General features: G+C 38.9%; 5 protein-coding genes and 2 pseudogenes across 19 annotated transcripts; 3 read left to right on the forward strand and 4 right to left on the reverse strand.

Moving 5' to 3' along the window:
- Nucleotides 1-70,139: 70,139 nt before the first annotated feature.
- LOC130889376 (40S ribosomal protein S2-like) lies at nucleotides 70,140-70,955 on the forward strand (annotated as a pseudogene).
- A 56,448-nt stretch (nucleotides 70,956-127,403) lies between these two features.
- Cth (cystathionine gamma-lyase) lies at nucleotides 127,404-155,946 on the reverse strand. The gene is made up of 12 exons (XM_057793665.1): nucleotides 155,739-155,946; nucleotides 152,396-152,477; nucleotides 151,729-151,824; nucleotides 149,982-150,091; nucleotides 146,993-147,124; nucleotides 146,053-146,110; nucleotides 145,287-145,364; nucleotides 143,337-143,489; nucleotides 141,879-142,000; nucleotides 139,862-139,914; nucleotides 136,330-136,468; nucleotides 127,404-127,951 (listed from the first exon to the last, which is right to left on the reverse strand). The coding sequence occupies exons 1-12, from the start codon at nucleotides 155,901-155,903 to the stop codon at nucleotides 127,943-127,945; spliced, it is 1,197 nt and encodes a 398-aa protein (XP_057649648.1). The 5' UTR covers nucleotides 155,904-155,946; the 3' UTR covers nucleotides 127,404-127,942.
- A 7,906-nt stretch (nucleotides 155,947-163,852) lies between these two features.
- On the forward strand, nucleotides 163,853-212,598 carry Ankrd13c (ankyrin repeat domain 13C). Its single transcript, XM_057793620.1, has 13 exons — nucleotides 163,853-164,792; nucleotides 174,635-174,676; nucleotides 179,758-179,862; nucleotides 184,413-184,498; nucleotides 185,737-185,782; nucleotides 188,014-188,080; nucleotides 191,806-191,950; nucleotides 197,943-198,074; nucleotides 200,858-201,019; nucleotides 204,982-205,061; nucleotides 206,928-207,026; nucleotides 209,409-209,509; nucleotides 210,488-212,598. Exons 1-13 carry the CDS (start codon nucleotides 164,351-164,353, stop codon nucleotides 210,616-210,618), a joined length of 1,638 nt encoding a protein of 545 aa, XP_057649603.1. The 5' UTR covers nucleotides 163,853-164,350; the 3' UTR covers nucleotides 210,619-212,598.
- Nucleotides 212,599-214,804: 2,206 nt separating this feature from the next.
- Srsf11 (serine and arginine rich splicing factor 11) lies at nucleotides 214,805-243,831 on the reverse strand. Of its 6 annotated transcripts, none has more exons than XM_057793717.1 (14): nucleotides 243,739-243,831; nucleotides 234,975-235,063; nucleotides 234,426-234,623; nucleotides 230,008-230,141; nucleotides 226,186-226,295; nucleotides 225,361-225,453; nucleotides 224,780-224,829; nucleotides 223,299-223,426; nucleotides 221,789-221,870; nucleotides 220,220-220,351; nucleotides 218,448-218,537; nucleotides 217,584-217,679; nucleotides 217,130-217,268; nucleotides 214,805-217,025 (listed from the first exon to the last, which is right to left on the reverse strand). In XM_057793717.1, the coding sequence occupies exons 3-14, from the start codon at nucleotides 234,605-234,607 to the stop codon at nucleotides 216,834-216,836; spliced, it is 1,428 nt and encodes a 475-aa protein (XP_057649700.1). In that variant the 5' UTR covers nucleotides 234,608-234,623; nucleotides 234,975-235,063; nucleotides 243,739-243,831; the 3' UTR covers nucleotides 214,805-216,833. The 6 variants fall into 6 exon arrangements, with proteins under 6 accessions (XP_057649700.1, XP_057649698.1, XP_057649699.1 ...); XM_057793715.1 differs by having other exon boundaries at nucleotides 214,806-217,028; XM_057793720.1 differs by lacking the exons at nucleotides 234,426-234,623; nucleotides 234,975-235,063; nucleotides 243,739-243,831 and adding exons at nucleotides 226,589-227,501; nucleotides 227,966-228,027 and having other exon boundaries at nucleotides 214,807-217,028; nucleotides 230,008-230,138.
- Nucleotides 243,832-243,923: 92 nt separating this feature from the next.
- On the forward strand, nucleotides 243,924-288,433 carry Lrrc40 (leucine rich repeat containing 40). 2 transcript variants are annotated; one of them, XM_057793713.1, is made up of 15 exons: nucleotides 243,924-244,102; nucleotides 247,585-247,766; nucleotides 248,885-248,958; nucleotides 251,610-251,739; nucleotides 255,518-255,641; nucleotides 258,247-258,389; nucleotides 259,593-259,765; nucleotides 261,526-261,613; nucleotides 261,731-261,776; nucleotides 263,060-263,171; nucleotides 265,321-265,428; nucleotides 268,404-268,514; nucleotides 269,772-269,849; nucleotides 270,539-270,724; nucleotides 272,512-288,433. In XM_057793713.1, exons 1-15 carry the CDS (start codon nucleotides 243,952-243,954, stop codon nucleotides 272,615-272,617), a joined length of 1,812 nt encoding a protein of 603 aa, XP_057649696.1. In that variant the 5' UTR covers nucleotides 243,924-243,951; the 3' UTR covers nucleotides 272,618-288,433. The 2 variants fall into 2 exon arrangements, with proteins under 2 accessions (XP_057649696.1, XP_057649697.1); XM_057793714.1 differs by lacking the exon at nucleotides 268,404-268,514.
- Nucleotides 288,434-288,574: 141 nt separating this feature from the next.
- Nucleotides 288,575-689,867, reverse strand: Lrrc7 (leucine rich repeat containing 7). Of its 9 annotated transcripts, none has more exons than XM_057793712.1 (27): nucleotides 689,206-689,867; nucleotides 609,857-609,954; nucleotides 522,016-522,218; nucleotides 500,848-500,965; nucleotides 486,059-486,137; nucleotides 474,753-474,842; nucleotides 471,629-471,685; nucleotides 422,360-422,423; nucleotides 399,983-400,057; nucleotides 394,614-394,758; nucleotides 389,638-389,710; nucleotides 380,049-380,178; nucleotides 378,335-378,450; nucleotides 374,519-374,588; nucleotides 372,930-373,029; nucleotides 370,424-370,548; nucleotides 368,251-368,499; nucleotides 363,542-363,742; nucleotides 356,282-356,393; nucleotides 355,899-356,079; nucleotides 352,363-354,043; nucleotides 348,833-348,973; nucleotides 340,030-340,149; nucleotides 329,314-329,535; nucleotides 320,776-320,868; nucleotides 303,773-303,847; nucleotides 288,575-290,215 (listed from the first exon to the last, which is right to left on the reverse strand). In XM_057793712.1, coding segments are annotated over exons 1-27 (4,728 nt in total). In that variant the 5' UTR covers nucleotides 689,208-689,867; the 3' UTR covers nucleotides 288,575-290,107. The 9 variants fall into 9 exon arrangements, with proteins under 9 accessions (XP_057649695.1, XP_057649689.1, XP_057649692.1 ...); XM_057793706.1 differs by lacking the exon at nucleotides 348,833-348,973 and adding an exon at nucleotides 569,611-569,686 and having other exon boundaries at nucleotides 689,206-689,220; XM_057793709.1 differs by lacking the exon at nucleotides 348,833-348,973 and having other exon boundaries at nucleotides 303,773-303,830.
- LOC130889787 (GDP-L-fucose synthase-like) lies at nucleotides 411,770-412,727 on the reverse strand (annotated as a pseudogene).
- Nucleotides 689,868-1,132,339: the final 442,472 nt, after the last annotated feature.

A 1,132,339-nucleotide genomic window follows, 5' to 3' on the forward strand; every position in this document is an offset into this window, starting at 1 on the left:
CTTTTCATTTGTTTGTTTTTCAAGACAGCGTTTCTCTGCAAACGGGCCTAGCTGTCCTGGAACTCACCCTGTAGACCAGGCTGGCCTCCAACTCACAGAGATCTGCCTGCCTCTGTCTCCTGAGTGTTGAGATTAGAAACATGAGACACCACTTCCCGGGTGAAAACTGTCTTGTTTTTTTTTGTTTTTTTTTTTAAGTATGTCATAAAATCCTGAACCAATCCTGGAAGGGAAGAAGAAAGATAGAAAAGGAAGCACAATCTGAACTAAATCTGGAATCAGTTGATACTAGCCCACTCTATCAATAGCAATCTCTCTTTCAATAAACACTGCAGTCATAATGACTCTGAAGTTAGAGGATGGTGGGGGAAGGATTTACATGGAGCTTCTACACTGCATTAGGAACTCTTAGGTAAACATAAAAACACTCTGAAATAAAGGGATGAAAAAATAAGAAATGAAGTCATTAGAGACTTTTACGAGTAGAGTCATGACAAACCCTGCCCAAAGGACAGTGGATAGGGTGAGGTGAGCCTGGGGAGATGCCTGGGGCTCCTCTTCTAACCTCCTCACGTGAGCTGGACAACAATGCTCTTCATAGCAGACAGAAAAGAGCTGAGACTAGCATCTCAGTGAAGCTGCATCAGAGTTTAGTGAATTTCACATGAAACAAGCACTTTAGTTACCCGGCTTCACTGGCTACCACAGACTTCTTACATTTCTGCCAATTCCAGACTACAGACACATTACTGTTCCTTTGCTATACACACCTGCTCTGCTCTGCATTACAGCTTAACTCAATATTTGTATATGAGACAGAACGATCAAGTAACAACCTCTCAAGAGGTAATAACAACAGAAAAATATGGCCCTTAGCTTTGAAATCAGAATGAACTAGATTTAAATACCAGATATGTCCTTTTCCAGAAAGCTTCTTAAAAGCAAAGTATTTTTTAAACAATATCTTTTATTTTACATGCCAACCCCAGTTCCTCCTCCCTCCTCTCCTAACCCCCATGCCACCCCATCCACTCCTCAGAGAGGGTGAGGCCTCCCATGGGGAGTCAACAAAATCTGTCACATCACACTGAGGCAGGGCCAAGGCCCTCTGCCCTGTATCTAGGCTGAGCAAGGTGTCCCTCCATAGGGAATCAGCTCTAGAAAGCCGGTCAGAAAGCAAAGTATTTCTTATCAGTTTTCTTATACCTAAAGTTGTGATGATGGAGACTTTATTTCTTTTCTTCTTTTTGAGACAAAACACCTTGTAAGAATAGCTTAAGGAACTGTTTGTCTCATAGTTTGAAGGTTGGTTACGTGATGATTCCCCTCTGTGTGCTGTGAATACCATTGGTTAATAAAGAAGCTTCTTTGGACCAATGACAGCGCAGAATAGGGCAAAGCAGGAATTCTAAGCAAATAGAGGAGGAAAGGAGGCAGAGTCAGGAAGAAGCCATGTAGCTGCTGCAGGAAACAGACACCGGAAGCCAGATGGAATATTACCTGTAGGCCACAACCACATGGGAAAACACAGATGAATAGAAATGAGTTAATTTAAGGTATAAGAGCTAGATAGAAATATATATATGCTAATAGGACAAGCAGTATTTTTTTTACATCTCCATGATGCACAAATATATTATTTTTATTATTGGATTAATTAGATGCTATACTGTTGAAATGGGGCTTTTGAAATTGGTGACATGGTGTGGGAGGTCCTTCTGTCTCTGTTGCTTTTATTGGTTAATGAATAAAGAACTGCTTTGAGCCTATGGCAGGGAAGAACAGAACTAGGTGGGGAAAGCTAGGCTGTAAGATGGGAGAAAGAAGGGTGGAGTCAGAGACAAGCCATGGAGCCACTGGAGACCAGATGGGAGAATTTTAGCTGGTAAGCCACAGCCACATGACAATACACAGATTAATAGAAATGGTTTAAATTAATACAAGAGTTAGTCAATAAGAAGCTAGAGCTAATGGGTCAAGCAGTGATTTAATTAATAGAGTTTCTGTATGATTATTTTGAGTCTAAGCTAGCCGGGTGCTGAGAACCAACAGAAGACCTCCCTTCAACAGTGATGTAAAATAATACTCAGCATGATAGGTTAAAGTACTAACAATCTCCATAAAAACACGGATAACATGATTTAGACCTCTTTGTCTAGTCGGATTCTGGCAATGTGCAGACAGCTGTTGTGAATTAGCATCTCAAGATGCTACAGACACTGTAAACTCGTCTGGGGATTAATTGTTGTATTAGTCAGCATTATCTGCAGTGGCAGAACTTATACAATGGCTCTGCCTATATTGAAAGGGGATTTATTAGAATGACCTACAAGGTGCCATCCAGCTAAATCAGCAATGGCTGGTTACAAACAGGAAGTCTAAGAATCCAGCACTTGTTCAGTCTGTGAGGTGAGGTTGGATGTCTTATCTGGTCTTCAGTATACAATGGAGTTCCAAAGAAGTAGTCTCCAATGCCAATGAAGGAACTGTCTTGTTAGCAAAGCATGGGCAAGCAGAGCAAAGCTTTGTCCAGGTCCTTTAAAGGCTTCCAGTGGAAGGCGTGGCACAGATTAGAGTTTTGGTAGCTTTTTCCAGCATAAACAATGCCAAGCAGTGTTTTAATTAATAGTTTCTGTGTGGTTATTTTGGGTCTGGGCAGCCGGAAATGAACGAGCAGTCTCGGACAACAGTTACATTCTAGCCACGGTCAAGAAGCAGAGAGATATAAATGTCTCTGCCTGGGGCCATGGGATGACACTGCCCACCTTGAGGGTGGCTGTCTCATCTCGATTAACCTGATTTAGGAACTCCCTGACAGACACTCTCTCTGTCTCCTAGGTGATTCCAGATCCTGCCAAGTTGATAATCAATATTAACCATCACGGAGCTGGTGTCCATGGTAGCTTTGAGATTTCAGTGACACCACAGAGGTAAATCAGTCCCTGTGGAGAAGTAGTATCTCACAATATGGCTCATACATCCTTTGAGAAATTTCAGAGTTTGGCAGCAGCCGAGTTTCAAGTATGACCATAGACGGAGAGGGCAGAACACCGTCCCTAAATACAAGCACACAGTTGAAAGGGCTTTGCTGAACGATGTGCACTGTACAGGGCTGGGTTGTAGTCATAGCTGTTGTCCAGAAACTTTCCTCCAGTGTGTTTCCACTCCCATCCCTCTGTCGGTAGAAGCAATGCTCACTGCAACCCTGGGGTTCTTATGAACGCAACTGCTTCTATGTTAACCACACACAGTCATTATCAGTGGGAATGAACTGGGCAGGGGTGCCCCCAATCTTTAAGATCCCTACTGAGACAGAGCAATTAAACAGGACAATGAAAATGGTGTCGTCAAGGGGTACCGGCTGTTGCCATCCAAAGCTCGAATCCCAACAACAGAGGGACTGAGAGATCCTCTGGGAAAACCGCTCACGGTGGTGAGAGCTGTACTAAATACAAGGGCTCTTAGCAAAAGGCTCCGAAAGCTCATAAAACCAATTAATGGTGTAATGATGTTTGGCTCTGTTAATTACCGTCATAATGTAATGTAATTAAACCCAGTGGCAGGAGAACAACGGTACCAAGATGTGGACAATTAAGTTAACCACAACATATGTAAGCTATATTTGTGTACCACATAAATCTGAGAGGAAGGATCCCCTTAATCAAATCAAGCCTTTCTCTTGTACTTGTGCATAACAGCCCTTTGAAGACCAGGTCTTGGCATCTCTGTTTCCAACTTTACTGGAACGAATAAGTATGAACGAATGCTGAGAGGGGCTTAGACAGTCACTGCCAGGCTTTCGTACAGAATGATGTCATAATTTTCACTCCTGCATCTTCAGCACCGAGTACAAGTGCTTCATACATGCAGGTGTGAAGCAGGTGTGCACGGCGGCAGAGATGAAGCAATGGTGTTTTTTTAACCTTTCAAAGAAAACTCCCTTCTAGTTCCAACTATGAAAGCTTTATTATATACCCTTTATAGACTGCCATAGTGTTGGGGGTTCTTCTCCCATAGCTGCTGCAGTTCTGAGACCCTGATTTCACTAGTACATCCCTTGTTGATTGGGCAGCACATTTTCAAATACCGTAGAATTTATGTTGCAAATGTTTTAATGCATTTCCATGTTGGTCAGAAAGTTGGTCTATCCTTTCTCTAAATATAATTATAGTTTTTCTGACTGTCGCTTTTAAGTTCATTTAGCCAGTTTTTATTTTTTGGTGGAGAAATTAAATTTTCTACATTTAATTACTGATACATGATTATTCATATGTGAGGGGCTTTTGCTTTTTGAGAGTTTTTTTTGTTTTGTTTTGTTTTTTTTGGTGTTTTTCGAGAGAGAGTTTCTCTGTGTAGCCCTGGCTGTCCTGAAACTTGCTCTGTGTTGTAGTGCTTTCTTGTCGGGACCACCAGTTCACAAGTAAGACACAAGAGATTTATTATTAATTATTAAAGCTTGGCCTTTATCTTAATCTTGTCTTAATTGGCTCCTATAACTTAAACTAATCCATTTATATTAATCTACATTCTGTCATCCGTCCTGCACTTCCCATCCTTGTTCCCTCTGACTGGTGTCCTCTGTGTGCCTAGATTCCTCCTCCTCCTCCTTTCTTTCCCCAGAAGTCCCGCCTCTCCTCTCCTGCCTAGCTATTGGCCATTCAATTTTTTATTACACCAATCACAGCAACACATCTTCACACAGTGTGCAAATATCCCACAACAGCTCTGTAGAGCAGGCTGGCCTCAAACTCGGAGGTCTACCTGCCTTTTTCTCCTAAGTGTTGCCATTAAAGACACGCACTTCCACTGCCCAACAATAGGTGAGGTTTTTATGTCTGATATTCTGCTGCTTCTTTCCTGAGTTTTATATTTTTATTGTTCCCTTAATTCTCTCTTCCCTGCTTTTGTGCTATGTAGACACTTTCTACAGTAGCATTTTAATTCCACTGTTTCTCCATCACATGAGCTGAAATCTGAGAAAATAAACTGGGAATGGAGAGAATGGGATGAGTGCCAAGCACCGTCTCTGCTTGCTGATGTGACCCCCACCTCACATTTACCCTCATGAATGCTTTCACCACCATCACAGATTGCTTCATCAAGCTATGAGCCAAAGCGAACCCTTCTCCCTCAAAGAAGGTATTACATACAATGAAAAAACACATTCAATTCATTTTCTGCTTTCAAATAGTATGTTTATATAGATACTTTTATCGTTTGATACTTTCATGCACGTATAGACTGTACCTTGATCAAGCCCAGCCCACTCTGTCCCCTTCTGTCCCTCCCCTATTCCCACCACTACTTCTTCCCAATTTCATGTGCTCTTTGTTTTAAACCACTGAGTCCACAGAGCTCTGCTGGTCTGTGGAGACCACAGAACTACTGGTGTCATTCTTAGGTGCCTATGTGTCTGAGTTAGGGCTCCTATTGCTGTGAAGAGATACCATGCATGACCACAGCAGCTCTTATAAAGGAAAACATTTAACTGGGTGGCTTATGGTTTCAGAGGTTTAGTCCATTATCATCATGGCAGGTCATGGCAGCACAAAGGCAGACATGGTTCTACAGAGGTAGCTGAGAGTGGAGGAGGAGCTACATCTTGACCCTGTAGGCAACAGGAAGTGATCTGAGATACTGGGCAGGGCTTGAGCACATATAAGATCTCAAAGCCTACATCCACAGTGGTTACACACTTCCTCTAACAATGTCATACCTACTCCAAGAAAGCCATACTTACCTATATGCCACTCCCTATGAGCTTATGGGGCCAATTACATTCAAACTACCACACCAGGTCTCCCACTGGCTGGAACTCATCAAATAGGCTAGGCTGGCTGGTCAAATTTGACTTTTTTAGTATGGGTCTGGGGGATCTAACTTGGGTCCTTGCAAGTACTTCACTGATTGAGCTATCTTTCCCACACATATATTTATTTTATATCCTTGAAATTAAAATCTTGAAAGTTATTTTCAATAATCTCTGATCAACTAAGAATGGTGATACAGTCTAACATTCAGACAAATGAAAATAGGGAGATCCAGCCTGGATAAGACCTAAGAGGGCTCTAAGAAGTGAGCTGTAAACTTCACAGACTAAAGAAATTTGTCCAAAGAATCATTAAAATTTACAAAGCCATTATAAAGTCGTAACAATAAGTCTTCCATTAACCCAGCCTAAGATGTTACACATGTGATACTGGGAGACACCTCTGTTCTTCATGTGAACCTAATGGCCTAATATAGAAGAGACTCTTCTCGTGGCACTAAAGATTCCTTGATCTCCTAGAGTCTAATCTGACTTATACATCCTGTCATGTGTCATTACATGATTTAATATGTGGGGTTTTTTTCCCCTGTGAAAGGAAACAGTTCAGGGAAGGAATGCACTGGATAGCACTGATCAGGCTCACAGGAGTGGAGCTGAGAAAATGGGTTGTTTTGGTCAGAGGACTTGATACCGTTAAGATGTAAGTCGTCAATGAGGATACAGTCAAATTTTTGCTTTGTGTTCTGTCTAGTCAGAAGCAGAGGAAGCAAGATGAGAATTCCCTACTGAAAAAAGGTACCAAGCCACATATCTAAATATAGATAAGAATTATGGGTTAATGTAAGTTGTAAGAGCTAGTTAGTAATAATTCTGGGCAATAGGCCAAACAGTTTATAATTAGCATAAGCTTCTGTGTGTTTATTTGGAACTGGACGGCTGTGGGACCAGGTGGAAGAGAAACTTTTGTCTAATAACATGGTATTTATTGGATATTGCTTAATCTCTTCTTGGCCTAGAACTTCTTCTAGAAGCAAAGCAATAACATCACCATACAAGCTGCGATCCCCACTTACAAACACCTGTAACACACTACCTGCATTCTTCTAGAACTTCCTACTACCCCGACCCAATCGCAGCCCCGCCTCTCTACCTGATCAGTTTCTGGGTTAATGTCTGTGTTAGCACAAACACCAATTTCTCAGCACAGGTTCCTAGGACTAACACTCCACTTTTCTGTTTTGCGTATTAGCAGATAACCAGATGGTTCTCTCTCGTCCTGCCACTTCCTACTGCATTATAAGCAGCACCTGAGGAACCATCGCTGTCTTGCCTACAGTTATTTCCAGCCTCTAGAATTCCGTCAGTGGTGTGCCATACATACATGCAGTGGGCCTGCGGCTAGAATGGCACCATATCAAGATAGTAAGCCCAGAATGACATGAGCAGCGATAAAAGGGAAGGGAGGACTCTTTCCCACCTTGTGGTGTGACTTAACACCATTCATATTATTTCTGCCTTCCCAACTTTTTCTATTTCCTGTAACCTCTCTTTGAGAATGTTAAGAGAAATAAACAAACTCAAATAAAGCCTTACAAAATCCTGGACACATTGTGGCCAGCACTGTTCAAAGTGTGGGCTCATACTAACTTGTTTAGTTAGGTCTGCAACTCTCTGGGAGAGGGACTACTGATATCTCTGTTTGCAAAAACAGAAAAGACATTGGAGCATTGAGCATTAAGTTATTCACCAAATGTCCATGGGTGGAATCTGCTGAGCCTCATGCTAACTTCAAAGAACAATATCAAAATGTTTCTAGTAATAGACTCTTTGCTAGGGTTGGGAAGAGTGTGGAAGACAGTTGTCTACAACTAGCACCCACAACTTCTCCTTGCCCCACATCATCAATAAGAAATACTTAGTTTTCCTGTATGCTCCATCTCCTTTGCATCTAGAAGGGCTTCTGTGAACCAATGATATAAGCAAGGCAGACAGCACGCCTGCTGGAGCAAGCATACCTTTCAAGTGAGAATATGTATCAGGGAAATGGACAGGAGGAAGTGAGTGACAGCCACAGCTTCAGGGGAAAGAAAAGAATGCTTACTAGAGCCAGGAGCATGTGGCAGGCATTCTGCAAAGGCAGGAGAACAACCGTGAGAGTTGGAGCTGCGAAATGCCCAGGGTTTCCAGGCATGGCTAATGGCCTGCTATTGATTCCACTGGACTTGGCAACTTTAAAGAGAAGCTGTGGAATCACAGCCAGGCAGGTTATGAGGATGTTCCACAATGTTTTATATGTGTTTCTCAAATTTGCACATCCAAAGAATCACAGGATTTGCCAACAATATACATTCTCAGGTCTCTTCTCTGAACTAAGTGTTGGTCCCAGGTGTCTGCATTTAATGTAATGTAGCAGCAGACAAGGAAAGAGAAACTTTAGCAACAAAATTCAATTTTAATTTATCTAATTACTAGATATGATGTCCTCAAGCAAAATACAGACTCATTTCATCTTTAAAGTATAGGAAATAACCTCATCTCTGCAGGGCTGTACTTTGCAGACAAGAAGACAGAGAAGCTCCTGACACACAGAAGGTAGGTAGTATGTGAAGCCCACTGATGCTCATGTTCCTTAGTGCAGATTCCTGAACTGGGGTCCTGACTTCCCTGCTGTCATTACCCCTTTTTGCCTTGGAATCACTGAGAACAGAGCAGTGGAGGCTGTAGGCATAGGAAGCAGAGGAGGGTGCGGGCAGAGGGTGGCATCAACAAAAAAACCGAGTGAGAAAAGCCAGATGCAGGAAGATGAATGCTGTGTGATGTCACTCGTCTGGGGAGTCTAAACATGCCACCTTCAGAGCAGTAGAGTGGAGTTGGCTGGTGGTTATCAAGGACTGGGAAGGGGGTGGGGAGACTTGATCACAGCCATGAACTTTCACAGACAAGACTAGTTAGTCACAGAGATCTGATTATGGAGTCGTGAATAGTTAGTACTGGTGTATGGTTGATTTGTTTATTGTTGCTGTGGTTAAGACATGAGCTTTTGAGTCCTCAACACACACACACACAGAGAGAGAGAGAGAGAGAGAGAGAGAGAGAGAGAGAGAGAGAGAGAGAGAGAGAGAGAGGAGGGAGAGCAAAAGAGAGAAGGAGAGGGGAAGGGTGAGCAAAGGTAGTAATGGATGCACTAATTTGTGATAAACAGTGCATATGTCAATCAAACCTAAGCAGTTTCACATAAAGTAACTAAACCCTGGAGAGTTAGTGCCTGTGTCAATCATGGAGGAGGACACCTGCAGTCTCATCACTTAGGAGGTGCAGGCAGGAGAATCAGGGCTCTAAAGTCAACCTAAGTAACATGGAACCTTGCCTCAAACAACAAAAACGACTTACATGTGCTCTAAGAACAACGTTGGAGGAGGAGGGGCAAACAGGAAGGCTTGTACTCTTGTACCCAGTCAGGCTAATGGTAATGACTCTAAAGCCAGCTTAGAAAGGGACAGGAGGCAGAGGAGGGAGGGCAGAGATCCGGCCTCAGCTCTGACTAATGACCAGTCTTCTCTTGGTCATCTCAACAATGCTAAGAGGGAATGGCTGGTGTGAGACTACTAGACCTCTGGTGAGTGAGCCAGAGTCACTTCCTATTGGTTCTTTCTGCTGGACTTTGCACCCTCACTTCCCATCTCTACTTCCTTACCAAGTTGTCCCATGAACCCTTTTTTGGGAATCTTGTTGGAGTTCTGCTTCAGCACAGTGAAACTAAAGGGTATCAGAGAAGACTGTCTCCTTCATCTTCATAGAAACAGCACTCGAGAAACAATGTCAGCTGCAAAGAGATGGTCACGAAGCCTCTCCATCAACTGCACTGACAAACTCCCCTTTATGCCTTGGCCATGGTGAGCTTGACTGACCTACAACTAGGAGACACATTCATCAGAGAGATGCAAAGTGGCTCCTTTCTTTATTCCATCCAAGAATACCTCATGTGGGTAAGCGGGGCAGCCTGTGAAGCCCCAACAGAGGAGAATCCCTGTTTCCATGACACTCACTGTGCCCTCAGTTCCTTGGGCCCAGTGTTTCGTCTGTGAATCAAGTGTTTTTCATTAGAGTCACTCAGCTGCCAAACTTTCCACTGAACAATCAGACAGAAATTCAATCTATCCAAACAATTTCTGTAACATGCATCACATCTATGTTATAATAGGAAAAGAAGGCCTGGAGAGACGGCTCCGGTGCTAAAAACAAGATCTTGCAAAGGACACAGACTGGGTTCCCAGCACCTTCATCAAGGGGCTCACAAGTGCCTGTAACTCCAGTTCCAGAAGATCCAACATACTCTTCTGGTCTCTGCAGCACACAAATTTACTCATGCATGATGGAGGTGGGTCTTGTATCTTATCTGTTGCTTTCATTGGTCAACTAATAAAGAAAATTTCTTGGCCTGATAGGACAAAAAATTAGGTAGGCGGAGTAGACAGAACAGAATGCTGGGAGAAAGAAGCTGAGTCAGGCAGTCGCCATGATTCTCCCACTCCAGACAGACGCAGGTTAAGATCTTTCCTGGTAAGCCAGCTCGTGGTGCTACACAGAATATTAGAAATGGGTTAGATCAATATGTAAGAGCTAGCCAATAAGAGGTTATAACTAATGGGCCAGGCAGTGTTTAAAAAAATACAGTTTTCGTGTAGTTATTTCAGGTGTAAAGGTAGCCGTGCAGGCGGCCGGGTGCCAGGAACTTAGCCCACTGCTCCTATTACTACACATGCATACACACAAAGAAACAAATCTTTGAGTGGGGAAGGAAAAGAAAAAGGGCAGAACTCGAGTGTCCAATCAGACTGAAACCCATCTATACTTCTTCCTTGTCTACAGTTCAGCAGACCCTGTCACGTGGCACTGTCTGCAATCTGTAGCCACTTCTTCCTAAATCACCTCTGGGATCCAATCACAGAGAGCCCTTCCAGCAATGTGAATGGCAGGCTCTTCCTTGGGCCTGAGCCTGGTTCCTTCTCTTTCTCCTTACACCCACACCCTGACAGTCTCAGTCTTCTTGAGTTATTGATGATTCAAGTTTCAGACTTATCCAATACTGTACTTTTCCCCAGAAGCCCTCTTTGATGTCCTGTCTCCTTCCAAATTTAGACCAGTGCTTCCTCCTATGTGTCCTCTGTGTCCCTTTCTTTCCTCTTTCAGTGCACAATGCAGATAAGTGTGTTTATTTTAAATAAGACCACATAAATGTGTGTGTGCGTATGAGAGATGATGATGATGCCTTTTTAAAAACTGGTGTAGTTGGTGCCAAATATGAACCACAGATGGTCTCATTAGGATAAGTGTGTTGGTAGGGAATGTGTGCATATAATATACAGTCTCCACTCCACCCCTGTGTCTGTCAGAGTGTCTACCACAGCTACAATTCAGCATGGGAACAGCAACCAAAGAGCCCTTGTGGTTTAACATCTGGATCTGGAATCCTTTAGTCATGTTACTTGTCTTTCTCCCATAACAGGATATTCAAGCTTTCTTAGAAAACAGATGTCTGAGATAAGTTTCCCAGTACAGAGAGACAGGTTGATCACTCAGTGTCTTTATTGTTATATTAAATTACGAATTAGTGTCCAGGGACAGCTAACTCTAAAGACTGCTCTTAAAAATAATTAAATTTCCAAACTTGTCTAATTTAATAGTCAGATAGATAGATTAGGGGACAGACTTTGAATTATAGAACAAAGGATAAGACCACACAAGAAAGTTCTGGAACCATGAGGAGCATAGCAGAGCAAATAGCACCTGAACAACATTAGCTTGACTTAGAATTTCTTAACTTCATAAGGGCCCAAAGGTTATATGCAATCAGTAGGAAGTGTACTTTGGAATTTAAATGTTGATTTGTTTTTCCAGAGCCAACGGTAAAAAGGGCAGCCCTTTCTCGGTGCTGGGCAATGGCAGAGCGCCATGGCTCTCCATCAGTCAGAGACTGTGAGGGTAAACAGCCCGCCAGAACTCTTGGTGGACCCTGTTGTTAGACCAATGTTCAGCAGGTTGGGCGCACCACATTTCAACTTATGTGGGTGTGTAGGATGTAACCCCACTGCAAGCTATGGAGGGCACATTAAATATTAACTCATGCTGCTTCCTATGCAGGAGAAAGACTAGTTCGTATCCCAAAAGGCAGCACTCGGGCAGGACAATTGAAGAGCAGCATTTACAGGAAGAAGACTTCCTTTAGGCACACAGCAGTCAGTACTAGAAAGCGCTAGTTCAAGGATCTTTGGTCATCCATTGTAGAGAGATGCTTACCCATCTTTTGGCACAGTTTTTTAAGTTGCCAAGTTTTACCCTAATAGGATGATTATTCTGGGTGTTAAGACCTTAGCTGCAGATTAATCAACTCCTGAAAGGAGAGCATGATTTGCGTGTCATCTGTGTTCTTGCCCAGCATCAGAGTGATGGAAACATGCATTTCCTTGAGAGTAGCCTCGCTGAAGGGTGTTCCTCAACACTGTCTTCTGAGAGCTCACCACTGCCAACTGAAGATCCCAGTAAGAGAGGAAGCTGTGGGGTCACAATGACTTTCCAGCCAATGGCAAATGCCTTTAGGATCTTAACTACCACCTTCCTGCTGGAAATGATGTCTCTACCAGTGTTCCTGAACCGCTCCCCTGGCAAGCTTCCTTCTAGGCGCAGAAGCCCTGCAGTTAGTGGAAGCTGCTGTCCTGGTTGGTGTAGGCAGCACTCACACTGTGAAAGTCACCTTCAGTCTTTCCTACTTAGACATTAGCTAGATGCCCATATGTGGAGATAGTGCCCAAAGTTTGACCTCAAAGTTAACTCAAACTGGTCCATCCCTACAGAGAGTCAGCTGGCCATCTACCGAGAGGAGAATGGGATGGATCTCTTTGTTTCCACATAGAATGTCCATCTGGCCACATGCTTCTTTGTTTTTAATATCCTGGCGGTATACCCTATCAGAAACACTAGAGAACGTGACCTTTCTCCTAGACTATTTGCTCTCCGTCTCATCCTTTGTCTTGTGGGTTTAACATCCTTCTTCCGTCTTCCTAATTTTCTGCTCTCCATTCCTTCCTCTCTTGTGTCAGGATCTAGACTAAGGTTGTCTAAGCTCAGTCATTAATACCCTGCTTTTATAAACCTGACCAGCTGTATCAGATAAATAAGCATTTGGTTGTAAATAAATACATATTTTATGATATTTTTGTCCTGAGAAACAATAAAAATGAGCTACTTTTATATTTCTGTAATGTACTTTAAAAACTATAACCATCAAATTTTAAATTTGGATGTAACAAATCATTCCTTGGAAAACTGACTGACCTTGCTGGATTTTAACACTTTCAAATCAGAAACATCCAGGAAAACCTAAATTAAAATCCCCTTGTCTAAGTCTCAATCAAGACCAATCAAATCAAAAAGAGAACAGCTGAGAATAATGATATAGCTAAAAGACAAAATTCACCATGCAGAAACTCTTTATTCTAGACTGAAAATTTCTGTATAGACAAAATCATAAAGGAATAAAAAGCTACTTTTTTAATCAATTCTATTTTTTCCCCTTCCACCAGAGAATTATGAACTAGAATTCAATTTCTACCCTCGTCAACAATTCTAATAAAAGGATCGGCTTACAGGGGCTGAAGAAATGCTCTTCCAGAAAACCCAAGTTCAGCTCCCGGTACCTATATAGTCCTCACAACTACCGGTAACTTCAGTTCCAGGGGGTCTGGCATTCTCCTTTGGCCTCCAAGACTGCCAGGTACTAAGATGGTGCATTTACACACATACAAACAAAACACATACAGATAAAATAAAATAAATCTAATTCTTGTTTAATTAAAAAAGATTTGAATATGGGATGTCTTACAGGAGCTTGTGTTTATAGTCTTGGATCACAGTGCTATCTCTAAGGCTGTGAAGCTTTTAAGAGATAGGCATTCGCTGGAAATAAGTGAATAGGCTACTGGACTCCATGCCAGCCAGCACTCAATCCAGTTTCTCAATCCCCTGCACCACACTCCTACTGCTGTGGTCTGAAACACCCCACCCTGCCTTCTCCACCATGATGAACTGAAACCCCTCAGATACTGAGCCAAAATAGACCCTGCATTGTTTCTTTCTCCCGGGCATTTTGGTCATGGCAGAACAGTAACTAGCACAGACTATGAAATGGAATTTACAATTAGACACTTTGACTTTTTTTTCTGAAACCCCCATTAAGAGTATTAATGTCAGGGTCTACATGCTCCACAGATCTCAGTCAGGATGACACTGGTGATCTTCAGAGACTCCCGTGTGATCTGCCTGATGAGTTGATCATCTCTTGATGGATATTTGCCTCTTTCCTTTGATCTGAGGGGGGTTGGATTTGCACTTCACCAGCACATGGACTCCTCTCCACAAAGCCTGGCATAAATGGCCCCAAATCTTCATAAATGAGTAACTAACAGAAGGATGGATATATGTGAGACCCTCCTCCACCAACAACCTACATTTTGCATGAGATGAACTCTAATTCTCTGACCTTCATGAGCTAATAACTGCCGGGTGCTAACAACATGTGTTAACAGTAAAAGCTACTGAGGCATAACAAGTGCTCCACTGTGTTGTTCCTGATGGATGCGACTGTTGTCCTCAGGTTTAAATCACAGTCAGTTCCTGTCGCATGCTGCAGACAGACCCAAGCTCTGGGTTTTCTTGTCTTGAGGTTGTCAAATTGACATAAAACTAGCCAAAGGGAAGCGTCTAAGAAGGACCCACTGACCGCAAAAGACACACACCTGGCCCTAGCAGCTGCTGGAACCTATTTGTTTATGGCCTCTTCTCATTTTCATGGGCTCAGAGAGAAGGCTGTTTTATTCCCTATTGTTGTGATGTTCATTTTCCTTTTTTGTTTTGCTTTGTTTTTGTTCCTCTCAGTATTTTCTACCACTGTAGACCAGGACAGTGGTGAGTGGTAACCATGGCATAGCTTGAATGCTATCCTATCTGAAAATTCCTCCACCAAACAAATTATCCCATTATTGAAGTTCTCAAAACATGGGCAGAAAACAAACAAAACAAAAACATGGACAGAATATAGCCAAGTTCTTTGTCAAGCCTAACATGAAGAGCCCCTACCCAGTTTTTGGTAAAGTCTTTATTCCCTTCTGAAACCTCATAAGCTAAGCCTCGTCTGCTATCTGTGGATTATCTGTTGTTGCTGCTGTTTGTTTTTTAAGAGCCCTAGCCTTCCAAATCCCCAGACAGTGGCCTAGGCTGTCTTTTCAGTCTTCTGGGGCTTCTCTGGTTTGCAGCTCCAAACTTTTCCACTTTTCTCATGCAGACCAGCTCCAAGGGCCTGTGCACCACACGGTCAGGTTTACCACATCAAGGGTCTCATTTCTCAACGAGGTGTGTGTGTTCTGTACTTCTCCCATAGCTGTGATAAGACACTTGACAGAAAGCAGTTTAAAGCGGGCGGGGTTTGTTTGGCATTAGTCAAGTCTTTCACTGTGGGGAAGGCAGGCTGCTGTGGTGAGGAACACCTAGTCACCTGGGCCTGCAGAAAGGAAGCAGAGAGAGAGAGAGAGACACAGAGACAGACAGACAGACAGACAGACAGACAGACAGACAGACAGACGGGGGTCTGCTTGCCTTTTATTTTTATTCAGTGTGGGATTCCACTCCATGGGATGGTGCTTCTTTATTTAGAATGGCTCTTCCCTCTTCAGCTGAACCTCAAAACCCCTCATAGGCACTTAGAAGTATGTTTACCACCACAATTGTAATCCTTGCACACTACTCTGTACCGGGTAAGGACTGAGGGATGCTGGGGGGGACCTGGCAGCCAGGTCCGCTTTGATGTGTTAAACAGGCACTTTGGTCATTTGAAACCTAACATTCCTTAGACAGTTTTTGTAGAATTTCCCTCTCACAAGAATCCTCCTTGTTCCTCTAAACTGTCCAAGCAGAAAGATATTTGCTCGGATGGAGCAAATGTATGACCTTGGCTTGCTGAAGTCTCCCAGCCCTGGGGACAATTCCGGGGATATAGTATCTTGATGGCCTCTGCCTGGACCTCATTATGGGGGAATTCCAGTCTCTCAGTCCCTAGTGGGCTGTGTCAGACCCAGTCCTCTGCCTCAATACTGCTGGAGGACTTGGCTGCTGTTGTGGGGTCCTCACCAGTCTCCAGCCAGAGCCACACCACCAGACACCTTGCCAGTGACTGGTTCTCTGGGAAAGCAGCCTCCTACCCACCCCCCACAGCTCTGCAGCCTGCATACTCATGGCAAAAAAGCTCCTCTCTCTAGGCAAATACCCCTAAATGATGTGCTTCCTTGTTTGCCCCCCAACCCCCACCTCTCTCAGGGGACCTAGCACACATCCCCCTGCTGGATCCAAACCATCCCGGCAATTCCTTCCACATCCACAGGACCTTCATGGCCTGAGGTTCTGGTGCTGCAGCTAGGCATCCCTGCACCTCAGGTCTTTCTACCACCATCATTCCCCTGGGGCAGAGAGCACTCACTTCCTTGGCCTCTTATGTCTTGAGACAAACTTACAAGCTTAGATTAAATTGCAAAGGTGCACATCTTCCTCGCTGTTTTATTTAACTTACTAATCTACTCTAAGGTAATACTCTTCATGCCTTTCCCTCCCCTATTCCACTCTCATTGTATTTAACTCAGCAGTGTTGGCTCAGACCCTTTGTTTGTCTCCTGGTCTCATGAATCTTGATGGAGAAGCAGGTTTCGTGGTTATTACATTGTTAATGGCACTGTTGTCTTCTCAGTCCCTTCTGAGCACTGACCTGTAACCTCTCACACATTAAAACACTAGTGTTTATTCCCTGCAGGGAAAGTACAGTTCCTACGTCTAGAACAAAGGATACATTGCTCGGGTTTCTTTTTTAAACTAGACAGTGTGGCAGTGGTCGTGAGGGCCAGATTTAAAGAAGAAAGCAGTTTTCTGAACACTAAAACTTTCTTTTGATAACTGGGAGCTAAAATGTGTAAGAACAACTGATTGAGTCAGATGAGAAACAGTCTATGGAGCTGGGAAGTCCTAGCTCCCATGCAAAAATAATAATAGAACATCCAGGAGAAAGAGAGGAAGGCCATCGAGCAGAACACCAGGCTGAAACCCTGTGAGGGGTCCCTGAAGATCTAGGCCTCAGCTCACAGGCTGCAGGGTTAGGGTTGGGCTGGGACCCAGGAGGAGGACGACAGATGCACAGTTGAAAGCACAGTTGACCAAAGCAAGAAAACAGACACTGACAATGCTATATTGCTAAGTTTGGAAGGTCCAGCCGTCACCAGAGATTCCCAAACATCCCTCCTTCTGAGCATGTGGCTTCCTGAAATAAAGCACAGCCATTACCTTGGCCAGCAAACCGCGAGCCAGGTTCCTAAAGGCTATCACTGCCTCCTGTCAGATCTGCCAGAAGTCAGATCCCAAGACCAAATACCGTAGCTTCCCTTTTCCTACTCACCAGGCCAGGGGCTCCCTTCTGGGAACTGACTGGCAGCTGGATTTTACTCATATGCCCGCAGTCAAAAGAATTAAATATCTCCTGGTTTTGGTGGACACAATGTCTGGGTGGGTTGAAGCCTTCCCCACTACTACTAACAAGAGAGCCCAGACAGTCTCTGATGTTCTTTTCTGAGAAATCATCCCCAGGGAAATAACAGAAAGGGTGATTGTTTTCACTTGTGCTTTGAATAGAAGCACGGAAGATACGAGCCTCCATGTTCCTCCCTGCTATGTGAGTGTAAAGAGACAACATAGAAAATGGTAGGCACAGCAGCGATACTTAGCTTCCATTTTCCACTGCTCTATTTTATTTCTCAATTTGTCTTCATCAGAAAGACTGAAAATAACTGGCCTGGGAGTAAATAAAAGCCGTGACTTCAGTTATAGACATGTGGGCAATGAGATGCCCAAGAATACACGTTAAGAGTGTAGGTCTCAAAGAATGGATGAGGAAAACGTGGTACATTTACACAATGGAATACTACAGAGCAGGAAAATATAATGACATCTTGAAATTTGTAGGCAAATGTATGGATCTAGAAAACATAGATGGTATGAACACATTTAGTACTGAGCTGCAGTCCCTGGTAGTGCACACCAGGTATCCAGATGATAGATCAGTAGGCCTCTTGTCATCCCAGGATTAGGAGTCCTTCTTCTTATGGAGTCCACGTGGGGGTGTTTCAGCCTTCCTTGATTCTGTATGTTTGAAATGTTTCCAGATCTGTTTTTCCTGATGCAATTTCAATACACTTGTGTGCTCCTACACTACCAGCTTACTTTAATAAGTTCATAGATGATACTTTCATGACTAAGTCATTTATCAGTCTGTACCTCATGGGTGGTGCTTGTGACCCATGACAGCATCCTGCCTCTGCATCAGCACTCGAACAGGAGTCAAATGCTGCCTATAAATGGAGTCGCTCGGGAACAGGCACAGCGGGAGCTACTTTCACACAAGCAGAACACAGCCTGAGCTCAACAAGAGGGGCTGAGGGGTCCCAGTAAATGTGACTGTCATGTTAGATAGGTCTGATACAAGAAATTTCTGACAAGCCAGGCTCTTCCCGTCCTCCAGAGTTTGCAGACACTTACTTGCCTAGAATACTCTGTCCATGATTGTCTCTGACTCTCATCTCTGTTTCTTCTGTGTGTATGTTTCTCTCCCTCTCTGCGTCTCTGTGTGTATCCATCTCTTCGTGTGTCTCTTTCCTCTCTTTCTGTCTCTCTCTCCTCCACCCCCTCTGTCTCTCTCTTCACTTTTCCAGCTCTTAGTTTAAACAGCCCTCCCTCAGAAAGACTTTCCATGCCAACACTAGTCTAAAATTCTCAGACATCCTGAAACCTTTTTTTTTTCTAAAACAATGTCTCTCTAAATAGCCCTAAATGGTCTGAAACTCACAGAGATCCTCCTGCCTCTGCCTCTTGGGTGCTGGGATTAATGCATTCATGACCAGCACCATCCCAAACGTTTTGTTTGTTTGTTTGTCTGTTTGTTTGTTTTGAGACAGAGTTTCTCTGTGTAGCCCTGGCTGTCCTGGAACTTAGTGTAGACCAGGTTGGTCTTGAACTCAGACATCCGTCTGCCTTTGCCTCCCAAGTGTTGGGATCGAAGGCGTGTGTCACCACTGCCCAGCCCATCCTGATCTTCTAAAGCTGGTGTTTACCACAGTTCACAGCTCCACATTCATTACTGCACAGGTCTTTATGGACTGTGTCCTCCTGACTTGGAAAACGGTCTCTGCAACTCAGCAAACATAGAGCACATAGCAGAGGCTGGGGAAAGGGCTTTATGTGGGTTGTGGAAACAAAGCTGTATTTCATGTCCAGCACTTCTTTCCTAGGAGGTGAGCTCTGCTTCCTAAAACCATGCTACCTCAGTCTTTGGGACTCGTAGATCCTCTCTAGAAAACTGTGTGAAGGTTCAGGAGGTGAATGATGTAAAGTTAGGTGACATCTCAAAGCCCCGCCCTTCGTGGGGCCAGACGTGGATCAGGGTCACATTTGACCTTTCTTCAAGTGATGCCCACAAGCTTAAACTCCTCTCCTACCAAGATCTGTCTTTCTACTCCTTCATCTCCCTCCTCTCCACAGGACCCTTCATCATTTCTTTCTCCCTCCAAAGTTCAACAATATACCAACAGAGCAGCAGGAACAAAAGCACAACTTCAGACTCACACAGACCTGTGCACAAGTTCAAACTCAGGCAAGAAAAACCTGCATGAGCTAGGATAAGCTCCCTAAGACCGGACAGCCTGTGCTCACACACATATAATGTGGGTGTACGGTGGATGGTTTGGGTGTACGGTGGATGGAGACACTATCTACGTGTAAAACAAGTATCTTGAATCATCCCTTAGCACAGGAAGCCTGTGCTCACACACATAATGTAGATGTACGGTGGATAGAGACACTATCTATGTGTAAAACAAGTATCTTGTATCATCCCCAATGCACGTTTGTACTTGGAACCTGTTGGTTTCTGTTACTGTTAGTCATATCACATGTGAGCACATTTCTGCCCAGTCTGTTTGCGGAGTACGGGAACATCCACCAAGAAAGGTCTAAGTAGGAGCCTATTGTGATTAGGAATGTATCCCAAGCTTGTCTTTCCTACCCTGAAACAAGAAAATCAAATCAACTCCCAGAGGAGGACTTGCTACAAGCTTCCCAAGGCTTTGGAGGTTGCAACAAAGACAAGAAAATCAATCTTGAACTCCATCTTTTAATTCTTTTTCATGGTTGTTGCTCTCAGATAGAGAATGCAATTAAAAATTAATGTCCGATTAGTTCACTTTCCTCAAAATGAACATTGGTCAGATTCTATCTGAGGGGTCTGTAACATCTCTTCTGTAATTATTTTTAAATATATTAGCAGGGATCTGGGTATTGTAGAACCAAGGGAGTGTTTCTGGGAGACAGGAGTTCTGGGTTCTGGCTCTGGTTCTGTGATTTACTGTGTGAAAGTCAAGTCTTCTGGTAGGAAACCATCATCTCTACAAAATGGACCTGTTGCAAATGCACAGGGTTGTCTAGGGCTGACAAGAGTCATGCATATTAAAGCAAAAATTACAATCAACTTTGTGATTACTACTCATGCTCCTGGAAAATATGACTGGCATAAACCACACAGGAATCAGATCACTGGGACTTGACACAAATACCACATTGTGCTTATTTCTGTGAGGATATAGAGGGGTAACAGGTTCACTCTGTAATAAAAGGGATTTTATTTTTTACTTTTAAATGACAAAGGAAAGATAGAAACAGCTGGGCCCACTTTTGAGTGTTAAACAACTAGAAAATTATAGCTCTAATGATTCATGATGATTGGAAACCGAGCCACAGGGCATGCACTTGCCACGCCTGCAAACAAGATCCCATCACGTCAGTCTAGCTTGTGGCTGTCCCTAGTGTTTCTCCTCAATGCCTTCACTGATGTCTTGGGATATTAACACCTACAAAACACCTGAGTGCTGCAGACACTCATTCAGCCTTTATCAGCAGCTGTTGGTTGTGAGCTCTGGCACTTTCATGGGGCATCTGGATTTTAGTTGGTGGCATAATAAGCTAAATAGCTATAGTTTGAATCTACCCTAACAGCCTAAGTACTGGAACGATTGCAGCTATTCAAGTGCAGTGTTCATGGGAGACTAACACTGCTAAAGTAAGGCATGACTACAGCCAGGACCCACGTCACGGTGCAGTGGGTTCACAGCCCTATTAAACTCGATCCTTCTGCCATTCCTGCTTAGGACAAACCATATTCTTTCCTTTGTCTCAGATCATGAAACTGACAACATTTACATCCGGATCAATGCTAGAGAAAGTAAAAATTCTCCTCAAAGAAGACAAAAGCCTTCTGATCATTTTGCTTGAGGGAAACAAAGTGAGAAGGGATCATCTGAGGGGCCGGATGCATCGAGAGCGCCCCACTGTGCAAGCTCAGGTTCTACTTCAGATGCTAACGTGTCTAAAGATTTCTTAAAATCAAAATAACATTGGAACAAGGAAAGCGCCCGTGAAAAAGGGCTCAGTGCCTCTTGAGGTGTTTTTCTTTTCATTCTAAAGAATTCATTTAAATTAATCTTTATAGATACATGCAAACACATCAGAAATATTTAAACCTGATTGAATATGTCTGTCCTTTCAAGTATTCACCACTGCTTCACAGTTAAAGTCCTTTATTCTGGTTTTGTGAGATATTCAGACAGTGTCCCCACGCTCCTCAGCTCTAACCTTCTTTGAAGTCAACGTTTTTATATTCTACATGTGAGTGAGAGCACGTAATGTTATCTTTCTGTGTCTGGTTTATTTTACTTAATGTGACCGTCCACAATCCTCACACTTGGTAGAATCCCTGTCTTTGTTTGGGTGTAGAATCCAAGGTATATCTGCACACATTCTCTATCTAGTCACAAGGTATATCTGCACACATTCTCTATCTAGTCACAAGGTATATCTGCACACATTCTCTATCTAGTCACAAGGTATATCTGTACACATTCTCTATGTAGTCATGTGGTATATCTGCACACAGTCTCTATGTAGTCCATGGTATATCTGCACACATTCTCTATGTAGTCACATGGTATAGCTGCACACATTCTCTATGTAGTCACATGGTATATCTGCACACATTCTCTATGTAGTCCATGGTATATCTGCACACATTCTCTATGTAGTCACACGGTGTAGCTGCACACATTCTCTATGTAGTCCACGGTATAGACTGCACACAGTCTCTATGTAGTCACACGGTATATCTGCACACATTCTCTATGTAGTCACATGGTATATCTGCACACATTCTCTATGTAGTCCATGGTATAGCTGCACACATTCTCTACGTAGTCCACGGTATAGACTGCACACAGTCTCTATGTAGTCACACGGTATATCTGCACACATTCTCTATGTAGTCACATGGTATATCTGCACACATTCTCTATGTAGTCCATGGTATAGCTGCACACAGTCTCTATGTAGTCACATGGTATAGCTGCACACATTCTCTATGTAGTCACCCATCCTCTGCTCTCCCATTGTCTCTTTTCTATGTTAACTGAAGTGGAATTGTACCACTTCCCCTTCCCTGCCTTCATCCCTCCCAGCTACTCTCCCGTGGACCCCGACCCCACTCTCAAGCTATAGTCTCTCTTTCCTTAATCATTACTGTCACATACAAGCATATCTATATGTGAATACACAAAATATATAAATATAACCAGATAAGTCCATTTTTTTGGCAGTGTGTAATGGTTTCAAGGCTGACCACTCTGCACTGAACAGCCTGGGAGAAACTAAAGTTTGTATATAATAAACAAAGGGGTATAAATGTCTCGACACAGTGAATTCATTTTCTTCAGACTTATACCCAGAAGTGAGGTTGCTTTGTCATTTTTATCTTTTTTATGAACCTCTGGTACTTTCCATAATGTCTGAACCACTTTCCACCCCATCACACCCCCCCGCCAGCACGATCTCCTATCCCTCTGACAATCGCCATTCTGATTTCCATTTCTCTGATAACCAGAGATCCTCAGCTTTGTTTTCAGATGCCCGCTGCTCACATGAGTGTTTACTTTTGAGAAACGTCTCTTCAGATCTCCTGCCTGTTCTCCATCAGACTATTGCCACTGCTGTGGCTGCTACAGACACTGAGTTCTTAGTGTTCCTACAGATGCTAGACACAGCCCTCAGCAGAAGCAGGTGCTGCAAACCCTTCCCTACTTCTTCAGGGTTGTCTGTTCATCCTGCTGGTTCCCAGACTGAGGATGACACGTGATTTGATCAAAGTTATTTTTTTTTCTATTTTAATCTTTGCTTCCTGTGGTCTGAGGGTCCTGTCCAAAAACTTGCAAATGTTCTGATGTGCTTCTGCGCTCTTTCAGGAAGCAGCATTTCAAAGTTTAGGGGCATATTTAAGGCCTGCCATGTCTCTCAGCCAAACGATGTGCTTGGTTCTGTAAAAAGCTCATAGTTTAACAGTGTAAGGTTAATGGGCACCACGAGGGCGGGTGCTTCAAGAGTCCTAAGAGCAAATGCTCCTTTTATGAACCCAGTGGGTGATCTATTTTTCTGAGAAGAGGCTACTCATTTAATGAGAACAAATTGATTTTTCACATAAAATTTAGGAGGCTCTGAAATAAACAGGACATTTTTTTCCCACTTCATCTTCCTGAACAAGGATTTCCTGTAATAATAAAGTCAAGTAGAGGCAAAGCTTGGAAATAAAATCAGGTTCATGCAAATAGAATGTGTCTGACTGCAGATGGGGTCAAGAGTAGAAACAGATCAAATGTAAAAGAAAATTTGGGGCTAAATTTTGAGAGTTCTCACATGCCATTTTGAAGAATCTGAAATGGGGGAAGTATGAAGATTCAAGTTTGTTCCAATGCCAAAGGCTTTTCAGAGAGATAGGAACTGAGACATAGAGGGAGGTAGAAATAAAACTAGACATACACATTAGAGATCAACTAACCATGGGGATAGAGATGGACATGGGGACAGAGACAGACACGGGGACAGAGACGGACATGGAGTCAGAGACGGACATGGGGACAAAGACAGACAGAAATGGGGACAGAGACAGTCATGGGGACAGAGACAGTCATGGGGACAGAGACAGTCAGGGAGACAGAGACAGAGAGAGGGGGAGAGGGAAAGGAAAAGGGAAAGAAAGGATGAAAGATGGAAGAGGGAAGGAGAAAGGAAAAGGCAAAGGAAAGAGAAATGTTTAATTCTTGTAGCAATAAGGTCAGTTATCTACCATATTCCAAACGAAACCAAGGCTCTATGAATCAATATTTAAAAGCAATCCTCACCCAATGTCTCTTAAACAAAGGAGTCAGGTTCTAGTTGCAGTAACTAGCTGCTCCATCACCATCCTCACCTACTCGACAGGGTTTTAATGGCTACAACATGTTAGACTTCGTGTCAGATAGTGGATGTGCACTAATTAGCGAGGAAGAGTCTGCAGCTATTTTAGTGCTTATATCCTAGTGAGAAAAGGGAATAAATGGAAATATGTCCACTTAACAAGACTTCTCTGGGTATAAGTAGGTATCTAGATTGAGGCACAGATGGCATTTCAAAGCAGCATTTTAGTGAGTGCAGAGGCAGGAAGCCTCTAGAACAGGAAGGACAGTCAGTGTCCTTTATCACCTCAGTACCTGACCACAGGAGCATCATCAGAGGTGGCGGTCCTCTGTAGGTATCTAGTCACGTATCTCCGTCTCTCATTCACCATCTCTGCTTTTCAGGTTGTGCACAGAAGAAGGGGCTTTTCTGATCTGATTGCCAGTTGACTCCATTGCTGAAATCTCTTCTGGCTGTAAACAGGAATAGAGCAGAAATCTGTGTCTGAGCAGACATTGCCTAAGAATGCTTCCCAAAGTGGCACAGCCTGGTACCCCGGGTCATTTTCTCTGCAGCACACATCTCATGGCTTGGGTGTCCATCTGCAACTCTGCAGTGCCACAGTTTCTAAGTCACCTCTCTTAGGGTACAAACATTCTATTCTGTTCTCACTCGGAGAGAGAATGGTTACCGATAGTGCATGTGACTCCTTGGAAGACATTCATCACACTGCCTTACACTGTTACTTTCATTATTTACATATCACAACTAAGAAAATAGAAGAGAAAGCATGGGTATCCCTCTGGAACATCTCTGTGCCAACAAGTAGGACCACTTCTCTCTTTCCAGCCCTCCAGTATCCCTGCTGCCCCAATGCTATCATTTCACCTCAGCCCCTCCCTAGCCTGTGCCTCTTCTTTCCTTCTCAAGGCTGTAGGGAAAGAAATGGAGCCATTCTTGAATGCCTTCTTACGCTGTCTTCTCTGTGGAATGAAATGTTCGGGATTCTTCCATCGTTTTTATGAAGACAACAATATATAACAGCATCCATGCCCCCACCACAAATCAGATGCTGTTGCTGTAACATGGATAGTAAACAGGCTGGATGGATGATGCCTACAGACTTCAAAGTAAACAAGGTCTTCTTCTTCCACCTTTATTGTTATCCTGCACTAGTCTCATTTGCAAAGACCCAATCAGGAGAGAATATTCGGCAATCAGAGAGAGCACCATGGTGTATGTCTCTCTACACAAAAAAAGTTTTGGGAAAGCTTTAAAATTTATTGTCCAGTTCCTTCAGAGAGAGGTCTTCAAAGAAGAAATTCACTCCTGTGCAGAACACTTTTCTGTGACATCTCAACCTGATCTCACTCTCTACCTACAGCCTGGTCAACGCGCGGTCGACCAAACACCCTAAAGTAGGGGCTTTCCACAGCTTGCTGTGCTGCTGCAACAGAGATACAGAGCAACCAGGAATACTTCCCAGACTTTGTTTTCAAAGGAACAATGTTATTTCACTGATATACTAAACAAATTTTAAGAATACCCACAGTACCTTGTAAAAGGTTTACAGTAGAAGTTTTACAGTTTGTTAAAATAACTAAGGTGTTACACAGCTTCAGCCTATGCATCTATTTTCCTTGTGCATATTGGTATAGCTAAGCTCCTCTTCACTTCTGACCTAGCAATCAAAAGTGTGGTTCCTTACCACCTGTCCTCCAGTAAACAATGGAAATTTTCAACTCAAGCCATCATTTCCTGGGGTACACCTTCTCCACTGCTGCCCTCTGAAGCTGTACATAGGATAGCTGGATGAATCCGTGCTGAACCTGACTGGGACCTGTGGCTCCGAAGCCAACTGTGGACATCCCTCAGGAGTCAGCCTCTCCTTTAGCTCAGGAAACCTTCACCATGACTTAGCCCACAGGGATGGCACTAAGGAAAAGACATCTGCATGGGGAAAGCTGACCTCTTCATGCTGCCAACACACTGACATTCAGAGCCACCACACCCTTCTTTTACTGAATAATATTTCTCTGCTTGAAATGAACTCAATTGTTCATGGATCAGAGAAGGCTAATTGAAATAATTTCATTTTTCCACCTAAAGTTTGAGGACAAGCATCAGGGATGTGGAGGGGACAGGTCCGTGCTCTGCAAGTTGGTAGCACCTCACTCAAGATAGAAAATGACCTGTCTCTCTTTCCCTTTATTTTCAGAAATAAGAGAAGTGAGACATAAAGACTTTTCTAAGATTAATTCTGGTCTCATGACATCACACTTTCTGATTTATGCATATATGACTGTGCTACTCACTGTTCGGTTGCTGGGAAAGCACCAGGACCAAGGCAGCTTTTATAGAATAAATCATCTAACTGGGGGCTTGTTTACAGTTTCAGGGGTGAGTCCATTATCATCATGATGGGGGCACTGCTGGAGAAGTAGCTGAGAACTGTGTCCTAATCCACAGGCAGCAGGGAGAAGAGCAAGACTGCAGTTAGCTCAGGTGTTTGACACCTCAAAGTCCACCCCCAATGACACACTTCCTCTAACAAGGCCACACCTCCTGACCCTTCTCTTTCAAACAGTTCCACTCCTTGGTAAACCTATGGGGACCATTCTTACCGCATACTCCTCCAAAGAAAAATAATTATTAAGATGTTTCCTCTTCTATTTCTGATACATATCCAAGGTCAAAGCAATAACAAAAGGCCCAAGTTTTATCCATAAGAAGCCCCAGTGAGGAATCTTTTGACAACATATTTAATACAACACTAAATAGAAACTTTCTCCTGGAAGGGTGCTATGAACGATCACCATGAAAAGCAGGACCCCAACACTTTCCCACTCAATTTCAACTTGTCACAGTTCATCCACTAACTCTATCTTTCTCTTCATACCCAATTAACTTTGAACCTTAATTTTATCCTCACCTTACTTTTTAGAATTGACCTTAGCACTATCTTCCCAGGTTTAACCTTGCTACTCCTTATACATGGATTTTATCTACATTTTACTCGGGTGAACTTTTTCTGTTGTCTTGGTTACACACACCTCCAACTTCATAAGGTCCAAATGTTCTCTTTTGTATGACCAGTCTTCTGACTATGATCCCAGATCCTTGGGTGATGACACAAGAGTACCAGAATCCCAAGTCCCTCTTGAGCTATATACCAAGTACAAGAATAGCCTGGGTGAGTCAGGGATATCCTTTCTCAAACTCAGAGTTCAAAAGGGCTGATGATACCGCTCAATGACTCAGTACTTGTCTAGCATGTTCAAGGCCCTTGGCTAAATCTTCAGAAAACACAAACTTACAAATGTACACACTCATCATCTCTTTGGTTTATAGTACAATTTGATTCTGTCTGTGATACTAGCAAATTTCATAAAAGGAAAATAAAGATTTTAAGAGGAGGTGAATGAAGTCAAGCATTCACATTTTACACACAGTGCACATACACACAGAAAAAAAGTTCCACACAAAAAAATAAATAAACTCATAAATATTTTTAAAAGAATGATAGTGAAAAGAAATATCAAATAAAAATTTATTTTTATGGCTCAGTGGGTGGACACTGTGCACATTAGGGAATCCCAGGTAAAGGTACAAGGGGAGTGCAGACGCCACAAAGTTTTGACCTTGGCATGTGTATGCTCTCTCTCTCTCTCTCTCTCTCTCTCTCTCTCTCTCTCTCTCTCTCTCACACACACACACACACACACATAGTAGAAGTAATTGACATGTATGCCTTGAGCAGCCAAAGCAGCAATCACAGGTGAGAGTGGGGCTGGTTAAGCAATCACAGACAGCACGGGCGTCCCTGTTTCCACGGCAGCCCCTCTAATCCACATCTGAGGGGAAGGTTCTCAGCACCTCCTCTCACTGCTGTAAGATGTGGGAGATTGACAGGGTGACTTTAGCTGTGGTTACAACCTCAGTTTTCTACCCATGACTCTTATTCCTCAACAAAGGGTAGTTCTTACCTAAAATTCACAACCGAAGATTCTAGAGACTTTTCTCAGATATCATTTTCCATCACTAACTGTTAGAACATATTTTACCAAAATGCTGATCTTAATTCAAATTCCAGGCCTGATCCCTACTATGTGGTAGAGGGACATTTCTTTATCTACAAAACAACAATAATACTCTCAGATATGTTGTGAGATTAAACCATGAGAAATATGTGCATACTATCAAAGGAACTGGCATTCAGTGTGGATGAAATATATACAACATTCCTTCCCCTCAGAAACCAAGTTCACTGTGGTGCTATGGATGAACTCTACACTGGACTCAGTAACACCCGGACACCACGCTTCCTCAAGGGGCCATAATGAACACTTCACCCTCACCGCAGCTGATCACTCTGAGATGTGAAAGGATCCAGAACCGAAATGCATCATAGTTTCCAGCAAACATTCTAGAAGGCTCCACTTAAATAGAAACGTTTGTGCCTTTCTTGTTTATTAAATCACAGCACAGCTTTTATCTGCCCTGTACAGGGCCAGGGTGGAAAGTTTGGCAATCACATCAGAATGGCTCAAGGGTGTGTTTCCTGGATGTCCAGCTCATCCTCCATGGGTTTAACTTACTTGAGATGAAAGCTTATTACAAAGATCTATGTTTCCCCACTGGGAAGCCAAAGAAGGCTGTTTGTCTACACTAACCAGACCACAGTATGGCTCCTCTGGAATCAGACCGACCGACTAAGTGGGATTGTTGAAGGGAAGATTAATCCCAATTAACACAATTTTTCCATAAAAGCTACAAGGCACAAAAAGAGGCAAAACAAACAAACAATCAAAACCCCACAATTCACTCTGAAGACAAACGAATCAATGCAAGAAGATTCAGAGATAGCCCAGATGGTGTCTTTATTAAAGAAGGTTTAAAATAACTGCAAGTCACGTGTCACCAAGCACAGGAAGTGGACAGCGTGCCTGAGCAGGTGGGGAGTTTCAGAAGAGAAATGTAAAAGATAAAAAAAGAGTTCAATAAAATGCTAAAGAAATAAATCACAGTAGCAGAGATGAGAAGACTAGACAGGGCCAAAAGCAGAACTCTAGAGAAATATTGGAAGAGAAAAACAGTGTTCCTGGATGTTGAGCAGTGAGACCCCAGATCCTGAATTTCTTGTAATCCCCTGATCTGAGTGCCTACAGCTGCTCTGAGCACGCGATCTTCAGGAGTTCCTGATGGCAGGAGAGTGGTTTCTGGTGGGTTTGGCTTGGGGCATGGCTATCTCTATATAATCTGCCCCTGAACACAATAATGGGAGCATTCTTGGGGAATTCAAGGATGACCCATGCCACTGTCTCTCTGTGTCTGTCTATTTTAACCTCCAGCCCCCTTGCCCGAAGCATGCGAACTGGGTGCCAGCGCACAAGAGCACCAACACGGGGGCGCAGTGCGCGGCACCTGGAAGCTCAGAGAAGCTGAGATAGAAAAGTAAAATAAATCAGGAAAAAATTAATTTACTTACAGCTCCGTATGCAAATAAAGAGAAGTGCATTGCTGAAGAGAAAGAACAGTGATTTCCAGAGATAGAGGGGCTTGGGGAAGAGGGATAAGGAAGAGGCTCATCAACAGTTCAGTGCTGCAGGGAAGAGAAAAGAATTCTGGTATCCTACTGTATGGTGGGTATGCACATAACCAGCACTGGTAATAACATACCTCAAGATGCTGGAAAGATTTTGAACAATGTCACCATACAATATCTCATGCTTAATGTAATAGATAGACTAATTGCCCAGAGTCAAATATTAAACAATGTAGAGAAAATATGACATTATATCTTATAAACTTTATTACGTACTAATCAAGAAGAAAAGGAATATAGCAGTCATCCTGGCAGAGATTTCACACGACAGAAAAAAAATACAATGACATTTTCACAGTGCTCAAAAAAAAGCTGTCAGCCCTCCACATAATTAAATCACTATTTAAAAGTAAGGAAATAATGAAAGCCTTTTACAGAGATAGAAAAACTAGGAAACTTAATTAGCAGCAGGTCAGAACTGCAAGAAATGTTAAAGTAAATTCTCCAAGGTAAGGAAATGTGATACCAGAAAGAAAAAGTGGGTTCCAGAAAATGTTTAGCATAATAGAAAGTATTACCTTTCCTTATTTTCTATTTCAAAATATCACTGATATGAAAGTAACTATAACCAAAGCATTGTGGGTCCAGAACACACGTAAACTTAGAGTGTGTGCCAACAGCGGCACACAACACACACCAGAGAAGGTGAGTTGGTTGTCTTAGTTTGCTGTACTGCATGTAAACTGGGAAAAATCACACTTGAAGTGAGATGTTTAATTAAACTAATCCTATTATAAACACAAAGGCATCTTGCAAATTAAAAATGAGTCCCAGTAATAAAAGGCCAATAGCAGAAATATAATGTAATTATAAAATATTCAGTTGAGGAACTAGAGATATGGCTCAGTTTTTCGAGTTTTGCCTAACATGCGCGAAGCCCTTGGTTGAATCCCTAATACCACTCACTTCAGGCAGGCATGATAGCATATGCCTATACTTAGGCAGTGAGGACAGAAAAACCAGAAGTTCAAGACCAACACAACACAGTCATTCTGAAGCCTGGGCTACATGGCACGGGGTGTTGATCCTACTTCAGGTTCTGGCTTTGTGGGAGCCTAGACAGTTTGGATGTTCAACTTCCTAGATCTGGATGGAGGGGGGAGGACCTTGGACTTTCCACAGGGCAGGGAACCCTGACTGCTCCTGGGACTGGAGAGGGAGGAGAAGAGGAGTGGGGGGAGGTGAAGAGGGGAGGGAGGAGGGGGAGGGAAATGGGAGGTGGGGAGGAGGCGGAAAATTTTTTTTTCAATAAAAAAAAAAAAGAAAAAGAAAAAGAAAAAAAGCAATGACTGGATGCAAGCCCTAAAAGAAGAAGAAAAAAAAAAAAAGACCCAGTCTTAAAAAAAATAAATACATAAGGAAAGAATAAAAAATTGAATAAACAAATAAGTTAAAATATAAATATGAAACTGAGGGGACAAAAACAAAATGCAAAAATATTTAACAAGATAGTGGATATTAGTCAAGTTTTAAGAATACAAGCATGGTTGTGCATGGTAGCATATGCCTTTAATTCCAGCCCTTGGGAGGCAGAGGTAGAGCCAGGAGGATCTCTCTGAGTTCAAGGTCAGTCAGATCTATACAGAGAGCTCCAGAGCAGCCAGAACTACATAGACAAACAAACAAAAGATATAAGCATATGTGTAAGTAGCTATGTGTTCTAAATACAAAATTTAAAACCACCAGACATTGTCAGATTATATTAATAATTATACCACAGAGACACTTGCTCATCCACATACATTGCTTCCTACTCAACCAGAGAAAGCCTAGAAGTCTATCAGCAGATGAATGGACAGTGGAAACGTGTGACATTTACACAATGAAGCATTACTCATCTGTTTACAAATGAAATATTCAGGTAAATGGATGGAGTCAGAAAAAAATTATTCCGAGCGAGGTAACTTAGACCCCAAAAGAAAAATATGATATGTATTTGCTTCTTTGTAGATGTTAGCTTTTAAACTTTTGGTAGACATGCAACTATTTGAATAATCACAGAGATTAATCATATAGCAAGGGACTGGGGTGAGGCAGCCCCTAAAATAGAGGAAATAGAATTTAAAGTTATAGAGAAACAGGGAGTGAGAACTGGAATGGGAGGATCAAATGGAGAGGAGGAGGGAAGAGAGAGTGTGGGAAGGAATACAGGGAGGGTCAGCTAAGGGTCATCTGAGGGGTCACACAGAAACCTACCACAGTAGAAGCTTCTTAACAAATAAACAGAAATGCAAGAAATCTAAATGCAATCACAAAATAATGGAGAGGCAAAGGCCAACTAGACATCTCTTGACACCTCCAATGCTAGAAATAGGTTACATCTAATCAAGCTGTTGGCCAAAGGGGCCCTATGAAAACCTCCAAACAACTCAGACTATTTCCAAGGCCATTGATTGTTCTCCATAAACTGATAGTAAGGACCTATTGCAGAAAATAACACTTACATATCTCACTAAAGACAAGGGAAGTCAAGCTGGTGCCTATCTAGAACCTTCATCCTTACTGACTAGTGTTCACAGTACTTGAAGGTACTCTGCATGTTACCACAGGAGAAAGATAAACACCAACCCAGTTCCGAACCCTGCAGTCTACAATGGTGACCTGCCTAAACGATATGCAGATGCAATAGTGGCACAAATGTTGTAGGAGGAACCAATGGACTCTTGCTGGGGAAAGAAATCATACTCAAGGGCAGACTCCATGTCCAGCACTAAAAATCAAACTCCAAAAGAACTCTACTGTATTTTTGAGATTTTTTTTTTTTGGTCTCATAATTCTTTGTCTTGGCATTTTTCACCTTACTGGTCTTTTGCTTATACACTATGGTTTCTGATTTTGTGTTTTTATGAATTTTCTGTGTGTGCCTATGTCTTTCTGTGTTCATGTGCTTCTCGTGCTTTTTCTTTGTTTGTGCTTTTATTTTCTCTGTTTTATTCTATTCTTGTTTGTTTATTTTATTTGATTGGTTTTATTCCAGAGAGAGAGAGAGAGAGAGAAGTCATGAAGTTGGATGGGTAGGAAGGTAGGGAGGATCTGGGAGGCTTCACCAACATGACTGACCAAACATGAGTTGAACAGGAGGATAACAGATATGCCAAAGTAGGCAAGGGAAAGAACACAAGGCTTTAACCCTACACAAAGAACTTAAGGCAACTAAGGACTGTTGGGAGTGGGAGAAAGCACAGAGAAGAGCACTCTGATCCAAACTATTGGTTATCTAATACCAAATCGTCAGTCCTGAAAACGTACATACAAGTAACATTAGACAGAGTGAGCAGGGTGTACATAGGAATATATATGCATATACATATATGCATTTAATAACAATTCATAAAAAGAAGCCATAAATTTGAAAGAGAGCAAGGTGGGGTACATTGGAAGGTTTAGGTAGAGGAAAAGGAAAGGGAAAATGATGTAATTATAATCTCAAAAAGAAAAAAAAATTACTTCCAAATACAAAGACTTTGAGGGAAAATAAAATATACTAAGAAATGCAGCATGCACAATCTAACAAAAAACTAGAATTACTATATTAGTACCTGGTCAATGCAGTTCAGAACATAAAAATGTTACTAAAGAGGACAAGGACACCACAGTTACGGAAGTGACAACCCCAAACATACAAGTCCCTGAGAGAAAGCTACAAACACACAAAGCAAAACCAGAGAAATGAAAGGAAAGGCAGACAAATCTGCACTTGGGGTTGGCAACTTCAGCACTTGTCTCTAAATAATTTATAAATCCAGAAGATGGAAAAATCAGAAAGGCAATGACACACCGGATGACACAGAAAATCAGCTTGACCTGATCGCTAGTTATAGAACTGCCGTCCCAAGTCACAGAAGACACAGTTCACATCCACACAGGATGTTCAGCATCACAGGTCATATTTAGAAAATAAATCAAACCATATCAACACAGCTATTTAAATCACACAGATATCACTTTGATCATAACAGAATTAACCTAGAAATTAATAACACAAAGATGTCTGGAGCACTCCCAAATTCTTAAAAATTAAAGCACACTATTTATAAATAAGTTATGTGCCAAAGAAGAATTCACAAATGAGACTAGAGGATATTTTAAATGAATAATAGCAAAAAAATCATAATGAATGTTTGTGGTATGTGGGTAGCATAGGGCTTAGAGATCCCTAGTAGCACTAAGTTCACATATTAAAACTTTGAAGGGGCAATATTCAGTCATATACACTGTTACTCAAAAAATGAGACAAAGAATAAGTATACATTGAAATAAAAGTAGAGGAAGTAAAATAATGAGTTGAAAATAAAAATGATATAGTAAGTATTCACAACGAGGAATGAAGTGGATACAGGACTGCATGGCTGAGGCCCAGAATGCCTCCCACAGGCTCCCGTCTTCAGTGCTTGGTTCCCGTTCTAGGTGGAGCTATTTTAAGAACTGTGGATCCTCTAGGAGGTGGAGCCATGATGGCTGAAGTAGGTCACAGATGTGGGGCTTTGAAGGTTATTTCTGCCCCTGAATTAGGTGCAGGCCCCAGTCATCTGAACATCATCATGCCTCACCCACTCCCATGGGCTGGAACCCTCAGAAACTGTGGATCAGAATGAACCTCTGCTCCATTATTTCTGTTGGGTATTTTTGTCACAGTGATACAGAAGTAACTAATATAATATCAAATCTGATTCACACACACAAAAAAAAAATATAAAGCACAAATCATGCTGGCATTCATGGCCTTTTTCCACTTAATCTGCTTTAAATCACGTTTTGTTCCATGAACCCCAATATCCTTAACCAAAACAGAACTAGGTATAAGACACTACCTGCTCCAGAGGGTGGAGCCCTACAGGAAAATAACAGTCATGTAATAGGTTAATATTGTTTCACTTAAAACAATAGTCAGCTTTACTTAAAACACACGTATAAGTATACTCAAGTCATTTTTACTACACTTTGACTCGGTGGTGTAAGGCAATGGGCTACAGATGGAACCTGCCAAGGTCATTGAGGGTTCACTTCCATCGGCACTGAGTTTGTCCTTTCTCAAATCTGTATCTCATATGGGAGCTGAAATATAAGAAGGCATTTTCTTTCATGAATTCCATGTTAAATTATCATATGAAAAGCAGGTACTTCTTTGATTTAGAGAAATGCAAGCAGAGTCACTCTGCTGTACTACAAGAAGACGGTCAGTGACGTGAAGAGAGGGGTCTAGTGCTGGGAGAAGGCAAAGGGATTCCACTACAATCTGTAGTCGCTGCTATCAGAGGGGTCTCAGTCTGACACCTAAACGCTGTTTATGCTTCTTCAGTCTGAAGGTCCCAGAGAAATTAAGACACTGGGGTGTTTCATATACATAAACACAACTTGAGTGTGAAAAGCTGTTTAAAGAACTCATGGGCAAAAGTTTACATGAAGACATCAGACAGGAAGGTAACTTATGTCCTCTAAATGTGACCTCAGGACTTTTAACAACATTCTAACGTAAGTACAACAGCTAACGCTTATTAAATCTTTCCTTTTGCCAGGTACTCTAATATCAATACTCCTTTAGGTAGACAGTAGTATTTCATCGTGAGTTATCAGTCTGAGAGACCTAGGCATAGTTACACCCAAGATCCTACATCGCACGCTTGCACCCATTTTATGCGCCTCCAGACTTCTGCCAACCTCTTCAGATACGCGAAGAAAACTGATGGGTCATAGCCACAGGTGTTACAATTTTGATTGATATAAATCTTGGTTTAGCCAAGACTTCAGAAAGTTCTAACCAGGAGAAAAATACCAAAATAAACTATTTAAAAGGAAGAAGGTCTTATGTTGACTCTGAAGTTCACTTAAAAAAATATTCAGCGAGTCTGGTAGCACGGAGAGGGTCACCACATATAGGAGGAAAGAAAGGGGCAGAGGCATGCAGGTGAGTTCTCTTCTTTTTCCTCTTTTCCTCTGAATTTCCATCCCAGGAATAGCACTGTGAATATTCAGGGTGAGTTTTCCAGATTCAAGCTAATTATATCTGCAAACACATCACAGATACACCCAAAGGCTTGCCTCACAGTTTCCTGGGAAATCCTAAATTCATTTAAGTTGAAAATGAATTTCAATCGTCACACCTGTACCTGGAGCTGCAAAGGCTTGAAACCTATAAATGCCAATGTGTGGAAACAGAAAAGAAGGAAAGCAAGGAACAAAGATCACTCTTTCTAGTTAAACAACTAGAGAATGGCCTTCCAGGAATGAGGGAATATTTTTTAGAATCATAAATATTCCATTGCAGCAAGAAATAGCACAGGAAGTCTGGGAACCTTTCACACCCCCTGTGCACAAGCATTTCTTGGGCTCCTGGGGAGTCTAGTGGTGGAGCCTCTGTTTGAAGAAAGATTTTAAAAAGAAAAGGCTATTTCTAGTTTTCAAATCACTTATCTCAAATCACAGATCTCTAATGAATGGGGGGAAAAAGACAGTCTTTAGATTCCAGTACCATGATGACTGAGAAGGAATTGTCTGACAATGGTTTAGAGCATTGATAACCATGTCTGTGTCCAATTATAAGCCTATTGAAAGCAAACAGGAGTATAGAAAGTTCCAATAGAGAGAAAAACAGCAAAATGGAATCTTGGATCTGAAAAAAAATGTGGAGTTCTGAGTTACCTACCCATAGGGGAAATGAACTGAGAAGCTGTCACTGGGAATATTGTCATTGTGTGAACGCTATGGGGACACTTAGACAAAAATGGTTATGATGTCAGTAGTTGCTGTGATGTCACGGACCACTGTCCTCTGCTTGGTCTGTCACTGGGTGGACATGATTCTACAGCACATGACCGTGACTGAAATGGATTTGGAGGGCACGTGGTGTAATGGAGGCATGACAAGACAAAACAGTATATGAATGCATGGGTATGGTTTAAAAATACTTGTGAAGCAATCACCAAGATTTGAGTCAACCCAAACATTCATCAAATGATGAACACATCAAGCATGGTGTTTAAACACACTGGAATATGATTACGCCATAAGACAGAGGAACATCCAGAGGGAAATCATGATGACAAATGAAACAAGCCAGAAACAGAAACACAAGTATCACATGATCTCACCCACATGTAAACTCTATGGGACGAGCTTGATTGATGGGTGCCAAGCTGTAGTTAGAGATGAGCAGATAACTCTGGAATTCTGTTGCACAGAAGTGAACGTAAGTGATATTTATGTACTGTGTCTCAAAAATCTAGACTTTCCAGTGTTTAGCCATAGGAAATTATTTACATTTGAAGGAGACAGCCATGTCTAGCTTGATTTAACCATGACCTAGTTATGACATATCAAAATAAGTCAGTGGTACCTCCATTGAAATCATAATTTTGTTCTTATGTGTTAAAAATAATTTTTGTTTTCAGGTTTGGGGTTTTTTGTTTTGTTTGTTTGGGGTTTTTTGTTTGTTTTCATTTTATTGAAATAGGGTTTCTCTGTATAACAGTCCTGGAACTCACTTTGCAGGTCAGGATGCCTTTAAATTCACAGAGATCCACTTGCCTTTGCCTCCTGATTGCTGGGATCAGAGGTGTGCACCACCACCACCTAACCATTAAAAATGGTTTTAACTTGGGAAAGAAACTGGGGTATTGTAAATACTGAGTTTATGTTTTACTTGTGCATGTGAGGGGAACTTGTTAACTCTCTGGGGTGCTCAGGCCACTCCAGCTCTGTGACAGGACAGCTGGTTCCGGCCTGAATTGTCTAGACGCCTATTCTTATTGATAAAGAACTTCATTCGGTTAAAGGCTTCACTTTACAAAGAGTCTCAGCCCAAACCACTGCTCTGGGAAACTGAGGTGGACTTCACACCACATCCCAGCACTGCCGGAGCCCTCTGGCTCTCAGATCTCAAGTTCTTCCTAAGGCCCCTTCCCTTCCTCATAGCCTGTGCTGGGTCTATGTTGTCTCAATTCCTTTGACCAGTCAGTGCATGTATCAGCCTGGCCAGCATTCTGCTCACACATCCTGGCCCGCCCTGCCTCTGCTCTTTTGCACGAGCCAACTCCTCCTCGCAGATGCATTTCAAACCCACTGGTGTCTGGGGGTGCAGCTGAGCACACTGCTGTCAGATGATTTATTTACATCCTAAGTCCCCAATATCTAGCACACAGGCATTGGTTTTGTCTGGACTTGCACTGAAACAAGAGTAAATAAACAAACACTGAGACTGACAAGACGTGAGGACTAGATAAAGATGCGAGGCCTGGAAGCAGAAGGAGAAGAGGGCGATACTCAGAATGTGGTCTCTGGAGCCAGCCTGTCTGCGTTTGAATTCCAGCTAACCACTTGCCACTTGGATAAGTGGATGAACATTTCTGAGTCTCTGAGGGTCATGTGCACACTGGGGTGACATCAACTGCTGCTTCACAGGGTTATTGCAGAACGAAGGAGCTGGTAGCAGGAATGCGAAGAACAAAGTGTAGGATGTTAGTTACCATCGTTGGGAAGGTCCAGATGCCAGTGCGTGTGAGAAGAGGCCCTAATGGAAGTCCCAACCAAGAGCAACCTGGACTGGGCTAAAGTTGGATTAAGTCTGTGAGCAGGGTAATTAATCAAGTTTGGAGTTGGTGTAGGGTTGCCATGAGGGTGGACCAGTTAGAAGCTAAACCTATCACGAGTCACACAGTAGAAATGGGAACGGGAACAAGGGATCTGTGCACAGCACACACACAGAGTATCTCCTGCAGAGTCACGGCCTTCTCTGGTGGCTAACCAGACCCAAGTCGCAGACAGTCCTCACAGATTTTTCCAATGTGAGGTGAGCCTTTAAGGCATACTTCCTGGCTTTCAGGCAGCGATGGTGGTAACTAAGCAGATGTCAGCCAACGTGGAGAAGCTAGATCTCCACACAGCAGAAGTGACCACCCTGCAGTAGCTTTTAGTTCAGCCAAAACATGTAACAGCAAAGGTCAGTATTGTTTTTGGAATAGCAAGAAAAGTACTAAAATCTAAGTCCCTATCCAGCCATTAATCAAGAGCTAATGATAACACTGCTGCTGCATCTGAAGTTCAGGCAGCTTCTGTATAAACCACAGAGTTTCCCTGATGCACAGCACTTTATTGGTTACATCATGTTCAAAACTAGTAAAGAGCACCAAAAAAAAGAATGGCAAAATAACCAGAAAGACAGTTTTACACACACACACATAAATAGATAGATAGATAGATAGATAGATAGATAGATAGATAGATAGATAGATAAGAAAGAATCTATCTAAATGAAATTGGGGATCATTTTTAGAGTTTTGCCTTCCATCATATTTTTCTCCTTACTGAGACAGAGGCAACTTCAGGAAGAAATAGTTCACTTTGGTCCACAGTTCCAGGGAGGTAGGCTATGCATCCTGTAGGCAGGAGCTTACGGTGGCTGGTCACACTGCATCTAAAGTCAGGAACCAGCAGGAGACAGAAGCTCTGTTCAGTCGGCATTCTTCTTTCTCCATGAACTATACGGTGGGTCTTCTCACCTCAGCCTACCTGACCGAGAGGCTGCTCTAGAGCATCCCTCGGGGTGGCTAGAAGCCTGGCTCCTGGTGATTCCAGGTCCTGTCAAGGTGACAGTCACCCTCAGCTGTTTTCACCAAATTTCCTAGTTTACAATCCTTTTAGGAAACCTGTGACATGCTATATTTAATTGCTGAAAGTGTACTTGCTAAGAATAAGAACTAAATTTTCTGGTGCTAGAATCAAAAAACATTTCTTACATACAACTTTTATTGTTCGCTAAGCTGTGTGATCAAACTGCTTTCTAAATATCTATGTTTATAGCTTAGACTAGCAATTGCTCTCATGGCCAGAAAAGCTTCTTTCCACCATGTGCAACAGTTCAGACAGAGACTTTGACTGCCCACCCCTAAGTAGAGTATCAACATCATCCCCGCCAAGGCTCAAGGAATACACAGAAGAGGAGGGAGAAATATTGTATGACCTAGAGGATGGGAAACACTCTGAAATGTTGTCTTCTGGGTATGACATGGCTGATGTAATCATGAATACTCAACAGCTATGGCCACCTACACAAAACCTGCAACACAAAATAACGCATGGGAAGGCTAGTTAAGTCAACAAGGGCTAGTTAAACAGGTAGGAGTTGGGGAGATAGAAGAGGGTACTGGGATGCATGTTCTCACGACCTATTGCATATACATGTATAAAACTTACAAAATTAAATCTACAAGAAGTTTTCCAGACTTCATTTTCATAATGTGGCTTTCCAAATAGCACAGATCCAGGCTAGTGCACTCTCTGATTTAATATTTGGTGTTTGATGAATTTCAGCAAATTTAAGGACATTTTTCATGACAATTAAAAAAAAAGATGTTTGCTTAAGGAGTTAAATATGGGCCTGGAGAAACGGATCAGTGGTTAAGAAGAGCCAGGTTAGATTTTCAACAATTTCATAGCAACCTGCAACTGGCTGAAACTGCAGTTTTAGGGGATCTGATCCTTGCATGTACGAATGTGCACCATGTATATGTCTGGTGCCCCCATGGAGGACATAAGAGGGCACCAGATTCTCAGACACAGGAGTTACAGAAGGTTACTACCAGGTAGGTGCTGGGGATTCAAACCCAGGTCCTCTGGAAGAGTAACTAGTGCTCTTAACCACTGAGCCATCTCGCCATTCCCCCAAAATAATTTTCAATGGAACTAAATATCAGTTGTTTGCAAGCTGGTTAGTGCCCACAGCCAGTTGGGCTTAGAACTTTCTCTCCTCACAGGCTCCCTGAGCCCCACACTTCACAGTGTTTTCATCTCTCTGCCCAAACTTCCAGTCTTTCCAGGATAAATTCTCCTAATTTCATCATTATGTTGGTATCCTGGCACTCAGGAACAATGAAATCAGTACTTCTTAATTAATAAATATATAATGAATTAGTCACCATGGGAACAAGAAAATGCATAAAATTCAAATGACCCTACAAGTTATTAGAGAGAAAAGATATGTAAAGCTAAGTAACCACCCAAGAGTTGCTGCACCACAAGAGGAGGAAGCTTCCAGGGGAAGAGCCACCCCCACCTTGCACCACCAGTCTGACAATTACGGAGTAGGAAAAGGCAGGTCAGTGTGTTGGCTCAGAGTCAGATACAGCCAGATGTACCACATACCACGTGATGCTACCTAGCATTCCCCTACTGTGTGCAGTAAGTCAGGCTACAGTCAGAGGACAGCACACCCATTGTGAAATAACTGACAATATTCCATGTGTCACTCAGTGCAACGGGGGAGTTTTTTCTCCTAAGTCACAAGTTCTACGTCCTTGGGCAAAGCTCTAGGAAACATGAAGTCAGAGGCAAGCAAACATACGTAGAAAAATGGTGGTCGGGGTGAAGCTATTGCTGGCTGGTGGATGTGCTTATTGGAGTGGATCCTGATTGGTTGTTAGAAAGGAAAGGCTTTTCCTGACCAGTTGGTTCTCAAAACATCTCACTCAGCAACTGTTCAAGTAACTGGACTTAAACCCAGTTCAACTGATCAGCTGTTGTCAGGGCTGCAGAACGATTCGTCTTCCCCAATGTTAGTGGAACATTTAACCGTCCCACATTTCAGGTCCTTTGTAAACATCACAGGCTTTTCATGGGATTTAAAGTGATAATCTTCACGAAGAGTTTACATTGTGTTCACCACATTTCACTAAGTAGTTAGCAAAAGCTGCGTGCATGCATTTAAGACACACTTGAAGCATTCTCCCTGTAGGGGTGGGCAGGACTCCAATGACTCTTGAAACACTGTCATCTTCTTCATATCAAAAAACTGAGTTTAAAATATTTTTGTATTATCTAAGATTCTGTTTTCTTCAGCTCTTCCTTAGCTCTCTCTGGTCTCTGACAGCAGGAGATAAATAAAGTGGATATGACCACAGTGCACAGACACGAAGGACGATGTGGACTAGATCTGCCTCCAGCCCTTCCCTCTCAACTTGTTATAGGGAGGTCCACATTTTCCCCTTGTGACTTGGTAAGCTGTTGACAGAGGTTTCTGTACCACCTGGTCCCACAGCCGTTCAGTTCCAAAGAAACACACAGAGGTCTACATTAATCATAACCTGGTTTGCCTATTAGCTCAGGCTTCTAGTTAACCCTTATATCCTTAATTAACCCATAATTCTTGTTTGTGTTAGCCACATGGCTTGGTACCTTTTATCAGTGAGGCATTCTAATTTTGCTTCCTCTGGGTGATGACTGTACACTGAGCCTTTCCTCTCCCTAGAATTCTCCTGTTCTGGTTGCCCCGCCTATACTTCCTGCTTCTACTGGCCGATCAGCATTTTATTAAACCAGTACAAGTGACAAATCTTTACAGGGTACAAGACCTGTACAAGTACCTGTTCCTGTACAAGACCACAGCAATAAGCTGATCATATCCCCTTTCCACTGGTAATGATCTTATGCTTATGAATTGCTTTGACCAACAGGCCTATAGTGCAAGCAATGACTGGTTTTGACTCAGTTTCAGAGGATTCAATCCATAGAGGCTTGGGCCAAGTGTTTAGGCAGATCATCATGGTGGTGGTAGTAAGAGTGTGCGGCAAAGGAGATCACTAATCTTATGGCAGACAGACAGGAACAAGCTCCAGTGACACACTCCCACTAATGAAACTCCACCTCCAAAATTTTCCATAATTTCCCAAAATAGCACCGCCAGCTGGAACCAAGCATTCGAGACAGGAGCCTCTGTGGAAGACATTTTCAAACCACAATAGGTACTGCAAGCTATTATGAACTTGTGTCTGCCTCCAGGTGTGTGTGTGTGTGTGTGTGTGTGTGTGTGCGCGCGCGCGCGTGCGTGAGAGAGAGAGAGAGAGAGAGAGAGAGAGAGAGAGAGAGAGAGACTTTATGTTTTGATGTAATGGAAAGAGATGAATACTATCCAAAGGTGAGATGAATTCATTATCTATAGCTGGCTGATATTCCATCTTGTGAGAATATAACCCTGAATTGTACTAATATAGAATTAAATGAAGTATCACTTCCTTAGACTCACTGCAATAAAGACAAAGGAAGTGGAAAACTCCAAGAATCAAGAAAGCCAATCTGGGCTTTCTCTACTCTACTGGGCAATCAACAATATTAAAATAAGAAGGGCAAGAATTCATTCAGTAAGTCCAATGACACCCTCAAACTCATCTTGCTAAATTTAATCTCACAGTTGCCAGCGAGATGTAGTGTTAACTAGGAGAAAGAACCAGGCATCTAAACTAACACTTAACCTGGCAAGCATCGTGAAGAAAGTGCCCTGAAATATGGCCAACTCACTTTCAATTATCCTGGCCCAGGCATCTCTGCCTGATATCACTGTGGCCTAACTGCTCTCAAATCCAGAACAGCCTGGTTACCCACTTGTAAGATGCACCTCATGGGTCTTCTTGAGTGGACTGCTGACTTTCTTGCTCTTTCCCTTACATTGAAAAGGCACCTACCTGGCCCTGTGCCTGGGAGAAGGAGCCTCTGTTTGCCCACATGGAAAACAGCAAGGAAGTCCCGGGCTGCTGAGAATGCCCATCTCCTGTCTGCAGCCCGAGACATAAGGCAGGCTGTGCTCTAAACATATACATATTTTTGTGTATTTTTTTCTTTCAATCACACTCTATCATTTCTTTTGCAGCCTGTACAAAAAATATCTATGAAATTTCCACACAATCATAGAGACTATGGGTTGAAACATTGTAATGGAAAATGGCTTTTGTACACGGTTCCATTTGTGGCAGAGAATTATTCAAAATCAGGGAAAGAAAATGAAGTAAAATGCAAAGATATTAGAAGCGAGTGTTTCTGAAAGTATTTGTCAAGCATCAAGAACAGCATTTACTGGGCAGAGGGGGCTTCATGGTTGTTCTGCCAACAGCCATTTCCAAGGTATATATGCACTGCCTTGGTGTTCTCCTTAGAGTAAGGCTTCATGTGAGAAGTTACCATTTTAGTATTTTTTATGTTCTATGAATACAAACAAATACCATTTTTATCTGTTTTGTATCTTATAACTTGTTTTAAAACTAACCCGTATCTTTGGTTTTGGTCGGGGCAGGGTCACAGCAATCCTGGGCTTAAAGCAGTCACAGTTTGTCAGTCTATTATAAACTCACTCTGTCATTTTGATGGGAACAAGAGGCTTCTCAAAATCTCAGGGAGACTCCACAGCCCATAGATGCTTTGACACAAATTAAGGGGTGCAAACTACAGACAACATTTCCTTCCTGATTTACTTCCATCATGTTGATTCATTTAAAAGAAGGGTGTTCTTTTTCACTCCAAATACCTGAGCCCAAGTCTCAAAAAAGGAATGCACTCACCCAGTACACAACCTAGATGCATTTCAGGATTCCAGTATTTAAAAACAAACAAACAAACAAACAAAAAAACCCATCTGGAAGGCAAGAAGGAATTGGAGCCAAGAATGTTCTAGTAGAATAAGCCATTTAGATTGTTTCTTCAAGCAAATTCTGTCTCGGATTTATACAATTACCAAGCAAATGAGCATTGCAGTGGGGCAGTGCCCAGTGACAACCCACCACCATTTCTGAAAGCCACTGGTTTATTTACACACTACACAGAGTCTAGTGATGAGGACACCCTAACCCAAACGCCTCCATCACTGACCAGCTCTGCTGACGTGAACAAGGATCTTACTCTCTGCAACAGTTTCTCACTCTCTGTAATGAGGATACCCACAATAAATACAAAGGCAGTGGGCACATCTGACACTTGCTTGGCTGCTTCACAAAGAATAAGTATAATTCATTCGTTCCTTCATTTATTCATGTTTTCAACAAACACCAGGGCTAAGAACATAGAATAATGAGGATAATGTGTGTTTTCATAAGCTTGAAGTCTAGCAGTAATGTAAACAATCAACAAAATAAACAAATATAAAATAATGTGTGTGTTTAATAGTCGGTGGGGGGGAGAATAAGGTGAGAAGAATTACATGGGCATAAGGGTGACCAGGGATGTTTTAACTGGACGTTGACGGAAAGATTCATTCTAAAAATGCTGGTTTCATAAGTCATTATGACTCCAATTTTCTTACCTAACTTGGTCATAGATATAAGTTTAGGCTGGGCACTGAGGCTGATGTCTGTAGTCCCAGTACTTAGGAACCTGAGGCACTGAGTGAGGCCACCTGGTCTACCTACTGAGTTCAAAGTCAGTCGGGAAGCTACCTAGTGAAACAACAATGCTAGAAAGAATCTATTAGATCAAGAATTGTACTTATTAAGACAAAGAGGATGGTACATGTCTGGGTGGTGGTGGCACATGCCTTTAATCCCACACTTGGGTGGCAGACCTAGAAGAATCTTTGAATTCGAGGTCAATCTGGTCTACAGTATGAGTTCCAGGATGGCCAGAGCTACACAGAGAAGCCCTGTCTTGAAAAACAAAACAAAACAAAAGATGATGGCACATACTTGTGAGCCCAGCTATACAACAAATCACTGTTTCAAAAAGAAATCTAAAAATTCACTATGAGTTGTGCTTGTTAGATGTTTGCCCCAGTGTTAGTAATAGCAGTCAAGTGTAAGCTATTAATAATTAATGAACAATAATGAATGGTTTACACTGTGGAAAAGAGGGATCATATTCTAAGGTCTCTGGGAGGACATCTCCCAGAGTACCAACACTTTAGAGAAACCACAAAACATAAAAGGATGAGATTGTGCAAGTGACACACAGCTGACTGAGCTCCAGGAACAGGAACACGGTGTGGTGCCTGCTCCCAGGTGACACACAGCTGCCTGAGCTCCAGGAACAGGAACACGGTGTGGTGCCTGCTCCCAGGTGACACACAGCTGCCTGAGCTTCAGGAACAGGAACACGGTGTGATGCCTGCTCCCAGGTGACATACAGCTGCCTGAGCTCCAGGAACACGGTATGGTGCCTGCTCCCAGGTGACACACAGCTGCCTGAGCTTCAGGAACAGGAACACGGTGTGATGCCTGCTCCCAGGTAACACACTGCTGCCTGAGCTCCAGGAACACGGTGTGGCGTCTGCTCCCAGGTGACACATAGCTACCTGAGCTCCAGGAACATCGTGTGGTGCCTACTCCCAGGTGACACACAGCTGCCTGAGCTCCAGGAACACGGTGTGGTGCCTGCTCCCAGGTCTTCCTCACTATTGGCTTCTGCTTTCGGAATCTTCTTTACTCCTTGGCCCTCTGTGATGAGCAGCAGGCTGCAAAGACCGGACCCCAGAGACTAGGTCACTAATGAGGGAAGGGGACAGCAGATGCAGAGTGGTCCAGTCCAAGCTGCTTGGTAACTTTTGGTGGGGAAAGAAGAGAGAGACCACATCACCAGACAGCCCTGTTACAGGTTAAGTGAAAAGCACTGGCATTTCAGTCACGTATTTGTTTCCAGTCAGGATTAAGAGTTCCGATAACGAATAAGGCATTGATTGGATTCACTCTTTATCTCTTGGTGCCATGATGATGTAACTGTTTGGAGATCGCAATCTCATTTTAAATGAAGTTTTTCGGTCCTGTCTCACTGAGAATGGCACCACGGCTACTGGCGCAGCAAAGCTAGACTTTCCTTGTAAGCAGAAACAGAAGTGCAATGTAGGAAAAGAAATGGCACCTGTAGCATTTTGGATAAGTCTAGAGATAATTTAGATTAGGAGCAAACACTTGGTGTGGTATGGAGTCCCACACGTAACCTAGTTACTGTGTTCAACACTTTCCCATCATCTCCCCAGTGTTCCTATCTGGCTTGGTGCTTAGTTAATATTGAGTACTTCTGTTTAGAACGTGAGCATTTTTAAATTGATCATTGTTAATGAGAAAAATGGGGTGAGCAAAATTGGTTGCATTAAGATTAAAATGCTTGCAGGACATGGTAGCACACATCTTTAATCCTAGCACTTGGGAGGCAGAAGCAGGTGGATCTCTGTGAATTCAAGTACAGCCTGGACTACATAGTGATTTCCAGGACTACAAAGAAAGACCGTCTTGAACAAACAAATGTTTAAATGCTTCAGAGATGTCAGAATCCTCTCTCCGACTTTATAACGAATATCGTGTGTGTGTGTGTGTGTGTGTGTGTGTGTGTGTGTGTAGGTCGAGGTGAGGTGCTTTCCACCAAGCCTCCACTGGGGTCCATGTCAGAGAATAACATGGAAGAGGAGGGAATCCTCAAAGTCGTCCTTGGATCTCCATACTCATGCACCTAATGTCCCTCCTAACACAAATAAAGTTCAGCCATGTTCACAGCAGCATTATTTGTCATAACCAGAACCTGGAAACAACCTAGATGCCCCTCAGCTGAAGAATGGATAAGGAAAATGTGGTACATTTACACAGTGGAGTACTACACAGCAGAAAAAACAATGACATCATGAAATCTGCACACAAATGGATGGAACTAGAAAAACCCGATCTGAGTGAGATAACCCAGACCCAGAAAAATGAGCATGGTATGTACCCACTCATAGGTAATTTACAGCTCTCACACTCAAGAACCAGTGTGTACACTTCCTGAAGACGTTGTATTGGACTTCCGCCCCTGGTTCCATAGTCAAAGAAATGAACCCTGCCAGTTGTTGGTGGAAAGGGCGATCCCCAGATGGAGCCTGAGATGGGAACATGGCCCAGCCAATACCCTGAATACAGCCTGTAACACCTGTGAGGCCTGTTACGGGGCATCTGGACTTACAACCCATAGACACCAAGATAATAAAAGTCTGCTCAAAGCTACTGAGAAAGGAACAGATGCCACCAGACATCAGCAGCTAGTACCGTCTCCCTGCCTCCTTATGTCCTTCGACTACGTGTTCTGGTGCTTTGTTTCAGAAGCCTGCATGTCTGTAACTCAGGTCTCTCACGTGCTTCACGAATTCCCATTCAGCTAGCATTCTGGGTTAAACTGTTTTGCTTTGTTTTGTTTTAATTTCAGTTCTGCAGGTGGGAGGTTATAAACATTTCTGAACACTTCATCTGGTTTCTTTCCCTGTTCCAGTCAGCCATTTTCTATATTCTATGGCTTGCACTTTATGCTTTCATGCTTGGTTTTTCCCTTTGGAAAAATCAGGTCTTCAACAGTTTCAGCTTTCCCTTGCTCGCTGAGCTGTGGACACACAGATACTTTACCTGTTCCACACACCCCACATTGGGCCTTTTCATCTCCTGTCTCCTCTGCCAAAGCAGCACTTCCCCTCAGTCAGCCCCACAAAATCTCTGCTCGGCCAAAGCCTCCCCGCGGCTCTGACCTGACTGAACCTCATCTTCCTGCATCTGCTTTTCCTGTTCCTTGTCTGATTCCCTCCCAAGCACCATGGTGTGTCACAACATCAAACATAACATGAATTTACTCATTTGTTTTATTCCGTCTTAGATTTAAAAGGAATGCTCCGACAGAAGGAGGAGTGCTGGGAATGATGTCAGTCTGATTCCCTGACACATTTCAGTCCTTAGAAACCTAGAACATGGAGATGTTTAATAAACATTAGTGAGTTAGTCTGTTCTTTCATTCTGAGTATACAACAAGTGACGGTGATGTTTTTAAAGTTGTGTTTGACTTGCTTTAAATGCTCTTCTCCCCGTCCACTAAGGACAGATTGTATCTGTGATCCGCTTTCCAAAATGGGATCCTGCTATATCCAATCTTTCCATGGTCCTGCGACAGTTGTTAGAGGATTCCTCGAATCAGAACCTTTGCTTCCATGCCCTATGAACTCAGGTGAGTCCCTTGTACTGCACGAAATGAATGATCTGTGTCTGCCTCCACCCACTGCTCAAGTCACACTTCCCTGAAACTCACAGATAACCTTGCACAGAACGGAAGAGACCAGCTACAGATCACAGCCAGAGCAACTGTTCCAAAGATGTAAGAAACTAGATCTTACAGCTCGTCTAAAATCTAGTTTCTATGAGATCTCCCTCCACCTTTTGAGTAGAAGCAATGGCCCCGTGGCAGGGAGGTACTGTTTCTGTCCCATCCTAGCCTCTCACCATTACCCTCACCACCCCAGACAGCTTCTCTAGCCCGGCTGTGCTAACCACCAACACTCTCACCTTTCACCTGCTTCTCCACCTGGAAACTTCTTCTTCCGGGTGACGTCGGGATTCACCTTGTGACCTTCTCTTTGAACAAATATGACTAGCATCACACAAACGCTCTAACTTGTACCACAGCCGCCCAGCCCTCCCCACATGCTGCACTGCTTCCTTTCCTGCAGCAGGCTTTGGAGTTTACATTGGTACCCATCATCGCTGGTCCTCTCCTCTCATAGTCGAACATGATCCACAGAGGTGGATGGCTGTGTGCTTTGTGAAAAACTACACTTGTGAGACCCCTGCCTATATATTATGTGTTAGTAAATCAAGTTAAAGGTACAGGTTAAAGACACAGCATTTCCACAGCTTTTTAGCAGTCACATGAATCCTGTATACCACACTGCCTTCAAAGGTTCCGCACTGCTGCCTTTTCACATAAAGGTTCATACATAATTCCAGGCTTATTGAATTCATCATTGCTTGCTTTCCAAACCTGAGAGAGTTCCACCGCTGGACCAAGAATACCCAACACCAACCAGTCATCACTCAGTACACAAAACCACACATTCCTTAAAAAATGTAACTTGATGAGATGACCACAGTCAGTGTTAGAATATTTAACTGCTATCCTAACAGAAATTTGACCTTAAAAACTCCAAAAGAATCAAGTTGTGATATATTTGGAAGTGTTTGTGTATGTGTACATGCGCGGATGGATGCGCATTTGCACACATACATATATATAATATGTATATACATGTGTGTATTATATGTATACATACATATATGCACATGTGTACACGACTATGCATATGTATACTTATATGGCATATGTATACATATACAACATGTATACACATGTGTCATATGTATACATACATGTATGCAAATGTGCGCACGAGTATACATATGTAAACTTATATACATACTTATATAGCATATGTATACAGGTATTTTAGAAAAACAGTTTCACTAAGTTGCACTGAGTGAATTAAATGTGCTCTTTCTGGAATTACAGACCAGCACCATTTTTTGTACCATGTTCTCTTCTGATTTTTCTAAATGTATACACATATATAATAATTTACCTAAAGAAACTTTTAAATAAACATGCTTTAAAAGGAAGAATTGCTTCAAGTCTGTCCCGTCTTTCCCCCACCCCCCTTGCTGCACACTGTCTACAACCCTGAAGGATCCTGAGGCTCCTTTCAGGGGGCTGAAGAGAACTGAACCACCTTGCAAAAGTCTCCTCATTTCAGAGTACTACCCGAGAGAGAAAAAGAAGGCAGGACAAGTGCAGTGGCCCACACAGCTCTCCTGGGGGAAGTCTCAAGAAATACACGCCTTCTCCCGATCTCACAGAATCGAGTGAGCTACAGTAAACATCCCACCATCTTCCTCTCTGAAACAGCCTCCAACAACACTAAGAGGCTCCAAGATCTCAGCCAGGATTTGGAATTATCAGACGGTAACTAGGAAAAATAGTTGCTACTTCAAACATAGAGAGAGCAAACTAAAGTCCAAGGAAGATGAAGAACTGAGAAACTACGGACGGTACAACCCCAGGGGCAGAGTCAAACTTGGGACTTTATTGTAAAACTTTATTACTTTGGCTGCCAAGTTGTCTGAACATGAAAGCCCAGGATTCATTGAGAGACCTTCTTGGTAACGAACACTTACAGAATGGGGATAGCCAATATGGTGTAAAGTTTAGAATTCAGGTCACATGTAATGTGCAGTCTTGACAGATGGTGAACTAAGAAAGAGTCCTACGGTTGACACCTTGCCACACAGATCAGGTCCCAAAGTCAAATCATTTCCTTTACAAAGATGGTTCTGCTGACTACTGAGTAGCAATGGCTTCAATTCATTCCCTAAAAGTTGGCAGAATTGTTCAAGTGAGCCCATGAAAACCTTTCATGGGACCCTACTCTCTTGTATGATAAAGTCTGTCTGGCTTAGCCCAGGGCTGTTGATTCTGTTCTCCAAATGTAGCCTCTCCTCTCCCAAGACCTGGGCTATGATAACTTGTAACCAGCGAAGTGCTGACAGCCTCATCCACCCAGTTAGTGGCCATGGGGAGGGAATATATCTCCCCCTTCATTGTACAGGATGGACTGGAGAAGCGCAGAAATGAAATCTCTCTCTAAATATCCCCAGAAAGCTTCTCTTGGGTCTCATCCTCCAAAAGCAAATCTCAAGCACACTCTTGAACTCGTTACAGGGAAAGAGGACAATGTCAAGCACAGTCAGCAGAGACCAGCTGGCACTGTATTATGTAAGGTTCACAGTGTCCCCATTAGAGCCACGTGGCTGCTGGGGAGGCCATCAAAAGCATGTTCCTGAAGAACTCTCAGCCCATCACTTGCATTGTAGGGAAGGGCAGTACTGTCAAGTCTTCCCACATTCTGCCTCTATTAGTAGCCAGTTGTAGCCACTGAAAAGGCTACTGGGTGCCAAGGGGACAGAGAATAGAGTGAGAGCTCAAAATACGCAGCTCCCACTGGTTTTATCCACCACTTTCCATGGTTAGCAAAGGCAAAGCCATTATTATCCATGTTTTGCTGACAGGTTTACATTGCACAGAGTTCAAAATCACAACACAGTTAGTCGTGGGTCAGAGATTCAATGCTATCTGTCTGTCCACGAAGCTCTTATGTCATAACACAGTCCAGCCAGGCTGAGACATAAATCACATAGTCACAGAAGTCACCGAGAAGATGAGCTGCTGACCCTGGAAATCCCAAGATCTGACTAAGTGAGGCCCCAGGGCCCTGTTAGAAGCAAGGAAACAAGGCTCCAGGAGCAAAGTGAGCTTCACTGCACGGAGAAGCAATTGCATGCACCCAGTTTCTGGTCCCCAGGGAGCTTATTAGAGAGCCTTAGGGTTCAAGACTGCCTCTGCTTCCTCTCCAACTTGAGTCCTACGTTTTATCATTCTTCTGGACAGAAGAGAAACAAATAAATGCATGCTACTCAGGGCAGTGTGGTTAGTCAAGGGATCTGAGCAACAGTCCATGGGGGAGGTTTTACCAAACGCCTTTGAGGCAGTCTGTGGCTTCTACGGCAGCTTTTGGAGAGCAGATGTGCTGTCTGTGCTCCCATTCAGAGGCTGCAGGTCTTCTTTTCCATATTCCAAACCACTTCTTTTCAAAGATCCTATTTGAGTCTGTTTCACAGGTTCCAGGAGACTGCTCAGTGGGTAAAGGTGTATTTTACAGAGGCTGACAACCTGAGTGTGATCCCTGGATCACAAAGCAGAAAGTATTCCTCTGACCTCCATGGGTAACAAAAGCACCCATGCGCACACACATACAAGGGAGAGAGAGAGCTAGAGAGAGAGAAAATATATGGGGGAGAGGCATGATATTTTTATAAAAAAGAATGGCATAGCACATTTGTGTAGTCAGTCTAAATGATGTGTCATTGTGAAAGACAAAAGGTTAAACAAAGTTCTGCAAGCTGAGTAATGGTCTCATATCTTAAGCCCTGGTTCTTGTTACTATAACAAAAGATACTTTGAAGCTGTTGTTAATTTAAGGATCTTGCAGGATAAAAGAATCTAGGCTTATCCCAGAGACCTGTAAAAGGTAACCACTGGTGATGGAAGGGAGGCTAGATCGCAGAAGCAAAGCTGGTGGTAAAGAAGGAGTGACCAGAGTGATGTGCTCTGATGGAAACAGGAGCCCCAGCCTGGGAACGCAGCCCCAAGAATCTCTGCCCGAGCATTGCTGAGGAAAGAACAGGCAGTTTCCCAGGAAAAGAGAACTCAAATCACTTGCTCAGGGCCGTGTGTACTGGCATTAGTTTGACCCTATATCTCACTACTATAAATAAAACAGAAGGGGTGATGTGCTGAAATCTTGCTTGATGGCTCCTCAGTCAACACTCATTACATTCTGTGGTCTGTGTGTTTCTTCCTCACTTTCTCATAGTCATTCTTGGTTCAGCTCTCCTGAGAGCCTGTCTCCACCAACAACACCCCATTACGTTCACACACTGAAGAGCAGAGGAACGAAAGGACAGAAACACCACATGGTCTATGACTCTGAAGCCACAGCCTCATGTCCCTTTAACTATGACTGATCTGAACTCCACAGAACTAGGAAATGTGATATTTTGGCTGGGCATGTTGGTTCTACAATCATTATTGGGTGTGACTGCAAAGCAAAGAGCAGAAGCAGCATCTAGTAGAAACTCAAGAAGGAAATGGAAAACGTGCTTCAATAGTATGTTAGTCACCAATATCAGCCAGCTACAACCCTGAGACCTACAATGGCCTGCCTGCAAGATATACTGGTACAGTAGTGGCATATATGTTCTAAGAGTAACCAGCCACCTTTTCACTGTATTTATATAGAACCCACATGTGACATGGCTAAAATATCTAAGAAACTGAGAGTGGATAGGTATGGGCCTAGGGGGAAACCAAATACTACTATTTTTGTGGTGAAGAAATAGAGTTATGACTCCTAGTAACATTTGTGACACCCACAGGCAAGTGCTTTGTTCAGCCCTCATCAGGTAAGTTTCTTCTTGTAGTAGATTAACTAACACAGAGACCCATAAGCGAACAATATATGAAGAGAATCTGAGACTTTGGGGTACTCAGTTCTAAACTGGGTTTCTTCATCAAAATCCTCCCCTCAAAGCTCAGGGATCTATGCAAGAGAGCAGGAAGAAATATTGTAAGAGCCAGAGGTGATGGGTGACACCAAGGAAATGGTGTCTTCTAGACACAACAGAACTGATGGACAACAGAATGTGAATTCACAGAGGCTACAGTAGCATACACAAGGCCTACACAAGTTCCAGCCAGAGCCCCAGACCTGAGAAGGGGAAGAGGATACAGGATCCCATCTCTATTTGATACCCACTGGCACAGGGAACATCGGTTTTCTCCAATACATTCTTACTGGATACATTAACGTTAACCAACAGAGAACAAAATTCGTGTTTTGTCTCTGAATTTTATGAACTTTATGAATTTTATGTTTCATTTTGTTTAGGTTTAGACTGTTTCTTGTTGTTTTATTGGTCTTTTGATTGCTTTGATTTTCACTTTTATGCTTTTGTGAGGTTTGGGGTTTGGTTTTGAGAAAGAGAAAGAACATCAAGTTGGGTGCATAGGGCATTGGGGAAAGGAAAAATATGTCCAAAATTTAATTTAAGGGAAGAAATTATATAAAAAGTTGGAGCTCCTGTCTTCAAAAGCAGAGTCTCATTCCTCTCACCTCTAATTTCTCCATACTTCTGTGTTAGCAGTTCACGGTACAATAGTGTCAGACTGTGAGACCAGGCTGGGGAATGGGTCCACCTTCTCTCTGTTCTCTGTCTGGCTATGTCCCTGGGTCAGTCCCTCTATGACGTGGTCTCGTTTTCTGTGTCTCTGTCTCTGTGACCGGGACTCTGTGTCCTCTCTACCTCTATGTCTCCTACCACTTGTTCAGGGGATGGATCAGCAGCCATGCCATAACAACACTGACAAAAACTACAGAGATTCATTGACTTGGAACTGAGGCCTGATAATAGCCAGGTGAGTCTCCTTCTTGAACAAAATTTCCCACCTAACCTAGGCTTCAGGTGGCGGCAGCCTCTGCCTACTCCTACAGCAATCTTATGAAAAGTTCTGAGCTCCTCCACCCGCTGCAATTACGCCACATATCTACTGCAAGGACAGCGTGAGGCCACCAGGATTTGTTGTCTCAGTTTGATAGATTTGGAATGATCAAGGTACCAAAAGGCATATCTACAGGAAGGAAGAAGTCTTACACTTAGCCTATTCTTCTAAGTGTCAGATATTTATTGTGTACCCCTATGACTGTATATTGTCTGAATTAATAAGGATATATTCTATTGGGTAATATGCAGGCAGTCTAATATGTAAGGCCTCATGAGGGAAAGGAAAGTCACACCAAGTCAGAGTCGTAAGTGACAACGGTGAACCCACTAGCTGTCTCAGCAGAAAGCTCACAGGAGTATCATGTTAACTGTCCTAATGGTGTCCACCCTGCTGTGGTTGCCACCACTGACCTCCGAGCCCTCCCCTTTTACAGGCAAGACAGCTGCGGATCTCTGCTAACAGCTGCTGTGGCTCTAGCTGACTCTTGTCCGTGAGTGTAATGGCCTGGAGGACACAGCATTGCAGCTTACTCGTCTGAGGATGATGAGTAAGACCAGAGTTCCTAGACAGGAAGGCTGGATCTGACAGGGAGGGGGAACCAAGCCTTGCTGACTGAGAGAAGGCACATTTAAGGACAGTTTCCAAATACCTCCACAAGTTTAACGCAGGCTAGTAAAGTGCAGGATGTCCTATGAGACTGCTTGTTCGTTTCCCGGTCACCCAGACCCAAAAAAATCACGCAGAAATTGTATTAATTACAACACTGTTCGGCCTATTAGCTCAGGCTTCTTATTAACTAACTCTTACATCTTAAATTAACCCATTTCTATTCATCTGTGTATTGCCACATGATTGTGGCCTACCGGTAAGGTTCCATGGTGGTGTCCTTCTCCTTCGAGTTCTACATGGCATCTCTGCCTCTGCCTTCTCTCTCTCTCTCTCTCTCTCTCTCTCTCTCTCTCTCTCTCTCTCTCTCTCTCTCTGTTCTGATTTCCCACCTGGTTTTACTCTGCTAAGCCAATGGCTAAAACAACTTTATTCATTAACCAAGAAAAGTATATACAGAAGGACATCAGGATGTTGCAGGGAAAACAAATGCATTTTTGAGTTGTGTTCTGTACTGGGAGCTTTCATTGAGGCTTGGGTCCTCAGGACTTTATCAGCCACTCTGGAATATTCTATCTGAACACTTGGCAATATACAGTATTTTGACTTCAGCCTGCTTAGGCTCCTTGATCCAGAGACACTCTGTCCATCAGTGTGTTCTCCTGCCGTTCTCAGGCGCAGGGTTTGAGTCGACATTCCAGGCTACGGGACTCCCATTTGATCTCTGGTCTCCTTTCTTCTTTCAGCATTTACCACAAACTCAGCTCACAGACAACTCTGACTTTTAGAGTGCTGACAAAGAGGAAACACAACATCAAAGCTGTCTCCACCATAACTAGCAGCCTTCCACACCTCTCCATCTTGCTAATATACGCTCTGACTGTACCCTTTCTTTTCCTGAAATGTTCACTACCTAATGTGAGTTCACATCTGTGTGCTTCTGAAAGCCTTTCATCCCATCGTCCATGCAACTTCATCTCATGGGAAAGCTGTGAGCTTTATCTGAAAATATTCACAACAGCCTGACCCCCTAGTAGGCATATTTCATTTCCTAAACATGCTAAAGTCACAAGAAGTAAACCCTTGCTTTTCATAAAGATAGTAAGCTCTGATAAATGAAACAATGACACATGTGGATGTTCATTCCCCCAAGACCAGTCAGTCATTGATCCAAATTGTACCTCCACGTCTCAGTCAATAAGTAACCATGGCAACAGCACCACAGTGATTCCACACACACTACAAGTTGGCAGTATTGCCTGTAGTTCTCACTGTCTCCCTTAAATTACTAATGAACAAAGCTTAGTTCATTCACGTTCACTTGATCTGTACATAATACACTGAGTATTCTCACCTTCAGATGGATCATCCCAAATGTTCATAAACCCATATGGTAGATGCTGTCTCTAACATTCATTATGGTAAGTTAATTGTGTTCTTCGAAAATATATCCCCAATTTGAGCAATTTCCAGCTTTTATGGTTTTCTCTGAAAGCACAGTGGGTGTGATGAGTGGCCAAGAACTTGAAAGCAAACTCTGCAGGATCCACGTGTTACTGCAGCCACTAATACCGAAGGCATACAAGATCGCTCACTACTGTTCCGGGTGAGTGATGAAGAATTCATAAACTGACAGATAAAACTTGGGCAATGTTTGGAACATATTTACACTAAAACTATTACTTGCTATTGATCTAAAATTTAAGTAGACATATTTTATGTTATTGCTATATCTGGCATCTCAGGGTCAATACATATTGGGAGCCTTTCCATGTAATGGACCCTTAGAATACAGTTATGATCCAAACACAGTAAGGCCATGTCTCAGAGACAACATGTTTTACCTAGGGAACTTCATTTCTGGTAAGTGATACATCAGGTAGAGATGTGTAACATGAACAAACTGAAGTAAGCTGTACAAACCGGACAGCTGTATTTCATAACGTAGATGTTATATACCTCCCGTCCACACAACAGAGCAGCCACCAGAACATAGCAGAGGAAGGACTATCCCAGTCAATTTCAACAGGATGTGTAACAGCCCTAAAGAATTATAATCTGGGAGTCCCATGGGAGCTGGGGGAAGAAAAATAACTCAGTGAGCAATGTTAGTAAATGAGGTTGGAGGTCAGGAGCTGGACTACACAGATGTTTGTGAGTGATAGTAAAACACTGAGTACAGTTACACATGAAGCCGGGGGGGGGGGGGGGAGGTCAGGGAAGGCAGACAGGTGCACAGTGGACAATCGTAGTAGAGGTGGCGATTGGGCTATAATAAGTGAGAAATGCTGAGCTGCAGGACATCGATCGTTAATTGATTGAGTCTGAGGTGCCAATGGATAAGAGAAGTGAGAAATTATTTTAAGACTTTTGAGCAACTCAGTGAATTAAATGTTATTTGTTATGGTGGGGAACAGAATTGGAGGAGGCTGAGAGATCAGAAATTCACATTTAGATATTTTGCGTGAGGTATCTGTGAGACAGACATCAGATTAGACCTCAGAAGTATAAGTGGAGTAGGGCTGCTGTTAAAATCCTGAGATGAGATCATATAGAGAATGAATACAGACAGAAAGAAAGAGATTTGGAATTAAGTCCTGAGTCTTCCAAAACTTAACAGTCTTGAAGAGTGAAATTACACCAACCTCCAGGCTCCTTGTGAACCACATCCCAACTTCTCTGCCCAGCCAGACCCTGCACACCCTGCACCAGAGCCAGACTGGCCAACCGATGGAGCTGGAAAAGATCATATTAAGTGACAACAACAAAACCCTCAACAACAGGCACAAGAAGCCCCTGTTGAGTTGTTGGTCAGGTTTCTCCAAGAGTCACTCAAAATGTTACAGACAGTTCTAACAGTCTTGGTCACTACCCAGAGGTAGAAGGTAAGTGTGTAAGTCCCTATTCCTGAAGACACTGGGTACTCTAGACACAAGACCCAGGGGGCCTGAGCTGACCTGAAAGCCTTCTCCCTGGGGACTAGCTTTCATCATGCAAGCTTCCAAGAGAGGGAAGCAAACAATAGTCATAGCCAGCTATGATGATTCTAAATTACAACAACAGCCAGAATGGCATAACCCTAGGGGTGCAATGGTGGCATTCATTACTTGGTAGTAGCCAACAGATCACTAATCGAACTTAAGACCTACTCAACAAGAGTTAAATTATTCCAGGTTCTGGAAACCTAGCCAATTATCCAGGACTAGTGAAGTTATGGATCCTGGAGCACAGCCTACAACTTCCACCTTATTAAAACAGCATAATTCCTCCTGGAGGAAGAGCTTCAGTGGTCAGGCGGCAGCATCCTCCCCACCCCTTCCAACCACACCCCCACGACAATATCAGTGACCCCTGGAGCCACAGGCCCCACCTGCAGCTGGAGGAAGAGGTGACTTCTTGAGCCTCTGGCTGGACAGTCCTGCTCTCTAGGCCTACCCCCTGGGGGCACATACCGTGCCCCTCCCCCACCTACCACAGCCCCAGTGACCAGGGAACAGCATTCTCCCTGCCCCCATAGCCATATCCCCCACCCCATCAGCAACCACTAGAGCCACAGGCACTACCTGCACCTGGAGGAAGAGCAACCACTGGAGCCAAGGGCCCCACCTACATGGATTGAAGGAAGAGAGACCCCCAGAGGCACTGACTCCACCTGGACTGACTGGAGAAAGAGATGGGTAGATGGCAGTGTAAGAACACATTCAATAAAATAAAGAGCAATATGGTAGCACCAGAAACTAGTGATTTTACAACAGCAAGACCTGAACATCCCAATGCAGGTGAAGCAGACAAAAACAACCTTAAAAATAACTTTATGAAGATGATAGAGGTCCTTAAAGAAAAAATAATAAATTCCCTTAGGGAAATAGAAGAAAAGACAAGTAAAAAAATTGGAATAAATCAATAAATCCCTTAAAGAAAGCCAAGAAAGGGCTGGAGAGATAGGCTCAGAGGTTAAGAGTGCTGACTGTTCTTTCAGTTCTGAGTTCAATTCCCAGCAACCATATGGTGGCTCACAACCATCTGTAATGAGATCTGGTGCCCTCTTCTGGCCTGCAGCATACATGTAGGGAAAACTGTATACATAATTAATAAATAAATCTTTAAAAAAAAAGAAAGAAAGAAAGCCAAGAAAAAAACAATCAAACAGGTGAAGGAAACAGGGAAACAGTTCAAGACTTAAAAATTAAAACAAAGGCAATAAAGAAAACACAAACTAAGGGAATTCTGGAAATGGAAAATCTGGGTAAACAAAAAAAAGAACTGCAGATGAAAATATAACCAACAGAATACAAGAGATAGAAGAGAGAATCTCATAGAAGATATGATAAAGGAAATAGACTCATTGGTCAAAGAAAATGCTAAATCCAATAAATTCCTAACATAAAACATCCAGGAAACCATGAAAAGATCAAATCTAAGAAAAATACGGGTAGAAAAAGGAGAAGAACTCCAGCTCAAAGGCACAGAAAATGTATTCAACAAACTCGTAAAAGAAAATTTTCCCAACCTAAAAAAGGATATGCCTATGAAGGTACAAAAAGCTTACAGAACACAAAATAGACTTGACCAAAAAAAAAAGGCCCCTTGCCATATAAATAATAATCAAAACACTAAACATACAGAATAAAGAAAGACTATTAAAAGCTGCAAAGGAAAAAGGTGAAGCAACATATAAAGGCAGACCCATCAAAATTACACTTGACTTCTCAATGGAAACTCTGAAAGCCAGAAAGTCATGAACAAACATTCTGCAGACACTAGGAGACCATGATGCCAGCCCAGACTAAAATACCCAGCAAAGATTTTAATCACAATAGATGGATAAAACAATACAGTCCATGACAAAATCAGATTTAAACAAATGCCTACCCACAAATCCAGCCCTACAGAAAGTACTAGAAGGAAAACTCCAACCCAAGAAGTGAGCTGCAACCAAGAAAACACTAGCAATAGATTATACCAGCAAACCCCAAAGAAGGGAAACACACAAATACTACCACAACCAACAACAAAACCATAAGTAACATGAAGCAATAATCACTGATAATTAATATATCTTAATATCAATGGGCTCAATTTGCCTCTAAAAAGACACAGGCTAACAGAATGTGTATGAAAACAGAATCCATCCTTCTGTTCATACAAGAAACACACTTCAACCTCAAAGACAGACATTACCTCAGAGAAAAGGGTTGGGAAAAGATTTTCCAATCAGGGCTGGAGAGATGGCTCAGTGGTTAAGAGCACTGTCTGCTTTTCCAGAGGTCCTGGGTTCATTTCCCAGCAACCACATGGTGGCTCCAAAGCTTCTGTAAAGAGATCTGGCGCCCTCCTCTGGCGTGTGGGTATAAATGGAGGCAGAAAGTTGTATACATAATAAATAAATCTTTAAAAAAAAAAAATATTTTCCAATCAAATGGACCTAAGAAATAAACTGCTGTAGCTATCCTAATATCTAACAAAACAGACTTCAAACTAAAATTAATCAAAAGAGATGGAGAAGAACATTTCATATTCATCACAGTAAAAGTAAAGAATTAAGTCTCAATTCTGAACATCTATGCCCCAAATTCAAGGGTACCCATATTTGTAAAACAAACATTACTAAAGCTTAAATCACACATCAAATCCCACACACTAATAGTGGGAGACTTCAACAACCCACTCTTACCACTGGACAAGTCTGCCAGACAGAAACTTAACAGAGAAATAAGGGAACAAACAGACGTTATGACTCAAATGAACTTAACAGACATCTATACAACATTATACCCAAACACAAAAGAATATACATTCTTCTCAGCACCCCATGGAACCTTCTCTAAAATTGACAACATACTCAGTAACAAAGCAAACTTCCACAGATACAAAAAAAAAAAAAATGGAATAACCCCCTGGATCTTATCATATCACTATGGCTTACAGTTAGGGTTCAACAACAATACTAATTGCAAAAAGCCTACAAACTCATGAAAACTGAAAAATGATCAACTGAATCAACACTAGGTCAAGGAAGAAAGAAAGAAATTAAAGACTGCCCAAAATTCAATGAAAATGAAATCACAACGTGCCCAAACTTATGGAACACAAAGAAAGCAGTGCTAAGAGGAAAGTTCATAGCATTAAGTTCCTACATAAAGAAAGTGGAGAAATCTCACACCAGCAACTTAACAGCACACCTGAAAGCTCTAGAATGGAAAGAAGCAGACTCACGCAAGAGGAGTAGATGACAGGAAATAAATTGAGGACCGAAATCAATAAAATAGAAACAAAGAGAACAATACAAAGAACCAATTAAACAAAGAGTTGGTTCTTCAGGAAAATCAACAAGATAGACAACCCCTTATCAAAACTAACTAAAAGGCAGACAGAGAATATCCAAATCCAAATCCAAATCAATATAATGAAAGGGGGGCATAAAAACAGACACTGAGGAAATCCAGAGAATCACCAGGTCATACTTGGAAAGCCTGTACTCTACAATATTGGAAAATCAAAAAAAAAAAGGACTATTTTCTGGATAGGTACCATATTCCAAAATTAAATCAAGACCAGATGAGCAATTTAAATAGACCTATAACTCCTAAGGAAATATAAGTAGCCATCAAAAGTCTCCCAAACAAAAAATTCCCCAGGACCAGATGGTTTCAGTGCAGAATTCTTCCAGAACTTCAAAAAAGAGCTAATACCAATACTCCTTAAATTGTTTCACACAATAAAAACAGAAATAACATTGCCAAACTATTTTTATGAGGGTACAGTCATCCTTATACCCGAACCACATAAAGAGGCAACTAAGAAAGAATTAAGACCAATCTCCCTCATGAACAATGATGCAAAAGTACTCAGTAAAATACTGGCAAACCAAATCCAAAAACACATTTAAAAAAAAGCATTCACCATGATCAAGTTGGCTTCAACCCTGAGATGCAGGGACAGTTCAACATAAGAACATCTTTCAATGTAATCCACCATATAAACAAACTGAAAGAAAAAAAAAACATAGGATCATCTCATTAGATGCTGAAAAAGCCTTCAACAAAATACAACACCCCTTCATGATAAAGGTTTTGGAGAGAGCAGGGATGCAAGAAACACACCTAAATATAATAAAAGCAATCTACAGCAAGCTGACAGCCAACATCAAACTAAATGGAGAGAAACTCAAAGTGAATCCACTAAAGTCAGGAAAAAGACAAGGTTGTCCATTCTTTCCATGTGTATTCAATATAGTACTTGAAGTTCTAGCTAGAGGGATAAGACAACAAAAGAAGACCAAGAGGATATAAATTAGAAAGGAAGAAGTCAAACTTTCGCTATTTGCAGATGATATGATAGTATACATCGGTGACCCCAAAATTCTACCAGAGAACTCCAGCAGCAGTTAAACAGGAATGTGACAAAATACAAGATTAACACACAAAAAAATCAATATCCCTCCTATATACAAATGATAAACCCGCTGAGAGGGAAATCAGAGAAACATCACCTTTACCACAGCCATAAATAACATAAAATATCTTGGGGCAACTCTAATCAAACAAGTGGCAAAGACCTAGAAGAGAATAACTTTAAGTCTTTGAGGAATGGAATTAAAGAAGATACCTGAAAATGGGAAGATCTCCCATGTTCTTGAATAGGCAGGATCAACATAGTAAAAATGGCTATTTCACCAAAAGCGATCTACAAATTCAATTCAATCTCCATCAAAATTCCAACACAATACTTCACAGATCCCCAAAAAAATACTCATCAATATTCCAACACAATACTTCACAGATCCCCAAAAATACTCATCTTTATATGGAAAAACAAAAAACCCAGCATAGCCAAAACAATCCTGTAAAATAAAGGAACTTCCGGAGGCATTACCATCCCTGACTTCAGGCTCTGCTACAGAGCTGTAGTAATGAAAACAGATTCCTCTGAATGAATAAAGGGAAATCTGTAGTGTAGATAGAGCAGGAAATTTATAGAATGAATGCAACTTGGTATAGTGTAAAAGCATTTCTTCTTGTGTGTGGTGTGGAAAATTACTAAGGTGAAATATTAAGAGAACATTTGCCCACTTGAAGGCTGCACCCAGCAACCTTGGTAATGAAGTAATCTTGCCACACAAGAAGGACCCCCACCCTTCTGTGGCCACTCTATACTGATAACCTAGGACATCTGGCTATCAGAAGGCTCAAACAAGAGGCAGTTTCAAACTGGCATAAAAAGAGGGCAGAAGCAGGGCAGTTATCTCACTTCTTATGATGGCCTGGGCTTGCCAAGCCTCGTAGAGAGAGATCCTCCAAGCCTGCCTCCCGAAAAGCAGAAATATTTAACACCTTGCCTAAACATTTAATGCTCTGTCTCCTGAGTACAAAGCTTCATCTCCTGAAAGCACACATTTAACGCCTTGCAACCTGAATGCAAAGCCTCATTTCCTGAGAGTGAACATTGAAGGTCTGTCTCCTGAGAACAGACAAGACACTCTGCCTTCCCAAGTGCAGACAGAACTCTCTGCCTTCCCAAGCACAGGCAGAATGCTTTGACTTCCAAGACCAGGCCACAGACTACATGGTCAAGAATTGATCCAGAACCTGATACCAGCCTGAGAGCAGAACGTCGAAACCTTATCTCTCAAGCACAGACTACAGGGTCAACAGTTGAGCCTCACTGTCCAGCCCCCCAGTGCTGTCAGGCATCCAGCCTGAAGAATACCAGGTCATATGATGCTATTTAATGCGTACACGAAATATTAAGAGAAGAGCATAGATGTGTTAATACATATGTTTAGTATATGAAATGTTAAGAGATATCTTATAGATAAGTGATAAGTTGTATTAAGGTTAAGAAGTGTTTTATAGGTAATGGATAAGTTGTATTAAGTGTAAGAAGTGTTTTATAGGTAATGGATAAGTTGTATTAAGGTTAAGAAGTGTTTTATAGATAAATGATAAATTAGATTAAGATTATGAATTGGTTTTATGTATTAGGATTAGTACGATTAATAATTGTGATATTGAGCTGCCTGTGTGTTGCCCATTATCAATCCCCCACGCCTATTAAGATTGTAAACCCCATTGATGCATTGGATATTGAGGTTGCTAGTAAAGAGTCATTATAAAGACAATTCTCTTGCTTGGTTTGGTTACTCATCGCTCTCTGGGGAGAAGTGCACAGGATCCTCATAGTCATACTCGCAAAAGAACCTGGAGCTGAAGCCCCTCAGCTTGTAACAAGAATCCATCCTTCTGCTGCATACAAGAAACACACTTCAACCGCAAAGACAGACATCGCCTCAGAGAAAAGGGTTGGGAAAACATTTTCCAATCAAATGGACCTTAAAAACAAGCTGTTGTAGCTATCCTAATAACTAACAAAATAGACTTCAAACTAAAATTAACCAAAAGAGACAAAGAAGGACATTTCATATTAGTCACAGGAAAAAAATCACCAAGAGGAAATCTCAATACTGAACATCTATGTACCAAATACAAGGGCACGCTCATATGTAAAAGAAACACTTCTAAAGCCTAAATCACACATTAAACCCCACACACTAATAGTGAGAGACTTCAACAACCCACTCTTACCACTGGACAGGTCTGTCAGACAGAAAATTAACAGAGAAATAAGGGAACTAACAGATGTTATGACTCAAATGGACTTAACAGACATGTATAGAACATTCCATCCAAACATAAAAGAATATACCTTCTTCTCAGCATCTCATGGAACCTTCTCAAAAACTGACACATACTAGGTAACAAAGCAAATCTCAACAGATAAAAAAAAATTGGAATGTATCTTATCAGATCACCCACCATGGTTTAAAATTAGAATTCAACAGAAACATTTATTTCAGAAAGCCCACAAACACATGGAAACTAACCAACACTCACCTGAATCATCAATGGGTCAAAAAAGAAATAAAGGAAGAAATTAAAGACTTCCTAAAATTCAATGAAAATGACCATACCACATACCTAGATTTATGGGGCACAATGAAAGCAGTGTTAAGAGGAAAGCTCATAGCACTAAATGCCTACATTTAAAAAAAAACAACTGGCAAAATCCCACATGAATGAATTAACAGAATATTTGAAAACTCTTGAACAAAAAGAAGCAAACTCACCCAGGAGAACTAGATATCATATTGAAATAACCATATTGAAAGCTGAAATCAACAAAATAGAAACTAAGAAAACAATACAAAGAATCAATGAGTCAAAGAGTTGGTTCTTCTAGAAAAACAACAAAATAGACAAGCCCTTATCCAAACTAACCAAAATGCAAGACAGAGAGAGAATATCCAATTTAACAAAACCAGAAATGAAAAGGGAGACATAAACAACAGGCACAGGAAATACAGAGAATCATTAGGTCATATCTCGAAAACCGGTACTCCACAAAATTGGAAAACTTAACAGAAATGGACAACTTTCTGGATAAATACCACTTTCCAAAATTAAATCAAGACAGATAAACAAATTAAATAGACTTATAACTGCTAAAGAAATAGAAACAGTCATCAAAAGTCTCCCAACCAAAAAAAGCCCAGGACCAGATGGTTTCAGCTCAGAATTCTACAAGATTTTCAAATAAGAACTAATACCAATACTCCTCAAGTTGTCCCACACAATAGAAACAGAAGGAACATTGCCAAACTCTTTTTACAAGGCTACAATTACCCTGATACCCAAATAGACCAATCTCACTCATGAACATTATTGTAAAAATACTCAGTGAAATACTGACTGGCAAATCGAATCCAAGAACACATCAAAAAAGTCATCCACAATGATCAAGTCAGCTTCATCCCAGAGATGCAGGGATGGTTCAACATATGAAAATCTGTCAACGTAATCCACCATATAAATAAACTGAAAAAAAAAATTGATCATCTCACTAGATGCTGAAAAAGGCTTCGACAAAATACAACACCCCTTCATGATAAAGGTCTTGGAGAGAGCAGGGATACAAGGAACATACCTAAACATAATAAAGGTAATATACAGCAAGCCAATAGCCAAAATCAAACTAAATGAAGAGAAAGTCAAAGTGATCCCAATGAAATCAGGAACAAGACAAGGTTGTCCAGTCTTTCCATATGTATTCAATATAGTCCTTGAGGTCCTAGCTAGAACAATAAGACACCAAAAGGAGATCAAGGGGATACAAATTGAAAACAAAGTCAAACTCTCACTGTTTGCTGATGATAGGCTAGTTTACATTAAGTGACCCCAGGATACAATAGAGGAAATAAATAGACTTATTGATCAAAGAAAACAGCAAATCCAACAAATTCTTTACACCTTAGAATGGCTAAGATCAAAAACACCAATGATAGCTTCTGCTGGAGAGGATGTGGAGTATGGAAACACTCCTCCATTACTGTTTTGAGTGCAAACTTATACAGCCAACTTTGGAAATCAGTATGTCAGTTTCTCAGAAAACCGGGAATCAATCTACCTCAAGACCCAGCAATACCACCCTTGGGCATATACCCAAAGGATGAACAATGATACCACAAGGGCATTTGCTCAATTATGTTCATAGCAGCATTATTTGCAATAGCCAGAACCTGGAAACAATCTAGAATGGGTAAATAAAATATGCTATATTTATTCAGCAGCAGAAAATAATAACATCTTGAAATTTGCCGGCCAAATGGATGGAACTAAAGAAAATCATCCTGAGTGAGGTAACCCAGACCTAGAAAGACAAACATGGTAGGTACCCACTCATAAGTGGAAAATAGACATAAAACAAAAAATAACCAGGCTACAATCCACAACTTTAGAAAAGCTGGGTAAAAAGGAAGACCCTAAGAGGGACATGCATGGAGGACTCCAGGAAGAGAAATAGTTAAGATCTCCTGGGTAAACCTGGGGGAAGTACAAGGGTGGGGATGAGAGACGAAAATGGCCGAGTTGTGAGAGGGACAGAGAGGAAGAGCAATGAAAGAGATATTGTGAAAGGGGGAGGGGGACCTGGTGCTAAGGGAATTCCCAGGAATCCACAAAATGATTCCAGTTAAGATTCCTAGCAATGGTAAGAGGGTGCCTTAACTGGCCTTCCCCTACAATCAGATTAGTGACTACCCTAATTGTCATCATAGAACCTATATCCAGTAACTGATGGAAGCAGATTCAGTGACAGACAGCCAAACTCTGGGCTGAACTCGTGGAGTTCAGTTGAAGAGAGGAAGGAGGGATCATATGAGCAAGGGATGGGGTTGGGGGGTCAAGATCATGATAGAGAAAACCACAAAGACAGCTGACTCGAGATAGTGGGAGCCCATGGACTCTGAATTGGGAAACCTACATGGGACCTAACTAGGTTCTCTGAATGTGGGTAACAGTTATGTGGCTTGATCTGTTGGAGAGGAGCTGGCAGTGGAACCAGAACTTATCCTGGGTGCATGAACTGGCTTTTTGGAGCCCATTTCCTATGGTGAGATACCTTGCTCACCCTTGATATAGGGAGAGGGGTTTAGTCTTATCTCAACTTAGTAAGCCAGACTTTATTGACTCTTAAAGGGAGGCCTTATTCCCTCTGAGGAGTAGATGGTGGTGAGATGGGGGGAAGGAAGGAGAAGGGGAGGGAGAGGGAACTGGGGTTGGTATGTAAAATGAAAAAAAAACTAATAAAAAACAGCATAATTTCTAACTACATTATAAAGATTTATCCTTATACCCACAGATAAGTGTAGTTCTCACCACACATCAAGGAAATTTCTCTTTGCAACTGATGGAGACCATTATAGAAAACCACAACTGATCAAAATGCAGAGAACAAATGGCCGGATAGTGTCTAGCCCTTACTGATACAGCCACAACACAATCCCCGCACCTAAGGCTCAGGGGCTGTCACAGAAGAAGGAACAGAAAGATTGTAGCAACTAAAGAACAGGAGGTTTATGGTGAGATTACATCTTCTAGAAATGTCAGAGAAGCTATTCCCAGGAAGCCTCATTAACATGGCTGCCCAAACAAGACCTGAACAAGGACGACACCAATAGACATGCTAACATGGAGTGGGGAAATCTCAGGAGGTCTCAAACTTAGACACAGAACTACAGGCAACCAAGGAATGTCAAGAATGGGAGAATAGTCTTTCCCCAGAAAAGAGTATTCCAATTGATTACCTAATACCAAGTGGTCAGTCCTAAGAACATACACATATAAGTAGTATTATACAGACTAAACAGGTTGCATTTATATATTTAGGTGTATGTGAAGGGTTGGAGAACGGAGAAAAATTATGTAATTATATTTTAATTTCAAAATTATAAAAATTAAGATGCAAGATTATGCAGCAAAGAAACCAATTCTAGTGTCAACCACGGGCTCATTTGGGACATCTCCAAAGTCAAGCACCGAATTAAGTAAGAAAAAGAAACTCCCTCAAGTACTCTTGAAATGAGAACTGAACATTGACATCAACTTGGGTAACATGAAGCTCTTTGGTCATCTTAACAAGAGTCATTAAGCAAAATGGCTCCCAGAGAGACTGGGAGACAAGGAGTGCATAGACTCCATAAATAACGTCTTCAAGATTTCCATAAAAGGATGGCCCCTGAGATCTTAGTTGGAAGGAATAAGTGGCACTGTGGGATGGCATCTTATGCAAGTTTACAAACGCTGTGTGTTTATGCAAGGGGAAAACTCATTACATGGAAATGGCAGTCGGTAAGTCAGTAGCACGCATATTACAGGCAAGGGGGCCTGAACCCAGAACCCAAATGAAGGGCTAAGAAAAGGTACAGAGGGAAAAGGTAGCAAGTTCATGGATTTTGTGTCTGGGAGATCAGGAGATTGTTTGGATCAGAAACCATGTCTCCTACTGTGGACCTAAAGGGAAAGACAAACAGTTTAGGATAAGAAAACTCTATGTTGGAGACGAACTGAGTAGGAAAAGATACTGGGAACCACATGTCAATGTTTTCCCACATCCTTAACTTCACTAAGTCTCTCAATCTGTGCCTAGTGAACAGACTAAAATACCTGAAGATGAACTCCACCTGATCCCGTTTCTGACAAAAAGTGGGTAAGTATTGATCTTGTTCACAAATGCACCACTATGCTGAGCACTGTCCCAATCACGGTGAGGGTCAACAGATGAAGACACCTGAATCTACAGCTTTCGTCACACATAATCTCACCACAAACATTCTCCTCCTCACTTCATCCGAGCAGTTTGTAGCTCCCTCCCAGTTTGTGTTTTTAAAGACATGTGGCTGTTTTTAAGAGTTTCTTTTGGCTCACACCCATCTATTTTTAATTAGCAAAGCATTGTTTTGAAGTGTCTAATGGAGAGTTTGAAAGCTTAAGAGCTTTATGAACTAAGAAGAACATCTTGCCAAAATCAAAATCAACCCAAAAGAATGAAAGTTTGGGTTGACTTCAAAACTTTATGCTTCCAAGAAAAAGAATGTGCAAAATTTGAAGTTCTAGCTTTTCACATTTTGACATTAAACATGTAAAGATTCTAGGTCAGGACTGAATTAATAGCATGAAAATTTGGAGCTGAATCCAACTGCAAAATGCACTAAGGGATTTTTAAGCCAGATCTCACTGAATGGTCTGCCTAGCAACCATATTTTTCACTTCAATTTGTTTATTTATTCATACAAATTCTGGTTTTCCTCAGTCTCAAGCTATTTCTAAAGAGGTCACAGAAATGGATGGCTTTGTGTGTCTCTCGAGAGAATAGAAAATCTGCTATTCTTCAACCAATGTAGGATATTAATATTATTTTTCTCATAAAATAGATAAACAGAAAGATTGTGGTTTGGGAAACAAACACAGAAGTGCAAATAAAAACAAGGAAGCCCCCTGCCTACTAAAAAGGTGCTGGGAGGGGGGCGTTCTGTGGGTTTTTCACATATTTTATGGTTTTCTTAAAATAAATTGTTGGTTTTTTGGTTTTTTTGGTTTTTTTGTTTTGTTTTGTTTTGTTTTTGCTTTTTTGTTTTTCGAGACAGGGTTTCTCTGTAGCAATGGAGCCTGTCCTGGAACTAGCTTTTATAGACCAGGCTGGCCTTTAATACCAGCACTCGGGAGGCAGAGGCAGGCGGATTTCTTAAAATAAATTTTAACAGCTTCTTCTGGAAAACAACAAATGGCAGATGAGATGACGCCGGTGCAGCTGGAGGGTCAGGAGGACTCGGGGCCCAGGATTGGGAGTCTGTGGTAGCTTCCACAGAGGATGCAGGATTCGGAGGATGGAGGATTCGAGGTAGTGGTTGAGGCCGCAGAGCTCGCGGAGGTAAAGCCAAAGACAAGGAGTGGAGTCCCGTCACAAAGCCGGGCCTCCTGATTAAGAATATGAAGATCAAGTCTCTACCTGTTCTCCCTGACCACTAAGGAACCCAAGATTATTGATTTTTTTTTTCCCTGGGAGCATCCCCAAAGGATGAGGCTCTAAAGATCACGCCAGGGCAGAAGCAGACTAGGGCAGCCAGGCAGACCAAGTTCAAGGCTGTTGTCGCCATTGGGAACTACAATGGTCATGTTGCTCTCCGTGTTAAGTGCTCCAAGGAGGTAGCCACTGCCATCCGAGGGGCTAGCATCTTCGCCAAGCTTTTCATTGTCCCTGTGCGGAGAGGCTACTGGGGGAACAAGATTGGCAAGCCCCACACTGTCCGTGCAGAGTGACAGGCGGCTGTGGCTGTGTTGGTCTCATCCCTGCCCCCAGAGGCACTGGCATAGTCTCCGCTCCTGTGCCCAAGAAGCTGCTGATGATGGCTGGCATTGATGACTGCTACACATCAGCCAGGGGCTGCACTGCCACCCTGGGCAACTTGGCCAAGGCCACCTTTGATGCCATCTCTAAGACCTACAGCTACCTGACCCCTGGAAAGAGACTGTGTTCACCAAGTCTCCTTATCAGGAATTCGTTGAGCATCTTGTGAAAACCCACACCAGAGTCTCTGTTCAGAGGACCTAGGCTCCAGCTGTGGCCACCACATAAAAAAATTAACAAATGACGTTATGGGATGAAAATCTACAAGCAATATTATGAATTTGGAAATATATAATTAGCTACTTCAAAAATGCAATAAATTACTATATTGAAAAAATACAGATTTTATAACATTAACTTATTGGTAGTTACATTTTTTAAATTTAATACACAACAGAATTCACCCTCCTTGATGCAAACTCTGAATATATATGTGAGGAAATATACAGTTTTGTGGCTACACTACCATCAAGATAGAAAATAGGTCCATCACCTCGGAGGTGCAACTTCATGGCCAACCAAGTCCCAGTTCTGGAAACCACCAGTCTGACCTTTGTACACACAAGTGGCTTCATTCAGAAAGTCATGTGATCAGGCGTACACACCACAGGGTCTTGTGTGTTCAGCTTTTCACTTGATATAAAGCATCTGAGATTCTTCCATATTGTGACAAGCATCAGTCAGGGATTTTCCTTTTATTACTGAGGAGTTTTTGTATAGATGTAACTATTGATTTTCCATTGATTGGTTGAGTTGTTTGCATTTCTTAGTGATCCTAAACAAAACTGCTTTAAGCAATTCCATCCAGGTTTTTGTGTTAGTCTAATTGGTTCCTTTTAGTCAATCAATACATTCATTCATTCATCCACCCATCCACCCATCCATCCATCATCCATCCATATTATTGGTCTTTTGAGACATGTAGCTTCCTACTTAGGCCTCCCAAGTGCTGAGACTATGGGGCTGTGTCACCATATCCTGACAGTAAATACTTTTAGTACCTGTCACTCAGGCCATACCTACGCTTTGGTTGTTACCATCCTTATATACATTTAAGTCATCCTTATATAAATGTAAGCACAGACTTCTCACATTCATTTTATTCAGAAAATAAAATCCCCAATGCACATAAAGTTTGCAGTACTTAGTTAATTGTAAATTTCATAGATATCAAATATATACTCGAACATAATATTAATTGTGAACTCTTCAATGTGAGGGTCTACTGTATTTTAATGGTGATTCTAACTCTAATTCTCAGAACTTAATTTAATGGTTCTTCTGATTCTAGGAAACCACGTCACATTAGAAAGACATAAATATTCAGATTTCAAGTTCTAATAACAATTCAAAATGTTATTAATTAAAATCAGTATTAATTTTCTATATCTTTCTGTTTCTAGAAATAGGATTGGGATTTGTACTGGCTCCATGGTGTTTTCAGGCTTACTGAAAGGACATAATCTAAACAGCCATCTATGGTGCAAGACTGAGCAGTAGGAATGGAGTTCAAATCAGAACCTGAGGGAGCTAGCTGTGTGGTGAGGTAAGGGGGCAATGTATTGTCCTTGAAGAAGAGATGGAAATTGCCTCTGAAGTTTCAGCTCATGAGAAGGCAATTTAGATAAGTCCTTTGCGCTGTCCTTTTTCCTGCCTTCCTGCAGCCATAATGAATCACAATGCTCAGGAGTCTCTTTGGATACAGGCAGAGCACAGCATTCGGTGTCTTCTCCACTGACAAGACCCATATGATTGATTACACAATACCACTATTAAATTTAGAGACCATTTACAGAGGACAAAACACTAATGAGTCATGCCCAAGTAAAGTCATGTGACTCCATCTGCACAGCAGACTAATGAAAGTCAAATGTCACCAACCTCACTGCTCATTGAATCTCTCTGTAAAACTAGGGGGACTGCACTTCTAAAATCTTCCCCACGCCTTACCATACTACATATGAGGGAAAAAATGCCCAAGTCTGTTGTAGGGAGGCCGCTTGTTCATTTCTGGCTGCTCAGCCCCGAAATAACCACACAGAAACCATATTATTTGCAATACTGTTTGGCCAATAGCTTAAGCATACTGCTAGCTAGTTCTTATATTCTAAACTAACCCATCTCCATTAATCTATGCATCACCATGAGGTCGTGGTCTACCAGCAAAATTTCAGCAGGCTGCTGCAGAGGCGTCTGTCCCTGGCAGCTGCGTGGCTTCTCCTGACTCCACCTTCTTTCAGCATTCAGTTCAGTTTTTCCTGCCTATCTAAGTTCCACCTTGCTATAGGCCAAAGCAGTTTCTTTATTCATTAACCAATAAAAGCAACACATAGACAGAAGGACCTCCCACACCACGCGTCCAGTTGAAAAATGCTCCTACATGAAGCACACAAGCAAAAGCACAGCCTCACTGTTTCCACTGCCCTGTTCCCTGCCCAGCATTCTCCCTTCCCAAAGACACACACCACAAATGTGCACAAGGTCACCAATGAAATGTTTATTTGTAACCTGAGAATATTTGGTCGCTGAGACACTGGAAAGGAACCAAACAGAAATTGTGGAAATGAAAGAATTAATCCATCAAGTAAAAATACATCAGAAAGCATCATCAACAAGCAAGACCAAGAGAAAGAGCAAATTCCAGAAATGGAGGGGAAAGTTGAGAGAAAAGTACATTAAGATGTTATAAAGAAAAACAATTTTACAACATGAACAAAACTTATAACAACTCTGGGAAATATCCAAGAGATCAAACTTAAAAATCAATGGAGTTGAAGAAGGAATGAGAACAAAATGGAAGTTATAGATAAGCTATTCAATGAAATTATAGAAGAAACTTTCCAACCCATGTAAAGGCAACGGACCTCCAAACACAAGGGACACTCAGAACCCAAAAGACAGGACTAGAGAAGAATATTGCAGTCCAAACTTCAGAGCTGCTGTATAACTAACTTCCCAGAGCAATCTACTGAGTTTTGGTTCACCGTTCATCTCTTTAACACCCTGTTGTGCGTGATACATGCGGTGATACATAGCTGTAATGTCAGCACTTGGGAGCCTGAGGCAGAAGGGTTGACAGTTTGAGGTCAGCATGGCATATATATACATATGTGTGTGTGCATGTGTGTGTATCAAAAAGACAAAAAAAGAATAATCTTTTTTTAAAAAAGTATTGAAATTCTTGATCCTTCTATTTAAAAATGCACAAAATGTTAGCAGATTCCCCTCAACTTCTCTCTGTGCCATGGTGTGAAGAGTCTGATTGGGCATAGTGGGACGTAACTTCTTAAATAAACATGGGACGGCTTTTAAGGGTTGCTTATCAGTTCCCTAAGCACAATGTGCAGTAAACATTTCTTTACAACCTGTGTACTCCATCTTCCTCAGATATGGTCTAGAGTTATCACAGGTACGTGACTCTGCTCTTTCATCTGAAATCCTTTGCAACTTTCACATTTCTGTAATAATTCTTGGATTCCCTTGTGCATTTGCAGACTCTCTCTTCTAAGGTTATTTTACAAATTTTCATCTTTGTTTGAAACTATTATTTTAGGAAGAAATTCAAGGTATCCTGAAATATGCTCAAGAAACATTTCCGAATTGTTTTAGCCCTTCTTTCAGCCTTTTTTTTCACAGTGTTCTTGAGGAACAGAATGCCCTGACATTAAACCTAAGTTGTCTCTTTCACCTGAGGGGAATCCAGTCAGTATGGTAATTATTATATTTCAAACCATGCATTACAAAGATTCTGGTTATATATCCCTATACAAATTAAATTTATATGTCCTATTCTTAAGCTTCCTAAGTGAGCAAAGGTATATCTTTGAATTATTTCCTGAAAATATTGAAAAATATTCTAAGACATGAATGGAAAAATACCTACAAAACTGCAATTAAAGACTAAAGCTAAAGGAGGTGCTAGAGGTCACCAAACACCCCATTTTACAATAAGGAAACTGGGGCCTAAGAAATCATAAAGACTTGTCTGAGGTGAATCCCGGGGGAGGCTGTGAAACACAGGACTGTTGAGGTTCCTGATGCACTGGCACTGGGCTTCACCTGCTCCGGTAACATGAGCGCAGAAGAGTCCACAGTGACGCTGATCAAGTGCCCCTCAGTCAGGCTACTTCCTACCCAGTGCCTCCTGCTGAGGAATTTTAGTTTTAGACGTGTTACACTTGCTCATTCTGTGGAATGTTTGTTTATTGATGCACAGATAGGCTGCATCTGTTTAACTCTGTAAAGCTGTGCTACCTTGACTGCCTAAAACATCTGATTGGTCTAACAAAGAGTTGAACGACCAATAGATAGGCAGGAGTGAGAAATAGAGGCAGCTGACAGGCAGAAAGAATAAACAGGACGAGAAATCTAAGGAAGAGAGTGAAGAGTGAGCTAGAAAAGGAGGAGGAGAGGAGGACACCAGGGGCCACCCAGCCATACAACCAACCACGGTAGGAAGGGAAGAGGGATAGATAGGATAAAGAAAGGTAAAAATTCCAGCCACCCAGCCATACAACCAACCACGGTAGAAAGGGAAGAGGGATAGATAGGATAAAGAAAGGTAAAAATCCCAGCCACCCAGCCATACAACCAACCATGGTAGGAAGGGAAGAGGGATAGATAGGCTAAAGAAAGGTTAAAAAGCCCAGAAGCAAAACGTAGTAAAAGAGAAATGGGATAATTTAAGTGAGAAAAGCTGGCTAAAAACAAGCCAAGATTTGTGCTGTTTTAAAATGCTAAAAAAAAAAAAAACAAGCCAAGATAAGGCAGGCATTCATAAGAATAAGTCTCTGTGTATTTGGGAGCTGGGTAGTGGGCCCCCAAAGAGTAAGAATAAAACACTACAGCCTCCAGCCACTTAGGCTACTTTCCGAAGAGGATGGGGAACCAGAGTCCGTTTTCCCACTGAGTCTTCCCACATTCCTTTTTATCATTAACACATATTAGTTGCACTTATCAACTAAGATATCTATTGTCATCCTTTTTAAAGCTCTTAACTATTACTGGAAACTATAAAATAAAATAGAAATAAACATATGCACTCATTGGAGAGAGCTGTTGTTTTTTCTCTCCAAGTAGCCTATAAAATCCCAGGTTTCCTAAGTGAGTAAAAACTAAAAACAAAGATGAGAGATTTACAAAACGATTACACATTCTTGTTGGTTTACGCTGCATCCATTAGCTGTTAGTTTATCTTTTCGATCGTGACCCGGTGAAGAGTTGTGTGATGTTTTCCTTATTCCCTAAATCTCCCGCTGCAATTTGGTTGCGCAGCCTCTGCAGACTTAGTCGTGGGGAGAGCTTGGAAAAGGTGTTTGATGGAAAGTTGGTTTACTGGAACACACAGGGTTTTCATCCAACACAATCAGCTGCCCAGTATGGAGAGCAGCAGGCCCCTGATGTGGCCCAGGCCTGCCTTTATTAGGCTGCTGTTACACACCACGTATGAAGAAGTAATGGCCTCGTCTAATGGCAACAGCGCATGAACACAGAGCTGCTGTGAGTCCCGATTAAGTCTCAATCCAAAGGCTGCACTCCTACTTCTATCAGATATCATAAAATTTCATAGCAACTTTAATGTATGTAATCTAATGCCCTAGAGTAACTTCCCTAAACCATTTCGGGAATACTTCCTAACTACCATCTTATCACCTTTTCTTAGGACACACAAAACAGTTGACTCCATCCACGCATGACCTCGGGCAGCGTCCATTAAACATTTAGTTACTGGAGGAGATTGAAATTTCCTGCCTGGCATCTGACTGTGGCAAAAAAAAAAAAAAAAAAAAAAAAAAAATCCCTGACAAGTCATTAAGCATCAGATTGACCAGAGAACACAGTCAGACCTTTGGTAGGGGATAAGTACCATTAGGTGGACAACAAGGACTCCGTGTTAGCAAGGCAGAGCCAGGACCTGCCTAGTTAACATAAGCCTGGCTCTTGAGCCTTGGTATAGCTCTTGTCCCGGGATGGTTTTCACCATTTGCTGTATAACATTTAAAAGAAAAAAAAAGCCTCACTTCCTTGTGTAGCAGCAGGAGTTGTGACCCAAGCACCCACGCACAGAGTCAAATCCTGACCCTCCAGAGACACACGACGTCGGGTAATGGGCAAGTGACCACTACAGGAGGATCAGCATTCTGGACTTCACCTGTGCAGGAAACCTTAAGTTTGAACTGTTGAAATTATTTTATCAAATGAAGTTATACATACACACATTATATTTGTATGTGTATTTTAGACATTAACTTTTTCAAATAAACTGCAAATTGTTTATAACTTTGGCTCTTTTATTTTTCATTTTAAATTACTTAGAAGGACCAGTAGGATGACCTAGATAGACTCCCATAAGCAAGGTAATCTCTGAAGACAAAAGATAAGGTTTGCCAAGGCACTGGACTTGTTCTGTTTCTTCTAAATGTTCCATCTAAGCCAGTGCTAAGTACAGGAAGAAATAGTTCTATGTTTGTGGAAAATGAAAGTGGGGAGAGGCTGGAGAGATGGCTTAGTAGTTAGGAGTGCATACTGCTCTTCTAGCACCAACATCTGGGTGGCTGACAACCACCAGCTCGTGGGAGTTCAACTGGGAAAGGAATATAGAATCAGAAAATGAATGAAACCTTGGAAAATGCTCTCTGCTTCTCTCAATCTCTCTCTCTCTCTCTCTCTCTCTCTCTCTCTCTCTCTGTGTGTGTGTGTACGCGCACGCGCGTGTGCATGCACACACATGGAGTTGTATGATATGAACAGCATGTATGGGGAAGGAGGACTGAGTCCAGGTCTTTCTAGCACTGTTTGCAGGGAATCCTGGCAGCCTGTAATTCCCTCAGGTGACTGGCCGTCAGCAATCCTCAGAGAGATGATCAAGAGGTCAGTTTTGACAGAAAATACTAAATTTTTGGATTGTCCATATTACTTCCCATTCCTGACAACTGTTCCTTTTTAAAGGCCAACTCTAAAAGGTCATGGAGTGGAAATACATGGCCAGAAAAGGCCACAGCGGGGCTTTTTCCATAAATGCTGCAAATTAGTGCTTCAGGGTCCCACTGAGAAAGACCTTTTAACTTTCTCTGTTGCTGACATCAGGATAATAACTGTGGGAAGAGTGCAGAAGCAGATCCTGTTTTCAAAAAGAAAATTGGAGCTTCAGGGAGAAGAGGAAGGATCTTCTTATGTTTTCCCACAGCTGATGGACAATTGCACTAGGAAATGCAGCCCAGCAAGGCAAATTCTCAGATTAGCTAAGGAACGAAGTGTGTTCTCCCCAAACCATAGCTCCTTTTCTATGTTCCCCTTTCTGGAGCCTTCAGATAGGTCTTCCAAAAGAAAGGGGTTTTACATTTTTAGTAAATATGTTTAATATGTTTAATTCTATTCAAATCTCACTTTTACACAGCAGAAACTACACTATTTTAAAATACTAACAGATTACAATCTGCTGTCTGAAAAATACTGGTCTAGGACAGGAGCAATAGGGGACAGAATAAAAGAGCAGACAGGCACCAAGTGACACTGGATCATTCCTGGTCTCTTCAAAGTGACATACTGTGAGGTGACACCAGGACCCACGAGTATCCCCCGACTTAGTCCTCTTGCTAAGGCATGAATCATAAGAAGCAAAGACAACACCACCACACCATTGTTCCCAACCAACGACAGTATTCTCCAGAGCAGCTTGCGACTGAGAGCAGAGACCTGAGGAGCTGGCATGGGGAAGGGGCAGTTCAGGAGATGGACGAGTGTGACCTTAGGCAGCAGTGGGAGATGTCAAGATGGAGGGAGAAGAGTCCTGGGAATGATGGTGCCCTAAGAATTTCACAGCAGGGAGGAGATTTTGATTGCACAGCAGCCATCCTCACCTCATCAGTAACGAGTTCAATGTGTGGGGGTGGAGAGCACAGCTGACAGTGGGGGCTCGCGGAGATGGGGGTGAGGCTGGTCTTGGAGTTATGAGCAAAGGTGTCAGGGAAGCCTCTCCAGGTGACTGGGTGGTTCTGAGAGCTCACTGGAGAGTCACAAGCAAAGGAACACAGGGGCAAAGTGGCCGCCAGAGTAGCAGCTACTCCCCAGGCTAACTGGGATCAAAATGGAAGAAGCAGACCATTGGATCCAGCGACTACGTGAAACGGGAGTGAAAAAGATCACGAATCTGGGGTCAGTACCACACCTGCAACAGACCTTGGTATCAACCCGGAAACGGGTAGAAGTGGGGATTAAGAGACCCTGAAAGCCAAATGTACTTGGGTAATGAGGTCTATGCGGGGTAAACATGGATACGGACCCACAGTAAGAAGGGAACAGGAATGGACAAGAGAGTAGGAGAACTGGGAGGTCTGTAGTGCCGCCAGTGTCGCAAGCGGCATCCCAGAGTCACATTTAACAGACCTTCAGATCAGTCTTCCAAGAGAACGGAAGTTTACATTTTTGGTAAATACATTTAATACATTTACTTCTATTCAAATCTCAGTTTTACACAACAGAGACTATTTTAAATACTCACTAACAGATCACAATCTGCTACCTGAAAAAAAACTGGTCTATGACAAGTGTGATAGAAGACAAAATAAAAAAAAATAAGGAAATTGTGGACCCCATGCCCAGCATATTGAAGTGACCTTGCTCAATGTGATATAAGTTTCCATGAAGCATAATAGAAATAGGGGTTAGAAAAAATAAATGGTCAGATATAAAACTTTATAATACTTTCTATGAAAAGATATCTATAATAGATGAATGAATAAATTAATGAGCACTATCCTTAATCTACTTTGAATCTCTTGAAAGCAGGCATCAGTAAATACATTAAAATTAATGAATTAATTAATCTGATATCTATTCATTGAACAAATACTAGAGAGCTTTTTTTAGGAACAGAACATAATTTCTAGTGAGCTGGAAGAAATGACTGAGTGGGTCAAGTGCTTGTCACACAGTGTGATGACCTGAGTTCAGAGCCCCGGCACCCATATGAGGCGAGGGGCAGTGGCAACCATTTGTAACTCTAGTGCGTCTGCGGCTGGGTGGGAAACAGAGGCAGGAGAATCCCCAGAAGCTCACAAGCCACCTAGCCTGGAGTGCAAGCAGTAATACAAGAGACCTTGTCTCAAACAAAGTGAAAAGCAAGAATCAACACCTTAGGTTGTCCTCTGACCTCCACATGTGCCCTGTGGCACTTACATGCCCACTCACACACACACACACAAACATACACGTGTACACACAAATAATAATATAATTTCTACTGTACTCTGGACATGTGTAAATACATAAACAAATGTAGAGTCACGACTTCTAATAAGAGCATTAGTGTGCTATGGTAGAATGCGAATGTGCAGTGATGGGCGGAGGGAAAATTAGTGAACGTTTTATCTTCCCCGACCTTTGCCTTGTCCCAGCTATGACTGATACCTAACTTCACTGGCCCAACAGCTTTTCCATTTCTGATCATTCCTGTTTTGTCCAAATGTCAACACTGTTGTGAATTTCCTCTTCGAGTGAAATTAAGGACACTCTCCCCTTTCTGACTTGAACTCCCCCTTGCCGGTACACTAATGGCAACTCTTGACTCCCCACAAGGAGCAGTGTCGTCTGCAGTCTCCAGAGCACAAAAAAATGAGGTCAGCCATCATGACCCATGCCGACATCTACGGCTACATTTGCTTCACATTCCAGCCAAATCACTTAGCATCACTCTCTTGTTTTCATTCATAAACCCTACTGAGAGTCACTGGCTGTAAAACACAGGAATAAAGAGATGACTACACACTGCCATCCCTTCAATGCCCTTGTATGCTAATGGAGGAAGACAGAGTCCTGACAACACGTGCTGTGGGAAACTTAATGATGAAGGTTAAGACAAGATAAGGACACCAGAGAAATAGTGGACAGTCTTCTAACAAACAGCCTTCCACAACCTCTGCAACACATGTCATCTTTTGACAATTATTCATACACACACACACTGACCCTCTAACAGCCTGCCCAACCTCTGAGACACACACCATCTTTTTATAATTATTCACACTTTAAGACAGACACACATTGTCAGGCAGTGGTGGTGTACACCTTTAATCACAGCACTTGGGAGGCAGAAACAGGTGGATCTCTGTGAGTTCAAGGCCAGCCTGATCTATAGAGTTCCAGGACAGCCAAAGATACATAGAGAAACCCTGTCTCAAAAAGAAAAAGAAAAAAGACACACACATAAACACACACACACACACAAGGAACATTGCATTGAGAAAAGCAATCTTTTATTTCCTACGAGTATTTATTTTTTATAGTTTGAGTTACACAAATAGGAACTTTCTCTTTCAAAAATAAACTGCTGGGCTGGAGAGATGGCTCAGCGGTTAGGAGCATTGCCTGCTCTTCCAAAGGTCCTGAGTTCAATTCCCAGCAACCACATGGTGGCTCACAACCATCTGTAATGAAGTCTGCTGCCCTCTTCTGGCCTGCACACAGACAGAATATTGCATACATAATAAATAAATAAATAAATATTTAAAAATAAATAAATAAATAAACTGCTGATTATACTGAATGTGCTTTTTAAGTCACCTGACTCCCTCAGTCCCCTCCATGTGAGCCCAGATAGCCTCCCTGGTAGGAGGAGCTCCTGGCTCTTTGAAATGATTCTGTGCGCAGGGCATGTCAGAGAAACAATGGGAGGAACTGTAGCAGGGAGCATTAAAACTCAAGATCCTCGGCCTCAGCTGCTTCTACCAAGCACATTTGAAATATTCCAAAGTCATGACCCACTACTAAATTAAAACATAAATGCACGAGAAATGCATACAGTTATGGTGTCAATCAAAAAGAATACTAGCTATAATAAATGATTTTTAGAAAGAATTACGAGTAAAAGTGTTGCCAAAGAAAGAGTCATGGAGTTTTTAAACATCTTATTTCAGTGTGCGTCCCTGGTTGAAACCACTAATGGAAACAGATCATTTTAACCTTACTTTTTTGGAATTTTTCCCAGAGGTGATTCTACTCACCTGATTTGATTAATCACCAAATCAGAAGAGGAGTCTTGCTCATTTCACTCACCAGCCTTCACCACCTCACTGACAAACCATCTGACTGCCATATGTTTGAGCTCTGTAATGTATACGCCCCCACGCCTGCCGCCCACCATCTGACTGCCTTTCGTTTGAGCTCTGTAATGTATACGCCCCCACGCCTGCCACCCAACACTGTGGTACAGCCATCAACAAGGCAGTACTAGTTGAGCATCGACTTTGTTACATGCTAGAGTGGCATATTATTTGTGTTTTAATAAATAAAGCGAAGCTTGCCTGGAGATCAGAGGGCAAAGCAGCCATATTAATCAGCCATACAGGCCAGGCAGTGGTGGCACACACCTTTAATCCCAAATCACAGGAGTCAGAGGCAGATGGATCTCTGTGAGTTCAAGGCTACCTTGAACCTGAATCTTTCTAAAAGAGAAACCGAGCTCACACAAAAGTGATCCCAGCATTTGGGATCACATGCCTTTAATCCAAGACTAGGGAGGTGGGACAGGAGCAATATGACTGGGCGGAGAAAGGACAATAAAGGGGAAGAGAGAGGAGCTCAATGGAGTGTGGAGTTTGAGGATTCGTAGAGACAAGATCTCACCCTTTCAGTCTGAAGATTTGGTAGAGGTAAAAGGTCTCTCTAGTGGTTGGCTGCTTTGCTTTTCTTATCTTCATGTTGAATCCCAATATCTGTCTCTGGGTTTTTACTATTCATGCTACAACATGAATAATAAAGGACTCCCAGTCATTGAAAAACAAAAGGTTAACTGGATAGAGAGTGGGAAGTATATATGGGGATGTGTGAATACCAGGACAGGAAGTCAAGGAGACAGGTACAAGTAAAGGGACCAATATCTCAGGCTTCCCTTGGAAATGATGCCTACGAAGAGCATGGTAAAGTAAACACGAATTATCAACTGTCAGCTTTTTAAGCATTTACCAGAAGTAGCCACAGATGAAGCTGAATCTCAGACTTCCTGCCATGAGCTAACATACCTTGGCAAAACCTTACCAATGTCTAGGAAAAACAAGAATGATGAAGGCAGCCCCAGGAAGGCTGCTTTAAGGTGGGTCTATTGAGGTAGATTCTGGACGGTACCAACTGATGACAACAAATGGTGACACTACAGAGGGCGAGTCTGACCAGTCCAGACGGTGAACATTAAGACAACCCAAAATATAACTAGATCTTTCAACATCCAAGTGAGACTGTGCACAATAACAATGAGACTAAGGGCCTGATTAAATATCTGCAAAACCCAAAAAGATATAAATACTAAAACCTAATTATACTTTTAATTTTCATTCTAAAGGCAGAGCTAAGGAAGAAAATGGTAGAAGAAGAACAGAAAAACCATTTATCTGATGAAATATGTGAAATGCAGACTGAAGAATTAGCTGGAAATTCTCAGATACTGAAAGAACCTGGTAAAAGTTACCAATTTTAATTTTGTATTGAAAAATCATGATCATACCAGTCTAGTTTGTTTTTGAAAGATACTATTTATTCCTAAAAAATAGAAGGCTACTATTGGAAAAGGGGCAATCTGTCAATTAATCCAGCTGCTTGATTCTTTGCAAATTATATTAAATTATGTTTTCTATTTATAAAATTTTTAATTTTAATAAAGTACTAGATGCAAAAAAATACTAAAACCTAAATATAAAAATGTCTGATTACTTGAACATTTATCTTGAATAATATACCTTATAAAACCATAAATTACATTAGATATACTACTTTCTCCAACCTCAGATTTTACTGTGATTTTAATTATATTCTAATTCTTTGAACATTTCCTAAATTTAGGTAATTACTGAGCACCATAGACACTTTTAGGACACAATAATTTTCCAGAAATACTACCTGTATTGATCAAGGCTTTTTGGTGAAGTAAAATGAATGGGAGATTTTATAAATATATGATGATTAATAGGTAGGTAGGTAAATAGATAGACGATAGATGAGTGGATAGATAGATAATAGATGAATGGATAGATAGGTAGATAGGTAAATACATGATAAATGATAGATTATAGATAGAAGGATGAATATAAAGATGATCAATGACAGACACTGATCGACAGATAATTGATAGCTAGTAGACATATAGAAAGAGATGATGATGGTGATGATGATGAAAATGATAGATAATAAATAGATAATAAATAAAAAGATAGATGAGAGATGAATAGATAGAAGCATGAGAGCCGACAGATGATAGGTAACATAGACGGTAAGTAGACAAGTAGGTAGATAGGTGATAGATGAGAAATAAACGTATAAATGATTAATGGGGTATAAATAATAGACAGATAATAGAGAAATGTATATGTCATACCAAGGATCCCTGTCCCTGCCTCCTAATGGTTTAAGTCCACCCATGCAGCCTCTTTGAGCTGAACATTCAACACACTTCACACCTGTACCCTCTTCTCCCCAATTTACTGCCATGTTACCACTCACAGAAGCAGTAAGAGCTCCACAATTCTGTGAGCACTAACCAACTGATTCTCTTTTTTTTCTTTTTTCTTTTTCTTTTCTTTTTTTTTTTTTTTGAATTTTTGAGACAGGGTTTCTCCGTAGCTTTTTGGTTCCTGTCCTGGAACTAGCTCTTGTAGACCAGGCTGGTCTCGAACTCACAGAGATCCGCCTGCCTCTGCCTCCCGAGTGCTGGGATTAAAGGCATGCGCCACCTCCGCCCGGCCCAACTGATTCTTATACCCGGTTTACTGCCGAGTTATCACTCACAGAAGCAGTAACTATGTGATTCTTACGCGCATATGGAAAAGTAAACAACCCAAGATACATAACTCTGTTCAGTGAGAACAAAGGTGGAAGAATGGAACTGCTTAACCAGTCAACTTCAAGACTTACTAAAAGCTACAGCAAACAGGGCAGTGTGTTACTGGAAAACGAATAAGCAAACAGACCAATAGAACACCACAGAAAGGCCAGAAATACATTCATAAATATGGTTACCTTCAGCAAAGGGAGAACACCAACAATGAGGGTGAAAATAGTATCTTCAACAATGATGCTAGAATAACTAGACGTCCACATGCAAGTAAGAATAAAATTCATCACATGCCTCCTACCATTCACAAAAATGACTTCTGTGGGTTTTTTTTTTTTTTTTGCGTCTTTCTTAAGATTTATCTCAAAGTTAATATTACAGTTTCCTGTTTAAAGAATATCCCAGCCTCAGTCAAAAGGACTCAATGTAGAGTCTGCATCAGGGTGACTTTAGCAGCTAACACAAATAAAGAATAAAGAAGTTAGGCAGATGGAAGTTGAGGGGTGTTTGACGGTGTCTGGAGATAAAGATCAAGTCATCTGGTGACCATCAGGGTTCCTACCTTAGGAAGATTCTCTATTACCTTTAATTTCTCTGCTTCCTTGGACATCAGCTTCATAGTTATTAGTGCTCAATAAAAACTAGCATTTATTATACACTTTGCACTTGACATGGAGCATGCCAGCCACACCCGTCACCTGTCTTGAGGGCCACCAGCAGGACTCTGCCTCAGAAAGGGCCCATGCAGCAAGCGTTTTCTCATACTTAACTCTGCTAGGCAGGAGTTTCGTGAGAAATCGCACCTTGACATCTTAGCTGATTTGTGTGTGCCCTCAGATTCGTTGCCCTCTGAAACCCAACCATAAGACGAATCATAGTAATTACCTCTTAACTGTCGGTTTAGCTTTGCTTCAGTCAGTGGTCACATGGTAGTCAGTTTTACATATCATGCTGCTCAGATTGGTATTTTTGAATTTAACAGGATCACTTTGCTTTGTTAAATTTCTCTAGTCCATGAACTGTGCTGGGGATTACAGGAGACAGAAAGCAAAACCAAGTTCCGACACATGCCCTGAAACTCAAGTGAACATGGTACAAACAATAACGTGTTTGTGTATGCCACGGCACTGGGAAAATTCTTAAGCAGAATTTTTAGCTTTATTGAGGAGACATTTCAGAGCGAGAGGGAGAGAGGAACTGATGTGCTTTTTCTTCACAGGATATTTGATGAGCAACTGACAACAGCTGAAGCAAGCAGCCAGATAAGAGCCCCAATAACTGTAAACGAACATTACAGCTACAGGTAAACTGCCCACAGAAGTTCTGCTGAGAGCCATATACAACAGGCAGGATCAAAGGAAACTCAACAGAAAGCATGTCACTATAGACGCAGCCCTGGGACCAAACTCACAAGATCGAAAACTGGAGTAATGGCATTACCCTTCTATATATGAAAGGCATCCTCTTGCTAAAAATTACTTAAAATTGCACACGTCATTCTGTACTCTTTCTACTTTTTATTCCCACAAGGTGCTGGAGAGAGCTATTGCTACAGGCCACTTTGCACAAATGGTTATCCAGAAGCTGTCGGCACGGCTCCACCAAAGATATGCAAAGCACGTACTAACGCTAGGCAGCAAAGAGCCACTGAAGCACAGGAGTGACTTTGTTAAAAGGATGAGCACAGCCTAGACGTGAGGTTATGCTGGCCATGGGGCACATAAAAGCCATCTCCACCAGACCTTCCAAACACGCGACATTTCTCAAACTTTCACTATTCCCTCCCTTCAGTGATCACCATCACTGACACAGCTTTGCTGTTTCTGTGTTATTCACTGTTGTCCTGAATCCAAAAGCAATGTGTGGGACAGAGTGGAGAAAAGATGTTCACTGAAGGTAGCTGCAATATCATGACAAACTAAGTGCCCTGATGCAGGTCTGGTGATCTGTGATGCTCTTGCCAACCTTGTTGGAGTAGCTATGGCCTTATTGGAAGAAGTGTGTCACTGTGGAGGCAAGCTTTGAGATCTCATATATGCTCAAGCCACACCCAATGTCTCAGGCCACTTCCTGTTGCCTGTGGGACAAAGAGGCAAAACTTTCAGCTCCATCTCCAGCAGCATATCTGCATGAACGCTAACATGTCCAACCGTGATGATAATGAACTAAACCTCTGAAAATGTAAACCACCCCAATTAAATGTTTTTCTTTTATAAGAGTTGCCATGGTCATGGTGTCTCTTCACAGCAATAGAAACCCTAACTAAGACACCTAAGACACACACCCTTTTTTTTTTCAAAACAATTCCAAGTTCTTATTGTGATTCCCATTAAGCAACTGGAAAACACTCAGTCTTCAAAAGTTAACTTCCCTGAAAATACACAAAGAATGATACAAAAATTAGATGCCTGCCCACAGTCCCATCAGCTCATCCTCTTGTGTACGCACAGGACAATGCGTACACAACCAGCTTATTCCACACAAGGGCCTATAGCAAAGAGAAATGGTGGACGGCAAACAAAAACCACTAAATAACATTGCAATAAAAGCCTCATGAATATGCATAAGCCATTTAGAAATGCTGGCTTAGCACAGGAACGGCTGTGCATTATCTGCTGTCATCCCATTAGTGATGAGCTGTTTACTCTTTGATCTCCACAAGGAAACTAATGTGAGTCTCCAGCAAATCCCCATGAACACCACTCAGAAATCCAGTCCTGAAAAAGATCAGTTTCGGGATAGACTGTCTTCCAAACAGTTATGCTATAGTCATGCTTATTTTATAGCTGATATTATTTTTCCAGTAGGTTATGAAAGGGAGAAGTTTCTATGTTTTTATTGAACAATCTCAATATGCTTTTAAGCACTGGTGAAGGTTAATGTCTAAACAGAGTATCTTCTGGCTTATTGGCTATTTCAGCTGCTGCAAACAAGAAAGATTTCTGGGCTTCCTTCAGGAACAAAAATGATAAAGTACGTCAAGAACTGTGGTTCAAAGAGATGTTCAAAGGAAACACTGAGAACAACATCCAGGAGTTGGGTCCATTCTTCTGCAACTTTGAAGTTTCATTTGGGGAAACTAATAAGAAAGACCAGGGGCAGCAAGAGAAATGAGAATCTGGGAGTTGGTATTTGTGATCTACCTCAATCAATTCAGTTTAGAACGGTAGCTAACATTTGCCAAAAGATAATCTAAAATCTTTATTCGGAGTGACAAGATACTTACAGCAGGTAGGTCGTTTTGTGTTACATTTGCTAGTGGTGCAGAAAAGGGAGTTATTTCATTGTATATTAATAAAACCTCAAGGTTTCCCCTCATAAAATATGCCTGAAAGTAAACCTAGTTAGGCAGTAGGAAACTTCAATGTCGTCAGCTCTCACAGCACCTCCGATATATCAATGATCAGAAGGAATAAAATGCTCAATTCCTTGGCTTTTAATTGTTTTTGGAAATCTCTTCCTTGAGGGCATTCCACTTGCTTTTGTGCTTCTACCACATTCATTTCTCAGTTTCTGGAGGAACTACAAAGTTGCACCAGATATGATTACCAGCATGCTAGATTATCAAAAGTTAAGGCCCCTCAAGTTTTATTCTATCTTCCTCTCCCAGAAGCTTATTAGTAAAATAATTCAAAAATAGTGGGGGGCTCGAGAGATGGCTCAGAGGCTAAGAGCACTGCTGTTCTTCCAAGGGTCCTGAGTTCAACTCCCAGTAACCACATGGTGGTTCACAACCATCTATAATGAGATCTGGTGCCCTCTTCTGGCCTGCAGGCAGACATGCAGGCAGAACACTATATACATAACAAAGAAATACTTTTAAAAAAAATAGTGGACCTTGAAACCAGCAATTTCATGAACACCAGAATTATGTCACTAACAGAAAGCCTTGGAGGGAAATTATTGCATCCAGCTGTAATCTACCACATCTAATCTCCAAGGCCCCAGCTTTCCCCTCACAGGTGGACAAGGAGAAGCCTTCCTTTCAGTGAGGCATTGCCTCCAAACAAAGTCTCCAGAAGCCTCTGTCAGGATTTCAGTCTCCACATGTCACGAAGGCTTTCAACTGATCTGGGAAATTTTCCTATGCACTTTCATCATCCTGAAATGTGTTACATATACATTCTGGGTCGGCTAAAATCTAAACTATTATTCCAAATTAATAATCACCTAATGAGGACAATTACCAAAAATTAGTTCAGTAACTCATCCCTCACCTACTCATGATTTTGTTCAAATGTCACACTTTTCCAATAAGGCTCCCTGGTGACACAATTTAAAAACAGAACCACTCAGCACACACAATATCTCCCTGTATTTTCCCCCATGGCATTTGTCACATTCTAAGAGCATACTGTCCATTTTTCCCTCTTCTCCGTCTGTGTCACTGAACTGCAACACGACTCTGCCTGTTCACTGTTAAAATTCAAACCCAGAACAGGGTTTGTAACATATCAGATGTCTGGTAGATATCGGCTTTGTCAAATAATAAGTGAAAAAAGATCGACTTTCCACCCAGAAAGCTTGGTAGAAAAGGATAGGTTCTCGAGACCGCATAGGTTCTCGGTCAGCTTAACCACAGAAGCCCAGATGAACTGGCATGCTTCTCAGGTCATTCCAAACAAACCCCAACAGGAAGCAATCCAGATACCAGCAATGCTGGGCCAATAATACCAGAGAACTGCTTCTTGAGATGAGGAGAGATGGCAGGCTAGCCACAGCCTTCTCGGCACTGTATCTACTGAACATCAAGGAATCCCTACCCAGAATTTGACAAAGGATCCCAGTTTATAATGTGTAGTCCTTCTTTCTCAAAGAAAAAAAAATATGTCAGGAATTTTCCTAGTGAGCAGTCAATGTAAATTCTTTGGATAACTTTACCATGAGGTTAATGTGTTAAAACTGCTGATCTTATGGAGCTCTGAAAGAAATAAAAGAGGAGTATGAAGATGAGTGGACTTAAAACGACCTCCTTTGCGTGAGCAATCTCCCAGGGCCTGTTTAAGGTCATTGGTAAAATCAATAAATTAGTATAAGACTTTGGTCTTCACCAACATTTAAATCATAATGGATTAGTTAGATCTAATGATTAGTTTGTGTTGCTGCTTTTAGAAACTTGAAGGTGATTTAATTCAAACCATTTACTCAGAATTGAAAGATTTCAGGAGAGTATAGAGTTTAAACAACAAAGATTAAATACATAAAACCAAATAACATAGAAGCATTGCAACCTCAAGAAGGAAAACTGGAATTTATAAAACATATTTAAAATCTCCATTCATGTATTCATTCAAGGAGTATTTATGTAGTTCTTTCATGTTCTATGTCCTGGCCATGGTAGGTAAGTCACCTGCTTCTTAAAAAATAATCTCAACAGATAATCTTAACTAGTGGTCAAGTTAAAAACCCCATAGGTAAGTGCCAGCCAATCCAAAAGCATAAGAAAATAAATTAGAAGGTAATTTTAAATGAAATTGATTTAAAGCAAAGTAACTCAAATTATTAGTGCAAAAGTGCTATATAGAATAAGACTAAAATCAGTGCATATCTCCCACAAGCACAATAATATCATTCCTTGTGAGTCATTACGAACATTTCTTAGCCTGTAGCTCTGTCATCAGTTCAAACTTTCTTCACCATATGTGAAGTGGCATTTCGAGAGGAGGGGTCAGCACGGAAAGCAGCATGGAAGTCTCAGACCTTTCTGGCCCTTCTCCTCCCTACCTACACCCTGATCTATTCTGCACACACCCTATGGGAGCAGGGGGCAGAATCTACGATTTTCAGCTCTGGACTACACTCAGTTCACTGCTAATTACTGTTACAAACTGGCTGTGAACCATGGGACTTAATACCTTGGCTTCCTAGTATGTAAAGTAGGATGACATCTGGCCAGCTATTATCTATGTTTACATGAAGAAAAATGACCTAAGGTACGTGGTAATCACCCATGAATTACTATAGGAGCAATGTAAGTCCAGCGCCCATGTTGTCCTTACCAACAGTCAACGGTGCAAGCAAGCGGAATGTTGTTAATGAAGTGTCACCAAATATAAATAGAATCTCAATCATTTTACCTAATTATGGTGAATTTGAACAAAACAAATTTTCAGTTGGCATTGTTTCAAGACCTCTAGAAATTACGAATTATTTAGAGCAGTGTTACTCAACTTGTAGGTCATGACCCTTTTGAGGGTCAAACAACCCTTTCACGGGGATTTCATATTAGATATCCTGCATATCAGGTATTCACATTACAATTCATAACTAGCAAATTTGCAGTTATGAAGTAGCAACAAAATAATTTTATGGTTGGGGGTCATCACAACATGAAGAACTGTATTAATAAAGGTTCACAGCCTTAGGAAGGTTAAGAACCACCAATTTAATTATCTTTAGAAAAATGCTTCATGGGTGGAAATAAAGCTCAGGGGCAGAACACTTGCCTAGCGTGAATGAGGCCCTAGGTTCATTCCCAGCACTTAAAAAACTCTGTTCATACACTACATTTTGTTTGCTATTAGAGCTAACACAGAGTAGACAACCTGACCCATCCCCGTTCTATTCCATGTAACCTCTCCTTTGATACAACACTGAATTTACATATGTGCAAAGCATGTCCATTTGCTTCTCAAGATCAGTGCATGCAATCTGTGCATCGTGGTTTATAATTTGGTATCCACTTGGGGCTGGAGGGATGGCTCAGTGTTCTGGTCTTCCTGAGTTTGACTCCCTGAACCCTTATCAGAAGGTTCACAAGCAGCTCCAGGGGAAACTGATGCCTCTGTGGGTACCTGCACTCACAGACGGGCACATACAGACAGTTAAAAAACATAAAAATATATTTTAGATGATTTGGTATATCTTTTAAAAGTGCGTTTTGAGTCCCAACTAGTGGTGTGAGGCCAACTCACTCTACAACGCTTGTAGCATCTGAGGCAGGGAAACTCTTACCCTTCAACAGCCCGCCATCATCTGAGGATGGGAATCCGCCAAGATTTCCGCTCAAACTCCTGGTGGCATCTGAGACAGGGCGCCACCTCCGCGTCCGGCATCATGGATGGTGAACCTGCCCAGCAACTGCAGCCATCTGAGGTAGAAGCGCACCGAGATGCGCAACAACTTCCGGTTGCTGGAAGGAATAACAAGACTTCCGGGTCAGCGGTCAGCGCCTGAGGTTTCGGCCCCAAATCGCTATCCCTGTAGGGATTGCAGGGAGACTTCATGCCCAGCTCCTCCATCTCCATCTGAGGTAGGGTCAATATCTAGATTTCCAGCCCATCGGAAGGGAGCCTTTGGAGATTTATTGCCTAGCTCTGCCTGTGCTTCGGAAGGTGTCATACTTAGGTATGTGGGTCATACTTACGTTTCCCATCACGACCTCGGTTGTGCTGGAACTCACTCTATAGACCAGGCTGGCCTCAAACTCAGGGATCCCCCTGCCTCTGCATCCTGAGTGATGGAATTAAAGGTGTGTGCCACCACGCCCAGCTAAAATAAACCTTAAATAAAATGAATTTAAAATGCCTCGTCTGCTTTAGTGAAATGCAGACAAAAGCCAGAATAAGTTCTTCCTTCTTTAAGCAGTTCTTGTCCAGTTGTGACGTCACAGTCGCAATGAGACAAGTCACTACTGCCTCTGTGTAATTGAAGTAAATTTGTGAGAAAGAAACACCAGTGTCGATTGTGAACTGTGGACATCATCTTAATAAATGTGCTCACCTGAAGCAACATTCACAGAGACCAGTTATAACCTGCAGAGTAGAACTTCTGGACTCTGATTATCTACCCACCAGGCAAGGGAAAACCCAAGTTCAGCTCTTCCCAAAGCCCTTCATTCTGAGATTACAGTGAACGGATAAAAAGAGGGCGAAGCATAAACAAATGATGTTCTCTACAAATCAGAGATGATTTTCTCAGTTTAAAACAAAGGTAACTGGGGGCTGGAGAGATGGCTCAGCGGTTAAGAGCATTGCCTGCTCTTCCAAAGGTCCTGAGTTCAATTCCCAGCAACCACATGGTGGCTCACAACCATCTGTAATGGGGTCTGGTGCCCTCTGCTGGCCTACAGGCACACACACAGACAGAATATTGCATACATAATAAATAAATAAATAAATAAATAAATAAATAAATAAATAAATATTTAAAAAAAGAAAAACAACAAAAAATTTAAAAAATAAAATAAAACAAAGGTAACTGTCAAACAAAAACCCGTGATCTTGAATGTAATGCATTCCAGAAACTTCTACAAGACAACTTCATAGTGCAAGCCATTTAGACTCATCTCTGACAAAGAACACATAAATACAGCCTGTAATCTCTCTTCTTTATGAGCCTTCAAGATGTTTCTCCAAGTAAGTGCACTCCCTTGCTCTGATCCAACCTCCCCAGCTCTTTCCCAATTGCACATTTCTCAGGCTTAGCATCATGACATCTTGGTAACCAAACTCACAATAGAGAGAAATAAAAGTTTTTTTTTTTTTTTTACTTCTCTAAATATTTTTTCTTTATTATTATTTTATGGGTGTTTTGCCTGTATGTATATCTTTGCATCATGTACTTGCAGTACCCTTGCAGGCTAGAAAAGGGTGTCAAATCCCCATGACCGGCGTTAAAACTGATTGTGAACTTCCATGTGGGTGTTTGGAATTGAACCCAAGTCCTCTGGAAGAGAAGTCAGTGCTCTTAACAGCTAAGCCATCTCTCCAACTTGAAATAAAAGTTTTTAAAAAGATTTATATTCGTTGCTTTGTAATTTCATTTCAACTGGAGTTGTACTGACAACCATGCATAGAAGCCAAGTGAAATATACTTAGCCATGTCTTGACTCTTGCTTTGGGGTTCAAAAAAAATGAAAAGATTGTGTCCTTCCTCACTTATTATGACTTTCCATCCCAAATAAAAGCAAGAGTTCATGTGCATTGAAAGTTATGTTAGAGAGTATTTATTTATTTATTTTTGGTTTTTCGAGACAGGGTTTCTCTGTGGTTTTTTTTGGAGCCTGCCCTGGAACTAGCTCTGTAGACCAGGCTGGTCTCGAACTCACAGAGATCCGCCTGCCTCTGCCTCCCAAGTGCTGGGATTAAAGGCGTGCGCCACCACCGCCCGGCTAGAGAGTTATTTATGACCAAGACTCGGCACTTACTAAGGTGGCAGAGGCAGATGGATCTCTTGAGTTCAAGGCCAGTTTGGGCAACATATCAGGATCAAGGCCAGCCAGGGCTACCTAGTGAGATCCTGTTTTTAAAAAGAAAAATACAAAAGCAACAACAGCAACAATGAATTATCATCTATATCTTCATATCCACTTCTACCACAAAATGTTAATGAGCCAAGAAGGAATGTCAGTCCCATAGTGAAAGCGATGTTTATTTGGGGTGTGGGAGTTCAAAGACTGGATTGAGAACCAAACTCCTCCATATAATGTACAGCCACATAACCTTAGGCTAAATTCTTAATTTCTGAGTCTTAGGTTCTCTATATTAAAAATACTGTTGTGAGCCAGGCAGTGGTGGCGCACGCCTTTAATCCCAGCACTTGGGAGGCAGAGGCAGGCGGATCTCTGTGAGTTCGAGACCAGCCTGGTCTACAAGAGCTAGTTCCATCCAGTACAGGCTCCAAAACCACAGAGAAACCCTGTCTCGAAAAACCAAAAAAAAAAATAAAAATAAAAATACTGTTGTGCAATTAAATGAAATACGTGAAGCTTCTGACAGAGAATTGCTGATAAATTTTTCCTGCAGTGTCCATTAAAGAGTGTTGAGGTTTTTTGTCTTAACCCAACCATACTAGATGTTTTTTCTTCTGACATAGCAAAGATGGAGGCACAAAGTCTGGGGATGCAGAGCATGAGATGTTTAGCTAAGAGCTAAGAAGTTTGCATGCTTAAGACCACAAGATGGCTTCTCTACTTCCAGACATTTTTGGTTTCCATTTCCTGAGGTCTATTTTTCTCTATCCCTTTATTCTTCATCAGTGTCTTTCCTTTTAAAGCTGGTTCTTTTTAGACAGCCTACAATTGAATCTTGTTGGGTTTTTTCATCTATTCAAAGCCATCAGTCATTTCTTAACTGATGTATCTAGAAGGTTGGTGTTTAAGGCAATTACTGATGTAGTTAGATTATGTACTTGTCAATCTTCATTGCCAACTTGGCTGTATTTGGAATCAACTAGAAGGCATACCTCTAAGTGGTATACCCTACATGGTACCCATGTGAGTACTTTTAGAGAGGTTTAACTGAGGAGAGAAGATACATCTTGAAGGTGAGTTGAACTATCATAGTGTCTGGGGTTCCAGATGGAATAAAAGGGAGGAAAGAAGGAAGTGAGCTGGGCACCAGCGTTCTCCTCCCTCCCCTTTCTGGCTACATACACTATAACCAACTGTCTCCTCAAGCTCTCACCGCTATGGCTTTCCTATCAAGACTCACCATATTCCCTTGAACTGGGAGCCAAAAAAAAAAAAAAAAAAATTTCTTTAAATTGTTTTTGCCAGGTTTTTGTTTTGTTTTGTTTTGTTTTTTTTGGTTTTTTTTTTTTTGCAGCCATGAGCTGTAAAAATCTGTAGTTAATACAGATTGCTATCTCCAGTATCTCTGTTATACTTTCTGTCATTGTGCTGGGTACTGCAGGTTTTGTTGTTTCTGTGATGGTTGTGTTCTTGTTTTGTACTGTTTTTGCTTCTCTTGCTAAATGAACATTTTATATGATTCTCTTTTTCTCCCTGGTTACTATATTGACTATACTTTTTAAGAATTTTTTTTACAACTGTTCTCCTTTAATCTTTAGGATACATTTACAGCTGGTCTGCACCCTTTTTCAAATAGTTCAAGTGACTTATAACATCTTAGCTCTTCCTTATGTCCCTTCCAACACTGTCATCCATGTTCATATTTATAAACTATAATTTCTGAGCAAACTATTGAATTACTCATTTCATCATCATCTGCTTGGTCAACTAAGAATAAGAAATTTGGAGATTGAAGAAATGGCTTGGTGCTTAAGAACTCTGACTGCTCTTTCAGAGGCCTTGAATTTAATTCCCACCAACCACATGGTGGCTCACAATATCTACAGTGGGATCCAATGACCTCTTCTGGCATGTAGATGTACATGTAGATAAAGCACTCATACATAAACAAATGAATCTTTTTTTAAAAAATTAAAACAAAAATTTTAAACTAAAAAAGAAATTTTCAAAATTATGCTATCTTCATTTATTCTCTAATACTTTTGTTTAATTATATCCAAGTTCCTTATCTAAATAATGTGCTGCTGATGGTTTTATTTTACCATTTCTTACAAAACAGATCTAATGTCCACAATTTCTCCCAGTTTGTCTGACAATGTCTTTTATTTCTCCTTTGATTTTTAAAGGGTAATTTCACTGCCTCCATCTCACCCTCAACACTTTATTTCTTTCAACTCCTTGTTTCTATAGTTTCTAAAGAGTGGGGCAACTAACTCCTTCTCTTATGAGGGAGTTTGGAGCTATTTATTTATTTAGTTATAGTTCTTGTTGTTTTTCTTGTCTGACTTTGTTCAAGATGTTTTCTATCTTTGGTTTTCAGAGTCTTCTTTTTCCATTTGGATTTGAGATGCCTCAAAGGAGATATTTTTGGTATTTTTCCTGTTTCCTGTTCTCTGAGCTTCCTAGATCTATGGTAAGTGCTTATATTTAACTTTGAAAAATTCTCAGTTCTTCTTTCTTCAGATCCTTGCCAGTATCTTTCTCCTTCTTATAGAAGCGTATCTCTGCTTGGTGCCAGTTCATGCACATCACAGGTGTTAATGTTTTTACGTATCGAGGCAGACAAGTCTAGCGCTATCGTTTTCCCGACAGTGCATACTCTCTTCACATCACAGCTGTAATTGCCATAGGATTTTTGTCATTGTTATTCTAGCAGATATGCTGATCTAAAACTAAATCTTTGATGTGACTACTGTAGTTGTTTTGGAGGCACCAAGCTCAGTGAGATTAGCATTGTTTAGCTAATTAGCATGTCTGTAACCCAACAACAAATGTTCCGCAGCCCAAGAGAAAGGAAGAAACTCTGACTGTCGAGAGTTACTTAAGTCTTTTGTAAGGCCATAGCTGCCAGAGGTTGTGATTCCTCTCCACTGAAACTCTTCTGGAAAGAGTTTATCATTCTGAATGGTATTTAGACCATTAATGATTCATGAGAGGTGGTCAAGATACCTATGATGATTTTGGAAAAAGCTGCCTTCAAATCGGATGCGTGTCCTGGGGGTTTCCAAACTTCAGTGGAGCAAACAGCTGCAGAGGTGGTGGAAATAAGAGTGAGAACAGGACATGAAGCCTGGAGTTGACACTGAGTTGCCGGCATCTCATGATAAAGATAAGCAGTAGCAGTCAATAAAGCTTCTTTAAGATTTAGTATTTTATTTTTAATTACATGTATGTGTCTATGTGGGTATTTTGCTCATGAGTATAGGTGCCTGCAGAGACCAAAAGAGGGCATCAGATACCCTGGAGCTGGTGTGATAGGAGATTGTGAGCCTTTTGACATGGGGACTGAAAAACGAACAGTCCTCTACCAAGGCATCATAAGGCTTTAACAATGAGGCCATCCCTCCAGCCCCCACACATGTATCCATCCTGAGTCATAGGTGCTCCCCAAGCGTTTGTCACGTGACTGAGTCAAATCCAGCCTTTCCATTGCTGATGCTGTTGAAATATCCATTGTGACTCTTGGCTTTTGTATCATCAGTCACTCATGATTTCAGTAGGCAAAATCACTTTTCTGGTTATATTTCCTTCACACAGGGAAACATACAGCCAGGTGGTGGTGGCAGACGCCTTACATGTCATCACTTAGGAGGCAGACACAGCAGATCTCCAAGTTTGATGCCAACTTGGTCTGCAAAGTGAGTTCCAGGCCAAGAGGTCTACTCAGAGAAGTGCTGTCTAAAAAAAGATAAATAAAATAGAAAAAACAACATAAATGTTCAATAAATATTTACTAACTAAACATAATTTCTAGACTTGCCCACTTCTTTTTGACAAAGATCAGCAAAACCAATTTTACCCTACTATGACTTAAATACTTGGCCTTGAAGACAAAAGGCCAACGCAAAGAGAGCAAAGCTAAGTCTAATAGGAAAAAAAAAAGCATATGCATTTTGAGTTGAAAAAGAACAAAACATTACTATTCTACAGTCAAATTTTAACACAATTTTCCTTAACTACAAAGCATAGATGAGGAGACAGAGCCTATCTGATTTAGCATCTAAAATGATTGCCTTAAATTAGGCCACAACATAATCTGACTGAAAAATTCTCTTCATTACTCATTTTACAGCATCTGAGAGCAACCTGTTTTGAGCAACTTGGACAAGGAAATTAGACCTTCGCGGAGGATAAAAATAGTAGTAACTACTCAGTAAAATACAGGCTTTTCTCTCGCCTTTGTTAGTGCTTCAAATAAAAAGTCTATGCAAACAGTTCACAAGTAACTAATAAAACAGGAGGCACCGTCCTGAATAGGGACAGAGTCGACTATGAAAGAGTAGACACAGCTGCAGAATATTAAACCAAAACTAAACAAAGCCTGAACCCTGAAATTTTGAGAGAGACATACAACCCACCAGATCTCATGTGTGTTTGAAGCAAGTCCCTCACTCACCCTAGGTAGGGACTCTGGTTTTCCCACACATGCTGTCTACTCTGTTGTGGTATATTAACTATGTAAAGGCATGCTACATTTGTTTAGGCTGCATTTGTTTGACTAGATAAAGTTGTGCTACATTTGTCTTTGCTATATTTGGTTAATGATGTAACAATGTGTTGCTGTTTTACCTTGCCTGCCTAGAAGACCTGATTGGTCTTATAAAAAGCTGAATGGCCAATAGCTAGGCAGAGGAGGGATAGGCATGAGGGATGGGCAGAGAGAATAAGGTGGGAGGATGAATCTAGACGAGAAGGGAGAGACCGAGGGAGAAAGAGAGAGAGATGCTTGGTGCCAGCCAGCCAGTCACACAGAGTAGGACATACAGAATGAAAGAAAGGTAAAAAGTCCTGAGGCAAAATATAGATGAAGAGAAACAGGCTAATTTAAGTTATGATAACAGGTAGTAAGACAAGCATAGGCAGAGCATTCATAACTAATAATAAGTCTCCATGTCGTGATTTGATAGCTGGTCAGCAGCCTAAAGAAAGCCTGCTACACTACTCCACTTTCCTGTGAAAAGTGTGAAGTTATTTCTGTCTTGAGTATGCACTTGTGTTTAATTTTGCCTCAGATATTTCTGCTTTGAAGGCTGTGGGAGTGACCCCATGGTACGGTGCTGGCCTTGCATGCGTGAGGTCCTGGGTTTGATCTCTAGCACCACACAAACAAGAAAACTGCTTCACATGTATAACAGGATTATCATGCTTTAGAACACATGTTAGGAAATGTATTATTATGTGAATTTTTTTTTTATTTTTTATTTTCAAGACAGGGTTTCTCTGTAGCTTTTGTTCCTGTCCTGGAACTAGCTCTTGTAGACCAGGCTGGCCTCGAACTCACAGAGATCCGCCTGCCTCTGCCTCCTGAGTGCTAGGATTAAAGGCGTGCGCCACCACTGCCCGGTTTATTATGTGAATTTTAAAAGATAATATTTTCTTATTTCTCAGAATATAAACAGGCAGTGAAAGCTAAAGAAAGTATGACATCTATACATTGTGATAATATAGCAGACTACACATTCTGAGGAGTGTAAATACATTTCTCCCCCTTTCTTCTCTGGCAGAATTCAGGAGACAGAATTTCACATATAAAAAAAATTGTATGTGCCTAAGATCTTAATAAGTAACCAGATTTTAGGGTTTCAGAGATAACTCAGTCACCTTATAAGCGTGAGAACCTGAGTTTAACCCCTAGGACCCACCTAAAAATCTAGGCTGAAGAGATGTCAGCAGTTAAGAGCACTGGATGCTCTTCCAGGGGATCCCAGTCCAATTCGAAGCACGTGGTGGGTCATGGCCGTCTGTAGCTCCAGTCCCAGAAGATCTGACACCCTCTTTGATCTCTAAGAGTACTATATGTGCATGGTGCAATTCATAAATCCAAGCAGAACACCCACACATGTTAAATTAATTTAAAAAATAGGCATGGTGGTGCCTATTTACTTTTTATAATTAATCTTATTTTTTTACATGACTGTCACGCCACCTCCTGTGGAGTTTGTGTGATCTCTTACGTAGGCTGTGGCACAAGCTTCAAGGGAGAGGGCCCGCAGAGGAGGTGTGTGTGTGTGCTGTGCTTCCTGCATTGGAGCCCTTGCACTTTTGGCATTACCTGCTTTTGTTCTAGGGAATAGAGTCTGGTTTCTTCTGGAAGGGAAGACAGTATGTTTAAGTTTCCAGAGTCTACTGATGAGACATTGACATACACAGGAGTATTGATGCTAATGGGGAAGATGGGTTAACATTCAAGGGAAAAAGGTTTCCAGGTTTAGTCTGGTACTTAGTAAGTAAAGAACAAAAGGCAAACTTAATTAAGCAATTTAAACAGATTCAACAAAATGGGATAAGGATAGAAGAGAGAGATAAATACCTATAACTTCTTGAGATTGGTTTTGGGAAAGGTTTGAAAAGGAGTTAGAAATGTGGAAAAAGAGGAGGAAAAAAGAAGTTTTTCTGCATAGATTGCAGAAATATAAAAAGACTGTAGACAGTGTGACTGTTAACCACAATTGCTTGCCCTTAGCTCAAAATGCCATGACTCATAGCCTAGATAAAGATTTATATCAAAACTAATGCCAAGCCATGTCTAGCATGACCAACCACAGACTCACACCAGGGACATCTGTCTGATGAAATTCTATTCTCATGTATCTGATATAATGATTCTAAGAATAATCTGTACCACATGAAAAAACAATACATGCTGTTAATCAATCTTTTCTGTATAAAGGATGAGCCTCGTGCCTAGCAAAGATGCATTCAGGTGCAATTCCTTAGAGTCTTGTGTGTCTGTCATTCGCCTAGCCCACCTGTCCTGAGACCCTGTCCCATTGGTCCCAGTGCCCAGGCTGAGCTGCTGCATCCCACATAACAATCCCAGTTCCCCCTCCCTCCTCTCTTCCTACTCCCCCCCTCTCTCCACCCCACTCCCCATCTGCTCCCCAGAGAGGGTAAGGCCTCCCTGGAAAGTCAACTAAGTCTATGCCATCACCTCATTGAGGCAGGACCCAGGCCCTCCCCACCCCCCAGGGGGCACCCACTTCTAATTGCAGCACCATGGAGGTAGAGACTGGAATCCCTGGGGCTTATGGGCCAGCCTAGTCTGCTTAGTGAGTTCCAGGCAGGCAGCACCCGAGAAACTACACCCGATGTTGACCCCTGGCCCCCACACACATGTCCACGTGTGTACCTGAATACATACACACAAAATAAATTTCTAAAATTCTGATTTTTGCTTTCATTGATTTCTGCTATTTCTATTTTCTATTTTATTCTTTTTTTCCTGTCCTCAACCTTTCTTTCATCAATTTTATCAGCTCTTTGAGTTGGCACATAGCCCAATTATCTTCAAATTGACCTATGCTCATTTTCTCGGCAATTTTGATGAGTAGGGCTTCCATTATCATCCAGCTCTAAAGAGGTTGTTGTCTCCATGGTGATCGCCTCTGGACACTTACGTAACCGTTTTTTTCTTAATTTACAGCTGCATGGAGTCTTTCCAAATGATTTCTGCTTTGATTTTTTGTTTTATGTTCTACATTTGGATGATTCATTTTAGCCTTCATTGACTTCTTTGAGACCAAATACCTGGCCAGTGTTTATGTTTCCCGTACCCTTGAAAAGAATACATGTTTTCTTACTTGGAATGCAGATCAAGGCATTTGTATCATTCAGAAGCATTTCATTATTCCTTGGTCTATCAAGTATGTTTATGAACTTACCAAATTTTTTTTATTTATTTATTAAAGATTGAACTTACCAAATTTATCTAATTGGGAGAGTTTTTTTTTTTTATTGTTTTTCTTGAGCTATACATTTTTCTCGTCTTTTCTCCCTTTCTCCCCTCCAGTTTGATATTTTTTATATTTTAAAACAGCATTGGGTACATGAGAGCCCATCATTTCCTTTCCTATTAAAATATGTAGAAAAGCTGTGGACAATGGCCAAAGTATCATCAAGAAAAAGAGAAAGGTCTGGGCAGTGATGACACAAGCCTTTAATCCCAGCACTTGGGAGACTGAGGCAGATGGATCTCTGTGAGTTCTAGACCAGCCTGGACTGTTGTACAGAGAAACCCTATCTAAAAAGTGTGTGTGTGTGTGTGAGAGAGAGAGAGAGGAGAGAGAGAGAGAGAGAGAGAGAGAGAGAGAGAGAGAGAGAGAGAGAGAGAGAAGTAAGAAAAAGCACCATCTATTCGATAAGCAGGTACAAAAATGGCAGCTGGCCTTACAGTAACCACGCCTGCCACTCATATATAGGGATAATCGCAGACTCCAAGTGGGAAGTGGCTGCTTACAAGAATCACATGAACATCTAAATGATTGTTTCCATACATCTCTCTTAGTGTGCTTTATACTTTCTACAATGTACACTAAATGTGCTGTCAGTTAAAAAATCACTAGTCATAAAAGTACAAAACCTTTGTGATTCTCTATTTCATTAAAGGTTTTTGTTTGTTTGTTTTCTTGAGTATTTACTACGTCAAAACTTTAAGTGTTTCAGTGAGTATTTAGGCAGTCGTGGTGGCACACCTTTGTCTCAACACTTAGGAGACAGGGGCAGGTTGACTTCTGTGAGCTCCAGGCCAGGTGGTCTACCTAGCATGAGAACTCTAACTCAGGGGAAGAAATGCAAACAGTATGTTAAGGACCAATTACAGCACAAAATAAAACGTCACTTTGATGAAGACTTAATATTAGAAAAAGTGGAACTGGGCATTATAACACAGGCCAGCTATAGGAGGCTGAGGCAGTGGGATTCCAAGTTTAAAACCTAAAGACTGTAAAAAGAAAGAAGAGAAAAACAGTAAAGGCCCAAGCAAGTAAATTTAAAATAAAAAGAAATACTGAATACAAAAGCAATCTGTTACATAAACCTCCTTTACCAGTCTATCTTTTTAACCAAATCTGCCTACTTTTACAGAAAATTACTTTATTAGAAGGCTTTGTTTAAGATCAGATTTCGAGAAGTCTGATAAACAAGAATGAGGCTGGTTTTTCAGGAATAATACTCAAAACTGCACAGCAAATGTGGCTCGTCCTGAAAGCATCGCTACCGGATGCAGCCATCAAGTCCTAAGGACAGTCGTTCTGGAACCAGTGAGTATCAGCCCCCCCCCCACCCCTACCCCCCCACCCCTCACCCCCACCCCCACCCCGGTCCTCATCAGAATTCTGAGTGGCAGCTGCAGAGAGGCGGAGAATCTTGCATCCTGTCTTCTCCATCACTGGCTGGATCATAGCATTAAAAACGTGCCTCCACTTTGGGAACTGACTAATGAGCCCTGGATTTGCCTGAAAGACGTCATATGGAAAATGTATCAATTAACCGTGCACAGTACGCTGACTTCCAACGCTACAGTAAGATCAAGGACATTGGTTGTCTTTCTCTCCTGGAATAGAATTTGTCGAATGTAGTAGACGCCGTTTACTTTTTTAATAACTCAGTTATGGAAATCAGTGCTGAATTTTGAGTGTCTCTCATCCAATGCTCATTAATCCACTCATATCAAGAAGAGCTTCCTGTTGTTGAAAACTTCTGAGAGTAGAATTCCAAGAGAACAAAGAAGAGTCTCAGTATGTCCTGGCAGGGAAGGCATATCAGAGCAGCCCAGTTGACAGGGAAAGGAATGTGGGAGACTCTCCACACTACCGTGGACCCAGAAGCAGAGTACACAGCCAGAACCCTCAAAGCCACTCACTTATAGCAGCTAGACCCCCACCTACTATCGGCTCAAAATCTCCTGGAAATGGCTCCACCGTAGAGGAGTCATGAGCTATGAGAGACATTTCAGATTCAGTACTCACGTTTCTTGCTTACTTGTTTGTTTTGTGGTTGGTACTGATAAGCAAATCCGAGGCATCACCCTTGCTAGGTAACAATTTCTGAGCAGTGTCCTCAGACCCTATTTATTTCCATATTAATATGGAAATATTAATGGCTCTTATGAGCCAAGGTGGGAGATAGAATAAAAATCTCAGGAGACTGTCGACTAAATAGTCCAAGTAATAATGTAGCACAATTAAGTCATAGAATTTCAAAGGAAAATTTTCCTTCATTCGCCAGGGAGAGAAAAGAAGCACAGGAAGAAGGAGACACATTAAGTCAGCCTTGTACATCTGAAGATTATTCAGTACCAAACAAGGATAAAGCACGTGTCTAAGGGAAGGAAACTTAATATCCACAGTCTCAAGGAAATGTAACTTAGAAATTCATATGCTTATCACTTCCTTTTCATGTATTAAGGTATCAAATAACTTTGCACGGCTCTCTTAGGTGACTGGGGCCTTGAATTGGCCCACCTTAAACATCTATCCCATCAAGACCTGCCGGAGCTCATTAAGGGACTGGTCCTGTGGGACAATTCCTGCTGGATCTCCAAGACTTGGAGAGTAGAATTGGAATGCATGATGTGAAACTCCCAATCAATATAGAATCTAAATTAAGCCAGGCGGTGGTGGCACACGCCTTTAATCCCAGCACTTGGGAGGCAGAGACGAGTGGATCTCTGTAAGTCGAGGCCAACCTGGTCTACAAGAGCTAGTTCCAGGACAGGCTCCAAAGCAACAGAGAAACCCTGTCTTGAAAAACAAAACAAAACAAAAAATCTAAATTAAAATTTTTTTAGAATATTAGTAGATAACTGTTACAGGAATTTTGTCTTAAGTTGTAGTCTGACATTCAACGGAGTCAGTCGTGGGTTTAAGAGGCAGGGTCCTCATTCAGCTGACTGGAATGGATCATGTTCCCTGGCTGACTCCAGACAAGAAAAGGAAGAGGCAGGACCAGGAGGTAGAGTGGTCCTTTCTAGTCAGGAAGAGTGGTGTCATGGCCACTTGCAGTTGTCTCGGGTCTTTATCTTTAATATTTATTCCTGAGTTTTATTTTACAATAAATAGCAAAAGAAACTACTATAGATAACCTTCAAATGTGGAGGACATTGAGAATAAAGTATCTCACTTTTTCTGAACCAAACAAGGAAAAGAGGAAGGAAGACAGACAAACAAATAAGAAATATTCGATACTAAAATGTAATCAACCAAGAGATAAATCAAAACAAAAGTACTCTTATATAGAGAAATAATAAGAAAATGGGGAATAATGAGATTCATGGTTGGAAAGCAGAAATAAATTGCTTCAGTATTATCTACTTTTTTTCCTTTAAAATTATGGGATGGAGCCGGGCGGTGGTGGCGCACGCCTTTAATCCCAGCACTCGGGAGGCAGAGGCAGGCGGATCTCTGTGAGTTCGAGACCAGCCTGGTCTACAAGAGCTAGTTCCAGGACAGGCTCCAAAACCACAGAGAAACCCTGTCTCGAAAAACCAAAAAAAAAAAAAAAAAAAAAAAATTATGGGATGGAGAGATTGCTCAGTAGTTAAGAGCACTGGCTGTTCTTGCATAGTACCTGGTTTCAGTCCCCAGCATCCACAGGGTGGCTTACAACCATCAACTCCAAGGCCAGAAGATCTGATGGCTTCTGACCTGTGTAGGCACCAGGCATGGCACACATACACACATATGGATAAAACACTCATACACATAAATTGAAACAAAAACAATAATTATGTAAACTCAGGCTGGGAGTGATGGCGCACGCCTTTGATCCCAGCATTCAGGAGGCATAGGCAAGTGGACCTCTGAGTTAGAGGCCAGCCTGGTCTACAGAGTGAGTTCCAGAACAGCCAGGGCTACACAAAGACCTCTCGAGACAACAACAACAATGACAATAATAATAATAAATTATGTGACTTAAATGTTAAAATTTTTGATTGAATGCAATCTTACAAAAACAGAGGAGCAGTGGATTGGAGGGTGGGTCTAGGAAGAGTGGAGGGAGGGGGAGGCTGAGGTCAGGATATATGAAAGAAGAAAAGATTAAAAGAAAAATAAAAAGAGGGCTGGAGAGATGGCTCAGTGGTTAAGAGCATTGCCTGCTCTTCCAAAGGTCCTGAGTTCAATTCCCAGCAACCACATGGTAGCTCACAACCGTCTATAATGAGGTCTGGTGCCCTCTTCTGGCCTGCAGGCATACACACAGACAGAACATTGTATACATAATAAATAAATATTTTTAAAAAAAAAAAAGGAAAAAAGAAAAATAAAAAGAAATCTCTTGGTGTGTGTGTGTGTGTCTGTGTGTGTTTAAAAATTCAAACCACTTACTTCTGACTATCCTGTATCTAATCAATAAGAAATGTTAGAAATAAGTTGATGTCCCCTTTTAAGAGAAAGCTGAGTTTAGTGATACATACCTTTAATCCCAGGACTCCCTAAGTTTGAGGCCAGTCTGGTCTACATAATGAGTTCCAGAACAGCCAGGGCTAGGTAGAGAGAGATTCCAAAAATGAAAGAGAGAGAGAAAGCAAAGGTCTCTATAAACACCATATCCCAACAAAATACTTTCCACATTAAAAGAAAAAAAGGAGCACACATTTCCCATCTTGACTGACTCTAGGAAATGCTACAAACTCAAGCATATACTTTACTGTCTGAAAGTAAAGCTAATCTAGAAATTACTGTATGATCTATATAATTAGAAACATTTTTATTTAAAAAAAGGGAGCCCCAACCATCTTCACACATCTCACCCAGTATCTACATTACTATGATTTCATCATTCCATCCCTGCTATCAACATGACCTCATTCTTCCAGAAAATTCTTACCCAGGAATATAAAAACTGAAAATAAGTTTTCTGTTCATTTCAAGGATCTCACGAAAGACCATCAACTCTTAAAAAGAAAAAGAAGAAAATACAAATACTAGTTCACCTCACAACACTTGGCATCCCTCACCTCAAAAATCTGCAGACATAAAACTATCACAGCATACCCTGTCAATTAAGTGCCTGTTTAAAGGAGTCAATGTAACTCTGCTTCAAAGCACTCGCAAACACCCTGGCTCTGTGTTCTTCCATTAAGAAGCTAAGACGCTGCCAACAATGGACTCTCCTGACCATCATACGCATAATTCAACTTTGTCTTATCATTATTTTGGGAAAACTTCTGAAGGATCTAGCCTTCAAGAGTCATGACAAGAAACAAGAAAACATCATAAATCTAGAAAATGCAGGGCTGGAGAGATGGTTCAGCGGTTAAGAGCATTTGTCGCTCTTGCAGAGGACCTGGGTTCAATTCTCAGAACTCCATTTCCAGGGGATTTTATACCCTTTTCTGACCTGTACAGGCACTAACCACACACCTGGTGCACATAAATACATACTGGCAATACACTCGCACATAAAATGGATTAATTTAATTTATTTTTTTAAAAAAGAAAACCCAAACACAGCTCTAGTCAGAATCAAAGAGGAGGAAGCATGTGTTGGGCAATTGTACAGGCAGATAAAACAGAAGATCAAGGCTCCTTAAGGGATGTCCAAGGTGGGGCTGGAAAATCGGATCCTAGTAACAACTGTTACATTCTTGAAGAACTGATGAAGGAGGACACTTTTGTCTTCTATATTAAGCAGTTATTTGTCAAAGTAAACAGTATGAACTGTGTACTTCTGAATTATATGAGGAGCTTAATAGAATACACCTTCCTGGCTCCATCCTCAGCCAGAATCTCTGAGAAGAGGTCTAGAAACTGGTGTGTTCACAAGTTATCCCTTAATAAGCCTTTAAAGCAATATTAGAGCATCACTGATCACAGACTCTGATAATTGTATTAAAGTTGCCCTTTTCAACATCTGGAGCCTTGACTAATTAAAATATCTGAGGACCAGATGAAGTGCATAGTGGTAAGTTAATTCAATAAACCAAAATCTAAAACTCTTCCTTTATCTAAGTTCTCTTCTGAACTCCAGATTACTATACCTCCAATCCAGCTACCACAGAACACATATATTGATTGTCTAGACAGGGGCAATATCAGGAATCCAAAACCACCAAACTCTCAGTTATGACTCATGTCGCCCAGCGTTCAGTCGTGTGTATTCTTTGTAGCAGACGGAACAAGCTTGTCTTATGCACAGCTGTAACTCCAGTCTCAGCAAAGTGCTAGGATGTGGTGGCCATTAGATAATGTTCACTAAATTCATTCATGAAATAATGAAAAATTCAAACACAGTGATTTCAGTTTCCTTGGAATCAACAGTGATATAGCTTTCCTAGCAGTAGCTGGTCATATTAAGTTGTCTTCAAAGCCTCGCTCTTTGTGGAAATAAAACTATCAGCATCAAGGATCAACTCACGGAGACAGAACTAGAGCAATGGAAGGGGTTCAAGTTGGGCTGGGGATGTGGCCCAGTAGGCAGCACACTCACTCCCTAACAGGCACAATGCCCCAAGTCCTACCTCCAGTGCCACACAAACTGGGAAGGCTGGAATCACACAGGAATGTTTAAGTCCAAATCACACAGCTCTTGTCTTACGACTCTAGCAAGTTGAGGTCACTATGACCACAGTATCCTTAAACTGGAGCTTGGTGGTAACCATGGACTGGAGGGGGCAGTGGCAAAACCTAGGCAACAACCTGTTTTTATACAACCATGGGACTAAGAATGATTTACACACTTTTGAAGTGTTCCAAAGGACAAGAATAGAGGAAGAAGATGAGGGGGGAGCTGCAAATCTGTCATTACAGGACTTTTCACAGAACAGTTTGCTGACCTCAGTCAGGATAAGAGAGAGGCTGAAGAGCTGGCCTGGAAGCTCACAGAGGAAGTGGAGGTGCTAACACAAAGGAAATTGCTTTCTATTGGTTCAATCAGCAATTGGGTGCCAAGTGGCAGAGGATGTTGTTTCTCCCCTGAAAGCAGTTGTGAATTTCAAACATTAAGTGAAGTTTGTGGTAATTGATTCAGCCTGATTCTCCAAACTCTTCCTGGCTTGTGAAAAAGCCAAAGATTTCAAGTGAGTCAGACTGTGGTGAGAAGCATCATCTCTCATCAGTGCCTGAGGGTAGCAACTACGTAATCAATAAATACAGAATATTGGCTAGATTATACCTGCCTACCACAGCCTCTCACAGGAGCTTTTAGGGTGTCCTCAGACATGGGCAAACCAGGTCTCTCCATCCTGTAAAGAAGATAAAGGACTGAGTAGACAGCTTCTAAATGATCCAAAGAGCCAGGCCTGGTAGTACATAACCCATCATCCTAGTCATTCAAGAGGCTGAGGGAAGAGAAGCACAGCTTCAAGTCCTGTCTGGACTACACAGTCAGTTCAGGGCCAGCTAGGGCAATTGAGAAACTCTGAGTCAAAGGGGAAAAAAGGTAAAAAAGAATACCAGGGTTGTAGAATAGTGTTAAAGCATTTGTCTTTCATGAAGAAAACTCTAGATTAAAACCCCAACACTAAAAAGAAATTCAGCAAACAAATAATGCTGTCTATCCCAAGCTTTCCAGAACTAGGTGAGAAACAAAATATTAACTAATTCTACCTCCTTTGGCTACAACCCACTTCATTTTTAATTAATTATTCTAGACAGAATCTTCTGATGTAGTTCTGGTTGTCTTGGAACTCACTATGTAGACCAGACTGGCCTCAAACTCAGAGATCTAGCTGTCTCTGCCTTCCAAGTGCTGAGATTAAAGGTGTGCACCACCATGCCAGGCTTTAACTAAAACCTTAATCCTATAATTGTAAAACCAAGTCCATGCTTTGCTGACTATAGGGAGAAGGACACATGGGATTCTAGCAGCAATTGGAAAATGGTCATGTTTTCCTGGACTGTTAGTTACATTACAACCAGCTGCAGAGACCTCATGAACTGTAACATAACCAAAGAACCTGCACGTGAAATATATGTTCCCGTGGCAGGGAGGCCTCAGGGTAGCACCTCAGAGGGAGCAGAGTGGAAACCCAGAATTTAAAGATATAAGAACAGGACTTTGATAGTTTGGCTTTCAATATGCATTCGGATCCATTTGCACAGAAAACAGACTTTAGTTGCTAGGAACAAAATATGTGAGCTTCTTCCAAAGGAAGGAAAGGAATACATGCTTTTCTGGAGTGTTACAAAATGTCCCGAAAGCCGTAGAACGCATCCTCATGTTTACTTTGCTACCTGTGTAGTGACGCCCAACCTTCCTCCCACACCATTCCCCTGACCCTACCTAGTCCCGTTAGGTCCTAGCCCACAGCAAGGCCTGGAGAGGCTGGGTGCATAAGGCAGAAGGAAGCGCTGGAGGAGCTTCCTTCATAGTTCTAATATTATTTAAGAATTGAGCATGATTTTTAAAGGGAGAACAGAAGTCACATGTGTTAGTGCTTCCCAACAGCATCCATCCTGGGACCTCCTTTGTTCAAAAGGCTCCCCGTATCCTGACCTCTGCTGTGGTTCCCCTTTCACTGGGTGATACTTTTATTGCTGTCATCTTCATTGACATCGAGGATGTCTCATCATCCTCGAGGGAAGACTGACAAAGCCACAGCCCCTCCATTTAAACAGTCCATGTCTGAACTCAGCTAAGGTTTGTGAGTGAACAAGTCAGCTGAAGGACACTGCTTATCATATACTGGCTTGATTTCAACTCTCTTGATTAGGTACGCTCCTAACACATAAATGTCGTCCCGCTCCCTTCACCACCATTGCACCACGACTGCTTTAGGACAAGGATTTAAATAAATAGTGAACACACCATTACTGTATGTTCCCTAAGGTGTGTGCCCCACCATGGAGGACAGCAATGGCATTTCACTAAGCGCATAGTTCTTCCTCTGGTTGGCATCTGGGGGCAAAGCAGACGGCATGCTCCTCCACACGGCTTTGGCAAGCCACTTTCACCCTAAGCTCATCTCACAAGAACTACTTCCAAAGTTCCCTGTGACTTGTGACTCAGCACTCGTCATCAAATATTGCAGAGATTTCAGGACACTTTAAAATTGATTTGGCAATTGATTATTTTCCCTGTTGCTCCTTGGAGAAGCTCTAGATAGCCTTCCTCCTCACTCTATTTATTTTGGTTTCTAAACATTTTATATAAAATTGAAATAAGCCACGGAGACCAATCTTTGAGGCAATTTAAATGAATTAGAATTTATAAGAATTTTTCTTCTTCGGGCTCTAGGGAAAAATAAGGGCACACTTTGCTCTTAGAATCTGATTCATACTCTCTTTGTAAAGAAGCAACAGGGAGTATAATATGCAGACTCATTATTTCAGCTTCCATAAGAGGCCGAACACATTGGGGAGGATGACTCACACAGCAAGGGATGAGATGGGAGGGCCTGGAGACCCAAGACACGAGGTTGAAAATGAGGACGCGAATCTGGGAGTGACGTGACATCCTTGTTGGAAAAATGACTCAAGCTTTCCCAGGGATGGGGCCAATGTGCCCTTACACCAACAAGGATGGCTCAAAGCCACTGTTTTCCATAGCCTTGTCAATAGTCTCACAGGTATCTGAAACATTGTAAAATTGTCCTTTTCTGAGACTGTCCCAAATCTCCTCAGGCCTCAGCTGTCACCAGTCAGTCAGGCCACTATTGCAGCAGTGGGCACACCTCACCTGGTGGGCTGTGATTGTAGGAGAAGATAAATTCTTCATTTAGATTAGCATTTTAATACTACATGCAGAATAAATGTAATTTTATGAATAGAAACCATTTGTTTCAAAAGACAGAATTGTGAGGAGGGAAAAAACGAAACCGTCTTTACCTTGTCTGACCTAAAGGGGAAAAGTCTCACTTAATTATAGAACCAAATCCCACATATCATTACAAATTATGGTTTTCAAACAATAGGAAAATCAGATTATAAAATTCCATTAAAGAAATAGCATTAGAAGGATAAGTGAGCCAGGAGGGGGTGCTGCACATCTTTAATCCCAGCACTCGGGAGGCAGAGGCAGGCAGATCTCTGAGTTCGAGGCCAACCTGGTCTACAAATCCAGTTCCAGGACAGCTAGAGCTGTAACACTAAGAAATCCTGTCTTGAAAAACCAAAAAGAGAAAGAAAGAGAGAGAGAGGGAGGGGGTAAATGAACTGACTTCATTAGAGCACAGATCCACTGCCTTAAATTTAAAATACATCATATTAAAATTTTTTTTATATTAAATGAAATATGAACACAGATTTTTAAATGCCACAAGGTAAGATTCGAGTGATGGCGGAAGTTTATACTATGATCTAACTGAAAGAAGAAAGAAAATAGAGCAGTTGAGAGCCAGAAATTGTCTGTGTCGATGTCAATCAACCCTCTGCTCCTCATTCCCTGGACTTGCGGGGCAGGCGAGTCAGCTCCACAGAGATTTCTCACTAGAACCTTAAAGAGAGCTCAAAAGGGAGGAGGGAAATACAAATTTTATTGCCGTTCTCAAGCAGTCAGATTTAAAGATGTGTCTCCACTAGATTTTGGCTTGTTTTTCAGCTTTGCTTTAGTGGATGGGAAAAAATTCTCACCTTGGGGACCAGAAAGCAAAGCCATACTATAACCCCCCCTCCAGCTTCCTCCCCTCACCCACCTCCTTCAGAGACTCCGCCTCCTAGAAGTCTCACCGGCTTCCAAACAGCACCACCAGATGGGGACCAAGTGTTAGACACACGAGTCTGTGTGGAGACATTTCACATTCAAACCACAGCAATGTAAATGAAGAAACCGAGAATGTAATACAAATGCCTAGTAAAGAAACCAGAAACCAGATTACGGCAGCAGAAGAGAAATTGAAAATGCATTCGTGGGGAGCGTAACAGATAAAACTGAGGGATTCTAAAGGATTCGATGTGGGGGAAGAAGAAAGTTACAGGTCCAGGACTTTAAACCTTGAGTCTTCAGAGAATAAGGCAATCATTAGCAACACAGCACAGTGCTGGATTTCAAAGAGTTTGGCGCCTTCACGTCCTACACACAAGCAAGTGACATTCTTGGAGGATGTAGATGTGTCCCAGAATCAGAGACAAGCCAGGACAGAGGTCAACCAGAAGTCACAGCAATAAACACAGGAGAGAAGGAATTCAAGTCAGTTCCAGGCACACTTTCATCTACTTCATCTCCCTGGAAATTCTACTTGTAAAGAATCAGTATTGTTCTGGAGATGTAACTAGTTGGTGGAATGCTTGCTTAGTGTGCGCAAACCCTTGGCTTCCATCCCCAGCAAGGTATAAACTGGGGAGGAGTGGAAATCTATAATCCCAGCATTCAGGAGGTAGAGGCAGAAGGATCAGGAGTTCAAGGTCACTCTTAGACGTGTGGCAAGTCTGAGTGAGATACACAAGACCTTGTCAAAAACAAAAATGAAAGAAAAAAATAACCTAAAACAAAACAACAGACAGACAATAATGCTAACTCCGTCCCCCTCAGATACCACAGAAACACAATAAGACATAAGGACAGCAAGTCCTATCAACCCAAGTCTAGTAGTGAAAACCAGCTGTAATCATTGTTACAAAACAGATCACGTGGCAGCAATTCTTAAAGGAAAAGGCGTTTGCAGTATACACTAATTTAGCAAGAAAACAAACAAAACCAACAAAAAATCAGAAGTAGGTATCAATAGAATCAAGAGGTGAGGGAGAGACAGTGGAAGTATCAGTGTTAACAAATAAAACAGAACAACAGACATCATAGAAGCAAAGGATAAAGAGAGCACAGGAAGAGGCATCTGGGTACACAGGGATCCGCATGCCTTAGGAATGGGGAGAATGGGGCACTCACTCCCCTAGAACACCTACTATGGACTGAGTGTTTGTATCCTCAAGTTTCACCTGTTTGAACCTCAGTGTGAAGGTATTTGAAGATGGCGGTCTTGGAGAGGTACCTGGGTTTTAAGGGCAGAACCTCATGATGAAATCCATGCATTTAGCCAGGCGGTGGTGGCACACGCCTTTAATCCCAGCACTTGGGAGGCAGAGGCAGGCGGATCTCTGTGAGTTCGAGACCAGCCTGGTCGACAAGAGCTAGTTCCAGGACAGGCTCCAAAACCACAGAGAAACCCTGTCTCGAAAAACCAGAAAAAAAAAAAAGAAAAAAAAAAAAGAAAGAAAGAAAAAAAAGAAGAAATCCATGCATTTATAAGAAAAACCAGCTCCTGCCTCCTTTTTGTGTGGCTTGTGGCTGTCAAGAAAGGAGCTACTGTCACCCTGGATCTTCCCAGGTACCACACCACACCTTGCCAGGACGTCTCTGCTGGTTTGCCACAGCCAGAGGTTAGGAACTTAGGAGTGTTCCCATCTGCAAGAGCCCAGCTGAGAGCTGTCTACGTAAGCAGGGGCTACCAGGACACAGCCTCTGCCTCCTGAGCACAGCTTCAGTGTGACTAGCCAGCTTCCTGCTCCCGCAGCCATGTCTTCCCCACCATAATGCATTCATAAAACCTTTCTGTATTGTTTTTGTCAGGGCATTTCATCACGGCCACAGAAGAGCCACCTAGCACTCGGTTTTCTCATCACTGAAGCAGATACCATTTTAAATGTTCAGAAATGTCATTTGTACAATAATTATCCAGTATAATCAGCTGTGATGCTGTATAAATCCTATTCGCTTTCCAAAATTTCTGCATCCTTACCCAGCCTTCTCAAAAGAGCCGTCCTGCTATATGGTATGCTTGGAATTCCACGCCTGCTGATTAGTGCTTAGATACTGGCATATTATCTATGTTACCTGGAAATTTAATTACAGCCCACCTCATAAGTCACACCCCAGCTTGTTCTGCTGCGGTCTTGTGTCCGGCTCTAAACTTAGCCAAAGCAGGAGAAATCTATGCAGGCATCCAACAGTTTTACCGCATCACGACGAGAAGCCCTGTGGGTTACAAGCAAGGAAATAACAAGTGAGAGTTGCCTCTTAGAAGACTGCCCGAGTCCAGAGGGAAGACATCTGGAGAGTGTCTTTTTATTTTAAACATCAGACTAGCTATGAGAGGAAGGAAGAACCTCAGGGCAGGAAGGCCTAGGAAGACAAAGAGCAAAAGGTCTGATTTAGGGAGGCAACTGTGTAGATGGAGAGAAATGACAGGAAATTTTATAGAGGAAGAATCAACAGATTGCCATGGTTAATTTAACACATCCTGGGGGAAGGGAAATGAACGTAAGCTAATAAGTTCCCCATCCTCAGACAAGTGTTTCTGACCTTGTCAACCTGCTTCTCTACTTCTTGATTACGAGAACTGTCTCAAACATCTTGGTACCCACAGATACATATCCAAAGCCCATTAGTGCCTAAATAAGGCTGCCACGTTACCTTAATAGACACCTGGAACCCAAGATGTCTGTTTTTGCCATTCCCCTAACCCTAACCATAACCCTAACCCTATCCCTAACATGAGCAAACTGCAGAAAGGAGGCCAGGTAGATGGCTCTGTCAGCAAAGTGACTGACTTGTAAGGACAGGGACCTGGGTCTTTTGGGACCCATGTGTAAAAGATTCAGGCTTGGTGGTGCACAGTTGTAATCCCAGCCCTGAGGAGGCAGAAACTGACAAATCCCACCTTGGTCCAAATGAGAACCTGTCTCAAAAACAAAGGTCGGGCTGAAGCATCAGCTCAGTGGTTAAGAGCTCTTGCTGCTCTTGCAAAGGACCCGGGTTCAGTTCCCAGCACCCGTATGGTGGCTCACACCCCTCTATAACTCCAGTTTCAGTGGAACAGTGCTTTCTTCCGACTTCTGAGAATACCAGGCATGCATGTTGTATACACATGTACATGCAGGCTAAACAACAATACTAATAAAATAAAATAAAATAAAATAAATAAATCTAAAAAGAAACCACAAGGCTGAGGGATGACAACTGAGATCGAGCTCTGGCCTCCCTGTGTAAGATCACACACACCAGCACTTGCACACATGTGCCTCTGCATACACATAAACATACACAAAAAAAATTGAAGAAATGCCTGGAAACTAGAAAACCAATTCATTCACCATATTAGAAGTTGACAAACTGACTTAATCTTTCTGTGAAAATCAATAATCATTAGAATTGTTTTAGATACGTGTTAACTAAGCATATCTAATTCATTACTGTTTCAGATTGGTTTCTTTTTTGTGTATGTGTGATTCCTCTGGGCAGTGCTGGAGGAGACCAGATAGGGCGTCAGATTCTCTGGTACTGGAATTATAAACAGTTGGGAACCACAGGTCCGCTGGAAGAGCAGCCAGCGCTCTTCACCACTGAGAGGACTCTGCAGTACCAACTTGTTTCTGTTGTTGTTGCTCCAAATTGTGTGTGGAAAGTGCTTGTGCGTGGAGGTGCATGCTTGCCACACTGCATTTGTGGAGGTCAGCGGCAACTTGTGGGATAAGCTTCCTTTTTCCACCATAGGATCCGGGGATCAAATTCAGGTTGTCAGGCTCACATGGCAAGTGCTTTTATCTGCCAGCTAAACCATCTTGACAGACCAATATATCTAGTTTGATCCAAACATAGATTAAATAGTTTAAGACCTGTAGCAATAGTTCTTTGGGAGGTAGGGAGAGATGGGGCTTCATGCAGCCAAGGATAAACTTGTCCCTATCCTCTTGCTTCTACCTACCAAGTGCTGGGATTATAAAGATGCACTCCCTTCTAACAATGCACCCTAAACTGTAGAGCACTCAGAATCACCCAGAGTGTTTTCAAAATCACAGGCTGTGGAGTTTTTTACTCCATCGGTTACTTTTGAAGCCACTGCCTTTGAACAATATTTCCAAAGTTTCAGCTGATCGTAAATATCCCCGAGTGCTCTTGGAAAATGTGGAGTCCCTGGTCTTACCTCTGATCTCCTGAGTGGGGCTCTAGCCTCCTCTTCAGGGGAGGTGTGGAGGCTTCTGAATACCTTCATGTTTCACAGTGTATAGTCAGCCAGGATTGGTAAGTATTGCCTCTAAGCAATCCTAAGGTATAGGTGCCATAGTTTTTCTGTTTTACAAAGGGACAGAGGCTTATCCGACCTTGGTTCTAGTAAGTGTAGTTAGCCTTTCCCCTGTATGGTTTGCGCCGCATTCCATATTAAATATGAAATGTGTCTGGTATTTGTGCTTAGCATCTTGGCAGCAAAGACATCAGAGGCACTGCCTTAGGCTCTGTAGAAGCTGCAGATAGACACCCCGAACAGCAAACAGGCTGCTTCTCAGATTCATCCTTCCTCCCTTCCATCTACTTGTGAGAGCATATTCTCATGGTTCTTCGCTAGAAAATAAAAACCGTGAGGAAAAAAAAGCACACTTCACACACTCAAAACGAATTCCATCTGCCCCTTCATTCAAAATGCAAGTTGAAAGCAATTTGCCCTCAAACGTCTCATGATGACAATATTACGCAGTTCCTCATAAAACAATTTCTGGCACATATTTTTTTCCCACATATTTACTAAAGCCTGCATGCCTGGATGAATGAGTGAATGAATGAATGAATGAATGATGAATGAGATGTACTCCTGAATGTCTTCTGCTTAGCTCTGTCTTTGCCTCCACGCTGTTCTCTCTCTCCTTTCAGGGTTGCTCCTGTCTGGAAAGCTATCGAGGTTCTCAAAACACATTTCCTCAACTCACAGCCTCAACTTCACCTGGGAAACTGACCCACATGCGAAGATTGGCCTTCGTTCCAAGCCGAGCCCGAGTCCCTTCACGGTGATGATAATGGACACAGGCTTTGGGGACCAGTGTTAGACTGACCCTGGCAGGCTTTTCTTTGGGAAGATCTGGGTCTGGTGCCCAGAGGGCAGATCCGCAGCTGCTAAGGTGCTGGCTAACCCGGCCGTCTGCTATGATGACCAGGCACAGCCGCTGTTAGACCACTGCTTTGGTTTCACGATACTGCTTTCCACAAACTCCCATCACCTGAAGCCACATCTCCGTTAGTGCTGTCTGGACGAACCTGACAACGTAGAAGGAAATTACAAGGACTTTTGTATGATTCTCGCCGTTCGAGTAACTCAGCGCAAAACTAAAGGCGTGTGACGCGCAAGAGCTTACAAAACAGCCCGTCACTTCCAGCTGTTGACTCAATGGCCACTAGGTGTCGCCCTCTGCTCTTTGATGTGGCTTTCCTAAGGTTGGTGGAGTGGAGTTTGTCTTCCTGTGAAACCGGACAAGCATGTTCTGAAGAAGAGATTGAGTTTTGAGAACTAGCTCAACTTGTTTGGCTCTTTTTTTTTACTTAGCAAAGAGCCAGGTTGAGTCATCATTGCTATTCACTATGTCAGAAGTTACATCCATTTTTATTTTGTCCTAAGGGAAGTCTGACAATTCTAGAATCAAGCCCAATTGTCTGTGAATAAGGTTCCAGTAGCTAACTACCACTCAAAGGACATTTGACTCTTCGCCGTAAAGTCCAATAGAATGAACTAAACTTAGCAAGGTTCTTGAAAATAAACACCTAAAGGTCTCCACGGAGAAGCAATGATAATCATGCAAGCTTTGTCTTATAGAAATGTTGTTTTCACAGATTAGTATTTCCTTGATCATCAGATAACCTTTTCCTATCGAGAAAGATTTTCTAAAGATTTGCCTTCAAAATGTCTTGTGTGTCTAACTTGTCCTTGCCCTTGGCGAGCCAGGTCCTGCATCACCACTCAGACAAAGCCTCAGAAACCCTTGTTCCCCTCTTCACTCGCTGAGTTAGGAGATCCCCGGCCTCTGTATTCACAGTGACCTTCCTGTAAGCTAGGAGAGGACTGTGCCAGTCATTTCTCTGGGTGAGGACTTCAGCATCAGATGGAAGAGATGCAGGTACAGTCAAGAAACAGCCAGCACGAACGCTCCATGACTGGGGAAGCTTTTTGTTACAGACTTGAGAGCGAGAACAGCCAGAGGCATATGGCAGAGTCCAGAACCAGGAGAAAAGGTAGATGGGCATTGCCAGGCCTAGGGAAGCAGGAGAGCAGGGGAGAATCATGGAGATCGCAATGTAGTAAGAGATAGAGAATAGAGCAGTAAGAGAGAATACAAGGATAAGGGAGACAAAGAGTGGAAATAGCAGAGATTCGCGGGTTATAAAGAGGATGAGCAGCTGTGGGGAGGTGACTAGCCTAGGAGCTCTGAAATGTTGTGGTCCTGGGGGAGCCTGAAGGCTAGCATAAACTTTGATATGCAGCCACAGAGTTTATGTCAATGAAGCCATATGTCCCTTCTGCCAGAGGTAAAGGAAACGACTCCTTTTGGCAGATGGGAACCAGTTTCACGAGCTCCTGAGTGAATGCTGGCTTTTCTTGAATCACCAGATATCCTCTTATATATACTTCTGCACACCATAGACTGACTGGAACACAGCAACAGATGTGCAATGAGCACTTTCTGAACAAAGAGTTTGGTCTTGTTTGTTTTCTCATTTTAAGTCAAAACAAATCAAAGTGTTTGTATCAGTCAGAGTTCTCTAAAGGAGCAGACCTGAGAGAATGAATATACATTAGAGAGGCTCACAGGGTATGGTCCAGGTCACCCAACAATGGCTGTCTCCCAAAAGAAAGGCCAGGAATGCAGTTGTTCAGTCCAAGAGACTCCATGTCTCAGCAGCCTGGATCTAGTGCTGAAGTCTTATGACTCCGGAACCCTGAAGAAGCAGACTCTAATCCTAGCCAAGGAACGCCTCAGCAGCAGGGTAGGGGAACTTTCCAAAGCACAGTGACGGCAAGCAAGCAGAAAGCAAAGTTCTTCTTTTTTCCACGTCCTTTGGTGTGGGCTGCCATCAGAAGATGTGGCCCAGAATTAAGACAAGTCTTCCCACCTCAAAGAATCCAGTCAAGAAAACCCCTCAGTGTCCAGCTGCTTGGGTTTTACTTCACTCCAGATGTGGTCAACCTAGATTAACCACTGCATTATTTTAAGAAAAAATAATAAGAAACAGCTAAGAACACTTGTTGCTCTTTCAGAGGACCTGGGTTTGAATCCCAGCACCCACATGGTGGCTCAAATCCATCTGTAACTCCAGGCCTGACACCCTCTTCTGTGCCCCACAAACACTGAACATACATGGTATACATATATGCAGGCAAAATACCCATACACATAAAATGAAAATAAATAAAATTTAACAACAATAATAAAAGTTTTTTCCACTAAAAATTCTAGACTCAAGCAGGGCGATGGTGGCGCACGCCTTTAATCCCAGAACTTGGGAGGCAGAGGCAGGCGGATCTCTGGGAGTTCAAGGTCAGCCTGGTCTACAAGAGCTAATTCCGGGACAGGCACCAAAGCTACAGAGAAACCCTGTCTCGAAAAACCAAAAAAAAAAAAAAAAAAAAAAAGATACTGGGGGTGCCACTACAATGAGCAAGTACAAGGTGTGGTGGAGAAAGACAAGTGGAATGGCTTGTGTACTATGAAGAGAAGCAGAACTGGAGTTGCGGGGGTGGCGAGGAACAGCCTGTGCTGCCACCTGAGGCCATCGAGATAACCTGGCCCATGTTGCCACCCAGGGCCATGTCTGGGTCCTGGCCTTGCAGCAACGGCAGTCTGAGTCGACGTCTGTGGCCCATGAGACCACCAAAGGCCATGGGGATTTCCCTGATCTGGGCTACAGCTTGGGGCCCTGTCCAAGGACAGCAGAGCTGGGAGCTGCAGAGCTGGCCCCGCCCCTCACGGGCTGAGGTCACTCTGGAATATTGGTCCTGTCCCTCACCTGGGCAGTGGGGGAGAAAGCTGGCCCTGAGGGCTTGAGAGCAGGAGAGCTGGACCCGCACCAGTCCATAGCACCATAGGAAAGCTGGCCCTGGTGGTGGGGCGTGGGTGAGCCAGCTCCAAGGGTGTGAGCTCCGAGAGCTGGTCCCACCCCTTGATGGCCTTGCACTCAGGAGAGCGGCCCGTACCTGGGCAATGCAGCAGAGCTGGATGTGGTGGCATGGGTAGGGGAGAACCAGTCTTGCCCTTTGCCAGCATAGGAGATCCAGCTCTGCGTCTCACACAGGCAAAGCAGGAGAGCTGGCCCTGAAGGCACTGGGTGTAGGAGAGTAGTCGGCCTGACCAACCCAGCCACCATCCCAGGCCCAGATCCAAGGCTCCCTCCAAGAACTGCTGAAGCTTGCGAAAGGGCTCCCTCTGGAGAAGCAAACCTGCAGGGTCTCCATGACACCGGGCAGCAACAGGATATCCGCGAGGAGGTTTGGTGAGATTCCAGTATCGATAGTGTATGACTCATTGCAATGAACGTTTGCAAGTAAAGCTGTTTAGGCAAAAGGGTATATAGCGTGACACGCCATGACACACTGCCACTTCCATGGCAAGATATTTGTTTCGTTTTTAATTTTTATTTTTTGTTTCCTTTGTGGGGGAGGTTGCAAGGATGAAGGGCAGATATCGAGGGACCGGGAGATGAGTGGGATTGAGGTGCATGATATGAAATTCACAAAGAATCAATAAAAAGTTAAAAATAAATAAATAAAATGAAATTCTGGATTCCACGATTCTGCTTTCATTATGTTCATTTATTCCTTTATTTTGTGTGTGTGTAAGGTATACATGTGGCGGTCAGAAGTTAATTTGCTCCTACTGTGTATAGATCCTGGGGCTTCCACCCTGGCTGTCAGGCGCATTAGAAAAATTCCTGTCTCTATGAAGATAGAGACAGAGACCCTCATCAGAGGAATGAACTGAGCTCCCAAGGTCCAGTTGAAAGGCAGAAGGAGGGAGAAGATGAGCAAAGAAGTCAGGGCCGCGAGGGGTTGGTCCACCAACTGAGACAGTGTGCCTGTTCTAATGGGAGCTCACCAAATCCAGCTGAACCGGGTCTGAATGAGCATGTGATCAAACCGGACTCTCTGATTGTGGATGACAATGGGGGCTGACTGAGAAGCCATTGATAAAGGCACTGGGACCTGTTTTTACGGCATGTTCTGGCTTTTTGGGACCCTAGTCTATATGGATGCACAGCTCCCTAGGCCTGGATGTAGGGGGAGGGTCTTGGACTTCCCACAGGGCAGGGTTCCCTGCCCTCTCTCAAGCAGGGTGGGAGAGGGAGGAGGGGTATGGGGGAGCAGGAGGGAATTGGGAGGAGGGAAGGAAGTGTAAATAATTGAATGGAAAAAGAAAAAAGAAATAAAAATTTGTTTACCTGCAGTCTGGAGTCCAGCTCCATCCTTCTTGAAGCTTTGACTGTGAATCTTCATCTTTAACAGCTGAGCTATCGCTCCAGCCCATGATTATAATAATACTCTTAATTGCCAGTTAATGGACTCCCATTAATAAAAACCATGGGGATAGAAGGTCGACTCTGGCTAGCACCTTAGAGTCCAAGGAAAAAGAAGACCCACAAATTCTGGGCTCAAGAGATTCTCCCATTGCCTTAGACGTCTGCCCATGCCCTTAGAGACCCTCCAAATACTTTTCTGTCTTGCTTTGGGGTTATGAACGTGGCTTTTGCATAAACAGAACAAGTGACCCATGAATGTGGTTTTACAACTTGGGAAAATGTGGAGCCTCAATGTTTTCTATATTATTAACAAATATCAATATTCATTTAAATGAAAATAATGCTGAAAAGGTTCTGGGTTTTCAAGTTAATGCCAATCATTTAATTTTATTTTTTTCTTAACATAGAAACAAGTCTTTTAACAGAGGTTTTGGAGAAGAAAATACCCTGTACTTAAGTGAGAATAGGAAGAGCAGCAAAACTGGGCCCTGGAGGGGCTGGAGGCATGACTCAGAGGCTAGAATCACCTGCTGTTCTTGCAAAGGACCCAGGTTCGATTCCCAGCACCCAGGTGTGACTCACAGCCATCTGTTGCTCCAGCCCAAGGGTATCTGACATCCCTTCTGACAGTCTTAGACATGGTGTACAGACATAGATGCAGGAAGACAACTCACTTCACAATAAGACAAATTAAATAAATATGGTTTTAAAATGCTAAGAAATGTGAATAACTGTGTTTATTTGTTGTTTACCTGAAGAGTCTGGCACGGTGCTGCCTAGGTTGCACGGGTATCCTTCTAGAGTTCGTGTGCTGGAAACTTAAGCCCCAAATTCATACATATTGGATGACTATCTTAGTGAATTTTTTTTTTAGGGGGGGGGTTCGAGACAGGGTTTCTCTGTGTGGTTTTGGAGCCTGTCCTGGAACTAGCTCTTGTAGACCAGGCTGGTCTCGAACTCACAGAGATCCGCCTGCCTCTGCCTCCCAAGTGCTGGGATTAGAGGCGTGCGCCACCACTGCCCGGCTCTTAGTGAACTTATGAAAAGAAGGATTAGTATGTTCGCGAAGCTTGCTCTGATTCTCTGTCGGGTGCCGTCCACCATATTCTGATGCAGGAAAAGGGCCTTTATCTGATGTCAGTCCCGTGCTCTTGAACTTCCTTCAAAAACATGTACTAAGGGGGCTGGAGAGATGGCTCAGAGGTTAAGAGCACTGCCTGCTCTTCCAAAGGTCCTGAGTTCAATTCCCAGCAACCACATGGTGGCTCACAACCATCTGTAATGAGGTCTGGTGCCCTCTTCTGGCCTGCAGGCATACACACAGACAGAATATTGTATACATAATAAATAAATTTAAAAAAAAAAAAAATTTAAAAAAAAAAAAAACATGTACTAAGAAAGTCTCTATGCTTTGTAAAGTACCCAGACTGTAGTACAGAGTTATAGGAACAGGAAACAGACTAAGGTGGACACCAAACCAATTTGGCTGAGTTAACAGGTTTACAGTTACCAGCAATCATTTGGCCAACCTTTTTGTATGTGCGACCAGCGTAAATGGTTGTCCATCTAGTGGACAAAGACATGTACTTGATTCCCTTCATCTGGTAGAGATGCTGGGGTGGTCAGATCTGTGGTGGGAAGGTAGGAAGCTGGTGTGGGTGGACAAATCGGCTCCATTTAAAAATCTGGGAGTGGAATTTCTAACTCCACAGATGCAAACACCTTTCTATTAAAACAACAACTTTCCAGGAAAAGATTTTCCCTGGAGTTGATTTGTGAAAGGCTGCCCATAGCCTGGAAGTTTCTTTTGGACTGTGCTGCTCTAGAGGTTTGACCGGGTGCAAACTGGAGCGGTTTTCTCTTTGTAAAATTGGTGATAATCATTTCTATTTCTTAAGGGTGGCTGTGGGAGGAGATTCACCACGCCTGTGCTAGAGAAGCATGACAGCCTGTGGTGGGCATGGCTGGGATCACAGCCATTTCCTGTTTCCCATGCTGCCTCTTAGGGTGAGCAAAGGGAAGGCTCATGGGGGGGTGGCGCACGTGAACAGAAGCCTTGGGTTTGCTGAGCTCCTGACAAGTGACTCCTTAAATAACAGGAGAAGTGAGTCTTCTCTTCCCAGCAGTCGATCAACAGAGACTATACCACCTTCCAGCATGCTGGCAAGGAGCCTAGGTGCAAACGCCAAAGAGGACCTGATCACTGGAAAGGGTGCTGGGAAAGCACAGCAAAGAGAAACTCCTTGAGGCAGGGATAAGTTTGGTATGTGTAGTGAATTAAAAACATCCCGTGTTGGCCAGTAAATAATGAGACACTGGGAGTAAGATGAGCTGCAATGCAAGGCTGGGCCCATGTGAGCCAGAGCTCAACATTCTTTGTCAGTCACTGTACCCCTAAGTGACCCCTGTGAGGGGAGGGAGGGGTTTCGATTTGGTTTTTGTTTTGCTGTTGTTGCATTTGGGTTTCTTTTAGTTTGTTGTTTTGTTTGTCAGGTTTTCTGTTTGTTGTTGTTGGGTTTTTGTTTTGTTTTTTTTTGAGACAGACCCTATGGAGTCATGGCTGTCCCAGAATTCACTAAGTAGAACAGGCTGGCCTTGAACTCACAGATATAGGCCTTCCTCTCCCACTGAGTGCAGGGATTAAAGGCGTGGGCCACCACTGTAGGACCAGACTTTGGAGTTTTGCTGATGGGTTGAATGGGAGGGTGAAGTTGGGTATTACATACGTGTGTCCCTCCTCACAGGTCATGACCTTATTATACAACAGTTGTTGGCACCCACCTATGCCCTTCCTTAGGTTTTGCAACTGGGTTCGCACCATGGTGAACTACGCCCATGGACATTCTTCCTTATCATAAATCCCACAGTATCAAAAGGTCAGGGACACCATGCCCATTGCATTGTACAATGCTCCGCCCATCACATATGGTAACATACAAATGTGTTTGCTTTAGACTTGAACAAGTTACGCCTTACCGAATGTGGGTGCGCCACTGATTTTTATTTTTTAGGGAAATACATAAAGAAATGGATATTTTTGCAATGAATAACTTTCAGCATGTTAAAGGATGAACTGTTTTTTTTTAAGTGACCAGATATCTAAGTATAAAGAGATATTATTAATAATTCCATGTGGGTTGTGGGTGAAAAATGCCAAGGGAGTGTAAAGCGGAGCCAAAAGGAAGACAAGACAGGACCCAGTGTTCTTACTCAGTCTTATGCATATAAAAAGTTGTAAAAGCAGCTCAAACTGTCTGTTGGCCTAGAACCAAGTCCAGCTTTCTGCCTGTGCAGTGACTTCTGGACAACTGGACAATTACACAGACAAGAAGCAGAATTAAGTTGGGGCCATGGGACATTTGCGGTCCCAACTCTCCTTCCCTGTGACCGGTTCCCCCAAGCAGTTTGTCTGGGAGGAACCTATGAAGAGTAAAACTGTAAAATAAATAAATCTTATCTGGTTCCAGTCATTGCCTCCTTCCCCTTTGGTGATGTAGGAGTTTGTATCACGGCAGCTCTAAGCTGTGGTGTCCCTTTGATAGGACAGATGTTTGTTACTGACACCTCAGAAAGCCCATACACGGTACTGGGGTCAAGTCCCAGAGCTGACGGCCTGGTGATGGAGCATGTCATTCAGAGTTTCCTGTATTTGAAGCAGGATTGATGGAAAGTCTGCTTCACGGAACTGAGTCAGAAACGTGAAAGTCGGAGACCCAGCCTAAGAATAAACACCTAAGAGAGCGGTGAGCTAGTCAAGAGATCTGACAACCGCTCTCCCTTCAGAGTATGAGAAGAAACAAGCAAAGAAGGAAAAGGTTGAACCGAGTTCAGGCACACACATAGCTAAATTTCACCTCTGAGGAGGTAGCATAGCCTGGAGATCAAAGTGGCCAACTCCTCATAGAATAGGAAAAACTACATACAGATGTGTGTTCCTGAACCCCGGCTTAAAGACTGTCTTCAAAAACTCTCAACCCTCTTCCTTCACTCTGCTCACTTCAGCCAAAGTGGAGCCTGCCCTTTGCCTTAAATAGGATCTCAGTCGCAGCTCTAAAGCTGGGTGTGGCAGTGTCTGCCTGGGATCCCAGCACCAGGGAACTGGAAGCAGGAGGACTGCCGCAGGTTCCATATCAGTCAGGGTAACGGCGGGGAAGGGAGGGCAGGGAGAGTTTAAAAACAGAGCCATTACTTCTGTGTGAACTGCTCTTGAAGGGGGACATGGTTACAGTCACTCAAAGCTATAGATAAAATGTATCTCTAGTGAAGGCAGACTGAGGAATAGCATCCACAGCATGGCTGCGGTGGTTACTTAAGTGTTGACCATGGTTCTCAGTTGTTTGATGGAGACCAAGCTAGATGCTGTTATTAACATAAAGGATATTAACTCCTGCATACAGAGGCCTTCCCCAACTGGTGGACTTTTGACCCAAAATTGGTTTCCTTAAAGAAAAATGATTTTGCCTCAAATCCTCAACACCTAAACTCTGCCTGTTTCCCGTTTGCCGGAATGTGCTGCAGACTTGAAACTCAATCTCTGTGATCCTATGAACCACACAGACACACAGAGGAAATGCACACACACACACCTCTTAGTCTGTGCGACCCCTAACAATCACAATAATAGTCATTTAATTCTCCCAGAAGTTCTGAGACACTGAACACACGATGGCTGGGCCCTACATAAACAGAAGAAGTTGGGTCAATCCGCCAGGAAATCAACCCCATTTATCTGCATTATACAATGCAGGAAGCCATCCCATCAGCTGGACGTGCAGGAAGTCAGACTGCTCTCTCAGAGATCACCCAGAAGGTGAAGAGCTTAGTTATCACTTAGTCCCCAATGCTCAGGACTTGGTCAGTAACTAACGGCTGACCACGTATGCTGGTCACTTAACCACAAAGAAAGCCTGCTTCCGGCGAGAGCCTCTGGCTGCTGCAGCAAAGAGGCCGTGCTGTGCACACCTGATCCACAGCAACTTGTAATATGCCTGATAAGACAGAAAGCTTTTCGCCAAAACCGTTTAAAAATTCTGCTTGCTGGACTCACGGCCTGCTCATGATGTAATGTGCCTAACTATGAAAATTTGCGGTTTGCTTTGTCTTATAGCAGGGTGCATGTAGATTTATTAAGGAAAAATTAGAAAGAACTCCTGTGGAGGGAGAAATACCCCAAATATTCTGGTTTTAAGTACAACTTCCTTTACCTCAATAAACTTACTATTTCAGAGCCGGGCGATGGTGGCGCACGCCTTTAATCCCAGCACTCGGGAAGCAGAGGCAGGCGGATCTCTGTGAGTTCGAGACCAGCCTGGTCTACAGAGCTAGTTCCAGGACAGGAACCAAAGCCACAGAGAAACCCTGTCTCGAAAAAAAACAAAACAAAAAAAACAAACAAAAAAAAACAACAACAAAAAAACTTACTATTTCAGATAAAAATAAGAAAAGTATAAAAAGCACCATACATATGATTTATACTTAATATGCAAATATTAAACTTTAAGAATAAACATTACTCAGTTACATTTATAAAAATAAATAGAGTTTGAGGCCTCTAGAGCAATCACTGGAAATGAAAAAGAATCCAGAAATAGCAAAGCAGTATCAGGGAGGGGTACATTTGATAATTAGGTTTATTTAAGAAAAACAACAAATATCAAGTACAATCTTTAATTACTAGAATTTCACAGTAGGCATTTCAAATATTTGAGTTTTGGCCCATAGTAATTAAATAAAAAACATCACTTTCAATAATTTTTTTCAACAGAATGGAAAAAATCACAATTGATTTAAGATCATTCATTTAATAATTTAACTTCAGAAAACATCAATACTAAATTATGACATTGTAAACATGATTAAAATATATCTTAGGCTACAAAAAAAAAGAAAAAGAAAAAACCAACAACATAATTCGCCAAACAGCCACAATTCTTGCTCCTGGGATACAAATGTAGCAAAATTATCAAAATGATACTAACAGAACCAACCTGTCAGGAGAAGGTAAACAGAAGACAGTTTTTAACAGGGAAGATCCGAGGAAGGTTATAGCCGTAAAAGTCATTAGGTGCCTTAAAATGTTCTCTGGGAAATTCTGCAAATGCTCCTTTATGATCTGTCCAGTTATTTGGAAGATCTGACCCCTTGGATGCAGCTCCTGACGGAAGCACTGGAATGCCAGCTTCAGCTCAAACTTCAAGGGTGCTGTATCAATAACACATAGAAAAAGAATGTCAGCGACCTCCACATTCCTTCCTGAGAGCTCGTTCTGAGGTTCCTGCACATTCACCCATGTCAACTGTCTGCAAGTGACACCTTTAGAGGTGACAGTGAGGCCATTTCTCTTTAATTTTGGTGATGATCAGATTGAAACTGGGGTGGCTCTAGATGGGGTTTGTGTGGGTGGAGGAAGGAGGTGGTGTGAGGAGCCACCCCTGCATACTCCATTACAAGATGGCGCCTGCATTCGGCAGCACCAACTAAAATTTTTATCCCTTGTTTTTTGCCTCTCCCATGGCGTCATATGGGCTGACGAGCTGTAACCAGTCAGAGCGTGACACATCGGAGGCGAGGACTATTAACCTATAAAAGGATTGGGCTTTGGTCCTCTGGGGTCTCCGCTCTGTAAGCTTATGCTCTCCCTCTCAAGACGCATTAAAGCTTTTTGTAGAAGGATCCTGTGTGTGCCGCGTCGTTTTTGCTGGCGAGACGGTTGTGCGGGACAACTGGTGCCGAAACCCGGGAAACCTCAACATCGTCAACACCATCAAAGATCCCTTAAATTCAAGGAGGATTCAAAACTACAGATGGATACACTCAAAGAGGTATGTCCTTTCTGGATTTTGGCTTGGACCTCTCGCTGCCTTAAAAAGATAATGTTAAAGCCATAATAATTGTCCTAAAAATGCTACTATGCTCTGCTTTCACCGTTATGATTGTTAGGTACGTTAAGTCCGACGTAGATAAGCGACAACACTCTGTTACATGCCTCAGTCTCTTATAAATAAAAGAGCCCTACGCGGAGTTTACTTTCATTTTCTTTACACTTGTAAAACGGACGTAGATAAGCCGCGGATGTCTGCTTGTTATCATGGGCTCCTCTCAGTCTATCGTTACAACGCTAAAAACGATGTTAAAACAACAAAACATAAAAGTTACCAATCAAACACTTAAAAATTTTGTCAAAAAAATTAATCGGGTGACTCCCTGATATGTTTGCTCCGGGTCCTTAACTCTTGCCTCATAAAATAAATTAGATAAAAATCTTAATAAAAAACTAACAAAAAAAAAATTAAGACAGGGGACAAGGGCCATTTAAAAACTTATTAAAAACTGTTTAGAGGATAAAGCCTGTCGGGCTGTTATAGCGGAGGGACAAAATGTCCTTAAAAAAGTCCAGAATAACATGTCAAAAACTAAACGTAATAAGAGATTAAACGCGCACAAAAAAAAACCAGTCCCAATTAAAAAAAATGGCCCCCCCGATACGTCTAATGACAAGGGGGTATATACATCGGACCCTAGAGGTCCCTTGCCTGTTGTAAAAAAAAAAAAAAATACTAGTCTATACCCTTTACAAGAGCTTAAAGCTTTAATTGCCAATAGCTCCAATAATTCTAAAAGTTCAAAAAAAAAAACTTAAACCCTAAAAAAAAAGCTAAACTAAAAAAAAAAAAAGCCAAATATAAAAAAAAAGTATCATCCTGATAATCACTTACCAAATAAAAAAAAGCCCCAAAAACAACAGCCTTATACAGCCTCCCCACAAATAGTCCCTTCAACGCCCCCTCCTTATAAAATGCGCCAAAAGTCCTTCTCCTTCCTCCCAAAAAAAATTAAAAAAAAACTACACCTTGCTTATCCTGTTTTTAAAGACACAGAGGGAGGACGGATACATACACCCATAAAATATAATCAACTTAAAAAATTAACAAAGTCGGTCAAAAAATATAGAGTAACAGCCAACTTTACTCTAACACAATTAGACAGGCTGGCCATGGCCGCCATGACCCCAGCTGACTGACAGACGGTAACAAAAACATCGCTTATCAACATGGGCCAATATTTAAAATAAAAAACTCTCTGACATAAAGCTACACAAAAACAAGCCAGGACCAATACTATAACTCTGACTCCAAAACAACAACAATAAACGTTCAACCTCCTAACAGGTCAAAGACGTTTTACAGCTAATCAAACAGATTATCACTAAGATACATATCAACAAATTACTAATATGGCCATTAGGGCCTAAAAAACACTCTCCAAAAAAAAAAAAAAATAAATAATCAGCTCACTAAGATTATTCAAGGGACCCAAGAGCCTTTTTCAAATTTTGTGGCACAAATGACAGAGACAACAGGGCACATCTTTGATGATCCTAAAACAGCCGCGCCTCTTACTAAACAACTTATCTTTAAAAACGCCACTCAAAAATGTCGCGCGGCCATAACCCCAAAAAAAAATAAAAAACTACAAGATTGGCTCAGGATTTGTAAAAAACTTAATGGTCCCCTTACTAATGTAAGATTGGCTGCTGCCATTTTACAGTCTCAAAAACGCCCCCTTAAAGGGCCTGACAAAAAAGTTTACTTTAAATGTAAAAAGCCGGGACATTTTAAAAAGGACTATAAAACATCAAAAAAAAAAAGGGCTCCACCTACCCTCTATACCCGCTGTGGTAAGGGCTACCACAAAGCTGAGCTATGTCGCTCAATAAGGGATATAAAGGACAGAGTTCTCCCTCCTATAAAAACATTTGTAAATAAAAATCCAAAAAACAAGACAGTGGGCCCTCGATCCCAGGGCCCACAAAAATATAAAAACAGGTTTATCAAGACAACAAACAAGGCTCCCCCAAAAACAAAACAAAAATAAACTTATACGCCTCCTCCAACTTCTTACTAATGCCCCAGATGGGGATACAGCCTGTCCCTGTTCAGATGCCTACACCATTACCACAAGAAAGCGTAGGTCTCCTTTTAGGCCAAAAATCGCTCACCCTACAGGGACTAATTGTCCATCCTAATATAATTAATAATCAACATGTCCCTAAAATTCAAGTATTATGTTCCAGTCCTAATGGGGTTTTTTCTATTAGTAAAGGAGATAAAATAGCTCAGCTACTGCTCCTCCCAGGTGATACTCATCAAAAAACAAAAAACAAACAGATGGGATCCTCAGGCCAAGATTCAGCTTACTTAATTGTTAGCCTCCAAAATAGGCCAAAGTTGTCCCTCTGGGTTAATGGTAAGCATTTTAAAGACATTTTGGACACCAAAACAAACAAAAACATAATTTCCTCCCATTGGTGGCCCAAATCTTGGCCAACTACTAAAACGTCACATTCTTTACAAAAACTGGGATATAATACTCACCCAACTATCAACTCCTCGGTCCTTATTTGGAGGACCATAAAAAAACAAAAAAAACGGTTCACCCCATATATACTAGCCTTGCCTGTTAACTTATAAAAACAAAATGTTATACAAGCCATAAAACTTACTTTATCTAATAAATATTCACCACAAACAATCAATATTATAAAAAAAATAAAATACAAAATAAAAAAAAAACTAGGGCGCCTAAGACAAGGACAAACAAAACCTGTGGCGCCTAACCCCAACCAAAAAAGACAGGGCCTGGGTTTTTCCTAGGCGCCACTGGGACAACACAACCCATACCATAAAAAACAAAGACCCCGATGTGGGTTCCCCAATGGCCACTAACCTCTAAAAAATTAAAGACAATAACCAACCTTATTTCTAAACAGCTAGCCTTAAAACACATTAAACCATCAACCTCCCCTTAAAATACCCCAATTTTTGTCATCAAAAAAAAATCAAAAAAATAACCCAGTACCGAGGGTTGCTATTGCTGTAGCACTTTTTACTGTAAATTTTTTAAATTCGGATAAAAATGATCAAACCACAACACAGAGACATTGCTCAGACCCACAGCGGCCTAAGGAATTAGTAAAATGAAAAGATGTGCTGACTAATGAATGGAAAGGCCCGGATCCTATTTTAATAAGATCCAGGGGAGCTGTTTGTGTTTTTCCACAGGATGAAGAAAATCCCTTTTGGGTCCCTGAGAGACTCACCAGAACTGTCTTGGAGCAGGAAAATAAAACCGACCAGCAACATAAAGAAAAAGAACAGGGCGCTTCTTGTGATGCTGTTGATGATTAAGATTCTGGTAATTCAAGGGGAGCCACGTTGGGGAATAATGTCGACATTCCCATTGCCAATGCCGGTAATGTATAATGCACAAGTTTTCCCCCGATTTTTTGACACTAATAAAAAACTGGGACTTGCCTTTCTGCCCAAAGATGAACAAATTCAAAAACTTAAAGAAAACAGGACTATCTCCCTTAAAGAAAACCTTTGCTTCCTGGTGAAAGAACAAAATAATAATGATTCCTGTAACCAATCCTCAGCCTGGCTAAAAGAGGCTAGATGAAAATCTAACAGTAATATTGTAATCAATGCTACAGTCATCTATGGCAGATGGCACAATTGGGCTACGAACAAAAGCTCCCTGGCCTATGTGTTACTTCCATTCAGTATAAAAATTTTACCAGAGCAGCTAATTTGTCTATAAGTCTTTTGCAGTTCATTTTGCAAAACTGGACCGTTAAATTTGAACAGACGCTTCGCGAGTTGAGAGCCGCCATTGTCTAGATCAACTCTACCCGCCTTGATCTGTCCTTCATGGAGGGGCTGTCTTCCTAGATTTCCTCGACTGTTTCTTATTTCAAAGGATGGGTGGGGGTGGGGTTGTTTGGTGTGATTGTTTGCTGCAGAATGGTGTTTCTCCTCTGGCTGGTTTGCAGGCTCAGAACCCAAAACAAAAGAGACAAGGTGGTGATTGCACAGGCTCTTGTCGCCCTAGAACAGGGGGCTCCCACTGACATCTGGCTAACTATGCTCAAGCAATAGGCTATTCGCTGGACAGCTCTTGCACACCCGGAACTTAGGTTCATTGCACAGGGTAGAGTGTCTGGCCTTTCATCCCAAGAGGGGTGTTGAGCAAAGCACATCACACAGAGAGTTGCTGCTATAACACCCTCTCTGAGAGACATGTTGTACTACATAAGGGTTGCCTGCCTTAATCTCCCTTTCCCAAAAAAACGACAGAGGACAGGTCGAGAGCATCTCGGGTCTCGATAAACCTAGGGATGACTTTCGTACAAGTCCTGTATGTTTGCTTGTGGGAAGTATGACCACTGTCTCTACCCTCAATAATCTGGGAAGCCTATTTGCCTTAATATATTAGAAAGGGGGAGATGTGAGGAGCCACCCCTGCATACTCCATTACAAGATGGCGCCTGCATTCGGCAGCACCAACTAAAATTTCCATCCCTTGTTCTCTGCCTCTCCCATGGCGTCATATGGGCTGACGAGCTGCAACCAGTCAGAGCGTGACACGTCGGAGGCGAGGACTATTAACCTATAAAAGGATTGGGCTTTGGTCCTCTGGGGTCTCCGCTCTGTAAGCTTATGCTCTCCCTCTCAAGACGCATTAAAGCTTTTTGTAGAAGGATCCTGTGTGTGCCGCGTCGTTCTTGCTGGCGAGACGGTTGCGCGGGACAACGTGGAGTCAATACTGTGAGAACCCGAGGTGATGGAGATGATACCAAATAAAGCCCAGAAGCCTGAATCATCAAATGTGCCCAATGAAACTGATATTGTGCTAGGAGATACTGGGTGACTTGGGGCCTTTTTTTCCTTAAAGGGGTAAAGAGCAGATGGTAAGTCGACTCTAGACTGAGGTACCAATGGGACATGACAAGTTCACAGATGTTGTCCAGGCGAGTATCAGGCACACACGCCTGAATACAGATCTCTGGGGGGGCCACTCTATAAATACGATGACACCTACCCTCAAGATTAGACACATGCTGGCAAAGAAGCATTTAAAAGAAATGTTCAGCTGGGTGGTGGTGCACACCTTTAATCCCAGCACTTGGGAGGCAGAGGCAGGCGGCCCTCTGAGTCTGAGGCCAACCTGATCTACAGAGCTAGTTCCAGGACAGCCAGAATTACACAGAGAAACCGTGTCTTGAATAACCAAAAGAAAAAAGAAAGAAGAAATGTTCAGCATCCTTGATCACCACGGAAATGTAAATCAAAACTACTTTAAGATTGCATCCTACCCCAGTCAGTATGGCCAATATCAATAAAAACAAACGACAGCTCATGCTGGCAAGGGTGTGTAATAGGGGAAACACTCGTCCACTGCTAGTGGGAATGTAGACTTGCACAGTCACCATGGAAACCGGTGCAGTTGTTCCTCAAAGATGAGAATCAATCTTCATCAAGATCCAGTTATACCACTCTTGTGCATATACCCAAAGATCATTTGTTCAAGCATGTTCATTGCTGCTCTATTAATAATAGCCAGAAACTGGAAACAACCCAGCTATCCCGCAACAGAAGAAGGGATATGAAGAAAATTGTGCATTTACACAATAGAGTATTACTCAGCCATTAAAAAAAATGAAATCATGAAATTCCCAGATAAATCTACGGAACTGGAAAAAATATCATCGGAGTATGGTAACTTAGACCCAGCTATGGTATGTATTCACTTAAGTGTTCATGTTCACTGTGAAGTCACAGACAAGCAGACTACAAACTGTACAAGCAGATATTAGATAGAGTGTAAGGGACTAGAGGAAGGGACAGATCACCTAGGGTCTCTCCTAGGAGGGGCAAACAGGTAGGGGCTGCACTGGGAGGATCAAACAGGCAGAACAAAGCAAGGTAGAGAATATGAGGAGGGACAGGAAAACTAGAGCCATCTGAGGGGCTGTACTGAAACCTAACACAGTAGAAGCTTCCTATAACACACACATATATGAGAGCCATCTGAATAAAATTGCCTAATAACAGGGTAGACAGAGCCCCAGCTGGACATGTCTCATTATCAAATGCAGCTTCTAGCATCGGGAATGAGCTGCATCTAATTGAATATTTTAGGGCCAAATGGGTTCCGGGAGTGCCGGGAGCCATGTGACTTCTTTGGGGGACAAGGCATGAGAACCCCCAAATTGCCAAGGTTATTGGTAGCTCTCTGCAAACTGACGATGAGGTCCTGTCACTGAAGACAACACTCAGACCACTTACTGAATGTGGAGAAGTCCTAGAGCCCTCACCCCACAGACCAGCATTCCCAGTACTGGCAGGTTCTCTGCATGCTACCAAAGGAGAAGGAAACACCAGTCCAGCTACAAATCTTCTGATCTGTGAGAGTGACCCGCTCACAAGATGCGCTGGTGCAACAGTGGTATGAAGTTTGTGGGAGTCACCAACTGATACCTGATTTGTGTAAGGCCCCCTCCGTGAGATGGAACTTAGGCCCTGAGTTGCTTGGGTGGTGAAGAACCTGGGACTAGCAAGGGTGGGGTCCTAGGGGAAAGCAACTACTACTATTTTTGTTTTGTTTTGTTTGTTTGTTTTGTTTTTGTTTTTTTTTTTTGTTTGTTTTGTTTTTTGGTTTTTCGAGACAGGGTTTCTCTGTGGTTTTGGAGCCTGTCCTGGAACTAGCTCTTGTAGACCAGGCTGGTCTCGAACTCACAGAGATCCGCCTGCCTCTGCCTCCCAAGTGCTGGGATTAAAGGCGTGCGCCACCACCGCCCAGCAACTACTACTATTATGATAAAGGAACTTAGCAGTAAAAGACTCCTAGTGACATTCTGCTTACTCATAGGCCAGCATCTTGCTCAGCCATCAAAGAAACCACCTCCTAAGGCAGACAAAAACACACACAGAGATCCACAGGCAGACGATATGCAGGGCGAGAGATCTGAATGGATGCTCAAATCTCCCCTCAGAGCTCAGGGAAACTGGAAAAGCAGGCAGAAAGAGGGTAAGCTGTAGGGAATGGAGGACAGCCAGGAAGCAAGGGCTTTTTAGACACAGCAGGGTGGGCACACACATGAACTCATAGAGACTGTGGTGCCTGCATGGGTGTGCACCAAAGGGGGTCCTAGAGCTGAGAAGAGTGAACACACGCCCCTATCCTTAACCCGGAAACTAACTCCAGTTCATAACCACTTCCTAGTAAAAAAGTAGTCTTCTCCAAGTGCGTCTCATTGGGGAAAAAAACACTCCATTTTTATAGGTCCTTTGTGTTTATATCATGGCTTCCAGTTTGAAGGTCTTATGGGACTCCTGCACATGCAAATATGTGTCTTTATGCATTTCCTATGCCTCTCCCTTGGCTCTCTTTGTACAGTTGGTTGTTTCGTCACATTCCAATTTGTTTCTTTCTATTTATTTATTTTTTCTTACTAATCCTTAAATGCCCATTTGTTTTCTAACAAGAGACAGAAAGGATGTGGATCTGGATAGGAGGAGAGGTGGGGAGGAACGGGAAGGTGTAGAGGGAGGGGAAACTAACCAGAATATATTGTGTGGAAAAATCTATTTTCAATAAAAGAAAAAAAAGAGGGCATATACAGACAGGCATGCACACACATGCATGCACACACGTGCATGCACATGCACACACACATGCACGCACACACATGCACACACACACACATGCACACACACACACATGCACACACAACTCACCGCTGCCTTCAAAGCTTGATCCAGGTCTTCAATAAGGTCCTTTTCATCCTCCAGGCCCACGGAGAGTCGAATCAATGTGTCGCTGATCCCCAGGGTAGCTCTGTCCTTCTCAGGCACAGACGCATGGGTCATGATTGCTCTGGAAGTAAATGTGCACAGATTTCATCATTGGATTGTGGAGGCATAGTTCTAGCTTAAATATTGGCAGTTATTATCAGGTCTCTTTGGGCTGCTATTTTTAAACCTTTATGATTTTTCAAAGGCAAACAGAAAATAAGCAATTATCAAGCTTATCTCTTCTTCTCATGATTTTAAATTAAAACCAGGACTGCTTATGCCATTACTGATAAGTCATAAGAATGGGTTAAAGTTAGCAGTTTAGTATCCAGGAAGAGAGAGACCACGTGCTGGTGGACTCAACCACCTGCCCTAATGAGGCCTTAGCGGAGACCAAATTACTCCTACACTGCTCTTTCCAAGAAATACACTTCTGAGGCAGATCCATGAAACACAGCGCCAGGCCTCTACCACTCAGCAGCAGGCAACAGAAATTCTAGTGCAGAACACATGAAAGAACGGCCTGAAGGATTTTCCAAACCAGAAGCTGATCATCCTCAGCAGGTGTAAAACCAGGCTTCCATTGCACCGTGCACTATGGGGAGAACCTGGAAGAGAGGACGCGTTCTCCCTGTTATAGGATGAGGGAAGCCCTGAGGAAAAGCAGACCAACCTACCCAGGCAAGAAGGTTTTGGGAGTTCAAGGGAGGGTGGATGAGGGCCACACAGGAGAGACTGACACTCAGATCCCATGTGTGTTCTGCTGCCAGTATGCTTCTTCCCCTGTGCTCTGCAATTGAACCAAAAACCTCACACCTGCAGAAAAAGCACTTGAGTTGTCTGGTACACAAACAGGATCTTCTTTTGTTGCTCTAAGGAAGGTTTTTTTTTTAAAAAAATTTTTTATCTATGTGTATATAATCGGTGGTGCCTTTGCATGCTCCTCTCTCCTCCCCAGCACTGATACTACAGGCATGCCCCACCATGCCTAGTGTTTTACATGGGTACTGGAAAGCCAAATTCAAGTCCTCACAGTTGTGTGGCAAGCACTTGAACTTCTGACCCATTGCCTCAGTCACAACCCACACTATTCCTGGTGCAAAGCCTCAAGAATGAAGTTGGCATGTATTCCTGAGTATATCAGCCAAGCTCGCTGGGTGGGTCTCCCTGTCTATAATGTAAGCTGCTGGGGCCATGTGTCTATCAGCCAAGCTCGCTGGGTGGGTCTCCCTGACTGTAAAGTAATCCGCTGGATGCTTCCCTAAAATCCTCTGGCTTGTAGTTGGTTTACGAGGGTATGGAGTACCAGGCAGGGCTTGAATATCTATTCAGATAGCATACCATCAAAGATGCAACACACTGAGAGTACGCAGGTTTACCTGAGCAGTCAGGCTGTCCCTGAAAACCAAGGGCATGGGACATATTTTCTATTCCCCAGGGGATCTAGACAGCTTTTCTGGGATAAAGTCTCCCTTCCAAGGCCGGGTGAGGACAACAGCAGCACAGCACAGTTACTGCTGTGGAGTCAACACAGGGAAGGGCATAGCTTGCTCCTTTGCCTGGGCACCACAGGTTTGGCACCTGAACACCGGCAGATGGCTCGGGCCTGTGGTCCACACCCTCAGGAAGCTGAGGTGTGTGAGTGAGAACCATGAAACAAAGTTGTGTCCGTCTGTAAACAAAAAACTGGAAGGGTGTTGTGGAATATTAATCTAAGGTGTTACATTCATTTATACTGTGGAATATTTGTTTAATGTTGTAAAGAAATCCTGCATCTTTTATGTTGCATTTGTCTAACTCTGTGAAGCTGTGTTATTTCATCTGTCTAAAAAAAAAGATTAGTCTAATAAAGAGTTGAACAGCCAACAACAAGGCTAGAGTGTAAGACTTTAAGACAATGCTGAAGCCATTTTGACAATTCTGAATCCTCTCAGCCTCTGTGCCATAGTGCTTCCCCTCCTCCCCTGGGAACCAAGAACCTAACAGCTACACTCGCACGTACTCAGTTCCTGAACAATTACCCAAATACGTATGCTTTGGTTCAGTCCCCTGGGAAACGGGGTCAAAATGACCTCTTACCTCACCTGATCTGGCAACAGCTCTCCAGTCAATTATTGGTAATAGCCCTTTCGAATAAGCCAATCAGAATAGTCAAAGAACAACCCCCCTTGCTTCTGTGGCCCCTTTAAAAGTAGCCTGTGCCATCTATTCGAGGTCCCTTGGCTTCCCGAATGCTGGGGGACCCTGTCATGACAGAATTAATAAAATCCTCATGCTTTTGCATCGGCTGTGGTGTATGAAGTGGTCTCTGGGGGCAACTCCACCTCGGTGTTTGGACGCTAGAGTCCAACAGGAGAAAGGACAGGCAGGGCTGGCAGGCAGAGAGAATAAATAGGAGAAAGGATAGAGGAAAGGAGAAGGAGGGGAGGACATCAGGGCCCAGCTACCCAACTAGCAATGGAGTAAGACGGGAAGAAAGATATATAGAAGAGAAAAAGGTCATAGCCCAGAGGCAAAGGTAGATGGGATAATTTAAGTTAAGAAAAGCTGGCTAAAATCAAGCCAAGCTAAGGCAGGCATTCATAAGTAACAATGAGTCTCTGTGTATTCATTTGGGAGCAGGGTAGTGGGTCCCCAAAGAGCCAAAGAGTAAGAAGGAAACCAACAAACTACAAAGGAGTCCACGTCTGCAGAGACTGATGGAGTGAACTCCAGTTCCACTCCGTGGAGAGACTGGAATTTGTTTTAGCTTCAGAGGCTAATTGCTTTATCTTGGACTAGTGTTAGCCTTCTGAAAGAGCCATTCCTTGTCCTACTCTTTATCTGAACTAACGTCTTGAGATAATAAATAAAAATATCTTAGGCGCTATTAGCAGAACACTAGCTTCCACCAATCCAAGTGCTAAGAATGTAATCAACCATCGTGGGACTATAAACTAGCTCTCACCCTCTTGTTGCACCCGACTCTCTGAGGCACCCACAATGTATTTTAAACTTGCCATCCCAGCACTCGGGAGGCAGAGGCAGGCGGATCTCTGTGAGTTCGAGACCAGCCTGGTCTACAAGAGCTAGTTCCAGGACAGGCTCCAAAACCACAGAGAAACCTTGTCTCGAAAAACCAAATAAATAAATAAATAAATAAATAAATAAACTTGCCTTGACTTATGACTTTCTTTGTTCTGTAAAACTATATTAAAAAAAAAAACATGAAACTGCTTCATGGAACACGGAATTTGGGTTAACTCTATCTGTGTTCCTTGGTCCACTCTATCTGTGTTCCTGGGTCCTTGTTCTTACTCCATTTAAGAGGAGAACTGTCAACAGAAGAGAGAGGTACTCGGGACAGATGTGGCAGCTCAACATGGGACACAACACACACACACACACAAAAAAAATCAAGATAAAATAATCAACTATTAAAAATAAAGACTAAATAAATGAGATGCAATAATTACCAAGAAAAGAGCATACTTACGGAAGCTCAGCCAGACTCTCGTATCCTCCCAGGCTCTCAGCCAGAATAAACAGCTAGCAAAGAAAACAGGAATTTAGATTGTCCAAAAACATACTGCTAATTCTGAAAATAAATGTCTTTGATGAAACTTCTCTGGCTCAGGAAGGACGAAGAGTGATAGTAACTATAAATAAACCAAGAGTCGGGCAAGATACTAAGAAAGAGTCAGAGTAAAGTCTAAGACAATTAGATGTACTGCCTTACACCTTTAAAACATGAAATGCTGATGGAGTTTGTTGCCTGGGACTGTCACCGTGGTATTCAGAAGAGGCAGGAGGATCTCTGTGAGTCCGGGGCTAGCCCGAGCAACATTGCAACCTTGTCTCAGTGGACTTTACAAAAGCCTGCAGGTTGTAGCCCAGGGGTAGGGAGTTCACCTGGCAAGCACAAGACCCAGAGTCTCATCCCCAGAACTGCAAAATCAATCAGTCGGTCAGTCAATCCTTCAATCAATCAGCAATAAACTGACCAAAGTAGTTTCCTACATCACCCTGGTTTGGATGATAATTACACAACCTGCAAGTAATAGATATTCTGCTTCAGACAGATGAAGGCTATGGTTCCACCCAGGAGGCAGAGATAGAAGGGTAGCACAAGTTCAAGGCCAGCCTGGTCTGTAGAGCCAGAGCTAGGGTTCTAGACTACAGAATGAGTAAGGCCGTCCTAAAAACAAAAACAACAAATATATACACAGCATACTTAAATATGATTTACAATGAGCTCTGAACCCTAAAATGTTTACCTTTAGACCGACCTCTGATGTTTCCTTTTAAACAAATACCTCTGAATGTCTACCATTATCTGCACTAATCCATAGGTAGCACTTCCTTTTTTCAAGACAGGGCCTCTCTGTACAACAGTTCTGGAACTCCCTTTGTAGACCAGGCTCGCCTTGAACTTATACTACCTGCCTGCCTTTGCCTCCAGAAAGCTAGGATTAAAGGCGGTGGCACCACACCCAGTTATGGGGCACCTCTTAACACCCCCTTTAACTGCCACAGAGAAGGGAAACTTCTTAGTCCAAAGGTTGCTTTAGTTTGCATGTGGTCTGTCCTGGGTTCCCTGTGCGATTGGTGATGATGTCCTGCAGAGAAGCATCTCTTGGAGGGTCAGTGGTGCCACTTTGATTCACGATAACTGGATGAGTGGTACCTAAAACTCCTGGACCTGCTCCTGTCTTCTTGCTCACACACGCCCTTTCTATCTTTGTTACGTGGATACCAACAGGTGGCTGGATCCCTTCAGCCTCCAGAACTGTATGCTGAGTGACCGGCCTGGTTTGGGTGAGGTGGGTCCCACCGAAGTTCATGGGTTGGAGTTGAGGTCCTCAGTGTGACATGCTTTTAAGAAGTGAGGCTTGGAGGGAGACTTGAGGCCACGGAGGGGAGAACTAACCAAGATACTGTCAATTACCATCAGAGCAAGCCTGTCCCCAGCTGCCCTTCCTAGCTGGTGATTGCTCTTACTCCTACATGGGATGCCTTCTGACACGAGGCCCTCGGTAGAGGGCACAAGGAAGGGCCAACTAACTCTGACCTTACGCTTTTGACCTCGAACAGCCAATGAAGTAAACCTTTTCTTATAAAGTAGCCTGTCTCTAGCATTTCATCATAGTAATGAAAAACAGGCTAATATATCCAGTCCTGGGTATTATAGCAGCAATAAGGACTAAGATTGTATTACAGTGCCATGAAATTTATTCCCCCCCTTTTTTTTTTTGAGACAGATTCTTATTATGTTGCCTAGCCTCGTCTCAGACTTAAAGAATCACATGATCCTCCTGCCTCAGTGTGCCAGGTAGCTAGAACTGCCTGGCTTAATTTTACTACAAGTCTGAAGTTAATACTATCCTTCAAATCTTAGAGATATAGTTGCACCAGGAGAGCTTTCTTCTGTCTTATGGGAGTGGCCAGCAAGCCCAAAGCTGGGCGTGAGTATAAGCAACAAGGAAATTTCAGGGGATGTATGTTGAGCTCACCTTTAGACTCTTGAGGAAAGTCTCGGCGTGCCGCAGAGCACCCTTGATGTAGAAGCTGACCATCCCCGGGCAGCCTGTGCACTGGCGCTTGGCCAACTCATGCTGAGGGTGAGAGGGTAGCCCTGGAAACACAAAGCACAAAAGCAGTCCCATTCTAGAGAGTTAGCTTCAGGTAAGCCTGACAGCAGGGTTACAGACATCTCTCCCACATCCTCCCATGCCCTGGCCACATCTCCCTTCTCGACTCCATGTGCTCTTTTTTTTTTTTTTTAAATATTTATTTATTATTACACAGTGTTCAGTCTGCATGCCAGAAGAGGGAGCCGGATCACATTATAGATGGTTGTGAGCCACCATATGGTTGCTGGGAATTGAACTCAGGACCTCTGGAAGATCAGCCAGAGCTCTTTTTTTTTTTTTTTTTGTTTTTTCGAGACAGGGTTTCTCTGTGGTTTTGGAGCCTGTCCTGGCACTAGCTCTTGTAGACCAGGCTGGTCTCGAACTCACAGAGATCCACCTGCCTCTGCCTCCCAAGTGCTGGGATTAAAGGCGTGCGCCACCACCGCCCGGCTTCAGCCAGAGCTCTTAACCTCTGAGCCATCTCTCCAGCCCCCTCCATGTGCTCTTTCATTCAGGGCCTCTGCACGTCTGGACTTCCTTGTTAACTGAATCCTTCTGGGACTTCTTCATTAATGTATTTTAGGGACAAGACTGTCTCCATGAGGCCAAATCCATTTATCTGATTAATATTGGATTCATATTCCTAGAGAAAACCCAGGACTAAGAGTTGTTGGATGTCTCTGGAAATACTCAACCGTGAGCGTTTAACAAGTGCCACCCACTCCCTGGGGCATAGATCAGAGCCTTTCCCTCTCCCTGGATCTAAAATGCATCCCAGCAAGCACTGTGGAGATCTGAGCTCAATACATTTCAACTTCAGCTTATCCAATTTCCTTGAAGACAAATCTTAACCACCCTACACTCATGATCCCATAGCACAGGCTCTAAGAACAAGGTTGCAGGAGCCCATGACAGCTTAGCTGGTAACTGGTAGCATAAACAAGGGGTAAGGATGATTCTGCTCATCTTCCTGAAAAGGGGGGTGAACTGAAAAGAGGCTGAGGGGGATCCTGCTACATTAACTTTCGGTGGGAAGAAGTTATGTCCGATTATCGTGTTGAAAAGGCGTTAGCAGGGTCTCATCCGTCAATCAACCAAGAATTATCCTGTGACTGAAGTATACACAGCCTCAGAGCTAAAACCACAGAGGCATCTAGCATGTGAGGCTGTTCTTAGCACCTGCCCTCCACTGCCCCAGCTTATATTGTCTGTCCACTCTCCACCATGCTGATTCCAGAGCCTGACACACAAGGACAATAACCAATGAACAACGTAAAATTACATGAAAACATAAAGTCTTAACTTAGACAGAACTGCTTAGAACTCAGGTTGACATACCAGGATAAATAACCTTCTCTACCCGGGGATTGGACTCCAGGAAAGTAGCCACTGCCATCCCATTCTTGAAGTGCTTCTCCATTCGGACCTGCAGAGTCTTCAGGCCTCGGCAGCAGAGGTAGCAATCGAAGGGGGAAGGAATCGCCCCAATTGCTGGAAGAGAACAAATGTTGGGTTAGCTTGAAGGTACCACGGGACCCAAGAAATCCTCTGCTTCTTATTTTTCAACATAGTGACTCAGAAACATCTAGCTGTAAACTCAATGTTTGTGTTTTAGGGAGAAATCGCTATGTTGAATGGGAAGCATGGAATGAAAACAAAAATGCACTTAGAGAAATGTGTTCTGAAGAGGAGGCATGTCTGTCTTATAACTAGGAAACCAAGATGAGACTTTAGCTGTGAGGAGATAAGACACGTCACGCAGTACGGAGCCGCTGTGAGCAGACTGTCCTGTATGATTCCACGACCCGGCACATCACACAGTGCGAGCCGCTGTGAGCAGACTGTCCTGTATGATTCCACGACCCGGCACATCACACAGTGTGGGCGATCACGTCTTTGAGATGCACCACAGAGAAAATCTGCAGTGTGGTCACGATTGTTGCCGCACAGTCAACTAACACACACCTTATTTCTGTTTTTAAAGGTTTTATTTTAATTCTAAATTATGTGTATATGTGTATGTGTGTGAAGGGGAGGGTGTGCATGAGAATAGTGCCTGCAGAGTGAGTCAGATCCTGGGAGTAATTGCGACAAGTGGTTGTGAACCCTAACATGTGGGTGCTGGGAACTGAACTGAGGTACTCTGCAAGAGCAGCTCCAGCCATCTCATTCCTTCTTATTTATCAAGCACTCAACCAACTCCACCTCCTCACCCCCTTTGATTACTTTAAGAGCAATTTCTAGAAGGGTATTTTAATTTTTAATCATGTCTGTCTCTTATCTTTCAGAGAATAGTGATCACCTGTAGTTGAGACAAACTGAGCAAGCTACCAGGAAAGGAATTTAATGTATAGAGAAGTGTATGTTTAGGGCTCCAGTGTTACTCAAATCCAACCACCATTCCAGATACTTATGGACATGGAAGCCAACACTTCAGGCTTAAAACACCCCACTGAGCCGGGCGGTGGTGGCGCACGCCTTTAATCCCAGCACTTGGGAGGCAGAGGCAGGTGAATCTCTGTGAGTTCGAGACCAGCCTGGTCTACAAGAGCTAGTTCCAAGACAGGCTCCAAAACCACAGAGAAACCCTGTCTCAAAAAACCAAAAAAAAAAACAAACAAAAAACAAAAAAAAAAAACACCCCACCCCACTGAGTCTTAAAAACTCACTCCAGTTTTAACAATTTTGTTAAGCAAAAAACAAAATTCCTTCCTTAAATGATGTCATGAAGTCATAAAATCGTGTTATGCTGTAACTCTATTATTTGTCTGAGACAGGGTCTCTCACTCTGTAGCTCTAACTGGCTTGAACCTCACTGTGTAGACCAGGCTGGCCTGGAACTCAGAGATCTTCCCGCCTATCTGCTTATCTAACGCTGGGTATAACTGTTTTTATAACCTTTTTTCCTTATCTTTTCCTAAATGTCTCACAGTATTCTGTCAAAGTACAAATATCAAGCGTAATCTCTGGTGGCATAATGAGAATCTAGTCTTAGGGGGCTGCAGAGATGGGTCGATGCACAACAATGTTTGCTGTACAAGAATGAGGGCCTCACTTAGGATCCCAGCATCCACATAGAAAGCTGGGCATGGCTATGTAACCCCAGTGCTGTGCTGGACAGAGGTAGAGGATCACTGGTACTTAGCTATGGGTGTGAGTGGTAACCCTGTCTCAAGGACTAAGGTGGAGAGTGCCCTCTTCTAGACTGCACGCACACACACACACACACACACACACACACACACAGACACCGCATAAACAAAGCAACCCAAGCTTCTGACCACTTACAATTCTGCAGGAAACGAAGCCGATTATTGAGCTCGTCAGAATTAACAGACACTAAGCCCATGACAACATCACTGTGACCTAAAACAAAACAAAAATGTCACCGCCAACAACAATTGGTGTCTATTCTTCAATTCATAATTGCCAAACCGTGCCAGGAGGTGGTGGTGCACGCCTTTAATCTCAGCACTTGGGAGGCAGAGGCAGGCGGATCTCTGTGAGTTCGAGACCAGCCTGGTCTACAAGAGCTAGTTCCAGGACAGGCTCCAAGACCACAGAGAAACCCTGTCTCGAAAAACCAAAAAAAAATTGCCAAACCGTGATTTTTCTCTGAAAAAATCCTAAGGGGAAAGTCTTCTCTTTTTTGAACTTTACCCAGTTTTATTGCAGTGACCATACCTAAAGCAGTAAAGTAAAAGGCATATAAAGAGTCAGAGTCTCCAGGCTACCAGCAAAATGAAAGTGTAACCCCTTACAGTAAACCCTATGAGCCATGAATGCAGTTTTGTTTATGAGAAATGAGATTCTGAGTGTGGTAATGTACCCCCCAGTGCCTGGGACATAGGGAGATCTGAAATTCACGGCTAGCCTTGGCAAGGAGTGAGTTCCAGACTAGCCTCAGCTACATTAACATCTTTTTATTTTACTTTTTAACACAATTCACAAATAAATCCTACATAATAGCAGAGGGATCCAACATGCCTAACCCTGGCCACCATCATTTATCCGCGAAGAATAATATTTAAGATGCAGGCTATACTTATCTTACCATTCATGTATTTTGTGGCAGAACACATACAAATATCAGCACCCAGAGCCAAAGGTCGCTGAAAGAAAAAAGAAAAAAAAAACCAGACATTTTTACTTGAAATGAGAAACCATCTGAAGGGCGCTGTTCCATCTGTTGCCTCAGATCCCAGTGGCATCTATCTCGACCCTGCTGTGTGAGAATCTATACATTTTCACTTTTTCTAAGACCTTGAGTCTGCCTGTCCATATCCTTCTACCAAAGAAGCATTCCAAAGAAAAAAAGAAAACAAAATCAAACAAAAATAGACTAGGCTCAGACTCTGAAGGTGCAGCTTCCATGGAAACAGGAGGCAGGCTCAGGCCAAGTCTCCCTACACTTTCCTTTATATGGTCAAAGAGGCAAGGAAGCCAGGTAACCTCTCTTCACTGCTACAAAGGATTTCGTTACTTCTGAGATGCATAGACTCTGAGAATCCATCCACCATGTTCCTGTCCGTAGGGTCTATTCTTATTAATATGGCCTGGTGAATGTGTTAACGCCTATGTTTGGGGTTCACTGTTCCCAACAAAGCTCCAAGGACATAGTAACAGTTTTAAAACTATATTAACTAATTCAAAAACAGATCCAAATCTGATTATTTTTCTAATCAATAATAGTTATATTTTGATATGTAACTATTTTGAGTTTGATAATGATTTTATTATAAAGTAGTCCTTTCTTTTCTTTTTTCTTTTTTGATTTTCGAGACAGGGTTTCTCCGTAGCTTTTTTTGGTTCCTGTCCTGGAACTAGCTCTTCTAGACCAGGCTGGCCTTGAACTCACAGAGATCCGCCTGCCTCTGCCTCCTGAATGCTGGGATTAAAGGCGTGCGCCACCACTGCCTGGCAGTCCTTTCTTTTCTAATTACAGAAAACTATGTAGATTTTTGATCACAGCAAAAAGCCTTCCTTTCATTTACCTGGAAATATGCAGACATGAAAGTGTTATCTACAACCAAAATGATGTCTCCATGCTTGTGGACGATGCGTGCACAGTCTTCAATGTCAGTCATCTTCAAGGTTGGGTTTGTGGGTGTTTCAATCCAAACAAGCTACAGTAATTCAGCAAACAACAGTATGTAAAAATATACCACACATGTATACATCTCACATACCACAACATAGAAGGTTACTACTTCCCATGCTGGAAAGAGATAATGAAGGTGGAATAGTCAGGTTTGAATCCTAGCTAAATTTCTGATGGGCAATTGTTTGTAAATTCCCTTCTGTCTTCCGCAAGTCCTCTTCTGCCTAAAATGGTTGGTAATATTTACCTTAAAAAACAAAGACATGGTGTCTGAAGCTTCTGTTCTCAAAGACAAATAATATAGATTGTTGCTGTGGGACAATGGTCTTGTACCCTGAAAGATTTGTCACTTGTATTGTTTTAGTGAAATGCTGATTGGCCAGTAGCCAGGCGGGGAAACAGGAACAGGAGAATTCTAGGGTCAGTCTGCAATGGTCTCCCAAACACAGTGGAAGCAAGATGAGAAGGCCTCACTGATAAAAGGCACCAAGCCACTTGGCTAACACAGACAAGCATTATGGGCTAATATAAGATGTAAGTGTTAGTTAATAAGAAAGCCTGAGCTATTAGGCCAACCAGTTTATAACTAATGTAGACCTCTGTGTGTTTCTTTGGGACTGAACGACTGCGGGACCAGGTGGGACAGAAACTTCTGTCAACAGATTGTATAAAAATATATCCTTAGCCGGGCGATGGTGGCGCACGCCTTTAATCCCAACACTCGGGAGGCAGAGGCAGGCGGATCTCTGTGAGTTCGAGACCAGCCTGGTCTACAGAGCTAGTTCCAGGACAGGCTCCAAAGCTACAGAGAAACCCTGTCTCGAAAAACCAAAAAAAAAAAAAAAAATTTGACAACAGGGTCTGGAGAGATAGATCAGTAAAGAGCATTTATACATGAGAAGACCCGTGTTTGATTCCCAGCACCTACATGGTGATTCCCAACCATCTGCAATTCCAGTTCTAAAGGATCCATTGCCCTTCACAGGTAGCAGACATATATACATGGTACACATGTGTTCATGGAGACAAAATGCCCATACACATAAAATAAATAAATATAATATATATTACTTCAAAAGCAGAGCCTTATTTCAGAAGAAAACATTTTAATTCAAGAGACTAAAGGGCCAGCAAATAAAATTGTATTGACAAAATTTATCATACTCATGTTCTGCTTTCTTCCCTTAGGAAGTCTCAGACCAACTATTTGAATATGTCCTTTTTTCTCAAGCAATATAAAAGCACATGTTCCTTGAAAGCAAACTTTACTTAGTAAAAGCTGCCCCAGTGCTGATCTAGAAAGAATCCTTTGTGTGAAGGATTTCTACCTTTTAGCATTCACTGCTACATGAGCTGGGGTACAAGTTTAACAATTTTAATCCTTAATAGAGTTAGAAAGGTTCACTCACAAAAGACACTGGCCTTTCACTCCTGCAGAATTTAAATGAGGTCCCCAAATACCACATCTGCTATTCAGTCACAAATACCTTCCATGGCACACAAGCTTCTCAGAGCTGAGATCAAAGTCCCTGGACTGGGGAGGTCTATGTTCTTTGAACGATGCTATGCTTTGGTAGCTTGGTATGTTTGAGAACTATGTACTTTTGAATTTTAATTTTTTACAAAAAATAATGGGTGGAGCTGAGAGATTAAATCCACACTAGCTTCTAATATAATGCACATAAAAAATTTAAACTTATAGTTAGAACACTGATCTGCCCCTAAAGGACAGGTGCCCCTTTAAAAAGCCCATACCTCTCTTGCTGGGTGGTGGCGGCGCACGCCTTTAATCCCAGCACTTGGGAGGCAGAGGCAGGCGGATCTCTGTGAGTTCGAGGCCAGCCTGGTCTACAAGAGCTAGTTCCAGGACAGGCTCCAAAGCTACAGAGAAACCCTGTCTCGAAAAACAAAACAAAACAAAAGTCCACACCTCTCAACAACTCTCTCTGGAACAGTGTTAAGAAGCAGGCTGTGGCCAGACGGTGGTGGCGCACGCCTTTAATCCCAGCACTTGGGAGGCAGAGGCAGGCGGATCTCTGTGAGTTCGAGGCCAGCCTGGTCTACAAGAGCTAGTTCCAGGACAGGCTCCAAAACCACAGAGAAACCCTGTCTCGAAAAACCAAAAAACAAAACAAAACAAAAAAAAAAAAGAAGCAGGCTGTGCTGTGACTAACTGCAGTCCCAAGTTTATGGTATCTGGATCACTCAACCTCTCTGTTGTGTACACAATATTGAACTAAATCAGCTGGTGTGAAACTTCCTAAAAACCCTACCACACTTATAAAAGTCTGATATTTCCTTTGTTCTTGGGATTGATGTGGGGACTGACTTCAAAGAGGCTCCCCTGGCGCCCCCTCCATCCCTCTCCTGGTGGTCATCTATCCCTGTGTGTCTCTATCTGCCTCTATCCATGAAAACACAGGTCCCAAGGGAGAACAAAGGCATCAGATATCCTGGAGCTGAAGTTACAGGCAGTTATGGGCCAACCAATGTAGGTGCTGGGAACCAAACTCAAGTTCCTCCCCTCCAAGAGTTCTTAACCACTGAACCATCTTTCCAAGCCAGCCCACTCCAAGTTTTAAAGGGAAATCTCTCCTTCCTTTTACATCCCTGTAATGAGGTTTTTAATGTATTTACCATTTTCTGTCTAATACTCTTTTCTTCCCACATACCTCAAGAACCAGTTGGAATTCCACCTCAAAATTTGTATGTGCATTCTAGATAATTATGCTTTCAACCCACAGAGACTCTAACCCATGTCAATCTCAGTGTTTCCAACAGCTTCAATAAAATGTCATTTGGATTTAAATTACATCCTCTAGTGAAGGATATAACTAAAACATCATTGGGAAAACAGACAGAATCAAAAGTCAGCTGGTTACCTTGGTTTGTGGTGTAATTGCTGACTCTAGCAATTTGATTTGGGTACAATCCACAAAAGAAACCTTCAGTCCAAATTCAGGTGCCACCCTCCTGAAGTACCTGTTGGTGCCTGAGGCAGAACACAGTCAGATATTAAAGATAACCAGCAGAGAACATGACGTCAGGAAGTGTCCGCTCTCTGCAGACCTGTCCACTCCCAAAACGAAAAGACCCCTCTAAAAAAAATTGCAGCTGAAAGCAAGCTCAGTATAACTAAGTAGCATGGTTCTTTGACATACCCCAGAGTCAAATAAAACATACTTGATACCCACAAGTGGCAAGAAGCAGAACTATTTCCCAACCTTCCATTTCTCTACTCTTCCAACAAGGAGCAGCTTTCTGACAGAGTATCTTCTGCAGAGATCTCTGAACGAACAAGTATGTATGTTTATGTTCAAGACAGGGACTTGGTGCCAGCGGTCCCAACTGATACATCTACAACACAATTCCTGCTCTCGGGGCTCAGGAATCATTACAGAAGGGTGGGGATAGTAAGACTCCGAGGAACAGGAAGCTTGCTGTGAGATTCCTAGAAATGTTGAGAGCATAAACTCATGGAGTCTCATCAGCGTGGCTCCCTAACCAATGCCTGAACAACAGTGAAACCAATGGACACGTTAACACAGGAAGGGGAAAACCAAAGAGGCCTCAGCCTTAGACAAAGAACTACAGACAACTGGAGAATTCTGAGGATGGGAGAAATGGTCTCCCCCAGAGAAGAGCCCCCCCCCCCGGTACCTGGAACCATAAACATACACTTAACATTATCTGGACTGAGCAATTTGTATTTACGTATTTAGGAATATACACATATACACATACATATATACATGCATATATATGTAACAATAAGCAAAGAAAAAGAGACCATGAATTTGAGAGAGTACGGGCGAAGGGTTGTATGTGTACATGAAGGGAGGAAAAGGAAAATGATGTAATTATAATTTTTTAAAAAAGGTATGAAAAAAGACAGAGTCTCCCTGTAGCCCAGTTGACATGAAACTGCTCGCTATACAGTCCAACCTGGCCAACTCATGGCAATTCTGCCTTAGCCTCCTGAATGATAGGATCACAGGCACGAGCAACTGTTAGCAGTTTCTTCATAGCACTCAAGTCTAAAGACATCGCTAAAGAGACGCACAGGTTAAAGACTCTGGCCACCGAGCACGGCAACCCACATGATGAAAGGAGAGGACTGGCTCTTGAGAATTGTTCCGTGATGCTCATTGGTAGCATGTGGCATTACAACATGCCTGGTCCAGAGCGTATATGTTGTGTGTTCAGAACCAAGGCTGTGGTGTGTCTGAAGCTGATCAAGTCCTATATCCTTGTTTCAACCCTTTTTTTATTTTTGGTTTTTCGAGACAGGGTTTCTCTGTGTAGCTTTGGAGCCTTTCCTGGAACTCACTCTGTAGACCAGGCTGGCCTCGAACTCAAGGAGATCCGTCTGCCTCTGCCTCCCGAGTGCTGAGATTGAAGGTGTGTGCCACTACCACCCAGTCCCCTTGATCCAACTCTTAAAACACAATTCTTATCAAATAAGCTCTCATAGGCACTTCTAGAATATGGAATCTGAAACCCACGGAGGTTCCTGCCACACCTTAAAAAGAACACAGTCCCCAAAACTGGCAACGGCGCCCACGTAGTTCAAGGCTCGTTGCTATATTTGTACCAGCTGGCGCACACTGGGCACGAGAGGGCACCTACCTCCATATACTTCATCAATGCAAATGACTTCATCTCCGGCTTTTAACAGATGGGTAATCGTTGTGGTGGCAGCTAGGCCCGAAGCAAAGGCCAAACCTACCGAAACAAAGCAAATTAAAATAGGCTAAAATAAAACAAAACAAAAACCCCAAAATCTTAGCAACAAACTAGTACCACCTGCACGCACCATGGTTTCCCAGGCTGACTGAGCCACTGCTGCTCATGAGAGGTTCTCTACCCATTTCTGTTTTCACACACACACACACACACACACACACACACACACACACACACAATGAAACTTTCTCTCTTCACTATTCTGATCATTCAGCATCATTTATACTGAAAACACAAAGATGGCTTAACCAGAACTCACTCCCAGAAAGAGGTCCTGGGAGTGACTTCCTTTTCTCTGACAGCGTATTATCAAGGGTTTCGATTTGGCAGCCGAGCCATAGTGATGGCCTGAGGTGAAGGGAGCAATACTCTGCCTTGCTGCTCTGTCCCTATTTACTGCTCACCGGTGAGAACACACGTGTATATAAAGCTGGAAAACAAAGACAAAGGATGCGCTGTTTGAGGAAAACGGGAGTTTGGGATGAGACTATCTCTGTTTCCTACTTTCTGTGCTTCTTTGTTCCCTACACCGTAGAAGCGAGTCTCTTACAGTGTTTAGCCCCGTCCAGAGCAGCCACTGCTTTTTCCAAAGAGTTCCTTGTGGGATTTCCAGATCGGCCATATACAAAACCCTAAAAATAAGAAGAGGAGGAGGAAGTATTCATCATCTTAGAGCTCTTATCAGAGCCTGATAAAAACATGGTCACAACCGCAGATCAATCCCACCATAGTGACTTGCTATGACCTAGCCATGGAGTATTTTGACATAAGACGTAAGTGTGTCATTGTTGTGACTATAGATCTGCTCTTTGCGCACTGGATCTGGAACTCCAGTTTCAAAGGATTTGATGCCCTCTTCTGGCCTCCACAGGCAATGTGGTACACAGACATGCAAGCGGACAAAACACCTACACACATGAAATAAAAATGAGCAAGAATAGTGTACCTACACGGGTTAGAAGAATGTGCCTGTCACTTCCTAGCTTAGTACTAGTAGATAAATGCCTTGATATTCTAACAGGCAACGTCTAGTTGCAAAACTGTAAGGATGAAATGGAGTAAGGCATAAATTCCCTGTCTATCCCTTGATGTGTGCTAACCACTAGGTAGGTGGTAGCCCTTAATGTGGGCATGACATTGCAATTATGTCAGCCTCACCCTTCCCTTATAAGGAGGGACATATTAGGAAAAGGAAACTGCATGACTCTAACCTGTGCTTCTCTTCCCAAGATGTAAGTGATGCAGCTTCATTTTAGCACGCAAGAGGGTAAGACGAGTCATTCAGGTGCTCAGGGTTCAGATCTTAACCCCATAAAAATGACCCAAAACAAAAGGAGGAAGCAATTCTCAGTGAACATCCTCCATGAGTTGCTTCATAAAACCTTGTGTCAGGCTTCCTTTATACTTAAGATTCGTCTAATCCCTTTATTTAGCCTGATGACCTACTTGAAGAAAAGCAGAGCCAAATGTTGTAAGACCTGGGGAATGTGACTTAAGAGGCAATCCTATGAGCCAACACGTGCCTGCAATCCCAGCAAAGGCAAAGTCGGATCCGTGAGTTCAAGGCCAGCCTGGGCTACTTAGAGTCAGGCTGTCCTGAACAAGCAAAAACATCCTACACTTTTCTCCCCTTGGCTCGTACAGCACGTCACTACTTACAACCTTGTTTTGGACCCAGAAATTTCTAGTATTAGTAATAATAATTTTAAAAGTTTTCCCCTGTATAGATAAACTGGGCACACAGAGTTCACAGGGCTCCAGCTGTCTGCAACACCTACCACAGTCCCTGGCTGCTAAACTCACCAAACCTCCTCTAAAATTCTTGGTTCCTAGAACAGCCCCAGGCTTCCATAAATATTCATGAGCAGGCAGATGTCTACCATGGGGTAGGAGAGCTAATTTCATCGGCAGATTACCTTGTGCATTCCATGGCTTTTTAAATAGAACTAAAGATTTCTGATAATTCTCAAGGTTGCAATGCTATTATTTTTTGGAGAGTCTGAGCACAGACTGGATTTAACCATACCTGCTTGCTCTCCGAACCATTTAAACATCAATACCATACCCGAATACTCAATTTCTACACACTGTTCCATACAGGCAGCCAACAGGCCTACAGAAGAGACCCCACCACTTGTTTGGAGAGGGTGGTGCATGTGTTTTGAGTGCAAATTACTAGTTAGGAGTATCCTCGCCTGCTACAGTGATGCCCTTGGAACTCTGACTCACAGAACAAGGGCCGTTTGTAAGAACTTTACCTGACTTACAACACACAGAGGTAGTTTCCAGAGCAGTCAAGACCCAGCAATTACTTTACTGACTGTTATCCTCTGAACCTTGGGCGAGTTTTAATACACCAAGAAGGAAGATGCCATGAGATTTGCATCTTACAGGCTTTACTGGTGGCTTGTGTTTGAGTCTGGGTCAGTTTCCTTTTCTATAAAAAGGGTTTAGCACCTACCCTCTCTGACCTAGCTGTTGTAGTCAAATGGAAATAGCAAGACATGAGGACTGCAAACACCAAAGTACTTCTGAGTAATGAGTGTGTACCACAGAGTTTATACCTGCAGCAGCTACTGTGCTGTGTTCTGTCATTATCCCCGTTTACAGGGTCAGCTCAAGGCTGGGGTGGCTTAAATAGCTTCCTCCAGGTAACCTAGCAGAAGAGCTGATGCAAGAATCAAACCCCCTGTACTCATAATCACAGCCTAGATGAGTGGTTCTCAGCTTGGTGTGGTGCACCCCCAACCGTTAAATTATTTTTGTTGCTATTTCATAACTGCAATTTTGCTAATATTATGAACTTCAAAGTAAGTACCTGATATGCAACCCCTGTGAAAGGCTCACTGTGGCCCACATGTTGAGAACCCCTCTCCTGGATGATGAAATGGTTTGAACTATTGCTCAGCACAGCTATAATGCAGCCCCATGCAGCCATGTGCAGAAGAGAGGGGTTCAAGATAAATTAAAGCCTAGCTTCATTGCTCAGGAGCCTCGGTAACCATAGGTTACCATAGTGCTGGTAATCCTATATCTCAGTTATCTCAATCTGAACACTGAGACCTTAGCTCGGGCTAGATTCCTTCTTGTTAACACTGGATGAAACTACATATAACACATAGACTCTAGGTATGCATTTGGTGTGTAAGTATTCAAGAGCTATTAACTGAACACTTATTGGAACTGATCTTAACTCTCTAGGACTTTCATTATTTAGTGTGTGCATTTGAGTGTGAGTGTGTTTAAGTGTGAGTGTGTGGGTGTAGCTCAGAGAACAACTACAGGAGCTGGTTCTCTCCTTCCACCATATGGATTACGGAATTGAACTAAGGTGGTCACATTTGGTGACAAGCACCTTTACCTGCTCTGATAAAACACCATGACCAAAAGCAATCTGGGGAAGAAAGGGTTCATCATGGAAAGCCCTTAGGGCAGGAACCTGGAGGCAAGAGCTGATGGGGACGTGCTGCTTACTGGCTTGTTCACGGGGCTTTCTAATAGAACTCAGGATCACCAGTTTGGGAGTGGAGAGGGGTCCCCAACTCACAATGTGCTGAGCCCTCCCTCGTCAATCACTAATTAAGAAAATGCCCTACTGGTCTGCTTGCTTACAGCCTTATCTTCTGAAGGCACTTTCTCAGTTGATGTTCCCCTCCTCTCAGATGACTATAGCTTGTGTCAAATTGATATAAAACTTGTCAGCACACCTGCTGAGCCCCCTCGCCAGCCCAGGGCCTCCATTTTTCAAAAGAGGACTGGCTACAGGCAGCTTTATTGCTACAGAATTTACCAATTTACAACTCTGATTTTTAACTTAAAATCGCAGAGACCACCCACGAGTCCCGAGTGTTTCCGCAGTCCGCCCAGCCCGCCCGACCCGCCCTGCCACTCACAGAGGACTGGCCCGGCGAGTCCTGCTTGAAAGTGGTGGCCAGCGAGATGGGCAGCACCACGGCGCGTGAATTCCACTGCTCGGGCTCCTGTCCCACGTGGATGGCCTGCGTGGCAAAGTGCTGGAAGCTGGGCAGGAAGCCGCTCGGGGATGCGTTCTTTTGCATGCTGGGGTCTGAGAGAGGAGGACTTTGCTCAGTATGTGATCTCCTGGAGCCTTTCGGAGATTCGCGTTTATATCCAGGGCGGGGCGGGGCCGACGCAGCCAACTAACGCTGGTCCCGAAGCAAAGCCATTGCCCATTGGCCGACACGGAGGTGTTGCCCGGAGTGTCCCTGCCCCGCCTCCCAGTTGCGCAGAGCAGCGCCCACGTAGTGAGCAGACTGGAACAGCACGCTGCAGCAGAGTCCAGATCTAGCACCCTTTGTCCGCAGGGTAGAGACGCAGGTGCGGGCCTCCTCCGGCCACCAGCCACCATGCGGGACCCTGAGTGCTGGAGTCGTGCAGGGATGAACTTCAGTCGTCCGGTCTACTCGGATCCGGGGACCTCTGGAGCTGATTCCCCAGCGACTGCGACCCTACCCTCGCCTAGATCAGGCTTCAAGGCGGAAGTTTTGCTCCCAAAAGACACAGCCTTAACCTAATTTTACACCATGTCAGGGAACTGGGGAGTTTAAGGCGTTTCCGTCTTGGAACTCTAACCTAAAACTCTGAAACACTGTAGAACAAATTTAAAAGGCATTAAGGAACGAACAATATTTTAAAAAGCAAACGGTTTACTCTATGAAGAGCAAACACAGTCGATTTGCTTTTCAAATTAGCTTCAGAGACATCCTCCAGCACCCAGTGTGAGCTACTGGAGGCCAAGTGAAACCGTGCCCACAGGGAAGGGGATTGTCTCTAAAACACAAATGGTTCTTAAAGTCTGCGCCATCTCTACAGCCTTGTGCTACATCTTGATGCGACCGCTCAGAACAGGTGAAGGCAGAAGATCCTGAAACAGTTCAGATTCCGTTTCTAGGTAGAGCTGATAAACCCTGGGTTGCACAAAATGAACGTTTTCTATTTATCTGTGTACACTCTGTTGAGTGTGCAGGTGCAGAGGAACGTGTGGTCAGGGAGAGTTTTCTGGAGTCAGTCACTACCGCCCTGAGGAGGCAAAATCTGCACTGCTTGCTCAGGCTAGCCCGCCCGGGAGCTTCGGCTGACTCTCCTATCTCTACCTCCTACAGTGGGAGTGCTGTGATTACATATGATGTACAGCCCGCAAAGGTGGATGGAAGGGATTGGACAGAGGATCAGGCTGTGCTGCAAGCAGTTACCCACCGAGCCATCTTCCCACCTGATTTTCTCTAGTTTAACTGTCATAGAGAGTTCTTTGAAGAGTGGCCCCTATGCAGACCCTCTAGATAAGCCCTCTGATAAAAGGGGGCTGTGGGTGGCAACACAAGATCTAAATTTCTCTGTTCACTTGATTGTGAATTCCCCTTCCACTCAGGAGTGTCTCTCTCAGGCCTCATCTTACGTGTGTACAAAAGTGAACAGGAGTGACTACATGCCTCTCAGCTAGAATGATGGAAACCATCCTAACAACCCATCCATCCTTCAAGCTCAGAGAGAGCTGTGACAGACTCATGAAGTGGCCAATGAGCAGAAGAGTTGAAGAGACCGGACATGACCGTTCCCAAGACAGCAAAGGAAACTGCAAAACCGTGTGTGGATTCAGGAGTGCACCCTGTGCTGCACTACTTTACACATGCGTATGGTTTGACATCTGAAACAATTGTGGTAGCAGAAACCGTAAGTCTACAGGGGAAAATAAATTCCTTTACATTTCATATGCATAAAGTAAAATTTTATTTTCTTTTGCTCTTTTTTTTTTTTGACAGGGTCTTGCACTAGCCCTTGCAGACCTCAAACTCATGGTAATCCCATGGCATCCAACTAGAAGAACCTTCTCTGAGTGAATGGGAGATGGCCACTTTTCTAAAGGAAAGTCAGCCAGTGTCCTCCGAATGCTGACTTTCCTTTAGAGCAGCTTATGAACAGCATCTTGAAATCAGCAATACTGCTAAGCCATGGAGTCTTCTCGGGAATGAGATACGGGAAGGACACCCGTTCTTTTCTTACTTTGTTTTTGTGGTTGCTGTATGTTGTGAGACAAGGTCTCAAGTTTCTCAAAGCTCGCCCTGTAGCCGAGGATGATGTGGAAGTTGCCCCTCCCACTTTCAATGTGCACCACCCTTAGTCTATGTGGTGCTGGAGACGGAGCCCAAGGCTTCCTGCATGCTAGGCAAGCACTCTTCTGCGCCACATCTCCAGTCCCATCTATATATTTTTTTAAACAGTAGGAAAAGAAAATTTGCATTTAAAAAAGGAAGTGATAAAAAATAGCCATCTTTTGAGACTAAGAAAGTTGAACAACTTAGCCAGCGGCTGATTACGGGGAAGGGAAGTGACTCGTGCATAGCAGCGGTGGAGGGAGAATCCGGAGGAGTTTAAAGTCATCCTCAGGTAACTACCTAAGTTCCAGGCCAGCCTGGGCTACATGAGACCCTGTCTCAAACCAGAAAAGAGAACCCAGGGTAGCACGCGCCTTTAATCCCAGCACTCAGCAGGCAGAGGCAGTAGGATCTCTGGGTGTTTGAAACCACCCTGGTCTGCAGAGTGAGTTCCAGGACAGCCAGGTGGGGAGGAGCCGTTCCACTGCATAGAGAATGCTGGCCTTGAGTCCAGTATCCCTGCCTGGCTTTCCAAGTGCTGGGGTGACAGTACCCTGAACTGGGTACACTGCCAGCCATTTCCTCTCTGAGTGGCAATGCCACCATCCTGGGTTTGGGTCATTCTCTTTTAAATCACCACGCCAGAATCCCTTCATTTCTGCTTGCCATCTTTACAGAGAAAGTGATCCCAGCAGCATCCAAGCTTCCCCAGATCCCTGGGTGCTTTTCTTCTAAGGACAGACAGGTATATGTTCACAGCAGTAATTACATCACGGAAGCCATTGCTAGGGCTCTAGAATTAGTGTGGCTTCCAAAGATGCCTTTGGTGGAAGCCTGGTTCCTTGAATGATGTGCCCTTTAAGAGGCAGGGCTAAAAGGGAGGTAACTGGGTCACTTGGGGAGGAGGGGTGCTGCCCAGAAGAGAAGCAAAGAGACTTTCTTCTTTGTCCCTAGGTCTTGGACTTGCTCTTGGCCTTGATGTGTAATGTTTCTCACACACATGCTGCCCACCTATGCAATGCAGTCTGTTTTTAGCAGACTGGTCCACACCCCTGCTGTGCCCATGAGGTCAATAAGTACCCAGCCTCGGGTATTCCATTACAGCCTTAGAAAACAGACCATCCTAGCTGCCTTATATGGAGACTAGTCTGAGAATTCTGCCAAAACCATTTCCCCAGGAACACAGCCTGAGGGGAGTGTCTGACCTTCACACCCTGTCCTTCTGATCTGTTCTTTGCCAGGAGTTAATGTGTGCTCAGGACTGATCCTTTTTTTGGCTCATTTTGCATGTAGAGTCAGAATAATTTTCCAATTTTTTTGTGTGTGCCTTTTGTGTGGTTTTGTTGTTGCTGCTGTAATGGATCTGCAACAGGCCACGAGGAGAGACAGAAGATGGCCAAAGAAGACAGAAGACAAATGGGCATGCCACAAAACCACGCCTCAAGCCCCCCAAAGGCCGCTGTGGGCAGTGGGTCCCAAGAGCAGTCAGTCCCAGGCAGGGATGGCGCAGTTCCCCTGGTGGCTGCAGCAGGCCACGCCACGCGCTGGTCTGGGCAGGGAGCCAAACTGCAGGTGTGAGACAGAGGATAGGCATGCCATGCAGAGTGGGGTTGGATATTTATTTAGTGGATTATGGAAGGGAAGGGGGAGAAGGAGAAGAGGAGAGAGAGAGAGGGAAAGAGAGAGAGAAACAGAAGGGCAGAAGGGGAGAATGAAGAAAGGCTGCTACCTCTTGGGGGAGAGACGGAAAAGAGAGGGAGCTCAGGCTGGAAGCTGAAGATCAGCTTGCCTCAGTAGACAGGGGTGCAGGGATGGGTATGGCTTGTCTCTTAAAGGGACAGGCCAGATCATTACAGTTGTTTTTATCTTGAAAATACTCTCAAAGTCTGTCAAACAAAGAAAGAAATTCCGTGAGAGCTCTATCCCCAGCACTTTACATATACGTGGGGTGTGCCAAAATGACAGTGCTGAGCTGTCTTCATCTAGGCTCACTCATCCATCACTTACTTGCTTGCTCACCAACAACAATCATTCAGTCCCAAGTACAAACAAGTATGATGGCATGCCCTGAGTCAGGGCCATCACCATGTCCATTCTCCTAGCAGAGAGGGCTTTGAAAAGGAACCCACAGAACCACAGTGGGATCCTGCCATAAGCATCAGGTTCTACCCAGGTGAGGTCATTCTCCTTCACCTCTAATTCTGAGTTCTTCCTGGTCCGTGGTTTCATCTCCTACCCAGATTGTGCTGCACTCCTTCCCTCGCAGATGCCCACATCTGTTCACAGCTCTATGTGTATTATTATCCTCAAATATCCTTCCAAATGTCTCCCCAGCTGTCCTCTAGTTCTCTATATCTTAGTTCAAGCTTCTCTGCTGGTAAAATGTGTCTGAAACCTCTGTCCCCAGACTTGTACGACCTCCATAATGCTTATTGTACTTGCTTGTTTGAATGTGCCTTGCTTGGTTATATGTTCTGGAAAAGAAAAAAGAGGATATAAAGTTTATCTTCATGTCACTCACACCTAGCTCTGACTCCGACACAAGTACACTGATGAATAATATTTCCTAAGTGCCAGGATAAACGTTACGAAACTGAGGAGGTACTATGACTTGGTCTCTGTCCTTGGGAAGGCTGGAAGATAAATAGCAGAAGTGCACTGTGTTTCCCCATTGTTGACTTTTCTGTTTGTTTTTTAAGTGGCCCTGACATTTTACTGAGAAAATATCACCAACTGAACAATGTATGAGAATATTAGAGACTGAAGATACATCAGAGATCTGGCCAAGTTCAGAAAATGACTTTTTGGAACTAAAAATTGGATCACAGAAAGTAACAGATATGGCCAGCATAGTGGTGAATGCCTTTGATCCAAGCACTAAGGAGGCAGAGGTAGGTAGATCTCTGTGACTTTGAGGCCAGCCTGGTCTACAGTGAGGACCAGGTAGAGAGATCATATCACAGAAAACAAACAAACAAACAAAAAGACCAAACCAACAACAACAAAATCAAAAAGAGAAAGACATAGATAATGAAACCGCATAGACTACCCACAGTCAGAAGCCAAGGGAGAGTGGGCACAGCACAGCTGCTCCTGGCTCTGTCCCTTCTAATTGTCACTCACAATACAGAATACTGTTCCTTCCCGTGAATGAGACAGGACAGAAAGGCAAAGAAAACTAAGGGACCTGGGGGAGAGAGAGGAGTCCTCACCCCCAGAGTCTGGCTGAAGTCTCTGTCTCACCAGCTGAGAGTCAAGAACTCCAATAAAGGAAATATTTGCTGTGGCATTTGACTGTACAGAGAAAATACGGCTCTTAGCAGTGGTGTTTTTGTGAGAATGTTGACAGCGCAGAAAAGAATGCTAAAGGCCTGAGTGTATTCTACCAACCATGGCCATTTCCTTTCCCAGCGGCACACCTGAAGTTGTCTTGGGCTTTTACAGTAAGTCCCACATGGTAAAGGCAGGTCCTCACCCGTGTGCAACCTTAAGATAAAATCACCTAATTGTAGTTAACTCAGAATTAAAAACAGCATCCAATTAAATTAAGGGAGAAAAATACTTGTCCAACTACAAACTCTGTACAGCTCAGGAAATTTCTGTATAGTTAAAAAAGCCATTCTGAAGTCATGAAACTTTGCTTAGTATTTTACATTTTTAAAAAAGATTTATTTATTATGTATACAATGTTCTGCCTGAATGTGTGCCTGCAGGCCAGAAGAGGGCATGAGATCTCATTACAGTTGACTGTGAGTCACCATTTGGTTGCTGGGAATTGAACTCAGAAACCCTGGAAGAGCAGCCAGTGCTTTTAACCTCTGAGCCACATCTCCAGCCCCAGTATTTTACATTTTTACTGTCAATCACTTTTTTTTTTTTTTTGAAACAGGGTCTGTAAGTAGTCTAGGCTGACCTTGAGCTCACAGAGGTCCACCCACCTCTACTTCCCAAGTGCTGGGATCAAAGGGCGTGCACCACCACACCCACCTCAATTACATTTTATTCATTTATGTACCACAAATAGTTGTGATAAAGTTGAAACTAGAGAAATGTTAGGTTAAATCCTCTTTGACTTGTGCATGCGTCCTTTTGCCTGCACGCCGTTTTTCCTTATCAGCCAATATTGCCATATCTAGGTCTAATGTTATACTACACCCACACTTCATCTTACCAGACTGTAAACCCATCTAAGGTACCTCCAGAGCCCATTATAATCTCACTTATCACAAGAAGTAAAAAGGGCTTCTGGTGACCTTTTATGTAAAAGGTTAGAGCCACCAAAATGGCATGTGGTGATTGCTAAGACATCTAAGTGGGCGTTTCCTCTAGGAAGCTGACATCCACGTCCTCAGTATGTGTGCTTCTTTCCCTGGGTGCCTCTTCCTATGAACTCCAGCCCTGCCTCATTCTAGCTGCTCCTGAACCTCTTTTCTGCAGCAAAATCAAGGATTGATTATCTATCTCCCAGATGGAGGACCCTCCGAGGGAAGGGAACTTTCCAGGCTGTGGGGGTAGGGATGGGGAGGTAGGGGAATGAGGGGGTGGGGGCTGCAGGGCTGCTTCCAGCTGTGCCTCCTCTGAAGCAAACTTGTAAAATCAGCAGCAAAGAAAACCACTCCATTTAAAGAGTGTCAAGGTAATTTCATCCAATTGAACTTCAGCACTATTGAGTTCCTACCTAGTGCAATGTTCTTTTTTACTAACAGGCCTGAAGCTAGGCCTGGAAGACTGAATCCTGTCTGTGCTGTAAAGCAAGTTCAAGCCCTTTTGGAAAATTTAGTGAGGCCCTGCGTCAAAATAAAAACCAAAGCCGGGTGATGGTGGCGCACACCTTTAATCCCAGCACTTGGGAGGCAGAGGCAGGCGGATCTCTGTGAGTTCGAGACCAGCCTGGTCTACAAGAGCTAGTTCCAGGACAGGCTCCAAAGCCACAGAGAAACCCTGTCTCGAAAAACCAAAAAAAAAAAAAAAAAAAAAAAAAAAAAAAAAAGAATCAATTCCAGGACAATCAACAGAATTTTCTAATAAGGTTGCCCAGAGAGAAGATACTATGTGGAGGTATTTCAACTTAGAAGGTTAAATAGTAGTGAATCAAGCTTAGAACTTGAGATAGGGAGAGCACGGCTCTTATGTGAACTATTTCAGGAGCCACCCTAGGGTTTAAAAGGAAAAGAAGCTAGGCAGTGGTGGCACATGCCTTTAATCCCAGCACTCGAAGGGGGGCAGAGACAGGCCAATCTCCAAGAGTTTGAGGACAGCCTGGTCTATCAGGTCTATCAAATGAGTTCCAGGACAGGCTCCAAAGCTAAAGCTACAGAGAAACCCTGTCTTGAAAACAAACACTCTTGGAAACCCTTTGAAAAATGTAAATTAAGGACTGATGATTGCTAAAATACTTAAATGTGTCCTTTTTTTTTTTTTTTTTTTTTTTTTTTTTTTGGTTTTTCGAGACAGGGTTTCTCTGTGGTCTTGGAGCCTGTCCTGGAACTAGCTCTTGTAGACCAGGCTGGTCTCGAACTCACAGAGATCCGCCTGCCTCTGCCTCCCAAGTGCTGGGATTAAAGGCGTGCGCCACCACCGCCCGGCTCCTTCACATACTTTAACTCTGACGTTTTTTCCAAATACACCCAATTAACAAATGTTTGAAAGTCTTCCCCTCCTGGTTTAATGAACAGCCTTTAAATTCCAAAGTCAGAATTCCTCCAAGATTACCCTTCAAAAACTAAATTTACCTCTCTTTTCCTGTAACCTGGCTATCTTTCCTCCACTACAGCCTTCTACCAGCACAGGTTAGGTACCCAGAGACTCAGCAAATGTTTACTGAGCGTTCAGCGCAGCTCAGTGATGTCACATCCGGCGTGCCCCGGTGTCTTTCCACCTCTTAGGGAGGTTCTTTAACCTGAGGGTTTAAGCCATAGTTTGCAACTGTCGTCAACCTCTTTCTTTGCAGGCCAAAGCCCTGGAGCACCAGGTCAGAGCTCTGAGTCCGGGTCTCTAGCCGCAGGGCCGGGCTCGGGGTGGAACCCTGTGCTAGGGGAGCGGGGCGCCGCCCGGACAAAGGCGCGAGCGCAGGCGGGCCCCGCTAACCCACCGCGGCGTCTTCTCCGGAGCTCTCGCGAGAGGAGACGGGGGAAGATGGCCGCGCCGGGTCTTTCCGTGTGAGGAGGCGGCTTCGGCGGCGCCCGGCGTCGTGTGGCCGCGGCTTTCTCGTCGCGGACGAGGGCCGCCGCCTCCGGGAGATGCGCGTGTGGCGGGTCCGCGGTCGCCCCGGGAGTTCATGCTGCGTGCGAGGGTCGCGGCCGCCTCTCTAATCGCCGGGCGCCGCCGCCGCCGCTGCTCCGGCTCGGCCCGCGGTGAGCCTCCCGGAGCCCGCCCCGCGCGCCGCGGCGGCGATGACCGGGGAGAAGATCCGCTCCCTGCGGAGGGACCACAAGCCCAGCAAAGAGGACGGGGACGTGCTGGAGCCCTGCGAGGAGGAGGCGACGGCCGCTCTCGGCGGCGCCTTCACCGGGGGCCGAAGCGGGGCGGGCGGCGGCGGCAAGGGCGGCAAGGCCTGCCATAAGATTTTCAGCCACCACCACCACCACCACCACCGGCTGCAGCTGAAGGCGCCCGCCGCGCCCAGCCCCGGAGCCCCGACCCCGCTGCAACACAACGCGGTGACCGCCACCTGCCCGACCCCTGCCTGCCTGGGCAGCAACCCCGCGGCTGTGGTCGCTGACGGAGGCAGCTGCCCCTCGCTCTATCCGGTGCACGAGTGCGTCTTCAAGGGGGACGTGAGGAGACTGTCCTCGCTCATCCGCACGCACAATATCGGACAGAAAGATAATCACGGTGAGCTCTGCCGGCCGGCTTTGCCCATTTTCGGTTCCCTGGTGTGTGTGGGGTTGACCGTCAGCCTCGGGATTCTGGGCTCCGGCCAGTGCACAGTGCACCGCAGCGGGGAAAACCCTCGAGTCTTTCAGCTTCATCGTGCCGGGGGTCAGGAGTTTGGGTCTTGTGGGTGCGGCTCAGAAGGAATGTTACCTTCATGTTACCCCCTCCCGAGCTTCTCAGGATAAGTTGCCTTGTCTCGGCGGCAGGCCTTTCGTGTGCCTAAAGTCAGGCTGTCTCACATCCAGGCAGGTCTTCTTGGTTTTCGGCATTGTCTTTACTGCCCCCACTTCCTTCTTGGAGCTTTAAATTTGAACATATATATTGTTGGTCTTAATCACCCATGCAGCTAGGTGTGAATTGTATTTGTCACCGTGTTTTGTGTGTGTGTATGGGGGGGGGGTGTTTGCTTTCAGGATACTTAAAACACTGGTTTTTGAAAGCCATACAGAAATGTGTCTGCGTTTGATTTCCCAAAGCGATTGAAGAGACTTGTCAGTAGCTGTTTTTTTTTTTTTTAATTGCCTTTTTCACACTAGGAATAATGTTTTACCTTGACTGAGGGTAAAGTCAGTACTGTAATTTTCATAATAAAGTCTTGTCTTTACAGCATGCTTGAGAAAGTATAGTTTATTTGATACTGGACGGTAGCTACTTTTGGTCACATCTTGTCAGCTGATTTTTTTCCTTTAAATAACAAGTTTTAAGATTGATTTGCATCCATTTTTGTTTCTCATGGTGCTGGGGATTGTACCTAATTTACAATTAATGTGTAATCGTAAATAGTTGAAACTAATGTGAATAGTAATTATTTTTCAACATTTTATTAACAGGCCATTTTAAACTTGTAATAGTTAGCAAATATTGTTGGCAGCTGTTTTTAACCTAACATGGAAGTTATAAAGCAAGCTGCTCAAAGTGGCATTGCATATTAGTGCAATACCACCTGTGAAATAAGCGCCCTGAATTTGGTTTGTAGGCTTCTTATCTAAAAGTAGAACAAAGATAGAAAATAAGTAAACACATATTCTCTTTCAGTTTTGTAGCTGACCTTGTTTCCTGAGTTCACAGTACTATAGTCATAATGCCACCACCATTAAATACCGAAAAAGTGCTCTGAAGCTGTTTCCAGGTCTTCATTTTTCTACTTTTTATTTAATTCTGTTGTAACAAGCACATCTGACTGCTGCTGAGAATTGTATCCTGACTTAAATAGTTGAGTTGTATTACTAATTTATTGGTTATTTGGAATTTAAATTTGGTGATTTAAATTTGGTCCACCAGTAACTGTGATTTATTGTTGCCTTTAAAATTTACCTTAACGTTGCTTTGAAAGTGTTCACAATGATCTCTTTGAGAGCTAATGCTCTTTAAGGTAAGGGATGAGCGGAATTCCCAGGACTACTGAGGTTGTTAGACTTCCAGTTCTGTGCTTAGCATCTGTAAGAGCTGACTTCTGTTCAGGTATTTAGACATGTATACCCTTACACTCCTGCTCTTTATGTACCACAATTCACTTTTTAAGTGGAATGTGTGTATTTTGTGTAGTTGCCTTTCTGTCACTTCTGATGATTGCCACCAGTGGCTCCTGCCAGTGAAAGTGGCTGTGCAGCCTCCTGCACACTCTCACTAAGGAAGAAGGCCACTGCTGTGCTCCCCTGTGCTCTTCTGTGCACCTTCTGTGGGCCTGTGTGTGGAGATCTGAGGACAGCTTAGAAGATCATGTCTCTCCTTCACTGTGTAGGTCCCAGAATTGAACTTAGGTTGTCTTTACGTACAGAGCCATCTTGCCTGCTACCTGTTCCATTCTTGGAATGCTACTTTTACTCAAGGTGCTTTGTGCCTGTCTTTGCTTCCACAACTCTGGGATTTCAAGCAGTGCCACCACACCCAATTTTCCTAAGGACTCGAACTCAGGTCCTCATGCTTATGTGGCAGGCGTTTTACCAGCTCAGTCCAGCTCTGTGCTTTTACTTTTTTTGTGTGTGTGTTTTTGTTTTTCAAGACAGGGTTTCTCTGTATAGCTTTGGAGTCTGTCCTGGCACTCGTTCTATAGACCAGACTGGCCTGGAACTCACATAGATCTGCCTGCCTCTGCCTCCCGAGTGCTGGGATTAAAGGGGTGCACCACTATTACCTGCTCTGTGTTTTGGTTTTTCGAGACAGGGTTTCTCTGTGGTTTTGGAGCCTGTCCTGGAACTAGCTCTTGTAGACCAGGCTGGACTTGAACTCACAGAGATTCGCCTGCCTCTGCCTCCCGAGTGCTGGGATTAAAGGCGTGCGCCACCAACGCCCGGCTCTGTTTGCTTTGTTTTGCAGTACAGTCCTTTAATGCATATTTCTCATTTAGTATTTACAATAGAAGTTAAAAAGCCCCAGTTTATTTTTTCGATTATTAGGAGTCTTGTATTCTTTATATAGGAGCCTATGGAAAGATCCTGTCACTAGATAGCTCTCAGTTTCTGTAGAATTTTTTTTGCATGTTTTTAAATTTCTTGGTGCGATGGCACAAATAAAAGCACTGGGTTTTCACCCCATGATAGCCCTTTAGTCAGTGCATCTTCTGTAGCCTTTTGTCATATGATGTGCTCTGTGAAAAGTTTAAGATGGTTTTCCTAGAGCCGGAGGCAGAGGCAGGCGGATCTCTGTGAGTTCGAGACCAGCCTGGTCTACAGAGCTAGTTCCAGGACAGGCTCCAAAGCCACAGAGAAACCCTGTCTCGAAAAAAACCAAAAAAAAAAAAAAAAGAAGATGGTTTTCCTAAAACATAGCAAATACTCCATGTTTTAGATAAGTAAATTAAAACTGTAGAAACTTGCTGTTCACGGAACCCTGATCTGTTCCCCTTCCCTGTGAGAACAGTGCAGTGGCTGTGCAGGCAGGGATGGCCTTGCACAGAAATTCCACAGCAGCACAGCCTCACAGTACAAGAACAAAACAGGGCTGAAGAAGTGGCACTGGGACTCAGGTCACTCCAGCACCCATATCTGTCCATTCACAGCCATCTGCAACACCTGAACATACTTGGTATATGTACACATACACGTGCTCATAAATAAAAATTAACAATTAAATATATTTTTAAAAAGACCTAAAGATGAAAAAGATTTGTATTTACTTATTAGAGATAAGGTTGCATTATATATAGCCTTGACTCTTCTGGGACTCGATATGTTGACCAGCTGGCCTCACTCATAAGGAGAGACCCACTGACTGTCTTCTGTCTCCCAAGTCCAAGTGCTGGTATGAAAGGCATGCACCACTATATCTGGCCTATTTTTGTTACTTTAGGTAGGGGCGTATGTGTGTCTGGACTGTCTACATGTGGATATGTGTGTGTGAATGCAGGTAGGTGCCGTTAGAGGCTAGAGGTTATTACAGTTGGGTGTGAGTAGCCTGGTATAGGTATAGGTGCTGGTACCCAAACTTGAGTTCTCTGGAAAAGCAGCAAGTGCTCTTAGCCACTGAACCACCTCTCTAGTCCTAGATAAAAACTTTTAATGGGGATTGGAGAGATGGCTCAGCGGTTAAGAACATGGACTGTTCTTCCGGAGGTCCTGAGTTCAATTCCCAGCAACCACATGGTGGCTCACAACCATCTGTAATGAGATCTGGTGCCCTCTTCTGGGGTGCAGGTATGCACACAGGCAGAACACTGTATACATAAATAAATAAATCTTTTAAAAAAACTTTTTAATGATGCCTTTCTCAAGTAATTTGGTGGTTTTCTCCTTATCCCTTCTTGCATTTATTTGTCTATCTATCAGTCACCTACTGATCCAGTTTTTGAGACAGGTCTCATTATGTAGTCCGAGCTCTGTCCTAACGGTTGAAATTTTCCTGCCTTAGACTCCCATACCCAAATTTGCAATTACTTTTCAAACAATGCTCTACAGTTAAGGTATTTAGTTTTGCTTTTATGATTGACCCTTTGTTTATGTGGAGAGCTTGTTGATGTCTACTCTGTCATTGCTTAAGTTTATTGTTGATTAGCTCCTTAGTTTGGATTAATTTTTAATAATTTTTTTGTTGTATACTGTTTTTTTTTTCTTGATGAGATGTTGGTCAAATACATCTGCTAAATAAGTTCAGAATTTTTGTATTCTGGGCTTAAACATTGCTTTAAAAGTTAAACATGGGCTGGGGAGATGGCTCAGTGGTTAAGAGCACTTGCTGCTCTTATGAAGGTCTAGAGTTTTTTATTTTTATTTTTTTTTTGATTTTTCGAGACAGGGTTTCTCTGTAGCTTTTGGTTCCTGTCCTGGAACTAGCTCTTGTAGACCAGGCTGTCCTCGAACTCACAGACATCCGCCTGCCTCTGCCTCCCGAGTGCTGGGATTAAAGGCATGCGCTACCACCGCCCGGCAGGTCTAGAGTTTTGTTCCCAGCATTTATGTTGGGTAGCTCATAGCTGCCTGCAAGTCTGGCTTTAGGTGATCTGATACCATGTTTTGGCTTCTGTAGGCATGCATACCTGCATGCACACACACAAATAAATAATGTAGAAATTTGAAAAACGAATAGTCTAGACTTTTATATTGAGTGTCAAGATTTTTTTGAGTCATGAGTAGTTTGGACTATTTATCTTTATTATAATAGACATTAAGTGATTTTACTATTCAGTACTTTAGAACTGAAAATGGTACAAATAGATTGAAGATTTGGTTTGGATTACACTTCCTGCTTGTTAAACATGGAGTTTTTTTTTTCTCCCTAAGTTAAGCGGCTCTTCCCAACTGTTAGTAACTTTGATGTGACCAACAGTAGTGAGAGTGCAGGAAGTAGTGTGAAGTGCTCTCCCTAACCTTTCATAGCTATGAGAAGTTGCTGGTAAATTTGAAGATTCAGTGACTCTGCCTTTGATTCTGTTGATTGGTGTGTGACAGGCTGTTTTCTCTGGGTTGTAATAGCTGCCTTGTTCTTGACATTTAGGTAGATTTTTGAGGATTTATTTATTAATTTTTTTTTGATTTTTGAGACAGGGTTTCTCTATAGCTTTTGGTTCCTGTCCTGGAACTAGCTCTTGTAGACCAGGCTGGCCTCGAACTCCCCAGTGCTGGGATTAAAGGCCTGCGCCACCACCGCCCGGCTTAAACTTTTTTTTTTTCCGATTAATTATGCAAGCAGACATCACATTCATACAGAGCACAGAGACATTCAGACACAGTCACACAGACACATTCACACACACACACAGTACAGACTTACCTGGGACTCGAACTGGCGACCTCGGGCTCTGCGGGCTGCACTCCAATCCTCTCAGCCAGCTCTCTGACCGTTGATTTTTGAGGATTTAATTTGTTGGTGTTTAAATACTGCCTCTCAGAACAGTAGAGGGCAAGATTGTTGGACTACTGGATCTGCTAGAGTTTTAGGTGCACAGATCTGCAGCCGTTACTGCAGGCTCTACAGAATTGTATGGAGTTCTAGGAAACCCCTGTACTGTGCTTACATGTGCTCTCCTTATATGTGCTTCTTTTGTTTGCTTTTCAAGGACAGCTGAGAGGGGTCTGCCTTGTTCTACAGTAAGGCGTTTCTGAGAGTAGAAACAGATTTGAAATTGTTCTCTTGGTTCTTAATGGCTTCTGTTTTTTTTTTTAATTGGTTGATTTATTCATTCAACAGATAAACATGGAGCTTCTAATATCTGTGTTTTTGATGCTGGGAGTGCAGAGGTGAACAGACTAACCCAATTCCTGTTCTTGTGGGGTTCCATGCTAGTTGAAGAGCCAGACAGTAGACAAAGCAGTGAATGTGTGGTGTGACTGTTAATGAGTCATGTCGAGTGAGCGTGTATGTGGGGGGCACTAATGAGTTAAGCCGAACAGAGTCTAAAACAGAGTTTCAAGCAGAGATAAGTAAATGTAAAGGTACTGCTATCAGGAACTCAGAGGGAGAACACTGATGAAGTGGGCAGAAAATGGAAATATGGCTGGAGTTTGGAGACTTGAGAGGCAGCCATGCTGTAAGCTTGCTGAGACCCTGTGAAGGCGTCTGCTTGTAGCAACATGGAATGCGATCGGGTGGTTTTCATCAGAGGTCTGACTATGAAGCAGGTGTCTGCAGGCACACGTTCATGGATAGCTGCTACAGTAAATAGCTGTTACTGGAAGTGAGGGGTGGAGGGGATATGGACTTGGGTATGTGTGTACAACTTAGTGCTGTACTAGGTCTGGCTTTTTTTTTTTTTTTTTGCTTTGCTCTATAATTAGGGTGTACAGATCAAAAGTGTCTCATGATAACACAAGTCACCGCTTGCCTTCTGTTCACTGAGCACAAAAGCCCTGCTGAACGAACGCCTGCCTTTTGGGGACTCTTGTTGCCATTCAGGCGCTCTATACAATGTCCTTTGCATGCTGAGGGGAAATGAGGGAAACATATTTCTGAAACTGGCTATGAGGAGAGGAACTACATACCCTTTTCCCACAGAACACTTTTTTTCTTGGGGAAAAAAGACAACGGGTTATAGACAATTTAGACATTTGGCAGATGTTTCTTTTTTTTTTTTTTTTCTTTTTTTTTTTTTGGTTTTTCGAGACAGGGTTTCTCTGTGGTTTTGGAGCCTGTCCTGGAACTAGCTCTTGTAGACCAGGCTGGTCTCGAACTCACAGAGATCCTCCTGCCTCTGCCTCCCAAGTGCTGGGATTAAAGGCGTGCGCTACCACCGCCCGGCTTGGCAGATGTTTCTCTGGTAAATGAATGGGGTGAGCTTGATCCCATTCAGCACAAAATAGTGTTTGCTGCTAATTAAATGAAGAAGAATTAGCCAGGTAGTGGTGCTGGCCCACATCTTAAATCCCAGCACTCTGGAGGCAGAGGCAGGCAGATCTCTGTGAGCTCGAGGCCATCCTGGTCTACAGAGTAAGTTTTAGGACTGCCAAGGCTACACAAAAAAAACTGTTAAAGAACTTAAAAAAACAAAAATAAAAAAAGCTTGTAAATAATAAGTTAAAGTTAGAATTTTGAAAACTTAGCTCAGCCATTTTAAGTTTTCCAGGTTCCTAGTTCTTACAACCACTGCTCTGGTCACGGTCACATAGAACATGCTGTTTGGTACTGTCTATTGGAATGTATCAGTATCTGGACAGCGCTTTTCATGATGCTGTGTATTCTATAATGTCTCCTCAGGTTAGAGTGTAGTATAGGTAGAATACTAGACTTTAGTGTGTTTGAAGCCCCAAGTTTGGTCCTTTGCAACACACACACACCCCATAAAAATTCTACCTACAGTGGACTAGAGAGATGACTCAGCCAGCGGTCAATTTCCAGGAACCTCATGATGATCACAACTATCTATAATGGGAATCCCTGGCTCTCTTCATGTATGCAGGCATACATGCAAATAGAATACTCATGTACATAACATACACAAATAAATGTTGTAAAAAGTGTCTTTTGAAAGAAATAGAAAATAAAAATTCTACCTACAGTACAAAAGAAACCAACGTGTTTTAGTGTAAGAGATCCTGATAGAATTTGGATTTCCCATTGTAAATGCCTTTAACAAATCAGTTTTAGTACAGTGTCGAAGAGTTCCCACAGCTACCCAAAAAAGGCTCTGAAAACTCTTTCTCTTTACAACAATAAGACTTTGTAAAACTATATTTTCTTCTTATACTTCAAAACAGCTTTTATTTTTGATGATGGCAATTCATCCTTTGCTCAGGGGTAGGTAAAAATGTTTTATTCCTAATTAAATGCAGAAATAGATCTTAAAATCTGTTCCATTCTTGTATAGCATTTAGAGAAATTCATATTTTTAATTAAAATATTTTAAGTAAACTGCTCTTGTCATTAGTTTGGACAGTACACTTAGTTTTCTGAAGTCCTAATCTTATTTAGTAGAAGTCCCCCCCATTGGCACAGTATATTCACATAATTATGGAATAAATGAATATAATTTGATACGTATATGCATTCTTCAATGACCGAGTCAGCATAATTAGCATTTCTATCTCTTTAGATGTTTTCATTTTCCATGTCTTTGGAGCCATCAGACTCTGACCTTCAGTTACTCTGAATCATAGCTCTAGTCTGTCATTGCCTTATTGTACCAGACGACACCTCAGTTATGTTTGGTGTCATTGTCTCTCTCTCTCTGTTTCCCTGTGTTCTCCCCTCCCTATTCTCTAGAGACTTCACTCAGTATGTCCTGGAGCATCTACATGTAAGTGAGAGCACCAGGGTTTGTTTCTGCTGTGTTCCTTGCTTTTCTGCTTTCCTCAAGTGTAAAAACAGCAGTGTTTGGCTTGTTGCTCCCAGCTTATCTCCCTTACTTCCACTTCTATCCATGTTTACAGAAAAGAGAGAAAAGCCTTTATGGTAGAGTAGTATTTTCACTGCCCTCTTAAAAGTCCTTTTTTTTTTTTTTTTTTGGTGTACACTTGATTGATGGTATCTTCACTGTTGTAATGCAATAAACACAAGCGTGCAGATGTCTCTTTGACAGAATGATAATATTGAGACCCTATAATACAATTCCTACTGTTGAGGTGACCCCCAACAAAAATAAAGTTATTTTTGTTGCTACTTCATAACAATAATTTTGCTTTTGTTATGAACTGTAATGTGTAGATATCTGTGTTTTCCGATGGTTTTAGGTGAGCCCTGTGAAAGAGGTTGTTTGACTCCCAAAAGGATTGAGAACCACTGCTTTGATATATACTCCAGAGTGAGATTGTTTGATTATATGGTGTTTTAGAGTTTTTATTTTTGATGATTCTGACGTTATAAAATACAGTATACTAAATGCCAGAGTTAAGTAAATTTAGCTATGAGAGGACATTTAAATACAGTGTAATGTGATGGTTTCTAGAAAGTCTAGGCTCTGTCATAGAAACCAAATGCAGATAGCTGGTTAGAGCAGGTCTACTTCAGGGGCAACAAGTGACTCTCTTAGGCTTGCCAGCTCTACAGGCTGTTCTGAGAACAGCCATAAACCATTCACAAGAGATAGTGGCTAGGGTCCAGGAAAGCTTTGCCATTTGCCAACTCTGAGTTGATGATGTTCTGGGTTCCTTGAAATTTTCGTATGAATTTTAATACCAGCTTGTCAGTTCGAGAAATATTACTGGGGATTTTCACAGAGACTGCTTTAACTCGGCCAACTTGAGTAGTATTGGTGGTGTATTAAATTACTTTCATGTTGTGATCAAATACCTTGGAAGCGATTTGAAGGAGAAAGGGTATCCTTTGTGCCCAGGCTGGGGAGAGCATGATAGCAGGGCAGGAGCTGCTACAGCTATGGCAGCAGCAGTCTGTGCTGCTTGCTCACAGTTTGAAGAACCTGGTACAGGAGAATTTCCACATTCAAGGGGCTTTTCCTTTACCACTTTTATTTAGTTCAGGGTCCCTACCTGTGGAATGGTGCTACCTACTTGTTCATGCAGTCTGGAAACCTAAAGATGTATCTGACCTGTGATGGTGGTCCATACCTTTAATCCCAGCACGCCAAGGCCGAGACAGGCAGATAGTGAGTTCAAGGCCAGCCTGGTCTACATAGTAAGTAGATATGTCAATTATTTGCTAAAAGGACAAAGACTGATATGATAAATGTGCAGCAAAAGGAATCTGAAGCCTGTGGGAACATCCCAGAGAGTGAATGCCCTGCTGGTTACTTTTGGGCAGGGCAGGAAAGGTACTCAGAGCTTCACTTTTGCCCCATTCTGAGTTTGTCTTAGAAAACAAACGTGTTATTTCTGCTTAGAGTTTGGTGACAACAATCCTGAAGGAGCTGAACTCACATTTAAATAAAACTCATGTTGTTGTTGTGGATTCTAATTTAATTTTGTTTTCAATTTTAGGAAACACTCCTTTACATCTTGCTGTGATGTTAGGAAATAAAGGTTAGTAAATACTTTTAATGTTTAACTTCACTCACACATCAGTTTTGTCATTAAAAACATTATATTTATTTGTGTGTATGTATGTGATTTCATGCATGCCTCTGTATGTTTATGGAAATCAAAGGGCAACTTGTGGAAGTTGGTTCTCTTCTTCTGTCACGTTGTTCCTGGGGATCAAAGTAAGGTTATCAGGTTTGGTGGCAAGAGTCTTCACCCAGTGAGCCATCTTGATGGCCCCAGGGTTTTGTCATTAAAAATTACTTAACCAAGGGCTAGAGAGATGGCTCAGTAGTTAAGAACACTAGTTGCTCTTGCAGAGGACTTGGTTCAATTCCTATTACCCACATAGTGACATAGTGGTTAACAACCATTTTTTTTTTGTTTGTTTGTTTGTTTTTTTGTTTTTGGTTTTTCGAGACAGGGTTTCTCTGTAGCGTTGGAGCCTGTCCTGGAACTAGCTCTGTAGACCAGGCTGGCCTCGAACTCACAGAGATCCGCCTGCCTCTGCCTCCTGATTGCTGGGATTAAAGGCGCCACCACTGCCCGGCGTTAACAACCATTTTTTTTTGTTTTGTTTTGTTTTGTTTTGTTTTGTTTTTCGAGACAGGGTTTCTCTGTGGTCTTGGAGCCTGTCCTGGAACTAGCTCTTGTAGACCAGGCTGGTCTCGAACTCACAGAGATCCGCCTGCCTCTGCCTCCCAAGTGCTGGGATTAAAGGTGTGCGCCACCACCGCCCGGCTACAACCATTTGTTAACACTGTTTCTTTGAGCCTGTGGGTACCAAGCATGCACATAGTGCACAGACATACATGTAGGCAAAAACATAAAATAAATGAATACATGTTCATAAACTTCATAAAATCTTAGTTTCAGGAAATACTGATAAGTAGCCAGAAGAAAATAGAGTTTCCAGATAAAATCCATTTGAGAAAACTCAAATTGCTAAAACCAGTAGTTTACTCTAGAGCCTTAATGAACCAGCCTGTGCTGTGACTTTGAAGCTGGGGCAAGCATAGGATTGTGGTGAGATGTGTCTCACAGTTATCTGATATTCCCACTTCTTCATTTTGGGACAGACTTAAATAGATAGGACCCACAAACAGTGTTGATATTCTCTTTTGAAAACATTTATGGTTTTTATATTTTATGTGTATGTGTTTTGATTGCATGTACACCTGTGTACCATGTCTGTGCTTGGTGCACTTGGAGGCCAGAAGAGGGTGTCAGATTCCATAGAGCCAGAGTTAAAGGTGGGTCTCCCCACCATGAGCGCTGAGAACTGAATCCAGGTTCTCTGGGAGAGCAGGAAGTGCTCCTAACCATGGAGCCATCACTCTAGTTCCTTAAAAGATACTTTTAGATTAGGCGTTTTAAATTAAAAGTTTTCTTTAGGGCTTGAGAGTTTATAACTCTAGCTTCAAGAGATCTGACATTTTTCTGGCCTCCATGGGTATACACACACAGACACAAAATGTATACACACACACACGAGTAACAAAATACATCTTTTTTTGTGTGTCGGAGAGATGGCTCAGTGCTTAAGAGCACTGACTGCTCGTCAAGAGGACCTACATTCAATTCTCAGCACCCACATGATAGCTCACAGCTGTCTGTAACACTAGGATCCAACACCCTCACACAGACACAAATGCAGGCAAAACACCAAATGAACATAAAAATAAATAAATTACTAATAAAAGACTTTTTTGCTAATGAGTGCAAACACACCGACTCATTTAGAATACAATTGTAAAAGATGAGCAAGAAGCCTCTCTCCATTTCTTTTTCTGGTAGTATTAAAGAATATTAATTCCAGCTAGGTAGTGGTTCTGTATACTTTTAATTCCAGTACTCGGGAGGCAGAGGCAGGTAGATTTCTGTGAGTTCAAGGCCAGCTTGGTCTATAAAGAAGTTCCAGGACAATCAGGGCTACACAGAGGAACCTTGTCTCCCCCCACAAGGAAAAAAACAAAAAACAAACCCATAAAAATTAATTCCATATTTATTATCCAAAGGGTATCCTTTGACCTTTAAGCCTTCTTCATAGTATGACCTCAGCTTGGGTTCACCCAAGTGGAAGTTCTGCCTGCTGTACTTTCCATATTGTGCTTTTCCATGTCAGTTTCTAAGTCCTCTCCCTTGATTGGTGATGCTGTAGGTGTGGCTGCTGTAGACATTCTACTGTAATTAGTAAATAGTCTTGGAGTGACGCTTTGACACCGTGTGAATGCTCATGGAGAGCTTTTCCTCTGTCCAGTACACTGGATGGTGTAACCTGCTTCTCTGGTTGCATCACTTGTTGACTGGCAGTAAGTTAATTTTCTGAAAAGAGCTCACCCCTTACTTCCATGTATTCTGACCATTTCCTTCATTCCTGTCCCTGCTGTAGTGCTCCTCTTTTTTTTTTTAAATATTTATTTATTTGTTTATTATGTATACAGTATTCTTCCTGCAGGTCTCATTACAGATGGTTGTGAGCCACCATGTGGTTGCTGGGAATTGAACTCAGGACCTTTGAAGAGCAGGCAATGCTCTTAACTGCTTTAACTGCTGAGCCATCTCTCCAGCCCTAGTGCTCCTCTTTGAACCGCATAGTTCTCTAGCAGTGTGTGTAGAACTGTGAGTCTTTATAACCCATTATGGAGACTTAGTTTGCTATCAGTGTATTAAAAAAGAATCTTTTTTTTTTTTTCTTTTTGAGACAGTTGTACTATGTAGCCCTGGCTTGCCTGGAATTCATTATGGTAGACCAAGCTGGCCCGAAACTCATAGGCATCCATCTGCCTCTGTGAGAGTATTGGGGTTAAAAGGGCTAGCCACCACATTCTCCAAAATAATCAGTCTTCTATATCACATGTTCTCACATATTTTGAAGAGACTTTCTTCAATGCCTTTGAGAAATGAAATGTCTATATCTTATTCTAATGGAGTTCTCTGCTGTTGTCATTCTTTCTATCACCAAGAATAATGCTGAAGGGGGCTGGAGAGATGGCTCAGTAGTTAAGAGCACTGACTGCTCTTCCAGAGGACCCAGGTTCAATTCCCAGCACCCACATGGCAGCTCATAACTGTCTGAAGATCCAGTTACAGGATCTGACACCTTCACACCAATGCATATAAAATAAAGTTAAATAGACCTTAAAAATATTAAAAAAAAAAAAAAAAGTAAAGCCATTTAGCTCACCCCACCATGTTCTTTCAAAAAGTTGGTACATTTTTAAAAAATGATTTGTCTTCCTCATAGGATAAAAGTTCTGGTAATAAGACTTTATCTTCCTTCACTTCTGTTTTCAGTTTCTAGTAGTTAGGAATGACTGGGGATGCAGCTTGGGGATGGGATGCTTGCCTCCACCACTAAAAAATACCTAAATAGACATATAGTAACTGCTTAGTTAAGTTTTTTTTTTGTTGTTGTTTGTTTGTTTGTTTTTGGTTTTTTGAGACAGGGTTTCTCTGTGGCTTTGGAGCCTATCCTGGAACTAGCTCTGTAGACCAGGCTGGTCTCGAACTCACAGAGATCCGCCTGCTTCTGCCTCCCGAGTGCTGGGATTAAAGGCGTACGCCACCATCGCCCGGCTTTTAGTTAAGTATTTAATGGGTGTGTGTGTGCGCGTGTGTGTCTGCAACCACTAGCAGAGTAATGATCCGTGGGAGATCAGGAGGTAGTTCCGTTCAGCATCTCTCAGCCAGTATTGGTTCAGACTTTGAGAGTCTGACCACAGGTAGCTTATTTTAGACATATACAATTTGGAAAAAAAGTTTCCTGGTAATCATTAATTCAAACCTGTGTGCACAACAGTGCTTAAGATATGACTACATTGAAACTCATTGTAAAGAGGAAGTCAGGCAGTGGTGGCGCACGCCTTTAATCCCAGCACTTGGGAGGCAGAGGCAGGTGGATCTCAGTGAGTTTGAGGCCAGCCTGGTCTACATAGTGAGTTTCAGGACAACCAGAGCTGTTACAAAGAGAAACCCTGTCTTGAAAAACAAACAAACAAATCCAAGTGATATCTTCCATAAAGATAGGTTCCATAAGTAGTCTCGGGGAGGAAATTGCTATAAATTGACCCTTACATACAAAGAGATAAAGGTCTATGGTATCCATTTTTTTTTTTTTTTTTTTTTTTTTTTTTTTGGTTTTTCGAGACAGGGTTTCTCTGTGGTTTTGGAGCCTGTCCTGGAACTAGCTCTTGTAGACCAGGCTGGTCTCGAACTCACAGAGATCCGCCTGCCTCTGCCTCCCGAGTGCTGGGATTAAAGGCGTGCGCCACCACTGCCCGGCTGGTATCCATTTTTTTAAAAGATTGATTTATTATGTATACAGTGTACTGTGTGCATGTATTGCCTGCACCACATAAGAGGACACCAGATCTCATTATAGATAGTTGTGAGCGACCATGTGGTTGCTGAGAATTGAACTCAGTACCTCTGGTAGAGCAGTCAATGCTCTTAACCTCTGAGCCATCTCTTCAGCCCTCAGTGTGCTTTCTTTTGAAAACACTTTTTTTTCTTCCTGAAATAAATAACATTTCATTGACATGACAGGTATGCAACTTCTTCTTTGGATCTTTCTGGGTTTTAGATATTTTCTTGTTTGTTTTTGTTTTGAGACAGGGTTTTACCATGTAGCTTTGGCTGGTCTGGAACTCGATGTACAGACCAGGCTAGCCTTCAGACAACTCTGAGAAGTCCACCTGCCTCTACTTCTGTCTCCCAAGTGCTTAGATTAAAAGCATGCACCACCATGCTCAGTTGAATTGTAGATATTTATATAAAGTAACTCTTGAGGTTCATAGGTTAGCTTGCAGTCTTTGGAAACTCGCTTCAAATATTCTTTGGAGACAGAAAACAGTACTTTATTTTTAGAGAGAATCCAATTTATTTTTAGCTAGGTTGGGTACCTTTGAATCTGGGGAACTGATTATATACATGGGAGTTTATAAATTACTAATTAATTATACATAGAATGGTATTATTTCACAAATGTAGTAATCTGGTTTCTTGAACTTTTGCATAACACTCATATTTAAATATTCTAAAAATTGCGTGTCTGATAATTATTACTAATTTTTATGTTGCAGAATGTGCACATTTACTGTTGGCTCACAACGCTCCCGTAAAGGTGAAAAATGCTCAGGGATGGAGCCCTCTGGCAGAAGCCATCAGCTATGGAGACAGACAGATGAGTAAGCAGTGCTTTAGAAATACTGATTGATGTGCTGAGGTTGTCTGCAAACTCACGCGTGAATTATCCATAACTTGGGAATACTTGAACATTGAGTCATGTGGGAAAGCCTGCTCATGTCCTCCTTGAAGCATTGAGTGGTTGTGGTACTAGGGCTGTTTTTCTTTTTGAAGTCAAGAATCAATTGTCTTTTTTGGCAAATTATTATTGCTGCTTAACCATTGACTTACTAATTGAAATAAAAATTATGGTGCTAACAGCACTCATCTACTTTCAGTGGATGTAGACTTTCCTGAAAGCTAAGAACTGTGCTGTCTCTTAGTTTAGTCTCTGAGCCATTATGTTTCTATTATCTTGGAACTCTTTGAAGGGGCCTCTACGTTTTTCCACACCCGATTAAATTCAGGGCCCGTCTTAATCTGCTCAGACCTAGTCAGGGCTAAAGGGAACTCTTTCCTCTTCTGTGCCTGCTGGATCCCTCGGTCAGAGTGGCCCTGAATTGGCACAGTGACTGTACCCTTCTCATTCATTATATCTGGCTCTTGGGGGATTTCCTGACTGGACAAACTATCTCCATCCCCGGTATAACCTTTTGCGGGGGGGGGGGGCTAAGGAGGGTTGGGGGGGTAATTACCCACCCTGGGTCAGGCTTGATCATCTTCACGTTTATTATTCTACATGGGTGTCTTCTCTGAACTGCTGCTGCTGCTTAGGCATTAAAGCCTTCCCGAAGCTCCTTAGCATACAATTTGGCTATTTTTTTCCTTAGCTACAGTCCAGTTTGGTGAACCAATGAGTTTTATTGTTACTACTTATAGGAATATAGGTGAGGGGTTACTTAAGGAGCAGAAATGACCCAAAAGACAGCTGCATCACCAAAGTCCCCCCACCCCCCAGCTCCCAAAGCTTAGAACTTGGAGCACACAGTCTGCAGGCAATCAGCAGGTTGGAGAGTGTCCTTTCCAGGTGTCTCAGTTGCTCTAAACCTCTTCCAGGCAGCTCAGCTGGTTTCTGTTTCTTCCAGGAGGAGAGTGGCTGGTCAAGAATTGTCTTTGCAGCTTTGCTTGTCTGAGTTGTCTTTTTTTTTTTTAAAAAAAAAAAAGATTTATTCATTTATTATATACACAGTGTTCTGTCTGCATGTATTCCTACAGGCCAGAAGAGGGCACCAGATCTCATTCTCAATGGTTGTGAGCCACTATATGGTTGCTGGTAATTGAACTCAGGACCTCTGGAGGAGCAGCCAGAGTTCTTAACCTCTGAGCCATCTCTCCAGCCTCCATCTGAGAATCTTCTTTGCAGCTTGACTTAGCTAGATATGAGATGAACTCTCAGCTTTTATTACTTACTCTTAGAGTGAATCTGCTCAATTTCAGAGACTTTCTGAAGCTATTCTGAATTGTTTACCTTCCTGCTTAAAAAATTTCCTGCAGGATGGAATGTTTTAATCTTCAAAGAAACTGTTACACAACAACCACCATGCCTGATACCCAGATCACATTTGCAGACTTTAATCTGGATAATTGGAAGCAATTGTCTGGATTTAATCTGGATGACTGGTACTATTATTACTTCATAGTTCATGTGGGAAAATCAATTTAAAACAGCTTTGTAGAAAAATCATGTTTATTGAAGAATTATGTAGCATTTTGTACTTTCAGGCTGCTGTGTGGACTCAGTCTTCTGTGCTAAATTTTAGATTTTTCTGAAAACTTTCTTGGGATTTAGTTGTATGTCATCCACATATTACATATATGAGTTGCCTGAATTGCTTGGACAACTGTGAATGATGAGCCTGTATTTGACTGTAAAATGTAATATGTGATGAGACTTCTATGGAATTTTAACAGCAAAATTGGCACGTGGTATTTTTTTGTTACATATTGACAGTTGTCCTTTGTGAACAAAATCAGAAACCCCTATGAGATGAAGAAACAGGCCTCGTCATAGAATTGTTTCAGGGGACAAGGGTAGAGTGTACATATTAAAGGACTAAGGATGGAGTAGTAGCTTGTCTGAGGACTTTCTTTGATTGTTTTGAAGGGAAACTAGTGAGGACTTTGAGACTTCCAAGGATTTTTTATCAAAGTAAAAATATGTGTAAAGCCACTTTGCATTAAAGAAAAAAGGCATGATTCTTGGTCATCTTGAGCTTGTCATGTGTGACAAGAGCCAGGAAATATTTCTTAATGGAAATCCAATTTCAGGACATCTCTGTATTCAATTTTATATTTCACTGTAACCTATCACATAAATATTTAGCTCTCAATAACCCAGCACATAGAAGGTAGAGGCAGGAGTTTGTGAGTTTCAAGCTAGTTTGTACTTCTTGTCAGGAACGACCTCATGAATAACCCAAACAACAAAATGAAGTGAAAACTCAAATATTTAACTTAATTGAACCAATGGTATTTATTTAGAAATGTCAGTGTGAAGTTGTATTTGTGATGTTGTTTAAGGAAATGGCTTTTAATTATTTAGGCCAGACAGTGGTGGTGAACACCTTTGACCCCAGTACTAGGGAGGCAGAGGCAGTCTACTCAGAGTAACCCCGTCTCAAAAAACCGAAAATAAGTAAATAAATAATTAAACAAACAAAGTCTTCACTTAGTTGTATTATCTTGAAATTTTCTATGGCATAGATGATTACATTTTTTGGGAGAATCAGAAAATTTATTATAAATTATTAGCAAAAGCTTTGTGATTGTCTTTTAAATTTAATTTCTGCTAATTTCGCTATTTTTGTGCTATAGAATAAGAAGTCAGGACTAAGAATGTAGCTCAATTGATAGACTATATAATATTCATGAAGCCCTGAGTTTGAAACTGGGCATTTGAGCACCGGGGAAGTGGAGACATGAGGATCATAACTTAAGGTCATTGTCCATTACATAGTGAGTTCTAGGTTGCCCAGGTCTCCAAAAAACAAAAACAAAAACAAAAAAAAAAAAAAGGGAAAAGAAAAGAAAAAACAAAATTATGTTTACCTGGTGAGCAATGATGGCCTAGGGAGAAAATGAATATAATATTTCATCTTAACCTGTGTCCCAGAGTTCCCAGCTTTTCCTGATGCAGACAGCTATGCCTTGTTGTCCTGTTCTCCGGTTGTCTTTGGTCTCTAGGCTTGTTTATAGTTTGTGTCATGGGATACTGATTTTTATGGTAGTTTTGAGTATTCTCTTGGGCACTGTCAAATTTTCGGCATATCAGAATCTGTGCTGATTTGCCGTCTACCTAGACCTGAGTTTTCTTCATTTAGACTTCATTTATATTTTTTTAAGAGAGGAGGATTTTCTTGTGTGTGACACATTTTCAGAGCGCTCCAGTTGTGTATTCAGCACATTTCTAATTAATTATCTAGTGTTCTTTATATCAACTTTGTGAGATCTTGTTATGGGTGTGTTGTTTTCAGATTTGTTTGTTTGTTTTTGTTCTTTTTTGTTTTTCAAGACAGGGTTTCTCTGTGTAGCTTTGGAGCCTGTCCTGGCACTAGCTCTTGTAGACCAGCCTGGCCTCTAATTTACAGAGATCCACCTGCCTCTGCTTCCCGAATGCTGGGATTAAAGGAGTGTGCCACCACCACCTGACTTGTTTTTAGATTTTTGTCTCTAAAGATTTATTCAGTTAATCCGTCAATAGATGACTAAAAAAGGCAAAGATAAATTGAGACTACTATGTTAGGATTTCTTTCCCACTAGTCAAGTTCTTTTTAAAAGTTTTGTGTTGGGGGCTGGAGAGATATCTCAGCAGGTAAGAGCTCCTGCTGCTCTTTTAGAGGACCTATCCCTTATATAGGGGAGGGGCTGGCTCACAGATGCCTGTTACTCCAGTTCTAGGGGATCCAACACTCTTCTGGACTCCTCTGTGCAAAGACACACACACACACACACTCCTCACATACACATAAATAAGAAAATCTTATAAAAAGTTTCATATTCAAGAGTTTTATTTATTGCTACTCGGATTTTTTAAATTTTACAACTTTTATTTCTTTTTAAAGAAAGAAGAAAGAAAAGGAACGAGGGCCAGCAGGATGACTTAGTGTGTAAAGACACTTGCCACCTAGCAATTGAAGCTTGATAACCTGAGTTCAGCACACAGAACCCACATCAAGGTAGAGGGAGAGAAATGGCTCCACAGAGTTGCCTATGACTTTTGCATACACATTTTATATCCATATGCACCACACATTATCAAGGTGCACTCACATGTTGTATGTTCACACACACACTTCCAGTAGTATATGCAAATTTTTTTTTTTTTAATATTTATTTATTATGTATACAATATTCTGTCTGTGTGTATGTGTGCAGGTCAGAAGAGGGCACCAGACCTCATTACAGATGGTTGTGAGCCACCATGTGGTTGCCGGGAATTGAACTCAGGACCTTTGGAAGAGCAGGCAATGCTCTTAACCACTGAGCCATCTCTCCAGCCCCAGTATATGCAAATTTTAAAAAATTTAAAAAGCAGTGACATTCATTGTAGAAAATTAACAACTATAGAAAAAATAAGGAAAAATACTGATCAGTTGTTTTCTTTAAACTTCAGTCACAGCTCTTCTAAGGAAACTCAAGCAGCAATCCAGGGAGAGCGTTGGAGAAAAACGACCTCGGTTATTAAAAGCCCTAAAAGAGGTAAGCCGGGCTTCTTTGCTGATTCTTTACTTAAACAGTAACTATAAGTGTGGGTTTAAAAAGCATTTAAGATGCGCACGTGTAAGTATGTGTAGATAAGTACAGTACCCAAGGAGGCCAGAGGGCATTGGAACTGGAGTTAACCGGCAGTGGTGAGCTGCTCTACCTGGCTGCTGGGGACTGAACTTGGTCTTTATTTGCAGGAGCAGCAGGTGCTCTTCACCTCTGAGCCTCTCGTCTTTTAAAGTGCAGTTAAAGCCGGGCCGGGCGATGGTGGCGCAGGCCTTTAATCCCAGCACTCAGGAGGCAGAAGCAGGCGGATCTCTGTGAGTTCGAGACCAGCCTGGTCTACAGAGTTAGTTCCAGGACAGGCTCCAAAGCTACAGAAAAACCCTGTCTCGACAAACCAAAAAAAATAAATAAATAAAAAAATAAAAATAAAAAAATAAAGTGCAGTTAAATTCCTCCCCAGTAAAGTAAGGATCAGTTAAATGGTGAAAGTCATTTTTTTTTTTTTTTTTTGGTTTTTTGAGACGGTTTCTCTGTGGCTCTGGAACCTGTCCTGGAACTAGCTCTGTAGACCAGGCTGGTCTCGAACTCACAGAGATCCGCCTGCCTCTGCCTCCCTAGTGCTGGGATTAAAGGCTTGTGCCACCATCGCCTGGCAGTGAAAGTCATTTTTAAATCAAGTAATTGAAATAAAAATCTGGGGTTATAATGTGTGGTTGTGTTATTGGTAGAAGCATTAGAAACATTTTCATTGAACTGGGACGATGTTACTATGTTTAGTAAACTAGGCAAGTGCTCTAGAAGAGGTATGTCGTGGTATCATGGTTGATAGCCCATCCTGAGGCTGCTGCTCTACGAAGGTATTTTGACAGTTTGTTTTTTCTTTTTTTGTCTTTTGTTTGTTTGGTTTTTCCATACAGGGTTTCATTATGTAGCCCTGCTGTCCTGGGAAATTCTCTGTAGATCAGGCTGACCTCACAGAGATCCGCCTGCCTCTGCCTCCAGAGTGCTGGGATTAAAGGTGTGCGTCACTACTGCCTGGCTAGTTTCATTCTTTTCAAACTCTAAACATAAGAAATAGAAGAATAATTTTTCATTTCTCCTCTAGTCTTTAGATCTTAAATGATATCAGGTATTTTTCCGGGGTGTGTGTGTGTGTGTGCAAAATGATAAGTATCAGAGCTTGTAACTAAACTAAAGTATATTTAATAATTTTTCATATTTCTCAGCTAGGTGATTTTTACCTAGAGCTTCACTGGGATTTTCAAAGCTGGGGTAAGAGTGCTATGTTTTGTTATAAAATATGGATTTATAGAAATATTAGCATGACATATTTGATACTTATTTAGAGAAAATGTCCATTGTGTTTAGCATAGTCATTGTAAACCCACGAGTAATATTCCATTTCCTGTTTGAGAAGTAGCTCTCAAAATTCTAGTTTTTAAGATGGAAAATTAACTTAAAATAACTTTTGTATTGCTGGGCCAGGTGGTACACTGGAATTTGCTCTGTTGATAGACCAAGCTGACCTCGAACTCACAGAGATCTGTCTATCGCTGCCTCTTTTGTGCTTGGATTAAAGGCATGCGCCACTACTGCCCAGTTTAATTCTATTTTTATTAAAGATTTAATACTTAATACAGTAAACATATTTTTGCTAGTATCTGAGTTAACATTTGTATTATAAAGTTATTTAAATGGTTAGTGATATTTTTCCCTAAAATAATTATTGAAGCCATGCAGTGACAAAACTGTGAAGTATATTCCATTTTGTATAATTGTATGTAGTTTGGAAGTTAAATAATATATGTTTTATTTGTGTGCTGTATTCATATTCTATAATATATAGTACATTTTGTTATTACTGTCCATAACTAGGTCATTCTAGATCTTACTAAAAACTATTTATAGTGTCATTTTATTTGTGTTTTAATAAATAAAGCCTGCCTAAAGATCAGAGTCCAAAGCTAGCTACACTTGTCAGCCATACCAGCACTAGAGAGAAATATAAGGGGGATGAGACAGGAACTCTCTTTTCAGTCTGAAGATTTCGTACAGGTAAGAAGTCTCTAGTGATTTGGCTGCTTTGCTTCTCTGATCTTGAACCCCAGTGTCTGCCTCTGGGTCTTTATTATTCGTGCTACATCTATTCAGTAGTAGCAGAAAAATAATAGACATTTTACAGTTTGGAGGTCATGGAAGATTGATAACTTAATTTGAAGAGTTACATTCTGATATTGAAACCCTTTAATGCAAGTTACACTTTTACAGTGCATTGGGTGTGCACACTCACTGTAGGTCATCACTCAATGTAGCTGAGAGTCTGTGGAGATGCTCAGCTGGTAAAGTGCCTGCTTTTCAGGCATAGGACCTGAGTTCTATTTCTTTGCTGGATGCAGCAGTGCATGCTTGTTATCCCATGCAGAGGTAGAGGTAGGAGGGTCCAGAGATTTGCCATTCTAGGCAAATTGATGAGCTCCTACTTCACTGAGAGACCCTGTCTCACCATCAACCTTTGACCTTTACATGTGTACACACCTAGGAGGATAGAAGTTGGTGGGCAAATGGTGTGGTTTCTCTTATACAGACTTTGAAATTGAGTCAGTCAGCCTAAGAGCAAGGGTATGTATCTGGGATTCAAACTTAAATTTAGTGGCCTCATTTCAGAGATCTTGTTTAAATGTTACATTTTTGCTATTTTTTCCAAATGATATTTAAGGGATCTAGTAGATAAGACCCATGATCACTTGTTTACAATTGAATAACGTTTAGTGACCTCAGGGTGTGTTTTTCATTTGTATATCACACAGCGGCCTGGAGTGATGGAGTTAGCTACTCTTGGAAGTGGATGGATTAATAAATAACACCTGGAGTTGGGTATTAGGGCGTGAGAGCTGAAGGGTCAGAGAAGCACTGCTCTCAGCCCCTAGACAGACGTTTACCTCTGCCAGAGCTCAGACCCAAGGGCTGATGATCCTGTCCTCAGACTGACTGCACAACTCTTGTCTCCTCCCACCTTATATTCTGTCCACCCAGCCATATCACTCCTGTCTCCACCTCCCTAGTGATGGGATTAAAGGTGTGGGATCCCAAGTGCTGGGATCAATCACTTTTGCGTGAGCTCTGTTTCTCTTTTAGATAGATTCAATCTTGTGTAGCTCAGGGTGGTCTTGAACTCACAGAGATCCCTTTGCCTCTGTTTTCCGAGTGTTGGGATTAAAGGTTTGTGCCACCACTCCCTGTCCTCTAGTAGCTTAGCTCCACATTCTGATCTTCAGGCAAGCTTTATTTGTTAAATCACAAAATAATTACTATAGGACAGGGTTAAGGGCACACCTAGTAAAGTAAATTGACTCCGCAGTTGAGCAATTTCTGAGTGGGAGATACTATCTTAAAGACAATTATCAACATTTGTGAATTAGTAAAATATTTACTCTGCTGTTTTTTTAAAAAAATTGCAAATATCTTAGACTTTACTTTTTAACTTTTTGTTTCTAAAATTGTAGTGCCTTTGCTTTCCCGAATTCTGCCTTCTGATGCCTGTAAAATATACAAGCAAGGTATCAACATCAGGTGAGGTGGTGTGCTTTGTGTTCTGAGTAAAAGAAAGCTAAGTCTGGAGGAAACCTTTTTTGCAGTCATAGTTTGCTTGTCTTTAGTAACTTAACATACTGTAACATATTCAGATACTTTACTCATGTCAGACCTGTTGCAGACTCTAGCACCAGGGAAGGTCATGATGCAGTGCTTCTCTGGTCTTGGGTTTCATTAGGAGTAAGGACACTTCAGGAGGACCTCACCCACACCTTGCCTTTTCCTCTGTGTCTTCCACATCCTTTGTTTCCCTTTTTTCTGTCCATACATCCACCCATTCCCTGCTCCTGTCTTCAGTCTTCTTTCCATTTCAGTCAACATGTTAAGGATGAATTTTTTGTTTGGTTTTTGTTTTTTTTGAGACAGGGTTTCTTTGTGTAGCTCTGACTGTCGTGGGACTAGTTTTGTTCACCAGACTGGCCTCAAAAGAGATCCACCTGCCTCTGCCTCCTGAGGACTGGGGTTAAAGGCGTGTACCACCACCGGTGGCCCAGCTGTTAAGGATGATTTTAATTTTCTTCTGTTCTTTTCCTTTCATAACTATGATTGATAATTAAATTTATGAGAAGTAAATGTATTTTAATAATTGTAAAATTTTACTTTTGTCATTGCTTATATTTTTAGCTTACTAATGTAGCATATTTTTAAATTGTATATTTACAAATTAATATTAATAAATATTTCAATTTGTATATATATACATGGTCATAGATATATGTATGAAGTGTGTATATGTAGGTAGTCTTCTATATCTATCTCCATTTCTCCAGATTATTAATTTAAGTGCTTAGAATTAAAAATGTTTTGAGGTTTTTTTGTTTTTGTTTTTTTTTTTGTTTTTTGGTTTTTTGACAGGGTTTCTTTATAACTTGAGCCTGTTTTAGAACTAGCTCTTGTAGACTAGGCTGGCCTCAAACTCACAGAGATCCGCCTGCCTCTGCCTCCCGAGTGCTGGGATTAAAGGTGTGTGCCACCACCGCCTGACTGAGGGATTTTTATATATATATATATATATATATATATATATATATATATATATATATATATATATACACTTTTCATTTATAGGTGAGAAAGTTCAGAGAAATTGAATAATTTTTAAATATCATTTTATATCTTAGTTGTATTTGATTCTTGTTTATTCAGAAACTATTTTAAAATTTGTTTCACATTTATGTGTGACTATTCTCAGCAAATGATGTGAAGGTGGAATACTTTTCCTGTGTGTGTGAAGTCCTGAACTTGATCACCAACACTGGGGGGTGTGGGGACAAAAATGGGAATGATGGGGTGCACGTTACCAAGGAAACTGTGAAGACGCTGACTTGGGAACTCAGGCTGAGAGTCTGACAGGAGGATTGTGGCAGAAGTCGAAGGGTGAGAGCAAACAATTCACAGGGAAATCCCGGGCATGGGACTTCCTCCAGCCTTAGGCTGAAGAAGTAGTGGCACAGAACATTGCTGAGGCTGGATTGGCAAAGGTTTTCCCCTAGATTATAAGACTTTATTTAAAAAGGGAAATTAACATCTCATTGATGGAGGAAGGTCATTGGTTAATTAAAAAAGAAACTGCTTGGCCCTCATAGGTTAGAACATAGGTGGGTGGAGTAAACAGAACAGAATGCTGGGAGGAAGAGGAAGTGAGCTCAGATGCAGGGCAGCTCCTCTCAGAGACAGACGCAAAGCAGCTCATCGCCAGGGCAGATGCGATGAAGCTCCGACCCAGGATGGACGTAGGCTAGAATCTTCCCGGTAAGCGCACCTTGGGGTGCTACACACATTATTAGAAATGGGCTAGTCCAGGTGCGAGAGTTAGCCGAGAAGAGGCTAGATATAATGGGCCAAGCAGTGTTTAAAAGAATACAGTTTGTGTGTTGTTATTTCGGGGCATAAGCTAGCCAGGCTACCAGGAGCTGGGGCAGCAGGAACACAGCCCGCAGCTCCTACTACATCTCATAAATATTATTTTAATGTTTTAAGATAGTCCTTCTAAGCATTACTCCAGAGGAAGCTGAATTATAAAATATTAACAGAGGAATCTGTAGAATTTATGCTTATCTTGTGTCATCCAAGTAATTGCTGGAAATATGGTCAAAGAGGATTATGTACTTCAGTAGACAAAAGAGAGTGAGCACCGTCACTCTCTTTTAGATTAGTAGCTCTCTCACAATGACTTTCTGGGAGTGGGATGACTCTCTCTTGATAGCTGTGCCAAGGAGTTTCTGAGATTAAAGATTGTTGAGCAGCTGGTAAGTGATCTTGGACTAGTAACATATAATATATAATAATAATATAACATAACATAACATAACATAACATAATATAATACTTGAGTACTTGAAGGGGGTGGTAAACTCTTTAATCCCAGTATTTCCTAAGTAGTGATCTATAGACTGTCAGAGACCGCCTCAGTCAGCCAGACTATATAGCACGTCCAGATACTGATTCTATCAATAACCATGCAGATGTGCAGGTCTACAAACATGTGGTAGAGATTGACTTCTGTCCTAGCTTAATTTCTGTTGCTGTGATAAGAATATCTTGGCTGGGGCTGAATTGATAGCTCAGTGTTTAAGCATATATATATTGCTTTTTCAGAAGACCAAAGAGTTCAAGTCCCAGCACCACATCAGGAGGCTCATAATCACCTGTAACTCTATAGCTCCAGGCGTATCCAGTACCCCTGGTCTCTGAATACCTGCACTCCTATGCACATACCCCTGCACAGACACACACATATAATTTAAAGTAATAGAAATAAATACAACTTTATTAAGAAGAAAAAAATACCCTGACAAAAGCAGCTTAGGAGGGAAAGAATTTATTTTAGCTACAATTGTAGGGAACAGTCCATCATTGCAAGAAAGTCCTAGTGACAGAAGGCTGAAACAGCCACTCGTACCACATCTATAGTCAAGGGCAAAGAGAAATGTATGTGTGCTTAGAAATAAGCTACGCCCTCTGCTCTTAGACAGTTGAGGGCCTAAAACCAGAGAATGGTGCCTCCCAGTTCAGGATGGGTCTTCTCACATCCCTTAAGGCAATCAAGACAGTTCCTCATTGACATTCCTATAGGTCAACCTGATTTAGACAATTCTTCCCAGGTGATTCTAGATTATGTCAGGTTGATAGCTAAAACTGATCCTTAGATTCCAGAAGGCTTTTGGGCTGTGGTAATATTGTTTAAAAAGACAGTGGTTGGCTGAATCTGGGAAGCTCAACAAAAAGGAGTTTTATAGGTAGACATGGTTGGTAAGTGTGAAAGGCAGATTAAGGTTTGCATAGGTGATGAGCTGTAGATTCAGTTATAATCAGAATGGTGTTCTTGTGCCTCCTTGAGTAATATGCTGAGCTAGTGACATGGTCTTGACATGGTCTTGTAGAGGGCTCCCTTTTTGCCATCCCTATGGAGGTACAGCACAGGGAATGAGAAAGCAGTGGTACAGGATGGGGATAGTACTGCCATGGGGACCTTTTTCTTTCTTGCTTGGTTAACTAAATGCTTAGAAAAGGGAAATATGGATAATAGAGTATGTATTCAAATAATATTTTTAATAACATTTTAAATTTAGTTTTTAAGCTATAATTTCTAATTAGGCTATGATATTACCATCTTAGTTTGAGTTTAGGAGGCACAAAACTTACGAAATTATTAATAAAGTTTTATCAAATTTTGTCAGTTTTTACCTGTCCATCTTTTACAGGCTTGACACAACTCTTATAGACTTTACTGACATGAAGTGCCAACGAGGGGATCTAAGCTTCATCTTCAATGGGGATGCTGCACCCTCTGAGTCTTTTGTAGTATTAGACAATGAACAAAAAGTTTATCAGCGAATACATCATGAGGTGAGTATGTATTACTAATATTTCACTAAAGGGTTAAAAGTGTGCATTTAGCAAACCTTTTGTATAATTGCTTTATTTAAAGCATAAAGTGTAATTGATACGGTTAATTCTCAAGGCTATCGTTCCTTCTTGCACCCTTCCTCCTCCTAGACATCTGGTTACACCCTGAGAGTTCAGTTGCTTTCTGGACCTCTGTGACCTTGGTTCAAGTTTTCACTGGCCCCCGTGTTGAACCTGTTTCTGGCCACGTGAGCTGCTGTTGTCACTGACCTATGCACAGCATCAGAACACAAGCCCTGCTTTCCACCTCTTCTCCCGCTGGCCACTCTGTCTACTGTTGTATGTTGAATGACCTCATTTGTTTTCTTCTCTTGCTGTAAGCAAGTCCCGCAGATAGTTTCTGTGTTTCTCTGAGGTGGGAGACTCTTGAGCTCAAGTGCTTCTCGTGCCTCAGCCTCCTGAGTGCGTTGTGCTGATTTTCGAGTTCTTCCCCTTTAGCTTACTTTCTTTTGGACATCCCACATCATGTTGCTGCTTCTTCGCTTACCGTCTTAGATTGGACTTCATAGTCGATGTTGTGTGTGCACTAATGCAATAGTTTCCTAACTCATACCCAGAAATGCAGATTTACAGGAGAAAAGAAGGGAAAAGAAGAAAAGGTATTCTTTGGAGAGGAGTGAAGTGAGTGAGTGAAGTCAGGAACAGGCCACTGGGAAAAAAGTGAGTGAGTGTTAAGGCCTTGGAGCCAGAAGTTACCTCACAATTTGATGCGGTCGGCAACAGAGGGTCACAGATGTTTCAATAAGGTACTGATTTGACCAAATTTTTCCCCCATCACCTACTCCCAGAGTTGCCTTCTCTCCCATTACACATGGAATAACTGCTAGGAGCTGCCAGGTGCTGTGGGTAACTGCAAAAACAGTCACTCTGGGTTACTGACCCTTAATATCAGGGTTATAATCTAAGTGCTTTACAGCTGTTTATGCCACAAGTAACCTGTGCAGACTAGTATCTGTCTGATAGATTAGGAAACCGACGCTCATAGGTAACAAGTGACAACTCCAGTATTACCAGTGTCTGAGATGAGTTAGAGAGACATTGGAGGCAATGAAATTATATGAGAAAATTCTAGTTATTCATTGAGGTGATGATGATACTAGGATTGTGTGGTAAATAAGACAGATGAATTAAGCTACACACTGTATAAAAACAACCACCTAACTCATTTGTTTTCCTCAAAACTGCTTCTTCCTGCTTTCTCTCTTTGGGTGAATGGTATCATTATCTTAAAAACCGAGAAGTTATTTTTGACATCTTTTCTCACACTCCATGATTTCTGATTGGAGAACGTGCCTGCTCATCTCTTTCCTTAATGTCATTATATCAGCATTTATCTTCATCCCACTGTTTCTAGAATTTAGATTTTTAGTATCTCAAGCCTTATATGTAATCTTCCTGGCTCCCTTTCTGTCTGCTTTTAGTTCTACATTGAACTTTGAAAATAAGGTCACGGGCCCTTTTCATTAAGACTATATTACTTGAAGGTGACATTGCTGCGTCTCTGTTGGCTCCCTTCATGTAGCCTTGCCTTCACTCACTCTCTAGACATAACCTAATAGTAAACCTGGGTATCCACGTGTGTCAGGTTATTTAAAGCTTCCTTTTTCGTTTTTGATGTTTCTATTTGCTGGACCTGGAAGGCCCTTTTTGCATCCTTATATCCAAGGGCACCAACTTAGTGTTTATTTTTCTGTGCCAAGTGAGCATTGTATTTATGTTCTTTTTTTGTTTTAATTTAAAAAGTATTTTTATTATTTTATATGTATGGGTGTTTTGCCTGCATGTATGTTTGGGTATCCATATATGTTTCTGGTTCCTTTAGAATCCAGACAAGTGTGTTGGCTGTGAACTTTCTGCCATGCGGGTTCTGGTTATTGAACTTGACTCCTTTGCAAGAGTAGCCAGTGTTGCTATATTTATGCTGTTACTATATCTCAAATCAGGTACCAGCTGTAATTTAGTTGATAGGAGTGTTGGTCAGCAGCTTAGGGCCTTGGGTTTAATCACATAAAACAGTATGATTGTAAAAAAAAAAAAAAAAGAACATGCGAACCACAATCAAAATACAGTTGTGGATCCCAGTCCCAACAGAAACATCTACAAGACCCTCCCTTACAGAAGACTCAGGGATGTTGTGGAAGGAGGAGTGGAAATACAAAAAGTCCCAGAGTTTCAGAGAGTTTGATATAGGACTCTTTCTGCTAGGAATGTCAGAAGATCAAAAAAGTTTTAGCATTCTGAGTGCCTAAAAATGAGCTATACAAAAAGACAATGTCAAGTGATTCCGAAAACACATATACCAGTACCATAGTCCCTGTCTGTTATCTACAATGATAATTTTAAGGTGTTATTTTATTATGTTCTGGCACTAAAATATGTTATTGTTAATTTACAAGTTAATAGTGAAATATTACTTAGAATGTGCTAACAAACCATAAAATCATTACAGCCACATATATCCTGAAAGCTGATTTTCCAGCCATTGGATGAGAAAGCTATGGAATCATTTTTTTTTTTGTTTTGTTTTTTGTTTTTTGTTTTTCGAGACAGGGTTTCTCTGTGGTTTTTGGAGCCTGTCCTGGAACTAGCTCTTGTAGACCAGGCTGGTCTCGAACTCACAGAGATCCGCCTGCCTCTGCCTCCCAAGTGCTGGGATTAAAGGCGTGCGCCATCACCGCCCGGCAAGCTATGGAATCATTAAGGTGACACCTGATCACTAGATTATTATGACACCAATGGACTATTATGAAGTGGGTAGCTAGTCTTTGCCTCTGAAGAGTAAAATTTGTTTCTCTGATCCTTAGTCTATCGCTTTATCTGTTGCTTGCTTAATGAGCAGACTCAGTCCAAATATGCTCCCACGAGCTGTATACTTTGCCTCTCCACACCATAAGTAGTGAAATCATGAAATCATGGACTGAAACTACTGAAATTGTGAGTCAACCCAAAACTTTTCTGCTTGTAAAATATTTCTCTCAGGGATTTTGTTTTAGTTAAGTAAATGTAAAATAAAAAAATCATTTGCTAGAATGTTAGAAATGTATTTTAAAACTATATCAAATAATGCAGTAAAGTTGCAAAGATTCAATTAGGATGCTTTTAAACAGTAAAATGTAATACATTTTATGGACAAATGTAAAAATTCAAACAAACACATGCAATTCCAGCATTTGCTAGTTTGAGGCAGGAAGATCAGGAGTTAAAGCTACTTAGCAAGTTTGAGGCAGCCTGGGCTGTATATTTCTTTAAAATACAAAAAAAGCGCAAAAATCTAAAACTATTTATTATGTCCCACCCCCATCCCCAACCTTTTTTACCTCTCTATTTGGTGAATCTCTCTGAAGGCAATGGGGTTCTTTTAGTTGTATCATCTGGTAGCTAATACAACATTTATACCATAGATTGAAAGACTGTTAGAGAATCTGGGACATATTGGGACTTTTTAGATACACTCTTGATCTGGACAGAACATTACAACCACTTAGTGGGTTGTAAGCCATGCACAGTCTGAGTAAGTGAGTACAGCCATGTTCAGTGCAACTCAATGTAAAACGACTACAGCTGAATTTGTCTTGCCAGCTGCAGACTGCTGATGTAGATAATTTGACCTCTTTGTGTAAGTGGCGTCTGTAGGCAGTTCGACACACAGACGCAGCACTGAAAGAGAAGCAGAAGAGTGAGTGTTAGCTGACATAGGTGTTGTGGTCACCAGAGCAGTGATGCTTAGGTTGTGTGTGTGTTATTCGCTGAAGGTGCGGGGGACTCTTTGAGTATTTGAGTGGTGATGCCCAGGGTTAATATATATGGATGTGTCTGTGTTCATGATTCTGAAGATGCAGGGAAATTTGATTTTGAACAGCAGTTCTTAGAATAGGAATATGGTAGGTCCTCCTGTTTGTAGATTAGTGTGGTGTTTATGTTGTCTGAAATAATGGTGCTAATGTCATGTGAGGGTGTGTGTAGGCAATGTGTAGACATCATGCCATTTTGTGGCAAACACTAGAGCATCTCAGGTTCCGGAATCAAACTCTTGGAGATACTAAGAGAGGAAATCAGTTGTTTTTTGTAATATGCAAACATAAGCAATGATTGCTTATTAAGTGCTTATTGATAGAATATAATTAACAGCAGATCTCCTTCCTTGCTTTACAGATAGATTTCTGTTTTCTAGAGTTGGTTTGAACACAAAAAAAAGGTTTACAGTGTTTGGTACCCAAGATGACCTATTAAAAAGTTTGCAGTGGAATATTTCATGTTCTTCTCAATCTGTTGAACCAAAATATTTCTTTAGAAAACTGTCCAGTATTTGTGTTACCTAGGAATCCACTTTCACTCACTATACATTAGCAGTAATGTCAGGGTTTGTAAGGGTGGTGACGATGGTGTTGGTATAGTTCCAGCTGTTGGTGCTGATTGCTGTGGACTCAGTGACACAGGCACAGTGATACCCAGTTGAATGTGGGCTGTAAGAGTAGAAAATAGCCACCTGCTTGTAGCCATTGCTGCCTTTGGACAGCCTTCATTCCCTGGTCTCTATCTAATAGGAGGTTTTTATGCGAGAGAACCTCTTTGTATATCTCCCTGTTTGCTCCCCAGCTTCCCAGCATGTGGTTTTCTGTCCTAGAAACAAGTGCAGAGATTAGCTGTGTGAGTCTGGTGACCTGAGGTCAGTCCCTAGAACCTATGTGAAGAGAGAAAGAACACACCTGATAGTTCATGACATAGGTTTCCCCCATCATCCACATGCACAGCATGCATTTACAAATGCATAGAAAATGCTTTAAAAGAAAAAAAAAGACAGAGCTTAAGCAAGGCTATTGGTAAGTTTTAGAAGTCATATTTATTGTATTTGGAAAAACCCACTCTTCTCCTTTGTTCTCACCATGTTAACTCTGGCTGGGTACTTGCTATGGAGACCAGGATGGCCTTGAACTTACAGATCTTCCTGCCTCTCAAGTGCTGGGATAAAAGTTGTCCTCCACCACAGCTAGCTCCCTTGTTCTTCTTAGAAATTTTTGAAAAAGAGGCTGGGCAGTGGTGGTTCACAGCTTTTATCACAGCACTCTGGAGGCAGAGGCTGGAGGACCTCTGTGAGCTTGAAGCCAGCCTGGTCTACAGAGCAAGTTCCAGGATAGGCTCCAAAGCTACAGAGAAACCCTGTCTTGGAGGGGGAAAAAAAAGAAAGAAATTAAATATTGAAAAAGACTCAGATAACAGTGATGGGTTTTTTTTTTAAAGATTTATTTGGGGCTGGAGAGATGGCTCATCTGTAATGAGGTCTGGTGCCCTCTTCTGGCTTTCAGACATACACACAGACAGAATATATTGCATACATAATAAATAAATAAATATTGAAAAAAAGATTTGTTATGTATACAGTGTTCTGGTGCCAGCAGGCCAGTAGAGGGCACCAGATCCAGATCTAACTACAGATGGTTGGGAGCTGCCATGTGGTTGCTGGGAATTGAACTCAGGACCTCTGGAAGAGCAGGCAGTGTTCTTAACCCCTGTGCCATCTCACCAGCCCCTGGATTCTTTTATTTATATTACCAATAACTAAAGGCTAATTTATCTGCATATAAAGTAAATAAAACCTCTGTATAGGATTTTTGTCTCAGGTCTTTCTATTTGATTCTTAAAAGTGTTTAAAAAAATTGTGTCACAACCATATAGTTCTATAATGAAAAACAGTGAGTTTATTACTTTTTTATATAATAGTGTGAAAATGCTATATTTCTTTTGCCATAGTTTAAAAGATTCATAATTAGTCATAATTCCTAGTTACTAGAGAAGATATCAGACATGAAATGTAAACATCTAGTTTTAGAATAAATAGCACTTCATGTTATCTAGAAACTATTTTTGTCCTTTGAAATTTGTTACATGTTTGAAGGAAACCCAGATTCTGATATTAACTTTTCCCCCAACCTAGGAGTCCGAGATGGAAACAGAAGAAGAAGTTGATATTTTAATGAGCAGTGATATTTATTCTGCAACTTTATCAACCAAATCGATTTCTTTCACACGTGCCCAAACTGGATGGCTTTTTCGGGAAGATAAAACAGTATGTAAAAATATAGATTTTTTTTTTAAGTTTAAAAAATTGGTATCTAATATCACCAAAATAATGATGAAAATATAGGAGTTATCTTTTAGGCTGATCTTTCCTCTCTTTTGAATTTACAGAAGTAGTTAGAATTCTTAGTTACATAGTTTGCATGTATTTTTGGAAAAGCCCAGAGAGAAAGTATAGTTGATTTGAACTCTGTTGTCTGCTCTCCTCATAAGGGGAGTTTGCACATGTTTCCATTCTTTTTCTAGTGATTTGTGTATAAGAGGCCTATGAAGAGATGCACACTTGAATTTATTTTGCTGGGTCATTTCTTCATCCTTTAGAGCTCCTGTATCTTATGTCTGCCCATATTAAGCTTACATCTCTACAAACTATGGTGAATTTAAATCTCAGTGGAAGTTTCTATACTTCCTGACACATATGACTACCTAAAATCATGCTAAGAATGCTTCACCTGGCATGGCCTGTGTGGAGTGTTGAGCCAGGAGGGTTCAGGTTTGAAACTGACCTGAGTTACAAAATTATGAATGAAATGGATAATGAAACAATTTAATTAATAAATAATTATTTGTGAATTACTAAAATAAATAACTATAAATGTAACAATAAGAGCTGTATCAGGTAAGGGGTGAAGATTTAATGGTCTTTTTTAGATAGTATTTATGAATATAGTAAGTGAATGTTTTTACATTGGAAAAACAAAGCTTATATTCACTTAAAACTGTAACTCAGGAGATAGCAATGAAGGCTGTTGGATAAATGAGATAAGGTATGAGAGAAAAGGGAAGAAAAGGATAGGGTGGCATCTGGGCTTTCTTGCTTTAAGGGATTGATTGGCTTGTGTACTTTTGGGAATTGTCTGAACTGTTATAGCCGACTGGTTGTTGATGGGGAGAGGTGCTACCATCTGGAGTCAGAAATCTATGCCTAAGATATCAAGGTTTTTGTATTGCAGTTTTAAAGAAGAATTGCTTTTTCTTCTAGAATCCTTAGTGTTTTCTGTTAAGGCTCAGGAAACTGGATGAGACCCACACAGTTTATAGAGGGATATCTGTTTTTCCAGAGTCTGTTAATTCAGTGATAATTGTATTAAAAATGCCACCACAGCAGCATGTTGACATCACAAAATAAATACCATATATAAATAGCCTTATATACAAAACCAGAAGTCTCTAGTGACCACTGTCTACAATCCTGGCCCTCCTGCAGACCTTTTTAGCATTTCTCACACATAAATATATATCTGTAAATAATGTGTAGTGTTTTGTTCTGATACTAATACAATGGTGTCTAAGGCTTTGGAACTGGCTGTTTCATGAGTGTGTGGTGGGAGCCTCTACTTCTCACATGAGTGCTGCTTCTGTTAGCAGTTTGCGTGTTACATAGTAAAGTAAGCATACTACAACTTTTTCCTACAGCCTTAGTGTTAGCACATGTTTCTGCCATTTTCTCCATTGTAACTGAATTCATTCATTTCCCTTATGCCTTTGTAGTGTACGGTACAGACAGCAAGAATGATATAGCATGGTACAGCAGTGGCTGGGTCATGAGTAGCACACACTTGACATTTTTGGGATAATTTATATTTGATCAATGCTGCTTCTTTATATGGTCACAAGACCTGTTAATCACCTCCCTGGCATACAGAAGTCTACCCCTGAGCCCTCAAAGCCTATTTGGCAACAGTTGGCACTTAGGACTCCAGGCTGTGGGTCCAGTTATTGCAGTGCATTTGTTGCTTTGAAGTCTTACTTGTCTGTGCTCTGTTCTTCTGGGCAGCATTAGACGGATCACTTCAAGAGAAGATAAAAATTGAAACTGCTGTCCACCTAGTGTTACCACTAAGCAGCCAAAAGCTCTTGAACAGCGGCTAGGTGACCTTCTTAAGTCTTTGACAGGTAAGGAGGGAGTCAGTTTGCCATGGTTCCCATTTTGTAGGTAGAAACGGGTGCAAAATGCTTGGCTTCCTGGTCACTTTTAAGGAGGTACGGAAGCACTGGAGATGCGCTGTACATGTAGTTTTGGAATACCAGGGCACATCAAGGTGGAGTAGTCAATCTGGACACAGGTGGAAATGGGAAGCTGGGTCAAGTAAGTTTATAATAAATATAGTTTTACATGGGTCTGTGTGGGTGTTGGAGGTGCGGGTCAGCGTCGGATTATACTGAGACTTCACTGGAAAGAACTGCCCGCTTTCTTCATGCTGCCTTTTTTGTCATTTGAGTTTTTGCGCCTGCATCTATAATTTAAACATTTAAATGTATTAGTGAGCAAGGCTACTCTTTTTCCCCCCTTTTTTTCAAATCAGTGAGTAGCAGTAACTTGAAGTTTTATTCTGTCAGAGATCAGAGAGGATCTAGTGTGGCATGGACTATAGATTTTAATTCTGCTTTTCTATCTATAAAATGGGAACAGTGTTACCCCTGACCCCTCCTTGTTACTCAGATTTGACTCTTTAGTAAGGTTCTTAGATTGTTTTGTGCTACTTGGGAGTAGGTAGTGAATGAACACCATTCATGCTTCTGTTTAGACTGCCTAATTTGCAGGTTAATTAGCAAATATCTTTTTTACTTTAAATTTCCCTTTGTGTTTGGAAATGAATGATTGTATATTTAACTTCTGAAAATATCTGATGATTTCACATATTAGCAGAATATTTATTTTCATTGACATGGTACATGTTTATGGAGAACTTTATGATCTCAACACTTTTTAGAAACCTGAAATCGATCTTCCTTTAAACTGTCATTTTGGAATATTTGATTTTGTTTTAGGAAAGAGTAGGAAACTTTTTGGCAGACTTTTATCTGGTGAATGGACTTGTTCTAGAATCAAGAAAAAGAAGAGAGCACCTCAGCGAGGAGGACATTTTGCGGAATAAGGCCATCATGGAGAGCCTGAGTAAAGGTGGGAGCCTGACGGAGCAGAACTTCGAGGTGCGCTTCTACTACCTCTGTCTACCTGTGTATCTTTATTGTCTTTGTTGATTATGAATAGACAGTGGGGGGAGACTTTTGGTACTTTTTGAATCTGTACTTTATCTTTGAGTATTCATTAGTTAATAGACTAAAGCCATTTTGTAAGCATGAAACCTGGTGTTAATTCTTATTCCGTATCCTGTTGCCTGCTGCCTTTAAGATCCACCACTTTATAGGTCATCTCTACCCTGTACAGCCTGGGAACTGTGGAGTCGCTTCTGCTTATTGAAACACTGGTGCAGTGAGTGTGGGGTCAGGAAGGATGGGGAAAGGCCAGACGTGTGTCAGATCTTCTGGGACTGGAGTTCTGCTTGATAGGGGTTCTGGGGTCCAAACTCTGGTCCTCTGAAGATCAGCAAGTGCTTCTGATCGCTGAGCTGTCTCTTCTAGATTCTAGGATTTTATTTTCTTCCAGCCATTCCCTCTGTCAGTATCTGCAGATGTTAACTTATCTCTAAACAGGAGAGTAGGGATCCTTGAGAGAGAATGGAATTAGTCCAGTAGATCATGGGCACCTTTTTTAGTGTCTGAATAAAACTGATTGAAAGCACATCTCACACATAGTGACAGTCATCTTCTAGTCTGTGAAGCAGCAGTCCCAGAGCTGTGCATGTGTTTGTAAGCATGCATGTATGTGTGAGTGCTGGAACTGCAGTCAGGAGGCTTGGGTATTTGCTTACCCTAGAGCAAAGTGACCGGATTTCCTTATAATTAGTGTGACAGACTAGATTTAAAAATGGATTTTGTTCTGATGGTGGCTATTGCTACCCCTGTTTAATATTGGGGCTGAATACATGGAACACTATCAAACAGAAGAAATTAATGTGCTGTTTGCCAGTTAGCTCTGATGAGCCAATTGCTGCATAAATGTATGTAAAAAACTATCTGGTGTTAAGTCTACAGACCCGACTGATGCCTGTTCATTCAAATGGAGACAACTTGATTCATGTACGATATCATGAAATGTATTCTATTGTATTTGAATTGCTTAAGGGCTCTTTAAATGACATTTTAAGAAGCTGTAATTTTTCAAATTAGAAATTAAAATATAGTTTACTGGATGTAACTATAGAATAGAGCAGAATAATAAGAATGAAGTACATAGATTTTCAGCTTTAGTCAGAAATTAAAGGAAACCCTTGTGAACTATAGGCTTATTTTGGCTCTGGCATAGTGGAGCAGATGTTGGCTTAGTTTCTGGTGCTGTGAATGTCTGCTGAAGGCAGATCATAGTGGGACAGGAAAAACACAGTTTTGTGGGTTTTCTTTTTCTTTTCTTTCTTTCTTTTCTTTTTTTTTGAAACAGGATCTTCTGTTTCTCCTAAGTAGGAGAAACAGATTTCTCCCCAGATTTCTGATCCTCCTGCTTCATTCAGCTTTGTGGCTGTGCACACCAAACTCAGTTAAGAACCTCTATTCTTGGTGAATATTTAAGTTTAGTTTGTCAATTTCTAATGTATGTGTATGTGAGGCTTTTGGTGATTGTGACATTGAATTTATAGATAAATCCATTACTATATAAAATGCTGCTTGAAGCTTTATGTTTATATGTATGTGTTGCTGGGTCTAGAACTTGGGGCTTCGTGTGTACCACAGCTTTTGGCTACCCCGGCATCAGTACTCTCCCATTATCTGGCTCCTTTGGGGCAGCTCCTGCTTTCTATAGGCTGTCATAAAGGATGGATCTCTTCAAAGCCAGTCTTTTCTTTTGCAGTCACTGCTAGTTTAAAGTAAGGATCTGGCCTCCCCAGGCATTTGTAAAGTCTCTAGCAGTCTGCTAAAACAAGCCACAGTTTACCAGCCCCAGTTCTTAGTGGGACATATCCCTTTGACCGGGGACATACTAATAATATAAACGGGGAGGTGGGGAGGTAGGCCAGGTGGCATGTGCTCTTCGGAGTTGGAGGCAGAGAGAGCAGGAGCTCAAGGTTATCTTGGGTACGCAGTGAACTTGAGGCCAGTTTGGGCTACCCAAGGTCTGTCTTTAAAACAACTCAGAACAAAAATCCTTTCCTTCTTTAACCAAAGTGTAGTGGTGTTACTCTTGACTGTCGTTCACCTTATTTCTCCCTAGCAGTTTTCAGTTTGCACCGCCTCTCCCTAGTTTAGTTACTCTTGCTGGCTCATCCTACAGTGATTGAAAGTCAGGCATTGAAATTTGACCTTAAAGACAGTCAATAGGTAACTCCTTGTGTTGTCTCTCCTTTTGCTGTTTCCTGCCATAGTTGAAATAAATACATCAATTCATATTCTTCACTGTAATTCTCTTTGCTTTAAAAATTATTATAAGCTGGGCAGTGATGGTGCACGCCTTTAATTCCCGCACTTGGGAGGCAGAGGCAAGTGGATCTCTTGAGTTCGAGGCTAGCCTGGTCTACAGAGCAAGTTTTAGGACAGGTAGTGCTACATTGAGGGACCCCTATCTCCAAAAACAAAACCATAAAGGTGGAACCCTCCACAAGTCTGTAGAGCTGCTTTCTGTGGTTTTATTTGACCTGTGATTGGTTTTTTGTTTGTTTGTTTTAAAAGATTTATTTATTTATTTTGTTTACAGTGTTTTGTCTGCATGTATGCCTGCAGGCCAGAATTGGGTACCAGATTTCATTAGAGATGGTTGTGAGCCACCATGTGGTTGCTGGGAATTGAACTCAGGACCTCTGGAAGAACAATCAGTGTTCTTAACCTCTGAGCCATCTCTCCAGCCTGTGTTTTTTGTTTTGTTTTGTTTTTTGAGCTGACATAGTGCTGTGCATTTATAACTCAGGCACTTGGGAGACTATTGCTGAAGGCTCTTGAGCCCAGGAGTTTGGGTTGTGGGAAACCTGCAGGAGAATTCAGCCCTGTACCCCCACCAGTATGAATAGACCTGGTCTTGTATTTTTGTTTTGTCTTTTTCCCTGTTTGGGGACAGTCTCACGTAGTTCAGAATGGCCTTGAGGATGACCTTGGTCCTCATGCTTCCATTTCCCAGACATCTGTGCCTTTCTAGTGACTATGACTCTTAGGTTTTTTCCCTGCTGAATTGCTTGTTGATATATTTTTTTCTGCTACTGCTTTAAATTTTTTGAAGCCAGTATGTGCATATCTGTCTGTGCTTCTGTATCTAGCATAGTTCCTGGAAGAATTTTAGATAACTGAGACAGTGAAGAAGAGGTAGTTACTTGATGCCATTTGGGAAAGCACAAAAACAGCAAAACAGCAAGGAGTTTTATTTAGAGACAGTAATAGAGACTGCAGAGGAGCAGTGGCTTACTTGAGCTAGCGCACTCAGGAGCCACAGATAGTGTTTGCAGCTTTCTTTTAATGAGTCTGTGAAGAGGGTAAATTGGTGGCTAGAGGAGGAGTATGATGGTTTCTGTTTTGATTGACATGCTTGAGTTACCTGTGTATGTCCTTTACGGTGATGCATCTGATCTTAAATGTTTTGCATGTCTAATCATGCATTGGCATCAGATGACAAATAAATTTTTCTCCCAAAAATTTCACTCAGGAGCAGTGGTGGCACACATCTTTAATTCCAGGGCTCAGGAGGCAGAGGCAGGAGGATCTCTGTGAGTTCGAAACCAACCTGGGTCTACAAGAGCTAGTTCCAGGGCAGGCTCCAAAAAAACTAGAGAAACGCTGTCTTGAAAAACAAAAAAATAAAACAAAATAAAAAGCCTCACAAAAGGTCACTCAAAATGACAGTCTGTTTTACTGTTCATTATCCAGCTGAATATGTTGTAGGACATGTGTGAGTGGAGTCATGGGGTTATGAAAGGGTTGCTGGGGAGGAGCCCACTGTATGTATTGTTTGGAGTGGTGCGTGAGGAATTTGGGGTTGCTAAGCTTTCCGCCTCAGTATGTTTTAACTTTACATTTTAAATGTGATATTCTCACTCCACGTTCTACACTCTCCTTTCTCTTTCTCTTATTGGCAGCCGGTAAGAAGACAGTCCCTTACCCCTCCTCCTCAGAACACTATTACGTGGGAAGAATACATATCTGCTGAAAATGGAAAGTAGGTGTCTTTCCCCCTTTGGTTTATGTTTTCTTTGGACCTTAGGAAGAAAATTTATTAAAACAGTCTATTTAGATACAAGAGTTTTGAGAGTATACTATTGATGTATTTTTATCTAAAGCTATTGTTACAACTTTAAGAAATATAAAGTAGGCATGAGAAAAAAATCCCCAAATTTTGTGTGCATTGTGAATCTAGAGCCTTCTTTTTACATCCCTTCTGTCAGCCACACACACCGATAAGCAAGAACCTTGTAGGACTAGTTCTAAGGGAGTGCTGCTTTTCAGCTCCCTTGTCTGGCAGACTGCTCTTAGCCTTGCTGATGCGTTAGCCACCCAGTTTGTTTCCCCCCTGTCACCATTCATTTCATTGACTGCTCAGCATCTTTCCATAAACTCGTGCTTACTCTGTATCACTAACCTGGAGAGGAGTAGGCACAGCAGCCCTCTCCCTTTACTGTGCATCGATTAGAGGAGAGCTGAGTGAATAAAGGTGATTTGGAATGGACAAATGGATGTTTATTTTGGTTCACCTATGTTTCCTTTGGTGGAGAATAAAATAGCCCCCCTTGCACCTACCACTCCCACCCACTCCACTGTGTTCAGGAAGAAGCTGCCTTGTTTTTCCTTACTGAGAGGTGTGCTGTGATCACAGGTTTTCTACATTCTGTTCTAGTGTTAAAGTGTTGGATGGACATAACTTTTTACAGTGTTGGGCATAGTCTTTTTGTGAGTGACCATTGTTTTGCTTAGCCTTTGTTAGATACCCCAGCAGGTCAGAGGAAACCATTGTGTAGTCACTGGCGTGTGCTAGATAGTTCAACAGAACTTTTAAACAGGGCAGGAAAGCCCAGTCGCACAACTCAATGGAATAAGGAAGGAAGGTCTCAAGCCTGTCCACTCTGCTCACTCTGTTAATAGAAGGGGTGTTTGCCACAGTGGAGTCACAGACACCAAAAGAAGGAGCCTTAAATTTATTATAGCTTTAACAGTGCACATGTACACAGTGCACCTGTACACAGCTTTAACAGGGCACATGTACACAGTGCACCTGTACACAGCTTTAACAGGGCACATGTACACAGTGCACATGTACACAGTGCACCTGTACACAGCTTTAACAGGGCACATGTACACAGTGCACATGTACACAGTGCACCTGTACACAGCTTTAACAGGGCACATGTACACAGTGCACTTGTACACAGCTTTAACAGTGCACATGTACACAGTGCACCTGTACACAGCTTTAACAGGGCACATGTACACAGTGCACTTGTACACAGTGCACATGTACACAGCTTTAACAGGGCACATGTACACAGTGCACATATGTACACAGTACACCTGTACACAGCTTTAACAGGGCATATGTACACAGTTCTTTAATCACAGTACTTTTATTGTTGAGTGCTAAGACTAAGTAGATAGTGAAAGAGATTAATTTTTATTTTCATAGTGATTTTTTTGTTCCTAAAAATGTTTATTATTAAAATTGTTTTATTCAGTATGAAATTCCTTGAGTATTAACGTTTGTTTCTTTCTTTTTTTTTTTTTTTTTTTTTTTAAGGGGGGTTTTTCGAGACAGGGTTTCTCTGTGGCTTTGGAGCCTGTCCTGGAACTAGCTCTTGTAGACCAGGCTGCTCTCGAACTCACAGAGATTCACCTGCCTCTGCCTCCCAAGTGCTGGGATTAAAGGCGTGCGCCACCACCGCCCGGCTCATTTCTTATATATATATATATATATCTTGTTTTTAGCATAATAATAATTCTGTAGACAGGGTAAGATAAGTGGAAGATTGGTGAGTATTGATAGAGAGTGATGAGTTCTCTGCAAGGCTCCCTAACAATGTTCTTTCTGTTGCAGGGCTCCACACCTGGGTAGAGAACTGGTGTGCAAAGAGAGCAAGAAAACATTTAAAGCCACTGTAGCCATGAGCCAGGAGTTTCCCCTGGGGATTGAGTCGTAAGTGTGTTGTTAACTACAAAATTTATGACAGGCACCATTATTTGCATCTGAGGTGTTGAAATGTGAAAAAAGCAGACAGCTCTTGGCTCAAGAGTGTGTACACCTGCCCATAAATTTTCTGGTTTACATAAATATCCATGCTTATAAAAACTGAAAGCATAGACATTTGTGGAATAAAAAGGTATTTTCTTCCAGCACATTAGTTAGACTGTTTTTTCAACTATGCTTCTGAATGCAGAGCCTGAGAATAGTCCCGAGTTTTCCACACAAGTTTCTGTGCTTTATGAGCCAGGATGTCTTGGATTTCAACAGTGATCATATTTATGTCAAATCATATATTTGTCTTTCTTCTCCTTTTTCTTGGAATTTATAGTACCAACCTCCTACCACTTACTCTGTTGTTCTTTACTACTACTTCCTTCACTTCTTCCCCTTCCTCCTCCTCTCTACTCTTCCTCCTTTCTTCCTCTCTTCTTCTTTCCGCTCTTTTTGTTTGTTTGTTTGTTTTTGTTTTTGTTTTTCAAGACAGGGTTTCCCAGTAGCTATGGAGCCAGTCTTAGAACTCACCCTCTAGACCAGGCTGGCCTCAAATTCAGAGATCCGCCTGCCTCTGCCTTCCGAGTGCTGGCATTAAAGGCGTGTGCCACCACTGCCCAGATATAATTTTCAACAAAATCTGTTCACACTACCTGCCTTTGTTACCCTGAAGCTTTAGAAGGTCAGATAGAATATTGTACAGAGCCTCTATGTAAGCTAGAGGTCACACATGGGTAGAAGCTGGAGGTGATGTGAGAAGGGAGTCAACAAACATGAAGAGATAGCTCTGGTCCCTGTTAAAGGAATGCAGGTGATTTTATAGTGTGCTTGGAATTAACTCCAGAGAGCCTTAAGACATGAGAAATAGATGTATTAGTGCATGTGATGAGTGTAACCACTGTCCTAGGAGAAAGGAAATCAAGAAATGCTGCATACAGAAAATAGACAAGAATCCATTCTATAACAGAAGAAATGTTATTGCTGTGGAAAAACACGCTGAGAACATAAAATCAGTGTAGCTAGATCGCTCCTGAGATGAAGGACAAGAATGAGATGAAGAAGAGATGGAAAGGCCAAAGGAATACTAAACTGAGCAGAGAACAGCACTATTCACAAAACAAAATCATCAGACACAGTGGACAAGAGTAGATGTGGCTGAAATTAAATTTTGACAGGAGATGAAGTCAGAGCCATGACTGAGTACAGAACTGGATCCACTTACCAGCTTCCAAGAGTGGGGGCTGGTGTTCGAGATGTGATAGACATGTCTCTGTAGGAAAGGGCAGAGTCTGTGAGATAACATTTCATTCCAAGATGGGAAAAAGCCGGTACAGAACAATCCCATGGAAAAATTGTCCCTTTAAATGACAAGGTTTCTTTGCTTTGATGGGACCTCACTCTAGCCCAACCTTCCTGGAACTCCCCTAGTCTCCATGCTTCAGACTCCTGAGTTTTGGGATCATATGAATTTTCACATGTAAGCTACTCTTCCTGGTTCCAGATAAACTTCTGTTTTTGTTTTTGTTTTTTTCTCATGTGATTGAACCTAGTACCTTGCTCATGTTGGACAAATATTCTACCATGACCTCTCTAGCTTAGCTCTCAGTTATTAAGAAACAAATTTAAGAGATTTGGGCAGAGAAAGCATAGCAATCACTCACCCATAGTTTTTGACACAGGAAAGGGTAAATTATGCTCAAGTTCACAATCCCAGCTATTTGGAGACTGAGGCGGGAGGATCAGAACTTCAAGGCCTGCCTGGACAAGTTAGTGAGACTATATATGTCTCAAGAATTTTCAAAAAGTAAAAATATAAAAAAAAAAGTGCTGGGATTAAGCTCAGCAGTAAGTGCTGACCATGTATACACAAGATCCTGGGACCAACTCTCAGCCCCAGAAAAAAAAGTAAGTTAAAGGAAGTAGTGCGATCTATGTGTATCCAGCTGTTGCTTACTTAGGAAAGCAAAGCGGTTAAGGTTTAATGTGTGTTTAACTGTTGTTTACACAGCAAGACACTGGAAGATACGCCCTGTTGGAAGGAAAGTAATAGTAGGTGTTGGAATAGCACAGCCAGAGGCTGGAAGGAGCTGTTGTGTGACTCTGTTGTATAGGACACTGAAGAACTCTGGGATCTAGGCAAAGGGGTTGGTTATGTGATCTCAAATTAACCAGGATTAACCCTACTAACCTAAAAGTGAAGTCAGTCATGAAAATAGAAGAAAACAGATGCATCCCAGAAAGACTGAGGACTTAGTCTGCCTCAGTTTATCTTGTTTGAGCTGTGCAGTTCAGGAACAACCTTAAGGACATAAACCGTGAAAACATTATTCTTTCATTTTTCAGATTATTGAATGTTCTGGAAGTAATAGCACCCTTCAAGCACTTTAACAAGCTTAGAGAATTTGTTCAAATGAAACTTCCTCCAGGCTTTCCTGTAAAATTAGGTAAGACAAAATTTAGGTATAATTTTAGTGTTCTTTATTTTTAATTCAAATTTAGTAGGATATATTTTTAAAGGGCAGTGAATGTACCAGTTGCTTCATTTTTTTTGTTTGTTTGTTTTTTGTTTTTTGGTTTTTTTTTTTTTTTTTTGGTTTTTTTGAGACAGGGTTTCTCTGTGGTTTTGGAGCCTGTCCTGGAACTAGCTCTTGTAGACCAGGCTGGTCTCGAACTCACAGAGATCCGCCTGCCTCTGCCTCCCGAGTGCTAGGATTAAAGGCATGCGCCACCACCGCCCGACCAGTTGCTTCATTTTTATTAAGGTTTTAAAAAATTATTATTTAAGTGTGTTGGTGTTTCTGTTAAAATGTCTGAGAAATAACAATAGCAGATAAAAGTTTTGATTTCTTTGTGATTTAAATGAAATGAAATATAAAGGTCATGGGAGCACCTCCTGCAGGAGAGTGTGTGTGAACATTTAAGTCACTAAAATAAAGAAGCACAGAGATACATAATGAAACAAGGTGCAGACTGCACAGCACCAGTAGGAGAAATTTAAGAAACCTTTGCGGCACACTGGTTCCTATGCAAGTTGCAGGAAACAAACCATTTAGCATTCACGTTGGAAGTCGGGAAGTAGAATTCTGCATCAGTTTACTAAGCTTTCCCAGCAGTTGCCACAGGGTGCCTTTTGCAGCAAGAACTTACTCAGGGAGAATCAAATGAGCAGAGCAGGTGAATATACTCTACAGATTCACTTACCTTTTGGGCCAGAAACTCTTCTATGATTGCTGTGCTCAAGTAATGTCACTTGAAAGAGAAATCAGGGGATGTTTCTCTACGGAAGCCATTGGAGCCCACTGCACAGGCTTGGGTGTTGTGTATTGGGTTCCTCTGGAAATGCAGTTGTGTGCAGGAATGTGGCCTACTCGAGTGGATTGTCTCAGATGGCATCTGACAGTGTCTCACCATTTGTTCTCCAGATATCCCCGTGTTTCCCACGATCACAGCCACTGTGACTTTTCAGGAGTTCCGATGTGATGAATTTGACGGGTCCATCTTTGCCATCCCTGAAGACTACAAGGAAGACCCAAGTCGTTTTCCTGACCTTTAACTGATCCAGAAGAGCAAGAGACGCCAGGTGGCAGGGACATTGCTTCTGTAAGCGGAGGGTCAACACATCAGTGATGTGATGAGAAACGGACCTCTATTAAAATGTCCGAAGCTTCCTGATGTGCCATTCATCTTTTTAAAGTCACTTCTGTCTGTAATAGTTTGACACCCAGTGACCCTGAGACCTTCCTATGTAAAGCAGCTGTGAGTGCTGTGATTTCTTTTTAAAGATTTTTACACTTCCTGTTGAAATATATATGCATATAAATATATCTATAGCTATATCTAAAACACTCCTGGACCATTAATGTAAATTCAGTGTCTTAAGAGATCTGAAACCCTTTGAAATGCATCACCTCTATCCAGGGTGGCATGCATAAATGTTCCTTTAAATTTTGTTTTCATTATTGTGTATAGTTCTGTAATTTGAATGTTCAGTGAACTAGAAGGAAATGAGTTTTCTGAGGTGAACAGAGCAATGGTAGTCATCAGTTGCATTTACAGCCTGCTGCAATACATTCCGAGGAAGTGCTCCCTGCAGGGAATGCGGTGCCCCGCCCCCCAGCACCTCAGTAACAGTTGCATTTACAGCTGCAATGCATCCAGTGGGAGTGCTCCCTGCAGGGAATGCGGTGCCCCCAGCACCCTTGTGCAGCTCATCGTGGTGCTCTTTGTTTTACCTGAATCCCTTTTCAGTGGGAACTGTTTGTTACTGATCTTCTTTTCATAGAACCTCTTTTTTGTTTGTTTGTTTTTGTTTTCCTAACCTTGAGTTTAAAGGTTCTTGTTGTGTTGATAGGTACGGTAACATGCTTACAGCTAGCCCTCTCCTAAGTATCAGCACTTTAAACAAATTCCAAATTTTTAAACTTGCTTTCTAGTAAGTGCACATAAGTCAGATTATTTTTAAAGGAATATTAGTGCATTGGTGTCAATTTTAAAAAATACATATTTTGGACAACTATGTATGTAATGCTTTCAAAATAAGGTAAAAACATTTTATATGCTACAATATATTTGTTATAGGCTAAAAGTCCAGAACATGCAAGATTGAGTTCTTATTTTTTTTTTTAAGTCACAGGAAAATATTTACTGATTTCTGTCTCCAAAGTGTTAAAAATCATGTATTACTCATTTTTGCACTTAAAATTTTTTCATATTTATTACAAGATGTTTTGAAGGTCCAAGAATGAGAATAAATTAGGGAGACTAATGTCTGAGTCATAAGGAATCATGTTGTATTAAAGACTCATCTGAATATTTGTAAATGTGTCCTGATGAAATGTGTCAAGGATGCACCTGTCAGGCTGTTATAGAGTGACCCGTAGTTTACACTTTTACCAAGATTTTAGAGACTTTTATTGAAGAGATGACTTATTTAAAAAAAATCCAAAGCATCAGCTATCAGATATTTATCTCTGTACGGTTACATCTCACATAGTGAAGCCACCTTGCATATGTTGTTTTATTACTTTTTATAAGAAAAATAATCAAGAGTTAAAAATCCAAAGCCCTAACCACTCCAGTAAGATAATTTTAATAACTGGGAAGCCCAGAGCTAGCTTGATGGAATGGAGGGTTGTTGGTCCCTGGCATTTAGATAATGGCTGATCCAGTGACTTAAGTTCTGTTGTCATTTGTAAGGTCTGAGGTTCAGAAAGGCAGTGACCACTGCTGCTTTAGGCTCCCTGGCCCTGTAGACCATGTAGGACAAAACGATAAATTGTAGCTTGAGACTTAGAACTTGTTACCATGTGAATATTTTGCTGGATTACACTGGAGGCAGGACTACTGAAAATCGCTGCACTGGATTGTACTACTGAAAATTGTTGCACTGGATTGTTTTAAGACTTAATTTTTCTCTAACAAATAGTAGATTCAGATTTTCCATTCCAAAATATTTTTTCTCTGATCACAAAGAAAAATGTATCTCTTAAAATGATGGGAAAAAGGAGTTAATAATTAATGCAAATAAACTTTTCACAATATTAGATTTTCATGATGTGCCTTTTAATCCTGTTAATGAAATGATTTAAGGTCAGTATTTTTTTTTTTTACAATCTTACATGCAGATCACTTTTGAAATGTAGATAGGTAAAATTCTGTATTGTAAATTTAAAAAATTTAAGCTAGTAGTAGGGGACCCATTCCTGAAAGGTGTGATACCTCATCATTCAGGTGAAATCTGTAGATATGGTTCCCATCTTCAAGAAACCATTCCTGAGACATGTCCTTAGTAGATATTCTTGGGCAAAGAGCTGCAGTTTTGTGGAACAGAGCCTAGCATAATCCTCAGAGAAGCTGAAGCCCTACAGCAACTGATAGGAGCAGATGCAGAAACCCACAGTCAAACATTAGGCAGAGTTCAGGGAATCTGGGGAGGAAGAAGGATTTTAGGAGCCAGAGGGGGGTCAAGGACACCACAAAATCAGCTAACCAGGGCTCAGGGGATCACAGAGACCGAAGTGACAAGTTAGGGAGCCTGTATGGGTCTGACCTAGGTTCTCTGCATATATGCTGATTTTGTAGCTTGGTTTCTTCTTGTGGGACACACTGTGAGTGGGGGCTATCTCCTGTTTGATTTTGGGACTCCCTCCCACTGGTTGCCTCTCCAGCTTTGATATGACAGTATGGTACTGGTCTTACTGTAACTTGTTTTGTCATATTTGGTTGATACCCAGGGAGCCTGCTCTTTTTCTGAGGGAAAGCAACAGTGGATCTTGGGAAGAGGGGAGCTTGGGGAAAGAGGGCTGCTAGGAGAGGAGGAGGGGAAACTGCAGTAATGTATTAGAGAATTAAAAAAAAAAAGGCTGCAGTTAATAAAAGGCCTGTACAGCAGGTGCCATGGCTGAGTTAAGTCCATGTTGATGGCTGGAAACCTACATGATTATTAGCTAATAGCAAGCAGCTGAATGCCCAACTAAAGTTCCTGAATAAAATTGGGTTCTCAAGTCATGTGTAGTGGTACATGGATGTAGTCCACTCCAGCTATCAGGGAGACTGAGGCAGCAGGATCGAAATGTCAAAGTGGTTAGAGATGCAGCACTCTGGGCTGTGCTTGCCTTGTTTGAGATGCTAGGCTCAACCTCTACTTTCCATTAAGTCTACAGCAGATAGAGATCTGGTTCTGTGGGTCCAGCGAGACTGGTGGAGAGGATCCACTTTGCAGACAACTAATAATCAAAATTTGCCCATAGAATTGGACAGGATCACAAAGAACTAGCAAAATGAAGCTCAGCCAAAATTATGCATGGCCTGGTAAATTCTGAAGCTGAGTGTTTTTAAGATAAACATTCTGCGACAGAAACCTCAGGCAGCATTAGCTGCCTCTTAAAAGTTTCACAGCATGTCTGCAGTCAATTTTTAAATCTAGTTTCAGGTAAAAACAAAAAGCTGCTCCTTTCAGCTTGCGCTGGAACAGTACTTCTAACCCCTTTTGCCATACCCTCAGTGCATGCAAGTCTGTGGGCATTCAGTCAGGTCAGCTATTCCAAGCGTCCAAGTGAGGGACGATGCTGACTGGGAGGTGGGTTCTGGACAGCAATGTGAAGTTCAGGCTTTGTGTACCCATTCTGAGATGTCTTCAGCTCCAAAGTCACAAGTACCAAGATGAGGACATTTTCAGTCTGCTATGTGGGATCCATCCTATTCCAGCAGCCAACCCCTCCTTCCCTACAGATCAACCTGCAGCACCAGGTACAAAACTCAGTCAAGTCAAACCGTTCTCTAAAAACTAAAACTTCTGATTTTCTGATAGCTGCTATACGTATTCTGTGTAATGACAGACACTAATTTGGGAGCATCTTTAAGTATTTAAAATTTGTTTTTTATATCCAGTACTAAAAATTACATTTACCTTCTCATTAGACATAGTCCACTCATCTTCCCAAGGTGTAGCTGCCACCCAAGAGAACTGAACACCTCGAGCCTAGTGGTGCAATCTATGGCACTTATCTGTTACTGATTTTTAAAATGAGTGCCATCCACCAACCCAGGCTTATATTGGTAACGTGATGGCTTCTACAGCCCATGCTTGCCCCCTAGTGCATTAAGGCTTACCATGGGGCCATCATCTTTCACAAATTGCATAGCCTGAAATTTTTGACTTAAAACTAAGCAAAATAAATAAGGACAAATATTTTTCTAACAAAACCACTTTTATTTTTATTGGTTTACCACCAAATACAGAAGAGAACTCAATGTGGTGGCAGTGTCCACTTGGGTCCAACTGTTCGTCAGCTAAGAGGCATGAACTGCCAGAGCAGCAGCACCAACCGAGAAGTGTCCTAAATAAAGCTGCCTTCTGGTGACATCTTAAGTCACTGGCACTAGCTTTAAACTGAAGCTGTAGAAAAGTGAATGTCTGCATTAAGAGGTCACAGGCAACGGAATGAACTTTGGATATTGATTTGCTCTGGGAACTGCCAGTATTTTACTTGTTTCTTCCAGACCGGTGGTCATGCCACCACATGGTCCTTCCTTTTATCAGCTAAAGTTTTAAGCATATGTCAGCTACATTCAGCTTTGTTTTAAAAATGTAGTGGCTATTCAGATCACGAATGGAATTTGATGTATTTGTCACAGACCAAATTCCGGTTCATAAAATCTTTCTTAAAAAGTTACTCAACTACAAACTGTACAAATGCTGCATTTCTATAGAGCATTCAATTTATTTAATAATTTATATTCAAAACTTGAACACTACAAATCCCAGTCTCAATCTCTCTCTCAGCCACCCAACACTAGCCATTATCTAGTTTGGCAATACAATACAAACATTCGATCAACAACTTCCATACTATTTCAGAAAAGGCAAATTTCTGTAATTTCAATGAAAATATAAATTTACTAGGTATAGGTGAGATCATATTTATCCCCAAGACACTTGCACGACCCCAGTCCTACATCCAAAACACAAGCCATAATTTAGAAGGTTTTTGTTGACAATTTTGCGGGCATCTACCCTGAGGTGGTGTACTCCATTTAGCTACTGTGCTTGAACATGCAGAAGGGAAGAAACTGGTCTGAAGACTGATGAAGTAATGCCGTACATTCAACGTGTGAATAAACACAATGCAGTTCTACAGGAGCGTGACTTGTGAGTTTAAGGGTTTTATTATCAAAGTCCTGTAAAACAATTTCAGAAACTGTACATCAACATGGCACAGACGGTAGCCTACTTTTGTTTTTTACTGCACAAAAGTGAAGCTTTTAACTTCTGTAACTAAGAAAACAGTTACCTAGTCTGCATATAACATGGAATCACTGCATAAGATACTACTGCAATCAAAGTAACACAAATTTATTGGTTTTGTACAACTTGAGATCAAATAGTACATTATCAAGATTTGTCATATTTTAAAAGCACATTAAGGTCAATTTCAAATGCACCACCACCTCTTTTTGTTCAAACAGTAAGCTTTAAAACTAAAAAAAGTTGAAAAATGAAAATCAGGACGAGGTCATTTTCTTCTAGTGATGGGCTAGATAAGCAGGTTGTATTCACTGGTAGAGATGTGAAATAAATTATTGGGAACAAAAGTAGCTATGAAAATGTGAACAACTCTAATTCAAAACATCATATTTTACAGCCAGTTTTATTTGAAATTTTTTTTCTGTAATTTAAAGCCTACTTAGCCATCAAAAAAAGGTTAGTGCATATATAACCTTTGAAAGTTAAACAAAGCCACAAAAATTTAGCCACAAGGCTTTTCAAAAGGCTTATCTATCACAAATGCTTGTTTCCAGATGTAACTCTAAGAATGTTAATTTGTCATGTCAACAAGTAAGACCATTAAGTGGGTCCCCATGTTGGAGGGTTTCATGACATTTGGGGTAACATGCAATCAGTGCATTCCCTACATGGCTCTATCACGGCAAGGACTCAAACTCTAGAAATACTCTAAGTGAACGCACTGAGGATCATACGACAGAGACAAATCCATGCCTGCTGGAGATGCATGCAGCTGTTCATTTGTGTTGGAAGCAGCAGTTGCACAGCTGCTTGGTCACGCAAATGGATTATCACCATGGCAGTGCTGGTCACCCAGGTACCACTTTCTAAAAGCTTTTGTTGTAAAGAACTAGAGATCACAATTGGGTGTTCTGCAGCCATTGGTAATGTGCAGCTGTATACACCTAGGTGAGATGAACACACACAGCATTAGGTATCATGAGGAATGATACCGAGGCCCGTCTGCAGCCAGCTTCAGGGGCTCAGTCACTCATATCCATGTCTTCTTCGTGGTGATCATCCCCGTTCACTTTGGACTCTCGCAGGTCAGCCACCCCCTTCTCCACAGAGCACTCCTTGGTTTTAGGGGACATTGCTTCTGTTGGTCTCTTCTCCTCCTTCTTCTCCTTCTCGCTGTCATAGCCCTGCTCCTCTTCATCATAATCCCGTGTCACCTGCTTTGCCAAGGAGAATGGGCAAATAAGCTTCTTCAAAGGAAAAGCACTTCTTAAACTAGTGGCAGCCACCTTAGTGGCAGCACCCTGGCCTGTGTACTTACTTTGATGTCTTTGTCGCTCTCAGACTTCCTTTCCCGCTCCTTCTCCTTGTCTTTGCTCCTCTTCTTTTTACTTGTTGATCGTTCCCTTTCATCTCTGCTTCTTTCTTTGTCCTTATCTTTCTTCTTCTCTTTTTTATGTCTAGAAAGAACAGTTAAAATGTGCCTGTAAGAGCTACTTTGCAGGAACTTCCGGCAGTTTTATTCCTAAGCAGGCAACAGGTCTTAACTCTGGAGCTTAACCAAGCTCAACTGAAAGATCACAAAGAGCCAAATTTGAAATATATGAAATATCAGGCATTGAAAGTAAGAATCTAAGCTGGACCCAAAAGTGCATACTGAAAATCTCTAGAAAATAATGTCTGTAATTCCCCCAAAAGACAAAGTGAATGTAAAAAATCTAATAGTCTAATAACTTCATTTTCCGAATATCACAAATCACAATTGATACCCGTACCTCCGTGGGGATGGTGAACGGGACAGCTTTCTTTTAGGAGACCTGGGCTTTTTAGGAGACCTTGTACCACTCCTGCTTCGCCGCCGACGTCTCTCCCTAGAATCACAAATGTGCAAACTAGGCTTTAAAATTCGCCAGCTCCACTAGAAATTTCTACCGTTCAAGACCTGCCTGCCTCACAATACTGTTTTAGGCCAAAATAATCAACTGTGAGCCACCACCGCCCGGCTGTCTTTTTTTGAGACAGGGTCACATAATACAGTCTAGGTTAGCCTTGAATTTGGCATTCTCCTGTCTTAGCTCCCTGAGAGCTAGGCATGGGTTCTTTAAAAGGCAAAGATAGCCTTTCATCTAGTGCTGTAGTTTTCTGTGCCTCATCAGACCCAGTGCCAAATTCAATGCCACCAAATAGTATTTTCACTTTCTTCTCCAAATCTACTTTTCAGTTTTTGAAAAACATGGCATAGACCTTCTGGGACATTCATATAAGATAAGTCTAAGCATGTCTGAACTACATCTGATTGAATTGAACATTAAGAATATATTTTCTATGAAGATTGCCACACCACTTCCATTTTCAGTGTAATAATTAAATACAGTGACTGCCGTCAAAGAATGAGAGCACTTAAAATGCCGCCCATTCATTTATCATGAAACTACTACATGGGAAGTAAACATTCTTGAGAATAAGACACGAATATTGTAAGCATCACAGCAAAACTATCCTAACAATTCAGTATGCTCCAGTCATCAAAACTTGTCCAAGTCTCGTTTTCTCAATGTTGAGAGGTATTTTGAACATCTGTTGCCTACTGAAAAACACAGCTACCCCCTGCACCCCAGGCCCCAGGGTGCTGCCCTTACCTGCTTGCACTCCGAGAACGTCTGGCTGTACTGTAGCTTTTTGGTGGGGTTTTGGAACGTTTCTTTTCTTTATCTTCTTTCTTTTTGTCTCTAACAAACATAATTTAATAAAGTGTGAAGAAAGACTTATACTTCATTCCATGTAACTGCACTCTTGTGAGACATGGCCTATGTGTGATAAAATAATTTCTCTAAGCCTCATATTTTCTGATAGGTCACCTAGAAATTACCTCCAATAGTAAAGTGGCCTAAATGCTAAGAAAGTATTTAGAATGCTGGCTAGTTTCTTGTGTTTGGTGCAGAATTCAATGGGTTTAATCCCTGTCGGTGGGTCCTTTTCACTTGATTACAAGTTCCTGAGCTCTGTCACAATGTCAGAAAAGAACAAAGCACCACAGCCTGTCAGTCACTCCTTCCTTCAGGGAACACCTGCCCAGGAAACCACCGATCACAGACTAAGCAAAGTTTCTACCCTTTTTGCTACTGCAGACTGAGTTAATCAGTGGCATCCAAATACTTTCCTGCCACAATGGATAGGTAGGTACACAACCACACTCAAGTGCACAGCTCCTTCCCACTCATTTCTATTTAATCCCATAATGTTTGCTCTTCACTTTGTCTCCTTTCTCCTCTGGTTCTTCTGCTCCAGTAGTCATCTTCTCTATCACCAACTCTCCTACTGGGCTGCAGTGTATACTCTCCATTACTCCATACCATACACTCTGTGTGCTATACCACAGTGACCTTCCTTCAGCAACTCATCAATACACCTGAATTTATATAGCTATCACTTAACACTGGTCCTTCCCCTGTGACTATTTCTTTCAATAGAAAGTTCTTAAGGAAAGCAATGCCCAATTCCTTCTCCGTGTATGGAAACAGTTCCTTTCCTATCTGTTAAGGCACATGTTCACCAGCGATAAACGATTGGGGGTGGGGAGCAAAAGGGAACTACTATATCCTTAGTTATTCAAGACTAGACCATTGACTTAAAGAACCCATCTTTGAGTGAAAAGATGTCTTCTCTGATGCATTTACTTATTTTTAAACTTGTATGTATCTGCATGAATTTATGTGCACCAGAAGAGGGTGTTGGATCTACTAAACATGAAGTTATAAGCAGATGTGAGTCACTTGATGTCAGTTCCAGAAACCAAATCCAGGTCATCTCTAAGACTAGTTTTTTTAAAATAAAAAAAAAAAATACATTTTTACAAGTCCTTGATAAATTTTATAGGTCAGATCATGGAAGAAAAGACTTTCTCTAATATGGCTCCATGTTTAGACCATAAATGATCCTTCAGGAATGTTTCCAATCACTGATGATAACATGAAGATAAATGAACAAAGAACTAAGTGTCTGCTTGAAGCTCCGTCCTGAACCCAGACCCACGTCAGTGGCTGAATGGAAAAGAGGAAAGACAAGAGGGTAGATAACAAGGGTAGCTAAAAGAACTTATGACTAGAAAATGTTATAGGGGCTAGAGAGATGGCTTAGCAGTTAGCTTCTCTGGCCTCGGTGGGCACCAAGCATACACATGGTGCAGAGACAAACATGCAGACAAAACACTCATACACATAAACTTTTTAAAATTGTAAAAAAGTCACACCTTTAGCTTGGCAAGAGACAAGAAAACCAAAAACAGTATCATCAAGCCATAGCTTCTTTTCCATTTAGCCCCCTACCCATACCCTTACCTAGGTTGTAACATGGAAAGCACAGCACTGGGGACCTTTGGCTGCTGCGTGTCTGTTTACACAAATATACCTACCTGGCTTTGGACGTGCTCCTTGACCTTCTACCCCTCTCTCTGGAATGAGATCGTCTCCGTCTTGGACTTTTGGATCTCCTTCTACTTCTGGACTTAGAGTGTGATCGCCTCCTTGACCGGCTTCGTGACCGCCTAAAAATGTAAACGAGTAATACATGTGTGTATAGATCTAAAATGCACAAAACACTCACCTAAGAGATGAGTTAAGTATGAAACACTGGAGAAGAATTCCCCTCCCTTCAGCTGCTGTTGCCATTTAGCCCAGCTATCTTCTAGACCTCAGAAATTTTTAATGAATATGCTCACGTCTATGCATGTGCGCAATTGCACTCTATAAGCTGATGCCAGAAGACTTCATAACAAAACCACCCAAGAACCAACAAATATAGGTAACCTAAACTGAATATGTGAAGGATGTTTTCTTGAAGATGAACGAAGCATATTACACCCCTTAAGGAAAACAAATCTGTTGTCAATAATAAAATTTGGCTTCTAAGAAAAAATAAAAAATGTGAAAACTTGATGCTTCTAGGCAAGAGTTTTCTGATTCCTTAGTATTCTGATGAAATCTGAGGTGATATCAAATGCCCTGTCAAAGAACTGGATAGCAGCCAGAAATCATACTAATTTTGGGTAATTAACCAAAGAATAATGATTATAATTACCTGAAAATATTAAAACTATCCTTTTTCTAACTGCGTAGCCATGAACCTGGTTTTAAAATATGTGTGAACAAGGTTGATTATGATAAAAATAAATTGTATGAAATTCTTAAAGAATTAAAAATATGTGAGCTGCACATGGTAATGTGGTCTTTAATTCCAGGACTTGGAAGAAGCAGGTGGATCTTTGAGTTTGAGAATAGTTTGGTCTATATCATGAGTTCCAGGCCATCCAAGGCTAAGTATTGAGACCCTATTTCAAATAACAGCCTGCCCTTGCAAAGGAAAATAACAAAAGTGAACAAAAATATAGTATAAAAATTAGAATACAAAATCCTATTTGTTCGACTAAGCTAAAACTTTAGATTAGTGAAGTATAACAACCCCTTTTCACTATCAGGTGTTTTGGAGGTGGTTAAGTTTTTTTTTTTTTTTTTTTCGCAAAGCTCTGTAAATGAGATGGGTTAGCTATCAGAAATGTGTCTGACAGCTTCAATTTGTCAGATATAACCCACATAAACTAAAGTACACTGCCTTCATTTTCTTAAATTTGGAGGGAGACCTACTCCGTTGCAGAGAACTGTACAAAAGTGCGCAACCAGTGTGCGAGGTGAGAACAGATTTAGCCTTAACTCTTGCTAGGCAGACAGCATACAATTCCAAAGTCAAACACACAACACGTTTCAAGTTGTATGTTCTTTTCATACAAGCATGGCATTTTACTGTTTTCTAGCTTTCCTACCAGTGATAGGTCTTTATTTGCTTTGGTTTTAAGAACCACCTGCTCACCTTATACCTTTCTCCTAATATACTCAAAGCAACTTTCCCTTCTAGGATTCACAGCAGTAATAAACGATTAGACCCATTTTGCATAGGAAGTAGTTCTTAAGGGACAGAAGCTGCTAACCTGTGTCTGGACGACGAAGGGGTCCTCCTCCTTCTTGAGCGTGACCTTGATCTCGAATGTCTTCTCTTCTCTTCCTTCTTGTCTGGATTTAAAAGAAAAGGAAACTGTACCAAGAAGTGCTTAACCAGAGGTATATATATGAGATTCAGGAATGGAACTCCTCAGTCTCTGACTGTCCAGAAGCACATCTACCCACTGATACCCCAGAATTCTTTGTAAGTGACCATTTTATATACAGACTCACCAGGAAGCTTGCTCCAGTGACACGAATTACCTCAGTTTTCAGTAAATTCTATGGTGATTTGTAGTTGCTCGCTAAGATTTCCTCCACTATCTAATCTGAATTGTTCTGGAGGGCCCAAATGATCCCATAAGTCAGTATATGAAAGGCTATCTTTTTTAACTTTTTGATTTTCTGATTTGTTCTTCAGAAGGTTCTACTGCATCCTTTTTCCTTTTGGAATTTGTTCCACAAAAATACGTTCAATTCATGTACGAATATAACCGTTTTCAATCTGACTCAATGAAATGTTCTCATCACACATGCTTGTGTGTGGGCATCTTTAGGGTACCAAGAACAGTCTTTACCTCCTAAGTACTTGTGCCAAAATTCTACTCCAAAGCCATGATTCATTATCCTGTCACTGTACCTCAGTGACAGAATCGGACTGAATTTAGGAAGCTAGCTTTTTTCTGATACATTCCCATTCTTCTACTGGCATTTTCAAATGTGCTCTACCAAACATTTAAGCAAAACTGTCTCAGTCCCAACATACCAAATTTCTTTCTTCAAGACCTTTGGCAACTAAAGCTACTGCTGTTTTCACATGCTCACAGTCAATAAATGAGGCCACCAATTCAGTCAGGTTGTTTCATTCACAGGCTTTACTGTGAATGTCACAAATAAAGCCCTATCATCACAAAATTCATTATAAGTAAATCACAGTCACTTCAGCCTCAGTTATTAACAGCAGCAATTAGATCATAAAAACTTTAAAGAACCCAACTGTACATCTAAGACCCCTATCAATTACTTAACGCCTTATCAGATGATACCCTTAAAGTATCTATCAGTTTATTCTTTATACTTGAAAATTACTTTGTAAATAATAAATAAGAACATTTCCACTTACTAAGGAATAAGAATAAAAAAAAAACTTGAATCAAATATTTAATTGGCAAAATGTGCTTCATGGCCATAGATTCGCATATACGTAACATACACACACTAGGACAATGTATTTAATCAATCTCAGAAAGACAATCTATCAGAGCTAGTTCAGTGGTGGTATACCTGCTTTGAATCCACAAGCCTGCAGGTTCCTTGCCATGTCACATACCCAAAAGAACCTGACTGAAAAACTCTTATACGTGATTTATCTCTCAGATTAAAAACAAATCAAAAAACCCAAGAACATTATTCAACAACTTCTACATTTAGGCCACGACTAGCTTTATGAAGAACCACAATTCAACCAACATTCAAGGAAAATGTGTATGAACATATTACCTGGCTCAATAGCGGCAGAAATCAGGGACTGGGCCTCACGCACCCGCTTCATGGCTTCCTCTATTTCTTTACTAGAGGTGTCTGACTTCAGACTTGGTGAAACAAGACCAGCAGCTACATGATTCAATCTAAAGCAAACAATGAAGAAAGAAATAGTTTAAAATTTACCTTTTAGGTTACAGGTGGAGAGAAACTGAGGCAGTGGCCCATAGTTCACAAAATTGCACATGAAATCCTGACAACAAAGGTTAAAATCTGCCTTTAACTGTTTACACATGCCAATCAAAACAAAAAATCAAAAACCTAAATAAACCCAAAAACCTAGACAACAGTAATCCGTGGGGGAGATTGAGATGTCATTAAGTACAGGCACAAATGGTCCTTGAGATGGCTCAGCAGGCAAAACACTCTTGCTGCCAAGTCTCCTAACTGTGAACCAACTCCTTAAACCTTAACCTTCACACACACTGCACTGTATTATATGCATGCAAAGTACCCAGGACCCAGCCAAACTGATTTTTTTTTTAAAAATTCATTTTTTAAAGAGTGCTGGGTGTGGTGGCGCATTCGTTTAATCCTAGCACCTGAGTGGCTGAGGCAAGAACAATCTGTGAGCTTGAGGCCAGCCAAGGCTATACAATGGGGACAGCAGCAGTGAGGCCACACCAACCACGTCCTTTCCCTGCCACTTTAATGTGGACATGGGATACAGCTTCAATTTAGTTTATGGGGAAAAAGCCCCATTAATGTCACCATCAAATAGCGTGCAAGAGAAACTTAAGAACTAACACGGTAGTGTTAGTCCCCTAATAGGTACTTCCTTCTCGCACCACCCTGAGGGCTTAACCTCTGCTTTAAAAACCAAGTTTTCTCTTTGTGGCACCTCTGTACTTTCCCCATCTGAGTGCACATACTCTGTTAGCAATGAATGCTTAATACTGACAACAGAAAAATGTGGATTTTATTGGACTTTTTGAGTCAGGATCTTACTATGTAGCCCTAACTGGTCTGGAACTTGCCATATAGACCAGGCTAGTCTCTAGCTTACAGAGATCACATGCCTCTGCCCAGTCCCACAAGTGGGGAGATTAAAGACACCCAAAACAGACCCCTTAGTATTGGGACCTATTTCTGGATTTCCTTTCTTCTTTCTACAATGCGATATATAAAAGTGTATTAAGAATGTCCAAGAATGGTTAACTTTCTTCTGTTAACTCTATCTGTTCTACAATGTAACACATGACTTATGTCCTAAGAATAGCCACTCTCTATTAACAGTAACTCTCCTCACTCATTGGTTTAGTGGTATATGCCTGGAATCCCAGCACTTGGGAGGTAAGGATAGGAGTTTGAGACCAGGCTAGTTCACACAATGAATAAATGGCAAGGCGATGTTACATAGTGAGACTTATCTCAACAAGAAACAAAATAAGTATTCAATCATACAGTATTTAATCGAGGAGACAAAGGAGAAAGCTTACTTGGGATCAACAGTACTCATAAGCTTCAACAGCTGGTCTGCAGCAAGAGACTTAAAAGGGAAAAAAAAGTACAATGAGCACACAGAGATAAGTGATTGCTATTTTATTTTCTTAGTGTGTTTTAAAGTTCTAGGACAAACTGATAGCAGTGTAATGTTCGGTGTACGTCCTTAACAGACAGATTCAAGCTAATAATTCTAGCAACAGGTGATGTTTGTGGCTACAACTATGAAAAGGAAGCAGCAAGTTATCAAGAGCAAGACTGAGCAGCTTGGATTTACAGAATCAGCTCTTGATCATTCTAAAGACGTAAGAGGGAAAATAGTTCAAAGAATCAGAAAACAAAATCCAGAACTCCTTATAACAGAACATCTCCAAAAAGTAAGGACTTTGAAACAAAATATTTTTTTAAATGTGTAAAGGATTAAAGATTGATATAATTTAAATTCCTTTCAAACAAGTTAACAGAATAAAATTACTCCAACACAAGCAGCTAACCCTTACTTTGATATGCAAACTGAAGACTAATGAAAGAATCCTCTATGAAAACAAGGTTACAGATGAAAGGTAGAGAGATATACCTGAGAGTTCAAGTTTGTTCCTGGAAGCCCAAGAGCAGCAAGGGCAGGATCAAGAGCTGGAGCTCCCAATGCAGCCAGGGGAACAGCGCCAATCTGCAATGGTCAAGGTTTTCTTATATCAAACTTAGCTTTCTGTACTGGATCAGACAGTATTACAGGTCACATGTGTACTGCTGCAACAGCTCAATGGTATAAAACCATTACTGCTATGGTTCAAATTCTGTCCTATACGATATGACAAACAATATACAAATAACCAAAAATAGCCATGTCCCAGTAAAATATATTATTGACAGAAATAAACGTTGTGATCTGTAGTTTCTCACACCTGTTTATATAATGGCTAGCGTTTCATCTTTTACAAAATATTACCCCTTTGAAAATTTACAAGAAAAATGAACCTTTCAACAGAGCCTTAGTGTATGCCAATTTTAAGTACTCACTATATCTTCAATACACAACACTTGCTAGCTGTTCTGCTCTGTGCTATGGTGATCTCAGCACAAAGACTGTGTTTCTTTGTGTTCTTTTCTGCAGTATTGCTTCTCCCCGGAATGTGTAGTAATCTCCTGATTCACTACTCATCCCTTATTTCATTCACACACACACACACACACACACACACACACACACACACACACACACACACACGATCCTGTCTTCTTCCTGACACAATTTTTATTACAGCACACTTAAACCAACACAAACATGGAATGTCTTACAGGCAGTTTGACATTCCACACACCCACGATAAACTTCACCTACTGCCAATCACTACGTCATACCAAATATGACTGCCCTTCCAGAAGTTAACAGCATAAATACCTGGGTAAGTGGGTTGGGGGTAGGCAGGAGTCCACCACCAGGCAGAAGACCTGCCACTGCATTAGCGGGTGCCAATAGAGACAAAGCCTTAGTCTCATCAGGAATAACTCCTGCAGAGAAACATTCTAGCATGAGAACACACCCTCTTCTAAGACAGAAAACACACAAAAACACCCAGAAAAATGTCTCCCTGATACACCACCTGAGTTTGTTGAAAGTACTTATGTTCGCTAAAATATAAAGTTTGATCTCTATGATTATTTATCATTAATTTATGTCAGAATGAAACTTCAATGTGTGAAAATTTGTTTCCTTTTTCTCTACAATGGTTAAGTTTCTAGAGTAAAAAAAAAATAGCACAATACACACTACTGTTTTGTTAACACTGCCAAGATTTCATCACCTGTACTCGATTTTTAAGTCATGAACCAAACGTAAGCAAGCACAGTCGGTTCTCCAGGGGTGTGCTCTCAACTTTCAAAAGCTGTTTTATGAACAACGACTCGTGTCGGCTGCTTCACTATAAAGCACACAGAAAAATCAAGATACACAAGACAAAAAAAGTTTGATTTAGGGGTTAATAATATGGTACAGTCACTATGATTTTCTTTACACCTACCATACAAATTTTGTAAAAATTAAAAGAAGGAAAGTATGTAAAGGAAATATTACGTTGGAATCAAGAGTAGGGCTTTTGCTGACTCATGACATGACTATGAATGTTTCTGAAGGTCTCTGAATACACAGGGGAAATGTGTGTAGGGAGAGTTTGGGGAAGAGGGGGGAGTGAGGGAGGTAGAGAGAGAGAGAAAGAGAGAGAATAGGTAAAACATGGCACATTCCTTACCTGTACAGTAAAATGCTCTAGGTTCCAATATGTGCCATGCTAACCATATCAAAAAATGTTGCTATGTAGTGTCAGTTCAATATCTCACTTGTCCAAAACTCCTTAAGCCCAAAACCACATGTATGCCTGCTTTTAAAGCCTAATCTGTGTATTCAGATAAAATCTAAAGGTCCTAAGACAATTATGTAGACAATTTAAATTCTATCCAACAGCAAAAGCCCTATACAGATGGATTAATCTGTTAATGTGCCCAAGCCCCCAAAATGAGAGTTCAATAATACAATTAAACTAAATATTTGCAAATACCAGTAGTATTTCTGTAATACATATTAAGAAACTGCATCTCATCATAAAACATACAATATGTACAGGGCACTTAAGAGAAACTGGATAAGCTGCAGAAGAAAACTGTTGGGTGGTATTTTCAGCAGGGCCTGGTATATAGTTCAGGCTGAACCAGGGAAAAGAACTGTAAAACACAACAACAAAAAAGAAAAACCACTGTTAAATAAAGGTAATGGTTCCTTCCACCTACACTGAGAAGTGCCGATAATATAAACAAATGTATACTACACAGCACTGCTATCTTGCTTGTGTCAGAGCTGTCATCAATTTAGATACCGAGAGTTATGGAGGGAAGGGGAGAAGATCATTTGGATATAGGGCATTAATGCATCAATATTAACAAACCTACAAAGATTAAGGGGTAATTTTGCATGCAAAATTATGTCTCAAGAGGATATATTAAGTATCAACATCTTACTCAAATTAGTGCATTTGCAACATTTCTGGCAAACTAAAATCCTCTTGAATTTATTGTGAGACACCTGAGAGAAGATCTGCATCCATTAAAAAAGTCATGCATCTGATCCTCTGATTAAAAAAGGACTAAAAATAAAACTACAATTTAAAAATAGCAATGAGGCCCCTCACCAGTTAATTTTCATGCGTCAAGAGTATTTTTTTTACTGCTGCTTTGATAGAACCATGAAATACTGCATGAATGTGTAGAAATGAAAGAAAAAGAAACAGACAAAAGAAACAAACATTAACCAAGGAACCTAGATGCCCCCAAATCCATTACTACTAAGAGCACCTTCCACATCCAGCTATCTCTACATTTTACTAAGTAAGACTATTCTTACCGTATACTTTTGGTCTATTGCTCTAACACACTGACCAAGAGCCAACACCAAAGTGTTAAGGCTAAAACCAGAGTGAATGGCGACAAAGGGATCGAACACATCAGTTTACTTGTGGAGGTAACATTAATACAGCACATCATACCACAAATTAAAAGCAGCAAAATCAGATTTCTGAACTAAATATTTCTATAGCTCTATATACACTCCCCAAAACTTCACTTTCAAAAACACATCTACAAAAATTACTATGGCTTAAAATATTTAGTCATAAAACCCCAATTATATGACATACGATATTCCATCCCAGGCTCATAACATTTACAGCTAACTGAAGCACTCTGCACATTACTCACATGGCATGACCGTTTCAAGACCTACTGTCTACTTTACTCATCCTGAATTGAGTTCTGTAAGTTCTCTGTTGATTTAAGGTGGTGGTTAAGTCTTATCTTATAAAAAGCACACTGAAATAAAAGGAATTGCTTATCCAAAACATACTAAATCAGCTTCTGTCTTTTCTTTCATAGAAACATTGAACTAGCCTCACATCTCATATATGTTAATACCTTGGAGATAGATATAATGTTACCAAAATAGCATGCCGTAACTCATCTCTGAATATAAGTTCTTTATAAAAGACGAGGCAATTCTCTATGATTAGACATTTCACAACTTTCACAAAGTTATGATGGCAAATCTTCACATTTGTCTTCAATTATCTTAGAAGCATCTAAAAAGCAACAATTACAAGATACTGCTTCCACTGACCAGTTTATTAAATGAAGGGAAAAGCATGTAGATCCTGGACAGTTTATTAAGCTATTATGTTAGAATTCAGTAAGTATATCATGGCAATGATTTTACCAATAGATATATATATATATAGTTACCAAAAGCAAACCAAACAGCAGTTCACTGGGAACAAACTAAGTGTAAAATATGCCTTAGAAAAGTTTTACAAAGTGGCATTAAAATTGTGCTGTCCTGTCACAGCGGCTTTTTTAGATCCAAAAACCTGCTCATTTTTTTTTCTGTCAAATTACTTTAACAGCCTAAAACGTAAAAAGAGAGAAAATGCAGTTAACAAATGGTGACAGCAGGAGAACACTTGGGGGCTCGAGTGCTCGCTGGTTTAGTTAGAGTCTAGAGCCTGCAGCTGCAGAGCACCCACTGTGTCCAGCCATCTGGGAGGTTTGCATGTGCCTTCTCCACTACAAAAGTCACACACACAACAGAGAGAAGAGTTCATTATTTTGAGATATTCTAGAAAATATAACAAGAACAAGAAAATCTGGCATAAAAACAAACACCCAGTGCCCATCTGGCACCTAAACTATAGGAAATCTTAAACTTTTGAAAAACTAAAATTATTGTAACCCTTGGTATACTGGAATTCAGTGTGGGGGTTTTGTTTTAAGTTAGGAGCGAGTGAGAGAATCAAGGAAATAAAACTGACTTAGCTATTGATTTAGAACAAAAGCATCATGCATTTATTTGAAGATTTCTGTGTGAGAATGACATGGTATGATTCTTTACCTTTGGGACTTCTTAACATTAATATATCTCAGAGTTTCAATTAGGAATTCTGTTTTAATAAACTTAAGACCATTTGAAAGATAGCAAAAAGCTAATTACATTATAAAACAGACCTTATTCTCTAAGTTTTAGAGTAAGAAAAAAATCTCCAAGTAAGAATTATGGAGGGCAGTATAACAAGGGTTTCAAATTAATACTCAGAGTCTCACAAGCTAGTGATGCTTACTCTACACCTACACTGTGGCCGATGGCCAGGCAGGGGTGCCCACATAGGTAGTGAAACAAAGCACAAACCTTCAGCATACGGTACGACTATCAAAGCTCTGTCAACGAACACAGTGTTTGTCAGATGCTGTGCCACAACTGCCGAGTCTGGATCATGGAACTTAACAAAGCAGACACGAGAGGAGACTGGCAAAGGCGAGTCACTAAAAGATAAATGAGTAACATTAGAGAAAAATAGTTTTTTGGCTTCAACACAGATATATCACCAAATGGCCAACACTTAGGTAAAAATACATAGATGCACGCTAATTTATTTTAACCAATTAAAAAAAGAACATCCTGATGACCTGATAGAATAAGACACAGTGCAGATATGCTCCTATCATCACCACTTAAATTGTTAATACAGCAGTTTAAAAACCATTTAAGTCACAGACAATGATATACCATATAAGTGACTGTGCACACACATGCTTGAGTTGCTCAGGGCAGGCACTGAGCCACATAGATCCTCATCCTCAGTTTTAATACCAACTATTTTTAAATACATGTAACAGTTTTGGCTTAGGAAGTTTTCATTATAACTTATACCTCAGTGTAAAAATGATTAAGAATTGTTTATTTCACACGTAAAATACCATAGAAAAGTACAACTAAGCAGGCACAATGGCACAAGTTTGTAATCTCTAGCCACCAAAAGGCTGGGACAGAAACTTAAGTTATAGACCTGCTTAGGCTACAATGAAACCTTGTCTCAAAAAACATCAAACCAAACCAAGCGATCCTGATCTGAACAATAAATTGATTCCACATCCTGACTCTACACCTATAGAATATAGAATTCTTAAGCACCTGATCTGAAGTACTTTCAGAGAAAAGAAAAAAAATTAAGTATATACACAGCCCGTTGAACATGTTATATAGTATATAGCATCTCCTCCCCACACTACACTTCAGCAACTCAAGAGCACATTGCTTTCACAGACAAGTAAATGGTAAAGTGCAAGTTATGACAGTGAAAAGATGATAATGCAGAATAGGGCTTTAAAAAAATATTAATAGGGGCTGGGGAGATAGATGGCTCAGCAGTTAAGAGCATTGGCTACTCTTCCAGAAGACCAGGGTTCAATTCCTAGCACCCACATAATAGCTCACAACTATTTGTAACTCAAGTTCCAGTGGATCTAACTCCTTCACATAGATATGCAGACCAAACACCAAAAATAAATTAATAATGAAAAAATATAATGGGTCAAATTCCTACCATAAAATTCTATAAAGGCAAGGGTTGCATCCTAGACGCAGACCACAAGTAACTTGCAGACCATAACAATTTCAATGATAGAACTTGGCTGTGAGAAAACCCTAACCAGGCTACCCAACAGCACCAACATCAATGAAAGCAAGGTATCTGCTGAAGCAGTCTCTTCCTTCTTTAATTCTTTCCGATTCTGTGAATAAGAACTCTGGGTGAAGAACCAAGAAATAAGGCAACTGTATCCACAAGGCTGAAATCTCAATGTTTCCAAAAGGATAAGAGTTTGTTTTTGAGACAAGGTGTTACATAAGTTCAGGCTGGCCTTGGAAGATCTCCTGATTCTTCTGCCTCCATCTTCCGTGCTGAGATTACGAGACTCAATGTACACATTTTAAAAATGTGTCTAAAATTTGAGAAGATTTTCAATCAGAAACAGTGAAAAGAATGCTCTATCACAAACGCTCAGGCACCTGTTTTGTTTTATCCTGTCACTGATTTTTTCATTTTAGACTGTAAATTTTAAAATCTCTTCAAAATGGTGTTTTCTTTTGTTCTTAAAACCCAACAAACCACAACCTTAGGAAATCATAGGCATTCACGTTTCCTAGTCTTCAACACTGGTAACTGTAAAGAAAAGGAAGAAAGAAAGAAGACCAGTCCTTAGAATGGAGAAATGGATGGATAGTTAAGGGCCTTTTCTTTTGTGGAGGACCCAAGTTCAACTCCTGGCATCTACATGGTCACTTACTTTTAAAACAGCCATGATTCCAGTTAACAAGGGATCCAGTGCACTTTTCTAGCCTCCACGGACACCAGCCATATACATGGTATGGACATACATGCAGGCAAAACACTCACATACACAAAATAAATCTTGAAGTCTATAGAAAGTAGTTTTTTTAGAAAATCAGAAAACACTACCTTCACAGTAATTGCTTCCCATTTACCAAGCATATTTTATTTTGTGTAAGGAACACATATAAAAGTGTAAGTATCTTTACCCCAAGGAACAGATAAGAAAAAAAGATTTCCTTGATGTTTCTGTCTGCTGAAAGAATTTTAAAATATCTTCTAAGATGCATACAGAAAATTGTGAATCCTGGTGTTCACCAAGTGCCCACTGAATCAGAATCCCTTTCTCAGGAGGAAATTCATTCATAAGATCCTCCTATTTATGGCCACACAAGTGTAAGAACTTGTGGTTTAGGCCATCACATTAACTTTTTAATTCCACCTTAGAACTATGTCAGCCAAGTTTTGAGCTTATAAAGAAAGCATCTCCGAGGCCCCAAGAACAGTACAGGTAACAAGAGTTAACACTCACTTGAGGATTTTTTACTTCCATATGCCTCTTCCTAACTATAGAAGGAATACACAGTAACTCATTAAATCACATTTTTCTTGAAAGTGAATTTAATTCTTTCATTTATCTTGTTTATAAAATTATTAAAATATTTATGTTTGGTCTGTGAAAGTTTCCAAGGAATGATCTGCTGGCCACAGCCTTCAAGTACAGTGTAAAGTTGACATGCTTCTCTGGGATCCTTGCCTGGATAAAACAACCCACTATGATATTCCTTTAAAACTAAACGTTTTATTGCCCACTTCAAGAATGATATAATGAACACTATGCTTATATAATATATATAATGAACACTAGCACTTGGGATACAAAAGCAGGAGTACCCTTATTTGAGGTCAGCATGGGCTACACTGACACCCCTCTCAAGAAAACTCTTCCCTAATCTGAACTGTTTTAGTAGCTGTATATGGGGCGGAATAACTCAAGGATCTCAGCCTATGAGAGGCAGGAGGGCTGAACTTAGCCTGTGAACTGGTGATAGCTGCTGTGTCACAGTTTTATATAGATTAAAGAGGAAGCTGAGTACACAGTAACCCAGGTCACCTCGAGGAACGAACTCCTGCCACTACTCATCTTATAAGGAAATTACCCATGTCACCACAAAAAGGCCAAACTCAAGTCTATCACACCCTCCTTGAGGAATTGTCCACTAACTAGGTCAGCAACAAGAAATGACCAATATAGTACCTACTGTTCTTTGTTGTCTTTTAAACACAGTATAGAGTAGCTTTGGAGAATAAACAGAGCATTTTGAAGTTTGTGGTAGTAACAGAACTTTCAGTAACCTGAAATCAAACTGAATATATGATTTTCTGCAGCTTTACTAGCAACCATAACGGTGTGGTGTGAGAAAACCAAGGAACAGGGAGCATCTGTATGCTCTCATAAGGAGTTGCCCTGCTGATTTCCAAAGCCAAGATTCTGCTCAACGTAACGGTTGATCCTAAAACTCTATACACTTCACACAAACTGGTAACTGAACCTTGTATATTTTCTCTAAAATTTAAGAACACACCAATGTCAAGCACTAACAGTTATGTGAAAATATTACAAGTAGGAACATGTACTATTTAACACATAGGCCATATGATCAACTTTGGCACAATTAATGATCACACATACAAAAGACTGTGAAGATTCTAATTTCTTATTTAGAATTTATGGGATATCATAAAACCCCAAAATTTGGTTGGGAGCATTTATTAAGAGTAACCACTATTGCTTTCACTAAACTTCATAATTCTTCCTAGAGGGCACGCAATGATTTCAACTATGCACATATATTTCAACTTAACTTTATAATTTCTTTGTTCTTTGCAGTGAACACACTCATTTAATATTATTCTAATAAAAAACAACTTTCAATATAAGACAAAAACCACATAAAACCTAATTCAAATTTCAACATTCTGTAAAACCCCTTCACAGTTAATTATATAAATCTGCCCGTTATTTAAACAACACCTCGAGATTCAGCTACCATGCATTTTTGTCTATCAATAGGGTAATTGATCTGATATTATTCTTCCCTGGCTCAAAAATCACTGAAGAACAATCCTTAATGATTTGTGAATAGCACACAAATATTTACACCAACTGAACAGACCAATTTCATTTCCTTTCTATCAAAGCTGGTGATTAGGTTTTTTTTTTAAGGGGGGGGGGCTTAACCAAAAGATTAAGTGCTCAAAGTAAAATGATGGTGTGTCAACAATGTCAAGAGTAAAAACATTACTGAAACACCACTTAGGCGTTCATGCCTGGCCTCGGCCTGGCGGGGCCGTGCATCTTCCACGCCAGGCTCCACAGGACCGCGCGCTTAGTCTCGCCGGAAGGGCCGCGGGCCCGCAGTCCCCCGGTACTCACTCCGGCGGGAAGAGGCGCAGCTCGTCGATCTTGCCCAGGAAGCCGAAGAGCGTCCGCATCTGCTCGGAGCTAGCACTTGGGGACACGTTGGTCACCTGGATCACCTCGGTGCCTCCGCCTGGCCCGCCGCTGGGGCCCGGGCCCGGGCCCGCCGCGCTGGGGACCACGGCCGTGCTGCTCATGGCGCGGGCTTGCCTCCTGCTCAACACATCAAACACACGACAGTGAGAGCGCGCGGCACCGGCCGCCGGCCGCACACAAACGGCCACCGACCTCGCGCAGCGCCGCCGGCCCACAATGCTACGCGCCCGCCCTCCCGCCCGCGCCTGCGCCCAGAGCCCGGAAGTACGCGGCCAGTTCGTGCTCCCGCAACAGTCCCGGCTGAGCCCACCCAGCTGTGCCACCTCAGAAATGGTTCCTCCGCACTCCACACAGCACCCGAAGCATTTTCAGGCAGAATCCCTTCACCTGGCCATTGAGACCTCCAGTAAAGGCAGTTTAACACACACACGCCCTGGCGCTCTGAACACTCACTGAATTTCAGCTTACCTTTACAAGAGAGTTTTACAGTTCTCCAATATATAACAGTATATGGTCAGCAGTTTGAAATACACCTGCTTTAACACGCGTATTCTTCACTACAAAAACAAAACAAAACAAAAACCCCCGCCTTATTTCTTCAGCTTCATCTGAACTATTCAAGTTCTCCAACATAGACACAAAAATCATTTTCTCTATGCCTTTATATAAGCTACGAAGTTCCTTCATCTCATTTCACTGTCGCCACTTGTACAGCCTTGTCTGCTAGAACAGCACTGCCCTTTTGTTATCGAAATGTATTCCCCCAGACTGCAGGACCTAGCACGAAGTCTGAAACGAAGTTTCTGTCCAGGGAGTATTGAACACCTGAACAGTCACACCAGCCTACTTAATGACTAATAAATTAGTCATTTATACTACAGGGCGCAATAACTTACTTGACTCAAAAGTTCTCAAAGACAAAATAAAATCTCAGACTTCACAAATCTCTACACTTGCAAACAGCTCTTATATAGACAATGCTGTGGCTAGCTTGCTAGGTCCACTCACTGGTTCAGTGACTTAGTTCTTAAGCACAGAAGGGAGGAGCTGATTAACGTGCCTCATCATAGTTAGAAAACACCCTCACCAATGTGCCTTCCAAGATAGTGTTAGGTGGTTTCTAATTGAATCTGAGTTACCACTCACTGCCAATCAAAGACTCTCATAACTCAAGGTTCTTAAATCTCAGGGGCGCACACAATGCACCACACATATCATAACAGTCAATGATACAAGAACAAAGAGCTCAAGAATATCTTGCTTTTCAATGTTACTTAACATCGATTTAGTCGTTGTGGCAGGTATATGGAAATCAAACATTTTTATTACGTTTATTTATTGTATATGTGTGCATCATGGTGCCGAGTTGGTCAAAGGACAACTTGTAGGAGTCAGTTCTCTCCTTCCCTAATCAAACTCGTGTCCATCAGTGTTGCTGAATTATCTCCCTAGTTCCCATTCTACACTTTTGTATATATGCTTGGCATTTTGTAATAAAAATTACATATTTAAACAAAGAAAGAGTTCTGTGATAAAAATAATCACAGAATCTAATTTATGTATAGCTTACTGAACATACTAATAAATGGTGTTTGATACAGAGATTAGCAAAAATAATTTTATTTAAATGAATTATTTTCATATATTTAGCAGTTCCAAAATAAAAGGCGAAAACTTCAGGAAAGATTGGCTTAAATACATTTCATTTTAAAAACCTACCATTTTTCTGGTCAATCAAATAAGTAATTGAATAACTTTAACTATCACTAAAGATCTAAGTCAAGCCGGGCGGTGGTGGTGCACGCCTTTAATCCCAGCACTTGGGAGGCAGAGGCAGGCGGATCTCTGTGAGTTCGAGACCAGCCTGGTCTACAAGAGCTAGTTCCAGGACAGGCTCCAAAACCACAGAGAAACCCTGTCTCGAAAAACAAAAAACAAAACAACAACAAAAAAGATCTAAGTCAAATAGGGAAATGCTTAGCACCGTGAATGACTATCACAGAAATAATATAGCTAAGGGCAGAAGACAAAAATATTAAGACAAACAGTAAGTGTAATCAATCTATGCTAGTTCAAGTGATTTTAAGATTTGCCAAATAAGACAAAAGGGATACAGAATCTGTAAACAGGCAGTAGGTTTCTTTTCTTCACCATTTCCCAAATATCATAAAAGGTATCCCAAACTCAAATTTCTTCAAATAGCATGTATCTGCTTATTCCAGGGATCTTCAAGATGGTAGAAGTATCACAGAAAAGACAGCCAATGCACCCAATCTCCTAAAAATTTTAAGTCTATTAAAAACTCTCTGCAACAAACACAAAAATGTAAGGAACATGTAGTAAGAGAAACTAGAGGCAGAACCTGCTCAGATTTTAGAACACAAAAAGAGCCAGGCATTTGCCTTGTGAGTTTCTCATTTTATAGGTCCTACAGGAATATTCGTCCAGCTTTCTGCATTACATCACTAGTTGTCATCTAAAATGTATGCACCTGAAAACTGCACAATTTAGTCACAAAAATTTACAAAAAATCTCATTCTTTAAATGTGTATGCTTTCATGTTAGGTCACATCCACAGCTATCTAAGAGTACGTGCAGACAGCAGCTGGACACTCCTAACCCTAGAAGATGAAAGTTTCAAGATCTATACACAAAGAGGGTCATCGACCCATCTTTTCAGGTAAATTAGGGAAGACTTTGATTCTGGATGGTTTCCCATACCTCAGGCTGGCCTGAAACTCACTGTGCAACATAAAAAGACCCGCCTCTGCTCCCAAGTGATGAGATTACAGTATACTCTAGGTCATAAGGATCAAAATGCCAGCCCCCAATGCCGGGTTTGTTTGTTCGTTTCTTTTTGAGAGAAGAATACTGGACTGTAGTCCAGGCTGGTCTTGGACTTTGCAAAATTTCCTGCCCAAGTATTCAAAAACCTAAGAGTACAGGCATAAATAACTACACTTTGAAATCAAGTTACATCTGAAGGACAAATATTATCATTCTTACTAATAGTTTATTTCTAATCAAAACTGAGAGGAGGCTTGTGAAATTTTGTCCTAAAATGCAGAACTCAACAGGGTGGTGTGTGTACATGTTTGTGTGTGTGTTCATGTGTGTGTAGGCCATTGGCTGATACTAGATGCCTTTCTCAACTGCTAATTCACCCCTACCTTTAAATTTGACTTGTAAAAAATTTTAATAACAAAGACAATTCGGAAGCTAAGCCACACTAGCCATAATGAGGATACTCATTCTCAAGTGCCTGATTCAGTAACTCATTTCTGCATTATGAGTATGAACACATGGGTATACATGAACGGGTACATATGTGTATACACAGATAACTCTTCTGTGATACCTGGTGTCACCTTATTTTTGAGGTGGAGAATCTTGGAGATAAGTCACCATTAGCACCAGTCAGCCAGCCAACCAGTCCTGCTCCACCAGGACTTTGACTAACACGTAACACAAGTGCTAGGGATCCAAACAGGAGCTTCACTAAATGAGCCATCTCCGTAGTTCCATGGCTTTATTTCTGTGGTGCTAGCAGGGACTAAAACCCCAAATAAACCTAGCACCTTACCTCAAAACTTTTATCCCCACTGTTGTCTGGCAGTCACTTGTTGTAATTTTGGAAAAATTTTAGAAACTAGGAAAGACTAGTCATTAGTCTCAGGATTCTTCTTTGACAAAATCTTTTCATTTTAAAGACATTACCCTGGAGAAATACTGTTTTATCGCTTTCATGGAAAAGTTAATTTATGTAGTATATTTTAGTTTTTATTTCACATTTTAACATGACAATGTAAACTTTTTACTACGAAGATTATGCATTTAATGTTAAAACTTTAAGCTATATGAATACTGCCAAAAGTTGGTAATACTTGTAAGTCATTAAATGACATAAAGATGCCCCTCTTCCCAGTGAGACTGCTGCATGGTAAACAGGGCAGCTTCTGAACAGATTTGGGATGTCCAGTCATCTGACTGACAGCATACTGGTAGACAACTACTAACAAGCAGCTCTGATAGACATGAAGAACATTTCTTAAGAAGGCTTTAGTTGTCTCCCTGTTTCTAGAGCATGGTTAGAGCATGCTCAAATGATCAATGCATGAACACACAAAATACATACTTGAAGCAATCTAAGTAATATGTGTAAATGACATTAGCCACAATCTGCTCAGGCTAAAGCCTAGAGTACTCTGATGACATTATCAAATAAATAGTTTGCTGGAGAGATGAGATGATGGTAACACCTCTGGGAAACAGGAGTTAGGAAAGAAAGACCACAACTCAAGGTGGAAAATGAGCATCTGTATTAATGGTAGAGGGAAAAAGTATTAATTTGAGCGTAGAGAGAAAAACAGGTATTTCTAAAATGATGGACATCAAGGAAGAGTTTATACATTTGCATTGTTTTTAAATGTTCACTAACATGTATCAGTATCTAAGTAAATATAACTGTGAGTTGGTATGTTTGTTTGTGGAGACAGGTTCTTACTCTGCAGTCCAGGCTGACCTAGAGCCCACTATGTAGCCTAGACTAGTCTCAAATTCTGAATGATCCTCCTGTCTAAGTCTCTCAAAACAGAGGTTGTAAGCATGAGTTACAATGCCTGGCTATTGTAATATTATCAACAATGCAGAAAACAAAACAGCTCAAGTAGAAAAGAAATGGTGGGTCACTATGAATTATTATCTATCAAAATACAAAGGTGACTAAAACATCCAGAAATTTGATTAACAAAGCTTAAATTAATACTGACTAGCTGGGATAACCAATGAACTGTCACATTATTTATATCTTTTCCTTTTTCAACTTAAATTGATGCTAGAAACATTTCAGAGAACATATCATGTCTTATTAGAACAGTAAGACTTCTCTGTATTGGAAAATTATAAACATTTACTTGTCTCTTTTGAAAGTACACCAAATTGTAAACTGAATCCAACTCAATAAAAGTGTTTCCAGGGGTGATATGCAGTCTGATTATCAAGAGTGGATCATGGGTAAAATCCCTTTTTCAACATTATAACTCTGTAGTGGTTTGGTATGTATAAAAGACAGTGTCCCAAGTCTACCTCTACATTACTTCATTAATTTAAAGCCACTGTCAAAATTTGTATCACCCATATAACTAATATAAAGACCAAATTTTTAAGTTATATAATTAATATTAATCTTAGGGGGAAAAGTAAGAATACCATACTGTCTGTTAACAGTTGGGAGTAATAATCATTGTGAATAAGAGGAAATGTTTTCAGAATAGCAAATCTCAATACCAGATGGGCTTTACTTAAATGGCATAAGCTATACTGGCTCATCATTACCCAGGCCTTAGCTTCCTTTTTTTTTATGATAAAAATTAACAATATAAATAAAAACATGGCCGGGCGGTGGTGGCGCACGCCTTTAATCCCAGCACTTGGGAGGCAGAGGCAGGCGGATCTCTGTGAGTTCGAGACCAGCCTGGTCTACAAGAGCTAGTTCCAGGACAGGCTCCAAAACCACAGAGAAACCCTGTCTCGAAAAACCAAAAATAAATAAATAAATAAATAAATAAATAAATAAATAAATAAAAACATGCATTTAAGATATTATTTTAAATGTCCTAAGTTCCTCCACTTTTTTCAAGAGAAAAGAACAAACGTAAAAATCCTTTTTACTAAAGGAAATGAAAATGGTATTTTCTAGATGCTAGGGAACTAAAAAGTATTAAAGGTAGAAAAGAGTATTAGACCATATATTGGAATCATGGTGACTGTCTTAGAGCAGTGTGGCTGCTTCACCATTCACAAGCATGGAGAGAAGCAATGAAACACAAACCCAGCAAAAAAAAAAAAAAAATCCCAAACAACACATTTTCCTCATCAAAACCAAGATGGCCACAACTTCAATAACAGTAACAAAATACAAGTCAAAGCTACATTTGAAATTGGGAATAAACACACTAAATATGTTCTGTCTTTAAAGGTAGCAAGGAATGTATTTTATTGACTACTTTTAGAAGTTGGCTGTTATAAAAAGACATCAAAAGTTGAATTGCAAACTGAAAATTTTAAAGAAAATCAAAATGTTCTCTCAGTAACATTTGACATAATAAAATATAAGCAATATTCTAGAACAAAAATGACACTGATTCAAAACAGGCTTCTACAAAAATAAACTGAGAAATGTCTGCAAATCAAGTTCTCTGTGCTTGCTTGAATTTTGCAAGCAAGTGTGTTTGAAAAATCTGCACAAATTTATCTCTTTTTCTCTTACTAGAATTGAAACTACTTATTTCAATAAACCCATCATCAATTGTAGCTTTCATCTTTGAGAAAAGTCTTATATGTAAATTTTCATGAGTGACAAAGTCATCTTAGAAAATGTTTGATTAAGCCAGGCAGTGGTGGCGCATGCCTTTAATCCCAGCACTTGGGAGGCAGAGGCAGGTGAATCTCTGTCAGTTCGAGGCCAGCCTGGTCTACAAGAGCTAGCTCCAGGACAGGCTCCAAAGTTACAGAGAAACCCTGTCTCGAAAAAAAGAAAAATGTTTGATTAAATTGTAATTGTAATGGTAAGAACAGATTACCCTATCTTTATTTGATAATAAGTCTTACTTTCTGTCATGAAATAAAGTAGTACTTTCTGGATGACTTGACTGCTAATGTGTTTTTGGTTTCTTCTGTTAAGATACTAAATAAAATGCATATAAACCATAGCCAAACACCTCCATAACAAAAGGTGGCTGTGTCTACTCTTCAGCTGGATAGAGGACTCCTTCTCACTATTCCATGGAGCTGGGGACAGAACCAAAACCCTTTGCAAGATATGCAAGTGCTCTATCACTGAACTTCAGTCCCAGAAGATTTGGTAACTTTAATAATGTACAATGTCTATTAAAAATATTTTTATTTATGTATATGTATTGTGTATCTGTATAAGTTTATGTGCACCACGTATGTGCTGGTGCTTTCAGGGGCCAGAGTTAAAGGTAATTTTGAGTCGCCTGATGTAGGTGCTGTGAACTGAAACAGGCCCCCTGGAAGAGCAATTAAGTGCTTTTAACCACTGAGCCTTCCATTTGTCCCATATTTTTAAATCTGCAAGCATTTTGATTTATATGCCACCACCAAAAAAGGACAAGGTGTTTAATTTTAAATGCATTAAAGTAATTCAAGACTCATAATTCCCAGAGCTAGTTCTCAAGACTATAGTCATAGATATTTTATAAAGAAGCCCAATTCATGAATTAGTTTCCAGCTTCTATCAATTAACAACAAATAGATAATTTTTGAAATTACAAGAATTTTGGTTAACACGTATTCATTCTTCAATGCTATATAAACATAATACACAAGTATTATGAACTTATACTAGTTAGATCCTTATGTCAGTTCATATCTATTAATATAGAAATATGCTGGGTATGGTGGCACAGTTTTAACCTTAGCACTTGACAGGCAAAGTGTATTTCTTCAAGTTCCAGGCCAGCTAGGGCTACAGAGTGAGATTCTGTAGATTCTAAAACAAAAAATCCAAAATGCATTTGGGTGAAATTGATAGTAATGCAGAATTGCCAGACTACTCCACGGTCCCCGCCCCCTTTGTTTGCTTGTTTGTTTTTCGAGACAGGGTTTCTCTGTGTAGCTTTGGTGCCTATCCTGGCACTAGTTATTGTAGACCAGGCTGGCCTCAAATACACAAGAGATCTGCTTGCCTCTGCCCCCCCCCCACCCCCAGTGTTAGCATTAAAGGCATGGGCTGCCACCACCATCCGGCTGCACATCTGCTTTTCAACTAATACCATCTGTCCTCTGTAGAGTGACAAGAATTAAGGAGACATTTTCTTACATATGCTCTTTACATTTAAAAGACAGAAAAATAAATCAGGGCTGGAGTGATGGCTCAGCGGTTAGGAGCACTTAGTGTTTTTTCAGAGCACCAAAGCTCAATCCCTACACTCACAATCATCCATACTATAGTTTCAAAGGTTCTGATGCCTTGTTAGGACAAAGAGGCAAATACCCACACACATAAAGTAAATAAATAAAAACAATTTCTCTGATCCTAACGTTATGCTCATGGCTATGTTGAAAAATTTTAAACTCTCTGTGCTTAAGAAAACTATAAAGCAAAATTAGACCTCCAAATGTTACAGGCTGTTAAGGGTTAAATTTTTATTGCAGTTTCTACTTCTAAACAAGTCCGTCCCCCCCCCCCCCCCCCCCGCAGGGAACCTCCTGCTTGCACCAGAACAAATTATAACTTTGTATTCTTTGCCTTTGTAAACCCCCGACTGAGGTGGCTGAGCATTGCAATCCCGAGTACCGGGTGTAGACCTGGCACCAGTACCTAAAAGCCTCCTGTTAAAAGTTATTACTAATGGTCAGACTTGTAAATCTCTGAATGACTCCGGACCCATAAAAATTTCCACACCGGCGTGACAGCTTAGCAGGTAAAGTCGTTTAGCACGGACTCGCACAACCTGAGTTCCATCCCACTTGGTAGAAAAAGAACCGACCCCCTCAAGTGGTTCTCTGATCTCCAGAGGTACCATGGGCACGTGAAATCCTATACGCGCGCTCAAACCGCACACTAAAGTTAGAGGAATGTAATATAAAGCAATTTCAGACAAAGAAGTCTGGTGCAGCGCCGGGCATGGAATTCACGGCCTTGCCCACGTTAGGAAAGCACTGTACCCTGGAGCTACATCCCCGACCCCAGGAAGCCAGCGGCTAGGTCTTCTAAGTGAGGAATCAATATCTTCTAATACCGGGGGGAAACTAAACAGGAAATAGCTACTTATTAAGCAAAACTTCATTTTGTATTTCCAGCCAAGACTCAATATTTATACTTCCACTGTCAGGAATTTTTAAAACTTCACTAGACTGCACTCTCCATAAATGAGTGAAAAATGAGGTTCCTAAGCGTGGGCTCAATTGCATAAAGTCAGTCTGTACGCGGGCTCGTCATCCACCGCAGCTTTCCGCTGTCAGGCGGGCACACGTCTTTAAGGTTCAATTCGTGCCACTCGCCGGACGGCGGTTTCGACTCTAAACAACCGACTCGCCGAGCCCAGCACCCTCCAGCCCGGCGCCCGAGGCCGCAGGCCTCACCGCCGCTCGGATTTCGTCGCCGCCACGTTCTGACGCGACGGTGAGCAGCGCAGTCCGCCCCCGACCGCGACGCATGGGCGCCCCTGTCACCCGGAGGGCCCCTCGGCCCGTGAGACCCGCTTACCCGAAAGAAGTTTCTCCGCAGTGCGAGACTGGGGAGGGCAACGGAAGAGCTCGTCGGTCCGACGGCCCCGGGAGCCGGCGGTGACGACATCAGCGCGCGCAGCAATGGGGAGAGGCGGAGCACAGCGAGCCGGAAGGGACGAGGTGGCCCAGCTGCGGCGCTGTGTTCTGACGTCACGGCCGCGCCCGGGGCTGCCCGACAGAGGGTTTGAATATGTCGCGCCAGCTGAGAGCATCAAGGTTTGACCCTCGTGCGGGATTTCACGCGGAGGGCAAGGACAGCGGCCCCTCAGTTCCCCAGGGCCTCCTGAAGGCGGCGAGGAGCAGCGGGCAGCTCAACTTGGCGGGAAGGAACCTCGGGGAAGGTGAGGTAGCGCGTAGACGGCCTCTCCCGAGGCTGGGCGGGCGGGGGCGGGCGGGTCCCCTGGGCGTCCACCCGCGTTGTCTCTTGGAAGAGGTCCTGCTAGGACAGTGGCCATGGCTTGCACGGAGTGTTCCTTGGGATTACCATAGTCGTTTGGGAGTAAATTAGCTATGAGATAGATGATAGGCAGGTACTTTGTTTGACCTTACTTAAACACCCAGAAAGTGGAGTCATTGCTGTGGTAAACTATGGTTCCTATGACATTCGAACTGTTTTATGGCTGGAATGTGGAATATTTTGGAACGTAGGTCTAGGAAAGACTGAATGCTATGGGCAGGGCTTAATGGGCTATTTTTTTTTTTTTTAAATGGGAAGTTGGAGGATACGGATGCAGACAATGGAGATCTGACCCTTGAGGTTTCATAAGGAGACAAGGACTTCGTTATCAGCCATTCGCATTGTGTTTGGGGCAAGAATGTGGCTTTCCTTCTACCCATGTCCTAAGTACCTGAGGGAATTTGAATTGAAGATGAAGTACTACTGATTTGTTTGGCAGAGGCAATTTTGTTTTCCCGAGACAGAGGTTTCTCTGTAGCTTTGGAGCCTGTCCTGGAACTAGCTCTTGTAGACCAGGCTGGCCTCGAGTTCACAGAGATCTGCCTGCCTCTGCCTCCCGAGTGCTGGGATTAAAGGCGTGCCCCATCACCGCCCTGCAAGAGGCAATTTTAGCATGAAGGCATTCAGGCTGGTGCTGAAAGGGCAGTTATATTTGGTAAGAGGGTCAGTATCATTGCAGAGAAGCCCCCTTCGCTGCACTGGGACAGTAATAGGAAAGTGTTTTTCCAGGATCAGCACAGTTTGGCCTGTGCATGGGTCTGTGGGGGGATTGTCTTGACGATGCTAATTGACTTTTTTTTTTTTTTTTTGGTTTTTTGAGACAGGGTTTCTCTGTAGCATTGGTGCCTGTCCCAGAACTAGCTCTTGTAGATCAGACTGGCCTCGAACTCCCAGAGATCCGGCTAATTGACTTTTTAAAAATCTCAGTATCCTTTCTGAATTTTTCTTCCATGTTGCTGACTTTTCCATCCGTATTGTTAATGTTTTCATCTGTTCCACTGACTTTCTTCTCTAAGGCTAGATTGAAATCATCTGCTTGTTTGTATATTTTAATTTATTGATAATGTCCTACCAGAAAATTTGAAAGTTTCATGTGGCATTTTGCCTATTTCAATATCTGTGAAGAGCAGTTGCGTTATTTGAGGGTTCATATTTCCTTGCTTTTTTCGTGCCTTTTTTAAAAATAGCTCTGTGATGAAGTTTGTACATCTGTCGGTTTGGATATGTAGTCTGGAGTTTTGAAGGATGTCTTTATAGTGAAGACTGTTCTTGAAGGCTCAGTCTCCAATACCTCTCATCAAGGAAGAAACAGACTGCTATGACTTCAAAACCATTAAACCATAAAGATATACATGCATTGAAAATCAGTTATTGCTCACTAATATACCATCACTGGTTGTCATAGTTAGGGTTGCTAACGCACGTCCCACCTGGTCCAGTCTCTCAAACGTCATTCACAGTGCCCCCAGTAAGCAGGAAGTAGTCTAGACAACAAAACCAAATTCCCTAAATGATTCTTTATAAATGTTTGTTTACTTTTAAAGGGGGGAATTGCTATAGATAGGAATACTTTGCATTGGTATGGATCTTGGTTTATTGATATAAATTTGACATCGATTTTGTTATATATATTGTTATATATATGTCTGCTCTTGATTAAGGTATTATGTTTGTGCAGCCCATTTAAAAATGTAATGTATAATTAAGGTATAGAGATTAATAGATACTTATTTATAATAGTCAAACTTGCAATCATGTTAGGTTTTCTAGATGTACAGAGATATATTTCAGTTAGATAATCTTCAAACCTTTCAAAGACCTATGGAATATGGCATTTAAAATGTTTTAAGGACTTAGGACTTTTCTTGATAGTGAGACACATCTGCCCCTGGCAGCACCAATCTTCTTCAAGAGGATGATGGGCATTGAAGAGGCTCCTTATGGAGTTTATTAGCCACTTGGGCTCTTGCCTGGACTGCCTGATGTTATGCTGTATGAACTGGACATGCAGGACCCACAGAAAAATGACTGCTGACGGTCCTTCAGGGTTCCTGCTTCATGAAAGAACAAAAAGAGTCTGCTAAACATTCAGCAGGACACAGAAGAAAGTGACTGACAAACTGCCAATCTAGGTGGAACTGTCTTTGAAATTTCTTGCTTAGTGGAAAAGTCTGCCGGATACTATGGGCCTGTGGACTGAAGATGGGTGACTGCCCAGGCAGCGAGATGTCTCTGTCAATTCTAGAATTTTGGAAATTGCTTACAATGCACTTCCTGTTTACTTAGGTAATATTATATCCTTCTTGATTCTTTGATGGAGTTGAAGACTAGATAATTATAGTTTTCCTTAGTTATGATAAAAGATAAAGTAGATATAAATATTGTAACTGTAATTCTTGCTTGATACCTTTTTGTTATATGTAATTTCACTATGTTAAAGTTAAAACCTTTTTTATTTAAACAGAAAAGGGGAAATGGTGTGGGAAGTCCTTCTGTATTTGTGTTGCTTTTATTGGTTAATGAATAAAGCTGCTTTCGGCCAATGGCTTAACAGAGTAAGGCTAGGCAGGAAACTTGTACAGGGATGTAGAGAGCCAGTAGGCCAAGAGAGACACCTGGACGCCAGCGGAACCTTACCAGTACGCCACAACCACATAGTGATGCACAGATTAATAGAAATGGGTTAATTTAAGCTGTAAGAGCTAGCTAGAAATACACTTAAGCTATTGGCCAAACAGTATTGCAATTGCTATAGTTTCTGTGTGTTTATTTTGGGCCTGGGTGGCTGGGAAGCGAATGAGCAGTCTCTGTCTACAGATAATAAACAATTATGTCTGGTAAAATGGAGAGTAGCTGCTAGGGTTGGATACCTTTCATAAGCTGTGCTGGGAAATGGCTCTTCAGGGCTTAGACTGCAGTGCTGACATAGTTGTTGAACCCTGAGTTTATTTTCTTGATTACTCACTTTTTTTTTCACCTATAAAATGGGACTAGTAATAGCACGTGTCTCAGAGTTGTTAGGAGATTTTAGTTTTGTATTTTGTGTTTTCAGTGCTAGTAATCAAACTCTGCCTCATGTCTGTGGCTCAGGCTGCGATTCAACCTCTCAGCTGATCTTTTACTCCATGAACTCTGGTGCTCTGAAACCATTACCCAAATTAAACACTTTCTTTTAGTAAGTTGCCTTTGTCATAGTGTTTTATCACAGCAATAGAAAAGTAACCGATACACGCACTGAGCTGTCCTTTGGGCCCTGGGAATTATTTGGATTCATTTGTAAGCTAAGTATGCAATGAGTGTGTCCGTTAGTATTCATTTCATTTTTATTTTTCTCTTTTCTCTTTGGTATCCTGGTGATGGAGATAGTCCCTCAGTGTGTTTGGAGAATAAATGTGGACATCCCTGAGGAGGCCAATCAGAATCTTTCATTCAGCTCTACTGAACGATGGTGGGACCAGACAGATCTGACCAAACTCATCATCTCCAGCAATAAACTCCAGTCTCTCTCTGATGACCTCCGGCTCTTGCCTGCCCTCACTGTTCTTGATGTAAGTTGACTATAATTATGCTATTTTAGTTGAAAAGACTTAGCTTATGCCAAATGGAAGAGCTAAATTTATGCTTTGCTAAACAGGAAACCTTCCTTGCTGAGCATGTAGAATGCAAGATAAATGACAGTCTGAGTCAGAGGTTGGCTGCATCTTCCAAGCACACAGTCCTGGTGGAGACCCTGGGTTTAAATGAGTCAGTGTGTGCAAATGGAACTGACACCTGGCTGTATTTTTTCTTTGTTACCTTTTATTCTAGTCACTAACACAAGTACAGGACTTGGGGTATCTTACATTCCGGTTTTCTTAACCTCAGACTGAAACTGTTCAACCGAATTTTTTGTGTGTTTAATTGAGTCTGTTTTGTAGTGCAGGTTTTCTTGTCATGGGGTAAGTGAAGTACAAAGGATTTATTTCAGAATCTTTAGGCTCTTAGTGTACTTGGCAATGGCACAGTGTCCCTTCCGTTCATGTGGAAATGATGGATGTAGGTAGTGCCATTCTTGGAGGTGTATTTGTTTTGTCTGTAAAATAACAAACAACAGTCTGTCCTATTCTGAGGTCCTTTGTGCTGTGCAGACAGTATGAGTCTGAGACTATGAAGCTGTTCTCCTGCTCATGTCTGTCTGCCTGCTCTGTGTGTGACCTGAGTAGACCAGCAGAGCCCTGCCTAAATCCTACTAGGGTCAAGTTTGTGTTTGTCTCTTTTCATTTTGGTAATGTTTAAATTCCTAACTTGTTACTTCACAATTCCTGAGTAACAGTTTGGTTACAGTAACAGTTTGTATACTGATACACAGAGATTACTAATCACCCAACACGTAGCCATTGAGTTTGAAGAATGGGTTTAGTGAATAATTTTTTTTTTTTTTTTTTTTTTTTTTTTGGTTTTTCGAGACAGGGTTTCTCTGTGGTTTTGGAGCCTGTCCTGGAACTAGCTCTGTAGACCAGGCTGGTCTCGAACTCACAGAGATCCGCCTGCCTCTGCCTCCCGAGTGCTGGGATTAAAGGCGTGCGCCACCATCGCCCGGCTAGTGAATAATTTTGTTCAGTGTCAAAGCTCAAATATTGCTAATTGTCGGACTAAGAATGTTGACTTTGCCTTGTATTCATTTTAGATACATGATAATCAGCTGACATCGCTCCCTTCAGCTATCAGAGAGCTAGACAATCTTCAGAAACTTAACGTCAGGTAAAGTGTGCACCTGTTTCTAAGATTGCAGTTACAGTGGTCTGAACTTGAAATCCCTTTTCTTCACATAGAAAATCTCCTGGAGCCACAATGTGGCCCAGTGGTAAGCAGGGTTGAACACTTTCCAGACTTTGTATTCTACCTTAGACCAAAGGCAGAACAATAAGACCAGATCTTTGCATCATCTCAGAAACTAGTTATGGAAGAAGAAGAATTTAATGATTCAGTTATGTTTTTTCTCTGTAGAGGAGGCTTGCTGTTTGGCCCAGTGACTGCTATGATCAGAGACTCCTGCCTTAGCTTCACAAGTCTGTGGGGCCATACCCAGCAACTTTATTTGTATATTTGTTTGGTTTTTAGAATTTATTACATCCTGTTTGACTTTACAAGTTAAAAGCCTATTGATTTTTATGTTTTATGTTTAGGAGATGCTGTTGACTCTTGTTTTAGAAAACCATCAGAATCTCAGGTTTTAAATTATCATGACAGCCTAAAAATCTAGGTATTACACACTAGGTTAGAAATGCTAAATATTTCACTAATGGTGAAGAATTTTGTGCTTTTTTTTGTTGTTGTTGGTTTTGGTTTGAGTTTTGGTTTTGTGGTACCTGGTGGAGAACTCAGGACCTCATGTATGCTCGGCCACTAACTAAGCTGCGGCCCTCATGACTTTACAGTTAGTAGTTAAATGTGTCCAAGCACCTTTGGGCTGCGTAAACGTATTTCTGGTACTACGTTGTTAATGTGTATGCGGATAGGCACCCAAGGTGGTAACTAATCTTCTGCTGCCAGTACACTTCCAGATTAAGAAAGTTCCTTTGTCTATCTATGTTATATAGATTCCAGCTCTGATACTCTTTCAGAAGAACAAACAAACTCACTTGTTTATAAAATAACATATAGTTACAGATGTATTGGGCATAATATACTTGAAGGTGGTTTTTGGTGGTACATTAACTAGGAGAAAGACAAGTCCTGTAATAACAGTTTGGTGAAAACTTAATGCACTGCAGCAAGATTGCTGCATTTGAAGCTGCCCTGGAGCCTCTTCCTCCCACGAAGCCAGGCATATGAACCTCAAAGCAGGAAGAAAGGATTGGACAATAAAAGGGTGAGCAAGGAGTAAGGTGGGCTTAGTCCATCTAGGTAAAGTGATGGGTAGGGATGAAGGAATAAAGCAGACAGCTAGACTGACTGCCTTCCCTAACTAGGTCCTGTCAATATCCTGACGTCAGCTCAGCAGCCTTCAGTAGTCAGAAACTTTTGGGTATTCATCTATGTAGTTTCATTTTGGTGTAATATAATTAATACAAAGTTCCTGGTATTTCATTTTCCCCTGTTGTATGTAAGCTAACATAAGAAAATAGGGTAAATTTTATAATTAAATAGTTAAGCTGTGATGCACCTGGAGACTTGTTCATGCATCTCTCTTTTGGTGTTTTTCAAGACAGGGTTTCTGTGTGTAACAGCTATGGCTATCCTGGACTTCCACAGTAGACCAGGTTGGCCTTGAACTTCCAGGGATCCGTCTGTTCTGCCTCTTGAGTACTGGGATTAAAGGCATGCACCACTATGCCCTGTAATCAGTAAAGGTTAACTCCAATTAAAAACAGAGGAAAATGCACTAACTTTTATGCTGAACAAAGGCATTGCTGGCCCCGGGTGGTAGTGGCACACACCTTTAATCCCAGCACTCAGGAGGCTAAGACAGGCGGATCTCTATGAATTTGAAGCCAGCCTGGTCTACAGAGTGACTTCCAGGACAGGCAGCAAAGCTACCGAGAAACCTGTCTCGAAAAACAACAATGAAACAAAAACCAAAGGCACTGCTGAGATTTGAATCCAGGATCTCCTGTTTACTAGACAGGTGCTTTAACTAAGCCACAGTACCAAGGCCTCATTCATCTCTTAATTACCAGGAAGTGTATTGTCCTGCTGCAATGTTTACATCAGCAGGTTGAGTGTCTCTTTAGAAGAGTTCAAATAAAAAGGCCAAGCAAGTATAGAAACAAATTGAGTATTGCCAAACCTACCAGACCTGAAAATAGAAATAACAGCTTTTGTTTTGGATGTGAAATTAAAACCCCACCTCTGTCAGATACAGCTCGAGGGGCTGGAGAGATGGATGGGTCAACAGTTAGAACATTGTATACTCTTCTAGAGATCTGAACAACAGCAGCTCACATCTGTCCACAACTCCAGTTTTGGAGTATCCAACACTCTTCTGGCATCAGTACACGTCAGACACACAGACATGCATCCAGCAGAACACCTAGACACATAAAAATAAATTTATTTTTTTATGGAAAAAAATGTATTTAGTTTTGTTGTAATATGTATGCAAACATTTTTTCACAAACAATATAAAAATTTAAGAGTTCAGTAAGTCCCTTTCACATTGTATTTTAAATAATCAGATTATAAGCAAGCAACCAAAAGTTTACAAATTATTTGTTAACTTCGTTGGTTTAGATTTCTGCTGATGAGTGTATATTTTGGAGATATGGATTTTGATAAACACTTGGACAGATAGCACCATTTGATTTTTATGATGAGTCTATGTGGTTAGTTGACAAAAATGCCTTTAAGTATTTCTTATGTATCTTATATAGTCTACCAAGTCACTCAGCATTTATTTTATTAACCAATAGCCATAACAAACTGAAAATGCTTCCTGAAGAAATTACAAGTTTAAAAAACCTGAAGGCGCTGCACCTCCAACACAATGAGCTGACATGCCTACCTGAAGGCTTTGAGCAACTTTCCAGCTTAGAAGATTTAGTAAGTGGGGATTCTTTGATGTTTGAATGATTTGGGACTGGTGGGAATTTTTACTAGACTGAAGAAATAAATTATGATTCAAATTGTAGGACACAGACAGCTGACTTTGTGAATAGCTTACCAGAAATTATTGCTAAGTTACTAACTGTAAACTTGGTTTTTTTGTTATCAAGTGAATTTTAGATTATAATTCAGAAATAGAGTTTGGAAGAGAAAAAATGGACCTGCCTTCGTTATTCAATCAGAAAATCATAATTACAGTTTCAGAGTATCTAACAATCTTCCAGATACAAGAGTGTAGCTGGAGTTACAGAAAGTGTGAGTCATGTAGGTGATGGGACCCAAACCTGGGCTTCACCATTCAGTGCTCTTAACCCCTCAACAGTCTGCCCAGTCCTATCCCAGAGTCTTTTATACCTTAATAGATAGAGGGGAGCAGTCTTCAAAGTACATCAGTTCTCTTTTCTTGTTCTCTCTATTAATATATTTTACTTTCTGTGCTAGCTGATGGCCCTGCTACCCTGCATATCCCAGTCTCTTCAGTGCTTACTCTACTCCAGTTTTCAGACTGGCACCTTTTCTGGCAAATCTTTCATGCTGCCTGTTTCACCTTCCTCGACTAGAGTCAGCTATAAGTCAGTACAATATTGTTTTAATAATTTTAAGAATAAAACCATAAACAGTTTATATATGACAAGATAAGTCGGTCTGACCCTTAATACAGTGAGAAACCCAGCCTTATATAACAACAGGAAATTTGTCCTAAGTCATGCAGCTGAAAAAGAATGAAATTAAATTTTAAAGATGGTAGTTTGCTTCCAAAGCACATTCCTTTTTTTTTTTTCCTCTATAAATGAGTGAGATTCTACCATAAGGTGTTTCAATAGGAAGGTGTCACGGCCGCCTTGTCCAGCAAGGAAGACGCGCAACACTGGAGCTCTTCTTGCTAAGCAGTTTATTCAGGACCTTTTTACAATTATCTCTCTCTCTCTTTCTCTCTCTCTCTTACTCACTCACTCTCACCCTCTCCCTCTCTCTCTTTCTCTCACTCACTCACTCTCACTCACTCACTCCCACTCTCTTCCTCTCCAGGCAAACCTCTCCCAGCCCTTAAGTAGGCCTGGGCCGCCAACCCCAGATTGCCAGGTGGGCACTACCCATAGGTCCACGCAAATGCAAGCAGCTGACAGTCATTGCGTGATAATAGCATAAGTCAGGCTTTAGCCATAGGGGTTGATTATCGCAGAGAGCACTCGCTTTCAGGATCGCGGAGGGTGGGAGCCAGTACCATCAGGTGTGACTCCACACAGCTCTCTACATTGCCATCAGGTGTGGCTTCACGCAGCTCGCTACAGGAAGGCTCAGTCCTCTGACTGAGAGGCTTCAGCCCATAGTATGTGTTCTCATTATTTTCTACTGATCTCTTGTCCTTGGCATGTTTTAGAAAACTGAGTTATTATTTTAGCCTTAAGTTTTATTTCTTATTAATGGACAAGTTATTTCTGATTGTTTAAGTATTTATTTTGTATGTATACCTTCCTGAAGCATGATTAATAAAAACTCAGAGACAGATATTGGGGTTCAACCTGAAGACCAGAAAAGCAAAGCAGCCAGTCACTGGATCTTACCTTGACCTCAATCCGAAAATGGTGACTATTTTAATACTGTTTAGAAGTTAGAAAATTATTCACTAAAAAATTTGAGTTCTTCACATGGTTTCAGAATTTCTTAGTTAGAAACTCTTCTTTGTCAGTAACTCATTTTGGAATAATTTTGGGATTATGCAAAGACTGTAAAAGTACAGTTAGGAGAGTTCCCGAATGCCCTTCAATCTGACTTCCAATTTTATTTTTTAGAATATTTATTTATTCTTTGAAAATTTTATACATGTATGCCATGTGTCTTGATTATGCCCACCCCAACTTTTCCTTCCCAACCCATCTCATACCCCCACATTTTTTTTTGTTTGGTTTGGTTAGTTTTTCAAGACAGGGTTTCTCTGTGTAGCTGTGGCTGTCGTGGGACTCACTCTGTGGCCAGGGTAGCCTCAAACTCACAGAGATCCATCTGCTTCTGCCTCCTGAGTGCTGGTGTTAAAGGCGTGTGCCACCACTGCCCAATTTAGGCCCTCACATTTTCATTTCCTTTGTGTGTGTGTGTGTTACCTGGTGCATTCTGTTAGTGCTGCCTGTTGGAATGTTGACTTGGCTTGGCTTGCTCGTGTGCAGCTGACCACAGCTGCTGTGAGTTGAGTGGCTATGCCATCCTCCAGCTCTTACATTTCATTCTACCACTTCTTCCCCAGTGCTCCTGCACTTTAGGGGATGTTAGAGATGTCTCTCTCAGGACTGAGCACTCACGTTTCTCAGCACGTTGACTAGCTGTGTTTATAGTAACTGTGGCCCACCTCAAGAAACTTTTGTAGTCAAGATTGAGAACAGCACTTATCTGTGCTTATAAACGTTTAGAAGGCAGTTTAACAGTGTGACCACTTAGCAGTACCACAGTAGTAAGATCCTGTACCTCACTTCCAGCGCCTATGAGCTCTCCAGCCTTGGGCTTTTGACTGTGTTTACAATGCCAGCCTGAATTCTCTTCCGTGGAGCAGGCCTCACATCCAAGCATAAAGCTGTTGTTACCCTCATAACAGTCAAGCCACTACTGTAGGTGCATCTTGCCTAGCAGGTCAGTATTGCAGCATGCACAGTCCAGTATTGAGTAAGAAGCTTGTTGTATCCTTTCTCCCCCAGTGGCTGCACCTTCTGGCATTCTGAGAGCTAGCCAAAGTGGAGGACATTTCCTATTGAATTCAGATTATCTTTGCCCTGCAACCAGTGTATGATGTCTTCAACAATAGGGTCTTACCACTGTCTAGTTACGGTGGACAACTAAAAGCAATGCCAATAGCCTGTATTGCTGTGGGGCTGAGGGGGGATCTTTGAGACCTCCCTGACCAATAACTCATAGGGAGGTAAGCTATGCCTGGCACTGAGACTTTTGTTTAATGACCCATGTCTTCTGGAAGCAATTCTGTCTACCAATGTTAAAATGCCTTTTTCTTTAAATTTTACATAAATATACGCACACACACTCATGCATATATAGTTTTGTTCTTAATTATTTTTATGTGTATGTGTATATGTGCATATAAGTGTGTATACCTGTGGAGGCCAGAAGAGGGCATTAGATCACCTGGTCTTAGAGTTATAGGTAGGTAGAAAGCTGCCTGACATGGGTACTAGGACCCAAACTCAGGTCCTCTCCAAGAGCAGTATGAACTCTTAACCATTAAGCTATCTTTCTGGCCTCTTTAATTGTATTTTTTTTTTACCTAGGTTACACGGTACTGGGTTTTTTGAAAAGGATTTTTCATACATCCTAGGTTTGTGCAGCCCACCCCCACTCTTTCTGCTTCTCCACCCCCTTCGTATCCTTACTTAACTTTTTACCTTCTTTTGTGTCACATGGTCTACTGCAGAGGGCTTGCATAGTGAGGGGAGACTGGGGATTATTAGACACTGTCAGGTACAATTCTTTTGAAATAAGAACTGATTTTAATTCCTGCCCATGACTTTGGTGGATATGTAGTGGACCTGCAGGTGTTGAAGAGGAGCATTTGAATGAATATGGTCTATGAGATGGTGGCTGAAGTTGAAAATACCTATTCTTCTGAAGTTACATCTCATGTTAAAATTCCTTCATAGCTCTGAAATTTCTTTCATGGGTCTATTTACTGCTATTTAGTCACTGATAGATTCATTTCCTCCTCTCTTTAAAGGATCTTTCAAGCAATCGTCTTGCAGCTGTGCCTGCTGGTTTTGCTTTGCTGTCCAGTCTGCTGCGGCTCAATCTTTCCAGTAACCAGTTGAAAAGTTTGCCAGCAGAAATAAGCAGAATGAAAAGTAAATCTCCATATTAAGTACTGTATGAATTCAACGTTAATGCAGCTTTCTTTTAGAAAAATAAGAGGAAAATAGAAAGTAATTTTTTTTTGATTTTTCTCCAGACCATTATATCTAGGGTTTGCTTAAAGAATGTCTACCAAACACATGTAGGCTTAGGACAAAATGAAATGTGACTGTGGAATAGAGGAAAAGTGCACACAGGGCAACTGATGAAGACTCTGATTCATGCTGTCTCCACCTGTGATGTGTGGGGATACAGCTGTAGCTTTTCTGCAGCTTGGGAGTAATAATAAGTGGGAACCCTGTTTTGCTTTAGTGCCCAGAGTGTTAAGCTTTTTTTTAAAAATAATGAAATATCAAAAGTGAGTGCTTTTGTTCGTTGATCATCGTCAATGTATAGTGTTGCAGAGATAACATTAAAGGACACAGGTACACTTTGGTGCCTCTGTATTTGTATTCTTAACTGTCTGAGCTCTTAATTTAGAGTATAAACTTTTTTGTTTAAAGTCAGAAAACAGTATTTCTGGCTTCATGATTGGACTACAGCACCCATTGTAAACTGTTTATATCATAGCTAGTCTTTTGGCTAATAATCTTTAATACTTTTTTCAGGAAAATATAATTAAAAGTTATATAATGAGAAATTGATAAAGATTTTGAGTTATACTATCTCATGTAACTCAGGCTAGCCTCAGACCTGGCCTTGGTTTTCCTGCTTCCACCTCCCTAGTGCTGGGATTACACAGGGCAGTTTCCATGCCCTGCTCCTATTCATATTTTTTAAGTCTCAATTTTATGAAAAATTTTTATGAAAAAAATCACATAAATGTGATTTTTATACAACTGATTATAGATAAGTTTAAATTAAGTTGTATATCTTTGATGTTTTACTGTTCTTTTTAAAGAAATTATTTTGGGCAGGCCTTGACCTAAAGTACTGGAACTTAAGATCCTACTTATCTTTGCCATTTACAAAAATGTCACTACACTGAACTAAGCAGCATGTAACGAGAAGGACAATGTAGTGAGGAGGACAGACGCCCTGTCTCCAGAATCGAATGGAGAAGAAGTATCCAGGAGATGAAGATGCTGGAAGTAAAGTCATTCTTTAAATACAGAGTTTGATCTTATTGTACAGATTAGTTAGATATTAGGGAAGCCATGTTAGAGCTAGGGAAATTTATGAGCCTGTAGGCTGAAGATGGATGCCCCAGTGTTACAAAAGAACTTTGGGTGGCTGTCCAGGCAGTAAGATGTCTCTGTCAAGTCTAGAGGTTTGGAAGTTGCTTCTACTTCCTGTTAACTTAGGTCATATTATATCCTAGGGTCTTTGATGGAGTTGAAGACTAGATAGTTATAATAGTTTTTCTTAGTTAGGATAAAAGATAAATTAGATATAAAACTTTAGACTTCAAAGATAGAATAGATGATAGAGTATTTAATTTGCCAAATGTAAATCCATATACAGAAAGATATCTCGCATCATCAAATGCTCATGACGGAATGCTTGCGTGCAAGCATGAGGTTCTGAGTCTGGATTCCTGGCACACATGTAGATCTCAGTGCAGGAGAAGTGAGGGCCGAGTTCATTTAGAGACCCTTCAAAACATGGGTGTGAAAGAGAAGATACTGAACAGCAACATCTGTTCTTCACATGCACAAGCATTTATATCTGTATGCAAACATATGTATACATGTATGTTTGCACACAGAAAAGATGGTTGAGAAAAGGAAGAGGCAACATGGATAGGTAAAAGAATGGGAAAGAGTATATAGAAATCCAAGGCTTGCATAAAGATACAAATCTGTCTAAGCCACTGCCTGCCATAGGACAGGTTCATCACATTCCCTCATCTGTGGAAGGAGCTGCGGGCTGCGTTCCTGCCACCCAGCTCCCGGCCACCTGGCTAGCTTATGCCCCAAAATAACGACACACAAACTGTATTCTTTTAAACACTGCTTGGCCCATTAGCTCTAGCTTCTTACTGGCTAATTCTTACATCTTGATTACCTATTTCTATTAATGTGTGTAGCACCCCAGGGTGCGCTTACCGGGAAGATTCTAACCTATGTCCATCCTGGGTCGGAGCTTCATCGCATCTGCCCTGGAGAAGAGCGGCATCCCGTCTGAGCTCACTTCCTCTTCCTCCCAGCATTCTGTTCTGTTTACTCCACCTATCCAAATTCTGCCCTATCAGATGGGCCAAGGCAGTTTCTTTATTGACCAATGAAATCCTACATCACTCATCCATCAAATATAGATACATCTTTAGATGCCTTTAATTGCACTCAGCTCTTTTTAAAGACTGTAATTGAGAGCAATGCAGCTTATACCACTCATATACTTAAGAGTAGCTTAGCAGAGAACCTATACTTTTAACTGTATTTCAAAGATGATCTGGACTATTCAATATTGATTTTTAACATTACCATTTATCTTTAATTAAATGTAAAAATCAGTTTTCACTCATTCAATTCAAGGACACATGCATGTTTGATATGTATAAGAACAAGCTCAGAAGTCTTTATTGTGACATGTTTATTAGGTCTGCTAGTTTTCTGTGTTAAAGTATTTTTTATTATCTTTGAATATGTATTGTAGGATTGAAGCATTTGGATTGTGACTCTAATCTCCTGGAGACTGTGCCCCCTGATGTGGGCAGCCTGGAATCACTGGAATTGCTTTATTTGCGGAGGAATAAATTACGTGTTCTTCCTGAATTTCCTTCTTCTAGGCAACTAAAGGTACTATTTAGTTAATACTTACACCATTGTATGTTTCCCAAAAGTTATTTATGAAGTTGAGGTTTTTAAAAAGTAGCTAATCTTTGATCATAAGTAGTCTATAGATTGTATTTTTCTTTGTTGATGTCTTTCAACATTTCAGTCTCCTACTGAGAGTACTGGTAATTTGTTGGTGATGGAAAGAGATTTTCCAGAGTAGGACTTGGTGTGCTTCACGTGGTGAGTAGTTTTGTGTCTAGAGGAGGCCTTGTAGTGAGGTGTGGAGCTCTGCCGTGTGCTGTGCTGTGTGAGGTCCTTGTAGTGAGGTGAGGAGCTCAGTTGTGTGCTGTGTGCTATGTGAGGTCCTTGTAGTGAGGTGAGGAGCTCTGCCATGTGCTGTGTGCTTTGTGAGGCCCTTGTGAGGTGACGAGCTCTGCCGTGTGCTTTGTGAGGCCCTTGGCTGCAGTGGGGGAGGTGTGTGCCTCATTCTTCGTTCTGCCACCTTTCAGGTTTTTCTGATTGCAATGACATTTCCAGAATTAATCTTTTGGCTCTAACATTTGATGTAACATTAATGGTGCCTCCTGCTGGATTTGCTCTGCCTTAGTTCTCTATTGATGTCAGGAAAGTTTCTTTTAAATTGAATCATAATGGTGAATTTCTAAAAGTGCTGGGAAATTCCATTCACTATGGTAAATTTTTATTGGTAGTTTAGATTCTGTTAGGAAGGTGGTGTATGTAATGGTCTCTAGTGATAATTCTGTAGTTTAGATTCTGTTAGGAAGGTGGTGTATGTAATGGTCTCTAGTGATACTTCTGTAGTTTAGATTCTGTTAGGAAGGTGGTGTATGTAATGGTCTCTAGTGATAATTCTGTAGCACTTGTTACTATGGAAACAGTTTTGAATTGGATTCAGTTGTTTTGAAACTAGTTCTTCATCAGTATTGTGTATAGATTTATACATGTAAATATAACTAATAAATTGTTTCTCTGTTCTAGTGTTGTAAAGAATGTTTCTGCCAGGTTGAACAATATTTATTTTAAATTGTCAAAAAGTGTTTTCCTCTTATCGTATTTTCACTTTAAAAGAGGTTATATCTAAATACCATGATAATTACAATGTTGATTTTTCTGTGTTGCAGTGATTTAGAACCAAGGAGTATTCACACTTGTTTTCATTGTGTAGTGTAAGCTGAATGAAATTTCTTATACCTGGTTTCATAGGAATTGCATCTCGGTGAAAACCAGATCGAAATGTTAGGCGCAGAGCATCTTCAGCACCTGCAGGCCATCCTGGTACTGGACCTAAGGGGCAACAAGCTGCGGTCTGTGCCCGAGGAAATGTCCCTGCTGCAGTCTCTGGAAAGGCTTGACTTGAGCAACAACAACATCAGTAGGTATGCGTAAAGATTAAATGGCTAGAAATTAGAAATTCTGCATTGGATTGTGTTTTTGTAAGTCCTTTAAAGTTATGTATTGAGCTCATACTGTATAGAGAGAAAGATTAGTTTTCTTCCTTGACAGCCAAGTACTGGGATTAAAGCATGCACCCACCACATCTGACTTATTTAAGAACTCTTATGGGCTGTTTTGAATCATTTTCGCACATGGCCTCATCTCCAGATAGTTATTATTCATGTTTTGACAGAACAAATATTTCATAGGTATCTATTGAGCTTGGATGATGAACCTAGAATTGAGAGAAACATAAGTGCTTGGGTGACAAAGGGTTTATGATTAGAGAACTTAGGCAGGATCAAGACTAGAGTGAAGTAGGTTAGTTGCCTGGTGCTACACACCTGAGTTTCCAGCAGCTGATCTTTAAATTGGGATGTTTAATTTCATGTGAAAGTTGGTGTGTATGATCCATACATCAGGAGGAAACAACACACACAGAGCTTTGGGAATTTTTAATACGGTACAAGTAGAAAAGTCTTAGAATTTAGGCCAAATAATCAGTTTTAATTAATTCAGAGCCACCAACACATCATGAAGACACTGCCTTTGAGTGCAAGCTAATTAGAGCAGATCGTTGATGGTGGTGAGTGTGGTGCTCTGGAAAGGGGTGTTTGTGGGTGGTAGGCTTTAAAGATGGCCTGTCAGCGCAGTAATATTTGTCACAAAGAAACATTTCTCAGTGCAGTTTGTTGGCAGCTGTGTGATGTGGCTGCAGTGGCCACGGAGAGAAGGGGATGGAAATGGGGGAGATGAACCAGGATGAGCTGTCTTTAGTAGCTGATGGTTGGTTATGTTGGAGTTGGAGAAGAGCACAGTGATACAGAAAGAATGGTGAAAAGTTACTGTTTAGAACAGAATAGCCTTTGGGCTGGAGAGGTGGCTCAGTGCTTTAGATCACTGACTGCTCTTCAGAGGTCCTGAGTTTAATTCCCAGCAACCACATGGTGGCTCACAGCTATCTGTAATGAGACCTGGTGCCCTCTTCTGGTCTGCAGCAGACTTACAGGCAGAACTCTGTATATTATAGTAAATAAATGGAAGGAGGGAGGGAGGGAGGAAGGATTAGTCTGCAGATCTCTCAGCATTATACAGCAAGGCACACAGTAGGTTTTGAGTGGATGATGAAAAGGGCTGTGGTTTCCAGCCATTGGAGCTGTTTGCGCCCTCCAGACTTTGTAACATGGAATTCCTCACTGCTGCTGGAGTTGCTTGCCAGGAGGTAGCCAGCCTTCTTGTGTCTTAAACACCATATCATTTTCCGCTGGGTAGCTGTTTCCTAGGTGAGTTTGGGCTCACTAAAGAAGCAGTGAAGGAAAAACAGTTTGTAAGGTACTACTGAATTAGAATCTTACATAGTAAGAGCCTAGGGTTTGTTCTAGTTTTTGGAGGTGCCCTTGTGTAATTGGGTGAAGTCTGATTTATCACTGGGCTGGGATTGCTCATGGCTGGTTGTTTAGTATCTCAGTGAGCACCGGGCAGATAGAGCAGATGCCCTGTAGCAGCTTTAGTGTGAAGTTGGAAATGTGTCTGGCTGTACCTTTGTGTGTTTAGAACTTGAAGGGAAATATTTTAGGTTTGTTCATGGTTCCTCTTTGAGATTATTACATGGTATGTTGTTGTCATTTGTTACTTTATAGTTATGCCTTTGGTTGCTTTAGACATACATGTAATGCTTCCCTGAAATCAATCTGTTCTGTAGTCTGCCCTGCTCACTGGGAAACCTTCATTTGAAATTCCTGGCACTAGAAGGAAATCCTCTAAGAACCATTCGAAGAGAAATTATAGCTGTAAGTTCTATTAGAATTTAGCACTTTATTTTTAAATTAAAATTGAGGTATACATGTTGATGCACAAACCTTCCAAGTGCACCTTGCTAACGATGAGCCTCTGTCTCCCCCTTTCAGAAAGGAACTCAAGAAGTCCTAAAATACCTGCGAAGCAAGATCAAAGGTACTGCCATTTCCTCCTGTATTTTTCAGAGGATCAGGGTTTAATTCAACTGTGTATAAGTCTAGTCCGGGGGATCTGACACCCTTTTCTTGACTCTGACAGTAATGCATGCAGGTAAAACATGCACACATAAAAAAATAAAAACAATAAAAGTTATAAAGGAATGAATATGACCAAACTCCTAAGGAAGTTCTAAATAACAAAACATTTAATTAATACTACTAATGCTTCACTTGGTCTTTTATTTCTGTTGCTACTATCTTTTGTTCTGTTTTTATGAGTGAAATATTCATATTGTGTTTGCTTGGGGCATAATTATTTAACAATTTTCTCAAAGTAGTTATTTGATTCACAGTCATGTGACTCTGTCATGTGCTTCTGTTGTGCTTCTGCCACTGTAGCTCTTGTTGCCTTTGCTATAGGACCGCTTCCGTTTCTGCTTATTAGTAAGGTAGTTGAATGTGTGAGTATGTTCACATGTCAGGAAAACATCCTAGTGGTTTAATATCCAAAAGCTTCATTATTCAAATTGACAGATTTTAAATGATTGGAAATCATTAGCTTTATTGTATCACAAATGAAAAGATAGGTATATTATTTGGTAGACATTTGAGGGAAACAGTATTTTTCTGATGTTGGCCGGACCCTTCCACTGGGCCATTATTTTGCTGAAGAGAAAGGATTTCTTGTTGATGCTGTAGTTATGAAGATTCTTTCTAAAGAAATAGCTGCCTGGCGGTGCAGGCGCATGCCTTTAATTCCAGCACTGGGAGTTCAAGGACAGCCTGGTCTACCAACTGAGTTCCAGGACTGACAGGACTGTTACACAGAGAAACACTGTCTCGAAAACCAAAAAGAAAGAAAGAAAGAAAATTGCCCGACAGTAGGATGATTTGGGGTGATGTGGGTAGGTAGTATTTGAAGCCATGCTGTAGAACTTTATTTTCTACTAATATGTTCTTAAATGAGGTCTGAGTTGTTGGGAATAAGACATATGACTATTGGGCTGGAGAGATGGCTGCACAGTTAAGAGCACTGGCTGTTCTTCCAGTGGACCTGGCACCAACATGGCAGCTCACACCTGTCTGTAATTCTAGTTCCAGGACTTCTGACACACTCACAGACACACATGTAGTCAAAAACACCAATGAACATAAAATTAAATTATAAAAATAAATATATGACTATGTACCAGTATTATTAATACTATGTAGAGATCATGTATACTCTTATTAAAGATGGCTTTGTAGTAGTAGTATTCACTTTATAACTTTCTTTTCCAGATGATAGTGGGACCAGTCAAAATGATTCTGTTCCTGAGACCGCCATGACACTACCAAGTGAGTCCAGAGTCAATGTCCACGCCATGGTCACACTAAAGCTGCTAGACTATAGGTATGCAGTTTGTCCTAGTTACTGCTCTCCGTCTGAAACAGTGTTTAATTCGGGGCTCACGTTATGTTCATGGTTGCAGAGAGTTAGAGTCTTGGCAGCAAGCAGGCAGGCATAGTGCTGGAGCAGCATGCAGCAGAGGGAGGGAGGACAGACAGACAGACAAAGCAAACTGGAATGATGTGGGCTTTTGAAACCTCCAAGTACACTGCCAGTGACACACCATTCCCAGTAAGTTTACATCTCCTAATCCTTCCACACAGTTCCACCACCTGTGGCCCAAGCATTCAAATATATGGCTTTATAGAGACCATTCTCATTCAGACTATCAGAGTCCATCTGTATAGGAGATGCATTCAGTGCCCATGCTATGGTCACACTGAAGCTACTAAGTACAGATATGTAGCATTGCAAGGCCCATAGGAAACTTTTGAGAAAGAGTCTTTCAAAGAAAGGACAGCTAGTGAGGAGACAGAGTCATGGGAGCAGATTCACCTTTGTAGGTTCCTCGGGAGAATTTAAAAGTGGGTTCCAAAAGGAACTTGAGTTAGAGAGGTAGAGTGGTTGAGTATCTAGGGAGAGGAATTGTGGGAAGGAGGTAGAGTGGCTGAGTATCCGGGGAGAGGCATTGTGGGAAGGAGGTCGAGTGCCTGAGTACTGGGGAGAGGCATTGTGGGAAGGAGGTCGAGTGCCTGAGTACCCGGGGAGAGGAATTGTGGGAAGGAGGTCGTGAGCCACCATGTGGGTGCTGGAAGTCAAACTTGAATTCTCTAGAAAAAACAGCCAAATGTCCTTAAAGACTGAGCCATCTCTCAGCACTCTGTTTTGTGTGGTTTTTATTAAAGGACACTGTTGCCCTCACTGAGAATGAGGTGGGCTTTGGCCTGATGGCAGTGTTCCATCTCTCTGGGTAGTGTCTGGGAGGCGGTGGCTGCTGCATCCTTTCATGTTCTCTCTCTTCCTGCTTAGCCTCCCCTACAAGAGTATTTGACCCAAAACAATGTTAGTTGCAAAAAACTATGAGAGAGATGTGTGGATTAATGTTATCACTTTTATGGTGATATTTTATTACAAGAATATGAGTGACAATTTAGTATTTAATTTCTCAAATTCACTAACTAGTATTTAGAGAAAATTTTATGTTTGAGGGCGAGTCTGTTAAATAAGAACTATCATTTAGTTAATGAAAAGCTTGACTAACAAGCAGTTTGAGAAGTGATTACCTCATGTTTGTGAGTGAAACTGAGGTGATGTCTCATAGTTGCACTGCATTCTGGGAGCACAGTAACACTGAAGCACTGATGGTGTCCGTGTACAGAGTAAGGGAAGCATGAAGTTCCTACATTATGAGGGGTATCCTGCAGAGGTGTGAGTATTCGTTGGGCGCGTCTAGCCAGCCCTTTTGCTCACACTCTTTCTTGTGTGGTGTTAGGGTGGAGAGATGGAGGAGTACAGACTCCAGACCGATAACTATTCTCTACAGAATCTGAGTTCATGTGGCTCCTCACCCATGTGTTGGTAGGAACCCTCTCAGCAGTGAAGAACTCCTTCTCACTATTCTCACTCCACCCTTTAATATGTGAGTTGGAACCCTGTACCTATTCTGTGTTCCTCCAGTCATATGGCATTGTTATATATGTCTACATATGTGTAAGCCGTGGCATAAATATCAAAGGCTGCTTTTCAGATTCTGATCCCAGAGCAAAGGTCATCAGTGTGGTCCCACAGATAGTCAGTTCACGCTTTCTCCTCCTGTGTCTCTGCCACACACTAGAGGAACAAGAAGGTGTTGTGTAGGTGATTACATGACACTGACTTAGTGCAGGGCTGCACTCATTATCTGCAGCCGTCAAAGCTGACAGATCTTACAATTTTTTTTAGAAAAGCTTGGTTTTAAAATCAGATTCAGCTCCAATCATAGGCAGAGAAATGGACCCTGTGTTCTCTAAGTGTCTGAACTTTGAAAGCACATCTGTCTTGTTCATGTGACCGAGCATGAGTGGGGCATTCTGACCTCACAGAGCGTCATCTATAGATACCATAAACATGCATGTTGGTAAAATCTGTAAAGGCCTTTAGAAGTAAGGGAATAGAGATTATATATTTTCTGGACAGTTGAGAATGTTTTATTTTTGAACTGCTTCTTACTTAGTGATAAACAAGCAACCTTGATTCCTGATGACATATTTGATGCCACAAGAAGCAACATCATCACTTCCGTCAACTTCAGTAAGAACCAGCTGTGTGAGATCCCCAAAAGGTAGGATGATGGCCTTATGATGTGCTGTTCAGGTTGGCCTTATTTTTGTAGTTGCATCTTGGAAAGTAGGTGTTAGTTTCCTGAACTGTTTATTGCTGTGTGATGTTTGTGCTCTTAACTCTTTTGGCTTTTTGGGGGTCCCAGCACCCAGCTCCCAAACAAATCACACACAGAGGCCTAATCTTAGTTATGAATGCCTGGCCTTGACTTGGCTTGTTTCTTGCCAGCTTTTTTTTAACTTAAATAAATTATGCTGTCTATCTCCCTTTTGCCTCTGGGTTTTTTCCTTTTCTTACTTCCACTCTTACTCCGTGACTGGCTGGGTGACTGGCCCCTGATGTCCTCCTCTCCTTGTTCTCTTGCTCTTCCTTTTCCTTGTCTCTCCTTCTGCTCATACTCTCTGACTGCCAGCCCCGCCTATCCTTGCTCCTGCCTCGCTATTGGCTGTTCATCTCTTCATTAGGACCATCGGGTGTTTCAGACAAGCAAAGAATCACAGCTTCACAGAGTTAAACAAGTGCAGCATAAACAAAAGCTGCACACCTTAAATTATTCCCCAGCAATTAATGACAGAGGGGCTGCAAACCGTGGTTCCACTGCTCTGAAAGATCCACAGGCTCTTAAAATTCCCTGCTTTATGCTGTAAACTGGGGAATTAGCTGTGAGAATCATTAACTCTAAAATTGCTAGTCTTGTATAATGAAGTATAACAGTGAGACTCATAAGAGACCACCCACTACCAGGCCCACAGCGAGGAATTGTGGTTTCACTTCAAAGCTCAGTACAGCTGTGTGTGCTGTTTCTCTGTTAGCCAGTTTGAGCCGGGTCTGCCCAGACACACGTGTATCTGAGAGCAAATCAGATAGCCTTCTAGCCCATCAATAAAATGAACCAGAAGAGGGACAGGTCTCCTTTTGTAATGGGCTATCTTGCTTCAAGACCTACATCCCAAGAGTTCTCTGTAAATAAGATACATTTTATAGTTTGCCCTTTTAGACATCTGAAAATCTGGGCAGTTCTGTGAAAGCCATTCAGTTTTTTTGATAAATCAGTTGGCCTTTGTGGCATCTCTGTTCCCTTGTGTTTTGTCTTTCTCTGTTTTTCTTTAGGTGTCCATGTGTGTAAACAGAGACTCTTGCTTTTTCATATTCCAACTGCCCAGACCTGAATAATCACACAAAAAGTATATTAATTACAACACTGCTTGGCCAATGACTCAGGCATGTTCCTAGCTAGCTCTTACATCTTAAATTAGCCCACATCTATTAATATATATCTCGCCATGAGACTGGTTTACTGGTAAGGTTCTGGCGTCTTTGTCCTTCAGCAGTTACATGGCATCTGCCTAACTCTGCCTACTTTCTCCCTGCATTCATTTTAGTTTTCCCGCCTACCTATATTATGCCCTGCTATAGGCCAAAGCAACTTCTTTATTAACCAGTGGTAATAAAACATATTCATAGCATACAGAGGGCATCCCACATCACATGTGTGTACTAAGTACATCATACTTAACTGGAGTAAAGGTGGATGCTGGAAGAGATGCTCCTGGCTTCGTTCACTTGCTTAGGCTTCTCTCTGTTTTATTCCACAGTCGTCATCTTCTCTTACCAGGGATGCTTGATTTTAAAAAGCAGCTTAGAAAGCCAGAGAAGACAGCCTTGCTCTAGAGTGCTTCTAATCCACTCTCCCTCTCTTACATAAAATTTATACATTAAATGAATATTCATAAAATACTGGATGAAATGGAAGGATATGGCGTACAGTCTTATCACTGATATAGATGTTATCTTAGTGACATTTGACATTTGCAATTTTATGTGTAATTTGTTTCTCGACTGCTTTATTTACAATATGTATTTCTCTATTTTTCCTTTGTATTTTTAAAGTCTAATTTAGCATGTACTAGGTTACCTACTTATAGCAGTAAATAAAACACTGTTTCTTGAGGCTAAATTTCCAGAAAAATTCCTGTGTTGAGGGATATGACCCTTGACGCATGTCTATCCAATTACTTTTTAAATATTGTCGGTTACACATTGGCGCTCCCTTCCTCCCTGCATCTTCAGCACTAGCTGTGATGGTCTTGTCTTTTCTTTCTTTGCTAATGTGATGGACCAAAAAATGCTGTTATGATTTCATTTTATTTGGCAGATTTTATCAGTCATATAATTAAAATGACCAAAGTTGATTAGGTTTAGTGCAGATGTTTAAGCGTTCTTTTTCAACTTAAGCTGCTTTGGGGTAAAGACTTGTCACACCTAGAAACCGGCTTCAGATCTTGTTTTAATCATGATTGGATTTAATGATAATTTACATAACAATATTATTAGAAAGTGGTATGTCAAATTAAATAAAAATATTATTTTATGTATATGGGTGTTTTGCCTGGAATCGCTTGAATGTCTGGTACTGGTGGAGGACAGAGAGTGTGCTGGATACCCTGAAACTGGAGTTAACAGTTGTGAGCCACCACATGGGTCCTGGTAATCAAAATTGGGTCCTCTGAAAGAGCAGCCAGTATTATTAATAACGAAGCCATCTCTCCAATCCCTAAAAATAGTTTGAGGTGCCTGCATATGAATAGTATGTGTGTTGTCTAAAATACTATATTATTAGTGTCTAGCAATATATTTTATGAATTCAGTTAACTGCTGCAATAAAATATTGTACTATGGTAGCACCCAGGTCTGATTTTTTTTTCTTTTGTGTCTTAATTACATTAAATATATAATCAGTGGATTTTTTAAAAATTAAATTTCACTATGCATTTACTGTCAGATTGACGCATTGGTCAGATCACTGTAAGACTTTTTTGTTTTTGTTTTTAACTTTGAGTTTACACAGCCAGTCTGAAATTTTTGTGAGGAACTGAGATCCTGAAAGTCATGGCAAGGAGAAGGGATGTTGTTCCTTCTCCTATGATTGTTTCACTTTTGAATTAGTACTAACAGTTATAATTGTTTTTGTTTCAGGATTATTGAGCTGAAGGAGATGGTATCAGATGTCAACCTTAGTTTTAACAAGCTTTCCTTTATATCCCAGGAGTTATGCTTGCTTCAGAAATTGACATTTTTAGATTTAAGGTACTTGAAAATACTGTTACTTGACACTTTAAAAGTTATGATTGATTTCTGAGTTTTTGTATCATGTTTTCATTGGTGAGTATGGAACCTGGTCTTTGGTGTTCTAACTATGTTAGGGGAATTATAAAATTAAGCTATTTAGACATTTTAACCAGACTTCCATTGTGTAAATATTTTATAACTTAGATTATGAGATAAAAATATCTAAGATTTTTTTAAACCAGGTGTTGTGGCACTCACTTTATTATGTATACAATGTTCAGTCTGCATTGTGCCTACAACAGGCCAGAAGAGGGCACCACAGATGGTTGTGAGCCACCATGTGGTTGCTGGGAATAGAACTCAGGTCCTCTGGAAAAACATCCAGTGCTCTTAACCTCTGAGCCATCTCTCCAGCCCCCTACCTAAGACATTTTTTAATCAATATTCTTTAAATTCTTGTCTAAGTGAAATAACAGCACATGGAAAATGTCTCTCCTTCGTGTTGTTTATTGCTGAAGTAGATAATGGAGACCAGACCAGCATTCCCTCTGCTGCTCTACGGTGCCTGCTTGCTTCCCACTGGGACGTTAAAGAGACAGAACCAAGCAGAAGAGCCCTGACTGGAGCAGAGCTAGAACCTACCTTACACTCTGTTGGAATCTGAGCAAGCTTGATTTAAACAAAGGCAGGGAGAAGCTGACAACTCATAGAGTGACACCAAGTGTCTCGGGGTTACATAGTGTTTGTCTTTGGGCCTTGACACTGTATCTGTTGTAGACTGTTTCTGTTGCCTGCACTTCTCCTAGTGCTTCCTGCTAGCAGGAATACTTTTAGTTGGCATAAAGTATAGGTGAGGCAGGAGGACCTGCTTGCACCAAGTGTGAGCTTTTTCTGCTCTGGGGCGTCAAGAGTATAAAGCTGATGGAACAGAGGGAAGGGAGGTTCCCCCTGGCTGCTGTCTGGTTTGTTTGTTTGTGTTTGTTTTTGTGGGATTTTTTTTTTTTGTCCCAGACTTGTGTGTGTATGTGTCTCTCTTTGTAACTGTTCTGAAGTCTCTACGAGGAGGATTCAATCTTCTCTCATGTCTGACAGCACAAAGACTGGGCTGTGCAAGCACAGCTTCTGCTGACAGTGTTGTACATAGAAAAGGAAGGATGCAGGAGAATACTCAGATTAATAAGGATTGACAAACACACTTGCATTTTTTATTCCTCCTAGGATTTAAACTTGTAAAATCTGCAAAGTTTAAAACCCATGTTTTGATTTCCAATTTAGGAATAATTTTTTAAGTTCTTTGCCTGAAGAGATGTCATCACTGACAAAACTGCAAACGATCAATCTTTCCTTTAACAGGTAAGAAAGCATCTGGGGCCAGCTGAATAAGAAACCTTTATTTTACCATATCTTACTGGCAGATTTTATTTTCATTTCATTCTACTTGAATGTATTGTTGCTTAGAATTCTCATGATTGACGCTGAGCTGGTTGTGGTTGTTACTCCTTCTACCACTCCAAGAAGTAACTGTGGTTGTTGTAGGGCAAGTGTGGAGAGCTTTTGAGATGCCTGAGGTAAACACTGAAAATCCGACATTAGTCAGGAACACCTGTCTCTGGCATCTGACAGTTTGGTTTGGACAATGAAGCCAGTGTTTGGCAGTCAGTCATCTTTGGAAGAACTCAGAGTGCTTTTGTCTGGAAGCCTCCGGTAAACAAACTAAAAAAAAAAAAAGCACCTCACATTTTACTTAATTAGAGGTGATTAATGATAAATAAAAGTAAATTAAGAAAGAGTACCCTCCTGAGAGCAGCCTTTAGAACCCCAGAGAGCTGTCATATCCGTGAGTGGGGGACTTCGCCTCATTTGTGTTTGATTCTTAAAATCAGTAGTACCTTCTCTGTCTGCTGAATTCATATTCTAAAGTCGGTTTCTTATTTTCTGGAAAAGTTGAATATAGGACTTAAACCACACTTAAGTCATCTGTTTTTGAGAGTGATTTGGCCTTTAGCTCAGTACATGGAGGTGTCCTTTTTATGTCTTAATAGGTTCAAAGTGCTACCTCCAGTTCTGTATCACATCCCCACATTAGAAGCGGTTCTGATCAGCAACAATCAGGTTGGCTCTGTGGACCCTCACAAGATGAAGCTGATGGGAAACCTGAGCACTCTGGACCTTCAAAACAACGACCTCCTGCAGATCCCGCCAGAGCTTGGGAACTGTGTGCAGCTACGGTAACTTCCCTTCTGGGGGGCTTCCAATTGATTTGTTGATTGCATGCTTTTTTTTGTTTTGTTTTGTTTTTTGTTTTTGTTTTCTTGCAGGAAATTGAAACAACAGACTTAATACCTTGTAACAATAATAGTTAACCAAACATCTAATTTTTCTTTTCAATTTCACCAGATAATTTCTGGCTTTTTATAACACCATATATGTATAAATACACTGTTTCTCATAGTATTTTTGTCCCAGTATATGCTTAACATCCAGAACTGCACTGGGGCAAAGGGCGGGAAGAGCTGACCCTCCTTAGCCTTGCTCGGGATTTCTGAGTCAGAGTACAGAGCATCACTCGGAAACGTCGTGTGGTTCCTCTCCTTACTGAGCTGTACTAAAGCCTTGTCTGTCTGAGCAGACAGAAGGGAGTCTGAGATGTCAGCTGAAAGCTGCTTCATTCTGGAAACCAGCTGTGGTTTTGGCTGCTCATTTGTAGTGAGTTGTAAGAAACAAATACAGTTGCTTGTATCTGTAAAACAAGCCTCAGTGTTTGCTGCAGTTATGAACCCCATCAGTGTATACACCTTAATTTACTACTTCCTCGTAAATACACTGCTATAATTTATGACTGAGAGAAACTTCACATGTTTTTCTGTAAGAACATTTGTACCCATGGAAACTAAGCAGCGTTTTAGTACTGCATGTGGAGGTTGTTTAATTTATTTTATTTTATTTTTTGAAACAAAAGAGTCTTGCTATATTGCTCATGCTAGACTTGAGCTCTGTACTTGCCTGCCATAGTTTCCTAAGTGCTGGGTTATAGGTGTGGATTTTCACCCCTGCCTGTGTGGAACAGGAAAGTGTAAGAAAGGATGCCTGATTGCAGTGTGATTGCAGATGCCCTGTCAGTCTTCATGGACTCGGCCCCTTGAGTGGTGTCAGTTTTCTCCAGTTCTGGGCATAGCTGCAAATCCAATAATTTGGGGTTACAGACAAATTTGAAGATATAGAACATATGCACCACGAAAATCAACTGCAATTATTTTCTTTCTAGAAGCTAAGAACTTTATGTTTTTCAAAGAATTTCCAAGTGGCGTGGAAATATCTGAAGAAATGTAGATATACAAAACCTTATAATGCTGTGTGAGCCATTTGGTTTTTGTTTACATAAAAACTTAGGTTAGTAAAGTCTTTTGATTGAAGATGTTTCATTAATTTCATAAACAACATGCCCTTAATCATAAATTGAGTCTTATTTCCAAATGTGTAAGTGAAGTATGTACGTGTTCCTCTGGTCAGGGAGGGAGGGCAGACTTATGTGGATGGCCCTTGGAGTGTAGAGTGAGTCGTGATTCCAGTGTCCTTGGCATGGGTCATTGTCAATTTGCTCGTTCACTTTCTCAAATCTATTTTATTATTTAGCGTGTGGTCATGTAAACTCGAGAGGAGACTAACTGGTAGTTCAAATCACAGTGCCACTATTTAGCTACTGTTTATCCTAAATATGGCTTTGTCTTTCCAGTTCTGTATTGCCCTGCCTTTAAAGTCAGAAATATTAATGATGCCTATACCATAAGTCTGTTAAAATAACGGAGCCTGTGAATGTAAGCTCCGTAACGTGCCTCTCATGTGACAGTCACCCTGTGCTGGTGGGTATTGTAATTCCAGCTGTCCGCATATTTAGTTGGGTTTGTAAGAGACACATAAGTAAAAATACACACTTATAAAATTGCAAATGATAGTTTTATTTCATGAAAAGAGAATCACTAATAGGAATGCTTAATTTTCTTGTTTCTTCCATCAGAACACTACTGCTAGATGGAAATCCCTTCCGAGTTCCTCGAGCAACCATATTGATGAAAGGCACAGCTGCTGTGCTGGAGTATTTGAGAGACCGAATCCCTGCCTGAGTCCAGCGGGCATCCCACCCTGGTGCTCATTCTGGATAGGAATGGCCAGCCTGCAGTGCTGCCGTATCCCAGGTGTCGCTGTGTTCACTCCACTAAATGTGTCGTTTGTGAAGTACTGTGAGCATTTATAATGGTGTTGGCTGCAACACATCTTAAATGTTTTGCCAACTCATCCATTATGACATTGCAAAAACTTTTTATTTCATGAGATTTAATATCATAATGATAAGGCAACCATCATTTTAGATTGGGGTTCCTCCTGGTTTTTTTTTTTATTTTCCATATAATGTGAACTGAACAAGACTGTATTAGCTGTAAGTCAGCAAATTTTACTAAGTATTATTCTTTGGCATTTGAAAGAAAATCAGGCTTTTTATTGCCCAGGAATTTAAACTTTCTGTGTGGTTAGTGTCAATGCATTTTATATATAGGGTTTTTGGTGTTTTTATTTTCTTATTTTTTTAACTTCATATATGTGTATGGGTGTCCTTTATACCAACCTGGTACCTCTTATTCTAGCACCGTGATTCTGAAATCTGCTTACAGCCTGATTAAAGCTAAACTGGCAGTTTTACAGTAATTTTCTAAAAGGGAATTAGTTATAAGCAAGCTTGATTTAATAAAAACCAAATATAAACATTGCTGTTTACACTGAAATTATCAAAAGCAGGTTATGAGCCATCCAGGCTCACCGTATGATTGTGTCAAGAAGCCAGTTGAGTAGTAGCGTGTGTCAGCGGGCGGAGGACGGAGGCAGAGGACTTGCAGGTGATTGAGGCTGTTGATGTTAGGAAAAGTCAGTGCTAACAAAGATACATGCTTCATGTTCATAATAAAAGTTACATTTTTAGATATTAGTACAGTGTTTTTGTTTTAAAAAGAAACACACCTTTTCCATGTCACAGCTCCCTGTCTCAGAATCTGCTTCCATAGTAAACCAGACACCGTGTAATAAGGTGATGTTTTATTATTTATACAATAAAGAGACTTTTATGTTATTCAAAACACTTTTTTAAATACTGAAAAATTTGAGTACAACAGAACCTAAAAATGGCTCTGCCGTACACCGCACAGCGCAGTTATCTGTACAGAGCGCATCTGCAGATGCTTCCAGACTACACCCTACCTACCCTTAACCCAGTGCTAGCGCATAAGACAGCTGGAGAGCACAGACCACACTGCCAAGGGGAAATACAGGTTAGTGGAACTTTGCACATAAAATTAAACAGCTTTCAAGGTTGTTATGGTCTCATATGGCAAAAAACCATGAAGTACATTCACAATCTATGTTAGTAATTAGTGTTTCTTCATTCAGTTTTATTTACATCAATATGTAGTTCAACTAAAAAGTACTGTTAATCATGGTACATTGTTTTTTTTAACACATACAAAAATGACAACTTTTATATATAATTTTAAGCTCAAAATCACAATTATCTCAAAATATTAATTACAATACAGCCATTTCAATTAAACATATCATGGTTTGATTTTTTATATAAAATGGTAAACTTTATTATTAAAGTAAGCAAGTTGTTTTGAATTGGCTAGAGTACACCCAAGTAGAAAATCTAAATGTGATGTGTGAGGTGTTTGCTGCCCCTCCCACCCGGTTTGTATGGAGCCACCTAGGCTAGCAAAGAGACGGAAAAGGCCCCGGTTTATAAGTATTGAGCCTCATTTGCTAAACTGCCTTGGCTTCTTGGTTCTTGGTAAAAGCTCTACGAAGGGAGTGTCCATAGACTGCAGTGAAATGCATGCAATTATATACAGCGTGTAGAATGTCAGTTCACCAACACACATCGACATGTCCACATAGACGGCAAAGGATGGACGGAAGGAGCACTTCACCTGCCACGTGCGTATTGTCAGCTAGAGCAGAGTTTTAGGAATGAGGTCCCACTTTAAGCTCTGACAGGAGGAGCCCTGGTTACTGTGGATGTGTTATCTGGGCGCTGCACTTATGTAGTGAAACCAGATCCCATCAGAGTTTTGGTCTAGAGACCTGAAGCTGTGCCACCACTTAGGAATCTCTCTTATGCCTTTTATGAGAATGAAATATTTAACTGACTTATACGACCTCAGGAATTTGTGTGTGTGCTTGACACATAAAACATTAGAACTAACAGAGTAAAGAAATAGATTTACCTCCCACAAATTACTGAGAGCAAAAGTCATTGATCAAATAATTTTGAAAATGAAAAATAAATGTCATGAATATTTAAAAAGTGTGTTTGTGTAATTCTTTGCAAACCTCTTGGAGCCCCCCCCACTGTCTTCTATCTGTATCACTTTTCTGATGCTTAATATTTCTTTCCTGAAAAGAATGAGACCGCGGTTCATAGTTCTCATACACAGCTGTGTGGGGTGCTCTTGGGTGGTTGTTGGTGGGAAAGAAAATCCTAGTTCTTGTAATAACCTGTAGTGACCAAGTTCATTATCTCTGCCCGTGGCTCCTGCTAGCCCTGGAGAGTGTTCTTTCCTCCAGTGTAAACAGTGTTACATTCTTAAGCCCCACCTTCAATCCCTTCTATCCACTGAGTGCAAGAAGAACTTGATGGCCTCATCCAACAAAAGTGCTGTCTGCCTGTCAGCTACCTCAAACAGACATCACAGTAAGGCTTGCTCTCGAGGAGGGAAGCAAAGGAAATGTCTAATTATCAGAGCAGAACTACGAAATGTTTGTTGTGGTCCATCACACTGTCATCAAAGTAAAACAAGATTTCCTAAGCGTTAAGTAGCACTCAGCAAGCGATCCTACGTAAGCCAGATGTCCTCCCCTTGGTCTAAGACCAGTGAGTGCCCTCTGAGTGGAAAAATGAATATTGAAAATAATACTTATTTCAACAGTACATTTGGGCAAATACGGGAAATTCTTTATCTGCCTGAGAGATTCGTCTTGGTTTTTCCAGAGACTTTCAAAAACAAACAAAATATCTAACACTTCCCGGGGACCTATTCTTTAGTAGTGGAATGGAAAGCTATGGAAAACAATGTGGTTTGTCCATGTGTCAAGTGCTTTCCTTGGTCTAGCTATCAGGCAGTTCAATTGACCTGCCATACCCAGGCATCATTCAACCTCAGACTCCAGCAGTGCAAAACAAACTAGCAAAGAAAAATGTGCGTCTAAGAGACACAAAACCTGAGTTGCAATAAAAGGTTTTAATATAAGAAACTTCTTAATATAGGAAAATAACCTTTGAACAGCCAAAAAATACATTTATACAATATAAGCAGCTAACTTGGTGCTTAAGTGTCTCATAAGACTAAGCAAGAAAGAGATCATTTACATCTGACCATTTTCCTAACTACAGTTGAGATAATTTAATATCTATTTTCATTCCCCTGAATTAATTCATTTTCTTTCTTTTTTTTTTTTTAAAAAAAATCTGCACATATTTGGGTAATTCCTGTTCAGTTTTTGAGAGTGCGCCTGTTGCTTCCTGGGCACTGCAGCAGTAGTTGGGGCTGCCAGAGCCACGGGGAACCTAAAGTTTAAAACATTAGAGCTTGGGGTTGGGGTTTCTGCAGACTCCTCTCCTCTTTCTCCATCTGTACACTCCATTTGCTTCAGTAGATTCAAGGTGCTAGGAATTGAACCTAGGACCTTGCCACCCCAGTCCTTGCAAGATCTTGCTATGTAGCCCAGACTGACCTCAAACTTGTAATGCTTCTGCCTTACCGCCCCCCCCCCCCCGCCATTGCTGGGATCATAGGCGTATTTCACCAAGTTGGATGCATTGCTTGCCTTTTCATACTTGGTAATGAATTGTCTCTGCTGAAGCTCTCCTGTGTGCAGGCAGCTGCCAGGACCATGTCTGCTTTCCAGACCTGAGTCTTTTCAAGAGCTTAAAGCTTGGCCTCTACATTTACTTATTGGGAGGAAATCTGCCTAAATGCCTCTCATTACTTTGTTTACCTGGTTTACGGCTCAGTTCAGGACGTATGTATTTCCTCAAATACACTGAGGGCATTTTTTATAGGAATTGATTGAAAGTTGCTTTTCTGTGCAGCCTTGATGGATGCATTCGTCTTATTGACCCTTGGAAGAGGGAAGCCATAGGAACCCAGAGGTTAAGTCCTTGAAGCTGTGATTGCCTGGGAGGCCTCTGCACAGGAGAGCCTTGCTTGGGGATAGGATGGGAATGGGTAAAGAGATGAGAAAATGTCTTAGCAAGAGCACTCCAGTTTGCTTGTTTATGTGGCACCTACCTCAAAACCATTTTACACTGGGCTGAAAACTAAAAGCAGAGTTCTACCGTCTCTGCCAACAAACTTGTTGCCATGGGAATGAATGCAGGCAAATGAAAGATATGACAAAGAGTGAGGAATTAAATTGAAAAAAAAGGGAGTTGATTTCTGCGTTGCTGTTTAAGTCTCTGGGATTTAAAGAAAGTGTTTCTCATCTGATGACATCAATGAAAATGGCCAGAATGACTTAGCGATTAGTGGTCCCAAGGCAGATGCAGGAAGAAATGAGAAAGTAGCAAGCTTATTTGGTTAAAGGAACTCTGTGAAACCTAGTTCCATCCCTGATAAGTTAGGCTTTTTAGCCCGTGTGGACTGTGTGGGTAAACAGGAACCTGCAAAAGACTCTAACTCAAAGCCCAGGCACACATCTCACAGGATTATTGCACACCTCGTGTTATTGCTTGAAGCAGCCTCCCAAGAATTCAAAATCAAAAGCCAAAGAACAGCAACAAAAGCCATGATTTACAAATCCCTCTCCCCTCCCCCACGGCCAGGTAACCACCATAAGTAACTGAGGACTTTGTTTCTCCCAGAAATAATTATTTCTCTTCACTTGATCAAAGCCTTCCTGAATACCCTGCTCTGGTGTTCTCAGCCTCAAGCCGGACAGGATATTGGAAAGTTGGCAGTGAGGACTCACCGAGCAGTTTCAAACCTGATACAAGGAGGTGGGTATGTGTCTGTGCTCCTGGGAACCAGCCCTCTTGTCCTCCCAGCTAACTGAAGCAGCATCCCGGAAGCATTTCTCTAGAAGCCGTGATTACCAGTGACTTCCTAATCTGTTTGTTAGAGCTCCTCTCTGAAGCCTGCCACAGTGTTCAGAGTCCTTCAGAGAGTTCGGAAATCTTTGAGGGACCTGGACACTCAGGGTGGTTAAACAGGTTGGAGCACGAAGCCTGTTGTATGCAGACTATTTCTTACACTAATACCCAATGAAGATCAGGATTGAATAATCTGATGAGGGACTAAAGGCAGTAGGCAGATCTCTCCTTAGAGCCAAGCATGTCATGGAGTCTTCAGAAGTAGCTATGAAGATGGCACAATTAATACATTGCTGCTTCTATTTCTGCATGTATGGTGTCTAAATTAGTTCATGTCTGGAGGAAGACTAGCCGGCGAGTATTAAACTGAAGAATGACTCGCTTCAAAAGCTTTAACTGACCCTCTTCTGGTAGCTCTCTTTTTGGGCAAACTTGATTTCCTCTGAGAGACCACCTATCTACTGTATGTAGTAATTTTATCACTTCCATTTCGCCGGCAAGCGTTCCATCATATTAGAAACCCTGTCAGATACTAAGTGCTAAAATTCTACTCCACTTTCTTCTGCATGTGTGTTTGCTTGTGTAAGAGTGCATGTGTGTATTCTGGGCATTGTCTGCGCATGTGTGCATGTACCTGTGGAGGTCCAAAGTTATTGTCAGATCTCTTCCTCAGTCACTCTCCACCTTATATACAGGAGCAGGGCCTTCCACTTGAAGCCTGAGCTAGTCTAGGTGGCCAGTTTGCCCTGGGAGCCACTTGTCTTTGCCTTCTGAGCCAAGGGGTAACAGGAGAATTTCATATGTTCTGACGGTCCTGAATAAGGCCCTCAGAGTTGTGTAGTAAACTCCTTACCTACTGAGCCATTTCCCAAGCTCCTCTTCTGTTTTTTGTTTTAAACGTTTGATTTATCTCTCCATTTCTTTGTGTGGCCGTATAGGAGATTCTCTGTTATGTCCTGTATCTTAGTGTAGCAGACGTGACTTGTTGTCATGTAGCAGTAGACTATTTAAAAAAGAACCAGTTTCCTTAGCTAAGGATATGTATTGCTTTTCATTGCCACGAACATTTGGGAATTTGAAGAATTAGGAGTGGACTGACGATGCCTATGCGGCAGGCGTTACCGGCTTTCTACAGTTGGGCTTTCCCTACCTGCCAGTACACCTGTCGGGTCTAGCATGCTCAAAGTGGCACCTGGAAATCAGGAATTAAGTATTTTCAAAATACAATCTCATTTTCTTGTTTTATTTTATTTTATTGAGACAGGGTGTCTCTGGAACTCTCTCTGTAGGCCAGGCTGATGTTCACTCAGAGATCTGCCTGCACAATCTCCTTTTCAAATGCAGCTATGCTGCATGTCTCTGATAAACATTTTCTAATTTAATACACAGATTCACTAAGTCACTACCATCAAGGGTAGCTGTGCTACCCCACCTGAATGCATGATTGTATCTCTGCTAACCCACACCCAGACTAATCCTAAGGGGGGGGGGCACCCTAATTTTAACCTCAAGGAACAAACAAAAACTGGTGTTTTGCTGGAAGTAAAAAAATAAAATCACCCATTCTTTCCATGTGATGCAATGGCTGGAGAGACTTCCCAATGGGAACCTGGGGAGGTACTGCTTCTTAGGAGTTAATGTGGAATTCACCTTGTAGTGACTTAGTGAATCTGTGCGCTAGACTAGAAAATGTTTAGATGCCCTAATACCGCATTCTCTCTGACTTTGATCCCTGAGGGCAACCACACTGAAGGACTGCATCAAAAGGAGCGGCAAGCCGGGCATGATGTGACTCATCTGGATGGTACTGCTTCAACTGTCTCCAGAGACTTGTCCCTTCTGGACAATAAATACAAATAAGAAGTGGGAGCTGGCCTTCCAGAATGTTCCATGCCCGCACTGTGAGTCAACGAAGCTGAAAAGAATCCTTTGTTGCTTTGTCAGCGTGACAGAGACAGCGAGGATATTTTATTCTCCACTCTCCTCACAGTTTCCTCAGACACAGACTTCTTAAGCACCGTCTTCCCATTTGACTGTTTCTTGATGGGAAAGGCTGATACTTATTGTATGTTTGGCTGTTCCTTTGAACATTTGCCTCTATTGGATTTAATCGAAAGGGGAGATAGCTCAGAGGTTAGGAGTGCTGGCTGCTTTTCCAGAGGGCCCAGGTTCAACTCCCAGCAACCACATGGATTTAATTGAAAGGACAACAAGAAAAAGGCTTAAAAACCATTGATAATAATTAAAAAAAAAAAGTATTTCACTGCAGGCTAGAAGCCTGTGCTGAAGATGATGGTACAGAGGATTCTCGAGACAGCCACTTCAGCACTTCTGGAGGGGCTGGGGTGCAGCTCGGGCTGGGGCGTCTGCGTGTTCTGCAGGCACAGAACCCTAGGATGCCCAGGTCGGATGCCCAGAAACCACAGTAAACACGTCCCTGAACTGCATCTCTTCACACAACAGGTTTGGAAGCATTCTCAATAAGTAAGTAAATAAAAGTCTATATCCTGGTATGATTGGACATGTGGGAATGTTTATGAAAATAATTTTGGAAAGGTAAACCAAAGGTCTGCTTCTTATTTATTTATTTATTTATTTATTTATTTATTTATTTATTTTTGATGACTTAAAGTCCTAGATCCCAGAGGCCCAGATTTTGTAGACAAGTGTGGAAAAAAAAAAGAGTCCAGGAGTCCTGACTTGGACAGGGACAGAGGTGTGTGTGTGTCTGTGCGTGCATGCGTGTGTGCGTGTGTGTGTGTGTGTGTAGTTGGAGGGGTTTTGGTCCCACATCTAGCTTGCCTTGGAGCAGAGGTGTGTGTGTGTGTGTGTGTATGTGTGTGTGTAGTTGGAGGGGTTTGGGTCCCACATCTGGCTTGCCTTGTAGCAGAGGTGTGTGTGTGTGTGTGTGTGTGCGTGTGTGTATTTGTTGGAGGGGTTTGGGTCCCACATCTGGCTTGTCCTGGAGCAGAGGTGTGTGTGTGTGTAGTTGGAGGGGTTTGGGTCCCACATCTGGCTTGTCCTGGGAGGCAGGCACAGAGATGTGCAGTTTAAGCAGTGGCATCTGCAGCTGTATAAAGCACCCATGAGGGGAGTGCTTTCTGGAGCCTCTCTTGGTTAGAAGGAATCTTCGAGATTCTAGAGTGCAAAATACTTATTGCCAATTTGAATGATCCCACAGTAAGGCTGAAGAACTGCAAGCATGTGTGGTTGCCAGCTGCTTAAAACAAACAGGAGGGATGCTTTTCCTGTCTTTAGAATTACGCTTTAATGAACACCGATAAAGTAAAGCTGGGCTCACAATCACTCACTCATCTCTCCCAGTAGGCGACAAACTGGGGCAGGGTTGGGGAAGGTCTTGGTGAAGTTTTCCTGCAGCCTCCTCTTCCCACCCTGAGGCTACTCCACAAACCAACCTGGGTAATGTTCCCATCCTACACAGCTAAAAGCACATCCCTGGACCCGTCACACTATAGAGCCCAAGACAGGCGTTCACTTTACGTCAGGGCTGGCAGGGCTAATCATGATCCCTCAGCAACAAGGCGATCATAATCTCAGCACAAGGGGGAATGTGCTGGCGGAGAGACCATTCCAGGAATGAAAGACCGAGATTACTATATGAACAAGTAAAACAACAAAATATATACTTAATGATTTGTACCAAGAACTGAGTGGTGGTCCAGTACCAGATCCACAAGATAGACAAGGCAGCACTGGGGAGAGCACTCGAGCTAACGGGCAGCCTCTCATTCTCCGGTTTAGTTTACAACCAAACTGATTTTTAGGAGCCCACAAGAGTCTTAAAGGAGGGTAATGGTAGAATAGAGAAGAAAGTAAGTTACAAAACCAGATGTTTTCCGAAAGAAGAGAACCTGTGTCTGGCACTCCCGGCTTGCTGGAGGGTCACACTGCTCAAGTCCTGGCTGGCTAATGGGTGCTTTGACTCCTGAGAGGGTCTAAAGCCAACCTGGTGATCCTACCTGAGTTGGTGCCATAAAACCAGCAGCCTTGAGGTCACAGCGAAATAGTCCCCAGCCCCCTAAGGAGGCTGGCCAGACTCTGCTAAGAGCTCACCGCAGGAGCTGGTGACCTTGTGGCCAGAAGAAAGCAGCTCCCTTTGGAGAAAAACACCAGGATTTAATGTTTTAATAAGCTTCAGGGAAGAACATCCTGTCTTCTGTTTACTTTTGCTGGAGAAGGACAAGATTAAGTCTGTAGAGGGGAGTCTGAAGCTCCACCAGGGAGGATTCTGATGGGATCATCAAGGTAGAACCCTAGGCAGAGCAGATTGTGAAGACACAGTTAACTCAGGTATGATTTCTTTCACCAGGAACCAGCCATCAGAGGCCCCGGGACTCTCCATATCTCAGAACCACAGTAGGTCACCAAGGTGGCCAAGATTCTAGTTTTGATTCATGGATATTCTGACTGGGGTGGGTTTACCTAACGAGGCATTTCTTGGAACCCAATTTTCACGATATGAGATGCTTTTAAAAATGCATTCTTTTTGTAATAAACTCTTTATGTTACGCTAATTCTTGTGAAGGTGAAAAGTGAGTTTATAGATATCTGTTGGAAATTCAAGCAGGACCTCGATAAGTTTTCAAAAGAGAGGCCATTCAGGCAAACTTGATTCCTGATGCTTAAGTCTTGCAGAGATAATTTGCAAGGTAAATTATGATGATTTAAAACAAATATATTGACATGTCACTGATAGGAAGTGTGGATAAGATAAGGGAGATTAGCACAAAGTATTTGAAAGACTCATGCAAGCTAGGGAAAAACTATGAAACAGGTGGATGTGTTTACCGACAGTTAAGGAACAGAATCTCAGCACACACTGGTCCAGGGCTGAGAAAGAGAGAGAGAAATCTACACTCTAGGAAGTTGATTCAACCTGAGCGTTTCAGTACAAAAGATACAGAATCCATTGGCATCGTTTAAGCTTAGAACATAATTATAAATAGTCGTTAATGAAGAGTGTGGAAAGGAGTATTACTGCATCAGCGCCGAGACAAGAACCGGCTGTGAAGGCTTCTCCAGACTGGCGTTAAATCTAGGGAGACGCTCTCCACCTACTGGTGACTCTTTGTAACTACAGGCTCCTAAAAAAGTTCTGTGGCCCGGTGTCCAAATGATTGCAAGGATAGCATGTATCTCAGGCTTGAAAACAAGAACTCAAAAACGAGGAGCTTTGGGGGAAAAGCAACACATAATTCTGTACTTCCTCGGTCTTATTGAGAGGCCTCTTCTCTGGGAAAGTCGGGTAATGTGTTAGTTATCCCTCCGGATTCTCACTTGTCTCAGGAGCAGCAGACACTTGAACCTCTCTATGGGACATTTTCCTGTGGTTGTGTGTCTGACCTTAGAAAAGGGCCCTGTTGATTTCTCCTCGGAATTTCTCATGCCATTTTCTTTTATGACATCCTTTACTCTGTTTCTCGTCTTCATAATTGTGAAAATAGCTTAAGCTGACAACCGTCTTAGAAACAACACAGGGCAGAGGGGTCTTTCTATTAAATGAGTCTAAAGTCAGCCTTGACCATGTTCAGCCTTCACAGTCGCTCTCCCAGGGTTCTAGAGCTACGGCCAGGATGGGGTTCGGGGCCTGGTGGTCTCGAAGATGCTTAAAACTACAGCTTTGTGATTCAACACCATCCTTCATGTCCCTGGGATGTTTCTGACAACTAAACACATAACTTTTCCCCAGAAGAAACAAACCCAGGCTAATTAAAAGGATATAAAAAATGTTTTTCCCACTGAACAACAGAGTCACTTAAATGTTTTGGGCAGTGTTGATATCTTTAGAAGATGTAAAAAGAAAATGAAACCAACTGCTGAACAGGGCAAAGGTTCTGAAGACTTTGAGAAGAAATGGTAAGGATGGGGAGAATTTGGCATAGAGGACTTCCCAGCCCCCAAAAGTGGGAATAATGAATCAGCAGAGGAGGCCAAAGGGAAAAGGTTCACCATGTAAGGTTACACTGAGCAGCATCAGTCACCCGTTTAAGTCATGATTTGTTAAGTGTGTCACACTCCGCTTGTGGCGCTAGGAAAGGCTGAGGGATTTACATGTTCTCCTGGGTTACTGTCCAGAGGCCTCTTCAGAACTGCCTGGCCCTGTCTCTCAAAGGAACTTAAGTTTGATAGAAGAGAATTAACACAGACCCAGCTGCCTGGGCTTAGGTGGAGAGAAGTCAACAGCCTGTTGGTACTGACAAAGAGCTTCCTCATCAAGATTACAGAAGGGCTCACGCTCACTGTGCCAAGTAGCAGGACCTTGAAGACCAAACATGATTTTGGTAACTTGGAAAGGAAGCTGAGGGAGGAAGTTTGCCAGTGTGTGCAAAGGCCATGAAGCACAGGGACACTCAGAAGGCGAAGAACCTTAGCCAGTCTGGGTAAGGCAGGGAAGAGAAACAAGTTGTTCCTACAATCAGAGAGACCCCAGATCTCCTGGGAAGGACAAGCAGATGGTTGGTTTGACCTGTAGACACGCACAATCCAACAGCATAGAAGCAGCTGGACCATGGGATGGCCTAAACAGCAGGCCAGGCAGTGATAGTGTTCTTAAATTCACAGGGGAATACATAGATCTGGCCTGGAACTCACTATGTAGACCAGGCTGGCCTTGAGCTCGCAGAGACCCACCTGCCTCTGCCTCCTGCCACACTCAGCTATTCACTGCCTTTCTGAGTCGATAATTATGACACTGGACACTAAAAGTATGTCCTTGAGGCAGTGGACACAGGAAGGACCCGCCCACTCCCGTGTCTGTTAAGGGTTAGCATTCATTGATGCCAGAGCATGGAGCAGGTGCTGGGCCAGACTGAGGGACAGTTGTCCTCATGACAACCCTTGCTTTCTTTCACGCTAACAAACTGACAAAAACATGGCCCTTTCTCCAAATTCCAAGAGATTCTGGGTTCTGTTTCCCTGGTCCAAAAATATTTCCAATATGGCCATGACCAATGTTTCAGAAGTTTCTCTAAGTTCCCAACAAACATTTGAAATGGCCTCCCAGTGGCCCTAGGACCTGGTAGGAGACAGATAGCTCCAACTTAAGTGCTGTCCCAACCCAGGCAGAGTGGATGCCATCCATCCACCATGGGGTGGAGTAAGGGCCGAGACAGAGGTCTCAGCACACTCTCTCATTCCATCTGCAACTTCTCTTTCCTCTCAATTGTGACGTCTTGTGCTGTGTCCCTGGCAGGCCTGATGCATAGTGGTGCCCAACAGATATTTATCATAAAATTTATGATCACTGCACTTTATGTTTTTGTTACAGTCTTCGGTAACATATCTCTAAATGCCTTGACTGTATAATTTATGCTAGGCTTCTGAGATCAGCTGCCCTATTGTGAAGGAAGTATATGTGTTTACTGTTGAAAACAAGACCCTATGTGAGGGATTTTCCTCTAGATGAGAGACATCTGTCTGTCTATCTGGTGTGATATATGATCGTCACTTTATTTTAAAATGGGGGGGGAACCCTACAAAGAATACACTTGTTCAAAGAGGGAGAAAACTTTCAAAGGAAGACAATATTGAATGATACTTTTAAATCTCTCTTCCCTCATTAGTTCATATACAAATGGGTATATACAAATGGTACCAGCTTAAAGGATGAAGCAAAAGCCATTTTTTAATAAAAGAAGGGAAATTATGCTGGATTTGGAAATTCACGTATTGAGGTCTGGCCCATTGCTTCTGCTTTGGTCAGGTCTGTATCAGTCCAGTGTTAGACAGATTCACGGGATTTTATCGTTTTCTACATAAATGCTGCCTGAAATTTCCCAATATTTAACTCTCTACGGTGTCACCCCGAATAAAGTCAAGCTGAAACAAGAGTGTGTATTGAAATTTTATAAGAAAGGTATGTACCCCAGATCTCCTGGGTACTTGCACATGCTGGGGCCAGACCCTGTTGTTTTTAATTTTGCACCCTACTTAGGCAATGTTACAGAATCCACCTGCAGAACCCAGGTGGTGAAGATGGTGCTAAAGTTAAAACCATCAGTTCTTATGTCCTTATCCGCACCCCCCAAAAAAATGACTTCTAGGAAAATCAAGACAATCACATGGTGAGAAAGCAAGGGGACCCAGATTCCTTTATTTTCACTGTTGGTTTTAAAATAAACTCTTAACGTGATCTCTCCCCTTCATTGTTCCAGAACCCTCAAATTCTTTGGGATGGAAGGCAGGAGTTTCTGTCCTCACAGGAGAGTGTTTCTGGATAATTTCCTCACAGTGTTAAAGGTTGGGAAGACTAGGAGGTACCCCAATATGCATACAAGCAGCTTAGAGAAAGTTCCTCAGTATGGCAAAAATCTAACACTTTAGAATAGAGAAGCAAACAGTCAAAATAAACACAGAAGTGAAAACGTGGCTTTGTTAAGGCACTGACACCCTCACACATCTTCGTGCATGAGCTGTTTGCTGCTGTCAGTGGTGTGGCGAACACTGACTCTTCCCCTAGGGGTGGAAATCCTCAGATGATATTCGGGATCTTCTGGCAGCCCTGGAGGCTTACATGTGTTCGCCTCAGTGGGATGGAAACCTACACCTACCTCCTTTAAATAGCATGTGTGGGTCGGGCGTGAATTTATAGGAGGATAACAGTTATGAGAGGAGACCACCTTTGCACACTAGAAGCAGCTAGAAGATGCTAGAAGCATCCCCAGGTGCCCGAGCAGAATCGAAAACGAGGTTGTATCTGCCTTAGTCTTCTACATGGGTGCCGTGGGAAACTCGCTGTGTACTGTGGACTAAAGTGGAGCTAGACAGACATGCAGGAGAGCCAACATCCACACCTTTTGTAACATTTTCTCTGTGTGTTCCACAGTGCATACCCAACTACCCTCAGCCCATATTCTATTTGGGTGACTTAGCATGGCTTCATGCTCCAAGCTAGGGCAGAGTGCCTCTCCTAGGATCGCTAAGGAAAAAAAAGTTGTGTAAGTAATCTTGAATTTTGAAAATTCACCAAAGTTGTGGTTGGTCAAGAAGCTGCATCCGTGAGTAGAAAGCGGATGCATGACTAACTGTTCTTTGAGCATTTGGTTAAGCCACGGAAAGAAACATTTCTGCCACAGGGCTTTTGCTGCCCTTCAATGCTGCTTGTCTTGAACTGAAGGACCCATCGTAACTGATTGGACTTTATTATTATTTCGCTAACTTGTTACTTTTTGCTGTTCTAGCATTCCAGTGAATCTGTGGGTGGTTTGCCATTTCATGGATCAGTCAGACTGAACTCATGAATGGTTTAGATGTCAGTCTGATACCAACATGAATTTTGATCTGATTAGATCATATTCTTGCTCTCCACAAGAACGCATTCATGAGAATAAACATCCTCAATCTTCCTGCCAATGAGAAGCAGAAAATGATGATGGACAACTCAAACACTGTGGAAAGAAGGGCTGAGACGAACACTGTTCCCAGACTTTCACACTGAGGTGTTTACACTTGGTAGGTTTTATGGCTAAAAATTAAACGCTTCTGAGTTTCTCCATCGAATAGTTTGGTAAGTCTGGAAACTTTCCAATTGATATTTGGATATGCAAATCAAAGTCCTTCATCATTTCCTAGCCTCTATCCTCTGTCTCTTTCAAAACCTCGCACACGGTAAGTAGCTCAGCTCCACTTTGCATGCAATCCTCTCTGCAAACAAGTCAGCGTTGATTCACACGCCTGATCTGAGGTGTTCTCTGTGGAGGTAGGGGCACAAGCCAAAGCCCGGACAACATTTACGACAATGCCGAGGGACAGGCACGGGCACACTTCCACAGGCTTCAAGTCAGCATGGCATGCATGCTTGGTGGCATGTGTTGCCTGGCAGGCTGGAATCACCTAATAAAGTGTGCATGCTGGTGATATGTCTTGAAAATTGTCCTTTTAAACGTATTTATCTTGCAAACCCCACAGAGTTTGGCTACTAATTGTCAGTATTTGTTCTTTCTGTCTCTACTGTCTCCACTCTATTCCACATCACCCTTGACCCAGGTCTACAAACAGCTTCCTCAGTAGGAAGATCTAGGACCCACCAAGAGGTAGAGATTTCATGGTGCCACCCGGCACTCACTCCTTTGTGTTGTAGATTTTTCTTTTTCCTTCTTTCCTTCTTAAAGGCACACTCTTAACTTACATTTTTGATGTTAACTTGAACCAGATTCTAGTTTCCGGCAGCAAGTTAGTTGCTCAAAAAATAAAAATAACCCCAGACCAATGAATTACTGGCTCGGTTCACCTTTAAAATCAATAAGAAGCCCCTCCCACAGCCACAAGTGATTAACAATTTCACTGAGTTAACCTAAACCAGAAAATGTCCCTCTGTGTGACCATCTTCCTGTCAGTCGGTAGCCTGGAGTATATCCACATTTTCCCCAAAAGATCCTTTCCCCATTACTGAGCTTCACAGAAGGAAATGTCAAAGCAAGACCCCTGGCAATGTAGTCCATCAAGTAGGGGTCACCATCTCTCAGCTGATGGCCTCAGGAGCACCTGAGGCTCCTACACAAGAAAGTATGTGGGAGCCCTACATCTGGTTGTCTCTTGCCTTCCGGAAGAAGGCTGTGGGTTCCTTCTGGATGTTTCAAGCGGCAGTATTATGTTCTGAGCTTGGCTGGCTTCTCTTGACTAAGACTGAGCCTAGAACATCTGTTGTAGTGATGTGCTCTGAGCTTTTGAAAGAGAAAATTAGGCTTTAAAAGGCGCCTCTCATTAGATGTTCTCAATATATTAAAATGCACTTAAAAACCGCTTCTGTGTAATACGCCAAAAAGGCCAATCTTGAATCAGTAGCTAATTGTCAAAGCCTATAAAACCACGGTATCATGTCATCCTGACATAAATCAGCAACAAAACCAGTGCACCACCTGCTAAATGAAGTTGCATTTGTCTCCACGTGACAAATTCTATGCCAAAAACACCACTGTACTTCTAATAAGTGGCACTCATTTTAATAGATCCTACAAAAATACAATATTTTCAATGTCCCCATAAAACATAAACTTACAAATATTATCCTCAGAGCTCTGGTGACATCCACATGTGATTCTATCGTAAAATTTTATAGAATATTCCAAACACTAGCATATAAGATAAATTTTTTCTATAAAAAAGCGATGTAGGTATATGAGGGAATGTATACAACCAATTATGGAAAGTTGATCTGAAATTTCAAATTAATAATTTAATCAAATTAGTGACTACTATAAAAAGAAGTTACTTAAAGGATTATAAAACATATTTTGAATGTTCACAGGGGAAACACAATGTAAAAGTACATTAGACTCTCTGTTATGATTGCATTCGTATTTACGTTTCTTGAAACTTTTTTTTTGGAGAAAAAAATTTTAATCTATTTCTGTCTGCAAAAAACCCCCAGACATTAAGATTAATGACACCAGTTAGACCACAGCTCTGAGAAATTATATCTGAAGTTTCATATTTCAATACCAAAGTTTTGAAATCACCCACCATAGCTTTCAAACAAGTCTCTCTCTATAATAAATGTCATCAATTCCCAAAATTCATTGAAAATGATTTAAAAGTAGCAAATTAAACAAAGCAGCACACGGAAAAGTTCCACATTTACAGTAAAGGGGTCACGGGGCCGCGGCCTATGGTCAGCGTAACCCCGAGGAAACAGAACGTGAAAACATTAGGATTTCGCTGCCACCTGTCACTCACTTCTGGTTGTAGTGAAGAACCCGGTCCACCGCAGCCTGTGGTCTGTCTCTAAAGTCTGCTTGTGTCCTTTTAATTAGCTAAAGGCATTGAACAGATTTACCTTCTCCGATTATTACTCAGGTCCCAGAGATTAATGATAATTTATGAACTATTTCACTTTGCTATGGGAATTTAGCAAATGGCTGTGGAACCAAATATAAATACTTTATACTTTATGTACAGTTGCTTCCATAAGGCGTAATCATGTAATTTTTATTGAAAAAGATTCAATATAGTAAAGTCTTATTTTAAGATATATTTTCTTTCTCAATCCAAGGTGTTTACGAAAATATCGTTTTTCTATATTCTTTTTTTTTGTATATATGCCAACATATACCTTGTGCTAGAAATACTTTATGGGGATTACAACTCTTTATATACAACTTTTGAGGCAGTATTTCTGATGGAGAGCAGAATTTGTAAAGAGCTTGTGTGTGCTTCCGTGCTCCGAAATGATAGGAAATCCACTTTGAGAAGACAACTTATTTGATTAAAAAACAAAAACAGAAACAAAACCGCACCAATGCACAGCCAGAGGCTGCCGCTGGAACTGATACAGAGCCACGCACGAACGCCGTGTTTATAGGTAACATTTTCCAGGGTGGTCAAGGCTAACGTACAATATTATACACCTGGCACTGATGTTTGCCATTGGTCCAGCAACTGGCAAAATTGATTTCTATGTATAAATTTATTTTTGAACATTAGCTCTGGCCTGACATATCTTCACTATTTATAAAAACATTTAGACCGTGAGCTCACGTTGAATAACTAGGTCTACTGTATTCTGGAAGCTCTTCAGTAGTAAAACAGCTTTTTCGTGTTCCATGTGCACAAAACTGTGTCCATTTGCCTGAAAACACACAAATGAAACAGGTCAGTCAATGCCAACAGTTCTCTCCCTCTGCACCACTGCCATCACAGGACTCAAGGGAGCATAGCACAGTCAGATTGTAAGACTCAGAGGGAAACGGTTTTGACAAGCATTTATCAAATGCCCAGTATTTCCTTGCTTGTGTGCAATCATAATATCCTACTGGGTAAGATCAGTACTCAGACTCGATTCAGTTTCGCCTGCTGTCCCAGTTGTCTGTATTTTGCTGCACTAGGGATGAAGTCAGGTCCCGGTGCAGGCTAGGCAAGGGCTCTGCGGCAGAGCCGCATGCCAGCCCTAGAGTTCCCGTTTGTTTGTACAGGTCCCTAGTTGAGGTGGCACTTAGTTAACGTTACTGACACAAACTCACCAGCATAATTTTTAAAGTTACTTTTATTTTCATTGATGTGTATGTATCTTTGTATCATATGTATGTAGGAAACTAGAGGCCAGAAGAGGGCATTGGATCCCCTGGAAATGGAGTTATAGGTAGTTATGAGCTGGTTATGAGGTGGTTATGATCTACCTGGTATGGTTATTAGGAACTAAGCTCAGGGTTTCTGTAAGAGCAGCAAGGCTCTTAACCACTGAGCCATCTCTCCGGCTCCATGTTAGATACTGTAACCATGCCAAATATGAGTGGACATTTATGGTACTATTTAATCTCATTTGATCCACTGAAAATAGTTGATATATATATATTTTTTGTTTTTTCAAGACAGGGTTTCTCTGTAGCCTTGGGACCTGTCCTGGAACTCACTCTGTAGACCAGGCTGGCCTTGAACTCACAGAGATCTGCCTGCTTCTACTTCACGAGTGCTGGGATTAAACATGTGTGCCACCACAGCCCGGCTGATTTATATATTCTTTAAATTAAAAAAAAACTGTTAGTAAATGCCGTAGTTTTCATTATCTACATGGTTCTTTTTTCTTTTTTTGAGACAGGGTTTCTCTGTGTAGCTTTGGAGCCTGTCTTGGAACTCGCTCCGTAGACCAGGCTGGTCAGATCTGCCTACCACCTCTGCCTTCCAAGTGCTGGGACTAAAGGCCTATGCCACCACTGCCCGGTTACAAATTGGTTTTTAACCTAGTTCAAAAAATCAACATCTTTGGAATGAAACCCAGTGATATTAGTCACCAAAGAAAGCCTGCAGTCTTCTAGGTAAGGGTCATCAGGGCAAGACATCAAAATTCATTTAAAACAAAATTAGCCGGTTGGAATTTCAGAACCCAGCTGGCTACTGGTTGATATTTATGTCACAAAATGTACATTTTCCTCTGTAATGAGGGCTCATGGTCTGTGATTTTCTCTATTTTAAATAACAAACTGTCTTACTAGAATTATTTTTACATAATTTAATGAAGAGGTAGGTCTATATGTCTCCAAAGGACTAGACCTGGATGGAGGAGGGTGGTCCTTGGACTTCCCACAGGGCAGGGAACCCGGATTACTCTTAGGGATGATGAGGGAGGGAGACTTGATGGGGGAGGGGGAGGGAAATGGGAGGTGGTGGTGGGGAGAAGGCAGAAATCTTTAATAAATAAATAATAAAAAAAGGACTAAATTAAAACACAAAATTACTGGAATTTGGAATAAGTTTCTGCCACCCGGTAACTGACAGCTACATAACTACTCCCTTGCAGGATGAGGTGCTCTGCGTTTGGAAAAACAGTTGACTGGTCTGCTTTGCAATGTATAGACACTAGAACCGGGTAACTTTCTGTGTGTGCGCGCGTGTGTTTGTGTGTGTGTTCTATATGTATGCTCGCATGTGTGCACATATATACATGTCTGTATATGTGAGTGTATATGTGTTTGCATATGTGTGTGTGGAGGCCCAGAGGATGCTATCATGTCCTTTCCTCAATGGGTTTTTACCTTCCTTTTGAGACAGGGTCACTCACTGAACCTGATGTTCACCCATTCAGCTAGACCAGCTGGTGAACAAACCTTATGGATCCTCTTGTCTCTGCCTTTCCATTGTTAGGATTACATGATGCTGTGCCTGGCTCTTATCTGGATGCTGAGGATCTGAATTCAGGTCGTTGTGCCTGCACAACAAACACTCTACCTGTTGAGCCGGCTCCCTAGCTGGATTTTTCCAATTGTCAGCGCACTCATACTTAATCTGGGAATGCTTACTCTTTTTTATGTATTTAATATTTTAACTAACCATTCACTTAAAAGTTAAAATGTTTTTCACTGTTTTTATCTCTTTTATTTGCGCAAAAGGTAAATGTTAGTTAGAAAATTACAATTTAATAATGGAACGTTTCTGTAAAGAACCCGATACCCTCCGAAAATTTCCAATGAATTGTCCAACGTTTTTATACTTCCAAGTGTCAGGGTGAAGGAGACCATGAATCATATGTTGTTCACCGTTCTATCCGCTATGTAAGTATTGGTGCTGAAAATCAACAGCGTCGATGCTGAGGGGACAGGTAGTCAGATAAGTAGGTGTGAATCTGAATGATGTGTTCATTGGGAGACCTTCAAAGAGGATTGGTCCCTTCCATGATGACCTTCCTCCCTCACTTCTTTAACTAAAAATGTCTGTTGTGAGTTGACCAACCAGGGCGTTGTGGGAGGCACTGGAGCTAAGAACTACGATAATGAGACTGGGAAGCTGATGGGGAGGGGGCAGAAGCTATGGGGAAGGGTTTCAAAGGGAAGACAGGTAGTTCCACATGTTAAGCATTTATTTTAAACTTAAATGTATCCTTTGAAAATTTCATGTGTGTACTGTGTCTTGAACATATTCAACCCTTTCTCTTCTTATCCCCCTTGCATTTCCTCTGGAACGTGTTCTTTTCCCACTCCCACTGCTGTTGCATGGATTTAGTCAAAACTTTTCTGGAGAGGTAGACAGAGACAAGATAGACAGACAGATAGAGTTGAGACTTAGGTAAATGGAGATAGGGAGGTAGTTAATGGAGACCTAGATACATGGATCCCACTAGAGACTAGCCCTTGCAAGCAGGGATTTACCCCACAGTAATTAGCATTCTACTTTGGCACAGCTGGCTTTGATACAGTTTTTCTGAATGCTGTAAAGATGGTAGCTCTTCTTTTAGTTTTATCAAATGTTATTTTATTAATCTATCTTTGTTTTTAGAGACAGGGTCTATGTAGCCCAGGGAAGTTTTGAACTCATATTCCACCTGCCTACAAATACATGGGATTAGAGGTATACCCCATTATTCCCAGCCTTACAAATTATTTTTTAAATAGTAATCAAGCTATTTATTAAAAAAACTTTCATTCTAAATTTACTACATTTTTTTATTGTAATAAATTTACAATAGATTGTAAACTTGTGGAGGCGAGCTTTCTCTTTCCACCCTGTGAGTCCTGGGATCAAGCGGCAGGTCATCAAGCTTGACAGCAAGCACCTTTACCTGCTCAGCCATCCTAATGCTTGATAGCAAGCACCTTTACCTGCTCAGCCATCCTAATGACTCTGAGCGTTTTCTAGATATGGACCATGCTGCAAGGTCTATTTCCATGGGAGGCAGTGGCAGAGGAGAAGGGACAAACTGGGTGAATGCCCACAAAAGTCAGGAGCTCTGTCTCAGAGAACCATTTTCTCATTTTCAGGACAGAAGAGCCCAAAATAACTTTTGCCATTTCTGTGATCATAAGCATTGGATACCTGCTTTCATCCTGAATAGTTCAGACAGGGACTCGAGGGGTCGTTGAATTTGTGATTTTTATGTTTCGAAAAAGACGAGAAGATCCCTAGTCTACAACCATCAGGGTTGTGGCTGCTTTGTATGTGCATTGGAGAATCTGCAGTTCTAGAGGAAGGCTGATCTAATGGCGGCGTCAACTGCAGAACACAAATTCAATGATGTTTTGAAAGATAAATACAGAGGAAGCATTTACACAAGTGGCATTAGAATATGCCCACAACATAAATGCAAATAATGACAAGGATTGATGCTAACTAAGACAACATTTTAAATGTCACATTTGGTTGCATGTATATATGTTTTACATAAACATTACCAGATTCACATAAAATGTGTGTAGTTTTGAAGAAATTGCAAGTTAATGAAAAGTGAGAAACAAATGAGGTGCTTATTAAATTCCAGTTAAATTAATAGGAGACAATCTTAGAAGTGGTATTCAGACAACATTATGCTTTGAAGATGTGTAATAGGCTTCTAGCAGGAGCTGGTTTGAAAATATGGAAGGCCATTCCAGTGTAGTCTTTATGCTGTTTCCAAAAGATAGTGTGCCTAATTTAGTCTCACATCTCCTGTGCTGCAAAATGCTTTTAATCTTCCCTTATCATGATTCATACACAAAAATCCCCAGTTAATAAAAGTAATATCTGCTGCCCAATCACAATTGAGGATGTAGTGCATTAATTTACTGTAAAACACACATGGTTTCTCATCCCCCTTTTTTTCTTCTGGGCTTCTCCTTAGCTTCCTTCTGGTAAAACCTTTGTTAAATGTGTGTGCGTTATAGATGTTTGTCTGCAGAAACTTTGCAGAGTAAAGGAACTGAAGACTCCAAACCTTCACACTGGTGCTAAAGACAACTGCTACACAGAGCAAGAACAGTGGATCCTCTTACACATTAAAGGGAAATCAGTTTAGAGATTTGACATGTGCTTTTGGTTAATTCAAACACATCATGAGAAGAATACACTTAAAGAGCCAGGGCATACATAGTTGTATATCATTATCTTGAAAATCTGAATGCCTATGACTGTTGGGATAAAGAGAAATGAAAAAGCACAGCCAGCAAACTCCAGCTCTGCAGGCAATCCTTAATGGAGCCCAGCTCTGACAGCCAGGCGTCCTGGGAAGCAGTCCTTCACAGGTCATTACTGTGCTTCATTCTAACTTCCTAGAATTAATTCCCATTTCAGCATTGTCTTGTTTTATTGTTTCATCTTTTCTGTTTATTCTTTTTTTTCCTTCCTTTTCCCCATTCATCCTTTCTGTTTGGAGACACAGTGTGTATAGGCCAGGCTGACCTCGAACTCAACTCTTCTCCCTGTCTCCACCCACTTCGTGTTGGGATTACAGGAATGACCCATGCCTGACCCTGTTTTAGAGTTTTCACTTACTAGAGTATTCTTGTTAAATGTTGGGCTACCTTTAATACGGAATGCTTATATAACCAATATCACATTGCCTCTGGTTGAATATATCATATAACCAATACCATATTGATTGTATATACTATATAATCAATACCATAGTGACTCCAATTGAATACCCTATATAATTAATACCATGGTGATTACAATTGAATACACTATGTAATCAATACCATGGTGACTCCAATTGAATACCTTATATAATTAATACCATGGTGATTACAATTGAATACACTATGTAATCAATACCATGGTGACTCCAATTGGATACACTATACTACATAACCAATACCATGGTGACTCAAATTGAACACACTATATAATCAATACCATGGTGACTCCAGTTGAATACCCTATATAGTCAAGACCATGGTGACTCAAATTGAATACACTATATAAGCAATACCATGGTGACTTCAGTTAAATACACTATATAATCAATACTATAGTGACTCAGATTGAATACACCATATAATCAATACCATGGAGGCTCCAGTTGAATACACCATGGTGACTGAAAAATTATTAAACATTTTCTGCTACAAATCTCAACTACAGACCTTCATTTCTGAGACTGTTCATGGAAAACATCGTTCTTTGTGAGAGAACTTGACATCCTAGCAGCATTTACCGGTATTAAAAATCACAGACTAAAAGAAAAAAAGAATTTCTCTTCTGACTTAAGGATATACACAAGTCTGACGACCGTCACTTCCTCTGACTTTAGAGAGACTTTCTTTCTATCATGCATGCTAAATCTTCAGCAAATGAATGTGTGGATTACTAGACAGCTTCTTAAGAAGCTGAATTCTATTCTTTTACATTTGCCATGGTATCTGAAAATTGACTATTCTGAGGGCATTCTTTGTGGATGGGTTGACTTTTGTTTCATTGCTAATGTCAGACTCAGGTCTGGGAGTGGAGCTAAGTGGCAGAGTGCTGATCTAGCCTGTGTGAGGTCATAGGTTTCACTTCATTCCCATTAACAAATAATGACAGACTGGTGTCCATCGCATTGTTATTATTATTGCTATGGTAATGGGATTTGTCACAAAGCCCTGGGCAGGCTGGGCAAGGGCAGTAGTACCTCTGAACTCTACCCCGGAGCCAGTATCAAACGCTAGATGATAAACCCTCCTGTCTTTCTTCACTTTCTGCTGTGTATCCAGGGCATGCCTAGCTTGTAGAAAAATCAGGAACTTAGGTATATTTCCTATTGTACTATACATATGTTGTTTGACTCAATATTTTTTTACATAATGAGTCCATATTCCAAATAAGGACATAAATCAGTAGAATCAGCCCTGCTCAGTGGAAAGTGCTCAAGCAGGTTATGTAATGTCTACCAATGGCAGGCACTTCCAGCACTGTGTGATTTAAATGACACCATGTACACGCTTAATTAACATTATTTTCACATCAGCTAAGCTCCTAAGCAGCGGCAGAACCCGGTGAACCTGACTGGCTTTCTAAATAAGCAGCCGTATCCGGTTAGATTCTGGCACATAAAACCATGCGTGTTTTAAAAGCAGCTTAGTTATTTTCTCATCAAATTGTCTTCAAATAATATTTATTTCATGCAAAGCATTCTGGGAATATATACAATAATGAAAGGCGTGGCTAGTGGTCCCCCATCAGGGTCTCTGACATTTGTGGTTCTCAACTACCAGCCAGGATAAGCTATACCTAACTAATTAGTTCTTTAAGGACACAGCTCTTCATTTGAACTTGGAAAATATTTTTCACTTTCTGATTTTTATAGTGTTTTAGGGGGATTTTTTTTAAATTCAGAAAAACGAACATGCTCCTACACTTTCTTCATGACTCAGGGTAATGACTGTGAGCCTGCTGATCTGAGAGAAAACTGTTGGCTTTGGTACAGCTTCTTTCTTAGCTCCACATTGTGTGGAGGTGGTCACAGACTGCCTGCTGGGAAGCTCAGGCTTGGTAAACTCTCCTAAGAAGCTTTGTGCATTGTGAAATCCTGAAAACAGGAAGGGCTTAAGGTGGCTTTGCAACTTACTTGACTAAAGAACTCATTTACCAGAGATATTTGAAAAGAACTACCAGAAAGCTAGTGGCTTAATGCAGTTTGACTTCTATATGCCAAACTTCTGAATACTGTTTCTTCTGTTTTTTAAAATGAAAATTCCACTTTCTCCCTGCACAGGAAGCTCTGTTGCTTCTGGCGATGTGCTTAGAGCTCAAGGCTCTCCTCTGGGTGTCCTGGAAGGTTCTGTAAGAGACTCCCAGTGTGAAATAAGCCTCACTGATGCGGGACTCAATGTGGGGCCTTTTCTGTATTAGCTATGGGTTCTTGGAAGCAGTTTAATTTATTTTATCTATTTTACACTTTATTAATGATATCTGGAGGCTCCTGAATAAACAAGCTTTACTTAAGATGATTCTGTTACCTCATCATACCCATGGGTCATTAAAGAGACACAAAACCTCACTCCAACAAGGACAATCTGTCTCTTTAGTGGCTGCCAGTAACATAGATCTGTAAAGCCAGAACTTGTCATCCACAGACATTTTGTCAGACTTCTGCAGAATCCATGGTTACAATCTGCCACTCTGGGCTCTGTATGTTACTATGTCCCATCTAGTTCAGCTTGCCTCCATGTTTGCGCCTTTCAAGTCTGTAGGGAACATTCAGTGCCTTAAGGGTCTCGTTCTCCACAGCTCTAACCAAGGACTCAGGAGTCTCTCTAGCTTCTCCTTCGTTGTACCCCATATCCATTCTGTTGTAAGCTCCTACCCTGCGTCTTTCCCACGGGTGCCCCTCTTCCTACACTCCCTCTGCCCTGGCTCATTCTTTCTCCCTGTGTGAAGCTGGGATGAGCTCTGTCACTGGGGAGAAGATCCTTTTCTCTTCTTCATGCATCTTGAGGTCCCCAAGATCTCCAGTGCCCCTGTCATGCTCTTCACTGACTCAGTGAGGTAGCAAGAGGAGGGCCAGCATCTGAGCTTTTATTTTTTCTTGTGAGTAGCCATCATCTATTCAACCTCCCAAGAAACAGCCTGTTCCTAGTCACTTCATGTTCTTAATGCCGCTTCACCCCCTATGAATATATCACAGAATGAAGCTCTTAGTGTTTCAAGGCACCTGTATACGTTTGTCTTTTTAGTTCCAAGCTCCTTAGATGACATGTGACTTGTCTATCATTTTAATATTGGTGTTACACTTTGGACATGAGGTGATGTGGGATTCCCCTCTGTATGCTGTGAATATCACTGGCTAATAAAGAAACTGTCTTGGGCCTGCACAGGGAATAGAGGTAGGTGGGAAAAACTAAACTGAATGCTGGATGAAGGAGGCAGAGTGAGAGAGAAGCCATGTAGCCCTGCCTGAGCCAGACAGAACTTTACCTGGTAAGCCACAGCCATGTGGCGATACACAGATTACTAGAAATGGGTTAAATTAAAATATAAGAACTAGCTGATAAGAAGTTAGAGCTAATAGACCAAGCAGTGATTTAATTAATGCAGTCTCTTTGTGATTATTTTGGATCAGAGCTGCCGGGCAACTGGGAAACAAATTAACAGCCTCTGTACAACAATGAAGTATTCCCCAAATGCTAGAGGAATGTTGGGAATTCGGTTTATTGGGGACTGGTGGAGGCTAAAAGGTGGGGGTTGGTTGGAAGAAGCCAGGTATTGTCAGAGGTGAGTGTTTTTGACATCTTATACCTTACTTCTTCTTCTCATCTCTTTCAGCTTCCTGTCAGACATATCTTGAGCTGCCCTACTCTACTGTGTGGCCCCCATCATGATGCTTTGTCTTAGAATGTGCCAGAAGCTAAGGGACTTTGGTTAAGAGCCTCTGAAGCTGAAACCAAACACGTCTTTCATCGTTCAGGTGTTCTGTCACAGCAGTGGCTGAGAAGCATCTAACACAAACAACTCAAAAGATGCTAATGAATGGGCCCTAGGGCCAAGTGGTTAGTCGTTACAGAACAAGGACAGTAACAGGTCTGGTGTAGATCAAATTTTAACAGCAACATGAAGCATTAGACATAACCCTAAATACACCTGCAAAGATCCTGAGTGTTTACTGGTAGATATAGTGGTTGACAACTACTCGACAAATTTCCATATGAATTCAATCACAGTTTTAAAGATTAGCACAAGGGCTGGAGAGATGACTCAGTGGTTAAGAGCATTTGTTTCTCTTGTAGAGAACCTGGCTTCAGTTCTCAAACAGTGGCTCATGACCATATCCAACTCTAGTCCCAGGGGATCCAATGCCCTCTTCTGACTTCCACAGGCATCAGACCCGCACATGGTACACATACATACATGGAGGTAAAACACTCATACATAAATAACTAAGTAAATAAATCAGAAAATTAACAAAAAGGAGAGAAATACTTGGTGTATATTATTGTTACCTTAATTATCTTACTTTGGTCTCTTAGAAAGGTAGTCTTGAACCAGAAGTTTGAGGCTAGCCTAGTCTATATGTAGAGTTCCAGAGTAGCCAAGGGAGACAAAATGAGAACTTATCTAGAAAGGAAGGAAGAAAGGAAGGAAAGGAGGGAGGGAGGGAGGAAGGAAGGAAGGAAGGAAGGAAGGAAGGAAGGAAGGAAGGAAGGAAGAAAGGTAGAGAGGGAGAGAGGAAGGAGAGAGAAGAAATATAGACTTGGACCAGGAGTACTATCACTAATTGATTATAGAATGATTAGATGGTATAAGAAACTGCAGTTATCTTCAATAGGGCAACACATCGATAGGATTTATGTTGGAAAAAATAACGAGGTTTAGTAACTGGTAAAAGACAGATGCTATTGTGAATTCTCTATAAGTTATGAACTTTCTCTTCTGCCCAAGTTAGGACTGTGTAAATGGGGATGGGGGCAGAGCAGAGCAGAAAGCACCTGAGTGTTAGGCTGTAGCTGTGAATTCTATTGCTCAGTAGCAAGTGTAATTTTCCCCAATCTACTCATCTTTTCAACAAAGCAACTTCAGCCAGTGGTTATCTCTCTGTGCACAGCTACATTTAGGATTGCAGGGCATGTAATCAATTTGGTTGAATTTTTTTTTCTATGTAGGAAGAACATTACAAAGAAGAAAGAGCAGTGGATGTTAGAACAACAGATCTGCCATTTGGATAATGGTTATAGATCAGGAAATGCACAGGGTTCAATCTAAATTTTTTAAAATGATTCATGTAATTTCAGTCCTTTATCTTTCCTTCTATAAATTATTCCAGGTAAGGCTGCAAAGGGCCAACTCTTTGATCACAGAGTTCCTTCTGTGGTGTTTTAAAGCAGCAAAGCACTGAGTCATCCATTTTTGTGTATCTATACTGGGCAAACAAATGTAAAATAACGAACGGTCAGGCAAATGTGTTTACATGAGCACCCTCCCTTCAAGCACGCATCTTCATGTAACTCAAACCACCTGCTCATCATTTCAAAGCAGGAAAAGGCAGTGGTAGGCAGAGTCATGTAGAGCTAGAAGGTGGCTCGGTCCATAAAGTGCTTATAACAACACAGAAACCTGAGTCTGGATTCCAGGCAACCACAGAGAAGCCAGGATAGCACATGTCTGTAACCGTAGTTCTGATGGAGAAGGGCAAAGACACAAAGATCCCTGGGGCTCACTGGCCGTTCAGTCCAGTCAGCTGGTGACTCAGACTCAATGAGAGATTTCATCTCAAAAACTAGGGTGGAGAAGGGAATACAAAGATGCTTGATGTTGCTCTTTGGCCTTTTGCTCATGACCAACATGTATACAAATATATCACATATATTACATATATATGCATAGGTCACACACATATGTCACACACATGTATCTAACACAGGTTACATACAGGCACATGGGTCACATATGTTACACACATGCACCACACACCACACATATAAAGGTTACACACATACATTGTACACTACGCACATACATATTACAAACATGCACACATGTATTGCACATACTTACACATACATATAAAATAGAGTCACAGGAAAAGGAAACATAGAGCAGGTCTGATACATTATGGCTTGGGAGGCTGGGAGCAGTGTCTCTTTGCTTTGTGTCTCCTTTGTTCTTTGCTGTCAAACCCAGTAACTTCAGTGCTCAGGATGGTTGTTTGTTACACTTTTCTTCTGTTTATTTATGTTTCTCAGGATTTTCATTGTTATTAAGCCTTGTAAATATATTTGTCCAAGTGACAAAATCCAAGTGATCAACTTTGTGATTGACAACAAGTGTTCTCAAGGATTCAAAGGCATTAAAACAAATCAAGACCGTAGCTTACTTTCTCACTTATGACACTGACAACCATCAAAGAATTAGCCTCTTTTTTTTTCTAGAGACTGCAATTGGCCACTTTTGATTTTAGTTACTATGAGCAAAGCTGTAAGGTCTATGTGCTTCCCCCCTTTTCTGACAGTGGACTGTGGAAGGAATTTTAAATGGGAAACGAAATGTCACACCTCTGATGTGGTTGGTGGAGAGGAGAGATTTAGCCATGCTCTTGCCTCTTGCTCACTGACTCATAATTCCTTCCCACTTCTTATTCTAGGAACCCACTCTGTGTACTTGGCAGCTGGGGTGTAAATCTTGGGATTCGAAATGCCACACATTTTTCCTCCTGCCCCGCATACAGCCGTTAGAATTTCACAGGAAAGAACACGTGCTCATCCCATTAGGAGACATGAGCATCTTCTTTTCCACGGAAGGAGGTGGTTCTTCCTTTCTAATCTGAGCAGACGACAAGTCATTTTTCTAACTTGGGCATGGGTAGGGGAAGCCTGTCACCTGGTCTGAAGCTGTAGAAGGTGAATCTACCCATTCTGCCCCTGTCACTTGGTTTGAAGCTATAGAAGGTGAATCTACCCAGTCTGCCCCTGTCACCTGGTCTGAAGCTATAGAAGGTGAATCTACCCAGTCTGCCCGTCACCTCGTCTGAAGCGGTAGAAAGTGAATCTACCCAGTCTGCCCCCGTCACCTGGTCTGAAGCTATAGAAGGTAAATCTACCCAGTCTGCCTGTCACTTGGTCTGAAGTTATAGAAGGTGAATCTACCCAGTCTGCCTGTCAGTTGGTCTGAAGCTGTAGAAGGTGAATCTACCCAGTCTACCCTACTTGCTCAGAGATCGGAAATTAATTGGCTACACCTTTTTTTTCTTCAAATTCTGAGATTCCTTTGAAGTTCAGTGGGGGAAGAGGAGGAGAGCAGGGGACTGGCATGGAGCTGAGAACAAAGTTCTCTTTCCCCCGTGCCTTGTTCTCGGGGTGCCTGAGCCAAGTACTAGCAATTTAAGGCAGTTCCATCATTTATATAATGAAAATTTCTGCTAAATCATTTAATTTTGAGCACACTGGGTCTCCTTAAAGGTCTTTCACATAGTGTGGGAGATAATTAAACACCTCTTATATGGTAGTTAAATTTGGGGAGAAGGAAAAGAGAATCAGATGGATAATTTTAAACCAAGCGCATGTTTAACTGTTGAATTCAGTGTTTCTTTCCTGATGATATGTACAGCTTTAAGTTTGAGGAAGCATTTTTCTACATGACATTTAGAAAGCTTACTTGTGAGCCAGGCGGTGGTGGCACACTCCTTTAATCCCAGCACTTGGGAAGCAGAGGCAGGCGGATCTCTGTGTGTTCGGGACCAGTCTGGTCTACAAGAGTTAGTTCCAGGACAGGCTCCAAAGCTACAGAGAAACCCTGTCCCCAAAACCCCAAAATCAAACCAAACCAAACCAAAAAGCTGAACTTGTGTTCTGGACAGGAGAAAAGAGAGCGACAACCGTGTGTTACAGCCTTCAAACAGAAATACGTTCACACTTGTGAACTCATGTAAACTCCCACAGACGCCCTGCTCGGGCAGTCATGCCTACTTTTAGTTTACAACCATGCAGGCTCATTTGTTTACATGTATGGACACTCCTGTATTACTGTGTAACTCCATTCAATGCAACAACAATGTACAGGGTACTGCCACGTACTGAGAGCTTGTCCGGCGTTCAGTAAAAGGTTTTGGGATTGGGAACTGAGGTGGACACTGAGCTGGACTGTCCTTTTGGGTAAAAGGCTTGCTAGAAGGACTGTTAAGGCCATAGACAGCAGCACGGTGGGGCTCCGAGGAGAGTTCAGGCCCGCATGGTGGAGTGCTGGACCTTTGTCATACAGGTGAGGGATTCTGTTACCCTGGGGCCTGTTTGTAGAATTAGCTATGGGGGTGCAATCTAGGGCAAGAATCTAGAATAAGTTACTTTGGTTCTAGGCACCAAATTGCTTTAGTTTCAGGAATAGTTATGGAAGAGTGTTTACAAAATGGCATGGCCATGAAGGACACTACTCATGGCAGATGGGACTTTAAACCCACTGTGACAAGTAGGTGACATTTATTGTCAGTGTTAGGTTCAAGTCCTCTACCCCACATGCCAGTTTTTGTTTGTCTTACCTGAAGGATCTTATCCCCGGGCTGTAGTAGGTTGGATGCTGGTCCATCAGGCTGAACCCTAGTAACAAAGATACCCTATAAGTCAGAAGTGACATAGGTTAGGAGTTTATCCCCAACAAGTAGGTGCACTTAAATACATTTCCATTCATATAGAAAACAGTAAAAACAGCTTAAAAAAATCACAGTTTACACAAGTAAGCTTTACAAGGGTTATAGTATTTAACTACAACTGCTCTACGTCAAGTCTAAGAAAAACCACATTTAGTATAAAGATTACTCTGTCTTTTATAAAGTACAATTGCAGTTTATATACCAACCTCACAGTCATCGATAGAAATGCCTTTTTGTATAAATTCTGAATTTGCTATAACTACTGGTACAGGCTGTAATCCCAGTAATCAGGAGGCTGAGGCAGGAGAATTGATGATGTGAATTTGAGGCAAGTAGGGCTACATAGTGAGTTGCAAGCAGGCTGGAGTGCAGGGTGAGACCTTGTCTCAGTTGTGAGCAAGCAAACAAACTGATAAAAGATCAGTCAAGCCATCCAACTAAGCAAACAAAGCCCTCAACCAAAGCAAAGACAGCTTTGTCAAATTTAGTTGTAAAATGGAATATTTTGGTGGAAAAGACAGGAGGATGAAACACAGTGCCGGCTTCTCTGATCACAGCGGGCTTCTGCGTTGTGAGGACAAACATAGACCCTGCAGTCATCCCCTCCTCGGTCTGGCAGCTTGCATGTACCATCTACCCAAGGGACTGCTACTGATTTTAGTTAGCACCGTTTGGAAGCCTCCCTCTTTCCTACAGTGCTGTGACAGGCAGAATGACGGTATTGTCCCAAACAAGCCACTATGTCTCTGGTTGCCTCCAGCGACTGCCACTCAGGTGACCCTGATCGCCTCTATTCGGCTTCCCATGCAGCGACAGTTTAATAAGGTTTGCATAAATCCAACCACAGAGGCCAAGTTATACATCCACATCCACAACACTGGAGCTCTCACAGCGCACAGCCTGGCTGCCTGGAGACGTGAAGTTGGCATCTGTGACATGCTTAATATCAGAAGCAGCATCATGACTGCAGGATTCAATCACCGTTCTGTGAATTTGCTGTCAAGCTGCCTTTTATGGTGGCTTGAGCTTTCTAAGGCCTTTATTGCTGTTTCCTAAAGCTTTGCTATTTATTTCCAGTCAATACATTTCATAGACTAAGAAGCTTCCATTGCTGTAGCTCCCTTCTCTCTGTGTGTCCTATTCCCAGCACATGGCCATGTTAGGGAAAGCAGTGATCCATGAGGGTGCCTTGTGACACCAGTTTTGTATTTGTATTATTTGTATTTGTATTTATATTTATTTGTATTTGTATTATTTGTATTTGTGTGCTGTTGCCCTAGGACTGCCTCAGGATCCCAGTGTCTCAGTTCTCCAGGGCTTGGAAAAGACTCTAAATAAATCCAAGCCGATCTGAGCCTCCATGACAGTGGGGTTGATTGGAGATGAAAACAGTGACAACATGTCATCTTTCAATAACTCCCTTTGTTCTGAGACTTGAGAGAGTATTTTGACAGCGGGGACTCATCAGACTTTTGTATTAAAAATTACACGAATAATATTTCTTCTGGTAAAAAATCGTATCTCCTAAGGTTTTGGAATACAGCAAGTCATTCGGTTGGTGCTTTAGCAACTCGGGGGGGGGGGGCGGGGGGGAGAGGGGAATTTGGGCATGTTCAGATCCTGACATGTGAAGGGACATGAAGATATGCTGCAAACTATCAAACAATGCATCAGAAAGTACACCAATATCCCAGCATCTGAAGCTATAGCCACACGTATCTCACCCCAGGAAGCGACCCTTCCCCATCACTCCACATCTCTTCTGTATTGAGCAATGTGTATTTGACTTTTGACTGCAGCTGTAACAAATCCCCACAGATTCAGTGACTGAAAACACTGCCAAGCTGGTCACCTCACAGTGTTGGAGTTCTGACCTGGCTGTCATGGTTCCAGAGCAAAGGCACAGGTAGAACTGTATACTTCGAAGGGTCCTCTTGTTGAGAACTCACTTTCTCATCCTTTCTAGAACAGCTTCTAGGGATGTGCAGACTCTTGGCTGATAGCCTCCTCCTTGCTCCTTTCTTTAAAGACAGCACAGACCATCCCTTCCTCCTACCACAGCCAGGGGGGATTTCCCACCTCCAAGGACCCATATGGATAACCTAGGGTAGTCCTAGCTCAAGGTTCCTAGCCATTATGTATTCAAAGTCCCCTTTGCTATATAACATGCTATGTTAATGGGTTCTGGAAATTAGAGTGTGGTCACATTTGGGGAATCATATTTTCTGTCTGGCATACTGTAGCTATAGCCAACACTGCTCTGGCGTTAGCCTTCTGTGTGTAACGTTTAAAAACTGGCAAGTACATTTTTAGATACATAATGTTTCTTCATTAGTGAAATGTATATGAAATGGCACAAAGAGAGAGATGTCTTAAGTGGGCAGATGCATATAGAACACACGGGACAGTAGAGAATTCCATAGATGATCAATAACTAATACTATAGTTTTTGAAGGTCTTAAGGCTGAGCTACATTTGAACATCTTTTATCCAGCAAAGCCCACTTTGAGAACATTCCTAGATTCGCTGGCCAAAAGTTACTCCTCTCAGCGAGCATATTAAAGTCCAAAATTTGCCATCTTTACTTGAAGCCCACAGGTAAAGGGATTAGCTTCTCTTACATCGGAAAGGTGTGCTAGAAAGTTCTTCTTGCCTCATCTGTGGACTCTTTGTGGTGTCTTATTGTGATAATGGCTTCAATCACTGGCTATTGGCCATAAAGGACCTAAATTCCATCTGGGGAGCTTTCCAGCTCTTGATGACTTCTGGAAGCTCTTTTTATTGTTGTTCCAAGACAGAATTGTCAGCTCTTCATATGCCTGACAGACTCTTCTGTAGTTTATGGCATCTCTGACTACGTTTGACTATATCCCTCACCTAGTGATTTCTCCATGGTTCCTTAGTGACTCAGACGTATGGTTTAACTTGGTACTCCTCCTAGATGCTAAATGATGTCTCAGAGCAGAGCACCATGGGTGCTACAAAATTCTTTCCAAAGATGGAATCCTTGTTCTTTGTAGATATTAACATTTGGATGCATGCGCTATTTACTTAGATCGCAAAGAGTCATGTATCAGAGACCACTATAGATGTTTGACATTGCTAATCCTGTTAGGGCCCGCTGGCTGCTCTACTTGACATGACCTGTTGTCACGTAGTTTTAATTATGTGTGTGTGTGTGTGTGTGTGTGTGTGTCTGAATGCGTATGTTCACATGAGTTCAAGAGTTCTCAGAGGCTTGGAGTATCAGATCTTCCTGGAGCTAGAGTTGCAGGTGATTGTGAGGCACCTGATATGGAAGCTGGGGCCTGAACTTGGGTCCTCTGCAAGCAGTATGTGATCTTAATCACTAAGACATCTTCCCAGCCTCTACATTTCTGTCCCGTATTAAAATTTGTCTATTTGCAAGTTATATGATCTTCACGAAGCATCCATAAACAGGTTTATGAAAGTATTTGCTTTTTACAAACACTTTTGCAAAATGGTTGAGGTGAGATTTCTCAGGGTTAAGATCTGACCTATTCTGGTTATCTAGCCTCTGAATACCATCCAAGGAGTTACCAAGTTAAGTCTGCAAGGCCAGCACTTCACATCCTAACTTTGAGGAGAATGGAACTTTATATGGTTTTCTTAATGATGAGGGTGAATGACTGTGACAATCTCAGCTATTGTCAACGTAGACACAAAAATAGAACTAGCCTTAAGGCCCCTGCAACCTCAATGCGTGAAATATCTCTTTTTAAAATTCCCTAAAGTATTACCTTTAGTTACTACTTGGAAATGGTTTCTAAGAAGGCCATATCACAAGTAAAAATTACATATGTTACAATTCAAAATATTTTATTTTTACATCAAATATTTTAGAATATAGTCTTTCATGTATTCCTGTAAGTATGAAAGTTCAGAGAGGGTTTCCAGAGGGAAAATGACTCATTAAAGAAGCAAACAGGGGGGCTGGAGAGATGGCTCAGAGGTTAAGAGCACTGGCTGCTCTTCCAGAGGTCCTGAGTTCGATTCCCAGCAACCACATGGTGGCTCCCAACCATCTGTACTGAAATCTGGTGCCCTTCTCTGGTGTGCGGGAATACATTGAGGCAGAATGTTGTATACATAATAAATAAATCTTTTTTTTTTTTTTTTTAAAAAAAGAAGCAAACAGAACTGGATGTTTCATAGTGTTGCAGGGGACACTGCTTTCTCTCCAGAGAAGGATTAAGTACTAGCTTCCTCCACGAAGCAGGCTTTACTTATATCAAGGCTTCTAGAAGCAATGTTAGATCACTCTGCAGTACAGTTTCTGTAATGGCTGTAATGGACACTCCAAAAACAAAGACATCGTGATATTATGTGATGATGAACTCTCTTAAAGTTTAATTGTTGTGTCAGGTCTTAGACTTTGAACAATCTGCTGCCTTAGTAACAGAAGAATTTGTGTGGAGCAAGAAAAGATATTTGTTCCACCGCCATTAGAAACTAAGAAGAGAGGAGACCAAGACAGGGGATGGAAAAAACGGAAAGGGAAGAGAAAGAAGGAAGGGCACCAGCAGCTGAATAGTGTGCTTCTTCCCAAACGGTGAAGTTTAATACTCATAAAAGGTGATGGGAACCAGCGTGATGGCTCAGCTGGTGAAGGTGTCTGCCATCAGGTCTACAACCCGAGTTTGATCCCTAGACTCACATGGTAGAAGGAGAGAACCAACTTCTAAAATTGCTCTCTGACCTCCACGTGTGTGCCACAGTGCACACACACTGGTGCAGGTGCACAGACAACACAATAAACAAATAAACGTAATAACAATAAAAGACTGGTGATTAATCTTTGATGTAAAGTTGACTGGAATGAGAATCATTTGGAGACACACCCTAGGCCTATCTGTGAGAGAGTTTCCAGAGAGATTAACTGAGAAAACAAGACTCTAAATGTGGGCAGCACCACTCATAAGCAGGGGTCAGTTCCAGAAAGAATAAAATGAAAATAAAAGAGAAAGAAAGTAGGAAGCTAGCTGAATGCCAGAATTCGTTTCTCATTGCTTTTGGACTAAAGATGCAATATGACCACGAGCCTCATTCTCTCTCTGTCGTACCCTCCTGCCACACAAGACGGGGCTCTCAAACTCTGAGCTAGAACCAGCCCTCTCAGACATAGCATGGCCACTGAGAAAATACCAGGAGAAACTGTTTTCAGCTCAAAATTTTCACTAAGAAATACACAGTGGCAGAAACACCCCTTTGAGCCTCTCAGGTGATTATCTGTGAGACTGCAATGGGATTCCTGGAACAATTGCTAAAATTAAAAACATAATCATAAAACTGCCAAAACCAGGTGCAGTTTTAGCTCTTATATTTCATTTCCCCAAAAGACCACAGTCTAGGGAATATTCTACGAGTCAGTCTGTCATTTCTAAAAGCAGCCTCAGAGAAAAATTGAATAAGTTGCTTATATTGTGGTGCTCTCAAGAAATCAGAAGCATTTATTTTTATTTGTGCACTAAAAGGTTTTTAGAATGAGACAACTCCAAAGACCAGACTGCACGTGTCTCTTCTCCCAGGATAGGACAATAGTAAATTGTAAAATTTTAGTTTGAATCTCTGTCATACATTTTCTAGGTGTCTAAAGTAATTCTCCTTTTTGGTCATCTTTATAATAGTTGCTTCTCTTATTGCTATGACACAATATCTAATAAGAGCTACGTCTGGCCCAGATCTCTGGCTTCTGGGGAGATGGGGTAGGGACGGCACCCACTAGTGTTACTCTTTGAGTCCTACACAGCTAATGTGTGCTATGAAACCTTGGCAGTGGTAGAAATCTGGACTGCTTAGCTTTACACAGGTTACTGATTCTGTCTAAGCCTCTAATGGTTCCCGAAACTACAAAAGACAGGAGATAAATAGTGGTGACTGTGGCTTCTCCTCTAAGCTCTTCCTAAAATAGTGGCGGTGTGTAGGCTCCACCTATCACCCCTGCAGGCTCCCTCAAAGCCCTGTCAATGTGCTATTTTTGGACCGCATGCATCATTTCAAAATCATGAACCGGAAAGTGATGAATTTAGTTAAACTTTCTTTTCACTTAACTTAAATTTTTGGTGGTGAGAAAATGTTTTTCATAAGTTATATAAAAATCAAGTCATGTTTCTTGTAGGTTTAATAATGTTTGAACAGCTTATGCAGTGCTGTGTAGTGAGACCATTCTAGAGATATTTCTTAGAAATGACATTGAAATCAAGAGGTCAAAATGTCTGGCGACAATTATCCCATAGACACTGCAGTTGAGAATCCCTGGTGCACTTGGGTGAAGAGGCTCTCAACAGAATGTTTGAGAGTGCAATTTTCTCTCTTCTTTTTTACTTCTATTCTATATTTGCATGCTGTTTTGGGGACAGGGTCTATTTTATCTGCAGCTGGACTCAAACCTACTACATAGCTGAGGGTGACCTTGAGCTTTTGACCCACCAACCTTTACTTCCCACATTTTGGGGTTCCAGGTGTACACCATCACAACAGATTTAGGCGGTGTTGAAAACAGAGCTCAGGACAAGCTTGCTAGGCAAGTGTTCTACCAACTAATGTTCTAATCACATCTCTAGCTCCACATCCTGTAGTATATGAAATTTGAAAAGCAACTATTTTCACTTACTACATGTACAGTTTTCCTAAAAGTTATAGGTCAGAGAAAAAAGAGGCCTCTGGCTTATACATCTAGGACTGAGAATTTGTCTGAAGGACCACCAGTCAGGTCAGGTACATGTCCTGGCCCTGGTAAGCCAATGGGTGCAGCTCACACCCAACAGAACCCACAGAAGCGTCAGCAAAACTGGTTCTTGGGCCTCTGGTCCTACAGATTGCACTCAGTTATGAGTCTAAGATGGTCACCTGAACCTAACCATCTGACCCAGTGTAATTTATAGATTTGTGTGACTTTCCTGTCATAAGGAGACCATTTCCCAAGTGGTAGCTTCAGTGAGAAATGCCCTGCAGAGGTTCATAGGCTTCAACACTGGTTGCAGGTGTCCCTGTTTGAGTTTAGGAGGTAGAGCCTTGCTGGACAAGGTGAAGGGGAGGGGATGGGAGGCAGCCTTGAGATCTTACAGTCTATCCCCACTTTCTTGTTCACCCTATTTCCTTACCTCCATGCAATGTGACCTGCTGTCTTCCCACGGCACTACCTGCTCTGCCGTGATGGATTACATCCCCTGGAACTGTGAGTCAAAAATAAACCATCCCTTCCTTAAATTGATTGGCCAGGGTATTTTTAGTTACAGGAAAGGAAACCAAAACACAAAGTCTAGGAAACAGGCCTAATTAGCCCTTCTCAGTCGAGCAGTGGATGTCCATAAGTAAAGAAGAAAATTAAAAATTAGATAGGAATTTTTTTCCCCACTTCACCATTTAGCTCAACACCAAAAGGAGTTATTTATTGATATCTTCACTGGTGAAATAACAGTGACAAAGAATTTAGTCTGAGTTTGGTAGAGATTTTAAGTGGGGGACACAGTTTTTTTATATTAGTCTCTATGAACTTGCACATGCATGTGCTTTACTGACATTGTAAAGGTGACGGTATGTAAGTGTATAATTTGGTGTTTTGCATTTATTGTTGCTTAGTTTAATCTTGGATTCATCTTAAACTTATATACAATTTACATATATTTGAAATAAAGAATAACTATATTGGTTGGATGTTGAGTATATTTCTAGGACTTTATGTTGAATTAATGTAAATCATTTCAGGAAAAATGGAAAATGTCATGTTAAAAGTGACGTCCTTAAGATCTTTCCTTCTTTTCCTTTTCTTTTCCCCCTCTCATTTTTTTATGTTTATTAATTTGTTTAGTGTGCATGACTTGTGAATGTACCACAGCGTGTATAGTGCACACGGAAGTCAGAGGACAACTTCTGAGAGCTGGTTTTCTCCTTCTCCCTTGTGGGTTCTGCAGACTGAACTCAGGCCATCAGGCAGAGGCAAGTGTCTTTGACTACTAAGCTAAGCCATCTTGTTGCCTCCCGAGAGCTGTTTGATGAATTGGGGCAAAGCCACAAACAGTGAGAATGTATTTGGTGTTCACTTGGCTCACGTTTGGTTTTATTAAAGTTCACACTTGGCTTTAAGAAAATTCCCAGGGTGTTTGCTCCAGAAGTATGTTCCTTCATATAAATCCTTGGTTTTACAAACTGCTTTTTTCTTTTTTCTTTTTGTTTTTTTTTGGGGGGGGAGAGGGTGGGGTTCAAAAATATATACCCCAACTATGGAGAACTCAAAAACAATGGCAATGGGTTTTTGATCCTACTGCACGTACTGGCTTTGTGGGAGCCTAGGTAGTTTGGATGCTCACCTTACTAGACCTGGATGGAGGTGGGTGGTCCTTGGACTTCCCACAGGGCAGGGAACCCTGATTGCTCTTAGGGCTGACGAGGGAGGGGGACTTGATTGGGGGAGGGGGAGGGAAATGGGAGGCGGTGGCGGGGAGGAGGCAGAAATCTTTAATAAATAAATACATTTAATAAAAAATATATACCTCAATAAAAACAATAAAACAAATAAACAAAAGAATTTTGTTGATAACATCTTGGTAGAGATCTATCCTGACTCCCTTTCCTGACCAGTGGCCTCCCCTGCAGGTTCTACTGGAAGTTCCTGAGGATTAGAAAACCACCCTTGGCCTACAATCTCCCTTCCGGAAAATGTGTGGAAGTTGCACCCTTCTCTCCAGTGATGCCTGCCATTCAGGACAGACTGACTGCTCTGGGGCTATAGTGATGGATCTGCGACAGCCCTCATAAGCAGCCTGTGGGACCAGACTCTACCCACACACTTTCCTTCCCCAACCTCCCTGCTTCCTCAATTCCCTGACAGATTCCACCCAAGTTGACAAAGATCCCCATCTCGGACTCTGACAAACACAGGCTACAAGGTTCAGTATGGCACCCAGACATTGTTTCCCAGTGACTCTTCGGAAGTCAGGATCAGGAGACAAAACACTAACCCCCCCTAGCACAGAACTTCAGGGCAAAATGAAGAAAAACAGAGCATATGAATATCTCATGCTTATCACAAATATTATTTAAATAAAATGTTAAAATTACTGTGTGCAGAGAACTGACTATGATTACTTTCTATTCATTCATTATGTTCTAGTTTTAGTAATAGGGCTTCATAATTGTTCCAAATAGTCTACATTGTTTAATGTCTTTTTAAGTAAAAGGCCTGAACATTATGAGTTTCCTGAACACAGCTGAAAATGGGGTCACTCTATAAAGAGTGTGGTGGAGTCCGCACACCTCCTATGCTCAGGCTCTCTGCAGCCCCCCTTTCTGGGGGTTTTATAAGACATGATTTATGAGTGGCTTTGAAGTGCGTTTGTGTTTTGATAGTAAATATCTGACTTTTTTTAAAGAATAGAAACAAACTTGAAAGTGAGGTCTGTAAATCCTTTGCCGTTCTATTTTTAGGCTGATTTTGTTCCATGCTAGCTAGCCAGTGCGGGGCATCAGGGAGATGTTAATAATGTAAGTGTCGTTGGTAGTACAGCTGGACATAAAAAACCTTGGTGGTGGTGGAGTTTGAGACAGGGTCTTGCTATGTAGCCCAGGCTGGCCTCAAATTCAGTATGTACCGTAAGATGTCTGGACTTGAGCTTGTAAAGACTCCCCTGCCTCAGGATCCTGAGTACTGCAGTTACAGTGTGCACCAGCTAAAATGCTATTTAAAAAATATTTATTTTAAAAAGAATTTTACTTGTAGGGTGCTTTGTCTGAATATGAGAACGTGTCCAACATGCATGCAATGTTTGTGGAGGCCGGAAGAGGGTGCTGGATCCCTGCGACTGAAGCTACAGGTGGCTGTGAGCTGGGAACTAAGCTTGGGTCTATGCAAAAGCAGCCGGTGCTCTTAATTGCTCTTAAAAGACCCTAATATGCTACTTTTTAGCCACCTTTTTTATTTTCACCTGCATGCCTTTGTATGTTTTCCCAAGAACTGAGACTATCGAGTGATGTTGATTGTTTTCCTAAGTCAGAATCAACATATTTTGAATGTTTCAGTGTGTCGATGCCCGCATTTTCCAATAGGTTAACAGGCGTCATTTCCTCTTTAGGAAAGCTCGACAGGAGTCACACCCACAGGAATCCTATTGATCGTAAAGACTAAATTTCTGCCAAGGGCATCAGGGCTTCTAACCCAGTATTGAGACACTGAAGGAAACGGGCAATAATTCACTTTTAATATTTTTTAAATCCTCATGTTTCATTTTACTGTCCTGAAATAACCTCAAGTTGCAATGGGATGAGACGTATCGGGGAGCACTCAGTGTGTTGTAACTAACACATGCTTAGCACTCCTCTTAAAGAATTCGGGTTTACACATGAAATACTGTCCATTTCAACCTCTTTCTAATAAATGCCATCCAAAATTGAGTTAATAAGTGCCAAGAAATCTATCCCTTCCTCTTCATCATTCTTACTGATAGCGTCTTCAAAACCATTCCATAATCACTTCATCTTAAAGTAGAAGTAAAAGCGGGGCAGATATGTAAATTATATAATAAAATGAATTTATGAATACTGACAATAAATCATATCTATCCAGCACTTATACAAAGGGAAGAGAGGAATGTGTTCCGTGTGGATGACTATTTATGTAAGTATAAATCACATGTGATGAAAAGCTCCAGACAAATATATTTGCTGCTTGTGTTTTTCATATCCACGAGGAGACGAGAAACACACGGACTTTGGTTTTTTTCTTTCAGAATTTAAAAGCATACGTTTGTTTACAAATCATCCAATAACATGAGGATAAGAAAAATATTTTTTTGTGTGTGTGTGTGTGTCTCGCCACAGATGTCAAGGTATTGGTGTCCTGGGGCAAAGGTGTCTGAAAAATGTCCAGTTTTGTGCCTACCTTTCTTTTTTTAATATTGACCTTATGAAAACCTTAACTCAATGCAATGCCAGTATCTACACAGAAGAAAAGGCCTTATTGCTTCCAGCAATGGAAGATAGCGTGGAAAGAGCTGGAGCCCGGCTTCAGCTCATCTCGGCATCTAGAAGCAATCATTTGAAAATAACTTGATGACAACCCTGAGACTCTATGACATTTACTTAAAGTTCACTGGTGACTGCTGTATATTTTTCAACATTCCTCCCAGGGCTTGGACTTTTGCCTGTATCAAATTAAAAAAAAACCAGACAAACAAATAAACAAGAATTCATTTCTCCCATCACTTCTGAGGTGACATTCAGATTTCCCAAGGTGGAAAAACGACTGAACTCCATGGTGTTGGCCTAGCTTTGGCATCTGAGGAACTGTGGAGAGTAACTGTGGCTCCCTAGGGGCATGGCTATCTCCTCCTGTAAGCCCCTGTGGGCAGCCTGGGTCTATGACAAAGCTCTCCTGTCAGTCAGTGATCAGATCTCAGTGCATGTTTCCCTGAAAAGACATTAAATTCTAGGCAGTTAGTCCTCTCAGCAAACGGAGCAAGGAATGAGCTAGTCCCTAGATGATGAGCTTTGAATGTTTCATCAGATCTTTCAAAGGACCTTGGGTTGCTTTATGAAGGATTGCAAAGCCTGGCATCGTTTGTCTGTTACTCTGGTGCTTTCTCAGTCTCTAGCGGAACTCACAGTGGGAAATTCCTTGGATTTTGCAACCACGAATCAGTGTGAGTGTTTTAATACAAGCATAGCGAGTTTCTTTCCTTGACAGAGTCGCCACTGCGAGGATACCTCAGAATTCTCAGAATTCACCAGCGGTCCTCCATGCTGTAGGTTCCTGATCACTAAGGATCAGTGGAGGAGGCATGCCGACGTCCACGGGTTTGTTGAAGCAAATGTGAGGATTTTGACTAATTAGGGGATCTATAATACTCTCAATATTAGAAGATGGCACACGTTTCAACGCCATGGGACTTGAGCTCATCACACGCTCTGCCGCTAAGTAGCATCTGCAGTTGGAAGTGTGTTAGGACTTAAAAGGAAAAGATTTGGAGTCAGATCAATTCGGTTTCAGGTTTTGTCTGTCACATTAGCTAAACGACCTTGGTCGTGTTAATGAATCCCTCTGGGACTCAGTAACATGGTGATGACAATTCTACTTGATGCCAAAATGATCACACGAGGTTACACACAAAATAAGCTTCCTATAGTGCCTGGCACATGATTGTTAATAAATAATATTTGTCTTTTACTGTGTTATCATTAGATTTATTGGGTTGAAATCTTTCATCTAAATGGCATCTCGCTACTGTGACAGCAGCGTTTCTCTCTGATGAGAAGCTGGACCACAATTTCTGTCCCCTTAACAGAGAGGGAAGAGGTGGGCATCATAAAAGGCCATTTACACTCTGTGTCCCACCACTTTCTCCTTAAAAATACATAAAGTACTTTTCCAAAGTTTTGTGCTGAGTTGTTTTTTTATATATATACTAAATATTGTTTTGACAGTGTTAGCTGCGGAGTTAATCACATGGATTCCTTTATCCCAAGGGACCACATTTGCTCAGGATCGCCTTGGGTCTTGGAGGGAAGTCAACTTTGCTTCAGATGCTGCTCCAAACACTCCAGTGTATGAAATGGCTTGTCTTGTGAGACTTAATCCCAAGTCCATCTAAAGCCGAGGTGAAGGTCTGGGCTTGTCTGAGGTGATTACTGCTGGAATCGCATACAAGTCAGAACTTAGCTGACAATTTCTGTGCCCTGAGCAGCTTAGTTTCCGTTTGCTCACCTACTCCTGCCTTCTGTTTGGGGACTGCTCCATGCTCCCCCTGCTTCTCACCAGCGTGGACATTCCTTCACACACTTTAGTCTTTGGAACTGACCACAACAGCATCGATAAAACTGAACACAATGAGATAAATTTAGTGCTAACTGTAGCATACAAACTCCTCAGTGCCTTCAAGACTTCAGATGGTCAAAGATTCTCAGCAATCAAGAGTTCAAAGCTCCATGAACAGCAAACTTAGCAACACAGCCTGTATCCAGGAATATAGCTAAAGTATGATTTGTTCACTGAAGGGAGCATGCATTACCATGCAGACTAGAGTATGACATGTCTACTTCAGACTCAGGCAGTATCTGTTGAATTTAAATTGCTACTTAATTTGGTACCTTTCTTCTCCAGCTGGGAATTAGTCCACTCATAAAAAGGTAATTTCTTTTTCAACATGGTAGAAAAGAGTATATTAGTGTGTTTTCATCCTTTCGCTATTAGTTTTCAGAGGTAAGTACAAGTCCCGCCCCCGAGTGTATGTGCATGTTTGAGCATCATGTACATATGAAATGCATATGTGTAGATGTGCACATGGAGGCTAGACTACCTCAGATGTCATTCATTCCTCATGTAGCCCACCATCTTTTGTTGAGATGGGGTCTTTTATGGCCTGCAGCTTCCAAATAAACTATGGCAACCGGCTATAAACTCTGGGTTTCTGTCTGCCTTCCCTTCCCCAGTGCTGGGATTAGAAAAATGTGCTGCTGAACCCAGCAGTCTCTATCAGCATGGAGCATGGGGCTGAGGAAGGGAAACCGGGTGATGCAGACATGGAACTCTCCCCCAGGGAGCAGACTAAATTCCTGTGTAAATTGTCGGCGTCAACATCTTGAGACCATTTGGATGTTGTTAATCAGGAATCCATCACAAATTTAGATTTCCAAGGAAAGTATTACTAACTTGAACAATGTTCTGTAGATTTGAAATTCTGGCTACTCCCATCAGTTCTGCAATAACAGAGATGCACGATTTAGACTGCAAAATGGTTTGAAGTGTAATCAGGCAAAGAAAAGTACTTTCAGGGAAGAATCCTTCAACAGCCACATGAAACAATCCAAACTCTCTATCTGCGACATTTAACCGGAAGAGTTACAAGATCACAGACACAGTTACGTCTCAGTAAAGCCACCCAAACAATAATTAAATGAATGTGTGTAAGAGTTTTGTAGTCACTATGGCAGAAGGGAATGATGCTGAAGGCTACGTTCTGAGGTTTTGCACTTGGAGACAGCAGACACGAAATATTATTCTAACACCCTATTCAGCAATGAGTTCATTCTTAATTTAAAAACATTATCGCCTATCTTCCAAAAGTAGGGTGAGAAATTTTCTGTGCTGAGAGAAAGGAGAGGAGCACATCTCTTGAATGGCAGCCACTCGAAGGATGGTCAGGGAGTCCACTCAGGTAAAGGATAAGAGGCCAAAGGCAAGAAAAGTGGTCAGCCACACAGCTACTGTCAAAGGTGCCAGGAAGTCCCCTGGAGAAAGACTCTGTAATAAATGGTCCTGAGTTAACTGGGCATCACACACAGAACGTGAAGCTAGGCCCATTATCTTTCACTGTGCACAGAAATAAACTGAAAGTGGATCAAAGACCTTAGTGTAAGAACTGAAACTTTGAAACAGTGGGAACACAGCGGAAACTCTTCCGATGGACACAGGTGAGGTCTTTCTGGGTAGGGCTTCAATCGCACAGGAGACGGAACTTAGGAATGACAAGTGATGTCACACGAAATCTAAAGCTTCTTCACAGGAGAGGAAATATCAAGCGAGAGGAGACATTCTTCAAAACAGAGCAAGTCTTTGCCGACACCTCTGACAGAGGTTTAATAGCCACATATACAAAGGCCTGAAAATGAAACATCCCCTCAGCAACAAATCCACCAGGAAAGTCAAGATAGAGATTCCTTTAAAAAACAAAACCCAAGACAGAGCTAGCTCATGACCCAGCTGTATCACACCTGGAACTACATCTAAAGGACTATTAGCACAACACAGAGATATTTGCACACGTATATTCTCCGTGGCATTTTTTCACAGTAACATTGTGAATCAGCCCAGTTGTCCATTGACAGATGATGGACAGATCTCTCCCCACCCCCATAATAGAGATTTATTTATTCAGCTGTAAAGAATAAAATCATCTCATTTTCAGGAAAGTGGATGGAACTGGAGATCACATAATTAAAGGAATAAGAGTCAGAAAGACAAACATGTACACACTTTCTTATAATGTGTATGATACAAAAATTGAAGGGGAGTATTTGGGAAGAACAAGGGAACTAACAGGGTGGGAAGGGGGACCAGGAGAGTGATATCGAAATTCATCTCTTTATATAACTACTATACACCAATAAAGAATTAAAAAGAGAGGATCAAGATGAATAAGATATGAGGGCATGGAGTTTAAATAATGCATCATACATGTATCTGATAATGTGAAATTTTGTTGTTAATTTATGAAATTAAATAAGAGGTTGCCTTAACTAGATCATCAACTACTTTAACTTTATAAGTCAGCATCATATAAAAAATGTCAATACAGGCAGACCAGTGTCTTCAATGTTGTACTCCTGCCTCATGTTCAGACTTTCATGGAGGTAGCTGCTACAGCTTGCTGGTCAAGGCTCTTTCCACTTATAGTGACTGGAAACTGTCTTTTCTGATACACATCACCATGTCAAGAATTCTATTCCAACCTTCTCTACCTTCTCTAGCATGGAGGGAGTATGGTGGCTGAGAAGAAGGTTAGAAAAAAATATGGGATGAAGGTCCTGTTTCAGGCTTTAGAAATAGTCATATAGGAGCAGTCTCTCTGTGTGTGTGTGTGTTTGTTGTGTGTATGTTTCATGTGTGTGGGCCACATTTGTGTACATGTGCCTGTTAGGTTGGTTGACTTTGAGTTTCTTCCTTGATCACCTCACTTTATGTATTAATTCAGGGTCTCACCCTTGAACCAGGAGTTTTCAAATAAAGCTCCTAGTAGCAGTTTGCTCTAGGTTAATTTGTCTCTGCCTCTTGCACTGGGGATTACAGGCTAGCTGTGATGCCTACTGGCTTTTATGTGGGCGCCGGGAATCCAAACTCTGGACTACAGGCTTGCAAGGCTAGTACTTTAACCATTGAGCTACCTCCTCTGTCCCGCATTCAAGTTTTCTTCAGAAGTAGATTTTATTTTCAGAAAGTGTTCTGTGAGCACTTCTGTAATAACAGTGAAATGAAAAGTCTAGACCTGATGTCACTTAAGGCAACTCAGTTCAGTGAGACCAAAGGTAGATCATTTTAATTGTCAATGAATTCATCCACATTGGTTTCAATATAAGACTGTCAAGCACTAATAGTAGTAGGGCAGGCTAGATAGCTCAGGGTAGAAAGGTAGATGGTACGTCCTGGGGTCAAGCTGGCCTGCTGGGAGACAGGGGCCCAAATGGAACTAGGAAGAGTACTCATTTATCCAATGAGATGGGGGTCTGGTTCTTCTGATAATGCAACTTTAATTTTCTTATAAATTTTACTTTCTGTGGTTTTTCATTTCCAGAATTTCTGCTAATGAAACTGTCTGCAAGTCTGGTAGAACAGGATCAGCTGCTGGCTGGTCCGAACATCCAGTCTTGTAGATCAGGGTCAGCTGCTGCTGGCCCGAACACCCAATGAGTCTTGTAGATCAGGGTCAGCTGCTGGCTGGCCCAAACACGCAACCAGCCTGGTAGATCAGGGTCAGCTGCTGGCTGGTCCAAACACCCAGTTAAAGTGGGATCATTTTGTCACTATAAGAAAACATTGTCCAAACAACAAGTGAGCAATTCACAAATAAGTCTTTGGAACATTTCTCTTATCAATTGCTTTGGTAGATTTCTTTACCACACACAACTGTAAAGTCAAAACAAAGAGGCCAAAAATAACTCCATGAAAACCAAGCATGAGAATGGTACCCCAAACCCCTTTCTTCTCAAATAGGCTATTTGTTCCTCCTACTTCATTTCTGGTTCTGGCAAGCACTATGCTGGATTTGTTTTTCCCTGTACAGACGTGTTTTTCTTCCTGACTGGCTTCATCATTAGCTACATCAGCTCAGCGCAACAGTGGAAGGCAGCATTTCGAAACTAAAATTGTCAAGGACTTCACTTACCTTGTCGGAAGGTTTGAAAGGATTTCCTTGCCCACTAATTCCACCGCTGATACTAAATCCAAGCCCAGGGTTCTTTTCTATTCTCACACAGAACTAAGAAAGAAGATATGAAAAGTCAAACCAAGTAGCCATTACAAGTAAATGCTTCAAACAAGGTTGAAAATTTACTCATATTTTTAGTGAGACCGTGTTGATGGGGGTAAACAACATAAACTCCACCAAAGGGGTAACGACTCTCTATGCCTCCATATGTCAGGAGCTACCTTGAGAAACCCAGGCCTCATGAGCACACTGGAGGTGAAGCACTCTCTGCCACTCTAAGCATGTCTAGATTATGTCTAGACCACACACATGTCTAGACTACTTAGGAAAAATACAGACAAGTGAGAGGAAGCAGAGACAGCAATTTAAATATGGAAGACATGGTTGTGTTACGGCTAGTGTTACCGTAGTGGTATGGTTGTTAGGGTTTTTAGTTTGAGGGAAATGGGGGCTGAGTTTTATAGCAGCTGCTGAGGCAGGAGCTGGAAGACTAGAAGATAAACCTCAACAGACACAAGGTTAGAGAGTGTGGTCCACAAGACAGAGACTGGGCAGTCTCAGGGGTGTGGGGAATTTGGTCTAGCATTCTGATAGGCAATCCCAGGAACAAGAGCATCAAATGGAGGGTCTACTGTGTGCTGCAGCTGCAGTGAAATGGAACAAAATGTTTTTTAATGTTGACTGCGAGAGTTTTCACAGACAGGAAGTCAGCAGGATGACCTGAGCAACCTCAGCAGATGAGATCTGGGGTTTTGTACTGAGGGGGGGACGGGGTCCCCAGATGGTGACAGTCTTGGACTAAACGAAGAGAAAAGAGACTCACAAATGTTAGGTACAGAACAAGTACTGGCATCAGGGGAACCCAGTGGCACCAGAGGGCACAGTGAGCTGACTGACAGGTCAAGAAAAAAAAATGATGAAAACCACACTGGCATATGCTTTGTATTTAAATAAACACACAAAGGAAAAGTTCCTAAAAAGATCGACCTGTTGGCTGGTTAAGCAACCTTATGTCTCTGGCCACCACTCATTCAGCCTCTGAACCGGGTTAAATGAGAATGCCCTAAGCACTTTCTATCCTTCTATTTTAAACACACGTCTAGTCTCTCCTGTTAGATGGTTCAAAGAAAACATGAATCACATTTTATACTTAACATGCACTTGAGTTACCAGACTTCGGATGAACTAATCTTCCTTAGTAGCAGCATCCTTAGTGGGCTGTTCTCATTCCTAAAATGCATCTAACTGTCTTTTGGTTCATGTGCAACACAGGAGCAAAACCCCACCCACTATTGTGGTTTCTAATTTCAATCCACCAGCGAATAATTTCTAAATTATGAATAAGTGCAATTGCCAAGAGTACTTTTTCAGTCACTTAAAAAATACACTTAATTACAACTTCTCCTTCAACTGATCTAGACTTGTTAAAACTAGTTTTCACAGGGTAGCCAAAGGTAGTTTATAATAGTCTTTAATTTACATGCCTCGCAGCCTGTGAGTATGAACATAGAATAGCTTGATGCAGCTGGAGGAAATATTGTAGCTTTATTCTATGTAGCACTTTGCCTCTTGGCTTTTATTTATTAATTAGAAAATGACAAGAAAGCATCCCATGTAATTAAAGTCTCTCCTTTTGTCTTTGTTCACAGATGCATGCATTTTCAAATGTCAAATTAAGCAAATTGAGTCAGTCTAAAAAATCTAATAGTATATTTTCTCTCATTTATGGATCCTAGATTTTATATAGACGCATAAGTTGTGTATGTAATATGAAATGAAGGTAGATGAAGAACCTTATAAGGAAGAGGTGCTTAGCCTGTGGGTTGTGACCCCTTTGGGGGGTTCAACCACTCCTTTCATAGGGTCATCTAAGACCATCAGAAAACAAGACATTTACATTATTATTCATAATAGTAGGAAAACTACATTTATGAAGTAGCAACAAAATAACTTTGTGATTGGGGGTCACAACATGAGAAACTGTGTTAAGGGTTGCAGCACTAGGGTGATTGAGAATCACTGATCGAAGGGAAGAAGAGGAGTCATGGCCAGGTGGGTAAAGGGAAAGAGGGGTTAACACTTCAGGTATATTATATGAAAATGCTGTAGTGAAACCCCAGAACTGTGTACAATGAAGTACACGGACACACAAACTCACACATGCACACTCACACATACACATGGATTCACACAATACACACTCACGAATGTACACGTGGGCACACACACATGTATCTATCTGTACAGCATGGATGGTGTGCTTACTGACTTCCCTCAGGTCGCTGCAGAACTGGGAACTATAGGACCAATTTCCTTTATGTAGAAAATTTCCAAGTAGATTCCAGTCAAGGAATTGATTAGATTCAATTTGTATTACTGAAAATCTAGAATATGCTGGAAAGCTAAGGAAAACCAGAGCGGCTGGTGCCAGGTCTGGGAAGAGCTGTCTCAATACATTTTTAACGACAGACACAATAAAGGTGACACTTGCTTCATAAACGTGACAAACAGACTTCACTTGTGATTTCCCAGGATGATCATGTATGTCAGATAGATAGGGGTCTGAGGTCTCCTCAAGACCGTGGGAGGAGAAACTTCTCTTGTGGTGAGGTGTGTCACCTGCCTGCTGAGGCCCAAAGAGGAGAGAGAGAACCTCACAGGCAAGAGAGGCCAAAAGGATCTGGGATGCAATGATTTTGCAAAGGTCCCAAAAGTTAATAAATGACTTATTTAGTGAAAATCAGTATTTCAATTTTCTCTTAAGGGACAGAATGAAATGTCTGTCTAAAGCACAGCTTCAGCTCAGACAACAGTGGGGCTGTGAGACTCAACCTGCCCCCTGCATGCTGCATGGTGCTTGACTGGACACTTCTGGACTGCGTTGATATCACTGTAATTAGAACAGCAAGTCTTAGAGAAATTTGCTTCCAGAGCACAGAAGACTAGGAAAAGACAAGCGTGAAGAGATGCAGTGTCAACAAGAGACAGTTCTTAGAGTCGAGGCAGGTGAGCAATTATCTAGGGCTGAAGGGAGGGAGCATGGATAGTCAATGCTAAGGGTTTCCTTTCAGAGTGAGAAGGTTCTAAAATTATATTACACTGATGGAGACCCAACAATATAAATATTAGTATACAACTTTAAGTACTCCAGTTTGTAGGATGTAAATTATATCTACATTTTAATTAAAAACAGCAAGATCATCATGATTGGAAGACAACTCAGTGAGGCAGAGAAGGCAATGTGACTAGGAGCTAGACCCACAGGGATGTTATACTATTCTGTTATTGTGTGAGCAGGGGCTAGACCCCTGGAGACATGAAACTATCCTGTACAAAACTTATCCAGCCATCAAGGAAACCAATAAATCATTTTGAATTGAGGAGTGGCATGGTATGGCTATCATTCTGAAAAGATAATTCTGGCAGAAGAACAAATCAGAGTGAGGTGCGGAGGAAAGAGAGCATTTAGGAAGTTTCAGAAGTAGTCAGAGTCAGGAGTGTGAGTGGTGAGGAAGGTGTGAAATTTGGGATGTTCCTGATAGAGGTGTTTTGATTGGAGGTGGGTTGAGAGAAAGGAGAACCAGACACTTTTGGTTGTAGAAGAATGATGAGTAGAAGTCCTTGAATGGGATGTGGAAGTCTGGAAACAGAGAGGGATGCAAGAGAAAAATCAGGGGCAGAAAGTTAGCAGTTCTTTCAACCATGATTGTCAAGCACTTGGAAAACTCAGGTGGAGAAAAAAGACAGCTCAGCCAGTGTGTTCAGACAGCTGGAGTGCAGGAGGGAGGGCCAGGGCTGGGGATAGAGAGTTGAGAACCATCCACGACTGAATGCTGTCATTTAGGGGATGGTGTGGATAGAAAGGCTGGATTCTGGGTCACTCCAGTACTTAGCAGCCAGGAGAAGCAGAGGTATAATCATCTTATGATGAAAGGTTGTGAGCTATCCTGGAAAAATGATTTCATGATACAGAGTGCTGAGAGAAGGTGATCTCAGACTTTGCTTTTGCTGCTCTGTTATCAGGTGCTGGAAGTGCATGTGAGACTTCAGGGGAGATTTTTAGCTGTTGGGCTGGCTGAAGAAAGCTGTATCATGTAAAATGACATAAGAAGGAAGGTTTGAAAAGTCTGTTAAACTATGTATGACGCTGCAAAAGCTGCAAGGAAGTACCACCTCATTCTCATAAGAATAGTGGCTATAAACAACAACAAACTAATAAATTGTGGTAGGAATAGAGACGCTCTTGGGCCATGTGTAATATATATAATTTATTACATTACAGAGATCAGAGTGAAGTCTCTGTCCTCTGATTTAGCTGTCCCTGTCCCCTTCTTGCAATATAGCCTAAGGAAGTGCACCCATCACACCAGAGAGAAGCCTGCACATCCATGCTTACCACAGAGTTATGTCTGGATCGACAGACAAATAAAGCAGGAGACTCACAGTTACACACAGTGGAATGTTACTGGACCCTGCAGAATGGAACCATGGCATTTGTAGCAAGGTGGCTAGAACTAGACAACCCCATGCTAAGTGAAATAAGCCAGAGATGAGAAGATGAGCACAGCATGTTTTCTTTCATATCTTGGGACTCTAAAACAATCAACATGAACACGGAACAGTGATTTCTAGAGGTTGGGTATTGGGAGGGTGGAGGGGGATAAAGGAGACCATATTAGGTTAGTGAAGTATGTGTATGAACCCTGCTAATATATACAATTAGTATATGTAACAAAAATACGGGGCAAAACATTTTCAGGACTCTCGTGTAGTTCTCAGTAAGTCCTTGCTTGCTTGCCCTCTGCGAGAAAATAAAAGAAAAATTCAGATTTTTTTTTTTTAGATTAAAAGACACGTGCTTCAAGCCACAACATAGAATACAAAAACTCACAAAAAACAGATCCTGATTCCAGGCTGACTTCTAAGCTGCTGTGTTGTCATAGTCAAGGAGCCTTGTTACTCTTAGCCTTCCTTATTCAATAACATAGATGCTGGTAACCTGGTTCACAGAACCGTGAGTTGAACTGTACCGGTGAATTCCTGAGGGGTTTTGGGGGGTCTTAAAAGCACTGCCCTGAAGTTTTCTCTCTCCTACATTATGTAAACACATTATGCCTTGGATTACAAATGTGCATAAAGAAAGATAAAGGATGCTATTAGTTTATTTAAAAATATTCAATTTGTGTGACTTCTGGATAGTGGTGACATCAGTCCATTGCCCAGCCGGGGCTCTGCTGGTTCACAGAGTACCTCAGCAGTGACTCTCAAGTGTACTGTGTAGACTCAATGAGGAGCTCACAAAATTCTCATTACCCAGGTCACAGGTAGATGAATAAAATAAGTTGACCTGGGAAGGAGGCCAAGGTGTCAGTGTTTGCTGAAGAGCCCCAGACCAGCTTCAAATATGCAGATGAGATTAAGAACACCTGATACACAATATTGTGGTGGGGAAGACAAGAGATAAGAGCAACAAATACTGAGGACGTTTAAATGCTGTGGCATTTCACACAAGCCCAACAATGTCTAGTTCCGGCTTCTTCTCTCTTTTGTAGACAAAGAAGGTTGGGATTGATAACCATTATCTTTTTTCTTTCAAACATTTTAATTTTTAAAAACTTTTATGCCCATTCTTTCTCTTTTCCACTTCTCCCCTCTCAGAGAAGTCCTATGTTTGACTGCATAAAACTCTGTCATTTAACTCTCACACTGCCTTTTAGGGGCACATGTGAATATGTGGGGGGAAACGTGTGTATCCAGGGTGCACATATAAGTTGTACATGCACAGAGTGGCATGGAGTTAGTTAATCTTGTGAGTAGTTCCTTAGGGTTTACTATTCAGGGTCTGCCTGAAGCTCAATGAGGAATCTTAATGAGCCAGTGAGAACTATGGATTCTCTGGAATCTCCCTCCCCAGCTCTGGTATCACAAGGGTGTCTGCAGTGGTCTGAAAGAAAATGGCTCCCAAGGGGAGTAGCACTATTAAGAGGTGTGGCTGTTGGAGTGGGTATGGCCTCGTTGGAGGAAGTGTGTCACGTGGGGGCAAGCTTTGAGGTCTCCTGTGCTCAAGATACTGTCCAGTGTCACAGTCAACTTCCTGTTACTTGCAGGATGTAGAATTCTCAGCGGCTTCTTCAGCACTATGTCTGCCTACATGCCACCATGTCGCACCATGATGACAATGGAGTGACCCTCTGAAACTGCAGGTCACCTCAGTTAAATGTTTTCCTTTATAAGAGTTGCCATTGTTATGGTGTGTCTCCATGGCAATAGAATCACAATTACAATCATGTGTAGAATTTACTTGGGCTCTATCACTAGAACTCAGGTGTTGATACTTCCTCACTCTATACGGACTGAGCCACCTCCTGGTCTTCACCAAAACCATCCAAAAGTTGTTGATAGGTGGTATTGTTTTCATTTTAAAGAAAGAAACAGAACCTTAGAAGGAGTAACTGACTTGGCCAGGGTCACATGGCTCATTATAGTAAAAGAAGAATCTCAGATTCTAAGCCCCTGGCTTGGTGATCTTTTTTGAATGACAGAGCTTCACGAGGAAGAACAGAGGTTATGGAAGGAGAAACAGAGGAGAAGTGGTGTAGAAATAGTCATGTTCAGAGTGAGTCTAGTGGCTGATCAGGTGTGGCACACTCCGCTTGGTAGTGCTTGCCGGTCTTGTGGTTTAGTTACTGCTGCAATGTCAGATTTTTGATGGCATGTCACCTCAGGAGGAGCCGGGAGGAGGTAGGTACTCATGGTGACCAGCCATCTGCATTTCCCAGCACTGCACAGTAAAGGCCAGCAGGATAATATACGGTGAACATGACCAGCAGAGTTCCTAGGACTGTAATGGGGCAGATGACTGTGTTTTGGAACCAGGTCTACTTGTTTAAAGGCTTTGAAGCCATTACTGTCACTGTAGCTCCGACCTTGCCATTTCAATCCAAGACCAAGGCAAAAAGCCAAGAAGTCAAAGGATTGGATTTAAGTCCATTAACAATATTTCTCTGAGCCAGATGGTGGTAGCACATGCCTTTAATCCCAGCACTCGGGAGGCAGAGGCAGACAGATCTCTGTGAATTCAAGGTCATCCTGGTCTACAAGAGCTAGTTCGAGGACAGGCTCCAAAGCTACAGAGAAACCCTGTCTTGAACCCTCCCCCACAACCAACCAACCAACCAACCAACCAACCAAACAAACAAACAAACAAAACACACACAAACAAAACAACAACAACAAAACCCACTACCTCTCTGAAGGCATCAGCTTTATCAAAGCTATGGAACCAAACTGAAAAGCTACTGTAGATTCTTTTTCTGAAGCAATCACAATATTGCAAACTAAGTTCCTGTGGTAATAAGGCCGTGATTTGGGGAGAAAGGCCAAAATGCAAACCAAACCAAACAACAACCCATATAAGTAGTAAGAGGAACAGCTGAATCAGATAACTGGGTGAGGGTAGTTTTTCTTGTGGAGTCAGATATGAACACAGCCTTTGTTAGGACATTATTTAAACCTCATCAACTTTTTAGACTCTCTGAAGAGTCAGTAGCTGTTCATCATTTTCTGACTACAGGAGCCTGCTTGGCTTGTTACACATTAAACCCAACATGTGGCCTGGATTAGGGAAAGTGAAAGAATTTTCTTGAGCTTCTGCGATTCTGAGAATGATTGATACAGGGCAGATGTAACAAAAAGACAATGCTTGAAGCATCTAGGATCCCCATGATAAATGGCTCTGAGCAACATACAGAGAAAAAGCTGGAGAAAGAAGTTAATGTTGGCTGGTGTGCAGAACAGATAGTTGGCTCCCAGGTAAAGCTTTGGATAAGCAACAACAGCATGGAACCTTCACAAACCACATGAGGCGCGAATAATGCCATGGAACTTTGCCTAATAATCCAAACAATCAAGTAAGAAGTATTAGTTGCATTTGTTAGATTTTGTTGTCTCCTCCTCAAGCTTCCATAGGGTGAAATCTTTTGTAGTCTCAAGGAAGGAGAACATTCTGCAGTGGAGAGCAAGTCCTGATTCTAGTCAGGACAGGAGAACAGTACTCATCATTATGATTTTGATATATCACATTAATCAGTGGCTTCCAGAACATTAAAAAAATTTCTCTTCTAATGATTCTTTAGGGTTTTCTATACTCTGATGTATTTAACAATCAGAAAATAGAACTAAAAATGTTTTTTTCTGCAAATGAAGATGGGATAGCAGTTCATCTTTAAGACCCTCTATTTCACTAGGGACCTTAGTCAACATACCCCATCCACAGAGGTTCTTTATCACACTCAAAACTGGTGTTGAATTGGAATGGGCAGTGGGAATGAAGGACAGGACTGGAAAACCATTGTATTTTGCATATAAAAGGGCATTTTACCAGTGTGCATTGTCCCCAACCTCTGGCAGCAACGATCAATTCCTATGAAGAACATTGTGTGTCGAGGACCGCTGGGCAGCGTGGAGTTGTTTTGACCGTTACGAGAGCCCCCTTACCTGCTCAGGATAGCCGTCCATACTCCTCTGCCCTTTCGTTTGTATTAAGCACCGTCCAGGCTGAGGTCCCCGGGAGGCCTGCGATGAAGGGATCTGGATGGGCAACGGTGATTGGAACTGTTGGATGGTCACCTTGTTGATGTTCCCCTCATATGGCTGCTGCTCCCGACTGCGGTGTTGAAGGCTCTGTGACCCCATCAGGGTTTGAATGTGGCTGCCTGCCTGTAGAAAGCAGAATTGTCAGGCCAAGTTCCCCGGTATCCAAGCAGAAAGCACCAGTGCTACCCTATGGGCGAGAGGCCCTGCATGGGCTCCCAGCCCAGGCTGAAAGAAGGTACTCCATGGGAGAGGGGCCCTCACACGGGCTCCCAGCCCAAGATGAAAGAAGGCAGATACCCCATTGTTGAGGGGTGCAGTCATCTGGTGGTTTGCCGAGGACTATTTTATTCCTGATTATAAGGTAACAAAATCCATTCAAAAAACATCTCAAGGAAAAAGAATCCAAACCTTAAAAATAAAGGTTGGTGCTAGCTGATATTTTATACTGAAAAATAACCCCGAGAGATATGTATGCTGTGTAGCGTCAGAGGGACAATAATCCCGCTTCCTAAGGCGAAGCAACGGATTTGCTTAAGTTCTATGGCACAGGTGCACAGTGAACTGGTTCAGGGGAAGATAATAAATGCTTATTAATTTGTTACATTATTAGCTCAAGAGCACTAGAAGTCAATCATGTGATAAGTGCCTGTGAGCATGTGCCATCTGTGGGGCCGGGAAGGGCATTTAGAATGAGCCGTGCACACTCCTTTGTTTTAAAGTTCTTAAAGAGTGTGGAAAATAAAGAAACCCACAGTGAAAACAGAGCATCATCTAGAGGGAAATACTTTGCTGGATTCCAAACAAGAGGTAATTTAAAAGGAAATTACTCTATTAATTGGCAATACGAATACAAAATAAACAACCTTCAGATTATGTTTTAGAAGTTCAATTAGCTGTCTTGGCATTATGAACTATTTTCTAATTTTACGAACATTAAAGATGTTTCAGTCATGGGAAATTAGAGGGAAAGCTGTGGTTGTTTTAGCCTGTACTGGGGCAAGGTATAGTTACCCGCACAAGGGACCACAGTGTGATAACCTCAAAGGTAAATGCCTGCTCCTCAGACTCATCTGTCTTACTGAAAACTTCCGGAAACCTGTCAATTTCCTGCCAATCTAGAAGACTGGAAGTCCTTACGGCAAGTTCAGCTTTTCTCTGCCCTCACGAGTTTTTCCATTCTCTTGTTGGGTAGATGGCAGCTCTGGAAAACCCAGGGTTATTCTGTGTCATCTCCTGAATCGGTTGGCATTGCCAGTTACATATCAGACAGAATGATCTCCTGAGGTCAGAGGAGGCAGGCTGGGAGAATGTGTGTGGCAGTGTGTGCTTGCAACTTCAGCACTGAGGATGTGGAGATGGGCGTCCTGGACTTGCAGGTGAGTACCAGGACAGTAAGAGAGCCTGTCTCAAAACCAAAGGTGAAAGACAGTGTCCTCTGGCATCCACACACATCCACATCCACGGACAAGTGCAGACCTTACATAATGTGTGTGATCACGTGGAGCTACTTAGCAAGGGACCACAAGAGCTGGACAGCAGGGCAGCAGAAATCAGTCTGAGTAATGGAGAGAAAACACACAGAAAAGATGTGAGAAAAGTCTCAAAAACCCGAGGACTGCACAGTGTCCTAGCAATTGTATGATGCCTGGAAAGATGGCAGAAAGAATGTGGAGCTAAAAGGCAACCAGGAGAAATAATGCCCTTGGGTTGGGGAACTGGCTCAGTGACTAAGACCACTTCTCCCTTTGCAGAGGACAGAGTTCCCTTCTCAGCACCAGGTACCCACAAACCCCCTGCTACTCTAGCTCCAGGAGGATCTGACACCCTCTTCTGTTCTCCATGCGCACTGCATACGCACATCATTAAAAATAAAATAAATCTTAAAAAAACAATCCCCCCAAGCCTGGAAATTTGGTAACTGGCAAGACTTCACAGGTTCAGGAAGCAGAGAAAAACAAGGTGCCATGTGCAGATACAGCCTAATTTGATGACTAAACACGAAGGCAAACAAAACCTTCAAAGCTACGGGAGGAAAAGATGACACCTTCTCTACAAAGGAAAAACAATTTGAATGTCAGCAGATGTCTCACCAGAAGCCATGAGTGACAGAAGGAAATTACATAATTTTCAAGTGCTGGGAAGAATTAACTGTCAGCTCCCAACCCTCTAATGGTCCAGGTGCTCTTCAGCAATGGATGGGAAATCAGGACAGTCTCAGATGAGGAAAATGAGAGGCATTTGCTGTCCCAAAAGCGCTCTTTAAATAGTGTCGTAAAGCACCTCAGCAGCAGGAAGGAAAACAGGAAAAGAGAAACCTTGTTGGGTTAAAAAGGAACAAAAAACACTGCCAAAAGATTTGCCGGCTGACAAATAGACTTTCCTTCCCTTAAATTGCCAAACTTTCTTTTATGATCAAAACAAAATTATGACAAAATCTGAGGCATCTGCATGCAGACACACACAAGGCAGATGTGAGAGGAGTGTGCTCCACACAAGGCAGACGAAGGCCTGAAGAGCAGGGAGGTCAGGCCCAGGTGCTTTGCTTCAGCCATGAATTCCCGACACCAGATTTGTAAGCTGTGTGTGTGTGTGTGTGTGTGTGTGCATATACACCTTAGAAGCAGCACTACCAAAGCTACATAGAAGGCCACACTAAAAATATAATTAATAAATTAAACTGAAATTCTAAGAGGTGTTCAAATAATTCGTAGGAAACAGAAAAAAGAACCACAGAAGCAACAAAACCGACAATCAATAGTAAAAAAAAATCAAATGAAATTAAGGTTTTGACGTGCCATTTCTTAACTTATTGCTGTTGTATGTGTATGTGTGGTATGTCTGTGTCTGTGTGGCACATGCGCATGTCAAGGCCAGAGGTCAATGTTTTTCAGTTGCTTTCCACTTTAGTTCTTTGAAGCAGTCTCTTACTGGACCTGAGTTTACTGATTCAGCCGGGCTGAGGAGCAAGATCCAGGGATCTTGTTCTATCTGCCTTCTCTGCACCAGGATTGCAAGCATGCACTGCTGTTTCTAGCTTTTCACCTGGGTTCTGCAGGTTTGAACTCAGATCCTTAGGCTTGTATGTGTGGCAAGGCTTTATGAGCTGACCCGTATCCTCAGTCTCTCAATTCTTAGTTTAAACACAAAGGCAGGAAAAACAGATCTATTAAATTACATTGTGTGAACGTTAATTAAGGGAAAACAAAAGTGACTGTGTGGGACTGAATAAAAAAGATGTCAGAAAGAAAAAAATTTACCAGAGACAGATTGGAACTTTATACTATGAAAGTTTAGTTCATCAAAAAGTTGGGGCAGTCTTATAATATAGTCAGACCACGGAGGGACAGATATGGCAAAAAGATTATTGAACTAGAACTGAACTAGATAATTGTAATATCCATTTATGAATAACTGATAGAAGAACTGGATTGAAAATTATCAAGAATATAAAAATACAGAGGAACCCAACATTACCCTCCACCAACCATTTCATGCTGTGGGATAATGCTCTTGTATACTGTAAAGATTTGTCACTCATATTGGTTTAATAAAATGCTGATTGACCAGTAGCCAGGCAGGAAGTACAGGCAGGGTGACCTGAGTAAGAGAATTCTGGGAAGAGGAAAGGCAGAGACAAAGTCACAAACCAGACAGAAAAGAAACAAGATGAGAAAAGGCACCAAGCCATGTGGTTAAACATAGATAAGAATTATGGATTAATTTAACTTGTAAGAGCTAGTTAGTAATAAGTCTGAGCAATAGGCCAAATAGCTTATACTTAATAAAAAACTCTGTGCTTTTATTTGCAACTGAATGGCTGTGGGACCAGGTAGAACAGAAACTTCTGTCATCAATTTCTAATTGTCATGTTTAGAATTCTCCTCAGTTTACTATAGCAATCTGTCTAGGCCTGGCTTAAACTGAAGTCACCCAGAAGATGGTCTCCAACCAGAATTCACTTAAACTATAGGCCAGTAACAGAAGGATGGAAGGACACTCCCTAAGCTCTGCATAGGTCCAAGCCCATGCCAAGTAAGACAGTCCATCGGATACTGTGCATGAAGATATGATGCACGAAGTTCTGTGGGACACAGCCAAAGGACAGCTAAGACGGACCTGCCAGACAGACATGGACAGCTCCTTTCAGGGGCAGTGGAGAAAGTCAGTGAAGTGAAGAGCTTTAAGACTAAACACTTGGACTGAGGAGATCCATCCAGAGTGAACCTTCATTGGGCGATGGATGGAGATAGAGACTGAGACCCACATCGGAGCACTGGACTGAGCTCCCAAGGTCCAGTTGAAGAGCAGAAGGAGGGAGAAGATGAGCAAGGAAGTCAGGACCACGAGGGGTTGGTCCAGTCATTGAGACAGTGTGCCTGTTCTAATGGGGGCTCACCAAATCCAGCTGGATCAGGATTTGGTGAATGAGCATGTGATCAAACAGGATTCTGTGAATGTAGCTGAGTGAGAAGCCAATGATAATGTCACTGGGATTTGTTTCTACTACATGTACTGGCTTTTTGGGACCTTAGCCTGTTTGGATGCATACCTTCCTAGGCCTGGATGGAAGGGGGAGGGCCTTGGACTTCCCACAGGGCAGGGAACCCTTCCCTTTCTTAGGACTGGAGGGGGCAGGGGAGAGTGAGTGGAGGAGTGGTAGGGAAATGGGAGGAGGGGAGGAAGTGGAAATTTTGAATGATATTATTTATAAAGCAATAAAAATTAAAAAAAGAGCTGGGCATAGGCAAGGGCTTTCTGAAAACAACTCTAGTGGCTCAGAAAATAACACTAACAATATAAAAATGAAATTAGAAGTATTCTACACAACAGAGGAAACAATTAAATCCGTGAAGAGACAGGCTAGAAAAATGAGAAAAAAACCCTATATACATGAGAGAATACCTAGAGCACTTAAAGGACACACACAAGACCTAAGCAACAAGAAATCAAACAACCAAGTCAGTGAAGGGACTCATGAAGGAGCAGACAGCTCTCAGAATAGTAAATGACCAATACACAGGATATTCACCTTCACCACCCTTCAGGAAAATGTGAATCAAAGCTACATTGATAGTCTACCTAGCCCCTGTCAGAATAAGAACCACTGAGAGTAACAACACATGCCAATGAGGGTGAGGACAAAGGGGCCCCAAATACATCCTGGTGGAAATCTCAACTAGTTCAGCCACCATGAAATCAGTATGTGGGTTTTTAAGAGAACTGAAAACAGACCTGTCGTATGATCCAGCTGTACCAAAGAATTCCAAGTGGACATATCACACTTGAGCATCAAAGCTTTCTGCAACCCTATTACAACAGCTAAGCTCATGAACCAACCCAGGCATCCAGTAACAGGGGAATGGGTCAAACAAGATGTGTTTTACATGCAAACAGGATTCTCTTTTCAGTCATGAGGAGCAGACATTCTTTTATGTGAGAAATGTTTTCTCTCATTTTGGTTTCTAGATTTTATACAAATGCATAAAATCATGGATGTCTATATGCCATGAAAGTGGAAACAAAGCTATGTAGAGCCCATGGAGCTCTTGGGAAAGGGAGGGGGCTTGTGAAAGGCATGTGTGGGTCTGCTCAAAAATACATGACCTTATTTAACCTATCATGAAGCACAATGAACATATACCAACAAGGAATTAGGAACACACTGTACGCCAACACAATGCTGGGTTCTAAGCCCTTGTTCCTTAATTCCATATGGTCAAGGCCTTATCCAATGACATCATGAGGATGGCATGAAACTTCCCATCAGGCACTGCAGTGCCTGCTCTACACTGCACATTTTCATGATTATGACAATTCTATGGAACTGTTGTTAAGAAGACTATGTCTTCTCTTAATTTGTACTTGGTGTCCACACTTGTCCTCGCACTTGGGCGCAAGAGTGCCGCCTTAGAGAGCTTGTTGACCTGTCTGCAGTATGAGGGACATTCACAGGTCTTGCTCATCTTGCAGTTAGATGCAGGCGACACGCCACTCTGTCTCCAATGACAGATGGAAGGTGAGGTAAAGGTTTCTCACTTTGGTGCCCCGTACCACAGGGTGGCAGCTGGTTGATATGAGGGCAATCATCTCTGTCTTATTGAATATCTATCAGTACATTGTTCTATGATTAATTGTCAACCTACAGAGCACAGCAATGGAATTGGAAGTTATTAACATAAGGGAGAAACAATAGAGCAGCCATAAGCGTGGGATGTGGCAAAAGTCAGGGTTTGTCGGGTCATTTAAACCCGCAGTGTTTTCCAATGGTGTTGTTACACATTCCCCTGATAGAGAGCTGAGACGGGATAGACATGAGCAACAGTGATAAAAGTTGTGAGCCATTTCTCCATCTTAATGAGAGGGGTAATAACCACATGGCAAGAAACTGAATCATCTGACCCCCGGTTGCGATGCTACCTATGTCTTCTGACTACCCAACTGGCCTTGAGCATTTTTGTGGTGTTGTGTTAATTTTATATTTTTCTTCTAGATTTTTATCAAAGCAATGATAATGTGAACATGATAGATTTATGTCATTTTATGAAGAAGAGTAATCATCTGCTTTATGGGACAAAGATTGATGGGTGAAATGTTTTAACCTGACTCTTTCCATTGCTTTAACCTGACAAGTTTATTTTCCACCACCGACTTGATTGCTATCTAATAGGTAATTTTTAGGTTTGGACTTTTATTAAAGGGATAGTTCAAAGTCAATGGGGGCAAGAAGGAGTCCCTGACTTTTTGGCTACTGTAAGGCTACACTGGCATTGTGAAATAAAGAAATGTTCTCTGTTAAGAATAATTACATACCATGTAAGAACCTAGGGCAATGACTGTCATATTAAAAGCCTGCCATTTGCCTGCAACTTCTGCTTTCGAAGAATTTTTGATTTATGTTTTCACAAGCTCCTATTCACATTACTTTTGTGAATGACTGTAAATGCACAATACAAAGAGTAAGCTTTTAAAATTTTTTACACAATCTAATTAACATTTAAAGCCATCAACAGGGCTATATCACCCTAGTCTTTTGGATTATCAAAATGAGTATTTGAAATGGGTCAGCAAAAAGGGAAATTATTCCTTCTTCAAAACTATCTTTCTGACTCAGTTATTACAATGGAACTGCATTTGTAGAGTCTTATTTTCATAGAATTTTGAGCTTTATATAACTCTTATTTGATAAGCAAGTCAGTCCCTTTCCCTCTCCCTTCCTTCTCTCTCATCTCTTTTACAATCTCCATTTTTCTTCTCTAGGGTCCCTCTATCTCATGTTAATAGCAAAGTAATAAGACATAGTAAACCCAATTAACACATGTATTCTTTTAAAAACGTTCCTTTAACAAGCTGATTGGCCAATAGCTGAGCATGATAAAGTTAGGAAGGAAAACCAAACTGAGAATGATGGTATGAGGAAGGGCAGAGGCAGAGGAGTCGCCAGCCAGATGGACAACGAGTTGGACACACAAAATGCGATAGAGGTGAAAGCCATAAGCCCCAGGGCAGCACAGATGAATAGAAATGGGTTACGGTGCATGAGCTAGTTAATAACAAGCCTGAACTATTGGCCAAGCATTTGTAATTAATATTCAGCCTCTGAGTAAACTTTTGAGAGCGGCTGCAGGACAAGAAAACTCTGCCTACAAGTGTGTGTGTCTCTGTGTGAGCATGTTAACACATGTGCGGGGATCCACAGGCGACCAGAGATATTGGATCTCTCTGGATCTAGAATTACAGTTTCTGGGAACTGAACTTAGGTCATCTGCAAGAGCAGTGAATCCTCTCAACTGCCAATCTGTCTCTCTAGCCCTAGCATGTTCATTCCTATTTCCCCAGCACAGAAAGAGACATTTCTGTATTTTTTTTTAAAGAAAAGATAATATAATAGACTCTTCTAAAAGAGTATATATAATGTGAAAGAGCATAGGAAGTTTTGATGTTGGACTAACTGCAGTTTGCATTATGATATGCTTTAGAGTCTTTGGGACCTAAGAAGTAGAATGAAGTGGTGTGGATGAGATTGGTCTATGTAAGCTGATATATTTGAACACATGATCCCTAGTTAGTGACGTTCTCTGGGAAGGTTTATGATATAAGGTCTTGCTGAAGGGAATTGTTAGTGGAGGTATGTTTGATAGTTAGAAGCCTTATGTCACATGAAGTTAACTCTTTATACTTCCTGCTTGTGGTTGATGATATGGGCCTCTCAGCTTCTTTCTCCAGCTAGCATTTCTGCCTCATTCCATTCCAACTCAACATGATGGATTCTTATCCCTCCAGTCCTGGGAGCCCAAATAAACTCCTTTTTTTTTTTTTTATAAAAAAAAGAGTATATTTAATTTACCTCAATCCTAGTTTGCTTACTGATTACACAAAAGGGTTCTTCACAAGAGACTCCTGACTCTACCTGTCAGGTTTCTACTGAATCTAAGCCTTTTTCTCTATAAACTGTGTTTCCAGCTTTTCTCCTCTGAATAGTCAGAGAGGCTTCTTAGCTTGCCCTTTGGTTCTAATCTCTGTCCTTTGCAGTGTGTTCTCTGAAGAGCTACCAGAGAGCTGTTTAAATAAACATGGGGTCATGTCATTTCCCTTTGAAAATACTTCCTTGTTCCCTTTTCCATATCCTACAAGACACAGCCCACATGATCTGACTTCTGTTTATTTCTTCAGCTTATTGGACACTATGCCCCTGTCCTCGGCTCCCTTTATTTCCCCCAAATGATGTCCTTTCTAGGAATGGTCGCACCTGTAAACCTTCACAATAGGTATCACATTGTGCTGCTCACATGATGGGTGTCACCCAAGACACGGGTGATGTTTGGAGGTAAGAGCTCATCAGTTCTTCTGGAAAAAAAATGTACATCTTTAAAACCGACTAATCTCACAGGGGAGAGGGGTGGAAATCTCCTAGGTTACAACATATGTAAATTATGAAGTGTAGTTACAATGCGATATGACTAGAGCCTCAACAATGTAGCGAAAAAGCCACAGCTGGGTGGAAAGGTCTCCCCCATTGCCCTCCCTGGAAGGATGCATAATTCTAAATACAATGTTTATCATGTCTTCACAAAACAATTTTTTTTTCTCATGAACCAATCTATTCCTGTTTGGGATTATTACCTAAAAACTTTTCTGGTATGTTTTTAGGGCTTATGCCCACTATCATAGCCAAATTTACTCATTGTTTATTTGGTAAAATATTCTTTTATCCAAGCAATAGAATTGACACTTTCCTGCTGACAAACAATTGGATCTGTTCAGTTTTCTGGTAAATGTCACATGACCTTGAATGATACTAAAAGTTTAGTTATGATTTTAGAGACTTGCTTCAGAGTGTACTTGCTCAGCTGCACCGCGTGACTTGTTACCACAGTGGTTGTGCCCTGTGTTCCTACAGGCACAGAAAGAGTGTTGTGTGCGAAACAAGTAGCTCGTGTGTCCCAGAACTCTCTACTCAGCCTGTAGATGAAAACTGGATTGTGCCCATTTCCTTGATTGCTACAAAGGATGTCATGCTTATTTCCTGATTTACCCTCTCAATGCTGCTTGTATTTTGGAATTTAAAAATCAAACTATGTGCCTTTGTTACTGATTGGTAAGAGCTGCAGAGTACAGTGAGGAGCACAGAACCCCACTCCTCGTCCATTGCTCCACACACTGCAGCTTTCCTTTCGCTGTGTTCGGTGACATATTGTAGTCTGACCCACTCACCATGCCCATGAGGTTAAAAGCTTCTTGAGGCCTGTATTCATCTTTGTTTCTCCAGTACCAAGCAAGTGCTTAGCATGTAGTGTGTGCAGCATTGCTCAGTGAATGCTTGCTGGACAAACTTTAACAACTTTAAACATTTTATTGTATTTATTGTACTTATTTATCAATTTATGTGTGTACGTGTATGTACATCTGTGACCATATGTGTACCCTAAACCATGAGTGGAGGTCAAAGGACAACTTATGGAAATTGGCTCTCTCTCTACTCTGTGAGTTCTGGGGATCAAAATCAGGTAGTCAGGCTTGAAGGCAAACACCTTTACATGTTGAGGCATCTCATTGACCCTGCTATGACTTTAAGATGTGGCAATTCAACCTTTTTATGATAAATATAATTTTATGGATGTTGGTTATATGTACTGCTGAAGCCAAGGCTAACTGAAGTGTATGCAACACATCTTTATGTACTTGCACTTCAAAGTGTGTCCTAAGGTACTCTTACAGACGGTGAATCTGCAGGCTATTTACATGCAGCCATTGCTAATTGAGCACACGCTATGCTTATTTCCATTCTTTTTTTTTTTTTTTTTTGGTTTTTCGAGACAGGGTTTCTCTGTGGTTTTGGAGCCTGTCCTGGAACTAGCTCTTGTAGACCAGGCTGGTCTCGAACTCACAGAGATCCGCCTGCCTCTGCCTCCCAAGTGCTGGGATTAAAGGCGTGCGCCACCACCGCCCGGCTATTTCCATTCTTTTCAACGCATTGACAGTTCACCAGAAGCCCCTGAGTGGCAGAATATTTAGCTTGAATTTACCATGAAGTTAGAAATGATGTTAAGACACAAGAATGGACTACATATTATGATGAATGTGTGAGGTTCATGGTTTGTGTCAATTGACATTGATTACCTTTTTAGCAATGGTGTCCGGAGGTACATCCCGCCTCCCAAGTGGGTAAGGATTCCACTGGCCACTAGGAGAGACATCTTCTTGTCCATTGTCTAAAATGTTGCTTTGCTGGGACGGGGTCTATTGCGAAAATGGTATGGCATTCTTTAGTGATGTTTACGATAGTTTTCTGAAAAGAGTCCCTAACAATTATGGTAAAATTAATTTTGTTTGATTATAGAAAACATATATCCTAACTGGAAACACTATTATATTCTATTTACCAAGTAAGAATTCTAAACTGACAGCTATTTTGGAAACAACGAGAAATACAATTAAAATAACCATTTCAGAGTTATTTACTGAATTTTAAAGTTTAGATTCTCTACAGTACCTGAATAGAGATAATCAGAATAAAATTAATCAATGTTTTAAAAATACCCACAACATTTTAAAGCTTGCTTAGCTTGTCTCTTTAGTATGTGCTTACCATTTAGACTATAAACTGAAACCATGCAATCCATAGATTGGAATGTGCAATATTCCAAGCCAAAGCCTAACAAGAATTTTTGAGACTTTGATGTGAATTTTTTAAGGATGTATTTTCCACTAATCCTCTGCAGAATACGCACTGGCAGTTGAAGATGGTTGGCATTGTGCATTATCAACAGACAGCTGTTAGAGCCACAGTCAAGAACGCCATGACTGCTTTGGTTACTAAATTCAGTTATGTATGTATCACTTATATATTAAATTTAAATCCTTCATATGTTTAAGAATATTAAAAATATTCTTGCTTGTGGTTTTTTAGCAAATAGGATATCCTGTCTTTATTAATATTGATGTTAGATATTTTAAGATGATCCAGACTCTAGCTAGATTAACATTAAGCATTCATATACACAGGAAAGGGAGAACCTGTATTTTCTACTGGAGAGGTAACTGGTGGTATAGACAGAGGGTGTGTGTGTACAAAGTCCTGTTCTCTTCTAACCTTCAGTATGCATGAGTTTTGTATGCTTTATTGGGAATCCCTGTGTGAGTCAGAAACTGCCCATGCCAGGCTTGCCCACATTCTGAAGAATCCCTGGTAGCAGAGCCTGGTTAGAGAGGCTGTGCTTGCTGATACCCTGTGTGAGGTGAGTCCTGCTGCCTTTTCTTGATGAGCTGGGCTACTGCTTTCAAATGCATCACAGGCAGCTGCTTGCCAGGCCTCATCTGGCTACACTGAGTAGTCCTATTATGGTCTTTTTAAAAAGCAGCTCAGTAACCACCTTGTCTGTATTCTGACCACATGCACATTTTTAAAGAACTGCCAGGAAATATAGTAAAATTGGGTTTAAGGTGAAACTATCTCTCAATGTGTCTAATAGGGTTAGTATCTCAATGTGTCTAATAGGGTTAGTATCTCAATGTATCTAATAGGGTTAGTATCTCAATGTGCCTAGTAGGGTTATTATCTCAATGTGTCTAATAGGGTTAGTATCTCAATGTGTCTAATAGGGTTAGTATCTCAATGTGTCTAGTAGGGTTATTATCTCAATGTGTCTAAAATGGTTAGTATCTCAGTGTATCATCTAATAAAGTTAGTATCTCAATGTGTCTAATAGAGTTAGTATCTCAATGTGTCTAAAATGGTTAGTATCTCAGTGTATCATCTAATAGAGTTAGTATCTCAATGTGTATAATAGGGTTAGTATCTCAATGTGTCTAATAGGGTTAGTATCTCAATGTGTCTAAAATGGTTAGTATCTCAGTGTATCATCTAATAAGGTTAGTATCTCAATATGTCTAATAGGGTTAGTATCTCAATGTGCTAACATGGTTGGTATCTCAGTGTATCATCTAATAGTATCTCAATGTGTCTAATAGGGTTAGTATCTTAATGTGTGTAATAGAGTTCACAGTGACACTGTCTTACAACCCCGCTAAGGGACACAATGAAAAGTACACAGCTCAAATTTCACTTTTTGCTTTGACTGTGTAAATTCTGTTTCCACAAGCCCATCAGAAGTGAAAAAGAAGAAAAAAACGAGAGTTTTGAATGAAAACTCTCAAATTGAGTGAATATGTGTTTTAAAAAATCAAATGAAGAGTAATACACATGAAAAACATGTTGCTTGGAAGTAGTGAGATGTGTTTCACCTGGATTTCTAGTCTTTACTATTTCTAGACTAGTATTTTTACATGTGTCCACACCCAACCTTTCTAGATATTAAAATATGGCAACAAGAATATAAAGATTAAACAGACAGAAGGAAATCATGCACTCAGGAACCACTGGGTAGTTATTTTCTTTATGGATTTTCAGTATCCATCTCTTTCACTTGGGTCCTCTGCCCTGAGAGTACAACACAACCTGCCATCTGGCTGTCTCTGTGCAAGACACATTCTTGTGAGGTGGACAGAATTCAGCACAGGTTTTCTTTTTCTGTTCAGGTCACTCTCATCTTTATATAAATTTTCTCTTATGCATTTTCTTACCTGCCCAGAAATGAGTAGACCTATTTTGAATAGTCACTGAGAGCTATTCCAAATAGCACAGCTCTTTATGGCCCACAACAAAGGTGTAGCTCCATTCTATCAAAACCCCGACATTGTGACCCTGTGTTTTTCACAAATGTATAACTAATTTGTCTCTTTTTAAAATTAGAATTATCTGCCACACTAATTCCTTCATATACAGGGGACACAGAAGCAGAAACACACAGTATCATCAAAGAGATTCTTTTTCACTGCATAGTAAAATTAATGTACTTCCTGAAAGTAATTTCCCTTCTTAATTTCAAGAATGAGCCATGATTTGATTTTTCTAGGTGAGGAATATAGTCTGGAGAAACAGGAAAATCACGGAAACACTTATTGATGCTGGGTGGTGGTGGGGCCTGAAAACAGATATTTAGTGTGCTCACACTGTTTCTCAAAGTAGGATGTATGTTGTAAGTAAATTTGTCCTCTGGTTGTTAAAATTCTCCAGAAGATAAAAAGGAACAACTGGAAAGCATGATATAAATGGAAGGTCTTGCTGCTACAATGTTTTATTTCTAAGAAAACAAGCTAAACTAGGTGCTCACATCAGTCAGTGCTCTAGAGGTTAGGATGGCTTCTGATGTTCCTCATCTCACATACCAGCCAAGGGAACACACAGCGCACAGGACATTGGCTGCTGGAGTCTCAGGTTTTATTATTAGAGCAGCAGAGGAAATGGCCAGTGTGAGTTAGCAGAAAAGCAAAGATTTCGATAAGGGCTATAGCTTAAGAAAACCTGGCTCCAAAATCTGCTGTGGTTGGTAAACTTAGTGTTGATGATTTTCAAAACTAGGAATGGTGATAAGCGTCAAGCGAAAGAAGCAATTTCTAATCTGGCTGGGACTTCACTATGCATTCCTCTCCATATATCTGAGTATATTTGCATGTATATTTATGTACATGAATGTGTCCACATGGATGTATATTTGTCTAAGTCTATATATGAGTAGTATTAACATGAATAAATGGGTGTAGCTGAACCAGTGGCCTTGATCATCTGCTAGATGAAGGTGTACAGTATGCTTGTGAAATTATATGTAATGCCATCTTGCTGAAGAAAACCTATGAGCGGTGTTGAAATTTGATACCTTGCCAAGTTCTTGTGGCATCTTTGATGAATGCAAGAATCTGTTTTGTGAGGTAATTGGCACATGGCTTGCAAAGGCAATTTTCATAGATTTAAGAAAATGTTGAAGATAATTTGTTCAAGCAGCATGGTGGCATATGTCTATAATTTCAGCAATGAGGAGGGAGGTTGAAGCTAGGGGTTCAAAAATTTGAGACCAGCATAGGCTACGTACTGAGACCTTGTACAAAACAAAACAAAACAAAGCGTCAAAACTGGAGCATACATACAGGTCAGTAAATAAAAATTAACAACAAAACCAGGAAACGCTAGGAAAACAATCTGCCCAAAGTATTTTTTAGTGAAATTATTGGTGCACTAGTGTTTCAGAAAACCTTTTGAGAAGAGATACCTATGACAGAGGCAAATATACTGTGTGAAAATGTTATGGCTATGATTTTTAAAGACTGTGTTAGCCATAACAGAGATGAGACACGATCCATGCTGATTCATTGTTTGCTCATTTTAGCCTCTGTCTGTGAGGATTGTGTGCATTGGCAGGCTGGTGGCTTTTTTCATAGTTAGAATGGTGGATAGCTCTTTCTGGAGGGCTAAAGAGTCAGTAATAAATATAGCAGAATCGATAGGAATTGCAGGCACAAGCTAGCCTGGGGTACAGCATAGATTTTGCTTTTATTTCAGCAGGAAAAACTAACACTGAATAAGCGACTTTTGACTTTAGGGTGAATAGGGGCACAGCAATGATGGTGCCATCTGATCTTGGTCATCTGCATAGGTCCAGTGGAAAAGGACACCTAGAAGTTCAAAAACAGTCAAGGCAAACATTGCCGTTTAAATTTCCCTAATCCAGGAGTTTCTTAGACATGAATCAACTGATTTAATAACTAATGAGACAGGCAGTGAGGACAGTTTCTCCCAGGTAACTTTAAATAATTATTTTATATATGTCATATATATATATATGACTTAGGGCTTCCATCTCTGAAATTACAATTTATATTACTGTCCAATTCTATAAACAACAAGCAAAAGATTCTATGGGGTAAAATTACAGTAATAAACACTAAAAGAAGAGGCAGCCAATATCAATCTAGCTCTGTGGAACCTGCCGTACTTCTACCAGGAGCCATGACCTGGGCATGACTGAGTGGTCAGGAAGGACAGGTGATCTAACAAGGCACAGAGCCATCACTGGCTTTCTCTTAGTCCTGATAACCTGAGTCATTTGTCTCTACACCATGACGTGGTCATGTGCTCTTGGGTCAGTGAAGATACACCATTTATTTCTTTCTTAAAAATTTCCCACATCATCAAATATTAAGGTTATTTGGATAATAATGTGAACAAATGAATTGTATCAACTACTGTGAGTCATGTGTGAAAATGTCAGGTGTTACAAATGGTGAAAGGCTTCACTGAATGCAGAGAGGGCTTACACCGGGTATCACGGTCATGACAGTAAAGTCAAAGCTCACGATACATCAGAGTGGGTTGTTAGCCTCAGACTCCTGTCTCTTTCATTCACCTTCTAATTATGTCCACTTAGGTTTGTGAGTTGCAAGAAAAACCATCCTTCAGGCACCTTGCGGTACTAGTCAGAGTGAGTTTTCAGTATTTCTCAATCTTTGTTTTCTCCCAATAGAAATATTTATCATTGTATCATTAATCTAGGTGATAAAAATAGCAGTTTGAACCGACATTCTCTTATAATGTTGTCCTCTTCCCAGTAACATACCATCTCAAGACAATAGCTGAGCTCATTACAGTAGAACACATCCAGAAAAAGCACATAAACCATTAAAAAATCATAGAAAGTTGATTTGATTGCTTTTTGGAAAGGCAGCAAATAAATGATAAATGAATGAATGAGAAATGAGTGAATAAATGAATGAATAAATAAATAAGTAGGAAATATTGGCATCCTATAATTTAAGCCTAACTTGTATGTCTGGCATTCTAGTTCATAAATACTGTTAGATTTTCAAGTTTAGCAAAAGGTCAACATATTAATGAGTAATCTTAACTTTTTATATTAATTTTGTTGTATTTGGTGGAATTTTAAAAGTATTTTAAAGACGTTCATGAAATTATTATATAAAATAAAATTTCTCGTATACAGAAAAGAATGACTATACTTATTTTTTAATCCATGAAAAATGTACGCTTGATCTGGCATGCAATAAACATGGGTGAGTTAAAAATGTTCCAAATACACAGCAAGATCAACATGTCCCTTCCCCCAGTGACCTTAACTACATACTGTGTGAGCACTTTCAGGTGCCAAGGCTCTTTATCACCATCAGCTGTACCCTTTAATTAGCTTATTATAAATTTGTTTAAGGACAATGTCAGTGCTTTGGAGGGAATAAGAGGGTTCCTTCTTCCTGGTGCTAGTGGCTTCTGAGAAGAAGGCTGCAAGTTGTGATTCAGCCCAAGTGTCCCCTGGGAAGGGCACCATTCCCACAGATGTGTGCTGCACAGTTCTTTATTTTCCCTAAGAAGCTTCATGCTCTCCATCTAGATGCCCGGGAGTTAATTTTGTGCATGTGTATGGAACCATGAGCGAGCAAGAGGAACTCTTAAGAGGGCAGAGAAAGCAGGAAGAGAGGATAATAGAACACCCAAGACGTGGAAGCAGAGGGGACTGTTCTGGGGAGAAGAAGGACAGTGGGGAAGGGGGTCTAGATGAAAGGGCCATAGCAGCAACCATTCCTTTGTATGCTAATCAAAAATATGCAAATAAAGGTTAGTTTTATAGTTTGGCAGAAAGCCTCCCCCACAAGTTCTACAGAGAAGATGAATCTGGCAGAGGGGATGAGAGCTCAGCGTGGAACCAATGGGGTGGAGCGCAGGCTGAACCGCCACAGCCACAGCTTTGGCTGTGCTTCGAATGCTTATAAATTAATATTTTGAACTCGTTACATACCAGGTAGAATAGTTTATGCTTTTCATAGATCTTAAGTTGCCTTTCTCAGAAATGGTTTTTTATCCCCCTTTCCTCCTCTTCCTCCTTCTTCATGCAGGAGATAATATATTGGTAGTAATTGACTTTGAAGTCTTTCAGTGTCTAAATAGTTGGTTTTCAATTTATTGTGCTTCCAAGAGGGACTTCCTTTCCAAAGGGATTTCCTGTTAATCCTGTGTTTGCCCAAGGAAGGATGGTTCTGAGGCCTTCGAATACAGTTCTGCATTATGACTGTTACATGGTATTGTGACTGTGAGAGGTAATTAATCTATTCTCTCGAGCCACTGCACCACAAGATTATTACAACAGGGCAGCTGTCCCTAACTCATGTCTGGAGAGGAGCTGAAACACCAGAAACACAGATTTAAGTGCACTGCTGTTGTTCAGTTACTGCATGAATCCAGATCAGTGTATAGATCAAAAAGTAATTAGGCCCCAACTTAGTCAAAATAGGGTTGTTGTCATTAGATATTTTCAGAGGGTTCCAGAAATAGCTTTCTTCATACCAAGATTCATTTAATTAATTAATTTTTTTTTGTTTTTCTTTGTTTTCTGAGACAGGGTTTCCCTGTGAATCCCTGGTTGTCCTGGAACTCACTATGAAGTCTAGGCTGGCTTTGAACTCAGAGATTCACCTGTTTCTGAATCTTAAGTGGTGTCATTACCTGTGTGCAGCAACACCCCCAGCAGGGTTCCTTAACCTGCTCATAATTTTTATTTTTGAAATCTTCTAATTTTAGTTCCAAAGTCTGGTTTGCATTACCTCCCAAGCTCTCTTGCAGAGGCTCATCCATCCCTGAGTATGGATGGGATAAGAAAGTTTGTTTGGGATGGAAGGAGGATGAGGGTTTTGAACTTCAAGGAGACATGAAAAACAGGTTGTCTTAAAGAGGGTTTCAAGAAAATGGTTGTGCTTATGGCATGCCTAGGTCTAACTTGTGCTGACTTGAATAAATTAACTGCTTACAGCCCTAATTATAAGTTTAGAGACTGTGAGCTGGGCCATGAACATGGACACGATGAGAGTTATTGCTGACATCAGGAAATACCAGCAGAGAAAGTTATCACACACCACTGGCCCCTGGAGACTGAGAACAAATAAGATAATATTTAAATGTTTCCAATTTAGTTAGGCTTTGGTTGCTCCGTGTGTGTGTGTGTGTGTGTGTGTGTGTGTGAAGAGAGAGAGAGAGAGAGACAGACAGACAGACAGACAGACAGACAATATCTGTGGACATAAAAATCTCTAGCTATGTGTGCTATCCACAGCCTGAATTAAATTATATAAAGTTAGGTATAGAGTTAGGAAATGCTACCAGACAGCAACTGTGAAGCATTACAGCATGGGAATTTGTCTTACATTTAATTTTCTTTAGAAAGAAGAAATGTTGGGGGTTGCTGTCATTTTCTTTTCCTATTTTGTGCTTCTTTATCCACAAAGCCTTATGAGGCTAATGACTACATTAACATACAGTCATAACGACACTGTATGAAGATGACTCATTAGTCTCCACTGAGATGCAACCAAGGAAAAGCATTAATCAGTTTAAGCAGGTAAAATGGGCATTCCCCATGTTGACTGAGCAAGACAAATGTTTCGTTAACACTGGGAACTCTTCTTCTCTTTATTATACAGTATTAGTTCCTTGCTAATATGCCTACAATTTTGTTTAAAATATGTGAACTTGTGGCTTTTCTATAACCCAAGAAAAGCAAATTGTCAGAAAAGATGCATCGTATATCTCTCCCTGCTGTGTTCTGTTCCCACATGGAAAGTGGAACAAGAAAGCATTTACAGGGCTAAACATTTAACTTCCATGCTTACTCTGGATATTATGCCTTCTAAGGGACCCACCCAAATCTCAAAACAGTTTTCAGCATTGTTCTCAGAATGTTTTACCAAGGGAGGGCAGGGGTGGTGTCCAAAAAAGCAAATAACAAATGTGTAAACACAACAGAAAGAAAACCATGGAAGAATAGAAAAAATAAGTAGAAAGATGATCCTTAAATCCACCTCAAAAGACATGTACCTGCTCAGTCCAAAAAGCAAGAGTCTGGTCATCCGTCTAGCTACAATAAACACTGAGCAGCTACAGATTCAGGCTCTACATCATCTTCCCTGGTGCGTTCGGACTACGGGGAGTCCGTAACAAGCAGGGCTAGATGCACAGTCTAAATACACCAAGTGAACAGACAGCAAGTGACTTTGGGATGCTGGCACATGTAGGGCGGTCCATACTTACTTTCTGAAGAGGTGGGTCTTGAAGGTCAAATTTAGACTTAGTCTGCAAGTTTAAAGTCATGCTTCTGCCTGCATGCATTGCTGAAATACCTCCATAGGGCAGCATGCCAAGGTTAACTGTGTTGTGTTTGTAAGCAGCGCTCTGAGTAGAGGAGATAACCATGTGACAGGATGTAAACACGGGCTCCACAAACAGATCATTACATGAACACGTCTAAATTCATCACATTGAACTGTAAGCGGGCAAACAGTAACTTTTTATAACATGCGCTCCGTCAGACAAAAGCATACAGTAACAGTGTTAGTTGTGCACATAAATGAGTACCCTCCAGAGCTACAGAAGGACAAGAGCAGAGATACATTGTCTATGCCTGCTCTCATGAAAATGCTAAATCTCTGTATCTGTCTCTTAGACGGCCTGGTGATCCTGACTTGAGACGAGCATTGATCAGTTTGTTAGTTTTGCAAATTGAAACAGTGGGATTTTAATCAGATTCCATAAGCTATAAATCTCATTGTTTCACATTATGAGATCTGCACATATGAAGGACAGATGTTAACTACTAACTCTGCCTGAGCTAATGTGTGGTAACCTTAAGGACAGTTATACTCTGAAGATGGTTAGTGCTATAATGGTATTATTTTTAGTATGCATCAAATATCTGACAACACTCTAGTGATATTTATATTGTGAATATCCTTTGCCAAGAACTAGTAATTCTTCTCTAGAGGGCTTCATTAAAATATTAAATATTTTAAAATGACCCAACATCAAATTTTCAATCTACAGTGGAAACACAATCATTGGCAGTGCTTGCTTCTATAAGTTATTCTCTTATTTAATGCAGGAGACTTCTAAGAACAAATGGCTGGATATCATTTTTTGCTCTGAAAGCACTGTTTACAAAGTAATGATTTTTATCACTAGCATTTTGTGAGCTATGGAGAGAGATCACTGGTGATACACTTGTCTGCCAATTTTACTTGTTAAGGACTAGGGACTAGTTCATTGCCACCATGTCAAAAGTGGAAAAGACTCAACCTTTCCTTCTGGTTCGGAGGTAATTCCTTGATGCCCCATAGAGGATCAGCCATCTCAGACACATGGGCTCTTGTTTTAAATTCTTGGGCACAGTGGAGCCCTATCATAGCATTTGTGATTAAAATAAGGGAGAAAACATATCCCTTTTTCTAGTGTAGTACTTGGAGCTGTCTCTTCAAGGCCAGCACTGAGATCATTTGCCAGCTCCACATTGGGCTGTTAAACCTATAACGTGAACAGAACTGTAGGTACTTGACTTTTATGTGAAATCGCAAATATCTTGTAGCTGCTGGTAACACTGTTTGCTCAGAGTTGAACAGCTTAACTGAGTTTTGGAGGAAAGTACCCCATATCTCTGGTGCCATCTGATGATGGGCAGAGTGTTAATAGAATAGCTCTGTCAAAGCTATCTGACATTGTAATATGTACTCTGGAAGCATGAATTCCGGAAGGATGGCTGGAAGATTTCACAGGACATGCATCTTGAGTGATCACTGAGAAACTCAGCTAAGTGGGGAAGGAAACGTCACTTGGAGTAAACTAGAAGAAAGCTCCTAGGAAACCGTGGCTTGGGGCAGTAGTCTAAAGTAACTCAACTGAGAAACTATTCAATATGCATCAAAATTGCTCTGAAAAGTTAGTGTTAGAACCGGGGAATTACAAACAGAGCTCAGCGGAAAAGGGAAGTGTCATGACAACAATTAAAAAATACAGGTAAATTCACCTTAGCCATCTGGGTCAGGCAGGGCCTTCAGACTTATTCATCCCAACCCTTCCCTAGTCCTGTATGCTCTGTGGCTATTGGAGTCACCTACTTCTTGTCTTGTTCAAAGTGGGTGGAGCACATTTCCACCTTGTCTTTCTATATCCATGCTTTGTTTCTATCCACCATTCTGTCTCGAATCACTAGTCATCACAATACACTCCCTACACCTGTTTGGAACCTTCCTTAGCTAGTTCACATTGCCTTGTTAGATGCAATTGTTGTCAGCATGCAACCAGAGTTCCCAATTGTTTTGTATTATTTACCCTTAAGTATTTTCACCCTTCAAAGCTACCGGTCTACATATAGGATATAATTCAAGGTGAGGCACGTGCTACTTGATTAGGTGTCTCCTGCTGATGCCAGCCATGAAACTCTGATAAAGTTTCCTTCAATGGGATGGGTTGCACCAATTTGAAACATTCTGATTTGCAAGATAGAGACAATTTTCATGCTGAGAAATTAATGCCCATAGCCACATTTGTTAATTCATTCTCTCCCTAGGAAAACTGTTTCCTTGTCATGTAGATACAACCTACAAATTGTTATTTTTAAAAGAATAAACCTGAACACTCAAATTTAATGTTGAAGAAATACATAATATAGTGACCTTGTTTTTATAAAAGCAGAGTCCCAAATAACACTGAACTCATCGAACAAAACATCCTGATGGCATAATCTCACTCAGAACACCTAACTTGAAGACACGAGAGGGAAAGGCCCCATGTTTGCGAGGCAATCTTTAATTCTGAGGTAAGTCTGGGGCACACACAGTCTTTTTAACTAGAGCCACAGGGTCCAGCAAATGATGATGCCTATGGACAAAGGGTCTAGAAAATGAAATATTTGGTTTCTCTTAGAGAGATTCAAGCAGGCAATGGGAACTGATTCTATGCTTTGAACTGTTTTTTTCCTGTTTTTTTTTTTTTTTTTTGATTTTAACTCTCCAATGGTTGCTAACTCCACACAGTATTATGACTCAATTTTTAACTGATTTAGGATTAATTTGGGATTTATTTCCTTGTTTTGCTACATTGTACACACTAATTTGTTACATTTGTAGTCTTCCTTGAGACACCATCTGCATTTGCTGTTTATAGCTTGACTTGAATTGTAGAATTTCTTTCTACATAAAAGCCAATATTTTAAATGTCAAGATTTTCTTAATCAATTAAAGTAGTGTGTAGGAGGGCATTTAATTTCTGCTTATTTTATTTTTCTGTTCCTTGCTGGGAAGATTATTGCTCATTAGAGGTAATAACTTCAGTTGTTCCTTAGCTGTGCACAAATTTTATAAACAAATTAAGCCCGAGTTTAATATAAGTGAGTCCATGTGGAAAGGGTGAAATACTCACTTTTTATAGACTCAATAAAAATAACACTCTTTAGGTTACCAGGGAACAGTTTTGTGTCCTGGGAGAGGCAGCCTTGCTTTCATGGCTAGAAAGACACTGGAGCACCATCCCAGATAATCGAGTCAAATTCTTCCTTACCATATTTAGGCTAGCTTTGATTGGTAATTCACCTGCTGGTTACGACTTCTCAGCATATAAGCATTAAGCAATACCTACAATAAACTATTGCAATCCATCTCCCCCGCTTAATATAAATAAAATCCTGGGAGAATCATTCCTGTAACTCATGCACCACCACATGTGCTTAGAGACGCCAGGAAAGGAAAACCCAAGGCAGAAGGGGAACTCTTACAGAGAAAGGCCAGACATACCCTGTCTAACCTTCTAGCTTCTATATGTCTAAGCAGCTGCTGTCTCCAGTCTGCCGGCATTTTGCCACAGCTCTCCTCTCCCTTCACAGGGGTGGGCCTTGTCTTTATATCACTGTTATCTGACGACTTGTCACCATAGTTACCCAGGTTATAGTCAGATGGTATTTTTTCCAGGAGGGCTGCCATGGTAGGCCTAGCTGAAACTGGCCTGGTTTGGGAGGCTCCGTAACTCTCTGTGCTGTAGCTCCTGGCGGACAGCGGCCTCCTCTGGGTAAGGTTTTTAGCGGGGAAACTTCCCGCCTGCGCTTTCACTTCTTGATACGAAGGATGTTCATCTTCGTACCTGCCGTTCCTCTTGAGGAATTGGGGATCAGTCATCGAAACACTGCTCTGGCCTTCCAGCCCTCCCCTATAGGCTGCTCGGCCATACCTGTCACCAGGGGGCAGCTCATGGGGCTCGCTGACTCTTCTGAACATGGCCATTTCAGTGGAGCTGGCCAGGGAGTCAGCCCTCCTTAGGAAGCCTGCCCTGGGCCCCTGGCTGGCAAACTGAGCGTTCACTATGGCATCCTCATTCACAGACGGCTGGGAAAAGGAGAACATCTGTTCCATGGGTGGGTACCCTCTATAGGCTCTGGGGCTGACCAGATCCTTGGCGATGTTTTTGCTGGGCTGCTGTACATACTCAGAATTGTGTGCGAAAGGGGGCGGAATCCTCTTCTCTGCTTTAACTTCCACCGCTCCTTGTGGATTGAAGCTTTGGTCAAACTGATAGACCTTCTTCGTCATAGATGCTTTTTGTTGGGGTGGTCCTTTACTACTTCCATACATGAGCATCTCGTCATCCAGCATGGGTACCGACTGGCTCCTGGACATACTGGACATGCCATGCTCCGGTCCCAACAACTTGTCTGGCCGCTCATGGCTTCCTAAGTGATCACTCCCAGAGGCATAGTTTTCTAGTGGAATGTTATAAACCTTGTAGGTTCCAATGTCAATCTCATCAATACTCTGAGACTTTTTGAATTTGTTGGACTTTATATCTTTCATGAGTGGGGAGAGCCTCTCCGTGCTTTTGCTCATCGCAATAACACCTTTCGATGAATCTGGGCGGCAGTGGATTTGAGAAAAGACATTACCGAGACTCCTGTTGGGGGTGGGGTCATGGTACTCCCACGGCACTCCTGGAGAAAAGGGACTTGGTGTCTCTGTAGGCTCCTTCATGTGATCTTTTCTTTCAGGTAAGGGGCTGGTAGTCGGGGTTGTTTCTAATTTGGAAGGAAAAGCAGTCCTGTCTTCAAATGGACTGGGGGTTCTGGTCCAGTTCTGCCAGGGGTTGGAAGGAGGCACTTCTGTTTCTGGCGTGTGTCGGTGTATGGACTGCTCCAGTTCCAGGGGAACGCCGACAATCCTTTCCTGCCTGATTAAAGGCCTGCGCCCGTGAGCAGGCATGCTTCTAGCCTTGGCGCTTAAGAGAGGGTTATTGTTGGCGTTCTCGGCGGCAGCTTCCTCTGAGACAAAACCTGTGTTGTCGTAATGGGAGCCATCGGTCCAGTTGTCAGGGAAGGCATCACTCATTGGCAGCCGGTCAGGACGCTGGGGGAGATTCCCTGGAGGAACAGCCTCCCGTTGGCTGAGTAATGGCTTTGCATCCAGAGGCTGTGGGAAAGGTGGTGCAATCCTGTGAACACAAACAGAAGGAGAAAAATGACCGAGAGGAAGAGGTGACCTTCCTGGAGGAAGAATGCCACCAGCCTTTGTGTAGCTCATTTATTCCCAATTGGTTTACGGGTAAAGCACTATTCCAAAAACCCACTTTAACTTGCTCTGACTTTCACATCTTCTGAGTAACCATGGCTTTCTAGCACACTAGGGAACTGACTGCCTAACGTATTCATTGTTTACCATCTTAGGTCCTTCCATAGAATGCAAGCATGGAGAGAGACCAGGATACTTTTTGACTAAATGGTGAATGAATGAAGTAAGTGCACTTTCAGTCATGGTCCTGAAGATGGGCTGGCAAGGGGATTTCTACTACTCATCCCTGGGATTCTGACTCAGAGCACTTCCAAGTTTCCAGTTGAGAGAATTTAGCACATCCCAAAGAGGAAGGGGCAGGGACCTCAGACAGGGCAGACATGCTGCTGCCTACTGAATGAATGGATGGCTCTCTGGGCATTCCCAGCTCTCCCTGTCTCCCTCTGGCTCTCTCTGGCTCTTTATGGCCATCTCTAACCTTCTCTGACCCTCTTTGTCTTTATCTGGCTCTCCCTGATTCTTTCTGACTCTTTCTGGCATTCTCTCTGACACTCTCTAGTTGTCTTTGGCTCTCTCTTACCTTCTGTGACCTTCTCTGACCCTCTCTGATCCTCTCTGACCTTCTCTGGATCTCCCTGGCTCTCTCTGACCCTCTCTGATCCTCTCTGAGCCTCTCTGGCTCTCCCTGACTCTCTCTGATCCTCTCTGACGTTCTCTAACCCTCTTTGACTCTCTCTGGCTCTCCCTGGCTTTCTCTGACTCACTGTGAACTTCTCTGACTCTCTCTGTCTTTCTTTGACCTTCTCTGATGTTCTCTAACCCTCCCTGACTCTTTCTCATTTTCTCTGGCTCTCTCTGGCCTTCTCTGACCCTTTCTCACCTTCTCTTACTCTCCCTTGCTTTCTTTGGAGTTCTATTTTTATTTTATGTGTAAAACATGTATATATATATGTGTGTGTGTGTGTGTGTGTGTGTGTGTGTGTTGTGCTTGCACATATGTCTGTGTACCATGTGAGTGTCTGGTACCTACAGAAGCCAAAAGAAGGCATCAGATCTCCTAAAACTGGAGTTACAGATAGTTGTGAGCCATCATGTTAATGGGAGCTGGGCATCGAACCCAGGTCTTCTGGAAAGGCAGCCAGTGTTCTTAATTTCTTTCTTTCTTTTTTTTTTTTTTTTTTTTTTTATTTTTCGAGACAGGGTTTCTCCGTAGCTTTTTTGGTTCCCGTCCTGGAACTAGCTCTTGTAGACCAGGCTGGCCTCGAACTCACAGAGATCCACCTGCCTCTGCCTCCCGAGTGCTGGGATTAAAGGCGTGCGCCACCATCTCCTGGCCAGTGCTCTTAATTTCTGAGGAGTCTCTCCAGCACACACATTTTAATCTATCACACCAATTTTGCTTTTTGTGTTAGTGGGGATCGAATCCAGGGCCTCGAGCACTTAGCTCCACCAGTGATCTACTTCCACCCAGCCTTTGGATGTGACATGCCTACGTGTTTTATAAACTTGAGATTGCCTCAAAATTTCACTTTCAAGCTTCTGGTTCCTACTGTAACTTCCCATAATCTCCTGTGAGTTGGGCCTGCATGGATGGCAGGCCCTTGAGGGTGGCTTTGATGCCCTTCAAAATCCCAGGTGAGCCCACATGCTTACCTGCATCTTTTGTCTTCTGTGCCACTCACGTGCCAAACACAATTCCAACATTAAGCAGATTCCACTTTGTCAAAGTTGATGAAAATGAGCATTTGGGAACATAGAAGGGGGAATTCTCAACACACCTGTTACCCCACAAAGAGTTATGGACGGCATCTTTAGCGCTTGTCTGCAAGGACCCCACTTTCACGCGGGTGTTTGAGGACCCCGAGGAAGCCTGGGAGGGCGAGTAGTCTGAGTAGGTGCCTGAGGAGACACTGTTATTCAGACAGTGAGTTTTGTCAACTTCAGACTCATCAGTTGATTCTGAAATTCAAAGGGGAAACATATTACAACGCTGCGAACACGGATGGATACAGAAGAAGCATGAAAAGCAGATTCCACATGGATTAATGTCAGAAGCACACATCTGCGAGTACTTATAGACTACGGCATGTCATAATGTATAAGTGGTGATTGATCATGCACATGCATCGGTCACAGTTCCACATCGGCTTCACGATGTTACCTTTTTTGTCCTTCCCTAGCAGAACAAGTTTGGGTGGGTACAGAGGGGTCTCAGCTAATGAAGGGTGAAGTTCCCCAATCCTCATTTCATTAGCTGGATGAACAAAAGAATCCTGAGAGATATAATAATACAGGACAAGGAAAGTAAACATTTAAAGAACGGTTAACCAAGATGGCAATATCTTATTTGGCTCAGACTCAAAGATGCAGCCCTCGAGTTTGGTTCACCATAGGGCATTATGAAAGGAACCCTGTGCATCTCTAATTGAGTGCTAACTATTTTTCTAATTTATGTGAACTCATTTATTCATTAGATGTATTTTTGGATGCTATTTGTATGCCTGGCACTGTGCAAAGAACTGTGGAGGTTCCCCCAAAAAGACACAACATGGTCTTCTGGGAATTCCCAATTTAATTGAGATGAAACAGTGCTCACTTCAGCACAACACTGAATTATCCTACACCCTCCACAGGCAGTGTGGCTCACAGTCAGATACGCTTGGATACATATTCTAGAGGCCAAACTCTTGAGAGTTCCAAGTGAGAAGGCCATTGCAAGCCAGTGGGATTTTGGTCCCACCCCTACACACATTATCTCACTGGTGGCCCAGTAATCCTGCATCCCACTCCTGCTCTCCAGTCCTTTCTGCATCCCAGGTGGCTGTGTTTTCAGCCACTGTGGGTCTGCTGTGCTTCCTTCCAGAGGTTGTTACTGTTCTCCTGCCCATTCCAACCTACTTAATCTACCGTATGTCAAATGCTGAGTGAATTATCAGCAGCGGTATAAGAATACAACTCCATGAAGAATAAAAAATACAAAAGTCCTACAAGTTTTAAAATTTATTTCCCCTCTCTCTCTTAGAATTATTTAATTTTATGTGTTAGTGTGTTGCCTGCATGCATGGAAATGCATGACTTGCGTGCAGTACCAGTGGGTACCAGAAGAGAGCATTAGATTTCCTAGAGCTGGAGTTAACATTATGTGTGTGTTAGGAAATGAACCCGGGGTCCTTTGCAGAAGCAACCAGAGTTTTCAACCACTGAGCCATCCCACCAGTGTAAAAATTCCATGAATGTTAATTTCCAGAATTCAGATAACTCCCAACAAAGCAGATTATCAGGAGAATATTAAGAAGAGCAAGACCTAAGTTCCCATTTTCTATACATAATAGCTGTGTTTTTTAACCTGTTTATGATAATTTGAATTCAAAGAAGAACATTCAGGGGCTTTTGTTTGCTTGCTTGTTAGTAGCTTATTAAGTTGTAGCATTGGACTAACACAAGTAGAAATGTGTTGTTGAATCAGAGAAGGTTATACTTGGAAAAATATCAGGAATTTGGAAAACTTTTCTAGTGTTTGGTTGGAGTAATGAACGGATAGAAACACTCAAAGGGACAGACTTAAGGATTTTGGTATTGCAGAGAAGCATTAGTTTCTTTAATACTTGACTGAAATTTCATCTTTTGAACTTATTTTGGGGTGTATGAAAATATTTGCTTCTCAATGACTATTTGCTTCAGTTGATGAAGACTGAATGACTATTGAGTTAAACACTTTCACTGACCTGGGGCTCACAAAATCACTTAACAAAGACCCAGCATTGGAGTATGGTTCTCTCGAGTTCCCACTGAGCTAGTTCTTCCTCCAGTGTGAGGCTCCCAGTGAGAGTATCAGGGACCTGAAATGAAGGATCCAGTTTGAAGAGGGATCCCGAAGACAAAGGGGTGATGAAGTGCCTGGGTGTGAAGAAAGAAATCTGCATTTCCATGGAATTTCAAAGTTCAGCACAAGAAATGTTCAGTAAAATTTTGAAGTGGCATAATAGAGAATAAAAGCATATATTTATAAGAAGATGCAAACTGGAGAAAGAACAAGAGATGCCAACTTGTCAGTCACATGATATCTCTCCATCCTGTTTCTGCCTCAACACTTACTAATCAGGGCAAGGGGAAGAAATTCTCAGACCTGTGTCTGACATATCTGTCAAATGAAGGTGTTCAGTAAAAGAATTAGTGCTAATTTATGTCCAGCATATGAAGATAAAAGTAACTTATTTGTGTGAAACAAGTGAGAAAGGAGAAATTTTAAGTAATACTTAGTACATGTAGAATTATTTTTTAAGGAACAGCAAAATAAAATATAAGGAGACACAAGAACCAAGTCAGGAAGCTGGATCTGCCCAGAATGTTAATATTACTTCTTTTACCTCATGTTCTAAACATCCGGTACTTAGGATATCTTGCTTATATGTATCAGCTTTTCAAAACTGTGACCAGGGCTCTTCATGATCCAACTAGGGTATAAGTCTCTAACTTTGCTCAGAAATTGAGGAAAGGAAAGTCCTTGAGCCTACTTTCATGGCGGTAAACAGTGGAAGCTGTTAGCAGGCAATCAGTTTTGGTAAGTGGTTCACCAGAAGTTCATCTAAATGTGTCTCCTGTTGAGGAGACAGAAGTAGAGTTGGTGATGGTGGATAAAATGTCCTTTGATTTTTTTTTAAAAAATCCTATTATCTTTCCTTGATTTAAACAAAATCTTGGCTCTTGATAACATGGAGAAAGACAATCCTAAGGTAAAAGTCAAGAAGAATAAAAGCTCATTTTCAAGCCTTTGAGAGTCTAGGAGGAGAGTTAAAAAGGGAGGCAAAGGAGAATTTCAGGGACAGCTGACTGTTTTCCATTATTTGGCAGAAGGTATGACTTCTCTGTAGAGGGAAAGCAGACTGTCTCCTCACGATGAAAAGGATTTGTATCATTTCAACTATCGCAGACACAGTGAACAGGCGTCCAGTTAGAAATACACAGAACACTGAAGAGAACGAGGGAGGAATTGGTGCTTTATTCTCTCGAGGAGGGGTCTGAAATTATCATTTACTCTTGGCTTTTCCTGTACCAAGTGCTGGGTTTAGTGTTACCTGTTGTTATCCTAGTTCATCTCTATAGGGTCTCTTAGCACTTAGATTTTTAGAGGCAAAGATTGTGGCCTGGAACAGCTCCCTTGCTTAGGTCAGCAACAAGGAAGGTCTAAGAGAACAGTTCTTGTCTCCTAGACCCCCCCCCCCATGGTTCCCAGACTATGTTCTGAGGCATCCACAGAGGTCATTGCTAATTCACAGGGATATGATGGGTTGTAGAGAGTGTTTCAGGGAGGCAATGCTTGAGATCAACCAGACAGCTGTGAACTGCTGGATCACTGTTGCACATGGTTTCAACATGTGGTTGCATGTTCTTGGTGTCATTTCTCATGAAGCTGGATTTTGGTAATTGCTATAACCAAAGAGTAAAACTTGAATGCTAGTGTATGGCATCTGAGAGCTGTTGTGTTTGCTATGACTTCCAGTTTTGAGAAAAAGTTGTCAGTGTCTGATGATATTTGGGGTTTGGTTATTTAAAAATAAGAAAATATTTTCTTTTCCAGTCTATGCATTTTATTTTTCCAATGACCTCAAAGTAGGATAAATATATTTACTAATATAGCTACTTCTACTACTTCTGTGGGGATAGTGAATTTTAAGAATTATTTCAGTCTATGGACATTATAACAAAAATTGTTGAGATACAAAGAGCATAAATATGCTAGGAATTTCCTCAATGCACAGGTGAAGACTGACTAGACAAGGCAGCCTACAAAGATAAATCAATTCAACAAATCTCAGAAATTCTCCTGGACACCCATGAACTTCTAATTGGACAGAGGGACAGGCTATAACATTAGATTTAACTATTTATGTGCCTTCTCTGTGGTGGACTCTGGGAATATAGCTGCTCCCAGCTTATGATGTAGTTACATCATAAACACGGCATAAGTCGAAAATATCATTAAGTAAAAATGTTTTTGATATTCTGAACACTCTGCATTTTACAGCCCAGCAGCCCAATACTCTGCAGTAGGTGTGGTATGTATTTGGGATTCTGTAGCTGCTGAAGGGCATGCTACATGTTGCTGAGTATCTGAGTGTATTGTTAGGCCAGAAAAAGGTCACAATTCAAAACCAGAGTATGGTTTTTGCTAAGAGTTGAAAGCTTTGACAGCAGTGCAAAGTTGAAAAATCCCAAATTGAATTATCATCTGTACACACTAGACAAGATAGAAATGGCCCTTATTCTCTGAAACTGTCTGAAGGTAATATATAAAATCATCAAAATGTTCTCATTACATTTCATGCAAGTAAACAGTGACACAGCAGGAAAAACCAGAAGGTTAGACTGGTCAGGGTGACCCTTTGAGATTGGAAGGGTGAGGGCGTGCTAGTCATGTAAAGAGCTGGGTGGGTGGGGTGAGCAAATGAATTTCACAGGGCATTAGGAAGGGAAAAGAAAGAAAGGAATGAGGGAGGGAGGAAGGGAGGGAAGGAAGGAGGGAAGGAAGGATGGAAGGAGGGAAGGAATAAAGGGAGGAAGGAAGGAAAGAAAGAAGGAGGAGCCTTCCTGTCATCAGCTCTATTGGTTCTTATGGCTCTCTGGTTCTGTTCTTTAGCCCATGTGAAGGCTCTAAAAGGTCAGGTGGGGTCCAGCTTTCCTTTCTCACTCACTTTGCTGTTTATGAAAAGCAGTTACCATGTTCTGTTTTGCCGTTTTGAGATAGTAACTCATAGGCTAGCCTTGAACTTCCTGAGTAGCCAAGGATGATCTTGGACCCCTAACCTTCCTGCCTTTACTTTCCAAGTGCACCATCATATTAGGTACTGTGTACTGCCTTGCTCCTGTACTTTCTTCGGTCTTGCTTACCTCAATTCTTCATTACTTTCCTTTGGTTAAGGAGCTTAATTACCTGGCTGATTCTGTCATGAAGCGTGCAATTTTCTACTGCACAGTCAATGCATACAACCAGACATGGTAATATAAGTTTGCAATCTCAGTCCTCAGGAGGCAGAGGCAGCAAGGTCCTGAGTTTGTGGCCAGTTTGGGCTAATCTCAAAATATTGAAACCTGCATCGAAAGACAAAATGAAAAACTATATATGGATGCAAAATATAAAATAAATGCTAAGTTTTCGTAATTAGTAGGATACTTGGTTGTCCACAAACACTGAATAAAATGCCCTTCATTGGACTCTCTTCAAGAGGACGATGATTGCCTGCAGTAGGCTAAAAGGAAAGTAAGATGCAGAGTCTCGATTTCAAAGAAAATATTGAAATCTCCTGTGGAATTTCTTTTCACAGAGATCACATCAGCGGATGGAGAAGCCTAAGAAAGGGATGCGGCAGGTTCACGGTGAACACCGAGTTGGAAGTCAGCTTCCATTGTGGCCTATCTCACTAATGAAGGACCTCAGGCTTTTCTCCCAGCACTAAGAAGCTATTACCAAGGGAACGATTCCATTTGCACTCTTTTTAGGAAAAGCGTTGCCAAGGCAACAAGGAGGCTTGGAACAATGTAAAGCAAGGAGACAATGGCTTTGTAGCAATGTTGACAGAGTTACTGGAAATACAGGTGAAAACGTTCAGGTTGGGGAAACTATTTGGAAAGGATAAGGAGTGAAGACAAAGAAGAAATTATTGCCACAATTTCCAGCCTCAAAGAGCTGGTAGTCAATGTTGTGAAATCTGATTAAGGTTAGGGCAGAAGTGAAAACAAGTTTGGGGAAGAAATGCAAAATTTAATTTTGGATGTATTATTTTTGGTGTGTTCTTTATATGGAGACATTTTTCGGGAGACTTTAGCTTCATTTTATCTACCATGGAGTTATGATTAAATTTGTAACCACAGATATTTTTCTCCCTTTTTACATCTCAAATTCCCAAATTAAGCAATTATAGAATCTTCTTACATTTGTAGTGAATTTACTCACTTTTAGATTTTCATAACCACAATGTAACAAAGGATATTAATATGTGATTCCGTGAAGTTTAAATACAAAGTGTGTGTGTGTGTGTGTGTGTGCACTTGCTAAATATTTCTTCCTCTCCTGTTTGTATTGTTCTAGTGTCTTAGATGGGAATGCGGTAACACGGGGAAAAGGGAGCATAGAGACACTTAGAAGACAAAGAAAAGAAAACTAAGCTAAGATTTACTTCTTCAGGTGCACTGGTGGAGCCTCTAACACTCCAGGTGTTACTCCCTTAGCTATGAAAGTGTACTTCTCTTTCGGGGGGGGGGGGTCTGCAATCTACAACTGCTTTTGCTTTGTTTTGGTTTTACAATAGAGTCTCACTTTGTGTCCTAGGCTGGCCTTCAACTCCCAACCATCTTCCTGTTTCTGCCTCCCAAGTGTCTATGGCTGCTTTTTGCTCAAGGTCTTCTTTCTGTTTGTAATGTGCTCCACTGCTTCTTATTTTAAGGGAATCACGCCATCTTTAATGTATGCTTCAGCCCCAATACAGGACAAGAGATCATGTGATCACTTCACCTGTTTCTCCAGTTTAGATTTGAACCACCTGGGAGCCGGGTACACGTTTTCATCATTTTGTTCCTCTCACAGTGTTTAGCACAGTGCTCCTTATACAGTTAGTGTTCAAACGCCACAAGGAGATTATTTGGAGTGCAGATTTGTAAAAGAGTTTTGTCAGTCTAGATTTTAGAGAATGTGGACCAGACATGCTCACTCCTACTGTGTTTCTAGTGGAGTAAAAGATGCAGCTAATTAGTTGAGGGATTGATGAGATAGTTGAGGTGGCAGAATGTAGTTGAATTCTTTTCAGACCATACAAATCAATAAGGCAGAGTTTGTAGTTTATTCTCAAGCATAGAGAACAAACTTCTCATGGTTGGATTCCACAAGCCTGAGTTTTTATTTTCTTTAATTAAAAAGATTTTTTTTGGCTGAAACTCAGGCACAAAAATATTAAAAAAGAGAGAGAGAGAGAGAGAGAGAGAGAGAGAGAGAGAGAGTGAGTTCCAGAACAGCCGGGACTGTTTCACAGAGAAACCCTGTCTTGAAAAACCAAAAAAAAAAAAAAAAAAAAAACCCAAATCATGGTAAACTTAGGACTTTTACTGTGAAAATGTCCCATTAGTTTCCCCTGCAGACGATCAGATAAGATTTGGGATGGTCACCATTCTCATACATAACATCCTGGCTAGCTGAGGCAGTGGGTGAGCCACTGTATGTATTAATGACATAATAATCATTTTGGCCATGATGGTGGTACATTCTTGATTTACTAGATGTAACCCTCATATCTCAAAAAAGGGTCATTTTTATTTGAGGAAATAATGTGTAATTCACTTACTAAATTGATCGACTCAGTTAGAAGAAACATTATCACCCAGAAGCCTGAAAGTCAAACCACACTGGCAATCACCAATAACCTCCAAATACCTCCACTGTCATCTCCTTTGGGGCCACCGGCCACTTGTGCTCAAACTTTTCTTTCACAGTTTGCTCCGTGTTAGCTGTTGGATTTGAGTTCTCAACTCGCACTCCGTGGCTTGGCTTACCCACCAGATTTTGAACAGATTTTACCATATTCTTTAAATCCTCTGGGTAAGGAGTTGGATAGCGTTTTAGGTTTATTTCAACCTAGAAGTTTATAAAAAGAAATCGAACATAAAAACGACTTCAGAAAGCATGTTCACCAAGCTACTCCATGGTACAAGCTTCACCAAAAACAAATGCAGTACAGTGAGTGTTGGGCTGCCCAGGGAACTGCCCTTGATGTGAGGAGTGGGGCTTGACTCCTGTTTAACCTTGGGGGACTGGCCCGACTCCTTCACACCCTCAGACATCATCAATGATTTCTTTAGATTATACTCTATCTTTTGATGAGAGAAATAGCAGTAGATAAGACTCTTAAGTGACTGCTAATGTCATAAAAATGGAATAACATATTACCAGTTATATTACATCTTAGAAGTTTATTATCTTTGGTATTTAATAATTTTGAAATTTAATAATTTCCATAATGAGAATGCCTTTGGAGTTCAGTGCAGGTATTGGGAGGGAGGAGACCTCAGAACATTTATAAGCAGAGTAAAGCAATAAAAAAGCCAAACAGGTGTTAGCCCAGGTTTATAGCTACCACGCACTGTCAAAAGGGTGCCTGTACTTTTTAAGACTTCAGAAAAATTCTCTGGGGTGGCTTTCACACTTGTGTTTTACACTAATAGGTCATATGCTTCTTCAGTAACAGATTATATAAAGATAAATAAAAAATCACTTCTTAAAAATATGTTTAGGCAAATGTACATGTTTGGGATGCTGTTATCCAGATATTTTTTCATTCATTTGCAGGTGTTAATCTTAACTTTCAAGAACACACTGAAGGGCTCTTCTTAATACTGATTTCTTATATGTAGAATATTCTACCATGAGAGTATTAATTATTACATATTTAAAAGAGACTCAATACGTAGTCATTCATGTTGACTGAATGGAGTCATCAAAAGAGATAGGTGTGCCCAGTTTGACTTGTGCCAATTACTGTGTCATTTTGAATCTGAGTAGAATCAACTTTTTAACATGGAATGGCTTGAGTGGTTGTGGTATGTCTTGTGGAACGCAGGTGTGTGAGGGTGGAGGGTGGGAGCAGAGGAGGTGGAAGAGAATGAGGGAGGAAGGGATGAGAACGGAGGAAGGCAGCCAGGCGGGGGCAGGGACTCCCCATCTGGTCCATGGCATGTAGGAGAGGCTGGAGAGTATGAAGGACTCAAACACTTTTGCTAATCTGCTCATTTAGCAAATTCACCAATGGTGTTACTCTTAGGATTCACTGTGGCTCGTTAACCTAACAAGATAACAGGATTGGATGCTACAATGTATTTTTAAAATTGTTTTTTGACATTAAAAACATACAATTATTTTTCAGTACATATTTGGAATGCAGAGAAACATCAGCTTTTGTGTAACTTGGGTAACTGTAATCTATTTTTTTAATGTTCTCAAATAAATGAGAATAGACCAAATAAATAAAGGTCAATGCCGTAAGAACCCAAGGTAAAATTGGGTTTCATGGGAAAAAGTAAGTTTTTATGGTTTAATACTAATATGTTCCGGGAGGTTGATTTATAGTGTATTCTTCAGTAAACACTGAACAACAACGTCCTCCTAGCCAGAGTACACTGGGATGTACATACGCAGGGATTTGCTCTTTAAACCCACGTTAGAAACATTAGTTCTGAATTATATTTATTATATTTACTTTTAAGCTATGGTGTTGAACCTGTTTAAAGGTATTTACTATCAAGGGACTAAAAGTTAAAAAAAAAACCTATGAATCTACATTTATAAATTGTGAATTGTAGGGTGGACTGTTCATCTGGCCAATTGAAACCATTGTTTTTCTTTTAATAGCTAGTGGTTGATTGTTAAAAAAGAGTCTAAAGTAAGACACTAAATAAAAGTTCTTTGCAGCTCAAATGTCCTCAGCAGTGACATGCTCTCCTGATCTGAGGTAGGGGACATCTGCCCTGTTCTTCTCTAAGTTCTATGCTTCTTCACACTACATGGTTTACGACCACTAAACAGACGTGATGTGGATAAGCGTGCACATTTGGTCACTAAAAGCAACTTGATGTGGTAGTTTTCTTAGTTTGGTTATTCTAGTGTTGTGGAAGTGTTTAACTGTGAAACAGGTGTGTCACAAAGCTTCAACTATTTATCTGACTGTTACATTCAAGGTGATGGATGGTTGCTGTTTAATTATTTATTTATATGGGCCATTTTATATTTTTTTCCCTTAAGACCGCTCTTTGCCAAATTTGGGGATCTTTAGGAATCACTAAACTTGAATTCGTTCCATCCAGAAAATAACCACTTTGCCTCCATTTATTATTCTTCTCACAGAGCTCTGGGCTTGGGTTCGTGAAGTATCAATTCAAGCCGTAGGTCTACCTCTGAGTAGACACTGGCCCCTAGTCTGTTGCTTCTGCTTATGAACAAAGGAAATCTAGTGCCTCTCTCATGTACTTGCATTTTTTCAGAACTAAGGTGGCATAAATGTGAAGTACCTTGAAAATGTATTAAGTCGATACAGAGATCTCAATTTGTAACTCAGGTTGGTCTCATGCTCTCAATCCTCCTGCTTCAGCTTCTTTCTTATTTAAAAGCTCTGAGTCCCTTTGGTAATGTAGACTCTGCCCCACATGTCTAACTCAATGCTGAGTCTTTCTTTCAGGCTGTATAGAGCAGCTCTTACTCAGTGCTTTCCATGTTCCAGGCATGACACTGAATGCTTTATAGCATAATTGATTTATTATTGATTAACCATATAATATGTGATAATGTTTATAACTATTCCTATATGTTTTAATACAAATTACAATGCATATGGAATGATAAATATTACATACTACATAATGTTATCAATTTGGAATTGTATGTTTAACTTTCAGAAAGCAGTTGTGACTTTATGGAGGGTGTGTCTGTGTGGGACTGGTTAACTTTTCTCTCCAGTCATGTTAAAACTTAAGTCTTCTGGATTCTAAGGTTTACATCACACCGCTGTGGTTTAGTTAAGAGGTATTCTCTGGTGTACTATGACTTGTGTAACCTTGTGGAAAAGGTGCTTAGCAAGAAAAATGTGAATTTTATTGTTAAATAATAAGATACTTTCAATTTAAGAAATAAAGCTAAGTAATTCTAATTTATAACCTATTTCAAAGTGAAACTGTGTTTTATAACCCAATTCTATTTTAAGCTCTACCTAGACATACTGATACCCTTCCTTCTTAGTTCCTGCCTTCGGTATTTCAGAAGTGGGCCAGCATGGCCATAAAGAGTTATTTTACTGGTTCAGGGGCATTCATATCTAAAAGCAGTTTCTTTATATGTAAACACCTGAGATAGAAACATACCCATCCTATGATGATATAAAACATAAGTGAATTTCTGACACACAGAGGTGGGAAAATCTACAGAATTCGTTCTGATAATGGTATTAAATTTGTCACTCACTATAAAGTATTTGCTCATGTCACACATTGTATTAGAATGCAAGATTTTTACTAATATATATTAATTCTGTGAGATAAAATGCTTCACAAGACTCTTAATATCTAAATGAAGTACAATAAATGCAAATAGCAGCTTCAAGGCATTGGAGACCCGAAAAGTACAGTAAAGAAAGAATTACTTATAATAGTGTGGGCATTCAGAAATGGTGTCTTGGATTCAGACAGAACTGTTTCTCATATATTATATTATAGGCACATAATATAATATACTTTACATAGCCATTAAATTTGAATTTGATTGTAAATTCCAGTAAGAGAAACAATAGAGTTTTGCAGTGATAATTAGATATCAAATTATTCTAGAAATTAGTGGGGACATTTTACATAAAAGGAAACAGGGCAGTTTTAGTCAGGAAGGTGCATTCTCAGCTTGTCTTATATTGTGGAAAGAATATAAGACATAGAATGAGAATCTAGTCCATTACATGTGGGTGGCAACGTTTATAAAAACACAGTGTTCCTATGTAGTTTTCCTCCTACCATTTCTCCTCTTAGACACCCAGCCCCGAGAAAGGGAATCCCTCTCTGCCGTGACTCCCGAACCCCACTTCTCTTACAGGAATTCATAAAATTTGAATCTTAGATTAAGGGACATTGCTGCTTTTGAACAGAAGTCTCTGTTTGCTCAGAGTCCACTCCCAGCAAATCTCAATTTCAACATCTGTGTTTTCAAGTCAGGTTTTATCCAGTTTCCCCCGAGCTGACTCTGAGAAGCGTGCTTGATCACAGGACAATTTCAATCACTTCCAAAGCCTGGTCAGCATTCTGCTCAACTGGCCGTATCCCCACACGTTAAATTAAAGAGCCAAAGAATAGTAAACAAAAGCAAAGCCCCAACTTCAAAGCCATGCCAGCTACCCCATGAAAAGGCACCTTAAATTGAAGTCCCCGCCCTCTGGCTCAGGCTCCCACCATTTGCCAGTGTCAGTAGAGATAAATTGGATTCAGACACTGGCAGTCCGAAGGCTGCTGTGCGAACAACAGTTCTCACCCCTGGTCATGCAGCACATACCCCATAAAGCATTGTTCCAAGGGAGCCTCTACTGGGCTTCTCCGACCCCAGACACCTAGGCCTACCTGTCTGCCACTTAGAGAGGGAAGAGTGGTGGACTGTGCTGCCACTGGCAAGGGAGCACACATGCTCCTCTCCTGCTGGAGGCCACTTATACAACCCCATGCCAGCTGGGGGTCACTCTGGGGGACGGGCATATCTTGGATCTGCTGATCACACCTGGCCCATGGTGTGCAGCAATCGCCAGACAGTCTGGCAGGTTGGAGAGTAATCCCACGCTGGCCCCTGTCCCAGGGGGCTTGGCAGGAGAGAGCCTGTGGGAGAAGGAATCTCCATTTTCTGGGAGAAACAGGAGCGCTGCAGCAACATGTTTGCTTGATCATTTTCTACCCTTGGGTAGCCTTTTCTTTCATTCTGGGCAATTCATTTAAAACAACGAGTTTTAACTCCATGTAATCAAACAGCGTAACACGAAGCCACGGGTGGCACCCTCCTCACACAGCTCAGCATCCACACTCACTGTACACACTCCAAGCAGGACTTTGTATGCTTTTCCCATTGAAAGCTGATGGCATAGGCCTGTGCTTCCTTTTTAAATTTCAGGTCAATTAAAATTAAAATGGTGCTAACTTTAATGTACATGTAATGAACCAGAAGAGGGTGAACTAGTAAGACCCCAGGGTGTTCCATTCATCATCTCCCACGATGATGTACTTATGGGTGTTTCTCCTCTAATTTGTCTGATAGCCAATAGCATCAGAAACAGCCAAATTAGTCAAGTAGTTGGAGATTTTGGAAAAACATATTGTTTTACCAAAATGCAAAAATGTGAATGTAAATAAATGCAGAGAAAAATCAAACCACGCTAAAGCATATGGAACCCATTATGAGCATAGACATACTAACCACAGAGCACACAAACAGGGTTATTAAATTATTGTTTCCATTTCTATATTTCATGATTTTATAAACACGACTAGGGAGCATATTAAATGTATTTTCTCTTGATCCTTGACTATATATTTTTAAGAGGAAACATGCAGTTATTTTGACAATTCAATGAAATATAAAAATGAATCAAGAGTCCAACACAGAATGCATCACCCATTGGATCTTGATTTAACATAAAATCCCTGAAGAGGGGAACTGAATTGTTTTAAAGGTTTGTATCAAATTTAGCATAATTATTTTCTGAAAATTCACAAGTTTTAAAACATGTCTCTTTGGTCATAAGATAGCAATAGTCAATCATCCACAAATGTTTCTTCAACCAAAAGTTTTAAAAGAAAGTATGTCATTTTGGATTTATGACTCCATTTTGAGTTTTCAGTAATGACACAGTCATCTTGAATAATGGTTTAAAAAGGAACATTTAGAAAACGGGGCAACGTGGGGACAGGGAACACCACACAATCTTGATTTATTAATAAAGTGCATATATAGTTACTTAGGACATTAGTCACTACAAGTGAAAGCTGTTAGTATTCATGATGTTTTTGAAAAATTACACAAATAACATAAAAATCGACGAGAGATTCAAGGTGCCATCATGATATAACATTAAGTGTTAATGAAATCTCAGCTAATTCTAATATTTGAGAATTTAAATAATGGAAAATATATGTTTAAACATGTAACCTTGTTTCTTCACTCAGATTAGTCACAACAAAAGATTTCTTAAAAATGCAGTTAAAATAAAGAAGTTGTTTTGCCTAAAGATCTTCACCTCTGATTGGACACTCACCTGCTGTTAACACCCAAACCTAAAGAAACAGAAGTTCTTTTCAAATACTCCAACCATGTAGAAGACTTAAAGGATGCAATGCCACTGTAATCCGCCAGTCGGCGTGTCTTCCACAAATACGTATATTGGCTGCTATTGTCTGCACGGGGCCTGGCCCAGTGACCAGAAGGATCATTGCAGCGTTACAGACGAATGAAGATTTAGGCGAGGTTCATCACCTAGAGTTTCCCTCACTTTCAGCTTGAATCTCTCTCATGTTGTTATATTGCAGAGTGTGTGTACAAATCAGACTTGCTCAGTCAGAACTGGGACATTCGTCTCAATCTGAATCACACCAATGCTGCCCAAACACTTGCCCTCTAGATAGGGGTATCTTCACGAGACTAGAAAATGACTGTGACCTTCCAGAGAGGTCACTTAGTGGATCCCTTCTCTGTCTGAATAGTAACAGCGGACAGACAGAACAACAAGAGAAACAAAGGCCAAAAGTTCACCTTAACTTTCCCAGCACTTTCGTCATCTTCTTTTTTATCCTCAAATTCAAAGGCAACAGTCATGCGCTGTTGTCTCTGCTCCTCCCACAGGGTGGGGTTGAAGCTGTCGCTGTCTGACTGGAAATCTACGGAGTCCAAAGTATTAATGCTTTTCTTTTCCTTTAGATACACGATGCATTTAATAAAGTTTAATATATTATGCAAAAAGAGACAGCAAGCACCACCAATGAATACAATAAATACATTTAAAAGGGTTGGGAAGAGATACTGAGGAAGAGGAAGGAGAGAGCAGGAAGGACAGGAAAGCAGGACATTCTTCTCGTGTGTCTTATGTCTTCTGTATTTTACTGTTAGTCATGAGGGTTGGGAAGTTTCCTAGCATAGGAATGGGTTCTCTTGGGCCAACAGTAGCAGCCTGGAGATTGGATGAAGCATTTCAGTCTCTCTAATCCTCAGTCACACTGACATCATCTTTGTTATGAAGAAGCTGTCAGTTTTCAGGTTCTGCCCCAGGTCTCTCAGGTACCAGGTCCTACTCCATGTGTGGGTGACTACGGAGCCCGTGTCACATTGAAACAAAGCAAGATACTACACAACAAGTACCCAATAATCTGACATTCTTGTTGGTTCTTTGTGTGCGTGTGACTAGAGTAACCTCATTTTTAAGGTAGCGAATACATGGAGAATTCAGTTTTAACGCTGTGTTTTCAAGTCCCTTAAATGTGCCTCAAATAAGCAGGGAAGATGATTTATAAAATCTCTAATTTACATCAAAATGTTGTCTAATGGCACCTGCTTTGTAACATAATAGTGAAAATTGCGTGAAAGCCCAATAACAGGTGCTTAGCTGAGGCTAACTCCTTTCCCAAAGAATTTTGCTTTGTTGCATATTTCTCTGTCTTACAGGATTCTTAAAATTCATTTATTATTTTCTTTTTCCACAGACAAAAGTTGACTGGCTGGGTTGAAGCTTAAGAATTATTTTTCAGTAATTACACCAAATTTTATGTCCTCAATAGAAAAACAAACAGAAAATTCAAGATAGCAAAGGCAAACGCTTTTGCATCTCAGGTCACCTGACTGCTGACCTCATACCTGGGAACTGACCAGGGGTTTAGGTGACACACTAGATCCCAGGGATGGCTTGTGGATCTGGGTTATTCTTTATCTTTTCTTTACATTATTTTGAAACCCAGGGATGTCATGAAGAAGAGAAAATAAATTCAGGCTAATAGAACAGTCCTTATTTGGTTCTTTATGATACAAAACTGTGGTGGCATTTCTCTTATAAAATCAAAAGATCAATTTATTCAGATGTGAAAATTACTTTTCCAAACAACCTTCCCCTTTTCTATTTCTGCAAGTCAAAACTTTTAATAAAAGTATCTTTACATCTCCTACAGTGATTCATTTACATCTGGAAGTCAAAGACTAAAGCTGTTTATCATCATTACTGTTGAAAATGAGAACACACAAGCAAACAGTTCTCAGACAGGATGGGTTTATCTGTGGCTGCATTAAAGTGGGTTCATTGCCATAGAACCCCCATGATTCTGCATGGCTCCAGAGAACACAAGCCAGATAACCCTGTTTCAAACAGGAAAAGGCAATACTTTTTAAAGCTTTGTGTAATAGTGTGATCCTAGGCCAGAAGGCTTATTGTAACAGGCTTAGGTTTTTACGAAGTGTTTCTAAATCATAACTGTTGACATTGCTTAGGTAATCTCAACGTAAAGACAAAATAATGTAATGGAAAAACTGTCATTATTGTAAGTCAATTCCTATGACTAACTCACATGTAGGGGTCCAAGGTTGTTGTCCTGATCTTTAAAATATGCTCTGTAATATAGGAGCACAAGAGAAGATCCTCTCCAGCCAGTCCTTCTTTAGCTCTGAACTCCTTTTTGCTGCCAATCGCTGGGTACCACATTTGGTGACCAGGTCCCATTCCCTGCAGTCTAACCCTTAAAGAAGAAGTTAACTCTAGAGTGTTTACATTATTCTCACATGAGCTATACTTTTCCTTGCGTGTGTATGTGTGTGTGCCTGTATGTTCATATGTATTTGGGTACATGTGTGTACACGTGCAAGTGGAGCCCAGTGATAAGCATTAGGTCCCCTCTTCATTTGATCTCTACCTTAATTTTTGGAAAAGGCTCTCTCATTTGGAACTAATCTCACCAATTAGGCTAGGCTGACTGAAGAGCAAGCACAAGGCATCCTCCTCTCCTGTCTCTGCTCCCAGCATTGAGATTATGGGGACTGAACTCAGGTTCTCATGTTCGTAAGACAAGCACTTTGCAATCTGAGCTATCTCCGGAAGGAGCCTTGTCTTTGGAATCTTAAAATATTTCAGCACCGAGACTCAAACTCCCAGATGGTGTGCTATGGAGTTTCCTTTTATTGCCTATAAACCAGTTTTTCTGAACAGAAATTAGAATTAAAAACTCCATTTTTTCCCTGCAACATCATTAAAGATTAAAGAGTGAATCTGCCGACAACCTACCTTCGTCACCGCGGGGTTGTTGGGGAAACATGTAGTTGGTCAGTACCCTTTGCTTGGTTTCTGGGTGGGCTTCTGTTTGTAGAGGTATAAGGGCCTTGGACTGGAAGCAATGAGCACCAGTTAGATGAACAAATTAGTCAAGATTTTACACGAGGAAATAGCTAATAGTCTGACCTCTCAGAGATGACTGGATAAGATGACATACCATAGATATTGCTGAGACTCTTTCCAGATTTTAAGATTTTTGCGATGTTTGGTCTTCTTTAGTGTACTCTTTAAAAGCTTATCAAAACATAGTCAACTGAACACTTCAGTTCTAATCTTGAGGAGGTAAGAGAGTATTAAACTGTTCAACTGAATGAGGGTTTAGTGTAGTCTTGGGCATGCATTCCTTCTCCCAGGGTGTGGTCCAGACTGACATGTGGTGCTTGCACTGCTCACATTGAGCAAGGCACAGCCCACATATGAATAAAAGCTGTGCATATATCTGATGTTTATGCTGTATTTTATTGTTCATCACAAATGTGATATCAGAAATACTATCTTTAAAGGCTTTTAGAATAGGTATTATTTTCATAAGAATAGGTAAGTACCATTTACTAATAGGAAATAAACAAGGGTTTCATGAAGCTATCTAGACACATTGCAGCAATTCCCACAGTGTAAGGCTACCATCCCAGTAGCAGAGTCCATGGACTCTGGAAACAACCATCGGTAAGCTTCAATGACAGTCCAATATTTTACCAGCTGATGGAAGCAGGAGCTGTGATTAACTGAAGAAATACAACACTCTTATGCTAACACTCTAAATTTGTAAGTCATTTTTAGTTTGTAATAAAAGTCCCCAAATAACTAGAAATAGGAACTTGGTGCCCAGGGAATGCTGATATATTGAACTGAAGATGCATTGTTTTTATCTGGCCATTTATATTTTGGGGTAATGGTTTCAAAGATTTAGAAATACTAGAAAAATGATTAGTAGTACATTCTGCTGACATGACTCACAGACACCTCTCTGTTTCCTGTTATTTTCCAGTTAATAAAACTATTCATTAACTTGCAACCCCTGATTCCACTACACTCTATTTTCATGAGTATAAAAATATCAAGATAACCACAAAAATACTGAAGATAGCTATCAGTATATCAGCAAAGGTCTTGAATGAAGCTTTAGAATTAAGTTGATCGTAATTAAAAACAGTGAGGGAAAAGGAAGATAGCGGCTGGTAATTCCCTCTTGTGGGAATTGTAGTAATGGCTTTTCTGTTTTTACTTTCAGAGCTATAATTAAGGTGTGCCCTCTAAGGACCTGAGCACCACCAGGAGCTGAAAAGCCAACAAACCATCATCTGTATGTTGGGTCTTTGACAATGAAGTAGGTATGGAACAGAGGTGTTTGAGACCATGGCACTGTTTCACCAACACAGTATGTGTTGGACTTTTGTGCAAAACTCTCCTCCAGGCATAAGGAATAGTTGTCAAGTGTATCTACGGGGACTCAATAATTCAAAGTTTCAGTTACACTTCATCTAAGGAACATGATAACTCAGGGCACTAAAGGTTTTTTTTTTTTTTTTTTTTTTTTTTACCTGATTGTCAGAAAGCCACAATGCTGCAAGCTCTTTGAGTTTGGTGAACGAGAATGGTAAATTCTTCAACCTGCAGAGACAAGAGATGTCTCATAGCATAGACACAGACAGCTAAACTCATTTCTAAGAACATTTAGACAAGCTACTGTGTTGATTCATTGCTCTCTTCAATTCTTTCTCTGGAGGCGCACGCCTTTAATCCCAGCACTTGGGAGGCAGAGGCAGGCGGATCTCTGTGAGTTCGAGACCAGCCTGGTCTACAGAGCTAGTTCCAGGACAGGCTCCAAAACCACAGAGAAACCCTGTCTCGAAAAACCAAAAAAAAAAAAAAAAAAAAAAAAAAAGAATGAAAATCTTCTTTGTTATTCACTAGTGTGCGTGTGTGTGTGTGTGTGTCTGTATGTGCATATGTGCATGTATTTCTGTGCATGTGAGCATGTGGAAGCCAGAGAACAACTTCCGGGTTTTTCCTCTCTCTTTCCACCATGTAGGTCCTGGGTTCAAACACAGATCACCAGGATCGGAGGCAAGTGCCTTTATCTGTTGAGCCATCTCCCAGGCCCAAAACCACTAAAATCTTTCTAATCTTTCAAATGCTTCCCACAGTATTTAGATAAAATAAAAATCCTGTTAGTATCCATGGTCAGGCTCTGCAGTATGCACCCCAATACTAGTGAAATGACTCCTCAGTTCAGAGAACTTATTGCTCCCCTTAGAACATGAGTTCAGTTCACAGTCCTCATCCCAGACAGCTCACAACTATTTATAATCCAACTTCAGTAGATCTTCACAAATTTACACACACACACACACACACACACACAAATAAATGGAAAAAATAAGCCAGGCAGTGGTGGCACACACCTTTAATCCCAGTACTGGCAGAGGTGGAGTTCAAGGCCAGCCAGGTCTACAGGAGCTACTTTCAGGACAGGCTCCAAAGCTACAGAGAAACCCTGTCTTGAAAAACCAAATAAATAAAATAAAAATAAAATCTTAATACCCCTAAAGCTGCTCTCATATCCCAGCATTGATTCTGCTTTTCTCATAGCTGGAGTGCACAATGATGTTCTACCAACTCAGGAGAAATTTCAGCTTGGTCCTCTCTGGAATATTCTTCCTACTCTGCTTCGCTTGATTAAATCCCACAGTTCTTCAGTGCTTAAATTTCTCATAGGAAAGGTTTCTCTGGGTCCCACTAGCTTCCTTCCTTCAGTCTAGTCTCAGAGTGGCTTGCACTTGCCTACACAGACTATTTCACAGCTTTTATATGTGACTACTTTTTTTTGCAGTCATTATTTATTATCTGATATCCTCACAAAACTGTAGTTCCCCAAAGGGCAAGGGCTATGATATCTTACATCTAAATCACTTCATAGTTTCCAAAGTGATGCTGATCTACAGAAATTTCATCTCTTGTACATTGCACAGTAGGCCTTACAAGAAGGAATCTTTAAAAATAGTATTTTGGAGCTATGAAGTTTGGCCTCGGCTGTAGCATTCAATAAAAGTGTGGCTTGCCACCTTTGGAAAGCCAGAGCGACAAATGTGCCAGTCAGTGTTTTCTTGGTGTCATGGAGCCAGTGTGTCATTGGCACATTCTGACTACCTCAGCCACCATCATCCTCTCAGCTTCAGAGACAGCGGCACAAACACAGTGGCATCCTCAGCAGCTTATCCCCGAGTATACCTTCTGACTTGTAATGGAAATTTCTGTAAGTCTTTTGTATATTGGAATGCTGTGAGTCAATTGACAAATGCACTTTTAGAAAGGAAGAGAAAAATGTTACAATAATTAATAAGGACTTAATTTATGTCCAAAAATGATCAGGCATTTTCAAATAATTTAGTAAATGTGAAAAGAGGTTGGCCGCCATTGTAAATGTTAAGGGTGTGTGGTAGAGTTCTTAGGGAGACTATCTAATCTTATGAACGGATGAATATCTGTGAAACATAAGAACACAAAGAAGCAGATATTGACTTATATCATGATTCTTTCTTGGCAGAAACTGAATTACCCACACAAGTTGTTAAAATTCAAGGATACTAGAAATTGTGAAGTAAGGTTTATAGGGTGGGGTAGCATTTTTGATATTATACACGGTTAAATACAAAGCTGTCATTGAGTTCCACATCAGTGAAGCTCGTGTAATATTCATGCCATGTTCATGCATGTCCCTGAGGAGTCATCGTGATGCAGTCCTAACATGCTGTACAGAAAGAAGAAAGTGATGGAGAACAGGGACCGTGTTGCCTCGTACTCCCCCGGTGATTCTGATGGATGAGCAGGGCATTGGCGAAGGCACAACCTTGTAGCTGACAGAGCAAAGCGTCACTGTTCCCAGCTACAATGCCACACTCTGTCAACTGACTTTATCTTAAACACAGAATTGCAACGGTTCACTACTTACGATAGCGCTTCTTGCTTTAAGTCCTGTAAGCAGTTAGTTCTCTGTGGCAGTGTTAACATTGGTCTCAGAGTTCACTATGCATTGTCTACCTCCACCAGCTTGATTCACTGATGGGCTAATTAGCTGGAAATATTAGTTTGGCTATGTTGTTGTTACTGTACTACAGGATGCGTATGATTTTTTCCTCTGATGAGAACTTTAATTTTAAACTTCTGACCTTGTGGGTCACTGATGTCTTATTCATATACTTCCTCAGCATCCACAAATGTGTCTGACCCATGATAAGTGTTGAAGTCTGCTTGATTTGCTAGGTAAAGGTCACCAACATATCAATCCTTCTATTATAGGTCATTCGTGATGTTTGGTAAGCTTGTTTGCCATATAATCATTCAGAATGTTTAGGGAAATAAGTATTTGGGAGAGACTTCTATAGCTTGTCATGAAGATTTTCTTTCTAGGTTGACAAGCACTCAGCCTCACTTAAATAATGAATTCTGTGATGCTTCCCCTGTGGTGTTAGTGAAGCCGTAGGAATTAATCTTTCTATGGTGATTCCTTTGAAGTCAGTAGAAGCCCATTTCTCTATGGAGTTTCCATGATCACACTTCCTAATCTAGCTCATAAGAACATCTTTAAAGATCTCAACAAAGGCCTTCTAGATGTGGCATTCAGGGCCTTGCCTCTTCTGCCAATCTGGTCACCAAACCAGAGGAGGACATGACTGGGTCTCAACACACAAAGCACTGTTGTCACATTGCCACTTTGGTTTATAATTAAAATAATCTCAGACCTTATAATAAAACACTGTATTTCCTTATGTGGAAGCACAGCTTAACTACAAAGACAGTAGTTTCTTTTTAAATTGATATTATTTTCCTAAAGGAAACTGAAAAACAAATGAAAATTTGTGTTTATTATGAAACTTTGGTGAGTATTCTTCATGACTTCCTAAACTCTGGTCTGACCACGCCAGCGCAAGTCTGAGCTACTCACACTGTCATTCATCTCACAGAAGTTACAGGGATGGGGTTTAGGCACTCTGCTCTGCAGACTGTGTCAAGACAGAAGCCCTCGAGTATCTACTCTTCCCATTCCTATGAGGACAGTTGTTTTAATAGACAAGATGAGAAAAAAGACAAATTGTAGTTTCATGTTTGTTTCCAGCCCCCACCAATATAACACACGATAAGAAGAGGGTTCATCCTTTTTTTCCCCTCTTTTTGTCTGTCTTACTCTGCATATGACTAAATATTCATCCCTGCTGCAATTAACCTGTGGCTTTGTATCAGAGCTGACTAGTGATAATCTTACCTGTCACTATATAGATCAGGCTGACCTCTGGGATGAAAGGTGTGCACCACCACGTCTGGCTCCATAACTTACTTTTATTGAATAATTTCCATACCTGTTATCACTCAGATTTAAGACTCGCAGCCTCTGCATCTGCCCAATCTCTTCAGGAAGGGATTCTAGCTTATTGGAGCGCAGAGACATAACGGTGACATTTTTACAGCTGCCGATCTGTAGGTGGCAAAAGGAAGCGCGATTTACAGTGTTGGGCTGTTTACTGTCTACTGTGTGAAACTCTCGAAGAATAAACAAAAGCGTATTTTAGAAAGGAACCACAAAATGCTGTTACTAGCACATTAGTTTCTCTAGTGTACAAAACAATTTAGGCCACAGATTGATGGAGGTGGGTCATCTTTCTACCTGTTGTTTCATTGGTTAAGTAATAAAGAAACTGCCTTGGCCCCTTTAATAGGACAGAAAATTAGGTAGGCGGAGTAGACAGAACAGGATGCTGGGAGAAAGAAGCCGAGTCAGGAGTCGCCATGATTGTCTCACTCCAGACAGACACAGGTTAAGATCTTTCCTGGTAAGCCAGCTCGTGGTACTACACAGAATATTAGAAATGGGTTAGATCAATATGTAAGAGCTAGCCAATAAGAGGCTGGAACTAATGGGCCAGGCAGTGATTAAAAGAATACAGTTTCCGTGTAATTATTTCGGGTAAAGCTAGCCGGGTGGCGGTGGGAAGCAGCCCCGCCGCTCTTATTTCAACAACAGATAAGTTCTTCCCCTCTCTGTCTCTCTGTCTCTGTCTGTCTGTCTCTCTCTCTCTCCTGAGATGGTGTCTCACATTGTAGTGCAGGCTAACCTAAGGCTCTCAATATTAGTCCAGCTGGTCTTGAACTCGCGGTGATCCTCCTGAGCACTGAGGCATTAGGAAGTGTGCCACCACACTCAGCCTAGAGATTCCTTTACCATCTTAATGTCTCTTAACACATGTAATGTAGTGTGTTTACTGACTTCTGCTTTTATAACCTTTCTCTTTACAGTGATTTATGATTTTATATGTGATGATAATGCACATTTCATATTCTTTCACATATTAAGAATAATTATTTAAATAGTGTAAATCTTTAAACACTTGGTAGCACTATTTTCACAAATCATTTATTTTTCTACATGATTACCAATATACTTGGGCTTAAGACAAGAGAGCACACATATTTAACTCTCAACAGTTCCTTAGCAGGCCTGATTTTATGTCACATTACATGGCATTTGCTATTTTTACTAATAATTTTTGACTCTAAAATAATGATATATTTATTATTATTCTATTGTTGTGGAAATTTTTAGTAGAAATCTTTAGACTAGAAATACACTTTACATTTTCTTCTGGACATTAAAAAATAAATCCAGTTTAGAAATAAAATTAAAAGAATTTCTTCGTGTATCCAGAAACTAAAATAATGTTATAAGAAACATTAAGCCTCAGAGACATATTTATAGTAAAATCCATGCTTTTACTTCAGAAGTAGAAATACAATTATCCTAAGTGCTGTGTATAGCAATTCTTAAAAGCAAAATAAATAAATGGTTCAAAATTTCATCCCTTAGCATTGATTAACATATTTTTACTAATCTTTACATGCAAAATTTAGTCGAGCTTACCACTCAAAAAAGCAATTAGCATATATTTATCTAAACAGTAATGCCTACATATTTTCAAAGCTCAACTCATACATCCACTCTGCAATTGCACCTGTTAGGATTTTAATTCGAAACAGAGTCATTGAAAGTTAACTGATAGAAAAGAGCTTGTTTCTCACTTCTCTGGGCAACTCTGGGAGGAAATTCTCATCGACTGCTAGGGTTCGTAGGCTGTGCAGGTAGCCAATGGTGGAGGGAAGAGATTCCAGCTCATTGCAGCTGCAGTCAAATTCTTCTAACAAAGACAAGCTGAGAAGTTAAAACACAGTAGTTTTAGATATTCTAAAAGGTCACATGGTAAAGGAAAAGTTTTGAAAACACGACGTGTCCAAATTCACCAAATATTATTAAACTAGGATGGCACAATACCATGTGAGTCAACCCAGTCAGCAAGTACAGTGAAATGGATCAAACGCCATCACAAGCATGGCTGCATTGGTCATTTATCTGAACCACTTGGGATGACACCAAAGACAGTTTGTTTACAACTTAGATGTTATTGACAGCAGGAGGCTTGGAGTGAGCACCTGTAATTGGAGGGACAGAAGGTGAGGGGGTCAGAGGGCAAGATAGAAAGAGGGGTGAACTGCTCCAGACTTTACTAAGCCCCTTGAGATCAGCCCCCCAATAATAGCCCCCCTTTAACACCTGTATACAGTATCTACCTTTACAACCCATGTTGCAGGTGAGGCTTACAGATACTAAGGAATGTTCCCTTAGCCACACAAAGCAGGAACTCTGGGTTGAAGCAATGACAATACAGCTTGTTTGACTCCGTCATCCCTCCTGTCAGGCAGGACACACCCAGCGTGGAAGTATTTGCCATTCGAATTACACAGTACTATAAAATCTACCAAGTTTTAAATAATGGCGTAGATTTCAGTGCCTCTTGAAATTATGGGCCTTTTCCTGCCCATGATCAGCATTTGAAATGGAATAAGAGGCATTGATTTCAAATGGGCACAGTTTTTCTGTTTATTCCAGTCTATAGCTCTGCAAACTTAGTCATATTAGCTTGTCCTCAGAAAGGCATCGTGGGAATGCACTCCGAAATTATCATGAGGGAACAAGATGATCCCATCACTTTTTGGCATAGGTTGGCGATAAAGAGGGCCTACTCCAGTGTAAGTGAGAGCAATACTGAAGTTGCTGTTAGCACGTAGGGCACTGTTATCAGGAAGGAAGTCCCAAGGGTGAGGAGGTCATCATTGCAGAGGGAAGATGAACTAGTTGGAGCAAGTCCAAGGAATGGCTTCCCCTTTTACACACTAAAACTCACTAGTTTCGGCGTCTCTTACTTCAGTCACTTAGCCAGCAAGGACATGGAGTACAGAGCTGAAACTCATCAGATTTGTGTCCCAGCTCGGTTGTTTACCAGATGCACGACTGTGATTCCAAAGACCACCACAGCCCCAAAGGCAAAGCTGTTTCATTTACCTCCCAAGGCAAAGGGACACACTAAGGAAGACATGAATAAATTGTGCTCTGTGGATGAAACGTTGCAGAAAAGGTAAGCAGTGAGAATGGGTGAGCAAGACGTACACGGCAGGAAATGGCAGTGATAGTACAGTACAGTTAGGAGCCAAGTCCAGAGCTCGGAAGAGAGCTGGTGTCTCGCTGTCAGTGTTATCATGGGCCAAGATCCTAGGACCACGAACCTCACAAGAACCAAAGATTTCTGTCAAGAGCCTGGGATCATATTCTCAGAAAATAGTCATGAAATTATAGTGCCTTTTTTGATATTTTAGAAAAAAAATCAACTGTATATTTAGCTGAGTTAAAAACAGTGTTAAACAATTTAAAAAGTAAACTGACATTTTTCTTTTTTTCTTTCTTATACATGTTCAGAGGTCAGTTTTGAGTGGCAGTAAGGCTTCCGTTGATTTGAGGTTTCTGTTATAAAGCTATTATGCTTCAGTAGACAATGCTAGTCCCTCAACAACACCATTCAAATCTCAGCTACTCGTTTTTTTTTTTAACTGCATAGGGCATCACAGTTTCCTCCACCTAAAAATCACAATGCGAATAAGGATGAGTGTCAGGATCACTCTTGAAGTCCTCCTGTGAATAGCCTTTGTTCTAAGTTCACACACAGACAGCAAAACAAATAGTTCTGTTTGTTCCTTGTCTGCCAGCAGTAGGCAGACACTTGGGAAAAACAATTTGATTGTTAAAACACTACTACTAGGGCTGTGAAGATGGCTCAGTTTGAAAAGTTCTTGTCATTCAAGCATGAGGGTTTGAGTTAAATTCCTGGCAACCACATGAAAAGGTGCATTGTGGGGCACACTGGCAATCCTGGTACTGGGAACACGGGGACAGAAGAACTCCTCAAGTTTGATGCCAACAAGTCTAGCCTAGCTGATGAGCTATAGACAAGTAAGGTGCTCTGTTTCCAAAAACATGGTGCACAGCTTCTGAGGAAAAGACACCCAGAGCTGACCTGGTCTTTGTATGTACATACGTGCTTGCACTACCCCACGACTGTAGTGACACATGCATAACATAATCATCTCCCAAATATGAGTGCAATATAATAGAAACTACTATTGTGTATTGTGTACTGTGGAAATAATGCTGAAACATTTGAAGGGAATGCAAGTAGAACTATAGGAGAAATAAATGACCACAGGATTGTTGATACCAATAGTTAAACCTTAGATGGGCTGTCAGAGGCTCTTCATGAGGACAAAGTAACCCACATCATAGAGGAAGTGACCCAGGAGAAGTGATACTGGTGAAGGATTTCATCTGAGAGGTGCTCTCAGAGATATGTCATGACAATGAGACCACAAAGAATTAAGTTTTAAAAATGGATCCAGACTTCTTAAGAAAGATGGCAATCCACTAAGGCAAAGAAAAGATGTTAGCTCATGTGTAATAAAGTCATTGATCAAATTCTTCCTGGTAGGTTTTTATAAAACAAAATGAAACTTTAATTCTCAGTGCTCTTAATGAACAATGTGCTAAGTAAATATTAGTCTCATTGTTTTCCACTTTCTTAATATTTAATGTCTCGATAGACAGATCTGAAAAATGAGTTTTTGTTGAAAAGTCACACACAGTGTCAAAATGCATCATCACTTTTATGGCCCCAGTTATAATGTGATTTATGGTGAGAAATATGTATTTGATATTCTGATAGTCAGTCAACTCCTGGCACAGAGCTCCTAAAACTCTTGGCATGGCTAAAGCCAAGTGTCTTTTTGAATACTAATATGAAAACTTATGACCGAGGATTCTTGCTTAGCTTCAGAAGAGGTGTGTTCCAGTAAGGTAATGACGTGATTTTAGGGTTAGAATGTCCAGTCACTCCTGACCTCTGGGAAGGGGAAAAAGACTGAAGTTGAGCTGTTCACCAAAGGACAATGACATAATCAATTATGGTTATAAAATAAAGTCTTAATAAAACCCCCAAAGGACAGGTTCATTGAGCTTCCCACTGCTGACTGTATGAAGTTATTGGAAGGAGGTGTGGCAGAGGCACTGGGGTTCTGTGTCCCTTCGAAAACACCTTTCCTTGCAAGCCTTCTCATGTGGCTGGCTGTTCATAAGAGGGAGTATCCATCTGAGTTGTTTAGTTGGTCCATTGTCAGCTTTATAACTGGGTATCAGAGGTGGCGATAGTGCTTAGCCATGTCTGTAAGGTCTAGGTACATATGGAGGAAGAAAAACCCAATAAACCCTTCTGTGGGGAAGAGGGACCCTGAGTTAATTTAGCTTTATTCTTTTAAATGTGTTTCTCTTAGTGTACATTATTTGTATACAATAATGGGTTCATCCTAACATGTGCATATATATACATATATATGCATATATATGCAAAACATATGCTAGTCATACTCACGCCTCTCTGCTTCTCTTTCTCAGATAGTCCCTTTTCTACTTTTACATTTTTTTCTTTCTTAAATCCCAATTCTACATACGAGAGAAAATTTGATTTCCATTATTCTTACTTCAAATAATATAAATAAAATCATTTAATCTTGGCTGGAGATTAAGTCTTTAATCACATCTTTTATATTTCCACTAATCTTACGTAATCTGTGGGGCTTTTACAGACTTCAGTCCGATTAATTTTGTATCATTACCGGAAGAAGCCTAAATTGGCTTTGGTAAGACTGAGGCGGAAGCTGTGTCTTCTAGAAGTGCTGGCCAGCTCCTAGAACTTCCTGCCATTATACAGACAACACACTTCCATTCCACCCAGCTTTCCCACACACCCAGCGGAGATACAAGCTTTGATTTTCTTCGCTCTCTAGGAAGCAAATTGGATCAATTAAAAAGGAAGACTGTGAAAAATTACTTTAGATTGCATGAGAAAATTATCATCAAAATGTAAAATACTACCCTAAACAACTCTTTAGGGGAGAATGGAGAAAATAGCTCTGCTTATCGACAGTTTTTATTTTAAATTCTACATGTTCTAAATGAAGATACTAAAGCATTGTCTGACCAGTCGAAACAGCAGAAACATTCCATGTGTGTGTGAGTAAGCACAATTTCAGTTTAGCCACAGCCCACACACAACAGTTGTAGGTTGCTGTGGCCTGCTGGGGGTTGTGGGGAAGAATGGTTCTATATAGGTATCATGACAGCCTTTGTACTTTAAATTTTAAAAATGCATTTTAAAATCACTAGTGAATTCCATGTGATCACTTTTGTGTTTTTCCTCATCATTGTGAATGAATGTGAGAGCATTTACCATTGGAGCAACGCGTTTAATTTGTGTGTTTCAGATTTCTCTAATACTTTTGACCTGTAATCAAAAGTTACACAGGGCACTGTGTAACCATCATTCAGTGAGTGGCAGATGCTTTTAAGACAGTGGTTCCAAATGATAATGGGTGTGAAGGATTTTTACTGCAAACATGGGAGAGTGGCTCCATTACAGAGTTCTTACCTGACATGTGTGAAGCCACTTGCCTGGTCCTTAGCATACAAAACAAATGAAACAGCAAAGCAAAATAAACAACAAAACAAAGCAGAACCCTTGTTGCTTGGTGCCACCCTAACACACAGTATGGCTCTGCACTGGATAGGTGGTAATGCTGGTGTAGGCAGACCGATTCTGCAGCTAGTCAACAGAACGAAACATATGCAAGCTTGTGCAGCAGACGCCCTTGATAAGAACAATAAACTGACTACTATATAAAGTGTTCATCAGGTTATGCTTTTTATCTGTATGTTGGAGGGTATTCTTTCGACTTCTTCAAAAGTTCACTGCTGCACTTATTCAAGGAAGTGCCTCTATGATGTGCACACAGTGGTAGAACCTGTGTTCCTGTAATCAAATAACTCTTGATTGTTCCATGACTCTGAACAGTTTATGCCCGAGGACTTTACAAAAGCCTGGATGACTGAGGAGATGGCTCAGTGGGTAAAGTGCTTGCTGCTCAAATATGAGCACCTGAATGTGGATCTCTAACATTCATATGAAAGAGCTGAGCGTGGAGGCTTGAATCCTACCAGCAGAGACATAAGACAGCAGGATTCTGGGGTTTTATCCAGCCAGTTCATTCTATTCAGTAAATTCCATCTCAAGGAAAGACTCTGTGTTAAATAAAAAAGTAAACAAACAGACAGGGTGTCTAAGGTACAACACGAAATCATCTTGTGGCTTCCACATGCAGGTGGACATCCAAGCATACATCCTCTCACAAAGTTTCACATACATGCATATACATATACACGAAATCCTGGAAAATACTATATGTCTCATTTATTAACAGTACATTTTAAAGGTTTCAAATGTGTATGTTATAATTTGAATAGTTGTTTTCTTCCAAAACTCATGTACTGATGTCCTGCCCCTCTCAATGTCATGGGATTGAGACATGGAGCCTTAGGGATTTAACGCAACTGGATATAGCCATAAGACTGGAGAGAGAGCATTTTCACACTTCCTTCCATGTGTGGAAAAGTCACATCATCACTATAGCATGGCAGCTGCTAGCAGACCCAGAGAAGAATACTGTGATGATGAAGGCTGCCCTGCTGGGTACAAACTCTACAACCATCAAAATGCATGCCTGCTGTTTCAGCCACATACAGCATCACTACATTTCCAAGTGAAAACAGAGAGTTTTTCTTGTGGATGATAAGGATAGGTCCTCACACTTGGGTGGTGTGGATGGCAGTCACTTTACTGACTGAACCTTTTCTTCAGCCCCTAATTACACCTACATTCAAAGCAAGCACATTTTCCTGAACCAAAGGAAACAAACACCCCCAACAAAACTAAAACCAAAAACTTAGTAGGAGTGATATTGTTTTACTTCCTTTACATTCAGTACTGATTTTCAAGCTAGCTTTTAGAAGAGTTAGTGTAATTTAACACTTTTCTTATTTCTTTCCTGAAACAATAACCATAGAAACATAATAACACTAAAAATCTCTAAAAAATGGGTTACTGTGATGGAATTTTTGACCTTTACCCCTATAAGCCTGCCACCAACCTTTGAATTAAGTGGTCCCATTTATCTTCGAAAAGTATCTTTCACACTTTTAAGAGAGTTACCAGTCTTAACAAAAAGAAAATTAAGTTTGTGATAACCTGACACCCATTTCACTTGCATAATTTTCCCATTTTTCACTTTGTATTTTCACTCTGAATCAAGGCAATTAGTGAAAAGTCGGAACATTAGAGTTCTAAATAGAAAGACACATCCATTACCCACCCTCTCAGCTTGATACTCTCAACCTCTTAACAGCAAGCAAAGACCCATAGAGAACTCTAGAGAAACAGTTTACCAAGAACAAATTGGTGCCATTGTTTTTAGGACCCTTTTGCAATTTTAGAGCTGGAATTAAAAACTGCCTTAATTGAGATTTGTTATACAATTTGTGAGCTGGAATTAAAGCCTAAGATAATCCATGAAGAAAGCCATTATAACCTGTGTGAAATGGGATATAGCAAGCCATGTTTGGCAGCACTTCCATGAAGGTATCCACAGGGAGACAGAACATTTTCTGGTGTATATTTTGGTAAGGAACATATGGGAATCACATGTGGGTTGTGTTTAAACTCAGATCTGGAGCCTTGCTACTCAGGACTAACAGTGAATCAGAAGCTGTGGTGTCACCTGGACATCTGGGAATGGTGCAGAACTCCAAGTTCTCAGGTATTATTGCCAATTGATGAGAGCTTTTCTATTAAACAAGATTTTCAGGTGCGTGTGATGGTTGTTGCGGTTTAAAAGCAAGGATTTAAAAGATGCAAGTAGTCCATTTTAGGAAGATTAGAAGAGATATTCCAGGTAACAAGTGAGAAAGGACCAAGGAGTTAGGACAGTTTGTCTCACTGGAAAAAGGGAAGCCTAGAAAGACGAAGACCAATGGGACTGATGTGTATCAGGTATAATAATCAGGCCAGTGTGTTGTGTTTATGTATTTTATCAAGAGAGTTCTTAGTTTTATAACATTAGCTAGTGGTTTCTCCAGTAATTGGCATAAAATCTACATAGCAACAAAGCCTACAGTTTTTTTCATTCTCTCTCTCTCTCTCTCTCTCTCTCTCTCTCTCTCTCTCTCTCTCTCTCTGTGAACAACAGAGTTTGATTAGAGACCCCTACAGAAGTATGGATGACCAGTCCTCACAGAGGTTGGACAACTTATTAGAAGCTACACCACTGAGGATAATATCTCTCCTTCTTCCAGTCACCACTAACTGCCTATAGACTTTCAGGAAATTGTGGGGCAAAGTCTACATCATTGCCCACAGAGGCATGAAGATGGCATTATGGTTGGATGTGGAATGTTTCTCTAAGCATTGAAGGCTGGGTCTCTTGTGCAGTGTATTAGCAGTAGAGCTCTGGGAAACACCTGGATCAGGAGGGTTCTAAGATTGTAATTTGTCCATGCATAAATCCATTTACAATCTTAGAACCCTCATGATCCTGGGCCTGGTCCTGTTGAACACAGTAGTCTAGATGCCTGCATTGAGTCACTATTTGACCAGTTCATGCTTATCCATGTTTGTAAGTCAAGGGACTTGAGTGATTCTGATGATGACTAAACCCAGAGGCTGACTCTGGTTCAGTTTGTGCAACACTCCCTGTTTTCTGGGAAGGAAGCAGAGAGGTGTAGGCTGCTTAATCCTGCACCTACCAGTATGAAGCAAATCCTCTCGGGATGTGGACTGTCAGCCTAGGATAGGAACTGGTCCAATGTGTGTCTGGAATTAAACTAGACATCAGAATCCAGTTTGTCCCCTAAGGGAACAAGGGACCAATAGAGGCTGAAAACCACATGCATAGACAGGAGTTGCTTCTCAGGGAGACCAAAGCCAGGAGGTGTCTGTCCCTACTGAGAAAGCAGCTCTCCTGTGCCCATGTTTGGCTTATCCAACCTCTTAACTTTGTCTTCAAAGAATCAATATATTAGTTCCCCCCCCCCCAGAAATGTAAACCAAGAGGCAAAAGTACCAATCACAGCCTTTTAGGGATAAATGAATTTGAATTAATTCCCCATGGTTTGACCCAGTGATGAAAGATTAGTGATTGAGAATGTAATTGGGAAATTGGGAGAAGGATTTTGATAACTATAATAATAGTGACAAAATTGCTTTTGTGCAACCTCAAAAAAACCTACATTTTTCTCTGCTGAGGAAAATGGAAGTAAGTGGGTACAGAAACATACTGGATGGTCTGGATATTATGTTAGTGGTTGATACTTTTATTGTTCTCCAAATTAGAATTAGAAATTTAAATTTGTTGAACTTTTCTATTCTTTAGAAGTGGAACTTCCCAGACTTGGCTGTTTCTCCACTTGGCAGAGGACAGATGGGGCGAGAGGAGAGGGCAGGGACAAGTTCAGCATCTATCCAGCAGCGGTGGTGGCTCTGAGGCTAGATCTTACGTTGTTGAAGACTTTAACAGGCAGTTTTCTGCCAGTTAGCCTTAATGGTAATAAACAGCTATTTTTAAAAAACTGAATCTTTTTCTCCTTGCATGTACTGAACTCTGCTAAGAGAAAGGATTATATACACTATCATACAGGGACAAGGTAGCCAGAGTCTGATGGAATGGCTTTACAAGAAGGGTCTAACGTGATTTCAGGCTAAAGATAGCTTGTTTTGATACATCACTTCATACATTATCAATAAAGTCACTTCAGTGAAACACAGAACATTCACAGTTTATAAGTAATTATAAACTAAACGCTATTAGTAATTTACATCCAAATCAGTTAATAAAAACTGTGCAGTATTTTTATCCTTAAGATAATGTTCAGATTTTGTGTTCAAGTTTATTTGTTTTTAATGGTGGTCATGCTTTTCTCTTTGGTGTCTAAAAATAAATCTAGCTTCTATCCATACAAAGCTATTAGAGTGTAATTTCAATATATACATATTGTAAAGACTTGAAAACTTGATTTCCTTTTTATAAGAAATATTTAAGTCAATTTATAGCTGCTACTCAGTAAACTATATCAGATTGATACTCTCTGGAAAATACCATTAACAGTGTAATTGCAGGTCTGGTAATCACTTTGCTTGAGAAAGGGTCATGGTTGACTCTTTCTCATTATGTTTTATAGCAGCAGTGGATTCGCTGTTCAGACAGAAAGTTGTTAAGATGTATACAAACATTAGCTGAATGAAATACAGTCTAGAGGAAGAATTTGCAGCAATTTTGTGATAGAAAACACAGCTCAACCTTTAATTTCTAGTTGCACAAAGGCTGATGGGCTGGTGTGGGCACTTACTTTCCGATTGTATTGGGTAGCATAGTGAGTTGATTGTCATCTACTTTTAGAGTTGTTAGCTTTTTCAGCAGTCCTGAAACAGAGAAGAAGTTTTATTAGTACATCAGAGTAGGAAATGCCATTGAAAGAAATCAGAGGGATCATTCACGATGAATGCATACATGCTTTGATTGGCCATGTTCTGCATATATAACACACAAACAGACACGGGCTAGTTTTAAGCTTTTGTTGTAATAATTAACATGTCATTGGGAGTAAACATCATCAGAGCAGTTAAGTAAACAAACTTAGGGCCCACAACACTTGTCAACTGATGCATGCACATTTCCTTTTCCTGTTTTCCAGGAAATGGACCAGTAGAAACATTCTGAATCAACTGAGTTTTTATATTGAATTAATTCTTAAGCACAGATAACTTATTTTCTTATGATACAGCCTAGAAATAGTTTTACAACAAGAGCGTAACAGTCAAAAAGTGGGAAGTCATGCAACAAAAAGTTTATGATTGTAAGTCATAGAAAATGACCACACTTGAGTTGTGTGCTGAGATTCCAGAAATGGTGAACTTGATCAGTGTTAGACACAAACAATGTTGTGATTTGTAATGCCTCACATTGAGCTGTCCAGGAGTTAACACTTGGCGTGAGAGGTGTATGTGCTTTTGTGTACAGGTACGTGCATGTGTTTGGCTGTGTGTGTGGGGGGTCCAGCGTTGGTATCTGGAGTCTTCTAGGATTGCTCGTACACATTCTTCCTCGGTTGAGGCCAGTTATTTCTATCTTGCATAGAGACAGCTTATTTCACTTATCTGGTTTGCAGGTTTGCCCTGGGATCCCATCTCTGCCTCCTGAGGTTAGAATTGTGGGTCTGGGTGTTTATCCAGGTGTTTGGGATCTTAGGTCTAGTGCTCACTTTTCTAGCAAGTGCTTCAACCACTGCACAATCTCCACAGCCATTCAGATACTTATTTTTCACTGTCTGATCTATGCCCTCCACACTTTTTACAGATTTTTCTCCTTCTATTACCTTCATGTGCAGTCACTACACAGTAATGGGAGAACAGCTGCCTTTGATACAATTATCCCTCATACCCAACCATCAAAAAGCTCATAAATCAATGTGGCTTCAATAGTCAAACCCAAGGACAAAATATTAGTAGTAGGTTAGCTTTTGTTTTATATGGGACCTATGGGTATATGCTGTAGATTACTGTGTTGTCAGAAAATTTATCATGAAAATGTTAAATTCATGACCAAATGTCTTTTGAGAGGTGTCAAATTAAAGAAAATTAAAGTTTTTCTAGGACTTTTTGTTATAGTAATATGAAATTGTGATCCTTTGAAACCATCCTGAAGCTGGTGTGTGTGTGTGTGTGTGGAGCATCCATTGACATTCATGCCTTGTGGACATGGTATCAGGATATGTTCACCCCTTTCAGTACTCTGGTAATTTTTTAAAAGCCAGAGGAAGCCACGTGGAGTCTGAAATAAATCTATGGTTGACTTAGGATTTCAGTACAGTTATGTTTTCTTCAGAAACAGGTGAAGAGAACGGCCCTTGCTGTCAGACTGCTGCAATGAAATTCCTGCATCACAGGAGCGTAATGCATCGACTTGGAAACAATAGCATGTGGAAAGCAGGGCATTCCCACGTATTGGTGCATAATCGTCGTACTGGTCTGAACATCTGCCCCATTCATCTCTGTTCCAGAGGTGTCTGAACCATTTTAGCTTCCCTCGAGCGTGTTTTGCAGCATCCTCTCTGGGATGTCAAAGGACACTGGAGTATGTTTATGTTACAAGCGGGGACATGAGTTACAGTGGGAAGCTCGAAGCCTCCATCAGACTGCTGTGCTCTATCTAGCCCACCAGGGGAGCTGTGGGAGCGTCGAGTCTCTTCACCACTGTACTGGGTCACAAGAGGCTGAGGGTTGGATGACAGATAGCTGAGCCGACACCAGGTCACCACGAGCATTTCCAGAAGATCTAAGGCCTCTGATGTGAAGCAATGTTAAGGAAAACTTGAGGCAGGTTTGGACTCCGGCAAGTGTTGTCTGTGCAGATTGGAGGTGAGGCGCTCACACGAATCTTTACAGCAGAAACAAGCCAAGCCTTTCTGTGCAGTTCGAGTCTGTGGATTTATAGGAACTCACGGAGACCCGGTCACTCTGCTGCTCACGCATTACCCAAGGGTCTAGTCTGGACTGACAGAGAGCCTCAGGAGGACCCTGATAGTGGGCGGAGCACCAGCTTCATGTGGCTCATTCTTCCTCTCCCTCCCTTGTGTTTGCCCTCCCCATATTCTCTATCTTTTTACACACTCTTGGCATTGAAGTATTGACAAAAAGGATGAGGACTATTATTGTCATTGTAGATATTCTTGTATAGATACATAATTAATGTGAATGCATTAAACATTAAAATAGCTCTTTTTAAAGCAGACAATGTTTATGTGGCATTTATACACATTGTTATAGTACTATGAAAGCAAATGACTCTGTCTCCTAAGTTCTCACAGGAACTGCCGCTGACTGAACACTCAGCACCTTGGATTGACTTGTGAGCTCCTCAACATGGGCATGTGGTGGAGGTAACGCTACTCCCACACAGCCATGAACAAATGGAGCACAGAGATGTGATGTAACTTGTTGAAGGTCACACAGCCAGGCGAGAAACTTGAACTCAGGTAACTTGACTGTGGAGCTTCTGTTCCAATCACTAAGTGAACATAGTTTGAAAAGTAAAACACTACTCAGCCTCCTCTAGTGATTTTCCTTGCTACCCAAAGAAGCGTTTTATTAAAACCACCTGGAAGAGGAAGCGAGGCCTTTGACTCTTCTCGGAAACAGTGCAGGGAGGGACCAAGCACAGGCTGGTTGTGGAGTCTGTCTCTCGGTCAGCTGACTCCCAGCAGCAGGACTCGTGTGAAAGAGTGGCGATTTTGTTTTAGTTGTGTTTTATTGTATTAATTCTATGGAAATTCTTCTCTTATTTTTAAAATTCCTGGTGGCCCAATAGATAATCCACATTTTGACAAGAAAGATGAGGGGCCATTTCTCATCCAGTTAGTGTCCATGGTCTTTTTGGGCCCCAGAACAAAGCTCTCATGTCTGTTGGCCAACAGGGGAATGTCCTGAGGAAGGCCTGTCTGTGTCTACACCAGCCCTGGGCAGATACCCAGACATAATTTCCCCTGAAATTCAGTGAGACACAAAGGTCAGGTCAGTGAGTAATTAGTGTCCCCAAGTTCCTTTCATCCTGGGAGAGCCCCTAGGGCCTGAAGGAAGGTATTAGAGCAATGAGACCCATATTTCTGTCTGCTTCTGCTACTACATGCCCAGCTCTGTGTCACTCAAAGGGATGCCTTACTCCAGTGGAGGGTGACTCTATGGGCTGCTTTTTAAGGAAAGATAATTTAACACATAATCCTGCTATACTAAGAATGCCTTGTCTTCTGAAATAACTGGCTCTTTTAAATAAAACAAGCTTATTTAACTACATTTGTTCTTTTGCTGTGATTTATGACACATACTTTCTTTGTTTTCTATCCTATGATTGCTTTAACTTCTTTTCTTTCATCTTGTGTATGGATTTTTTTCAATTTCCGTCCCTCTAGTACTATACAGGTTACACATTTTATCTCTTTATTTAAGTGGATGCATTTTCATTTTTAGCATGCTTATTTAATTTCATTTTCCCGTATACTTGTGAAGTTCTTTATTTGTCAAGTAAATAGTCATTCTTAGCAGGAATAAACCATCTCCTTTATTAAGCAGGACACAGCACAGGCCAGACACCGTCTTAGCACTGAGAAATCAGCTATGGACAAACCTTTGTTGGGGAATCAATGCGTTTTGCCTGCATTTTCAGTGGTGTGAAGTGGTGCCGGGTGTGTGGAGTCACAAACTACCACTCTGTCGTCCTGAGCAGCTGAGTCTTTTTGTAGCTAATGGGCCTCCTCAGTGTTGCAACCCAGCTCTTCCCACATTCATCTGCTCACGAGTTTCATTTAAGGTGACTAACGTTCAGATCGGAGCCCAGTGTGCTGTCTGCACCAGACCCTCCTGGGATGCAGCTGGGAAGTGTGAGAAGCCTAATGAAGCTTCCAGTTACTCCTGATGGCTGGAGAAACATTGTTTGCGATGTATGATAAATAAAAAGTCAGAAAATTTACCAGAAGAGCTTGTGTGAGTTTGCTAAAACCAGCGTGCTCCATCAGCCTGAACAGATGGTTAAAGTAGTAATAAAATACTGGAGGGAGCATGAGAACTACCTTGTTGTAGTCTCTCTTCAATTGGGCTACTTAGTCTGTGACAGTGTTTAGAAGCATCAGCAACTTGCTGAATATATGAAACATCTATTCCAGACAGGTTAAAATCCCCATTTCAAAGTTAACTGAATTAATGATTATTTTCCTAGATGAGACATAATCAGAAATAATATAAAAGTACTCATTATTCAGTCTTTTATAAATCTACCCATAAAAAACATAAGTAAAAGACCTAGTGTGTGATAGACATACTCACATATTTTTTTTTTTCTGGCAAGCGTCTTACAACATATTAAGGATGATGTGTCTTTTAAAAAATAATGTAACTAAGATTCTATTTTATATTTGCACATTTTTGTGTTATTTACCTGTGGTACCAATGTTACAATGTATCCACTGTCACCAAATAACTCTAAATCTACACACTTACTCTTCATGACAACACTGTGCAATTCAGCAGATTTGAAAATTTTAAGATGCACTTACTTAATAGAAACATTTCACTGGAGAGTTGAATTCGATGCTAAAGTTAACAGTTCATTTAAAGGTATCTGCAATACACTGTTTTATGATCTTGCATGGTGAATTTGGTAATTCATTAATGTCAGGCTAGTAGTATATTACCCACATGCATAAATAAGTTATACTGCCCAAACAGAAACTGTACACTTGACATAATTACTCACGATAAAATGTTGCATCCTCACCTATGGAGTCAGGCAGCTGTTGTAACATATTGGAGGATAGTAAGAGGTCTTCAAGGGCTTCACATCCGGAAATATCCATGTCAACCGTTTCTATCCTGTTTTTTGACATATCCAGGTATACCAACATCTTTAACTTCCCTATAGACTTGAAGACAGTGCATAAACTCAGGGTTAGCTGTAGAAACCACAATGTTGTGAAATTAATTTTAAAGCCACCGTGACAATAGGAGGATGTGGAATCACTGACCAAATGTACGCTGACTAGAAAGGACACCGGTGCATCAATTTCAAAACACAGAATCCCTACATTGCCTACACACCCCACACAATAAAAGCACATGTGTACACAAATGGTCACAGATGCGTTATTCTCAGCAGCCAAGTGGCAGCAGCCCAAACCTACCTCAGTGACTGCATGGGTAAGCAAAAGTGGCCTACCCACATAATGGATATTATTTGGCAGTAACAGTGAATGGAGTGTTGAAATAAGCTACAAAATAGATGAACTTTGAAAGGAGCATGTCACAAAAGACCACACATTGTAAGATTACACTCATATGCAGTGTCCAGACACAAAGTAGAAAAGATTGCCAAAAAAGTACTATTGCTTTTAAGGGTGATGGAAATGTTCTAAACTTAGGTTGTGATGATGTTTATAGAGCATTGTGTGTCTGCTAAAAAAAATCTACTGACTTGAAAATGCCTATAAATTATATCTCACTGCTGTGGTGATAGATAAATTCTGAGTGAATGCAGCAGTCAGAGCATAACAGTTCTCAAATTTGCCATGGAGAACTGAACATTGCAGAGTATCCTTAAGGTTCTGATGTCTCGGACAAATTTAAAATTCTAATTTGAACTTGATTCTGCTAATTAGAATGTGGGAGGCAAGGAGGTCTTTGTACTCACAGATAAGGACTAGGGGAACCTGGAATGTTAAACACACTGGTTGTTCCTTCAAAGAAAGGAAACATAAACTGTCATCCACCCAGAAGTCTTGGAGAAGATGTGATTAACAGTCTAGTGACCTTTGTGCTATCTGTGTGGCCAAGACTACCCTGGACCCTCCCCCAGAACCTTATCATAAGCTCGTTTTCCCCCCTAGTCAATCTACAGAACCCATCTTTATGGAAGGTATCACATACACTTTACAAAGAGTTTTGATATAGTCATGTCCGATCTTTATTTAGCTTACTTTGTTCCTCAAGGAGATTTATGTGTGCTTTATTGTATGTATGGAATTGATTACTACCAGGAAAGCTTTCACTAAGTTGTGCTGTCCTTAAATATGTCTAAAATGAACTACTCAGTTCATTTGAACTGAAGTTTGAACCAGCATTGGCTACTTAGTCATATTGAACTGAATTTGACTTTTGAAGATCATTACTATGTTGGCCATAGTGGTCACGGAGATCCCTTCATTAGAGGTTCAACATTCTGCTCATTCACCAACCCTGAGGCTATTGTATGCTACTATCTGTGCTATGTATTACAGACAGCATCATGAGCCAGTCTGGAAAGAAACTTGTATGGATAAAGACAAAGGCATTTTAAAATTTTGAAACCAATTATTGTTGCCAAAACATTTCTGTTGCCTCCATCCTAGGTCTGTGATCACAACTGTTCAACACCATCATAGTTAAAACAAGGTTTTTATCTTTAGGGAGTTTACATTAGTGAAGGCAATACCCAAAGAAACAATTAAAGACAGTCTTGATATGCACAAGAAAATTCATGTGGGAAACACCACAGAAGAAAGGGGGAAGGACAAAGACTATCAAGTAGTTGTCATTTGTCAAGAAAGAGGGAACCAAAGGTATCAAGATGGTTCAGTAAGTAAAGTGCCTGCTGGAGAAGCCTGAGTACCCCAGTTCAATCCCTAGCACCCATGCAGAAAGCCTGGCATGGTGATAAATACTAGCAATCTTAAAGCTAGGGAGGCAGAGGCATGCCTGTGAGCCAGCCTAGTTGAATCAGTAAGCTCTAGGTATAGCAAGAGATGCTGTCTCAAAGCTTAAGATGGAGACTGATTAAGGAGAACACCTAATATTCATCTCAGGGCTCTACATGTGTGTACATATGTATGCACACACTCACAGTAGCACACAAAAAAGGAAAAGAGGGAACCTGCAAGAAAGAACAACTCTCATACTTATGGAGAAGCTTGGAAAAACATGACACATTAATAGATTTAATAAGCGTTACTGAAGTTTGTGTTGCATTCAGGCCTGTGAGGCAGTTGTGAGGAAATCCTCAGCAAAGTTTCCCAAAAATTCTGTGGCTGAGCCCCACAACCCTCAGGTGTCTGAGCAGGGGCTGAGGGACTAGGTCTTTGCCCCCTGCATTTGTGGATAATTGGAAGAAGGTTACCCGGAGTGGGGCTTTGACCTTGAGTGAGGAGGCTTTCATCAGAACAGGGAATCTGAAGAGGCCAGAGAGGCTGCACACAGTGTTTCCAGAAGCTGACGAATAAAGTTCTTTATTCCTGAACGACACGTAAACACACGCTTTCTGTGTGACCTTCCCAGGTTGCTGTGAGAATGAGGGCTGGAGATAAAACTGAATCTGCTTGGATTGGACTAAAGATTCTCCTTTCCTCCACACCCCTCATTAACTCAGGGCCCCATCCTGCATCTTTAGATCCCTGTGAAGCTGTGTGGCAGCAGATCTTAGAGGAGCCGGCCCTCCAGAACAGAGGGAAAGAAAGCAGCACGTGTCTTTCCCTAGCTCAGAAGAATTTCACTTGATAGAATCTGCTACTTTCCTATTGATGTCCCACCCCAAGGATGCATGAGCCATGGTAGCCCTCTCTTTTCCAGACGTAAAGGATCCTGTGTGGTTTTCTGTTGTATGCCCTTCTCTGTCCTTTAACCAGGAGAAGGCTTTCATCCTTGAAGCTGCTCTCCATGCTGCTATTTCCTGCATTGACCTGCATTTGTTGTGTAGTTTCCAAACATTTTGTGGAAGACAAGCAACACTGGGGTATTTAACTTTGAGTCTTTCAAACCTTCTACCAGCACCTTATCCTGCAGTAAAGGTCTTGAGAAGGTCAACCTGGTCCAACACCACTCTAGGTGCGGATGAATCCATGGTGGGGGAATGAGCGACAGATGGGAAGAATGGAAATCACAGATGAGGGGGATGCCAGACTATTTAGAAACAACAGAAGTTCATGCACCACTTGGTTAGAGTTTTCTGCATTAACTTTAGATTGGTAATTGTAAGATGGAGTTTTGTAAGATGGATGAAATACTTGGTTGTTCTGTTTACCTCTCTGAGGTATGAAAAATGAGTGAAAAACAAGAGTCTAGGCTTCTAAAAGTGTATTTTAATATGTTAGGATGCAAGAGCAAAGGAAAAAGTGGATTTGCTTTTTTCCCACATCTTTTCACGGCAAATACGAAGGGTGATTTATTTTTGAGGATGACTGACAGGTAGCACTTCTGACTGCACAGGAGATGAGCAGCCAGTCAAGGTCACATAGAACTGGATAGCAGGCCAAGGTCACATAAGCTGGGAGGAGTGGGGTGTTACACATAGCGCTTTGCAAAATGTCAAATTAAAGCATACTAAATAACGTTATCCATGGACCACAGCTGAGCTACTGGATTAGATGCAGAAGTTTCAAAAGAGGTTGGACAAGATTGTGGTCTCACCATTCACTCATTTGCACATTTGGTGTTTGCACACGTCACCACTGCGGAAAGTGCCATGACTCCAGTTCTCACCTGTGCCTTCTGCAGGTTCCGGAGACTGCACTGTCAGACACACTGTGAGGTCAGGCATCGCTGTACAGAAGCAGCTGCTTTGCCTCACAGGCCCAGGGTTACTGGTTCTGTGATCCTGAGCAGCTCAGAACCTTCTCATAGGGTTTCTCTGAGGACCCGAAGAGTGAATATTTATAAGCCAGCTAGGCAATGCCTGGCCCAGTATATGCAAAGGAAGTAGCTTTGTGGAAATGAATATATTCAAGAAGCTGGTATGAACTTGCATCTAAGTAACATTCTGACTTTTCCATATCTGCTCAGGAGCTAAGAGGCATTTTATCTGCGTTCTCCAGGACTGTACATACGCTGGCCTCTTTCATTCACAGGGATAAGTGCTAAGACAGTTTGTGGATGTCGGAAGCAGTGCTTGTGACTCAGTCCTGTACAGACTGTGGCTTTCTCTCTGTATTTGCCTCCAATAAAATTTACCAAGTAAACAGCAACAGCTGCCAATGAAACATCAGAACAACGGATTATTAAAAAATTACACGAGCCAGGCATGGTGGTGCACACCTTTCACCTCAGGACTCGGGAGGCAGAGGCAGGTGAATCTCTGAGTTTGAGGTCAGCCTTGTCTACAGAGTTAGTTTCAGAACAAAAATAAATAAATAAAATTAACAAATCACTTAAATTCATACATTTTCATTTGTGGAATTACTCTTATGTAAGTCTTCCCAACAGTATAATTGAGGGAGCTGATTGTATGATCTTTGTGATTCTCTGATCACATTAGCAAACAATTTTGTAAGTACAAGATGTACCGACTTCTGTTTATGTCTGTGATGCTGTAGATGCAGCCCTTTCAAATTTAAAAATGTTCTTTCCTCAGTCTTTGCCCAGATATCTCCTTTTGCATGGCCTCGTGTTTGTTCACAGAGAACAAATGTCATGTGCTTGCTCCCTTGAATTAATTTAAAGAAAATTCAAAAGAAGAGTAAAATTTGCTTTGAGGAAATATTGAAACCTCTGGTCTGAATGAAAAAATGATTCCCACCACTTGCCTGGACTCTTAGTCCAGTGAAAACACCAACATGCATGTTGAGGTGGCCAGAAAAGGCAGGTGGTGGGGACTTCAGCAGAAGTCTACCTGCAGAAGGCAACAGGCAAACCTGCTCCAGGAAGGGTCATGGAGCCACCCTACCACAGGAGGAAAACCCGAGTCTGGTCAGCTTGTATTGGATGCTACGCAATCCTTGTGATTTCCAAAGGTATAAAGATTCTACCAGAGAAGAAGCAGAGAAAGCCATTTGCTTTGTAGAAGAGTTCTAACAGCAAGAGGAAAAACAGCTGTACTGTTGCCTGTTAGCATAAGGTTGCTTTTGTAAAACAAAATGTGTTAAAAATTCAACTAAGAACTTATCAGCTTTTTAAACCCAGTGAGAAGAATAAGGGACATCAAGGGAAATCTCAGCTTTTCTGTTTTTGCAGTTCATGATAAACATAGAATATTTAAAACAATTTCATATGAAGCACTTGGTAAATGAAACCTCAAAAAGTGTTAATTTGCTTTCCAACCACTGAGAATGGAGATGTGGGATTAATAATTAAAAACATAACCAACCTGCAGCAGGTCAGAACACACTCATGGCAAAGCTTACGTACCCCAGGCAGCACTTGCAATGCATTGTTATCCATCCATAGCTCCCTTAAATTCTGTATTTGATCCAGAACTTCAGGCTGGGTGAGAGGCAGAGAGAGAGAAGAGACAAACTAAATCAGTTTTCCCTGATCACATTAGATGTCACTTCTTGAATCTTGAGCTTTTGTTTAGGAATTTATTATTAGTCTAAAAATTTGCAAGTTTAATAGACCTCCAAAAAATCCAGTATAGGAATAGGGGACCTAGAATTACCTGGAAATTATCAGAAAAATTTCAAATTTCAAAAATTAAGACCTATTACCCAGGGACATTAACTTATTTCTTTAATATGGTTCTGTTATCTTTTATATTGTTAATTGTTCTTTAATTACTTGGGGAGTTTATTCTTCACATAAGACAAGCTCTTTTCTTTTAACGATTTTAACTTTTATCTATTTTCATGTGTTTGAGTGTTCTGCCTGCATGTATGTGCAGGTATGTGTATGCATGTATGTGCACCTGCATGTCTGTGCACCATATGTATGCAGTACTTGTGGAGCTTAGAAAGCCTGGTACGGGAAATGGAGTTGCAGACAGTTTTGAGACTCAGTGTGGATGATGGCAATTGAATCTGGGTCCTCTAAAGAGCAGTCAGTACTTTTAACTGTTGAGCCATCTCTCCAGCCCAAGTGACATCAGCATTTGGGAGCCAAGGCACTACTCTTTTGTAACACTGTACCTTTATGGTAGCTCTTTGCACACAAACCGTTCTTATTTTGTGTGTCTGTGCACCGCACACATATGCCCACGGGCACACAACATTGAAGAGCTGTGACATGATGGTCAGAGCCTTTTTCTTTCTATCCCTCATTTTTGTCACCTAAGAACCACTGTTTATGAACTGACTTATGAGTCACTTCTCTGTGTAGGTCGGGCTGGTTAGACTTCCCCATCCCCAAGCCCTGTTTGCCCGAGAAACCTAGGTGATGCTGGGTAAATAGATCTACACAGTAGGTATGAAAATTAGGACTTTACTGATAAATAGTTATAAAAAATTATTTTAAAACATTTCTTGGTACACGTATGATTTTAGGACTTAGTAAAGGCTAAAGCAAATGTGCACAATAGCAGAATGCTTATTTTAAAGTAAAGAATTAAGCTTCCAGATATGTGATAATGTAGAATGTACAGCGTCATCAATGTTTTTCAGAATTGATTGGTATTTTGATTTTATAATAATGCTAAGAATGTTGCTTTACACACACCCCTTAGAAAATGGAAGCCATTTTTTTAAATGTTGGAAATTTTATTCCAATCTCCAGCAAGAATTTACTAGATGCAGTTTTACAAATGACTTGGTTTCTTCTGAATGCTCAGACCGCTGGTCCTTAAATTGTTTTTCACTATTTGCCCTTTCAGTTTTGGGGGGAACATCTAAAAATCTGCAACATACAAAGGAAACCTAACTTCAGATTAAGAAACTTTCTTCCACTCTTACTTAAATCTTTTATTTAACAACACACTTGCTTTATTACAAGCCCTTTGGCTCTCACAAGTGGCAAATGTTTTATTCATGAATTTCATAGCCCTCATTTGAAACCCCGATACGCAAAATTGGATGAATGAAATTGCTCAGCACTTGATGAAAAGCCTACTTATGATTCTCTCAGTCGTGATGTACAACATGCCTTGAGATTGTCTAACCTCTTCAGTTAATTTCTTCGGAGACGGAAAGGTCACCTCCATAGGGTCTGAGCCTTTTTCAAGGTTACATTAATTTTATTCTTCTCTGCTTTGTTTCAGAATCAATCCTACTAAAATGCTCATAAAAATTTAGAGCCTTGTTTTAATACATCCATTTGCATTAATATATAGGAAGAAAATGATGTTATGTTTCAGTAATTGTTGAGAGAACAAATAGGTATTCTAGTGACAATTATGAAAGGCGATGCTGAGAAAATGTAATTGATTCATAATTAATTGAAATACTTTAAGCCATAAGCTCTTACGAATATTTTAATGTCTATGAGTTTAATATATCCCAGTTAAATGCTCAGATGAGTCTATTGATGGAATAGGGAAAAGATAACATGATGTGGGGAAGGAGCACCAATATGTGAAATGATAAAAATTAGCATAACAAAGATCTGAAGATGCAGGAATGCTGACCAGTTCTCAAGAAGTAACAGTAGAGGCCCGTGTGGAGTCTTCTGTGCCTAGACCAAGCTCAGAAGCAGTGAACAAAATTGAGAATTTAAGTCTAGAGTGAGCTTGATGTTCAGTGTGAATCCATTCACTCTACAGACAACCCCTCCACACAAGAAGATGCCGTAGCACCTGGGAATAAAATCAGACAAGGGCGGGGCTGGCTTGTGTCTGTTTCTTTGAATGTCCTCATCTGTAGATTCCAGGAGATCATGCGTGAGTGACAGAGTTTGCTTCCTCTGGATGACCAACTGCAAAGATATCTTCAACAAAGTGTAGGTATGCAGCATGTCTGGAGATAGCACTAGAGGACACATGGCTAAGGTGGCCCATGTGGTCTGGAGTGGAGAATGGTTGCCACAGACACTCATCTTTTTTTTTTTTAATTTTCCATGGTGTCTTTTATTTATTTATTTTATTGAGCTATATATTTTTCTCTGATCCCCTCCCTTCTTTGCCCTTCCCCTTCTACTCTCTCCCATGATCCCCATTTACTCAATTTACTCAGGATTTCTTGTCTTTTTCAACTTCCTGTGTAGATTAGATCTATGTAAGTCTCTCTTAGGGTCCTCTTTGTTGTCTAGGTTTTCTGAGGTTGTCAATTATAGGCTGGTTTTTCTTTGATTTATATCTAAAAGTCATTTATGGGTGAGTCCATATTATATTTGTCTTTCTGGGTCTGGGTTACCTCACTCAATATGATGTTTTCTAGATCCATCTGTTTTGCCTGCAAATTTCAAGATGCCATCATTTTCCCCATGGTGTAATACTCCATTCTGTAAATGTACCACGTTTTCTTTATTCATTCTTTGGTTGAGGGACATTTAGATTGTTTTCAGGTTCTGGCTATAACAAACAATGCTGCTATGAACACAATTGAGCACATGTTTTTGTGGTATGACTGAGCATCCTTTGTGTATACACTCAAAAATGGTATTGCTGGGGCTTGAGGTAGGTTGTTACCTAATTTTCCGAGAAATTGCAATACCGATAACCAAAGCAGCTGTACCAGTTTGCACTCCCACCAGCAAAGGGAGTGTTCCATTTACCTCACATTCTCTCCATTATAAACTGTCATCAGTGTTTTAGGTCTTGGCATTCTTACAGTAAGATGGAATCTCAGAGTTTTTTTGATTTGCATTTCTCTGATGGCTAAGGATGTTGAGCATTTCCTTAAGCACCTTTCAGCTATTTTAGATTAATTTGTTGCAAGTTCTCTGTTTAGGTCTGTACCTCATTTTTTTTTATTGGTTATTTGTTCTTTTAATGACCAATTTCTTGAGTTCTTTGTATATTTTGGAGATCAGCCCTCTGTCTGATGTGGGGTTGATCAAGATCTTTTCCCCTTCTGTAGGCTGCCATTTTGTCTTGTTGACGGTGTCCTTTGCATTACATAAGCTTCTCAGTTTCAGGAGGTCCCAATTTTTAGTTGTTGCTTCCAGACACTCATCTTTAAATATAGCAGAAATGTTATAAGAAAGCAGGACTGGTTTCATCTGATTCCACAGGTGGACCAGAAATAATTATCAGAGTCACAGGGACAGAATAAAGTCTGCATCAGTGGATAGGGACTGTTCAGTTAGATGTGTCCAAAGGAAATAATCTAATCCCTTTTCAGATACAGTGACCCCTCTACCAAATAAACATGTAGCTGCCTAGGATAGCATTAATAATAAAATAATCAACAACAAAAGCTAACACTTGTTGGGCACTCATTATAGTAAGACACTTTTAAAAGTTTTTGTTTGTGTTTTTGAGATAGGGCTTCAAAAACACCAGGCTGGCCTCGATACCTGATACTGGCATGTGCCACCATACTCAATTTATGTGATGCTTTGAGGCTTATGCATGTTTGGAAAACTTCATCAACTCAGCATCAACACCAACATCAACACCGTCAAGGTATTTTTCAACAGATTGTTTTCACTAATGCATTTTAAGCAATCTTTGAGGGAGGTGTCATTGCTGGTGGGCAGCAGGAATAACATTGAGGACACTAGCTTTGGGGTGGGCAGAACCCAGCTGTCACTTTCTTGGCTCATATTCTTCATCAGTACTGGTGATGAGAGCAGCCGTACCGTCATGGGGAGAGTTCTGAGAGTTTCTGTTTGCATCAATCCAATTCTATTGTTACAGAAAAATATCCAGGGTTTGGTAATCTATGAAGTAAAGAGATTTACCAAGTTCCCAATTCTGGTGGCTGCAGGCCTCCATATCTTCAGGGTCTCTCTGGCTGTATCACAACATAGAAGAAGCAGAAAGAGAACCAACCACAGGATGAAGGGAGGGAAAGTACAAGCTGGATTCCGCTACAGCAGCTTGTTCTCTTGGGAACCAGCTCATTTCCATCTGAGAACTACATTAATTTCTGTCAAGGGCAAGGCCTTCAGTGACTTAATTATCTCCAGTCAGGCATTGTCTCTGAAAGGTTCAGTCACCCCTCAGCACTGTCACGCTGAGACTAACCTCCTGAAAGATGAGCCTTTGCGGAAAATGGCTTATCCACGTCCAAACCACTTGGTGCTCAGTGTTGGTGAGTTAGCCTTAATCTCCATTTCATAGGGACAGGAGCCTAAAGGGACCAATGAATGTACCCCAAGTTATATAACTAACACGAGGAACGCTAACTTGACCTGAAAGTTATGCGAATTAAGGCGACCATATTTCAGGAGCCGAGAATCATCGTGGGGAAGATGACAGGTGGTTCACATGCACAAGGTGTTCCTTAGGCAGACTTGTCGTAGGGAGAGGTCAGATACCAGAGTTTTGTTTTGAATTCTTTGACAAATTCACTCAGCATTCATTAGGTCCTACTATACCCCAGAATGGAGAAATAACAACACAGAGTAGTCCCCCTGGGAGTTAAGTTCAGGTAGTTCATGTTTCCTAGCTTGGTCACGAAAAGCAATTCTGGTTCCAGACTTTATAGCACCGCCATCCACTTAGACCTCAGATTTGTTGACCTAGCAAGACTCTAAATTTAAGAGTCAAAATCGTGTAAGAAATGTACTCTCCTCACATATTGTGAACTGGTTTTATTTTCTTTCTCTCAAAACTGCAGCCATTTACATCTTCCAGTTTCTCTATTCACTGCAGTTGGAGCTATGCCAATGTCCTCACTCCTGTTTGTAAAGTCTTCCATGACCGAAAGATTACAAATCTTAGATTATATAGAAAATGTCATATCTGACTTGTGCTTACTTCATGTCCTCTCCCTGAATCCTGTAGGCATGAAAAGCCCCATTTCCTGCAGTTTTTATGCCCTACTACTGCCATCTGGTCATCCTGAGCTATTTGTTGGTCCCCGACTGGGCACAGACTTCCTTCCTGCTGTTGATATTCTGGCATGGAGGAAGCCTGGGTCTGAACTCCCTTGTCACTTTTGTTTCCCACTCCCCCAAAGCAGCTTATCTGTGGGAATGCTCTTGAAAACACATCTGAATTGAACAGAGAAGCAACCCATGCTCAAAACTGATAGTTTCTTCAAATTCTTTTTAGTCACTCTCTTAAGATAACACACAGATGGTCATAGCAATGATCGTTATCATTCCTACAGTCTCAGCTGTGAAGACACCGTTTGTTAACCAGCCCTTCTTATAAGCCCGTTTAACTTAGCCCAGCATCCCAGAAGACCCATACAGTGGTTACCAGTGCATCTTATCACCAACTGTCGTTATTCTCTATTGGCCTCTCTTCTTCCTTCCCAAGCATAGATGCATTACGAACAGTTTCTCAGCATATCTATTTAGCAAACTCTTGGCACAGTTTTTTGAGTTTAGCATGGGTTCAACAGGACTTTCTGCCCCCTCTTCACTGTACCAAGATTTGTTGGCAAAAGCTACAATTTGGCTATTGACTTCCCTTTATACTCCTGACAAATGCCTCAAGTGGGGACCGGATGCTCGCTATTCAACAAATGTCCTCCAGGAAATCGTCTCTCGCTCTGAAGATGAAGATTTTTTTTACCCTTGTCCAAAGTGTCATCTCTTTATTCTCCCCGCACCCTCACTACTGCTCCCTGAAGTGGTGACAGCCCAAGCTGACTGACTCTAAGCATCTGAAACTTGAGATTAGTGTCCCATGTGCATTAGCAGATACATTTCAAAGACAATTAGCCAAGACATCTCTCATGCTGCACAGATTTCCTTTTATCTTTATCTGGTGCCAGGCATAGTAGTTCACCCCTCAAATCCTACTACTTTTGCTAAAGGTACAGAGTATGATCTTGACTTAAAAATAAGACAAAACAAAAACAAACAACATCAGAACATAAAAACCCTAACAAAACAATAATAACAAAAAACCCAAACATTGCCCCTCCCCAACAAAATTACATTTTTGTGGCATAAATTGGCCTACATAGGATTGAGCTGGGTGTGTATCTGGTTTGAATTTAGTGCCATGTGTTTATGTGCTTTTAGCAACTTTTCTTATTCTCATTCACTGCATCTAGCCTTCCCAAATTTGTATTCCTTTATCACCTGTCTTTTGGTCTGTTGATCTCTTCTCAACATTTCCTTGTCTCTAGAGATTCCAGTCTTGAGTTCAGCTCCTAGCCAGGTCTCCACCAGGCACCGTCCAGTAATGTAAACCCCCGTTTCATTCATCATTGCCTCTGCTGCTCTTTCTATCCATTCTCTGCCTCCTGTCGTTCTTCATAGGAACATGGCAGAAGTGTTGTGCCTGTTCCATCTCAGCCTCCTGTCCACTCTTAAGCCTGTCCTGACACAGCATGGAAAGAGACTTGTGGAAGTCTCTATCCCCTCCATACTGGAACTGAATCCAGAAGTCATCTGTGTAAGTCAGACTTGGTGCCTACCTGGCAACATCATACAAAAAGAGCACAAGGAATAAAAATGTCAATGTATAAACATAACTTAACGTCACAGCTAATCGATTAAGGAAACTCCAGGGTTGTTCTTTCAAGACAGAAAATTTGTACTTGCCAGGGCAATGTTTGGTTCTAGAACCTTTAGGTAATGTGTAGGTGCTCATTAGTGAAAGATATATTTGGAGCAAGCTATATGGCTTCTGTTATAGACTAGTTTTCTTCATCTCAATGTTTGAAATACTCAGAATATTTAGATATACTTTATAAGCATTTTTATTGCTACACATTCCTAAAAGCTAACCTCCAAAAATATAGAAACTTTTATTTCTTCTGCACCAAAGAACTATTTTTTTCTATTTAGATAGTTCAATAAAGGAAAAATAATCATTTACTTTCTCATTGGTGCGTTAATACACATTCCTCACCCTACCTTATCTGTGAGTTCACACTGTCAGTCACAGCTCTGGAGCAAGGCATGCCTCTCTGAATCCCTGCACTTAACCATGTACCTGTTGCAAAACTACTGGCAGTGACCCCTGAAGGTCACGGAGATGCACAGAGAAAACAAGATACCTATGAACCATGAGACACTGCTGCTCAATGAGCACTTTGCAGCTCAGAATGGGAATTTTTAAAAAGTAAGCAGTCAAGCACACAAGTGCTTGTTCTATGAATCTATATGCATGTTGCCCAATTACTGGAACAGAAAATCTCTGAGGAAATGTGTCACCAATCTACTGATCAGCAAGCATTTCATTGAATGAAAGCAGGAGTAATACATGTGTCTGCATTAACTTTTCTGCCTCTGGGTGCACAGGGTGGACAGACTAATGGAGATAGATATATAATTCAGAGTCAGAGATTGTGGCAAATGTTATAATCATAAGTGCAAAATAAAACACTAAATGAGCTGACTGAATACTATTACTCTATCTGCTGAAGCACTCTGTCATCGCTATTGAAAGCAAAGGATGCCCTCCCCTGCATGTTTTTAACGTGCCTTTCTTTCCACATCACTTTCACATCCTCAGTCTTACTTTCCTCTGTATGAATGCTCTCATGTGGACAACACCAATTAATAACATGTTTTAAAACTTGGTTTTAAACAGGAATTGAATGAACTATTTGCCAGGTGTACTAACATCAACACAGTTCTACATCAGTGCGCCTAAGCCACCCTCATGGTGCTGCACTGACCCTTTTGTGAACCCCCATTTGAGGGCTAATTGGTGCTGTGTGAGTTAGTAAAATTATAATTATTGTCATAATCTACAATGATCAAGATTATACAGCTCAAAAATTACATGCTCAATTGTTTTGATTATAATAATTTTTTCTTGTTTAGTCAAACTTTTGTAGTACAAATGAGCAAAAAGATTTTGGGCTGTAACTTCTACCTATGCCAATCACAAACATATCAGTTTTATTGTGCCAGTTTGCATTTCATCATTAAATATTATATGTTCTTGGCTACATAATTTTTCTGGTATTTATAATTCTAGAACTCTGGAAGAGCTATCCTCACATGTTCTAACCTTATCCAGCTTTTTGCCCTCACTTGTGTCCTGCCTCTACTTCTGTCTAAGGCACTATTACTTTTATTTTATTTTATCTTATTTTATTTTATTATTTTGCTGTGCCAAGTCCCACTCAACCTCCAGATTTCAGTTCAAGATCATTTCTCCAGGGGAGCCTTTGTTCGCTAAAGCAAATTTCATTAGAAAGTTCCAGACACATGTCATGACTAGAGTCCTACAAGTCTGATCATAATTGTTAAAATGTGTTTTCTCCTCCAAATTCTAGGTGAGTGGGACAGCACTATTTCTCTTTCTGCTTTACCTTGTATTCTTAGGGCCTGTGAGAGGAGTCAGAGTGGTCATCTGAACTGCACAAAGTATGAACTTCTACTGAATACCTACATTTTAAACACTGCTCTGCTTGGTGTGAGCATCACCTTGTATTCTTAGGGCTTGCTCAGTGTGGTCGTCTGAACTACACCAAGTATAAACTTCTACTGAACACCTACATTGTAAACACTGCTCTGCTCGGTGTGAACAGTACAACAGGAAGCTTTATCCATTCATCTGACAATTGCTAAATGAAGGAATGGATTAATGAATGAGTGAATGAAAGCTTAATGACTCTGACCTTTGACATCATGTAAGAACAAGTGCTAACTTGGTCTTTGCCTCATGTTGTCCATAAGACTCTGCAAGCAGTCAGTCAGTTGCTAACAACAGCCCACAGATTACCGAGTGCATGGGTGAGTTGATCATAGACATACGGGCTGCTGCTATGTCCTAGTAACAAAGGAATTTATATATGTATATTTAATTATATATTACATATATATTAGTATATGTATGTATATATAATTTATAATCCTTTTTAGTAGCAATCTAGTCTTTTCTTCATCTGTGAGCAGGATGTTATTATCTTTTTCTAAAGTTTTATTTTATTTAGCATGAGCAAGCTAGTAAGAGTCTGCTAAATATGTGAATTCTTATGGATATCATATGAAAAATGTTGCCCATTTTTCTTCTTGTAGCATATACTTTGGTTTATTTTCCCCTTTCATGTGGAGCTGTGAATAGACACTTGGAAAGGTTACTTCTGTATCAGTCTTATATTTTGCTTGTGCCACTGTGGTGGATAAATGCCAAGTCATCTTTGTGGCTCCCATGTTGGTCATAAGTCACATCAAAGATACTTACTTTTTCTTTTATTGCATGAAGATGAAATTAGAGCTTATGCAGTGGGAGGGCCACTAGTCTTATTCCTCTGCCCTACCTCTGGCTCTTATTGAGCTCCTTGTTGACCCTCAGTGTGGGCTCCTCAACCCTTTCCCTTGATTCTGCCAATCTCCTGACCAGCATGCTCTCTCTTCTTTACTCATTGTAAATACAATTCATTTTTCAAGAGCTGCAAAGTTCTGTACTTGGAAGAATGCGTTTGCTTTACTCATAATTCATCCCATGAACACACCAATTCCAAGTAGCCCAGCATTTACTGTGGTCCATGATCAGCCCATATAGTCAGGAAGTGAGATGACCAGGTGGTCATAGGCCCTTTTCTTAAGATGCTTATAGTGGCCTGTCTCTCCAGAATAGTGGCCTGTCTCTCTAAATAAACTTTACTTAAGGGCAAGGGCGTACTTCATACTCTGTAAGTCCCCCAGGATGGAAACAGTGTCTGATTCAAACAAACAAAAGGACAACACCTCGCCTGGGTTTTCTGTGTTCTGCTGACCTCAGCTGGGCAGATGAGAAGACTGCCCCTTGCCACGGCTGACAATCACAGACATTATTAAGCTGAGATCTTCGAGCCTGAAAGTGAATAGAGAGATCCAATCCAGGGTAACCTTATGACAAGCATATGTTTATGTCTTATTAGCTTCAAATATTTTCTTAAATTGTAATTCTGTCTTACTACCGTCATATAAAAATGGGCACTTGGAATGGGGAAGAGCAGCAGCTACCCATAAAGCCAGAGGCGATCTCAGCTGTGACAGCAGATGGGGCCATTACCACAAGGATGAAATGATTTATTCAGAGTTAAGGAACTGGAAGGACCAAGTTAACAGTATGGCTGTTGAAGAGTTTTTTTTTTTTTTTTTTTTTTTGGTTTTTCGAGACAGGGTTTCTCTGTAGCTTTGGAGCCTGTCCTGGAACTCCCTTTGTAGACCAGGCTGGCCTCGAACTCACAGAGATCCGCCTGCCTCTGCCTCCCAAGTGCTGGGATTAAAGGCGTGCGCCACCACCGCCCGGCTTGTTGAAGAGTTTTTGAAGAGAGTTTGGGGAAGTCACGATCCCTCCCTCACTTCTGCCACAAATGCTGTGTGGCAAATAGACTGGAAAAGGGGAGCTATTCCCTGACAACACTTCCTGTGTTTGTCAGAGTCTGATGTGTGACACAGTGGTAAATAAGGAGGGGATCCTGACTCTGTGGAACTTAGACTGTAAAGTTTTGTTAAACCATGTTAGTTATCAGTTATGTTATTTGTGCATTTGTTACTTTGCACGCTTTTCTATAAATTTTGCATAATTTTTATACCTTTATTTGTACACTTGGGCCAACCCTGTTAGTGAGCCCCAGGTAATGTGCAGCTCAGAGCCTTTTCTCGAGTCCTGAATCTGTATTTCAGTTCTCGACTAGCCCTCCCCCTCCCCATGTGTCTCAAAGGTGCTCAAACAGCTTCCAGGACTGTTTATCTCCAGTTCACTTTCCTCTCCTGCTATATTCCTCTACCTTTTATCCAGACCACAGCCAAAGCCACACACTAACGTTCCTACCTCCTCATGTTCTGAAAGCCACCTCTTTCCCTTTTCACTTCGGTATAGAAGCACAATATTTCTTAAACTATGACTTTCACATATTACTGTTTTCTTTTGTATGTTTCTACTGAAATTGTAGTTCTGTTCACAATTTGAGACACCTATAGTAAGTTAGTAGTAAACAGTTATTGATAAGTTTCATATCGGAGTACTTTTTCTTTCATTGCCTTTTATGAAAATCAATTTTATTGGTTTCTACACAAGGGACAGCAGGACCAGTATGGATGCAGAAGTTGGGGTGAAAGCAGACAAGCAAAGTGTTGGTCTGGCCTTTCTCTGAGGATGGACAAACACGGACCCTACTGGACAGCTCCATGGAGCCACCTGGCAGAGAGGCCAGCATGTGGGTTAGGTTGCTGGATGCTAGCCTCAGTTCTTGGTGGGATCTGAGGTGACCACTGACTGGGCATTGCCAGCTGAGCACCTGCTTGTCCCATGCTTTATTTCCGGGTCTGCTCATAGTTGTTGGTGAACCAGGCACAAGTTTTCTTCACAGCTCTCTCGAAAGGGATGAAACAGAAATCAGGCAAGTAGGCCTGAAGCTTGCCATTGTTGGCTATCTTAGACTGTCCATCTGACTTTATTGAATCAAAAGTGACTTCCTCACAGAAGTCCATTGCCTCTACTACAGCCTCGGCTGCCGCTTTGATGGACACTTCATCTTCCTCGCCTACTGAGAAGATAATGGACTCCATTTCACTGTGCTCCCACAGGACCCAGATGAAGAGCCAGGCTAGGTCCACAGAGTAGATGAATTGCCTTCGTGGTTTCCCTGTACCCCACACAGTCAAGGCTGAACCATTACTCTTGGCCAGGTGCACCGTATGGATGAGCTCAGGTAGCAAACGGCCATCTTCGATGTTGATGTTGTCATGAGGCTAGATGACATTGGTAGGGATGACGACAGTGAAGGTACAGCCATGTTGTTTCAAGTGGCCCTGTTCTGTACGTCCATCATCCTCTTGGCACACAAATACCCAAAATTGCTGCTGTGAGGTGGACTGTTGTGGATCATTGTCTCGTCGATTGGATAGGTGGTCTTGTCAGGGAAGATACAGGCGAACAGGTGGGAGGGCACCTGCAAGTGCCCACCTTGAAGGCTGAATGCAGGACATTGTCTTTGATGGGCACATTATTCTTCCAGAAATCCAAGTTGTATTTGATATTCCGGAAAAGGCCCCCTACTGCTGCAGCAAGATGGATAACACAGGTAGGCTGTACCTTCTGGAACAGAGCTTGGGTTTGTGCTGCGTCAGTCAGCTCTGCATCTTTGGAAGAGACAAACACCCATTCCTCCCCAGGTAAGCCAGCCCATCTGCGACCACTTTCTGGATGACTTTGCCCACCAGTCCGGAGCCCTGTCACCAGGATCCCCATGGATCCTGGGGGCTCACCCATTGTGGCTGCACCTGCTCTGGGTTCTAGAGCTGCTTCCTGAGGTCCAGGTGGAAGGGGCAAGACTCTTCCAGGGAATTCTGGGAAATGGACCTAGAGTACTTTTTCATGTGCAGATGGGAACATTAGGGTCTTGGCCTTTGACGGAAGCTGCCATCCATGTTGAATGTTAGGTTGAATGCTTCATGGTATTAAGGGCACTGTTGCCTTGACTGCAATTCTCTCACCACCTTTCTCCCTTTATTCTGCAAAAGGGTGGGTCTCTGGCTCCACCATCACACAGCTTTTCTGGGTGTCTCACATTCTCATTGCTGCGCCTTCCCTAAGGCTTCCTCTCTTCCCTTCTACTTTCTCTGAATTTTTCATGACTTTCCCAGTAGAAGCCAGCTTTCATCTCTCCTATCTTATTTTTCTGTCTTGCTTTCAGTTAGCTGCCCGACTCATTTGCATGCCTCTTAATAGGCTTGGATTTCTAAAAAGCCAAACTGTGTTTAATTAATCTTTGGATCTCTAGTTCTTACATAACATCTGCATAAACAAACATAGGTCAAATGTGTGCTGCATGGGTAAACAGCAAGCTGACTCGAGGCACCAGAGGGATTTGTCTACCATTGCTCCCTAAATCCTGCCCAAAGGACAAAACCAAAACTAAAGGTAAAGAAATGAACTGGGAAAATGCTGCTGCCAGTGAGCAGGAAATGCAAGAGGCTAGAAACGTGGGAGAGAATTTGTAGACATAATAAAGCAAATTTGTCTTAAAAATTTCAGTGCCGGGAGGTGGTGTGCATGCCTTTATCTCAGCACTTGGTGGGCAAATGCAGGTGGATCTCTATAGTGATATTTTATTTATGTGTTGATAAATAAAGCTTGCCTGAATATCAGAAGGCAAAGCTAAACCACTAGAGGCCAGGCAGTGGTGGTACACACTTTTAAACCCAGGATTTGGGAGACAGAGGCAGATGAATCTCTGTGAGTTCAAGGCTACCCTGGGCTATACAAGATCAGTACCGAAACAAATCCAGGTGGTGGTGGTTGACACCTTTAATCTGAGCACTAGAGGGAATATAAAATGAGAGAAGAGAGAGGTTTAGTTTGCTTAGTCTGAGGTCGCCCAGCCTTCGTAGAGGTAAGACTTCTCTAGTGGCTTGGCTGCTTTGCTTTTCTGGTTTTCACATTGAACCCCAATTTCTGTCTCTGGGTTTTTTATTCTTCATGCTACAGATCTCTGTGAATTTGAGGCCAGCCTGGCCTACCGAGTGGGTTCCAGAATAGCTAAGACTACACAGAGAAACCCTGTCTCAAAAAACCAAAACAACAACAACAACAACAACAACAACAACAACAAAAACCATGTCTTTAATCCCAACACTCGGGAGGCAGAGACAGGCAGATCTCTGTGAGTTCAAGGCCAGCCTGGTCTACAAGAACTAGTTTCAGGACAGGCTCCAAAGCGACTGAGAAACCCTGTCTTGAAAAACAAAACAAAACAAAACAAAAAAGCAAAAAACAAAACACCCCCCCTCCCAAAAAAATATCATCTTCCATTTGTGACTTTATAAACCCAAAGGACTCTCTCGGAAAGCAGAGTTATTGATACCCCTAATGAACGCCAAAAATCTGTGGAGATTACTACTTTTGCTGAGAGGGAAAAATTCCCAGTGTCTATTAACACAAAAGGTACATGCCCTTCCTACCTGTCCAGCTCAGCAACAGGAAAGCAATATAGTTATGTGCTGAGGCCTGGTATGATGAGTGAAAGTGAGATATTTTAATGTAACTTCCATTAATTTCTCTTATGCTATGATGGGCTATCCACAGACATTCTGGGGAGCTGTCTGAAAGGAAATCCTAGGGTGGGGGATACCTAGACACAGATTTGGTGGACTGTCTTTGTATGCTCTGCAGTAATTGCTTCAGATGCTTAGTGGGAGTTATTTTATTTACAGTTCAAACTCCTTGGGATCTACAGGCAATATCTTCACAACTGATTTAGAAATTTACCCCTTCTCCTTTCTACCACTCTGACCCCCAGGCATTCTTGTTCTTGTCTAGATATGACAGTAATTTTCTTACTAGCTTCCTTGACTCCACCTTGACAATTTTCTCCCTGAAACACTTTTTGTTCATGTTTAATATAGTAGTCAAGTTGACCACAATAACACTGTATAACATATGTCAAAAGGAAGAAGATTTAATAGAATCCCAGCAAAGCTTTACTGACTCACTTTCCAAAGGTCTGGGTTTCTCATTTGCCCACTCCTGGCTCATTGTCACCTTCTCTTCCCGCTCTACTGTGTCCTCTTGGTCTTGCACCCTTCAGCCTTTCTGTTGTCTTGGAGATGTGCACTCATCTCCAGCATGGGGTATCCTTCCATTACACATCTATACAGCTTCCTCCTTTATTAACTCCAGGGCTTTACTAAAATGTCAAGCAGGAACCTGGAGGCAAGAGCTAATGCAGAGGCCAGGGAGAAATGCTGTTTACTGGTTTGTTCCCCAAGACTTGCTTAAGGGGCTTTCTTATAGTACCCAGGACCACCAGTCCAAAGGTGACATCACGTACAGTGAGCTTGGCCCTCTCACGCCAATAGTCTATCAAGACAATGCACTAAAGTTTTGCCCACAGGCAAATTTAGTGGGGGCATTTTATTAGTTGAGTTTCCCACTTCCAAAAAGGGTCTACCTTGTGTCAAGTTGACACAGAACTAGCCAGCACAGTTGGCCTCTTATCAATTTGACACACAAACTCAATACTAGTCAGCTAGTACCTTTCCCTTTACATTTATCCCCAAGATGGTATGTGAATATTAACAACTCAGTATAAAATATCACAACTTTTAAAAGTCCTAAAGTCTTTAAAAATTCAAACACTTTAAAAGTTCAACCATTTTAAAATACCCAAAGTCTTTGTAAAGTCCCAAAAATCTCTCTAAAATTCTAAAGTCTTACATAAGCATTGGCTTGAGTAAAATAAAAAGTAAACATTTTTTTTTTTTAACTACGCGAATAAAGATCCAGGGGGGCACAGACACAATCATATCAAAGCTAACCTAAAGCCCAACTGTATAAATCTCAGTGTCAGACTTCTGGGACTCACGATCTTCTGGGCTCCAAAGGGCTCTCTACAACACACAAAGCACACCTTGTAGGCTCAGGCCAGCTCCACTCCACACCTGTTGCTGTTCTTGGTGGTAGCCCCACAGTACTGACATTTCCAAAACACCAGGGTCTCCTGCTACAACTGGTCTGGATGTACTTCTACCAACTGCCTCTTTTCAGATCTCTTCAGGGATTCTGACCTTCCACATGGTGCCAAGCTTCAGCTCCTTTCCATGACCCCTTTGATCCTGATCCTTCTACCGCAACCGAGGTTGCACTTTAATTCATGAGCTCTTCCAGATTTTCTCCAGGGACTCTAGCTCTGCCTCATGGTGTCGAGCCTTAGCTGCTCTCCATATCTCTTTCAAGCCTTCAAAATCTATCACTATCTGGGTGATTCTTACACTACCAAGTTTATCTGCCAGCATGAGATATTGCTTCAGATCCTTCTGTACTACAGCTTATCTGTGTGGACCCTGAGGAAATACTCCAGGATTTATTGATCCTCAATGATGCTGGCCTCTTCTTAACCACTTCTAATTTCCCAGTTCCAGCTAACAATCAGCATCAATTGGTTTAGTAAGGCCAAAGTTTTATTTCAGTGGTGTTGGTCTCTTGTTAATCATTGCTGATTCTTCATCCCCAGTGGACTAGAACTACAGAGTTTTGTTTTTGTTTGTTTGTTTTTAAGATAGTTCTTTACTTTAAAACCAAGTATTTAAAGTACTCCAAGAAAAGAAGATAGGCTTGACACGGAACCACAGAATCTTAACTCAAAATACCAGATATATGACCCTAATAAGGTCTTTACTTTCCTCTGGAACTTCACAAACCAGGCCTCCATTGTCTGTTTTCCCTCATTCTTCTTATCTTCTAAGGTCCCCAGAATAGTTCACTGTGCTTTGAGCATTCAATGTCTTTTCTAGTCCAACGTTCTCAGGACATCACAATGGGCAGTTTATCAACTGAGGTTTCCTCTTCCAAAATGACTATCTTACATCAAGTTGATACAGAACTAGCTAGCATAGCAGGAATGGCCAGCTTTGTATTATGAAGTTTCTTACATAACCCATTTGGAAGACTGTCTAATATTGCTCCTGGGGATTGATTCCTCAAAAGACAGCTTGTAATAAAATGCTTTTCAGATAAATGGAAGTGTTTCTTTCACCTTCATTACTGTCTAGCTTGAATCAAACATTTCCTGCTTATTAGGCATAATTCTGATAATTAGAATGGACTAAACTGTTTGCTTTTAATAACCAAATCATTCCAAGTGCCAAGTGGGAACTGGGTATTCTGCTAGACCAGGAAGAACTTTCTGGAGAAAATGTTGTCAAAATCTTAGTCATCAAGGATTTCTATTGTTCTCAGGATAGGACTAAGCTTCTTATTAAGCTATTAGCTTTCTAAGAGGAACTCACCCTTTGGAAATCTGGAGTTTACCACATTTCTTTTTTAGAGGTGGGTCTGTGTTGTTCGTTACCTGCTTTAAATGGGGCATCTTGGAGAGAATGAGAAGTTGGAAAAATAAGGGATTTTCAACTCTTCTTCTCATTATTTCATCATCAACACTTCTTCATGCCGTGGTGATTAAAAAGACAACCACAAAAGTCGTGATGCTCATCAGAGCCACAGCACCTAGGTAGGCACTCCTCCCAACATTCCCAGCTTCAGGTTCTCATTGTTCTCCACCTGCTGCTCCCTGGAGCTACCACTTCTGGATCCTCTCCTCCTTTTTTCACTTCTCTGGGGGCATTATTAGTAACTCTTTATTTTAACTTTTTTTTCTGTGAAACAATTGATACAGTTTGCACCCCTGGCCCTCCTGACTGAGATAGACAAAGATATGCTCGCAATAGCAGCCAAAGTGAGTTTCAGTTCTCAAGTTTTCACGTTAGGTTAATAACTTCTGGCAACGTCTCTGATGTGTATGTGATTCAAAGTCTTGATACTGCTCCACATGCAGTGAAACGGAGGCATTACTAATCAGTATGATTTTAAATACTATGCCTAAAGATAGGAAGGCTTGTTATGTAACGATTCATTCTTATTTTGTTCTTTTAAAGTAATCTTTACTAGGAGAACAATTGGGAAAATTTGATTAGAGGTAGGAAGTGTGTCATAATTACATATGGGGGAAATGAATAGGTGTGTGAATGCCGCTCGCCGCGGGTGTGCATCTACTTTAGGTAATTAAAAATGAGTAAGCCTTGGCAAATTAGGAAAATGTAGAGGTATTTACTGTCATGCTTTTAATAAATTAGTAGTCCAGTCAATTTCAATTAAATGCAGGGACATTAAGAAAAGTACTGAACAGCTTCAAATTTCTCTGAGAATATTTTCATTGTACTCTGCCTGAACACACAGTCTGCCAACCACCGACCTTCTCAGTTATGTGGATCAGGTATCTCCAAAACAAGAATTTTCATCTGTTTTTAAAATGTTCATCTTTAAAATTTTATAAAAGCAAGAGATAAAACCAAACAGAAACAAAATCCATTTGAATCTCAAGATAAAAAACTTCCTCATGAATAGACGGGTGCATTTTGAAAAGAAGCTTCTGAGAGAGGTCACTTATTCTGTCCCCTTGTCTTCTTCCATGTAAGAACACAACAAGGGCATTGAGGAAGAAGAGAGGGTGGACCCCAAGCCAGCTGAATCCTCCAGTACCTACATCTTGGAATGTTTTTACAATTGTGAGAACAGCTTTCCACTGTTGACAAAATATTCAGTCTAAGACATTTTATTTTATCAACACACACACACACACACACACACACACACACACACACACACACACACACACACTTTCCTTATTGTGGTCTGTTTATTTAAGAAGTGGAAAAGTTTTACATCAAAATTTTTTCTATAAACCTACAGCACTAACACATTGAAGGGAAAATTATCTAATTAAATTCAGGGGCATAAATTGTTTAAAAATTGTGGAACAAGGAACCAATTAAGTCACAGACTATTTGAATCGTTACAGAGAAATTCGTGAAGGATCTGTAGAAAACTTCGTACTTTTAATAAGCAGATCTATTAGTTATGTAGAAGTTAAAACTCAATGACCTGTAGACAGAAGTAGGAGACTGTTTTAATTGTTGAAGACTTTTTATGTCTTTTTAAATTGGTTTTATTGAGCTCTACATTTTTCTCTGCTCCCCTCCTTTTCTCTTCCCTCCCCTCCAACCCTCTCCCATGGTCCCCATGGTCCCAATTTACTCAGAAGATGTTGGAAGAAGACATTTGTAACTGCATCCAAAAGATGATGTGCTGAGCAAGAAACTAAACATATGCAGGAACTTTTAAAACAGAAGTCACATGACTTAGGATAATATCAAGATGTCGATGTCAGTCGAATACTGAGCTGTGGAGCCAGGGCTCTGTTGAGCAAATGTCAGCATTTCTTTTTGAGAAACATGATGATGACAGAGTAGATCACTGTCATATCAACGAATAAAACTATCCATCTTGAGCAGTGCTTCTCAGTCTTTCTAATGTTGCAACCCTTTAATACAATTCCTCATGTTGTGGTGACTCCAAACCATCAAATTATTTTCATTGTTACTTCATAAGTATAATTTTGCTACTGTTATGATTCACAATGTAAGTATTTGTTTTTTTCCAATGATATCTGGGGGTTTAGGCCCACAGGTTAAAAATCACTGATCTGGAGTACGATTTATTACACACCATGGAGAGCTTACATTGTAGTAATCATAAATCAAATTTCAATAAGTATAATTTGATAAAAATAAACATATCCTAATGTGGTGGTTCGAATGAAAATGGCCTCTACATGCTCATAGGAAGTGGCACTATTAGGAGGTATGGCTTTGTTGGAGTAGGTGTGTCCTTGTTATAGGAAGTGTGCTGCTGGGGGTGGGCTTTGAGGTTTCAAATGCTCAAGTCAGGCCCAGTGTCTGTTATTGTGAGGTGGCCGCTTATTTTATTCCCGGATGCTCAGCCCTGAAATAACCACACAGATACTGTATTAAATTAAATCACTGCTTGGCCCATTAGCTCTAGCTTCTTATTGGCTAACTCTTATATCTTAATTTAACCCATTTTTAGTAATCTATGTATTGCCACGTAGCTGAGGATTACCAGGTAAAGTTCCATCTGGCTCCAGCGGGGCTACATGGCTTCTCTCTGACTCCTACTCCTTTCTCCCAGCGTTCAGTTTAGTTTCCTGGCCTAGCTCTGTTCCCCTATAGCTCTGCTATAGTCCCAAAGCTGGTCCTTTATTTACCAATGGTAATCACAGCACACAGAGGGAAAATCCCACATCAGTCTGTCTCTCTTCTTGCTGCCTGGAGATCCAGATATAGAACTCTCAGCTACCACCATGTCTGCCTGTGTTTTGCCATGCTTCCTGCCATGCTGATAATAGATTAAACCTCTGAAATGTAAGCAAATCCCAACTAAATGCTTTTCTTTATAAGAGTTGCCATGGTCATGATGTCTTCATGGCAATAGAAACCCTAACTAAGGTACTTAGTCATTTTTGTTGATTTAAATATTTAAATTAAATATATGTATATGTATATGTATATATATATATATATATATATATATATATATATCTCCATGTGAAAAGCTTGCAAAGTCCTTGGTGACTGAAATTCTCTCTCTCTCTTTTTATTTATTTATTTATTTATTTATTTATTTATTTATTTTTATTTTTGAGACAGGGTTTCTCCGTAGCTTCTTGGTTCCTGTCCTGGAACTAGCTCTTGTAGACCAGGCTGGCCTTGAACTCACTGAGATCCGCCTGCTTAAACACATATAAGGAATGCTTACTGCAGATGCTCTTACATGAAAACTTGCCCAAAGCCCATGAAATGGATGGGAGTAATATTCCTATTTTAATGATGAGGGAGAAGCAGTTACAAAGTGAGGTGAGGGCCTCAATTGCTGTTTGTGTCCTTTCTCCCATGGCATCAAGACATGTGTGCTAAAGGCAAGCAGGGCCCTCCTTAAAGCCTCAGTAACTGACTTCAAATCTGTCTGCACATACTCCTAGCTTCACAACTATTTATTAATTACCACCCTCACCAATCCCTGTCTCCACCACCACACATATCTTCCTTAAAAATGACAAGATACATGGCTGGAGAGATAGGTTTGTGGTAAAGGATGCTTATTGCTCTTACAGAGGATCCAAGTTCAGTTCCCAACACCCATGTCAAGTGGCTCACAACTGTCTGTAACTCTAGCTCCAGAGGCTCTGACAGCCTCTTCTGGCACTACCCTTTATAGGAAAAATGCCAGTCTTCTATCGTGACAATAGGGTGATTATCAATTTGATTATAAGGGAAGGCCAGTTCAGGCACCCTCTTCACTATTGTTAGGTGTCTTAGCTGGGGCCATCCTTGTAGATTCCTGGGAGTTTCCTTAGCACCAGATTTCTCCCTAACACATAATGGCTCCCTCAATCAAGATATCTCTTTCCTTTCTCTAGGGAGGTAAATTTTATTTAAGGATAGATTGAGGCTTTCAATCACAGACAGATAAAGCCACGTTTTTGCCATTGAAAAAACAGTCCTAAACAGCAGCATAATAACTTGCTGGATATGATTAAAATAAAACAGCGAATATTCCTCATGTATTCTCTTATATCATTAATGGAATCCCTACCACTCTTGCACAGGAGCACTGACCGAGTGCACCTTTTCCTGGTCTTATATATGCAATATTCTTTAATTCTCACAGAAGCCCTTTAAAATAGCAACCACTATATCCCCCATTTTATAGATCAGGAAAATGGGGTTTAGAGAGATTAAGTCACTTTCCCCAAATCAATCAACAATTGAAGGATTAGAAAAGCTGATTGACTATTCAGAGGCCTTCAGTTAACTATACATTTGGAGACTTGACAGTGTCTAATGAGAAACTTCTGCACACAGTATGCTTGGTCTTCTTACAAAGGATTTTCTGTTTTCTTTCTAATTTGATTTTGTGATTCTGGTCTTTGGGCATACTTTAAGGTAAAAAGCTGGAAAGTGGCTATCAGAACACTGCCAATCTCTCAGGCAGTGAGGCATTAGCATTTCTTCATGGGAAAGACATTTTATTATGGTTGGAAGGGTGCTGACCCTGGGGCTAACTTCTAAACCAACACAGTAATCTTCAAGGTGTGGGCTCTAAACAAACCCTTTTAACCCTTCAGCAGTCACATAACAGTTATGTATCAGTTACCATTTCAGGTTAATACGTAATGTTAAGGTGACCACATGTCAGGTTAGGATTAGCTGAGATGAAGCTTGCAAAATGCTTTATTCCTGCTACCCAGTTGGTACTTAAATTGTCAAAACATACAGCCTGTAATTCTGTTTTTCTGTGATAGGTAACATACAGTTTCCTGTGGTTTATTATATAGTCAAACAATCAACATAACTCCTAGCTTTTATTGTTTTAATGTTTGGCAAACACACTTATGCACTCAAAACTTAAATGCCTGGGTTGTGAAGACACAACAGAAAGAATCCCCTGGAGTCTGTTTGACAAGTTTAAAAAGCCCGTTTGCTTACCAGCTCGCTGAATTCATTATTGCCTAGGTCAAGTCTCTCCAGCTGGGCCAGTTTGTGCATTGACCTGTAACAGATGGAGAAAAGGGCCATTAAGAGATAGCACTTGACACATCACTCTAAAGAAAGACTACCCACAAAGACCTATTTTCCTGACTGTATTACATACAGAATACCACAATATTCCTCAGCAAGAGGTGTACCATAGATGCACAGAGAAGCATGTGAATGGCCACCTGGGTGCAGTTATGGAAGACCATGGTTCACAGCACTGGGTCTCCAATGCAGTGCATTATGGGAGTTCAAGGCTATCTGTTTCATACCTTGGGAATCCCATTAAATATCTATACCAGGAGGAGTAGGGTAGGTCCACTGTCTTATTTTTAAGGATCACGGCAGTGATTTGTTAATCACAAATGGTTGAAGTCAATCTTGGAATCCTACTTCTACCTCTTGCCTTGAGTTTATCATCAGCTTTGTTCTTTCTCACTATTTCAGGAGTTTCTGCTATAGACAGACCATTTTCACTGATTCCTAAATATACTGAGCTGGGGCCACCATAGTGCTGAACTGTTGCAAGACCCTTGGCCAAGACTTTGCTTCAAAGGTATTCTAGAACACTCCTAGTATGTAAGCATTTCTCAAATCACTACTAAGTAAGCATACAACATAACAAGAGATTAGGATTTTTTGAAAAGATTTTTTTATCCTCCCCCAATCTAGAATATGCTCCTTAATTCCTATCTGCATAGAGGCTGTTAAAATTTCAGAAACAACAATCTTAGAAATTTTGGTTTCTTCATCTCAAACTGGATATAGGAACTATTAAATTTTTAGGACTATTAAGTGATAATATATTGCAATCTAGACTCAAACAGTATGAATCTTTTATAGCTACAATTACTGGGGTACTAGTATGTACCGGTTTGGGGTACACTGATGAACAAAACTGACAACAATTCCTTCACCAAAGGACTTTATATCCAGTTGGAGGAGAATGACAGCAAGCAAAACAATGAAATAAGACACAGTAATATGTTAGGGTAAAGTGCTACAGTGAAACCTAGGCAGAGGTAGTGGACAAGAAGGATACTTCTCATAGAGATTTTACTTTCAATAAGGTGATCAAATTCCACTTTATCAGGATGAGATTCGTAATAATGTAAGTACTTAGATTCTCTATTACCTCCCAAGTCATCAAGACGATAAGCATTGCTCACATTACAAGCAGCCCGCAGTCATGAGAGAACAGCTCTTACACAACTGGATGAATCCCATAGAAATGCGTTTGTGTGCTGCTAGATACACAGAGTGGTGCTTCTTCAGCCTGGAGAAGTATGCTTAGAAAGATAAGGCTTAAGTGAGGTTTGATTAGGGTAGATGGTTGGGCTATTTGAAGGTTGAGAGGCATAGCCAGGAGTGAAACATCAAAGAAATAATTCATAAAAATTGAGAAATAGACACATGGAGGACCCCAGGAAGGGGAAATAGTTAAGACCTTCTGAGTAAACTGGGAGTGGGGGTAAAAGAGAGAGGATGGCAGATGGGAACATGAGGGTTTCAAATGGTCAAAGGGACAAAGAAGGAGAGCAATGAAAGAGATATTTTGATAGTGGGAGCTATTATGGGGTTAGGGAGAAACCTGGTGCTGGGAAATTCCCAGGAATCCATAAGAATGACCCCAGCTAAGACTCCTAGCAATAGTGTAGAGGGTACCTGAACTGACCTTCTACTGTAATCAGATTAGTGACTACTCTCTAGTCTAGATTAGTGTCATCATAGAACCTTCATTCAGTAATGATGGAAGCAGATGAAGCAACCCACAGCCAAGCACTGAGCTCAGATCCTAGAGTTCAGTTGAAGAGAGAGAGGAGGGGTCATATGGGCAAGGGAGGTCAAAATCATGAGTGGGAAAACCACAGAGACAGCTGACCTGAGCTAGTGGGATCTCACGGACTCTGGACTGACAGCTGGGGAACCTGCATGGTTACTGGGATTAAAGGTGTGAGTCACCACTGCCTGGTTTGTAAGGCTGATCAGTGCAGCTGTTTTACTCTCTGAACTTCAGACAAGCTTTATTTATTAAAATACAAATCTCGAAAAATCAAAAAAAATACAAATGAAATATCACTACACTTGATTGTTTAACATTGTGGGAACAGTGATGGGACAATTCTAAAGAAAGAATAGGTTGTAAAAATCACCTTAAATATTCTATTGAGTTTGACATGAGACAATTACATTGTGGGAAAAGTGTGTGTGTGTGTTTGTGTGTGTGTATATGTGTGTTTGTGTATGTGCATGTGTGTGTGTTTGTGTGAATTATTTCAGTTCTGGGAGGCCTGGACGAATAAGCAGCTCCTTCCTTGCAACAAAGTCTGCTGTCTACATGGTCTGTGTAGAGATAACTATTTTTCTTCTACTAGAGTAGTTTAAGTTCAACTTCTTTTGTGGGGAGGATACGAGCCTCTATGCTGACTGTTAGCCTTGTCTAATTCTAGTTGTGAGCTACTACTTTTACAATGTTTAATTCAGACTTTCCCTCTACTCCAAGAAACCCTCACTACACATTCTATAGTCTCCCACAATCCCTCTGATATCTTTCCCATGCCCCTTTCCTGGCAAGAGGTATTTTTGTTGAGGCCAGTCCTCAACACATCTGATTAAATTGTTGGCCAAAGGAGCTCCATGGAAACCCCCAAACAACTCAAGCTATTGCCAAGGCTATTGGTTATTCTCCACAAACTAATGGTAAGCCCTATTGCTAAAATTAACACTTATATCTAGCTAGTGCCTAACTAGGGCTTTCACCGCTACTGATAATTGTTCACAGTACTGAAAAACACTCTGCGTATTAACCAAAGGATAAAGGTAAATAAACACAAACACAGCTATAAACCTTGCAATCTACAATGTTAAACAGACTGCTTTATATGCTAGAGCAATAGCAGCACAAACATCCGAGTAACCAACCACTATCTGCTTGGATTCAGGACCCAGTTCATGAGATGGAAACCATCTGGATAACCCCTAATGCTGCTCTCGTGGCCCAGAAATTAAATAAGCCATGGGTCTATGGGGAAACCAAATGCTATTGTTCTACTAAAGAAATTTAACAATAAAAATTATTCCTAATGGCATTTCGTTATACACATAGGTCAGTGTCTTACTCCGTCATTGCCAGAAAAAAATTATTCTTGCAGTAGATGGGAGTAAATGCAGAGACCTATAACTGGACAGTGGACAGAGAATTAAAGACCTTGTCCTAAACAATCAGTCCTAAATGGGGTGTCTTCATCAAAATTCTCTCCTCAGGGTTCAGAGAATTATGAAAAAGAGGAGGTGAGAAGATTGTAACAGTTAGTGGGAATAGAAAACACCAAGGAAACAAGGCCTTATAAATATGGGAAGATTGACACAATATAAACTCACAGAGACTGGTAGCCATCACAGGACTGTATAGATCTATAAAGACAGATGAGGCCCAGGTGCTGAGAGGGGACATGTATAGAAGCCTTTATTCCTAAATCAGAATCTATCTCCAACTGATAAACACTCTTAGGAAGAATTAGGCTTTTCCCAGGGAGTCTCACCAAGAATACAAACCACACTTAAGGGCAGGCTTCATGTTTAACAGTAGATGTTACAACACAATATGAATTCAGTGGTATTTGTGGAGATTTTTTGTATCATAATTCTTTATTTGGGCATTTAAAAAATCTTGCTTGATTTTGCTTACCTATTAGGGTCTTTGATTTTGTGTTTTGTGGGTTTTGTATATGTGGGTGTGTCTCTGAGTGTGTATGTGTCTCATGTGCTTTCTTTCTCCCTCCCTTTTTCCTCTTCTCAGTTTGTCTGTTTTGTTTGTTTTATTCTGCCTTAAAAAACTGACCTGTTTGTTTTCTGTGGAGAAAACAAGAAAAAAAGGCATGGGGTTGGAAGTGTGGGGAGGTTGAGAGGACCTAGGAGGAGATGACAGAGAGAAAACTGATCAGAAAATAATATTTTCATTAACAAAACACCATATTTTTTTGTTATTTCTCAGTTAATATTTAAATTAAACTCCAAAGTAAATAAGTAAAAAAAAAATCCATGTATTTAGTACCTATATGGTGTGGGAAGTCCTTCTGTCTATGTGTTGCTTTTGTTGTTAATGAATAAAACTGTTTTGGCCAGTGGCTTAGCAGAATAGAGCTAAGTGGGAATTCCAAGCAGATAGAGGAGGAAAGTAGTCAGGGAGAAGCTATGCAGCCATCACAGGAAACAGATACCTCTGTTGGAGCCTGCTGGATCTTTGTCTGTAGGCCATGACCTTGTGGTGATGCACAGATTAATGGAAATGGGTTATCTTAGGATATAAAAGCTAGCTAGAAATACACTTATGCTATTGGCCAAACAATGTTGCAGATAATATAGTTTCTGTATTATTATTTTGGGCCTTGGCAGCCAGGAATGAATGAACAGCCTCTGACTACACCTATAAGAATGTCATATATTTTCCTCTTTCTCCCCTCCCTCATTCTTTTATGCTCCTCACACCCTTTCCCTTCATGTGATAGGTGCTAAACTCTAATCATTCTTTCTATTTGTTTCCACATTTCCCTTTTAGACAGATCCATGTGGTAAGTATGACTGACTTATTACACGTAGTAAGTATAAGTGAATAGGACCGATGGCATTTCTAAGGTAGTAGTCCACTGTGAGCTTTCATTCATGTGTTCCAATTACTTTTTTTTTCTGGCAGACAACACACTGGACTGTGGAGCTGCCATAGTTTCTAAGATGGAGATTTCTCAAACCTGGCATTACTGGGACTTTGGGAGGCCTCTTCTCTGACATAGGGGCTATCAAGTGTGGTGTGGGAGTTTTAGCACACCCTACACAGCCACTTCTCTAAAGGGCTCATTTTCTAAATGGGAATGACCTTTAAGTGAGTAACTGCTTCCCAGGGTGATAACTGTGAGGAAAAGGATGTGTATAGATTGCCACAGGAGGTCGGATTCAGTAATTAGGAGTAATGTTAGTAAGCAGTGACATGTCTATTGGGGTTTGAAGTGTTTAATATGTGAATCATACACATTTGAACATCAAAAGAGTACATCTAGAGCACAGATAGAATTCTATTCTTCTGAGTTTGAACCTTGAATAGTAGTGGATGTAATAGGGACATGTCTCTTCAAAGGAGGTAAAAGATTTTGGTCCAAGGTGAAGAAATTCCTGAGGGAATTATGCCAAGTTCACCATCTATTGGCCATTGGCAGAAAAGGTGTCTGGGGGCATTTCTCAGTTGTTGACAACTTGGGTCAGAAGTCTTCCCTCACCAAGTATCAGTAGCACCCAACAGTTGTCATAAGCAAAATATCTCCAGACATAAGCAGACGGTCACCCGCTTTCCCAGTTACTAGGAAAGAGGGAAGCTAATGTCCACGATCTACTTTGCACTTCAGTTTCTCAGCTGCACTATGAGAAGGCAGACATGCTCCTCTATGTCATAGGGTCACTGTAGTGCTTAGAACAGTTGCACATACGTGCAAAAACTCTATAGGTGTCAGCTCAGTTTAAAAGAATGTAAGTCATTATTTCCTCAAGTTTTCTATGGGATTGAAAGACATTGTAGGAGGTTGTGGTTGTTTTTTTATTTTTAGATTTTGGATGGCCAGTATGTTTTGGCAAAGCATATTGGAGGAAGAAAAGAGAGATAGGGTCTCTCCAAAAAACTCTGGCTATCCTGGAACTCACCATATAGAAAGGCTGACCTTGAACTCTCAGAGATCCTTTTTGACTCTCCTCCCAAATGCTGGGATAATAGGCATGTGCCACAATACATGGCTAGAAATACATTTTGTACTGTGGGGATTCTCGGATAAAATACACAAATGCTCATTGTGACTCTCCACTAGATGGAAACAGGCTATTTCTTGCTTACTTGGTATCTCTATAACATGTGTTTAAGAACACATTTTGCTAGAGGTTCTGGTAGTTCATGGTTTATTTCAAACCAAATTCCACCTCAGTCCAAGACTCACAGGCACACAGACTTCAGGAAGGCAGGCTACTGTGTATATTGAAACTTTATTAGTGCACCCCCATTTGTCATATCTTACTGATTCGTCTGACTCTACATCAGGGCCCAGCACCCAGAACAGGTTCTCACCCATGTGATTGTATTGAACATTATTTACTGGTTTGGCTTCCATGATGCCCCCACAAGATGGTCTTGTCTTTCCCTCTGGCACTGTGCTCAGCAACCCTACTAAAGGGAAGCTCTGTCTCAGGAAAGAAGACTAGGTGATGTGTTAGCACTCTACAGAAAATGAGTGATGGAACTGGATGGATTGTTTTCTCTGGTCCCAGCATCAGGCAAGAATCTGAACCCGACTTCTTTCGTTTACTTTGGCTATTGTTTAAACGCCCAATGCTTAATTTTAATGAAAAATAATGTGCTCTGCAGCTCACTATAGTCTATTCCAAGAGTCAGCACACATTTCCTGTGAAGGGCTAGAGAGGCAATGCCGCAGGCTCTGGGGCACATGTGGACTCTGTTTTATTTAGTTTTTAAATTAATTAATTAATTAATTAAAGATTTCTGCCTCCTCCCCCCCACCGCCTCCCATTCCCTCCCCCTCCCCCAATCAGGGTTCCCTGCCCTGTGGGAAGTCTAAGGACCACCCACCTCCATCCAGGTCTATTAAGGTGAGCATCCAAACTGCCTAGGCTCCCACAAAGCCAGTATGTGCAGTAGGATCAAAAACCCATTGCCATTGTTCTTGAGTTTTCAGTTGGACTCTGTTTTAATCTCTTTAATCCACTATTGTAGAGAAAAAAAACTGCCATAGATGACATGTCAATAAAAAGGCAAGGCTGTATTCTAGTAAATATCTATCTATCTATCTATCTATCTATCTATCTATCTATCTATCTATCATCTATCAATCTATCATTATCTATCTATCAATCATCTATCATCTATCTATCTATCTATCTATCTATCTATCTATCATTTATCTATCATCTATCAATCTATCATTATCTATCTATCAATCATCTATCTATCTATCTATCTATCTATCTATCTATCTATCATCTATCTATCTATCTATCTATCTATCTATCTATCTATCTATCTATCTATCTATCATCTATCATTATCTATCTATCTATCTATCTATCTATCTATCTATCTATCTATCTATCTATCAATCAATCATCTATATCTATTCTTATTTTATGTGTATGGGTGGTTGATCTTCATGTGTGTATGTGTATCACATGCATACCTGGGGCCCATGGACGACAGAAGAGGGCATGGGATAATCCTTTGGTACTGGGTTTGCAGGTGGTTTTGAGTTGTCATGTTGGTGTTTGGAATTAAACCTGGGTTCTTTTCAAGAGCCAGGAGTGTTTTTTTTCTACCAGGTAATCTCTCCAGCCCCACAATAAAGCTTTATTTATAAAAACAGGCTTGCCAAAGTTTTCATCACTTGGTGTACCAGTCTTTAAAATCTCACACCTAGTTAATATTACAAATTTGGGCATCAGCCTTAGTCCCTAAGGACAGTGAAGATTTCAAATTCTTCACAAAGGGCAGATAAATGAAGAGCTATGGATTGTTAGGAAGCTTCCTTTGATAATTATATGTGAGTACTTTTGAAATAGTCATTTCTTGCTGTACATGTTAATGTGTCTGTGACACTGGCCCTCAACACCATTCCTTGGCTGTGGTTATTAAAGTCAAGTACATCCCACCATGCTATCCTTTTGTAGCATTTACCCACTTCAAACATTCCAGCTGGCGCAGGATGGAAGACAATGAAATATTTCCATGGTCTGTCACACTGATTGAATAGTGCAATCTATGATTTTCTTTTCATCTCATTCAGATATTTTCTCTGAGCCATATAAAGTTGGCAGGACTGCAGAATGCCCTGGATCCCCAGTGAGTCTTTTGGTTACTGATTTACAGGATTCTGTGAGATTTTGGCATGGGCTTCTGCATTCCAGATTTACTTGTCCTTGAAATGTGTGCACTTTTCCCTATTACTGGCTATTTGTGGCACAATGACAGGGAAACTCAATGTACTGTCATGCTTCTCTATCAGAATTTAGAGAAAGGTTTCCGCACTTCACCTGGGTGTGCACTGAGCTGGGTAGACACATACAATTTACAGGTGCCAGCTTCGCATGATCATGTTTTGCTCTTGGTAATAACTTATGCATTTAAGGAACCCCATATCATAAATGGTTTTGTTTTTCTTGTTATAGCACACATACCAGAATCTAGAAAATCTAGTAATTAACATTCCTTAAGAATGCAACTACTGGGCCAATGAGATAGCTTAGTGGGAGACATGTTTTTGTGCAAGCCTTGCATACCAGATAGCAGGAGAGAATCAGTTCCTACGAGGTGTCTTCTGATTTCTACATGTGTGCATGTATGCTCACACACAAATAAATGAAAATTTGTAATTACTAGTACACCTCATTATGAAGACATAAAACATAATTTTACAAATCTGGAAACAACATAAATTTGGTATCTTATGGTAAATAAAATTTAATTTCCACGATCAAATTTCTTAAAGAAAAAATTGCCTGTATTTTTTGTGTGCATATTTACCCCCCCACCCACACATGTGTGTGTGTTTGTGGTAGACAGAGGTCAAAGTTAGATATTCTCTGCTATTGGTCTCCTCCTTATCTTTTGAGAAAAAGATCTCTTAGGGGACTGGGTATCAACTGAGTTGCTGAACTTTCTGGCCAGGTATCCTTAGGGCTTCTGCTGTTTCTGCATCTCCTACCTCCAGCCAGTGTTATGGTTACAGGTGTACATGACCATGTTTGGCTTCTTAGTTTGGGATACTGGAGGTCTGAACTTAGATTTCCATGCGTGAGTGGCAAGCACTTCGCTCACTGAGCCATCCTCCCAATCCCGAAAGTCTATTTATTATTATAGATCTTGTGTCGGTGGCAGTTATGACTTTCATGTAATACAAATCATCCCAGGTTTCTGTAGATAACCAAAAGTTATCTAATTGTCTTCTGGTATCTTCCAGAAAGAGAATATATGGCAAATTAAATATGCTTTTATTTTTTCAAGGAATATTGGGAAGATCTACTTTTTTTTACCAGTTTGCTAATGCTTATTAATCAAGATATTTCTCTTTGTGGATTTAAAGTATAGCAAACATTTAAAATATATAATTTCCATCAAGTTGTCTTCCATTTTGAGAACCTTTGTATTTTTATTTTCAATATTAAAACTTGACATTTGAGAGTTGACTTTATTATTATTTTTATTGGAAACATTTCTTTCCTGTAATGACTCATCTCAAGTTTAATGAAATATTCTGCTAGACGCATCAAATCCATAGTAAGATGCCCAGGGCCCTTCCACTCTATAGCAGAGTACAGTTGGCAGAAATAGAAAGATTAGATCCTGCAAGTGCACCTTTAGAAGAGCAGCCATCTACAGGTAAATCCTGGATCACTGCTTTATCTCATTAGGCTGAGGACAATCTTGGGTTTTGTTTCTACGTTTTAGTTTTCTGAGGTTAAGAACCTGAACCAATTACTCATTCACCCTGCACACAAGTTTTCCCACTAGCAAATGTAACTCTTGGTACAGAGAAGGCAATCAAGTAAGCTTGCAAGGCCTGCTGGGCATCTGGGCTAAGGGTGCTGTGTAATCAAGAACTTTGGCAATCATCTCCAGAGCCCGGCTTCAGTAATTACATCTTCTGTCATACACTGTAGTGGTCCAATCAAAAGGTTGTGGGCACCATAATAAGCTACAAATATGTCAGTCTTCACTAGGACATGCTGCAGCTTCTGTTATTCTTACGAAGAGATTTGGGTACTACTGGGACAATCTTAGCAGAATTGCTGTTTGGAATGATTGCAGATACCTGGGCAGGAAGCAACAGCCAATTACTTTTACTCATAGACTCCTGTTATATATCCGTGTGTGTGCTTATGTAACCATGCAGAGGCAGGCCAGGATCAATGCTTCATAGAAAACTTGTCCCTTGTATTTGGGTTTCCTTATTTTAAAACTCATACACAATGTATAGACTTGTTATTGATTTCCTGCCCCATAAATAAACAAGATCCAACCCCACAACTAAGATGAGAGAGAATTAGCACTTGAGACACCAGCTGAGGGCTTTGAAAATCCCACAAAGCAGCCACAGAGGTTTCCCTTCTCGCCAGCAAATATGTCCCACGTTACAGATAGAAAGTGACCATTGTATGCATCAGGTTTTCCCACTTGGACAGGAGGAGCTCATGGCCTTGTTTTGGCCCCTGGAACAGGAAGTGAATTCTTCCCCCTTTTAAGAGAAAGAGGAGCACAAATGCTTTCTTCTCTGCTCTATTTTTGTTCAGTCTGTATGAACATGGACCACCTGCAACTGTTCAGCAATATGCAACCAGATGTACCAAGCCCAAAGGAAGAAAGCCAGCCACCCAGAGAGTGATGAAACAGAGAGACAAAAACCACACCCCTGAGCCAAATCAGAGATGGTTTCTTGAAAGTTCATCATGGGAAACAGTATACTCAGTGTTTAAAAGTCTTTTATTCAAAATTCTGTTATTTTAGCTGAGAACATGCTTCCTAACATATGTGCCAACTAAACAAATTGGAACCTTGTGGAGTGTGCCTGGCGGTGGAGCCAGGATGTGAAGCAAACCTCCTCAATGGGGTCAGATGTACTGCACATGAAAGAGAAGAACCTGCTTCCAATGATGAATTTTAATAAATGCTAAAGAAAACTAATAAATGAAAAGGAAAAAATTAACATTTTTATTGTCTAGCAAAAAGTATTCTGATAATAAATACAAATTAAAACATTATGAAGAAAGCTTACCTAAAGCAAAACCAAAGTGGATTACCTACTAATTCAGTATAAAACATGCCCATAGGATCATGGGGGAAAATGTTCCCTAGATAAGAAATTAAAAGTACACACACGTCTTTTAATTTTACACTTATAAGAATGCATTTTGATAAACTGTTCACTTATGTTTCCTTCCCACTTTTGTATTTTCAGTATTCTAGGTTCCCATTTTTAATCATCTCATTTTCATCAAGCGTTCCCCATATTTTTTGTGATTTTTAGTATTTTCTATAACTGCTTTTCAGAAACTGTACCTGCAAGTCTAAATACATAGTTTCTTTACATCATATTACGTTATAGTTTTTGAAATGTAGATGTTAGTGCTCTCAGATATGCATTGTTATACCTTTATATTTATTGCACTGTCAAAGGCAATGAAACCTTTTGCTCATTTGCTTTTCTTTAACATGCAACCGACCCAGATTCTGCTAGGTTTGACTCAGCCTTTCAAACAAAGTATTTTACTGAAGTTCTCCTTTTATTGTCTGGATTCTAAAACTTTTATTATGTTTACAAAACTTTTAATTTTGTTTCCAATGTCAACTTAAGAATGAATTTCATTTAGGCTAATTTCAATTGTCCTTTACTAGGTGATGTGGGATGTCCTGTATATGTGCTGCTTTTATTAGTTGATGAATAAAGCTGTTTTGGCCAATGGCTTAGCAGAGCAAAGCTAGGCGAGGAGTTTAAAACAGAGAGAGAGAGAGAGAGAGAGAGAGAGAGAGAGAGAGAGAGAGAGAGAGGGAGAGAGAAGTTGGGGTTGAGGCGATGCCATGTAGCTGCCCAAGAAGCAAGATGTGAGGTAATAAGTCATGAGTCTCATGGCAAAGTATAAACTATAGAAATGGATTAATTTATAGTTAGAGCTAGTCAGTAAAAAAGACCAAGATACTGGCTAAACTATTGTAACTGATAATAAACCTCAGAGTGGTTATTTCATAAGCGGTTTCAGGACCAAGCAGGTGGAGAGAAATCTGGTCCAGGGGGACCAGTCAGAGAGAGAAAGCTTCCAGCCACAATTAGGTCTAATTTTTCCAGTAGATATAATGTGGCATAAGGATTATCATGCTAAAATATGATTTTATCATGCTAAATATCATGCTAAAATACTACTTTGAAGTTTTGAAATAAAATTTAAGAGGATACCTATCAAGAATAATCAACTACACATTAAAAAGTAATAATAGGTAAGAAATCTTGAACTGAGAAAATTGTAAATGTACTTCATAAGGAAATTGACTTGACTTGAGTTTAACACTAACAACTAAAAGCTGATTCTTATGTAAATTTACATGTGTATAAAGTAAATCTTGCTTTAAAATAGCTACAGAATCTACCACAGCTTCTCCTTGAAAGTTGCATTCTGAAGTGGGATTAAATTGAAGAAAGATTAACTTTGTTCAAGAGAAGAAACATTTGGTAATTGTCAAAGGGAACTAATTCTGATACCTCAGAACTCAGTTTTCACTGTGGACAAAACAAGCTCACTGTCTAAACTCTTTGCCTTCATTCCATATTGATATATCTTGCCACTCACCAAATCCTTTATAAATTAAGCCTTTATTTGTTAACTGAATAACTTTTCACTAGTTAACCAACTCCTTTGTATGCTTAGATGCTAGGCACTGCAATCTAGCTGTGATTCAGCATCATGGAATCCTTATAAAAAGCCCAGTTTATTAATGATGGTTGCTATACGGCCTTAGCAAGTATGGCACAACAAGTCTAGGATAGAAAATCTGGCACATTCCTGTTCTGGATCTTATGTAGGAGAATCAGTAAATTCAGAAATAAAGTGATCATGAAATATATTAATTTATTGTACTGGGGTTCATTCAACCTAGGAGAAGACAGATTGCTAAGGAACTGGTACTCTAGTACCCAACCTAGAGAAGGCTTCTTATGGATTAGATCATACTAAAATGAGAGTCCAGCAGACAGCATTAATATAATTTTCTTAGCTGTTAAAGTATCTGGCATATTCTAGAAATAGCAACATATTTTCTCAGTAAAGTTCTCTGCTGCATGGATATCAAAGGCATTCTCATTTCTTTTCACATTTGTGTCCAAAGAACAGGCATGAGTCATGTTTTCTTGAGGGAACCTGGCTCAATGAATTATTCTCCTGTGTATCCACCGAAGATCATGTTCTCAGGGACAAACCATCAGAGCCCTCACACTGAGAGAGTCACTTGTGTGGGATGGATAGTAGCCATCGGCAAACCAGAATATAAAGTTCCTGTCTCTGCAGGAAAAGGAGGGCTTGCCTCACTGAAACCACACTAGAACACGTTGACTCATCTTCTCTCTCCATAAACATCACCACCACTTTCCCAACAACCAGAAAAATAGAAGTCTGCATGCTGCTATTTCTCTGCCATCTTTCAAACAACCTGTCACAGACCTGATTATTCTGACCCTTTGACTCAGCTGTCTTTGATGGTCTGCAAATGTCTTAGTTTACTCTCTTTAAGTGATAGTTATCTGGCATTTGAGAGAGTTTCATCACGAGATTTGGCTTTCTGATCCTTCCAATATGTCTATCAGTCTCACTGGAATAGTTCCCCAAATAGCTGGATCCTGGATCCTGTAGCTTCTGTCATTAGAAATCATTATACTTTAGGAAAAGTTCCTAATTCATGGACAATGAACTTAAACTACCTGAAAATTTGACCATAGTTTGCTTTCTAGTTTTATGGCCACAACACTCCTGACACATTATCCACAGCCAGAGGAAACAGCAGCAGCATCCCTCGTGTCTGGTTCTCTTATGCACCCATGGTTAGACATATCTAAACTCAAGGTCAAGAAATTAAAGAGTACTCTACACACACCTGGAGGATGCCTACAGAGCCAAGGAGAGTATTGTAACTGTGACTAATCACCTTTTAATGAGAAACTGCTAGGGGAAATATTATATTTGACTTTTTAGAAGAAAATTATATTTTTACCAAACTGCTATTTTATCTAGATTAAAACTATAGTCAAGACAAAATGAAGTCTCTTGACTCATGTGCACTCAGTGTGAAGGCTTTCAAGTAAAGCCAAGAAATAGACTGTGTGCTTTTAAGAATCCCTGGGAAGAAGATTGTGCTTTAATATCAATTAAGAATAATGATGAGGTATAGGAGTTTACCATTGCCTTCTGCTCTGAAATCTATGGCTGCAGATAGTTATGAATGCTGCCATGAGGGCCTGGATGACTAGAAACTCTATTATAGTGACTTCTAACTCCACATGATAAGCCAATAAAACTCATTGGTTCTTATAACACAAAATTCGTAATGTGGAATATTAGTTAGAAGAGACTGCCCCACTGACCTTTGCAACAACTTAAAAATTAGAAAGATTTCACATTTTTTGAACAGTTGGGAAAACCAAGAGAAGAACACTCTGCCAAGGCATAGGAGATAACCTGAAGTTCTCACAAAGTTACAGTCTTACCAGGACATAGCTGAGCTAGAACACAGTAACAGGGAATGTGGAGTTGCATTTCAATTGTATTTTAATAAATAAAGACCGCCTGAAGATCTGAGAGTAAACCAGTCCCACTAGTCAGCCTTATAGACCAGGTTATTATAACACACACTTTTAGTTCCAGTAACCACAATAACATGCACCTTTAATCCCAGTAGCCTCACTAGCTGCCATAGAAATCTGCTGGTACATGACTTTAATCCCAGCCCTAGAGAGGACTATAAAACAGGAGGAAGCATCTCTCAACAGTCTCACTGTGAGATTCTGGGAGGCAGGATGGCCGTTTCAGACTGAGGTCGAGGTAAGAGCCAGTGGCTGACTGTTTTGCTTTTCGGATCTTCATGTTGAACCCCAATTTCTCTCTCTGAGTTTTTATTAATTGTGCTTCATGAGTGGAAATTCAATTAAGTTCCCGAGACTGGAAAGGCCAAGATCAAGATGCCATCATCTTGCAGAGCTTCCTGTTGCATTCTCTAAAAGAGAGGCACCTTGAGTTTCCACAGGGCAGAAGATCCTAAGATCAAGGTAGGAGATGCTGTCTGAAACTTCCTCAGAGTTCTTAATCCTGTCGGGAAAGGGGTGGATCCAATAGTCCAACTTCTGCTTAGTGTTCCACCTTTTCCTCCCACACCATTAACGTCTGAATTACAAAGAGGACTCTGTCATACCCCAGTACCATAGACACATGCACATTTTCCTGCTTCCCGTGGAAGCCTGCTTTGGCTTTACAGTGGCAACATTGAGTGCAGATGCTCCTTGACTTTCCATTCCAACACACATCACAGGCTGAAAATGCTGCCAACTGTGCGCTTCGTAACCCCCACCTTCAGAGTTTCCATGTTTGAAAAATGCAGTATTGTTGCAGAATGATCCTTACATGAGTTCATAGTTGTAAAATTCTTTTAGACAACCATAGCATGTACTATTCACGTTATGGTTATTTTGAGAAATGGATCCTAGAACCAAGTATTAGGTTAAGAAGAACTTTCTGTATTGTATGACCCAGTGAACAAGTTTCAGACAGAGAGAAAAGCAGGCCTTTAACACAGTCAGCTAAAGAAGAACATGTATTCTCCACCTTCTTCATCTGTTGATAGACTTTACAGTTACTCTGTTACATTGGTTATTGAGAATGTATAAATTCTAAGTATGTCCAATTTATTTTATGTCTTCAACAAAACTCTTTGCGATGCAAAGGAGGGTTGCTAATTCTACTGCCAAATATTGTTAAAACCTTTCTGAAATCAATCAATTTTCAGCATGGTTACATTTTTGAAAATACCATAAATCCTTAGAATTTTAATATAATTTGGGTGCGCACCTGCATAATGGTAGTTAAGAGGCAGGCTGTTGGATTTTATCCATTCTTCTTTACCTTGCTAGCCTTGTGACCTTGGGCAAGACGTTCTTTAGTGTCTCGGTTTCCTCTTATGTAAAATGACTGTTACCACAGCCTCTGTCTCAGAGGGGCTGTTCCTGAGAGGACTAAATGAGTTAATCTATGTAAATAGTTTCAAATTCAAATATTAGCAATTCTATTAATTACCAGAGTCAAAAGTCTCCTGCCTAAATTAGGTAAAATCAAACAGGCATTATCTCATGCCAATTCACCTTAATGAGGCCTTTTAAAATCTCTTTCTGACCTGGTGATTGCACTGCATGTCGTCTGGAATAGATGTTTCTCTCACTGACCGATCGGCCCCGACAAAAGAATCTTCCATTGTTTTTATAATTTAGCAGCTTTCTGTTCATCTTTGTTTTTGTAAAAGACGATCCCTGGCCTAGAATATTACTTGCATGAAACCAGGAGTACACTGAGAAGGTTGCTAAGAAGGCTTATTTCACAATGGAGACATTCTTTGTTTAAATATAAACTGTTCAAGGGTCTGGGGAGATGACTCAGCTGGTAACATGCCTGATGTAAATGCTTAGGACCTGAATTCAGATACCCATGTGAAAACCTTGGTGTCATGTTGAGTTTCTGCAACTCCGGGGCTGGTGAAGAGGCATGGTGACTCGGTGGAAACCACGAGATTTAGGTATCAGTGAGAAAACTTGTCTCAAACTATAAGACGAAGAGTGAATGAAGAGGACACTGACACTGATTTCTGGCATTCCCATCCACTGCTTGTTCACGTGCGGATACTGACACTGGTCTCTGGCATTCCCATCCACTGCTTGTTCATGTGCACGTGCAATACTCCACCCTCGTGTATTTATCACAGCTTGATGAAGTGAATAAGGAGAGCAGATGTCTCTTTGAAGTGATGATTTTCTTTCCGCTGGATGTAACACCATCTGTTTTACTTTGTTTTGCGTGTGTGAGCTTTTGCTGTGATGGTAATTCAACTGAGAGTGAGTTACCTTTGCTGACTGCAGAGTGCCAACCATTTTGTCACAATAGTGTTCCACAGGCTGAATAATCATATTCTGAAGGTCTCAGATACAGAATACTTTTGAATCCAAAACTTTCTGAGCCCTTATATGATGTCATAGTGAAAAATTTCACAACTGATCTCATATGACAGGTCACTGTCAAAGCTCAGGCTCACTACTCAGCTTGTCTCAGAGTGGTTATTTGGGAACTGGTAGGTGGGAGAGAAACTTCAGGGAGATGATCTGCTTCAGCCTTGTTGCTTGACTTTGGCTACATTAAAATATGCCTACATGTTCTGTCTACAAAATAATTCTCAAATTAAATCTCGGGGTCACAGAGTAAAGCTCCCAATTAAGAAATGATATGGAATACATTTAAGTACAATGATTTTTCTCCTACATAAACTGAAAATAAAGCACATATTGTTGGATGTTCCTTATATTTCACTTCTAAATTCATTTCCCAGTTCTACTTGCTTTTATTCATCTTTGTTTTTACAGCGCTCACCCTCTTTGGCCTGATTAGAATAACTTGCCTCCCTGTACATGGTATTCACTGCCCACCGTATTCATTACAATACAACTGTTGGAAAGGATATTTAATTTCCCCACACAGTTATTAGTTGTGATCGAAAAGGTTCTAGTGATTTGGTCGATGGTACTTACCAATATTTTTTAATTGTCTGTACGGTGCATCCTTACAGGAAATTCTCACTCTTCTGTACTAAGAATTCTCATTTTCATACCAGTCATCAGGTCTCCCCATCTCCTACACTCCAGCTTCTCCTGCAATATGTGTTCCTGATTTCATGGACACTCAATGCCAACTTCTTCACAAGTTGACGATTTCTCTACTTCATCCAAGTTCTTCGCTGCTGTCTTGCCCTGGCTGCCTTGATCTTAAGTCTTCCATACTTTGAGCAGGCTCAGGGATATTTTTATCATGTCTTCCTTCTTCATTGTTTATAGTCTATTTTGACATGAAATATTTTTATTCTGTTTGTCTAGAAGCATCCCAGCAGGAATCTCAGAAATATTAAAGATATAGAAGGCCAAATACCAAAGATTGAATATTATTTTATTTATATAAAATGTACAAAGCAGGAAATTTAATCGAGCCAAAAAATAGACAAGTGGTTGCCTGGAGACTGAAATTAGAAAGAAGGTAAGAGTGGGAATTGATTGGAAAAATTGGATTCTGGTGATAATTGCTCAATTCTATAACTTTATTGAACAACACTGACTTGTGTAGTTAAAATGGACATATTTTATACTTATAGCATACATGCATCATCAAGACCATTTTAATGAAAACAGCTTCAAACCTCAGTGAACTGATTTTAAAGAAATGAATTGTGGAAGAGTGTATGTTCTTTGGTTCCTTAGCACATAGGTTGCCTATGAATTCTTTCTTCATAAAGCCAATCCCACCACTAACAGGTCTGGTTTAATTTTTTCTAACGAATATGTTTTCATTGTAATCACACTGTTGTCTACAAAGCAATGTTTAACATTTCAGTATAAAACTGGGAACTCTTCCTGGCTGTGAAAGTTATTCCTTCCTCACTCATCCTATTTTGGGGAGGGGCATATTATCGTAGCCCTTCCCTGAAGCTCAGGGATCTGTGTGGAAGATAGGGTATAATGATTATAGAAGCCAGAGGTTGTGGGTGACTTCAAAGAAACAATGTTTTTCAGACAGATCAAGGCAGAAGCATACATGAACTCACAGCGATGATGACAGCATGCATAAGATTTTTATGTGCTCAAGGCAGACAAGATCTTAGCATGGAGAAGGAGAGTGGGCATGAAATACCACTTCTAGCTGGGTAGTCATTTCATTTTGCTGCTGTTGGGAGCTATCTCTCTTTAGTGACATGACACTTTGATAATTGGATAGATGCCAGGGTATGACCTACATCCAGGAGTAGAGCCTGGTCAACACAAACTGAGAGGAGAGAGAGATAGAGATAGATAGATAGATAGATATAGATATAGATAGATAGATAGATAGATAGATGATAGATAGATAGATGAGACAGAGAGACAGAAAGATGAGAGAGTTAGAGACACAAAGAGGCAGATAGAGGAACAGAAGGAGGAGGAGACAGAGAGAGAGAGACAGAAAGAGAGAGAGAGAGAGAGAGAGAGAGAGAGAGAGAGAGAGAGAGAGAAAGTTGGGAAGTTAAATGGGTTGGGGAGGAGGATGTGGGAGAAAATGAAGTGGGATAAATATGAAAATACATTGTATGAAATTCTTAAAGAAATTAGTAAAAACATTGTTTATAAAGAAGTTTAAGTTTCAGATATGTTTATATACTACACCACATAACAAAATAGAACATGTATGGTGTGAGTGTGTGTATGCAGGAATTTCTGGGTTGGTAGATGACCTTACCTTAATGTGACTTTGAACTATTAGGCAGTTTCTACATCACCAGGTTGTTCTCTTTCCGTGCATCCAGCTTTTATGTATCTGTATCCGCCCCAGCAGGTTTTGCTATGTAGTCTTGGCTTCCCTATAATTCACTATGTGGCCCAGGCTGGCCTCAACTTGTGGCAATCCTCCTATATAGTAGGATTATACCTATGTGCCATGACATCAGGCACGCATTTTCCTATCATGCCAATAAACACACTGTCAATCTTTAGCTAACTTACCCTAATGGCTAATGCCAGAAATAGGAATTATATTAAATTAAACAAGTCATATGTGTATCTTCTTCACATTTTCTTTTTTAGCAATTCTATTGTAGAAAAATCATAAATATCTGTTGAGAAAATTTAAATCTCCAACACTTGCATCCCCCTCCCTGATCAAGCATAAAGGAGAGGGACAACCCAAAGGAAGGAGGGATGAAAATCCATATGGAAGCCTAATAGTTCACAAATGAACTTAAGAAGAATGTAATTGAAGGATAGAAACACAGGTGAAAGGAATGGGGGTACCAAGAGTTGAAGGATTAATCAGGGATGTGGTAGAGGGCTGGTGAGATAGCTCAATGGTTAAGGTCACTGACTGTTCTTCCAGAGGACCTGGGTTCAATTCCCAGCATCCACATGACAGATGACAACTGTCTGTAACTCCAGGATCTGAAACCTTTACACAGACAGACATGCAGGTGAATAATGAATGTCTATTAGTACATTTTGTTCTCTTGCCATTTTATCTAGTTTTTAAAACCAAATATTGTCATTAAAATAAACACATTTAGTGTTTTGTTCAGTTAGTATGTGTGATAGAAATTTAGATAGACACAAACAGATTGAGGATTGTTGACACTTGTTGAGACACTCACAGCGACACATACAAGGGCAGTACAAACAAGGGCCAGAAGTTATTCCGTGACATTAGCTTGAGCCCTGGCTCAGGCACTCCTCCAGGTCAGTTTTAAACCATCTTGGCTTTGACAACAGCTATCTGAGTCACCAATTTCTGGTTTCTAATCTTTCAGTGGTTATGTGTTCCCATGAAACCAGAGGGCAGCCTGGCTTACTACAGTGAGGACATGTCCACAAAATAATTATCCCACCATCTGGACACTTCTGTCAACTGCAGTCACAGCTTTATTTGATTTTTAATCTTTGAGAATGGGAAATTCAGTGTCTTTCTTGGGACATCATGGAAACAAAAGAGTGATCTGTAAAGCACTTTCATGCCCAGTGGTCTACATTATCTATAAAGTAAGTTTAAGGAAGCTGAATGTTGGTGATATTTGAAGGGCATTGAAAATTCATAAGAACACGTTGCATAACCACACCAAGATCATATGATTTATATTAAAGAAGTGAGACAGAGTGATGGCTTGGGTTCTAAGAATAGCACATGATATTCAGAACATTGTTTTTGAGAGATATGCACAATTTTGTGAAAAAGGCAGGCGTCAGCACACCCAATTGAAAATAATGCTGTACACATTGAAGGACTTTACAAACACATTCATAAGTATTCATAGACAAAGCTATACATAATTTTAACAAAGGAATCAAAATCCATTTTTATGTGCATACGAGGTTTATACAAATGGCTTTGCATTCTAGAACACATTCTTATTTTGTGTAATTCCCATAGTTGAATGCACAAGACGAGCCCAGAACATCCAGAAAGATTCATTTTGGTCCTATAGCGTAGGTTTTTAATAAAGTGCCAGATTTTGCTGTTTCCTAGACAGTAAAATGAAATAGAACCAATATATAGGACAAGCTTTTAAAATTCAATGCATTTCATTTGTAACAGAAAGACCCTTCCAATGGTATTTGGTCAAGCAATGTCCCTGAAAAAATGGCTACAAATTCTTTGTTTTTCTTTCTTCCCAAGGGAATGAACTGAAATGTGCTCTACTGAAGACCCTTGTTTGCTGAATAGCATACTTGTGAAAGCTTCAATAACAAACATGTCCTACTTCTATGTTTATATAGGAAACAGGAATTATGGGATAATTCCCACTTGGGACTCTGTCATTGTGCAAAATAAGCTCACAATGGAACATCAGGCAGAAGACCTGGGCACATTCAGTCTCTGAAGAAATTGATGGACGAGAGAAACCCTCTTATTTATGATATTTAGACAGCTTTCAAATGATAGCTTAATTGATTTAAGAACAACCAACAGCAGCCTGTACAACACACTGGAAAATAAAGTATGGTGTTTGTGGGTTCCTGCAACTGATAAAATTTAATAGCCACCACAAGTTATGGCAATAGAATACACTGGGATAAAAATTAATTTCTCTATTAGTCAGGAATACCATCGTTAAATCTTAACAAAGACCAAACATTGTGTATAGAGAGGCAGTAAGAAGGTCGCCCCTGTTGGTAGGTAGCACAGCACAAATGTTTGGTTTCATAACAGGGTTTGGGAGAACTACCTCTCCAAAGTCTACTGGTGCTGAAGCTCCTGCTGCTGCCGCCTCCTCCTCTGCTGTAGGTGCCACTGTACAGTCTCAGGCGACTGGGCAAGGGGAACACACAGGATCTTCAGATGCTAAGATGAGAAAAATCAATTTCAATGCCCAAAAGACAGAACTTCTGAGGCAGAAGGTGACTATTGTAACTACCAATTGGTCTACATGACTGGGAGGCAGAATGCTGACTTGTTTAATGTGATTGCATTCAAACAGGACTTCAGGAAGGTATTGTATAGAAGAACAAGTCTAGGATTGGGAAAAAATGTCAGTCATCAAACTTAGGGAAATGGATGATGGAATGCATGTGTGCTTCCTTCCCTGAAGGAGGAGAATGCCAGACTTTCCTGGGTGATCAGAGTAATGTCACATTCTCTAGAACAAACATTGTGTTTATACTTCTGAGAATATCTGTGCTCCTTTAAACAAGCTGTTCTGTAACTTAAGCAATGGTGATACATGCTGATTAAACCATCCCAGAGCCATTGATATTTCATCAAGTGTGCCACTGGGAAGTCTCTGAAAAGATTCTCATGCACTTGTCCTGTCCTGCAAACCTCTCCTCTCGTACATCCCCATCATTGCAGAACAATCAGTTCAGTCTTAAAGTGCTTTAGAAAAGGTTTTATGTTCAAAAGACCAAAGATACCAGAGGTAGAAATATATGGATGCATAAGAAAGCATTTCACTACATTAAAATAATTTTTGACCAGGCAGTAGTGGTGCGTGCCTTTAATTCTAGCATTTGGGAGGCAGAGGCAGGCAGGTCTCTGTGAGTTCAAGGCCAGCCTGGTCTACACAGCGAATTCAAGGACAGGTGCCAAAGCTATACAGAGAAACTCTGTCTAGAAAAACTAATAATAATAATAATGATAATAACAACAATAACAACACAATAATAATAATTTTTGACTTATGGGCCTGGTAGTACTTGTAAGTCTGAGGCAAATTTAAAGCCAGTCTGAAGTATACACTGATACTTAGTTCTAAAAGCAAACAAACAAACAAACAAAAACAAATCAAATTTCTGATTCTAAGACTATATTGGCTTTGGAACAAGAAATTCTTTACTAACAAACATTTACATAAGAAAATTTTGGTGGTTTCTTTATGTTTTGATGAAATATAGACACTGTGTCTTGAAAAAATTTTTAGACTTGAATGTAATATGTAAGTATATTAAAACAAAATCATTGACTATCTCTAGAACCCACAGTGCATCATGACTGTTTAGACGCAAAGAAACCCTCTTCAAAACCTGGCATTTTCACACAGACACTTGTACTGGATCTATCACATTTCGGATATGGTAGAGTGACAAATGAGCATGAATTATGACAGAATTATGACTGAGCAGAACTCGTCACAGAAGCCATTCTAAGTCAGTCAGTCAAGTTATTTCCTCTACACTTTACTCCCAGGAGACAACAAATCCAAGATTTCAGTGAACGGCTTATACATTGTTTTGTTCACAATTTTTGATGTGCTGTATTTTATTTGTAGTAAGTGTTGCACTTTTATTAATGCAAATAAATTTAAAAAGTAGGTATGCTCAAACAACAAACCACAAAGCAAATTATGAGCCCTCAGATAAACACAATTCTGGTTCTACAAAATATTAGATCATGGTCACATACCTTAAGCTCTATTAGAAGTTTCTCTTTACAGTAAAAGGACTTTTGTGATTTCAATGAAATAATAAAAATTTAACACTTATTTAGAGTATTTTGCATACAACTAAAATTAGTGCGCATTAATCTTCAAGTATTTTAACATTAGATGGCAAGAAGAAACTCCAGATCTACACGATTATTACACAATAGAACTTGGCAATGTTTTAAAAGTTAAAACATATTGGGATAGCACACTGATGCAATCAATTTCTTGTTGGTGTGTTTAACAGGCAATGTGCATTCATCATGTGTATGTTTTGTATTCCGATTTTTGTTAGAAATTTGATTTTATTTCTTTGTTTTTAGACTTAATAAGCCATCATTTAAAAGAAATGTTTATTTGCAGGTTAATACGGAGATGTGTGTGTATTGATTCACACTTATTTTGTCATATAAAGATAAAAGGTCATGTGCAAAATATTATAGAAAAATGATTTCCTAGATTTGAAATATATAACTGCACTTAAAAATTCTTTAAAAAATTAAAATATAATTCCATCATCTCCCTCCTTTCCTTTTTTCCCTCCAACCCTTCCCATATACCCACTTTGCTAACTCTCAAATTCATGGGTTTTATTTCTTTAGTAGTTGTTACACACATACACACACACACACATGCATACACAAACATGCTTGCATTCACATTCTTAAAAACATAAATACAACATGCTTGGTTCCTATAATGCTTTGCATGCATATGATTTTAGGACTTATCACTTAGTATTACGTAACATACCAGGGACTCTTCCCTGGGAACAACCACTTTTCCCACTCTCAGTATTTCCCAGTTTCCTGTAATTCTTTGACTAGCATTGAGGGCACATGAGCCTTTCTCCTTCCAGAGATGCAGCATGAATAATAAAAATTCAAAGACAGATATTGGGGTTCAAGATGAAGATCAGAAAAGCAAAGTGGCCACCCACTGGCTCTTACCTCTGCCTCAAACCAAAATGGGTGACCCGTCCTCCACAAATCCTCAGACTGAGACTGAGACCTGCCTCTTCCTGTTTTATATTCCTCTCTAGTACTGGGATCAAAGCCCGCAGAGATCCGTCCACGTCCACCACTGCCTCCTGAGTGCTGGGATTAAAGGCATGTGCTACCCCCTCCTGGCTCTATGGCTAACTAGTGTGACTGCTGTGATTAAAGGTGTGTTCTATCATGGCCTGGCCTGTATGGTTGACTAGTGTGACTTCTTTGCACTTTGATCTTCAGGCAAACTTTATTTATTAAAACACAAACAATAAATCACTATGCATATTATATGAACATTGGTGCCCTCATTGTTCAGGTCTTATTTAGGTAGCTGTGTTGTTGAGACTTCATGTGTGTAGCTTCTCTAACATTATTGGGAGATGAATTCCCACAGCAAACTCATTATTCCTCACTCTTATCAATCCTTATTTTCCCCTTCTACAATGATCTATGAACCTTATTTGCAGGAGTTGTGTTATGGATGTTGATTCATCTGCTTAGGCCAGCAGCATTTTATTCTTGACATACATCACATTAAAAGTTTTTACAACCTATAATCTTATTAGATGCATGAAATTAGTAAAACTCAATGAACTGTGAGTATACTTTTATTATAAAATGGAGTCCTTTGCCATGTAGTCTTTAGCTAAAAGCAAGAAAATGTAAAAAAAAAAAAAAAGTAGGCTAAAAAAATGTAAGGGGATGATTTAAGTAAATGCAATTGTGCTCAGGTAAATCAAGCTTTGAAATGCTTTTATTACAGAATACACATAACAACATTTTAAATAGTGTATATACCTGTTAAGGTATTACAAAGTGAGATCAATAAATAACCATGAGGTTGTTTATGAAAAGCCTGCAAGTGTCTCCAGAACAGAGTGAATAAGACAGGTGGTAAGGGAAGGGACAGAGTGAGAAAACCTGTGGAATGCAAGAAGGAATTCCTTATTCCTTTAATCATCATTCACTAAACAATGAAAGGAGTGAATTCCAGGCATAGCATCCTGCCGAGGAGGGAGCTGCCTTCCTTACATGCTTGTCTCTAAACTCCACTCTTTTGGTTTAATGCCGAGGAAGGATTTCTTCCTTTAATACAGGAGCAGTCTCTACTTGTGTCCCTATCACAGCCCTGCTCACCTCCTGCAAGAAAGACCTTGTCTTGAAGTTTCCTTGCATTTCTTCTCATTGTCAGCATCTAGACTGGCTCCAGACTTCCAGGCTCCCTGCAATCTACATCCTGCTGCTTCCCACAGCTTAGGCACCAGTCAATGTTTATTTCTTGCTCACTGACCAACTCTTATGGAGCAAGCACTGTATACAATATCAGTGCCCTCAATGATAGAGAGTGATGGATAGCAAGAGTGGTTTTCTGAAAGCAACCATTTATCCCTTTTCTTGGTCTTTTTGTTTGTTGTTGTTGTTGTTGTGTTTTGGGGACAGAGTTGTGATAAATAGCCTATGCTGTCTTTGAACTCACTATATCATCCAGGCTGGCCTCAAACACATGGCAATCTACTTATCTGAGTGGTGAGATTAGAGGTGTATGCCACATACATGATGTCTTAGTTAGGATTTCTATTGCTGTGAAGAGACACCATGACCATGGCAAATCTTATAAAGGAAAACATTTATTGTGGTGGCTCACCTACAGTTCTGCAGTTTAGACCATTATCTTTAAGGTGGGGAGCAAAGCTGCTTGTAGGCAGACATGATGCTAGAGAAGGAGCTGAGAGGTCTTACATCTTGACTCCCAGGCAACAGGAAGTCATCTGAGACACTGGACAGTATCTTGAGCATATGTGAGACCTCAAAGTCTGCCTCCACAGTTACACACTTCTTCCAACAAGCCATATCTACTTCAACAAAGCCACATCTCCTAATAGTACCAATCCTTTTGGGGGACATTTTCTTTCAAACCACAACACATGACCTATTTCAGTTTACAAACCTTTCTCTTTTCAACCCACAGAGCTCTACTTTGATCTACTTTTTTTTTTTTTTTTGATGTGGAAGAAATTCTAGGTTGGGCCCCACATCTGGTCTTCTTGGGCCAACCTTAGGCAAGGCGTATGACAAGGATACATGGATGTTTTTCTTAACCTCTTGTGATGCTAAAATTGCAGCACACTTCAGGCCAGTCAATACCTGTGTCCAGCAAACAAAAGCCAGGGGCATCGCTGTGAGGTGCCAGTATCCACAAATCATTATAACTCCTTCCCCAGCCAACACCTCAGTCTTTTCCATTGGGAGCTCTTGTTTTCAATATTGATTAATTCATTTCCTTTGAACTGCTGATTCTATCTGTCTTCTGCAATGCAGTACAGTTTCTCTCAGGGAGTTTTCTTTGCTTGTCTCTTAAGTGTTGGTTGTATCAATTTTATTTCTTAAATATTTCAGAAGTCAGTTCTTTTCTCTCCACTTCAGTTATCACTGATTTATACAGTAAACTGACTTTTGCCTGGCTTGCCATAATAACCTGTCAACTTAGCTCTTTTTTTAAATTCATACTCTGCATGCTCATCAAAAAGAATACAGTCCTTCTATGTGGACTGAGTTGCATCTCCTAAAACTGATACCTTAATTTAAACATCTTATTTCTAGCGCCCACAAAATGTGGTTGATTTTAAAGAAGTCATTTATTTAAAATAAAATTATCAAGGTGAACATTAATGTAGTATGGTGGTTATGCTTGAAAAACTAGAAGATTAGGGCATACCTACATGAAGAAAGACTACACATTTGCACAGGGAAAGCAAGGTTCTCTGCAAAATCAGAAAAGTGGATGTAGAAAAACCAGTCTTGCTGGCACGTCTAGAGTCATCAGACTGGATCCATTCAGCTGCATCTGCCTCTTGGGCATTGCAACAAAGCTTAACATGTTTAAGTTAATGTCTTCCTTTCTTTGCATCTCTCCTACCTGCAAATACTATTTACAGTGCTTACAGAATAATTCACTAAAGGCTTGGTTCATCAGTATAGAAAAGAATCTCCCCTTCTTTTATTTTCCCTCTCTTCAATCTTGCATGATTCCAATATAGTTAGTCACCAAAATATCTGAGTCTTCTTCTTAAGTGTGTCTTATGTCTAATCTACTTCACTGCAATCGATATGAATTGCTTCTTATGATTTCTTGTCACCCAGAAACTATACACCTATCTTTAGAGTCCTCAACTCCTTCTCTTTCAAATTTGCTTTGAAATTTGAATTTGTAACATTTGTTCATTGCTCAACTAGGTGCTCTGCAGTAAATCTTGGCTCCTCCAAAATTAAGGTTCTTTCTGAGACTGAGATATGTACTAGATGTTGTATTAATAAAGTGTCTCGATACCTATGCTGATAAATTATTCTTTATATGTGCAAAGTTAGATACAGAAGACAAAAGAACAAAGAATTTGGAACAGAATTTTCATCACAACTGAAATAAAAAGTTTTTGAAAAATTCTCATACCGGTGTTCCAAAGAGTATGGAAAAGTGACATGTGATTCTTATTGGGGCCTTAATATATAAACTTTTCAGGGATTAGTCAATTAATAGCTATTGGCAAAGACAATAAACACATTGTTAAAAGCATTATTGTTCTAAAAAAGCATTATTGTTCTTTGAATAAGTCCTGGAATCTGAACTATTCATCATTAAGGGAACTTAATGACACCTTAACAGCAGGCAGCAATTACCAAAGGATCGCGGATGCACAGTTGACATTCTATGCTAAACAATTAATTTCAAAGCCAATTGAAAGAAACTTTGCTTTAAATCACAGCATCATGAAGTCTGGTTATTGTTAGGGTTTGATTATAGTTCTAAGAATTTTCTGGTATTTTCATTTCCTGGGTCTGCTGGTAATAACTGTATCATCTTAAGACAAATGTTTCAGGAGTGGAATGTGATAAACAACCGTGGATCAGAGGGTCCATGTTTGAAAGGCCTGCCTGGCATTAGAACTTATTTGATTTTTTTAATACAGTGTTTTGTGTAAAGGCTTCACCTTTCCATCATGGAGCTGTTGCGGTGCAACACCAGAGAGCATCCTTTTCCCTCCAGTATTATTCTGAAGCATTTGACTTCACTGTCTCCTTTTCTTTGGCTTGGAAACCCTGGCTTCTTGGGGAACCATAGCTTCTAGAAGGTATCTGTGGTATTGGTTGGGAGAAAGTAAGGTAGGCTGAGATTATTTTTCTCATCTCCAGCACCCTGTTCTTTTACTTCTTTTCAGATTTACCAATGGGGAGAAAATAAGCAAATACAATCTGGCCAGAAGAAGGCCTTGAGTGACCCTTCCACCCTTATACCACAGTGGTAGAAATAACAACACAGCTGAAGCTATAGCTCTCTCTTGAGTTTGTCTCCAGTTTCATCTTTCTTCTTTCCAAGTAGAGAATGACAGTTTTAGAGAATGTGTGTCAATCAACTGTTGATAGTTAGATGGATACCTTCAGACATTAATTTTCAAATTCTTCATCTACCGAAGGCTTCTTTACAATCTGGTAATAATAACATCCAGACCATCTTCCCTCCCCATTACCACTAGTGAGTCTAATGTTGTCCTGGTCACAGTTGATATCCAGGTCAACTCTGAGATAACTGGTATGGTATTGGTAGCACTGCCTTTCTGTGTTATCTTTACACAGGGAGTTATCTTCAGTGGCTGGCTTATTCTGATACTCTTCAGGATCTTTGCTCCCTGCCTGGATCAATCTTGTACCTATGAGTGTTGATACTTTTCCAACAACAATCCTTAACTTTTGCTTCCAACAGTTAGACTTCATGGAGCCTTTTGCCTGGAATTCAGTAGGTATTTAATGAGTATTTGCAGAACTCTGGGTACATATTCTATAGCTGGGCAGCTGAAGTCCTTTTTAACATCAAGACTAAAGTGTAAAACCCTGCACTATTACTCTATGCACCTTTTTGTTGGTTCCCCGGGGCCATTGGAGGTGGGTTGAAAGTGGTTCCTCTCAGCTACAGTGTCCTTAGGTAGAATGACTAGATTCATTTTATTTTCACACTTTTGTTAAATATTAAGTCTGTCTTTCATAGTTAATGACACAAACAATATTTTAATTGCAAATTGATGCTGACATTTGGTCAAGGGCCAATTAACCTTTCTGCCCATTCTCTCCTTTACCTCTCTAACAAGCCAGCATTCCTAGAACAGCAAAAGTCACAGCAAGTCCTAGCCTTCATTAGAACTTAATGGTTGCCATAACACTTGAGTTTTCTTAGCACACAAAGTAACATTTGTTCTTTTTGCACCCCTTGCACAGTGAGGAGAAGCCCCTAAGCACACCTGTTCTTCTCTTATTAAAGCCTCTCACTAATCACTAAGGGGTTGCTGACACATCTTGTGTTGAGTAGATTTCAACAGTGATAGAAACCTTGCAAAGTGTCTTTTGTGTGATGATAATTTCCATATTTCCTTGACTGCTATGGATAACTACTGCTTTTAACATCAATAGCAGAATTTATGGCTCAAATTTCTGAGTATTGGGAAGATTTAAATTATGCTTCTAGCTGCATGTTCTTACTAATATATTTTTGTACCCTTCTTTTATTATTAAATTTTAAAATGGTACTGGGGATTAAAACCAGGGCTTCTTACATGCTTAGTAAACATTCTACTACTACATCATGTATTTGTCCAACCCTTCAAGTGCATTCTTAATGGTATACATTTGAAGCTCTATTATTGAATATCACTGCATAGTTTTAATTTTTCTAGAAAATTCTATCTATTCAACTACCCTATCATAGACTTTATATACAGGCCACCATTTTAGGCAATAAAGATGAGAATGGGAAACATTTTTCCAAAAGAAACTCTAGGCTTTCAAGGGAAATAATAATCAAGACAATGAATGAGTAGAGCAAAGGTGATATGTCAATATCTGTATCATCTATGTCTATCTATGTCTATGTAATCTGTGAGGCTTTTTTGTTAGCTTGAGAGGCTTGAAAGAGGCTTTCTAGTACCACTTATCTCTAGAGTCATGGGTAATAAGTGAAAGAGTAGGGAAAGCTGTATCGGGCTGAGATAACATGTATACAAAAGTCTAGGAATAAGCGTATAACTTATGGGTTAAATATAGTCTGTAGGAAAGGTGAAGGGTGGTGAGGAGGAGGAAAAGATGGACTTTTTTTCTGAATTTATTAAAAAGTAAAGACATTAAGGGTTTCTTTTTTAATTAAAGATTTTGATGTCAGAAGTGACACTGGATTTGTGGATTTGTATTGTAGCCTTGGATGCAGAGCAGCTGTTAATGAGAACAGAGGGCAGGAAGTGTGTGATCCTGACGATAAACTGAAGTAAAGCACAGGCAATGAACACTTAGAAAAGGAAAAATAAGATACACCACACATGGTTGTGATTTGACATTTAGTTGTGTAGTTGTTAGGAGTTTATTAGGTAGTTACCTCTACATATTAGCTTCATGAGGTGAAAGATAGGATTTGTTTTTATCCATACTTGTTTTTCCTGCACTGATTCAGTGTCTGCTATGGAAGTGCCCATTAAGAAGTTGCTGAGTGAGCCAGGTGGTGGTGGCACACACCTTTAATTCCAGCACTTGGTAGGCAGAGGCAGATGGATCTCTGTGAGCTTGAGGCCAGCCTGGTTTACAAGAGCTAGTTCCAGGACAGGCTTCAGAGCTGCAGAGAAACACTGTTTCAAAAAACGAAAGAAAGAAAGAAAGAAAGAAAGAAAGAAAGAGAAAGAAAGGAAGGAAGGAAGGAAGGAAGGAAGGAAGAAAGGACTTGACAGTCACATTCTGTATCCAATAGGCTGGGCACTGGGCAGTCTATCATGCAGTGAGTACATAGGTGAACAGGCTGGAGAAGATTCTGGTTCTCACAGAGAAATCTGAGAAACTCATCTGTGCTAACAGAAATTGTAATTGTGGGCTTAGAAAATTCCAGTCATAAGTGTAGCTACTTTATATTACAAGGACCACCAAAGACCTTTTGGGGTAAGTGGCATTTGATTTGAGAGTTGAATGATAAAAAGGAGTCAGAGAGTTCCAGACAGAAGGAAATGAATAAGCGAGTTAGACAGATTTAACGGAGCCTGTTGACTGACTAATGTGGGAGTAAGAAATAGGACTGAGATGATTCACAGGTTCTAGAAAATGTTATTTCTATTAGTTGAGCTTGGAAATGCCAGACAAAGTGCAGACAGTGATGTAGAGGATGAGCCCTACTGTCCCACTTTGACTTCAGTGCACCTGCGATGTGTTGAACTTAAGACGGAGATGCTCCAAGATGTGTCCACTAAAGATATAAGGGCATGGGCCCTGAGTGAAGGGTGGCCACAATGCCATTAACTTTTTTTTTTTTTTTTTTTTGGTTTTTCAAGACAGGGTTTCTCTGTAGCTTTGGTGCCTGTCCTGGAACTAGCTCTTGTAGACCAGGCTGGCCTCGAACTCCCAGATATCCACCTACCTCTGCCTCCCGAGTGCTGGGATTAAAGGCATGTGCCACCACCGCCCAGCTGCTATTAACTCTTAACCTGCAAATTTCCCATTGATTACACTTGCTGAACACTGTCCTGCTTCTATCCTTTGTACTCTTACTCCTTCTCAAATTCAGGACCTCTTCTTGTACACGCACACACATGTGTGTGCACACATACAGAGATGAGTTCATTTGCTGTTTCTTATATTTATATGTGCTGACCACTTATTGGATTACCTATCGGGGGGGGGTTGCTCCCTTGAAGAAGATGGAGTCTTTCTTTTTCAGTAACCATTAATTGTCTATAGCTCTTCATGTAGAGGTGTGGCCTTGAGAGATTTTCCCTACCCACACTGGCATATCCACTGCTGATGTCACTGTTCTTGTCTTGTTTAGTTGATTGTATTGCTGAGATTTCAAGGTTGCAGCTCTATGTTGTAGATCGAGGATACTACCTCACAGAAGATATCATGGTTCTCTTACTTTTATAGTATTTCTGACCTCTCTTGTCAGGCATTATTCTCAGGGTCTCTCTCTCTCTCTCTCTCTCTCTCTCTCTCTCTCTCTCTCTCTCTCTCACACACACACACACACACACACACTTACTAACCATGATATGTCACTGGTCTAGAACTTACTGTGTTGGCTTGACTCAATTCTAAGACATTCATTTCTGCTTCCTCAATGCTGAGATTATAGGAGCTCACTGTCATTCTCAGCATTTTTTAATGCAGGCTCGAGAGACTGAACTAGCCTTCCTGCTTGTAAGGAGAGCTAATAAGCTCTCATTGGTAAGCTAGATCCACAACTCTAAGTAAATACTTTTCAATACTGTCTTGGATCACATACTGCTTCCTTTACGTCCAGATGAGGTCAATGATTTGATTTCTTTACTAGATAATTTTTTTGTGGTTGATTTTGAAGACACTGTGCTAACTAGTGACAATCCAATGGTCTCCATGTGTACTGACATACTGGAGACTATCCTGCTAGATACACAGCAAATGCAGGTTACAATGGAATGTTGTTTCAGTAGAGATGGCTCCACAAGGAATGAGAACTCAGAGAGTTGCCCTACCTGTCAGATACTCTTCAAAAGGTGCCAGAAAGCTAGGCTTTAGCAAGTGATGCTCTCAAGTGCTGATAGACATGCACTTAATTTGCTGATAGATGTACACACTTGATTGTGAACTCCAGACACACCGTGATCACAGCCTCACCACACACAGACATGGAGACAAACAATCATAGCAAAAGAATCTGGTCTGGGAGCCAGCCTAAGTTCCCTATTAACCTTTGGACATGGCTATTGTAGCTGGAACCATCCACTGCCAGCAGGTTCCTCTTATAACCCAGTGCTCCACTTCCTGAGCGACAGCTTGGATTTGGTAGTTTATCTCCCCGAGTGCATTATGCTTATTGTGTTGGCCGCACTTTTTCTGTCTGATTTTCACTTCCAGATTTCTGTAAGCTGGACCTTTGCAACCATTTTTTTTTTTTTGTGTGTGTGTGTGTGTGCCCAGAGTATTTCAAAATGCAAATTGAGTATATTGTGTTTTAGGAGTCAAAGTTCCCCAGAAACTCTTAGTGATTATTGGATCACTTGTGGTTTGCTAAGCAGGCATTTGACACAAGGGCCATGCTACCTTGTGCTCACGGACTGATTTGAACATTTGAACATCTACTTATGCCGTACATCTAAAGAGCATCACAGAAAATTTCCAACATTGCTAAGGATGTGAATTCAATAGTGGATTATAACAAATCTCATATTTATGATTACACTTAAAATACATCAATGCCAGTCTTCCAAACTTTCTATGATTTGATGCTTTGTATATTTGTAAAATTAAAATATGTATGACTTCTGTAAATTTGTGTGATTGTGTCACATCTGTATTTTCCAGTAGCTATAAATAATTCAAATATCATGTGTTAATATTTCACCTGCCTGTCAATCTCAACTGACCTGAGGACATAAACCAGCACATTTCTCCCACATTTTCTCTGCAGTTGTTTAATTGTGTGCAAAATACATACGAATACAGGAAGCTTTTTAGTTGTTAGTCCATAAAAGTATATTATCCTATATCTTATATGTTTTTGAATGTCCCTTCTCTCCCTCAACTTTTAGATGTGGATTGTAACGTCTCTGCATTATTATTGTTGATCCTTAATTCTGATAATGGATTTTTCTTTGTCTTATTTACTTGGTAAGAAATATGCCTGGTACCTGTTTTCACCATGTCCTAGTCAGTCTAATCACATTTTATATCAAGTGAATACCTAGCTGTGACAACTGTGTTTTCTAAATAGTTCACACATTCTCACTGACTTAAATGACCAACACTGTCACGTTTTAATTTCTTTTTTTTAATATTATTTATTATGTATACAATATTCTGTCTGTATGACTGAAGGCCAGAAGAGGGCGCCAGACCTCTTTACAGATGGTTGTGAGCCACCATGTGGTTGCTGGGAATTGAACTCAGGACCTTTGGAAGAGCAGGCAATGCTCTTAACCACTGAGCCATCTCTCCAGCCCCAAGTTTTAATTTCTTACAAACACTGAGATCTACTTTGGACTTCCTAGGCCTTTACTGAGTTACCGTTTAGTTTAGAACAGTATTTATTTGTCAGGAAGTCTGAGTACTGTCTTCTGATGTATGTTAAGGTAAGTCTTCTATCATTAATATTACTTGTTAATTCATAGCTGACATATATCATTTTTCTCATTTGAACACAGATTGTCTCGTTCAATTAAAAGCTTTAGGAACCTTCAGGGGAGTTTAATTAAACTGATATTGAACTTCATAATTAGAAATACCACTTGATATATTAAATCTTACGACAGAAATACTGTTTTTTCATTATTTTCATATCTTATTTGCTTATCAACAATAATTTATTTCATAAATTTTGTACCTCTTCTGTGAAATTTATTCCTTTGTATTATTTAGCTTTTGTTGCTCTAAGGAATGCAATATTTATTTCAATTTTTTTACCAATGATTTTTTGCTAGAAGATAAATAAAAATTATTGATGTTCTTATGTTTATATTATCTCTAATTACCTTGCAAAATTGTTCTTATTCTGAGGTTGAAGAGATGGATCAGTGTAGGACCAGGGTTCGATTCCCAGCACCTACGTGAAGGCTCACAAGTGCTTTTAATTCTACTTTCAGGGACCCAACACCCTCTCCTGTTCTCCAAAAGCATGCACATGGTGCATACACACACACACACACATACACACACACAGAGTCATACATAAAATAACTTGAAAAATAATTGCTATTCATTTTATTTGTGTATTAACTCTCAGATTTGCCAGGGCATAACACGATTGTATGTTAGCAAGGACACAACCCTTACTTATTTTCATTTGGAGTCACAAGGCAGGAAGAGCCTTTTTGGTTCCTCTCCTATGTATGAGAGTTGGAAAATACTGAGGCTGTGGCTGAGACTCAGGAATGAGCACCTGGTTGATGTGGACAAAGCCTGGGTTTAAGCCTCAGCTGTGCAAAAGAAGGTAAATAGGGAAGTAAGGTAAAGAAGGGAGAAGAGAGCTGTGTGACACCGGGAAACTTGCTCAATCCCTTTAACTTTTACTTTCTTCATTATAGAATGGGCATTGATAGCACACCTACTATGTGTACCACACATTTTAACATACAGTCTGGTGACACTCTGTGAGGTGAGCATGTTGATAAAATGTACCCAGAGTTTGTGCAATGATAAGATGAAAAGTCTGCACAAACCCTGAGAGAGAAAGAACACTGCAAACTACGACAGCTGAATATGCAGAAAAGTGAGCTTTAAATGGGGTGTCTATTATCTAGAGCTAAATTTAAAGCTTAAAAAAATTAAGATGGAACACGTAAAATTACTACTAAGAAATTAGTAGTCACACTTCGTCGTAACACTGACGAAGAAAGACGGAAGACAACAGTTAAGTTTAGAACAACCGCTGGACTAGAGAACCCAGCACATCAGCAGACTGTGATAGAAATGGACACACTCAGTATAGATTCTCACATCACTTAGTGCAAGTTAACTTTTTAATAAATAAAGATTAATATCCCTCCAAGTAATTATATGTTATTAAATATGAATTAATTTGAATAAGTTCTCTGGGCTGGAACACTATTATTGCTTTCAATTTAGCAAAAGTGATCTTATCCTATTTATCAGTTTGAAGAAACTGTTTTATGCTAGTTTGAATTTCTTATACCTGTACCAACTTTGCAAACTTTAAACAAATTTGTTACTGTTAGAGAGAGTTTAGCGCTTCAGTTTTTACATTTAACCAGGAAAAAGCTTTTCCCAACGTGATTATTTTATGGTTACTTACCAAAAGAAAGAGATTTAAAAATATTAGAATCCATTAACTGTAATTCTATCACAAAAAATAAAAGAGAATAAAAATTCTTGATTCTGATCATAACAAAAGCTAGTACTAACACAGGAGGATAGAAGATTCAAACTGGTGTCTATGGACAGCACATTAGATCAGAACATCATAATTGAATATGTTATGAGTATATATGTATATACACACACGGATAGTGTTGCTATAATAACAAGTTAGAGGAAATGTAAAATTTTAGAACCCAAATACATATTTGCTGTAAACTAAAATCTTCATTCTGGTTGCAAGAAACTTCCAAAACTTTCCATCCTAATATACATATTAACATAACCCTTGCCTGCACAGATGACTGATACATTCACAGCAGAAACATGGACTATTATGGGCTGTAGATGATGGACCAGGCATCTACCACTGTTAAAGGGACAGCTGAGGAGGACTTCTTTTCAATTTAAACAGTGGTGTTTATTCTTGATCCGTTACCTGAGACGGGCGGTGGTGGCGCACGCCTTTAATCCCAGCACTTGGGAGGCAGAGGCAGGCGGATCTCTGTGAGTTCGAGACCAGCCTGGTCTACAAGAGCTAGTTCCAGGACAGGCTCCAAAACCACAGAGAAACCCTGTCTCGAAAAACCAAAAAAAAAAAAAAAAAAAAAAAAAAAAAAGAATACGTACATGATGGCATGGGTGGGGGAGAGATGCTCCCCACCCCTTTATGCCTGAGGCAGTGGGAGAGCTGTTCCTGCCCCCCACCAGCTGCAGCACTCAGGGAGAGCAGGTCCTGCATCTCACCTGGGCAGCACAATAGAGCCAAATCTGTTGTCTGAGGTGTGGGCGAGCCAGTCCCCAAGTTGTGGGGAGAGCTGACCCCACTACTCCTCTGTCATGCGGCAGTGTGGCTGGGTGAAAGATACCTCCTTACCCTCCACCCCTCACTGCCTGTCACAGATGAGGGAGTCGACTGTTCTCCTTACCAACTGTAGAACTCAGGAAAGCTAACCCTCCTCTTTGCCTCAATAGCATAGTAGAGCTGACTCTGTTGGCAGAGGTGCAGGTGAGTTGGCCTGAAGGTCTTCCATGTGGTAGTGAGGGAAAGAGAAAGACACCATTCCCCTTGCCCCTGCCACCTGTGGTGGGTGAGGGAGCTGTCCTTGTCTCTTACCAGCTGCAGCACTCAGGAGAGTGGCCCCTACCTATTTCCTGGGCAGCACGGTAGAGCTGGCTCAGAAGGTGTAGGTATGAATGAGCCATCCCTGAGGGTCTGAAAGCAGGAGAACTGGCCCTGCTCCTTGCTCACTGCTGCAAGGGATGAACTAGCCAGGAAAATGCCGAGATCTCATCCTGATAGTGAAGACAAGGGACAGTTGGGAGGCTGATCAACCCTGCAACTACCCATGCCCAGAACCAGGGTTACGAATTGGCCCACCCCACTACCCACCCTTTCTATGATCTGTTGGAGCATGTCAAGGGACTGTTTCTGCAGGCCTAAAGCTACAGGATCACAGGACAACAATAGTTACCCAATGGGGCCCAGCATTGATAGTGTAGCAGAAACCAGATCTTCAAGTTGAAACCCAATATCTATCTCTGGGTTTTATTAATCATGCTACAAGAAACTTATCAGGTAGAACATCAGCAAACTGGCTTTTACAGTTTCAGATACATCCTGAACCTTCATCTGCTTTATCAGGCCAACAGAAGAGCATTCAGACTATGAATGACTTAAAGGACCTGCAACATTCCCACCAAAATGACGTTAACAAGTTACAGAAACTTAATGCAAAAGGTTTCATCGCAATATATAGCTGCATTTTGGGTTTTCTGATTCAAAGGGATGCTACAGAATAATGCTTTTGTACCCTGTAAAGATTTGTCACTTGTATTAGTCTTCATGGAGGATACATTTATACCATCCCCTCATTTATATTGTATCCAATTCTTTTTCTTTTCCATGCTTCTATTCTTACAGTCGCTTGAATGTTCTCCTGCGTCATTAATTCTTTCTGTTGGACCATTCCCACTAGGTTACAAGGATACTGTAATCCAATAGTTTCCCTGAGACTCTGTTCCTGTCCAGTTGCTTACACCTCACTGTTAGGTCTTGTAGTTAAGCCTGAAGGAATTCCTTGTACATGCCTTCTGCTAATCTGTACTTTGCAACCTCTCTAGTGAGTGGCACACACTGCGCTCCTGAAACAACTCCCATTGGGCTCCTATTGATGACCCATATTTCTGAGGCTGATCTGCAGTTTTCTGTTCCCATCTTCTCATTTTACGTGACTTCTCAGCAGTGATGGGTACAATTGATCCCTCTTGCTTGTATTTCTGGATGTCTGCTGTGCCCTCTATCCTCCCTCATTTTTTTTTAACTCTTTGACTCCCCAGTCTTAGGATATTTTATAGACTCTTCTCTAATGCTTCAAGCATATATGTGTTCCCAGTTCTGTGCTGGGTCTCATTTTTGTCTACTTATACTCCCTCCACTGACAGCTTCAATGAGCACCATGAAAGGTCACTTATGTGCTGATGGCTCTCGGATTTGCATTTCTTCCTCCCCAAGCAGACAATGTTTGTAACTGCCTACGCTTGAACACCTTACCAGCACCACAAAGCCCTGCTTCTTTCCACCTGCTCCTCTTCTTATTTTCTCCATATCCAGAAACTGTCCCTGCAGGGTTCCAAACCTGAGCTTCAGGACGTTCCCTAGTTTCTGTTTTTCCTTCTCACCCCAATTCTGTCTGTCAAATGTCCTCTGACTCCACAACTCCAATTGTCCATGCTTATCGTCTCCAGAGCCACCCTCTTCCAGTTTTGCACTTCTCCACAGAGCAGCTGGCTTATCTTTGTAGATCTTACATCCAGCCACAGCTTTTTCTCGCTGAAAGCCTCAGTGGCTTGTTATGAAGAGAATGCACCCTAATTCTCAAACACAGTTCACAAAATTGTAATTTTGTTCCACTCATTGCTTCCTCCATTCCTATACCTCCTATACATGCAAAATACGGTAGCTTACTCTTCAGACACATCAAACTTATCTTGTATAAACTTGAGAGTTTCACACTTGCTGGTCTCCTTGACTTCTTTCTTCTCTAGATCCCTTTTCTCACATTCTCACCTCAAAACACAAACTACCTTTTCTAGACAGGACTCTTAGGAGCAGTTTATCCAAAGCTATAGATACTCAAACCCCCAAATATTCCTAATTTCTTCAGGGTATCTGTATAAGTCTCAGTTGTTCATATTTTGTTGTCTGGTTCCCTCCACCACAGTATAAAGTCACTGAAGTGCAGATAATCCATTTCTACTGTTCTCTATTGCCCCCCTTCCACCTAGAAGTAAATTTAACTCTTGTTAGGTACTTGAGCAATTACAGCAATTTTTAAAAGACTAGCATATTATATAAAGCGAGAGTTTGCTAGGATTCATGTAGAGGTATATGCCTACCAGTTCTGTTTAGAGACTTCAGGTCTAACAGTGGGAGGAAAGACTTATTGCCCTGAGCATCACATTTATAGGTTTGACAGTGCTATGAGCAATGACCACATTTATAGGTTTTGATGGTGCTGTATGGGCAATGGGAAAGCAAAGTCATTCCATCCATTTTCTCTTAAACAGAATGTAGATATCAAAACTTCCCTTTATAAATCAAGTATATATTTTAAAATGCACATCCATTAAAATGGATGTAATAATTTAAGAGATGCTTTTTAACACTGTATGAGAATTGTGATTCCATTTTCTATTCAAAATTGCTTGAAGCACTTAAACAAGATGAAAAATTTATTCCTAAAGATGTTTAATTAGGAGTGTTTTGCAAAAATCAGTAGCCAAAATTTATTCTTTAAAATATTTTAGTGCAATTAAAACACAAAATAAATTAATTGTCAAAATGCCCCTGAACATTTTCAAGAGACTACAACTGAGGCTTTTTAATCAATCCACATACCAAGATACATTATTATATCCCATCTTTTTATACTGTATATAAATCTAAAAAGCTAGTGCTTGATAAGAGTTATGGCTTTTCAGTTAGATTAATTTAATTTTTAATCTTGTTTATAACATTAGAGAAGATTTATTTGATATTTGGAAAAATGACATTAAATGGTCAATGTGAACAGAAGTCCAATTAAGGTTATGAACAACGTTTAAATTTGAAGAGAAAAAAAATAGAGTTAGAATATAGTTGGTGAACAGATGGGCCTTTCTGAGTGAACTTTTAGGAAAGCAAATATTTGTTTTATTTTGAATAAATGGACAATAGAGTAAGTACTTTGACAGGGAAAACCCCACAATGTTTTAAGGTCATACATAATAGGACAAAATAAAACCTCATTCCACTAAAAGGAAACAGGAAATTATGACGCAGAGAAATTGCGTCAGATAATTAATACCTTTTATGAATTTTTATTTTAAATATTGCTCAGATCTGATCCTAAATGTCATACAAACCATGTAAAACTATGGCAATTTAGAAATATTTTTCATCTGTTTAGTAGAAATTAAGATTGTTTTTATTAACATAAAGTTTTGATTCTTTGGGAATTTCACATCATGTACCCCAGTTCCACTCTTTTCCAAATCCTTCCATGTCTACTCTCTATCCTCGTAGCTCCCTCACAAAAGAAAAGAAAAAGTAAACCCAGTTCACTCCTTCATCTTGCCCACCTCTCTGTCACATATTCAGTCACTGTAGGGACACGGGGACACTGGGAGCTACGGTGTGTTGTGCAGTACATTCTCTTGCCCAAACAGTTTTACTTGAGTAGATGAGTTTTTGGTCTGGTTCAAGACCTCTGGTTTCTGTTACATCATCAAAACTGGACACTCACCAAAACTCCTCTTGCATATTTTGCTGTTATGGTTCTGCAGGATTGGTCCCTTTAAGGGCTCCAGAAGGTTATAGATGGGGTTGTGTTGGAGGGAACCAACTCACAATGCTGAATGGGGATCTCCTGGGTAGTAGGTGAGTTGGTCAGCCCTGGCCTCTGTCGGTTCCCTGCCCCTTCAGGTGAGGGGCAGGGCCAAGTCTCCCTATGTTGACCAGCAGCAAGGGGTGAATCTGGGGTCAATACCCCTGCACTCATGCCATTGGGGCCAACTCTTCCATGCCCCCATCACCTGGGCTTCTCGCTTGAACCTGCCATCAGGACCAACTCTCCTGTAGAGCGAGAGACCTGCTCTCCTAGAGTTGGTGAGAGGCAGGGTCACACCTCTCCTGTGCCCAGGCCATAAGGGCCAGCTCTGAAGACCAGGACTGGTGAGGGACAGAGCCAGCTCTCCCAGGGCCAGCAAGGAACTGGGCCTACTCAGTATCGCCCCTGGCCATCAAAATGACTTTATGTGGCAGTCCAGACCATGGGCTTCCGCATGGCCTTCAAGTGGCAGTGCAGGGCACTCAGATAAGTATGGCCCAGTTGGCAGCATGGCCCTGGGACATTAACAGGGTGTTAGCTGGCAGCCCAGTCCATGGACATCTGCATGGCCTTTGGTGGTAGCATTGGCCACGGACATCAACACAGACCCAGACAGGCCCTTGGTGGCAGCACAGGATGGGACACCATGTGGTCTCAGGTGGTAGCTCAGGCCACTAACATCAGCCTGTTTCTCACCACCATCATGTCTCTAGTTCAGCCCCTTCCACAGCACATGAACCATGCTGCTTCCTTTTCTTTCCCTTTCCACCACACATACTTGCTTACGGTAGTGGTGCCCACGAGCCTGTGCCACTTGGCAGTGAGCAGGTGGGCCTCTCAAAAATAAAGATTTTTAAAGATGTGTTTTGTGTATAGCAAGACCTGAAATAATCCCGATTTGAACAGCGAGAATGGAGACAAGAGAAAAACAGAGAATTCGCAGAGTTGGGAAGCTTGTACCTTTTACTGCTCTTGATTGAGCTGGCTACCAGGGATAGACAGCTGCATGTCGTTTAATGATGAAAATCCATCTTACAAGTTCAAGCCAAAGAACCGGTACTGTGAATTCTTGTAAAATGTTAAGGAAAACAGATTTTCTGAAGTTCAGATCTTTTTCTGTGCCTTCGGAGGGCCCAGAGAGACCAGTTCTCCAGCCTGCTAGAAGACAGTTAGGCAAAGGAAAGATACCTAGTGTCCACTTACTTGGCAAGAAGCTATGGAACTGGAGTGTTAGATGATATGTCCAGGCTGACAAAACCTTCACAAACTAACAAATTAGTTCTCTAAAAAAACTACAACAAAATGAAGGTTTTTGTTTGTTTTTTTGTGGGAACTTTGCTTTGGAAAACTAGCATAAATTTCCACCAATACAGACTTCATCATTAAAGTATGTAACAAAAACAATGGTTTTAAATATTTCAGACCAAAAGAGGATGTGTCAAGAGAGGTACTCAGAGATTGGAAGATGCATTGACTTAATACGTAACGCGATGTAGCATTGTGTCCTCGAGAAAGTGCTAGAAGGAAGGCAAGAATCTAGAAACACAGCCTAGCTTAGGGCCTTGCATGGTTGTCTCTGAAAGCGGGTGAACTTCCAGATTGATAGATGCCATGATGTGTTTCAGAATGTAAGCTCTGGAAACAGTCGCAGATGGATTGCAATGGCACAGGTGTAGAGGAGGGGAAGGCTAGGACGGAGGGACGTGTGTGCATGTGGAGCTCAAGGAGGCAATAAGGGGAACAGAAGTGCTCAGAGGTGACAGAACCTGATGTCTCCAGGTAGGAAAAGTGGGTACAGCTGCTACTTCTCAGGTGGGGTTGCTTCACTGGGGGTTGATGTGAAGGTGAAGATGCTTTTGGTCCTGACTCACAGTGAATATTCTGTCTGAGGTCTGGCGATAGAGATGTGGAAGAGGAACTCAGGCCACAGCTCAGGTTTCATTTAAAACACTGGTGATTCTTAGCATGAGGTTAGCATGGAAGAACATGGGGTCAGTTCTAACAAACAGGATCTCTGTGTCTGTTCTTTCCCTAAGATGCAGAGAACAAAGTAGTACTGCTCTGCAGTACAGATGTCTGCTCCACAAAGAAAACCAAAAATGGGATGCTACTATGTTCAACAAAATTACGATGCAGCAGAAAGTGGTAGGAATATGAGGTAATATCATTATAAAGTACAAATATCTGATCATAAATTACTAATAGAAAATAATTACAAAATCAGAATTGATAAAGACAGCAAGAAACCATTCAGGAAGCTGTGCCTGACAAGGGATTTTTTTTAATGCAGCAAAACACTAGAGAACCCTCAAAGTGTTTCACTGCAATGGAGGTCAAGTACCGTCCATCTACAACACATTGATCAGAAAGCAGAAATGACTGTGGTCCTATTGCCCACATCAGAATGCACACTTGCTTCTCAGCTTTCCTTCAGTGTGTTGACAATGATAGCTGATATCAAAATAGAAGGCAAAAGAAAGAAGAGTTTATGGGAATGAGAACACAGCTAGCTCATGTACTCCAAATCTGTCAACGAAGTAGCTTTAGCAGGAAGTATAAGATCTTACATGAAATTAAACGTTACATGTAATTATATGTTACTTTGGTGAATTGTCACTTGTTACATAAGCTTGTTGGAAGGACAGCCTCCAGTGAGGAGGCCTCCTTTGTCTTAAACTTAAACGTTTTTATTCCCCTGCTTTGCCTCAGACTCAAGCACGTTTATTTCAAGAATCTGCCCAAACTTTTTCCATCCTCGAAATGGTTGACCCCTTACCTCTGTGATGGGAAGAAAAAGAAGAACAGGAAATAGCTAAGTTAAAAACATGGCATCCTTGAGAACAGCCAATGGGAGACATTCTTTCCAATAGAGATTAGTACTTATCCTATGTGATAGAAACTCTGGCACTGGGAAGGGAAAGCAGGAAGTTTATAACAGAGAAATTTTGATTGGGATTCTGTAAGCTCCTGGTTTGATGATGGTCCCTTTGCTTGCTCTCTCTGCATTTATTCTAGATGTTACAACTGCCTGACTTGATGGTGTCGTCTGCTGCCTGCTAGTTATTCTTTTACTTTTGCTTTGCTGAGTGCTGTATAAACTCATTCCTTTGAAACCTAAAGTGCAGATGTAATAAATAATTCTCTGGACTGTAAGAAACTTTTATTCTTAGAAATTGTCTTTGAAAATAACTTTTCAGAGTAAAACTTAATATTCTCTCTGGTATAATGTAAAAAGATATAGCCACTATAGAAATCATTGTGGTAAACTGAGATGAACAATCTTGTCAGTAAGTTAAAAATGCACCTATCATGTGACCCAGCAAATCTACTTCTGAGCATGCCCAAACAAATCAAAATGAAGACCTCACAGAAATACATGAACTCTCATGTTGCTACATCAACATCTATGAGAGTCTTAGGATGGAACCAACTCAGATGTCCAGTAACAAGTGAGTGGATAAACACAAAGTGGTGTGCAATGTGACAGAGTCTCATTCAGCCTTTAAGAAGGACATTCTTCCATATGTGGCAGAATGGGTAGATTTGTTGAGTGCCCGAATCAGTCATAGTGAATCATTCTGTTCAATGTGTCCACTCAAGGTGTAATGTGTCAGCGCCATCTGAGTATATGTGTTGTGTATGTGCATATGTGCATGTATGCAAATTTATGTATACTTGTGTGTATGTGTGTGTGCACTGTGCATGTGCTGTGTGTATGTATGTGGAAGTGTGTGTGTGCATATGTTCATGTATGCTAGTGTATGTATACCTGTGTGTATGTGTGTGTGCATTGTGCACATGTTGTGTATATGTATGTAGAAGTGTGTGTGTGCATTGTGCACATGTTGTGTATATTTATGTGGAAGTGTGTGCATATGTGCATGTATGCTCATGTATGTATACCTGTGTTATGTGTGTGTGCATTGTGCACATGTTGTGTATATGTATGTGGAAGTGTGTGTGTGCATTGTGCACATGTTGTGTATATGTATGTAGAAGTGTGTGTGTGTGTGTGTGCTGCTAGGCATTCACATATCAGGAAGGATGTAATGTTTTTGAAGCTCAGTTTGCCATGGGAGAAACACTTAACAGCAGCAGTGATGCAGAAGGGATGAAACCATATAAACAGGAGACCCTCCATTTACTAGTTTATGTAGCATAAACTGTTGAACATTTTCAGATTATTCTTTGCATACTTGAAGATTTACTGTTTAAATTACAGGTAATTAGAGATGTGGTAGATGATAATGGGGTTTAATATTATTATCAGCCCCAGGGGAACTTTCCTGAACAAAGGCCTCTTCTTGAGTGGATATGCCAACAAAAAATTCTTCATTTAACTTTTCCTCTGGACAGGTCTAGCCCTTAGTTAGAGATTGGAGGCTTTTTTTTTTGGGGGGGGGAGAAGTTTCCCTATAGTATACTAGGTATTTTAGTGTGTCTTATTTTATAAACTGCTAAATAAGTTATTTCTAGGTGAAAATAGTAATATGAAAATTAGCAGTGGGCCACAGAAATACCCTAAGTTGATTCCAAGATCAGAAGTTGATAATTAAAATCTTCTAGATTCTACAGCCCTTTCCAGGTTCTCACCAGAGTCTATTACTCAGAAGACATGGATTTGTGTTGGATGCCTCTGTCATTAAGCTCCTTCTTTCAATGACCTCTAAGCCTTCTTACCTACCATGTTCATTGGTTTTCCCATTTTAGAGCCGTTCACAGGCTTACCTCTGGATTTGCATGGCTCAGGAGAGACTCATTTGATGTCATCAGATTCCTATATAATTTTCTATGTGGGAACATTTGGGAGACATCAATGTTCAGTCCATATGGTGGTAATATCCCCACTGTGATGCATTAAGTCAGCATCCTGCTTATTTACTGCTATCCGCCATGATGCAGGCAGAAGAAAAATCAGCAGTGATAAAGGAGGAGAAAAACAAAGAAACAAAGTCTTTTCCTCAGAGGCACTGATATCGTCTGATGATCCCATTTACAAGTTAAGTGAGGGGTAAAATCATAGAAAGAACTTCAAATGGTAGAGTGAGGTGATCAGCAATGTGGGATTGGCCTAAGGAAACCTCTGATGCAGAAGCAGCAGTGATATGGTTTCTAGACAGACACACAAGTAGGTTGTGAGCTCTGGAAGACAGAAACTTTGTTCCTGGCTAATGATGCCAGCATGTTCTCTTTGAGGTTCCCTTCTATATCTTATGCTCAGAATTCATAACTGAACAGTAGGCCAGCCATGCTGAGCAGCAGACAACTTTGCAGTGGCCCCGGTCATCCCATCTCTTAGAGCCACTCATATCTTCTGCCTACTCCAGGGTACCAAAGCTCATAGATCACAGCATATGATAGAAGTCATGGCATCTCACCTTTGAGATCAAATTATAAAAATATCAAGGCTTCCCCTGTCTCTTTCTTCTACTCCCCTACCCGCAGTTCTGAGAGAAGCTAACTGCAACTTGAGAGTAGCTTTATGTGCCCAAGACCCTAACCTCTTACCCATAGCCAGCCAGAATCACACTTGCCAAGCGCCCTAGAGAGCACAGAAGCAGACCCCAGACAGAGAGAACTTTGGGCAGCTGCAGTCCAGTCAACAGTTGGGCTCTCACATTCTGAGACGCCCTGAGCCAGTCAGAAACTGCTTTTTCAATTTTGACACCCAATTGCTCTCATAACAGAAACAAAGGAAGAACATAAGGAGTAGACAGGTAAATATCCGTGAATGAAACAGAGCAAATAAAGACAGGTTTCCCGTCACATCTAACGTTCATTTGAGTGACTAGTCCCACAGTATTTGATCACCACTCAGAGCACTCAGTTAAGCAGATAATTATTTGTTTTGTAAGAAAAATGGGATTGTTGAATCTCAAGATTTTTACTTAGTATCATACATTCTCTTCAGATGTCTGGTGTTCTCTGTTACCACATCCAGTGCTGATCTGACTACTCCAATGAGCTTTTAGGCAAATGTTTGAAGCCTTCACTCTCACCACTCTGATACACCTAAAGGAGAGCCACAGGGGCATTGCAAGGAGAGAGACGGCTTATACCCGTGTTTAAACCAAAACACGGAGATTCTAGATTTTTGCACACATAAAGCCCATCACATTGCTACAGGGGCGCATTATAATATCACAGGTCTCATATACTCTGGCATTTTCTACAGATTGCCAGGCATTTGTAGCTTTTAAGACAAAATAAGTCAAGAAAAATTTAAAGACCCATCAATGGCCTGCAGCTTGCTTGTGATTCCAAGAAAACTTAATCTCTTAATTCCTGAGCTGTTATTTTAAAACTAAAATGCCTTTTTCCTAAAACTACATTAGATTTATTTTATTAGAAAAGCAAACTAAAGGAATGTACAAAACTCTCATGTGCCTCTAGGATATAGGTTCAGATGGCATTCAGATAGGCTATACATGGAAACAGCTTTCTTTATTCTGAGGATGTCTTTATTCCGCGGATGTCTTTATGTAGTTTCCATTTCGCAGACGTCAAAACTAATGTATCATGCATTCTTGGTCTACATTTTTCTTCTTAGATTCTTGTTGACATAGCATAAAACAAACATTGTGAATTGCAAATACCTCTGAAAATGATTGCTAAATATAAAAGTTATAGCTGTGATATACATAACAGTCTACCAAAAATACCCAGTGTCCTTCTCTAAGAAACATTTACAAAGTCTTATATTTCCAAACAGTTCAGACAAATTCTTCAATCTAATTTAATTTTACTTGCTACTGGGAGTATACTGAAGGCCTACAGAACACACACATCAATTAAGAGTACTGCTACTCAATGTCTACAAAGTCCATATTATCAATTCATGTTAGATTATAACTTATATATTACAACTTACATCAAAAACATCCTTACAAGGCATATCAGGTTTATTTTGTATTTCAGATTGAAGCCCTTATATGCTACCTTTGCAGCTGCTCCTCTGTACACTTAGTGTTTCTCCTAGAACTGAATGTGTACAATCGGATAAGCAATCACTGTTCTTCCGTCTTGACTTATGTTCTAGCTAGCTGTGGTTTTGCTTTCAAAGTGACAAGCAAAAGCTGTCCAGATGAAACAGCAGCAATAGCTTTCTGCGCAGGAGACCAACACTTGAACACATGCGCCCTCATTTCTACCTGTCTAGGATTCCAGTCCAGGAAAGGCATTACTTATACACAGGTTGCTGTGGGGTGGAGCACATGCCTCCCTTTGAAGCTTTCATCTTAACTGTCACACGGGGAGAATTATCAACCACATGGTTCTCCGGTTCTCCATGTGTTTGTCTAAGCAGATTCAAGGTATGGCTGGGACTCCTCATCAAACCCATGCACTGTGTAGCAGTGATGAAATTGCATCACACATAATTGCACTTAAGTTAATTTATCAGTGTATTTAGGCTTATTTGCTCAGGGAATAAATTTATAAAGGAAAAATTAAGTTTTTATACAGCAGAGGAATATGGCTAAACTTTGTTGAAAGTTTGGAAATACACTGATATACTTGATGTCTTGCAGAACAGAAGTAAAGCAATAAATACTAACACAGTACACAGGCAAAGTATATCACTTTAAGTGCGTGAAAAATATTACAAATAGATTTTGATCTTGAAAATAATTATTCCTATGCAACACAAACCATATCACTATACATGAATGAAGGAAAGCAGGGGAAAAAGTATTTTACAAAGCTGCATAAAATTAGCTTTTGCTTTAAAATAACCTGTATTCTTATATAAATCATCTTTTAAAATAGACTGGCAAAAAAAAAAAACAGTTTGTAAGAAAATGTGAATATAACCCTTTCTTTTTCACTTGCTAAACCACTTTAGGATTTCTTGAAAAATTTTAGTCTTTTTTACTCTTAAAAATCTCTGGCTTTGACGGGAGACTGTAAACTATCACAACCCACAGTGTAACCTGCAGAGTGAGCACCCTAGACTGATGCTCGGGAAACGGCTGTCAGAATGACAGAGATGCTGGTTTAGACTCTTGGCAAGGGTCTTCAGCCATGAGCAAGACCTCTGCCAGTGAGCAGGTTTGCAAAGCAGGAAGTCTACTATTTCATACAAATCCACAGTGTTTACTGTAGATTTGACCTTTAGTGAGAACGTGTGGAACAATTCTGTGAAAATGGCAAAGCTGCCAGAATAAACGTGAAAAGCCATTTTTTTTTTCTAGTAGGAAAACATCACAACGGAAACTGTGAAAAAGATGTGGTCACTTACTTTGGTAGAGTTTTCAAGTGATTTTCTCTTAGCTCCAAGATTCGCAATTTGACAAGTCTATAGAAAAGAGTTTCGAAAATTACCTTTTTAAAATCACTATTTCTATATAAAAACATCCGCATGGCAAGGTGAACAATCACGGTCACTAATTAGACAGAAATTCTCAGCTGTTTTTAGAACTGTATCAGATACAGTTATTATTATTTTTAATGGGTATGGGTATTTTGCTTGTATGTGTCTTTGTATACCAAGTGTGTTTGGCCAGTTTTAAAGAAATATGCAAATCCATAATGAGCAGGGTTGCATCATCACCGACCAATGATAAGACTTTTACTAAAACTAAAGGTATTTGATTATATCTTTGAATCCCAGCCTTCTAAGTTTCTAATGTTTCATAACAGCACATTATCTTTTATACTTAATAAATATGTGTGTTGAAAAGGCTATTGACTGTCTTTGAAATTTCAGGTGTTATGTTCATTGGAATATAGAAATGCTTTTCATCAAGAGACTGTAGACAGATCTGAAAGTCAGGCGGAATATTCCAGAGGAAAGAGCCGTCGACTTGGTGTGAACTGAGATGAGTGCACATTCCTTCTCTACAACATTATTCAAGTTAGTCAGCTCCACTGCCCTCCTAACTGTAGCTTCCTCACCAATAGCATCAAACCCTCGGCTTGAATACTTTAAATGATGTCATGCATATAGCACACAATTCCTCACACCAGAAGTTATGGTGTTTGTTCTTTCTGATCTCACTAAAGGACAGTGGAAACACTTTTGTGTGTCATGTTTATTGACTCCAAGATTCACATTTTTCCATTTCTGAAAGGATTTGTGCTTGGGCACCCAAGGATCTTCTGTCTGTGAATGTTGAGCGGAAGATGCTGTTTTCATCTTTTTGCCTCTTGGGTTACAACTGTGTTCCCAAAGGGCACCTCACACATTATGACGTGAGGTTTGCAGTAGGAACACATTGTTATACAGAACTAGATTGAATTTTATATCTGTTTCTCACAAAGCTCTGTAAAACAAATACTAATTGGATTTGCCAAAATCTTGATTTTTAAGGAAAAAAAACCTCACTATTTAAACAATTTCATCTGTCATCTCTCTTTAGTATGCTTTTAGGTATTTATCCAAGCCTCTTTCCTTTTCCTTCTCTCAAGTTAACTTTCTTTTAATTCAATTCTTTATGAAGTAACATGCTTCAGTGCACAAAAGTTCCACTAGTGAGAGTTCCTTAGAGATCTGAAAACCTCACATCCCAGTGATTGTGCTAATATGATGTTATAGACCTATTCAGTCTTTTAAGGGTACCAACCTTCAAGTTGGAAGAGAATTTGAGCATCCTTTTGTCAAACCACCTACCCGAAGGCAGAAAAAATGCTTAGGTAATGAATTATTATAAGTAAACATTATGTTATTAAACAGAGAATATTTTGACAGATTATATAAAACTTAAATTCTAATTCAAAGTAGCTTTTGTATTGCTGTTATGTATCCTCTGGGTCTAAACCTCATACTCATTTTAGAACTGCTTAAAGAGAAAGGACAAAAACAAAAAATTCATGACAAAAAGTGTCTTAAGGGATCAAAAATATTTTGTGATTTTTCTCATCTTAAAGCACATTGTCCTGTAGTTGATACCCAAAGGACAAGTTTAGTTTATAAGGGCTGATGGAGTTGGGGAAACAATTACAAACGCAAGACCTAAAAAATTTCTTTCATGTGTATTGTTCAGGATGATGAGGTATCCTCATCCATAGAAGTGAAGGAGCCTGGGACATGTTACTGCATTTACAGTGGGCAAGAGAGATCTCTGTGTGTTAGGTGACTCCATCACCCCACATAATGTCCTACTTATCCCGGTCAAGAGGCAGGTGCTGAGTCACACCCAGTTAATCATTTGAACAGCTTCGAAATAATCAACCAAGGCTGACAATGATGTTAAAATGCCTTTGGTGTTTATGACATAAATGCTATCCAAGAAAATACTCTTGGAAGATTCTGAAACAAAATATGAATAAAAACCAAAGTCATCTAGAAGTTTATCCTTTTATTACATGTATTTATATTGGGAAAACAGTTTATATATTTGCTATGCTACTTTTCTAGCCTTATCTAGGGTTAGAAAGTGCTTCCCAGGACCACTAATTTCTGTACAGCTCTGTCACATAGGAGCAGCACCATAGAGTTAGTCAAACTCTTATGTGATTTCACAGTTTTCATTTTTAAAATAATGAAAAATACACTTGTCTACAAAACCCAGAGATGGCATGAGCCATTTCTAGTAACGAATTTCAAAGGCAATGGTAATAACCATTTTTGAAGTTTTTTAAGCATATTATGTAAATTGGTTTCAGAAGCAAGGACAAGTAAAATCCCTTGTTTAATTTGTATTGTGTCAAATATTTGGGGAGATGGACATTTCTCCTGTAATCGCTACCTATTTCCATTTTATCAAAGCTGCCTGTGCAACCACCCACATACTCCTGAAAGTCATGGCTTCATGCTCATTTGCAAGAACTCGATACATTAAGGATGTTACTTGTTTTTCTTAAATAATGGAAATGTTTTTCTGCTTTATTTTGTCTTTATCATTTATTCTATATGAAAAACATTTAGATGAGAAGTATAGTCTATCTACATGCCTACAATGCTGTTCTTTGCTTCCTGCCTATAAAGCAATTTTGCAACCCAAGAGCCATGGGCAGTTTTCCTCCGTTTGCTCATAGTATCTGGACTTCTTTTTTTTCGAGACAGCGTTTCTCTGTGTAGCTTTGGAGCCCATCCTGGAACTCTCTCTGTAGATCAGGCTGGCCTCAAACTCATAGACATCTGCCTGCCTCTGCCTCCTGAGTGCTGGGATTAAAGGCGTGTACCACCACTACCTGGCTTAGACTTTCTTTTTTTTTTTTATATTTGACTTTAATTCACCTAAAAATTGTTTTGAATATGTGAATACATAATTTTATGTTAATTATTATTATCCATTTAATTAACACTTATTGTGTACCAATAAGACCCAACTTTAATCAGCGCTGTTACTCACATCCTGGTACTGGTGAAGCAGTTAGCAGAGGCAAAGCGAGATTACACAGGTTAGATCTCTTATGCTTACCTTCCAAAGTTGGCTGGAAGAAATTCAAGGAAGGCATCATTCAGGTAGAGCTGGGTCAGGTTAAGAAGCTGCGTGAAGCCATCGGGTAGTCTAAAAGGGAGTTAAAGAGTTAGTCACTGCATCAATGTTGCTATAGAAACAACAAAAATCTATTTTAGGGAAGGAGAAAGAGAAATGAAGTATGTCTTCAAAGTCTCCTTTGGTGTGAGTAATGAAAGAATTTATTGAGCATACAGTTACAGCTGGAACTTTAAAAAACTTTGCCTGTTATTAAAATAAACGATCCCTTCCCCCGTTCATGTTGCTCTCTGAATTGGCATTGATGTCATTGAGAGCTGGAATCTTGTACTGTTGGCTGCACCTTCTGTATCAGCCAAGATATTTTTATGGGAATCTCAAGCTCAGTGACCATGTGACTTTGAGATGAACTGGCTACTCCTAATAGAACAGTCACATCAAGTCAGGCAAGGACTTCTCAATGGAAATCTAACAATTTCAGTCCGTCATCAGCATTTCCCTACAGCTTATCACTGTGACGGTGAAGCCTGGCCCGTGTGAAAATGAATTAAACTGACTCCCACTCCAATGCCAGCTTTACATGTGTATACAGACGCAAAGTTGGTTTAAGTCCTGTTAATTAAAGATGACCAAGAACATTGGGAACATATTTGAACAGAATCATAATGGCTGTGAGTGACATTGAAAAGGGAGAGTAATCTTGAGTAGAATTTTAGAAATTAGATGAAATAATTACTTGAAACATGAAATCTTTACCCTTTTTATTTAATTGAAATATTCTCCAGGAGACTTTTTCTTAGAACAATATTGGATTTTTTCCCTATTACTGTATTTCTATTTTAACTCTTTAATATCCTTATTTATAGTCTTGTCTGGACTTCTATAACACATTTCTAAGTTGCCTTTTCCTCACTTTGTAACCTGCTTCCCTGTGGTGACTGCCAGCATCATGGGCCAAAGTGAATGACTCCGGTGTTTCTGGCCTACAGTCATCCAGACGTCACCGGCCATCCACTCTGCATGCCCACTACTTTCGTCAACAGACCTTGCTTCGACTGCAGCCTCCTCACTCCACTTCTGGAACATAACATGTGAATTTTTCCTCATTCTTCCTCTCCATCTGCTCAAACTTTCCTAAGAAATGTTTTCTCCATGTAAAAGAGTAAGTGTTCAGATGCAACAGAGTGGAGACGCAGAACTAGTACTGTGGATACCACCCATGCTTTTCCCTGACCACACCTTCCAGTTTGTCTCTCTGCTCTGTAGCCTTGGACGTCCTGGAACTCTCTCTGTAGACCAGGCTGTCCTTGAACTCATAGAGATCCACCTACCTCTGCCTCCCAGGTTCTGAGGCACGTGTCAATTTTTGGTCTGTCTTAATTCTTAAATGTTCATTATTTTATTTTTGAAGGCTTTTAATGTGTAACTAACTTCCTAAAAAAATAAACCTAAACCTGTTTATTTTGTTATCATGTTATATAAATCAAATCATATTGTTTATATTTTCCTTAGGCTTTTTTTTTTTTTTTTTAAAAAAACAGCTTCACATTTTTTTTTTCAGTTTCATTCATTTGAATGGTAAATGTTGGTCTGTCTTGGAAAACCCTGACATTATGCAGGCACAGCACAGCTTAGCATTTTCCTGAAGATGAAGGATAGTTATTTCCAGATTTTACCTTAGTGGTCACAAATGTTTCTTTGGTGAAGTCATTTGAACACATAACCCAATGTTCCTTCACGAGAGGTTTGCATAAATGCTGTTCCCGAAAGTGACATTATTGAGTTGTATGAAATGCAAGTTTAAATTTACTCAGGATAGCCAAATTTTATTCATAGCTCCGTCCTTTTATAACCCAAAGCATCTGCATAAGAGCTTCCTTTTTTTGTGTGTGTCCGTTTTATTTCATGTATGTGTGGGTGTTTTACTTGCATTTGTATCTGTAGACCCTGTGAATACGGTGCCTGAAGAGACCAGAAGGGGGCGTCTGATCCCCTAAAATCAGAGTTAAAGACTAGGTTCCCATAACAGAATCCAGGTCCTCTGCAAGAACAGTCTATGCTCTTAAGGCAGAGCCATCTCTCCAGTCCCTCTGTTCTTCTTGACCGTTGGTTTTACTATTATTGTTGTTGTTTTGTTTTTTGGTATCACATTTGTAAACTTGGTAATGTAAAATAGTTTACTTCTTATTAATACAATGATTATTTAAATGATTTATGATGGTTTTTAATTTTCACCTTCTGTGGAAAACGTGTTTATTCATTTTGGTTGTTTTCCTACACCTCTACCCTGACTCTCACCCTGTGGTTTTTTGTTTATTGAGCCTGGCAATGTCCCCTGCAAGATGGCATCTTGAGCTAGGGCCTCAGAATAATTTAGGGGCAGTTCTCAGTTACTGTGGAGCAGGAGTGAATAGCCTCCCCCCTCATCTGCTTTGTCTACAACTCTGGAGAATTTTATGCCCTTGAAGCATCCCCCTGAGACGGAGTCCAGCGGAGCTCTTGAATGGTTGACAACACATTTCCTGGGACTCTTGCCAGAATATTCTGCCTTCATTCATTCTAACAGCTGCTTTTTGTCAACTCAAACTAAACACAGAATTCCCTTCTTGGAAATAATTTTCTTTCATTATTTTTTATTAGCACGCTGATTATGCAGATGGGCAGGCTTCACAGTGACATCCTCCATGTAAATGTTATCTACAGATTTGGTCGACTCTGCTCCTGCACCTTTCTCTGTCTCTTCTTGGTCTCTCACAGTTTCTCTTCCACTTCCAAGTCTTCTGGTTTTCTTTGTTTTTAAATTCATGCCTAAAGCTTTCCCTAAATAATTTCAACTTATTATTTCATCACTTTTTAAAATTAAAAATCATTATTTATTGTGGGGGCCATGCATGCCACAGTGTGTATGGATATCAGAGAACAACTTTGTTTTTTCCTTCTGATTTTACATGGATTCTGGGGATTGGGTTCAAGATTCTAGATATGTGGATCAAATGCCTTACCCACTCAGGCAGCTTTCTGCCTCTCCCACCCCGCCCCTTTTTTGGGACAGCGTCTGGCTATACATCCCAGACTGGCCTTGAATTATTGGATAGTTCAGGCTGGTTTCAAAGTCAAATCAGTCTTCTTACCTCAGTCTCACCAGTACTGGGGGGTACTGACATGTTTACAGCAGACTTGGCTGCAACTTTACATACAATAGTTTGGCATGGACTTGTAGTGATTCTTTACAAATTCTCAGGGCACTGTTTTTTTTTTTTTTTTTTTTTTTTTTTTTTTTTTTTTTTTTTTTTTTTTGGTTATTTCATTCTGCAACTACCTTGCTCCAGCTTGAATTTAAAGTGATTTTGGTTTTGGATAAAGCTTCCAGGAGGGTATTTGTATAAGCTTACTCTTTGGGAAAGAGGGATTCATGGAAACGGGAATGGGGGAGAGCAGATGATGGGGCTTTATAGTGTAGAGATGAGTAGAGACCCCAGACAGAGACCTAGTTCAAGGAGAGTTAATGGAACAGTGTCAGGAGTTGACATTGGAGAATAATCTGTAGGAGACGGAACTTAGAGGGTTTTGAATTCTCACCCTACAGGTGTGGCCTTGGTCCTACAGAAAGCAACTTCACTGAATAGTTATTGTTCTTCATGTCTTCTTTTGTGTGCACTGGAGCCTGCATGCCTTCTACATGGTAGTTTCTTGCAGTGGCAGAGAGGTTACATAGATTTCTAATGAGACTTAGCCATTGTCCTTCTTTGATATCACAAGAATTCGTTATGACTTTAGAAAAAGGAAGAGGCATAAACATATGCAAAATGAGGGAAAGAAAAGGCAGACCATGCCAATTTTAGTAAAGGTGCACTCATGTAGTACTTGAACTCGTGTGTGGTGAGGCAGGAGGATTGTGAATTTGAATTTATCTTGAGCTATATAGCAAGGTTCTGTCTCAATAAACCAGAGGGGGAAAGTCACTGCAAATTTTTTAAAAAGCATAAAACACGAGCTTTCTAGTTATGGGATATTTGAAGTGTGGGCCTTCCTCAGTCTTCTCTCTGTAGGTGGCAATAAATGAAATCTTATTGTTCACTCTGATCAACAGCTTGCTTCCCTATTACTGCTTCTGTGGCAATGTTTACACAACTTGGAAACTCATAATGACAGAGAATTTCCATTAGGCTTAAAAATTGACCATGTGAACCTGATTTAAAATGAAAACTTAGATTAATAAACATAAATCGTATGAAAAAACCAGTATACAAAGTAATATTTTAAACCTAGTTATACACATACATGCTGACATTTTACATGGGCCTTTCTACTTAAAAACACAGAGTTGGGCTTGTTGGCGTGGCTTGCTGAATTTATCAGGGCTGTATTTTATCCCAGCTTACTTCAGTATAAATTCACTAACTAATCTCTCTACAAGAGATGGAAAATGAATGCCATCTTCTTGTTTCCCTCACGAAGTTCTCACTTATCTGGCAGGAAGCTTCTAGCAATTGCTTATAGTAGCACTGAGGAATTTTTTATTGTTAGCAAGGATAAATCAATATTACTTCAGGATAAGAAGTCTTCTAAACTGCCTCATACTGTACTGTGAAAATATAGACGATAAGGTGGGCTAGGCATTATCTTCATGATATTTGTAGCCAGTAAATTTACTCGAGAAAACATTTGGCTTTTATTAACTTTACGTCACAGCTGTAGTTTCTAAGGGACTAATCCCACTGACGAATCCTTCTGTTTTCGTCAGAGAGCCTGAGAAAGTGTGAGGGAGAAGAAATACCTTAGAAAGTGACGAGATGGATTTCATGGATTCTCATTAGCATTCAAAGTAGTCATGGAAGCCAATAACATACACAGTAAGGATAATTTGATAGTAAAATGACTTTACACTCTTTAAAAATTTGATGGTTTTCCACAGTTGATTGATTTGTTAAAATAAAAGTGTTAAAATTAAACGGTTCTCTTACGTAAACATTTTTTTAATTTCTTGAATTAAAATGTATGTATTCTACCCACCATAAAGGACAGGCAACGGTAGACACAGATACTCATACATGAAGAGATACGCAGTACTGGAACTAAAGCTAAAAGTTCTGGGCTTGAACTGCAATTCTGCTAACATCTGTGTGACCTTTGAAATACGTTTTCTTCAGCAGACTCAGTTTCCTCGCTTGTGAATGGTGATTCTAGCACCAGCTACTCAGATGTGATTCCACAACCAAACGCTTACTTGTTTTGTGGTCAGAACCATGTGATAACAGTCACAGGTCTTCTCATTAGTGTATTCTTCCTATATTAACTAGAACTCTGTTTTAAAAATCTTTTATAACCGTTTATTTTCATCACTGAGAAATAATTTTTAGATTTACTGCAGACAACTTTGCTTCAGTCTTCTTTTATTATGTTTTCTCTAGAAGCTAACTAAAAATGTATTTTAGACATCAGACCTATAATAGGATGGTTAAGTTCCATTGAAGTAAGTTTTATATGTTGTAATTAAAGAGTCAATGTGTAGACTTCTGCTCTAATTGGGATGACATTTTATATATAAATACTTTAATTTATATGGGTTTAAATTAAGAAATTGATATATGATATTATAGAACACTTGGAAAGGTAATAGAAAAATGAAACGTAACCCCAACTCCTTCACACAGCTATGATGTGCATTTCATAATTTTTTTTAAAAAATATTTTTTAACAATAAGAAAATTTGTTTGAACTGCATTTTTATTTCTCCTTTATTTTATAATGATTTTTTGCAGTGTTGTATAAACAGTGGCTAAATAATTTATAGAACTTCTTCAGACACTTCTGAGAGTAAAGAGGGGTTTGTGTTGATTGTACCCTGGGATAAACACCATGATAAGCAGAGATCATGATGTGTAGTCTTTCTGCACAGTAACATATTACTGTCATTGAATTCTGAATATTTATTTTTAATTTATTTCTACTTTATCTGTATGTTATGTGTATGTACATGAGCACACATGGAGAGACCAGAGGACGGCATTAGGTATATTTCTTTATTGGTTTCCCTTTTATTCTCTTGGGGCACTGTCTTTCCTGAACCTGAAGCTCCCCATTTTGCCAGTCTGGTCTGTCAGAGAGCTCTTAGGATGCTCCTGTCTTTGTTCTTCACAGCTGGAGTTTGGGGCACAGGGTGGCACTCCCAGCTTCTGTGTGGGTGCCGGGGACTTGAACCCAGGTCCTCATGGCTGCACATGAAGTGCTCCGTTCATTGGCCACCTCCACAGGCAGATTTCAGATGTTCTTGAGAGTTAAAAATATATCTTTGATTCATAGCAAAGATGCTTCATAGTGAAAATAACCAGGGAATTAAATACTAGTTTCAGTTATTTATTATGGTAAATGGCAATGAAAATAGTTACATATTTTGTGAGGTTGTGGTAATACAGCTAGAGACCAGAGAGGCACGGGTTTTCTAGTAAACATCCAGCTCTGTTTTCTTACTGAGTAGTTACTTTTAGGTTTGTTTTAATTACGTTCATTAACAGCTGAGAGCAAACCAAAATAGTGATTCTAAAAAGCATAAATTTTATGTTTCCAGTGTTTTCACCACTTAATATTTCATAATTTTTTATGGAAAGAAATTAAAAATAAATGAATAAAAATTAATAAAAGCAAATCTATCTTTTGAAAAGACCAATAAAACTTAAAAATTGCTAGCTAGCATGATCAAGCCAACAATAAGACTCAAAGTCAATGATGTATGAGAGAAGAATACCAGAACACAGAAATAGAAACAGTCAAGGACCAAGAAAACCTAAGTGAAAACAGCAAGGCATGACTTGTACAAAGTGCACAGGTTTCTGAAAAACTGTTGCTGCTAACACCCCTGAGGAGAAATAGCTGATTTGGGTAGCTTATTAGCTATCAAGTGAAGGCTAACAGCCATAGTGGGAACCTCAGACCTAATAGCTGCATGGAAGAAGACCACCAACACTTACTGAAGGGATAGAACTAAGTCTATGCAAATTACTACAGCGAATTGAAGAGAAGATTTCTCAACTCGCTTCATGAAAATGGTTTTACCTTGATAACAAATGGAATTAGCAGAAGCATACAACGGGTATATTTTATGAAATCAGCAGACAGAGCATTAACAGATATTAGTAAATCAGAGCAATTGAAAACATAAATGAGCAATAGTCATGACTAAACAGTTTGTCCTTTGGCAAGAACGAATGATAGGAAGCATTGAAGAATGTGAGTCACCATAAAACCAAGTGATCACAGATCTTACAAATCAGCTATGGCTAAACTCAACACCCACTGAAAATAAGCACTCTGCAAAACAGATACCAAAGTTGTGACAAATCTAGTGTATGGTAGGCTTGTTTTTTCTGTGTTGTCAAGATTAGGGGTTTCTTATTAGCTAACAGAATATGGCTGTGTAGTGGGATGCCACATCCGTAATTATCTTCATGACTCACCCTCACTTAGTGTTGACCTCGAGGAAGCCAGATGCTAGGTAACAAGTTGCATCTGGATATAATTATACAGCAGGGAGATGCTCCCTTTAGATTCCCACAGCATCTTTCGGGGTAGCCAGCAGAAATCTGGGATCTCAGCTCCCTGTGTGAGAAGGGAATCTTATAACAGCCCAATTGAGCTCTGGAGTGGATTCTTGTTCCTCTGAAAAATAACTCTTTCCTTGGCTTCTGGAGGTGAGACCATGAACCAGCAGCTGAGATTGGTCGTGTACAAGTTCCTGAACCAGGAACTCTGGAAAATGATGGTATCACAACCGTTTATCACACAGAAGGAAAGTAATATAGATTTTGGTACTCAGAATAAGATCTCTGCTGCGACAGCTTCCCAAAAAATGTGGCTTTGGAACACAGAAGAGGAGACTGTTCAAATCCAGAGAGAAAAAAACGACAAATACAGGTCATGACAGACAGAGACTGCATTTCCCTGCGTGAATCTCACTTGGAAGACCTGCCAGTGAGGGTGTCAAAGGAAGTGAAGGCCAGTTATGGGACCTTCCCTTAACTTGACAGAGGGTCTGTATGAGAAAAGAAGAAGCAACACAGATAATGAAAAACTGACAGCGCTGTCTGTTTTCACTTCTTTATTCAATGTGAGGTCCTACAAGATAAATAAGGCAAGAAAAGTCAATATTCAGCAGGTAAATAAAAACAATGAAATACGACAAATTCACAGACAACATGGTTGCTTACACCGAACCTCTCCCCAAATGTTTAGAAATCGCCCAGTAGAATTAAGAAACGAAGTTTAAGTAGTTTTACAAGTTATAGCATAAATATATAAAATTGTATTTTATTAATATACATGGCAAAAATAAATGGATTAATAAAAATTATCCACAATAGCATAAAATGTAAACTCATGCAAATAAATAAGATATGTATTATTTGCATGTGGAAAATCTACAAAATGGATAAAAAATTTAAAAGATATGAAAAAGACTTGGAAACATTTTCAAATTTCAGTTTCTCAATATTTCCGAGATACTAGTTCTAGCCAAATTGGCCAACTGATTCAATGCAATCCCCGTCAAAATCCCGTCAGACATTTATATCTTTGAAGAAACTGGGAAGCTGATTGTGAAATTTATATAGAAAAGTAAAAGGCATCTACTAACTTGTATGATTATGATAAGAAAGTTAATGAGGGCTTATATTACATGACTTCATGATTTACAATGCAGCTATATATAGTAATTGAGAGAGTATCGGTGGTGTAAAGACAGGCATATAGATTGGTGTAAAAACAGAAAAGAAAGCACAAATGGACCTAAACACATATAACCTGTTAGATTTCATTAGAGGCACCTGGCAGCCCTATTCAGGATGGTACTATTCCTAATAATGGATCAGGAGCAACTGGACACAGACATCAGAAAAAAGCCTCACGACCATTAAGCCCCGTTGATTTGCAGAAGTCTGCTCTTGGGCGAACCATAAGCTAAAGGGAAAGCCTGAGTTACAAAAGATGTAGAGCAAAGCTTCAGAAGACCAAGCAGGACTCTGAACTTAGCAAAGGCAGGAAACTGGGATGCATGCTATTAAACAGGACTTCATATAAACGTAAAAGCCTCTCCGTGAAGGGCGATATTTAGAGTGTGAAGGAACAAGCCACAGAACTGGGACTCATACTGCACCCGGAATCTGAAAATAACTTATAATTCAGCGTTAAAAAGGCAAGTCAAGAAAAAAAAAATTGAATTGCTGCCAAAGAAACAATACCTTTAATTAATATGCAGAGAAATATGCTGATTGGACACCATAAATGTAAATTAAAACCACAAGGAGACAGCATATCTACCAGACTGACTGAAATCGAAGAAATGAGAACTTATGATGTTGGATGACGGCAAGGAAACAGCCACCATTTGCAAAGGTTCGTCAGCGTCTCCTAAGCTCAGGTACATGAGTTCTGTAATCCCTGTTGAACTGCCCCAGGCATTTAAGCAACCTAAATGACATCTGGGCATGAATTTCTCCAATGTCTACACACAATTTCTACCAGTGGTGTTTGTAAACAATCTCAGCTCCCATCAAGGGACCTGTGATTTTTCTGCAATGGGACGTTCCTGCCAATAAAGGCACTGGTATGTAGACAAACTGACAGCCAACAAGATGAGTTAAAACAATCTGACACAGACAGCAGCCATTCATAATGCCTTCTGGAAAAGACAGCGGGCTAGACGAGTTCTGGGGGTGTTGAAATGATGTAATTGGTTACAGTTAGTGACTAACTACCTGTAAAAATATACTCAGTTGCATACCTAAAATGGGGATTTTACTCACTTAGCTTTAAAAAGTCTGAATTTGAAAATGGACATACTACTTAAATCTGCTTCTCTATTGACTATGTTTTTATACACTCCCAGACTGGTTGATGCTTAAAGTGTTAAGTGTATTTTGATGAAATAGGTAATTTAAAATGTTTCACAAGTTTAAATATATGAAATGAGTTTGGAAGTAGCTTGATAAATCTAGTTTTTAAATTCTTAGTGTTGTAATTTTATTATGACTTCAATCCCCCAAGACTTGTAATTACTAAACAATACATTGTCTTAGAATCTAGAAAAATAAAGAAAACAAACAAACAACAGACAATGTAAAGCAGACCAGCTCTTCATCCACCCTGTGTGTCAGTCTTGGTATGAGAGGCTGGTAGCTCCATTACGTTGAGTTGCTGATAAAAATGCAATTGTTGTAGAGTTGGGGAAAAAGTTTTCAAGGTCTGGATTTGTTTTCCCCTTCCATATTTTAGTTTGAGGTAGAAACTCTGATTTTGAAGCATACCACATTGTTTAATGTATTGTATTTTCTACTAGGGCGTGCATATTGTTTCTTTAGTTATCCACTATAAATTTCCTTCTCATTCCTTTGTGTCTTCTGGTGCAAAACTCTGACCAGCCTCTTTGTGCGTTTTGAGAATATTCCCCCAGCTGAGAACTCCAGCCTCCTCTACGCATGTGGACAAAGTCCTGGAGGCTTTTACTCTCCGCTTCATGTAATTAAGATGGCGCCTCTCTCTGAAGACCACCATCTGCATTCCAGGTCCAGTCTGCTTCAGACTCTTTCAGGTACTAAGACGTCAGCAGCCTTTCTGGGTTCTATTTTTACTACCATCTTACCTGTTCATGTTTCCACAGACCTCTCACTCCAGGACAAATCTGAGTCAGCAAGATAGTCACATGTTGAGTTTCATTTTCCCATGAGATTTCATAGCTAATAGATTTTGAACCACAAACAACCTTTTTATTTTCTGCTAGAATATTTATCATTCACATCTCTCCATCTACTATACCTTTAGGCTTTTTCGTTTACTCTAGCTGCTATTTCTGCGACCCAGGCATTTCTTATTTGGAGTCAGACTCAATTTCTTTGGTGGGGACACTCAACTCCAAAGCATTTGTGGGCACCTTTAAATTTCCTCTGTTTTGAATTTCCATCAGGTCCATGATGCTAATTTCTCACCATGACTGCAACCAATATCTATTTTCTTGATTTTGACTCTCACCCTTGGAATACTGCTGAGAATTACAAAAAACCAATGCCATGGCTGCTCAAAGTAATGCCATACTGTGCCAGCAGGGTCTTCCTTCTCATTCATGCTTTTTAACCATCTTAATGAAACCCCAAGCTCTTGGTAACTTTCCAACCATTCTGTTAACTAAAACCATTGATTTTATGTTCAAAACTATTATCACAAAAGTTCCATCTAAGCACACCATAAGCCAATATAAATACAAATAAAATATAAGTAAAAATCAAATAATTTATACTCACTTAGAAATAGGATTGACACTGGCTTCAATAATGGTTAAACACTTACAGCACTTTATGTTTTCTGGAAATTCTTGTACACCTAAAAAGTCAGAAAAAAAAGACATGAGTTCATGAATATATCCCAACAAGTTTTATCAAAGCTCTGATTCCTACAGTGAGAACAAACTATCAAAACCACCAAGTTTGGATCTAAACTCCATGTAGGGCAAACATTCAAGCAGAGGTGATAACTGAATATGACAAAGCCACACAAAAAGACAGGTGTACACACAATTTTCCTTATAAAATGAACATCAGATAATACTTTAGGATAGTCACAGCTGGAAGCTGCATGTAAAATCAAGAATAAGCGGATTTGGCTCTTGACCAACTGTCAGGCATGAAAATAAAAGTAGCCTGGTGACACGGTATGGCTTGTTGTAAGGATTCTGACTGTAAAAACACCACGGCACATCCACACTCCCACCACTGGCTTTCAGCTGAGAACACGGAACTGTTTGCCCTCCCCTGTAGGAACACCCCAAGCTCACTTCTGGGAATCTCTGGGCATTCAATCTTCTAATGCGTAGGCTGGGTTTGGAGTCAGGCTGAACTGGCCTTCACATGAGAGCTTTCACTGGTCACTAATTACACGGGGCATTGAGTTTTATAGGCAAAACGGTATGTTTGTTTTTAAAACGGGCATTCTCCTCATTCACAAGCAGCAAATGACATCAGTTAATATTTATACCCCAATTGAGGACACTGTGTTGATACTTCTCCGATGTATTCATTTCAGTAAATGTACCACAAAATTTAACTTGATTATATTCACAAAATTACTGAAAAAAAGGCAAATAGCATTTGTACATTCTGATCTCAAGGCATCTTAGAGATAAAGCTTTTAACATCACAGATTTAATAAAATCTGTATTAACAAATTATTAATTACTTGAAGAAGATAGATACAATAGGTTATGTAGTTGATACATCTAATTACTTCTGTTCTTTAAACTCTGGGCTTTTAAAACATGAGGTTTTATGTTTTACGCTGGGTCAAGCTCTTGAAGTCCAGTTGAGAGGGAAAAGGGATCATATGAGCAGGGGTGGGGTAGAATGGGGTCAAGATCATGATGAGGAAACCCACAGAGACAGCTGACCAGAGCTAGTGGGAGCTCATGGACTCTGGATTGACAGCTGGGGACCAAACCAGGCCTTCTGAATGTGGGTGACAGTTGTGTGGCTTGATCATTCTGTGGAGCCCTGGCAGTGGGACCAGGTGCATGAACTGGCTTTTTGGAGTCCATTCCCTATGGTGGGATACCACGTTCAGCCTTGATGGGGTGGGGTGAAGGAGCTTGGTCGTACCTCTGCATGATATGTCAGGCTTTATTGATTCTCCATGGGAGGGCTCACCCTCTCTGAGGAATGGATGGAGGGAGTGGGGGAGAAGGTGGGAGGAGGGAGGGGGAGAGAGAACTGTGGTTGATATGCAAAAACAAATAAAAAATATGAAGCTTGAACATTTTTAATGCTCCTGTTTTGGGCTGGGGTTGTAGCTCTGTGGGCAAAGCGTTGGCTGATGTGCAGGGAGTCCTGGGCTTGATTCTCAGCACCACATATATAAGGTATAGCGATGCATGTCTTCAATCCCAGCAAAATTGGGAGATGGAAAGAGAATGGTCAATCTTGCTACTTAGTAGTTCAAGGCCACCTAGGGCTACAAAAACCCTGTTTCAAAAGGAAAAAAAAATCTCCATTTGACCATCATGCGTGTTCATTCTTCTATCAGGAAACAGTACGTATAAGGTAATAAAGAAATCTGAGATTAATCAATTTATCATTCATACCTGGTATGAGGAGGGGAGACAGAAAATCATAAATAAATGTCTGGTTAGGAGGTTTAATTCTTTGCTTTTACTTGGGTTTTTCTATCCGAGGTAGACAGGATACCCTGAATAAAAGCCACATCATCTACCTAGGCTCATGTGTGATTGAGTGTAACACACACATATGTGCCTAATTACAAGGGTAAACTCTTGAGATTGATACTGAGTGTCCTCCTCAACCTTCCTTCATCTTATTTTTGGAGAAAGGATCTGCAACTGATTCCAAAGCTCACTTATTTGGCAAGACCTCAGGTACCCTCCTATTCCATATCTTCAGTGTTGGGATCACAGCAGACCACCACACCTACCATTTTAAGTTGATGTTTGGGAGCAGAGCTCAGAGTTAACTATTTGAATCATATCCCTGCTCCTTAGAGAAGCTCTTAAGCTTGTAGTTAAACGAGCTTTCAGCTTTCTCTAACGATAAAAGGGCTTCTGAAGTCAACTTGTGTTTTTAAAAATGGCTTTAAATGTATGTCCAAGTATGGAAAGAAACATTTCTTTCTGAACAGAAGTTAAGTTTGGAACCCAAATGTAGGAAAAAAGTCTCATCATTATTAAACACCGAGCTTAACATCAATAGAGCATTGGTCCCCGAGTCTATAAATAGACACCACCCAGAGGGAAACCTACCCGGAGATTTCTGTGACATGAACGTTGTCTTCCCATCTCATTTTCCTGATGTTTGCTTTATTTGATGTATGTTTTGCCTGTCCTCATTATTTTCTCATCCAAACCCAGGTCTAAATACCATATATATAGGGAAATTTAAATTCTAACATTTGCATGAGGATTTATTCAACTAATCCCCTTACTTCTTAATGCTTATTGTTGTAGCTTACATTGCATCTTAAATTATTTGAGACTAGAAAAAAAACACAACAAAAAAAGAACAACTAAACAAAATAAAATACCACTGTGCATGGTTATGTGTTAAGGACATTGTTATTTTTTTTTTTAATATGTTTTTAATTTAGGTTCCTGAAGAAGGGGAACAGTCACACATTTAGCAGATTTTCCTGAGTGCTTACTGTGTTGGGAAGTGCTGAACTTTGAGGAAACAGATGGGGGAAAAGATGGGAAATTCTTTTTATTTGTGAGTTTATATTTTATCAGGTGAAATATATATATATATATGTAAATGAAAATATATACTGTGTTTTAGCAATGAGTAGGAAAACCACACTGTAGTCAGACATTGGGGTTCGTTAATGTTTAATTTCCTAGGATCTACCTAGAGAAACAATGACAACTTGCCAAGTGCTTGTTAAATTGCCTCTAAATTATATTTCACATCAATAACTTGAAGCATTGAATTAAAATACGTTTAAGATATGGAAAGAAGCAGTTGATTTTGATACGGAGGATGTAGGTTTTAATTACCTATATTAAAATAAAAAGGATAATTATCTCTTTTCAAACAAAAAAGTCACAGACTTTCTAAATGCCAAATTTAAATGATCGAGAGCCCCTTCAAATTTATAAGAAGCATTTCTTGCTTATAAATTTTTGTGCAGATGAATATAGATAAGTCTGGTTGATATATACTGAATGCTTCTGTTTTCTGAATTGCATGAATTGCATAAATACTTCATATAGTTTACTCTGTGCTATAAGTGCTAAATGCTAGAGAAAAAATTTACAGTGCCCTATCTTACATAATAAAACAACAAAAACATAGCTAATAAGATGTTACATTTTTATTTTACTTATTACCGATCTTTGAAATTGTGCTTTTTTTATTTTGAGAACAGGCAGGTTACTTGTATGCTGAACAAGTTCGTTAGACCCTGAGGATTAAAAGGTGAAATGCACAGAGAAGAATGTTATAACACTTTATTTCAGTCTCAAGAATTTCTAAAAAAAATGACTAACAAAGCAAGTAAGATTTAGTGCCTGGCCAGGATTTTAAATCAGCATATCTCAGATACTGTAATGTTTGCCTATTTTGAGAAACACTAATGAAATCTAGGATTTTATAATTTCTAGCTATATATAGTCAATGGTGTAGTACTTAAGACAGGGTAATCCACAAAGACTCTGATGCAAACTTGCTCTCTTTAGGGTGCCAGCTAGAAGAAATTAGAGCTACTGTCTGTTTAGAGGGGAGGTGACAGGAGAACCACAGAGTGACTCTACCACTCCTCCCACTGACTAGGGCTGCTTGACTTAGACAAAACATCTCTTTAGTCTCCTAAAAAGTCAGTTCTGTGGCACAGATGAGCTCGTGTGAGCTCTGAAACTGACCAATTAGAGCTGTTCAAAGAAGATAATTAGATTGGGACTATTTTTGCAATAATTAGGACTGTAAGAAATTTAAAATTTTGGTGTATAAGAAGGTAAACGTTAATTTTACTTTATACATATCTCTATAGAAGGTTACTAAGGACATGTGGCCTATAGCTCAGCACTCTACAGGGTAAGTAAGGACTGACAAGGAGACTTCAGAGGACAGTTTACAGCATTCTGCCAAGCCAAAGTGAAAGTATAACTGTTGGGTTAGTGAGCTGGAGAAACATCTGGGGATGCTTTGCATTTCACCCCCATCAAGAGGAAAGAGGACTCAGGAACCATATTGTGGGAGGTACCCTTTACTTGGGAAAGCCTGCCTGCCTCAGTAGCAATACATAGAAAAACCAAATGCTGGTGAAGTTATTAGTAACTGGACACAGTCACACAACTGAACTTGCCTCTGGGACATATCTTGGAAAAATTGTATAAAGTTTTTATGACCTTGATCCATAGTATATCCATAGAGGGACACTTGTAATTTGGTCCAAATGCAGTGAACAACAACCAATTCTGTGTTCCCTTCCTTTACTCCAATAATAGAGGTTCTGAGTGAGATTTTCGTGAACTGGTCTATTTAACATTATTTTGTATTTAATGTTTACTTCTCCCTTCATTTTCACTAGACTGCTTCAGTGAGCATTCCATCCACCTATATTTTGATAGAAGGTGCTGTGGCCCTGAGGGCAGTGTAAGGTTCAGCTCCTTTTCACAGTGAGTGAAGGGTGATGTGTGGGAAGGAAGACTCAAAATAGCTCTTATAAGTTCAAACTACTTGTATGGATGTACAGACCATGGAGAATTTATCAATCATGCATTTTTGAAAACATCCTGCAGTGACCCTGAGACCTTGAGCCCTAGCTGACTGAGAGGGCTTCAGAGGGTGATGGGATAGCACTCTTTTCCCTTGTATTAACCTGGCTGCTGGCATGTTTCACGCTTCGTGTCCCCATGAAGACACCATAGTTTAAGTGCTGGACTGTGGAGGTCCAAGAGAAACAGATTTGATTTTCATTATCATGGGGTGATTTAATGGAGCAAAAGAGACTTTGAGTTTATTTGACCCATGGCGAACAGAAGAGATTCTAAAGACAGAGAAAGTAGACCTAAGGTGCAAGAGATAGTGATTTTCAATGAGTTCTGCAGTAATGGTGTTGAAGTAAGGAATTTTATAGGGCACAGTTATTGCATGATGATTATGACCATGTGCTGCCGTTTGCTCCCTAACCCTTTCAAAGTATCTCTAGGTAAATTTCTGGAGAATTTACAGCACTGACAGCCAGAGGTTCTCTTCCAATATCCTCAAAGGTTTAAAGATTTTTAAAAATCTGTTAACTTCTTCTTCCCATGACTCCAGAACAGAAGGATTCTCTTTCTTCCTGTAGATGAGGAGTGTGATTCGTTCCGTGTTTCATGAGTGCTTCAGGAAGGGGGTGGAATAATTGGCACATCACTATCACACATAATAACCCTTCAACTATGATTGCCTCTTATTACAACTAACAATAGTGATTTTGCCCACCATGGTGCTGCTCAAATCTATTCATGTATAGAAATAAGTTCCAGAGGATGAGAGGAAAAACCATGACTTAATTGCTGGAGAATTAGGAAGCACTTTCAAATTAATTCATTTTCATTAAAGTTCTTATATTATGGTATCATCTTCTCTAAGAAGCTTTGACAAGTCAGCAATCAAACTTGAAATAAAATCACTGACTAGACATGATCACTCATTATCTAACTTCACCATATAAAACAGTTTACTCTACAGTGGCCATGTATTAGTTTAGACTTGACTATTTATCCAGAGATTACAATATCATAAAATGCATTCATATCTGGTTTACATAGATTTTATTTCACTATTGAATTCAGATATGATGGTGTCTTAGGGTTTCTGTTGCTATGAAAATACCATGATCAAAAGCAAGTTGAAAAGAAAAGGGTTTATTTGGCTTTACACTTCAACACTAGTCCATCACTGAAGGAAGTCGGGACAGGAACTCAAACAGGGCAGGAACCTGGAGGCAGGAACTAATGCAGGGACCATGGAGAGGTGCTAATTTACTTGCTTTTTCACCATGGCATGCTTTTCTTGCTTTCTTATAGAACCCAGGACCATCAGCCCAAGGATGGCACCATCCACAATGGCCTGGGCCCTCCCGCATTAAGAACTAATTAAGAAAAAGTCTTACAGCTGGGTCATATGGAGGCATTTTCTCAATTGAGATTTCTCCTTTCAGGCAATGCTAACTTGTGTCAAACTGACATAAAACTAGCCATCCCCGAGGGTAACAGATGGAAGGTCCATTGGTATGAATAGTGGCACGCTTCCCTTGGATCACTGCGTACAATCAGAGAACAATAATTGCTAAGAAAGGAAAGCTGATTCATAAAAAGCATGGGCTTGTTTTTATTTATCTCTGGCTCTACAAATGACAAAGTTTTACTATAATTATCCAAAACTTCTCTAGAAGGTCAAAGCTAATGAACTTATTTTTAAGAAGAAAAAAAAAAAGAATGTTTTTTATTGACAATAAGAAGCTGTAACCTCATTTTCCATTCCACTGCTTTCCAGTTAACTGGGTATTTTGATTATACCATGTAGGTAAATACTCTATGTAATGAGCTCTTTTAAAATTTTTCTTCTAATCGAAAAATGAGAACATAAAAACTTCACATTGGACAGGGAATTCTGTGATATTCTGATGCATGTGCACACTGGGCAATGCTGAGACCAGTTTACATCCATTTATCTCCTCAGATATTTATCATTTCATTAGTGCAAACATTTGAACTCATTTCTTCTTGATTTTTGAAACATCTCATGCTTTATTATCCTTCATCACCCCCCTGTGCAGCAGAGCCTGAAACTGCTCATTCTATATGATTGCAAATTAAGTTCCCCTGGTAGCCATCTCCTCATCCTTTCAATGCCTTAAGTATGTAAAACTTATGAACATAATGTATTCATTAAAGAGAATCTGACATCAGGGCCTGTAGTCTACTGCTAGTATGTCCTTAACCCACCTAAAGAGAATGTGTGTTTTTATTACAGTGACAGTTTGAACATCTACTATGACTTGTTTACAATGTGAAAGTCAGTGAATAATAAGAAATCAACAGCATCCGGACAATGTGGCTTGCCATACACCAGCAAAGATGATGATGTGACTGAGATTGTACCAAATGCACTGGAACACTAAAATCACCCAAATAAGCACGAGATACTGCAGGAGGGCATGATAAAAGTAACTGCCCTTAGCAGTGGAAAAGAGGAATTAATGAATTGGGAATCAAACAAATAACAAATGAGACCAACAAAGCAAAGAAAGACTTTTCAAGACTGATAAAGATAAGTTGGAATGATTAATTTTAGAAATGCAGAGGATAAAGTAACCATAGATATGGAGGAGGAGTATAAAAATTGGAGTAAAGAAAGTTATGAAAAAGAAGAAAAAATAAAATTTTAAATTTGAATGATGGAGTGGGATAGTTATTAGCTCAGTTGTGCCTTGTAAAAGAATGACTCAAGAATACACAGAGACATCAGAACTAGAAAGGATGAAGCTGTCCCACATGCAGTAACTAACAAAATGTGCGGAAACCTGATGGTAAGATGGCTCAGGGGTAAAGGAATTTACTGCCCAGCCCCAGGACCTGAGCTCAATCCTAGAACCCACACAGTGGATGGATAGAACTGACTCCTGTAGATAGTCCTTGACCTCCACACATGTGCTGCTTCAAGTACTAAACACGTACACATGCATGCACGTGCACACACACCCACAACTTGAAATTAAGCAATTAAAAATGTCTGCAAACTTTTTTGAAGACTTTTATAAAACTCAATTGAAAGCCAGAAAGTAAGACATAATGACAGGAAGTAGCTTGTTGGTATTTATCACTTGAAGACATCAGCTCTTTCCAAGTAAACTGTTAAATTCAAATCAATTTTTGAAATTATATCAGATTGCTGTATAATGATATTCAATCCGAAGCTTGACTTAAAGTTTGAGATTGAATACCAAGAGCATCAGGACACGTAAAATGAAGAAAGGAAGAGAGGATAGGAACATTTAGATAGTGAAACTCAGTAAGACACTGTAATGATAAGAACAACTCTCAACCAGCAAGGACAGGTGAGCAAGCTGAAGAGGCTGAAAAACTGTGGAGACCAGCATAACAAGTGAGGCGACAGGCTGTTGAGTGTTCTTAGAACAATTAACTATTCGTTCACACGAGGAAAGATGAATTTTGATCATTTCTAGGCTCAAAAATAAGATGCAAATTAAGTAAAGATCCAATATGTGAAAAGAAAGCCAATTGTTTAAGAAGACAATATAGAAAAATTGTCTGGGACACCAAGTACGGAAGAGCATCTTCAACACAATGTGATAGCACGTAACACAAAGGAGAAAAGTTTGACTCACACATTAAAATCAGCAATTTCTTTATGAAAAATGGCTTTCCAAACAATGTGGGAAGACATGTCACAGATTGGGAAATAATCTTGCAGATCTTACAAGAGGAAACTAGTGTTCAAAGAAGTGAACCTCAAGTCATCAAGAAACTAAAAGACTACCCAAAATGAAAGTAGTTCATAAAGAAAATTTGTAGAACTAAAAGACTACCCAAAATGAAAGTAGTTCATAAAGAAAATTTGTAGAAAAAAAAGACAATTTCACCTGACCAATAAAAATGGCAAAATGTTTGCTACTAGGAAAATACCAAGTAAGAGCACCCCAGTGTGTCCATCTGATGGACTGCCAATTAATGGATAAGAGGCAATAGGAGCATGAGTTCTTCTGCTGAGACAACCAGATTCAGTTGTTCAACCTTCAAGAAGTAACTTCAGAAGGACATCATGGAACAAACTTGAAGAATAGAGGGCTGGGGTGATGGCTCAGGGGCAAAGAGCTCTAGCTCTCTTACAGAGGACCTGGGTTCAGTTCTCAGCACCCACATGGGCACTCATCACAACCATCTATAACTCTAGGACCAGGGGATCTTATGGTCTTTTCTGGCCTCTCTAGGTACTGCATGCACATGGCACACAGACATACATATAGACAAAACACTCATACATAAAAATAAAATAAAAATAATTAAGAATTCTTTGAGGAATAATCTATAAAATGTGGTATTACTTTGCTGAAAATTTAAACTTTAATTCTGACAGCAAGAATGGTGAAGTGATGATCATAAATATTTATGTGTGCCTGTGAAGTTTTATCATCTAAAAAGAATATGATGTCCACAATGAACATTAACACTCCATCTCCACGATAGACATATTATCCAGTATTCCTTTCCTTATAAAAAGTATACACTAGTTTTGAAAACTTGAAATCACATAAATGTTTTAATAAAGTTAATTACCAACTGTTTTAGTGAAATATTGTCAGAAGGAACATGAAAGATATGTTAGTATAGAGAGGTTGAACTCTTGACTTAATTTAGAAATTGAAACAATGACATTTGAATATTGCATGGAGAGAAAGTGAGCCAGAAGAAGGAGGCATGGAAAGTGATTTGTGCAGACAAAATAATACAAAGAAAGGGAAAGAGATCATGAAGCTCCCTTAAATGTTTTGATGAAGTTTTCTTGTACCCAGACTATAAAGATAAAAAAAAATGCCAGTCACCTGTAGTTAGCTTGGCACTGGGATGTAAGTGTTATTAAGTCGGCTGTGGAGACTCAGGTTTGTATTTAGGAGCCTGCACTTTGTCCTAGATCTCTGCAGCACCTTAGGTGGAGAGAGACATAACCATTCTGGGTGTTAGAGCTAACTAGTGGAGGACCTCTCTGGCAGTGTTTGGATGAGCACAGTTAGGAGGCTGTTTAAGTGGGTAGCAGAGACCAGAGACAGAACTGAACTACAACAGCATGGAATAGTCTTTCCACAGATATAGGACATGGCAGGCATGGTAACCGAGTGGACAAGAAGTAGAACGCAAGAACAAATCTTTTCATTGATTACCTCCATGGCTAACAGTAATATAAGTAGAAGCCAGTAAATGAAGGATGAACACATTGGGGTAATGAAGAGTCTGGTTTTACATGAATCATGTTTGAGGTGTCTGTGAACAGAACTTCATGGCCTCTTTCCATCTTCTGGTGAGGTTCAGTCCTTTTCTGTATTTCCTAACACTCAGTTAAAATGTTTAGAAGTTCCCAGTGTGCCAGGTGGGATTTTATGAAGAGTCTCCCATGGGGATCAACAAAGCATGATATATCAATGTAATATCTAATGTAATATCACATAAATATCATTGTACTTTTTAATAGGATAAATGTTATTTACCTGCCCAAAACTTACAAGATGTCTTCAACATTGTGTTCATAGCTCCAAACAGAAAAGTGAGCGAGATAGTCTCTGAATTCCAAGATTGCATAATGCAGCACATATATAAAAACTCTAAATGATAACTAATGCTTAATTTACATGCACAAGGCTCCACATTGGATCCCTAGAGTCATCTGCCCAGCTGAAAAGATGATGGAACTTTCAAACCATTTACAAGGCAAAAGTTATCATAGAACAGGAAACTATACTACACAATAATTATTTTTCTTTGCTTAGATGGAAGGAAAATTTCAGAATATACAACATTTGAAATGTCTTCTTCTGTGCATGTATGTAATGTGTGTATTAAAGTGTGTGTGTGTGTGTGTGTAGTTGCAGGTACACTTGGAAATATTTTTGACATTTTCAAACACAGTTTCTTCCATTATTCCTCTTGATTTCTCCTGGCCCATTTGTACTCTTTAATCTATCATCTATCTATCTATCTATCTATCTATCTATCTATCTATCTATCTATCTATCATCTATCTATCTATCTATCTATCTATCTATCTATCTATCTATCTAATTTTACATCTTGACCAGTTTCCCCCCCTCCTTTCCTTCCGTTCCCTCCCCCACCTTCCCTCCTTGTACCCCTCCCCCAATCAACTTATTCTCTGTTTCTCCTCAGAAAGGGGGCAGGCCTCCCAAGGGGATCAATAAAGCATGACATATCAAGTTGCAGTAAGACTAAGCACCTCCTCCTGTATTCAGGCTGGGCAAGGCAATTCAGGAAGAGAAATAGGTTCCCAATTGCCAGTCAAAATTTTAGTAACAGCTCCTGCTCCCATTGTTAGGAGTCCCACAGGTAGACCAACTACACAACTATCACACATCCATTGAGGGCTTCCATCGGTCCCATGCTCTTTAGTTGTTGTTTAAGACTCTGAGCCAGATTAGTTGTTTTTGTGGTTTGTCTTGTGATGACCTTGACCCCTCTGGCTCCTATAATACTTCCTTCCTCTCTTCAACAGGATTCCTGAGCTCAGTCTAATGTGTGGCTGTGGATCCCTGCATCTGTTTCCATCACTTACTGGAAGAAGTCTCTCTGATGACAATTAGGGTAGGCACTAATCTCATGATGGGAGATAGTCATTTCAAGATGTGCAGCCATGTGCTAGGGGTCTTAGCAGGGGTCATCCTTTCAGATTTCTGGGAGTTTCCCTTGCACCAGGTTTCTACCTGAACCCCTTACCCTCTTTCCAGCCATGTCTTTCCGTACTTTCCCTCGTCATCCACCTCCTCACCCAACCCCCCAAGTACTCATCCCCACCCTCTCCCAGTCCACACTGTAGATCTCTTCTATTTTCCTTTCCCAGGGAGATCCATGCACACCCCCTTGGGGAATTCTTTTTTAATGTACAGAGGACTCTGTTGAAATTATGGTATTCAGCTATAGAGGAAAGAACCTGGGCTGAGGAAACTGTATAGCTCCTATGTCACAGGTGCCAGCTGAATGCCATTGAGATGGTCAAGGGTGATGCGACAAGAAGACAGCAGAAGTAAGATGAGGGTACAAACAGGTGGTCAAAGCAATTTTAGACTCAGAGTGAGTTCATGTATTCAGGATTCTCTCATCTAAACCAAACTTATTTTACTCAGGTTTTTGCTCAGGTTGCATGGATCTGTCAAGAGATAATGACCTATCTTCTATCCCTGTGCTCCAGCTCTGCTGTAGCCTCTCCCATCCCGGGAAGGGCTATTTCAGCTGCCAATCGTAATGCTGACTCTACTCTTGTATCACATTCCTGTTCTTTCTTCACTGGACAGATTCCTGAAAGATGAGTTAAGGTCCTTGAGTAACTGCCCAGGTCCTTGTCACAGCACAGCTAGAATATTTGAAGGGCTATTTGTGTGATTGCCAGCTGTGGTCTGGGCATCGTCACCTCACACTTTTGTAATTTAATGTGTACCCTACAGTGGCCTGACATCTCTCGCGTGCCATTTTGTGTAAATGTTTCCAGGAAATGGAGGCAAATCTAAGTAATTGATTCAACGTCTTCTAAAGATGCCTACAGACTTCCTTTGGGGGAAAACAAATGTAATTTGTAAATTTTAGTGTAAAAACAGCATTGGGAATTATTATATGCTCTCAATAAGATTATGTCTTGGGAACTTTAGGTTGATATGTAGTGATATGTTGTCTCATCATCTTTAAAAATAAAGTAAGTTTTTATTTATTTGTACTGTCTACTAAACCTACACAAAGGCCAGATGTGGTACTAATTATATTACATTTCTTAAAATTATACTGTGAAAGTTGAATTTGAAATATAAATGCAATTGAACATTTTAATAGTAGTAACACACAGGGAATGCCCTATAAATCTATTATTTTATAAACATTCATTTTTATTTCATTTGTGTGTGCATGCCATACATGTGTAGTATTCACAGAGGCCAGATGAAGGTGTTGAATCCCTTGGAGCTTCAGCTGCAAGCAGTTGCGAGTCACCTGATGGGGGTGCTGGAAATTGAAATAAGACCTTCAGGAAGAACTACATACTTGCTTAAATGCCATCTTTCCACATCCAGTGAATATATTCCTACAAGAATAAAAATGACTAGGAGGCCCTTCTCCATGGGCCTAAGTCTGGTTCCTATTCTCTCTCTATTCCTGTGTAGTCTTTCTTGGGTTGTCTTCATGAAAACCCTCTGAGTGTCCAGTTAGCTTAGCTGGAAGGTTGTTTTAGTGTCTGGTTGACAACATGTATTATCATCTCTTTCAAGCTAAATCTGGAACCCTTTTCTATTAATACAACAGTCTTAATTAGTTTTCCCATTCTCTAAGAATGCATGTGACCAGGTACTTAGAGATGATTGATTATTTGTGAGTGTCTTATCTTGCCAGTGACACTGTAAACTTACTGATGACTCTCAACCATTCACTTATGAATTCATTCAGTAAATATTTATTGAGAATGCATCCACCCTCCATCTAAGGATGGCCTTTAGATTTAAGGTAACTTTACACACAAATATTTTCTCAATCCTCTATAGCTACTTATTTGAATATCTAAACCACTTTCTAAGATGCAAGTTTTGTGAGGGAGAACTAGCTTTTTCGTGTCTGTAACCTTGGTACCGACTATCTGAGTAGAGTAACCATAGCGCTATTTGTATGTGACCACGGCCACATTTTTCATCAGACAACATGATGATGGTGAGGCTGAGCTTTGCATTCACAAATTACCTGATTACAATTCATTGGGCTAGATATTTGATTTATTTTAATAAAACATGTAGCTGAAGCCATTTGGGAAGGGATGAGGTCTTACTGAATAACTTAGGACACATGAGACCATCTAAAGGCCCAGTTTCCTCTAAGAAACCCTCAGCGAAAATATCAAGATGAACATTGATATTAGCACCAGTGTCAGCAAAATCACCAGGTGTATGACCTGGCTCAAAATATAACCGATATGACTGAGCCCTGATAGTTTTTCAGGCTCTGCTCAAGACATTTGGGATGTGTCAATAACCAAAACAGTAATGCCCCTCCTGCCATCTTACAGAATTTGCAATCTGGGTCAGGAGAAGAAAGCCAGTAACCCTGGTGAGTAAGTGAATTCTGTGCAGCGGAGAGTGCCGATGAGACAATGGAACCCAGGGAAGCAAATGGGAGGATTGTTTCAAGAAAGAAACAAAGCTCATTGAGTATGCAATACCCTGAAAACGAGGAATAAACCTAGGAGAGGATGGGGAATAATTAGAGAATTAGGAAATGTGTCTGAGTCCAGAGAGGAATGAGATCTGGGGAAGTCAGTCATATTGTGAGGGAAAGAGAGGATTGCTGTCTTTAACTCATTTTTATATAAAGAAGTTTTTTTTTCCATTTTACATACCAACCGCAGTCCCCCATTCTTCCTCTGACCCCCTATATCCCCTCATTCCACCCCTATGCACTCCTCAGAGGGGATAAGGCTCCCATAGGGAGTCAACAAAGTCTGGCATACCAAGTTGAGGCAGGATCAAGCCCCTCTCCTGCATCAAGGTTGAGCATGGTACCCCATCATAGGGAATGGGCTCCAGAAAGCCACTTCATACACCCAGGTATGTCCTAGTTCCACTGCCAGGGGCCCCACAAACAGATCAAGCCCCAGAACTATCACTCTCATTCAGAGACTGATGGAAAGCAGATGCAGGGATCCACAGCCAAGCACAACTTAAGTCTTAAATAGAACTTTAATAAAGTCAAAGAAAAAGTTACCACACACTAAGAAAAAAAATTAGAAGCTATCTTCAGTAAAGTGATATGAAGGTGTTTGGAGAGTCTTACCGTTTTTACTGATGTCGAGTTCCTTCAGATTAACTAGGCTAGCGATAGAGGTCGGCAGACTTGAGAGGTCATTATCAGGGATGCTTAGTTTCCTCAGAGCTTGGCAGTTGAACAATTGCTGTAACAGAAAAGAACAACTCACTCGTTAGGCCACAGTTTGGTTAGACCCACACATTTATAAACTCAGTAGCAAATTTGAAGTTACCGTTTTTTTTTTAAAATCAATATGGCAGTAAAAGAACCATTAATAAGGCTTAATTTTCTTCCACACCCAAATTTGAATAGCTTCACAACCCATCTAGCTGATAGTGTCTTGCTCTTTTCTCTCATATAGACATAAACAAAACAGAACTAAATGAGAACCAAGCAGACAAAAACCTTCAGGAGTTAACCTGTCCATTCCTACAGCTAAGGGAATCACTTTAGTTCTCTTTATTTTTACGTTATATTAGATTTCAGAAAGTCTTACTTCAATTTCTTTATCCTGAATAAATACTTGTATGTTATCAAGAGCTAAGACACATCAGAATACCTACATTTACATTCTTTGTGTCCCCTTTCATGCCTCATAAATCACTAGTAGATGAAATGAACAAAAATTCAATCAGGCTCAATTCACAGTTTCGTCAGTCTAAAGTACTAGGTGGGGGAGAGCCAAGTGCTAAATTGGTGGTGGAACCCAGCATGGTCACAACCACTGGTGGGTTGAGGTGTGTTTCAGATGCAGTTTCTTGATCCACTTGACAATTTAGCAATGGGGTAAGGCAACCTGCATTTTCAGCAAGTCATCAATTTGGATTCGGTATAGATGCTTCCAGTATCACACTGTGAAAAAGAACAACTCTAATTTTTGTTAAAGCTCTGTTCAATTCATCTTGACTACTAAAGACATGAACAGTTGGAGGAGAATTTTCTAATTCATTTCTAGGAGAATTATCTTAATGAAATCTTTTCTGACTTTTCTAATTCTGCTTTCCTGAACTTCTACAGATGAAGTCTTGTAATCAAGACTATGCAGTTGGCCAAAGGTATATTTAACTACCATTTCTTCCTACACATAATTCCTTATTTATAGGAAAAACTATGTAACATACGGATGTTATTTCTTAACTCATTAGTTTTTTTTTTAGAGGAGATCATACGACTTCTTACATAAGAGGAAATATGAAGTCTAGTCATCTTGGGTTCTTTATAAAGATTAGTTGCTATTCAACATGATGTCAAAATTACTTTATTTCAGCATCCTGTGTAGAAATGGATTTCTTTTTATAAGACTTTGAAAGAGACATTTAATGGATTCTTTAAAAGACCTTCCACCTAACCAAATAGGAAACACATGGTTACAGTCCCAGAAGTTACCATCAACTCCCTTCCAGTCCGTGTGATCTAGTAATACAGTGATGTGCTGTGTGAACATTCAATGCTATTATTTACAGTTTCACAGTCAATTATCTCACCATTGACTTGGATAAGACTAACCACTCTTTCTGCTGATCACTACAACCATTTTAGCAAAAGGTAAAACTAAAGATTTTAAGTTATAGTCTTTTAAGTCTAATTATAATAACTAATTCTCAGGTGCATTCAAGATTTAGCAGAAGTCCTAGTGTTCTTCAATTTTGAATTAAGTGATTTTTTTAAAAACAAATATATAAAGGAAATGTCTTTTCTACCAAGAATCCAAGGAAGAGCAGGGACTTGACTCCAGATCAGTTTCTGGTCAATCCTGACTCTTCTTGCAGTGTTATCACTGAGCCCAGCTGGTGTGGGACAATTCTGTATTCTGTCAATTACATTTTAAATAAATGCTGATTGGCCAGTAGCCAGGCAGGAAGTATAGGCCAGACAACCAAACAGGAAGTAGAGGCAGGTCAAAGAGAACAGGATTCTAGGAAGGAGGAAGTCCATTCCTCTGCAGTCCTGTCCAGACACGAAAGAAGCTGGATGTGACCTGCCCTGCTGAAAAAGGTACTGAGCCACGTGGCTAACATAGATAAGAATAATGAGCTAATATAAGTTACAAGAGTTAATAAGAAGCCCGAGCTAATGGGCCAAGCAGTGTTTTAATGAATACAGTTTCTGTGATTATTTTGGGGCTAAGCAAGCCATGTAGCCGGGATGGAACAAAGGGCCTGCTCTCCATGCTATTCCCAGCAATTCTCTTGCCTTAGAGTAGGGATGCTAAACCATACAACTTGAGACCCGAGAGAGTGACAGATGCTAATACAAGCTATCAATTCTAAACCTCACAGTTTTCTTCTACTAATGTTTTTGATATTTGCAATGTACCATGCAATCAAAGGTAAGTTATTTTTTGAGGGCTATCCTTTTTTTCCAGATATTCCCCACACTAATATTATTATATACACTAATGATTTACCTCATAATGTGAGTTTTAGATTTGGTAAATAAAGTACTTGTGAAACTATATTGCCGAGGAAAGTTGGGTGACTGTTAGCAATTAAAACTCCGTCAGTGTACAGTATGATGGTCTGCTTGCTACTTTTCTAAACAAAACAGGCTCTTTGGAGGCAGAGTCCTGTTCAGCTTGCTTGCATATTACATATTTCTCCTTCCCATTTACCACAGAACACTTTTCTGTCCACAGTTTATGCTGAGCCAAAGACTTTGAGAGTGCAGATAATTAAAGGGAAAATGAGAAGCATGCCAAACTCCTGCTGAGACAGGCAGTTTTGGACAGGAAGCTTCAGAGAAGTAAACGGTGTCACTGGAGTCTGTGTTTCCTAGATCAAGTTTCTTATCTGAGTGAGCTTCTTCCCATGAGTCATGCCCTCTACAAAACTAAGAGCCATTGCAGGGCCTTCTCAAGATTCAAACTCTGAGTGAAAATGAGGTTGGATCGTTATAAAACAGCTGTATTCTTCAACATATAGGAAATAAACATAATTAATAGCTACTTAGCATCAAACTATGAACTATATGGCTATCCTGATCTTCATTTGCTCATAGCCCCCATTTTTAAAACAATAGAAATGTTTTGATTCTGAAAATGCATTTGTGATATAGTGCAATTTCTCTTTAACTAAGAGAGCAATTCAACTCTGAAGAAATTCTTGGGATCTCTTTAAACTTCACAGCCAGCAGAGAAATGATCTGCATGAGGCAAGAAGGAAGTCTAGTTCAACACAACTCTGTAGCTGGTGTTGGTTCAAACTGCTAGGGTCTGACCCTGGACTGTTTGTTTTATTTTAGGCATATTTAAGCAGAGCGCAATTTTGAAAGAAAGTTTCTGATGATAATTAACTCAATCCATGATGATAATTAACAAAGTTTAAGACATACTTTTATATTGAAACTCTTTCAAAGTACATATGTCCTTTTCCATAAAGATGGGGTCAGCTGACCGAGAAAGAATGCTCACTATAAGGGTGTAGGGAGAAAGACTGAGATAAACATAAATATTGGAGGGAGTCAGGTGTGACCTGGCCCTACAGATAACACAGGTCACTATTACCAAGCTATTAACTACATCCGTTGCCAGTCTTCTGGGTGAAAAACAAGTTATGGATCTCTTCCCTTGAAGAGACTATTCTGCATGTTTAATGTTCCTGGTTTTCCCAGTGTTTATCTGTGAGCACAAGGACCTTTTGCTCCCTAAGCTCTGTAAAGTATTATTTCATTCATTAATTTCTAGGAATATTCTTACTTGTGCTGACTACAAACTAGACCTATGTGGCTGTGAGTACAAGGGAACATTACGTGAGATACGAGGAGCCATCCCCTGGGGAACAGACTCTGCTCGAATACTCAGACACACACGCGGATGTCCTGTGTAAATCTGTATTGGGGTACCAGAAATGCACACACAGGATCTGGGCATTTGATGGGTTGGGACAGAATGTCTGCAACCCGAGGAAGCCTCTCTTAAAGGAGTTATGAACAGAAGGTTTCTTGAAGGAATCTGCTGGGATTGGGACTGGGGAGTGGCCACGTCATGCTTCTCTTAGTTGCCATTTCAAACGAGTTTTAGACATTCACTTGATAGTATGAGGGGATCTGGATCTTTGAGAGAGTTCCCTGATTCTGTTTGTATTAAAGTGTGTGTACTGGATATATGCTGAATGTCAGTGTTGCCCTCAAGAGCCAAGCTGAAGAAAACATAAATTGTCTCTGAACTCAGAAAATAGACAGCACTTTATCAGTCAACAAAGTTTCAATATTCATGGAATAGTTGCTAAGTGATGAAAGCTGTTAGAGTTGCTATAGCAAAACTTTTCTGCAGAGTGAATGTGTTTAATATGTCTAGATAACGAAGGCAGGATTGAAAGCATGATGACAAAGCGAGATTATCAAAGAGAAGTTGGCGAAGGAGAAGATTAAAAGAGATTAAAGTCAGATGGAGAAAGTAACAGTAGATCTGATAATAGGGACCAATTAGATAAACGAGGCAAGAAAGATACCAGATAATCAAAAAGACTCGCAAATGGCACAGAAGAGAGAACGCAAAGGTTTTGTTGGATCACAAAGTGAGTGCAGAAGAAGAGGATGAGGTGATAAAGGTGTGAGAAGGCAGTCTTTACTCATCCACAGCAGGCACAGACTCAACCAATTCCAAACAAGACAAAGAGAGGGAGAGACGCAGAGAGAATCCACACACAGATTTATATGAAATTTTAGAGTGCAAGGACCAGAGCATCTAAAAGCTGCCAGGAAGAAGGATTTCCTTTGAAAGTTGTGCGGAGGCTGGAGGGACTAGTGCTAGCAACACAGGATAGCTGTGTGTTGTGGAATAATCTTTCTGTATGCTGTGAAGATATGTCATTCTGACTGGTTTAATAAAAAGCTAAATGGCCAATAGCTAGGCAGGATTTTGAGGCACACAGAATGTTGGGAAGGAGAGAGACGTCACCAGGGGATGAAGAATGAGCAGAATGGGCACTTTACAGATGAGGTAATAAAGTCATGAGGCAGAAAATAAATTAATGGAAATGGGCTAACCAAAGTTATAAGAGCTAGCTAGAAACAACCCCAAGTTATCAGCCAAACTTTCATAATTAATAAGAAGTCTCCTTGTCATTTAATTGCGAGCTGGCTGACAGACTAGCTCCAGCTGTGGTTGACAACAATTTTAGATTATGCTTCAAAACTGTAAAATAAGGCGTGGTAGTTCTCAGCACATAAAAGCCATAAATGTTGCAGGAGATAAGGCTGCTAATTACCCTGATTAGATGGTAGCTTACTGTGGACATGTATTGAATTTTCTCACAGTCACTCACATACATTGATAAATATCATGCCAATTAAAAAGAAAAAAGTAAAAAGCAATTAAGCAAAACAAAGATGAGTTCCCAACAACAACTAGAGTGAGGATTCGCTAGTTAATCTTTAAAGAACCAAGAATAATCCTATATTGACAATTTTTTTTCAAACCAAGAAGTACAGAATAGCAGCATTTTAGACAAAGACCAACTGAGTTCTTTATCAAGAATCTCAGACCAAAACAACTGTCAGAAGATATCTATAAAGATAATAAAAATTTATTCCAGACGAGATGTCAGCATGGAAAGGAAGATTAAATAAATTAAAAAAAAATATATATATATATATAAAGCAAAGTATGGGTAGATCTAAATAGTCATTAACCCTATAAAGCAACAACAATGTGCTAATTATTGGCTTAATAAAAATGGCATAACTAAAATTCTGAAGAATGGAAGCAGATGTGTCAAGAGAAAGATGATTAGATGAAAATGTCTCTGTTAATTAACCTTACAGATCTATCTATAGAGAAAGGTCTGATAGTCACCACAGGTTGCTTTTTAAAATGTAGCCATGCTCATAAGATTTCAGGGCCTCTCTGTTCTTCAGGAAAAAGTGTTGACTCTTCACTGTGGCTTTTGAGGTCCTCACCCCTGCATATACTCATCCTACTACATCCGTCATCGCCAGTGCCTCCTCCAACCTCCCTCCATCATTCTGCATAGCCCACTCTGCCTGCTACCCAGGGTCCAGTCTCCAGTTGATGCTGCTTTCTCTCTTGTCCTACCCCCATATTCTGCCTTCTCCTTCATGCTCAAACTTTCTCTTCATTTTGCATGCTCTGCCTTTGTTCTTGTGTAAGTCTTACTGCTTTTGCTGAGGTGGTAGCACTTAGTTCATGTGTGTGAGGGCTGCTCTGCAGGCTTTTCTTGTTCCTGTAGCTCTGATAGTGTGTCATCCAAGGTCCTTATTTCATCTTCCTAGTGAGAAGATGTTTCTTCCTAAGTATTATTATGAGGAACAATAATATAACACAGAAGGAGTCCCATTTCCTGAGTACCTGTTACATAAGGGCAAATCACTAAGCTTCACTATGAAAAAAACTATATTCTTATAACAGTATTGGAAATATGTCATTCTTAACTAATTTTATAGGAAAGAACACGGTTTTTTATGGTATATAGTTAGCAAGGGTCAGAATCAACATTCACATACACATCTGTGTGGGTACCAAGCTGTTTCCAAAGCAGCACACTCCCCATTCTTCAAAGATTCATGTTTTGGAAAGATAAGTGACATTTGACAGGAGTGAGAAAAGAGAGGGAGCATGACCAGGGGCACCAGTGATCCATCTTAGGAGGACTGACAGGAAGCTCACCGGTGACTATCCAGTAACAAATGTGCAGCTGGAACACCATGTGCATGTGAACCAGCCCAAAGTGTTGGCCAGACATTATTATGCTTTGCAGTGGGATTTTGTTATATGCAGCCTTGGAGATTCATGGCCACCATAGCAATGACGTGGCATGCATATGAATGACTGTATGCCAAAACATAGTTTCTGAGTGGGAAGAAATAAGAAAATAACCATGTAACTGCCCACCACAGTAAGAGGGTTTGTTATTTGAGGACTTTTTAAGTTTTCCTGGAAAGTTGCATGTAAAATCGTAAATTTTCAACAAGAGGGTTGTGGGTGCCACTGTGTTTACAGGGCAGGCTTGATTCTGGAAAAGAACCAAATACGGTTCACTAACTGGTATCTCTAAATGGTTTGTTTCTGAGAAGTTCCTCCTTGAATTTTGCTTTCAAATGTTCAAGCAGTAATTCTCCTAACTTGGTTGGAAAGCTCTTTCAAGGAAATCATTACTTTGTGTGCATTACAAGAAAATGAAAAAATTCTTTAGTTTGGTACAAATGTAAATAATTAGCTTTATTTAGGAATCTGGCAACTCAGAAATAATAGAGTAAAAACAGTTTTATAAGTGTATTTTATGAAATTGTAGGCTTCCAAATAATGCCTCCCTCTCCTTTTCATCCTTTCTTCTTCTCATCCTCCCCACTCTTCCCTCCCAGACAGCTGGTGCTCAGTTAGCACGTCTTTAACAAACTATGCAGTGGCAGAACTCGAAAAGAGATAACAAAAATACCCTTCCTCAAGTATTCAGAGAAATGTCATATATCTAAGTAAATAGGATTCTAGAGAAAGGAATTATAAGAAGATATACCAGTTAAAACACCTCTGGGTTCCATCCTGACCCTAGAGAAACTTACCCATTCCTAAGTGAAGATTAGCAACGAATTAATTTTTTTATTCAAATTTCTGTTTGTGAAAAAGAACTGCTCCTGTGACTGGAAGTGGGATAATGGTGGATAAAAACATCACATGAACAATAATGAGAGCATCATGTCAGCTGCTGTTGGTATGGACAAGCAGGGAGGCAGTTTAAAGGAGAATTATTGGCTGGATGTCACAGAAGGGAAGGTTTTATATTCTAACAGAACCCCAGGGTCTTCTGCAGTGAGTGGGTTTAAGAATGGCAGGTGTGGGGCTTGGCAAGGTCAGACAGGATTAGATAAGATTACAGCTGCAGGAAAGAGGAGCAGTTTGGTTCTCCCTAGTGTATTTGTCAGTATTGAATATGCTTCAAGGAAGGGATCTCTCTTATGTCTTGCAGAACGATTGCAACAAGAAGTTCCCAGGCATTTCATCTTACAAAACGAGAAATACTGTGTCTGCTGTTTCTAAAATACAGATCTTTTCAGCAACAATTTGTGCAAAGGCGCTGGGTCGTTTTTCCTTTTGGAACAGCAGGGTAATTTTAGCGTTTGTCACTGTCTTCAAAGGGTATATATCGGTTTGCTAGAATAACAGCTGTTGGTTTGAAGATAGAAGGCACAACACATTTCCAGACCCATCCTATTCAACAGTCATATGCACTTAAATTTAAAGTAAAAATCTGACGTTTCTGTGATTATTTGGCGGTATCAAGTTGATAAAACCCAGAAAGAAACAGAAACCAATGCTGAGTAGAAAATCATATTTTTAGTTGTTTTTAATTTTGGATATTTGGGGTATATTGTTTAGTCAGTGTTGGAGACTAAGCTAAGGCGTTGCTTTGCAAGTAGGTGCTCTACCCCTGCCCCACATTGCAGCCTAGGGTGGGCTCTGATATTACGTTAAACTACAGAATATTGTATGTGTGCCATGTGTAGATTATTTTGGAGTTCTCTTTTGTTATATTTTTGTGACTAGAAGATTACATGATATTTGGTGATCTGGAATTTAAGGGAGCATTGGCTTTGCCTCGGGGGAACAATCAATATTAGTATATCAACAATTGGGTTCTTTGGCAATTGATACAGAGTTTGGTATTTGGTTAGTAGAGCATCTACTGTTACTCATTTAACTTTGTATATTGCCATGATCTACTTTTACAAAAATCACATTATAATTACTTGTGCAGTGAGTATGTAGTAAGAACAGAGCTTTAGACTGAATGCTGTGCTATTTCTTCTATTTTCTATTGATTCAAATGTTGAACCAAACTTGTCCTGACTTCCACAGGTGTGAGGGCACAACAATGCTATTTGATTTACCCTGTGTCTGTGGACACAGAGCAAAATACAACATTATATATATATATGAGAGAGAGAGAGAGAGAGAGAGAGAAAGAGAGAGAGAGAGAGAGAGAGAGAGAGAGAGAGCGCAGTTACCATGGCAACCTGTGTACATGATTATAAAAGGATGCTCAGAGAAGCAAAAAATGATTTTATCAGAAAATGAAGGACAAAGGTCATGAAAGAAGAGATTTTTGAGATGAGGGGCAGAGAGGATGAGAGAAAGAGGAAATGCCAACTCTGTGAAGCTAAGGCTACAAGGGCCACTATACAGACAATTGTGACCTCATTTTACTACTCCAAACCTAGGCCAGGCCCAGATACACAGGTTTTCCCAGGATGCAGAGAAGAGGTAAGGATGGACTTCAACTTCTACTGTTGCCTGGTCATATTTATATTGGAAACATATCACTGATCGCTTTGTGGAGAATAAAACAGGGAGACGGGGTTGATTTAAGGACTATCAACAAGGAGATTGTGCTATCAGTGTCCTAGAGATGACTAGGGCCAGACAAATGCATCAGGATGAAGAAGAGTGAAGAGAGACATTTAACAAGTATCTATAAAACAAAAAATGGCAAGACATGGTTTTGTTTGGAAGGTGAGCTGAGAGGATGTCAAGGAAGACAGCGTCCAAAACTCAGGAGTAGTTTCTGAGGTGGGAGAACCTGAGCAAGAGATGGAGACAGTTACTCTTGTCGAGTATGAAGAGATCAGAAAGAGCAGACACTTTTGAAGACTGAGGCAGTGCTGAGCTGGTGATAGATTTCTGAGCCTTTTGTCTGGTGCTGAGCATTAAGAAGGATACTATGGGAACTAGGCCAGAACAAGAAAGGCCCTCTTTCCCCCACCTGAGGTGGGACCGGAAACATCACACATAAGCTTCGTTTCCTGGCATGAGAAGGATCCAGTCCATATTCTGCTTGTCAGTGCAGTCACCTTCCTTGGAACTCTCCAGGTTCCTTGTTTCTGTCTTTTTTTTTTTTTTTCTGTAAATAGAGTTTGGATTTCTGTCTGCTAGGGTCTTCCACACCACGCCCTGCTCCATTTCTCTGAATTCAGTTTCTTCACACGCTCTTGACACTCCTTCACTGACAACTGAAAATGCTGTTGTTATTAATGTTAATGAGAACATTGGCATGATTTTATTTTACAAGGTTTTCTGTAGTCAACCCTTAATTATTTAGAACAAAGAAAAAGAGTCATTATTCCTGTTGGAGACAGCTGACATAGAAAAGACTATTGAGGCCATAGAAATTAAATGCAACACAACTAACCTGTATTGCCCAAAAAGAAAACAAATCTTTAATTCATCCACTTAAAATTTAAAGGAAATAGCAAACTTCCTGGGTGATAGATCCCCCTCCCTTCTCCATCTCAACCAAACAGTAAGACTTCACTGTTGTCAGGAAAGCAGGAAGTGGTGAGAGGTTCTACAGAGAGACCTTCTTTGTTTCTTCTGACTGATTCAGTGCCGCTTCAGGCTATTATGGAAACATCGAAACACAATGTTGCCTCTTTGCATGGGAAGAAGAACTAGTTTCAGGAATTCATTTACATTAGATTTCCATAAATTGTGGAAGGAGTGCCTATAAAATAAACTTCTCTTGCTCTAGATCACTGTTAATTTAGAAAAGATCCCTTAATTCCTGGAACATAGAACTGTCATCTCACAATTTATAGGAGAAAAACGAGAACAGTTTTGTGTTGTTTACGTGTTTATGTGAGCATTAATGAGAGTCACTGCTGCTTGTTAAAACATGCATGTCAGCTCTCAGCCATGTGTTGTTTTATTTAATCTAAAAGAGTAGAGAATTGCCACAAGGTCAGTTGACAATAAACTTGAAATACAGGCAAAATATTTTTGCAAAGTATAGGGTCCTTTTTCACTTCTCACAGGAGAGAACCCATGATAGAGCGGTCTCTAGATAGGGTTCACATTCAAGATGGCTCACTCCATGGTGTGTTTTTCACTGCCCAACACCAATGTGCACTCACATTGTGTAAGGAATAACTATTTCTAATTGAAGTCTAGTCAGGAATCTCTTAACTTTTGTACTCCATACTTGTGACCAGGCAATAGAGTGAATAGGTCTTTTGTCTCTATGTTTAGGTAAGTATGACCTCCACAATTTACTCATGCTTATGTCTTAGAAGTTTTTATGGGATGAAGAACACATAGACTCTTGTGTTCTCTCATTTATAGTCTACTTGCTTCTGAAGGCTAACATGGTGGTTTACACAGTTGAAGAGAGACCAGTTCTATGGAAGGTCAGGCTCACAATTGCTCTCAAGTAATCTTATGTGCTTTTTAGAAGTTTAAATTTGCTTGGGAATGGGCCAAGTCAACTCAGATTTCACAGATTTCCTCCGCTCTAGAGAAAATAGGTAACAAGGAGGACCCTAAGAGGGGCATATGAATCATTCTGGGAAGAGAAAGGGTAACCTGGAGGCAGGGGTGGGGCGGTAGAGGGGAGGAGACAAGGGATGGCAGCTTAAGGGAGTGGGATGGTCGAGCTGGGGGAGGGGCAGAGGGGAAAGCAATGAGAGAGATATCTTGATAGAGAGACACTACAGGGTTAGTGAGAAACCTGGTGTTAAGGAAACCTCCAGGAACCCACAAGGATGACCCCAGCTAAGACTTCCAGCAATAGTGCAGAGGATGCCTGAACTGGTCTTCCTCTGTAATCAGATTGGTGGCTATCCTAATTGTCAGCGTAGAGCCTTCATCTAATAACTTATAGAAGCAGATGCAGTGATGCACACCCAAGAACCACGCCAAGCTCCAGGAGTCCAGTCTAAGAGAGGAAGGAGGAGGAGGAATTATATGAGCAAGGGCATTCAAGGACAAGAGGAGGAAATCTACAGAGAACTGAACCATGCTCCAGGGAACTCACAAACTCAGACAGACAGCTGTGGAGCCTGCTTGGGACCAAACTAGGCCCTTTGCAAGTAGAAGAAAGTTGGGTAGCTTGGTCTATTTGAGAGGCTCCTGGCAGTGGGATCAGAATCTATCCCCAGTGCATGAACTGGCTTTTTGGAGCACATTTCCTTTGGTGGGATGCCTTTCTCAGCCTTATTTCAGGGGGTAGGCGCTTGGTCCTACCTCAACTGAATGTACCAGACTTTGTAGGCTCCCCATGGGAGACCTTACCCTTTTGAAAGAGTGGATGGGGGTGGGAGATGGGGAAGAAGCGTGGGGATGGGACTGTAGAATAAAAAATAGCAAAAATTCAGAGAAAAGATTTTCATTTACACAACAGTGCAACCAGCCCAATCAACTAGTTTTGTTTTTTGGTTGCAACCTACTTGAACATAATAAATGAATGGACCAAGGGATTAATGTATTGATATTGCTTCTAAAATTTATTTTGGTCTTCACTGATCCTAGTGGATCAGATCCCAATGGATTTAAAAAAATTCTTATTCTTATTATTTACAAAAACTGTTCTGTCTTCCAAGTGTATACCCTTTAGTCATCTTCTACCTGCATTGTGCTTCAGTAACCTTAAATTCAAAATGAGGCTAACAACATAAAACAAAATAAAGAGAAGCTAACAAAACCATCTGGAAGAACTTCCTGACAAAGGAACACCTTTAGCCCAGCAGACGCATGGTCACTCCTGAACCTCCAAGTAGGAACATCGCAAAGTATGGCTGACATAAACATTTACGACCCCCAGTTCTTGTCATGTGACCATCCTCTGTAAGCTAAAGTCCATGAATCCATGTTATCAGCACATTGTAGGGTCGCCTCGCCTCACCATTTCAGTTCACTGAATTCCTGAACTTCCTGTCGTCGAAACTGAAACCTCTGCCGTTCACACCAAGTTTCAGTGTGCATCGTGTCCCTCAAGTTCTACAAACTGTTACTGACTGCATTGTGTTTTCTCCTTCTTTCTCGTTACAACAGTTGGAGACGTCTGCTTCTCTCAAAGTCAGCTTTTCACACATTCAGCAAATCCATATTCTTTACCATCAGAACATGGCTCCTCCAATAAAGACAGCAGTTTCCTGCATCCAGTGTCTTTCTCTGTCTTCCATTTTATGTACACAGATGAGCTTCAATGTCATTGATTTTAACAAGGAGTTCCTATTTTTTCTTTCCTAAATGTATTTACTTTTATTTGATGCGTGTGGGTGTTTTGTCTGAGGTATGTATGTGTACTGAGTGAGTGCCTGGTGTCCTAGGAGGCCGGAAGTAGGTGTCAGATCTCCTAGAACTGGAGTTAGAGAAGGTTATGAGCTGTCATGTTGGTTCTGGGAATCAAACCTGGAGTCTCTGCAGGAGCAACAAGCGCACAAGCGCTCTGAACCCTTGAACCATCTCTCCCGCCCCAAATGTCACCGATTTTTAAGAAAATGCAGCACCTTGCTCTCACAGGCTTCTCCAGTTTGCTTCACTTCACTCTCCCTTGTAGTAAAGTTTTGCAAGAGAATCTGTATTTGTTCTTTCTTCAGTGCCCTTTCTATACATCACTTCAGCTAATATCCTCGTGAAGAAGCTTACTATTTCCGTCTACTACACAACACTCCGTAAGTCTCTGTCTACACTCCCTGTTTTTAAAACACTTCCTATTTTTTTTCTCAGCATCCATGACAACACATACTTTCCTCCTGCATTCTCAGTGGTCCTTCATGCCTATAGTCTAGCTCTACAAATACTCATCTCTGCACATCTCTCAGTTCTAAACTCATTCCGTTAGCCATGGCTGTTCTCTTTACCAAAAAACCTAGCTAAAGGTTTCTTTTGTTTTGTTTTTCTACATTGTTGGAGTTGAAGCCCCTAGCTTTCCCCTGAATTACACCAGCCTCAGTCTCTTTGCTTTTGTTTTTCATATTGGTCATGCTTTTTCACACTGCACCAAATGCGGCACTTAAAAAATTGAGTGAATTCATGGTTTTGTTTTTCATAAAATCCTTTACTTCCACTTAGAATAAGATCTCAACTTCAATATGTTTTTTTCTACTAGCTCTTGCTAACCTCTTGCCCTGTCTGTTCCACTCATTGTACACTCATCCTCTTGCAAGTTCTTGAACTATTGACTGGGCATGCAAATTCTCAGATCTCTCCTAGTGACCTCTCCCTGTCAGTCAGAACGGAACACGAAATGTCACTTCTCACAGCTGCAAGTATGACCATTTCAACCTTAAGGGGACTCTCAGGAAGTCCTCACTTTATCTTCATCAGGACACTTGCTGCTCCTAACATTTCTTGCTTAAGCTGTTTCCTTGTTAAAGTGAAATACATTTTGTGAGAATAGGAATTTGGTTTGTGCAGTGATGAACCTTGGCACTGAAAATAGCATCTGCAGAAAACACGCAGAATGGACAAGCTTGCCAGTTCATACACTTTACCTAAAATCTAGGGGATTATATATGATTTCCCCCAAATGTCAGCAAGGATTAGTGAAGGGGTTGTTTATTAAGTTCCCACCAGATTTACTACAGATGCAGCTGAGAAATGTGTAAGAAGTGAGTCCTCTCTTGAAAGACTGAAAAATATTCAGAAAATTTATGGAGTAAACAGGGGACTACATTATTCATTGACACACATGTCTAAGAGAACAGACATGTTAAATTCCCAGTGTGAAACATTTTAAACAATAGGTGTCTGAGTAAGAGAAATCTGAACCCAATTTTCTCTACAAGAGACGTTTCTATTAGTTTGTCCCTCATTTTCCTCTGCCACACACCTGAAAATTCAATCTAAGGTCGCAATTGCTGTAAAACAATCTGTCCACATGAATGTCAAAATCTGTAGACTGTAAGAAGGCATTTGGAGAATGATACTCCAAAAGAGAGACTAAATCGTCAGTTCTTGTTACTTCTTTATTACTTACACACATATACAAGTCAGCTTTATTCTGAATGTAGTTTTATATATCCAGAAAACACTTTATTTTCCACACTGAAAGTCAGAATAATGTGCCCCAGATTTTGAGAGGAAGTAAGGAAGTAAAAAATGTGTTTTTCCTCATCTTTATTTAAATGCAGGGGCCTTTCTATATTGATGAGGAAGGCAGTATTTATATAAAATGCCAAATTATGGAAGTTCCATATTTGTGGGAGACACTCAAAAGAGATATAGTCATCACAGTATCATTGGTCAAATGGCAGTTTTTATGCTCTTTATTCCAATTTAGGTCAGTTTTGAATTTGAGAAAATCATATGATAGTTCTTAATCATGATGATTGTTTAACCAATTAGTACAGAGATGTAAGTAGTTCATCTATTTAAAAAAAGATTCTCTTTTAGTAGTAGAGAGAAACAATCAATGATCATTCAAACTTCCACAAAATGTAGTCACATCTAAACCTCTCAATTTGTCACCTTCCATCCATGGTTCCTTTGGTGACATTAAAGTTCTCATAATACAAGAGAGTGTCTTGGTTTTCAAATAATTGTATTTAAATATTTAGCAAACATGGCTGTAGACTAAGTAGCAGTTCTCAGAGAACTAAAAGGAAATCAATATAATTGAAGATATGTGATATGTGGAATATTGGAGAACACATTGTGTTATTTCCCACTTTCTCTTCTATCAGGTTTCAGTGTAACTGAGTTTATGTTGACATCCTTGATCCACTTGGACTTGAATTTTGTGCAGGGTGATAGATATGGATCTATTTGTATCTTCTACATGCCAGCATCATTTTTTGAAGATGTTTTCTTTTTTCCATTGCATAATTTTGGCTTCTTTGTCAAAAATCAGGTGTCCATAGATGTGGCGATTTATATCTGGGTCTTCAATTTGATTCCGTTGTTCCACTTGTCTGTTTTTATGCCAGTACCATGTTGTTTTTATTACTCTAGCTCTGTGGCACAACTTGAGATCAGGGATGGTGATACTTCTGGCAGTTCTTTTATGTTAATCCTACCGATCCAAGAGCATGGGAGATCTTTCCATCTTCTGATAACTTTTCTAATTTCTTTCATCAAAGACTTGAAGTTCTTGTCACACAGGTCTTTCACTTGCTTGTTTAGAGTGACCCCAGGATATTTTATATTGCTCATGGCTATTGTAAAGTGTGTTGTTTCCTTGATTTATTTCTCAGCCTCTTTATTGTTTGCATATAAAAGAATTATTGATTCTTTTTGAGTTGATCCTGCATACAGTCTCTTTGCTAAAGGTGTTTATCAGCTGTAGGAGTTCTCTGGTAGAATTTATGGGGTGGATTATGTGTACTATCATGTCATCACCAAATAGGAATACTGTAACTTCTTCTTTTCCAAGTTGGATCCCTTTGATCTCCTTTAGTCGCCTTATTGCTCTAGCTAGAACTTCAAGTATTATATTGAATAAGTTGAAGAGAGTGTACAGAGATGTTTTGTTACTGCTTTTAGTGGAATTGCTTTGAGCTTCTCTCCATTTAATTTGATGTTGGCGCCAGCTTGCTTTATATTGCTTTTATTATATTTAGGTATGTTTCTTGAATCACTGATCTCTCCAAGAACTTTATCATGAAGGGCTATTGGAGTTTGTCAAAGGTTTTTTCAGCATCTAATGATATGATCATGTGGGTTTTTTATTTCACTTTGATTATATGGTGGATTACATTGACAGATTTTCATATGTTGAAATATTCCTGCATCTCTGGAATGAAAGGCTGGGTATTTTCTTATCCACATGCTTTATATTTAGAGAACTAGAGGAGTTCTGAGCAACTACAGTCACTGCTATTGGGGCAAAGTACTACCATCTATAAATGTTTACTTTTGTTCTTTTGTCTATTGACAGAATGGAAATTAATTTGAAGGTTCCTCAAAATTTAAAAATAGAACTAGAGATTCCACTCCTGGATGTATCCAAAGAACTTCATACCTTACTTCAGAGATTTCTGCACTTCTACATTTATTGCTGCTCCATTCATGATGATAAGGGAATGGAACAGCCTAGATGTCCATCTACAGATGAATAAATAGTGAGAATATGGTACATACACAAGTTGAACCAGCTATAAAGAAAAATGAAGTGACAAAAAACCTAGAAATAGGTGGATTTAGATGTATAATAATAAATGAGGTGACAATTCAAACCCAGAGAGTAAAATGCAGCCCAATGTTCTTCCTCACACACATACTAGTCATTAAAGAGGATAGACAGCAATCTTAGTTTTTCCTTTTATTGTAGTTGATGAATGAATTAAACTATAATTAATTATGAAAATGTAAAACCCTAAATGCAGTTCTGTGACTTTAGAGAGGCCATTCTGCCCTAGAGAGGTTCACTGAGGTGCACAGAGTCAGGGATTTGACACGTGTTTACATGGTTTTTGTTGTTGTTGGGTAGTCCCTATTTAGAACTATCCCAGGATGCCACTTTACCTAAATTTAGTTTGACTCAGCATAATTTTTAAGGGAATAATATGCACTCCAGGTCTGGTTGGAGTAATGTGTGCTTTTGATATTTTTAGTTCTAGGTCTTACACATACATTATCACTCAGGAAATGGAACTTTCCTTCACTCTGCACCCACATTTTACTTTATCTATAAGAGATGCTGCTATTTTCCTGGTGGAAAAACTGAAGCTTCTGGGAAGTAAATGCCTTCTGAACCAAATGACACTGTTAGGATCCAATCTGGGTCCAAAATATAAGCTCTCAATGTCTAAAATATCCAGAAACATTCAAAGTAAAACATTTAAACTTTAGACCTGTTCTATTTTAGATATGGTCAACTTGGTGTAAGTCACTAAGTTCCCATTTTATTATAATTTTGGTCACACAATGTCTTTTTAATAAAAATAGAAACCGTTTTTATTCCTTTTTACAGAGATTTTAAATGTCAAGAACTAGCCTTGTAATACATGAACTGGCTTTGTGGGAGCTTAGCCTGTTTGGACGATCACCTTCCTGGACCTAGATAGAAGTGGGAGGACCTTGGTCTTCCCGCAGGGCAGGGAATTTGAACTGCTCTTCAGTATCTAGAGGGAGGGGGAATGGAGTGGGGGGAGGACAAGAGGAGTGGGGGAGGGGCAATATTTGGGAAGAGGGGGAGGGAAATGGGAAACGGGGACAGGTGGAAATTTTAATTAAAAAAGAATAATAAAAAAAAGAACTAGCTGGTAATTTTCATTGTACTATTTTACTCATGTATATCTTCTTAAATTACTTTAATCTACTATATGCCCATTTCAATTTATTATTTTGTCTATATCTTTACTTATTAATTGTCAGCTGTGGCAGCACACTCTATTGGGATTTGCTAAAGGAGGCAGAGACAGAAGAATTATGAGTTCGAGGGCAGTCTGGGCTATACATTTTAAGGTTGGAGAGATAGCTCAGCAGTTAAGAGCACTGGCTTTAACATTTTTACCTTTTACTATAGAAACTAAGCCCCATAAAGGGAACTATTTGAATTAGAATCTTCCTGTTCTTTCAAATCTATTTTTGCTTCTTTTCTCATAACTCTTGACATATCTTTGCAAACCCCATCAGCCCCGACTCATTGTTCTCTTCCTGTTATGTAACATCTTTGAAAAGTCAGTTTGGATGGTGCTTGCCATTACAGGGAAGAAGCATCCTGACTTACATTATCTTTTGGATATTTTTTTTCTTATTTTCCTATTGTGTTTTGTCAATTTACAAATATATTTTTGTACTGTTATGATCGTATCTCAAATGTCAAACAATTCAGGTCATTATATACTTCAGATGAGACCAATGAAAGCTTCTCTGTGGGAGTAACAAACTGTTTAGCGGCAGGTCTCTTTTATAGACCTTCAGCGATTACATAAAAGGTGTGAAATACGTGGAGAGTAAGAGACAATTAATGGTTTCTCTTCTGCTTAAATACACAGGAAATGTATTGTTTGGTGTACTTATGATACTTTTATTATTGTTAATTGATGGTTTTAATTAACAGGATAGACAAACTATCCTAGATTTTGTTTCCAAGCCTACCTAAGGTCCTAGCGAATCACATAATGCATAATTCTTCAATGGTTTTATTTTGCTTTTGCTTACATTTCAACAGTGCTGTGTTGTAACTTGGGACAGCTGTACTATCTGGTCCTATCTGTCCTATCTTCCTACATTCTTGACTCATGCCACCCTTACAAGAAATAAAAGAAGACACCAGAAAATGGAAACATCTCCCATGCTTTGGCATAGATAGAATTAACATAGCAAAAGTGGCAATCTTACCAAAAGCAATGTACAGATTCAGTGCAATACCCATTAAAATTCCAACAAAATTCTTCATAGACCTTGAAAGAACAGTACTCAACTTCATATGGAAAATCAAAATTTCCAGGATGGCCAAAACAGTCTTGTATAATAAAAGAACTTCTGGAGGCATCACAATCCCTGATTTCCAACTCTACTACAGAGCAACAGTACTGAAAACATCCTGGTATTGGCATAAAAACAGACGGGAGGACCAATGGAACCAAATCAAAGACTTGCATATCAATCCACACACCGATGAACACCTGATTTTTGACAAAGAAGCAAAAAATATAAAATGTATAAAAGAAAGCATATTCAACAAATGGTGCTGGCATAACTGGATATCAACATGTGGAAGAATGAAAATAGAACAATATCTATCACCATGCACAAAACTGAAGTCCAAATGGACCAAAGACCTCAACATAAAACCAACTACACTGAACCTCATAGAAGAGAAAGCAAGAAGTACACTTGAATGCATTGGCACAGAAGACCACTTCCTAAATAAAACTCCAGTAGCATAGACACTGAGAGCAACAATTAATAAATGGGACCTCCTGAAACTGAAAAGCTTCAGTTTCAGGAAAGCAAAGGACACTGTTAACAAGAAAAAGTCAGCCTATAGAATGTGAAAAGATCTTCACCAACCCCATATCAGACAGAGGGCTGATCTCCAAAATACACAAAAAAACTGGTCATCAAAAGAACAAATAATCCAATAAAAAATGGAGTACAGACCTAAACGGAGAACTCTCAACAGAGGAATCTAAAGACACTTCAGGAAATGCTCAACATCCTTAGCCATCAGAGAAATGCAACTCTGCGATTCCATCGTACACCTGTCAGAATGTTCAAGACCAAAAACACTGATGACAGCTTATGATGGAGAGGATGTGGGGTAAAGGGAACACTCCTCCATTGCTGGTGGGAGTGCAAGCTGGCACAGCCACTTTGGAAATCAGTATCCGATTTCTCATAAAATTAGGAAACGACCTACCGTAAGACCCAGAAATACTACCTTTGGGTATTAACCATAGAATGTGCAATCATTCCACAAGGACATGTGATGTGGGAGGTGATGTATGCTGTGAATATGTTTTATTGCCATTGGTTAATTAAGAAGCTGCTTTCAGCCAATGGCTTAACAGAGTAAAGCCAGGCTCAAAGATATATATATATATATATATATATATATATATATATATATAGAGAGAGAGAGAGAGAGAGAGAGAGAGAGAGAGAGTAGGTACAGTCAGAGAGAAGCCGTTTAGCTGCTGCCAGGGACAGATGCCTCTGCTGGAGCCCGCTGAAACTTTGCAAGTAGGCCAAGACCTTGTGGTGATGCACAGATTAATAAAATGAGTTAATTTAAGATATAAAATCTAGCTAGAAATATTCTTAATCTATGGGCTAAACAGTATTGCAAATAATATAGATATAGTTAAAATCTTCCCTAGGTGGTCTCACACCTACTTCTTAGTTAGCCAAGGAACCAGCATCTGTTATTCTAAGACTTAATCTGAGTAGTGTAAATTTTGTTGATAAATTTCCATGATGCCATTAATGAAGTAATGCTTATAGTTTAAGAAAATACAAATTACTATGTACCCGACTGAAAAGTAAAATAAAATAGAAATTTCATAACAACAACAAAAAAGTGGTCAGGGAACTACAGGATTCCACTTTAAAATTAGAACTCGCTGGGCGGTGGTGGCGCATGCCTTTAATCCCAACACTGTGAGTTTGAAGCTACCCTGGTCGACAGAGCAAGTTTCAGGACAGGCCCCAAAGCTACAGAGAAACCTGTCTTGAAAAATTTAAAAAGAAGGATTAAAAAGGATATTAGAAGAATTCACTAACACTCCAGGCTGTTAGTTACCAATATGGAAGCAGGCCCTGCTGTTTCTCCTATATGGGAGGCAGCTGTGCATCAAATACAACGATGGAAGGTTGTGTTGTGTCTGTTCCCTGGATAGAAGGCTGTGACGGAAGTCTGCGGTGTGAGAGGCTGTGATGTGTTGCTTACTGGTTGGAAGGCCACAGTGTACAGTGTGTCAGTGATGGGGATTGAAGGGAGGCTAACTACCTCCATGCCGGGTCTTGGCATTAGGAACTTGGCATTGACAGTATGACTTTGCTTTGTGAGAACTCACCTTGGGCAGCTCCTCAATCTGATTGGCATCCAGATAGAGCTCCTCTAGCGTGCGTTCGAAGTTGAAGACCTCCTTGGGTACCTGCTGCAGGCTGCAGTGGGAGTAATCCAACACTGAGATGATCTCTTCCTCGCCGCGGAAGCAGCGGCATGGCACCAGGCGGCCAATGAGCTTCCGTTTGGTGGTCATCTCCAGGCACTGCACTGGGAGAGAACACACAGAGGTGTTTAGCCCTGACGCTCAAGGAAGGCTGCATCCTCACCCCAAACAATACTGCGGTGCATGTGAGCTCTACGGGACATGCAAGCATCACACTCTTGAGCCCTTTAAGTGGGATCAGGCCCAGGGCAACTTCCACAGACTCTTTATGCAAAAATAGCCAAATTTCACCCCAGAGTTTATGATTTTTTTTGATCCATAGACAAACTCTATGAATGACTTTATTGGGGCCCACCAATGTTTCACACTCTCATTAAACACTATCTTCATGAAGTCTACTCTCTTGGAACCATAGAACCCTAATTCACATAGAGAAAAAAAAGGATTTATAATCATATTAGAAATTTCTAGGAAATCCCTGACATATCTCTTTCTAAATTCTCTAAGTTAAAATGACCAAAGACCTTGCAGGCTTACACCATGATTTCATCAACACTAAACTTATTTTACTTTCAGGATAAGCTTTTGAGGGCCACAGCAGGATTTTATTTCTCCTGGTACCTGTCTCAGTGCCTGGCAATTGATAACTGTTTATTGACTACAGAGTGACAGGTGAATGTATGAATGAGTAAATGGAGGCTTGAAACTCTGATCCTGATCGCTATCAGTTATGGGTAATTAACTTGAGAAGCTTCTCATTCTAACTAAAGGCCACTCTCCCTGTGTATGTGCCCCCTGGGAACAATGAAGACACTACTTCCTAACTGTGTGTTCTTTCTACACATAAGGATCTTGAATTCCTCAAGGAGATCTTGACTTATATATTCTTAAATATACAGTATTTGCTATTTATCTCAATATACATCATATAAGATATATAAAATATTTTAATTATATATATCTTAAACATACATTGCTATAGTTTGATGAGTATAGAATTAGTATTAAATGAACATTAATTCAAACTTGGCATTTAATTTGTAGTTTTTTTTTGTGTCTATACATATATGTGTGTATATTTGTGTGTGTGTGTGTGTGTGTGTGTGTGTAGGTCAGAGGCAATCCTCAGGTATGATTCTTAGGAGCCATTCACTTTTTTTTTTTTTTTGAGATGGGGCGCTCCTTGGTCTGGAGCTTGCTGAGTAGGCATGCTGAAAACCACAGGGGTTCTCCCCTCCCCCACCACGTCTCTGCCTTACCAGTGCTGGGATTGCAAACCTACACCATCAAACCTGGCTCTTTTTTTTGTGTGTGTGTGGGTTCTAGAAATTGAACTCATGAACTCATTTTTGTGTGACAAACATTTTACAACTGATGTATTTACCTAGCCTATTAATTAGATTTTTATAGAATAGAAAGTTATTGCTGAGGGGTTGGAGTGATAGCTTAGCAGTTAAGAATGCTTGCTGCTCTTGCAAAGGACCAGTGTTTTGCTTTAAGCACCAACTTTAGGTAGCTCTGCAGGTACACACACACACACACACACACACACACACACACACACACACAGACTTTAGAAGTGCATTGTTTAAATAAAAAAATATAAAGACATTTATTAAAAAGTTAGATAGCATTTTGTTTTTTAAAATTGCATGGTTTGAATCAGATTTGCAAGCTACCGGGTACAATTTATTTAAAAGCTGCAGGATTTTTATTCAAGGATGTCCTTATGTCTCCTTTAACTTCTGAAATTAGTGCAAAGAAAATCCTGGGACAAGTTAGTGAATGAACACTTACAGATATCTATATCTATATCTATATCTATAGTAACATGGAAATATGTAGAACGCTAACTGAAAGCCTTTCCACCACCTTTTATTATTCCTTCTCTGACACATTTCTAGAGGATGAGTCACAAGACTAGGTAACTACTGTTTTACCAAATTTTATTGAAATTGCGGGCTTGTGGGACGCCTCATCTCTACCAGGAATCTAGCACATATTAAGCATCCAATAATGGCCCTAGCAAGTGAGTGGCGTGCCCTTGTTACCTGGTAAACATGTGTGGAGTACTTTGCAGTTATAAAGGCAAAGATAATAGGCTGTGGTTAACAGCAAAGTTGTGGTATGGAGGATAATTTTGTGCTTTTTGGGCGAGTTAAAATTTTAGCCGGGCGGTGGTGGCGCACGCCTTTAATCCCAGCACTCGGGAGGCAGAGGCAGGCGGATCTCTGGGAGTCCGAGACCAGCCTGGTCTACAAGAGCTAGTTCCAGGACAGGCTCCAAAACCATAGAGAAACCCTGTCTCGAAAAACCAAAAAAAAAAAAAAAAAAAAAAAAAATTGCATTGTTTTATTTTTAAAAAATATTTATTTTTGTGTGTATCCATGTAAGTGCATGGATATATGTATGTGTATGCAGCTGAAAGAGGGAGTCTGGTGCTCTCCTCAATCGATCTTTGTCTATACATTTGAGGTGGAGACTCTCCTGGGACCTGGAGTTTGCATTTTCTTCTCTAGGCAGGAAGCCAGCAAACCCCAACAATCCTGTCTCTGCCCTCTTCAGAGATGGGGAAACAGTAGGCATGGGACTGGCTTGGTAAATAAGCTTTGAGGTCAGAATTCCAGCCTTCATGATTGGGCCGCAAGGACTCTTAATCAATGAAACATCCTTCCAGCTTCTGCTTGGTGTATCTCTTGCCTGTTTTCTATGTATCCTTCACCGGTTCAGTTCCCTGGATGTTTCCCCTAGATGGATGCTCCACTGTCATCAGTACTCTGAGAACACTCTCTCCCCACTCTCGTCTGGAGCTTCTGCTTCTGCAGACCTATGCAGAGCTCCTCTTCACCATTGCCCTGTGACGTCTACGCTTCCTTCCTGTGTTAGAGCCTCTATTTTCTAGGTTGGATGCCTTATTCCAAAATTTTATTTTTTCAGTTTGGCAGAAGATGGCTTCCATTTACTTGCTGAGAAAGGATGTAGAGTAGGTATTTATTTATTATTTAATTTTTTGAGATCTTGCAGCCTGAAGATGTCTTATTTACCCACAAAGGATTGAAAAGTTCAACTGGATTATTTAATTTTTTGAGATCTTGCAGCCTGAAGATGTCTTATTTACCCACAAAGGATTGAAAAGTTCAACTGGATATACATTTCTAGGTCAGAAGTACTTTTTCTTTATAAATGTGGAGGCACATTTTGGTACCTTGTAAGAAAGTCCAATTTCATTCCTATTTAAAGTCCCATTTCACACTCAACTTCTCCAGCAGACAGTTTTAAAATTTTATCTCTGGTCTTAAACATTCGTCACAATGTGCTTTGAGTTTTCTTAAATTGTTCTTGATTCTGATGGGTTTCCTTTCCTGCAATCCTCACTAACTGGATGAGAGAACTATTTCTTAGATATAGCCTACAAGTCAATTATTTATTCTCTAGCAATTTCTATGTCATTGTACCTTGTTTCTATTTTCCAGGAAATTTCCTCAAGTTTATTTTCTAATCCCATGTAATGACTTGCTTTAAATCTGACATTGCATTTTATACTTTACGAGAGTTGTGTGATGCATTCTGAATGCTCAGCTTTTACAGCTCCCTGTTTGTGTGCCAGGGGTCCATGTCTTCTTCATTTCTCTCAGAGGATGTTAACTATAGATTTATTGTTCCCTCCTTGGTGTTTGTGTAGCTCCTGAGTTTCACTTTGTGTCCTTTGGTCCTCTTCTCTCAGAATAGACGCTTTCCTCAAATATCCAGCGATCTGTGGCTGTCTTCCAACACTGAGTGATCCTCTGAGAGGATAATTGAAGCTCTGTGTGCATGGCAGGTTTCATTTCAGAATAAACTGTCAGCAAGCCAAAGAAAATTCTAAAGGATGTTCTGGTCATCTACCTGAGCTGGAACATGCTTCTCTGTAGAGGCAATTTCCTACTTTTGGCATCAACTTCCCACTTGCTTGTGTGTTGTGTTCATATGTATGAGTGTTTCTGTGTACATGTGTGCATAAGTGCACATGAATATAGAGGTTAGAGGTTAACCTCTGGTATTGTTCCTCAGGACTCACTTGCCTTGTATTTTGAGACTAGTTCTCTTAATTTATCTAGCCTGTCAGTCCTAGGGGATCCTCCTGTCTTTGTCTCCATAACCCTGAGATTGTAAACATTAATTAATTATACCTGTATTTTCACATGGGAGTTTTATATACATCCAGAACCTCATGCTTGCACAGAAAACACTAACTGACCAAGTTTTCTCTAGCAACTCTTTAATTTCTTGTATCTTATTTGTTGTCTTCAGTTTTCATGAATTGGAAAATCAACTCCTATACCTTAGAGAGTATTTTATAATGCAGTTAGCAACAGGCTCTGAATATATATTGCGTGTGTGTGCTACATCCTACCCTAGCTTCTAAAATCATGTTGAAGTTACATACTTGTATCTCCTCATGTCTCCACAATAGGGAGCGTATACATACACCTTAAATTCCTTTTAGTCCAGTGGAGTTTTTCTCATAAGAATAGATAAATCAACAATGGGTATGTCTGAGGGAGGTTTCTCTCAATACATTTTATTTTTACAATCTTTTCCCAGTTGACCGGCTGGTCCATAGTGGTGTTTAGTTCTAAGCAGGAATATTACAAACTTCTTTGGGAAAATTCTCTTCTATTGACTCTCATGATGCCACACTCTGACTTCAGATTCTAATTTCACACTGGGAATGTCACACCTGCACTCACAATTGGTATTCCATTGTTCTGATCAATATAGATTCCCACAGAGGTTCTCTTCTTTAAGTCTTTTGAGGGTCAGTTATCTACACTGAAGATGTGCTCTATGGTGTTAGTTTTCTCTGGACATGCTGTTCTTCCAGTTACACAGTCTCATTCACATTTCCCAATACCTACTTCAGTTATAAGTAGAAAGTGGATGCCTATAAAAATTAAGTCTTTAACAAATTTTCCATCAAAGATATTACAAACAATAATGTTTTCAGAACTGAGCTAATGTTCATGAGAGGCATCTCATTGTGTGTGGACTCTAGAACAGGCTGCCTGGATGTATGTGTGTGTGTGTGTGTGTGTGAGAGAGAGAGAGAGAGAGAGAGAGAGAGAGAGAGAGAGAGATTGCACATTATTCTAATTCCCTTGATTTTATCACCTAAAAAAGCCTCAGTATGTGTCTAGTGTAAAGAATTAAATCTTCAAGTCCGAAGCCAGCACTCTTCCACCTATACCTCCCAGTCTCAGGATGAGATCTGTAATGTGTGTAATGCTCACAGATCTGGCTGGGAACTTCACATCTCCTTAGACAAAGCCACTGTAAGTTGACTTGCCTTGAACCAACTCAGTGGGAACCAACTACCAGCTAAACATTCAAACACAGGACACTGTCCTTTTCTCACTAAGACCTGGAACAATAAGCACATCTGATGGGTGATTTATGCACAGAATACAGATACAGTGTAGAAAAAACAGAATACAGATACAGTGTAGAAAAAACAGAATACAGATACAGTGTAGAAAAACAGAGATACTACCAAGGAAGGTAACTTTGGTTGCTCCCTTTGATTAGTTTAAAATAACTTTTAAGAAAACAACTACTTTGTTCAACTACCACAACAACAAAAAGTCAGAAAGGAGAATGTGGTTTAGAAACAGAGTATAGGACAAGAAATCAAGAATATGTTACTTACACACCACAGAAGCACATATCTGTTTTTCTTAACTGTGGTTACAGCCTAGAATACATCAAAGCCTGTCAACTCCACACCTAGAACTTTGTACAGTGACTAAATAACAATATGATTTTCAGCATTACCCAATATTTAGACACAAGGAAAAGGAGTTATGTCAGGCATGAGGGCGAATGTCATCCCAGCATGTGGGAAGCAGAAACAAGAAGACTACCAGCTCAAGTCCAGCGTGGGCTATTCAGGGAGACCTGCTCTCAACAAAGGCAGAAAAAATTCTTAGATCCCTTTTTTTTCTTTCTTTTCTTTTTTCTAAACAGGGTTTGAAAAGGTCAAGAAGAAAATAGGAATGTGTTTCTTTTGGCAGGGCTGGTACAGTATGTTTCTTTGAAGTCAAAGATAAGAACTCCTTTCTGTGTTCTCACAACACTTCATGGTTTCCCTCTCTCTTAAATGGTGTATGTTTTTCACTCTGAGTTGAATGCCTACAGGGGATTTTTTTCTTGTCTACAGTCACAGCATGTAGTCTAAATCCACAGCCTCTCTTTCAGTACTCTACCATGATCATATGAGCAGCAGGGGCTTCCTTGCCAGGCCTAATCCAGGTGAAACCATAGGAAGATTCATCTTGTTATATTATGCAAATCCAATACCACTGAAAATTTAAATAAAATAAAGAATTGTTCTTGCACTAGTCCAAAAGTGAGAATACGTGTGCCTAGTGCCTCTTAATGTCTCTTCACTCTCTATAACCAAAGATGGTCTCTGAGTTGATCTTGTCTAAGATGCCATTCCTAGTAAGATGAAAGACAAAAGAGGGCTCAGTCTTTGCGAGGTTTTCTATGATATGCATGCTCTTTCTTTCTCTGTCTCTCTCTCTGTCTCTCTCTCTCTGTCTCTGTCTCTCTCTGTCTCTCTGTCTCTCTCTCTCTCCCTTCCTTCCCTTTCCCTTTCCCTTCCTTCCTTCCTTCCTTCCTTTCTTTTTTTTCTTTTTTTTTTTTTTTCGAGACAAGGTTACCCTGCAGCTTTGGAGCCTGCCCTGAAACTAGCTCTAGTAGACCAGGTTGGCCTCGAACTCATAGAGATCCACCTGCCTCTGCCTCCCGAGTGCTGGGATTAAAGGCGTGCACCACCACTGCCTGGCCCACATCCTGTTTTTATTCATCTCTACAGTCTTGCACTTTTCAAGTGACAAATGTTTCTAGTTTATCCTCTGGGAAACCTTTTGCCGCACTAACTGTGCCACAGGGACATGGAAATCTGCCAAGCTCATTCCACGCCCTACTTAGAAAGAGAAATCTTTATAACCATTACCGAACCTCAAGTTCATATCTGAAACATGTATCAGGAGCTGTCTCTGTGAGGAGAAGGATACTGAGTTGAGTGTCAGAGGTTGGATCTGATTTTGATGGTTGAAATGCTCATGTTTCAGACTTCATGAGATTTCTGTAGGATAATTTTCAATAATTTTCATCTTACCATTATAATACTTAAGTTTTAAATATTTTGTTTTACTGTCATCCCAAGAAGCATTATCATCTTGCCTGGATCACTGGGCTGTTGGACAGGCCTTCTCCTGGACTTTAATGCTGATGCCATCAGTAATCAAAACAAATGATCAAGAAGAAGAGCAGATTGAGTGTTTGGCTTCAAGGGGTGCTCACTGATACCTCTACCAGCATCTGCAGACAAGCTCCTTCTCAGGAGAACTCAGCTTCTGTGCTCTCTGCAGGAAACTCCAACAACTGACTTCAAAGGATTTTTTTCCAAGGTGATTCCCAGTATAAACCTTCACCCCTGATTTTGTCTTCAAGTGCTTAATGAGGTGGTTAATTTAAATAAAAGTCATTCCTCTACAGCAGACTTTGGAGGTATTTGCTAAGTCTCTGCTTAGAGTCTGTGTTCTTATGGTTTCTTTTCTTGTTTTGATTTGTGCTTTACTGTTCATGTTTATGCAACTCAGAGTCATATTTTATTGATCCCCTACTGTGTGAGGTATTTGGTTATATGCTTGGAAACACCAAGGAATAAAGGCATTTCCTGAACTAATTAATTTATAGAAGAGGAGCATGAAATAAATATTTATCAGAGAGCCAAGAAACTAAATCTATAATTTTTTTGTGTTACATACTATGAAATATCAGAGTCTGAAACCTTTATATATTGACATATTTTTAACATAGTTAGCGAAATAAAATAAATTAAAATATGATTTCATGTATTAATAAATATATTGTCTTCAAAAAACTATTTGTATACTTAAAGTCTAAAAGTTTCATTGAATTTATATTTTTCTTTTAAAAAAATTCAATTTGTGGTGGAGGGTACCAAATTCAAGGGGCTATCACCATACTACATCTCCAGTCTAGTCTTTATTTTTCAGTAACAGTTTTTCCCAGATCATATTCCTGCAAATCACCTTTTCTTAGAAATAAGTAAAAAATTAGAATATTAAGAGTTCAGAGAGGCTGCTATGGTTCAAATGTTTGTGTCCCTCCAAAATCCATGCTGGGACTAGTTCTTAGAGGTGGGTGTTTTTTCAGGAAATCAATGGTACTTTCAGAAAATATAGCTATAAGACAGACAAAGAAAAACCCAGTACCAGATTAAAAATACACAAATGTCAGGAGAAAGTTATGATTCATTAATAAATGGTTCCAGTCATGTTTCTTGAAAGGCATTGGCTTCCAAGAAAACAGCTAACTTCATCTAAGAGCAAAATGAAGAAATTAACCTTAGGATTTTTCAGGGAGTTAATTTTTCCAAGGTAAAGATATGAAGTTGTGCCCTAGTGTTTAAAGATTTGCTAACACTTAAGATACAGACAAAAAGAAAGAGGCTGCTTCTTTGGTAGCATCTTGTGTTTGAGAGAAGCCTCAGCCTAATCACTTATCCAATCCTTGAATAAATTATTGATTTATGATTGTCTTGCATCTTAATATCTCTTGAGCAGTCTTAAGCTATAGTAAAAAGTCAAGATGACGACTCATCTTAGAAGGTTATCATGAGAAAGTCCATTTCAATGTGGTCCTTGGGAAGTCAGAGACAGCTAAAGTCTATTAAGCATGAAAAATACTTTCCTAAATAAAAACGTGGTTATATAGAAGTTAATATTTATTTTCTGAAGAAAATATGCTTCTGTAAGATTCTCCACATCTTCCTGCACTGGAGTGATAGCTTCAGCTGGGAAACATTTCAACACGAGGTGTCTTATCTAAGTGCTCTTCCTTTTGTTAGAATAAAACCCTGTTCCCATGATCCATTTCACAGGGTAGGGTAAAAATGTCCCTTCCTTTTTATCTTGTGAAAATGACTGAAAGAAAGCCATTTCAATGACATTTCTTGGTATTTTACGTTCAGTCTTCAATCATAACAAGAAATTTCTGATACTGCTTGTGTTTATTAATATTTTAATTAATGCTGATGATGGTAGTATTCTTGCCTTCAGGACAGCTAGATCAAACACTGCAATTGTAAGACTCACTAAAACAAACAGGGCTTGTAGTGATAATCTTTTAATCAATTAAATTGCTCTGGGTACAAGTCTAGGTAGTTACTTTATAATTGGGAAAATTTTAACAGTCATGGAATGTACAAGCCTACCTCTTTTCGCCCTAAGGCTAAAAGGGGAGTTTAAACAAGAATTAATTCCAGAAGCCCAGGCTTAGAGAATGCAGCCCTGGACCGAGCAATCACTAGAAAAGCTCACAAAAACACAAAATGGCTGAATCAGAGCTCATTTTAAAGCTGAACAATTTGGTTAGGATTCAGAATTGGAGTTCCTTTTCACTGTTAGTCTATGATGTGGGATAAAAAGTGTAATTTCAAGCAGCAATTCACAATATTCTGAATATTTAAGCACCCATCTTGATTCATTTTGTAAGTAATAAATGCCAGAAGCAGAATTGGTTCATTCTTAGTGAAAGAAAATTGTTACTGAATTAAATTATTTAGAAGATGATTAAAATCCAACAGAATTTGAGAGAATTAGGAGAATACACTCAGGAGCAAATGCTTTGAAAAGCCCTGGAAAAGGCTAAAGAAGGGAGGTGGCTCCTAGACTAAAAATGACAAGTTCAAATGACGGGTTCTGCCAGTAGACAAAATGTGCTCCAGGTAACCATAACTTTACAGGCTAATCGGTCTTAAAATTCATAAGAGACGTGTATAAAACTCTTAACTAGCTCCCTGCTGCGTTCACTGTCAATTGCACAGTTTTGGTCACTGATTGCACACTTGGACCCAGATGGTAATCTCCTCTTGAACAATACCAAAATGAACCCCATATGCCCTCATACTCCGTGTTCATGCAGTGCTACCTCTCTCTTGTCCTGAGGTCTCCTATCTACTCACCTTTCTTGGGTTATGCTTCTAAGGAAGAATAATGTTGTTCAAATAAGGCCAAGGATTAAACTCAAACAGAAATTCTCTCCTAAATACTCAATTAATTTAGGGTCTAATAAGGTCTTAAGCACCTCACCCCTGATAAAATGTTTACCTTCCAATCTCAGGTCCTCCAACTCTGGCCTTATTTGGAAGATGTAATTTCGTAGATGTAATGTTATGATTGGTTATACCGCAGTAAGGTACACCCTTCTCCAATAGGACCATTGTCCTTATTAACAGAAGTCTATGTGAAAGACCATGGAGGGACAGGATGGAAGATACACAAGGAACAAGGAGGGGGACCATCAACAAAGCTAGGAATAGATCCTCTCATAGCCTCAAAGGAAGAAGCAGTGTTACCACCTGCAGCATATAAATGTTATCATTCCTTCACATTCTAATCCATGTCCTGGTAAACAACTACAAAAATACTTTTTTTGCACATCTACTGCATGAAAAGGATTTGAAATTTCACTACCAACAAATATTTGACCTCCTGCCCAAAAAGATGAAACTTTATTTTCCAATCTTAGGTTGTTCCACTTTGTTTTTCAATCATGGAAACGCTAAGGAACCAATGCAACCAGTTCTTTAGCTCCCTACCCAAGTCAGGTCACTTCTCTGACATCTACAAAGCTGGTGGTCCCATGCAGATCGCTTGCTGCAGTTGTCCGCTAGTCAGTCTCTTGAAGTAGCAGCTCTTAATTGAACTCTAAGTTCTTAATTTTTGCTTTTAGCACATCACAGGCACTGCACAACAGTCAAACAGTGAGTGACACCATTTTGTTATAGGTAACTGGGCATGTAAAGATGTAAGTTTCATTGTTTTTAGGCTCACCTCCTTGTTGAAGATGGTTTACGAGTATGATTTCAGAGCAGATAAAAATGTCCAGTGAGAACATAAAATAAGACTGGGAAGAACATGTGTGAGACCACAGAAAAACGACACAAACTGTGCTCACTTATTCTCAGAAATGCACATCCAGGAAAAGAGCTAACTTCCAGTGTCCTTAGGCAAACTCAGAATGGCTGTCATAAACCACTTGCACATAAGTAATTTAATCCAAAGAATTAAATGGATCCTAGAAGTGTTTTGAAAATGACTTGACGATGTCATACAGAAGGGAGTGTATCTCAGCTAGAAACAGTAGCTCCCATGAGAAGCAAGAGCTTTACACGGCTGCGAAACACGATGAAGGATGGAGATAGAAGTTAGAAATCACATGCTTTCCAACCACCAGCCTGTGAGCTGGGTCAGTAGGGGGCTTTGTGAGGAAACATTGTCTCTCAGACAAAAGAAATAACAATAACCACGGAACTGCTTAGGTGTGTAAGACACATCACTTTGATTAATCAGAAACTTTTCCTATTTAAAATTATTTGTTATTTTGTTAGTATATAAAAGTAATGTACGTTTACAAATAAAACTTTAGGAAGTACAGAATGAACAAGACTATATCATTCCCTGTATTTCTAACATCCATAAAGAGGGCACTGATTCAGTGGAATACATACTTACTTTTACTTAAGGTGGTATTTTAAATACATACACCTAACTTTCCAGGCACACATAGCGTTAAGATTAAATAGAATGGGGAGTCTTGAAACCATGTACATAGTAACAGACTCAGTAAATTGCATGTATATATATATATATATTCACTTATATACACATATATACATGTATATATGAAAAATTATAATCAAAGAAAAAGAGGCTATCAGCAAGAGTAGGGGGCATAGGAGGGATTCAAGAGAGGGTAATTAGGAGGCAGTGGAGGGAGGAATGGAAAGGGAAGGAAGAAAATGATGTAATTCTATTTCAATTAGAACATATTAAAAATGAAAAAAAGATTTTGTTTTGTGATATGCCCTTTCACTTAGCATTATACTGTGAACATTCTCACATATATTCCTTGAAATATATTTATGAAGACTTCAAATATATCTACTAATTTTTTAAACAATGTTCTTCATACGCTAGGAGCATATACAAGTTATCATTTCTTCACATTCTAATCCATGCCCCGATAAACAGCTACAAACACACCTTCTTTCACATCTACTGCATGAAAAGGATTTGAAATTTCGCTACCAACAAATATTGCAGAGTTAATTCTTTGTGCAACTGACTCTACTTAGGGTATTACACATGTGTGCTATCTCAGACCACACTCAGTAGCTGTTGTTATTAGTGTATTCTCAACTCCCTTCAGTTTGCTGATGCAGACGGTAATTTGAGGGGTTTTAAATCTTTGTCTTCAATAATGTTTTCTCTGTGTTAAGCATATAATATCAGTTTATTTCATTATGGGAAGAATGAGTCTAAATTGCATGTCTCCATCAAATCCCTCCATCCAGAGTTCAAGGAATCCTGCAGAAGAACAGGAAGGAAGACTGTACCAGTCAGAGGCATGAAGGACACCCGAAGAACAAGGCCCTCTGAATCAACTAAGCAAGGTGCATATGAACACACAGAGACTGAAGCAGCAAGCACTGGGCCTGTATGAATCTGCACCAGGTCCTCTGTGTATGTATTTTTGCTGTTAGCCTAGTATTTTTATGGGATATCTGACTGTGAGAATAAGGGGGCCTATGATGCCTGTGCCTGCTTTTGGAGCTCTTTTCCTCCTGTTGGGTTGCTGTGCCCAACTTTGGTGTGATAGCTTTTGCTTCATCTTATATTTTATTTTGTCGTGTTTGCTTGTTATTTCTTAGAAGTCTGTTCTTTTCTAATGAGAGACAGAAAAAGAGTGGTTCCAGAAGGAGAGAATGTGGGGTAACTGGGAGGAATAGAGAGAGGGGAAATTATAATCAAGATAAAGTGTATGAAAAAAGAACTTATTTCCTTCAATAAGAAGGAAAAATATCAGTGAAAAACAATGACAACAAAGAATTAGATATATGAGTAGTGATGTCCTCTAAAATATAGGATTAAAAAGAAGATTAGTCTATTGAATAGATTTAATTCAAAGGAGTATAAATAAAACAAGAAACTGCCATTTTATCAATCACTGCCTTTCAACCTCAAATCTGGGGATTCCCTACTTCCTTTCTAGAGGAGATCTGTCAATCTCACAGGTTTTCAGTGTTTTCGTTGTACCATCTGCTGTGCAACACTCTTCTCTGGCTATGACATCGCTGTTGCCCTCTTGAATCTCGACAGGCTATCAACACAGATTGGCCCATAGAGAAGAGGAAGGACTCATGAGGCCTTGCGTCTCTCTGAGTGCTTTCAGGCAGTTAAAAGCTGCTAAGGAACAGAACTCATGAAACCTTCTCAGAGTATAAATAGGCATTAACAGCTGCTGGAAGAGACTTTTGGTGGGAAGTGCTGTAGCTGCCTATAACTTGCTCGTGTTCTTACAAGTCACCCTATCCAAACTTACTGGATCAGTAGGCTAGGTGTGGGTGGAATTGGTTCTTTGTTTCTGTCATTGTTGTCCCATACAGTTTCTCTATGTCTCCTCAGGAAAAAGACTTATACTACTATGCATGTTGATAACTAGTCTAATTCTTAGGTTTTGTTCTAATGGAATGTGGATAACCCAGATGGAAGTTCTGATAATTTGCTATTTACCATGGCTTTGGAGTAATTTATTGTGAGAGAGCCCTGCAATGATCAGATAATTGCTAAATCAGAGCATTTGGATAACCGACATGGCATTTCTTTATATAATTTTCTAGTTGGTTCTTCAGAGGAGAGGCATATTTGCTACACATGAATAAATGGAGAGGGAAATATTACCAAGTTTGTCTGCCTTACTGCCACTTCAAATGAAGATAACTCTCTTAGCATAGTGAAGGGAATGTATTTATTACATTTTTCTGTTTTTTTCAGAGTTACTAAGAATATTATTAGGTTCTTTTGTAAAGCTTATAATAGATATGAATATGGCATAAGAAACATTCCATCCCACCATTTTAGATTTTAAGTAAAAAGAATAAACACATGCAATTGTATAACCTTTACATTAAAGGTAAATGATCATATTTTCTTTCTAGTTTCTACTTCAGTTCTCATAAGACTTTTCCATATGGACTTATGTCTCCATACAAACTGTCAGCAGCAAGGCTCTCACATTCCCTTTCTCGTTCCCAAATATGACCCTTCTAAGACTCTGCCCTCTTTATTGTTCACCTATCAATTGTCACCTCATCCTTCAGCTGTGGGAAACGTCCCTCACTCCCTATTTTCTCTCTTTTCCACTTCATGTCAGGAGTGACTCAGACTTGCAAATGTGACTCTTCTCTTTGTAGCATAGCTGAGAGTGCCGCTTTCCCTCTGGTCCCCATTTAAGCAGATTTTCTGTTGGGTTCCTTGGATCCTGCCTGGTAAAACTGTCAGCCTCTTCCTGGCTGGTGCCTAAGTATGAAGCCTCCGCATCTTCTACACATTTTGCAAGCATTTTCCTCTGCCAAGAAGGTTCATCATTGTTTCCTTAGCTTGGAGAAATCTTGATCACCCAACTTCACTATAGTTCCAATATCAGTCCTTTAGAAAATCTCATCACTTTCCCCAGGCTGTAAGGTTTTCTCTGTTCTCAGATCAGGACCTAGACTTGTGCTGATTGGCAGAGTTCAGTCTGAGTACTTACTGTGAACTCAGCTATCATCAAGACAGAAATTTTCAGTGTTTTTATTTACATTGCTAGATATCATATATAGGTGACATCTAAATGATGAATCATCCTTCCAAATGTTACAGTCTTCCACAGTAACATTGATGTTGTAAATAATTCATGATGCAATAAACACAACCATACCTCAGCTTGCCTTCCTGTCACAGTAGATTCTCCTGTCTTTCTTAGTGAATGTATGACTCAGAAGTGCTTTTCAGCTTCAGAAAAAAAGAATGCATGATATTTAAAAGAATTTCTCTGTGATATGTTACAATTATACTCTGAGGAAAAATAGGGATGTTTGGAAAAGTTGAAGACCTTAGCCTGATAATATTTTACTCAGAAAGATTTAAACCATGAATGTCTATGGTATCATTCATCAAAATATACTCTAATCTTTGAATGGTTAACTTGAGAGTAAAACTTGTCAAACATTATTAAATAAATGAGCCTCATACCCCAAATTATTAATAGATATTTGCTAGATATTGTATAATATTCAAGCACATACATTGAACATGTCCAAATATCTTTCAATGACAATTTAATAAAAAGATACTGAACACATTCAAAATAAAGTATATAAGTTTAAATACAATTACTTCCTGGCTAATAAAGTACTTGCTTTGCAAGCCCAAGAACCCAAGTTTGATTGCCAGAGCAGTGTTATTCTAGTAATGGGGAGATTGGGATAGGGCAATCTCTGGGGCCCTCTGGCAGCCAGCCTAGTCTCATTGTCGAACTCCAGGCTAATGAGAGACCTTGCATCACAAAACCAAGTGGGTAACTCCTGAGGAACTACAGACAAGCTTGACTTCTGTGTCCATGTGCAAATGAGCTCTCAGATATACCCGAATGCCCTCCCCAAGATAATTTTCTTTCACGATGATAACAGTTTTAGTCTATTTTCTTTTGCTCTAGCAGAGTCCGTGTGTTTGGTAACTTAAGAGGAAATAGATTTTATTGGTACCCGACTTGAAAGCTCAAGGCCCCATCCTGGTATGCTACTCTGGAGAGGGCCTCTTGCTGTTGCCTCCACTGTGGGTAGGGAAATCAGGCTGGGTGTGCAAAAGGAGGCTACATATTTGAGAGAGGAAGTAAGAGGATGAGTGCAGGAGTCTGAGACACAGTACTGAACCATTTCTAGACCAGGAGGCCCTCTCCTAAGACCTAACTCACCCTTAACATACTCCATACTGCTCATTACTGATGCACAGGGACCAACCTCAACACAAGTTTTTGAGTCTCAGGCTAAGCCACACTCAAACCATGATATCAGCCCCAGCTGATGATACAACCCTGTGCACGTGTGACTACTCTAAGTGACTAGCATGCAGTAGGTCCTGTGATCTCCCTAGTGCTTATTTTCTCCACTGGGTGACTCTCTGAAGGACAGGCTTCTTTTTATGGTGTTGTTCATAAGAACAATCTGAACACTGGGAAGTTAAAACCCAATTCTGACTAGCAAGTTGATGGTATCATTTTTACACTATAACTATCCATAGAATATAATTTTCCTTTGTGTTCTCTAGTGATTAACATCTTGAATAATCCAATTCATAGACATCACTGTGCACAATTTAAACTTGTTTTTGACAAAATATAACTTGAGTGGTTGACTGAAATAGCTTGATGGGTAAAGCACTTATTATGGAAACATTAGAACCTTAGGTGATCTCTTCAGCACTTATGTATAAACCTGGACATATTGCAGACACCTCGACACCTTTAAGCTCAGGGGTGGGGCAGACATAGATGGGTCCCAGGGCATTACTGACCAGCTTGGCTACCCACACTGGAGAGTTTCTGGTTAAGTTAGAGAACCTGTGACAAAAATTAATGTGGAGAGTAACTAAAGAAGACATCTGACATTGCTCTCTGGCTTCACACACACACACATACACACACACACACACAGAGGCATGTGCACACACCTGCAGACACAGACACAGAGAACATACTCATAAATGCATACATAGACAAAGACACAGTAATGTACACATACAGGTATATACACACAGGCTTGTGCAGACACAAATGCACACACAGAGGCATGTACACACACCTGCACACACAGACACAGATGCAGACATACAGGCATGCACACATACATGCACACACACAGGCATCCGCGCACACATGCAAACACACACATACATACACACGTAAGCATGAATACACAGGCAGACATACATGCACATATACACACAAATATGACTTGATATTTTGGCAACTTTGTTTTCATTAAATTAAATGAGCTATGAACTATCTTACATAATGAGTCATTCAGCTGCCCTGTCAGTAAATAGCTCACTTCTCTTTATAAATTTAAATATAAATACTATTAACTATTACTGAAAAGCTGAACACAAAGGCCTACATGAAAATGAATTGGCATTCATCTTGTGCTCTTTGATGCTATGCCCTTTGAGCCTATGTAGCTTTAGCCATTATGTAGCTGCCAAGGCAGCTTGATGGAAGAGAAGTGGTCTTCATTCATTCTGACACTTGGATTTATGAATATCCCTGATAGTTCATTGAAGCTTTAGTTGTACCCTTGCATGATTAATATCTTTAGTTTTTGTGCTCATTTTTATTTTAGCTGATCTTCTGCTAGTCCCATATGCTGAAAACTGTATGAGTCCCATCATTATAGCGTCTGACCCACTGGCCAACCTCTATCTGCGACAAGCCACAACAGTACACAGTAATTGCTCAGGCATCTCTTCACCAGCGACTTATCAGAACCAAGGGATCTGGTAAAGGCTAAACCAGAAGGCAAGGCTTTTTGACAGTATTACTTTGTGAATAAAATATCTGTCCTTTGCTGTAGATTTTTAACTGTAGCTAACACTTTTTCTGTTCCATATTTGGGAATTAATTCCCACAGTTCAGAACTGTTTAGTGAAAACAGTTTCCCACTGACCAAGATTTGTTCCTCTCTCCTAGGTAAGCGCAGAGATCTGCCTTCCTGCAATTATCTTTTTCAGCAGGAATTTGGTCAATGCTTAGGGTCCAGGCATAGGGCATTCTGTCTACATATTCACAGATCTCCAAGGACATAGAATTACTACCTGCCCAAGTTGCTGTTCTGGTTTTACCCCACAACACCCATGATCAGAACGACTGATAACAGCATAGTCTGGAACTGATAATTTAGAGGCCTGGGTCTCTTCTTTGTTTTGAGCAGTAAGTCTAACTCCAGACCTAGGCCCCTATAAACTATAGCATCTGCTGTATGTGTTATCTGATCAAGAGCCATCAGCTTCCCCTAGGTTCTTAGTTACCTGGCAGCCTCTATGCATGCTGGGAGAAGAAGTGGCATGCTGGTTTAAACAGTCCTTGCTCTATTCATAATTTTACTGAAAATAAACTCCTTAGCTCTTTACTAACCAACTGGAAATGAAGTGTAGCACACTAACCTTCCCCTCTAGAATTTCCTGATGATTTAATTCCTTTCTTACCTAACTTTCTCCATTAAGGAGCTCACCGGATATGTATTAGCCTTTCCCACGAATCTGCGGGAGTGAGTGTGAAAACTCTTATCTGATTTTCTATGGGGCAAAAGCATTCCAGCCCTGGAGCCTGCTAGGGCTGGGGAATTACTGGTTTTAAGGGTGTAAATGACTGGGAATGTTTGTAGTGGGTAGAACTAAGAACAAGGAAGAATAATGTAGCGCTAAGAACAATGTAGGAAAAGGAGAACAAGTAACAGGTGGAACAATGAGAAATGATGATGAGAAGAGAGAAGAATGAAGAAACATGGACAGATGATTCCTGTTGTGAGTAGATTTCTTACCCTTCAGATCTTCATCCTCAGATTTCTAGCTCCCCTTTAGATATCCGTGGCTCTTTAACTGAACCCTGAAAGGGAGTCTCAAAGGTGAAAACCTTTTAAGGCTCCTATACCTATCCTTTTCCAAGTTGGAAGAGACTATATGGAAGAAACAACTTGGTATGATTTCTCTTTGGCCTAATCTTAAATATTACTTTCTGCCAGCGTCATGTCTCCTCTGGTTGCCATAGTGACCAACTTCTGCTATGACGCTTTTAGAAATTCCCTTGACCCCCTCTTATTTTTCTACACAGAAATTTTGCATTATACTCTTTAACTTAAAATCTTCTATTTTAAGCATAATTATAGTCTGATTTTCTTCTCTAAGGGATTTCTCATTAGGCATCTTTTCCTAGGCCCTGCTTATTCCCAGCACTGTTAAGAGTCCTTCACAAACCTCTTCTTGCCTTCGTATTTTCATGAGTTTCCAGGGTCCACTTGTACATTTTACTTCTCAAACTTCCAAGACTGAAATTTGTAATTCCTGTTAGCTTATTAAGTAAAACAGTTTGGTTCCTCTGCTCCTTCTACACCCTTTTCTTTTCACACAAGCTGTCCTTGGGGGTGGGGAGTCTTGCCTTTACAATGGACAGACCCTCACCCAGTGTGTTGTTTTATACAGAGTCTCCTCCGTCTCCCCCCCAAAAGTGCTCTTCACTTCCTCTAAGCAAATGAGTAGAACAAAAGTCCATAACTCAAACCAACACTGCACACACTAACACAGATAATACTTAGAAAAAGTTGTCGGTTTCAACTTATTTGGGAACTTGAGTACACAATAAAAGACTAAACAGAAAAGAAAGAAAACACTTCCAGACAAAAGCCCACTAGAGTTCCCATAAAATACTCAAAGGCTGATCAGAACCAGGTTTGGTACATGAAACAGCTGATGAGGGGCAAATGCAGGGCCCACTTGATCAGGTCTTCCAACCCCAGCTCTGCCATCCCTGCTACCTTCTCAGAACACAGGGTTCAGCAGTCACTGCAACATTCTTTGTTAGGATGAAGCACATTCTCCTTTATCTGTGGTCTCGTCAAGACACAGAGGGCCTAGAATAGGTATTTTAGTCTTCATTTGGCACCTGTGAGTTTCCAGTAAGTCCGTGCAGGATTTTATACTTTTCTGGCAAAAATGAGGCCGTTTTCCCCAAACAGAATAACAGTGGCCACTGAAATAAGGGTTGACTCGAGTTCTACTTGTTTTATACTCTTTTCTTAAACCAAAAGAGTAAACTCATGTTTAATGTTTCTCAACTTCTTATGTCTTTGTCACAAAGCTTTCAGTATAAAAACTGTGAAGTACAAAAATTAACAGATGACCTGTTTAAGAAAAGACCTGCCCACAAGGTGGCAGGCTTGTACAATCGCTTTGTTGGGTGGCCTGTGAACAGGTTTGCTAGAGAGCTGGGAGAGCTGGGAGCTTCCTTACACTGACACCTAGAGACAGGAGGCTAGGCACTGCCCTCTTGGGGAAGGAAAAGGGAACAGAGCTAAGCTAGGGCCCAGCGTCATGAAACTCTTGAGCCCAGTCCTGTGAAGACTCTGGTAGCCACTGGGCTCAGCTCATCTATGGCCAGCAGACGTTAGGTGAGGCGGTGTGGATCATACGAACCAGGCAGACAGGCTCTAAGGGAACAAAGCATGCTCATGTAGACTACAGGCAAGGAGCTACAGGTGAAGTAATTTGAATTTGGCATGGGAACATTCTGAGCCAGCATCCCTACACTTCTGTGAAGATGAAATCTAGGCAGAGGCCTGATAGAAAAATCCCACCTTGCAGATGTTAGAACCTAGGTTACAAACTGACAGCCTCAAATTCTAGGCTGCTGACGTCAAAGATGGGTAGCCATACTGATTGTAGCAACAGTTATGATGGATGTGTTAAGAAAAGGGGCTTATTTTCTTTCAAAAAATGGAGAAACTGAGTCCCCAAAGGAGCTTGTGAGTTGAGTCTAGGTTTATCCAAGAGAAGAGACATTCATATCAAAATTCACACAAACTTCCTATGAAGACTTTTTTTCTCTCTCTGAAGATATTTTGTTTCCTTGGAAGAGAATCATAACATTTTCATAATACCGTTGGATAATTTTTGAAAATAGGTTCTTGATTATCTAAAATGCCCACCACTGTTTAAATAAGACAAGTTGATATTAAAATATGGAGAAAATGTTAAGTATTTTGTATTTGTATAAAACTAAAAAAAAAAAGTAAATAGTTTATTTTTCTCTAAGGCATTAAGATACTACAAAGTGAGTTAATAAATGTTGAAATTACAAATAAATTTCAATGAATCAGTAAGAAAATTAAATAACTCTCACAGGAATTAAAATCAAGCAGTATATCATTATTTTACATTTTACTGTGTGTGTGTGTGTACATACATGCATGTATAAGTACAAATATACATAGCTCCAGTGTAGAGACAGAAGAACAACTCTGTGGAGTGGATTGATTTTCTCCTTCCACTCAATAAGTTCTGGGACTGAACTCAGGTCTTAAGGCTCAGCAAAAGTTGCCTTTATCTGCTGATTGAATGCACTGTCCCTGAAATTTCAGTACTTTTCCCCCTTTCAACCTTCTGCCTTTCGACCTTGAATCATTGTCCTCCATAGAAGTTTGAATTCTTTTGTTTATGCTCTTGTCTTTGTACTCATTAAAACTTGCAATTTTAATTGTATAAAATGTGTATATTTCTTTCAGAAAATGGATAAAGTTTTATTTATTTACTTAGGGCTTCCATTTTGTATCCATGGCTAGTCTGGAGCTCACTATGTAGTCCAGGCAGGCCTCCAACTAGAAGAAATCTCCCTGCCTCTATCTTTAGAGTGCTGAGGTTAAAGGTGTGTGCCACAAACCTAGAAAGTTGATGATTTTTTCTATTCCCAAACTTAAGGTTTTCTATTTGCTCAGAGACCCTGTTCTTTGACTTTTGAGTTTTTTTTTAAGACTTCAAATGATTTCCTACTATTTAATAAAATATTTCCCTGTTGAATTTCTATATGCCTTCTCTCAGAGAAAAACTATCAATGTGTATATCCTCTCTACCACACCACCTCTTATTCCTATATTCTCTTAGTAATTTTGATACTCTTGTTAAACACAGAGTCTTGGAATTTTATGTCATCAGAAAATTCTGTATTTTTTTTCCTCTTTGAGTGTCTACTCCAGTTATACACTTTTCATTTTGCTTGGTTTTCCTTTTGCATTTGCTAAATCTTCCCGGATGAATTCAGATTGGAATGATTGTAGCAGAACACTGTGTTTGGATCTTTATTTTAAATGGATTGCTTTGGGGACTTTTTTTTTTGTTGTTATTATTCATTTGTTTTATAGTGTTGGGATTGGAATTGAGCCTTAGATATGCTAAACAAAGTGTTTTTAATGTTGTTAGTAGTACACCTATTTGTTGGAGGGCTTCTGTGGGAGCACATTTATCATATACAGTGATTTCCTTGTAGTCATACATTAAGAATGACTGTGAACTGGCCAGAATGCACTTCTCCTGATAAAAAAAATCAGTGCAAACTATCCTTAATAACAGAATAGTGCAAAATATTAAATGTGTGTGTGTTCTTTGTGACACCACACTTTTCAGCCATTTTATTTTCCAGACTAATCTGGACTTACGATAAAATTTATTGCTTTTAGTCAATTAAAACGTAATGAATCAAAAATGAATCTCATATTTGTAGTGGTGATCAGTGACGTAAGGAAAGTAGTGAGGAAGGTCCTGAGAGACAGCTACACAAGGGCTGTGAACACAGTGTGCAGTGTGGGGAGATGTGGGGATGAATATGTTTTGCAATGGTAACAGAGCTCACTGAAGGCTGTCGTATGTATGCTGCTATGTTTGGTGATATAGCTGTCAGAGACAGGAAATTCACACTTCACATGTACACACATCGAGGGATCAGGTATGGAAAAATGGACACTGCATGTCTTCTTGTGTGACAGAATAAGAAATACACAAGATTAACAATGTAATAGTAACATCTTCATGGAAAACCTTAACCTGATGATGAGGACATGGTGAATAAAATTATCAACCACGACCTTGCAAAGTCATGATCTGAATGAGAAATTCCACAGACAAAAAGAAGTCTGAAGCTGAAGAAGCCAGGGAATACATATTAAGTAAAGTACAACTGAGAACTTCAGTAGCAGACCAGAGCAGCCAGAGAAAATTTCCTGGATCTGAAGAATCATCGTTTGATACAATCTAAGTGGGATGGAGATTAGAAATAGTGAAGGGAATATATAGAATTTGTAAAATACCCGTAAGTGAACACTTTTGTATTATGGGAATACCAGATGGGGAGGAGAGAGTGTGAAGCAAAGAAGATTTATTTAAAAGTTTCTCATTTTTTATTTAATTTTCCCCTTTTGAGTTAGGCACTATATAGATTATGCCAGCCTAGAACTCTCTGCATAGCCCAGTCTGGTCCCAAGCTCAGGGTGCTCCTGCCTTTGCCTTCTGGTTGCTAGTGTAACAAGTATGTACTTCCATGCCTGGCTGAAAAGATACTCAATGAGAAATGGATATTCAGAAACAGGAAGATAAAAGGTTTCACAATAAATTACACCCAAAGAGATCATTTCTTAGATGTAATCAGTTACCAAAAACCTGAAACCAAAACCACCACCACCACTGCTGCCACCGTCATCAACATCACCACCACCACCGCAATAGCAACACACCAAAACCAAAAGGTGGAACCATGGAGGTACCAAAAGAAAATTGTGAAGTCACAAATAAGCAAGTCCCCATTATTTTGTTAGCAGATTCCACAGGTCAGAAGAAAAAGGGTTGACATACTCAGTTTGAGAAGAAGAATCCTGACAGTCAAGAACGCCATACCTACCAAAGCTGTCTTCCAGAAATGAAAGAGAAAAAGCCTTTCTCAGACAAGTAAGTGTGGAAAAACTCATGATCACCAGACCAATGTAAGCAGATTCCTAGAAGGGTGGCAGTAAAGATTATTATGCCAAGAAAATGTCTGAAAACATAAAACCCACAGGCAGAGGTAAAACCATAATCAAATCAAACTTTAAATACTGCATTACCTCAGGGGCAATGTTTTTCTAATCTCCAGTATATGAGTTAAAAGTAAAAAGGCTAGAAAATAATTACTCAACACATAAAAGAAAACACAGTATAAAAGCAACATGTCAGAGACAATAAGTTGTGAAGAAGAAGATAAACAATGACTACATGTAATCAAAATTGTTGTTAGTTTAAAAATAGTCTAGAGTATTATAAGACTTTGTGTAAGGAATGGTGGATGCAAAGCAAGAAATGATAATGAATACAGAAATGAGAAAGAAAAGAGAATTCAAGCATGAAACAACAGAAAAATCACCAAACTATGAAGTTAAACAACAAAAGAGGAATAATAACAGAAGATCCACAGGTCAATAAGAAAACAGCACAATGCCCAAGAGGGAACTCCTCATAATGTAAAGGAATTTGACCTGCCAGAGAAACAAATCTAATCTTAAATGACCAGAAAGGAGATCCAACCACATCCTTCATAAAGAAGATTCAGTTTAGCTGTAAGGTCGCATATAGGGTGAAAGCAATGGGATGGAAGTCCTTTCATGTAAGAGTACAAAAACGATACAGCAAATAAAATAGACAAAGTCAAAAGCTGTTATGAGAGATAGAGTTGATCATTGTGATAAGGACACCATTTTATCAAGGTGACCTAAAAAAACATATATAAACATATGCATGTATACCCATATACATATAAACACATATAATTTGACATCACAGCCTCTAGACATGTAAGGCAAGTGCTAGTTGTTATAAAGAAAGAAATAGAATTTAACAAGACTAAGGGCCTTCAATACTCCATTTGACAAATGCTAGAACAAGACAGAAAACCAGTAAAAGAAATGTTGTATTTAAATTGCATTCTAGACCAAAAGGAACTCAGAAGATGTATAGAGATTTCTCATCCAAGAACAAAAATAGGATCCCCCCCCCAAATCCCACCAACAGACAAACATAAACCCAAGTCTGCAAACAAATAAATAACAATAAGCCATCCCCCAAACAGAAGGCACATTTTCTCTTGCATGGGGAATATACTCCAGTAGGGTCACCAACACACTTTCAACAGATCTGAGAAGAATAAAATCTTGTCCAGTATCATTTTTAATAATAAAGCTACAAGTAAAAAGCAGAAGGGCTTCTGGGAAATTCACAGGTATGTGGAAACTAGGCGGCATTAAGAATACTTGATGATCAAAGAAGAAATAAAAGGAAAGATTTGAAACCTCTCTAGACAAATGACAATGTGAATTAAAGAAGTCAAACTCATGAGATACACGAGAAGTTCTAAGACAGAATTTTGTAGAAATGAATGTTAACACTCAAGAGACGTACAGAAACAATGGGGGTGACTTAGAGGAGCTAAAAAAGAACCAACTAAACTCGAAGCCAACAGAAGTAAAGATACAAAAAAGATCAGAACATAAAAAAATAACAAAAAAACAAAAAATGAACAAGAGAAGCCACAGAGACAATCCAGCAAAATTGAGTTCAACACAATTGAAAAGACCTTAGATAGAGTGCTAAAAAATATAAATGACAGAAAATCAGAGGTGAAAGTAGAGACATTATAAAAATTCCTTAGAAATAGAAGGTATTATGAGAGACTATTAGGAACAATCGTACACCAAGAAGCCAGTTAACGTAGACATGGATTCATTCCTAGAAAAATTAACCTGTCAAAACACAATCAGGCAGAGAAAGAAAGTCTCTACATTCTTAGTTTCTGTGACCAATGCCTAACAAGAAGACACTTAAAGGAGAAGGGATTTATTTTGGCTCAGGGTTTTAGAGTACTGTATACCACAGCAGGGCAAGTGTAGCCCTGTCAATGAAGTACTGCTAGCTACTTCTTAAATTCTTCCAAAAAATACAGCTAGAGGAAATATATTCGAAGCCATGCAGCAAGGCCACAAGCACCATGACACATAAGCCAGACAAAAAATACAGAGAAGGAAACTATAGGTCAATATCTCTGAAAAACATCAGAAACAAAACACAGCTGGAAACACAGTTCAGCTGGATAAAGTACAAGTCATACAAACATGAGGATTCTGAATTCAATGCCCAGAACTTAAAGGAAACAGTCAAGTGCCCAGTGCTCGAGATGTGGAAATGAGACCCCAGGATTCACTTGGCAGCTGACCTAGCTTAATTGTTGATGTTCAAGGTCTGTGAAAGACCATGTCTTATCTTAAAAATTTCAGGAAGACAACTGATGTCAATCTCCAGAATTTACACTCATGCTTATACCTTAGAAAACTAAATCTCACAGCATCAGAAAGATCCTACATCATAACCAGAACATACCTCGTGTAAAGTCTTTTACAGACATTGTAGAACAGTCAATGGACTACTTCACATGCTCAGAATGAGAAACTGAACCATAGGCTCATTCCAACTGATTTAGAAAAGCATTTGTCAAAGGTCAGCATCACGTCATTGAAACAACCCTTAATATTGTAAGTATAGAAGAAAAATTCCTCAACCTACTACACTCCACTCAAGGAAACTCGAACGCTAACACCGTTATCAGTGGGGAACAATAGAAAGTGTTCCCACTAAGCTCTGATCTTGCTCTATATGCTTGATTTAGTGTTAGAAGTATTAGCCACAACAATCGGATAAATAAAAACATAAAAAAGCAAGAATGTGACAACAATCAAAAGGAAAAACTAAAATTACTTTCAATATTTCTGTACGTGCAAAACACTAATAATTCAATAAAGAAATGTTCTAGTTAAGAAATAAATTTAGTAAAGCCACAGAATATAAACTCATATAAAATTATTTTCCTATGTAGAAGTAATGACTTGGGTAAGAAAGAAACATAGGAGATAATTTCATTGTAATCACATCAAGAATATCAAGATAAATAAACACCCAGAGATAAATTTAAGCAGAGACCTGCTATATACTTAAAGTAATCAAACATTATAGAAGAAATTGAAGACAACATAAGCTATTCCATGTTTATTATCAAGACAAACATTGATAGGGTATTTACACCCATGATACTACACAGATTTAACTCAGTATCTGTCAAAAATGTTGTCATCATTCTTCACAGAAATAGAACAAATAATACTGAGAAAGCAAAAAAAGTTGGAGACATTAGACTTCCTGAATTAAAGTTACATCACAAAGCTATACTATCAAAATAATCCAGGGCTGAAACAAATGATAAACCAATGGGACAAAACAGAAAACCAAGGGGAAAATAAAGGCCAATCACTTGGCCTTAATCAGGCCATCAGAGGAAGCAACAAGGAATAGCTACTCTCTTCAGTAAATGGATCCTGGGAAATATACTTCATTCTTCTCTCATATATTACATCCTGACCACAGCCTCCCTTTACTCCTCTCAGCACCATTTTCCCGTATTCCCTCTCCCCCAGATCCACTGCTCCTCCACTTTCCTTCAGAACAAAAGCAGGCCTCCCAAGGACATCAAGTGAACACAGTATAAAAAGATGCAGTGAGACTAGACACAAAGCCTCCTATCAAGGCTGGATGAGGCAACCCAGTAGGAAGAAAAGGGTTCCAAGACAAAAGAGTCAGAGACACCACCCCCAACTCCCACTGCTGGAACACCCACAAGAACATCAAGCTACACACATAACCATAAGGTGTAGCTCAGACCCATGCAAGGGACACTCTATGACTATAACAGAATATCATCAGGAATAATTTCATTCATTTTCTTTTCAGTTGTGTGGATCTCTCCTGGGCATATGGGTTGTCTGGGCTCTGGTTCCTGACTATCTACACAGTCTCATGCATGGACTCCCTTTCATGGGACACAGGTTAGACTAAAATAAGAACAAAACAAATAAGTTGGATATTGAGACTTACCCTTTCCTGTGTGTCTGTATGTCTGTGTTCAGACTGAGGTGTCTGAAATATACTTGTTTTCACTGCTGAATTGCAGATATTTTAAATTTATTTGACCATAGACATGCATAGCATGATGGTGCTTCGGTCACAACTGCCCCACTTTATAACAAATTTTCTGTGGTTCTTAGTCAGTAAAATAAAAAGTAATTTGGGAGTCACTTGTGCCTAGCATAGATAAATCAGGTTCTTAATTAACAGAGATAAGGAAACATAAATTTAAAATAACAAATAAATCACATTATTCGTGTTTTCTGGATAAATAAAATTACTTCACTGAGTTACTCTCTTCCCTTCCCCACAGTGGATAATGTGTCATTTTATGGGTTGTGAGGAAAATTGTGTTCACAGAGACAGGAACAAGGACCAATTATGAGCTTAATTGCATGTCTAACGGGCAGCAGGATCCTTGCCAGGCTTCCACTGAAGGTCTTTGGATTAAGAGTCAGGAGATCTGGACTCTAGTTCCATTTCTGCTGTCAAGCAGCCACATGGTTTAAGCCAAATCACCTCTTCTAAATATGTCTTCAGCTATAAATAGAGCAGTTTCAGACTGTTATGATTGTCTGACTTTACTGCTTCCTAAATACACAATACATGATCTTTAAATGACTGTTTCTGCAAAAATTTACTTAAGCTTTTTTTTTTTCACCTGGAATATTTCTTAGAAACTAGTTACCTTTCTACATTTTCTGCTTAACAGATTCTGTCCCAACTCCTGAAAATGTGAAGTCATTCTGAGACTCTACAGAACCCATTTAAGCACCATAACGGTGCCCGTGCGATGTTCAAAAAGCTCATTCTACAGAAGTGTATTTTCAGAGGATCGTGTTTGCTGCAGCCTAATCTCCATTCACATTCACATTTTAATTCAAGTGTTTTTGTTCTCAAAAGGTACATGGAACCGGATATGTTGGCACAAGCTGGGATTCCAGCTTTCAGTAGGCTGAGATAGGGAGCCTCCTGCAAATTCAAGTGTCCTTTGCCACATAGCGAGATTCTGTCTAAAACTAAAACCAAAACAACAAAATATGGAGGCAGAACAAACTCATCATTCATTTAGTCAAAATTAGAGTCAAACATTACAAGCATATATTAATCTTACATCTCCTTATTTTGTTCTAGAAGTGGATCTGTTAGTATATTTACTTAATACAATTCCTCTCCAGATTATGGCTTTTGTTTATCAACACAAAACAGTTTTTTTTTTTTATTTTCTAGCATAGAGGACTTAAAATAATTGCTGTTTTACATTAACTCAACTTGGGCAAGATATTGAGGTCTTTTAAGTATTTAATAGCACATTCTTTTTGCCTTGATCAGAATTGCTGTTGTGTATCAGTGACCAGAGGTTTTATTGTGATCATTTGTATCTTCCTTTGAACAACTGCATATTTTAGAATTTTTAAACAACATTTACAAGTCTGTTTCTTTGATACAACGTTAAATGTTTGGTTCATTAAAAAAACACTTAGTTCTTAATAGTTCTAGACTTTTTAAAAATCAGTTATATTAAAAGTATCTGATAATTTTATCACAAAATTAGAATTATTTTGTAACTTATATCACTTTTTTCCCTCCTGCTTGATTATATTTTCTAAGTGTTAGGTAGTTCAAAGAACAGATTCAAAGTCTCTGGCATTTCCAAGCAATTATCCACAAGACAACATTCTTTTTATTATAAAGTAGAAGATGAAGGACAGTAGAAAGGAACTCTTTCCTGCTTTATTTCTATGTACAAAATTATTTCTTACTATTTATAAGTAGGTTCTGGCGGCTGTGGTTCCTGTTTCATAAGCAGTAATAAACTGTTCTTAGCATCTGATGTTATTCTGCTATCTTCAGAATGCATCAACAGAGTTCTTGGATAGATTTGCTAACGTTCACAGATGGAGACCAAATCCACTAAGTTTGACATGGTACATTTTGTCTCACATAATGTTTTTTCCAATTTGTTGTTTGATAGCAAAGGGAACATTTTTCAGAAGCATCATCCAAGCAAACAGCTACCTTCCCAAAGGGCGAACAGGAGTTTCATGGCGCCTCTTGTTGCAGGGGCTGAGAATGGGGCAGTGTGGTTTTGGTTCATCGGCTGAAGCGCCTGATTGTCTCTGCTGATTCCACATTTTGTAAAACAGTAGTTCTGCCGTTACCCAGCTCAGAGGCAAACCTTTCTGTGTTCTTTACTGTTCCCGTTGGGCAGAGCTGAAGAATGCTAGTTTTTTTTTTAACTCTTTCTTTTCCAATTTGTAATGACTTTAATAGTTGCAAGCTCCCCAACCACAAATAAAGGTCTCCTCTTGTTTGTTTTCATTTTGCTTGGCAGGAACAATAGAGATTTGCTTCCTTGAAATGGAAGAAAATGTGATTAATTTTCACATTTCCTTGGCAAATGATCACAGAAAGGGCTGGATTTGGGAGCCAAGTTCTGTGTTTCCAATTCTGTGATTCTCTATGATGGCAGGTAGTCCGAGGTAGTGGAAACTACCAGCTGGGCCTTCTTCTCAAGGAGCGTATCTCAAAATAGGGGTAGCCAAGGATTTTTCTTCCATTGCTGCATGCTTATAGCTTTCATGTAGCTTTATTCTTTATTAATTATATTCTAATTACATTCTACAGGCAATTTGATGGATGGAACTGGGCGTGTGAGTATGAATGCCATTTCCAAAGCGAGTGTATAAGTCAATGAGGCTATCATATGCTTTTGGGAGTTTTTAGTGACAGGGCATAGTGAAATGCCAAGTGATGCAATTTGTTCACAGATTCCATAAATTACTACATTTCTTTTTCGCCTTTGACTCTCTTGACTTTGTTTGTTTTGTTTTATTATTATTATTTTGCTTTTGTGAACTCAACTCCTGAATTCACATCTATGCCAGGAAGTACAAGTGGCTCCCCAAACCCTCAGAGTTTCAGAAAACACCTGTCACTAAGACATTTTAACTTATTCTACTGATAATCAGACAAAATATGGTCTGATATCATCTGAACCATATTGCAGACAACTGAAGGTAGTTGGTATTGCATTAAGTAGCTATAGGAAATATAAAATTGCAGGGTGTTAAAAAATAAAATAAAAATGATAGGATAGTGTGTGTTGACTCAAATCCCTCCTGGGAACTATTTTACATTATTGCTACACTCAGTGCAGCCATAAATTAATAATTGCTGGAATAATTAACAGTTTTTATTAACCTTTTCTATATTCATGAGCGTGAGATTATGTTAGAGTTTTACATATATAGTTACAGCCTCTTCACTTAGCATCCTTTTTGAAGGAAAAACAAAGCCACACATAAAATATGCAAAGTCAGGCTCTTCTGTGTAGTCAGAGCTTGGAAATGATGGAAATGATGTATTACCTTAGCTTGTAACTTCTGAAATCTTTAACCTAGATGCTACACAGAAAACCTCCTTTCTAATGTTAATTGATATGAAAATAATCCTGTAAAATATATCCATTTTCTATCTAACACATGATAATAGGCTCGGGTGTACGAATCCACATGAATTTACCCTATCCTGTTCCCTGTGCTTCAGGTAAACTGAAAGCTATGGATCAATGAGAACAGGAAAGGTAAGAGATCTACGTAACCAGAGAACACATGAGTAAATGAAGCTTCTATCTGTGAAGATCTGTTATTGAGGGGCTGGATAAATGGAAAAACCCAACAACACGAGAGGGTGATGGGGGGCTTCAGTAATGCCTCCCTTTACGGCCATGGGTCACACGTGGGTCACGGCCCCTTTGTAGGGGTCAAATGACCCTCTCACAACAGTTGCATATCAGATATTTTGCATATCAAATATTTACATAATAATTCATAACAGTAGCAAAATGAAGTATCAATGAAATAATTTTATGGTTGGGAATCATCAAGAGATGAGGAATTGTATTAAAGGGTCTCAGCATTAGGAACGTTGAGAACCATTGCTTTACAACAAAGTGCACGTGGAAGCCTAGCTTTCCCATCATGCTCTGAGGAACCCAGAACCTCACACTTCCTTGTAGAATGGACTCACCATTCATACTGCCACAGGTTGCCATAAAGCTCTTCAAAAACAGCCGTGGAGGGGCACTGTCGTTTAAGCTTGCAATTCCACCTCATTCAGAATACAATCTCCTGGCTTAGAAACTCAGCTGCCCTGAGTTCTGTTCACACAGGTTCTGTTCCAAAGGACTTTCCCAGCGACAGTGGACCCTTGAAGCCTCAGGTTACCCTGGTTTCTCTTTCTCTAACCTCTGCTGCTCAGAAATACTCCACATACAAATCTACGGAGCCCAACCGAAGACTCACTCAATTTTCCAGCCTCCTAGGTGATGCAGTTCTAACGGGTTCAGAAACTACCAGATTTCACAGATAATTAGATATCTTGCTTCACAGCCTCTGACTCTCATAACCTTTTTTTTTTTGCACTTTTCAAAAGACTTTTTGCTTCTGTGGACTCATTTCCTGAATTAACATCTCACTCCAGACCCCCGTGATACATTTCAGAGAACCACTGACATCTTCACGGCTGAGGTGGCTGTCCTCTGCCGTCTGTTGTGGTCCCTCCCTGTCCTTACCCCTACTCCAGCCAAAGGCACCACATTCAAAGCCATCATAGCCTCTGTTGCCACTGCTGTTCTATTGTTCTTGCTTTAAGAAGATTTTAGTTATTTTTTATCTCAAGAGTGTATCACTCTATAGAGTTTATTGGGGCAATAAAATTTTTACAATACTCTTTGCATCTAATTTAGCAAATCCTTTCATCATAGCAGTACGGTAGAGATTGAATGGTCCTTCCCACCATGCAGGAGCTTGTGGGTTTTCCTTTTGCAACTGTGGCAACCACAGCAAAGTCAGGAGACACCTCTCCATCCCTCAGTGACTTTAGAAACATCATGGGGGTTAAAGTATGGGTCTAAATACATTTGGGTTACAGAGAACTTATTCCATCAATGTCTGTTTCCCTCTGCTCAGTGCTTCCTTCCCTCTTCATGCACATGTTTCTCAATATCATTTAAGCCTCTAACTCAATTCCTCAGTGCTAGTTGTGATGTTATTGGCTCACAGAGGAGATGTATAGTCAGACACAGCAGTCATGGGGCCTGGTTGCCTGCCATAGGAACCCCTCTTCATGAAGACCTGTGGTGCTAGCTCAGAGAGAGCAGCACAGGCCTGGCTATCAGCCTGGGTGTGTGCCTGGCAACAGCTTCCACTCATCAGCCTACTGGTGAAACCCAAGCACATGTGTGCCAACCTCTCTGCTTGTCTCCAGTCTCCCTCTCTTGGGCTGGTAGCTCTGCAGTCCATCTATGATTCCTAGAACCTTCTAGAACGTTCCTTCCTATCACAATAGCTGTTCCACAAGGACGCTTGAGTTGTATGTTGGCACTGAGGTGCCTCTGCAGACTCTGAAGAATCTTTGTCAACTATTTTATTTTTGCCTTTTTTATATAATTGCCTTCACAAATTATGAATGACAACTTCTTTCAGAACATGTTTAGAACAGGCTAATGGATTTCAAATAAAAATAAGCTCCATGTGTGTTTTCTTTTGACACAAAATTTGTTCTATTTGATCTGTATGACATCCCAAGTGTTCCTAACAGTGGGTTAGGCTTTGCCTCTTTCCCCTTTGGGAGTGTGTAAAAATTTATCACTGGAAACCATAATTCAGCATCTGAGTACCCATCTTTTCTCTCAGTGGCAAGACACAGTAGGATGGTCTTGGGGGTTAGGCAATGGCAGGAGCTCTAGCTCTGAGATGGCTGGGGATCGTAGGAAAACAGCTAGCTTTCTCTCTACCACGTCCTGGGTCCCTAAGGCAGGGTTCTGGGTGGATGAGGTGTGCTAAGTGCATTTGTTCCCTGAGGACACTCGAACAGCGCCTGCCATTCCTGCGGGCATTTCTTTCCTGTGTGACCGTGTCTTCCTTCTTTGTGTGACAGGATATTCATACCCTGCTTTCCTATTCCCTATAAGGGATAAAGGGCTGTGCTTATGAAGGGTGGGGTTTGCCCACCCTGTTTTGTTCCTCATAGGAGGAAGTGTTAGGGCAGCATGAGTATCTGCAGGCCAAAAGTCCCAAATGTTCCAAAATTTAAGATTGTTGAGTACAAACAGTGTGCATGACCTCACAGAGGTTGCAGTCATAGTCTGGGTGGGTACCCTAAAAGTATGATTTAAAACTGCTTCCAATTTATGTGCATAATATATATAATAAACAAATAAATGGCACATTGACATTTGTGTCCTATCTCTAAGATGTATGCGCGCACACACATACACACAATCTTTTAAAACATGAAGACCCTTGCCCTTCACCACCTGTGACAGGTGACAAAGTTGTCCTTCTCCCTTGCCAGCTGAAGCACTCAAGAAAGTGGGTTCTGCACCTTACCTGTGCAGCGCAGAAGAGCTGACCCTGTTTCTGGGGCTTGGTCAGCCTGCCTGAGAACATGAGTGTGGGAGATATGGCCCCACCCCTAATCTGTCATAGGTGTCATTGCCTAGGCTCAGTACCTTTTTCAGCAAGGCATTCTTATCTTGCTTCCTCTGCGTCTGGATCATGACTATAGACTGTGACTTTCCTCTTCCCAGAATTCTCCTGTTCTCGTTGCTCAGCCTCTACTTCCAGCATGGTCCCCCTGCCTATACTTCCTGCTTGGCCACTGGCCAACCGGCATTTTATTAAACAAGCACAAGAAACAAATCTTTACAGAGTAAAACCATTGTCCCACAGCAAGTGATCAGTCAGAAACTACCAGGAATGGCACTGAATTCTAAACCAGATGAACCTACTTGAGAACATGTATCTCAAACAGCTGGGCCCCCGAAATCAATAAAATAGCAACAAAGAAAATAATACAAAGAAGCAATGAAACAAAGAGCTGATTCTTAGAGAAAATCAACAAGATAAACAAACCCTTACCCAAATTAATCAAAAGGCAAAGAGAGAACATCCAATTTAACAAAACCAGAAATGAAAAGGGAGACATAACAACAGACAGTGAGGAAATTCAGAGAATCATTAGGTCATACTACAAAACCTGTACTTCACAAAATTGGAAAATGTAAAAGAAATGGTCAATTTTTTGGATAGGGACCACATACCAAAATTAAATCAGGATCTGGTGAACAACTTAAATAGACTTATAACCTACAAAGAAATAGAAGCTGTCATCAAAAGCCTCCCAACCAAAAAGGAAGCCTAGCACTAGAGAAATTCCCAGGAACCCACAAGGATGACCCCAGCAAAAACCCTAAGCAATAGTGGAGAGGGAGCCTGAACGGGCCTTGCACTCTAGTCAGATTGATGATTCTCTTAAATGTCACATAGAACCTACATCTAGCAACTGCAGATGGAAGCAGATGCAGAGAACCACAGCAGAGCAATGGGCTGAGCTCCCAAAGTCCAGTTGAGGAGAGAGAAGTGAGAATATGAGCAAAGAGGTCAAACCATGATGGGGACACCCACTGAAACAGCTTACCTGAGCTAATGGAAGCCTTCCAACTCTGGTCTGACAGCATAGGACCAAAGTAGGTCCTCTGAATGTGGGTGACAGTTGTATGGCTGGGGCAGACTGTGGGGTCACTGACAGTGAGACCAGATTTTATCCCTACTACTTGTTCTGGTTTTTTGAAACCCATTCTCTCTGGAGGAATACCTTGCTCAGCCTAGATATAATGGGGAAGGCCTTGATCTTGCTTCAAAGCAATGTGCTGGACTTTGTTGACTCCCCTTGGAAAGCCTTACCCTTTCTGAGGAGTGAATAGGGATGGGATAGGGGTAGGGGAAGGTAGAGGGAACAGGAGGGGGGAGTGGGAAATGGATTTGGCTTGTAAAATGAGAAGAGATAGTTTTTTTTTCTTTCAAAGAATAAATTAAAATAAAAACTGCTGGATCTCATGGTTTCGTGACTCATATGCCTTTACTTTCTGGATCCTAATCTGCAACGGACTGAACATTTATAACATGTCAAATTCATGAGTTGGAAGTCTCATACAGTAAGGTACTGGGATGAGAGCTTATGCAGAGTATTGGGTTCTCAGGGCAGAGCCTTCATAAATGGAATGAGTGCTCTTAACCACTGAGCCATCTCTCCAGCCCGCATTGACATCTCTTAATCTGGGAAATGACTTCAGAACAGTTATATAAAAGCATAAAGTCATTTGTATGCTTTAGATTAAAGATAAAAGATTCTCTCATTATATAAACTGAGCTCTTCATTATCGTTGGTGAATTTAGTTGAAAATAAATAATTATGAGCCCATCATCATTATAAGCTACAAGAAAGAGTCCACTGCTCTGGGGAATTAAATATAGAAATAAATTATATGTAGAAGAGTTATATAAAAACTAGCACAAAACAATAGATGCATTTTGACACACATAACTAAGAGGGTGAAAACTGACATCAATAAAATCTAACTTTACTGAGGAATCATTTGCAGTGCATTAGAAAGCAAATAAGGCAGGCCTGTGGCACATACACAGAATAGTTATGAAGTGATAAAATGAAAAATAGCATTATAACAGACAGACAGAGCTATATGAAAGCCTTCATTTCTTTATCAGAAAAAGAAACAAACATTGGCAATATTCAAGACACTGCTTTTTACCCAGCAGAATCAGTAAAACCAGAAAGGAAGACTGTTGCCTGGCCTACTTCTGGGTAGTAAGGCAAGGAACAGATCCTTCCCCACATGGAACGCTAAAGAACAGAAGGATGCTCACAGCCCTGGAAAGCAGGAAACCAGCCAAGAATTTAAGTGCAACGCCATGTTCAATACAGTATGAATAGTGGTAAAAATGAAACAGTCTTGATGATGAGCAATTTTACAAAATCCATACAATTACAAAATGGCATACCATTGTGCCTATCAATTCCTTGTATACCTTGGGACTGACTTGGGTTCCAGTCTTTGCTTATCTTAGTACCTGAAGGGTTAGGTATCATCTGCTCTTCACTGTACTTGTCTGGATTTTATCACCTGGAGACTGTAAAATTTTATGCATTCAATGCCTGACATTCAATAAAACTCTACTTAAAGATACAGGTACAAAAGACTCATCACAAAAAGTAAATAGCAAGTATATAAAGTCATGTGTATGCTAATTAACTCTGCCAAGCATTTCTCTTGGATGAGGACTTCAAAAGCTGTGAATACAGCAGAATGGTTACAGTTTAAAAGAATACACTATAAAAAATAAAACACACAATTTCATTAAGTATTTTAAAATATTTGTTTTAAAATAAGATCATGTCTACATGGGAAGTAGAAAAAGACAAGATCTCCTGAGTAAATTGGGAGCATGGGGGCCTTGGGGGAGAGTTGAAGGGGGAGAGAGGCAGGGAGGGGAGCAAAGAAAGATGTAAAGCTCAATAAAAATCAATAAAAAATACAATAAGATCATGAAACTTATTTAAAGAGATAGTATCATAATAAAGTTAAAAATAACCAGTACTTCAGAGTCATTAGGAAAGAACTTAAAAAAATTACATTATTGTGCTCAATCAGGTGGTAGAAAAGGCACATAATAGAATCATCAGAAAATTGAAATATAATGAAAGATCAAGTAGACTTGGATTAATAAATTGCTTAACTTCAGAGCATAATAAGTAAATTTCAAACCAGATTTGAAATCCAGAAAAGTGAACTGGAAAGTAAAGCAATAGAAACAACCTGAAGGATAGCAGGGAAAAGTTCTAATGCAGAGGAAAAGGGTGAGAGAAGAATGCGAGCCAATAGGACAGGCTCGGGTTGAGGTCTCAGAAAGAATCAAATTGGAAGAATAACCAATGAAACAATGGCTATGAATTTCCTAAACTGATGGAAGGCTTAAACCTACCAAAACGGAAAAAAAGCCACTCCTCAAAATATAGTAAAATGCTGACAATGAAAACTAAAGGGGGACTATCCAAAAGCAAGTACATAAATCAGAAACAAAAGAATCTCCAGACTAGAAAAATTAAACTTAAATAGAGATCTCTTCAGTAAACGGCTAATAATGAAGTGCAAGTATGCTCAGCATGGTTAGCTACCAGGAAACTTCAGATCCAAACTACAGTGAAATGGTGACAGATCCCAGAGTAGAGGACACCCACACTGTGGAGGGATTTCAGAACCGCTATGAAGAATCCCGTGACAGAGGGCGAGTAGAGACCTAGGCAGTGATGATGGAAAACTTTGCTAAGACACAAAGGAAACTTTGGAGAGCTGAACAGAAGGAAAGAAAGTTTGGAGTCCTTTTCTGGAGCCTCAGTCCTCAAGACTGTTCATTTCCCAGTGTGAGTATGTAAAGATAAGGGCTGGGAAAGTCTTTTCAGTAACACAATTTTATGGGCAGCAAGAGCAAGAGAGCAAGTGCTTGAGTTAGTGAGAGAAGAGAGAGGAAATAGAGGGGAAAGAGGAGAGAGAGAGGTGATAGGGAGAAGAGTGGGGACAGGAGAGAGGAGAGGAGACACGGGAGAGATAGAAATAGAGATGGATATGACAGAAAGATAGATAGCAGATAGAAAGATGATAAAAGATGATAGACAGACAGACAGATACATACATACATACATACATACATACATACATACATACATAAGCAGGCAGATAGAACAAAGCCATGATTGCAGTAACACTGGCAGCAGGGAACATCTTTTTTTTTTTTTTTTTTTAAATCACACTCAACCAGAACAGTACCAAAAAGTCATCTCATATTCAGAAGGCTATAGAGGTAAAGATACCTCTAGAACTCACACTGGGGATTTAGAGAAAGTTTTTTCGGACTGTAGTCTAGAGATATCCTGCAGAATAGCACTAGACGCAGTGCTAATTCAAGTTAGAACTGTAGGATACAAACTCGTTGTGAGTCATAAATTAGAGTGAAACCCAAAGGGACAACTATGGCTCCCACAGCCATTCTAAGAGCTCACAGAGGCATACCAAGGACATGGTCCCATGTGTCCTTGTGAAGGACTGCACAGAGACAGGTGGTTCCCCTCACCTTGCCAGTAACACATAGAAACATGCCCAGGACCTGTGTCCACAGAAAGGATTTCAGGGAGAGTCTGGCACCTGCATCCAGGCAAGGAGCTTCATACAAACTACACCTCACCTACTTTCCTTTCTTTTAGTTTTGTATTCCCCTTATTCAATATTTAATTTCAATTTACTGGACAAGCCTTTACCACCCTCTCTCTTTCTCTCTTTCTCTTTTTGGAAAAGGTATGTCTGAGATTCACAGATTGACCTGGACTTTAAGTGTCTCCTCAGTCTTCCAAGGGCTGGGGTTGTTTTAGTTTGGTTGATTGGATTTCTGAAGCTCCTTCTTTTGTATCCTACATTTAGGCAGGACCCCTTTGACTCACCTTTCTCTTTATTGTTCTCCAATTTTCATTTGCTTTTCCCCTTTCTGTTCTTTTTTTCTCTAATAGTAATAGCTAGTCTCATTTATTTCCTTCCTCATCATAGATTTCATCATTAGTGTTTTGTTATCTACTTTTTTCTTTCCCTCCATACTGCTGGAGGTGAAGGGGCTTGTTTTAAATTGGTTATTACTGTATTTTCCTGTTAGCAATATCTGTTGGTTTTGGTGACCTCTGTTGACAGCACTATCCTGGACAGTGCTCAAGATTCCAGCTTTACATGCTGAGAATACAGGCTGAGTGTTTAGCAGATAAGCTATGTCTGCATCCAGAAGAGAGAAAGGCTACCTCAATCCTAGTACAAACTGTTTCCACTTGAACATTCCAAATATTTCCACTAAAAGAATCCAGGTAATTAAAAAAATCACTATCACACTGCAGAATACACATTTTCCTCAGTAGCTCGTAGAGCTTTCTCTAAAACATAAACCACATTTTAGGACACATCCTACTGACCTTTAAAGAAGAAATAGCACAATGTTCCTCAAACTATTCCATAGCTTAGCAAGGTAAAGAATGTTACCAAACTAAGTTTTGAAGCCAGCATTAGCTTGTCATCAAAGCTGATAAGAACACTATAAGAACATTATAAGAAAAATTATAAACCAATCTATCAGTTGGACATGAATTCAAAAACAAATAAAAATCCATTTTCTATAACAAATAAGGTTTTGTGCTATGAATGAAAGAGTAACTCAGAACACAAATCAATCTATCAATGTTTCTATATCATATTATTAGACTTATGGATAGAAATCACATGACCATTTCAATAGATACATAGAAAGTCTTGCCAAAACCCTCATCCATTTATGATAAATTATTCAAAGAAACTAAGAATAGAAGGAATGTACCTTAACGTAATAAACTTTATGTGTGACAAACCAATAGCTAATATGTTATTAAGTAAGGAAAATCTCCAAGTGTTCCCACTAAAATCGGGAATGAAACAGTGTTTATTCCCCCCTTCTTCAAAAAAGTGCTTTAATTCTTCATTATAAAAGAATGTTAAGGGAAAGAAAAAAAGGGGTACAAATAGGAAAGGAAAAGACTAAATTATCCCTGGTGCAGATAATATGACCCCGGGCAAGAGGCTATAAGGGCAGTAAACATCAAGGACTGACAAACACAAAACAAAGTATCATAAAACAAAATTAACATATGAAAAATTAAGAGCTTTTCTGTACACCAATAATGAACACATTGAGAAACAAATCAAGCAATCAATATTATTCACAGTTTCAAAAATTCCCAAGAATAAACGTAATCAAAAAAGTGAAAGTATCTACAATTTTAAAACACTGAAGAAAGAAATAAAAGAAGATACCAGAAGATTAAAAGACCTCTCATGATCATGGGTTTGCAGAATTAATGTGGTGAAATTATATAGCTATATTACCAAATGTGTTTCAGAGATTCAATGTAATTCCCATCAAACTTCTAATGACATTCTTCACAGAAATAGAAATTTTTTTCCTAAAATTCCTAGAGGAGCTCAAAAGACCCTGTTGTGTGACATTTTGTTTGTGTTCTGGCAAATAAAGCTTGCCTGGGGATTAGAGGGTGGAGCTAGCCACTAGCTAACCATAGAGGTCTGGAGGTCTGTGCAGACAGGAGACAGGAAGTGATACGACTGGACAGAGAGAGGAAATGATAAGGAGGGAGCAGAGAGTCTTGGAACATTTCGTTGGAGAATTCCGAGAGACTAGAAGTCTCTGGTGGCTGCTGCTTTGCCTCTCTGATCTGTTAGCTTTTACCCCATATCTGACTCTGGGTTTTCATTGATAAGACTAATTAGGATCCTGCTTCATCTGACTTCCAACACTGGATGCCAAATATAAACAAACATTTCTCTTACCTGTTCCCAAATATCCAGTGGCTGCTTCTCAAATAATTGATTTGGAGGCTAAATATTATTTATAAACGCTTGGTCAATAGCTCAGGTTTGTTACTAACTCTTATACTTAAACTAACCCACATTTCTATCTATACTTTACCGTGTGACTTGGTACATTTATTAGCATGACACATTCATCTCCTATTCCCTCTGTCTGGCTGGCGCTGCCTGAGTTGGCTCTTCTTTTCCCATCATGCTTTTGTTGCCACACCTATACTTCCTACCTGGCTACTGGACAATCAATATTTTATTAAACTAATTTGAGTGACAAATCTTTACAGTGTACAAGAGGATTATTTATTCCACAGCAAGACCTCATGCAGACAAAGCCATTTTAAGGAGAAAGATCTCTGCTTCAGGCACCCTGATAACTGATTTGACTTCAGAGTCAAAAAGAACAGCAACAACAACAAAACCCATCATCATCAACAACAACCTCTCCCCTCAAAAACAACAAGAACAACAACAACAACAACAAAAAAACAGGGTAACAATGTCACAAAACAGACTTATAGAACAAGGAAAATAGTAGAACTAGAATCAAACCCACACTGCTACAGCCAAAAAAACCCTCATCATCAGAGAAACATCTTCAACAATGAACTGGGGGAATTTAAATGTCTACATAGAAATGACGGATTTCCCTTTCCATCTTTCACCATGTATAAACGTTAATTCAATGTAAAACCAAAAAAATTGGTTAAAGTCTTGCCTGAAGCTCTGAAGCTTTTAGAGAAAAACATAGTAAAGCCACTCAAGATACAGGCATAATAAAAAACTTCCGTCAAAGGATTCCATAGTTCAGGAAATGGTTAACATGAATTGACAAATGAGATCAATGAATTAAACAGCTTCTACATTGCAAAGGAAACAATCAACTGAAGAGAGAACTTGGAGAATGGGAGGAAGGCATTGTCAACTCTATATCTAATAGAGGATTAACATATGGAATAATTAGAGAACACAGCCAGATACTCCAAATCTAAACAATCCTGTCACAAATCGAGCAATGAAATCGACAAGCAGGCAGTTCTCAGAGGATGAATTTCAAGTTGCCAATTACACATAAAATATAGTAAATAGCCTTATCCACCAGGAAAATACAGAGAAAGAGCACACTGAAATTCATTATATTCTATCTAATCCAGGTCAGACTAGTTACCAGAAAATATTTACAGCAAATGCTGGTGAGAAAGAAGGGGAAAGATGACTCTCATACAGTCTTGCTGGAAATGAACAATAGTCTATGCACTACAGACTAGAGATTTCTAAAATTTCAAAAATATAACTCCCACATGATCCAGCTTTACCACTTCTGTGTATATATATAAAACTCTACGTTAACATGCCAACAAGATCTTTGCACATGACTCTTCATTACACCACCATTCCTCACCACTGAGTTTAGAAATCAGCATACATGCCCATCAATACACATATAAAGTAATTGTATATATTTGGCTTCATACAGTTGTCTCCAATTCTATTCATTTTCTGAGAAATTACATAATTTAATTCTTTACAGCCAAATAAAGCAATCCTTTATATAATAAAACAAGGAAAACAGTAAGATATTTACTACTTATATAAAATGTGGAAGCTGCAGCATTGTGGAAAGACCTTTTATAGTGCTCAAATCATATAGCCTGTAGACACAAAGTTCACCAAGGAAGACAAAATGTGACATTTCGAAGAGAAACAAAAACGGAAAATTTATTTTTGGCCCACTAGAGAGGTTGTTCCATCAGGCATAAAGAAGATATTATCTGAGATACAGATATTCAAGAAAAGATGAAGAACCACAGAAAATATAGGACATATATTTGAATATATGAAAATATATGAATAACTGGTGACTTTAAGTAGGCATTGACTATGGGAATGGTGTTGAGATGAGAGTGTATAAAAACATGCAGATGGTAACTATAGGGAAGCTGGCAGTACTTGAAAAACAACAAAAAAGTTTTAAAGCAAAATTGGTTATTAATGATTAAAAAGATATATTTTTGTGAAGTATTTAGCCCATAAGTCCACTTTAATTGTTATCTAGGTGCTCTGCACAATACTTTTTATTCTTTTTTTTCACCATCATCAAGTTGATTTTATTCCTGAGGTAACAGAATGGCTCAATATACGTAAATCAGCAAATGTAATACATTGCTTACATGAACTCAAGGACAGAAATCTATTTATTTATTTATTTATTATAGATTTCTGCCTCCTCCCCGCCACTGCCTCCCATTTCCCTCCCTCTCCCCCAATCAACTCCCCCTCCCTCAGCAGCCCGAAGAGCAGTCAGGGTTCCCTGTCTTGTGGGAAGTCCAAGGATCTCCCACCTCCTTCCAGGTCTAGTAAGGTGAGCATCCAAACAGCCTAGGCTCCCACAAAGCCAGTACGTGCAGTAGGATCAAAACCCAGTGCCATTGTTTTTGACTTCTCAGCAGCCCTCATTGTCCGCTATGTTCAGCGAGTCAAGGACAGAAATCTTGTGACCATCAAAATTGATGTGGAAAAATCCCTTGTCAACATTAACATTCTTTTTTTTTTGTTTTTTATTCTTCACAACACTTCAATATACTGTTTGAAATTTTTACATTGAACTCAGATTATTTATATAACCTGATATATATAGTAAAGCCATTTTTACTTTTATCAGGAAAAGGAAGAAAAAAGACAAAAGGATAAGAGTCATCTTTACTTAAACAAAACATCTAAAAATAATCTTACCGATTCTGCACTGATTGCAACTAGACAAATTGCCTACATCGAGAGGTAAGGAGAAGCAGAACTACAACAATCAAGGATTATATGGAAAAGTCTCATAATTTCATATTGTTTTCAGTGATATTTATTTATTAAGGATTCAAAAATAATAAAACTATTCTGAGCCCATTCTCCTCAGGGGGAAGAGGATGGTGAGATTTTCACCCATTTGCTAGTTCTTAGAAGCACACCTGCTGTGTGGCAGGAACTACTTGGATTTCCTAGGAAACAAACAGAACACTGGCAGCCTCATGTGGAAAATTGGTTGAGATTAACAAATTAAATAGTAATTGACTATGGATATTTGATAGAATTAGCAGGGAAGAAGGTTTTCTTAACTAATATATATTAAATTGAATTAGCTATTCAAATTATGGAAAGTTTTAGGATATTAAAACTGGACTTCCCATGGTAAATCCAAAAAGTCTCCCATTGGGTCCATACAAGAAGAAGCCAGGGCACAAAGGTGCCGTATTGGCTTCATAGACCACGTCTTTCTCAATGTTGGATTGGCTAATTAAGCCAATTCAATTACTAAGTCTTTTTCTGCCAGTCACCCTACCCAAGAACTTTCAAACAGAGGAGTCTAAAATGGCTGAAAGACATTTAAGGAAATGCTCAACATCCTTAGGCATCAGAAAAATGCAAATCAAAACAACTCTGTGATTCCATCTTACACCTGTAAGAATGGCCAAGATCAAAAACACAGATGACAACTTATTCTGGAGAGGATGTGGGGTAAAGGCAACACTCCTGCATTGCTGGTGGGAGTACAAGCTAGTACAGCCCCTTTGGATATCAGTATGGCAATTTCTCAGAAAATTAGGAAACAACCTTCCTCAAGACCCAGCAATACCAGTTTTGGGTATATATGCAAAGGATGCTCAATCGTGCCACAAGGACATGTGCTCAACTATGTTCATAGCAGCATTATTTGTCATAGACAGAACCTGGAAACAACCTAAATGCCCCTTGACTGAAGAATAGATAAGGAAAATGTGGTACATTCACACAATGGAGTACTATACAGCAGAAAAAATGACACCTTGAAATTTGCAGACAAATGGATGGCTAGAAAATATCATATTGAGTGAGGTAACCCAGACCCAGAAAGACAAACATCATATATTTTCACTCATAAGTGGTTTTTAAACATAAAGCAAGAAAAACCAGCCTACAATTCACAATCCCAGAGAACCTAGGCAACAATGAGGACCCTAAGAGAGACGTACATGGATCTAATCCACATGGAAAGTAGAAAAAGACAAGATCTCCTGAGTGAATTGGGAGCATAGAGATCATGGGAGAAGGTTGAAGGGGAGGGGAGAGGAAAGGAAGGGAGTAGAGAAAAATGTAGAGCTCAATAATATCAATTTAAAAAAGAACTTTTCAGCAGCTTTAAATACCAGTATACTTCTATGCTACTTATTTGGTTTCAGTTTTCTCTTATTTTATGCTTCATTCCCTTCAAACAGAATCCTGATGACTGGATCTTGAGCCTCAGAACTGTACCAGGGTGATGTTCACCTTTCCTTTTGTAATGTATATTTTGCCTGGTTAAATTATTGTGGTTTCAAAGATAATCTCTGTCTGGGTAATTCAGCTCCCAGGCCTGACTCCAGCAAGCCCCTACTGTGATCATTTTCAGCCTACTGAATTTAGAGGCCCAAGACTTTACCTTTCTAAACACAGTTGCACAGTAATAACCTCTACTGGAAGTCAACTGCCCTTTTGTTAATGTTCCAGGTCACAGTCCATCATCCAAAATTACTGTGGAACCTGGAATGTGCATTTTTATTTGTTCTTTGAGAATTTCATACAGTATATATTGATTGTATTTACCTCCCTCCACTAAATCCTCCTATATGTACCCTCCCTTCCCTCTCTATCCAATTTTGTGTCCTCTTTTTTAAAAAGCACATTGAATACAATTTGTGTTGCCTGTGCATTCTTGAATATGTGGCCTTGCACTGAGTGAGGTTGGTTGAGTATGGTCAACCTACAGGGGTCACAACTTTGAAGTAAACTGACTTTCCCTCTCTCAGCAGTTATCAATCACCAAGGTCTTTAGCTAGGGGTAGGACTTCATCCTTACCTCCCCTCTCCATGTTGGATTTTGTCTGGATTGAGCGTGGGACCGTTGTTAAGAGCCAGAGGCCATGGACGACTACAAGGAAGCAGTGTTTTCTCTGACCCAACATGGCAGTTGCACATATGAACACATGAAGTTGTGACTGCATGCATAAGATGTTTCTTTCAAATTAAGGACTTCCCCTCTCTATCACTATCTTTAGTTTGGGCTTTTACTATTTACACCTGGTTTGTTTCAAGTCAGTTTCCTGGCTGCTATCCTCATATCCCCAATAGTCCAGTCGCACCTGCCTCCTACTCTTCTCCCTTTATTTAAAAATCAATTTTGCTTTTAGTTTCTTTAATGCTTTTTAAAAATCACAGAGATCTTGAATTATTTCATAGTACATATACAAAGGTATTTTAAGCATGCTTTTACTATTTTCTTCCTTTAAATATGAGGGTTGCCTAGGTGAACAATATGAAAAGACTCTTGAATCTTGAAGGTGTTCCTTCAAAGCACCTCAAACCATAATAGTATAGCTTTACACCAGTCCATCATAAAATCTCTAAATCTGTAAGCAAATGCCTTAAAGACAAATAATTTACATTATAAAATTTTTATCTTGGTTTAGTTATTGCTAAGTATCCTTCCTCTCATACCCTGTGGTCTCAACTATATAAATATTTGATGGATTTTATGTATGAATTGTTTATCTTCTGCAACTTTTCATTCATAAAGCTTTTACAGGATTTTGAAAAGGAAGATTCTTTTCTTGACTTGTATAATTCTTTAGGAATCTGTATTGCTAAACTACTCAAATACATTACATAATTTATATAGTTTCTACTTTAGAACTTTATTCTACTATAGGATTTTGAATATGGAAATACTTAAACACAATTTCTAAAATTTCAACTGTGAACACCATAATTCTTATATACTTCTGCTGGCAAATGTATTACAAGCACAATTAATACTGAGAAAGATGTGGAACTTATTACTCTTATTTTTAAGATTTAAGAACTTATGGCGCAAATTTTTATCTTGAAATGATGCTTGTGTGTTTATGTGTCTATATATGTTAAATATTATACATACAGTTTATAATTGCAAATTTACTTGCAGTAATTGATGTATGTGCTCTCTAAAAATCCCTTTTGCCTAAACATTTAATTCTATTGTAGTCTTTAAGATAAATTAGAGAATGAGCAACTTTGATCACATTAACATGAATCCAACAGATTTTTCAAAAATTTCTCTTGCTATTCACTTAATCTTATTTATCCTTTTCTCTCTGTTGATCCTCCTTTCTAATCTACTTATCCACACATTGCATGGTTTTGTCATTGAATCTCTGATTTTATCTCTTTCAAATGTCAGGGTGTTATGGTAAGTACACAGCTACTGCCCTGTGCCTGTGGTGTTTTGTTTCATAATACATGGATGTTTTGAAATACAATCTTAAAAAAATATGAATGTATGATTTCAAGATTATTTCCTCAAATGGTTTTTGACAGGAATTAATACATTTGTGCCATGGTTGAATATGTCACCAGAAATTAGGAGATCCATTTACTCTTTTTATGACTGAATAAATATTGAATTGGGAATATAAAAGTAAGGCCTGGGGGAAGATACAGTACTTAATTCTCACATTTATGTTAAAAAAATAAATTCATTATTACTGACAAAAAATGAGTTTCCAAAAACCCACAATGGCCATTATTCTTCCTAATTATTTTTCTGGTGTAGTAGAGCTCAGCACAAATATTGCTAAGTATCTCTTTAAAGTTGCAAGACTATTTGGTCACCATAGCATTAAATCCCAGAACACGACTGAACCCTGCACACTCAGGCATAGGAAGTATCACAGTATCTACTTGCTAGTCACTCCTGTCTCTGAAGACGTCTAGGCTGTGGGCACTTTGACTTGCATTCTTTTCATGTAGCGGGCTCCTTAAAAAAAAAGAAAATTTAAACAATTTTAATTAGCTATACTTATAAATTGACAAATGCATCTAAATGAACATAGTAAGCAAGAACAGAGTAGCTGCTAGTTGCTACACTTCCTATCAGCATTTTTTCCCAAACACTATCCAAACGTTTGAACCATGGCTGTGCAAATTCAGAGTGTGACAGCATCTCCCCTTTCTAAGTGACACTTCATCCCCAGGAGAAGACTGCACACACCATAATATTCCCTTGCTGCTTTAATGTTGTACTAACAGAATGATGAATGAAAAGTGGACTTTCCTTTTTTTTGGAAACTATAAAAACATAATTTCTTTAAAAGTATCATATAATTTGTTTCTTATAGATCAGAGGATCTTCCAGTAATTCTATTTGAGTGAAATTCTATGTTCTCACTACTATAAACATCGAATTAGTAATTTCCAGTCATCTTGAAACAAAGTAATCTGCTTTGATGTGGTCCATTCTCATGCAGAAGGTAGCTATGGCTGATGTCTTCGATGTATCATTTACAGCAAAGAAAAAAAAAAACCCAAGCCTAACATATTCCTATGCACTTGTAATAATCAAATTTTGAAGAATAGTTTCCATGGGGTGAATAAAGTTATATACATTCATTTTACATAATTATTTGACTTTTATATTGTCTTACCCATGGTTGACATGGGAAATAAAAATGTACTTTAAAATAATTCAGTTGAACATTCTCTATAGAAAGTCTTTCCATTCATAGCTTATACGAGACAATATCTAGGCAATTATTAAATTATCCAGGTTATACAAATCCACGATTTACTATAGAACTTAGAAGTATCTAGTTCAATCAGAGCTAGTCAGGGCTGAGGGATTTTATGGAGTTCAAGAAGATTTTACTGTTACTTTCACTTAGTTAATATTGCAAACAAATCTTTAAGAAGTGGGGTGAGAAGATGAAGGAAATATTCAAGATTCAGTTAATTATGTCAACTGTGTACAGAAGAACTTAGGTACTAAGGGCTCACCTCCAGGGAGAACTCTAAAGTGTGTTTTGGAAAATTAAAAGCATACAGACAGTGTATAAATAGCAATTAAAATGATGAAGATTTTGTTCATTTAATTGATGGAATGATTTCTTTGTTTGAAATGTTCAGTCTTAGATGAACTAAGGCTTAACAAACATGTGTTTAGGCTCAAGTAATTTTCTGATTATATATGCATTGTTAAAGTGAAATCCAATGCATCTATTATACTAAACATAAAAAACAACAGCAACAGAGGATGAGAGAGATATTAGAGTTGCTGTGGCTTAACATCTTTGTAGACTTGCCATTGTATCAGAGAAAAGAAATCCAGGTTCCCTCTCATGACACACAAATACCGACTCAGCAGCAAGGTTTCTCTGCATAGAAATGGAGACAGGGTCCTCTTCTCTCTACTCAGCCCTTTAATTTGCCCAAGTTCTCACACTCTTCAGATATCTGCAAGCCAGCATGCACAATCCACCTCAGAGTTCTGGCCATGAGCTTCCTCATTTGGGTCTGTTTTGGTTATCAAGTGCATACTCTATGGGTACCTTCAAACTCTGCATCCCCTGGATGATCCTATTTACATCTTGTAATCAAACTAACTGCTACTTCCTCTAGACTGCTCTCCCTGACCCACCATCAGAGTTCTACTTAAGAGCATATATTGAATACTCTATGCACTCCATACAGTGGTTATTAATTTATCTTTGGGTGAAGAATTTATGTTTTCATTTGAATTTCTTCTAAAGAGGTTAGTAGGTTTTTATGAGTTTGTCCTCTCAAAGGGGAGCAGAGGCCCAGAGCAGCAGTGTGTTTGTGGGTCATATTCTCCATGGGAGAGGAAGGTTGGTATTATTGTTTGGATCTTGACTCTTCTTCAAAAGCCATGTTTGAGTCTTGGTCACCTGACAATAGAACTGTTGGGGGGTGAAGGAACTTCTTACATGTTAGGTCCAGTTAAAACAAATTAGGCCACTGCGAGTTGAACCTGAAGGGATTTTGGCATTCTGGCTCTCTCTTCTCTCTTAGGGTCCTAGCCATCGTAAAAACAGCTTTGCATCTCCATGCACTGTAGCACAATGTTTGGTCTCACAAAAGTCTCCCAAACAAACAAACAAACAAACAAACAAACAAACAAACAAACAAACACCGTACTGGTTATGAGCGGAACTTAACAGCCCAGATAAGCTTTTCCTGAAAATCAGTTGATCATCTCAAATATCTTGTCATAGCAACAGAAAGCTGACTTAGCTGCTGGGAAGCAAGGAGACCTGTTTTTAACAAGGCTGTGGCTCCTCTTCATAACAAACATCTGTATATGCTTTTCTGCTTGTAATTCCTAAATAATATTGCTACTAAGATGTTGGCTAACCATTAAACTTGACAAAGTAGACAGTCCTAGGCACTAGCAAGATTACCGAGAAGTGTGTTCCAGCAAAGCTCTTAGGATAGTCATACATCACGAACTGCTGTGGTTAACATCTTGTAATGGGAATGATTTCTGAAGAATAAAATGCTGAATAAACACTTAATAATTCCATAGGATGAAGACCCTTTGATAAGTTTTATACTACAGCTCATGCAGATTCCAAATATGCCCAATTTTAATAAGCAAGATTTAGTTGCACTGAGCAGGAACATATCTGATGTTACTGAAATGGCCATTGTACAATCATCTAAAGGCTGTTGATATAGCTTAGGTCTTCAGACTAGAAAACAGGAGTTAGCTACTTTAATTTTATTTCCTGAAAAATGACAATATTTGAACTTCACTGTCTGTTTACATTTAATATGTTGTTAAAATCTAAGCAATCATTTTTATTTTATTATGACAAATAAATTTGTGTCAAAATACATCATTCTACTACCAAAAGCAATATCTTTTATTTTTTGATAGCCATTTTACCTTTTACAGGGTCTTTCTATATAGCTCAGTTTGGCCTCTAATGGATGAGAATCTTTATGCTTGAGTCCCTCATCCACTCAAGAGCTGGGATTACAGGCAATGAACCCCAATAAAAGTGTCTGCTTTTGCTCATGCTAATTTACTATTTGCTATGCTGAAATGAACACATAGATGAATTTATAAGAAAATGTGTTTGAATCCTGTAGGATTCTCAAATCTGAGCAGATTTGCTTCTATCTCTATCAGAACTGGATGTTTGTCATGATTCATGTGATTAGTGGGATATTGACATTTCAAAAAAAAAAAACAATGACGACAGACAAAACCACCATTTGGTAATATAGACTCCAGCACACCAGCATTCATGGGTCCCTTCTCTTAAATAAAATAAAATGCTCTAAGGTGTGTGAGTGGAAATTTTCTACTATTTCCCCAGACCCAGCTGGTGCAAGGTATTCTCTGCTGAGTGCCTGAGGCTGAGGTGGAAACCTGTTTCAGAGACTTTTTGAGAAAGCTTATACATGGATGTATTGTTTGAAAACCTTTTAGAAGGCTCCTTGCTTTGGGCTATATTTCCTTTTGAGGCAATTCCGTTTCTTGTTTTCTTAACATTCTAGAAATCAAACCATGTCCCTGAATGTCATAGACATATGTAAACCATGGCAATGAAAAAACATGCACACTGCAGTATCTGAATACAGTCCTCTGGAGTGCCCTTTCAATCAGCACTTGCCCATAGTTTGACCTGCATTTCTGACAAACTACTCAAAAGTAGAAAGCACATGTTAAAAATCCTCTAGGCACAAATTCCTACTTAACACACGATTTCCCAGGGGCAAAGCCTTGTTCAGTTACACTTTTAATCAGCATGTCTGGTCTGACTGCAATATTTAACACACATTGCCGCAGGCTTTAGCGTGAGTGTAGAGAAATAGACCAGACCTAGATGTCAAGCTCTACAACCTGCCACTCACTAATCTTATAGTTAAATATGATTCTTCATCGCAAACATTGGAGCAATGATTAAGTCCATCCATTGAAAACCACAGGGTAGAGGAGTTCTACCTGCCAATTACAAAATTTAAGATTGAGGACCCAAAATGATGCTTAAGTAAAAAGTTCAGAGAATGTAAAATGTCAAATATGCTTTGAAAAAATATTGATTTGTCTGAAAACTTTAAGTTAATGCCATGGTCAATGTTTTCTTAGGGTTTCTGTGACATGATTACTAATTGTTATTGATTTTATAATGATGATAATATCCTAGGAGTTGATGAAGCACAAACACTGCATAGCTAAGAAATTATAAGAGTATTGTGGGATATTTTGATTGCTCTGTAACGTTCAGAGAATAATAGTAAATAAAGTTGACCCTGAACCTTTGATCACCTGACTGGAATTAGCCTTAGAGAGATCAGCAATTTGGATAGAGAAGACACACAGGAAGGAAAGGGTGGGGACTAGATTTTGAACTTCCTTTTGGTTCCGGGAAGAGGGAAGAAAAGTGTCTTTTGAGGTGTCTTCAGTTGAAAAATAAAGTCAACTTGTTGCTACTTAACCTCTCTCCAATTTTTCACTCCTGAGTCTTGACAAAAAGAATGACAGAGACTTAATTTAAGTCAACACATCATGGCTGCAACTCTGCCATGGCTGTGGGGACAGAAGTTCTGTCAGGCCATGGCCTGAGTGGCCAGCTGGGCATTGACTGCAGGGCCATGGGCCTTAGACAATAACTAAAATATCGGTATACTCATTTATAGGCTTATAAACAGACAGAAAAACATCAGTTGGCACCCAGCATAGATCAGGACTTCTCGTCCCATGGCCCCAACCCTCTCCTATTCTATCCTGATTCAAAGTAGACTTCATTTAACTGTTATTCATTTAACAGTCTTGGAATGTCTCCAGTATGATCAAAATATCCTACAATGGATGAGCATCTTACCAAGCAAGTATTATTGCAAAGGCCATTTTTAGAGTGAATCACAGTTGCAAAAAAATGTAAAAAATCCATTGTCAGTTCATTATTTTAAGAAAAATTATGCCTTGTCCATCCTCAACAAGTAAAAATCAACCACAGTTTTAAGGTCACTTGTAGGTTTATAAAACTTAAGAATGAGAGTGAGAAATTTCCCCAGGAGCATAAAATCAAGACTTTATTACTGAACTTGCAAAATCTGGGTGGAGCAAACATGTATGGTGAAAGATCTGACAATAAATATGGGAAACAGAATTATATGTGACTAGGCCCATATGATCCAATATTACGACACCCTACAGAAGACTCTGTGGAGGGAGGGATAGAGACAGAGCTGATTTAAATTTAATCTGGATAAAGTTTAACATAGTACAGGACTTGGTACTACATGATCCCTGAAAAGGGGCACTGGACACATGCTGGGGTATATAGAGGGATTCAGACCAACAAATCAGTCATGGTTTGAATGTGCCTAAATCCAAGATATTTGAGAAAATTGTTTTAGAAAGCCATTTGCTTGACTACAGAACAGTCTTGAATGTTGGTAGTTAAAGTCAGAGAGACATGAAAACAAAAGGAAACAGACTACAGCAATAACCCAGAACTTACAGCAAAAATCTTGGTTTGGGTGTCAGGAGATACAAGGGTAAGAAAAGAGAAGTAACATTTATTGAGAATTCTAGATTTCACCCCAAGTGAGTACAAATTATCCCATTCAAGTTAGTGTTCCCAGAAGCAGACTCTGAGACCAAATTTAAAGAATTAAGTTTATTTGGATGAGACTCTCGGAAAACACAAATATAAGAGTAAAAGAACAAAATAAGAAAGGAAAAGATACAAGTAATTTGTGGAAGGAATGTGGTGCTCTGGAAACTGAGATTCTGTTCTGAGGAGACTCTAAAAGACACTTTGGATGCTAAGGTCCAGGGAGTGGTTGGGAGGTAATCCTCAACACAAACTCTTCTCACTGACTTCTTGTTGTCACCAATTCCTTTTAGAAGTCTCTTACCAGGACTCACTGTTGCTTGTTTATTTTTTTTTTGATACTTTTTCAAAATTGTTCATGATGAATTTGCTTCTTTTCTTTCAATGATTCTAATTTTTGTCATTAGATTGAGCATTGCACAGTTGTTTTGCCTGCCAACATTTCTTATAAAGAGGGAAGTTGATGTTTCTCAAATCAATGCATGGTTGAGACTTCTCAGGAAGAAGTAGTGAGATCCTCTTCAATGAGAAGGCCCAGTCTCAGTGATAAGATTCCAGTTCATAATGATCTGATATGAAATCCTATACATTCCAACCTACTGTGATAATGACACCATACCGTTTTACTATTTCCTGCCTCAGAAAGCTCAATTATTTCATATTTCCTTCATAGTTAAATCTAAACTTCTCTGTCTGACTTTTAAATCCTTCCATAATCTGGACAGTTAGATTATTTATGCATCTTTACGAGAAACTACTGAACAAGCACATTACAGGACAAAAGCAATGCTGCTGAAAGCTACATGGTACAATGACTTCCCAGGTTGCGTAACGTTAAAAGTAGCAATGCTGTTGACAGCTATATGGTACAATGACTTCCCAGGTTGCTTAATGTTAATAGTAGCAATGGTATTGACAGCTACATGGTACAATGACTTCCCAGGTTGCGTAACGTTAAAAGTAGCAATGCTATTGACAGCTATATGGTACAATGACTTCCCAGGTTGCTTAATGTTAATAGTAGCAATGGTATTGACAGCTATATGGTACAATGACTTCCCAGGTGGCTTACCGTTAACAAGTAGTTTAATATTAGGAAGCAGAATGATCTAGTCTCTCAAAATACCGATGTGAAAAGTCTGCATAAGGGTGAATGCGATTTGTAGGGCAATGGGGCTTGGGGTTTGGTATGAACACTAGAAACTGATGCAGCCTGTTTCCGAAGACAAAGGACAGAAGCATGCAGAGTGCCACAGACAGAGAAATGCAGGGTTTTTTTTGTTCTTGCACATACTAGATACTTTGCTCTAGATGGCTGGGTCTGAAGACAAACCGCATATATATAAAAGCAAAATGGAATTGATAATGATGAAGACAGGAGCAAGAGAACAAGATAATATAATACTGTTCCTATTGCTCAGGATACAGGGATAATTTTATTTCAGGTACCTCATGGGAGCTTCAAGAGAGTCATTAACTTGACCACATACCTTGGCAAAAGCGAGGAAATAAGTTAGTATTAGGCCATGAAACAAAATGACTGAAAGAAAAGCTCTTAGCCTGAGTCCTGGAGAACAGAATCACCCAAGAATTAAATTAGAACATGTTCATTTTTGAAAGGTGACAGGATAAGAAATGAACAGCAACTACTGATTAAAATTATTTAATGCGATGTGAAGTGACTCAGTAGGTAGAGTGCCGACCTAGTGTGCACAAAGCTCTGGGTTTGTTCCTCAGCACTACATACTCCAGGCATATGGCTAATCCCTTTAGTCCCAACACTTGGAGGCAGGAGAAGCAAAAATTCAAAATCACCATCAACTATATAGTGAGTTCAAGGCCACCCTGGACTACACGAGACCCTCTTCCCAAAGAAACTATTTGGTGTATTTCTCTATGCTATTCTTCTCCTCATGGTGGGAGGATTATACTTCCTGTTTTCATTGTGTTTTCTAAGCAAGAAATTCACCTTAGCAGATGAAGCATAAGCCAATGGAAGCCTGAAGAATCTGCTTTAATCCACCGGTGCTCTTTCTATCTATGGCAAACCTCGTCTGTGGACTCCATTAAAAAAAAAAATGATTATGTAACATAGGTGATGTGGATCTGAGCTGGAGGCTGATGTGAGTCAGGGTGTCATCATCCTGGAAAAAACACTTTTGATCTGGCACTGAGGTATTAGAGTTATTTACTATATAGTGATAAAGTCACACAAGAACTATAAAAGTGTCTTCCAGATTCTGGAAAAGTTTGCAAATTAAAAACTGAAATTATGGAGCCCTGCTCTCTATGTCCTGTCTCCCAGGGCATGTCACGTGCCTTACCCCCATTTATCATGGCCCCAGCGACCAGACAGTGGCATCCTCCCAGCCACCCCCTAATCATTCCCTGCCACATCAGTGACCACCAGGAGCAACAGGACTTGCCTACATCTGGAGCAAGAAGAATCCCCAGAGCCACAGGCCCCACCTGCAAGGATTAGAGGAAGAGATGGGTAGGTAACAGTGTAAGAACACATTCAACCACACAAAGAGCAATATGGCACCACCACAAACTAGTGGTTCTACAACAGCAAGACCAGAATATCTCAATTCAGAAGAAGCAGAAGAAAATGACCTTAAAAACAAATTTATGAAGATGATAGAGGCTCTTAAGAAAAAATGAAAAATTCACTTAAAGAAATAGAGGAGAAAATGTAGTGGCATTTCAAATGTATTTTAATAAATAAAGATTACCTGAAGATTTGAGAGTAAAACAGTCCCACTGGTCAGACCAGATTATGGTAACACACACCTTTAATCCCAGTAGCCCTAACGACAGACACCTTTAATCCCAGTAGCCACTCTAATTGGCATAGAAATTACGTGATGCATGCCTTTAATTCCAGTGGTGCACACCTTTGATACCAGTACTAGAGAGGAATATAAGACATGGTGAAACAGCTCTCAAATGCTGTCTCCTTCTGAGATTCTAGGAGGCGATTGTCATTTTCAGACTAAGGTGGAGGTAAGAGTTAGTGGCTCACTCTTTTACTTTTCAGGTCATCAGGTTGAACCCCAATTTTTTTCTGAGTTTTTATTAATTGTGCTTCAAAAAGACAAGAAAAAGTGGAAGAAATCAATAAATCAATAAATCCCTTAAAGAAAGCCAAGAAAACCAAGGATAAAAACAAACAAGTGAAGGAAACAATTTAAGCCTCGAAAATTAAAATACAGGTAATAAAGAAAACACAAATCAAGGGAATTCTGGAAACAGGAACCATAGCAAACAAACCCAACAGAATGCAAGAGATGGAAGAGAGAATTTCAGGCATTGAAGATATGATAGAGGAAATAGATACGTTGGTCAAAGAAAGTGTTAAATCCAACAAATTCTTAACACAAAACATCCAGGAAATCTGGGACACCATAAAAAGACCAAACCTAAAAAAAATAGGGATAAGAGGAGAAGGATTCCAGCTCAAAGGCACTAAAATATATTTAACAAAATCATAGAAAAAATGTTCCAAACCTAAAGAAGGATATGCCTATGAAGGTATAAGAAGCTTACAGAACACCAAATAGATTAGACTAAAAAGAAAGTCCTCTCACCATATAATAATTTAAACATTAAGTATATAGAATAAAGAAAGAATCTTAAGAACTGCAAAAGAAAAATGCCAAGTTACATAATGGCAGATCTATCAGAATTACACCCACTTCTCAATGGAAACTTTGAAAGTTAGAAAGTCCTAGACAGACATTCTACAGCAATAAGAGACCACAGATGTGAGCCCAGACTACTATATTCATCAAAGCTTTCAATCGCCATAGAGGGAAAAAAACAAGATATTCCATGACCACCCAGATTGAAACAATATGTATCCATAAATCCAGAACTACCAAAAGTACTAGAAGAAAACCTCTAACCTGAGGAAGTTAGTTGCACCCACAAAAACAAGGCAATACATAACTTCACACCAGCAAAACCCATAGAAGGGAGAAACACAAAAACTACAACCACCTCCAACAAAACCAAAAATATCACTGGTTATTAATATCTGTTACAAGGAGGGCCACTTGTTGATTCCCGGCTGCTTAGCCCTGAAATAATCACACACAAACTATATTATTTAGAACACTACTTGGCCCATTAGCTCTAGTTTCTTATTGGCTAACTTTTAAATCTTAATTTAACCCATTTCTATTAATCTGTGTATTGCCATGTGGCTGTGGCTTACCGGGAAGTTCTAGGTGTCTATCTCCGGCGGGGCTCCATGACTTCTCTCTGACTCTGCCTTTTTTCTCCCAGAATTCAGCTTAGTTTTCCCCATATAATTCTGTTCCCATATAGCTCTGCTATAGGCCCAAAGCAGTTCCTTTATTTATCAATGGTAATCACAGCACACAGAGGGAAATCCCACATCAAATATCTCTTAATATGAGTTGCAGCACGAATAATGAAAACCCAGAGACAGATATTGGACTTCAACCTGAAGATCAGAAAAGCAAAAACAGTCAGCCAACTGGCTGATCTCAGAATGAGACTAGGTCTGAGAGCTGTCTCCTCCCATTTTATATTTCTCTCTAGGACTGGGATTAAGAATGTGCACCATTACCACCTTGTTTCTAAGGCTAACTAGTGTAGCTACTGGGATTAAAGGTGTGTGTCACCACTGCCTGGTCTATAAGGCTGACCAGTGGGGGCTGTTTTCCTCTCTGATCTTTAGGTAAGTTTTATTTATTAAAATACAAATGAAATATCACTACAATGAATGGACTCAATTCACCTCTAAAAAGACACAGGCTAATAGAATGAGTATGAAAACAGGACCCATCCTTCTGCTGTAAACAAGAAACACACTTCAACCTCAAAGACAGACATTACCTCAGATTAAGGGCTGAAAAAGATTCTCCAATCAAGTGGACCTAAGAATAAAGATTGTCTAGCTATCCTAATATCCAACCAAATAGACTTAAGACTAAAATTAACCAAAAGAGATGGAGAAGGACATTTAATATTCATAACAGGAAAAATCCACCAAGATGAAATCTCAATTCTGAACATCTATTCTCCAATATAAGAACACCCACATTTGTAAAAAGAAACATTACTAAAGCTTACATCACATATCAGACCACACACACTAATAGTGAGAGACTTTAACACCCCACTCTCACCCCTGGACAGGACACCCCTACCAGACTGAAACTTAACAGAGAAATGAGGGCGCTAACAGATGGTATGGCTCAAATGGATAACTATAGAACATTCCACTCAAACACAAAAGAATATGCCTTCTTCTCAGCACCTCATGGAACCTTCTCTAAAATTGACCAAATACTCGGTTACAAAGCAAACCTCAACAGATATAAAAAAAAAAAAAAAAAAAGGAATAACCACCTGTGTCTTATTGGATCACCATGGCTTAAAGTTAGAAATCAACAATAACACTAATTGCAGAAAGCCTATAAACTTGTGGAAATTGAACAATGACCAACTGAATTGTAAGTGGGTCAAGGAAGAAATAAAGAAAGAAATCAAAGACATCCTAGAATTCAATGAAAATGGAAGTACAGCGTACCCAAACTTATGGGACAGTATGAAAGTCATGCTAAGAGGAATATTCATAGCACTAAGTGCCTACATAAAGAACTTGGAGAAAGCTAACACTAGCAACTTAACAGTACACCTGAAAGCTATAGAGCAAAGAGGAGCAAACTCTCCCAGGAGGAGCAGATGACAGGAAATAAATTGTGGGTTGAAGTCAATTAAGTAAAAAGAGAATAGAAAGAATCAATGAAACAGAGTTGATTCTTTGAAAAAATCAGCAAGATAGGTAAACCTTTATCCAAACTAACCAAAAGGCAGAGAATGAATATCCAAATTAATAAACTCAGGAATGAAAAGGGGGTCATAAGAACAGACACTCAGAAAATCCAGAGTCATTAGGTCATACTTTGAAAACCTGTACTCCACAAAAGAGGAAAATTTAAAAGAAATGGGCAATTTTATATCAAGACAAGATAAACAATTTAAATAGACCTATAATCCCTAAGGAAGATAAGCAGTCATCAAAAGTCTTCCAATAAAAAAAAAAAGCCTAGGCCTGGATAGTTTCAGCACAGAATTCTACCAGAGTTTCAGAGAAGATATAATACCAATACTCCTCAATTTGTTCCACACAATAGAAACAGAAAAAACATCACCAAACTATTTTTAAGGCTACAATTACCTTGTAACCCAAACCACACAAAGACTCATCTAAGAATGAGAATTACAAACCAAAAAAAAACAAACAAACAAAAAAAAACAAACAAAAAACATCAAATTAAACCAAATGAAACCAAAAGCCAACATCAAATGAAATGGAGAGAAACTCAAAGAGATTCCACTAAAATCAGGAACAAGACAAGGCTGTCCACTATCTCCACAACTATTCAATATAGTATTGGAAGTTCTAGCTAGAGCAATGAGACAATAAAAGTAGATCAAGAGGATACAAATTGGAAAGGAAGTAGTCAAACTTTTGCTATTTGCAGATGATATGATAGTATACATAAGTGGTCCCAAAAATTCTACCAAGAAATTCCTACAGCTGATAAACACCTTTAGTAATGTGGTGGGATACAAGATTAACTAAAATAAAAAAAAATAGCCCTCCTATAAACAAATGATAAATGTGCTAAGAAAGGAAACAGAGTAACATCACCCTTTAAGATATCTACAAATAACATAAAATATCTTGGGTTAACTCTAACAAAAAAGTGTAAGACCTATATGACCAGAACTTTAAGTCTTTAAAGGTAGAAATTGAAGAAGATATCAAAAAAAGGAAAGATCTCCCAAGCTGTTTGATAGGTAGGATCAACATAGTAAAAATAGCAATCTTACCAAAAGCAATCTACATATTCAACACAATCCCCATCAAAATCCCAACACAATTCTTAACAGACCTTGAAAGAACAATACTCAACTTTATATGGAAAAAGAAAAAACCCAGGATAGCCAAAACAGTCCTGTATAATAAAGCAACTTCTGGGGAGGCAACATCATCCTAACTTCGAGTTCTGCTATATAACTATAGTAATGAAAACAGCTTGGTATTGACATAAAAACAGACATATGGATCAATGGAATCAAATTGAATTCACACATCTATGAACACCTGATATTGGACAGAGAAGCCAAAATTGTACAATAGAAAAAAGAAAGCTTTTTCAACGAATGGTGCTGGCATAACTGGATGTCAACAAGTAGAAGAATATGAATAGAGTCATATCTTTCCCCAGGAATGCATATGGATGATTGCAGCTAAGATGTCTAGCAATAGTGGAGAGGATGCCTGAGACTGGCCGTCTTTTATAATCAGATTAGTGACTACCCTAATTGTCATAGAACCTACATCCAGTAACTGATGGAAGCAGATGAAGCAATCCACAGCCAAGCACTGGGCTGAGCTCCTGGAGTTCAGTTATAAAGAGTGAGGAGGGATCATATGAGCAAGAGAGATCAAGATTCTATGCTGTAGGAATTCCTACTGCCAGTAGCCTTTAAGTTACCCGCCCACTTGGGCGTGGCCTCGTATACTATGTATGCCGATATAAAGCTGCGTCGGGGCCTCTTTTTCGGTTGCTATTCTCCATTCTCAGTTCCAGCAGAGGATTGTGACTTGTGAGTCTACCCCTAAATAAATAACCCTCTATTATTCTCAATTCTGAGCTAGTGTGAGATTTCTTTTAAGTGTGCTTCTTCAGTCATAATGAGGAAAACCAGTGAGACAACTGATCAAAGCTAGTTGGAACTCAGGGATTCTGTACTGACAGCTGGGGAAACTGCATGGGACCTAAGTAAGTCCTCCGAATATGGGTGACAATTCTGTGACCTGATATATTGGGGGGGGGGTCCCCTGGCAGTGGGACAAGGATTTATCCTGGCTGCATGAACTGGCTTTTTGAAGCCCATTCCTTAAGGTGGGGATAACTTGCTCAGCCTTGGTACATGGGGGAGGGGCTTTGTCTTGCCTCAACTTGGTATGCCAGACTTTGTTTATTCCCCAAGGGAGGTTTTACCCTCTTTGAGGAGTAAATGGAAGGAGGGATGAGGGGAGGTGGGGAATGGTGAAGGAGCTGGAAGGGGGACTGAGCCTGGTATGTAAAATAAAAAGAAAAAAATTTATATAAATAAAGAACTGAAATTGTGAAGACAAATATTTTCCAGGAACAAATTGGGGTTTAATAAAAGAAAAATGTATAAATGATATTATAGGTATTAAGATTCAAATGAATTTGACCTATTAGTACATGAGGACTCATGATTCCAATAAAGTGAGACATGAATTACTCTATTATGTTTTTAATTAAAAAACAGGAGAATTCTATTCTGATGACTAGTAACAGTTTATTATGTTTAAGAGAAGTTTTGCTTTCTATACCCAAAGATATATAACTGATTAGATATGGGATTTATTTCAGTCCTTGGGAGTTTTGTTTATTATATCAGGACTTGAAATGTATAATAAATAAATGAATAAAAGCAAGTGTTTTATATTTATGAACAAAGAAAATACTTTTAAAATGGTACAAAGCCTATAAATAAGTCTTAAAGAGATAATTTAACACTGAAAGATTTAAAAACACAATAATTTTGAAGTTCAATTAAAGATATCAAAAAAGATTTAATTTGAAAATTTTTAAATTTTAAAAATAAAAATTTCCATTAGATTTGAGTTATTTCCTAGGCACAAAGCCCTTCTAGAACATTAGAAATTCAGAGCAAAGTCTTGGTGATACAGTGAGATATTTCACATTTTATAGATGGGAAAATGAAGGCTCACACTGCCAGAGCCAAACTCAAGGAAATTTAATCAATTTGGTAATTCTATAATTTACTAATGGACCTTCAAATGTTTTCTAAAATATATGCTTTCTCTTTGGGTTTTAAAAATCAATGTACAGAAAAATAAAGATGGTGACAGATGCCAGCACCCACGACTACCCCCCAGGGTCTGAGATCTGAAAGACCAAGAGTCTGAGAGACCCATGGAGTCTCCAAGGGGGAGACAAGGTGGCAGGAGAGGAGTCTCTGGGGCCTGCAATAAATCCAGTAAAACTAAAAAATAAATTAAAAAGCAAGTCTTACGGGAAGATGCTTTTAAAATGTGAACTCACAAAGCTGGAAGGAAGGATGGCAGAACAGGGCCAGGAGCACACCTTCTGCTGTTACAGCTCAGCCAGCAGGTTATAAGAACAAAAGTCATTCCTATGCCTGATGAGCCCTGGGGTTGCCAGCACCAACTACAGGGAGGTGTGTGGCTCCCTGGAGCTCCTGCAGAAACAGCTCATTGGTAAATAGGGCTGGGCCTAGGCCCCCAAACTGGATTCAGGCCTGTGCTGCTTGCCCTGCTGGGAGATGGGAAGTGTAGGGCAGCAGCAATGCCCACAGCCTACAGGCACAACAGTCATGCTTGTACTGAGGAAAGGGTGGTGTGTGGGGACAGCATGGTGTACAGTGGCCTGGAGCTCCTGCAGAGACATGTCTGTTGCTGAGTAGAGCTGGCCCGAGGCCCGGTGGCTGGCTGCCCACAAACATGGAGCGGCTGTGGCTACAGCCTTTGCCTCTTGCCCTGCTGGGGGACAGAGTGCAGAGCAGTGGTGTGATGGAGGAAGGTCATTGGCTAATAAAGAAACTGCTTTGGTCCATTTGATTGGCCAGCCTTTAGGTGGGTGGAGTAAACAGAATAGAATGCTGGGAAGAAGGGAAGTGAGCTCAAACACCTTGCTGCTCCAGTCCAGGGCAGACGCGATGAAGCTCCGACCCAGGATGGACGTAGGCTAGAATCTTCCTGGTAAGCGCACCTTGGGGTGGTACACACATTAATAGAAGTGGGCAATCAAGATGTAAGAATTAGCCATTAAGAAGCTAGAGCTAATGGGCCAGGCAGTGTTTAAATGAATACAATTTGTGTGTTGTTATTTTGGGGCAAAGCTAGTCAGGCGGCCAGGAACTGGGTGGCAGAATGCAGCCCGCTGTTCCTACAACAGCAGTGTGTAGGCTACAAACACAAAGGTTGAGTCTAGTCAGCCTCATTGCAGCAAATACCAAGGACAGGGAGGTGTGTAGCAGCCAGGAACTAGCACAGAACGTGCCACAGGACACCCTGCCTAGCTTCACCATCACCCTGACTCTAGACAACACCTGGATATCTGAGTCTCAGCAATGGTTCAGTATTTATGGTGCTTCAGAAACTAGAATCCTTGAACCAGACTAACAACTCATTGCAATGAATATTTGCTTACAAAACTGCCTGGGATATACATATACTGACATGCTGCAGTTTCCAATGCCACTATGATGAATTACTCTTTGATGAAGAGGTGGGAAGGATGGAGGAATGGAGCTAGCAGTGAATGAGTGGTGAAGAGAGATGGAACTAGAGAGGTGATAGGTATGAGAAAACTTGCAGTGGATGGAGCAACATGTTGCCCAGTAGGGGTGACAAGGTGGTATGGATATGCCTGGGGCTTGCACTATGACTCAGCACCTCCCACCCCCAATAAGTGCTGTCACTGAGGTCCATGTATGGGCCTGTGGTCCTACTGCAGCCAGGGTCTGTGTTAATGTCTGTGGCATTTGTTACCAGCCATGTGATGTCTGTGGTTTGTGCTGCAGTTTGAAGCCATGCTGATGTCTGTGGGCTGTGTTGCCACTGAAGGCAGTGTTGATGTGAATGACCTATGCTGACACCTGAGGCCATGGTGATGACCAGGTCCATGCTGCCACCGAGGGCTATGTCTGGGCTCGTGGTCCTACTATAGCTGAAGTCTGTGACCCATGTGGCCAATGAGGGTCATGTGGATGTTCTTGGTCTGTGCTCCTGTCAAGGGCTATTGAGATGGTGTCTATGACCCATGCAGCAGCAGAGGGCTGTGGTCTGTTCTGCTACTGGAGACCATGCTGAGGTCAAAGTTCATGGCAAGTCCTGATGCTAGAGAGGATGTGGTTATCTGCCAGAAACCAGGTGTAAGGACAAGGAATCTACTTCTGATAAGGTATTGGTGACTGCAGATTCACAAGAGAATAGACCATGGCTGTGGTGGTCTGAATGAGAATGGGCCAATAGGCTCATACATTTAAGTGTTTGGTTCCCAGTTAGTGGAACTATTTAGAACGGACTAAGAGGAGGAGGTGTAACTCTGAATGTGGGGTTTTTTTGTCTCCTACTTTTGGAGAAGGGTGTAATCTTTCAGCTACTACTCCAATGATATTCCTGCCTACCTGCCTGCTGCTATGCTCCCAACTGTGATATTCATGAACTCAAACCCTCAGGAACTATAAGCCCCAATAAACTTCTTATTCTCAAATTTGCCTTGGTCCTGGTGTCTTCACAGCAATAGAAAAGAAACCATTCACCAGTTGTAATACAAGGATTCAAAGGGCTAAGCCAGGAGGAGCACAAGTTTCAAAGCCATTCCAACTACATAGTAAAGCTGTATCCAAAATACAGAAATGTCCTCTAATCAAGCACAAATTTTTAAGCAGAAGGAAGGTTCATAAGTCTCTAGGAGGGAAAGAATCAAAGAGAACTCAGAAAATTTCAAGACTCATGAGGATTATCACCAAGATTAGTTAAACAGCAAACAATTGCTAGTAGAGGAGACTCAGGTGGAGCTGTCTGAGTTGTGCAGGAAGCTCCAGGGATTCAGCTTTCATGAGCCATCCATCATCCATGGTGGATTGGGGTTTTCCAGGATGCAGGCTTGGGTAAGTAATCTCTCATTCGTGCTCTCCAATAAGCTTATTGGGTCATTAAGCTAGATTTGGTTGCAGTTATTTCTGGGGTTTTCATGTTTCCTTGACTGGAGTGAATTTTTTCATGTCCCCCAAGGTAAAGTCACGGAATTCAGATCTTGCTAGAGTAGAAGAAAATTGGTAATTGGCTAATGTTTCTTTTGAAAATTCTTTCCTTCCCAACTGAATATATTATTCCTTAAGAAGAGATTTAGCCAACAAAAATGCTAATTAAAAAACTTTATGTACATAGTAAGTGCTCAGTAACTGATTATTGAGCTAACAAAGAATAGGTACGCAACATAAACATTTTTTAATATTTTTTGCTTCCCTCACCCATTCTTCAGGAAAGAACTTGAAATACAACTAAAGATTGATATAAACTAGCATTTGATAAAGAAAATATAATCATGAAAAGTAAAAGAAACCTTACTTAAGACTAACAGACTTATACCTTAATATTAGTGAAAATGAAGGACAGTCAATGAGGGAAAATAAAATGCAAAAATCACCATTATAAGTAAGCTCATCTATTCAAGAATTAAAGGTGTTTGGCCTGTTTACTTAGGCATATTGTCAACTAAGGTACCTATAAGCAAGAGCATTGACCAAAGTTTTTCTTCCAGAAAAGAATAAAAAACCATATATATTAAATAATAAGGATTAGTGACTAAAATGAATATATATTAGCATTTATTCATCTCTATCTTTCATCCTACATCTATATATCATCTATCCATTAATCTATTTACTTATCTAACATCTATTTATCTACATATTACCTATTATCTATCAACTACCACATTTTTGTCACTTATCATCTATGTATATCTGTGTATCTATGCATCTATCTATCTTAGGTATCATCTCTCTATCATCTATCTATCTATCTATCTATCTATCTATCTATCTATCTATCTATCTACCAATAAGGTATAATTCCAAATTGATGGTATTTTGAAATATTTTAATGTCACCTACAGGGTGACCCTCATTATTGCAAAATACACACATATGAATATATTTGCATAATTTTGTGTATATGGAATAATGATTATATAGGTTGTTGAAAGTTTCCCACAGATAAAGGTACAGTACTTCAGTTGGTCTTAGAGTAGATGGGTGAATATTTGACTAATGTCAAATTAAAGAAATCTTAAATTTTGCCACTCTTGAATACAAACCAGGAAACTTTTTGTCTTTTTTTAGTTCTCATAATTCCATAATTTGGAATAAAATATCAGAAAGTTAAATTTAACTAAGTATTACAGTAAATAAGTTATAGAAAACTTTACATAAACGTCAACATAATATACTAAATGAGTTTTATGACAATTATTTGTTTTTCTTTGTCTTAGAACATTAGATGATTACTGAAAGTGAAAGGTGTGTTTTTAATCACTTACAAAGCAATTCCATGAGAGACTTATTTCTGTAATAACGTTCAATAAATCGGAAAAAGACAAAAATAAAATTTATCAAGCAATTAGAAGCTGAACTCTAGGCAGACAAAAGAGCAAACTGGAAAACAGGCACATCATGGGCTACTTCATAAAAGCGTAGATGATATGTAGCATTGGAAATATAAACTATGTCTATTTAATAAACAAAGCCATTGATCCTAGAGGGAGCAATACATTTGGGTGGTGGCTACTCATACACTTGTTCAGCCCTTCTTGACTGCTATTGATTTCTTTGTAAACACAAAAAGCCATTAAAGCTACTTAATGCATATTATCCTATGCCAGAGATGCTCTGTATTTCACATCTCATCTGTCAAATCAGCAATATATTCCCAAGTGTTATAGCTGCATATTCAATAAAAATCACTTCCAGTGTATATATTTTGTCGCTCCAGTTTACTTCTCTGCCATAGTCATTCTGCAGAAACCTTCAGTACACATGTGTTTCCCATAAGTCAGTGGGTAACCAATGCTGAGAATCTGTACTTGAGACTAGACTTGAAGAAATCTAGCTGGAATGGACCTGGAAACCTCCCCTCACCAGAGACTATATCCATGGTATTTGAAAGTCCTTTATGAGCTCCTGAAGGAGAAAACAATTAATTATCTGATCCAGCTATCAAGTCTATGAACCATAGTAGATACCAGAATGGCAAAATATACCCAAAAGTGTAATAGTAGCACTTACATCTTTGGGGTAACCAATAGCTCTCTGTTTGGAATTAATGCTGAATCAATGGGTGGGAAACAGGTCCTAGTACTATAGACCCAGTCAGTGATTGGTGATGTCATGGACTTTAGGTGAGAACCTATTACTACCACTTTCCTAAATCAATAGTTTATAACTGTATTTCAAAAATGTACTTTTACCCAGAGGTAAGTGAAGCTTTCACATTTTGTCAAGGAAGCTACTTTTGTAGGAGAGGAAGACTATGTTGATATCACAATTGGTCAAAATGTGGAGACAATGGGTAGTTGGGTGATCAAATACAATTGATACTTATATAATACAAACTAGGCACCTAAGGGTCAGGTAACATCACAGAAGAGGTGACAGAAATATTGTCAGAGCCAGAATGTCAGGACATGTGATATAAGACAGTGTTTTTTATATATGATAGATAAGCTGCATCCAGTGTTGCTGGAGGAAAATTTCAAAAGGACCGACACATAGATGAAGAGTTACAGGCAGCGACTGATGAGAGAAGAAATGGTCTTCTCCAGAGATGAACTTTGATAGGTTGTCTAGTTATAAGTGATCAGCCACATATATATGTACACACACACACACACACACATATACATATACATGGTACCGGCTAGTTTTATGTCACTAGATACAAGGTATAGTTATTTGAAAGGAAGGAATCACAACTGAGAAAATGCCTCCATAAGATTCATCTGTATGACATTTTCTTAATTAGTGATTGATGGAGGAGGATGAGCCCATTGTGGGTGGTGCATGTCCTTGGACTGGTGGTCCTGGGTTCTATAAGAAACCAGGCTGAGAAAGCCATGTGAAGCAAGTCAGTAAGCAGGACTCCTCCATGGCCTCTGCATCAGTGTCTGCCTGCAAGTTCCTGCTCTATTAGACTTTCTACCCTGACTTCCCTAAGTGAATGACTGTTACCTAGAAGTATAAGTGAAACAAATTCTTTTGCTTCCAAGTTGTTTTTGGTCATTGTATACTAAATATATTTAGTCAGATATGTATGTATATAAGCATGTATGCGAGTACAAATGTAATAATAATAAAGGAAAAGAGGTCAAAAATTGAGAGGAAGTGAGGGATATGGGAGAAGTTACATGGAGAAAGGGAGGTGTGGAATTGATATAGATACAGCATTCATATGTAAAATTCTCAAAAATTAAAATAAAACATAAAATTACCCTTAAAAAGATTTAGTTTAAATCCTTTCCCCTTCCCCTTTCTAATTATTTTTATAACAAGTTTAATTAAGAACAACCTAACTTAAGACTTAGCTACACTATCCTTGGGCATATACACAAAGGATGCTCAATCATACCACTGGACGCTTTCACAACTATAGTCACAACAACTTTATTCATAATTGCCAGAACCTGGAAACAACCTGGTTGCCCCTCAACTGGAGAATAGATAAGGAAAACATGATAAATTTACATGATGGAGTGTTACTCTGATGTTAAAAACAATGACATCAGGAAATTTGAAGGTCAATGAATGGAACTAGAAAAAAGCATCCTGAGTGAGGTAACCCAGACCCAGAAAGACAAACATGTATTTACTCATAAGTGAATATTAGCTGTAAAGGATAACCATGCTACAATTCACAGATCCAGAGAGGTTAGGTAACAAGGAGGGCCAAAGGGGTGAATGCATGTATCTCCCTGCGAGGGGGAATTAAAAGAGGATGACCCCAGCTAAGACTCCTAGCAGTGGTGGATACGTAACATGGACTGGCCACTTACTGTAATCAAATTGGTGACTGCCCCAGTTGTCATCACAGAGCAATTCAGTAAGTGATGGAAACAGGTGCAGGGACCCACAGTCAAACATTAGGCCAAGCTAGGGAAATCCTGCTGAAGACAAGGAGGAAGAATTGTAGGGGCCAGAAGGGTCAAGGACAACACAACAATACCCACAGAAACAACTAATTTGGTTTATAGGAACTCACAGTCTGAACTAACAACCAGGGAGCCTCCGTGGGGCTGATCTAGGCTTTCCACATCTCTGTGACAGTTGTGTATCTTGGTCTACATGTGGAGTTCCTGACAATGGGAGCAGGGGCTTTCCATGAAGTTTTGGCTGGATCTTGGGAACTTACTGCTCATTCTGGATTACCTTGCCCAGTCTTAATACAAGGGAGGTGCTTTGTCTTACAGCAAATTGATATGTTATGCTTTGTTGATACCCCTGGGAGGCCTGCCCCTTTATGAGCAGAAACAAAAGAAGAGTGGATGTGCGGGGTGGAGGTTAGGGGAGGGAATGGAAGGAGTAGGGGGAGGGAAAACTGCAGTCAGGATGTAAAGTAAATAAATAAAAAGAGTTTTTCTACAGGTAGAAAAATATGAAAAAGATAATGGCTTATAAAAAGCTCTAAGCTAACTTTGTGGCCAACACATTCCATGTCAGAGGTTGCCTGGAAGTGGCATCCAGCCAAAGCATTGTGGGTGCCAGCCAGAGCTCAGCTGAGTGCAGAGCTGTTACATTTGCTCTGCAGTGTTGACATCAAAAGGCAGCATTAAGGGCCGAGGTGTGTGTGACATGCTCTGTGTCATTCCACAGTACCTGGCAGACACATGGTGTGTCAAATGCTACAAGTGAAAACTTAACGACCTCCAAGCAGAGAGAGCAGTAACACTATTCACTCTTTGGTACCCAGGCGAATGACTCAAAAAGTCACATATGTTTTGGGTTTTTCACTTAGTAAGGAAGTGTTTGTCTGTGCTGTGTATTACAGATGCCCAGAATTGCACAAAATAAAACCCAATGTCTGGTTTTTGGACATCTGCTATAAAATGTAGCTGAACTTACAAAAATTATTAATGCAAAGATTTCATGAGTTTTATTTGTGTGGGAACAACATTAATTCAATCAATTAAAATATTAGACTGGACCCTTTCCTTCAGCCTGTATCCCAGGTAACATTTTGAAATCTTTTAATACAAGCAACCTTTGTGTACTAATTTGAAATGAATTAATTTCAATTACCTTAAAATCATCCACTGTGATTTAACACCAAGGTTTAATTTAATAAAGCTAGAATATTCCAAATATACCGGAAAGCATTTCCTGCTTTTCAAAACTTTTAATTCACAGGAACACTTACATATTCTAGACTTGAAAACAGTCTTCTGCTGGTTGGAGGTGGGGTTGTTAATGGATCCATCAGGAACCACTAAGAGACATGAATTCATAAATATGTAAGTGGCTTAAAATGCCATCAACTTAATGACTTGCCTTTTTATTTCATGTGGAAGAGAACAAAAATGGAACTATGTATTTTTTAAATGAAGATTATTTTGTTAGTCATTAATTTATTCAATGGACAGCACCTTGACAAGCATCTTCACACACCCACCCCTGGGCTCCATGCTGTTGGTAACCATGGAGCCATAGGGGCCACTGTTCCTGCTTCCTTGGAGCAAAGAATTAGCACTGGAGCAAAAATTACCATTTTGTTAGGAGTTTTTCTGCTTGAGGCTGTGGTTGCACTTACTTCAGGAACCTGATGTATTTAACACACAGTGGTTTCCTAATTGATAATCTGAGTTTCTTATACACAGAATTTCATCTGACGATTCAGAGAGGAAGCCTGATATTTGTCTTTTATCCATCATTTTAAACCACAAAGACAAATCTTATCTATTTCAATTTAGAAAATGTCCTGAGCTGAATGCAGTACACCTGGTTTTAGAGCTGCAGATGTAGCAGGTAGAAGCTTAGGAGCCCCATAGGGCAACCGAGACCAAACCACAGAGGGTGAGAAAACTCCCTGGAACGGTCTGCAATCCTGAAATGGGAAGTTGGTGATCTCAGATCACTCCCTCTACTGATTTCCTAGACTTTTCTAGATCTTTGCATCTTCTATGACTATTTGCTTCCCTCCATCTCTTGTCTGGCACAAACAGGTCAAAACTAAAATGTGGCAATGTCTTTCTTCCAGGAACTTGCTTTGCTCTTCGAGGAAGCAGTGAAGTCAGCTTCACACATGCAGATGCTTCCCAGTCTTGATTTCCTGGTTGCTACTATGGGGTGAAAGATGCAAAAGTGCCAGGTTAATATAGTTTCTACTAGGAAACCCACACAAGACTGGACCCATGTTTCCTCATGGGGAAGAAGAGGAGTTCACAAAGCTATTACCTCCTCTCCCCCAATCAGTTAATAGTTGCCTGAGGGAGGGAGGGAGGGAGGGAGGGAGGGAGGGAGAGAGGGAGACAGAGAGAGAGAGAGAGAGAGAGAGAGAGAGAAAGAGAGAGAGAGAGAGAGAGAGAGAGAACATTTTCTTCACTTGTGTAGCCTGTAATAAGTCATCCTATATAAACTTATGCGTTTCCCAAACTAGACCCTGGAAGTCCTTTCTTTGGTCTAATGTTGGTGTCTTGTCTAGATGAATATAAGTTATTCACTTTCCCTAGGAAGGTCACAAAACAGGAAGCCATATCACTGTGATGTGAATTAGCAAAGGGACATTTATAGAATAGTGTAGTATTTACTGCATGCCAGTAATTCTGTTCAGGATTTACTGTGCATGAACTCAAATAATCTTTACTATTCTTCCCAATGAAGAAACATCACAGAAAGAGTAATTGAGTAAATTGCTTGAGTCACAAGCCTAGCCATGAGTGAAGTTGTCAATTAGCTGTAGATACCTTGGGACAGCTTTGTGTTCCAGTAAGGCTGTGGTCCTACACAAGCATCAGTTTATCACACGGAAAAATAATCTGTGGAGAAGAATTTGTGATGCTCTCACGTGAGGACACATCTTACTCAAGAGAAGGATACTATCCTCTATTTTTTTAGACTTTTGGAGGCAGGCAAGTTTTCATAGGACTCCTCAGAAAACTTGTACTCTATCCCTTGAGCACAAAACCAGAAGACCGGTGCTCGACTCACATTCAGCGAGAAGTAAGCCCAGGTTACTAGAGGTCCTAGTATGTATCAACCTTCATGCATGCCCAGTGTTTCTAAGCAAGTAAGGTATAGGTATCCCTGCTCATCAGAAACAGGCCACACCTGAGAGTGAACTCAGGTGGTTCCATGTTTGGTTCTGTGGCTACAACTGTCTGGTGGAATAGATGAACCCCCAGAGAACAACTTGAAGACCATCCTCTCTTACCAGATGTGGCACAAGATGTTGCAAGGAATGTTAGAAGGGAGATTGCATCCACAGAGGTCAGGTGAGAAGTTCTATGATGGAAGGGTTTAGAAAGAGGTATGGCATGAATTATTGAGTAGATACTGATATAAGTACCCAAGTCAATCTTCCAATGCTTGTTTTTTCATAAATAAATATAAATCTACAAAAGATAATTTTGGTAACTGAAGTAATACTTGGTGTTCCTTTGGATGAGTTCAGGGCTTTCAGCTTTAGTAAACTGGCCCTGGAGGATCTTGACTTTGGAGAAGATTGTAACTCATAGAAGGTTTATTTCTGAGTACACAAAACTGGTCATCAGTGTTCTGCATCCATTGATGGAGCTGGGGTGGTCACTGACCTCTTTGAATATTTTATCCTGAAAATGATTTCTGTGTCCTTCTAAAGCAAAAACTAATACTCAGTGTCAATTCCCACCACCTGTCAAAGATTAGTGAATTAACATAGAAATAAAAAGAGATGGCCAATTCTTATGATGAAGAACATCTGCTTTGTCCTAAGTGGAATTAAAAATGTCAAATCATTTATTGAAGTTATTACATTGTGGCTAACAGGAGAGCAAAAGCCTATGTTTGGAGCCCACTGGCCTTTGAGGAAGACCAAGTAACAGACCTGGGGATGCACAGGGGTAAACAAGATGGCTTCAGTGCACAGAAGTGAACAAGACAGTTTCAGTGTTATGTTTGGAACGGATCAGTGGAAAATAAAAGGAAACTTTTTACTTTGGAGGAAAAGAGAAATTTCCTTAGGAGAATATTTGCATTTTATAGTCTAGATTAGAGAGATATGAAAAGAGCAGTAGCCTGAAACTTTTGGAAAAACAGATATTCAAGAAAATGGATTAGACCAGGATCTGAGCAATCTGAAACAGAGATGTAGAAAGGAGGACACAGAACTTAGAGAAATCTACAGAAGCTGAGATAGATTTTTGAAGAATTGTCTGAAAGGAGCCCCCCAGAGGGACAGTGAAGGAAATTATGATGGTGTGGTCCTGATTAAAAAAAAGAACCATGCAGTGTGAACAGCAACTGGGGTACTATAAGTAGAAAAACAATGGCAGTAAGAATGAGCCCAGAAAATCTGGGCAGAGTGGAGAGAAAGCAAACCATCAACAACAATAAAAATTTCAGGGTTTTCTTAGATAGGTTTCAAAATCATTATTTCTATGGATTCTCATGTTGCCTTGCTTAAGGGAGCTCTTGAGGAATTTATGAAAGTGGGCAACTTCCAGAAAGTAAAGACTTAGCACCAGAGAATTCTCATGGAAAGAGGAAGGCAGAGTGATGAGAGGTCCTGTCTTGGCTTGGATTTCATCATTAGTGGGAAGTTTCCTCTGGATGGCCTTCTCCAACCCACAAACATGGCAAGATTACAGCAGGGAATGGTTTGGAAGAATTAGAATTTAAGTCAACAGGGGAGTCATTTAAGCTAAGCTCAGTTCAGGGCCTTGGAAAGAGAGAGGCCAGACAGAGGAAGCAAACAAATATCTCTTATGGAGATTAATGCGCAGTGTGACTAGACCAAAGTGCCAGACAGGCAGTCAACCTATGGTCTGGGTGTTTCTGTGAGATTTTTTTTTTTTAAGTTAAATAATGCTTTATTAATATAATATCCATTGTTAAAAGATACTACCCCAATTTTTAAATTTTTTTCCTCTGATAATTTTTTATTACTTTATAGATAATAGGAATCAAAATTTCCACTTCTTCCCCTCGTCCCACTTCTCTCCTGCTCCCCCACTCCTCCTCCCCCCTAAGTCCTAAGAGAAGGCAGGTTACCCTGCCCTGTGGGAAGTCCAAGGTCCTCCCCCCTCCGTCCAGGCTTAGGAAGGTATGCATCCAAATAGAATAAATAGGACCCCAAAAAGCCAGTACATGCAGTAGAGACAAATACCAGTGCCATTATTGTTGACTTCTCAGTCTGCCTCAATTGTGAGCCACATTCAGAGGGTCCAGTTTGATCCCATGCTCATTCAGTCCCAGTCCAGGAGATTGTTTTGAATATGGATAACTTGTAAATTGGTAGGCTTTTTGTAAAACATATTGCATTTGTAATATGGGTGCTTATGTCAGTTGAAGGCTTTAGCAGGAAAAGATTGAGCTCTCCTTTGCTAGCAGATATTGTTTGAACTTGAACTGCAATGCTGGGTTTCAAGCCTGCCAGCTTACTGTGCCTGGCAACATTCACAATGGGGTGAGCCAATTCCTGAAAATAAATTTCTATATATATACACATCCTGTCTGTTCACTTTCTCTTTAGAATCCTATATGCCAAATAGACAATAAAGATTCATACACATACATACATACATGCATGTATAAGTTCTAAATATCATATGAGGAATACACCAAAACTGTTACCTATCTAAAAATCTTCAAGTTTTTATGGAACCTCATCTTGAAGTATAACAAGGAGTGATGAAATTTTACTTTCCTATTTTACTTCTGAAAAAAAAAAAGATGCAACAGAACAAAGTTCCATTACTGAAGAAAGTAGGTTTCTTGAAGGAATATCCCTAGTCCTCACCAGGTTGCCTGGGACACACATTCAGAAATCGGGACAGCAGCCTTAGGTCAGGGTCATGGTGAGGTTGATTCTCCCCATGGAATACAAAAGAATGACAGAAGCTGAGTGGACCTGAGTTCTACAGCAATGCAGATGACAGAGGCCACTGGAATTCAAGGATCAGAGACACTGGCTTCACAGACTTTGGAGATAAACAAATATTCAGAATGCCTGTTTTCTCAGCAAGGAAAGGGGATTTTTGAAAACATGTCATGGAACAAAAACACTGAAAATGAGCTCTGATGACCTAAGTGTCCAATACTGTAAGTTTCTAAACTTTTCAAAAATGAAACAAAACAAGAGAACCAGTGCTTTAGGCAATTCTTTCCCCAGATGTTGCAAACAATCTGAGTGGAAAGTTCTTTTAGTTGACTATACATGCACAACTCATATATTTTCAACGATATGTAGACATCATCTTTTCTCCAAGTATCTCAGTTACCCTCATTGACATTGCTTTCACTTAGAAATCTGTGACTTTATTCCATTTTTTTCACAGCATGAATTATCTATGTATGTACTATAACTTACTTTGTTTTATGTCTGTTTTCTCCAACTCCATCAAGAATAGTGCTACTTATCTACTTGGCCTTTAAACTTTTGTTCATTGTGTATCAATCATTCTATAGAAATGTAGAACTAATAGAATATATAATATATTGCATATATAATAAGAGTCATTAAAATAATATTATTACAACAATTATTGAGGCTGAGAACTATAAGTGCCTCTGCTGTGAGCTGGAGGCCTGCAGAGGGCAGCCATGTGGCTTCGAGGCATGCAGGACAGAGGCAAACGTGGAGAAATGCTGTATCTTCTGTTTCCACAACAGCAGACACCAGAGAAAATCAGTGGCTCCATGCACTCAATGTGACATCAAGAATCCAGCTTTCCTCCACTTTCTGCTCTCTTCAGCCCATTAGAGGTTGGATGGTGCCTACCAACTGTAGAGAAAGGTAGTTTAATTTACTCAGTCTACTAACACCAGTGGTGACTTCTTCTTGAAAGATAACACTATACACACATAAAATTAATCTTTAGCTAAACATTGAGTATAAAGCTGACATATAAGATGGACCTTGGCAACCGGGCGGTGGTGGCACATGCCTTTAATCCCAGCACTCGGGAGGCAGAGGCAGGTGGATCTCTGTGAGTTCGAGGCCAGCCTGATTTACAAGAGCTAGTTCCAGGACAGGAACCAAAAAGCTATGGAGAAACCCTGTCTCGAAAAAAATCAAAAAAAAAAAAAAAAAAAAGATGGACCTTGGCATTATGTATCATAAGTTCATGGAGTAGAAAGAGAGGCATATACAGACACTTGATGTGTATTTGGTAAATGAATGTAATTTGAACATATCTTGGTGACATGTGGTGATATATAGAACATAATGTTAGAAGAAAATAAAACATGATATGATGTGTCCAGACTTTGCTTCAGAGTTCTCTTGAAGTAAAATTTATTGTGCATTTCTTTTCTGACCCTAGAATGACTTAATAAAAAGAAGGGTCTGATGTCTACAGAGCAATGGAATACTTCTTTAGCTTGTGAAAGGTTTAATGATTACACTGACTAGATTGGGAGATAAAAATTATGGAGAACCTTAGACATAGAGTCTTCTCTGTGCTTATCTAGCCTGCTAACATTATGTTGCTGCATCTTAAGAGACCTGAAAGCTCATGAAGTAGAGACTTTGTAGAGAGGTACTACTGGAGGGGTAGGGTGGGAAAACTTGGGTAAATGGTTGGTTTGGGATGACTGGGTTGTCAATAAAGATTATAAGACTCCGTCTGTTGCCACTTTTCTTTTTCATATCCTAGCCATGAAATGAGCAGTTTTGTTCTTCCACTTGCTTCTGTTAAGGTGTGCAGCTTCCCGATAGTCTTAGAGCCAAGACACCAGTTATATAAAGGCTAGAGCTTTTAATAATGGTAATCTTAAATAACAATTATCTGTGCTATTTGCCATATTTATGATAATCTGATTATCAGACTGTTACATACTTATATGATAAATTAAAGTTTTAGAAATTAAATTTATGTTGCTGTGCAGTGGTGGCACAAGCCCTTAATCCTAGCACTTGGGAGGTAGAAGCAGGCAGATCTCTGTGAGTTAGAGGTTAGCCTTATCTACAAGAAACTAGTTACAGGAAAGGTTCCAAAGTCACACAGAGAAACCCTTTCTTGGAAAAAAAACCAAAATTTATATTTACATGTGCACGTGCGCACGCGCGTGTGTGTGTAAATGTATGCTGTATGTGTGTGTCTCCATGGAACCCAGAGAAGTGTGTCAGATGACCTGTAGCTAGAGTGGCAGGTGGGTGTGAGCTACCCAATGTTGGTGCTGGAATTAAATATGGGTCCTTTGGAAAAGCACCAAGTCACTTAAGAGCTGCCATCTTTCCAACTCCTTATATGACATTTTAAAATCTCACTTCTGATTATAGTTAGAAAGGGGAGCAGTTTGTTTGGTTGGTAAGATTGGAGAAGTCCCTGCATCAGTATTCACTCCTCCATTTCTTTACATGGAGTTGATTTGATAAAGAAACATTACATAATTATTTGCTGCAAAGAACTCCATTGTCAAAAATCACAAGCATGTTTTCCAATCTTCTTTTTGTAAATCATAGGAATGACAGCTGATCTTTAACTGCATGGCACTTTGCCAAGATTGCTACTGGAATATACAAGTAGTCTGTTGGATGTCATAGAATTCCATCTATCCTTTTGACTGTACCTACTGCAGTCATGACTACTCACTGTTTAAGGAGGTGATTATATGTCAAATGTTATGAGATAATACTAGAGATAAAATGATACATAAAATTTATCTGTTTTATCTGTAAGCTGCTTATAGCTGAGGGGGTCTAGAAGACATGCAGGTAAAAGGAGAATATGCTTGTCAGTAAGTACCACATGGACACCAGTTTTCTGGATTTTACCTGTTCTTTCTTGTCAAAGATCCCCTGTTCTTTGGTTCCTCTATGTCATGGATGCCAGAGGTTGAAACACACTCATAGTGAAGTGCTATGTGACTGAACAAATTGCACTACCGGGTATGTCTGGTGAAGGTTCAAGTTCAACACAAATAAGTGAGCTGCTAGGTCACAGGTGAGAGAAAGATAAATAATGACGGATGTTTTCTAAACTTTGTCTACTACGTCATCTCAGGAGCGATGCTGCAGAAGTAACAAGGTAGCTGTATCAAAGCAAGGATACAGTGTTTTTTTAAGTATGTTCTTTGCTGGTAATTTTTTAATTATTGTCCTGCTGTGAGTGATAAAACTATCAAAATGCATCTGAAATACTCCAGGGTAGTACTAGGTTTATAGTAGGTCTTACTAATTTTCAAAGTGTAAGAATATTCAAGCTGTTATTTCCAACTTTATCTAACCACCTTTTAATCTTACTTTGTATTGTGATAAAGTAAGTAGTCAGTGGAATATGTTGATTATGTATGTGCACATAGAAAATTCAACTGAGTACAGTTCCAGCTTTCTAATTCATTGATGTATATGATAGTCATCCGAGAAAGGAACCTTGTATGAGACTGGGGAGGCCTCGTTCCCTCATACGAATGCAAAGCTGAACTGCTGAACAGATGTAGGCATCACACAGAAATAAGGACGCTATGACAATAAGAACTCTTTCACCTAGCACAGCTGAGATGAAGCTGACTAGAGGACCAGAGCTCCAGAGTCACTTTTCTGTTGTTTTGCTTTTCAGATAGGGGCTGACTGTGTAGCTCAGGCTAGCCCAGGATTCACTACCCAGCTTTTATCTACCTTGTGCTGAGATTTCAAACTTCCTAGTTTTTTTCACCAGAAGAGCCCATATTGTATTTCTATTGTGCACTGATTTTCCTCTATTTATCATAGAGTACTAAATTGTATTGATGTTTAAATTGTTGATTCACTGACATCTTTAATCTATACTTCTTATCAAGGGCAATTGTTGCAGCTCCCGATCTCTGAAAGAGAAAAGTAAAATGGAAAACAACTTACAAAAGATGATGCAGTTGAAAAGTTCAGGACTGACTTGAACTAAAGAATGAGTTCAAGACCAACCTAAGCAACTTAACAAGATCTTATCTCTCTCTTTTTTTTTTAATGGAAAAACAGAAGAGGTGGTGGGATGTAACTCAGTGTTGGTATACTTGCTTATCATGTCTGAGACTCTAGGCTCCATTCCCTGTAGTGGAGTGGTAGGAGGAAAAAGAAATACAAGAACAATTAAAGCAACATGGCATGTAAAACCTTGGTATGGTGGAAAATACACAGCCAGAACTCTGGGGTTACACTTGACTATGCCAGGAGTTTGTAAAGCCATCACAAGCATAGGACCAGGTCCTTTTACTTCAGGTGGATCATAAGAAGACAGTAACAAAATTACATGCTATAACACTATGAAAAGGGCTAATGTTAAGACATTTTGATATTTGAAAGAATTGCATGATATAAGTATTTTGTTTGGTAAGGTAATTATAGTTTTCTTAACCATAATACTCAGCTCATTGACCCAATGACTGATTGACAGTTGTTTGTGTGTGTGATAACTTTTATAGTTCTTCTATATTCTAGAAATTAACTATGATATGAAGTATGGCTCACAAAACACTTGGCTCATTGTGTAGGATGCCTGTTCATTTTGCTGATAGTTTTCTTTGTTGTGCAAGAATATTTTAATTTCATTCATTCCTATTTGTCAATTCAGGTTATTCCTTGTGCAACTTCAGTCCTGTTAAAAAAGTTCTTGCTTGTTCCTGCATCTTGAAATGTTTTCCCTATGTTTTCAGTTTTTCAAGTTTTATTTTTTTGCAATTTAAAAATGCATACAACATAAGAAGTTAAAGTCAAATTAAATTTAAAGTTATAAGTAACATAGACAGACTCATAATAATCCAGGAGATTGAAGCAGTACTTAAAAGATAAGCCCAATACTGCATTGATCTATTGCTGAATTTTACTCAGTTTAAGGATGAGAACCTACAAAACTTCTCAAAGTATTACATGAAAGAGAAAGGAAAGAAACAGTACCAAAGTAATTCTACAGAGTCAATGTTAATCTTGATGTCAAAACCGGATAACAAGACAAAACAAAATACCTTTAAGACAATGTCACTGGTGTATATCGGAACAAAATTTTTCAACAAGATACTTGTAAATTGAATTTAAAAACCATTTAAAAAGACCACATATCATAATCAAGGTAGTTTTATCTGAGAAATGCATTGTTGGTTTAATATGCATAAATTAAAAATTATAATATGCCAAATAAATTTAAGCCTCAAAATCACATGATTTCTTATTAGAAATGCAGAATTGACATTTGACAAATTCAGAGCACCTTCATAATAAATGTTCTGAAGAAATTTATAATAAATGTTGTGCATCTCAACGTAGTAAATAAAGTATAACAAACTTCTTGCCATCAACATACTAGATGGGTAAAATTATCCAAATATTTTCTTTTTTTCAAATATTCTCTTTAAACTCTAGAATAAGATAAGGACATCTATTCTCTCTACTACGATTTAATATAACATATTAAATCTGTTTTTTATTGGTTTTTATTGAGCTCTACATTTTTCTCTGCTCCTGTCCCTGCCTCTCCCCTCCCCTTCAACACTCTCACAAGGACCCCATGCTCCCAATTTACTCAGGAGATCTTGTCTTTTTTTACTTCCCATGTAGATTAGATCTATGTATGACTCTCTTAGTGTCCTCATTGTTGTCTAAGTTATCTGGGATTGTGATTTGTGGGCTGGTTTTCTTTGCTTTATGTTTAAAAACCACTTATGAATGAGTACATTTATAATTGTCCTTCTGTGTCTGGGTTACCTCACTCAAAATGATGTTTTCTAGCTCCATCCATTTTCCTGAAAAATTCAAGAAATCATTATTTTTTTCTGCTGTGTAGTACCCCATTGTGTAAATGTACCACATTTTCTTTATCCATTTTTTTGGGCTAGGGGCATTTAGGTTGTTTCTAGGTTCTGGCTATGACAAACAATGCTACTATGAACATAACTGAGCATATGTCCCTGTGGCACGATTGAGCATCCTTTGGATATATAACCAAAAGTGGTATTACTGGGTCTTGAGTAAGGTTGTTTCCTAATTTTCTGAGAAATCACCACAGTGACATCCAAAGGAGCTATACCAGCTTGCATTCCCACCAGCAATTCAGGAGTGTTCCCTTTTCCCCACAACCTCTCCAGCATCAGTTGTCATCAGTGTTTTTGATTTTGGCCATTCTTACAGGTATAATATGGAATCTCAGAGTTGTTTTGATTTGCATTTCTCTGATGACTAAGGATGTCAAACATTTCCTTAAGTGTCTTTCAGCCATTTTAGACTCCTTTGTTGGGAGTTCTCTGTTTAGGTCTGTACTCCATTTTTTATTGGATTATTTAACGTACTACATCTTAACTAAAGCAATATTAACTAAAGCAATAAGAGACAGATATAAAACGTATACAAACAGGACAGGAAGAAGTCAAACTGTCCTGATTTGCAAATGATATGATTCTGTATTTAAAAGAACTATAGACTTTACCAGAATACTTTTGGATATGCTAAACACTTTTAGTAAAGTTGTAAGAAAGAAGCCAACAACAAACTTGCTCAGAAAGAATTAGGAAAATTATCTCATTCATAATGGCTTCAAAAGCTACTTAGGAATGCAACTGCCCAAGGAGATGAAAATTTTAAGATATGGTAATAATAATAGTAATAATGATGATGATGATGATAAAAACAATAATAGCTCGAGGAAGACACATGTTGGAAACACCTTTCATCCTTTTGAATCATCAGAAATGGCTATATTATCAAAACTAATATACAGAGTCAATACAATCCTCATCAAAATTCTAGTGACCATTGTTCACAGAAGTAGAAAACACAATCCTAAAATTTATTTGGAAACACAAAAGACTACAGATAGTCAAAGCAATCCTAAGCAAAAAGAACATTGCTAGAGGTGGATCCCTTGCTCAGCCTAGACATAGTAGGGAGAGCCTTGGTCCTTCCTCAACGCAATGTGTCTTACCCTCATTGAGGAGTGGATGGGGAGTGGTGGGGGAGAGGACAGGGAAGTGGAAGGAATTGGGGGAGGGGAAGGAGTGGGAACTGGGATTCGTATATAAATTGAAAAATGATTATTTTCTTTTATAAAGGTATAAAATAAAATTGTATGTACATGCCAAATGCCCAACTTCAATTTATGCTAAAGAGCCACACTGACAGAGACAGCATGGTTATGCAAACGAATGGAACACAGCAGAGGCCCAGGAAGAGTCCCACACAGCTTGATCATTTAATTGTTAACCAAGATATAAAAAATACACACTGGAGACCAGTTTTGTTTTTTCCCTCTCTTTGGGAAACCCACTACCTAGCTCCCAAAGAAATCACACATGGAGTTTCATCCTTACTTATGAATGCCCTGCCTTAGCTTGGCTTGTTTCTTGCCAGGTTTTCTTAAATTATTCCATCTATCTTTTGCATCTGGACTTTTTTTACCTTTCTCTATTTCAGTATACCTTTCTTTACTTCTTACTCTGGCTTGATATGTAGCTGGGTGGCTTGCCCCACCGTCTTCCCCCTTCTCTTGCTTTTAGATCGTTTCTGCCCAGATTTGTCCTATTTAATCTCTCTGTCAACCCCACCTATCCCTCTCCTGCCTTGCTGTTGGCCATTCAGCTCTTTATTAGACCAATCAGGTATTTTAGAAAGGCCAAGTAATGCAGCTTCACAGAGCTAAAGAAATGCAATATAAAAGAATGCAACACACCTTAGCATCATCAAAACAAATGTTCTAAATCATAAACAAATGTACCATGTCTTAGAATAATATTCTACAACATTATACTTTATGTTTGTGTTACTAAATATGTTCAAAGATTAAAAGCATGCTAGTGTTGTTGGAACTGAGAGAGGAGGAGGTAAGTGCACGATGATGTTGAAGGAGTGAGCAGAGGTAGGACTCTGTGAGGTCTTATAACCTACAGGAAGGCCTTCGTCTTTGTTGGGTAAAACCTTAGGGTAATGTTAAGATGAAAGACTTTCTGAACTGTATTTAGGGAGATCATTTAAGGGAGTATTCTTTAGAACCTTGCAATCTTTGCAAAGTTTATTTGTGGAAAGATTTAAATTGTACTTACAAAGTGACATTGAGAGACTTTGAAATCAAAATAGATTGCAAAATGGGTGGGAGGGAATGAGAAATGACCCTTAGATTAAATTATTTTTTTATCATCATTTAAAAGTAAAACAAAAATATTGGAAAAAGTTCAGGCTTTGAAGGGGGTATGGGTTATCCAGGTTTGCATTTGTGGATTTTATGTGATTGAACCAGCTAAGATGTGTTAAGTCATCATCTGGATCAGTGGAGAGAGGTCAGGGTTGGAGGTACCAACCATGAGTCTTCTGATTATGGAGCTACTGACACTGGGATGAGGTGGGCTGTATTGGTAGTAGATGGCAGTGTATTTGGAACAAAGACAACTTCACACTGTTTCCAGAAAGTAGTATTGATGGCTGTAAAGAGACAGTTGGGTGTACAAGAGGGTAACATGAGACACTGGAAGAAAATTAAAGGAGTATAGTGTTAAAAGGGTCATGACCACTAAAGCATCTGTGTTAATCTGTTCCTGCTGAAACAAGCTGTGGCAAGCTAGGAGACTCATCAACAGAATTCCTTTCTCACAGTTTCAAGATCAAGGAGCAGCTGATTTGGGACCTTGGTGAGAGCCATTTTGTGGTTCGTGGTGGCTCCTTCTCCACATGTGATCACAGCATAGGAAGGATGAAGAAGCCTCTCGGTGGTTCCTTTTTATGAGGTACTCAATCGCATTTACAATGAATCCTCTCTTAGCCATTTAACTCTCTCAAAGCATGCCACTACTGTCATTTGTCAGTAATCAGATTTTAACAAATGGATTTTGGAAGAATGTAAACATTCAGATTATTTATTTTTTCAGAAAGCACTTAAAAATGCTTGATGAGTTTAGCAAATGGCAAGTAGAACTCTACGAGTGTGTTGTGAATATTATTGTACCTTCTGATGTTGGATTCTTATAGAAAGCACTCCTAAGAACCCAGAGAACTGTGACCTTCCTCTAGCCAAGAGACAAAGATACTATGGCAAAGATTGGCACTATGTCTCCAGAAAAATATTTTGAATTAATAAAAATTTGTTATTATCTTGGGTAGTTCTGGTTTACTCAAGTGAAAATATTTAAACAGGAGCAAGATTCTGACTGTGAAAGGGAGAATAAGCATCCATATTTAGAGTGTCCAGGCAGCTAAACTGGAAGGCATCTGGAGCCTCAAAGGTGTCCCCAGATGGCAGCCAGCAAAAAGAGGTGGTAGTTGTTCTTCAAATCTATAAGAAATAAAATATACCAGTAGCTTGAAAGCACTCAAAAATGGATCCTTCCCAAGCTGAGCTTCTGGTAAGACATAAGCAGAGAACCTAGGACTGAATGCTTAACTCATAATTGAGAGACAATAAACAAAATTTTAGCCAGTGAATTTATTATGACTGGTAACGTGGAAATAGAAAAGTCTTATAAAAGAATGAAGAGGTCATTGGTGATCTGAATGGAAGCTGACCTAGGCGAGAAACAGGCTGGAAGTTGCATCAAGCTTTTTTAAAGGAGAAGGCATGAAGCAAGCAAATGGGGCTGCCACAGAAGGCTCTTTAAAGAGATTTTTGGAACAGAACATAAACATGTGTTTTTAGCTGATCAGGGATATGATTTTGAGGACAGATTTTTATTTGACTTTTTTTTTTAATGAGGAATAACTTGGGCATGTATAAAAGTCTGTTTGTACAAGAATCAACTCATTTTTTTTTCTGGATATTTGCTCAGCCTTGCTAGCTATAGCACAGCTAGATGAAATTAATATTTAATAACCAGCTAAGAGCAGTGTTTGGTGACCTAATGTTGATCTCAGTGTTGAAAACACTATAAAAGATTATAGGTTATCAAAGATAGCCGTGTGAAATGTGCCATTTATCAAAACCTCCCTTCACAAAGAGATCCTGTCATCTGAACAAAACTCCACATTCCTCTTTGTTTTTTTTTTTGACAGGTAGATGATGCTACTGAGATTTCTGTGGTGCTGTATTTCTGGGGTGGCGGGTTTCCCTGGGAACTGAGCAGAGGATGTGGAACCGTGCCTAGGCTGAACCTGTGGAATCAGGAGGACATAACTACACCATGTGTTAGATGCGATGACAGATAAAATGAATTATAATCTAGAAGTTGTAAGGTCAGCTTGTTGCCATCTGTGTGGAGATTCTACTGTATCAACATTATTATTATTTATTATATTTCAGCCATAAAAAGGAGTAACACAAAAATCTCAGGTTTTGGCAGTACTGGGGATTGAAGCAATAATCTCATGGATTTTTGAATATAATGAAATTTTGATATAAAGTGTATTCTACAATCCTCAAACAAAAGATTTATTTGACATACAACAGTAACATTGGAAAGCTGAAAGAGACGAAGAGGAAGGGGAAGAAATCAAAAGGCTGAATAAAACTTTGTGTCCCAGGTTCTGTGCAACACGCTTCATATAAATCTTCATCTCACAATAGTCCCGTGAGGGATGAAGGCATGACCCACCATCACCTGAACTTTAGAAGTATATAAACTGAGTCGTTCATGAAAACAACACAGTGTTCAGCGGGTTATTGCTAACATGTGTTGTGCTTCAGAATAGACCTTTTCATGTGCCTTCAATTAAATAAGTATCACAATGTTGTCTCTGCTATTAAAAGATGGTGTCTTTTTACCAGGAGATGATGTTCCCCTATCAGAGCACAAGGAAAAATCCTCATTGCATTTATAAGGGGCAATCTACACTTCTGGGGAAGATTATATGTGTATCTGTATGTATGTGGAAGTCTTTTTGTGAAGACTTGCTGCAATTACAGCAATAAAACTCTTAACTATAAATGAAGTATCTTAATACGTATAGTTTATACCAGAAAGAAATAAGCTTTAAGTATGAGATAGTATATCTATCATCATTAGTCTTGTGAAGTTGGTGACTTACTCTTGTCTGCCATCAATCACTTGCTTAGCTGATGATTTCATGCTTAACCTTGCATCGCAGTCCCTAATATTGCTTTTTAAACTGCAGACCACTACTCTAGTCTTAAGAGATATTTGTTAAGCAAGTTTTGGCATAAGCCTTTGACTCTGCTCATCTGGTGAGTTCTCAGATGATTTATCTGCTGCCGACTTAGATACCACAATTTACGAACCACTATTAAAGTATCTTTCCTAAGCGTTGTGTGATGCCATCGGTGGGAAGCCAGTCTAGGACACCTAGTGAAACTTTATCTCAAAGAGCAAAAATAAAATATATAAATAAAAATTTTCGGATAAAGAAACAGACAAAAGACCCTGGCTTTGTTCTGTGGAACATTTAGCCTGAGTTGTGGCTACTTGAGTATTTCTGTGATGCTAAAGGTAGCTCTGCAGAGCATCTAATCGCTACGTGATGCCTATGTTTCCATAATGTCTTACTTATGGCAATAGGCATCAGAATGGATACTATAGTAAACTGCAGCTGAGTAACTACTGGCCTATATAATTCACTCATAAAAATCACTATTTATACTAAACAGCAATTCTCTGGAAACAATTTACCAATGTATCCACATATCTTACTTCTCTTACTTCTAAGTTTTTAAATAAAATCTATAGACTTATACAGGAAACGAAGAGGAGGTATTGAATCAGAAGAGGAGAAAGTCCAGCATTTCCTATGAATTCAGTAAAAGAGGTAGTACTTAATAGCAAGGCTCTTCATAAGTGCTTATTGTTGAACATCATCTTCACATTCACATTTTAGTTTTTATTGGATATTATTTATAAGGCTATAGGACGTAAATTCAACCGTCTGGTGAATGACATAGAAGTTACTGCCAACAGGTATATACTGACTTCACTATACAGCACACAGTGAGAATGATTCAATGCAGGGAGTGTGTTTGATTTTTAGCCACACTTCAAACTAATTTAAACTGCAAATATAAGGTTAATAATCTCCTATGTTATCTATGTCTGTTGAGTTCAGCAGAAACTTCACAGTTACAAAATGTAAGTTCTTAAAATTGTACAGAATTTAGATGAATGTCATAATGGAGCACAATTTAGTATGCCAAAAATAACTGTATACAAATACCACAAGGAAAGTTAGTTTCGTGAGTCATCTTACAAACTTCAAATATGAATATCATGTCAAAAGTCTCCAAAAATCTGTTATATGCTATGGGATATAAATATTTAAAGAAAATATCTACAGACAACTACACATTCTAATATGAAATAGTTTGAGATTGGATTAAAGTATTTTTACAGTGCCATCCATCTTTCAAAACGTTTTACTAAATTCTATTAAATTAAAAATTTCAGTTTGACAAATGGATATACATTTACCCTTAGGCGTTTATTTCTCCAGTTGCCTGTGTTTTTCAAAGAGTGTGGCATTTTAAGAAAGAAAAAAAATATTCAAAGAGAGCTGTAGTCCAAAGGAAATTGCAAAATGTTGATTTTAAGCACATTTCACAATTTTCTTTACCTTACGCTCCTCAGAACATTAGTATGTATGTTGTATCTCTAAATCTCGAAAGAGTTAGAGTACTGTGTGGACTTTTCTGTTCTCATTTCACACAAAATCCGAATGCCACATGAAGTCTCTAAAGTACCAGAAGAATACTCATGGAAAAATAGGGTTTAAAGTATTTACTTGTATTTGTTATAATTAAAAATTCAGGTCAATTTCATATATGTTTATTGAATACTTCTCTAATTTCTTGTTTTGTGCCATTCACCAGAAATCTACCTAGAACTTCTTTATTATGGTCAGACATACTTACACTCCTCTTCAGGCCTCTTCCGCAGTGCTGCACGAGCCTCCTTATAAGGACTTCGCTGATATTGTGGGGGATGCCTTCCCCGTATTAGGCTCTCCATCCTGTAGGAGAAAGACCAAGAGTATTTTAATTCCTAAATCTTGATTGATAATGAAACTATGAAATTCAAGTTTAAATACCAACAGAAACTTTGTAGTCCACACCACTGGGAGTATCTAAGATAAGATGGCAAGGGAGCATGGAGCGTGGTAAACTGGAGAGTGCTTTGCTTTTAAAAGAAATTTTGATTGAAAACGTTAAAAAATATCATGTAAAGCTAGAGAAACAGCTCAGTAATGCCGATGATTGCCGTATAAACACAAGGACTTGAATTTGATCTTCAAAAACCAGTTAAAAAATGTTAGGCGTGTTGGCAGACTCTTGCAGTCCCAATGCTGGGGAGGCAGACAGAGGGATCCCCAGGGCTCGCTGGCCAGTCACCCCAGCATACTCAACAAGTTCTAGGACAGCAACCCCCTCTCAAAACAAACAAACAAACAAACAAACAACAACAACAACAAAGAAAACAAAGTAGACCTGAGCAACGACAACTGACTTTGTTTTCTGGCATCCACCTGATTTGTTTATCAATCAAGCACATGCACACGCGCACACACACACAACTATGTGGACAAGGTTCATACACAGTTCAAAAAGACAATATCAGGACTGAATGTTTGTGTCTTACCCCCAATATAAAGGTATTTAGAAGCAATTAGAAATAGAAGTAGATTTAGAGAATGTTATAAGGGTGAGATATTCATAATGAAATCATTGTTCTCCTAAGGTGGAGAGAAAGAACAGACAGAGATCTCTCTCTTCCACACATGGTCAGTGAGAAGACTGTCACAATGAAGAAGGCCCCGTCCCAAAGCAAACATGCCTGCACCCTGAACATGGAAACTTATTTTGTCATATCATAGGCATGAGTGCTTCTACCTCTGCTTAAGATATTTTTTTATACTGGTGCAATGAGCGCAGATATTGTTGATCTGAAAATGTTTGGATTTTGTACCTCTTAAAATACCTTTGTGAGATGAGGAATTATTGATGGACAGTTGCACCCTATAGCCCATTGAATGTGCTGTTTCTGGCATTGTGGCTTCCTGGTTACAGCTTCAATGGCGGTTGCTTTTATCTTTCCTGACCTCTGCTCTCCTCCCTTAGACACAGAGGAAGCATCTTTCTGTTCTTGGTAACCTCATAAAAGCATCATCCTGAATTGTTGCTCAGCCTCCTCTTCCCCTGTTCTGACAGATTCATCTGGCTATTTTTATAGACTGTCCCATGTTCACATTTCTATCCATGTTTCTTGAGACACTCACTTTAGAAGATTCAGGTATCTAAACTGTCATTACTGTAAGTCTTCTGACTCTCCATTCTGCACTCTGGTTGACTTCTTGTGGTTGCTGGTCTCTCAGTGTATTTCGGGATTTTATAAAGAAGCTAGTTATTTTTTTCCTTGGGCACTCATCTTTATGGTTATTGAGGTTCTGCTAGAGATTTCTCTTTGTTGGAACTCTTGGCTACTTCTTGTTTTTCTAGTTATTGCAGCATCTCATTTGAAAGTATTTAAACTATATCACATGATTACGTGTCAGCCTCCATGTACTTGCAGAGGTTCATGCTGACAGTAATAAACATCACTCTTTAAAAACAAATTCTGTTATCTTAATGACAGATATTTGGAAGCGATCAAATCAAGATAATAAAAATTATTTAAATGCCACTTTTGTGTCTGAAATATGAGATCTCGGAGCTTTAGACAAGACACATGGATAAGCTACCTGAGAAAGTTGAGGTAGGAAGACAGAAGATAGGATTTCCATTTCATCAGTGCCTAAGTTTCTAGCTTTAAGACCTCTCTTAGCCCTGACGTTTTTTTTTTTTTGTTATATCAGAACAATATCATCAAAATTATTCATTATTACTTTTGGCTAAAGTAAGAGCCATTTAAAGCCTCCAGTATTCATAGAAAAATGGTGAATTGAAAACTAGCTACCACCAGGTGCATTTGAAAGAATTAATGAAAGAATGTATGGGTTGTAACCAACAGGTTCCCTTCATTTTCAATATTAGCTTACCAAAAGGACTCATTTCAGCTGACAGAAACAAACTATCAACAAGCAAATATATAATTATGTCTGTGACTCTTGTGAAAATTCTAATTTAAAACAAAGGCCTGAAAGATGGTGTGAAAAAACTTGGCTAATTTTGCAGAACTATTTTTGTCAAAAATTTAAATATAAGAAAATCTGAGTCCTTCCTCGGTCTCTTTCTGTCAATTTTTTTTCACTTGTTATACTTTCTCTACCTTTATCTTGGCAACATTTTGTGGGTTCCTTGGCATGTCAATGACATTCTATAATTAACACACTAACGCGCTCAGTATTACTCTTTATAATATTTTGTATGTAGAAGATACCTCAGGAAATCGGATGTATGACCTTGGGTGATTTAGATATACTATACTCCAGCGAGGGGGATTTTTTTAACTAGACAGTGTAAACTACCTTCTAATTTTCCATGTATGTGTAGCTTATTCTGGAGTAAATCTACATAGAGAGAAAGTCGTGGAGCATTGGTAGTTCTGTGAAAAATATCATCTCTTCACAAACAGTACTTTGGCCTGACAAATGAACTGTCTTAAATAATTGGAACTTAAGGATTTGTCATTTCTTTTAAAATTATCATGCCTTTAGCCATTCAGATTAATCTGGGTAAATTCCAGAATATTCTCTACTATCCGTAACACAGTAACACAGAAGTGCTAGTGAGAAGTTGGTTTAGTGTGATTCAAGGTCAGTAATCAGTATCATGCAAACATGGGTGAACACACATACTGCAATGACCCAGTCTGAGGTTTATAATCAGCCATGGGTCGGTCTTTTCACCTTATGGAGCTGCATGGTTTTGTCGCTGTACATTTTTTTCTATTCCTTTCTTTCCGCTCTGTCTATTCTTCTTCTTCCTTCTCATCTGTTGCTGTGACTTACTGTGTTGAGACAGAAGCACATCTGTTTCCGTTTTTCTTTCCTCTGGGATTGCTGTTACTTGTCTATGGCATAGTGAAGATGATGGGCATTTAACGTTTAACTGATTAAACGTTTAATCAGTTTCTGGCCTGGAAAGTGTTATTGTAATAAAGAAAAGTTTGAAGAAAGTCTATTTTACATTTAGAGGAATGTTTGAACTACAGGTTTTATTAAATAAACTGTGTGGGTGTTGCTAGGAAACAAACAACAAATGGAAGACTTCATAAAAATATTTTAAAATGCTATCTTCCATTTATCTATTAAAATATCCACTTTCACTTTTGCTAGTTTCTGCAACCATTCTTTTGAGTGTTAACAAATTATTAGCATGGTGAGGCGGGACACATTAGCCTATGAAAGGGTCTGCATCTAGCATTCTAGGCATTGTTGCTTCTCTTTACCTCTTCTTTTCTTTAGGTCAGTGACTTAAATTTTGGACTGTGTGTCTTCCCTTAAGAAATGAAAAAAAATTAGCAATGTTTTGAAGCTTTAATTTAGGCTTCTTTTTGGAATTAACATGTCCTTTCTCATAAAATGGTGGTTTTAGGGCTGTATCTGAAACATTGCTTTAGAACTCACATGTTGGAAGTTTGGTACCCGTTGCTGTATTGTTTAAATGTGGCGCCTGCAGAAGGTGGTCATTGGATCAGGAGGACTTTGACCTCATCGACAGCTTCATACCCTAACAGATCTGTATTTTTCTGGCATTATTGGCAAGGGGAGAAAATGGTAAGAAATAAATTTCGTTGGAAGAAGCAGGTCACAGACAGCTCATTCAAGAATGGTTTGCCTGACCCTGTACTCTCCTCTATTCTGCATATTCTGCACACACTTCCCAGGTTGTGACAAGGTGAGCAACTCCTCCCAAACCTTCCCCGTCATAGGGTTAAAAACAATGTACCAGCCAAACCCAGACATTCAGGGAATGATAACTTGTATAATTTGGATAGAAACTACTAGTAAAAATGGTATTCTGATTGCCATTATAAGTGAGATCAGGTATATATAAAAGGAGTTTATGTCCCCCAAAGCATAATGGTATATAACAGGCTTTCTAAGGGCAGGGGATGAGTGAACATTTGATAAATAAAATCCCTGCTGTATGTGGGGGTGGGTGTGTCCAAAGACATAATACTTTGTCAGACAATCTGCACAATGCAAGGGATTGGAAAGCAATCTACCTAGAAGCACCAAAATGATGTCTGTAATTTATACCAAGGAATACTAATGACTCAGCAAATACTAGTAACTGAACTAGTAATAGGAATCATGGGCACTAAAAGCCAAAATTCACCCGAAAACATGGGGAAGAAACAAGTTCCCTTGATAAATTCAGCTCAATTACAGTGGAAAATCAGACAATGAAAACAGTGAAAAATGACACACTTCCTGTTTTTGGAGTGTGCTTTGCTTTACAAAAATTTCTCTCTGTTCATCCTCTTAGCAGTAGTATTCCAGTAGGAGTCTGTGAAAGCCTTCAGTCAGCAGCTGTCTGGGGAGGAGGGGAATGACATCTTTCTTAAACTTTAATCCTAAAGTGGTGCTTTTTCTCTTCTCTGCCTTCATTATGCATGTAGGCTTTAGAAAATTATAGAGTTAGACAAACAGATGCCCTACAAGATATTTTATATCCAGTGGAAAGCATGTATCTAACTTGGGATATTTCACACCACCAAGATGAAGATTTTATTAGAACTTCTACTTAATTTGTTGTCTGAATTTGTTAAGATAATAAGCAGGTTTTCAATCATAAAATTATTACCTATTGATAAAGCATAAAAAGACAAAGCATCTCATGTTACTGTGGATTTTGCATTAAAGTTGATGCCCAACTACAGAAATCCATAAATGGACCTCAAAATAGGTTATTCTGAGATGTACTGTGTTCTATCAGTGGGAGTCTAAGTGCTGATGCTGCAGAATGTAATTGCTTTGGGAGGTAGGACTTTTAATAAAGTGATTAACACCAAACTGATTGGGTAATCCCTAATGTAATTGATGGGTGTATTTATGAGAAGAGAAAATTTTCACCTGAGGCAGTACCCCAGTCATGTTTTCAAAAAGAGACTGAGTGAGGCCACAGGGAGAAAGAGGCACCCATAGGCCAAGAAGAGATCTCAGGAGACATCATACTTGTTAGTCATGGGCTTGGATTTCCAGCCTCCAGAATGGAGAAAAAACCAATTTCTGTTAATCTAACAAATATTAAGCTGTTATAACAGCCATGCAAAACACAGTAAGATTATGTGCTAGTATTTTTTATATCTTATTTTGTGCTAAAAGTGAAATTTTCTTTTTGCTGAAATTTTATGGTCTGATCAGTGCCAAGAAGAGGAGCTAGTTTCTGAACTTGTCTCTGTTACATTGGACTGAACAGGAGCTGGAGTAATGACCCATCTCTTGACAGATGGCATGTGCCAACTTGTTTAGAAAAAAAGGATCCTGTTTAACTCTTAACCTCTTATATGGCTTTAGAATTTTAGATTGATCCTTAATCATCTTCTGTGAATGAACATTTGTCTCAAGCAATGTGCTAAGTGTTTTTCCATGTACCTCATTGGGATGGGATTTAAGTCATTCAAGAAAGGTCAGAAACACAGCTTCCCTCTCAACCGTGAAGAGACAGCATGACCATGGCAACTCTTACAATGGAAAACATTTAATGGGGGTTGGCTTATAGCTTCAGAGGTTTAGTTCATTATCAGCATGGAAGAAAGCATGCAGCATACAGGTTGACACGGTGCTGGAGAAGGAGTCAAGAGTTCTACATCTGGACCCACAGGCAGTAGGAAGAGAGAAAGCCACGGGTCTGACTTGGACCTTTGGAACTTCAAAGCACACTCCAGGGACATACTTCCTCCAACAAGGCCACACTTTAATAGTGTCAATCCCTGGTGATCATGAACTCATATAGGGGTCATTTTATTCAGATTACCACATTTATTTGGGAAAATGTGAAATATTAGTACAAGCACTACAGTGTCCATTGCAGGTTTTTTTTTAAATCCATTTTCCTTGTTCTGTATTCATTGTTTAAGAAGTCTGAACTATCTGAATTAACAGTCTATGCAAAGAAACTAAGAACAAATAAAAAAGACCTCTAAGTCCCATAACAATAAACTTTGTTATGAAACCAGGTGAACGAACACCTGCCTATAAAGTACAAATTTGGCTAGTGATCAGTAAGTACTCATGAAGCCTGAGTTAATATACTCTAATAATCTCCAGATTTGTCATGACTTTTAAAATGGAGGAAAGCTTAAATTATAACTATCATATTTTATTGACAAAGACAAATCAAAATAATATAGCTTAGTTAGGAAAATATCCATTAAACACTATCCAATACAATGGACTCCAAGGCTTAATAATCCAGTTTCCATTAGTAAGCTATTAATCAAAATTATTCAAAATGCCTGATTATATGAATCAAACATCTCATTAACTTTTCTGTTCCCTTATGAGGGTCCTTTGTAAATTATGGTTAGCATTTCACAAAGGAGGAAACACCTTCTATCACACCTAGAGAATGATAAAGTCAGAATTAGAATATTTCCCAAAAGCTGAACTTTACTGTCCTTTTAAAATACATGTATATCTCCTACTTAATCCTCAAAAGCAATATTATTTAGTAACATTCCCCCCACCTCCTTGAGAAAAACATTATTTTCCAGATATGCATGAAGAACAAAATTACTGTAGTTCACTTAGTGAGGGTGTCATTCTTAATTTAGTATGTTGTGGGATGGCTTATGGAATTGTGATCCTGGCTTATATGAACCCCTGTCAGCACGGGATCAGACTCTTAGCTCCTCAAGAGCATAAATAGAAATATATTTCCTACTGTATCCTCAATGACAACCAAAGTGGCTCAGGCAAATTGAAAATGAGTAACAAACTTAAAACATTTTTTTAAAAAAAAAAAAAAACAAACAGAAAGCACATAGATGTCCAAGGGAGTAATGGGGCCAATCCCTCAACATCACTCTGCAGCAGGTAAACGAGAATCCAACCATGGTGAGGTATCACCTCCCTCTGTAAGAACGGCTATTGCCAAAGTGACTATTTGAGATAGTTGTAGCAAATGAGAAATTTTCCAGTCCTCAGACACTATAACAGCTCAAACCAATCGAATATCACAGACAAGAACTTAGAATTCTCCTCCTCCAATATCTCCTTGTATTTAACCCCATTGCCCTAAATACCACATTTTCACCACCAACCCTTACTATTTTTTTGTTTTGTTTTGTTTTACTATCTACTAAATAAAACAACTAAAGATAACATTGGAGGAGGACGTGATAAAAACAGAGGTCTCTGTCTGGCAAGATGCTTCAGTAAATAAAGGTGTTTGCTGCCAAGCCTGATAACCTGAGTCCCATATCCAAGAACCATGTGGCAGAAGGAGAGACAAGACACCTAAAAGTTGTCTGTCACCTGATCTCCACAGGTATACTGTGGTGTGTCCTCCACCAATTAAATATATTACTACAATGAAAAGATTAAAAAACAGAAAATAGAACACTCTATTGTCATTGTTAGGGATCTAAATCTGTAGAGTCATTGTGAAAACAACATGGAGAAGTCTTCTAAACTGCTGGATACAGCTGTTCACCCAAAGGCATAAGCCTATAAGAGATGAAGTCAAGACTTTGAAGAAAGATCCGTACTCTTTACACTCAGAATTCAATGTGACAATAGCCAACAGTCACAAAATGGCAAACAAGTAGGTGCCCCTGGCCTGCTCAATGGATAAAGAACATGTGGCTTGCACACAGTGGAATATTATTCAGAAGTGCAAAGGAATAATGTCTGATCTCGCACAGCAGTGTGAATGGAAATTTGGACCACCATGTTAAGTGGAATAAGGCAGACACAGGAAGACAGCACATCATGTCGTATATACGTGGGATCTTTAAAAATGTTGGTTCACAGAAATTGAGAAATTATGACTGTTACAAAAGACTGGTGAGTGTGAAGGCAGGGAAAGAGGGTACAGATTGATGAATGGACACCAGGAAAAGGTGAGAGCGTGAGATTTTGGCAAGCTCCTTCACACCCGGTGAATATCAGTAACAGTGAGAAACTGAACAGCTTCAAAGCCTGGAGAAAGGAGTTTGAAAATTCACCTTGAAGAAATTATAAACTTTTAAGGATATATATATATATATATATATATATCCTTATATATATAATATAATATATGTGTGTGTTGAAATACCACATATATAATATAATATATGTGTGTTGAAATACCACATATTACTCCACTAATATGCATACTGTTGAATTTTAAAGTGTCAGTTAACTGCAGAGCTAACTTTGTGCATATTTAATACAAAAGGGGAAGTTGCCATTTTATTATAGCACTGTGTATATCTTTGATCACTGTCTTCTTTTCTCATTTAAAAAATACACCATATGGTCCATGTGCACACGTCTTCTTTGCATAGTTAATATAAATTCAGCAGTCACTTATTACTTCTTTTATGTATGTCCACCTACACACAAGGTACGTGAGCTGTAATGAGTGCTTATTATCTTTGGTCTTAAGCTGAAGGCAGGAGAGCTTAACTCATAGGAAACAGCCACATGAGAAAGCACACTTTAAGTAATTTTCAGATTTTAGTTCCCAAATGAAAGATGAGTTACCCCTCATTTATCACCTAATGTACAAGAAAATGTCTGAATATTTGTGTCAGTCTTTTGATAATTTGAAGATGTTCCTGTCTTACCTAACTTTTTTTTTCCATTAAAAGCCTCAAATTTGTTCTTGGGAATGCACCTACATAGTAAAAATCTATCTTCCTATCTTCTGAAGATCTTGAAGGAGCAATGCTACCCAGTTCATCCATGTATCAAAAATCACCAAGGGACTCTAGAAAGGTCTTTAAAAGGCTCTGCTAATCTCTTCACCTTTTGACTTTTTTCTGCTCGTAATGGGGATGCAATGGCCATGGTGGACGTACTTGTAGAGAAATGAGTGCTTGATGGTTTGAGACACTTTGGGGTGATTTATATTCCTCATATGAATACAATCAATAACTTAAACAAATATCTTGATTGTAAGAGTATCCAAGAATGTCTGTGAACTCCTTATTTAACTTCATTAAATATTTATAAAATAGTGATTTATCATCAAAGCAAATTCATAGCTTTCTCAAGATGCCTAACATGCTATAGGGATTAATTTGCCTGCTAGTGAGAGAAGTTCAATTAGCTGTGAAAGAGAATACTGCACCTTTGTGGAAAAAAAATTTAAGTCAAAGTGTGTGGTTCCTGAGTTGAAGTCAGTTAAAATACTGGCAAGTGTTTCTGGTCTGGATCATCATGACAATTCATCAATAGAATGCTTTTGATAAAATTATTTTTATTTCTGAGAAGTGAAACAAAAACAACTTATAATTTATAACTGACAGCCATGTTAACACTCTAGCCTAAGTCACAATTTGCAGAGCATATTCTGTGGTTACTAGCATATCTTAGGTGTAGGTATTAGTTTACACTTGTTTAAAACTCAATACCCAAATCCAAAGTTATTGACATACCAGCTCATCATCTACTCTCAGTTTTGTCTTGACTTCCCCATTGATTTTTTTTTCTTTCAGAATTTGTGTTATGATATGAAATCATGATGCTCTTTGTTGTTGTGATATCTCACAATACACGCGACAAGTGGACTTCTACATGGGCAAGGCAGTGAAGATGTACAGTTGCCAATCTGAATACAGAGAGTTGTCTTTCAGTTAAGAACCTTCCTTCAACTCTGCTGACTTCTTTGGTGTATGTACCACCAGTCCACTCCCGCCAAGATGAGTATTTCTCTTGGGTGAGGGGAGGAGTCAGCACTGCTGTTTTGCTAACAAATAGAAGGAAAGTAGAAACTATAATGGAATTGTGGCCACTTGGCATTCATTATGATGTACTTGGGAGTAGGCTTCCCTCTGAGTCTTTTCAAGATGGGTCATTGTATTTTTGAACCTCATTTATGTCTCCCGGAACTGTTAAGATGTAGGTAGTGGGCCACTTGGTTATATTCAATAAATTTCTCAGTTTTAATTCAGTTGTTCTTGTCTTCTCCCTGGATGTTTTTAAATGACCACCTTTTGAGGTTCCTGATTCTCTTCATTTGTATCACAAAGCTCTCTCCTGAATCTCCTCTGTGTGAGCCCTTTAGTCAGGTTTTCTGTGCCTCAGCTCACCATTTTGTTCTTTCCTGTGTGTCTGAGCCCTGTTTAAGCATAGACATCTTTAAGGCCTTTTACAATTGTTGTTTTGAAGTCTTTATTGTGTACTCCTTATCTCTCCAGTTCTATTTACTAAGGTTCCGGAGCCTTACTTGATACTTCACGGTCATTTTTCCTATTTTCCTTTCTTCTTCTTTTCAATTAAAATTGTTTTTTTGGTACAATATTTTCTCATTTTACATAGCTATCCTTGTTCCCACTCCCTCCCTTCCTCATAACTCACCCTTCTCTACCCAGATAGGAAGTAGAGGCGGGGCAATGAGAACAGGAGTATTCTGGGAAGAAGGAAGCTTTTTTTTTTTTTCTTTTCCCATTCCTGCCCAGATCACTAAAGAAGCAGGATGTGACCTTCCACGCTGAAAAAGGTACTAAGTCGTGTGACTAACATAGATAAGAATAATGGGTTAATGTAAGTTACAAAACTTAATAAGAAGGCTGGGCTAATGGGCCAATCAATTTATAATCTCATGGAGACCTCTGTGTGATTTTCATTGGGACTTGTTGGCTCTGGAAACTGGGCAGGACAGAAACCCCAACAAGTCCGGGCCTCATGTTATACCCATTCAGTGTCTTCAGTTGGGAACAAATGCCAGCCCATGGTGTATGTTTCTCATTCTGTATACACGTTTGAGGAATAATCCTCAAGTTTGGTCCCCATAAGCACTTGCCAAAACACCTATCACAGCCGGCTGTGACTTTCTCTTTTTAGTTCTACAACCAAGGCATATAAACTGTGCTAAGGACGTCAGTAATCTCAATGAGACAAGACGGAAACAGAACCTGGGGCAGCACTCCAGAGAGGTGGAAGTTTAAGGGCACATTTCACTCTCATTCTCCTTAACATAGGCTTGATTAGTGAGCTGAGCATTCTCACAGGGTCTGACAGCTGCTGTTGAAGGGAAATGACACTGTTCTTCTTCCCCGCTCAACCATTCTCATCTGTGTGCTTACTTGGGATGCCATCAGCTTTTAATTGAACTTTAATAATCTCGTAATGATTATTATTTCCGTATATCATGGCTAAATTAATGTTTCGGTGGTGAGAAAGGATTGGGACTTTAGATGTCATCTTTCTGACGTCAGTCCACAGTGCTTTGACTTTTAAAGTCACTATTCAGCTAATTTTATCTGCTAATGTTTTCTAAAACGACTAGAGTAAGGCAAAATTTAAAATATCTTCGGGTTGACAGGTGAATCTGGATTTTCAAAGTTCTGTTATGCCCAAAGTGGGTGCATCATTTTAATCTCAACCATAAGAGTTATGATTGCTTATGTTTCACACACAATATGCTTCCTCATATCAACTTGTCAAATGTTGATATCGTTGTGACCTGTTTACAAGGAGTTGGCATTCACCACTTATTTTCATAAATCCAGACATACCCAGTTGTCTGGGTGTTGTTGGGGGTGATCTAGCTGGAGCTCACAGTCCATAACTCAAGAGTTCAGCATTGTAGCTGTCAGCACTGTTGTAACTTTTATATGAGGACAGCACTGCTCATACTGGCAGCTATAATGGGGTGAAAAATGTGGGAAGATACACCCGTTAAATTAGGTAAGCCGTCAACAGCCAGAGTAATGATGCTTGCGACAGGTTCCCCAACTCTGTCGGCATATCTGTAATCACAGGACATTCAGAGCGCATTACAAAAGGAAAAATTAAAATCTTCCCACTCTAAGAAATTTTACAACATTCTATTAAAAAGACACCAGTTGTTAAAGGCAGTAATTGAATGCAAAGTTTAAAGGCACAGACATCAAATTCAGTCTAAATTTCAGACAGTCCACTGTGTATTCATTTTTCAAAAATATTTAATTTTTTATTTTGTGTGTATGACTGTTTTCTCTGCATGTACTTTTTGCATTCCTGGTGCCTTGAGAGGCTAGGAGAGGGTATTGGATCCAGTAACAGTGGAACTACAGATGGTTGTGTGTTTCTATGTGGGTGCTGGAAACTGAACCTGGGTCCTCTTGAAGAGTAGGCATGTTCTTAACCACTGAACCATCTGTCCAATCCTTCACCATGTATTCTTGATGAATATTCTATACCTGTATAAAACAATGCATTCCTCTATACAAATGAGGGATGATCTAGCTTTTTGTGTATGAAGAAGCCTTTTAAGAATACTCAAAAACTTCAATTTGCACTTTCCTGAAGATTAAGGATAATGAGGAATTCCTTAAATGTCTTTCTGCCATTTGAGATTCTTCTGATTAGACTTCTCTGTTTACCTCTGTACCCCATTTTTAATTAGATTATTTTGTATTTTGATACCTAATTTTCTGAGTTCTTTATATATTTTAGAGATCAGCCTTCTGTCAGATGTGGGGTTAGGTAAGATCTTTTCCCATTCTGTAGGCTGTTGTTTTGTCTTATTTACTTACTGTTCCCTTTGCCTTATAGAAGCTTTTCAGTTTCAGGAGTTTCCATTTATTGATTTATTCTCTCAGTGTTTGTGCTACTGGTGTTATATTCAGGAAGTGGTCTCCTGTGCCCATGCTATCAAGGCTACTTTCCACTTTCTCTTGTATTAACTTCAGAGTAACTGGATTTATGTTGAGGCCCTTGATCTACTTGGATTTGAGTTTTGTGCATGGCGATAGATATGGATCTATTTGAAGTCTTTTACATATTGACATCCAGTTATGACAGGACCATTTGTGGAAGAGGCTTTCCTTTCTCCATTGAGGTCAGAGTTTTTGATTTAAGTCCATTGGTCCACGTGTATTCTTTTAGCCAATATCTAGCTGTTTTTATTACTGTAGCTCTATAGTAGGGTTTGAAGTCAGGGATGGTGATGCCTCCAGAAGTTCATTTATTGTACAGGATTGTTTTAGCTATTCTGAGTTTTTTGTTTTTCCATATGAAGTTGACTGTTGTTCTTGCAAGATCTGTGAAGAATCATGTTGGGATTTTGATTGGGGATTGCATTGAATCAGTAAATTGCTTTTAATAAGATTGCCATTTTTGTTATGGTGACCCTGAATTGATCAATATCCTTAATAATCAGGGAAATGCAAATCAAAATAACTTTGAGATACCATCTTATACCTGTCAGAATGGCTAAGATAAAAAACAGCTTATGTTGGAGAAATGCCCATACCTCAACCACTGACAGTGATACAGAGTATCCATGAATGGATAAAACAGGACTGTCATATCCTGCCAAGACAGGGTAAGATAGTTTTGAAAAGTTTTTTACCTTTGAAAATGGTATGCCAGTTATGCTAGGCCTTAGCCAAAGTTGGTTGCTTCAACGCTGCAAACGTGACCTTGGGTGATTGCCCAGGTAGCTAGTTGTCTCTGTAATTTGTTGCATGGTTTGGAAGTTGTTTGATTGAACTTCCTAATTACTCAGGTAACATTGTTTCCCTTCTCAGAACTTTGATGAGGTTGAAGACTATATAAATGTATTTATTTTTCTCTCATGACTTGGCCAAGTTATTTATTATACAAGACTTAAGCTAGTTAGAATAGGACATTTATACTTATTGTATATAATTTCATAGTAGGTTTAGAACTCTCTTACTTAAACAAAAGGGGGAGGTGTTGCGGGAGCTCCTTCAGCTCCTTCAGCAAATAGCTGCTGAGATACCAGCCCATTGGGGCGTGGTCTCTCTCTCTCTTTAAAAAAGCTGCCACTTCCCTCCACTCTCTCTCTCTCTCTCTCTGGCTTCCGGCTCTGCTTCCTGCGACTAGGCTCCCTTCCTGATTGCACAGAGGGCTGCTGTCTGGGACAGTGATCTGTAAGTTTTTCCCCCTTAAATAAATAACCATCCTATTAATCATAATTCCAAACTGGTGTGGGATTGTTTGTGACTTACGCCTTCACTCCTCCACTGCTAGTGGGAGTTCAAACTTGTATAGCCACCTTGGAAGTCAGTATGTCAGTTTCTCAAAAAATTGGCAATCAATCTACCTCAAAACCGAGATATACCACTTTAGGGCATATATACCCAAAGGATACTCAATCATTACACAAGGACACTTCCTCCATAATGTTCACAATGTTGCTATTTGTAATAGCCAGAACCTGGAAACAGCCTAGATGCTCTTCCATTGAAGAATGGATAAAGGAAATGTGGTACATTTACACAATGGTGTATTATTCAGCAGCAAAAAACAATAACATTATGAAATTTGCAGGCAAATGGATGGAACTAGAAATAAAAAAACATTCTGAGTGAGGTAACCCATACTCAGAAAGAAAAAACACGGTATGTACTCACTCGTAAGTAGATATTAGCTTTATAAAGCAAGCAATTACCAGACTACAATCCACGCTCAAGAGAAGCTAGGTAACAAGGAGAGCCCTAAGAGGGACCCATGAATCGACTTGGGATGGAGAATTAGATGAGATCTCCTGGGCAACCTGGGGGGGGGGCAGTACAGGAGAGGGGAAAGGGATGAATACATGAGGGCATAGGATGGTCGAGGTGGGGAGGGATGGAGTAGGAGAGCAATGAAAGAGATATCTTGATAGAGAGAGCCACTCTGGGATAGGGAGAAATCTGGTGCTAGGGAAATTCCCAAGAATTCACAAAGATGATTCCAATAAGACTTCTAACAATAGTGGAAAGGCTGCCTGAACTGCCCTTCCCCTGTAATCAGATTGGTGAATATCCCAACCATCATCATAGAGCCTTCATCCAGTAACTGATGGATTCAAATACAGAGATCCACACACAAACACCAGACTGAGTTCTGGGAATCCAGTCAAAGAGAAGGAGGAGGGAACATGTAAACAAGGCAGGTCAAGATCATGATGGAGAAATCTGTAGACAGCTGAACTAAGTTAGTGGAAAACCATGAGTTCTAGACTTACAGCTGTGGAGTCTCCATGGTACCAAACTAGGCCCCCTAGTTTGTGAGAGACAGTGGAGAAACTTCAACTATCTGAAGGGGCTCCTGGGAATAGGATCAGCAACCGTCCCTGGTGCGTGAGCTAGCATGTTGGAACTCTTTCTCTATAGTGGGACGCCATGCTCAGCCTTAATGCAGGAAGGAGGGGGCCTTGGGGGCTTGGTCCTGCCCCAACTTAATGTGCCAGACTTTGTTGACTCCCCACCAGAGCCCTTACCTGTTGGGAGGAATGGATGGGAAATGGGAAGGCAAGGCAGGGGTGGGAGGAGGGGTGGAAGGAGGGGTGGAAGGGAGAACTGTGGTTGAAATGTAAAATGAAATTAAAAAATAGATTAATAAAAAAGAATGCTCAAAAGTTTTTAAAAGTAAATCTACTCTTTATTCATGAGGAATATATGAGATTAATAGTAAGATACTTGAAAATGAATTTTCCTTGAGTAAGAAAAATAAATAATGAAGAAATAGTATGGCAGTTACAATATGTCCTTTCCTTGGCAGAGAGCAGGTAGGAAATTAATACTTTGAATGTTTACTTTATGCTGATGCATTCTCTAATTGCATCTTGTGATCTTTTATTTATACTTGCCTGTCATCATTCAGGAAGTTTTCAAATCTGTGAAATCCCCACCTGGGAGCTTGAGGCTCATGTAGCTGTAATTAAGGCCAGGTTACATTCAGAAGGAGTACAATTCAACTCCATCTTTTATATGAAGCTTCTCATACCAGCCTGGCAAGTCCATGGCAAAGTCTACACAGCTTACAGTAAAGGCTAGATGCAGTTTGTATCTGCATGAGGGTACTTTGTTTAGAGGTCTGCCTGTATGGGGGCTAATGAAAGGGTTATTTTGTTGCTGTTGTTGGCTTTGTTCTTGTTGCTGTTGTTTTTGTTTTTATTAGCACAATACGGTATAGAGGTCTTGTTGCCTTGTCTTGGATGGCACCAGAACAGCAGCAACAAAAAGTCAAGTATTTTTCATACAGTCATAAAGAAACACTGTAGAGGGAAAAGGTTATCACAGAAGAGGGTGTTGCTGAGAACCAAGAGAGAGCAGATCTTTACTACTAGTGAATGGAGAGGGGAAGAAAGGGATTTCAGAAGTTAGTTCCTTGGGTAGACGCAGAAACTACAAATCACCATGGAGATGGCGGGGAGTGGGGGTGACTTGCTTTGCTCTTTTCGGTTCAGGTCTTCCTTTGGGTAGGTCTAACTGGAAGCCAGCTAACATGTCTTCAGCATGACTACCTTGAAGGCTGAAGATTCCTAGCTCTTTTATATTCTGCCCCCAAGCCATACAATTAAATTCTTGTAACTCTGCAAACATTGTTTTCTAATGAAACTAATAAAGACTATAAGCAATTAAGGAGGACATCACTAAGTGGTACACACCATGTACCATGTGAATTTGCCTGAAATTCCTGAGGCAGGCCCCCACTTTCTTTCAGAGACCAGATTCTATTACCCAGATTTGTCTATCAAGTTTTTTTCTGTATTAAATTAGTGTTTGCTGTAGCTCCTAACATGTATTGGGACGTACATAACTTTAAAAAACCTAACAACATGGAATTATTAAAGTTCATTGAAATAAATTTGGAACAAATATTATAAAGTAAATCTTCTAAAAGTGTCACATAACTTAAAGTATTTTCATTTGTGTTTAGAGAAACCCATCCAGAGGACTACTGGCTTTTATGTATGAATATGCAGATTGCATTTGCCTTGAGAGAGAGGCCAGATGACTAGAAAATAAATAAAAATTATTATGTTATTGTTTTACCCCAGAAAGTTGGGGAAAAGTGAAATAATGGCTTAAGTGGGAATCTGTGCAAGAATTCTCATTAGAACTTTGGATCATTTTCTCAAACATCTCTCAGCAGATGAAAAAAAGAAGGGAGGATATATTGAGATAAATGTATGAGCTTATACAACACTAATAACAATTTTGGTACTTACAAAATCAAATTTAGATCATATTATGTGAGTTATCCACTCTTCTCTATCTCATGAAAGTGTAACTCTGTCTATCTGCTCAGAACTGTGGTTTGTAGCACACAGTGTTCCCCTCTTTGACTGCTCAGGCAGCTCTCATGATTTCCAAGATCTGATCATGCCACAAGGTACTACTATAATTTGTTTATTCTGAAATTTAAAATTTAATATAACAGCCTCTCAACCCTTAGGATTTTGCAATTTAAAACAGAAAATAAAATCACATTCAATTTTCTTTTAAATTTTCAGTGGAAAAACCAATTTGATACTGGTATTTATCTGGTTTTGATGCCCAAGCCAGACGGAACCAATTATAGCATAACTCCCACAAAACTTGGCCTATATTTTAGCATAATATCACAAAGCCATACTCACCATTTTTGAATTTTCTCATATTTATAAGGTATATTTACTTATTAAACATCAAGTTATTTGAGATATAAAAACTTTCTAAAGAAAAAAGTCACCTGAAGTGGCTCAGAGCATGGGCTGTGGCATTAGAGTCCTGTTCACAGAGCTGTTAAATTCAGATTAGCCTCATGAACCTCTTAAGCTCCCCATGATCTCTGCCCCTCATTTTACAAAGCTATAAAATGCAAAGAATGATTTATGATATAAAGAAACTTTCCAGAAGGTTGAATAGAAAAAAGAAAGGCAGGTGTTCTATTGGAAGTTAAGTATGTATACAAATTGAAGTTTAAAATGAACACACCAAGTAGAAAGGCTGTTTTTTTAGAACTGAAGACTTACATCTGTGATTCTGAGGTGTATAAGAGCAGGATGAGCAAACCATAGAGAACAATGCAGTAAGCAGTAGTCCTCCACGTTTCCACTTCAGTTCTGCCTCCAGCTCTCCACCCTGACTTCCCTGGATGATTGACTATAAACTATAAGATGAAATAGCAAAGGCATTCCTTCTGGTCATAATCTTTATCATAGAAAGCAACCTGAAGCATAATGGTTATGATTTTCCTCCTTTATTCTGGCAATATGTGATCAATTAATGAAGAATCTGCTAATTGATTTACGTAAATGTTGATACTCAGATAAACACCACTTGTATATAGTACAATTTTTATTTATTTATTTCTAGATTCATTTTGGTGCTATTTACGTTTTGTGTGTATGTGCTTGTATATTTGTCTGTTTCCTAAACAAGACATGGTTCACTAATCTGTTTGTCTGTCTGACATCTTTCATCTGTACCTGTCTATAATATATTTATCTCACTATCACCTATCACATCTATTGTCTATTCATCCGTCTGTGTATATATACACATGTATACACACACACACACGCACACACACACACACATATATATACAGACACAAATACATGTATATAAATGTATAGTCTCCAATGGGTTCTCCCTTTATGAATTCGGCTGATTATTACAGTGACTGCTTCAGCCCTCATGAAGTTTTCAGTCTTTGCTTACCACTTAATTAAGTGATATTTTCTTCATGTGATAATCTATAAAGTGCATATTTTGAACTATTATAAATTCATCAGGAAAAATCTGGAGCTGTAGAAGTCTAGAGTTTGAGTACTTTTCAGACACATCTTTAGCATGAAAAGCATGAAATTTGGAGAGAATCTTCATGAAGAGATCCTCAGTCTTTTTAATCTCTTTCCTTTGTTTGGAGGTAACCCACTTTTAAATTCTTTTTCTACTTCCTCTCTGTTTTTTCTCTTTTTTATGGGACTTTTCAGAACTTGATAATAATATTTAAGTATTATAATACAGGGAATCACCGATACAACAATCCCAAAACAAGATTCTTTTTATTTTTGTGCAGAATTATATAAGATAAAAAACAGCTTTATATTTGGTTTCTAAACTAGTCCAATTTTTAGTGCTGTTATTCTGCTGATAGTATCACTTAGCATGGCACTGACATCTGTCTAGCATCTGGCAAGAGCTTCCTGGCTATACAGCATAGAAGAGGCCACCCCCTGGCAATCTGAGGAATTGTGCCAAGTATAAATGACCCCTTTTTACAAAGCCATTAATGTTTTCGCTTGGTTTCTGCTCATTATTTTATCTGATCTCAATTCTTCCCAAAGCCCTCACAGGGATGTGGATATTATGCTTATAAGAGGTGAATCTTGGAAGTATACATTCAAAGTCTAGTTCCTGTGTCTATAGCAAAATACACATACATATGACTGACAATAACAGGAAAAACGTAGAAGATATATTTGAAGATATACTACACATATAAAAGGTATGAGATAAGCTATCTCTTTGTCTAAGTTTAGTATTTAGGGATAATAAATTGAAAGAAATATATTTCTCTAAATTTTTTTGCCTGTTTTGACACAATGTTAGAAAATTTATTACTGGAATGACAAGGGTTTACACACTTTTTACATGGAAGATATCAAGGAAAAACTTTGCAATTTTGATTTTTCTTTTTGTGAACTCTAATTTTTCTATTCACCTAAAAAATCCTTTAATCATCTGATCATTTTTGGATTTTGAATCGTTTTCTCTCGTCCCCCATTTTTGAAGAAGAATCAATTTCTGGTAATCACTGTGTGTACTGTGGCATGGTAACAGCAGATATGATGACTTACATTAGTTCCATTCCACTAACAATCTTTAATGTTATTCTTTTCCATATTTAACTAACAATACAAAAATTAGTGTTAATATATCATTTCACCCTAAATTATCTCTGCCCCTTCATAACAGAAATGAAAGCATAGTAGAAATCACTTTGTGATTCATTACCCAAATTTTAGTTAATTCAAACTTATAGTTACTTCATTTATAAACTTAGAATATAATTTTAGTCTTTCCTAACTATTTAGATATAAGTCAAGTATCAATATTCAGACTCTATGCATCCCTAACATGCAGTAGTATTCTCTGTATCAATATTCAGATTCCACACATCCTTAGCATGCAATTGTCTTCTCTGGATCAATATTCAGAGTCCACACATCCCTAGCATGCAGTTGTCTTCTTTGTGTCAATATTCAGATTCCACACATTCCTTAGGATCAGTTTTTTTCTCTGTTGAGAACTGCACATAATGACAGTGGTCAAGGACTTGTTTTGGGTTCTTAGCTCCATTGTTCTCACAAATCAGGGGCAAAGTGTTCACTGGTCTGCAAATTAAACAGTACACATTGTTTATGACATGTTCTTGCTACCCTAGAACTCATGAATTTTCTCCATAAAACTAAATTGTGTTTTACTTACTTAAATGGAGGAATTTTAATTTCTGTTAACATAATGGCTTTTTAATGTCCTTTGTTGGGGAAGACGAAGATTAAAATGAAATGGTGCATATTGAAAGGCAGGTCCTCTTTGCAGAAGTGATCAGATCCAATGGCTTGTTCTTAACTGTGAACTCTTTTCTTATGTACATATATAGCCTCTGGACTTAAAGTTCCATTGCATAGTGATAATTATCATCAAGCTTTTACTGAATATAAAATGTCATTCAACAACACTATGTGACCTTAATGACTGAAACTTTGGGTTGCTCTTACTTACAATCACAGTTTAAACAGGCTCTACTACTTCAGGAAACTGAGACCTGACAGTGTGACACTTTTGATATTATCCAGAATCTTGTTTGGGTAATCAAGTTTCTTTCCTTGAAGGAAAAATGGTCAGTTTTAATGCACAAGGAAGACAGTGGCCTCAGTTTGAGTTTAAACTTTACCCAGTCAAGTGTAATTATGAATTGACTTCTTCAGCCAAAATTTATTTTTTTACACTATAAGAGAGATCTGAAAATTGGGTATCTGTATACATGATACAGTATGTATAAAGTATAGAGCACACAGACAAAATTTTACAATGGAATAAAGAAAGCATCTTCAATAAATGGTGCTGGCATAATTGGATGTTGCATGTCAAAATAGATCCATATCTATTGCCCTGCACAAAACTCAAGTCCATGTGGATTAAAACCTCAACATAAATCCAGTTACACTGAATATTATAGAAGAGAAAATGGGAAGTATCCTTGAACACGCAGGCACAGGAAACTACCTGAATATAACAGGAGTAGCACAAACACTGGATCAACATTAATAAGTGAGACTTCCTAAAACAGAAAAGCTTCTGTAAGGTGAAGGACACTATCAATAAGACAAAACATCAACCTACAGAATGGAAAAAGAACTCCACCAACCCCACATCTTAACAGAGTGATGACCTCCAAACTATATAAGGAGCTCAATAAACTAGACATTAAATACAAAATAATCCAATTCAAAAATGGGGTACATATCTAAACAGAGATTCTCAACAGAAGAATCTCAAATGACTGAAATATACTTAAAGAATTGCTCAATATCCTAGGTCTCCAGGAAAATACATATCAAAACAACTCTGAAATACTATCTTACACCTGTCAGAAAGGCTAAGATTAAAAAATACTGAGGATAGCTGATATTGGAGAGGATGTGGAACAAGGAAACATTCCTCCACTGCTGGTGGGAATACAAACTTGTATAGCCACGTTGGAAATCAATATATTGCTTTCTTAGATAATTGGGAATCAATCTACCTCAAGATCCAGCAATATCACTCTTGGGAATACACCCAAATAATACTCAATCATACCACAAGAACACTTGTTCAGCTATGTTCATACAGCTTTATTTGTAATAGCCAGAACCTGAAAAAAACTCAGGGAATATTTTGGAAGAGGAGATGGAAAGATTGTAAGAGAGAGAAGATTAAGAAGTTCGTTATAAGAGTATTTCTCCTACTGTCAGAATTGCACCCATGAAGTCTCACCAACATGACTGCCTAAACATGAGCTGAACTAGGACAAGAAAAATAGACATGACAAACTTGATAGACAAAAGCCTGTAAGGCCGCAATGCTACACAGGCAACTAAAGAATGCTGAGTTTGGAGAAATCGTCTTCTCCAGAGAAGACACTTCAACTGGTCATTCAAAGCTAATGGTCCCTGAGAAAATACATACAAGTAACATTTTACAGATTGAGCAAGTGGCATTTCGAAAATATATATGCATATATGTTGAATTATCTCGGGTCAAGAAATAACCAGGCTAGCTAAAAGATAAAAAAATTATATTTTTATTTATTATAAGAGGCAAACTCATGAAACAGGAACAAGAAGTCCAAGCTCAGCTGTGCTGCAAGGGAACCACAGAGAGAGCGCACCTGGGCCACACAGCATTTTTCTCCAGGTCCCAGAAAGCCACACCCTAACTTGGTCCCACATCTTAAAGATAATTTGTTGACAATGATTTCCCATCACATATACAAATATGCATATAACAACAAATTAATAAAAGAGGCCACAGATCCAAAAGAGGCAAAATGGATATGTGTGTGAGTTTGGAGAAAGGAAAGGGAAGGCAGAAATGATGTAATTGTGTTATAATCTCAAAAATTAAAAAATTTCTCCTCTGACCTTCTTATCTTAGAGTACTACTAAGACTGTGTCAAGGTGAAAGCTTTTACAATTCCATCAGAGTTATAAAAATCAGCTTTTGTTTGTCAAATTTCTCTACTAATGGTGTAAAAGCATTCTTCATGTTTTAGAAAACCAACATTTGTCATATAAAAATTATTCTATGTAATAAAAATAAATATGGCAATTATTTTGTTATCGGTAGCGAGACACATTATATAGGCAAAGAGATTATTGAAGAATATTTATGGAAATAAAAATTTATAAACTTTGATATAAAATGAAGAAAAGGAAACAGAACTAGCATGCATTCTGTCATCTTCCTGAGATGTACTGTGTTAAATACTTTAATTGAATTATTTCAATTAGTTAAAAGGACTATAGGGTAAAACTAAAATTGAGAGTAAGTTTTCTGCTTGTCTCATATTTGATAAAAGTAAGAAGATGCTATAGCAAGGCTTCTCTCAAGCCTGCACTACTGCTTTCCTTCATCCCTACAGAATGTGCAGCTGTTTGCATGCTAATACCAAAGCCATAATGGTATTCTTCAAAGTCTGAAAATATAAAGGAAAAGCAACATATTTTGGAAAAGATGAACAGTAGAGATAGTCAAAGAACAGGACTAGGAATCTTTAAACACATTTATCTAGTAGCTCAAAATCTTTCTCAAAAAGTTAAGTGACTTCCATCAATAAATATCACAGCGACATCAAAACTAAGCCTATATGGCATCAGATGTCCCACCGTTCATAAATGATCACAGAGAAAAGAGAATTTGAAAAGGAAGAAATGAAGATAGAGATGGAAGGAAAACAGAATGTTGTCCCAGTTAATATGAAGTCACTGTTAACCTTCATACCAATAAACAAGACAAGTGACATATGAGAAGAAATGAGAGTCTAATTTTACTCATAAACTTAGCTGAAATATCATGAATAAAATATTAGCAAACTAAATTCAGTCAGGTATAAATATTTATGTCTTTCATAATCAATATAAGTTTATTCCAGGAATGCATGGTTAGTTTAACTTTAGGCTGTCTATTATTATAATTCCTCCAATGAATATATTAAAATAGAAAAACAGTATTACATGCAGTTTATTTCAATATATTCAGAAATATTTTCAATAAATATAACTTTGACACTTTAGTTCCCAAAGGCTGGGAATACCTGGATTTCTTTAATCCTACGTATTAGCTACTTTCCTTGTTGTTGAGCAAAAAATTTCCTCACAAAGCAACTGAAAATCAAAAGAACTTACTTTGTCTTAAAGGTCAGAGGAGAACGTCCATCATGGCAACAAAGGTAGGGAGCATGGAGCATCTTGTCCCAGAATGCCACACACAAAGCAGAGAGAGAACAAATATCTGTGCCCAGCTGGTTTTCCTTCCCTTTTTTATTCAGTTCAGGAGTCCTGCCTGTGGAATGGTGCCTCAAACACTGAGAGAGGGTCTTCACCCTTAGTTAATCTTGTCTAAAAACTTCCAGGATCGCCTAAAATTATGCACCACTGATGTCATGCACATCTCTTAACAATGTCTACCTGTTTGTTTCTATTTCTTTAGCAGTTACAAGTCTATTTAATTTGCTTATCTGGTCTTGACTTAATTTTGGTAAGTGATATTTATCCAGAAATTTGTTCATTTCCTTTAAGTTTTCTAATTTTGTGGAATACAGGTTTTCGAAGTATGATCTAACGATTCTCTGGATGTCCTTCGTGTCTGTTAAATTTACTGCAACAAAACAATTAGACATAATTGCAACTATTAATATAGCTTTAAAATTATTCTTTTTATCTTTGTTTTTAGTAATCAAGAATTAATCTCATTTATCAAATTTAAATCTTATATACTTGGAGCAATATTTCTTATTTGCTTTCTTTTTATTTCTTCATTTTGCAGTTGTGTTGCCTGAATTATTGGATGCGTTGGCTCCTATAATCATCCTCAAACTTAAAAGTATATTATGAGACATATTTTCAGAGTCTGAGGTAGAGTGATTGCACCATGTTGTGTTCAAATGACCTTAAGAAGAGTTAAATCTTCTCTGAGCCACAAATTCCAACTATAAGCTGTTTATAAGAGTCAAAGTCAATACAAAATGAAAGGGATTAAAAGTAAGGATTAGGCAGAAATGAGCCAGCAAACAGGAAGGAAAATGAAGTCAAGCCTTAAGATACTATCTAAATAGTGGAATATAATGTAAATAAACTAAGGTTAAACAGATATGGTTCATCTAACTTTGAAAGCTGTAGCTAATCCATAAATGTGATTTCTCAAATAATAAAAACCATGTATTAAAATGTAATATGTAGTGGTTGGTACTAGAAATACACAAACTTAAAGAAAATGGGAGAGTTCACTCATTTACAAACATTTTCTAGAACATGAAATTAACTTAGTTTCTACAAAGAAGGAAGGAATTAGTTACCATAATATGTCAGTTTTAAGTTACACATTGCATGTTGGAAAGAATAAATAACTACAAATTTAAAATACACTGATCAGATATTGTCTAATGCATAAAACTCAGTTTTCAAAAGTACGAGTACTAAATTCCCTAATTTGTATTTCATTGCTTTAAGAACTGAAAAAAATATGAAATAAAAATATTAAAAAGAAGAAATCTTACTTTTTGACAATTACTCTTTTAAAATGGTATTTCATTCATTGGTCTTATCTATGTAAACTGGGATTCTGTGGAACAAGACAAGCTATTCTTGCTGGGGTGGAGCTGGTAGCTTGGAAGAGAAGAGGGCACTTACTCAATCGCTCATTCACCTGCTTAGCAAAAAGACAAACATCAAATCCTCAAAGGTGGGAATACACCAAGACAAGCCACCCAGGACAGTGACGTAAATAGTAGGACACATGAAAGGGAAGATTGATAGAAAACAGTTCTCTGGAGACTAAAATCAATCAGGTGGGATTTATATAACACGTGATATAAAACATTAATCAAAAGTACATGAAAGCTGGGCGGTGGTGGCGCACGCCTTTAATCCCAGCATTTGGGAGGCAGAGGCAGGTGGATCTCTGTGAGTTCGAGGCCGGCACTCGGGAGGCAGAGGCAGGCGGATCTCTGTGAGTTCGAGACCAGCCTGGTCTACAAGAGCTAGTTCCGGGACAGGCACCAAAGCTACAGAGAAACCCTGGCTCAAAAAACCAAAAAAAAAAAAGTACATGAAATAAGAGTGAGAGGTGTAAAAGATTAAATTTGTGTATGAGGAGGCTTGACATTGAGTTGATTCTAAATCCAACAACTTCTAATAGACTGTGTAGCATTTCTAGGCTGTCTGCTGCTGTAAGAACAGAGTTCGGCCACACATCGTCACTGTTTTGGGAGAGCTAAAGAAGCACAGCTTTGTGAAACTGTTGTAGGCATGGAAATTCATTGTTCTGTCATAAAATCCACAGAAATGACTTTACATAACTGAAAGTTTAAAATGTCACAAAAGAAAAGGAGAATCTTTTGGGGGCAGAGTCAAACAAAATGTCTGGTAAGACATAGTAAAGGTTTTGCATTTTGACGTTGGGTTAATGTTGGGCTTTGGTGATATCTGAGGAGGATACAGACATAATTAGATTTAAAAATAAGACAGATGCTGGATAGAGAGAGTGTGATCCACTGGACAAGCTGATTGGAGGTTTGAGCAGAAGATCCCATGACATAGGTCAGGGCTTTAGGGAAGATAAGAGCAGCAGGCTGGAAGGTGTTCCATCTTCTGAGTCAGGAGAACTGTGACCTGAGGGCCATCAGACATCTGCCCAGCCTTAAAAACAAACTTTTTGGACAGATTCTTGTCTTCAGATCTCAGAGTATAATGGAAAGGGAAGAAGAGGAGTTATTAGAGCAGGATGCTGATGCATTGATGCCCTGGGTGGTAAGCACATCCCGTCTTTACCCTGTGCGTGAATCATCAGAACAGCAACAACCCTGTAGCTACAAGTCAGAGCTTGTTTAAAATGAGAAAGGTTAAATTTTCTTGGTCGAAATCTAAGGAACACCAACAACCAAGAGATCTGAGTTAAGATGTCTACAAAGAACCAGGGTAGAATGAGCAGTGAACAGTGTCAAGAAAATCTGTAGAAGAAGAATGTGCTGTGAAAGATACAGTGGCAGTGAAAGCGGTGATCAGAGAAATCAGTATGACAGCAGATTAAAGCTTACTGGGATTTTCAGTAAATGTAAGCAGCCTGTGTCAACAATTCTCTCAAAAAGAGATATGTTTTTAAAGCATGTAACACAGAACCCAGGAAGAAAATATAACAAAATGAACTTTATGTCTATCAGGAAATTGGAAAATTAATACAGTACATAAAATAAATATTTATTTAAAAGTGACTATAAATATAAACACAAAAGATTAAGGACAAAAACGACTATCAGTAAAAGGAATCTTCAATGAGAGCTTAAGAAGTTGTTAACTAGAGCCAGGTGGTGGTGGCACATGCCTTTAATCCCCGCACCTGGGAGGCAGAGGCAAGTGGATCTCAGAGTTTGAGGCCAGCTTGCTCTATAAGAGCTAGTTCCAGGGCAAGCACCAAAGCTACACAGAGAAACCCTTCCTTGAAAAATCAAAAATCAAAATTAAAAAAATGAACTTGTTAACTCTTATTAGTCACTAAAAGTGATGAAATCAGGAATCAATTTTTAGCACTTTGATTAAGCATATAACTTATTAATTACAAAATAAAGGTTGTCAGTAGAGCCACGTGTCACTTAATGAGAAATATGAACTTGAGGATTCCATCACTGTGAAACATTCATAAACATCAAATACCTAAACCAAAACAATCTCCCTCTCAGAATTATGTTCTAGATAGTGCACGCCTGAAACAGTGCATCGATACAAAAGCAGACAATTTTTTATAAAGATATGCAGGCATCAGGAAAGAAGAAAGATGAAGCAAATGTAAGAATAGCCACAGTCATAAGAGCTTGCTTGTAATGGGAGACTATTAAAGTTCAAGGTACTTTCTCATTAGTCACCAAATGCCTGACAGAAGGAACCTCAAGAATGGATGGTTTATTCTTGTTCATAATTTCAGAAGAGACCTCATGAAAGGAAAAACAGGGGGAGTGGTCCATCCCTGTAGGTGAATGTGAGGTGGTGGTTTGCTCACAGGACACACAGACCATAAGCCTGAATCCTGATAGCCTCCTCTCCTAAGGCCAACTTCTGTAGGTCAAGTCCTACCGTCTATATATTTTTTTAAATCTTCAAGCAGCTCTACAACCTGTAAGCTGTAGGGGCCACTGCAGAGTCAAACAATAAGAGAGGCAAAGGGACAAGAAGAGAGATGCTGAGATACATGGAGAATGAGTGGGTGGAGGGAGAGCAACACAGTATGAAGCAAAGCAAAGCAGTTACCATTGTAAGTAGAAACAGGAAGGAAGGAAACAGGTGCACAAGCCAGAATAGCTGCAGACGTGGTAGTAAGAAATGGATACATTTCACATGGATTGTGCTATATTTCCTACCATTTTAGAGGAATACTCTTAGCTGCTGAGAACAGCAAAAGTTGAAATCTAGTTAGATATGGAGTCAGGCAAGAAATCGTGACTAAATAAAATAGGAACAAGGGATCAATAGCAAACTGTCAAAGTATCAACTCAAATTGTGTTAATCTATGGGTCATCTCTTTCATTACCTGTCTATATAGGAGACTAGAGAGACCACAGGTCAATGATTGTGGAGAACAAAGATGAAGGAATTGAAGGTGTGCTGGGATATAGTAGCTAGGATGAAATACCAAAGAGTCAAAATTGGTTCAAAGTGTAAAGAAAAGGAGATTTTGTAGGAAGAAAATGAACAGTCATCAGAATACAAGATATCTCTGTGTTTTAGGGGTAGGAAACAGGTAAGTGGGTGACCATAGATAGATGCTCTTGATAATTGAATACTTAAGCATAAGTTACAAAATGTTCTTGTTTCAACTTGATAAGATCAGTCTGGGAGTGATATATTTGTTATGATAATAGTGCACTCACTACATTCTGTAAATACATCAAAGATTCTGACTTTTCATATACAGCCCCACATAAGTCCACATTCAATCTTGACTTTTTTGGGGGGGGACAAATAGATTTTCTCTAAAAAAAGTAGACTTTGTTTATTTCAGAAGAGTGTTTAGTTTAGAACAAGGTGAAAGGCTCAGTCTCATCTCTCATAGACCCTTAAACTCCCACACTATTGAGGAGAGCAGAGAAAAATGTATAGCTCAATAAAATCAATAAAAAAGAAAATAATATAAGAAACTCCCACACTATTCACTGTCCCATACCCGTAGGATCTGTTTCCTATAGCTGATGGATCTAAATAGACAAACAAGTACCACTGAAGTCACACATCAGTCGTTATTTTTAAAAACCTATGTATTTTTACCAGGCAGGCACAGTGGCATACACTTAACAATCCTCCTCACTCAGGCAGCTGAGGCAGAAGCATCATAGGCTCAAGGCCATAAAAGTGAGAACTTTCTTCTTTTAAATTGATTTTTATTGAGCTCTACATTTTCTCTGCTCCCCTCCCTGCCTCTCCTCTCCCCTTCCACGCTCTTCCAAGGTCCCCATGCTCACAATTTACTCAGGAGATCTTGTCTTTTTCTACTTCCCAGGTAGATTAGATGTGTGTATGGTGAGACCTTTCTTTAACCAAGCAAAAAAGAAAATCTGTGCATTTTGACAAGTTTATAATCACTCGCACTTGTCATTACAGAATCCTAGGGAGTGGTTTTATTGCCCTAAGTATTCTTGGTTCCTCTTATTCAACCATCATCAAGCTTAATGTCTCTGGTGATCACTGATGTGTTTACTGTCTCAAATTTGCCATTTCTAGAAACTCACAGAGTTAGAATAATGTAGTATGTCTCTTCATTCTGACTCTTTTCACTTGGAAATATGCATTTTCATCTCTAGCTGACAGCTCATTTATTTTCATCGCTACCCTACTCCTTTGATTGAATATGAGAGTTTGTTTACCTATTCACCTACTGAAAGACATCTCGGTTGCGTCCAACTTTGACCATTTATGAATAAAGTGGCTATGAACACCTGTGGGTCAGATTTTATATGATAAATTCACGCTAAGCTTTGCCGAACCTGCCACACTTCCTCGCACAAATATTATATCATTTTGCAGATCCCAGCTGTGAAGAGCCTTGATCACTGTACCATAACAGCACTGACGTTGTTTTAGATTTTTACCATTTGATAGGTATATATTCTTATCTCGTTTCAGATAGAAGTTTCCTAATAGCACATAATGTTGAACATCTTTTCATACGGCTAATTACCATATGTGAAATATATCTTTTTTTTTTTTTGATTTTTCAAGACAGGGTTTCTCTGTAGCTTTTGGTTCCTGTCCTGGAACTAGCTCTTGTAGACCAGGCTGGCCTCGAACTCACAGAGATCCACCTGCCTTTGCCTCCCAAGTGCTGGGATTAAAGGTGTGCGCCACCACCGCCCGGCTTGTGAAATATATCTTACTTGATGAAGTATTTTATCAAATATTTGTTTATATTTAATCAGAACATTTATTTCTTACTGTCAAGCATTAACATTTTTTTGGTATTCCATCCAACTCAAGCAGAACTTTTTGTTATTTTTTGAAGTGTTTTGATGCTTAAAGAAGAAACTTAAATTTATACCAGATTTTCCCATTGTTCTGATAAAAAATACTGAGACCAAATTTAAAGTACCAGCTCTTGGGACAGAACATAGTTCAGTTTGGCAAAGCAGTTAATTTACGCTGAGGAAATTAGACACTCTGTCACATAAACTTCCTGTATCTCTCAGCAAAATTCCATGTCTTTGGTGTTTGGATCAAAATGCTCATTTTCTTGAATTGGGTAGATTAACTTTGACAATATATCATCACAATATCTCCAAATTTCTGAAGATTGAGATAAAGGCATCCTTTGTCTTGGGGACACTAGAAACACTAAAAGTTCTAAAGAACTGACTCAACTAAACATTGCTTAATTTAATTGTCCTTCAGAGAGGATTTTCTAAGATCGTGTTTCTGTGATTGAGGCTGAATTTTCCCTGAAGGAATGTACATTTCTAGTCCTGTATACAAGAAGCAATTGACCTTCAGCTAAGATCAGAAGCCAGAGAAGATAGAAAAGCCCTTATTCCTTCCCCCAAGGCCCATATGGCAACAAACTTGGACTGGTATGCACGAATGCTGTGAGCATTCACAGATGCATATAAATTGGTTCTGGTCAGGAAAAGTGAAACAAGGAGCCAAAGACTTCTCAACTATAATGGTGAGAAGAAGCAGGACTCTGAGCCTGCAGTCTCCATGGTTAGCTATTTAGAATGGGATTGCAAGCTCTATATCCATGAATATATTTAGTACGTACCTTTTGTTTTCACTTAATAAATTCAGTAATAGTGTGGTATATTATATGCTGTACAAAAATATTATAGAGAACTTTTTTAAACATGGTAAATGTCTTTTTGAGACCTTGCCCTTCTTTAAAGTCCTATATTATTATTATTTTTACCAACTTAACATCAAGATGAGTTTTATATAGTTTCCTTAAATCTCTCTGTTCTCAACTTAACCTCAGATCATGGCTTTCTACAGGACCATCAGTCTGAAGAGTTCTACATGTTTGGATATTTATGTATAAAGTTTATCATCTTTTACCATTCATATAATATCTTTGAGTTGTTCTGGAGTGCATACCAGGGACACCAGGGCTAAACTAATAGATCATCATTGGGTTCTTAGACACTGGGGGGCGGGATTGCTAACATTTTATGACCATTCTAAATACATTGCTGGCCTGTGGGAAATGGTCTTGAATTGATGGAAAGGCTATCTGAACACAAGGCCATTTGGAAACTGATTTAATGAATGTATGAATCACAGATAGACAAAGTGTTGTACTAAAACTAGGAATAAGAGAAGTGGGTTAGAAAACCTCCCCACATAAAGTTTAGTCTTGCAGAATTTTCCACGCAGTATCTACTAATTCATAGTCTGAAAGTGATAGAACAGTAACAATGACACAGAATATAAGTTATATGAGGACATTACACAGGTAGAATATAAGGCAGTGTTTCCTTTCTGAGAGTAATAACCCATGTTCAGGATAAGACAAATAAATAGATGGAACTGTAACAAAACATTTTAACTTCTGAAAGATGTGAATTATGAAAAACAACCTGAGAGTTTAGGTAAGGAAAAGTGGAGATGAAGATGTAGCTCAGAGTCTTGTCTTACATGCTTAAACTTCAGCTGTCTGTCTGCTGTATGACCACAAAACCAAGGCCACATGAACAAATGAAGAAAAGGTAACCCAAAGGAATCTTGGAGAAAGGTTCTGACTCTGGGAGATGCAGAAGAATCTTTGGCATCCATCCATCCAGGTGTGATTGGAGGGAAAGACTGTTACAGCTAGAAGAAAAGGCAGAGGCACTGGAGAACAAAGGTAGATGCATTGCAAGTTAGAACAAGCCTGATTAATTACAGAGTAGGTTCAAGGAAAGTATATTATAGTATGTGAAATGACAGGGTCTAGAAAGACATTCTGAATACAATCCTAAGTTGGTGTTGACTGTCAACTTGAAGCAATTAAAACTATCTGGGAAAAGTCTCAATGAAGAATTATCTACATTAGGCTGGCACATGGTTGTGACCATTAGGGATGTTTCTCAGTTGGGTTAATTGAACTGGGAAGACACATGCTGCATGTAGACAGTGCAATTTCATGTTCTGGGTTCTGGACTGAATCAAGAGGAAGGAGAATGGAAGCTAAGCATTAACAAGCAAACACACTCGCCATCTCTGCTTTTGACTGGGTGTGACTAGCTGTTTCACATTCCTAAGGTAGGAAAGCCTTACTTCCCTACAGCAATGGACCGTAATGTCAAGCTATGAGCTAAAATAAACCCTTTCTGCTCTAAATTGCTTTTGTAATGGTGTTTTATGACAGCAACTGAAAGGAAAATAGGACAGGTGGTAAACCAGGTGGGCACCAGATGCCAGAACTGTGGAAGAGTTTGCACTCACAAGTCATGTGTAGAAAAAACTGGATTATGGGAAATGGAAGATAAGAAGAAAATCAGGGGAATAGTGAAGGGTTTCTATTGTCATAGTTACAGAGGAGGAAGATGAAATCTCAACACACAGAACAGCAGCAGTTGATGAAAGGGCATTACCAATTTCCCTCTTTCAAAGACTGGAGCTATTACAGCCACTTCTACTAGACTAGTTAGAAACTGCAGTGAAGACATATTTGTACAAATAAAATGATAGAACCTGACAAGGCAATTTACAACTCTAACATTCTAAAGTAGAAAAATAAGCCCCTAATTCTAGGAAAAATATTGAGGGCAATTATGAGACAACTATATTTCAACCAGGAAATTTTCTAGTAAGGGAAAAAGATCTCCTGCACACTTGAGCCAAGAAATATAAACTCACTCATAGGAATTTGCTGAATTCTCAGACTGCAAACAGTCTGGTTAGAGAATCTATGAGCACAGGTCAATGGTTGTAGAAGATTGAAGGGCAAGACTCTGATCTAGGCTAATTGTGGTTCTATAAAGCATCATGAAAATATGGAAGAAAAAGAGAAAATGGACTACATCAAATCTGGATTAGAATTCTGATTATAGAGACCACTGGTGACTTATATCATGGTTATTTACACAAAACTCCACTTCTGAGAAGTGGATATGGAAAATTGAAATCATTGGCTATTTACATTATAAAAATAGCAATAATAAATACAGGTGCCCCAGATCATCTTATAGCTCTGTGATAATGCATAACTTTAATCCCTGTACTTTAGAAGCTGAGGCTGCAAGATCATTAGTTTGAGTACAGCCTGGCTTACATAGTGAGGCGTTATGTACACACACACAAAACCTGTGTGAACTCACTTCCACAAATGTACAGGAAAGTTAAGTATTTGCATGATAGGCAAACATCAGTAGAAAATAAATAGTAAAAAATTTAAGTATAATTTCCAGTTTCAGTGTGGTTAGTAGCTATCAGATCATTCTTCTTCTTTTCTTCTTTGTCTGGATCTGTTGCAGCTGTGTCTGCTCGTGAAGAGAGTTGTGTAAAGTGGGACTCGTGGGTACCAAACTATTTCAGTCTCTACTTGTAGTTTGCTTTCCTCATCACTGTTTGAACAAGACATTCTTGGTTCTCAACCTTCCTAATGCTGTGGCCTTTTAATACAGTTCTTCATTTCATGGTGGTGTTCAACCATAAAATTATTTTCGCTGCTACTTTATAACTGTAATTTTGCTACTGTTATGAATTGTAATATAAATGTCTATGTTGTCTGATGGTCTCAGGCAACCCCTGTGTAAGAGTCATTTGACTTCCAAAGGGACTTTTACTCACAGGTTGAGATTCCCTGTTATAGAGCAAACGGTAAAATTTTCATCAGACTACTTCTATACCCTTAAAAGTTATTGATCATACAATAACCTTTATATATAGAGATCTCAAGTAGTTTCTCTCTTTGTACATGCATGTGTGTATGCAAGCCAGACACCAGACACCACATACCAGTATGCTTCATGTCTCATTATATTGCTTTCCACTTAGTTCACTTGTTTCATTTAGTGTGAAGATAAGCAATTTGGCAAGACTGACTGGCCAGTTAGCCTGAGGGATCTCCTTGTCTCTGTCTTTCTAACACGGCATGTGCTCCATGTCTGACACATTTTCATGGACAATGAAGATCAAACTCAGGTCCTAAAGCTCATTTGGTAGGTCCTATCCTGACTGAGTCATTTCTCCAGCACTCAAAGAGTTTATTTTATTTAATGTGGAATATATCTCCTGATATTTATGATGTTGTAAACATTTGTAGTTTTACAATTATAAAGTGATAGAATCGGTAAGCATCCATTAATCTATTGTAAAATAATGAGTTATTACATATTAACTTAAATGACATTTTTCACCCAAACAGTTATAAATTCAAAAGCATTGAGGGCATTAGTGTACATTTTGTAAGTTTATTTTTATGTGACTTAATATAACTACCTTTTCACATTTGCTTCAGCATATAAAAATCCAAATAAATATTTTGGAAATCAAAAGAATATATTTTTTATAGATAGTCTCGCTGTGTAGACTTTTTAATCCTTTAATCAAGCCCTTTAAATAAGGCAGGACGTGATTCTGTGACACTCAGCTTTCTGAGTGCTGGGATTGTAGGTACATGCCACCATGCCTGATTCAAAAATATCTTACCATGATTCAGGATATTCTTTAATAGTCTATGAAAAATCCTTGTTTCTCCAACTTTTTTTGCAGTATAGAATGTAAAATCATACTAATGGATTTTTGTATTCCATTATATGAAAATCTACACCATTATCTTACATTTTGAGTGAACTATTTTACTTAATACCTAATTTTGAAATATGATATAGTGGTCATTTGCCCAGAATTACTTGCTCAGTTTTATGAATCTTTCAGATATTGGAGCATTGGAGTATTTCATCAACATTACTTTTAACAACAGCATGGTAATATCTTTACTGGAAAGCTTTCAAGCTCTTAGTGGCAAGTAAGTTCCCAATTGTTCTAATTTTTACTAGAAACCTAAAATTTTACAATGTGCCATAAATATAGTCAGCTATTGTCCTTAACGGAATTATCTAATTTAAGATATTTTCAGTGAAGGGGCTCATTTAAACCACATAGTTAACTCTGAATTGCAAACACTGTATCTTATGGAAGCCAATGGGATTGGGAGATGAAGGACACAAGATCCACTTGAGCCCAAATTGTTGCACAAGGACATTCCTTGGGATCAAATACTATACCTCTGTATGCAATAAAACTCTGTTATCCCTAAATCCCACTTCTTCATTCAAAAGCCTGAAAAACATTTTTACACAAAGGATATAATCTGTTGACAATCAATCAAAATATTCCCCCTAAAATTAATGCTTTTCTCCTTTATTCCTGGCACATTAAAGAGAAACAGCAGCATTTCATGTAAGCCAGTGATGGCAAATAGAGCACTGGCAGCTTTTGTGGTAGAAGATCACTGTCCTGATTTAGGTGACGACCACTTCCGTTTTACTTCTTCCTTTGTCTTCATGGTTCAAATGTCAACTCACTGAAAATAGACACAAATGTTCAAATAGAACCAAGAAAGCCAACACCATCCCAAGGGTCCATGGGCCAATAGCTGGAGAACTGAAGTGAAGTCACGGGTGAATGGATCTGAATATTGGTAATTAATTGTATGGAATGAGTTCTATTATGTTTCCATTCATATAAATAACATAATTGGGTCATATATACTCCCTCATTACTCGGTCTGGTCCTCCTTCCTCCTCCTACTCATCCCTCTCTTTTTCCCTACGCTCCTGTCCACTGTTCTTAAGAGTTAGCGTTATTTATTTGTAAATTTGTATACTTTTTGATGTGGGATCCACCTCTGTATGCTGTGAATATGTTTTATTGCTATTGGTTAATAAAGAAGCTGTTTCAGACAATGGCTTGGCAGAGCAAAATCAGGCTGGAAATCTGAACAGAGATATAGAGAGAAAGCAGGCAGAGTCATAGGAATGCCATGTAGCTGCCTCTAAGTAGAAGGACACCAGAACAGACCCTTACCAGGTAAGCCACAGTCTTGTGGCGATACACAAATTAATAGAAATGGGTTAATTTAAGATATAAGAGGTAGCTAGGAATACGCCTAAGCTATCGGTCAAGCAGTGTTATAATTAATACAGTTTCTGTGTGATTATGTGAGCTGGGGCAGCCAGGAATGAACAAAAGAGCAGTCTCCGACTACACACTTTCATGAGTTTATTTCTACCATGTGCATGCCGGTACATGAATTGACCAGAAGAGGGAATTGGATCCCTGGACTAGAGTTACAGATGGTTGTGAGGCTCCTAATGCAAATACGGGGAATGCAATCTGGGTCTTCTTCAAGGAATATGGAGTTCTTGTAACTGCTGAGCCATCTCTTCAGACCACCTTTTATTTTCACATATTCAATTAAAAATTCAGATTCTTCATCTGAGAGAAAATATGTGACATGTCAGTCATTTTGAAACTGACTTATTTTGATTATTTTTCCAGACATTTTCCAACACAAATAACAATTTCTCCATTATGACTGAATAACAGTCCATTGTACATATGTACCATATTTAATTTATTTAGTCCCTGATTGAGTGACATCTACACTAACTTGGCAACTGCATTCAGTGAGGCCATAGCATTGGAAAATGGGTGTCTCTATTGCGTGCTGACTGAGTCCTCGAGGTGTTTGAAAGATTGCCCTGGAGAGCATGCAGAAGCCAACTCCTCCACCAAGGCAGCTCTATACTGTGACATAATCACTTATGCATGTTGCTTACTGTGTCAGTAAGACTCACTAATATAGCAATCAATACTTTTAAAACTAAAACATGGAACATGAAGCTTATACTATTTGCTTAGGCCAAAATGGTAAGGAGTGAGGTGATAATAAGTTTTCATTTTGTCTGTTAAATTATTTCCTAGAACTTTTACCAGTGACAAGTGAGATGTAGGCCCCTGATCTCTGACTCTAGGAGAGTCATGAGGAAGAACGAACATGACCATATGTGTGACTTCTGTTGCTTTTTTCATAAATATAAAAAAGGGATAAACTCAAGCAACAATTTTCAGGTATTTTGGTAGAAATAGTAGGAAAACAAAATACTATAAATACGATTCTTTGAAGAATATTAATTACCTCTGGGAAAATTTTTCCTAGGGAAAAAATTATCTGCGAGACAACGTCTGACAAAACTTGTCTTAATGCATGAGGAGATTAAGAGTGAGTCTTCTTGGCTATGTCTTATTTTCTCCGTAACTGGATAGAAACTGGAATTCAGAGGAAAAAAGCGTTTGGTAGAGTCATAGACACAGGACTGGCTGAATTCAACCAGTCCAAAGCTCACAAAGTTTTCTTTCTTTCTTTTTTTTTTTTTTTTGGTTTTTCGAGACAGGGTTTCTCTGTGGTTTTGGCTGGCCTCGAACTCACAGAAATCTGCCTGCCTCTGCCTCCCAAGTGCTGGGATTAAAGGCGTGTGCCACCACCGCCCGGCCGCTCACAAAGTTTTCAAGGGAAGTGGATGACTAAGGAAACTGGGACCCCGGATGTCTTCCTTGTTTAAAGTACGTCTCTGATTTGATTCTGCATGCTGCAGAATCAGGATGAAATAGAGGCAGGACCCAGGCAGGCACACTCTTTGTCAGCTCTGGCAGTGAAGGAAAGAAGAAAAGCAAGATCTTCCCAGAGCATGGAGTCAGGGTTCTGGAAAGGAAAAAATGCTCTCTACTAGAGAGTAGAATCAGAGTCTATCTAAGGAACAGCTCCCTTCTACTCCTAACACAAGGAGGGGATATTCATATCCTACCAGGGTAGATTTCATTACTGCTGTAGGCCAACATCCTCCATGCGTCATCTGAGAGTTCACTCATGTGCATGTATAAATATCTTTCATCTTCTTTCCAGAACATGTTTGGGTTAAAATAAATGCACTCATAGTGGTTTCAGATTTTAAGAAAGACTTATTTTTCTTTAACTGTTCAGAAGTCAGGAAGATGTCAACATTGCCATAGTAAGTCACTGGTACCTGTCCTAAGCTCTCTGTTATGTTGATATTTTTCTTCATCAGCTCTTTCTCATCATGAAAAGAAAATGAGCAAGGAAAATCCAAGAGCACCCAGAAACCTTATGCAAAAGTTTTATTTATCAGAATGAATGCACAAGGCTAATTGCATTTGTAAGGGAGTCTGGATAGAACTTGAAGCTTGCTTTCAGTACTTGCAGACACAATTGACGAATGAGCAGAGGATGAAGATGATTTTTACAAATTTGCTTACTTGCTCTTTATAAAACAGGAAATTGGTGATGAAATCTCACTGTGACTCTGAAACAGAAATGGCAATTGTGTGGATTTTAATCCATTGTAGTTATACTTAGTCTGATTGTTCTATGTTACTTAATTGGTAAAAAGTTGAAACAATCAGAAAAATTTAAAATGGCAGACATATAATTAAAATTAAAAATGCAATAAACTCAACTGTTTCTACTGTGTCCACAGGGACAATCTGGGTGGCGGTTTACATAACCCCTATGCACTGCCCAAATTTGTGAGTTGTTTCTAGTCAGTCAAGTAATTAGAGTTGCCTGGTGTAATTAACAATTCCACACATTGCTGCAGTAAGTAGATTAGCTGCATTTTACAAATAAGACAGATCACACAAGTTCTTAAATTTCTGTATCCCTGAAGTCACATGGAAGTTAATAGGAGAGCTGAGATAAGTAATCAGTGCAAGAAAGGGAACATGAAGCAAGACAATGAAAGCTGCCCACAGGCAATTTCAAACTGCTCCTGATCCTTCCTGTGCAAAAGAACACAGTTCAGATTGGCATTTAGTCAATGACGGCAACAGCCACAGCAGCCAAGACAAATCCAAGCTTTATCTCCCCAGTGCCCACAGCCAACAGGGAGCACATCCCCCAGCTGATCTGCATTGCACTTTGCTAGTACAGAAACAGCAAACAGTAATCCTGCTCCTCAGGATTTCATTTGACTGCATTTAGTACTGCTTGGAATAAACTTGATCATGACATTGGGTTTGAAAACTATAGCAATGAAAACATTATTATTATCATCATTCCTCATATTTGTCTTCACATGAAAGAATTAGACCTACCTCTTTAGTTTTAATTTTACATTAGCATCCCACAAGTCACTTCAAAAACAAAGATAAATAATAAATTCTCACGTGAAAATTTGTGTATATAAGTGATGAATGATGAACTCATATGTAAATCTCTTTTTCTTTCTTTTGTTTTGTTTTCGTTTTTTTTTTTTTTTTTTTTTTTTTTTTTTTTTTTTTTTTTTTTTTTTTTTTTTTTTGAGACAGGGTTTCTTTGTGTAGCTTTGAAGCCTGTCCTGGCACTATCTCTTGTAGACCATGCTGGCCTTGAACTCATAGAGATCTGCCTAACTCTGCCTCCTGCCTCCTAAGTCCAGGTATTAAATGCATGTGCCAGAACCACCCAGCTTCCTGTGTAAATCTTAACTATCATGAAATGAACTATTGACATATATGGTAACAGCAGAGTCTTTGAAAGGCAACGAGATCATAAAAGTGCATCCCTCTTGTTTAAAATTACTATTCTCTTGGAATGATACCCGGAAATGCTTATTTCTGGTCTATGAAATGAGGGTTCAATAAGCAGGTGGCTATCTGTCAATCAGGAATCATGCCCTCAGTAGCCCTGCATGGGAAGCTTCTGTCTGTTGGACTCTCCATTCCCCTGATCCATGAGAAAGTTTAGTGTCATAAGCTATTCAGCCTATGGTGTGTGTGTATAAGTCAGAACAAGTCAGGAGAAAGAGTGACAATTCTTGAAGTGACTGTGGGAGAGGTGGGTACGAGCATTTTGAGAAGATGAATTTCCAGGTAGACAGGCCAAGAGTTGATACTAATATAGCTCCAGCAAAGATCTATTAAATGCAAAGATATTTTGTGAAGAGTAGAAAATCAAGCCTTGGCTTTATCATTTACTTGTTTTCTGACCTTGGGCAAGGTCTTTGATTTAAGTCATACAAGTCCTTAAATTTTAGTTTGAAAAACTTAACTTATAAAACTCAGTTAAAAGCATTAGGAATATTTTATGAAAATTAAATTATATAGCATGAAATCCAAAAACTGAGTAAACTGCCCTGTCCTGTTCCTTCATTGTATGAGGTTTACTTCAAAGCATCTTGGGGGAAGAAGGGTTTATTTTACAGCTCTCAGGCCACATTCCATCACGGTAGGAACCTGGAGCTGGGAACTCAAACACAGGCCATAGAATGCTGCTTACTGGCTTTCTCCCCATGGCTTGTCCAGCTTGCTTTCTTATACTACTCAAGACAACTTTTCTAGGAGTGGGAAAACCCCCCAGTGAGCTGGGTCCTTCCACATCAATCCTTAATCAAGACAACATCCCATAAACTTGTCTACAGACCAATATGATAAAGGCATTTTTTTTTCAATTGTGGTTTCTGTTCTCAGGTAATTCTAGCTATGTCAAGTCAATAGAAAACTAATAAGGAAAATCAGTAACAAAACTATCAGAGAAAACCTACCCTTCCCATTATAAATATTTCATAATGGATTATGTCTAATTCTCCTCATGGCCACTTCCTACTACTTAAACCATCTAGTCAAATATCTAATATGTTATATTTTAAACTTTTAATAAAGTTAATTTATTAAGTATATAGATATTTTCCAGTAAGCTGTTAATTAGATTATTAGTTTTTTCCAGCAAGAAACAGAAAACAAACACCCCCAAACCCTCAGAAAATTACATACAAAATGCAATTGTTTTTGAGGATTAGGGAATGGAAGAGGGATGGTTAAGACAGGGTCTTGTGGTATAGCTCTGGCTGGGCTAGAATTCACTACGTATACCAGACTACTCAAGCACTCACAGAGTCCCACCTGCTGATGTCTCTGGAATACTGGGGTTATGTGAATATTCCATCATGCCTGGCTGTAATGATTATTTTAAATGTCAAATAAGATCAAGTTTTGATTCAGTAGTTTTAATTCCCAAAGTCTTAAGAACCTATAGTATGTTCTTTTATTGCAGAAAACATGAGCTTTATGTTTTGTTTTAATTTTATTTTGTTGAAATAAAGTTATTTTAATGAAATATGGTTAATGTCATAAAAGTAGCATAGAAATTTCTTTAAGATATGTGGTGTGGGAAGTCCTTCTGTATATGTGTTGCTTTTATTGATTAATGAATAAAAAAGTTGCTTTCAGCATTGGCTTAACAGAATATAGATGTTGTAGTAACGGCGGGGCTGTGTCCCGCTACCCGGCTAGCTTTACACCCGAAATAATTACACACAAACTGTATTATTTTAAACACTGCCTGGCCCATTATATCTAGCCTCTTCTTGGCTAATTCTCAGGTATTAATTTAGCCCATTTCTAATAATCGGTGTCGCACCCCAAGGTGCGCTTACCGGGAAGATTCTAGCCTACGTACATCATGGGTTGGAGCTTCATCGTGTCTGCCTCAGAGAGGAACTGCATGATTTCTGAGCTCACTTCCTCTTCCTCCCAGCATTCTGTTCTGTTTATTCCACCCACCTATGTTCTAACCTATGAGGGCCAAGCAATTTATTTTTTAACCAATGACCTTCCTCCATCATATAAACAGGCTGGAAAAGATAGAGAGAGTAGGCAGAGTCAATGAGAAGTCATGTAGCTGCCACATGAGATAGATGCCTCCACTGGAGCTCACCAAAACTTTGCCAGTAGGCCATGAGCTTGTGGTGATGAACAGATTAATGGAGATGGGTTAGTTTAGGATAGAAGACCTAGCTAGATATACGCTTAAGCTATTGGCCAAACAGTATTGCAAATAATATAGTTTCTGTGTGATTATTTCAGGTCTGAGAAGCCTGGAATGAATGAGTAGCCTTCCCCCAACAGACATCATTAAAAGCGGGTGATAGAGAAAAGCAAAGAGAAAAAAAATCACAAAGTGAAAAGATGGCATATAATCCTTAGTTTCTAAAATTACCTACTTGCAGAAGTTCCATTGTCAGACAAACACCCATGCCTGCCATGCTTTTTTAGCCATCTGTGTACAGAGGAGCTGCTGGCTTTGGTGGCTCAGTGTGCACATGTCCAAATGAGGCTTCTTAGCTTTCTGTTTCAATGACTCACTCATGATGAAACACAGGTCCCTTTTGTGATCTTTAGCATATTCATTTCTTGAGGTTGTGATTTATATGGCCCCAGCACAATGTCAAAGCACTGTCTAACCCCTATCCACAAGAAGGCTGGGATGTAGCCTTGGAGAAATGGAGTGTGATAGAAAGAGTCATTGAGAGAAGAGTTACAGAACTGTTGGACAAAAGCCCGATGTTGAGAGGTCATGGAGTGATTGTTCAGTGGTTAAAAGGACTTGTTCTAGCAGAGGACACACATGGTCATTCATAACTGTCTAAAACTCTAGTTCCCAGAAATGCAACACCTTGCATTATTTGGTGCACAGACATACAGGCAAGTAAATCACTTATACACATAAAATAGAAAGAAAATAATTAAAAATTTAAATGTTAAACAATTTGTCTTTAAGTGGAAAAAATTTATAGAATAAGGTTATATACTTATCAGTCAATAAAAGTATAACCAAAGGCTTACATGAGCTTACATTTGCCTTTCCCTTATGTTCATTGCTTTGGAACTCACTGATTCAGTCTCTGAAGTCACAACTCACAGCAGTAACTATACTGTATTATATGGAACATGTATGAATAACAAGAATTGATTGTAGCAATATATTTTACATTATTAAATTAAATTTATAATTACTACAAAGTCAAATAGGATAAATAAGTTGAAGTGTTAATAAGTATGACTTCTAAAACCAATCTAGAACTCATATAAATACAAAACACATTCCTAATGAAGCCAGAGAATAAGGGGCAAGAGTCTGGATCTCAAGATCAGTAACAATGAAAATGGGCAAAATAGGCAAATTGAACTCAGAAAATCCCTGTGTTAGATCCGAAGAGTATTCAGACTCTTCCAAACCAAATATGAGCCCCTTTATATTTTTATCCTAATCATCAGTGTTTCAGAACAAAGAGGATAACCCAATTGCTTAAACAGCATTACAGAGGATTAGTTAAATCTTGAACACAGGAAATCGTTGAGGGAAAATGGCCCTGTGTCTGCTACCAGAAAGAAGCAAGTGCTCATCATAGAAGCTCCAGGGCCCTCCTTGTAAATTGCATGCCACAGTGCTGCAGGTGAAATAACAGAACACCAATTCCTCTTTAGAATGCCTTGAACAAGTCAATGATGGCTGGTCTCCATGGAGCAAGATTGGCAGAACCATGACTGTGCTGAACTTGCTATAGGACACTCAAGCCCCCTTTGACCGTTCTTTCTCCTTGCTTTGTATGCTTAAAAGAATATGGAAAAATATTCTGGGGGACAGTGTACAAAATGAAGTTCTGTATAAACAACAGCTAAATGCTTTCTGGAGCAATACCTAGTTAAAACACAAAACTTTACCATAAAAAGGATGAATAAAGTACACAAACACATACACACGCAACACACAACACATACACAACTCTTTAGAACTTTATTTTTCAAATTTAATGTTTATTATTTGACCAGGTTTGGGGAATGCCAGTTTCTTTCTTTCTTTCTTTCTTTCTTTCTTTCTTTCTTTCTTTCTTTCTTTCTTTCTCTCTCTCTCTCTCTCCCTCCCTCCCTCCCTCCCTCCCTCCCTCCCTCCCTCCCTCCCTCCCTCCCTCCCTCCCTTCCTTCCTTCCTTTCCTTCTTTCTTTTTCTTTCTAAAACAATCTTATTTTACATAGAAATCCCAGTTTCCTCTCCCTCCACTTCCCCCCAACTTCTCCCCATCCCATCCCCCATCCACTCTTCAGAGAGGTTTAGGCCTTCCATGGGGTGTCAACAAAGTCTGGCATATCTCTGAAGGCAAGGCTCTCTCCACTGTATCTAGGCTGGGCAAGCTTTCTCTCCATAGGGAACTTAAAAATTTTTCATATTGGTAAAAAAACAAGGCTTTGAAGCTACCCAGGTTTTAGTCAATCAGGTCTCCTCGCGGGTAGGCTCCAATGCCTATGTTACTCAGTCTGTTCAGACACCAACTTCTTCACCTATAAAAAAACAATTGTAATACACATGCTAAGGAGGGACTTTTAAACTTCTTCACTACCTGTGTGTGTTTCTCAGGACTACTATCTTTTGGTTTTTCTTTATAGTAAATTTTTTTTTGTCAGAAAAGATTGAAAACATGCAGAGACTAATGTTATAAATTATTTTCTGCTATTGTGCTTAATTAATCCCCTTTATGAATATGTAGAAGTGAATCAGATTTGAATCACCAGAAGATAAAGTACCATCTCCCTGAATGCATAGACTGAAAGCAAGATTCTAAGAGCTGTAATAAACAGCCCAAGGTCAAATGAAGTTCATCTCCTTCCTCTCATCTTCCTCCTTCCTTTCATAGATTCATTCTTCTCCAACTTGGAAAGCCTGAGGTTTTCAGGCTGCCTCTGCTTCATTTCCAAAGATCCCATAGTTTTTGTGAGAAAATAAAAATCTTGTAAAATCACATTGTATTTAAGCTATATAAAATTTGTAGTTATAATTATTTTTTCTTGCTATGCAAGATATGATGGCTAATCTTTGTTGTCAGTTTAACTATATCTGGAATCTACAGAAATCCAAGCAGGTGGGCAAAACTGTGAGTGATTTTCTTGATGGGATCCCTTGAGGTGGGAATATCCATATTAAATCCAGGCCACACCTTCTGGTGGAAGCCTACAGAAGAGGACATGGAAAAAGGAAGTGTCGTGCTTTGCCTGCTTTTCCTTACTTTCACTAGCAAGTTAATCTGCCCTATGGCTGAGGCATTTCTTCATTGGTATTAGAACCTAGTTCTTCAGGATTCCAACACAGACTGAAAACCATCTGAGACATTTAGCTTGATAAACTGAACAATGATTGGATTCTTGGTCTTTTTGTTTAGAGACAGCAATTTTAGTACTAGCTGATGTACAACATGTAAGCCACACACACACAGAAACACACAAACCACACATACACACACACAAGACCACACACACATATTCCATCTATCATCTATCTATCTATCTATCTATCTATCTATCTATCTATCTATCTATCTATCTATCTATCTATCATCTATCTATCTATGTGTGTGCATGTATATATATTCTATCAGTTATGTTCTATAGATAACCCTCATACACAATATAAAATATCTATTCCCAATCAGAAGTGTGTCTTTCTTGCACTAAAGCTCCTGAAGAGAATGTTGGATAATATAGGTAGATAATCACACCTTTCCTGTATTTCCATCATTGAATGAAAATTCTGGTCTACTGTAAGGATACAACTATTGAGATGATGAAAATATATTGTATGAATGTATAAAATTCTCAAAGAATTAATAAGATCTTATTTATAAAAGGAATGTAAATATTTACTTTATTTGTTGGAGATACTAGATATGGCAGGTTTCTAGTCTAAACTGCTTTTTAATAATAATATTAAGGGGCCATGGAAGCCTGGTTGTTTAAATGGACTCTACTTGTACCAACTTGCTTTAAGGTCAGATTACAGTATTCCCTCCCATCAGCCAAATGACAAGCACCTTAGGGAAGTTCAAATGACTTTTCAGAAGTCCCGAGTTACAGAGTTGCTGCCACAGTCTTTAGAGCATGGGAAGGAGGACTGAGGCACAAGATGACTGAGGAAAGAAAGGTACCTTAAAGACATTCCTTTCAGAATAGTTGTGGAGACAAAAAAATGAATGAAAGGGGATTGTTGAATACACTGCTTTTGAAACTATAAATTGGCAAGTAATATCAAACACTTGAATGCTGTTGAACATTTATCCAGACAACAGCAAAGTTATCATTTTAGTTTTGCCAAAGGTATAATTTAAATGGGAGAGACAAACCTCAAAGATCGCCCTATACTCTTGCCCAGGTTTAGCAACCCAAGTGTGGGCAGGCAGTTAACAGAAGATACAGAGAAACTAACTGCTCATGAAACAGCAGAGTGGGGAGGCTTTTGCATTCCTAAAGTTTGTTTATAAACAATTAAAACAATATTTTCCAAATACAGTTATGCTTTAATTGGATGTTTCTGAGATTCATTCTATATCTATTCCCTCCCAGGGAACAGTACCACACATTTATTGGTGCAGTTATTTGTGTTTAAGGAAAGAGAAATTTCAGAACAAGAGGAGTCCACTCAAAGTGTGGAATATACAACTTTGGGGTGGGCCTCAACAGTAGCCAGCATCTGGGCTTTCTCAGGAATGACTAACCAGGTCCCCTTCAAGAATCTGGCTTCTAGAATAAGGGGACCTTTCTAAGAGCCACTGTCAGTATTTCTCAAGACAGAACAGAAATAAACTTCGAACACCAGTGTCCTGGTGAACTCAGTCTATAGACAATGCTAGTGACATAGCTTTGTCTCTTTTATTTTAAGGAACATTTTCTTTAGATTAAAACCAATTTTGTTTTTGTATTTATGCATTTGTGTGTTTGTTTGAGACAGGGTTTCTCTGTGTAACAGTCCTGCCTGTCCTGAAACTCACCTTGTAGACCAGACTAGACTCAAACTCACAGAGATCTGCCTGCCTCTGTCTCCCAAGTACTTAAAAGTTTGTGTCTGGCTAATAATAATTCATTTTATTTTGTGTGTATGAGTGTTTTACCTGTACCACGTAAGTGGTTAGTGACTGTAGACGTCACAAGAGGGTGTTGGATCCTTGGATGTAGAGGTGTAGATGTTTCTAAGTTTCTATGTAGATGCTGGAAATTGAACCCAGGTCCAATGCAATAGTAAAAAGTGCTCCTAACAGCTGAATCAACTCTCCAGCCCTCAAGGGAAGCTCTAACAATCTTTGTAAATTGGCTGCCTTGCAGTAGGTACACACATTCTAGAAAGTTTAGAACCTGTGTGAATGATCTGTCATTTTTATTTTACTTCTCTAACATCCCTCACAGTCAATGGTTTAACATTTATTGGCACTTTTAAATCTGTGCTATTCTATCTCATAAATCTTACAGTGACCAAGTCATCCTAAAACCTGCTGCCAGTGAGATAGCATAATGGAAACAAAACAGGGATATTGGCATATTTAGAACTACTTACAAATAATTATAGCAGAACCCATCGAACCACAGAGAGTGTTGCCAAAATACTGCAGTATTTCATCAAAACAAAAGCTGTCCTTAATGCTGTTACCCTGGGGTCCTGCTTTCTGTTACAGATAATCCAATAATTCAGACCACTAAATCAAGCTAAGGTGTTAATGGTGTTCGGTCTTGCTTTAGTACATCATTTCTATAACTCATCTGCCACTTACCCATGAGAGGGATTATTGGCTGACTTTAAAAGATGTGATGTTTTTGAAAGACCACTTATTTATGGTGAAAATGATTTTGTTTTGGACTCCCAAGGTAAAATAATGGCATTTGGCTATGTGGACTAGAATCAAATCAATAATGGCTAGTCCATATAAAATAGAATTAGTAAACTGGATAATTTTTGAGAGAAGCTGGGTTATAGATTTTTTGAATTTGAAAAAAAAAATGTGTATCTACGAAAATTCTTAGAAACAACAATATAAAATCCATGTTTTAAATTTTTTTAAAATTATATTTTTAATAGAAATAGAATTTTATCAACTTCCTCCCTCCTTAAAAGTCCCAAGAATATTATTTATTTACCAGGGTCCACAGAAAAGGAAAAAAAAATCAACACACATCTTACAATATCAAAAACATGAAAAGGCAAAAGAAAGCAATTATGAGTCTGGTATTTGAGTTTTTATAAGTATTTTTATGCTTGAAGAAAGAATTTACTTATTTTCTAATCAACTTTGAGGGCAGTGGAAAATGGAATTATTGTTTAATATCACAAAAACCCAAGGCTCCTAAGGATGAAAGAAAGGACGTTCAACTCAGAACAGGAAGTCATGGTGCTGCCTCATCTGCCACTACACCCTGGATTTTCCAAAGAACACATCACAAAGTTAAATTAAAACATGAAATGTAAAGGTTATTAAAGAGTTATTACAAAGTTTACTAAACATCTAGTCCCTAGAATCTACAACCCAATAAATGAAATGCGAAATTTCTACTTATTTTTCTTAAAAGTTAATTTTCCCATTTGCTTTGAGGATCAAGATATTAGTTAAGCAAAAATTATGTGTGCAAATATCTCATAATGTTATTCCAGTAATGAAACATTATAAACATGAATTACAGTAGGTATAGGGATTATCCTTTTATCCAGTGCAAAATTCTATACTGCATATTTATTTTTGCATGACAAATTATTCACAAGAAAATTATAAATATTATTTCTGACTCATCTGATTTTTACTTTCTAGGCTATATATCTGCACTGGGATGAACACTGGTGTAGAAACATACATCAAAATCGTACCAAGAACATGACCTTATTTGGAAATGGTCTTTGGATCTTAGATTACATGGTGGACTTAGGGTGGATCCTATTTGTAATCAGGAGCTATAGTATAAGAAGACAGAAAAGGGAGAAGAAACTCAAGGAACAACCTTTGTGAAGATACAGGTTGAAAGGAAAGAGACTGACACTGAAGGCTAGCCCTGTGAGGAAAGACTTAGAATTGGAATTATGTGGTATAAGCCAAGTACTACCATGTGTTTCCAGAGTCCTAACCACTATGAGGGAAGCCTGGAGTGGATTAACAATCTATTAGAACCATGTAGAGGAACCTGCTGTCTCTCACCTTAATTCATAGCTTGTTGCCTCACCATATCAAAGTAACAAATTTCTTTTCAAGTCACCTGGTGTTGGGGTACTTGCCATGACAGCCTCAGATAACTAGCACAATACCACAAAATAAAGGTTTTGAATTAATAATGGAAATCAATAACTTAAAAATCAATGTTAGGTTAAAAACCCAGGAAGTCTAAATAAAGTATAGACTGCACTTACTTAATTGAAAAGTGTCAATTTGGGTCAATTAACTATGGTAAATTAATACAAGACCGTAAGAGAGGGAGTTGATGTGGGCAAAAGTTTACCCCGCTTGTTATCTTGGATGTTTTCTACAAATCTAAGTTAATTACAAAATAAATAGTTGTTTAGCAAGAAATAAGGACTGCCATTTTACCTGACATAGATGATGATATCAAAGAGTCAGAGTGGTGCTAGAATATTAAAACAAACCTTCTGGCTCCCGTCTTCCTGTTCTGCTCAGAGACACTTGCTCTGTGTCTTCCTTGCAATAAGCTGTTTTGCAGACTTCCTATCATGTCTCAGAACTAGGTCGAAGGGAATATTGACACAAAGTTTGGAAGGTCATTATGGGTGGGAGCAAACTTGTTCAGCTCTGCAGCTGGAAATAAATACATCCTTCTTTAATGTTTATAGGCAGCTCAGTAGAGGCATGGTCAGGGGGGCAGAAGAGGACTGGGTGTTATGGGAACCAGCCATTGCATTTGATGTCATCTCACTATCTCATGCACAAGGAGCCATGGCTAGACCCAGCTTCCAAGACCACCAGATTCCTTCTCATCAGTTGGAGGAACTTCATGATGAATGAAATTTTATTTTTTAACGCTTTTGAAACTAAGTATTTCATTACCAATCTTGTGACAAATTTAAAATCCTGATAAATAACTTACAACATAGTTTAGGAAATAAAGAATTCATTCTATATTGTCGTGGCCAGGTTTATAAAGTAAACACTTGGAGTAACATACCCCTAGAAATTCTGTGTAGTTCCCAGAGAAAATCTACACGGTGTGGTCTTACAGACTAAAGAACAACATTGTAGCAAACAGTCAGGAGAGCTGCTTATCTGAGTCTTCAGAGCATAGAATTATACGCACATGTAGAAAAACTGAAAGAAAGTTGTGTCCCAGAAATGTGGGTGAGCATCAACCACTGGGACGGTTACTGACCTTCTCATTGACTTTGTTTTTCTGTTTGTCAGTTTGAGATATGCTCTGCTTCCTCCCTGTGTGGTCCATAACATGTGGCAAACATCTCTAGGATAATTTTATATTCATTTCATTTCTTTCCTTTTTAATGAACCTCTTCCTAGAGTATCAGACACATATAAGCTAAGAGTCATGCTTCATTTACCATGCTAAGTCAGGTAAGAAATGAGTGAACAAATAATATTAATTCTGCTGTGACCTGAAATAGTCTGAAGATTGGTAGACATAAAAGAGATTAAGAAGCTCAGGTGGGTCAGTCCTGATGTTGAACAGAAGCCTGGGCTGAGAATACTGGAAACCACGATTGGTATATTCAAACTAAGTAATTACATTCAGTGTCCCTGTACGTAGTTGCAACAGACACTTTAGCATGTGCAGGTTAGATTTATATGTATGTTACCTAGACCACCATGCTCCTGTAGCTAGCTACCTAAACATTTGTTTTCATTAAGGTGCTTATAGGATGTGATTCATACTTAAGTCAATGTACTTTGAATAAAGAAAGTTATCTTCTGTAGTATGGCAGCTTCATCCAGTCTTTGGAAAGTCTTACTGGGGAAATTCAGTGTTGGGCTTGAGATGGTTAGGAGCAAGTGCTTGCTCTTTTGCAGAGCACACAGATTTTGTTCCTAGCTCCCACATGGAGTTCACACTGTCAGTAACTTTAGTTTCAGGTAATCCGGTTCCCTCTTCTGATCTCTTTGTGCAACAGGCAATGTGCAGTATATGCCTAAATTTTTAAAAAAGCTAGCTAGTCTGTGATGGGACAGGACTACTAGGAAGGCCACCGTCTTAGTTAAGGTTTCTATTGATGTGATGAGGCACTATGGCCAAAAGCAGTTTGAGGAGGAAGGAGCTTATTTGACTTACATATCCTGAGTCACACTCCACTGAGGAAAGCTAAGGTCAGAAAGCAAACTGTGTAGTGACCCAGAGGCAGGACCTAAGGAAGAAACCATGGAGGAGAGTTGCTTTCTGGTTGTGCCTTTCTCAGAAAGATTTCTTATGGCACCCAGGACTAATCATCCAGAGGAGGCTCCATGAACAATGGATTAGGACTTCCCTCATCAGTCACTGATTAAGAAATGCCATACATGCTTGCCTACATCCCAGTATTAAGAAAACATTTTATCAGGTAAGGTTCCCTCTTTTCAGATGACTCTAGCTGGTATCAAATTGACATACAGCTAGCCAGTACAGTCACAGGTCCTCATTCCCTTTTGTAAATTGTCTTATTTCATGGGGACAGAAACAGAAGCTATTTAAAGATTGAAGAAGAAATCCAGTAGAAATTCTTAAAACCACGGTCTTTTATTTATTTTTTAAATTTTATTCTTCACTTAGAATACTATCTATAGGGAAAGATATTAGAAATAGATATTTAGGTAGCAAATATTTATTGGTTTATATCATTTACTTTTATAATATAACCAATGAAATTTTCTGAAACTGATTACTTTGAGCAGTGTTACCAGCATACCATGGGACTGGCTGCAGATTCTACCAGTACTATGATGTTACCAGCTCTTGGTGCACTGCAGAGCTCTGGCTCCAGAGGAAGAAAGGAAGAGAAGATGCTGTACACATCACTCGTCTCTATTCACTCTGGAAGGAATTCAAGGCACATTTGTGGATAAACCTTGCAAATTCATTTAATATTGTCCACTACCCCTCCTATTCTATGATTAGGTACAAGATATGTTTAAAATGCTATTTCTATCTCAATCCCTTATGTTCCCACTTTCCATTCCCTCCCCTGTACCCTTTCCCCCGTCCCCAGTTTACCCAGGAGATCTAATCTGTGTTCCCTTCCCAGGTCAATCCATGTCTCCAGAAATCCACAGAGCTAGTAGACCCAAACTCCTGGGAGCTTAGGGACCCTCGACTGACATCTAGGGAGCCTGAATGGAACTGACCTAGGCCCTCTGCATGTGGGTGACAGTTGTATAGCTTGGTCTGCTTGTGGAGCCCTTAACAGTGGGACCAGGATCTGTCCCTGGCACATGAGTTGACTTTTTGGAACCCATTCCTCTGGTGGCATGCCTTGCTCAGCCATACATAATGCAGGAAGGAGGAGCTTAGTTATGCTTCAACTTGATATGCTGACTCCCCTTTTTGTGGAGTGGATAAGGGGGTAGAAAAGAGGTGGGGGAGGGGACTGGAGGAGAGGAGGGAGGGGAAACTGTGGTTAGTATGTAAAATGAATTATACAAAAATTTAAAAAGGTTATTTCTAAATAAGGACATAAGTGGTCCAGTTTTTCACATCAGGTGATTGATTCTTGTTTACTTGAGATTGAAGAAATGTGTCTGTTCAACTTTAAGCTGTACCCGTCTGTGTATAGTCACCACCCAATCATGGAACACTACTCTTTGGGAGATGCATTAAGGCTAAGTCTTCTCACATCAGTTGACGTACTTTCTTTTTTCTTTTTCTTTTAAATGTCTTCTTTTTTATGCTTATTTATTTATTATGTATACAATATTCTGTCTGTATGACTGAAGGCCAGAAGAGGACACCAGACCTCATTACAGATGGTTGTGGGCCACCATGTGGTTGCTGGGAATTGAACTCAGGACCTTTGGAAGAGCAGGCAATGCTCTTAACCTCTGAGTCATCTCTCCAGCCTCCAGTTGGCGTACTTTCAACACATTTAAAACATCTCAGCTACCGATCTGCTTGAGACTCCTAAAAACAGGGGGAAATGACAGAAGCTTTACATTTCCAGGAGAAATCCAGTTTAGGGATGCTTAACGAGAAAGCTGCTTTCACACAGTGGTGAGCAGCAATGGTCCTACAGACAAATCCCCATGGCTTTTGTTCTAGTTTCATCAATTACTGTGCTACATCACCTTAAAAAACAATCACCCAACCACCCTAGCTTTTCAATTTCTCAATTTTCAAAAGGTATGAATGTTGGTGTCACCTAAAGAACAAATTAGCCCATCTTAATCAAGTAGCTGGGATAAAACCTTCCACAAATGAAGAGGTCTTATAAGTAGGACTTGTCATATACTTCCATTTCTGTGTGGTTAAAGGTGATACAGAAGATTCACATCAGAGGTAATTAGACTAGGTCATACAATATCCTCTATATGAGACAATTTAACAGTTTTGGAGTAAGTAATTACCCAGTACATATTTTATTAAGTGTATATTATTTTTAAAATGTACTTTATTGTGAAAGATTAAGTTAAAGAAAACTTATAGTGTTTAGGTAATGCAGTTGATGTTAAGTATTAAACATTTCAAAGAGCAAATGGTAGGGTATCCATACAAATCCCATATTGCAGCACGTTACTGATGTAGCATCTGTGTTCTCACTGTGGATAGAGGAGTAAAGAATTCTTCACCACATCTAGCCACCAAGAAGCTAGTCCAGGTGAGCTATGTTCTGTGTGAGCATGATATAGTACCCGCCATGGAGGTAGCTCTATGCTTAAATGAATCAGTCTGTAGAAAATGGCTAACACAATGCCAAATATATAGATAAACTCTCAAAAGAAGTAGTTACAATCATTTTTGCAAAGACATCTGTAGGGGCAGTAATATCATTTTCTAAGAGAAATGGTTATAAGGGAGACTATCCTCATACACCAAAGAATGGGAAGGTTCAGCTAACAATATTTTCATTTTGAGTAGGGCTCACTCAAGCAAAAGGAAGGTTGAGATGCTATGGCAATGAAGAGATATGACATAATGAATGGATTAGTAGATTTTAGAAAGATATTTGTTGTCAGCACACACTATGATGTTGGGGGTATAACATGGGTGACAGGAAAATCTGCTGAGATAATGCTGGGATATTTCAGGCCTGATATGATGAGAATTCAGGGTGAGTGTGAAGCTCTGTGTAGACGGAGTATGGGCAGATCTGAAGGATGAAGGGAAGAAGGAAAGGGTGGATTCAATGTGAAGTCCCAAGAAGGTGACTACAAAATCATTCCAAATATTTCCAGGACAGTTAAAAATTTTAAAAGAGACATTAGGACCAGAGAAGCATTTCCCATCTTGACTTTTAAGAACACACAGAAACCAATCATGTAATTGTTTGCATTTTAAGATGTATACCATATAAATCTAAAACTTCAAATTTCAGTGGTTAGCAAAACCCTTCTAAAAATAAAATGATAATATATAGAGATAGGCATAAAAAGTTCACAATCTGTTATTCCACAATTTCATGTATAATAAATTATATATTATATAAGCATAAATGATATAAATGAAGCTGTTCAATAAAGGGGTTGTCTTAGTTTGGATTTCTATTGCTGTGAAGAAATACCATGACCACAGCAACTCCTATGAAGCAAAGCCTTTAATTGGGGCTGTTTTGTGGTTTGTGGTTTAGAGGTTTAGTCCATTATCATCCTGGTGAGAAGCATGGTGGCACTCAGGTAGACATGGCACTAGAGAGGTACCTGATAGTTTCACGTTTGGATCAGCAGGCAGCAAGGAAAGGAAGTGACCCACTGGGCCTGGTTTGAGCTTCTGAAACCTCAAAACCCATGCTCTATGACACACTTCCTCCAAAAAGGCAACAACTCTAATAATGCCACTCCCTGAGTCTTTGGGATCAGTTTCATTCCAGCTACCAAAGGAATGAAATATGCATATAAACATGTACTGTGATATTACTGATATAAGAGATGTCTGAATCACTTGGGATGCTTGTATAGGCTGGACAGTTATAAAGAATATCTATCATGAAGTACTACACATTTTAAACAAACAATATAAAATATATTAAAGTATGCATTAGATGTTTATTTTATTTTATTTTATTTTTTGTTGTTGTTGTTTGGTTTTTCGAGACAGGGTTTCTCTGTAGCTACGGAGCCTGTCCTGGAACTAGCTCTTGTAGACCAGGCTGGCTTCGAACTCACAAAGATCCGCCTGTCTCTGCCTCCCGAGTGCTGGGATTAAAGGCGTGTGCCACCACCGCCCGGCTGCATTAGATGTTTAAATATATCTTTACAATGTTATTATTAAAACCAATTAAGTTTTACTGTGACTTTTTAATGACCTTATTATGTCATTAATCTGCTTAAAAGAGAGTACTCTTTACCAACTAAACACTAAGAATACTCCAATTGTCAAGCGATCTGCATCACCAAATGCCTATTCTTATGCTTCCCTTAGACCATCTTTTAAGCTATATGTATCAAAGTCGGTAGATTTGATTTTAAATAAGAACAAAATGGCTGCCTAAATAAGACAACTGATACCATCAATCAGTTTACCAAGATGGATGGGCATGTTCTTACACGACTTCTTTTCTGGAGGAACTGCACAGCAGTCAATGGTTGCTAGAAGAGGGAGAATCAGTTTTCTCCAGAGATGAGCCCCCTGACAGGTTAGACAATCTCAAGATGTCAGCTCTAGACAAATATGAGCAACATTAAATAATTTCAGTAAGCTGTATTTATAAACTTATATACAAATACATGCAAATATAATAATTATAGAATAAAAACTCATAAATTTTAGGAGTAGGCAGGACACAGGAGGAATTGGGGGGAGGTTGAAAAGGAGGGATTGATGTGGATATAGTACTCATATAAAATTTTCAGAAAATAAATGAAAACAAAACTGATTTTAAAAATATTACATATAAAATTTGTATGAGAACTAAGAAGCTAAAACCTTTTTGTGATATTAAAAGGTCAAAATTCCTGGGTTTAGACCTAAATTCTGCTTTATAAGATGCTGGGGAATCTTTATTTTCCCCACCTATTGCAGAGTTTCCTTGTTTGTAGTTTAGAAAATGAAATTTTCTTCTTTCCAATAATGTTGGAAAGCTAAATACACTTTAAATGCATGGTAAAAGTACATAGAGTAAGTGGAGATATTAGCTCTGATAATTATATCTGCACCTTAGTTATTGGCAATTCTATTCATAAGATGAAATCTTAAAATTTCCAGAAACTCCTTATTCACCAAGTTATGCTATAGCCAAAGTTTTAGTAGGCAGAAAACTGTGGTGAATTTTTAGTCCTATGTCCCAAACAATCTTTGCTTGGGATCTAGATGGGAAATTTACAGCGGTGTGTGGCTAGCATAGGTCTTAGAAAATAATGGATTAAAACTCAAAGGTCATTGAAACATTCAAGTGTTTCCAAAAAGTCTGCCCTTGGAAAAAATAAAAAGAAACCCTTTTTATTTTAATATAGACCAGTGCCTTTGGGTTACAAGACTACTCTTGGAATTTCTGTTTTGGTCCATTCCACGTGGCATTCTTAGGTCTTTTGAAGTAGATTTCATGTTATTATTTAACTTTCTTTCACTAAACTGAAGCATCTGTTCAATGTCACAGACTGCATAATTCATATGTGTTTGTATGTGTGTGTGCATGTGCATGTGTTTGTGCATTTATGGAAAGATGTAGGATGAAGGGGGACAGCGTGGGTTCCCCTGATCCATAAATCAGGAGACAGTGCAATAGCCATTGTTCCCTGTAGACCTTTGATAAAGAAATTGGAATTGAATCCTACCACTGTGCTTTCAGTGTTTCTCAGACAGGGCACATGGCTCAATAATTCTTGAATAAGTGTGTACAGCCACGAAAGTAAAAGGGAATGAAAGAAGAACAAAATTCTAAATAAGAATGATGGGGGCCTTGGGACACATTGCACAAACAAACTGATAGACACACCAATGTCCAATCATTGCTCCGTCAGATTCCTGTTGATTCTAATTGGATGAAAAATACAGAGGGGAGCACATGACACAACTCATTGTAGAGTACTTGCCTAACCAACACAAAGCCCTGGGTTAGAACCCTAGCATCACATAACTAGACACAGGGGTGTACATGTGTAAACCCAGAACCTTGGTGTGGACAAAAGAATCAAGAGTTCAAGGTCATCCTTGATCATGTAGTAAGTTCAAAGTCAGTCTGAACTACAGGAGACCCTGCCTCAAATCAACAACAAAAATGAAAAGTTAAGTTCTCAGATGATCATGAATTCTGAAACATAGATCAATTTCTGCTTAATTTTCAGGTGATATATAAATATATACATATATATTTATATACACACACACGTTGACAATATGTTTTATGAAAACATGTGGCACTGTAAACTGTCAGGACACTAAAGATCCAATTGATACATTCCCTGGAAGTAATCTATCATGGGTGATCCTGTTTTATTGTCCTTTCTATAGGGGCATTACTTAAGGTTCAAGTGGCCTTGCTTTAGAGCCTGTGTGATTTATCACGCTAGCCATAGAGATTGTTTCTCGACGTCTATGAGACAAACACTGTTGTTGTGGAATAATGCTTTATGTAAAGGTGTGTAACATTTATTTATGTTGGGGAATATTACTTTAACTATGTAAAGGTGTGTTGCATTTTTATGCTGCATTTGTTTAATGATGGAAAGGTGTGTTGCTTTGCCTGCCTAAGTCACCTAATTGGTCTAATAAAAAGCCGAATAGCCATTAGCTAAGCAGTAGAGAGATAGGTGGGGCTGGTGGTCAGAGAGAATAAGTAGAAGGAAAAATTTAGGCTCAGGAGAAGAGAGAACAAGGGAAAAAGAGAGGGAGATGCCCAGGGTCAGGCAGGCAGGCAGCTGCCAAAAAAGAAAAAAAGTAACACATACAGAATGAAAGGTAAAAATCCCTGAAGCAAAATGTAGATGAAGAGAAACATGTTAAAATAAGTTCTAAGAGCTAGTGGGACAAGTTAAGGTTGAACATTCATAATTAATAATAAATCTCTGAGTCATGATTTCGGAGCTGGTTGGCTTCCCAAATAAAAGCCTGCTACACACGATTCTGAGAGTAGCTTTTTGTCCCCCAGCCCTTTTGATGAGGTGCCGTCCTAAGATTTTCTTGGCAGCCCTGGATGTGATGGAAGCTAAGGGAACTACAGTGTTTATGAAGTAGGGTACTTCAGTGATAGACCACATTATTGCTCAGCATTCTCACTGGAATTTTTTCCATGCTTATCTGTGGACATCTTTATGAAGTTTTGAGGCATAAAACAAGTTAACCATCTTCCTCTTAAAAGTTCTCAGAAACATTAATAAGAATTTTTACCATTTTGATATTATTATTTAGAATTTACTTTTATATCTTATCTAGTTATGATATAATATACTAAAGACTAAACTTCATTTTATATGTGAAATGAAATACAAGTTCTTAGTGTTTGAGCAAAATGGCTACAGTTTCTAACCACTATTTCTTAAGATACTTAATAATATTTAGTAGCAATTTTCTATGATACATTACAGATTCTTACTTAAAATAATGTTTTTATGTTACATTGCTACATGTAGATGAGACTGAATAGAACTCAGAGATTTCATTTCTACCCATGTTTACTTTTGGTGCCTATCACTCATATTTGATATTAAGCCTGGAAAATGACCTGGTTGTACTAGTTGGGATTTTACAGCCTTACTGTGTGACATAGGAAACTGCTGAGATTCCTTAGTGAATGTAACTCTCCCTACTCCTTGAAAGCACTAAGAATAGTAGAATGTGGCCCTTGCTGTTACGGCCTGAATCCAGAAGGTCCCCACGGCTTCATGCTATGAAAGTTTGATCAGTTTGATCTACAATTATTAGTGTTCCTTTCGGAAGGCATAGAGCCTTTAGGAGATAAAGCCCAGTTCCAAGATATAAATCACTAGGCGTAGGTCATACCCTGGGCTCAGGTCTAACTCTCTCTGTTTTCTCCTGTGTGAATGGTCCTGCCTCCACAGATAGGGGCTTCTTTTGCCTTCATTTTCCTTGCTATGATTAAAGAAAACTTATGAAACCATGAGATAACAAGAACTCTTCCTCCTTTAACTTGTTTCTGCCAGATATTCTCATCAAAGAGGTAATCTATATAACTACTTGCTCCTAAAAGCCCATTGTCATCATGACACCAGAGCATATTTCAGGCACTGTGTATTATTGGGAGTAGTGGTTTCTGGCAAAGGCACTTTGAGGCAGATGTAGGACCCCCTCACTACTGAGTACATGCAATCTATATTCTCAGAAAAAAGAGAGGATAGCTATGCACAATTGTCAGCCACTGTTAACATCATTAGTATTTACTGATTTGAGTTGCCAGCTGACACATCTAAATTCTTTGGAAGAATAGGGTGTAACAGCATGAAATAGTGGGCTTCTAACTCCACAAACGACCTCTACCACGTACTAATGATTTGTTGGTTATTTCATTTCATTATCAAGTCTAATATTGATAACTTTATCAGAAAGACACTTGACTTGTCTTCTACTTAAAGTCTAGTTGGAGACACAGAATAATCAAATTTGTTATGGAAGCATTTGATGAATTTTAGTATACAGTCAACAACATATATAAAGAAACTAGAGTTTTTATTAATATGTAGTAATGTTAATTTATTCTAACCATAGAACATTGGGGGCAGTTCATATATACTATATATAACTTTGAAGCTTGTAGATTTCATTACAGAGGAAAATGAGGAATAGAGCCAAGAAGAAAGAAGTTGTTACTCAGTCTTAAGTATCAGAAAACAGAATTTCTTTTAAAATTGATTTTTATTGAGCTCTACATTTTTCTCTGCTCCCCTCCCTGCCACAAACAGAGTTTACAGACTTTATTTGATATAGTTCCCAAATCAAACTCTTGCTAAGAGAGTTTCTTCTTGGAATTTTAAAAGCTTCATGTTAAGTATCAAACTAGGAGAAATGGACACAGATTCTTTTACTACAGAATGAAGGAACTTATTATTTGATTTGACATATCTGATGTTCCCTTCAAAGGAAGTGAGTGTTTTTCAGTATAGGAATGTAGAATGAGGCACAGTGAAGACAACTGGAGTTTGTTTGCCACAGATACCAGTAAGAGGCCTGGTGTTAAGATAAAAGGCATGGAGTAGATATGTGGATCTCCACAAAGCTCAAATAGAGTCCCTTGTTTGAGTTTCATGTTGTTTTCCCTATAGTGGTCTGAAAATATGAATGTCCCTCAGATCATTCGGGTCCTCAGGAGTACCTGCTTATCAGACTGAAGACTAAAGAAGGCCTTTGTAGACATTGGCCCAGAGATCTAGGCCCCTGAGACTTCTTCTGAGGAGTGAGGTTTCTAAGTTCAAGGTTCCTAGGGTGAGCAAGAGCTACAGCAAGTTCTAAAAGCGAGGTGAGTTGAGAATAGGCTAATACGGAATACTGTTACTGAGCGTCCAGTAGTACTGGAGTTGGTGCTGCATGGAAATTTCAGTGACAGTATGTGTACAGAGTGCAGAGGAAGAAGAGGGTGTAACATTGAGGCTTAGGAGCTCTTTCACAGTGAGTCACACACGCCTACACAGACAAGCACACCAACACACACACACACACACATACCAACACACACACAAACACGCAGCATCAGCAACATCAAAGTATGAAAAAAGAGAAAAGGAAGATATTGTTTTAGATTGAATGCAACTTGAGAAATTTTATAAGAAAATAGGAATTTAATAGATACAAAACAAATATCTATAAGTTATATCTTGTTACACCCATATATTGGTTCCTCAGTTTTCACTCTGGCCATTGATTTAAATGTAATTAAATTATTAACACTGTCTGGTTCTTAATTTATAAAGCATTTCAGCTTATGTCACTTGATTTTCACTAATGTATGATGGATATACACTATTATTTTCTTTATTCAGATAAAAAACCACGAGTTTCCCAAAACTGTGCATCCTATTTGACATTTCTTCACTATTGGCACAGCTAAAGTGCAAATCCAGGTTTATTTTTGTTTTGACCACTCCTAAACTTGTGCTTTCTTGTTACTGTGTATTGGCTTTATTATATTTAGCCTTTATAGTTCATTTTGGGAAATTCCACCCTGTCATCTACATCTAACAACAGAAAAGAAGATGGCTTGGAAATAGATCTACTCACACCTTCCATAAAACTTCGTGCCAGCCTTGCACATTAGTTTTTGCTATTAATTTATTTTCAAATATTTATTAACACATGCCATGTACAAAAAGCCAGTAAACAACAGGAATACAGTTCTAGTTCTACAATTCAATACTCATCCCAGTGGAAAAAATTAGATATGTATGCATACATAAACACACACACAAAGAATAAAACATGATCGGTCCCACCATATTGCAATCTGACAATTACTTTCAAAATAGAGGATGAGCACCTGGCTTTCTTCTTAGGATGGTTTAGGGAAGATAGCAGAGAGAGAGACAGCAGGGCACAGTAACATCTGAGCAGTCTAGGGACTAAAGAGGAATTTTCCAGCATTACTCGAAGATGATAGGACTTAGGTAAGGCAGGATGTCTTATCAAAACTTCTAAGAACACAACACATCAAAATATAAATCACATGTGAGAGACAGAAAATCAAGGCACTGTGGGCACAGTGAACGCAAGGGTCAAAACAGAACGTGCTGCGTGCACAGATAATCCATGTTTGAGAGTTTGGGAGTGTACTTCCTGATAGCTGAGTTCTGTCTGTCTCTGCAGCCCTGCCCTTCCTTGAGCTTCAAGACTGGAGAACTGTCTAGAGATGAAATTGAGTTACCTACTCAAAAGAGGGAACTAGGATAGGACCACTAGAGGTTGTTAGAGGTGACATTAAGAAGTCATAAGTTAGGGGAGCCAATGAGGAAACAGTAAGGAGTGGGAATTTGAAAACTATTTGTGTATCAATCATGAAACTCAAGAAAAGACTATGCAAAAGACAGATACAAACTATGGGAACAAGAGAAATAAACAATAAACAGAGGAGAGTTTTAAGAGGAATACATTTTCTATATAGGTAAAACACTATGACATCATACTGTATTTTCCATTTTACATACTTAAAGATTTTCCAGGGGAGAAAAGACATCTAGATATACAAATATGTCATACATGTGCTGCAGATACCACAAGTAACTAAACAGGTCCTCCACAGACTGCAGTACTAAAGACCTTGTGCTTCTACAGTCACTACAGTTACTCAGGCTCCATATTACTGTACAGATTTTACAATAATGAAAACTTGAGTTTCAACAAAAATTAGACTTCTTATGATCTTAGATTATTGTTTCATTAGGAATTGATGACAGTGTTTTAGAGATAAAGAACAATGATCAGATTCTTAATAATAAAACATAGAAAATACATACTTACATTACCCTTTTCTTTTCTGTTACAAATGCAACTAATCCCCAAAGAAATTAACTTTACAAAAAAATGTATTTCATTTCTCCATAACAAGAACAAGAAATAAACCTTTATCAAGGGTTATCAGAAGCAATTTTAGTCAGTGGTGTCTCATGAACTCTCCACCTGAATTCCCCTAGAACAGAATCTGTTGTTTATTTTATAAGTATGAAAACCAAGGCTAACAGAAACCACCTTTTCTGCAGCATCCCAGCTGGTACAAAGCAGTGAGAACTTATGAGAACCAGGGGGAGCCAGAGAGCCTGCTCCTCACCACACATCCTCCTTGCCTCTCTGCACTTTCCCTTCACAATCAATAGGACATATTTCACTGTGGCCTCAGGCAATTTTCAGTACTTTTAGGATGAGTAGCAATTCAATAAAGGAAGAAGAATGAGGACTGGAATTTATGTTGTCTCCACTGGCAGTATCAGGATCCTTACTCTGGACTCTGTATGTATCACTCCATGTCATCTCCAAAACTCAAAGCCATCCTCAGGGAGCTAATGAGTGGGATGGCTGTGACTTCTTGTCTGTAGAGAAGGCAGGACCCTGACTTGAACACTTATAACCCACAGGTGTCAGCAGAACAGAAATGGATGGATTGCATTATCTTCTTTGTCATTACCCCTGTCTAGAGGAATATATACAACTCTCAAGGAAACTTAACTCATTTTAAATGTAGTGGGACATTATTTATAGCATATTCAGAGAGTCATTTGAAAAAGTCACAAGTAGAATTAAAAACTTAAGAAACGTGCCACAACTTAAGAAACTGAGGCTTTTATGTGTGGTTGGAAAAGAGAGGGGAGAGAGGGGGAAGAAGTGAGCAAGAAAGGGAGTATGGGAGAGAGGGAGAAGGGTAGCACCCAAGGAATGGCTGAGAACCTAGGTTGATGTCTGGCCTCTTCATCAACATGCTCCTCCAGGAATATATGCACACAAACATACATATACACAAACATACATACACACTCAAAAATATTAATTGGTCAGATAGGGGAATAAATCAGACTGATCAAGTACAATGATATTCAAGGTTTGCTTATGGGTAATGTAAGAGAAAGAAAAACCTCTTAAGTAAGTCGATACTTTAAGCTACATGAGCTTAATTTTATCTCAGAAGTTTAAATTATCTTTTAACATAACTGGAAAAAGTAAGGTCTAGTGTCAGACAAACTCAGCCCCTCCACTGTATAAATGGCAAATCTAGTCCAGAGTGATCCTCCTGTGCCACAGATTTATATGAGACTTTGTGTCCTTCTATTTCTAGAATTATTTTGTAAGCAAAACTTTTAGGGGTTGATATTCATCTATGGCATAAAGGAACCAAAGACATTATCTTGTAAGATGTTTAAGATGAACAATGGGAGAGTTTGCTAATTAAAACTCTTAGAAGCCAGTGTTTCCTGGTATATTGTTCATGCAGTTCTTTCTGTGCTTTCTGGTGGTGGCTGTGTCATTCTGACAAGGTCAGTGGCCCTCATTTAACTGGCTGCAAATGTTTTATCACATCTTGTACTTCCAAGAAATGTTTACTGTGCTTGTCCACATCTTATTCTTGACATCTACAGCCTGTTTGGAAGCTTCTTCTTTTGTACTTGTGGCACAAATGGATATCATAGGTTATTTCCAAATGCAGACTAATTTTCATTAGAGCAATTCAACTTATAAACACACATGCATTACTGGATCATATGTATATTTCTAGCTAGCTCTTACATCTTAAATTAACCCATTTCTATTATTCTATACATTGTCATGTGGCCGTGGAGTTATCTCATTTTCTACATGTTTATTTCCTTGGCAGCTGGCAGGCATCTGACCTGACTCCCTCCTCTATCTCTGCTTGAATTATCCACCTTGCTATATTCTGCCCTGCCAGAAACCAAAGAAGCTTTTTTATTAACCAATCATAATAAAATATATTCATAGTATACAAAGGGGAATCCCACATCAAAGTGGTTTATTCTTACTACTTTAAACAGTATTATGACTTTATATTAACTATCTTCTGAAACAAGATACCTCTCTGATCAAAGTTTGGAGAAGCAAAAAACAAAACAAAGAAAACAAAAAAATATATAAAACAAAGTTAGAAGGCAGTTTGACAACTTGATCATTTAGAAAAACATTATAAATATGTTCTTCCCTATGGTCTATGACTTTACCTTTTTTACATTATCATGCATGGATTCCCTCTTTTGGAGAGGCCTAAACCTAACCGAGAGATGATTGGTTATCCCATAAACAGTCTTGTCATTATTGCACCAGTGGGCACATCATGCCGAGCTGTTCATTATTGTAATCTACAGGGTTCATGGCTGAATTAGACTATTGATCCCTAGCCTGATCTACAAAACGATCAAATATATCATCTTAAAAATAAAAATTAGAATATTCTATAACATGGAATTTTCTGGCATTTTAAACTTTTATATAAATTTCTAGCTTTCCTACAAAAGGTTTATTTTTAAGTCTGTAAATTGCATGTGATATCTATTTCTCCATGAATTGGCACAAATAATTCAATGGTAAAAGTGATTGTATAATGGTATATTATACAATAATGGTATTATCACATGATAACTATATAGTTTTTCTTTTCCTGACCATCGTAATCTCTCACAGAGTTGGTGAGGATTGTATCAAGGAAAAATATGTATATTATGCCTCACTGAGTTCCAGCCTTTTTATATTTTCTTATTCATTTTAAATGTAAACTTAAAGAAGTAGCTTTACAAATATTTGAGATAAAACATTAACAAGGATCACAATGGTTGGTTGTGAGTTTAGTAAAGCAACTCTGTGAACATATATTGGACATTGTGTGTGGTATCCCAGTAATCACACGACAACCCTGAGAATCGTATGAGAGAGCTTTCTAAAGATGTGACCACTCTGTTCAGTAAAGAAGAAAGAGGAATTTTCCAAGTGTCCTGAACACCATATGGAGAGGCCTCAGACTATAGCGAACAGGCCTTTCCCTGGTCAGGTCAGAGGTAAAGCTGGGAAATCATTCTGACAACAGCTCTACTGGACTTTGACGGAAACAAGGCAAATCTTATCTCAATCCTCAAATAAATATTAAATGAATAAATTGTTTCAGTGAGGGAGAGACAAGATGATCACAAATGCATGCAAAGTATCATAAAGGAATACTGTACTAGATTATATTTTAGCTAAATTATTACACCATTATAGAATTTGCCCAAGATGATTATTATTGTACTTACTTGAAATAATACATTATGATGTGATTGTTAAAACAACTAACTTTCCTAAAGTCACTTAGCCAAAAGTAACAATAGAAAACCTCTAAAACCACCAGGCAGTGGTGGCACATGCCTTTAATCCCAGCACTCGGGAGGCAGAGGCAGGTGGATCTCTGTGTGTTCAAGGCCAGCCTGGTATACAGAGCAAGTACAGGACAGGCTCCAAAAAGCTCTTGAAAAAACCTGTCTCAAAGAAGCCAAAAAAAAAAAAAAAAAAAAAAAAAAAAAGAAGAAGAAGAAGAAGAAGAAAAGTAAATAAGAAAGGAAAGAAAAAGAAACCTCCAAAACCTATCATTGAGCTAAGGCTAACTACATTCAAATGCACATGCCACTGATACAGAGTTACCAGAAAAAATACAATTTTAATGGGTATGTTAATGCTTAGCAGGACAGGGTAGCAGACAGCAAGACAGAGATGACACAGAATGCCCGAGTTTCATGTCTTCTAACGCACACCTTTGTATATTTTGTGTCAAGGAATAAGAGATGTGAAATCTGAAGGCTCTTGTCTGTCTCTACACCCTTGCATCAAGAACAATTTCTTTTACTGACCAGGTTAAAGTCAAATTTGCTAAAATCTGTAGCCAGTCTCAACAGGAAATGAACAAAGGAGGAGTTCCTAGGAACTGGCAGGTAAAAACTGAAGGTGTGCTAAAGAGATGTCCTTGCCCATGAGCCACTTTACACAGCAGTTTCCTCTGAATTGAAACATTCCCTCTAGAAGGAAACGGTGGGCTCATGAGTTTAAGAAGGTGAAAAAAATAAAAAATCCCAGGTCTGGGAAAATGGAATCTTGGCAGATTCTCAGAGGACCCAGAACAGACTTTTAGGAGTAAATTATTGCAAAGACAGGCTAGATGAGGTGTCGAGAGGAGATCCACGGACCTGTCCAGATGCCTGTGAGCTATGTAAGAGGCTCCATGGCTGGAGGTTTTACAAACCGTCTTCCACAGAGAGTGGGCATTGTAGTGATGCACATGTTGTTGACTCATTCCTGCTCCTGTGTGTACCCACACCCCACACATGCACGTCTGCTAGAAGCCCCAGTAAAGACTAATTGTTTTAGCAAGTTGGACCCTTATTGTAATCATTACTTTGATCTTTCACAGGTTTCCTTCTGGGCTGAGTAAATATGTGTCATATAGAAAAAATTCTGTAATTTCATATGTTCTGTCTTTTCCTAATTTAGCAGTACACAGCATATTAAGCAGCGGCAAATGAGAAGCCCAAACACTTCTTTGGTGTGCACATTCATAATCGGTGTGATAAAGTGAACCTCTCTTAGAGTTTGTTTGGAGAGAGCAAATAAATCAACCAAAAAATGAGAGCCAGCACAATGTAACCATTTGTATTTACAAGACAATTCAAGTTGCTTTGCTCAGCCTTGAGTGTATTGGTAATCTGTCGTGAAAAAAAAAATTCCTTAACTGGTGGCGTTAAGATATTTTTATTAAAATACAAAGAGGGAAATTATAAAATAATCATGCTTTTACGTAACAACTCTTGAACATAAAACAACCATTTTAAACACAGCCTTGTTACCAATCTTTGGAGGTCTCAATAATATTTTATCTAGCAAAAGGACACCAAATCATGGGAAAAAATTGGAAAGCACTGTTCCAGAGATTATTTTGTTATTCTTAAAATTGAGAATCTGATTTATTTAAACAAGCAAGCAAACAAACAAACAGCAACAACCAAAACAAACCAATCTCTATGGAAGTAGAAACAAAACATGGACTAATGTTTGTACTTCTAAAGAATTTAATTCATTAGAAATTATTTTCCTCCGTCGTGTTACCTCTGCTCTATTATCCCTTCTCTTTTGAAATCTTTTTCTCTCTCCCAACCAATACTCTCTTTCTGTTTTCCTAGACTGTATAAGAAATCCAAATTAAATGCACAAATCTGCAAATTTAATGCTGAGATCCACATATGAATAATAACATGTGATGTTTGTCCTTCTGGGTTTGGGTTACAGTGTAATGTTTTATAGAATCACTGATATAAAACTGCAACAATAACCAACATGGTAAGATATGCCTATTAGTGGAAAAGTGGCCAAATGTTTTGGGGGTAACTAGCTGCTTTCTCGTTGGATTTAAATCTGGCTTCACAGAGTTAAACCCGTGCCCGGTACTATAAGTCTCTCTAGGAATTCATGGCTGGGGAACTTGGAGGCTCCAGGACTAACCCAATATTATCATTCTGCTAAATGGATATAACATAAAGCTGTTCTGTAAATTTATATCCCTATACCCATATGATGTAGGAGGGTCTTCTGTTTTTGTGTTGATTTCATTGGTTAAATAAAGAAACTGCCTTGGCCTCTTGATAGGGCAGAAAATTAGGTAGGCGGAGTAGACAGAACAGAATGCTGGGAGAAAGAAAGCAGAGTCAGGCAGACGTCATGGCTCTGCTCCCTGAGACGGACACTGGTTAGACTCATGCCGGTAAGCCACAGTCAAGTGGCAATACATATTAATGGAGATGGGTTAAACTAATATGTGAGAGTTAGCCAATAAGAGGCTAGATGTAATGGGCCAGGCAGTGTTTAAATGAATACAGTTTCCATGTAATTATTTCGGATGTAAGCTAGCTGAGAGCCAGGCAGCGGGAAGCGGCCCACTACTCCCTTTTACTACACCCGTAAATTAGTGTGCTCTCAGACCTGATCAGAGAAGTTTCTCAGTGTGGTAGAGGGTGGTTAATCCAGGATTTTATACTTGACCAAAATGCAGAGTGGATTGTTTATCCACACATGGGACATGCATATGACACTCATTCCACAATACTCAGGTATCATCTAGGAACAGGAGACAGAAAGACTGAAGATTCCAGACATCAAAGAGAAATGGAACAAAATAGTATCTTCTGGACATGTCAGGGCCAGTTCACACATGAACTCACAGCATCTGAGCTTGCATGCACAAGATCTGCCTGAGACCAGACGAGTCAGCATTCTATCATGGAGTGGGAAGGGCACATAGACCACCTTAGCTAAAGAGCTATAGACAGTTGATGGCTTCAGTGGAGGGAGAGTCAGTTTTCTTAAAGGAGTGGCTCCTGGTAGGTAGACTGTACTCCAGCAGATGGCTCTCAGCCCAGAGTATATGGGTAGCACAAACTGGATTCCATAATTTACTTTACATTTTTAAAGAACACGAAGTTGGTGGATATATGCAGGGAAAGTTTTGGTCTAGAATTAGGGAAAGGAGTAGGGAGTGAATATGATCTTATACATTACATTATATGAAATTTTCAAAATTAATAAGAACACTTAAAAATCTTTCAAAATTATTTATTCCATCCATATCCAAAACAAAACCTTTTATTTTTGAAAATAAGATGCACAAATAACCATATAATCCAGAGCTTAAGGCATAATATATTCAATTTTAAATATCAAACGGAAATGCAAGCTTTATGAACTGATAAGTGCCTCATATCTCATAAAGTACACCCATTCCTGAAACCAAAAGACACCAAACTCCAGATTTTGATAGGGAGGTAAAATTTTATTATGCAACTAATCTCCAATGCTTCAAAAGATATGACTTGCTGTTTCAGTAAGAACTAAATGATTGTAATCTATATTTTCAAGCTCTACAACCTAGGGATATAGTAGGGCATAGCAAAAGAAAGACCCCAGGAAATCTGAAAAATCCATTTATATTTAAAGAAAATGAAAATTACGTCCATACCCAACAGGTAGGTTTCACTACTGCAGGGGCCAATACTGCAGTACACCTGGAGGCAGCTATGTTAAGACATACCACCCGTCTTTCTGGAAATGAATATGAACCTAACAGGAACAGATATGAATCTGGAAAGGCTATCACAGAGCCTTTACGCCTGTGTGGATCTGAGCCAGCTATTTGTTTGTCTTGCTGGGTTGCTCATGCGTCTTATTTGGCTAATAAAGTATAGATGAGTCTAAAACACACTACATGGGAACCAAAGCTCTGCTCATTTCGGAAAATTAGTATACAAAGAACCAGGACTGGAGCACCCTTTCTAAACTGTAAAGCGAAATAGTAATGGAGGAAAGAAATTAGTATTCAGAAGAAGAGAATATGTATTCATGCTTTCTCTTCATGCCAAAAAATAATTAAAAGGAAACCAAGATAGCAAAATAAAATGAGTCATTCTTTTGCATACCCAATTTTCATTTATTTGAAAACACATTTTTTTCTTAAAAAGAGGCTTTATTTTACCCCCAAAAGTGTTCAATGCATTTCTAGTAATTTTTCATAGGTGCATTTACTCTTGTTAATTGGTTATCTGATTTATACTGCTTATATAAGTTATCCTGTTACTCGGTTTTCTTATGATTAACGTCAATGTCCTAGTCACACCTGAACAAATTAGCTCCTTCTCCAGGATTCTATGATCTGCTACTTGTACCTCCATGTATCTCATTTCTCAAGCTAGAGAGTCTGGAATAATTCTTGACTCCACACTTCTTTTCACTAATTAATACAGCAATGGTGGACCTAAGGCACAGTTCTATCATAATCTTTCTATTTCTACTACAAAAATCTCAGCTTGACTTTTGTCATAAAAATCATCTCCAAAATATAAAGAATAAGAAAATACAATGACTTAGACTATTGATTTAATAGTCTAAGGGCAGTAGCTTGGTTCTAGACTTCTGCTCTGTTTGAATACACACACACAAAATTATGAACTGAGAAAATAAAGGCATTTAAAACCTACAAGATGTTCTCAAGTGAGTTGTGTTCATGTGTTTTTAATAATCACATCATTATTATAACTGCAATCAGTTTTAAGACACATGACTCTCAAAGAAAACTTTGAGTATGCTGAGTGTGAGAAATCTAACAGGCAAGCCAACACAAGGCATGTAAAATATAGGATCTTTGTATTCTATTCCACTAGATAAAACTCGATCTGAAAGATACAGCAGTTGTTACTACGTGGGTGAGTGGAGGCCTGGGCAAGGGGAGGTTGGCATCCTGTCTTCCTGTTAACACAGCTGTAGGACATTCAGATTGTGTGATATAGAATGGCATGTGGTATTGTATTGACAGGTGCAGAAATATGTTCCATGCTGTCATATCCACGAGCCTTATACCTGCATGCTGGAGGCCAGAATGAGTAAGAACTGGGCAGAGAGGGAGTGGGGTGGACATCTGTGTTGATATGCAATGCTGTGGTTTAGTCACTATGGGATCCTACACCTTTCAACAAGAGTTAATCACCCCCCCCCGTGTGTGTGTGTTACATTTTTGTGTACTTGTTTGTGTGCCTATGTGTGGATGCAAGAGGTGACATCGGGTGTCTTCCTCAATTGTTTTCCACTTTGTTTGTTGAGATAGGTCCCTCAATGAACCTGTATTTCACCAATGTGGTTAGATCGACCGGATATCAAGCTCCAGGGATTTCTTCTGTTTTTGACAGCACTGGGATTACAGATATATTCCATTACACTTAGCATTTTTACATACATTCTGGGGACCTGAACCCAGGCCCTCACACTTGCACAACCAGCATCTTACCTACTTAGCTGCCTCCTAGTTCCTTAGTTTGGCTTTAAAAATAGTTATGAGATAGAATATAAAGGTTTAATTTCCTTAATGCTTCTGTTTGCAAATGTTTCTGTGCTTCACTCTCTATAAGGCAAATACTTATTTTAAAAGGCTTACAACAAAATTTCAGAACTGCTTTAAACTGTTAGCATGTCTGGTCTGTGGAATAGCATGACCTTTCCCCTAGTTTCCTGATAAACAAAGTTAGAAAAGGTGCAGTGACCACTTTGGCACTAGAAAGAACAACACACAGAACATTGTTTCTAACTTGTCTTGTGACAGAACGAACAGGATCAAACACATTGAAAGGGGGAAATGTAAACTGAATGCTTTTGGATTTCACCAGCTGGAAGAAACTTTGAGGTGTTGGATTTGAGAAGGGTAATATGTAAACCACAGAAGGGTAGGCAAAATAGAGAAAATGGTATGTGTGCAAACTACAATTGACTCTCATTTATCTTCCTGAATTAGTTTGACTTCCTAATCAATATTTAAGGTGATATTTTATATAATGTTTTAATATTTTAAATAGTTTTGGTTTTGGTAATAAAATTTATCAATTGACCTTCAATGAAATCAACAAATTTAGAAAATAATTTACTTATGCACAGTTAATTGAACATTTCTCATCATACAATATTCATTTGGCTGGAAAGATCAATGGTTTAAGAGAAAAATCTTTGTTACCATTAAGATAGGATATAGCATCTACATTTAGAATACTTCAATATTAGTAAGATTAATTACATATTTCTTTCATAAAATCTTTTAAAATGGAATACTAAATGGATGTTTTTTATGTGGTTAAATCAAAGAGAAAATATAAGGCAGTTGTTCAAAAACCTTAAGCTAATTATAATCTTAGTGAAAAATTTAGGCCAACTAAATGAAAAATAAATGTGTGGTGCCTTCCTATTGGCTGGCTCAGCTGATCTTATCTCTTGGATTGAAGTCTTGCTCAGGCCCTATGGTATAAAATGCTTCAACATTTCTATGGCTTTGCTTTTATGGGCAAATACCAGACATTAAGATCTGCTACCCAGAATTTGGTCCCACTTACAGATCTTTAATTTTTAACAAAGAAGCAAATGTCTCTAAGCCTCAACCCCTTTCCTTATATAATGAGGCCTCTGACATCTTGTCCAGCTCTGAAGTCTTGGGAAGCAATGAAAGAGTAGGATTCTTCTATCCCATGTGCTAAAGAACAGACCAATTACACACATATGCCCTGTATATGTTGTGCGATAGTCAGTTTTATCCCAGGAGACACTGGAGAATGTTTAATACTTACTCAAAATTTAAATGAGTAGCACAACTTAATTACCATAGCCTTTATAATTGTCTTGCAAAATTAATTAACTTGAAATGGAGAAGAAAAGGATTTCATGTCATGAACTACCTTGTCTCTTAATAACACCAAAGGGTACGTCACACGTGGTAAAAGTGGTCCTACGTACCTTTCTGTCTTCTGTGACTCTGGGAAGTGCCCATTCTGGTGAATACGGAGCACTTAAGAAATCTAATTATCTACACAATTTTAATTATTTTAGTCTCCCTTCCTGCTTTCCATCTATCATCCCATAGCTTGGGAATACTGCTATCTTTACAATACTCTGCCACTCAAGAAGGATGTTTTTATTTCTTCCAAGTGTGAAAATAACACGAAACCCTTCATTTTCTCATTAGATTAACTTAAACTTTTTCTTTTCCAGCTGTTACCCCTCCCCACTTTTCTATGCTATTTCTGATTTCCTGTTTATAATGTCACATTCTTTTCTTCCTAGGAAAATCTGGTGGTGAAGTGGCAACGAAGAAAACCAGCAGAATAGTTTCTTTTTCAGGTCAGTTCTCTCTCTCTCTCTCTCTCTCTCTCTCTCTCTCTCTCTCTCTCTCTCTCTCTCTCTCTCTCCCTCTCTCTCTCTCTCTCTCTCTCTCTCTCCTCTATTTTGCTTCTTAAATTCCACCAAGTATAATTCTGTCCTTGTATGAAAACACAGACATACATGTGTGCAAGCACAGCTTGTGTCTCTATCTTAATAAGTGTGTTATGGTTTTGACCTTCAGCATACTACAACTCTGTCATAGTTTTAAAACCTTACTGAACTTAGTGTAAAGCAAAGATAACCAGGATCTTTTGAAAGCCAGTCAATATAAACATTAACTCCATGGCTAAAGTGTTTAAATAGATCATGTTGAAGCTAATATAAGCTTCAGTATTTCATGCCTGATCACTGCTATTAATTTCATGTGTACTAAAATGACATTTGGTGGGAGATTTTAGGCTTATTAAAGAAACGGACAATCAATGAAACTGAATTCACATTGGAAACCCCCAAGTGTTGCATTTATTTAATAAAATTCCCACGTGTCTTTGAGAGACAAATGATAAACTTCCTATTTTGATAAATAATGCAAGCAACCTATCTGACACTTCCCAAGAAGACATTGATCAAATCAACCATCAAAGTTTCAGAATAGATGACAGCGATTGATTCATACTTTACTGAGTTTCTTAACACATTTCAGCGTAATGGATTCTAACAGGTGATGAAATACTTCTGCCATGAGTTAATTATTACTAGGATACAAGCAGCAGTATCTCTTATTGTAAAGTGGTCACAAAGTAATATATGTCATTGTCAAATATTTAGCTAATTTTTGAAAATCTGTATCTGAATACATATATATTTTTAGCTATCAAGAAAAAGTAAGTATTGTTCAGCCAGCCATATTGAAATTTTATTGTCACGCCTAAATACATGTACATACAAGCAACACTAAATATAGTTTGTGTATATTTATAATATATTCATGAATGTAAAAATAATAAGAGATCATGAAACTGAGGAGTTAGAGAGGAATTGGAATGAGGTAAGGGCACAGTAGAAATATGTAAACAGGGTGGAATCGTGGATGTAGTTGTATAAAAATAAAATTTACTTAGCTAACTCACTAAGTAAATAAATAGCTTATTTTAACATGCTCTTAATTTTGACTCCACAAGCTTTAGTTCATACCTATGACTCTGTTTGAGCCTCAAATTTCCAGTATTTGAGATGGTTGGAATGATTCTTCCTATAGTATTATCTTGAAGTCCCACTCCTGATTCATCCTGGTTGTTTAGTGACTGGTGTCTACTGCAATGAGTGCAATTCGGACACCGTTTAGTGTAAGGAAAGGCAAGTGCGGAGGGTTGTTCACTCACTCACTCACTACCTAGCATATACACCTAATTCCAGGGCAGTGCACTGTTTCAATAGCATTAAAGTTCACTATCCTACCACTATATATAAATGGATACACATGGACACTCCTTACCACAGGAAGAATGATTTATATCAAAAGCTTTGACAAGTGTTCATCTAACAAGACCATTTACTTTCCTTGTGGAATTCTTTTACTATTTGCTTGAGTTGGAAATGTTTTCTAGCTCAGTTATAATTTTGAAAGTCACTTCTTCATTGTGATTGTATATTTGTTCTGGAGGTGTGTAAGCTCCGATTATTCTTACCTTGCCTCTGTTGAAGTGATCGTTTGTAATGATTTAGACCTGACTAACAGAAAAGGGTTAAAAACATAGAAGAGTGTGGTAGTCTGAATATTAATGTCCCCGTAGGCTCATCTATTTGGATGCTTGGTCATTTTAGGAAGAGGCTTGACAGGGATTAGGTAGTATGGCCTTGTTGGAGGAAGTGTGTCACTGAGGGTGGCTTTGAGGTTTTAAATGTTCAAGCCTAGTGCACCTCTCTCTTCTTGTTTCCTGCCAGTCTGGATGTAGTTACTCAGTTACCTCTCCAGCACCAATCTGCCTGTGTACCATCATGCTTCATTCCATGATGATAATGGACTAATCCTCTGACCTATAAGCAAGCCTATATGAGAGGTTTTACTTATGAGCTACCATGTTCCTGGTGTCTTGCCACAGAAATAGAAACCCTAAGATAAGGAGCAAGAATATTGATTTGTACTTACTGCCTTCCACACACTGTTGGTTTATGGTGCATTTACTTTTAATTTTGAGTACTATGCAAATTCATAATTTGATGATTTGAGACATATGCAAAATAGTATGTTAAAGAAGCTGACCTTTTAAGCCGTATATTATTCCCCATTTACCTGTAAACTTATGGGGCAGAGATGTCATGTCCAGAATGGGAGTATATCTATACTCTCCCAGCACGGCTGTTACTAATCAGATGTTTCAACAAGGATTATTACCTAATCAAGGTTTAGGCAAAAATAATAGGGGAAAGGTAGATCCTGTCGTATCTGACGGTAGACCTTCTAGAGCAGGATTAGGGTATTTTTAGGAGAGGTCACTGAAAGACCTGCACTCCATGCAGACCCAATAATATGGAAAAGTGATGAACCTGTATGGGTGAGTCACTGGCCTCTAACCCAAGAAAAATTGCAAGCTGCCCAGCAGTTAGTGCAGGAACAGCTGGATAGTGGACATATTTCACCATCTAATTCTCCATGGAACTCTCCAATTTTTGTTATTAAAAAGAAACCGGGCTAATGGCTACTGTGCCAAACCAAAATATGGGCCCACAGAACACATGCCAGTCCAAGGCAGCTATAAAATGTTCAGTGTCCCCAAAGTTTCAGTGGTGGGAAGATGAGTAAGCATAACATAAAGAAGGGCTTTTAGGGGAATAAAACACTTTTGTATAATATTAAAATGTTTGACAGATGTTATGAATTTGACAAAATCCATTTAATATGCAACACAGGGTGAATCCTGACGTAAACTTAGTATGAGCTTTGCCTGCGGTGTGAATGTAGATTTGGTGACTCCTGCTCCAGGGATTCTCAAAGACCACACAAGAAGCCCATGCACCTGTTTCCTTTCTGCTTTGTTGCTTCCTCAGAAATAATATCATCACACTGTTGAAGTCATTATTTTAATGTTAAAATTCCATGTTCTGATGTAGAAAGAATAAAATATCCCAACTGAAGACTGATGTGGTCCTAAGGGATTCCTAAAGCAAACTGCAAGTTTCTCAGAAGATCCCAGAAACATCTTCAGTTTATCATTCCGTGAGGATAGCAATCACTTTAGGGTCAGAAAAGACTAACAGAAACTGAATAACTGTTTTGTGTCACAGATTAGAATTAGTTATTCCCAAAGTCAAGCTGCAAATGCACAGAGCTCTCCCATTCCCAAGAATTAGTACAGAGGACACACTACAAACCGAGTTACGGCTGAGGAGAACAAAAGGATGCTTTTACTGTTGGTGTGTGTGGTGCTGTGATTCTTGAGTTTAAAGAACACTATAAATTTCTAAAATTTAGAATTTCCAAAACAAAAAATAATTTCTGTGGAGAAAAAAAATAAGGACCAAGAAACAACCCAGCAGGAAATTTCTGAGCACTTGGTTCTTCTAAGTGCACTTTTGGTGTGGGTGTAAATTGAAGTGTTGGTAGTCTGGAATGTGTGACCCATTCTTACACTGATGTTATGGGCATTCAGGAAATGAAGTCATGGCATCAATAAAATACTAACATCAATTAAAATATAATACCTACAACTTTTCAACTATTCTAAAAAGTGCTTTATAAGTCATAATTAAAGAGACTTTTTTCAAACAACAAATACGACCATGCACTGTGTACTGGGAAAACCCCAGATTAGCACTCTGACAATAATATAGGATTCATATGCAATAAAAATTTGTAATGACAGTATCTTCACTGTTTTTAAAAATTCAAAGCAAATAAAAATAATACACTAAACAGTTTATGTTTATATTCTGTACATATGGAGAAATTATAAAAATTAAAAGCTTACAAGATAAAATGGAATGTGATTTTAATTAAGAAAATATTCATGCCTGCCTAGAGCAATGCTAAAAATTCTGAATAAAACATGGCTCCTGTAATTGGACCAAGTTCATTTCTTATGAAGTTGTTCTAATTCTGAAGCCGCATATGTGCAAGAGCCTGGATGTGGGAGGCAAGGGTTGCCATGGTGAGCACACATCTTTTAGAGAAGTTAAATTAAAAGGAAATGTGCATAAAGTCCTCTCAGCTCACGGTATATTCTGGAAATCAAGGATGCTTTTTCTCCCATGACATCTTGGTGTGGTGGAAGGGTATTGGCAGGGTGGGACATAGACAGCTCAAATTTTAAAGCCTTTAGCTTCTTAAGGTGACTTGGAAGTAAGAGATCTCCAAATTAGGTAGTTGTCTTAATTGTTGGGTAGGGAACCAGCTCTACTTACATTAAAGTAATACATTATCAGAGTCCTGGACACTTCGCAAGCCCGAGGCACCTGAGTGATTCAAATACAGATATTGCTAAGTACACCCTAAGTTAGTCTCAGATAGTTAGGGAAAAATAAGATCACTGTTCCCACTGTGATGAGTAATTTAAGGAAGCCTGGCAGACTGCTCCACATTCATTTCCAGCAAGATCTCCAGGTAGTTTCCCAGATCCCCCAAAATGGGAGTGCTTGAACCAAAGACAGCTTCATGTGTTTCATAAAGGCAGCAGCTTTTGAGGCTCCAGAGCACCCGCGTGCGCCTGCGCAGGGGCTGAAGAACTTTCCCCAACGCCCTCAGAGGGAATGCATCATTTCAAAGTAGAAGCCAGTTGGGACCAGGTGTAGGGGTGGAGGGTAGGTTGTAACAAAGAAATGTCAGAGGTTGCTAGCTAAGAGCCATTCGGGCTATGTTTCTTTTCGTTTTCTTCTCTGGTCAACTTTATTAAAAATAAAGGGGAACTTCACCAACTGGGATATTGAGCTTCTAATAGGCTCGCCTGGAACAAAGAAAATCTACTTCCTAATACTGTTTCTCTTGCGTTGGAGGGATCACGTGTTCACTTTCGCTGGTATGCACTCTGCTCGCCCACGCGATGAAACCTCTATTGTGCTTAGAAATTTTGCCCAGGTTAAAATATGCTCAAACACAAATTGCTTCTCATCCATCAGCAGAAACATATCTAGAGACTCCCGGTGCACATGCTCTCCTGCTGACCCAATTACCACTGCAGGTAATTCCGATGTGCTGAAGTGTACTGGGAAAGTAAAAGCAAAGAGCAGGTGGAGGCCCGCTGCTGCCTCGATTCCCACCCACCCCCTCCTGCTTTCTGAGATTCCTTTTGATGGAGAACTTGGAAAGGAACGTGGGAGTCGCAGATGGTTCCTTCCTGAGGCCAATTCCCAGGAGTTGTGAAAGTAACCCCTTCCCTGCCGAGTGAGGTGCCACTTGCTTTGTGCCTTGGTGGGGAGGGGCAACCAGCAAAGAGAGAGAGGGCGGAGGCAGGTCTTTTCTGCCCCCCAACCCTGACGGCCAAGTAGTGTAATGAAGCAATTTTGTAGCCATCTCGCTTATGAAGTCACTGTTTTTAAAGACAATCTGTGCAGCCCGCACCCCCATCCCGCCCCCATCTTGACTCTAAAATTGGTGATACAGGAGATCTATGGTAGCCCAGCTAATTGTTGGCGAGCTAGGGTGCCACGGTTACCCAATGTTGGCGGTCTTTCCTCCCTTCCCAAATACAATCTGAAGCGCGTCCTGAATCCCTAAAGACTCCAGAGGATGCCCAGGGACAGCCGCACTGGACCAGGAGCAGTGAGGTTCCCTAGCTTCTACCGCGGAACACAAAGGAGTTGCCTGGTTTAGGGAGAGAGGGGCATATTTCCCGACTCAAATGAAAGCATTCGCCCCATTGCTCCCCACTTCTTTCTGTCCTTTAGTCTTTCATGCTCTCCCATCCCCTTCATGTTCCCAAACCGCACCCTTTTCTTTCCATCCTCTATAACATACACCCCCAATAATTCCTTTATAGATACCAAGAAAATGATACACCTTCCAAGATAAAGCACAAGTGTGAGCTGCCACAAGTGTGTGTATGTGTGTGTGGAGATCACACTCGCTCCATCCCTCACACACCTCCGGGGAAAGAAGACTGGAAACCCCGGGACAATAAAAATCGAGAAAGCCAAATCTTGCTGGACTCCGCGGTCCCAGCACCAATGCCTCACACTCGCCCCTCACCTTTCCTTTTCGCAATATGTAACCCTTTAGGGTCCCTTGCCCATCCAAAGCGCCCTGCTCCCAATCACTCAACCACCTAGCGCCGGGTTCTCACAGCCCCACAACCGCCCCAGCGCCGAGGCTTGCCGGCCACCTGAGCCTCCCAGATACCCGCTCTTGGACTGCAGGCAGAGGTCCCCTAGTGCCCTACTCACATCGCCTGAGGCAGAAACTACCCATGAGGGTCCAGGGAGTGAAGGCCTTCCAGCTGCCGAGGGTTACTCCTTAAAGTGCTCTGGGGTCCGCAGTGAAGCCGGTACGGGAGTCCTCCAAAGCAAAGGCAGAGGGGACTCCGGGCAGGTGCCGCGTCAGACCATGATGCCACTGCCCTTCAGGTACACAGCTGGAGATGTGCCAGGGGGGAGCCGGGAGACCGCCGGGAACACCAGCGCTGCCAGTCCCCGGCCTCCGCCCGCCCAGCGCGCCGCGCTAGCGACCGTAGCAGCAGCAGTGGCGGCGGCGGCGGAGGCGCAGCTCCCTCCCCGCCCCCAGAAGGCTCCACAGACAATAAATCCTGGGCGGAGAAGAGAACGGCAGCGCGGGCGAATCGTGTACCCAACTCGGCTTCTGTCCGGGCCGGCTACGACGACTCTGAAGGGGCGAGTGTCCCCGTGGCCCGTGGCACAGCGAGCACTGCCTGTGGTTGTGCGCTCCCGCAGTTGTGGGTGGCGGCGGGGGCCCGGGGTGGGCAGCTGCAGGTCGTGCTGGCCCAGAGACTGGGTGGCCGTGGCTCGGAGCCCACGGTTGGCCCGGAGCGGGGTCCTCCGCGGTGCCGCGGCTTGGCGCACAGGTGCCAGGATTGGCAGACGAGGCGCTGCTCCTGGCTCGCGCCCGTGACTCCACAATCTCCCCGCCCCCTCTCTTTCCTCCCACCCCCCCTTTCCGATGACACCAGCTGCAGCTGCTTCAAAGTGTGAAAAATGTCAAGGAGATTTTCCTAGGCTCAGAGAAGATGACCACCTTCCCAGACCTCAGCCATTCTTGGACATCCTCGCTTTGCCCCTCATGACCTCTACTTGGACTCCCTGCAATTTGGAGGAACAAAATCCCAGTCTTGGAGAAATGAGATGTTCTAGCTTTCTCTTTATCACCGGAGCTTTTAGACAAGTGACCAAGCTCTCCAGGTTCCTCGGGTAGTCTGGAGTGCACAAAGCAGGTGTTAGCTGGCTCTGCATGGGGCAGCGCGGGCTCCTCAGAGTGTTCTCCCACCAGCCCCAGGCGCTCCTGCCGGCAGCACAGCGTGCTCTGCAGCGCCAGAAACCCGCCAGCAGCAGCAGCAGCTCCAGGCCTGCGCGCCGGGTGCTCCCGCGCCAGTTCCGTGACGCTGCGCGTGGCTCCGCAGGCTGCCGCTCCTGCTATCTCAGCAAAGAGGCGGCGGCCCGGAGCGCCTCCTCGGGGTTTCCTCTCTGCCCGCGTTGCCCGCAGCAGGTTGCAGGATGTCCAAGAGAAAGGTCTCTGCTTGTGCGTACAGTGGCTTGTCATTGAGACTTAAGGGCATCTTTCAAGACCCCTTCTCTTCATTTTGGTCTAGGATTACTGCTCTGGCAATGGGCAAAAAAAATGAGAAGGATTTCCCAACTTCCTTTTATCTAATCGCAACCCTGCTCTTTCTGTCCTGAACTCAGGAACATTCGCCCCCACACACATTCACAGGAACGCATACACAGGAACACATGTATGGACAAAAAGATATAAAAAGCATACTGATGAAACTTAGGCTATATTTAGACTTCTGTTCTCTAGACACAGCCAAATTCCTTCTATCCCAGGATTCTTTTGTGATTTAGAGGCCATAGGAGCCTTCCCCTTCTTTCTCAAAGGCTAGTAGACTGTGTGACATTCAAATGCCACTCAAAGCTATATGTATGTGAGCTCCCAGTTTACTGAAAAGTGAAAGTGCTGGCATGTTTCTTAGATATAGAACACTAAACGTCTTCGAGGTAGAAAGGTCGTTTTCCTGACTGCCAGGGCTTGTCTAGAAAGAGACTGGGGGCTGGGATTTCATCTGCAGTCATAGGGAAGATTACTGCTTTATCTGGGCACCTGTTAGATAGGTGGGTGGATTTTTAGGGAGACTTCCCTTCATTTACATACATAAAGGAAAGGGAGTGCATTTGGGAATACAAGATGATTGTAAAAAAAAAGCATCGTGAAACACTGTGAAACTTGTTCTGAAAATGGCAAAAAAATGAGAAAAATGTTGAAAAGGCACTTTTTAAAAAACTGAACTTTGTTGAACTTTGTTTTTTTTTAATTTTTTTTTTTTTGCTCAGTTTTGTTCTGTGAACATCTTGCTATAAGTTTCAGTGTCTCAGCTGGAGGAGGTGCTATGAAAATTTTTAGATAGGAATTGGAAATCTATTAAAAATAGCTCATCACAGCGTCTGCCCCATTACAGAAACCCTTTGCAAAGTTCCAGTTCTTTTCCGTAGTGCTTACACTATTCCTTCTCACAAGGTATTCCACATACTTCTTTTCTAAAGCCTTACGTTGAGCCTGCCCCTATGAAAAAGACATAAAAAGCTTATGCGAGCGATGTCCCTTTTGTCCTGCATCAGAACTCAGAATTTCTAATTTTAGCTTCATGATCCACTAGTGTATGGAAACATTTCAAAGCCATACTATGTAGCATCACAGCTGGTTACAAGTAACTTCTGGCCTTCATACACAAAAGGAACGTCCTCCCATGAGGTGGGAGACTTTGTTTTTCTTTCCAATGGGAGAAAGAGCTTACAGCACCCCAAACTAAAACTCAACACCACTGAATAGTGTATTTTAAGCCGCAAGTCTTCTTTCCCATTTTCCTTTATTTTATAATCTCATTTTGGGCCATAAGCATTCAGACAGACAGGAGATGTTCCTGGCAGAATGTAAGTAGAGCATCATAAACGGGAGAGAAGAGACATTCCCTCCAGGGTACACTTTGAATACAATGCACCAGGTTCCCTCCTTTCCCCCCAAATTTAGGAATATTGAAGGAAACTAGGCCACATTTAGTATTCATACAATGAGGTCTATTGGTGATTTCAGTGGTCTCACAGAATCATGGAATTATTGAAATGCAAATGCTCTTCTGTCTTTAAACTCCAGCTTTTACTGTCACCAACCCTACTTCTAACCGCATGCAGACGACTTGCTGAAAACCTCATGTAGATGTCTGTCCGACATCAAAGCAACCACAGCTTACAAAGTTAGACTAGAAAGTTTTAAGACTTGCTCTTCAGTGTGCATCTACTCATGGTTAAACATTAAGCTATAACATTTTATGAGGTGTTAATCAGTTCTTTGACTCATACTATTAAAATCATTGAAATGATGACCTGCTCTTGGGATGAGCAGGTCTAACGTTATTTGAAAAAAAGACATGATGATGTTTAATTCTCAGGTGACAAAAACCTTGCTAATAGTCTCTTTTGATGTCTGCCATGTCTTCAAAGATATCCTCTTTGGGGGTATTCCCAATTGAGGTACAACCACAGACAGGACAATGTTTCAAGTTTAAGGATTGTTAATGCCCTGAAGAGATTTGCTTAGATATTGGTAATTGGGATAAGAGAAAACTTTTTGACTTTGGATTCATGGAGATACAGGTGTGATAACATCAGAACTGGTGGGATTTGTCAGGACAGATCAGCATTGTCATGGTTAGCTGCTGGAAGACTGGGAGAAATGGCCATGAATCATTAAGACTTCTTCAGTTAAATTTGTTAGATGGTCTTTGCTGTGAAACTTCTCTCTTGCATTGCAATCTGTTCTCACAAAAGAGAATGTTATTCTTTTAAATTCATTTGTCTCCTTTTTAAATTTAGGTATCATTTCTAAAGATACTAAACTGTCTGTGTATAATGGGACAAAGACTGTTGGATCTTAGTGGAGAAGTCAAAATAACCTGTTAAGAGAATAGATGGTCACAAAGTGGAGGTCGTAAGTACAAAAAAAGACTGCCCATTAAGAAGCAACCCCCCAAACACCCTAGAAACAATGGAGTGCAGAGGAAACAAAGAACTGAAAGCAGATATGTAAATCACAAGACAAAAATGAAAGCTATGGAAAAATGAATGTGCCTCCCCCACCGATCTCACACCCTAATAACTGTACAAATGATCAAGAAATATCTGGATGCTGGGTAAAGAATTCAAAATTCCACTTTAAAGAATGTCTAGTGACTTCGAAGAGGATTCAAATAAGCCGATGAATGAAGCAAAGACACAAATTCAGGATCTAGATAAGTGAATCAAAAAGCAACATGAAAGAAATGTCCAGCACTACTGCCAAACTTTGTATAACGAAAATTCAGCAAGGAAATTGGTTTCTTGAAAGATAAACAATAAATGCTGGAAATGAATGGGTCTGATGAAAACACAGGAGAAAGCATTACCAATAGACTAGAAGTAGAAAGGGTATCAGGGATACAAGAGAAGGATGACTACAGATTGCATTCAGACAACGTGAAGAAAATGAAGCTATACATGACCAGGATTTTAAAAAATACTGAAACATGATCGAGAGACTAAACCCAAGAATCCATGTGGTAGGAGAAGGGGCCGAGACAAAAACTACTGGGTCAAATAAATTATTTAGTGAAATTATAGCAGAAAATTTCCCAAGTCCTGGGGATGATATGGTCATGCAAGGGCAGGGTGCATTTAGAATCTCAAATAGAAATGCAAAGAGCCTCTCTGTGTCACATTATATACACATAGAAGTAGCAAGAGAAAAACACAAATTTACTTTCAAAGGAAAACCTATCAAAATAACACCAGACATCTTGCAGAAACCTTGAAAGCCACATAACATAGAATGATATATTTCAGTCCTGAAGATAGATAACTGCCAGCCAAGGTCATCAGATCCAAGAAGTTTTCTATAGGGCAGAGAAAAACTGAGGACAAGTAGTATTCAAACTAACCAGGAAAAAAATGAAAAAATAATTATAGGAACCATTAAATATCCTAATGATAACCCAAATGTTAATGTCTTTGACTCTTCAATTATAAAACATAGAATAGATGATTGGATCAAGACACAAATCCAAACACTTCTTGTATGTAAGAAGCTATCCTCACTGGCAAAGATTGATTGAAAGTCAGGAGGTGGAAAACCATATACCACACAAGTGGAATCGGGAAATGAGTAGGAATACTGTTCACGAATTTGGAAAGACAAACTTCAAGTAAAAAGTAATTAGAGCATATAAACAAGGTCATTACTTATTACTAAAGAAAAGAATTTGTTAAGAAGTTAGGACAATGATAAATATATGTGAATATATGTATGCACTAAATGTGTTGGTACATAATTTTGCAAAATAAACTTCAAAAGTAAAAGAAAAGATTGGACTGTATAAAAGTAGTAGCAGACCTTAACACTTTATTATCATTAATAAATATATCATCTTGATAAAAAATAACTGATAAGGTATAGATTTAAACTATATTATCTCAAGTTATTGGACCCAGTAGCTACAAAATACACATAAGAAGTCTATGGAACATTCTTCAAAACAGCATGATACAATAGAGTTCTCTGAAAGGAAGGAAACTCAATTGACAAAATGCCTCCATAAGATATTCCTGAATTTTGTTTCTTAATTAGTGTTGATAAGGAAGGGCTCAATCTATTGTGGATAATGACATCCCTGGGCTGGTGGTCCTGGGTTCTATAAATCAGGTTTAGTAACCCATGATGAGCAAGCCAGTAAACTGTACCCCTCCACGGCCTCTGAATCAGCTCCTCCCTTCAGGTTCCATCCCTGATGATGAAATATGTGTGTTTACTCATGTTCAAACATTACACAATGTGGGCAATGTGTGTATGTGTCAAAATATTACACGGCATCCCATGGATGGACACAATGTTTATGTTTCTTTTTATTTAGTTGAAGAGTTTCTCCTTCACTTCATGGCAATGCTTGGTTTCAACCATTTTCATGTTGTTGCTGCACGAAAATGTATGAGATTTTAAATCTTACCAACTGGGTTAAATTCACACTTTCTGTTTGCTTATGAGACAGAATGACTTTTAGTAGGACCATCATTCACATCCCTCCTTGTGATTCATTTACGTATTTTAGTAATTTTTCATTCAATCAATGTAGTTCTTTATATCTTAATTTGTATGTGAATGTTTGTTTATCGTGGATTTCAATCCTGCGCTAGTTAAATATCATTTTTGATTTTTTCTTACTCTTGGTGTGATGCATTTTACAAAAAGAAGGCTTGAAGGAGTACTATCTATTATATTGATATTTTTGTATTGCATCGATAAAGAATGCTTTATTACTCTAAGGTTATAAATGTATTAACAAATTTTCTGTGCTATTTTAAAAGTTTCGATTTCTTTGCTTTAAATATTTTCAGATCTTAGAGTTTTCAGTGTAAGAACTTAATTCTTTATATGAAGTGAGGTAGGGATTAAATTTCTTAGTTTTTCCAATTCTCTCTTTCATAGATGAATTAGTTTACTACTGAGTCATCTTTTATGCCAATTCAATTCATTGACCTACTTTTGGGTGCTGCCCTTGTGACCATTCATCTTCACTTGTATCCTCTTTGGACTGAAAACTGAACTAACTACAATAAATTCATAATCAGTATTGAGCATTTCTGTAGGAGGATATACAGTACTTTGGGTATATGCCCATGTTGGTATACCTGGATCTTGCGGTAGATCTATTTTTAGTTTCCTGAGGACCTGCTTCAGGGATTGATGCACTGGTTATACTAGTTTGCACTCCTACCAGCAATGGATGAGTGCTTTCCCATATCCTCACCAGCATGAACTTTTAATTTTTATTCATCCTGGTAATTCTTATTGATGAAATTCAAAGTACTTTTGATTCAAATTTCTCTGATGACTAAGGATGAGGATGCTGAACATTTCTTTGAGTTTTTTTTTTTTATCCATTTTGTTTCATCTTTTGAGAACTCTTTGTTTAGTTCTGTACCCTGTTTTTCAGGTTGGTTATTTTTTCTTGATGTTCAGTTTCTTTTAGTTCTTTATGTATTCCAGATACTAACCCTCTATTAGATATATAATTGATAAAGACCTTTTCCCATTCTGTAGGCTGTTTATTTGTCCAAATGATGGTCTCTTTTCCTGAACCAAAGCTTTTCTGCTTCATGTGGTCCCATCTATTAGTTGTTGGCCTTGGTGACTGAGTGATCAGTGTCCTGTTCGGAAAGTCTTTCATGTGCCAGTGCTTTTCTTAGGATTTTTATAGCACCATACACAAACAACTGGAATCACGAAAGGTTTCCCAATATTCTTGTTGTAGTTCTGAGTTTAAATTTGAGAAATGATAATTAGAAGAGCAAACAAATTATCACTGGATATTTATGTATAAAAAGTTGTCAATAAACTGGGGATTAAGGATAAAGAAACAAATTGCATTAGAGTATTGTCGAAAAATATTTTGTTTTGTTAACTCACATGTTTGTATCACATTTTCTGCACACACGCAAACACACATACACACATACACAGACATACAATATAGAAGGTTTGTTAACATCTTAGGAGATACAGAAATTTTGGGGAGTTTTGTACAATTATTTCCCCTGAAGTAACCAATTGCAAATATGATATTTTTCATAAATATTTCCTTGCATATAGTAACATATAACTATGTTGCTAACTTTTATGTATATAAACATTTTCTTATTTATATGTTACCTTTAACAGCTTTATTCTTGCTGAACAACATATTGTTAAAATCCTCACGTTTCAGAAATGGCATAGTCCCTGTACATTCTCACAGGCTTTGGAGAGGTACTATCATTCATAGAATAAACTGCACATTTTTCTTTATTTGAACTCTTTAGTTGAACTTTTGCAACAATAAAACTTCTTGTGCTTTTGTCTTTGTCTTTGTATCTAAGACTTCTATAGAATATATTTCAGAAGTGTTGTTGACAGAGCTGGGGATGTAGTTCACCAGAAGAGAGCTTGGTCTAATATATGTGAGGTAGTGGGTTTGAATTCCAGCAGAACACACACAAACACCCCCTCACGCACACACTTACACATGTACAATAAAAGAAATATTGTTATGTTCACTTTCACAAATATTAAGTCAATTAATGTTCTTATCATTTATCTGTCAGAATTCCTGTTTTTATATCACTATTGACCCTAGGTAGTGATCATTTAAATCTCCTTAACTTAATAGAAAATGCTACTTATTGAATATCTGTACATATAATAATGAAATGCACAAGATTCACCTTGTTAATGAATATACAAAATTTTATTGTTTCAATATGATTTTATTATCTGACAAAAAGTAACTGAAAGAAAGATGTCCATATATATATAGCAAAATCTTCCCTACCAAAAACCAGTTTTAGTGGATTCCATAAGCCTTTAGTAATAACAGCAAAAGTCAGCGCAGCTTTCTCAGTTCATCCACACCCACTATCACAACCTCCAATCTTCCACATTCCTCCCCAGAAAAGGTCACAGATTTGAGAATCTCTGATAGCTTCCAGGGTATAAACAGTGCAGAGATAAACTTCACTCCACCAAGTAAAAGGATATTTTAATGCTCAAACACCTGGTATTACACAGATTCAATCAAAGGGTTTCTGATAACTTTATTCTTTCATCAGGTGCTGGTGCACACAGCATCATTGTTCTTTAACTCAGTGGCATTTTTTGAGTTCCATTAGTTGAGAATGCCACAGACCAATGTCTCTGGGCTTGAAAGACTTAGTGTGTTCAATCTTGATGGAAAAAAAAGAAATACATATAGTTCACCACAAGTCATTTGGTTTAACACTGATACTTTATTTCAAATAAAAATAAACAGAATTATTTCTCTTTGTAGCTAGCACAGAGCATTTAAAAATAATAGATATGAAAATAGTTTGAGACTAGGTAATATGAAACTCATTATGGAAGCAACTCAATTGTATTATTTAAAAATCACAGTCAATATATTTTTGTCATTGATACTGAATCTCCATGCAGATATTACTGCTGAAAGTCTAATTGGGCATTGTATGATGTTACTTGTATGCTGAAAGTGACCAGGAAAATTTTGTCATTAGTACTTAACCTTTAAGTATTATATTTCTGTAAATATCTTTATATATTTTTGTTTATCTAAAGTACACATTGCATGATTTTCATACTTATATTAATACTAAATTTAAAGAAACACCACGTCAATAGAAATAAATCAAAACATTACAAATGTAGCAGAGTTATGGCATTAAAATCTCTGTAAATTTAAATTGAACTTGTTCTTGTTTCCATTGTGTATATCTAAATATCTCTGCAATCATAAATTGATGACCAAATAAAGATTCTTTCATTCAGATTTTTACCATTAGTTAATTTCTATAAATTTTTTAAATTATAAATAAGTTTATAAATTTTTCAAATTCTCCTCCTGATGAATATATGCTGAACAACAAAATGATGCTGGACCTTGTAAATGGATTTTTGGGGGGATGTAGTCATTTTCCAAATAATGACACAGAGACTTATTAATTATGAGAGCTCAGACTTAGCTTAGGCTTGTGTCATTAGCTCTTACAACTTAAGCCCATTTATATTAATCTACATTTTGCCTTGTGGCTTTTTACCTTTTTATCATTCTTTATGTCCTACTCCCTTCATGTCTTCTTGACTTCTGATATGTGCTTAGATTCATCTACAATTTCCCTTTCTACTGCCCAGAAGTTCTGTTTATACCTCCTGCCTAGCTCTTGACTGTTGAACTCTTTATTAAGCTAATTACAGTAATATATCTTCACATAGTGTATAAATATCACACAAGAGGACCTATTTCCTATGTACAAAACACTCTAGGTACAACGAAGAGTATAAAGCAAATATCAAGGCCAACAACAACCTCACTAATGCTACAGTCTATGAAAGGACAGACAACATGAGGATCAAAGATTCCCAACACATGAAACTCACTCAACAATCTATATAGTTGATGCATGCCTATGCGACCTTGCTCTGGGGTCATGCCAAGGAAAACCTTTTCACCTAGAATGAAAGCTATATTTTAAATTTGTTTGCTTTTAATAAGAATTGCCAAATATTTCTATTTCCAGCCATATTTTCCTTTGATGATGTTATAGTGAATACAAACCCTGTTTTTTTTTCCCCTACAAGCTTGTATAACTTATCTCTCAGGTAAAAAATATCAAAAGTGTCACACAAGCACCTAAACACAAGGAGACCTGTGTTTGTACATCAGAGCTCCTACATGGAGGCTTGATTTTAGCTGTTATACCACTCACATATTATTACTTATTACATAAATGCTATACATTTATTTATCAATCCCATCACCTTTTACAACAACAATAAAAGAAGTCATCACAACATCAAGCCAGTCATGCATGACCCCACCCACAACTGAGAAGCCATTGACAGTTGATAGCTTCTGTGGAAAGGAGAATAAACTTCTCTTTAGAGGTGTGGCTCTCAGTAGCTCCATCAAACACTCCAGTGGCCCCATACTCACGAGTATATCGCAGCACGTGTTGAACTCAGCGGGTTATAAAAATAAAGAAAGAAGAGACAAGGTTGGAAAGAGGACAGGAAAGTGAGGTTTGATCCAGGAGGAAGTGTGGAGAGTGAATATGTTCAAGATACCTTGTATACATGCATGGAATTTCAGAGAATATCATATTAAAAACAAACACGTCTGTGTGTGCTAGACAGCGAGAACATACTCAGACCTTTACTTAGTCTGAGAAGTTGAGAGTAGGTTATATTACAGTATATTGTGAGAAAGCCCTGTCAGTCTTGAATGTTGATTTAGAAAGCAACATTTTAATAACAGAGTTACAGTTCGAAGCCATAACTAGACCATTACCACAGTTATGAGCATCCTGGGATGGAGAGTGATGCATCATGGTATCCCCCCTATGCACATCTATGCCAGTCAATGAACTGAGTTTCTATTTCCTAGAACACGCTTATTCAACATCAATGTTTTCAAACAAAAATGTAAAAGAATACATTTGCACAGGGTAATTATTGGGACAGTAGCTAAATACTTATAAAATGTCACTGAATTCTATTCTGAAGCACAATACCTGAGATTAATCTATAGCTACTTGCCGGTAATGATAACACCAAAAAGGTCACTTCAATGAAAGGGACAGTAAATTCTTCAGTACAATGCTGTATGGCACAAAAATCACAAGTGAGATTTAATTTTCTGATCTGATCGAGAATAAAAGATGTAGGTTCAGGAAAAAAATAAGAAAAACCAAGGAAGTGCAGTTAATAGAAACTGTGAGGATCTTAGCAAGAAGATGTTTACTTAGTATTAATGTAAAACTAATTGCTAGTATCTGATTAATATATTTGATAAGTCCTTGTATGCATATATATAGTGTATATATAAGTATGTGTGTACTATGGATATATTCTGAATATATATATATGTGTGTGTGTGTATGTATAAAAACATATATATATAAACATACACAACACATACATATATATGAAAGTAGAGATGTGTATACTGTGAGTGTACATATCTGTGTCTATGACATACACATCTCTTTTGACGTCATAGATGGCATCTTAGATGCCATTTGAAACATAAATAAATTTTTTTAAAAATTAAAGATACATTTTAAATTTTCTAAGGAGCGTGGTATCTGAGCAGAATGATTGGGGTTTTCATATCCAGATGTTGTTTTCACGCATCTGAATTTTCAGTTCTCCCACTATCATTGCACTGATACTGGTGCTGTAAGTTATTTTGACTAATTCCATGCATGTGATTCCTCTTCATCAACTTTCCCTTAGATTTTGCATTTCCTTCTGACATCTTAACAAGGGAGCATCCCAAAACCTCCATTTAAAGAAATTTTGTAAGATCCTATTTGTCCTAAATACTGGAAAAATAGTGTGTGAGACATGGTCTGAGGGTGTCGTTATCTCTCAGAGTTAAATCAGAGTTAAAATTTCCAATGTGATAAAATAGGTTTCTCCATTCTGCAATGTCTTTTAGTCACAAACTCCATCTGCTGAAGTCTGGGGCAGCATCTCTTTAATCTTTGTGTACTTGTTGCATTGACACTAATCAACAACTGATTGGCAGAGGATGAGGTCAATAGAGTTATTAGTTAAGCCACTTAAATCCTCGGAGGAAACAAGGTGGGCTCTAGAGCCTGTTGCTCACCTTGGGGTGCTGGTGAACCTGCAGATCTGGCAGTTTCAGTGAGGATTTTAGGATAGTGGGGAAACAGGATTTATGCCATGGCATATCTATCCTTGTATTGTGAGGGCTGCAACCTGTGGAAGGCATGACACTAGGAATAACTAAAACAGGTGTACAACCACCATTATAAAACCACCAGGGTGTCAGTGTTCTTGAAGGATGTGAAAATGTCAGGAAGATAGCCATTGTCAGAAAGAAAGCAAAGTCAGAGACATATGTGGAACAACACATAGCAAGAGAATTAGATACATTTTTCTCCTTTTCTATAGTAGGTTATCCGTCATCATAGATAATGGCCCCATTTTAGGCTACAGATGAAAGATGAGGACACAATTAACACACTGCCAGATAACGCTGTCATGTCAAGATCCCTTTCCCTTTCTAACTCTGTGTGAGATAAATGGAGCTGAACTGTCTATTTCCCTGTATTTTGGCTGGTATTTGCCCTAAATCATAGTATACTCCTTCCACAGATGACATTCACTCCACTCCCAGTCCTTCCCCAACACTACAGTAGTGGGAAAACTGCCATGACTTCTACAGTGGAGAAGAAAACTTCCATCATTCCTCTCTTCCACATGGTATGGAAGTGGCACCCATGTAATAACAACATACAGGTTGCCTAAACAAGACTGAAATGATGATAGACCTAGCAAACATGCCTGTGGGGAAGGGGAAATTACAGAAGCTCTCCTCTAAAGAGTTGCACTTGTTCAATGGCCGCTGAGAGAGGGAAAACCAGTTTTCCCCAGGGTTGAGCTCCCTGGTAGCTTATCCAATCCCAAATGGTCTGTTCTAAGCACATGTGCATGTGAGCAACAGCAAATGGAGTCAGTAGGTTGTGAATGTGTGTGATCAATAATACCAATAAGATTCGTAGAAGAAGAAGTCATAATTTGGGGGGTCTGGCAGAGGATGAGTTAGAAGGAAAAGGGAAGAGTAGAAATGATGTATATAATTCTCCAAAATAAAAATGAAGCTAAATTATCAAAGGTTGCCTCTGGGATTTTCCTTTTTAGATTAAGTTACTGTAAAGGCTAACAATCACTGTTAACATGGTTAGATCCAGGATCACCTAGGTTACACTTCTCATTTCTGGTGTGTGTTTATGAGGGTTTTTTTTTTCCAGAGAGAGTTATAGTTGATCTTAATTTAAAATTCTGTAATTGACTAAGAAAAGTTTAAAAAGAAAAATACGGTGATATTTTGTTTATGATCTAACAAATAAAGTTTGCCTTCTGTTTTAATAAATTGGTGTGGGAGGTCCTTTTTTCTATGGGTTGCTTTTTTGGTTAATGAATAAAGAAACTAACTTGGCCTGTAGCAAGGGAGGAGGAAAGTGGAGTTAGAGAAAAGCCATGGAGCCACTGGAGATAGACACTGGGAACTTTACACAGTAAGCCACAGCCATGTGGAGATATACACATTAATAGAAATGGGTTAAATTAATATAAGAGTTAGCCAATAAGAAGCTAGAGCTAATGGGCCAAGCAGTGATTTAATTAATACAGTTTTTGTGTGATTATTTTGGGTCTAAGCTAGCCGGGTGGCTGGGAACCAATAAGTGGCCCCTCCTCCAACAATAAATAAAGCTTGCCTGACCATCAGAGTGAAAAGCTAGCCACACTAGTCAGCCATACAGCCAGACAGTGATGACATACATGTTTAACCCCAGCAGCCACACTAGTTAGTCATAGATGTCAGGTAGTGGTGGTACACACTTTTAATCTCAACACTAAAGAGGAATATAAGACAGGAGTGAGACAGAAACTCTCTCTCTCTCTCTCTCTCTCTCTCTCTCTCTCTCTCACTATCTCTCTCTTTCCAGTCTGAAGATATCATAGAAGTAAAAGCTCTCTAGTGGCTTGTCTGCTTTGCTTTTCTGATATTCAGGTTTACCCCAATATCTTTGTCTGGGTTTTTATTAGTCATGCTACATCTGGCACCAAACTTTTGGGGGGTATAAATTCATGAAAAATACATTTGCCTGTGGCTTTACATCCACCCACATAGGCCAGAGCTAATGTGATTGGAATCACTGCTCTATTGGCTAGATTTTTCCTTCTTCTCTCCCAATGGTCTCTCCCTGAACCCCCTTCTCAGGCTGCTGTCAAACTAATCAGGCTTTTTCTGTTCTATGCAGCAGCAATAAGCCTCACATCTTCATGATAATTAGAAGCAGATTTGGTGAGAAAATTGGGATTTTTTTTAAAGGGAGGAATTAGTTAAAAGGAAGAGTTTTTTCCACAATAAAAAATGGAAGACACAATTATGATAAAGTTAAGTCTCTATATGATTACATAATGCATAATTTAAAAATGAAACAACTAAATGAAGGGATAATCATCTTAACCATGATTGATGTACTATTAATTATTGTTTTGATAATCCTTATTGTCATTTTGGTAATTCTTGGTTTATCTCTTAAAATGTTGTTTGGATTGACTGCCTTAGAAAAACTTAAAAACAGATCATAGAGATATTCAGATCCAGACAGAGGAATTTAAAGGAGAACCAATTTTAGCATTTCATTATAAAGTTAGATGGAAACAGTCTAATATTTTCAAACAACCAACCTTAATATATCCAGTAACCTCACAGGAACTGCCAAATGATAGAGGCTCTGTGGATAGAGCTAATTGGACTTCTGTGCTAATGTCAGATTTTAGGAGATTCAAGCAAGTGATGGTCCCATATAGCATGCCTTTATCTTTTGTGAATCAAATGTTAAACTCATGGTCAGTTTGTAATAGAATTATCCATAAAGACTGGATAGACTTGGTTAAAGCTGTTTTAGAACCTGGTCCACAACTACAATGGAGTACCTGGTTCAGAGAAGGGGCTAAAACTGTTGAACAATGGAGTAAAACTAGAGGTATGGATATTTCCCAAGATCCACATTTTGGAGAAGGATGTTGGTTATGATAGTATAGAAAGGCAATCTTTAAGATAACCACACCCTGGCCTTATGCCATGCAGCAGCTTTGATTGCTTAGGACAGAATATGCATAATAGGAATGAAAACTGAGCCATTTACTAAAGTTATACAGGGCCCAAAGGAAGCCTTTATGGATTTCTTACAAATATTGACTTTAACATTAAGGAGAATGATACAAAATTCAGAAGCTAGACAAATTATAATGTAACCTCTGGCTTTTGAAAATCCTATTTCTCAATGCAAAAGAGTAATTAGGCCTTTAAAGTGATGGTCAGCACCTTTGGAGAAATGAATCTGAGATACAACCAATATTGAACCTCATGAACATGATGATGCTTGGATAAGAGACGTGATTTCCAGTCATTTGAAGAAAATTGAAATGTTAAATGTTATCATTGTTGCAAACAAGGTCTCCTTAAAAAGGATTATAAACAGGGCATTCCTAGATAAGAAAAAGTTTTTTCTAAGCATACTCCAAACAGAATGCACCTCCCTTCTGGATTATGCAGAAGGTGTGGCAAAGGCAGGCATTGGACTAATGAATGTAGATCGACAAGAGGCATTCAAGGTAATCCTTTGTTGTCAGGAAACTCTTTGAAGAACCTCTCGCAGGCCCCTAAGCCAAATCTGCTTCAGTTGTTTCCTGCCATCATAGAGGAAACTTGTTCTCAGAGTAATTAAAGAACCTAATGACTATTGTTAGAAATAATACTGCTCTAGATAATAGAACAGCTATAGAAGAGGAAACAAAAAAATCAGGAGAAACCATAAAATGAATATTTTGGCAAACTTCTATAAAGGAAGAGAGACCAAAATTAAAAATAGGAATAAATGACATTGTCTTTGAGGGTCTGGTAGATACAGGTGTGGATGTAACAATAATTTCACCAGAATCTTGGCATCCAAATTGGCCTCAGGAGGTAAATGTTCAGTTTTTAGGGACTGGAACTTTATCTCAAGTAAAACAGAGTGCAAGATGGATCAAATTTTAGAACCAGAATGACAGCAAGTAAATTAGGGTCATATGTTGCTAACATAGCAATGATTTTGTGGGGACATGATTTCTTACAGCAATGGAATACTCATATTAACATTCCCCAAATAACCATAAATTGACATATGTTTCTGGGAAAAATGCAGGAGGTATTATAAAGAATAGTCACTGGTCATTCAGGTTGTACAAAAACAGGGCACAATGGTTGCTGATCTTCCAAAGCACTGACAGCCCTATCTTTAAAGTAGTTGAAAGACATACCTGTATGGGTTGTACAGTGACCTTTAACAAAAGAGAAATTGAAGGCTTTAAAACAGCTTTAAAACAGCCAGTTGGACTGTGACTGAAAAAGCATGGGATAAAACCGGACTCTCTGAACGTGGCGGACAATGAGAGCTGACGAGAGGCCAAGGACAATGGCACGGGGTTTTGATCCTACTTCAGGTTCTGGCTTTGTGAGAGCCTAGACAGTTTGGATGTTCACCTTCCTAGATCTGAATGGAGCGGGGAGGACCTTAGGCTTTCCACAGGGCAGGGAACTCTGACTGCTCCTGGGATTGGAGAGGGAGGAGAAGAGGAGTGAGGGGAGGGGGAGAGGGGCGGGGGGATGGGGAGGGAAATGGGAGGTGGGGAGGAGGCGGAAATTTTTTTTTTCAGTAAAAAAAAAATAAAATATAAAAAAAAATAAAAAAACAAAAAAAACCAGCTGCTTTAGGAGCAACTAAATGCTCATCATATTGAAGAATTAATCAATTCTTGGAATTCTTCTGTATTTGTAAGATCATTTATGAAGAAACATAAGAACTGAAGTACAATTAGAGATAATTTGCTTTTTTTCTTTTATTTCAAAGAATAAAAGGACACAAAAACCATGAATACAATGCTAGCCTTAGTATCTTTTCAAATATGTCCCCTCTGTATGCTGTGATTACCATTAATGAATAAAGAAACTGCTTTGAGCCTATAGCAAGGCAGAACTTAGGTAGGAAGGGAAAGCTAGGCTGAATGCTGGGAGAAAGAAGATCAGAGTCAGGGAAAAGCCATGGACCTGGCACCAGAGTCAAACATACTGAAACTTTGCTGCTAGGCCACTGCCATGTGGTGATACACAGATTAATAGAAGTGGGTTAAATTAATATGTAAGAGTTAGCCAATAAGAAGCAAGAGCTATGGGCCATGCAGTTATTTAATTAGTACAGTTTCTGTGTGATTATTTTCGGTCTAAGCTAGCCAGGCAGCCAAGAACCAACAAGCAGCCTCCCTCCTACATTGAGAATTAAAGACAAAATCATGAAACTTAAAAGAGTTAATGTTTATTTTGTTTATTGTTAAGCCAAAAAATTTAAAAGATATTAATTTTCTATTTGGTTAGGTCAACTTGTGTCTATTTAGGTAACACAACTGCTAAGTTTGAGAACTAGTTTTGTAATGAGGCTGCATCACATGATGGAGTCAGTAGAACCAACAGTACATAGCTCATATTAAATTTGTAAAAGTAGATTATGTATTATTTATAGATTTAAAATCAGAGACAACACATGTATTTATTTCTTTCAATACCAGTTCTCCTGAAACAGAAGCACAAATAGTAAAGTTGGAAGTTTCCTATTGGCCTACCAGGTAAAAGCTAACTCTGGATGCTCTGGTGAAAGTCTCTATCATTGTTTTTGGATGAATCTATGACATTCTTTGCCATGTTGTGTGTGTTGGAGGACCTTAGCCTGAATCTGAGCAGGAAATGAAGTGAATATATAGAAGTCTAAGAAAAGTGCTTGAGGTAGTTAGCAGTAACTGAGTCATCTATTATAGTGTTCTGCCTGGCGATGACTCTATTCTTTGTGACATGCTAGTAACCTTGACAGAGTCTTTCAGTTGGTTTATTTCTCCTGACCAACTGCAGAAAGCACATGTATACTGAATTATTTAGCTTATAAAGATTTACAGGATAATTAAACTAATGTGGAACTTAGGAGCTGAAACAAAATGGTGTTGCTTACAGACATAAATTTAGTTATTAGTCTTGTTAGGGCTCAGGAAATGATAGTCCAAAATTTAATACTTTGGCTTACTGACTACTTCTTTCTCAGGACAGTAGGTCACAGAAGCAAAGTCTCTCTCAAACCCTCTCCTGACTTTCTGTTTTCTTTCCTCCTCTTAAATGAGTCATAGAAATTAGAACCTTTCTCCAAAGCAAATCATTCAATTTAATTAGGTCATTTCTCCTAAAAAAATTTTACAAGGGATCTTTTTCCACACTCAGGATGATGAAATGCTACATGAAGTGACCACAAGGATGTAAAGAAACAGAAATCACTGTCCCATGCCAGTCTAGGATGTGTGGCCCTACTCAGCACCTCTATTCTTCATCTACCTGATATGCAATTAGACAGTTTAGATCTCTGTGCCTGAAAGCCCTTACTCCAAATACAACTACAGTTAGAGAACTGTTATGCTTTTTTTAAAAAAAATTATTTATTTCTTTATTAAAGATTTCTGCCTCCTCCCTGCCACTGCCTTCCATTTCCCTCCCCCTCCCCCAATCAAGTCCCCTTCCCTCATCAGCCCTAAGAACAATCAGGGTTCCCTGCCCTGTGGGAAGTCCAAGGACCACCCACCTCAATCCAGGTCTAGTAAGGTGAGCATCCAAACTGCCTAGGCTCCCACAAAGCCAATACGTGCAGTAGGATAGGCATCCTCCTGAATATTAACCTTCACCAGGTGAAGAAAGGAGACAGAGACAGAGACCCACATTGGAGCACTGGACTGAAATCTCAAGGTCCAAATGAGGAGCAGAAGGAGAGAGAGCACGAGCAAGGAACTCAGGACCGCGAGGGGTGCACCCACACACTGAGACAATGGGGATGTTCTATCGGGAACTCACCAAGGCCAGCTGGCCTGGGTCTGAAAAAGCATGGGATAAAACCGGACTCGCCGAACATAGTGGACAATGAGGACTACTGAGAATTGTTATGCTTTTATAATCCATGTAGCCGGGCGGTGGTGGCGCCCGCCTTTTATCCCAGCACTCGGGAGGCAGAGGCAGGTGGATCTCTGTGAGTTCGAGGCCAGCCTGGTCTAGAAGAGCTAGTTCCAGGACAGGAACCAAAAGCTACAGAGAAACCCTGTCTCGAAAATCCAAAAAAAAAAAAAAATAAATAAAATAAAATTAATTAAAATATAATCCATGTAAACCTTCCATGAAGAAAGATATTAAGCCCTTCTACTGTCACGTCAGAAGTGTGATACTGTGGATGTCAATGGTCTAAGGTTTTTAGAATGTTTTGTGTTTTAACCTAGTATCTTAAGGAAGGTTGACAAAATCAAGGGTAATATCAATTAATGTAAACTCAAGTGTTTAGTGGGGCTAAAAGTTCCTTACACAAAACAGCAAGACCAGAAATGCTTTTTACTTCATTGGGTTGAATTTGGTTCCTCCATTCTCATTCTTCTGTGTGGGACTCTGTTCCCAGCAAAGGAGGAAGATACTCACGATGGGAGGACAGGAATTCTCCAAGGAGATATTGGGCATGACCGTGGTGACTTCACCTTGCTTCTTCACTGTGACATTTGGCACTCATCACATCAAGGGACTTTTCATGTAAATGTTTTTTCCTTCCTAATTGATAATATCCCTGGAAAATCATGGGTGTGTCGTGTTAAAGCTACACTGAAGCCATGTATTTGCATTTACAGTTAACACTCACTGCCTACTACAGTAGAGTTTATTGTATCTCTTTTATAGTTTATAACTGACATTCTAGTCTAATGATTTTGCCCACTTTATGAGTGACAGTGAATCGGGGTCACTTAGGGAATTTCTATTGTTTCCTGTCAAGATTTCTGGTTTAAAGATGGGTCCTAAGCTATATTCAAAAAAAAAAATGTTGTTCTGGTGACTGAACATTTGACCTCAACTATTTTACATAGAAGGCACTTGCGTCATTATTAGATAAAGCTGAGGAGGGAGAATTGCTTATTTTTTGCTTATATACAAAGTAAACATTAGGATGAGTATCTTTCTACCATGAGAAAATCCACTTGATGATATACCCAGTGCTCTGGCAATGGCAGAGCTGGGAAGGTAACCATGGTCTTTGAGGACATTTTATTCTAAGAAAGTGATGACTTAGTCCATTGTTTATGCCTCTAAAATTGCTAGCAGTCTGACCACATAAACATATGTTACCATGCTGGAACACAAACCCTTTCATCTCTTGGTTATTACAATACACTTCCAACCTCAATCTGCTGCTGCTTCCCTGTTCCCATCCAGCTCTCATCTCAGACTCAGGACAGTTTGTCTAAGTGTGCATTCCACTCTTCCCAGTTCAAAATCGCCTAACAACTTTGCAATGATTCAGAGAAAGACCAAAGTTCTGCAAATGGACAATTTCTTCGTGTTCTGAATAATGTCCTCAAGAATTTCTCTCTTCACATTTTCATCTGTTAAGGACAAGATAGTTTCCTTTCTGCTCCATATCATCCTAGGTCAGTCTTCTCATGATACTTTGCCTTTGCTTAGACATTCCTAAGAATCCTCTTCTTGTTGTTCCCTTGTATTTATTCATTTTACATTTTCAATGAACCCTGTCAAGACCAAACTGTCAAAGCAATCCTTTCCTCTCCCAAACATTCACATACAAACATTTCCTGATTCATTTACAGCTTAATTTTTCACAACACCATTACCATAATCTAAATTAATATATATGTATATATATATTACATATTAATTTTGTCTTCTCTTAATTGAATGTTCCAGGAATGCTTCTCTTTGCTTTTTTGTTATAGCTTAAAATGCAGCCCACAGTCAGGACTCAATTAAACTTGTTGTTGAGTGACTCATAACTTCTTTAAATTAGCTTCAAATATAACTCGTTTAAATTTTTTGTTTACATAATCAGATAAATTGTTTTTACTACTTGCCAGTTTTAGTTGAACAGCATTTTCTGTTAAATCTGAAGTATTGCAACTAAGCCTTTATTAAATCTATAACAGACACAGGACTTTCTGAAAGCAGACCTTCAGACAAGAATTTATATGAAACTCTTATGTTAGAAAAGTCTTCAGTAAGTTTTGAATTGTGTGTTATCCTCAAAGATGATTAAGTACTAATTGCTAGTGACTTATCTGGAAATATGTTCATTGCAGATGTAAGGAATGAGAAGAAAGTTGTGTAGCTTAAAATTCCAATTCAGTATGGCAGACTTATAAGGAGAAAATTCAGGTACATGTGTACAAGAATATTTTGTGCATCTGAAAGCTGAGAACAAAGTTCTGGAATAAAAGAGGTTGCTGTCAAACAATTAGGAATGAGAAGACAGACAGAGTCTACCCCACAGCTTTACAAAATAGCAATCCCACAGACACCTGAGACTGAGGTCTTCAGGACGGACAATAAACTAGACACATTTATGGTTGTTTATTAGGACCAAAATGGCTTACTTTCTACTCCAAGCAACTAAACATCTACGTTTAAGGAATTTAGGAAGTGGGGACAGAAATACAAAGTTAAGTGAGAAGACAGAGTTCAGCAGGAAGCAATCTTATAGGCCAGACCAGTAATGATGGAGACAGCATCTCTGAGTCATCTTAGCAGGGGCAAGGGAATGAGGGCTTCTGAACTCTGTAGCACAGTCCTGGGTAAAGAGGGGCAGCATCTCTGGACTTCTATGTGGTCCTAAGAAACTGGTAGCAGCACCAGAAAAACCTGTGAACAGAGATCTAGAAGTTAACAGCAGGCAGCCCATGGGCAGGGAGAGAAGGTGTGAGTAAACATGGGCTAGCCACTGAGGGCACATGGATTAAGATACATCTTTTCTGTGTGAGAATTTATTATTGGTCTGTAATATAGTTAGGTCAAGATTATACTTTAATTTTCATCTGTGACTTTTCCAGAAAGGTATTTTATTTATTACAGCATTTTTATACATTTGACCTACGACACAATAGCTATTTGATTCAGAGCTTTGACACTAATAGTCACAGAAAGGAAGGCTTCATTGTCTTATATCATTGTGTTGTATTATTTCTTTGCAAATTGTTGGCTGGAATTTCTGTCCCACCTAATCCTGCAGTCATTCAGCCCCAAAGAAATACACAGAGGTTTACATTAATTATAAACTGATTGGCCTATTAGCTCAGGCTTTTTGCTAACTCTTATAACTTATATTAGCCCATAATTCTTGTCTGTGTTAGCCACGTGGCTTGGTACCTTTTTTGGCAAAACAAAACATCTTGCTTCCTCTGTGTCTGGATGACAACTCAAGATTGAGCTTTCCTCTTCCCAAAATTCTTTTGTTCTCACTGCCCTGCCTCTCCTTCCTGCCTGGTCACCCCACCTCTACTTCCTGTCTGGTCACCCCACCTCTACTTCCTGTCTGGTTGCCTCGCCTATACTTCCTGCCTGACTACTGGGCAACAAGCATTTTATTAAATTAATACAAGTGACAAGTCTTTACATAGTACAAGACCATAGTACACATCACTTCCCCCTTAAAAAAAAAAACAAGAACTCTGAAACCAATCTCCTTTGTTTAGCTTTTCTCCTTACCATTATCCATAACAACTTGTAAACAACATTCTAAACAAAGTCAAACATCCATAATCCATTTTTTTGGAATGTGGGCATAGTTTTCCAGACTTCTTCCTGTTGATTGGGGGCACTGATAATATTATTCTAAAGAAAATTTTTATTCTATGAGGCTTGATCATCTCAGCCAGCAGTGTTGAAACTGTTCTGTATGTAGAACTTAGACATCTGGGCCATCTGCTCCTATCGAGATTTCTCAGGGGGTCTCTCTTGATCAAACCTGAGTTTTCTTAACCCAGAATGAATCCATAGTCACCCATTTCCTGTGGAAACAAAAGCAAAACCTCTTCTCAAAGTAACATATCTTTTGGCTTATATTTTAAATTCAAGGAATTTTCAAAATATATATGTTGAATTAATTCAGCAGCATTTATAATTAAATATCTTTTAGCAGCTGTCTCTCCTTCAGCATTCAAACAATTCAAAGACAACACAATAACATACAGTATCCAGACTGTCTGTGTATTTTCCATCTTTATGTGGCTTTATTTTAAACTCTATTTTTTCTTTTTCTTTTTAATTTTTGTTTTTTTTTGAGACAGGGTTTTTCTGTGTACCTTTGGCTGTTCTGGAACTCATTCTGCAGACCTTGAACTCACAGAGATCTCCCTACCTCTGCTTCCCAAGAGCTGGGATTAAATGTGTGTGCCACCACACCCAACTACTTGCTTTCTTTTTTATTTTAAGGACTTTATCTTTTTTTAAATTTTCTTTCCCAAGCCTACATATATTTTAAACACACTGTAAACCTTTCAGAGTTTTTCTTATCTGAATCTATCTTTACTGTATATCTCTCTTTTTCTGACCACATGAGTCTTTAATTTAAGTGTTATGGGTAGGATTAAAGCCATGGCTTTGATGGGTAGACACACCCCAGTCCTTAGCTTTCTGAGAGTCTAGCTTCACGGTGGAGGTACTGTCCGAAGCCATATTTATGCCACAAGTCTATGGCGTTTCAAGGTCTGTGCCGCCACCAAGGAGCATGCTGTAGGTTACTCAGAACCATTTAAGTGTTTGGTGGCAGGGCCTCTTAAAAGAGCTGCAAGATTTCGCAGCTAAATCTGAGTCAGGAAGCCTCTCTTAAATGAAATCTGCTTGTCTCTAGCAAAGAGAGCCCACCTGAGAAAGTGCCGCTATCAATAACCTGTCCTTAGCTGTATTTTTTCTCTGTAGAATTATTTCCCAAGCTCTCTCAGGCTTTATGTGGATGCAGTTGCCCATGTGGACACCAGCAAATCACTTCGTATATAATATGTATCTAATATACATTTATTAAATGATTTAATGCTGAATCACTGACCTTGGTTTTGGTGGTTCTGCAATATAGGGCTAATACTCCAGACGTTTTATAGTAGCATGGAAAGAGAATATCTCACCTACACACTTAACAACATTCATGCACAAACGCTATCATACAAAAAACATATTCATAGGTCACACCCTTCTCAGAGCATGCTGACAGATTTAAGAGAGCACAAATAAATTTAGTTTCTTACAGGTATTAGGATACTTAAAGTAGTTGCCTAGGAGTTGGCTGAAACACAGTGATAGATATTGACTTTCACTTTAGTTTCATATCTTTCTGGAGTTGCAAGTTTGGTAAAGGGTCTCTAAGATTTGTTCTGCACCAAAAGTTCTCTGCGACCCTCTGGGTATCCAAACACCTGACCCAGTTCTGGAGATAGCATCAGGTCCTACAAATTCAAAAGTCCATTCCTTCAAGATTTCCCTACACCAGATGCCAGGGCACCTGTAGCTTTCATTCACTTGCTACAGTTTGGGAATTTTATGACCTTTCCCACATTTGATGATTTGCTAGAATGGGTAACAGAATTCAGAGAACATTTATAGTCACATGTAAGGAACACAACTTGGGACAGATGAATAGAATGCACCAGTAAGGTACAGAGTCAGTACAGATATTCCGGGGCTTCTCTAGGCCCCACCCTCTGCTCCAGCAAGCCTGTGTGCTTAGCAACTGTGCTCTACAGGAGGTTTCCCAGAGTTTCACATAGGACCTCACTGGAGCTGAGGTTCTGGGTGTCAAAGGTGCTGCTCATTGAACCTTTCAGGTCTTTCAGGTTTTTCTTGTGCTCAGCCTTGTCCTGAGACCTCAGCTCCATCATTTCAGGGATGTAACCTCAGATCTAAGCTCAAGAAATCTGTCATTTAGGGAATTCTGAGAATTTTAATAGCTCTGTGCCAGGAAATGGGAATAAAGAACAAATAAGTTTCAGTTTACTGTCTATTTTCTCTTTTGGTGGAAGGAGCTTCTCTACCAGTAATTTAACCAAGCATGGAACAACAGTACCCAGAAAGAAGAGCCCAGATGTACAGACCTAAACAAAATTCTAGGTTACCATGCTCTGAGTGTGGAACACAATCCACGTGGTCATGTGTAGGCACATGCTGTGCCTCAACTCTAGATCTCCATCTCTCACTATCTACTCCACTAATCAAAGTATTCACAGAGTCCTGTGACTGAGTCTGTGTTGAACATGTGCACTGTTTTTCTTTCATTATTCTTTATGTACAGTAGTATAACACATAATTACACATCGTTTACATTTTATTAGGTAGTATACTATTCAAGAAATGACTTAAGGTGCTGTGATATTTGCACATATGACCTGACCATCTGTGAATTTGGTTTACTGAAGGGGAAGGGGTAGGAGCTTGGAGGGCTGTCTATATGCTATAGCTGTAGTATATTGAAGGATGGAAGTGTACCACAGTCACAGGGGCCACTGAGTGGCAGCTATATGCCACAGTTACATCAAGGCCAGTTACAGGAGACAGTAAGGAACATCTGTGTATCACTGCTTCATTCGTGTATGTTATTTGTCTTGTTTATAACCAGATTTTGGGTTACTTACAGATTAGACTCAAGGATCTCACTGGAGGCTTGTTGCTTCATGTTGATAGATGCCGTATCTAAGTTTCCCTATGCCAGGGAAAGCAGACACAACAACAAAAGAGCTAATGTTATAAACTATTTTTAGTTTATATTTTAATGTCTTACTACCTCTTCTATTCTTGAGGAAAAAGAACCTTTAATTTTTTTCATCCAAATGAAAATGTTCAACAAATTCTACTAAAAAGCGCAACAAGACAATAAAATGACCTTAAGATACATCTGATGAAAAAAGGTCAGGCATAAAGCCACAGCTGTCATGTGGCCCTGTAGTCTGAAGCTGGTCTCTGTGTACCTGCATTATACTGACTGACCATGCAGGAAAGTGTTGTTTGCAGACCTTAGGATTTACCATACCAGGAGAGGACTAACAGCAATGGGGGAGGATTTTTGGAGTATTGGTACCACATATGGGGCTTTCCTCTACAAGGTGAAGAAATGGAGTATTCTTAGCTCCCAGGAGAGGCCTGGAGCTCACGTGGATTTTAGATGAGCACAAGAATTGTTTCCAGGGGCACACAGGAAAGATTGAAGGTAGAAACTCAGTGATGCGTCCTCTGCCTTGGAGCACAATGGAAAAGGGAGACATCCACGTAAGCTGCGTTCCCAATTTGTCTTTAGGGAGTGAGCCTTCCTTTGAGCCTCACACGCGAACTCCTACACCTGACTCTTATCAATGGATGCAGAAAAGTGAGAAGGCAATCCCAAGGACAGGCAAGTAGAGGGAGAGCTCTTGTTATCTGTAAACAAGCTCTGACTAGCTTTAGAGAAGATACCTGCAAAGATGTCCCACCCACAAGAGAGAGAAAATAAGAGTAGAGGAAATGGAAAAACAACAAAATCAAACAAAAAGTAGCATTCCAAACAGATAAGATGCTTCCTTGCTCTTTACCCAGCAGCCAGCCTTCCCGATTCCCCAGCGAAATAGTAGTCTTGAGACTACAAAAGACTTACATTACAGTCACCATACTGACATCTAAAAATGATCAAGCATTTTATTGTGAAAGAATAGATTAACCAACTGAAAATTATACCAAAAGGATAAAGTGTTGCATATACTATTTAGAAGAGCAATTGGAGCCTTTGCTTTTGTTTGTACATTAGTGAACTTTGTGAACATAAACAACTAGAGTTTTACCCAAGATGATAATCATATCCCTTCTCTACTTCCACCTCTAGTCTTCTTTTCTCGTGGAAGCTGATTTCCAGATTTTAGGTGCATCTGTTTGAACCTGTATTTCTAAACACTATGCAGAAGTTGACTTATGCTGACTGGGTCATTCTGACAAAATTTGTTAACTATGTTATAGTAAAGAACTAGGGTCAGCTAATGGATCCCTTTCATCTTACCTACATAAAGCATCCTGGTCTTTAGTGGAATCAACACTCAGTGCACGTCAGTCTCTGATCTCCAGACATGCATGTATACACCACCTCCTTGCATATATATATATACCCCCCCAAAAATAAAAGAGAAAATAAAAAGGAGAAATAACCCAAAGTTGCTTCAAAAAAGGGTGTGGGATGTGCAAACAAAAGCAGATGGAGTATTTGTGTATGTCTGGATGCCAGACGTTGACATTAGGTCTCTTCCTCTAAGACTTCCTCTTTCTTCTGAGTCAGAATCTTGCATTCAACATAAGGCTCATTCGTCGACTAGGCTGGCTGGCCCATGGGCTCCATGGATCATCCTATCTACTTTGCAAACACTAGGATTCACGCATTTGCTGCTGTGCCTGGCCTTTAATGAGTGCTGTGGATCCAAACTCTTGTCATACTTGCAAGAGTGAGTACTTTACCCACTGCAGCTTTTCTCTAGTCCCCCAGTTTGGACACACTTCTTTCTCAGTCGTTGAAATCAATATCACTAGGAGATTCATTCACCCTCTCTTCTTCCCAACTTAGTTTTCCTTCTCTAGATTTGGTGAAGCCCAAAGTAATTGTTCACCGAAAGTTTCTGAGATATAATATTTGCTGTTCTTTTAATGACAAAAAACTTGCTCCCACTCCTAATCAAAGTCTGTTTGGAGATAAACTTCTATATTTCCTCCTTATTGATCCCTGGAAGGTGTCGCTGACAACTTGCTGGCCCTGTAGCTGCTCCTCTAAGGCTGTTGATCTGTATGGTTCCATTCCTTTGGACCTTATTTGTGTTTTTTAAAGTCTGCATGTTCTGAAAGATTATAATTGTGCTTTGGGAAGGTTTCTTTACTTAGTACACTGGATTTTTGGAGGGTCTTCCTTGTCAGTACAGAAGCTTGGGATCATTAGCTCTGAAAAACCCTTTCTTGTTAATTATCTGGTAATATAGTCATAAATTTTCTTCTATTGTTATTAAAAGTTCTCTTATTCAACAACATGATCTTTATGCTGAGTGCTTAATTTTGCATCTTTTCATTCCTGTTTTTTGCATCTTTGTTCTTTTAGGATCCCCCTATTGATGGTAGTTTCTTTCATTTTTGGTTTGAATATTCTTATTTTAGTTGTTGCTTTTATAATGTTTATTTTTTCTCTAATAGATATGTATTTATAATGTTAGCTTTTATCACCAATGTTTGATCTTTCTGATATATATTAATTAAAGATTGTAAGCTCTTTTTTCAAAATAACTTGGCCTGAAGAAGTTATAAGTTAGGAAATTCTGCTGTGATAGTTTCTTGATTGTTACACTTTAATTTCAAAGTTTCAGTTTCCAAAATAAATGGGACTTACCAGATTATTAAAATGTCTATATCCTTCCTTTGATTATTTTATTAAATTTTGTTATAATTTATATTACATATATAACATAAATAAAATAAAATACATGTTATATATAATATTTAAAAATCTAGAGAGTAGTGCTTTCATTTGACTTTATGGATTTTTGTCAATGGTGCCTTCTGGTCACAACAACAAGCTAATAAATTGCAACTGATGTTTAAATTTCTTCTAGCTCACTCTAAAATAATTGACACAGAGAGACAAATTTTCTTAAAGATGAGTGATTGTGGAGAATTATTAAAACAACCTTTTTTTTAGAAATTATAAATATGAAACATATTTGGCTGTTGTTGTGAAACATACTTGGCTGTTGTGATGCTGGTAGGAGCTTTGCTATCAAAAAGCACATGAATTTCTCCCTTGGAGCAGAGATCAGTGAGTGTTGTTTGCTGTACTGGTTGCTGCCAAGAGCCCTGCAGATGCTACAGTTATCATAGTATTCATGGTATGCACAGCTACTCTCTGACAGGGGCAACTCAGTCAACTTCTGGTCTTTGCACAGAACATAAATACAGATTGCCTCGTATATTATGCACGCCTATCAAATTTGACTAGAAGACCCTTGGAAATAATTAAAAACAAGCAAAGAGACATGAAAATGCTAAAATTCCTCCATGATGGGGATGGGAAAATTTTCATTCAGTATAGTTTGGAACCTGTCAGGGAATCCATGAAGTATTTGTTTTTAAATAAGAGCTGCCCCCTTAATTCAAACATTATATAGTCCATAAGTTGAGTAATATGACTATCCCGTGTTTTCATGTATGGGTCAAAGACCACGTATCCTCACACTCGTGTTTGGAAGCAAGACCTCCTACCCTCAAACATGTGTATAGAGCTAAGATCTCCTATCTTCACACCCATGTACAGAACTCATTATGACACTTATGCCTGGAACTAAGCCCTGCCATTCCCAGACTCATGTGTGGAATGAAGATTTTCTATTCTTATACTAATGTGTAGACGTTAACCTCACATCCTTACTCTCATCTATGGAACTAAGACCTGCTATTCTCACTTCTTGTAGTTTGAAACTCAGACCTTTTTACATTTTTGTCCTATCTGGTATTCAATTGCTTTTATCTGTGTGCACGTCTAACACCCTCATTACATTGTTACAACACCTTGATCATTTCCTCGTAATTTTCATCATGTTGCTCTCTTACTGGATGCTCTGAATTATGTTACACTACTCCTCTTGTTTTAATATACCTCTCCCTAGACTCATATCTAGACACTCCTATAAGTGACACATTTCTGTCAGTCTCTGTTCCAATGTTAGTTCCTTCAAGGATCTTCTCTAATCCTGTCATCTCCTTACCTGCTGCTGATGCATTGAACCTGTCATTGTGGGAATAGCACAGCCCTCATATTTTCCTGCCCTTGGCAAAAGAAACATGACACAGCTTGCTTGCATCTTAGTTGTTCAGTTATTCAGGAAGCCATGAGCTGAGAGCAGAATCAAAATTGGATTGCAAGCCACAATGCCCACTTCCCAAGTGACACATTTTCTTCAGCTATGCTCTACCTCCTTGATGATCCACACATTTTTAAAACTTTACTATGAACTGGGACCAAGAGTTCAAACACATGAGCCAATGGGAGAAACTCGGAAGATACCTAATGTAGCCCAGCATACATTTCCATGTTCTGTTGATGCTTTTCTTGGTGAAATTTTATCAGATTTTGACAACTAGTAAAACAAATGTTCTTGCTTTCCAGGCTTAATTTGTGTTGATTACCATTCTTCAGTCTTAAAGAAAGCAAACAGTATTCATTTATATATATATATATATGTATATATATATATATATTCATTCATTCATTCATTTATTAATTTGGGATACATATGCAATGGTGCATATGTGGGGGTCAGAGGACAACTCTCTTCTTATACCACAGGGGTTTTGGTGATAAAACTCAGGTCATCAGACTTGGTGGCAAGTGCCCCTACCTACACACAGAAACATCTTTCAACCCCTTCTTTTGTTGCTCAATATCAATGACTAAACGCTACTGAATACTGATTCTAACAACCTAATAGACTTTTATGTACTTAATTGTGAGTCCCTGATTTTATTCTCAATGATTTTAATATGTTAATGCATTTACTTCCATAACTTTATTAAAGAGCTGTTACTACTACCACTTCCTCAACAGGAATATAGGTAAACAAATAGAAGCTTCCTAAAGGCCTCAAAAGTAGTAAGTGGAATCACAAGGATTGACCAACCTGCAGTCTAACTCTAGAGAGAATGACTCTGATGAAGATGTTAAGCTGCTTATGAAATTAAAATTTTGTGATTCAACAATTTATTGTGTATTTCATAATTCATTTTCTTTTTACTGATTCCCAACTAGTGTCCAGTCTTTTCTCTTTCAGCTTTGCTGAACCTCTGCAGTATGTGTACAAACACCTCTGTATGTGTCTACATGCTCATCTACTCATGCATGTGTATATATGTTAGTGCACCTATGCATGTGTATTTGTCTGTGTATGTGAAGTCATGTGTGTACATATCATCACATACATGCCTGTATATATTCTATGATCTATCTGTCTATTGATCTATCTATCTATCTATCTATCTATCTATCTATCTATCTATCTATCTATCTATCTATCTATCTATCATCTATCTATATTTATCTATCATCTATCTATCTATATATCTGTATTTATCTATCATCTATCTACCTCTCATCTATCTTTGTATTGTATATCTCTGTCTCAGATGTTATTATGAATCAACCTACTGCTTTCTATGCTGCTTTTGCACATACCTGCTCTTTCTCATAACTCACCTTGCCTGACAGGCATAGAAAACAATTATTTTATCTTTTGAACTTGCACCTGTTCCCAACACTTATACTTAAGATGGAATTATAGCATTTCCCTTCAATGCAATCTGACATTTGTAGACTTCTGTTATTATGGTATTTTTAGGTTCTAGAACAGTTTCTTTTTATGTCAAAGTCACCATTCTCCAACCATGGACCATACTTTCTTGCTTCAGTGGTTTTTCTTACTCTGTCTTCTATTTTGGAATACTCTTAGCTAGTATTCACCATCCTCTAGATTCTTTTGGGATATTGACTGGAGTGTGGCAAGGATATTATAACAGCAAGTCATCAGACATTAAGCTGTTTCTGTCAGGCATGTGAATGACTGGGAAAGCACCCAACCCCCAAGTGTACTGCCCATCTCACACTGAGAAGTAATTGCCTTCTTTCCCTGAGCCCCAAACTCACATGTAATTGATTAATTAGTCACCTAGGCAACTTTGTAGGGATCCCTTTTAGGAAGGGTATTGATTCACATTTGAGCTGACTTTTAATTAGTTTCTGTTTCCCTAATGACAGTATTTATAGTGACAGGTGTGTACCCACCTGAACATCCAAACAGAATCTCACATTCTTGAGTTGGACAGAATCCCAGTTCCCAGAGATTCTTTGAGAAAGACTTAAGGTTTTATTGTTCAGAAACCCCAGTGTCAGGAATCAGTGCTAAATAAACACCTGAATTGTGCTAATCCCAGGAAGATAAAGACAGAAACCTCAGGATATCCCGGTCAGCAGCTAGGAATTAGTTCACTGCATACCAGATCCCCCATGAGAGCAGAGAGCTCACAACTGCATATTGTCTTCTAAATTTACTTGTTTACTACATAATGACCCAACAATAAAAAATATTCATTAACAGTGATGGCAAACAATACCCTCATAAATTTTAGGGCTAAGATTTTAAAGAGCTTATTTCATTGTCATTGTCCTCAAGTTGTCAGGGCAGCTAGCATAGAAGTATACATGTATTCCAATAGTTTACACAGCTTCTCATACCTTCTTCTTTCAGTGTTTTATGTAATACAAATCATTAGTTCATATTAAATCAAGCACAGCCTACGATACAGTACCTGAAAATAAATGTACAATTTTAGGATAAAAGATTGAGCTCCAAAGAAACTGCTTGCTTTAGCATCTTTGAATAGTTCTTCTGAATCATAGGGATTTTGACTTTATTCTGTTTTACCATTGAGGGGGTAGTCTGGAATACATCAACATATAGATCCCTCAAGTCTTCTAATCCAATAAATAGTTTTATTGATTTACTGACTGGATCAATCTGGTTTTATGGCTGTTATTAGGTATATTAAAGTTTGCAACACGTACTCTCTATATCTTGCCTTTCTCACCATCTACCACATGTATGACCAGTAAAGGCTGTCTGCTCTCCTGTCCACAGAGGAGATGAATATACATGGAAAATTACAGTGGAATGGAATCTTACTGAAAGTTTCTTTGTATTTCCCCAAGATTAAGGAAGCTGAGTTTCATGCAGGGTGCTAGTCAGTCTGGTGTTGTCATTTTGTTCAGGTATTACCCTGAGAGTCCACTGCAAAAATTATTTCTTCCATTCATACAATTGCTGCTTCTCACAATGTGACTGGACTCTTTACTCTGTTAATAGAGTTTTTTATTTTATTTATTTTAATAATGGATGCTTTTTTCATCTCAATGAAGTCCAACTTTTCTCCTTAAATAATGAGCAGATCTGGTTCCCTACTTTAAAAATATTTGCCAATCTTAAGATAGAAAAGATATTTTTTTCTGGTGTCTTCTAGAGGTCATGTTTAGGTTGACACTCTGTATAAGCTACATTTGCTTTTGTGAACTACATATGATTTATGCAAATCTGTAACTACATTAAGGACCTCACATTGATCCTTGTTATCCCTTTACTGTTCAGAGTGGTGCCAATATGAGACCCTGACCAAAGATTCATATTTGGGGCTTTCTTTGAAATTTTTTTTTAAATCAAGCTGTGTTTCTCCTTGGTCATTTACCTGACAGTTTTAATTATGACAACATAATAGTACATTTTTTCTCTAGGACACTACAGTCTCTCCCAATATTTTCTTTATAAAATACTGTATTTGTTATCTTACATTTTGCACATTTATACACTAGCTCTTAGTTTCATTTCCACTCTTTATCCAAGAAGGAAAAGAAAAACAACATCTCTTGGATTTTAGTTGAAATTGAGGTTGTATTGGTTTACACTATTTAGTAGGAAACAGTGTTTTTACAACAGTGATTTTATCAGTCTATGGGCTCCCACATTATAATTTTCTTAGTGCTTTAATTTTTATCAATATTTTATAAATTTTTAGAAGATTTTATTTATTATTTAGTAGTAGATTAAATTTATGTAATCAGCAAATTCTTTGAATTTATGGCAAAATTAGTCCATTAGGTTAATGTACAACATACACTCAGGCATAGTGTTTCCTACATTTGTTTATATTGTCCTTTAAGCATGTGTATTAGGAAGTTTGATTAACCATAGCTTCTAAACCTTTATCCCTTCCAGTTTTGGGCCTGCTTTATTCTACAGTTAATGATAGAGATGATATAAAATGTCTGGCTATAATTAAGGAAATTTTAATTTTTCTTTAATTCTAGATATTTGATGACTATTTTGGATCCATACAAATTATTAAATATCATGTGATTTTTAAGATAATCATTTCATCACTCTGGAAAATTCCTTGCATCCTCAGTCATGACATCTTGCCTTCAAGTCCAAGCTATCTTATGAGAAGACAGCTCATCTGGTTTTGTCTTTATTGAGGTTTTACATTGCATCTTTTTGCATTATTTTATTTTCAGCTTTTAAAATATATTTAGCTTTTAAATTATTAAAATAGGTGTTTTGATCATATTCACCCTCTTCTCTCAACTCTTCCTAGATCTACTCCCTTTATTATTTAACCAACTTTATGTTCCTTTTATTTTTAACCCATTAGGACCAATTTGTGAACCAAATATTCTTGGGTTTGTCACCTTCTACTGGAGTATAGTTGACTTATCAGAGGCTACACTCTTAGAAAGAAACTAACTTCCCCTTTCTAGAAGCTGACAATGCCAATAGCTCCCCACCTAGAGATCTGGTTTGTCTTGAGCTTGACTACTCATAGATTTCATATGTGCAGCTTTCCCAATGTGTGCAGAAGACACTGTTTGCTTTGTCATTCTCTGCCTCTGGCTCTTATACTCTTTCTGCCCCCTCTTCCACAGTGATCTCTGGGCCTTGGGAGGAAGGGATACATTGGATATCCCCCATTTAAGGTTGAGCATTCTCGGCCTCTTATTCTCTTATTGGCCAGTACTGGACCTCTTTCTTAACCATTGTCTACTACAAATGAAGCTTTCCTGATGATGGCCGAAAGGTTCATTCCTATTTTGATATAATGATGAGTCAGTCATTAGTGGTCAGTTTAGTGCTGTTTCTACTTCAATTTTAATCAGTTTTATGAGCTTCTAGAATTAAAATATTTCCTTGTAACTAGGCAGTTTATAATCACATTATTTTTGTTCTTTGTTTTATAGTCCTTTTTTTTCTTTTTGTTGGACCAAGCTTATTTCACTATTTCTCTCCCCATAGAGTTTCTTAGTCACACTGTCTTTTATAACCCTTCTAGTGGTTTCCTCAGAGACAATAATAAATATCTTTGATGTGGTATGTTGTACTATAGTATATTTTCCATTTTGTAGGTAAAATAAAATCCTTATAACCATCATTCATTACTTCACTCCTAATTTTTACATTATTTTAAACATATGTTGCAGTTATGCCCATCATTAGTTACTTGAAAACAAGTAAATAATGTAGATTTCTGGACCCTGGTGTAGACATTATCTGCTTATCATTTTACAGATCTCATCTCTCATCACCTACTCTGCCACCCTGGATCCTGCTGCTCTCTGAACATTGCTTCCTGTGGCCTGGATAGTGTAAGACTTGACAAGGCAGGGTGCTGTAGGAAAAATAGCTGAGAAACACAGAGAGGGTAAGCTTTCTTTCTTGGTGTGTGGACCTTCCTGTTTCTTTGGTGCATGCTGCCTAAGTTACATGGCAGACCAGCTTTTACCACCTTCCGTCCTGCTCTCTTCCAGAATGGCTTTTCTCAGTCTCAGCTGTGCTTGTTTGGAAGTCCTGGAGGAACACTTTCCTCCCTTCTTAGTAGCTTTTTCATGACCAGCTCCAGTCTACACACACTTTCCAACAGGAGTTAGACATGTCAGTTCTGAACTTTTCCTTCTCAAGTATTTTCTTACATCTTGGAGGCAACATGTGCCTGGGTAGCCTTGTTTTCCAGCTTTGAGAAGTGTGCGAGGATGTCTTTTGAGGCTTTGGTCTTTATTTTCCATTCTTCCTCAGCCTGGAAATGTCGTGTTTGGATTTCTTTGTTGGATGCACATGTGAAATCCAGGCCCTCTTTCTTTATTCACACCTTCCTTTGCCTAGTGAATAATTATTTACATTAATTTATTTCTGTTCCAACAATTGCATTTCTTTCAGACTCCAGAGAACATCCTGATTAATATACTAAAATCTCAAATAAGTTTTCTGATATTGACCTTCTCTGAGGCTCTTTCATTTCTGTACCTCAGAATCCATCTGCAATTATGTTCTCACTGTTAAAATTGCATCTCTGTTTTTTGAAGTGCATGTCTGGTGAAAATAACTTATCTCTATTTAAAAATGATTCTATTCAGCCACTTTGACTAAGGGATAACTTTGACAAGTATAAACTCTGACTGGCAGTTGCTTGCTGTCTTCTCCCCTGTGTTTTGCTGTCCTTAGCTTATGGAAACTGCCTGTTGAGTCAGTTGTCATTCTCAGGGATGTTCCTTTGGAAGCAGTGTGTCTTTTCTCTGCTCTTAGTTTTCAGTTCTCTTTGTGTGTTTAAAAGCATGTTTACTATTAGGCACCAAAGAGCTCAATTCTCACACCTCCTCCTGGGATTCATGGGAGTCTGAGTCACATGGACTTGATCTAGTTGGTCAGTATAGGCCCCCATATTAATTACTCTCCTCCCTTCTGTCCCCATCTTTCTAGGACCTCTGTCACATTGCCCTAAATCTTTAATAATGTCTCCTTCAGTTTCTTGTGTGTTCATGGTTTTCCCCTCACTGTTGAATTGCAAACTTTACCAATCCATCATCCAATTGTCTGTTACCTGTTTAGAAGAACCTAATGTGTCCTAAAATACCCAATATTTCCATCATTTGGTTCTCACAGAACATTTCTTTGTGTTTATTTATTAAGAACAGACCACTTTGGTCTCCACATTTTCTTCTAGTTCTGTGAATACATAAGAGCTCCTGTTTCACTGTTCTGTTCCACAGCAGCACTGTCTCGAAAAATGTCTGTCTGTTTCGATTTGACCACTTATTCTCTTCAATTGTCTGTGAATTTTTATTAAGCATCGGAAAATGAGAAAGTTAAAAAGTATATTACTTTCAAAATAAAGTCCAAATTTATTATTCTAAAGTGAAGTCTACTTCTGTGTTTAGCTGTATGTGCATTGCATTGTGAATAATAATCTGGGAATACAGTCTACAATTAATGCCACTTGCCGTGCACCACGGTATGTTCATTGCTGTCTTTTTTTCTACTTTATTCTCACATGTTCTAATACTTGTCTATGTAAAAGTAATAGGATGTATTTTTGGAAAAACTACACAAAAGGGGCCTCAAGAAAATACCACCTTCATTAAGAGAGTAGTATATTTTTGGAAGAAACTTGCTTTTGCCCTGAGGCATTCATGCAATAAATATAGAATGAGTAATTATTTTAAAACCCAACAATTGGCATTAAGAGAACAATAACAGCTAGGCATTTAAATTTTTTTACAGATTTTGTTAGGTTAGTGATAGATCACAGATAGTTAATGTCTGGATAGACATTACCATCACTTAATAGTTTAATGACAGAAAATTGTCTGTCAATTAAAAAAATTAAAATATATTTATAGAGAAAAATATCTTTAAATAGTTATATAGTTACAGGAAGGTTGGTAAAAACAGGTATATGTAGAGGAAATGAGTGGCATGGAATGTATCTCCTATGAATTATATAATCTACCACAGGGGAGCAGTTATAACTGCCTTGTCTAAATATAACAGCTCAGTAAGCGTTCTGAAGGAGGAAATTAAGATGACTGACTGCCTGAATGTAGGCTGAAACGCAGGCATAACTTCCATCCCAGTCTTGGGAAGTTGTGTTTCTTATTAGTGCTGGTTTATAAATATGCAGGACTTCTCAGAAACGATTGGATTATTAACCTTGGACAAATACCATGTATTTTTCATAGGTACTGTCTCCTGTCACACAGAAATTTGATGGCAATATCACCTTAACTAACTAGAGAGACACAGCTTCCTGAATGGCTTTTCAAACACTGGATACTGATGCATAAGGCTTTGCAAATAGGGGTTTGGTATATCAGGGCATCGATATGGTTTTAGAACCAATACTATTAGGAACACAATGATTTAATTTATACAAGTAAAATCACTATTGCATCTTTATAGTCTTACAAAATGGCTGAAAACTTTTTTCAAGAGCCTTATAAGGTTCTGTCTGTGATGGTCTGAATTAGGAAGACAGGATGTCAAGGTATGAACTGCTGACTTGTTTACCTATGAAATGCTGAACTCAGATGAGATGGATAGAGTATCTACAGCAGACACCCAGTACAGCTTCTAAAGAAATCTCTAGTTCTTACCAAAATATAACACAGAATGTTGACTGTCATGGACTGAGGTTTCAGATTTCAAATATTTGTGCTGTAAATCTCACCAAACTACAGTTCTAGCATTGTTTGATTTTCTTTAAAGTTAATTTTGGATAGTATTTGTCTGTGTGTGTGTGTGAGAGAGAGAGAGAGAGAGAGAGAGTTAAGAAAATGATGGACTCCAAATACTTCATTTTGAATACTTCTCTTCAAGTTATTATAATTGTTTTCTATTTACCAGTGAACATGATGTTTTTTTCTGTATTTGGTCAACAACAACACTTCTGACATTCTCACTGGATTTCAGAAGGGTATTTCTATATTGCAAGGCTTTGTAGCACTCCCAGTAGGGCAATTATTTCAGTGCCAGTGGGCACTGCTACTTGAAAATTCTCTGGAAAAGCTTGGCATTTTAATCTCACTGTATCTAGACAGGTATGTAGAGAAATCAGCTAGATACAGGAAGGGAGTCAGAAATGAGCAATATGGATTTCCAGAAACCAAAGGGTGAGACAGCATCAACTTACACAAGGATATACTACGCTACCCAAATGATAATTTCAGTCTCGTTGTGTTACTCAGCCCCCATCTCCCGAGGAAGAAACTTCCCAGGTGTGTCCAGGTTATGCGTTAAGGCACACACATGCAACAAAGGGACAATAAACATGTTATTTTCTTCCTTTTTTACAATTAAAGGATTTTTCATCTAAGTAATAACATCAAAAATTAACTTAAGAAAACAAGAAAAGATCCAGAGTGAGTTGCATACAGATAATTTCCACAATCTTCATAACAGATCATCGATTATGTGAGGTTTTCTGTCCAAATTGTGTTCTGAGAAAAAATAATTTCATGAAGTTGTACTTTAAAAAGAGTTTAAGCCAAAATAACTTCACTAAATAATGTTAACTATATTCCTACATGGAGATTCCCAATGCATACTGTTTATTAAATTTTTAAGAGGTCCTCTGATTTAAAATTTTTACTTTTGCTATGCTTATTCATTTTTCATATTTGTTTAATGTAAGACCTCTTATGAGAAATATAAAAAACTATATTACGAGATGTCATGAACAAGTAAAGTTCACAAAGACAGGGAAACAAAATCATTATTTTTATTCTCAAGTTCAGGTCCTTTCCACTAGCCACTCTTAATATGCATGAAGGAATTTCCTCACAACACACCTCTTACAAGGTAATACGCCCAAAGATGGAACAGTGACTAGAATTAAAGTATATAATAATAATAAGAAACTCTGCATTTGAGAAAATGCCAACAGGTTTGAGAAAGAGCCCATACAGTGGACTTTTGATGAGATTATTTAAGTTCAAATCAACACCATCATATTATTTGCTAAATATGTGGGCTTCTCAAGTTTCTATTATGTAGAATGAAAACAATAATAGAGGCTACACAGCCACATGTTATGATTATTAAATTAATAAACAATACAGAGAAACTGGAAATTGGGTTTATAAATAAATAATTCTTATCTTTACTTTGTCTTTGTCAGGTCTCAGAGTTGATGGATTTTAATTGGAAAGTTCCATTCTGTTTCCTGAAAATTAAAGCTCATTGGGCTGACACTTTTTAAATATTGTGTTTGGGAAATTTACCAAAGATGTTTACATATCAAATAGACTACATAGAGAAAAGAAAACATGTCTGGTATGAGCCAAATCTGCACTCAATGTCAATACCCAAAAATATTGGCTACATTCACTGAGAAAACGTACTAACCTTGTGTAATGAGAACAAAAGAGTACTTTCAATGTTCATCTTTGTTGCCTCCAAGTGTTTTCTTGTGGACTTTGGTTATGCACTGTGAATAATAAAAGCATATTATGGAATGCTTACTGTACATCCTGAGATCTTTTATGGGTTTGTATATAAATTATTCAGTGAATTTCTACACCAACCCCATGAGTTGAATATTGATGGCATCTCCTTCTTATAGTTGATAAAATAGTGGGGACAGACTTCTTATAACTAACCATATTTACTTTCATCATCTTATAAACATTAGAAACTTCTGAGATTTTTCTAACAAAGAGTACAGACATTAGACAGGAATTTTCAAAGGATGAGGTGGTTAGATGGAACCAGTCCTCAGGTGGTGAATGTTTGCCGTTTGTCAGCTACAAGGTCTCCGTGTCTGTGTGGAGACTGCAAAGTTGTGTTATTATTCATGCTACAGAGAAGCAAAGAAACATTCAATGAGGTTAATTAACTTTGTCTATTTTCACAATGCAAACAATTTTACTTATCTTTTTAAAATTGGATAAAGTATAAGCACAGAATAGTAAAACTTTAATCACAGAAGCTAGTGAAAGAGCTATGGATGCTGGGTAGATGGATGAGGGATTATCAGCCACAGAGAGATGGTTCAGAGATAAAGTAGGAAAATAGAATATAATTCAGATTAAGTTCTAATGTGAATTTTTTATTGTTGCTCATTTTATTTGAACAAGGACCAATTATGGACTCTTTCATCTCGTCAGGAACAAGGCACAGGAGTTCCTCTATGCTATGGGGCAAACAGGAAAGGGACATTCATACAGGTTAACCTTCCCCGAAGATAAGCTTTTGAAATGTTGTAAGCTGCTGCAATTATAGGAATGGTTGGCAGAAAATTCACAGTGATTTCTTATAGCATCTGTTTGAGATTGTTTTCCCTAACAAAATGGCATAGAGAACCTTCAAAAAGACATAAATATGTATTTTTGAGCTATCTGCATATTTTGAAATCACTCTAACACCTCCCATTTTATTTAGGAATTCATTAATACTTTTGCTATCTCCATGTGAGACGCTTGCTATGAGTCTGTCTCTCCCAGGATCAAAACAAATAAATTTTATGATTTCATAATTGTAATTGTGAAAACTTCCTCAATGCTTTAATGTAGTGATATTTCATTTGTATTTTAATAAATAAAGCTTGCCTGATGATCAGAGAGTAAAACATTCCCACTGGTCAACCTTCAGACCAGGCAGTGGTGGCATACACCTTTAATCCCAGTAGACACACTAGGTTGCCATAGAAACTGAGCAGTGGTACAAGCCTTTAATTCTAGCTCTAAAGAGGAATATAAAATAGGACGAGACAGACAGCTCTCAGACACAGTCTCATTCTGAGATTCCTTGGGGCAGGATCGCCATTTTGGACTGAGACAGAGGTTAGAGCCAGCGGCTGGCTGTTTTGTTTTTCTGACCTTCAGGTTAAACCCCAAAATCTAACTCTGGGTTTTTATTATTTGTGCTACATCTTAACTTAAAGAAAACCTCAAAGGTAGGTGCTGAGAAGTTCCATCTGGACGGAACCTTCATCTGGCGATGGATCGAGGTAGAGACAGAGACTCAATTTGGAGCAACGGTCTGAGCTCTTAAGGTCCAAATGAGGAGCAGAAGGAAGGAGAACATGAGCAAGGAAATCAGGACCACGAGGGATGCACCCACCCACTGTGACAGTGGAACTGATTTATTGGGAGCCCACCAAGGCCAGCTGGTCTGGGACTGAATAAGCATGGGTTGAAACTGGACTCTCTGAGCATGGCGGACAATGAAGGCTGATGAGAAGCCAAGGACAATGGCACTAGGTTTTGATCCTAATACATGAACTGGCTTTGTGGGAGCTTAGCTTGTTTAGACGCTCACCTTCCTGGACATAGATAGAAGACCTTCGTCTTCCCGCAGGGCAGGGAATTTGGACTGCTCTTCAGTATCGAGAGGGAGGGGGAATGGACTGGGGGGGAGGAGAAGAAGAGTGGGGATAGGGGGAGGGGAGTGGGGGGAGGGGGCAATATTTGGGAGGAGGGGAGGGAAATGGGAAACGGGGAGCAGGTGGAAATTTTAATTAAAAAAGAATAAAAAAAATTAAAAAAAAAGAAAACCTCAAACAAAATGCTTTTACATTATATCTGATAATTACTGCATTCTAAAGGTTGGGAAAATATCAAACAATTGTCAGGAAAATTTAAGGTTTATATTCAAAATTTCAGGTGTTAAACATTGTTGAAATGTAAAGACTTTGCTTTCATGTCAGACTTAACGTAGAATTTAGATCTGCGGTCTAAACTAAGGTAAATATGGGTGACAGATTCTCCTTCATAGAGAAAATGAAGAAAAAAACCACTTGATTTGATTTTCTCTCGTAACCTGGTACTACCTAAGTTGTAATTTCTGGAATATTCAGAGAAATTAAAATCATTTATTGAGACCCTAATACAGAGGTAAGATCGTGGGCTTTGATTCTAGCATCCATCTCTGCCAAGAACTGATTGGGTGCCCATAAGCTATGACTTTGCTTTTATTATATTGATATCTTTTCCTTTAAGGCTGCAATTATTATGACTGATCAGGAATATACATTATAATTCTATACTTCACATTTATAAATACTAATTGTCAATCTAAAGGGGTGTTATAAATTTTACATGAGATAATGAATTCAGTGTGGAGGATGCACATTGAAAATGTAGCTACTATCGTGGCATTAGGTGGACTGAAAATTGTGTTAAACTAGAGCAGTCAGTACCACAGTCTACCAGATCTGCTGTGTTGTATAAAAGCTTCCAATTTCATCCCATCTCAGGAAGTAGGAAGTTATTGACAATCTATCAAAGAGAATGATGCATTTTGCCTTGTCTTTAGGCCCAATCACTACACTTGCTGTGCAGAGGGCGGACTGGAAGTATGGTTGGGAAAGTGCCTAAAGGATTGTTTCAGTGGTCTCTACAGAGAAAAACTACGAGTGAGATTATGAAGGGCCATGAATGATGATACATAGATTTACAAACATGGCACAATAAAGACCAGAATCAACAATGGAAGGCTTCGGAAATATCTTTGCGCTTTGGATATAAAATATCTCCCTTAGGCTTATTGTGCATTTGGTCATTTGGTTTCCAACTGGAGAGCTGACTAAGGAGGTCATGGAGCTTTTAGAAAGTAGAGCCTCACTAGAGGGCATGGATCACCAGGGTAGGCTTGAAGTTGAGGAACACAGCCCTGTTCTGTTTACTTGGCTTCCTGGTATGTGACCAGCAACCTCCTGTTCCTGCCACCACGCTTTCCTTACCTACAGCCATGTCTTCCTCACCATGATGGACTGTGTCCCATTGAAACTGTGAGCCATAAAAAGCCTATTCTCATTTCAATCATTTTTTCCTGGATATGTTATCACAGTAATAGGAAAACAACCAATACATCACTTTATTAAATCATTCAGTCCAAGAGGATACACTGGTGAAGTGAGGCTTGATTGTGTAAGATAAGGTTGATACTGAAGTAGAGTTTGAGTTGTCTGCACAAAAATCATATTCATATATATGTAAATGTGTATATACATATGTGTATATAAATATATGTATATATATTTATCTAAGTGGGCCTCAACTTTGATCCCAGGATTCCCAAAGAATATAGATACAATCATATAATAATCTAGATATAGTAGTTAAATAAAATTATGAGTCATATATGATTATCTGTAAGAATTATCTATAACGAGAAGAGAGCTAGGAATGAATGTTGAGAAAAATCAAACTGTAAAATAGTGGTAGAAAAATATTATATAAGGAGACACTGACACCAACCAAACCGGTTCTAAATGCAGAGAAGTTGTTAAATCTCATGAAACCCTTTGGATCTTAGTAAGAGGGGAACAAAAGCAGCATCTGGAGAGTACCAAGCATATAGTCACCATGACATTTGTGGAGAGGTTCATAGCATCATTGGTGAATGTAGTCAGACTGCAGATGTTAATCCCACCGATTAAGAATAAGACCATGATCATAGTTTAAAGCTGGATTTGAAGCAAGCTTTAGCTAAATATGCATCAGGTGGATAGGTTCTCCAGAAAAATGACCCTAAATCAAGTTTAGCTGCTGCTTAAGTACATCCCATCAGGTCAAATTAGGGGCAAGCATAAATCCTGACATATCTCTAGTCTACATTCAATCAGGGGCAAGTGTACATCCTGACATATTTCCTGCCCACAATGTGATCAAGCATGTCTGCTACAGATGGGTCAAACAAACTTGTCTAGGGGAGTGAAAATATGTGGCTTATTATCTCCCATAAACGATAACCTCCAGCACTTTAGGAACTAAATAACTGTCCTTGGGGAAGGGGCTTGCCTATCAGAGGCATTTTTGTTTGATGGATCTAAAGCATAGTAATTCAAACTTGAAATGTTAATTTGGCTCTCATACAGAGAGTTGAAAGAGAACAAATGGTACTGGTGGGCTTTTCCTTCAGACATGGAAACCATAATACTCTCAATCTTTATCCTTCCAGAATGTGCTAGAGCTTACCACAGGTGGACACGAGGCCCTTGAGATCTTATGATTCCATAAGCGGACTGATGTAGAAGAGGAGCTGAGCAGTTCTAAATTCAGATTACAAAAGAAAGTAAAACTATATAAAAGAAAAGGAACTTATCTCTGTCTTTCTCTGTGTTTCGGTCTATCTAAGTTTTAGAGAATTCATTCGTACAATGAATTATGAGAGTATCTGCTCCATTTTTCCTCTTAAACTCCTCTCCACGTTTCCCCTTCTAAGTTTATATATCCTTTTTGAAAATCCACTAACTCCAGTTAGTAATACTTACATGTGCATGACTGTGGAGTCATCACTTGAATATGGAAAATCTGGCAATGGCCATACTCTCAGAAAAAAAAAAAAAAAGAAAGAAAAGAAAAGAAAAAAAGAAAAAGAAAAAAGGAAGAAAGAAAGAAAAGAAAAGTAAGAATGATTTTTCTTTCTCCAGCAACTGTAAGTTTCCAGAAGCCCCTCGGTTTAGGTGCGGTCTGGGATAATCTACTCCATTTGTGCTGGAATTTTGGCTGCGTTGATACTGTAGAGGTCTTGTGCAGGTAACCACAGAACTGTGAGTTTATGATTGCAAAAGCTACATCACATCTTGAGGACAACTACCCATAGTACTTCTCCTCATCCTGTCTCACATTTCTTAAACCTGTTAAGCTTTGAGGAGGTCCAAGCGATGCTCCCTGACCCCTGAGGGTTTATTCCCTCACTCTGTCCTTGAGGTTTTAGACCTTGAGTAGTCCAGCTGAAACATCTGAGGTGAAAATAATTTTCTTAATTTCCATTAATTTTAGTAAATTTATAATTATACAAAATTTAATCTTATTGTTTGTTTGTTTTGTTTCTATTGAAGAGCCTAGGGTGGAATTGAACTCATGGCCCTGCTGTCTCATTCTAATAAGTACTGGGATTATAAGCATGTGCTTCCATCCTTGGCTCATTCTTAAACACTCTGTGTTAGACATCTTAATTCATGCAGCTTGTTCCCTGTATGTCTTTTTGTAACAATTTTCCAAGAGCAAGAAATCTTTTAATGTTTCAAATGCTATGAACAATGAATTGTTCAGCAAAGGTGTTTCTTGATAACCTTTCAGAAGAATCATGCCTATCTCTGATACCACCTACAATACATAATTGCTAGATTTTATTGCAGCTGTTCTAGCACTGCAAAATTATATAATATTTAATTTGAGATGATTTAATAATTATAAAACTGCATCTTATTTCAGTTTCAATTTCTCTTGATAGCTAACAAAGTAAGTCATATTATATTAGGGGAGAAGAAATCAGTTTTAAAGTCTTCATATGAAAAGACCTATTGGAAAAATTTCCATAATTACAGCAATACAGTGTAGTGCGAATCCTAATAGGTCTTAATAAAAACCCCGAGTCAGACTAAATGCTAAAAGATCAGAGAATCTCAGAGAAGCAGAGCAGCCAGCCACTAGTTATTAACTCTACCGAATCCTCAGACAGGATGGGCAATCCTGTCTCTAGGACTCTTCAGACTGAATGCTCCGAGCTCTTGTCTCCTCCTGCCTTATATTCCTCTCTTTGCTCAGCCAAATCCTTTTCTCTCCCACCTCCTTAAAGGTGTGGGTCACCACCACTTGACTATATTTCTGTTTAGACTTACTCAATCTCCTGTAGCCTAGGGTGGCTTCTCTCTCTCTGAGTAGTGGGATTAAAGGTGTTGCCACCGTTGCCTGCCCTCTCTGACTAACTAGTGTGTCTAGTTCCACACTCTGATCTTCAGGCAAGCTTTGTTAAAGCACAAACAAAGTATCACCACAGTTATACATACCAATATTTTCCTCTTTATCTGTAGCAACTTGGCAGAGGGAACAGCTGTTCCTGGACACTGGAGAGTCCCTCACAGTATGTGAAGCTTCTAGATAAAGTGGGTCACAGACTTTGATTGGGAAACAGATTTTCCCAGTTATCATTCTGCAAGCATGTTTCTGTAAGGAAAGATAATGTAGCAAACTTGTTATTGGTACTCTGGTCTGGAGCTACTGTTCCAGTGGTAGTAATCAATTTGAATCAGCTTTTTTCTATATTATAAAATTTTTGAACAAGTTTAATTCATAGCAAAACAGTTTATTGATATTCTCAAGAATATCAATAAATTGGTCAAAGGAAAATACACAATAACTTTTAAATTTTTATAGGTTTTTAAAGAACTTAGAAGCATAAAATTTATTGTGTATATTTTTAATTTTCTCATGAAACAACTATGTCTGGTATGTTAAATTTAGAAATGAAGTTTATTCAAGGAAAATGTAAATGTCTAATTTAATTTGATTTAAAATTTTAAAAATAATAAACCATGAGCTTTATAAATCCTTTAAATTTACTAAAATATTATATATCCTTTAATGTAGTAACTAAGTTAAAATTTCCAAGTAAGGGTTTGTTAAATAAAAATTTTTAAAAAATCTGAATAAAACAAAAAAGCAAACAAACAAACAAAAAACTACTTCACTCACCTGTCTTTCCTGCTTCTCCATCACCTCTTCCTTTGTCTTAGTGGCACTGGGAGATGCTGTGTATCATGCAGGAGACCCTTTTGTTCAAGCAGCTTTACTTGCAAATGGTCATTGTGTACTATGTCGTTGGTCAGGTTCAAGGCTTCTGGCTTCTGGTGCACCATCAATACTGGGCTCTCACGGAAACTCTGCTCAGGTAACCTGCTGTTGTCCCAGTCATAGAGATCCTGCAGCTGTGGTTTCACAGGACCAATCTCTTCATGTGCTTGAGCAGGACTTAGATGGGGTAGATGTTGGGGGAATTCCAATTCAATACCCTGAATTTGTGCTTGAATGGTAGGCGAGTTGTTTTCTTTGATGTTGTTTTTGTTTGATTGTTGTTAAGTTAATATTCTTATTTATATTTTTTCTTATTTTTTAAATGTTTCATTGGAGGTAGATGTTATAATAGCAGGTATGAAAGGATTGGGTAATGAGTGGGATTGTGGTACATGATGTCAAATCCCCAGAGAATCAATAATGATGGATATAAAGTGAATACGGTCTACTTCTAATGTGTCTAAATAAATTCCCTTTCTGTCATTTCTCATTGATAGTAATCCACATTTGGAATTTTATGACTACAGAAAGATTGTATTTTGGGAGTACCCAGGGAGGCTAACCCTTTTGTATGCTGTGAATACCATTGGTGAATAAAGAAACTGCCTTGGCCTGTTGATAGGGCAGAACTTAGGTATGCGGGGAAAACTAAACTGAACGTTTGGAGAAAGGAGGCAGAGTCAGGGAGACGCCATGAAGCCACCGCCAGAGACAAATGTGCTGAACTTTGCTGGTAGGCCACAACCTTGTGGTAATGCACAGATTAATGGAGATGATTTAATTAGGATGTAAGAGTTAGCCAATAAGAAACTAGAGCTAATGGGCCAAGCAGTGTTTTAAATAATATAGTTTCTGTGTGATTATTTCAGGGCTGAGCAGCAGGGAGTGAAACAAGTGGCCCTCCTCCAGCACTTAGCACTTTAATAACTCACCCTTTTGTCAAGTTAAAGACAATAAAAGCAGCAACCAAGCCTTAGATCTACAAATATTTCCCCAGGGAAAAGGCTATTTTAACACAAAGGAAAAGCAAAGATACAATTTCAAAGTAAAGAAAGGTTTAGAAGTTACTATAGTCTTTCATATTTTATTTTGCTTACTTTCATAACTTCCTTGGATAACATTTTATTTCTAGAGTTAAGTATTGGCTATATGGGTACACTCATTTTGACTCAATAAAATAAAAATCTTTTACAATTTAAAGCATCATCAGAGAAACCTTGAGAGACCTTGGAATACTCAGCCCTACATATGATGTCTCCATCAAATCATTCATCTCAAGGATCATGAAACCCCGTGGAAGAGGAGGCAGAAAAAATGTAACAGCCAGAGGGGAGGGAGGATACCCAAACCCTCTCAATCAACACGATCAATGAACATATGAAACACAAAGACTGAGAGAGCATACAGAGTCTGCATGGGTCTAACAAGATGGGCCTAGATTTGAAAGGAGAAGTGGATACATGCTTTCAATCCTAATCAAGAAGCAATCTCAGATTGATAACTACTTGCAAATGAAAATTTAGTTTCTTTCATGTGATTTGGTATTCCCCTCTGTATGCTATGAAAGTGTTTTATTACTATTGGTTATTAAAGAAGCTGTTTTGGCCAATGGTTTAGTATAGTAAAGCCAGGTGGGAAATCCAAGCAGAGATATAAAGAGAAAATAGGAGGAGTGAAAGAGATGCCAAGTAGCTGCCAAAGGAGAAATATATCTGCCACCAGTCAGAACCTTACTGGTAGGTCACAAGCTTGTGGTGACTCACAGATTAATAGAAAGGGGTTAATTTAACATGTAATAGTAAATAAGAAGCCTAAGCTATTGCCCAAGCAGTGTTGTAATTCATACAGTTTCTTTGTGATTTTTCAGGTCAGGGCAGTTGGGAATGAATGAGCAGTTTCTGCCTAAATCCAAGGAAATCTCAACTGAAGAAACAAACTACTATTTCTTTCTTTCTTTCTTTCTTTTTTTTTTTTTTTTGACAGGGTTTCACTGTGTAGCTTTGGAACGTGTCCTGGAACTAGCTCTGAAGACCAGGCTGGCCTTGATCTCACAGATCCTACTCTTAAGGGTAGGTTGGGTGCCCAGCAGTAGATGGCCAACAGTGTCAGCAGCTGTGTAGTAGTCTCGGATCAGTACATGACTACTGTCCAATGGGTTTCCTCAGGACAAAGAACCTGTGGAAATGGACTCTTACTTGGCAAGGACCAGTCGTTCATGAAACAGTGTAGGAATTCCCAAAATTCATACAGCTTGCAGGCTCTTTTCTCTCTCACTGCACTGGTGATTCTTTGGGTGGTTTTTAGTTTTACTTTGCCAGTAACACAAGCAATAGCTATAATTTTCCCTGGAAATTTTAATGTTCCTCAAATATCTTTTCTAAGCTTTATCAGGGAGCTAATGTTTTTAAAATCTCTTATCTTACTAACTACAACTTCTAATCCTGGGATCATTTTTGAGTCAATAGAGACAGTTAGGTATATATGAGCAAACAAAACTTGGAACCATAACAATGTCTCTCAGTTCTGGAAGGGAGAGTAAGGCACACATACCCAGAATAGGGAAAAAGTCTCAAGATTACATATATTTCCAACTGTTGGCAGTAAATTTTCTGGACACCAAGCATATAGAATCAATGAGAGGATCTGGAATACTCCAAGAGGAAAATACACAATGCAAAATACAGGGTGGATAGATCCATCTTTACCATACACAGGAGCTTATATTGGTGGAAGAGGAATGTATAGTGAGATGGGAAAAGAATGCCTTATCACAGTATGCCTTTTACAGAGAGATCGAGATATGGAATCTTCTTGTGGAAAAGGAAACTCAATAAAAACATCTTGAAGACACGAAAGAATTGTTTGGGTTTGAATATTGTTGTCCTGAATGCATTGTACCCATGTCTATTACTTTTTAATTTTGTCACCACAAATCCTTGCCAGCTGTCTTAAGTGCTGTGAGAGCAGAATGTGTCTGGGTTGATATTTAAGCCTGCAAAAATGCTGAATTCCATGTCTAGAATAAGGCTATTAGGGTGTTGGAGAGTGTATTTGGGAAAGCACAAAGGGGAAAAATGGGGACTTCCAAAATGATTACAAAGTATTCCTTAAAATATGACGTGTTTCTTACAAGTTAAAAATAGGAGCCAATAATAAAACTGTTCATGTAACCCTGATAAGAAAAACACTGTTCAGGTATAAATAAAGACTGCTAAGCCACTTGAGTGAAATACACTTGGTGGTCAGAATTTTTCCTTACACTAACACCCCTTCACTGCCTCAGGACCTGAACCTGAGCTAGGCTGGAACCCTGATGATGTGGGATTCCCCTCTGCATGCTGTGAATACGATTGGTTAATTAATAAAGAAACTGCTTTGGACCTATAGCAGGGAAGACCTTAGGTAGGCAGAGAAAACTAAATTGAATTCTAGGAGAAAGGAGGCAGAGTCAGAAAGAAGTCATGTAGCCTCACTGGGACCAGAGAGAACATTACCTGGTAAGCCACAGCTTCGTGGCGATACACAGATTACTAGAAATGGGTTAAATTCAGATGTAAGAGTCAACTAATAAGAAGCTAGAGCTGATGGGTCAAACAGTGATTTAATTAATAGTGTGGTTATTTAGGAGCTAAGCGGCCCAGAACCAACAAGTGGCCTCCTCCTTACTACAGGCAGCGCAACAGAAAATGAACTCAGTAGCATCTTTGGAGGTTCCTTGTCTCACAGTGTCATGTCAGGGTAGTTTTTAAAAATCTTTTAATTTTACTCATTTCCTTTTTTTCTTTCTACCCTACAAGTCCTTTGTGTGTATATGTAAATAATGTGTTTGTATACATCTATATAATGTATATAATGACTTCTAGTTTAGTGTTTTTATGAGATTCCCGAGTAAGTTGATCTCTGTTTCTTCTGCTTTCTTGTATTTCTTCCCTTTCTGTTTGCTTATTTTTCCCACATCTGAAATATTAGTTTTAGTTTTTATATTATATCATCATATCATGTATTATGCACTATCATATCATATCACTTTCCTTTAGAAGCCTGTTTTCTTTCTCTCTTCTTCCCTTCTTCTTCCTCTCTCTCTTCCTCTTCTTCTCACTGTGGGAACTCCTTCAACCAACATATGACTACTATGGAACTCTTGTTCACCAACATCATTTTTTCCCCCTTTTTTCTTTTTTGTTTTTTTAAGATAGGGTTTCTGTGTATCTTTGGCTGTCCTGGAACCTTTTTTGTAAACCAGGGTGGCCTTGACCTCACAGAGATTTGCCTGCTTTTGCCTCTCTAGTGCTGAGGTTAAAGGCACATACCACCATGCCTAGTGTCAATTTGTTTTCTAATGAAAAGCAGAAAGAGGGTAGGTCCAGATGGGAAGGGATGTAGGGAGAAACTGCCAGGAATAGAAGGCAGGAGAACTATAATCAATATATTATGTGGAAAAAAATCTATCTTCAATAAAATCAAAAAAATAAATTAAAAGCATGACTTCAGGGATAAAAGAGACAGCCCAATCAGTGAAGTGTTTGTCTCGCAACACAGGGATCTAAGTTTGATCCCCTACATTTGCATAAAAACAGGAACAAAGCAAAAACCAAATACCAGGCATGCTTGTGGATTTTTGTGAGTTCAAGTTCAGCCTGGTGTACATTCTAAGTTCTAGGCTAGGTAGTAATCTATAGCAAAAACTTATCTCCAAAATAAATAAATAAATAAATGAGTGGACTATGAGTTAATCAAAATAGGTAGGAATTGCATTTAGTGTTTTTTTTCTCTAAATGTCTTCATAACATGCTTTATTGTTTTCAGGGATGTATCAAGATTGAATACGTTGAGAATATTTTTCTCCTGTTTAAGAGAGCAATTTTGTCTGGGTTCAGATGTGTGACATCAATGGCGACATAACGGAAAACAATGATATCAGTTGGTCGTCATCATCTTAGGCTAGACCAGGAGGCGTTATTAGATTTAATTAGCAGGAATATATAGCTCTGTGCCTTTGGAAAGGCCTTTCTGCTACAGCTCCATGCGCACAATCTGCATTTCCATCCCCCACGCGCCTTGACAGCACAGCTCTGTTCTAATGAGAAGCGCCCCAGGAGGCCCACATTGCCCACAGTTGCATTGTTTGTGCTCGGTTGCAGAAGCGGTGATGATCTGTTCCTATGTCACCTAACATCTTTGTCTTGCGACATTTGTAGGAATCATCCCGGGGGAGCAAAAGCTGAGTCACAGAACCATAGCACCTAACCAATGGGATTTAGCTCTAGTTATTCCCGTCTTATTTTCCACGCAGCTATCAAAAGTCTGCAGGAATGTTCTTTGCTTTCGTATTATTTTCAAGATAAGAAATAGACTGCCCCATTTAGGTCTAGGAACTTTTCTGACCTGACTGCTGCCTACCTTATCAGCAGCATAATTTGCTGTGATTGCCCATGAGTCAAAACCCCAACCACAGAAAACTACTGGTTTCCTAAAGCCAGTACTTATTCCTGCTTCATGGTTTCTTACCAGCTCCTAAACTGTGCTGTGCTACCTCCTACTTTCTGCCAAATGACATTTATAACCTGAGTCAGCCACTCTCAGTTACTGCATTTCCATAAGACCCTGAAACTCCCTGTGGAATTTTACTTTATCACTAACCACACCAAAATTGTTTTTTCCACTTCACATTACTATACACCATAAATATCTTGAAGATAAGATCTATACCCTGACCTTATGCATGCTGCTGGGCATCTAATGGTGGTCTCCCTGGAGAACCTAGCTCTTGAGTCTTACACTTTCATAATTATGAGTTTTTCTCAGTGTGCTTTATTTTATAATGAGGTGTACATATTTGTAAAATCAGACAAGTGCATGTGTCCTTGCATGACTTCCAGGCATTGACTTGACTGGGTAAAGAGGAAATGAACAAAATACAGACACACAGAAACACATAAATGGTTCGGATAGGTAGTCCCAGCTCTGGTGGAGAAAACACAGAATCCTGGGAGCTTGGTTTTCTATTATATAAGGTTGAACTGAAATACCAGGTTATTGCATATATCTGTTCAAGTATGTGGGACTATCAATACAGATAAACAAGGAAATCCAGCTTAATGGTATACAGCTTTATCAAGGACGCAGGTTTATCCGATCTCAGTAGGAGCAGTCTCTGTGAGGGAGTAGTCTTTTTGCCATAAATATCTATGGGGGGACATTTTCTATTACACACTAGTGCCTGCACACGGACCAGGAGGGAAAGCTTTGCCAGTTCTCCAAATCTACTCTAGCGAAGGCTTTGACATTTTCTCATAGACCTGAGGCTGGGGTCTTTGACATAGCCATGCCCATGTTGATAGTGCAAATTCACTCAGGACTTTACACACACAGGGCTTCTTCTTCTGCCCCCCCCCCCCAAATTGGCCAGTAGTTGGAATGAAATCAAAAATCATGAATCTACCTGTCTCAGTAGACACCTAAACAAAACATTGCCAAAGTTGTTCAGTAGGCATATTATATGCCTTTTGATACCCCTTGTCCTACTTGGATTATGGACTTTTAATTTTAGTAATTGATGATATTTGATGCTTTTGTAAGTATATCAAATCTTACTGCTAATGGCAACCATAGCTCCGGTGTGACCACTGTACGTGGAAGATCTGACAGCTGTGAAGTCAGGATAACAATGAATTTGTCATGCTCTTTTACAGAGACAAGTAGAAAACATTGCTGTGTATTTTCAGCTTCCTGGTAAGTACATTTTGTATCTTCTGTCATATATTTTCTAGTCATCATGCTGAATAGATTGACAAGTCCAAAATCATTTGCTCGCAGGAAAATTTAGCAAAGTACCGCAATCTTTTTTCAGACAGAATGGAGTTCAAGAAAAATAAATGGATGTGGATGAAAGAAAATCCTAATGCACCAGGGCATATGCTACTTAAGGAGAAAAATCAAAATATATTTCTGGGCATGAGAGCATTTTACTGTAAGATTACATACACATATTTTTGGTGACTTTGTAGCAAAATGAGCAATGCTGCTGATACAAAGTTCTGCAAATAATGCTGGTGAAAGGCAGCCATGGTAACTGAAGGTCCTGGCATTAAAATATTCTTGGTAATGGCTATATTTTTAAAGCTGTAGCCATCATGCATGGCCTGTGTTGTTCTTTTTCTCCCCTTGGGTCTCTTGGGCTTGGGTTCTCCTACCATGCTGATGACTAGTAATTGCTCATCCTGGACCTGCCATGCTCTCTGAGTACCGATGATCCATGACAGCCCTTCTTTCAAAAATCTCAAGCCATTTTGCACATTACACTCTTAGTCTCAGGCTATACCATGCAGAGAGATGCAACGTAATGTGAATTTCTACTTGGAATTTCTATTTATGCTGTTTTATTTGTTGACTAATAGGATTGAAGTAGATCTTTGTTCTCTGCTATTAAAAGTCATAAGTGTTGCCAGGCAGTGGCAACACTCAGGAGGCGGAGGCAGGTAGATCTCTGTGTGTTCCAGGCCAGTCTGGTCTACAAGAGCTAGTTCCAGGACAGGCCCCAAAGCTTCATGGAGAAACTGTGTCTTGAAAAACAACAAACAAAAGTCTTAAATGTTTCAGAAATATGTCTCACAAGGAAGAAAAATAATGTTTTTATCCAATCGTTAAGTATATATACTATGCAGTTTTCCAAAAACATTCATTCATTATCAACTATGTACTAAACCTCCCCTAGAAAGCATAATTACACACATGATATCACAATCCTGCTTTTTGCCATCATGGAATTGAATAACTTCTGCCATTGTTCTTTTTTTTCTTTCTGATTGGTAGTTAAACTTCCAAGTTTTAAAATGCCATATGTAGTCCTGTTCTGAATCTCCTTTGCAGCCAGGTCATGACCTTTACTGTGAATGAAAGTGATATGTGTGGTGGCTGGGCCTTTATGAGTTAGCAGCACATTCTGACTTCTCCCTCTTTTTCTCAGAAGGCTGAAAGGAAGCTCCTGCCATCACAATCTTTACAGACTATGATCGAGTAGGCAGACCCTGACCATATAAAGTTAGTATTACAGACCCACAACTGATAATATGAATACTTCATACTTGAGTTCTTCCAGAGAGTTTCTGTTAATCCAGTGTCAGGGTGCCCCTCCTTGTTAAAGCAAAGATACCCTAACAAACTGTAGTGGGAAGGGGAGTCCATATAAAGAAGAAAAACATAAAAGTCAACCAGAAGAAATAAGATTGCTTAGTCTGGGAATTCGGTGAGAAGGAATATTTAACTGAGATGTTGAAAGAAATGAAAACAAAAGGAAACCCTCACAAAATTTATAGGTTCTCAAGAGCACAAGACTAAAGGGTTTAAACAACACAGAAAATACAGTTAAGGTAGTTGTGGCTGAAGTTCACATTTGATTGATTGAACTGAAAGGACTCGTCTGTGGTATACCACAAAAGCACAGAACATTAATTATAAATCGGGAGAGTTAGAACACCTACATATGATCTAATGAGCCATACCCAGAGAGGGTCCAGGCAACTCTGCCCTGAACACAACTAAAGCTGTCACTGAAAGAGATTCAGTTTTAAAAAGAATACTTAATCTGAAGCTATGCTTGACAAATCTATAAATTGGATATTTGCTTTTCCTCTGAATTTGTTGAAAATAATTGTGTTGCACATCCATATTGTCTTTAACTGTGCAACACTGAACACTCTCTTTCCCAGAGGAATGACAGGATGCTTTTGGGAACTAATAAATTCTTTGAGATCCCAGCAGTGAGAGGATAAGAATTTCATAAAAGACCTCAAGAATTTACAAACAACTTTGAAAATAAACATTCTGAATCAAAATCCATAATCAAGATAAACTGTAATAATGAAACATTTCCTTCATAGTAATAGCAATTAATTTAATCTAAAATACAAATCTTTATTTCATTAGATATTAAATGTCGTTCTTCCTGCCAAATGATGTTCTTATTTTTGTAGGACAATAATAATGAAAAATTTTTACAGAATCTTATTTGGTAAACATAGTTATCTACAGTATTTGTATAAAGTTATAAACTTTAATTTAAAAAGATAATAAAGGTAAAAAATTAGATAGTATACAAAGAATATGTCATATTACAGAATGCCAGAATAAAAGCAATTTCCTCTCCATAAGGGTTCAGGTAGTTTTCATTCTGGGAAGTTTACTTGGTATTCCCATTCAGGAGTCTAGGTCAGATTCTCCTCTGTGACAACTGGAGGCTTTCTAATCTCGTTTTTAACACTATTACAAATGTACTTTAAACCTCTGTAAACTCATCACTTGATCATTATTGAGTGTTACAAAACAAATTCCTTCACAATTTGTTGCTCAAAAGAACAATCCTTTTTGATGTGTACAAAGTTGCTGTTCTGGTCAGAACCATTGACAACTTGTCTTAGTTCTACATGGCATCAGTTGGGAGGCTGGAAAATCCACTTCTAAGATGATTTATTGATGCCTGTGCATTCATCATCTATCAATACAGAACAATTTAGTTCAAATTTAGCAACTGAAAAAATAATAAGCATATATTTTTTGCATGTAGTTTCTGTGGTCAAGCAATTGAGGGAGACTTAGCTGGGTTATCTTTCTGGGGTTCAGTCAGGATACCAGTCAAGCCATGGGAGTTGTGATCACCCCAAAAATTCAACTGAATCTAAAGAATCAGCTTTTAAAATGGCACAACGAACGGGCTTCTGGCTAAAGACTTCAACTCCTGACTTGTGGGTCTTTCCACAAGACTACTTGAGTGGCTTCATGAAGTGTTTCTTAGAGTTCTGAGATCAGTAAGAAGTTGCAACAACCTTTAATGACTATTCTAAGACATCCCTTACTGGTATATCTCCTAGATCCTAATATTATACAGTTCAGCCTATGTCAGCATAGGACAAAAACAGAGGGTGGTTAATATAATGTCCTAGTTACTGTGATCAGTTACTTGTTTAAAAAGTACATCGAGGAAGAAGAGTTTATCTTAGCTCACACTTCCAAGGTATAGTCTATCACTGTAGAAAAGACACAGAGAAAGGATCTTGAAATAGTTGCTCATACCCCGTCCATGGTTAAGAGAAAAGAGAAACGAATTCACTATGCTTCCTTCTTTCTCTCACAGCTATTCTTCTTCACTTTTATATAATTCAGGGCCCAGCCTAAGGAATGGTGTCATCCACAGTAGGCTGCGCTAATTAACAATCAAGACAATTGCTCATAGGCCATACTGTTTTAGATAATTCCTCAACCAAGACTCCATTCTCAGGTGGTTTTAGGTAGCGGTCAGCTGACATTTAAAACTACCCACCAAATATCAGAAGTCAGGATTGACTGTGAGCTACTTTAAAGTCTGGGTAGTGACTGCAGCTCACATACTGGTCTATAGTACTACTTACCTTTCCTATTAATTTATGTATTACCATGAGGCTGTGGTTTACTGGAAAGGTTCCAGGTCCTTCTCCTTTGGCAGTTACATGGAGTTCCTTTGATTTTGCCCTCTCTCTCTCTCTCTCTCTCTCTCTCTCTCTCTCTCTCTCTCTGTGTGTGTGTGTGTGTGTGTGTGTGTGTGTCCTGATTTCCCGCCTGCCTTTATTCTGCTTTATTCTGATAAGCCTTTGGCTGAAACAACTTTATTCATTAATAAAAGCAGCCCATATACAAAAGGACATCCCACATCAATCAGGCAGTGGTGGCACATACCTTTAATCCCGGCAGCCCACTAGTTAGCCATAGAGGCCAGGCAGTGGTGGTGCATATCTTTAATCCATCACTAGAGAGGAATATAAAGCTAGATGAGTCAGGAATTCACTCTCTTTAAGACTGAAGATTTCATAGAGGGAAGAGCTCTCTAGTAACTTGGTTGGTTTACTTTTCTAATCTTCAGATTAACCCCAGTATCTGCCTCTGGATTTTCATTATTTGTGCTACAAGATTGCGTATGGAAGGACCTACAAAAGTGAGTTTCAGGACAGCAAGGGCTACACGAGAAACTTTGTCTCAAAAACAAACAAACAAAAGAATTACAACACATTCTTACATTTGAGTCAATGCTCTTATACTCCAGTTAAATTCATATTATATAATTTAAGATGGCGGGTTATTTGATATTTATCTATTAAAAATAAAAATCAAATCATAGAGGTAGTTTTTCACAATAGTTTTGTAAAAATATGTCTTGAGTGGAACTTGAAACTAATAAAATGTATGGAGGTATAATATGTCAGTTTATTAGTATATAGTATGTGGCCAGAGAAAATAAAGAATAAAGTTTATAGAATTCCTGTCAATGAGATGTAGGGCAGAAAGATCAGAGGGAAGCCGAAAGAAAAGCACACCAAGTTTCCAGGACTTTTATAACTTAGGGTTCACTTATAACCAACTGCAGTTGGAATAGGTAATTCAAAGTATTTTTTGCCTTATTAAAGAATATAGAACGAAACTGATTATCTAAAATACTCATTCACTTGAATGGCACTTGAAGCTTTAATTTCCATGTTGTTTACACATTTTAATGACTGTTTCTTTGAAAAACAATAAGTATAAAATTGTTGTCTTGCTGAGTCCAGTTTTACCTTTGATAAGTTTTTTCAACCAAGTTATAAAGCTTGTTATAAAAGCAAGGCAGACATTTAATTGTTATTACGATAGTAGAACAACTCTAATATAGCAGTCTGTAGCACTTGCTATCAATAAGACTGATTTTTTTTTTTTACTGCTTTGTGCAGAATACACACTTGATTATCCACTTGGTGTCATCAGTGGTTATGGAAAGACCATAATCCACATTGGCTTTAACCCCATCTGCCTGGGGTTCTCAGCAGCAGTCTATCTGAAGTGAGAAAGTGTAATTAATAGATAAGCCCACAGTGCAACATCTCACGGCAGTGAGTAAACCATCTCACAGATTAGATTCTGTTACCATTTCCCAACTAGACACAAGCTGTAACTTGACTATGTCATAAATGACTGGAATTAAATGCCTCACATTAATTATCACCTTGAATAACTTTGTTGAACTTCTTATTTAAAAAGTTGTCTATAAAGTGTCCTATCTGGTAGCAAGTCTTCAAGGAAATCACTTTGAACTCAGAGAAAATCTGAAATAGTTGCTTCTATTAAACAACAAACACCACAGAAGTTGCATGCACATAGTGATGGCTGATGGGAATTTGCTTGCACAAGGAAAGAAGTTATCTTTAGAGATGATATTTAAACTTTAGCATAGAATAGAAGAAACCAGATTTCAAGGTGTGCTGGGACAATGGCTCCACAGGAAAAGGAAAACGCAGAGCCTGTACCAGTAAGAATTTATCATGCACACAACTCTCAGAAGATTGGCATACCTGAAGTGCAGCAATAAAGCAAGGAGACCTTGACACAAAAGGAATGTGCTCAGATAGGCCAGCAACAGACTTCAAAGTCAGTACACACCGCAGCTTCTTTCTAAGACTCATGGAAGAGTGACTGTTTCCTGAGTGAACTTATAGGTTCTCTCCAACCTGCTCATGATCCAGAGCACATTATTAATTATGATCAGGCGAAACTTTGGTGTAACTGTAAGAATGAAAAGGACTCTGTGATGACAAATTGGAGATAATTCTAAGAAAGCTGGAGGCAGTGATGCTTATTCTACCAGGGCAGAAGTTGTGAAGATGAACCTGATAGGGAGCCAGGAGAATGAGAATGAACTGGCCAAGAAGTTAACATGGTATAAACTCTCAGAGAGAACTATCAGTTTCCAAATTGACAACTGATGTTATCAGGTGTGTGTGTGTGTGTGTGTGTGTGTGTGTGTGCGCGCGCGTGCAGGAGTCTTGAGAAAAATGTAATGGCATCATTTCATGTTATATTATGGGATAGCTATGAATTATGTAACAAAAGCAGATTATTCCTTCCATTATATAAGTCAAAGTATCAGAAACAGAGGCCTGTGCTGTAAAAGCAGATATGAGAGTATGCAGAAAGAGAGTGACTCTCAAAATTATTGAATTGATAAGCCCACCTAATAACTATATAAATGCCAGAACCAATGGCTGACTTCCATACAGAATGCAGTAAACACAGAAAAAGAAGCTAAAAGCTTTGGGAGAAAACTATTAGAACATAGTAGTATAAAAATTGAGGAAGTGTTCATTCAAAGAGAGTGGTCAACTATGTAGAAAGACTTCAAAGTCTGATAAGATACTTCCAGGAAATCTGCACCATTTGAGAAAAACTGTGTTATGTAGAAATGGAGAGAGCTGAAGATGTTTTCCAAAAAGTTTGCTGTAGAAAGGCAAGAAACATGTGAAAACTGGGAGACATACACACGATGCTGGAAGAATTTAACAAAATGGGGACAATCCCATGACATTTATGTGGACAGGCCCCTAAGCAGTCTGTCTGAAGCAGGGAAAGATGACAGACCCGAAGACTCCATCTTTAGATAAGTGCCACGGAGCCCAACATTCAAAGAAAAAAGAAAGATGCTTTGTCTACCATAGCAAGGGAAAACAAGAACAGGTGGTACAGACAGGACAAGGTGTGAAGTGTTGAGATTTGAGAGTGAGAAGTAAATTGCAAAGGAAAACACAGAACTGATGAGAGAATCAGGGCCCTGTTTGCAGTTTGTAATTATGAATTTAAAGTCAAATAAGTGCTATGTAGTTTCTCTGAAAGTATTCACTTCCTAGGGTGCAGGCTCTTAGGGAAAAAATAGTTTTCTCTACAGCTGGTTTACAATAGGTAATAAGCCAGAAAGAAAAAGGGGTAAGTAAGCTACGGGTATTTGCTATAATTATAATTCATATTTTTGAAAGGACATTCTAGTTTCAAACCATAATATTCTGCTCCCCACACATACCCATTAGACACCTCTGTATTAATGGCTTAGCCCTCCATTTGGGCACAATAGAGAAATGGTAGAGATATTTAAGAAATGTTGCTCCCTGGAAGCTTTGGTTTTCAGGGAACATATACCACCAGAGAGGATTATGGGATTTCAGACCTTTACCTTTTGAATTCTGGAGACCTAAAAATGACTAACTCTGCTTAACATTAGTTGTTAAGCAATGCAGACACCTTTAGGGTCAAACTCATATATTAACACACACACAAATTTTCCTCTAATTTTTTCAAACCTACTAGAAAAAGGAAATAATGTCATCTTCCCTTCTTAATTCATCGTTTCCTTCACTCATCTAAATCCAACATATTCTGGATTATTGTTCCACATTCCTGGTCAGGGTGTGCCCACAGCCCAGTGATCCACCCAACCAGTCTGTGCTGATTGCAGATCAGTGTTAAGTCATTTCATGCTGGCTTTGCAAGAACTCCAAAATCCAAAAGTTTCCTGATTCTGGACATTTTTACCTAGATTTCAAAGTAATACTGGAGGGCCAGAGGGGCCAGGAAGGATGCTGTGGGATCAGAATCCCTGAAAGCGGCCCCCAAAATGAAAATGTTGGGACCCGTGAGAATGAAACTGAAACAAGGAAGATCACAAGATGATAGAAAAAACCAGAAGGGTGGAGCCCCAGAGGAAAGAAGCTGCACGATGCATGCAAAACCACCCTAAATGAGGTTTCTGGAGCTTGACTTCCCAAATTGGGAGCTTTCATCTTAAGTCACTGTGAACTGAATGCTGGATTATTAATTTTTTTTAAAAAACCCTCCTATTTGCTATTTTTCCTGTTGCTCTCCTACAGTTTCTTTAATTTCTCAACTTTATTGAGTCTAAAACATGGACTCTATGACTTTTAACTGTGTTAGTCAGTTTTCTGTTACTGGAACTAAATAACAGCAAGAGTCGTCATCTTAAAACCTTCATCCAGGAACTGATGGAAGCAGATGCAGAGATCACAGCGGTACATTGAGCTGAGCTCCCAATATCCTGTCGAAGAGAGGAAGGAACCAGAATATGAACAAAATGGTGAATGCCATGATGGGGAGACCCACTGAAACAGCTTACCTTAACTAATGGGAGCCCGCCAACTCTGGCCTGACAGCAAGAGAACCAGTATAGTACCAAACTAGGCTCTCTGAATGGGGTGACAGGTATATGATGGGGTAGACTGTGAGGCCACGGGCAGTGAGACCAGGATTTACTCTACTGTTTGCACAGGCTTTTTGGAACCCATTCTTTTTTGAAAGATACCTTACTCAGTTCAGATATAGTGGGGAGGGCCTTGGTCCTGCCTCAGAGCAATGTGCTAGACTTTGCTGACTCCCCATGGAAGCTTTACCTTCTTTAAGGACTGGATGGGGGTGGGATGAGGGGAAGGTGGAGGGAGAGGGAGGAGGGAAGGGAATGGGAACTGGGATTGGTATGTAAAATGAGAAAAAATAATTTTTTACAATTAATTAATTAATTAAAAAGAGGATAAAGGGAAACTTATTGTGGCTCATTGTTTTGAGCCTTAGGTGGCAAGAAAACCATGGTATCATGAAGGCGTGTTGAGGAGTAGTCTCTTAAGATTACAGAGCTATATAGTAAGACATTAGGATGTTTGCAATTCAGATCTCAGAGTGGCTCTATTTTTGATGACTGTAGATTTCTGTGTGCAGTCAGAGGAAGAGGTAACTGAGGTGAGGTGCAGAAGAAAACACTGGCAGTGGAGAAGACTGATGTGAGTTTTGCAGAGGTCATAGGTATGTGAATTGTTATGGATGTAAGGTGGAGAGGAAAACACAGGAGCAGCAATTTGCTATGTGCAGCGAATTAGATTCCAACCACACACTCCTACAGCATGAGTGCTTTTCTTTCAATGAACTGGTCATTTTGATTGAATCAGATTTACTGCTCTTCAATCTCCATAAACTCAGGAAAATAATTACACATTCTGAAATATACACACACTGTAAGTCAGAGTATCTCATCATATTGTTCTGGAAATGCCAAATCAAGGAACACATCCATGACCTACTCAAGCAGCAGAAAAAAACATGGAAGTCACATAATAGTTAGATGTCTAGGAAACCAAGAGTGGAAGGAATTAAAGAGAAAATTACATGGTAATGGCAAGAGGACATATAGTTAGGTGGAAGTCATGCAAGTTTGGACAAGATATGAATTATATCAAAGCTGTTTAGCCACCCGTCTATGAACTGAAGACCTGTGCATTTCCCCAGCCCAGAAAGTGTCATTAACAGTGACTGGCACACACTTTACTGGTCACTATATCAGGACACTCTGGTCATCCTGGGAAGACTAGCCTTGTTACCTTGTCAGTTGGTTATCAGGCAGAGCACATGGTGCTCCTAGGCTGGGATGGTCAGAGGGCACATGCATACTAAATGCTTTGAACTGACATATTTTTAGTGTATGGTGGGTATATTTGGATAGAACACAAGTGTAAATCTAGACACACTTGTACCGATATTTGGCAAAATGTATTCTAGGGCCTCTTTCTATGGCAAAAGGACAGCACTGCACATGCTTTTATGTACATGGAGAACATTTATTTATTATTTACTTAGCTTTGTTTTTAAGAATAAGGTTTCACTATGAAGTCCAGGCTGGCCCAGAACTCTGAATTTATCCAGGATGTCCTCAAATTCATGGTCTTCCTGTCTCAGTCTTACTAGTGCTAATATTCTAAGTTTGAGACAATGAGTCTCCCGTTATGACCAAAGCTAGGTGGAGAGCAACCTTTCATTTGACTAAGTGTATGCAGGATCCAATCCAGATAATATTACTTATAAGTAACAAGTTAATAAAATAACCGTAAATTAAATTCTCTTCATCTACTTTGATTAATGGCCTCACAGTAATATATCATTTCTGCCAGAAAGTATTTGAAAACTACCTAGTTTTGCAGCCTCCATTTACAATTAAGCATCTTTTCACTTACAAATACCCCTGTTTGTGCAGTGTGTGTCCAGTGAAGCAGTAGAACATTAGCCTCGGATTCTTCCACATCCTTGATAATGGGCCAGTGTTAAAAAGCAGCAGCTGCACCATGCTGGACATATGTAAATCAAGATGTTAACGAAGGATTGGGTTCCTGCAGTTAAAGAGTTCTCAAGAATCCAGCTCATGGATATAAAGTAGGTCATTACAACTCACAGTCTTTTTCATTAGGGAAATAAAGCACCTGATTTCTATTGGAAAATGAAGAACATCGTAACAGAGGCTCCCTCTAATCAAGGAAAAAAATCACACAATTTATTTCTTTTGAAGCAGCTTTTTAGCCCACAAACCTATGCCAAGTTCTTTGTATTCACTTCCAATGGTCAGCAGAATTAACTTTAAGGTTACTGGGCTCCACAAGTTCTTCTTTGACTATTTTCTGTATTTGTGTCCTACATTTTAAAACAGTAAAATAAATTTAAATTTTAATAGGCTTGATATATTAGTCTGCAAAACAAAAACAATTATTAACAAGATTTCATTGGCCATTTTCTAACATTATACATACACAAGGGAGAGGGAAACCCTAATATACCCTTAGTTTCTGATATGGATATTTCTTTCACGTGTGTGTTATCATTTAATCCAGTGCAGTCATGTTGAGGTTGAAACTCACATGCTGAAATTCCTTAGTCCCACATTTGAATTATATTCTTTCAGTATTTTGCTCCAGGAACCCTAGTCCCATTTAATAAACCCACATTTCCTCCCTTTGATAATTATTGAACCTCCCGAGCACTATCATCAAATAATGAAATGAGGAAATGCGTGTAAGCACTTGGTTACCCTGACATGTACTAAATGTGGATAAATAATAGCTATTAGTATTGCAGTTACCAATTATTGAAAAACTATAGTTATTATAAACCCAACTGTATAGCTGACAAGATGAAGCTCAACTTCAGAACTTGCATAATTTGAAGACATTCAGAATAGAAGTTTAGAATCTAAATAGCTGCCATTAGTTGTGTTTATCTGTGTGTTCTTATTCCAACATCTAAGTCAATCCTTTTATTTTCTGAATGATTGTTACTATCCCATTTCTAGACAGGAACCAGGTAGTTACTTTGCATACAGAGTGGTTGAAATAGAAAGACAATAATTTCTCTCACAGTTTTGCTTTTAATGCTTTCCAGATAACATTTCTAGAGTAGCTCAGATTTTATTAACAATCTTTTGTTCTGCAAGTCCAACTGCTTCCTTTTTGTGCCTTGTAACTGAGGGGAAAAGGAGGAGGATTCAGGATGGTCCAGAACAGAAACTACATGTTGACACAGTGATTTTCATTGCACTGCTTCTGCAAAACTTAGATTGCTTTCTCTCAGACCACAGTGCTCACAGGTTTACTATATTACTACATAATATTATTATATTTACTATATCCATGAGAGATGAGATATCTTTAAGAAGCAGTGCAAGATGTTTCTTTCTAGTTCCATCTATTTGCCTGCAAATTTCATGATGTTATTATATGATATGGGCAGTATGAACACGAGGGATTGGTTTTGGCTGGTTATAGGTCGAATGAATGGGGAGAATAAGAAAAGAGATATCTTGATGGGTGGGTGCATTTTGGGGTTAGGGAGAAAGCTTGTTCCAGGGAAACTCCCAGGAATTCACAAGGACGATCTCAGCTAAGATTCCTAGCAATAGTGGAGAGAGTGCCTGAACTGAACTGGCCTTCTGCTGCAGTCAAATTGGTGACTATCCTAATTGTCATCAGAGAGCATTCGTCCAGTAACTGATGGAATTTGATGCAGAGATCCACAATCTAGCACTGGGCTGAGCTCTGAGAGTTCAGTTGAAGAGAGGGAGTAAGAATTGTGCAAGTGTGAGCCACCAGAGGTGTCAAGGTCATGATGGGGAAACCCAGAGACAGCTGACCTGAGCTCCTGGGAGCTCATGGACTCTGCATAGACAACCTGGCACCTACAGGGGACCATCCTAGGCCTTCTGCATGTGTGTGACAGTTGTGTAGCTTGGTCTGCTTGTGGGGCTCCTTAGAAACTGAATCAGGACCTGTCTTTGACACTTGAGCTTGAACTGGCTTTGGGGGAATTCATTCCTCATGCTGGATTTTCTCATCCAACCTTGATGCAAGGGGTAAGGGAGACTGGTCCTGCCTCAACTTGATATGCCATGCTTTGTTGGCTCTCATGGGAGGCCTGCCTCTTTCTTAAGGAAGAAGGAGGAGGAGTAGATGGGGGGGGGCATGGAAGGGAGATGGGGGAGGGAACAGGAAGAGAAGAGGGGGGGGAAACTGTGGTGGCTATGTCAAATAAATGAAAAAATAACAATAAGAAAAATGTATGTTCAGATATCAGAGAGAACATGGAAATATCCAGCTTAAGAGTTAGCATCAATGGGGATCAGGAGAGATGGTTCAGCAGTTAACATCACCTGCTACTCTTGCATAAAACATGGGTTCTCTGTGGGCAATGTACTCACATGGTGCACATATAGACAAGCAGGAACACACACACACACACACGCAGAGAGAGAGAGAGAAAGAGAGACAGAGACAGAGAGAGAGAGACAGAGAGAGAGAGAGCATATGAGAAATTGAAAAACAACAGAAAAGCCCAACAAGTCTGTATTTGACTCATGGAACTGTTCTATGTTGTGTGTTGTTCATCAAATTCTTTCCTTTAGGGGCAATCTGTAGCACAGCCATGACTGTGATGGGTGACTATATGTGTAAGTGTGTGTGTGTCAGTAAGATTAACCATTTACACAGCACATCCCCAAACAACACGTGAGGCAAGTTGAAGAGCTGACTCTGAGGTCCTAAGAGTAGGAGGGCTGTCCCTGCCACGTCTCAACTGCAGCACTCAGGAGAATGGAGGTTTTACCTTGCCTGGGCAATGCAGTAGAGCTGGTCCTACAGGTTGTAGGTGTGGAAGAACTGACCTTGAGAACAACAAAGCTGGAAAACTGGCCCCACCCCTTGCTTGTCACTACAAAGGGTGAGTCAGCCAGGGTACTGCTAGAGAGCTCACCCTGGTGGTGAGGACAGCTGAGAGCTAGCAAGCTGACCAATCTTGCATAGGTCCTGTGGACCCACAGCTGCAGGATCTTCAGGACACAGGAAAGCAAAGGGATGTCCAGGCAGAGTATCACTGAGGGTCCAGCGTTAACGGTGTAGAATAGACAAGGGGCCTCCAGCCATCTTTTTATTATTTATTTATTTATTTGCTATAAATGCATGTATGTAAAATGTATGGGTAGGAGCTTAATGTGAGACTCATTGTGTCACACTGTAGCTTCCATGAGAAGATTTTCTCCTTGATCCTTTTTTTTCTTAAATTTTATTTTGTTTTATTTAGGGAGTGGGTGGATGGCATGAGGAAGCATGATGTAAAAGATACAAAGAATAAATAAAATGAGATTTTTTAAAAAAAGATTAGCAACTTAGTTATTTTACTGGAAATTCATTTAACTTAATGCATACACATTAACAAGAATATTCCATCTCTACCATTTTGAAGCAAGTTGAATACAATTTCCAGAGGATCCTAGGACTGCATATTCTTAGAGTCACATTTCAAAAGTGATGCATAGATGTTGTTTTATTACAAAAGTTGATTTTTGGGTGGGGTATAGTAGGTAGCAAGAAAGGGTTGCATTGCCCTGAGTGACAGGTGGTAAAAGACTGAACCATGTGAAGATGTCAAAATTCCTCCAAACATCACGCAAATGGATGATTAAAAGTTACATATAAACAAAAGAGGAAGAAACTTGGAATGGGGCTCAGAACCAGTTTTGGTGACAGATGGACACATTTTCAAAAGGCAAATAATTAGTTAGGCAAACATTGACTTTAGAAACATGAGGCCATGAAGATCATTTAAACAATACTGAACTACAAGGAGGCACCAAAGCCTAAGATATCTTATTAAAGACACAATTACTTAGACCTGTGGGGTAAGCACCAGCTGTGTGCTTCTCAGGAGCTCTTCTCAAGCACCATTCAGAGATATAATTATTACTATTTTGTTATTTAACCTGGAATAAAATGTAGTATTTTGAAGAAATAGAAAAATGTTAAAACAAATACTTTGAATTTGCCTGAACTTACCTTCATTCAAAATTTGTTTAGCTTTGGCATAAGGTTTTCTGACCCAGTATAAATAGAATTTATTGGATTATTGCTGGAACACTGGCAGAGTGAAAATTTTCTGTATTATATAATGGGTTATATTTATTTTAGTAAAAATCTTGTCCTTAATGGGGTCTTCAGAAACTTAGTTCACTCCTCTGCCATCACCTCAATCAAGCAGCATTCATCCATAGCTACCAATGCCAGGCATCCCAAATGAGGTCACACAAGCATTTAATTTAGACGATCCAAGATGTTGCAGGTTCTACCTCAAATCAACAGCTCTACTTCAGAATGTTATTTTTGTACAAACAAGCAAATTTTACTTTGATTTTCATGTTTCAGAACACTAATTGTTCAGCTACTCTAGTCTGTCTAGCTCCTTACCAAGATTCAAATGGGCAATTTCCATTACAAATGTAAATAAAGTGTACATATTGTTCTTTTTTTAAATGACATATTCATACAACAAAGGAACACTGTGTTACCAATACTTCATCTCTCTATTTCTATCACAGAACTATTTTCAGCTTTAATCCCATTGGTCTAGGACTGGAAAACAATAGTAATCATACATCTCAGCACTGCTCACTTTCCATGTAGAGGTTTGTCAGCGTGTGGTGTGGGAGGTCATTCTGTGTGCTGCTTTTATTGGTCAATGAATAAAGAAACTGCCTTGGCCTAGTTAATAGGGCAGAACTTAGGTAGGCGGGGAAGACAGAACTGAATGATGGGAGAGAGAGAGACGCCGTGGGTCCTCCTTCGGAGATAAACATGCTGAAACTTTGCTGGTAGACCATGATCTCGTGGTGATACACAGATTAATGGAGATGGGTTAAATTAAGATGTAAGTGTCAGCCAATAAGAAGCTAGAGTTAATGGGCCAAACAGTGATTTAATTAATACAGTTTTTGTGTGATTATTTTGCGTCTAAGCTAGCCCAGTGGTCGGGAACCAAGAAGTGGCCCCTCCCCTCAACAAGCCTGTCAAGGAAGGATCTAATAAAATGAGTTTTCTAACTGGTGTGATTCTCATATATACTTCTTGATGAAAATGTGTAAAAATATATGTATCTACTTTCCCACTTTACAAAGCACATATAAACACAAGACCTTATTTTCTCCGATTCAGAAATTAGGGCACGTTCCAAAATTTGTGACAAACATGAAATTGAAATTCTCAATTCTCTTGCCTATAAAATTATATAGTGAAACATCTAATTCCCAGAATTCTTTTTAACACTGCAGTTCTCAATCTGTGGGTCACAACCCCTTAGGGGGAGTCAAACAACCCTTTTACAGGACCTACATATCAGATATCCTGTGTATCAAATATGTGCATTGCAATTCATAATAGTAGCAATATTATAGTTCTAAAGTAGCAATAAAATAATTTTATGATTGAAGGATACAATAACACGAGGAACTATGTTAAAGAGTCACATAGAAAGGTTGAGGACAGTTGCTTTCACAGGACTGAAGCAATAGTTAGAATGTCTACTGAGGAAGGACAGATGAAGCATTTTTCTAATACACTGAAGTCCTGCTAATTGCATGGAATATTCAGGAAACATCAGACACTGTCTTTGTGTTAGTTATTAGAAGTGTAAAAACAAATAGATCTGAAATCTTTACTCCGAGTCTCTCTTGCCATGCGTTGTGGTGAACATCCATAATCACAGTGCTCAGAAAGCTGAGATAGGAGGATTGTGAGTTTCAGACTAGTTTGACTTGCTACATAGCTGGACCCTCTCTCAAAATTATAACAAAAATGAATTTCTTATAGAGTAGCATAAGAAGTAATCTCAATACAATAGCATATATAATTGCAATTATATTAGAAATACATAACATATGCATAGGACATTGTGGATAAACAGGATTACAAATCCTGTATCTGCCCTTGCCAAGATACTTGTTCATGAGATCCTAAGGATGAGTAGGATCTTCTCATGGAGTTATCATTGTAAAAGATGCAGTTTTGCCTAAGCAAGACAACATCCAGAAATAAAGAAATATAGAAGACATGTGAGACTACTGGTTCCAAAAAGATTGAGTAGGCCCTTACAACTACACCAATTAAAAACCTGGACCTAGTGATGTAGCATGAGCTCTAATTGGTCTTAATAAAAACCCAGAATCAGATATGGAGGTAAATGTTGAGAGACCAAGGGAGCAAGCCACAGCCACCTCTTACCTTGGCCAACTTTTCAGCCCCAAAGTGGCCAAGATCCTGCCTCTGTGAATCCTCAGACTGAACCCTCTGACTGAATGTGATGAGCTCCTGTCTCCCTCCACCTTGTATTTCTCTCTCTGCCCTGCCGCATCCCTTTCTGTCTCCACCTTCCTAGTGCTGGGATTAAAGGTGTGCCCCATCACCACCTAGCTCTGTTTCTCCTTTAGACTGGAACAATCTCACATATTCCAGGGTGAACTGGATCACAGGGATCCCCCTGCCTCTGTCTCTTGAGTGCTGGAATTAAAGGTGTGTGCCAACCCTGCCTGGCCTCTATGACTAACTAGTGACTCATTCTATACTCTGATATTCAGGCAAGCTTTATTTGTTAGATCACAAACAAAATATCACCACATTTCCAACTTTTTTCTAAAATAATAAAAATTTTATAAGAAAAACTATATACATAAGTAATAACTATATACAGTATATATGGCAATAATTATATGAAAATTGTCTAGTCCATTAGCATTTTACAAATTTAGAGAAAATACTCCATTATATATTCTATTTTGGTGAGTCCAAAAAGTTGTACCTAATATGTTTTCTATTCTAATGTGCCTCATCACATTTCCATATCTTTTTAATGTTTAAAAGTTCTTGAAATAGAAATATTCAGGGTCAGATGGTTTTACACTTGACTTCTAAAACTCCCAAGAAATAATTAATGTCTAATATAAGATATGATAAAATAAATTTCATAATAAATAATTTTATTTATTATATAAATAATTTATAATAAAAATATAAAAGGCGAATATGCTTTCCAACTCAGTTATGATGTTCTTATCACCTAGGCATAAATCAGACAAAGATTACACAGCAAGACTAAAAGTATTCCCCAAAAGTTTATTAGGAAAAATCCAACAACATATAAAAACTGATATACCACAACCAATTATTTATTTTCCATGTCAAGAATGCAAGGCTGATTGAATATTTGAAAATCAGTCAATTTTCATAATTAACTGATGTGGAGAAAAGCATTTTGAAAAATCTTATACACTCTAAGAGAGAAGAATGCTTAGCAAATTAAAAATAGAAGAGATTCTCTTTATGGTGCAAACAATTTTTTTGCAAGTCCTATAATTAAACCCTTATTTAGTGCTGACAGACAATGCTTTATCTTTATGATTGTGAACACAGTAGTATTGTCTACCCTTTCAAAGAAAGCATTAGATTCTTTTTGCTCACTGAAGTAAGAAAATAAAAGAAGTAAAAAAAAGTAGTTTGGAAAGGGATAAATAAAATATTTCCAGAAATAGAATTATGATGCTGAGATTCTCAAGAAATGTGGAAAAAAAACACTTAAATCTGTAAGTATGTTTAGCGAGGTTAAAGATTTATGCTATAGAGATTTTTATTAGTTGCATTTGGTTTATTGATACAAATTTTAGGTCAGTTTTGCTTTATGTATATTTCTGCTCTCAACTAAGGTATTGCATTTATGCAGCTCATTTAAAAATGTAATGTATAATTAAGAAATATAGGTTAATAGAGATTCTTCTACAATAGTCCAGCTTGTTGTCATGTTAGTTAGGCTTTCTAGATGTACAGAGACATATTTCAGATGGATAGTTATTCTTCAAACCTCTCAAAAACTAACAGAGTATGGCATTTAAAATGTTTTAAGAACTTATACTTCTCGTGATAATGAGGCACATCTGCTCTTGGCAGCACCAGTCTACTTCAAAAGGAATATGAGTATTGAAGAGGTTCCTTATGGAGTTTGTTAGCCATTTGGGCAAGAAACTGCTCTTGTCTGAACTGCTTGACTGGACTTGCAGGACCCACAAAAAATGACTGCTAAAGCTGTCTAAAGAAGGTGAGACAGTCCTTCAGGATTTCTGCTTCATGAAAGTGTCTGCCAGACATTCTGCAGGATACAGAAAAAAGTGACTGACAAACTGCCAATAGAGGCAAAGCAGTCTTTGAAATTTCCTGCTTCCTAGAAAAATCTCCAGATACCATGGGTCTGTTGGCTGAAGATAGGTGCCCACAACATTACAGAAGAACTTTGGGTGACTGTCCAGGAAGCAAGATGTATCTGTCAATTCTAGAGTTTTGGAAGTTGCTTACAATGCACTTCCTGTTACATTAGGTAATATTATATCCTTCCAGAGTCTTTGATGAAGATAAAAAATAGATAGTTATAATTTTCCTTAGTTATGACAAAATGATGTGGGATTCCCCTCTGTATGCTGTGAATACCATTGGTTAATAAAGAAACTGTCTTGGGCCTGCACAGGGAACAGAGGTAGGTGGGGAAAACTAAACTGAATGCTAGGACACAAAAAGAGTAAGAGAAAAGCCATGTAGTTCCGCCAGAGACAGACGCTGACACTTTAGCTGGTAAACCACAGCCTTGTGGCAATACACAGATTATTAGAAATGGGTTAAATTAATGTGTAAGAGTTAGCAAATAAGAAGCCAGAGCTAAACAGCCAAGCAGTGATTAAAATAATATGGTTTTTGTGTGATTATTTCAGCAATCTGGGCAGCCAGGAAATGAATAAGTAACCTCCTTCAACAACAAAAGATAAAATAGATAAAAATATTGTAACTATAATTCTTGCTTACTGCCTGTTTTGTTATATGTAATCTTGCTATGTTAAAGTTAAAACCTTCCTTTTTATTTGGACAGAAAAAGGGAGGTGATTGTGAGAGTTGCTTTATGCTGTGAATATGTTTTGTTGCCATTAGTTAATAAAGAAGCTGCTTTCAGCCAGTGGCTTAACAGAGTAAAACCAGGCTGAAAGAGATATATAGAGAGAATAGGGTGAGTCAGGGAGAAGCCATGTAGCCACCCGCAGGAGACAGACTCCTCTGGCCAGAACCTACCAAAACTTTGCCAGTAGGCCATGACCTCGTGGTGATGCACGGATTAATGGGCATGGGTTATTTTAGGATAGAAGGCTAGCTAAAAAGACGCTTAAGTTATTGGCCAAACAGTATTGCAAATAATATAGTTTCTTTGTGATTATTTCGAGTCAGGGTGGTCTGTAATGAACGAGCAGCCTCTGCCACCAGATTCACGTGATCTCAACACCCCCAAATCAATAATGCCCCATATGCTAATGGGGGAATGCATAGACAGCAGAGTTAAATACATTACCATTTTCAAAAACTGAGAAAATAACACCCTTGGGTATTACCCATGCATGAAAATTATCTAACCATATACAAAAAACATATCATAGAATTTATAGAATGATGAGAAACACAAATGAATAACCTAAAGAGGATTTATACTCAGTTTATGTTGTAATCCTCTATTTAATGCAGTTTCCACCAGAATGCCAACAATGCCATTTGCAGATACTGAGAAACATGTAAGACCCACCCTCTATTCCTCTGGCAAGGAACGAATTAGAGGAAAATATATCACTCTTGCAGTTTCATTGTCACAAAAGAATATCATTGATGAGAAATAGTTGTAACAAAGAAATGCTACAGAAAAATTTGTAGCCATACCAACACACCAATATACCAGAAAGAATTTTTACAGGGTACGAAAGCACTCAGTGGAGAACAAACAAGGAATCTCATCTTTTCCACAATGTCTGCACCTTTTCTTTTTACATATTGCATTAATAGACATATTTGATTATGAAAATTTGTATGCTAAATTAAATATTTGTGTGTTAGATGCACCAACTTGTGAGAAAAATATATAGGAAATCTTATTTATTAACTTTGTTCTTCAACAATTTCAAATATGCATACAATATGTTCTGATTACTGTATCCATCCTCTCTTATCTCTTATTTAGTGCTGATGACACATAAAGGAATACTGCAATAAATATTCATTATACAAAGTTTATGCTGTTTGTTTCTTTCAAAGTCTACAGAAATATATATATATAACATGTAACAACTGCTGATATTTTTCATAAAATTGCAACAATTTATTCATGTTATATATTTCCTGATTAAAAAAATTAAAACTTCATGTATTAAGTAAAAGCAATCAGCAGTTATTTCAAATACACAATAAAGAACACCAAGAAATTTCAACAAATTAGGAATTTTTGGAATGAGAATATTATACACCTTCCTTCCAAACCAAAGACTTAAAAAAAATGACACAAATGTTCAAAGAAAATTAAAAATGTTACCTATTTCAAATTCAGTAAGAAAGTCTATCTGTTTACTCTGTACTTGAGAAAACTCAACAGACACAAATGATGGAGGAAGGTCATTGGTTAAAAAATAAAGAAACTGCTTGGCCCTCATAGGTTAGAACATAGGTGGGTGGAGTAAACAGAACAGAATCCTGGGAGGAAGAGGAAGTGAGCTCAGATGCAGGGCAACTCCTCTCAGAGGTAGACGTGATGAAGCAAGCTGCCAGGTCAGACATGCTGAATCTTTCCCTGTAAGACTGGTGCTACATAGATTATTAGAGATGGGTTGATCGGGATATGAGAATTAGCCAGTAAGGGCTAGTGCTAATGGGCCAAGCAGTGTTTAAAAGAATACAGTTTCCGTGTAATTATTTCTGATAAAGCCGTGCGGGAGCCGGGGCAGCCGTAATGCAGCCCGCCGCTCCTTCAACACACAAAAGACTTTAGACTAGCTATGGGGAAGCTGCTGATTACCACCACTGGTTCAGTTTTATGAGTCTGTGACAGTGATGGAGGAGTAGCTGAGTAAGTCCCACCTATGTGTCTCAATTTGGGTCCTCTGATGCCAAACATACGAGTTTAGTCTCTTGAATTGTGTGAAAGGCAGTGATTCTTTCAAACCTAATTATAGAAAGGGCTGAAATTCAACTAGAAGTAAACTGACTAGAAATCACACTAACTATATTCAAAGCCTCGATTTTAAAGTTTTAGCAACCTTGTGACATTGTCCTTAAATGTTCAACAGGGTGAATGGTTCTGTCACAAAAAAAAGGAAAGTGAACTCAGTCAAAGTCATCATTACTGGGAACCAACATTTGTAGTTTATCAGAACAAGGCTGATGATCATGAGTACTAGCACAAAGGAAGGAAAACAAGGAGATAATCCAAGACTCATTGCTCAGAAGCCTTGACCTTCCATCACCAACAGACAGCTGAAGATCCAAGCACTCAACACACACCCTTGGTTTCTGGCATCCTCAAGAAAGTCTCTCCTTAAATGCACTAAACACAGATTTGCTTGTTATTGGACTCCACCGTGGTCCTCTGCTTCATCTGTTCCTGCTACAAAGAGTCTTCCTGGGTATTTGTCTTTCTGTCTTCAATACCACATCAGGATGTCATCTCTATGATATCTCATTTTTCTCTGTCATGTTAACATGAAAACTATCAGAGTTCAAGTCATTGCCTGGCACAGTGGTGACGGTGTCTTCACTGACAGCTCAAGTGAACATGTGAGTCAGGTGGTCTACCTATAAGATTGTGTGACAGACAAACAGAATTTTACCATACTTAAAATTTCAACAGAAAAACATCAGTACTTCAGCCAAAAATTAACAAGTTGTATAATATTAACAATATTGAAGACTTGGATTTTATAAAACAGAGTCTATAATGAGTTAAATAATAGAGGCTAAAATACAGAGAGGAAATAAAGAGAAATGATTACAATGTGGGACTTACATCCAAGTCAAAGAAGTAAGGGAATAGTCAAAATTTAGGTATCGCAAATCAATACCCTAGAGACCTAATATATTAATACCCACCAGGAATTGCCTAAGCAAGAGCAATATTGAGAAAGCTGATAGCAGACATACACATAGCAGTCTTATGCAGTTCCAGTTTGCTTCTCTCTTTCTCTGATACAGCGTGACCAAAAGCAGCTGGAGGCAGAATGTTATTTGGCTTACAGGTTATCTTCATCATCCAGGGAAGCCAGAGCAAGAACTGAAGCAGAGACTATGGAGGGATGCTGCTTGCTGGCTTGCATCCAGGCACACACTCAGCTACATTTTTATACAGTTTAAGTTCAGCTGCCTAAGACTGGTTCTACCTATAGTGGTCTGGGCCTCCTATGTAATTAAGAATAAAATAAATGTCTACAAGTCAGTCTGAGGGAGGCAATATTTCAGTTGATGCTCCCTCTTCCCGGATGTGTCAAGCTGACAACCAAACTAATCACGTATGCCCAGAAAGGAAAATGCATTAATAAGCAAGAATAAGTCAAAATATGATCAAAACTTTAATGGAATATGCTTCCATTTGTAAAGAACTCAATTCATTTACTAGATAAAATAATAATTATCTCCTTTGTACTTTAAAAATTTCACATTTATAAAATCAACATTTTAAACTTTGTTATTTATGCTTGGTTTAAAATTGGTTAGTCCATCTGGCTGTTTTAATGTCATTAAGAACCCTGCTGATGTCAGAGTCATCTCCAGGAACATTGGCCAGTGAACCTTACTAATTCTGCTGCTGCTATTGTAGCAAAATCCAAGTGCTGGCTGCTTCTTGCTTGGAACCTTCACTAACCAAGTCCGAGCAGCCTCCATACAGTCATAGCTTCTAGTGGTGACTGATCTCAGGGCTGACCATCAGCTCCTCGCATAAGATGTTTTATGTCTACCTGCCACCATTGTTCTGTGTAACACAGACTGTCCTCTGTGCTATGTGGACATTGCTATCCCCAACACAAGGAAGCTCACTTGGTGAATCCATTGTGGTAGAAGTTGGCTCAAGAAGTTCTCCCATGAGCAGCCATGGGCAATTACATCTGTTCTCTACTTCTACAAAGACCAGAAGGTTGAGGAGGAGCAGGCTGTTGAGAGAAGGTTGTGACTAAAGAGGAATCCCAGGGCGAATAAACAGTGTCAGCCCCCGTGTTCACTTCTGCTTACTGGAGGTGGAAGATTGGTCTGAGAGTGTGCAGGTGCCCTGTGTCCATCCAGAAGTTCCTTACAAAGACTGGTCAGCAGCTCCCACAGTGTAAGCCACCGAGAAGGTTGAAGCCACCACTGAGTGGTCTGAGTTGCACTACAAACACATGAGCAAAGGGAAAGGTGGAAGAAAAAGTTCCTAGGAGCATTTTTTTTAAAGTTGAATTTTTATGCTTCTTAGCTTCAAGAGCTTATACTCAACTCAAGAAATAAAAGCAGTCCTACTCTGAGTTCTCATCAGCATGTTTGTGTATTTAATTATTTGAGGAAGCCAATGGTGCATGTAACTATTTGGAAGTGAGGCCTCCAATTTGCTGTGTGCATATTGACGATCATAGATTGCCTAAAAGAGCTGGAGTATGTTTTGAAATTGTCACTTTTTTTAAGGCTGTATTTTACTATAGACTTTCAAAAAGAAAGATGATGAATGGAAGGGGATGGGAGTCAACCACTAATCTGAGCAAGTAGCCATCGTCAAATTGGGTGTCACTGAATTTGTTACTAAAAATTTTCACAAAAAGCTTTAACCTTTAAAATAAGAAATAAGTTTCATGTTATCTTCATAAGTGGAGTGCTAAGATAATTTAAAGAAATTTCTCTTAAAGTAACATTAGCCTAATGGGAAAGCTCTTTTTCACCCAAATGTAAATTATTATGAAGTTAATGCTAACCCAGTGCCAATAATTTTGTGTAGGTAACAGGTTACCCAGAGTTGGTTAAGTGTTGAGTGTGTGGGAAAGCTCACATTAGAAATTAAATGTGTCAATCACAGCTTCTTAGTAGTCTTTTCCTAGCACGGGCATTTATTCTCTTCATAGTTAAATAGTGCTGATTATTTTCTCCTCCTCTCCTCGTATTATCACGTCTGTGAGTCATACCAATTGCTGTTGTGGTAGAATGTGTGAACTTTCATTTCCTGGATTTATTTTTAGTTTTTATTGCATGTTCTATCCTTTCTGCTTTAACAGTAGCTTGCTCCACTAAGACAACACTAGTTAAGACAGAGAATGATGAGCACATATATTCCCAGCCATAAATATCACTTTCGAGAGTCATCATGTTACCTGGAATAGTGAAGTGTTTTTAATCACACCTATATATCTCAGGAATATGATTTCACTATGTGAGCCAGAAAATAATTTTCTTAATATATCTATAATTGGAACATAATAAAACCTTCAATTTGTAAACTTAAAGAACCTAAATATTCTACTTGTATATAAATATAATTCAAACCAAAGAACAATAAACTTTTAAAGCTAAGCTTGAAAAATAAATACATAGCATGCTGCCTTTTAGTGTTACAATTACTAAATACTCTAGAAGAATGACTTTTTATTTCGCATATTGCAGTTGAAAAGAATCAACCATGCTATGTGGAGTTGCCTGAGACTCTGACATGCATGTAGAACCCTCAGCATTGATGTCTGAACACCACAGCCCAAAAGAAGGTAAATAGGGCAATTCTTAAAAAGTCACTATGAAATTTCTAATAAAATTCTTATTTCTATTCATTTTTCTTCCTATTATCTTTAGAAGACTAGTCAAAGAAATTGATTTGCCTAATGAGCTGTGCATAACATATGTTAAGAATCAACAGATAAATAGTGATCTACAACGTCTCTTCCTATAACTGAATTGCAACCACAATGCAGTTACCTTATTTAGGCCAAAACAATGTTCAGAGGTAATTTAAACTTTATTTCTCCATGATTGTTGTTCTTACTTCTGTTTCTGGAACTGAACCCAAGACTTTGTGTACCTGTGAACAGTGCCTTACCACTGAGGCCTCGGTTCTCTTCAGCATTCTAAGATTCTAACATGCTTGGAACTAATATAGAAACCTTAATTAATGGTGGGTACTTTATTTCTAAATCCTGCCACTTCTCTGTACTTAATAAATTGTCTTAAAGACTAATTCTGGTATGGTTCTGAAAGGAGCTATTGCAGTGAGTCAGTGTTTGGGAGGAAGATAAAAAGAGTGACTTCCTACCCCTTCTACTCTGAGGCTCTAGCAAACTTAACAGGAGAGCGGACCAGAAGGCATCCTCATTTTAATGTTCACAATCTTGGAAGTAACTTTTCTGTGGGTTTTGTTTGCATTCCACTCTGTGTAAAGCCCAGTGCTGACTGCTGTGGTTTGGATATCAAAACTCCTCAACGTGTAGAAGTTAACTTGATTCAGGAAATAACCAAGCTAGCTAAAAGATAAAACAATTATACTTTTTATTCATGATAAGGGAAAACTTCACGAAACAGGAATGAGAAATCCAAGCCCAGCTGTGCTGCGAGGAAACCACACACACAGAGAGTGCACCTGTGTTGTACATTGTTATTCTCCAGGTCCCAGAAAACCACACCCTAATTTGGTACTACCTCTTAAAGATCTTGGTTAACAGGGCTTCCCCATCATCAAGGCTCAAATGTAAAAGTCATGAACCTTGGGTGGTAGCACTATTCGGAGTTGTTTGTATCCTGAGGACTCTAATTTCACCTTGAAAGACCATTAGAAGTTGGTCTGCTTTAGAGAAGGTACCTCAGTAAAGGCATATTTTGAAAGACAGAGTTTGTTATCAGACCTTTCTGTCTCTAGATGTCCCAGTCATCATGAAAGACATACCTTTCTTTGCTCCACACATTCCTTGATTTGATATTCTACCTCAACAACAACCTACAGCAATGGGAACAACTGGGTATGGACTAAAATCACCTATCTTATCTAGGATTTCTGTTGTTGTAAAAAGACACTATGACTACATCAACTCTTATAAATACAAAAAATTTAATTGGGGTGACTTACATTTTCAGAGGCTAGTTTATTTTTATCATGGTGTAACATGGGGCATTTAGACAGAGATGGTGCTAGAGAGGTAGCAGAGAGTTCTACATATTGATTCAAAGTCAACAGGAAGTGGTCTGAGACACTGGGTATGGCTTGAGCATATATGAACCTACCTCCACAATGACATACTTCCTCCAAGAAGGAAGGTCATACCTATCCTAATGATGTCACACCTCTTAATAGTGCCAATTCCTATGAGCTTTGGGGGACAATTACATTCCAACTATCACACCACCAAAGCTATGATCCCACATTAACCCACCTCCCTTAAGCTAATTCTCTTAGGTGCTTTGGCAGGACACAAGACCAATTCACCAGATAAAGTACAGGCAAAATTCAGAGCACAGGGTAACAGAGAAGATGCTCAAACTGAATTAGCCCTGGTTTTGTCCAGTTTTTGAGCCAAGTAAGTTCAGTTTCTGATATGTGAAAAGAACATGGAATGTCTACACCAAGAATCCAAAATCCTGTTGGAAGGGATTTTTAGGGAGACATCTTCTACACTCTAAGGGTGAAGGAAATTTTTTTTAACCACTGCCATTTTTTAGGAGCAAAAGACAGAAAAAGGGACACAGAGCATAGGATAGAGAAAGAGGGTGGTTATAAAGAAGGAAAAATTGACTAGAGGCCCAAGAGTTTTCTCAAAGGATGATACTAGGAGCCTTGCTTAGAATTTCCTGCATTAAATTTCTGGTAAATATTCAAACTGTCTTTAATACACTGTCTGTAAAGCAAGATTCTGAAATCTCTATAAACACAAAAGAAATCTGATACAGAGATAAAACTTTACTTTGTGGGTATTTGGCAAAGAATTAGGATTTTTAGTTTTGAGTGAGTCTGCTCCCATTTCCCATGCAGTGTAGGTGGTAAGTAGGGAAATAAACAAAAGAAGAGACAGGAGACAAATTGTGGTGAGTTATAGCACAAATCCCACACACAGTCTTGGTGAGAGATGTTGATGGTCAAACTGATGCCAGGAGGGAAAAGATTCAAAAGGAATTTAAAAGACATATCTGAAGGAATTTTGCAGGAGAGGCATCTAGAATGAGCAAGGTTCTTTTGTTTAGGTGATTTGGATTTCACAGAAATGTGTGTGTATTATGATTTACACACACCTTACTTAATACTTTCAGTTCTGTGAGGGAAGGTAGATCTTTGTCTTTTTTAAATCTCTTTTTTACAAGAGACAGAAATATCATAAGAGCTATTCTGGATGTTAATTACTTAGATTGCATAACAACTCAGCTCCAGTGACCAGATTTGAATGCAAACAGGCTCACTCTAAGCTTGAGATTCTACCCTCTGCATGTACTATTTCCCCATATAATCCACCAAAACTCACAGAAGGAAAGCATCACTGTTACTGTACATTTGTTACACAGAGCTTCTGGGCTTCAATCCTAGACTATCAAATAACCAGTAAGAGCAGTTCCTTCTCTGTGCACAGAGCTCTCAGCTTACTTCTGCTTAAAACATGTGCCTTTATATGAGTTTAATAATTAAGGATTAAAAAGTTGGTCTTTGAATTTAAAGGTGGAAGTGGATATATAGGAATAGTGAAGTGCATTTGTGATACACATTATTGGAAATATATTATAGTGTATATATTGTACATAATATATATTATTGTACATATATATATATATACACACACACACACACACACACACACACATATATATATATATATATATATATATATATATATATATATATATAACAATACTGAGCACTATCCTCCCTGAAATGGCATTATTTTCTCTTCAGATGATCTTTCATTTAACAATATGTTTTCATATCTTGCTTTGGGTGAGAATATGAACTGCTTCTGGCTTCTCTGTACTTGCTTTAGGATAAAAAAGAGACCCTAAAATCTATATCTAGATGGAAAAGAATTGTTAGGACTTGGGAAAAAAAGGATGGATAAAAACCAGGGAAAAGGAGAGACACAGGGCAAGAAGACAAATCTTCAGTAGTTTAAGAAATAATATTTCAGTATACACTGTCCCTCTGCCATACCATGTTACTCTGAATCTTTATTCTGTCAGAACAAATGTTTTGTGTGTACAACAGCTTTCAAAAGTTCCTGAGTAAATAAGGAAATGGCACCATGCTCTGTAATTGAAGTTCTATAAAATAGAAAGTATATCACTATGTAAGAAGTAATACTATGAGTCTTTAGGCTGAAGATGGATGCCCCAATGTTACAAAAGAACTTTGCATGACTATCCAGGCAGTGAGATGTCTCTTTCAATTCTAAAGTTTTGGAAGTTGCTTACAATCCACTTCCTGCTTACTTAGATAATATTATATCCTTCTGGGGTCTTTGAAGAGTTGAAAACAGATAGTTATAGTTTTCCTTAGTTGTACTAAAAGATGTTAGATTCTTTCTTGATAACTGTTTTGTATATGTGATTTTACTACATTAAAGTTAAAACCTTCCTTTTTAATTAGACAGAAAAGGGGAGATGATGTGGGATATCCTTCTTTATAGGTGTTGCTTTTATTGGTTAATGAATAAAGTTGTTTTGGCCTATGGCAAGGCAGAATATAGTCAAGTTGGAAGACATATGCAGAGAGAGTAGGCAGAGTCAAGGAGACAGTCACCTATACATTACCCAGTAAGCCACAGCCTTGTGACGATACACAGAATAATAGAAATGGGCTATTTTAAGATATAAGAGTTGACCAATAAGAAGCCTAAGCTAATAGGCCAAAGTGTGTTGTAATTAATATAAAAAAGAAGTAATTGTGATTTGTAACTATTAAGAATTTAGAGTGGAAGAAAATAAGTATCTTAAGAAATGTGGTAAGAATTGCTGTAAGTCTAAAGCTTGCCATGCTTTTCAGTTGTGCATCATAATAAAGTCACAGTGGAAAGCATACAGATAAACGATAAGAGTAAAAAGGAGAGTGAAAGATATCCCATCATGGGGTGATTGAAAAAGGAGGAAGCCGCAGTGATGGGATTATGAGAAGATACAGTAATTTTCATGGCATAATAAACTATTTCTCTTCAAATTTTTTCTTAAGAGAATCAAAGGTAGCAGTTAGAAAGATGCCAAATGATCCTATATGTCTTCTTGTGTATATGCAGGTCATGCTTTTCTTGGGTTTTCTGCGTTCTAGGGTTTAGGCACAACACATTTGAGGTCCATTTGAGCAAGATATGGAAAAGCTGAAGGGAACCAGAAGTCATACCATTCTTTTCTCTGGTTCTGGCCACTGATTGCCTGGGTTTCAGTAGATCGAAAAGTGTGTAGTAGTTTGACTGTAATCATTGAGAACAGCCTCTGGTGGCTGCTTGTCCTGTTTGGCAGAACCTATGGGGGTGAGCTTACAGGCAAGTGAAGTCTTCCCCGATGTTTGTATCTTTACCCCTTTTAGTGATTTGGTAGGCAAATCACTTTTTTCCCCTCTAGCAAAACCTCCTTTAATAAAAATAGAGTAATTTCTGTGCTCTAAATGTAAACCTGATTTGGGATTGAAGGTGCTGAGATTATTTGAGTACTGAGTATCTAGAACAAAGAGGAGGCTATGAATACTTCCATCTGTTTCATGAGTTCTTACTCTTGTATAGTCTAAGAAAAGTGGCTCATGGATCTTATAAAAGTTTAGATGACACCAACTCATATGTTGCTTTACTGTTTTGCACTGTCTTCTTCATACACATAAAAGGCACATTTCCAAGACTTCAGCTGTCACAATGTGTTAAAAATGGAATCATAATTAAGAAGTGGAGTATTATGTTTTATATATCTCTATATAACTGCTTTTTGTTTTTCAAAGGCATGGTTTTCCTGGATGTCCTGGAATTTGCTCTGTATTTGACTGGCCTCAAACTCAAAGATCCACCTGCCTCTGTCACTCACCTGCTAGGATTATGGTGTGAGCCACCACCACCTAGCTTGTATTATAAATTTTTATCCCTATTAAAAAAAAAAAAAGGAAAAAATGAAGAGCTGCTTAAAAGGAGGAAATGTCTGCTTTGACTACAGTGTCAGGGGTCAGGAGTTAGTTGTATTGCTTTGAACTTGTGAGGTGGACATTGTGGCAAACCAGTGGTAAAAGAAGCTGCTGATCAACTTCATGGCAGCTTGGAAACATGAGAGCAGAGGCTGAGGTTGTAATGTCACCCCCAAGGGTACAGCCCCAGAAACCTCACTTCTTTCCACTAATGCACAATTCCCAAGGTTTCAGAGTATCTTAAGAGCAACACTGATGGGTGACTAAGACTATCCGACTTGGCCTTTGGGAAAATTTGAGATCCAAACCACAGCAAGCAACATTTTGTAGAGTAAGATTCCTGCTGTGACCTTCAATAGAGAATGGTTATTACATTAAATTGCTTTAGTTCCATCAGAAAGCAGATTGTTAATATAAAAATCATTTTAAAAGAGAGTGGGCTTTCATTGCTTGAATTTGTATATTAAAGCAGCTTACCTATTTCTAAAATTTAAATTTTCTAAAACAGAAAAATAATTCATTAAAATTTCAAATAACATATGATACATTTAGTATACTTCTTTGGGAAGGGATAATGATATGTTTGTATATTATTATGAATTTTATTTATAAACATTCTCTTCTAATAAAAATCTAAATTTTTATTACAACCTAGAATCATTTACCTTTATAATCATATCCTAAAATCCAAACTTCCAAATTAGTTTCATTTATCATCTTCTCTTTATTTTATGAGTAATTCTCAAAAACAGCAATATGTGTCTATAGTACCTTGAGGCTAAAATGTTCTGTTTATGACACTCTGCATTTAAAATGAGGTAAATACTTGACTTCTTTACCAAAGAAACTTGTTATAGTCTATCCTTATATTTTTACTAAGTAAGCCTATATCCAATTTACATTTGGTAATGATATCCACCAATGACTCTAAGTTCCTTTAATGTGAGCATAGATTATGGTGGATATTCTAAATAAATCCTGTAAGCAAGGGGAAAACATGATGGGAATTCTGCATTCCTACAGTTTTGGAGTTTTCTATATGAAAAAGAGAGTGAAGGCACTGAATTGCTGTAGATTGATTTACATTATAAGAAATGATTCACAGTTCAGTGGCTTGTGTTGTCGTTTTATACTTTGCCCATGATGTGTGTCCCTTTCATTCAGCAAGGAACTCTCTTCTTCACTGTGTCCCTAGATGCCCCAGGGCAGAGCAATGAAGAAGCACTGTGTTAGCCTTAAGAGAGGACTTTTAGAGTTTTACAGAAGTTAAACACAGTGGCTCTGGAGTGACTGATATCATTGAGCAAGATGATCTTAGGGTCTTTTTCAGGCCCAAGTTTTCCTGGAAGACAAGTCACTGCAAACTGAGGAAGATGATCAGTTTGACAAGACATTAATTTAAATAATTTTCTATATTGTATTAGTGAGTAACACTATTTAGGATACATAATCCTTTAGGGTCATACATAGATATGGGATGGGAATTTATGAGTTTACTTTCATGAAGAAAATAAGAGGACCTGATATTTATTATTGGGAGATGATTATCATCCTAAGATAAGGTCATCTTTTAATGGATTTTTATTTAAATTTTTCTTCATTTCAAATTCTCTGTGTGTGTGTGTGTGTGTGTGTATGTGGTCATCAGCAACTCCAGGAACTTATATTATACTTAAAGATTTGTAATATATGTACCATGACATAAATTATAATATTACATCTTGAGATGGACAGGTAAAAGTTAGAGAAAGCATCATATTTTTGGTGTATCATGGAGAATAGGTAGTATTTGGAAACTGTACACAGTAAAAGTACTTATTTGGGACAAAGAAATGCTAGAATGGGTTGTGCTACATTGAGTGTCTTGCTGGTCCACATTAGAAACAACAAGGAATACATGAAGGAAGCAGAGGGAATATATAGATATTAAATAAAAATATAGCAACAAAACCAATGCATTTAACTTAAAATTCAGAAAGAATTTCATTATAGAGACTCATAAGATGGCTCGGTGGTCAAAAGAACTTACTTTGAAGGCATGAGGACCTAAGTTCAAATCCTTAGCACCTATCCAAAAAACCAGACATGGAAGATACCTGTGCCTGTAACCCAAATATTGGAAGATACATCTTTAGATCTTGTTGAAATGATTCCAGCTGAAACAGCATGCTTTCTGTGCAGTGAGAGGCCTTATCTCAAGGGAATGGGGCAGGGAACATAATGTAGGAATATACCTGTAAGTCTTGCTCTGGCCTCCATATGCACATGCACCTTGTGCAAAGCACTGTAGTCTCACAATACCCCAAACAAAATAATTTCAACTCATAACATGTCAGCTCTATCAAGTTGTGAACATTATTTAGGGGATTTACATGTTTTAACACTGAATAACTGGCAAAAATAAACATTTAGCTATGAGTGGATTTTAAAATCAATACAGTCAGGATAAAATTTCAAAAAGATGCAAGGGAACATAAACTCTAATGCTTTTGACACAGACAGACGTGTGTAAGAATGAAGAGACAGACTTTCTTCACTCACAGACTTATCCACTCATTATCATTTTTTTCAAGTATTTAAAAAACTATACACACACAACACACATAGAGACAAGTATCAGATTTATAGGTGATAGATGATGGATAGAGAGATAGATAGCCAGACATATACATGATAGATCACACACACACACACACACACTCACACACATACACATTTATATATATATACATATATATGATTGATAGATAGATGATAAATAGATAAAAGATAGATAATAGATAAGTAAATAGATGATACATACATATATATATATATAGATCCATAAGAAGATAGATAGGTAGCACCTGATGATATTCGTGTACATGAGAATCTAGTTTGCATGTAGTTGGGATATTTTATTTTCTTAAATGAAGAATCTTAGAATGAGTCTAAAAAACTGAGTCTTAGAACATAGCCACTTTCTGAGGGAGGATAATCTAGGAATATACTTGGAAGTCCTGTGACTGGAGCCTTTAGCCTAAGGAGAAGTCAGGGGTAATTCTGGAGGGAAAAAGAAGTATTTTATGTCCCTTGTGCTATTGTTTGTATCAAAGTTGAATGATTTTATTCCCATCTGTATTGTCAATAACAGTGGGAGACAGGATAGGTGTCACTCACAGGTTACAATTCTAGAAAACAACTTTTATTTTATAAGTATCGGTAAGGGTTCTTGATTATATACAATAGAAAGCCAAATCTAGTTGACTACAGGTTATAATGTATTTATTGGAAAGTCTTCAGATGGCTAGGAAAGTCATCATAAATCCTGAACCAAGAAGTGAATTAATTAAGAAATAGTGTGGAAGGTTTCCAGGCAAAAGTTCAGTAGAAATTTGCTGTAGCATTGCGTTAGCGAGAGCCTACTAGGTACTACCCATGAACTTCAGCTTCCAGACTAGCCAGGCCCACAGCTGCCATATTTGCCTCTACAGCTAGGACACTCCTAATGCATCCCACACCTTGCTTATCCACTGTCACCACGCAGGGGTGCATCTGTCCTGTTATGATGTGGACATTCCCTAGTGTCCACCGCAATCCTCTAAACCTGTATTTACATCTCTGTATAATTCCCTCTCCATAAGAGCAGAAACTCAGATTTATTAGAGAGATGAAAGGGGCAGGATGTATGCAAGTCTGCATGCATGATTATGTTCGTTGAGACTGTAAAAGCTGCTTTTAGGGCAAAGACATCCTCAAGAAATGGGTGCTGCCTAGAAGCACTTAGCATGATGGCTGTTCCTTTTGCGGGATCATTATGAAGCTACAGCCCTGTATAGCAGCAAGGTAAGTAAGCACCAACTAGATTTCAGACCCTTACAGTGACATCATACTCTTGCCTTATGCAAATCCTCCGAGTGTGAAGTCACTGTTACACAACCATAAAAAATGGATTCGCCACATATCCCTTGACTTGGGTCCCATTTCCTAGCTATAAGAGGTGTTGAGAACTGAGTTTGCTGACTCAGATTCTCAAACGTAAGACATATCAGGCTGGGAGCTCACCTGTTGCTTCCTACCACTGCCTTAACAAATTCCTACACAAAAAAGAGCAAAATACATACTCTTAACAGTTCTGGATGTCAAAAGCCCCAATTTCAAGCAGTTGGCACAGTCAGGCTACACCCAAAGGCCCAGTGGGATATTTTCATCGAACTTTTCCATTTGTGGGTGGTTCTTAGTACACAGCTCTACCTCTGTCTTCACATTGGTTTTGTTTTGATGTCACTCTTGCTTCATCTGTTTATCTTAAGACTACTCATGTAATTTAGACCCCACCCTAATAGAGCAGAGCATTTTTCAATACTGACCTTCATTGTCCTTAAGTGTGGTTTCTATCAGCACAATTGAGCTTCTTGACTCAACATATGAAAAAAGTCCACACTAAAGTTTACAGAAATATAGAAGGGAATCACTTTAGATACTTCCAGTAATTACAGAAAGACCCAGAAGACATTCTCAGAGTGAGAGAAAGCAATGGAAAATTGCATGTTAAATATAAAGTTGAGCTCTGAGAGGTTCTTCACTAGTCCTTTACAACTTCGAATTATAAAGTTTGCTCAGCACTTTTCTGAACTAAAACATGTGTTGCAGGTTTAATCCAGGTTCTGACAGGGGCTCCAATAAAGAGTCTCCAGGAGTTTCCTTCTGAGGCTTACTTGTACAGAGGAATTGAACCCTGAAATGCAAGTGTTTATAAATGAACAATCATGTGGGTGGTAACAAAGCGTGAGACAAAATGACCAATGGGACTGCTGGGTGGCTCTGCTGGTAAAGTGTCTGCTGTCTAAGCTTGACACACTAAAGTTCAATTCCTATAACCCCATGAAAGGAGAGAACCATCTCCATTAAACTGTTCTGTTTTCCACACTATGAGCACTGTGCCACACACATACTCTCTCTCTCTCTCTCTCTCTCTCTCTCTCTCTCTCTCTCTCTCACACACACACACACACACACACACACACACACATTCACAATACACACACACACACTAATAATATATCAAATGAATATATTTAATAAAAATTTAAAAACATAATGGTCAATATTTTGATTAAAACTTTCAGAACACTGAAGACAAGCATGAACATGTTCTAGTTGATGACTATGTACCCTGAAATGTCCATCTTTTCATCTGACTTTTTAATTCTTTGACTGTCTCTCTTCAGCTAGAAGTTGGGCATTAACTTCTACTTCTTTAGCAAATGGTTGAGAGTAATATTGACTTGGGAGTGATTAAATGTCGGTCTACATCCTTCCTAGGACAGTTGATTTTTCTGCTCTCTTGGCATTAAATTAAGAAATATTTTGTGTGGTCACTCAACATGATGTGAAGTTCAATGGTATTGACCAGATTCACAACACAGCATGGACCCTTGACAAACACAATATTCTGAATTTCTAGTCTGTCTGACTGTCCATAAAATAGGACAATAATTTACAATAGAAGAAGAAATTTAGTCTTGGCAACAGAAGACCAAAACTGCCTTAGGATCTGCCAAATATGTAGAATCGTATCAGCATTCAGCTTGAATGTATTTTTTGTCTGTATATCTCTAAAGCTGATTTATTACCAAATTCTGCTTTGAGGTAGAAACTCTACATACAATCTCAATTTTAGTTTGAATATAGATATAATATTGACCTCCATATTTATGTTTGGACTGAATCTAAATGATCTCTAATATTTATTTATTCCAAATAATAGGAAAGACCGAAGTAGTATATAAAGATATGTCTAACTAGCCAACAATAAAAACAGCACCATTGACACCACATTCTTAAACTAAGGACTTTTTTCATCCTGAGTTCACTTATTTCAATATATTTAATCATCTGCTGCTATGGTAAGTAGTTTTACCCTATATTAGATACTTTATTTTTCTTAGTACTCATAATTCTTTACAGTAATTTTTAAAAGAAAAAACAAGGTGTGAGGAATACAGCAAATAAGTATTTTCTTTCTTTTTAAAAATATTAATGCACAGATTTATATATACATATATATTTGTTTCTTTATGCTTTTGGTTTTACATCCCAACCAAAGTTTCCTCTCCCTCCCCTCCTTGCAATTCATTCTCCCCACATTCCTTCTCATCCTCTCCCATGCACTTCTTTTCCACTGTTTCTCTTCAGATACAGGTGGGCCTCCCACGGACATCAGCCAATCAAGGTATATCAAGTTCAAGTGAGACTAGGCTCCTCCTCTTCTATTAAGACTGGATGAGGCAATCCAGTAAAAGGAATGGGTATCAAAAGCAGGCATCAGAGTTAGAAGCAGGCCCTATTCTCAATGTTAGGAGCCTCACAAGAACTGTAACATATATTCAGAAGGCGGAGGTCAGTCCCATGCAGGCTCTCTAGTTGTTGGTTTAGTCTCTGTGAGCCCAGATTATTTGGTTTTGTGGGTTTTCTTGTGGTGTGCTTGACCCCTCTGGTTCCTAGAATCTTTGCTGCCCCTCTCCCATAGGATTTTCTGAGCTCAGCTTAAGGTTTGTCTGTGGGTCTCTCAGCAAGTAAATAATTAACTTGACTATAACATAGTCTGTCAGTGTATATAAAGTCAAGACTTGCATAAGGGAAGCATTTAAACTGAAAGAGGAAATTTTGGGGAAGCAAGTGAACCGAGAAAGAGTCACCAATTTGGCAATTATGATCCTCACACAACCACTTAACTGGAAAGTAGTCGGTTGATGTTGACTCAATAATTACAGATACCCAGATGTGTATTTATGCCACCTTTTTGGTCGGTCCTTAAACCCCAGCTCCAAGCCTTCTCTCCTTATTCATAGGAGAATAAGAGCAATGATCAATTTTTTTTAGCCTGGATTTTATGCCCTCTCCTGTGGACTATCCTGAAGACTCAGATCTGAAACCCTAAGTCTGTACACATAACTTGTTCTTACTCTGTAAATATCTGTGATTAAATCAGAAAAGGAACCAAAAGATTGAAATGGTGCTGGATTTTGCTCTTGATGAAACTAGAAACCATCTCCATGTTATCTACAAGTGTGTACAAGGGCTCCCTTGTCTTACTGTGAGGCTGAATGCTCGCCAAAACCCACTGAGATTGGAAAATATTGTTAAGGGGCAATTTTTCTAACATAAAATATTGTGCTGGGGTCTGGCCTCTTTGGGACATGTTAGAATACTGATAGATGAAAAATCCATCCAGCACAGAGCCTGCTTCACAGTAAAGTATTGATTGATTCGTGAACTTTATTGAACACCTGTGGCCAAAGAACTCTTGCCTCCCAATCAACCTTACAGTAGCAACTGATTAGTGTTCAAAGCCTTTGGGGTTTGTGGCTCACTGCCCCTACTTAGCAGTACCAGAGAGTTTCACTGCATCCATGGAAGCCTAAAAAAGATCCCAAATCAAGATATGAGGTAAAGTTTGTAAAGGGTCTACGTAATTCTTTCATGCCATCCTGAAGTTGAGAAAAGCTTAACTGAACTCATAAACTTAGTACTATGTGGGAATAAGTAGGCATTAACGGAACAGCCACAAGTCTGCCTGAAGAGGGACTGTAGGTGTATTTCCACATGTGTGCACATGCTACTTCGTGAATGTGGAGGAGGCACTGGTGAGATAAATGCAAGGACCAACATCTGGAACCTACATAAAAGACATACCCCAGTAAATGGGGTTAAAGAAGAAAAGGAAGAGTTTGTGTTTACATATGACAGCTTATTCATGACCTAGAAAAAGCTACAGAAGGGCGCTAAGCACAGCTTCTGGAGTGTCTCACTGATCAATAATTTTAGAAGGCCCTCTTAGCTAAATATTTAGGGTCCACCAGTATCTCCTGTTAGATCTATTTTTAGATGAGCTTCTATTCTTAAAAGACCTAGACTCTAGTCTTCTATGCTAAGCCTCCTCCCAGTGCACCTCATATTTTGTATGTTACTCATGTATTCTGTTTATTGAATTTTAATACATTTTTCCTTTCATTCATGGCATCTGCTATTCAAAATCCTAGGCATCTACTATGACTCATGTCATCTATGATGACTTCTGTGAAGACTTTCTATTTTTTTTTTTTTTTTTTTTTTGGTTTTTCGAGACAGGGTTTCTCTCTGGTTTTGGAGCCTGTCCTGGAACTAGCTCTTGTAGACCAGGCTGGTCTCGAACTCACAAAGATCCGCCTGCCTCTGCCTCCCAAGTGCTGGGATTAAAGGCGTGCGCCACCACCGCCCGGCTCTGTGAAGACTTTCAATCTCTCCAACTAGATATGAGCACTCAGATAACTCACCTTTCATTGACACTTAAAACTTACTCTTTTTATGATGTCATTATGTCTAAAGTACATTTTAATTCCATACATGCTAGCTCTCTTAATATATTTTTTTTCTAATCAGATAAAGGCTTTGCTGGAATTTGGGGATACATCTATTATAAACTATTAAACCTTTCAGCTTAATTAATGACTTGAGGTCAATCTCACATGAGATTTATGCCTCAGAGGCACAGCATCCATAGTCCTTCTGTTTTGTGGAGCTCTTATAGAAAATCCAGGCCCTGTCCTATAGCACAAGATCGAAACAGTGTCATTGACTCATTACCATGCTATCCTGATGTAACATAGCATTGACATCTGCTCTGTGCTCAATAGAGGAGGCAATTACTGTAATACTGTTGTTATTGAACACTGCACATGACCCTTATCAAAAACATCAGTTAAAATTGGATCTTATCTTATAAGCCAGCTCATCCTCTGCTCTGCACTGGTAATGTGACCTGAAGCCTATCAGTAGCCTTTTAGAATTCATTATATGCTTCTGAAGCTCATGCAATATTGAACATCGTTTTATTACATGATTATTTTGCTGTGCCACCAAAGACAGCAGGCTGGAGGTGTGGCAAAGTGGAGACTGTTTAATGACATGGCTCAGCATGTGGCATGACATCCATATTTCTTCCCAATGGGGGAGCTACTAATGTCATAAACAGAAAATTAAAAATCAGATCTTTGTAGGAAAGTAAAGTCCCCTCCTGTTCTTGTAATTTGTGCAGAAGACAGAGGCAACTAGGAAATCAGTACACATATAAAACTATGCTGCAAGGCCCAGCAGGGCATGTGTACAATACACTAAAGGAGAACAAATACCGGGGTAGGTGTTGGAAATATATACCAAGATATTTTCCTCTGATTTTCTTACACCTCATGAATATTTTTGTGGAGGGACAATACAGCACAGAAACATTTTAAAAAGTAAATTATTAACCGGCCATTTCCTGTCATCAGGCAAGACTTCCAGTGGAGTGATGGGGAAACCAACCCAGCCACATAACCTTTGACCTACAGTCTGTATTGTCTATGGGGGATGGGGGAGTAAGAGTGAGAGATTGTGGGAGTGGCCAGCCAAAGACGTCTGGCCTTAGACCCGTACCACAAGAGTGAACCCACCCCTGACACTGTCTGGATTTCCAGGACACAGAGGCTGGAACTCCCAGAGACCTAGAATAGACCAAACACAACTGGATGAGATAAAAGTCAATCTAATGATGCCTAACAATATTCTGCTACACTTGTAGATTGGTAATTACACCAACTGTCAGCAGAGCGACTTCATCTATAACTGATGGAAACAAATGCAGAGGCCCACAACTAAACTTTAGGGCGAGCTCAGGGAATCCTGTTGAAGGAGGGCAGGATGATTGTTGCAGCCAGAGGTTTCAAGGACATCACAGAAATGACTAACCTGGTCTCCTAGGAACACACAGAGGCTGAACCAACAACCAGGGAGCCTGTACGGGACCAACTTAGGCCATCTACTGATATGTGACAGTTGTATGACTTGGTCTTCTCGTGGAACCCTAACAGTGGGATCAGGGACTGTCCCTAAAGCTTTGGCTAGCTTTTGGGAACCTATTTATCATATTGGGTTCCCCTGTCCAACTTTAGTACAAGGGGAGATACTTAGACTTCCTGCAACTTGATATGTCATGTTTTGTTGATACCCATGGGACACCTGCCTGATGCTTTTCATGATGATAAGATACATCTACTCCTGGTAGCACCAATTTATTTCAGAGAAGATGATGGACATCAAAGAAACTACATAAGGAGTCTGTTTTCATTATGGCAAAGCCAGTGGGCAAAGAAACTGTTCTTACCGTGACTGCTGACAGTATGCTGTACAAACTAGACAAGCAGGATACAGAGGAAAATGACTGCTGAACTAAATAAGATTATGTGGGACTGTCCTTCAAAATTTTTGCTTCTTAGAAGAGTTTGCAAGACATTCTAGGTTTGTAGGTCAAAGATGGATATCTTAACATTACAAAAGAACCTTTGAGGACTGTCCAGGCAGCCAGTTGTCTGTCGTTTCCATAGGCTCAGAGTGGCTTGCATTGCACTTCCTATTTACTCAGGTACTATTATAGCCTTCTCAGGTCTTTGATGGAGTTGAAGACTAGATACTTGTAGTTAGAAAAGAAATTAGATATAAAATATTGGATTCATCAAGAGATGATAGTATGGAGTATTTTCTCTGAATTTGCCAAATACAAATGGACATTATAAATATAAATTTACTTAATAATTATTCTTGTTGTATAGAGTTTTATTTTGTTAAAGTTAATACCTTTCCTTTTTATTTAGAAAATACCTCCTAATTGTTCTTATTATATATAGTTTTATTATGTTGGAGTTAAAACCCTCACCTTTTTATTTAGACAAAAGGGGGAATGTTGTGAAATATCTATGAAATTATACTGTATAAAGATATGTCACTTGACTGGTTTAATAAAAAGCAGAACGGACAATAGCTAGGCAGGATTTCTAGACACAAAGGATGCTGGGAAGATGGGCAGAGATGCGAGAGATACAGAAGAAGCAGAATGGCCTTCACTAAGTAAAGGTAACAAAGCCATGCAAAAGAATATGGATTAATTTAAGTTATAAGAACTAGTTAAAAACAAGCCTAAACAATAGACCAACCTTTGATAATTAATAAGAAGTCTCTGTGTCATTTTGGGGGCTCTGACTGGTGGGATAGAGCAAGACTCACTACAGTAAGACAAGACTGCCTTCTTCTAATAGATGCATTTTTATTCAATTTCTGGAAGAATTCCATTGAAACACTGTTAGTAATGTTGTAACATTACCCTCAGCTTACATATTCTGACTTGTAGCTTGTCCAGTGTAGACAATATAAAGTGGAGAGGAGTTTGATCCCTAAACAAAACTTTAAGAAACTATGATATACTTTGTATATATAGAAATTATAGTAAATAGATGTAAATTATATGTAATATATCATGTGACTAAGAATATAGGCAGAATAGGTGGAAGACTAAGAGTACACAGGATTAGTGTAGATGCTGGGCCTGAATGAGACAAAATCTTTTATGGTTTCTTTAAAAACTATCAATTTAAGACTTTCATTGCAATAAACTGTGATGTTTAGCATGACTGGCTATGTTACCACATAACTTGCTTTAAAACATTCTCAAGCCATTTAAGGGAAGAAACTCTCTTGTTTAACAAATCAAGGTCTTGATCACTCCTTCTAATTTATCATTCGTGCTTAGTGTTTGCCCACTGCTGCTGGGCCCTTTATAAAGTAAATAGCAAATATGCTTCATCTCTTCCTATCCTAATGTCCCTCATCGCCAGTTAGTCCTCACAGGAGGCAGTTCCTAGGTCTCTCAGGCATTTGTACCTATGTAAAATTCCTATATACGACTTATTTTTCATTAACTATAGAGACTATTGTTGAGTGTTCCTGCTAAAACTCAGTATGCTGGCTACTTTTCCATCAATTTGACAGAAGTTATAGTTATATGAGAGGAGGGAAGCTCAACTGAGAAAATGCCTTCATAAGATAAGAAAATATAGGATATTTTCTTAATTAATGATTATGTGGGAAGCCCATTCTATTATAGGTAGTGCCACTCAGAGCTTCTGGTCCTGGGTTTTGCGAGAAAGCAGGCTGAGCAAGCCACTATAAGTAAGCCACAAGGCAGCATACCTTCCCCCAGTTCCTACCTTCAGGTTCCTCCCCTTACTTCATTTAATAATCAGCGATTATATGGAACTGTGAGTGAAATCAACCCTTTCCTCCCAAATATGCTTTTGGTCATGTTGCTTCATCATAGCAACTCTAAGATAGGTTAGTATCATGCGTGGGATATGAGAGTGATAGACCTTACCATATTATTTTGGGAGGATTGTGGAAGGACTTTGAAACTTTGGTAAAGAAAAGCTATTGAGTGTTCAAAGCCTCATAAGCTGTTCTGTGGGAGTTTGAAGAGAAAATTATTCAGAGAAATGCAGACGACAGAGATAGGGCTTGTGAAGTTTCAGAGTCACTTAAACTTATGTTTGAGGGTCACTTAAAGGCTCCACTGGGGCTGTTAGAAATTTTCAATTAAGAATCTATGGCTATGGTCAGCTAAGAATGAAGAATTAGCTGTGATTAACAAGAATTGACAAACATTAAAGTAAACTTTTGCTTTGCTGGTTATTGTTGGTTAAATACGGAGCTGAGAAATTAGCAGTGATTAAGAAAAGACAGGCACCGTTAAGGTAAAATTGTCTGGGTTTCAGAGGTGGACAAGGATGTGCCTAATGCCGGCAGCTGAACTTCGTAGTGCAAGTATCACCAGGAGGCATTGGCTTTTAAGGCTTGAAGGGGTCACAGAGCTGGGAATTGGCACTGTGAGAAGCCAGGAGAGGCAATGGTGCAGTAGCAGTTGAAGCCCCTGGATTAAAAGGATTATGTATAGAAGTTGAGCCTTGGCATCTGGAAGAGAGCCCACGAGAAGCTACTGGTGAAAGTTCAGCCCAATTGTAGCAGGGAATCCTGGCAATTTGGAGATGCCAATCATGGGATGACCAACAGGAACAACGGTGACAGTGAAGTGGAGCCAGCACATTCAGAAAATTACACAATCCACAGTAAGGTTGAAAGATTGCTTCTTCAGAGGTCCCTGAGACACTACTGTCAGGTACAGCACAAAAGACTGTGTGCCAAATAAACTTATACACACATGATTTAAAAGCATGAAATCCTAGATTTTGTTAATCAAAGGAAGAAGTGGTCTCATTATTGTTGAATATATGATACAATAAAATTCCAGGGGAAATGATGTAATTGCAGTTAAAGGGTTATTAGAGAGAAAATGCTTTCGTCATTTGTGCTTTAAAATGCTGTCATGTACACAGTGCTGTTTAAATCAACAAGACAGGAGTAAGTACAAACACGACGTCCTTAGCACATCACATTAGCACATAGAAGAAAGGGATCTTATGATTTCTGCAACATCAAAGAGCTTGTGGTAAAGATTGCCAACCAAGGTACCAGCCCAAAATAATCACACACAAAAAAATGCATCTCAGGTGCACCTTTGAATTCACGGGATACTCTGTTACAGGTGAGACTTGCCTGTGAGATCTCCAAGCTTTCATTTATCTAGAAGATTCCTTTTTCAAATATGTTTACAAAAAAAAAAGAAAAGAAGAAAAGAAAAGGAAGAGGAAGGAAGGAAGAAAAAAGAAAGAAAGAAAGAAAGAAAGAAAGAAAGAAAGAAAGAAAGAAAGAAAGAAAGAAACTGCACTACAGAGGCAGAAACTTTTTATGGATGTATTTATTGGATGCTTTCTTTTTAGTAATGCTTAAGTTCTCTGTGAGTACCCCTTGCTGTCCTGCTTTGTGTGCTAAGTTGCCACTCTCATTCTGGTTTATTTCTTCCCCTCCATCTTCCATGCTAAGAGACTTCTTAGATGACAATCATCTCAAAGTTCCAAACATTATTGTCTGTTTCCAACACTCCCAGCTTTATTCATGGAATAAACTTAGGTATTACAGGCATTCTTAGACCAAAGTGGTAGAAGGACAAAGGAAAGCAGTTAGCAGTGTAAGTCATTTTGGAGTACAGATGGATAGACCCACTCAGATCCTTAACTCAGCCTCTGACCTTGGGAGACTCTTTGGTCTGTTCCCTGACCACCTTGTACTTTCAGGATTGCAGGGCTTTCCTATAAATCATGAAAAATTACAGTTTTTGCAACTATGAATTTTTATATGTATTCAGCAAAATTTTAGGGGCTCAGAAACTTCCTTAGTTTTTCAGTCTTTCAAGTCTTGTCTATGTTGGAAGTGTTTCTACTAACATAGTTTTAAGAACCTTGTATAGATGTTATGAGAGAGTCATTCTGTTAGATAAAAGCCTTAGCCACACGTTTTTGAAATAATAATTTTCCAATCCTGGTTCTGGTTGGTGGCTAAAAGACAGTCTGTGAAAGTTCTCCAAGAGGATGTGGTTTGATCGAAAGGATCTGCTCAACACACCCTTAATCTTCTCTGGATGACTATTTTGACCTTGTGATCTTTTCAGGTCTCATCCCAGAACTGTAAAGTCAGATTACAGACCTTCTCTCTAGACTAGAGTTAAAGTGTACCTCCAGCATAGCCTCCCATTTCTCTCCCTCTCTCCTGGTCTCATCACGGGACCATAAAGTCAGATTGGAGGTCTTCTCTCTAGACTTAAAGTGTACCTCCAGCATAGCCTCCAATTTCTCTCTCCCTGTCCTCATTTACACCAATACCATCACAGTTTATTATAAGCAGCAAAAAGAACCAGATTGAATCTTATCTCTGCATTTTACTTGAATATCTCTTTAGCTCTATATCCACTGTATCCATATTTATCAATTACATAACTTCTGTTTTCCCTGACACCACACACACACACACACACACACACACACACACACACACACACACACACGTGCAGGCACAATTTGTACTACCCACGCAAAGCATCCAGCACTTTTGCTCCACTTCGTGACAGTGGCAGTGGCATTTTCAGTATTCACACTTTCACTAAAAGTGTTTGAGGCAGCATAAGTTTTTCCTAGTATAGTACTCACTATTCTTCTCCAAAAACCCAACTTACTCGGGCTTAGTTCCCAGGTCAGTCCTCATTTTTAGTTATTTTGTTACAATCATGTTCTCCTCCTAGGCACTGAAATTTGTTTGCTTTTTATTGCAGTATAATACATTGTCATGGTTTAGCAGTTTGAAACACAAGACCCATCCTCCATCTCATTTTCATCAGTCACAAGTCTGGGTAGGGCACAGTGAGGTTTTAACTCAAGGTCCGCATGCTGATAATGTCCAACTGTCTGCTGGAACAGAGATTCAGTGGCTGTGGGAGGAAATCAGTTCCTAGGGATTGTGGTGCTATGGCCTCATTTCCTTGTTGGCTGTCAGTTAGAGACCACTGAACTCCTCAGTGTCTCCTCTTTCTATTGGCAGTTTATGAAATGAATGCTGACTCTCACTCTGTTTAGACAGACTCATTTCTTGGATACTTAGTGCCACCTGAAAAACAAAACTCTAAGGGTTTACTGACTCATCTAAATGCTCTCTCTTTCTTAAGGTCAACTACTTGTGAACCTAGTGACAGTTATGAATCAGTCATCATTATTGTCCCTAGGATGCTCATTGGTTTGTCAGAAATCTTAGGGGACAACTTAAAATTCCACACAGTGTAATAATAATCCTATGATGTGCACTATACATAATTCTGAAAGCTCATGTAAACTGAGTGAAAGTCTTGTTTCCAGATATAAGAGCAAGGAGTCAGCAATAGTTATAAAGTATTGTAAGTTTTACTATTTTAACTAATTTTTCATGAATCCCAGTAAAATTTTTATTGAGGTAAAATAATTCTGTATCCCAAATATAATGTAAATTTATTTTGTTATTTCTATAAAGAGGATTTCTTTTAACATAAGAAATTCAGTTTTACTCAAATATCAATCAATTTTTGATAGTGGAAGATACAAAATAATCCCACACTAGTTCAGAATTATGTATAACAAAGGGTTATTTATTTAGGAGAGACTTACAGATCACTGTCCTAGATCACAGTCTTCTGCACGAATGGGGAACAGGAACAGAGTCTAGCATCTGGAAGTGAGAGCCGGAAGCAAGAGAGTGAGCACAGTCTTTACGGCTGTATGTATACTATAAGAGACCATGCCCAAGTGGGCTGGTATCTTAAAGGCTGGAGGAGCGGAAGGAGCTCCCACAGCAAATTTCTATTATAAAAATAAGCTTATGGAAATATTTATGCAAATGAGGACAAGAATGCATGTTTTACCTCGTATACATGCTTAATATTAATGAATACAAATGAGTAATAATAATCATAAAAACAGCCTTGCGTTTATAACTGCTGAAAAGGAAGCCTTGCAGATCCCAGTGAAGTGCTGCCACAAATCACCTAGGGATATAAAAGAACAAAACAAGAACTAAAATGCTCCTGGGTCCTAGCCCTAATGTCTCTCATTCAGTGAAGACCATGGTTATAATTAATATTGTAGCTGACATGAACCAGGATGCTCAGGGAGCTGTGATCTAAAGTAAATGAGAAGAATTTTAAAACTCAACTGCTGGCAAGAAAGATGCAATGTTAATTTTTAATGTTAACATTCAATTGTCTGTATTGAACTTCAGGTTAATAATAGAGGAAAATACCCAGGTACTCCATGACTGATCAGAAGGGAAAACAGCCATGTAACTCCTACTCATGTCAAGATATATAATAGGAACAAGAAACAGATCCCTCAGTGCCCCTCCAGAGTGTTAAACTCTCCTTTCCCAATAATCTTTGCTTTTCAATTGTACACTAAGATTTGGTTTTCTCTCTTTTTTAATGTTTTATATAAATTAAACAAAAAGGGTTTTATTATTGGAGTTATCTTCTCTTCTATCTCCCATTCCCCTTTTCTTTCTTCTCTCCCTTACTTTATTTCTTCATTCCTTCTGACTTAGTCACTGTTCTATTGCGGTGAAGAGACACTACGACAAAGGCAACTCTTATGAAAAAAAACTTTTAATTTGGGACTTGCTTACAATTTCAAAGGTTTAGTTCATTATTATCATGGGAGCATGGCGGCATGCAGGCCAGCTGCTGAGAGCAGAAACTCCTGTCCTGATTTGTAAGCAGAGCCTAGGCCAGACATGGGCTTTTGAATTCCCAAAGCCCACCTCTAGTGACACACTTACTGCAGCAACTTCAAGTCCACTCCAAGAAGGACATAACTCATGCTCTAATCTTTTCAAATAGTTCCCCACTCCATGAGGACTAAGCATATGAGCCTTGTGTGTGGGGGGGGGAGCTTTAAACCACTGCACCTCCCTGTCTCTCCTCTTGTTTTTAGAAATGAAAACTATAAACTAGGGCCTTTTGCCTGCTTGGCAAGTGCTTATCACCAGCATTAAAGCTGGGATTCTTACTATTAGCGTCTGGGGTTTGGTGTGTGACTTAAGCTTTAGTAATGTTTCTTTTACATATGTGGGTGCTCTTGCATTTGGAGCATTGATGTTCAGGACTGAGACTTAATCTTGATGGATTGTTCCTGTTATGAGTATAAAGTGTCCTTTTCCATCACTTCTGATTGATTTTAGTTTGGAGTCTCTTTTAGATACTAGGATAGCTACACCTGCTTATTTCTTTGGTCCATTTAATCAGAAAATCTTTTCCCAACCCTTTACTCTGAGGTAATGTCTGTCTTTGAGGTTGAGGTGTGTTTCTTGTATACAGCAGAAGGGTGGGTCCATTTTCATGCCCATTTGTTAGCCTGTGTCTTTTTAAAAAATTTTTTATTGATTTTTATTGAGCTCTACATTTTTATTTGCTCCTCTCCCTGTCTCTCCCCTCCCCTTCAACCCTCTCCCAAGGTCCCCGTGTTCTCAATTTGCTCAGGAAAAAATGCCTTGCTTAGATGTTCTGGTCTATTAGTTATCAAGCCTGATGATTTTATTTAAATATATGTTTTATCCCATATTAGCCGGAGTTAGAAGAACATGAACTGACTGGTATTTTTTAATGTCTTTCATGAAGTTTGGTAGGCAATACAAGTATTAAATTACATTCTTAAAGTTTTATTTCAGGTGATGCAGATCAGTTTGAACTCCTTTTCTTAGGACAGCCAGAACATTTCAGATAATACACTAAAACAACCTTTTGTAAATATACAAAGGACAGTATCCGTTTAATTCCCCTGCCTATTTTTTTCTGTTTGTTTGCTTGAACTTTGCTTACTGATTTGTGGAAACTCAATTATCTACCACAAATCCCCTTGGAGTATCTTAGCTTTTAGGTAAGTGGTTTTAGTCATTTTGGGCTTTCATTTCTTAGAAGAATATTAATTTCAATGCAACCAATAATGTCTGTTTGGGTAGTTATTGCTTCTACCAATATTCATTTATCTTTCATTTTTAGTTTTATTGAATAACTGAACGATTGTGTGTATGGGAGTGAAGTAAGCTCTCAATCTTTGTTTTCTGTAAATCCAATTAGCCTGATGCTGCTGGTTGGAAAGATTGTATGAAAAGCATGTAGTGATAATTCGAGTGTAGGCAATCTTAGCACATACTGTGGACTTTATTCTGTTATGTGCTCAGTGAAGCTGATTGTTGTACCATGATTAATAAAAATCCAGAGTCAGAAAAGCAAAGCAGCCGGTCACTGGCTCTTACCTCTACCTCAGTCTGAAATGGTGATCTTGCCTCCAGGAATCTCAGAATTAGACTGTCTGAGAGATGGCTCCTCCTGCTTTATATTCCTCTCTAGGGCTAGGATTAAAGGAATGTACCACTACCTTCCAGTTTTTATGGCAAAACTAGTATGGCTACTGGGATTAAAGATGTGTGTCACCACTCCCTGGTCTGTTATGCTGGCCAATGGGGTTGTTTTACTCTCTGATTTTCAGGCAAGCTTCATTTATTAAAATAAAAATAAAATATCCATACAGATTGTCCTAGTAGAAACAGACCACGAAGAACTGAAACCCTAGAAGAGTTGATGTATTTGATTGACTCTCATTCTTGAAGTATTACCTTAGAGCCTTCTGCTTTGGGCCTCCTCACTTTTCAGGGACTTTGTTTTTGTTCTCACCTTTGCAACCCACTCAAGCCGAAAGAAAGACCAGACTGATCCCATCACTTCCATTCCCTTTGTCTTCCTCCTAACAGTCAGCCTCAGCTGTGTTTAGGTAACAAGGTAATATGAGGCTGTGGAAGGAATGAGGATATGTCTATACTTGTTGGTATGCTAAAAATAGCAAAGAAGTCCATCCAAATATCTAATAAAATCTCTCTGTGTGGTTATAAATGTTAATTGCTTCTATGAAATACCTCCCAGCTAGACTTAGACAGATGATCAATGGGATCATGGGAATTCAGCCATGCAGATGAACTCCAAGAACAGTACAGCTCACTGGGATGTGTTTCATCAACATATTTGAAATGTGTTGGGCTCTATGTATTTTCCTCTTTCTCCTTAGAACTGTAAATACATCTGAAGTGTATTCTTTATATAAAACTCCTTCTATGCAAATACTGACATAGTTTGTTTATCTAATGGCACTCTAAGGCTGCAAATACACATCAGCTATTTCAACAGTTCATGAATACTCACAGTTAGGTTCTCTTGATAATAAATTATGTTTTGTTTTATATTATATAGCCACAGCTCTTTCTGTACATATAGCTATCTGTGTTCTCATGATTGTACTCTTCCCATGGGGTAGCCCTAACGTAGCTCCATCCTTACAGTCTCTGTTACTCACCACTCCCATTGCATCTATTTAGGTAAGAAAGCTGAGATCAGTCTTGAGTCCTAGTTCACTGCCTCACAACTGTGCCCATGTGTCAATGAACCCAGATGGTTTCCCCTAAGAAATCTGCAGCTCTCGCCAGCATCTGCTCCACTACCCATGATCCTATTCAACTTTACTTTAATTCTTTACTGCACTTTGCTATTCATTGTGATAATCTTTGAAGATGTGAAGAAAAATCAGATAAAATTTGCTTAAAAGTGTTATTATTTTTAGTGCTTCTGATTTTTGCTTTTTGCTGCCTAGAATTTTTTTCTTTCATGGAGCATGATTGACTTGTCCTGCCAATTCCTTTGATGTCATTAGCTCTCATTTATATGCATAAAATGTGTAGCTCACAGGTAAGTGAGATAGCACGTAATATGTACTAACAAATTAGCTAATAAAAATGGAAAAAAATATGAATTAGGTAAATTGCCTTACAGAAGAGATTATTTCAGTGTTACTAGTCAATGTCAAAAAGGCGTATATCTTCAGCTAGTGGTGGAATGGTGCATCGACATTCCCGCCCAACATGCTATGATTTTGTCTGGGTGAAACTTGAGGGTCTTGTGCATGGTGTTTGAATTTATGAATTCACATGGGCATCTTCCCTGTGGTATCTGGAAAACACTGTCTCCTTGGCGTTATCCTAAGATAATAGTCAGACTGTTTTTATTTTTAAGATGTGTTTATTGGTAGCCTGACATACTAAATTTGATTGGGAAGGAAGGAAAATAGGAAGTAACCTCAAAGTTGGCAGTGGACAGAATACATGTTACATTGTGAGGTGAGCATTAGCCTTTGGGAATTGAGGTGGGGTGCTTCCAAAAGACCTGTATGCACATGGGCACTACTGGGGAGTGATAGAAAAGGCACAGCCTGATGGAAGGAAGTTAGGGAATGAGGACTAACTGGGACCTTAACTCCTCTTGTCTGAGTTTCCACACCAACATGCGATGAGCAGTTGCTCTAAAACAAATACCCGGCATGATTTGCTGGTTCACTCTCACCTCAAAAGTCTTGAGACTAGCTGGGTAGTGGCGGTGCATGCCTTTAATCCCAGCACTAGGGAGGCAGAGGCAGGCAGATCTCTGTGAGTTCAAGGCCAGGCTGGTCTACAAGAGTTAGTTCCAGAACAGGCCCCAAAGCTACTGAGAAACCCTGTCTTGAAACAAAAAGTCTTGGGACCAGTTATCCATGGACTGAAACCTTTGAAATCATAAGCCAAAGTAAACCTTTATTTTTTAGCACATTTATATCACACATTTTGTGATAGAAAATCTGAGTCATAATACTATTATTCATAGTTAAAATAATTTGCAGTTTAAGAAAAAGTAGTTTTAAATATCTTATATCATTTGTTAAAGATGTTTTCTTGAGAAAGTCTTACATTATCTATTTCCTTATCCATAAGACCGGGATCTTTGGCTTTGTATTAATGTGTAAAAATTTCTCTAAACCTCTTGGCTTTAAATAATAACCATCAATGTGTGCTATGTCTCATCCTTTTGTGAGTTATCGATTTGGACAGCATTCAGCTGGGCCATTTCCCTCTTCTGAAAAGTGGCAGCTGAGTTTGCTTGGTGGAATTCCTTTGGGAGATGGAGTTAGTTGGAATCATTCTGAATGATTAACTTCCTGGTCTGACACCTGTCTGAAGTGAGGTTAGGTTCATCTAGCTCTAGTAGATGGGCATGACATTCTCAGGTAGTTATGCTTTATTGCAGATCTCGGAGAAGGTATCCTAAGACAAAGAACTCTGTAAGATTGTCACTGCCATGGCCTGGAATCACAAGGTGACCTGTATACAATGTGAGGACACAGAGATACTAGGTCTTACTGCAGAAATGCCACAGATGAAGCCTTACTTCATCTGCTTCACGGAATAATATTTTATATGTCTCTAATCATTAAGAAAAAATTAATGTGCATGAGTCATGTTTATTTGAAATATTTGGCAAAGTTAGAAAGCATGTATACTTGATGCTTTCCCTGCTCTTAGAGTTTTTAAATCTCTAACCATGAATTAAAATCTCTGACAGATACTGTATAATATTAGTCATTCTCAGGGATTCCAGGAATACTTTCTCCAGGTTTTTTTGGCACATTGGTCCATAGGCATTCTAAGCCCCAGATTCCCATTCAATTAAAGATCATTTTTCCATATCCTCTAGTGGATGGGTTTCCATTTTTGTAAGACATTTTCCTCCAAAGAGTTATTTGTAACACAGTGAGAGGAAAGGAAGTTTGGAAATACTTACTTGCAATCTTGTGCTGATGTTGTCTAGGTATGGTCCACCAATGCTGTTCATTTATTTCCTTAGATATTTATTTATTTCCTTAGATAGTGGAAATAAATGCATAGCAACACTGACAATATACCTGATCTACCCAATTCCATTCAGCTTTTATCTCTAACATTTCTGCCTCATTTATTCCAAGGCCTCTTTAGTTCTGAATGGAGAAATTTTTATCACAGCTGGTCCTTCTTGATGGCATGAATGTCCGTACAAGTCTGGAAGGTAGCTTTCTTCAGACTTCTTTGGACTGTCTGGGCTACTCTGGTGAGTTAGTTACAAATCAACTTTAGACTAAAGCTATGAGTCTTATCCCATTCACCATGTCCCACAAATTTCAAGAGGTGTCTATCAAAGCAGTGGTTTCTCAAGACAGGGTTTCTCTGTAGCTTTTGGCCTGTCCTGGAACTAGCTCTTGTAGAACAGACTGATCTAGAACTTACAGAGATCCACCTGCCCCTGCCTCCCAAGTGCTGGGAAAGTCATGCGCCACCACCACCTGGCCAGGCTCTTGAATCTTCTCAAGTATCTTTTCCTGTCAATGAGAGAAAGTAAACTTCTTCTATCTCCCTTCATAATTCCTCTGCAGAGTTAAGGAATAGAGCCACAGTGACCATTTCTTCAAAAGCTGCTTTCTCCAACTACTCAACCTGTGTATTTTCTTTATCATCTTGAGTGGTGATAACTCAATCCATTGCTGTTTTTAGATCTTAATGCAAATTCCATTAAGGACTAGATACCTATGTCTCTCTAAAATCTGTATGTTGACATCTTAACCATCAATGCAATATGTCTAGGAGGTAGGAATTTTGGGAGATAATTAGATTATTTGGCTAAGAGCCCATGAATGGGCTTAATGCTCTTTAAAAAAGATGTCATACCAATCTTTCTCACCTCTATTGTGTATGTTATTCTTGAGGTGAGAATACAACACAGCTTTTGAAGTGTCTAACCCAGAAAAGTGTTATCACTAGGCATTGGATCTGCAAAATCTCATACTTCCAGAATTTTAAGAGATAAGCAAGTACTGTTTAAACCACCTAGTCTGTGGTATTCTCTTATGCCAACTTAAACTAATATTTTTTTCTTCTACATGCAGATGTTTGACAAAACAAAATAAGCAAAACAACAACAACAAAAACCAAAACTAAACAAAAAATTGTGGCATCAACATTTGGGTGTCCGTTAATAGAAGGGCTTATATTGCCTTAAAGGAGGTGGGGTTCAAGAGCATGAGGGGAAGTTACAGAAATCACATCCGCACGGTACAGCTGTGTTTTATTTTCTGAAACAACCCAATTATTGGAAGAATATATGAAAGATGACCATATTCTGGGGAGACAAACCAAGTGGAGAAAGAGCATGGAAAAATCCAGATGTCAGTTTCAAGCTTTGGGTTTGTTTCTCACAGGACCAGACATATGAATGAACAAGCAGTTGAACTATTTGGACCTACATTTTGAGTCACTGTTGGTTTTGGGGACAGGTGATATCACTGATAGTATACCTAATTTATTTGCACATGGCATTTGTCAATATAATAGGCACTTCTCTTTAGTTTGTTTTTGTTTGCTGCTTTCAGAATGAATCTCACTATGTAGGCCAGTGTGGCTTCAAACACTCACGTGATCATTCTGACTCAACCTCCTGAACATTAGAGTTATAAGCATACACTGCTATAATAAATACAAATGCTGTTCAAAGCTTCAAGGTTTTGGGGTTAAGTTTCTGCTCAGTAGTAATTGGAACCTTTTATAACCTGCAGCCTTAGCCTAGCTTTAGGATACCAACCAAAGCTGAATAAAAGACACTCACATGAATTCAGCATAATATAAAGCACCCGGGACTCAACAGGCATTTAACAAAAGGTAATTATACTGTTCTTATTCACGATAGTAAGATAAACAAAATTTTCTTTTGATTCTGAATATAATAAGAGCCAGTCTGTACAGTTCCATATTTTGCAAGCATTTGACTTATTGACATGTCAGACCACAGATCTATGTCTATGATATGTGATCTGCTATATGCGCAAGATTAACTCTCGTTGTGCCGTCTGTGAAATCTGATAATGATGCCTGATACAGAAAAGAAGATGAAATCCAAAATAAATATCAGAAAATATCATTATATAAGAACTCAAATGCCCAAAGTAAACACTGGAACATCATCTGTTCCCACCCACCACCGTCACTCATACTTCCTGAGAAGAATGAAAAGCTTACAGGGAGCCATGTGGAGACCAGTGTGGTTCTTGGTGAGAGTTCTTATTTTCAGATGCAGTGGCAGGAGTTAAAACAACACATGCTTACGATTTTTATTATTGAGGGAGTTTAACAGTTGGCTTACTGGACAGAAGCAGACTAGTTCAACAGTGGCCATATGCATGCTGGAGAGCCTTGGAAGCTGACAGTTTCTTAGTCCATGTAGCTGTTTTGCCTCCGTGTCCCCAGTATCATGCATCAAACCCAGTGCACACCTAAAATGCTTTTGGTCTTCAGTCTATGTTTGAAAGCTGGAGCAGCTGAGTTCTGATGAAAGATGACAACAGCAGTGACAATGGTGTGTATGCAGCTTTGAGCACAATTTAGGGCAGGCAGGCAAGCAAGTGGTGGTGATTTCCCCTAAAACCTCTGTATATGTGGGTTATAAGCAGAATACGCCACCTGCTCTGGCTCTTCTCCCCTCAGTTAATCCTTCCTAGAAATGGCTTCCAGACCTAGCTGAAAGCAAGTCTGTTACTTGATTCTAGATCCTCTCATTTTTACAATGATTAATTGTCATGAATTTCTATGTATTTCTCTTTTGCAAAGACAACAATCAGCCTGAGTCAACAGTCTATGTGTATCACAGCACACATTCACCTGACCTGCCTCATGCCTCAGTACATAAATTTTGCAAAATATGTTATTATATTTATATTATGCGATATTAAATACCGAAGACTTCTTTGGAGACTTTGCTATCTAATGTAAGAGAAGAACTGATGTAGGAAGTCCTTCTGTATATGTGTTGCTTTTATTGGTTAATGAATAAAGGAGCTGCATTGGCCCATTATAGGGCAGAGTAGAGCTAAATGGTGGGTGGAATAAACTGAATGCTAGAAGAAAGAAGGTGGAGTCATAAGAAGCCATGTAGCCACTGCCACAGACCAACATGCTGCTTACCTTGCCAGTAAGCCACAGCCATGTGGCAATACACAGATCAATAGAAATGGGTTAACCAAAGATATAAGAGCTAACTAGCAATATGCATAAGTGATTAGCCAAGCAGTGATTTAAATAATATAAATAAAATAAGATATGTTTTTTGTTTCCCTAAAAGTTTCTTATAATTAGAACCATTCTCTCCCTTCTTTTCTAGGAAGAAAAACTAACAATTACTATCTTGTTCCTTCAGATCCTTTTTATTGCAGAGCACCAATTAACATATTAACAGCCTGTCAATGAGTCTTCCTTTCCAGTAAGAGCATGTGCCCAGTATCAGTGACTTTTTGAAGAAATGGCTTAATCAAGAAATGTGACTGACATCCTGAGAAACTTCAAAAAGATATACCAGTAGAATGTGATATTTTTTCATCAGGTAAGACCTGATTAAAGCCAAAGTCTTCAAATAAATAGCCCCCGCCCCCGTTTATAGAGTCCACTCTGTACTCATAATTATCAGATGAATCTCACACATAATGGAGATAATGAGTTGGGCACTTGAACTCTTTAGTTTACAAGAATTAATTATCCCCTTGTAGATGATCACACACAGTAACAGGCATCACAGATACTTGTTATGGCAGTCAAGTAGGGCCTGAGATGTCCTCTAGTTCTGATTCAGTGTTACCTGATGGCCTTCGTTTCCCTGCAACTCTCTTGTAGACCATACTTGTGGGCAACTGCAGGATGGAAAATAAAAATTCCTCACCATGCTAAGCTCGGCTACAGAGAAAGAATTATTTGAAAGCTCCTCCTCCCTCTCCTCCCTGATATCTTTACCAAATTGTGAGAATTTTCTTTTGTGAGTTTTAAGGATTTCCCTGTTGCATTTATTCAAAACTCTTAAAGTACATCACCAGTTTTTTTTTTTTTGTGTGTGTGTGTGTGTGTCACTCATGGAATTGCATACTTCTCAAGGGTTAGTTCTTATATTGATTTTGTAAGCCGTAGCCTGGCATTGTTTCTGCACTCAACAGGGCAGCATTTAAAACAAAACAAGCACATTTTCCATAATCTATTTATATGGGTGATTTAATTATACGTAAAGGTGCCTAGCAAATTAACTAGAGTGCCGGCATACACTGTCCAGGAAGGAATAAGTTAGTGTACTGCACATGTTTATGGGAAGGTCTAAAGACTGCTCTGTGATTTCTCACCCATATGTTGTGGGAATATTTGCTACTATGATGCTATTTTATTGTTTTGTAGCTCCCTAAAGATCACAACTCATAATTAAGCAAATATGAAAAAATTTAAGAGGACTACTTCAGTATTTAAAATTATCAGTTCCTGGTAGTGATCAAAATGCTAAAATTCTTTATCTTGTTCTCTTATTTAATCTTACTCTGTTCAGGTATGGTTCCTAACCTATGTTTATCATATTCACCTTAAATTTATCTGTTTTTTGTAGATTTTATGTATGGTGGCTTTTAATTTGAGTTGCTAAATAAATTAGCCTCAATAAAAGTCTTGGTCACATGCTAGAGGTGCATTTGTTCACACTTTGTTGAGTCAGTCCATAAGCATTTATTAAATATCCATTTTCTAGAAATCATTGCTATTTTTGGATATGAAGACCAGGGGAAAGAATAATTCAAAAATGCGCTGAAATATTAAAATTGTTAAAGTATTTTTATTTCAAAGTTAAATAAAAACAGTTTCTGAGCTATGAGTCATCTGTGGTGGATCTTGTGCCAAGCTAGAATGATGGACTATGTCCCAATGATACCAAGGAGGAGGAACCTGCCACTGGTCTAAATTGGGCTATGAGCTACATAAACTGAGTGTAGCTAAGGGTAGTGTCAGTGTCTAGAACAGCGGCCTTTAAGATGAATATGTGCAAGTGTTAACTAATAGAGCAGAAGCATAATCAAAACTGCATTTTTTTCTAGCAAACGTTTTCATAACAAATCTATTCAGTCAATAGACATAGAATGGATGTGTTCTCTAAATAAGTTTCAGAGGTTTATTTTTCTGTGATTAAACATTTACACAAACTATGCACTTCTCTATTGCCTTTTTGGACAATAGTTGCAGAGTTTTGCCATGTGTTTTGTGTCTAGAACACTGTCTAGGATGTAGATGATGGAGTCCGGGAACTGCTGCTCCATTTTCTGGCTATCGAGTGATCCAGGCTCAACTGGAGAGTAGAGGTATGTTAGTGCTAACTTCCTGCCATCTCATCTCTCACCTGATGTAGGGAATACAGCACTCCAACTACCAGAGACAATGGAGGCAATCTGTGGTTTCTTTGCATTCTCTCTTGATGACTAGAAATATGTGGACCAATCACTGAAACCTCTGGCAAAGGTGACAAGAGCAAAATTAGAACATGTCCTAAACTTAATGACAAACAGTAAAGATTGACAGATGAGGATGTTAACCAGTTAATAGTCATGGACTGAAAACAACAAAAGATTATTTCAAATCCTCTAATGTACCCTGAAATCCTCAGTTAAATTCCAACATGCCCCATGCCCACCATAGCATCCTGCCTCCACTATAGGAACTCCAGAACTAGCTGTTTCTTCTCTTATAGATCACCTCGAAGTCCTTGCTTTATGGTACCCACTCTTCTTACTTATAGTTAGAGGAAGATGACAGTGTGGCACTCAGTCCTTACTTCCTCACATCTGGGTGGAACAGGTAGTCCTAGCTGTGTTCTAGTTGCTGTTGATAGTTCCAGGAATTTGTCTGAGAACTTCATACTTAAAAAAAATAAGATATTTGTTGTTTATTTACCAAGTTCTGCAGGGCCAAAGTCTGAATACCTTGTTTCCAGGCCTCTCTGGTGCAAGATCTCAGTAAGTTTGGGCCATCTGTGGAACCACTGGGAGAGGAGAGGAGGAGACTTTTCTTCCATAGTGTAACCTGGAAGAAACTTGACTTGATAACCTTTAGGCTTGGCTGAGTTTACCTTTTATCTGCTCAATATCCACCCTACTTTTCTTTCTCTGTGTGGTGAAACTGCCAACAACAAGGCAACATCACATAAAGATGCTAGTGTGTTTTGTCTATCATAATAAATTTCCCCATGATAAGTGAAAATTCATTCACTTTTCTCCATTTGAAATGAAAACAATTGCTATTGCTTGGAAGATACACAAGCTCATGAAAGCAAACTTCATGGAGACCATAGCATTCAATAATATGTTTGTTATTTCATCTTTTGTTCAAGGATCTTAGTAGCCATAGAAACATAGCTGTAGTCAATCTGTTCCATTTTAAAAATAACTTTTTGCTACTCTACATCATTTTAACTAGGAAAGGAAATATATTTTCCTATACTTGAGACAGTTATTATTTATAAGAAGAAATATATAAAAATTACAAAACAGCTAAAACCCTTATTTAGCTCTTATGCTTGGTGGGTAAATTAACAAGTAGGAAATGTCACTCCAAAAGACTACAGATACCTACTTCTGGGTGAATGCATATCAGTGAAAGGTGTCTCCATGCATTTTTCCTTTATGATAAATAATAATTAGTATGTACAGGTTACAGTGAGCATTTAATATAAGAAACAAAATGGACTCTGCTAGGCATATTCTCAGTTGATTTATTTGTGAAGGTATAGATGGATTCTCAAGAGAAAATTCACCTTAATGAGACAATAGCAAGATAAAAATGTATCACGTAACAATAAGATAAAATGTCAATGTGAAAGTGAGGAGGGAAATGGAAGATGTCAAGGTGCGGGTGAGGGGGAGTGACTTTCTCATATCTTGGGAATGAGACTTTTCACTAATGGCCTCAAACCTGGAAATGTGGAGATGTGGCTGCCCTGCAGATATCTGGAGGAGACAACATGAGACAGCAGAGCAGAAATACAAGGCAGACAGGTGTCTGAAACATGGAGAAGTAGAAAAAGGTGCAGTGTGACTGAAGCTGAGGGTAGGACACAAAGACACAAGGGGTCACACAGAGGAAGGTCTTTCCCTGGCCACTTCCAAGGCTAGAAATTTAAGAACACCAAGTGAAGACCTTACCGAAAATACAGATCAAAAGGGGAAAGAAATACCTTAAGCTATGAGTGTCTAAACACCCGTCTGCAACAGACACTGCTGATAAAGTAAAAGACTGATATCATCTGTTTATCATCAAGGACAAGTCAAGGACATACAGTCTTTACCACTTCAGTATTTGCTGAAGGTCTGCCTGGTAAGCCTCAAAGTAATAGCAATCAGTTATGATGAGAGAAAGAATTAAAAATTAAACAACCTTCCAGGATAGAGGATGAGATGATTGCTATTAAAAATTGTTGCTATTAAAAAACTATGTGTATGCAACAATAATAATCAAAGAAAAAGAGAATATCAATTTGAGAGTTCAGGGAGACATGGGAGTTACTGGAAGGAAGAAACCCAGAATGAAGAGAAGAAAGGGAAAGTGGGTAAGTGATATGATTCTATTTTTGTTTAAAATGTATAAAATTAAATAATTAAACTTTATTATGAAGTGTAATTTTACATAAACAGCAGTATAAATGGGAAGGGGAAAAGACATGATACCCAAGAATAAAGCCGAAAGGAAAGTTTATTACCTCCATGAAAAATATTATAATATTTATCTAAAAGGGTAATAGAGGAATAAAATATATGGAGTGTTCATGTTCTTAGCTAGTGCTGTTAATTTTAAAAACATCTCCCAAGAATAGTTCTAAACTCTAGCCCTACTGAATCTCTGTGAAATTTTAAAAACTTGTTTTTTAAGATTATTTAAGGGTGTACAGAACCAAAATAGCCATAAGGAATAATATTTCCTTCACTATGGTAAAAATTACTAAAAAAGCCATAAAGATTTTAATGGACTGGAATTGGACTGAGAATAGAATTCTAGGAAAGGGAGCAGAGTGGAGACAGGGCACAATGAAGGGAATCTATGTTGTTGGCCCTGTGGATCATTAAACAGGAATAGATTTTCAGTGCCTGGTTTTGGATTGCTGTTGGCTCACTTAAGAAAAAAATAAAATACTTTAAATGAACTTCTTATATAACTGTAAGACTTAACCATAAGTCAGTAAAATAGAAATGGAAACCTACTGATATGATAGGACTTTTTTTAACCTTGGGTAAAAGAAGAGTTCTAACAAAACATAAAAATCGGAAAGCAAATTATTGCTGAAAATATTATTGAAATAAAATTAAGAACTTCAAAAGGCAACATAAGAAACACATTCAAGATAATAACTGAGTAAACATCACAGCATGTCTAATTGACATGGATATGGCCTCACAATCAATTAACAGCAGCAACAGAGAAAGAAATGAACAAACTGAAATAGAGCATGCACACTCCTGGTACGCGAATGACTTTGAATATACATATTGAAGATATTCCAGCCTAGTAGTATCACAGAGACACACCAATGCCTCAGGAAGGCACTGTTTAGGACCCAAAGGGTGTCATGCATATTGGGCAGTGACAATGCTCATCCTAGGATCATGACTTGACAAATGTTGCTGAGTTCATGAAGAGATTCCTCTAGCTTCTAAAAATGGTGCAATCCCACTTCCAGCAGTGCACATTGGTCAATTGTGCAGAAGGCGATGGAAGGCAATAATGTCTGTGATGGAAAATAAACTGTTTAGATGCTGATTGATTGTATGATAAATACCTGTGTTATTATCATTCACTGAAACTTCATTCTGCAGGGGAAATGAATTACTTCAGTTATTGATTAGATAAATCTGATTCCTAAAATCATGATGCTGCAAAGAATACATTCTGTGACCACACATGTTATCTGGTAGAATAAAGGTCAAACATGTTTTCGTGTGAACTATTTCTGCCTACACCCTCCTCACACCTGAAGACCTTCTAAGTCTTCACCAGAGATTCTACCAGGTGATCTATGGATAATATCTCAGTTAATACGACAGAACTTGGAATACATCCCTTATCAGTTTTATTTAGAAGTAATCTCAAGATGATTATGCAATTTACACACAACAATCCACTAATATGAGAGAGTACATAAGAGAATTAGCACATCATCTATACAATCAGATACTTGAGCTCTTCCCGCAGCGTACAGCCACAACACAAGGTATTGTTAGGCTCTAGCAATGTCTCCCAGAAACATTGCCCCTTACTGAAAATGCCATTATCAGGTATTTGCTCTACTGAGGAACAAGCAAGATTTCTAAAAATATACCTGACATAAAAATTATAGTTTTTTTTCTTGTTTTTAATTGATGTTTATTTTTCTGCTTCTGAGTTTTTTAACTTCAGTTATAGCGATGCATGGTGTGGACCTCAAAAATCCATTTAATAATTGGAAACCAAACTTATTTATGCAGAGAAAAACTTTAATGTCCTAAACAAACAATACAATTCTTACCTGACCTCCCCCCCATCCCTGCCGGTCACTATCTGTGCTTAAGACACCTGACTTGGCCAAGTTACTTAGCATGTGGTTGACGATTAGTGACAATAAGGGATGTTACAGAGTTACTCCTCTGTATTATCAATTTGAAGATATAGAAGGTGATTTGCATGAAAGTCCTATTGCTTTCTAGGGGAAGCATTTACTTTTTAGGTTGGTTTTTGTCAAACCCAGACTGTGATTAGTTTAAGGCCTCTTTCCTTTTCCTTGGAGCAGCTGTGCATGTTAAATAATTACTGTGATTTGAGGGCATCTTAATTTACAAGCAAGAATAATTTGATAAGCAAGCCCCTGCACTACTCCCTGAGTGTCTATCCACCAGACCAGTGATGTTTTGCTTATAGAAACATAAGGTTTTTATTGTAGAGTTGGTGAACATTTATTTTCATGTTATACTTCTAGTTTATTTTTAAGCCTATAAATAATGAAACAAAGTCCTTAGAACTCATTTGAAAATAATTTCTAGATTCTATAAAAAAACTGATACACAGAAGGAGCCAGATGTAAGGCTTGCTGATGCTTTTCAGGACAATTGTCAGAAAAAAAAGTATGGATTAGTCCATTAGTTTACAGCGAAGGAGAGGCAAGATTTCTGTTTTCTAGATAATTCAATTAATATTGTTGAAATAAAAATTTAAAGAATTTTATAGCCATCCGCTATCACTTCTTTCCCTTCTTCATTATCTCTTTTTCTCTGTCCTTCCATCTTCTTTCCTTGTAACTCCAAGAGCACATTAACAAAGCTGTACTTTTGAACCCGATTATTACAACAAATATATATATATGTATATATATGTGTGTGTGTGAATATATATATATTTATATATATATACATATATTTAACTTTTTGTTTTGGATTGAGGGAAATAATTTTAAAATGGTTGGTGCTGGCAATACACCATTGTATTAAGTTAGCACAAATCTTATAATATCCAAATATCAAATTTAAATTATTAGAGAAACTTTTATATGCCAGAAGGTTTCATGAATAGGGAGTGAAGATAATTTACATAGCAGTTCTAGTTCTAGCCCAGCACAGTTGCTGGGCACTTTCCTCTGTTAGAAAATGGGCTTTGAAATCTCAAGTGAGAGCATACCGAAACCAGTGTCAAACCTTGTGTCCAAGCGAAGTTTCACTATATGAGAACAAAGAATGCTTATGATTATGATGCCTCTTTTTTTGTGGTTATTTTTACCTATTTGGAGAAGAGAAGTAATTTGAAACAAGAAATTTTCCACATTGGCTTTTGATGAAAAGCTGATATCCTTGATGCTGAGGATGCTTGTGAGTATTTTCTGATCCTGGGCTAGCAGAGAGAGTACATGGCCTTTCAGTGGTGATCTTGCTCAGGGCTTATCTTTTCAGCTACATGGCAGTCGAGAATATATTAAACTGCTGCTGTATTAAATTCGAAAGCCCAGTGCAGAAGATTTAAATATTTATCTGAGCTATCAAATGAACCACGAGATGGTAAATATATATGTCTTTGTTTGTGAAGGCTAGATCTGTTTGACTTTAACCTTACTATTTTATACCACTCCTGCTTTATGGTCTAGATTCAGATGAGGGCAAGCTTTCATTCCTTGGTCCTTGGACTCTCCATAGCCTGAATACAACCAAGAGAAAATCTGCCTAGATGCTGTAATATTTTTCCTCCACTGGGAAGAAAGTGAAGGAGATCCTGTACTGGAGTGGGTGAGCTCATAGGCATCAACGTCTTCAATGTGCATATTTTTGATAAATTTTGCATTTTTAAAGCAAAAGAAAAGATTAGGAAATAATGTCAAGAAGGATATGGAGACTCTGAATATTGTGGAGTAAACTCAAATCTGCTGCTTGTAGACCGAAAGTAGGAGAATTATTCAATTTTTTGTTAGTATCTATTAACATGTTACATATTATTCCCCAGCTATGCATTAACCTGTTCTGACTAGATGATGTGTAGGCTCGAGTGAGAAGGGCAGCAGACTATGTCAAAGTTAGCTAGGGTTTTATTTGCTTTGCAATCTCCATCTCAAATCATTTCTTGAATTTCATCAATGCCAAATTCTTGGAGTAGGTTTGTCTGATTGTATTTCAGACACGTTCCTGGATTTCTGAAAGTAAGGGGAAGTCAGGGGCAGATAATCTTTAGCAGTTTTTCTCCAAATAGTCATCTGCCCCTTATAGATGGCTAAAATCTTGGAAAATGTCTCCATATTCTTAATTTTCTTGAAATGTATTCCCATTCTAAAACTTGCCTTTATGCAGATGGCATTAAAATATATAGTCAAACTGTGTTTACTTTAAATTTCAGACTTTTATATGAAAATTTGCTTCTATTTAGATGTTTAATCATTACTAAAGAGACATTTTAGTTTTCTCCAGGTCTTCCTATTTCCATATTTAGATATAGGTAAACTCTTAGTTATTCTTTTCTACCTATTAACCATGTGGACTCTGTGTTAGAAATCTGCCATCTCCATCTGATTCTCATTTGTTGGACAGGTCTCTGGAGGAGATGCCATCATATATGTGTGTGTGTGTGTGTGTGTGTGTGTGTGTGTGTATAATCCAACCCCAATACTGATCATTAATTTTCCTTAACATGATATACACTCCCATTTGCTAAATATTGTACCCAGAATCATCCTCATCTCTATCTATCTGTCATCTATCTATCTATCTATCTATCTATCTATCTATCTATCTATCATCTATCTATCTATCTATCTATCTATCTATCTATCTATCATCTATCTATCTATCATCTATCTATCTATCTATCTATCTATATCTATCTATCTATCTATCATCTATCTATCTATCTATCTATCATCTATCTATCTATCATCTATCTATCTATCTATCTATCTATCTATCTATCTATCTATCTATCTATTGTGTGTGTGTGTGGTATTGGTTATAAGAATTGAGCAAACCAGCTGACAATGCAGAGGATGTACTTTGCCTCTGCGTGACACCTCAGTCCTCAGGTTTCCAATCTTGAAGGACTCCCATTTCTTCTTTGGGGACTCAGTCCAAGCATCACATTTTCTCTGAAAAGGCCCTGAAATGGCCGATAAAGCTGCTGCCTCCTCCTGTTGTTCTATCATGTTCTGCCAATTTCCTCTTGAGCCATTATCACTTGGACCCTCCATGTGAACCTGTGTTTCTCTCATGTCCTGGTAGTAGACTGTGAAATCTTCCAGGCAGAATTTTTTTTATTTATCTTTTTATTTTTAAATAAACCAGAGTTTTCTATGAAATGGGAAAAGCTGCTCTTTCATCAGTATTACTTACTAGAAGAATAAATGTCACTACACAAAAGTGCTGTAGAAATGCTACAGCCAGTAGCCTTTAAGGTACCTGCCCACTTAGGAATGACCTCTTACACTATGCGCGTTTTCTCTCTATTCTGACTGCTGGGTTCATTCCTGTTCCTCATTCATGCAGAGGACTGTAATCTGTGTGTCTACCCCTAAATAAAAAACCCTTTATTATACTCAATTCTGAGCTAGTATCAGATTTCTTTTTAATGTCCATCTTCACAAAGGATCAAATTTTCAATTTCATGTTACATCAAATAATTATTTAATATTTAAAGACAACTATTAAATATTTCAGTTATATTTCTCTATCAATGATACTTCATCATTTTTAACTCATAAGAGTATCTGACACCTAAAGTATTTTTTTTAGCCGTCCCTCTGTAATTTGGGATGTCCTTCTGTATATGTGTTGCTTTTATTGGTTGATGAATAAAAGTGTTTTGACCAATGGCTTAGCAGAGTAAAGTCAGACAAGAAATCCAAACAGAGATAGAGAGTAGGTGGAGTCAAAAAGATACCATGTAGCCACCCAAAAAGCAAGCTGTGAAGTAACAAACCACGAGCCTTGTGGTCAAATATAAAATAATAGAAATGGGTTAATTTAAGATGTAAGATGATAGAAATATGTTTAAGTCATTGGCCAAACAGCATTGTAATTAATATAGTTTTGGGTGATTATTCAGGTCACATTTTTTAGGCAGGGAAACAAAAGCACACTTTCCACTTATACCTCTGCAGATATAAAATAATTTAGAGAGAGCTATTAATCCCCTGATATAGTTTTAAGACTTGATATTTCTTTTTTGTTTGTTTTTTTGTTTTTTGTTTTTGTTTTTGTTTTTGTTTTTCGAGACAGGGTTTCTCTGTGGTTTTGGAGCCTGTCCTGGAACTAGCTCTTGTAGACCAGGCTGGTCTCGAACTCACAGAGATCCGCCTGCCTCTGCCTCCCAAGTGCTGGGATTTTAATCCCACCACCACCCGCCTAAGACTTGATATTTCTGTGTGTGCATTGAGTTTAAAGAATTTTTCTCAGAGAGGAAAATAGCTTGAGTTTACAGGGGTGTTCCAAGTGGCAGCCCTTTAAGCAGTGAGATGTTTTAATCATCTAATACAGACAAGGAAACCCTGAGGGCTAAAAAGAAGCAGGATAAAAAACTATGATTGTAGATACAAAGATCAAGATCCCTCACAAAATTAAAGTTTTAGAAACCTTAATCTAGGCAGAGGCCATATAAAAAAAACCTGTAAAGTATAAGTGGGTAAGGAATAGGTAACCTTAAAAGAAAAATATAAGGCTCTAAGTCTGCAGAACTGGACTTCACAGTTTATTTAATGAACTAGCACCCACATGTCCTGTGACCACTACAATGTAGATTAAGCAATGAATCTGACATTTGTTACTAACTCATAGTGAGCAGAGGATAAAAGAGGTAAATGAGGCATAGCAGTTTCAAGAAGCAAGATCATCATTAATGCGAACAACTCTTCTTATTTGCAATAACATTGGTTTCATGCATGTGCGTGAATGTCTGTATATGTGTGGGGGCATGTGTGTGTGTGTGTGCTTTCCTCTGGAGAAGAAGAATCTCAGGTACCATCTTCAGGAGACACATCCATTTCTTTCAAGACAGTGTCTCTCACTAACCTTGCACTTGCCATTCAATAATAATGGCCGGGCAGAAAGCCCCGGAGATGTCGTTATTTCTACCTTCCCAGGACTGGGATGATCCTGTACAACCTGTACAATCATGTGCAACCATGCCTAACATTTTTTATGTGGTTCTAGAGATTGAAGTCAGGTACTACCACTTTCAAGGCAAGTGTTTTATGGATTGACCCATTTTCCCAAACTTACACTACACACTATTGACACAAGTTTGGAACTTTTGTTTTTAATATCTGAAAGAGTTTAGATAGCCCCAATGACAGAGTGCTGCATGATCTGAGTCCTCTTTCCATGCAAATCTCCCATTTTACTTTAGTCTTTCTCAAGGTTCTGGCTTGCAACCAGCTGAGAGCCTGACCGCTCTGGGTCTCTGAACTTGGACCTTCATAATTCCTGAAATAGGACAAGACTCTTTTACCTTACGTCTCTTTGACTGCATGCCTTTGACCTACCTGTTTTTATGCCTCTGTAAGTCTGAAAAGTCCTGCTTTTATCTTTATCATTTTGAAAACATATGTTAAGCATTTCAGTCTTACCTGCAAACACACACAAAATGGTTATACAGATCACTAGCTTCAGTTTTACAGAGATTAAAATATTTTTGGGGGTGCTGGGCGGTGGTGGCGCACGCGCACGCCTTTAATCCCAGCACTTGGGAGGCAGAGGTAGGTGAATCTCTGTGAGTTCGAGACCAGCCTAGTCTACAAGAGCTAGCTCCAGGACAGGCTCCAAAGCCACAGAGAAACCCTGTCTCAAAAAACAAACAAACAAAAAAAACAAAAAAAAAAAAAACAAAAAAATGTTTTTGGGTATGGATAATAATGGAAAACTGCTTCATGCTCTTCTAATCTCCTGAAAGGCTGGCCCTGAAGAGGGGATTTGGCATGCCTTCTTACTGCATACCTTTTTTGTTTAAAAGTGTCCTCCACAGTATCTGTCCTGGGTCAGAATGGCCACCCAACTCTGTGGTATGGAGAAAGAGAACAATGTCAAACAACCCAGGAAAAAACATTATGTATTGGACAACAGCTAAGAGGTAAACAATTTCCTATAAAGGTTACAAATGAAAAGCGTATGATGCAGATGTTTAACCCCTTAAATATACCCCTTTCCTTGGTTTATTTACAACCTTTGAGTCTCTTGTTGAAGTATAAAGTTTAGCTTTCTGTATTTTAGGATTTGTAAGTTTATTGGGCGTGATTTAAAAACAAATCTGTTAACTTGCAAGCAGAAAAATAGTCATTTTAAAATTTATAGAAAGTGATGATTCTTAAAAATCTATATGATTCAGCTCTTGTTTAGGAAAATAAATGTTTTTGAAGAAAAAAGGAAAAAAGGGGTTGTGTGAGTATAGAGTAGCCATGTAGTGTGGATTGCTGCCATCTTGTCTAGTGTGGATTGCTGCCTCATCAGTTTGAAAGCAACCATGTGCTTGGCCACCATTTTAAATAAGGTTATAGAGAAGAAAGGACATGTGACTTCACCATTGTCTTGGTTAATATGACCATGTCACATAAACCAACTATGGCAGCAGCCATAAAATTTATCATTCCACGGAGACTTCCCATTGCTTATTATCTCACTTTCTAGACAAAGCAAGCAAAATAAGGCCTACAAGAAGGTTGATTTATTTTATTTTCTCCACATTAAGGAGGCAACAGCAGACCTCCAAGATATTTTGGATTAGAATGAATTTTCTATGATGATTTTTATTCTGAGAGTGAAAAATAAGACACAGCCATGAACAAGATTTGTGGAAAATGGGACAGAGGAGCATCATATGTTTGATAATTGAGGTATAAATTAAGGTAGATACTAACTTGATAATTAAAGTATGAATTCCTAAGATTATAATTGTTATGTTCAGACTAGCAGAGACTTACATAAATATGTATGTCTAATCACTTATGTCTTTGCTAACTTTGTTAAGTTTTAATTACTTGCAGAAACTGAGTCATATGCAAACAAAACCAAAAAAAATAAAAAATAAAAACTATGGTATTTTGTAAAATGAAGTTCCTGGTTTGTCTGTGGCCTCTATTTATGGTTTAAAATTTTGATATTAAAAGATCTTTAATTCAAAAGGTTATAAAATTTTAAGACTCAAACTTAGTAGTGATAAAATTATAAAATCCTAATCTTACAAAGTTACTAATGTGTTGCAAACTCTTAAAGATAATTAAGATTTGCAAGTTAATGGTCATTCACCTAATGTGTGATCAAATTATTTATTGGTTTCAGAATTATGTTTGTAGTCATGCTAAGTACAAGATTAGTTCTTTCACAGAGATAAGCTTTGAGAGAAGGCTCAGCTTATATCTTCCATTATAGAGCCTTCCTTGTATGTTGTCAAAATTAAACCTAAAGCCAGTAAGTCAAAACACATTTAAAGTAAACTTAAAGTTTGTAGAAAATAGTATCCCAAATCAAGTATATTAAGCATAATTATGAAAAATTAAATACTTGAATAAAATGGATTAATTTTTTTGTTTGTTTGTTTTTTGTTTTTTCGAGACAGGGTTTCTCTGCGGTTTTGGAGCCTGTCCTGGAACTAGCTCTTGTAGACCAGGCTGGTCTCGAACTCACAGAGATCCGCCTGCCTCTGCCTCCCGAGTGCTGGGATTAAAGGCGTGCGCCACCACTGCCCAGCTAAAATGGATTAAATTTACAATACTGTTTCATGGCAAGATGTCACTATGTCACTCCCTTGGATGGAGGACACATTCCTTGTATGGAACACAATCCTACTAGAGATGGGATTGCATGCCAGCCTCACAACAGGGCAAGGATACATTGGAAATAAAATTTCCCTGAAATCTGCTGCTTCTGCCTCCAGCTGTGTAGACCTGTGTATGGCAGTTCCAGGTGAAATAATAAAGACAATAAAACAAAACAAAAAAAAAATCCTTATCTATAATAAAGATGAATGGATCCTCATATCTCACACAACATTGTGATGTGTTCTCTTGCCAAGTGGATGATCTTAGCATCTTCACCTATATCTTAACTGTGTCAACAGAGAGGCAGCAATAGCAGTTACTCTGTTCTCCATAGCTTCTTAATTGACATGTGAAGATGCTGCAAATGGGGAACCGTGAACCTAAGCCACAACCTAATTGATATGGGGCTTGCATGCTAGTTCAATTGGCCATGTTCTTTACCTTGGCTTTCAATTCTTCCTCTTAGCAGAACCAAGTCAAGGGTCCATGACCTAGTCATTCACATTCTCTGATTAAAGGAATCTGCCTGATATTCTCTTATCAAAGTCACAACTTTGAAAAGTTATTCAAAATCTCTAAACAGTATCTTTGTATCTGTAGAGTCAACAAATGACTTTATTAAGTGATATTCCAAGTCATCAGATTTCTCAAAGGATATGGCTTGGATGATGGAGATTCTCTTCAACCTGGGCTTACCTGTGGTGCTTTGAGTTTATAATCTAGTTTCAGCTGAGAGAGAGAGAGAGAGAGAAAGAGAGAGAGAGACATGACCAGCATCTGCACTTTTGCCTTAAAGCCAATATGGAGTATACAGGCTTTGGCAGTGAGGCTTTTGGATGTTATCTAAGAAATTTCCAATGCCAATATTTGTTAAAGTTCCTCTAATTTAGTTATTTTACTTCATAAATTATGCCTCTAAATAATCAATCTAGTTTTATTTTTTTATTTTTTTTATTCTTTTTTAATTAATATTTCCACCTGCTCCCCGTTTCCCATTTCCCTCCCCTCCTCCCAAATATTGCCCCCTACCCCCAGTCCCCTCCCCCTATCCCCACTCCTCTTCTCCTCCCCCCACACCATTCTCCCTCCCTCTCGATACTGGAGAGCAGTCCAAATTCTCTGCCCTGCGGGAAGACGAAGGTCTTCTATCTATGTCCAGGAAGGTGAGCGTCTAAACAGGCTAAGCACCCACAAAGCCAGTTCATGTATTAGGATCGAAACCTAGTGCCATTGTCCTTGGCTTATCATCAGCCTTCATTGTCCGCCATGCTCAGAGAGTCCAGTTTCAACCCATGCTTATTCAGTCCCAGACCATCTGGCCTTGGTGGGCTCACAATAAATTAGTTCCACAGTCACAGTGGGTGGGTGCATCCCTCGTGGTCCTGATTTCCTTGCTTATGTTCTCCCTCCTTCTGCTCCTCATTTGGAACTTAAGAGCTCAGACCGTTGCTCCAAATTGAGTCTCTGTCTCTACCTCGATCCATCGCCAGATGAAGGTTCTAAGGTGATATGTAAGATATTTATCAGTATAGGATAGGGTCATTTCAGGTTCCCTCTCCTCAGTTGCCGAAGGTACCAGCTGGGGACATCTCCCTGGACACCTGTGAACCCCTCTAGAGTCAAGTTTCTTGCCAACCCTAAGATGGCTCCCTTGGTTAGGATATATACTTCGCTGCTCCCGTATCCTCCCTTCCTATATCCTAACCATCCCAATCCCCCGAGCTCCTCCCATCCTCCCCTTCTCTTTTAAACATAATAAATATGCTTACTGATGTCAATATGTGATGGCAAGTGAATTGTCCATCAATGGAAGTAAAGAATTGGCTTTCGCCTTCTTTGTTTTTCAGTCTGTGTTACATGTAAATTATTTATTACAGATTTAAAATGGCTTACTTCTTCAATCTTTTATCTGTTGGTTGAACTTATGGAATAAAAACATTTTAAAGAAAAACTTTAAATGTTCTGTTAATAAGATTAATTTTAGAAAATCATTCTGGTTGTTTGGTACAAACTTTGTAAAATGAATCATATACTTCCAACATGGTTGTTACTAACTCATGTACTAATTTCTAGTGTTTTGGAGTGTTCTAGAGACATGCTCTTGAGAAGGGAGCTAGTCATTCAACATCTCTGGGAGTACATCTTTTTGAATTGATAATAAAAATTCAAAAATTGTTTCTTTTGGAGGGATACAACTTAAAATTAAATAGTCTTTTTGCATAGCCTAATAAAATAAAAAATATTTACTTATAGTATTGGAATATAACAACCTAATGTCAACAAAACATGTGATATTATGTTTTAAAATTACTAGACATGGTCATTTAAGGCAATTCTCACAAGTTTTAGAATTTGGACTGGTGTTCCCATTCTGCTCACAAGGCTCTGCTAATCCAGAGTCTTACAGTTTTGTCTGTGACCTCAGAATGTAGCATATGCCTCTCTGTGTAGGTTCTACAAGTAAGTCCAACTCTTTATTATTAGCTAGAGGCAAGCTTTCCCATTGTCCTTTTCATTCCAAACTAGTTCTCTTTCCTGCAGCTGTGTCTGATCCTCTCCGTAGAATATTCCCCACAAGTCCCTAACAGTGTAAGGACATTGTTTAAGAAACTGGTCAGGCCTGAAGTTTTACATTAACTTTCTGAGAATTTATTTTGTAGGTTAATAATAAGGAAATCCAACTGGAAGAAATAAGCAATTTCTGAAATGAGTTTTACAAATAATAATAATAGCAGAAATGACTTAAGCTCCCTAAATCCCATCTGCAGCATCCATGCAGGAATCTAATTTACTGCTGTTAACTTAGAGTTCTGCATTAATTTTCAGAAATGTTTCATTTATAGCAAGGCAAAAATAGTCTTACTTTCAGTAAATACTTCACATTTTCATTTCAGGTGAAAGGAAATTGAATGGAAACACAGTTCATAACAAATTGTAAGCTGGAAAATAAGTAAGTTCTTGATATTCAGTAGAAATGGCAGCTCAGATGGGAAACAAAATTTTTGTGAATACCCAGCATCAAATTTATCTGAAAGATTATTGGAGAAGTAATGAAAATTTTCCCCCAGAGGTCATGAGAAGACTGTTACTAAAGGAGTTTTCAATTATTTCTGTGGCAACACACCCATTAGTTCATACTCAAAAAAATACGTCGTAATCACCTTGGCCATATTTTGTTAGCCTGATTGTCATGTCACATGGTTTTACAACATTAATATAATATTCCAAGGAAGATTGTTTCAGAGAAAGTAGAACAGTTATATTCATGTTATACAGCATACAGATGAAGGGGAATTACTATAGTAAATAAATGCTTATGTTTTAGATTAGGCATATTATCTATGATTTATTAATCTTTGTGTTACAATGTGTGTACAGGTGAGTATCTGACTGTAGAAGTGATTTATCCTCTTTCAAGGAAAATTTAGATAAAAGAATTCATATAAATATCATATAAGTTGATGAATTGATAGCAGCAAAGTTGGTAGACACAGCAATATTCATGAACATAGATTGTATAAACTTTGACAGTATCTTATGAAAAAGAGAAGAATTTAGAATTTATTTTAAGTTGATAGTTCTCATTTTTATCAGACTCCAACCTCCTTTTATACATGAATAGCATTCATCCTTTGTTTATCTTGAAATGAAAAATCTAGATACCAAGAAAATGAGTATAACCCTTTAAATATCAAAGAAGCAAATTAATGAAAATATAGCAATATTCACCCCAATACATAAACCCTTAGGATAATTATAACAGAAATGGGAGAGAAAGTTAATATGTCTTCCAAGAATGGATGAGTGAAGTAAATCCCTTTTTCACACAAAAACTTACAGAAGCTATGACTGCAGACCTATGGGGCTATTGTAAGTAACTCAAACACGGAGCTACATTGCCAATGATGAGATAGTTTTCTGAATGCTTTAAAAAATTGGCAATGTTTGAGAAAAAGGGCAATTTGCAAAGTGTTTTAATTTCTGGAAATTCAATAGATTGTAAAACTTTGCCAAAAATTCTTCATGTTTGATGCAAAACTAAGTTAGTCCCTAAGTTAACAAAATTTGAATAAAAAGGGATTTAACCCATCTAGATGGTTGGTGAATGTTTATAATTCATTCAAGAGACACAAAAGTTTTGAGGTGAGAAACAAAGAACAAACACTGGGACAGGAAAACAAATTCACTCTCAACACTGAGTGTCTCTTGACATCCATCTCAGGACAACAGACACATCTCAGAAGCCCAATCAAGTGTCTAAGTGTTTATTTAGAAGGGCACTCTCATGAAGAAAAGCATTGCCTTATGATATGGAGTCCAGGGTTGGGAATAAAGCAGTCTTCTAAATGATAGTGGGTACATGTGAAAACAGTTATGTTCCAGAGGAAGAGGTGACACCAGTTTCAGGGGCATTATTATGGAAACAAGAGGTATAGGTTATCTCTACCCAGTTTTCTATGACAAGGGAGAAACGGGCAGTAAAGCTGAGGGCATGGGTTAGATGTTCAAAAGGACAAATGTAGATATCAGATGAAAAAAACAAAAACAGAGACATCATAAGTTATATGCAGGAAAAGTTATACATAGCCTGTAATTACTGATGTGTGTGTAGAATCTGATGTAAGAGTTCTAAGAGCAATATGTATGCTAATATGAACATCTCAGAAATAATTAAAATGTCCAGCAATGGGGAATTAATTTGACAAATAAATTATTATAATGTATTTGTCACTAAATAAAGTAAAATATCGAATTAAAAATGAAATGAATTCTTGAGATATGGCTCAGAGGCTCGTGGGTGTGCATACCTGCACATACACATGTACATGTGCTCACTCTCTCTCTCACACACACACACAGATAAACAAGTCTTTGAAAATGTGATATAGATATAATCAAAGAATTTACCTTATGGTATATACATATGAAAACACACATTGCTTTATTCTTACCAATTCCATGTACAAAACCCATTGAGACAATGAACTATTGGAATAGAACATATATTAACTTTATGTCTATACAAGATTTAAATAAGTTAAGATATGTGTAAGAGAGAAATACTATTCATGTTATTAGAAAAAATAAGGAGAGCAACTGTGAGATAATAATTACAGAAAAGATGAAGTCAATATGAACCCTTTTTCCCTATGATGGATTCAATGAGCCCTAATGGATCTGAAGAAGACAAAAATTTTGAAGCAGACTATTAAGTAGATGATTACTGGTGAACATTATCCATGCTTAATTTTGAGTTTATTATTCACAACAAAGAAAGATCATAAACAAACCATTATGTGGGTTTATTTGTATACTGAGAACACTGATGTTCATCTCATTACAGGAAATTTCTCTGTTAAAGATATAAATGAGGGACCAGAGAAATGGCTCATCAGTTAAGAACACTTGCTGCCTTTTTGGAGCACTCTAGTTCAGTTCCTAGCATCAGTGGTGAGCAGCTGGCAACCACCTGCAACTTTATTTCCAGGGTCATAATGCCCTCTTCTGGCATACCTGTATACACATGGCACACACATAAACAAACACATGTATGTATAAATAAAAATATCTTTACATGTAAGAAGGCTATAACTTTTATGTTTTAATGATTTATTTGTTTACAACATCTTTCACCATAATATTAGAAAATTTTTAAAGCCTTTAATCCAACAATGAACTAGAAAAATGAAGTGTGTCATTCCTGTTTATAAACAAGTTATGCAAGTTATAATTCATATTGTTGCACATAAATTTCTGTACAAGTAATTATGTTTAAGTGACCCATGGTTTCTATTGTCAACTCTTGAAATAAAATCTACCATTCTGCATAGTGAATTTAAACTTGCATCTTATTATTAAAAAAGTCAGACTTACCAATTCATTACTGGAATCCAGATAAACACCAAAGAAATGTTGCATCCCAAACTCTATATACATTCCTTAAAACCTAGCAGCCAAAATTGTTCTTCATTCTCTGCTAACTTCATCAACATTAGCGTGAACTTACTTCAGTATTTATTAATCATTATTAATAAGTCAAGTACCCCAAAAGTGTCAATGAAAATAAACCCTGAAATTCAAATACTTGTAGGAAGCTGTAATAACTTTCCAAGCATTTTAAAACTCAAGCTCTTCACTTAGCAATAGATGTCCAAGGGCTTGATGCTCAAGATGAAAGTCTGTAAGACATGAAAGAACAAGTGTATTTGGATTCTCATGTCACTGACAACCCCTAGGCTGAGGGTAATCAGCCAGTCATGACTTTGCATTACAAAGAAATTTATGATTGAAAATAGAAAAAAATCCTGAATCATCATAAATACAGAAGTGATTTTGACTTTGATGGCTCCCAGGGATAGTTGGAAAAATATCTCAAAATCAAGAAACAACCTCATAATATCAGTACAGAATCAGCAGGCAGAGCTGTCACTTCATCCAGACAAATTTTGTTTCCTGTTTCAGAAGAATCCTGAGCCTTCATTTGCCTCATACATGGCTTAATTCTCTCTGATCCCCTTTGAGCTTTCTGTTGGGTTATTGGTTTTCCTAAAAATTGTCATCAGAACATCTCAAGAGCAGTTCTGCAACCATGAACACAGATGTGACACTCTGAGAGGGTTGTCACTCTGAGAGTGGGCAAAAGGGATAGAAGTAGGAATTACTGGTCATTAATGCAGAGAAATACTTTCAGTGAATAGCAATATAGTTGTCTTAATGGCCAGATCAGTTTGGCTATGGCTTTTTTCTTTCCACATCAAATCAAGTGTCTGTATCTGCTTTATAAATGGACTTATGGCCAGAACTTAATGGCAGGTAGATTTGTAAAACTAATCAAGAGATCTTCTTGAAGGAAAAAATCCAAAACTTTCTGAAACAGAGTGATTACCTTCAAATGACATCTGGTTTAAATCCTAGAGGCTGTAGATTAGAGACAGTGAAGGAAGCAGGGAGAAACAGAGGAGGTAGAGAAGAGAAGTGACTGAGGAGAAAGAGCAGAAAACAAGCATTAATATAAAGACCCATTAGTTTTACATCTTGATTATTTCATTTCTTAAAACATATATAAGATTATGATCATTTAAAATACTTATGCTTTTACTATTTTAAAAATGTATGTATGTGTCTGCACGTGAGCCTGAGTGCTGATGCTTACAGAGGCCAGAGACATCAGATTTTTAGAAACTAGAATTCCAAGTAGTTGTGAGATAACAGACATGGAACTGGGAACCAAACATAGGTCCTATACAAGAGCAGAAAGAGCAGAACACACTTTTAACTGCTGATCTATCCACTTATTACCATATTGGGCCCATTTTATGCTCACTACACAATGTGAAGACCAAGGTCTCACAGGCAGTTAGCATGCTTAGTCCTATGTAGCTGAGAGTCTCGGAGTGCAGAGACCATCTCAGCAATCCTCTTCATATCTGTGTCCTTAAAGGGTCCTTGATGATATTACCGGAAAGTATGGAGTGAGTGGAGAAACTTCCCAGACCACGTGTATGTAGTGTCTTAGTATACAGATTATAAAGCTTTGGTCTTGATTCTGTTTGTCTTTCAGAAACTGAATTGTGATGAGCAATTTATCATTCATCAGACTATAAAAGTTCAAAACAAAGCAATGTGAACATTGTTGCATGATATCAAGGTATGTGTCATTTGCAATAGTTCTAATTATCCATCCTTCATATTTCAATTCTGGAAAACGAATTCTTAACAATGCTTTTCTCCTGGTGTATGAGGTTGGTGAAGGTAGTGTTTCACTTTGCTATACAACCTCTTAAAGTTTCCTTTTTTTTTTCTTCAAAATATTAATTCCACAAGGCTGTCTTGCTGGCTCTCTGGAAGGTATTTTTAAATGTATTTAAAAATACATTTAAAAATACTTTCCAAACTATTTCAGCTCAGATTAGAAGGCCAATTCAAAGCAAAATATTGGTACAGGATATTTTATAGCCCTCTTCTCTACCTAAAGTTGTAAGGCGGATTTGTTTTTCTTTTTCTTTAAAAATAGAGACATAGTGCTGGATAGCTGGGAATGTGGTGTAGTGGGAGAGTACTTTCTTAGTATGTGTGAGGCCTGAGGTTATATCATCATCATCAGTAGCAACACATACACACACACACACCACATGCATGCATGCATGCACATGCACACATGAACAGACACACATATGTATGTACATGAGTATACACACATGCACATAAGAAGATTTATTATTTTGCCAATAGGATGATAATATTTTCTGATTTACAAATGTTCACAAATGTATCTTGGGCAATTTGAGTGATGAGTTCACATATACTTGTCACTGCCATTTCTAGTTTCTTCTTTTCAGCTAAATGTTTTTGTGTATTTCTATGGGTATGCGTGTGTGCATAACAGTGCATGTACACTTATGAATATGTGTGTGCAGGGCATACCTGGGTACCTTCCACAGTCATTCTCCATTTAAATTTTTGGACTAGGGCCTCTGCCTAAACCTGGAGCTTATCAGTTTGGCTATCATCTAGCTTCAAGGATCCCCTATTTTCATCTCCCCAGTGCTGGAATTGCAGATGCACACATACCTCTGTACATAGCCTTTTATCTGTGTGCTGGGAATAAAGCTCAAGTCTCCATGTTTATGCAGCAGGTACTTTACTGACAGACACATCTTCCTAACTCTTCAAAAAGGCACATTTTACTTTTATTTATCCTTCAGTGTTTGCAGATTATGTTAATAATTGAACATGAGGCTCTGGATTAAGGTCTCACAAGTGTGATCATGAACTGATGGTAAGATGTTATAATAACATGAGCCTTTGATCATCTCCTTATGAAGAAAATAAATTCATTCTGGATATAGAAGGGGTCACTGCACTATGCTATGTATATGAATCATTGCAGGCATGAGTAAAACAATGAAGGGACTGACAATGATTTATGTACACATGTTGCTTCTATGGTCACTCTTCTGCATTCCCTCTTGTTTGAGGAATACGTTATTTACTTTGAATATGTATTTCCTTGCCAATATTTTCAGTAACAATGGTGGGACTGGCTCTAAATGTATGTATCAATTTAAAGGGGAATCAAAGACCAAATCAAAGAAACAAAATCCTCAATACACAGCGAAGAGTGTAGCTACTGCACACAGAGCTCTGTCCTCTGTGGTTCTAAGAAGTGGTGACTAATGCATTAGTTTCTCTTCTCGTTGCTGGGAGAGAAGACTTGACAGGGCAACTTAAAGGAGGAGAGGCTTGTTTTCACTGGTTGTTTAAAGGGTGCAGTTCAGCTCTGCCCACATTAATGGAAACTTATGGTGAAATTTCTTCACATCTCAAAGGACCAGGAAACAGAACAAAAATGGGTCACAAGTGGTGTCATGTTATAGCCTCCAAGGGTTACCACAAGTGCCTACAGCTGCCAGTTCTCATGTCTCAAAAACTTTGACAGCCTCTTAAAATAGCGTTACCAACTGGGCAAACCCATGAGTCTGTGAGGGAACATTTTCATTCAAATCACAATAATCAAAGTTTGAGTACTGTGTGTGCCAACAGAACAGTAGCCTGCTTGCTTGGATAGTAAAAGGCACCTCCTGGCTACCTTTAAGCAAGGAAAAAAGAGCATGAGGATCTTAGAAGGGAGATGGGCAGGTTGCCACCCAACAGAATGTATATATTTCGTTATGGCTTTCTTTTTGCTTGAACTTACTAAAATTTGTATTGTTCACATCTAAATGGATTCTGAATAATATATCAATAAGTATTTTATGATTACTATTATAAAAAAGTTAAGTAGTAGAAATAGAATTTTAAAAGAAAAAACACAGACATGATACTCCTGGCATCTGCAAGTGAACTTATGCTTTTAAACCCTTGAAATCAGAAAATAGTGTTTTGTGAGAATTAAACCCAGCTATCAACATGTAAGGAGTGAGTACTAAACACAGGAATTGATAAAAAGATTGGAATGTGGACTCCATTCTGGTAATTAGTCTTTTCAATTATGGAGAAAGATCAAGATCACATCTGTGCCAGGCCTGGCATGGTAAAAGGCTCAGTTGGAATGCTATATTAACCAGAATCTTGGTATTGTGTTTTTGGAGGTTGATGACTTGATTCAAGGACTCAAACTCAAGTCGTTTGGCCTAAACACCATGGACCACACACATTCCCCCTTCCCATATTTTCCACTTACAAATCTGAATGATGAAGAAGCTCAGAACACGAAGGCACAGATGCGTTACTATAAGTTGTTTCAAGTCTGCTGGGGCTAAAGACCCAGGTGAGATGAATGAGATCGAGTGAGACAATTTTCAAAAAACTTGCAGGCATTGTACTTTAATTACAAAACTGTAGGTTAAATAAGCTAACAAAAAAGAGGGCAGGAAATTAAGACAGAAGCAGACGGGGAACCCAGGGACTTCTGCTGCCACTGAGCAGATGCTGGGATGCCTGTCCTGTTCCCTTGGAGGGATGACTGCAATTGCTAAAGTCAGATTTCCTGAATAAGCTTTGGAATTTCATTATATGGGCTTGTTTTTATACACAAAGTATATAAGGCTTTAAGTATATTCTGGAGAAACAAATTAACTGCCTCTGTTTCATGATGGAGAGATATAAATGTAATGTATTGCACAGATAGCATGAGAAAGTGATTTATTTCAATTCTATGTAAATAATTGCTCTGGAGTCCTACAAAGCACTTTGAGAATTTGGTTTTAAGATTTAACAACAAAGCCACTTTAGCATTCCTCAAACCCTCTGTGCTTTTCAAAGTCACTGCTGTGGATACAAGGTACCTATAACATCGTGTCTGACCCATGGGAACATTTTAATAGTGATTTTGGGACTTTGGTTTACAGTCAAACTTTCTTTTTAATCTTAGCAGTAGTAATAAACATATCTGCTTAGTTCTAAAATATTTCCACCAGTTACTTATTCACCTGTTCTTTCTTTCCTTAAAAGACTTTATTTTGTTTTCTATTGAATTCTATTCACAAAATAGAATCTAGCAACTGTGTTATGATATTTTGAGTTTCATTTGGCACTTGAGTTAATTGTCCAAAAGTGACAGTAAAGTGTGCAGAGGAAACTAATATAAACCCCAAAATACAAAATCAAAGCATCTGCTTAGGAAAAAAATGTTAATAAAACAGTATTTAAAATAGCACACTCAAATAAAAGCCGCAGGAAGCTGGTGGTCAGAGGCAGCCTGGAAGCTACATTAATCACCATTCCATTTGAACCTTCCAGGGTCATGTCAGCCCACTGCCTCCATCTGTTCTATGTGAATGACATCTCTGTGAGGGAGCCCAGGAGGCCAGATTAGATCACTGTCCACACTGGAATAAAGAGCACCCACAGTTCACAGATGGGAGTCTTCTTTTCCCCATTTTGAAGAAGTTTGTCAGTTACATGAACTGCAGAGAATTAATGATCTGAGTTTGCAGAGACATTTTCCACAGAGACTTAAGATCACTTGCAAAAGAGGTCTAGAATCCAAGTACAACTTACATTCACAAAGAATGGTCCCCACAAAGTGCCAACCTTGAGCCTCATAAGGACAACGTGTCCAGCGTACCTATGAGGAATGGTGCAAAGGCACTTAGAAAATAGATCAGTTTAGCACATCCTATGATTCAATGCTCAGGTCTAGCACAGAGGCTAATGCTTTTAACCACTTGGGAGGCAAAGGCAGAAAGACTTCGAATTATAGGGCCAACTGAACTGTTAAGTGAGATCCTGCCTCAAAAAACAACAGCAATGTTCTAAGCTAATAAAAAAAAGATTAGATGGACTTAAGAAACAGTTTATATCCTACAGTCAACCTTGAATTTGCTTCTCTGCAAAAGAAATCATTTGCACCTCTTCCGATAAAATTTCTTAGTCCTAACTCTGTTTTAAATAACAGAAAATACTACATTCTCCTAAAAATAAGTTAGTTCTGTGATTCTATTAAATAATGCCCATGTGTGGCACCAAAGAAACATTCAGCAGCTTTTCACCTTGTTTCTGAGTGTTAGTCCTTTCTCTACACAATATTAAGAAGAAAATTTTATGTTAATAACCAAAACTATATTCTTAATGCCTATATGTAACAATTATACAAGTTATTTAAAACAACTGCTCCTGTTTCTTACCTATAATATTTTATAGTTTCTTGAGAAAAACTCAGGTATCTAGATTTATAATATTTAAAATATGAAGGTTGTTGATGGGGATTAGGGAGAAAGCTCAGGTGGTAACATTCTGCATCCACAACTGTGAGCAACTGAGTCCAATCAACAGAAGTCACATTAAAATCAAAAAACAATAAAAGCAAAGCAACAGTGAACATCCCTGCTCTGGGATGGTAGAAAGCAGAGGATCCCTTTTCTTGTTGAACATCCAGTCTAGCCAAATCAGTGAGCTTCAGGTTCAGTGAGAAGAGAAATATCTAAGGTGCAGAGCTAAGAACACCCTGCATCAATCTTTGGCTTCCACATGCATGAAGATAAACACATCATATACCTCAAATATGTAACCACACACACATACACCACACACACACAAACCACATCACCTCACATGCTGTGATGTGCACAGCCTTTTACACCTGTCATCCAGCACATAGCTGGGACTTGGTACTAGAGTATAACTAATTGACCATGTGGTCACATCTAGACCAGTCAGACCTTAACGTTTTCTCTGCAGGTATGGTAGACAAAAATAAGAAGAAGAGGAATGAGAAAAATGTTGGGGAGAAACTCTAATACTGAAACCCAAGATACATGATGATGTCTTTTCCTATAAGTTAGATTTGAATTAAGACATTATAAGTTCTAATAGCTCAAAAACTTCCCAGGTGCCTGTTGACCAACCAGATTCTGTTTTGTTTTGCTTTTCTAATTTTCCTTTAAGTTCTATGAGACTCTGATTAGTACAAAGAGGAAAATGAGGGCCATTTATATTCAGAGACTGACAGACAGTAGGTTTTGTGGAGCTGATCAATTTAGAGATTTGTCTCAGATTATCAGTATTACTTTATAACCTCATGGGGATTAAACAGACCTGACTTGATTTCTGCCTTATTTAAAAAATATTTAACAAGTTTTGTTCTCATGCTTTTGAAAATCATATAAATGACATTATTTCTGCCTTTATAAAATTAATTTTTTGTAGTTAATGACAAGAAAAAAATTGAGGCCTAAAATGCTAGTGAGTTAGAATGCTGCATATTGTATATAAAGTGACTTTTTAATTTAAAAATGTACATTGTTTACCTACAGGAAACAATATTTAGTGTTCCAAAGCAGCTTACCTCATTCTAAGTGCCTCTGGGTGAAATTATATATGTGAAATATTTATGTGAGACAGAAGCAATCAGGAAGGCCAGGAGGATACTTGAGAGAGTCCGAGTCTGTGGCCTGCTTATAATCAAGAGGAGAGCACCTTGGGGCTGGATGATAATGGCCCTTTATTAGGGGTGTCGATTATTGCAAATCAGATGTTGAAAACATAAGGATAGAAACTTACATTTTATAGCTGGGTGGCTACTATATATGGAATTTGAGTCCAGTGTGAGTGTTCAGAAGCAGAAAGAAGGTTTTCATCAGTAATATAGTACATAGCCTTGTTGAAAGCATTTTTTTTCACATGGTGCATTTGAAAATGCTGCACTTATCTGAGCAACTGTACTAGGAAGGACGATTCTATGCACTTCACAATGATTGCTACTGTGGTAGCAATCATGGGTGGAGAAGAGAAGTGTCAATAATTGGCTACGAGCTATCAGGGACCAACAAGAACAAGCCAGTAGGTCAAGAGGATATGAGGAAGCAGACAATGTAAAGTGAAGTAGTACAATGTCAGAAGAATTAGAGAAGGAATTGACATAGGAGGAGAACCCAGTGGATATTCTGAGGTGACTGAGAGTCAGCCTAGGACCGAGAGTGTAGTCTTGCATTGACTGACAACATGTTCACATACTGGAGAAGGAGCTGGAACCAACCACCCTGGAAAGGGCACATCACTGCCAAAGCTCATCCCTGGGATTTTGAAATCACTAAGACTTTAAGTTGAATAGGGGAATTGCTATGAAACCATGATTATTGAGAAGGTAATAAAATTTAATTTATAGTTATGAAAATCAACTGACTTGATAAATTATAAATACATTAAAAATAGAAGTATAACTTTCCTCATCTATTACACATGTCATTTTATGTATTCATTCATCGTTAGGATTGACACAGAAGCTGAAGATGCTGTCTTTGTAAAAAGATGCTTTCAGAGGTAAGGATTGCTCATCAAATGCAAACAATAATAAAAATCCCAAATAATTTTATCCTGATTGCTAAGCGTGTATGCTGGAAGGTGGCGTCATTAAGACACATGCACAGAAGGGGAGATTTGAATTGAGTGACTTCACAAACACTTATCATGGAAAATGCCCAATAAGTTCATCCTCTCTTGCCACCAAACAACTGTCCCTTCCTGGAGTTTAAGAGTTGTATGAACTGTTAAGGTAGTATTAAGGATGATTAAAATTAATCCTTTTTAATTCTCAACAAGACTTAAAAAAACACTCAGCAAAACTATGAGAAATTCATTATGAGTTTCTTAAGCATGTGGTGAAAAATATGAGTTTTCAGGAGTAGAAGCCCCAAGCAAAATGCTTGAATCTATCAAGTTGATTAAATGAAGGAAAATATTTCACAAAATATCAGGTTTTGAAGAGATTAAATAGAGGGAATTAAGCTCTCAGAATGAATTTTAATCCTCAAATTATGGACATATTAATGACAAAATAAGCAAACAATTTATGACCCTGGCATGGCCACTTTTCTAACAGGGAACTTATGAGGATGACTAGAAAGAAACTAATTGGTGGGTGAGGAATTTTTACTGTCCACTCACTGGTTTCTAAATATGATTCCTCAATCAGCCTAAGTGGGTATTTGCTTTTAAACTTCTTTTGAAAAAGTGTGAGATAAATGAAATGACACAGACAGCAACATTTTAAAATTGTAATTCTCAAATCCATAATAAAAATATAGTCATCTCATATTCTTAAATATCATCTTATGGGAATGCTAAAAGTCAAGCCTTCAAGGAATGCATGAGAAGTAGAAGGAAATCAACACAGAAACACATCCCTTTCATCCATGCTATGGTTCACAAATAAAGATAAGCAAACCAGAATAGATTTCTGTTGCAGGATATTTGATCACACCGTGTGAAGATCTCTCTCTCTCTAGATATTGCTCTCTTAACTCACCTGCCTAAGTCACCTTCTAATTGGCTTAATCAAGAGCTGAATGGTCAACAGCTAGGTAGGAGAGGCTAGGCAGACTTCAGGGAAGGGGGTGGGAACTCAGGAGAAGAACCCGATGGGAGGAGGATTCACCACATCAGGAGGAAATAATATATACTGTACTGAGGAGATGTAATGAACCATGTGGCAGAACACAGATTAATATAAGCAAGTTAATTCAAGTTTTAAGAGCTAGTTGAAAACAAACCTAAGCTAAGGCCAAGCTTTCATAATTAATAAGAAGTCTCTATATAATTATTTGGCAGCTGGTGGTCTAAAGAAAGACCTGTTACAGGTTTCAACCATTTTTAATGAAGGCAAGTAAATATATATCTTTGAGTAAATGTAGGAAAGAAAGGTCATCACAGTTATAATGATGGACTATAAATTAAAATGCAAAGAAAAATTATTTAATTCCAAATTTGAAATAGCACAACTCTTCTTTATTAGATGATAATCCAACTGTAGTAAAAATAGAAAGCACAGAAAAATCCCAAACTGTATCAGTAAGGGCTATGATGTGAACATTTGTCCCTGTCGACGTGTGGATGGAAATATTCACTATTGTGACACAAAAAGAGGTGGTGGCAAAGCTAAAGTCATAACTTGGTCAGTAAAGTGCTTTTCTTGCAAGCATGTGGATCAAAGTTTGACACACACCCCCCCCCCCCAGAGTCCATGAAAGGAGCTGAGCATGTCAGTCTATACTTGTAATAACATTTTAAGGAAGGTGAAGACTACAAAGCTTGCTGATCAGCTAGTGTAGTCTACTTGGTAAGTTCTGCCCAGCAAGAGACTATGTCTTAAACCATGTACATACATATGCACATACATATACCACACCTCACAGTGTTTGTGTGAGAGAGATAGAGAGAGGGGGGAGGGAGAAAGAAAGAGGGCTGGGAGGGAAGAAAGGGAGGGAGAGCGAGTGAGTGAGCAAAAGATGTAGCCTGTGTGGAGTTCTTCCTTATTATTCATGTGATTTACAAGTAGATGGGTGAATGTGGACCATGATCATCACTGTGGCCATGTTTCAGATTTTTCTTTCTCTTACCACATAGCACTTTCTGTCACCTTAGGACTAAGCCAGGGAGATCTTGTGATCAAATTAAGGCACTGAGCCTCCAACTGTAACTCTGAACAAGCATACATGTCTTTTTATTGTAACCTACACAGTATGTTCTGGCCTATCTGAGGAATGCCTGGCATGCACCCGCATCCTCCTTCCTGTGATGTCCTGGAGCAACCTGAATTTTTTTTATGTAGGTGGAATCATCATAGATAGTTCCTGGGAAGGATTTGTCAAAACATTTTCTTAAATTTCAACAGTCATAAAAGCTCCATAAAAGATCAATAATATCCTAAGACAAAAATCTTAAACATGAGAAATGTTGTCTGTGAACCAATGACCTTCTTCTTTACTCATTTGACAAATATACTCTTAAAACATGTCTTTTAATCCAAAGTTCTTGGATATGCATCATGTTATCTTGCAGAGAACTTTGAGAAAATATTTTAGGGAAATTTTTTAGAACTCCAGTGTTACCAAACTTGTCTTGATAATTTATTTCACTGCTTCTGTATTAAATGAGATATGTTAGTATCTTAGTTTCATTTCTATTTCTGCAATAAAATATTGACAAAGAACAACTGAGGGGAAATGGTTTTTTTCTTTTGCTTGTTTACAATGCCAGGTTGCAGTCCACCGTTTTGGGGAATCTAGGCACAAAGGCAGAAACTTAAAGCATTGCATCTATAGACAAGAATAGGTAGAGGAATACAGCCTTGCTTGCGTGCTTTTGTCTTATAAGAAGCAGGAGCACTGCCTAGGGAATGGTGCTACCCACAGTGGAGTGGGTTTTTCTACATCAATTAACAACCAAGACAAGGCTCTTAAGTCATGTCTACAACCCATATCACACATTACATCACAACATGATCTAAATACCTCTTCATGAAAACTCTTTCTAAGTAATTGAAGACTGTGAGAAATTGAAGGTTGGAATTTATAAGCATAGATAGTGTTCCTGTAACAGAAATTTCACTAGTCAGGCAGAGTAGAAAGGGATTTAACAGAGGTAATGGTGTTGACAAAAACCATTAGAAGACCTGAAACTCCTGTGGACTTAAGGTTGCACTTTGGGAAAGGTTCACAGGACAACACAGAAGCATTGTTCCACCCAGAGCCAGGGACCAGAGTCAGCACGGCAACAGCCAGAGCATCTCACCACCTTTACCACAAGTGTAGGCAGCTCTCTGGACAGCCCCCCTCTCTTTTTGTAAAAGGCTTTCAAAACCTTATAGTGGTTTGTTTTGATAGGTGTATTTTAGAATCTGAATAATCAAATTTCCATCCAATAACCATAGCATTTTATTCTGATAGTCACTATTTCAACTTTTTCAAAAGATCACTAAACTTTTTCACTAACAGGAATTAAAGCACCATTGCTTTCATTTATCTTATTTTGCTTTTATTTCTTTATTTGACATGTGGTACAGAATTGTGATTAGGCAAGCACAGAGCTTCAATGTAAGGCTATGTGGGTCCAAGTTCTGATATTAACTGTGAAAGACTGGGAAAAAAGAAGCATATTAGACTTTAATTTCTTCATCTGAAAATTGGGCATATTAATAATGGTCACTGTTCATAAGATTATTCTGCAAATTGTCCTGAGTGCTTAGATTGGCATATGCCTATCCACAAACTCGGTGTTCTTCCCTTTTCTGTCAATGCACCATCTACTTAAGTAACAATCTCAGACCTACCATTTCTCCCAGAGAATTAAATAACTACAGCCCATGGTCTCTGCTCAGACATATCTATCTTCATCTTTTACATGGTACTGACAGGTTATCATTTTCATGAGTTCTCAATATCATCGACGCTGACAGCTCACACCAGTGTTTGTTCTTCCCTGAATTCTCTCTGCATTCTTAGAGTAATTATGGAAATACATGTGGTCATCTCCTCTTTCCCATTCATCATCCTAATGCTAACCACATTATCCCTTGTCTGTGATGCTTTTTCATTCACATACTGAATGTTGATGACTTTTCATTATCTTAGTTTCAATTCATTTTGTACACCTGTAACAAATGAATACTTTAAACACAATTATGATGCTGTTCTCATGCTCAGAAAGGGTGAGTCACTTTCTCTTGCACATCTTGTTCAGTATATCACACTGGTCTGAACCTCAAAACTCTTTTCTTGTAAAGAGTGAGGTTCTAATTTCACTTATCCTTTTCAGCTTTACTTCATTTCTTTCCAACCAATATTTTCTGAGAACCAAAAAAATGTAACATGGGCTATGAGATTTTTACCATATGAAGCTACTTGTCATATTGTTTGTATGCTTGTAGTGATCTGAAAAACCCAGAATATTCACTCTGTGTGAAGCTTTGTTTAAAGTAATTTACATATATTGATAAACATGGAAGGTAGAAATTATGGCTTCTATTTTGCTCATAAAACTGAACTGGCTTTGTGGGAGCGTAGCCTGTTTGGATGCTCACCTTCCTGGACCTAGATAGAAGTGGGAGGACCTTGGTCTTCCTGTAGAGCAGGGAATTTGGACTGCTCTTCAGTATCGAGAGGGAGGGGGAGTGGACTAGGGGGAGGAGAAGTGGAGTGGGGATAGGGGGAGGGGAGCGGGGGGAGGGGGCAATATGTGGGAGGAGGGGGAGGGAAATGGGAAACGGGGAGCAGTTGGAAATTTTAATTAAAAAAGAATAAAAAAAGAAAAAAAAACTTAAGCACACAAGATTTCTCTAGAGTCAGCATCAAGGAAGCCATGTGTCAGTTCCTAACACTATTGTTTTTCAGTGATTTTCTTTTCAAGACTGGGTTCTCTGTGTAACAATCCTGGCTGCATTGGAACTTGCATTGTAGAACTCATTGAGATCTCTACCTGCCTCTGCCTCCTGAGTGCTGGGATTAAAGGCAGCTATTTTCTAAATGCTTACAAACACTGGCTTCTTCCCACCTCTTTTTCTGCTAATGATTATGTCTTATTAAAAATAGGCTCCACAGAAAGCACCAAGATACATGCTGTATATGAGCAACTCTGCCCTAAAAATGCAACTCTCCCAAACTATCTCATTTACTCCTTTAATTGCTCATATTTGTTTTCCAATGTGTATTAACCTCTTCCCATACCAGTATGAGCACCCTTAGAGAAGAATCTTTAATATTGAAAAATAATTAATATTGAAAAAAAATTTCCTGCTTGAGAGAGGGCAGGGAGCCCTGCCCTGTGGGGATTCCAAGGCCCTCCCCACTACATCCAGGCCTAGGGAGCTGTGCATCCATATAGACTAGGGTCCCAAAAAGCCAGAACATGCCATAAAACAAGTCCTAGTGCCTTTATCAATGGCTTCTCAGTCAGCCCCCATTGTCAGCCACAATCAGAGAGTCCGGTTTGGTTGCATGCTCATTCAGACCCGGTCCAGCTGGATTTGGTGAGCTCCCATTAGAACAGGCACACTGCCTCAGTTGGTGGACCAATCTCGCGGTCCTGACTTCATTACTTGTCTTCTTCTTCCTTCTGCCTTTCAACTGGACCTTGGGAACTCAGTCCGTTCCTATGATGAGGGTTTCTGTCTCTATCTCCATCCGTCGCCGGACAAAGATTCTATGGTGATATTTGAGATAATCATCAGCGTGATAGTGGGGCAAGGACCGTTCAGGTACCCTCTCCTCTGCTGTCCAAGGACCTAGCTGGGGACATCCCCGTGGGCACCAGGTATCCCCTCTAGAGCCAAGTCTCTTGCCAACCCTAAAATGGATCCCTTAATGTAGGTATCTTCTTCCCTGCTCCTATATCGGCCCTTCCCCAATCTCCATCCTCCCACTCCCCCAAGCTGTTACCAGTCCTTCCCTTCTCCCTTCCCTCTCCCCCTCTCCCCTTTCCCCCAACCTCACCTCCACCCCTGCCCCCACCTACAACTTTTGCCCTGCAATCTTGTTTGCTTCCAATTTCAAACAGGGAGCCGGGCGGTGGTGGCGCACGCCTTTAATCCCAGCACTCGGGAGGCAGAGGCAGGCGGATCTCTGTGAGTTCGAGACTAGCCTGGTCTACAGAGCTAGTTCCAGGACAGGCTCCAAAAAACCACAGAGAAACCCTGTCTCAAAAAACCAAAAAAAAAAAAAAAAAAAAAAAAAACAATTTCAAACAGGGTGGGAGAGAGAGGAGGGGGTATGGGGGAGCGGGAGGATATTGGGAGGAGGGAAGGAAGTGTAAATAATTGAATGGAAAAATAAAAAAAAAGAATGAAAAGGGGTAAAATCTATATGAATAAAATAAAGTACAGAGTACATAGAGTGCTTCAGTTTTGCAGCAAGACTGATGGCTCTGGATAAAAAGGCTTATGTCTACAGTGCTAGAATATATCTTGATAATTTGTTTGGGTACCACTGGGATGCCATGTATCATATTTAATGATGCTTCATTTTGATAAACATAGATGTGATAGTTCTCTATTTGTTGAAAAAATGTTTTTGTTTTCTTTAATAATTTTTAATCTTGAAAAATTAATTTTCAATCTGATAATGTCCCAGAAAATGGTTACTTATCATTGTACTATTTCCAACTTGCTAGTTTCAGCAAGACTTCATATTTACTCATTTTTCTTGTTTATAATTTTACATATCTGAAATTCTGCTTTATACTGATTAATGTCTTAAAATTTTAATAAAACTCATTATAGTATAAAAAAATAATTTCCACAAAGCAATAAAATAGTTCACTACTTGTGACTTATAACCATTGTTCTTAGTACTGACAAACTTGTGGACCATATCAATATCTGAAATCAGTGTTACATTCTATATAGCAACCAGTTGTGCATTTACAGCAGTCCATTATGTTTCAAATTACTCATAGGTGAGACTTTAATCAGCCTTTATCCCTACTTTCAGGTATTTTTTTTTTATTGAAAAAATTTCCGCCTCTTCCCCGCCTCCCATTTCCCTCCCAGGTATTTAAATTCAGCTTACTTCCCCACTTGTAAGCCATGATTTGGCTATGGGCAGAAGCAATGACTGACTTGCCATGGGAATTCCCATGAAGAATTATCAACAGTCATAGTGAACACACAAATATACATTATTTAACCATTTGCTGATAACTAGAAATCATTTTAATTTTACATTCAAATACTTCTGTATCTCTGTTCCAAAGGCTTTGCTGTAAATGCTTCTGTCTAGACCACTATGACTTTCAGCAGCGCTGATGTAACTCCTCACCTCATTTCAATTCATCCTCTTCTGCATTGCCGTTTCATTTAACAAATAGCTCTGTTCTCTATGTGTGTCATAACTCATGATTCATGAATACCTCAAAGCCTCTGGGTCCATAATCCCATCCCCAGTCTCACTCAGTTTCCCCCTGCTCCCATGGCTTCACTGAGTTACCTCTTCACATATTCTCTGTGCTGTGGTCATGCTGCATTCATAACTTCCCCCAGGCTATAGCTACAGACAGGACATGTTTTTTCTTCCTTGTGAAAGGGCCTATTCTCTGTTTATATGAAATAGCCTCTCCATACAGGTGAGACTATGTCACCATATGAAGTTTTCTTTATATATCAAGTTGAAGTCAGTAATTTCCTCTGTTCGTGTAGTCCACATTTTCATTTCTAATCTATTAGCATTGATAAAAATACTTTATTTAAATTGTTGCTTACTGTTGAACAAGGAAATCTCTGCAAATAACAACTGTCAACCATCTCCAGCCTATATCACAACATCATATAGTCAGCTCACAATGAGTCCTTTTTAGCAGATGACTTTACCAGTCTTAAGCATGGAATTTTATCTGATATTGAGGTATATAACCAGTATAGTAGAAGAAGAATCTTCCCAAGTGAAACTTTTGAGTAAAACATTATTTAAAATCATGATTTTGGATTGCATTCATATCCGTATTCTTTATTTGGAAAGAAAAATGTCACACGTAGGAATTAAATTGCTTTAGCAAATAATATTTGGCATTTGAAAATGGACAAGCTGCCAAGTAGACTGTAAGAAGTTCCTCATTAAAGCAGGGTGCATAAAGAAAACCACATTGATGTTTGATGGCTATAGTATAAAATTAGCTATGTATTAAATGTATCATGAATATATTAATTTTTCTAAATTGTATTTAATTGTTGGCCTCTGGTTTTCCTATTTAATGACCACTAATTGCAAGCTCAGTAAGTATTTACTTTAATGTTAAGGAATATACCAGAATAACTATTTCAAAATAAAAACACCACACTGAAAATTGAAAGTCTTTTTGCTTTACTAATGGATCCAGCTCAACAGACTCCAGCATGCATCTATCTAGTACAGCTATCACTCTCTGTGGGAAAAGCTGAAAGCAAGCATAAAATCAAATTCTGCCAAAGCATTCCACCATCAGAGGAATACGGACACCTCTGGGTTGTACAGTAGGGATGATGGATCAGAATCCACCCCAGGCAATTGCTACATCAGCAATCTTTCCAGCAGGGGAAGTCTGGCAGAAGATATGAGACACAGTATCAAGACCTCAACATGGCTGAAGAAAACTCCCTACCCGTTAATAATTTAAAAGCATTGACATTACACCAAAAGGTAGGATGGAGTTCATGGTGATTCAGAGAATTTCATAGAAATATGATTTGTAAATGAAATAAAATCATGGTCATACCAATAGGGGAAATAAAAAGGTAATCAAGTGAGGTAATCATTCCTAAAAGCTGGTAAGTGTTCTACGACTAGAATAACGTTTAAAGATTATAGCAGCATTGTGATTCTGCCATCAAGTGCTTACTAGACACTGGCTAAATAAGGAAGAGAACAAAGTCTATTAGTTATGCATACATGTACATGTATACCCCTTGAAATAATGAGGGAGAGGGAAAGAGGAGTATGATTCTTCACTGTGTTTTCTGGAGTCCACAGTGAGATCACTTGGAACTTTAAAATTCTCAGTCAGAACTGATAAAACAGAGCAAGACAAAAATAAAAGAATTCTGTAGCTTGGTGAGGTTCCTATGACTGGGATAAATTATCTGAGGAAATTATCTTAATAATTGAAAAGGTTATTTTCACTGAAAGTTTCAAGGTTTCAGTCTATCTTCTTCCTGTTGCTCTGGGTCTGTGTCAGTACAATATGTAATGCATAGACATGCCAGAAAGAAGACAAATGGAAGATGTTACCATCAGGGAGATGAAATATACCTTAATGAATATCTCCCAACCCCATCAAGATAGCTGTTACAAATGAAGCAGTAAATAGTATTTGTAAAAAGTGGAAATTGGAAGTCTCATACACTGCTAAGTTTGAGCAGATACTATGAAAAAGGAGATCGTAGCTTAGTTCTTTAAAACATTAAAAATAAAACTACCAAAAATCCAGGAATCTCACATCTAGAAATGCCTCCTCCACAGTGAAATTAGAATGTATAAGAGAGATTAGCCTTCTTATGCTCACTAAAGTTTTGTTAATAGGGCCAAAGATATGGAAACAAGCCAAGTGCCTTTATGTGGATAAATGAATAAAGGTGTTGCTATTTACACACTACAATGGGATAATATTTAGCCTTAGAAGGAAATTATGCAATATTAAAAAAAACCCTTTTAAAACAAAACACGGGTCAACCTTGAGGACATTATGGTAAATGGAATAACCTAAATATAAGGGGATAAATCTGGTATAATTCTATTTACAGAGGATATCAAATTATCTCTGCTATTGGGAATCAAACAAAGGGTGAACTGGGGCATGAGGACAAATGAGGACTTGCTAATTAATAGGATAAGTTTGGTCTAGAGATATGCTGTGCAACTTTGTATCTGCAGTCAGAGATATTTTATTATACAGTGAAATTTTATTTACATGGAAGACTTTATATTTTGCATGTTTAGAGTAAAATAGAATTTTAAAAATAAAGTGTTTCGCTTTAAATGTTTTTTTGTTCTATTTACTTGAATTTTTAAAAATTTTAATAGTTTTTCATTCAATTTCTTGATGATACTCTTAACTTATTTGAAAATTTAGAATATAAATATTATAAAATATTAGATCAGAGTATGTTAAGTCACTGATATACAAAAGTGAAGTTTTTTTTATTGTGTGAATTTAAATATAAGTGATATTCATGTCGCCAAAACAAAGGAAAATATGTATTAAACTAATAAATTATTGAAAATGCTACTGACTTTCTGTTGAATGTATTCCATAAGAACAAGTGTGTTTGTGACTGGAGGATAGAATGTCAGCTGGTCCTGATAACCTGAGGATGCAGACATGCTAGCTGTGGCTCTGCATTGCTGAAACCAGAAAAACATTGTTTTCCTTTAAAATAAACAGCTAGAACTTCAGCACTTTTGTCTTCCCACTCCAATATGAGGTACCTAGGAAGCATACATATTTTGAAGAAATTTCTGCAACATTTTCATTTAAATTATGATGAACTGAAAAAGGCAAATGTAGACTAACTACAAGCAAAATGATGTATTCTCATTTCAATTAAATGAATACAGGTACAGGCAAGCGCTTACACTGAGAAGGACATCATCTAATAGGCTTTCCTATATTTGATTAAATAAAAAATATAAAACTACCTTTTTTGAATGCCCTCAATTATTTATTAAACCTTATACTTAACGATATAAAGATATCATTTTATAATACCAAAGTCATCTTGTTGTGCAGGTTTAAAACCTCCCTGCTGTTCCCATAACATACAAAGACAAGGGTGTGTTTTCTTCATAATGAACTACTTTTCATTTTAGTATGTATTGCATTTGTGTTTCAAACAGGCGTGACATTCACCTAAGCTAATAAAAATATTTCTATACCTACCATCAGTTTTTCACCATGTTTTACCAGTTGGAGGCCGCAAATTTTACTTTTTATTATACGTCCCTATGCATGCACAAACACGTACTTTTTGCATATAAATGGTGCATGCCAGGCCCCATATGCCCTACTTTTTGAAACAATATTACTTCGACAATTGTTTCAAGTTGGAGCTTAGTACTTTTCCCCTATACCTTTCACAGCCCCATGATTTTCCATTGAACCAGTGTTGTCATGATTAATTTCAATGACTGCACTGATGGACTTTGAGGTTATTTTAATTTCTTCTTGGGGCACACAGTGCTTCAAGGAATAATTTTATACATACATCATGTTGCTTGTGTTTAAAGGTAGTCAAAGATTGTAAAATCTTTAGAAAAGATTTGTGGAAAAAATGCGTGTGTTAGTTGGTTTTTGTATTTGATAAGATAAAAAACCATTGTCCATAGAAGTTTTCTGATTTATATTCATTCTATAATAAACCTACCATAATACTTATTTGCTATTCCTGACATTCTCATAGTTGAAAGAGCTCTAGAATCATTTTTAAGGACTTCAAAGAGAAGGGAAGCCACCACAAATGAATAAACAACTCTCCACAAGCTGAACAACTGCCTGTGACTGGCATTAGGCCTAGGGGAGTAGTTGCCAGAATGCTAGGGGAGTACTCGGCAGCAACAGTCCCAAAACCCCGCAAAAAGGGGCTCTCCTTTTGACTTGTCAACCGTTCATCAATCAACCTGTTTAGGATTATATAAATTGAATCCGTGTGATTGTGGGGAGAATTAATATACAGTTTTACATGAAGAAGTGGTTCCTTCTTATTCCCGCATTGTATTCCATAATGTGACTATTCTACAATTCACAATCTACTACTGAGGAGAACTCAATTTAGATTTTACAAACATGCCTTTATGAATACTTAAATATGCCTTACAGTGAGTCTGAACACACATCTCTGTGAGGCATGTAAGTAGAAGTAAAACTACTGGGCCACAGAGAGTGCATGTTCAATGCCAATAAATACCTTTAAAATATTTCCCAAATGGTCGTGTAAATTTGTACTTCAGCTGTGTATGTGAGTCCAAATAGTGTCATATCTTAATTTATAATTGAGACTATCGTCTTTACTCTTGTTCTAATGTAACTTCATATAGTATTAAATTGAATTTTTCTCAATAAGAAGAAACATTCTTTACTCTAAGAACATTGTCTTTTCCAGAATTCTACTGGTTGATCCTTTAAAATACCCAAAGAGTAGATTCGCTTACCACCCCTACACCTGTCTGGCTCAGCAATAGCTGGGAATCCCTGCTTGAACTGTCTCTGTTCTGCTCCCTTTCAATCTAAGTTCAGCATAATAGACAGATTGGCACTGTAAAATCTTCCTATGCTTATTTACACATGTGTCTCTGTCCACATTCTGTCCCAACCATCAACTTCTCTCTTTTTCGTTATTCAGTTTTAACCACACTCATTGCCTTGTTTTCTGTCAAATACCTCAAGCATGCTCTGACCTGGAGGCAGCTATATTATCTATTTCTGCAGGGCTCTTAGAAAATTCCTTTGGGTATATGGCCAAGAGTGGTATCTCTAGGTCTTGAGGTAGATTGATTCCCAACTTTCTGAAACCACCATACTGATTCCCAAAGAGACTATACAAGCTTGCACTCCCACTAGCAGTGGAGGAGTGTTCCTTTTGCCCCACATTCTCTCCAACATAGGCTGTCAGTGTTTTTGATCTAAGACATTATGACAGATGTAAGATGGTATCTCAGAATCATTTTGACTTGCCTTTCTATGATAGTTAAGGATGTTGAACAATTCTTTAAGTGAATTTCTGCCATTCAATGTTTTTTTTTGGTAAGAATTCTCTGTTTAAATATTTTAATGGGATTATTTGGTATTTTGATATCTAGTTTCTTGAGTTCTTCGAATGTTTTGGATATCAGTCCTCTGTCAAATGTGGAGTTGGTGAAGATATTTTCCCATTCTGCAGGCAGCCGTTTTGTCTTATCGGCAGTGTTCTTTGCCTTACAGAAGGTTTTCAGTTTTAGGAGGTCCCATTTATTAATTGTCTCTGCTACTGGTGTTATATTCAGGAAGTAGTCTCCTGTGCCAATAAGTTCAAGGCTACTTCCCACTTTCTCTTCTATCAGCTTCAGTGTAACTAACTGGATTTATTTTGAGGTCTTTGATCCACTTGTATTTGTATTTTATGCAGGGCAATAGCTACCATTCAGGTATATACCCAAAGGGTGCTCAATCATACCAAGAGGACATTTGCTCAACTATGTTCACAGCAGCATTATTCATAATAGGCAGAGCCTGGGAACAACTTAGATGCCCCTCAACCAAAGAACGGATAAAGAAAAATGTGGTATAGCTGGGTGGCGGTGATGCACACCTTTAATCCCAGCACTCTGGAGGCAGAGGCAGGTGGTTCTCTGTGAGTTCGAGACTAGCCTGGCCTACAAGATCCAGTTCCAGTACAGGATCCAAAGCTACAGAAAAATCCCGTCTCGAAAAACCAAAAAAGAAAGAAAGAAGAAAGAAAGAAAGAAAGAAAGAAAGAAAGAAAGAAAGAAAGAAAGAGAAAGAAAGAAAAACAAAAGGAAATGTGGTATATCTACAGAATGAAATGCTACTCAACAGAAAAAAATAAAACAAAACAACCTAAAAACAAAAACATAACAATGACCTCATGAAATTTGCAGGCAAATGAATGGAACTAGAAAAAAATTATCCTGAGTCACGTAACCCAGACTCAGAAAGACAAACAGAAGCTAGGTAGCAAGGAGAACCCTAAGAGAAATATATGAATCTCCCTGAGAAGAGGAAATAGATGAGATCACCTGGGTAACCTGGGGGTGGGTGGGTAGTAGAGGGTAAGGGGGAGGGGGATAGGAATATAAGAGATCAGGGTGGTTGAGTTGGGGGCAGGGTAGAGAGGGAGAGTAAATAAAGAGGTATCTTGATAGAGGGGACCATTATATGTTAGGGAAAAATCTGGTGCCAGGAAAACTCCCAGGAATCCACAAGGATGACCCCAGCTAAGACTCCCAGCAGTAGTGGAGAGGATGCCTGAACTAGCCTTCCCCTGTAATCAGATTGATGATAAACCTAATTGTCATCATAAAACCTTCATCCAGTTACTGATGGAAACAGATGCAGAGATCCACAGCCAAGCACTGATTCGAGCTCTGGGAGTCCAATAGAAGAGAGAGGGAAAGAGGTACATGAGCAAGGGAGAGTTAAAATCATGACAAAGAAATCCACAGAGACAGCTGACCAGAGCTTGTGGGAGCTCATGGACTCTGGACTGATAGCTAAGGAGTCGGTATGGGACTGGCCTAGGCTCTCTGCATGCCTGTCTGTCCCTGACACATGAGCTGGCTCTTTGGAACCTATTCCCTATGTTGATGCAAGGGGGAGGAGCTTTGTCCTGCCTCAACTTGATGTGCCATGCTTTGTTGACTCCCATGGGAGCCTTACCCCTTCTGATGGAGATGGAGGAGGAGTGATTGGGGGTGGGGGGCTAGAAGGGAAGTGGGGGGAGAGAATTGGTGGAGAGAAAAAGGGGAAACTGTGGTTGGTATGTAAAGTAAGTATATAAATAGAGAAAGAAAGAAGAAAGAAAGAAAGAACGAAAGAAAGAAAGAAAGAAAGAGAAAAGCAATTACTAAGATATTCTCATTATTAACTCCCTCAGCACCTTCATAACTTTTCTCAGATGTCACTTTCTGCAAAAACTCACCCTGACCACAGCTACCCCTGACTCAGACACTTTTGACACCTATTATTGTTATTTCTCTCCCACAGAACTTATTATCTTAAACATAATATATCTGTTTCTTTGTGTTTTGGGCTTTTAATAAATGTATTATAAACGTATGCATAATTTTCTCCAAAATGCCATAACATGTATAAAAGGATTTGTAAAATAAAAAAAAAGATGAAATTTTAAATATGGAGACCAACTGAAGAATGTGTGTGTTTCTGTTTGTATATGAGAGTTCACTTGTGCTTGTGTGTTTCTGTGTATATTTTACAGGTCTGGACATGATGAAATTTTTTACCAAGAATTTAAACAAAGGTACCATCATATAGAAAGGCACTACTGGGTGTAAATATGTCATAGAGATAATTTTCAGCAGTATATGAGGTAAAAACCCAAACTAAAATAAATTGGAAATGGCATCTGTCCCAGATCAGACTGAAGCACCTAGGAGGAAATGATAAAGACTCATATAAACCAGTTTCAGAAATGTGTAAGCTTGTGGTCTGATTGACAGCTCTTGGGATTATTTTTTTTCTCAATTTATAATTTATAAAACAAATTCTAAAACTACAGACTCAATTAAAAATGCATTATGCAAAGACAAAATGAGAACCAAAAGAAGTCAAAAATCAAGATGTGTGTTAATAAAATACTCCTTGACAGTGCTTAAATTCTATATGCTAACTGATTTTGGAAAGAATATAATATTTGAAAATTTGTATTAGATAAACTACATTTCCAGAGAGTAAACTTATATAACCATTAAAATGCAAAATAGCTTTCAGAATGGGTTTTTATGACATAATGATTTATAAATAGAAAATTTGCTTAAATATTGTGTATTTTAATTAAATAATAACACTTTGATCATTGGTTATGTTGTTATTTGTAGGTGGCTTAAGGTTATTTCTAAACAATTTATTTTTATCTGCAGTTTTTTGTATGCATTGCTGGTTGTGACTTGTCTACAGTAATTAGGACCTACATCAGTAACCAGAAAAGTCACCTTCATGAAATAAGCTGTTCCAAATGTAAAGGATAAACAAAACCAGAGACATAGCAGGTGCTAGAAATGAAGCAGAGATAAATCTTGGGTTGACTTAACCACCTGAAAGGAACTCCTAGTCTTTAATTAGTAGCTTAACCTCCCCCATAAGAAGTGCTCAGCCAGAAACTAATCTTAGGGTCACTTTAAAAACGTTTGCATGTGAAGAGCAATATCTCTGATTTGAAGTATTCTCAAGAAGACTTGACTATCTGGTGTCATCATTTTTCTTGGCAACCTCTTTCCTATCCTGTGATTACAGTTAAATATCTCTCGAGGGGGCCTCTGAAGTCAAGACTCCCAGTGTGATGTTTCTGCTCTCTGGTTATCTGCACCTTGCTCTAGATTTTTCAGAGTTGAAACTAGTTCCACTTCCTTTATTGTTGTATCCTTATATTTAACCTGTGGTCTGCACATTATTCACACTAATCTTGTGCTGAATAAGATTTTTAAGGTAAGACTGTTTCTTATTATGTGGGTGTTTGGTGGTGGTACCATCACCATCGCATCATGCAAGAACTCAGAAAAGTCAAGACAGGAGGCTCTATGTTTTTTTTTGTTTGTTTGTTTGTTTGTTTTGTTTTGTTTTGTTTTGTTTTTTTTTAAACAAAACTTCTGTGCTTACCTCTTCTGGGACCTAACTCCATAATACAGATGATCTGGAAAGGTAAACGACTGCTTTGTGCTGCTCAAATTTTCTATTGCATATCTCAAAAAGCTTGGAAAATATTGAGTTGCAGTGTTCACTTTGGTCACTGACAACATCCTAGCATGTGAGTATTTACATTGCCCAGACTACGTAACTCTCTATGTGGTCTATGTGACTATGTGGTCACAGAGAACACAAACAGCAAACACACAGTTTGACAGTTAATTTCTGTGGATGAACAATGCTTGCCTTGGTACATTTAAAGCCTGGAGTTGGGTTCCCAATACCACACTCATCAAACAGAAACTTATTTTCTGAAAACCCAGGATCAATTATTTTCTTACAAAGTTATTTTGATTTCATTGTTGCACATAAGTAAATTGACAATTTAAACAACTATATTCCTTATGGCCTGCAACAATTGTTCTATGCTTAAAATACAAAATTTAGAAATAGCTGAGGAGTGACGCAAACTCATCCCAGAATAGTCAGAAATATGCTCCAGAGATGTCTTTTTTCTCTCCATCTATTTTCTGTTTCTTTAATCTTTACTTTTGTTCTTTCTCTTCTTTTCAAAGTGGTTTGATTCATGGCGTTGTTCTTTATAAGGTGTTGAAACTTTGAAACCATCTGTCAAAAATAATTTTACTTATAGAAGAATCAACTTTAATCTCTGAATTTGGCTACAATTATACAGCCTTCTTCTAGACTTTATTTGTATAGTACACTTCTTAGACTTGAATCAAGATCAATATACATTTGATTTTTCAAGACAGGGTTTTTCTGTGTAGGACTGGTTGTCCTGGAACTTGCTCTGTAGTTGAGACTGGCCTCAAATTCAGATATCTGCTTGTCTCTGACTCCTGAGTGCTGGGATAAAAGGAATGTGCTACCATTGCCTGGCTTAGACTTGAATCAAGATCAATATTAACTTCTGACTTTAATTGGAAGATGAATGTCTCCAAATCTGGTTTTCTTGCTAACTTGCCACACCAAGTTCTCCTTCTACATTTGAAATATGATCAGAATTGATAACAGCAATAATAATAATAATGTATATAGCTCATATTCCTATAAAAGAACATGAGCATGAGGAAATTAGTTAGGAAAATAAATCATATGAATTTTTAATGCATATAAAATGTCTGGTAGTTTAGGATTTTTCATTTGTTGTAGTCTTTTCTAGTCATTATTTTTATTGTAATTAAAGGGGAACAACTGCTGTTGTGCATGTAAATTTCGGAATATAACATAACAACAGAAATCATTAGCATTCTAATTACTGATCATAGTAATCAGCTGTTGTCTCTAAATATTTCCCCCCAATTCAATGTGGCCAGTTACGGACTTAGTGATTTTCTTTCTGTCAGATGACAGTTATGTATACACCCACAACAAATTTTTCCAAAATTAAGAATAAACATAATTTTTAATAACCAAATAAATCATTTTGAAGGACACAAAACATTGTTTGTCCATGTCCTTCACTCTTGAAATTCTTGTTTTCACAAATTATAGGAAGAATATTTTAATAGCAGTTAGATAGTTAAAATTTGTCTTTACAAGAAAGAGTGAGATATAGAGAGAATTATTTGTATGAAAGACAAGCACCTCTTGATACATCCCTGAATATTTATGTAGTTCAAAAGAATTTGTGATAAATTTTTTAGCATCTATCTGAGAAAGCGTTGGCTACATCATTTTATCTCAGCAACAAGTAGAATATCTGAGTCTCAAAGACACAAACAGCAAATTCTATGCACAGTAGGTTTGCAATCATTACCATCTCTCTGAACTCACTTACTTAGCCTAAAATTACTTCTCCGCATCCGTAAGGAAGGATTTCCAGCAATGTTCACTGACTGTTGTGGCCTGACATAACTGTATCTGACTGCTCCTAACGGTTAATCCTCTAATTACCTCCACACTCTTTTCTTTTAAATTCTTACTGTTGAAATCCACATATATCTTTAAACTTTTGTGTCCTGACATTTAAAAAGCAACATGCTATATTAATTCACTTTCTGTTACTTTCCTTGATTTCATGAATTGTTTCCACTTTTACTATCTCGTCTTGTTCCACTGTTATATTTTATTCACTGTGCCCATCATTCTGTGCCAGGAGAACCACATGCATTTCCTTTTCTATCCTCTGAGTTATCTATGAGGGTGCCTGTATTGCTTGGATTACTACACACTTGGATACATAACTAAATTCAAATTCAGAGATAAAATGTATTCTTTTACAAGTAAAGTGAATATCTGTGGTAGATAGCTTTGATTTAACTTCAGCAACCTCATCATAAAGAATAATACTACAACTCAAACTACTTCAAAAAGAAGAAAAAGGAAAAGAAGAATAATTTTACTGGTTTAATCTTTGGAAACAACATTTCCCAGAGAAAAATATTTCATTTTCTTATTTTAGCTGCATATGGGTAAAATGCAACTACCTTATATTTAGCCCCGGATGGCCAGAAACACACAATCTCCTGCCTCAGCCCATTGACTACTAGGACTGTAGGCATACCTCCCAGCCCAAAGATCATCTTTTTCTTATGTCATTCTGTTTGAAAGTCTCTAGCAGGCCAGGACATGACCAATACAGGCTGGAGCATGGTAAACATGGTGCTGACAGGTTTTGCCTTCTTCCCCTTGCTAAACCATTAGATTACATCTCTAAAGATAGCCACCAAGGTCTATTCTTTTATTTAGCCACTGATTCATTCCTGAGATTCATCACCAAGGTCCAACTATCAAAATATCAAGGTCTAGTCATCACAATTCATTATTTTGACTTACCTAATTAAAATATCCAGTCAGAATTTACTGTCATGTCCTAGCTTCCTCTGTTAAATACCTCCGTCTTTTCCCTCTTAAAATTAACACCTGGAAAGCTATTTGCTGCTGTTTCTGTCTGATTCAGATTCAGCTACCTTGTCTCTTTGCCTTGATTTATAAAAGACCTCTTAGATTTGGATTTTGCTTGGAAATTGGTGTTTGGGTGCGGTCTGTGCCTGTCTGGGGTCCAGAGGGAAGCACCCCACAGTACACTGGTCCCTTATCTAGTCACTGTTCAAACTATGTTTGCTGTCTGTACACCTAGGCACAGAATAAGTACAAATAAATACCATGGTTCTCCCCCATATTGTAAAATTAATTTAGTAGAGAATAACAATAATAAATTGATATAAAGTTACAGATCTGAATTATTAACTAAATAATTAGATCTACATGTATCTACATGTACTTGTATGAGGCAAACTCTGTTCTAATCACAACAGACGACAGTAAACAAAACATACAGTTTGCTTTCCTTGTGGAATTCACATTTCATTGATAATTTAGAAACTGAATGTAGTCTCCTAACGAGCATTCAAGAGCCTATTCATTTATCAGTTCTCTTTTTTAATACTGGAGCAACAGCCTCATGCTTCATGTTCTGAAGATAAATATGGCATTAAATTAAATGATTCGACCTACATTTTATGTATATCAGCTTCTGTCAATAATGGACTAACTCACAGTGCTTATCCATCCTTGGAGTCTGTAGGCTACAGATCTGTCTGTGAGCTCCCCAGTGGTCACAGGGAGTCTTCTAACCACAACACCATTTGCAGCTCTGGTATCATTATTCTGCATGCCTGTATTTTATTTCATTGACATCCCAGATGGACAGTGCTTACAAGGTCTGCTCCTTCTTTGTTAATAAACCTTTGCACTCAAAGCACTGAAAATGTTTTTTTATGATATATCAATATTTTGATTTGCCAAACAAAATCAAAGATGATTTAAAACAAAGTGTAATTTACTGGAGGAAAGAAACCACAGTAACTTCAAGGGGCTAATTGTCTTATCTCAGCCTAGTTCTAACCTGTACAGACAGGCATTCCTTACCCACCTGTGTTTGGAATTAACATCTTGTGATTGATAAATAAAAGCCAACTTGAGTTTATTAACTTAGCAGACCACTAACTTCCAAAAGATCAGATAGTATCTCGGTCCCATAAAAAGGCTGCCCTCTCTTCTCATTAACTTTATGATATACCCACCAATGTATTTTAAACTTGTTTTATTTGTGACTTTCCTTGTTCTGTAAAATATATGATTTCATGAAACTTATTCTACATTGGAGCCTAGAATTGGGGTAACCTAAATCTATGTTTGTGGGCCATAGTCACTTAAAATGGTTCTATTATTCTCTCAGGGAGAGAGGAGAGAGAGAGAGAAAGAGAGAGAGAGAGAGAGAGAGAGAGAGAGAGAGAGAGAGAGAGAGAGAGAGGAAAGAAGGAAGGAAGGAATAAACGAATGAACAAATAAAGAAACGAAGGAAGGATACTTCAAAGAAAATTCTGTTGAACTCCAGAGCAAAATCACCCACCAGTTACAACTTTATTTTCTATACCAACTGACCTTCAGTATTAATAGCTGTCTTTTGTTGACAGTAGAATTGGCATCAGATTGACTGCATATTGTAGAGAAATCTAAGTGCTCAAGTCATTGTTGGTCAGGGTCCTTTAGATTATAAGTGTAAACTCTCCTACTGAACCAGAAGAGAAAGGGCATATCCACAGCAGGAAGGATGTTTGCTTTAGTCAGGGAATTGTGCTGGCAAATTATGCCTGCTATCCTATGCAAACACCCAGGAGAAGAAAGAGCTGTGACATAACACAAAGAAACCAGACAAAATAAACATTTAGAATCCCAAAAGAAGGCCAAATTGTAGGACTCCCTAGATCTGATCCTTAGTGACATGCAGACTGCCTGAGCCACGAAGTTGTTGAGCATCTCCTCCCGGGTAACGAGCAGCACACACAAGCTAACCTCATAACTTTAACAATAAAGTTCTCTGAACTTCACTTCTTGTTTTATATTCTTGCAAATATTATTATTACTTTCATCTATTACTAATGTATTAATATTAGAATTTTCATAAGAAGCCTAAATTCACAGACTCAATGAGTTCACTAATTTCTAAAATTGGTTGAACTGGCAGAAAATAGAGAGTGAAACTTGTGTAAGCAGAAACAATAACCTACAGTGCAAAGAGAAAGAATGCATGTTTATTTTTTCCTACCCACACTTCCTCCTTTGAAAGCCTGCAGGCAGCTTCTGGCCCTCATGAAATAGTGGAAAGCAGGAAATCATTCCCTGGTGCCAGTGCTTGTTTCTGTCTTTACAATCCATGTAATCACACACACACACTTTTCCTCTTTGTTTGTGATGAAGTTAACGACTGGGCTGGCTTGTTCACCAGCATCTCTAGTGTGCTCTAGGGTGGCTGCTCCACTTTGCCTCACACATTTCTGCCTAACCGCAGACTGGTTAAAGTAGCAAGTGATTGACAGAGATAAGCCAAAGTAACACCAGCAATTCGGTGAAACCAAGAGACAAAGTGCAGATCAGAAGCCCGTTATTATTTTCCATGCAAGTAAAAGCTCAAATTAACACTGATTTTTGTCAGTGACGCCACAGAACATTTCCTTAAGGTAAAAGGAGCACTTTGCGTGTTGAGTGGGTGTGTGTGCAGATATGCTGTATAGTTTATTGGTACTGGAGCCTCAGTATAAAGGAAGCAAACTTCATTGTTCTTGATGTTTGTAAGCTTTCTTCTCTGAGTCTGCTTTTATGGTTAACCTTGATGGGAGAAAAGAGAAGCCAGTTTTCAAAAGATAAAGTATACTGCAGTGGGAACATTTTTATATATTGGGGAAGCAAAATAAATAAAAGTTCTTTTTATGAATATTGTACCTAACTGTTCTCTCAGGAATGTTAATTAATTGAAAACTTCTGCTAGGAATCAAGGTGCAGGAATCTGACTTTGAAAATGAACCTCGAGTCACACATGTATTTGTTAATAGATAAAAGAAAAATGCTTCCAGGAGGGTTGCTGTTTTTTTTTTTTTTTTTTGAGGTGATTTTATGGTTTAGATGTAAAGATTGATATCTACTGGGTACATTTTTCTCAGTTCTTGTTTAAAACAGCAGTTTTTGAAATGAATGACACCAACCCAAGATATTACATAATGTGATATCCTAAAAATAAAATGTCTGAACATCAGATTCCCTCAGTGTCCTGAGGTTCACAAGATGAGTGGGGGAAATGATTCTGAAATAGGGCACAGGCTTGAGAACTGTGGAGAAGTTAAGAGCTCACGAAATAAGGGCAGGCACGATTAGAGAGCACTTTTATCTCTTATTTCATCTGCTTCCCTGCTGTATGTAGGTGTCCGTTACCTAATCAATCCATTTTGTTTAATCTCTTAATTCAGTAGTCTTAATTCTTAAACTTAAAAATACTGATTTTCCTATGGTTTTATATTTCATTGGTTTGATTATAATTGTATTCAATTTCTGGGTATTGCTAGAAAGTTCACAAGGGTTTTTGAAGTTTCACATTCTCCTCTCCTCATCTTGTTTCCTTCTACTTTCTCAAAATTAGCTTCCTAATATGTACAAGTCCAAGATAGTACTTTGAGGGACTAATGAAGCACTTCATACTATCAATCCTGCTGTTTTATAGCAACTGGGTTTAATATACACAATGAGGAGAATGGACAAGGTCACAAATCATCCCAGAAACATTCTAAAACAAAATATACTTGTGACCACTATGCTTTTTTGCTCAAATTATAGCTGTAAGAATTCCTTCAAGACATTCTGTCTTTGAATGATAACTATCACTTCAGTTTGTGAACTTTATGTCCTAAATAGAATCTTTTCTCTTCTTTCCTTTTTTCCTTTTCTCTTCCCTTCTCCTCTCCTCTCCTTTTCTCTTTCTTCCTTTTATTGTTGCTGTCTCCTAGTACCACCAATCCTGAACAGGTAGTAAATGGTCTCTCTTATGAGAGGTGAGAAACAATAAGTTGTAACATACTTTTCTCCCATCATTTTCTCCGTTGTTTTCCTCATGACCACAGGTCTAGGCTGATCTCATGCTATAGAATTTCCTTTATAGATGTCTTCTGGGACTGTGGAGATACTCATTCTGATAAGTGTTTCTCACACAACCAGGAGAACTGAGGTTAAACTGTCAGATCCCACATAAAATCCAAGCATAATGGCGTGAGCCTATAATTCCGGCATTGGAAAGGGGGAGACAGGAGCATTGTCAAAGATGAAGATGCTAGGAGCAAGATCTGCTTACTCCGAGCAAGGTCACAGAAAAGACATTACTGAGATCACTGGAAAATCCAAATAGTCTCCAGTTTCATTAGTAGTATTTACTAAGAAAGGTTGATGCTCCTTTTAACAAATGACCCATGGTTATTATATCAATCCCCTTCACTTGCTGTGATAGATCCCTGACAAAAACAATTGGGCTCTTGGCTTATCTTCCCTGGGAGATGTAGTCAATCATGGTGGGAAAGACATCAGAACAGGCAGGGAAGGTAGAGGAGCAGGAGCAGGAAGTGGGCTGATCACCTTGAGACCACACTCAGGAAGCAGAAAGAAAAATGGAAATGGGGCCAGGCCCCAAAGTCTGACCCCAGTGACATATTTCACCCAGTAAGGCTCCACCTGCTAAGGGTTTCAGAATCATGCTAAACAATTCCACCAGGGTGTGTGTGTGTGTGGGGGGGGAGGGAGCATCCAATATTCAAACACATGAAATTCAGTGTTATATTTCAATTCCACAAAATAGCAGTTATATGTAGACGAATACTGGGCCTTTCTGTCTCAGTATCATACATGAAAATTCAAATGTATTTCATAATAAAAATAAAAACTAGAGAGTAGAGATATTTATTGCCCAGGAGAAGCTCATTTCTTTTTCTTGGCTCCTATGACACTGAAGATTCCAGGAAACCAATGTGTTCTAGTCATATGCTTTTTATTCCCAGAGCCCAGAATTGAGACAGCTACCACAGACCAAATTTGCTGGTTGGCTGAATAGGTGTGACTAGAAGATGTGGGTTTGGCCTTCCACATTTGGTCTGCTGATTCTAACATAATAGATTCTCCCACTGGGGTGATCTCAGCACACACTGTCATAGTAGGAAACCTCACTAAGGTGTTCTCTCATTGGAAAAAAAAAATGTATGACTTCTTTCTTATTCCTTATTTCCAGTTCTAATTCAAGTTTCTTCTAACAGGTCTTATGTTACTAAAGGAGGAGATAGATAAGGATACCAGTCTTCTAGAGTGTGAGAGCTGCAGAGATAGGATTTGTCTCAAATATCAGGGCCTTCTCTATCCTTTCTTTTTAAAATAAAATTCCTTGTTTTTTATACAAAGACATAAATGAAATTTGTGAACAAGAAAAATGGAAGGCAGCTTTGTTTCTAGTTTTATTTGCAGACCTTTAAGAGGTAGCCTAGGCTTTAGTGGGATCCAGATTGAAAACCACTTTTGCTGCTTAGTGGTTATTGTCAGTTTGAGACAACCAAGAGTCACCAGGACATAGGGAACCTCGGGGGTAAGGCCAAATTGGGCACACTTGTGAGAAATGTTTGTGATTGATAGAGGGTGAAGTTTACTGTGGGTAGCACCATCTCTAGCACGTGGGCCTGAGATGTGTAAGCAAGCTAGCTGAGCAGAAAAAAAGTCAGAGAGTGAGACAGTAAACAGCATTCCTTCGCAGATTCTACTCCAGGTTCCTGCCTTCAGGTTCTCCTTATTTTGAGTTTCTGCCTTGCTTTCCCTCAATGATGCATTTTGGTGTATAAGAATATGTTGAAATAAAACCTTTGCAATTTGTTTTTATTCATGATATTTATCACAAAAATAGAAAGCACATTTAAAATAATTTTTATGGATTATTTTTATTATTATTTAAAAGTGTTTTTATGCAATATATTGTAGGCAGAGTTTCTCTTTCAGACCATTGGCCAGCTCCCAAATAACCATTCAGAGACTTAAAATTAATTATAAATGCTTGGCCAATAGCTCAGGCTTGTTTCTAGCTAAATCTTACATTTTAAATTAAATGTCTTATCTATGCTCTGTCATGTGGCTTAGTACCTTTGCTCAGTATAGCAAGTTCGACTCCTCTCTGAGTCTCCTCATGATTCTGAGACTCCTCATCTTCTTCGCACTCTCTTTTCATCTGCAATTCCTGTCTAACCGCTACCTGTCCAGCTATTGGCCAAAAGGTTCTTTATTAACCTAATATCAATGACATATATCCAAACAGTGTAAAGGTATATTCCACCATATATATTTTTGTTCATATTCTTTCCTTTCCCTCAACACTTCCCAGAGCATCCCTACCTCCTTACCCACCAAATTTAATATTCTTTACCTCTTCCTTAAAAGAAAAGAAAAAACAGACAGAAAAATCAATAAAATTAAAAGTACGGGAACAAAACAAAAACAAATAGCACATAAAAAAAGCATGAGTTTATTTTATCTTGGCCAATTATCCCAGGCATGCAATCGGCCCTGGAATGAGGTTGCTATTACCTGCTGAGGGTCACTTCATTGGGGAAACCTTATTTTCCCTTTCCTACCAGATATTAGTTATGAACACCTTCATGACCAATGTCGGATTTTGTCCAATTCTCCTTTTCAGTGCTGTTATTTAGTATGATTTGAACTTGTGCTGGTTGTGTGAATGCTGTCCCAGTCAATGTGAGGGCTTATATGTATTAGTGTCTGGAAGACACATTTTCTTTGGAGTCATTCATCATCTCCATCTCTTAAAATTTTTGGCCTGAATATTTGTTCATATAGATCCCTGAGCCTTGGGGAAGGAATTTGATATCCCATTTATGGCTAAGTGCTCCAAAGTCTGTAATTTCTGCACGTTGTCAATGTGGGTCTCTGTGTTGATTACCATCTATAACAAGAAATTTTTCTGATGTGAATTGAATGACACTCTGATCTAAGGATATAGCAATATGTCATTAAGCTTTATTTTATTGCTATGTTCATTTTGTAGAAAAAGTATGGTAGGTTTTCCCTAGGTTCCAAGTCCTATATAGTCTCGGGTTCTTGGTCACTTTAGCAATGTCAGGTATGGGTTCAATCTCATGAAATGAATCTTAAATCCAATTAAAAGATGATTGTTTATTCCCATAATATTTGTGCCACTATTGCACCAATAAATCTTGAAGGCTAGTCTCTGTTGTAGGTTTCAGGGTTCATAGCCCTGTGACAGTGATGAATACCTTTGTTTTTTAATAGTATGCACAGTACCTTCCAGAATCCTGACTGAGTTCATAGGGGTGAAGTTTCTAGTTGGGCATCAGTTTGTTTTCTCCATGCTCAATGACATAAGTAAATTATGTTTTCTTTATGTGTGCCATACCATCAGGTTATGAAGGAGAACCTACAGACTGTGATATTTGGGACAAGGTATATAGGACCGTATTGGTCAATGATTCAATGAGTTATAGCCCTTTCCTTGAACTGTAGGTTTTACTTTTTTCTTTTTTTTTTTGGTTTTTTGAGACAGGGTTTCTCTGTGGCTTTGGAGTCTGTCCTGGAACTAGCTCTGTAGACCAGGCTAGTCTTGAACTCACAGAGATCCGCCTGCCTCTGCCTCCCGAGTGCTGGGATTAAAGGCGTAAAGGTTTTGCTTGATGGTAAATCTTGGATATCTATTTGAGGAATTGACTCCTCCATTATTCCATGATTCCATTTAAATTTCTTTTATATATATTTATATTTTAGGCAACTTCTATGGTAGAAGTTATCCTGATTCCAAAAGGCCTTTAGTGTTAGTTACCCCTCCTAATATTTATTTCTTCCTTTATTCTGTCTTACAATCTCCTTGTCATTCTATTCTATTCTATTCTATTCTATTCTATTCTATTCTATTCTATTCTATTCTATTCTATTCTATTCTAGTTTCCCCTTTACCTTTTCATAGCAGTAAATTCTAGTTCTCCTTTATTGAAAGATCCCCTTCTCCCCTCTTTATGCTTGCTAGCCACCTAACCTCTAGGGTTATTTTCATTGAAATATGCATGTCTAAGGTTTAAAAACTATAAGAGAAAACACACAATGTTTGCCTTTCTGGGTTTGAGCTTCCTCACTCAGGATTTTTGTCTGAGTGAGTCTCTAATCTGTGAACAGAGTGAATACTGAACTTGAATGTTCACTTCTCAAAGGAAGCCTCATCTATGCTGACGATCCCCAAACACTGTGCCCGAGTAGAACAGCATAGTCTTGTAAAGGAGGATTATAATGTTCCTACATTCAACCTCTACATTTGACTTAACCTTCTTGTTATGATTAGTAAACTTCTAATACTCTATCCTCATGCTTAGCACCTGAGCTTCCACAAGCCCACAGCTAAGATGCTGGAAAGCAGTAGCCGAAACCTGAACTTGCTATACTCCAGTCACCAGCATGCTGATCAACAACCCATCAGTGTATGTAACAAAATGTTGATTTATGAACTATTTTACCCTTATATTTTGTCTGGGGTATAGGTGTTTATACATATGTGCATATACAATGGTGTGTTTGCCTATGTGGAGGTCAGAGGTCAATCTTGGGTAGTATTTGTTCCTCAGTATTTGTCCACCAAGGTGTGTGTGTATGTGTGTGTGAGTGTGTGTGTGTGTTCAGGCAGGTGTATGTGCTTTGCACACAAATGTGGGAACCAAAGAAGGGTGTTGAGTGTCTTCTTTTATTGTTCTCTGAGTAATTACCTTGAACTAGGGTATCTCACTAAACCTGGATTCTTTTCTCCACCCTGTTCCCAAACACTTGGTCACAATTACCTGAAATCTTACCTGGATGATTTTGTGCCTATTAGGAATCTAAACCTGAGTACTTATGCTGTTTCAGCAGAACTATTACCTACTGACTCATCTCCCTATTCCTCCATCTTCTCTTTTGAGATAGAGTCTCTCATTATAGATTGAAATAGTGGTCTAGACTGGTTGGCTAGGTAGCCTCAGGGATTCATCTATGTACTCTTCCTCAATGCTGGGAAGGCAAAGAATGTTACCATGCCAAACTTTTTGTAGGCAGTTGGTGATGAGGACATGGTGAATTCAAGTCCTCATTCTTATGTAGCAAGCATTTTCCCAGCAAAATTGTCTCCTGGTTCATTCCATTTGTTCTTTGATTATCATAGCTCTTGCGATCTCTCCAGAGTAGAGTGCATCACTCAGTGTAACTTGAACCCAAGTTCCCAGGCCAGGGCCATTCAGCTTCTGCTCAGAATAAATTGCATCCTCAAATTCTTTAAAACAGGGTTGTTATTCTATGTTACTAACATAAAAATGTATGAATTTTGTGTAAAGTTAAATCTATTCCACATACAATATTGTAAAATGTTGATAGTGACATTCTTAAAAAAATGTGTGAATCTCTTAGGCAATGGACAGATCCAATGTATCTAGCTGTGAGGTTGAAAATGAAATGATTAATTAAATGACACGGTATAGAACTAAAATCATGAAAGTGTCAGTAAGTTTGTTCCTGATATAGTCAGAAATTCTGCTTCATATATGGCTAAAGAGCTCTGAAACTGACTTTCATATATTCTTCATGCCATCACATCTCAGGATTAATGAAACTTTTCAGTTAAGTTCTATCTTCTGCTAATGATGTCTAAAAACTCAAGGCCAAGTAATGAGCAGATCAATAGTTCCCATTAAAGTCTCTTTGTAGAGCCTCTTCTAATTTAATCACCTTTGGCATGACCTCTAATTTGCATAGAGAGATACTACTTAAAACTTCAGGCAGAATTGATTGACTGAAGTGTAAGAAGGTGGGGAAGAGAGTGCCTAATTTAAAGACTGTCTAAAAGATGGCAAGAATAACTAAAAGGTATGCTATATATATTCTCATAATCTTTACTTCTAATGAGTCTTAAAATTAACCCTCTGGGAAGTTTTTACTTAAGACAGTGATTAAATATCATTAAAATGGTTCTAAGTTAAGGAAATGACCAGGCAGTAGGATTTCAGGTACTGGAGGGAGATCAAGTGCTTTTATCCTAAAATATTTTGCTATCCAGTGTCAAAGGTTTTACATCATTTGTTATAATCTTCATTTTTACTAAATTTTCATAGTTATTAATGACATTCTTGGCCATTGGGTTATTGGAAGTTAGGGGTCTTTTTATACATCCTAAAACATTTTCCCTCATAGTCACAAGGATGTTAGGTCAAACACAGGTATGAGCAATGATTGCCCATTAAGAGAATAAAGATAGTTTAAGGTAATTTTGGCTCCCAACCTATAATGTTCTATCCCTCCAAAACACAGTCTTGTAAAAATGTATATCACAGTTGTGGCTCTTTTTCTGGAAACTTTAGATAACACCTACAACTCTCTTTCTTAACCAAACCTGTTTTTATAGCGTTTTGTTGATGTAGTCTGGAGATCAGAAGTGTCCTCATCTCATTTGTTCCTATTGTTGAAATAAAAGTAATATGGACCCACTAGAATTTGTTGAAGGATATTTGAACACACTGTAAACCAAGGATTACATTAGTTATTGTAAAAATCTGCTTCTAGCTGAGGTGTAGCCTAGCCCTAGTACACACTCTTAATTCAAGAAACTTCTGTTTATTTTAAACAGGATTAAATAAAATTGGTCAAGAGATGGGGCAAGCAACTAGTTGACAGGAAGTAGCCACAGAGACTAAAAGGGAGTCAGGAAGATGGCTAGAAAGATATTCAGGAAGTAGTAGTAGTAGGGCCTTTGCCTTTGAGTTTGGCAGGCCTTTTTGCTTTGGGTCTGTGGAAGAGAAGCTTTTCCTGAGACTTCAACAAAGGAGGAAGGTGAGCTGGCTGCTTTCTCTGCCTCTCTCAGTTAGCAGATTTTCACTCTAGCATCTTGCTCCTGAGTCTTTATTGGTAAAAATAAAAAGGTAGAGACTTAGTTAAAACATTTGCCTCCCTATGTGAAGGGAGCTGGGTGGCAACAGCTGAGGTGCAGTCAGCAGCTGAGGCAGAGATAAAATCAGGTGTAGCTGCTGTACCACAGACATAAAACAAGATTTAACATAGTTTAACTAAGTAGAGAACCATTTCTTACTGCTGCAATTGGCAGAAGAAGACTTTGTAAAACAGTGGGGACAGACAGCACTTAAGCATGTAACACAGAGAAGAGGTACAAACAGCACAGCTGGTAATATTTAACAGGACTGAGCTTGGCTGATCATGGCTGACCACTTGTGATTGAATTTAACTCAGCTATGTGATTGCCTGAGACCAGACTGTACAAAATATGCTCCTTTTAATATTTATTAGGAATTTTCTGTACTGTATATTGAGTCAAGCACTCCGGATAAACCATCTGACTTAGTTCTTCCCATTATTAAGCTAGCAGTTGCTTTCCCCAGTTTCCAAATGAGGAAGCTGAGGCTTGATGAGGATAATCAGTTAAGTTTGAGGCTGGGATTCAGAACCAACTCCAGGCAGTTTAAAAAGGAATGGATTTAAACCCACAGAGTTAGGTACTTAGGGTCCCTGAGGAGAAATTAGGTGAGTGTGAGCCGGGCTAGACCCTAAGAATGGTGCCCTAAAAGTATAACCGGAGGAGTATCCTGCTGACTTATTGTTGGAAGACTCATCCACAGTTGGTCAGAGAAAACAGGCAGTAGCTCTCATGATCATCTTAATTCTTTCATGATATTTGCAAATTTAGACATTAGTTCACTGGTCTAGAAAAAGCCTTTGTGTTCATAGGACTTTTGTTCATCTATATGAGATTATATGTGATAGGAACATATCTACACACTCTCCCTTTTACCTTTCAAGACATCTGTGATCTCATCTAATTGGTGAACCTAATTTGCATCCAGAATCCTGACGGCTAGGAAATCTGAAAAACATAATCTTTACCCTTATAGACTCTACAACACAGTACGTCACTGGAGAAAGAGTTGGAAATGGACATTGATAGCCAAATAAATCATATATAGCACAGAGAATTAAGGTGAACAGAGAACTAGCAATCAAAGCATCTGAGAGGCATCAGGTCAACTTGTCTGTAAGCTGGGGACTTAGTCTCTCTTCTGAAGTCCTCTAAAGCAAAGACACGGTAATCTAAAACTAAGGTTTTTCATTTTTTTCTCTCCTGAAATCTCTTTATTCATATTCATAATTTAAGCGATCACCCTTGCTGAATCACAGAGGGTATATTACAGAGTTATCAATACCAGTCTAATATATCTGCTTCAGTATACTTTGGTTAATGATACAGTACAGCCCTGAACAATCTTTTCAAACAGACGAGGTTCAGAACCACTCAGTCATAAGCCTGGTATAAACTTCTCCCTCTCTTCACTTTACTTCGTGTCCTTCCTGTCTCTCCTCATCCCCTCCCCTCCCACAGTAGCAGTATCAACAAAGAAAGAGAGCATTGATTTATCACTTGCTATGCTCTTGGCATGGCATCAAGCTTATTAGATTAATCTACTCAGTATAGAGGGGGCAGGTCTCCCACCGAAAGGATGAGGAGTCAGGCGTACTTCATGCCCAGCATTATCGGTTTTAAATGGACTAATAGACATATCAGCAGATTTCAGAACACGGCCCAAAACCTGAGCTGTTGTTATTAATTCATGTTACTTACTTCATTATCCAACAAAGAGAACTCTGACAACTCCACTTGACCTGGACCCTTAGAACCTCAAGCAATAATTAGAATGGAGACAGAGGCTTGTTCTAATGAATAACAAAAGCTTTGGGAGTTCCTGTTTACTCAGTGAAGGATGAATTTCTCTTCACTTTAAATCAGGTCAGGCATAATTAGGATTAAAGACTAACTGGACTTGAAAAATGATGGGACATAAGTGTCACCTCTCTGTCTAACATATCTAAATTAAAAGGATTAACCTGAATGACTAACCTGTACTGACCTTGAGTATTTAATTTCTATTCTCTACTTGAAATACTGGAAACTTAGTAACAGATTCTCCACAATGGAAAAGGCATAGAATCTCCATCAGGGGGTATTTTTGTCATCTTCCCTATTACAGCAAGCTAGGCCAAGTTCAGAAATTATGCTATGATCTTATAAGACTAATAAAAAAATATCTCTGAACTATTTGACCACATGCACTTCATTTATCCCCTCCCACATGTATTATTTTATATAAAAAAAGAAAGACATTAAAGCTCCCTGTCCCTTCTCTTATTCTTCTGAGCTATAGTGTTTATGGACCTGTTCCACAGAGAAATACAAAAAATACAAACCATGAGGCTGTTCCTTTGTACTTGGCCTTCTTATTCTCATCACCTAGTAAACTTCATTCTTTCTCCTCTTCTAGAAAGTCTTGTGGGATTTTGTTTGTTTGTTTGTTTTGCTTTTTGATATACTCAGTTTATATTGCTCATCGAAGTCTCTTCCTCTTCAAAGTCCCATTTTCTCTAGAGGTGGCCTCAGACAAACTCTAGAATAGTCCCTCTCCTTTCTTCTCCCTTTATACACATTCTTCCACTTTTTCCTCATCCTTTTCCTTTTAGTGCCTATCCAACCTCTCTGGTCTTAGTTTTCTTGAGATCTCAGAATGAAGAACCATCCATGACACATGACCTCTAGCTATGTCTTTATAAATACTTTAGCGTCTTCCCAATGATAGATGCCTCTGTGTGTTTTAAACTGTAGTTTGATTTCTCCAGTTTCAATCAGATAGGTATTTCAAAAACATCAATATAAAAAGCCTAGTGAAAGCTTTTTCTTTTCCTTAGGCCACATTAAATAAATGCCAAGAAATACTGATTGAGGTCTTTGTCAATGTTCTGAGAAGTCAAAGATGACCAGCTCAATCAAAACGATAAAAAAAGAATGATCTTTATTAGCATCTAGGCAAAATCCTATGGACCTGTCCATTATCAAAGAAGTAGAGTATTTTTGGTTATTTTTATTATCCTCTTTGTACAGAATTTAAGATGCACCTAAGTATAATTTTGTTTTGACTTATTCAATATTCAAAGAACATATTTTCTACACGCTTTTTTATTTAAGCATATACATGAAAAGGTCAAAGAAGAATGATTTTATAGTGACAAAGCTTTGAGTGAGTACTTTACAGATTTGTCTACACTATGAATGTCAAGATCCATCTTCCTTTCTGGAAATGGTAACTACACATCAATAAGTACTTTCTTAAGAAAAATAGAAAGTAGTCACCCCTTTAACCTCATTTGCTTTCCTTAATCAGAAAAGTTGCTGTGTGAAGTGATGTAAAGGATTTTTCTGAGGGTAGATCTTTAGCACAAAGATATGTGCTTCCATTCCATTATGCAAGGCAGGTTTTATAAGGAGAAAATGGAAATAACTTTTCTTTCTAGTGAAAGACTGTGATAGTTTAATTGTCAACTTGATGCATTTGATAACCATATGGGAATTGAGTTTGAGTGAGGGATTATCTAGATCAGTTTGACCTCTGGATATGTCTGCTGGGTATAGTCTTATTTACAATAATTAATGCAGTAAGATTCAGACTAAATGGGTGATACCATTCTCTAAGGTTTTGTTTTAGATTGCAAAAGAAATTAAAAAAAAATGGGGGCTGAAGAGATGGTCCAGTGGTTAAAAGCACTTGCTCTTCCGGAGAATGTGAGTTCAGTTCCTATCTCCTAAATTAGGCAACTCACAACTCCCTGTAACTACGGTTCCTGGGAATCTGCCTGATGCCCTCTTCGCTACCCTCTGGATAATCACACAACACAAATCTCTCTCTCTCTCTCTCTCTCTCTCTCTCTCTCTCTCTCTCTCTCTCTCTCTCTCATACACACACACACACACACACACACACAGAGAGAGAGAGAGAATAGATAAATATATACAAATTATTTTAAAACAGAGAACATGAGCTAAGCACTGGAATTCATGCCTAAATCTACTGTGGATGTAATATAAGTAGCTGTTTTAAGTTCCTGCCACCTTGATTTCCATACTATGATAAACTATAACTTGGAATTGTAAGCTAGCATTAAACTCTTCTCCCTTAAGTCACTTTGTAAGGTATTTCATAACAACAACAGAAAAGGAAGCAGGACAAGGTTCATGGCTACATTCCCTATTTTAAAAATTATAACAAGAAAGATGTGGATTTAAAATAAGCTTTATATGATGCAGGTACTTTCTGTTAGTTATATGTCAACTTGACACACACTAGAGTTATTTGAAAAGAGGGATTCTCAGTAGAGAAAATGCCTCCATTAACTAGCCTATAGACAAAAATTTAGTGCATTTTCCTGATTAGTAATTAATATAGAAGTACCCAGCTCAGTGACATCAGTAGCTCTCCAAGGCAAGTAATACTGGATAGTATAAGAAACAGTCTGAGCAAGCCAGTAAGCCGTGTTCCTAAATAGCCTCTGTTTCATATTCTGCCTGCAGGTTCCTGCCTTGAATCTCTATCATGACATCTGTTAGGATGAAGTGTTACCTGAGAATTACAAACTGAAATAACCCCCTACCTTCCGATGTTGCTTTTAGTCATGATTTTTTATCACAGCAATAGAAACCCTAACTAAGAACACCTCAGAAATGCAGACAAAAGAAATGAGATCTTTGTATTAATGTACAGAAATTTAAGTGTGAGCAGACAGTAACAGAAGAACAATTCCATAAAGGGGGATTGACATAATGTCAATAACCAAGGGTCTATCAAGTCTGTCTGCTCAGATCCCTTTTATTTCATATGTGCATGTCTTAGGATAAGAATATTAATACAAATATTCCTTTGCTCTGGATATTCCAAGGAAACTTCTGGAATGAGAGTTTTATTCTACGAAGGGTGGAAGGAACTGAATGCGGAAGACTGAAATGACAAAGGGCTGTTAAACCTTTCAGTGTGTCTTTGAGTGTGTTCTCAGAAGATTAGTGTTTGATATGGTAAACCGAGTAACACAAAATCACTCTAGCCACGGAAGTCATAGATGCCTGAATGAAAGTGACTCTGATCAGTCTAAGACATAGTGATTTCCTCTTCCTGTCCTCTTGTTTTCAAACTTCAACTGGAATGTATTCCATTGGTTCACAAGGTCCTCAGGCCCCTAGACATGGACCAGAACTACACTACTAGATTTATTCAGCTTTCACCTTGTATAAAGTATATTTTGAGACTTCTCAACTCTCCATAAGTACATGACCCAATCCCATATAATGAATTATATATTATCTATATATCCATTTATACATTATCTGCCTATCTCTGTCTCATTTGTTTCTGTCTTTTTGATACTACTTCTCTAGGGAAACTTGACTAATATAGTAGCTATATTTCTAATATCAATTTATGTAACCAAAATCAGTTTAGTCTCTTTTCCAGCTCTGTTTATAAGCACTCAGGTCCAAAATCTTACAGTTATGCCTTATTTATAGTACTTAATTTATGATCATGCGTATGGGGTTATAAATATGCTTCCTTTCCATTCCCACGGCCTTAGTTTCCCCTTCTATTAATTGCTGCTATTATCACCTCACTTCGTACATTTAATTTCTAAGATTTACAGTTTTCCTTTGGTCTTTTTTCATTTTCACCTCTGGGTTTAGGTCCTATTCATTTCTGTGACTATCGTCACATTTCAGTACTGAATATTTGATTTTTCATGATTTCGCACACTCAGCTTTTCCCTACAGATCTTACTTGCTTCATGTATCCTACTCTATTCTTCACAAACTGTTGTAAAAACTGAAAACAAAATAAATAGGAATACCTACATAACTCAGGTTAGGAAATCCTAATGTATTCCAAAAGCCTTGTGTATAAGAAGGCAGAAATAAATTTCTTCTTGGTTTTATAGCACACTACTCATTGCAGAATAGTTCTTAGTAAATATTTGTTGAATAAACCTATGGATATTTTGCTTTCTATAATTTATTATTTCACCACTTTATTTATTCATTCAGCAAATACATGGTACTGTGAAGGCTTAGGACACTGCACATGTAGGTTCTTGAAGTCACGGATTCTCCGTTCCTCAGTAAATTCAACTTACCAAGAAAGACTTTCCACAAGATAGTTACTATCTGTCTACTTTTCCAAGTGCATTTTTATTTCTCCATTTTAAGTATTTATCCATATATTCTGCCATATAAGTCAGAATTTATGTGCATTAGTTACTTTCCACCAAAATGTCCTAATAATAAGCATTGCCATACGATTTTAGTCTTTCTTCTTGTTCAAAATTAGCTGCACACCTGCAATTTTATATTCACTAAATTAATAATCACCTACTGCATTTTAGCTATCTATTCTAATGCCTGAGTTATTCTCTATGAATATGAACATTTTCATATTATGTAATTATTTCAAAAACATTACTTTTGGAAATTGTTCTCATACTGAGCTTTTATCTACCTACTGTTGCTGACTCGTATTTGTCCATGGAGCCTTTTCTACTACTAAGTCACCTTTGTTTCTCTTCCACCTGTTCTCCCATTCTGTGGAATTCCCAAATCTACTTGGTACTCATTTCATTATTATTTAGATTTATAGCTATTGTTTTGATGTATGCCTTGTTTATGACCTTCACAAAACAGGAAGCAAATCTTTTCTACTCCCTCATATTACACCTTTAGACTAAATAAACATGGTCTATGTAGTTCAAAGTTACCACAAAACAACTTTGTTTGCCAACTGAGGTACATTAAAGATTCACAGACTGAAATCGTAGTGCTTACTATGGTATGCTTTAGGAAGGATGGGTTTAGGAAGGTGCATAGAGCTTGAGAATGAAACATTCAGAACAGAACTAAACTAATCCCTGATAAAGACCCAGACAATCAGTTAATGCCTTTTTCATGTAAAAGTACAGCTGGAAGATGGCTATCCACAGGAAAGGAGTCCTCACCTGGACCTGGTGTGGAACAATGGTCTGTATTCTGTCAATTATATTTTAAATAAACGCTTATTGGCCAGAAGCCAGGCAAGAAGTATAGGCGGGACAACCAGACAGGAAGTAGACCAGATCAACGAGAACAGTAGAATTCTGAGAAAAGAAAAGCCCAGTCCTAGCTGCAGTCCTGACCTGGCCACTGAAGAAGTAAGAGTGAATGCCCCACTGAATAAGGTACTAGCCACATGGCTAACATAGACAAGAATAATTGGCTAATATAAGTTATAAAAGTTAATAAGAAGCCTGAGCTAATGGGCCAATCAGTTTATAGTTAATGTCGACCTCTGTGTGATTTCTTTGGGACTTAACTAATGCGGGAACCAGGCAAGACAGAAAACCCTGGCAACATGGACCAAATTTTTCAGCACTTTCTTTTAGATTTCTCTGCCTTCAAAATATAAAAGACAAATTTTTTATTAGTCATCCAAATCAAATAAAAAAGAAAATGGGCACTGAGAAGTATGGGCACTGTTATGCAAAAATATAGGATAAATAAGTTCACTTTACATTATGGTTAAAGATAGGAGAGCATTGAAGTGAAAAGGACTACATTTCTATGAATTAATCAGGAAAGGCAATTTGTGTAGGGGTCCTGTAAAGGACAAGAGAAAGTATAGAGCTCCGGAGAGACTCTCCTGTTTTTCAAAGAACACTTAAGTGTTAAAGAACAGAATTCTAGTAGGAATATGAAATGTAAAAGCTACTCTAATAATATCTAAGATGGAAATGAAAATTGTGTTGGAATACAGAGGAAAAATCACCTTATTAATGTTGATAGTCAACTTGTCAAAAGCTAGATCACCCAGAAGTAAAGCCTCTGTATATGTGTGTGAGGGAGTTTTTAGATTGGATAATTGAGGCAAAAGACCAACCAACTTTAATTGTGACAGCATTATTCCATGAGTTGATGTTCTGAACTGAATAAAAATGAGAAATGAGCTGAGTGCCAGTATTAATCTGTTTCTGACTTCTATGTGTGGTTACAGACTCCCCATGTGCCCGCCATCATGTTTTCTCTACTATAATAAACTTTACTCTTGAACTGTGAGTCACAATAAACTCTTTCTTCTTTAAACTGCTTTTTCATGTATTTTGTCATGGCAACAAGGAAAATAATATAGCTACTTGGTATAAATAGTTGCAAAGAACTTACTCAATTACTTTTATTTCCTAGTGTTTGTGAGAAACATGTAGTTTGAGAACCACTTGAGAAAATTTCTAAGCAATATTGTATATGTATTGATTTCTCTGGAGTGATTATAGCAAATGAAAAAAATGAAAATGGATTAACAACACTATTATTTAAAACATAAACAGAACTTACTATTTTTGAAAAATTCTCACCTATTACAATTAGGAAACAGAAGAAAATTCTGTCTCAAATAGAATAGGCATTGTCAAGGCACTATAAAATAAAAAATTAGTGCAGACCAGCTATCTCCAATAAGCTGGGTATTCTTTGTCCAGACAATGGAAGAAGGACACCAATTTGGAACTCATAGTGGTAGACTCTTTATTAATGGCCCAGAGACTAAGGACATGACTTTAAGCCCAAACGATAGACACCATCACTTCTCCTGAAGGCATAGATAGTAAACATTTCCAACATCATTTCAAGGCAAATTATGCTTGAACAAATAGTTCACAAGCCATGAAAGTATAGTCATATAGATGTAGAGATCCAAAGAAGAAGTGGTGAATGCAAAACTTAGACACAGTCTGAGGGAAAGGACATAGCTGATGCTCCTCACTATGATACTGTCCGGTGAGCATAGGAGGTTGATTCACCAGGTACAGTGCTATCCTGACAGTATAATCATCTCATACAATGTTTGAGAACTTTAGTGTGGCCTATGTCCAGTGAACCCAAGATGATCAGGCCATTCATAGTACTTAAGTCAAACCATTACCCCAGTGTATGCAGAAGGCAGGGGAAAGTCAAGGAAGATTATTCTCCAAACTTAAGATTCATATTGATTTTTCAATTCAGGTATTAGACTTAACTGAAATCTGTAACCACTTTATCTTTTATTTCTCCTTTCTTTTAGAATGGGAATGTATACTGCATATTGGAAGCTTATAATATGGTTTCACAAATTTACAGTCTGGAAGAATTTTACTTCAGTATAAATCTTAGGTTCAGTTGTTTCCATTTCTAATTTAGTTGATATTAAATAACATCAGAACTGAACCTGTAAATGAAAGTTTCTGTCCTGTCCAGTCCCACAGCCATTCATTCCCAACAAAATACACAAAGGCTTATATTATATAAATTGGTTGGTTTATTAGCTCTGGCTTATTATTAACTAGCTCTTACAACTTAAATCAACCCATGGTTCTTGTCTATGTTAGCCATATGGCTTGATACCTTTTATCAGTGAGGCATTCTCATCTTGCTTCCTCTGTGTCTAAGTGGCAACTGTTAACTGAGCCTTTCCTCTTCCCAGAATTCTCCTTGTCTGGTTGCCCCACCTATACTTCCTGCCTGGCTACTGGCCAATCAGAGTTTTATTACAGGGTACAAGATCATTATCTCACAGCATGAAACTTTTATTGGTGTTGAAGTAAGTTAAAACTTTGGGAACTGTTGGTAATATTTTAATGAACATGAGAAGAATATATATTGGGGCAACTAGAAGCAGAAATCAATTAACAAAATACTTATGTTCCCTAAGATTGTGGGTTAATATGTTCCAAAGTAAAGTTTTGAAGAAGCATAACCAGAGGAGATTTATTGTATTACCTGAATGTATTCATCAGTGGCATTAGTGTCCGTAATGTTTGGATATGGATTGAGTTTATACACCAGTGTCTTATGTGTAGAGTCGTGTGGTTCCTGTTCTGGCAATACAGTAAGAATTGGTGTGGATTTTAAGAGGTATTACCCTGTTGGAGGGCTTTCGTCATTGAAGATTAAGGTAGTTCCTCAAGGATCCAAAATTAGTTCTTGAGAATGAGTCCTCAGAAGGATTGCCCTCAAACCTGTTCTCTGACATTTGAATCTCGTGAAGTTTCTTGTATGAATGTCCCTCTAACATCATGATAATCTGCCATGATTTCTTCTCCAGGGTCAGTCTAATGCTAATTAAGGACTAGAAACCCTAAAATATTGAGCCTAGAATTTGTTCTTGTGAATTAGTCTTCAGAAAACCTGAATCCAAACTTGCTCTCTGGTATCCCAATCTAGTAAAGTCATCTTGTCAGAAGGTCCTCCTAACTACATGATAATCTGATATTATCCCTTCTTTATGGCCAAACTAATGTTTCATGACTATAACTCCTAAGATATGAACTAAATAATCTGTTCTTTATCCGTTTTAAAGAGAAGAAAGAGGATAATCAACTTATTAAAAGAGGTTTATTTTGGTTCACAATTTTTAATCCAAACAATCCAGTGTTTGATTGGCCCTGTTACATGAGGGCCTGCAGTGAGGCAACATATTTTTCTAGAGGTATATGGTTAGGAATTACAAGAAAGAATGAAAGTGGTGCCAGAATCTCTAGATCTCCAATATCTTAACATCTAGTATTGCTCAAAATACTAATTCAGATTCCAAAAGTCAAAGTAATGGTTGAGGCTGTAGATCAGTACTTAGCCAGGCCCTGAATTTGACACTCTTTGCCAAAAAATATATAAATAACTCTACAGAACACACACAAACACAATACATACATACATACACACACAGTCAAGTCAAATTCAGCTGTGAGCTCATTTAATAATTGGAGTTCTAGCCGGGCAGTGGTGGCGCACGCCTTTAATCCCAGCACTCGGGAGGCAGAGGCAGGCGGATCTCTGTGAGTTCGAGGCCAGCCTGGTCTACAAGAGCTAGTTCCAGGCCAGGCACCAAAGCTACAGAGAAACCCTGTCTCAAAAAACCAAAGAAAGAAAAAAAGAAAAAAAAATAATTGGAGTTCTATTCTTCTCAAATACAATTCTGAATCACATGTGGATATTCCCATTTAATATGAATGAGTAGAAGAGTGAAAAAAGTATGATTTGTCCAAATCAAGACAAGTTCAAGTAAAGGAAACTCCAAATGCCAATACTCCATGAACAGCGTCTGGGCACACTGTGAGGGCATGAAGTCCCAGGAGCTCAACTGACCTAGGGCTACAACCACATGATTGCTGCACATAGGAAACATACCATGGTGAAATGGAATTCTTATGTTTCTCTAGGTGGTTATTACACGACAACACAGCTTACTCAAATACTTTACCCTGGGAAGCACTTGAAACAAGTTCCTGAGATACTTTCATGACACCTTTTCTATTTTGTTGATGGAAAGCACCAGGCTTTAAAAAAAAATCAATGCTAATCATCACACCCTTAGATAAAACCATATAGGCGCTCATTTTCTTGCCAAAATGAAAATTTAAAATAAAAACAGGTTGGAAGAAAAAGTAACAGGTTTCATCTTGGTATCTTCACATAGGAATGCCATTAGATTACCTGCACTCATTTATATCTCCCTGCCTCCACTGCCATTCCTGGTGGCCCCTCCTTTCACCAGTTAGTAGCTTTTCTGCTTTCAGACCACTTGTATTCCACTGGCCTCTCTATTTCCCACTTTCTTTAAAATCTCTTCATCCCTTTCTGGTTTTATGACATTTTTTCTTCCTCCTGTCTCTTAGTCTCTCTGTCTCTGTCTCTCTCTGTCTCTGTCTCTCTCTGTCTCTCTCTGTCTCTCTCTCTCTCTCTTTCACACACACACACACACACACACACACTCACATATACACCACATGAGATCTAGGTTCTGTATTTGGTAGAAAACATGAACCGGTTGCCTTGAGTGTGGTTCATTTAATTTGGTTTAATTCCTTCCAGTTCTACTCATTTTGTTGAAAATGTTATGGTTTAATTTTTCTTTATGGCTGCATAAATTCCAGTACATATACTTACCACATTTCTTTTGTTCATTCTGTGTTGCTACACTTCAAGGCTGGTTGAATTTTCTGGCTATTGTGAATAGTGCAGCAATAAACATGGATGTGCAAAAGTCTGTAAAGGCTGATCTGACATCCTTCCAGTCTGTCCCCACAAGTGGTATTACTGGATCACATGGTTTTTTTTCCAGCAATCTCTAACTTGTAAATTTTGAAATATTCTTGTTTTATTCCTTTGGATGTTGATTTTTACTATAAATATTATTTTAAAAGAGATAATTATTGTTCCAGAGCCTGAAAACCTTCTTGACACCTTGAAAATTCTCTGCCAGGAAGTGACCTCAGAAGCTGTTCCCTGACCTTCACACATCACACCTGCTGTAGCCTGAATGCCTGCACACACATCGAATAAATAAAGGGTCAAAATAAAAAAAAAATTCTCTGCCAGATAAACTTATCTATCATCTCAAAGCTGGTCCTGAGTGTACACTCACCCAGGGTTACAGAAAGAGAGAATAAAAAGCAGAATGGAAAGATAAGAGAATACCAAAATTCTCTGCCAGGAAGTGACCTCAGAAGCTGTCCCCTGACCTTCACACATCACACCTGCTGTAGCCTGAATGCCTGCACACACATCGAATAAATAAAGGGTCAAAATAAAAAAAAAATTCTCTGCCAGATAAACTTATCTATCATCTCAAAGCTGGTCCTGAGTGTACACTCACCCAGGGTTACAGAAAGAGAGAATAAAAAGCAGAATGGAAAGATAAGAGAATACCAAAATTCTCTGCCAGGAAGTGACCTCAGAAGCTGTCCCCTGACCTTCACACATCACACCTGCTGTAGCCTGAATGCCTGCACACACATCGAATAAATAAAGGGTCAAAATAAAAAAAAAATTCTCTGCCAGATAAACTTATTTATCATCTCAAAGCTGGTCCTGAGTGTACACTCACCCAGGGTTACAGAAAGAGAGAATAAAAAGCAGAATGGAAAGATAAGAGAATACCAAGTTTGTAAGGAAATATGTAGAGTTTAAAATACAGACAAAGGCAGGTTCAAATAACTTCCAATCCTTTTAGGTAAAGACTAACATGACTGAATGATCCAATCACTTCATACTAATACTAATAGTTCAGAATTAACTTTCAACACAGTAGCTTTTGCATGAAGCAGGAAAAAAGAATCAATTTTACTGTTATTGGGCAGTATAAATTAAGGGTAGGATTTTGTTCAGGCAAGTGAATCTAGGTGGTCTTGACATTGATTTGGACAAAGCATCTTGGGATGTAAAGTAAGTTGGTACAAAAATTGTTGAGAAATGCCTGGGAGATGGAATATTTGTAAAAGTGTAACATCTAAGTAATCAGATTATGGATGTAGTGAAAATTCCTAAAGAGGACCACTTTTACAGCCATATCATGTGGGAGCAAAAAACCCGGGAGACAAATAGTTTAAAACAAAAATCAACTAACCATGTGCACCCTTTACAATCATCTAGTCATCAGTCTCTTTATTTGAAGACAAATTTGAATTTGCATTCCTCTTATAGATTGTGTGTATGTGAGTGGGCCCACATGCATGCGTACATGTGGATGTATGCTTGTGTGCATGCCTGTATGGGATACACATGAAAGCTAGAGGTCAACCATTGATGCTGTTCCTCAGCACCCATCCATCATGATTTTTGTTTCATTTGTTCTTAACAGGTCATCACAATGGCCTTTAGTTCACCTGTGAGTTAGGCTAGCAGTCCAATAATCCCCAGGGATCTCCTTTGCTCTGCCTCCCTGGTGTTAAGATTCCAAGCATAAACCACTATACCTGGGTATCTCTATTTAATTTTTTACATAGATTTTGGACTTAAACTCAGGTATTTATGCTTGCAAGGCATAGTTTCAGTCTAAGACCCAACCAAAATGTATAATGTATTTTTGGGAATCCAGCATCTCAGCTGGCTTGCATGGGCCATGTCCAGGCAAATACTCCTTGAGAGGTTTGTTGGATTTTATGGTGAGGGACTTCACAGTAATACTTGGTTTTATATATACTTGTTCTACTGCATGGAGCAACCACTTTGGTTGAGCTGAACTTTGTTTGTTTTATTCTTATAATCGATTATTTTACTTTTTTGTTTCAAATGCAAGCATTATTTCTAGGTGATTTTTGTTATTTCCCTGCTTCAAAAAAAAAAAAAAAACCTTCAGAATTATTTTACTTGTTGTGATCCTTCTGCATATCTTTAAAACCACTGACAGGTTTTCTGTGTCTTGTGAATTACATCTCAGTGAAAATGTCTTCTTTGGTGACAGGAGCATGCTTTCCTGGGTATGCACATGGAATTTGGCTTGTGAGGCTGGATCAGAACTGATTCTAAACTGTAGTGGAAACAAACAATTTATACAAGAAAGCAGAAATGTGAAGTCTCAGAGACTTATGTTTAACCCCTAGCTCAGTCATCCGTGCAAACGCTACTATTTAATTAACCTTTTGAACTTCAGTTTTGTCACTTATTAAGAGACAGTGTGCTGCATTTCTCTAAGTTTAGCATTAAAAATTTCAAGTGTAAGGCACCCAAATTTTAATAACATCATTCCACAAAAAGCGATAAATTATGTGAAATGCAAGAATATCTTAAATATAAAAATGTCTAAAGAGCTGATTTATTGTCATAAAAATCTAACATTTATTTTCAAGGTGTTTTAATGGGACATATTGTTCATAGTAGGCTTACATATAGAAACATGACATACCAAAGACATTTGTTTGACAGTAGATCTAGTCATTCTCCATTTATGATCTCAGCTGTTGCTTAAAGTTTAACAACATAGCCTACATCCAGAACTCTATTCTATAAGTGCTATTCTGACATATCTGCATATCCTGCAGGTTCCTACTTTCTAGATAATTTTTATTCCAAGATCTTGCTTCTCTCAAGGTTTGTATCACATCTCATTTCCTGTAGCCCTCCTCTTGTCTATTTTTCTTCTCGTTCAGCCATCTGTGAATGCCTGTATGTATACCTTTTTGAATGTTTAAAGTAATTGATTTATATTTACTCTGAAATATTGAAAGTAATTTTATTATGAACTAGTAATGTCTGTCCATGAAATCTCTGTGCCTGCTTGGGCACTTAGATTTTCTCCTTCATTGTTACTCCTTTTACCAGAATTCTTACTGTGTCTCTGGTTACTTCTTTCATCATAATAACATTCATTCCTACATTCTCTGTTAGGAAAAAAAATCCCTCATAATTTCCAATACAGAGTACATTTTACCTTTTTAAACCTTGTGATTCAAAGTCCCCTTTTCTATTGCCAAAATGTTTAACAATATATCTTTTGAAATACAGATACTTCTCCTCATAGACATAAATTGGATGTGAATTATCCATCACATTTCCCAAACATACAGTTCAAGAAGATTATATTTAATGATGACTAAACTGTTGAACTTAGCTCTCGAATTATTATATAAAATGACGTGCAGAAAAAATAAACTATACGCACATTGAATACAATGTTCTTTAATTTATGCTATCCACTTAATTTGTCATTTATTCTGTGAGGTAGCATATTTCTTTGAAGTCTTTAGTGGTCTCCTGGGATAGATAGCTACAATATTAGCCTGCTGCCTCTGCAGAAGGAGGGAAAGAATAACTGATGAGTCCTTAAGGATAATATTCCACACTATAAGAAATAGGATGTACCGGGGATAGTAATGAAGGGAGCATTTCTATATCAGAGCCATGCTGTTTTCTTTTATAGTGTGGAAGAATAGTAGAAGGACTCTTTATATATGGATCTTCAGGTGATATCATTGTCTGTTGCTGTGACTCAATGTGATTTTCCAGAATTCCACGCTAATGACACCATGCAATCATGTATTTATTCTATAAATATTTAACCAGGGTCAGCATTACACAAGTTTCGGAGAATGTACTGGGAAGGAAGACAAATGGAACTCCAGAATTCAAGTCTGTTTTATCTCAGTAGTCAGCTAAAATGAGGAGGGCCTATTAGCTTGCATCACAGTACAGAGTTATTTGGAATTAAGAACAGGGACTTCTCCATGCTTTTCAATATCATGAATTCCTCACCACCCAACTCATGCCTTCCCTAACAAAGGAATGACTGATGGAATATGAGCTTAACTTCTTTGATTTTCACCTTTGAAGGAAAAGCCAAGGTGGAGGGTGCATACTGATCTTCCCTGTGGCAAAGTGTGTGCTCCAGGATTGAACATTAGAGCTAAGCTATGCTCTTCAATGTGCTGGATAGAACAAAACCAAATTTCCTTCTCTTCTGAAATTCTTTTTTTTAAAGAATTTTTTAAAGATGTATTTATTCATTATGTATACAGTGTTCTGCAGGCCAGAAGAGGGCACCAGATGTTACTACAGATGGTTGTGAGCCACCATGTGGTTGTTGAGAATTGAACTCAGGACCTCTGGAACAAACAGCAGGCAGTGCTCTTAATGGCTGAGCCATCTCTCCAGCCCTTTTTGAAATTCTTTATCTAACACCAATTCATTTACAAATACTCCTACCAGCAAGGAACCCTGTGACTTCTTCAAGATGATATCTTGAAAGATAATAGAATAGATTCAAAGAAGTGGAATTTAAAAATCAAATTAGTGTTCTGGTAAATAGATAGAGGATTTAAACTTTGTGTTAGTTTTCTTGTTGCTATGGTAAAGTACCTGACCTGAGTAACTTAAAGGAGGAAAGGTTAATTTTGGCTGACAGTTTTAGTGCTCCATCCATGATGACAGAAAGGTGTGGTGGAAGGGGAAGAAGCAGCTGGTCACATTGCATCCACAGTTGTACTGCAGAGAGACAAGAATAGCCATGTGCCATGCTTCTTCTTCTTCTTCTTTTTTTTTTTTTTTCATGCTAGGATCCTAACTCATGGTCTGGTACCACTCGCATTTAGAATAAATCTTCAATCCTTTATTAAATCTTACTGTCATCACCATATTTTGTGAATTTTTGATGATATGAGAATCAATGTCTGTTCACTCCAAATAAGGCATCTGTGAGAGAAACAAACATTCCACTGCTGTGTGGCCTGGTGAAGTAATGAGTTTAACTGGAGTAATTTACAGAAGCCTGGAAGAAGGATTACTTACAGAAGTATGGGAAACTTTTGGGCAGCTACGCATTGGAGGAAAATTTCTCTCTCCAACAACTAACTTTCTAAAAATCATTGGGATGCTTTTTCCAAGGGAATAGTGAATCAGTCCCTACCTCAATGATGCAAAGTTAATGAACTTTATTTTTCATGCATATCTTGTACAGGTGTTTAAAACTGCTGAGAGTTCAAGAAAGAAAAGGTCATAACCTGCTCAAAAGATTGAGTTCCACAGTGCATCTTTATATTAATTCCAGAGTTGTGTTTCTAAGGCCACATAAATTTAGTCATATTGACAAAGAGGATCACGGTGGTTTGAAAATATGGCCCCCATAGTCTCATAGGGAGTGGAACTATTAGGAGATGTGGCTGTATTGGAGTAGATGTGGCATTGTTGGAGGAAGTGTGTCACCAGGGGGTGGACTTTGAAGTCTCATATGCTCAAGCCAGGCCTAGAGTGGCATTCTCTTCCTGCTGCCTGCAAATCTAGTTGCAGAAGTCTTAGGACCTCTCCAACAACCTATCTGCCTGTGCACCACTATGCTTCCTGCCATGATGATAAAAATCTTAGCCTCTGAATCTGTAATCCAGCCCCAATTAAAATTGACTTTATAAAAGTTGCCCTGGTCGTAGTATCTCTTCACAACAACAGAAACACTAACTAAGACAGAAGTTGGTGCTAGGGACTAGGGTATTGTTGTGATAAATCAGACAATTTTTTGGTGGAGTGATGTGGACATTGAAGCTTTGAATTAAGAAAGCAGTGGGATGCTTTAAGCATGGCTTATGGGCCATACTAGTAGGATGCTGAAGACAGTGTTCTGAAGGTGATTTGAACTGCAAGAGCCTGTCCTAGGAGGTATCAGAGGAGAAGACTTTTAGCATGTGGCCTAGAGCCTGTTCTTACTATATTTTAGTAAAGAATGTGGCTGTTTTCTGCCCTTCCTTTAGGAAGAACCTTCTTAGTTTCTCTTCAGATTCTAGTGGGAGAGAGTTTAGCATGACTCATCAGTTAGGGAGAAGTTCAATCTTTCCAGTATCATGTTTTTCAAGGTGCCTGCAATGTGGGCAATTCAAGTCAACTCAAAGATTATAGAATCTTAACTTGATACAGTTTTGTGATCATATTCTTCAATCAACTTCGATTCATTTATATCTATCTTCCAAGTATTTTCCCTCAATTGACTCCAAATTCAACCCACTACCAGGGATCCTATATATTACCTACACTAAAACCCCAATAAAAAGTAAAACCTCTCTTTCTAGGAACACTTTGGAGAGTTGAACAATATTGATTGTGAGGCAGAGACATGGTTTTGGTGTGATCAATATTGCTTAGGCTGAGAGAACAAAAGGTTGCAATTAGCTCAAAAAGAACAGCGAGTGAGATCAAAGGTGTGTGGCATCTAATAAGTCTGTATCAGAGACACCACAGAGAACTTGGCTCTGGCTTCAGGTGTTTCAATTAAGGCATGATTTTCTGATTAAACAAATAAGAGTATAAAACTCTCAGTTTAATCTGAAAGTCAGATGAGTCTTCTTAATACAAATATGTTTTATGTAATGTGTATAATACATAAGGCATACTTACAGTAAAAAGACTGTTTATCTGAAATTCAAATTTAATAAGAGCTTCTACCTTTTACCTTCCAATTATATAACAGAAATGAAAAACCACTGAAGATTTGAAAACACACTGAAGATTTAAAGATTTGAATTCTGAACATTAAAAAACTTTAATGTGATTATGTTCATAAATTAAAGGGATGGAAAGTTAGTCACGAAGCATATTATAAGTATCTTTGCAAATGTGCCAGTTTCTGAGAAACTTTCTTTCAATGTGATCTTCCTATAAAACCAATAATGAGAACTTGTATCCCACCATTTGCAATAATATTTTAATAAACCCGGATAATGATAAACCAGTTCCAGCCACATGGCAAGCAAGGCTGACTTACAACAAATGTAGAAACATGGATTCTCTCTTTTTGCATTCATGCTCTGCAGGGGAAAAAAAGATTCCAACATAGCAATTTCACTTACAAAACTGAGAATACTCCTTTTATCTCCATTGAAATCTTTCTTTCAATACTCTCTTAAGCCTGTGTTTACTGTGTCTGACTTTTTAGAACTGGGTGATTGCTGAGTTTGTGGCTACCTCACTCTGTTCACAGCAAGGTACTTTGAACAGACTGACACTGTGATTTCTAAAACATGATCTATTAGAAGAGCAAAACCTTAAGGCTCAGCTGCAGAAGAAATGTGCATCTTGCCAGAGAGTAGAGACAGTTGTCTAAATGTAATACCCATTTGCTAAACCCAAATCCAAGTTTTAATGTCTCCACTTGTCTCCTAAGTATATCTACCTCTAGTTTGTTACCTTCTCCCTAGGAATTCTCTCTACAGCAGTTGCTAGAATTCTAGACATAGTCATCTACAGTACAGGAATGGTGATCAGTTAGTTTATGAACTTGCAAGAGTTACCCAGAACACCAGTCTCCCTACTGGAGGCCAGAGATCAGGACTGGCATGGACAGTGTCAAATGGAAAGGAAAAGGCCTAGGCCAAAGTGTTAAAAAAAAGTATTTGACATCTCTCCCAATCCCCAGTCCCATAATACCAGGAATGTGGCTGTACAAAGCACATAATAGGTACTTTTTTTGTTTTTGTTTTGGTTTTGGTTTTAGAGACAGGATTTCTCTGTGTAGCCCTTGATATTCTAGAACTCACTTTGTAGACCAGGCTGTCCTCAAACTGACAAAGATCCACCCTACAAAAGATTCAAAGCTGTGTTCTTTCTGTAAAGTTTATTTAACATTGTCATGCTTTCTTTAAACTATACAAAGTTTTCTAGAAGTACCCAGTTCATACTGTCTCAGGTACATAGACTTCTTTCTAGACTGCAGAGATTATAATGTAGACATACTGATAATGGGAATCACAGAAGAAAAGAGAGAGATTTGGGTGCTCTCATAAAATTGCTTAGGTGAATTTTACTACAGGCTCTGATTACAGGCCCTGAGTCACTTGACTTTCTTGAACCACAGTGGGAAGATTGCTGTTGTTTTGATTTAAATTGTTTTCGATCCCTGGGGTGTTTTGAATCAGAGGCACTAATGTTCAGGGTCTTAGAGACAGTAAGAAATTCTCTATTCAAGATCCTAGGGTTTCTTTCCAAATATCCAACTTCTTGTTGATTATGTAAGAAATCAAACTCATAGTCTGTATTTGTTTCTTAATGTGTGAAGCAAACTGATCCAAACAAGATAATTTCCTTTCCCTTACCCTAAACCCAAGGTCTTATGTAAAATACACAAGTTGTATCCATTAAGTAGTTAGTAACACAAATAGTTTGCCAAGATATTGAGCTATATGTGTAACATGGGAAATGCTATAATAGGAAAAATAGACAAAGTGGTTGAGAGAAATAAGGGGCCACTCTAACTAGGAGTGCTAAGAACTTCTTGGATGCACTATCCCCTATCTTCATCTTGACAAATGAGCAATGAAAATACATTATGGTACATTTGCTGAAGAGAATTGAAATACAAATAGGTGTGTCCAAGAACTTAGGGACCTGAGGTATCGTGGGTGTACAATATGGTAGGGAATAATACGGTAACTGTGTGTGCAGTTAAGAAGACAACTTGGGAAGCAGCTTTAGAAAGTCAGGAACCAAATTCATAATGGCCACTATCATTTTCAGTCAAATAGTTTGTTTCAGTGTTTTTGAGACAGGATTTTGCTGTATATCTCAGTCTATTCTTAAATTTATAACAATCCTCCTGCTTTAGCATTTTAAGTGCTGGGGTTGTAGATGTCCCGTTGTTCCTGACTCAATAACAGTCTTAATGAGTTCTCAGAAAAGTTGGACTTTGTTCATCCTTACTGATAAGGATACTTAGAATATTGATACTTTTAAAATTATACTCAGAGAATAGAAAAAGTACTAAAAAAAAGTTGAATTAAAATATGTACAATAAACCCCAGCATGGTTATTTGATGAAGACTTTAAGGATAAACTAAACATTACAGGTCAGATGGGGAAGTTTTGTTTTAAGGAATTTTGTTTTTACAGTTCTATACATAGTAGTTTTGTTATTTATTTATATTGGGCCTCAAATATTAATCCATGATTTTCAACAAATGCACAAGGTCATAATTAGCTTGCTGTTTCCAGATGTGCATTGCCTTCCATTCAGATTTATGTTAGGAGTCCATACACAAACCTTCCAAGGTTCAGCTTCCATCACCTTTCCCATCAAAATCTGGTACAGAGTCTTAGGGACTTATGTGCTGTCAAATGGAGCAAATCTAACCAAAACTTCTGCACATAAATTGTTCTCTATCTTTCCATTCTTTTCCCTGGTCTGCCTTCTGTTCATGAAAAATAAGCAAGTTCTCTGCACACTCAAACTTCCCTTTGCTCGCCTATTTAGAAATTGAATCTAGGGCACAAGGAGAGCCAACATTTCAAAACCTAACCCTTTTCAATGCTACCACCTTTTCAAACATTTATTTTGATTTTTATCTACTTATATATCTGTCTATGGGTTGCATTAAATCGTAAGAAGAGAGAATACTGCTATTGTCACTTAAAATATACTTTAATTGACTAAACTACTGACACCCTCTGACATTATAGGTAGCTATCAAATTAAAGTACTCAAATTAATGATTATTTTTTGATCAGTCAAGGTATAAAGAAATATGCATAATTCAGAATCCCTCTATGATTTTTTAAGTCTATAGCAACTATTCTTCTTTTTTTTTTTTTTTTGAAAAAAATTTCTGCCTCCTTCCAGCCTCCCATTTCCCTCCTCCTCCCCCTTATCTTCTTTTAAGCTAGTGGTATGTGGAAAGATACTCTGTCTTTATGATGGGCAGTACAGAAAGAAAATCTCTCCTGATTTTAGGCAGGACCAAGGCCATGGCTTTGAGTCAGTTGAGAATGGCCACTTGGGAAGTGTCCAACACTCCACAGGGTACTGTGGTACTCAACCTGGTGCATGGTATGTTGGGTATATTAAATTCAATTTGACTTATACTTTCAACATAAGATGCAGTTATTGGATATAAAGGAGTATCTAGTTATGGTAAAAACTAAATATATTATTGTATATCCTCACTATCATTGCTAAAAAATAGTACACCATGGGACATACAGTATGCAAGCAGAATAAAATAGAGATTGAGGTGTTGGTTCCAATCCACCGCCTCATATTTAGAGTCCCAGAAAAATAAATAATTACTTCTAGCCATGTATGCCCACATTTCCAATGCCTACTGTGTCTCATTCAACTGTTTCTGGAGCTTGGTGTTGTAGTCTTTCGTAGATTTGCTAAGTTAGAACAAACAAACCCTGACATGTCATTGTGAGGGTCATATCCATGTGTTATTAAATAAATGTGTTTCTGAAGTGTGAGTACTGGACTTCACTCTTATGATCAAGTTCACTTTCAAGCAACCTTGGGTCTTTTCTTTGGTCAGTTAGTGAATGTAGTAAAATGAGGAATGTCCTGACATTATTGCAACAAAATGATTTATTGATATTTAATGAAATGTTAACATTGTTTTAGAAAATTTCTAAGCAATTTGTTAAACAGCCATGTGTCTGTAACCTCTTCCCAAGAGAGTTTCATTGCTCTTTGGCATACCAATGAGATGGTAAAGCTGGAGCAGGGAACCAGAATATTTTACTTCATGTTTATAGCAATAGTCATACATTAGGTTCTCTCTTCAGAAGTTAATATAGTAAAATAATAGTAACATATAATTTTCACTGTAGTTTTCATCTTTATGTTTTGGAGACAAGGTCTCATAATGTAGCTTTGAATATTCTGGAACTGAATGTAAACCAGGTTGGCCACCACATCACATAGCTACACTTGGCTCAGTTCCTGAGTGCCAGGGTTATAGATGAACCCCCTTTATCTTACTTGTTGCCAAAGAGACTATATATATATATATATATATATATATATATATATATATGGATCTTAAATGACTGCCAAAAGTCAATATGTATGGCACCTAGATTGGGGTGGTAGAAACCCTTAAGAGGTACGGCTTGTGTTAATGAGGTCATTGAGGATGGGGACTGGGACTCAGCCCCATCCTTTTTTTTCTGTTTTCTAACTTCCATGAGCTAAGCAATCTGCTCTGTTACATGAGTCTACTGTGGTGAACTGCCACAATCTTCAAAGCAATTCTGTCAGTTCTCCATAAATGACACACTGGAAGCCACAAGACAAAGTATTTCCCTCCTGTAAGGTTCTAGTCATGGGTATTGTGTTATAGCCACAGAAAACTCCTTAACACAATTAAAACAACTGAATTCATAAGCACCGTTCTCATAGATCTACACAGGCTGTGGATTCACAGTGATTTCAGGTTGGAATATCTGGTCAAGGCCTGGTCCTTGCTTCTAAGATGGTACCATTTGCAGTCACTCCCAATCAGACAAATACTTTGTTTTCACAGAGTAGAAAGAAGGTGGAAAAACAAGCTAACTGAAGGCTGAGTGCACTCACATTTATAACCCTATCAGAGAAAGGAGCCCTCATCCCTCTCCCATCATCTCATTGGCAATTGCATGTAGTTGGAATTTTCTTTGGGTTGTCAATCAGTTCCCAAATAAAGACACAGAGACTTACTAATTATAAATGTTTAGCCATAGCTTAGACTTGTCCCACTAGCTCTTTTAACTTAATTTAACCTGTATCTAGTCATCTTCATTTTGCCTTGGGGCAGTTTCCTTTCTAAATTCTGTTTGACCTACTTTTCCACTTCTTGTATGTCTGACTGGCTATTCCCTGGTATCTTCCCTCTTCTTTCTATCCTGAGCCTAAATTCCTCCTCATACTTATGCTCCCTGTTCAGAAGTTCTGCCTATACTTCCTCCCTCGGTATTGGCTGTTCAGTTTTTTATCAGACCAAGCAGGTGCCTTAGGCAGGCAAGGTAAAACAGCAGCAGATCTTTACATAATTAAAAAAAAAGCAACACCTCTTTACATAGTTAAACAAATGAAACACATCTTTGCATAGTTAAACAAATAGTCCACTCACAACAATTGCATTTAATACCTGCGCTTTGGAGAAAACTGTTCAGTGCATAGAAGGATGACTGCTGTGTGATATGAATACTTTAAAAAACACACATTTATTCTTGACAGTGAGCATCCCTTTTAGAATATTATTAATAATCATTAAATTTCTCTGCATATAGTTCAGAGGGTCTTCATATTTTGTCTGAGATCTTCTTTGTGAGTGACCAACTTGCCCGAGATCATGCACTTTGTAGCGCTATACTTAGCTTACTAAGGATGTGAAATAAAACATTCCATTCGACGAACACTGAGATTTTCACCTGATCCAGATTTAGATCTTAATAGAGAACGTGAATGAAATAACAATTAAGGAAATATGTTAATATTTAAGAAATTTTTAAAATAAAAAATAGAATAAGTGGAAATTATTGTTCTAACAATGAAATTTAGAGGAAACAGTCCCTTTGGTCCTTTGTTTGTTCTGGATAACTTTTAGTTAGGTCTCATATGTTTATCAAATAGCATATTTTTAGTGTTGGATTTTGAAGATAAACCAGGAATCTTTTTTTTTTTTTTTTTTGATTTTTCGAGACAGGGTTTCTCCGTAGCTTTTGGTTCCTGTCCTGGAACTAGCTCTTGTAAACCAGGCTGGCCTCGAACTCACAGAGATCCGCCTGCCTCTGCCTCCCGAGTGCTGGGATTAAAGGCATGTGCCACCACCGCCTTTAAGGAATTTTGTTTTTACAGTTCTATACATAGTAGTTTTGTTATTTATTTATATTGGGCCTCAAATATTAATCCATGATTTTCAACAAATGCACAAGGTCATAATTAGCTTGCTGTTTCCAGATGTGCATTGCCTTCCATTCAGATTTATGTTAGGAGTCCATACACAAACCTTCCAAGGTTCAGCTTCCATCACCTTTCCCATCAAAATCTGGTACAGAGTCTTAGGGACTTATGTGCTGTCAAATGGAGCAAATCTAACCAAAACTTCTGCACATAAATTGTTCTCTATCTTTCCATTCTTTTCCCTGGTCTGCCTTCTGTTCATGAAAAATAAGCAAGTTCTCTGCACACTCAAACTTCCCTTTGCTCGCCTATTTAGAAATTGAATCTAGGGCACAAGGAGAGCCAACATTTCAAAACCTAACCCTTTTCAATGCTACCACCTTTTCAAACATTTATTTTGATTTTTATCTACTTATATATCTGTCTATGGGTTGCATTAAATCGTAAGAAGAGAGAATACTGCTATTGTCACTTAAAATATACTTTAATTGACTAAACTACTGACACCCTCTGACATTATAGGTAGCTATCAAATTAAAGTACTCAAATTAATGATTATTTTTTGATCAGTCAAGGTATAAAGAAATATGCATAATTCAGAATCCCTCTATGATTTTTTAAGTCTATAGCAACTATTCTTCTTTTTTTTTTTTTTTGAAAAAAATTTCTGCCTCCTTCCAGCCTCCCATTTCCCTCCTCCTCCCCCTTATCTTCTTTTAAGCTAGTGGTATGTGGAAAGATACTCTGTCTTTATGATGGGCAGTACAGAAAGAAAATCTCTCCTGATTTTAGGCAGGACCAAGGCCATGGCTTTGAGTCAGTTGAGAATGGCCACTTGGGAAGTGTCCAACACTCCACAGGGTACTGTGGTACTCAACCTGGTGCATGGTATGTTGGGTATATTAAATTCAATTTGACTTATACTTTCAACATAAGATGCAGTTATTGGATATAAAGGAGTATCTAGTTATGGTAAAAACTAAATATATTATTGTATATCCTCACTATCATTGCTAAAAAATAGTACACCATGGGACATACAGTATGCAAGCAGAATAAAATAGAGATTGAGGTGTTGGTTCCAATCCACCGCCTCATATTTAGAGTCCCAGAAAAATAAATAATTACTTCTAGCCATGTATGCCCACATTTCCAATGCCTACTGTGTCTCATTCAACTGTTTCTGGAGCTTGGTGTTGTAGTCTTTCGTAGATTTGCTAAGTTAGAACAAACAAACCCTGACATGTCATTGTGAGGGTCATATCCATGTGTTATTAAATAAATGTGTTTCTGAAGTGTGAGTACTGGACTTCACTCTTATGATCAAGTTCACTTTCAAGCAACCTTGGGTCTTTTCTTTGGTCAGTTAGTGAATGTAGTAAAATGAGGAATGTCCTGACATTATTGCAACAAAATGATTTATTGATATTTAATGAAATGTTAACATTGTTTTAGAAAATTTCTAAGCAATTTGTTAAACAGCCATGTGTCTGTAACCTCTTCCCAAGAGAGTTTCATTGCTCTTTGGCATACCAATGAGATGGTAAAGCTGGAGCAGGGAACCAGAATATTTTACTTCGTGTTTATAGCAATAGTCATACATTAGGTTCTCTCTTCAGAAGTTAATATAGTAAAATAATAGTAACATATAATTTTCACTGTAGTTTTCATCTTTATGTTTTGGAGACAAGGTCTCATAATGTAGCTTTGAATATTCTGGAACTGAATGTAAACCAGGTTGGCCACCACATCACATAGCTACACTTGGCTCAGTTCCTGAGTGCCAGGGTTATAGATGAACCCCCTTTATCTTACTTGTTGCCAAAGAGACTATATATATATATATATATATATATATATATATATATATGGATCTTAAATGACTGCCAAAAGTCAATATGTATGGCACCTAGATTGGGGTGGTAGAAACCCTTAAGAGGTACGGCTTGTGTTAATGAGGTCATTGAGGATGGGGACTGGGACTCAGCCCCATCCTTTTTTTTCTGTTTTCTAACTTCCATGAGCTAAGCAATCTGCTCTGTTACATGAGTCTACTGTGGTGAACTGCCACAATCTTCAAAGCAATTCTGTCAGTTCTCCATAAATGACACACTGGAAGCCACAAGACAAAGTATTTCCCTCCTGTAAGGTTCTAGTCATGGGTATTGTGTTATAGCCACAGAAAACTCCTTAACACAATTAAAACAACTGAATTCATAAGCACCGTTCTCATAGATCTACACAGGCTGTGGATTCACAGTGATTTCAGGTTGGAATATCTGGTCAAGGCCTGGTCCTTGCTTCTAAGATGGTACCATTTGCAGTCACTCCCAATCAGACAAATACTTTGTTTTCACAGAGTAGAAAGAAGGTGGAAAAACAAGCTAACTGAAGGCTGAGTGCACTCACATTTATAACCCTATCAGAGAAAGGAGCCCTCATCCCTCTCCCATCATCTCATTGGCAATTGCATGTAGTTGGAATTTTCTTTGGGTTGTCAATCAGTTCCCAAATAAAGACACAGAGACTTACTAATTATAAATGTTTAGCCATAGCTTAGACTTGTCCCACTAGCTCTTTTAACTTAATTTAACCTGTATCTAGTCATCTTCATTTTGCCTTGGGGCAGTTTCCTTTCTAAATTCTGTTTGACCTACTTTTCCACTTCTTGTATGTCTGACTGGCTATTCCCTGGTATCTTCCCTCTTCTTTCTATCCTGAGCCTAAATTCCTCCTCATACTTATGCTCCCTGTTCAGAAGTTCTGCCTATACTTCCTCCCTCGGTATTGGCTGTTCAGTTTTTTATCAGACCAAGCAGGTGCCTTAGGCAGGCAAGGTAAAACAGCAGCAGATCTTTACATAATTAAAAAAAAAGCAACACCTCTTTACATAGTTAAACAAATGAAACACATCTTTGCATAGTTAAACAAATAGTCCACTCACAACAATTGCATTTAATACCTGCGCTTTGGAGAAAACTGTTCAGTGCATAGAAGGATGACTGCTGTGTGATATGAATACTTTAAAAAACACACATTTATTCTTGACAGTGAGTAACTTCAATAGTAGGAACTGTTGAAAAATCTGAATTATTCATCTCTATTCTGTGTGTTCTTATTATTGCCATTTAACCAAATAAATTACCCTTGCCGCTTGCATCATCACAAAATTATGGAACAAAATTATGGAACAAGACTTTTAAATACAGTTTCATTTAATTAAGCAGTAAACAGATTTCTGTTCTGCTTCATTTGCTTAGTGGGAAAAATACATTGAAACAAAAGTACTAAATTTCTAGTTCAGCAAACGGAGTCCCAGCCATGTGTAGACAATATTCTTAAAAGCTATGCATGTAACTGCTCCCCATGTCCCATCACACATCCACTCCTGTTTCAGCATGTCCTCTGTGCTGTTGTTACTGTCATTGCTGATGTGGATATTTCAGAGGAAGAAGGTGGAAAATCATTAATATATGGAGAATAATCGGCTAGGCAGTCACCAATCTAATCCAAATCTTGGTTCTCAAGCTTCTTATTGGAGCTTTTTAAAAATATGTGTATTTCATTGACTGTTGGAATGTCTTGGAAGAAGTAAAATATAGGTTCTTAATCTCCAACATCAACATGGTAAGCAACAACAGAACCCACAAGTCATTGCCTTCCTGTGTGGAACCAAGCTTCTGTGTGACTCCTAATGGTATACACATTTAGAAAAAAAAAAAAAAAAAAAAATATATATATATATATATATATATATATATATACTTAGGTTTCAAGCAGTAGAAAAATGCTTAAAGGAGAGGTAACAGTTTCAAGTCTATTTATTTAGAATATCTTATTTAATGATTAATGTATTTTCCTGTAGATGATGATCTAACAAATCTAATAACGTATAAAATGGGATATTATCTATATTTCATATATTTTGCTATTGTGAAGCCACCCCTTAGAAGATATACATAAGCGCTTAACATAATCCCTGCAACACAGTAGGTGTTCAGTTACCATTAGCAGAAAATGTTCTATGACATATGTAAATAGATGGAGTTTTTAAATTGTTTCATTTGTCTATCATTAAACACAATGGTCTGGGAGCACTGCCAGTGGACAAGCTGCCTCTGTCATTCTGGGTGACACAGCTCAGACTTAAGCTTGAGGCAGGATAATGAATGAATTAGGAAAAGCTGCAGCAAATGTGTGGGTGGATGTCCCCGTCAGAGCTTTGATTTGGATTCCTTGCAGAACAACAGAAATGTTCATTATATTTTCATTCCTTTGAAATACAAAGAATGGCAAAGCTTCACAAGCAGAACAGTAATATATCACCCTGGAGGAAGTAGTTTTAGCAAATTTAAAAGCAGCCTCTAGGAATCGGGCCATTGCAGGTGTTCCCATTATTGTTTCTCCTGCTTACTGTTTGGCATCATTGTCTGTTTTGATCCATTCTTACAGATATGTCCATGATAACATGCTAGAATCATGAGCCCTAAACCCACCAAAGGGTTCACAGCTCACATAAAAGACAGTAAATTATTAAATGGAGTTCTGATTTGCTGGTTCTCATATGTTCTTTAGCAGCAGAACAGAAGCTGGTGGGTGGGGAGGGAGGAGCTCCCATTATAACCATGGGTAGAGAGATGGTTTCCTCTGACATTTTTCTTTCAGAAAAACTAAGCAAAATTGCAGTACAGTTTAACAGTACCCTTCTTAACTCACTGCAGGTTGCCATAGAAACAGGAATCTCGACCCAACATGAAAGGCATTTGGGGAATCTGTTAGACTATAACATTAACACGATGTAAGCATCCATGCTTACTGCTAACAAGTCCAGCATCCCTTTTAGAATATTATTAATAATCATTAAATTTCTCTGCATATAGTTCAGAGGGTCTTCATATTTTGTCTGAGATCTTCTTTGTGAGTGACCAACTTGCCCGAGATCATGCACTTTGTAGCGCTATACTTAGCTTACTAAGGATGTGAAATAAAACATTCCATTCGACGAACACTGAGATTTTCACCTGATCCAGATTTAGATCTTAATAGAGAACGTGAATGAAATAACAATTAAGGAAATATGTTAATATTTAAGAAATTTTTAAAATAAAAAATAGAATAAGTGGAAATTATTGTTCTAACAATGAAATTTAGAGGAAACAGTCCCTTTGGTCCTTTGTTTGTTCTGGATAACTTTTAGTTAGGTCTCATATGTTTATCAAATAGCATATTTTTAGTGTTGGATTTTGAAGATAAACCAGGAATCTTTTTTTTTTTTTTTTTTGATTTTTCGAGACAGGGTTTCTCCGTAGCTTTTGGTTCCTGTCCTGGAACTAGCTCTTGTAAACCAGGCTGGCCTCGAACTCACAGAGATCCGCCTGCCTCTGCCTCCCGAGTGCTGGGATTAAAGGCATGTGCCACCACCGCCCGGCTAAAGCAGGAATCTTAAAACACTAAGAGATTATGTTACTGGCAAAAATATATTTGTCTTCTTATTTTGTTTTGTCCCAAGAGTGACACAAATTGAGCCTTTTTGTCTTTCCTTTTGAGGAGTGGGGTGGTACCAGGGGAGGGGGAAACCTGGGAGGACCGGGAAGTAAGTGTAATCAGGGTGCATGATGTGAAATTTCTAAATAATCAACAAAAATATAAGAAAAAATATAGATAAATTTTTAAAATGTAATTAAAAAGCCAATTTGCTTTAAGCAATTGCAGAAATAGCCAAAACACTGTTGTCTTTTATTTCATAAAATAAAGAAATTTTGGTGAACTCACGGGGAAAAATAAGAAAAAGTCTGTTTTGAATTATGTTTTAAAATCTTCCAGTCTTTTCTACAATGTGAATTGAAATGTCACTAATTTAAGAGTTAATGTCTTATAGATCACTAATTCACCACCCCCAGTTGGCTATACGTCTTCTCATTACGGAAAGATTCTTGATCACTTTCAAGATTTTTCCACACATACAGGGTGATACAGAACATACCAGGTGTAGAGTCAGAAAGTCCACATTCCACTGTCATCTCCCACGGTTGGCCAGAGGTTTACCATGAGCATGTTTCTTAGTCCTGGTGCATCATAAGACTGGTAAAAGGATATTTTTCATCATAAGATTGGTAAGAGAATCAACTTAGACACTCATACACAACACATGGATTTTTTTTCTAATACAGAAATGCACGCACAAACACTATCCTCTGGATTTTAGTTGCTATCGTTAGAGTAATTGTATCAGTTAGGTAATTTGGCAGCACTTCTAAGCCGCCACTTTTTCCTTTTTTACTAGAAGCAACCCTCTTAGATGAATTTCTAGACAGAAACATTCTGGGCTGATTTTTCTCCCTGAACTTACTCACTTTTGGAATTTTAAAACGCTTGAAGTCCAGAAACAAGAAAGAGAAGACCTGGAAGAAACAGAAATCAAATGTTTGGGGGAGATGCTGAACATGCCCTCCAGTTCCCACTTTTCAAAGTACCAACCAGATAATCAGAGTCATAAGAAGAAGCTAGAAATATCACTCAAACCAGTCACCCTTTGCTTAGTAGGACCAGTGTGCAAACTCCTGCTAATGAAGTTAGCACTTTTCAGCTTCCAGACTGTGCACAATATTATAAATTCCACAGAAACAAGGCCTCAGATTTTAACTTTGCTCTCTTCCTGGGCAACACAATGCCCTTGAACTAGTGAGCAGTAGCAGAGACTAGAGCTCTGGGTCAGCCCACGATCCTGTTGATAACTCACAGTACGCCAGCACCTGCACATTGCTCCCCAGCTGTTGTGTTTGGAAGCTAGAACATCAACTCCACTTTCACTTTAGGATATTTCATTTTATGGAATGGTACTGAGACAGTTCCCCTGTAAACTGAGATGCATCTACACTATTTTCTAAGTTAACCAAACAACATAATACTTTATTACTCAAGCATTAGAATTAAAATAAAATTTACAGTTCAACAAGCTACAAATTTCAGGTGGAGGACACCTTTAACTTCACGTCTTGAAAAGTAAGAAATTTGTAGGAAAAGATTTTCTAAAAGTTTGAGATAAATCAGAGGAAGAAGTGGCCAACAAATAAAGAAACTATAGGAGACTATTAGGGAAATGGCAAGTTAAAAAAAACAAATTTGATAGGAGGTAATAGGGGAAATGGATGACATTTTTTCTATTTTCTATTTTATTTCAATAACATTATTCAATTATTTTATCTAGCAACAACTTCTCTCCTCTCCTGCCAGTTTCTCTGCTTCCCATATGTCTACCTCCCCTTCTCCTCCTCCTCCACCTCCATTCAGAAAGGGGCAGGCCTCCCATGGGCTTGCACAAGGCATGGCACATCTAGTTGAGGCAGGACCAAGCCATAAACAGAGAATTCTCAACAAAAGAATCTCAAATGACTGGAAGACACTTAAGGAATTTCTCAACATCCTTAGTCATCAGGGAAATGCAAATCAAGATGACCCTGAGATACTATATTATACCTGTCAGAATGGCTCAGATGAAAAACACTGTTGACAACTTGTGTTGGAGAGGATGTAGGGTAAGGGGAACACTCTTCCACAGCTGGGGGAGAACAAACTTGTATAGCCACTTTGGAAATCAATAGGGCAGTTTCTCAGAAAATTGGAAATCAATCTACCTCAAGACCTAGCTATACCAGTCTTTGACATACACCCAAAGGATGCTCAGTCACGCCACAAGGGCACTTGCTCAACTATGTTCATAACAGCATTATTCGTAGTAGCCAGAACCTGGGTGACATTTTGATATGTGAGAAATAAAATGCAAGTTTTGGTCCTTGGAGACAGTTCTAGAAGCATCTGGAGCATGCCAGGTGGAGGGGAATCTAATGGGCAGACAAACATCTGATGGCCCCTTACTCCGAGTTCCGGTACCAGAATGAATGCTACATCATTAGCAAAAGCTAAGGTACTGGTCTCTACACCCAGTAGATTTAAATACTGCCTACCTTAATGTGACCCATTTGAACAGCATGATATAATTGTAGTAAGAAAATCTCCAGTTTACTCCAAACAAATATCCATTTTCTTCCCATTGTTACTTTATGTTTACATGTTCTTGCCTTAAATTTATGGCTGTCTCTTAATTTTGTCACCTTTTATTTTTGGTTTGTTTTCCTACAAGACTGTGATCAAGATACTGCTCTGAAATACTTTCATATCAAAGACTAGCAAGGCTGTTGCTTCACAAAGTCTTCCTTTCATTTTTGCTTAAACGCTATTATTAAATGCTTTGATTTTATCATGCTGACCATTGCATCTTCAGTCATTATGTCATTTAAAGTGCAGCCAAGAACAGAGAGAAAGGCCATTCTGAGATCTTTCAGAGACTTGAGCATAGATCTCATTCAGACTGGCAGCATCACCTATAGCTTCCTCTATTTCCTTCCCAGTGGAGATTTTAGTTCCATCTTTACATTCTACATTATCTTACAGGCAAATTCACAATTTTTGCTAAGCAACATTGCTGAGATAAAGTATGAGAAATTACACTGATGACAACTTATGCTGGAGAGGTTGTGGGGAAAAGGGAACACTTCTGCGTTGCTGGTGTGAATGCAAGCCAGTACAGCCCCTTTGGATGTCAGTGTGGCGATTTCTCAGAAAATTAGGAAACAGTCTTCATCAAGACCCAGCAATACCACTTTTGGGTATATATCCAAAGGATGCTCAATCGTGCCACAAGGACATGTGCTCAACTATGTTCATAGCAGCATTGTTTGTTATAACCAGAATCTGGAAACAACATAAATGCCCCTCGACTGAAGAATTGATAAGGAAAATGTGGTACATTTTTACACAATTCAAGTACTACACAGCAGAAAAAAATAATGACATCTTGAATTTTGCAGGGAAATGGATGGAGCTAGAAAACATTTTTTTGAGTGAGGTAACCCAGACACAGAAAGACAATTATCACATGTACTCACTTATAGGTGGTTTTAAACTTAAAGCAAAGAAAACTAGCCTACAAACCACAATCCCAGAGAACATAGACAACAATGAGGACACTAAGAGAGACTTACATAGGTCTAATCTACATGGGAAGTAGAAAAAGACAAGATCTCCTGAGTAAACTGGGAGCATGGGGACCTTGGGGGAGGGTTGAAGGGGGGAGGGAGAGGCAGGGAGGTGAGCAGAGAAAAAAAATAGAGTTCAATAAAAATCAATAACAAAGTCTTACTAAATCTTAATTTTTATTGATCTTCTAACAATGGTAATGTTATTAGTTATTTTTCTCACTTATTTCCCAAAAATATCTGATGGAAGCAATTTAAGGAAGGGTGCATTTGAATAACAGCTATGGGAGACAGTCATGGAAGAGAAGTCATAGTTACAGGATCATGGGATCTCATTGTCAGGAAACAGAGAGACATGAACACCGTTCACATTTTCTCTATTCAGCCTGGTAACTCAGCACATGGAATGGTGCTGTTCATTTCTACCTCAGCTAAACCAATGAAGATACTCCCTCAGAAACATCCCAGGAGTTTAGTTATTTAGGTCATTCTAGATCCTTTTGACTTGACAGTCAATATTAACCATCACAATGACATAAAATGGCTGAAAATTTCCCCAGTGATTTGTCTCTGGTATGTTCACATCCTCACTCAAATGACAGTAGTATGTGAAACTTAGTGTGGCTCAATGAAGGTACTCCTACTGTCTCAACACTCTATTTGACTACACTGAACCAACCTGCCCAGATGAAAAGCCATAACACTTAGGAATACTTTAAGTCTTTCTCTTAATCTCTACTTTAAATACATTCTGTTATCCATTTCTGTTAGCTACCATATTGCCTGTTCCTTGAAAACTACAAATGATTCAGATTGTTGGAAATTCCTCCCAGTATTATTCTTCCATGTTTTGGTCCCTCTGTTCTATGAACAATTCAGCATAATGGAATGTCACTTTTATGTACCTACATCTCATTTTCTGATGGCTCAAAATCTTCCCAACACCCAAGACTTTCTGGTAATAACTCCCCAAATATGCCACTTTCCTTCCAGGGCTCGTATATGGGGTCATGATCTTCTGTCCAATACATGACAAACTGTATGTAATAACTGCTCATGGGGATGAGGCCTGGCTTCGTTTCCACAACTAATCCTGGTCAATCTCTTTGTCTTATGCTATCAAATCACTGAACTAGCTTGAGAAAGTTGTCACTTACCCTTGAGTAACAACAATATTTAAGAAACAACTTTTTCTTTTGGGGGGTATGTCTGTGCATGTGTTCACAGATGCTGTAGAGAACAACTTACAGCACTCAATTTTTCCTTCCGCCATGTTGGGCCAAAGGGTAAAATTCTGCTCATAAGTCTTGGTGACAAGTGTTTTTACCTACTAAGCTGTTTCACTGACTCCCAACACGACTCTTCATGATTTCTTGAGAAGTGTGTGTGTGTGTATGTGTGTATGTTCATCAGTCTTGTCACCCAAAGCAAAGTTTTGATCAAGAACCCTTCTGCTTCTGTATGGAAATGGTAATAGCTAACTGACTGAATTAATAACTGACTGACTGAATGAATGAATTTCTGGATGAAATAATAAGTTATTGGCTGACTGAATAAATAAATTACTGACAGAAGAATGAATTACTGATTTAATGAGGGAATGCCCGAATTACTGACTGACTGAATTCATTACTGATTGACTGAACTCATTACTGACTGACTGAATAAATTACTGGCTAAATGGCACTTCCTTGTGCTTTTTCTTACTTTTAAGACCATTCTATAAGGAATAAGTCTTATATATGACTTCTCTTTTAACATATCATTTGCATATTCTTTCTATTGAATGCCTTAAGAAAGTTGAGTTAATATCTGTCTTTCTGCCTTTCTTCTCCCTTTCCTTATCACCCTGGTATCTATTACACTTGCCTCATTTAATTTGAGTTGTACGTTGTTTTTTATTCCAGTGTCTTTATTTTGAAAATGCTATGCAGGACTAGAATATCTACATTCATATTTAGAATTTGAGGCTTTTTCTTTTTCATGAAAGCTCTTTTTATCTCATTTACTACCAAGCATGTTACCTCTCTTGGGTATTTTGAAAGATCTGTCCTATTTATCAACTTGCTTATCATTAAGAATAACTTATCTGCTCTAATGGGAATTTGATATGATCCTATTTGTCAAATTTTCTGGCTTTTGAGAAATTTAATTTCAGCTTCTATAATATTATAGTCAGAAAATACAATGTCTCTCTCTGTATTATAATATCTATTGATATAAATCCTATCAATTTCCTTAGTGAATACTTTAACCTCTTGATAATGCTGACTAGCCTGTGAATAACTCAAGTCTATAATCCCTTTTCATACTCATGTACAGATTGTACCTAAATGTGTGGTTTAATATTTTTGTAGTTCTTTATTCCAACCTGGCACCAGAAGTAGTTGAGTTTATTTTCCACATGTGATATCCTAAGCTGCACATGAACAAATGTTATGCTCACTAGAAAATGATATCTGCATTTATAAGGGACATCTGTTTACATACCTGGTCATTAGTATCTTTTAATCCTAGATAGGATTTCATGTTGGTAATTTATGTCTTCTAAAACACACCTAATAAGAATCACTTCTCTGTTTAACCTGTTGTCAGTGCTTACCCATCATCTTGATATCTCATGCCTTTCATTCCCTGGTTAATAATCAGAACATTCTTTCTATATGAACCAATCACTCCTGTTATGTGACGTGCATGTGGTGACTCATGTAACTAGCCCTGCGTGGCTAAGTTTTCCACTCTCTGTGCACAGCTTCGATTCTTTGTTATCTTTCGTGTTCTCCAGAGATCAATCTCTCCATAGTCCATTGCTGACCAGTCTTTTATCAGGGCATTTTTCTTCTTCAGTAAGAAGCTGATAAAAGGAGTATGCTGGGCTGCCCCTGGTAGAATTCATCCTGGTGTGTGTTTTGAACTGCACCTTTTACGTCTTTGCTTTAGACACAGAATTTTTATGAATGCTTTCTGATTCTTTTTTAATTTACAATTTTATTTTATTTTTAACTATATGTGAGTGTATACATATTTATGTGTCTGTGAGTGTGTCTCTGCATAAGAGTATGCATGTCCTTGGAGGCCAGTAGAAGTTCAATTCCCTGAATATGGAATTATAAGCAATGTGAGCTTCTTGATGTGAGTCCTAGAACTGAACTCAGGTTCTCCGAGAGAAGCACAGGCTCTTAACCAAGAATCCATCTCTCCACCCCTATTAATTCTTTCTGAATTGAGGACTCCAAGGTTTCCAGTGATTGAAAGGAAAAGCAATGTAGACACAAAGCAGAATGTTTTCCTATTATCAGAGAAAATAACAGAATGGAAATGAACAGAATTGGCCTAAGGAGTTGGATAATCTGCTTTGTCATTTGCACATTCTGTTCTTCTGAGAACAGTTGTAGGATGGTTATGTGAACTTGGTATGCAAACCACTGGCACATTAAATCTGTGACAGTGGGCTAAATCATTTCACTTTGGGAAGAATCCTACTGGGGATCATTCTCTTCTCTTCTCAGATGTTTTTCTGTTCATATCTGTACAAACTAAGTTCTCTCTTAATTCCTTTTTCTGTGATACTTTAAAATAATATCTACCTTTTATGATCAATCCAAGATTTTTTAATGAGTCTATATAATACCAACAATGAGAATTAGCATGTATGTGCATCCTATGACATTCTAGGCACACTAAGTAATTTATTACTCATATAACAACCCTATGAAATAGATACTTCTCATAATTTCCATTTTAAGAATATCATGAGGGGACTGGTGTAATCAGTAAGTAAAAAACTTGCCACACAAACCTGGTGATATGACTAACAGCCCCAGGACCTATGAAAGGGGGCAGAGAAAGATGACTTCACAGAGTCGTTTCTGACTACCGCATGCTTACAATGGTATGCAAACTTATACACACACATGCCATGCACACACAAAATAATAATAAATTTTAAAAGTTAAAAATATAATAAATACACATAGCTCACAAGATAATGCACAGTATTCTAACAATATCCTAGTGAAATATACATTGTTTGTTACTCACAAGGAAAATTGGCAAATGTATTCATTCCTCTTCTGCTCAGATAAATAAACCACTGACATGAAGGTGTGTTCTTTCTTTCCTCTAGAATGCTTAATTGCTTTTTTAAATTTTTCATGATAAATATTGATGGTTTGTGTTTTGTGACATAACTATTACTTTTTCCAATCATGATATTTTGATTCCCTACTCTATCTATTATGATTAAATCTAGTAAATTTATCAAGCTATAAAATTTAAAATATTTGTTTCTTATTAAAACTAAGACTATCTAAACCTGGAATCATAATAGTATTCTGTGTTTCTGTCTACAGTTTTGTTCTAGTCAGGCTTACATCCCCAGAACACAATGCTGGGGAGAGTAGCAGAGATGAAATACTATTATTTACATATGAAATATTTGAGAAAATATTTTACTCAGGTATACAGTTAGAATTTGAACCCTGAAATCGAGTTTCAGAGTTGGTATGCCTGAGTACCTTCTAAAATATGATTACAGCAATTATACTGCATGGAAATGAGACTCAGGTTGAGTAACTTGTAGGAGGCTGTACAATCAAAGTTACAGACATTATGTGAATTTCAGCACACATTCTCCAGGAATTCCATACTTTTCTTTGTTTGCCATTATTTCCAAGGTCCAAATCATGACCTTCTATTTCTGCTGCATTTTGAGTTATTTATTTCCTAATTACCTGTTTTGAGAACTGACTTTATTCATACCCTCTGTTTTACTAACAAAGTGAAAATTTATCTCTGAATTACAGATATGATTTATCTTTCTTTGAATTTATTGCATAACCTTATATCTTATCCCGAATTTCTGTGCAATTTTCACCTCTTAGAGCCCCATCTGCTGACCTTCTAAAATTCTGCATTCAGTGCTATTTATAGGAGACTCCCTTGCATGCAGTCTCATGGTATCTCTTTTCCATTGATTGCAATAAACATATCAAAAATTTCTTTGAGCACCCTATTTTTATTTTTCTTTGGCTCATATGTTAGTGCTTTGTCCATTTAATTAACACTCACAGCTGGCCAATTTGTTCATTTGGTAAGAATACCATATTTTTAAGCATTTTTCATAATTGTACTAGGATGTTTCATATGCAATATCTCATTTACTGTTGACAATAGCCATGTGGTTATCTAAGCATTATTCATCTCTTATTACAGGCACCAGATCTGAAATTCAGAGGTGTCTTAGACTACAACCATCCTTAGTATTGTGCTCTCTAAATGACCATTTAGATGTTACCAAAATATGTATTTGTGTGTGAGAGTGTGTGTATATGTGTATGAAGAGAAAGAAACATTATACCAGGAAATGTCACTAGATAATAACTTGCATCATCTTCCCTTATTAAGTACATTTCCACTGTGTTTATGGGGCATGGCATTTTTCCTGGATCAAATGACACATAATGTACCATTAAGAATAACAGCCGAAACCTAAGGTGTCATTTGGAAACTTCCAGTATGATCTCACAATGTAACGGCATTTGATTACAGGCCATGGGAAGGGTCACCTCTGCCCTCCTCTATGAGCAGGTAGCTATTCCATCACCTACTAATGGGACAGCAAGTGTTTTTAGATAAAATTGCCTGTTCATAACATCACCCTCATTGTGTAATCTAGGCTGAGATGATACAAGGGATGTAATTAAGCATTGCCACAAACTTTGTGTCTCTTGTGGCAAAGCAAAAGCTGGCCCCTTTGCTTCCTTTTCTTTGAGTGCTTCATGTATGTAAAGTTGTTGTTGGACCTTGGATATCATAGACCTTTTCTTGGGTCAATTTTTAAATTATATGAAATTATTAATGTTAAATATAAATATTAAACTATATGAAAGATTATTGCTGTATATTTAATCCATAAGTACTTTATACTCCTGTACTATGCTCTTTTAAAGAGAAGAGTCTTTGTGTGTCATAAATGTTATGTTATTATATAACACATATCATATTTATCTGATATATTAATATATACCTATACTTCTCAATGCATGTGGATGCTTATATATAGATTGATAGATGAAAGAAGACATATAATAGAGCAACCCATAATATATTTTTTCAACAGCATAAGTCAGGAAATGATGAGTAAGATACTTCTGTGCAGAAACAACTATAAATATGTTCTGGACTTAATATCTAAGTCATACACATGGAGCATCTTACTTCCTAGGATTATCTGAGCATTTTCAAAATGAAAAGAAAGGTGAGTATTCTATGCTGAGATTTACCATAACTGCTGGCCTCTATAGATAGTTATCCTGTGACATAATCATCATGGAAAACAAGTTGAAGAGAAGAGAAGACAAGTAGGCATGTCTTTGTGAGGGTATGCCTGGTCAGCATACTGGTTCCGATGTGTTTAGGTATAAAAGGAACACCAAATGTGTCTCATGAGAAGGTGGGAGGGTAAGCAACTGCTGTGTCCCAGTGGGAAGTGTGTCCAAGGAAGAAATCCTTAGTCCTTAGAGTCTCTTGACAGAAAATTATAGAGAACTGCTACTAGTGAGAGCCTTATGGTGTTCTTAGCTTCCGGGATGGATGGTTGTCCAATCAGGGAAGCAGAAAAACAAAGGAAGAAAGGAATATGCTTTTCATTTGGAAATAAAATCCTCAGAAAGCAGCATAAGATAGGGACATGACAACATAGATCCATAAGCTACTGGGCTTGTCTGAGTCCTTTCACAGCACATTGGATGTTGCATGGGGAGGAGGATGCTCAATGCTGTCTACAGACTCCCAACCACCCAAGTACATTCTTCTCATTGTCTTTCACTTTGTCATCTCTTTTTTATTTATTTAGAGAAATGAGAACACAGAGGAAGATTGGGAAAAATGGCTAAGCTAAAACTTAGGTTTTCTTCATTCATTCATTAATTCTTTCTTCAGGTCCTTAAGAAGTACCCAAAGAAATTAATTACTAAATAAATGAAGGAAGTATGTCACCTTAAAGAACAAAGGCAATAATATCCTCCATTTCTGTGATTTCTTTTCATGAAACTAAATGTTCCCAAATGTTTTACAAAGCATTCAAGTACATGCTAGCAGTGGATAAAGTTCTGGCATTCCTATTTGCCTGATGCAGCCTAGTACAGTAAATTCACTCCCTCTAGGAGAGACACAGAAAACTGCTGTGCTGTTCTGTGTGTGTTTTTGAAAATACAACTTCTAATTTCATGAAGAATGCAGAGAGAAGATGGGTGGGAAAACACTCACAAGTTTCGCAAGGCTCCTGCCAGACAGGAAAATGAGACTGGAGTTAGAATAAGGGATGAAAAGGTGGTCAGGAGCTCCTGTTGTATGTGGAGGTGGAGGCAAAGTAAAAATATGTCACTAAAAGCAGAAAGAATGAGAAAGGATGATAAAGGGGAGAAGGTGGGGAGGAAGAGGAAAGAGAAAGAAAGGCTGGGAACATTAAGGAACATGCCAGAGAAGGCAAAGAGTCTTCAGGGCTTCAGCAAAGACAAAATTGGCACAGCCTAGGGTATTAAACAATGGTTCTGGAACATTTTAGATTTTGTTTTTTTAAGCTGTCCTACATTTCAGCACACCCACTCCCTTTAGATCCATAGGTAACAAAGAGCTCCCACAAGCCTGTTCTCATTTGGTCTTCAGTAGATCCTGAAATAGTTCAGCTGTGAACTCAGATAAGCTGAGGGCTAGAAGACTGAAATTTGGAGGCCCATTGGGGCATAGTTTAGTTTAGTTTACAAGATCATGAATAAATACATGGACATATGAAGAATGGGGACTCCACATTAAGCGAAAAGGTTGTAAAGAACAGCTAAGAAGAGTATGGATTTTGTGTTATATTCTGTGGGCATCAGCTGAAAGGGCTGAAAAATGATTATTATCAGCTCATTTTGACAGAAAACAAGTGTGAAGTGCCTTCTGTATGCTAGACACTGAGTTGAGCATAGCACAGTCCTTTAGTCATACAAATACAGATTAACTGGGCTTAGTGGGGTCACTCCCGAGCAAATGAAAACTGAATGCTCACCATTGGTAGTACTGCAGTAACATGTTTCTGCTTATTTATGAGGGAAAAGTAACTTTTAATCTAAGTGTTGGTGTTAGAGGTGGAAAAAGAAGCTGTTGAGATAGCTTTTAAAAGATCAGGAGGAGCCGGGCGATGGTGGCGCACGCCTTTAATCCCAGCACTCGGGAGGCAGAGGCAGGCGGATCTCTGTGAGTTCGAGACCAGCCTGGTCTACAGAGCTAGTTCTAGGACAGGCTCCAAAGCCACAGAGAAACCCTGTCTCGAAAAACCAAAAAAAAAAAAAAAAAAAGATCAGGAGGTATCATTTAGGGACAGAAGGAGAGAAAGTGAATTTTGAGTACAGGCACAAACATGAGCAGGGGCCTGGAGTTCCCCATCAGTCAGCCTTGTTGGAGACACTGTGAACAATTGAAGATGTTGGAGTTCAGGGTTGAGGGCATGGGGTGAGAAGCAGCTGTTCAGGCATCATGGTTGGGTGCACACAGTGGAGTTCTGATCCTAGCACTACTGTGAAGGACAGGTTCAGGTTGAAATCAGTGGACGAGTTAGAAGATTATTACAACTGTCTTTCAAAGGCATCACCAAGAAAAGCATGCCAACAGTTGTGGAGAGAGAGGAAGTCGGGTCTACCAGTCAAGACAACAGACCCCAAAACAGTGAGGAATGTCCAGCTCCTAACCAGATCTTTTAGGTAGAAGAGTGGTCAAAGTTTTAGTTAGGGTTCCCATTTCTGTGATAAAACACCATGATCTAAAATGATGAAAGATGTCTCTCTGATAAGTACATCTGGAGTGCTGAACTTGTACCAAGGGGAAAAGGAATGAATTTGAGAGGTTAGGTCATCTTAGGACTTACCAGCAAAACAGTTATTCCCCCTTTAATCAAAAGAAAGGCCCTAAGATGAATAGATCATTTATCTTGCTTTTTATTTATCATAACTACTAAAATTTAGTTTTCAATGAAGGAAGAAACACTTAAACTATTTTGGAAAGAAAAATCAATTTTAAATATATAAAATATATAGGCAACAATCCAAACAACAATGTCTTAAAGCTGTGGAGGACAATTCTCTCAGGAAGTTCCCTTCCATCTAATGAGTCCCCACAATGAGCCTTCAGTTCACTGACTGCAGTAACTCATTTTCTTGGAGAGCTTGAAGTGGTCATGGTCTTCACTCCTCTGTCAGGTTTGTCTATTTGGTCTCTGTAAGCACATCTGCTCAGTGTTCCAACCATCTTAAGTGTCTATAGAGAGGCAAATATGAGCATCAGGATCCCAGGAAACCTTTGTTCCCATTGAAGCCATAGGCATCTCCATGTGATAGACTGGTTTAGTTATGCTTCACTAAATTTAATTTTGAACACCTACAAAAGCATCTAAATCATCCCTTGTCTTGGAGAAGAACGATTAGTGTAGAATTGTTGGCTATTTTTCTAGTCTCTCTCTCTCTCTGCAGTATTATCTACCCAGTGAGAAAACATTAGGAGTTTTGTTTCTGACAATGTGTGTCTTCCGTTAAAAAACATACAGAAATGTAATCTAAAATGCAAGGTTAAATGAAAAGCACAACTCAGTTGGTATTATATTTAAGTGTGAGTGTTTTGAAAATGTTTCATTCTTGACTTTATAACAAGGCTGGTGTCAGACTTTTCCTTTTATTTTATGAATAAAAAGAAAACAAAACAGAAAAAGACAGGAAGAAAAAGAAGAAGAGAAGCCAAGATAACATTCCTACATTTTATCTGTCCTTATGACAAGGTCTAGTCACGTTTTCCTTTAGCTTTGCTGTGAGCCTTGAATCTGCACTGTAAAGCTTCACAGTGTGAAAGTTTACTCTTCTTGCCCTATTCCTCATTTCAGCTGGTAACTTGAAATTTAGTCATTACTGATTGCTCTCCCAGTGTCTCTCACAACCAATCCAACAGAGCACAGCTGAGTACCCCCCCTTCTCTCCTACCATGGTGTCTGCAGTGAGAAGTTCTTTACTGGTCTCTTTCCTTCAGTTTCAGTGTCTACTTCATATAGGAGGCCACTAGTAAATTTCTTCAGCCAAGGAAACAGGTAGGCTAACTACAGACCTTAACTTCCTCTGCTCCTCCAAATTCAATCCCCTAGTCTCATATACAGCTCTGCAAGAGAATACTTGCGGCAGCTTGCCTTCCCCCCTTATGGTGACTATTCTTAATTTTCAACTTGACCACCCCAAAACGGAGGGAACAGAAATGTGAGGATATTTTTTGCTTAATTTGAAGTGGGAAGGTTTACTTCTAATCCAAATCTTTAAGGTTGGAAGATACACCTTTAGTCTGCAACTTGAAGCAGGAAGATAGACCTTTAATCCAGATCTTTTGAGCAGGAAAAACTCACCTCTACTCTGGGCCATGGAAAAAGAAAGATTTTTCTCTTTGCCTGCTTGCTCTCACTTCACTAGCAAGTCCATTCCTTCACTGGCATTAGAGCATACTTTGGGATTCCATCTTATACTTGTTATGCCCAGACAGATCTGCAGAGTCCCCCGTAAAACCAACAAGGAGATTGAGTCCTGTATGAGAAAGCAAAGAGCCTTTATTCTTACAGGTTTGTGAACTCGGACTCTCTGTGTGGCCAATGTATTGGCACCATTGGAGAGCCCTGAGCACAGTTGGGGTGGGGTTTTTATAATAGCAGATGGATTTTTAAGGTTCAGGACCCCTGATAGCCTTCCTCTCACTCAGAAACATAGGTATTGTGTGCATTTAAAGATTGCTATCTTGACCACCAGCCCTGACAGCTGGGGCTGATATCAGTGTCAGGACTAAAAAGGTACAGAGCTTGTAATCTTATCTCTGAAACAAGAAATAGGTTCTTTGAAAAGACAGAGACAAGAAAAGACAATTCAGACTAAAGTATGCAAGATTAGGCAAGTCTGGGTTGTGGGAAAGAAGTACGGCCCTTCAAGGGAAACTGGAAACATGACACTGAAACCAATGTCTTCTCTGGGGCTGAATGTCAATCAAAACCCAGTAAGAATGTTCCTAACCTGTACCCCCTCTAGCTCCGAAGCCTTATATACTTTTGAGAACACTGATTGCAATCATGAACAAAATGTCCAGTTGAAGGGAGAATTAAGCCTGGGCAAAACTCTTTCCTAATTATAAAATGAATGCTTTTTCCCACAACATGAGATAATTTATTTTTGAGGCACGGGAGCACGTCTCCAGGCTGGTTTCAAACTCAGCACGTAACTAAGGGTGACCTTGAACTCTTGATCTGCCTTCCTCCACCTAGTGCTGGAACAACCTATGTGTATCATTATATCCTACTTTGGAGTCTTGAGTTTTAAAGTCTGACACAATATTTAAGAGAATATGGAGGCTTTTCTATGAGAAAATTTATTCAGTATATTAAAATGTAAAAGCACTCATGGACAGATACTTTCGCATTTCATGTTTGTTGATCACTATCCCATATGAAATGATAATTCTCAATTATAAATGGTTAAACATGCAATGACAGTGTGACTTCTGGGTAAGGTACAGCTTTATCTTTTCTTTCCTTAGATGCTTTTAGACTGTTCAAAGTGGTCACTTGACATCAGGCAACACCTAAATAGCTTCCAAGATAACAGACAAAACATGTACAAGAAATAAGTATGAAAATGTAAATAAGTCTCAAATGCTATCACTCCATACAATCTCTGGCTGTGAGATTTTCAATACAGATGCTGGCAGGTGTATCCCAGCCATTGAGTAAACAGGACTGGTACTGGAAAGCAGGAGAAACCAAACTCTGGTCTGTGTAAGTGAGGCAAACTTACTGTTATTAAATTTGGGAAACCCAGGTTTGTAAATGCCAGTCCCCCCCTCTCTCTTTACAAATGTTCTATTTAAAAAAGATGCAATATCATGGGACATGTGATTAAAAAGGTTGTGAGTCTCAATGTCAGAGACAAACTCCAAGATTGAGTTATCAGAAGAAATCACTTACTCCTTTGTACAGGTATGGCATACGCTGTCCACTTGACACAGACTGACAGGAGGACCAGAGTAGCAATCATTGTGCCAAAGCTCTCCTCCCACCCACTTTTATTTCTCTCATTTCATAGAGGTGGCAAGCAAGGTTTTAAGGCTCATAAAATTTGCAACCCAGACAGAAGTGGCCTGTGGGAAACTTAAAACTAGTACAATGACATAGTTAGAATGCCCACTGTGAGAATGAATTGCTTTCTGTTAGAATTATAATACAGATTTCCACCAAAATCTCCATTCTCTGTTCCAAAGAGATCATCACATATGCATGGTGCAGTATACTATACATGCAATCATTGTCGTTTATGAAAGAGAGTTGCAGACTGATAACAATTCTGGCATTCAGGCATGGATTGAACAACCATTCTATGGTGCGCAAGCTTGCATGCAGAAGCTCTCATTTATACTGACTGCTAGGTCAGCTTGCTGTCAATCTGTAACTGGTTCACATCTGGGTTCATTCCATGTGCTTATTAAAAAACTTCTTCACTTTTTGGACCTCAATGATTCTTCAAAGTTTCACATATAGTCCTGAGATTAAGCAAGAAAATTAACAACACCAACAAAAATAATGACAAGTACCTACTCTTATTATTTTTACCAGGGTGAGATATACTCTGTCAGGGATTTGTGTTATAATATTTTGAACATGACTGGAAGTTTACAGATAAGGAATGGAATACTCACGAGATTAAACAATAGATAGGCGAGGTTATACAGGTAGTAAATGATAGAGACAAGTTTTAGATGTGAGAAGGACTCACCAGCTGTGACTTCATGATGTTCCCTGCAAGCTCACTGACTCCTGCATCCACAGTCATGATTTCTAGATACCATCACAGCTGTCTCAAGGGAACTGTTGCCTTTCTTTGTACAGAATAAGCTAGTGAGCCTCTATTGCCATGGCTATTATAATACATATGACTTCTAAGCCCTGTCTGTGTGTCCAGCTGAGGTTGATGCAGCATTTTCTTTTTTTACAGTCTGAGATCCCAGGTGTGAGGCTGTAAAGGGGATAGCTGACCACACCACTGTCTAGCTATAGCAGCTACAAAATCTGCCATAATTAATAATAACTTAATAATTATATAAGAGAAGCAGAACCATAAGAATTCTCAACTGAAACAATATCCTGAACCTGGAACATAAGACCTGCGAAATGAAGGAGAAAAAGAGGGGCTGAAAATAAAAAGGGGAAGGTGGAGTTGGAGAGATGTCTCAGTGGTTAAGAGCATTGGGTGCTCTTGTTGAGGGTCCGAGTTTGATTCCCAGCACCCATATGGGGGCTCACAACAATCCAATTCCAGTTCCAGGGGATCCAACACCTCCTTCTGACCTCCACAGGCACTACACATATGTGGTACAGAGATATACATGTAAGAAAACACCAACACACATAAAAAAAATTTTAAATCTTTTTAAGGGGAAATGGTCATAGGATGTTCCACAGAACAGATTATGGTGTTTGCTTGTTCCATTTACAAATGAATCTTCTTTGCATAAAAGGCCAACAGACAGCTGAGGTAGAATTGAAAACTAGGTGAGTGTGGGTAGCTTTTTAAAGGTCATTGTGTTTTAACTGATGATTTCTGTGCTACAAAAAATCTCAAGAAAAACCCAGGCATCATCTGTTCCCTTTATGACAAATGCATAAGTGTTTCGGGGTAACCCAAGTGTTTACCAGAGGCATTATAGTGGAGGCCAGAGCCTGACACTGGGTGTCTTTCTCTATGACTTTTTGCATTGATTGATTGATTAATACAGGAGCTCTCATTGAGCCCAGAACTCACTGTTTCTGCTAGTTTGACTATCCAGTAAACTCCAGGTGCGTACTTATCTTTGCCTCTCTTTGGGTTACAGCCATATGCCAAGGTGCTCAGCTTTTTTTTTTCCCAAGGGTGTTAGAGATCTGAGCTAAGACTTTATGGTTATGTAGCAAGTGCTATGTTTACTGAACCATCCTCCTTGTACTGATCTAAACTTCTTAAGTAGCGTCCTAATGCATAGAGCAGCTAGGAGTATTTATTTACCTCTGTTTTTGGTTTGCTTTTTCCTCATAAAGGAAAACTAAAGAGAAAGAACAAGCAAACATAAAACAAAATAAACACAGATATTTAAAACAATCAAGAAACAAGCTCTCCCAATGACTATGTAGAATGCCAGGGCTTTTCTTTACCAGTTATGCTGAGAGGAAGCCAGAAACTTCTAGGCTTTCATGGCTCAGCAGGCACAAGTCAGATTACAGGAATCTGTTCCCGCTCCTCGCTGTCTGAAAAAGCAGCAGTGAAGCATATCAATGCATTTTCATGCTCTAAAGAAGGTAGCCCTCTGCTAGAATCCCATCCTGTTTGAGTCTGCACTCACCTTGTGGTCTGCATGGAAAGGTCAATATTTGAAGAGAACAAGCAAGGTATTTAGGAAACTGTAGGTGTGAGCATTCATTTGGAAGTGCTAACTGTGCCTTCCACACTTCTTTTCGAGGCATCTCCATGGGAAGCCAGTATAAATGCACCTATTATTTCTGTGAATTGAGTTCCTAATTTGCATCTGCTTTCTATTGAATAACTGTAGGAAATTGAGATCACAAAGTTTAAAAAAGGAGAATACCTGTTTAATGTTCCATGCAGTCAGATTTTGTGTTTGGTGCTTGCTCACAGCCAAAGCCTCAGGCAAGAGAGAGAATGAGCAATTTAACCAATCACTGACTGCTTGAGTCCATTATGCAAATAGAAATAAAGCCCTTCTATCAGTGTAAAAAAATAAGGACTTCCCTAGTTCTGTCCCTTATTTTAATGCCTGTCATACAAGAGAGGCTCCTTAAGGCAATCTATAAAATTTAAGAAAGGAAACCTATTTAAAGTTATAGACATATAGAAACCTAGTGTTGGGGTATCATGCAAAACCTCATCCTTCCTTCATTGTTGGAAATAAAAAATAGCATTTTAAAACTTTAAAGTATAATGGATGCTGGGAAGTTTACGGATATTTATTGGAAATTGACTTTTACAGTCTCAGCCTCCACTAAACTCCTTAACGACCAGACACTTTGAATATGTTTAGTTTGAATCCTTGTAACAAACAACATCAAATCTTGCTCATGTGCACCAGGAAGGCTGATCATACCTGCATTTGGACCCAGTCCTCCTAAACTTAACTGGGCTTTCTCAAAGGTCTGGAGGTTGCCCTACTGCCCTCAGGGACATGAGAGAAACTGTCTCTATCAAGGTATTGTGAACTGTCCAAACATATACTTCTTGTGATAAATGAAAATTTGTGAGGGCACCAGTCCTTGCTCACTTCTTTAAAATTTAATTGGCTAAAGCAACACTTACAGAAAATGTGCTGCCTTTGAAAGGTGAAGCATCAAAGTCTCCTGGTGGTGGGTAAGAATGGGGACCCTCCTTAATTGGGCATGTACAGATGACAGCAACTTAAAAATATCTATTTATTTAGCAAATTGCTATCCAAGTCCGCTTGTTTCAGCTTTGACTTAACCAGTAAGACTTGCTCTTTTATATGAGGAAGGAAAGAAGCCAGACACCTAACAACAGTTACACAGATCAGTTATTTTTCCTCTAGCCCCACTCTCCCTCATCTTTGTTAATAATAAGATGGTGATGATAGCCGTTGCCATTAACTGCTATTTGTATGTCAGACACCAACAACACACTGAACAAAGGCCCTGCTTTATGGAAGTTATGATCTGAGTTCAGGAGACAGACTGAGCAATAGGATGGAGAAAGATGGAAAATCTTGTTGAGGTTTGTTCTGGTGGTGTAAAGACCTGGATTGAAATTCACACCTTTCAGATGTCAGCTTCAGACTTCCCAACTGTCAGTTAACCTACAATTTTTAAGGACTTGAACACTGCAGAACAAATTTCCCATGTTATTATTGTTTTAAAATAACAAATGTGCTTTATAAAAGAATTTTTAATGGCTATTCTGAGCCTAATATTTGTTACTGTAGCCCAGGAACTTGAATTCAAGTTACCCTAAATGACATAGTCCACCATGGAATATATTACACAAAATTGTATAGTCATAGAATGAAAGATGTCAACCCACATGCTTATCAACTCCACTGTTGAGAACATTGGGTAGGCAGACTACAGGAAAGCAGGGAAATTTTACCACAGCCTTGATATTGTTACAGCCTTCTCAGTTTCAAGGTTGGAGGAGGTACAGGCCTATTAAACTTAATGACACATTGTTAGAACTTTATTAGTCAGTAGACTATTGATAAAACTTAAAGTACATGGCTGCTAAAGGAGCTATGTAGCCCAGAGTAGTTCTGGCTCTTAACTCCTCAACACTCCATGTCTCCACAGTCACCATGCTACAGTCACTGAACTCAATCTGTAAGGCACTTAATTTAGGTGCAGCTTGTTCAGAGACTTCAATTCATATTACCATCTCATACCATTCCCTCCCAATGAATCTCTTGAATGAGTTCTGGGTGAAACCCTTTTACAGAGAAGAAAAGCAAGTGACATCTCTAATGAGAAATTCCCCTAGACATGTGGCTCTGAGAAGTAACAACTTTCACCAGAGAAGGAGCAGACTGCTACATTTCTGCAGGAGTTTCACCCTTTGCAGAGAGAAACAAGTAAGTGACAGTTTTTGCCAGAGTAGAGAAGCATTGGACATTTCTTCTAGGAAACTCCCTTAGCAGAGTGGAACAGAGCCGAGGTGTAATAATTTTCTTGGAAAAGAGCAGGATTCCTACATCCTGCAGGAAGACTATCCCCCACCAAACACAGCTATAGGAATAGCCTGCCTCCCCAACTGTAGGGATACCTTTCTCTTCAGAGCTGTAGGTATCCAGCATACCTTTCTCTTCACAGCTATATGTGGAGCCTGGCTCCCGACAGTCAGGATACCTTTTCCCTCACAGCTTTACAGCACAGGCTGGTCACTAATTCACTGTGATGCCCAGGCTGATCACTGACTGACTATACATCCCAGGCTGGTTTTAAACTCTTTCCTTTGCCTCTATGTTCTGGAATTACAGTCGTAAGGTGCCAAGTTCAACCATGTATGTAATTCTTGTAAAAATATTAATACATAGAATTGAAAACAAGAAGTTCATCTTTCTTAAAATCAAGAATTAGATTTATCAATTGTTATAGAATCTTAGAAAATATATAATTGTTAATTCTTTTCTATTCAAAATATTTATAAAACTCAACATGTAGCCCCTTTATTGTCTTTTGACTCCTGAATGTCAAGGATCCTGAAGTTATTTCCTTAAAAAATAGTTCTCAAACTTACTAATGCTGAGACCCTTTAATGCAGCCCTTTATGTTGTGGTGACCCTCAACAATTAAATTATTTTTCTTTCTAATTCATGACTATTACTTTGGTACTGTTATAAATTGTAATATAAATATAGTATTTCCCAATGGTCTGTAAAAGGGTCTTTTGACAAACCCACAGGTTGAGAACCAGTGCTTTAGAACACATGAGGATGATCTGTATTTCTGTTTCTATGTGATGGCAGAGCATATTAACCCCCCCCCACACACACCCCAGTTCTGGTTTACAGATGGTTTCCTGACATACAGATCAGAAAGCTTATTTATTGCTCTGGTGGGAACCAATTAGCTTATAAAGACTGGCATTTCAAATATCATATAAATTTAAATATCTATGAGTGAGAACATTTACTTGAAAGCTAGTTAATGTACATTTTGAGAAATTGTCTATAATGGCCACTTTTGTGTAGAGAAAGATGAGTGGTTTTCTACTTTTTTTTTTTTTTGGTTTTCTACTTTTTATAGATCCTAGCAGATTCCTATGATTTAACTCTTATTTAATAGTTAAGCTCTCTATTACCTTAGAATTGAGTATTTGAGGTTGGTCTTATGTTCTTATGGAAAACTAGTAGCTTTGGCTCATATTTGCTTCCCCATAGAAGATAATGTTTTACTCTATACACGCTAACATGGCAATTTAATGTCTATATAAGTATGATATGAATTTTAATTTGCCCAAACTAGTCAGGGACTGAACTTTTCTGCATCCTGGATGAATAAAAGCTTATCAACGTGTCTTTCACCAAGAGGGTCAGATTGAATGAACTGCTTCAGCACAGCGGGGTCTCAATCCATCTTATTATGAGCCATGGCAGAAAAATTTTGAACCTGAACCACAGCCCTCAGGAACTATCATGAACCATAACATCCCCACCCTTGTTGCCCACTAGAAAGTGCATCAGAGTAAAAGTAAGAGGGCTGTATATCATAGAGAAGTTGCCCACAAATACCTCTATGCTGTAGTAACCAATGTGCTATGACACAAACGATGAGGTGGGTGTTTAGATCATCATTTACACTTAGGAACTTCTGATAAGAAAAAGCAGGAGTTTCCTAAAGCTGGGCTGTGTTAACTTACAGGGGGGTAATTCTCTTACTGTCTTTTGATCTCTCAATCCAATGATGTCACAAATATATTAAAATAGGCCATCATGGGTATTGTGAAGTCATTAAAGTCAAAAAACAAAGGTTAGATTGCTTGTTCCAAAGAGTGGTTTTACTAGCACATATATGCTCAGTAATTTCTTCATCAAAGTACTTACAATACTCTGAGTATCGTATTACAGTCTCAATATGTGACATATTGCACGTGATATCTCATTTTTTAAAGTATCCTCTAGTTTTATTGTCTCCTTTAAAATGATGGGTGAGGAAACTGGCATTCAGCACAGGCCAGCAAATTCTGGAGTCAAAATTCAAACCTAAAATACCCCAAACAGATCACCCATAGGTCTGCTTAACCCTGAGCTCTGCTGGCTCCTGATCAGATAGAAGTGGTTTTGATTGAATACACCATGCTCTTGGAGAAGAGTAAACTGATAGTCTCACTTGTGCGGTCCTCAAAATATATTATCTATTCACCAGGGTGGTTTGGCTGTGCTTACTGGGTATTTTACATAGACTCAGAATAAAAATATAGTTCATCTCCCCCAAACTCAAGGTTTTAAAGAAAAAAGGGTATTTTTTTTTATCATAAAACAAGAATATACTGGGGATAGAGTGTATGTCCTATTAAGTAAGTTTTTGGAGTCTTGGGGGCTTCTTGGAGATTTACACTTTGGGAAAGCCATATTGCCTTGAGATGCAGAACACTTGGCGTCCACTAATGAGCTGAGAACAACCTAGAAGGTGGGTGTTCTAAGGTGCAGCTGTTACCAGCAGCACAGGGCAGAGTCAGACTAGTGTTTTTGTGGGGGACACTTTATTTCACTCTTGGTGCTCCAGTGACTTCTTAGCAATTGCTCAGAATGATTAGTTTAGCCGTGCTCTCACTGGCATGGTCAGCCTTGACATGATACAGGAGCATCATTCCCCACCCGTTGGAGTGAGAAGCTCGTCCCTAGCTTGTCTAATGTGTGCTCTTCATATGAAGTGCTTTCATTCAATTTTCCTTTTTTAAGCCCTCCTACACCCTTATGCCCAAAGTGACATTATTACTACAACTTTTGTATTCATCACTGTGATTTTTATAGTATTTACTGTCATTAAAACTTTTATTTTTGTTTTATTTAGTGATTGTACCTGGTCACCCTAGGAATCAGTGCAGGTATTCAAGCACTCTAAGAGTAGTGAACCTGTGAGCAGTGTAGTTCTTAATCCTATAACCCTGAGATTAGTGTTTAGCAGAGGGATGTTCAACAACACCTCCAGTGAATGGATAAAGGATGGCACATACAAACCATCTGTCACACAATTATATTATCCCCTCCTCCTTAGTCTCTATATAAGATAAAAGGAAAAGTGATTCAGGAAAATCTCTGGGGTACAGAGTTTGGTTTGAATAAATGTTAATCTCATAGCACTGACAAAAAGAAGAAAAGAATCTTGTCTACTTCCCCTATCCAGGCGGATGACTATACGTTTTTCTTTGGGTTCATTTTCTTATTTAGCTTCTCTAAGATCACAAATTATATGCTCAATGTCCTTTATTTATGGCTAGAAACCAAATATGAGTGAGTACATCCCATGTTCCTCTTTTTGGGTCTGGGATACCTCACTCAGGATAGTGTTTTCTATTTCCATCCATTTGCATGCAAAATTCGAGAAGTCATTGTTTTTTACCGCTGAGTAGTACTCTAATATGTATATAGTCCACACTTTCCTTCATCCATTCCTCCATTGAAGGGCATCTAGGTTGTTTCCAGGTTCTGGCTATTACAAACAATGCTGCTATGAACATAGTTGAACAGATACTTTTGTTATATGATAGGGCATCTCTTGGGTATATTCCCAAGAGTGGTATTAATGGATCTTGGGGTAGGTTGATCCCAAATTTTCTGAGAAATCGCCACACTGGTTTCCAAAGTGGTTGCACTAGTTTGCATTCCCACCAGCAATGGATGAGTGTGCCCCTTTCTCCACACCCTCTCCAGCAAAGGCTATCATTGGTGTTTTTGATTTTAGCCATTCTGACAGGTGTAAGATGGTATCTCAAAGTTGTTTTAATTTGCATTTCCCTTATCGCTAAGGAGGTTGAGCATGACCTTAAGTGTCTTTTGGCCATTTGAATTTCTTTTGTTGAGAATTCTCTGTTCGGTTCAGTGTCCCATTTTTCAATTGGGTTAATTAGCATTTTAAAGTCTAGTTTCTTGAGTTGTTTATATATTTTGGAGATCAGACCTTTGTCAGTTGCAGGGTTTGGGTTGAAACTGGACTCTCTGAACATGGCAGACAATGAAGGCTGACGAGAAGCCAAGGACAATGGCACTAGGTTTCGATCCTAATACATGAACTGGCTTTGTGGGAGCTTAGCCTGTTTGGACGCTCACCTTCCTGGACCTAGATAGAAGTGGGAGGACCTTGGTCTTCCCGCAGGGCAGGGAATTTGAACTGCTCTTCAGTATCAAGAGGGAGGGGGAATGGAGTGGGGGGAGGAGAAGAGAAGTGGGGATAGGGGGAGGGGAGTGGGGGGAGGGGGCAATATGTGGGAGGAGGGGGAGGGAAATGGGAAACGGGGAGCAGGTGGAAATTTTAATTAAAAAAGAATAAAAAAAAGAATAATGTTTTCAGGGCCATTATATATTCAGAAAATTATAAATTCAGAATATTTATGAGTGTCCAGCTCATAATAAACACGAGTTAATACTGAATCTTATACACACAGAACTTACATGTACATGGACAACCAAAACAAGCATGCTTGTACATTCTGAATTTCATAGAGTTTGTAGTGCAGAGGCTTGGCAAATTAAAAGAACACAGAGTCTTTAAAGTCCGGACTTTGAGAAAGCATTGTGTTGATCTTGTTGAGCCACCAAATATTAAGTCATGTTAATCCCAAAGAGCAATGGAAATCATAAAATCCTGTGTTCACAGGAAGGCTAGAAAATGTAACCAGTAAAATAAAGAAATGACAGCCATAACGATTAAGAACAGAGACATGGGCAGAAAGTGGATTCATCTACTTGATATATTATAGACACTTAAAAATGTATAGCTATAAACTCTGATGTGTTTATGTATTTTTGGTGCTGACTTCACAATAAAAATGGAATTTCTATTTAATTTGAATTATAAACTTTCAGTGAGGTTATTTCCTTGCTATGAAAACTAGCCTATATCTTCATTATAAACAACTTCCTCAATAATCTGAATTAACTCTTATGTTAACAAAATCATGAGGATTTTACTATAAAATTTCATTTTTCAAAGAATATGTATTTTTATAGAAATTTAATTAGTTCTTCCTAGATCCTATCATGTGCAATTAATCTGTCTACCATCTTTTGTAATTAATAATGATACCACATATCAGAATATTCACCAAATCAAGTACGTCTATTCACTTATGGTGCAAAGTATCCACCAGCTCTTCATCTCACAGGGAAAGGGGAACTTATTTCCCTCACTTTTGGAATCTAAGAGAGTTTAAAAATCTGTTGAAAGTTGTTGGGACTAATGAGTCCTGGCCTTCAGCTGCTCTTCCCTCCTAGAACCTTCTAATTAAAATTACTAGAAGCTGTGCCTAGCTTAGAGGATCAGAGGATGGGATTTTCACCTGTTGGCCATTGACTGCAGTGTAATTAAGCCTACATGGTGCTAATAAAGAGGGGCTTTTGGTATCAGTGTTTAAAGGTCTGTGTGTTGGTCTAGTCTCTGCGTCTGTGTTCTCAACCTCAAGTCCCTTGCCCGAAGCTCCCGAACTGGGGTCTAGCGCATAGAGCACAGATCGGGGCCCCGGTGCACGGCAGAAAGTCACCTGAGTTCACTATGACAAAGAGCCAAATTTCTGTGTGCCTCACACCAAAGTGTTTATACTATTCATTTAAAATTTTAAAAACTGAATTAAAATATCCTTCTGAATTGAACTCATCAGCTTACAGCTTATAATATTTTTTCTCTCAGATTAAATTTGAGACTAATTTTTCTAGATAGCATCCACCTATGAAACTTCAGTGAAAATTTGACACATGAGAGGTCTTATATTAAGACTCACTATTTTTAAAAATGGATATTTCCACTAGGTTATTAATAAGAATCACTCATATAATTTATTTGTGGGATAACTTCCTGTTGAAGGATCAGTATTGATTTTCAAGGTGAGCTCAGTATCTCAAATGTTTCTATAGCTTTTCAAGACTTCATTGCATCACCTGGATGCTTATGTACACTATTCTTTTACAAGATTTGAATTTATTGTTTTTCTTAATCTTTTTCAACATACATAAAATGTCAGCTGGAATAATTGAAGACAGAGCAAATAATACTCATTCTAAATGACAGGAATTAGTGGATCAGACCTGGGTCACATTAGAACTGTACTCAGGAGTTGCTGCTCTGGGTAGAAGCTGCTTGCCTTCCCTCTTTCTTGAGGCAAGGATGACAGAGTTAAACAATCTAATTAGACAAAGACAATTGTATACAATCTGAACCAAGCAAATATTATGGTTTCTTCAGGTTACAGGAATGAGAAAAACTACTCTTATTAATTGTTAACACAATATCAAATTTTCTGTGTCAACAGTATACTTCAAAGAAGCTTCAAAGACACAAACTGAGACAAATAACATCAAATCAGGTTTTGTGGGTGGGTGTGTGAGGGTCAGGAGTTCAGAGCCAACCTTGGTTGTACTGCAAATTCCAGGTTGCCTTACATGAGACCCTGTCTCAAAGCAAAGCAAGGCAAAACAACAATGTTTGACTAGCAAAAATATACTTACATACAGACTCTTAGAACAATTTTGAGGAGTGGTCAACTGGAAGAATTGCTGGTCCTTGGAAATATCAGAATTGCACACTTTATTGATGGTTTGTAATGCTCATAATACAACTCAGGACTTTGTGAAGTCCAATAAACTCCATGTTCTTATGCCTGTGAACTACCTCTGAACTCAGGATTAGATTCTCTCGCTTTGCTCAGACCCATTCAAGGGGGCTTATTTCACTCAGTACCAAAGATGAGTGATCAATTCAGGCAGTGAATTATTTTAAAAATTATTCTTATATATGATGCACATAAATATGTATACATATTTAAGTATTTTCCAAAATAATGCTTTTTCATGGCCAAGTACAATCTGAAAAACATTAAAAGGAAAACTCTAAAAATAAGCAACTTTTAAGTTTTGAATTGCAGGTCTGTCCCAATTCTCATGAGAAAATCTTACATGATCCCACTCTGTTTTTCCAGGGAAGATATGAATCACTCTTTTTCCAGCATATCAGGATATTGACACCTTAGACACCCCCTGCCCCGTTGCCACCTAGTAACTCTATAGGGTTTGGTGTTTTCTGTGATGTCAGGCATCTAGTGGGGGTCCTGAATCACGCTTTTCATGAATAACAGCACTGATACTCCTGATTTTAAAGGAGAGCAGCCATCATGGGTCCAATTGACTAAGATGAAATGTCTGACTTCTCCAGGAATTTGTTTAACTAGTTTTTGGGCTACTTTCCCAAAAGATGCTCTGGGAAGGTGCTTTTATGTCCCTTAAATAGCACAGGCTCTATTTCCACAACACATAAATCTGACAATGAAAAATTCTATCTTGAAATTAATTCAACACATTTTGATGCTCTTCTGTGGGATTCAGAGAAATCTCTAAGAAATATATTCCCATGCCTTGACCAAAAAGGACAGAGGAATTTGTCTCCAGCAGTCACCCTTATTAATTTGTTGAATTCAGCTTGTTTATGACACTCTATAAGTTGCAGTATGATCTGGCCAAGGCAAATCATTTCCTTTGAGGAAGTTTTATTTTTCAGTGTATTATTGCTATATTTAAATAAGTACATGAATACACTAATTATGGTTTAATCTCTTTTAAATGGTAAGCAAAACAAAGTCTGTATTAAAATATGACAAAATTCAGTGGGTTTATTTTTTGTACTTAGTGGGTTAAACATACAAGTCTTGGACCAATAAGTCACCCAAAATCTAACAACTGATTTTAAAATTTATAGATCTCTATAATGATGGTTAAACTTCACTGTCAACTTGTTGGGAACTAGATTAATACAGGTGGTAAATTTCTAAGCATGCGTACCAGGATTATCTAGTTTAGATTAATTGAAATAAGATTGATGCCATGGGCTAGAGTCCTGAAATTAACAAAAATAAGAAAACAAGATAAGTACCAGCTTTCACCCTTCTCTGCTCTCAAACTCAGACACAATGAGACCAGCTCTGGCTCCCATGTCTTTCTCATCATGATGGAAGGTACCCCCAAACTATGAGGCAAAGAAAGTCGTTCTTTTTCTAAGTTGTTTTCACCAGTATTTTGTACTAGGAACAAGACAAGAAACTAATACATAAAACCTTATTTGGCTCACTAGTGTAATCTAAAGTAATAGTGAGATACAGCATTGAGTACCATAAGCAAGTAGAAAGAAAAACTAGCAGAAAGCAAGGAGATTTGTACAGTTTATCAGTCTCATTGCAGATTTCTTTCCATTAAAATATTACAAATATTTTGGGAAGCAAATGGACACCATTTATTCAATTTAAAATCGTTATATTTTAATTAAAGATTTTCTTGTGTAGTTCAGCCTAAGAAAACAATCCGATAATATAAAGAAATGTACCCATATATATTCATAGTTTTGCTTAAAATACTGCAATATTAGAAACCATGTGTAGGGTGTTGGAATGAAGAGTCGGGGGTTTAAAGCACTTGCGGCTCTTACCAAGTACTCAGGTTTGGTTCCAACACTCATATGGTAATGCACAATTTCTGTAACTACATCTCCATGGGTCTTGATATCCTGTGGCCTCTTCAGATACCAGGCATGCAAATGTTGCACATATTGTCAAAACACTCACACACATAAAATTAAAATAAATTAAAAACCATATTAAAATTTAGAAGCCATTTATATAAGAAATTCAAATTAATTATGGAAATGTATTGAACATTATGTAATTAATAAAATTGTGTTTTTGAAGTATTTTTACTGAGGAAATATGCAGAAAATTAATATGTAAATAAATGATCATTCTTTGAAGTATAATTATTTAAAGCTGTCTTAAAATTTTTTAAATAAAATAAAATTCCGTAAAGAACAGGAAGTGTGAATATTGAACAGGAAAACTTGGTAATGTCAAATAAATTAACATTTAAAGATAGTAAAAGTCAGAGAGATAGCATGACTGATTTGACATATGGGCCACGGATGTACACAATGTCCTAGCCTCATTCTGTTCCACCACCACACATTTTTTTTTTCTTTTTCAATCTTTACTCTTGCCTTTACTTGCCCATTCATTTTGCTTCTTAGCTTACTTTTGAGGAGAACTGATGGGGATGAGAGCTGCTCTTTGTTTGCTACACCATTTTCATAGCCGCTGGTCTTGGCTCATATTCAGGATCCTAGGATCAATTTCTAATTCAGACGTCCTCATCCACCACTCACGTCAAGAGCCAATTGAGACAGCATCAATCAAATCCTTGCATCAATGCTGTCATCTCCAGGAGTTGCAGGCTGTCAGAGCAGATGGGACTCCAATTTCCGGGCTGCTCATTTGCCCTCCAAGTCTTTCTTTCCTCTGGCAAAGTGCTGGGCATAGTGTAGCTAAGCCAAGGAGCCTGTATGGCTTCTCACAGATAATCTATCATTTGTTTTCTTCACTTTGGTACCATGGATTTAGCCATTTATTATCTTCGAAGAACTCATCCAAGATGATACACATTAATAAGCCCTATTTCTAAGTAATCTGAAATGATGCAGCCCTTGATCTTTTGAATTTTGTTCAGGATTCATGAAGCTGGAAATTGGCTTGAAAGCCATGCGAAAGGAACCCTGACTCTGTTCTTCCAACATAAACCAGAAAGCACTCCCTGGCAATATCCTAGAACTAGGATGTCAACAGCTAATAGGTAAATCAAATTTTGCTTTGCTATTATTTTCACATTAAATATCTCAGAGATATCAGCAAGACAGCTTGGGAGACTTTAAATAATCCTGCCAAAGAAATACTCAAGTTTTAAACCCATATGAATACAGGATTGATTTTACAGTAAGTGTTCAAGTCATGTATCATTTATAAATAAAAAAAATTAAAAGTAGCTGCTTTTAGATTTTAAAAAGCGCCATGACTTTTTCATTATAACATCATTTTTTCTCCCATTTAATTATATTCTTACATTATTTTAAGTCCCTTAGTTTTTTATCTTGACTTGAAATCACTGACACTGAGGCCCCCCATTCCCATATGCGTTTCTCTATAAATATCTTCTTTAATATGATGTTTTCTACTCTTGTTCTATGATAATTTTTAATTTCATTTTTGATATTTTCCTCACGTTTATTTACTGGGATTTTTTATATTACTAAGAATTTCAACTTTCATATTTATTCTTAATTTGATTACTTAATGACCAGAAAATATGCCCTGAAAAAATTTAATTTTTCAATTAGAATTTTTATAAAATTTGTTGATATAAAATTTTGTTTAATTGGACATTTGTAGAATTAAATATATATTTATTTACTCACAATATTGCATATTAAACTGAATTATTGATTATATCATTAAAAATAATCTTTTTCTAGATTTTCAATTCTGAAAGAAGTGTTTTGAAGCCTTTTATTACCAATTTTGAATTACTACTCACTTTCCTTTTCTTTTTAAATTTTCTTTTCTTATTTATTCTTTGTATCTAACACATCATGTACCTGGGTTCCTTTCATTTTCCCATCAGATGTATTTGCCATCTGCCTTTGCAGCCTCCCCTCAAATAACATTTAAGAGAAAAAGGAAAAAATAAAATAAAAAAGGGTAAAAAATCTCATCATGGATGCTATAGTGTAACATAGTAAAGTCATGCAGTAAACCCCGTTTTGTCTATATAGCAAACAGCAAAGAAACAGAAAAACAAGTTAGTTTCAGAGAGGTCAACCAGAACACCTCATGTCCATGAATAGAAGAAATAGAAATTGCAAAAGGAAATCATAGGTGATCTTTCTCACTGAGTCAATGAAAGACAAGGTCTTGAATTGTCCTCTGGGTTGCAAAAGCATGAATTAAAAGACAAGTAAGACAATCGTCCATATTTATTTACTTAGCTCCAATTATAAGGTGAGGGTGGAGTCCCAAGGACTTACAGAACTAATCAAATTACCAACAAAAGGATAGTATAGTATTGCATTTGGTTTCTGAGTAGTGGCTGCATCCTAGAATAAATAAAATGGTACCTGTCCCCTTCAAGAAAGCAGAGAAAGAAGGGGTAACATGGCTGCTGCACCTCTTCTTTCCTGGTAATTCATCCTCTTTCAGGTACCAGGATATCCTTCCAGGATATTTAAAGAGAAAGGATTGATCATCCCCTTACTTCTCTCTACTTCGTCCCCCCTCAAAACTAGACATTAAAAACCAAAGTATTTGAATGCATAAATGGAGAACAATGGAAGAGAATGTGTATGCCTAAGGAATGTATGAGTTTGATTAAAACTAATGAGATTGTTTTAAATTTATATCTTATACTAGATCTCAGTACAGACATAGTCTAGGATAGTTAAAATTCAAAAATAATAATAATAAAAAAAAGAATCCTCATGAAGTAAACAAAGACATGGACAAGGTCAATAGCATATAAATAAATAGAAATAGGAATGAAAGAACAGGTGGCTTGAATGAAAACAAAAGGAAGTGCTGGAGTTAAAAATACAGCAACTCAAATGAAGAAAAAACCGAGAGATGTTTGAATAGGCCAAAGGAATGCCAAACTTAAAGACTGGACAATAGAAATGATCAAATCTGAGGAATAAAGGAAAATTTTCTTTTCGATAGAGAAGCTAAGGTGCTCATGGGACACCAACAAGTAGAACAAAATATCCACTGTAGTAGCCAACAGTGAAAGAAAGGTAACAAAATCACAGAGAATTTTTGAAGAAATAATGTTTATAAATATAATGACCGAACATTCAAAAGAATCTCAAGTGAACCTCAAGGGAAGGAAATTATTTACCACATATAAAGGACCTACATTAAGGTTGTTGGAAGATTTTTCAGCAGCAATTTTGGACAAGGGTTAGCAAGAAGTTTACATATTCAAAACATGTAAAGAAACAGAAACAAAACTTATGGTCAAAAATCCTGTATTGAAAACATTTCCAAGAATTCTGCATCTTAAAAAACTAATGCTTAAAAAGTTTTAAAGAATTAAGTCACTGTCACATACACAGAAATTACTGAAGTTAAGGTTGCACTGCAGAAAATGCTGCAGAGTGAAGTCCCACTGCTGAACCAAAGGACAGCATACAACGACCAACGTTCTGTGAAGAGAGGTGACTCCAGGAAGTTGAAAGTTGGGATCATGAGCAACTGCAAATTAGTATGGTGACTCTACCATTTGATCTCTAAGTAGTGAAGAGGACAATGCTCGGGGGCAATTACCAACCTAAAACCCAGTATTCTAACAATATCCTCTGGTCACAAATAGTTTTTACATAATTTAAGAAGCTAATGCATTCAATTTATAAATGTTTCATTTTTGACATCAATATCTGAAAGTAGTGGGAGGAGAAATATAAAGAATATATTGTGTATGGTACTGAAATTAAGCTTGCATAATCTTAGAGCACTATGACTTCAGAAGACTAAATATAATCCCCATGGTTACCACAGATAAAATATGTATAACACATATACAAAAGTAAATGCAAAAGTGATTTATGCATTTCATTACAAAAATCAGGTGACATAAAAGAAGACAGTTATGTGGGACATGGGAAGTTATAAGTCATAAACAAAATAAACAGAAATTGATAGAAGCCTTTCTTTTTTAACATTAACAAAGAGGATAATCTGAAATCTACAAAAATATGGGTGCAGAATAAAAACACTTTGTGGCTAAAAGGCACAAAGAGACAAGCTCACAGTCTTTCATATGAACAAGTAGAAGTATGATTTCCAGGGCCTGGGAAGGGTAAAATGAATACAGAAGTATTGGTAACTGGAGAAAGGGGAACTAAGGGAAAGGGAACTGAAAGAAAGGAGTCTGATGAAGACTGGATGTAGCTGGGTAGGGGGAACTAAGGCATTGGGGACTCAGTAAGAGGGAACTGGGGAAGTAGAGTTGGCGGATGGGTGGGCAGAGAGGGCATTGAAGGTTCTTACTTCTGGACACATAGTCCTAGTTTTGCAAGATGAAATGTGCTATAGAGATGCATGACTTTGTTGCTCAGAAATTTTTTCTTTATTTTTGAGAAATATGATCATATCTATTCCTGGTTTCCCCTTCCAACTCCCTCACATGCCCTCAATATTATTATGCCCTCTCCCCAACTCTTCTCTCTCTCTCTCTCTCTCTCTCTCTCTCTCTCTCTCTCTCTCTCTCTCTCTTTCTCTCTCGTTGCTGTGAATTCAAGACTATGACAGCCATGTACTGTCTAGAAGATAGCATTTTACAGCACCCTACCATCTTCTGGCTCTTATATTCTTTCTACCTCCTCTCCTGTATGTTCTCTGAATCTTGGTTGTGGTAGGGTTATGCCATTAAAGCACTCAATCTCAGATTGAGGCAATTAGATACAAGCTTTTAGCAAAATAACAATAGCAGGTTCTACCCTAGGGCCTATGATTTCCCCTCCCATGGGCTTTTGAGGATTATAGTTTCAGACATTAAACTCCTCTTTGTGGAGCAGGCCTCAAATCAAATCAGAAAGTGATTAAGTCACCCTATAACAAATCATGTCACTATTGTTCTAGTGCTAGGTAATACCATTGCTGTCTTTTTTTCTTCTGTAGCCTCTATAGCAACTTCTGGCACTATGAAAGCTATCCAATGAATAGGAACTGTTCTAGGTGTTAGAGACAAATTTTTCTATGCCTACTAGCACAATAGTGACATGATTTGTTATAATGTGTGGTGTCTTTGAAAACAAGCACTTACCACATAGTTATGGAGGGTCGTTAAGGGAATGTAGATAGTCTATAATGTTTTGGAGACCTCTGGGAGGCATCCTATGATTGCAGTGTCATTTTCATTTAATACCCTGTGTTTTCTGGCCATAACTTTTCCAAATATGTACAGTAATTCTGTTAAAATCTTTTTCAAACTGTAATGTGAAGCTTTCTTATTAACTAGCAAGTTTCCATGAGACTTTTTCATGAATCCTTAGTTGTGATTAACCTTTCCACTACCTCCGCCTGTCCCTTACTTTTTTCACCCATCCCTGTTTAATACCTTAACCCTTAGCATTGCCCCTTCTGCTTTCATTTCATATGTGTATTACTATTCCTTCTCTTATTTTTTAACTTTATTTTATAATTATAATATAATTATAACATTTCTCTCTTCCCTTTCCTATCTCCAAATCCTCTCAGTACCATGTCTCACTCTCCTTTAAATTCATGGTCTCTTTTTTCACTAATTTTTATTACATACATATTTATGTGTATATAGATAGATAGATAGATACATACATACATATGTATATATATACATATATTTCTAAAATAACCTGCTCAGTTTGTATAATGTTATTTGTATGAATGTTTTTAAGGCTAATTATTTATCACTAGACAACCCATTGTGTACCTTTCCCTGAGGAAGAACACCTCTCCCTCTCCTGCCCTCAGCCTTCCACAGTTGCCTATAGTTCCTTGTGTACGGTTGAGGCCTCCGGGACATGTCCTCTGCGCACTTTGGCATGTTCACGGGTGTCATCCTTGTTCAGCTCACGTTTGTAGTAGTGACATTGGTGAGACGTTGTGGGTGTCACTGAGATATTACTGGGAGACACAACCTCAGAGTAAACTCTCTGATCCTCTGGTTCTTACAATCTTTCTGCCTTCTCTTTTGTAATGTTTCCTGAGCCTCGACTGTGGGATTGTTTTGTGGATGTATCCATTAATAACTGCAGTCCTCACTCCTCATTATGAAAACTTCTCTTTGCAGATGGCGACCACTACAAAAAAACCCACAACCAACCAAAATGCAGAGTTGTGTAGCCTAGTCCCAGTGGGTACATCTAATTATTTAGGTATGTTGACTTATAAGACAGAAGACTTCTTTATGGCTTTATATACCCACCTTCCTTTTGGTTAGTACTTCCCTTCATTCCTTGATTTCTCCATCCTCCCACACCTATCCTTGTATAAGCATTTCTGCCCCAGTATTCAACCTCACTGCACTCCTTTTGCCTATAATCTACTATCATGCCTCCTTTAACTTGTACTTCACCCCAAAAGCTCCTTTCTAGTTTCCTGGAATCTACTTTGATTCCAAGTTAAGCTTGTAAAACAGAAGATTTGAACCTATGATCTGCATATGAGAAAGAACATGCATTTGTCTTGTTGCCCAAGTTACCTTTCTCAGTATAATGCTTCCAAGTTCCATCTATTTACCTGGTTGTATTAATAGTCCCTAGCAAATTGAATAAATCTAGATACTGATCAACATCTGAGTGGATAAGAAATACCTAACACATATGCACAATGAGATGTCACTCAACAGTAAAGAAAAATGAATATTTATATATAATGTTACTTAGAGATACACTTAAAAGTGGTTAAAACAGAGGCTTGTTTACTAGAAAATATTGTCATCTCAGCACTGGGGACTAATGAACCAGGAGGACCACGAATTTAAGGCCAACCTGAGCAAAATAGTAAGGACATTGTCTCCAAAAATCAAATAAGTGAGTAAAATAAATAATTAAAAAATATTAAGAAGTACAATATATTTTATAATCCAAGTTACACGTAGTCTGATGAGAACTAGTGTTCTGCTTTGAGGATGCTGTTCTTTCCCTGTGTCCTCACATGATGAAAGGGAATCCTAGAGCTTTGTCAACATTGATAAGAACAATAACCCCATGCACTGCTAGTCACCTCTATAGACTGCACCTCTTCAATACCATAACCTTAGGAACTGGAATACAACACACACACACACACACACACACACACACACACACACACATTCAAGCCATAGCACTGTTTGGTGAATACAATTCTTTAACATCTACTAAATAAATGTGAGCAATGCCTGAATAATACTGAATTCAATGAGAGCCAGATGATTAGCCTGCTGGAGGTTGTCATAGGTCAGCTTGGTCATGATGGACTCTCCTGCTTCTCTTTTAAAAAGTGGAGGCTGAGATGAGCCTATTGCAATTCTGGGATTCTCTCAGTACCTTGTTAGTTTAAACAGACACTATTGCCTCCATTTTCCCTAACTATAATTCATAACTAAAGATCCCAGACTAGAAAAATTACAAAAATGGGCAAGGAATGTACACGAACCCACCCTCAGTCTCTTTTCCTAACTCTATTCTTTCAAGTCAGTTCCAAGCTCTCAAGCTCCCTTCCTTGCTCTCCTTGTCTTTCAAGGTTTCAGTAACTCAGATTCATCTACCATAGCTGCATTTTTTAAACCTTTTATTACGTGCTTCTTCCTCTAATTCCACAAGTTTCGCCTTCTATATTATCCTGAATCTTTGTAATCTTTACACTAAAAGTACAATAAATTTTAATTTAGGACATTATCATTTAAGTTTACTGTTAAATTAAAAATTATTAACTGGGAGAACCAGTAGAGAACACAAACATGTAAAAGCATAAGAAAGTCAGAAATAACAAGGATCCTAAGAAACGGAGAGTTCATTTTGCTTTTAAAAATCGTCTTCATTTAACATTTTGAGTGCTGTTTGTGTCTTATGTTTTATATTTCTGTAACTAACAATTCTGAAAAATGGAACAAATTTTATCCCATTATAAACTGGTGACTCATATGAGTCTGGAGGTTAGAAATCTTAGTCCTCCATCTGCACACTAGTGACTGAGGACACCAGATATTCCAAAACTGAAGCTGTCGATTCCAGCCTCAGTTGCCTGAGCACACAGAGAACTTCAGGTTAGTAAAGATTAAGTCCCAGCTAAGTAGTTAATTAGAGAACAAATTCAACCTCTCTCCATCTGCTTGTTCATTATCAGAGTGGGAACTGAATGCCGCCACATTAGAGAGGGCTTCCTGTTTCACAGTTCATTAACCAATGCTAAGTCAAGTGGAAACATCTTCACAGGCATACTCAGAAATAATGGACATTTTATGATTTAGTCAAGTTGATACATGAAATCGCCTGTGTGTGTGTGTGTGTGTGTGTGTGTGTGTGTGTGTTGGGAAGGTGATAAAAGCTAATAAAGAGCTGGTTAAGAGCACTTCGGGCTCTTGTAAAGGACCTGGTTTTGATTGCCAGCACCCACATGGTAATGCCAATTCCACAGGGATCTGATACTGTCTTCTGGATTCCAAGGGCACTGCATACACATGGTGCACAAATGTACATGTAGACAAAATACTCCATACAATCTAAAGACAGATGTAAAGACAGATCTAAAAATTCCCACTCCTTGGCATTTTGACACACACACACATACACACACACACACACACACACGTCAGATTAACTCCCCTCCACAAAGATAATCAGGTAATAAATCTGCCCTAATATGGTACAACAATTCTACATTCAACCAAAAATTCCCTAACTCTCTTCTGAGAGAGTTATTGAGTGATATTTACTATTTTATCTCATATCCAGTACTTTAAATACTATAATAAAAATAAATTTTAAATACTGTATGTGAAGTTCAGTTTTTTAAAAAAATATTTATTTATTAATAATTATGTATACAGTGTTTTACCTACATGTATGCTGCAGGCCAGAAGAGGGCACCATATCTCATAGCAGATAGTTGTGAGCCACCATGTGGTTGCTGGGAATTGAACTCAGAAGAGCGATCAGTGCTCTTAACCTCTGAGCCATCTCTCCAGCCCCATGATGTTTAGTTTTAATGACTGACTTGATACATAGTAGACAAACTAGGGAAGCCAGTGTCAACAAAACATTTGTGAGATTAGGTAGGCGTGTGGGCGTGTCTGTATATGGGGAGATTTTCTTAGTTAACTAATGTGAGCAAATTCATCTTGTTTAAAATTTAGATATTGTCATCAGTATTTTGAAAATATTTTTCTTTAGAGTATTAATAACAGAAGTCAGGGGCATACTTGTTCCATGTAAAACCTCTTTTACTTAGCCAGTATCCCTAGACCATTTGTTTGCATCAACTTTAATCTTTTAAAAGTAATCTATCAAAATCTCCTTTATGTTGGTTTTTAAATCTTGCACATATTCCGTTACCCTGATTTTTGTGTGCACCTGAGCATCCACATATTTTACTGGTCATTTCTCTACAAGTGAAATAAAAAGAATTCCACATATAAAATAATTGTGATGATAATAAGGTCATCAAATGAGTTGTTCTTTCATGCTAAGTTTTAAGTGTTGTGCATGAGGTATAACATAATCTGTGCTGAGTCTTCAATGTTTCCAATATCCCTTAAACAACTAGTCCAGGCTAGTAAAGCCAGCATTCATGTTCCTAAGTGTGCTTACTATCTGCCTCCCAAACCTCTTCTCTCCTCAGCCTTTCACCCCGTGTAACAACCAACCAACAGCAGCCTTTTTGTTGTTGTCCTCATTATCCAGTATTCAGAACCAGGTTTTATATTTTTTATGAAATCTCCAAAGAGTTCAAATTGATGAATATCATACTATTGGAGTCCAAAGCTGGTGAAAGAAGTTTAAAAATTCAAAGTGTCTTCCCATGCCACCCTCCCTTCTCCCCTACCCTCATGCTCCCAATTTTCTTAGGAGATCTTGTATATTTCCCTTTACCAGGGAAATCTATATATGTTACTCATAGGGTTCTCTCTGTTACTTAGCTTCTCTGGGATTGTGGACTGTAGGCTTGTTATCCTTTGCTTTATAGCTAGTGTCCACTTAAAAATGAGTACATATCATGTTCATCTTTTTGGATCTGGTTAATTCACTCAGAGTGTTTATTTCTAGTTTCATCCATTTGCATGCAAATTTTAATATGTCATTGTTTTTCACTGCGGAGTAGTACTCCGTTGTGTAAACATTTTCCTTATCCATTGTTCAGTTGAGGGGCATCTAGGTTGTTTCTAGGTTCTGGTAGTTACAGATAATGCTTCTATGAACACAGTTGGATAAATGTCCTTGTAGTATGGTTGAGCATCCTTTGGGTATATGCCCAAGAGTAGTATTGCAGGGTCCTAAGGTAGGCTGATTCCCAATTTTCTGAGATACTGCCATACTGATTTCCAAAGTGGTTGTACAAGTTTACACTTTTACCAGCAAAAGGGGAGTTTTCCACAAACCTGACACTAGAGAAATCCCCAGGACTCCACAAGGATGACCACAGCTAATAGTCGTGAGGGTGCCTGAAGTGGCCCTGCCCTGTAGGCAGATTAATGACTATCTTAAATGTTGCAATAGAACCTTCATACAGCAACTGATGCAAACAGAGGCCAAGAACCACAGCAGAGCACGGGGCAGTTGAAGAGTGGGAGGAGTGAGAACATGAACAATGTGGTCAAGACCATGATGGTGACACCCACTGAAACATTTTACCCGAGCTAATGGGAGCTCATGAACTCTGGCCAGACAGGGAAGGAACCAGCATAGAACCAAACTCCCTCAGAATGTGGGTGACAGTTGTGTGGCTGTGGCAGACTGTGGGGCCACTGGCAGTGAGACCAGGATTTATTCCCACTGCTTATACTGACTTTTTGGAATCCATTCTCTTTGGAGGGATACCTTGATCAGCCTAAATATAGTAGGGAGAATCGATCTTCGTCTTTCCTCAAAGCAGTGTGATTTATCCTCTCTGAGGAGTAGATGAGGGTGGGGTGGAGGAGAAGGTGGAAGGAATGGGAGGAGGAGAGGGAGTTTTAACTGGGATTGGTATGTAAAATGAAAAAGATAACTTTTTAAATAAAATAAAAATAGAAAAAAGTCAAACTGTTTTCATTTAAACCTGAACTCCTTTAGCTATTTAAGTACAAGTGTTTTGTTTGTTTGTTCAGTTAACTTTAGAATGGCCTCTCTTCTCTACTTCCCTGTGCAGGTCGTCTGGTAGGATGACATGCAGAACAGATTTTTAGTAATTACAAAATTATGGCTAAGGTAGTCAATGTAAGTTATGTGCCAAATCTATGAATCTTTATTTAAGTCAGAGCTTTAAAAGTGATAGTTGTGATTTTTATATCCTTGGCTTTCTACCTTGTTTCATATTGGACTGCAAGATATTTCCAAAGTATTTAAATTTGAACATTGCTCACTGTTTTCAACTATGTAAAACTATCCTGTGAACCTCTTATGAAAGCCTGACTGAGCGACCTCCAAAGGAAATAAGATCTAAATTACAGCACACAGAACACATGTGTCCTGCTGTTTGTGAGACAGTCCCTACTGGATGCTGTGGAAATCTTAATTTTAGCAGGCACGAGTTTTTCCCCCACGGAGTCTGTGGAACATGAATTGTGATGGTGTAGTATTATTTCTGTTGAAAGAAATTTTAGTCTCAATTCACTGATTAGGATACTGTGTTGTATTAATAAATCTATTATGCTCAACCAGCTGGACATGCTCTGCTAACTCTGGGACGTTGTGGATGAATACATTAGCTGTCTGGCCCAAGTTCTAACTTTCCATCTGTGAATCTGCCCCATTTTCCGATGCTCTAGATAGGAGATTAATGATCCAAGTTAGAAAGGTGTTTAGAGGGATCGTGGGAAGTGGAGAGCTTTGAAAACGATAGTGGAGAACTTGGAAACAGTTATCATTTCTTGATATTACCAAATTTTCTTTCCCTGAGCAATAGTACAAGATCTCTGGATGAAAGAGTTGCAGGTGAAGATTTTCAACTCAGCTCAGTTTAAACCAAAAAATATCGATTCACACTCATCCACTAGGAATAAGTTCAAATGTTATATTTTTTTCTTGAGTAATAGAGTTGTTTCAGGTAATTCTAGCCATAACCTTCCAAAAATATTTCTAACAACAACAAAATATCAAAGTGTGTCCAGTCTTTTCCTGATTCTTAGTTTTTCCCCTCGTGTACTTATTCACCTCTTAGTGTATGACTTTATTTAAGAAGGACATCAAACAAATACAGATAACTGGATAGTCAATGCTAGGATATTTTCTTCAAAGCCAAAAGTATCTCTTGAGAATTATAACCCTGAACAAAAGTGAGAAATAGAGCTTTAATCATATAATAAAATATTTCACATACTTTACTAATAAAATTATTTTATTGACATACTGTTATAATTACAAAGAAAAAGGTCAGTTACTTATCTTTAAAAGAAAATTAAGTGAACTTATGAGACCCTCAAATGAGAAGACTGACAGTCTCACTTCAGAGATTAGGCATGTAAGCAAAATTTTAATAAATTCCTATTGAAGATTTAATATATGTCAGGAAGAGCCTTTAATATTTGTGAGGGGGAAATGGTTTTTAATATGTATGAATATGTATGTATGCTGCACATGACAGTAAAGGCCAGCTCAAGGAAGAGTTGGGCTGACTATAATTCAGATAAACATCATTTCTCCAATTTTATAAACCATGTACCTATCCTGGAAGAGGTTTTATTTATCTGACTTTCAAGTTTAACTGGGAATGTCATGTTTTAATCTGTCAAGTGTAAAGTCATTATGGTCAAGACATATTTGGGGTTGGTATATCATTACTTCTATCTAAATCTCATTGGCCAAGAGTCACATGATAGGGCTGAAGAACAAAGGTTAGAGCATATGTTTCATAAAGGAGCAGGTGAACATTGTGGTAAACAACCTCAACTACTACAGCTTGCTTGGGCTTGCTCTAGGTCAATAGGACATCAGTTAGATATTTGATGTTCTGTACGAGCACACACACACACACATGATGTGGAATGTCCTTATGTATATGTGTTGCTTTTAGTGGTTAATGAATAAAGTTGTTTTGGTCAGGGGCTGGAGAGATGGCTCAGAGGTTAAGAGCATTGCCTGCTCTTCCAAAGGTCCTGAGTTTGGTTCCCAGCAACCACATGGTGGCTCACAACCATCTGTAATGGGGTCTGGTGCCCTCTTCCTGACTGTAGGCATCCACATACTGAATATTGTATACTAAATAAATAAATAAATTTTTTTTTTAAAAAAAAAAAAGTTGTTTTGGTCAATAACTTAACAGAGTAAAGCCATGCTGGAAATCTGGAGAGAGAGAGAGAGAGAGAGAGAGAGAGAGAGAGAGAGAGAGAACAAGGCGACATCATGTAGCCAATGAAGGAGAAAATACCAGAATATTACTGGTAAAGCACAGCCTTGTAGTAATATATAGATTAAGAGAAATAGGTTAATTAAGATACAAGAGCTAGCTAGTAATATGCCTAAATCATAGACCAAGCAGTGTTGTAGTTAATATAGTTTCTGTGTTATTATTCAGGACTGGGCAACAGGGAAAGAAAAGTTCATTTTCTCTTTACACATATACACACAGAGACACACTCAGACACACACATAAAAAAGTTTGACCTATTTTATTTGGTTTTGAATAATGGGTGTGTATTTAATAGCATAATATGATCTCAGAAGTTTTATAGGTCATGAATGAACTAAATCAGCTTCTATACCACTGACCACTTTCGCTATTTAAACGCTAACAGCAAAGCAATAGCAAGCATATTTTGCCTTGTGACATGTCAGTTAAATTAACATACCATTTCCTATTCCTAAAGCAATGAATTATTTTTTACACTTCAATTTCTCTATGCTTTATTTTGGCTCTTTGACATCAAACAATTTTGTGTTTACATGAACACTTGTGTCAGCCCCAGTGGCAATGCAGTTAGCAATCACATCTTAGGGTAAGAGTAGCTATTCAAGTACAGTTTTAAGCGTTGTCAGATGTTGGAAGGTTTTTAAAAATGTGTGGCTCTACAGAATGTATGTGAAGTCAGAGGCCACTCAACATCCCTGATAACTTCCACCTGCTAACAGAATACTTTGATTACGGATTGACATCATTTTTCCTTTCCTAGATTTGTGCTTACTCAGTTCTTATCTACCCTCTGACAAAGTAGATTTTTAAAAATACAAAGTGAAGCATTATTAATGTTATGTCTTAGCAGGCTTCACTTAGAAACAGAGTTAAATAAGAGCATTGCTAATAAAGGACTCTAAGTCAAGCATCAGATGAAAAGCCATGCTGTGCCAGGTATCTGGGCTCTGGATGCCTTATGTACATCATTATCTGATTTATTCCTTATTCATTCCTTCAATATTTCTCAAGTATCTATGAGGTTATGCTTAATGTTGGGAATGCAGTATAGAAAATCACTTGTCAGGTGGGTGATCCTTGGACCTCCCACAGGGCAGGGAAACCTGCTTGCTCTTTGGGCTGAGGAGGGAGGAAGACTTGATTGGGGGAAAGGGGGAAATGGGAGGTGGTGGCGGGGAAGAGGCAGAAATCTTTAATAATTAAATAAATTAATTAATTAATAAAAAAAAGAAAATCACTTGTCTCCTAAAATAATATAACAAACACCTTGTTACATGAACAAAAATCTATACCTGAATTCTTCTCTTCCTTTAAATAACATGCTATTTATTCTGATCTCACTGCATGGTGATGGAATCTCTAGATTATGCTCGACATTCTGATGTAGGATTTGAAAATATGCTGTTAGGTGTTAGGTAAATTATGCCACTGTCAATCAGTGCCACACCTAACCTTTTGCATAGACCCAGACACCAAGAGAGTGATTGTGTGGTAGCATAATCATATATGTACATCCTTGCCTTCTGCATGCAGTACATATCAAATACAAGGTTCTGAAGCAATGCTTGCAAAACTCTGGTGCCAGACTTAGGCTCTGAGTCCCTATGAAATGTATATTTTTACCTCACAAATTTCTCCAATTCTATTAAGAGGAGTTTCTGTATAGTAAAAACTGGGCTTCTTACAGTGATCTAAATGAGTTGCAAACTAATGAGTCTAGTATTTACTGAAACATCGTTGTGTTACACAGAAATTGTTCTTAATACTGATTTTGCCATATCTAATCAACCCAGAAGTTCTAGGAGAATACTGGTTTTATGGAGCCTAATAAGATTCATTAGCCTGGTTTTACATTCTGATTCCTTAGCATAATAATCAAATCTAGTTATACTTCACGAATCAACTTTTTATGGAATACCCAAATCTGCCAGACAGGGCAAGATTTACACACACACACACATACACACTCACACACACACACACACACTGTTGCTTTTGTTTCTGTAGAGTCAGAGGTCTAAACTAATTGTTGAATATGCTAAGGTCTGAAAGAGTGATTGGTTTCACACTAATTTTATATCATATTCTTCAAATTGCTATTTCTTTGTTCTTCATATATGCAGGCTCCATATAGGTAAGGGGAACACTTTTAAATCAATCTTCTGCATACCCGTTGCTATGGTCTATCACTAATGGCTTGGAGAAAGCAGAGAGTAAATTTGACATCGGTGTTTGTTTAATGGATGCTTTCTTTAATATAAAGGATGCGGGAGATGGGGTGAGGATCTGTTTTGTTTTTAAAGGCATGGGCTCATATTCTATCTGCTTTAAGACTTCTATTTTAAGTCAGATTAGTTCTAAGACATAATACAGTGCAGAATGGTATCTAGAAAAAGTTAGGTCTCAGAAAAATATCATTGGAATATAACATTGAAATTTATTTGTGATCTTGTTTTTGAAATGAAAATAAGGGTGGCTGGTATTATGTCCTTTCAAGACTAGAGCTATACAGAAAAGATGACAAAAAGTATGTGGTGGTTGCCACAGATTCTAACACAGAAGAAGACACCAGGAGTAAGGTATACGATGCAAATTAATCTATGGCTCTGCAGCCTAGGAACAAAGCTGGAGTGAGAGAGATTTCAGAATTATCAGGGTTCAGACATAACAGATAAGAACGTCCTCCTGTTTGAAAAGAGGCAACTCATGTTTATGCTTTGGCTGTTGAGTTGTCTGGAAATGTTGCTCACTTGCTGGTTATGACCATAATGCTTGTTTGTGCCCCTGACCCCACAAACACAGAGAGATCATGGACTTTAAAAGCCCAGAATGACAACCAGGTGTTTCTGTCTCTCTGCTGGTAGCATGTCCATGCACATCTTAAACTAAATCATCATCACTCTGTTGGTGCGTCCGATGATGCTTTTATCTCAGCAGGATAAATTCCTCTTGTCAAAATTGGCACCAATTATGCAAATAAATTTTAAAGGGTTCATTAGCTAAATGGTAATTGGAGTAGCCTGCATCAAAAAAATGGTATACAAAATTTCTATCAAGAAAAATCACTTCATTTTTACAATAACCTTTAAAAGGTTCCTCAGCAAATAATAAATAAATCAAAATTTTAGAATTGCAGATATTTAAATAATTTGCAACACTTTTCAGTGTACGTTTCTGCTTTTATCCTTTTCTGGGCTGTTGCTTTGATTAGAATGCATGGTTTACAGTAAGAACAACAAAGATACAGGGCTTTACTTCAAGTCACAGCATTGTCCTGTCGACTTACATAACATAAGCAAGTTTCTGTTGAGAGAGGCTCATAAGAACTTCCCCAGTTATCCTGAGCAGATTTAAAATCCGTCCCAGTAGGGATCTGTGTTGCAAGGCTTGCCTTGTTTGTAAAATGAATTTTTCAGTATTTCCTTCTCCTCAATTTCAAGAAAAAAAAATTGTATTGGTTGAATCGGCAGTTTTCTCTTAAACGATTCTTAAAAGTTACAACTGAAATCATCTGAAACGTATAGAACATTGTAATTCAAAGCGGTTTTCCGAAAGGAGTCAGCTATTCAATATGACTTTTTAAATCCCGCAGTGTCACAATCTCTGTCTTTAATTTGAGGGCATCTCAAAGTGATTGTTAATGTGGTTATATTTTCTATTACCTCTGTATAAATTGTATATTTATGTTGTTTTTATTTTTCTATCTCTCTTTCTAATTTAATGGACATCTTATTTATCTGCACTGTGATTCTGACTTTTTTTAGTGATAACTCTTAATAATGATTGCATTACAGTTTGTCGTATAGCTGTAGAGGTAGACAAATATGGTAACTCACTTTTCTATCATAGGGATCAGAAACACCACTCCTATAAAAAAGATGATAGATTACTAAGGGGAAGTAGTATTAATCAATGAATGAAATGAATAATTTTCTATTAGTGGCTATTGAATTTCCAGACTCTCACATGTTTGGCAAGTGTTCTACCACACTAATATACCCACAGCAGTTTGTAAATGATTTTTGTTTTGAGACAAGATCTCATTAGGTTTTCAAGGTTAATCTTGAACTCAGTATGTAAGCTATGTAGTCTTTGAACTTATGATCTTGCTTCAGCCTTCTTCATAGCTGAGATTATAGGCCTGAATTACTAGACCCAGTCATATGTATTTACTTAATCAAAACATACCTGGCAGATGAAATCCTTAAGACACAAAGATTCTGGAAAAGCTGGAACAGAGGGTATATCTGGTGAAGACTGAAAACTCATGCAGAGGGTACTGAATCATGATGTGTGGTCCTATGGTTTTAGACTGAAAGGGTACCCATAATATATTGGTATGGGTTTTTATTGACTTCTCTATGCAACAGGGAGTGTGAAAAAGGTCCCTTAAATGAGGGGCTAATCTTCTGTCAGACAGGAAAGACTAGAGAGTTTGTTTGTGGCCATCTTCTACATGGAAAGGTAGAGAAAGTTTACAACAAGAGCTTTACCTTCTATAAACTGTCCTAAGGAGGAACAATTGTGATCTTTACAAATCTCTTTAAGAGAGACATGTGACCAGTAGGAAGACAGAGAGACTTTCTTTCTAAGATCTCCAGTCTCCTGTAGGTGAATTATTCATCACATTAAATGTCATCTGGATGGAACTGAGCTCCAACAACACTTCTTAAGGATTACACACTGTTTCATACATAGTGTAGGTTCTTAAAATGACATTCTTTTTAAAAGTAGACTTCATTTCTTAGAATAATTTTAGATTCACAGCAAAAGTAGAAGATACAGATGCTTTCATACGGCATCTCCTAACACACACACACACAAACACACACACACACACACACACACACAAGCGGCCTCCTACAACAAATTGGTGTCCCACTTTGGATGCCAGATGAAGATGGACACTTAAAAGAAATCTTACACTAGCTCAGAATTGAGTATAATAAAAGGTTATTTATTCAGGAATAGACTCACAGATCACAGTCCTCTCCTCGAATAGGGAACAGCAACCAAATCCAGCAGCAGAAAGGGAGAGGCAGCACACATTTTCATTGGCATTTATAGTATAAGAGACCACACCCAAGTGGTCAGGTAACTTAAAGGCTACTGGCTGAAGGATTTCCTACAGCACAGAGAGCAACACAAAGAAGCAATGCATACTAACAAAAGCAGCAAAGAGAGGATAATTGACCTTGTGAGCATTTTCTAAAAGATTGTGAATGCAGAAAAAGAAATATTATTTTGAACCATTTACTAGGGACTTTCAAGTCTGATGAAAAAAGTCTATACAGATGGATAACATACCTTACAGGATGAGAGCTGGGGGACAATAGATTAATGAAGATTCTGGACAATTCTAACCCCATATGTGATATATTTGGCCTAACTATATGTTATTATAGCATACACCTGAGCATGCTTTATGGGCGGACACTGCTATTCTTATACCAGACTTGACATTCAGGACATGCACTGCACATTGCTTTTCTAGAAGGCCCTGACAGCCAGGGCTTCACCACCTTTCCTAATTATCTTATCTGATTGGAACCTAGGCTTCTTCGTTAAAGGACTCTTCATTGAAAGATTTGGGCTGCTCTATTTTGGACTAAATTCAATTAAATACTTTTCTATCTACCCTCCCACATCTACTCAGAACCAAGAACATGCAGAATTTTTACATTTATACCTTCCAGGAGGGAAAACAAGCTCTATAGCCCTCCGGCACTTCACCACAATTGCCTGTGCTGATCTAATGTCCCCACCCCTTTGCCTCATTTCCTGATCACTGCATGTTATTCCTAAGGAAAGAACCCAAAATACTGGGGCCTGCATACGTTTTGACCCATAAATATTGGTCTCTGTAAGGGAATAGGCTGTGGTTACTTCTCTCTGCTCCTTTTCCCAACTGACTCTGTCACAACACCAGGCTACAGTGAGGGGTAGAGAAAGTAACCATTTCACACTGAAATGTTATTACCTTGACTCCATAAGTAACTTAGAAAGGCTCTATTACTCACAGGAAGGTTGTTTTCCTCACACAGCACTTTATCCAAGAAGGACTTCCTTGAAGTTCCTAAAATCTGATTGAAGGTCAGAAAACTAATTAGGGTAATTGTGCTATTCTTAGTAATGAATGTTTAATGTCATGATTATATCAATTAAGTTAACTTGAGGCTGATTGCTTAAGACACCACAATGGAGTACACATCTGATATTGAAACTGTTTTTTTTAAAGACCAGACACTTCCTGTGTCATATAATTTGAAGTATCACATATAATGTTTTAACAGTAAAAGGTGCACAGGTTCCTGTGTAATTTTCAACTAAATTAAACATCAGGAATCATTTGCTGGTATTAGAGGGTAGATTTGACCTTTCTTGTATGCCAGTCAATCATTTGGTTATGTAATGTCTCCAAATCTAAGAGGTAATTACTAAGAGGTAATAAAAGAGGATGAAGACTGTATAATGTTTCAGTTTATTAAAATATTGATATGGGTAATGCCAGATCTCCTAAGAAGATGGTGGTGTTGTGTCCATAGAAACAGTTTTAGTGTTACTCTACTAAAGCAATGAGAGGAAAGTAGGAAATTTTCAACTATTAATTGCAAGGTTTTGCAGTTATTCCTTTATCTGCAGACCAAGAGCTCCAACCCCATAGGCAGAGACAAATTCTGTATGGGCTATATTTTCTACATACACCACCCATGATAAAGTTTAATTTTTAAGCTAGGCATAAAAGGAAAATGATAATAAGAATGAGATAGAATGATTGTAATAATATATTTTAACAATATTTACTTTGAGTTTATGGATTGTTTGTTTTAAAAAATATTTATTTGTTGTTTGTTGACTGTGCTGGTGGGTTATCTGTAACTAAAAGAACATACAAAAAGACTGAGAATCAATAAGGAAAACCACTAAGGTTTCCTCGAATATAACCATGAAGTAAATATCTTTTCCTGTTTAATCGCCATTCTGATTATTTCTCCCAGCAGTGAAACCCTGTTTTTTTTTTCTTTTGACTAAAGACAAAACTAAATAAAAAACAAAAACCACATAAGCTGAGGGAGACAGCTTATCGAGTAAAAGTGTTTTCTGTCAAAGGAAGGACATGAGTTTGTATCTCCAGCACCTGTGGGAAAGCAAGGCTTGGGTCTTCATGTCTGTAACCCCAGTCTTGTAAGGTAGAGACAAGTAGATCCCAGGCACTTGCTGGACAACTTGTCAAGCTTCAGTTTCAGTGAGAGACCTTTTCTGAAAAATAATGAAGACAGTAATAAAAGACTATTAATGCTGTCCTTCTCTGGAGTCTGCACTCTGAAACACAGGCGTATGCAACTGTACACATGTGTGCTACATCACACCCACACATACCCCCACCACCACACACACCAGAAGTCTTCTCAAATTAGAACTTCCTTTATGACCTAATAAATGTATTCAAATTGCAATCTTAAAATGCTTTCATCAATTTTCATTTTGTCATTAAGATTATTTTTATTTCTAGCCTAAAATTCAAAAGAAAAGAATACTGCACTTTTCAAAATCTAAATACTTCTCTCTTTGATTCAAGATCTGAGCTCTCATCTCCTTCTTGTTTTGCAATTAGAATCAACCAAATCATTAAGCAATTGTAAGAGAACATCCTATGTGAATTTCAATGGTTTACATTTTTACTTTATTTTTCCAGTGTTAAATAACTGTAGACACAGGAAAAGTGATTTCTAGTCAGATTCTAACCAACTTTTTGATACACTTTTCTTTAATTGAGATAAAAGCTTAACATCATCTCCCGTTAAGTGGCTACTATGTTACATCCTCTATGATTAAAATACAAAATAAAGAATCTAGGTCTCATGGCAAAGACATATAAACTCAGTGTTTGGGGAATGAGGTAGGAGGAACATTTCCTGCTACTATATATGCTAAAACCAAAGTGTTTGGTATCTAAGTGAGTACATTTGATTCGTTCTGCATACCTTCCTATAACAAGCCCAGCTTCTCTATCTCAATCAATCTATCCATAAATAAATAAGAACATAAAGAAGGAAGCAGAATAAGAAAAAGAGAGAAAGAGAAAGGGAAGAAAAAATACAAGGGGGAAAGTTGAAAGTAAAAGATAATTGATCCATACTTGACTCAAATGGACAAATAAGGCATTCATTTGTTACCATGAATCTAAACAATGTAAATGAAAATTTATACATTTTGTATTCAGCAGAGTCAGATAAGTTGCACGCTATTCATATTATCCCAATACTGTCTTAGGTGAGTTATTAAGATACAAAGTTTCACTTGGAACTCAAAGAAACAATTTCATATGCTGACTATGGTTTCAAAGATGTAGAAGAAACTATATCTTCATTGATTCATCAGTTCAGGAAAGTAAACCTTCCTCTAGCAAGCATTTCCATTACTGACTCATCCTTAAAATAATTCCAATACGTGTTTAGTGTTACATATCAACTGTTATACTTGCTGACATTTTTCATATATCTTGTCTTATTTACAACTAGAAGAAGATTACACAATTCTAAGGATAAAGAGAATTTTACACCAAATTAAAAGAATGTAATTTACATATTGGTACTGGTATTTAAAAATCTCAGAAATGTCTCAAGTAAAGTATTGCAGTGCCACTGAAGCTGCAGTGATACAGAGAGGAACTTAGAATAGGAACTTACTATCAATACAAATTGACCTTAATTAAATAAAAGCCATGACTGACATAAAAAGGCAAAACAACAAGAGTTAGTTATTTGGAATGATGGGTAGAAGGTGACATTCACTTTTAGATGGATGTGTTTCAAGTTTGATATAATTCAAGATTGGGTTTTTTTTTTTTTTGTGAAGCTGGTCTGGTTATAGGAAGGTATACAGAACGAGTCAAATGCACTCACTTAGATGCCAAACAGAGATACAGAACTGGAAGTTTACTGTGGTGGACTTGGGTCTTGCTTTGGTTTAATCCTCACTTGTTATTTTCCTACCCCTCCATTTAGAAATGAAATATGTTATCTATATCATTGTGGCTTGGAAGTTTACAAATTGTCATTTAAATATTATAGAGTTTAAATTATATGTTGCCTTGAGTCTCAGAGGAGACTGAACTTGGGCTTTTGAACAGTTTCAGGTCTATTAAAAATATAAGGAGTTGTGGAGATATACTGAGTGTATTTTACACTGTAAGATATATATGAGGTTTTGGGAGCCAAGGGGTGGAATTTTATTTCTTGAAATGCTGTACTTGTGCATCAAGAATTGAGCTGAGAATTAGATTTTGATTGTTAACTTTGATTGCCCACTTGATTATATTGAAAAATGCCGATATTAATGAAAACCTGTGGTGGCATTTTCAGGGATAATCAGATCATGAGTCTTCAGCATAATGAATGGTTTAATCAATTGATGCATTCAAAATCTGAATAAGCTATTGAAAGGTAGTAGAACTGTGGAAGGTGACTTGACTCAATAACTTTGGTCACGGGTGCCGAGACCTCGTCTGGCTCTTTCCTCTTGCTCCTCTGCCATGATGAATACATTTCTGCTTTGCCAGGTCTTTTTGTCACAATTTATTGAATTGTGTGTGTGTGTGAACAAAGCAAATCTTTTCTTTCTTAACATTTTCTTTCAGGTATCTATTTACAAATATCAGTAAAAAGAATAATGAAAACATATGCAGTTGGTTTCTAATAATCCACAACTCTTAAAATTCCTTTGAACTCTACATAATCATTCTCAGAATGCTTTCTAAAGGTTTTACCTATTATACCTCCAGTATGAAACTGAAAACCTTCTCAAACCGTATCGAAAGCACAGCCAGAAGACATCCCCCAATACTGAGGAAAAGAACCCTACCTTAACTGAAAAACCTTCACAGAAGAGTGTTTCCTTTCACAAACTTGTAAGTGTACTTCATATGGGTACATTTTAAAAATGTTTATTAAACTTAAATTAAGTATTATTAAATGTAAATGGTGTGCATATGTGCATTCATGTTCGTATGATGACACATGTAAGCATGCAGGTGGAGGGCTGAGGTCTTCTTTGTTTGGCCGTCATCTTATTTTGTGAGACTGTCTCTGTTACTGAATCTGGAGCTGCCAGATTCAGCTAAACTGACTGTCAGGAAGCCCTAGAAACCTTCCCATCCCTGCTTTCTCAACAGTGAAATTATAATTTCATGCCACTACACCTGGCTTCTGTTTTTTTAACACAAGAATATCAGGGTATTGACCTTAAGTCTTCCTTCTTATATAGCAAGTGCTTTACTGAGTGAACCATCTCCTCAACCCTAAACATATATTTTAAAACATTTAGTCATGTATACTCGATTCTTTACACACTAATTACAAAGATGTTATTAATTGATGACACTTGGTAAAACAGTGTTTTAGGCTACCTTAAATCTTAGAACCTCAGTACTCTAGTATCTCTCCTCAGACTTCTTGCCTAAGTTCCTGATGTGATTTATCTTAACTGCTGGATAGCGTAAATTTAGTGTCACATGACAATTTTCAAAAATAATTTCAAATCTCAGTCTTTTCTCAGTCAATTTACACGCTCTATATCCTGGTAAATTAAGCCACCTTACACTAAATATCATAGAAAAGTCTCCAAAAATTCTCTAAACTTTCTAAACAATTTTACATCTTTATTATTTTACCAAAATAGTTTTTTCTTTTGACTACAGCACTAAAACTTACTTTCTCTTATATTCATTTCTGGAAAGCCCTCTCTTTAGTTTAGTTTAGTTCGTCAGTTCCTCTCTCCTTCTAATCATCCTACGTTGTTCTGAGAATGTGTAAATTATGTCATTTCTCTAATTAAATATTTTAAAATATTGTATTTTGTATAAGACATAGCCATATAATTTTATCCTCTCCTTTTATACTCACACAAAAGCTACCTCCCAATTTGCTCCAATTTAACTGGGTGTTTTTCTTGGTGAAAACAGTGAAATCTCACATATTTTCTTATATTAAAGTCTAAATTTTACATTATTCCCTGTCTCTTTGAATTGAGACCAAATTTTTTTAAATCCAACTCTACGATGTGCAAACACTGGAAAATTTCATCATGACCATTTCTTTTCAATGGTATCCACTATCTTTCACCTTAAATATCACCCTCAGTACTTGGGAACTAGGAGTGTGTCAATTTTAATAGTTACATGTACCACAAAATTGTCTATAAATCTGGATCATTGATAATTTTCAGCTATTTCAACATACCCTGGCCATTATACGCACAAATATATACCACTACTGACAAATAGACGTGAAAAACATAAGAATTAAGGATAATTAACTGTTGTTTATTTAATTAAAACTAAGTTTAGTGAGCAAATGGGTACTGTTTCTTCCTTTGTCATCCTTTGATTTTATTTTAATGTTGTTTCAAAGTTTTGCTGTAATATTTTTCAATAATTTAAGAAAGCAAAATGAATTACTTAGTATTGATTTCACCTACAGTAACAATAATGGTTTGCCCATGACCTCTGACCATCATTTGGCTTCTGTCCTAACTCCTCTCTTAGGCTCTCAAAATTAAATCCCATCACCTCAATCAAGGCCTCTTAGAAATTATTTAAAAGTTAAAGTTTCTGCTGGGTATGTTAAATACAAGTTACATTTAAATACAGATACAATTTAGTAAAAGAATTGGGGCATGTAAATGCAGCAATTAGAGGAAGAAAGCAAAGTGTTGATTCTGTTTTATTGATGAGAGCAGAGAACTGGAAATCAGGGCCTGGGGTTTTATTCCCAGCTATATTGCTTTTTGCTGTTATCAGGAGAAACACATTTTATATGTCTCGGTTTACCCATCTGGAAAGAAAATTTTAATTTCTTCACTTCATTATTAAAGCTGTCTAAATTAAACTTCGTGTAAACACATGAGTTACAGTTTAACATTGCCTTATTCAAAGGGTACCTTTCTATGAGAATTTACTTCCATAGTTGAAGTAAATTACCCAAAGCTATTTGTAAGGCCATCATGTAGCATACTATGGCTCGTAGACCCAATACTTGATAACCTAAAGGAGGACAGTCCGGATTAAAAGCTGAGACACAGATTGTTTCAAAACAAAGACAGTATGACCATGGTAGATCTCCATCCTATGAAGACTCTACAGACAAAACCTAGCTTCCTCTGAACCCTATTTTTAAGGAAGATTTGTTCTTAATCCTTTGAAATGACTAGTGTTAATCAAGAAGAATTCAAAGTCAGTGCTCCAGTTTGAATAAGGATAGTGTTCCTCAGGACCCAGATATTATACGTTGTTCCATGCTGATAGTATTAGGAAGTGCAGTGGACCTTTCAGAGAAAGGGACTATTGTGTGCTGCTTAGGGGACTGTGGGTACTACCTCAATTGTGGGATAATCTCAGACTTTCTGTTTCTGGTGAGCAATTTGTTCCAGCAAAGAAGCGCTGCTGTAACCACCAGGAGTGCTCAACTGAAGCCAGCAACAATTGTGCTATTTGAACTTGGGCCCGAATCTCCAAGGCCACAAGCTGACCTTGTAAGTTAGTTACTTCCAGTATTTCATTATAGTGAAATATACACTATATTTCATTATAGTGACTTATACAGTTTATAGAGATTCTATTCCCTTTCATATCAGACCATATTCAATGTCTAGTAATATACTTCATCTTCTACTCTTGATATCAATAATCAATTTTGCAAGAATTCTCTCTACTTTGTCTTTCTGTGATTTCTTTTTCCTTCACTGACTCCTTTATCGACATAGAGCCTCAAATTCCTTCCTTATTAGGAAACCCTGGTCACCCATTGTACCATTACAGTTCTAAGTAGAACCTTCCATTGTTTTAATGATAATTTTCTATTTGATGTCCCCAGTTTTCTCACACCCAGTGTTGAGACTCACTTTCTCAAAGGAATCTAGTGCACTGGAAAATATTTAGGAAGATGGATAAAGAATAATTAATAGGGAAATGCCAAGTAACTCTAAAGAAAGGAATAGACTACCAGACAGTTCATCCAGGTCTCCAGCCATAAATTTTAGTCAAGTCATCATTAGTCTTGAACCTTTATTGTTTTTTTTAATTCATATTTTCCCCAAGGGAAAGAAAATAATAAATTTCAAGATGTCTTTCAATCATTATGGTATCCTCCTTTGACTGGCTGTTATGTACCATGGTGTTCTATTCAGTCACACCAAGAGTACTGTTTCAGACTTCACTCCATTTAAAAGATTCAGTGGCTGAAATTGGCCAGGACAGGATTAACAGAAAGGATCTGGGGCTGGGACTCTATATAGAGTTCTTGCCTAGCATATATGAGTACTTCAGTTTCATTCCTAGTACTACAAAAATAGTAGACAATCATATCATTATCTAATCCACCTTATGAGTCCTAATGATCATTTTGTTAAATTTGAAACTTCTTGCATTTATATTCTATTATAAAATTGAACCAACAACACTTTACCCCAAGTACCTCATATTGTCATGGAAACTTAAAGTCATGATATGAGACAACTTCACTTAAGAGTAAATTAGGGCTGTTTGTAGGGATATTTTGTAAATTGGGAGTGATGTGATAAGCTGCCAACTAAAAGATTATACATACAGGACGGATGTCCTAGCAGGTAAAAGAAGAGAAGAGAGTGCATAATAAAATGATGAAAATGAAGTTTTTCTCTGTATTCACGAGGAGCAGATCTCAGACAATTTAAGTCTATCTTGTTCAACAACTATCAAGTAAAAGCAAATGTGGATGCTATGAACATTTTCATAGTAGATTGAAAAGGAGGAAGCAGCACAATGACAAACCAGAAACATGTGGAAGAAAATGATAGCTAAGTCACGATAACAGTGCTAAGTCAACACACAGAACTGACACAAAAATCACTTACTTTCTCAAGACTCCCAGAAGCAGTACCAGTTTATATGCCAATTTGGGAAGGAGTCACCATTGTTTTCAAATGTTAATAAATATTTATTTATACTCCAAGGTGAAAAATGGATGATGGTTGTGATTATTGTTATATTAAAGTATTTTGTAAACTATAACATTCTAAACTAAGCAATATAATCCATTACGTACAGATTGCAGTTTTAGTAAAACCTCTGGGCATGTATTTTCTATAATAGATATGTGATTTTAAAATAGAAAAAATATGCAAATCTATGTGACACTGATGTGCAAATCTGAGCCACTGTTGAAATGCAGAGCAAGCAAATTACGATATGTTTCTCCTGAGCTAGCATCAGTCTCTTTTAGATACATGCAAGAGTGCTGTTGCTTAAGGGATAATTAAAGAGCAAAGAGGGAAATGAATTTTAGAGACACTCTTCTGATTAACTTAAACACATTTATTTTCTCTAGAATAATCTGCATCACTAATAATGCAGTCAACTAATGTTCTCTGTCAAGCACCGTTTCTGAGAAAGAAGGAAGAGAACAGAAATCTCAACTATTAGAGACTCTGCTTCTGCTTGTAAAGGCCTCTCTAGTTCCTGCAGTCAGTTCTTTAATCTCAGATACTCCCCGTCTTAGAGATGTCTTTTCCTTTGACTCCAGTGTGCTGAATTTTGCCAAAGTCCAAGTAAACATGTTTTATGCATGACTGTGAAGACTAGATGACAGCAAGCAGCAGAACAGCACAAATTGCCCTTCCCACTTCCGCAGTCTAATTACAGTTAACTCAACTGTCTTCCAGAATCCCAATTTGGCTCTCAAATTAAATCTGGGATGTCCCTAATGCATGAATGATTGCTTCCAGGATGACTGAGGCACTGGGCTTCATTCTCTATAAATGTCAGTCATTTTGTTAGTATTCCCCAAAGCAAACAAACTGTTCAAGAAAGCTTGATGTATGCTAGGCACCAGAGAAATGCTGGCAATTAAGCGATTTAATTTATTCAGTCCACCTCTACACCTAAATGATGTGAAAAAAATAATAGTGAAGAAAATGTTTTCCCCTTCATGCAAATGTACTAAATAATAAATGTATAAGCAAAAAGACTGAAACCTTAGATAAAATCAAACTCCACTGCAAAGAATGCAGATCAGTTATAGTGATCATGGAGCCTGAGGACCTCACAGAATGCAGGAGGGGCATCCTAAATATCTGTAGGCGGGGAAGAAAGATCAAGGCAAATGTCAAGGCTTTGCAAAGGGTATGACCTGACAGACCAGAGCAAGGCCTGGCAACTGGACTACAAAAGGAGAGAGTGAACCTAGAGAGACGACCAGGGACTTTGGGTAGTATTGAACTCCTGGCCAAAATATGGGCTGTATAAGAAGGGAAATAAATGATATTGGGATGAGGGTTTTAGTCTAAAATGATACATAGTAGTTTGTTTATTGAGGCGGCTGTGAGGACGTGTGGAGGTTGAATGATCCCAGGAAAGCAAAGGTACTGCATGAAGGAGACTGAGGGAAGCCAGTATACATTGTGATGGAAGACTTTGTTTTATATTTTCCAATGTTCTTAACATAACTGCAAAGAATATGGTCCTATGCAACTTTCTTACGATTCCTTTTTAAAGAAGTCTGTTGCTAGGGAGGTTGCCAAGGAGACTCAGCAAAGCCAGGAAGATGAGTGACTTCGGGATTTTTATGTAGACTAATTTAAATACCAGAAAAGGCAGCCATGGGTACTTTAATTTTCCAAAGGGGGAAATATGTGAGTGATAAAGTATCATTTAAAGGACTATGTCCACCTGTAAATGTGTGTCTGCTATGTGTGTGGTATACTTATGTATGCATACATATTAGTAGTATATGTACAATATATGTATGTTGTACTATGTATTAGTTGTTTGGTTTTTTTTTGGATTGTGTGTTCAGTGTGTATGTTTGCTCTGTATATGTTGCATGTTCACTGTGTATATATGTTCTCTAAGTCACAACTCATAGTGATTGGCCATGCCTCACAAAACTACATGTTTTGGGAATATTGTTTAATTTTTAAAGTTTATTATTTTAGGTGTTAGGGTTGTTTTTGCAACATGTATGTCTGGGCACCACATGCATGCTTGGTGCCCATGGAGGCAAGAAGAGAGTGATGAATATTTTGGAACTGGTATTCATAATATGGATAACCATGAGCTGCTATACTGGTGCTGGAAATGAAGCCTAGGGTCCTCTTGATGAGAGACAGAGGTCTTTATTGCTAAGCCCAAGAAGCATTTCTTTTAAGAAAATGCAATTCCTGGTTCAAGAAAATTCAGGTGCCTGGAGAGATGCTTCAGAGAGTAAAAGCACTTCCTACACAAGCACTAAGACCTGTGTTCAAATACCCAGAGCTCCGATCAAAAGCTGAACGTAGCTGAGCACTTCTGTAATCCCAAAAGTATTGGGCTGTGATGGACTGAGAGAGAAGGATCACTGGGGCTTGCTAGCCACCAGCATGACTCAGGATACAGGAAGACCTAATCTCAAAGGAATAGGATAGAAAGTACAGCTCATTCTTCACTGCCCTCTGAATCACAAAACTTTGCATACAATGGAGAGAGAGAGAGAGAGAGAGAGAGAGAGAGAGAGAGAGAGAGGGAGGGAGGGAAAGGAGTGTTGTGTTCTGAATAAGAACGACCTTCATAGGCTTATATATTGAATGCTAAGTAGTCAGGGAGTGACACTACTTGAGAAGCAGAAGGAGGTGTGGCATTGTTGAAGGACACATGTCACTGGGAGCTAGGCCGGGTGTCTCTTCCTGATGCCTGCAGACCTGGATGTAGAACTATCAGTTTCTTCTCCAGCACTTTATCTGCCTGAATGACACCATGCTCCCTGCCAAAATGATAATGTATTAAATCTCTGAAACTGTAAGTAATCACCAATGAAATGCTTTCTTTTATAAGAGTTTCCAAGGTTATGGTGTCTCTTCACAATAATAGAATACTGGCTATGACACGAGAGAAAGTCAAATTGAGATTTTATCAGCTGATCCAATAAGTTAATAAAATCTAAAAATTGTCCTTAAGGCAAAAGTAGGAACAGAAAGAGTACCTTTCATTAAAAACATTTTAGTAGCATAACAACTCGCCTTAACTTTAAAACCAGACAACAATTGGACAATCATTCAAACATTCGAGTCCTTAGGAAGATTGCTGAAATCCTCCTGAATTTTAATATCTTTAATTTTAAATTTGGGATAGTGATGTCATTGACCTTAGAAAAGAATCTACTCCCACTGCTTTGCTAAAACAGCTTTTTATTCTTACTACATTCTAAATCATATCCTTCTACCCACAGATAAGTGTGGCTACCACCCTCATCAAAGATGCTTCTCTTTACTGCAAATGGGGACTATCACAGGAAACCATGACTGGAAATCACAATGGATACATCCACATCAAAGTTCCTGTATGTAGGGCTCAGTGAGCAATGAGAAATGGGAAACAGAAAGATTGTAAAATCCCACATACCAGGAAGTCTACTGTGAAACAGTCTGTCTTAGAAAATTTGCATAAACATGGAATGGACATGTTAATGTGGATTGGGGAATATTTTGAAAAGTCTTACACAAAGAAATACAGGTGACTATTGACTGCTGTGAGAAGGACAATTAGAAAGACTTCCAGAGGTGTGTCCCCTTATTGGTGCTGCAATGCAGAGAGGTCAGCCCCTGAAACCACATACTAACAAATAACAAGCAGATCCAATAGTTTCATATATATGAATGTAACAAATTTTAACAGAGTCAAAGGCTATCTAGAGTTGGAACATTAAAGGGATTTGAAGAAGAGTAATGAGGTTCTGGAGGGAGGAAAATGATAGGGGAAGTGTTATAATTTTATTTCAATTTGAAACACTAATAAAATAAAATAAAATGAGAAAAACTCATCCCTTTTGTTGTGATTGGGGAGGTCAGTTTTCACCCCAAATCCATTAAATCATTCACAGCAGGACTTGTGGAGAAAACTACCCCCCAAAGGCTCATCCTGCTCACCCTAGGTGAAATTTTCTGGCTTGTGGGATCCATGTGTGTTGTTTCCAAGGCAACTTTTTTTTTGTACAAAAATATTCATTGAATTTTAAAGCTGGTACATCTCAAGAACTAGCAATTCCATTTCTCTAAATTTACATTAGAAAAAACACTTGTAACTAAAAAGTCAGCACAAAGTATTCAGGAAAACGTGATTTGTAATATATAGGAAGGAATGACTTGTTTCACTTTTAAGGAAAGAATAGCATATGCAAGTCTCCAGCGATACAAAAATAAATGGATAGATGATGGGTAGGTAGGTAGAGAGACAGGTAGGTAGGTAGGAAGGTAGATAGATAGATAGATAGATAGATAGATAGATAGATAGATAGAGATAGATGATAGATAGATAGATAGATAGATAGATAGATAGATAGATAGATAGATAGATAGATAGATAGATAGATAGATGATAGAGAGATAGTATAGATAGATAGATGATAGATAGATAGATGATAGATAGATAGATAGATAGATAGATAGATAGATAGATAGATAATAGATAGATAGATAGATGAGCTATATTTCAAGGAAATCACAAATTGCCCTGGTGATTCAGTGATCCACATTTCTTTCATTTTCTTTCTTTTTTTTTTTTCTTGCTGGTTTTTTTTATTAATTAATTAATTTAATTATTAAAGATTTCTGCCTCTTCCCCGCCACCACCTCCCATTCCCTCCCCCTCCCCCAATCAAGTCTTCCTTCCTCCTCAGCCCAAAGAGCAAGCAGGTTTCTCTGCCCTGTGGGAGGTCCAAGGACCACCCACCTCCATCCAGGTCTATTAAGGTGAGCATCCAAACTACCTGGGCTCCCACAAAGCCATTACATGCAATAGGATCAAGAACCCATTGCCATTGTTCTTCAGTTCTCAGTAGTCCTCATTGTCCATTATGTTCAGCGAGACCGGTTTTGTCCCATGCTTTTTCAGTCCCCGGCCAGCTGGCCTTGGTGAGTTCCCGATAGAACATCCCCATTGCCTCAGTGTGTGGGTGCACCCCTCGCCGTCCTGAGTTCCTTGCTCGTGCTCACTCTCCTTCTGCTCCTCCTTTGGGTCGTGAGACTTCAGTCCAGTGCTCCTAGCCATAAATAAAGGACATTGAGACTATAAATCGTGACTCTAGAGAAGCTAAATAAGAAGGTGAACCCAAAGAAAAACATATAAGCATCCCCCTGAATATTAACCTTCATCAGGCGATGAAAGAAGACAGAGACAGAGACCAACATTTCTTTCATTTTCTACCTCTGTTATTTCCCAAGACTTTGGAAACTTCCTCTAGATCTTTTATATCAAACTGGTGAACAGGGCATGAGAAAACCTTCATTAGTATTTAATAGACCAGGCCAGATTGCATCGCCCATCTCTTTTCTCTACAGTCCACTGAACAGAACTGGGTAACTTAGCCATATCCAATTACAACATAGTCTATATACAGGTTCAGGGAGGAAAAAAATAGAATTTTTATGAACAGTCACCAAGTTATAACACAAATATTCCAATATTAACAGAATGGATATACATGTGTCTCTCTTTTAAAAATATTTATCCTATTTATCATAATGTTTACATGCAGACAGAGAATGGAAAAACCAAACTAAAACTTTCATTACTTTCTATAGTTACTATTTTTGTTGGAAAGATACTTAAAATTTGCTCTCATCACTTTTCTAGAAGACAATATCCCTTCTTTGTTTGGAGTTGTGAAAAGGACTCCTCTTTACTGCCATAAAGCAGATGTGACCTACAGGACACATTTCCCAGAGTCATGGAAGGAATATAAGCAGGAAAGCAGAGGTGGTAGCTGAGTAGCTAGGTATATAGTACCTCCCGGATGAGGGTAACACCTGATATTCTAGCCAGCACTCACTCCTGCCCAAGCCACATGTATCCTTGTGGGATAAGACTTTATGAAAAGTGGGAAACTACCCAGGGAGGCATGTGGACTGTGCTACAGAATTTTGTGACTCTCCTGCTTTGGAATGGGACTCTAGTGAAGTCAGTTTTCACCAAGATAAATTTTCCTTGGTTTATCAGGGCTCGGTATAGATGAGTGACTGTTCTTTACACTTCCCAGAAAAAGTCATGCAAGGGAAGCCAGAAGAGATAGAAAGCTTCAAGCTATGTGAATGAAATACAGTTTTCAGAATCACTGTAAAAAATCATACACCTTAAAAGAAGTAAAGATCAGATTGTTAAATGTATAGAAATAATTTTGTGATGTTTAACACTAAAATTTGTAGTGTCTATTTATGGCAGCCTATAATACCACAAACAATACATGTGCTTAATGTAAATATTAGGAAAGATGTGAGGTCCCTCATTTGACAGTGAATACTTTATAACTAAGCTGCCACTGGTATTAACTTTATCAAAAGTCGTGTCAGACCTCTCTAAAATTCAGTTTACCTATATACTAAGTTATCTAAATATTTACTTCCCCACTTTTGCCCAGCACTTTTTGCTCTTTCTTCATCTTTGTCTCTTCTAAACTCTCTGATTGTCAATGTGCCTTTAAATATGTACCACTGAAAATTAAGTATATTTTCACATCATAGATGGAACAATGGCCAAAGAGATGGCTACAGAGTAGAACATCCTCAAGGGCAAGAATTGACAAGGGCTAGAGTTATCACTGTGTTCGATATATTTTTAGGAATAATTTATACTTTGCCTTGACATAATTAGAGAATTTTTGAAAGATGGACTTATTAAGATAGTTATCTTTCCTAGGAGGAGGTAGACTTGCCTTGCTAGGCTTCCACAAAGCCTTGCTACCTCTCCCTGCCTCAAAAGTGGAAGGTAGTGTAAAGGGATACTGGAAGCAGGCTCTGATGCTGAATCTGAAGGAAAATGTAAGGCAAGCCTATGTCCTAGGACAAAAACTGTTAAGTGCTGGAATCATTCACCCATAACTTCACAGAGCATGACATCATTTCATTCTGAAAATGGGAAGTATATTTTCGTGGAGATGAATAGTCTTTTCTCTTTTGTCCCAAGCATGGACTGTCTCCTCATGTGTTTTAGGAGAGTAAGCAGGTAACAGGACCACCAGGACCTGGTAATATTCTTCATTTTCCATTCTTGTTTTCACCAGTGCTAATTATGAGTTAGCATCTGGTCTCAATAGCCTTGCAGCCTAATAACAATATATGACTAGCAATTCTATTTTTGTGTAAAATGCAAGTTCATAATGTATACATTTGAGAATATCTTCGTCTATATATTTATATATAGATATTCATTTACTGCACACAACTCTTCAGAAATATCATTAACTTACTCAGTAAAAACAAATTACTCTTTTTGTAAATACATCAAGATTTGCATTTGGAAGACAATATTAAATATAACAACATGGAACTGTGTCATTCTGTATTTTACTGTTGTGTTCATACGCAGATCATGTACCATGACTATATATTAGCTTGTATTTCCATTTTCAAGAGTAAGATTATAACACTATTCAGGTAAATGTTTTCTTTTCTCTTAAAACTGTGTTTTTATAGTGGGTACCAGTGAGGCAAGAGTGGGGAGAGAGACAATTTCAGAGGGCTGCACACAAGCCTCTACACCTAAGAAAGAAACATGTGAGGAAGAAGAAAACTATCTCCCTCCCTTTCTCAGGACCAAATACAACTGACTGAAGTAACTAATACAAAAGAGAAATAGTCTTGGGTGTTTGAAGGTGGCCCATAATGCATTAAACTCAACCCACACCTCTGGGCAGAGATTTGAGATGCTAATGAGACATATGATACATTAAGCTGTTTGTAGAACTACATGTACAAGATGAGAATTTTACAGAAAGCCCACTCTGTACAAATGACTGAAAATCTTTGTGTTAATGATATAAAACCCCCAAGACTTCTAGAATAGAGCTATTTGAGGTACTAAACTTCATTTTTCCTGCCCCGGTCCTCTTCTCCCTACTTGGAAGATTTTATTACCTTTTCATAGACTATCCCTGTTCATGATACCAGCCCTGTGTGTCTGTACAATGCCTCATTTAAATTCAAGTACTTAAGAACCTGGATGCTGTCAGGAATTACCCCCTGGATCCCAATATCTGCTGTTATCACAAATGTTTAGCTCAGTACTATTCTTTCTTCTTTAATAATGAAACTCATATTATTTCATTATAAATTGTGTGCTTCTTTTACTTTTTTATTAGAATTAAGTCATAATTCTCATAATATTGATTTTTTCAGTATAAAACATATGTAAACAAGGACTTAATCAGTCTGAATCACCATAATACAATTCCATAGACTGAATGATGTAAAATAATCTTACCAGAACAATGGAAGCTGGAAACAAGAGCTGGAATAGTCAGTAGTGCTGTGTTCTGGTGAGACTACTCATTCCTGGTTTGCAAAAGGATGTATTTTGTTTGTTATCATACGATGGATACAAGGAAACTTCATCTTTCAGGGCCACAGTCCTGTCTAACGAGGTCTCCACACTATGATATCATTTGGCAACATTTCCTGAAGATCCTGTTTTTAGATATTGTCACATTTTGTGATACTGTTGAAACATACAAATTTTAGAGGGACACATTCAATACAAAGCATTAGGCTATTCTATGTTTATTTCAACATGGTGAATTGAATATTTCAAGGGATTCATTATGGAAACAGAGGAACTGGGCTTGATGGTGTTGCGAGGCACTAATTTGACATTTTGTTTGTTTTAAAAACTTTGTGGCAAACAAATTGGATTTAGAATAAAAATATCTTCTTCCTTAAGGAATATGGGTGGGTTATACATTTGTCATGATAAACATACTGAGGGCTCTCTGGTGAAGCTCCTGGAGGGTGCTGTTGTCTCCCTGCTGTGTCACTCAGGTCTGACTGGTTCCTGCATAAGGGCGGTGACTCAGAGAGTAGGCTTTCTGATCACTGGGATACATTCAGTTCATGCCCAGAGAAAGCAGAAAGTGCCACGTTGGTATCTGCTCCTGACAACTGTTCTAATCCAACAATAGATGGAAGCTAGCACATGTTTATTCCAGCTCAGTCACACCTCTAAGGAATCGGTGAGGGGTTTTTCACGTACTATCTTTGAAAGTCCTGGAACAATTGAGTCCGGGTTGCCCACAGTGTGCTCCACTTCTAATGTTGGATATGTCACTTCCTTGTGTTTTGAATGATATTTTTTATTTCAGTTTCTAGATTCACCTTCCAAGAAAATTATTTGAACTTCAGTCCATATTTTGGACTCTCTGGTGATTAGATAAATCTAAAACAGTTTGCAAATTGCATTCACATGTTGGTTTATTTATTCTCCACCACTTGTGGCTCTACTTTGGATCTCTGAGAACACTCTAACTCAGGGTCAAAGACGAAGTAACATATAACTACTTTGGGAAGTAGAAGTTACTGATAGAAGAACAAAGGTTAGGAATAAAGAAAAGTCAGAAAAACCATGTGTCTCCCATGTTGTTTGGCGGCATTTCTGACAACAACAATTTTGACAGATCTGAAGGGCCCCTTTTCTCTTTGGATAAAGTCCTGTATCATCTATGATGTGTCATCTATGATGGCTCTATATTTTACAAGACAACCACAACTTTTGACTGTAGAAAAGTATGTCTTCCTCATTTAATTCTAGCATGGTATACAGAGAAATACTACATACATTGTTAGACTAGCCAGTGTCATACAGTGAGTGACAGGATATGAGCTGGAAAATTAGAAAACAACTCAAGGAAGACCTCATTTTCATTGAAGAAGCATGGGATGTACTCTGTTCAGCAAAGTTTCTTTTTTTTTTTTTTTTTTTTTTTTTTTTTTGGTTTTTTGAGACAGGGTTTCTCTCTCTGTGGTTTTTGGAGCCTGTCCTGGAACTAGCTCTTGTAGACCAGGCTGGTCTCGAACTCACAGAAATTCGCCTGCCTCTGCCTCCCGAGTGCTGAGATTAAAGGCGTGCACCACCACCGCCCGGCTCAGCAAAGTTTCTTGAGTCTATACACTATCTCCTACTTTGGTTTTCCTACAGAAAACCCATCATAGTGTTAAGTTTCTCAAAACAACTTGAATATTTGTTTCCACAAAGCAAACAGCTTTTTCATGTATTTCAGTAGCATTTCCTTTTTGAGAAACAAAATTGTTCTCCACTAAAAGAGATTTGATTTTTTTCCAAGGAGATATGACTCATAGCCATGAAATATAAGTAGACAAGAGGCAAAGAATGTGATGAAGTGGAGGTCAGAGTAAACATCAGGAGGAAGAAGTTACAGACTCCATCATCCCACTTTAGGTAATGACAATTAAAAGAAAAAAATTAAAAAATTCTAATTGAACCTCAAATTTCCACGTAACCAGTGTTCTTTGGATATTTCCTGATTTTGCTGATTTGTTTAAAATTGTAGTTCACAATTCAGACCTGATGGGGCCTAAAATGGACATTACTTTTTATATTTCACTGAAACCAACCATCTAAAATTTGTGAGCTAAAGTTCTATGAAGAATAGCTGCACTAAAGCAATTGGTGAACTTAAAAATAGTTGTTTTTCATTCTGGCTTCTTTAAACTGGAGAAAAGGCTGCCCTGCCAAATTATTGCCAAGAACTGAACTAATAAACAGAAAGTTAAGAACCCGTAGTTAAACACATATATCTAGCCACATTTGTACAGTATCCTGTGTTTCAGAGACAAATGGATTTACTGTATGTCTTAGCTAGTTTTAGGGCAACTTAACACAGCCTAGAGTCATCTGAAAGGAGGGAACCTCAGCTGAGTCAAAGCCTCCATAAGATTCAGCTGAGGCCTTTTTCTTTTCTTCTTTTTTCCTTTCCTTTCATTTCTTTTTCTTTCTTTTCTTTTCTTTAATCTAGTATTTTTATTGATTATTAGGGAATTTCATACAAAGCATGCTGATCACACTTGCTTCCCATTCCTCCCAGGCCCACCCTCTCACCTTGTGCTCCTCTTCCCCCATCCTCCAAACCCACCCAAAACACAATTTGCATTGCTCATATGCTCATTGGAGCATGACCAAACTCCAGTAGTCAGCCTCCACCAGAAGTCAACAGCTGTGAAGAGCTATACTTCATATTTATTACAATTTTTATGGACTTTCCTCAAAGGCTTTCTTGCCTAGACTGTTTCTTTATTCTTGGGGGGGGGGGAGTAGGGAGTGAGAGAGGTTGTTGCAGAAGCCTTCAACATCTTTCATTCACAATTACAAGTCTGGAGTCATCAATACCACTGCAACAGATGATTTCTTGCCCATAACAGCCATTGGCAGCAAGGATCATGGACTTCCACATAGCTTCCCTGAGGCTACACAGATCACAGACATCCGGAGACATCATGAACCATGGACCTCACCATGGTCACTGTTGGTCCCATGGACCTCAGACACTAAGGGCTGCAGCACAAACCGCAGATAACAACATGGCCTTCATTGTCTTTAGTGACCACAAACATCAACATGGTCTCCTGTGGCAGCCATAATCACAGAAAAAGCCTTTTCCTTAATCAGTGATTGATGGGGGAGGGCTCAGATCATTGTAGGTAGTACAATCCTTGAGCTGGTGGTCCTAAGTTCCATAAGAAAGCAGGCTGAGCAGGTAATGACAAGCTAGCCAGCATGGAGCATTCCTCCGTAGCCACTGCATCAGCTCCTGTTTCCAGGTCCCTGCCCTGGTAGAAACATGGGCCAAATAAACCCTTTCTTCTTGACTTGTTTTTGGTCACGGTGTCTCATCTCAATAACAGTAACTCCAAGACACTGCAAAGGTTGATAAATTTGCTGAAATAATATGTTTTAGTCAGATGTATTTAAAACAAAAATGAAAGGAAAACCACTAAAACTGCCGTTGTTATTTTGTTTTCCAGCCCTATCTCCTTAACCACATTTCAGCAGAAGTCATGATTAGTTAGAGAGTAAATTAGAGCAGCTTTGACAAAATGTGTTTGATTGATGTGGACAAGAAGTGGGGGGGGGGGTCAGCAGAGCGTTGCGTTTCTATAGAAGATCCAAGTGCTTTCATGTCTTCACATCCCAGTGCACTCTAAGCCTCCACAGTTTTCTTTTGTAGGAGATTGGCAATTTCCCTGCCATCACTGTATGACATTTTCCCAGACTGGCTGTCAAAAACTGGGGCATTGAATTGCATGCTTTCCAAGCAGTTTCCTTCTTACTTATAAAAACAAGAATTGCACACTTCTGTGTTACATTCAGCTCAAATTTACAGGTTTTCATTAACATGGTAACAAATCCATAATGTCTAAGAATACTGTTGTTGTTCCTCTATTCTTTTTTTTATCTTTTTTTTTATTTTTTTTATTCTTTTTTAATTAATATTTCCACCTGCTCCCCGTTTCCCATTTCCCTCCCCTCCTCCCAAATATTACCCCCTTCCCCCACTCCCCTCCCCCTATCCCCACTCCTTTTCTCCTCCCCCCACACCATTCCCCCTCCCTCTCGATACTGAAGAGCAGTCCAAATTCTCTGCCCTGCGGGAAGACGAAGGTCTTCTATCTACGTCCAGGAAGGTGAGCGTCTAAACAGGCTAAGCTCCCACAAAGCCAGTTCATGTATTAGGATCGAAACCTAGTGCCATTGTCCTTGGCTTCTCATCAGCCTTCATTGTCCGCCATGCTCAGAGAGTCCAGTTTCAACCCATGCTTATTCAGTCCCAGACGAGCTGACCTTGGTGGGCTCCCAATAAATCAGTTCCACTGTCACAGTGGGTGGGTGCATCCCTCGTGGTCCTGATTTCCTTGCTCATGTTCTCCCTCCTTCTGCTCCTCATTTGTACCTTAAGAGCTCAGACCGTTGCTCCAAATTGAGTCTCTGTCTCTACCTCGATCCATCGCCAGATGAAGGTTCTAAGGTGATATGTAAGATATTCATCAGTATAGGATAGGGTCATTTCAGGTTCCCTCTCCTCAGTTGCCCAAGGTACCAGCTGGGGACATCTCCCTGGACACCTGCGAACCCCTCTAGAGTCAAGTCTCTTGCCAACCCTAAGATGGCTCCCTTAGTTAGGATATATACTTCGCTGCTCCCGTATCCACCCTTCCTATATCTCAACCATCCCAATCCCCCGAGCTCCTCCCATCCTCCCCTTCTCATGTTTCTCATCCCATTTCCCCTTTGCCCCATGCCACCTCACCCGCAAGTTCCCAGTTTTTGCCCTGCAATCTTGTCTACTTCCCCTCTCCAGGCAGATGACTATACGATTTTCTTTGGGTTCACTTTCTTATTTAGCTTCTCTAGGATCACAAATTATATGCTCAATGTCCTTTATTTATGGCTAGAAACCGATTATGAGTGAGTACATCCCATGTTCCTCTTTTTGGGTCTGGGATACCTCACTCAGGATAGTGTTTTCTATTTCCATCCATTTGCACGCAAAATTCGAGAAGTCATTGTTTTTTACCGCTGAGTAGTACTCTAATATGTATATATTCCACACTTTCTTCATCCATTCCTCCAAATGGAAGGATCTCCCTTGCTCTTGGTTTGGGAGGATCAGCATAGTAAAAATGGCAATTCTACCAAGGGCAATTTATAGATTCAATGCAATCCCCATTAAAATCCCATCAAAATTCTTCACAGATCTTGAGAGGACAATAATCAACTTTATATGGAGAAACAAAAAACCCAGGATAGCCAAAACAATCTTATATAATAAAGGATCGTCTGGAGGCATTACCATCCCTGACCTCAAACTCTATTACAGAGCCTCAGTATTGAAAACAGCTTGGTATTGGCATAAAAACAGAGAAGTCGATCAATGGAACCGAGTAGAAGACCCTGATTTTAACCCACAAACATATAAACACCTAATTTTTGATAAAGGAGCTAAAAGTATTCAATGGAAAAAAGAGAGCATCTTCAACAAATGGTGCTGGCAGAACTGGTTGTCAACCTGTAGAAGAATGAAAATAGATCCATATCTATCACCATGCACAAAACTCAAGTCCAAATGGATTAAAGACCTCAATATTAGTCTGAACACACTGAACCTGATAGAAGAAAAAGTGGGAAGTACTCTACAACATATGGGTACAGGAGATCACTTCCTACGTTTATCCCCAGCAGCACAGACATTAAGGACAACATTGAATAAATGGGACCTCCTGAAACTGAGTAGCTTCTGTAAAGCAAAGGACACTGTCACTAAGACAAAAAGGCAACCCACTGACTGGGAGAAGATCTTCACCAACCCTGCAACAGACAAAGGTCTGATCTCCAAAATATATAAAGAACTCAAGAAACTAGACTTTAAAATGCTAATTAACCCAATAAAAAAATGGGGCACTGAACTGAACAGAGAATTCTCAACAGAAGAAATTCAAATGGCCAAAAGACACTTAAGGTCATGCTCAGCCTCCTTAGCGATAAGGGAAATGCAAATTAAAACAACTTTGAGATACCATCTTACACCTGTCAGAATGGCTAAAATCAAAAACACCAATGATAGCCTTTGCTGGAGAGGGTGTGGAGAAAGGGGCACACTCATTCATTGCTGGTGGGAACGCAAACTTGTGCAACCACTTTGGAAATCAGTGTGGCGATTTCTCTGGAAATTTGGGATCAACCTACCCCAAGATCCAGTAATACCACTATTGGGAATATACCCAAGAGATGCCCCATCAAATGACAAAAGTATCTGTTCAACTATGTTCATAGCAGCATTGTTTGTAATAGCCAAAACCTGGAAACAACCTGTTCCTCTATTCTTACAAGGCTTATACAAATTAAGTCAGATTTTTATTCTAAGGAAGAAGCAGGATATATTTTATTATGAATGGAGAAGTAGTGAGCTTAATTCTCTTTGTGGCCTAAGGTTGCTCACATCAGGATTTTGATATAAGACCAGGCTTAGAAATCCGAACCTACAATAAGAATTCCAGCTATTATTAATGCAAATAGTTTAAAGACAACATTGAAAAATCCCTATGGAATTTTAATAAAGATTTCAGCAATGTTAACATAGAAAGAGTGTAGCCTTCTCTTGTTTCTCACACTGATCTATGATCTCCATTCCAGAACACACGGCCCAAGTTCTGGCCATCCTCAGCACAGAAAGTGAAACAGAATCCTCTGAGGATACTTTGAAGAGTCTGGTTCGTGGAGTGCTTTCTCCCCTGATCTCTAGCCATCTAACCAGCACAAACCTGAGTCAAGATCAGAGTCCAAGCCTAGAAATATGGATTTTAAATGCCTGAATAAATTGTTCTGCTATACAATCAAGATGGATGATTGTAGAAGGAACTGAAGATAACCAACATCTGAAATTATTAAAGGGAAGTAGAATGCTTTTCTTTCAGATGGGGAATACAGACAAAGATCCTTGACTGAATCACACCAGATGATTACACTGTTTGTTCAATGACTACCTGATGCTTGAACTCTTACCAAATTTATCCATTGGAGGAAAATTAGTGTGATAAACACTGAGGAGATGATTCAATCATCAAATTCTTATATAACTGAGTTCACATCAGTTACCAGCAAACACCTATGTAAAAAGCTTAATGTGATAATATTCTCCTGTACCCCAGTGCCAGACAGGAGGAAGATGAAAATGGTAGGATCACAGTTAATATCATTGGCTTGACAATCTAATTGTATTCATGAGTTTCAAGTTCACTGAGAAACCTTATCTCAAAAAATAAAGGAGCCAAGGAAAAACAACTAACATCAATCTTTGCCTTTCACACCTATTCACATACGATTATACCAACTAACAGAACACAAGCACACACATACACTATACACACCCAGAAAGTCATGATAGGTACTTTAAATTATATATATATGTATATATGAATGATGTTGTAATGAGTGAGGCTCTCTTGTCTGTCTGCTGTCACATCAACTCACAATACTGATGTTTCTTTCTTCCCACTTCCTACCCCAACAATACCCATTACCACTCAATGGAAATGAAATGATTCTAAAATACTCAATATCATGGAAGAGAAAGGAAAAATTCACAGTCTAGTGAAAAGATTCTAAAACAGTTACATTGAATGACTTTTATTTTAAAATAGTCAAATTGGAAACCTTTCTCAGTCAAGAACATTTTAGATTGGAAAACTTTTAGAAACCATTAGTTTGAAGATCATTTCCTGACATATGTGTGTGATTGCCAGGACTCTGCTTTAGATTAAAAATCAAGATACTCAGGTTCCTAACTAACACAAACTTGTACTGGTGAAAATTAAAATTTCGAAATGTTTACATGTCTTTGAAAAGGAAAGTCTATCTCAAAAGGATGATGAAATAAGTGATGTCAGCATCTTAAGGAGAAATAGAACATAAACACACAGCACTTAATAAATGTGAGATTTGAATAAAGGTCTACAAAGAAATGTGAAAACGTGATTCTGAAGTAGGAGTCAAGCCTGGCTCTTCTCCACTATTGATTTGTTGTACTCAGCACACAGTCCAGGAGTTGAGAATATTTACTCTCAGAATCCTAGGAGCATCCTTCTCATCTCATTGGCAACATACCTGGATGGAGAAAATAATAGCACCTCCACCATTGTGTGTGTGTGTGTGTGTGTGTGTGAGAGAGAGAGAGAGAGAGAGAGAGAGAGAGAGATCTGTGTCTATGAATATATGGTGTGCATTTGCACATATGCCATAGCAAGTGTGTGAAGGTCAGCAAAAAACCTGAGTTCTGCCTTTTCTTTACCTTCCATCTTATTTGCGGTAGCGTGTCTGTTGTTTGGTAATGCATGGACCAAGATAATAAGTGTGTGAGTTCCTAAACATTCTCCAATCTCTGCCTCTTGTCCCACTGTAGAAGCTATGTATGTTTGATGTGCACTCTCATCTCACTCTCATGGGTTCTGGAGATTCGCGCACAGGTCCCTGCACAAACATGACAAGGGTTATACTCACTGAGACATCTCCCCAGCCCTTGGTTACCTTTTCTGTTGATGACAAAGTGATTTCTATTTCTAGGTTTTTCCTTCATAAATTTTGTATGAAGAGCCTTCCTTCTGGGACATTAAATGTCTCTTCAAGCTCAGGAACTATGTCTTTATTGTTTCTTTATCATGTGATATTATTAAATCAGTTACTGAAGCCAAGGGCCAGAATCGCTGACAAAAGGACTAAAAATTCATTTAGGGTCATAATGTTTGACCCCTCCAAATTCCATATAGCAAGCAAGTGACAGGTTATGTTAGAAAGCCAGCTTGATGCTAGAAAAAGACTAAGAAATAATAACTATGTATATAACTTAAAAAAAACTAATTCTCATGGAAATTATGATTTCTTTGGACTCACACCTCTCATCCCCGATCTTTACTATTGTTAGATTTCTCACCTTTTTAATGTTTGGACAGGGGAGGATACAAGGAAAGATAACTTAAAAACATACGAACTTTCCCTCAAGAATTGGTCTTCATAAAACCAGAACAATTTGTAAAAATATAAAACCATGTACTAAATTGAGTAGTGCAGAGACTGAAACACTTTACATGACACGTTTATGAAACATGAATAAATTATCCCACTCCCTTGCCTGCATTCCACAGGAATATATTTAAATGATGGTGGGTTTCACATTGCAATACCAAAACCAAATTGAGAAGGCTACATATTTTAGAGATACATACACCTGAGACAAAGTTTATCCATTTAACCTTCTTGATATTATTTTTAAAGAGACTATAAATATCTATTGATGAGATATTGAAAGGGTATACTTCTGAGCACAAAGCAAATGATATCCATTGGTTTTATAGATATAATGAGTGTCTGACATGAAGTCTCTTAAACAATTCAATAAAGATGATATAATCATGTCTGATATTTGCAATGAACCTAAATTACAGCTGAGGTGAAAACACACACACACGCACACACACGCACAAACACACCATTTCTCTACAGAGTTGACTATGGATCTAATTAGACAAGGACACTAAGAGTGGCAGCATGCAAGGCCCACATTGCTTTTGAAAAGAGAATATTGGCCATCCTATAGCAGGCAGCTCCATCTCTCCCCTCGCTACACACATAATTTGCATGAGTAGGTGGCTTCAGCCCTTAATCAGCATGACTCATTTCCTCCCCAACATATGAATCAAAAAAATAGCACATGACTAAATCTCCAGGCCTTAGTTGGCCGATGCTAGTCTCCAGGAAACACACAGCAAGTATTCAACTGCATTTCAGAGAAGGAATTCTCCTTGATGAGGGCACTCTGCCTGCCTCTCTTTTGGAAACCATTATAATTCAGCTAATGGCAAAAATTCTGAAGATATTTGTTTTCTCAAGATGTGTTTTAGTGAAATAAAGTTGACAAATTCCCTCTACATGTATTTTAATGGAGAGAAACATCTTAGGAATTTATACTTTTTGTATAACATTTATTTTTTGTAAAAAACCGTTAAATATCATACTTGTCTACAAAGCTCTGTGATAACATTCACTCTCTACTTCTCTCTCACTCCTTCTCCTTCTTCCAATTTCTCTTCTTTTCCCAATAGCCCCATTCCTACACTCATGTTCCTCTTTTCCTTACTTTCTTTTTTCTATTTTAGGACCCATCACTCTAGCATAAAATGGGAAGAATAAAATGTGGCCTAAAATCTCTTTCCTGACCTGTGGTCCACTCTCTCAACTGTTTTTTCTCCTACCTCTTTTGTGCCTGGGTGTGATTTCTGTCTTTGCAAGCAAGCTGGAAATAGCCTCTGCTGTGCATGTGCTTGGGGTGGAGAGAGATAGAAGTGATGTGGAATAGAAAGCTATGGTGGCAGATGGGAGCAAACCCCTCCCACAATTCCCTAGGTTTTCGGGATTGTACGAAGCACACCAGATATTCTGCTGACCATTTTGCTTTACCCAGTTCTGGTTATCACCCTGCGACTCACTAGCAGTCTCCACCCTTCTCTGAAAACATGTGGAAAACTAATTTTAGCCCAAATAACACAGACACGGTGACTGCGGTGAAGCACAACACCTACTGCATGTTCTCATATCTGCTGATCTCCAGAGCAGTGTTTGATGTGCTAGCAGTTTGTCCACTCATGAGGAAGACACATCATTAAGAAAACACATGGGATATAATGAATGTTCCCCCCTTCTGTCAATGCTGAAAATGCCATTTAAAAAAGATCTCCTCCTCTTCTCTTCTCCTGTCATTTCTTTTTTCTTCTTCTTTTTTCTTCCTCTTCCTATCTCTTCCTTTTTAGTTTTATTCTTTCCTTCCTTCTTTCTTCTCCATCCCCTCCTTCTCTCTTTTACTTTCTCTTCTCACCACTGCTACTCTTCATACCTCCATTTCTTTATCCCCACTTTACTCCCCTATGAGAAAGGCACTTCCCAACCTTTTCAGAGTCTTTTCCTCCTTAATTTCACTCTTTATTTTTTTCTACAATGGATTGATAACTAAATTTTTTTTCAAAGGTGAAATTCATTCTAAAGCCTTCCACCTAGTGTATGAGGGTCAGGGATTCAGTGTGTGCATAGAAAGCAAGAGTTTATTTAGCCCAGGATTCAAGACATAAGGAGGGATGACCAGGAAGAAAATGTTATGGCCACCAATGATAGCTGCTGTTTTAGAATTAAATTCCTCTCAAAATACTCAACCTTATGGGGGTGGGAAATGGATTGGACAGCCAAAAAGACAGAGTGACTCAGACACAGCAGTCAACTGGGAGAGATGGTTACCAAGCAACTGTCTCAAAGGCTTCCTAGCAGCTCCCTGGAGAATCCTGCCCCCTTTCCAGTGAACCCTTCTTTGCTCAGGCTGTGATTTCTACTAAAGTATATTTCTCCTTTTGTTTTTACAACTTGTGTTTACTGTCCATGATTCTCTATGAGTTCCTTGCCCATCTACACTCTGCATATGATGACCTTAACTTCCTTTGAGTTCTAAAGCCTCACTCATATAGTTTCATTACTTATCATATAGTTTCAAACTTATCCAACCTGTGCTAAAACCACTGATCACTTTAAGCTGATCCTTCTATAATCTAGACTGGGTTATTAAGATGCCTATTTTCTTGGTTACTTAGTATGACATTAAGAATTTGTGACACATTTTTTGTGGGTTTTGTTATGTTATTTTAGATATGGCCATATTTTGTTGAAACAAAAGAATCTGCAATACAAAATGGCTGCTCTCCACCACCTGTGCTACCCAACCACTTAACCATTAAACCATTTCCCAAAGCAGGATTAGTTTTGGGGCTCTCTTTACTCTAGACACTTAGGAAGTTGAGGCAGGAGGATCACTGTATCCTGTAGACAGAGTTTCTGTCCCACTGGTCACACAGCCATTCAGTCCCAAAGAAACACACAAAGGCTTATATTAATTATAAATTGTTTGGCCTATTAACTCAGGATGATTATTAACTAGCACTTACAACTTAATTTAACCCATAATCCTTATCTGTGTTCAGTCATGTATGTGGCTTGATACCTTACTCAGTGAAGCATTCTAATCTTGCTTCCTTTGTGTCTGACTGGTGACTGCACCTCTACCTTTCCCCTTTGCAGAATTCTCCTAGTATAGGCACCCTACCTATATTTCCTACCTGGGTACTGGCCAATCAGTGTTTTATTAAACCAATATGAGTGACAAATCTTTACGGTGTACAAGAGCATTATCCCATAGCAGTGTCCTGAAGTTTGAAACCATCTGGATAACATAGAAAAACCCCTTTATCTCAAAAACAAAAACAACACAAACGAACAAAAATCAACCAAACAAAAAAAGTTAGCATTTCTTATCTAACCTTCTTATCTTATTTACAATATATTACTCTTTGGAACAAAACAAAAATATTAAACTGTGTAGCTAATTATCAAATAATAAATTAGTTATGCCACTAAATAGTGAACTGGCCTACAGTGGGAAAAACTAAATTTTTTCTGTCATTTGTTTGCTATTTATGTTCTTTTCTAAAGTGCCTCAATAATAAATATACTGCAGATTTGTTCATGTTGACAATCAGTTTTTTGGAAATATGGAGGAATCCCAATAAGTCTCTAACATGTATTCTGCTTGGGTTTATGTGCTCATCATTTCTCCACTCAGCAGGTATTAAGATAATGGGACCGATTAAAGCACCAGCTCTTGGAGCAAGGGGATCCAGTTCTGAAGGGAAGAGGTTAGTCAGAAGAAATGTTGTATAATGTCTCGGCTCCTAATAGTTCTTTTTCTGTCATGAGGAAGCATTGCAACCAAGTTTCTTGTAGCCACAGCTGGGTTAAAACTCCTTATGTAAGTGACAATGACTTTGAATTTCTCATCTTCCTGTCCCAACTCCAAAACGCTAGGATCAAAGAAGTGTGCCATTATTGTGGCTCTTCTAACAGTGTATCCTCAGGGTCAAGCCATTTGATGACCCATTTATAAAGAAATTATCTCTTAAGTCATGGCATTTTATGAAGTAATATGTCAAAAATATATGTAAATTCAATTAACTAATGAAATTAATGGAAATTTAGAATATATACTACTCCTTCTAATGAAATATATTCTACTTGAGTTTCCCTTTGCATCTTTTTGAGGAGTTTCTACCATAGTTTTCTATTTTTAGTGAGTATAGAATAAGTTTTAGAGCTCAAAGCATGTGGCTTTACCCTATTTCTGCTGCGTATCACATAAAATTTTGGATAGTCATGTGATTATTTTGAACTTTATGAAATACAATGTGAATCATAGCTGCTCATTAAGCACTGTTATACACTCTACATCACACAGTGTTTTATGTACGCAGTCTTATTAATATTCACTAGTATATGAGGTCAGGCCAAGCTTACAGAGAGAAAAGCCGATAGAGATGATGATGGTGATAGCATTTATTCCAGTATCTATTGAAGGATTCTTCACAGCTGAGATAAATTATATTGTCTTCCTTTAGCAGATAATGTAGATGAGGACCTAGGAAGGCAATGTTCTACCTGGGTTCATACAGTTCAGAAGATACAAAATTAGATTCTGACTCCAATCCCTATTTCCAAAGTATAAACTCTTAACCAGAGTGCTCTGCTGACCTGAAAATACCTATTGCTGCTCATTCTCACATTGGTTGGACAGACCTGTGAACATGACATGAATTGGAAGCATTGTATTGATATCTATAAATTGGGTCTAATCCCCACTTCTTCTTGAAGACATTGCTCATTTTAATAATCAACAAGCATTGTCAAATCCAGCAATTCATTTTTGTACAGAAAGTTGACAGAGTGGACGAGTCATAGCCATTTGTTTATGCATTATCTTGGCTGAGCTAGGACTAATGCAGAATAGAGCAGCTGCAATAGAGAACTACATAATTTGTAAAACCTGAGCTACTTGTTCCTGTAAAACACCAGATAATAAGTATCTCAATTCTGGCAGTCACTGCCAGTTAATTGAAATGCAACCAATGAACAAATCTGTAGGATATTCTTGTGACTGAAAAGTGCTGATTGTCATTACCGATGAATTAGACAGATATCTTGAAGCATTGGTAAATCAGCTGTTACAGAGCTGACAGGGACGGCAAGCAGCATCTAAGAACAGATATCCTGTGGCCTGACTGTCTCCAGAGATCTGGAGTGAATGCTCTTTTATTTGACAATGGAAATCACTCAGAGAGAGGTTCTTTATGGGGACTCTGCTATGCAGGCTTGCAGGCCTCACAGCACATTATAACCTATGAGGAACCTAAATGAAACAAGTCTAATGAACTATCTACCTCCATATAGGAGGAGAATGCAGTTGGAGAAATCTAATTGCAAATCTCTAAGAAGTGCTGTACAGAGAATGAAAGATGGGGGGTGCTCTTTGCTCTGGTACATTCAGAAATTTTATTCTTAAACAAAATTTAAATCACATGAACTTATTCTTAAATGTGAAGCATAAAATACCCTTAGCACTGTGTTCTTAACCTCGAGAGGGAAGTTGATTTCAAGCATCTGACTTTGGCTTTGCAGTGTAGTATGCAGCAAACAATGCCCAGTCGATTATCTGGGATGAATACTGTGCATGCAGATTTCCAAGACACCCACACCCCAGAGATAATGCCAGGGAGCTAATCAAATGCTTTTCTGCCTGCACAACTGTGATACCCAAAGCTGCTAGGAGCATCATTTTTAGACATCCGTGGGAGGGATTCTTTTTGTAATTCCACATTTCTTCCACTCCCACCACATGTCTAGGCTTTGCCTTCCAGAGGCACAGCTACCCTTTCAGAGATTTTCCTTTCCTACCCCCTGCTTTTCTCCTTCCCCTCCTCCTCACCTCTCTGCCATGGACTGGGAAGCCCTCTGGGCTAAGTGGCCCTCTAGTGTTATAACTGATACTGAAAGAGCCAGCAGAACTCTGCCAGAAGGGAATAACTGACGCAAATTGAATTCCCAGAATGAAGCTCACCATTACTCTATCCCCAAAACTTGCTTTGCTACTTTTACCCCAGGTAAAATGAAGTATCTAAACTAAAACAAAAGACATTCAGCTCTGATATCTTTTGACTAAATGTCAAGTAAAAGCTACGAACTTGGAATAGGTAGTGGACAAAGAGGACTTCCCACAATCAAAGTAATATCAGGTGTTTTAGCCTAATGGTAAACAAGATGTGCGAAATTGAGCTGGCCCTGTGATAAAGCAAATCTCTCTCATGGCCTGTGGGGTCCAAGCAAGAAAAGTTGCCAAGAAGAAGCTGTGTTTAAGTTGTGGTATAAAATCCATGAATGAAATTTAGCCCAGAATAAGTTAGAAGAAAATGTTTATACCATAGAATCATGAGCGAAACCCTGAAGGAAGAGAGATCCTGTCAGGAATGCAGGAATCCAGGTAGAATTTGCTAAGGCCGTATAGGTATGAGTTTTGTGGTCTCAACTCTCAAACTCTAGATAAATTGTTTAGCCTTTCTGTGGCTCACTTTTGATGTCTGTAAAAAGGTAATAACAGTACATCTTAGAGTTTGTTATAATAAGGATTAAACAAATATAATTCAAGAGTAGCAAGCTGACACTACATTATTATTTTATGATGCACTATATTGTTGGTTTATTAAAATATTATTTTTATGATCAAATCTCAACTTCTTTTAAGTCTCCATTAGAAAATTAGAATTAATTATATGTCTTACCACCAGATACTTGTAAAGTCTAAAAAAAGAGTGCCTAGATTGGTATAAGGGACAATAATGATATAATTCTATTAGGGACATTTTAACTGATAGAGCTCTTAGCAGAGTTAATATTAAAATAATAAAAAACAAGACATACTTTTCTTACATAAAAGAGTTCTGGAGTTAGGAGCCCACTAGTAGTGTTGGTTTAGAACATCTGGCCACTATGATTGGCTTTTTTTCCCTGTCATAGAACCACAGGGCTTCTCTTCTTATAATCCAGGAGTGCACAGTTGAGCTATATCCCCAGCCCTCTCTACTTTTTATTCTTCTTCAAAATTTGCTTTTGCTTATTGCTTTGGTGTTTAGTCCTGATATGAAACACACACTGAAGGGAAAATCGATGAGAAAATGCTAGTACTGGGCAGATGTGATCTCTTTTAGGAGGAAAGAAGTAGCATTTTTGGACAATTCTACCCACAATAAATTGATCAGAATTACCTCATGTGATGATACTCAGTTCAATGGAGTCTTGGGTAAGTATTTGTGTAGATTTGTGTCTCTTTCCTCAGTTGGAATTTTATCAGTAGATGTGGATGTCAGCCAGGATTGGGGATCTCTGCCATTGTACTGTTAAGCAATTTGCTTTGTGCCAAGCTCCACACTGAGTGGAGTTATTTCATTCTTCAGGTTAATGTAATAACATTTATCATTAGTAACTTATCAAATAGGAGATAAAGACACAGATATATAATTCAGAAAACGTAGTTAATGACAGTGTACTCAAATCCACATAATTTGATTCTAGGACACTTCCAATATTTCTGGAAAGTATGTTCTTAACTGTGAGTGTTTATAGTCATAGACTTTTTTTTTTGCTGTTGTTTTTACTGTATTCTTTGATTTTTAGCTTTTGTTTTACAGTGAGTGTTGCTATATCGCCTAGCTGCTCAAACTTAAGCGTTCAAGCTCTCACTGAATTCAGATCATCTTCTTGCTCTAGTCTCCTGAGTGTGCTCTTGGATCACACATGTAGCCTGTACGCAACTATTAAAAAGTGTAGTTAATACCATAAACTTTACTCTTTCCCTGATCTCCAATTCCACAACTCTGGCATATAACTTTTTGCAAGCTCCTGAGGTTCACACTGCAGCTATTTTATGCAGTCTCTCTGCTACCCTCCCACAACCGTCACTCTCAACTGTACTTCCTCAGTACATAATTCTGTGGCAAGGTTCTTTAAACTTCTCCATCACAAAGAAAATACTTCTAATAAAATATGATTAATAGAGATGGTTTAAGTCCAAAAGTCTTGAGGTTCTGCTTATTGGACTTGTTCCTTTACTATCTTTAGGTTTTGAAGGGACCCTGGGCTACCTTTACAGGAAGGGACCCTGGGTTAGACATTCACAACTGGGAAACAACTTTACAAAAACTTTCTTAGTTAGGTTCTTCAACTATTTCCTCCTGCTATTTTCCTTGGGCTCCTGTCCTTATTGATTTTAAAGTGTAGAACCAGAAAAAATAGCACGAATTTGCGATTAAATAGCAACAATATAATAGGAAAATATGGCATTATATCTTGGCCTAAGATTTATGAGGTTAGCAATCTGCAAGTTCATTAACACCAGTACTTTGAGATCTATTATGATACAATAAATATGTACCTAGACCTTTTGCAATCTCAGGGGAAAATCTAATTCATAGACAAACAGTAAAGATGGATGACAACTTCATGCTTCCATTAGACACGACAAGGAATAACTGAGTTCAGTCAATGACAGAGCCAATGATGTTTATTTATATAAATTATATTTTTATCCCAATATCTGTAGAAGTCCACAAGAATTGTCTTTTTGCAATTGGTACCATTGTCTTCATGACCACTAGTCCAGAAAATTCACTTAGTGACAATCCTCAGGACAAAATTCTCTCTATAATGGTAATTTGTCATCCCAAACTGAAAGTTCTCAGGGCAGAGCATGGTCAAGGCACAGAGAAAACCCAGGCACGGAGCACATTAAATCCTTGGGAACTGAGCACATTGGTTTGAATCAAACTCTATATGTTAATTTTGAAGATAAGAAGTGGTTACATGTCTCTTCAGCTTCTTTTTCTCCATTTGTGAATCAAGAAATAAAGAAATGCTACAATCTGTTAGGATAGATTCTACCACAGCTATGTCTGGTATATGGAGCTTCAATAAGCAGGGCTCATTCACAAGCTATAAACAGGGGAGAAGCATGGGAGGGAAGGCTCAGAATGAAAATGAACCCAGGAGCCAGTGGGCCTGAGGGTAGCTTCTAATCGAGGTGATTTTTACCATGATTTCTGTATCTTTAGTTCTCTCCCCCTACTATGCCCAATCAGAGTTGCTGCTCCAAATTATATATGTGTTGGATCCTTCCTTTCTATCCACAGCCAGAAGAATGTGGGGATTAGCTCATGACAACTTTAGCTGACAAGACGTTGAAGTGTTGATAGGTCTGCTCGTGTTGTCTTTGAACTATTTGGGAGACAGGAACCTCTTTACTGTGAGTCATCAGTCTAGTTTTTCCCTGAGATGTTTGAAGGAATGAAACTCTTCCAGGTCTTCTTTTAGAAAGCAGAGCATCTTTTACCATCATCACAAGTTTCTTCGTGAACAGCCTTACTTGATAAGCAGTATGGACTGAGTGGATTGCCTACAGTTTTAGATGAGGACTCCTAGTCTCATGCGATGAAGCTGAATAGGACAGGTTGCGGCTACCCCATGAGACTGAACGAATGCATGAAAACCTAACACAGATTTTACCACCAGAGAGAACACTTCAGCCTACTGATGTCTAGTTTGAACATTTTGCCTTGGGTATTAAAATTAGACTGCAGATTTCCTATGGGGACATCTACTGCACTAATCCAGTTTCAGTTGGTGTGGATTTCCCATGTTCTTTGTATAAATGCCATCTGCAGTCAACTCCCTTCACTAAGTTACTGTCTCCTGGGTCAAGTAAATTCTGCAGGGGAATTTCTTATGATTGAAGGTCATGGCTGGGATTAAGTAAAGTAACTGTAGTCTATCTAACATTGCTCAACTAGCCCTGATCCGCTGGAGGAGCAGAGAGGGAAGGCGGAAGGCTGAACTTCTGCGTCTGCAGCAGAAAGTGAGAACTTTATCACTGAGCAGATGATGCTGGGGAACATCTTTAAAGGAACATCCATTTCCTTTATTTTGCATCATAATAAATTCAGAGTTTTCAAAATGAGAGACTGTTGATTACTCATGCACGATTATTAATGTTTTGACACCCTGAAAATCCAAGGCCTGGAAAACGACTCAGCGACAGGTGTGCTTCTCGTAGAAGCTCTCTGTGTCAAGTTTTTTTTTTTTTTTTCAATTCAAAGGAACAAAAAATTAACTGAATCTTGTGGTTTTTTGGGGGGGATCTGACAGACTGACGTGGATCCAGTCCACCTTGACTGGAGGTCAGAGGGCTCAGGCTTGTTCTTGTTCCTTCAAGGTTATTGACAAGAGGTTTGATTTAAAGTGTGGCTACTAACAAGATATCTTCACCCAGGGTGTGGTTACTTGGTGTTTGGGGTATTAAGATGACCTACAGAGGTGGATTCATTCCACTTTGACCAAAGGTCAGAGAGTTCAGGCATATTCCTGCTCCTTCAAGGAGCAGACAGGAGGATTGAACCAGAGAATGGTTGCCTACAGGATGCTTGGTCTAAGGTAAGGTGTGGTTACTGCACATCCTACCTAAACAAACGGAATACTAAAAACTCAGGGTATGTGTAAAAGGAGACTACGTTCAGTTCCCTGCCACCCTGAACCAAATAATCACACAGAAGCTATATTAATTACATATTAATTACAAGACTGTTTGACCCATAACTTAGGCATATTCCTAGCTAGCTCTTACATCTTAAATTAACCCATTTCTATTATTTTACAACAAGGATTGTGATTTACCGGTAATGTTCCCGTGTCTTTCTCTTTTAGCATCTACATGGCATCTCCTGATTCTGTTTTCTTTTCTACCCTGTCTCTGCTTGGATTTTCTGTCTAGCTATATTCTGCCCTGCCATTGGCCAAAGAAGCTTCTTTATTTATCAATGGTAATAAAACATATTCATTACATACAGAGGGGATTTTTCACATTATCTCATTTTTTTCTGTCTAAATAAAAAGGAAAGTTTTAACTTTAACATAATAAAATTGCATATATAAAACAGTGATCAAGCAAGAATTAGTTATTTATTTGTGAGACTAAAGTTTCATATCTAATTCATCTTTTATCATAACTAAGGAAAACTATAAATATAACTATCTTTAACTCCATCAAAGATCCCAGAAGGATATAATATTACCCAAGTAATCAGAAAGTTCGTTATAAGCAACTTCTAAAACTCTGGAATTGACAGAGACATTTCGTTGCTTGGACAGTCACCCAAAATTCTTCTGTAACATTGGGGCATCCTTCTTCAGTTATACAGGTACATAATGTCTGGCAGAATTGTTCATGAATTTGAAAGACTGTTTGCTTGTAACGGCAGTTTGTCAGTCATTTTCTTCTGTGTCCTGGAGAATGTCTGGCAGTTTCCTATGTGAATCAGGAACGCTGAATGACAATACAATCTTTTGAAAGTTTAGCAGTAACTTTTCTCTGGGTCCTGCATGTCTATCCCGTTCATACAGCATATCATCAAGCAGTCCAGACAAAAGCAGCTTCTTGCCCAAATGGCTAGCCTTGTTACATTGAAGGCAAATTCCATAGTGAGTTTTTTCAATGCCCATCAACCTCTCGAAGTAATTTGTGCTGACAGAAGCAGACATACCTTGCTGTTGAGAAAAGTCTAAGTTCTTAAAACATTTTAAATACCATTTTCTTTAGGTCTTTGAAGTGTTGGAGATTATCTATATAACCAAAATATATCTCCATATATCTAAAAGCCCCAACTAACATGACTACAGGTTTGACTACTATAAATGACTATCTTTAATTTGTAATTTTAATTATACATTACATTTTAATACCTTAGAGAAGAATAGGAATAAACATATAGCAAAATTAACCTTAAATTTGTATCAATAAACCAAGATCCACACCAATGCAAAGTATTCATTTATCATATCCCCCTTACTTTTTATTTTAAAGAAATTGACTGTGACCATTAATCACTTATAATCAACCCCCTTTAAATGAAAATAAACATTTATAAACAGTCTGTTTATTCTATGTATTACATTAAAGCAGTCTTTTGCCTTCTTCCCTCCCCCCTCCTTTCTGGATTGAGGCATATAAGAATATGGAAAATAGTCATGGGTGAATTCAGTATTCACTGGATTGCCCTCCCGATTCTATTCTGTGTTTCTGTCATTTTCTTGTCTGCCTGATGTTTCTAATCCACACCATCCTACACTCGAAAGTGCAAACTATATTGAGGCTGGATCCTGACAGTATTTCAGAGAAAATATGAAGAATGACTTTTCTTCAGAGTAATAGGCAAGGATTTTAATACCATCCTTTAAATATAAAATAACAACTTCATTCCCCTGCACTGTAAGGAAAATAATGTTTTTCTTCTAATTGTTCAATATTCGAAATGGAAGTTGGGAAAGCCATCTCCTGTGTTAAAGATGAATGTAGACCCCTTGCTTCCAGATGCAGATTTTCTGTTGCAGAGGACAGGATGAAACCTTCTGAAGTCCAGTGTGTTTTCAGGCCAGGGACAGCACACCACACTTAAGTGATCTAAACATTTAATACATTAAACACTCAAAGAGAAGTCAACCTCTAATACCATTAGCATCCCAAGTACCTCTCTGGCCATTGTATTTTTTTTTCTTACCTGCATTCCCATAACCAGAAAACTCAGAAGAACATAGCCATCTCAGTATCTTTTTTTCATATGAAAAAGCAACTATACTTCAGTGAAAACTCAGCTGGAACCTCTGAAAAAATTTATGCCATGAGCTTGCATAGAATATAATAATCACAAGAGCCCAAGTGTATTATGGAATAGAAAGCTTTGTGTTAATGCTTGAAAGAATCAGCAGAAAAATATGTTAGCAATGAGGAAGATGAAGCCCAGATTAGAATATTCAGTCATTGAAAATAAGTTTTAGAATTCAAGAAAATGATTGACTTACATTATTCTATTATGGGGAGTATGATCTTGAAGTGTGGCATATTGAAATGTAGAAGGGCAATAGAAATATTTGATGATATATCTGCATATTCTCCTCCTCTTTGCTAGAGGGACACCTCTTAAAGTTCCAAAGAATTTCCTTTGAAGTATGCATATATTTTTCTTTTCTTTCACTTGCAATCCAGTTAGACCATGTCTCTATTCTTTTGTTAAATTCATAAAAAGAACATTGTGGCCTTCAGAAATCCCAGAACAGGCTTTTCAGAGCTCCCTGGGTTTGACATTGACTTTCTGACATTAGCTAAACATGTTCAAGTGAGTGAGACCCAAAGCATAGAGCAAAAGCTGGCTGCATTTCCTGACTCAAGTGAAAGTCCAACGTTGCATTGCACCCTGTTGGCAAGGCTCTTATGTTTTCTTCTCTCAGTATGGTAAGGATCAAGATGTGTCTATTTACCTGATTTGGGGTCTCTTCTTTCCTTCATAATGTCTTCCTTCTAGTCTGTTCTAAGTTGCTGTTATTATAAGTATCAGTGCTGTGAGTGACCCTTACCAAGCAGTGTGGTGGATACTGTGCTGAAAATACCCATACACAATTCCTATGTGCAGACAGCCACCTTGTGAGGAGGGTGAATACACACACTCTGTGATGGTGAATGGAGCACAAAAAGATTAACTAACTCTCCCAGTTAGGAAGTTACAGAACCAGAATATTGAACTGTTAAAGCCCATATTTTAGGTCTTATCCTATACCATTTACTAAAACCAGTAACTCCATAACCATCTAAAATTACCCTGTAAATAACCATAAGTTTCAAACATTTGCCCTACATAGTGTCCCAACTGTAAAAATCCACTTGTTATTCTAACTGGGCCTTTTAAAATGTTAATCTGCTTATTCCCTAAAAATTGGTAAAATACATAGCCTGTTCTTACTCTAGTATTTGTAAGCATTTTAAACAGAGTTCTTGTGATCTGTGTTGCTAAGACTTGTGTCCTCTAAATGTTTCTGCAACATGAAGGCTCCATGTAGCTATTAAAGAACTTTGATTTGGATTTTCATGTCTGTGTGCTTTATGCTGAGGCCTGTTCCCTTAGCCTCAGGCTTTCTGGTTCATACCCTTGTGAACTGAGCCCCCTTGCCCCTGAGGCAAATCAAAGAGGATTCTTTAACATCCTTTTCAGTGTGATCTTGAAGCAGTCCCCTCCTTACTGACCTAACACCCCTCTCAAGTAATAGAGACACAGACATTATCACAATTCCTCTCTGGTCATTATACTATTTTCTACTAAATTTTCACATCAAAGGGCATTTTACTTGCTTCTAGTTTTTGCATGTGAAGAGGGTTCAGGTTCTATCTCTTTTTTTTGTCTAGTATTACAAAACCTATTTTGGACATTTGAGAAAAAAATATTGTGAGGTCTGTGAACCCAGAAAGCTAAGTTAACCATTTCAGGCTCAGGAGTCTCATCACTCCTCTAGAGTTGTTGTTAGGTTACTGTGGGTATTTCTCCTCCTTTGCTCTGCAGATTGTCATAACAGCAAAAGTAAAAAGAAGCCACAATCCTTGTCCTTGCTCCTTGCTATACTCTATAGAAATTATGATTGTATGAATGACAAGATACCAGGAAGCATTTGCAGCTGAGAGACCTGTGTTGGTCATCAATCCCGTGTTTTCTCATTTTCCTTCATAATAAACTCCTATACCACTATGAATTGAAATTTCCAGAAGAAAAAGAAATTGAAGATTATATAGGTCAGGTCAGCTGTCTCTGTGTTTTTCCCCATCATGTTTTTGACCCCTCTTTTATAAAATCCCTCCTTCATCATTTCAACTGAACTCCAGGAGTTCAGCCCAGAGTTTGGCTCTGTGTCATTGAATCTGCTTTCATCAGTGACTGGATGTAGATTCTATGATGACAATTAGGATAGTCACTAATCTGATTAAAGGGGAAGGGCCTTTCAGACAGCCTCTCCACTGTTGCTAGGAGTCTTAGCTGGGGTCATAATGAGGTCATGGACTATAGACTCAGGAGATTTTTGCCTTTTTTTCTTTTCCAAGTAGATTCATGTATGTATCTCCTAGGGTCCTCTGGGATTGGGACTGTAGGCTGATTATCTTTTGCTTTATGCCTAATAGTCACTTATAGTACATACTATATTTTTCTTTCTGAGTCTGTGTTACCTCACTCAGTATGTTTTTGTTTTTAGTTCCATTCATTTGCTTGTGAATTTCAAGATGTCATTATATATATATATATATATATATATATATATATATATATATATATATATATGAGTAGTATACCATTGTGTAAATTTACCATATTTTCCCAATTCATTTGTCGGTTGAGAGGGATCTAGGTTATTTCCAGGTTCTGGCTATTACAAATAATGCTGTTATGAACATAGTTGAACAAATGTCCTTGTGGAATAATTGAGCATCCTTTGAGTATATTCCCAAAAGTGACATTGCTTGATCTTGAGATAGGTTAATTCTTAATTTTCTGAGAAACTGCCATACTGACTTTCAAAGAAGCTGTACAAGTTTGCACTCTCACCAGCAATGGAGGAGTGCTCCCCTTACTCCACATCCTCTTCAGCATAAGTTGTCATCAGTGTTTTTGATCTTGACCATTCTGACAGGTGTGAGATGGTATCTCAGTGTTGCTTTGATTTGTTTTTCTCTGATGGCTAATGAAATTGAGCATTTTCTTGAGTGTCTTTTGGCCATTTGAGATATGTGCATCAAGTTCTCTGTTTAGTCCTATACCTTCTTTTTTAGTTGGATTATTTAGTATTTCAGTGCCCAGTTTCTTGAGTTCTTTGTATATTTTGGAGATCAATCTTCTGTCAGATGTGGAGTTGGTTAAGATCTTTTCCCATTCTGTAGGCTGCCATTTTGTCTTATTGATTGCATCCTTTACTTCAGAGAAGCTTCTCAGTTTCAGGAGGACCCATTTATTAATTGTTGCTCTCAGTGTCGCTGCTACTGGAGCTATATTTAGGAAAGGGGAGTGGAAAAAATGTCTAGCTCAATAAAAACAGTAAAAAGATTGGTGTTTTTTCATTTTGCATTGATATCATAAACCTATGAAGAAAAGTGATCAAATGTTTTCACATTTTGAGACAATAGGCATAGAAAAGTTAAAGAATGTTTCCATGCCATCACACACAGAATACACAGAATTTAGGTCTTCTAGGCCATGACTTGACCCCTTGACTATCCTAGAAGTTATTGAAATCATTATCAACAGAATGAATGACAAGTTTTTCAGAAAATGGTAGGACTCTGTGCTAGATAAAAAATCACATTTTTAAGTCAATTGATTGATTTTTCCAATTTAGTTACTCAAAAACTGTTTATTAATCTTACCTAGTTTATTATCCTATTTTTCATTGTTATACTGAAATGCCTGAGGTAGGTTCATGGCACAAAAAAAGAGTTTTATTGTCTTTCAGTTCTGGAGGTTCCACAGTGCAGTCCTAGGAAGAGATTCACTATGACCAGATGCCTCTTGATCAGACCATATCATGAAGGAAGCACCCAAGGAAGAGAGATTCTGTCCTTCAACAAGATTACAGGGAGACAAACATCCCACAGCCTTCTCTAAGGGTGCCCCTGATTTACCTAACGATCTCATTCTAGGCTTTATCTCTTAAGATCTCACCTTTCAATGACTGGGAAAAGTAGGGCCAGATAGAGTAATGGTATGTTCTTTACTAGAAAACTGCTTTTGTACTATATAAAATAAATCAGCATAGGCATTTTATTAGTAGCTTAAGGCATACACAGAAGTTACTGGTTCATTTGTTGATTTAAGCACAACCCAGACCAGATGTCCCTAGATTAGTGAAAACTAAGCTTACTCAATGTTTTAGGAAGCACCTGAGCCAAGGCTATCCACAGAATCAGAAAATCGTGCAAGAAATAATAACAATAGTAGCAAAGGTGTCACAATTTTCAGAAATTTAGCTGACCATCCAACCAGTGTTGCAAGAATGAACTCTGGAATGAGGGTCTGTCTCTCAGCTCTTCTTGATAAAGCCTGCTGACTAGACATGACACCATTCAATTCCAGTATTTATTCATTGGCCTCTGTGGTAGCAGGAAGCATAAAGTCTGGCATTCAGGTTATGCCAGCACCAGCACACCACGTACCAATCACTGTTTCAGCCATGGAGGATGTGCTGGTTGGTACAGCAGACAGATATCAACCACCTCACTGTAATGGGAACAGATTATATATTCATTAGCTTCATATTAGACAATGATAGCATGAGATGGAGGTGGGAGGAAAGAGGACAAAGCAAAGTCAAGACATGCTTGGTGCCAAGAATTCCTCAATAATCAGAAGGTGAGAAAAATTAAGAATGAAGACTGAGAGACATTGTCACTAAAACAGAAAACAAAACACCTAAGTTTGATATCCTCGATGTCCAGTAGGACATGAATTTAATGCAGAGTAATAGTATACTGTATTAAATTGTGTGTATTCCTTGAGGGAAAAGGACTGAATAAGCATGGGTTGAAACTGGACTCTCTGAGCATGGCGGACAATGAAGGCTGATAAGAAGCCAAGGACAATGGCACTAGGTTTCGATCCTAATACGTGAACTGGCTTTGTGGGAGCTTAGCCTGTTTAGTGGCTCACCTTCCTGGACATAGATAGAAGACCTTCGTCTTCCCGCAGGGCAGGGAATTTGGACTGCTCTTCAGTATCGAGAGGGAGGGGGAATGGTGTGGGGGGAGGAGAAGAGGAGTGGGGATAGGGGGAGGGGAGTGGGGGGAAGGAGCAATATTTGGGAGGAGGGGAGGGAAATGGGAAACGGGGAGCAGGTGGAAATTTTAATTAAAAAAGAATAAAAATAAAAATTAAAAAAAAAAAACAGAATGGAGTAGGTTTAACAGAAGTGGCAAGGTAAATTGGAGGTGGTGCCTTTGTTGGGGCCTCCAATATGAAGTACCATGACTGCAACAACAGAAATGCACATTCATAGTCAAAGAAGCTAAGGCCAAAGATCAAAGTGCTGGCAAGTTTGACTTCCTGAATCACTTTTTCCCTCCTCACTTTCTACATGCAGTCCTGTTCCTATGCCTGCAATTCTGTGCTCAATTTTTTTCTTTTAAATCCCCTCTGGAATTAAGTTAGGGCCACCCTGCTGATGCTTTGGACCTTCATCACCTTTAAAGGTTTTTAAAGGCTGAAACTAAGTACTTCATTAAACTCTTTATCAATTTTGGTTCTTTTTTATAGTATTTCTTTTATTTTTGAGATTATAATATATCCATATTATTTCCCCCTTTTCCTTTCTGCTTTCCTACCCTTTCATTTACTCCTTACTTTCTTTGAAATTCATGGCTTTTGTTTTCATTGTTGTTACATATAAATATGTATAACTTTATATATTCCACAATTCATAAATACACCCAGTTTGGTCTGCATAGTGTTACTTGTATGTATGTTTTCAGGGTTATACATATAATATTGGATAATCAAGTGGTTTGCTCTTCATTGAAGGAGACTGTTTCTTTAGCTCTCAGTGTTTCTTAGTTGCTTTTCAATAAGCAATGTGCCTTTTAGTTTTGAAGGGAGAATAAATTCACTATGTTATAAATTGCATAACATCTGTCAAGCATCTTTCATAAAGACTTGCATTTTTGTAGCTCATCGACTGCTTCTTGTGTTCCTCATTCACCATTTAGAAAATGTTTCTCTATGTTATTAACAATACTAACGCAAACTGACTTCCAACTGTGGGTAAAGCTGCAGGTGTCAGTCCTTGTGGAAAATCAATTTAGCCAATTGCTGTTGCTGCTGGAATTATGTTATTTTAAACACTTCTGATACACTGAATAATAACAGTCGCCTGGCGAGCATGTGACTGATGAATAACAATAGTTGAGAGCCATTGTGGCAAGTTCTTCACAAGCACTATTGTATTTAATTGTCGCTGCTTTGAAGGACAGGTTCTTTGGTCACATTTCAATATATTAGGAACCTAGATACTTGGCCTCAGGGTCATCACCAGTCACTTGACTAGGGTCTTTTGTTCTAACAGACAGGAGTCATGGTTACCAACATGCTCTCCACTGCTGGGCCCTTGTCAGTGTTTGTATCCCTTGGCCTCTGGTAGCAACTGGCTACAGATACCAGCTACAGCAAGTGGCGCCTTCTAATGTTACAGCTCTCCTGCTGTCACGGCTCTCACACAAGCCCGGAAGATGGGGTTTCTAGTCTTTCATGGTGGCTAATATTTCAGTTTTGTAATTCAAATGTTTTGATCCATGAATGTCAGAAATCCCAAATGTTTGACAATAGTACATTTCTAAGCCTAAGTAACAGAATTCTCCAGAACCTGACAGAATCTAGGTCTAGGATGTTGAGACCTTGGCTCTCTGGAACTTCTAGTGACGAGTACTTACAGGATTTCCTTTCTGGTTCTTTACTACTTTCTCTAACTTCTGTTTTCTAATCTCTTCTGTCTTCTCCTGAACTCCTCTACTCCTCTTGCCTCTATCCCTGCTCCCAGTGTTTCTCCTTGGCTACTTCTGGTATGCTTTGTTTACCTCTCATCCTTATTGTTGCTATCTCTGGGCTGGAAGAAGCTACTGCTTTTTATCACTTTTTCTGTTGTCACTGTTGTTTCTACACTGGACACTTTCTCTTTGCTCCCAATTTCACCTACCCACTTAGTGATGATCAAAAGTGACACAGAAAAGCCACTCAAGCAAAACCCTTTTGTTGGCTCTAATGTTACAGTCCCAGCATGGGCAAGACAGGAAGGTATCTCCCTGCTGACTCTTAAAATGATGTGCAACAGTGTCTAGACAGATAGCTTAGTGGTGAAGAACATTTGCTATACAAGCTTCAAAGCCAGAATTCAGATCCTATTGCTTGTATAACAGGCCAGTGTCCCTTTGCATGCCTATAACCCACAAAGCAGGAGGACAAAGACAGGAAGATCCCTGAAGCTTGTTGCTTTCCTGGTTAAAAATATTAAACAATAACTCCAGGTCCAGGCAAGATTTGATAGAGAAAGACACCTGATAACCTTTATTAATCTCCACTTGCGTGCAAACCTCCCAACATGAATACACACATATATATCATATGTAAACATATAAATGCACATACATATTAATAGAAATGAGCTGAATAGCCTACTTAGATTGACATAAAAGGTTATTTATTTATTTATTTTTACTAGTTGCAGTAGACCTTCAGGCATATGAATACCTGGGTTCATAACAGTCATGAAATCATACCAGCCATGGATATCCACTGGCTGGGCTATCAGGAGGTGTGTTCCCTCTCTAGATTGGGTATAAATTGCAGGGAAATCCATATTTAACTGATAAAATGTTTACTGGGGTAAAGTTAGTATAACTTGTGAGGGTTGTTATTGGTTGTAGTCAGGACTTCAGGAGTAGAGCTATGCTTTGGCAACAAGCATCTGCATTTGCTCTGAACTTTTCTCAAAGCATCTATGGAGTGTCCAAAGCAGCTGATGCTGGCATGAGGCAGTTGGTTGGCAGCTTGGCTGTCAGTTCTTCCTTCAAAGCAATGGGCGTACAGAAAGAAGCCAACAAGTTCCAATTACAGGGAGTGAAGTTTCCTAAGCCCCAACATCTTAGCTGATTTATGGAAAAAATATCATAAGGGGTGTTTAGAATAAGGGCTAATCATTAATAATGAATTTTGACAAACTTCAGCAATGCATTAACAATGCCTAACACTTGGTCAGTGCCCTGAGAGAGGTAAATCACCTTAACCTGTCTTTAAATCTTTCATCTATACACTGTATCCTATATGGGCAGTCCTGTTCTTTCATGGTGCATCTTGATATACAAATCTTATTACTAAGGTCACAAGCATTATAAAGACTGTATCAGTATGATTACCATAATTAGATGAGTTCATTAGGCCACAAATATGGATATGAGAGACCCAAAATATGACTGTGAGATACCAAAATATGACTGCCCAAATATGCCTGTGGAGACCAAAATGCAACATCCCAAATATAACTGTGAGACCAGAATGCTCTATCCCAAATATGACTCTGAGACTGGCATGTACTGCCCCAATTCCTCTTTTGCAAAAGGGTTATTTTGAGTTAATTATTTTCAGAAACGGCAGATACATAAAAAGCTCCAAAACCAGAGAAGTTACTCATTTGGTAAGGGAAATTTACATTTATAGCAGAAACTCCTTTATAAGGGTATTTCCCTTTGTGGATTAAAGTTAAGCTCATCAATGGAGAAGACACCAACTGACGTCTCATTACAAACCTGACTCTGTTTATCATGCTTTTCCTGGACAACTCCCTGTGATGGCCTCCCTCACAGTCTTCTTTTAAGGATGCAACTGAAGATTAAATTTAAAACTAAACTAATGTTTTGAGCTAGTTATTTCCCCAAGTGTCTTCTCTGTATATATGTTAACAAACTTGTTTTCCTCTTGTTGACCAATCAAGAGCTTACAAGAACAGAGAAAAAAATCTTTGCTGTTTAACTTAAAATGTTAATTATGTTACCATTAGTCAATAGTAGTCAATTTCTTCTATTGTCAATATTAAGTTATCTTACTGTGTTGCAACTCTTAAAAATATACATTCTTAATTTTCTTGATAAATCTAAGCACTAAGATACACAGATCTCTGTGACTTTGTTTCTAAAGACTCTTGTGGTCTGTAAAATGTCAATTAAATTAATGCGTTTCTCTTATTAGCTTGTTTTCCTTTGTTAATCATGCCCTTATGATAGAAAAAAGTCTCATCTCTTCTATCATTTGTTCTGCTGTTACCACTTCCAATCTTAACCTGTTCAATCTTTTTATTTCATAGTTGTGGAACCAATAAAAAGAAACATCATAGGTACCACTTTCATGGCCATGGTCAGCTGGGGGATATGGCACTAAGCATGAAATGGAATTGTAATAAAGTTAGAGATTGTATGAAGGGCAATAAAGCAGTCATCCTACATTCAATTAATCTTGACTAATTCTACTGAAAAGCTAGACTTCAAAGCTAGACTTCTTGTCCCCCAACACATACAGACTAATAAAAATATAGATCAGGGTGAGGAAAATGTTACCCAGAATGAAAGCTCTGATTCTGTACAGAAAAATACACAAATAAGCTAAGCTGTAAAAGTGGAAGGACCACAAAGGGAAGGCCAACACTTAACTTCAGATTGCAGTGTGAAGTTAATGACAGCTAACTCTCCAAGGATATGAAAGGAGCAATTTGAAGTAAACAAAAACGAGACAAAGCCAGAACCAGTCCACGAGATGGAATCCATATCTGAAACTGCTCTGGTGGCTAAGAGCCCAAGATTAAATATGCTAGGACCTTGTAGAAAACCAAATACTACTGTTTTTCTAAAGGGACAAAACAATAAAATGGCTCTTAATGACATTCTGCTATACCCATCATCAGAGAAGCTTCCTCCAGCCTTAGATGAGAACTAAGACAGAGATTCACAACTGGACAATATGCAGAGAGTGAGACCTCGGAGCACCCAGTCCTAAATAAGTTGTCTCAATCAAACTCTCCCCTCAGAGCTCAGGGCACTATGGGGAAAATAAAATGAAAAGATTGTAAGAGCCAGAGAAGGGGATACATGATGCTAAGGAAATGGTGTCTTCCAGGTTTAACAGGACTGGCACACACAAGAACTTTCGGGGGCTGTGGCAGGACACACATTTCCCTCTCAGCATTGAGAGGGAAAGCAGATATAAACCTCCACCCCTAACCAAGAAGCTATTGCCAGTTAGCAACCACCTGCAAATGGCAAATTAGTTTCTCTAATGGAGTATCACTGGGTATCCAAACCACAGTGAAGCATTGGCCCATGCCAATCAGTATAAAACCAACACAAAATGAACTGAGGTATTTTTAAAAATTTCCTTTGTCTCAATTTGCTTTTTTTTGGGGGGGGGCACTCTTTACCTTCCTGATCCTTTGCTAGAATTTTGTGTTTTTATTTTTCTTTTCTTTCCTTTTTGTGTATATATGTCTCTGTGTCTGCATTTGTACTCATTTCTTGTATATTTACTTTGTTTTGTTTTATTCTTGTTTGCTTTTTTGTAACTTGCTTGTTTGATTTCTTGAGAGAATAAAGGTGTGGAGTTGAAAACATGTGGAGGAGAAGGTAAGGTGAAAGGAGAGGGAGCGGTGGGAAGGAGATGCTAAGGTACTAGGAGAAGATAAGAGAGTGCAAAGTGTATTCAGAATATAGCATATAAAAAGTTAAATTAGAAACAAAGAAGAAATGAGAGAAGATCTGAACTGTTAATAAACATTCTTTCTCCTTAATGTTCTACTCGAGCAATCTGATGAAAGGATCGCACCACTCTTTGATTAGTATTAGTCATTAAAGGCATATATTTAAATAACCAGAAGAACAGACTGGATCAAAGTTCATGCTGTAAAAGTCAGGGTCTTGAAATTTATTCTTATAGAACAGGATTAGAAGAGAATAGTAGCTCAGCAGATAGGGGGCCCAAGGTTAGAAATAAATAAATCCAACCTAGTTGGGGAATGAAATTGGAGCCTCTTTTACCTGTCTCTTGGGGACAGGTTCTAAGAATCTGATAGCCAAAAGGATGCCTCAAGTTTCTCTTGAGAACACCTTCATTTCTGCCAGGAAGTTTACAGCTCTTCATGATTCTTTGTTTGTGACTTAGTGACACACTGTGCTAATAAACTTAGTCAACATAAAAAATCCTCTTACTTTCCATCTAAAATACAACCTGGGAGCTTTCACCGTGTAATTGTCACAATAGTGGTATTAAGCAAAATCTAATATCTGATCAGGGCAGAGGAAAATTGGGATAGATATGAACCAGGTAGCATGAGTAAGAAGATTTCGGATCCTTTCATCTTGTAAAATTGTGTGTACTTATGGCAGAACACTAATCATGATAAAACTCTATAAAATACAGTCCACTTAGGGTTTAGGGAGATGGACTGTCCCTACCTGGGAAAAGACTCCTTGATTCCCTCCTCTTCTCTTGTCCTACTTTTTCCATCTTTAATATTACGTCTTGCTTCCCTAGCATTTAACATTCAGAAGTTAAAGTACACTAGTATCTCCCTCAATCAGCAAAATTACTCTGGTACTCAGCTATGGAAAGAGAGAGAGAGAAACAGTGTACCCTTGAGAATCCCTTATGTTTTTCTTTCATAGAAAATATATTGGCTGGTTATTTCATAGTTAGACACTTTAAAATTTCAAGGTTATCCTGGTGATAGAAAGAGTATCCTTAGTGGTGGAGTTCATGATTAGCAAGTACATTGTCCTGGATTCAATTATTCATACCAAAAGCTGAAGAAAGAAAATTAAAATGCAATCTAACTATAACTTAGGTATTTTTTCTTATTAGTTGAATTGATATGAAATAGAAAAAAATCAAAATAAAGGATATAGAGTATTTGACCAGTCTGAGATTTTATGTGTGTGTGCGTGTGTATGTTTGTGCATGTGTGTATGTGGGAGAGAGAAGCTAATGCAATAAAATAAAATAAACAGAATCTTCTCCTTGCTATGAAAAATACCTAACAAAAGCACTTAAAGAAAAAATATTTATTTATACTCGCAGTTTGAGAGGGGATGATCTATCATGACCTGGATGGCATGGTGGAATTCTTGGCGACAGGAGTGTGTGTCTGGGATTCCTCATACCTCAGCAGAGCAGCAAGCAAAAACCTGGGAATGCTGAAGCATATCTCACTTTGTTCCCTGTCTTCCTTTACTCAGTCTAGGCCCATGGTCCAGGGAATGGTACAACTCACGTTCAGGGAAAGCCTTGCCTCCTCATTTAATTCCCTCTGGGATTGTACAGATACACCTAGCAGTATGTCTACTAGGGGATTCTGAACCTAGTCAAGTAGATAATGAGGATTAATAACAAAACCAAACTACACATACTGAGGTTCTCATGAAATGTTTTAACATAGTTTATGAAACTAACCTCAATCAATTTCCAATCTGCAAGGTGATTAATCTCTGCCACACAAATTCAAAACTTAACATTAAGTGGAACAAACCAACAACTATTAGACAAATTAGCTCAACACTAGAAATTGATTAGGTTATGTAATTAGCTTTCATCATGAACCATAATAAATTCCTGATGCCTTGAACAAAAAACAGTAATTTATAAAGTTATAAACATTAACATAACATAATGAGCTTACTTGAATTTGGGTTAAGGGATGATTTTCTTAGGATAAAAATGATACAAAGTATATTTAAATGATTGTTAAACATAGATAATTTAATGTTTTGACTATCAAGATTTAAAGGAAACCTGTGAACACATTCTTATGGCATTTCTTGAAAAACATGGTTATGTCTGTTTCCAGACAACTCTTAAAGGGCTCTACTGCTCTCTTCTCTTGAGGCAGCCCCTGCTTCCGTCACCACTGTACTTTCGTTGCCTTTACTTATCCCTAAGATTATTTTTGAGCTTGAAAAGTTCTGCTTGTTCTAAAAGCAGAAAACACAAAGTTAAATATGACTCTTTAATAAAACAGCTCCTGTTGTGTGACTCAGATGAGGAGGGAGATAAAGCAGGTTTGACCTGACTATGCTATATTTAATCTGAAGGACCTTGTTTTCATATACCCTGAATCATCACATAAATTACACAAAAGGCTACCTGTACATAGGATTCGTTTTCTGAACAAATGTATTTTCTGTACTTATGAGAAGGAAGAACAAAACTTTTAGGTATTTTAAAGTTTTCTTTGGCCTGGTTGTACTGGCACAAATCTTTAATACCAACACTTGGGAGGCAGAGGCAGGTGGATCTTTGAGTTTGAGGCCAGCCTGATCTACAAAGTATGTTCCAGGACAACCAGCGCTACACCTTTTTGATTAAAAAAAAAAAAGTAATTTTGGAATATCTCAGGTACAAATATGAATATATCCAAGTGTAGCCAAGTATAATTGTGAATTTATCTGATCCTAGTACTTGGGAGCAAGGGTGTAAAGAGTTCAAGGATATCCTCGGTTGCACCCTCCGTGCTCGCGCTGAGAAATATCAGGCGACTCCGCCACACCCCTCGACTCCACCTCTGCTTTCCAGAAGGCAGCGAAAACCGCACAAGTGACGAATATATTCGTGAAGCAGGAACTGTGCAGGCGCAGAGGCCGCCGTATGTGAGACCTCGGCTGAAGAAAACAACTAAATAAACGGAAGTGAAGAATGGATGATCAAAGCTAGGTGGGAGGCTAAGGGAGCAGTTGCTGAAACAAAACTTAGCCTGAGCCATTTAAGGAGATGTCACCCAATGACAAAAAAGTACCAGCTGTTAAAAGTTGAGGACTCCAGAGTTAATTACCAGGCTTCAGGATAGACGTTATTATATAACTTTTAAGTGACTGGGGCAGTTGCTTTCTGAATTGAACTATTGTATTTGCAAAATGGGGTTGATGATTTCATCTAATGGATTAATCAAGAGGGTTATTTTTATTATTTGGAGGAAATTACTCTGATGTGGTTTTTGAATCTTTCCTACATATCCACTAGAGTCATAAAGGTATCTATTTCAATTATCAATAACTAAAGATACCCAACAAAGTACAACACTATATTTTGCTCATGATTTTCCATATTTTTAAGTAATAGATTGTGATAGTTTGAAAAAGAATCTGTCCCATAGGCTCATACACTTAAATACTTGGTCTCCAGTTGGTGGAACATTTTGGGAAAGTTTAACAGGTGTAGCTTTGTTAGGGGAGGTGTGTCGTCGACTTTGCCTTGTGATTACAGTTTGGAATGTGAACTCTTGTCTATGCAGCAGCTGCCTGGCTCCTGCTATCTCTGCTCTGCCACCATGCCGTCTTGACCCTAAGGAACCATAAACCCCAAGCAAATTATTTCTTTTATAACTTTCCTTGGTCATATTGCTTTATCATGACAATAGAAAAGTAGCTAATACACACATTTAAAGAATTGTTAAGACCACTGTATAATATATTATTAATGTTAAGAAAGGGATAAAGCTTTTCCAGGAAATAAGTTTTCAAAACATCTTAAAATTAACCTGCATGTTTTAATATACTTATTCTATTTCTCAAATGTATACATTATAAAAAGGCTAAAAATCATGAAAAAAATCAATATATAAATTAATTAAGTAAATATTCCATCCTTATTATTTGATGTGGAATGTCCTTCCTCTGTATATGTGTTGCTTTTATTGGTTAATAAATAAAGATCCTTTGGCAAATGGCTTAGCAGAGTAAAGCCAGGTGGGAAATATGAACAGATAAATAGAAAAATCAAAGAAATGCCATGTAGCTGCCAAAGGGGAAAGACACCAGAATTTACAGGTAGAGCACACCCTTGCAGTGATATATAAAATTCAGAAATGGTTAATTTAAGATATAAGAGCTAGCTAAAAATACACCTGAGACATCGGCCAAACAGTATCATAATTAATACAGTTTCTGTGTGATTATTCAGGTCTGAGTAGCCAGGAAACAAGTGAGCAGTCTCCATTTAAAATTTGCAGTATTAAGAATAGGATTAAACCTAGAGTCTACTAGTTCTGTATAATGTTAAATCTACTGCAGCTGCTTTCTATATGAGACAGCTATGTAGAATTAAGAATTAAATAAAGCTGGTGAAAATGGCAATTTTAAATATATAGACAAATTTTATAAGAATGTACCAATATCAGTAATGTATCCAGTTTGTGTGGTTCAGTGTAAGTATTTTTTCATTACTTTGTGAATTTTCTAATTTTCTCTTATGATATTTGTCTTAGTTACTGTACTATTGCTATGAAGAGACAGAAAACTCAAGGCAGCAGCTCTTATAAAAGAAAGCACTTAACTTGGGACTTTATTTTACAGGCGTTAGATGGTTAGATCATGGCAGGAAACAGGCAAGCATGGTGTTGGAGTAATACCAAGAGCTAACATACTGATCCATGGGTAGCTCACACATACATACATACACACACACACACACACACACACACACACACAGAGAGAGAGAGAGAGAGAGAGAGAGAGAGAGAGAGAGAGAGAGAGAGACCGAGACAGAGAGAGAACCTGGCCTGATGTAGGCTTTTGAATCCTCTAAGCACTGTTCCACTGACACACCTGCTCCAACAGGCCACATCTCCTCCAACAAGGCAATACTTCCTAATACTTTCCAAACAGTTCCACAAACTGTGGGCCAAGCATTCAGACATGTGAGTCTATCAGGGTGATTCTCATTGAAACCACCACAAAAAATGCTCACCTTTATTCTCTTTCTCTTTAGATATTAGAACTAAGTTAGAGCTGTATCACAGAGCATCATGTGCTAGGATATGGTCCTGGAATTGAGCCACATAAAGAGAATACTGAGTGCTGTGAGGACACTCCAAGGAAGCAAGATGAAAGTATTGTGACTTCTGTTTCTTCAAAACATGGAATTGTTCTTAGAATGTGTATCCATGCTTCTTCCAGGTGTAACAGATAGGAGTCAGTTTACTTCAGATTCCTCATTACTGCTTGATACTGCTATTCAGTTAAAGGTTTAAAATGACCTTTGTATGTTTCTATGGAAAAACACGGTTTTGATATACACAGCTTGTCTTTATTATTGAATACAGATTGAACTCAGGTGAACTTTGGTCTTAAGAATGCTCTAGCCCTCAGGGTATAAATTGTTTGCAGTTCTGAATGAAGTTGGTTGTTGTTTGAGACTTTACACTTCTCATTTATTGTTTCTTTTCTCCCAGGTCTTACCACCTCTGTATCAGTGACAATCACATACTGTCAAGAACAGTTCATGTTATTTTCTTTTTCTTTGCTTCTTGTATGTATAGATGCTCTTTATCATGCACAATCACACACAAATGTATTTGTAAAAAGTCTTAAGCATTTATTTATCATATACTGCTTTTATAATACAATAAAAACTTTTTTTGTTGTTTTCAGAAGGATTATATGTAGTCCAAGTTGACCTTCAACACACTATGTAGCCATGAATGACTTCAAATCCTCTCCTCCCATAAGACATAAATATTTAAGAATTATCATCTACTACCCTCAGTCTATACTGAAGAGATAGAAATCAGTTAATTTTCAAAAGTATATTACTGAGAGTCAACGGACCAAGTGGAAATCATTTTTCTCCCTCTTGCTGAAAGCTAAATGTTGGGGAAATTGCTAATTCGTTTACACACGTTTCCATACGTGTGTTAGTGTGAAAGTAACAGCTACACCATAGGATGCTCCTGATCATTAGATGTCATCTAAATAGTTTGGATATAGCATAGTGATTGTCATGCACAGGTATTTCATAAGAATTTCTAGGGTGGAATTTAACACAGCACTTTATAAAGACACCTGGAATTCTTTGGAGAGTAACGTGTTTCCCTTTTATGCCAGTGTTTATCATATGTTCTCTAGAGAATAAAGACTCGTTGCCCAACATGGAAAAGAAACAATTTTCTTAACAACTATAGTGGTTTGAATGAGATTGGCCTCTGTAGTATCATATATTGCAACTGTTTGGGAAGGGTTAGGAGGTATAGCCTCACTGGAGGTGTCACTGGTAGTGGACTTGGAGATTTCAAAAGCCCCTGCCATTCCCAGTTGGCTCCCTCTCTCTGTCTCATGCCTATGGATCATGTAAGTGCTCAGCTACTACTAAAATGCCATGCTTGCCAGCCTGCTCTGATGCTTCTCACCATGATGATTGTGGACTCTAACCCTCTGGAACTGTGAACCCAATAAACTCTTTCTTTTATACGTTGCCTTGGTTATGGTATCTCTTCTCAGCAATAGAAAAGTAAGTAACAACTGACCATTAAATGTCTTTTAGTCTAGTTCCTATTATATGCCCGACTGATTTCCTGTGAACAATTCTAGAGCCATCTGCCATTCACAAGGGATTCTAAACAAAACCCCAAAACCATCATGTTTATTGAGGGATGAATGTATTCTATACTGTCTTAGTTTGGGACCTTTATTTTTAGAAAAAAATAATATTATGAAAAGTCAAATACTTTTCAAGAAAATACTGCATATTTACCTATCCTTTTTGTTATCTTTTTCTTGGTTTTTCAAGACAGGATATCTCTGTATATCTGCGGCTGTCCTAGAACTCACTTTGTAGACCAGTCTGGTCTCAAACTCACAGAGATCTGCCTGCCTTTGCCACCCTGAATGCTGAAATTAAAGGTGAGTGCCACCACCTCCCAGCTCTTATTTTAAAGATATATTTATTTATTTTATATAGTTTTCTGTCTGCATATATTCCTGCATGCCAGAAGAGGGCACCAGATCTCAATACAAATGGTTGTGAGCCACCATGTGGTTGCTGGGAACTGAACTCAGTACCTCTGGAAGAGCTGAGAGTGCTCTTAACCTCTGAGTCATCTCTCCAGTACCCCCTTTTAATTACCTTATAAATATGTAAAAATATCTTTGCATATAGATTAATTTATCACTTAGTTTAGTAAGTTAACTTTGTGTACATAACAGTCCTAGCTTTTTACTCACAAAAAGAAGGTCACCCTTTATAATCTCTGCCTCCTATGTACATCACTATTTCCCAATAGTACCATAACTGACAATAGAGCAACGACTTCTTAGTAGTGCATAACCTACACCAAATATAGTTCTAACCATGAAAGATAAATAATTTCTTTCCTGGTGTTAACAAAATGCAAGAAGTTCTCTTACACAGTTTCTATTCAACCCTATTCTGAACAGAATGATAAAAATAGTTGAAGGTCTAGAGATTGGGAAGAAATTTTCTCCATTTCATAACAGTCCAGTTTTCTCTATTAAAAATCCTAGGGAGCCTGTGATAAAGCTTATTGAATAATCAGGTTGATATGTTCACACCATTAATACAAAATTCATGAAAAAATGAATGTTTCTGTAATGAATAAAAATTAAAATTAAAAGCCAACACATTCTGCATAAGTGTATAAAGATGAAATAAACAGAAATATACAAATATGCATAGACATTTTTTTAAAAGGTACAAAACACTATAGAAAACACACCATGATCCAGATAAGAGGAAGAAATGCCAAGCTTTTTGAGAGATTGAGATATGATAAATAGTTGAGATGCTAATTCTTCCCAAATAGATATGTTTATTGCATACAATGCAAATTAAACTCCTGAAAATGTTTCAGTATATGTAAATGAGATGATTCTAGAGTTTATAAGATTGGAGAAGAAAACAGTCCAAACAATTTTGAAAAGTAGAACACAGTTGAAGTAAGCATATATCTAAATTTTAATATACAGCAATCAGGGGACTGTGGTATTGGTGAAGAAACACATGTGGAGAGAATATAGAATTGGTATCATAATTATTTTTGTTTATGGTAATGATATAAGGCAATTAATCAAAAAGAAAATAGTTCTGTAAATGTGCTATATGGTAATGACCAATGCCAGTGGGGACGCACAGATGTGAGCCTGTTTCACCTTGGCTAAAGATCAGAGAGTTTGAGCTTCTTTTTACTCTTTCAAACTTGTTGACAACAGGTGTGGCTACAAACAAGAGAACCTGATCTAGGGTGTACTTAATTAGTATTTTGGGTATAGAGGGGGATCCTCTCCACCTTGTTATTCCTGCTCCTTCAAAGGAGGTTGTCAGCAGGTTCCAGGGACTGTCTGCCAGCAGGATTCTTGGTCTATTCCTTAGATCATGTTAGTTAAGTCTGTTGCCTTCCCCTCCCCTTTTGGAGTGAAATATCTAAGCATGTAGAAAATAAACACAGGTGGTTCAGTATTCACTGAATGTTCCTCCCAGGGCTGTTCTATGTTTCTATCTTTTATTTCTCTCTTTGTCTCTCTTTCTTTTGTTTAATAATTCTAATCCTTATGCTTGTACCCTAGAACGTGCAAATTTTGTCAAGGCTGGACCCCCAACAACTTAGTCATGAGGAATTCCAGGACAGAGAGACATGAGGTAAGCAAATTTTAAAATGACGAAAGATGATAGATCAATGAAGTGTAGAAATTCTTAAGTATGCATGCATGCAACTAACAAAACTTCAGAAACAAAAACTGAGAAAATTAATCATAATTATGAAGCTATAACTTATCAATGCCAAAATTTGTTTGATAAAATTTATACAATTAGTAGTCCTTTAGCCATACTGATAAAGAATTGAAAATAAAACAAGTTGGCAATGTAAGAACAGAAAGAGATATCGCTACAGACATTAAAGACATTTGTAGGCTAATAGGAAAACATTCTAAAACAATTTTGTGCTCATAAATTCTAGCAACTTAAATAAAATAAACTGCTAATTGAATTAAGGTTATCAAATATCTAATCCAAGATAAAGCTGATCATCTATATGTGATAAGGAAACTATACTTTTGTAACTACAAATATTTTTACGATTAATAGCCAGTTCAGAATTTATTCACCAGTAAACTAGATAGAACAGTTAGAAAATAATTACATTCTTTTTCTCTGATATCCCAACTCTTAGAATATTTTTGACATAGAAATATTCTTAATGCATCATTGATTAAATTTTTAGTAGTTCTATTATTTGAATGAAAACAGTGAATCAGCACTTTTCAACTTTTTTATTTCATTCTTTCCTTTTACTATGAACCTATTGATAAGCTCAAAACCATTTTCCATCTGTTCATATCTGTTACCTCTATTGGAAAAGGGAAGGTTAATTCATTTTTACACTGAGATAAAAAAAATCGTCAACATAAATAGTGTAGTTTCTAAAATAAAATAAACTGGGAAGAAATTGACAGCATTTTCATATTTTTAGAAAGCTTTTCATAATGTGAAAATTAGTAGAAATTAATTGGGCTTTTATAACTCTTTCATGTCAGTGAGTTGAGTTGTAGTCTATAGTCTTAGTGGAAGGCTGAGAAGAAAATTTAGCTTTGCGCAGATCTGAATGAGTGAAGATAGCTTTTACTAAGACTTTCTGGGTCATTTCAATTATTAATGTTGAATACTACTTCACAATGCTACAAATGATATTATCTTCTCAGTTATTTACAACATAGAGTTGACACCATGTTAGTCGATTGAATCCCAGTGTGTTCTCTGCAGTCTTAATGAATGTTTTACTTAACAATGTTTTAATATCATACTTGAAACCTCCTGCTCACAGCAAAGTCACAGTCATATAAATGTTTCCTTGGCAATGTCATTGTACATCGGAAATATAATTATGTGTATTTTCCATCTTTGCATACAGAATATGAATTTATAAGTGAATATTTTAAAAAATAGAGATTTATACAACTTTATCAAAGACTATCTTAAGTAAAATTGAATGTTTAAAAATTTTTAAGTGTGGGTGGTGAGAGGCTTTGAAGGCAGCCGTGTCCTGCTGTGGTAGCAATTTCACGTCTCTTCAACCTCCTTGGCAGCTACCCATCATTATTAAATGTGTACATAACCTCAAGTCAGTATAGATATAAACCTCCTACCTTAGCCAATTCAAGAATGTGTAAGCATGCATCCTGTTAGTCATCGCACTTCAAGTTTCCTGTCAAAAATACCACTCTATATGTAAAAGTAAAGAATCGTCTGTGTTGTTATGTAAATGATTGAACTATAGAGTCTCTTTAATTGTTTTAGGAATAGTCTCAGGCTGCAAAATCAGACTTTGAAAACTGTTAACTAATACCATTTCTGGAAATTTCTGTGGGTTAGAAAATGCTGCATTTATGACGTGCTAAAATAAGTTTCTTAGTCCTAGTTTTTTTTTTTTTTTTGCTTTTTTCATGGTTATAAATTCAGGGCTTTTCAAATCCACATTTAAACCAAAAGATCCTTTTTAGTCCACCAAAAAGAACTCTCTATTGCAACCTTTATTCAGGTTTGAGACCCAGCTGAGGTGAAGTCACCAGAGGCCAACCATGGAGGGCGGAAGAGCTCCCCAAAGCTTTCAATAAGCACAGCTTCTAAGATGCCTCATAAGGCCTCCTTCTATGACCTATCATCTATCACTTTATGTCTCTTGTTGCTTTTTTGAAGATTGTTTCTGTGCCATGCTACTGGGTGTTATGTCCTCAATTCCCTTGTCATACAAGAGAAGGAAGAGCTCCATCCGGCAGCAGCCTTATGTCAGCATTAGTTCCCAGGATGATTAGTTCATCATATTCTCTCTGTTTTAAGGTCTGCAGACCTTTCTCTCAACAATAACCAAAGCATACCTGTCCACTTTGATGCTATTCTTTCTCATGAAATCCAGGTCTGAAGAGTGACCTTGAGACCCAGCCCATCACTTAAGGAGCATTCCTGTCTGGTAGTTCATTTCTGGCTATTTGAATTTGTGAGTAGACATTGCTCAGACATAATATCTATTTCTATAAAGTTGTAATGTCTACTTGAAAAATACAGGTGAATTTTTTCTGTTCAGAAATAATTATGACATCACAATGCAAAGTGACATCTTGTTTTCTGCTCACTCAAATACCATTGTAATTGATACAGTCTGGTATGATACACAGCACTATGTACTGTGACTATACAGTGAAGGGCATTGTGCCTGCATGTGGTTGTTGTGCTGGGTAACATTGATTGCCAACTTGATAGGATCTAGAAAAGTACTGATAGTCAACTTGACAGGATCTAGAAGAAGTACCTAGAAGACAAGCTTCTTGGCATGCCTGTGAGATATAAATTTGGTTAATTGAGATTGGAAGACCCATCCCAAATGTGGGAGGACAATTCCATGACCTGAGTAAAACAAAAAAGCAGTGACCTGAACATCTGTATTAATCTCTTTTTCTCTCCTAAGTGTGAATACAATGTGACCAACTGTCACTTTTCTATACCTTAAAAGACTATATCCCATGAATGACACTGTAAAACAGAAAACTAAACACAAAAACCCCAACCTTTCTTAAGTTGCTTTTGTCAGGTATTTTATGATAGCAATGAGACAAGTAATTAGTATAGCTAGTATATTTAGTGAATAAAAAAATGGAAAAAAGTAACAGAGAGATTGCCATTCTTAGAACTAGAACACACTGGTAAGCATAGTCTGCAAGTATATTTTAATCACAATATATTAAGCCAGCTTAAGTTATGATTTTTTTTAACTACTAAATTGAGGTTTTCTGGCTCACAACACTTTAAGTGACTCTGAGCCTCAGACACCACATGATACATAAGATTTTAACCTTGGTAGATATTTGTCATTTGTTACACTGCTCAGGTCAGTGTTTTATTCAGGAAGGGGTGCACTGCACCCTTTAGATGCCTGCTCTCAGGACCTTCTAGAGCTTAGCCAAGTTCACTTTGACCTTCATTGTGTTGCTTACCTTGATCCTTTACACAAGGCTAAACAAATCAATATTAATAAACATTCTTAAGGTCACTGTATCTCTAGTCTTCAAAATTATGACTTTTATGAGCCCCGGGTGTATGTAACAGTAGAAAATCTACTTATCATTCCCAATGACCAGGGTTTGATCCCCTGCACTGGAAAACAAAATTCATGTTGAAAGAAAAAAATCATCAGGGCATGGTTGTCAAATAAAAGGAAATATAAAAGAAATAAAGGCATCCATTTCCTATCTAGGGCTATGACTTACATTGCCGAGGAAGAGAATTCTATAAGGAATAATACTGGCGTAATTCAGAAAAAAAAAAAAAAACCTATGGACTCTGCAGGAGATTATAATAAATACTGAATCTCCAACTATGATCATTTATCTGTAAGTTATGTAAAGAGACAATTCTTGTCAAAGATAGTGTCCTGCTAAGGTTTGTAAGAGGAAAGGTCACTGTACTTTCTTCTAAAATTACTCTTTGAAGTGTATATGCATATTTACATATAGATATTCATATGGATAGAAAGGAGAGGTAAAATAAACACCAAGGATATCAAAGCAGAAGGCATGTGCATTTGCATGGTTTTGTTTGGGTTTTGATATTTTTGTGAATTGTTTTTCTATGTATGCAGTTTAAAATAAATGAACAGACCTACATAGAAAACAAAAACAAATTAAACTTCCTGTCTGAAGTTCCCAGGCTAAACTTGTGGCTTCTTTTTCCCACTGCAGATACTTTAACATCATAAGATAAACAATAGTAATAGCTGTAAGAAATAGCTCAACATTGATCTGTTCTCATGGGCACAATAGCAGTCTGTTCTCTTCCCTTCCAGCCACAGGATCAGTGGGAGCAGACCACAAGGTATTGAAGAAAACTTGATATGTTTGTGTCTGAAGTTGGGAGGAGGAAAACCTGTTTCTAGGGGTTCTTCTTATTGAGTTTAAACAAGTGACAATTAACCAATAAACTACGTGAAAAAGTCTTTTTTAAGACTGATATAAGGTTATTGACTACGTTCTTCCAAAATAATTGCAATTAGTGATCAAGTGATAAAGTGAGAATTTGAGATCACATAGGAAAGAAATATCTCACAGCAAGCCTTTGCTAGTGATGGAACAGATATTTGCCTTACCAGGGACAACTGGGGAAGAACAGATGCTCTGCTCCATTCTTTTCTAAATTCACCTACAAGAAAACCTTAGTTATGAAATACATTTAGCAAATACTTAGCCCATGTTGCTAAGTATACAAAGACCAGAGATTTATAGACAAACGTTCATAAACACAAAAACCCCAACCTTTCTTAAGTTGCTTTTGTCAGGTATTTTATGATAGCAAGTAGTCTCCTTGACTCAAGTTTTTCTCTAATAAACAAAACAGGAGGAAATATTAACTTGCTTATATCACAGGGGTATTTTGAGTATCTGATAATAGGATACAGTGGTCTTGGCAAATGAATCATGTACACACACGTGTTCAACTCTGCCAGCTGTGTGTCTACAGTATTTCTTTACTCTTTTCTGATATGTTCTTAAGTTAGCGTTTTACCCAATTAAATCACATCACATGTTCTCTTAAAATAAACATGGAAAAGGAATTTGGGGCCACCTGTCAACATGGTAATTAATAATGACTGTATAAAACAACATATTGAGAAAGACTGTGAAGAAGTATTAGCTTTACTAAGACAACATTATATAAACTAAATATAGTATTTTCCAGGGTCATTAACAATATAATCCCTTTGTACAATATTAATGACATATCAAAATCATTTATCTTTTAATTTTGAAATGGAAAGAGAATGCTGGATGCTAGATTGACTTAGCTGTGAACTCACTGTAGAGAAAGATAAAACATGAGACTCTGGCCAGAGAACATCTCACTCAAAGAGGGAAAGTTTTCATCTTGAGGGACAGTTCTTTGGCAAAACACAAATAAATGAGTGTATTTCCCTGTGGGAAACTCCTCACAGGTTTTCAGGAACTGTGAAGAGCAAATTAAGATCACTGTTTTCATGATTACAAATTACTGATTATGTATTCCAGGAACAGTGACCCAAAAATGTTTTGCCCCAAAGTGAGGGTCTGAGGGAAATATGACAATGTTTTCTAAGCAACTAACTCTAAAAATGAACTGCTAAAGAATGGTCATGAAAGAGCAAAGCACTATGGATTCCAGACTACAGAAACTAAATTAACTTATACGTTAGATTCATCCATTCCCCGTATTTGTTGGGAGGCCTAGATATTCAGAGGTTTCACTCTATAATGGTCTGGCAGCTCTCTCCAATGCTGAACAATGTGAGGGACTCCTTCAGTGAGATTTCCTGGTCTCTACCTGCCTTTATCTGGAAAATGTCTCAAGGTCTGAAGGACTTACCTTACCTAAAAGCTGTATCTAAGCCTGGACGCGTGATTTATTTCTAGCGTGATCCTTGGCACAGTTGCTTGCTTTCTAGGAGTTTTTCCCCTTGCTTCACGTATTGTATTTAAGACGGGTACTAGGAGCTTTGCTGTAGGACCCTACTGCCACAAATGAAGTCTTACGATATGAGTTTGCCACTTAATGCAAATTAGGGTTTGTCCCCAGGCTCGCCACTCCTATATATATCCTACACTATGTAATAAAGTTGAGCTGATTCACTGAAGTTGTATCCCAGAGGGCTCATATCAACAGCTGTTTCAATGACTCAGCAGAGTAAAGCCAGGGGGGATATCTGAACAGAGACATATAGAGAGAGTAGGTAGAGGCATGTAGCTGCAGAAGGAGAAGGATGCTGGAATTTTACTGATAGGCCATAGCCTTGTGGTGATACACAGATTAATAGAAATTGGTTAATTTAAGAAATAAGAGTTAGTTAAGAAGGAGCCTGTGCTAATAAGCCAAACAGTGTTGCAATTAATATAGTTTCTGTGTGATTATTCGGGTCTGGGTGGCTGGGAAATGGAAAAGCTGTCTCTTTTTACAGTGCAGAATCTGCAGAAACATGCCATATTTGATCTGTGATCTTAGACTTTCAAGATGTAGGGTTGTAATAAATATACATCTTGCTTATGCCTCTTGATTATGGGACCTCGCTGCCTACCTTCACTGACTCTGTCTCAGTGTTTACTTTCTAGTAAACCCAGCTTGCCACAAAATCTCCCCACAGTACAACTGACTCCTATGTAGGATGAGACCTTGGACTCAAATGAAAATGATAGAACTTATTGAAACAAATAAATGTTATGCATAAAGATTCTAATATGTTTAAATGTATTCTGAGTTGAAACCAAGGGTTTCTATTTAGAAAGCATCTCAGAACAAATTATTCTGAGGATGTAACTGCCTGGTGAGCTCAGGGCTATTCTTCATATTCATGACTTGGGGAGATGGTATACAGGTTCCCAAGTTTCTGGCAGGTGGAAATGGAGATTGTCATTTGCAGAACATCCTGTCCCCAGTGGTGCTGAGTCACTTGAAACTCCCAATATCTGTGCCGTTTCCCCTAGGGCCTCTCTCTCAAAGTCAGAATTCAAGATGCTGCAGTGCTGAGATAGGTGATAAGGAGAGCCTCCTGAGTCAGAAAGCCACAAATAATTGCTAAAGTCTCTGGAAATATAGCACTTCCCGTCAAAATCTTGTCTACTTCAAGCTCTGAATTACTCGAGGAGGGCAAAGTATTTGTGGGAAGGCAAAGGGGTCATTCAAGCTCTTTAAATGTGAAGACTTTTCTAGCAGGCCTTAGAGGTGGAAGGTATAAAATATTCAGTCCTGAGAAAGGTTCAATACGTCACGGCTGGCTAAGAGATAGGGAGACACTAATAGCAATGACTATTGTTAGCCACTAGATGATGATAGCATCCAGGGCTTTACAGCCAGTCAGAAAACTGGGGTTACAGGACTATCACTCCCAGGGTGATCTTGGAAGTGGGTCCCTCATCCCCAACCGGAGCATTCAGAGAGAAACTCAGCTGGGCTGCCATGATTGTTTCAGCCTGTGCTATCCTGAGCATGGAGCTCATTCACACTATGGCAGACTTCTGAATACAGAATGCTTGGCTCACTTACAGATATTCCCAATCTCTAAATTTATGTTAGTTTTATAGATTCACAAAAATAAAACAGAGAAAGAGACAATATCTTACTTATCTTTAAAATTCATGGTTTTTCAAATGCTAAGTCCTCAGAACATTTTTTAGAAACAATAGAAAGAAGGATGAGAAGCAGAAAGAGGGGAAATGAATGTAGCAAATACAAAGAAAATAAAAAGTGTGTGTCTTTCCACCTTAACTGCAGTAACCATATCTTGTGAATAACCTTAAAAATCCAGGTGCCTGTGATTTGCTTCCATGATTTCTACTTTCTTATTCCAGGTGTGTCTGGGAATCAGATTATTGAATACTTCCACACATGACCTACACATTATGCCATAATTAACAAATTTAAGGTGACTCCCACAAGGGTAGGAGTTATAGAATCTAGGGCATCTATGGAGGGAGGCCCCTGTGGAAATTGACCAAGTCTTCAAGAGCAGCCTCTAGAAAGCTTTTAAATTCTGACTTCTTCCTTTTTCTTTCCTTTTTTTAAATTATATTTTCTATTATTGTTTCCTTAATTATCAAGGTTTTTTTATTTTTATTTTTCCATTCAAAAATTTCCACTTCCTCCTCTCCTCCCATTCCCCTCCTGTTCCTCCACTCTCCCTCCTCCCTCCCCCTCCAGTATTAAGAGAGGGCAGGGTATCCTGCCCTATGGCAAGTCCAAGGCCCTCTCCCCTCTCCATCTAGGCCTAGGAAGGTATGGATCCAAATAGACTAGGGTCTCAAAAAGCCAGTACATGCAGTAGAATCAAGCCCCAGTGTCATTATCAATGGCTTCTCAGTCAGCCCCCATTGTCAGCAACATTCAGAACGTTCGGTTTGATCACATGCTAGTTCAGTCCCAGTCCAGCTGGATTTGGTGAGCTCCCATTAGATCAGGCACACTGCCTCAGTTGGTGGACCAACCCCTCGCAGTCCTGACTTCCTTGTTCATCTTCTCCCTCCTTCTGCTCTTCAACTGGACCTTGGGAGCTCGGTTCAGTGCTCTGATGGGTGGTTGGTTAACTCTTCCAGAACATTAATGCATCTCACTACAGAAAACTTGCTCCTCATTCTAATATCATATTTTTTGATTTAGGTCTAAATATCCCCTAGGTATTTTAATAATATATCTGTGTTATAGTCTACTGATTGCTGAATTCATCTCTGCAGAATAAGAAATTGCAAGTCAGAAGAAGGAGGACATTTAGTGATTCTGTGATTAGATAAAGTATCATCATAGGGATATTAATTTTCCCTGTTACCCGGACCAAAAAGTCTTGGTTTTTTACAAATATATTTATTGTCAACCAAATTTCTTTGAATGGGGCTGTATTGTGAGACAAAGACTATCGTGTGATCCTAAACCCAGGTCTGGCTCTACTCTTCAGACCTGTGGGATACTGGTGAAATTCTTAACCTCTGATGCAAATGGTTTCTTGCAGTTTTAAGAGTTGTATTTATAGAATTTCTATTAGATTTATGAAATGTAAGTGTGGATATTTGTTCCGAAGGACTAAATGTAAAGTTGATCCTGTGTATTGCAAGAGTAGATATTGTGATCCCTAAGGATGTTATGCATTTCATTGCTATTCATCACTGAGGGGTGTGAGCACAAGAACTCAGACAGGGCAGGATCCAGGAGGTAGGAGCTGTTACAGAGGCCATGAAGAATTCCTTACTGGCTTGCTTTCTGTGACTAACTCAGCTGACCTTCTTATAGAACCCCTGACCAACAGCCCAGGGATAGCACCACTCACCATGGGTTTTCCCCCCATTAATCACTAAATAAGAAAATGCCTCCCAGCTGGAGCTCACCAGGCATTTTCTCAACTGAGGCTTTTTCCTCTGATGACACTAACTTGTGTCAGATTGACACACAAAATCAGTCAGTACAATGTCCTTGAGTACCAAGAATACTTATGAAACCATTATGGGAGGTATCCAGAAAACACTGTTAAATGTTTCAACAAATGCTTTTATTGGTTGAGACAAGAAGGATAAACAAGTATCATACTGTACTTAATATAAAAACATGAACAGCCCTAGCTTCCAATTCTTTTTTTGCCTCTTTTTTTATTAATTAATTAATTTATTTAATTATTAAAGATTTCTGCCTCTTCCCCGCCACCACCTCCCATTCCCTCCCTCCCCCATTCAAGTCTTCCTCCCTCCTCAGCCCAAAGAGCAAGCAGGTTTCCCTGCCCTGTGGGAGGTCCAAGGACCACCCACCTCCATCCAGGTCTATTAAGGTGAGCATCCAAACTACCTGGGCTCCCACAAAGCCATTATGTGCAATAGGATCAAGAACCCATTGCCATTGTTCTTCAGTTCTCAGTAGTCTACTCAGCAGTAAAAAACAATGACTTCTTGAATTTTGCATACAAATGAACCGAAATAGAAAACACTATCCTAAGTGAGTTAAGCCAGACCCAAAAAGAGGAACATGGGATGTACTCACTCATATTTGGTTTCTAGCCATAAATAAAGGACATTGAGACTATAATTCGTGATTCTAGAGAAGCTAAATAAGAAGGTGAACCCAAAGAAAAACATATAAACATCCTCCTGAATATTAACCTTCATCAGGCGATGAAAGAAGACAGAGACAGAGACCAACACTGGAGCATTGGACAGAAGTCTCACGATCCAAAGGAGGAGCAGAAGGAGAGAGAGCACGAGCAAGGTACTCAGGACCGCGAGGAGTGCACCCACACACTGAGGCAATGGGGATGTTCTACCTAGCTTCCAATTCTTAAGCACAGTTGTCGTCCAAAGCTGACATAACTTTACAAAACGAGGACAAGGAGAACATCTACATAAGCTTTTTAGATTTGTGTTTAGAATTTCATAAATGAATACTGCATTTACTTCATTTTCACACCATCCTTTCTGTCTTTCAACTTCCCTTATGTTCCATCCAACTTCCTATAAAATTTATGACCTCTTCTTCTTTAATTATTATTGTTACATAAATATGTATGTATATATGCATATGTATATATAAATAGAGTCTGCTGAGTACATTTCATGTTACTCACGAGAGTGTGAGTGTGTGTGTCCAGGGATAATCACTTGGGATTGTACAACCTATCAGGAGAATCATCCCTAGGGAAGAGGGACTTTTCTCTTACTAGCCATTCATTGTCTATGACTCTTCACCTAGGGATAGGATTTTATGACATTTCCCCCACCCAGGTTGTTACATAGTGTAGGTCTTCTTTGGGTGGCCATAGTAAAATTGGCTGCAGTTTTTTGTCATGTATAGAAAGCACTACTGTACAGCACATTTTTTTATCCTATGACTCTTACAATATTCTGCTCCTTATTGATTTTGTCTCCTGATTATTGGGAATAGGATTTGTGTTGTGGATGTATCAACTGGGATGTATGGACAACCCATAGTCAGTTTTTTTTTTATCTGACCAGTTACATCATATGAATATTAAGCAAGCTCCTATACATGTCTGAAGCTTTGTAGTTATAGTAATATTATAATTAGTTGCGTAAAATAACCTTTTAAGGTTAGTACCATGACTCTCACTTCTGTAGATTCAAATCTCAAAAACAATATGAACTTGAACTTGATAAAAAACATTTTAAATGGATCTGACATTTTAATTCAAAGTTCTTTGGCTTGCTAATAAAACCAGAATAAATGATTTGGGGTGCCAAAATCTACCTAAGCCATGCTTTAGGCTGCCATGAAGTTATGCCAGCATTTCTAATATGTAACACAAAATTGCTGGCAGATCAGAAGCCAATGTCCAGGAACAGATAAAAAGGAGCTATATGGAAAGGGAGAGCATGAGAAGGAAGGTCAGCTGAACAACTTTGAAGACATTCTCTATGTTTGCCATGACTCTTCAGAACTGGCATAATTTTCAAGATGGAAGGAGCTTCAGGAACTCCCAAGAGATTTCAAAACACAGATCAGCTCAACTATGTTCATAGCAGCATTGTTTGTAATAGCCAGAACCTGGAAACAACCTAGATGTCCTTCAATGGAAGAATGGATAAAGAAAGTATGGAATATATACATATTAGAGTACTACTCAGCAGTAAAAAACAATGACTTCTTGAATTTTGCATACAAATGGACGGAAATTGAAAACACTATCCTGAGTGAGGTAAGCCAGACCCAAAAAGAGGAACATGGGATGTACTCACTCATATTTGGTTTCTAGCCATAAATAAAGGACATTGAGACTATAATTCGTGATTCTAGAGAAGCTAAATAAGAAGGTGAACCCAAAGAAAAACATATAAGCATCCCCCTGAATATTAACCTTCATCAGGCGATGAAAGAAGACAGAGACAGAGACCAACATTGGAGCACTGGACTGAAGTCTCACGATCCAAGGGAGGAGCAGAAGGAGAGTGAGCACGAGCAAGGAACTCAGGACCGCGAGGGGTGCACCCACACACTGAGGCAATGGGGATGTTCTATCGGGAACTCACCAAGGCCAGCTGGCCGGGGACTGAAAAAGCATGAGACAAAACCGGTCTCGCTGAACATAATGGACAATGAGGACTACTGAGAACTGAAGAACAATGGCAATGGGTTCTTGTTCCTATTGCACGTAATGGCTTTGTGGGAGCCCAGGTAGTTTGGATGCTCACCTTAATAGACCTAGATAGAGGTGGGTGGTCCTTGGACCTCCCACAGGGCAGAGAAACCTGCTTGCTCTTTGGGCTGAGGAGGGAGGAAGACTTGATTGGGGGAGGGGGAGGGAATGGGAGGTGGTGGCAGGGAAGAGGCAGAAATCTTTAATAATTAAATAAATTAATTAATATAAAATAAAAAAATAAATAAATAAAAAAACACAGATCAGCAGGGCTATATGCAGGAGTTCTTATTTTGCATCTGTGTAAGACAAAATGTTTACATTTCTAGCCAGTTCAGAGTGATATTGATGTTGCTGAACAGGGGACCAAATTTTAAGATCCACTGCAATAGAGACTCACAGTTGTATCTGATAACACAGCTCTGTACTGTTAGAGAATAACTAAGTTTAATTGTGTGTAAACTTTAACTAGACTATGCTTTTGGAAAGGCCAGTCTGTTACAGTCAAGATGGCTAGTCCTAGACAGCATATTTAATATATGGGGGATGAGAATGGACAGATATATGATATATGATATCTGATAGATGAATGATAATTGACATATAGAGGAAACATATTAGATAAATTAATAAATTATAGGTCATTAAATAGGCAATTTATCAAATATATTATTTATTATTTAATTAATTAATAACTTGTTAAAGAAATAAATACTATTAAATAGTAATGAATAAATGGATGCTATATAGCTGAATAGAGATAGATAAATGGCAGATGGATGATAAATAGATGGCTCATTTTGATATCCATATGTAGTATTGAATAGAACATAGAAAAACAAGAGATATCTCTTCATAATCACCATGTGGCAAGAATATGAAGTGGTGGTCACAGGCACGTTTCAGTAAGAGCATCATTGAGAAGTCCCTGCTGCTCTTCTTTAAGGAGTTGTCAGTAGACATTTAGCTAGCTGCTAGGGATTTGTGTCAACTGCAAAGTCCTTTCCCCTCAGTTGAGGCCGTGTGTTCTCAGACTGGTAACTCACTTCTAGAGAAGGCACCTTCATTGAAGACTAAGACTTAGTTAGAAGGCCTCATCAGTAGGCCCAGTGCAGGCCAACTCTGACAATTCATTAAGCCTCGATCTTGGTAGGGTCAAGTGAGGCTGATCAATCTCCTTCATTTTCAGTCTTTTCTTTCCTTCTTTCCTCTCAATGGAGTTTTCCCCATGGAGTTTCATGCCTGAAGTACTGCAACTTAAATTGCCTCTCAGCTTAAACTGCTTCCTTGAGACCCAAAGTCATATTATTTTGAGCCCCGGAGGCCAAAGGCACATGATATGAGTAAGGAACAGAAAGTAAGGACAAAAGTCTGATATCTAATTCTTATGCTTGGCCTTTGATTGTGTAAAACTTTTCTCATTAAGTATGGCATTGATTCATTCATTCATTGAGAATAAGTCAAAGGTGTTACACGAATCATCAGGAAAAACCCACAGTGCTGTCAGAGTTATCCCTGACACAGAGAAAAGAAAACACGAGTTTTAGACAAAATTACCCCCACATTTGTAAGCAACATAAATGTTTTTTTTCCTGCTTCAGAGATGACACAGTTGTCCGTCCTGTTTTTCTCATTAAAGAGAAATAGAAGTGCTGTTTTTCACAAGGTAAGAGGCTTGAGGCTGGGAAAGCTTTCTTAACCCAAGCTAGAAAAGTCTGTCTGGCAGCCTGCTATCATCCTCACAGGAGAAATTGTTGTTTAGCCACAGGGGATTTGGTAATCATTGGTGCTAGGAATTCTGTAGATTAGGAGAGCTTTTCCTCTCTGCAGGCTCTAGAAAGGGGGCCTGTGAGACATAAAAATGGAGTTTGACATTGTTTCAAGATGTAAAAAAAAATCTATGACAAGGTGTATGCTTTAATTGAAATTTCAAATTGGGATATGTCAAGGTGTGCATTGAACCATGATTGCTCACTGTGGGACTCGGGTCTCAGGGGCCAAATGGAAACTTGTATCATAGAACCATGCTAAATCAGATACTACAGACAGCTGGTACCTGCAGTTAGAGGATCTATGTGGTCCTATATAAAGCAAATATGTGTTCTATTTTAGCACCTAACTCCAGGACATACCTTAATCTTGGTTCCCTAAGTATTACCACTCTAGTGGTGAGTTAGGACAAAGGATACCAAGTCAAAGAGAAACCTGAAGTATGGACACATTGACTAAGTCTTCCTGCTTTTTACTCCAAAGTCACATTAACAGTCTAGTCTCTGTGTTTTACCATTTGTTATAGGGTAGGAAGGCAATATATTGTCATATTTCCATGTGGGTATCAGGGAATGTAGAGCAAAGAAATTATTTATGGAGATGATATCACCCCCAGAAGATGTTCTCCACAAAAAACTGAGATCTTTAATCCACTTGTTAAGCACACCCAAACTTGTAACCCCAAGCACCATGATCCACTAATGGACTTACACTCAACTCATCCATCTTGTCACTCCTTCTCAGGGAGAAATGGAACAACTGTGCTTCAGTTAGACATGGATTACAGCAGGTTTGCTCTGTCTTTTATTTCCATAGGATCAATACCCTCCTTCCCTCCAACATGGTCCTATTCTCTTTCCTCTGTTTCTTCTTTCTTTCTTATTGCACATTTTCTTTTTCCTTCTCAAAATGTAAACACATTGTCTCTAGAAAAGATCATTGCATAAAGAGCAAATTAAAGTGGAAGTTAAAAGAAAACCTGCTTTGCATGCTTAATGTATGCCTTGTAACTCACAGACACCAATCTATATGACTCCCAGGTTCCTGGTCTGAAAAATGTAGAGAATATTTTTATCATTTACCTACCCAGGTTGTTTGGAAGATTAAATAAGAAAACATGCATAATCCTTGTTCAGTTCCTTGCCCAGAAAGATCAGCTCAAGTTGGTGTCTATTGTCATTATATTGTGGATTGACTGGGGCAAAGACTCAAGAGTCACCTGCCACCAGGTAACACTGGGGATACTTCAGTGAATAAAACATCAATGGATAAGGAAAATGTGGTACATTTACACAATGAAGTACTACACAGCAGAACAAAATAACAACATCTTGAATTTTGCAGGCAAATGAATGGAGCTAGAAAACATCATTTTGAGTGAGGTAACCCAGACCCAGAAAGACAATTATCACATGCACTCATTTCATAAGTGGTTTTTAAACATAAAGCAAAGAAAACCATCCACAAATCGCAATCCCAAAGAACCTAGACAACAATGAGAACCCTAAGAGAGACTTACATATATCTAATCTACATGGGAAGTAAAAAAAGACAAGATCTCTTGAGTAAATTGGGAGCATGGAGACCTTGGGGGAGGGCTCAAGCAGGGAGAGGAGAGGCAATGAGTGGAGCAGAGAAAAATGTAGGGCTCAACAAAAATCAATAAAAAAAATAACATCTCAAAAATAATCGATGTTTGTTTCCAAAGTTCCCTCCGTTTCCCTCCTCAGGTAACACAATAGTCTTACTGCCACAATAAAGTATCTGATAACTCAAGGATGATTCTCGACTCATAGAACACTGCCTCCCCACCCCTCACTGCTTGCTAACTGTAGAGCATGAGAACATGTAGACATTCTATAAACAGCAGGGGTGAAGACACTCAAAGTTACCATCACAAGTTAGCGAAACCCTTGTGGACAACAAATGTGTTGACTGATAAGTCTATGGCAGGCTTAACTTCTGTCACCTTATAATCTGTAAGGGATATAAAGTTATATTGGCATCATGTATAGCGATTGTATTTCAGCTCTTACTCATAGTGATTCTTATTTATTTATTTATTTATTTATTTATTTATTTTGTGGTTTTTTGAGACTGGGTTTCTCTGGCTATCCTAGAACTCCTTCTATAGACCAGGCTGGCCTCAGTCTCATAGAGATCTGCCTGCCTCTGCCTCCCAAGTGCTGCTATTAAAGGCATGCACACCTCATGCTGGCCCTATTTATCTTTGAAACTGGGGGCCATGAGGCTATTATAAAGATCAAGTAAACAGCTGTAAAGGTGGCTTCGGAGATTCAGATAGCACACTACAGAACATAGAATGCATTTGGAATTTAGTTTTTTGACATTTTTATAAATAAATATCTGGAAGATTGACTAAGAAAGATTGACATCTTGGATGAAGAAAAAAATAAAATGTTTTATCATGAAGGTATTACGATTCCTGTATAGCAATTAAATAATTCCCTTTAACTAGCGAAATAAAAAAGTAAAGGTAATACTTCATAAAATTGACCACATCTTTTAAACTCTATTGGTGTTTGAATAAATTAAATGTAAGGCTAGGGCTTAGCTTTTCTTATCCAACCCACACAAATGGCTAGCCCACCTGTGTTTGGCATGTTTCCATGGCAATTGCTCTGAAGTTTCACTACAGGTTGTGTTGTTAATTTGGTTAGTTAAAATTTTTCATATTGATCAAACTGATGTAATAGTTTAGTCTCTTAAAATAAACCTTATGGAATTTTCAGTAGGTTCACTATTCTGTAATTTTTCATAAATTTTAGACAGATTTAATTCTGAAACTAAGAGTTTAGCACAAAAATGGTCCTGAAAATGTATTTGTCTCTTAGGGTAATTTTTTCCCAAAATGGCAGTGTGGCTTCAGGCATATTCTCACTACTTAGAAAGCAGTGATGGGACATAGCCAGAGGCCTTGTAGAAGATGTCAGGATTGCATATGTAAAACCAAATCTGATGTCAATGAAATACAAATGAGAAAGTAGATAAAAGTCTTTGCCAAATAATGGTATTGAGTTTGGTTATTTCAAAATCACCTGTGGAATTTTGAAAATATACACATTTCAGAATTCAACCCTACCCATTGCGTAGAGTCTGATTACTTTTTGGGTTGGGCTTAGGAATCTATATTTTAAATCTTCCTTCCCTACAGTGTATATAGTCATATAGTCCCTAATCCTGTTAAAAATGCAGTTTTGTGGCCCCAACACTATCCTAGTAAATCACAGAGAGTACTGTGTCATCTGAAATTTAAAATTTTAGTAGGCACTTCCTTAGTTAGTCCTATAAATTGAGAAATTTTACTATGAAATTGGATTGATTAGTACTTTCCCTTAGAAGCAAGTAAAAAGCCAGAAAAATTAGAAGACAAACATAATCCAGTCACATTATAGAACTCTTCTAGGATATTCTTACAATGTAAATAATCTATACCCAGGAACATTCAATAGGCATGTATGTGACTAGCTATATTTAACACTAGTAGTGAAGAAAAGGTTCAATATAGGTCATAAAAAGTACAAATCCAAGATACAAACCAAGCAATCTAATGTGCATATATAAGACACTGTGAGATCAGCTATATTTAAAATTCTGAAATGTACTTAATATAGAGTCAGTATCCATGTGTCCCCAAAAGTCACACATTGAAATCCTAACACCTGGAGACAAGGAAATGTAAGAACTTTAGTGAGGTGATTAGGTCATGAAGGCACAGCCTTGTGATTGGAAAGATCTTCTTTATGGGTCTCTGAGTTTCTTGTGTGCTCTCACACCATGTGATAACTTAGGAAATATCCCTTTTATGCTCCTGGAGAATGACTCTTACCAGATACTATCTCACTTGTATCTTTACCTTAGAATTCCCAGCCTTTAAAATCATGATAAAGAAACAATTCTTGTTTATATGTCAACCAGTGTATGGAACTTCATTATAGCAGAAGTGGAATAAGACAATAGATTTAAAGGCTACTGAAGTCAATGACATATAGTTAAATATGAGGCTTATCTTAGAAGGCTTCCTTGAAGAAACAAAGTGAGTTCAGTAAAGTACTGGGTAGTAATAAAATGGGAAATGTAGAAGTCAAGCAAAACAGACTGTTGTGGAATAGTCCTTCTGTACACTGTAAATATGTATTTCTTGCATTGGTTAATAAAGAAGCTGACTGGCCTATTGCAAGACTGGATAAAGTTAGGCAATGAAGAAAGAAAGAGTCAGAGGAAGAGTCAGAAGAGTCCACCCAGCCATGGAGCAAGTAGGACATGTAGAAAATGAGGTAACAAACCATGAGCCATGTGATGAAGAATAAATGGAAATATGGGTTAATTTAAATGCAAGAGTTAACTAGTAACAAGCCTGAGGTATTGGCTGAGCATTTATAAATAACATTAAGTCTCTGTGTGGTGATTTGTAAGTACCTGCCAGGCAGGGAGTGGATGGTCAGGACAAGAAAACTTCTAACTACAACAGACCTTGGTGGAAGTCATTATAAAATTTTGAGTTGTCATATTTTATTGATATATCAGTGTCAATCATCCATCTAAAAATATTTGTTCCAACATCTTTGTTTCCTCACTTACAGCATGTAAGCAGTGAGTGGTGCTATTCACAACTATGTATAACAAAAACCTCTGTCCCTTACTGAGACCATAAAATGTTGGACATAGACTCTAGTTCCCTGTGTTCAGGGTAAAGTTGGAAGTCACATGTGTTGTAAAATTGGGTTTATCAAAATTACACCAGCATCCAGTTCCCCTAGCTTTGATGACATACATGCAAGAAAAAGCAAAGTACTGTATTGCATAGCAACATGTGTCACCAACAACTAATTTCCATGAAGTCCATTATATATATGATCGAAGCAAAGAAATAAAGAAACAGAAAGGCAAGTGAGAGACAGAAGAAAGAAATAGCAGTAGTAAGGTATAAGCTCCTAAACATTCTTGCTGGGGCAATGTTACTTGATATGGCCTCATGGAATTAAACAAAGCCTGGTGAAGGGGCCACAGCAAGACTGAGGCTGTGATAATTTTATTGAGAGAAGTCAGACAATTTATACCTTTATCAAAAACAGAATATAGTGGCAATTGCAAGGATCAATACAGTTGTAGTTGCCAGGATACAAGGATGTTTGCAAACTTTACCAGTACACAAGACTAATACTTAATACCAACTCTCCTGTCAAGCTTACATGCTTCCTTGACTTCAAAAGGAGCATAAAGAGAAACACAAAATGGTTTGAATGCTTCACTGCTTGAGGGAGTTGTCAATTTCTCAGGAACTGAAAGGCAGGCAGTGCTCCAGAAGCCATGGACTCTAGCCGAAAAACCTATGATGTATGCCTCTCAAGGAAGCTAGACCAAGCTAACTGAACGTAAGATACTTTGAGAACCTTTAGAAATCCTGAAGAAGAGATTGCTAGGAAATTAAAATTAGAGGCCTGGGGAGTAAGCTCAGTGGATGAAATACTTAGCTACATAAGCATGAGATTCGGAGTTCCTATCCTAGAGTCTACAAAAAGTAGGGCATGATAGCAACTATCTATAGCCTTAGTGCACAAATGGTAAGATGAAAGCTACAGACAGAAGAATTCCTGGAAACTTATGAGCCAGCTAGCATGGCGTACCCAGTGGTGAACAAAAAACACTATTTCAAACAAGGCAGAAAGGCAAGGACTGACACATGAGTTCTCTGGATTCAACATGTGGACTATGGAATTTAAATACCAGAAGTGCTGTTGGGACAATGGTCTTGTATTAATAAAACACTGATTGGCCAGTAGTCAGGCAGGAAGTATAGGCAGGGCGTCCTCACAGGATGTAGAGGCAGGGTGACAATAACAGGAGAATTCTGGGAAGAGGAAATTGTGAGTCTGCAGTCATCACAGAGGAAGCCAGAAACAGAACAAGCAAGATGAGAACACTTCACTGATAAAATGTACCAAGCCACGTGGCTAACATATACAAGAATAATGGGCTAATTTAATATGTAAAAAATCATTAATAAGAAGTCTGAGCTAATAGGCAAATCAGTTTATAATTAATGTATACCTCTGTTTGTTTATTTGAGAGTGAATAGCTGTGGACCTGGCGGGACAGAAACCTCTGTCAACACAGAAGGGACAGAGAAACATGTTAATGAACATCATACACTCAAGAATCATATGCACACACATCATACACAAGCATCACACAATCTCATACACAAATGCACACTCGTATACACATGAAAGATCTTTTAAAAGAAACCAAAGTGTAAAAGTTTTACTGTTGGCAGTGGCATTGTCTCATCAGGCTATGGAAGCTTGAGGAGGACACAGATTAGTCTTAGATGTAATTCATCTCACAAAAATCCCCTACCCTGTAACTTGCTATCTAGTGTGACACTTTCCAAAACCATAACAAAGCATGTAATAAATGGGTGGAAGATAAAGTTGCTGGATTAGAAGAAGCTGTATCTCATTAGCTGTTTCATTATTTATCACACCAGCAAGAACATGCATTTAGGAGGCTTTCAGAGACCAGGTTATTTTAATGTTATATAAGAGTAAGGGAATGCTCAAGAATGCGAAGGGCTATGTCTGGCTACAGATGAAAACCATTTAACTACTGTATATAATTGATCAAAGAAACTGAGCAACAAAGAATATAAGGGTTGAATAGAGATGATAAGAAATCCATCTATGGACATTTACAGCTCTTCTGGAAACAGTGTTAGCTCTGTGGGTAGGGATCATGATTCAAATCCAAATGTTACTGCCTCTGTATTTTAGTTCAGAGAGAATATTATGACTACTATTTCATCAGTATTATTTGGTCTTCAAGATTTGAATTTATTAATATTATTCAAGGCACAAATAAAGACAAATCAAATGTGTAGTTCCTGTGGCATCAGAAGCAAATACTCTATATTGTTTTTCTTCCATTTCTAGCAACCCATACAGAAATGTGTCTCAAGTTACTCTCAGCTTTCTGATTCATATCTACCAAAATATCCTCCAAACTGACTCTCAAAAGACATTTATAAAATACTAATTATAATAAGTTGCAATATGGTATGAATGATGTTATTATAGACTATGAACAATTATCTTTTACCATATAATCTTTAACATAAAAGCATTTATAAAGCTATTTTCTTTCTCTGAAGTCTTCTTGAAAAGCAATATATGGCAATTTTCTATGAGTCTATTTGTGTTTATTTTTTTTTAATTAATTTATTTAATTATTAAAGATTTCTGCCTCTTCCCCGCCACCACCTCCCATTCCCTCCCCCTCCCCCAATCAAGTCTTCCTTCCTCCTCAGCCCAAAGAGCAAGCAGCTTTCTCTGCCCTGTGGGAGATCCAAGGACCACCCACCTCTATCCAGGTCTATTAAGGTGAGCATCCAAACTACCTGGGCTCCCACAAAGCCATTACGTGCAATAGGATCAAGAACCCATTGCCATTGTTCTTCAGTTCTCAGTAGTCCTCATTGTCCATTATGTTCAGCGAGACCGGTTTTGTCCCATGCTTTTTCAGTCCCCGGCCAGCTGGCCTTGGTGAGTTCCCGATAGAACATCCCCATTGCCTCAGTGTGTGGGTGCACCCCTCGCGGTCCTGAGTTCCTTGCTCGTGCTCACTCTCCTTCTGCTCCTCCTTTGGATCGTGAGACTTCAGTCCAGTGCTCCAATGTTGGTCTCTGTCTCTGTCTTCTTTCATCGCCTGATGAAGGTTAATATTCAGGGGGATGCTTATATGTTTTTCTTTGGGTTCACCTTCTTATTTAGCTTCTCTAGAATCACGAATTATAGTCTCAATGTCCTTTATTTATGGCTAGAAACCAAATATGAGTGAGTACATCCCATGTTCCTCTTTTTGGGTCTGGCTTACCTCACTCAGGATAGTGTTTTCAATTTCCGTCCATTTGTATGCAAAATTCAAGAAGTCATTGTTTTTTACTGCTGAGTAGTACTCTAATATGTATATATTCCATACTTTCTTCATCCATTCTTCCATTGAAGGACATCTAGGTTGTTTCCAGGTTCTGGCTATTACAAACAATGCTGCTATGAACATAGTTGAGCATATACTTTTGTTGTATGTTTGGGCATCTCTTGGGTATATTCCCAAGAGTGGTATTGCTGGGTCGAGAGGTAGGTTGAACCCGACTTTCCTGAGAAACCGCCACACTGCTTTCCAAAGTGGTTGCACAAGTTTGCATTCCCACCAGCAATGGATGAGAGGAGTGCCCCTTTCTCCACAACCTCTCCAGCAGAGGCTATCATTGGTGTTTTTGATTTTAGCCATTCTGACAGGTGTAAGATGGTATCTTAATGTTGTCTTGATTTGCATTTCCCTGATTGCTAAGGAAGTTGAGCACGATCTTAAGTGTCTTTTGGCCATTTGAACTTCTTCTGTTGAAAAGTCTCTGTTCAGCTCAGTGCCCCATTTTATAATTGGATTGATTAACCTTTTACGGTCTAATTTCTTGAGTTCTTTGTATATTTTGGATAACAGACCTTTGTCAGTTGCGGGGTTGGTGAAGATCTTCTCCCAGTCAGTGGGTTGCCTTTCTGTCTTAGTGACAGTGTCCTTTGCTTTACAGAAGCTTCTCAGTCTCAGGAGGTCCCATTTATTCAATGATGTCCTTAGTGTTTGTGCTGCTGGGGTTATACGTAGGAAGTGTTCTCCTGTGCCCATGTGTTGTAGAGTACTTCCCACTTTCTCTTCTATCAGGTTCAGTGTGTTTGGACTGATATTGAGGTCTTTAATCCATTTGGACTTGAGTTTTGTGCATGGTGATAGATATGGATCTATTTTCATTCTTCTACAGATTGACTTCCAGTTTTGCCAGCACCCAGGATAGCCAAAACAATCTTATACAATAAAGGATCGTCTGGAGGCATTACCATCCCTGACTTCAAACTCTATTACAGAGCTACAGTACTGAAAACGGCTTGGTACTGGCATAAAAACAGAGAAGTCGACCAATGGAATAGAATAGAAGACCCTGACTTTAGCCCACAAACCTATGAACACCTGATTTTCGATAAAGGAGCTAAAAGTATACAATGGAAAAAAGAGAGCATCTTCAACAAATTGTGTTTATTTTTTAAGTCAGAATCTGGAACTCACTATATAACCCAGGCTAGCTTTGAACTCATGGTGATTTTCCCAACTTAGCCCTCTTAATGTTGGAATTCTAAACATAAGTCACCACACTTGGTACTCGGGAAGATAAAACTGGCATTTTCTGAATAGAGGCCATAGAAAGAACTTTCCAAAGAATTCAGTCTTAATGCTTAGGGTATGTATGAGCTGTAACTTCCAGCAAAGGTATTATTCCTACCATTGTCTTTGACCAAGTTTCAGCAAAACATTGCCAAGGAAAGGAGAGTCAGGTTCAAGAAGCATGCTGTTAAAAGGTCTATTTACAAGATATAGATTCTCAGTGCAGGAAGTCCTGCATTGTGGCCTAACTTGGAGACTCAAATGCCCCCACATTTTAATGTGAGATATCTATCCACTGTCCTCAAATCCCTGCATCCTACAAGGCATCTGGAGGAGTCTGAGTATAGTAGGATGGAAGATGAAAATTTCCCACTATAATCAGTCTCCTCCTCTGGTGAATTTGTACCCTGACTGGGAAGATCTGCTTTCCTCTGTTCCTCAGAGAGTGAGTTGTGCACCACAGCTGGGAGGTTGGAGGAACTCATAATGCTGTGTGTGGCACAACAGACAAGTAAGCTCAAGTCCTGATTGCTGTGGGAACTCCTTCAGCCAACAGCCTTTAAAATACCAGCCCACTTGAGCATGGTCTCTTATACTATAAACACTGCTGTAAAGCTTGTCCTCTCTCTCTCTCTCTCTCTCTCTCTCTCTCTCTCTCTCTCTCTCTCTCAGCTTCTAGATTCAGCTCCTGTTCTCTGCTCGTGAAGAGAACTGTGATCTGTGAGTCTAGCCCTAAATAAAGAACCTTTATTATACACAATTCTGGGCTAGTGTGGGACTACTTTATAGTATCCATCTACACCTGTTGTTCTGTGTATCCCTTTTCAGCATGCTGACCTCTACACAAGAATAGATTTAATAGACACAGAAAAAAAATATTATTGAAGCATGGCAGTCTCCTTTATTATGATGATAGAAAAGTTTTTTTTCTTCCCCAGCCCTTTTATCATCTGTGTACAGGAGGGCTACTGATTTTTTTGAGTTAAATTTATATCCTGCCACATTACTGAAAGTGTTTATGAGTTGTAGAAGTTCCTTGGTAGAATTTTTGGGATCACTTATGTAAACTATAATATCATCAGCAAGCAGTGAGAATTTGACTTCTTCTTTTCCAATTTGTATCCCCTTAATTTCCTTTTGTTGTCTTATTGCTCTAGCTAGGACCTCAAGATCTATATTAAATAGATATGGAGAGAGTGGACAACTTTGTCTTGTTCTTGATTTCAGTGAATTCGCTGAGAGTTTCTCTCCATTTAGTTTGATGTTGGCTGTTGGCTTGATGTATATTGCCTTTATAATGTTTAGGTATGTTCCTGTATTCATGCTCTCTCCAGAACCTTTATAATGAAGGTATGTTGTACTTTTTGGAAAGCTTTCTAAGCATCTAATGAGATGATCATGTGGTTTTTATTTTTCAGTTTGTTTATATGGTGGATTACATAGACAGATTTTCATATGTTAAACGGTCCCTGCAATTCTGGGATGAAGTCTACTTGATCATGGTGGATGATAGTTCTGATGTGTCAGTGTGGTGATTTCTCAGAAAATAAGGAAACAACCTTCTTCAAGACCCAGTAATACCACTTTTGGGTATATATCCAAAGGATAATCAATCGTGCCACAAGGACACGTGCTCAGCTATGTTCATAGTAGCATTCCTCTGTATGCTGTGAATGTTTTTATTACCGTTGGTTAATAAAGAAATTGTTTTTTGCTAATGGCTTAGTTGAGTGCAGCCAGGCAAGAAATCTGAACAGAGATATATAGAGAGAGTTGGTAGAGTCAGATAGATAGCATGTAGCTGCCAAAGGAGACAGTTGCCAGAAACTTACTGGCAGGCTACAACCTTGTGATGATGCATAGATTAATAGAAATGTGCTAATTTAAGATGTAAGGATTATTTAGTAAGAAGCCTGAGCTAATAAGCCAAACAATGTTGTAATTACTATAGTTTCTGTATAAATATTTGGGTCTGGGTAGCCAGGAAAACAAATGTCTACAATAATTATAACTCAGAAATGTTGAAAAGTGAGGTCTTTCCATTGTGTAATGGTCCTCATGTCTATAGTCTTCCCCTTATGTACATTCAACCCACTGTTCCTCTATCAACTTTCAATGGCAGTAACAATACCTCATGGCATCACTGCACATGCATCCTCCTTTTACTTATTTCTAATAATACGTTTATGAACAGCATCCTCTTCTACAGTCCTGAAGCATAAAGGGCTTTGATTTTCTTTATACAGTATGTGTTTGTTGCTCATGTCTCATAATGAAATGAATGCCAAGTGCCAGGTGTGCTAGGATTTGGTTACTTCTGTCCTTCTAGTTTAGAGCCTGGCAAAATCACTGAAGTCAATGATGGTTGAAATAAAGGCAGTTAAGAAGAAAAGGAAGCTTTCTAAACTGGGTGCTGGTGAGAGGTGGAAACAGGGGAGGGGGATATAGAACTCAGAATACATTATGAACTATATTTATGAACAATACATTTATGAACACATAACTTGCCAAATAGTCAGAGTCTAACTAGACATAAGCAAACTGTTTGAGTCTGTAAGACAAAATAGGCAGACAAGTTTGGCTCTTAATCTGTCCATTTATCTTTGAGATCCATGTTATTAGCTCCTATGCTATATAACCCCTCTTTCTCTTGGGTAGTTAGTACATCTTATTTTCTCTGTATAATTTTCATATGGAATAAATCAGTGTGAAAATGGATGGGTCCAAGCCCAAATATAGCTTTATCTGTTGTGCTTAGAGCTACTAAAGACTGTCAGATGGATGATAATTCCACACAAGCACTTCAAAATCTATCTATCTATCTATCTATCTATCTATCTATCTATCTATCTATCTATCATCTAGTTATCTCTAATCTGTCTGTCATCATTTGTCTGTCTGTCTGTCTGTCTATAATCTTTATGTTTTTACCTATCTACATACCTACTATGTATCATCTCTATCTATCTCCGATCATTTATCCACTAATCTCTATATATCACCATCCATATTTGTTATGCACCTGTATCCTCTATTCTCTACCTATTTATTTGTTATTTATCTATAGCATGTCTATTTCATCTATTAATCTATGTCTGTCTGTATCATTTATCTGTCATCTATCATCAATCTATATCATGTAAGTATGTCTCATATCATCTGTTGTGTATCATTTGACTACCATTTATCATCATCTTATCTCTATGATCTATTTTTGTCCGTATCTCAATTTATCTTTATCATATATTTATGTGTATCTGTTTTTATAATCTATCTCCCATCTGTTTATCATCTATCATTCATTTCTTGATAATCAGTTTATATATGTTTACTATCTATATATCACATATTTATTAATCTATTATCTATATCAGTCAATGTCTATCAACATTCAAAGTATCTATTTATATCTGTATATCTGTCAACTATCATCCATCTCTCTGTTGTCTTACAGTAATCTATCATCTCTCTCTTGAACATCATATATCCACCCTCATTATCAATATTGTCATAATAATCATCACCATTTATCATTTCCTCTTCTTTCCTATTATAGAGGTATTTTTAGTGTCTTAGTGGGGAAAGAGTTAGTTTTGAAATTGAGTTAATAAATATTCTTTTGTTAGTATATTGGTTAGACATGTAGATTATTTAGAAAATAATTTAATGCTTGAATTTACAGAATAGATTCAAGTCTGACCATCTGAAAAGAAACAAATACAGCCTTGTCATAAGAACTACATTTTTTCAGCTCAAGGATTTGGTCATATAAAACTAACTTAAGTATTTAACATTCCCAGTTAAAAATGCTTTAAAGAACTAAACAAATTTTCTTTATAATTCAGAAAAAGATTACAGATTGAGATCATCATTAACCACAATAATTTCCAGAGAAGAAACAAAGTTTGTCAAAGACTAGTGAGGATAAACTCATGCTATTACCTTAGGAGAGGAATGTTAGAGCCTCAAATTTCTACAATATACGTACTATCCTCTGACCTTTGAGTTCTGCGAAGGCAGGGAAGAGATCCTTACATCTCTGGCCAAATGTATTGACTCAATCATCCAGGAAGATGTGTTCGAGCATCATTTTACAGAATTATTATTTTAGTACTACTAATTTATTTTGTATATACCTTTTTGTTAAGGCCTGTAATTTTTTTACCAATTTAGTACAATTGCAGTAAAGACAAGCTATCTTAGCCACTATATTTCTCAATAAGAAATGTAAATAAGTCTAAGCAAACTATTAGAGTTCAGATGCCTTCTTTGTGTCTGCTCTTCTTATTTCAGTAGACAGAGGCATTGTGCTAGCCTGTGAATATGACATTTATTGATGCTTTGTAAGTGCCTGAAAGGGTGCACTTAAAAAAACAAATCATATGGAAAGCAGAATAAAACACTATTCCCCCTGAGTCATTTTATACCCAAGAAGAAACTTGGAGGTTTCCTATATTTTGAAATTTCTTGCTGCATAAAATAAAGAAGTATTTTCTCAACATCTTCCAGTCAAGCAGTCACCAAATCCAAATGACCACACCATCCACGTACTAATTCTCGAAGGTACTAGAATAGTAATCTGTGCCTATGTTTCTTCCTTCCTTCACTGGCAGCTTTTCTCCACCGAATACCATATCTGGGTTCATTTAGATGCAAGTTAAAGAAACTCTCTCCCAGTTTGAACAACTTAAGAGATTTTACTTCACAGTTCCAGAGGCAACTTAGAGCAAATAAGGGCAGCACACACAACCACTCATAACAGCTTCAGCAATTGGAACTTCTTTGGAAAGCATGAAAGATGTCAATGTTTTCTCTCAGTTGCATGTCATATGCTTGGTGTTTGTTTTAATGCCAAAACATAGCATGAAGTGGGTGTTGTTAGTGTTTGAATGATCAAATGAATGGGTTGCCTCTGCCTATGGAGGAAAATCAGCCACACCAAGCAGCTTTTCAGCTGTTTTTCAGAACTGCTGACTCATTAACCTATCTTTGCTTTACAATCTAAAATTCCTAGCAAAGGAATCTGGTTGACCCAACTCTAGCAGTGGGTTGACTATCTCTCTGTTGTCTAATCAGCTCTTCTTGAATGGCTGAGGTTATGTCATCTGAGCAACATAAAGGCAGATGATAGACAAGGGTCTATTTTTAGCAGGATTCTAGGATGTATCTGTTAAACTGTGCCTTAAATGTGCACTGAATCTCTTCTATTTATAACCATTCACTCCTTTGTAGTGTGACCATGGTATTCTTCCTTTTAGAAGAGACCATTTCTTGTTGATTATATTTGAGCAAGAACTGTTACTTCCTTAGAGTAACCATTTCTAAACCAATGTCTCAAATGGCCTTGAGTATTTTGTACCACCATGGGAGGAATCTCCTCTGTTAGCTACAGGAAGTCTTAAGTCAGTAAACAATTATTGCTAGATGTTACAGCAAGGCTATACTGAATTTCTTGGTCATAGTGGACCTGGTGTTACTCCTAACATGTGAGTGATCTCAAGTGATATCACCAAATTTACAGTAAATACATAAAATGACATAGGCTTTAGGCCTTTATACTTTGGGGTAACTTATTATGAAGAAATAGATAACTGATGTAGTTTTTATAAAGTTTAGCAGTTTCCTTTGTTCTTTAATTACCCAAGAAGATAGTAAAAGTTGAGACTTGAATTTTCACCAAAACTTTTAATACATTCATTACTTAGCAATATTCCAAAGTCAACCAAGATGAAAAGAGAAAGCAATGCTCTGGGAAGGATTTGAAATTCTTTTTATCATTATAGTTGAAAGATTTAATTTGTCTCTTGTTTCCTATGCTTTTTAGCTGTGCTGTTGTTTAAGCCACTTGATCCCAGTTTAGTAAGAACTGAAGCACATGTATTGAAAGAGCTTTAGGCTGTGAAGCAGTGGCATAGTCATCCTTAAAATCAGCACTCAGGAAGAAGAGGCAGACGAATCTCTGTGAGTTCAAGGGTACACAGAGAAACCCCACCTCAAAAAAACAAAAAAAAAAGAAAGAAAAAGAAAGAAAGAGCAGTCAAATACCATTTTCTGAATAGCATACGTGACTACTAATTATTCATTTGCTTGTTTGCTTGCTTGCTTATTTTATTCATTTGTTTATTTATGTGAATGTGTGTGAGTCTGCATGTCTATATGTGGGCCACATGAGTACATGTTCTGTGGAGGCCAGAAAAGAGCATTAAATCCCCTAGACATAGTCATAGATGGTATGAGGCACCAAATATTGATTGGACTCAGGTTATCTAAACAAGCAATATGTGCTCTTTCACCACTAAGACATTGCTGCAGCCTGATGTATCAGGTTTTTGTGGGTGTTAAATAAAATGAAGTAATATATAGATAACTGTTGCAAACTCTGTGATGTAGTGAATATCCACGTTCGATTTCTCAAAGAACAATGTGAAGCTCAATTTCTTCAGTGAGACACACTTAGATTTTATCTCCTTCTGACACTTGGGCAAGTCAACTACCATTTCTGTTTCCTCATCCATAAACTGGAGATTACTAAAAATATCTACCTCGTGCAAAATATAATACTTAAGACAGTATGTAGACAGATACTGGAAATTTACCCAGTAAGCCACAGCCTCATGGCAATACACAGATTAATGGAGGTAGGTTAGTTTAAGATATGTTAGTCAAAAATATGCTTAAACTTTGGCCAAACAATATTACAAATAATATGGTTTCTGTGTGATTATTTAGGGGCTGAACAGCTGGGAACAAACAAGCAGCCTCCTACAACAATGATGGAAGTGATCTAGTCACATAAGTTTGTCCCATCTTCAGGAACTTTGCACAGAAGTGTGTTATTATCAGTACTAGCCAATATCTCAAGTTATTATCCACCAAAAATAAACCAGAAAAAATAGAATGCTCATTTCTTGACATACACAAAAGTTATATGTTGTTCATCTCAAATTAGAGTTTGCTTGATGACTTTTATTTTTATTTGTAAAAATCCTCCCAATACTGGTCAAATATATGCTTTAGTTTGAAAAGATCCTTAACACCTGAATTTCCTGAGAAGACTATTAAAAGGAGGGAGTTTTCAGAGATGACTTGGATCAGAATACTCTGCCATCATGAATGAATACAGGTCCTGATCAGGGAAAACAGGTTCTGTTGTAAGGGCAAATTTGGCCCATGCTTGCCATCTCACCCATTTGATGTCTTCTGCCCACAACATGGATATATGCTACACTGTCATTGAATGCCAATGTTTGATTTCCCAACATCTATAGCTGTGGGGAAATGTATCTGTGTCCTTTGTAAGTGACCCCTCTGTGGTATACCACTATAGCAGCACAAAGACTAGGAGACTAAGTAACAGTGCTGGCTTAACAATAGTGTTTGTCTGAATAAAAGTTCTGTTTTATCCTCCTGGATTCTGTCTGCTTGACCCCTGATTTCCGAGTGCTTCCTTCCTAGTTCAGATTGAAAAGTCTTAAAATTTCAGCTCATATTCAGACATGCTACATTGTATATGAGTTAGAATCTAGAATATGTTAAACTTTACCATTTAGGAATCTGGTATAAATTTCCTCTGATTGTCACTTCTAGCATTTATAAAACTGGGGCAATAAGATTTACGACAGTTATGGCAAAAATTGCAAATAGCATAGCAAAGCAACTCATGTGGGCCAGAAATACAGACAATCCATTCAACCAATGTTTTCCAAACATTTCTTTGATGTGGGATTCCCCTCTGTATACTGTAAATATCTTTTATTAGCATTAATGAATAAAGAAGCTATTTGGGCCCATGACAGGGCAGAATAAAGCAAGGTAGAAATTCTAAGCAGAGATAGAGAAAAAAGAAGGTGGAGTCAGAGAGATGCCATGTAGCAACTGAAGGAAACAGACACCCAGGAACCTTACCAGTAAACCATGATCCTCGTGGTAAAATACAAAACAATGGAAATGGGATGACTTAAGATATAAGAGCTAGCTAGCAATATGCTTAAGTGATTGGCCAAGCAGTGTTGTAATTATTATAGTTTCTGTGTAATTATTTCAGGTCTGTGTGGCTGTGAATGAACGAGTAGCCTCTGCTGCATTTATTCTATACTATAGCAAAGCTGAGACTTTCTTTGTCTTACTGGGGTTTAATATTTGAAGTACAAATATTGGGGAAAGCAAACATGAGAAGACAGTGAAGCCATGGAAAATATAGATGATTTAGGCCCTTCCATTGCTGAACCTCTGACTTTCCCTCACAGACTCTTATGCTATTTTTTGGATAAACAAGTAAATTCTTATACCTATACATGCATGCATACATGTACCACGGCAGATACAGAAGCTGTAAGGATATAGAGAAACCATGCCATAAAAATACATAAAAACCATAGAGTAGGACCATCTCCCTCATCTCAGAACCCAATTTACACTTGTCTCCTGTTCCGAGGAATCACTGTTCTGTCCATATTGTTTCCCGAGCATCAGTAATTGGTGCCTTACTCAGTTCCACAACACATTTCCAAGCACCATGCCACTGCCTCCTGTGTTACTGCTGTCAGAATGTCGTATTATTGGCTGGCAGCTCCTGGAACAGCTGAAAGCAAGCAGGCTCCTGGTAATAGCCATCTATTACTATCTCACACATCTACCTGGAAGACTGACTTTCTCTTTGGTGTCTTTGTCTGCTCATTCATAAGCTCTCTGGGATCCATGCCCAATTCCGGACCACACTTGATGGAGATACGAAGGCTGTTAGCAGCTACTCACCCGCTAGCTCAAATGGCCTAAAATCTGTCTTTGTCGAGGCAAATGTCTTAGGAGCCCTGGCACTGTCTTATATTGGCTCGAATCACAATCCCTGCATGTTTAGCCTTGTGCTCTGATCTGTAATTCATTTCCATTCCTAAATCTGGAACAGCAACTACTACCTACTACCCACCTATAATCTCCAACCTTGCCTGACTTATCCCTACCATGAAATATCAATCTCTGTCTTTATTGACAGCTCCTGTTTGAGGTGTGTAATGTTCATATTCAAATCTCATCACAAACAAATGAGTATCTCTTCTATTTTTGTAGAAGGAATTGAAGGTTAACAGAGTTTTATTACTCCAAATTATAAGCCAGGAATTAGAACCTCAATATCCAAACTCTTTTTCTTTGTGCTGAAATTACCTTTGGCTAGCATGCATTTCATACTGTGCCAAGTCACACAGGCAAATCTGCTGCCCATCTGACAATGTACACTGGCACTGACCACCAGAAGGAACCACCATGGATTTGAGACTAGCTCCCATCCCAGTTACCAGCAGAAATAAAAACTAGCTTGGGGCTCTTCCTTTTCTCTGATCACTTTTTTCTTGACCAGTCTACCAACCCATTCTTCTACCCCTCTTTCACCTTTGTATTGACCTGCTGCTAGTCTACTTAAATAGCTCTTAGCTATAGCTTGCTAGAAAGATTCATTGAAAAATCTGAGCTACACTGAGGTGCAGAAGCTGGGGCTAGTCCCCAAATTCAAGACAATGAATAGGACCCAGACTCCTAAAATACAGGACTCTGTGAAAGAAATATGTCTGTCTGAAGAAAGCCTCTGACCCAGAGGTGATGAGATGAGGAGATGGCTTAAATGTAACTCTGGGAATCAGAAGGCTGTGATTACAATGCAGCAAGGCAGACAGGACATAGAGAAATTCTTAAGGCATGAGAATGATTGTATTCTCCTGGGGCCTGACTCATTGGTAAAGGGATCCAACCTACAAAACAGTGCCATTTGCTTTTGAAATTAGCACCAGGAAATGCAGAGTGCAGAAGAATTCTTCCTTTGAGTCCATGACAAACATAATACCAGAGTGCAGAGCTGTACGAAGGCTCATACAGTCAATCCTGTATTTCTTGTGGTGATTAGTTCTATAGGAATAGCACCACAATGTGAAACCTGTAGCACTGGACTGTTGCCTGCTCTGCATAGAACAAGGGGTTCTATGAAGGGACAGACACAATGTACCATTAGCAAGATTTCAGTGAGACATAGAAATTATTCCATGAAAAGTTAATTGCCACTTTATTCACTAGTCAGCATTATCATAGAGAGTATTTAAAGCTGCAGCAGATTGCACAGCAGCCAGGATTAGGTATTAATCATGCTGCAGGAAACAGTAACTTGTAGAAAGCTACAAAATTGAAACCTAGGTATTATAGCTGACTAAGTCACTATAGGCCCAGTAGGGAGTGCAGGGGAAAGTAACGATTTTAGTTGGGTTGGTCCCTGAAGAGGCATGTGGTAAGAGACCACCAGCTTTTTGACCACCCATAGCCTAACTCACCTGAATTAAACTCATTAATACTAATCATTAACTATATATATATATATATATATATATATATATATATACATATATATATGCACATATAGTCAGCACCAGTATATGGAAGATAAAGCCCATGACTTTGTGGAGGTTTTTGGTGTGCTATTAGGCATAAAAAATTCAAAGATGTTTGTTTATAACAAAGGCTTGTTTCAATTCTTGAATCCAGAATTAATAGTAGTTTGCCTTTGGTTAGTTACCTAATTCTTTGAGTTCCACTTATAAACTCCTTGCAATAAGAATAAGATCATGAACTCAATAAGAATATCAGAGTTTGAAATATGTACATATATGAAGTCTTACAGTGTTCGGCATACACCAGGTCTTTTTCACAGGTTTAAGACAAAGAAAGTAAGCAAATGTGACATAAGAAAGCAAAAAATGAAACTCTGAGAACTTGATAAGAGCTGATATTGTTTTGCAAAGATAGGAAATCTTCCATGTGACAAAAAACTGTGAGAGACTTTGGAAATCACAGAAGTTGTTAAAAAATACTGCTAAGAGAATGAATTAAAGGTGTGACAATGTGAATTTTGTTACAAGAATAGTAGGATTCATATGTCTGGAAAATAATTTAAGAACAAGAAGTTAGAGAAACCGTATTGGATACATACAGTTTTGAACATGAAATCTACCTGTTTCACTCATGGCATAGACAGATGAAGTTGTTGAAAATTTGTAAGTGAGGAACTATATATGGAGGTGGAAGAGGTAAGGGAAAGAGACATGTGCTAGAAGGTCAGGAGCAGGGACATTAGTGGAGACTGATGAACCAGTTCAGGCAGGGGATAATGAGGCTGACAACAATACAGACATAGCCAACAAATGTGAAGAGGCTGAGAAATGCTCCCCTCAGGCATTTGTAAGTATCTGGTTGTAGAATTAAGGTAGTCTCTGGAAGTTCTGTCTGCCTCTCTCTCTCTCTCTCTCTCTCTCTCTCTCTCTCTCTCTCTCTCTCTCTCTCTCTCTCTCTGTGTGTGTGTGTGTGTGTGTGTGTGTGTGTGTGTGTGTGTGTGTTGAATGATGAACAGAAAAAAAGAAAATTAACAACAAGTCATTGGGTAGAAATCTGTGAGAGAATTACAGCTTTACAGACAAATAACAGCCTGATAGGAAAGGATTAAGAATCATGCCAGAAACAGAGTCCCAGTGACTTTGAGAATTCAGCACCTTTGTAGGTAGGTAGGTAGGTGCTACCTAAAAAAAAAACACTACCATACCAAGGCTGGCCAACCTTTCCTGGCAATTTGCAGAATCACCATCAAATGTGTATTTGAAAAGCTTGTTTTGCACAGATGCAGTGTCCCGTGTATCAGAAACAGGCTTATGATCAATGAGCATCTGTCTCCTCTCCAGTATTATCAACCAACACATGTCACTCAGCCAATCCAATAAAGACTATGCATCTTAAGGAAGGTAAGGGGACTGCCTGTCAAGTTCATTATAGCATACAAAGAGAAATGCTCAAGATGAGCAGTTAAGGGATGGGAAATGAATAGAGAAATTTAATTTCTAATGCAAAAAGAATTCAAGATAAAATACTACTATAACAAGTTTCTAATCTAGACCAGAAGCAGCCTCTACACTGGAATCTGTATGTGAGCAAAGAACCTTATATGAGAAGAGTAAGGCTTAGATGGGAATGGAAGCAGTGGCGTCCTTACACCATACTTGTTTTGTGGGATGTTGCCCATTTTAGTCATTTACTCAGAGCAGCTCTATAAAGTGTTTCCAGATACCGAATGAACTAAACCTTACATATGCACATGGGGCTTGTGATAATGCCCTATGAGGAGCTGCAGAACAAATACTACCAATAATTTATGAAGTATTAAGCTACAGGAAAATGGTACAATTAAGGCTTCTCCTATACCTACATACAGTTTTCAAGAACCATATAAACAAGTAGAGTTTGACAGCCTAGTCACACTTGTTGGAATGCTGCTTAAAACTATTGAATTATCAAGAAGACTGTTTGAATCCTGTATTCCCCATAGTTATCAATATTTTAAGTATATATTGTACACACAATTCATAATTATACTGCATTTCAGCTCATATTGATACATTCATGCCATTCACCATGCCCCTGTGTCTGTGCTCTGTGCGCTGGCACCCAGTTACCGAGCTTCAGGCAAGGGGCTGGAGGCTGAGAGACAGATGCAGAGATAGACTGACACACGCAGCTCCAAACGCTGGTTCAGAAAGTCCATCTTTATTAACACCATGTAGACTTAAATACACTGCAGTTAATGGTCAACAGGTGATCATCTGATCCTCTAACTAGGCACAGCTTCTACTAACTTATATTAGAAGGTTCTAGGAGGGAAAAGCAACTAAAGGCCAGGACTCATTAATCCCAACACATTCATGCAGGAGATACTATTTTTGAGTACACTCATTATTTGCATAGGTATAATCCAAAAAGCTTGAAAATCACAGTTACCATGACTTCTCAAATCTGAGAACTTGCAGTTATTTCATATTACCAAGGTTGTACATTTTATGAAACAAAATTTTGCTGAAGGGAAAATGGCTATATAAAAAACATGTGTCTTGCAATGGATAAAAGAAAGGGGCTTAATATGGTGAGAAAAGAATGCATTAAATACTGGAAACAGTGAAACTAATGATATTTCTTTTTTTAATTTTATCCAGGATCCAAAGGCAAAGAAGTAATGATCTTTTTGCTAGAACTAAGATGCTTTAACAAGTTTCCCCTTGCTGTGGACCACCAGGCTTCCCCTTGTTCTCATGACACTGAAGGCTGATGAGGAAGTCCTTCAGTGGATGATATTTCAAACAGTGCTTCATGCTCTTCTTTTTTTACTTCCACAACACAGAGGCTGTTGTGATGGGCACATTTTTAGAATATTTAAAAATAAATTACAGTTAGTGGCAAAATATGTAAGCCAAAAAAATGCTGGGCAAGTGTTTGATTCAAGCTACACAGTCCAAGGCTTGCTGTGTATAAAAATACACATGTCTTCAATCAGACTAAATGTAGCTTTAGCAACTGGTAATTTTTGCATGTCAGAGTCACTGCTAATTGTTGAATTAGGACATCTGTCAAAATGGGATTATATTTTCCAGAATACAGAACAGGGAAAAAGCTCTTCTCTAGGACTGTGCGGCTCATTATGACTCCCTGCACAGTAAGCGCTGAAGCCTGCTTCCTCTGGCCATTGTTTATACACAGTTGGGGCTACCTTACAACCTTTCCTTAGAAGCAGTCAGGGTCTCCTTCCACAGGAATGTCAATTTGAACATTTTAAGTATCTGTCTTAAATGTTACTTCTCCAAACAATGGTGTTCCCAGAGAAAACTGCCTCAAAAACCATTAGTTCAGTCCACTGCTTAATTCTGAGGAGGTAGGGAATGTTAGTGCACGTGGCTTTGTGCAAGTCTTATACCCCAGCAGAGTCTCAGTTTTTATTTCTATACAATAAAGAGATTCAATTAAAGCAATGCTGACTCCTTTGGAACACATGGATGTTTCAGAGAAGGAACAGGACTGCCACATCAGGGTGAGTTCTTTTGTTTGTGTGTTGGACTTAATATTTGGTTCATAGAGGAAATGATTTCACATGTAAAATGCTTAGAACATTAAAGTCTTGTAGGAATTTCCTGTGATAGATCAAAGAGGTCCTTACAAAAGTTAGATCAGACAGCATATTACACTATGAGTACACAGAAGGACCAGTGTCTCCATACTCAAATCCATACCATCAACACTTTGGTTTCTCTCACCCTGCTTCTGTTATTCCATCCTCTACACCTGCACAGTGACACCAGTGGGGCTGGAAGAATCCTGTTAATTGTGCTTCATATAGAAAACCCTATTCCAATGCTGAGACGCATGTCTCAGAATGACTCAAGAGCAAGTGTGGAATGTTATTATTTAGGGTCTTACCCAAAACGTCTAATCTTTCTTGTCAATATTCTGTCTGTTGCTTGTTTGCTGGTCATTTGAGAATTAATTTACTTTCATTTTCTTGGTTATTTTTTCTTTCCTTATTTTATAATTGTATTTAAATTATCCCTGGAAATGATAAAAATGGATAATTTTGTTTGTCACATATGACTTCATGCTAAAGGTTCAGTGGGGGGTTTGGGGGGTGTCCTGAAAAGGAATGTGGATTCAGTTATGGTTAAAAAAAAAAATGTCCTATTTTAAATGCATGGGAAAAGCTCCATTTAAAAATGTTTCCTCTGGAACATAGTTTATAAAATGAAAATACAGTCTACTTTTTATATGCCAGTACTTGAATTTTTGAATACATATTTTAACTAGCATGCTCTAAATATACATGTTCAGAACTAAATATTTATAGATTATGTACTTGTTCATTTGTTGGTGGTAAACATACACTCTTGGGGAAGAGTGTATAATTTTAATCATAAAATAGCCAATTAATTAGATATGCTATAAACAGGAAAGTATCAGGTGTTCAAAGAGTTAGTAAAAGGAATACCCAGCTTTGTTAGAAGTGTTAGAGAAGATAAAGAGTTCTATGTGCTTCAGAGGAAGCAAAGTTATTAAGGCAGGAATTCAGAAGAGGTGAGATTGGATGCTAGAATTATCAATGAGTCTGAAATAGTACAGATAGTTAAGCTAAAGCTACCCAAACAACATAGGCAACATTTGACAGCCCGATGTGGCTCTGTCTTGTCCATTACCTAGTTATTGTGCCTGACTGACACAATCTGTGAAAAATCTTAAAACAAACTTTATCATTCCATATAGCTCTATTATCAAATATTAAGCTGTGGGCAGGGACTGGAGGAAGCAGCCCATCAGTACTATGTAAAAGTCTTATCTAAATTAGTAAGCTAGCTTATTTTAATGTCCACTTGTTTTAAAACAACTTCTTATAGGATATTTTGGGCTTCATAACCACATATCAGAACTCATGAAATCAGATGGATACATATTTGTAAATTAATCCTTTTTAATTATACATTGAGAGAGAAAAATAGCCTTTGCTGAGGATGGCACATAAATCTGTGGTCTACCTGACACCACCTTGACTTTTTTGCTTACACTGTACCCTTAACTAATGGAATTCTAATTATTTCTTTGGTGAGGCTCTGTGTATCTCATATAGTTCACACATTGGTTTGTCTGCACAGGGAGACATGTGACTCTGCCCAATCATATATAAAAGGGTGCTTTGTTGAAAGAGAGTGCTGTTTAAAGTACAAAGTCAAACTTGGAGTCTCTTTTTTTTTCTTTACTTTTTGGAAGTCTGATGCTTAAGTCTCTTTTTTTTTCTTTACTTTTTGGAAGTCTGATGCTGTTGAAGGCATTTTGTGATCACAGCTGACCAGAACTAGATTGAGAATGGATGATAAAGGAAGGGTCTTTGGGAAAGTAAATAGGTCAGACATGAGGGTGAGTCTTTCATGAATGAGAATAAAGTTTTTCACTCGTTTAAACATGTGAAAATGGAGCAATAAGTAGGAAATGAACCTTATCAGACATGTAATCTACTAGGGCACTGGTCTTGGACTTGTTGGCCTCTAGAACTATGAAAAATTTCTAATTAAAAACTTTCAGGTTTTGTTTTTCTTTTTATTCTCACTAAACATATATAATTTATATTTCCACTAACCAATAGGTAGGTCACATACTATTAGGTCCTTTGTTGTGGAAAAATGTTCTTGTACACTGTAAAGATTTGACACTCAGATTAGTTTAGTAAAATGCTGATTGGCCTGTACTCAGGCGGGAAGTATAGGCAGGGCAAACGAGTCTAAGAGAATTCTGGGAAGAGGAAAGAAGAGAAAAGTAGTCACCAACTAGTTTCAGAGGAAGCAAGATGATAATGCATCATTAATCAAAGGTACAAAGCCACTCAGCTAAACATAAGCAAAAAGTATGGATTAATTTAAGTTATAAAAGCTAGTTAATAATAAGCCTGAGCTAATAGGTCAAACAGTTTATAATTAATATAAGCCTCAGTGTACTTCTTTGGGACCTGGTGAAACAGAAACTTCTGTCTACAAATGATGCCCAAACATTTGATAAGAAATTCCACATAGAACCTAAAAAAGCTTAAAAAAACAAAGAAAGGAGTCTCAACAGACAAGAACAGAACAAACACAGCTTCTAGGTAGTCATCTTTACTCTGGTAGGTTTTGTTTGTCAGCAGTGAGAGAGTTGTGACTCCTTTAAGAGAGGCTTCCTGACTCAACATTAGAAGCAAAAACCTCACAGATATTTTAAGAGGCCCAGCCACCAAACACTTAAATGCTGTTTATGAGCAGTGACTGCCACACTTCTTGGTGGTGGCATGTATCTAGGAACTCTACAGAATTGTGTTAATAAACATGGTTCCGACCAGTACCTCTACCATGAAGCTAACCTCTCAGGAAGGAATGGAGAGGAGCCTTTCACCAATGCCGTGGTGTTAATCCTTGTCATATCACTTAGCAGATTAAAGACTCATATAGTCAGAAAAAGATAGAGGTATACAGTAAAGACAGATTCAGAAGAAAAAAAACTCTAAATGGTGTACAGTGTGTTTAAAAACATATGTAAGCTTGGGAGAGAATAGAAAAAGGATCTAGAAGTTTCTTTTTAAAAAGAAAGAAATTGAGTAGTCAGGAAGTGGTGGCTCACATTGTTGTGATATGGGTGGCGGGCTACGTTCCTGGCACCCGGCCGCCCACACGGCTAGCTTTATACCCGAAATAATTACATGGAAACTGTATTCTTTTAAACACTGCTTGACCCATTAGTTTTAACCTCTTATTGGCTAGCTCTTACATATTGATCTAACCCATTTCTAATATTCTGTGTAGCACCACGAGCTGGCTTACCAGGAAAGATCTTAACCTGCCTCTGTCTGGAGTGGGAGAATCATGGCGACTGCCTGACTCAGCTTCTTTCTCCCAGCATTCTGTTCTGTTTACTCCACCCACCTAAGGGTTGGCCTATCAAATGAGCCTAGGCAGTTTTTTATTAATTAACCAATGAAAGCAACAGATTAGAAAGAAATCACTCCCACATCATCACATCTTTAATTCCAACACTTTGGAAGCAGAGGCAGATGGATCTCTTTGAGTTCAAGGTCAGCCTGGCCTACAGAGTAAATTCCAGGACAACAAAAGATACAGAGAGAGACTCTATCTCAAAAGTCCCCAAAATAATAATAAAAATAAAAAAGTAGACTGAAAAAAATCAAAATAAAGATGGAAAATATACAGAAAATCTGGATACTGCATGTTATTTTGTTGTCTTTGAATTGTTTGACTGCTTAGGAAGGACCAAGAACTGCTAAGAGACATTTGATTATAAATGCTGCAGGATGAATCCAATCTATATTTTTTAAAAATGCCTTGACTTCAAAACCTAAGTCAAAAGATATGTTACTTTGGAGAAGAGGTTTTGCTTTTGTTTCCATGGGGATTGAGTGGCTGTGGATTCATTCTAGGTTAAGAAAAATAAGGTTTTATCAAGGAAGACCCCCGAAAAAAATCCAATGTGGATGGATATCCCAGATGATCTAACATTTCAGTGCACCTCTGTTCCAGTTTTCTCTGGGTTCTATAACTAGGACAGACTCAATACTACTTGATGAGATGTTCTAGTGTCACAGAATACTCCAGTCAGAACTTGACCAAAATCCTAAATTTCCTTTGGGACCCCATAATATTATCAGCACCTCCTCTCAGCAGGAAGTAGACTAGAAAACTATGCTCACATTTCCAAAACTCGATTATGGATATTTGTCTCTGTTTAGTGTGTTGGTTACAAGTTGTTATAGATAATGTCCAGGAAAAAAGCTAAACAAAGCAGGTTAGATTTAGGGTTTTGTTTTGAAAAAAAAAAATAAAATGGAAAATGCTGTGGGATAATGTTCTTCCACATTGTAAAGATTTTTAACTCATATTAGTTTGATAAAATGCTGATCGATCACAGCCAGGCAGAAAGTATAGGCAGGGCAACTGTACTAAGAGAATTCTGGGAAGAGGAAAGCCACAGAGATGAAGTCAGCAGCCAGAAACAGAGGAAGCAAGATGAGAATATCTCACTGATAAAGGGTACCAATTCACTGGCTAACCATAAACAAATATTATGAGTTCATTTAAGTTGTAAGTGTTAGTTAATAATAAGTCTTAGCTAATAGGTGAAACCGCTTATAATTAATATAAACCTCAGTACATTTCTTTCAGTCTGAATAGCTGAGGGATTAGGCAGGACAGAAACTTCCATCTAGAGTTCTTTTAATGATATATCTTTACAACCACTAGCATAAACATTATTAACTGCTTTTATAGATAAGAACTTCATCTCATAAATTATGTAAATTTACACTGATAGAGAATGGTAATGGAGGCACTTGAACCAAATCCTCTATGTATTAAAATCCAAAACCTTTCCACTGCAAGAGGCTGCTTCTATGGCAGAATAAAAGCAAACCACTTTTAATCATGTAGTTAGAAACCACATTTATCAAAAATCATTAAGTTAAATGGAAAATATAAACTAGCATTAATGCAAGGAAGAGATTATTTTGTTTTATCAAAAAAAATAACTTTAATTAAAAGGTTTAGAATCTGACTCTTTCCAGTATGTTGGACCTGACAGTAAAGTTTCACTCTTCCTGTCCTACACAGAGTTCTTTGTACATATGTTAGTTCAGCCCTGTCTTTTTAACAACATCTGATTAAGTATTGTAATTATATCCATTTTATTGATGAGAATATACTGGCTTAGTGAACCTAAAATAACTTTTCTGAGGTAAACTTTACTGAGCTGTCCTTGGGGTAGTCATGCTCATTGTTGTAGGCTCTGTGCATACAACCTTCCATCTCCACAACCTCAGTTCAGCATTGTTTCTCCACAGCTGAATTCTCCTTAAAGTGCAGCACATGTTCATTAATTGGTGCTTATGACAGAAAGAACACATTTGAATAGGCACTGCATAAGATTTCAGATGAAAATATATGGATTTGAGCTGTGATGCTATCATAACATGGCAAACAGTTACTGTTATTACATTAAGCATCAAGTCTTGTGTCTAAATGCAGGGGGGTGAAGATGTTACATGTTATGCATGTTATTTTGAAGGTCTGAAAAGGTAATACAATAGAATCATTCCCTCTTGTCACAAGTCTTTGCATGTGTCATAGCAACTGCATTATCTCTACAGAACTGAAATGTCAGATGTCATCTGTCTTTGTGTATTGAATAGTCATCACAACACTATAGCCTCCTGTCTAACAAACAGAAGAAATTGTTTTTCAGTTTGGGAGTCTGAACATCCCAGTATGGTCAGGTTCGGAAGCACCCTTCTGCAGGTAGCACATTGTCAGCTTCTCCTTGTGTCTCTACACGGAGGATGAGGCAAATGACTTGCTTAGAACCATATGACAGTGGTGTCAAGTCCTCCCATGGGAACTTTGCTCCTCTAATCCCTTGCCATCAGGCTTACCTCTATGTACCATAACATTTGTAATTAGGGTTGAACACTAGAACTTGAGGGGAACAAAGATACTCAGAACAAAAATCTACCATGTCCCTTTAAATTTCATGTCATCCTCAGATGCAAAATATATCAATTCTATCCTCAACATCTTGACTTGGTTCACCATCAACTGTAAAGTGAGACTGTACTTTCTTTTCCTGGCCATCCAGACCTGAACAATCACACTATAATTAAGTAATTATTGAAGATAATTAATAATTAAACTATATTAACTACAACACTGTTTAGCCAATGGTTCAGGCATTTCCTTAGCTAACTCTTACATCTTAAATTAACCCATTTTTAACAGTCCATGTATTGCCACACAGCCATGGCATTAACTCATTTTCTACATGTCTTGTTTCCTTGGTGGCTGGCTGACATCTGCTTGACTCTGCCTATTCTATGTATCTCTGTTTGGATTTGCTACCTGACTTTACTCTACTAAGTCATTGGCCAAAACAGCTCTATTAATTAACCAATAAAAGCAATAGATATACAGAAAGACATCACACATCAACTAACTAAAGTGCCACATGTCTAGACTTACAAAAATTTCATCTGAATCATATATAGACATAACTCAGGAGAAGATTCATTGTGAAAAAAAATCCTTTCATCTGTGAGCTTTCTGTTATTTGGGAAGGTTTTCTCCAAAGCCCACCTCTTAAAGACTTGATTCTTATTTTGGTGGTAGTGGAAATGGGTGTTGTTGGAAATCAGAAGATATAGGCCCTAGCAAGAGATTTTAGGTTAGGTCTTGTGCAGTTTCTCCCCTTCTTAATTTCTCACCTTTGATTTCCAGATAGAAGCTAATTGAAGATAGAATAGAACCTCCAAGACCATGAGTGAAAATATACCATTAGTCTTTTTAAGTTGATATTTTATTACAATAGTAGAAAGCTGACTTTCACAGAGCCTGATAAATCAAACAAATTGTGAATTTCTTATTTAGACTGAATCAGTGTTTTGTAGACCAGGGTGACTTTGAACTAACAGAGATCTGTCTGTCTGTCTCCTGAGTCCTGGTATTAAAGGTCCACTACCTGGCCTCTCGTGGTTTAGCTTTGCACTCTGATCTTCAGGGAAACTTTATTTGTTAAAACACAAACAAAATATCACTATAAATTATCTCTCACCTGATAATATGAGAAACTGTGCAAATGTAAACTATATTTTTCACAAAAGTTTTATGAGTTTGCAACTTAAATAAGAACCACAATGTTGCAATTATCTCTGGGTAATCTTGAAGTATAACATCGCATCTTCCAAGTTAGCTATCATATAAAAGTTTCATGAAATTTAGTATCAAACTATGCTTCCTCTGAAAATCTGAGAACAAATAGCTTAAAGCTTCAAGTCACAATCGGAGGCTGCAAGTAAAGAAAGGATACGATCCCAATTAGGAGGGAAGCTCTAGAATTTTATATTGGGTTTTGTGAAGGAAGAGAACTTTATACCATGTCCCTTTGTTGCCTATAGAGAGCATCAAAGCGTCAACAGCACAGTTCTCCACAAAGTGTGTCTCTAAATAATTCTGCAGTTGGTGACGCCTCTGGTGAGAGGAAAGGATGTGCTATTCTCTGTTCTAATTCAATCCTATACGTATTGATTGAGCTCCTGAGATGTATTCAGCCAAAGCTGACCTAACTTGAAGCTGTAGCAGCCAGATGCCTACACGCTCTGCTTCAGATAAAGCAGTAAAGCTTCTGGGTCTTGCATAACTGCCTCCCTGACCCTCCTCTTCCCTGCAGCATGTAAAATTCTGCGCTGCCTCCCAAACTATAAAATGCATTCTCCCACAGGATACATTTGATGAGCAAATGTCCCAATGGTGCTCCCAAGTTGGGGAATATGGCCTTCTCTTAGAGGTTTTCAAGATTGTTAGTATAAAGACTGAAAATACTTTCAATAATGGGATTGTTTTAGCTTTATGTTTTTAGAATTATTTGAACATAGATATCTTCCCCTTCCCTTTCTTAATTTCCTTCTACTCGTATTATTTGTTTTGTTATATATATATATATATATATATATTTGAAGAGAGCTCTTTCTATGTAACCTCGATTGCCTCGAACTCATGGAGCTCCATATGCCTGTAACCCCTGAGTGCTGGGAATAAAGGCATGTGCCACCAACCTGGCCCCTCTTATATTAAAATGCTGATTCATACTTAGAATTACAGTCTAAGTTTTAGGCTGTTCTACTTTTCTTTCTTTATCCTGTCTCAGCATCAGGTAGATTAACTGAGACAGGGCATAGAGAAAACTTTTGGGTCTAAAGAAGAGAAAGCCTTGCCTAGCTCTAGAACCATATTTCCAATAAAATAGAATATCATGAAATGACTTTAATGTTATTCACAGCAAAAGGATATCTGAACTCCTGCTAACTTGAATCTAGTGACGAGAGAGCTCAGAGATAAATTTTGAGCCCTGGCCATAAAAGCAACCCTGGTAGTGGTGGTGACCAGCAGATGGTGGCAGCAGAAACAACAAAAATATCTGATCCACTTCTGTCTCAGCTCCATGTTTAAACAATAATTACAGACATACCAGAAAACACAGACGGACAAAACTTTCCAATACAATAGACAGACACAACTTTCCAACAAGACAGACAAAACTTTCTGTGGTAAACAGACAAAATTTTCCAACCAATCAAAACAAGGTGTGTGTGGGGTCTTGTTACTTTCCATGAAAGGAAGAATACCAGGATCTTGCTGACCCCCCTCCACATCCCAGACAGGGATTGTATAAAACAGAATCAGAGTAGGACTCACCAGGAGGACTCTGTAGATGCTTGCTAAATTTCTCAGTATGGCAATTCATGAGAGTCTATGAACTACAGATAACCTCGGAGACTTGGGACATTTCAAGGTGCATGCCTCCTGAAGTGGGTCTTCAGTCCTGGAGTCCCAGAATGAAGGTGCAGCTTTAAAATTTGAGTAGATTATCTGACTATACCTGCTAGCATCCAGAAAATGTTAATCCCACCAATTGAGAATAAGACCACTACCACAGTTTAAATCCAAATTTGTAGCAATCTTTAATTAAATGCTGGCCAGGTAGATAGGCTGTGTTTCCAGGAAATGGTTCCAAATCACATTTTTCAGGGATTTAAGAAGGGAAAAACATAATTTACCACATTTTTTATGAGGTCCAGTCAAGAGCAAGCATGTCTGGATGTGCCTCCTGCCTGCATACCTCCTTCCTATATCTAATCAGGGGCAAGAGTACAGCCTAACTGGTTTCCTGCCCATGTACCTTCTTATTCACATGTAATCAAACACATCTTGTGCATTAAACAAACTTTCGGCGGGGGGTGGGGGGTGGAACACTTGTTTAGTGCCGTGAAAACAAGTGACGTGTTATCTTACATAAGCAATAGACTCCAGCACTTTAGGAACTATCTGTCCTAGGGAAAGGGACTTGCAGATCAAAGGCATGTTTGTTTCATGGATCTCTTAGAGCAATTAAAACTTAAAATATAACATTGGCTTTTACAGGGACCCAAGAAAAGTTTCCTATCTTTTCCTCACCATTGTCTTTCCTGCTTTATGCCTGAGCTCCATGGAGTATGAAATGAACCAATCTCTGTTCTGTGGTTAGAAAGTGTGCCTCTCCAGATTCCTATTCTGTTTCTCAAGTGTTTGAGTCCTATACAAACCAAAAGAGGGACATCTTCTTCTGTGTCTGTGAATACACTCTTTTTCTGGAAAACTGCTGACACACCATACTGCTCATTGGAGGGGAAAGAGGTCTATTTACATTTGTGGACATCAATCCAGTCTTCCCATATGTAGGCACTTAGGTGGACCTGTCAACAATCAGAGATCACGTATTTTTGGTTTGTGACTTACTATCGAGCATAATGGCTGACAAGCTTCAGGCAAATGCAAAATAAATGTAAAGATAATAAATAATAAATGAAATGAAAAAAATAAACAGAGAGGATGGAAGAAATAAAGAAAATATATTTGAGATAGATTTTCCAGGGCAGTCTTTTGGGGAGAGGTGTGCTGTGGTCTATAATTAGATCTGAAAGAATGATCTTCTTTAATATACAAAGTTATCTTGAGATTTAATCTATATTTTTGTAAACCTAAAGAATGAAAAGAAATTATGTCCTTGAGTTAAACAAATTTTTCACTACACTTGTGCTTCTGGGCAATTCTGCTCCAGAATCATCTCCCCTGTGACTTATAGCATATTGAACTTCTAAAATCTGTTTATACTATCAATGCTTCTACAGCCTTAGATGAACATGTGAATACAGGCATGAATCAAGAACTGACTACAATCAAGTATTAACACAGAAATGCAAATTTTATGTTAGGAGACATTCATTCATAAACTAATACTGAACATTAATTTGGTATGACAATATATAGTATATTGGTAACTGAAATGATTAATGAAAAGTTATTAGTTCTTTCCTCCAGGAGCTTTGTGTGTAAAATTAAATATAAGACAGTAATTTCATGGCTCCATGAGTTAGTAGGGAAGAATAGGGATATACATTGAAATCGGAAAAGGAGGGTTTTGCAGAAATATCTCCCTTGTTCACTCTGAAGGAAGGGCTGCAGTACCTACTCTAGAGTTGCGTCACCAACTCTAGTTACATTCATCCATCATTGATCTATACAATGTTATGAATGTGGCATCAATTAGATGGTTTCAATTTAACACTAGTACAGAAGGTATCATGTCTGTCTTAGATAGAGAAGTGCAAAACTAGAATAGTTAAGGAATTCATTGCTACAACAACCACACTATACATTGTGAAATGCAACTCTTTAATTTACAAATCCCACCATCAACGTCTTTTTTATATTTTTAGCCAATAACACCAAATATACTCCTATAAGTCAGACATGATACCTAGGATAAAAGAAAGGCAGATATGAAAAAAAAAGAGTACTTGGGGATTATAAGAATGATATAAGCAAAATATATTAGGTATTTCAAAAATCAATAAGAAATTAAAGCTTAGAAAATGTATAAGAAACAAGATTAAAATTTTAAAAATAATACAGAAAAAAAGAGAAATAGAAAATTGATTTTGGAAAATAATGAGTCAACCTAAAAGCAAACCAACCAAAACAAATAGAAAATAAGTGATGAAATTTACATTGAAATATCAAAGTATTTCCTAAACTGTATAGGCATCTGTCTTCAGCTTTGCATGGAATACCAAATGATGCATCAATTAGATCAACTAATTGCGTCTTTTAGAAAAACTAGCAAAATGCAAAGATCCTAGAAACTTATAGAGAGTAAAAAACAGATATCAGATATATGTGTTCAAAAATTATTGTAGATATAGCAGCATTAAGGGTTGGAAGGCAATAAAGCTGTCAAAAATATTAGTGAAAAATTATCAATTCTAATGTATAATGTTAAACATAAAGAATGTATCAATTGAGGATATAGAAGTGAGAGATGTGTTAGTATTTTTTACATACTATTAATGCACATTTAGTGACATAAAGCACCACCTAGTAAGTTTAGTGGTTTCAACACTTTTTCACATTTGCAGAATGGGAACTGCACTCCTAACATGTGAATGTCTGGTGACAAATACAAACCATTCAAACCACAGAATATTGATATCATTGCTAGTATCATGTACCTGTCTCCTCACTTAGCTTAAAAATTAAAATAACTGGTAGAAAGTTATTTACTTCAATTCTATTCTACAAAAAATAATTACTTAAAGGAGAAAAGAAACTTGGCAATAGCATTTAATATGTTGAGTTACTATAGAATAATGTTAATATCCCATGTAAAATTTGAGTGTAAGATTTTAACAGGGTTAATTTGGGTTCTTAATTTTGAAAAATGGAGAAAATCTCACATCAGAAAATATGGGAAAATAGCAACATTTTTATCCCTGTGCAAGGCTAAAGTTTTCAATAGTTATAAGTCTGGAAACTAAGAGTTTTCAAAAGGCATAGCAAGAAAGTTTCTTAAAATGTTCAGAAATAAAGGCAATCTTACAATAAGTCCTGAGATTACTGCCTCATATTATCACAATCCTTTGAGAAAAGACACAAATTCTAAACTCTGACAACACCAACTGAACATGAATCAGGGAAAATTTTAATGGACAGATCAAACTATCCAACCAAGCAAACCTGGTACCACTCCCAATTAAAGGCCATTTGGAATAAAAAGCTGAACTCTGAGAATTATGATCTTTCAGAGACAGGTTCACAGATTGCAAGGAACAGCAGAATTTAGGCCTTCACATAACTACCTAAAATTCTGCTTCTGACCCAAATGCCTATGACAGGCTGTGTCCAACCAGGAGTAACCAGCTGCTTTTCAGAATGCTATTTCTTCTGCTGCTTTTATCTCACCAGGTACAGTATCATCACAGAGCTCAAGAGAACTAGAAGCTGAAAATATCCCTTTAGAGCATTTACACTGATCAGGACAGATATTTTTAGTATGCAATTGTCTATCAAATATGAGTCACATGACATGTCACCTTAATGATCAGAGAATTTGCAAGTCCCTGAAAAGTGACAGCTGCAAATGAAAATTTAGGAGGTTCCACCAAGCAAGCAGAACATTGATCAAATATATTGTCAGAAGCCATAATCAAAGCAAAATGTCAGTGGAGATACTAAGAATCCTCTTGGTAATGAAGTACTTTCTGACCAGGCATCAGAGCAATTTCTGTAGGACTCTGGTTAATGCTGTTAAAAGTTGCCACAATTTTGTTGTTTACTACATTTAAAATATTTGCCCTTATTATAAATTTGTGATTGGATAATATTTTAAAATTAGATAAAGTGATAAACAGATAAAATGTGAATTTCTGCATGCTATTTTTTTGCAGAAATTTAAATAGAAGTTCCAGGTTTATCTATGCTTTTTTGCCATTGACACCCTGCATTGCCCACCATGTTGGTTTATCCACAATCCTTGCCCTGTATCATTCTGGCCAAATGTGACGTTGATAATGTGACTGGTTATCCGCAGCCTTAAAACAAGATTTTGGCTTCATATTATCCCTAGAGACATGTGGAGAAATTTCCCTGGAGAAACTGTTATGTGGGATTCCCTTCTGTAAGCTCTGAATATGTTTTATTACCATTTGTTAATAAAGAAGATCTTTTGGCCTATGGCAGGGAAGAATAGAGCTAGGCGGAAATACTAAACTGAGAGCAGGGAGAAAGAAGGTGGAGTCAGGTAGACGCCTTGTAGCCCTCCAAGAAGCAAGAGGGAACAAAATATGAGCCTCATGGTAAAATATAAAATAATAGAAATGGTAAGAATAAAACCTGGTAAGTTCTTTTGGGCAACATTTTAGAAATATCCATTAGAAAGCCAAACAAAAATCATACTAATGTCCTTTTGGGAAAGTATTTCTCAGATAGGTTTACATGTGTGCAGAATATAAAAATAAATTATTATCTGTGATGGTAATTTGTTGGGAAAATATAAACATCAATTGATTATGATCCATATAGCAGTGGAATAATTTGTCTTTCTTGATAAATATGAGATAATTTTTGTAAGTGTTGATGTTATAAACCATCTCTGAATTAATGATAAAAGTAAGGTGAATCATAATGCATGGTGTCAAATGTATAAAAAGAGCGTGCTAATAGTTTGTACACAGAGAACAATTTCTGATGCTAAATGGAGAGCTAGTGACACTGGTTGGCACTGGGGGGTGAACTGGGTTTCTAGAAAAGTAAAATGTTCACAATTGTTCTATTAGACCTTTCTTTGCCTATCAGCACCCAAAGGTTTTAATTGATATGGAACTGTACTGAAGGATATCACTGGAAAGCTTAAGAACAAAAGAATGCTAGTATTACTGCTCTTCTTTACATTGGTTTGAAAACATAAACCCCAAAGAAACCACTATAGTCATATGTACAATTGAACACATGGATAATCACATGCATACACACACACACACACAAATCCACACAGATACACAAGCAAACATATACACTATCTTTAATCATCTGCATTAATCAACTGCAGATTTATTGGTCTGTAGCCTTTAAACTTAGCCCCTTTTTTCAATACTTTAAAAAATTAAATTACCAGTGAAATCTTCATTCACCATTGTCTGCCATCCACTGATGTAAAAATAATTGGTGTTGCAATGAATTCAAGATTGTTTATGAATTGAGCTGTTTTAGTCTAGGAACTTCTAGACTTACATGCACATAAAGCACAGACCACATTGCCGAATTGTTCCCAGGGCAATCTCTTATCCATTGTTCTGTAACACAGAAAACAGCTGTGAATCTAGGCCATTTTGTACATCACTGTATCACAATACTAAACTTGCATATAAGATGATGACAATCTTGGTTTTGAAGAATTTGAAGTAATCTGCTGGGGTTTGAGACAGAAAGGGATTTTAACTCTAAATCCATGGTGGGCTGATGGGTATCAAAGAGACTAGCAGTGAAGTAACCATATTATTGAAAATGTCAGATCACGAAAACATGAACTAGAATAGGGATAAGCAGACATATTTAAAGTGTCAGATATCAAACACTTTAGCTTTTGCAACTACTCAACTCTGATTCTAAATAAACAAGGAATATGACTGTATTCTAATAAAACTTTATTAACAAACACAACTACCATGCAGCATGCAAGAAGCTTTTGTCAATCCCTGATATAAAATCCCAGCAATGTAATCAGAGATTTACACAACTATTAAGTAACAGAAGTAACTACAAACTGGAGAAAGGTTTAACAAAGGAACCACAGAGCACATTTTGATGTCCTTCCGGAAAGCATGGAAACACATTTGAAGATCATTTTCTTTCTCTTTCATCATAAAGCCAAGGGTATCAGAGAAGATAACTTTTTTGGTTTCTGAATATTTATTTTTATTCTTTGATAATTTTATACATGTAAAGATATCTTTACATTTTTAACCCTATTACCCTATCTCAGCCATATGTAACCAATAATTTAATTAGTGGTGCTTGCGTGAACATGGACAGGTGGGGGTGCTATCTACTAGAGTATGGTCAGATTACTAGTGGCTATATCACTGAAGAAAACCATTCCATCCAAACCAAATAACTATTAACTGCTAATAGCTCCCAGAGAAGGATGGATTCTCATGGTCCCCTTCTACATTCATAATGAATTGTAGATGGTTCCAATGTTACAGAATATTACTTGTCAAAGATGTGTTACAATTGTTTATGCTGCAGAATAACACTTTAACTGCGTAAAGGTGTGTCGTATTTGTTTATGCTACATTTGCTTAATGATGTAAGGATTTGTGTTTAATTATGTAAAGATGTGTTGGAGAAGGAGGAGGGAGGAGGAGGATGAGATAGAGGAGGAGGAGGAAAAGGAAGAGGAGGAAGAAGAAGAAGAGAATGAGACATCTGTGGCCAGAAGCCAGACAACCAGTACCAGCCAGACATAGAGACAGTAATATATACAGATTTAAGTTAAAAGAACTAGTCAAGCTGAACATGCGTAACTAGTTAGAGACACAGAGACAGCAGGGAAGTAAGATATACAGAAACAAAGAAGATTTAAAAAAAACAAGGAAAACATAGTCTGCCTAGTTACTAACGTACATGTCTTAATTATACATTACATTTTTAAATAAGCTGTATAAGCACAATACTCCAAAGAAGAGTAAAAGTACTATATTTGTATCACTATACCAAAGTTTATACAAATGTAAAATCTTTGAGGTTAATAGTTGTCCTTTTATCCTGTATTCCTATATTCCCCTTAAAAGAAAACAAACATTTATAAACCACCAAATGACCAAAAACCATCCATTTTGTCTCTTGGGAATGTGGCTATTTTGTTCTCTAGACTTCTTTCTGTTGTCTGGGAATTACAACATCTTTAGGGAATCTGAAAAAATGAGATAATGGTCAAGTCCTTGGAAAACTAGCCAAAACATTTATTGTCCAGTCTTCAAAAGAGGGGAAATACCCATTTTCTTTTCTATCTTAGGCGTATTCACATTTTAAAACACACTGTAACCTGTTTAGAGGTTTTTACCATCTTGACTTGCTAAGTGCCTACAGTTGCATTCTCTGATACATGAGCCATATTTTAAACTGCTAAGTGACTGTGCACTGGTGGCACTGACCAATGGCTCCACCCCACTCAGGTCCAAGAGAAATGAGATCCATATCCCACGGACCTGTGCAAAAAGCTGCATTTTTAATCCAGGAACTTCATTCAGCAGACCTAGCTCTGGGATACTGGTGGCCACACTATGGTAGGCATCACTACACAGCAGACTATCTCTACTTAAGTACTACTACAGCAGAGCCTGTTAAAGGAGCCATATCCCCCCCCCTTCATTCTTCTCAGCTTCCTCAGGCCCCATGTGGAAATATGGGTCATGTTGGACACCAAAATACCAGGCTTCTCTCTTTGGACCACCAACTGCCTCCCAGTTTATGACACAGAGACTTCAAGTTTGAGAGATAATCATGTATGAGGTATGTTTTAAAGGTTAAACAGAATATTTCAGTTAGATAGCTACAAATACTTCAAAGGCCTACAGAATATGGCATTTAAAATGTTTTGTTAGCATAAGTCTTTTTATGACAGTAAGACATATCTGCTCCTAGCACTATCAATTTACATCAGAAAAGATGATGGGCATCAAAGAAAATCCAATACAGTTTTCTTTCATTGGGTCAAGGATAGCCATTTAGGTAAGAATTTGCCCTAGCCTTGCTGCTGACAGTATGCTATACAAACAGAATATGCACGGCATACAGGAAAGCAAGTGCCAAACTTTGACAAAAAAGGTGGGACAATCCTTCAAAATTCCTACTTAATGGAAAAGTCTACCAAATATTCTTTGCCTGTCCATTAAGGATGGATGCTGCAATGTTGCAGAGGAAACCTTGGGTGACTGTCCATTCAGCCAGATGCCTTTCATTTCTATAGTTTTGGAAGTGGATTACGCAGCACTTTCTGCTTATCCAGGCAACATTACATTCTTCTTGGGTCTTTTATAAATTGCAAGACTAGATAGTTATGGTTTTCCTTTGTTACGATAAAAGGTAAATTAGGTACAGAGTTTTGGAATCAACAAGATAAAATAGATAATAGAGTGATTTCTCCAAATTTGCCAAATGCAAATAGACTGGATATTGTAAATGTGTTCCTTGCTTCATAATTGTTCTTGTTGTACATAGTTTTACTATTTTAAAATTAAAACAATTCATTTTTAGCCAAAAAGGGGAAATGAAATGATGTAGAATATTATTTTAACTTCTCAAATATGTGCTAAATTTTTTTAAATCCTGGGGAATATTACTTTAACTGCGTAAAGGTGTGTTACATATTCTTGTGCTACATTTATTTAATGATGTAAGGATGTGTGTTTAATTATTTAAAGATATGCCACTTCTGTTTCACCTTGCCTGCCTAAGGCACCTTATTGGTCCAATAAATAGCTGGGTGTACAATAGCTAGGCAGAGAAAGGATATGCAGGGCTATCAGGTAGAAAGAACAAGTAGGAGTAGAAGTCTAGGCTAGAGAGGAGAGAAGGAGAAATGAGAGCAGGAGGAGAGAATGAGAGACACACCCTCGGCAAGAAGCCAGGCAGGCACCACCAGCCAGCCAGACATGAGAAACAGTGAAAGTAAGGTATACAGAAGGGAAGAAAAGTTAAGAGACCTGAGACCTGAGGCAAATTATTAATAAAGAGAGACAGGTATTTTAAATTAAAATAGCTAGCCAGAAACATGCCTGAGCTTGGCAGAACATTCAAAAGTAATAAAAAATCTCTGTGTCATAAATTGGGATCTGGTTGGTGACCCAAACAAATAAAACATCCCAACCTTATGCAGGTCTTGTGCAGATCACCATAGGTGCTGGAAGTTTGTGAGTGTAACACCCATGTCATTTCCCCAAAGCAGCATTTCATAGGAATACTCCCCACCCTATGGCTCCCTCCTTCCTTTTTGCCCCTCTTTTCCCTTGAAAAGGTAACCAAATTTAATTTAAAGGTCAAGGATGATGATTGAAGTCAACATCCATAAAGCAATGTTTCAGATGAAAAATAGTTTTCAATATCTGAAGCTCAGAGGAGAACAAATAAACCACAACCACAGAGCTTGCCCTTGAATGCAGCTTCACAGCTGTTACTGGTTGGCCTTATTTCTCATTCCAACTCTTTCATGTGGCTTCTTCATTCTGCATGTTTTTAGATGACTCATAATTTCCCTCGTTTTTTTCTTAATCAGGAATGTCATTGGCATAGGCTGAACTGCTGAAGTAGTGTTCAGTCCCACAGTTCACAATTTAATTCACTAGGAAGATTTCTAGGTTTGAGCAAAAGAAAGATGCAATCTATAAGTTGAAAAGTATGTCAAAAGACGAATTCCTTACAGTTGCATTTAAAGTTGTTTTATAAAGGAAAGGTAGGCTTAGATGAGCATTCAAAACTTTTAAATTATAAGCTGTCCTTTTTTGTTACATAAAATTCTTTAGACATTTTTCTTGCTACAAAGCTTCATTTAACAACAGGACTCCTGGCAGCAGGTGGACTTTCAGGATAATATAAATCAACAATACAAGCCTCAACTATTTTACAGTTAATAACCTGTATCATATCCATGTTTCAGAAACAACACGTTTTCCTCTTTGAATCTTTTAAAAGACATGTGAAGGGCTGAAGTAATTTGAGGAGCTTGATCAAACAACTTCTCTTTTTGAATGATACAGTGACAGTCACTAAACACATGAAACTGAGCTTATTAAAATGAAGGAAGAAAGCTTGCCAATAAACACATCAGATTTTGTAAATTGGCTTGGGAAGAAAGGAATAGTACACCAAAATCAAGCTTCTTGTAGTCCGTTTTCTAGCTTTGCAAACACATGAGTCATTCCATCATATAATTCATGTGAACACTGAGTTGTAAGAAATTCTGGAACGTTAAAGACACCAATAGATAAGGAGAGGAAGTCAGAGCTGCAACAGCGTACTTGGGTGTTGATCTGTATTCTTCTCAGACAGTCATCTAAGTAATGTGGTCAAAGGTAGAACAAGTACTAGGCTTTGAGAGAACTCAGCTAGGAATACAAGAGACTAGATCTGGCTCTCAGAGATAGAGTCTGTCAAAGTTCAGATCAGATATCATCCAAGGTACGGAGAGGAACACATGTGGATCTGAGAGAAGACCTGGAGAACTAATGAAATTGCAAGATAAACAGCATCACAAAAGCAGGCTACAGTGGCTGTATTACATCATTCCTTAGTTCTTAGGATCCTCTACAGACTCATCAAGTACTGATGCAAATTTATAGCACTGAAAATTGATCTGTATCCCAGTATTCAAGGTGATACCATAGTAAGTTCTGTCATGGCTGTAGGCTCTGAATGAGCTGCACTGAAGCAAAGGTGAACACACCTTCTCTTCATTATCTGAGGAAATTTTCAGTGTTACTATAAATTGATGGTATTGACTAACAAGTGTTCGCTCTACTTGACTTTGCATTTTGATCATTTTAATTTATTTTATGCTCACAGATCCACAGACCATTAATCATTATGTTCACTTTTTTATCTTAGGTAAGTGAAAAGAAGATTAAGTGATTCACCCAAGGCTAAAAGGCCAGGCCATAGAACATGAACATTTTAACTAGAAGCTAGGGCTGTTCTAACTCAAATATCACTTATATTTTGCAGAGTTAAATCATCATATGATGAACCACTACAATGAGACCCATGATAATGGCACTGGGATTTGTCTCTACTGCATGTACTGGCTTTCTGGGATTCTAGTCTGTTTGGATGCACACCTTCCTAGGCCTGGATGGAGGAGGGAGGGCCTTGGACTTCCCACAAGGCAGGGTACCCTGACCTCTCTTAAGACTGGAGGAGGAGGGGGAGTGGGAGAGAAAGCTCAGGAAACCTCAGTCCTATACAAAGAACTAAAAGCAACTAAGAGGTGCAAAAGGGAGGGAAATAATTTTGCCCCAGGGAAGAGTTTACTAATTGATTATCCAATACAAAAGATTAGTCATACAAATATGCATAAAGTATATAGTCTGAGAAGGTTGTACTTACATATTTAGGGATATAAATGTCTGTACTTAGACATTTATGTATATGACACCAATCAATATAAAAGATATAATAAACTTGAGAAAAGACAAAGAGATATATAGGAGTTTTTAGAAGGAGGACAAGCACAGGAAAAATATGTAAAGTAGCAGATGTAACTTTTAACATTTTATAAAACATTTTATATATATGCTTGATAATTTCATGCATTTAAACTATGTGATTTTATTATATTCACACACTATTACCTCTTTTACCTTTCCTCAGATCCCTACATATATGTCCCCTCCACTTGAGGGATATTTTACTCTTTTGGCTTTTATTTATTTATTTATTTATTTTGGATTTTCGAGACAGGGTTTCTCCATATCTTTTTGGTTCCTGTCCTGGAACTAGCTCTTGTAGACCAGGCTGGCCTCAAACTCACAGAGATCCGCCTGCCTCTGCCTCCCAAGTGCTAGGATGAAAGGCGTGCACCACCACCGCCCGGCTTCTCTTTTGGCTTTTAGAAGGACCTACCACGCATCTCCCAAATAAATCACACAGAAGCCTATTATTACTTATGAATGGCTGCCTTCATAAGACTTATTTCTTTCCAGCTTTTCTTATCTTAAATTATCCTGACCACCTTTTGCCTCAGGACTTTTATCTTTCTTTATTTCTGTGTAACCTTTACTTTACTTCTTTCTTCATGGCTTGCTGTGTAGCTGTTTGACTGGCTCTGATGTCCTTCTCTTCTTGTTCTCTTGCTCCTCTTTCTCTCGTCTCCCAAATTTCTCCTTCTATTTTCACTCTCTGACTGGTAACCTTGCCTATCCTTGCTCCTGCCTTGCTATTGGCCATTCAACTCTTTATTAGATAATCAGGTGTTTTAGTCAAGTAAAGAATCACAGCTTCATAGAGTTAAACAAATGCACCATAAACAAAAGCAACACACCTTAAAATAATATTTTCCAACAACTTCCTTCTTCATGTCATCCTCTTTTTATTTTTCATAATCCACTGAGTCCATACTTAACTGGACATGGATATGTGAGCATCCACTAGGACAGAAGCAATCTACCAGCATCTACAGCCCCAAAGAAAAATCACACTGAAATCCTTCAACTACCTTTAACTGCTCAGGTAAGCATATTCACAAGCCTCTTCTTCACCCATGATGTAATGTTGACAGGCCTGATTTTATAGAGATCTTATTTAGCTAACCATAACTTCTGTGCCATAAGTATATGGTCATGCCATGTCCATAGACACTTTCATAGCATTCTTCCCCATAATCTCTTTTTTTGAAATGAGTTTTTTTCATATAATAAATTCTGATTACAGTTTTCCTTTTCTCAGTTTTTCCCAGATTCTCTCCACCTCCTCACCTACCTAAATTAATACCTCTTCTTGTTTTCTCTCAGTAGAAAACAAATAGGCATATAAAAGGAGAAAATTATAAAATAAAGACAAATACACTTTAATCAGACTGAAATTTACTATGTCTCCTGTTCCATGATGTTCCCTGAGCCTGCAAGTAGAGTGGTATGGATGCTCCATTTAGAGTGGAGTACTCACAGTCCTTATTCTCAGCACTTTGTCATGTGTCATTTTTATTCAGATAATAGGTCACCCCACTCATTTACCTTCATGATATTCAATATACTTGATGTAGTTGCTATTTATTATACTCCTTGTTTTAAATAATCTGACTTTCTACTTACTTAACTTTATTTTAAAATAGCTTATTTATTTTATTTCACACACATTGGTGTTTTGTCTGCATGTATGTCTGTGTGAGGGTGTCAGGTTCCCTGAAACTTGAACCACAGATGGCCATGAGCTGCAGTGTAGGTGCTGGGAATTGAACTTGGGTCCTCTGAAAGAGCAGTCAGTTCTCCCAACTGCTGAACCATCTCTCCAGCTCTATGCTTACTTAATAATTTAGGCAAATGTATTAGTTACATTTCTATTGCTGTAATAAATGCTAGTTAAGCTGCCTACTTGTGACGAAGTCTAGTCTCCTTGAATCCTAAAATTTCTTATTCTTTTATTTTCTTATGTTGGAGGCTTAGGTTGGTAGGGTCTTGCCTGGGTGACATCCTTCCTTTAATACCAATGCAAATCAGGCCTCACCTTGTTTTCCTGATTTCTATCATCATAAGCCTTTGCTCCAACATTAAGTTTCTTGTTTCTCTTTTCTCTTCAAACTATACAATTTATATTTCTTTTTGTACCACTTTCTTCTTTTCATTATAGATCTGAATAAGAGTGATTACCACACAACAGAGTCAATATTACATTATCTTGAAGTCCCATTCACTAAGGAAATTAATTAATTCCTTTTCATTTTGTTTTTTTTTGTTTTTTTAAATTAATTTATTTAATTATTAAAGATTTCTGCCTCTTCCGCGCCACCACCTTCCATCCCCCGCTCCCCCAATCAAGTCTTCCTCCCTCCTCAGCCCAAAGAGCAAGCAGGTTTCCCTGCCCTGTGGGAGGTCCAAGGACCACCCACCTCCATCCAGGTCTATTAAGGTAAGCATCCAAACTACCTGGGCTCCCACAAAGCCATTACGTGCATTAGGATCAAGAACCCATTGCCATTGTTCTTCAGTTCTCAGTAGTCCTCATTGTCCATTATGTTCAGCGAGACCGGTTTTGTCCCATGCTTTTTCAGACCCCGGCCAGCTGGCCTTGGTGAGTTCCCGATAGAACATCCCCATTGCCTCAGTGTGTGGGTGCACCCCTCGCAGTCCTGAGTTCCTTGCTCGTGCTCTCTCTCCTTCTGCTCCTCCTTTGGATCGTGAGACTTCAGTCCAGTGCTCCAATGTTGGTCTCTGTCTCTGTCTTCTTTCATCGCCTGATGAAGGTTAATATTCAGGAGGATGCTTATATGTTTTTCTTTGGGTTCACCTTCTTATTTAGCTTCTCTAGAATCACGAATTATAGTCTCAATTGGACAAGGTCAGAAGGCAGGTACATCTTTTGCCAAAATATGACAAGAATGACCTCTAGCCCAGTGTTACTCTCTGAAACCTCTTGTACTGGGTTACAAACTCTATAATGCTCTCAGCACTAATATCTTTTGAACTCATACTACACACTAGAATTGACAATTAGGTTGCTATTTTTCTAGTTTGAAGTCCCAAAGTCTTCCACATTATTCCAAAGCCCAACATGGTTAGGACTGTTGCAAGCAAAAGCCTACTTCCTTGTACTAAATTCTGAGTTAGTTTTCTGTTGCTGTGACATCATGATCATCGACACCATGATCAAGGCAACTTATAAAAGAAAGTGTAATTGGGCTTACAGTTACAGAAGGTTAGAGTCTATAATAACAGAGCAAAGGCATGACAATGTGCAACTAATACAGCAGCTCATATACTTGATACTCAAGCAGGCTGAAGCGAACACATTGGGATTGGTGATTTTGATACATCTTCTCCAGCAAGGCCATCCCTCTTGTAATGGTTGGCTATTCTTTGTGCCAAATTAATTGATTACATCTTATTCATGGGATCTGAGTATGAAAAAAATACCTCTTTCCTGTAAGTAAAACAGTAAAGATACTGTAGCAATCACTGAAATTTTGTGCTCATTGAGTACACAGAAAGAGTACATATTGCACGTATGTGGGCACAATGAAAGTTCAAAGCATTTAGTTGCTCAAGAATGAACTACACTGACAGAGACACTTGTGCAAAGATAGAGAGGTGAATAATAATGAATTTGTGTCTTAGGAGTCAAAATTATTTGAGCAGATTGGTGGTATTGACTTAACATAAAGAAGAAAAGAGATATGAAGCTAGGGAGGAGGAAAAACTAGAGAGCAATTGGGATGTTCAATTTATTGTAAAGATAGTGAGTCACTAGGGTAGAAGACTAAGTAGGGAACACATAAAATAAATATATGTTCTTTTTTAAAGATTTCCTTCAGAAAAGTGAGTGGTCAATTGTAAGAGTTCTTATTATCAGAGACAAATAAATTGCAATGCCATTGTCATAAGTACAATAAAAGAAAGTATAGAAATTAGGATTTATGTACAGTTGGCATAAACTCCAAGTCACTCAATTATCTAATAATTACAATGTTTGGTCTAACCAGTGGGAGTCATGAAGTGGGTAGACTTTGAAAGGGGCAAACTGCGCTGTCCTGAATGCCTTTCTCTTCTCTTCTCTCTCCATACATCACCATTGAGCTGACTTTCCTTGGTACTTGACTGATCAGGTTGCAAATCCATTTTTATTTTGTATCTCAAAATCAATTTAGACTATATGTCTAAATACAAGCTTTTGTCCCAGGAATGTAGAAACTTAGGTTCATGTATCAAATTACTTATGCAAGGAATACAGAACTACCAAATGGGCCAGAAATTAGAGACTGGTTCAGGGTTTTTAGAATTACAGATCTTAAGAGAGTAAGTATGCATATAAACAATATTTACATTGCTAGTAAAAAGAAGAAAGTATACTTAGGAGTCATCTAAAAGAACCTCATTGGAGAGTATGCTGTTAGCTTTCCTTTACTGCCACAAAACTCCTGAGATGAAAAGTTTTAAAAGGTGAAGGTTTATGCTGGCTCATGGTTTTAGAGCTCTCATCCATGCTGACATTTGTACATTTGTTTTAACTCTGTGGTGGCAGGAGTGGAGTAGATGGGAAGCAAAGAGAGAGAGTGAGAGGCTTAGGGCTTCATTGTTCTCTTCAAGGCATTATCCTTAATAACAACATTTATCACCATTAAACTCTGTCTCATACAGTCTTCACTACCATTGGTTGGAATTAGAAAAAAACACTTGAAAGATGGTTTTTAAAGAACATTCAAAGTACAAATTATAACATATTGAGATGGCATAAATTAAGTGAACCACAAATGAAGTGAACAGGAAGACAGAATAAGAAGGATAATCAAGAGTTAGCTGTTGATTGACTGTGGTAAGTGAGGAAATTATTCTCAACTTTGAACATGAATAACAGATTCATTAATGATAAATATATTTGTAAAAAATGACTTGGTCTGATGCTTTTTCAGTTGATGCACAAGAAATAGATGTGTCATTGAGTCTGGATCGGGAGACAGAGAACAAGACTACAGATAAAGAGAGGAGCACAATGAGACCATCATGATGAGACTTCCCAGGGGCAGGGCTGTGTAAGTAATGCTATTGAACTTGTTAGAGTAAAACTGTTCTTCAGGGACATGATTCTTAAAAGTGGGTCTCTCTCACCTCAAGGATACAGAAGATACTACCAATCTCTGAGAGCTGCTTCTTTGGCCTGAAACTCATCAGGAAAAGCTGATGAACAACTTCTTCACCTCTTTAGTGCTCCTTTGAGAACTCTGACATACATTATAACTGCCATTGGTGTCTGGCCTCTGGGAGGCTGCAACATTAGACAGGTGTTTAATCCATGTAAGACATGAACTGCATCTGTGAATATTCCCTCTATAGCACAGGAAAGGTAATAGTTTCCAGTGTCTGGAAATATCAGAAAGCTAACAAAATTTCACTTGTGCTTGAAAAAATTGTTCCTTGCCTTGTCAGGACATTAAATACAACATAGGTAGCTCATTATTGCAAATTAATGAAGTCACCAGAATCATTTAGAAAGCAATTGAGTGTTTAATTTTAATTAGAGGTTTGATTGCTATTACTGAAATGACACAAGAGAAACTAATACCCTTACCTCCTAAATGTTTTTTCCTTTGGAACAACAATTAGAATGTCAGTTTTTAACTCATTATTGGGTCCTTTATGGGAGTATTATGAGATAACTGCCAAAGAAGAGGGTATTCCAGGAAGGGAATGTCATTCGCATGACTCCAATCAGGCAGAGCACCAAAATAAAAAGAAGAGGGACAATGACAACTTGTTAAATGTTCCAATACTTTCCTTCGAAAAGAACGGATACTCTTCAACAAAATTGCTATTTCATATACAAATGCCTGAAAAACCCTGTGGTTCTATTAGAAAACTAATCAAATTGAAGTTTGTTTTTAGAAGATATGGTGAATTGGTATAGAATCAGTCTTTTCATGCTTCTGAAATTCCTCATCAAATGTAGGGATTTCCACATTCTCTTGAGGTGAAAATCATTTATTTCAAGTAATCTGGATTCTTCTTCCTCTTCAAGGGTGTTTCGTGTTTCATAAATGGCACAGAGACAGATGTTTTGGATGTCAAGTCACAAGGACAGTAAAAAAATATAAATGTGGTCGTATTATAACAACTTTAGGTCATGGATGAGTATGGGAAAGATCTCAGTTCATCTTCTAAGTTCATAATACAAATGGGATTTCGGAAGGCCCACAACAATATTCTCTACAGAGCCAGGGTGCATACTAATATGTGGGAAAAGAACCCAAATGTCAGGTGCTCCCCCAGCTTATAATTACTCACAGCAGAAAATGATCCCTGAAATTTGATCTGAAAGTCTCTAGGAAGGATTTTGGTTTCTTTATGTAAGCATGTTCTGTCTTCTGTCTTTTCCTCTTTCTGTCTTTAGAAAAGGTGTAAGGTTCTATTACTTTTACTTTTCCATCTTCAGACATGAAAGCAAAATTTATGGGGTCAATTGTAGTGCACACACATTAAGATTTGTGGAGTTTTAATATCTGACTAATTTACTAGTTTAGAGAAATGCCTGCTTCTGTATTGTTGGTTTAATTTGTTATGTGATTCAATAATTCTATTATCCATAAAAAGTTTTATGTACTCAGAGTTTGAGCCTAAGAGATAAGCCCAGTGCTCATTAACCATTCTTAGTCAATATACACTAGTAGAAAACCAGTTTAATTTTTCTGGATATCTTCCTACACTTAAATTTTCCCTGGGTATAATCTACATTTGCTGCAGAGAGTGTAGTAGAAGAAGGAGCTTTCTAAAGAAATCAAGATCAGGGTTGTAAAAGAGAGTGAAAATGGTAAATATTTCAGAAGGATAGCTGAAAACCTCAACAAATAATGCAATTGTTAAAATCTCCAAACTCTCTGGTCAAAGGGCTCATAGAAATTCACATTGCCAAAGACTTTTACTTAAGGATCTGTCTGCCATGGGAAGGTCTTACCCTCACTGAGGAGTGGGTGGGAGGTGGAATCGGGAAAGTGAGGGGAATGGGAGGAGGGAAGGGAACAGAGCTGGAACTGGTATGTAAAATCAGAAAAGATAAGTTTTTTTAAATAAGTAAATAGACTCTGTCTGGCTAGAAGCTTACAATGAAGAACAGAGGATGCTGTAGAGATCATGTGATCATGAGAAAAGTCGAAAGATTCAAAGGAAACTTGAGGCCACAGACTAGAGGCCAGGCCACAGTCAAAGAGACATTTGCTTTCAGGACAAGTCTGTTCAGTGACTCAAAGGCAACACTCATCTCACTTTTCTTTTCTTTCTTTCTTTTTTGAAAAGACAAAGATTTCTGAAGAGAGAATTATGACTTCAGGAGGTTTCCTGGAGAGCCTAGGAAATGGAGATATATAGTAAAGGCTCTGAGACTACTGTATAGTGAGTGTCTAGGGCTGTAAGAGTATCATTAAATGTAATTTCAAAAATGTAGCTGATGCCAGTGAGATAGTTCAGTGGATATAAGCACTTGGCTGGAAAGCATGGCAACCCGTGATTAATTCCCAGAAGCCATGGTCACATTGCCCTCTGACTTTCATGTATATAAAATGGCACATGCATATCATAAGAATATACAAAATAATAATAAATAAAACAGAAATGTTTTTCAACTTAATTTTTTAAAAAAGGAAAAAAGCTAGAATAGATCTTAAAGGAATTCAGTCATAAAAAATTGAGCATACAACATACCCTAATTTATAGGACACAATGAAAGCAGTGTTAAGAGGAAAGTTTATAGCACTAAATGCCTACATAAAGAAGTTGTAATAATCCCACACTAATGAGTTAACAGAACATTTGAAAACTCTAGAGCAAAAAGAAGCAAACTCCCCCAGGAGGACTAGATGACAGGAAATAATCAAATTAGGGACTGAAATTAACAAAATAGAAACCAAAGAAAACAATACAAAGAATCAATGAGACAAAGAGTTGGTTCTTTGAGAAAATCAACAAAATAGACAAACCTTTATCCGAACTAACCAAAAGGCAGAGAGAGTATAAACACTTTTATTCTATAATAAAGAAGAAGCAAGCAATTAAATTTTATGAGTGCTAAGATTAAAACCATAGTTTCTCAAATGTTTCAAAATTTCCATGTGGAGGATGAAAGACAAAAATAAAATAGGTATTAAAGGAATGATCTTTTTTCTCTGTACTTCAAACACAGTGGAATACTTTCTACTTTTGTTTTTCCCGTGAATCTTAATTTTTCTAATAAGTTGAATTTTTGTAGTAGGAACTATTTGCTTTTTGGAAAAATGACTAACATATCTTGCTTTCTTCTCTCTATTAAGGGTGGGTAGATATATTTACTAAGTGTATAAAAACCACTTGCCTTGCAAACTTGATGGTCTGAGTCTATATGCAGAACCCATAGAAAATGTCAAATGCCGTGATGAAAGTACAATTCCTGAACTAAATAGTACCTTGGAGGCTGGGACAAGAAAATCATCTTAGAGCCAGTTGCTCTAAAGTATGCTGTGCTTAGTAAGAAGTAAGAGACCCTGCCTCAACAAAGGTTGTAGGTAAGTTCCAACCCCCAAAAGTTATCCTCTGACCTTGACATGTGCATGGTGACATGTATGTGCCTTTTTCATTCACACAAAAATACACATACATATATGAACTGTGTGAGAGAGAAGAGAGAATAAACAGAATAAAAATACCAAGAAATCATAAATCCAGCGTTCTGAAGTGCTTATGTATAGTGGCATTTCAAATGTATTTTAATAAATAAAGACTGCCTGTAGATCTGAGACTAAAACATTACCACTGGTCATCTTTACAGACCAGATTATGGTAATATGTACCTTTAATCTCAGTAACCATAATGACACACATCTTTAATACCAGTAGCTATAATGACAGACACCTCTAATCCCAGTAGCCACACTAGTTTCCATAGAAACTGGGCGGTACATTACATGCATCTAATGACAATGGTGCACACCTTTAATCCCAGCCACAGGGAGGATTATAAAATGGGAGGTAACAACTCTCAAAACACAGTCTCATTCTAAGATTCCTGAAGGAAAGATTGACATTTTCAAACTGAGGTCAATGTAAGAATCAGTGGCTGGTTGTTTTGCTTTTCTGATCTTCAGGTTGAACCCCAATTTCTGACCCTGAGATTTTTTTAATCATGCTTCACTTGTGTAGGAAAAAGAAGCAGCATCTTTTTGTTATCTCCTTCTACTGCTTTAGAACATCTATGCTAACATGCTGTTATGGTGGACAAGAGACTTGAATAAGTCAGCACCCATGAATCTTCTTCTCCACTCATTCTTACTCATGCTAAGGGTTCTCATTTCACCTCATTTTGTAAGTTCCAATCCTTATTCAAGATCTTAAGAGGTCAGTTTTCTGTGGACTGGTTCCCATAAAGAACCCAAGCTTCAAGGAAGCTTTTAACAAGACTAGTGTGGAATAGTTCACAAGGAAGCTTTAAAGCTTTATATGCTTTGAGAAATCCTCAGTACTGGAAATCTTTATTGATTGATGCTGAGCAACAATCCAGTGAAGCTCACTAAAGTTCTTCTTTAATTGTAAATGAGGTCAGGAAGGAAACAAGTGTAGGTAGTAAGGAGAGAAAGTGTCTCTTACCAGAGATACAGTGTTCTATTCTACAGAAAATGATGATGAGGGAAAGCTCAATATGTTGATCAAAGACAGTGTCATCAAAAATATTCTTTTCTTGACTCTAACATCTTTTCAGAGCTTAAATTTTGTGGAAGCATAGTGAGTGTTGTACTTCTTCACGCTTATAATTCATCTGCGCATTGAAGAGCACCTCCATGAGAAGCAATTAAGCATGATTCATTTAATCCCGCTGTCCTTTCATATTCCCCTCTGCCCTTGCATCCTCCCCTAAGGTAAAATAAAATTTAAAAGAAAAAAATCTTGCTGTGGCAGCTGTAGTGTAGCACAGTGAGTCACACAACACACCCTTTCGTCCACACAACTTTACTTACCAGTGCTCATTGCAATGAGTCAATGGTCTGGTTTGGGGCCTCTGGTCTCTCCTATACTGATACTGGACCCTCACTGGGATAGCCTATCATCCTGTGTCATGGAGATCTTGTATCTTTGGATTTGCAGGATTTTCTCCTTCACATGCTCCAGCAGATCACAATGGGGTGGGTTTGGGGATGGGCCAACTCATACTGGTTCTGGGTCTGGGTGGTGGCTGGGCTGGTCAGCCCACCAGATCTCCCTCATCCTCACCACCAGGGTGAGCTCTGCAGCACTGCCTGAATAGTTCACCATATGCCCTATGCAATAAGTAGCAAGGAGTGAGGCCTATTCTTCGATTCTCACACCCTCATGAGGGTCTAACAATATCTACACTACCAGTGCCAGCTCTATTGTGCTGCCCAGGTAAAGTGCAGGGGTCACTCTCCTTAGTGCTGCAGCTGATGAGAGGCAGGGACTGCTCTCCCATCTGCCACAGGCAAAAAGGAGCGGGGAAGCAGAGGGGGAATTCTCTCCCTCACCCATGCCATTGCAGATGAGGAGTAGGGCCAGATATATCATGCTCAACTGGCTGGCTCACCATCACCACCCCATCTGCTTACCCCTGTCACCAGGGGTCAGCTCTACAGTGATACTCAGACAAGGTTCAGTGCCTGTTCTCCTGACTCTTAACCTGAGATATTGTCTTCACCAGCTGTCAAATTAACTAGCCATCAGGACTAGATCATCCAGATAGTGCATCTGTCACCACCTCCCTGGTAATCTTCTGGGCCTACAGAGAAAGACCTAACAATAACGATAATGACCTATTTCAAATTATTGACCTAGCCAGGGCATCATATTTAAACATGCAGTCACTAATGCCTGTCAGTTACACTACCAGTCTTCGTCAGGTTTAGCAAAGTTTATCATGTTTGATATGTCATGTAGTAAGGCCACATATTCTAAGAAGTAATTATTATTTCCAAAGCTTTGTGATTTCCAAAGAATGTAATTCTCTCTCCTGTCCACAGCCCCTCTCTCCATGTAATTAGTACAGGATACCATTATAAAAATTCTTCAATTATGAATCACATTAAAGTTGTATGCATGCCTGTTTCTCTTACTATATTTTTATAGTTAAATAACTCATTTTGTCCATATGAAGCTCTGAGCACAACTTTTAAATGCAGTAAACACCCATAAAATAAAGTACCTTGGCTGGTCTTTGATTCCCTCCTGGATATGAATCTCATTTCTTCTCAGCTCTCATCTATCACACATTCCCTTGTGGTTTGGGAAATTATGCATTTCCTTATAAGTACCAGAGATGAATGTCTGCTCCTGAGTCCTGCTTCAAAGTAGGCATTTCAGACACCATGGCAGTCTGCTGTGTCTACCTGTGGGAGATTCTATATTCACCCACTGTTTTCAATCCCTTGAATTTCATCATCTCTCTGGACACAGACCAACTCTACTTAATCAAACTTGACAGGCAACTAGTCATTCTTCAAGATAAAATGCTCCATGCATTTTATTCTGGAGCTCTACATAGAAGTAGTGGGCCTGAATTTACACCTGAGTCTTTCCTAGATAAAAAATTAATATGCAGTCAAATTCCATTGCTTGGATGACATCACTTCTTTTCTTTCAAATGATAGTTTCTTGTGGATTTTTCTGCTTCATTTTTTCTCATTTAGTTCAATTCATGAAAACAAAATCTATTTGCGTAGAACCTTTCAAACTGGTCATTTCTCCTTTGTGAAATTCTGTTCTTTCTATCTAGAGGTTACATCTTTCCTTTTCCTGAATTCTGTGACAACTCTTAGTTTTATTCACTGGCTTTATTTACCCTCCACAGTTGTTCTCTTATTTTTTAGAACTCACTCCTTTGTTTTTTGTTTTATTTTTCTCTTTATATATTCTCCTTTTGAAAGGCTGAAACTCTTACCAAGAGCTAGTAACATGTGCATCTCACATAAGTTCCAGTTCTCCTGTTATGCTTAGCATTTTCTTGATAGCAATCCAGTTCCGATGCATCATTCTTTCTGAACAGTGTTGTAGTTCTTGGTTATTCAGAATTGGAAACTTGGAGGAAAACCTCCTGCTTCATCTCATAATCAATCTGCCATCTAGCACCTGCAAATATACCATTAAAATGTCTGATTTTTCTCTCACCCACTGAGAGATTATCTCTGTCAATCTTTGTTGCCTCTTTTCTGAAATATGACAACTACTTCTCTGTAAAGGTTCTCTCATTTCTACACATTTTACTTACTATTATCAAAGAGATTTTTCTCTAAATAAATAAGTCTGTGTAGCTAAATTACATCTTTTACAAAACTCTACTTTTTCCCAGTTCTGAATAAGGTTGAGGTTGGGTTTATCATGTAAAGCTCTTCACTATTGCTCATTAGTAAATAGAGACCACCTGTCTTCTTTACCATGATTCCTCCCACCTCGGTGACTGAATGGACAGAGACTGAGGACCTTCCTAATAAGTTCAGCATAGTGACTGGGTAATGTTTACCCATAGGTGAGTTTGCTGCCATGGGCAAAGGACCTAGTGATGTTGTCCATTTCCTCTGCACTCACAATGGAGTGGGTAATTTAGTGGCATTATGGTTTACTGAAATAGCCATACAGTATTCAAATTTTCCAATAAAAGGTATTGTTTTACATATGTGTGACAATTGTATAGCTTGATCTACTCATGAGACTACTAGTGGTGGGAGAAGACCTGTCCCTAACATTTTGTCTGACTTTCAGGAACCTATTCCTCATAGTGGGTTGCCTTGTGCAGCCTTAATACAAGGGGAGGAGTTTAGTCCTACCTCAAATTGATATGACCTGCTTTGTTGACATCCAAGCCTACTTCTTTCTGAAGAGAAACAGAGGAGGAGTAGATGGGGAGGCAGTGAGGGAGTTGGGGTAAGGAATGGGAGGAGAAGAGAAAAAGAAACTTTGGCCAGGATGTAATATAAATGAAAAAATTTAATTAATAAAACAAAGGTCTTATTTTTAATATAAACTCAGTATCTCAAACCAGATTTCAAAGAAAATACTAGAGTACTATAGCAAAGTTACTCACACACATGTCACACATATCTACATCATAAATGAAGATTAGGGTTGGGCCAGGATTTGTTTTTGTATTTCAATGAGGGAAAAAAAATAGCCCACTAAGGAATCTGAAGACCACTGGACAAATAAATGAGACACCTGAAGAAGAAGGGAAACTCATCCAGAGAAAATGTCCCAACAAAAAGAGAAAATTGGCCTAATAGCATAACACGCTTCCAATAGGATAAAATATCATAAATCTTCGCAGATGCTCATTTCTGCTGCTCTTTACAGACATGTAAGGCAATTGACCTTTTTGTAGTCCTACTTCAACTACAAATTAAAGCTGACTTTTGAATTAGAAAAAAAAATCATGGGATGCATGCAGATCTGCATCTTAAAATGGCATTGCAGCGTTGTTCTTTGCTGTTTAAATTTTGCCTATATATTTTCTTTATATTTTATAGTTTGTTATATTTCAACATGAAATAGGTAACATAATATGCAATAAAATATTGCTAGTATACACCATAGTCTCTATGCTTAGAGCTAACTAGTAGACAGCACTGATTAGTTGAAGCAAGTCACATCAGACCACAGGGGCTCACTCTCCAGTTCTGTGTGTTTTTAGCTGTGTGTGTTTGCTTCAGGGTCTTGCTGTGCAGCCCCACACATGACTCTCACCTTGTAATTCACATACAGAATAACTGACTTTTAAGTGTCATACACAGCATTAAACTTGTTTTAAAAGTAAAAAGAGTGGTAGAATCATTCTGGTGTGCATTCTGATGTACTTTACAAGTAAGCTGATGAAATTTGTTGTTGGGATTGCTGTGAGATATGAAAGAAGTATGGAGTTAACGATAACCTCAAACTTTTGGCCCAAGTGACTGGGTAAATAAAAATCACATTTGCTGTGACTGGGAAGATGAACAAGGAGCAGGTTTGAGGTGGGAGTTAGAACAGAAATTTATCATTAATTTGAAGTAGGAAGTAGGCAGGGAGACTTACATATCAGGCACATCAGCCCCATAAGAAAAGATACAACCTAAAGTTACATCTTGAAGAGTTACTAGCACATGTAGAAAGATTTACCCTCTGGGATTTGATGAAATCACTAAACTATGAATGCAGACAGTGGTGACTAAAGGGCCTCCAAGTCCTCTATGATTGAGAGACAGCAATGGTAGATTCAGGAAACAGATGAAGAAAACCATCTAACAATATATATATGCAAACAAGGAAAGACGAAGAAGCAGCTAGCAAAATAAAAAGTAAATAAAATTTTTTAGAAAGTTAGTCAAATTGACTTAAAATATAAGGGGTGAAGAGGATGGAAAGAAATACTACCACGACCTTAATTGCATGCCACAGTGAAGTCCTTCCATAGTACCTTAGAATATGACATATTAGAAAGGAGATCTTCAGTGAAATTATTAAACTAGTACAATATACTCAACACAGGTATGATCAAATACAACTGTGTCGTACACTGAGGAAATACAAATATGAACAGGAACAAAGGGGCTACATAGCTTCTCTCTGACTTTACCTTTTTCCTCCCAACATTCAGGTTAGCTTTTTCCTCCTAGCTATGCTATAGGCCCAAAGAAGTTCCTTTATTAATCAATGTTATTCTCAGCATACAAAGGGGAATCCCACATAATCTATTTACTCAATAGGCATGAAGGCTGTGAGCATTCCTTTCAACTGATTTCAGGTGGAGGATATCCTTAAAATCTGAGGTAAACAAGAGGAGTTTCAACGCCTAGCACTGAATTGTAATGGTTACATGCTGATTTGTAAAAAGTTTTAAGATCACTTCCTAATTCGCTTCATCCTATTAAGAAACAAGAGACTCATTGGTTCAGAAATCTTGCCTTCTGCTCTACAGGGTTTTTTAAAGCATGACTGAAGAGCATAGTTTATGTTGATATATCAACAATGCCTAAGAATTAAAAGAGGATTCATTTGCTTTAACCATTCTAGTAAAGCATATTTGTTGACATAAATTCCTTAGTAACAAAAATGAATATAGGAAAGAGCCTTCAGTTTTGCCCCAAGAGGTTCAGTTGTGTAATATGCTAGGAAATCTTTAAGCAGTGATGTTAATCTCTCTTGAAATAACCTCTTTCAGAAGGCTTTTTGAGTTAGTCAAAGAGGAACTTTCTCTGAGGAGAGTACAGCTCAAATATCAAACCACTCTCTTCCAGTAAGATATGATAACAAAAATTATAACAACTTGGAAATTTTTGATTAACAGTCCACATTTGCAGAGAATTATCACAAAGACTGTATGAGGAAGACTTGAAGAAGATTAAAGAAGATATGCTGCTTGGGTAATCACAGTAAAGAATTAAAATCTGAAATTTCAGATTTCAGCCTTCTTGTCCTAAATTTTCTTCTTTTGAAGTTCAAGAGAGTGTCTTACAGCACTCAAACAGGCCATTTTTACTATCTATTGATAGACCTGTTTGGTACATCTTTCATTCCCTTTTATCCTTAAACATTTGGTAGACTCTAAGCTCTTAGGACTTCGTGTACTTTTGGTGGTAGTGGCTGGTTGGGAAAGATCTGTAGCTCTAAATAATATACATGGCAGGTAAATATCTGTTGTACCCTGATCATTGTAAAAATGTTGCAAATGCTGATTGCCTTGTGTCTTTGAAGTTCACGATGCCATCAAAGAAACCCTGGAGTTACGTCCTGGGGATACAAGATAAGTATACAGACAAGGTTCTCCTTTTATGATCACAAATCTTGACTGCAAACTTATGTTTTCTTGTGGAATTGAATCATTATGGTATACGCTAAAAGTAAAACTGAAAGAGGCTGCTGTAATTTGAAAGATCACAGAGGGTCTTTAACTTATGCCAATTGCATGTATAATTGATTTCTTGCATTTTCCTTGAGATATCACAACAGATTTTTCAGTGAATCATGGCTTCCATAAAATCTCATAAATGTATAGGCCTAGTGAAGATCCAGAATTTCTTAAAACCCACAACTGCAAAAAAGAAGAGAGGGAAGTAGTCAAATATCTTCACTCAAAACAAGAATAAATTAAAATAGTTAATGTTCGGGGCTGGAGAGATGGCTCAGTGGTTAAGAGCATTGCCTGCTCTTCCAAAGGTCCTGAGTTCAATTCCCAGCAACCACATGGTGGCTCACAACCATCTGTAAAGAGGTCTGGTGCCCTCTTCTGGCCTTCAGGCATACACACAGACAGAATAGTGTATACATAATAAATAAATAAATAAATAAATAAATATTTAAAAAAAAATAGTTAATGTTCCAAATATAATTATTTCCTTCACCTGACAATGATAAAGGTGATATTCAACCAGAACATCTTATTCAGCATTATCCATATGATTTGTATTCAATGTAGAGTGTGTGGTAAGAAACCTGTATTCCAATTCAAATCTAATAATTATTGAGCGAGGAATGTATCTACATACAAAACATTTACTTCAAATATCAAGGTGAAGATAATTGTAAAATTAAATATTTATAGAACAGTTGACATAAAAATGGAAGACAACATGTAGGCATAACATGCTAGAGTCTCCAAGGAATGACCTGTGGATAGTTGGATAATAGTGATTATAAGAGAAAACAGTGGCAGAAAATCATTAGTTTCAATAACAAACTAAAATGGGAAAAATAGAAAAAAAAGCAGAAGGAAAACATTCAGAATTAGACCTGGAAAAACTGCTTTTGTGGGGGTAAGAGGCAGTGCAACAACAGATGGCCAGACTGAATTAACGGACAATGAGAACCAATTCCATATCCTCTGATATCTACAAATGCTGCAGGTTATTCATTGTTGGGTTGGAAGTTTAAGGAGCTTTGGAAGGAAAAAAACATCCCTGAACAACACATTCTTGGAATGTACTTTTACATTTGCAGCCTGCGGAATACCTCTTGACAGCCAGAACGAAATTTGAGTTAGGTCCCTATATTATACAACAAAGTAGAAGTCGGATCCCAGACATAATCTAAAGTGGAACACAGGTACAGGTTCAAATCCATGCCTAGACATCAGGTGGTAAACGACATTCACAATAAAGTCATTAAGGAAACCAAAAAGCATGGTCAGCATATCTGTTCCAATGATATATACGTGAAATATCAAGGAGAATAAGCAAAAACCACTCGTAGATGTAAACACCATCTGCCATTTAGAAGTAATGGAATCTGTGAACTGGCTAAGGTGTGTCTAGAGGCAAGACTGAAACCAGCCCCAACTGAGAGAGAATAATAAACATATTAGCTGTCATCCTCACATTTATACCTCCCTTGTCTCAGTTTAATAGCTCACCTTCCTAGACCTGGATGGAGGGGGGAGGACCTTGGACTTTCCACAGGGCAGGGAACCCTGACTGCTCTTCGGACTGGAGAGGGAGGGGGAGAGAAGTGGGGGGAGGGAGAGAGGAGTGGGAGGAGGAGGAGGGAAATGGGAGGCAGGGAGGAGGCAGAAAATTTTTTTCAATAAGAAATAAATAAATAAATAAACTTAATATCTGTGTTTTTTAGTTAGACAATACTTGATAATTTTTCTTATTGTATGTAGTTTTAGTATGTTAGAGTTAAAGCCTCTCCTATTTATTTAAAAAAGAAGGGGAAAATATTACTGGAGATTTGTTTGTGTTATTGCTCTGAGACTGCCAATGAAGTTGAACCTTGCATTGAAAAATGGAGTTCATATTCAGCTCATCAAAGTGGACCATAGGGTTTTCTGGTTGACTCAGAGGAAGATAGAAGAATACACAGAGGAATAAGGCAGGGCTGGAAAAGATCTGTGTGCTTTTTTGATTGGAGAAGGTGGAAAGAAGGGCAACTGATCATTTTCTCCATTGTTCTGTGGATTTATCAGGTTTATACTTTAATATGTGAATCCTTAGCATTGCTTATTAATAAAATAATAAAAAGCTGAGATAATATCTCATGACCAGAATAAATGAAGCTCTAAAAATGAGCTCTATTATTCAATGAAAGCACTCCTCAAGAAGTTTACAAGATTTTGAAAATGCAGATATAGTCAAGTATTTATTTTTTATAAATAATAAAGGAGACTTGGAGCTGAAGGATGTGGTATGTAGGATGATGATCTAATAATTAATAAGTGTAGCTAAATAACCTAAATTTTGCTTTAATAAGAAGCCTGAGATAATAGGTCAACAAGTTTATAATTAATGTGTGTGTTTTTTTGGACTTGAATGGCTGCAGGACTGGACAGGACAGAATACTCTGTCAACATTCTTCATCAGCACAACTAGTTAAATTCAAGCATAAATTAATGATAAGATTTTCTCATAGAGAATCGTGCATGAATGTTATGGGGCTATTGATTAATAGCCTGATTATATTTGGATCATGCTTCACAAGAAGGAACTCACAATTGCCATTATAATTCTTATCAGGAGCCTGTCACTGGTGAGGTCAAAAGCTGTAGGAGAGAACCTACTGCTGTTATTTTGTTATGTAATCATGCTGGCAAACTACCTTTTAAATACTTACATTTTTGTTCGTAGATTAGTGATCTCAACCTGTATCAGAAGAGCTTCTTATTGTAGGGGTCGGTGGTTAACTCAGATCCACAACTGGTTAATATGCTGGGAATAAATGACGTTGCTTACTCAGGGCTAAAATGTATACCTATATAATTCTCAAAATGGTTCAGAGAACATACGAGAAGATAAGTCCAAAAGAATGTAAAAGCTAGAATATGGGGATTTACACTTCATTAGAATATCTTCTGAAAATGACATGACCGTTGTAATGTGAACTCCCTATAACTATGGTTACCCACATAAGTTCTTCACAAGACCAGTACTGTCAACAGCTTATCATTGATGGAGGAGGTGCTTAGGAAGCCCTACTCCTCCCTGAGAGACTATTGTCAGTTAGTGATTGCTAGGAGAAAGGGATTCCATTTTCTTCAGGGATGTTGCTAATAAGTTGTTCATGCTCCAGTAAATAAACCTATAACTACCAACGATAATGCAATCAAGTTAATTAAATGTAAACAGAGACTACACGTTAGTTTCCCAGCCTTCTAAGCCCAAATAATCACACAGGAACTATATTAATTACACTTGTTGGCCAATAGCTTAGACATATTTCTAGCTAGGTCGTCCATCTTGAACTAACCCATTTCTACTAATCTGTGTATTGCCAGGAGGCTGAGACTTACTGCTAAGGCTCCAGAATCCTTCTCCTTTGGCAGCTACATGGCATCTGCCTGGCTCTGCGTTCTTTCCTCCTCTATCTGTGCTCAGATTTCCTGTCTTGTTATATTCTGCTTTTCCATAGGTCAGATCATGTTCATTATTAACCAATAGTAATAAAACATATTCACAGCATACAGAAAATCTCACATCAATTAAACTCATGTGGTTCAGAATGTAAGCACTCATCTATTCCTTTAACTACCTGCCTGCCATCATGCTATGATCATGGATTAACCCTGTGAAATTGTAAGTCTCCAGTTAAATGCTTTATTCTTCAAGAAAGAAAGAAAGAAGGAAGGAAGGAAGGAAGGAAGGAAGGAAGGAAGGAAGGAAGGAAGGAAGGAAGGAAGGAAGGAAAGAAAAATGATTCTGTGTGTGCATGTGTGTGTGCACACTGGTATGTGTGCGCATGTGCATGTGTGGTGGAGGAAGTGTACTCATGAGGTGGAAAAGTTGAGGAAGCATATACATTTAGACAAATTTAGTTGCTGTTGGAAGTTATGGCACATTCTATCATAAATTGCATTTCAATCTCACCTTTTAATTGAAAGAAAAAGTTATTTAAAAGCAGAAACATAATTAGTATTTGCTCTAATATTCTAATTGACAAAACATTCCTTCTAAGATAAATGTAGAAATCGTGATAGTTTAAAAGCCAAAAGTGTTCCCGAAAATAAGCGAATTTCACTCTAATTTTTAATGTCTCCAATACTTTTAAATAGAATGCAAATGGAGTCTGCAATTTTCCTAACTTATTAATACATTAAAAATTCCCAGAGTAAATGTTCTTGCTGATGAAAGATCCCAGATAGCCAGTACTGGCTTATGGTTAGTTAGAAAAATGATAAAGGACTAACTGATTTCTTTCCAAAACTGGACAGAACTCAAAGAGGAATATCACTTTCCAAGGTTTGGATCACAATGTATTCTTTTTTTTCTTTTTTGTTTTTTGTTTGTTTGTTCATTTGTTTTTTGTTTGTTTGTTTTTCGAGACAGGGTTTCTCTGTGGCTTTGGAGCCTGTCCTGGAACTAGCTCTGTAGACCAGGCTGGTCTCGAACTCCACAATGTATTCTTGATCAATGGCGGTTTGCCTACAGTATGGAGACATGTCAGTCTATGTTTCTCCATTTTAAAAGTCTGATCTGGCACATATAGCATCTTTGTCTTGTCCATGATTTGTAACTCTTACAGAACCCATAAAGAGTAATTAAAAATGTAACTAGTGTGAAATGGCTTGGAGGTATGATTAGGTACTCAATAAATGCTTGACAGTTGCATAAAGCTCCATTTTCAGCTAGCTATAATTGTCTCCTTATTGAACAGTCCTTTAGCTTCGTATATTCCTTTTAATATTACAATTAATTACTACATGGCCTGACTGCATATATGAAGTTAAACACACTCTCTGTCCACATTTTCAGTGTGTGTGGTATGGTATGTACATATATATTTGCATGTTCAGAGAATATGTAACTGTGTGTGCATGTGAGGTTATGTAGGGAGTCTTCCTTAATTGCTCTTAAACTTATGCATTGCAACAGGTCTTCTGAACTGGTCTCAGAGATGGCTACTCTGGCTGGTATATCTAGCCATCTTTCTCTGAAGACCCCCTGCTAAAGCCTTCTGGGTGCCAGAAGTACAGATTGGCTGCCATGTCCATTTGACATTTACATGAGTGTTACTGTAGTGGAATATTTGTTTAACTAGACATAGATATGTTACATTTGTTTATGTTGCATTTGTTTAATTATGCAAAGATGTGTTGCTTTCCCTACCTAAGGCACCTGACTAGTCCAATAAAAAACTGAATCATTAATAGGTAGGCAGTAAAGGGATAGGTGGGGCTGGTGGACAGAGAGTATAGGTAGAAAGAGAGAAGAGGGAGAGAGAGAGAGAGAGAGAGAGAGAGAGAGAGAGAGAGAGAGAGAGAGAGAGAGAGAGAGAGAGAATGAATGAGGGAGAGAGAGAGGGAGACACCAGGGCCAGACAGCAAAAACACAAAGTAGGATGTTGGGCCTCATGAGGCCCTGGTGTGAGGCCCAGTGTAACTTCCTAGTTCAAGTTTGGAGACCTGTCTTTGGCCATAACTTCCACACATGAGTGACTCAGCACAGCCTGATCTAAACCCACCTCTGTCCAGCCACCGCTAATGTGGCAGAATATTATTGGCCCTTTTCCTTACTCCACCTTACCCCATTCCAAGACTCTCACCCCCATCACAACCCTATATAAGTTCCCACCTAATACAATTAAACAAGATCCTGCTTCAACAAGATGCCCGACTCAGTATGTTTCTCTCTGGTGGCCAGGGAAGGTCTGGGTCATGAATACTCACTATCCTGCTCAGCCCCAGGGAGAGACTGGTGGGATCTGCTCTGCCTCAGCCTTATCTACTGGAGAGCCTGGCAGTAGGACACACAGATTGAAAGTTTAAAAGGACTATGGTAAAATGTAGATGAAGAGAAACAGGTTAAATGAAGTTTGAGGAGATAGTGAGACAAACAAGATAAGGCTGAGCATTCATAACTAATAATAGTAAGCTCCCATGCCATGCCCAAAAAATTGAGGGCATGTAAATCACACTGTTCATATTCCCATGCCATGATTCAGTTGCTATTTTGTGGTCCAAAAGAAAGTCTGCTGCATGCTGCAAATATAATTTCTGGTCTTGAAGTCCACATGTTAAATGCTTTTCCCACTAAGCCATTGTCCCTAGGTTTGCTTTCAGCCATCTGCAAGGCTTTCTAAAGTTTACATCTGTGGCAATTCACAATCACTGTATATTCTGCATGATGCTACTCATCAAGAGACCTTCCTACCCACTGAAACTAGTGGCACTTTTCTCTTCACCAAATATGTATTTCACTTGCATTTCTCATGTGGTTCTGTTCCCTTCCTGTCTTGCATTCTAAGTTTTACAGTTCATTGATCCTTTTGAAATATATTCTCCTTAAAAATATGATGCAACTGTGGTGAACTTTGCCTCACAAGTATTTTGTGATTTCTTTTTATAATGTAATCACTACTAGCTTAATGATCTTCTACCCCCTCAAGTTTCTGTATTGGATGTATTACTAGTAGTTTTGATACCACTTAGTTTATAGGCAGTGAAATAGTGAGTAGTAAAGACTAGCTGGAAGTACCACAGGTTAGAAGAGGAATTAGAATCACCTGAATTTGTGGATGACAAAGATAAAATCTTTTAGTGGTCTTTGTAATTTCAAAATCACTAAACGCACCACCTTTGTAAGACATTGGGTTTCTGTGGGTAAGGTAAATACAGGTGGTGGTTTTACTTGTAGAGGCCCTGAAAAGGAAAGAAGTTCAGAAAATGTTTATCTATTTAATTTTCAAGTAGTCTCTCTTAGGTCTCTCCCTTGATAACTCATATGAGCCAAATAAATTAAACATTGTTTTAAAATAAAGTATTACTACTTACTTGTTGGATTCAGGGAGAAGAATGGAAAAAATTGAGGGCATGTAAATCACACTGTTCATATTCCCATATTCTTGGTCCTCCAAAATGTGTTATTACTCAAGATGTAGGCTGAAAAGCTGAGGAACATACTTCCTTCAGAACAACAAAAATACTCCTTAGGCTTTCCAATTAGTTGTTAATTGTTATAAAGGAGACAGGATTTAACTGGAATTGAAAACACACTTTAAAAAAATGCCTTCTGGCAGCTATATCTTTTTTTTGTTGTTTTTTAAAATTTTGATTTACTTTAAGAAATAATGATTTGTTTTTTAGCTTGTAATTCTTTTTTAGTTTTTTGTTTGTTTGTTTGTTTTTATTATTTATTTCTTAAAGATTTCTGCATTGTTTGTAATAGCCAGAACCTGGAAACAACCTAGATGTCCTTCAATGGAAGAATGGATGAAGAAAGTATGGAATATATACATATTAGAGTACTACTCAGCAGTAAAAAACAATGACTTCTTGAATTTTGCATACAAATGGACGGAAATAGAAAACACTATTCTGAGTGAGGTATGGCAGCTATATCTTGCTTAGGTTCTGTCTGTCCCAAATATACCATTAAGTCTTTTTCTAGCTCTTGAATATTCAAATAAATCTAAATTCTCCTTCATCCATTTGTTTACTTTTTTCTCATCATCAAAGTAAAAGTCCTTGTTTTTAAATATGTCTAGAGGCTAAAAAGAAGGCTTAATAGGTAAAATCATTTGCCACCAAGCCTGATGACTTGAATTTGATTCTCCTGGGACCCACCTGGAGGAAAGAGAACATACCACAACCAGTTATTCTCTGATTTCCTTGTATGCAACACACACATGTACACACACACACACACACACACAGAGAGAGAGAGAGAGAGAGAGAGAGAGAGAGAGAGAGAGAGAGATTGAATTCATTGAATTGTGTTTTATCTTAATACAACAGAGTTGTTTTTTTTTTTTTCAAATAGATCTCATGTTTGGCTTTCATTGTTAACAAAATACATGAGAAAATGGTTTAAAGAATGAAGAATTTATTGTGACTTGTGGTTTCAGAGCTGACTCCATTTCTTTGTACCAGAGGCAAAGGAGAACATCATAGTGGAGAAGCAATGATAGAGAAGAACATCTGACTTCATAGTGGCAAGGAAGTAGTACGTGATTACAAGACTTGGATTAAGACGCAACCCCCAAAAATACACCTGTAGTGCCCTATTTTTTCCAATTATTTTCATGTATAGAGAGCTATGCTATGTCCCAATAACTCAAATTATTACTCAAATTGTTAGATTAGGTCATTAACTCCATGATACAACTACCCCTCAAATCTCAGCATATGAGCCTTTTTATAGATCCTACAAGCAACAAACTCCTTAAGACGCTGTAATAGATGCTTTTATTATTATTTCCTCTACCCAAGATCCAAAACTAACATTAAGAAATGACAGATATGAGTAGATGATAATCAGAAGAAAGTTTACTGAGCAAGCTTCCTGAGTGTCTGCCATGCTCAACCTCTCTCTTTAGATTTCATGGCAGTGCCCAAAAGATCTAAGGTATACTTAGATTGTCTCTGTACCAGAACTGGGTAGGGAGAAAGAAGAATTTACCAGGTGGAAGCAGGAAGTAATTAGCAAGTATTTAGAACAGAACAGAGTTCAGTCATACACGAACACCAGAAAAAGACCTTCATGTTTGCACAAGTGGCCCATAATTGAGACATCAAGTAATCCTGACTTAGACATGAAGCATGATGAGTACCCTGGATTTAGAATCTGGATTTTTATCTACTAATTTCTCATGCTCTTAGCCTGTCTATCCTTAAGAAATCTAGACCTGAGTGACTGTGCAACCCTAGTATTAAATAATCCTAACTTTGAGTTTTTGAAAACCTTAACTCATCCCAGCCCATAATCTTAGAGCTTCTTAGATTCCACCTGTGTCCCAGTTTTTTTTTTTAGCTACAGTGATAAATGCCTAGGTGAATAATTGTATTTCTACGCCCCTCTATGTCCAAGATAGGGAAAGGAAAATTTCTATATTGTGTTTATTACTCATATTCTAGGCACTATGCTATACATGACCCAGACATTTATTAATTTTAACATCATATAAATTCTACAAGTACATTTTATTCTCACTTTACACACTAGAAAAGATTTTTCTTAAAGGCTAAAGAAAACTATACTGTTATCATCTTAAATCTTAGCCATCACCAACATATCTTGAAGCTTTTGTCAACCTTCTTCAAGACCCAGCAATATCACTTTTGTGTATATATCCAAAGGATGCTCAGTTGTGCCCCAAGGACATGTGCTCAACAATGTTCATAGCCAGAACCTGGAAACAACCTAAATGCCCTTCAACCAAAGAATGGATAAGGAAAATGTGGTACTTAGTCTAATGTCTTATCCATTAGAATTTCTTCACTTCTGAGACTAAGGAAAAAAATTCTTTTTAAACTACTTTTCCCACATAATTTGCTTACTTATCTGGGAGTGGCACTATTTGAAAGGATTCGGAGTTGCGGCCTTGTTGGAGGAATTGTATCACTATGATGGGCTTTTGAAATCATGCCAAACCCAGTGTCTCCCTCTCTTTTCCTGCTGCTTACAGATCAATTCTCCAGCACCATTTCCTAGTGAGCCACCATGGTCCCTTCTATGGTGATAAAGGCCTAAACTTCTAAAACTGCAAGCAACTACTAATTAATTTCTTTGGTTATGGTGCCTCTTCACAGCAATCAAACTCTGTCTAAGAAAGAAATGAACTATGAAGCGGAGTATTGCCATGGCAGGTCTGACCATGCTTTTTTTGTCAGAATGTGTACTTTGGATTAGGAAAGCAGTTGAATGCTTTAAGTATGGTTTATGGCATACTAGTAGAATCCTGGAAAACAATGGTGCTGACAGTAATGTAGATTATGATAGTCTGACTTAGTAGGAGAATTAGAGGTAAATGGCCTTAGAAACTGTTTTAATGATATTTTGGTCAAAAGTGTGTCTGCTTTCTACCCTTATCCAAAAAATATTCCAAAGACTAAATTGAAGTTTTGGATTAATACCGTAGGCAGTGGATATTTCAAAATAACCTAGTATTAAATTTTTCTTGTGTTTTCTCTTACACATATTTATAATGAAGAAGAGGAAGCTCTTAAGTAACATCTCTCCTTGGTCTCTATATCAGCTTTTACCTTAAGTCTTCTACCCTGCTTGAGCCTCTGTCCTGATTTTAATGATTAGCAATAATATGAAAATATAAGAATAATAAACCATTTCCTTCCTGACTTGCTTTTTGGTCATAATACTTCATCAGAGCTAAAGAAACCCTAACTAAAACAACTCTTTTTTCACTTCTATTCATTAATTTGCCAAATGCATGTAACATTGTAGAAAGGTCACTTGGTTGCTATTCATCATCACAATTTTCATATTAGCTACACTAGGTCAAAGGCTGTGTGACACTTCACTGTCATCAGAAACAAAGACAATGCTGCACTCAACAATATTTAATCAGTGAATGTACCAACATCCTAACACAACATCTCAACTCAGAGAAAAAGTGCATTAGGACATGCATCTTTGTGAAGAAGATAAAAACAACCCCTATTTAAATGTCGCTAATTAAACATTTTGGTTGAAATTAAAAGCACTGTTTCCTATTCAAGAATGTTTCTAATTAACATTGTGATTATAGCTAGACTTTACCTAGGAGAAAAGTAGATTTATCTGAAAGATAGTCAAATAATTTCCTTTGTTTGTACCTTCCTTTTCAAGAGTAACAAGGTTCTGACTGAGGAACAGGACTTGGAGTCAGTATCCCTCCTCCCTTAGGAGTCATTATTCTCTGCTCCTCCCAAAATACTTTCCCAGCCTCAAGCCTCTTACCCCATTTTTCCTCCACTCCATTCTCACACCAAGATTCTCTCACAAAAATATAGTACTCTTACTCTATTATGATGATTAAATTTATGTTTGTTTGGATGGTTTAGTTTTGGCTTTAGCTTTTTTGTTTGTTTTAATATGTTTATTTTATGTGTATATGTATGTGCCCGAGTGTATGTATTTGCACCACATGTATATAGGAGCCCACAGAGGTCAGAGGACATATCTGATTTCCTGTAGCATGAATTGCAAATGGTCACCATGTGGATGCTGTTCCTCTGCAATAATAGTAAGTGCTTATCTACTCAGTCATTTTTCTGGTGGTGTGATGATTAGTTTTAATTGTCAACACAGTGTGTAATCACTTGAGAATAGAATCTTAATGACCAATTTCCTACATTGGATTGACCTGTGAGCATGTCTGTGTGTAATTGTCTTAATTTATGTGGAAAGACTCAGTCTACTGTGGGTGGCATTGTTTCCTAGTTAGAGGTTCTGAGCAGTATATGAGTGGATGGACTTAACTGAGTACAGGCAAGTAGGTGAGCATGAATTCATTTCTTTCTGCTGTTCACAATAGATGCTATGTGACCAGCTGTTTTAGTTCCTGCATTCACTTCTCTTTTATGGTGGACTGTACATGAAATCGTGGGTTAAGTTCTTTTTGTCAAGTTTTTTAAATCAGAAAAACAGAAATGAAACTAGAATACTGGACATGGTCTCTGTGCTGCATAAATAAGCTGATACAAACAAACAAGCAAGCAATAGGACAATTTACTCTACAAGCTATCCTAACATGGTAAGAACTCTATTTTAAAGAACCAGAAAAGAAGACAGAACTATTAAGTCATGTTATTCATCTAACATTTAATAGCATGCTTATTTACTATAAAGTAAGACTTTGGGACATTCTCTATAGATCAACAAGAGTGATAGCACTGTCTCTTACTAGATCTTTCATTGTTCTCCAATGACATTTCCCAGGTAAAACAACTTGTGAAATGAAAGGACTGAGTATAAGGAAATAATATATTTCCAAATCTGACACTCAGCAATATAAGACACACCCATCTTTGTCATTAATTACAGATACATACACATTTTTGTTTTTAGGATTATTTGGATGATAGTAGCATTAGCACAAGGTTTGAGTTCCTTCAATATGTGCAGTTTCAACTATTTTGACAAACATTTTTATTTTTCTTTTAGAAAAGCACATTACAGAGCAGTTATATGACCTTTCCAGCCCCATATCTACTAAAAGGAATTTAGGAGATGTGCAAAAATCTAAACATTAGAGTAAAATATACAAAAAGGCTGTATAGTCATTTCAATAAAATATATCGTTAGCATTTAAAAATTTTTCACTGTAGGGTTGGAAGCCATTATCTAAGTCAACAGTTCAGCGATCATGGCATCTTGTATTTTATGTTTCATTCTAAAAGGAACTGAGACATGGTACATTGTCTGAATCACTACTACAGCAAAAACTAAGACCCCTTAATGTTTTTCCTAGATAGTCGCTAGGGATTGAGTGAAATTGCTGTGTCTCATCTGAATGACCCAAGCTCAAAGTATAGAGACACACTGTTCTCAGATCAAAAAAAAATGCAGCTTCCTATTTAGCAAATAGCAAAGGTTCTGTAAGACCACCTTATCCATCTGAAAATTAGTTATAGACCTAATGAAGGAATGTGTGCTACAAACTTGTAGTAATAAAAACAGCATTATTGGCATAAAAACACAGACATACTGCTAAACGGAATCAAATTAGACAACCAGACATAAATCTACACACCTATGAACACCTGATGTTTTATAAAGAAGCTGAAAATACAAGGAAAAAGGACAGCATCTTCAACACATAGTACTAGTCAAACTGGAGCTGATTTTATTATCATTGTCACTGCCTTTTGCTACCATACCTAAGATGCCCTTCTATTATAAAGTTGAGCAAGAAGATTTGGCTCTATGAAATGTGTTATTTAGAAGTATGCATAGTGAAGTTTCAGAAAATTTCATCTTTTTCTACTGTCTCCATCTGATGTCAATATTTTGAAGTTGGAGAGATTATCTCCTTCTGCCTGTATGTCTTAACTCATTTAATTATCCCTGCAGGACTTTCTTAGTGAAGCAGGCGTTTAGAAAATAAATAATCGTTTGAAGTAATGTATGATTTATTTGACTAGAAATTCAACTTTTAGGAATCTATCCCACAAGATATGCTGTTTAATTAAGGAGTGCCAGTGCCAGTGGAAAGAGTTGGAAATAGCCAAAATCTGTTAGCAGAGAAATGCGCATATGAACTTATGTGAATTCATGTAATTGAATGTTTTGCAGCTATTTATATAAAACAAGTTTTATATCTGTGTGTATTGACAGGAAACATCCTTAACAAACAGGTAAATTTCAGCTTATATTTAGTAAAAACTCAATCACATCAAAATTAAAATACATCTGCATATAAATGAGAGCAATATATACAAACATTTGTATATCAAACCATGAATGCTCTTTTATTTGGGAAAAAGAAATAAAATAGAAATGAAGACAATAAGTAATTGTTTATTTCTACATTACTTTATTAATTTCTCTATATTAAGCCTATAATTATGTGTTTTTTTATAATTTAAAACATTTTGAAAGACAGAAAATTAGTTATAGTTATAAGGCAATGCCTCTGTGGATAGGAACTGTATAGTGTAGTGTTTTGGGAACACATTATAAAATTTGTCAGATAATTCTGCCACAGAAAAGGTAAAATTAGTATAGGAATAGTCAAATGAGTACTTCGCTGTCCTTGGGTTTATGTACATTAACATACAAAACAATTTGAGAGTGTTGTAGAGATGTCTCAGCAGGTCAAACCATTTGCTGCTCTTGCAGATAATCCAGGTTTAGTTTTCAGTATCCTCATCAGGTGGCCCCAAATCACCTATACTCCAGTTCCAGAGAATGCAACTCCTCCTTCTCCTCCCTAAAGGCACTTGCATGCATATGGTGTAAATATGGACAAGCAGACAAGCACACAGACAAGCAGGCAAACACATAACACACATATACACACACATGCATACACATTTTAAAACATAACATTGACACATTGTATATTTATATTTTGACATATAAAATATGTCATGCTGTTATTGTTTATCTCTTTGCAAGTGAAAGAAAAACTCTGGTCAACACAATCTAGCATGAGTTCTCTAGAAAGGCAAGTACTGAACATAAATTATTTGGGCATTTTCACAAACTGGACTGGGTGTTTTTTTTTAACCCATGCTATCAGTTTCCCTCTCTCCATATTTATTTTTCCTCTCTCCCTGTGTTTCTCTTTCCTGGAGCAGAAGTCAGAACACCTCCTGAAAAAAAAAGAGGCAACCCTTTGATAAGTGCCAGAAATTCCATCCTATGAAGTGGGGTCCTTGACTGAAAAAAAGCAGGGGACTTAGAAACTGAGCTGAGCATCAGAATCCATCTGTCTTTGCATCCTGACTACAGATGTAATGTGAACAGGCACCTCATGTTTGTGTTGCCATGTCTTCCCTGCCATGATGGATTGTACCCACAAACTGAGCTAAAATAAACTGTGCTTTCCTTGACCCGTTTTTTTTTTTTTTGTTTGTTTGTTTGTTTGTTTTGGCGGGGGGAAGGTTCATTAGAGAAATAATGAAAGTAATTAACATGGTGATATAATCATATTTTTATATTGTAAAACAAAGAATATCCATGGAAATGCAGTGGAGTAGAAGAAAGAAAAGACATAGAGACTACTGAGGGGGCAGAAGGGACAGAATATAGAAATGTGTCATACAGGGGTGGAGTGGAAAGACATGTGATAAAAATAAAATGTTACTGAAGATTGTGTAGACTGAGACTATTCAGAGTGAATGAAGGGCAGAAGGGTTCACTGATTTGGCACACACAAGCTTGCTGAGCATCCTGTGTGTTTGATATGACATCGATGTTCCCACATCCTTCCATTTCCCTTCAGGCAAATGACATTAAACCTGAAAAAATATCATCTATTATGCTTCATATGACTTCCTAAAGATAGCATCTTAATGTCCAAAGTTTAAAAATGGCTTATATAACAGCACACATGTGTGCATTTGCATGAACACACGCGTGCACACATGCTTTCACATTTTTTGCAACTGGATCCTGTAATGGAGTTCAAGCTAGCCTTGTGCTCAAGATTCTCTTATCTCAGTAACCCCTAACCATGAGTGTTCATATTACAGATGTTCAGCACTATTCCAGGCAAAAATCCTTTGAAACTAGTGAGAATAAAATACTCTGTCATCCTACAATCAAACAAACCATTTTGACTAATTTCTAATTCAATTTTAAGGTGTAAAAGTAAAGTGCCCACTTGGTCTTCTTATTGAATAATGAGTACAGTATCCACGCATGCATAAGCAGTGCTCACATGGATGAATTCAACACATGAAAATATTTCATTGATCTTTCCCCCTTCTCTGTTTTTACTTAACCCATGTATTTGTTTACTCAAACTTTAGAAATATAAATGTGTTCAAGTGGACTATAACAGCCTCATCAATGTTCAGGAAACAGACTCTATGCTAATAGATCTTTCTTTCCAAAGTGAAAAAGCTCAGGCACATCTGTGGGGTAACAAAGGTACACATTACAAATTCTATACTTGTCTAGACATAATCAAACCCATTTCAGAGTTGATGCTAAATGCTTCTAATTAAAGTAATTTAAGAAGTTTATAAAAATTCAAGAATGGTAGCAAAATGTTAACATTTAAAATTAAAATTCTTGTTCTCACCAGGCTCCACTTGGGTCTCCATAGTAACCAGAACATTTATCAGCCTTATGCTATGTGATAATTGATAATGTTCATGTATATAAAATAAAATAATGTCTTTATGCATATAAAATTTACATACATGGACTGAAAAGTGGAACACTTGTCTGAAAAAGGTCTTGCTTCAGATTTCCTCCCACAGGATTCTGAAAAGTAAAATAATAGTCAGGAAGCAGGTCTTCCTCAGGCTTGTTCCCCAAGTGGTCTTTTTTCTCAGTGTCTATTCTTACTTTCTGTCTCCTAAACAAAAGTGATGCATCTTCCAAAGAGACTGACATTTCCATACAGTGTCCTAACACCCTAAATCATAATATTTCCCATTCTTAACATGAGAAAATTAGTTTTTTAAAATCAAAAACAGATCTGGTGATGTCTCAGTTGGCTCACAGCAGCATCTATAGCAATGACAGGTGTGAAGGGGGAAAAGTTAGTCACCTGAAGCAATGGCACTCGGCTGTGGGAGAGGGCCATAGGTTGTGTGCTTGAACAACCAGACTAGTATGATAGGTCCTGGGGTCATACCGAACTGCTGTTACATTGCACAGGCTTGCCTGAGAGCACCTGTAACTTCTTGCGTGTAATTAGGGGCTGAGGGTGTGTGGTGTGGCAGCAGCAGTGGAAGCCTGAGTGGGTGGGGCAGGTTCTGAAACGGCCCAGATTACCCAGCTGTAGCCTGAAGAGGAGGTCTACAGAATTCAGAATTCTATAACCCACAGGGAAAGAGAGCAAGCTGCCTGAAAAATAGACATAAGGCAATGTGCGGGAGAAATATGTATATCAGGAAGCCAGGGCACTGAGGCCTTCTAAATGGCAGAGCCAGCATAGCTGGCTGACTCTGGTGGTGGGTGGATGCAATGCAGTTTGGGGCCAGGATGAGGTTTCTACAGGGAGATTGCAACAGGAAAACCCCAGAATTAATAGGGAGGATATTCAAGGAGTTGGAGAAGGTCGTCCAAACGATGTTTGTGGTGATAGGGAGAGGTGGCAGCTTCACTGCTACATAGTTTAACGCCCCACATTGAGCATCAGCTTAAGCGTTTACTTATACTGTTCTAAAATAAGATGTGGAATGAGATATCAGGGTAAAAGTCCTGATTTAGTGGAGAAGTAACCAGTGACCCTCTCTCTCTCTCTCTCTCTCTCTCTCTCTCTCTCTCTCTCTCTCTCTCTCTCTCATCTAAAATGCCTGTGATTCTTTTGAAGCCACTTTGTGCTATTTCCTTAGTCTTTCTATATGTATCTTGGGCCCTCCAATCTCTATGGCTAATTCTGGTCAGCCAGTGGCTAATTTCATCCCATAATTCAAGGTTAAACTTTGTTGTCAGTCTTGGAGTGTCAGTAAGAACAAGAAAATCACAACATTGTACTCGAATGAACTTAACCAATCATGGTCCTTTAACTTCAAAGAGAGCTTCTATATATGGCATTTAAAATATTTAAATTTTCTTCAGGGACCTACATCTATTTATGACAGTGACCTTTGACATCTCTAAGAAAAGGATGGTGCGCTGCAACAACAAATCCACTTAGATTGTGGTGATGCATTTAAGCTGACAAACATCACCCAACATCAGCTTTGGACCACAAACTGGGCATCTTGATGCAAAAACATTCTTACAGAAAAAGCAAAAAGGAAATGTTGCAACAATATAGGAAAATAAGCTTCTTTCTAGCAAAGAATTCTAAAATCAAATTCATTGCAGAAGACAATATATAGAAGACCCTAGTGCATGTAAATGACAATGCTCTCAACACAGTGGGCCACAGTATCCCAAATGAACTGTAAATGACTGCGTCTTATAGCTGCCATTGCACAAATTTGTTTCATAGTACATTCATTGCAACTTGGTGTTTGTAATTTGTTAATAGAAAATCAGGAGTAAAATTAGCAAATAGCCTCCTGGTGATTCAATCAGCTACAAAGTTAGGATTTCTATTGGTTCTATGCTTAACATATGCTTTCCTAAATATGTTTTTCAGGTGGTCTTTTAATCATAGATATTAGATCATACTTGTATCATTTACCTTGTTCATCTCTGAAGAAGAATAGCTGAGCAAAGCATTTCATGGGAAGGATTCATTTTAGGTAGATCACACTCTCACAATGAGGAAGGTACCATATCTGAAGAGGCTTACTCTTAGCTGGTAAGTGTTTGCGGTGTGGCTGGCTATAAATCTGCAGATTAAGAAATGGGTAGATCTGCCTCTACCAACCATGCTTCACATTCCAAGGTTTCCAAAATCACTACAAAACACTAGTAACCAGGGAACAAGTGGTGAATATATGAAGCTGTCAGGACATTTCACATACATACCATTACACGGTGTTCATTGTTATTTACTGCAATCAACTGAAAATTAGTACATCCAATCTGCAGTTCATGAGGGTTATGTGTCCAGGATATCTATGGATGTAGCCCAACCCAACACTATAAAATTTCACAAAACATTATGAGATATTTTATATGTGATTTTTGTAACCCAATTACATGGTTCTTGAAAGTGCACTTTATAGATGAAAATGCCGCATCACACTGTGAACAAAAACATTTAATACAACGTAAGAAAAAAATCAGGGTCTTTTCTACTTGTTCTAGGATTTTAAAGTAGTTACAGACTCTTAATTCCCAGTATCTGTCCATGCAATTTTTACAGTATTTATTTAAAAAATTAATTCAGTCTGAGAGGAATCCAGTTATCTCTACCTATACATTTTTCACCTGCCATCCTCCTGCTCTTCTTCAGTGAGCAAACCACACACTACAGTGCAGAAATACTCCTGAAGCATGCATTTCTTTAGGCTAGAAGTATTTACATGAGAAAAGAAATATACACTAAGAAACTCACTATTACACTTGGGAAGTTCCCAAAGATTCACACATGGTGCCATTCTATACCTTTCCATACCTCATAAACAGAAAGAAACAAAGGAACTGATAAAATTATGCAAGTAATAAGAGTGACTTAGCAGTCAATGTTTTAAAGACCCAGACAACTGAAGTAAAATAAGAAAGAAACAGTCAGTGCCTGTGGTTTGACTATCAACAGTGATAAGAAAACAGAATGCCCACATTTGGAAATACATAAATTATTTTAATAAATTCCAGGATGATATGGAAGCTTTACCTATCTTAAACAATTAAAACTGCATTTTCTCTTTTCACAGTGTTGCTCAGAAAGTAAACTGGTTTTCAATCACCTGTAAAATAGGTGAGACAAAGTTGATTTTCTATTTCTAAAAATCTATCATTCAATATCAACTATTAGACAAAATACAATAAATTATTGCTATCTGAAGAATTACATGAGATAAACCCTGGAAAAACATGTAGATCAGCAATAGCTTTCCACTCACCAAATCTATTTATTTTTGCTCTTTTGAGAAGTTTGTTCCCACATATAAAAGCAAAGGACATTAGAATTACTGCCATTTGCAAAAAAAAAAATTGTTTTTTTTCATGTCAAGAGCAGAAATATACATATAACATAATTGCTCTTGATTAAAATATCGTGTTTGTGCAGCTCATTTAAAATGTAATATATAATTAAGAAATACAGGTTAATAGATAATCATTTATAATAGTCAAGCTTATAGTTATGTTAGTTAGATTTTCTAGATGTACAGAGATATATTTCAGATAGATAGGTATTCTTCAAACCTTTCAAAGACTACAGAATATGGCATTTAAAATGTTTTAAGAAGTTAGGATTTTTCATGACAGAGACACATCTGCTCCTGGCAGCACCAATTACTTCAAGAGAAAGATGGCATCGAAGAGGCTCCTTATGGAGTTGGTTAGCCATTTGAGCAAGAAACTTCTCTTGCCTGGACTGATTGATGGACTGGACATGCAGGACCTGCAGAGAAATGGTTACTGAACTTGCCAAAAGTTGAGGTGGTCCTTCAGCATTCCGAATTCAGGAGTCTGTCAGACATTCTTCTGGTTTCCAGTGATGGGTAGTCTCTCCACAGGATGCAGCAATCTTAATACTCTGTGAGAGAGGGGCCTTGTAGCTGAGCTCTACTCTGCTCACCAAAGGTGTTATCTGAAAGGTTTTTATGCCCCGACAAACCTCTCCACGGGTGCAATAATCCAAATCAGACCCAAATCAAACCAAATTAGAAAATGCTCAGGTTTAGAGGCTGCCAGCACTCCCGGGGGGGCATTCCCTGGGGAAAGAAGACTGAGAAGCCATGAAGAGGGGAAAGGAAGACTGAGAAGACCATCTGTTTGTTCTCTGTGGGGGGCAGTTTAATAGTCTGTGGGAGTGGTCTTGACCCTCTCTGGGGAGGGATCACCATTTGGCAGGCTTTCTTGGAGGTGGAGTCTGGACTGAGGCAACTCCCAGGGAAGGGGGCTTGGCATGGAAAGTTCCAGCCAAACATTCCAGACTCCTTGATATAGAGGTGCCCAGGGGCTGCAGTGAAGCCTGTCCCCAAACATTCCAGACTCTTTGAATATAACAATGTCAGCGGCTGGGGTGAGCTTCCAACCAAACATCTCAGACTCTTTGGGTATAGGGGGTGCCAGCTCAAGCTTGGCTACTTCCTGAGGGCATGAGACAATGTAGAAGATATTTACATTATGATTCAGAACAGTAGCAACATTATAGTTATGAAGTAGCAAAAAATAATAATTTTATTTTTGGAGGTCAACATGATGTGAAGAATTTTATTAAAGGGTTGCAACGTTAGAAAGGTTGAGAAAAACTGTTCTAGGGCATGAAAAGTTGAGAGCACAACAGAAAATGCAAATTACTGACAGCACAGATTATTTTCTTCTGTCGGTATGTACATAATATTGAAATATTTTATTATTTTATTTCTTCCTTCACGGAGGGAAAACTTGTTGAGACTTCTTAGGTAAATTCAAGCCTGTACCTGAATGACCTATTAAAAGTGTACTTTTGGGGCTCTCCCTGTAACCAGTTATAACACCTTACTCATTTTCTTACTAATTAGTAGCATAAAAATTATTGAAATGCTTATTTCCTATTTTCTGGAGACATGATCTTAGACTTTATTTGTTTGTTTTTAATTATCTCTTAACGCTGAATTGGGAGTAGTCTCATGTCCTTCTAGAAATGTCACCAATGCCTCTCAAAGACTTTCTTCCAACCTACAAATTTTGGTAGCAGAAAAAGGATGTGCTTCATGATTCTCATAAAGTATACATTGCTCTGTTAGTCTCTTTACGGAGTACACTAATTCTTATAGATGCTCAATATTATGAAACTTTATTCCACATATTTAGAGAGACAACTGGAGGAAATCAGAGCATTTTCATAATGCACCATCTATGTTCTTGGTCACCACTGCTCCTTCCAATTCCACCAAGCAATAGTTACAAGAAAACAGAGGATTCTGCCTTCCAGAGTCTTTTTTTTTTTTTTTTTTTTTTTTTTTTGTTTTGTTTTGTTTTTCGAGGCAGGGTTTCTCCAGGGTCTTAATTTTTAAAAAGAATTTATGTGTTTTACTCCTCCAGAGACTTCCCTGTGCCTATCACTCAGAAAATCTTTTCTGAAGTTTCCCACCCAGATGCCAGATGCTGACAGCATGAAACTTCTCCCAGACAAACTGATTCCTTCCAGGGTGCAGTCCCTGGAACTCAGCTCCTCTTTGCAACTTACATTCTTTACAGAAGTTAAGCCTTCTGTCTTCCTGCACCATAGTCTCCAAGTTACATGTCTCCTACCTTCGTTGAAGGGCATAAAGCTTCTGTACTCATTTATAACATAGGGAACAGATGGGGCTGGCTTGTTTTGCAAAGACAACTAGTTATCTTATAAGTGCAGATGGAGCAAGTAGCACAACTCTTACCAAAGAGCTGGGTTCTGAGGATGCCAGATGGTTTCATTAAAAGGAAAAAAAAAATAAGGCTGTCTGCCAGATTCACAGCAGGGACTGCCTTGCTCTTTGGAGTATGGACAACCATAAAGAACTAAGTAACCCTGCTATTCATTCGTAGCATAAATAGTAAAAACCCAGAGACACATATTGGGATTCAACTTCTAGATCAGAAAAGCAAAATAGCCAACTGTTAGAGAGACCTTTTTACGTCTACCAAATCATCATACTATAGGGGCGAGATCCTGTTTCCATAAAACCTAAGGCTCCATGATTCACTGAATTCCTGTCTCTTCCTCTTTATATTCCTCTCTCCACCCAGCCATATTGCTCCCGTCTCCACCTCCCAGTGCTGGGATTAAAGGCGTGCAATCCCAAGTGTTGGTATCACTTTTGTGTAAACTCTCTCTTTTAGACTGATTCAATCTTGTGTAGTCCAGGGTGACCTTGGACTCACAGAGATCTGTCTGCTTCTGTCCCCTGGGATTAAACGTGTGTGTCACCACTTCCTGACCTGTATGATTGACTAGTATGGCTGCTCTACCCCCTGATCTTCAGGCAAACTTTATTTATTAAATCATAAATAATGTATGACTATATTCATTTTCTATTTTATCTCTCCAATACATAGCCCTTTTGCATGTTTAAAAAATAACTGGGAAGACTGGGACTACCAGTAAGGTAGAAAGGAGGTAAAAGTAGAGAATTAAGAAGAGCTGTTTATCCATAACACAGGTGCTGTCAGAAGTCCATTTTTTAAAAATAAGATCTCACTTTTGAAATGGAACACTGATTCAAAGTAAAGAGAAAGTGTTCTCTGTTTTGTTCATTGTCAAAGGCCAACATTGGTATTCAACACTTTCCTTGCCAGTCTGCTTTAGAAGCTGAACTGGCATGGGCTATCCTCAATCTTGTTCAGTGTCCACACCTGTATCACTGATATCTCTAGGTTAATTTCACTCAAAGTACCAAGTTAATTGGTCTGGAAAAGTTAAAAAAAATTCTTTAAAGAAATCACCTTTTCCAAACTCCATGTGGTTTATTAAGCATCTGAGCCTACTGACTATCTTAATCATCCTGGAAAGGCAAACATCTGAACACTCTGAGGATAAGTCCTTTAAGGATGGTACTGGAGAGAGATATCCAATCATCAATATCCCTATCCTGAATAATCTACTAATGCTTAACTTGAATAATCAGATAATAATTCTCCAGATTGCTTTTCACAGCCTCTGGACCAAGCATATAAGTGTGATGGAGAAGACTGATATATGTTGGGTCATGAACATAATAACCATGTTCTAGAATAGTCACCAAAGATGGCTTCCATACTGCCATGCCTTTCTTTCCCTTCCTGACTTTGTAGGCCCATTTAAATAAAATGTTTTAGAATCAACACATGAGCAACTATATTGTACCTCTAGAGCTCCACATAGTAGACTGCATATGTTTAGCAAACCATCACACTATACAAGGGAGTTAGCATGATACAGCTCTGTGTAGTCATCACAATACCAACTCTATAGGGAGATATCTATATATGACTCCCAGATCTACATCATTTTATGCCTGTTATATGAACTATTTTTAGTTATGATATGAGGGTTACTATATTTATAACGGTCTAGAGGTACAATTATAATTTATTGATTTTATAAAAATATATAATGTAAAGCTATATTATAATTTATTTTTCAGGTAAAGAGAGCAAGCATAAAACAGATGCTGGTAAAATGAAGAATACACTTAAAGTGTCCATATGTTTATAGAGAGGCAATAGTAGACCTGTTAGAATTAAAAAACTCTGATTTATATGTTTCATAGTCAAAGTCATTTTATAGTAATAAAATTTGATCTCTGTACCCATATTTTAATTTTCTTACAATATTTCAGAACTGTTATACAGAAACTATATTCTTTGAGGAATTGCTCTGGTTTATTGCATTTAAGTTCTGGAATGACAACATTCTTGTAGTGCCTTAAAGAAACCTTATTCAATCTTATGTTTTAGCAAGCTGCTGTCAAAGAACAAAACACTGGGCCCTAAGCCCCCAAGGCTCGGCTCGGGAATGTCTGTGTCCTCTATATCATTGACACATTGACCCAATGCTTGCCAGTATTAGACATTTCACAATAAGGGATTTACCTTTCCTGCATTTCCTAACAAGTTCTTCTTTTTACCTACCTTGTTGCCACACTTATCTTGCCCCATACACTTCACCAGCAGATTATTCCGTTTCCTCTGTCCTAACCTCATTCTTCAACTCCCATTCTCCTTTGGAGCTAAGGACACTAGGTGAATCTCTTTCCCTTATTTTATGTACTGTGTATGGGTTTCTAAATCATTTCTATAAGCTTAATACTGATCCAGGCAAAAATGAATATGCCAAATGAAATGCCAGAAAGGATTTTTTAAATTTATAAAAATAAAGGAAGTTATAAGATGGTAGTTTTACAGCCCAGCTTTTGAAAAAGGGAAGTGTCATTTAATTTCAAAAGCTTCTTTTAAACAAAATGAGTCAGAAACAGGTTAGTATGAAGTATTTTTTATTGCTTTATAAATAATATCATTCAAAATTTCTACTTTCTCCCCTCCTCCCATTTCCATCCCACTCCCCAATTCACCCTCCCCACTCCCCCTCCAGTCCTAAGCCCTGTGGGAAGTCCAAGGCCCTCCACCCTCCATCCAGGCTTAGGAAGGTATACAGGTATACATCCAAATAGACTGGGATCCCAAAAAGCCAGTACATGCAGTAGAGACAAATCTAAGTGCTATTATCATTGGCTTCTCAGTTGGCCCCCATTGTCAGCCACATTCAGAGGGTCCAGTTTGATCCCATGCTTGTTCAGTCCAGTCCAGCTGGATTTGGTGAGCTCCCATTAGATCAGGCACACTGTCTGAGTGGGTGGGCCAACCCTTTGTGGTCCCGACTTTCTTGCTCATATTCTCCCTCCTTCAGATCTTCAACTGGACCTTGGAAGTCAGTCCAGTGCTCACATGTGGGTCTCTGTCTCTATCTCCATCTATTGCCAGATGAAGGTTCTATGGTGATATTCAAGATAGTCATCAGTCTGACTACAAGACAAGGCCAGTTCAGGCACCCTCTCCTCCAATGCCCAGGGTCCAAGCTGGAGACATCTATAGAACATTCCACCCAAACAGGAAAGAAAGAATATACCTTCTTCTCAGCATCTCATGGAACCTTCTCGAAAATTGATCACATATTCGGTAACAAAGCAAACATCCACAGATACAAAAAAAATTGGAGTAACCACCTGTATCTTATTGGATCACCATGGAGTAACATTAGAATTTAACAACAATTCCACCCCCAGAAAGCCTACAAAATCATGGAAACTGAACAGTCAACTACTGAACCACCCATGGGTCAAGGAAGAAATAAAGAAAAAAATTAAAGTCTTCCTTGAATTCAATGAAAATGAAGACACAACATACCCAATCCTATGGAACACTATGAAAGCAGTGCTAAGAGGAAAGTTCATAGCACTAAGTGCCCACATAAAGAAAACAGAGAAAGCTCACATTAGAGACTTAACAGCACACCTGAAAGCTCTAGAAAAAAAAGAAGCAGACTCACCCAGGAGGAGTAGACAACTGAAGATAATCAAACTGAGGGCTGAAATCAACAAAATAGAAACACAGAAAACAATCCAAAGAATCAATGAAACAAAGAGCTTGGTTCTTTGAGAAAATCAACAAAATTGAAACACCCCATCCAGACTAATCAAAAGGCAGAGAGAGAGGGCTGGAGAGATGGCTCAGTGGTTAAGAGCATTGCCTGCTCTTCCAAAGGTCCTGAGTTCAATTCCCAGCAACCACATGGTGGCTCACAACCATCTGTAAAGAGGTCTGGCGCCCTCTTCTGGCCTTCAGGCATACACACAGACAGAATATTGTATACATAATAAATAAATAAATATTTTTTAAAAAAAGGCAGAGAGAGAACACTCAAATTAACAAGATAAGAAATGAAAAGGAGGACATAACAACAGACACTGAGGAAATTCAGAGAATCATTAGGTCTTACTACAAAAGCCTGTATACCACAAAATTGGAAAATGTAAAAGAAATGGACATTTTTTGGATAAATATCATATACCACAATTAAATCAAGACCAGGTGAACAATTTAAATAGACCTATAAGTCATCGAGGAAATAGAAGCTGTCGTCAAAAATCTCCCAACCAAAAAAAGCCCAGGACCGGATGGTTTTAGTGCAGAATTTTACCAGAACTTCCAAGAAGAGCTAATTTCTATACTCCTTAATATGTTCCACATAATAGAAACAGAAGGCTCACTGCCAAACTCTTTTTATGAAGCTACAGTTAGCCTGATACCAAAACCACACAAAGATACAACCAAGACAGAGAATTACAGACCAATCTCACTCATGAACATCGATGCAAAAATTCTCAATAAAATACTGGCAAACTGAATCCAAGAACACATCAAAAAAAATCATCCATTATGATCAAGTAGGCTTCATCCCAGATATGCAGGGCTGGTTCAATATATGAAAATTTATCAATGTAATACATCATATAAACAAACTGAAAGTAAAAAAAACCATATGATCATTTCATTAGATGCTGAAAAGGCATTTGACAAAATTCAATACCCCTTTATGATAAAAGTTATGGAGAGATTGGGATACAAGGATCATATATAAATATAATAAAAGCAATATTCAGCAAGCCAATAGCTAACATCAAATTAAATGGAGAGAAACTCAAAGCAATTCCACTAAAATCAGGAGCAGGAGAAGGCTGTCTACTCTCACCATGTCTCTTCAAAGAGTGCTTGAAGTTCTAGCAGTAGCAATAAGACAACATAAGGAGATCAAGGGGATTTGAATTGGAAAGGAAGAAGTCAAACTTTCATTATTTGCAGATGATATAATAGTGCATATAAGTGACCCCAAAAACTCTACCAAAGAACTCCTGCAGCTGATAAATACCTTTAGTGATGTGGCAGGTTACAAGATAAACTCAAAAAATCAGTATCCCTCCTATACACAAAGGATAAAGTAGCAGAAAGGGAAATCAGAGAAACATCACCTTTCACGATAGCCACAAATAGCATTAAGTATCTTGGGGTAACACCAAGGAAGTGAAAGACCTCTTTGACAAGAACTTTAAGTCTTTGAAGAAAGAAATTGAAGAAGATACTAGAAAATGGAAAGATCTTCCATGCTCTTGAATAGGTAGGAAAAACATTGTAAAAATGGCAATCCTACCAAAAGCAATCTATAGATTCAGTGCAATCCCCATCAAAATCCCAACACAATTCTTCACAGACTTTGAAAGAAAAATAATCAACGAATCAAAGAAAAGCAAAAAACCCAGGATATCCAAAACAATCCTGTACATTAAAGGAACTTCCAGAGGATTACCGTCCCTGACTTCAAGCACTATTACAGAGATACAGTAATGAAAACAGCTTGGTATTGGATAAAAACAGAGGATAAAAACAGAGATGTTGACCAATGGAGTCAAATAAAAAATCTGGGATATTAATCCACACACAGATGAACACCTGATTTTTGACAAAGAAGCTAAAATTATACAATGGAAGAAATAAAGCATATTTAACAAATGGTGCTAGCATAACTGGATGTCAACCTGTAGAATAATTAAAATAGATCCATATCTATCACCATGCACAAAACTCAAGTTCAAATGGATTAAAGACCTCAATATAAATCTGACCAAACTGAACCTGATAGAAGAAAAAGTGGGAAGTAGCCTGCAACACATGGGCACAGGAGACCACTTTCTATGTATAACCCCAGTAGCACAGACAATAAGAGCAACATTGAATAAATGGGACTTCCTGAAACTGAGAAGCTTCTGTAAAACAAAGGACACAGTCATTAAGACAAAAAGGCAATCTACTGAATGGGAGAAGATCTTCACCAACCCCACATCAGACAAATGTCTGATCCCCAAAATATATAAAGAATTCAAGAAGGTAGACATTAAAATTCTAAATAACCCAATTAAAAATGGGGTACTGAACTGAACAGAGAATTCTCAACAGAAGTTCAAATGGCCAAAAGATACTTAAGGACGTGTTCAACTTCCTTAGCTATCAGGGAAATGCAAATCAAAACAACTTTGATATACCATCTTACACCTGTCAGAATGGCTAAAATCAAAACACCAATGATAACCTATGCTAGGGAGAATGTGGAGTAAGGGGAACACACATATCCATTGTTGGTGGGAATACAAACTTGTGCAACCACTTTGGAAATCAGTGTGATGGTTTCTCAGAAAATTAGGAGTCAACCTACCTCAGGACCCAGCAATACCACTCTTAAGAATATAGCCAAGAGATGCTCAATCATACTATAATAGCATTTGTTCAACTATGTTCATAGCAGCATTATTTGAAATAGCCAGAACCTGGAAACAACCTAGATGTCCCTCCATGGAAGAAAGTATGAGGCACGCTAACACTAAGATGATACCAGAAACCCATACAGGAAGCGAAGAGGTGGTTTCTAAAAGTAAGAATATTTTATGGATAAGTCCTGATAAAAAAACATGCAGAATCCTGCAGAGCAATAGCTTCCCAGGTCTAACCTGTGTGGACAGGAAAGTCACTCCTCAACTCACTGTGTCTATTAGCTGGGTTTTATTTCTGGTATGGGTTATTTCTGAATATTTCATACTTGATAGTTCATGTCACACTAAAACCTTAAGAATTTTTTCACATTCAGCATTTTTAGTTGTTTACAGATTGGGACAACCAAACATTGTATCTAACTGTCAAACTTGCATAGACAGAAATCAATTTACTCACTTGGAAAATTGAATTTTTTTCAAGTAGATTAAGCCAGTATATTTAATCTAATTTATTTACTTGGTTGGCCAAGGAATGAAAACAAAAACCATCCAATTAGTTTTTCAAATGACAAGAGAAAAGGTGATATTAAGTAAATAAATGTTTGGAAACTGGACTCAGCTTTGATTATCTTGGAACAATGCTGAGAGATTATTAGTAGTGGCAAGTTGCCGAATCTGCTTAGCAGTAAGCGCATCTTGGTGTAAGTTCTTTAGTCTTCTTGGATGGGGAAATTAAAAGAGAAAGATTTGAACTAGTTAATGCTGTAAATACTAATATCATTTAAATGAAGGATACCCCTGTAAGTGGGAAACTTTCAAGGAAAAAAATGTCACACTTTCTCTGTCGAGGTTTTTATTAAAAAATATTTTAGTTGAATTTAGTTTTAATGAAATCAGGGATGAATACCTTTTCTGATAATATTAAACTTCAAGTAAATCTTTACTTAGGTTTCTAGGTGTAGTTCACACTATGAATAGCCCCCCCAAAATCTCAGGCTAACAATTCAGTGGTAACTGGTCCTACTTTTGCATTGTCTTCAGCACCTGAGATAAGCAACTGTGTGCTTCATTAGAAGCATTTCGTAGTATTCCTCAAACAACCACCATGAGTACAGCTGTAAGAAGGATGTAGTCCAAATCATCTCACATGATGGGAAACCATAAAAAATTAATACAATACAATCAGACCTTAAAATTCATGAATTGGAACTATTGAGAATAGATTACAAAAGACATGCTTATAAATATAAATGTACCAAACACAAAGAGTCAAGTGAATATGGTAAACCAACTCTTTTAGAAGTCCTTGAAGTAAAATAAAAGGTACAAGAAATGTTTATGCATTCAAATTCTTTAGAAAACTATAAAGAGTAACCAACAAGACAATAGGTACTAGAGGGGGATAGATGGGTCAGTGGTTAAGTGTGTTTGCTGCCTGGAGATTGAAGTTCAGATCCCAGTACTTCCATCAGGCTAGTTACATCTATTATGCTAGCTCCAATGATGTGAGAGCCTCTTCTGGTCTTCTTGAATATTGAACTATGCATGTTTAAACACGCATACACACACAAAAAAAACAAATAATTTCTTAAAAATAGCTATAAGTGATACATTCATTCAAAAATATAGTAAATTCATAATCTCATACAAGTTGTGAGATTATGACAGTAAGAAGAACCAGAGAAGTAGAAGACATGCTCATTTCATTAAATTAAGTGAACATTAATGGAAAGTATGTAATAATAATTAATGTTAGCACTCATGTATATCTCAGAATAAAATAAGAACAGCCTCAAAGTCAAACTCAAAGTATACATGAAAATAACAGAGATAATAGATAGTAAAACCAAAAATCATCTAATTTGACCTTAGAAAGGCATTAAACTTTCAATAACAGTGACTGAGAGAGTAAATTATAGAATTAAATGAAAAAAGAAACTATAAAAATGTTTTATAAAATACCAGACCTTTCATAAAATCAATACACAATTGTTTGTTTGTTTTCTTTTCTTTTTTTTTTTTTGTTTTTTTGGTTTTTCGAGACAGGGTTTCTCTGTAGCTTTGGTGCCTATCCTGGAACTAGCTCTTGTACTCACAGAGATCCGCCTGCCTCTGCCGAGTGCTGGGATTAAAGGTGTGCGCCACCACCGCCCGGCAATTGTTTGTTTTCTTAATGGGTGGTGTTGAAATGATCATTGTCTACAACTGAAGAGAGAATCCAAAGCAATAGCTGAAAGACTGCTGTGCAGATAGAGGATGGAGAGTATAGAAGAGAGTTTAGGAGTCATGGAAGACAAAATAGAAAGATCACGATGAAATCTTATAGAATAGTAACAGAGAAAATAAAGAAGACAGGATATGTGGAGAGTTACAATATGTGGCTTAGAATGTTTTAGAACTGACAAAAAGTATGAATTTAAACTACATAAACCACAGCTTTTACTATGAAGAATAAAGAGAAATAATTATGTATTCTCATTATCTATACTATAACAACAGGGCATAAATATTTCATACTAGCAAAAAAGAGGAAAATGGCTAAACATGCAAAGAGACAGTGGATGACAATACATATGATGATATTTTATTTATGTTTTAATAAGGCTTGCCTGAAGATCAGGAGATAAAACTAAGCCACTAGAGTCTAAGCAGTGCTGTTAAACACCTTTAATCCCAAGATTTAGGAGACAAGGCATATGAATTTCTTTGAGTTTAATGTCTACCTGGGCTATACAAAATCAATCCAGAAACAGATCCAGGTGGTGGTAGATTACACCTTTAATGTCAGTACTAGGGAGTCACAGCCTTTAATCCCAGCTCTAGAGGGGAATATACAATGTGAGGAGACAGAGGCTCAGGGCTCAGTCTGCAGTCGCCCAGCCTTGGTGAGGTAAGTCTATTTTATTGTCTTGGCTGTTTCACTTTTCTGATCTTCAGCTTGATCCCCAATATCTGTCTCTGGGTTTTTATTATTTGCACTATAAATAAACACATTCAGTAATAAAAATAATGGCCATGAAAAATGAGAAAAATGCCTAAAGTTGTACATATGAGAAAAGGAAGGTACTGAAATAAGTTCAAGTACATGAAGATTCACAGTAAATCCAAATAGGCTACAGATATCAATTTAAAACTACTTTAACATTTAAAAGAATTAAATGTTTAAATGCACTCCCTGACATTTAAGAGTTTTCAAGAACTTATAAACAAAAATATTTCTAAATATAGAGGTAGAAAAAGATAATAGAAAAAAGAACAGAAAAATAATATCATTAAAAAAGCAGATTTTAAGAAAAACAGCTCTTTGGGGTTTAGCAAAACACTATATGAAGGTAAGTGATTCAATTAACTAAGAAAATATATTAAGTCCACTGGGTTAATATAATAAGTAGCCTCATGATGTGGGATTTTCTGTATGCTGTAAATACCATTTGCTAGTAAAGAAATTGCTTTGGGCCTCTTGCAGTGCAGAATAGGGCAACGTGGGAATTCCAAGTGGAAAGATGAAGAGAGAGTAGGTGAAATCTAAAGATGTCATGTAGCTGCTTCAGGGGACAGATGCACTGGAACCTTGCCAGTAAACCATGAGCCTCGTGGTAAATTATAAAATAATAGAAATGGGTTAATTAAAGTTGTAAGAGCTAGCTATAAATATGCTTAAGCCATTGGCCAAACAATATTGCAATTAATACAGTTTCTGTGTATTATTTCATGTCTGGGCAGCTGGGAAGTGAACGAGCAGCCTCTGACAACAGCCTCAAACTAAGAATTTTTAATGAACTTAAAGAAAATGGAAAAAGTGTAGTATTAGGATGGAAAATTCTAAGACAACTATCATAATTTAATTCAAAACAATAAACAAATATAAGACAAATTAAACATAGAAGTTTCAATGGCTGGACATAAGATTTGTTTTTATGTTCAACAGCTAAATGATATTCAAATTTATAAATGAACTTCAATAAGTTGACTTCTTACTAGATGTCATGAAGAAAGTATTCAAGAATTAAATCACACAACTTTCCTGGTAATAGAGAAAATACATAAATTTTATGAAAATCTATAATTACTCTTACTTGGAATACAACCCCCCCTGTAAAATCATTTATGAATCAATGAAGAAGGCATAATGAAAAGGTATAAAACTAAACAAAATGAAAATATGACAAATTAAATTTTATCAGACACATATAATATGTTGGAAATTTTTAGGTATTAGAAGAGGAAGACTTGTAACAAAAGAAAAATGAAGTAAATTTATGTGGTCAGGTTATTGATAAAGAATAATTTAGAAAAAGTATTAATGTAGGTGTTATCACACAATTTGGTAATTTTAGCTATTGAGTGTTTCAGAATCACTGAAGTTAAGCAATTCAGTACATTTGCTAGAGGCAAATAAAGATCAAAAACCTGAAAACTCAAATAATATTAAAACCAATCTGTGCATAATGGTCATATTAATGGCAAGCATCTGTAACAAAAACATGGCTTTTTTTAAAGACCTGGCAGTGGTGGTGCCTTTAATCCCAGCACTTAGGCGGTAGAGGCAGGCAAATCTCTGTGAGGTCAAGGCCAGCCTTATTTATAAGAGCTAGTTCCAGGATAGGCTCCAGTGCTACAAAGCAATCCTGTCTCAAAAACAAAACAAAACAAAACAAAAAACCAAAACCAAAGCCAAAACAAAACAAAAACCATGACTTTTTTTAAAGTGCCAGAACACACATATATGCATGCACATGTGCACACAATCCCACACATACTTCTCGCTTGTTTCATTGATTTCGAACAGAATGCAATAGCTAATAAACAAAGTCTAGTGGGATTAATTCTCAAGTAATGGAGAGCAATCTAATAAAACTGCCAGTTAAATATGATACAGGCACCTCTGTAGTGGCACTATGCCCAGTTTTACTAAATTACTTGATTCTCAGTGGACAGAAGAAAGTGGCTTATATTTAATAATGTCAACTGATTTTCTCCCCTGTGCTAAATATTTCTCCTTTACACGGGTATATCTGAATCTTCAGAGGTGTCTTTAGGAAACAAGAAATGTAAATAAACAAGAAAACTAAATAAACAAGAAGTAAACAAAGACACCTACTGCATCTTAGACACAGACAGGCAGTCTTGCTGTGAAATTCTAAATTACCCCAAATTCTTCATCTAAGAAAGTCTGTATACTAGGTCTTTGTTTTCTCCTATCTTTAATGTTAACATAAAGTGACAATCTAGTAGAGTAAAGTCAGGTGTTAAATCTGAACAGGGATATAGGGAGAAAGTAGGCAGAGTCAGGGGGATGCCACATAGCTGCTGATGGAGAAAGTCACCAGTCACCAGCCAGAAACTTACCAGTAGGCCAGAGCCTCATGTTGATACACAGAATAATAGAAATAGGTTAATTTAAGATGTAAGAGTTGGCTAGAAATATGGCTAAGCTATTGGCCAAACTATGTTGTAATTAATATAGTTTCTGAGATATTATTTGGGTCTGGACATTCAGGAAAGAAATGAGCAGTCTCTGCCTACAGTATTTCTTCAGAGAACACATAAGTATTACTGTGAACATGAAGAAGGTTTTGGTGATCTAGATAGATGAGACCATATGCAGTTTTCCCTTAAGCCAAAACCTAATTCAGAATGGGAGCCTTATTCTTCTGGTCTATGAAAGCTAACAAAAGTATTAACAGTACAGAGAAATGGCAGAAATTAGCAGAGTATAGCTGAGGAATATTAAGATCACAGACATCTCCATAACACTAAGCATAAAGTAAATTAGAAGGTGATGATGTTGAAGCTGTAGCAAGTGATCCAGAGATTGAGGAGAATAACTGATTGCATAAAATAAAACACAAGGTACCATATAGAACTTTTACAACCGGTGAGAAGCCCATGCTTGCCTTCAGTGCTTCAAAAGACAAGACAGTTGTATCAAGAACTGACATAATAAATGATTTTAGTTGAAACCTGCCGCACACCGCGCCCCCGTGTCTGCACTCGGTGCGCTGGCACCCAGTTACCGAGCTTCGGGGCTGGAGGCTGAGAGACAGATGCAGAGATAGACTGACACACGCAGCTCCAAACTCTGGTTCAGAAAGCCCATCTTTATTAACAGCATGTAGACTTAAATACACTGCAGTTAATGGTCAACAGGTGATCCTCTGATCCTCTAACTAGGCACAACTTCTAGTAACTTATATTAGAAGGTTCTAGGAGGGAAAAGCAACTGAAGGCCAGGACTCATTAATCCCAACAGAAACCAATGTTCAATACTATTTTCAACGTTCTAGAACTATTAATAATTAGGGTAAATATGTCCTAACCATAAGCTATAAATGTGAAAGCAAACCTTGCATAGTAGTGCATTTGTTTATTGTTTGTTTGTTGTATTGATATCTTCAGCTTAAAATAGAATTCTTTAAAAGTATCACTGCATGTAAATCCCGCATTTTGTCACCCAGGAACCCTTATGGACACTTACATTGAGGTTAAAACTATTTTCATAATATAAGATTAACATAATATCGATTCTGCTGCCTATACACTAAGGAGTGATGTCAACTTAAGTTTCATTATTTACCAAATACAATTTTTAAAGCATGGCTACTATAAATTGTGATTCTGCTGAGAAAATCTGAGCAAAACAAATTGCAAAACTTTGTAAAGTATTCACAACCCTAGATTCATTAAAGACATTTGTGATTCAAGAGAGGAGGTCAAAGTATCAACATAAACAGGAGTTTTGAAAAACCTTATTCTAGACTTTATGAATGACTGAGGGCTGCAACATTCAGTGGAAGCGGTAATTTCAGGTACAGTGGCTATTAAGAGAACTAAAATTTTAAAAGAAGTCTGTGCCAATAAATATGAAAAAATGCTCAAAATCCTTATCCAAGGGGAAATGAAAATCAACATTACAGAAATTCAGTATCACCTCAGAGTGGCTCTCATTAAGAGGACAAACAACAACAGATGTTAGTGAGGATCTAAGGAACTGTGAAGCCTTTAACATCGCTGGTGGGGATATAATTAATATAGCCAGCATGAAAATGAATAAGGAACTACCACTTGATCCATTTCACCACACCTAGCTATATGTTTGAAAGAAATGAAGAAAGCATACCGCACCTCTGAGGACACATTTGTCATTGCACTATTCGCAACAGTTAAAATATAGAGAGAAACTAGATGCCCCTTCAATGTATGAATAGATTGCAAAAGAATAGATCACACAATACACTGTGTTATTTACCATAAATAAGAATAAATTTCTGTCATTTAAAGCAAAATGTTTGTAATTTGAAATCATCCTGTTAAATTAAATAAGCCAGACACAAAATGATGAGCATTACATGTTTTCATTTGATATAAAAAAAAACTTTTTAAGTAGGGGAGAGATTAATAAAGAAGAAGAGGACCTGGAAAAGTAGAGAGAGAAAAACGATGAGGCAGTAGAAAGAAAGAAGGATAAATTCAGAAACTAATTTTCACTGTTAATATGTACTAATGGCTATTATAATAAAGAGAAAGAGAAGCTGAAATCAGCATTAAGTTTCAATTTTCAAATAAAATTTCTTGCCTACTTCTTACAGTGTGATATAGATAAAATTTTTATATGTACCAAAATACAAGTAAACAAAAATAGTGTCAATGTCTAGATCTATGAAATAAGTTAGCTTCCTAAGAACCATAATGCTGGCACAGAGTGAACTAATACTAATTTTTGTCTACATATAAGTGGTCTTAAGCTAAATAATGTGTGTATAATAATAATAATAATATTATTATTATTTGGGTTTTCAAGACATGATTTTTTTGTACTTCCCTGCCTGTCCTGAAACTTGTTCTGTAGACCAGGCTGGCCTTGAGCTTGCAGAGATCCCCCTGCCTCTTACTTCTGATTACTGGAATCAAAGATATGTGCCACCACTGCATGGCTATTATTATTATTATTATTATTATTATTATTATTATTATTATTATTATTTCACACTACTTATGAAAATTGAAGAATAAATATAGTAAATGTCCAAAGTCATTCACTGATCTAGGACATCTGGGAAGGAACGTAGAATTTATATTGGCTCCACTTCCTTGCCTTCCTGCTACCTATTATTCCAAAGTGCTTAAAGCATTACTGTATTAATGTACTTTGCTTCAGAGGTAGTGGCTCAGGAAGAGAATTCTGTACAAGAATTATATTCCCTTTGAATTTGAAAACAAGTTGTTCTGTGTTGAATGGTGATCTGTGAAGTACATTTAGTCAGAAGTTTGAATTTTATAAACATATGATTGAATAAAATTTAATATATGATTGAATAAAATATGACTAAATTTTATAAAAATAAAAATAGAATTAATTATGCTAGAATAATAATAAGCAGTAAAATATGTATATACTTATAAATCGTGGCCCTATTTATCTAAACATTTTTAAATGTACATTACATTTCTTGGGAGCCACTGCTTTTATCCTTATGTAGGATCCCCAGTCAGGAAGCTGGCTCATAATAACTTCACTGGTAGGATTACAACAGTAAGCTGATAGAACTAAACTCAAGTGCATTGTACCAGTGTGGTTATGAAAATCTCCTGGGCACAGTTGCAGGCATCCTGTAAGCATTACCTTTATAAAAGCAAATGAGAGTAAGTAGCAATTAGGAGAGGAACAAACCATGACCTTGATAAATGCACTTTAGCTAAGGATCATTTAGAAAGAATATAAGAAACAATAAGATAAGAAGATCAATGGGGCTAAAAATAAGCGCTTTCACCTAAGCAAACCAACAGCTTTCATATATTAAAATTTCCTGGACATATCACAGACTGGTCAATTTACTTGTTTGGTTTAAACTGAAGCAAGGAGACATGTCTGCAGAGTCTCACCTAGTTATCCATATGGCTGTCATGGCTCTGCAGAAGCTTTTTACTATACAGGAGTATAGAGTTTAGGTAACATAAAATAGGGTTATGAGGATTTTCTGGACATTGTGCACACTTTTAGCAGCCTTCTGCTGTGTCTTGGTCCCTGTCCCTGCTGCTTCCAAGAATGATGAAGTTCACTCCAATGGTTATATAGCAAAATAAGAAAACTGTGAAATTTATCAATATATATCCTTTTTAATGATAATCAAAAACCTATGTTTTTTAACATAATTTACTTCTTCAAAATTCTACTATGCAATTTAGGAGGGAATTGAGCATTTTCACCTAATTTTCTAAAAACTAAGTAAGATCATTGTATACTGATATTTATATTAATGCCTTATTATATTCATTTTCTTCCTTAGTAATTATTAAAATTAATTCAGTATTACTGTAGCCAACATGCATGACATTATAACAGTAGATTACATTTGAGCTTGTTTTTTTCTCTAGCTTTGTTTCAGCATAGTCAGTTCAGCAGTGTCTGCTGTACTAGCATCACATAAATACAACTAATTGTAGTTGTGTTTCATTTTATGTCTTTATTATAAAATTTGTGGAATCAGATGGTGTGTGACAATGGTGGTTTAATTACACATCACAAAATATAATGTTTTAAATTTATGAATGTATTATGAACTGTCATTTTGATCAATACTATAAAAATATTTCATAATAAAAAAAAACACCAAAAGTCACTGGTTAGTAAACAAGGAGCATTTAGGTAGGTCCCATGGTGTTTAACAAAAGTCACTCACTGAATGATGTATAAGTATTAGAGGCAAAATCAATGTCCTGACCCTTTCTTATTATTTTATTTTATTTTATGTTTTAGCATTCAGGAGGAAACCTAGGGATCCGAGGTTGCTGATTAAAATTAAAGGCATCCCCGAGAAGCTAAAGCAGTTTGGAGAGGAGTTCCCAGGCTTTTATGTTGCTTAGCTCAAATACAAACTTCTATTGGTGGGGAAATCTAGTTGAACCTCTGTTGTGATATTTTATTTGTGTTCTGACAAATAAAGCTTGCCTGGAAATCAGAAGGTGGAGCTAGTCACTAGTTAACCATAGAAGTCTGGAGGTCTGTACTAGCAGGAGAAAGGAAGGGATATGGCTGAATAGAGAGAAGTGATAAGGCCGAGCATAGACAGGATTTTTGTCCTTTTCGGGCTGAACTGTCTGAAGGGCAAGAGGTGACTGTGGCTGGTCCTTTACCTCACCAATCTTTCAACTTTTACCTTGATAACTGACTCTGGCCTTTTATTACTAAGACTAATTAGGATTATGATTCTAACCTCTGTTTCTTATTTGATAAAATGGAACTTTCATACTTAGAAATCAAAATAATTACAAGAGCATCTAAGGAGAAAATAGTGTGAAACAAAAGATACACATCACCTGTCTCATCATAGAAGAAAGCTAAGTGTGGTAGTGAATCCTGATTATTAACGTGACGGGATGTAGACTCATCTCAGAGATCGGCCTCTAGGCATCTCCATAAGGCTTATCTAGATTAGACTGAAGTGGGAAGATCCACCCTAAATGTGAATGGCATCATTTCTTTTGTCTAGGGTTCCTTATGAACACAAGTGATCATGGCTCAGTGCTTTGTCGTTTTGGATGCAATGTGACCTTCTATCCCCTGCTCCTTCTGCCATGAAGGACAATATCCCCTGGGACTGTGAGTTCAAATAAATTCTTCTTTATTTTGCTTTTGTAAAATATTTGTCATAGGAAGTTAAGTAGCGAATAAACTATTCCAGAATGTTAAGGTTCTTAAATGGAGTATGGAAGCAGCTTCCAGCAAAGTGATATTGGAATTTTGGGTTGTCAGCCTATCCTTTAATGGTTGATCCATCTCTCCAGTTCAGCAAGGTGCTATTTTAACACTTGCCCAAAGGGCAAGCTCTGCAAATGGAATACGCACCTCGAACCCTGGCATGGACCTTCTGCAGCTGGTTTGTGTGTCTTTCTCAGAGAGAGGAGTAATTTTCCTCTAACAAGCCTCTTCACAGTCTGGAGATTCTGTGAACATTAAAATTTTCCTCTGTAGAGAGAACAGGGCTTGTGGTTCCATGGTAACCACAGCTGAATCATTCAAACTGAGAAGCTTGCAAAATGGCAATTTACCTAAGGATGTTTTTTTATAACCCCTTATGCTATAATCCTAATGAAAGGACTTGTAATCAAGACTGTTATTATTACAGGAAAGTACACACACACACACACACACACACACACACACACTTGTCAGTATTTTCTCAGAGAGTACTACATGCAGCAACTGAAAAGGAGGATAGGTATACTTAAACAACACTCAATCTCCTTTCAATACTTGAAATAAGGCTTCGTTTTTAATTCTAGTATATCTGAGGTAGGGCCAGAGGAAGAGCACCCTAGTCAACAGAAACACTGCACCTGCAATGCCCTTCAGACATTTTCCTGGGTACAAAGAACATTCATATCAGCACAAAATGTACACAGCTTTCTGAAAGCACTCAGAAGCATTCACACAGTCCTTATACACAACAGCCAGCTGGAGATTTTTTTAAATTTCAGAGTTGAAGATTCTATCCCTATTTTTTATTCTGTGCATCTAAGATGTAGCTCAGGAGGTGGTATTGTTTTAAGCTTTTCTTGGATAATGTGCTGTAAAAATTGGCAGTCATTGTTACCATAGTTCATGTAGCAATGTCTGAACTAAAAATTGCACCCAGGTTAAGAGAAATTAACTCTCTTCCTACAATGCCTGCATCTGAAGTTAGAAGGAGAGGAAATGTGTTGTATATTAATAGTTTTCATTTTAAGTGTATGAATCCTCTAATATTTTATTTTTATGATTTTACAATTATTTTTCTATTGCTTGATAAACCTAATTTATTACTTCAAGGAAAAAAGCAAAACATAAAACTTATACTTAGTGCTTGAAATAAGCAAAACTTTTAAAGAAACATGAAGGGTTACACAGTATCTAGCTTTTCCTAGTAAGATGTGAATTAATAGAAGAGCTACTATGAAGAACAATACAATAAATGTTAGAAATTTAACACTGACTACTTGCAAAGAAATGCCATACATCCTAAGCTATCTAGTTTTTCTGTAAAATACTGAATCTAGAATATATTCTTTCTGTGTTTTCCCTTTTCCCCATGAATTTACATGTTTTCCTACAAGTAGCTTCATATTATTTTATCCTCTTAATCTACTGTTTTATATTTTTTAGCTAAACTACCTTTTATTCTTTCGACCTCCTGAAGATTCCTTCAAGTCACACTGAAGAGTTTCCATTGCACCGAACCTCTGCTATCTGTTTTCACTCATAGCTCCATCCTAAATGAAAATGTAGTTGGGATTCTTACTCGGACTTTCTCTTTTAAGTACATCATCTTGTGTTTGTGATTCAGACACTGAATCTCTATTTTGCCCAGGTAAATAAAAGAACAGAAACATATCTTGTTATTTTGTTTCTTTTTGTGCCTAACTACATTCAAAAGAGTTGCTATTTGTTGCTTCCAATACTCAGCAAACAATAGAATTGTGGATAAAACATAGAGCATGTGAAGATTTGACTTACACTGTCTTAACATTTTATATGTTTTCATAGAGACACAGTATTTCTGAAAATCTTTTTGCTTGATTTTGGAGATACTAATTTTTACCTTTCTGTTTTTAAGTCATTAATGTTATAAATTTGAAATGTATTCTTTTAATTTATTTACATTATTAAATGTTCAAGTGTGTGTGCGTATGTGAAACATGCTGAATTATTTCAATTGGCATGGTGTGAGCTTTATATAATAGTGAGAAAAAAATTGAATTCTGCTTCTCCTGGAAAATGAACAAAATGAAAATTTTGTTTGAGAATTTTTATGAATGGTAGTCATTCTCCAAGTACTAAGCCGAAACTGGGGACAAAGACAGAAATAAGTGAGAATCTCTGTGCTTGCAGATTATGCTATTTAATGTAGAAAAGTTGAAGCTCCCAATAAACATTGACATACTGTCTAATATGAGCTGTGATTGAGGTAAGAACAAATAGAGAAATTTTCACATTTGTCTGAAGCCAACTGTCTTTAATTTTAACAAAATCTACAATCTAAGATGTTTCTCCAGTGACACTTTTCCTTCATGAAACATGTGTTTTACTAGGAAGAAAGCATTTGGATGGCAGAAGTTTTACCGAAGGGAAATATGATCTAATCAAACTTCTCTTTCTGTTTTGCAGTTATTATCAAAATATCCATGACTACTCAATAACTATTGAGATCTATTTTCATCAGAGGGTTAATCATGATCATGGTAAGAAGATGACTATTGTAGACTCCAAAATCCTAAGAGGGAAAAGTATGAAGCCAGAAGAATAGAGGGAGTCCAAGGCCAAAAATAGAGAAAAGAGAAAGAACGGCATCCATACTGATGCTGCAGTTGATATAATTTATACAAGATTGTGACGGTATGCTAAAACTGCAAAATAAAGCTGTCTGTGTAGAAAAAATATGGAGGGGGCAAGAAGGAAGAAGGATGGCAGTGCCCTAAAGGACAGGTTTGTATCTGACAATATGTAAGCTAATGAGAATAGAACTAAAGGGTACAGTATTTAGTCTGTAATGAGAGTACTTTAAAAAGCCTAGGCTTGGGAAAAGTCAAAAATAATGATGTTGGTGCCATTGTATCAGAGTAGCATCAATCTTAATTAGGTGTGCTGAGTTCTCTCTGTCATACACATCTATATTTGTATGTCTGTGTTCATTACAGGTTTGTTCATGTATTGCATGCATGTTTATGGGGGTACGTGTGAAGGACAATATCAGCTTCTAGTATCATTCCCCAGAAAATGTGCACCTGTTTTTAGGATTGGATCACTCAACAGCGTAGAATTCTCCAAGACATTGAAGGTAGCTGGACGACAAGCTATCTTCTTATCTCTGCCTCCTCAGATCTGGAATTACAATGGAATGGTCACCACACACAGCTTTTTACACATGTTCTGGAGGTCATACTAAGATCTTCATTGTTAAATGGGAGGCACTTTATCAACTGTAATATCTTCCCAGTCCTATGGCATATTTTTTGAGCTACTATTACGGTGAATTCTCTACATGTAATTATACAGGATTGTGAGAGGGGAGGGTTTCAGGGACAAGGGAAACACCATTCAATCATTTGAAAACTATGCTATGTTGACTTTTAGATGACAGGAAACTGAAAAGTTCCAGGACTGTGTGATAGACTGCAAAATTCCAGTCAACCATTGTAATACACTCATAGACTTCTTTTTGGAACTCTGTGTCTTATGGCCTTTTTCCACTGGTTTGACATCAAGCTCAGAAATAAAATGTAGCCACTGTGTCTGTTTAACTCTCTTCTCTTCCCACCATGCATAGCAGTTTTTATATTCAACTCCCAAGCTTACTATTAAGAAAACCAACAGCAGGACAGGAAGGGGTGGTACATGCCTTTTTAATTCCAGCACTTGTGAGGCAGAGGCAAGCAAATGTCTGAGAATTCAAGGCCAGCCTGACCTACTGAGCAAGTTTCAGGACACACTGAGAAAAATTCTCCTGAAAAACTAAAGAGAAATGGAGGGGGGGAAGGAATATGAGGAGGAGAAGGAAGAGTAGGAGAAGAAGAAGAAAATCATTTTCTCATTTGACAGATGGTATCAGTCTAGAAAAACAAGAGACCACAGGAGAAAGGAAGAAAGAGACAAGGTAGGAACTAATAAAAATTCAGTGATCTTTTAACTGTTAATCTTCGTCAATGAAAAAAAAAAGGCAAACGTTGAGTCTAAAGAAGTTCTGCCTTTGTTTTCACAGAAAATTCTCATCAAACCTATGGATTCATTACAGGCTAATGTGGTTTGATGGAACAACCCCCCCCCCCGAAAGGTTTCTGTAAACCCTAAATTTACTTCACCCAACAACAGGAAGCAGTTTGGAAAAAACTATGCCCACATTTCAAAAACGATTGCTTAAAAATATTCATTTTCATTACAAAAGGGTTGGTTATAAATGGTTAATGGTCACAATCAATTTCTAAAAAAAATAAAAATGTGGGATAAGATATAGAGATGAATAATTTGCATTGGTATGTAACCCCAATCAGCAGGAAGTATCCTGAAAAACTATGCCTGCAGTCTCAAGAAATGAATTATGGGTGCTTTACTTCGTTTAGATTGTTGGTTACAAGTTGTTATGGATAGTGGTCAGGAAGAAAACTAAACGAAGGAGATGAGATTCAGAATTCTTGTTTTGAAAAAAAAAGGAGGGGAAAGTTCTGTGGGGCAATGATCTTGTACCCCGTAAAGATTTATCAGTGTATTGTTTTAATTAAATACTGATTAACCAATAGCCAGGCAAGAAGTATGGGGAGACCACAAGGTAGATAGTATTGGTGGGATGACAAGAACAGGAGAATTCTGGGAAGAGGAAAGAGTCAGTCTGCAGATGACACAGAAGAAGCTGTACACAGAGGAAGCAAAATGAGAATGCCTCGCTGATAAAAGATACCAAGCCATGTGACTAACATAGACAAGAATAATGGACTATTGAAGATGTAAGAATTAGTTAATAAGCCTGAGCTAATAGACCAACTAGGTTATGATTAATGTAGACCTCTGTGTGTTTCTTTGGGATGAAATGGCTGTGGGACTGGGCAGGATACAAACTTCTGTAAGCAATTTACTATGAAAAATTTTAAGCCTGTTATAAAGTCAAAAAAAGTTGAGGAAGTCTAATTGATTGTCTTAATTCTTATTGAAAGGGGAACTATAAATTTTTATTAAGATGGATAAGAGGGATTTAAAAGATATACACTTTTTTCAGTACTCAGGAAAACAGTGATAGAAGGAATAATCCAATGAGGAATAGTTTCAAATGTTGTTCTGTGCTCCTATCTTGTGTCAGACAGTAGGGATTTGCAGCACTGTGAATCAGCCATGAAACTAAAGGTAAAATGGGGCTATAGTTTGTAAGAAGGAGTACAAGTTTGGTTGACATAGGGAAATCAAGGGAATAATTTTAAACATATAAAATACTTCTGTAAGAAGTTCTTAAAACAGTTGTTGGATGCATTTACAGCCTTCCTTAAAGTTGTACTAGATACAGAAGAGCCCCCTAAGGGGGCTCAGAAACTAGGTAGATAAGTAAAAGTCTACTAGCAAATGAGGAAGTGAAATTATAACAGATTTAAAGCTTAGAAGTCATTTTTTGAGAGAAGACCAAAGTGAGTATGAAGGAGCAGGTGAATGTAGAAAGAGTATAGGAGACCTGTGTTGCAGCTTTGTGTGAACCCACCTGGGAAATCTGGTATAAACATCTTCTAAGTAAAGCTCCTCAACTTTATCACATCTGCAGTTCTTTGTACTGCGTGAGGTATCTTAAGTTCTGGGATCTCATGTGTGGACATCTTTTGCAAAGGAATATTATCTTGCATGCTCTTTCAGGTATTTAGATTCACCACACCTGCAGAAAGTGCACAAGTCAATGGCATTGGGCAGTTCCCATGCGTGAAATTGTTTGTCTTCTCTGAACAAAAACATATGAGATTCCTACTACAGCAGCATTAAAGTGTTTGAGGGCAAACTGAGTATAAGAGGCTTCAAAGCAAGGCAAAGAGCCAGGCCAATGTTTTATATGGCCTGTCAGAAACTATGCAAATACAGTGGATATAACTAACAGATTCTCATGACTGTGGCTGTAATTTCAGAGTAGAGCACTTGCCTAGCATGTACAAAGCCCTGGGTCAAATACTGGAACCACAAATAATAATAAGAACACTACATTGTCTTCTGACCTGTCAGTATTTAAACAGACAGGCACATTCATGGCCTCTCTTCATTATATTTTATTGCGGAAAACATCATTTACATTCTTCACGTAAGTTCTGATCTCACCATTTTCATACTATGGAATGACTAAGGTTATAAGGACATGATCACATTAAGTTGTTTCCCATTAGACCAATCTTAAAAGAAAACAAATATAATTTTCCACGAAAGTTCTGTGTTTTCTAACCTAAATGAAATGATTAAAAATTGTCTTTTTCTTTTTATTTTTATGTTTTTTTTATTGAAAAAAAATTTTCTGCCTCCTCCCCGCCTCCCATTTCCCTCCCCATCCTCCCGCCCCTCTCCCCCTCCCCCCACTTTTTCTTTTTAAATACTAAAATCAGAGATTAATGCTACTGCTTCACCATGTTACAACTGTGGGACTGAGAATATAATGAGATCCTTCCAAGCCTTTGCTTTCATATTAAAAAAAAAACATAGGAGCAATTTCGTAAAATTTATTAAATTTTAGTAAATTTATTAAAAATAAATAAATTAAATAAACATAAGACTCTGGTCCCTGGACTGGTGAAGCCAGTGAAAGTAGAAAGCTAACTCAATTGATTTGCTTGAAAAATGAGATTTAGATATTAGAATATAAAATAAAGACAGAAAATTATAAATAATAAACTATGGCAAGAGGCTAAAGTCTTTTTTTGAGATCCTTGGAATCAGGAACAATTGATGCTAAAGTTTAAATTGTATTACTCAAAGAAAAATGCTTTTATGTTTGCTACATCTTCAGTAAAGTCATGCTTACACAAGGTTTCATGTGAGTTCTTTAGGTGACATTTGTTTAACTAACTCATCTGATGCAGGGTAGAACCATGAAACGGCAAACAACAATGGAAGCAATCCTTAAACGCAACCGTATGTATCAATAAAAGTACTAGAAAACCTCAAAAAACTATGAAAAAATTTTTGAAGAGTTTATATCTCTGCACGATATAGAATTAGAGTTTCTGAAATTACTTCTACAGAAATAAACACATAGCCAATTTCTGTTTCTTTTTCATGTTTTGTTGATAATATTCCATAACTTTATGTTGTAATCTTATATATTGTTGATCTCCAATTAAAATGTAAGTACTGGCCAGGTAGTGGTGCCTCAGGCCTTTAACCCCAGCACTCAGGAGGCAGAGGCAGGTGGATCTCTGTGAGTTTGAGGCCAGCCTGATTTACAAGACCTACTTCCAGGACAGCTAGGGCTATTACATAGAGAAACCCTGTCCTGGAAAAAAAAAAGAGTAAGTACCTTGACAATAGTTTTTTGGGTTCTATTGTTGGTACAAGGAGCTTGTCAGGGATATATTTGCTTCTTGGGTCAGCTGTTATTACAAAGATAATTTTAAGTTCATTTCATTATTTGAACCCTATTTCTTTAATTATTCTTATATACACATTACTAAGTATATAAATACAACCTGCTCAGTCTGTACAGTGGTATTTCTAAGTATATAATTTTAGATCTAACAGTCTGTTAAGTATAACGATACTTTGAACACAACAAAGCTTTAAAAAAAAATGTGTTGAGTATCAGAATGTATGATTGTATTTCTTTGCTAAACTGCAAAATAGACATCTGACAATTGAAATTACATCTATGTATATTATGCATATTATATAAGGTATATTATATTATATAAGGTATATTATGCCCTAAAAAATTGAGTGTGCTTTTCTTCCTTTGCCCCTATTTTCTATCTAACTTCATATTGGTCCATGAGCCTGTCATTCATAGAAAAATATTAGATGAGAGCACAGAACCAGACATTAGAGATGGCTCAGCAGTCAAGAGCATTTGCTGTTTATGCAGAGGACCAGGGTCTAGTTCCCATTATAGTTTAGCTCCCAACTATAAATCCTAAACCCTCTTTTTGTCCATATGGGCACTGGACACACATGGTGCACAAACATGTAAGCAAAACACATATAAATTAAAAATAAATCTTTAAAAAATAAATTGAAGAGATTGAGTGATTATCAAAATAATGCAACCACTAAATAATAAAAACCTAAATGGATTCTTTTTATTGTCACACTGCAAGTTACATTAACATTTAATAATCCAACAGCTATAAATTAAATGCTAATCTTTCTGTGGATCCTACAGTTTCAAAATTGATTAATAATTCTGAACATTACTGAAGACTCCAAATTCCTGACTCTATCACCAAACACAAAGTAATCAAACAGAACTATTGTTCACAGCATAAACCAAAGGTTTTTCTCTCCCATCGCAACCGTTGAATGTAAAGAATAGCAATCACATTCATGTGATTTGAGCACCAGTGTAAAAGAATTTGTTTTTGGAAAAGAATATTTATTTACTATCATATTTTACCATAGATTTTAGAAAGTGGTTAGTCATCCCTGTGACCTTTCTGATGAATATCACTGAGTGCAACTACTTGGTTTTTACCTGCTTCTTATTTTTAGTATGTTCCTGTCAAGTAGCTATGTGATCACTGATTTGTAGCAAACACCAACCATGAGCAACCTACATTGGGAATAGCAAGAGGACAAAATAACTATAATCATTGTTTCTCCATTGGACTAGGCACAATTTAGTAAAAGAGAGATGATTAGACTTGCACACATATTAGCTCATTTCAGCCTGGTAGTACAAATGTGGAACAAGCAATGCAGGATAATTTGCACAAAATTATGAATAAGAATTCAGCTTCTTCATTTGTACATAATGATGTTAACTAAGAGGTTAGTTGTCTTTCTTGCTTAGCACATGGCCTTGCATATGTTTTTCTATTTATGAGCCTGAAAAATCATTGAATTCTGTGACCCAATTAAATCTGTTTTACAGATGAGATCCCTTTAGAAGTGTCAAATCTTTGCTCAAGGCCAGAACATATTCTCATTTTCTTTCCATTTTGAATTTAAATTTTTAAATCCTCTTGTTCTATAATTCTATAAAATTATAGAATGCTTTAATATACAAATATATATAGTTTATACTGTACTCAATTTAGTATCCAATCCTTTTGTAAGTACATTACATATATATTTGTACTACATTGTGTTGCAGTTCTTGAGATTAAGCCCAGGTTTCATGCAAGTTAGACAAGTGCTCTATCACAGGGTAACATTACCTGCACTTATTTTAACACATTTGATTAACACAAATCTTTACATAAACACTATTGATGCCTTTACTTTAAAGATAAAGAATCTAAAAACTAAGAACAAATTATTTCCATTCTTAAACATCTGTGCCCAAATCAAAAGGGCACCAACATTTATAAAAACTTACCTATAAAAGCACATCAACCCTAAATACATTGATAGTGGGATACTATAATACTCCATTCTCACCAATGGACAAGTTATCCAGACAAAAACTAAACAGAGAAATAGTGGAGCTAACAGATTTTTTAAACCAAATGGACTTAATCATTATCTACAGAACACTTTATCCAAACACAAAGAGTATATCTTTTTCTCAGCACCTCATGTAATTTTATTCAAAATTTACATTATAAGTCACAAAACAAATGTTAATATATTCAAAGAAATTGAACTAACATCCTATCTGCTATCATACCACCAAGAATTAAAGCTGGATTTCAAAAACAACAGAAACAGAAAATCTACAAACTCATGGAAACTGAACAACTATATACTGAATAAAAACTGGGTCGAGACAGAAATGAAGAAAACAATTGAAGACTTTCTAGAATTCAATGAAAATGAATACACAACACAACCAAAGTTATGGGAAAGAATGAAAGATGCACAAGGAGTACAATTAATAGTATTACCATAGAAGTTTTGTCCAACAACAGATGGAAACAGAGGCAAAGACCCACATCAGAGCACTGGGCTGAGTTCCCAAGATCCAGTTAAAGATTGGAAGGAGTGAGAGTATGAGCAAGTAAGTCAAGACCACGAGGAGTTCATCTACTGAGACAATTTGCCTGAGCTAGACTACTCAGTGCCCAGCTTAAGGAGACATTCTAAGCAAGAAATAGTTAGTTAGTTAGTTAGTTAGTTAGTTAGTTAGTTATCAAAGATTTCTGCCTCCTCCCCGCCACCGCCTCCCATTTCCCTCCCCCCTCCCCCAATCAAGTCCCCCTCATTCATCAGCCCGAAGAGCAGTCAGGGTTCCCTGCCCTTTGGGAAGTCCAAGAACCTCCCACCTCCCTCCAGGTCTAGTAAGGTGAGCATCCAAACTGCCTAGGCTCCCACAAAGAAATAGTTTTGACCAGGGACACTATCAATGCCAGGAACCACACTTATGGCTAAGAACCTAGAAGTGTAAAAAGTAAGATTGTAGAAATGACCACAATGCAGAAAGTGTAATGTCCACCTAGTCAAATAAAAATCAAGTTCACAAAAATTGTATTCTTTGCAATGAAATTCTTGAAATAAAATGTTTTCTCTCTTGTTCATGTGGCCCTCGAGTGATAATTGTAGCATCACTAATGGTAAAAATTCCTGATAATTTCCCCTCTAGCTCTGCTATCAGTTCTCCTTTAACAACACTGTTCTCTTGTATTATTTTTTGGTGGTTAAATCTTTAAGCTATTTACAATCCAAATGAATATTTAATGGAATACTCATTACATACCTTCTAGGTACCATTTTTTTTATCAAGGTAGTGACATTGATGGATGACTAAGATGCCAGTGCCTATTTCCTGTGAGTTTCACCTGGATTTTTGCTGCCCTGATGTATCTTTTTTATCATCATATCTGGTAATTAGACTTCTATGATGATATTGTAAAATTCATATTAGGTGTGAAGGAAAAAGTCATTATTTATAATTAGAAGTTATGTATATTAGAGGATATGCTCATTTTTCACTGCCCTTTTACATGGGCAGCAAGGGTAGAGTGATGTAATTTCAGCTTGCTTGATGTGTTTCTGGGATGGAACAAATATCTGTGAAATTAATTTGGAAGTCATGCCATGGCCTGGCTACAGCATCTTTTCAAGCTTTCAGCTTCTTCATAAGCGTGAGGAAATCAGGTGCAGGTTTGTTCTATTATCCATCTCATGATGATTTCCACCCAAATGAAATGAATTAATAGAGGGAGCATCTATAAATAATCCAGTTCTGTTGAAAGTGCCTCTTTTAAACAAGTTTGTTTCTCTATGTGAGCTGGAGAATATGTGTCTGTACAGTCCTGCACAAGAGAAAGAAAAAACAGCCTTTATCTAGAGATTATTACTGTAAGAAAATTGAAAGGAAATATAACAAACAAAATCAAAGCAAAAGAATGAATGTTAGATTGATGTCACTGACCTTTCCTTTTCTTCAGCTTACAGTTACCGAGATCCAACTAAATACCTGGTAGTAAGAAGTATACTGTATCCTAGTTTCTTGAGTTTCGAGAAAATCTTCAGTAAATTCTAACAGCACTAACTCATTAACTATTAAACATACACACACACACAATTAACCACTTTGGATATTTTGTTAGAGAATATATTTTTGTTTTGTTTTAAAACATATTCCACATATTCCTATCTATACTAGGGAAGATTTTTTTTTAAAGACCCTGTAACTATGTTCGCTTTCTGAAGAATTACTTTTATTTTATTAAATATAAATGTTATCTTCTTTAAGAGAAAATTCATAAAGAACAGTTATATACAAGCTACTTGGTGTAAATACTTACATTATTAAGAACTTCTCAAAAGGTTTTTTTTTTGCCTATTCATAGCTACATGGGCTGTGAAAATCTATCTCTGAGAAAAATTTGACAGACACCATATAGGGAAATGGCATCTTTGCCCACGATTATGGTGGTTTTCATGCAGGACACCCAAAGCATTTCCAGTTTCCTGTAATTTAACTGGATGACACAAATCACAGAGACTGTGTAAATCCTTATCATTAGCAGAAGCTGTAGTCATTCCCACCCATAAGCTCTGCTTTGCTCTCCACTCTGAACAGCTTCCTCCTACCTGCAGCATTGCCAAAGGCTTATCCCCAATACTGTTTTCTTCATTGGCTATCTTTATTTGTTTGGGAGTTGCTCCTTGGCAGAGGTAGTACTCTCCATGTTATAGAACTGCTTATGCAGGACCTCTGTCCCAATTCTTTCCTGAATAGCTAAATTGCAACTTAGATTGTTTCTTCTATCCTTTGTGCTTTGTTGATACATACATTTTACTTAAACATATTATACAAACACAAAACACATTGCAATTATCTTTCCTTTAAATAGTCAAATTTTGGAAGTGATTATAAATAAGCAAAATATTTTATGTTTGGTTTCCAATCATTCATTCTTAATTTTTCTATTTCTATCATTTCAGGTCTGACATCACAAAAAACTACCTGAAAAATTCTTCAACACTTTCATTAGGTGTGTTTTCTGAGGATGAATTCTTTAGTTTTGTTTGTTTGAAAAAATGTTTTCTTTTACATCTTTAAAGATGTTTTATTTTCTGGGTATTGAATTTTGAATTAATAGATATGTTTTTTTAGAAACTGAAAGATATAACTCTGAACATTCTGGTTTGTTCGGTTTTGATGAGGTATTTTCTATGTTCCCCATCCTTATTTCTCTGTATACAAAACTTTTTCTTTCTATAGTGTAGAATATTCTTTTGTGTTAGCTTTTAGAAGATTGAATATTATATATTCTTTTTTCAATTTAATAGTACTTGACAGTCTCTGAGTTTGTTGACTCTGTTTCAGTGACAGTCTTATCTCAGAATCTAGCTTTGACTGTTGCTTTAGTTTTAGAATTTTTTCAGGCATTTTCATATCTCTTTTGCTTTTCTAATTCAAAACCACATGTTTATATAGGGAAGTAAGCTAGAAAATATATATTATGTTTTATACACTTACACATGAATTTATGAATATGGGCACATCCTTTAACATGTCATTAGTATGAGTTTTTTAATTTGATACAATTAGGAAGTGGGCTACAGCCTGGGTTAATATAACAGGTACCGAAGAGATCCTTCATCTCTCTTATTGAGAACAAGATCTAATAATGTAATTATCTAGTAGGTAATAAGAATACTCTGCTTGATAATTTAGCAGGAAAATATTTATACAGTTTCTCTGAGTTCCTTATTAGACACAAACATAAAAGGGAATTGTTTATGGCTGCAAATGGAGAACAAGGATGTGACCCATATGTTGCTGACCAAAGTTTCCCAGATAGTTCCCAAAGAATTCAATGTGTCACAGTATTCAGGAACCCAAGGATTGTTCTTTTTTAGTTTATTTCCATGGTGGTATATTTCAGGTTGGTACAACTCTGGTGATGGAGGAACTGAAGCATTGGTTACCTATAATATGGAGCAGTGTCTCAAAGCATAGCAACTGAAAATCATTACACGAGACTTGCTATACTGTCTGCATGTTTTAGATTTGAACTGAAGTATGTACTTATTTTGTATTAAAATAATGAGAACTTTTTTAATGTTTTTGTGGGACTCCTAACAATGGGAGCAGGTGTGTCTCTGACTCTTTTGTCTCACTTGGGACTCTTCCCTCTTATTGGATTCCTTTGTCTAGCCAGATATGCAGGTTTTTGTCTTCTCTGATTGTATTTTGTTTTGTCATATTTGAGTGTTGTCTCTTGGAGAGCTGATGCTTTCTGAAGGGAGACGGGGGGGGCGTTAATCTGGGGAGAGGTGTGAAGCTTGGAGGAGTGAAGGAAAGGGAAACTGTGGTCAGGACATATTGCATAAGAGAAGAATCTATATTCAGTTTTTAAAATACCCTCTGCATCCATTAACCAACATCTTAAAGATTCATTTTTATTTTTATAAATATATATATATATATATGAGTATTTTCATAGATATATGTATGTGGGCCAATATTGCTTGGTGCTCTCCAAGGCCAGAAGAAGGCAATACATAGCCTGAAACTGGAGTTAGAGTTGTGAGCTGCCTCTTGGGTACTGGGTTCTGATCTCGGGTTCTCTGCAAGAGAAACAATGCTCTTTTTATTGCTGAGCCATGTTTCCAGCACCAACACAAATGCTAAAAGAATGGAAGACACAAAACAGATGCATTCTTTAGGTGCCAAATTTTGCTCTCATTCTACCCAAATTAAATTTATACCATAATAGGCTTTCACATATTTGCAGATGTACATATGCCTCAGCCATATGAAAGACATGAGAAAGATCACTGATGCCCATTGGACTTGATTGAAACAAAAGGATCTAGGAAGTAGTATGTGGCATGCTTTATTTGTGACTAATCTGAGTGGTATGATGCCATGATGATGGAGAAACACCCAGTAAAACACTGATTCGGTACACTGAAGACTACACATAAAAGTTTGAGATAGGCCCTTTTTTATAACCTATGGCCTGACATTCACACCTCTCTAAAAATAAGTGACTTGGTACAGTGTTGTGGTACAGTGAAAAAGCATAAATGGTGCCAGACCTGGACTCCTAAACAACTCTAAAGCACTTGCAGAACTTCAAAATTGAACAAAGTAATTATTTTCCATGAGTGCAGCTACTTCATTCTTAAAATTGGAGACTACTATGATGCCTAGATTGAAAGGTTGTTTGGGGAACCATATTTTTTTAAAGAACACAAACACTTTGTGGAGAAAGTAAAATTTTATCCTTGTTATTGTTCGTAATACTTCATCCCATCTTTTCTTTCAAGAGGTAAACTGTTTACTCTTAAGTTTTTAATATTATTCACAAACAGCAATGTTTCCCTTATCTGACTTTGGGTATTAACTTCCTGATCCATATTTGCAAATGTAACACATAATCATCAATTTAGTCTGTTAAATTCTAAAGGTTAGAAATCTAAAATGTTTTTTTCATGACTAAAATCAAGTTGGTGGTATTTCTCCTGCAGGTGCTGAAGGTCAGAGTCCTTGTTTCCTTTGCCCAAATCTCAGCACTGAAGTTGATCTTGATCTCTCCTTCAATTCTCTGCTGCTCAATCCCTTATATAAGAACCTTCCTTCTTAATCACACACATATTCCTTCATATGCATGAAGTTATCTTGCAGATATCCCTTAGTGGTAGGGATTAAAATGTGGACAGTTCAGGATCATTTTTTTGGTTCATGTTTTGCTGAGTGTCTGTGCATGCTAAGTTGCAGTAGAGTTTAGGTCCTCTGCCAGTACTTGATTCCACCTGGAACATTCTCTGTCCTCATTAAGATCCCTGTAGCAAAAGAACTATTGTTTTTCTTTGCTTGCTTGTTATAGATTTTTTTAATCAAGTTTGCATTCTTCATGTAGCAATGTTCAGTGAGCATTTTGGCCATTACTTTTTCCTCTACTCCTCACTGTTCATGTTTGTGAAAAAAAGGTTCAAAACTATGAGGAGATCCTCATGAGATACAGCTGGGAAAGAGGATGTCAGGCTTTCTAGGTCTAGCACACTGTAGCACTGAACGGAATGCATTAGAACATACCACAGTGGAGGACTGGAAAGGAAAAATCTGCCTGCCCAAGGAAGGTAGCAACCAAATGATGAAGGGGTTATATTGTTTACTTCCATAAAAACCCAAGAGTTTCTATTGCTCATGATAGAGATAGAAGGGGGCTCTGTAGACACTGTGAACACCTCCCTGCATCTTTTTAAATATTGTTTGAGTAAAAAGAGAAACAAGAAAGACCCTTCCTTCCTTTCTCTCTTCCTTCCATTTATTTATTTCAAACATTATCTCCCATGCAGCATTTGAGTGTGTAATATTTCTGTCTCACATTTCTGAGGGCTGGAATTACTGGTATGTGTTACTTTGTCCAACTGGTCAGTTATATATTTGTTCAGGAATCTCTGCCTAGACATTCGGATAAACGACTTATATTATGAACATATTCATAAGGCCCAAAGGGATTTTAAATGAAAACTTTAGTCAGCTAATTTAGAGGTCATAAGTTTAGAAAAGTAGTAAGTGTTTTTGGTTACATTGCATTGGACTAGAAGGATAAGACTTCTCTTACACACATAATAATAGACAATGGACATTGTTGTTTTGTTTTTTAGATTTTTTTAAGATTAAAATGAGGGGTTTTTCCCAGCTAAAAGACACAAATTTTTGCATAGTAATTTAAGTCCAGCATAGTTGTAACTGACATTGTAGCTTAATAAAAATGTTAGATGTTAGAAATTTTTTAGCCTTCTTTAAAGAAAGTTACTACGAAAGGATTTGTCCACAAAATGAAATTCTTTAAATGCAGAGAAGTTTTAATTTTAAAAAACTTGACACTTTCCTGTATCTTATGATAATTATATAGACAATGCAATACTTACTGTATTGAAGTTTGAGAAAACAGTAATTGTGGACAAGGGCAGAGACTACAGTGCTTTAAAAATGAAATATAACTACACACGGCAACTAACAGAATAAAAAGGCTATAAGCTGATCAGAATTCAGCAGCAGCAGAGTTTAATTCCATAGTACTGTATTGTTATCTGTCAAACATTCATACAATTAAGAAAAAATATCTCCCAGCGTTTCCATGGTGCTTGAGCATTCCAGTGGAGCAGGCAGCCCACACAAGGCCAAGGAGCCATAAAATATTAATTTAGTACAAGCATGAATTCGACAGTCTGAAAATTTATTATAGGTTAGAACAATTTTGCCCTAACAAGTGACTCAGTTAAAATGAACACTGCCAAATATTACAGAACAGGGCATACATTCCTACAATCTTACAAAGTGTTTTTTAAAGCTTAAGATAATAAAAAACTATCTGCATGACACCATTGTTTCTAGTTATACCTCCTGAGAAATGAAGAGGAGGATGATTAAACACCAATTAGAAAGGTGGTTATGGTTTTCACAATAATAGGATGGGGTGGGGCATGATGAGATTGTGGAACAGGCAGGTTTGTTTCCTCTAAAACACATATGTTCAGGACTCAGAGAATTGATGAAATTTTACTCAGAAAAATAAAAGGATCTTGGTCATAACCAAAGGGAGCTCCGAAAGGGAGCAAGAGAGCTGGATTCTGTCTGGCCGTTCCTAGCAAGAGTTAGTTCATCAGCATTGCAGAGAAAGCTCCTCAGAAGAAGGCCTCCACATGTGCTTCTATCCCATATTAGAGGTATGGAGATCTATAAAGTTTTGACCTGTATTAGGACCTATATTGTGTACAACTTTTGAATGAAAAATCTTGTTTCATTCCCAAACACCTCCTTCACTTTTTGAAAGTATTTGTAGAGACTGATATTTACAGCTCACTGTTTGAAAAAAAAATATTTTAAAAGCATAAACAGAGGGCTGGATAGATGGCTCAGAGGTTAAGGGCATTGCCTGATCTTCCAAAGGTCCTGAGTTCAATTCCCAGCAACCACATGATGGCTCACAACCATCTGTAATGAGGTCTGGTGCCCTCTTCTGGCCTGCAGGCATACACACAGACAGAATATTGTATACATAATAAATAAATAAAATATTAAAAAACAAACAAAAAAGTATAAATAGAGCATTCCCTGCATATGATTTCAGTTTTGTTTGAAGTGGCTCATATGGCATTACTCATTTCATTAACACTCCCTGAGGGCATTTGTGTCTGCAATCATATGGTCAAGGATGCCTGACCTTTAGTAGATGCCATAAAGCTATCATGTTAACATCATGTTGCAAGGAGGGCCTGCTTGTTTGTCCTGGCCACCTGGCTAGCTTAGCCCCCTCCCCCAAAAAAACACACAGCAACTGTATTAATTAAACCACTGCTTGGCACATTAGCTCTAGTTTCTTATTGGCTAATTGTTACATCTTAATTTAAACCATTTTTATTAATCTGTGTATCACCACGTGGCAGTGGCTTACTGGGTAAAATTCCCAGCATTTGTCTCCAGAGGATCAATGGCGTCTCTCTGTCACTCTGCTTTCTTTCTCCCATAATTCAGTTCTGTCTTCTCCATCTACCTAAGTTCAGTATTTAAAAAAAAAAAATAGAAACTGTATTGTCATTTCCTGGCTGCCCAGACCCTAGTAATCACACAGAAACTATATTAATTACAACTTTTTTTGGCTGATGATTTAGGCATATTTCTAGCTAGCTCTTCTTAAATTGACCCATTTCTGTTACTTTATTTTTTATATGTCTTATTTCCTCAGCAGTTGGCTGGCATCTGACTTGATGCCACCTTTTTTTTCCCTCTATATCTGTGTGTAGATTTCCAATCTGGCATTACTCTGCTAAGCCATTGGCTAAAACAGCTTTATTATTTAGAAACATATATACAAAAGGACATCCCACATCATTTTTTAAAGATATGGATTTTATTTATTATTTTAAGCAAAAATGAATGTTTCTGAGTACTGGAGTAGCTCATAAATATGAGAAAAACTTGGGAAATATGATGCATAGTTATAAGAATATTGTAGCAGAAACAAAAATGATCTATACTTCTATTCTTAGGTAAAGTCTCTTTATAGTATGGTGTATTTTTCAGTGAATATTTTTATGTGATCTGACTTTAATCACTTATATCTAGAATAACTGCTTATTAGTAAATATTTTTCTCATTGTTACATTTGAAGGCTCTATAATACATTATATATCATTTTATTCTGGTGTAATAATATTTAATTAATTCTACATTAGCGGACTCTGATTTTTTACTACTTCCAATTGTCTTTACAGGTTTTTTTTAGTTAAATTGTTACTATCCAGTCAGGATAAATTTCAAGATCTTGTATGTAATACAATTTATAAAGATTCACTATGTAGCTTGGAAGTGGTGGCACATGCCTTTAATCCCAACACACAGGAGACAGAGGTAGGTGGATCTCTGTGAGTTTGAGACTATATTGGTCTACAAGATATCTGTGCCAGGACAGACAAGGCTCTTACACAGAGAAACCCTGCCTTGAAAAACCAAAAAATGAAAAAGAAAAGAAAAAGAAAAAGAAAAAAAGATTGGCTATGTGGAGTTCAGTTTTTACACTATTCATGCTTTGCTTTTCTGTTGCTTCTTGCTTCAGCCCTGAAACGTTGCCTAAATATTTCTTATTTGAATGACTGACATACTAAAGGGAATGTATGCAGGGAAGCACAGAATGCATTAAGCCATATGCCAAAACATCTCCCTGACAAAGTAACTTGCTCAAGTATAAGCACATCTAATTCACCTGAAAGATTGTCCTGACCATTTCAACTGGTTAAGAACTCATCACATGACTTAAATTTATAAGATAATAATGAATATCAGAATAGAGTTGGTTGCATAAAGACAGTCTTCCTGTGAATAATGTGATGGAAACCTAGCTCCTGGAATTCTGTAGCCTCATTGCTCTCATGAAAGTAGTCAGTTTCAGCACACTTCTGAGAAAGAGGGTTACAAAATTGTAGCTCCATCATCAAGCAGTCATGCCTGAAAACAAGCTCCCCTCTGTAATTAAAACCTGTCAACTAATCTCTCATGATGTTATCTTGAATCTGTGGGCCCCTGTATCTATTCCCATCAGCTGCTGGAGGAAGCCTTTCTAATGATGATTGTGCTTGGCACCTGTAGTGATATTGTATTTGTAATCTAACAAATAAAGCTTGCCCTGAAGATCAAAGTGCAGAACTAAGTCACTAGTTAACCTTGGAGCACAGAAGTGGCACACACTTTTAATCCCAGAACTAGGGAGAAAGAGGCAGATGGGTCTCTGTGAGTTCAAGTCCACCCTTAGTTACAAAATATTGGTTCAGGCTCAAAGAGAAACAGAACCAGGCAGTGGTGGCTCACGTCTTTAATCCCAGCACCAGGAAGGTAGAGATGTGAAGTCATATGACTGGGCAGAAAGAAAAATATAAGGCAGAAGATGGGAGCTAAGATGCAGTGTGAGATGCAGTCTGAAGAGGCAGTCTGAGGACAGAATCACCCTCCCCCCTTTTTTTAGAGATAAAAACTCTCTTAGCTGGCTACTCTTCTCTGATCCTTCAGCTTTCACCCTCTAATATCCGACTCTCAGTTTTTATTATTAAGAATAATTAGAATTTCTGCTACAAGCACCAATCTATGATCCCAGCAGAATATCATTAGCAATCATTTGTTTATTTATTTGGTTTGTTTGTTTGCTTGCTTGCTTTTCCAGTCGTGTTTGTTACTAACATAGGTCTTTGAACCATCCAGCTTCCTGTTCCTGGCCATCCAGTTAGTATCTAGAATTGACTCCCTCTGGAAGTATGGGCCTTAAATTAGATAAATCATTAGATGGCCACTCCCATAAGCTTTGAGCCACTATTTCCCAGCCACATCTTGCAGACAGGACAGATTTTAGGTAAAATATTTTGTGACAGGAATTGGTGTCCTAGTCTGTAAAAAAAATTTTTTTTTGAAAATTAGTGGTGATTTGTAGATGGAAGTTTCTGTCCCACCTGGTCCCACAGCCATTCCGTTCCAAAGAAGCATACAGAGGTTTATATTAATTTTAAACTGTTTGACCTGTTGCTCAAACTTACTATTAATAAACCCTTACAACTTAAATTAACCCATAATTCTTGTCTATGTTTAGCCACGTGACTTGGTACCTTTTCTCAGGGCAACAATCTGGTCTTGCTTCCTCTGCATCTGACTGGTGACTGACTCTGCCTTTCTTCTTCCAAGAATTCTCTTAGTCTATTTGACCCAACTCTACTTCCTGCCTGGCTACTGGCCAGTCAGTGTTTTCTTAAACTAATACAAGTGACAAATCTTTACAGTGTACAAGGGCATTATCACACAGCATTTCCCCCTTCTTTTCTTTTCAAAACAAAAACAAGAACTCTGAATGTAATCTCCTTTGTTTAGCTTTTTTCTTGATAATTATCCATAACAATCTGTAAGCAACACTCTTTTAAAAAAAGGCAAACATCCATAATCTATTTGGGGGGAATATTGGCCTAGTTTTCTAGGCTACTTTCTGCTGATTGGGGGTGCTGATAATCTTATGAGGACCCAAAGAGAATTTAGAAATATGGTCAAGTACTGACAGGAGTATTCTGTGAGGCTAGATCATCTCAGTCACTAGTCTTGAGACTGTTCTGGATGCAGAATTTAAAGGAAATTGCAACAGAGGTGTTCTGAAACTTTGAATCATCTGGGCCATCCATGTCCAATAGAATTTCTTCAGGGGGTCTTCCTTGTTCAAACCTGATTTTTCTTAACCCAGAAATGACACACAGCCTCTAATTTTCTGTGGAAATAAAAGCAAAACCTGTTCTCCAAAGTAACATATCTTTTGACTTAAAATGTGAAGTCAAGGCATTTTCAAAATATATATGTTGGATTAATCCAGCAGCACTTATAATCAAATGTCCTTTAGCAGCTGTTGCTTCATCCCTAGCAGTCAAACAATTCAAAGATAGCACAATAACATGTAGTATCCAGATTCTCTGTGTATTTTCCATCTTTACATGTTTTTTAAACTATATTTCTTTTATTTTTATTTTTAATTTTTGGTTTTTTTGAGACCGGGTTTCTCCTTGTATCTTTGTTCTGGATCTCACTCTGTAGACCAGATTCACCTTGACCTCACAGAAATTCACCTGCCTCTGTCTCCCAAGTACTGGGATTAAAGGTGTGCACCACCACACTACTCCATTTCTTTTTTTTAAAGGACTTTCTCTCCCAAACCTACATATAACTTTAAATACACTGTAAACCATTTAGAGGATTTTTTTCTTGTCTGCATCTGTCTTTAGTGTATATCTCTATCTTTTTCTGGGCACATAAGTCTAAAATCTGCTAGGCAGCATGGCTAGTATTAAAGCTGCATCTTTGATGACTGACTTCTTTCGATTTGTTAGCTTTCTGAGAGTCTAACTTCATTTTGGAGGTACTGGAGCCATGTTTGTTGCAACAACTCTGAGGAGTTTCTAGGTACATTCCACCACCAAAAGCCTGCTGCCAACTTTTCAAAATAACTATTTAAGTGTTTGGTGGCAGGGCCTCTTAAGAGCTGTGAGGATTTTACCTCTAATGCTGAGTCAGGAAGCTTCTCTTAAAAGAGTGGTGCCTCTGCTCACTCCCAGCAAACAGATACTTCCAGAGAAAAGATGGTTACCAAGAAGCTGCATTTGATTCTGTTCTTGTCTGTCTAGAATCCTTTTTTTTTTTTAATAAAGTTTTTTCAGTCCCCATGTGGAAATTGTTGCCAAAAGTTTGGGCACCATTTGAAGATGGAAGTTTCTGTTCCACACCATCCCACAGCCATTCTTTAGGGGTACATTATTTGTATTTTAATAAATAAATCTTGCCTGAAGACCAGAGGCAAAGCTAAGTAAGCCACTACAGGTCAGGTAATGGTGACACACACCTTTAATCCTAGGGTTTGGGAAACTATCTCTGTGAGTTCAAGGCCACCTTGGGCTACACAAGATCAATGCAAAAACAAATCCAGGTCCCAGCACCAGAGGAAATATAAAATGAGAAAAGAGAGGGGTTTACTCTGTTTAGTCTTGGATTCGGTTTGCAAGTATTTTATTGAATATTGTTGAAAAAAAAAAAAATATATATATATATATATATATATGAAGCTGGCCTTCTCAACATAATCAGATATTATAATTCTGTTGTGGCTTGAGTATATTCAAGGATTGACAGGTCCCCAGTGTGATGTTATTTGGACGCAATGTTATTTCTGAGGTGGGGCCCAGCGGGAAACTTCAAACCATTGAATATGTGCCTCTATAATTTATCTCTTGTAGGACTCATTGATAGTTCTCATGAGAAGGGTAATATCTTAGTTTGGCACCAGCCAGCACTTCTTGTCTGTTTGTGATGTGCACATTCCCATCACTGATGATATAAGGACGTAACATAGCTTTTTTTTAAAAAAAAAAAAAAAAAAAAAAAGCAAACAGGTTCAACATCTTTCTCTTGAGAGGTATGAGCTACCCTGATCAACTGTTTCACCACACTGACAAAAAGCTGACTGGAACAAAATGGTGACTTTCTCTTGAGAGGTATGAGCTACCCTGATCAACTGTTTCACCACACTGACAAAAAGCTGACTGGAACAAAATGGTGACTGATTTATTTCCTCTTCTAAACCTACCTGTCATAGAACGTTATTGAAAAGTGTACTTCTGAAAACAAAATAACCAGAAATCCAAAGATTTTTGTAGTTCAGTAAATCTATGATTGGTGTGAGAAAATTAACAATTTATGACTTATTGGATATAGAGGGACAAGAATAAATGTGCCTTCTCTTACTGTCAGTCTTTTTGGAGCTGCAAGACATGTTGTAACTGAATACAAGAAGTAAACATGCCATCCCATAATTCCCAACAAGAAAGTTACCTCCAGATAAATTAAATTTCTTTGAATTTAGGAAAATGAGGTCATGTAGCCTCCAAGAAACACTACATAGTGCTGAGCATAAAAGCAAACAGGACTCTTATTTGAGGAGTTTATGGTAGCAGAGACTTCCTGGAAAGAGGATGATGTAGAATTTCTCTCTGAGAACAGATCAAAACACCAGACAAATTTCAAACCAGCCACTGATCCTAAATTTGCTGCATGAGATTACCATGGAATGTAACCAATCATTTAAACTTTTTAGTTAATATAAATATACACAGATACTAAGGCAGAAACAAATTACCTATACCAGTCAATTAAATGCCATAGTAATTTGAAAGCTAAAACAAGATTCCCTTTGATAGGAGATGACAAAAATATTCATGATGAGTCCTGTTTCCTAAAGAAGAAATTGCTCTTCTGGGGAAATACTGGCATCAATGTTTCTTGCTCTTTACAAATAACAAAAATGTAGCTGGGTGGTGGTGGCACATGCCTTTAATTCCAGCACTCAGAAGGCAGAGACAGGTGGCTCTCTGTGAGTTTGAGGTCTACAATAGCTAGTTTCAGGATAGGCTCCAAAGCTGGAGAGAAACCCTCTCTCAAAATACCAAAAATAGTAATTATAATAATAATAAACACATAGGAAACTCTATTCTTTATAAAACTAATTATTTTTTGCTATGTTTCCTTAGATATAACATATAATATACATACAAATACATACTTTAAATATTGGCATCTGAAAACTATTTTTGTGTCTTACAAGAAGCAACACCACCATCATGTGGCAAAAGAGAAAAAATAGTCATAGATGAAATTTAAATTCACACTGTGATGTTCCAAATAAACATATACTACTTGTATAATATCCTTGTCCTCATTTTAAAAATGCAGTTTAGGTAAATTGTAGTAGAGGAAAATTCTTGAGCTTTAGGTGTGGAGGTGTTTGTAAAAGTATCCACTGGGAGTGGGTTCCACAACTCTGCATTTTAACTGGTTGTAGTGTTCCGCTATAGTCCCTGTCTGTTGTGAAGAGAAGTTTCCCTGATGAGGGGTGAAGAATGTAGCCATACTTCACTGTGGGTATAAGAACAAATGTTCATATATTTTTGTTAGGGATTATGCAGGTTTAGTAAAATAGTTGTCATAGATTTTCTTATACCCATAGAAGCTTCCTTTAAAGATGATAGAATGTACTGCCTGTATTTTGTCATTATTCGGCTTATGTAATATGACAAAAGAGCCAACTCTACCTTATACACTTATGGTTATATTTTTGTTTTAGTTCTAAAATATGTTCTTTGATATTTCCCATTTGCATTGGAGTTTCTCGGTGTTTGTGTAGCTAATTGGGAACTATTGAAAACTATAGTTGCTCACAGAATGAAGTTTTGTAATTAACATATTCTACTACCAATAATTTCTATTTGGTTTGTTTATTCCATACTTTTATATGTCTCTATTTCCTTAACTTTGCTATAATATTTTAAAATAAAGTTTTATAAACTCTTGAAAATAAATTTTTTCACAAGTACAAAAGTAATCCAAAACTACCCTACAGGAAGGAAGTTGTAAGTTATATATCTGATAAGGAGTTAGTATTGAAAATATTTAAGTAACTCAAGCAACTACATAGTAAAGTAGCAAATCATCCAATTAAAAGTAGACAAAAAAAGTGAGCAAATATTTCTCAAAAGAAAGATATTCAAATGGCCAGCCTGAGATGAAGAGCTCTGCTCACTCACTATTAGGGAAATGTAAGACAAAACTACAACAAAGTATTACTTCACAGTTGTTAGATGACTTTGATCAAAATGAAGAAAGAGAAAATACATAAAAATGGGAACTCTTATACAATGTTGGTAAAAATGTAAATTAACACTGCCCTTATGCAAAATAACATAGAAGGTTTTGAGAAAAACTAAAACCAGAACTAGCACATAATTCTGTCATCTCACTTCAGGTTACATATGAATGGAAGTCAGTATGTTAGAAGAATATCTAATTCCATGTTCACTGCAGCAATATTGAAAAGAGACAAAAGATGTAACTGACCAGAATCCAATAATAGTGAACTATTATATACAATGAAATCATATTCATCTTTAAATGGAAAAAATCTGTCTCATTCAATATGAACTAATTAGAGGGCATTGTACCAAGCAAAATATGCCACATGTACATCACTGTCTCACTTACATGAGAAATTTTAAAAGGTTGAAACCACATGAAGAAAATAAAATTATGGTTTCCAGAGTCTGGAAGAAGAACGTGTAGCTACTAATAAAAGAATAACAAGCTTTAGTGGGTTTTAGCTTCACTTTGTAAGTCACACGTGTGACATGCTATAATTTTCCCTTGAAATTCAATTGTTTCTTGCATATTTTCTCTTTAAAATTAACAGGGAACCTAATGCTTCTCAAATTTCTTATGTGGAATTACTAATTACAACTTCTAATCTTGGGAACTTTTCTGATTTTATAGAACCATTTAGGTACATATGAGAAAACAACACTGGAACATTAACCATGTTTCACAGTTCTAGAAAGGAGAGTAAGACATGCATACACAGAATAGAGAAATTGCCAATTGCACATATTATAGTGAGTTATCATAAAAATAAGGAAAAAGAAATTAAATTTAAATTCATAATTTCGGTTTTCAATAAATCTAATAAATGCTATACAAAAATAAACTTTCTTGGATATGAATAAGAGACCATGTTAAAAAAAAATGAAGAAGGGGAGGGGACTTAAAATAGTGAGTTAGAAAGTCAGTTAGAGTGAATGGTCTCACAATCTGAGAGGAAAAATAAGAAAATCAAAATTATATATGGAAGTCAGAAAAACTAAAAAGTTCCATTAAATGGAAACAGTTTCAGAAACATGAAGGAAAACAAACTACCATAACTAAAATAGGATAAAAATTATCTCAGGCAAAACAAATATTAGATAAGATTGGTGAAATAAAATTTATAACTAGACATTATATTACAGAATGACTAAGTCTTAAAATTTAAAGATAAATGAATCTTACGGAAGTACTTTATTAAAAGTTAGTTAGGAAAGAAAGACAATTGAGTTGCATCACTTACAGTTCCTTTCTAGTGCTAAGAAAAAAGCATTCACCCAGTTATCAAATATTTATTAAATTATTACTATGTGCTGGTTAGGGAATAAAAATACAGCAATGAACACAGTGGTTAAATTCTCTGCATTAGATCTGATGTTTTAGTAAGAATAAATAAAGATCCACAGGCAAAACAGAGAATGCCAACCAGAATCATTTATAAGTAGAAAAACATTATGCTCTGTCATATTTAAGAGATGATACATTTGTGTCCATTGTGTGTATGTATGTGTGTATGTATGTATGCGTGAAGTGGGGGAGGGGGTGTCATTGCATCAATTAGCATTGGGTTCAGTTATAAAAGTCACAGAGGCTTGTATTTCTTTCTATCTTAGTTGACAGTAAAATAGTATGTAGGCATTAAAGAAGCTCTGCTCAGCTCCACACAAACATTAGAGTTGCAAGGTCTTGAATCCTAAGGAATATCCTCTGCTCTGCATATATCCCTTCCCCCACATATTGTTTGGAAGATTCCAGGGATAATATATTCCAATGATCCTGACAAGTAGTCTATAACACATTCTGAGAAATCATTACGAATGGGAATGAGAAAAAGTATGAGTGACTAAAAATAAAGTGTAGTAATGGAAACAAAATTAACACAAAAATTCAAGCCATTCAATTAGAACAAGTTAGGTTTTCATCACTATGATAAGTTCTCTATAGAAACAACTTAAATGGTGGAAATACAACCTACTAGAGGGTACTGTCCTCATTCCAGACTGGTCTTCCTTTCTGACTTACTGTTCCACATGTCAGTCTCTGGAAATTCCCACAACATAAAACTTAGAATTGGGTTTGATTAGTACCATAGGCATCTAAATCTAATTAAATTGAAAATCAATTTTAAGCTTATCCCAATCAATAAGTAATTCCTAAGAAGAGAGATATGCAGTTAAAATAAAAGAAAATCCAAAAGTCAACTTTTGTAAAAATCTGGCTTCTAAAATTTTTGTAACTACAGGCATTGCCAATATGATATAATGAAGTAGAATGAATTCATAGACTGTTGGGAGAATTTTCTCACTATTTATCATCTTCTCATATGGTTCCAATGAAAGGCCAAAGTTCAATTCAAATCACTGGTTTCTTAGGTTTAGATACAGAACATGGGGGAGTGTTTATGGTCAGGAGTATGGATGACCTTAAAGCACTGGAAGGTCTGCTCCCAACGTGGGTGAAAGTTTCCCCACAGCTTCATAGGTACAGAGCCCTTCCTTAAGTCTTCCAAAGTCTATATACTCTGGTCCCTCCCTTAAACCTGAAGTCAAGTACAATTAGGACAGAATTGCATAGAACTAGCTGGGAGAACTGACTGGATGCATGAGTTAGGGTCCAATGACCCTCCTCACCCACTTCTCTTATTTTGGGGGGGGGGGATGTCAACAAGAAGCCCAGTCATGATATTTTGAAAGCAGACACTGATTGTCTTAAGAAGATGACAGCTATTTGGCAGGATAGTTTAACAGAAACAGACCTCTCAATCACTGTGCTGAGCAATTTCTATTACCAAATAGTTACAGAATGCTAACAGAGCTTTTATTGTTTATTAAAGCAAGCCTGAAATCGGCAAGGGGTTCTGAGACTTTATGTAAATCTCTTAGCTCAGCTTAGTTTTGTCATTTGGGGATGCATTTTTAAAGACACCCGTAATGTTCTAAGTGTGTGGTCATGTTTAAGCATAAGCCAGGCTTCTGCTAAGGATATTGCAGTAGATTTTCTTTTTCTTTTTTTTTAATTTTTTTTTATTGAAAAAAAATTTTCCGCCTCCTCCCCGCCTCCCATTTCCCTCCCCCTCCTCCTGCCCCTCTCCCCCTCCCCCCACTCCTCTTCTCCTCCCTCTCCAGTCCCAGGAGCAGTCAGGGTTCCCTGCCCTGTGGAAAGTCCAAGGTCCTCCCCCCTCCATCCAGATCTAGGAAGTTGAACATCCAAACTGTCTAGGCTCCCACAAAGCCAGAACCTGAAGTAGGATCAACACCCCGTGCCATTGTCAAAATAGAAAATACTATCCTGAGTGAGGTAACCCAGACCCAAAAAGAAGATCATGGGATGTACTCACTCATAATTGGTTTCTAGCTATGGATAGGGGGCTTCTGAGTCTATAATATGTGGTCCTAAAGAAGTTAAACAAGAGGGCAAACCCAAGGAAAAACATATAGTTATCCTCCTGGCTATGCAGTAGATTTTCTTAAAGAAGGCAAGTTTTTAGAGGAACATCTGCTTATGCTCCATTCCAGTCATGGAAGAAGACGAATTGGAGGCAACATTTATTTTACTTAGACCCTAACCATGACTCTTACTAATATGTGTGTGAGAGAGAAAGAAAGACAGGGCGGGAAGTCGAAAGGAAACAAGCAGACTAACCCATTTAGGTGCAGTGTCCCGGTAAAGCCCCGCCTGGTTTATATTAGTATTGTTGAAGAGCCCCTAGAATCAGGAAGGGAGAATCGTTTTGCTGTTGTACTGTTCACGAGGT

The sequence above is a fragment of the Chionomys nivalis genome, chromosome 18 (assembly GCF_950005125.1).
Source record: "Chionomys nivalis chromosome 18, mChiNiv1.1, whole genome shotgun sequence".
Taxonomy (NCBI): domain Eukaryota; kingdom Metazoa; phylum Chordata; class Mammalia; order Rodentia; family Cricetidae; genus Chionomys; species Chionomys nivalis.

Coding starts and splice junctions, on each gene's coding strand:
- Cth (XM_057793665.1), bottom strand. CDS start 155,903: ATGCAAAAGAACGCATCCCCGAGCGGCTTCCTGCCCAGCTTCCAGCAC. Junction 150,092..151,728: donor CATTGATGAAGTATATGGAG/GTAGGTGCCCTC, acceptor GTTCTGCCTCAG/GCACCAACAGGTACTTCAGG. Junction 146,111..146,992: donor TCATGTCTGCATATTTCCAG/GTAAATGAAAGG, acceptor TTTTTCTTTCAG/CGACCTTTGGCTCTGGGTGC.
- Ankrd13c (XM_057793620.1), top strand. CDS start 164,351: ATGACCGGGGAGAAGATCCGCTCCCTGCGGAGGGACCACAAGCCCAGC. Junction 174,677..179,757: donor TGTGATGTTAGGAAATAAAG/GTTAGTAAATAC, acceptor TTTATGTTGCAG/AATGTGCACATTTACTGTTG. Junction 191,951..197,942: donor ATCAGCGAATACATCATGAG/GTGAGTATGTAT, acceptor CCCCCAACCTAG/GAGTCCGAGATGGAAACAGA.
- Srsf11 (XM_057793715.1), bottom strand. CDS start 234,607: ATGAGCAGCACGGCCGTGGTCCCCAGCGCGGCGGGCCCGGGCCCGGGC. Junction 224,830..225,360: donor GAACAAACTTGAACTCTCAG/GTATATCTCTCT, acceptor TTCCCTTTTAAG/TCTCTTGCTGCAGACCAGCT. Junction 220,352..221,788: donor CCTTCGTCGTCCAGACACAG/GTTAGCAGCTTC, acceptor TTACATTTTTAG/GCGGTCACGAAGCCGGTCAA.
- Lrrc40 (XM_057793713.1), top strand. CDS start 243,952: ATGTCGCGCCAGCTGAGAGCATCAAGGTTTGACCCTCGTGCGGGATTT. Junction 268,515..269,771: donor TTGACATTTTTAGATTTAAG/GTACTTGAAAAT, acceptor TTTCCAATTTAG/GAATAATTTTTTAAGTTCTT. Junction 269,850..270,538: donor ATCAATCTTTCCTTTAACAG/GTAAGAAAGCAT, acceptor ATGTCTTAATAG/GTTCAAAGTGCTACCTCCAG.
- Lrrc7 (XM_057793712.1), bottom strand. Junction 378,451..380,048: donor TCCCAGAGTTGCCCAGAGAA/GTGAGAAACAAG, acceptor TGCCACCTACAG/ATCGGCAGCTGTAAAAATGT. Junction 368,500..370,423: donor AAAGTGCTGGGAAAGTTAAG/GTGAACTTTTGG, acceptor CTTCTCCCACAG/GCTCTCTCCTGCCAAGCCCC.